Source organism: Triturus cristatus, chromosome 7 (assembly GCF_964204655.1).
Source record: "Triturus cristatus chromosome 7, aTriCri1.1, whole genome shotgun sequence".
NCBI lineage: Eukaryota > Metazoa > Chordata > Amphibia > Caudata > Salamandridae > Triturus > Triturus cristatus.
In genome coordinates, this window is record NC_140590.1 from 483199530 (window position 1) to 484344243 (window position 1144714).

The window sequence follows — 1144714 nt, forward strand, 5'->3', positions numbered from 1 at the left end:
TTATACCTCCGTTTGGTGCATATCACTATGTGAGGATGCCTTTTCACCTTGTTTCAGTGGCCGCTGGTTGTGTTTTTTTCTTTGAGTAGGATGTGTGATATGTTTGGGGAAATGGAAGGAATGCTGTTTTCCACTATAATATCCTGATTTATACATAAACTAATGAAGTTTATGATCTTAGATTGTGGCATATTCTGGAGAAGAGACTGACATTAAAGAAAGTGTAAATGTAGAAGGCAACAAATCAAATATCTGAGGCATTTTGAAACAAAATGGATTTAGTCCTAAAAATGAGTTTGTGGGTGCCATAGTCAATTTGAGACATTTTAGAAAAAAGTGACATCATTTTTAGACATTGTTGAGGTTCACTAAAAATCAATTTCAAATCTGGCTTCTAAATCTGTTGATACAGGGTCTTTACTAAACAAAAAAGGGAAACAATTGAAAGAGGGTGAAGGTGAATTTGAACATATCAAGGAAGAGCATAACAGATAATTTAACCTGGAGCTGAAAATGTCAGTATGACGGGTTTGGGTGTGATGTTTCTACAAAGAGGTGATGATGGACTTAGAATTGTTGCTTACATTTAAAGAGCTTTGCACTGTGCAGAAGATAATTATTCTGCCATTGAGAGAGGCGCACTGGGAGTGCTTGGGTAGTTAAGGAGTGTAGGAATTTCATTTGGGGAAGAAGTTCTGATTTTTATCTCTGAAACAAATCTTTTGGAAAAGGTGTTTGTTGCTGTGTCCAGGTACATCATCAATTGGATCACTGGACTGCAGGATATCTTATATGATAGTGAGTATATTCCCTGGGTCATCAATTGTATATACTGCAGATTATTTTTCAGCTTTGTGGTTTAAAGGTATTGTGGAAGATTTAGAAGAAAACGTTACTGCGTATAGTATTACTGATAATGAAACTTATCAACAAGAGTGGGTAGATTATCTTAGGAGTGACAAGTCAGCCCGGGCGGAGTTTCCACTTATGTTAAATTTGTAAATGACGCCACACAACATATTTGTGCCATGTTCGTGGCAAAACAGTAGCACAGGAAGAATTCAAACAACCAGAATAAGAGCAGCTGTTTTTCGAGGCACTTGTGTGTTTTGCACAATTGTTTTAGCGGGAAATGCTGTCTTGTACCCAAAATGGACATTCAAATGGAGAGATGAGTGAGAAAGTGCAGTGATTGTGTAAATAGTGACGAGATCTATAAAAGCAGAACACATCCAATAGTATGCAGGAGCCTACCCAGAAAGACATGGGAGATTTGTTTAGATATTGTGAGGTTAAAACTTCAAGTGTGCATTTGCTAGTGCTAGTGGATCAGTTCTCACATTGTCTCTAACACAATGGATGAATACATCAAGAGTAGATGTATTGTGCATAAAATGTGATCTTGTACTATCCAGCGGGTGACGGTATGGTGGAACAGTTTAACTAGTCGATAAAGGAGTTCAGTGAGTTGGAAAGGAGAACGGCAGGAAGCAAAGAGGGTTTGGAAAAATGTGCTGTTGCCTACAGATTTACTCTGCACTTGCGACTGGTAACGTTCACTGTGAATTGTTCAGGGTGAGAAATGGGACCACTAAAATTTCAACTTGTAAGATGTCATGGGGAAAAGAGAAGAGAGTGTAATGTAGAAGCTGAGGGTGGCAGGAGTAAGGGACATGAGCTGTAATCCAATCATATCTAATCTTATATTTATCCAGTTTCTATTGCCACTCTTTAACCAACTGCTTGAAGTATCCATCATCCTCACCATACACTTAGCTCATTTTAAACCACCAAGGACACAGGTTAGATCCTGGATCTCTACCATTCAGAAACCTAAATGGATTTACACCAGTAGTATGTTGGAGCTTCACTCCATTATAACCACAACTTTTCATGCAAATAATCTTTCAATTCTAAGCCACTGGATATAGCCCAGACAATATTTGCTTTGATGACTCTTAAAAAGTTCTACTTGTCCACTGGTTTGAGGGTCATAGCAAGCTGTACTGGCATGAGAAGTTCTCATGCATGTAAAAACAACATTCATCACAATAAAGGTTAGTTATCTGGGACCAATGTTTCAGGATCTCTCTATGGCACACATCGTTTTGAAAACTGCAGTTGCAAACTTTACTTTCGCACATTTAGAAACATAATCCACCATCACCAAAGCAAACCTTGAATCATCAGGGTGTTTGCCAAATGATCTAAAAATACATCAAATGCCACTTTTTGCATGTTTGGTATAGCCACACTATAGGACAGAGCTAAGCAGCCGCAGTTCAAAATACTTATCAGTAGAACAACACACAGGTTACTCCGGACTATCAATTATGGCATCTAGATCCGACTGCACCGAGCAATATCTAAAACATTTTTTGTACACAAATTCTGAAGGAACAAATTTTCCTGGCTTAAAAACAACTTTTCTTTGAACTTCTAGCTCATGAGCAACTTGATTAAATGCTCTTGTTACAGAGTCAATGCAACATTGGTTAGGCTATCCATGTCTCATACGCTCCTAACAGACCATATTAAATTTAAGTTTTTGGCAGGTTCTTCTCTCTCATTCTTGGTAACTCGAACACTTTTCTGCAACAATTTCTCGGACTGTACTCATAATATCTAGCTAATTACTTGCAAACCCTGGACAACCTTCAGCTACTTCTTTGGGGAGTAGGGAATAACAATCTGCCATAACATTTTCCTTCCAGTATACACCTGCAACATAGAACACAACCTAGAAAAGTGTCCTATGAAATTCCATCCACCCCAGGAGACAAGATTCCAACCATTGGTTTGTTTGTGCTCCGATCTCAGCTCAGACTGACTCGAACAAATATCATTCCTATAATGTTTGATTGCCCACTCGCATGCCAATAGCTCTTTTATGGATGATGGCATACATCCTTTACTTGGTATTTAAGATATGTGATGCAAAAGCCATATTCTATTAATCTTTACCAGACGTGTGTGCCAACACTGCCCCTAGATAATACATACTGCTATCCACATTTCTGTGCCCATTTTCCCTACACACAAATGTTTCACTGTTGGGATATCTGGCCTTATTCTTTCAAGTACTTCCTGATAATGTTTTATCCACTCCAAGTCTGTGTACTTTTTAACAAATTCCTCCATCTTCTCTGAACAATTACTCACAAACTAGCTATAATACTCAAATGATCCTTGCAAAGAAAAGGAACTTTTCTTTGGTGTCTGGGGAAGACGACATGCAATGGTGTCCATCAGTGAGTTCTTTGCGCCTACTGCCATCCCAGAAATGATGTACTCTAAATACTTAAATTACTCTTGAAATAATTAATAATTTTGCATCTTCAGGGTAAGCCAAATGTTGTGTATTCTTTCACACACTTCCTTGATGTGCTTCTTATGTTCACTTTCATCTCTCAAAAACACCAAAATATTCTGCTGCACACATTTCACAAAATTTCTACATCGTTAAAAATGTGATATATTGCAAATTAAAAGACTGGTGCTGCTGATGCCAGGTCAAACCACACCCTCCTGAACTGGAATAACACATGCAGAGGTAAAAAAATGCAGTAAGAGATCTGGAATCAGGGAACAAATATATCTGTTGGTAGCCAGACCTTAAGTCCAATTTGAAAATACAGCTGCACCCTCTAGTGTGCCTCTTACCCTGGCAATTTCACTTAGCTGGTGACTGTCTACTATGATAGTGCAGTTAAGCACCCTCAAATCTACACACAACCTCAAACTAGTGTCTGCATTTCTGAGCTACACAATATGGGACACATTCAGAAGACTCCACTTCTATGATGTCATCTTCCATCAACTTATCAAATATCTTTCACATTTCTTTCCTTACATTACTATGTACTCCATATAACTTTTGCTTCAGTGGGCTAGCTCCCTATTTCAATTGAATCCTATGTGAAAAGCTCTTTAATTGTTCCAACTCTTTAGCAAACACAGCAGAACAAAGTTTTATTACTGATTGTTCATTAATACTCGGTTTTTGACAACTGGATTCAAAATTATTTCTAAATCTCACTGGGCTCTTCATCCCAACACATTCACTCCTTTCATGGCAACATGATATTTAATACACAGTTTTGTATCCTTGAAAACACGTTAACTATGCAAATACATATTAGATCTATGGTGTGACTGTCCAGCACTTCTGTTTGTATGCCTATTCAAGGCTGGTAAATTAATCATGTACCCAAACTTCTGCATAAATCTTATCAAAAATAGTACAGGGTGATCCAGAATAAATCATCAATGAAAGTTCTCTACTTGACACATAGGTGGACCCTTCTTGTTACCACTACCACAACATTACAACTCTCCTCGTCAGTTTCACCAACGGAACCACCTTCACTTGTGTGACACTCCTCATTCTGTGATATACATGCAACCTTATTTTTGGGATTACTAGTGCTCTTCCTTAATTCCCTACAGACCCTGGCAAACTGTCCAATCTTCCCTACTCCGCAAACTCCAGACAATACAGCACACCGCCGCCATACTCGTCCTCGGCATCCCCCGGCATGAACACATCAGCCAACACCTATGAAGACCCCACAGGCTCCCCGTGGAGAAAAGAGTCACCTTCAAAATCCTCACTCACGCCTACAAATGCCTACACAACGGACCCAAATACCTCAACGACAGAATCAACTTCCACGTACCCAAAAGATACCTCCGATCTTCCAAACTCACACTGTCCGAAACCCCGCGCACCCACAGAGCAGGCGGAAGATCTTTCTCTCACATCACGGCAAAGACCTGGAACAAACTACTGGCGGACATCAGACACGTCCCCTTTCCTGAACACCTTCAGGAAGACCCTCAAGACCTGGCTTTTCGGCTAGACAGATCTGCATATCCCCCCCCCCCTCCCCCTCCAACGCCTTGAGACCCTCATGGGTGAGTAGCGCACTTACAATTCCCTGATTGATTTATTAACATGAATAACAATAATAAATTACTGTGACCACTGATGTCCAGGCATGATGTTTTTTTGAAAAGTTGTAACCCGCTGTATATGTCATACATACGGGCACAGTTGATCTATGTTGAACACCCAGGGCAGGTTCAAATCAACCAGCATTTGTGAGCTGCACACGTGAGGTGTTCTTCCACAGTAGTCATATTACTTACACACTACCAAATTTCGTTGTACACAATGCAAATGGTTGAAGAGCAGTATTCTTCCTCTGTGGCCATGTTCGTTCCATGCCACAAGGCTAAACATTAAGAAATACTGTCTTTGTTGCACTGGCACAGATGTTACCTACCAGCAAAGAAATCTTTGTTATATATATATATATATATATATATATATATATGAAAGAACACTTCCTCAGAGGTGGCCGGAACCTAGTCAGCGGTGCAATCCCAGGGTCCAAGGCTCCCTGTCAATTCAATAAAGTTTCACGAAGCACCGAAGTACTGATGCACTCCTTCCAAATAAGTCGCACAATCACGGGGCTTCAAACCAGTTTATTCCAAGTTTCAAAGCCGCAAATCACAGGGTCAAGGCGCTCGTCGCCGAAACGCGTTGGGTATTTGCGGCTAATTTTAACCCCCCCAAAGTCCATATATCTATATATCTATATATCTATATATCTATATATAGATATATGGACTTTGGAGGGGTTAGAATTACTATTCACACTCCAATACGAACAAAAGTAGGGAGAACGTTGGGAATTTAGAGGTGCTTGACTTACTATTGTCACTCCACTCTGACATAACTAGTAGCTGGGAAAGTGTTTGACTTTGGAGGGGTTAGATTTTCATCATTGGATTGTTCCTGTGACTCCATCGGCTTAATCTTAGATCGATTTCCATTGGTCTCATATAGATGGTCATACTTTTTACTGTATGTCAGGATCCTACCCGATTCATAGTCGCCACAGTCTCGATGTAATTTACGTTGTTTTCTTCTTTTTATATCTTCTTCCAATATTTTGAGGCGTTTTGGGATGTGTACAAAGTTCCCTAATGGGCATAATATTGACGAGGAAATGTCAATCCACTTACAGTCTGAATGATTTGGTACTAGTAGTTGTAGAAGTATCTGTGATAAGTGAACATTAACCTAATAACTTTGATTACTAGTATTGTACAGATGTTCTTCAAGTGTTTAAAAAACTGTTGCATAATGTTTAAAAATGTTTTTAAAATGTTTTAAAAGTGTAGAAAGTGAAAAAGAATTATTTTTATTTTTCTTCTTTCTTCTTATTCTTTTCCTTTTGTTCTTCTCTTTACAGAAGGAAAGGAAGGGACCATGTCTTACAAGGGACAACGAGATCCCTACCCTTTTCTTCATTAACCTTCCAGAAGATGGGGTACAGACTACTATCAAGTAATCTATTATTATATTAAACAAATGACCTCTTTATTGCTGCTTAAAATAGTCCTCTAAAACAATGTGATTTCGAATATTGCCTATGCTATTGGATAGGAAATGTGACTTCTCCCCTCTCTGTCTTCTAGATGAATTTTTTCTTTCTAACTAATCTGGCTATCACTTATGGGTGTTGTATAGTAAGAAGGATGGAATAGGGTAAGCACAACAGGCCACTTACTATCTTCCGACCAAGATATTGGACGATATCTGAATAGATGTAATCACTTTCAATACCAATATCTCATATAGGGTATTTGCGATTATGTTTGAGGCCACTATTTGTTTGTGATATTAGATTACCTTGCAGAAGGAATGTGTTTTTTTGCCACTATTGGGCGAGACTCTTCTACTAACGTAAACACTCGATTGAGTTAAGTTTTATGTCAAAGAGCACTTAGAATTGTTATTTACATCAGTATTTCGTTACACTGAATAACTGATAATATATCCGTGGCCATTATAAAATTGCGACATCATTTACATTATCGCATAGATAGAACATAAATTATCCAGTGCCACTATTGGGCGAGACACTCTTGTTCGTGTAAGCACGGGATTGTGTAAAGTTATATTCAAATATCGCCTACCAAATGAAATGAAGGACTAAACCTATAAGCCTTATGTATATCACCACGAGAGATTTTGTGTTCTGAACGCTTTGATGCTGAATTTAAAATCACACTGTTACGTAAGATATGTGCAGAACAAAATGTGCAATATGTGTAATAGTTTTCATTTTGTGCGAATTTTCGCAATCAGCTAGAAGAGAAACCATAATACAACTGAGTTGCTTTTAATCATTGTGGGAAAGAATATAAGTACCAACAGAGTGGTAGCCTTATAAATTAATGTTACCTGATCGCGTTTTGTTCGTACTGGGAACACATTACAAAATGGCGCCTAGTGTAACGTAACTCTGATGACACTATGCAGAATCCAAAGTCCTTTGTCGATAGCATTGTTTTTGAAACGGAGGAGTATGTATTGTGGCAAAGTTGTGTGACACGCTGTGTGAACAAGCCCGTTTTACGGGTGAAACGCGTCACGGCTGGTTAATGACTTGAATAAACCTACCTTTGTTGATTGGACCAATCGTTTCCTGGTGTGAATTTTTGCTCCACGAGCGCGTTTGGAACTCCGTTTTTGAATATATTAATTGCCGGTTGTATCCACCGGTCCGCGCCACCCCTCCTAAGGGGGTTTGAACTTTGGAAGGAGTAACGTTGTGGATGATATATATATATATATATAAATAAATGTAAATAAGAATAATATTTAACAAATACTATTCCCTTCCTACTGCCCAAATACAAAACTAACAATCAAAACTAATAAAACATTTTATGAATGAAAGATTAGTAATGTGACAGTAATTATTAAATAAAACAATCAAATGAAAACACAAAGTATGCAACTTTGTCAAACTTTTATAATAAAATAAAGTAATGAACTATTTAACATGTAATTAAAAAACAACTAAACTAACAATCAACTAAATAATTTACATAATAATAAAATAATAATAGTAATGACCATAAAAAATAATAAGAAATAGAAAACAATTTATTTTAAATACCTTCCTAACCTAATCCTCTACAAACCCAACAACGGACTACTAAACTTAAAATGACTAAATACATGAAAAACACTTTAAACATTTTAAACTATTCTAAAAAATAAATATGGTCATAATATAAATACTTAAGAATAATACAATAACCTATATATATTAACTTAATAAAAAAAAATATTTTATATAACTTTATTAATTAAAATGATACTAAGCACAACATTTTTTAAACGATATTATATACCTAAAATATTTTATGCTTGTCTTCTATATTCTATCTTGTGATATTTTTGAATTGACATTTTTGACATGATATTCTTGGATCAAATATTTTTTCCTTGATAATGTGGCAAAACATCCCCTCAACATAAAGAAACTGTTGAGGTAATGGCATGCTAAATACTGTAAAGTTAAAAGAGAGACAATGTGGACAATAACGTGAAAGAGAATAATAGGTTACCAAAAATGGCAACATAACGTCAGCTCCACTTTGGTTTATTTTTCTACCAGAAATGTACTACTCCTTCCTCAGTTGCCTGAGGACAGATTTCCAGTGTCTATATGTGATGGTAGTTCTACCAAACCACGTGGATTTGTTTGAAATGGTGTCGTTGAGTTCTTACACCAAGGTGACCAAGAAGAGCAAGCAACATAGTGGGGTGGTTTGTGATATTAAATGGGCACTCACTTGTGACATATATACCTTTTCTCATTCGGAATCCCAAACACCTGATGACTCCAAAGGGACATCAACCAGAGAAACTTGAGCTTTAACTATTCATCATTCTCTAACTTTGGATCAGCAGAGTCTCGTATATTTACCTACAAATGGACAATACCTACTGAAAATGCTAAATATATCTATCTACAGCTTCTGCTTATGTCTTTGTTCGGAAGTTTAAATTATTATTCAAACATCTACAGTAGTGTAGTGTGTCATGATGGATATTCAGTTCATCAGTGCTACATTATATTAGATGGTATTTGTTTCTCATCTCAGTTTGGAACTATAATACTGATATTGTTTATTATGAATGTACCTACAAACACTCTTGATAGAGACAGCAAAGATTGTCCAAACCAATTAATTCAAATCTGTTGCCATTCTTTTTTAAACAATACAGCTTGACACGTTTTTCAGTGATAATTGTTTCTTTAATAAAAAAAAAGATATGCAAAAGAGGACTGAGTAAAATAGCAAACAAAAGTACAAAAATCAGTAAAAATTCATTATTGCATAGACAAACATTTTTTTTTGTTTTTGTGTTTCTCGTACCAAAATAGCTGCTTTTAAAAACACTTCTTCACATACTCTATCATAAAGGTTTCTGATATCTCATATAATAAATACTCTTGACTTCATCCTTCAGTTAAATCCTTCCTTCATGTACATTTTTTAGGTAGACAGACATCCCTCCACCACCCTGTCTTATCCATACTTGTTCGCAGAGGGATTGAGGCCTCATTTCTTACTCCTACTATGGAGTTTTGTAATCCAAAGCATTCATTAAGGTCAAGGTTTAATAAAGAATCTTGGCATAAAATTTAGTAAAGCTGTATATATATATATATCCAAAATATATTCAGATATGTTTAACTCAAAGATTTCACCAAAACATTGTATGTATAAAAACCCTGTTTACTTTTATTGTAGAGCAGAATTTGGGATTTTAACTTAATAAAATATCTTTTACTTTAGCTCATTTCAAATTTATGGAACAGTTTTTCACGCAGGACAATTAAACCATTTCCTGTGGGTAAAGAAAATGTCATCATGCTGACGCGGCTTCGGATATCAGAATGAAGGATCGTTGGATGCTTAAAACAATCTCTCATACTTTTGTAATCCATTTCACCTATTTGGATAAAGTGCCAAAATATGCCCTTGTGATGTAGATAGGGTTTCAATAATGCTGTGCATCTCTGCCCCATGATGCTTGCTGCTAGTAACTTGAGTTACAGGTAAGTAACTTTAGCTCTCCTATATACTAGAATAGAGTAGCATGTTATGTCGTAGGAGGAGGCAGGCTATGATGCAAAAGACCACTATGCTTTCTGAAGGTGGACAGCTCATCTGGGAATTCAATTTTGAATCCGAGTCTATACAATTGTGTCCAGACAATGCAACACAGGGAGGCACATGCTTCTGTGCTCCTCTAAGCAAAGTGACCTTTTGTAGCCACCTCCTGCCCCTCTACATAGTTTACTTTTTAACCAAACTTGTAACCCCATTTGGTAGAGTAGAAGGGCTTGCTGGAACCAGCTCCAACACCAGGTGGTAGTCGCCCTTCCCTTCCCCCCCACCCCTCCACCCCCAAAAAGAGTGAGCTCTCGGCTAATCTGGTAAAGGCTAATGGACAATTTGCTAGAAAAATCTGGTGCACAACAGTTTAACTGGGGATGCCCTGCAGGGAGGCAGACTTCCTGTTTGACTAGCCACATCCAGGAGTAGCTCTTAAAAGTAATGAACATTTGATTTGTTTCTTTTTATTCAGAATTGAATTTGGCCAGTTCATTCAATGGGAAGAAAATTGGCACAAAAATAACTGATTCTTACAGAAGTCAGAATTTGTTTTAAGCTTAAAAGCTTGGTTAGAGTGAGGAATACCTATTGATACAGAAGAATGGTAAATGGCTTCTCAATTACTAGAGCATGCAGCTCACTGACGTGAAAGGCAGAAGTAAATGCTCAAATAAAAATAAACAGAGAAAAGAGCAGAAAGTCTTAGTGATGGTTTCTACTGGCTTAATAAAGAGCTAGTTGTAGCTTCCACATGAGTGAGTGAAGCAAAGGACTTTGTCATTTCTCTCGTTGCACAAGGGTTAATGACTGTGCCTTACTTACCGGGCTGTCTTAAGTTGTTTTGCTAGATGTATTTTGTTACAATCATGCCGCTTTGGTGTTGTGTTCTTTCGACTGGCAATGCAGGCTAGAGGGGATAAAATGAGGCCAAAAAGCAACAGCTTTAAATGTTTGGAGATTTGAGCCCCCAACTTAAATAACCCTCTACTGCGGCATTCAGTGGGAGACTGGATGTCCAAGAAAGCTCAGTGATTTAGAAGGGCTTGGTGGCAAGGCAATGACAAAGTGTTGGCACAGAGGGCATCGCCTTAAGGTCTCCTGTGCCCTCTTCCCCATCATTTACTTCGACGTCAAGATTTTGTGTGAAAAAGATCTAACAAATAAACTACCCTGTCTTGTCGTAAGTTGGTGGCCAGTGAATATAATCATCACACAAGCCACTTCCAGCTGTCTTCCTCCAGCAGAGCTTGTCAAACTTGAACAGAATCGCCTCCATTTAAAACCAAAAGTCTAGGGTGAAGAAAAAATGTATTTATGCGCTGGCACAAATAACAAAGCCCATAACTTTGGTCAAAAGCATTCCCAAAATGAAGGGTCTAACAATCTGTGAAAAGGACTACAAAGAATGTGTTGCAACTATCTCTTGTTTCTGTGTAGGCATGGAACCATCTGATATCCTAAGCAGTGTGGATTTAGGGAATTAGGATGTTGAGGTCAGTTGGAGAGGACCAGCCCAGCTGCCTGGTTCTTGGTGTCCTGTCTCTGTGTTCATTAAAGCCTGCTAAATACTAGAGTCGTCCTTCGTGTCAGGACTGGAGAGAGAGACTGAACAGAACGCCTGCAGGGGCTGGAGTAATGTAGAGCACACCTGAGCAGCACTGTCCACAGATGCTCCCATGACAACAGGGACAATGGGTCTGAGGGTGGCACCAGAGTAGATGGCTTTCTGGGTGTCTTCTCACCATCATTGCAGCTTGTTTAAAATAAAAATAAAAAAATCAGTTTGGTTATGCTTGATTAGCAGCATTGGGTGGGGGGGGGGGGGGTGGCAACCATATCCCCGTCTAATAAAGCCTATAAGATTTTTTTTTATTTTTTTTTAAAGCAAGAAAGATGTTATGAATCTTCTTCAATTCTCCACCATGATGTCTGGAGAGATGACAGAAGAAGAAATCTGATGCTAGAGAAAAATACCTCTATGGTGTTCTCACTGGTTCCAAGATGTCTCTATCTGACGTTTGTCGAGGCACCGTCTCAGTTTGGTGACCCTCCCCCCCCCTGGACAATGACACAGCAACACCAGACAACCAATCATATAGTGTCATTAAGAACAACATATGGGGGTGTGCTTTGTTAGGACAGTCGGAGCAGATGGAATGATTAGTGCACCCTATTTGTGTCCTGATACAACTATTCGGTTATTGCACACGCTTATCTTGTTAGTTGGTTTGCACACAGAAGTGGAGCCCCCAAACCTTGACTGTTAGCAATACAATAATAGCACCAACTCCTATTCACTGCAGGCACTTGACGCAGGGAAAAAATGATTGTCAATCTTATTAGCTGCCAATATTGAGTCCTGTGTTTTTCAATCAGATTCACTCACACGCCCCTTAGAGGGCGAGAAACACTAAGCACTGAAATTCTCTCCACCCCACACACATGGGGCAGTTCTTTGATATTCATTCAGACACAGGAGTAGCATTTTATTTTTAGTTAGAAGGGTATTTGCAGGAGGGTTCATGATACCAGGAGGTCTAACCTCCTAGAAGGCAGTCATTCTCATGTCAGGCATGTCTGGGGAGGTGACTGATTATGTTCCTCACCACTCAGCCTTTCTACGAAAGTCTCCTCCTTTTCACATAGGTCGGTTTTCTTCCCGCGCTGATCACCACTCTGAAGCAAAGGACATCTCTTATTGCTTTTGGTCATCAGAAATCTGAAAATGTCAGGGTCTTCAGTTTGTTTCTTCAGCCGTGGATCCCTGAGCTACCGCATCCATTCCAAAGACATTTTCCAAGGATGCTGTCACACATTAACAATACACACCACAGCTTCTTGATATAGAGCTCGCAGCCACAGTCTTCTCAGAGCTATAAGTAACATGGATTATCATTGTCCCACGTAACATAAAGAGTTACCTTCCTAGGATTCAAACCTGTGACTTGCATCTGTTGCACATGCATTTACTCACTGAGCTGTTGTGCAGGCTTCAAGCAAAAGCGCTTCTGGTCTTGCTGGTGACCCGGCCGTGGGGGTAACGTGCTGGGTATTGTCCTGCTTAGAACAATCGACATCGTCCTTTAAGAAAGCGTGACGTCTGTGCTAAGCACGAAACAACTTAGAATTTTGAAAAATTTTCTCAAAATGTATGGGACAAGCCATGGCTCAAAGGGACAGGTTTTGGGGCAAACCATGTGGAAGCATGCATATGTAAGGTAAAGTTTTGCACACGTCCAGAATGTCACGATGTGAACATATCGGGATAATTTTTTTGTTTTTGAATACAATCCTCAAATGTCAAGAGTGCTCTGTTTTTGGCGTGCCTCCCAGAGATACGCTGTGGGTTTAGATTAGAATGACTGACAGAGGCCAGTCGGAGGATAACATTCCCACATGCTACCAGGCTTCCGAAAACAAAACTGCATCTGCTACTGGGAACAGAGTAGGGAGTACCTTCTGTCTTAATCTTCAATAAAATCGGTCTCCACATTTTAAGAAAAGAAAAAAACATGCCTGTATCCTAGTGGACTAGGGAGGAAGCATATTGATTAGAAAGACAAATTAGCTGTGGGCGCTGGGTTATTGCAGTGAGAGCGGGTTGGGCTGATGTGAGTGCCCATCAGATCCTTGCAGTCACTCACTTAGATTTCCCACAGTCCAAAATGTTCATTTTATACATCAGAAGGATGAATAGCTGACTTTACCGAAATGGGTCAAAAATCTGTGGATAAAATTCGCTTTATTTCAGTCAGGTGAATGAGCTACAAAAATAAGCCCAAATTCTGCAGTTCTCTGGGAAATATCCCGCAGGCAATCTGTCAGCTGGGGTGGGTTCCATAGTTTAGTGTATTAAAACACCCCTTAGAATCTTCGGTAATTCACTTGGGAGGCCACAAGGGTGAATCACGATTTGTACTTAATGGCCAAAGATTTTATTACTTTCAATACTGTTTAATCCATCCCCCTAGTTCAGAAGTCTAGGGGGGATAAACTAGGATGAACTGGCAAACTCAGTGGGTTAACACCTCTGGGGAAGGTTTATGCCGGTCACAGTTTCGAAACCTGAGGAAGGCTAAAATATAAAATGCTATTTTATATTCGATCCTGTAATTCAAGGAGTGTTTGTCCCATAATGCACCTAGAAAAGGCTGTCCGTAAAGAATTGTTTAAGTGAATTTAGGCTTACCACCAGTACAGAATGAGCTTAAAATTGCTATTTTCCATCATTCTGCCCATAAATCTAACTACATGAGCTATCCGTCTAATCACATGAGCTATCTCACCCATTAACTGAGATATCCAGCCAACCAACTGAACTACCATGTCATGTTTTAGAAAGAAACACCCCAGCAGACGATGTGTGAGCTAAGACCAAGGTTATCGTACTGACCCCCACCACGATTCAAGACCTGTGCACGAGACAGAAGGCGGCCTAAAAGGAAACCGGTCTGATACAGTGACAATAAAATACATTGTGCTTCTTCCCTGTGTATTTGTGCTCTTCTTGGGTGGAATGGAAGTTGTCGTTCCACCACAATGGGTTTCCAAGAGTACACAGCAAAGAAGTCTGGTGGTCGCCATGATTCTTAAATACACCATCCGGACTGGAGAGCTCTAGAATGCAGGATGGCTATACGTCGTGCACCAATGCAGAAGAAGACTTTATTGCTATGACGTTTCCTCCTTACAATTTATGATCTTATCTAATTGTGCACAGCAGGAGATCAAGCACCAATTAGCTGGATATGAGGTCTAATTGCTTGATGTATGGTGTACTGGCCTTGTATGTAGCGACAGGGAGCTTGGTTTAATTGTAAAGACAGATCTGCTGAGATCTCATATGCAGACCACATACTTTGGGATTCAACACGCCTTTGCCCTTTCCTGGGGAGTTTGAGGGTGTTGCCCCTTACTAAGATACGGCACTGAAGATCAATAGAAGGTGCCTTTTGTAGTTGGTGGTGCCCAGTTCACAGCCAGAATTCACAGAAGCCAAGATGGTTCCATGATACACTCTCTGAAATGTTCCTGGCATCTAGCATTACAGTTACAAAAATAACTTTAAAGAGATATGCATGGTTACGAAAAGCTTCAGACCACTGCAATTAGGACTCAGATCAAATTTATGATAATGGGGCCTTCAGCTTATTATTTTGACAGCACAAACCGAAACAGTGTATGTTTGCCCTGTTCCATAACCTTATTTTGGTCATTGATGCAATGCACGATGTTGTAAATGTTTAAATTTGGACAAATTCCAACTTGATCCACGGTTGATCGAATCAACAGCCTGCAGCTATTCCCAACTGCTGCCCACTCTAAGAGGCAACGGCTCACATGGAACTTTGGAATTCATGCCTCAGGCTTTACTCCAGTTTCTTAATAATGCAATAAACCTTTCTGCATTTTGACTCAAGGGTCCTTGGCGCCTGTAAGGAAGATACCATCAAGACAAGACAGGCCATCTGGTCAAAATATGCTCCAGACCCAAGTGGCTCTGCTGCATATTTTGTCTAGCAGTGTTGCCACTCAGGGATGGCTTCATTCACAATGACTTCTGGTATTTTTTCATGCAAGTCTTTTTCTCCTGGCAATGGGGTCCCCAAGATTCTGAAGCGATAGCAGAACGTCAAAACCTATACGGTCAACATTTTGCAAAACGTTCTCATCATCAACCCCCCTAGAAATTCCCTTTCGACCCTTCTAGCATCAAGTGTGCACTTCTGCGCTCCATTTTGCCTTTCAGCTTGTGCTGAAAAGAAATTGGCCCAGGTACTTGCAGATGATTTGGCCACTCATCGTGCCCAACCTCACTCTTAAGGCTGAAAACACCGACTGTTTCTTTATCAGGCACCTCTCTTATCTTCACATAGTGCTTCAATGAGGTACCACCAACATTACCATATATAAAATTACAGTTCAATACTGGAGGCACAGGGAGATGTGATCTTCTCAATTACAACATAGCCTGCCAATTAGGAGCAGGAGGCTTTCCGATTACTACTGTAAATGTGAATGCCAACCAGTAGTCCGGCACCCACCTGCTTCCCTTTACATGACACATTTATATTCATCAGTCTTATCAATTTGTCCTAAAAGCTGGATTCTGGCACATTTTTCTTTCTTCCCAGGGATGACGTGTGGTATCTCATTCGCTGCAAAGTGCCGGAAGAGCTCTTCTCTGATGGTGTGCCCCTACTCTGCTGGTGGAATGTGCTTCCATTCTTATGGAGAGATGCTGACCTCTTGAGAGAGCCATCTGTCTTGCTCTGGACATTGGAGGCACTTTGGGATCGTTTGATCTCTATTTCCGACCTGCTCAGCCGGCCATTGGATTGGCTCTCCTTGAACCCACGTGGGAGTGTGCCAGTCGTCCTTCGATCACTTAGAAGAATCGGGGTGCCATTGGACAAGGAAACCCTTGATGATGTAGATACCTCCGATACGTTGGGTTTCTCAGTAACAGAGGGCTTCTTGGCATCCTTTCTTAAGAAGCTGTTCCTCAACAGTGAGAAGCGTCCTTCATGTTGCTTCTCTCCCTCAGGTGTTTTTGATCTCCCACTGGACCCTGCCTTGACAGATGTTCTTTGGTCGATATCTCGATTCTTGTCTGACAATACCCTTACTCTCAGAAAGCTGTTCGCGGGTGATAAGTTCAGACCCAAACAACTGCCTCCATTAGAGCTTGGTTTATTTACATTGCTTTTTGGCTGAACAGGTTCCTCCACTTTTGTCGATGGCACAATATTCGTTGGCAGAGTCTTGGAGTTCTTCTTTTGCAGAGTGGCATCTTCCTTTGGTTTGCTGTTTCGTTTTAGGGTATTTGACTTTTCAGGGACAGGAGTTCGACTGGCTCTGCTCTCAACAGGGTTTGTGCCATCAGCAGTCCTTGAGCTCCCGCAGGCCCTGCCTAAGCCATGGTCCTTCATGGAAGCTGCAGACTTTGGCTCGGAATCCATTGGTAGACGTCCATTTTCAGGGCTATTCGTTCCAGTCATCAAGGGGACAATCGATTCATTGGTATACCTGGGTCTGCGGCCTGACTCGAGATACTCAACCAGCTCCCCAGACACGCACTGTGGCCGCTCCTTGGATCCAAAGGACCAACGTAAGGGCATTGCCTTGGTGAGACTGGGCCTTCCTTTTGATCCGGATGGAGCCTTCATGCTGAGGCTTCGCCCTTGGATGCTTCGCACCAATGGTCTGGATTCAAATCCTCCTGAAAGAGAAAATAGACATTGCATTATCAGCATCAAAATAGCCCCTACTTTACATTTTATTTTTGAGGGTAATGCAGATAAAGTATAGCCCACAAGGTTTTTATCCAATTTAACGTATTGCTGCCTCCAACAAGCCATCTATTGGTAAAGCGGTCTGCCACAATAAACTGCAATGAAAGTCACATTGGTAAAAGGATTAGAATGATGCTTTGGACTGTTTAATACTCCCTGATTATCGTAATACAACCACCAGCCACACTTGTTTTCAAGGTACACTATTGCAGCCGCATAAAATTGTTGTTTCTTATGAACTTGAATTATAGAGTAATACCTCTGAGAAGCAAAACCAGAAGTGCTTTGCAAAATAGACAGCATAGGCAAGTATTACACAGAACAGGCTTTTTGGGTCTAACTTACACTGAAACCTATTGTGTGCAGAGTATGGCAAGGACAGAGAGAGAGAGAAGGGGAGCAAAGGCGCACAGCTTAGCTGCACAGGAATATGTCTAACCAAGGGGTCTACAACGAGTAGATCATGAGATACAAGTAGCTCTCCGGCTACCAGTCAGAAGCTCTCCTGTGTGCATCCCATTCTGCTAAATTGGAACTATTGCTTGGTTAAATTAACATATGTATGACAAAACTGTGTATTCCAACATGAAAATTTGTGTTTTTTCAGAACTCATAAGTAAATATTTGGAGAAGAATAGTTGAATTTTCAAAATATATCTAAAGGTGATTTTGAGTGATAAATCACGTGTGTAGACTTTTTACTAATATGATGACTTTTGTGCCATGGGCACTATGGCGGTCATGTATTACCTACATTTAGGCATTCCATTGACAAAGCCTTTTTGAAAATACTGCTGGCAACCCTCCTGATGCACTGAGGTGATCACTGCTGGTAAACTTGGACATGTTGGTCACTTTGGTAATCTTGTCTGGTGTGGTCACTGTTACAACACTAATAATATTAGTAGCTTGTGATGATTTTCGTATAACAAATAGCTCTTATTACACAAAAGGTTGGAGAACCCTGGTCTAACCTATTTGAATGGGACAGCTATGTTTCAACTTTTTCAACAACCAGGGAGGTTTCAATGGGAATATTGCGGCCAGTTCTTAAGGTCACACAGTCAGGTAGATATACAGAGTCCAACAAAAAGCTACCAAGATTAATCACTCACAGTTGCAGTAGCCTGTGACTTTTGATATAGAACAGTCTTTACCCAAGGAAATGAAAGTCTCAAGGCCTTAATAGACAGATTCAAAAACTTAATAGAACTTAAGAGAAGGAAAAATATATTAAATATCAAAACTGTACTTCAGCACCAGAGAATATGATACCCTTTATGAGCATATGCACATTACAAGCACCATGGCCAGTGTAATAAAGTTACATCATATCAACATTTTTCCCAACAAACACCGGATCGTCCTGTAGAATGAACTTGCCATGCTTGAAAGAGAAATGCAGTTAATGCATATTGGAAGCACCACATTACCCACTGAAAGGATAAGCACTAATGGAACTACCAAAACCTGAGGCGGTGTTATTTATACTGGTGCATAAATCTTTGTTGTATATGGGTTTCGCCCACTTAGTCCACCAGGATTTTTCGTTTTTGAGCACCTGTTTTGTTTTGACCTTTATTGTGGGTAAGTGTCACCACCTGATTATCACTCACAGTCACTTCATGGTAATTGAACCGAACGTGTTTACTGCCAGTATCGGCTTTTTAAGGGCCGTGTAGCTAGGGTAAAGGGCACTAGGTTGGTTATATGTGAACATGTGTGTACACACCTGTGCAGGCTGCAGGTTTGAGCTGCCGTCTTATGCAGCACAGTAGTTGCACACAGGTAGACTGGTGCAGAAGGTACTGTGCAACGATAGGTGCTATCCTGGGGTAGACCTTATATTATTAGTCAGCATTTATAGATGGTCAGTAGGGTTTACTGGAAAAGCTGCAGTGCTTTCACTGTATTATACATATTGGTGAAATCTGCCTTAAAGTTTACCTCCACGTAGGCCTACATAGTCTAGTGAGGTGTCACACTGGGGTAAAACATGCACACAGTTTGATTTTGCAGTCCAATAACATACATATACATCTTATGGGACGTCAAGAATTGTCCTATTGCTCTGGCTCAGCTCAATCAGATTCCAGGCTTTTGTTCTGTCTGCTGGGCCAAGTTGATTACTCTGCTCTCTAGCTGGGGGACCATAAGCCTCAGCACACAAAAGACGCAATTATCAGTGATAGGCCTGGTTCTTGAGAGATGAAATGGGCATGGGGAAATTTGCATCTGATAATTAGCTGCTTCACTGCACCTGTACTCTGTCAAGTCAAGGTCCACTGAACAAAGGAGGAAGCCCAGATATCTGGAGCCAACACAGGAGGGGCTGCCACTTGAAGTTTTGGTGGGAAGTCATTTGGCAGTGATGTCCGCTAGGGGTGGAGCTGAGCTAGTCAGAGAAGCTCTTCACAGAGAAAACATAACAGCACCATATTGGATTGTCCCAGAATGATGTGCAGGAGAGTTGGAGGGATGATGTGGTATCCCAGGATGGTTCAGGGTTGCATGACATTCAGAATTCTCCACTCCCACATACAGGGGAGAGAGAGAGAGAAGAGTGAGAAAAAAAGAGAGAGAGAGAGATAAGCAGAGGGACTGGTAGGGTTACAGCTTTTACCCATGTAACATGGCTTGAATGTATACCATAACAATTACCCTAACCAGAGACCCTGTTAGGCTGGATTAGTGGTGGAAACAGGATGATAATATCTTCATTTAAGGGCAGGTGATTCATTGCTAATCACTAGCTGACCGACACCTTTCTAATGTTTTTAAACATACCAGAGGTACTCACCAAATAAAGGAATCCCTCAAGTATACCTTAGGTATATTTTAAAATCCTTTTTCTTGTCCACAAAAAGCAGGACCAAGTGCTTTGTTCTGACCATAGATTTATAAGACCTTCCAGGGGGAGACTAGCTTCCTCTGGTCGAGTCCGTCGGGTGGCATTGTTCCTACCCCGGTGTGAGAGGTCATCAAATGATGAAGCATGCCTCGATAAGTTGAGGGTGAAACGACCTCTCAAAAATCTTTTGATGACCCACACTCCAAAGTAAGCTTCTAATAAACATTAGGTCTTTGATTACCTAAAAACCCTCAAGTGATCTTTTTTGTGTTGTACTGAGCAGTATGTGAACACTTTACACGGACCAGCAATGTTGTAACGGTCTTACCTGTGGCACAACTAGCAGATGAACCCCAAACCGAACACAAGCCAGATAACACAAGACTGGCAAGAGTTGGCCATTGAGAATGAACGAGTTAAAATCACATGAGGATATAACGATGATTTTTCAACAGACCTATTTGTCTGTGCTACATTTTACCACTGTCTGCACTAGAGTTTACACTACTCCTCTCAATGTGCTAGGAAAGGCCTCTCTGTAACAGACTATGCATTTACAAATATAGTTCCTGCATGATGATAAGTTTGAAAATCATTAACACCATCTGTAACAGAGATATCCTAAATCAGTACATGCAAAAGAACCCCAAAAAAATCTTGCTCTTTAGGTACAACACAGACACATGAAATAATGAACTTAGAGATAGTAGACAGTTACCACCACCTCCTTTGCTAAAGGATCCAAGAGTGAAGCAATATAACTGACAGTAACAAGATTCCGTAGTCCTCTTTTCTTCCGGCTCCCAGGGCGTTCTAGCATCCGCACAGGATCCTCTTTGCACAGTGAAGTTTAAAAGAGGAAAAGGCAGAGCCCCTGCCCTGCCCCTCTCCCACTTCTATGATCGCAGAAAAGGGGCTGGGAATGAACTCGAGAGCAGCTCAGCCAGAAAGAATCGAACAGGTCCTCAGGATCCCGTGGCCGTGAAAAACACAGTAACTTTGCAAGAGGAAAGAGCATGCACTTAACTATGCGTGGCAAGGAAACCCGTCCTCCAGGGCACCCCTTCCGGTGTCCTGCTTGTCATAGATGTAAATGGACCGAAACAGAAAGAAAAATGCGCACACCATAACACTGATGGGCCTCCCTGCCTGAAAGTGACAATTACAGGCAATATTTTGTAACTTTTACGAGCCTCAATGATGGTTAAATAAGATCTACAAGGAAAGAAAGGACAAACGCATCGCACGGTGACGATTTCAGGAGAATGCTCAAACCCCGAGCCACCTGTACTCATGTTCCGTCCACCTGGAGTGCTTACTAACAGCCTGAAGGGTGTCCCCACTGGCCATAAACTCGTTTCATTATCTGCCAGGCCTCCAAGTTAAGCGAATAAATGGCGAGGGGAAGAACTAGACATTGCTGTCGGGAAAAAAACATCTTCCTCTGCACCTCATCTTGAAGACAAAGAAGACAGATGGGAACCCCACCAGATCGAACATTTACGAAATAAATTAAATTCAATATATCCGTAAAGAGGACCCAGAATCCAACATGATTAACTCTACCTGGGGAGGAGAAGTAGCCTAACGGCTAGAGTGGCTGACCTTGGACCTGGGGAGCAAGGCTTCAGATAAAACCCGGCCTTGGCACCACAACCTGTGATGCTGGGCCAGAGCCGGCCTTTCCTAAGATAGCACCCTGGGCGTGGGCGGAGAGAAAATTGGCACCCTTGCTGTTGGCAGTGAAATAAATGAGGCAGCAGGGGGTCCCTTTTGAGTTCACTGGTCAGTACCTGGCAGGGACTGACCCCTGAACACAAACATCCCCTGACCTCCCCCAGCTCATCTAAATCGTCGATAGCTGAACTGACTCACCCTGATGATGGTTTTGTGGATGTGTGCCAGCGGGGGTCAGAGGGTGAAGGGACGACAAGGAAGGGGCTACATGGGTGTTAAAAATACCTCCCACCATATGATAATGAAGGACTAAAACCACTAAAACATCAGACAGAAACGAACAGGCAGGGACAAGGACCAGGCTGGAGCAAGATAAGGGCACTGCTGTTGGCATAACCTTAATGCAAACAGCTCTATGCACCCCTCAGAATATTGGCGCCCTGGGCCCAACTCGCCCATGATCTGGGCAATCACTTTAGCTCCTTGTGCCTTAAAAAAAGCAGCGTAATACAATCTGCCGCTCATATAAGGCACTCTAAAGACCCTGGCCCTTTCTGAACTTTGTAAAATAAAGCGGAAGAGCAGGGACGGCATAAGCAAAGTGCTCCCTCCATCCAGCACAAAGATGTCCTCATGCAATGAGGAAAACAAAAAGGCAATGTATGGAATGTATGTGTTTTTTGTAAATGTATGTGTTTTTTGTAAAGCGCACTGCTGCCGAGGTGTCATGGCGCTGTAGACCGCTGGGGAACCCGTCCTGGCTATCCCTGTGAGATGGTCCCTCATGGGTATCTCCAAGGTGAAACCAGGCATCCCCGATGAATGTGGGGGGCCATTGTGGAGATGAGGCAAGCTAATGCCCAGAGTTGCAGAGTGTGATCCCTGGTTAGAGTAGGCACCGAGGCGAGAATTATCGAGTCCGCTGGCCCTGCTTGAATGCTTGAATTAGCCTCTAATGCTTACAATTACTCTGGGCCACATTCCAGTCCATTGTTTTTTCTTGCTCTCTGTGCCACTCCAGACAAGAACCATGCGAATGCAGATCAAGCGTGGTCCCACTTCAATGCAACTGCCAGGCCACCCTACTCTGAGCGGGTGACAACTAAACCCAGATCACTTTCCGTGTTCAGCTTAACTCCCATGGAAGAGAGAGCGGAGATGCACGTCTGGCAATGCTGGTAGCACTTAAGAAACAACGAAGGAGGAATGAGGGTCAACGCCATCCAAGATGAAGACTGTTTGAACTTTACGGTACAAATGAATGCAAGCTGATCCATGGATGCCAACGCATTAACACGCTAGTGACTGCTAAAGAGGCATCGCATCCACTTGGACCTAAAATACATCACAGGGTTGACTGCTCCATGGCTGACTTCTCATTCTAGCCCTAACCCCTCAATGTTCTTCCATTTATTTCTGAGGATGTATGGGATGGTCACCCAGTGAAATCCATTAAAAGGATCTATGGTTCTTTGAGACAGCTTTACTTTTTATTCTCACCCCTGTTACTCTTGAGCAAGTCGGCACCAGCGATACCAAAGTGCAGGGTAGGCATCTGGTACCCCTGGCTGCTCTGCTCGGTCCATGAAACAACCCATTTCTGGAAGGTCCCACCTTCGGAAGATGAGGTAAATAGCCACGCTATCCCGGTAGTCCTTCTAAGAGTACTTAGAGATCGCCTTCGAGGCTGACAAGTGTGGGACACTATTATGTTGTACCTTCAGATGCATCTTCACTAGCTGTCTGCTGCACAAGTAAAATACAAATTCCTATAGTTACTACAAGGAGAAAAGAATTGAGGACTATTAAAAAAAAAACATTTATTAGGAGACTGAAAAAAACCCAATTCATAACAATTGCAGTCAGTTTACAACACGGACGACCCAAGTAATGAGGCAGGTGCAGCGACTTAGTTCATTCCACTGATTGGCATCGCATGAGACCAGTTATTTATGCCAATGGTGGAGTTTAGTGGCTGAGGCTGAAAGCCACCAGTCTGAAGCAGAGATGAGGGACCAAAGAAAATGAGAAAATTTAAACAATCATGAGCTTTGCAAGAGTCATGAAAAGTGGAAAATAGCAAAGAAGGAAATCAGAGGAGTAAAAGTAAAAATTGCTGGCTACGTATTTATATCTATAACTTTTTTTGTTCTCTTGCTGAACAGCGGGAAGAAAAGATGTATGTATTGGGAACAGGCAGGTGCAGCATGCAGCTGTGCATGTGGGTCAGACTCCCTTTGCAAACTCGTGCTTATCTGTACAAAGAATACTCCTGCATGCTGTACCCCAGCCAGATCAATCCATGACTCGAGCTAGAGGAGCAGATGTGCCCATACCTTACTTACGCCTTCATCTCTGCTTCCTACACTTAAGAAAAACTTCAGCTGAAACTGGCTATAGATATCGAGATAGCAAAAATGACCAATACACGAGTAAACATTACGCAGTCAAGTACATCTTCATATTTAAGTACCCGTTTCAGCTAATTAGACAGTACGCCATTTAGATATTTATTCATTAAAATCAGCCCACATGCAGCAAGCCAAGTGAAGGATTGAACTGTACAAAACAATTAAGAGAACTAAATCAGAGCAGAAGAAAACGTACCCTTTTCTGGCTTGGGAGGAACATCGAGGAAAACTGGAGAATCTGGGGCAGTCGGCAAAGGGGTGCAGATCGGTGAAGTTCCAGACACTAAGCTTCCCCTCTTGCTGCTCTCACTAAGTCTGACCAGCCAGTGGTCTGAAAAGGCCGTGCTGGTAGACCCTGAAACGAAAGCAAAGAGTCCGCCACTTAGATTTGTTGCACATGGAATAGGTCCCCCTAAGGCACGTCATGCAAGTCCCTACTTCTTGATTGGATGAAACTTGGGCAGCACTCAACAGTGACTTCACATGGTCTTGATGAGGTCTTCTGCAATTTTACTCTCAAATGTACTACACTTGTCAATGGTGGCAGAAAACGAATAAGTATGTTTATCTCATTAAGTCCAACTTAGCCCCCAGCCTAGTAAAATTCCATCATAAAAATCACAGCAAGAATGTTGGCTGTAAATACTCTTTCAGAGATTCCTCAACACAGTTTTCAGAGTGGCATTACATTACAAATGTTAAAAATACATTTTACAAAGCAACATTTATCCCTACCCAAAATTGTGAATGCTGAATTAATTTTGAGAGTTAAAACATTACATGTTCTAGCCAAAGCATATCCATAGCCCTCTTGATGAGATGCTTCTATTTTTTCACTTGTTATGGATCAAAACTTCATCAAGTCCATCAAATCATAAGAAACTGTTTAGCCTTTTCATATTGTTTATATAGGATTAATAGCCACCTGCCTTATTTCATGTAAAGGCTTCTTTAAAATAAAGTACTAGGAACTTAAAAATAAAAAAAGATGATTTCTTAGGCAATTTTCCAACCTTAAACCTTTTACCTCTACCAAGCTGTGGTGTTCTACCAATTCTTTAGCTTCTTGATGACCCAGAGATACTTACTGATATAGCGATGCCATGTTCTTGTCCAGCATAAGTAAGGGAGAATTAGGATAGGCTGGAGGTGGGATGAGAGGCAGGTGGAGGCAACTGTTTTGATAAGCAAGGATGAAGGTATGACGGCAAACAATAGATGGTGACCACTAACTGAGGCATTGTGGGCTATGATCGGTGACATCGGAATTCACCCCGACTGCAGTAAATTATATATTTTTTCTAAAAATATGTATGGATTCAACCGCTAGATGACAGAATAATGCACAAGGACTTGTTAACCGTTTCAGCAGAGAGATTAAAGCCCAGCTGTACGAAGCCATATAGCATTTCTTAACGGTCCGAATCGCTATTTCGCCCCATTAAGAAATGCATAATGGACTTTTCAGATGTACAAATGCCAAAAACCGGTCGCAACTTTCAATTTCATACTGTAGAAATTGCAAATTGCGACTGATTTAGGAATCGCAAATAAGGATTACCTATTTGGATTCCTAAAGCACATGTACAAAGCATGAATTGGGCATTTAGGAAATGCATTTACCATCAATTTCAAGTTGATGGTAACCATGGGCAAAATAAAAAATGCATTAAAAATGCTTATTTTTATTGTGACATGAAGTGTACATATGCCCTTAGGGAATTTTGGAAATGCAACCCGTTTCCTATTTCGCCCATAGGTGTAAATGCAATGGCATTTCCTATTTTCAATTCCCTAATAGCGATTCCTAATCTGTGGGAATCGCTATTAAGGAATCGCAAATTTGGTACATATCCTTTTGCATATCTTAAATAGCGATTCCTTCGGAGTCCCTATTTGAGAAACGCAAACGGGAACTTTAGTACATCTGGCCCTAAGAATGAAATCCTATTGTGTATGAACTATCCTCACTCTCCTGAGCAGGTGTGTTGTGACATGGCAGGAGTGTGAAAAACATGCTCAGCTGATGGAGACATCTTGCTCCAAAGTTCTCAAGACAGCACCCTTTGTGTTTCCTTTGGTTATAAGCTAGTCCTTGACCAGGCCGTTAGGGTTGGGGAAAGTTAGTCACATGTGTAGAATACCTTACGCAGGACTGGCACCAATCTGATGGAAGAGCTGTGTAGTCTGAGCGATCATGCACTACTAAGAGTTGTGCAAAAATGAGAAACAGCTCTGTTGCACAAGGCATCACTGAGAGTTGTGTAACACCAGGGCATTAACTGGGATGAATAAACTGGGGGGGGGGGGGTGTCTCTCAAAGGGGCGTGGCCAATGTAATGAAGGGCGTGGGTTAATACACAAGCTAAAAATCTGTGCTTAGCAAAGTGTGCCGCCAGACTTGTATTTTGCGGATTCTGTCATTGCATCCAGATATATAATACAACAGGTAACATCATACCTACAACGATTCAGAACTATTAGCTTTGTCAATGGTTGTCGGTTGCATACGATAAATAAGCAGCAACTATGGCTTGTATATAATATTGAAAAAGCTTCCACTTAAAGCCCTGGTGACACCACGAAAATGTTGCTGCTCCCGAGTTTCAAAAAGAGAAGGGAAATCCAGAGAGAAATTGACTCTCTTTAAAGGATTTCACTTCCCCCTACAACGCTCACCTGGCACGACGTCATGCCGTAACCTCCACTAGTGAGAAGTGAGCAGTGTGAGCAAGCGCACAGCAATGTGCCTGCTGACACTGCAGTCCGGAAAAAACGGAGCGCCTGTGCCAGGGCACAAAACACAGCCCGATAGAGACCCGTTTCGAGGTCCCCTCTAAAAAACTGCCGGTACTCAGCACCGGTGAGACCCGGCCCACTTAAAGCCCTGTGTGACACTGAAAGGGTGTACTGGTGTCTTCCTTCCATCTGTGTAACCTGAGAAATAGCTCACTAGTGTCCATCATTACAGCAAACTGTCGTTTTTTTATTAGATCTCAGTTTAAGAGCAATTTAATATTCCAACCCGAACAGTTGGAATGTTGGGTCAATCATGGTCGTAACTTAAAATCTTCCTTTCTGGCGCCATACAGCATCTGCATAAAGCATGATAAGGAAAAAAAGTGTGCTTATAATATTATGAAAATATTTTATATCATGCCGGCGTGGCTTCCTTTCATCGCAAAAATGTGGTTCCGCTGCTACAACACACAAGATACTCCCACCGACCACGGAAAGTGGAAAGACTCAATCCGTGGTTTCCTTCGGATTACAAACAGATCGGCCACTACCGATTTAATCTTGAAATCTGTTTTACAAACTCCATAGTCGTCATTGCCATGAAGCATTGAACCGTTTCCAAAATGTATTTTAGTTATCTAATACTCACAAATATCGATTTTGCTTTATGCGCTGTAATAAGGGTTTGAAACAAGCTATCCAAATATAAAAAGTGTCATTTTCCGCTTTTATAGGCAGTGTCTGATTTCTTGATCATTTCAGCCCATCAGCTGTTTTACCTCCTCCCCTGTAGGAACTGCAGGTCGCTGCCAGCTTGATTTGCATGCAGAGACTGCAGTGTCTGCGTGCATCGAGCGCCACTGAATGTCTGTGCATGGCGTGCATCGAGCGCCACTGAATGTCTGTGCATGGCGTGCATCGAGTAGCACTGAATGTCTGTGCATGGCGTGCATCGAGCGCCACTGAATGTCTGTGCATGGCGTGCATCGAGCGCCACTAAATGTTTGAGCATGGCGTGCATCGAGTGCCACTGAATGTCTGTGCATGGCGTGCATCGAGTACCACTGAATGTCTGTGCATGGCATGCATCGTTGTGGACAACTTCTCGCAAGCTAACTAATTTAGGGATGTACACAGCCAGGAATATACCCACATCACACGCCGTTTACATGGCTGTTGCGGCAGTCTTTGTCCAGGGCAACAGGCCTTGTCCGTTCAGGCACGCAAGGATATGGAACATCACCGCTCCCTGCTCCGTTCAAGAAAGGCGGGGCCGGTATCGGCCCTGCCGCAAATATGGCGGGCCACCGACCCCCTCCCCCCCTTCACCTGCTCTCCCGGCCCGGCGCGCTCCACCGCGGTGGACGCGTCGCGGCGGAGATTGGCTGGCGGGGTCGATCCCTCGGCCCGGAAGCGATTAAGGCGCTTCCGGGTCGAGAGGGGGGCAGGGGGCAGGCCGGTTAGAACCGGCCTGCCCCCAGTAATAGTAATAAAAGGCCGGGGAGCGCGGGACTCGGACTCTTTATCCCGCGCTCTCAGGCATACTGCACGCAGTCTCTAGGAGGCTGCTAATCTTTGTTTGTTTTTTATCTTACAGGTCTTCATGTTTTCGACGGCGGTTCCGGTTTCATAGACACAGCCGGACACCTGACGAGGATGAAGCAGGCGGCTCGGAGGCGTTTTCCCTACGGAGGATTCCAAACGTGGGCAGCGACTGCGTGCGGGAGAATCATCAGCGAGGGAGCGGCGCCGAGCGGCGCCGAGCGGCAATTTATCGGATCGACGGCCAGGGAGCCCCGGGGGTTTTGGTGTAAGGAACACGCACGCGCTGATAAGGTACTGAGCAGGAGCGGACCGACGCATGTATTGAGAGTCACTGTGGCCTAACGGTTAAGGTCTGAGACTCTTACTCTCAAGGTTACCGGTTCGATTCCCATTGATACTGTTCAGGAGATCGTTTTTTAAAAGGGTGCATGGTAAATGATCGTCGATTCCGTTCAGCTAGAGCGCTGGGGTTTAGAAATTGTGGTGCGGATTTGACTGAATAGAGAGTCACTGTGGCCTAATAGTTAAGTTCTGCAACTCTTATTCTCAAGGTTACAGGTTCAATTCCCATTGATTCTGTTCAGTTTGATCTCTTTTAAGGTGTGCAACTCGTCACTTGGGAATAATAGATAAGGTCTGGGGATTCAGGGTTCTTGTCCCTGTGTGGCCAGCCAGCACCTTAAGTCCCAGGGGGCAGTGTAAGTTATTCACAACGCCAGAAAAGAATAGAGGGCATTAAAGTTAAACTGTGGTTTAATACATATGCTAACTTGATTTTCACCGTAGGAATACTGAGGGGGTGCGCGCATCACGCCAGACAAGAAGGTGAGACTGACGGTGTCGCAGGGAGGGTGCACAGGCAGGCCTGCACTTCACTGCTTCTGTGGGCCGCGGGGCTAAGAGTTCGCTCGCCTACCGCCCAGCTTAGCTGGTGTGGTGCGGTCCCGGTTGCGTGGTGCTTACGGCCAGCTTGTGTACTCCCAACGTAAGGTAAGGGCCTGTTGGGTCCCGGTAAAGTGACGAATAGCATTGTACTCGCAGGGTATTTATCGATCAGTGTGTGGGTTATCTGACATTTTGTGGCTCAGGAAAAACATGTCTGGTAAACGGGGGGCCAAGCGTTCCCGCATGGAGCACATGCTGGAAGCTATGATGCGCAGGATGGCAACAATGGATAGGAGATGGGGAAAGGTAGAGCAAATGGGGCACAGCTTAGCGGAGCTCAGACAGAAAGTGGAGGATCAGGGTGGGCCATCAGGCAGGCCCAAGCGGACAATAGTGCCCCCAAAGCCCAGGGGGGGAACTAGAAGCACTCCCCAAGCGGCTTAGAAGCAAGAAGGGGAAGAATCAGGACCCAAAAACAGGGCAACCTTTAGAGACACCGGATGGGGGTGGTCCCTCTGGTCTTCCGGTTACACCTGAGAGCCCTATAGTAATTCCTGATGTAGCGCCAAATGTCCCGGTGACCCCTGTGCCAGTACCTGCACCAATTCCGGTGCCTCCAGCAGCTGACCCGGTGGTACCAACTGTGATACCAGATTTGCCCACATCATGCCCAAGTGTTCCGGTCCTGAACCCTGGTGCCCCGGTCCCGGTTTTAGCGCCAGCAGGGGGTGGGTAAGTCCCGCCGGAATTAGCTTCACAGATAGCGGCAGTCCTTCCTGGGTTAGGAAAGGGGGGATGTTACACATTCCGTGGGCGCCAAAGAAGTAGGGGAGGACCCACTGGCAGAGGCAAAAAGAATGGTGACGAGGATTATGGATGCCCCGAGCGGGGAGCCGAGCCCAGGCGCGAATAAGGCCAGTCAACCCCAACCAGCGCTGTAGGAGAGCGACAGTGGAAAAGACAAGACGGCGGAGCCAGCGGGAGTTGGGGCAATAGGTAAGGAGCTGGCATTGCCATTGTTGGGCGCGGGGGTGCTACCCTCCAGGAGGGAAAATTTAGCACGGCATGTAACACGCGAAGTGAGTGAATTGATTTGGTCTGGTGCGTATGTCAATATGTATTCTTTACTTGTTGACAACAGGGAAATGGAGTATGCTAAGAGGCAAAAAGATTGGATGCTTCCCAGTGAGTGGCGGGTAGAAATGTCAAGATTCAGGGTGGAGGTGACATTGACCAATTGGATAAGGGCTTTTTCAGTGTTTATGGCCATAATAGCTGAACGTTCACCTAATCTGCAAGCAGAAATGGCGTGTTACCAGAGCAGGGTAACGATGACCCATGATAAATATGGTGGCGTAGGTTGGAAAGAATACGACATGAATTTCAGGAAGGCAAAATAATTTGACCCTTCACTCACATGGGACTGGGTGGACTCTATCTCATGGTTTGACCAGTTTGGCCCAGGGCAGCCGGGCAATGCAGGTCATAATTGGGGCAAGGGTCATACTTCTCAGCCACCTCAGTCCTTTCGGCCAACACAAACCGGGGGCAAGGCCCCGGGTACAGGGAATGGGGGAGGGCGAAAAGGAGTATGCTGGGATTTCAATAGAAAGTCATGCACCAGAGCCCAAGGCACTTGTAAATTCAGGCACGCATGCTCCATATGTAACCACCACTCTCACCCAGAGTCAAAATGCCTTAAAAAAGGGAATGCCTCTTCAGGAAATAGAGGGAGGAAGAAACAAGAATAAGGAAAAAGGAAAAAAGGTAACGCATTCACCCATTGACGTTTTTGCTATGACTCCCTGGTTAAATAGGTACCCAGATCATGCCACAGCTAGGATGTTACAGGAGGGGTTTTTGTATGGTTTCAGGATCCCAGTTGGGAATTACACAGGGACACCAGAGTGCAAGAATCAGCTGTCGGTAAGATCAAACCCAGTGGTGGCAGCACAAAAAATTAATAAGGAATTGCGCCTGGGTAGAATAGCGGGTCCATTTGACTTCGTCCCTGTGCCAATCTTTGTCTGCTCCCCCCTGTGGGTGGTCCCAAAGAAGGAAGAGGGGGAGTTCAGGTTGATTCATAATCTATCAGCCCTAGAGGCAATTCATTGAATGACGCCATCAATGAGGAACTCTGCAGTATGAAATATGCTTCCTTTGACCAGGCGGTCGAGATGTTAAGGGTTTTGGGACCAGGGGCCTTGCTAGCCAAATCGGATGTTGAATCTGCATTCCGGCTGCTGCCGGTTCATCCTTTAGATCATCACCTGTTAGGTTTTTCATTTCAAGGCAAATTCTACATGGATAGGTGCATGCCCATGGGTTGTTCTGTTTCCTCTGCTTACTTTGAGAAATTTAGTTCATTTTTGGAATGGGTTTTCAGGCAGGCGACTGGACACCAATTTGTCATGCATTATCTTGATGACTTTCTCTTTCTGGGGTCGGCGGGCTCCCGGGAATGCGCAGGGGCATTGGAGGAATTTTGTGTGCTCATGCGTACATTTGGGGTCCCTCTGGCACCAGGGAAGACAGTGGGGCCAGCAACCACAATTGAATTTTTAGGCATTGAATTGGACTCAGTACAAGGGTGTTTTAGGTTACCTGAACAAAAAATAATGACATTTCGTGTAGCATTGCAAAAGTGTCTGTCAAAAGATAAAGTAACCTTACACCAGCTGCAACAGGCAGTGGGACAGTTGAACTTTGCGCTTCGGGTAATACCTATGGCACGAAAATTCTCCCGTTCCATATCACAGGCCATGACAGGCCTGCACGAAAAATATCATCACACAAGACTGTTGTTTGAGGTTCGCCAGGACATGCAGATTTGGATCGCATTTCTGGAGGGTTTCAATGGCAGGGTAGTGTGGCCCGGTCCCCCCACTACTTCTGCTGAGTTAGGTTTATGGACTGACGCGGCGGGCAGTGTGGGATTTGGTGCCATACTCTGGAATCAGTGGGTGGCCCAACAGTGGCCGGCTAGGTGGGTCGAGAGTGGTTTAACAGCCAACATAGGTTTCTTGGAACTGTTTCCCATTTGGGTGGCATTGACGGTTTGGCCCCATCATCTGCAAAATCAATCGGTGATTTTTTGGTCGGATAACATGACAGTAGTCGAATGCATCAATCAACAGGCGGCAAGGTGCAAAATGATTCTCCGCCTGTTGAAAGAGATAGTGCTGTTATGTATGAACCTGAACATACAGTTTAAGGCTAAACATGTCCCGGGGGTGCTGAATAATGCTGCTGATGCACTCTCTCGCTTCAAGATGCAGGTTTTCAGGGAACATCTACCATCTGCAGTGACAGCACCAGCACACTTCCCGGAAGTACTTTGGCAGATTGGTGCCCCCAACTACAGAACCTCGTGGCTGCAAGCCTAGCACCCAGGACCAGGAAAGCTTACGAAGGGGCATTTTGGTCTTACTGCACTTTTTTGGGGCAGGACTGGGCAGATAGCTGGCATACATCGAGGGCATTCCTCTTGTTTTTAGACAACTGGAATAGGGAGGGGTCCTCCGCGGCGGCAGCCAGGCGAAATGTAGCAGCGGTTTCTTTGTTTGCACAGATCAGGGACACAAAGGACCCTACGAACAGTTTCATTGTAAGGAAGGCATTGAAGGGGTGGCGACGCATCCAGGCGGCTGCTCCTGACTAAGCCTGGGCAAAGCACTACGCTATGCTCGCGTAGTTTGCGAAGTTCGCGCTACTTCGCGAATTGCACGTAGCACAGTGCGAACACGCGTAGCGTAGTGTTGCGTAGTGCTGCGGTAATTTTTTGCTTGCTCGCGGTTCTCAACGTCAAGTTGGCAACCGCGAGCAAGCAAAATGACATCCCGGCGAGACTTTTTCCTTGTTCGCGATCAGCAACATCAAGTTGGCGATCGCGAGCATGGAAAATAAACCTCCCGGCGAGATTCCCAACGCGAGGAGGTCAGGTTTCTCATTGCGAGTGGTCGCGTATGCTCGCAACCGCTCGCGATGAGAATCTACCAGTTTGCGTTGAGAAAGCTGCTGCTCGAGTAAAAATCTACTCGAGCAGCAGAAAACTACAGCTCGCACTGTGCAAGATGCCATTTTCAATGATTGCACAGTGCCGGTGCTTGTCCGCACTGTGCAATCATTGAAAACGACATCTGGCACAGTGCGAACAAGGTACTACGCAGTTCGCGAAATGCTACGCGTAGAGTGAAGTGCACTTTGCGTAGCTTCGCGAAGTGCTACTTCGCGAACTACGCCCAGGGTTACTCCTGACACCAGGCAGCCGATTAGTTTGGAGCGGCTGAATGCTTTGCTAACGGCATTGGGCGCCATCTGCAGTTCAATAGGGGAGACATTACTATTCAGAGCTGCCTTTGCATTAGCTTTCTATGGGGCATTCAGAGTAGGGGAATTGGTGGCACGCAACAAGTTGGATGTACAGGGTGGGCTCCTACTGGAGCACGTGAAGATACAGGGTGACGCTTTGCTACTAACCATTAAAAAAATCAAAAAACGATCAGGAAGCTCGGGGTGAGGGGGTGGTACTTCACAGGGCACAAAACAATCCATGTTGCCCAGTGATGCACCTAGAAGCTTACCTCAGACAGAGGAGCAGTGCGGTAGGTGGGATATTGTTACTACACACGGACGGTACCCCACTTACCATGTTCCAGTTTAAAAGGGTATTGGCAATGGCGATCAGCAAGGCAGGTCTGAATCCAAAGGATTTTGGGATGCATTCATTCAGGATAGGGGCTGCCACAGGGGCAACGGCTAGGGGATTGCATAGCAGTAGTGTAAAGAAGATTGGACGATGGGCTTCCAATAGTTATAAGCGTTATGTGCGGCTGCACATGTTGTGAAGACACAATACAATTGTGGACTGATGCCTGCCTTGTTTTGTTTGTTTGCTTTCAGTTCCTCGAACCTGTCACGCAGGGGGGAAACTGCCGTCACCACAACAGCAAGATTCTTCTCAACGGCGGTCAAAACTGCAGGTCAAAGGAACACAGAGTGTGTGGGTCGTTGGTCATTCTTATATACGGTGTATGAAATCTGTTTTCCTTTCAGGTAATTACAGACAAAGAGCTGAGCAGGATGGTTTCAAAGTATCTTTTCATGGAAAAGGGGGCCTTTGCCTCAGTCAGTTTAGGAGTTTTACGACGGGTCTTTTGAATAGACACAGTCCTCCGCCCACAATAGTTATTTTGCATTTGGGTGGGAATGACTTGGTAACATTAGGCAGAAGGATCTTGATGGAGGACATAATCTCCGAAGTTGGCTGGTTAGCTAGGGCGTGCCAGGGCTGCACCATAGTGTGGTCGCAGATGATACCCAGATTTAAATGGAGGGGGGGAATTCTGCGAAAGCGTTGAATCACTCGGTAAGGAGGGTCAACAATAAAATAGGGAAACTGTTCAGATCCCCTCAACTACACAATATTGCACACGGGTGTGTCAGGGGGGAACCGTGCTTCTTAAAAGACGGGGTCCACTTGACTAGGTTAGGTAATGAAATAATGTTAGAAAATTTCATAGCTTGGCTAAGGAGTGTAAGGGCAGGGCATGACCTTTCAGGACAACATGAGGGTGGGGCCAGATAGTCGGGCAACTATGCTGGCCTGTGGCGGTAAGGTCATGACTGGTGAGCAGTAAATTTAAGGTCCTCAGGGGCGGCGCCATTCTCGGATGGGGTTGCCCAGGGGGAGAGACAAGGGGTCTCTCCTATAACTCCAGGGGCGGTACATCCGGTTGGCTGGATGGGTGCGGGGAAAGGGGGGAGTTACGCTTTCTTTAGGCTGGTTGGCCACCCCGCACTGGCATGGACGTCACTAAATGGCGCAGAGTGCAAGAGCCCCCAATTTTAATGGAGTTCAGGGAACGTATGGGGGTAACTGGGGGGTGGTGGGGGGGGGAAGTACCGTCTCGGTAAATGGGCCCTCTGCGCATGCGCACTCCTACGGGACGGCGTGGCTAATTGATAAGGATCTGACACCAGTTAGCGACCTTGCCGTAGGCCCAAATAGGATACGCAGAAAGTAATTAATGTATGATTATGATCCAGATGTTAGATTCGGATAGGAAAACTATGCATTAGAAATATGTTAAGGTTAGCCATCTGATATCTGTGCATATGAATTGTAATCAAATGTCGTGTTATGTTTCTGCGTAAATTGTGTAAATATTGTTTAATTCAATTTTAATTTTGTTTTCATATTTTAATAAATACGGCCGGGGGTTGTACGACCTCCGCCTCCAAAGAAACTCACTTCTCATGTCCATCATTAGTAAATGTGGTTTATCCGCAGGGCGGGGGAGGGGGAAGTTCGGTAGTCCCAGACCTTAGAGAAAGGCGGGCCTGTATCGGCCCTGCCGCAAGTATGGTGGGGCGCCGACCCCCTCCCCCCTCGCCTGCTCTCCCGGCGCGCTCCACCGCTTCAGTATGACACGGTGGACGCGCCGCGGCGGGGATTGGCTGGCGGGGGCGATCCCTCGGCCCGGAAGCGAGTAAGGCGCTTCTGGGTCGAGGGGAGGGGGCAGGGGGCGGGCCGATTAGAACCGGCCCGCCCCCAGTAATAGTAATAAAAGGCCGGAGAGCGCGGGACTCTGACTCTTTGTCCCGTGCTCTCAGGCATACTGCACGCAGCCTCTTGGAGGCTGCTAATCTTTGTTTGCCCACCCACCATCCCCTGTAGCAATATGGTCATTGTGCTATGAAGTTGACGGTATGGTTTTGTTCCTTAGGCGTTTTCCCCGTTTACAGGTCATCAATCGTCATATTTATTGCTATTCCTTGATCAGGCGGTAAGGTCATGACTGGTGAGCAGTAAATTTAAGGTCCTTAGGGGCCGGCGCCATTCTCGGATGGGGTCGCCCAGGGGGAGGGACAAGGGGTCTCTCCTATAACTCCAGGGGCGGTACATCCAGTTGACTGGATAGGTGCGGGGAAAGGGGGGAGTCACGCTTTCTTTAGGCTGGTTGACCACCCCGCACTGGCATGGACGTAACTAAATGGCGCAGAGTGCAAGAGCCCCCAATTTTAATGGAGTTCAGGGAACGTTTGGGGGTAACCGGGGGAGAAGTACCCTCTCGGTAAGCGGGCCCTCTGCGCATGCGCACTCCTATGGGAGGGCGTGGCTAATCGATATGGATCGGACACCGGTTAGCGACCTTGCCGTAGGCTGAATAGGATACGCAGAAAATAATTAATGTATGATTATGATCCAGATGTTAAATTCGGATAGGAAAACTGTGTATTAGAAATATGTTAAGGTGAGCCATCTGATATCTGTGCATATGAATTGTATTCAAATGTTGTGTTATGTTTCTGCGTAAATAGTGTAAATATTGTTTAATTCAATTTTAATTTTGTTTTCATATTTTAATAAATACGGCCGGGGGTTTTACGACCCCCGCCTCCAAAGAAACTCCCTTCTCATGTCCATCATTAGTAAATGTGGTTTATGCGCAGGGCGGCGGAGGGGGAAGTTCGGTAGTCCCAGGCCATATAGGAAAGAGTTTATGATGCAACTTTTTAAAGAACACTACATCACGATGCAGTATCAGTCCACTACTGTCCCCGAAACCAGCAGCCTCTCCAATCACTTATTGACTCTATACACTGCTCAGGTGCCGTTTGTTTAGGTTTGGAAATTACAAATTTTACACACACACACACACACACACACACACACACACGCACACCTTCTCTTGTCTGTTACATCACTAATTCCTCAGAAGTTTTGCTCAGCCAGATTTAAAAGATGAATTCTTATAATAAATAATTATAACAATTCCTATTTGTAAAGCGCAAACATGTCACCCTAAAGGGTTTCAAGGTGCTGGAGCCGTCAGGGAGATTAAGTGAGCTACTGCCCGGAGTCAAATGATGCGGAGCTGCAGCCGGGCATCAAACCAGGAGCCCAGCGCTCCAGAGTCAGCCACTCTGGTTGCTGGGCCACTGCTCTCCCTCTCACTATTTTTCACCCCTGCTTCTGCTTCATCCATCCTCCCCATGGCCTTCATCTCACCTCTCACAGAGCTGCTTGCTGACCAGTCTGGGATGCTGTTCCTCTTCTGGTAGAAGAGAATGTAAGCCCCGCGGGTGCACACCTCATCCTCCGGCACTGGCTCCACATTGCTGTCGTCATAGCTGTACCATCGCGAGTCCAGAGAGTTCCTGCAGTAAGCTGGGAAGAAGGAAACAGGGTGGTGGATTAAAGAGACTCTCGCATGGTGTGTGGAAGGGTGGAGAGAAATGTCAGGGGAGATCATATAGTATTTAGACATGGTAGTTGGGTCTTTAAATCACTGTCTGACCTGGGAACTCTCTGCCAGGGGGCAAAATATGCTTGTTTATATTTTTTAAAGACCAAAAATCCTTATTGCCAGGGAAAAAGACAGAACTGATCATTTGCAACAACTCGTAGAGCTCCCCTACTTCACCAGTGTGATATCTGACAACCCAGGCGCTGCTTCAGGGAAAGGAAGCAGGCCTTTCTAGAGCTCTAGGCAAAAGCAGTATTTTGTCATTGGAGCGCTCCCCAAGGCAGCTTTTCTGCCCACAGGGTGTTGTGCAAAACCTCCTGGTGGTGGAGTCCTTTAGGCTGCATCACATCTTTACTTGAACTCTAATGAAGAATGCAATATGGGAATTTATTTATGCAATGCTATAATCTTCAACTCCATGGAATCAGAGGCTAAGGGCCTGAGTTTAAGCTGGGTGGTAATAGAAATTCCATTAGAGATGGAGAGAGTGCTGTATCTGAAGAGGAATGCACTGGTGGAATCACCTCCAACAAACAGCGTGGGAGGCACGATTCTACAGGTGGGATGTAGCACTTTTTCAATAAAGAGGAGGATTATATATTATCATACAGCTCTAAACCAGGGTGTAAGTAGTTATGTACCACTTTTTCTGAAGTGACTTATAGGAAACATTTAAGTACAAAATGTTTAGGTTATGTTAGGATCAGCCACAGTCGTGTTTTCTCCAACCTGAGCCAGCATCTCATATGCTACTCTCTCCTTTCTCAATGTGTGCATCTTCCTGCAGATTTACCTCATCTCTTTTGCTTTGCAAGTTAAGGTTGCGTAAGCCTCTGCGGCTTTATTTCCTCACTATTGTCACCCCTACCTACTGACTGCTAAGGTTGTGTTGATGCCATTTTCTAAACGCGGATTTTGCTGGCAGTTTTATTCCACCTCTACTGTATCATGCGCAGTTTTCTTACCTTTTTGCTTTATGTGGCAGACTTTATTAATTTCTTCTGCTTTGCAAACACCCTGCTTATCGCTATTAGCTGCTCCACCTGAAATTGCTTGTAAGAGAATCCAGTGATACTAAGATGAAACTACTTCGACTATCTTTACCTTTCAATTATTCCCATTGTCTACTGTTTTTTAGGTTTGAATTGACAGCGTAGCTGTGTCAGGAACTCATATGAGCAACATAAAAAATTGCTTTGGAAAGCACTACTTAAAGATAGGCTTTGGCCCCGCCCCTAAATAAACATTGTCTTAACTAAAGCTATTTAAATGAGCGAAAGTTGTGTGCTTCCACTGTAAAAGAGAGCTTGCATTGCACATTATGCCTGGTTGGAAAGATTATGCTCAATAACTGTAGTGATAGTGACAAGCCCATTGTGCCACTGGTCAGATGCCATGGGTATGATCTGTTATAAAAAAGTTACGAAAAAGGATGTAGGTCTGAATTATTTATTGTTACAACACATGTTGAAGTGAATAGGTCTCTAACCGTGAATTGTTATTACACAGTTGACGCCTAAATGTAGATATTTTGTGACATGGAATCTCACAGACAATTGTGGTAGACAATCTTTGGTTTCCCTCCCTGCAAAGCTGTCAAGGTTTCAGATTGCTTATGTGCGACATTTGGCGATGCAGCATGCGCAACTAAATTCGTTTTATTTATTTATATGTTTACTTACCTCTAATCGGCTGTAATCTGTAGTTTACTACCCCCCAACCCTGCCCCTGCCCCTCTCCCGCCCCACGTCTACGCCCGGCAGCACTCCCGCCACCGGCAGCTACTGGCCTATTGGCATGTATGTGAAGGTCTCACCACCTGGCGTGGCTGAGGTAGGCGCCCAGATGCATTTTAACACTTTTACTTTTTAGTTGCGAGGGCTCACATCTCTGACGTGCAACAGAAACTGTCTATACACTGACTGGCTTCTTTTCAAGGCAGGGGAGAAGCTTTTCGAATAGCACTTCCAGCCCAACAGCGAGCAGCTCAGGGTAGTAGAGATCCCAGGTCAAGTTAACCATGGGGTGACCGGATTGACATAAATATACACATAAAGACTTATTCGCCAGTCACCGTATTCGGCAGTCACCGCCCAACCCTCACCACAACTGATAAATACATGTGTCCCTTGTAGCTGGCACCGGCGCTATTCAGCTGATTAAGTAGAGAGAGTTACCTCACAGGCACTCACTTACTTTGAGAGGAAAACGGCCATTTGCAACGTCTGCCTAGTGGCCGCAATGACTACCGCAGCAAACACCGGCCCAGGCATCATGAGAGTCAGCAGCAGCAGGTGCACAGGAACTATGACTGGTGTGCCCTGGGCTGCTAAAACTCTCCAGCGGCCGCCACAGTCTGTATTTCAGCCGCCGGTAGGGTCAGGTGACGGGTCCCGTCACTGGATCCACTAAGTAAATTAAAAACGCCCGCAAGCCGGTACAACAACGGGGTGCGAGTAGCGCTGCCTATGCCATTGCAAACTGCCAAAACTTTAATCATGAACTGCAGCCGCGCTAGCACTATCGCGGGCTGCAGCCGGTCATCCGGTCCCGCCTACTAATTGCTGCAGTGTCTCATGAATCGGCCTGTTACATTGTAGCGGTTTAGAGCTGTTGCATTCTGAGCCAGCCGGGAGCCCTAAGCCTGCTAAGAGAGCGCACATGGCGCTCTGCCACTCCAGTTTTACTTTCACTATGATGCAGGATTAACTACTGCCTCCTCTGCTTGACAGCTGAAGAGGCGCTATTATGCGTGACTTTCCATTTCAGTGCGGTGATGCGGACCACCACACTGAAATGCATTAGTCTAACTCCTGAATCCTGATGCGTGGTACTTGGCAAGGCTGTCTGACAAACCCTGCTAAGTTAGTGGAGTTGCCCTGTGATCATCCTTGTTGGGTGATTTTAGGAGGGGTTGTATATTGATTGCTTTGGCAACTGTAATTTTGAACATAATTTTAATTTTACCACTGTATGCCTGGTGGTTGCTTTGGGGGACAGATTAGATTAAAAACAATAGGTATGGTTTAATTATGGAGAAAAGACAATGAAACAGGTTGTTGGCTTGAAAAGTTCATTGGGGATAACATTGTCAAAACCACAGTCGCTTGTGAGTTTAGGCATTCAGTACCTCATTTTAGATGCACTCTTGCACTCATCCTTGCACTAATGTATCCATTATTTCACTGCTGTGTCAGAAGCCGAGTTTGACCTTTTTATTATGAAAAGTTACAAAAAATCTTAGGCATGAGTAAAATACAAAAACTAATGCATGAAACACCTGAAATAATATCACTGGCAATTACTTGGACAGCATGCCAGTTTATAGTTCTTTTTGGCCCACTATGCCACTTCAGACAGGGACCAGCCATATGTAAATCAGCATTGATCCTGCTCCAATACGAATAGTCCAGCCTGAAGTGCCAGGCCAGGCCCCTTCTTAACAGGAACACAAGCAACCCCAGACTGGTTTCAGCCTTGTTAGGCCTCATCAGTGAGTTATAATTTGGTTCTTGTGGCACAATAGGCCTAACTTGTTTATTGTGAAAACCTTATGTTAAAGCCAATAGGTGCTTGAGGGAGGATTTTTATTACACTGGTAGAGTACACAAATAGGTGATAAGTCACATGAAATCTAACATATTATCATAGGATTCGGTGTTTGTTACCTTCTCAGACAAAACCTTGGGTGTAGCTGATTTGAACTGTATGAATTTTGCTCAACCCTCTTTAGAGCGGGTGTATATTGTTTGGCAAACTATAATTATTTAACAAATGGTAATTATCTTCCTAGTACTTAGCTGTGTGTGTTTGTTAAAAGTACTTTTTAGATCTGACCTGATAACATTAGTTATCTGCCGGGACCTTGTAACAATGTAATTCCTAAAAACACATTCATATACATAAAAAGAAGGGCTTTGGATCAGCCCTCTTCAGCCACTGGTCTGTTCAGGTATCATTCACATTATGTTCCACCCATGAATGCATATATCATGCGTCACTGGGTCAGCCATTGACTCTACTGCCATGTGAGTGATGAAATTTTTCCCGATCATATGTGTCCATCCGCTTCAGTGCCAGGGCTTGTGCGTCAGTCGGTTTGTTCCCACCTTATAAAGGTCTCCTTTTTTTCTTCCCATCTTTGTTTATTTATATTGTTTTTGGGGACATCCAGAAGCTTCCCAGGCAGTACTACGAGGCCACTCACTTTCTGCTTATTTAATCTGCAGTGCATTGCTTCCCTTCAGTCAATGATTCAACAATGGTCGGCCATCTTGAAATGGTATTGTCCATGGTATACAATTCCTTTACTTTTTTAAGGTGGCCAACATGCTTAAAAGCCACAGGTTGGCCATCTTGCATCGATACAGAAATGATAAATTAGGCACAATACCTTTCTGAGATGGCTGCCCATTGCGGTTACATTTTAAACTTACTTTTATTAGCAGGACATTCTCACCCTATTTATGAAGCAGAAGGTTTTCTTTTTTGATACGTATAATTTTTTATGTATCTTTTGTGCATGTGCTTGTTCAGTTTGTGAGTGTGACTTACTTTAAGTGGGTGAACCCAGTAGTGGAAGAATGGATGCAGGTGTGCAAGGATGAGTGCAAGAGAGTATTTATGAGGAGTTACTGAATGCCTAAACTCACCATGAACTGTAGTTTTCACAGTTATCTTTCGTCATGCCTTGAGATGGCACAGCTGTGCCTGTCACATACAACAGCTATCATTTTGGCATTTGTTATTACCAACCTGTCTAATACAGTTGCACATCAGTTTTTGGGTCTCGCCTGAGCCAGCGCACACGCGCTGCCCTGCGAGACATTTAGTAAGGGCTTTAAACTTTGGACCACACGCTCGTGCGTGTGCTTTTGTTTTCTTCACCCGCTATTGGACTTTGCATGCGTCTTTCTAAGAAAGATAGAACGCAATTTGCCAAAGGCAGGTGAATGTCCCGCCCTTCTGCCTGCCCTGGCCTAGGGTCCACAGGAGCGTGCGCGACTTTCCTCCCTCGTCATGGCTCATTAAGCACAGTGTGCACTTTCAGCTCCAAACGTGGTCGCTTTCACTTTCGCGTACCGAGCTTGTTTTATTTATTTATTTACTAGAGCGCTGTAATGCCTTTCTGCACAGAACACCCCTCCCACCTCCCAAACATCAACCAGAGCGATGCTGTGGCTTGTTTCTTTTCTTTGTGAGTCACTTTCAACTGCAGGCACGACGGTACATTGCGCTTAAATGCGCTTTAAATTTTTAATTCAGTACTGGTCTGTACAGAGCCCTCATTGCTGTGCATGCGCTACATGAACGGATATTTGTTTGTTGTGTAGTGTGCAGTACTGGGCTGTACAGAGCCCTCATTGCTGTGCGTGCGCTACATGAACGGATATAATAGGCTCTTGCTCTACAAGGTCCGCTGGCTGTTTGTTTTGCAACTTCATACAGCGTAAACTGAACTCAAGAGTAGTAGAGACCTTTACAAGACATTTAGTCATATTACACAAGAGCACATTCACACAGGAACACATTGCCTTTTAGAAGGCACAGGAGATTAACTAATTTGCCCAGAATAACACATTGGTAAGCCAACGCCGTGACTCAAACACCACCATCTTCTACATGCGATCATCATGCATGATTAATCAATTAATATCCCCATGGTCCCCCTGTTTACTAAAAACGGGGTGCTAAGGAACATTCACATGCGCTATCAGAAGGGACCACCCCGTTAAATCTGTTTCGTGTTCTATCTACTTGCCATTTTTTAAATCTAATATTCGGCCTCTTTCTGCTCTCCCATGTGCCCCCTTCGAGATCCTCCTCTCCATCCGCATTCTGCCAGCACCCTCCTACCCAATAGTCGTCCACCACCACGTCTACTATAACCACCACCACATCCACCACGTCCACAACCACATCGTCCACCACCACAACCACCACGTCGTCCACCACCACGTCCACCACCACCACGTCCACCACCACCACCCGTGACAAGTAAAGTGTCACTGGAGGGCAAGGGTAATAGGAGTGTCAACCCCGTCTGTACATGGGACATTTAAGGATGCATTGGGTACGAGAAGATGGGGAAGAGGGGCTAGAAGTATTACTATAACAACCAGTTAAACAAGGGGGTCCGAGGGAAACACACAACCAGCCTGGATGAGTCCCCCTACTTGTAATGTATAAACACAGAAGTCCAGGGGTAAGAAAAAAACAAAGAAAAAACAAAGACCATATAATGGAGAATATAGAACCTGGATGACTACTACCTGGCCAAAAGAGTCCTCAAAAAGAGGACGTAATCCCATCACCCACCGTGGTGGCATGCTTCATCATGTGGGATCTCCTCTTAACCAAACCTAGTGTGGTTAAGGAGCTACTACTCCCAAGCTGAATCTACGGGAGGAGCTTGCGGAAGTTTTTAATCTACGCTAATGGAAATGGATCTCCTAAAGATCGATGAAGATAGCCTATGTTAGGTGAGACCATGTTGTGCAGTGTAAACCGAAGTGATGTAAAATGGACTACTGGAAAAGAAAACTATTTAATGGAAATTTCCCAGTGACAATATTAAAAGCCGAATAATAGCGCGATCTGAGCAAATTTACCAACGCGCTAACAAATAAACCAGAAAAAGGTCTACATGTTTCAGCCAATGAGGATCAGGAAATTGTGATCATGGCTTTCTTCAGGACCAAACAGAAAACTACTGCAACTATGAACTAGTGCTTAAAACACTAACGTGAAAAAAGTGTAAAAATAAGTCAAGTGGAACGATACGACCAACCTTGTGCCTCAGAGTTGATTCTAAAATTTAGAATCCTACCGGTCAAGAGGGTAAGTACCCGTATTGAATCGGGACTGCGCCTGCCGCTCCTGGTAACAACTCAGGGCGTGAGGCAACGCTCTCTCCGTCGTTGCCCCGAGCTTTATTCCTGGTTGCTCACAGAGGCAGGAGAAAGCGTTGCCTCACGCCCAGGAGATCGACTATCTCAATATTTTAAGTGGGATGTAAAAGGTAGGAGAGGCACCTCTAAAAGGGGCGTGGCCAAAAACCCATAACTAGAAATCATTTATAAGAAGTGTGGCATATGTAATTAAGCGAAAGACACACAATTGATGGCCGAAATGCATAACAAATCAAAAAATTCAACCCCAGTCAAGAGATCAACATGCCCCCCCCGGTTTAGACCTGGCCATATGCAAATCAGTCTTGACCATGTGCCTCATGGGAACAGTCCAGCCCGAACTGCCAAACTAGGTCCTCCCTGGACCAGAAATAAGCATCCTAGGACCAGTTTCTGAGTTTCATCCATCATCAGCCAGGATAGCTTGAATCCACTGGCACAGTGAGACCGAGACCAACGTCTGGGCATATCACGCGCACTTAGGGCGAGAAAGCAAAAGACACACATTTGATGGACGGAATGCATCAAACATTCACCCCCAGTCAAGAGATCTGGGTTAAATTCATCATTCTTTTGCTCACGATACCTGTAAATCAGTCTTGACCCTGTGCCTTATGAGAACAGTCCAGCCCGAACTGCCAAGCCAGGTCCTCCCTGGACCGGAAACAAGCATCCTGGGACCGGTTCCGGGATTTCACCCCTCATCAGTCGGTATAGCTTGAATCCAGTGGCAGAGTGAGTGCGAGGATGAGTGCAATAGAGTATTTATGATGAGTTACTGAATGCCAAACTCACCAGGGGCTGTAGTTTTCACACAGTTATCTTTCGTCATGCCTTGAGATGGCACAGCTGTGTCTGTCACATACAACAGCTATCATTTTGCCATTTGTTATTGCCAACCTGTCTAATACAGTTGCACATCAGTTTTTTAGTCAGGTACTTGCTTGAACACAATCGAAATAGTGTCCTTTACTCTCAAACCACTATGTTTGAAATACAAGATCGCCTTTCTCAGTATTTTAAGTAAGATGTAAAAGGTAGGAGAAGCGCCTCTAAAAGGGGCGAGGCCAAAGAACCATAACTATAAATCATTTACAAGAAGTGTGGCATATGTAATTAAGGGCATGGCCTAAAACTTGATAATTCAAATGCTGTGTTTGACACAGCGTGTCACCTGACCCGCACTAAGGTGTGTCTATGCGTGTTTACTGCTGCTTCATCAGCACTCATCACACAACAACAAATACAACTCAAACAAGCCACACTTAGTGACTTTGCAAAGTTTGTTAATAGTGTTTTTGTGCACTGTCAGCTAGCATGGTAATTACAGTTGGCCAACATTCTGTGCACTCTGAAGAGAGGCCAAGGATTGGATGTGCACATTGTTTGAACACCTCTATGACCAAATACAGGCGCTGTGGACAACTTGCACTGCTGTCACACTGAACTGTTGAGCTCTCACTTGTGCAAGGCCATGAACATCCATGCAGAATCGGAACTAATCCAGACACCCAGAGAGGACTCCGTTTTCACAATGTGTCATAAAAGATGCATGAAAAAAAAGTACAGAATGACATTTGTTAAAAGAAATACTCTTAGGTAGTATGAACACATATACCATGCAGAATGAGGTAAAAATATGTGAAATGTAAACAGGGACTTAATCACTGGGTTGGATTACTGTAAGGGGTCTTACACTCATTATCGAGAACAAGATCAGTGTTTTTACTTTAAAGGACAAGAATAGGTGGTTCGTTAAGGACCGGTGTCAGTGCCAGTGTTTTGTTTCTACGTGTGCTGAGCACTGGTAGGAGGCACCACAATGAAAGCCCCTGTTTAGCCCATTCTTGGTGGGAGGGCATCTGTTGTCGAAACCTTACTAAATAAGTTTCCTCTTCTACTGAGTGACATAGTTATTGCTTAAACTAACCTGGGATTGCTCCATCCCTCATTCTGATTGTTGTCATGGTGACCACTACTGTCTCTTGCTGATAAAGGCCTCTAAGCCCCCTCGGGACTAAAACCATGAATAGGTGGTAGAGTCCATATGCTAATCTTTCTTTCCACAGTATGAGACAGCATGGACAGGACACCCCTATTGGTATTGAAAACTGTGCTCACCTGTGTAGTGACCTCCTTGCATGCTTCCATGGTGGTTACACACTGCATATAAATCATACAGGACATCTGGCTGGCTGCTCTCACTGCGATGTGGTGGCTGTTTCCATGTGGCCCACTGACCCAACATGCTCTTGTTGCCTTGGCTCCTCTTGACCACATGAGGCGCCATGTCCAGCCCAGTTAGAGGAAACTTCACCAGAGTGGACAGCTTGGTCCTCCGCTCTCCAGACTGCCGGAATCTCTTCAGATGAATGATGAGGATGTCGGGGAGGGTCCAGAGGCTGAGCTTCACCATCCCCTGCTGCAGCACCTTGCAGTGAGGGCATTTCCAAGCGTCATCTGGGGCAAGCTGTAGAGATAGGTGAATCAGTATTACCTCAACACCTCACATTTTTACTTCCCGATGTATTACTTTTAACGTTTTATTTCGCAAAAGAGTTTAATGTGTTAATGGACCTACTGCCGAGATCTGCCTAGAACTGCAATTCTCAGCCACTGTCCAGAGACTCAAGGGTGAACATTGTACATTAAATAAGGACAGGCGCAAATATCATCTCGGTGAATGATAAAACATAATTGGTTTATTGCCCAGGGGGCTTGACAAAGCCTATGGTTTAATTGGAGCCCGGCTCACTGCTTAGCCTTTTGTTATGCTCCTAAAATGAAGTGGTAATGGTATGATTTTGACTGGGTCATTTCGTCAGCAGCATAATTCTAAGCTTTCTTTAAAAATGTTTTTATTGTTTTCAATTAAAAAAAAGAAAAACAGCAGAAGTAATGTTTTATCATGGGATTAAAAAGTTTAAAGGAGCAAACATTTGGATTAAGTGTACAGAACACACATCAGAATTGCAGTCGAGTCATATGACGTTTGCTTTATTCCATTTTAAATTCAGTTTAGACATCTCCTTGAAGAATTTCATCTAAAGTTAACTATTTTGTACTATGCCAAAAGATGCAGCTACAGATGCAGCCTCAAGTCAAGCTCTCAATGTAATAAGGAGGTGTATGCTTAAAAGAGTTTATCACAAAATAGGCAGTCACTGAATAGACAGAGTACCCAAAACAGGTACTCCTTAAAGAAGCTTAGAAAGAACAGTGTTTGTGATTCTGAATAAAGGAGGACACTTACGAACTACCCTCTTTTGCCTTCCATAACCTTTCCTTTATTTTGTGCATTAGCTAATTTCTGAATAATCTTTCAGGGGTGGCTATTACTCTGTTAAACTACATTGTTATAATGTTAGCTAAAGCAGAGATGTGAGTGGTGAGAAAGTAAGAGTCAGCATAGCCTACAGTGGATCTGTGGGATTTGCTGGTAGATGTACTTGGCATGTGATTAACTTTGTCCCACCTCCCCCAATTCATAGGCTCTGGCCTAATAGGTTGCATCTAATGACTCAGTATCTTGTAAGTGTCTTGATCCTCCACTCACAGGCACAAAAGCACCAGCTTCATCCCTATACTTGGCCCAAATGTTGCCTCTGTCACCAAATAGTATGTGCCTCCCAGGATGCCTCTGTTTGTTGTTATTTGCAGAGTTTTCCAATTGGGCATGTAATTGCACCTATGTAGGGTCTTCATAACATGAAGGAATGCCAACTCTCTATAGTGGTATAACAAATCCAGCAGGAGTCTAGTGTATCCAAGAAAAGCAAGTTTAGTATAACTAAAGAACCTTATCCACCATCTAGCAGCACATCAGCTCAGATTCCTACAGGAAATCAACATTCATTATAATACATTGTACATGAGATCATCATAAGACGTTCTAAGGGAAAGAGAAGAAAGCTAACTCTTATACACATATCCAATCACCCACACTACCTCCTTTTCACGGAGAACAACTGAAACAAAGTGGAAGAAATAAGGGAAGGTAGTGATGTGCTATCAGACAACATAACAGAATAAAGACTAAAAAGGGGAAAAGAGGCAAGATATAACTGAGAATAAAGCAAGAACATATCATTATTTCTTAACAGAAATACAATAAGGACTCCAAATACACCCTTCTTCCAGTTTCACAGTTACTCTAAAAAGCTTCACACCTGAAGATGGGAGCTAAACTTTGATATCACTTACCTGTAAATCAATATTGGTAGCAGCATTACATTTGTCAAAAAAACGTTCCCATTTTACTGGGTTGTCAAATCTTTTTCCAGACTTCTTGTGACTACCTCTTCATTGAGATTCTCTGTAGTGATCTTCCTTACTCATGGCGGTGGCAACATGGTCCAAGCTTTTCTTTTCCTAAATAATTCAGGAGTTACTCCTATAGTTGTGTGCAGAGTAAATCTGTGTTCTTCTACCCTTCTGTGCAACTCATTTCTTCAATCTCTCCTCAACGTCTTGACAACTAAATGCTCTCTTTTAAAGTCCTGTTGAAATGTTCCACCGTCCTGCTGTTCTTGGGATGATATAAAGCACACCTTTTGTGAAGAACTCATGTCACTCCCAAACGACTCTCCATCTCAACAATCCACCTTGCAATCCTTTTCATAACCTGTTCAATGTATCTGACCTTTTTTCAATTTTCCAGTCCCTTCGATCTTGTTTACCTAGCTGCAGCGATGTGCACACAGAACCTATTGTGTTGTCCATAGCCACCTTTTACAACCATTCTTTCTCAGTAACACATCTTTTTGTAACTCCACAGAACTTGACTCTGTCATCTGGCCACCATTCAGCTCTCTTTACTTTTTTGGCTCTCAATCCCAACCATTCTAGAAAGACCATCTGCTGATACTACAAAATACCTAACGGAAGAATGACAATTCAGCAATTCCACAATCCACAATTTGCAAAATCTGGCAGAAACTGCATCTTATTTTTTCTAGTTAACGTTTTCTTGCAACAGATTGTGATCCGAGTACACTTTGAACCAAGTTGTTGACAGGAACTGCTTAAACTTCCTAAAAGCCCCAAAAAACAGAAAATTCTTCCTTTTCAGTGGCCGAAAACTACAATCTGCACCTTGCAAAGCCCTGAAGGCAAGCACAATGGTGACCAACTTTTCGCCCTGAATCTGATTTAGAACAGTGCCTAATCCTCCATTACTGGTGTCAGTGATCATGTGCTTCACTCAACCTAATGTGATGGTAAGCTGAAGTCAGGTTGAGGGTGGTTAAGAACCTGGATCCAGCTGTCAGCCCCGCTCTCTCATTGTTATTTGCCAAAGGGTACCACTCCTCCACTACTCTCATGTTGCGCTCTTACAATCCAAAGCCCAATCTCACTGTTGGCTTTGTGCATTACAGCCACAGGTGCCAATCACTCTGTGGCTCCCACTGGCTCAATATTGTTTAAGCTCACAAATGATAAACTTCTTTCTTGCCAAGATCCTGGAACTGAGTGGCTTCCTCTGGCTATACATGTTAAAGTTGTATCTTCTTTTTGTAAATGACTGTTGTGAACTTACTTCTGAACACTCTCAAACCGATCTATAAACACTTCATTAAATTCTACTACCAATTTCTCTTTCAAATTGAGAAGTTGAGTGCTAGTCTCTTACTTTATTTACCTGTTCTTGGGGGAAAGCATTTGGATCCAAAGATGCGCCTCATTGCAATTAAATGCAATGTTCATACTACAATTAACTTGCATGCCTACTTCTCCTATTTCAGGAGAGATTCTGGTAATCTTGATCATTCACCTTCATACTTCTGCAACATTTAGCACAAGGATCACTTTTTCCACAAATGTTACATACAGTCCTGATAGCAGGATAATCTTTGCGCTGGGCAAAATGTCCTGCATTGCTACAACAATAACATGTTCTTTTAAGACTTTGAAGTTCTTAGATCTGACGAATAATTAAAATGTTGTGTCAATAGCTTTAATTAAGAGAACAACACACTTGTCTCAGTATAATTCTTCAAAACAAAAAATATGATCAACATATTTGGCTATATCAATGGCTTCACTCAATTTGGGATCACCTTTTAACAATAGTTCTTCCCTTATTTTATCATATTTGCACCTAAGCATGAATTGGTCATTATTTCGTTCATCAGACGTTTCCCTAAAATTGCAAGAGGATGCTAATTTGCATATAGCAGTAAAATCCTCCATCTTTTTCATGCTGTTTTTGTGTCCTCACTGAAATTTTTTCAAGGACTTTAGAAGCTTTGAGAAGGTAATGATTATCAAGTTTTTGAAAGCAATTTCATATTCTTTTAGGCTGGCAGTGACCCCATTCATCATCATCAGATAAATCAGGCAAATACTCAAAAACGTCTTGATTTTCAGGACCTAAACAATGAAGTAATAATGAAACCTTTGTATCTGCTGTTAAGCTTGAGCCACAAACTTTCAAGTTGTTTGCAAAAACATTTCTCTATTTGGGCCATTTGATTGTACATGATTGCATGTTCATCAGGAGATAGTAGGAAAAATGTTGGAGGAGTAATATTCTGCCTTTTGAAAATAAAGAAACAGAAGTTGAATAGGGAAAGGCAAAAAAAAAGAGAAGAAAGGCTTGCCTTGCACACAGTATTAAAGGATTAGTAATTGAAAACTATGTAAAAAATAAATACATCATACTTATATTCATACACATATATAAACACACACACACACATATATATACACACACACATATATATACACATATATATCCATATATCCTACTGGTGGTTGCCGGTAGCTAGTCACAGTTAGGACCAAGTTTCTATAGGAAAAGCATTTTTTGGTTTGCTTATAACTTCAACTTATAACCCAAAAATAACCATAACATGTGCCCCATTGGTCTAGTTGTGCATGGAAAGTTCCAGGATGATCCGTCAAGCAGGGGTTGAGAAAAAACGGTAGTCAAAAAATTTGTTTTTCCCATGTTATTTCCCATAGAGATTTCAGACACTGCTACAGTCTGAACCGTTGAACGGAATGACACCAAATTTCGCAGAAAACTAGATCTTGGTCCAGAAAGATTTTTTTTGTGTGATTTGGTGCAAATACGTTCAGTAGTTTTGGAAATATTGAAGAAAAATAAATATGTATATCTAGAGACACAAATCTACTCACAGAGGATCTGTGGCTCGGGGGGGATGGGGGGAGGCCCCGATTGGCTGACTGCAACCTGAGAGAAGAGATGCAGACACCATTTTATTCTTGCATCAGGCTGGAGGGGGGGAATAATGAAAAAATGACATAAGGGATCATGATACTGGTATTTAAACCCCATAGGAGTGATGGAGGGGTAGGGCAAAAATTGCCCCATTTTCTTTTTTTGGACGATCCATGATGGCATTCAGCGTGGCCCCCTATCTAAACTCGCAAAAGAACCGCAGATTTAAATAAATGCTGTCGCACACCAAAAGACACTGCACACAGCCTAAGGCCATGCGCGGTGTGTGGTTGGGTGCATGCAGGAATTGTATTAACGTGCAGTAATTTGATATTTATGGCCACATTGTATGTATATTTATGTACATGTTATGTGTTTGTTGCTTTTAAGTGTGAGCAATAAAATAATGTTGATAATTATTTTATACTTATGTGTGGAGCTCTGTTCATTATGGAATAATGTTTTAGCTAGTATATAGAATGGATGCTCGAGGGTTTACATTATAGTTGTTCTTTTCCCTGCCTCAGGATCTCTTCTCCTTTGCAGGGGGTCCCGTTTTACATGCATTTGTATATCTATTAACATAATTTCTCCGTCTATAGTTCCGAATTTCAATAAAGGCTTGGATTCTTCTGTATGTATGCTTCCTTTACTCTGGGGAATGTCTTTTGCATGGTGGCACTCAAGCTTCAAGGCCCTCAAAATGACAGAATGATAACTAGCCAGAAAACAGTTGTAAAGGCTGCATATGGTTCCATCGTGGTATTTTGGGTTATTGTGACTGATCCTCCATGTTGCCTAAAATGGGTGCAGGTTTTTATTTCAATCATTCTGATTTGCCTCCCTCGATGATGTCCCAAAGGGGCAGAATTACATACACAGAAGGCGTTATTCACTTTGTCAGTGGGTCGAATGAGGCAGCGTCTTCTTTATTTACAACTTGTCCTGTCACGCAAACTAAGGTGGCTACATTTAGAGTCTCTCTTTCTACCCCTATCAACTATTTGGTCCTCATTCTGCTACAAAGCCTCATTCTGAGTTGTCATAGCAGTATTTTAGTGCTTCTACTAATGCGCAACACTCGCATCGCACACTATTCCCTATGGCTGCAATGCCGCTGCACCAGGCGCAGGGGAGTGAAAGTGGGCTCTGCTATGAGCTTTGACCTTGGCTGCTAGGTCAGCTTTGGCAATGGCCACTGCCCCAACCTTTAGTATATGGTGTTGCATTGAGCTTTGTATATCGAACCGTCTTGTGCTGCTGAACTCAGTGTTACTCCCTACCTGCTCCTCCTTGGTGTAGAGCTGGAAGCACTCGTCCAGGGTGCAGCTGTGCTGCTGCTGCTGATGCACTTGCTGCTGGCCCCGGACGCTGTCAGCATCCTGAACCACCTCTTCCTGGATATTTCCAAACAACCTGTGCAAGGAAAGGGGAACAGAAAGTGTCACCGATTGTCAAAGAACCTCCATGTTCAGCAAGTCTTTTCTTTCTCACTAGACCACAACTATGCCATGAGTCAACACATCGACATTAGACCTTTGTTTCTCCCTTCCACTAGGTCTCTACTCTCAGACCACTCTCGCTTTTTTGGGGCACACCTCTCTCCCTAGACAAATCCCTTTACTCCCACTCCACAACTTCTCCCCAGACCATGTCTACTCCATTAGAACACACCGCCTTCTCAGCTCATGCCTCCTCATCTAAAAAAAAGTCCTACTCTGCAGGGGCGGCTCCTCCGCTAAGGCGAAGGAGCATTGCCCCAGTGGGAAGGTCAAAAAGGAAAACATTAAATGAAACTGACTCATTATTATCATTTTATTTTTCTGATTTTGCTCTGCTGAGTAGTGGTGGGGCTAGGCTCTCACAGAGGACCTGGAGGAGGAGTGGTTCCCACTCTCTTTAGTGCGCATGATGGTTTAGCCGGCCATCTCGGGTCAGCCAAACTGTCATGCATTTTCTCCACCCAGGCTGCCTTACAGCCCAGTTAGAGAACATGCCCAGGCTCCCTGTCCCCATTTGAGCTCCGAACCACAGCGCTTAGACCAATCACAATGCCACATTGCACTGTTGTGATTGGCCTAGGGGTGCCTGGAAACCGGAGTGCTTCCAGTTCCTGCCCTGGAGTCCTAGAAGCGGGCTGCTGGCGAAGAGGGCAGAGAGGCAGCGGCACACGTAGGTAAGTAATTTAAAAAATAAAAAAAAATCCATTCCTCCCCCCTCCCTCCTTCGACCTGCCCCCACCGCCTTTAATTAGCAGCCACCACTGCTACTCTGCAACATTGCATCTTTTTTTTTTAAAAAACATGCACCTCCAGTAATTAATTTCCTCTTCTGGGCTGTTGCTTCAAACGCTTGCAGACCTCTTCTGGTTTTGTGTGAACTCCACACAACCTGTTAAGTGTTTGGAAAGGAGACTTAACAATTGTTCTCGAGGGCATGTTTGGTGCATGGGCCGGGCCCGTGACACAGCGTGTTTACGATGTGTGTCCGACCCAGGTACCCTTCATCACACTAAATAGACTTGTCCCAGGGCTCAGGTGTCCTGGTTGGCGATCAACAGACACATGGGGCGGATGGTGGGCTTCTCTTTGCCTTTTGACCCCAAAATTGACCAGCTGGGGGTCAGACTGAGTGACTCTGGAACAATCCGCATCTTGCTCGCGATGGTATATATGGTGGGCAAAAGGGATCTTGCTAGACACTGGAGGGGTGTGCAAGCTCCGTCCATACACGAGTGGGTTTGAGGAATGTACTCTTGCGTAGTGCTTAAAAAACTGGTCTGAAAGGTGCGGGGAATCTCCCAGAAATTCAACTGCTTATGTGGGGTGTGGACCAAGAACTTGATGCAAACTCCCAGAGACTCTTGTTATCTCTACCATACTACGTGCTCATGATATGTTGGCAGTGATGGCTGTCACCTTTGCTGTTGTGTATGACTGTGGGCCCTATTTCTGAAGGCCTGCGTCACATTTGCGCTGCTGTTACATCACTTTTAGTGACGCAGTGGCAGCGTAAATAATGCACCATATTTATGAAGTGACGCATCTAGGCAGATGCGTCACTTCGTAAACCCTGCGCTACATTTTACCTGCGCCTGGTATAATGTATGGAGGATGGGCATTCTCCCACAAGAAAGGGTCGTAGGAGTGGCGCAGTGAAATCTATGAGATTTTGCTGCGCCCCTTCTAGGACGCCAATGTGTCAAAACCTTACGTCTGCCTTATGGCAGGTGAAAGAGTGACGCAGGCCCTTCCACATGGGATTGCCCCATGTGAAAGGAATATTGCTGGAGTTGCGTCGCGCTTCCGACACTTTTGCGCCGACAGATACTTCAGTAATACTGATGTATCTGTCATTCCTTGCGACATGATGCGTCTTACTGTAAATATGATGCATCATTGGTGTTGCAAGGAGGGCGCACTGAGAAGTGTTGCATCGCTGCTTTCGCGCAGTGATGCGCCACTTCTCATAAATGAGGCCCTTTATATTTTCTCTGCATTGTTCAATACATACACTGAGGCCCTCATGGCTCAGGATTCATGTGTTTATTGTTTGTGTTGGCATTTCATAAACTCAATAAAAAGACTTCCCTAATGGGACTGGAGCATGAACAGCACAGGCACTTGAGGTACCCAAAGGTTGTGCACTGTTCCAAGCTAGAGGGGCAGTAAAACTGCCTCAGCCTTCATCTGCACCCTTACCTTTCTTTGGTCTTCGGTTCCCACTCCACCAGCAGCTTCACGTGGGGAGGGCCCCCGGCTCCGCAGAACTGCAAGGCCCTGAAAGAGCAGAGAGAAGCGTCTTCAGGAGTCTAATGCTACAGAGGTCACCATGTGCAATGGTGGTCTACAGCTTGCTGGGTGAAAACATTATCCAACTGGATGATGTTGCACAGAACGATGCACAGGGCACAAACTATTTACAATGCACAGTGTACTGGAGGCACCAACTCTCAAACGAACCATGTGACAGGGCAAACAACATGAGGGCAGAAACATATGGAGGTACAATAATGTAAAGAACAGAACATCTGGCAGTAAGGCATCTGGGTACAACTCAAGAAAGGGGCAAATTATACGGGAAGCAATCAGGTAAGTGGCACTTGATCTGTGGGCACAACATGTAACAGGTAAGGGGCATACCATCACAGGTGTAGGTAACTGGAGGGCACACCCCTGAAAGAACAAACCGGATGTGAGCCCGTTGTAAGTGTTGTTCCACATGGCACAAACTATAGATCTGGTTCACAAGGTTGTACCGCCTTTGATTGTATCTTCACTGAGCGGGTTTCCAGAGCTGTACATTCAATTAGTCTGAAAAGTCTACCCGGAAAAATCACAGAGCACAGCTGTCAAAAAAGGTTATGTGCCCCTGGGTACAACCATAAATTGTGAACAGAGAGCAGTGATTTGCAGTGTTTAATTCGATAGGGTGCTTGCAGGTGGGGTCACTGTCATTCATTTTTGGGGACCGGCGCATCTTTTTTGCTCATTTAACTTTGATCGAGACAAAAGAGAAAGGCAGAAGGGGAGAAAGAAGGAGAAAGAGCGTTGGAACAGTGAGATAGAGAGAAAGCAGGGATGAAAAAGAACCTGCATAAGTGAGCTAAAGATGCAGGAAGTGTAGGGCGCTGGATGAAAGAGGCATGAGGTGGAACCCAGACTCGACATCCTTTGAATTCAGCAACCCTGACATTCAGTTACCCCCGCCGAAGGGCTTCAAGGAAAACTTTGGGCACCGGCACTTATTTTTAGGGTGACCAACAGTCCGTAAATTTCACAGACTGTCCGTCGTTTTGGTGTGATGTGCGTTGTCCGTTGTCCGTAATTATTCCTTTTACGGATGCGTTTTGTCCGTAATTTTGGACATTACAGCGTTCTCTGCGAGAAGCCCCAAGAGATTTAAAGTTCTCAGGGGCCAGCTCGCACTTCTCTGTTGAACTCCAGAGGCTGCAGCAGCCCCTCCCTGAGCTCTCACAGACTGTGGGCAGCCCATTGTAATCCCGACTGAGGCCGATTATCCCCTTTCCACTGACAATGCGCCCGCCGTCTGCCTTTAGCATATCATGTGCCAGTGAGATCGTAGTAGCTTTCCCCAAACAGAGTGCTGTGGGGAACTGGCCCCCTTGTGTAATTTGTCAATGTTGTACAAAGAGTGAACAGGGCAGGAGCAGTGACAGGACAGAAGAGGCGACAGGAAAGGAGAGGTGACGGGGCAGGAGAAGTGACCGGGCAGAAGAAGTGAATAGGCATGAGCAGGAGCAGTGAATGGATAGGAGCAGTGAACGGGGCAGGAGAAGTAATCGGGCATGAGCAGGAGCACTGACCGGACACGAGCGGTGAACGGGCAGGCACAGTGACGGGGCAGGCGCAGTGACGGGGCAGGCGCAGTGACGGGGCAGGCGCAGTGACGGGGCAGGAGAAGAGACGGGGCAGGAGAAGAGACGGGGCAGGAGAAGAGACGGGGCAGGAGAAGAGACGGGGCAGGAGAAGAGACGGGGCAGGAGAAGAGACGGGGCAGGAGAAGTGACGGGGCGAGAAGTGACGGGGCAGGAGAAGTGACGGGGCAGGAGAAGTGACGGGGCAGGAGAAGTGACGGGGCAGGAGAAGTGACGGGGCAGGAGAAGTGACGGGGCAGGAGAAGTGACGGGGCAGGAGCGGTGATTAGGCATGAGCAGGAGCGGTAACTGGGCGGGAGTGGTGAAAGGACAGGAGAAGTGACGGGGCAGGAGATGTGACGGCGTGACGGGGCAGGAGACGTGACGGGGCAGGGGACGTGACGGGGCAGGGGACGTGACGGGGCAGGGGACGTGACGGGGCAGGGGAAGTGACGGGGCAGGGGAAGTGACGGGGCAGGGGAAGTGACGGGGCAGGGGAGGTGACGGGGCAGGGGAGGTGACGTCGCAGGGGAGGTGACGTCGCAGGGGAGGTGACGGGGCAGGGGAGGTGACCGGGCAGGAGAGGTGACCGGGCAGGAGAGGTGATTACGCATGAGCAGGATCAGTGACGGGCAGGAGTGGTGATGGGGTAGGAGAGGTGACGGGGAAAGAGCGGTGATTAGGCATGAGCAGGAGCAGTGACGGGCCAGGAGCGGTGACGGGCCAGGAGTGGTGACGGGCCAGGAGCGGTGAACGGACAGGAGAAGTGACGGGGCAACAGAAGTGACGGGGCAACAGAAGTGACGGGGCAACAGAAGTGACGGGGCAACAGAAGTGACGGGGCAACAGAAGTGACGGGGCAACAGAAGTGATAGGGCAGGGCAACAGAAGTGACAGGGCAGGGCAACAGAAGTGACAGGGCAACAGAAGTGACAGGGCAGGGCAACAGAAGTTGAGGGGCAGGGGAAGTGAGGAGCAGGGGAAGTGACAAGGCAGGAGCGGTGATCGAGCATGAGCAGGAGTACTGACTGGACAGGAGAAGTGAAATTGCAGGAGCAGTGAACGGGCAGGAGGGGTGATGGGGCAGGAGAAGTGATGGGGCAGGAGAAGTGATGGGGCAGGAGAAGAGACGGGGCAGGAGAAGTGACCGGGCAGAAGAAGTGAATAGGCATGAGCAGGAGCAGTGAATGGATAGGAGCAGTGAACGGGGCAGGAGAAGTAATCGGGCATGAGCAGGAGCACTGACCGGACACGAGCGGTGAACGGGCAGGCACAGTGACGGGGCAGGCGCAGTGACGGGGCAGGCGCAGTGACGGGGCAGGAGAAGTGACGGGGCAGGAGAAGTGACGGGGCAGGAGAAGTGACGGGGCAGGAGAAGTGACGGGGCAGGAGAAGTGACGGGGCAGGAGCGGTGATTAGGCATGAGCAGGAGCGGTAACTGGGCGGGAGTGGTGAAAGGACAGGAGAAGTGACGGGGCAGGAGATGTGACGGCGTGACGGGGCAGGAGACGTGACGGGGCAGGGGACGTGACGGGGCAGGGGACGTGACGGGGCAGGGGACGTGACGGGGCAGGGGAGGTGACGGGGCAGGGGAGGTGACGGGGCAGGGGAGGTGACGGGGCAGGGGAGGTGACGGGGCAGGGGAGGTGACGGGGCAGGGGAGGTGACCGGGCAGGAGAGGTGACGGGGCAGGGGAGGTGATTACGCATGAGCAGGATCAGTGACGGGCAGGAGTGGTGATGGGGTAGGAGAGGTGACGGGGAAGGAGCGGTGATTAGGCATGAGCAGGAGCAGTGACGGGCCAGGAGCGGTGACGGGCCAGGAGCGGTGACGGGCCAGGAGCGGTGAACGGACAGGAGAAGTGACGGGGCAACAGAAGTGACGGGGCAACAGAAGTGACGGGGCAACAGAAGTGACGGGGCAACAGAAGTGACGGGGCAACAGAAGTGATAGGGCAGGGCAACAGAAGTGACAGGGCAGGGCAACAGAAGTGACAGGGCAACAGAAGTGACAGGGCAGGGCAACAGAAGTTGAGGGGCAGGGGAAGTGAGGAGCAGGGGAAGTGACAAGGCAGGAGCGGTGATCGAGCATGAGCAGGAGTACTGACTGGACAGGAGAAGTGAAAGGGCAGGAGCAGTGAACGGGCAGGAGGGGTGATGGGGCAGGAGAAGTGATGGGGCAGGAGAAGAGACGGGGCAGGAGAAGAGACGGGGCAGGAGAAGAGACGGGGCAGGAGAAGAGACGGGGCAGGAGAAGAGACGGGGCAGGAGAAGTGATTAGGCATGAGCAGGAGCAGTGACGGGGCAGGGGAAATGACAAAGGAGCGGTGAAGTGGTAGGAGAAGTGACCGGGCAGGAGAAAGTGACAGGGCAGGAGAAGTGACTTGTACTTATGTTCATTGTCTATTTATTTATATACTAGTGCATGACATCCACTGATGTATCTGTGAAGCATACCTTTTTTCATGAATTTTTGTCCTGAATTTTGACCTTGTCCTGAATTTTTACACTCACCATCCTGAATTTCCACCCATGCCAGTAGTCCACCCTAAGCATTTTATGAATTAGGCACTGGGTATTCGTGTTTCAAAATGAACTCCCTATAGAAGTGAATTGAGGATGAATTCCATTATACAACTTTTTAAGCCTCAAAGTAATTTTCATGCTATACAGGGGCAGATGAGAAGGGTGCGGCTCAAGGCGATTTCAGAGATCCCAAAGAATACACATGTGCAATTGCCAGCTGCAGTACTGCCTGTCTGTTCTTTAATCCGCCACTTAGACAAAACCTACCAAGAGCAAGAGGCAAGAGCGAGCTTAGAGGAAGCACAGGAGCTACAATGATGGGAGGAGCTGCAGAGAGTACTCAGCCCATGATCTGCAGGGAGATTTGGAGGTCCAAGCTGCAAAAAGATCTAGGAGATACAGAAGAACTAGGAGTTGCCAAGAGAACAAGGCGCTGAAAGGAGAGCCAGGACTCTGAGGGTGACTTGGAGCTGTAATGAAGCCATAACCTGCAGTGGCAGTATAAGAATGCACAGGGCCCAGAATCTGCAGGGCAACAAGGCCTGAAGGGATATCAGGAGCAGCACAAGTAACAGGAGAAAGGAAGCCCAGGAGCTGCAAGGACACAATATGAAAAAAGGAGCCACCGGCATCATTGAAATGATAGTTGAAACACACCTAGGAGCTAGGACGACTGGCGTGGCAGCCAGCCCCTAACCAGGAGCTCGAGAAGGATTTGGGGCGCATGAGGTTTAGAGCAGGAGTGAGTGCCAGAGGTATCAGGGGAGAAAGGAGCTACTGATATAGACAAGAAATGCAAGGCGGCCAGATGCTGCAAGGAGTAGAGAAACTGAAAAGATGCCACAAGCTGCATTAGCATATAGGGGGAGATGGATATGGAAACTCCTGATAGGACAAGTGGTGCATAAGAGCCAGGAGCTGAATGAGTCTAAAGCTGCAGGAGCTGAGGGGAAATCAGGAATGGTAGGGTTACAGATGATGATCTGGGGGAAGAGGTGTGTTCAGGGACATCATGTCCAAAAAGGGTGTTCTCATCTCAAGGGCTTCAGGGCACCAGGAGCTAAAGATAGTCTTCAGCCTGAGAGCTGTAAATGTGCTAGGAACTGAAGGGAACTATCAGCCTAAAAGGATCTTAGGAACGAAGGGCTAGATGTTGGAAAGAAAATGGCATTTCTTAACAGACTGAATCGCAATTTCGGTTGGTTAAGAAACGCAATACTGCCTTCCAATGTGTACAAAGACCTAAATGCGGTTGCTAAAAGCCATTTCTACCCAGTAGAAATCGCATTTTGTGATTCTATAAATAGGAAATCACAAACGGGGATATGCTACCTGCAATTTCCTAAGCACATGTACAAAGCATTTTCTAAATGTAAAATGGGCATTCAGGAAATGCTATCACCATCGACTCCAATTGGATGATAACCATATACACACAAAATGCATTTTTTATAGTGCCATGTAGCGTGTGCATGCCCACAGGGCATTTGTGCACTTTACATAGGCACCACGTTTTTTGGGGGTGCATCAAGGAGGGGCCTTAGGGCCATAGGCAGCCTTGGTTTTGCATTTCCTAATATGCAATTTCCTGTTAGGAAATTGCAAATTTGTAAATGCAAAACCATTCGTACCCATGGGCCTTGAGGCCCACAGGAATGAATGGTTTAGCATTTCGTAAATAGCGATTTTCTAATAGTGATTCCCATTCTGCATTTCCTAAATAGCTATTTCTTAGGATTCACTATTTAGGAAATGCAAACTGGAAGTTTCGTACATCTGGCCCTAAGGGAGCATTGACCTCAGGAACTGCATACATGCCTACAGCTAAAAGAGCCAATTGTCCCAGACCTCAAGGGAAGTGGCAGATAAAGAAAGCCCTCGTCCCACAAACTGCAGATTCACAAGGACCTAAAGGAAACATTCAGCACCGGAGCTACAGGGACAAGAGTATTTAAAGTGAGCTCTCAGCCCAGAGTGGCATGGATGATATGAACTAAAGGCAGTCTAAACACAAGAGATGCAGGGATGATAGGAACTAAAGGCAGAGATGCAGGGATGCCCGGGCCAAAATGCAACCCTCATTCCAGAATCTTCAGGCACAACAGGACCTAATGGGAGCAGAGCCCAGGAGCTAGAGACACACTAGGATTTAGGAAGGAAGCTCTCACCCCAGGAGTCGCAGGGATGACACAAACAAAAGGCACTGTCAACCCAGGAGGTGCATGGATGCCAGGATATAAAGGAGTGCTCAGCCCAGAAGCAGAAGTATGAGACTGCAGCTCCAGTTATAGACCAAGAGCTGTGGAGAGGCCAGGAGTAGGAAGAAGGCCATGAGCAGCAGGGACAGAAGAGGTAATCATAGGCACTAGGAGCTACAGGTAGGCTAGGGGCTGCAGCTGGCAACACAAGAGGGCAGGAACTTAAACACTGCAGAGGGATCTGGTCACTGGAATGTAAATTGTTGCAAATTCAGTCCGATGCCTCAATGGACTAATGCATCCACTGCAAGGATGCGTTTCATCACATGGTCACAGGTTCATATCCCAATTGGTTTACTAGGCCTTTTATTCTCCCAAGTACCATTGTGTTTGGAGACAACAACAGTAAACATCTGTTCTTCAGTGCCAATGTACTTCTCGGGTGAATATGTACTTTACAGATGCACCAGTTATTTTATCCTTGGCTTCCTAGGCCCTGCCCTCTTATTTCTCATACATTTGGCAATCTAGTTTGTTGAGTGTTTATTAATGTCTATATCATTTTCAGTGATATGTAGGTTTTCCTTTCTAAACACAATTTGGGACTCTCATTGGTATGATGTTGAGAATCTACCAGTAGGGTCTGGTTTACCCGATTAGCGCTTTAATGCCTTATGTAAGTATACATGGATCATTTGGAGGCTTTTTCACAGTCCTGACCAATTGATCCTTCTTTATAACATTATTGGCCTCTCCAGATACAAAACACCAGAGACAATTTACATTTTTTTTAAAGCACAGAGTGCAGACAACACAACCTCTCCAAGAAGCGGAGACTGTAATATTTTATATTTAATATATAAAAGTCCATCTCTAATTTCCTTATTTCAAATGACTTGTGACACATCTAGTCACCTGTAATAAAGAAATTACATGGCCGCTCAACTGTAATGTTGGAGATTCTCCCCTTGCCTCTTTTTGGATCCTTCATTTTCTTTGTGAGGATATGGGAATCAAGCGCCGCCTCCTTGAATGCATAGTTTTCAACATTTGAAGAAAAAAAAATCCCAGGACCCTTTGCAGCAGCCCAGATAGAAAGTTCTTGTTTGCGTAAATGTGTGTAATAAAGAGGAAGTTTCTGCAGCAATTTACTCAGGACAGTCTCCAACTTGCCGGGACGGTCCCTGCAAAAACGGTACAGTTGGCAACTATGGTAATGACAGCTGCAACGTATTCTTCAGAGGCGAAGCCAGACAATCAAACTTTGTGGGTCTGCGTGCACCCAGATTTGGAACGTGTTATGGTTACATATTGCCATTGGCCTCGTGGTTTATTATGTCATCCTAACGCTTTGATGCAACATAGAATCATACTACCCGGTTACCCACTCTGTATCCTCTACATATGAAATCATCATCGAAGATCACAGCTACCCAAAATGAACTAAAGTGTTTTTAAAACTCCATACCAAAACCTGTGTTTTCGTAATGAAAAAAATAAATAATGAGCATAAGGATACATTTTAGTTTGAAGAAATTACCCGAATTACATAATAAGGGCGGCTGCTTGGCATGTTGACAATATTTTTCCAAACGGATGCTACCCTTTAGTGGTACATTCGTTCAGCTCAATTGCAGCGCTCCCAAAAATTAGCGGGGAAGGGAGTGGTGCCGTAAAGGGTTATTTTATATTTTACTACTGTAGAAAATGCACAAGGAATAAAGTATTGCGGTTTCTTATTACACACGAGTGCAATATCACAATGAGCCAGAAGGTGGCAGCCGTTCCTAGGAGAAGCAGAAACCTTTCGCAGACTGCATTAACTGTGCTGATGAAGTGAATGCGAACATTAGTTTAACATTATTGTTGCGTATTCTCCCTATGTCGGTGGTCTTCAAACTGTGAAGATCGACCCTCTGGTGGATCGTGGTTCTATAAGAAGGGTGGTGGTCCCACAACAAAGAAACACAAATCTTCGAGGGTGTTTCTTTTTTTACTTAACACGGTGGATTGGGATTGCATACCTGTCTGCCTAAAAAGACCCAATATAGGGTGACGTCAAACAATGACCGCGATAAGAGTTTCGCCCTCATTGTGTGGGTAACCTTCTTTCAGGGCTCTTTTTATGGCTCTTGTGCTTGTTCTGTGGATACTTTTCTTCCTGCTGTCTGGCAGCTGCTCTCAAGAGCTGGGTCCAGATGCTGGGCTGAGGAGAGGTTGGACACAGAGGAGTTGTAGGAAAGCTGTCCACAATCACAATCTGCGGAATTTATTAAGTAAAGGCTGATAGTGCTAGGAACAGTTAGTTACTTACTAAGCCACTTCTGCACTAGCAACCTTCCATAGGCTCTAGTCATAGCTGCCAAGGTTTCAGATTGCCATGTGTGACATTTTCTTAATTGTAGTGTAATTATGAGAGACATTTCAACAAATATGAGTGACACTTATTTGCGAGCAAAATCAAGCAATGAAGATGAGGGAAACCTAAATATAAAAAATTATACTAAAATTATGAAAATGTCACACACAGCAATCTGAAACCTTGGCAGCTATCTAATAAAACTTCAACTCCAACCTTAGCATGAACATTTAAAACGTCAGCAGCTTTCATTGTTTACTCTTACCAAGTTCAATGAGTCGCAGTGCTGCAGCTGGAGCTATAAAGGCTGCTGGCCATGGGTTCCCGTGGTCTCTTGGAGTCCGTCACACTCCTTGGCTCCAGGCAGCTGCTGGCAATCGGGATACATTTCAGGTAGTAATGACGGTGAGATAATCTGCTAAGTGGCAAAAAATGCTGTCTCGAGAGCCGTGCTTGTTGTGCCTTTTAAAGACGCAGCACCTGCTCTCAGACTCCCGCTGTGTGGGACACAACCTTCAGGGGCTAAAATGTCAGGAAGTGTCGAGGTCAGGAGGTGACAGGTCAAACACCCGCCTCCACCTGTAATTATCAAACTCGGCACAGGGGCGGCAATGACCTCTTGGAGGCCGAGCGAGCAGGAAATTCTGATTTAAAAAGTGAGTGTGTCAAAGGAGGTAAATACATTGGCTCTGCCTTAAATCCCAGAGCGAGCGCAATCATCACAGTAGGTTCCGGTAAGGTCGGATTCGCGCTGCCCGCATTCTCAAGAGGTATAGTTGCAGGCACTAAATTGCAAGGGAGGCGGCACGATCAAAGAAGTTACGTATTTTACTGACCACACAGCGCACAACGCAAGCGGTGCAAGCACTACAGCGGCAGGACTTACTTGCTGCTACCAAACTGCACATAACTAGCGCTAACCCGGCCCACCTTTAAGTGCCCTGTCTCGACTGCGCAGCCATTGGGCAGATCATTGCAGCCATCACGCATTAACTACACTCCACGCTATTACTTGAAGAGTAAAAGTCCATTTCATTAGGACAAGGTTGCAACCATTTAGACTTTATTAAACAGTACATAAATGCAATAAAGATACTTTTCCCATCCCATACCGACTCATTCTCCATTCATCCTTCTCAAAACCATCTCACCTGTTTGACTCTTCCCCATTCACTCGGTGACCTCCTTCCTCTCCCCATTCTCACCTTCACTTGCTCTCCAAGCCTCCTCTGTTGAATTTCCTTCATTGCCTGCCGCGCCCTGCTATCAGTCACCAGTGTACCGTTCTCCCTCCCTCCCCCCCTCCCCTCTAGGGGTGGATCCACCCGTATGTGACTCACCACCCCTCCAAAGTACCGTAACGTCGCTACTCTGCAACCTGCCCTAAACTGGCACGCTAAGACCGATCCTAGTGCCATGCCCTCCACCTAAAACCTGTAGGGTGGGTGGGTGGACAAACTTTTAGCTCTAAACCCCCCGGTGGTTCTAAGTTGTCAGGAAGAGGCTGGAGCCTCCTCTCCTGACACCTTATATACATTTTTAAACTCCCGCCCCTTCCCCAGTCCTCTAAATCCCTCCCCCACCTTGTCCTTCCGGCCTTGGGCGAATAGCCCCGGGGGAAGACTGGTCTGCGACCTTCGCTTCCCCCGGGGGCCATCACTCTCCTGACGTGCGCACGTGATCCAAAATGCTGAGGGTGAATGTATCTCTGCAGCTGAGCCAGCACCCAGCCGCAAGCAGTGCGGACTGGCGTTGACCGCGGCTTTGCTCCGAGTGCTAATTATAATACTGCCGTCCTCAAGCTTTGACAGCTAAGTACGAAAGGTGCTATATGCGTGATAATTATTTTTAATGTGGCAATGCGGGGACTTGCCTTCAAATGGGTTAGGCTAACGCATGATGTGTGACACTTGGCAGGACTGTCTAGTTGGTGGTTAGTGATTGGAGACAGGGTTATAAAAGGAAGCGGGAGTGAGGCAGCGGTGTTGGAACAATCTTCAGAGTGGGGGTGCTGCCATTAATACTATTTCACTGAAGTCAAAATAATTGTGAAAAATCCTAGTCACACAAAAAACAAGTGTAGCAAATGTGCGATTGCCAGCCAGTGGGTGAGTGGTATGGGTAGTGTATGCAGCCGGTGGTGCATTTTGGAGCACTGGTGTGGTACGGTAGGTACTGTCTTTTTCAGACAGCCCAATTTCTGAGGATATGGCCACTAAAATTGAATTGACATGCCATTTTACAGGTAAAACTGTGCAGCGCACAAACGATAATGTGTGAAAATCGTAGTTCAGTGAATATTTATCTCTTGCGCATCACCAAGTAAATGGTCTCGACTTGTTTTAATCCTATTAAAATCTCAAACCTCAGAATTACCCAAAAATGTGATTCATTTGTTCGTTCCTAATTGCCAATATATTTTGAAATATGTGCAGAGTTCATTTACAGGTATTTAAATGTTGTATATTAGAAAAAAACTGACATCCTACTGCTTCTTTCAGTTTCTGTGCCTCAGCAAGATTATCACCCAGGTCACGTTGTCAAAATCCTCTCACTTTGCAGCCAGAGAAGTAAAAGTAAACACCAGTTTACCAATACGTAGAAGTTTGTCTGAAGACATACCCTGACATTTGACCTTTGTCTCTGAATGCACAGCAAAAGTGACGAGATAAACACAAAATGTAAAGGCATCAAAATTGTTCATTCCCCTTCTGAACTCTGTGATGGCTTTTTATGTGGGTGCTGCAGCAGCCCCCTATACCCTACTTCCAGCGCCTATGGTGACAGGAGTGGTTGACAGCACTAAGAGTGGGACAGTGGTAGGTGAGAGGGCAGTGATGGAGAGGTGGGCAATGGAAGGGGACAGGAAAGAGGAAGGATTGACATACAATGATTGACAGGAGAGAGGAAGGGCACTAGAGGGGGCACGAGAGAAGAAGTAAACTTTTACAGAAGCCACCGTGACAGGAGGATATTGGCAAAAAAGAAGGGCATTGACAAGAGATGTGGGCAGTTTGGAAGAGCTGGGTGGTGGTGGAGAGGTGGGCACTGAGAGGGCATGGGCATTGACAAAGGAGGTAGGCAGTCATGTAGGGGCTGTGGAAGTGACACGAACGGTGGACACCTAGTGGAGAAGTGGACACCTTTGGGGGAAGTGGACATTGTCTGGAAAGGGGCCAGTGACAGCAGAGAGGGACACTGACGGGAGAGGTGTTTAGTGATAGAGGTTCCTACTGATGAACAGTGGCCACTGGTGGATTTTAAAAGTGGTATTGCGGAAAAGTTATACCCAAGATTCACGAGCAAATGAGCCCAAACTTAAAAAGGTGTGGGGTGGGTACGTGATGGGGGCATGGAACCCCAAATAAGGATCACATGAGAGCAGGTGAGGCAGAGGCACCCACCCAGTATTAGGTGTACATCTGTCCTGGTGTACATTGAATACAGTGTCGTCGAGAAGCTTCAGCGATGTCATATAGACAATAAGACAACACAGTAGTTAAGCACATACCTACCACAGTTCTAATTGTTAAATGTTGCAATCTCATATATTGCAATTTGCCAACCATGCACAGCCTACGGAAGTTCATCGACATCAACACAATAACACAGTGAAGTTAATGTACCATAACAGTGGCTACAGCCACAACATACTATAATTAAAGTCACCCGACAGGCCAAAACAATAGTTGAACACTATTCCATGACCGCAATCACCCTTAAATTCATTATTTTTAGCTATGATTCTTTTTATTTATTATTCAGCGTCCCTGGCTGCTGCCTTTCAGCCGGGATATGTGAGACAGTCAGAAAGACCACTTGGCAGTGGCTATGCAAAGAAGGTGACTATTTTTTTTTGATGAAGACGAGTCTCTGAACTGAAACTTAAACATGAATCTCTTCATGAGATGGCAGTGAGTGTGCTGGCCCGGCTGTACCGCCATTTTGTAACTCATGTGACTACTGATGACGCAGAAAGTAATATGTGTATTTGATTTTCAAACAAGGGCATCGGAAAAGCTTCTTGTATGTCACGCAAACCACCATAGATTCAGGTAAGCGCGTGAGGGAGACGGAGATCAGATCTGCAGCAGGAATGAGCATAAGAGTGTCCAGTCTTATTGGAGCATCCATGCACAACCGAGCCAGATCCCAACTGGTAAAGAATCTTTTCCAGGGACCTTGGAATGCCATACACCACTCGCAATGCTGGGCCAATGAGGACACTGGTCAAACACCATTCATGTAGGAGAATACATGCAGTACAGAAACTTGTTTATAGAACATAAAATGTACAGAATAAGGAATACTTGCTAGAATACTAAGCACACAACCTGCCACAGCACATTATCACAATTAACATTCCACAAACTACAATAGTTATTAATTATATGGTTTCACTTGCCAGTGCCACAACGAAGCCAGTATGCCACTCAGTTTGTCTGAGCACTACTGTTGTGAGTCGCTCAGTCGCAGAGCCTTGCAATCCGCGATATTTATTTTATTGATGCGCATTGGCTTCAAGGCGCACAGAATGGCAGACTCCTTCCTTGAGTGATTTTTGAACAGGAGCGCAGCACCGCTCACTTGTGGTTCTTTCGTTGCCTCGTCTGTAATGAATTCGCTTTGCAATCCGGGCCTGAGCTGATCCCTGGGTCATGTCCGACATCGACAGAAACAAACCTAATATGCATCCATCGATTATCGGAAGTCACGCTTTTCAGGACAGAAAGGCTCCACAATTCGCAGGTTATGACTTATCATGTTTCACGGGTCAGAGTCCAAACGTACACCTTGCTTTCCGACTGGCTGCAGATTCCAAAAATTGCAACATGGAAAAACATGTTCTTTGATTTGCAAACACAGCCAGGATGCTTTAAATCCAGTCCCCTCTACCTTCATCTTCGGACTGATGGGGATTTCCTTTTGCAGTGGATGAACAAGCGCCGCACTGCACCCTGCTTAATTTGTGTCATCATTTCATTTAGGATTTTAATAAGTGGTCACTTCAATAGGTATATAATATATGCCTAATCATGCCTCATATTTCATCTCTGGCCACAGCATACCCTAGCAATTGATTCTACTCCATAGACACCACGCAGTCATTTCACCTCGCTGGTTAGATTGTTTTACTCCGTAAGCTTCCGACTCAGAGCGCCACTGCCGCCTTTTGGCCTGCGAGGTCAGGTCATCCCCACCTCTCCCTCATGCACGAGCCATTACTGCACAAAGAGAAAGGAAGAGAGCAAAGAACAGAAGCGGCCGTCACTGCATGGCTTCATTATAAAGCCATGCAGTGATTGGTCATTGTCCTCTGGACCTGAACCGCCCACTCATGCGCTGCCTCATGTGCAGAACTACTGAGCCAGAGGCCTAACCATGTGTCAGCCAATCCAGACACTGCTCCCATGCTGGTATCTTATCAAAACAGCATGAGAGCGGTGCCAGGATTGGCTCGGACAGGCGACCCCAGTGTTCATTAGGAGTTCAGGGGGGCTGAGGATGTGAACACCAGGCTCATTAACCGCGCCTGTGGTGAGAGGCCTCCAGTGCACATGTCAGGCTGGTGACAGAAAGGCAGTCGCCCAACCCGATATGCGCACCTCAAAGTGTGAATGTGTAAATGACCCAGGTGAGCCTGAATAGTAATCACGTCTGCGAGTGCCTGCTGTCAATTATTTTTAAGACCCACCCCTGCACCTCACTCTAAGAATTCCAACTCATGGCTGAAAAAAAAGCAATGCCGCACCTGCGGCTCAAGAAAAAGACTACTTAAATGTATTTATTTAATACGGGGGCCAAGGAGGGTAACGACGGGGGTAAGATGGGGGCGTAACACCCCAACTGAGGAATAACCTTGTGGATTAAATGTTGGTTCAACGGCAGGAAAGAGGGGCCAGTGCTGGAAGAGTTAACCAGTGACAGGAGATCTGGGCAGCGCATAATGACGGCAGAAGTAGACACTTCCATGCAAGGTGGATACTAATGGAAGACGTTACCAGTGACGATAGAGAGGGGCACTCTGGAGTATGACGGTGGTGATGCAGGCAGTAGCTGCAAAGGCGTGCTCTGGCTCATGATGGGATTGGGGTGGGGGCCATGAGTGTTGTGAAGAAGAGAGCAGGAGGGAATAACAAACAGAAGAGACAAGGCAAAGGCCCCAGTCCTGTCTCCACAAAGCCCATGTGCGATCTTCATTGTCCATGTCCGGCATTCACTTTCGTCACTGCATCACCATCCGCCCTCCCCATTCACCAAAGTTTGGAAGTGGGGCAGACATAACAAGTTTTTGTGCACGGGGCTCAGCCGTACATAGCTTGAACCCACTCTCCTAGACGTACATGGTGTGATTTGGAATTCTCACATGAAGTTTCTTGAGTGATGTTGCAGTCTAGTGTCACATTCCTATAAACTTATAATGTATTCCCTTATTAAAGTAATTTTGGAGTGCACGCCCAACCATACAGTAGCAGAACGCTGGACAAACACCAACAAAAGCATGCAATTATAAAGGCAAAGAATAATGGAGCTGTCATTTCATTCGTTAAGAATAGCTCTTTGAAGAGGGGTTTCAGACCTTGCAGAACATTAGGAGTGGTGCACTGCAGCCTACCTTAGACTTTCCTCTACACATATCCTGACAGACATGCAAGATTGATTGGCACTTCTTTCTTGAAGGATTTTGCTTCTTGTGGTTCAAAGTTTTCCACAGTGGTTTCCTTACGTATTTAGAAAGGAAGGTACAGACATACTGTGGTGTAAGTAAGGCGGAGGACCGTTCATTATTCAGACTTCCAGGATGATTTTCTTTCTTCCTGATCTCATCCTTGCAGATGCATGGAGGATTCCTGTGGTTGGAGTCGGGGTCTCTTTTGGGAGGGTTTTGACTGTCTGTGGGAGCTAGGACCAGAGATCGGTTGACCTAGGCCACTAGTACAAGTAGGGCACACTGATCTTCTCTGCAGCGCACCTTTAACGGGATGTGCTGGAGGCAGGGCAGGCCAGTGCACTCTATTAGTGAAAGAATGGCAGTTGTATGATGCCTTCAGTCTGACTACTACCGTGCAGCTAGCAGCCTGCCCTGGAAATCTAAGGGGATAGAGACCTCCCTGCAGCTGGGTGCAGTGACTAACTGCACCCACCTGCAGGGGGGTGCCTGGTTGGATCCCTGAGCACTTTCCCCCCTTCCAAGGGTGTCTTTGACTGAATGTGCCCCACCTCTATGTGACAAACTGTCCGTGCACCTCCTAATAGTCTTCTTGTCCGCACCTATAAAAAGGGTAAGCCACAAAGTCTTTTCTCATTTGCATGGTGTCACAACACTGCGAAAATGTAGGAGCGCCCTCTGGTGATTGCACAGTGCATAATCTCTGCATGCACCATCCGTATTATAGAAAGGACCAATAAGCATATGCAGCCCCTTCTTTAAGACTAGAGCTCACTGGGGGTCCAACAAACTGGTACATAGGCCTGTTGCGCCCCCCTGACCACTTACTGGATGGGGGCGGTGAGGGGCTCTACAAAAAGCAATGTATAAGGAATAAAGTGATGTTGTTTCTTCTTGCATAGGAGTATAATATAATAATCCAGAAGGCGTCAGCACTTACCAGGAGAAGCATAAACCTTTTGAGGAAGGTATAACTGTGCAGATGTATAGAGTTAATGCTAACATTACAGTTTAACATTAATGGAATTCTGCTCCCTGGAACACGCCACCTAGTGGGCACCTGACTCAGGTATGATCAGCTTGATTCTCTTGAGCATATGAGGTTACTAGGAAAAAATAACTGATCTGAAGTTCTTACATGCAGAAACTGTCATTTATGGAGAACTCTAATGATTTAGCCACAGTCCTTATTGAGAGAGTTGAGCCTCGTGGTTTGCATTGGTCCACGGTCACGGATGGACCTTGGTATCGTCATTTTACTGTTAGCCGGTTATGTTCTCATACGTTCTCAACTAAGTGTGGGGCTAGATTGGGACTCGGGCAAATAAGCGCTTCCAAGGAACAGCCCTGCAGCCATCTACTGGCCCTTCATTCATATCGGCGGCCAGTGTGAAGCCTTTCGCCATTTTCAAGTTCTCTTGGCTAGGTACTCTCTCCCAGTCTTTCTCGTGGAACGCCACTCATCCAGTGCCTGTAGCCCTTCTGGAGTCATGGCGCTCCACTCAACCAGTGCCTGCTGCCTTCTCCAGCTTGAGACATCTTTGCTCCACAAAACAGACCGGGGTTAAAGTTCCTTCCTAACAGGTTCAGCCTCTTATGTGCGACCAATCACATTCATTTGTGATCTGGCATTCCCCGTAACCCCACTGAGCATTGCAGGAATTTTAAAATGTTGTTCAGGTCAATGTCATGCCTTTCCCATACATACATGAACTTTAATGTTGTTCAGGTCAACCCTTCCAATACACACACATGATCTTTTATGTTGTTCAAGGTCACTCTTGTCCCACACACTCGACCTTTTATGTTGTTCAAGGTCACTCCTGTTCCATACACACGCGATCTTTTATGTTGTTCAAGGTCACTCCTGTCCCACACGCACGATCTTTTATGTTGTTCAAGGTCACACCTTCCTGATAGGCTCTAACAACCTCGGCTGTACTTCTGTGGTATGGGAAAGCTTCCATAAGGTTTATGGTAAAATAGCTCAAAGCTTTGATGTTTTAGTTCATTTTACGTTTAGAACCTATTGTGTATTTTAGTAATAAAAGTGTATTGATAATTATCCTTTTCTCGAGACCTTAAACACTTTAAATGAATTTCCATTTAGCTTGTTGATCTCTGTACTCTCAAAACAGCTCTAGCGCTGTAAAGTTTGGCTGTTCAGGGACGACTTCTATGAGTGAGTCACAGCGCACTTGAGGGGAGCCCTCTGACGTGCTTCGTTTGTGAAGCTAGGAGTAATGCATTGTGGGATATCAGCCAAAGACTTGGACATCTAGTCCCTCTCCCGCTCCTCACAGTCATTATCTTGAGGGTCAGCCCATGCCCCGGCACACCGCTCAGCAGACGCCCTCGAGACTCCCAGTGTAAATGACATTTGAGAGTTTAGAACTGAGACGGCAGAATAGACATTCGTGTTGGTTCCCGCCATCTCCTTACTCACGCCGCCTCTGCACTGGACTTTGTATGCGGGGCTGACACAGATCCAGTTTTTCTACAGTAAAAGAGTCCCCGAGGCATGTGGCAGTGTCTCAGATGGCAATACTGCGAGACGATGAGTAGAAGTAGTTGTGAAAAAAAATCTTTAAGTGCTTGTACTCCTCAGGGTTTGGTGAAGCAGTGCAGCCATGTTGATGCTATCATTGGCTCTCGCTCAAAGCAATGTCATTAAAACATGAATTTACTTTGGTTATCCGGTGCCTTTAAAATGTGATTGTAATCACACAAAAATTCAATAACGAAAGTGCACAGTGTTCTGCAGTTTTGGACACACTGATCTGTGGCATTGTGCCACGCAGTGGAAACACTACTATGGTTGTAGTGCAGGGATTAATGGACATGATTTCCCCCTCATAGCAGGAAAAATAACCTCACTTATTTTGAGCCGGTGTTTGAAGGCCATGAGCTCAAGGACTTACTTTTCAACATGAGACTTTAACCTTGAAAAAGGAGAGAAAAAAGCAGGAAAGAAAGAACACAGGAGGAAGAGAGATAGGAAAACATGAAATACAGGGTGGGAACGGAGGCGACACCAGCTGCAATCAAGACTAGAACAGCTTTGGTATTTGCAACCCTGGCATTCAGCATGGTGGGCTATAAGAAAAATGTTGAGCCCTGCACTTTTTTTCAAACAAATTAAGCACTGAACTAAATGAATTCACAAATTATTGTGAAATCAAGAGCAGGGTGGCTCCCGATAAGTTTGATGGCATGGCGAAGTTCCGGACTACTTCATGGCAGTCCACACTGAGTGGCGGTAATATCCTTCCCCTGTGCCTCTGTCCATCCAAGCTGGTACACTGAGAATACCATGTTTAAGCAACTGATCTCTCAGGCTACCAGGTGAAGACCATTATCTGACAAAAGACTGATCTGGCAGAAAACTTGCTCTTGCTCAATAAAGTTGCTTTAGAACAGGGGTATTTCAAACTGTGGGGGGGGGGCGCCCCCCAGGAGGGCCTCAAGTGATCCCAGGGGGGATGCAAGGCTCTGCCCAAAAGATGCATTATGTTGATAATAGTGCTTTGTTTTCAACTAACAAAAATAAACAGCGGTTGGGAGAATGTGTCAAAAGGGAAGGGACTCTAAATACTCTTCAAGACCCCCATTTCTAACAATCACACTGTGGATACGTTTACACTTAGTAAGACCTTCCTGACAAGAATAGTATGTTTGGTCATCATGTATTTGATTGCATTTTGGTAACAGAACTTAACTGCAATGTTTAAATAAGTCTAGACATATTTGGAAACTGCCAGTTGAATAGAATAATTGTGAAAACTTTTGAGGGGGGGGCGATGTTTTGTACCTCATTGGGAGGGCATGGAATAAAAAAAGTTTGAAGACCACTGCTCTAGAACGCCACTTCACTAAGCGGCCACTTTGCTTCAATTACTTAACAGGCTGCTCCCATGCTTCCTGAGCCGATGATGTAGGGCTGTCTCAGATGACCATCTGTATCCCGTACTGATATCTCCAAGCACCCTCTCCCACTCCCCAACAGACTCCTCAGTGCACTGAGAAGACACTTGAGTGGGGTAAGAAGGGCAGAGGGGGCTGTTGGAGAGGTGAAACAGACGCCTCCTTAGCTTACCCTTTCCACCGCAGCGGCAGCTTCCATTACAAAGCTTTTTTTAAGCTGAAACACTTTTACGAAACCTCTCTACAGGCTTAAGACAACCACAGGACCTATTTTATCAAGCCACAGGCAAGTTGTGCAGTAAAACTATGGCCACTGATTCACAACACACCACTGTTTTATGCGACGGCCTATAGCAAATCCCCTACATGTACAGCATCTGGGTAAATTACTAGGAAGCGGTGCACCATAGCAGGTCGTTGATACATGCTGCAGGGAAGCCAAACTTCAAGCATGGTGGATCACAACTGGGGAGGTTACACGTGTCAGCAATTTAGCAATCCAGCTGCAGTGTTTCATTAACAATTTGGCCTCTTAGTTACCAATTCACTTACTTCAAGTGAAGTCGTATCTGCTAATGAGAGCAAGGCCAGTTAGACCACTAAACTTACACCAGGCTTAAGACACCTAATCTTATTAAAACAAAACTGGAAAATAATTAATTGCAAAACGTTTCATATTGGCATATAAAAGAACTAGATCCAGCCCAAATAAAGGACTCTAAAGCAACCAGTCAAATAACAAACTTGTTAGATATCATGACTAGGCTTAAAGTAAAAGCTTTTACTTCAGTGGGCTGAGATTTGAATCTGGAAGTGAAGATACTGTCGATGAAAGCAGCTCGAAACCCACCAAAGTAGAATTCAGCAAGACAACTAGCTTGTAATGTAAGAAAAGAAGCGAGCCTTGTAAAGCTGATGAATGCGTTTATGAAGCTCTCAAGCGAGTGCCGATCTAGTGAAACTGCCCTAATGAAACTCTAGTGAAATGAGTTGTAGTTTATTTCGGGTGCGAGTTAAAGTTACTTGAGAGCTATATCTGGTGAATTTCAGTGGGTTTGTTTGTTTAAAATGTATGTTTTGAAGGTTTTTTTTAAATACCTAACTAGAATGGTCACTTTAATTTTTTTTTTTTTTAGTGAATGTCTATTTTTCTAAACTGAAATTACAAAGTTGATTGCCAGGAGTGATGTCGGGTTAGGTGGCCAATCCCCCGCAGGTGGCTACCGCAGGCCTCGGTTGGAATTGAATTGTCCACCTCTCCTTTTTGTTTTTGATGCTTCGAAAGATCCACAGATCCACAGCCAGTCTCCAGTGGGCTGCGCTGGGCACTACAGGGGATCCACAGAGCCACAAAACAGCAGAAAAAAACTATTTGGAACCCACAGTCTGGTCCTCCTGGACCCTCTGCATATGACCTATGGGTTAATTGCTCCCTTACTCTGCCCCTTCAGCCCTATTAAATAAATTCTAGGACTCCGGGACCACGTCCCCCAAGTCCTAAGATGATGGCTGCAACATTTATCTCAGGATTCGGGCAACTATGGGATCACACGCTTGTGAATCGAATTGTCGGATACATTGTAAATAGTCTCAATCAACCAATCAAAGCACAGCTGGACCCGCAGATCCTCCTCAAAGGATAAGCAAATACCCAAAACTTTTGAACCTTAATTTCTCAACAACTACTGAACAGATTTATCCCAAATTACAAGTAGCACACTTTCGGTACCAAGTTCTAACTCTCTGAAAAATTTGGTGTAATTTCATTCAGCCATTTTTACGGCATCGCTGTTCAATTTTGCTATGGAAAATTGCTTGGGGAAGACGTGTTTTGGATCCCCCCCCATTTCTTGGCACCCGCTTGACGGATCACCCCAAAGTGTTCTAGGAAGGAACGGAGGTGGATGAGACTTTATTTGGAAAGTTTTGTGAAGATTCGTAAAATGGTGCCAAAGTTATTACAATAACACAGATGCTTTTTCTATGGAAACGTGGCCCTAAATATTTATTTAGGCCTAAAACAATAAACATGTCATAGGAATTTAAATTAAATAAATGTAATTATTTTGTGTGTATGCCTCCATTATTGCCCATGGCCATATGCTTGCTTGACTTATTCCAGTGCTGGGATGGAGTACATTTATGACTGTTTGTAGCAAAAATCTTATTCCTTTGTGGGTGGATGTTTTTATTAGCATGCCCTTCCCAAAACTCCTTATTTTCCCCCTCTATAACCCTCCTAATATTTTGCAGTAAATATTACCCTTTTTCCAGCCGCTCCTCTGTACACTCCCATGTTTACTGCTCAGTACTAAACTTACATGTGTGGAGATCTCCCCAGAAAAAGATAAAGGGGACTTAGACTTCCAGCTGTAGGTTTGTGAATGGCATTTTGCTGAAAGTATGTAACACTACTGTAATAGCACAGAATCCAGTCTGTGAATAGGGCCCTATCTAATCTCTACACACATCTTCAACAAAACCCTTAAAGAACTTTCCATTGTCAGAGCTCTCAGCGTTCTTTTTTTATCTCCAAAATAAGGGGCTAGATCTCGAACCTATTGGTGTATGTTTAAGATTTCAGGGTGAAAGAAAAGGTCCTCACCAAAGCATTCCAACTAAAGACAATTAGGGTAACAATTTCAGCTTTAAGGTTTTTTCCCCCCATAAGACACTCCTACAGTGGTGGAACCTTCAATCAGGGGCTTATCAATCAGGGTCTTATGAAGCTGAGCTACTCACCCGTGAGGGTCCCAAGGCGGTGGTGGTGGGGTTCTGCAGGTCCCCCAGGGTGGAGGATCATTCGAAGAGCCAGGTCTTGAGGTCCTTCTTGAATTGGTTGAGCGACGCTAAGTTAGGCAAGTTTTGCATTTTTGAAGGTCAGACTCAGATTATTCAACCACGCAAGCTTAAGATCATTTGGTTGGGTAAAAGAAAGCTAAGCACTGTAATCACTTCTATGTGAGGATATGACTTTTTTATTGTACTTTTGTTACCAGTGTCTTTTCTTCCTCTTGTAACTTAGCCTGGATAAAACATCTGATGCAAAGCAAACACACTAAGTAGTAGGCCTGGGCGGTAAATTCCGTTCCACTTGCGGAATTTGCGGATTGGCCAAAAATTCCATGATCCGCGGCTTTGCAGAATTTTTTGCTTGTTTGCGCTTTCAAAATGCATGTTCACGAGATATTTTCCCCAGAGCACGCAAACAGCATTCGCGAACAGAAAAAAAGCATCGCGAACGGGTGGAACAAGCAATTCCACGTTTTCGGGGAACTCTGCGTGTTTGCGGAGATTTTTTATCGTTTCGCGGAGCTTTGCGTAGCGCGATTACGCAAATTCTGCCCAACCCTACTAAGTAGTTATATGACTCACCTAGGTGAATACTTGGCAACTGAGGTAGATGGGAGGGGCCAAAGGAGTGACAGTGGTTGGCATGGGTGATGGCACACACAGAGGGATGGTGAGGGGTGATAGCAGTGCAGAAAATGTTGGTTCAACCTCAGTAAGGTCGGATGGAAATAGAGATTGATGGTTTATACTATTAACACTAGCAATGCTATCTTTCATTTGTTTTTTGTTTACTCAGTGGCGTGGTTATTACGCTATTTATAGGCCATTCAATTGGTTTGGGATAACATACTTTAATTACTAAAATGTAATTTTTTTTAACTTTTAGAATGGACGAAATATTGATAACGTGTTTAAAAGCTAAAGGCTTGAATAATAAGTGGAAAAAGATGCTATGTTTGCTTGATTAATGACAGCAGTTTCGCCCTATTATAATTCAACTACAAGAGACACCTTAATAAAGGGCAAGAAGATACTAAAATAAAGTATACATGGATTGCACATAGCTGTGGTTCATTGGCTTCTATTGCACACAGAGGAACAGCTGTTACAATTAATAACAATGCTAACACAAGGAGATGATGGACGGAGCGCTGAAACTTTTCGGACACTCACCACCAGTCATAGATTGGGTTGAATCCATCATCATACTTTAGCTCACTTCACCATCCCAGTTTAGACCTCGCTATATGCAAATCAGTCTTGACCCTCTGCCTTATGGGAACAGTCCAGCCCAAACTGCCAAGCCAGGATTTCCCTGGACCGCACGCAAGCATCCTGGGACCGGTTTCTGGGTAACACCCCTCATCAGCCAGGTTAGCTTGCATTCAGTGGCAAAGTGAGCAAGGGACCCACGTCTGGGCATACTTTGCCAACTTAGGGCAAACAAAGCAATCACAAGGAGATAATGGTCCGAGAGCTGAAACTTTTCAGACACTCACCCCCAGTCATCTGTGGGAGTGAGTGTCTGTAAAATGCTAGTGCTCCGTCCATCATCTCCTTGTGTTTGCACAATTAATAACTAAACCACCATTCAACGTGAAACCCCTCCTTTGGACAAAGAAGGCTTTTGAACAATTCTCCTGATTAGCATTGTCCAACTAATTTTGTTTGGTACTATGGTCCCATACATGACACCTAAGTAAGATAGAAGGTGCTGCTGTGATTGTGGATAATTTTTATTATCTGCTCAACATGCATTTAGATCCCTCAAACCCCAACTGGATTCAATATAAGAAAAAAGCCACAAATCTTTAATGACATTAGTAGTCAACTTGGCCTACTTGATGTACAGCGACATAATAATCCAAACATTAAATGCTATTCTTATTTTTTCGATATGATTTGATCGGTATCTAGGATTGAAGTTTACATATTTTTTACATGCCCTGTTTTATTGATTAAATACCACGCTGGGTTTTCTTCTGATCATTCTGAAGTTATTTTACAATTTTCCGCTATGATAAATAAACTCCCCATTCCATTCCAAGCAACTATAAAAAAACAAGTACAGAAATTAAGTTCTACATTTTACTTGACTATATATCAGTTTATTCAACAGATTGATTTACCTGTGCTCATTCTAGAAGCTGACCGGCAAAGCCTGCTTTGGCGCAGAGCTTTAAATGACTTTTGTTAGTGACTTGGATATACCTTTAGTAGTCCTATTTAAATAATTTAATAGAAGGCAGACCTACTCTTCCTTTTGGTAGAGGTGCACTGATAAACTTTTAAAAACCAAATATAATGGCAACTGATACAACTTATTATAGGCCCATAACGTTACATAGTACTCATTTTAAGTAAGATTATAGTCAATCGTCTTAATACTGTACTTTCATAGCTCATACATTTAGATCAAAATAATTTTATACCAGATCTGAACTTTGTGTTAACACATACTACATGTCAGAATTCATTGACTTTGTGAACTTGGATAACATTTCAGCTGCCATAATATTGGAATCTGAAAAATAACATTCAACCTCATGAGCGGGAGTTTTCTACTTAATATTCTGGAAAAACTCAATTATCCATTGTGTCTCACAATGTCAATTTGTGCACTTTATCAAGACATATCAGCTCAGGTAATTATAAACAGTCCAAGCTGCTGGTCAAATCTTTTCCAATAGATGTACATGTAAGGGTTGTCCTCTTTCCCAAATTCCTTTTTTTTCTCTCTATCAAACAACAACAACTACTTATTTGAGCAAATAATTCAATCTCCACACTATTCCCTGACATTTTTAACCTTAAACTTTAAGCAGATGATGTTGCCTTATTCTTGGCACCTATACATAATATAAAATCTGTTCTGGAGGCAATCAAAATTGCACTACTCTGGATGGGTACAAAACTAATGAACCCAAAAGAGAATTCTTACTATTTAACAACACTCCTGAAATCCTTACACAGAGTTTAAGATTCAAGAACACTTTCCGCAGAGTTTAAGATTTAAGTACACTAACAACCCTAAGATATATTTGGTTTTTTTCTCAGAGCAATGCAATGATTTGCTTTTAAACAAATATGTTCCATCATTAAATACAGTTGAAAGACGTCTGTCAGTTTTTGAGTGTCTTTTGTGTCAGTGGTTGGGAAAATCACTTTAATTCTCTTATTTTTGTTTTACTTTTTGACCATCCTAAGTAATTTAGATACAAGTATTTCTCGATAAATTAAAAGGTTTATGTTCTAGTTTTATATGGAACAAAAAAACATCACAGAGTTAAAATGAGGTTTTTACACCTACCTAGGGAAGAAGGGAGGACTCAGATTTTCGCTTGTATTACACTGCTGCTTCTGTTTTACAAAGTCAGCGTTCCTCTATTACATTTTTCTATTTCGATAAAACCAAAATTACAAATCTTCTAAGAAATATGGTTATATCCAGTCTGCCTTGTTGTATAAAAGACCCAAAGTTCCAAAAAAACGTGAGATACAAGACTTTACACTATATATGGAAATAAAAAATACAATTATTCACCAGTATGGGATTCCATTTTATCATGCTGAAATCCCTTTTTAATGATGTACACATTTAACCCTGAGCATTACAAAAGGGCTGATCAAAACAGATTCAATTGGGCACAGTTAAAATAGCCATATATATATATATATATATATATATATATTTATTTAAAAGAAGCCGTTTTTAAAGACTTCAAAATGCTCTCCCACAAGATAGCCCAATAGACACAGCTAATATATATAGTTTTTTGCAGATAAAATCTGCTTTTAATGACTTTCCTAAAGATGAAATAAGGTAATCAGTTGGTTTAGTTACTAAGCTTGTTTTGCGATAAAAGACATGGGGACTGATTTAAAGTTTGGTGATAGGTTACTCTCACGTGAAAGATATCCTGTCTAGCTTATTAGATGTGCATTATATTATATGGCACTTGTAATAAAGTGGATGGGATATCCCATCTTGTTGTGATGGAGTAACCTGTTCACCAAACTTTAAATCCGTCCAAGGATATTTCAAATAGTTGCTGGTACAGGGAGCTATGTTCGGACTCCACTCCGCTACATACTGAGATGAGAATTAAGTGAGAAATTGAAACTGAAATTTAAACAGATATCAACTCTTGGAAAAGCCATTGCAACTTAGGCTACACATCTTTGAGGCAGGCTAACTTTCACTGTATAGAATACTATAATGGTTGGATGCTTTATTATACATCTCTCATAATAAGCTAAATGTTTCCAACTGCCACCAATAAATGCCCCAAGTGTAATAACATGAATGATTGACTGATGGTTATGTGGTTGGGTGGTCAAATTTGTTTGAGAATGTTAGTAAACGTGTCTGGGTGTCTATTCAGCCAAATCCCAAGACAGCCAACCTTGATTTAATAGATCCCTCTTTTCCAATTGATAAGAAAAACAAAAAATCTTTCTCATCTGTTGTGATTGCCTGCTGTTGAGTCACCACCTATTGGAAGTCATACATTAGATTTCAGAATGGCAGGCCAAAATGATCAAACTAGTGAGTGGGAATTTAGGTACTATGTTCAAATGAATTGTTTGATAATGTATTTTAAAAAAATGGGGTGGGGGTTTCCTTCAATTGAAATGGTATCGCAGTCTACATACGGGTAAATGAAATATCATTTTCAGGCTAACTTACTGATAAAGTGATGAAGGTTCAAAGATGGATTTGCACAAACGCTAACAAGTTTTGTGGTAAGCTTCTGCTGGAGGATGTTGTACAATGGGAAATATTTACTAGCACCATCACTTTAAAGAAATAGTGCTTACTTGTATTTGTTATTTTCCTTTTACAATAAATTGTATTACATAAAATGTGACTAAGGTTCTACTATGTAATGAGATTTAATAGGAAACAAAAAAGCATTGACTTTTTACTGCAAGGACTTGTGGAAATGGCACAGATGCTCAGTTGAAAAACACTTGAAATTCTGCCGCCGAACGCAGGTGTAAAAGCGCAAACATAATCATATTGACAGCCAAGCAGGGCAAATTTACACCCCAACAAATCAATGCCAGGTTCGAAGTAAAGAGACAGATGAGACATGTGTATAGAAAATACCACCTGGCAGACATGCTATGCTGCACGGCGGAAGGCAGCCTGCCTGTACATGCACACTTCAGGGGGTGGGAGTAATGCAGCCTGAAGGTTCTCAACCAACCTTCTGTTCAGCCCCCTTGCCCCTCCAACCCCCCAACATATTGTGGTGCACAGCTCCAGGCATTTCAGTGTCACCCATAGGTTATTGTCAGATGTAACATATTATATGTGAGCGGTTCTTGCTCCCTCCTCCACTACAACGCCCTCTGTAAACATTAACACCCAGATACACCTAATCCCAAGGGTCTGTCTTTACCAGGGTGCAGCAGTGCGCAGTGCTGGTCACACACAATCGTTACAGCCCACCCCTAAGAGATGTTGAGAGAGAATTAATGACGTTGAACAGGCGATCTACACAGATCTATTACACATTCAAGAGGGTTTAACAGATTGGAAAACAGATTAGGTTCTTGTTTGTCTTTTGTCGGTTTCACTTATCCTGCTGTCATGTTGTGTAAGTCTCTTACACTTTCTCCAGGAAAGTATTTGTTGGAGGAGCGGGAGGAGTTGCAGGGGTGGAGCGCATTGGAAACGAAAAAACAAGCATAGGCAATGTCAATAGGTCTGGCTTGAAAAGGAGTGTTGTATGGTATTGTAAAGCATTACAGGCAAATAGCATGGGAATGAAAATGTATTTGTGTGGAAGCAAAGAACTGTAAAATAATATTGGTGTAGGTTATGAGGTCAGGTGACTTCAGAGCTGGACACAAGGTGAGTCATCTGGACTGAATGGTACAAGGACTGAAGCTTGGACGATCGCCTCTGGAAGCCACCTTGCCAGCCAGTGAAGGGAACACAAAGCTGGCATTTACCTTCTAATGAAACCGCTAGGAGAAAAAAACAACATGGCAGGAAAAAAACCTCCTGAATTAACCAATACAACAAGAGCAGGCTGGGAACGCAGAAGGAAACCAGATCCAAAACCAGGAATCTAGGAGCTTTGTGACGCACTGGACAATCCTTCGCAAGGCCTTCCTATAGGAAGAAAAGATCTGGAAGTAATCGAATATCAGGAGGAAGTCAAACCCCACCATTGGAAATTGGCATGCTTCCACAGGGAAACATAAGACGGTGGCCATGATGGGTTGGGAAAGGCATAAGGAAGCCCAGCTACATCTCGGCAATGCCAATGCATGCTTGATCGAGAGCATAGCATGCCGACACCTAGAATGCCATGCCCAGGACACTTCCTAACCCAGACAGCACTACAGCAGACCCCACCCCTCCTCCCCTCCTCCCCCCCTTCCCCGCCCGACGTGCTCAGATCCATCCACGGGATGCATTCACCGTGCGCATCCTACTGCAAAATAACAGCATGGCCCATGGCCACGCGTGACAGTGACAGTTGCACTGCCACACCATACATAGGTTAATGACTGCCCTTCTCCCATCAATGCTGCTGCCAGACAAACACCATAAATGATGTAGTTATCTAAGACACTTTTATAGCATTACAGTGTCATATGTGTGCCCCTGAAAGGCCAAGCGCCGCCAGTTGAATAATTAAACAAAATGATCACAGCTATGTGGAGGGCAAGGCCTGTTTTTTGTGGAAGCACACAACTTCTGCCCAATCAAAACATGTACTCATTGTTCTCAGCATGTGGGCGGAGCCAAAGCCCTTCCCTAACGAAGCTCAGATAGTTGTCTGGCGACAGCTGCGCGGTCGAGCTAGACCATAAAAAGAGCAGAGAGCATCCGAAACAGACTGAAGGAGGCATACCATGTTAACTTCTTCTGGGATGAAATAGATCATTTCAGATTTCAAGCTGATTTTCCTTATAAAAATGTGTATGTCCCCTTAGAACCACACATGCCGTCACACAGTTACTATCTTGTACTTTGCATTTCTGGGCTATGCCGAGAGCCTCTGTCACAAATGATAGCAACGATCTGAAGTATAGCAAAAGATCTATCAGGTTTTTCTACACTAATGCTGGATTGTGTATGGTGCCAGCCAAATCCCATATATTTCATAGACATACAAAAATGACGCTCAGCCAAACACATGCTTGCTGCCATTGAATGAATGTGCCAACATCCTACGAAACTTTCAGAAACCTCGAAGTGTTGTTAATTTTTTATCACCAAAAAGGCTTTTAAATCTTTATTGGGTTACATTGATAACAGAGCTTACAACAGTGGCGTAGCTAGAGCTTTTGACGCCGGAGGAGCACCCTCAGTTTACCGCCCAGTAGTGGTAAGAAGGGGTGGTGCTGGCGAAAGACGGCGACAAGCAGGGGGTTGCAGGTGTCTGACAGACGACGACGAGCGGGCCGACGATTGAGAATAAAGAAGAATCAAAACATACCTAGCACTCGTGGCTCACCGCCATCCCCCAAAAAGTGTCTCTCAAGGCGGATCACCCCCTGCACCCTTTAACTACGCCACTGACTCACAAGCCTATTGAGGCTGAAGTATAATGGTGAATGGTTAAGGGTCAGAAAAGGATACAGTGCCTCAGAAGTTTAAACTTACTTTAAACCACATGTGAATCACATTTATTTTTGTTTGTTCATGGGGAATGATTAGCCCTTCAAAAAGTAGCACAGTATGCACCCTCAAGCAGTACATAAGAACTTTAGCAGCAGGGTAGACACACAGAAGAAGATTATGGCACATGGCATTTTTAGTTATACAACCAGGGGCGTTGCTTCGGGGGGGGGGGGTGGTTCTTTGGGGTGTTACACCCACCTAAAAAATGTATATTATGGTAAGTAGTTGGGTTCAAGTGCTTCCCGTCGGGTATAGTGATGTGTCTGTTGGATTTCACCAGGAACTTTGACATACGCACGCAAAACACACATGCACACTGCTTTACTCGGTTTTGGAAGTCTTAAAAATAGTTTGTTAGTTTGCAAAATGTCATTTTCCTCACACTTCGTACCCCTACCAATCTGCATTTCTTTCCCCTGCCCCTTAAGCCCCCTCATATTCCCTGCTTGTCATATAATGTATTTTAACATTATATGTCTGCATGATTGTTGGAAAATCTGAAGTTCACACCCCCTTAATCTTACTGACCAAGCTACGCCCCAGAAAGCAACTTGGCCAGAAGATGACATTTTAAAATAATAGTTAGTATAAGGGTATTCTAAGTTTTTGTTGTGCGGTGTGGTCTCACAGAATTTGGATTAATGGTATAATTGCAGAGTTTTTCACTTTTCCTACGCCTAAGACATCTTTGCCTACCACTGGCATGTCAGTACTCATTTTAACACTCAAGATTCAGCTAGACTTCCATCTGCTATGCTGATCCCTGCATGTACCTCTGTTCCCTTGTTTTAGCTGAATAGTGAACAACAGCACCTAGAGTCAATGTGGTTTAAAACTGAGCATCTGAAGACCAAGCCACCTTATAAATTCATCCATCGAAAGAGGTGTGAAAAGAATATGGAACTATATAGACAGTCCTTGAGTAATTTCCATGTGAAGGTGCTTTAGCCATCCCATGTGGGGGCTTTGCGGCACTACCAAATATTCACTGATGCACGCAGAGTTGTGTTCTGATGCTCTTTTGGTTTATTTTAGGTTTTGTTATAGATGAGCCTTGCCTCAAAGGTGCAGTTGAAATACTGTAGAGCACAGAGTCAGTCGCAGCAGAGGTACCTTCAATAAAAGGTGTCGTTCACAGAAGAGTATAGTTTGCAGTGACACAATTGATGTTACCAGGATGTGCTGGTGAGGGATGGAATAATGCAAATGGGAAGGCACTAAACACCTCATTGTAATGCTTTTCTCTGACATATTAACAGACCGAGGCACAGGGAGATACCTGGATCTAGTCCTTCTCCCCAATCCTCGCCTTTTCCATCATCTTTGCACACCACTCGATTGCTTTGCGGTTAGTTGTGCCCCATCTATACATAGATATAAGTACTGAAGCTAGGATTAGAATCAAGGTGTTCATCTTTTATGATCAAATGTCTAGCCACAATGCCACATATCTACCCTATGTGTTCACTTTGACACAGTTCGGTAGCTTCACACACATTTATACACAATTCGAAAAACGAATTTTCCACTTCACCCTGTTCATGATGGAAAACCAAGAGCATGAGGAGTGAAGGTCCACAAAATCCTAGCCTAAGTTGATGTAAACTGAGTACAGGACATCCATGGCCCATGATGTACAAGCCATCATAGGTGATGACGGAGTATGGAAAGAGAGGCAGACCAAAAGAAGTATATAGGCAATTGCAAAATATATAGGAATGCACAATAGAAAGATATTGAGGCAACTTGAAAGCGCCATACTAATTCTGCCATAAAAAGTCTTAAATTTCCTATTAGTTCAAGGGTTGCCATCAATATGTTTACCGGCACAAAGCAATGGACAGTGAGAACACAGACAAGCAAGCATCGGCAAACCAGATAGGGCTCCTTTATGTGAGAGCTATTGGGTTTGCCAGTGACTTTTAGCCAAATGGTGGGAGGGTAGAGGCATCTTGGCTGCTCAAAGACTTGTGGCTTCTAATGGCATAATATATACAATATTTCTTTAGAGAAAAACACACTTTATTAGGGAAAAGTATATAGAATATTCCACGTAACAGAACGTCATCCAACTCTTCGTAGGGAGCAGGTAATACAAACATCCAAGGGACATCTGACTCTCGATTAGCCCATTGGAATATAATATAATACTTTTTGCAACAATGAAAATAATGACACAATTTCTTTCTAATGCAGTGGTTTCCACCTCATTTTCAGCATACCTGTTTTTAGATCGAGCATTCAAGACCTCTTGTATACACACATATATATATATATATATTCACACAATAAATCCGCCAAGATTGTCTGGTTGCTCAGGAGTCCGAAGACTCAGAAAAGGAAGTGTTTCCTATATATACAACAATTCACGTAAATTAATACATAAGAAAATAAACAAAAAAAACGAATAATATATATAAAAATAAATTTAAAAAACAGATTGAATGAAGAAACCAACAGACATACATAAAAAAAATTAATAAATCAAAATTCAGCACTAAAAAATAAGAATGGAAATGTAAAATGGCGCCTAATGTATGTCAATGTTGAGTGTGGGTTAACATTCTAGTTCACAGATGAACACTAGATCAATTACTTGTTTTTTGCACTTTGTCACTTTAAAAAGACTGTCTAGATGTTGGGACTCTATGGTCCAGTTGAAGGCATTCGCCGAAACGCGTCGACCGTCCCTGTTGGTGGGCACCTGGTAAAGATGGAATAAAACGTTACTGACTGACCTTGCAATTGTATTGGACTTCCTTGTTGCTGTGGATTTCTTGGTGGTGGACGCTACTGAGTTCTTTTTTAAATATATAAATAAATATATATATATATATATATATATATATATATATATATATATATATATATATATATATATATATATATATATATATACACACACACATACATACACACATATATATAAATAAATAATCGCTCCATGGTTTGCCCGTAGCAAAGAGATGCACTCTGACACCAGCTTGAGGCTTCAAGCCTTTATTGGTATGGATAGCGCCACATCCACAGATTGCAATAAGCAGTTCTTCCGTCAGAATCCGCCTGACACGTTTCAAAGACCAATCCTTCTTTCTCAAAGGCTTCTGACAGGAAAGGTTACGTACACACCGGTCCGTGTTCCACTTAAATGCTACTTTACCACGCCCCCAAATGGGCGGCTCAAATGAGTCTGTGGGGTATTATGTGAACTGTAGTTCCCGGTGCTATATATATATATATATATATATATATATATATATATATTACCTACTGGCGGTCGCCAGTAGGTAGTTATAGTTAGGACCACGTTTCCATAGGAAAACCTCAACATTCTATTTTGAATAACTTTGGCGCCGGTCGACGAATCCTCGCGAATTTCTCAAAATAGGTGGGGCGCTACGCTCCGCTCCTACCCTGAAAGTCTCGGGGGGATCCGTCAAGCGGGGGCTGAGATAAAAGGGGGGTCCCAAAACGCGTTTTTCCCATGCATTTTTCCATAGGACCTTTAGAACGAGCTACAGCCCGAACGGCTGAACAGAATTACTCAAAATTTGGCAGAGAGGTAGTCCCTAGGTCAAGGAAGTGCCTTTTGTAGGTTTGGTGTAAATCTGTTCAGTAGATTCTGAGAAAATAGCCTTTAAATCAATATATATATCTGAGCCCGCTTACGGTACGCTTACCGTACGCTTACGGTAAGCGTACGGTGGCGTGCGCGAGCGCGATTCTGATTGGCTCTTAGATCTTAGTAAACATTCGAATCGGCCGAAACCAGGAAGCGGCGGCCGCCATTTTGTGTATTTCACTCTGAAAAAAAAGAGTGAAAACAAGGAAAGGGGGCAATGAGGAGAGTTACAGACCCCCTAACATTTGTAAGGGGGTCAAAGAAGGACAGAAAAGTACAAAGAAAACATTTATTGATTTTAAAAAAAATCACGGGGTACGCGTACGGTAAGCTTACGGTAAGCGTACGGTAGGAAAAAAAAAAAAAAAAAAAATGAAAATCAGATTTAAGTGTTTAGATATTAGGGGGCTCTAAAAAGAGCCGTTGTGTTTATGAAATGATTTTTTAGTGGTACCTACAAGTAAGTACCGATGCAGAGTCTAAGGTTCAAGAGGAAGACTCTGTTCCCTTCATCATTGAAGTGCACACCATCTCCTCTATAAATGTCTTGCATGTCATAACGCAAGTTGTCGTGGTAAATGGCACCCATACCATAGTCACGGAGGAAAGCAGAAACAGATTTGTTGACGTGCTTTCTTGCTTTGTCATCGCACCGCGTGCCCACCGTGCGTGCACGGCACTAACTGCGTAAAGTGGGCACGCGGTGCGCGAAGCGCACCGCGTGCTCACTGTGCGCGCACGGTGCGCGAAGCGCACCGTGCGCGCACGGAACGAACTGCGTTAAGTGGGCGCGCACGCCACGAATGGCGTAAAGTAACTTAGCATTTAAAAAACCGTACAAATTCACTGAAAAAACCATAGGTTTCACACACGTTATAGTTAGGAATTAGCATTTAAAAAACCTTGCAAATTCACTGAAAAAACCATAGGTTTCACACATGTTATAGTTAGCGGAAATTTTACTGATAAAAAACCAATGAAATTCCCCCGTTATAGTTAGTGCAGGCAACTATAACTCACGCGACCGCAATCTTCTGCTGATGACATATGTGTCTTTATGAAAAAAAAATATTTGTAATATATGTATAGCTAAAAATGTATGGAAGAAGACATGGGCAAATAAGTGTCTAAATACAGTATTAGCATCAGCAGAGGATTGCGGTCGCGTGAGTTATAGTTGCCTGCACTAACTATAACGGGGGAATTTCATTGGTTTTTTATCAGTAAAATTTCCGCTAACTATAACATGTGTGAAACCTATGGTTTTTTCAGTGAATATATATATATATATATATATATATATATATATATATATATATATATATATATATATATATATATATATATGAGAGATTATTCCTCACTCAATTCTGAAAAGATTTGTGAGCACTGTCCCGATGGTGGCAGTCACCCAGATCCACCCTCTACTCCGCCAATGATGCTTTGAAGAACACAGTCCGGGCAGAATACTTCAGGTTTAGGTCATCCAAGAGATTTGAAATTAATATTTCATTTTTAAAACTAGATGTAATTTTTATTTTACACCTGGGACATACCAAGTTCTTATTAAAGGTATCATTGTGCAGAAATAGTGTTAACAGAAAAGTCTGGTGTTGCATTAAGCGATTCAGTTTGCTCTTCCTAATCCTAGCCAGAAGTTCTTTTCATGCTTTAAAGTTTTTAAGCTTATTTCTGCATAATTTAACTTTGATATGCATTGTATGCATGCCTTTTACTCTGGAACGACAATTAAGGAGTGTTCATTTCTTTTAGCTATCGCTAACTGCAAAGTGATCTGTTATAATCCTTATGTTATGGTACCCAGTACTTTTGGCCTCCCAAGAGGGTGACTTCTTGCCATGCCTGCATGATTTAATATCCATATTTTTTTATTAATAAAAGCGCTGCTGTTCATTTTAGATATTTAATCAGTGGTTAGCTAAATGACAATTAGATTGCATGAGCAGAAAACCTGTCAAATTGAGTACAATTTGCAAAACTATCTTGGCCGAGCATTGACAATGAATTTTGACTCCCCGGACCTGATATTAGACTCCTTAAAAAACTACGTGCATCTGCTTTTAATTAACTAAAAATAATTGGCATATCACCGCTAAAAATCACTTGATGTGTTTTGATTGATGCTCTGTAAATCCAACATAATCGAAAAGTCTCCGTATCAGAACTATGATCACTCCTCGGTCCGTCTATGGAGATGATCAATGTTCATATAAATCGCCGATGTCCTCTCAGTCTTATCAGGAATAGCAGGATGGGTTGACGTTCCATGCCGAGTTATGTTCCTCCATGCCCTCTGATGGTTTGCCAAGGACCGCTCTGATATTTCACTTTAAGCTTGAACTAAACAAAAAAAAAGTAAAGGAACTACCTGATAAAATAAGACATTCCGTTGCCCAAAAGATAAACATTGAGCCTGTGTGTTCTTGAGGTTTCGGCTATCCAGGATTACGTTTGGTTGCTGAGTTGTGGTTCGAACTCTGAGTTCACGTAATGAGGAATCTGCCCTGTGTGCCTGTCCCCCCTGATTTTACAGTGTGTCTGACCTTTCTGTGCTATTAATTCTGAGGACCTTGGAAAAGGGCAGTCTTTCCCTCTCTATTCACATCTGGGGTGTGTCTATCTACAAAGTGGTTTAGAACAGTATCGTTTCTTCTACACCCCTAAACTTGGACTTGCTATGCTTTCTCAAGGTTGGTAAACAAACAAAAATGGGAAGGTATTCTGATTTCTTTTTTATCTTGTGGGAAGGACAGGATCAGAACTCTCCTCGTTCCAGAGGTTCTTAATGATGAGGATAAAGCGGGGACAGATGGGAGCGTGTGAAGTGAGGTTTCAGCAGCAAATGCTATGGACGTCTCTGCCAAGGGAAAATACTTCACTGCTTTTTTTCATAGGCAGTTCAATACTCTACTGATGCAGTCACACATAGAATGTAATAATGTTGTTGGTGTGCATTGAGGCACTTGTCTTTCTATGTGTTAAAAAGCCATGGAATGTGTCCACAAATGTTTCCTGAGGCAAGCATGATTTCCTGTATCACACTGCATGACCCAGTGTGTAGTCATTATTTAGCTCTTCAAACCCTGGTGGCACAGCACCCAGGATAATCTGCTGCATGGCTAAACACCTCTAAGGTCCCAAAGGCAAGACCTATTGGCTATGCCAATGCTTGTATTCTGTTTTCCCTTGTCTCCCAATGACCTTGTTTCTCTGTGTATGCACACGCCTGTACTGGCCCAAACTTCTCTCCATGTTCACTTTCAATTCCTGTAACTTTGTACCTCTCTTTCCTCGTGTGTACATTAATCTCTGCCGCTGGCACTTTCGAGGGGCCACATTCCAGTCCATTATGTTTTTGTCCCACTATTTCACTCTAGGCAGAGATCACCCATATGCAAACCAGATAAGTTCATTCTCCAATGGGAAACGTCCAGCGGAAACTGTCAAGGTACGTCCCTTCTGCAAATTGGAACACAAACTTTATTCTGGTGGTGGCCTATTTTTGGTGTCCTCAGTGAGATTCACCTTGAGTCCAAGGCTCTTTGCCGGTGATAGTCGCCATAATGACAGCAGGGCAACGTCCTCTGCATGTAATGGCCCTCATTATGACAGAGATGACCCCTAAAGTGACAAGGATGCGTACAGTAAGTGAAGAATGGCTGCAATGTACAGGACCACCATTATGCAAGAGATGAAAAGAAACTATTATGCCAGGTCTAGCCACCATTATGCCAAGAATGTGTCCACAAATGTTTCCTGAGGCAAGCATGATTTCCTGTATCACACTGCATGACCCAGTGTGTAGTAATTATTTAGCTTGTCAAACCCAGGTGGCACAGCACCCAGGATGATCTACTGCATGGCTAAACACTTATAAGGTCCCAAAGGCGAGACCTATTGGCTATGCCAATGCTTGTTTTTGGTGCAAGTGAGTTCACTTAGATGGTCATGCTTGAAACCGGGGGGCACTCCAGCAATTTCTGTTCTCCATTAAACTCCAAAGCTGGCAGCTATATGCCCCTGCACTCAACTACTTATCACTACATCATGCTGAGACTATAAATGGAGAAGTTTTTCACCAAGCTTCGCATCACTGACTTAGGCTATCAATGTTGAATGTATGACCAAGTAAGTCCCCGTTAGACTCACAGACGATACTATCACCCTGGTAAAGGACCCAACTGAGGGTTACCTTTCAAACTGCACATTTCGGGCATGAATATTTCTCCCAAACGCTCTAGGTGAGCCAGATTAATTTGTTATTAAACAATGCAGCAAACAACAAATGCATCACACACATAGCTACAATAATCAGAAATACAAAAACACACATTGTTCAACCCATCAGAACACCCTCCAACTCAAAAAAATTTAACGGGGATGTGTTATCACAAAGTCACACAGGACTCCACACAACCTCATTGGAAAGCAATCCCACAACTTGCACAAGCACGTGACTTATGCAGCATGGTTGAAAAGTAAGCAGTCTAAAATGAAAGCGGAGGAGTACGCTTCGAAATTGACAAAAATGAACGCTTTGGCCTGGGAAGGAGTGTGACTTCTATGGTAGATCAAGAAGATATTTGCTGACACTATCAAATCTCAGGAAGGAAAACTTCTTGCAGAGGCCAGAGCCAACAGGCACCAATGTATAGCGCTTTTATCAAAAAGATTAAAGGGGAGGGCAACAAGTGTCTCTTTTCTGCCAGGCAGTAAATGAAGCGAAGCAGCACTTCATTGCGCTGTGCCCAGCATATAACACATACCCTTCAAGGGTGGAAGATATGTTTCCATCTGAAGGTGGGAGGTATAAGACACTCGCAACAGAACCTTTTAGTTCTGGCTTGATATTGCAGCTGTTGCCAGATATTATGTGATCAACAGAAAAAAGGCTTTCAGAAGTAATACTGGGAGAGACTTAGGCCCCACCCACGTTTGTTGGCTTGAGTATTGCATTTGTTCGGGCAGACGGTCTGTGATTCTACTGGAAACGAGTGCTGGTATTGCCCTTTTTGCCTTGAGGGGAGGATTTTCTCGGTACATCAGGACACATTTGTATGCATAATGCTTGCAAGCTTATGCACAATTTGGTAGGCGTTTGTTGGTTTTTCGCTAATGAGGATGCCCAAACTGCAAACAATTTCAATTTATTAGTAAGTGATTTGATATAGGTCACAGGGGCGTGCCGATAACATAGACTTTATAAGTAGGTTGCCATTATTAAAATCACAGGGCTGTTTTCCGCCGAGGGTTTCTGAGTGGCCAATTATACAACTAGTGCGATGCTAGAGGTGTCTCGGTCCCTCAGAACCCCGAGGATAGAAACATCCCTGTAACTGGTGCGGATCCATCTATAATGTTACATTATACACACTTCTAATGTGCGCTCACAATTGTGAACAGGGTTTTCTAAACGGGATAACTCAGTACAAGTATAAATATTGTTTGAAAATGATATTTTATTTTTAACATTAAGAATGCATTCCTGTAATAACATGCTGCAGATTTCTAAAGTCCAAGGTTTATGCCCTTTTGATGTGTTTCTTTTCAGACTGAAATGTACTTTGCGCTGTAATGGGTTTCCTCTTGTTTACAATCTTGCCTGAGGCTACGCTGGGTACTGTGAGACCTCGTCTCCTACTTTCAATGCTTGTAGGCTTTCTTCTTTGAATAGTCCTTGTAGAGGCAGACAGGGACAAGCTCTGTCACGTCTTTGGCAGTGTTTCTCTTACTGCAGCGCGAGGAAGGAGGCAACGCGACGGTGGTTTATGCCTTGGTGGCTTCCATCTTAGAAACGGCCGCGCGGAGTGAGGCTCCGTGACGCGCTTTGAAGTGCATGTTGAATTTCTCTTAAAGGAATACTGCTTTACACTACTTTCTTTTTAGGCGGTGGATCTTTTTTCGTATTTGCAAATTGAAGACGGTTAGCATTATAAACCACCACTGTGACGTACTACAGTTCTAGTGAGCCTCTCACTGGACTGTTGGCCGCCATTATAAGATTTGTTAACCACCATTGTGACAGAGTGGGTGATCACCTTCAGAAAACCATGTTCACGATGGTGAAGGGGTAATTGAAGTGTGTAGAACATTCATGAGACAACTTTGAGTAGGCTGCATGGTGGAATGGACACTGATGAAGAGCAGCACATTGGGAGGGATGCAGGGAGAGTACGGTCGTGTGGCAAGGATGGTACGTGTAGCAAGCTCCTTGTTACACAGATTCCAATCAAGCGTCGGGATAAATCCAAAGTAGATTTATTGTAATACATCCAGTATATCAGCAATACAGAGAAACAGATGACAGAGAAACGTCCTGTCCAAATCCTCGTCAAACGATAACTGCCTTCCCAGAACCCCACCAACCATGACCTAGACATGGTTCTAACATAGAATCATACAATTAAAGAGACAACACATAATACCATGTAATACAGGATGCTACAGCACGGAACATTGGCGGTGAGAATAAAGCTGTAACGATGCTTTGAACAATAAATAGAAGTTCAAGTATTCTATTTGCATAAATACCCCGACACAGCTGTCCGCCCGTCTACACAGCTTCAATCAACAGCCACCGTTCCTCACCCACAAGGTTCTATTATAGAACCTACTACATCACAAAGATAGTGACATGGCAGTACAGTACCACAGAGGTAATTTACCTCATACCCTCGAACATACTATATGCATTTCAACAGAAGCAGTTTGGGAATGGCGACAGGGAGAGGAATCCGGGCAGTCTGCAACAGCCTGGTAGCAGGAGGTTTGATGCAGGCCGGTGTCTCTGGGTAGGGCTGTGTCAGAGGAGCATTTGGGAAAGGTGAGGTGTACATTCTGTAGTCAGAAGGAGAAGTTTATAGGAGGTCCAATAATGGGCCTGCCAGTGCTCAATTTGTTAAAAAAATAAATTTAAAAAGTGGCTGAAGCTGCTGATAGCTGCCAGCCCATTGGCTCAGCATGAACACAATATGGGAGTGCAAAAAACGGTTATGCCCACTCTGCCTTGTAGAAATAAAATAATGGCTTGAATACACTGAATGGTGAATGATAACTGTACTGACAGTCCTCCTTTTGTTTCCATGATGTTAATGGACATAAACGATGGACTGGTGATCTGTGGTCGTTTGATGCTCTACAGACAAGAACTGAACAGTGCAGACGCGGGACTCCTGAAATAAATGATTGTGGTGCCAACCATCAACCACTCACATTTCTAAAGAAACCATCGGCTGATAAAGCCAATCTGGCTAACTATCACCCCATGTCTCTGTTCCCAGCCTTCGCCAAGATATTGGAGAAACTCCTTGATAAACAGCTTTCTGCCTTTATAAAGCACGCTACGTTACTCCACCCATCCCAGTAGGGCTTAGCCCTAGCTTCAGCACCAAGACCACTCTGGTGGAGGTAGCAGACATGATCTGGCTGGAAGTGGATCGGGGGAAGCAGGTTGCTCTGGGTCTTCTATATCTATCTGCAGATTTTGATATGGTCTTGCACTCTATTATTTTGCAGCATCTCGGTGCTGTATGTGTGTGTGGTTCAGCCTTGGCACTGCGGAGTTCCTTTCTGGCAGAGAGGTCGGATTCAGTGTAGATGGCCCCTTTTGCCTCAGAACCTAAGGTGTTGGGTTTTGGTTCCCCAGGGTTCGCCATTGAGTCCTACACTGTTTAATGTGTATATGACTCCCCTGGCTATGCTGATTGAATCATTTTGCGTACATATTGTCTCGTACGCTGACGATACGCAACTTCTTATTACACTACATCACAAATCTCCCAATGCTATTAGCAATTTTAAGGCGTGACCGACTGTATTATTTCTGTGGATGTGTGATTGCAGTCTCCAATATAATTGCAAGACTGAAAATTTTCTTTTCACCCCCCCCAACCACTCCCCGAGATCTGGAACAATAGCCTTTGACCAAAGAATGTTCCCCCTCCACCTCCTCTGGCAGTGGTAGCATGCAATCTGGGAGTGAAGTTTGATAATTCGGTGTCTTTTGCGTCTCCGGTGGCTGGGGTAGTAGGTACCTTCTTTGGCCTGTTAAAAATGTTAAAATAATTCCTGTACTTGTTCCCTCTTATGCAGTAAAAAATTTTGATTCAGGCTCTGATCACTTCTAGGTTGGACTACGCCAATCAGGGCCGGACTGGCTACCGGGCGTTTTGGTATGCTGCCGAGCTGGGGGCTGATTTCACTGCGGTGGGGGCTGATTTCGTTGATGGGGACCTGCGTGTGCTTTTAAATAAACAAAGCAAAACGAATGGTTTCAAGAACCCGCAGGTCCCAATCAATGAAATCAGCCCCCAGCTTGGCAGCACACCAAAACGCCCGATAGCCAGTCCGGCCCTGACGCCAACTCACTCTACTGAGGGTTGCCTTCCTATCTCATGAGGCGACTACAATTAGTGCAGAATTATGCCATCTGACTTTTGATGTGTCTCCCCAGGGGAGCTTATATTCAGCCAGCCCTACAACATATACATTGGTTACCTGTAAAAGATTGCGTCAGGTTCAAAGGCTTAGTCTTCACTCAGAGACCTTTCCATTGTAAGTGCCCTCAGTATCTGTCAAACAGATTTATTCCATATCAACCGAGTAGCTCTCTTTGGCCCTCCAATTCTCTGTTGTAGGCATCTTTCGGCTTAGAAAGAAAAAATGGGGCGGCAGCTCGTATTCCCACTTGCCTGCCAAGGAGAGGATGCTCTTCCACTACAACTACAGGCCACTGAGGACATTTTGCTTTTTATAAAACTTCTTAAAACTTGTCTCTTTGGGTCTGCTTTTTAATGCTTCCTTCAATGGATCTAGACTTCACTATTCGCACCGGGACACTCTCTGGAGTAGCTGTTGCGCTTTATAAATGCCTTCTTAATCATAATAATAACTGCCACACATGAATTACAGCAGCTGGGGTTTTTGCAGAGAAAAACGGCGTAATTACAATGTTTATGGCTTGTCTATGGGGGCAAGTGTTGACCCCCCCAACCTGCTCATAAGTAGGGTGTTAATGAGTGACTTGGCAGTGGGAAGGAGGGGTCTAATTTTGTCGATGCATACGAGTTGAAGTCTGGCTGCACCGGTGGTACTGGAGACGATGGATTCGAGTCACATATTCTGACAAACTACACCCAAGTTTCTTTCAGTTTGGGAAGGAGAAATCGAGAATGGAGGACAAAAGATGATGGGAAATAGAAGGCACACAGTTTGCCCCCTGCGACTATCTGAAGTGGCCGCAAGCCAACATTTTTTTTTTACAACAAATTGTATTTGGTCATTTTGCAGTATATCGGGCGAAAGCCCCACAGTGGCATGAAGCCAACATCTTGCTGCTATTTAATGCATCTAAACAAACTAATGAAAACAAATTGTACATATTGACAAAAACCATGGAGCTTACCGGTCTACAGCTGGGTGGTGTAGAGGCTTCCCATCCTGAGGCGAGAGGTAGCTGCCAGTCACCGGGCCCCCGGCCACCCGAATTCGGAATAAAACACTGCCATTCTGCAAGAAGAAAAGACAGAGGATCTCAGTCACAGGGGAGTACATATCCTTTCGAAACCAGCGTTGTATAGCATGTACATTAGCACGTGGTTAGTGTATTTGAACATCCACTAACACAACGTCACAGTGGGATGTTCTAGAAACCCAAAATGCCTCAAGTCTTAAGATTCCAGAACAATTTTTATTTTTCTGTTTTTTGACCAGATTAAATTGTCTCACGGAGCTTCCCGTTTTCTGAAATTCCTGTCAGTTTGAATTTTTACAAGACTTTAAAATGTCTGCATTGCTCGGTTGTTTTGTCTGCGTCATGCTGTGACCCTTAATGTGTTAATCAGTAAACTGTTCCACAGATAGGATTTTACTCAGTCAGCCTTTATCTGGCTAAAACATCATACATTTTGGCTGGCTTGTATTAATTGATATGCCTTTATTGGAGCATAACTCACAGACCTTATTTAGAAGGGTAAGTAGACTTCTAGGAGCTTTAGAGACCAAATGGATGCGTCAGAAAACAAGAGTGTCACAGTTTGTGTTTGCCACCAATACTGGGGCCGACCACCTTGTTCATGTATAAAGAGAATACCAAGGGTGCTAGCGTACAACCCTGTGATCGGCTTTGTTAACTTTAAAGGGTCTTCTGGATTTTCCGGCGGGGCCCCAAAGAACCCTGGCAAAACTTCCCTCATGGGGTCTGATTCAAATGCCGGGAGGAATTACCTGCTCAGAAAGAGAATAACAGAGTATCCCTGGGGACATTGTCAAAGGCACGAATACCGCATAAAAGGACAGTTTCCTGAACACTACCGGGCTTATTTACAAGCCTCTTGCGCCACCGGTGCGTCACTTTTTGTGACGCACTGCTGGCGCTTCCTCCTGCCCCATATTTACAAGGACATGTAAAGCCACCCTGCATGGCTTTTCCTGTCCTTGTAAATATGGCCCTCTCATGCAACACTTTGCATGAAAGGGGTGTGACATTGGTGTTGATGTGGGTGTTCCCACACAACACCTATGTATTTTGCCACATTTCAAAATTTTAGGAGGATTCGTAAATCTGGAAATGAGTGTTAATGCTACTCCACCCCAGGGGTGGCATAGCGAGGTGCAACAAGGAGAAATATTTACATTTCTCCTCATTTTTCCTCTTTCTAGGGGTGCTGCATTATGCGGCACACATAGAAAGAGGAAAACACCTCTTAATTTTGTTGTTGTTTTTGAGCAGGAAGATATCCCTTCCTGCACAGAAACAATCTTCTCTCAACGCAGGTACCCTGCACCGCAAGAGTGCCTGGGTGGCCCATAGCAGCCGATTGTGCACCAGCGCAGGTGAATGCGCAAGGATCAGTCATATTGTTTTAAATAGGAGTCATCCCTGTGCTTTGAAAGTGCAGCAGCGTGGTGGAGTCAAAGTGCTTGCGGTGCCACGCTGCGGCACTTTCTTGTAAATAAGGCCCTACATATTTGGTTTATAAAAAAAAAAAAATCTAAAATGCCGATCTACAGTGCTAATTTTTGTTTGGAAGTCTGCTTGGCAGTGGGGCAGGATCTCTTATCCTTCACCCAATTCTCAAGTCTGGACAGTAATGCACAAGCAAACTTTTTGAACGCTATCAAGTAGAATAATAGGTCGGTAATTTGCCAGGTTGTTTCTAATACCCTTCTTAAGAGAGGAACAATTTAAGCTCCTGGAAAAACATGCAGGGACCGGTGCACCATTCAAGACTGCATTACTCAGAGATGTGGTGGAATTTTCCAATAGAATAGGATAATTTTTTTTTTATATGATACCTTGGACCTTGAGCATTTTTTGTACATCTATGGCAGACATGTTCTCCTACAGTGTAAAGTGCTCAAGTCACTTGGTCTTGACCGTGCATATCAAAGGAATAAGAGCTGCCTCTGGTTCTAAACACAATAGTGAAACGCCAGAGTACCACACTGTCACAGTAATATGAGGTTCAGTTATAGGGCTGCGTATCTTACCAAAGGCAGTTATGCACCAAAAGGACCACGAGTCCCTTGATCTTCATGAAACAAGTAGTTCCTGCCATTAGATATATTCCCAGCTCCCGTTGCATTCGCTATACTTTGATACAGGGGCGGCTCCTCCACTAAGGTGGAGGAGCATCGCCCCACTGCCGAAAGGCAGCAGATTAAAAATAAATGTATAATAAAATTACTTTATTATCATTTTATTTTTAACTTTCTCCCTAAGCCGCCGAGATGGATGCGGGCCATCCTCTCTATTCCAGCATCATTAGCTAGGGAAGAGGAGCGATAGGTGCACTTTAAGTGTGCAAGTCTGTTTGGCCGGCTGTCTTAGGCCAGCCAAACAGACATGCGCACTTAGCATTTTTCCACCTGGCTGTATGTGTTGCACAGCCAGGTGGAGAACCAGCACAGGCTTTCAGGCCTTAACTGAGCGGCATTTCAGCCCACTTAGGTCACTCATGAGACCAGCATCATGATTGGATATGGATGGGAGCAGAGAAGCATTGAGCCGCCGGGAGCAGAGGAGCACTGAGGTGGCGTCCGGCAGCAGGAGCGGCAGGTAAGTTCTTTTATGCTTTTTTTTAATTACTACCCCCCTGCCTCACCAAGTGTTATTGGCAGTGGCTGCTACTGCTTTGATATCGGTGGCTTGCAGCCTTACTTTCTTCCGGGGTAGCACAATTAACTGCTGCAATTAGAGCAGACCTAGCTCCCCGGCAGTTTTTTCCACCTAATGATCTCTTACATGGTGATGCAGTCTCTTGACCGGAACTGGCGTGGACAAGAGTGGGGCTATATGCAGGGGCGTAAACCATCGGGGCTCTAAACTACTGAGTTACGCTGAGGATTACAATATATTCAACCAATTTTTAACCAAATTAAAAAGATTTTAGAGAGTTTTGATATTTGATTCATAATGCTTTGAAAGTTCTGTTTAGGTCTAGCTACAGCTTTAGATGTCTCACCATAGTACACAAAAAAGTGATGGATGGAATGCTTGAATTAATCTCAGCCACTGGCAATCAATAAAGGCCACATCCCAGGTTGTCGATATTTTGCATACCTTGCCGCCTGCTCCAATGTGGACAGTCCAGCCCCAAATGCCTGGCAGTTTCTCTTGGAGCAAGGTGAAGACTGATTTGCATATGGCTGGGTCCAAACTGAGGTGCAATGATGGTCAAAATAACGATGGACTTGGATGCGACCTTGAGTAATTACCAGTGTCTGAGATTAATTCTAGCATTCCATCCATCACCTTTTGTATACTTGAGTGTGAAGCCCTAAGTGGGACAGACGGGTATGCCTAGACATGGGTCCCGTGCACACTGTGCCACTGGAGCTAAGATGTACCCGATTGATGTGCCTTAAAGAGTACGAAACCGGCCCTGTGTTGCTTGTGTTCCAGTTCAGGGAGGACCTGCCCTTGCAGGTCGGGATGGACTATTCCCTTTGGAGCAGAGTCAATACTGATTATCAGTGGCTGAGATTAATTCAAGTAATCACAATAGGGCAACCCACTATTCCCCAAGGAATTGGGTGTATTAGTTCAATAACAATAGATCCCTTGAGGATTTATTCAGTAGAAATTAATTAGTTAATTAGGTAGTCACAATAGTGATCTTAATTTCCTTGAACTCAAAACAGCAAAAGAGAAAATCACAATGTGCAATAATCGAAAAAATGACCCAAGTTCATTTTTAGTTGTTTAACAAAAATAAATTTGTATTTTCAATTTTTGAAGTAGTGAAACAATACACTTTACATTTCAGTCTGACGCTGCGACATTTTCTTACACAACTAAAAAGCATTGGTGGCTTTAAAAAATCCTTTCAGTTTATATGGATTAAGTTCAATATATAGCCAAACATGTGGTTGGCTCTGTTTTGTTTGTAAGAAATGTCATTGACTACTGCTAATGAGATTCCAAAGAAGACAGTAGTTTTATGTTGCCGTACATGAGATTAATTCAAGCATTCCATCCAGCACTTTTTTATGCTTTAGATGTCTGGCATGATCCATTGCAGTCATAAATCATACAAGCAAACACAGCAGACAATACAAAATATAAAATACCCATTGTCATTCTCAAACCCTGTCTGGGAACCCTGCATAGCTGTCCTGTCTGCATAGAACACAAGTGAACCTATACTGCTGGCGTATAATGGAAGACAGGAAGAGGCTGCAGGCCTTCAGTGGGCCAAGACCTATCCGTAGGGTCACAGCGCCTACAGCACCCATCTAAGTGACTACAGGTGTCCCCAGGAAAAAAACGGCTATCTACAAAATAGTATTATAAATACTGTTTGACTATAATTATGTTTCTTTAATCTCGACATTGCAGCTGGACGTTTGTGCTGTCACTTCATCTGCCGATTTGGCTAACCTGCCTCCGGTCAGCCTCATAATTCACCTGCCCATGTGACATCGAGCATAAAAAAACAGCCACATCGGCTCACCTGGGAAACTATTGTCCTGGCTCCCTGCTGGAACAAGACAGAATTGTTGCTGCATGAGCCCCTTAACAAGCAATAGAACCTAATTAAGCAGACAGCTCTGCTCATTAGATAAAATAGTCAATTCCGACCATCAGGCTCGAGTGGCACGTCAAGCTTTGGACATTAGTATGCTGTGACGCGGCTTATAGACGTCTGCACCTAGGGTGACCAGATTCCCCAAAACAAAATACCGGGACAGGCCATAGAAAGACATAGAAGAACTACATTTTGCAGCAACCATCGACATAAAAGTCAGACTATTTGACAGCTGTCAGACATAGAAAAAAAAGGACTACTATGACAGCCCCCTCCAGAAACACATATGGAGCATTACAGATGACAAATCAGAGGTCTTTTATTGGCTGTAAACTTAGCTCCATTTTAACAGACTTTCCCTCAACATTTGCTATAGTTGGTGACCACCAGTTGGTGACCACCCTTGCCTTGAAACTCCAGATACGTATGCGTATTAGATAAAGGAACATACATATTCAGTAGTCAACAAAAGCAGGTGCTGTTGTTTGTAGAATACTCCTCCCCATAAAGCCCCCCCCCTAAATTTAGCACAGTTGACTGAAATAAAAATAATTTTTGCTTCAATAAAACAAGTTCACATTTCCAAGATCTTATTGGTTGAAGCTATATATACATACATATACACTGGGTAAACAATCCATAAAGTAGCAACAAACTGATAGACAGCTAAAAACTTGAAAAAAGTGATAGCTGAAATGTTTGAATTAATCTCATTCAATGGCAATTACTCGAGAGTCAAATTTCAGTCCATCAGTATTTTCCACACCATGCCTCTTCAGTTTGGACCTAACCATATGCAAATCTGTGTGTCACTAGAACCAAGCTATACCTGCTTTTGAGCCCCAACTATGGCAAACACCAATCCTGGGTTGCTTGTGTTCTGGTTCAGGGAGAACATAGCAAACACAAGGAGATGATGGACGCAGTGCTGACACTTCTCAGACACTCACCCCCAGTCACGGATCTGGGTTGAATCCATCATCGTTCTTTAGCTCACTTAGCCACCTCAGTTCAGACCCAGCTATATGCAAATCTGTCTTTACCCTGTGCCTCATGGAAAAAGTCCAGCCTGAACTGCCAAGCCAGGTCTTCCCTGAACCGGAAACAAGCATCCTGGGACCGGTTTCTGGGTAACACCCTTCATCAGTCAGGCTAGCTTGAATCCAGTGGCAAAGTGAGCAAGGGACCCACGTCTGGTCATACCCTGCCAACTTATGGTGAACAAAGCAAACACAAGGAGATGATGGAAGAAGTGCTGAAACTTTTCAGACACTCACCCCCAGTCACAGATATGGGTTGAATCCATCATCGTTCTTTAGCTCACTTTGCCACCTCAGTTCAGACCCAGCTATATGCAAATCAGTCTTGACCCTGCGCCTCATGGGAACAATCCAGCCCGAACTGCCAAGCCAGGTCTTCCAGACGTGGGTGCCTTGCTCTTTTTGCCACTGGATTCAAGCTAGCCTGGCTGATGAGGGCTGTTAGCCCGAAACCGATCCCAGGATGCTTGATTCCGGTCCAGGGAAGACATGGCTTGGCAGTTCGGTCTGGACTGTTCCCATGAGGCACAGGGTCAAGACGGATTTGCACATAGCTATGTCTGAAATGGGGTGGCAAAGTGAGCTAAAGAATGATGATGGATTCCACGCAGATCTGTGACTGGGGGTGAGTGTTTGAAAAGTTTCAGCACTCCCTCCATTATCCCCTTGTGTTTGCTCAGGGAGAACATAGCCAGGCAGGCCGACTGGACTGATCCCATTGGAGCAGGGTCAAGACTCCCATCTATCACTTTTTATTTAGTTTAAGAAAACAAATTGACCAAAATATCCCTTTTCATATTAAAGAGAGATTCTTGCATATGAAGGAAGGCTGGAGGAGGTGCGGTTCTCACAAATGCAAATAGACATCCCAAGCTTGAAGGCGACTGCCTAATCTTTATATAGGCACCAGAACCCTTTTGAAATGGGTCAGGTTTCCCTACGTATCGGTGGAATTAACATAGTTTTCTGTTGGGCTTCTACCTTGTAGTGATGTACACGTGTGCTAAAGTGTAATGATATTTCTTTAATGTACTGAACAGCCAACTCAGTGCCTGGCATATAAACAACTACCAGTAGACTGATAATGTAAAAATAATATACTGATGTAGAAACCTTGAGTGATGGAACTTACACAGGATAAAAACATTTAGAGTACATTTACATGTTGTGCATATTTAAACTTGTGAGGCAGTGGGAGAGGTGGCATCTGAGGGTAAAGAGATTGGGCTTTGGGTTAAGCATTTTCAAGACTTACAAGGCAAGTTTGTAAAGAATGCTTGAAAACCAGATGGGAAAAACTGACTCAGAGCTGCATGGTATATTTTCGGTTTTCTGTGTCCAAGCACGATGAAGGTGCAAAACCTTCAGGACATAAGTTCCTTAAGAACCTTTTGGATGAGGTACCAACCCCCCACTACCAAGCAAGCAAGCCCCATAACACCTCAAGAGTACATCTTCGAATCTTCTAAGTTTATTTTTAGCTCCAGTGGACCTTTCATAAATTCATCCTCTGTCTCCTCTACAACAGTAACATTTACCTCTTTTCCTCATTCACTCACAAACGCAGGCCCTTTGTCACACTTATCTCCTGGTTATCAGTTACTTGCACGCACTTTTGCCTTGTATCCATGAAATTTTAAACAGATGGCTGGTATGTTTTTGGGACGGTGGAAATAAAAAGAAAATGGCCCATAGGCATTTGAATACTCAAGTTGGAGACTCGTGCTGGCTTGCTGCTTGGAGGGCAAGTCTGGTGTGGCTGCTGAAGGATCAGCTTTCTGTCTGGGGCTGTTCGGGCTGTGGAAGAGTCATGCCGAATAGTTACACTCCAGGCCCCTTTCACTGTTGGCAGCTGCTTGGTTATGATGTATTGTTTACATGTTCCATAAAAGGGCAGAGCAGGGTTACACAGGTGGCTGGCTGGATCTTGCTGCAGGTGGTGACCTCTGACTCCTGTAGCAGGGTAGTGCTGGTCACTGGTGGTTTAAAGGCACTGGTGTCTCGATGGTTGGTGCAAGGATGTTGTTGCAGCGTCATAGAAATAACGGGAAATCCAGAGAGAAAATGTCTCTCTTTGAAGGATTTCCCTTCCTTCTACATAGATCACCTATGAGACCTCAGGCTGTAACTTTTCCAGCAGTGAAAAGAGAGTGAATATTTATATCAGTTTATATCAGTGCGTGTACTGAACTGACACTACTAAAAAACCGGGACATTTCTGTAAATAACCTGGGCACTACCCAAAAACCGGGAGGACATTTCTTCAATTTGGAGGAAAGTGTCGGGACACTTTTCCATAAACTGGGACCGTCCGGGGAAATCCGGGAAGTCTGGTCACCCATCCTCACCACCACTAAGGAAAAATATTACGTGCCTCATCACAAAGCAGGGCTTTTAAAGTAGGAAATAGATTCCTATTGCTTTAGTCCTATATCTAGATTAGATTTCTGACGTTTTAAAGAATACAGAAAGAGTCGGAGGCGGTTGCTCGACCTACGCAAATGGAATGACGTCACAGGGGAAGAGGAGGAGACTAACAGACTCCCCTGCCGCACGCCCACCATCGAGGATGGCAGTAAAAATGTAGCAAAGCAGCAAACACTCAAACACACTCTGCATTTCAGAATGGGTTATATCCAGGGCCAATGGAATTATGCTTTCCACGGTGACGCCTTTTTCCCGCACAATTATGGATTTCCGCATTTACCAGATATTACATCATCTACTGCATAATCTGCAGATTTTAACAAAAGAAAATAGTTTTTAGCTCAAACGGTTCAAAAGTTTACTAAAAACGCAGCGATGTGGTTTGGTGCACAGTGGAAAAGCCCTTTGCAAAGGTTAACCAGTCATTGTTCTTTTCCTTTTTCCATTATTTGGTTGTTAAATTTGTACCAATGAGAGGAAATCATTGCCCAGACAGTATTTCCAGGTGTAAAAACTACAAAGAATTGAAGTACTAGTCTCAAAAAGTGTGCCCCATTATGCTGCATAATTTGCATTTTCTTGCTGCAAAATTTAGTAAACACTCCCGCATAATTTGGTGCTTCCCTGCCACATAATTCCAGGGGCCCTGGATATATTTAATAGCGATCTAGACTGGCATTCATCAAGTGTATGTCTGTCTTTCACTGGATCCCATACCCAGTCTGGAGCAGGCGACATGGCAGTTCTATGTCTAGGAATAGCAAAGCGCATCCACATTTAGCGGCCATATTTGGTGTGAGTCTAGGTGAGTGTAAGTCTGTGGAGGCGTGCATGTCTGACTAGGTCTGCGGGTGGACATCTGTCTACTGGTGACCCTGGTATTTTCTGACCTATTTTGCCAGCATGGTGGCCACACCTGAAATAATAACACTGAGGCGTATTGTGATCATCCATGTCCGTTGTGTGTCAGAACACCAATAACAAAATAATTGTCTGGCTTCAACATTTTGGCCTAAATATAATTTATAAAACATATTACTTTCCTGAGTGTAGATTTTATATTACTAACTTCAAAGGAGTGATGCTTTTTTAAACAATACTTTGTCGGATGATATTGTGATACCATACCTCCATGGCATAGTGATGGCCATTTTACGAATTATGGTGCGCGTCTCTAAAATGCTAATGATCGTTCTTGGCATAATGGTGGCTAGACCTGGCATAATAGTTTATTTCCATCTCTGGAATAATGGTTGTCCTGTACATTGCAGCCATTCTTCACTTACTGTACGCATCCTTGTCACTTTAGGGGTCATCTCGGTCATAATGATGGCCATTACATGCATAGGATGTTGCCCTGTCATTATGGCGACTACCACTGGCAAAGAGCCTTGGACTGAAGGTGAACCTCATTGAGGACACCAGAAATAGGCCAGCACTAGAATGAAGTTTATTGTGTTCCAATTTAAAGAAGGGACCGGGCTTGACAGTTTCCGCTGGACGTTTCCTATTGGAGGAGGAACTTATCTGATTTGCATATGGGTGATCTCTGCCTAGAGTGAAATAGTGGGACAAAAACATAATGGACTGGAATGTGGCCCCTCGAAAGTGCCAGCGGCAGAGATTAATGTACACACGAGGAAAGAGAGGTACAAAGTTACAGGAATTGAAAGTGGACATGGAGAGAAGTTTGGGCCAGTACAGGCGTGTGCATACACCGAGAAACAAGGAAACTGGGAGACCAGGAAAACAGAAACAAGCATTTACAATGCAACGGTCTCGGCATTGTTAAAGTTAGAGCTATTGGCATTGCTCATGACAATGTCGTTTCATTAAATGTTTTAAAAACAAAACCAAACAAAAATAATGTCATGAGCAATGCCAATAGCTCTAACTTTAACAAAGCATGCAATGTGCTGCAAAGCAAAAATGTGTTTAAAATCCACTGAACGCACTTGTGGGTACAGTTATTAGAACTGATTGCTAAACTTACCGCTTATGTGCAATTTAGTAATATTTTTGGTATATATTTAGAGCTACACACCTTCGAACCGAACCTATGCCATCACCTCATCTATACGCAGTTGCTAATTTTTATAAAACAATTCCTTCCTTCGAATATTCAGTCCCACAGAGATTCGCTCATTTATTTATGTAAAAGTGTATTATAGCGCACCGCTATTAAAAAGCACATAAGCGCTATAGAAGAAACTAACAGTTACGCGCAACATCAGTACGCCAAGAACATGTGTCTGGACTTCAGGCACTTCATCCGACACAGGTCCTACCACTACAACACAGGTTGAGAAGTGATGACGGTGAAGCGGGCAGCCAATGTAAGAAATATGGGCTAAAAGCAACCGGTCCCAGGGGATGATGGGGAGAGAGGCTCCGCGCACTCAATGCATTTAAGAGATTTGGGGAGGGTAAGAAAGGTGCAGACCACCCGCGGTCAGGTGGTGACTGAGATGAACAGGCCACAGTACCATGGGTGGGTCTGAGCCCTAGGGCTATCTCCGTTGGCAAAGCGCCAATAAAGATGGTGAGTGGCATTAACTAAACTCCAGTTGACAAAATAAGGTCAGCGGGGGCTTTCTTTTTGTCGGGGGGGGGGGAGGTGGGGGCGATTTAAGCCGATTTACTTTGTTTATGCGGTGTTTTGCTGTGCTTTGCGATGCCCCATGCGTGCATAGATTATGATCTAGAACCCTGCCTTGCCTGTTGCAGCGTGAGTCCCAGGGGATGACGGGGAGAGAGGCTCCGCTCACCCAATGCATTTAAGAGATTTGGGGAGGGTAAGAAAGGTGCAGACCACCCGCGGTCAGGTGGTGACTGAGATGAACAGGCCACAGTACCATGGGTGGGTCTGAGCCCTAGGGCTATCTCCGTTGGCAAAGCGCCAATAAAGATGGTGAGTGGCATTAACTAAACTCCAGTTGACAAAATAAGGTCAGCGGGGGCTTTCTTTTTGTCGGGGGGGGGGAGGTGGGGGCGATTTAAGCCGATGTACTTTGTTTATGCGGTGTTTTGCTGTGCTTTGCGATGCCCCATGCGTGCATAGATTATGATCTAGAACCCTGCCTTGCCTGTTGCCGCGTGAGCGCCTCACCATGCGCCGAACGAGTTCAAGGAGCTTCCATTCTGGGCTTGTCAGGCACGCCACAGGCACGTATCTTAAAAGCATGCCGGGCGCTTCTGGCAGCTTGGAGCAGACAGGAATGTACGACCTGTTAGATTCTGTTTAGGCAGTGTTTACTTTAATAGTGCGCCACTGGAATGTACTTTATGTAGCGCGGGAAACAGCAGTCGCCGAAGTGTTCACCTACAAAGTTGTTAAACAAAGCCATTAAAAATCACAAACCAAACTATTGCTGCCGAGGGCACCGGAAGACACCACCGCCTTTCTCCGAGGCAGAGTAGAAATGCCTCGGAGAAAGGCAGCGGCATTTTCGGATTCGGGGGCGTGTTTGTCTTTTCTCTCCTCCAGCCATTGGCTGGAGGAGAGAATGAGACTTCTTGCAAAAAACACGCCCCCCGATCCGAAAAGGACGGGGCCTGATCGGAGTGACGGGACCTCTTCTCCAATGGCTGGCCAGCATTGAAGAGGCCAGCCAATGGAGAACAGGGGAGAAGAGGGGTGGGTTCAAGCCCCTCTTCTCCAAAACATTAAATCTCTCGACTTCCGGTTCTGCCTTCGGCAGACCGGATGGTCCCGAGACCTAAAAAACGAAGGGAAACAGACGCCCTAGAAGAAAAGGGCACGTCTAAGCGAAAACGTACAATCCGGCAATCCCACAGAGACACACAGCCATAGCAAGGGCAGACATGCGCTTTAAAAATACAAACTACGGTTACATAACAAAAAGCAGCCATCACTTAACTTGTCAGATTGCTATGGTAAGAACGACAGAGACACGCGAAAAAAGAGGACATTCCACTAGATGGCAGCAAAGGATAACGGATTGTGATTTTAGCGACTGGTATAATTTGTACTTGGATGTCTGGGTGCACTCAGAATTGAGTAGGATGCAAGTGTTAACACCCCAGGCCATGACCCACGTGACAAGCTACTAACTTAGACTTAGCTTTTCAGATGTCCATGCCTGGAACAAAACTTCTTAACGGCCAATTTTTCAATGTCCATACGCACATATGTGATGCGCTCCTCCATTCTTTCTGTTATGGGATAGTACGAGGGGTGCGCAAGCCACTGAAAGCTCGAGCCAGGCGGCTCTGGTTCAGCTCGAGGTCCTCTTGGACTCTCTAGCCCAAAACGAGCCGAGCTTCCATGTGGCTTTTTCCTCCCGTCTAATCTCATGCACAAAGAACTAAACAAAACAGTGACCTTTGATATACAACAAGAAGCATCGTCCCAATGAACACTATTTAACAGACTGTTCACAAAGTAAGCACTGTTCCTAAAAAGTAAGTGTCAAGGCTCTCGCCAGGAGGCCACTGCAGCTTGCACCACACATTGCCCCTCACATGCTGCCAATGATAGCAACAACAACTACTAACCATCACACGCCTACAAGTTTGATAATTTGGACTATTTCAGGTCCCCAAAGCTATTGAGAATGGCTTGGACGGTAGGTAATAGTCACTTCTTTAATGTATATTGAATTATTCATTGACTGTTCTAGTGGTCATCTCAAAATTAGGCAGACAGCACCACCTTGTGGCAGACTGTCACAAGTACAGGTGTTGACAATTAAGTGCTGGTACCAAGCACCGGATACCACCGGCTCAAATTAAGCACCGTTTAGGAGCCCATGTGCTCTTTATTTAATAACTCTGGACGTTTTAAAGATTGCTGCACAGTGGCTCTTGTGGCCTCTTCAAAGTGCAAGACTGCTATGTGGACAATGAATAGGGATGCAATTCTCAACAGGAGGTCAGGTCATTTAAGCTTTTATGGGGGTGACTGGATAGGGGCATTTAGCTAGAAGGCTCACACTGCGTCTAACATACTCTTTATTCATAAATCGGGACCGCACAGGTGAAAGCTTGGCAGCGAGTATGAAGCACTATACAGTTTTAGGTCTGGCTGGACAACGCAGCTGTCTCCAATGTCTATTGCTACCAGTGATTTGAGTACATACAGAGCAGGCTCCGACTGCACCCAGTGGAGTATTTCGCTATCTTCTCATTATGTTGGCAGCTTGGTATTTCATTCCGCCTCCAATGGAGTGTTTACATTGCAATTCACTAGGCATTGTACTACACCTCAAAAGTACAAAGAATCAGGATACAATCAATTATTCTCATAAATGCACAGAATACAGAAGGCAAACTTTTTTCACTTCAGCAGGTGTTTTTTCCCATATTTTAGTCAGTACTTAAACTGCATGCAAGAACATGGGGCCCATGTGTGTCCGAGCTCTTTGAGACAAATCCTCTTTTCTTTAAGGAAAATGGGCTACATTGGGGAAAAAAAAAGATTGCTTTATTGAAAAGCAATCACAGAGATGATAGTCTGGTGACCCCAGCACACCACCATCCCTGTGATAGCCATCGTTCCTACTGGGGTGCAAACTGCAACCCACCTCATTAATATTCATGCGGTAGGTCGATTTGCAACACACTAGGAATCACTATTCAATTCAATGTTATCTTACATCAGGAATTATGATTTCCTAATTACGGTTCAGTAAGAATCAAAATTCGGAAATCACAATTTCTATTTTTTGCTCATCCTGCTCCAAAAGAGGGGCGGCTGATAATGAATAGTAATGGGGGGGGAGAGAAGGGGGCCGTGGCAGAGGGGGAAGTAGAAAAAGAAAAAAAAATTGTCTTCCCTGCCGCCGCCTCTCCTCCGTCTTTCTTCTGTTGACAAAGCAGAAAGCACACAGGCTCCCAGACTCCCCTAACCAATCACGCCGCTGCTGTCACCAGCATGACAGAACCGCTGTGAATGGTCTGAGCACCCTGGTTTGGCACTCAGACAGGGAGTGGGAGCCTGCCCATGTTCTTTATCCAAGCTGTGCCATACAGCCAGGTGGAGAAATGCTAAATGCACATGACTGTTTGGCCGTCCCAAGACAGTCGGCCAAGCCATCATGCGCACTTAGAAATTGTCCACCACTCCTCCTCTTGCTGGCTGGGACGACAGCCCAGCCCCACTCCACACTGCACCTAAAATGCATCAGAACTGAGCCAGTGCGGAAAAATAAAATGATAACATTATGTTAACATTTTATTTTTCATTTTTGCACTGCTCAGAGAGCAGAGGGGCGACGCTCCACCGCCTTAGCAGAAGAGCCGCCGCTGTCACGAAATCGTTCATATTTCATAAAGAACAGCTGACAGTGAGAGGACGTGCTCAGTGAAATCTCATCTCTTTTGAAGAAATCCAGCTACGGTGTCATCACACACCAGTTGTCTATGCAGTGTGTTCGGGTAGCCCCTCCATGCTGCTCTGAGGCTTGTGTAGCTCTTTACCAAATGTACAAAGAGCATTGAATAACTGCAGGAGAGAGGCTCAGGTGAAAAAGAGGCCGCGGGGAGCATGGCTGCCGCTTTGAAAGGTACAACAGGATTCTGGGGAAGCCTGAGTGAATATTTATAAGACTGGAGCATACAATGATACCCCAAGGAGTCTGGCTTAGAGTACATTTAAATATTTAAGAAACATGTCTCTCTGCAATTGCTAACTACTGGTTTGCTATACATAATTAATACAGATGTCAGCCCGCATAAGCACAGATCAAGCATGCTTGGAAGCGCCGGCCCTTACAGGGTGGGACCGCGAAGCGCAGTACTGTGCTCGCAATCTGATCAGAAGGGTCAGGCCTATAGGAAGCAGAGAGACTTCATGACCGGTGGCGGCATCGAGAACAGTGTTTCCCAAACTGTGGGTGGTCGCGAGCCGATTTTGGTGGGTCACACAAGTCAAAGCAGGAAATAAAGATGCCTTTAAATTATCTATCTACCCTGGTGACATTTGCTGTGTGGCAAAGAGAGGTCAAATGTCCGGCTGTGTCTTACATCTTCTACCGCATAATTGTCGAACACTGGGACTGGTGTTTACAAATGATCCTCACTTTGCAGTCAGACAAAGAAATGTAAGGTGACTCATATGACAGTCTTGCTGGGGTACAGGAAGGGTTAAAGGAAAGGATACAGGATGTCATTTGTCTTGTCACACAACAAAATGTAAAAACCTGTTAGTGAACTGCACACATTCAGCAGTTAGGAAAGCAACAATGAAGCACTTTCTGGTAATTCAGAAGTGTGATGCAGCGGCGTCACTAGGGGGGTGCGGGGGGTGCGGACCGCACCGGGTGACACCATCCCATGGGGGTGACACCAATCTCAGATCTGGTTAGAAAAATGTTTACAACATGGCGCAGGCGTTGCACGCCACGCACGCACGAAGCACCTACTAGCATAGTGGTGATGGTGCGATGCGCGGCGTGCCCAGTTTATGGGTCCCAGGGCCGTCAATCTTATAGCGCTACCAATGACGGCCCTGGGACCGCCCCCACGTTGTGCTCCTCTGATGCGCGCCACCACCACGCGCTTAGACTGAGAGGAGACAGACAGTCTCGGCGTTGGAGTGCTGCTGGGCGATATACAGAACGAACCCTTACGGTAGGGGCCCAGCCCAGCCACCACCACAGTGGAGTCAGAGTCGAAATAAAAGGTAAGATCAAGATATCATGTCACTGTTACTGTGACTGTGATCTGAGTCAGGAGCTTGCCTCTCAGGCCAGGGGCCCCCAGGCCTCAACCCAGCATCGCGGGTGCTAGGGCTGCCCCGGGCCCGGCCATTGCCACTTGTAGTTCCAGGTGGCAAAGATGTATTCCTCGTGAGAGGGGAGCAGGCTTATCGGATCGGGTTGTGACAGAGTTTGTAAGGAGCAGATAAGAGAATTGTGGCTATTGTTGCGGTTTTTTTTCCAATCTGTGAGCAAGACACATACTTTGTGTGCTGTGTATATTTTATTTAAATCGTTTGTTTAAATCTTTTGTATCATTATCATGACAACTATTAAAATGTCCAGATAACTCTGGGGATTAATGACTCCGCTGCAGAGCAATCCTTTGTCTGTTTTTAGTTTTTAAATGCAGATAAACTGTGGTTAACGTGGATAGCTCCGTGGGTTACTGCCTTTGTCACAGAGATACTTTGATTACTTGCAGTTCAGACGTTACAATCCTAACATAGGACACTGACTGACCTATGGACTGTCATCAAAGACATGCATTCAAACCAGAATGGTATAATCAGATTATTTTTTTTGTAATGCTAGTTAGTTCGAATTTTCCCAGTCTTTCATAATTCTAATGTTGCAATAAAGAGTTTGTTTGGGCAGATATAAATTCTAACCAGTAAAGCCAACCCACAACCACTGGGGTATGCTTTAAATCCTATGTTTGTGCTTCTCCAGACCTAACCCTCTAAACATATTGCCCAGCAGTATGGATGACATGTGATTCCTACACCTGGTAATCATCATTAGCTTATGTGACATTCCCTATAGGCTGATTTACATACTTGTATGACTCATTGTATCTGCATAATGTGTGCGTGATGTAAAGTACTGTGACAATCTAAACTACGAATAGCGCTATACAACAAATAAAATGCATACGAGAGAGGGGCTATGGAGAGATGATGGGCACTGTTGGAAGGTGGCAATGAGGGGAACATCGAGGGGGGGAAAGGCTATGGAGCGCTGAGAGTCACTGGTGGAGGGTGGCAATGAGGGAATCCGAGGAGGAGGTAATGGGGGGTGGAGCAACGGAGAGATGAGGGGCACTGGTGGAGGTTGTTTGTGAGGGAGTCTGAGGAGGTGGTCATGGGGGAGGGGTCTTGGAGTGATGAGGGGCACTGGTGGAGGGTGGTAGGGAGGGAGTCTGTCAGTTGTCGAAAGTGTGCCTTCTCTGTTGGTCTGTGGATGTCAAGAGGGTGGGGGGGTCTGTGGTACAGGCCAGGCGGACTGGAAGCTGAACATGGAGGTCGGAGGATGTTTGGCAGACAGGGGCAAAGGGAGAGAGAGAGACAGAGAGGAGAGAGAGAGTGAGGAGAGAGAGAGGGGGGCGAGAGAGAGAGGGGGGAAGAGGGAGACAGACAGACAGAGAAGGAGAGAGAGGAGTGAGAGAGAGAGACCAAGAGGAGAGAGAGACAGAGAAAGAGAAAGAGACAGGAAAGAAGCAAGACACGTGAAAAACCTGGGGGCATATTATCAAGAAATATGCCCTTGAGAATTCCCATAGAAGCCCATGTTAACACCAGAACCTGGGCTTCTATGGGAATTCTCAAATGCATATTATCAAGCCCATTATCGCCGCTTCAGCGGCAGTTTCCTGCCGCTAGAGCTGAAATAATGTTATTGCCTTTCTTGATAATATGCCCCCATATTGATGGCAGTACGGGATATCCTGGTGTAGGGTATGGGGTCTTCTGAGTAAGGGATGTCCTGGTTTAGGGTATGGGGCCTTCAGATTAGGAAATGTCCTGGTATGGGGTCTTCTGGTAGGTCCCTGAAGGATGCTTGAAGCCGTTTTATTTATTTATTTATTTATTTATTATATTTAGTGCATTTTTATAAAGCGCGGACATTACCCGAAGGTGTCAGAGCACTGTACAATAGAGCTAGTTACGTTACAAGAGAAAAGTAGAACAAAATAGAACATTACAAAGAGAAACAGGAGACTAAAAATGAAGGGCACACAAACACAAATTCCAACACAGCGCGCAGGGGTGAGGAATGTACAGAAAAAATAAAAATTTACAATGAAGAGCGAACTTCCAAGAGGGGCCTGAGAATGAAAGCTGCACCAGTCCAAAACCCCTGCTCGCATGGGCAGTAACGTCACGGTGGTCCCCTGGCCGGAGGACAAGACCCTGACTGTGAACCTTACCTCACGCTGATGGGACGCCATTTGCAGCGTCATTTGAACATTTTTTTTTTGGTCTGTGAGATAGGGCGCCAACTGTGTCCATTGGCGGACTCGGAGCAGGAGGAGGTCTATGCGGTAAGTAGTGAGGGGGTGAGATCATGAGTTACCCGTACCTGGTGACACCAACCCTAGTGACGCCACTGGTGTGATGGCGACAAAGATTTTAATAGAATCAGAACAAATCGAGAAACATTACTTGGTGATGCACAATTAATACATTTTCCCTGGAACCCAATTTCTCACCATTATCATTTGTGTACATTATGCTTTGATCAGTAAAACTGTATGTCTGTGCAAATTTAGTGACCATTCCATGGAAAATGGGCTGTAAATGACAACACGCTACCACACAATGCTTTAGTTACATTAATAAAGTCTAACGCCTCATGTCCATTAAGGCTGAGTTGCAAACGTTTGTCATAAAAAAAGTGAACTGTGGTGCTAAAAAGTTTGGGAACCACTGATCTAGAAGGAGACTAGGGCAGGGCACATTCTGTGACATGTTATGTTATGTTAAAAAGACTTTTAGAGCGCACGTTCACCAACGGTTTCTTGGCGCTTGAGCAGAGACTAGTTAGAACAATCACAGTGAAGGACAGACAATTAATTGTAGGCCAAGGTAAAGAGCCATGTTTTGAGGGATTTCCTAAATTTAGAGTAAGAGGAGGTAAGGCACAGTTCGGGAGGGAGGGAATTCCAGAACTGTGGAGCTAAGGTAGAAAATCGTAGACCGCCATGTTTTTTCCTTCTGAAAGGGCAGGGGGTCAAGAGGTTCATATTAGAGGAGCAAAGCTCTCGAGAGGGGACATATTGCTGGAGTTTGGTGGCGATAAAGACTGGTCCATGAGATGAAAGGGCTTGATGGATCATACAGCCAAGTTTGAAGAGACAGCGTTGCGAGACGGGGAGCCAGTGGAGGCTTTTAAGTAGCGGTTTGACGTGGTGGGATTTAGGCTGGCCATAGACAAGCCTAGCTGCATGGTTCTGTACTAATTGTAGGCGGTGGGGTTGGTAGGCCGGAATGCCGGAGTACAAGGAGTTAGCGTAATCGATGCGAGATATGACAAGGACAGGGATCACTTGGCTGAGCGCCTCCGTAGAGAGAAATCTGCTAATTTTACAAATTCTTCTTAGATGGTAGAAACGGGCGGAAACCACAGAATTGATTTGAGCCTTCATGGTAAGATCACTGCTAATAATGATCCCAAGACTCTTGACGGAGCTAACTGGAGAGGGGGGACAACCTAATGGTTTGGGCCAGAAGTTGGAGATCCTAGGATTGGCAGAAGCCCCGGTGAGAACTAGCTCAGTTTTATCAGGATTGAGCTTGAGCTGATTTAAGTTCATCCAGTTACTGATTAAAATTCATAGTGGATTGAAAGTTTTCCATTGAGGAGGGAGAAGAGTCAATGGTGAAGACTAGCTGGAGGTCATGGCATAGTTAAAAGTGACTACTTCTCTCTTGCGGAGGGCAAAGATCAGAGGAAAGATGTACAGGTTGAAGAGGAGAGGGGAGAGGGAGGAGCCCTACTGGACTCCACAGGACAATCTTCTCTTCTCCGAGGTGAAGTTAGCAAGGCGAACTGCTTGATAGCGGTCGCTAAGGAAAGAGGAGATCCACTTCAAAGGGAGCCCCCGGCACTATCAACCCGATCGACCAGTAAATCGTGGTCAACGGTGTCGAAAGCCACTGACAAATCCAGGAGCACAAGGGCCTGCGAGATGTTGTGGTCTGCCCCCTTCCTAAGTTCGTCGAGGATTGCCAGGACAATAGACTCGGTTGAATGTTTGGGTCTGAAGCCAGCTTGATGTAAGCCAAGGTAATGGGTGTGCTCGACAAAAGTGCTCAAGCACTTGGTGACATGGACCTCCAGGATTTTACCAAGGAAAGGTAGGAGCGATATAGGACGGAAGTTGCTGAGTGTTAGGGGGTCAGAGCCGGGTTTTTTTTTAGGATAGGCACAACTTCTGCGCTCTTGAAGAGGTTGGAGACAATACCCTCCTTGAGGGATCTGTTGAGAAGCAATATGGGGGGTTCGGGGAAGTGAAGGAAGGCTTCCCGAGTGATGTGAGGGGGACAGCTGTCCGTAGGGGAGCCGGAGCGCACCTGAGTGAGAAGGGAGAAAAAGATCTCCTGAGTGATAGGTGATATTAGGTCTAGGCAATGGGGATTCTGATAGAGGCAGTCAGAATCTGGGGGTAGGCTAACCTTGGGAATGCTGGCTTTGATGATATTGATTTTATCAGTAAAATAAGAGTTAAGAGAATCGCATAAGAGCTGAGAGGGGATGGGCTTAGCGGTGACGCGGTCAGGTTTAACAAGTTCATCCACGATGGAGAAAATGTCTTTAGCTTTGTTCGTGGACACGAGGATTTTTGACAAGAAATATTCAGATTTGGCTAGGAGGATGGCGTTTTTATAGTCTTTCAGAGCCATAGTGAAGGTTGCCTTTTTCAAAGGGCAGTAATCTAGTCTCCACTTCCGTTCAAGTTGGCGTAGGGCTAATTTTTTTCCCTTTAGGTCAATAGTAAACCAACATTGAGCGTCGTGGGACCTCATGTTTCTGATCTTCAGTGGGGCTAGTTTGTCCCTATCCGAGGCTAGCCAGGCATTGATGTTTTCCGCTTGAGTGTGCGGGGAAACAATGCGGTCATTAAGCATGAGTTTATGGAGCATAGGGGAGGCTAGAGTGGTACAGAGTGCTGAGGGGTCGATCCGGCTCCAGTTTCTGACCTTGGCGGTGTCAGAGGGAGGGACTGTGGCAGGGGGGTAAAAGGAATAGAAAAGGAAATAGAGTGGTGGTCGGACCAAGTGCAGGGGAGAATTTGGAGGTCGACTACCCCAAGATTGGATGTCCAAACCTGATCAAGGGTGTGTCCTTTTATATGTGTAGCCACCTTGATGTGCTGGGAGTAGTTCATACCAGTTAATAGTTCAGTGAATTCAGCCAAGCATGGACTTTCCCGCACATCGTGGGGCTAATAGTTAAAGTCGCCGATGATCAACACTCTGGCGTGATTTATGACCAATTCCGCTATCAAGTTACCAAATGACTGCGAGAAAGTGGGCATATAGAGAGGGGGCCTATAGAAAAGCGCACAGATAAAAGAGTAGAAGTTGGAATCGAACTTAAGAAGAAGACTATCAACGAAGGGTATGGTCGATGCAGTCAAGGAGGTAAATTTGTGTGACTGAGATATTATAGCTGCAACTCCACCCCCTGCTTTTTTCCCCAGCCTGTTGGACTGGAGAATGTAGTAGTTATCAGGGATAGCTGCCAAGATGTCAGGGCTGGAGTCGTCTGTGAGCCAGGTTTCTGACAGGAGAAGCATGTCAGGTTTGATGGTATCTAAGAGATAGAAGATCTCTAATTGATGTTTGACCATCGAACGTGTGTTATGGTAGTAGATGGACAATTTGTGCAGTCCTGAGCAAATAGGGGGTGTCGAGATTTTAGAATTAATGTTGGAGCCAAGAGGGGGAGTTGTAGGCTTTTGTGCAAGAGGGTTAGTGGGTAATTTAGTGACAGGGTCCTTAAATGCGAGAATCCCCAGTTTGTCTCATGTGTTAGTGGTGCCAGGGTCAATGGCCCAAGAACCCTGGAGGGAATATAACTCTGAAGCAGGGTAACAGATGGTGCGGGTCATTCAAACACATTTACAAATTGATCTAATTTATTTAGTGCTTTTCAAAGTTCCTTTGAGAGAGTAGGTGCAGGTGCAAGATAAGAATTTTTAAGGATTAAATAAAAATGCAGTGTTTACAAGTCTATAGCTCCAACTGGGGCTATCTGGTCACGCTTGACCTGCAAAATCCAAAAGTTCAGTCTCACTGTGGTGGAGAGCGAGCCAGAAACACTAATCATGCAGACCCCCTTACACTACCTTGGATGCGTTGGAAATCAAAGATGATGCATGGGGTAGAGGAGGTGAGGCGTTGTGGATGCAGGTGAGGCATCTGTTCCTTAAGGCGGTGCAGGGTCATTGAAGCATAGCCATTCCAGAACATTGCGTGGCACAGACGAGGTGATGTGTTGGTTGCTTGTGCGAGACCTTGGTTCCTGAAGGTGATGTGGTGTCAATGAGGCGTCGATGTCGAGAGCATGCTGTGTCGATGTTCAACCGCTGGGCTTTAGGCAATGTGTTGTTTGAAGGCCACGCATGGCTGGGGCTGCTTTGGAGTCAGAGTGGGGTGTCACAGACTTTGGTGAGGTGGTGCTTGAGACTCCTGCAGCGGCGGTTCTTCAGAACCACTACGTCAAAGTCTGGACTACATTGAAAGTCAAGGCTGTTGCATCAAGCACTCGGCAAGCGGTGTCCATTGTGTCAGTGTTGGCAGCAGCCATGCTTCACTTTTGCAGAAATGTGGTGGTTCCAAACTGACCCTTGGAAACAATTAGTCGGTTTCTTGGTTGCAGTGCCAAATTCACCTCCAGAGGCCGAGGACTGGATTTGACACCACTTGACAGGACTCAGAGCAGAGGAGCCGAGGTGCTGGTAGCATGATGCAGGTGAAGTGTTTGATGTCCCTGAGACTTCAGAAGAATGAGACTAGCTCAGTCAAGCTCTTGGAGATCCTTAGAAAGCAGGATGCAGACAGTAAAGTCTAGCCCTCCCACTACTAGCAAGAAGCAGCAGGCCAACACAGCAAAACAAGCAGTAAAGTAGCAGTGCCTCCTGCCAGGACCACAGCTCTTCTTCTTGGCAGAATGTCCTCAGTCCAGAAGCGGTCCAAGTATATGGTCTCAGAAGTCCAGTACTTATACCTATTTTAGCCTTCGAAGTAGGGAGATGTCAAAGAAAGGTCTTTGTAGTGCACAAGACCCTGCCCTTTCTGGCCCTTGCTCTAGATACACTGCAGGGGGGTATGCAGTTCTTTATGTGGGGACAGGCACAGCCCTATTCAGTAGTAAGTGTCAGCTCCTTCCACAGCTCGAGTTCAGAAAGCCTGGTGATGGGCCATCAGGATATGCAGGGCACACCTCAGCTCCCTTTGTGTGTGACTGTCTGGAGTGAATTCACTAAGATCAACTGTATCCAGCCCATACGTGTATTTTAGGGACAGTTAGAGGCACAGAATGGTTAAAGTAAGAAAATGCCAACTTTCTAAAAGTTCATCAAAAGAATGTTCTAGCTGTCTATTTAAACTATCATGTGCTTATACAAAACAGGACCATTCCATCAATTTCCTTGGCCCTTGTATTTATTAATTACGATTCTTTCATCGATTTTCTTGAAATCATAATACAATTTTTAGTCAAAAAAGGGACCTCAATCGATTGGAAGTGCGCCTATGGTTAGCCATTACATAGAACAGAATTATACTGAAAAGGGTCTAAAATGGACTGTACTGAGCGTTATCAAATCTAACCTAAGAGGGGGAGACCAGGAGGCTGCCCTAACAAAGAGAGAAGCTTACTTAATTCTCAAATTCAACAGTACTATAAGCGGATTGAACAAAATGTCGGAGATAGGCAGATTTAAAGAAAACAAGGAGTTAAGTTAGTAATTCAAATTGCTCAATTTGGGGCTGATTCAATGAGATGGAACTGTGTTGATGCTTGAAACTACACTTCCCAACATGCACTAGATGATAACGCTTGACCTGTTCAAATTAGATTGAAACCGGAAGACGCCTGCAAGACATTTCATGCTCGAGTCGAGAACAGATGAGCGCAGTAACGGTTCGAACAACATCACAGGAGTGAATTAAGTGATACAAACCTTTGAGATGTTCCCAAACTACGGCCTTTGTCACCCTTACTGAACTACTAAACGCTGCCAGGTCAGAATTGGCACTCAATACATTGTTAAACATTAAAATGCCGCTCATCCGCGCTACGTCACTCACAGGTTAAAATTAATGAGACGTATTGCCAAAGTGGATTAGTTTGAAACACTGCAACCAGGAGCCTACAAACATGTTTCACAGTGGAAGGATTCCAAGACTAATATATCTCAATGTACTTGCCCCTACAGATGATCTAAAAGACAGAAATTCATGGTGTCTTAACCGTGGCTAAAGTAGAAGTTTTCTTGATCGGACCTTTGACAAATATAAAACTTCTAGGAAACCGTTTGATAAGGACGAGCAGAAGATTACCACTATTTGCAAGGTACTGTTGATTATTAATTATAACTAATCAAAATAAGTGGAGATAAAGGGTGAGTGAGAACAGAAACTAATCGAAATTCCTATAATATTATCCACAGAGCATACCCAGTCGTTGTCCTGAGGAGAACCCTAAAACGATAATGGGGTACGAAACACGTCAGCACGGCACAATACCTTGAGAAAAGCAACTGTAAAAATAGCACTACTTAGGGAAAGTTACAAATTATCAACCATAGAAAATGAGTCAACAGTTCCCTAGAGCTATCAACATTAGTATAGAACCATGTTTTACTAAGGGAATTATGTCTACTACTGTTTGATCATATAAATATATGACTGGAAGAAGTATTTGTGAAATTGCATTTATATGCACTGCTTTTAACTTGTTTAAATTTGTTTATTCCTTGATTTCTGTTTTGCTTTTTTTTTTTTAAGTTGGTCATAATTCTTGTCAATTTGACATACAGAATAATGTTTATATATATTGAAAAAAATCGATTGTGGTCCCTTTTCAGACTAAAAAAGTATTAGGATTTCAAAAATATTGATGTAAGAATCAGAATTAATAAATACAAGGGTCAAGGAAATTGAGTGATTTGTCCTGCTCTGTATATATTCACCAAAAGAATGTTCTAGCTGTCTGTTTAAACTACCATGTGGTAGTTTAAACAGACAGCTAGAACATTCTTTTGGTGAATATATAGAATATCCTATTTTAGCTGAAAATAAAAGTCCAACCCCTTAAAATACGTTATAACTTTCTAAAAGGGGCATTTTCAGACCTGCAATTTAACAACTGTTTTTAAATTGTGAGTCCAGAGACACCAAACTCCAATTACACTTGTAAGATGTTACAAGGCACCTCCAAAGCTAACTTATGAGAGAGACAGGCCTTGCTGTAATGAAAAATGAATTTAGCAGTTTTTAACTTCGACGATATGTAAAACTTACAAGTACATGTCCTACCTTTTACATTGCACTCTGCCCATGGGGCTAACTAGAGCCTACCTTTGGGGTGCCTTACATGTAATAAAAGGGAAGGTTTAGGCCTGGTAAGTAGGTAGGTGAACTTGTCAGGTCAAAATGCCAGTTTAAAACTGCGCACACTGGCTCTGCAGTGGCAGGCTTGAGACAGGTTTGCAGAGCTACTTATGTTGGTGGCACAATCAGGCCCACTACTAGCATTTGATTTACAAAATCTGGGCACACACAGTGCACTGTATTGGGGACTTCCTAGCAAATCAAATATGCCAATCATGGAGAAACCAGATACCACTACAATTTAGACACAGAACACATGCACTTCAACACTGGTCAGCCGTGGTGAAATGCCCAGGGTCCTAAAACCAGCAAAAACAAAGTTCAGGACACAGTCATAAACAGGTCAGAAGCAAAAAGACAGGGGAAACCATGCCAAAAGATGCCAGGTCTGATAACAATGATTTCATTGGGCATATTGTGAGTGACGTATTATGTAAAGTAATTAGCAGTGCATGGCGAGTGAGCAAGTTATAGTTACTTTAGGGCATGATTATAGTCAGTTGAGACAACTAAGACTGGTGGATTTCGGTGGTTTTGTTTGTTTAAAATGGTATGTTTTGACTGACATTTTCACCTAACTACAATGTTACTCTAACCTTTTTTCAGTGAATTTCGAAGTTTTTTTGTCTTAATGTAAAGTAAGATGTCCATTGCCATGCATTGTGTGCGTTTTGGTGCAGAGGCTTGGCATGAAGCCAGGCCCTGTACTCAATGTCCCATAGGCTCCAATCCACAACCGCTCATGGCCTTCAGCCATACACAGTATAGAGTTGGGGCGTAGCACCTGGCCTACAGCTAGGCTCTGTATCCAACCTGCCAGGGGGGCCCACACCTCTGCCACTTATAGCGGAAGGCCGTGCACAGTGGGTCAACGTGGCCCGCCCACTCAATAGAACTCCCGCACCACGGCGGAATTTGCGCCGTGGTTAAGGAGTTAAATAAAAAATATGGTAAGCTCTCATGGAGTTATGGATTCAATGACCCAGGAGATTTACGGAGATTTTCTTTTAATGTTGCTAGGGGTTGACGCACTCCCTGGAGCCCGCCACAACTTAAAAAAATGGTTGGTGGAACAAAAAACATTTGAAAGCCCTCACTGGGCATTATGAGACGCTCTTTCCTGAAAATCAGAGAATAATAAATGAGTGATCCTGCTACTCACCAATAAATCTTTATGTACATTTTTTATGGGTGCCCCTGCCCACTCAGAGCACTCACAATGTAGCCAATATTGGTGTTCAGAGAGCCCAAGACCCCCACGACCCTGCCAGCTCCCTAATCTGCACCCTTTACGAGTGCCAGCGGGAGACAGCTATTTTCTTACAGAGGATGTCTTAGTGACCAAAGCTAAACCAAAGGGAATGATGGACGGAGTGTTGAACATTGCAAGCACTCACCTCCAGTCAACTGATCTGGGTTTAATCCACCGTTCTTTAGCCCACTCTGCCACCCCAGTTCAGACATGTCCATATGCAAATCAGTCTGACCCTGTGCCTCATGGGAACAGCCCAGCCCGAACTGCCAAGCCATGTCTTCCCTGGACCGGAAACAAGCTTCCTAGGACCGTTTTCTGGCATTTCAGCCGTCTTCAGCCAGGCTTGCTTGAATCCAGTGGCAAAGTGAGCAAGGGACTCACGTCTGAGCATACCCTGCCAACTTATGGCGAACAAAGCAAAACCAAAGGGAATGATGGACGGAGTGTTGAACATTGCAAGCACTCACCCCCAGTCAACTGATCTGGGTTTAATCCATCACCGTTCTTTAGCCCACTCTGCCACCCCAGTTCAGACATGGCCATATGCAAATCAGTCTGACCCTGTGCCTCATGGGAACAGTCCAGCCCGAACTGTCAAGCCATGTCTTCCCTGGACCGGAACGGTGATGGATTAAACCCAGATCAGTTGACTGGGGGTGAGTGCTTGCAATGTTCAACACTCCGTCCATCATTTCCTTTGGTTTTTCTTTGTTCGCCATAAGTTGGCAGGGTATGCTCAGACGTAAGTCCCTTGCTCATTTTGCCACTGGATTCAAGAAAGCCTGGCTGAAGATGGCTGAAATGCCAGAAACCGGTCCTAGGAAGCTTGTTTCCGGTCCAGGGAAGGCATGGCTTGTCAGCTCGGGCTGGACTGTTCCCATGAGGCACAGGGTCAGACGGATTTGCATATGGCCATGTCTGAACTGGGATGGCAGAGTGGGCTAAAGAACGGTGATGGATTAAACCCAGATCAGTTGACTGGGGGTAAGTGCTTGCAATGTTCAACACTCCGTCCATCATTTCCTTTGGTTTTGCTTTGTCTTAGTGACCAGCCAGGGCACCCACAATGTAGCTAACACTAGGTGGCTACTGGGGGACTCTCCCGTCACTCTTGACCACAGTTGGCACTCCAGCAAGCACCAAACTGGGTGCTGGCAGAAGCTGGCTCCATTACTTTGCTCTAGTCCAGGCAGGAAAGGCTTCTTTCTCTGCTCGCACCCAGGCAGGAGTAAAGTTGTGTTCCCTGCCCAGGACAGTGTGGGTAGAGAATGCCTGTACTCTCCTGGGCAGGAAACAGCAGTGTCCCCGGGATGAGATCCCCGGAACAGTGTTCGTATCAGGACTGGTGGTCCCCGGGGCCAGTGAACAACACAGGAAGGTGGCTGCGTGCCCCCTCCCCTAAATTATAAGGTAAGCCTCAATGAATGGGGCAGGGCTTAATTTGTGCCGGTGCTTTCCGGTGCTTAGCACCAGCACTTACTTAGCAGGGCCGGGTCTACGCATCTGCTGCTTGCACGTCACATTTGCATGATATTGTTGACTTGGTTGACAAATACCTCTCCTCCTCACTGACTCGGTGCGCAGTGCTCTTCTCGATGTCTCCCGTGACCGCCTGAGCCATTCAGATGGCATTGGCGCCACGGCCCTTAGCCCGTGGGCGGGAGACCGAGTGGGACACTAATTGGGCTGGATTTGGTTCTTCCGGGGTAGGGGCTGAGCGGCAGCGTGAGCAGATTGTATTTAGATCATCGCCACGCACTGGCACACACGCGCACCTCACGAGTCCTCATCAGCATGCAATAAGGCAGGCAGCCCGACGACGTTGTGAGCAGGCAGCACCAGGCCCAGTTTATACTAGAGATAAGGAAAGGTGTGCCCCGGCCCAGCCCACCACGTAACCGCCGATCCATAAGTACTAACAACTTACTAGCAGACAGGCGTTACCAGGATCTAGCTAAAAGGGCGGGGGGGGGGTCAGTGAGGGAGGCCTGCGTGGGAGCACGAAACCGCAGGCAAGATGGTTGACCCCCTCCAGGGGTTGCAAAGCAGGCTAGTGCTGCCGGGTGCCACGGAACACGACAGAGGCGCACCTAGATCCAAATGTCGGGGTGGGGCTAAGAAAAATTTCGGGGGGGGGCTGAATCTTTAAGCAATAGGCAGAGTGGAGCTGCAGGGACTCTTAGAAGGGGCGAAACAACAGCGAGGCCTCATTAACATGCAAATGGTCTTTTAAAGACCTGTGAAGTGCTCGGGCGCGGCTGTGTGTGTGCAGGGAAGCTGTCTCATGCCACACACGACGGGGGGGGGGGGGGAGCTGAAGCCCTTTGAGTCCAATGGGTGTTGCGCGCCTGGAACACGACTGCCTCAGAAGCCCTCAGCAGTGGTGGAAGGTGAGTCCACACTCACTATCTTCTGTTTGTGCCGTCATCTACATTGCCTCTTCACCGGGATACACCGCTCCGCTCATCCAGGTCTCTCTCAAGTGGTGTCACAATGCTGGTATAAAATGTCACCCTAGCCCCGGCCCAAGGCTGAGAGATTCAGCGCCTCCCCCAGTCGAGGAGATCTGGGAGGCAGACGTCGCTAATCAGCAAGGCTGGCCAGGGGCATCAGCATGGCACGGCTGGACATCAGGAGAGCCGTGAAAATTGTCACAAAAGGAGCTATGTGGCCCACGGGAGCCCGGAGCTCAGATGAGCGGTTTCCTACTCCATTCCCGTTCAAGCCACGTCCCCTTCTCGCTCACTTTAATGATAGAATGGGGCTCTGCCCCCACTGTTTACCCCAGTAGCTCCTAGTATAATATTACTGAGACACTTCCATCCTCAGTCAGAGAAAACTCAATTCATAACAATTGTCACCAGTTGTTACAAATACAGACACTTCGGGAATTATTATTTACAGGAACTGTTTTTCAGTCTCCACTACTGTTAATAAAATGATATATTTTACCCATTAAGTTAGGACAACTACTAATATAATCCTCAAAAACTCAGGTGCGTCACTCATTTCGTTGGTTTCACCTAAGTTGCCAAAGTTACCTTGTTAAAGCTGAAATTAGTTTTTTTCACAGCGCGATATAATCTCAGGGCTTTATCATTGATCATCCAACATAGGTTCATAAATGATAAGAGTTTTGGAATCATTCAGCACTCCTTAGTAATAGTAACCATGGATGTAGTCACCGGCTGGTCACTATTCTAGTGTTTGTTGTACGTCGTTGGCAAAAAATAAAAAATAAAATATAAACTGGTTTCAATAATACCTGTATTTACGGTAAAACTATGGCCGATATTACAATAACTTACCTCCACTAGCAGTATGTATATTAGAAAATTATAGCAGTAACAAACGCGGACTCGTCACTGTCCACGCACAGCCTGTGGCATAGCTTGGGCCATGGCCGCCAATGAGCCTCTTGGTGTGGCACTGCACGCACCAGCGTCCGTCTGTGTTTAACTTTAAATTAGGATTTTCCTGCGCTGGCCCGGCCGGTGCACAAACATTATATGCTGGCACTAAACGAGTGTTGTAAGTTATTGTCTCGTGCAGAAGAAGTTGCACGTAGAAGTTCACACCTGAGTGCCCCGGCCATAGCACCAAATTGTTGCATGTTTTTCGGGTCATTACTACTGCCTATAGACTTCGGAATATTGGCACCAGCCAGCTTTAATGACGTCTTGTCAAAGGCGCTGAGGGACATCCCTTTGATGTATTTACAGATGTGTTTAAGAATCCTCTTAGCCCGTTGAGCAATTTTAGATTTAAACCCTTCTTTTAGAGCCTTGGATGTCTGTCAGTGTTTTTTCGCCTAACAAGTGCCACATCTAAACGTGTGTGCATGAGGGAGCATGTGCCAGAGAAGGAAAACAAAAGTGAGGTGCGAAAGAAATGACATTTCTAGAGCGGGACATGTCATAACTAAACCAAAGCAAAACCAAAAGTGTCAGTTCAGAACAAAAATGTGGTTAGAACGAGAAAACGAATGTTAAAAGCACAGAAAAAATTAATTTCACTATATTTTTTCACACATTTGCTGAATTCAGGTCCTGTATTGTTTTTGCGAAGTGCAGTCTACCCTTGACCCCCCAAAAGGATCACAAAATAACAATTTCAACAAAGCACTTAGAACTAATGTGCTTCTTTCCAAGAACTCCAAAGGGCAAGATTTGCGGCAGCTTTGCGTTTTTGCTGAACTGTGTAGCGCCAAGTAACTGTTTGTACGTCGAGTAAAGCTTATTTTCCTTTGTACCAATAACATTTTGTGATTCACAAAGCCTGCTTAGAAACGGAGAGGCAGAGTGTGCTCTGTACACCACAGTATCCCAACGTTAATGATTCCAGCAGGTACCTCCACTCCAGTATTCACAAGTTATTGTGCCCGGGATCAGGGTAAAAATGTTGGCCTCAGGCTTACTAGGCCCATTCATGCATGATGTTCCCTGATTCCAGGCCCTAGTGTAGACATTTTCCATCTGCTTCCGGCTGGTGGAAAGTGTGCCCAGTAAAGCATTGCGGATTCTTGTTTGGAGTTTTATATAGTCCGAGCTTGACCCGAAGGTATCAGAGCGCCTTACATGAGCACCAGTTGCATTACATACGGACGCATTCTTTTTTTTTTTGTTTGGCCCGGGGAGATTAAGTGATCTGCACAGGTCGACCGGTCTAGCTCTTAGACCACATCTTTTCTGTGCTCCTGTACCCAGAGTTCGACTGGAGCACAAAATACACAATTAGGGGTGTGGCCTAAATCATGCAAACTAGAATCATGTGTTTAAGAAATTCATAAAGTTGTATTTAATAAAGGATAATAAAATAGCAAAATGTTACATGAGACCTGTGCACAGCGTAGCCAGGCAACACACACAAACTAGCATGCTTACACAATAGTGATGTAGGGAGTGTGTCATGGGCCCTAGTGTAAGAAAGGAAATGGGTCAGCACTGAGAGTGACCTGTAAGGGAAATACTTTTTTGTTTCCGCAAACTGAAGCAGCAACTAAGTACTTATAGACAGTGGCAGCTCGCAGTGGAAGTACTGCGGGGAGTGGGAGGGGCAGGGTGGGGGGTTGTGAAGTCAGACAAACGACGGCCAGGAGTAAAGTAAAATACTTACTTTACTCCTGGCAGTCGTATGTCCGAGTTCACTGCCCCTCACCCTGCCCCTCCCCCGCCCCGCCCGCAGCACTCCCACTGTGAGCCACCACTGCTTATACAGTATGAAAGCTTGCAAGAGAAGCAATGGTGGTGAAAAGACTTAGGTGCCCGGGGTGTGTTGGTGACTGTACGTATGAAAAATAATGTGCTTACAAGTACAGCTTTTTGGTGTTCTAAACCCAGTCTGGTAATTGGCAAGCTATCCGTTTTGGGCACCATCCCATGTTAAAGGTGCTCTCTCAGGTGTAAATAAAAGCAAAGATTACAAAATACTTATTAAAATCTTTAAATTTCATTAAACTTAAATTGAGTTGTTATTTTGGTAACAGTTGTTTTCTTAAATTCTGTTGTGGAAAGAAGACAGCTTATTCTCTTTGCATCGGTTATATAACACACTTGCAATTAAACCTTATTCTAAGCTATTGTGTAATATCAAACACCTAGAAACAGTTTGTATAATTGGAAGACCTCATTTATGAGAGTTATTAACTGCCTTAACTGTTGCACAGGAGTCTATAGTGGTACTGCCTAAAGAGAGTAGAGTTTAGACTGATGAGTGAAAAGAGCACCATTTGAAGTATGATCGTAACAAAATGATTTATAGAAACAATTTTCAACTAGAGGACAAAAAGTCACAAGTGGAAGTGACAAAGAGACTCATTCAAGTGTATTACATGATTTTATTCAGTTTATTTGTTTAGAGTGTTCTAAGAACATTTTGGTTTATTTTGTCACATGGGCTATGTACATGTTGTATCTTTGAACTCATAGACTCTGTTAAAAATGGCATCCCCAAGTGTTGTCCTCTCCCTAAATCGGCACAGAGCACTGGAATTGTCCCTTTTCAATGCATTAGTGATTTTAGCTAATTTATTCCAAAATTGTCCTTTAAATGCACTTTTGATTTAATCTTTTTCAAACATTTCACAGGACAGGAGAACCTCCTATCAAATCCTTACTATGAGGAAGGCTCCCTTGCTGAAATTCAGATCGGGTATTACATCTGACTTTTAGCAGTGACTAGTTGAGGGTGTGGGTGGAGTTAGTAGAGTACGTGGGTGGAGCCAGTGGAGGAAGTGGGTGGAGCCGGAGAAAAGTAGGTGTGGCCTCCTACAAACATTTGAGCACCTGCACTTCATATTTTACAAATTAAGCACTGGAATGGGGTCCCCTGCACCTTCACTGCTCTTCAGCATCCCTCTCTCAACCCGCTCTGACTTCCCTGCACTAACTCATTCACATCACTCCATAGTCATCACATGGCTAAATAGCATGTCTAGCTCTATATAAACAATATAAAAACCGGTAGCACTCCTTCTGCTATAAACAGATGTAAGTCCAAGGCACTTACTTATGCAGATATGTTCTCATTGTCAGTCTCTTTTCCTTTGGTGCGCAACTGCCGGCGTTACTCACAGATTTCTAAGTAACATGTAAAGTGAATGGGAAATGTGTAATTGCAGGAAAGCCAGAGAGGGTTGAGAGAGGGGTGCAGTGAAGCAGTGAAGGTGCAGTGAAAGAGAACTGATGCATAGGAGAGGAACAAGGCGGGGAGGAGGGGCAGGTAAAAGATGGAAGATGAAATAATTTCATACAATTAAGATTCTCTATCAAGTCCGATAGGTGAAACGGTAGAGGTGTGTGTGTGTGTGGGGGGGGGGGGGGGGTCACCATTATTTTTAATCAGCCCCACAAAGCCTTGAGACAGCACTGAATCGATCATACGTTCTGCCACTCCAAGCCACACAAACTATCCATCAAGCAAGCACTGATCTTATATTCTGATGTCTGGTACCCAGGAGAGTTGGGAGTAATTAATTTATAGGGTCGAACCCAAAGGGTTAATGAGTTTCTGGAGCTCCCGGTGCACAGTTGTGCTGTTGCTAGGGACCGTCAAGCATCTCGCCCAGAGCATCATGCACCCAAGGCTCACCTGTGTTAATCTGAGTGACACCGGCAGCAGCATCCGAGGGGCTAAAACCATCTAAGCATCTTCGCAAGACAGACTGGTCTGAATGGAAAAGAAGAGATGCCTCAAAAAGGCTGGAGCCCGAGCAAGGCCAATAGGCTTTTGAAATTAATTCATATGTCAGGCACTGGGTCACATCATAACTTATGCCGATATTGCAGGGACATCCAATATCTAAAAGGCCCTAAGGGCTAGGGCAAAGTCAGTCAATTATCAGGCAAAGCAGCTTAGAAAGGCCAGTAGAGATGGAGCGGCGCCAGCCACAGTCCAGGCAGCCAGGGGTCATCACAATCTCAGAGGCTTTGAAAGGCAGCTATGGCTAAAACTAAGCCAATCACATTTATGGCTCAGATACGTTAAAAGCCTAAGCCAGAGACGTTGAAAGGGAAACTTTTCTTTTTATGAATTCTTAGCTCGCAAAAAATTACTTTTGTGTCACTTGAAATGTTATTCGAAACCCCTCAAAGTGAAGGAAATTAAAAGTGAGCATCTTTGCACCCTTCTATTTTGGAATGGAGGCCCATCTGCTCTTCGGATTATCCGCAATGGTTGTCGGTTTCTGTATATAATGGCTCACTAGAAGGAAAAAACACTTTAAAGGCTTGTTTTCCACTCTCCGTGGGGACTTTGTTATCCTGAATTTCCATGGGAGGGGCCCACTAGCAGAGACATAGCAAACGATAAACATTAATAATAATCTGTCATTACTTCTCTTTATACTGGTGAAAATTCGGAAAGAGCTCCCTCCCTATAGACGCAAATATCCAGATAGAGAGTCACAAAATACCCCCTGAGAAGTAAAGACGAGGATCATTTAAGTTTGGCTGAGTTTTTTTCGGACTTTAATTTCCTAGTTCCTCCGCCTGCTCTTTGCTGATGGTGGATGGACTTTTTTGGAGGGATATGTGTCTCATTTCTGTTGTCTACAGATTACCGGCGGCAGTGAAGTGCCTCCTTGCTAATGGCGCTGACGTGGTCGCGATGCCACTGCGTCACAATACGCCAACATAAGCATGAGCTTCAAATTATTAGACCAATGCAGACTAGAAATATTATAAGTCACACTGGAAAAGAAGTGAGCTGCGTAGGCCCTTAAGAACTTTACAAATCCCAGTAGTAGCTCAGCCTAAAAGTTTGGTGTTCTATGTTTTGCCAGTGCAAAGACGACGCCAGGGAAGGATAGATAAATATAGTTTTCATTGTACGATCAAGTAAAATAATTACAACTTACATAAAAATATCAGAATGCTCTTGATGACATTAAATTACAAAATGAACATTAATACAATCAAGAGAACTGAACCATAGCAAATTCGTAACATTTTCAGTTGGACTGAAAAGACCTTAATAGCGTGCAAGGAGATTATGCTCCAAAAGGTAAGAAAAACAAGGTGGCAAGATTTCAAAAACGGTATATCAATAAGGTGCCTTAGCAAAAGCGGCAAGTAATCCTAAAATGTCTTTAATTAGATGCATCCTAGTCATTAAAACATTCAGAAAAGACAGAGCTTAGCAAATTCATGGAGACAATGAATAGGGCTTCTGGTGCTTACAAATTGGCAATAGGGCTAAGCACTAAACAATTTGAGGAGCGCAGGTAAGGTGTGTTAAAATCGACATGGCTAGATCGTGCACTCAGATGTCCCAGGAACCACCAGCCAAACAGAAGTCCAATAATGCATTCTTAGTATGTTTTGTGTTTGGGGGTGGTGGGTTCTGGGAGGGATATGGTCATGCCCTATGCTATCAGCGCTTCGCCTCTGGAGCCACAGGAATCAGTTAGTTCAATGGCGCACAGGTGTTGATGGTCTTCAGTTGTCAGAAGTCTCCCTTCAAGCAGGTTCCAATTGCCTTACAGCAGCTCCATGTACCTTGCTGATGGAACATTGGGAGGAGACAGTAAACCATTTGGACACGCACGTTCCTGCAAATACAACAGCGTGGACTAAGGAATCCTCGGCCAAACCACAAAGGCAGCTGTAATGAAATGCCTTCAGTGGGATACAGCCAAACTTGAGATGAACCAGTTGTCTTTTTACGGTCAAATGAAATGGCCAGGTCGAAAAATCGTATACATTTGCTACTAATTTTGCCTACAGTGGAAACTCCACACCACATACTCAAGGCTTGCACCTGGAAAGAGGGGCTCGAGATAAAATGCTCGTGGGAACCCTGGGTATGGACCCTTAGAAAGACCAAGATGTTTCTAGTCAGACAAAGACTCAAAAACGTTTCTAGTTAGACCACAACAAAATAAAGGGGCAACATTACTGGATGCAGAAAAACAAAAACCTTCACAAATCACCCATATGGAAGAAGAGGAAATCTATGACAAGGAGCACTTACAAGGAAAAACAGAAAAGCGAAGGTTCTCAGTAAAATGGGGCCAAGCAAATGAACTTCCAAAAAGAATGTTACGGGCCACCTGAGGAAGGATTCATTGCATGTTCTATTTGGTTTGTTCATCAAAGGTGATTTATCGATAGGTTGGCCTTAACCATGCACGGTAGCTTAATAAAACAACCCTACACTACATTAACTAGCCACAATTAAGAGGTGCAGTCACTTGTTTATAATGAGGCACTTTAAGTAGAACCAGGAATCAAACCACGTTGAGAGTACATTGAGCGTCTGCTCGCATCGTTATAAAACCGCACCCACTTCGCTCCATCTCCCACCTCAGTAGCAGTGTTCTCTCTGCATTCCCTTTACCACTCATGCTTCTTTTTTAGGTCTCGGCTAGCGAAGGCTGCGCTTGCGCAGTCTCACTCGCGAGAGATAATGACTTGGAGAAGAGGGGCTTGAACCCGCCCCTCTTCTCCCCTCTTCTCCATTGGCTGGCCTCTTGAATGCTGGCCAGCCATTGGAGAAGAGGTCCGTCACTCCGAACAGGCCCCGTCCTTTTCGGATTCGGGGGCGTGTTTTTTGCAACTTTTCTAATTAACTCCTCCAGCCAATGGCAAGAGGAGAGAAAAGCAAAACACGCCCCCGAATCCGGAAACGCCGCTGCCTTTCTCCGAGGCATTTCTGCTTCGCCTCGGAGAAAGGCGGTGGTGGCCTCACTAAAAGCGCGCTCTTCCAGAGTTATTTTCCACAGTTGTGTGCCTGAGTGGGGTGGGACGGTGGCTTGTGGTGTTCACCATCGCCGTGAGCACAGTTCTCGTCCCCCACTTACTTCCCCAACCACCCCCCAGAGCCGCCAGGAGCCATGGCCGGCGTCTTCGACCACCCCAGATGGATTCACCCTTGGGAAAGACGACGAAGGTCTTGGAAGAACTTTCCAGACGCATTTAGAAGCGGCCTTCTAGGACGTGGAACCGGTGCAGTCCTGGAGCGGGCTTGAAGACGCCATTCAGGTGCAGTTTTTGCTTCGTCAGTGCACGTTTATTACTGAGCACGTGACACCATTGTGGCTCTTTTTTAATGTATTTGTCTTTCTTTGGGTTTTAAAGTGACCCTCGAGGGCTCCTCTCTTCAGAGGTTGGTGGAGAGAGGGGATGTGGTACAAATTGCCCACTTAGTGGAAAGTGACGCAGAGTTAAATGCTTCGGGGCAGATTTACAAACCCCTTGCGTCACTTTAATGGAAAATTGGCGCAAGGAGTTTGTTAATCTGCCCCTTCCTTTGGTGGAAACGCCGGAAAATTGGTGTTTTGTGTGTGAAAATGAGCCTGGAGTGGGTGTGTGGTGTGTAGAAGGGGGGGAGCTTGGGCCTCACACAGCCGAAGGCAGTCAGCTGGTACCACGAGTGAGGCCTGACTGAGGATGACGCATCTGGAGGCCCTGTTGGTGGCCCCTTGGCTTCTCTGGTCCAGGGTTCAGGCTCATCTTTGGGGGAAGATAGAGCCAATGAGATAGAAGTTTAACGCCTCTGCCAATCGGGGCGCATCGAAGGTGGCGCGAGAAGTGCATTCTCATGTTGGACGCTCGAGGCCTACCACCCTAACCTTTAGCCAGGCCCACAGTATAAATCCATCAAAGCGCCTACACGCAACTCAAATTTCTAGTATGCGCTATAAAAAACTTGTTTCACTTAGCAGCCGTTGGCTCGGGGTTACAGATTCGAGCCTTCTGCCAGGCATCATCTCGTTGATAGCAGACCGTAAGGTGGAGGCAGGGGAAGGTTCACCCCCTCGCCGCGGAGATCTGTGTGTCACGTGTCTGAGGCCTGGCGAGGCCAACTCCGCCTTTCATCCGTGCGGCGGCCACATGAGGAACCTTGCCTTGGGTGATAAACTCCGATGTTTAAAATTAAATATAGTGTTAATAATATTAACTGATTAAAAATTGCTCCAGTGGATAAAAGAGATGTAAGTGCAACTTGGACGTGGAGTAAGTAGTCAGTGATGTAAGCCTCAGGTGAGCCCGCACCACCCACAGGTCTTTATCCGGTCCGGGTTTGTAGTGATCAGTCATAAGCGCACAGACCGTTGAGTAAAATACTTTACGTTTGTTATGTTGTAGTGATTTATAAAGCGCTTATTCTGCCACCGCGGTGCTTCAATTATAAACAGTTCTTATCAAACACGTCTCCTTGGAAGGATGAAAGGCTTGCCAGCCCGGCAGACTTTGCACCTCCGTCCTTAAGACTGTTTTTAACCCACTGAGTTCGTCTTGCCGCCTAACACACTATGGTCCGACCGGCTGCATGCAGACTGGTCGCTTTATCCTCGTTAAAAATAATGAGGTGGGCTGTAGGGTTATGCGCGCACATGTGGGATTTATGGGCCGGGCCTGCACGGTATCAACCAGGGAGGCAGGCTGGGCCCAAAAACCAAGACAGGAAATGATTGTAGCTTTCCAGCCTGTGGCGACACGTGTGAATCGGGGCCCCCATAAAAACTGGGTAACAGGGCTCTTAAGACGAGGCGGGGCTAGCGTAGCCTGAGAGCGGCAGTTTGCAGTGAAGGGAGAGGGGATGTAGTGTGCCTCTCTGGGGATGGGAAAACAAAAACATTTTGTTGTAGTCCATGTGACATGAAACAATTTGAATTTGAACCAGAGAATAGAGGAAACCAATTGTGACACTTGCACACATTTTTTTTAAAAATGAGGATGTAACTCTTGCTTAGAAATTGTGGTTTTGTTATAGATTTAATTAAAGCTTGTTCTGTAACTATACCCTTTCCACACAAAAAAACCAACGCTGTTTTCTCTTCTTACATTTTCAGTCCGAGAGAGCGCAAAGCGATGAATTATGCCCCAAACTCGGCCGCATGTTCCCCGGTCATTCACCTCAGAAATGTGGCAAATGCCCTTTCTGAAGCAGAAATAGTGCCCCCGGGGTGGCTACATTAAGTGGGTTTGCCCACTTCCTGCATGGTTCAAACTCTTATGGAACGTCACGTTTACCTACTGACAGTGCCACTGGAATTATGCGGCACAGGAGGAACATATACAGCAGTTGGCTAAACTATTCGGGCAACAGGCGGATTACGATGCTTAATGCGGCGCGTTTTGTGGTAGAATCGCTTCATTGTGTAGCTGTTTCCTTGCATGTTAACCCTGCTTGAGCTCGTTCCGCGTCTTTAGTATCAGTATAACACCCAAATGCAGCAATAAGCAAAGCAAAGCAAAGGTTTCTCGTCAACTTTTCGTAAGAGCGTTCCTTGTGCGGCAACAACCGTTGTCACATTTTTAGTAATTGTTGGCTGTTTTGAGCGTTTTCGTTAAAATCTATGCAGCGGGTGATGTATTATTTGGTAAACTCCGCAAATCCAGAATTATGCGGAAAATACCGAGGCCCAAAGTGATTGCCGCCGTGTAATCTTTAGTTCTCCGAGCCCAGGTCTCCCTCCTCACAGCTCTTGCTCCACAGCCTTCACTGGAGCTGGAGTGCAGTGCAGCAGCCGGCACGACCTGCAGTGTGATGCGGCAGCCGGCACAGACCTGAGGGTCTGCAGTATAATGCGGCAGCCGGCACAGACCTGAGGGTCTGCAGTGTGAGGCGGCCGCTGGCACACACGGGTACGCGCAGAGGGAAGCCTGTGGGTCTGTAGTACGATGCAGTAGCAGGCACATACTGGTAGGCGCAGAGGGCGTGCCTGTGTGTGAGTAGTGTGGCGCGGCAGCAGGCGCAGACTGTAGGCCCGAGGGTCTGGTGGTGTACACTAGCAGGCCCACACGGGTAGGCACAGAGGGCAGGCAGCCATGCCCGGTGGTCTTCATGTGGCGCGGCAGCAGGCACACACGAGGCCCGTGGCCTCCTCGGAAATGTTTTAAAAACAAAAACTTAAACAAAAATAATGTCATGAGCAATGCCAATAGCTCTAACTTTAACAATGCCGAGACCATTGCATTGTAAATGCTTGTTATATGTATATAATGCTTTTATTACATTATTTTGCAATTGCGACTAATTACAACCAACTGACAAAATAAAAACTTAAAATTCTAAAGATACCTACTAAATGTTTAGCACCTTTCTTCTGAACGAAATGCACAAAGGTAACTAAATTAGAAAATCTGACCCACTGTTTAAATACTTCGGTTACATAAGCAGCAGTTTCCTTAAAAAACACAAAATCACCAAAAAAGGCCATGAAGGATGCTTTCTCATCTGCACTGCCATGATGAAGCTCACATAAGATCACCTTCGACCCGACTCAAACATATCCACCCACAGAGGACAACCAAAGCTAGGAAAGATGATCAATCGGTTCCCAAAGAACTTACGAACAGATCCTCTCCACAAATAATTGACGTCCCATACAACCCTATCTAACCCCCGCACAATCTCTGCTCAAACAATTAGGCGAACCCTTTAGACAACAGTTGGTGCTCATGTCCCAATCAAGTCATGCTCTATGGAGGCCAGATCTTCTGCACCCTGGTCTACCAGAGTATAGCTAGGATCTTGTTGAGGGCATTCACACCATCAGATTTTAAGGAGAGCCTCAAAGGCACACACATAGGCATGATGGCCTGTGAAACCCTGTAACATGATGTTACAGTATTTGGTTTTATGTAGCATACACTCACTGCTGTTCCACCTTCTTGGTACTGAAAAATCTCTGCACCATCAGCAGTTAATCACCACAGAGGTCAGGGCCGGATACTACAATATCATTACAACAAATCACTTTTCAAGATGATCAAACACTATGTGCACTTCACACCACACCCTCCACTCACCCACTGTACAGTAAACTGCACAGGTATCAATTACGCCTTCAAAAGAATGACAAGTTCTGGCATCACATCAGCACACCTTACTTCTGAAATCTCCACAACAGTCCTATATTGCGAAATAACATCACACATTCAACAACCCCATCTATGATGACCTGGAACACTTACTCCAATCACTAAAGTCAACATGGTATAAAAATGCTGCCATCCCAGCAAACATGAGCATCTGATGAAGCCTTGAATCCTCAACTCAACATCGTTATCACATTCATCACATAAGACCTCATTCCTTTAGAACAGACTGATCCTGCCCTGCTGCTCTGGACTCAGCAGCCAGGCAAAATTCAGCTCAGGTAGACATCTGCCATTCTTGCGAAGTCATTAAGAAGGTGGTCAACAACAAACACAGGTTGAGAGCGCAACGCAGTACAGAAACGCCTATGATACATGTGGCAATGAATTTCTTCTGAGCCCTAACAACAGTGTCCTGTCTCCTGTTATTGCCTGACTTACGTGCAGCCTTCAACTCTGTTACCCGCCAAGCTTTGCTAGACATGCATGCGCTCCACATCACTTTCTTTGACACATACCCGATGAACAGATCCCAGATGGTCAACTGATTTCTTTCTGATCTAAGCCCCTCCCCATAACTGCCCCAAGGTTCCATGCACTCACTTGTCATTGTCAACCTGTACATGGAGTCTTTGGAAATTCAAGAAGTCAACATGAGAATCAGCATTTACCAGAAAAGGTGAGACATCCGGCTCTTCCTGAAGGTTCACAAATCCACTGAAAAACTGCCTGGCCAGTCTCAGGGTGAACAGGGAAAAAAAGACCTATTTGAAGTTGAACCCTGCCAAAATGGAATTTATACTCGTTGCACACTGCACGCCCATGAATAGCTCACAAACATTTGTACAGCTTCACACCACTTGCCTACAACGCCAAGTCCATCAGCTTCCCCTTTGAGACCAATCTTACCTTCATTACTCATGTGGTGTACAAAACAAATATCACATCTGGCATGAGGCCTTTCATTCCAGATGCAGGCTTTTGAATTTCCATCCAAGCACCCACTAGATGCATGTGACTCTCCCAAAGAGCATTCTTCACGCAGCACCCCATACCAATATAAAAGGATACTACTGGCCCTCAAAAAGCTCCACTCATGCCTTCTGCATGCCTGCATCATCTTCGTAATTTGTTGCAACGCTTAATAGGCAGTCTACTCTGAACCCACTATGACCAAGATCAAGAGGTCATGCAACACATGCAGCAGTTTCAACACCTGGCTGGTAGCCAAGTTTTGCAAGAATTAACGAATCTGATGCCAGGCCTTCTCCTACAAACAGGGAGGATATGGAACTCCATCCCAGTCCAGTTCCATCAGGCTCCATCTCTCCCCCACTTAAGGAAAAGAGCTAAAGACCCTCCTCTTCAAGAACATCTCATCACATCACAGGGTAGCCTCCTGATTATTGAATATGATATCCTTCCACCACTGATGGGATCCTAACTCTTTGAGTAAGCCTTGTCCAGAGTAACCATCCACCTACTAGATCTCTCCAAAACAAAGTCCACTCTTTAAAGCATAAGTGTGTGAGTTATAAGTCCCGGTAAGAACGTTTTGCTTTATAATTTGAATCTTCCTTAACCTGTTTTACTTTTTCCTGTATGGCTCCTAAAAGTTTACTATTTCAATCCAATGTTTTCATGTTTTTGGGGGTATTTTACCTAGTGTGCAATTGATGATTTATAATCTTCTATGTATGTAGATATTTTGCAGATTCATTTTTGTTGTGAATGTCACAAGTAATTAAAATCCATGAAATTCTATTCATTGAGAGAAGAAACTAATAGAAAACTGTCAGAAGGCAAGCTCAAGACACTGTCAACCTACTCCCAACCTTGGCTCAATTTACTAATCAACATACGCAAATTGGTATTACTATGGAGGATTTTGTAGATAGTAGGCTTAAACTTAAATTACCTTTTTTCCCCTCAGTTACCCAATAAAGACAATATAGATTCCATCAAAGCTGTGTAACGTGGGATTCAGATGATGTATCAACTCCTCCTTCTCTAACCTCTCGAAAGCAAAGAATGAAGCTATAAAATCTTTACAGAATTATACTAACATATCATTAGACTTGCAGATAAGGTGGATTGCATTGTGATTTTGAAATAGGTTGGTTGCAATAATGAAGCAACACAGTAATTAAATGGCAAGCCCTATTATAACAAAGCCATAATAAAAGATGTCAAGCTATGTGAAACTAAATTAACTTCTATACTGACAAAATGCCATAACGTGGGAATTTTGAATGATGATGAATCTATACCTTCTTGTAACCTTTGTCAAAATTCCTGTCATTTATGACCTGCAAAAGATTCATAACAGTCTTCAGGGAGGCCCACCATCCCAGTTAATGATTCACTGAGAGAATTTAGGAGTATATACTTATATTCATTGCTCTACTCATCTAAAGGATTCCTTCGTATCTTAAGGATACAACAGATTTTTGAAAGTACATTTACAATATTCCCTTCTGACTAAGACATGCTATTGCAAAAATGGATGCTAAATCCTTATATACTTTCATTTCACATAAAGATGGTCTACATAGCGTAAGACCATTTTTAAATACTAGACCTGTTAATCTGTTATTACACCCAGAAATGTTAATAGAACTGGCTGAGGTTTCCCTAATGAACATTTTTTTTCTATGAGAATGTACTTTTCCAACAAATTTGAGGAGTAGCAATGGTCTCGAATTCAGTCTCTTCTTATTTATGGGCCAGACTAGCAAAGATTTGATCGCAATTTATTGTTGACGTATTTTTAAAATGAAAAGGTGACGAAGAAAGTCTGAAGGAATTCCATATAGGACTGAAGAAACAATTTGTGAATATAGAATTATCACTAGAGATAATTAAATCTAGCATCCAGTTTGAGTGTGAGATTTTGGTTTTGGATAATACACTACACAGAAAGGAAACAGACATCAGTCAATAGTGAGTTACATGTTTCCCTTACCTATCCACAACATCAGATTAATTATGTTACATTTGGTGAGTTTTTGAGGGCCAGGCAATTATGCACACTACCCACCAATTTCAATGAAGCAGCAACAAAAATATAAGATCGCTTTCTAGACAGAGGATACGAGAGAAATGTAATATCTAAAGCATCTACAAAAAGTGTTCTCTATTTCTAGACGTGATAAAAAAAGTGAAACCCATAACACCAGAGAATCAGAAATTCAGGTTTGTCACTAATTCTAGGCAAGAGAACTCCCAGACATGACAAATATTAAATAAACATTGGTATTTTCCAATGTTAGACCCAGAAGTAGCAAAATATATCACTTCAATGACCTTTGAGAGTGCGAACACCTTAAAAACATTCTATGCCCTAGTGACGATATTAATACACACAAACGTCAACTAGAAAGATAACTTTAATAGACATACATGGATTTTACTCATACAGTAATCGTATACGTTGTCCCTTTGTCAAAGACAAGCAATGCTCAAAAATCTATTTGTAATAAGACTAAGGAATTTTTTTTATTACAAGTCAAGATAGTGTGTCCATTTGACCACTTCTGCTAGCAAATAATGCATATTGTTTCCACCATCAGACCAGTGAAAGAAAGATGTAAGAAACATTTAAGGGCTTTAGGAAAATGGATGTCAAAAACACTCTTTGTTTATAAACATATAAAAAATGGGGTCTATAATTAGTAGGCGGTTTGCACCCTGTCCAAGTAAATACCCTCACTTTAGTCAGGGTAAGGGGATTACACACCTAAAATAACCCCTGCCCAACCCCTAGGTAGCTTGGCAGAAGCAGCCAGGCTTACCTCAGAAGCAATGTGTAAATTATTTGTACACACCCACACTGTAACACAGTGAAAATACGCCAAAAGTATTCCACACCAGTTGAGAAGAATTGATCAAAACAACAAAAATCCAGGTAACAAATCAAGATATCACTTGTGGTAAGATCACTTAAAAGTATAGCTCTTACAAATCAATAGCTCTAGTTGGGACAATGTTGTGGCAGGTACTAATCCAACCATTCGGCACTGACCACGAGGAAGCGTGGGCTGACTGCGGAGTCACACAGACCCCGGGTACGGTACCTTGGAAGAGGATGAAAAACAAAAATGTTGCACGGCGTCGGGGAGGTGAGGCATCACTGCTGCCGGTGCGGCGTCTGTTCATTAGAGCAACAGGGGAGGTGAGGCATCAGTTCCTTACTGCTCGGCAGGGGAGGTGATACCTCAGTTCCTTAGTGTTGCAGGGAAGGTGATGCGGCATTGGCGGATATACGTCAGTTCCTTACGACAGTGTCTGAGTTGGGGAGGTCACATGCGTCTGCTATCAACTCCATAGTGTTGCAGGTGAAGCACTGGATCGGCCCAGCCGGGTTACGTATCATGCTCTTTATGAGCGGTGCCCTCGGCTCCGATGCAGGCAGCGGAGAGGCATCTTTGTAGAGCGCTGTTGTCAGGGAATTCGGTGCTGTGGTGCAAGTCAGGGTGGTGCGTTGTGCTCGTCACGAGCGGTGCCCTTCGCTCTGGTGTAAGTAGCAGTGTCGCTGACTGAGTCAGGGTTGCTTTCCTAGGGTTGCAGCAGTAACCACACAGGTCCAAGGGCTCAGGGACTGTATTTGGCACCACTTCGAAAATCAGGACTCGTAAGCAGTGAAGTCCAGGTGCTGTTAGCAAGAGGCAGGTGAAGCCTTTTATGGCCCAAAGACTTAGCAGGGGGTAAGCACACTCAAGCCTTTGGAGAACCTTTGGAAGCAGGATGTAGAATGTAAAGTCCACTCCTCTCACTCCCAAGACAGAGGCAGCAAAGCAGCAGGCCAACACAGTAGAGCAAACAACAAAGTGGCAGTCCCTTCTGACAGCTATCCAGCTCCTCTTCATGGCAGAATGTCCTCACCCCGGAAGTGTTCTGAGTAAATGGTGTCAGAGGTCCAGTACTTATATAAATATCAGCCTTTGAAGTGGAACAGTGAGCCCGGGACCCATGTGTGGACATAACAGGCGCACTTAGGGCGAGAACGCAGAAGAGACAATTGATTGTCGGAATGCAGAACAAATCACAACATTCACCCCCAGTCAGGAGATCTGGGTTAAATACATAATTTTTTTGTTCACCATGCCACACCAGTTTAGACCTGGCCATATGCAAATCAGTCTTGACCCTGCGCCTCATGGGAACAGTCCAGCACGAACTGCCAAGCCAGGTCCTACCTGGACCAGAAACATGCATCCTAGGACCGGTTTCGGGGTTTGACTCCTCAGCCAGGATAGCTTGAATCCAGTGGCACAGTGAACCCAGAATATGCAGGGCACACCACAGCTGCCTTTGTGAGACTGTCTAGAGGGAATGCACAAACAGCCAGACTGTCATCCTAACCCAGATGTTTACTCTGAGACAGGCAGAGGCGCATAATGGTTAAAGTAAGAAAATGGCAACTTTTTAAAAGTGACATATTTAAACCTGCAGTTTAAAAATCAACTTTACTAAAAGGAGTGGTTTAAAATTATGAGTCCAGAGACCCCAAACTCCAATTTTCTATCCGTTTCCACTTGTAAGATACACTTGTAAGATGTTACAAGGCAGCTCCAATGCCAACATATGGGAGAGCTAGGCCTTGCTGTAGTGAAAAACTAAATTAGCAATATTTCACTACCAGGACATGAAAAACACAACAGTATATGTCCTAACTTTTAAATACATTGCACTCTGCCCATTGGGCTACCTAGGGCCTAACTTAGGGGTGCCTTACATGTAGTAAATGGGGAGGTTTGGGCCTTACAAGTGGGCGCAACTATCAGGTCGAAATGGCAGTTTAAAACTGCACACACAGATACTGCAGTGGCAGGTCTGAGACATGTTTGCAAGGCTACTCTTGTGGGTGGCACAATCAGTGCTGCAGGCCCACTAGTATTTTATAACAACAACGGTCCCATACAAGAGAAATAGATATGGTATCGCAATTTTTACAGTCAAAAACTGGAATTATCTAGAAATTAAGGTAAATGGATAAACACAATTTTAATAATAATGAGAAAAGGCAAAAAAGTAATATACACGAAGGTAAGTGAGCAAACCGTGAGTAGGTAAAAAGGGAATCACAGAAGATTACAAGTCTCATACTCAATTTACAGGATACAGAGTATAAATATTAGAGTTTAGAGACGTAGGTCGACGATGTTTCGATCCCCATGGGAATAGTGGGATCTCTTCAGGACAAGACGATGAAGCAAATGCCTGGGAGGGTTGCTGGGAGCCGAGCCGGGGGAGTGGCGCCAGCAGCCAAGGCAGCGAAGTAGTAAGCCCAGCCAAGGAGTACAGGGCGAGTCGTGGGGGCACGTTCAATGCGCAGATAGGTCACCGGTGGGCCATAGCCATGGAGCTGGTGGCGAGCACTGCTGAAAGGGTGCACGGTAGCGTAGGGCGGTCCACGGGAAGAACGAGGTGAAGGGTCCCGGCCGGGATCAAGGGAAGGTTTGCGTCCTCGGGATGTCACGTTCTTAATTGAAGGAGGCAACGGTACGACTGGAGATGCTGGATCGCGGTACAGAATTGCAGCCGTCCGTCCAAGCGCCAACTAGTGGCATTTTATTTACCGGCCCTGGGCGCCCACGGTGCATTGTACTGGGGACTTACTGGTAAATCAAATATGCCAATCATGGAGAAACCAATTACCGTTACATTTTCGACAGGAAGCACATGCACTTTAGCACTAGTAAGCAGTAGTAAAGTGTCCAGACTCCTAAAGCCAGAAACAAAAGCAGCACACAGTCAAAAACAGTAGGTCAAAGACAAAAAGACAAGAGAAAACACACCAAAAAATGCCAGGTCTAATAATACATAAAAGTGAAGGTAACAACAAGATACATGAAATTTGATCCCTGGCATTAATAAAGAACAGAAGAGGAGGTAATAGAGAACAACTGTTAAGAGGAAATGAAAGCTTTTGGATTTACAAATTGGGGACAGCAATCATTGGTTTCAACTTTGACAAAGAAATGGTTCCTTTTTAAAAATCGCATAGCAATAGGTTTTAGTTAGTTCACCATATGATTTTGTTCAGATCCACATCAATGTTCAATGAAAGAAATATAATTCTCTTTAGGCCGCATCTATTATACAAGTAAGAGAATGTAAATTGTGTGATGACCCTGGAGTCAACTAAATATTGCGGACCTCGAACCTTCTCGTTCCACATATTAACCGATCAGGGCACAACATGGCACTTGTGACCATATAGATTTATATTATTTTAATATCACAATATATTTTCTATCCTGTTTTTCCAATAACCAATTATTAAAATTATAGAATTTCTAAAGATCAAAGATATACCAAACTGTTGTTACCAAAGTTGATATAAACTCATTTATCAATGTCCTTCTCCCAGGCGATCGGTCTTCACTGTGCCATTCCAAAATGGCTTCCCACTTTCCCAGTTTCTATCATAGAGACGGGGGCTTGCTTGCCATACAGTCACATGTGCACCTTGTGTCTACACATTTTTTCATAATGACATTCACGGTGAATGGAAAAATCATGTCTGCAGCAAAACTTTCTTATACCCTATTTGAGCTTGATACTTCAGGGGCGTATCATGCCTTTTTTGGTAAATAAGACACCATTCTCTTGAGAATTTTATGTTTATGTTCAACCCTCTCAGCTTGATTGGGATATTCTTATTTAAATGAATTTTTGACATGAAGAAGCCAGAAGACTCATGATTTACATGTCCAGGGGATGAGCTGCAATCTAAAAACATTTGTGTTTTTTTTAATACATTGAAGACTTGTTGTACACAGACATATCTCCATTTTTATATATCCAAATATAGATACGATCCAAAATGGGAAAGCCTTGACCCTTGCTATTGATCTCAAACGTAAAGAGAAAAAGGTATTATATTCATTATTTTATTTACCTGATGTTTTATATTGAATAGAGGTTTGCTTACTTGCACATAACTACATGTCAATTCATTGCTGGTCAATATCTTTATCGAACAAACGTATTCAACACACTATATCCTTATTAGAAAATAAAAAAGCCTTTTAGAATGTTATACTAATAATGCATATGCCTTTGTTCTAGTTCAGTTTTGTCTTGTCTCTGGTGTTCTACTCACCCTTAATAAGTAGCTACTGACAACATATTATGAAATATTTTGATTGAAAGATGTTCTCATGAAAAGACACGTGCTTTGCTTGAAATGAGAAATTAAGACACTTTTGTTGTCTCTAATATGAGAATGGAATCTGCCGATTAATTGAGAAAAATATTGGGTTTTCAGAAACAGGAATTTAGATTCCTTTTATAAACAAGATTTTCACTCTTGGATTAATGATAATTGTTCTAAAATAATTTTACCAATATGCTCTTGTCAGGAATGAAACATGCATAAATGTAGTTTTTTATAGTAATATTATTCACTTAATGTTGATATTGTCTTTTTATCGTTCTCTTTCTCACCTTTTAAGTTCTCTTTTTATTTTCATTTTTTTTTAATTATTTCTATTTCTCCCTTTGGATTAATGGTGTTTGTTAGACCTGGCACCATTGGCGTGGGTCTCCCTTCCATTATTTGCTGTTGCCTCCTATGTTTTTGCTATGTTTTTGCTGGTCTAGGTGCTTTGGGCACTTTGCCACTGCTATTCAGTGCCAAAGTGCAAGTGCTCCCGATTGTAAATTGCTGTAATGGATTAGTGACTCCATGATTGGCTTATTTGATTTACTTGTCAGACCCTTGTACCGTGCACCATGTGTGCCCAGGGCCTGTATATCAAATGCTGCTGGTGGATTTGCATCACTGGTTGTGCCACTCACAGAAGGAGCTTGTAAAGTTTGACTCAGGCCTGCCATTGCAGAGCCTGTGTGCAGTCTGGGGCTGCCATGTCGACTTGGCAAGTGCACACACTTGCCAGTCCCTAAACCTTCCCTTTTCTACATATTAGTCGCCCCTAAGGTAAGCCCAAGGGCAGGGTGCATTGTATGTAAAAAGTAGGACATGCCCTGATGTGTGTGGCATGTCCTGATCGTGAATTACAGCCAATTAGCAAGGCTATCTGTTCCCATAGGCCGGAATAGGCAGTTTGAATATGACATCTTATAATCATTGCTGACCCCAGGAGCAAGATAGGAAAATAAAGTTAATATGTCTGAATTCAGAATGTTAAAATAAATCTTTTAGTGGGGGTGATTTTTACATTCTGTGTTTGAAAATACCACTTTTAGAAAGTAGGTATTTTCTTGCCTAACCATCCAGCATGCCTCTGCTGGGTTTGTGTATTCCAGGTCTGGTTTGTGAGTGACAGGGGGCTGCAGAGGGCCTGGGCTCCAGCAGTCTGATGGGTCAGGGCTGGGCTGAATAGGGCCTGCATTGCATAGAGAGTAGTCGGAGGAGATTTCCTTTCATACGTTGAGCCTTTATAGAATAGAGAGTAGGGGGAGGAGTTTTCCTTTCAGCTACCTGGGCCAGGTCTGCTTTCTACAATGCTGTCTCCACCTCCTGCCAGGAAGCTGCACCAGGTAGGACAGAACTGGTTTTGGCTGGGCACAGACACCCTCTGCCTTCAGAGGACAAAGGATTTTGCAGTACAAATATTGGGTCCCAGAACCGAGAACTTTAGATCACTTCTGGGAATCAAGACGGACCTTTGTCAAGGAGAGAAACCAAGGAAGCTGAAGGAGTGGACTGCCCCAATACTGGTTGCAGTCTGGGGTTGGCCTGCAGTGGTTACTCATTTCCAAGAAAAGGGAAAAAGGAACTTTGTGTACTTTATCATCTTGAGGAAGATCTCCAAGGGCTTGAAGCTGAGCTTACCCCCTTTCTGAAGTCACAGGGACACCATGACTTCACCACCAGCTCACCCTAAATTTACTTGCTGGGAATTCTACCTGCAGAGAGGTGCCTGCTGTCGTTCTGGGTACCTCTAGTGTCACTGGGAGCTGGAAGCACGACGCAACGAAGAAGAAGCGTGTTGCCGACGCAGCTGTCGCTGTCGCATCACCGACGAAGAGCGTCGCACCACCGGCGAAGCGTGCCGCCGCCACAGAGGTTGCTGTTGCATCACCGGAGAGGCGTGTCGCAGGGCCTGTCGCGGCTCCAAAGTACATCAATTTCGCCGCACTGCCATCGGGTGTGCACGCTTCGCATCTATGTTGTCGCATCACATCAAAGACGCCATCTTGCCGCATCGCACCGGTTCGTCACATCGCATCGAGGCGCCATCTTGTCACATCGTCACCAGGCCGCAGTAAGAAACGACGCATCAACTCCCCACATGGTAAGGAAGTGACGCATCACCTCCCCTGCACTGCAGTAAGGTACCGACGCATCCACTCCCCTGATTATAAGGAACGGCGCATCAACTTCCCTGCAACCCTTTTATTTGCATTGTGTGACGCATCCCAGGTACTTTGAGAGTAAAGTGTTGCATTTCCCATCTACATTGAACTAAGCTATTTTCTGCCGTTTTAAAGCCTTGTTTTTGATAACAGTATGGTAGATTTTCGTCGTTTGGTCTTGTGTTAAGTCTAGTAAAGATTACTTATTTTTCTAAACAGATGTGGTGTCAATTTGTAGCGTTTACACTGTATTACTGTATGTGTTCACAAATGCTTTACACACTGCCACTGAGATAAGCCTGTCTGCTCATGCCAAGCTGCCAAGGGGGTGAGCAGGGGTTATCCAGGAGTGTACCCCCTTTCCCTGACTAGAAGCAAGGGCCCCTACTTGGTCAAAGGTACCTACCTCTGCCAACTAGAGACCCCCCATCTCTAACAGTGTTTTTATTGTACGGTTTTGCCAATTTTATTATTACATAAGCCATGAAGAAGTGATAACTCATTTCCCTCTAAAAAAGATTTTAAAGATCTATACTGGTCAATAGTGCTGCAAAAACAATTAACTTCCGTTTCAACCGACTCTTTGACTGGTAGGTTTCTTGAACAAAAGAATACCCCATTCCTTGAAGCCTACTGGGATACCATCACTAGGCCGAGAGATAGAAAACTTTACCACCAGTTTAGAGTCGGTACATTACCAACAAACTTATTTACTAAAAAATGGAAGGGTGTATCGTCTGATTCTTGTAACTGGTGTTCTGGATGTGTTGACTCCGTGGGTCATATCTTTTTTGTCTGCCCTGTTTACGCAGCCCCTCGGGCTATATGGCTAAAACCCCTTTGTCGTACTCTGGGAACAAGGCAAGGGTCAGTAGCACTTGATTTCCTGCGCTTCGACACTAGCGAATATGTTGTAGTTGCAGTTGCCAAGTTTTTAGCTTGGGTGTGGCTTATTAGATTGAGGAGGCAATAAAATTATTGTACCCTGGATTTTTGAGATTTTAACATTTTGTATTATGTCGTAATAATTTTTTTTTAAAAAGACAAACTATCCTGTTTATATTCTTTTATACTCTGTAAACTGTTTTTTTATGATGAATTATCGATAAATAAAGACTTTTTGAATTGAATTGATAAACTTATTTTTTTCACAAAACATGTGCTGGCTTCTTTGTTCTTGTTCATCATCATTCAGCATATTGATAATTTGACTGTTCATAACTACTGATACATTGGTAAATACAAGAAATGCAATAAGAAGAATTCAATAATAAAAAAGAAGAAATTAAATGTGTCTATTAATAGGTACATGGCAAGCCCTGTTTTATGTACCCATTGGGCTAAAACGTGTTTCATCAGGCTCAATGGACAGTAAGGAATAACGTAACATCCCTTAGAATTGGAAGGGTGAATTATGGACTGGGGAGGAACCATTCAAGGTGTTATATATTGCAGATTATGGGTATATTCAATGACCACTAACTATACGTTTTTAATCAGGGCAAGCAACTTTTGGCTATATTGTATTAAGAATGTAAATTTGTTGAAAATATCCAAAAATCATGACATAATAAAACTTCTGAAGACATGTTTAACACTGATTGGGTATTTATTTTGGAATCCTGTTTATATTTTGTTACTAGCAAAGAGGAGATAAACAAGGTAAAGAGCACACCAGGTGGGAAATGTGTACGTTCAACTCCATGGAATTAGGATTATTGTGCAGAAATCCATCCAGCAAATCTGAACTCACAGATATTCCCCATTCTGAGAGGTTGCCACTGAGTAGTTGTTTGCTATTTAATATTATGCTATGCTTTCATTGTATGTATGTATAAATGTCTATGATATTTCCATAGGGTAAACCTAGCAAAAATGCAGCAGAGCACTGTACATGGTCACATTTATTATTTGGTGTATAAGGTGCAAATCTCTTCCATACATGTTGGTGGGCATACAGGTGGTTACGTAGTCTTATCTGTATTCCCTAGAATGGCCTTGGGGAGAGAAACTGCAAACAAAATAAAATGGCAGGAGAGACCTTTCACTAAGGCGTTTCAGGGCGGTTGCAGAAGTGTGCATCAATTCTGGAAAACACAACAGGAGTATATTGTACAGTAAATATCCCTGTAGTGTGCACATGAAGAGGAGCAAACCCATGTGGTTGGGAATGAAAGAGATTAGTCAAAGGACAGTTTGTTTTTGAATTAATGAAACAATGGTAGGGTTGATAGCTGAGGATTAAATTCTGTGTATGTACAAGAGTAAGTGGATTAATATGCTAGGCCATCAGTGGGTATAAATTTAATAAAAATGACATAATATGAAAGGGACATTCATATTTCGAAATGGGAACTCCCATTTTAGGAACCGCACGCCAGAATATTTTGAGTCCGACAAGTGAATAGGTGCTGCTTGTGGATGAATGTACTTAAAATTTAGTTAAGTGAGGGGCAATTAAAGAAGTGAATGAGATGTTGTATGAGATGGTAAAAGATGGAGGAAGCAAGTTGGTGGCATCTTAAGAATGGCTATCAACAAACATGATCACACAAAGGAAACAATTAAGACAGATGCTGTGAGGACAGCAGCAACTTTTAAAAAGTATAGTCTTCCCTCTTCCCTGTACATTCTTAGATGATCTATAGATGATATAACAAACTCAGGACCATCGCACAGCATCCACAGCTGTTCAGCAGCAAACCATTCCATTGAAACTGACAGAAAGTCAATTAATCTTCAAATAAATACTTACAAATAGCCACTGAATACTATTTCATAATAATCCCTTGTTCTAGGTGAATCCAACAAATCTGTGACCAACTTTGACAATATAAATGAACAACATGCTGATTCAACAGTTATCCAATTCTTTCCCAATTCCACACCACACCAGCACACCTACAACATCCCACCATAAAACCCGTACTATTCCCAGAGAACACTGGCATGTTGTACACAGTGCACACACTATTCCCACATCATGAAGGCATGTTTCCTACATCGAAAAAACGACTCCTATAAAATCGCCCCATTACCATGCTGATTATCCCCAATACGCCTATGTTCACAAGGTTAGCGCACTCAAATTTCTAACAATATTCTAATGCCATACCTGCACCATTGTAACATGTCCAACAATGTCCACACCGTGCTCACATTATAATCATGTACAAACCAAACCCACATTTATACCTTTGCTATGACCACACCACCCCGGATCCTGTTCCTCCCATGTCCACATTGTGTTTACAGCACAACACTGCACTCTGAAGTCAGGCCACCACTTGCACAAACCACAGCATTGGATCAATCTGTATTTATAACTTTAAGCTTCAGAGCATCTCCCCCCACCCCCAAGTTCTTCAGGTTGAAATAGGCTGATTTGCCACAGTCGATCTTCAATTTCCGCCATGAATTTCATCATGGGCTGCTCATGCGTCTTGATTATTTTTTAATGGTCTATAATTTAATTAAATTGCCATTCACTTGGAAGGCATGTTCAAGGAGATGAAAAGGCGCAAAAATGCAATGTAACATTATCATATTCATCTTTCATTCCTGTGGGTGTTCTTAATGTTTAAATAAGAGGATCAAAAGTTGATAATCCACCTGCCTCGGAGACTCGCCTGCGCCACTGCAAACTGAAATGCGATTTTCTGCCTGGAGCTACCTAAATGCAGGTTAAACCGCCCGCGATGTTCCTACACGTAGAGGCGCATCTGTTCTCTTCATACATCAATGACTCAATTGCTGTGCTTCTCCTCAACCTCTCCAACTTCTTGGCTTATCAAACATTTTGATTTCAGAAAACTCGATGGCGTAGAGTACGTGAGCGACAGAGGCAGTCGGTGCCAGCTGCAGTGCTAGGTGGCGTCTCATCGGGGAGAGTTGGCCGGCGAGTGTGGATGGTGATGGCTTCCAGTGTCCCTCTGGACAATTACCATTGTTGGGCTAGCAGCCTGATGGCTCAATCCCCATTGCAACCTTAGGCACGTACAAGAATACCCAATGTTCACATACTTCCTGCACCGTCTCAATCTCTCCCAACAAGGGTTGGGAGGTGAGCTAAACGCGCATTAAGTTACATATTTCATGTAGAGTGCACGGTTATACTCTAAAGGGGGATATGCCATAGGCACACCCAGCTATATTCAATGTTTTCGTTAACAAAGTTAAAATCCAAGGATCACAGGAGTTACCCAAAAGGGAAATGTCACTCTATGTAGCCTCTGTAAGTGCTAGCACTATGACACTGTAAAGGTGGCTGCAGAGCTGCAAGAGGCCATTTTATTTAAAATGGCACAGCAGTGGGTCAACCTTCCTACATGCAAAGTATACTGCAACACAGACATGTGTAAACTTAAAACAGGTCAACAGTGGCATAACAAAACTTGAGGTGGCCCCCCTGCAAAATACATGGAGCCCCCGCCTCTGGACTCAATCTGGAGCTCTCAGGCCAGTTACTGTGCTGAGGGGGGCCCCTGCAGCACCCCCACCACCCGCACCACAGGGCTTTGGGGGCCTATGTTACGCAACTACAAGTCAACTGATAGTGTCTCAGGAAAAACAGAGGGAGGCCTTGGATTTTTATCTAGATCCTGCTATGGATTGCACTGAATAGAAGTCTGGAAACCTGAAATAAGTCAGGATGCTGGAAGTGTGGCACTGCACCTAAAACATAGGTTTATTATTAACCGAGACAACATCTATGTTTCAACCACTCTTGCTTGATAATCAGTAGGCACTTGCTCAGGTCCGGCCATGGGTGTTACAAAGGTGAAAAACGTGCTGGGAGTCTGCTACAATTTGGTTGATTTAATTTGTAAACAGAAATACTGATCCCGAATACCACAGCAGTCTTTGAAGGTAAAATGCAGCATTGTGCCCCGTTTCCGGGTGTCTCCAAGATCTATTGTTCCCAGCTGTTAGTAAGACCATTACCAAGTCTTCAGATATATATAGATATATATATATCTATATATTTAAGTTCCACAGGGTGCCCAAAGCTTCAGGACGCACTCTACATCAGTATTTCCATATAAAGGCTGCAGCGCATTCAGCAGCTTCACGGGTACAATTTCAACAGCCTTACGCGTTTCAGACGGTCATACGTCCTTGTTCACAGGCAAAAGCGCCAGCAGATTCAAAGGCTAAGGACTACTGTTTGCGTCACCAACATCTCTTTATTGCCAACAGGTGAGGCAACACGTGATGGTACAATAGCATTCTGGGAACAGTAGTCCAATATAAACACCAACAGTTCGTAATAAAACCTTTTCTGCCACTTCCAAATAAAGTTCCAAATAAAGTTCCAAATAAAGTTCAATTCAGCCATCCAGGTGACTATTTCTCTCTCACCTCATGCTATTCAGTGCCTCATTCCCCCTTGGAAGTGCTTCCAGTGGTATGAATGAGGGACTATTTTGCAACAGAAGAGTACACTCAATCATCACATAGTTTGTCCTGTCCTTTATCTCTATATGCATTCTCTACAGCACATCGTCCTTTTTGTCTACATTTTCCCATAGCAAAGCCAACAGGACAGCCTTTAATGTGCCCAACTGAATTGTGCCTGCCTTTCTTTATAACCAATGGGTAAAGACAGACCTATTGTCTACTTCAGTGCTTGTTTTGTCATTTGCTTGGGGTATTTGCACCACTCCTTATTACCGAACACCTCGACATAGGATCACATTCATCAATTGACGCTAGATTATGAATCACTCATCCAATCAGCTCTAGTTTTTCAGACTACAGCACAAACTGAATGTGAAGTTTATAAGTTTGGGCTTACAAATCCCATCATGGTTAGTGCTGCTGACTGAAACCAGAAGTGACTGAAAGGCTCTCTCAAGAAATGTTGCTTGATTACAGTCATGTGCTATATTTGGCGGTATGCTAAATTATTTCTCCGCCTCTTTTGTTTCATATTATAAATAAGGGCCTTATTTAGAGTTTGGTAGACATATACTCTGTCACAATATTCCGTAGACAGCATCTCATCTACCTTATTATATATGGGGTAAAATACTCCCTTCTGTACCTTATAAGGATATTGTAAGTTACTGAGGAGACGCTTCGCAGCACCTGTGAGGACCAAGGATTGCAGAGGCAGAGAACCACACGCCCCAGGAGCCCTCAGGGCAGCGCAACGAGCAGAGGTCCCGCCCCCCTGACGCCGGGACTGCTTTAAAGGACCTCGCGCCTCCCGCATCGCGGGACGCGCGCGGCAGTGCGCCGGGCTAAGCCCGGGCAAAGGGCGGGCCGTCTGTGGCCGTCCGGGGCAGGAGGAGGCAGGGCTGGGCCACGTCTCTGAGGCTAACATCTCCTTGGTAAGATCTCTTTGTCTGTTGTAATTCCGCTATCGTATACAACCATGTCATGTGTCACGGATAAAGAGGGGCAACGCTGCCTAACACCAGCCACAGTAGGCGGAAGAACTACAGGTACACTTGATGACTTCTTTTTGAGAGCAGCTGACGTTGTAAGTAGGGAGATCGCCCGGACTGAAAAACGTTTGTCCCTGGAACTTTTGAGTAATAGACGCTCCTCCCTAGGAGATTTAAATTGCGTGGTGTCACCAGTAAGGACAGATCTGACTTCCGCATGCCCACGTTTGTCAACGTACTCTGTCCACGCTGTTGTTGAGGATTCCGTGTTCCAGAGCAATAATTCCTTCAGCAGCCTTGATTCATCCGAGACTTTTTATCCAATCGAGCCTAGAAAAAGTTTACAGCCAGATGATCATGTAGCCCCCGATGCAAAAGCAGTAGCACCTCTCTCTAGTGTGGATAAGGAAGGGAAAAAGAAAAGGAAAAGGGGTGGTAACAGCCAAACAGGCAGGAAATCCAAAATTATAAAACTGACTGGTACACATAGTGTTACTTGCCCTAAGAATGCTACTAAAAAATCCAAGAAGAACACACAAATTTTGACAGATTCTCTCTTATTGTCCCCTGTCTTACAAAATAGAGATTCTTCTGATGGAAGGGTCGAGGACACAACTGTATCTCTTCCTAACATAATTCACCTTTTACGTTCCTTTACCCTTCCATTAATTGAGAGATTGAAAGAGATTAACAATAAGTTAGACGCTTTGGGGGAGCTTGTCAACACCAACACGAGTAGACTTGTGACCTTAACTCCGCCCAAGCCGTGCACCTGCACTGGAATAATACCCAGTAACAACCCTGCCCCTCTAGGTCTAAACACCCAGAAAGATACAATAATTCCTGGCGATAATCGCGTCACTATTTTACCCGTGTTGCCCCCGATATCTACTAGTGTTAATGCTGTTGAACCCACCCCACCTACTAACACCTACTCACAAACTAGTGATAAATGTGTGAGGGAGAAAGAGCGGGATGATCAGGATGAACGGGCTCCATTACCGGTTATTAACCTCCCACCAGCGTGCTCACCTCTAGTAGTAGTGCTCGCTAATATCCCTACTTTGAATAAAGGCGCTAGCGAGGACTTTGGCCAATTAAAAAACAAGGTGCTCCACTGGTTGACAAAGAATACCATGGCGGGTCAGAACACTTGGAACGAGCTAATAATGGTACGCAGAGTGGCCTGGATTGGTAGATCTAAGAAAACTATTGATGGAGATTGCATCATACTTAATTTTAATAATCCTTTTTTGGTTGGACGAATTATCTATGAATCGTTCTACAATGTGAAACCACATTCGAGGGGCATCCAGATCCTACCACTCGATTTTTTCTACAGAGAGCTGAATAGACCAAACTCCATTATGATCTCTGAGCTTGGGGGGAGGAAGAGTTATCGCACCCCACTCAATTTAGGTTGGGAATACCCCAGGAAAACGTTCCCTATTAGGACTTGGTGTGGGAGGGACGACGGTCACCGTAGTTTTTCTGGGGTCAACCGCTTCTCAGTTTTGAGCGGACTCGAAGGAGTGGATTGACGCCCATCTGCGGAGGCCGCTGTTACTCCCGCCACGACTGAATTGTGTGTACCTACTGCGATCCCTTGTTTTAACGACGTGCAGTCGGTAACCCCATTATTGCACCTACCTGAGCCAGTAAAAGACAAAGGAACCAGGATTGTTTTCTGGAACGTATCTGGTCTTCGTTCCAAGATTGATAATCCCATATGGATCGACTATATTAAGGATATAGATATTTTATGTTTGCAAGAGACCTGGTCCTTGGAAGCCATCCATATTACTGGTTACATAACCTTTCACCAACCTGCTAGTCCGTCTACCTCTGGGAGAAATAAAGGGGGTCTGACTATTTATCTAACCTGATGGAGACCCTGTCTGTAAAAATGGTGGGCCAATGCGATCATTATCAGATTGTTTCAATCCGGGTGTCCCCAAACGTGGAAATGCTTATTGTTAATCTGTACAATAGCATTGAGAAAGGTCTAGTAAATGGTATGATAAATATTCTCACTAAGGACTTGGGAGCTCTGCTAGCCTTATCTCATCGGGATTCAATCATTATTTGGGGAGGTGACTTTAATCACCACCTCTGTAAACATTTTCTGAGCGGTTGTGGTGATCAGGAAAAATATAAATCTGAATATCAACCACATTTCGATCACAACAGCGGGGGTGACTCATTTAATGAAATGATGGCAACCTTTGATCTTGGTTTTATTAACTTGCTTTGCAGACCTCCGGTGGAGTTTAGCCCGACGTATGTGGGGAGAGGGTATAGCACGTTGATTGACTTTGCCACAATTACCAACTCCCACTCCAGCTGGCTAACTGATTTTGCAACACATATTATTGGGGTGAGTGATCATCTTCCCTTGAGCTTTAGCATTCAGCTCCCTTGCAAAACAGTTCGTCCTCTGGTGGAGAAACTGGCCTGGACTATCGACAGCACCTTAAATAGAACAAACGGGTTTGCCCTTAAATGGTCACAGTGCAATCAAGTGGAGACGTATAGGAATATTATTAAACAAGCTTTAATTTCCATTAACGTGTGCCTTCAGGATGAAGTATCCCATACAGATATCCTGGAATCTTTTGCTTCCATCACAAAGATTATTAAAGATGTTCTACACCGCCCCCCAAAAACGGGGAAAGTAGCTAGAAAAGGGTGGTTTGATTCGGCGTGTACCAAGGCCCACACTGCCTTAAAGATAGCCTTGGGGAAAAATCCTAGGAATCAAACTGAAATTACTCATTCTAGACGCGTGTACAACCAGGTTAGGAAGGTGCGGAAACGCGCGCTTAAGAACGAAGCGTGGGAATGCCTATATAACGCTTCCCTGGAAAAGGACTGCTCTGCCTTCTGGCTGGCGGTCAGGGCTCCTTTCCTTATTACAGGGGAAACGGATAGAATGGATGTGGCCATTACTGAAGATTCTTGGGTCGACTTCTTCGCTGAGGTTTATAATCCGGGAGGGAAAGACAAACTGGTAGCTAAGAAGCCAATTACTCAGGGCCAACTGGCGGACGATTTCGTCCCGTTTAATTTAGATGCTACTGTTGACGAATTGTCCGCCGCAATCACCCAGAGCAAAGGCAATAAAGCGCCAGGCGCTGATGGCGCCCCAATTGATTTATTCAAACTTCAGCCGGGACTCTGGTCGCCTCTACTTACGCGTGCTTTAGAGGCCAGTTGCGCGCGGGGTTTCATCGATACTTGGGCAGACTCGATAATTATACCTATATTCAAAAAAGGGGACCGGGACAAACCTTCTTGTTACCGTCCCATATCCCTTCTGGACTCTTTTTTGAAAGTTACTGGGCGAGTTATCCTGAACCGTTTGCAACTTTGGGCCGACGAGTTTAACATCTTATCGCCGGTTCAATACGGCTTTCGCAAGGGCTGCGGTACTGTAGAACAGGTTCTCAACTTCACGTCACTAGTTGGCAAATATACTCAGGCCAAAGAGGGCAAACTTTTTGTTGTGTTCGTCGACCTAAGTGCGGCTTTCGATTGTGTCATTCATAATCGATTATGGCAGATCTTGAGCGACATGAAGGTTGATGAAGTACTTATCTCCTTTCTAAGGCAGTTGTATGCTGGCGCTAGGGCAAAGGTCAGATATGGTTTAAATGGTGAATGCACTAAGCCCTTCCATGTAAAGAGGGGCGTGAGGCAAGGGTGCGTACTCGCCCCACTGCTGTTTAACTTGTATACCAACGACCTAGAAAAAGTTTTGATTGCTGCAGTACGCGATTCCCCCCAGGCCAATCAGCATCAAATTGCGTCCCTTTTATATGCTGACGATGCAGTGATCATGTCCCGGACGCAAAGAGGTCTCCAAACTGCTCTGGACACTTACATAAAGTTTATGGATAACAGGGGGTTAAAATTGAATGTTTCCAAATCGTTTGTAATGTCCTGTGGCAGTGGCAAAAAAAGAGCATGCCGCTTGTTTGTGGGGAAAGAGGAACTTGCCCCAGCTAAAATATTTTCGTACTTGGGAATAGTCCTCGAGGAAAAGGGGTCCTGGGGGTCAGCTATTAGAAATAGGACATTGTCATTTAAGAAAGCGACCGCTGCACTTATGATCTTCTCGAAAAAGCTGGGGAGGAGACCACCGGCAATACTGTTAAAAATCTACCAAGCCAAGTGCATCAGTATAGCCATTTATGGGGCAGGTATTTGGGGGATCAATAATAATTTCTCCTCAATACAAAGGGTAGAGAACGCTTTCTTAAGATTTATCTTGGCAACCCCTGCTAGTTCCCCTGTTTTCAACTGTCACGCAGAGCTAGGTATGCGCTATGTGAGTGATCTGATTAGTATACAACCAGTTCTGCTTTGGTACAGGGTATGGACCTCTCCAGCATTAACGTTAAATAGAGATATCCTTAAAGATTGTATGGGATTGGATAAGGCACTTAGGATACCCTGGTTGAAGTATATTTGTCATTTTACAAGGGACCTTGGCAGACCCGAGTTTTACTTTCAACCAGAGACCATGTGCAGTCTATCAAGAAAGGATCTGAAGGAGCTATGTTGGTCCCACGTTGAATCACTTAGATTAGGAGTTGAACTCAATAAGAACCTTGTATTTCAACATCAATTTACATTGGTTTCTAGTGATATTCAGCCTTATTTAACATGGTGTCAGGTGGGCTTTGACCGTTTTTTGCTCACCAGACTAAGGTTCGATGTCTTTTTCCGCTTAGTTTCCTTCCCCGTAGTTAATGACTGGGCAAGAAAATTATGTAATTGCCCTTGTAATAATTTGTCTACCCAGTCAACCCTACATGTAATTTGTTTTTGTAAATTTTATTCGATGGAAAGATCTAGATGGATTAAGCCATTTTAAAAAAAACATGGTTCTTGGAGACACTGTCGGCCCGCCTTATTGTTTTTAGTATCTTTACAAAACGAATACTGTGTGTCAATAATGCTGGGCTTTTTAAAAAGTATTTTAAGGAAAAGGAAACGTTTAATGAGTTTTTAAAGTAACTTATTTATGCTCTGTGTAACGATATTTTATTGTGGATTACTTTTGTCTATATGAACATGTTACTTTTATGAATTCATGTATCTTGAACTCGAATAAAGTATTATTATTATTATTACTGAGGAGTTCCGTGACGATATAGAAGCACGAGGCGGTAGGCGGAGTGCTTTTATTAACCATGGAACTCCAAAGTGAAATGCAATATCCTCATAATGTAACGGGGGTAGTTTATCCCATATAACATCTGGGTTTTGTCCCTCCTTCTAAAACACATTAAATGACCAACAGGTGGCCAGGAGTTGTGTGTGAAATCAACTTCTGGTCCTGCCTTTTTAGCCCACAGCACTTAGAATGATGGTATTTTCAATTCTGAAAGAAAACGACATGTCCCAGAATGCAATGTACTACAGGGTATAAAGGCAAGAATTGTGATGGTGTGGCACATGACATGGGATCCCTTTGCTGCTGTGCTTAGACTGGCTCCCAAAATTAGCAGATGAGGCCCATCCTAAAAACAAAACCCATTACTCTAACAGGTGAAATTTTGAGGACCAAAAAACATGAATTCCTTTACCCTTCACCCATGAAAGAAATGTTTTTGTTTCTTAGATAGGCCATCTCCACGCATTCCTGCAGGTTGGTTTAGACAGCCTGCATTGCTTCCCACAACCAATGAGGGAAATTGAAAGGCGGCTCCAAGCACTGTCTGAAGTGACAGTTTATTTTTAAAACTTCTGTTGCACGTGCAAATGCTTGGGCTCCCTCGTCACCTTCTTTCAAACGGAAGTGACGATCGCTGTACCTCGAGCATTGTGACTTTAGCAGGTGCTTGTAATAGGTTATTACAAGCGACTTGTGTTATTAAAAGGCGCGTCCTGTTTTCGGAATGCGCAGATTATAGGAAAATAAACTTCAATACATTATAGGGAGATTTCAAACTCCCAAATATTATAATCACATTATTTCCTAGAGCACTTGTAATAACGTGCATGTGATATCCATCTCGTTTGTGACGGAAAAATCCGTCCCCCAAAGTCTACATAAGGCCATAAATAATAATATGCCTTCATGCTGCACTTCGTTGGCGAATCCCCTGGACAGCAGACACAGGGTCCATCCAGTTCAACACTATTTGTTCAGACACTAACCCGGACCCTCAGTCTTTCTTATTTGCTGTCCTGTTAAACAGATTTTTTTCCGTCATGCACTGCCATCTTTCATAGGTATTCAACTATCACAGACCCTCTTTGTCCTGGTCGAGGCTAAATAGTGGTAGTTCGGATTTTCAAAGTAATGAAGCTCGAGACATATATCCAATACCAAAATATGTAAATTAGCAGGGTGAAATGCGTCGGTGATTACTGGACATATTTGATAGATACCCGACTATAGACAGCAAGGTAATCTTTAAAGTGAGCCCTTCTTTGGATTATGACACCATTTTGAGCCCTTGTGTGACGTCAGGGAACCTAAAGCGAGGCTGCTGCCGTGGTAAAGCGAGTAAAGGTGCACCTGCTTCTTGCAGGGCCTTATGCAGGAGCGAGCCCTCCCACAGCAGAGTGCAAGATGCCGCTTGTAATGGGCAGGGACAGTTGTGACTTCATGAAAATAAATGCAGGCAGTCCCACTGCTTCAAACGGCCCATAAATGTGCATTAGACGACAGGAATGTCTTCTAGTTCACCTTAAATGACGCTAAACGTGATTCAGCGCTCTCCTATACCCACGTGCACCCCTCGGATATGCCGTGAATCGCGGGTTTATCTTAATTTATCTGACGCGCAGTACCTCTGCTGTGAAGGCTCGGCGACCAGTGGCAGCGGGGTGATAAAAGACCAAGCCAGCCATGGATTTTGCCATTTGTATGAGTTAAATTGGCACTTTTATTACCCAGCCATGTTAAACAAGGAAAGGAGACGGATGTTTTTTTCGGCTGCGGCTAATCTTTAAATAACTCCATCGATGAATTCCCCGCTCAGTCCTGGTCCTGTGACTGCCGCTCCCTGAGCGGTGGCGGACGCAAGCCCGCGATGGCGCCGCGAGGCGATCTAACTGCATGGGTAATGGGGCAAGAAGGGGCAATTATGGGATCCCTCTTCCATCAGCACGGGGGCGTTGACGCGAGACGAGAGGTTGGACCGGGGGCGTTGACGCGAGAGGTTGGACTCGGTACCTGGCAGAAGAACAGAGACAGGCTTTGGACTTCTATAGCGGCTTCGACAGCACCGGTGACCCAAAGAGGTATGGACGTAGCTATCATTAGAGCGGCAGGTGCAGTGACACCGGGCAACATCAGGGGACTACTGCAAACTGACCATGGCTGTAGTTTACGACTAGATCTGGGGATGTGCGGGCCATTTTCCTTCCTTGCATTACAGCTTGTGGTACCGTTTCTGCCAACATGGAGATTTTTACTAAATTGGTGGATTTGCAGTTGGAAAAGGTAAGCCAAAGGAATGTCTGATGGAATTCCAAATTCGTTTTTCACATATGTCTTCGGAACTCCGTCATTTGAACGAATGCGTCTTTAGCACCATTTGTTCTTCATGCAAGTTTTTTTAATGACTTGCTTTAGGAGGGCACTGGATATTGGAATAGTTTAATTTACAATTTCAACTCCAGTCTGCGCAACAGTAGGGAAGGGTTAGACTTGAATTCCAACACCACTCCACCATTGCGCCCCCCATCCCCTAAAGCAAGTAGTTGTAACGACTTATGTGCAGAACTAATACGTGCTAAAGACGCATTTGTTCTGTTGCCGGTACTGTGAGGCACAGTGTGATTCCTGCTTTGTCCTAAAGGACGTTTCACAGGCCAAAGATGACCCGTGCAAATAGCACTTTGTGTCAGGGTTGCGGGTGGTGAGCACCAGCGGCAGCTGGCACTGGTACACGTGGTGGGCTGATGGGGCAGGGCGGGGCGATAGGGGGGAAAGTCGACAGATGATGGAATAGGTATGATAAAATGAATAAATAAATACCCATTCAGTCGTCTGTTGGCTCCCCCCAGCCGCGCCCTGACCCCCCACCTCACTGTGCTGACCTGAGCCAGCCGCTGCTGTTGAGCACCTGAACTCAAGTTTTGGCGACCAGGACTTAGTTTTTATAATCTGACTTTAATCCAAAGAAAAAGAGAAATAAACAGAAAAAAGATGAATGAGAAGTATGGGAGCAATAGAAAAAAATCTGAGAAAGCTAAAAACAGTAATCACACTAGGGGGCTCGAGGAGATTTAAGGACCTGCGTGGACCAACTCCCCACTAATTTACTCATGTCACAAACAAGGCCACGGGTCTGCAATAAAGAGGAGGTCATACACTTGACTGGGTGTACTCAGCTAGGAAAAGAGGGGCGGTTTCCCTTTTCAGGACGGTTCCCCTCACACACCAGAGGTGTCATCATAGGGGTGCCTCTTCGCGTGAGAGAGCTAGTCTCCATACGGGCAGTGCTATAATGTGAATGGTTAAAACTGGCTACGGGGTTAGCTATGCTGCAACTTTATTCGGCTACCCGGTGTCAGGATTAAAAACAGTGAATAGCTGGTAACTCAGGTGCCGTCATTAGAGGCATCTGTGTAAATACTAGACCAACATGTTTATGCCAAGGGACCTAGAGTAGTGTAACAGCCTTCCTTCAGGGTCAATAGTTCAGCTACTGCAATAAATAAGTGCAATGAACGTGAAAATTCATGAAAAAACACGTGCGTAAAATAATGGTATAGTACAGAACCAGTAGACTGGCTGTTCAGTATGTTCAACACACAACCTATGGTGGACACAAAAAGCAGTTCGTCAAAATACCATACAAATGTGTTAGATACATGTAGCATGAGCACAACATACAATTAATCCTCCTATTTAGTAGTACACTGAGACATATTTGCATTTTAAACCAATGTGTAATAGACTGTGAAGCGTGACTCACCACTGTTGGTTGTAGAGTTCACTGCATCTATCCCGGCATATTAGCCATATGGTACGTGCGCCCAAACCTAGCAAAGAAGGTTTGTTTCATTAAAAACAAGAAGTTCCCAAGAGAAGACCAGAACCCAATGCATGAATGGGAGAGTGAGATCTCTATCCACTGCTGGCAGAAACCGACTATTCCGTGTGATTCTCCCGGCTCGGGGGACCGTTAACAGATGCGCAGTAAGTACCCGAACGGGACCTGTGGCAACCGCGCGTGTATTACTGGCGGCAAGGCGTAGTTTACCGTGAAAACTCAGGCCATCTGAGCTGATGGGGTGCAGAGCGCGAGGAGAAGGAGAAAGGAAGAGGGAACGGGTGTCTCCCTTGGAAGCCGGCAGAGAGGGGCTTAACGCTGCCAGCAAAGCATGCTGAATCGAGCAGCAAGAGTCAAGAAATCAATATTACACAATTGGGACATTCTCAATAAGGGACAGCTGACCCTAGAAAAACCACTATTCGCGTTCTAAAGAGGCCGCAATTTGAAAGATACCCTGATTCCCACTAGACCTCCACTAACATATACCCCAAAACCCAATACACTTTGAAGTCTACCAAACGGTCAGGGCCACTATCCATGTGGCACCTGCACCCAAACAAGAGTGACAAAGACTATAGATATAGGAACTTCTAGACCCTGGGTCCGGGAACAACACACAAACTGTAACAGTGAGCAGGTGGTCTACCTTATTACCTGCCCTTGCGATTTGAGGTACGTGGGGATGACCACCCGGAAAGTACGCACCAGAATCCTGGAACACAAAAGCACGATCAGGTGTGCTAAACAGATGACGAGACTCACTACACACTTTTTTGATATGAAGCATAGAGCAGACTCACTGAGTTGGACAATACTTGACAAACCCAATTTCAACGCAACCATTCCTGGTCTGGCAATCAAGCTTCTCAGACTGGAGCAGAGACGGGTGTATAGGTTGGGCACCCCGGATGTGGGGCTCAATGATGAGATGCCATGGTTTGCGCTCTCCTGAGAACCAACCCTTCTATGGTAGTCTGCTTTGGAGACATCTTTTGCCCATTGTTATGCTCTCAGGCTCCTTTCTGGGCCCCTGTGCTCAGGCGCACCTTCCACATTGTGTTTTTAAACCACACTAGGTTTAACGTTGGGGCCTCGCTTCTGCTCATCCAGCACCTATATTCTTATCCCTGCTGTGCGTACACCAGTCGCACACATACAAGGTTCCATCATCCTGCAACCCCATGTTCTATCCATGGCGATCTCATAGCCTCCCAGCCGTCCCTCGAACCTACAGCAGGTTTGTAGAGCCAATTGCTCTCGAGACACATGCGTACCTACTGTTTAGTACCCCGCTCTATCTCTGGCACTGGCGTGCTCGTACTCTTGCGTCCCTCCCACTCCCTGCATTCTATACCCAGCCAGGGTTATTGTTGGGGCTTAGTCCGCTTCCTCGACACTTGCCTTTTGTATCTTATATGCTGCTGTGCTTACACGTATTTCACACTTGGTCCTTCTGGCAACATGTATACAAGCGGACCCCGCTGAAACTACAGTTCCCATCATACTCCTGCTTCTGGCGGATATCCAGCCGCCAGGCAATCGCCTTAGCTGCTCTGCATTTCCCTCAGCGGGAATTACGGAGCCTCACTATTTAACGGCAGCAGTGCTGGGGCTTGGTCTTCTGGCCCCCGGACGTGCGCTGCTTGTCCTCTGTACTCCACACCTGTGGTAAGTGTTTGCCGTGCCGCTCGATTCAGCACGCTTTGCTGGCAGCATTGAGCCCCCCTCTGCCGGCTTCCAAGGGAGACGTCCATTCCCGCTTCCTTTTTCCTTCTCCGAAAGCGACCAAGATTGCTGCTAGTGTCAAGATGTATTAACTCTCCCCTCAGCAGCCTCATATCCTTCCCTCATGACCGGAAGGTTTTGTTGTTTAGAGGGGACCAGAAGTGCCTCCCATTCTAAGCTGTGGAGGGATTTATCCACGCTGAGCAGTTCTCTTGTAATTCTCTGTCTCTCGTCAATTTTTACAGCAATACAGTAGCCTCTCACAACAATTTTAAATGTCTCCCACTCGATCATGGTGTTAGTGGCAGTGCTCTGATTCAGTTCAAAGTAAGTCCAAGCCACCTCATTTAAGGAATCTTTAAATGCACCCAGTGGCGGCCGCTCTTAACGGGAGTGGCGAGGTGAGGTGGAGGGGTAAATGAAAAAAGAAAAAAAACACTTTCCTACAGGTTGGTCGCCACCTCTCGGTCCTCTTCGGCTCTTCAGTGGACTCCAGGAGCAGGAACCAGGAAGCACACAGGCTCCCCAAGCGAATCATGATGCTGAGATACAGCAGTGCTGTGATTGGTCTGAGCATCGTGGTTCAGCGCCCAAAAAGGGACTGGGAGGCTGTGCATCTTCTCCACCCAGGCTGTGCAGTACAGCCGGTAGAGAACAGGCAAAGTGCGCATGACTGTTTGGCCGGCACAAGACGGCCGGCCAGCCAAATCGTCATGCGCAATGAGAGTGTGCCCAACACTCCTCCCCCTGAAGAACCGGGCTCATAAAGCCTGGCAGCGCAGGGTACGCCTGAAATCTTCTGAGTTTGCCTTCCAAATTACAGAGACACGGAACACTCTGTTTGGCATAGGAACTTCAATTTATTAGCTGCAGCTAGGTACGGTTGTCATAGAAGTACATCAGTGGTAGGTTCTCAGGAGACTGCCACTTCAATCCGTGGCTCACAGTCTTTTGCAGCGCTTGAATCCCCTAAAGCAACAACCCCCTCAATGTGCAATAAAAATACAAATCATCCACAAGAAAACATTCTTTGTACAAGATACAGGATAATGGGTAATAGAAATTCCTTCCCTAAGGTCGTGTTCTCTACCCGACCCTATAGGTCAGGTGGCATAGCCATTCCTTGGTTAAATTAATTTACGACAGGACGTGTTTGTGTGTTGAAGATGGTGATTCGTAAAACAACTGGAGAGGCCGAGAACGGTCACCAAGGGTCAATCGATGGTTATCTCGGGGATTAGTTGCTTCGAGCCGGGTCTCAGAATGGACTTAGCTCAGGGAAACAGGAAAGGTCGTGTAATATGTGCAACAGTATAGAATGTGAAAGAAAAGCTACGAAGGTTGAAGGTGCCTGAGTGAGGGCAACAGCGTAATGGTGTTACTAGGAAAGATGGGGCCGTATTTGAATTTCCTCAGACCCTCCTTTTGCCATTACTCGGGCAAAGAAACCAGAGGCTGTTGTTAATCTGAATCGACTTCAATAGCCATGAAATCTACAAGCTGTTGTTGCAGCATTATCTTTGTGTTCGCTGCTTTCTGTGATACTGGATTTGGAACACACAGGGTGGCGCAGAGCCCGCATATAGCTGGACCACATTGTAGGCAAAGGCAACACGAGAAGAGAATAGCCAAAGTCGCTCCGACAAAGGTAAGAATCTTTCATCCCCATGTAGACAGTAGTCCCCCAAACCATCCCATCAGAGACCAATTCCCTTCATCCTGGTGAACGGACTCAGTGATCTTATGTATCTTAGAGATGGCTTGGTATACTGTAGGGGCGTTGTCTGGAATAAAAATGCAACAGCTAGATCCGATCAATCTGCATACGCCCCCACGGTCAGCAAGGATGATATCGAATACCATCCTGTTCTGAAGCGTGACAAGGCGGTCAGCAGCGAGTTCTGCAGTGATGTTACTCAAAGCTCCAGCTGTTTCATTGACAGTGGCTTCTACAACTCAAATTAGTTGTCTTATGTCTCTACTGTTGGCTATTGGGCCCCAGAATGGAAGGAGTCCTTTCAAGACATCCCCGACTCCTTGTCCTGACGTATCCTTGTCAGACATCACCCCTCTTTTCTTTAAGAGTGAGTGCCAACAAGGGTTTTGCCAGAAGGGGAAAATTGGGGATCCATTGTCTACAATAAGAGGTAATACCTAAAAAGGCACGCACCTCTTTTTGCGTACATGGAATAGGCATTTGGGCAATTGCTTGGATACGTTCTGGGGTCAATCACCGTCCCTCCTTTGACAAGAGATGACCTAGGTAGGTAACCTCTTGGCAGCAATATTGCAATTTTGATGGTGAAACCTTGTGGTTGTGGTCAGATAAGTGGCGTAGCAGTGACATGGTAGCCTTTTTACAAGTGTCTTCAGAATCTGCTGCAACCAACAGGTCATCCACATATTGAATGAGAGTGGCTCCTGGTGGTAAACACAAAGTATCGAGCTGTGATTTCAATGCTTGACTATAAATGGAGGGGCTCTCGCAATAGCCTTGAGGAGCTCACTTGAACCGGAAGCTTCGGCCTGCTAAGGAGAAGCCAAAAATATCCCTACTTTCCTCAGCAATGGGAATGCTGAAGAAAGCATTTTTGAGGTCAATAACGGAAAACCAGGAAGCTGAGGCTGGTATCATTGTCAGCAGGGCATTAATATCCGGGACAACAGGGAATTGAGGTACCACAATCTTGTTGACCTCTCTGAGATCAATCACAAAACGATAGACAGGTGGCTGAGAAGGGTTGGTTCATTAAAAAACAGGCAGAACAGGGCTATTGCATACATTTCCCCTAGTCTCTTCGACCACATCGTTTTGTACCAAATCATGAACTATAGTCAAAAGAGCTTTTTCGCCGTCACTGGAAATGTTATATTGTGTAATGCGAGGAAATTTAGTATTAGGCTTGAGTGTTACAATGTAGGGAGGAATCCGCAGGAGGCCCACATCATTGGGGCCGGTGGCCCAGAGGGTGGCTGGAAGAGATTGTAATTCAGGGGGAAGCTGATCTTTAGACAAGTACATCGGTGAGGTCAATTTCTTACCCAAGGTAAGACGTACACCAGAAGGGGTACAGTGTAATGTTGCATACAATCTCTTCAATAAATCCAAGCCCAACAAATTTTCACCACAACCGGTTGTTAAAAGGAGCGGGGCCTCCAATTTGTAAGGACCTATTGAAATGGGCAAAGGGCATGAAACTGGGTTTTGAACTGGGGCACCAGAAAAACCTACAGAAACATTTGTACAGCCAGACAAAGGTGCCCCAGGGAGTTTAGAGTGAATCATAGAGCTCTTTGTTGCACAGGTGTCTAATAGGAATGGCTCTGTAACACCTAGTGCTTCCACATCAACATAAGGCCCGCTTTGGTCCACTGGAACTGATACTACTCCCTTACTTTGTCCATGGCTGTCCTAGCTAGGTTGGGAATTCTGACTCTCATCCTCAGTATAGTAATCACTGTTGTAATAGTTGGTAGACTGAACATTTTGCTGATCAAAATAATTCGTGGAGTTTCCAGGGTGCATGGAACGTTGGTTATTAGGTGGCGTACCTCGTCCTCTACCTCTTGGTGCTGACTGATAACCACCCTGGCCTCGTGACGCAGGAATACCGCTCGTGCGCTGTAACAAAACCGGGCAATTATACTTTAAATGGCCTTCTTCTTTACAGTAAGCGCATTGATTTTGGCCCAGTGGGGGTCGGGGAGCGAAAGGCCCAGACCTCTGCAACTGTCTCTGGAATTGTGGAGACGGCTGATATTCACGTTGGGCTGGCCGAGGAGGATAAGCTTGTTGCAAAAGAACTTTTGTTTTCAACTCTTTGGTCTTTTTATCAAGTTTCTCCCTTTCCTCTTTATCCCTATTTTCATAGTACTGGGCAGTAGCCAATATCTGGGCCGAAGGAGACCACCCACGCACTTTCGGAATTCTTCAATTTATTAGATATATTTACATATCCTGACCACTATGATAGATGAACGTCTCCTCGAAACGAGTGAAGAAATCAGAGACGTTTTCATCCGCTTTCTGCTTACAAGCTGCTAACTAATCCCAATTAACTCGCAGAGGGGGCATCATAGTTTTCAGTAAGGCAATGATCCTAGCTGGGAGTTCTGTAATTAGAGCCTCAGGTTTGGCACCACCCACTTGGAGTCTGTCCGCGGCGAGTATGGCAGCCCAATCACCCCCAGTTCCCCACATGGTCCTCCTTCCGAATCCTAGCCCATAACGGTTGTGGGACCACATTACCCATTAGCATGTCTATATCGGCCAAATTCATAATACATGCAGACAGTTTGGGACAACTCTTTGTAGTACCCAGCAGGATTTTTACGGGGGTCCGGTAACGACTGCTTAAGGGCCAATACCTCAGATCGTTTCCAAGGAACGTGTACCCACACACGTTGAAAGTGAGCAGGTATAAGAGGATTAGCACCCTGAGCTGCAACCTCCTCTCTCCACACTGGGGGAACCTCTCTCATGGGATAGTGTTTTAATTTTCTCCTGACGGAGGAATCGCGTTTTGGCAAGGACCGGCAGGCAAGCATCATTCTAAAAGTTACAAGCGTTCCTACCGCGTCCTCAACCTCTGTGCCCACAATCAGCCCTTTATCATACTCGGCCTGTACATCGAGCAGGCCCTGAGGGGTTCGTCCCAATCCCATATCCTCCCACTCTTGACTTAAAATGTTACACATAGTATCAAAAACATATCTCTGCGTTGGTGCCTCCCACTGCTGAAAGGTGACCATAATATCATACACACTATACTGGGGGCCATTCGTGATCCACCTTCGGGCTTGAAGATCTAGCACTTCCCGTTCCTCCGGACCTGGGAGCTGACTACGAGTTTGTCTACGAGAATGGAACAGGGGTCATTTGAAATGTCCCAAAGAGAGGGGACAAAAGGCCAGAAACGGTATCGATCATTCGCCTCCGAGCAGAGGGAGAATTCGTCATTAGGACAGGAGACAGAATGTTAGGCGGAGCAGAAGAGGGAGTAACATTTACGAAGGGAGCCGAAGGTAAGGGAGAGCTCGGTAATACCGGAGAAAGCTGTGGTGGGGGTGCAGGAACCGATTGAGGAGCGAAAGGTGGGACAACAGGCGGAACAGGCGTGGCAGGTGCTGATAATAAAGGTGCATTCGCTCCGGCGGCAGGCAGTAATCCAAAAGGTACATTAGCTCCCTGCGCATAGGGCGGGGGTAATCTCAACAGATGGGACATTAAAGAATCCTTCTCAGGGTCCACATTTTTCTCCGTAGGGAAGTTGGCAACACTGGATAACATTTATCTACCGCCATACGATGTTGCCTATATGAGACCTCAATCGCATGATCGGTTTCATTATTTTTAAACTGTTGCGCAGCTTGTAAAATAGACATATCCCTCCTATCTCTTTTAGCTTGTTTTATTTCTTTCTGTTTGGCCTCCTTACGCCATAAGCGAAAAGAGTCAAATATAGCCGGCTGGGCTTTTCGCTTAAACAAAGTGTTCTCCAAATTATCTAAAATATTGAGCTCAAAACTGCCGTTCTGTGGCCATCGTAAAACACCATCTTTCCTAGTATAGCGAACCCATGCCTCATTAAATGCTATGGGGCCAATACCATGTTTAGAATATACTTCATAAGTGGGAGTTCCGGCCGGAGGAATTGGACAAGAGTCCTCCAGTCGGGAAGCCCTATCGCGATTACAACAAAACCATCTTCCAAACTTACTGAAACCAGGCATCGCTACTACAATAGTTTCTTTACAAACTTCAAGGGGTTAATTAGTCACTTTAAAGTACAAAAACTGCACTCACCCCTCGGTTTCGGCTTTTTCAAAAGTCGAACAAAGACAAAACAAAGACAAAGGAGTGGCCACTATACTTAACTTAACCAGATGTTTTCGTACGCCAACAGAGGTCCGTCTGATGTCTCACGATACCAATTACCAAGGGAGCGAAAGCGTGGCCGCAGTCAGGGAAGCAGGTCTTTGCAGCCGTTGGAAGGGAGAAGCCACACGGTAAAAAACCTTCGGTCCACTTACGACATGCAGGGGTCGATCACGTGGTGTGCGTCCTCCGGAATTTCCTTGCGGGGCTCCTCACGATCCTCGGGCTGGACCCACGACCTCTGAAGCGGCCTCACAGAGGGCACCAATTGAAGAACCGGGCTCATTAAGCCTGGCGGCGCAGGGTACGCCTGAAATCTTCTGAGTTCGCCTTCCAAATTACAGAGACACGGAACACTCTGTTTGGCATAGGAACTTCAATTTATTAGCTGCAGCTAGGTACAGTTGTCCTAGAAGTACATCAGTGGTAGGTTCTCAGGAGACTGCCACTTCAATCCGTGGCTCACAGTCTTTTGTAGCGCTTGAATCCCCTAAAGCAACAACCCTCTCAATGTGCAATAAAAATACAAATCATCCACAAGAAAACATTCTTTGTACAAGATGCAGGATAATGGGTAATAGAAATTCCTTCCCTAAGGTCGTGTTCTCTACCCGACCCTATAGGTCAGGTGGCATAGCCATTCCTTAGTTAAATTAATTTACGACAGGACGTGTTTGTGTGTTGAAGATGGTGATTCGTAAAACAACTGGAGAGGCCGAGAACGGTCACCAAGGGTCAATAGATGGTTATCTCGGGGATTAGTTGCTTCGAGCAGGGTCTCAGAATGGACTTAGCTCAGGGAAACAGGAAAGGTCGTGTAATATGTGCAACAGTATAGAATGTGAAAGAAACGCTACGAAGGTTGAAGGTGCCTGAGTGAGGGCAACAGCGTAATGGTGTTACAAGGAAAGATGGGGCCGTATTTGAATTTCCTCACCCCTTGCTCCTGCTCTGGCCAGCCCAGCCCCACCCTGCCCGCACCTAAGCAGAATCTGAAAAATAAAATGATAACATTGCATTATTATCATTTTAGGGCTATGCTCCTCCGCCTTAGAAGAGGAGCCACCGCTGACAGCACCTTCGATTATCTACGTCGATGTTGGCATGGACATCCTACTCCATTTCATGTTCACCAGTAGGGAGCTGTGATCCAATAAGGTTCCCTCCAGATATTCCATATGTGATACTGAGAGCAACAAGTCAGTGGAGCTCATGAACCTATCAAGGCGAACATGGAGATCGTGAACTGGGGTGTAAAATATGTATTCACTGTGCATGACATGCATCTGCCTCTACACATTTGTCAGCCCCAAATTTGTAACCAAATTCACCCTCACTGGTGGAGTGTTGGTCAGTGGGGGGCACAGACCTATCTAAAACGACATTCAGCAAAGAATTAGTGCCCCCCCCCTCCAGAACAATGGGAACCTGCGGCCACTGCATTAGCCAGATGGAGATGGTGGCAAATTATGAAGCTGTTCAACATTTGGGGCATATAAACTTCCAAACACCACTTCCAGATCATCCATTCTTCCACAGATTAACATGTAATCCCCTATTCATCAACATCCACCTGTATGGGTGCAATGGGGCCTTCCACATCTGAGCCAGGTTAAAATCCCCCTGGCAAAGCCTGAGAAACCCATTGCAAACAATTGTCCCCTCTACCGGCACTGCAAGACCTTTTCTTCTGGGGTGGCCAGGTGAGTTTATTGAAGGAAAATCACATCTGCTCCCCTCCGTTTTAGTTAACTATGTATTTTGAACCTTTTGAAGACAGACCCTAAGCCCCTAACATTCCATGTGAGGAAAGTATCACTAATTGATGCAATCATCACTTAACCACAGGAGCAATAGGTGTGCCCCAAAGCGGTAGTTCAAATACCATGCTCTCTCAAGCTGAATTCCCAGATGTCAGAATCACACACAATGAAAACATTTTTATCCCCAACTCCCTCTGCCCAGGACTGAGACACAACAGTGTTCTAACCAAACCACTGAAGCAACTAAGGTAAGATACCAAAATAAAAAAATCTGCAGACATGCCGCAAAGGAAGAAAGATTCCTTCCCCCCCACTACTCTGTAGTCAAATGGTTAAAAAGAAAAAAATACTAAATTGAGTCCATATTCCCTAAGGCACCATTGTAGTACTAAAGCCACTCCCATCTCAGACCACACTAAGCACCACCTTAGCCCAGCTGTGGTTCCTCCCCTGGGGCGAATGAGCGTCACCTCACTTAACCCCTAAACCCTCTCCCCACCAGCAGTGAGGCACCAGTGAATAATAAAAAAACACAGAGCCGCTGGTGTTCAGATGCTGTGTCCTTACTCAGTTTGGCCTGCAGGGGCAGTGTTAACATTACGGCAGGGCATTGCGAATCCTAGTGACTGGCAATGCAGCCTCGACTAAATCTATTACGCATGTCCGGTTGGGCAGGTCACGGACTACGGCCAACCCGACATGCACACTTTAGACCTCAAACATGTGCTCTGTTAAGGAGCCAGGAGGGGAATACAGCCCGGCCTCCCTTGTCTCCTATGGAGTGCTGGTTTTACATGACCCAACCAATCTTTGCTTTGATCTCATGCAGTTTTTAATATAAAACGCATGAAAACAAAGCCTGGATTGGTGCAGGGCAGGGGTTGGTTGGGACAATTAAAGGGCATTACCAATCACTGTACTTTTTAAACTTTAGATTCAGAGAGATTGGTCATGCTTCCAGCATGTTGATGCAATGGCGATGCTTTTCCCACTAAGCACAGTGCCAGTTACAGCATTGTGCATGAAGGGAGAGGAAATCGCCTCTTGTGATATGCATCCTGCAGGCCCATTACTCCACATACGTCGTAAGTACACCTCTTAATCTGAATTCCGGTTTCCGTTATGTGCACCTTGCCTTCTTTGAAGCCATGCATGTACAAAGCTATAAATGTCTTACAAAAGGAGTGGGTCAGCATGAGATGCTCCCTGCTCTTGGGAGGGGAGCATGCTGCCGCTGTGCATAGCCGTCTTGAACTTTGTTTGATACGCTCAATAAAAGCATGCAGACTTCTGCGTGTTTCCTAGAATCTCTCCAGCAAAAGGTAACAGTAAAAGAGAGCGCTATGCAGCATGGACCCCAGAGTGCTCCGGACTCCTAGCAGGCCTGCTGCCGTTTGTGGCCATCCAGGCCTGGGCTGGAGGACTCGGCGCCGCACCATGAGTGAGGATTCCCGGGGCAAAGAAGGGGAGCTGGTTTGGAATTATTCCCACCAGAGCATTCTGTGTTCGTTACTATCTGGGCTTCAGCTATAGGCAGCCGCAAGTTCTAGGGCCCAATCCACACCACCGGCCCTTTACTAGCCATCAGTATGTGGCGACGCATTCACCGTATTGGCTACACTAGAAATAAGACCACGGTTTGTGTAGTGGGCTTGGTTTACTGGTCCATTTCTTGGTGGCTATGGTTGGTCATTTGCTGGCATTAGAGTCCCGCGTGTGCTAATGTAAACTGCAATTGTTGCCTGGGTAAGGCGATACGCTTCTAAGTTGTAATGAATTTTACTTTACATGCCAAATATGCTGAAGGTTCGGCTAGCGCACGGGCAGAGACTGGCAGCTGTACATCACCACCATTTCCCATTGCACAAATAGATGGTACCCCAGCAAAAGGCAAATGCGATCTGTTCAGCGGACACCTCTCCTCTCCAAATATAGATAAGTATCAGTGATGCCATTGTCGCACACTTATAAACGCGAGCTGTTCTATTGAGGTAGAGTTCTAGCGGTTCACAAGGTGGTGAAGCAGCAGCTAGTTTGTGGTGGATGCATGTAAAAGAGGCTAAAAGACCAACATATTTTTTTTCTGGTTTGGTTCATAAGAGCAACAGAACATGGCACCCCATTGGAACAGCTGTTGTGGAAGGTTACAGTGTGATGGTATCCGTGTCCATGCAGCTCTTGCCTGGGCACTTACAGCGTCAGGTACCACAGGTCCCTAATGGTGCTAGAGCCCTGTTGCCTTGGTAATGCACAGAACCTTAGCAGTGTCTCAGTAGTTACAAGCAGCCCCCACAGAGATGCCCAAAGCATTCTGCATTTTTTTGAACCACCCCATCTCCTGCACCCCCTGTTGCTGTCTCGGGCCTAGGACCGCCCCCGTTTGCGCTCTCTTCGGATGCTGCTACCCAGCTCCCTTCACTACTTCTGACTCTGTGGAGAGCGCCGCCCCCAGCCTTCCACCTCCTGGGCAGTACGTCACCAACGAGATGCAGTGCAGAGATAGCAGCGTGTGCAGGTAGGATAATTACAAAATCTAACTTGTTGCACTGTTGCAATTTGCACACGTAAATAACTATTGAATATATTTAATGCACTAAGATATGGGGTGATCTTTAATGTTTCTAAATATTTCAAGACTTCATGTTCAGAATTGCCCCGGTTACTTACCGGTAATCTTCATTACTCCGAGTCATAGTCTTCCTCGCCACAGTAATACATATGAGCCTCCGGCTCCACACAGAACTCCAAGTAAAATAAAAGAGCAGCGCTCTAGTCTCCCCTCCCTCCTCCAATATGGCCCCCAGTGGCTTCAGCCAATCCCATAAAAGGATACAAACCACCCAGGCCGATCTGATAATCAAAGCCGCAGACATGAAGCCACCACCAGGGCCGGGAGGGATGGGAAACTATACTGTGGCGAGGAAGACTAGGACTCGGAGTAATGAAGATTACCGGTAAGTAACCGGGGCATTACCTCCTCGTCCAGTCTTCCTCGCCACAGTAATACATATGAGCCGATACCAAAGCAATCAGCTTCATGTAAGGAAATAGACCACACCAATAGTGCAGTGAAAACAAAATTTAATACACAGAGGTACAGCAATCAAAAGAGAACCTCTCAAGTCACCCCTGCAGTTAGAACAGAAGATGCAAATGAAACCGAACCCCCACCCCCAACCTGGAGGCGGTAATGGGACATGAATGTATGAGGGGAAGACCAAGTAGCAGCCCTGCAAACATCCTCCATGGACACCCCTTTGAAGGAGGCCCAAGACACAGCAACAGAACGGGTGGAACGCCCCTGAACAGGAAGGGAGGGAACCTCAGAAACAGAACCATACGCCAACAAAATGGCCTCCTTAATCCAGCGACTGATCGTCGAGAGGGATGGTTTCAGGCCCTGACGTGATAAACCATAATTGACAAATAAGTTGTCCACTTTGCAAAAGGAAGACGTGCGTGATAAATAGATCAATAAGGCACGACGAACATCCAAGAGGTGCAACAGGGATTCCTCATCCGAGGAAGGATCAGGACAAAGACTCGGAAGGACCACTTCAGTAGATCTGTGAAAATAAGAATCCACCTTTGGAATGAACGTAGGATGAGGGCGTAACACCACACGGTCCGACAAAACCAACAAAAATGGGGCAGAACGAAGGAAGGCACCCAACTCACCCATACGTCTGGCAGAAGCAATCGCCACAAGAAACACCACCTTGAGTGTTAAAAACTTCAACTCCACCAACTCCAAAGGCTCGAAGGGAGCCAACTGCAAGGAGCGCAAAACCAAAGGCAGGTCCCAAGGTGGAGGACACATGATAGGACGGGGGCGTTGGAAAGAGAGAGACCTAAAAAGTCTAGCAACCAATGGTGAAACAGAAACCAAAGGGAGGACATGGAATGCCCGAATCGCAGCCCACTGAGCCCGAAGAGTCGAAATGGCCAAGCCCAACACAAATCCATCATTCAAAAAATCCAAAATGCGAAGAAGTCCAAAGAAGCCACCGACAGATCGTGACACAGACACCAAGAAACAAAATTATCCCAGTGCTTCGCATAGGATTTAAGAGTAGAAGGTCTCCTGGATTGCTGAATGACTCCAGCCACAGCCAACGAACATCCATTTCGCATCAACGAATCCCTTTCAAGAGCCAGGCCCGCAGACCCAAGGAATGGAACACAGGCAGAGGAAGAAGAGGACCCATCAGAGGATAAGGAACGAATGGCAAGGCCCACCCCGGAGACACAGCCAATTCCAACAGCAGGGGATACCAAGGGCGACGCATCCAACCCGGAGCAATGAGAAGCACAAAGGATCCCTCCCTCTTGATCTTCTGCAAGACCGCCGGAATCAGGGGAACAGGGGGAAAGGCATACAACAGACCCGTCGGCCAAGGGAACGACAGGGCATCCACCCTCCAGGCATCCCGGCAAGGCATAATCGTGCAAAAGCAACGGCTCTTGTAATTGTCCTGGGAAGCAAATAGGTCGACAATCGGATATCCAAACATCCTCCGCAACCTCCTGAACATCACATGCGTCAGGGACAAAGACCCCATGGAAGGAAACACCCGGCTCAGACAATCCGCCACAGTGTTCTCCGTGCCAGGTAGGTAAATGGCAGATAGGGACTCCAGATGTACCTCTGCCTAACAACATATCCGACGGCTGAGGCAACTGAGGGATCGAACCTTGCACCCCCCTTGATGGTTCACATAAGACATCACAACCTGATTGTCTGTTCGGATCTGTACATGGTGATCCCGAACAAGATCCGAGAAATCCAACAGACCCAAAAGGACGGCCTTCAGCTCCTTGTAGTTGGAGGAACATGACAACACCGACTGAGGCCAAACCCCCTGAGTTGTCGAATCCCCCAGAGTAGCACCCCACCCCAGGAGGCTGGCATCGGTAGTGACCACGCAGGTGGGAACAATCAGAAAGGGGCGGCCCCTGGACAGATGACCCTCGTCCAACCACCAACTCAGGACCACCCGAACATCTTCCGACATAGGAATCAAAACACTCATATCTAGGGAACAGGGGTCCCAATGCGACAAAACGTGGGACACCACCGGGTACATGTGGAGGCGAGCCCACGGCACCGTCAATAATGACGCTGACATTAGACCCTGAACCCTCAACCAGAGGCTCACAGGATGAGAATGCCCCAACAACAGGGCACGAACTGCAGACACCAGGGACAGAATCCTGGGAGGGGGCAGGAACACCATCCCCAACTGAGTCCTGAACAGAGCCCCAATGAAAGTCAATTCCTGTGCAGGAACCAGGTAGGACTTCGGTACATTCACTAGGAACCCATGATGTTCCAGGACATGGCACACCCTCTGGACATGCAACTCCGCCTTAGGAAGAGAAGAAGCAGAAATTAAAATGTCGTCCAGATAAGGAAAAACATTAATGCCCTCCCCATGCAATTGTCCAATAAGAGGAGCCAGAACCTTAGTAAAGACCCTGGGAGCAGAGCAGAGTCCAAAGGGCAGTACCTGGAATTGGTAATGACGACCCAGCACGCAAAACCGGAGAAACTTCTGAGAGTCTGGATGAACAGGGATATGCAGATAAGCATCTCTTAAGTCTATTGATGCAAGGAAGTCGCCCTGATATATCAGAGGAAGGATCAACTGAAGGGAAACCATCTTGAACTTCTGGTGAGGGATGTAAGCACTCAACCACTTTAGGTCCATCACTGGCCGAAGATCCCCAGTGCGCTTTGACACCAGGAATAGGATGAAATACACACCCAACCCCAATTGATCGACGGGAACAGGAATCACCGCACCTTTGACCACCAGGGATGCGATGCCTTCCAAAAGCGCCAATCTCCTTACAGGGTCTCTGGAACAAGGAGTGGCCCTGAAACAGTCTGGGGGAGTCTGGATAAATCCAATACGCAAGCCCTCTGAAACCACCTGCAGCACCCATTTGTCCGATACAGTCATTCTCCAAGACTCCAGGAAGAAACTGAGGCGACCCCCAACCGGACCCAAACCAGGAGCGATCCAGTCATGACTTTGGTGCAGGAGTGGAGGAGGAAGAAGAACCGGAGAACCGGGTTTTTCCAAAGGAAGGAGCACCCCGGCCACGCCCCCTCCCACGAAAGGGCTGACCAGCCCGACCCCTCCGAGAAGGGCCAAAAGCCCGCTGAGAACCAAAGGAACGGAAGTGACTCGCCCTCTTAGGAGCCAGGAGTTTACGGTCCTCCGCCGTTTTCTTTACCATGTCATCCAGAGGTGACCCAAAAAGTTTAACCCCAGAAAATGGAATCTTCATCAGGAGAGTTTTCTGCGCAGCATCAGCCTTCCATGAACGAAGCCACAACTGGCGCCTTGCAGCCACCGAAGACCCAGCCGCAGAAGCCGCCGCTCCCAAAGAGTCAAAGGAGACATCTGAAAGCAACCGGACCTGTTGCTCCATCATAGCCAGGGTAGAAGAAACATCCTCCCCCTGGTCCAACAATTCTGACAGAGACTGAAAATCCTTAAGCAAGGATTGTATAGTGTAAGAAGCATAGGCAGCCGCCCTGATAGAAAAATTTGCAGCCGCAAAAGTGCGCTTCACCCCACCATCCACTTTATGGTCAACCGGGTCAGCAGGAGAAGAATCTTCTGAAACCACAGTCCCATGAGACGCCATGCTGGCCAACAAGGAATCAACCTTTACCGAGGAAGGGAATTTCACATCAAAATCCTGTAGCGGGTACCTCTTATTCAAAAATCGTGGAAAGGAACCCTTGTCCACATCCTTCCATTCATTCTCCAAGACCCTCAAGACTGAAGAGTGTAGAGGCAAAGAATCAGGTTCAGGACGTTGATATTGCGCAAATAGATCGTTGTCCAGAGGAACAACAGAAGCAGGAAAAACAAAGTTCTCTCGAATGTGACCCAGCACCTCCTTCAGGTCGGCACCCTGCACAAAACAACCCCTGACATCAACCTCCTCCTCATTCCCAGAATCAGCAGCCGCAGCGCCATCAACCTTAGTCAGCTTCGCAGGAGAACAGGCACCTGACCCTGCATAGCAGCAGCCACAGCAGAATTGATCATCTGCTGCAATACGTCCATAGAGGGGATCTGTATACCAGAACCAGAAGCCACCACCAAGGGATCAGGAGCATCAACATCCTTAGAACCACACTCCATCATAGTGAAACACAAGTGGACGAGTGAATTAAACACAGGCAACCAGGACAACACTCCCGTTATAAAAAGGCCCCGTGGTTGCTATGCAACCGAACAAGCCAGCCCCTGCCTGTCATCAAACATAAATGCCGGAAGAGACATCGAGCGCATGCGTATAGACCTGCAATAGATCTACGCGTGATGTTCCAGTCAGCCGCATATTACAGAACTGAACGCGACCGGGAGCCTCCGGCCCCCACAGTAGGCAACTCTGCATATATTAGCAGGTACGAATGCGAACGTGAGCCTCCGGCCCCCAGAGCAAACGCACCCGGCCGCGCTACGTCCGCTCAGCAGGACACGCGGTCGGGAATGAAATAAACACCCGCAAACAGGCAGTAAGCCCCAACATAGCAGGACTCCAAGAACGAGTCCCGATCGGAAACAAACGCCACGAAAGTCCGCTCAAGCAGGACCAGAGGCGTGAAGGCAGAAGAAGGGGGAAAAACATAAGCAATATTGTAAGAATCACAGAATAACACAAATTAATACAACTACTTCCCCCAAACTTGATACCTCAGGGCAAAACGGGGCTGCTCAAGCAGGACCCCCGCCCCACTCACCTGACCATCAGGCAACACAGCACTCGGAGAAGTGCAGAAAAAAAGAACAGATCGGGCTGGCTGGTTTGTATCCTTTTATGGGATTGGCTGAAGCCACTGGGGGCCATATTGGAGGAGGGAGGGGAGACTAGAGCGCTGCTCTTTTATTTTACTTGGAGTTCTGTGTGGAGCCGGAGGCTCATATGTATTACTGTGGCGAGGAAGACTGGACGAGGAGGTAATGCTTTCTATATCTTCTTCCTTTCTCTCAAATTCTTTATTAAAATTAGTTTTAAAATACCCCACTTGCCGCTATTTTTCTCAAAAATTTCGCAAGGGTAAGAAGACCACTTCGAACTGCTCTTATGTTAGTCGGGCTCACGCGCTTGCTACGTAAAAGTAATCTCCAACTTTTACGCCCCACTACTTTGAAATGTCACCAGCCTCCACGTCTTCCCCAAAACCCCACCCAAAACATAGTGACCTTTTTCTCCTAAAGGACCTTTTTCTGAACTCCGCCACCAGCTCTCAAAAAGCGAAGGTATTTGAAAGGGCGGAAGAGTATGAGAGTTCTTCACAATCAAAATGTTTCCAACCTCACACTCTTGCACACTTGCTCTCTACTGATCATAACAGTTCACCAATCTATTTTTGCAAACTACACTGCTTGTGAGGAGAATAGAGAACTGCGGAGACAGAACTGCATGTTGACCTAGCGACACCAGTAAGGTCCTGAAAAGAAATATTTAACTTGGATCAAGTCTGCACTGCACCTAGAACTTGCACTCTCCACCCCTAGTGCTTAGTTTAGGTGGTGATTGCAGTTGGTAGGCACGGTCAGGCTTTTTTGGGGCGTTCCAGACTTTTTCCCATCACTATCGTTTGGCTCGGGCGGGAGAACGAAGGAACAGGAAGGTTGTGTCAACGAAGAGACCGCACGGATTGAAGCTTGGTCACCACCCTTCATGAACCACGACCAATGGTGTGCATGTCTCACCTCCACAGTGACGCTTGTTTTTGGTGTACACGAAGAGGGACGTTCTGCACTAGTAGTGTTGTTCGCAAAATTCCGCAAAGGAGACACTTTCTAACTCTATAGAGTTGCAGGGTTTGTCTCTTCCACAAAAAGCTTGAAGAAAACCTTTCTTAAAAACAAGTCTGCAACAGAATCCTCCCAGAATAAAGTAGACGTTGCAGATGTTTTTCCTGTGAAAGCTGGTTCTCACGCTGTTGCTATACAACTTTATCAAGTAGGTAAAACTGGTGACGTTTTCAATATAAATTGGTAAAGTTATCAAGGTTCTGCCAGTTTCATATGCCCCTAATCTTTATATTAAGGTCTAGGAAATGTAAATGGACACAGTTCTATAAAGCTATGACTGCTGGGAGTGAGACGACCAATGAGCATTCTCCGTTTCTGCAGTTACGGAAACGGAGGCGCACAGACATGACGTGATCTGCCAAGGATTACACAATTGGTACACGGTGGTTAGGTTAGGTCTTAGGTTTTCAACTTCTGCAGGCGGCTTCAATGTAGCTACGAGACCACGCTTTCTCACAGTCAGTCTCTCTCATTTTCAATTTAGCCACAGAAATGTCCTTCAAGTAAACAAGTTACCAGTATCAGCGACATTATTTTTACATAGAATTACTGAACGGTTTAAAGTGTTCGGAGTACAGACCATTAATTTACATAATGGCACATTTTAAATAACTTCAGTCAGGCTTTCAATGTAAATGTTTAGGATATACATGTTCCCTGAGTATGAGGTAGTGCTGTATTGCATTGTATGTGTAATGTTGCATGACTGTACACACACACACACACACAGATATACAAACTATCTCCATCTCTCTCTCTTTAAGCTTGTATATAGACTGTAATCTGCTATTTATTACCATTATTGTGTATGGGAAGGGTCCCTGACTCATGAGATGCAAAGAATCCAGTGGGTTAGGATGCCCCTCCCCACCTGCAACAATGGTAGCACATAGCATATTATATTCTGCAGATCAGTATATATGATTACGCTCTGGCATCTTTTCATGTGTATTTGTTTTATAACATGGCATTTAATCAAACCCAGGATACAAGAAGTTAAATTTGAGCCAGAAGGTAAAATCAGATAGGGCTTCCTAAATGTTAGGGAAATTATATTCCTGTGTAAATTCATTATAAAATGTAATGTATGAGCCAGTGGAAAGGTATTTTTCGTATGTTAATTTTTTCTGCAGTGAACAAATGTATGACTATGCATATATTACTACAGCTACTCTAAATAACATTATTGGCCCACATTTCTTTTCACTGCCGTAGCCTAACTATGCATAAATAGTGTATACGCAGATGTGCTGAGTGTAATATGCTATTTATTCCCATTGTTGAATGTGTCACGCGACACATTGTTATAAAAGGCAAAGTCGTGAGTGGGCCATGATACCCCAATCCCTCCCTTAACAAATTAGATTCTCAGCACCTTCATATTTGGTTTATGCCATGACATTTTTTCATGTGTATTTGTTTGAAAAAAGATATTCCCAGGATGAAAAAGTTTCAAAATATGCATTAAAGTAAGATCAAACTGATGTGCCCAGCAACCATCAGGAGAATTGTTTTGATCAATTAAGTAATTATAATATACAATCTGTGGGGCAGTAAACAGTTTAAAAATTGTTTTAAGGTTGCTCAACTCTAGTAATTAACTGCAAATTTTACTTTAAACTGCGGTTATAAATGTGTGAATTTGGGTTTTTAGTACAGTTGCACTTAATGTAAAATTGTGTGTATTAGCATATATATACCTACAAATGCGTATATATTATCTACTGGTGGTCGCCAGTAGATAGTTATAGTTAGGACCGTGTTTCCATAGGAAATCTCAAAATTCTATTTTGAATAACTTTGGCGCCGGTTGACGAATCTTCGCGAAATTTTGAAAACTAATGGGGTGCTCTGCTCAGCTCCTACCCTGAAAGTCTCGGGGCGATTCGTCAAGCGGGGGCCGAGAAAAAAGGGGGGTCCCAAAACGCGTTTTCCCCATGCATTTTCCCATAGGACCTTTAGTCGAAGGTACAGCCCGAACGGCTGAACAGAATTACTTGAAATTTGGCAGAGAGGTAGTCCTCAGGTCAGGGATGTGCCTTTTGCATATATGGAGTCAATCTGTTCAGTAGAAAATTGCAGTAAAAAGCACATGCATATCTATAGCCGCGCACCGTGCGCGCGCACCCTAACGTGCGCGAGCGTAATTCTGATTGGTTGTTACATGTCAGTCAACGTTCGAATCGGTCAATCAGGAAGTGTCGGCCTGCCATTTTGTTTGTTTTCAGTGCGAGAGTGGAAAAGGAAGGTGGCGAACGTGAAAAGGGGGCAGGGTAGAGAGTTCCTGACCCCCTAGCCTTTGTCAGGGTGCGCGCACCGTGCGCGCACGGTAAAAACCATTTAAAAAAAAAAAAAACATTTTAATACGTCGTTTTTTGAAAAATAAATATATTACAAAAAAATACATACATAACTTAGCATTTTAAAAACCATACAAATTCACTGAAAAAACCATAGGTTTCACACACGTTATAGTTAGGAATTAGCATTTAAAAAACCTTGCAAATTCACTTAAAAAACCATAGGTTTCACACATGTTATAGTTAGGTGGATATTTCACTCGTAAAAACCAATGAAATTCCCCCGTTATAGTAGTTACTTCAGATAACTATAACTCGCGCGACCGCCACTCTATCACAAGATGATGTCATCAGTGAGGTCAAGAGTGATGCCACTGACCATGTCATGAGTGATGTAATATGTGACGTCATGAGCAGAGGATTGCGGGCACGCGAGTTATAGTTATCTGAAGTAACTATAACGGGGGAATTTCATTGTTTTTTTACGAGTGAAATATCCACCTAACTATAACATGTGTGAAACCTATGGTTTTTTAAGTGAATTTGCAAGGTTTTTTAAATGCTAATTCCTAACTATAACGTGTGTGAAACCTATGGTTTTTTCAGTGAATATTTATATATATATATATATATATATATATATATATATATATATATACATATATCACCAAAAATCCTCTGAGTACAGGAGCCCCAACCCTTCAGGGCGGCCTCTTAAACAGTGGGCACGGAGCAGCCCGCCAATTTCATCAACATGAAGCAGCAAACCGAGGCCCAATACTGGAGAAATTGCGTTTATTCATGGCACAGCAGCACGTAAAGGCTTCCTTCTCCTTGCGCGTTTCGGCGATCAATGCCGCCTTGCTCACAGGTGAAAGCAATGTACAAAACAAAGTGCATGCGTGCAAGCTTTAAATATCTTTGAGTCACATGACCAGTTAGTTCGAAATACATGTCCCATAATGCAGGTTAAAATCAGTTATGAATACAGGCTGGAAAATACATTTCACGTTTTACCTGCACGATGTAAGTATGGAAATAAAGATGCAACTGGTTGTGTATGTCCATAGTTCCTGTACTCGGAGGATTTTTGGTGATGTTTAAACTGGGAGCATGACCCACTTGCCCTCTCACGACCTAACTAAGGAAATGCTAACGAAGCGAACTGTGAGAATGCTTAGAAGGGATTCTGGAAGGAGGATATCCTTTCAGATCGTGCTGGAGACGGGCGCTTTACATGGTACTTGTAAATAATTGAGCACTTTGCGAGAACTATGGGCATACACAACCAGTTGCATCTTTATTTCCATACTTACATCGTGCATGTAAAAAGTGAAATGGGTTTTCCAGCCTGTATTCATAACCGATTTTAACCTGCATTATGGGACATGTATTTCGAACTAACTAGTCATGTGACTCAAAGATATTTAAAGCTTGCACGCATGCACTTTGTTTTGTACATTGCTTTCACCTGTGAGCAAGGCGGCATTGATCGCCGAAACACGTAAGGAGAAGGAAGCCTTTACGTGCTGCTGTGCTATGAATAAACGCAATTTCTCCAGTATTGGGCCTCGGTTTGCTGTATATATATATATATATATATATATATATATATATATATATATATTGGATTCAAGTATGTTGCTCTCCCCACTTCCCGGTCGGCGAAGAGAGAGTCACGGACCCCTGCAGTTTTGTGGCAAATCAGGTCTTTATTTTGCACAGCTCAATGACGCATTTCGGGCATCCAAGTGCTCTTGTTCACATATAGATATATATATACATATCGCCAGTAAGTAGCTATAGGTAGGACTTAGTTGAAATGGGAATTTTTGTGTGTGTTTTGCCAATAACTTTGGAGCCGCTCGACGAATCTTCATGAAAGTTTGAAGACTAATACGATGCTCACTTCAGCTGCTATCTTAAAAAGTTGGGGGTGATCCTTCAAGCGGGAGCCGAGAGCCAGAGGGTACTTAAACGCGCGTTTTCCCCATGTTAATTCCACTAGGACCTTTAGACACGGCTACAGCCCGAACTGCTGAACGGAATTACACCAAATTTGTCAGGAAGGTAGATGTTGGTTCAAGGAAGTACTTTTTCGAGACTTGGTGTAAATCTGATCAGTAGTTTTGGAGAAATGTAAAGAAATCTACAGTTGTAAATATAGGGAGTCTGTGGATTTGCGGCCTCTCCCGTCTTGTGCTGAGATCGGATTGGCTGTCAACACTTCAAACCAGGAAGTGTTGGCAGCCATCTTGTGAACCGAGCCACAAGAAAAAACATACAAAAAGGAAATGGGACTGGGGAGAAACACCCTTAACCCCTAGGCTTCTTTTGGGGGTCCCACAGGGACCCCACCGGGCCAAAAAAGGATTGGATCAGTTACTCCTGTCGATAAATAAAAAGTAAAATGAAGCGTGGGTTCCCGTGCTTTGTTTAATATAGGCCCAGCACCCCCCTCACGCAGCCCCAGGGACTTGCACCTCCCCAGGCCACACTGTTTATTATTAAGGGTGGGTGGAATTTGCCAAATTGCCTTTTGCAAAATATTGCGAAACGGCAAAAAATCTCCGCGAACACGCGAAATTTCGCGTGCTCGCGGAGATTTTGCTGTGCCCATTGTAATCTATGTAATCCTGTTGATTGAATTTTTGTGACAGGAGCATCGTGCCAGAATGAATCCTGCCTGCATATTTATCCAGGAAGATGACACCGTTTTGTGCAATACCTCTACTCAACTGGAGTACTTTCTACTGGCTAATCAGTAAGTGCTACCTCAGTGGGTAAATGTATAGTGCTTTCCCTACACTACAGCTGCGTAAAGGGCCAGAAGAGTTGTCTCCAGCGACCATGTGTGTCTGTAACTTTTGCCACCGCGCCGATGGGTGCCGGGGTGCCTCGAGTGAGCTGTCCATCATAGTGGGGAAAGGGCGGGAAGACGTTGCACACCGCTGGTGTGTGGGATGTGGTCAAATGGCGGGGCTTCTATGCAGTTCACATGCATCCTGTTTATAAAGGGTCAGAGACCGACCAGAGCAGCAGATGAGGAGACAGAACCTCCTGGTGTCAGGAACTACACAGGGATTGCGCTCGAGAAACTCATGGATGCACAGACCTCCATCAAGGATTACAGCAAATTGTTGACTGTAGATATGGGGAGAAAGCACACCTGCCTAGCCTCCACCATGCTCACAAATCTTTTGTGCTGATTAATGCGTTACTGAATTTGACCTTCAACTCGGGCACCTGCTTTATTTATATCTGTAAGTGCTTCCTGTTGAGGTTTAATGACAGGAGCATCGTGCCAGAATGAATCCTGCCCTGCATATTTCCGTTCCGCCGTGGATCACGAAAGTTGACATTGTCGCGTTCTGTGCGGAACGTGAAAATTTCGCAATTTCAGCGAGCGGAACGGAAATTGTCAACCACCCTTATTTATTATTATAATAAAATGAAGGGGAGGCCCTAAAGCCTTACATGCTGCCTCGGGGACCACCACCTCCCCAGGGCACAAAAACAATAATTAAGGGGGGTCTGTGACTTAATTCACAAAGGAGCCCTGCATGGCCCTGGGGACAACCACCCCCCAGGACCAGATCCAGCAATTTCCCGGGGTGCCCACCCCCGGGACATTGCAGTTTGCTATGGCTTGGAGGGTCCACTGCTCTTGGCGAGAGCAAACTCTCTGCTTTCAGCAAGAGAGAGCAAAAATGCTCTTGCTTGCTGAAAGCAGAGCAAGTTTCTATTTCCCTGCTCACTGTGAAAAATGAAAGGCCGGGCTATGGGGATGGGGTCCCTGAGAACAAAGGCCCCCCCTCCCTTGAATATAAAAAAAGAATTTAAAAAAGGGACAGGCCCCGGGGGATGAGGTGCCAGGGCCCAAAACAGCCAAGGGAAGGGGGCCATGAGGCACTCCCTTCCTAAAAAAAGAAAAAGCCGGCAATTTGCTGGCGGCCCACCCCCTTTCTTCACCACTCTGCAAATGCGCCTTCTGGCACACTGCTGGTTGGGGGATGAAGTCCCATTCGCTGCTGAGAGCCCTTAGGGGCCAACAAGGCATACTGTTACCTCCAGTAAGCCTCACATAGTGGGATTGCTGAGAGGTGGTCGGAGGCCACGGCCCCTTACTCCACCACTCTGCAAACATGCTTCGACGCACTGCTGGTAGAGGGATGAGGTCCCCTTGCCTCCTGAGGGTCTGAGGACTAAAGTGGATTTCTTATTTTCTTCCCCTAACCAGGAGTGCGCCAGGAGTCGCATTGCAGAGTGGTGGAGAAAGGGGTTGTGGCCACTAAAAACCTCTCAGCAAACCCACTGTGAGAGATTTGGTGGAGGTAACAGGAGGGGTAGTTGGCCCCCCAAGAACCCACAAGAGCCAAGGAGATTTCAACCCCCTACTAGTAGTGCACCAGGAGGTGCGTTTGCAGAGTGTTGGAGAAAGGAGGCGTGGCCTCCGGCCAGGTCTCAGCAATCCCGCTCTGTGGGACTTGCTGGAGGTAACAGGAAAGTTAGTTGGCCCCCCAAGGACATACTTGGGGCCAATTACCTCTCCTGTTATCTCCAGTAAGTCCCACACAGTGGGATTTCAAAGAGGTCTTCGAATATCATGCCCCCTTTCTCCACCACTCTGCAAACTTGGCTTGTGGTGCACTACTGGTTGGGGTATAAAGTCCACTTTATTCCTGAGGGACCTTCGGTGCCAAGAAGCCCTCCTGGTACCTACTGTAAGTCTGACACAGCGGAATTCCTGATAGCTGGTCGGAGGCCCTGTGAGAAGTTAGCCTGGTATATGCTGTCAACTAGTTATAGTGGGCACCTTGCACCAGTCCAAACAACCCTTATCGATGATTAGGTTTAAAGACCACCTTTATTGAAAGCTATCCTTGTTGTAGCTATGGAGAGCAGCCTTCAGGCTAAGTCTCGAAGGAATGTAAAGCAGCTTGGTTTACCAGATTATGACCTCTTGAATGACCAAATGAAAGGAGAACCACACAAGGTATATAAATAAAATATATGTATTTATTAGTAAACATTCTACTAACCTCTTTATGAGATTAGAGAGCAAGGCACACAATATTACAATTCTAAAACAACAGTAAATAGCACAATATACAATGGGCCTGGGGGAGACCAAACCATATATTAAGAAAGTGGTATAAGAACCCCGACTTGACTAGACACAGTGCCTAGAGCACGTAAAATCGCTGGGACCCCAAGGAACCACCCAAGGTTGTGACACAGGGGACCCACGGGGGGCGCGTGCAGTGTGAGAACACAGCCGCGAGCTCCGTACAATCCTATGGGAAAGTCGTGGTTGGAATTTTAAAGATGAAGGACACTTAGGAGAGGACTTGGAGCAAAGCCTTTTAGACTAGCTCTAAGGCCAGCACCCACGTGAGCACCGGAGTACTCGTGTTACCTAACCCAGGGAAGCCGGGTGCATGGGTGTCAAATGGTGCCGGGAATCTTCGCTGTTTTCAATGGCGAGTTGCTGCAAAGTGCTGCTGCAGTGGAAAGGAAAAGTGTCCGGTGTGATCCAAGCCTGGATCGAAGACGAACCTGAAAGCAGAGGGGACAGAGTCTGGATCACTTGCCAGTGACCAAGGGCACGATAGATGAATGCCCACCGATGTCGGGTGTTTCAGGTGCGATGAGGTGAAGCTTGACTCCACTGCCACGGGGACCAGGAGGCGTCGACGACAACCACAGTCTGCAGGCGAGCTGTCCCACGAAGGATGTCGAGTGCTAGGGGGTGTGTGTCCGGATTGGAGACCAACAAGCCTTGGAAACGGCAACCCACGCGGTGAGAGTAAAACGGCTTCGTGTGGACCAGCAAGGTCCTGTGGACACCCCAAGCAATTGAGAGTCAGGGCCAATCATCCACTACTTACGAGGCACGTTGGTTCTTTATGCTGTTCCTGATCGGCGGACTCCCCTGCCTGTCCCTGTTGCCCTGCTTCCCGCAGCCGTCCCGTTCTCCCGCCGCTGCGTGACAACCATCGCAGCCGCAGTGGGGAGACGGGACCACACGCCCCAGCAGCCCTAGCGGACACAATCACCTGGCCAATAGGAGCGCGCCAGGAGGCGTTTAAATCTTCGGCGCTGCACCGGCAGAGCGGGTCAATCATCCACTATTTACGTGGCACGTTGGTTCTTTATGCTGTTCCTGATCGGCGGACTCCCCTGCCTGTCCCTGTTGCCCTGCTTCCCGCAGCCGTCCCGTTCTCCCGCCGCTGCGTGACAACCATCGCAGCCGCAGTGGGGAGACGGGACCACACGCCCCAGCAGCCCTAGCGGACACAATCACCTGGCCAATAGGAGCGCGCCAGGAGGCGTTTAAATCTTCGGCGCTGCTCCCGCGTCGCGGGACCGCGCGCGGGTAGCGCCGGGAGAAGCCCGGGACAAGGGCGGGACCGTCTGTGGCCGTCCGGGGCCGACGGAGGCCGGGCTGGGCCACCCCCTACGGTCTTCCGATTACATGGACTTGCTGTTTGGGTAAGATTGGGTGGAAAAAAATCTATTCGCGTTTGCGCTTGAGAGCTCTGGTTTGCTTATGAGGATGGGGAAAACGGTGCCCACTAGTGGACCCATCCGGCCTAATACCAGACAGAATACATCTATTAATACCCCTCTCCCAAGTCTAACAGCCATAGACCGCATGTTACAGAAAACCATCGGGGTTGTTGTATCAGCAATAGAGAATACTGAAAGACGCCTCTCACTCCCTATTGGATGTGCCCCTCCTGTATTGCCGGCTGATTCATCTACTACTATGGCTAATTCTTGCGATTCCATGTTGTTGACCTCCTATATTGGATTACCAGGCCCTCATAAAATTACTGAATCTTCAACAGTGACTCATATTGTACAGTCTGATTTGTCACCCAGGGTAAGCAGACTTTCGACCACCCCGGATCTTCAGGGACAGGACTTAAGTACTGATTTTCAACCACCTATTGACATTATTGATCTAGATGGTAGTATTACTCATTTGTCACCTAATGTTTCACAGTCAGCTACGACCCATGTTGCTACTTCACCGGTTAGAACTAGAGGGCAAAAGGCCAAAAGCAAGTTAAAGCACATTGAGAAAGTTCAGCCCGCATATAAACAAAGGGGTAAAACCTGCAGGAATTATTCCAAAAAGGCAGGTAACCTATTTGGCCGTAAGGGGGCATTACCTGTAACTCAGTCAAATGCTCCTGATGTCCAGCGCGATGATATTGTACATATGGTTGGCAAGGATGGTTTTTGGGAAAAGATGGAAACTTTCTTTTCGACACGCATAGGGCCCATTTTAGAGAAAATATGTGATTTAGAAGTACGGATGGATTCCATTGAACAACACTTAACACAAATCCCCCACTTATTTAAGACTACCCAATCATTACTGGTTACCCCGCAAATGGAACCCACTATAAATAAACCTGCATCTGGAGCTGATTCACACATGACTGTGGGTGTTAAGGACAAACCAAGAGGCCCAGTCATCCATCATTCAGCCCCTAGTACTTTACCCCATAGCACCAACAATAATAGTTGTAATTTAACTGCTCAGGGGAATCACGAAGAGAATGGTATAGCTCCGCTGGAAAAAGCTGCCACCTCTATGGAAGGCACCGAGAAGCTTGGAGGCTTAGCAACAGATCAGTTAAGGGGCACACGTCAATCTGAAGATTTTAAAAGTAATAATGTCCCTTCTGTCATGAACTTGCCACCCGAGTGCGGAGCATATGTCGCAGTTTTGTGTAATATCCCCAGATTACGGAAAGGGCAACTGGAAACGAATGCTTCTCTTAAAAACAAAACCCTTTATTGGTTAAGCAAAAATTGTGGGTTCTCAATCCTAGATGCAGATCAGATCTTGCTTACTCAAAGAGTGGGTTGGATAGGCCCTACATCTAAAGGTTTTGAAGGGGACTGTGTTATTATCAATTTTGGATCACCTTTTTGGGTTCATAAAGTTTTATCTAGAGCCCCCCCGCCTTCTAGTTGGGAATATAATACTACCCTCTTGCCACTCGCCTATTTTTATAAATTCCCTGTCTTTAACAATTCAGTTTTTGGTCATAGTGTACCTCGCGTTAGGAACAAGTGGCTGCCTATGGAACCTGTGGTTAGTTCTGTGTTTCCCCCTTTACCACTCTATAATAGGTTTCAATGTCTGTCACAATTGGAGGATAATGATTGACATGGAACTTCACTAGATAATATAGTGGGAAATTCAGATAAGGGGATTACGGCGAACCCTAACATATTTACGAGGCAAAGTGAAGTCATTATTAATCGTCACGAACCTATCATGACGAATGGGTCACTGGTTATAAATGACTCTAGTGTGCCTGATATCTTAGCAGCTAGCATACTTAGTGAGCCTATCGTGAATATAGAAGTACCAACAAACAGGCATAATGACAAGATCGCCAAGATTCCAGAAGGGTATTCATTAACAACCTGGAACATCGCAGGTCTTGGAAGCAAATTAGGTACTCCCTTCTGGCTGGATTTTATTAACCATGGAAGTGACATAATTTGTTTCCAACAAACATGGTGTACAGATTGCGTCACTGTGGAAGGTTATACCTCATATTGTGTTAATGCGACACCCTCTCCAATGGGAAGAGCTAAGGGAGGACTATTGTTGCTTATTTCAACTAAATTGATAGGATGTAAAATTATCTCTCACTCTAAAATTGACAGTTATAGTCAAGTTTTGCGCCTAACATTCCCTGTTGGAAAGGATTTGGTTCTAATTAATTTTTATAATAATAATTTTCGCAGGGATAGGGGAGCTTGCCTAGCTTCATTGGAAAAAGAATTGGATAATGTATTAAATATCTCACCTAAGCTGACTGTTGTTGTGTGGGTAGGTGATTTTAATATCCAAGCTTGTCCCACCACATTTATTAACTCATGTGGTTATATGAATTCTTACTCAACCACTGTAGGGACTAAGGATGATATGATACATTTCCCACATTGTGATTATGGCATGACCCTTAATGCTCTAATGGCCAAACTTGACCTTGAGCTACTGGATTGCACCGAGAGAAAGGGCCATATTAAATGTCCATCATTTACTGGCCGAGATGCAAACAGTAATATTGATCACATCTTATTAACTAGGAATAGTCCCTATGTGGACCTTTGGATAACTGAACAGGTGGTTAGTGACCACAATAGTATTTCCATAGTCCTGTTGGCATGGGGTAACAAATTGACTAATACTGATTATACAATTACTGATATTTTACCCATCAGGCCGAACGGAATGAGAATCAAATGGGATGGTGTAGACCCACATAAGATCCAATCGGTTGTGGTAAATAACTGTAGGGACAGTATTAATTACTGTCTAAGGGATGAGGTTACCTGTGGCAAACTTTGTATGGAATTCTCTAATATTAATAGGGTGGTAAGCGATGTTTTAACCCGGAAATCCAAAGGCCCAAAACATGTTGGTAAGAAGTGGTTCAATTCTGAATGTAAGGAGATATTAACTAACTTAAAGTTAGCCTTAAAGTCCAAACCCCGTGACAAAATTTTAGTCCGTAAATTACGATATGCTTACAAACAAGCTGTCCTTGCCCACAAAAAGGCGATGAGAACAGATGCCTGGGATAAGCTAGGCTTTGCAAGTGAAACCGGAAATATAAAATTATTTTGGGAAATTATAAATAGTCCCTTTTTAAAGGATGATCATATCCCTGAGCTGACGTCCCATGTTAATTGCACAGAGTGGATAGAACATTTTTCTAATATTTTTAATCCAGATAAGGTTTTTTTAGATCAGTTCTTATTAAATGATTCTATTTGGCCATTTGTGCCACTGATGATTGGCGTCGATGAGGTGCGTGAAGGGATGGCAAATAGTAAAGGGGGCAAGGCACCAGGTCCGGATGGTGTCCCGATCGACTTATATAAAGCCGAAATAGATCTCTGGGCACCAATCCTGACAAGAATTTTTAATGCTGCATCCGAGGGGGATTTTCCAAAATCATGGGCTGAATCATTGATTGTCCCTCTATACAAGAAGGGTTCTCGATCCGAAGCATGTAACTACCGCCCTATTTCATTGTTAGATTCTTCAATTAAAGTACTAAGTAGGGTACTATTAAAAAGATTGGAAGACTGGGCTGCAGATTCAGACATACTGACCCCAGTTCAATATGGGTTCAGGAAAGGCATTGGGACTATCGAGCAATGCCTTAATCTGGATTTGCTTATCAACAAATATACCACAGTGAAAGGAGGTAACTTGTTTTTATGTTTCGCTGACTTGAGTAGCGCATTTGATTTGGTGGACCACTCGCTCCTTTGGCCAGTATTGCTTGACCTTGGTGCACCGGAGGAGATAGTATTCTTTCTAGCAAGACTATATGAAAAACTCTTGCAGTGTACGCTACGGGCCCACTGGCGAGCGAACTCCCTTCTTTACCGTGCGTAGAGGCATAAGGCAAGGATGTGTTATGGCACCCTTTTTATTCTCTCTCTTTATTAATCAAATTGCATCAATTTTAAACAATATTTCAGCTGATGCTCCCAAAATCGACAATATGGTCGTCTCAGTATTGTTATACTCGGACGACGCTGTCCTAATTTCCCGCACCCCTTTGGGCTTACAACGTCTCATTGACGCTTTTACTCATTTTATAAATGGCAGGAAATTGTTGATTAATAAATCTAAGACTTTCACAATGACTTGTGGTAAAAAATTAAAGTCACCATGCTCCTTTTTCCTAGAAGGCTCAAAGATCCAAGCTGTTAAAACATTCTGTTATTTAGGTATTAATTTTGATGGCAACGGCAAATGGACTAATGAGCAAGTAAATATTGGACATAAAGTAAATAGGAATTCTAATGGTATTTTTCGTTTTGCAACGAAAATAGGGGACTATAGAATAAAGGACATGGTCACCATATATAATGCGAGATGCGTTTCCTCAGCTCTATACGGAGCTGGATTATGGGGTTACTCCTCCACTGCCCAACTCCAGATAAATGAAAACAGCTTCCTCAAACGTCTGTTATGTGTCCCGGCTGCAGCTTCCACAGACTTAATTCATCAGGAAACTGGCCTCAATTATATTTCTGACCTGGCTGCAGTACGGCCCTTATTATTATGGCGTGCAATATGGCACAAGAAGGAAACTGCGTTCACACAGTCTGTAATTAAAGACTGCCTTAAGTTAGATCTATGTCATCGTATTCCGTGGTTAAACTACATTACTTCTTGGTTTAATACTCTGTTTGGAATTAACATTCATTCAGAGTATATAATACCCCTTTCAAGGAAGGAAATTAAAGACACCTTTATACTGTATAAGATGGAAGAAAGAAGTCAGCTATTTCGGTCTCAAAAAACTTCTGTCTTTTATAGGCAGCTTAGCCTTAAGAGTGGGCTACAGTCGAACTTGGTGGATGTGACTATTAAATCTCACCGTTTTGTTTTAGTACGTTTAAGACTAGGCATTGTACACCATCTTGTATCCTTCCCTGTTATAGGGGCAGGTTCTAATTCAAATTGCCCATGTGATAACGTTTCTAAACAAAGTTGCTGCCATTTCCTGCTATTTTGTAAATTTGATGTCTTTTTAAGGAAGTTTTATTTGAAACCTATCCTTTTAAAATATAATATTCGTTCAATAGCTGACGCTATGAACTTATTATGTTCCCTCCAAAGCCCTGACGTCTGCTTCTATGTTGCATCTTTTATTTTGAAGTGTAGAGCTGCCAGGAAATCCATAATTTTTTGATTTGAGAAACATGTTCTATAATGGCTATTATGTATACGTGTATAAGCTACTATGATTATATGGTGGTGTTATAGATAGCCTCATATTCCCCCATATTTGTAATAAACTAGTGCAAGGTTATTCTGATACGCTTGAACTGGTGCATTAGTTTTACTATGGCATGGGGGTGTCTTTTACTATGTCATGGATTTCACATCTAGGCACATGTCACTTTATTCTTGGTATGGAATGTTTCTTAGATTAGTGAACTTTTGTTCCTTGAATAACAACATACTAACGTAAATTTCTATACCTAAAATTTGTATTATGCACATATCACTTTATTTGTAAGTGGAGTTTATAATTCGTTCGATTCTTAGTCTACTGTGCAACATGTAATTTTTAAATGACATTTGTCGGTTTTTTTTATTAATGTGTATTTATGTATGGTTCTCTTTCAGTCCATGCAAGATACTGGTCCCGGCTCAGTGATCTATCATTAGTTGTAATTAAGTCAAATATATGTCACAAAATTTTTAATATGTATTATTGTGTGTGTTCAGCTTATGTGGTTGTATTTATACTAACCGAATAAAAGCTTTTTTGACTTGACTTGAGAGTCAGGGCATGTCTGGAGCAACCAGGTAAGCCTGTTGAAAGTCAAAGTACCCTTCTCAGGGACCCACAAGTCGACAGGCAAGGGATCTCGAAGGGACCTCGAGAGGAATCACTAAATACATGCCCACGGGACACTCTAGGAATGTAGACCAGTAATCTTCGGTGGAATCACTGCTATTATGCAATCCCAGGGGTGGCATAATACATGCTGCAGCCCCTGAGAGGACTCTTGGGTACCTATGCCCTAGGTACATAGTATACCATATACTAGGGAATTATAAGGGTACCCCAGAATCCAATCTGTGGTATACCTAAAGTACATGCAATCAATTTATAGAGGAAGCAGCTAGGCTGGGGCCCTGGATAGCAGGGTCCCAGCCAGACTAAAGTCGAAAAACAGTGAAACATCAGCCAAAAGTAGGGGTAACTATGAGAAGCAGATCCTACTCTCCTACAGGCCCAGCCCCCTTTCTCCACCATTAGTCAAATGCAACTACTAGTTAAAAAAAACAGAAATTCACTGAAAAAAAAACAAAGGTTACAGGGACAATCTAGTTGGCGAATAGAATTTAAAATAACCTCCGAAATTCAATTAAAAAAAACAAAGGTTACAGGGACGATATAGTTGGGTCATATTTCACTTGCACACAACCAGAGAAATTCAGCAGTTATAGTTACCTGGGCTAACTACAACTTACGCCCCCGCAATGCACTGCTAATGACCTCACATATCACATTACTCATGACATGGTCAGTGGCATTACTCATGACATAAAATGACATCACTGATGACACCATCCAGTGAGTATTTTGTAAAACAGCAGCGTGAGAGGCAGTGTCTCTGCAGAGAGGAGGTCACTGGGCATTCAGCGCAGGGCTCAGTCCTCTCCCAGTCTTGATATGCCCTACTCAGAATACCGACGTGGCTCATGGTGACTGGGCACCATGTTATGCGGTGAGGACTATGGGGCTTAATAGTTTTTTGCATATTGGTCTCCCCCGACCCCGCTTTGTGTTTGGTTGCATGTCAATAGGCGGCTGGGTCAGTGGAGACTTTCCGTTATCATGCTCATTACGGTTGGCCTCGGATGCAGGTGACTAAAGCTATTCTGAGCCCGTGGGGAGTCCGGGCATGAAATCGCTGTGTTAGTCTAAAGGCAATGAACGAGTAAAATGGATGAAGCAACGGATATTATCCTCCCGAAAGATGCCGCAGCAACGAGCTCGCGCTTATATGCCCGTGTTTATCAGGACAAATACACGATCTTCAATGTCGACACAGGCGGCGCCTCCAAAAAATTAGAGTGACATTCCTAAGGCATTATGGGAGGAGTAGTCCCGGCCTATGTATTATAAGACTAATAACATTGAGGCTCGACTTGTGCATTTGGGGTGTGGCAACTATTTTTTTTTTTTTTGCAGTTTTATATAGCGCGAACTTGACCCGAATCCAATCAGGTATCAGAGCGCTTTACATAGCACCAGTTACGTTACATGAGGACACACATTCATTTTTTTTTTTTTGTTACGCACGGGGAGATTAAGTGATTTGCCCAGAATCACAGGATGTTCAGCGTCATTGCCGAGACTCGAACCCAGGTCTCCCCTATTTGTGCACGCCAGCGCCTATATGTTTGAGTTAATATACGGCATGTTTCTAGTTAATATTACCATGTAAAAATGTTTCCAACATGGACATTGCACACTAGCACAGCTGTTAAGCGTTTTTAGGTCTCGGCTGCGAAGGCTGCGCTTGCGCAGTCTCGCTCCGAGATTTAATGACTGAGTGACTTTGAGAAGAGGGGCTTGCACCCGCCCCTCTTCTCTCCTGTTCTCCATTGGCTGGCCTCTTAAATGCTGGCCAGCCACTGGAGAAGAGGTCCAGTCACTCCGTTGAAGCCCCGTCCTTTTCGGATCGGGGGGCGTGTTTTTTCGTTGCTTTTCGCAGGGCGTGTTTTTCTCTCCTCCAGCCAATGGCAAGAGGAGAGAAAAAGAAACACGCCCCCGAATCCGAAACCGAGGCTGCGTTTCTCCGAGGCAGTTCTTCTCTGCCTCGGAGAAAGGCGGTGGTGTCACGGCGTTGCTCCCTCACCTGATCTCCTTGTTTTGCTATCGGGATCCGCACCGTGCTTTGGACGCCTTTCCCCCTTGTGCCTTCAGAGCTGGCATTTCCCCGGACTCGCAGTGATCCCGCCGGAGATGGTGTTGGTTACAGACTCCCACGCTGGCTCCTGCGTGGTGTCTCCGGTCTTGCTGTTTAGGCCCAGCTCGCCCGGCAGCCTATTGCCTTCCTCCGCCATCCTTACCGGAAGTAGATCTCGCCCGCCACCGGCTCCTAAGGCACCGGAAAACAGACAGCACAGACTGAAAATGAAACTTAGTCTGCGATTGGGTGACCAATACATGTCATTGGCTGTGGAGCCTTGTGATTGGAGGTAGGTCCTCGCCATAGTAGTTTCTGATTGGTTGGTGGAGCTTCTGTTCATTGGCTTGGGCTGTTTTACGGAGGGCGCACGTGCGGTCATTGCGTTTACACGGTGCGTGTCCCGCCCACGCAGTGAGCGACCCTCAGGCTCTCCCCGGGACTCTCAGTGACCTAGGGTGACCGCGAGACATGGGTGACACCTTGAGCAGGTCCGCCGCCGGGGTTTAAACTCTGTTCTCAGGTGTCATCGGTCTGGCAGAAATCCTTCCTGCAGCATCCATAACCGGCAGCCACCCGGGCTGTACATATCCTCTAACGTCACTTCCTGATCTTTCTTTCCCATCACCACAGCGCCTCTGCACTGGTGTCTAGGAGGTATAGCGCCCCCAGTGTGAGGGGCTGAACGTGCGCCCCGGGCCCTGCAGGATCTCCTGGGGCCCGGTTAACCGCCGAGCGGGGTCCCCGGGAGTCGGTGAGTGGGACGTGCGGGGCTGCTAGGCCCCCCAGGGCCCTCCTCTCTACAGAGACTGGGTCGGGTGACCCTCCATACCCACCAGATTTATAACGCCGTTAGTGATAGTCCAAGAGTATTAGGAGCAGCACAATGTCATTGTGGCCTTTTACTTACTTAAGCCTTAAATTGACAGGCCAGCGCATTGTGGGAGTTGTAGTTCCGGTTCATTTCAGTTGGATTCAATTTCTGTATTCCAATGGTTTGTGGACGAAGAGACTACACACCACTGAAATGCACTGCAACTAACTGTTACTGTAGTGCTGCTGATTCTTCTCACTGTATGTAATAGGCGTTGCTCTTTTCCAGTGTAATGGTACTTGATTTAATATACCTCAGAAAGATGGAAGGTTGAATTGGCCTTGCCAGGCTCCGTACTTTTAATGCTGTGTGTCACATTCAAGCTGTTGGCATTAGCGTATCAATAATGCAATGGGCCCTAGCCCAAGCAAGGAAAATGGCCACTATGACTGCTATTGGGGTAGTAAAATGCAGCCGTTATCAGGGTTCCGTGGGCCCAGGTGCCTGTGCACCTGCAGCACCAGTGGTAGCTATACCCCTGGCTCTTGGGGCGGGTGTGGTGTCTCTGGGGTGAATGCTGCCTCCCCTGCATCTGGAGAGTGGTTCTGTGAGTAGTGACAATACTGAACACAGTCTCACTCTTTGCCAGCGGATGCTATCCGTTTTTAGTGGGGACACCAAGTTCTTATCGTACATTATCTTAGTACGATGAGCATGTGCCCCAAAGATCTGTGAATCCTTACAGCTTGGCTCACTCACTCCATCTCTCTAGGACGCATCATCTGCTGTCCTGGGCTTCTTGTACCCAATGACAGTATTTTGCAATTGGTAATATTGGAGCCGTTCAGTTTAGCCAGATCAACCATTGTACCTAAAATGGTTGAGTAGCAAAGGTTAAGCCATTGTGATGGTTGCACTACACACAGAGAGTAAAGACTGCTCGGGCACCTCATTCTTTCCCTCTTGAGGTGTAAACATGAGTGCTGTTGGTAGTGATAGTCAAGCCCGTTGTTTAACAATCAAGATCCTTCTGTGTTTTTTGAATGCAGGACATAAAACCACATAGGCTTCCTTTCAATTTTGTTCATGCCATTGTCCAAGTTAGATGTTGTTTTATTCTGGTCCCTTGCTATGATCACTAGAGGATTTGAAAGTCCCAGAAAAGGGACAAGTTGTATCATGTGCCAATGTTCTAAAGGGACCCATGTCTAATTTTGTTGTGCTTGCTTTTGTAAATACGTGTCCTCGCTCCAAATTCATTTAGGGGACCTATGCTTTTTCAAGACAAAAATGATGTTCAGGCAGGAAACTCACGATTTGTGTTGAAAAATCAGATGTTATCTTAGTTTTTGTCTCAAGATTGCTTCTACTCTAATGCAAGCAAGCACCCTGCAATTTAAATCTCTCTCTTTTAGATGTTACCAACTCTTGGCACGTATGTTTATATTTCCAGTTTTCCTAACCGCATTCTGAACAGCAAAGCGTGAATGGAATGATCGTATTTAAATATGTGTATATTTATGGTATTTCTATAGCGTGGACCTACTCAAAATGCAGCGTGTGATTGTAATTTCGTCTTTCCAGATGGGTAGCAGTGACCCATAGCATCCTTGAAGGTGCCTGATGATAATTTAAGAGGTGTGCATTTATAATCCTAGGTAGGATATGTTCTGTGCAGGCTACCACAGAAGAAGCCATATTCAAACCCATCTTGCAGATTACAGAACCGTACACAAAGGGATCCAAATTTCGTCTTAAGGTAAGACTCCTTGCACATTCCTGTCTGTCACAAGTTCATCAACTTTCAGGTATATATCTTTAATTCCTCAGGAAGCTGAAGACTTGGCAATTCGATTAATCTTCTTGTAGGACCATCTAGATTGCCTGCATTCAGGCCCAGCCTGACCACAGGCCTAACCTCACCTACTCAGCACCTGGATACCCTCATGTGGGACAAGCAGTGCTGTACAAATCCACCTTACATTTCATTAAAATGTGCTTTGCCTTGTTGTGGAAACTCCACTGTAGTGGTATCTAAGATAAGTGTATGAAGATGATACCCAAGCCAGATTTTCAAAATGTCTGCATTACATTGTTTGTTGTTGCTGGGAATCTAATTGGAATCCTTCTACGTAGTGGTAATCCTGAGCATCTGAAATGTTGTTTACCGGAGTCTCAAGGAGCTGCCCTGTGCTTTCAGTTTTTTCCTTTTAAAAGAAGGTTATCTTTTCAACCTTATCTCCTTAAGCTACATGACTCAGGCCTTCGCTTTTCTCATCACAATGAAAGGAGAATGCTTGGCCATTTTTAGGTCTCGGCTGCGAAGGCTGCGCTTGCGCAGTCTCGCTCCGAGATTTAATGACTTTGAGTGACTTTGAGAAGAGGGGCTTGCACCCGCCCCTCTTCTCTCCTGTTCTCCATTGGCTGGCCTCTTAAATGCTGGCCAGCCACTGGAGAAGAGGTCCAGTCACTCCGTTGAAGCCCCGTCCTTTTCGGATCGGGGGGCGTGTTTTTTCGTTGCTTTTCGCAGGGCGTGTTTTTCTCTCCTCCAGCCAATGGCAAGAGGAGAGAAAAAGAAACACGCCCCCGAATACGAAACCGAGGCTGCGTTTCTCCGAGGCAGTTCTTCTCTGCCTCGGAGAAAGGCGGTGGTGTCCCGGCGTTGCTCCCTCACCTGATCTCCTTGTTTTGCTATCGGGATCCGCACCGTGCTTTGGACGCCTTTCCCCCTTGTGCCTTCGGAGCTGGCATTTCCCCGGACTCGCAGTGATCCCGCCGGAGATGGTGTTGGTTACAGACTCCCACGCTGGCTCCTGCGTGGTGTCTCCGGTTCAGGTAGTGCTCCAACTGTCTATGTTAAGCTTCGGGGCTTTACCACGGCATGCTCGTCATTCTTTCTTCATTAGACTCATCAAAATACACAATTCCCTTTGAAAGCAATCAACACTTCTCTCAAATACAGCCAGGTGCGTTTTTTTCCACCTGCATAGCGGAAAGCTTCTCTGCGCGCGCTTTATTTTACATAATATATCTGTTTTTCACGAGAAGTAGATTTAACAGTACACGTTAAACATGGCATAAAATCCCTGGATAGATTGTAGTAACATACGTAGTTTATAGGTTGCCGGTCATGAAGGAACACGAGTTTATATAATGCGGCATTGCACAGTCTATTATTGCACAAAGAGCACCCCCGAACTGCCGCTGGACATTTGACAAACTGTTAATATGCACAAATGCGCTATAGACATAATGACACTCACCAGTTGGTGCAAGGCGGGCTGGAGTTATCCATTGTTTTAGTCCATGGCTTAAACCAAGTGATATTACCAGCTGCCTCGCTCCATAGGTTTTCGGGTTCCTGCACGGAAGCCCGGAACACCTGGTCATAGATGGCCTGCAGGCAGTGACGGCTCAAGAGAGAAAAGTTCCGAAAGCAGGGACCAGGTGGAGCAGAACACAGCGGTCCGCGTGAAAAACAACACTGGAAACCCCAAGGATCTTGGCGGCTGGGTCCGAGGAACACAACCCGGCTGCTGTGTTGCACTCGTAAAAGTCAAACATTCAGGCTCCTGCGCATATGATTCTGTGTACAGTTTCAACTTAGTGCGTGCTACAGACGTGGTACTTTTTTCTGCATATCTGTGCGAGAAGAGACGTTTTAGAAAAGTTCACGCGGGTGAAGTATGTTTTCATTTTCGATTGGACCTCTTGCTGCACACTCCTGTGCTCCCGCACTCGAAGTGGTGTCGGTTACTATGAAGTATGGTGCTGGCAGAAAACCCCGGCCTGGAGTACAGAATGTTTGCAGTTCCTGGACTCCAGCTGTAACTGATAAACTAAAGTCACATTTTCTCTGACGTAGAGAAACATCAGCGCTTCTAACCCGAGTACTCGGAGTGTAGCAGAAAACTGGGAGAGAAAATGGTGGACATCTTGAAAAGAAGCGTAGCACGATATTTACACTGAATCTAAAACAGACATTGGCAAAGCCTGTAGGTCTGGTCTTCACTAGCTGGTGCAATAGTTATTTAAAAAAAAAATAATTGTTGCAAGACATTCACATAAAAATAAAAGAAATTATGCTGTCACTACCTCACAACTTCTCTCTCTCAAAACATCACTACCTCACTCTCTAGCTCACAACTTCACTTTCTCTCACTCACTACCTCAATCACTCTCTATCTCACTACCTCACTCTTTCTATCTCACTAACTCACTTTCACTCTTTCACTACCTCTCTCTCTCTATCTCACTACATCACAACATCACTATGCTTATATATCACTACCTCACAACATCCCTCTCCACCTCACTCTTTCACTACCTCACTCTTTCACTACCTCACTCTTTCACTACCTCACTCTTTCACTACCTCACTCTTTCACTACCTCACTCTTTCACTACCTCACTCTCTCTCACTACCTCACTCTCTCTCACTACCTCACTCTCTCTCACTACCTCACTCTCTCTCACTACCTCACTCTCTCTCACTACCTCACTCTCTATTTCAATACCTCACTCTCTCTCTCTCTCTCTCTCTCTCTCTATCTAACTACCTCACTCTCTCTCTGCTAATGCAATAGGTTTCACATATGCAAAAAAAAAAGCTAATGCCAATAGAAATGACAATGCCATTTATTTAGGGATACAAAAATAATAAAAAAATAATGGGCAATACCAATAGCTCTACCTATAATATTGCCGAGACCATTGCATTTACAATGCAACGGTCTCGGCATTGTTAAAGTTAGAGCTATTGGCATTGCTCATGACAATGCCGTTTCTTTAAATGTTGTAAAAACAAAAACATAAACAAAAATAATGTCAAGAGCAATGCCAATAGCTCTAACTTTCACAATGCCGAGACCGTTGCATTGTAAATGCTTGTTCATATTGAGCCTGACACGATTTTACGAGCACTCCCCGAAGGTGCTTTTAAGTGCAGTGCAATTTCAACGTAATGTAGCGCGTCTCCCTCCAATTGTAGTTTTGAGCAGCGTGATTGCTGTACATCTTTTAACCATGTGACCAGCACGCGATGGTTACTTATACAATGGCCTACGGTGAATATTGGGGAATACTAGGTTCAAAATAACATGAAGGCATTTATTTTTTAGTGTAAGTGTTGAAGAATAAATTATTGTATGTACTCCAATGGTTCGGTTCTTGCACTACGTACTTTATTTTCAAATATTATTTGATGGACTAGGTATCATACAGTTGACGATGTTAACAGCCATTATGTACATATTATTAATGTAATTCAGTATTCATTCACTGTTTTTTAAATAATTCAAATGTAATATTTAAATTTCCGATGCCATGAACTTTGTCTATGATTTTAAAATGTATAAAGGCTGTTACTAAAATGGCGCACACTAGACTGAGGAAGGCTGCTCCGTCAGCTGAAACGCGTCTCTCTATGTTGGGTCAGAGGAGGCTCATTTAATAAAAAGGCCTCAACCCAAATAGCCATCGTGTGCGTGCACTTTTACAGAAGTGGAGTAGAGGTTTTTCTTGTTTGATAGATATATATATAGATATCCCTACCTTCCTCCCGACTCCCTTACAGAGAGAGCATGCACTTGGAGACTGAAGGAATTATAAACTTGTTTTAATGACTCAGGCCCCTATGACCCGGTAAAGAAGAGAGACATGTTTTGGCTGCACAACAGCCTTTTACAATCTAAAAGCGTTATTTTGTTAACATTCTTTATACTTTCACAATCGTAGATCTAGAAAACATACTTAAACATTCTTATTGGCAGTACCTATACCTCGTGCAGATCAATTAGTCATTTCAAACTGTTATCATGTAAATGCAATAGATACATATGCGGTAAGTTCATTATTTTGGGCATTAAGTTGAACATTTTGTCAAATTAAACATCACAGGTCTCATAAATCCACATAAAGCAATAGTTCATAGATGTTATTAAGCACAGTTACTGCACTAATCAGGTTATTAAATCAATAGCAGTTTGAAAATTTACCTTTTGTACTTTCACACTGCAAGTAAGGGCATTTCTTGATGCATCAATCGAACAGCATTTGTATAGCTCAGCACTGTCACCCTCTAAGGGTCTCTGTGCACTGAGAATGCCGTGTCTCAGTTGAAAAGCTAGGTCTTGAATTTCTTTCTGAAGTCCGCCAGGGAGGGTGCTGTTCAGAGGTGGAGAGGCAGGGGCTGGCGGCAATGAACGAGCAGGAATAGCAATCGCTGAGGATGTGACGAATGTGGGGGGTGAGAGGGACGAGGAGTGCAGGTGTCTTGCGGGCAGGTGGAAGTTCAGACAATGGGTAATATACAAGGGTTCTTGATCGTGGAGAACTCTGTATGCATGTGTGAGGATCTTGAACTGGCATCTCTTCTGGATAGGCAGCCAGTGAAGGTTTCGGAGGTGAGGTGTGGCGGTCCAAGATGAGTTGGGCTGCGGTTTTCTGTATGGTCTGAAGTCTTTTGAGTATGTGGATGGAGATTCCGGCATAGTCGAGGCAGCTGGTAATGAGGGCTTTCCTGATGGTCTTTCTGGTGTCGATGGGGATCCATCTAAGGAGGCTGCAGAGCATTTGGAGGGTGTGGAAGCAGGAGGAGGCAACTGCGTTTCATGGTAAGTTGGTTGTCTAGGATGCTGCTGAGATTATGTGCATGGTCTGTTGGTGTAGGTGTTGATCCGAGTTCTGCCGGCCACCAGCTGTAGTCCCATATGGAGGGGTTTCTTCCGAAGATCAGTACCTCCGTTTTGTCAGAGTTGAGTTAGAGGCAGCTGTCTCTCATCCATTTTGCCACGTTGGTTACGAAGTTGGTTTTGGTGTTGCAAGGGTCCTCTGAGAGTGAGAAGATAAGTTGAGTGACGTCAGCATAGGAGATTCTGTTGAGTCTGTGGGATCGGCAATGTCTGTGAGGGGGTCATGTAGATGTTGAACAGTGTGGGGCTGAGGGATGAACCTTGGGGTATGCTGCAAATGATGCTCTTGGGTGCGAAGATGAAGGGGTCTGTTGAATGCTCTGGGTGCGTCCTGAAAGGAAGGAAGTGATCCACTTGAGCGGGTTCTGTTGTATGCCGATGTTGTGGTGTCTGTTGATGAGGGTGCGGTGGGAGACTGTCAAACACGGTGGAGAGGTCGAAAAGGATCAGGGGCACCATTTTTCCACGATCGAGGAGAGTTCTGATTTTGTCTGTGGCAGCGATCAGTGCGGTTTCAGTGCTGTGGTTGGCACAGAATTCTAATTGAGAGGCATCGAGTAGGTTGTTTTGATCCAGGTATTCAGTGAGCTGCTGGTTGATGTCTTTCTCAAGAGCTTTGGCTGGGTATGGAAGCAAGGAGATTGGTCTGTAATGTTTAGGGTCAGCAGAGGGATTCTTTGGGAGGGGTCTGACTGCTGTGTGTTTCCATAGGTCAGGGAAGGTTGCTGTGGGGATGGAGGTGTTGATGTTGGCTACGAGGTTGAAGAGATGGTGGGGCATGGGTCGTTGGACACCCTGGAATGGATGGACGGCATGGTGGTTGTGGTGGTCTGGGGAGTGAGAGGATGCAAGGTGGTTATCGTTTGGATGGTGTTTGCTAGTTGGCCAAGGTTGTCAAGGCTGAGAGTGAGGGGTTCGGTGTCGAAGTTGTTGTAAATGGTGGCAATCTTGCTATGTAAGTAATTTAAGGAAGAGTCACAGTTCTTGGGAGAGGTGGATGGTGTTCTCTGTGGCTGTCAGATTGAAGTATTCTTTGATGATTTTCAAGAGTTCCTTCGTGTGTTTGGCTGTGGTGTCGATGCGGGCAATGACGGCTGATCTCTAGGCTTCCTTTATGCTCAGGGGGTAGTTGCTAAGGGCTGCTTTGTAGGAGGCTCTGACCGAGGGTGTTTGGTGATTTACCAGTGCTTCTCAGTTGCACTTGGTGGTTCTGAGTTCGGGGGTAGTCAAGCTGGTAAGTTTTGAGGTTTTGTTGGTTTTTGCTGGTTTGAGTGGGGCGACCCTGTTGACGCATCTGTTGATGCAGTTTGAGAAGTTCTGGACAGCCTGGTCAAGGTCTGCTGAATTTTCGGGTTGTGTGGCATGGAGGGCTTGTGTCAATAGGGTCTTGGATACCTTGCCCCAGCAGCGGTAGGGGGTGCTGTGGTGCTTGGTGGTGGGGGCTCGGCATCGGAGATGGTGAAGTGAATGATGGCGTGGTTGGTCCAGGTGAGGTCTTTGATGTGGGTGAATTCGATTCTGTTGCTGGAGGGGAAGATGGCACTGCGTGTGTGTTTGGCTTTGTGCGTGGGTTCGGTGACCATTTGTGTGAGGCCGATGTTGTATATATAGATAGGACACAGACTAAAGGAGGCAGCTTGGTAATAGCCACTACTAATGATCTTGATATCACCCTTTTAGAAACCCATGTTCAAAGCCACCAAGAAATCTGCTTTTTTAAGATAAATAGCTGCCAAATTTGTTCCTGGAGGGGGGCTTTAATTTACCGCCCCTCTGGACTCAAAGGCGACTTTTCAGACAAATTATTGGAGCTTTTAGCTCCCCATGTACTGGCATCTGACAACTTTCTCCTAATCGGAGATTTTAACTATCACATAGATGTATTATCTGACTCCGACACAGAGAAGTTGATCTCCAATATGAATATTTTAGGCCTTGCCCAACTGGTACATGAACCTACACACATTGCTGGCCACACCCTTGACCTTCTTTTTACCAACCAGCCCGAGATTACTGTAACATCCCCAGTTCCACTATTGTGGACCGATCACGATCTTTTACAATTCTCGATTCCAATCACGGTAAAAAAAAAAAAAACTGAAAACGGACTCTTCTTTACGCAGACCGTGACGGAAAGTCACCCTGCCTCTTTTCTTAGAGCACTTCTCCCTTGATCCAATTAGTCCTGACACAGGTGTAAGCCAAACACTACATATCCTAGCGGAGGCAATTCTAACCACGCTGGATGGAATTGCCCCATCGGCTCAGGTAAAGACTAAGGTTAGAACCGCCCCATGGTTCACGGACCAACTAAGCACCATAAAATCTACATGTCGCATAGCAGAACACAAATGGCGCAAGAGTAAAAACTCGGTTGACCGCGCAAGCTATAAAAATGTACACCATAGCTATATGACTGAAATTAAGGTGGCAAATAAAAAATTTTTAACGGACAGGATAAATAAAGCTGAAAATTCCACTAAGGAACTAAACCAAATTTTGAAGGAATTTACAACCCCAAGAAATCAGTTGTCAACACCCGACTCTCAACACTGAGCAGACTCTCTTTCTAATTGTTTTGACGAAAAGATTTGAGCTATTCACCTATCTTTGTCTCTTCATAATAATAGTTTCCATCTAGCTGACGAGCCTGGTGCTCTCACTGCTCCTCTCCACCTTCTAGACGAATTTACCAAATGCGACACTAAACAAGTTTCTAGTGCCATGCAAAGGATAAAGTCCGGCTCTCCTATTGACCTGATTTCTCCTAAGTTATTTTTAATTATTGCTCCTGCGTTGGTGGATAATATTACGGACCTATTTAATAAATCACTTTCGGAGCCAGTCTTTCCCGCGAGCTGGAAGATTGCCCGTGTGAAACCAATTTTGAAAAAGCCCACGGCCGACCCTAAACTCCTTTCAAATTACCATCCGAATTCACTACTTCCCTATCTAGGGAAAATACTGGAATCCCTTATCAATCAACAGCTTTTTGCCCATCTGGAGAGTCACAATCTTCTAGGCCCCTCACAGTCTGGTTTCAGGGCTGCGCATAGTACTGAGACAGCACTGGTCGAGGTTACAGACATCAGACGGGCTCTGGACAAACATCAATCAGTCATTCTCGTCCTCCTCGACCTGTCGGCTGAATTTGACACCATCTCCCATAGTATTTTAGAACGACGACTCTGGGAGATTGGTGTCAGAGGCAATGTCCTGAAATGGTTCAAAAGTTATCTATCGGACCGCAAAACTATTGTTCAGACGGGAGTCAGCATTTCCTCCACAAGACCTGTTATGATGGGATTGCCACAAGGTTCCATCCTGAGTCCTACACTCTTTAACCTGTATATGATTCCACTGGCCCCAGAGATCAGAAATTGTGGATCTGATGTCATATCATATGCTGACGACACTCAAATCCTAATTACACTGGGTCCTGATCCTATCAAAACCAAGGCACGCTTTAAAAACTGCATGTCCCACATTGAAAGGTGGATGAAAAGTAACCATCTTCCGTTGAACGGTACTAAATCAGAAATCATGCTCTTTGGGAAAGCGTCTGAACACTGGTCGCCCGATTGGTGGCCATCCGATCTTGGTACCCAAAGAGGTGGTCCGCAATCTGGGATTTTACATGGACAATCAACTATCCATGAGAGCCCAAATAAACCATATTGTCAGTACATGCTTCGGAATAATGCGTACTATGCAGAAGGTTTTCAAATGGATTGCCATGGAGGCTAGAAAACCATTGATTCAGAGACTCATTACAAATTGAATGGACTATGGCAACGCGCTTTTGCTGTCCATTAATGAAAACTTATTAAATAAGCTACTGATTCTACAGAACACTGCGGCCAGAATGATCTCGAACCTTCCGCATAGAACATCTTCCGCTCCATGTCTGAAAACGTTACACTGGCTGCCGGTGAGAAAGCAAATTCTCTTCAAAGTCCTCTGCCTCACGCATAAACATATGTATGGGAAAGGCCCGCAATATTGGTCTAAAAACCTTTACCGGTATAAGCCTCAGAGGACACTTCGGTCTAGCACTGTGTCACTGCTCACCCATTTTAGAGTATACACAACGAGACAAGGTGGCAGATCCTTCTCGTATCTTGCGCCGTCCTCCTGGAATAAAATGCCCTTATACCTGCGCTCCATCCCTGTTCACAGTTGTTTTCGGAAGAACTCGAAGTCGTGGTTGTTTGACCAGTAACTCCTCTTCCGTCTGTCCAGAGCCGCTGCAAGCGCCATCAGACTCTTCGGAGTGATATGTTTTGCGCTATATACGTGCCTCTGACTTGACTTGTGGAGGTTGTCCAGGAGGGTGGGAGAGTTGGCGACATTGAGATCATCGATGTGGAAATTGATTTAGATTTTTTTAAAAATTTGATTTATAAAGCGCCCAAATCACTCCAACCGGGGTATCTCCACACTAAGACTGCTATAGCCAACCAGGGAGTGATACCTCAGAACAGTAGGGTTTTCAGCAATTTTCTGAATACCAGGAAATCAGTGCATTGGCGTAGTTGGATAGGGTGTTGATTCCAGTATAGGGGAGCTACATGGGAAAAGGCTTTGCCTCCCATACAAGCTTTTTTTGAAGCGTGGGATGTGCAGCAATGCTTTGGTCCCTGACCGGAGTGACCTGGATGGCTGGTATCTGACAAATGTGTCAGCTAGATAGCTGGGACCTAGGTCATGTAAGGATTTGTAGGCCATGCAGCAGATCTTAAATGTTATCCTTTTTCGAATTGGGAGCCAATGTAGCTTTTGAAGTAAGGGAAGAGAAGCTGTTCTGGGCGGGGCATTGGCAACCAGGCGGGCTGCAGTGTTCTGGTCCACCTGCAATTTGTTCACAGAACTCTCCTTAGCTGAAATAAGCAAAGCGTTGCAATAGTCCAGGCGGCTAAGCACCAACGCCTGGATTAAAGTCTTCCACGTGTGAGATGGCAAAAAGGGAAACACACTTCGTAGAAGGCTCAGTGTGTGGAAGCAAGCCCCGGCCGTAGAAGTAGCGTGCTCCTCTAGGGTTAATGTTTGATCTATCCGAACTCCCAGATTTCTTACCACTAGTTTAAGGGTTGGGGCAGAGCCAAGATCCTCAGGCCACCATTCAGGGGACTATCTTGTTGCCGCGTCTCCGAACAACATGATCTCAGATTTTTCAGCGTTAAGCTGCAGATAGTTGTCTCTCATCCAGTCAGTGATGACCTTCATACACTCTGTGAAGGTGGTCTGAGTGTTAGGGTTGGTTTTGTCGAAGGAGAGTAGAAGCTGGGTGTCAACGGCATAGGAGATAGGACAGAATCCTAGTTTCCTCAGTAAGCTTGCCAAGGGAGCCACATATATGTTAAATAAAGTGGGGCTCAAACATGAGCCCTTGGTACTCCCTTGGTCACTTTAGTGGTCTGGGAGTGAAAAGAGCCCAAATTGATGGTCTGGGTTCTGTCTGGTTGGAAACTGGACAGCCATTTTAGGGCATTCCCTTGGATACCACTGTCCCTCAGTCTCTTGAGAAGGATCTGGTGAGGATGGTATTGAAGGCAGCGGATAGGTCAAGCAGCACCACGAGCGCTGCTTGACCATTATCCAGGGACATTCTGATGTTGTTGGTGACCGCCACAAGTGCAGACTGTACTATGGCTAGGTCGGAACCCTGACTGAGAGGGATCTAGGCAGTTTGAAGATTCTGCAAATTCCGATAGGTGCTTATTGATATGTTTTTCTAGAAGTTTGCTCTGCAAAGGGAGGAGAGAGATGGGACGATAGTTGACTACATCGTCCAAGGGGGCTTTAGGATTTTGTCTGATGTGGATAATCTGTGCCGCTTTCCACTCATAGGGGGAGACTGCCATCCTTCATGGATCTGTTCATAATTGAGCAGATGGGGACCGCTAGCTGCTTAGATAGCAGGGAGGTGATTTTGGCAGGGAGGTTGCTGACCAGGACGTAGTGGAGGAAATCGATGGTAAGGGAGACAATGAGGTTGGAGATGGCATGACAGAAAGGTGGTCGGGTCCCTGGGATCTACAGGCAAGGTGCCTCTCACCGTGACCTTGGTATCGGTTTGTAGTCAGAAGTTGAGGTGTTACAGAAGAGGCACTGGGTCGTCGCTGGTGACTGAGCATTGGATGGTTTCCTTGAAGATGATGGCAATGCCCCCGCAGTGTTAGTCTGTGCGATCTCGGTGTATCATCTTGTAGCCATAGGGAGTGTCAGTGGTGATGGTCGATGTTTGAGGAGGGGTTGAGCCAAGTTTTGGTGATTAAGGCAATGTCTAGGGAGAGGGTGATGATGGTGTCCCAGATGTCCATGGCATGTTTGCGGATTGAGTGGGCATTGATCAGGATGCACTGGAGCGGTCCCGGTCTGTTCATGGTCTTCTGAGTGGAAGTAGCGCTGGAATCATCGGAGGCTGTGTTACAAGAGAGGCGGCAGTGGAGGCAGGTGAAGGGACCTTTGGTAGATCCTGATGAGGATGTGAGGCAGTTGGTGTTTCGGTGTCCGGGGTTCAGGTGCAGGAGCCCCTTGGCCATCTACTAGCGGGTGGTGGCTGAGGCCAGGAGTCCTGGCGCTGGGGGTGGTCCATGCACGGAAGGGTGCAGAAGGGCTTGCCTTTGGCAAGCGTTCGGCACTCCAGAAGCATGGCCGCACAGTGGCCTCCACAAGTAGTCCTGGGGAAGTGGGGGGAGCAGTGCAGAAGGCAGGGGTTCGGGCAAAAAACAGCAGGAGCAGGGAGAGCTGGAACGGCAGTGAAACAACGCAACAGGATTAGAGGAAACCAAAAAACAAACCAAATACACACACGATGCAGGTAAACATATGAAAGTAAACGGGGAAAAATAACCCAAAATTATCACACAGATAATTAGTGAGAGGCTGTAGGCAGACTGCAGGCTTGAACGGGAGGCTATGGGACTGGGAGCCTAGCCCTTGTCTGGAAAAGTCAGACAGGGGGAGTGGAGCAGAGACCGGAGGTCAATAGGCTAATACTGGAGCCACTCAGCAGCCTCCATAAATAGTCCTGGGGTGGGAGGGGCTGTGAATTGGGTGAAAAATGGTTGGTAGAGCAGAAACAGCAGAGAAACAACAATGCAACAGGACGAGAGGAAACCAGAAAACAAACCAAAATACAAATGTAAATAGGAAAAGTTAACCCAATATCACCACACAACTAATTAGGGAGGCTGTGGGCAGACTGCAGGCTTGAACGGGAGGCTGTGGGACTGGGAGCTGAGTCCCGGTCTCGAGGAGCCAGACAGGGGTAGCGGTGCAGAGACCAGAGGTACATAAACTAATGTTAAAAAACATGACATATACAAATAGAATTCTGAATGGTTTTCATTTAAAAACTCAAGTATTTGTATGCACGGTGTAATTCAATGTATAGTGCAGCTTAGGTTGAATGAAAGGGTCAGAGAAGACCCTTCTCACAATGAAAGGTTTGGAGAAGGCATCCAGCACCCATGCCAGGGACCTCATCTGAGGGCCTAATTTCCGCTTCTATATCTGAAGCATTCTCCCTTGTGTCACTAAGGAGTCCAGGGCTACACCAGGAACAAATATCAGTATTAGTTTATTGCAGAAAGAAAGACAGGTCATATATAGTGGTCTCCACTGGGTAGTTGTAGTTAGATTTGCGTTTCCATAAGAAAAGCATTTTAGGTTGTCCTAATAACTTTGGCTCTATTAGACGAATCTTCACCACACTTCCAAGAAAAAAAGTCTCATCCACCTCAACTCCTTGAAAATTTCGGGGTGATCCGTCAAGCGGGGACTGAGAAAAGAGCATCCCAAAACACACTTTTCAGATTCATTTTTCCATACGAAAATTGAAGAGTGTTACTGCAAGAACCACTAATCGAATTTACACCAAATTTGGCAGAAAGCTAGGTCTTGGTCCAGAACGTGTGTTGCAAATCTGTTCAATAGTTTCTAAGCAATTAATGCTCAAAATCTTTGTATATATCATGCTGTGGAGGATCCGCTGACCCCACAGATCTCAAGCTGCCATCTGATTGGCTGCTACCACCACATCAACAACAATGTAGCAACAGCCATCTTAGGACTTGTGTCTCAGTCCTGAGTCCTAGATAAAAAGGTTAAACAAAAAAAAGTATAATTGGGCATGAAAAATATGTAATTTCACAATAATTACACTCACTAAGCATAGGAACATCACACAATATTCCACTTGCCCATTGTTTGCACCTGGTTTCATTTGATGCCAGGATTTAATGCAAAGATCCTGCTTTGCCTGAAAACCTATGTGTATTTGTGCTGTTCTTGCTGTAAAACATCCAGTTTGTAAAGATTGTGGGGATGGCTTCTCGGAACACAAAGCAATTTTGGCACAGGGCTCACATTCACAGTTGCATAGATTATAGGTGGATGGCTCCTCGCAGTGCAAAGCGATTTTGACACTTAACTCGTGGCCACGTTTGACGTAAAAATAGTTTTGATGTGTTAAAGTTGATTGGCACTGCCACCATAAATCAGGCAAGCAATCACACAAACGCAGCAAATCTGTGCCTCTGTGTCTTTGTTTCATTCCATATGCGACCTAATCCTACTGATGCATGCCAAGGGAAATTGTCTCTCCTTGAAAAAGGAGCAATCACTTTACCTTTAAAAGTGAGTTGCTTCATACTGTGTTTTGCTTAAACTGGCGCACGGAGAATATTGTCATAGAAACAATGGTAAACAATGCAATTATAAAAATGATTCAATCAATATAAAAACCTGACAGATTTGGTTCAGAAGTTTGTAGGATCCAATCAGCTGTTACTACTGGTGAACTATATCTAGGATAGGTCGATTTGCAAGGTTGCCCCACTCAACTCCTGAATAAGGTGTTCTCCTAAGAATTAAAGGAGTGCATTTAACAAAGTGATCATCAAAACTGTGATCCATTTCCGCTTACATATTTCTTGGTCAAAGTTTCTTCATTCTCAGCGTGTATTCGTAGTAATTGGGCCAGAATATTGTGTACAATATGTCCCTTCATAGCGCTTAAAAAAATGATCAGCAATTGGAGTTAATAACAAAATCTACACTCAAGGGGGCGATATTTTTGCAAACAAAATTTAGGACACTATATTTATGTCAGACGATATCTCGGTCAATGATATTTTGCCAAACAGCCACACTAATCAGCATTTTATATTTCTTATGAAAGAGTCATTGCACTTACTCTTGTGGTAACGTTGTTTGTTTGAACTTTTTTATTTAATGAAACACACCCTTCAGTCAGTTATACCTATTCATTGTATTGATTAGCTTAATGAAGACATTTATTAAATTGGTTTGTTTGTTATTTAAATAGAAAGGGGTTTGGAAGTCAGAAGCATTCCAATTGAGCCCACGTGTTTGCACTCATTAGGCCTAAGAATTCACAAATTCTATTTTCACTGTAGGTAAACTATTGTTCCAAGATTGTGAAATTGATTGTCATCAGGTTTCAGCTGTCAAAGATGAAGGTTCTGAATAATGTTCATGAAATTAAGTGGAAGCTGGCTGCATTCATACAGATTAATGAAAAGGGGCAAATCTTCTATACAATTAAAGCTAGAGCCAGTAGATGATTATATATCTGAAGCACTATCAAAACAGCCATTGTTTCTTTGGATGTATTACTGTTGGATAAACCGGTTACCAAGGCGACATGAATGAGACCCTCTGTTACTTTTAATTATCTTTATTTTACACACATGTGCAGCATGTTGAATATAACATCGAGGCATGTTCCCTAGAAAGAAGATCTCGAACAGGATGAAAAAGTAATTTATAGGGCATCAATTTATGTGCTACACTTCATTATTCGGCTCCATTATAAACGTAAAATCCACTACATGTGAAAGCCTTCGCCTCTCTCCTCGAGTGAGCCAAATAGGTAATCAAAATTCATGCAGAATAACAAGGGATTAGCCAGAAAATTAAAATACCCCCTACTTCGAGCCAAAGCTCGTATGCACCAAGCAGGCGAAGCAAGTTATCACACCCCTCCCCAGAAGAGCAGTCTTATCTCTTCCATCCAAACATGTATTTATTTAATCCTTTCAATCTTTCCCTCCAACCACTAAAATCCACCATTTCGCCTTTGCAGTCTGTCACCCATTCATTCTTTCTATCATTGAGTCTTTCACCATTCCGTCTGTCCACCCATCCACATCCCAACCTATCCTTCCATCTCCAACCCCATCCATCCATCCAGTCATCAATCTATCCATCCTTTCGCCCATCCATCCACTTTTTCATTCTGTCCATCCATCCACCAACTCTATTCATCCATCCAGCCTTTCACTCATCCATCCTTTCACTCATCATCCATCTATCCATTTACCATGGGCAGCTCCTCCGTTGAAGCGGAGAAGCGTTGCCTCACTTAAATGCCCCCAAGATGAAAAATAAAATGGCAACACATTACCATTTTATTTTTTTTCATCCCCTGTCCCGAATAGAGCGTCAGGACGGGGCGCGGTTGCTGCTAAGTGATAGCAGCAGGGAGAAGGGTGAGCTGTGTATGCAATGTTTAAAGGGCGCATGTCTTTGCCTAACCGTCTTGCAATGGCCAGCCACACATGCGCACTTTAAACATCTCTAACCCAGTTGTTTTGAGACAGCTGGGCTAGAGCAAGTACATGCCTCCAAAGCGCTTTGGAGCGCCTAGTGAGGCTGCTCCCTCAAATCAGGGTGCTGCTCTCATGCTGATAAGAGCAGCACCCTAAATGGTCAAGGGAATTTCCTGGTGGCCGGGCTGCAGTAGCAAAGAGGGCATCTGGAGCAAGGAGGTCCTATCGAGTAAGGTGTCCTTTTTAATTTTACTTTATATGTACATGCGCCCGCCCCCCGTAGATGCCAGCCACCACTGCCATTTAACCTTTCACCCATCCATCATTTCATGCACTCATCCATACACACTTTCACTTATCTGTCCATCCATTCACCCTCCCTTTCACCCATCCATCCATTCTTTCAGTAATCCATGGAACCTTTCATCCATCCACCCACCTTCCCTTTCACTCATCCATCCACTTATCTATCCATCTATCATACATCAAGCTGCTCTCCCTTTCACTCACCCATCCATTTTCCACTCATCCATCCTTACATTCAATCCTTTTACTCATCCATCCTTTAATTCGTCCAACCATCTTTCACTCATCCATCCACCCCTTTACTCTGTCCATTCATCCACCCTTTCACTCCATTCATCTATCCATCCTCCCTTTAACTTACCAATCCATGTTTTCACTCATCCATTCATTCTTCCACCCATCCATCCACCCATACTTTCACCCATCCATGCTTACATCCAATCCTCTCTCTCATCCATCCATCTACCCTCAATCATCTGCCTGTTTTTTTCACTCATCCATCCTTTCATCCATCCACCCTCCATTTCACTCATCCATCCATCCTTTCACTGATTCGTCCATCGATCTACCCATCCACCTTTTCACTCACCCATCCATCCACCCTTTCACTCATCAAGCCCTCTATTCATTTCACTCACTCACCCACCCACTGACCCTTTCACGTTAATTATGTCAGCTGCAGAAGAGGCCCATGAAGAACTCGCTGTAGCTGCTAAAGCAGGGGGTTCATGACGCCCCTGCAGAATATTAATAACAACCTAATGCAGAGAAATAGATTTGTAGCTATGATGGTTCACTATTGTTTTAAGTAAGTTAGGCTTAGATACGTTGTTTTAAGTAAGTTAGGTCTGATTGTATTACACCACCTTCAGTGTGGACCCTACCTATTACGACTAGGACTTTAGGCTGTAATGGTCTTTTATTAACATAAGTATTGGCAAAGACAATAGGTCTCGCCCCTAAAGGGCCAAGCCTTAAGCCAATAGCACACATACATGCATAGCTGGTAAGTTTGGAATGAATTTTCTATTAAATAAAAATAATTCCAATATGTCCACCAAAGTGGAGACATGCGTCATATTGTACGGTGGCCGTTTTTTATTTGCCTTTGTAACATAGGTGTTCATGATAGAATGGTAAATTAATATGTAAAAAAAACTTGAACAAGTGTGTATGACGTACAAAAAAAGGGAGCGAATAGCTTGGAAGACTATGCTAATGCCAGATCCTTGTACAAAATAACAAGAAAATTAAATAAATTGAGTGAGATGGAGTGCAAAGGAGAGCGTGGAGGGGCAGAAAAAAGGAGAGAAAAGAAACACATGCACTCTCATGGAGTGCTTAAAATAAAAATAAACAGCCCTCTCAAATATGCCATTGTAGAAGACAGTTCATCCAGTCAGAACTCAGACTGAGATGCTCTTGAGCGAGGCAAACACTAGAATATGAGGAAAGCCATTAAATCAAGAGCAGACAACTGAGATAGACAACAAAGTCATCCAATCATAATCAAGGAGCTAACCCAAAACTAATTCTGTTATATACTGGAAACAACAGGACCTCCTGCAGACCGCTAAAGTGGTCTATAGCCAAAATCTTAAAAAGAATGCCAGTGTCTACCATCTACAACAACCGGCACAAAGTAGGCGCTCCTCTTACCAAATTGCAGCCCTTACTGTGGGCCTCATTTGACTTGCTTTGTCTGAAATTTAGCCCGATTCCGAATTATTGGCCTTGTAAATGAGATGCAACAGGGATTCCTGTTCCACACTAACTGCACCATTAAATCTGTCAGAACCTTAACTAGAGCCCACATCTCATTTGCTCAGCTAGGTTGGAGGCCTGTGCATTGCTTGGCAACTGCAAGCACTGGGAGGAGGGCAACACGTTCAGCCATGGCAGGTGCAGGTAAGAGCAGGGGGGTGTGGCGAGGGGGAATGGTTGGGGGGGGGGGGGGGAGGGAGTCAACATACAACGGCAATATAGAATAAAAAAAAAAGAAAAAAGAAAAACACATACTTGCGCTCGCCACATCGCTGAGTCAGTGATGCAGCGAGTGCAAGGTAAGTGGGTTTTTTTCCCTCCCCCTCCCCCCCCAACCTGCCCTCACCGCCGCTCTTACCTGCACCGGACGCAGCTTAACATGTTGCTAGACCTGTAGGAAACAATTAGTAATCATCAATTGTACCTAGAATACCAAGAACCAAGGAGCATCACTGGAAGACACACCCAGGGGAGACTTGTCATCTGGGGGTTAGGTTCACAAAAATTGCTCAGCTGGCACATATGGTGAACAGGTGTCAAACCCAAGCAGATATCATCAAACAAAGGAATATTCTAGGATACTTATTATTGGTAATTGTTGAAGATGCGGAATAGGGTAAAGAGAACTGTTATTTTGATCTCTACTATGGATGGTACCTGCATTGGTTCCTGTTTCTTACTACACGATTAAAAAGCACAGACGGCATTGCAGATTCCAGCGTTATGTTTGCAAAACCTTTGCACGGCTCTCGAGGTCAGGGTGGGGGATAAAGTGAATCTGAACACAGAGAAAACACGAGGCAAATGCCAGGACATAGGGAAGTGTCGTAATCCCATCATAAGGGCTTCCACTTATGCATTTCCAGGGCTAGCAATTGGCAGAATGCATAGGTGACAGCATACAGGATGCCATCAAGTGATTATGTCAATGGTGCTGTTTGTCATGCCATTATAAACTATATGCAAATTAATATCACTCATACATTGAAAGAGCTCTGCCAACGTGTTATGGTGCTCAGCTCCTGCTTTGCCATAAACATGTGGAATGTTCCTTTGCAGAAGCATACAGAAGCTATGGAAACTAGTGCTGCAACCCTCTCCTTGCTCTCAGGGATGAGCTTCACAATGTACACTCCCTTGCAACCACAGTTATATGTGTGCACCAGAGAGTTAGAAAGCTCCTTTGTTGTCCTGCTAGTATGAACTGTGACAAATAAATCTGGAGTTTCTAGACAAAAACATGGCTATCAAGCACACACTGTTAGCATTACCATTCCAATGATTCGTTCACTCTTAGGCTCCATGCCCGTTACATTCAGTCCTTGGTATTAAATGCAGTCATGTTAACATGCAGTCAGGACTGTCTTGCATGCAACATGCATTATTATCATACAAAGGCCCTGCCACACACTGTAGGAGGTAGTCACATTAAATGAAAGATAGTCAGATCATAAGGACAGAAACAACTTTCAGTGGAATATAATCACTTTCTATTGAAGAAAGTCATCAACAGAGAAGACAGACACTCACTCACTGGATCACAGCATCACTCAATGAAAGGTGGTCACATTCCATGTTATACTGTCCACTTAGTGGAAAGCTATCCTTTCTAATGCGGTACAGTCCCACTCACACTCAGTCTACGAATAGGCACTACTTTGGAAACAGTGACACGCAATGAAATATAGTCTTGCTCAAAGGAAGGGATTGTCTCTAACAGGATTCAAAGGTAATCTAAAATAAAACAATGTCTTACACTCTGAAAGGTAAAGTTGAACGCCACTCACTATGGGCATACTTTAAGCACACACTGACAGCTTTGCATTCGTATAACAAATCTGGCATTTTCTGGATTGCAATGACAAACAGCAGATTGCTCACCAGCCTGCCAAAAATGTCATATGATCAGGAATTTTTGGAAGTATTCTTATTGCCTTACAGATATGTTTGCCCCTATATGGAGGGCCCAAATCCATCTGTGAAGAATCGCAAAGCAGAAAAGCAAGCATCCTTTGTGTGGGATTGCCACTTCTGTTCTTCTTGCACCATAAACGACCAATCAGCAATGCTGATGTTTCTACTGTGGGGCACAGTGAAGTGCACAACACTGCAGAGCACAACCCTGACCCATGGTCAACTCTCTTCACCTGCAATCACACTGACCTGCACTTGAGCCTCACTCCTCATCAGGTACCGCATTTTGTTCAGGATGCACTGCTGCAGCTGATCCCAGGACATCGCCCGGTCTTCTCTCGTGAGCAAAGGTGGCCCAAACCTGCACATCCCAAAGATTGAATGCATTAAAATACATGATCACATCAGCATAATGCGAAAGAACATTGGACAGGAACGCCTCACGCATTTTCAGTTGCCTCATCAAGATAAGCATGTTGCAGGCAAATTACAATTGAAATACACATTTTCACATCAAACCACCCTGATAGGATTGTGACTCAATTAAATTCTAGACAGCGAACAGTACAGTAGGTAATCAGTATAAGACATTGTGAGTGAGGTACCATTCACTGATAGGAGTGATAAAAAACAATTCTAGGCTTATGGTCAGTATTAAATTCCTCCCTCCTCCCCCTCTCAAAATCCATGCTGAGACGGGAAGAGTAAAGAGTCATATATAAAATGCATTCATTTCTGTAAAAACATAGAATTATGTCCCGAAGGCCCACAGATAACATGGGATTAAAGTGTAAGCCAGCCTGCCAGCCCTTCAGAAGAGGAGGGAAAAGCAGCAGAGGAAAGCAGAGATACCTTCAAACTAATGAGAAGAGCCCACCACAGGGGAAGAGGCACAGGCGAGACCAATCGTGTCCTCGAGGGCAATGTATCCATCAACACCGCTCTTGAGAGCTACCAGTGATGAGCACGGCTCTACCAGACACCTCTCTCAGCTCTCTGCAAGGCCTGCACGCGTCCCTCTTGGATTATCACACCAGTGGACCACAATTTGTGTTAACCATTTCAGCCCAGACTGTCTTGTGTGAAGAGAAGTAGGAGGACGCCGCAGTGTGTGCAGGTAGTCCTAGAACCAATCACTCTGTCAGTAATGGCCTAGTAACTGCTATCTTGTTATACCCTCCTGTTGGAACTGGGGGTCTCTAGTTGGCAGAGGTAGGTACCTTTGTCCAAGTAGGGATACTTAATTCTAGCCAGGGTAAGGGGGATACACACTCTAGATAACCCCTGCTCACCCCCTTGGTAGCTTGGCACGAGCATACAGGCTTATCCCAAAGGCAATGTGTAAAGTGTTTGTACTAAAAACATAGTAATACAGTGATAACACCACAAATGGACACCACACCAGTTTAGAAAAATAAAGTATCTTTATCTAAACTCCACAAGACCAAAATGACAAAAATCCAACATACAGATAGTAAAATAGTACTTAAAAACCGTTCTTTCCACAATAAAACTTGTATAAAACAAATAGCTCCATCTGGGGCTATTACGACGTCCTGACAGCAATAAATCCAAAGTACAGCATCAACCATGAGGTGTGTGGCGTAGGGCATGGAGTCACACGGACCCCCAAACAAACAGTACCTTTAGATAACCAAGTCTATGACGATGCACGGCGTCGTGGATGTGATGCTTCGGTGCTGAGGTCGACTTCCTAGCTGCCATGGGGGGGCGAGGCGTCGTGTTCACTAGGAGGTGACGTGTCGAATCCAGGACTGGGAAAGTCGGTTGCGCTGGCAGTGGGGCGCCGTTTCCGGTAATGATGCTAAGTCGGAGAGTTCATGGAGTCACCCATGGCAGTTATCGGCACCACGATAACTTGATGCAGGCATTGGCGGTGACGAAGTCGGTGCATGCGCTGGCGTTGGGCACAGCCGATAGCTGCAGGCATCGGCAGGCATCGATGGCCGTCGGAGCTCTGGTGCATCGTGCACTTCACAAGTGGTGCCCCTGGCCTCGGAGCAGGTCACGGCATTGCAGCGGCATCGCTGACGGCGTCGGAGACAGGTTTTCTTGCTTCTTTCAAGTTGCTTCCAGCTTCCAACAGCAGGAACAACCTCCAGATGCCCAAAACTGGAATAGGCACCTCCTGGCAGGTCAGAACTCTCAGCAATAGAGTCTTTGTGTCCCTGAGACTTCAGAACAGGAGGCCAGCACACACAAGCCCTTGGAGATTTTTATTCAAGCAGGTTTCTTTAGCAAACTTCCCATCTTTGTCTTGTCCGTGGCAGAAGCAGCAACTGCAAGCCAACCCTACACAGCACACAGCAAAGGGGCAGTACTCCTCCTCACAGCTCTCCAGCTTTCTCATTGGCAAAGGTTCCTCTTGAGTCCAGAAGTGATATAAAGTTCTGGGGTTCAAGGTCCACTACTTATACCCCATGTTGTCTTTGTTCTTCTTTGTGAAAGGGTCTCTGAGCCCAGTCTACCCCAGTTCTGTCCTCACTGGTGCAGTATGACCACAGGGGGTGGAGACAGCATTCTGCAAGGGAAACAGGCCCTATTCAGGTGCAAAGTAAACTCCTCCCACTACTCTAGATGTAGTCCAGGTCTTTTCAGCTCAGCTCTGAGTCATCCAGGAAGGACCAGGCACATCTTAACCCCCTTAACTCCAGTGGATGTCAACAGTGAATGCACATCCGCAGTCCCAGTCATTCCAAAACCAGACCGTCAATCCACTAACAGGCAAAGGCACACAATGTTTAAACCAGAAAATGCCCACTTTCTAAAAGGGGCATTTTTAAGCACACAATTTGAAATCTATCTTTACTAAAATATGTGGGTTCAGAGAGCCTAAACTTTATTCCTCTATCTTGTTCCAATGGTACTTGTAACATGTTCTAAAGTATTCTGTAGGATAGATTTTAATAGTGAAAAAGAAATTGGCAGTATTTCACTATCAGGACACGTCACACACACACCAGTACACGTCCTACCTTTCACATACACTGCACCCTGCCCATGGGTGTACCTTGTGCCTACCTGATGGGTGTCTTACAAGTAAGAAAAGGGAAGGTTAAGGCCTGGTAAGTGGGTGCAATTGCCAGGTCATCATGGCAGTTCAGAACTGCGCACAGACACTGCAGTGGCAGGTCCGAGCTACATTTGCAGGGCTACTTAGGTGGGTGGCACAATCAGTGCTGCAGGCCCACTACTAGCATTTGATTCACAGGTCCTGGCACACACAGCGAGCTTTACTAGGGACTTACTAGTAAATCAAATATGCCAATCGGGGATAACCAATTGTAACAGTAATTTAGACAGGCGGCACTTGCACTTTGATGCTGATCAGCAGTGGCAAAGTGCCCAAAGAATGTAAGCCCTCAAAAACGAAATCCAGCACAGCATCAAAAAAACGGGAGGTAGAGGCATAAAGTCAGGGGAAACCATGCCACAGATGCCATGTCTAACAACTGCCCATTAAGGCCCTGCTTATGACTGGTTCAGAGTTGTCCTACCCCTGCACAAACCCCTGTTTGCACAAGGATTGGAATTGTGAGTTGAGTGGTATTTACTTCGCCTGGTAACTACTAAGTGCAATCAAGATCTCACTCTTTGTTAAATTATGGCAGGTTGGGGGAAAGGTGTATGGTATTTACTTTACCATGCAGAATTTGGTGCAGTAAAATCAAATTCGGCATATTATTCCCCAAAAACTCAGTATCCGATGATGTTTGCATCTGATCAATTTTTAATATCTGTGACAAACTTTTATTGGATGAGACACTCCTAGTCAGACCCTATGTAATCACAGGTTGCTGCATTTCTATTGGTGCACCCTTCTGCAGATTCCTATGCAGTGTACAGCCCTGACGTTGGCAGTTCCTTTCCAAAGCAGTACTGCCTTTACCACTTCACAAAATAATCAGAATAAACATATATGTACAGATAGACAGAGAGCTAGCTCTCTCTATCTATAGATGGAGAGCTAGATCTCTCTAAATATCTATCTATAGCTAGATAAGATAGTGTTAGTATAGTGTTATTATGCAAATAGTCCCAAACAAATGATAAGCCATAAAATGTAAGTGGCTAAACAAACTATCGAATTCACCACTACAGTAATTTGCAAACCAAAGACGTAAGTCACGGGTTGTAACAGGATGAACATTACAGGACCCACCATCATGAATGCTTTTGAATGATTGCTCCTTGCAGGAATTACTACTTTTACAACATAAAAATAACAAAAGTACGTGATGCAAAAGACTTACAGACCTAGCAGTGAGTATGTGGAGTTTAGGAAATGTGTACACAATAACTGAAGTTAACCTAAAAAAAAATTGACGCAAGTGGCAACAAATATGGATCATCTAGTGTCGGTAGTGTAAATAAAGAGCAGCAAACCCAAGGAAGAGCAACCCAGACAAACGTTATACGTGAGGGTGGACGAATAAGGAATATTCTCACCTACCCAGGAATTCTCAAGTCCAAAAACAGCCGCTACGCCTCCCACTACATACAGCGAGCATCCCTTCACCCCCCTGGTTATACCCTGGATCCTTGACTTCAGAAAGGAGCATCAAGTGCCATCGATAATGAGACGCTTTATGGTCCAATAGCGAGAGGATATATGAGAAGATACATAATTTTAGCCTAGTGTCTCTTCATACTGCAGTAGTCCTTAGGTTCAAGTAATTGGAGAGTATATCCTACTAGCTTCTGTATGCTGGTCTGAGAGTGGTTGTAATACATATGTGGGGTTTGGTGTTTCCCAAGGGGAGATTTGACTTTTACTTCTTTATTACTTACCAATAGCAGAGGAGCCATGCGCCCAGCACCTTTGGCTATGGGGCGCGATTAGGAACCTTCCCTCATTCCCATACTATCGGGCACCATCCCTCCCCTACTGTTCTACATGATCCCAAATGATGCTCTTGCCCTTCTCAGTCCCTGGCATCTCCAGCAATTCATGCTGCTGCTACATCCTCAGTGTTCACAAGCTACCACCTACAGCTCCGTATAGATATGTACGGTACTCCAAAATGGTGGGTTAGGTTTTGGTGCTGCATGGGGAAAATACTCCTCGAGGAGTGCCATGGTTAGTCAATGCTTTTGACGTTTGAGAAGTGGAGTGATGTAAAGGGTATTGGTTAACAAAGGTGGCTGTAAAAATGTTCTTCCCTTCAATAAATGAGCACAAACAGTGCATTAGATGCCAATGTGTACCTAACTTGCTAAAGGCAAGCTCTGATGGGGCACTTATGATACAGTCCAATACCTTCGTTGTGTGCCAAGGAAGCCTGACCCCAAGAGTGTTTGTGTTTTAACATCCCCAATAAAAATTGTGAAAAAAACCCTGGCACAGCAATGCATTTTAAGAAGCCGTTTCACTAAACCCCCCCACAATATGCCAAGAATTGCCACCAATAGGAAAGGGGCTCAACTCGTGAAGTCAGAAATGGTCCAAGATTAGTTTTGCACCTGCCTCGAGATGCTATGGAACAGGTCACCGATAGGTGATTCTACCAGAAAAATTGGGACAGGCCTTCACTCTCCCTTGCACAAAAACACAAACAAGCCCATATGGAGACACCGGCGAGGCCACTTCCACCACTGATGCAGTCCACCTACCCCTTTGCTCCTTGGGCATTGCCCATTTTCTTCAGTGCTACCACCCGACCCAGGTGTGATAACAGCTGGTGAACCTTCAAAGTGGTGGAGTCATAAATATCGGTCTTGAATGGGCAAATGCGAGTAAACGCCAATTTTTTATAAGAAGTTTAGGGGGTTTGAAGAGGTATATCTGTATTTAGCCAATGCGAAACATGGATTCTATGTTCATATGCCAATTTTAGGGCTTGAGAGCAGTATGTAACTTAACTCGGTATGGCGTGCAACACATGTTCAAATTGCAGACTGGTTAACTAATCCTTTCAACCCTCTAAGGTCTATAACATAAACAAGCAGCTAATTGTGGCAAAAGACAATTTACTTTGTGACATGCAGAATGTAAATGACAGCATAACAGACAACAGAACGGATGAACTCATGGGCATGTTACAAATAGAGACTTTACCCATGAGGTCTTGTGGTTTATTCTGGCTCAAGATTACCAATTGTGACTGAAGATCATGTTTCTCACTTGAACACGCACACATCTTGCTTCTCCTTTCCCATCTCTCCTGTTCTTTCCCTGGCTGTCTTGCTTTTCCCCTTTGTATTTTTCTGGTATTTTTTGTTCTGTTCCTTATAATTCTACCCCTTTTACCACTATTAAATTCTACAAGAATATTCGATCTGCCCAGTGTTCGGGCCCTTCCTTCTTATTATACAAATCTTCTAATATAACTAAGAATCCTTCATCAATCATTCCACGCACCCAACAGACCCCTCTGCTCCACAAAACTGTCACTGGCCACTGTCCACAGATCCACAAGACCAGAACCAGAGGATGATCCTTCTCCTACCTCGCCACCAAGACCTGGAACACCATGCCCCACCTCAAACAATCCCCATTGCTGCCCCAATCAGGAAGGACCTCAAGACCTGGCTCTTCGAATGAACCCAGTGCTTAGACGGATCTGCAGCGCTCACCCCCATCCCCAACTCTTGAGACCCCCACGGGTGAGTAGCCGTGCTTTATAAACCCCTGATTGATTGAATCTGAATAAAAATAAAGGCTCTTCTCCTCTGTCCAGGCCATCAGAAGCAAAGTTGAATGAAAAAACAGGGACATTAAATAGAGGCACTCATACTTCCAAATGTTTTTTCAAGAAAAATCTTGGGTGCAATGGGAACAAAATGACCAATTTATAATACAGACTCCCTGCTGCAATTTACCTGGTTCATGGGTGGACGGGTGACTAAAGGGAATTAATCGGGATTCATACTGGACCTGGCAAATAGAACTCCCATTTTAGTTTCTTTAAAAGATACAGGAAGTGGCTCGGCAGCGGCAGGTACATGTTTGGGACAGGGCAGGTACAGGTTTGGGCAGTCCACTCCAGTTCTGTTTGGTAGCGCCAGTGATCTTTCCTGCTGATTGCTGTTGGGTCCACTGCTACCCACAGTAGCCTGTCTTATAAAGTCACAGAGTGATGCTGTGAAAGCCAGGCTATGTGCAGACCTACCAACTTCTATGCATTTTTCACCATGTGAGAGGACGCAGAGAGCCTTGGAGGGACACACGTTTGTGCCAAGTACAACTTATGAGACACTTTCACACCCCCCTCAAAAAAAGAAAGTTTCTGAAGCTATGTCCTGGGATATTTTCACACCCTGTAATGGACATCGGCTGTGCATAGGCTGCAAATACAAGCTGAACCCCCATTCTATGCAGTTGTTTCCAGCTCACCTTTTGATCCATTATGTGATATGGGCTTCAATTGGCCATGTGAAGGGAGCCATAAAGTATATCGTTTTGGTAGTAATGTATGCGATGTGACAGCAGGGAAGGGTCCTGCAACCTTCTAGATGCTGGATGATGAACAAATCTGCTGTCTGTAGTACAGGGTTTTACTCCACGTTCACTCAGCTCTAAGTGTGGTCAGCGTGGCGGGCCCAGGGCCCACCGTGCCAGCAAACAGGCTGGTAACGCTAACAGACAGGCAGAGCTGGCCTATGCTCAGAGAGTGCTCAGGGTGACACCAAATTTGACACCCTCTACCATTTAGTCTCTTTAATTGTCTGTATGTTGAACATTTGGGAGGACTGAGGGAAGGTGAGGTGGGCAAGATTAAGGAGTGCAATGGCAAGAAAACCAAACAAAAAGCAGACAAGGGCTCTTTCAGCCTTCAGAAAAAAGGTGTTTATAGATACTTTTCTTTAAACTGAAGTCAAAGGCAGACTGCTGCAGGGAGCTCCAGTGCCGCTCTGGAGGTCAGCACCCTGGGCGCAGGCCCAACTTGCACATGGTAAAGGCCAGCCCCACTGACAGGTGAAGGTGCATGCTGCAGACTGTGGTGGCCTAGATCTGGGCACAGCTGCACCTGCACACAGTGGCGGCCGCTAGAAGGGAATAGTGATGAGGCAGCGTGGGGGCAACAAAAAAAAATACAACTTATCTGTGCCTTGCCGCGCTCTTCAGCTCCTGGATCCTGATGCACACAGGCTCAGAGAGTGCCCTGAGCCGATCCAGATGCCGTTCTCCTGCTAATATTGCCCAGCATGAGAGAAGTGCCGGGATTGGGCAGAGTGGGCTGGTTTCAAGCTCCAGCAGGAACTGGAAGCCTGTGTTCCTGAGCCCTGCAGATATCGCCAAGAAACTGCCTGGAGATATCCAAGTGCGCATGTTGGTATGGCCGTCCTAGGACAAGAAAGAACACAATGTTTGCTCAACCTCAGCAGGATCCTATCAAGGTCTCTGCCTGATCGGTTTGACTGATACTCAATGTTCGATGTATATATTGGGTTATATAAACTGTGGGCCATCAATAGATATTTATTATGGTCCATAGTCAAATGGTTGTACTGCACTCAATCGCTAAAGAGGGCGTTACATTTCTGCATTTCTAGACCACAGAATATCTGTGGCCTTCTATTAACTTTAAACTACGCTCACGGCAGACACTTTGTCTTGAGCAATTATTAACCTTTGGAGGCAAGAAACCATCCACTGATTTTTAACGGCCGGGGGACATTTTCTTGTGTCACTTCTGTTCTGGCTAACAACCAGATTTTGACTCTCGACACTTTTCCACTTACTTCTAACAAGGATATTATTACTTATCTAGCCTTGAAGAAATCACTTTGCAATAAAATATCCATCTGCTGTTTTCTGCTGTTCACAACAAGCATGTTCGAATTACAGTTACCTGACTTTTGTCTTCAATAAATCAAAGGCTTACTGTATCTAGAAGAACCATTATTTAATGAACTGACTCTGTTTGGACTTCCATTGCTGTGGTGTCTGTCTTCATTGTTTACCCAGAGGAACTTTTGGACCATTGTGTGCTGGCATCCCAGGTAGTAGGGTCCTGGGTACCATATCAGCCCGAACATTATTGAACTCGTCATTGTGGAATTGATATATACTTCCACTTATATTTGTTGCAAGAGGTGCGGTCAAAGACAACTACTACAAACCAAACTGCAAGGGTAAGGGTATCGTTGAGATACCTTTGCCCACACCTCACTCATTAATCACCTGCCTCCTACACTACTCCCCACCTCCTTAATCACTAGTCGTCTGCCCCATTTTTCTCTACCCATCTACTCGCACTCCTTCCTCTGCCTCAGTCACAACCCACCTGCTACCACCTACTTACCCCAATGCCCTTACATCAAGCTTGTGAAACATAAAAAAATTACAAAAAAAGCAGCAGATATAATTACAAAAATGTCGCTGCAATTCAAAATATGTTGCTTCCTATTTTTGCTCAAAACTGTCATTTGCACTCTAGAAGCAGCTCTCATTAACGGATCCCACTTTATTAATGGGAACCACCAGCTTTTGCGCCTACAGACAGGGTCAGACTGGCCCATAGGTCAATCAGACAGCATTTGATGGGCTGGTCTCACAGGTCAGTGTGTGGGCCGGTTTTTAGCAGTTTCTGGATCTGTTTTAGGGCCAGGTAGGCCGTTTTTTATTGGTGATTTCCCAATTGTTACCAAAAATATTGCCTGCAGAAAACATAAATGAATGCAGCCTTCCATACCTTGCAAAATACTCATACAGTGGGTCTTTACAAGTTCAAAGCTGGCTTGATTTGCAAATGTAGGCCACTTTTTTAGCTACCTGGTTCGCTAATGGGGGCAACTTTCATTTTGGTGCTTGGGTCTACTTTTTGTCTCAGTCCGACACGGAGCTACAGAAGCAGCCACAAACCATCGACAAACTTCCATCCGAGTTACAAGGAGGAAGCAGGTGGTCTCCGACTGCCCCTTTTTCTTGAGTCACCAGGAATCGTAATGGTGGCACTATGAGTGACAAATCAATTTCAGACATGCAATGTCACTTCAGTAGAGTGAAGTTGGAATCACCAATCCTGCTGATTTGGACACACCAGGCTTTATGATCACAAAAACCCTCATACACCTGGTCCTGAATGTTTAGAGTTACAACAAACAAATGATGGACGGAATGCTGACAATGCAGACATTCTCCCCCAGTCAAGAGATCTGTGTTAAATCCATCGTTCTTTTGCCCACTACACCACCCCAGTTTAGACATGGCCATATGCAAATCAGTCTTGACCCTGTGCCTCATGGGAACAGTCCAGCCCAAACTGCCAAGCCATGTCTTCCCTGGACCGAAATCAAGCATCCTAGGACCGGTTTCTGGCTATCAGCCGTCATCAGCCAGGATAGCTTGACTCCAGTGGCGTAGTTAGCACGGGTCCCACGTCTGGGAATACCCATCCCACTTAGGGCGAAAAGCGTTACAACAAACAAATGATGGACGGAATGCTGACAATGCAGACATTCTCCCCCAGTCAAGAGATCTGGGTTAAATCCATCGTTCTTTTGCCCACTACACCACCCCAGTTTAGACATGGCCATATGCAAATCAGTCTTGACCCTGTGCCTCATGGGAACAGTCCAGCCCGAACTGCCAAGCCATGTCTTCCCTGTACCGAAATCAAGCATCCTAGGACCGGTTTCTGGCTATCAGCCAGGATAGCTTGACTCCAGTGGCGTAGTGAGCACGGGTCCCACGTCTGGGAATACCCTTCCCAAGTGGGAAGGGTATACTCAGACGTGAGTCCCTTGCTCTCCATGCCACTGGAATCAAGCTATCCTGGCTGACGAGGGCTGAAAGCCCGAAACCGGTCCTAGGATGCTTGTTTCCAGTCCAGGGAGGACCTGGCTTGGCAGTTCGGGCTGGACTGTTCCCATGGGGCACAGGGTCAAGACTGATTTGCATATGGCTGGGTTCAAACTGGAATGGCGAGCAAAAAAACGATGGATTTAGGCCCAGATCTCTGTACTGGGGTGAATGTATGACATTGTTCTGCATTCTGTCCATCAATTGTTATTTTTGCATTTGTCACCCCAAGTGGGAAGGGTATGCTCAGACGTGAGTCCCTTGCTCTCCATGCCACTGGAATCAAGCTATCCTGGCTGACGAGGGCTGAAAGCCCGAAACCGGTCCTAGGATGCTTATTTCCAGTCCAGGGAGGACCTGGCTTGGCAGTTCGGGCTGGACTGTTCCCATGGGGCACAGGGTCAAGACTGATTTGCATATGGCTGGGTTCAAACTGGAATGGCATGGTGAGCAAAAAAACGATGGATTTAGGCCCAGATCTCTGTACTGGGGTGAATGTATGACATTGTTCTGCATTCTGTCCATCAATTGTTATTTTTGCATTTGTCACCCCAAGTGGGAAGGGTATGCTCAGACGTGAGTCCCTTGCTCTCCATGCCACTGGAATCAAGCTATCCTGGCTGACGAGGGCTGAAAGCCCGAAACCGGTCCTAGGATGCTTGTTTCCAGTCCAGGGAGGACCTGGCTTGGCAGTTCGGGCTGGACTGTTCCCATGGGGCACAGGGTCAAGACTGATTTGCATATGGCTGGGTTCAAACTGGAATGGCATGGTGAGCAAAAAAACGATGGATTTAGGCCCAGATCTCTGTACTGGGGTGAATGTATGACATTGTTCTGCATTCTGTCCATCAATTGTTATTTTTGCATTTGTCACCCCAAGTGGGAAGGGTATGCTCAGACGTGAGTCCCTTGCTCTCCATGCCACTGGAATCAAGCTATCCTGGCTGACGAGGGCTGAAAGCCCGAAACCGGTCCTAGGATGCTTGTTTCCAGTCCAGGGAGGACCTGGCTTGGCAGTTCGGGCTGGACTGTTCCCATGGGGCACAGGGTCAAGACTGATTTGCATATGGCTGGGTTCAAACTGGAATGGCATGGTGAGCAAAAAAACGATGGATTTAGGCCCAGATCTCTGTACTGGGGTGAATGTATGACATTGTTCTGCATTCTGTCCATCAATTGTTATTTTTGCATTTGTCACCCCAAGTGGGAAGGGTATGCTCAGACGTGAGTCCCTTGCTCTCCATGCCACTGGAATCAAGCTATCCTGGCTGACGAGGGCTGAAAGCCCGAAACCGGTCCTAGGATGCTTGTTTCCAGTCCAGGGAGGACCTGGCTTGGCAGTTCGGGCTGGACTGTTCCCATGGGGCACAGGGTCAAGACTGATTTGCATATGGCTGGGTTCAAACTGGAATGGCATGGTGAGCAAAAAAACGATGGATTTAGGCCCAGATCTCTGTACTGGGGTGAATGTATGACATTGTTCTGCATTCTGTCCATCAATTGTTATTTTTGCATTTGTCACCCCAAGTGGGAAGGGTATGCTCAGACGTGAGTCCCTTGCTCTCCATGCCACTGGAATCAAGCTATCCTGGCTGACGAGGGCTGAAAGCCCGAAACCGGTCCTAGGATGCTTGTTTCCAGTCCAGGGAGGACCTGGCTTGGCAGTTCGGGCTGGACTGTTCCCATGGGGCACAGGGTCAAGACTGATTTGCATATGGCTGGGTTCAAACTGGAATGGCATGGTGAGCAAAAAAACGATGGATTTAGGCCCAGATCTCTGTACTGGGGTGAATGTATGACATTGTTCTGCATTCTGTCCATCAATTGTTATTTTTGCACCTGAATGTTTAGAGGCATGACTGTGGAAAGATCTCAGCTACCCAAGCCCAGGATTCAGTAGGTAATGTACTATCCCACTGATTTCAGCCCAGCGCAGTCTACCGTCGAATGGACAAATATTCACTTCCAAGTCAAGCAGAAATGTTTTAGGTTTAAGGTACATTCATAGATTTATGACAGGCCAGTGGCTGTGCAAACAGTTTTTACGGCAGTTCTATATGAATAAAGAAATGTACAATAAGCATTTGCATGCAATTTAACATGTAAAAAAAAAAAAAATCATAAAAGATCACACAGGTATAAGGAGCACTAGTTATGAACTTATCAAAAAAGTCCCAACCCCACCCTCATCCCACATTATGGCAAGTAATTAATATAAGCAGAAGAGCGGGTGTGACGAGGGAGATACAAGAAGGGATCGTTTACTCAATCAACGTGTAGTCTCATTATGCGTTTTTTGTTTACGTCTCTATGCATTTGAACAACTATTCTGGATAATAATGGGGATCATGAATTTAGGTTATGTATAAAAGGGCTTGCCAGTTGCAGTGTTATGATCTGTTTTGTAGTAGGCACCACCTTTCATGACATACCCATATATGACATATATGATAAATTTAAATATCAGCCTGCAACACTATAGCCTTCATTACGAATGACTTGATGATGCGCGATGCGTGTTAGCTACTGTTACGCAAAGCAATTCAGAAAAATGACGTTTCTGTTTTTATCACACCTTTTATATACTGAGTGCAATAAAAAATGCATTCCACATTAAATAGGAGAAAAAGGCACAGATAATACTTGGACGTGCCAATTTTAGTGCAATAAGCATCAAAATCTACATGCTACGCCCCAATTTAGGGGACACTCATAATGGGTGCTATTTACTACACTCAATACCATACCCCACCTTATTGTCATTTCTTAGGTGCGATAAGCAATGCATCTAACACTGGAGCACTCGAAACTAGGGCCAGAATGGACAGAGATTCCTCACTGCGCTTCTACCTCCACAGTGTGCAGCATACAAAAAGGTTTGCTCACTCAACCTTCCTGAAGTCGAACTACTTGCTATGCAACTATTGATTTTATTTGTTTAGCTTCTTTTGTTTTTATGTGGTTTGTTTATGGCTCCAATTAAAGTCTTTAATACATTCCTAATGCTAGAACTCCAAAAATCGATGCAGGATATGCTTAGCATTCTTTCATTTATGTACTTGGTATTTTCGACTATGGTGCAATGCAGCTTTTGTATCCATCATAAAATTGAGTTTTTCAATGGTATAAAACTGTCACCACCACCAATCTCCCTATCTGATAGCTGGAGAGACCAAAAAGACATACTGTGCTTCCACAAGCTCTATTTGCTAGGTCAACAAGTGGCAAACCTTTGCACTGGCCTTTACAAGGCCAGAATAGTGAAAAAGAGGGGAACTCAGGAAATGGAGAGGTAGCCTGTATAGTAGACAGACACAGAGGCATAGATTTAATAAAACTTTGTGGCAATTCTAGCTTGAGGCAAGGTGGAAGATTCAATTTCCTATCCAGCGCATAAGCTGTGTTCCTCGAAAGGTGCACATTTCACTTTGCATCAAGGGGGCACATAAGCACAAACACCCTTAGGTTTTGATACAAAGACTAATCTACTACGACAGACCAGGTTTTGCTCTAAAAATTACTATTTGAAGCAGATGCAAACAAGGAGAAATGTGTTCACTTATCAGAAGCGATTCATTGCATGTGTGCAGCAGTGCACAGCACAAGTGTGGAGCATTGAGACCCACATTCGAGTGTGCATGTAATTTGTAGTAGAAGAGTAAACCTCCAGTACAAATCGGATGCTCAGCAGCACCCACTCACCTCTGCACCATAGAGCAAACTATGAATCACGCAAGGCAACTTGCTCGAGTGCCAGCGCAGCGGATAATAGAAGCATGCTTAGTTGATGTGGCTCTCCGCTACGTGGTTCCCCTTGCAAAATACAGCACAACACATTTGGATGCTGTGCAAAAAATTGTACAGAGTGCTAGACTCATGGTGAATAAGTACAGTACAGTGGCACAGCTGCAGCCCATCCATTGCGACTGAGGGGGCACATGCCCTCGCCTTTAGCCCATCAAGCAGAGTGTCTGTCAGGCTGAGCTAAGGTCAGTCTGACAGACAGTCTTTATTTTTAGGTCAGGCAGCCAGGATCTAAAGAGTCGCTAAGTGTGCATGCTCTTGGCTGCGTGGGATGAACTTTGCTGGGCTGGGGATGTCACAGTTAGAGTGGGCGTGAGCTCCTCAGCTCAGCAAAGGTCCTTAATGTCTTACTCCTCAGGATGAGGGGGGATTGTCGCTGATTGCCTGGGACCTGGGTGCCTCAGATTTAAGCCATGAAGTGCCCAGGGCACAGTGTCAAACAGTGACACCTTGTCACAGTGTGGGGTATGGTTGGCAACTCTCACCGACTCCATCACACTGTGACGAGTACGGACTGCTGTATCCCCTCACTGGCTGACCTAAGGTCAGGCAATGACAGAAGGCAGCAGTCCCATCCCTTCTGGGACCTCCAAGGCAGAGCTGCAGGTAAGTGTGATTTTGTTAATGTTTGATGTGTGTGTATGTATGATTACTTGGTAGTGAGCGTTGTGAATGAATGTGTGTGCACGTGTGTGAATGCATGGGTGTGCTTTAGTGTGTATGTGTCCGATCTGCCCCCTCCCTACTAAAATTACTTGTCTCCTCTGCAGTGACCATTCAGGTGCTAAACATATTCTGACTAGACACACCTGCTGTACAGTCTAAGCTTGGATCACCTGCTGGCTTTGCGAGAGCCATGAAGGTGAAAGAGCGATCATACCAATATACAGTTCAAGTTCTTCAGGCAAGTGATTGTAGCAGAACTAAGACTTCATTGAAGTTTCTGAGGCCAATGAGGACAGAAGAAATAGCACTCCATTAAGTGTATGGGACCATTGATGGTGGTAATAATGAGTCCATCAAAGAGCATTAGGCCAGTCGTTTCTACAAAAGGGAACCTCTACTGAGACTCCTTGATGGTTAAAGAAGTGGAAGTGTATGTAGCCATTGCTGTTGGAAATAATGAGATTCTGTTGACAGGTACATGGCTTTTAACTGGGAAGTTAAGTGTACTTATATTGAATGTTACTAGTCCAATGATGGGTGAGTAAGTGAGACTTATTTTAGCTTTATCACATCAGTGACATGAGAGTCAGCTTAAATGAAGGGTATGCTAAGTTACTTTATATATTGCATTATGTTGACATATGCTGTTTTATGCCACTCAAATTCATCTAAAAGTGTTAAGGTGTAGCACGAGAGAGGGCACAAAAAATCTAGGATTAACGAAATTAGGTAAACACGTGATAGAATGAGAAAGGCCCCTGGGGACGCATGATGGTGGAATGAGTGTAACGTCATCATAGTGTTTGACTAGTGTTCATAGTACAACGTGTGGCTGCGGCAGACTGGTTAGGCTTAAGCTGAGCAGATATGCAAGACTCTATGAGGCCAATCATGCAACAGTGAGTGAGACTCTATTGAAGGCTTTGATGAAATAATGGAAATCAATGAGGGAAGAATGAGTCGCACGCTATTGAAGTTTACGAGCAAGGTCTCTTTGAACCAGATGACAATGAGGAATGAATGCATGGAACTCCACTGGACTGTTTGAGGAAGGCTTGTTTGAACTAAATGAGGTCAGTGAGGAAGAATGCATGGGACCCCACTGAACTGTATGAAAGACTTCATTGGTCCAATTGACATAAATGATGAAAGAATGAGTGGCACTCCACTGAAGTGTATGAGGAAAACTTAATTGAACTGTATGCAATCAATGAACAATGCATGGAACTTGCATGGTGCACTGTGGGCCCGGTAGTCCGATTTGTTAATCTAAGGCATCCAGATAGGCCATTCTCACATCGTCCATGCTTCAATTTCACATAAACAACACAGGCAATCCCATCAACAGCCCTACTTTTCAAGGCTGGGCAGGCCCTCTGCAATAGTGAGCAGCACCCGAATGTGATCCTCACTGTAGACAGTGTTTGGGCAATGCAGCACTATGATTAAAGAGGTGGTGCAGTCTCCCAACCGGCGCTGCACTACGTCGTAAATGTTCAAAAGTCTCCTCACAACACCCCAAGAGGAACGAGAGTCACTCAAAGCCAGTTACAAAGATTGTAACTGGCTATCGCAGAGGGCCTGTCCAGCCTTGAAAAGTAGGGAGGGTGATGGGATTGCCAGTGTTTATGTGAAATTGAAACATGTGACAATGGCCTATCGGAGGGCCTCATGATTAACAAATGGATTGGACTACCAGTCCCACAATTCACCATCGCTCTTATCATGGAGGCTCTTGGGAGTGCCATTAATTAACACATTTCTGGTGTGTATGTCATGGCAGCCCATTAATTGGATGATTTGCCATTTATCCCCGTGACCTAGGTGGAATCGCCGAAACGTTGGAGAGGCACACATCCCCCAGCACTTTTTGAAGATTAATAAAGAAGATTGTAAGTGGCTTGGAGTGCACCTCGTTCCTCTTAGGGTGTTGTGGGGAGACTTTTGAAGAAAAGAAAAATATATATATATACACACACATACACACACACATACACCTAAACACACAAATACACACATATATATATATACATATCATGTGATCAAGGCCCGTGACAGGTTGAAACGCGTCATGGCTGTAGAGGTCTACGAGCAATAAAATATTGATTTGCTGCACAACGTTGTGGTCTGTGCTCCGTTCGTTCGTATGGAAGGCATTTGAAATGGAGACGAAGTAAAAGGAGAAGAGAGAGAGAGAGAGAGAGAGAGAGAGAGAGAGAGAGAGAGAGAGAGAGAGAGAGAGAGAGAGAGAGAGAGAGAGAGAGAGAGAGAGAGAGAGAGATTAAATAATACAGAAAGCACGAGGTTCCTTAAATTACTCGAGGCCAATGATTCTGAAATGGCCGTGTCTATGAGGTGATTGTTTTGGAAGTGAGTGATACTGCAGTGATTTGTTTACGGATCGCGATGTAAGGGTAACAGCAGACTAAGTGACACTTTACTGAAGTGCAACTGTGCGAATGATACAGGAATGAGTGAGATTCCGCTAGGGTGCCCACCAATGTTGTGGTAGTGATTGACACTCATTTAAAGCGTTCGAGGACACTGAAGGGTAAATGAGTCAAATCCACTGAAGTACATGAAACAATTTCTGTTGGGAAGAGATATAACCCCATTCAAGGGGTAGACGCTAGAAATCATTAGTATAATTGAGGCTGAATTGAAGAGGATGTGAGCAGGAAGCGAAAGAGCAGCAGCAAGAATTAATCCCTAAACTGGGAGAAGAGGACATTGTGTTCAGCGATAACAGCGGTACCTTATGAGAGCCCGCCTGTGCACAGCGCGCCCCTCTGCAAGAGGCAGGCCTGTGCCATCCATGGTAAATACAGAGCATCGATAGCAAATCACTCTCGTAAAGAGCAGGCTATTAACAGACATTTCTCACCTTATAAAGTTTTATGAGGTGCTTCAACACAAAACTCTGCAGTATTTAACAACAGTTTCTTGCGCAGTGAGCACTGTAAGGGCCTGATAGCCAATCACAGGTGAGAAGTGAACACTGCATTTTAAGCAGCAATGCAGACCGTTTGGGTGATGAATTGGAGCTGGCAGATGGGGGATCATCAATGCCTTGGAATCACTAAATGGCTCTTAACAATAGAAACCTCTGAAGAAGGAGGACCTGGTTGTTGTCTCATGCTGTTGGGATGGAGATGCGCCATTGATAAGAGAGACATAGCACGCGGCAGCTATCACGGGAGGCTCCTACCCTAGGAGAGTGGCAGACAGGCATGGACCACTGCGCAGTCATGAACAGGGAACTGTAACAAGCAGAGGAGGGTCCTCACAAGCATAGAACAACCTGGGGACCGAGACAAGCACATTCACAGGAGGGGCTCGATTGAGTGCACGTGGTGGCTGTTGGTAGGTGAGGACTGTGGGCTGGACAACATTACTCCAGGGATCAGATTTCTACTAGAAGACTTCATGTTGACAGTAAAAGATGACCATAGAGATTTGTATCTAGAGAGATCCCAGACAGAGTGGATCTACTTTCTATATGTTTTGGGATTGGTTCATCTGGCTTTACCACACTGCCTGAACATTGGATATCTACCAATGGTGATGTGGAATAATTTATTACATAAACTAATAAAAATATATTTTTTTAAACTGTAGAACTTTTCAAAAATGGAAATCTTTATGGAACTATTCAATTACTTAATTACTGGATATACAGAATTTCTTCATGTCAGGTGCCAGCTTTAGCTGAAATGGAAATGTTATACTTGCAACCAAACTTTCACCCAAACAATTCTGTACCAATATATTTTATGGTGATCTATTTCTTCTAGGTATCGAAAATAAGTCATTGTGCGTAGAGTTCGATAGTTACTAATACTGATGACATTGCTGTCTGTCTGTCTTCGGACATATGACTTTGAATCTAAAGAAATACTCCACTAATGTGAGAGTGGATGACTGGTTGCATGCCATGATGCATATTTTAAACTCTCCATTACCTTCCACCACACTGCCCTGTCCATCTAGTCTGGTTTCGTTTCATTGTCAATTCATATTATTTCTACAGTACTTGTACGAGCGCAAAGGCGATACACAGTTAGTCGAAAGACGAGAACTCAGAAGATTAAAATTAGGAGACAAGGAAAGATTTCAATAATTTCCTAAATAATAGACGACCCCTAATACTGCATTGATGGTGAGGTAAATTCTTTCAGAGTTTGGGATCGAGGTGTCTGATGGTGCGACCTCCAGCACACATTAGTTTGCTCCAAGGAACCTCAAGAAAAAGCACAGAATCCGAGCATAACGCCCTAATCGTTAAATCCTTCAGATGTGGAACTTATCTTAGTTATCGAAAAACCTTAAGTATAAGACAAGCATTCCTCAGAATCACCTGTTCCAAATGGAGCCATTGGAGGCTCCATAATTGTCACCTAACAAAGTCTACCTGGTGCTATAGCAGATAATCTATATCAAATAAGAACATAGATTCGCTCCATGTCATTACAAAGAAAACCTTTACCGAGAAAGCACAACAAAGAACAGTTCTTGCAGAAATCTCAATATTTTTTAATTAAGATTACAAAGGCTTTCAAAGCAATGCTTCTTTGACAAGGTAGGCCTAGGTCATCCACCTACTTCTAAAATAACCATAACCAAATTTAAACCATGGCACTAAGAATGCCTTTAAACCTAGCTTAAAGGTTAACCGTACGCTAACCAGTATCCTTAATATGCGCTTGATATAACAAGAACCTAAACCAAACCATGACTTCAATCCGAATCTTTATCCTAAAATCCAAACGTATCCTTCATACTAACCTGATCTCTCTTTTTTTTTTGCATATTTATATAGCGCAAACTCGACCCGAAGGTATTGGAGCGCTTCACATAGCACCGTATTTACATTACACATTCAGGCACGGGGAGATTAAGTGATTTGCCCAGAATCACAGGATGTGAACGCGACCTCGATGCTCGAACCCTGGTTTCCAGCACCAAAGTCGGCAGCGTAGCCGACGGACCACATCCTCTCTCTTAAGACTTTACTTAAATATCTTTTTAACTAATCAGTAGTAGCTACCGGTTAAACTATATTATGGGGCGCGGTGGCACCAAAGTCACCTTAAATGCTGCTCTTCTCTTCTCCCCAGCATGGCACTTCTCTCTCCAGCATCCATGAGCAGTAATGGAAGGGCTTCCTTCCTGTTCAGTGGAACGTGAATCCAGCCAATCCTGGAGTTGCTCTCATTAAAGTGAGAGCAGCACCAGGATTGGTGGGAGCAGGCAAACCCAGTGCTCATTTTGAGGCTGTAGACCTGTGCCAGCAAACCTCCGACTGTTTCACAGCCCGGGGATTGCTGGGTCCACAATGCACGTCGGGCTGGCCGTAGGTAGGCAGCCGACCAACCAGACATGTGCACTGAAAGGGGCAGCAGTAATCCTGCAGTAGCAGGATTCAGCCCCGCACTCTGCCTCACGCTTGCGCTGTATGCAGTGCGAGCTGGTGGCACAATAAATGGCATTACTATACCATTTTGTTTATGGGTCTTTGCCTGCTGCACTCAGCACTCGTGTGGAGGAGATGCCGCTTTAACTAATACAATCAAAAATATAACCCATTAAAAGGTATTTTTTTTCTGGGTTATATTTTTGATTGTAACAACCTTTCTCAGAAGTAGTTTCTTTGTAGGGGCATGGCTTTTTTCATATTTTTGAGGATGAAATATTCCTGCTGTGTACTCCGATAGACATCAAAATAAGATTGCTTGTATACTCAACTTGGGTGATTAGCAATGTGAAGTTCCCTCTCTTGCCTACTCATCAAACGCAACCGTACCTAGGGTTAGACACATCACGCTCTAATGGCGAATGCCTCTAGTTTTTCCTTACTTTGCTCGTTAAACTGTAGGGATCTTTGTGCTATCTTGTGATTGGCAATTTAGCAACAAAGATTAAGACCCGCCTGCAGGGAATGTATAGCGCCCATCATTGAAACCCACGTCACCAGTTATGAAAAGGAGAAATCAATATAGAGGCTTCAGTTTAAAAGTCAAGTTTGTACTCAAGGACCGCACAATCAGAACGTTTCTTAATGGAGGTAAACAGAGAAGGGCCCAACTTCAGAAACAAGCCTAATAAAACAACCCCATTAACCCCTTCAGTGCCCGCCCCTTTCCCCACCCTGTGCCGGCCGTTGCATTAGCGGGCGGGGTTTATGACGAGCTGGTCTCGTCATGGGCACAGCGCAACCGCGGCCCATGACGAGACCAGCTCGTCACGGGCATTGAAGAGGTTAAGGTGTTATGACCAACCAGGCCAGTCTGATCAACCACTTGTAAACTTCCATTTACATGAGCCAAACCCTTCGTGCTGAGTGTTTACTTATATTTGGCATAGAATCTGGTTAGCCCTGGCCAGCCGCGGCCCGTGCAGGTAAGAGCGGTGGGGGGTGGGACCGGGAGGGGTGATTTCAATGGACGTTGACGATGGAAAATGTATTATTTCATTTTCCCTCGTCATCGTCCATCTAAATGATCTCCCCACCCCCCAGCCGGCGCCACCACTCTTACCTGCACAGGGTGCGCTGGCCCTGACCAGAAGATATCCCTGACATTCCTGCATCGACAAAGACAAGGACAAGAAGAATGTGAGGACGGCTGAGTTTGAAAGATGGCCGACAGCGCTGGACATGTTAGAGTGCCTACACCTACAGGAAGTCCACTGTTTGTCTTCCATCAACATAGAAAGTTGTCTGGCCGGTCGTAATGGAACCTTTCAGTCTTTAATATTTTTTTCCCCATGCCGGGCTTGCCTAGCTCCTTTTATAGCGAAACTGGTAAGATTCATACGTTAACCCTATCCACTAGACTGATTCCTGGGCAAGGACTAACAGGAGAAAGTAACAGGCTACCTTCCTGCGGAATATCTCTGCTTCCAGTCCAACTGTGCAAGTAAACACTCTCAGAATAAATGCTGCTAGCATGGCAAGGATCAGGCCCAGGAGCAAACTTCATCTGTCCGAGTGAAGATGTTTTTTTGACCCTGGCATCGTATCAGGGCTCCGTCATAGGCATGGATGCCGCTTCTGTCCTTACCACACCGTCCATGGTCACAAGAACTTACCTTAGGCAGGGTTTGGTCCTGTGGGTGCGGAGAACTCCAAAAATATAATACCCGAAAATATTAGGTCAACAGAACGCCCACGTATTGATAAATTGAGAGTGTTAAACCTCACTTTTATGAGGCAATGTGTCCCGAGGTAAGGCACCTCCCAACACATCAAAAATACAGAAAGTACTGTAAGTGCCCACTCAATAATGGAATTCTGGATCAGTGAAGTAAATTTAAAGCTTCTGTTACAAAAATCCAAAAGAAACAGTACAGAGTTATCATAAATTATCGTCATGAAGCCTTTCAGCAAACTGATCATAACCTAGGAGTGCAAAAGCAGCAATATTCCAAGTACCATGTGAGCAGCAGAATCATTCGAGAGATGGACAGCATCTTCAGCAGCACAGGTCAAGAACCGGCTCACCCCAGAATCAAGGGTCTATGTGGTGCTATCTTTGCATATGAAATCACTAAAACGGCAAAATAATTGTGGTGTGATCAAAGGTGTTACATGCTCAGAAAATCAGAGCGCAGTTTAATTACCATCGTACTGCCTTAGCACCTAAGCCCTATCCCACTGCATGAATATTCATGTAGTAAAACATGTGTAATCAAGAGTAAATGCACATTCTGCATGTGGCTAATGATGCACCAAAATATAAATGCACAAAAATCTCAAACAGTCCTCAGAATCTGGCATTGGGGTGGTGCAAATGAAATGATTGTCGTGCGCCGGGACTCCCATGTTACATAAATGGGATTCCAATTGGGGAAGCACAAATAGATGAACATTAAGAACATGCCCTTCCATACCCCAACACAAAGTGGCTTTTGCTCGCAGTTGTTTTGATTGTCCGGTCTATTCCCTTGTACATTTTGTTGCTCTTCCGTTAGGTGTGTCTTTTTTAGTCTTTCCTCCCTTGACCTTTCCTATTTGCAGAGACTGGCCTCCCTACCGGATTCCTCCTTGACGTAGTTTTTGAGTGAGGTGCCTTGTAAGAGGAATCAAGAGGTCCCACATTTGAAAGCTCTTTTGACATTTAGAAACAATCATATACTCTGTGTTTTCTCCATTTATCGAGTCTAGGACACCATCTGCTGCGTTTCCGACATTTCCACTTCCCTTGTTGACCATACGGGCATTAGGAGGCCTGAATCAAGTGTTTGACTTGGTGTGTAAACATTCAGTCTTCATTCCTGACACACTGCCACATTTCCTTGCCCTCAGCTGCCAAGTGGCTTACAAAATCAGACAGTGACTGATCACCTGAACTGTATAGCATGCCAGTGTGCACAGTGAGGATCAAAACCACTGGTTCTACAATGTCAGCACACTCCTTTCCAAATGTCCTTTGTCACTCATAAGAAACTTTCCAAGATTCCCACAGCCATTCTATCGGGAGCTAAGCATCCTTCCAAAACACTTCCCAGCATTCCCACTGGTGTGATGCTGGGAGCAATGCCGCCAGAAACTAAATTACCAAGGTTACTATTGGTGTGATGCTGGAAGCAATACAGCCAGAAACTAAACATCCCAAGGTTACTAATGGTGTGATGCTGGAAGCAATACAGCCAGAAACTAAACATCCCAAGGTTACTAATGGTGTGATGCTGGAAGCAATACAGCCAGAAACTAAACATCCCAAGGTTACTAATGGTGTGATGCTGGAAGCAATACAGCCAGAAACTAAACATCCCAAGGTTACTAATGGTGTGATGCTGGAAGCAATACAGCCAGAAACTAAACATCCCAAGGTTACTAATGGTGTGATGCTGGAAGCAATACAGCCAGAAACTAAACATCCCAAGGTTACTAATGGTGTGATGCTGGAAGCAATACAGCCAGAAACTAAAAATCCAAGGTTACTATTGGTGTGATGCTGGAAGCAATACAGCCAGAAACTAAACATCCCAAGGTTACTATTGGTGTGATGCTGGAAGCAATGCAGCCAGAACTACATTACCAAGATTGCCCCTGGTGTGATGCTGAAAGCTGTATAGTCGGAGAAACTACAATTCCAAGCATCCAGACACCCACTGTCAATATGGTGTGAGTGATCATTTACGTAAGCATGGTTCCCCTGGGGTAGTCAGCCTATGACTGGCACCTGAGTTCAGAAGCAGGCCTGTCCTGACATAACCCTTCATAACAAAATGATTGAGGTATTTCAATTTGAGTAGTTATAACAATTATTTTGGTATATTCAGTAAAATGGGATTGGCTTCTTTATCATCCAGCACAATGCCTTAACAGTAACGCATGTTCACTGTATGTACTTTCTTCCCAAACATTTTTATTTAGAAAAATTCAAATCATAATTGGCAATAGCTATACCGATGTCCAAAGAGTTTTAAATGTATTGTGATTGGGATTCCCTGTTTTCCGTTTTTACTGATTTTTACTGATTAATACAGACAGAAAACCATTTATTTTCCGGTCTGTGTTTTTAAATGCAGATAACCATGGAAATTAGGTTATTTCTGAGTGGTTCTAAATGCTGTCAGTCATGACTGCCAGGCCAATAGCTGCCCCGATTGACAAAGGCGTTAAAACAATAAAGGCATTTTTAGTATTGATGCTTTAAAAGCAGTAGATAGGCTCAAGGTTGATGCCATAAGTTGCATATTTTCATTTTTTTTTTTTTTTTTTAATTATTTTTATTGCAGGAATTAGTAAATCTTTACATAATCGGCCAGCATTACATCTCAAGCCGGAGCGTTGAAACCCAACTCTCCGATCCCCTCCGGAAGTTGCTTACACAGCCGTTCAGCCCACAACCCTGGGGTCGGGCGGCGAAAGTCCGTGGGGGCTCAGGAGGTTGTCGAGGTCGGCCCGGAGGATTCGTTGTCCTTCATCTGCTTTTCTAAACAACCCTATAACTCCAAAAACACCCCCCCACCCTTAAAACCCCCCAATCCTAGAAAAACCCTCCCCCCCACCGCCATCAGCGCGCGGCATCATCCGCAACCAGATCTTCTTGGGGACCCATGGGGAAAACAATAAAGCTGAGAAGTGCAACCGCCTACCGGGACTCAGGGCGCGCCGCTACCTCATGTTCGGCATCGCCGGGGGCGCAGTACTCCCTAAGGGCCTGCACAAGCATCTCCCACTCCAGCGCTGTCTCCTCGGCCTTCTCGTTACGCTGCCTCCAAGCTAGCTGGTATCTAAGCGTACTCTCCCCCGCCGCCCACTTCAAAAATTCGCTGTGCCATCGGCTCCCCGTCGGGCCGGTCCGTGCCTTCCAATTCCTGGTCACCTCTCGTTTAGCAAGGAGCAGCCCCAAATCTATGAATTTACTAGATATTTTATTCTTGGGGGTATGAGGGAACCAATGCAGGAGACCCACCGCCGCATCCAACGAAAGAGATCTCCCCGTCGTTTCCTCCAGGGTCTTCCCCACTTCCTCCCAATAGACCGACAATCCCGGGCAGGCCCACAGCATGTGGAGAAGGTCCGCCTCCTGGGCCGGGCACCTGGGGCACTCCGCTGAGGCCGCCGCAAAATATCGCCTGATTTTCACCGGGGTCAAATATGCTCTATGGAGCACATAATAGTGGACTAATTGAAAGCGGGCGTGGCGTGTGCCCTTCCAGGCACGCCGCACCAGCTGAGCCCAGGTCGTCTCTGGGATCTCCTTGCCAATGTCCTCCTCCCATCGGTTTCTCAGGGTGGTGAGGGGAGCCAGCCCCTCTTTGAGCAGTCTACCGTAAAGGCATGTGACCGCCCTTACCGTGCCCGCGGACATCATCACGTATTGGCACACTGGGGATAAAAGGGGTTCTGCCTGCCCGGACCTCCAGTGCGCCTGGATCGCTCGAACAAGGGCCGAGTGCAACAAAAAGTCGCCGCGGGGAATCCTGAAGCGATCAATGAGCTCCTGGAATGGCAAGAGCGTCCCGTCCTCGTAGAGATCACCGATGAGCTGCAGGCCGGCGTCCTCCCAGGTCGCCAGCCGCGACCAATCAGTAAGTTGCATATTTTCATATATGTGTATTGATTTATCGTCTGTAGGTGTTCATATCCTTGAAACCTGTCAGAAATTCAAGAGGTCAGTTAAATAAATGTGGAAATATACTAATTTGAGCTTTATTTTTTTACGAAACCTAAAATAAGTATAGAAAAAAGATAACATTAGCAGAATAGAAACATGCAGTGCTTAATTTGTGCGGGGCTTGGCACCGGCACTTATTCGTCAGGGCCGGGTCTACACAATGCGTCTGCCCGTCATATGGCATTGTAGTAAAGTAAATATAATTACGTCACTGACTCACAGCAGACACTGTTGTTCCTTCCAGAGTCTCCGGTGAAGAGTTTTAAGGCTGTGAGAGCTAATATTAGAAATATTCCAGCAATATCCATGATGCGAATATTAGGCCCTTGAGTTCAGTGTTGCCGGTGGGCGGGGCTGCGGGACACAGATTGGGCTGGATTTGGTTCGGCGGGGTAAGAGCTGTGCGGCAGCGTGCGTAGATTATTTTCAAATTGCCAAGCTCTGTCACACACGCACCCGACAGTCACCATAAATTCAGCACGACGTCGATGGCTGGAAGCAGCAGCAGGCCCACCAGTAACCGCAAGTAGCCAAACCAATGCTGCTTGCTTGCTAATAAACACTTACACACACAGCTGACAGGCAGCCGACAGTATATTTTCACATGCAGCGCCGTGGCACCGCCGGACACGTTCGCAATAACCGCCATTTCAAGCTTGGTACTGGTAACTAAATGAATGCCTCTGCTTTGTTCTTTGAAGCACTTTCAGTGAAAAAACGTTTACCAATTAAGAGTTAAGTAGCCGCTGCTGAAAGTGCCCATAACTGACAAAAGGTACATACTCTAATGTAAACACCAGCGGAGTAAGGTTTTCACGGCCAAACCCACCCCCACCCCACCCCCACCCCCACCCCACCTCGTGTTGGCAACGCAGAAGTTGTTAGGAAACAACTGGTGGGTTGGCCTGAAAACATGTGTGCCACATCCTCACCTCCTTGTCCCAGACCAGCCTGCAATACTCAGTGCACCAAACCCCACAGTGCAGAGGCGGTGCCCCGGCTCTCCTTCGCCCTCCACTCACCCTCCCCTCATAGCAGGAGCTGTGCTCAAATATCGGCCTCGGCCTCAGAATGCGGAGTAGTAATGAGTCACCCACTTGTTCCACTTGCAACCTAGCAGGCAGGTAATCACTGAAGGTAGGAAATGATCGAGGGTTACCCTGGGCCTGCTTCTTTCTGACTGCCCCTGTGCTTGCTTCTAAGAGTCGGTGTAAAGCATGGTAAACCTGTGAACACTTCAACACTGGCGATTCCGGCACCTGATTTCTGGCCAATGCTGACTTGTCAGGCTAACCTACATTGATCTTTTTGTTCAGGTGCTCCTATATCGCAGCTGTAAAACTAACACATATCTATAGAATGGGCTTCAACCACTGGTTCAACCACTGGCTTTCTATGACTAGCCTCTTTGAGCCATGGGCTTGAGACTTTGTAAACCACATCTTGCCTCAATCCTGCTGAGTCAACATCTCTCACCTAATGTTATTGGCTACCTCAGTGTATCCTCACCCCCCCCCCTCTGCTCCAGTTCTTCCATTGAGTTGCATTAAAGGACTACATTACAACTGTTACCCTCTCTGCCTGCTCCCACTAGAATCTTCCCAAGTAGCTCTTTAATGTGGTAATGCCCCTTGTGTAAGCAAATTGAACCCAGATCTAATGCTTTTGCTAATGTTTGTGCTACTTACCCCTTACTGCTCACCTTCCCATCATTGCATTACCTTTGGATATGTAAATAATTTTAACTTTTGTATGCCAAGGAAGAGTAGATGTAACTTAATCTAGAGGAAAGTGAGCATAGACTGACAGGGGAGAAAGTCGCATGGACCGAGTGTGACCCCTGATCTTAGGAAGAGTTCCAGCACATCAGTCAAAGTGCCTGCCATAGGGCATCAAAACCCTCAGGAACTTCCATAGAGTGCACCTGGAGCGGGGTGTATCATAGGTGTTGCCAACGTTCCTTTGACATGACCTCTGATGCCCATCACAGTAGCCTCCCAGGGCACCACTGTGGCCTTCTTAGCAGAAAGCAAAGCTACCATCTTGCCATACATGGAAAGGAGCATATCTCTCTAGCAAGACAGTGATGGGAACAGGCGTCGCCACATGCAGGGTAATCTTACCACCGTGATGTTCTCAATGTGATGTGGGGTAGCATGTAGGCATGGCTTATCAGATCAAGGAGGAGACGAGTGTCTTTAGTAATAGGAAACTATAGGGCTGGGGAAAGGCACCATTGTAATGTGGAGAGGAGTCAGTAGGTGATGGAGGGTAGTCACTTACTTGGTATGAAGTGTGAAGTGAACCGAGTCAGAGGCCTGGCCTCTCAGTGGAGAGTTTTGTCAAGTAGTGAAGTCCTTCTGCCCTCATCGCAGTGCACCATTTGCCCAGTGACAATCACACTCGCCGCACAGCTGCCAAGGTTTCAGATTCCTATGAGTGCCATTTTCATAATTTCAGTCATTTCAGTGTAATTATGAGTGACATTCCGACTATGAATGACACTTTCTGGAGAGCAGAATCAAGCAATAAAGATGAGAGAAACATGTAAATATCAGACATTGCACCCATTTGTGCATTTAGATTGTCTGACTCTTACGTTTTGAGCTGAATCATCACCCTTTATTAAAGCATCCGCTACTTTATGCTCCCAAACAGGGCATTGCACGTCCATGATTGTTCAACACCTTTGAGCGATGTTTGTTATTTTTAGGACAAGGTTATGCTGAAATCGTACTCTATTTTGCTCCAGAGCTAAAATATTTTTCTAGTGTGGCCTGGAAAAAAACATGAGTCCAAAATATCTATATTACTTTAGGCCTCCTATTCTTAATCCATAAATTCATTACATTTAAGTTTCTTTTTCAAATGTGAAAGTCTGGCACCGCCTATCAAAACCTTACAATGAGGAAGGCTGCCTTGCTGAAATTCAGATCTGGGATTACATCTGACTTTTAGCAGTTCCAGTTGAGGATGTGGGTGGAGTCAATATAGTAAGTGGGTGGAGCCAGTGGAGGAAGTGGGTAGAGCCAGGAAAAGTAGGTGTGGCTTCCGAAAAACATTTGAGCACCTGCCCTTCATATTTTACAAATTGAGCACTGTAAATATGTCTAAATACAGACAGAAAAGTCAAAAAATAAATACCATAAACCGCTAGCCATAACATAATTATTGCTGTTTTTGTATTTTTTGCAAGTCATCGGATTCACTGCCTCTCCCAGAATATCTTAAAGTCTCTAACAAATTCTCTGTGGAATACGGGCAAGTGAAATTAAATGTGTTGCATTAAGGGGGGGGGAGGTCGCCCCCTATTTATCAATGTCTGCATGTTGAATTTTTTCTGCCCACATGCCTGCAAAGGCTTGTCTCAGGCTGTGTTAGATATTGCTCTGCCTTACAACTGTCTCAGTTAAACAGCAGGCGCGTGCACCATGCCAAATACAATTCAGATGGGCCCACGTGCACAGGCAGGAGTGATATTTGACATTCTGTTTTATATATTCTGCACATCCCAAGTCGAGGGGGTTAATGTCCTTTCAGTGCGTTTTATTTCACGGTTTAAACCTCTTTAATGGCATTCATGTACTTCCATACCCACCATGCCGGACCCCAAATCACAAAGAACCGAGGCACCCCCTTAACTGCTACGGAATGATGCAAGCATTTTCAGGGCTCCCAGCAAAACAACATTTTGCGTATTGCAGCATTCAAAATATACTCTTAAAAAGGCAATTTTTTTGCCTTTTATTGTAATTTGATGCCACAACTGGGGGCGTCCTAATAATGCTGCCGCTGAAAAGCACCAGCCTTAAAGCCAGAGGCGTCAGAAACGATATTTTAAGGCTTTTATAACTCAAATCAACTCATTCCATCGTTCTTTAATTCCTTTCCTTTATAAGTGTACTTTGATATTCCCCAGAGATTTCACTGGAGAAACACAACCTGAGCATCTTTTATAATGCAGGCAAGTATCGCGTTATTAGTAATTCTTAAGTCTTTGTGATGCAAATTACTGATGCTGTGGATGATTCAAAGCTTATATAAAGATTTGGTTTTAATGAAATGGTGTCTTAATATGTAACTGTAAGGAGGGATCAGTGTAAGGGAGCTTTCATATGCTTCAAATACAACTTTCTGCTCAGAAATGTTCACTAATCCTAAAAGTTACAAGGGCGTTGTGCTTTCAAAAAGTTTTCCTTTTTTGATTCTTATTGTTGTAAAAAAAAAAAAAAATACCACCTCAGTGTAAAAGGTCATTGGGAAAGAAGAAAGCCGCTTCTCATCGTGCATTTGAATGTATTTATCAAGGTTGCTGAACCCACAGACACAAGTGCAGTTAGCAGTGCCTGTTTCTACACTGCCTCGTGCCCAATATATGTCACCAACCAGCGCAATCCACCCGCAAGAACACAACCAAACCGACGACCCTGCAATGCATCCTCCTCAACGTCCGATCCCTCCACAAACATGCCACTGAAATCAGGGACCTCCTCGACAGCACTACCCCGGACGTAGCATTCTTTACCGAAACCTGGACCAACACCACCGCGGGACCGGACATCGCTATTGCCATTCCCCAAGGATACAAGATCTCCAGGAACGACCTCCCCACACGCCCGGGAGGAGGAATCGCCATCGTCAACAAATCCACCTTCTGCCTGAGCACACTCCCCGACGAGCCCACAGACCTGATGGAACACTTTCACTTCAAGATACTGGCCAGCCCTACCTCCACCCTCATCTACCGACCCCCTGGACCCCACCGACTTTGCCAACTTCATCACGGACATCATCTCCCCGCATGCCATCGCGTCCACCAACTACACCCTACTGGGAGACCTCAACTTCCACCTTGACAACCAACTGGACCCCAGCACGACATCCCTCCAGGACAACCTCCACAACATTGGACTCCGCCAGATCATGACTGAACCCACGCACTCAACAGGACACACCCTCGACCCCCTCTTCACAACAGGAAACTCCATCACCTTCAGCCACACCACCGAACTCCCATGGACTGACCATCGATGCATCTACTTCACCTTCAGAACACCCATCATCCACAGACACCAGCACCTACTCCCACGAAGAAACTGGAGTAGAATCACAGACGACCAGCTAACCTCATCTCTCAGCAACTCCACCCCAACCATCGCGGAAAACGACGCCAACACTGCAGCCCGAATCATGCACAGATGGATCTCCGACAGCGCCAACACCATAGTCTCCTCAAGAAAACCAACAACACCCAGGCCAAGAAAGCTAGATGGTTCTCCACCAAACTTTGAGAGTCCAGACGCTCTTGCCGCTGCCTCGAAAAGGCCTGGAGGAACACCAAATCCACAGAAGCCCACAACAACTGCAGACCCGCCACCAACGCCCACCACCAACTCATCAGAAAAACAAAGAAAAAAGCGATTGAAGACAGAATCTCCACTCATGCACACAACAGCAAAGAACTCTTCAACATCATCAAGGAGTTTTCCCAACCCACCAGCGAGTCCACCGACATCCCTCGCTCACAAGACCTCTGCGATAAACTCAGCACCTTTTTCCACCACAAAATCAAGAGCATCTACGACAACTTCGACGAAGACAACCAACACACTGAACCCTCACCAACCACCACCGACACCCTGAAGCCAGCGATCGACAACTGGACAGCCCTCACTACCGAAGACACACTGAAGAAGATGAAGTCAATCCACTCCGGGGCCCCCACGGACCCCTGCCCCACCACATTTTCAACAGAGGCGCCGACACCATCGCACCCATGCTCTGACACACTATCAACCGCTCCGTGGCAACCGCCTCGTTCCCTGACGACTGGAAACACGCTGAGATCAACCCCCTCCTGAAGAAACCCTTGGCGGACCCCACCGACCTCAAAAACTATAGACCCATCTCCCTGCTCCCGTTCACAGCGAAAGTCATCGAGAAAGCCATCAACAACCAACTCGCCACATTCATCAAAGAGCACAACATCCTCGACTCCTCCCAATCCGGCTTCAGAAAAAACCACAGTACGGAAACCGCCCTCCTCGCCGAAACAGACGATATCCGTACCTTACTGGACAAAGGAGAAACAGCAGCCCTCATCCTCCTCGACCTCTCAGCGGCGTTCGACACAGTCTATCACTACACCCTAATACGCAGACTCCATGACGCAGGGATCCAAGACAAGGTCCTCGACTGGATCCGCTCCTTCCTTTCTGGCAGAACGGAGCGGGTCTGACTCCCCCCTTTCCTCTCGGACCCTACACCTACCGAGTCCCCCAGGGGTCCTCCCTCAGCCCTACGCTCTTCAACGTCTACATGGCTCCGCTCACCCCCATCGTCAGAGCCTATAGACTCAACATTGTGTCATATGCAGACGACACCCAACTCATCCTCTCCCTATCCAATGAACCCAACACCGCCAGACACAACTTTCGAGAAGGCATGGAAGCCGTCTCCAAATGGATGAAAAACAGCTGCCTACAACTAAACACCAACAAAACGGAAGTACTCATCATGGGCCCAAACCCAGATGCCTGGAACAACACCTGGTGGCCCCCCGCCCTCGGAAGTCCACCCACCCCAACGGACCACACACGCAACCTGGGAATCATCCTGGACTCAGAGCTCAAAATTGACTGCCAGATCAACTCCGTCTCGTCCTCCTGCTTCCACACCCTCTGCCTCCTACGTAAGACCTTCAAATGGATCCCCCTCGAACACAGAAAGACCGTCACTCATACTCTGGTCACCAGCAGGCTCGACTACGGCAACGCACTCTATGCCGGAATAAACAAAAACCTCACCCGCAAGCTGCAGAACATCCAAAACGACGTGGCAAGATTGGTCCTCAACCTGCCAAGACACTGCCACATCTCCCAGCACCTACGCACACTCCACTGGCTCCCCATCGAAGCTAGAGTCACCTTCAAGATGCTAACCCGCGCTCACAAGGCCCTGCACGACACTGGACCAGCATACCTGAATAGCCGACTCAAATTCCACGCACCCCAAAGGACCCTATGATCAGCCCAGCTCTCCTACGTCGTGGTCCCCCGTACCAGAAAGACCAGATCAGGAGGCCGCTCCTTCTCCTTCTGCGCGGCCAGAGCCTAGAACGACCTTCCGCTCCACCTCAGACAGATAACGTCGCTCCCCATCTTAGCAAGTAACCTCAAAACCGGGCTCTTCGACAGACCTTCTCCTTGACGGACTGGAATCCCCCGCTACACCCCGCAGCGCCTTGAGACCCTTACGGGTGAGTAGTCGCGCTTAACAAACACCTGATTTGATTTGATACCTGCAGAGCTTTAAATCACAATTGCTTGTCCTTTAGACCATGCCCTGGGTCCTACCTACGCTCAATAATATTATTGCTGCTGCTCTGCTTTTATGTACTCTCAATGTCTATTGTGGCACGTGCACACTGTGTGTGTGTGTGTGTTTGTGTATGTGCATTAGAGACTGTGTGTCTGTGAGTGTGTTGGACAGCAGGAGTGGGACGGGCAGACACACGTACACACTCTTTCGCACACACACCAATTCAAAGCATGCACATACAAACATACATGCAAACACACAGGCACCCAACATTACACACACACAAAATTACTGTGATGCATCTGATGGCGGGAGGGAAACATTGGTTGTTCTTGAAGAATTGTGACTGCAGCCTCTTTTCATTGGCCGAGGAGCCGGAAGTCCCTTACTCATTACAAAGTGGGATGGAGTCATTGAGAGCTGCTGACCCCAACCCACACTGTGATGAGCATCAATGATGGACACTCTGCCCTGGGCACCTCAGGGTTTAAAACTGAAGAACCCAGGTCGAATCTATCAGTGGTGCTTTCCCTCGCCATCAGGTGGAGGCTCCAAGAAGGATTTGCTGGGCTGAGGACATCACGCCCACCAGCCTGTGAAATCTTAATCCCACCAAATTTCATCTCAGACACGGCACTTGTGCATTGTTCGCATGTACTGGGCCTGGATGCCTAACTTGAACATAAAGAGTGTGTCAGGCTGTCCTTTGCTCTGCCTGACAGACAGTCTTAATGCCTCCGAAAAAGGTGGAAGGGCGGGGCCCCTGTGCCGCTGGTGATTGATCACATCTCTGTGCATCATGGAACTGTGTAGGTGTCAAACTGTCTTGACATTGTTTATGTGTTAGTCAGGAGAGTCAGCGGTTGCAACTGATTTTATCATTTACTGTATTTTTTAAACCAAACCTCAACCTTTGATACTGTAAGGAAATGCCTCTTTTATCATGATGATACCCAAAGTTTGGACTGATGCTGCTTGTTTTTCGACTCAAAGTGCAATGAGGCCTGTTAACCAGACCTCCGTGCCAGTGTTCTAACCCATGACAAAGTGCATGTTGAATTGGCTACACCCAATTGGCATACGCTGACTTACTTATAAGTCTCTAGTATATGGATATGGTATGATGGAAACCAAGGGCGCGTCAGTTGGAGTGTCCACCCAGGGTTGCAGCACTGGTTGTGGCACCCTGCGTCAGTCGCGACTGGCAGCACTAGAGTGGTGGGGTGGGCAAATAGGTGGGTGACTGGCCAAGTCTAATTTAATGTCACTTTTAAGGAAAGGCAACTTTTAGAAGGTTGGCCCTCAGCTGTCCAGTTTGTCCAGTGGCCAAGCACAGTTGCTGGACACCAGACAGACTTCTGTTCTGCTGCTGAGTTGTGTGAACGTCTCCCAGGCTCAGGAACAGTAGAAGCCTGCTACAGAGGGAGGTGTTTCCTCCCCATTGTAGGAAACCACTCAGGGTGTTGGCCCGAGGTGAGCTCCAAAGGCGAAGCTGACTTTGGTGGGCAATTGGCGATCACACTGCTGTAGGGCTGCACCTTTGTTCAGGTAGACAGGCTGGCGGCAGGGACAGAGAAGGCAAACCATTGGCTAAACTAGTTTTCCAGTGGGCTTGTAGTCCACAGTTAGCCACACCTTTAGGGTGGGCTATCAAGCTCCTAACACCCAAGGAAGGTTTGGGACATCTTGAGAGTGGTCTCTCTGGGATTGCAAGATGCCAAACATAGTCAGATGTCATAACAAGGTGAGAGGGATCCTGGCAGGCCATTGGCTAGTGTCCGCCCAGGGTTCTTGGCACAATTATGGCACCCATGGCACCCTGATTCTCAGACCACGATGGAACTGGAGAAAGCACTGCCCTGCTGACCGCTGGACCTGGCAAAGAGAGGCTGCACCAATGACTGGACCACACCTGCCACACCTTGGGCTTGCAAAGAGGTGACTGTGCCTGTGGCTCCTGGCACACGGAAAAGATGCTCCTGAGCCCCAAATCAAAAAAGCGACTTCAAGGGTCAGCACTAGGGTCATCAAAGCTGAAGTAGCCCACTCTGGGAAGTCAGTAACCACATTCTTCGAATGACCACCGACAGGTAACACAAGAGACTGATCCTAGACGGCCAAAAGCTGCACCTGAGTCTGCTGGACCCAGGAGTGTCATCTAAGTCTAGATTGGTTACCAAAGACGGACCCCAGCCTTTACCAAAGGATACCGCAGGATCCACTGTGTACGAAGACTAGTTGCCCAGCCGCAGATGGCCTTCTACGGTCTCTAGGAGGACTTTGAGGGACACCAAACCAAAGTTGTCCCGCCTCAGCTGTGGACCGCGGAATAGTCACAAGGACACCCCTGTTGACCGCACAGCACCCAGAGACTTTTTCAGCATCCTGCATCCCCAGCATCAGGACCACTCCATTTAAGTCTATGGTGGTCTTCATGTAAAGTGTGGAACTGGAATTGAGACTGCTTTGGTGACCAGGTAACTGTCCAGCTACTCCTTCTTGGCCCCCCTGACCATCTCCCGTCTGAACTGGTCTGGAATAGCCAAACAAAATCTTTCAAACTTTTCAAAAGTTTCTAAACTTTACGGTTACTAGCGCTTGTTTGCGCTTTGGACTAAAAAGTTGAGATTCACATTTTACTTAAAATCTACATCTCCGGAACCCTCTGGCAGATTTTGCTCATCTTGATGTCTAAAAATGTATAAAAAATATAATCTATTTTTATAAACTGGAGTTGGATTTCTTTTGTGTTGCATAGCTTTATTTCGTTGTTTGGTGCTTCTAAATGCTATACACTAGTTTCTTTGTTTAAGCCTTGCTCCTCAAAGCCAGAGCTGCCCAGGGTTGAGCTAAATGTTTTACAAATAAGCCTGACTGGACACAAGATGGTTTTGTGAGTGTATTACACGGTGAGGTCACACATCAATAATACACCACAATCCTCACAGGTTCCATCTCCGACCCCATCCTCATTCAAAGCCTACACAATGCCAGCATTCTTGGACCAATGCTCTGTTGAATCTGCTTTCCTGACAGGCTGCACCCAGTCGGTCAGCCAGACTCCTTTCCCCTCTTTTGCCGCCAAACTCATCGGCAGAGTTCAACAAGGGTCGTCGCTCAATGCCACGCTCTTCAATGCCTACATCGGCTCAGTCACCACCTTCATCATTATATCCTACACAGACGACACCCAGCTCACAGTCTCTCTATCTGACAAAACATCAGACACCCAGACCAACTTCTCTGCCTGCATAACCGAAGTCGCCAAATGGATGAAAACTAACCAGTGGCAGCTCGCAGCAGTAACACTGTGGGGCGGGGGGCGGGGCTGGGTGGGGGGTAGTGGAGTCCGACATACGACGCCCCGCACCCCCACCCCACAGTGTTACCGCTGCGAGCCACCACTGAAACTAACTGCCTCAAGCTCAACACAGAAGTAGTCTTCTTCGGCAAAGGCACCTCACTATTGTACTCCATCTGGTGGCCTACTGATCACAGACCCACACCAAACCCAACCACCCAGGCGAAGAACCTCAGAATAGTAGCTGACAACCAGCTCGCTAAGACAGGCAAAGGGACTGCAGACTCCGCACACTCAAGATGCTCAAGCCAATTTTCAAGTGGCTTCCCTTCAACACCTGCAGAACCATCACTCAAGCCTTCATCACCAGCAATTTAGATGACAAACATAGCACTCTATGTAGGAATCAATACACAACTGACCAGAAGGCTGCAGACCATACAGCTGCACTGGAGCTGTGGGTCAGCAGATGGGTCATTCAGAGAAAAGGATCTGAAGTATGTAACAATGCTTGGCCAGCCCAAATGCAACTTAGGGTGTCATATGGAGAGAGCAGACAGGGAGCTGCATAAATTACATTATGGTAACTACGTAAACAAGGCTAACATTTGGAAAAAGAAAGCTATCTGATTACATTTCTTGGATCAAAGCGTCAAATGAGTTATAGGTAAGAATTAAAGAAAATAAGTTCTACTAGGCTATATTATCTTCAGATGCCACAAATGCCTTTAGTATGTGTACTGACTGAGGTAAAAGTCTTATTTTATTAATCTATGCAAAAAGAATGAACATTTTGCACCTATTAATCTAAAGGTAATGACGAATATTTAGCAAAACGTATTCAAAAAGTGAGCAAAGCAAGTGTGTTGGACAGAAAAACAGTATAGGCATGTGAGAGTGAGCAGGCATGCGAGAGTGAGCAGGCATGTGAGAGTGAGCGTGTGAGTGTAAGTGTGTGTGTGTGTATGTATGTAACTTAGTAATGTGGAAAATATTTTAGTTTTATGTGATAGTAACTATAGAGGTCCTCTTGTTTTTGGACACAACTCTTATTCTTTGATATGTGGAGTGTGAACTGTAGACACGCTAATTATGGTTGGTTATAACTAGTAGGTACGGTGAGCTCCGCAGGTTTTTGCTGCAGAAGATAGGAATGCAAAGGAATAGTAGGCAAATGCATTAGTAAAAGCTATTAGGGAACTTTCTGCTGATGCTGGGGAAAAGGGTGACAAAAGGAGATAAGAGCAGGTACCGAAAGCTTCGGGGAATTTAGAGAGTAGAATAATGTTAAGGTAGTTATTCAACAGACATTACATGTTTCTTCTGTAAATAATTAGATGTTGCCTAGGTGTCTATATATTGTGTGCTTGAGGTGCATGGTGCACAGGGGAGAAAAGTAATCTTGTCAGCAGAAAATAAAAGTAGAACACTGACAAATGGAGTGTGGACAGAAAGTATAGAAAAATGAAGACATTACAAGGAATCAGAAAAAGTATAATACAGGGAAGGTAAAGACAAAAAGAGTAAGCAAAAAAGAAAATCCATTGAGAAAATAAAGAAAAAGAGAATGCACATAAGGGTTCTCTTTGATGTACTTTACAATTAATGACATGTGGAAAATGGCGGAAGCAAAACGCCATTGTAGTACTAATTGGGTTAACAGTCTAGCATTTGCACTAATGGTAAAAATGAATGAGGGACTAGAATGGGCACCAGTCACTTGAAAATGGCAATCTAGACAACCAGACTCTATGGTCCAGTTGAAGGAATAGCACCGAAACACGCAGACCGTCCATGTTTACTGCACAAAATGGTGGTTAAATATATATATATATTTTTTTTTTAAAAGGATGAAAATACCTGTCTAGGTTCTTCTTCGTGGTGCCGTGAAGTCCTTGCTGATACGGAGACTTGGAGATCGTGGAAATATATATATATTATATATATATATCATCTACTGGCGGTCGCCAGTAGATAGTTATAGTTAGGACCGTGTTTCCATAGGAAATCTGAAAATTCTATTTTGAATAACTTTGGCGCCGGTTGACGAATCCTCGCGAAATTTTCAAAACTAATGGGGCGCTCCGCTCAGCTCCTACCCTGAAAGTCTCGGGGGGATTTGTCAAGCGGGAGCCGAGAAAAAAGGGGGTCCCAAAACGCGTTTTCCCCATGCATTTTCCCATAGGACCTTTAGTCGAAGGTACAGCCCGAACGGCTGAACAGAATTACTTGAAATTTGGCACAGAGGTAGTCCTCAGGTCAGGCATGTGCCTTTTGCATATATGGTGTCAATCTGTTCAGTAGTTCCTGAGAAAATTGCATTTAAAAGTACATAAATATCTATAAGCGCGCACGGTGCGCGCACGGTGCGTGCACCCTAACGTGCGCAATTCTGATTGGTGGTTACTTGTCAGTTAACATTCGAATCGGTCGAAATCAGGAAGTGTCGGCCGCCATTTTGTGTGTTTGGTGTGTGACAGTGAAAAAGAAAGGTGGAGAACGTGAAAAGGGGGCAGGGTAGAGAGTTACTGACCCCCCTAGCCTTTGTCAGGGGGTCCCTGAAGGACCCCGAAGGGTGAAAAAAAAAAATTTTTTATTTAAATTCGCGGGGTGCGCGCACGGTGTAAAACCTTAAAAAAAAAAAACAGATTTTAAACGAGCCATTCCATATTACAGGATACAGTCAATCTATAACTATATACATAGGTAGTTTATTGTAAAATAAATATATAAAAAATATAATAATACATACATAACTTAGCATTTAAAAAACCTTACAAATTCACTTAAAAAAACATAGGTTTTACACACGTTATAGTTCGGAATTAGCATTTAAAAAACCTTGCAAATTCACTTAAAAAACCATAGGATGATGTCATGAGGGATGCCACTGACCATGTCATGAGTGATGTAATATGTGACGTCATGAGCAGTGGATTGCGGGGTCGCGTGTTATAGTTATCTGCACTAACTATAACGGGGGAATTTCATTGTTTTTTTACGAGTGAAATGTCCAGCTAACTATAACATGTGTGAAACCTATGGTTTTTTAAGTGAATTTGCAAGGTTTTTTAAATGCTAATTCCTAACTATAACGTGTGTGAAACCTATGGTTTTTTAAGTGAATATATATATATATATATATATATATATATATATATATATATATATATATATATATATATACTTAAGTAAATATACTTCCAGCCAGCTGTCTTAATCCTTTGTTCTGTTTTTGTCATTCACATTTTTCTCCACCCACTAAAGCATACAGCATAGGGCAGGGTGTCTGCCCACTTCAATCACTGGATAACTTCACACTGAGTGACTACATTTTGCTCTTTCAAAATGCGCACTTCCACGAATGATGTAGATCTCTTCATTGCCAGTTTACCTTATTACTTGGGTATTGCCTTTTCATTTACAGTCAGATGTGATAGCAGGAACCTTTCTATCAGCTCTTCCATGTTGACCACAAGGCGTTTCTAGCTTTATCAGTTCCCGTCGCCTGCTAATGGTACTGTAAATTCTTTATTGAGAGCCTTTATCTGACTGCTGCTATTTCACAACATACCAAATTGTGTCCATTTGAAACTGTTCTTCACAAAGTTGTAATTTTTAGTTCGTGCCTAGCGGCTACGCACATGCAATGCTCGCTCTGCAAGGCATGCTGTATTACGGTATGCACTAGCAGCCCCACCCACTCTCTGCCCATATTTGTCATTGGCTTTGTGTCAATTTCTTTCGTAAATGCAGGCTTCAACTGATTATGAGGCTTGATAGTCCCTCCTTAGTACCACCTTGTCTCCATTTGTTACCGCCCATAATGACTGGACCTTTTACTTGGCTTGTTACACAGTCCGCTTTATCTAGTGGGTGAGCACTATTTTGTTTATGGACTCTTATGGGGACAATGCGGCTGCGTTTTGTTGTATCTGCATGATGAGCGCGGCGCCCACTTTAGGAACACCGCGCTCAGTTTAAATGTTTTCTTTTTAAACTTTGATGTTGAGCTCGGCGCCTGCTTCAGGGTCACCGCACTGAACCAGGAGTCTCTTCGGCTTCTTCGCTGCCTGCTCCCTCCCCTCAGCAAGTACGCGCTCGCCTCCTCTATTGGCACCCTCCCTCCTTCGCATGAGGGGGCGGGGCTTAAGGGCAATCTTAGCGAGTGAAAACAAGCTTTGCAATGCAAAAGGTCTCGCATTTACGCAAGTTTGAGCTATTGGCATTTGAAATGGCAATGCCCTTTATTTATGTTTTTAAAGCATAAATAAAAGTAATTGTCGTTTACAATGCCAATAGCTTAAACTCACATAAATGCGAGACCTATTGCATTGCAAATGCTTGCTTTAATATGCGCCCAATGAAGTGTATTTAAACTGTACTCCTGTACTTCATTTTGCTAAAGTATTTTAATTGAGGACTTCACATGTATTTGTAAATCAATATAGTTTGTTTGCCCTGCTTTATTGGCTTTATTGCGTGCTTTCAGTGCTCTTGTATGTCCTGTTTATATTGACATTTAGCTATTATATTACTAATTTTAGCTCTGCCATTTATTTCCAATTTCCTGTCCTACCTATCTTACTTTACAACTGTCTACATTTGTAAGCCAATCTGTCTACTCTATCTTTGAAAATCTATCTATATCTATGCAACCCTATCTATCAAGCCCTCTCCATCTATGCAACTCTCTCTGCCTATGCTAGCCTAAGCAACCCTTTCCGCCTAGCTGTCTATGCTGGCTTTTCCATGTAGCTGTCTATGCAAGCCTCTCTTTTCAGCCAGACACCACCCATTAGTCTGTTGTTGTGTCTTTGACATTTTACTACCAGCCACTGCAGCATGCATCATGAGGCATTGAGTTAGCACACTTCAGCCATTGACTGACTTCACTTTGAGGTGCAACATGCTGCCCTTTCACAAGGACCATATCCACACAAATAGTAGTCCCCTTCAGTGTCAGAGACTACTATGATAAAGTGTTTTTTTGTTTTTTTAAAAACAACATTGTGTCAAGTTGCACACAAATTGCAGATCTCTGCATCCCAGAGAAGACTGCATAATCAAACCATACAGATGTGATGACCCTGACTTTTTCAAATAACATCCAAACGTATAAAAGCAACACTTGGAAAGGATACCCCAACTCCCACCCACCCTCACCCACCCCCCTGATCGCACACAATCCACATAATCATTTCCACAGCCTGTAATATAGATAAAAGGTTAACCCCGTCGGGTCCCCTCCCTCAATGCACCCCCACAGTCCGAAAACAAACATATAAATTATCCCAATGGATGAGCTTCTACTTCTGATGGAGGATCCAACAACAGTCCCCGGTAGTCCGCGTACCGTTTCCAGATCTTATAATGTTTGCGCGGACACCCCCTAGTGACAAAGATAGGTTGCTCCAACCCCATACAGAAATCTAGCCCAGTCTTCCATGTGGCCACTGATGGAGCCCGCGGCGCCTTCCATGCCTTGGCAATGTCTCGTTTCGCCAGAGTAAAACCCAGTTGCATGAGGTGTCGCTTATAGATATTGCCTCCTATTCCCTCCATGACGTGTAGGAAGGCCAGCTGTGGCGTGCGGGTAAGCTCCCACCCCAGAACCTCGGAGAGGCATGTAAACACCCCCTCCAAAAGCGGTCCAAGGAAATACAGCGCCAAACTGTGTGGATGAATGTACCTTCCTCACAATTGCAGCGGAGACACACGGGAGAGGTGATCAGCCCTGCCATCCACAGTCGCACCCGGGTAAAATAGACCCTGTGAAGGTATTTAAACTGGAAAAGGCGGAGTCTCATTGCTATGGCCGCCCCACGCGGAGCTGCCAGGGCCTCAGTCCAGTCCTACTCTTCCAGTGTGCCCACATCCTCTTCCCAGTCCCCTCGAAGCTTCTGCAATGTGGGGGAGCAGTGAGTAACTAGGGACTGATAAATCTGTGAAATTTTCCGATCATTTAAATTTCCCATAACAACCTTTGCCTCCAGAGGGCTAAATTCCGGAAGCGACTCCAGGCCCTCTAAGCTAGGGGACATGGCATGTTGAAACTGGAGGTAACGATAAAACTGGGACAGTGGTTTATAAAATTCTTTCTGAAGGTCTTTGAAGGATTTGAGCGTCCGACCTCTCATAACATCGCCCAGGACAGAGATGCCTATGTTGTCCCACCCTCGGAACCCCTGTCGAGCCGCCAACTGGGGTAGGAACCAGTTATCCCAAAGGGGGGTCTCCAGAGTCCGAGTGTTCCACCATCCCATTAGCCACAACGCCTGTCTCCAAATTAGGAACACCACCCGTGTAACCGGTGGCAGTGAACTCCGCAGAGGCGCTGAATATAGGATTCTATGTAGTGAATGGTGCCCCATGAGCAGCCGTTCGACTGCATATGCCGGGTCTCCCCTATCCCCACACCACAACTCGTTAAGAATCAGCAAATGCGAGGCTTGGTAGTACGAGAGAACATCTGAGGAAGCTAGCCCCCCGCAATAGGTGGACAAGAAGCATGTGCGCAGAGCTACGCGCACCTTTCCTCCCTCTCACAGAAACTGCCCAAGCGCTGTATTCACCTGTCGGAACCATCAAGGCGGGATCTGATATGGATGATTTTGCAACTGATAGAGGAGCCGGGGAAGCATCACCATCTTAAAGATCACTGATCTGCCATAGAGTGAGAGGGGCATACAGGACCAGGTTTTAAGATCTTCCCGGGATAAAGTGTTTGGTTTTTTTTAAACCCACAAATATTTTTGCCTTTACCAATGATTTTTTTTGATTGATGGTATGGCGGCTTCCCCGACAATAAGGTTTTGCATAAACCATGACAAAACAAAACAAGAATTGACAAAGCCAAAAGTTGGAAGCCAATGCTTGTTAATATTTGTTAGTCCCCCCCTAAGGCAGGCCTTAGTAGCCCGTAAGGCAGGGTGTCCGATACAAAAAAAAGGCATATTGAATTTAAACTTTACATGTCCTGACAGTAAAAACTCAAAATTGTTGTTTTTGCTGTAGTAAGGCCTGCAGTCACAATGGCTAACACAGGGTTTCACTAAACCACTTGCTAAGTACTAACTTCTATTTGGCATTTGGGACCACTGAATAAATTACTTCAAGGTATCAAATGAATTGTTACATTAAACCCGACTTATTGCAGAAGTCAGTTGTAAAGTAACTTTTAAATCAAAGGTGACTTCAAATAGTCCCCACTTTCTTGTCCCAAAGTTCTAGTAGTCAATTCTCATTAACTACAGCAGCTGTCATTCAAGACAGCCTGCAGCCCGTCAGCCAAGAGGTGTGAAGTGCTCTCAGGAACAGGGAACAAAAAGATTATTGTGGGAGAAGGTGTGCCCTCTTGACGCCTCTTATCGTCAAATGTGATTCACAGTGTAGCCTGCTCTTCCTTTTGTACAGGCAGACAGGCTGGAATCTCTTCCCGGGTGAAAACCCCATTGCAGAACCATTTTTCCAGGAGGGGTAGCTAATTATACTGGACACATCTCAGTGGGTTTGTTCATGATTCTGTCCAAGGTAAGAAGGGTCCCAACATCTTTGATTTGGGCAGAGAGATGCATGATGGGATTGTTTTGTGTCACCCCCACAGGAAATTATGTAAAAGTGGGTAGGGTTGGCCTGTGGGAATAGAGCACCATTGGCTAGTGAGTCCTCCCCACCCAAACTTGATATTGCCATACTAGTGGCACCTGTAGCTTCTAGCCTCAGAACACCGCTGAACTCAGAAAGAAAAGAAGTACTGCACCTGCTGATTCTGTTGACCTCAGAGAGACTGACTGCACCAAGGAAGACTGCACCTGCTGCACCTGCTGAGCCAAGACAGGACTTCAGAAAGAAAAGGGCTGCACCTGCTGTTGAACCTATTGAGAGAGACCCCCAAGGGGTGGACCTGCTACCACTCATGCCAAGGACCTTTTTGGACTCCAAGGGGTATCTGGCTAGCCTCCTGTCAGACTTGAGACACAGAAACTAAGACGGCCTGTACCTGCACAGTGCTGAGCTGACCAGTTCACACTGAACTTGCCCTGGATGCAGCTGGTGTAGCCAAAAGATCGAGTTCTAGGCCCCGTGAGTTCCCTCTCAGGTCCTGGTCCCTTGGCAAGTGCTGCAATATACTCTCTAGCCACAGAACTGCAACTTCCTCACTTAGAGCCAAAACCATTCCTGAGCCCAGAGTCTGAGGCTCATAGACTACCGCTACCTGCCAGTTTGTAGGCAGCCTTGAACATGGCTGAGAACGGAGGCATTCATCAACTCCTGGACTTCGCCCATCCATCAACGTCAAACCCAAGGCTGGACTCAAGCAAAGGCCTTCACAGTCTATAAGAAAAAGAACCAGAAACCTTTCTAAGTGAGAAGGTAAAATCTTGACTGGGATCAACTCGGCACCCACATCCGACCCAGACTTCCATTGCGGTAGGCCTGAAAGTTTGACTTCGTCCTGGACCCCTACGTTTGAGGCTCATAGACTACCGCTAAGAGTGGAAAGCAGTGATTTACAAACTTTTAAAAACTTTTTCAAACTTTTTTTGAGTGGAAAAAAGTGATTTATGAAAATCTTGCAAAAGTGTTTTAACTCCAGGCCCCTCATCTGAGATTTTCCTTTTGATTTCTAATTAAAGATAAAAATTAATTCTACTTTTATACGTTTGAGCGAGATTTTTATTTCGTGGTCTTTTTTACTTAGTTACAGTTTTGATACTGATAGATGCATTACACTTGTTGGTGTTTAAGTTAAGCCTGAGGTACCCAGGACTGAGATAATGTTTGATTTAAAGACAACTAACTGTTCCTGATACGGAATAGTGACATTAATACTTGGTTGGGTCTCAACCACTCCAACGAATCCTCTTTTCAGAAATAAAGAAGCAAACAGAGGAAGGAAGGCAGAGAGGTGGTGGTTTGCTTGTGTTTAGGGTCAGATAGGCCTATAGGTGAGGCCACTGGAATTATGCAGCAGGAGAGGGACAAATTATGTGGCAGAGTTGTGTAAATTATGCAGCAAGAAAGGCAGATTATGTGGCATAATGCAGGTCATTTTTTAAATAGTTGTACTTCATTATTTTGTACTTTTTAGACTTCTTAACATTGTCTGGGCCTTGGATGCACCTCATTAGTACCAGTTTAATACCCGAATATAGAAATAAGCAACAGAAAGGTGACCAGGCAAAAGGTCTTCCACTGCACAGCAACACATGCCACAGCGCTTTTGGTAACCTTTGAACATTTTGAGCTAGAAGCAACTTTTTGGGTGTTAAAATCTACAGATTATGCATCAGATGATCGATTATGTGGCAAATGTATAATTATGCGAAAATCGCCGCACAATCACATATTTCCAGAGGCCCTGCCTATCAGGCAATCAGGCAGTGCCCGATGGTGTCTCGGACCAGTGTGTGGGCCAGTCTATTCACACTTCCTGTGCCTTTTTACAGCCAAGTGGACCGGATATTACTGTTGATTTCTCCCGTATCAAAATAAACATTGCCTGCAGCAAACACAAACGCATGCAATCTCCAATACCTTACAAACAACTCAAACAGCGTGTCTTAAGTTCAACACTGGCTTGATTTGCAAATGTAGGACAGTTTCTTAGCTATCTAGTCCGCTCGCATGCGTCACTTATCTCGGTGTCCTGTCAGTTTTTTCCGAGTTTGACCCCCGCTTGTGGGGGCTGTAAAATATTCCGCGTGCGAATAACAGCCTAGTCGTGTCTTCAAGTGGCTCTGCCCGTGACAGGGGCACTTGTCGCTCCCATCACTACAATAGCCAAATGTCAATGTCAGACGCATCTGACTCTGAAGAGAATGAAGTCTGCACAACGAACACTAAGTACCGGCCTAAAATAGACGCTTGTGACAGAGCGCACGGGAGCACGGCGGAGCATCTCCGCGCAGGGGCCCACGGCCCGTGACCGAGCGAGGACCCGATGCTGGCGCCGGACTGATAACGAAACATGTGCCGCTGACAGGCGCCTGCTTTGTATTCTGCGCGGGGCTCCGGCTGGCAGTGAGTGGGCTGATAGCAGAGTGTTTGTGACAGGCTGTCAGCCTCCTCTGGCGACATGGACATTTTCATCGCCACAGTGAGTTGCGCGCCTTCCTTCCTGGCCCCCCTGACTATAGCCTTCACCTAAAAGGGTGCCCTCCCTGCGCCCTTGCCAGGGATGCGTAGGGGTAAGTGTTCCTGTTAGCCCGCAGGGCAGGTCTGCAGCTCTCCAGTTAGTCTGCTTTCAGGCTCGGAGGCTCGCGCCCACTGTGGCTGCTTCCTGCGTGTGACACCAAGTGGCCACTCCAGTTTTGGAAGTGGTGCCAAGGGAAGAATGGCTGCCTGCACGCCACGGAACCCACTTCCGACTGTTTTCCTCTCTCTACTATATTTTTCTTTTGTGAAAGACACGGCGACTGCAAAGCGCATTCATGTAGAAATCAGGGTAAAATATAGCCTTAAAGCGCACCTTTGTTGGGCACCTACCAGTGTAGTGTTTTTGCTGATGATGTCACAAGCGTCCACTTTGCCCACTTCCGGGTTGGTCATTTGACCTACTCACTGCCGGAGGAGGTAACTTCTAGATCTGCCGAAGGGAGCTGGGCTTCTAATGACAAATGTAACCTATGTGATGTCACCGGAAGTGACATCACTGGAAGTGGCACCCCTTGACGTGGCCCTGACGAAAGAGGGAAGATATATTAGTTATGTGGAACTGAGGCAGCCCTAGTGACTCTAGTTTTCTTAAAGGGTTTAGGCTTTACAACAAATATTTTAATACACCAGCTGGCTCAGGCTTTCAAAGTCATTGTGATATGGTCTGTGGTACTTTCTCCATCACTCTCGCTCTGTCAGGCCCAATAAGAGGTCAGACCTATAATACTGGCACTGTAATGGAAGGTGTGATCTGAAGCATGCCTGCAGTAGGCACTTAACCAACTGAGCTACCACATTGGGTCTGAAGCCTCTAATGTGCAGGTGTCAGTTTGCGACATGCCCTTAACTCATCCCTGGTTACTGCCAGTGACCCCATAACTGTGTCATACAAACTGCAGAGACCACAGTACTCGGTTGTGTAAACCGCACAATGTGCGGTTAACACCTAAATATGGACATTGGGGACTATTATTGCCCACCAGGGCTTTACATTCATAAAATGATATTTTGCCCTAGGTTCCACGAATATTCTCTAGAGAACAGCACCATTCATCACATCCTCAATAAAGAGATCTTAACATGGCAAACAACCTTGGCTAAACGTTTGCCATAATGTGCTATAGAATGGAGTTTTTCTCAGATCCCCGAGGAATAAGACGAAACCTCCCTGTAAGAGGCTGTTCGTGTTCCTGAATCCGTGGATTTAAAAAACACTATTTTGCTTTCTTTTTCTGGAAAGATAATCGAAGGAGCATGCCCAGACTCTAGCTCGGTTTTAACATCCTCTCAAGCTTGCAACCATGGAAGTGTCCAAGAGTGCTTTCGAGATGCACACTAACATGCAAGAATAAGACCCCTGATTCGGGGCATGATTCAGGCACACGAGACCCATCTGGGTATTGGACTTGGAAAATGCCAGGGTTGTGTTGTCCTGATTATGACCTGTCACATTTTAGCCAAAATTATTGGCCATTTTCCTATCTATCTCACCCAGTCGAGGGGATCCATTTCTCATCCCTCCCAAAACACTCCGGCAGAAACACCCGGCATGTGGAGAAGATGACAAGGAGGCTGCAAATCTGTGAAGGCAGGCCAGAGGCCTAGAGAGGACGAGATGAAAGTATTTATAGTGCACCGCGTGCTCGTCTCCCTGTTTCTCTCTCCCTTCATCTTTCTGCTCTCCTCTTGGTCTTTGGCTCTCTGCTTCTTTCATATGTCTCGTTCATCCCTCTTTTCTCAACCTGCAATCCATTATCTTGCACTTTCTGTACACTCTTCATTCCATTACTGTTTACATCAATGTTCATCTCTCTGCTTTACCTTTATAAACATATCTCTCACAAAATCTGTCATCTCTTGGTTTTGTTTCTGAAAATTCCACCCACCTTCACTCTTATTGCCACTGCATATCACTTTTCTATTGCTCTCATTTTTCTGTATTTCTGAATTACCTTATTTTATGTTTTTATGCTTGCCTATCTTTCAACCTCTCTTTTCTCATCTATCTTACTTTTTCATTCTGGTTTATTTTACTCTCTAGCCGCAATTCATTTCCCCAGCTCCTCTACTCTAATTTCCATCTCCATCGGTTCTCTTTCCTGTGCCTTCCCTACTTCCTCTGTCAGATTCTGCTTCCCTTTTCCTGCCGCCTCTTTCCCCATTTTTATGCAAAGTCTACTTCACCCACGAACGACCCTTCCCTTAGTTTCTGCCACCTCTTTCAGTCCAACTCTACTCCTCTTTCCACCCACTCTTTCTACCCTTTGCTCTTGCTGTGCCTCCCCCCAGCAACTACTTGCTTCTTCCACAATCCCTCACACCCTCATGAAAATGTCAGCCTAATTTCTGTGTATTTGTATTATATTTATACACTTCACACAAATAGACCGCAATCCATTATTCATTAAGAGAGAAGGCAAAGGCAGCATCCGTAGCTCAGGGACTGCAGGCCACAAATTCAATTTCCGCTCCGTTCACAGAGCTGGGGAGACAATGTCCATCCTCAGGGCTGTGGCACATTTCTACCACCCCCTGGGCCCACGTGTGCGGCGTCAGGAGCAGGACTACTCGGCGAAGTCTTACACGGCACAAAATCATGTTGTGTAGTAAATAAACAGGCCGACTGGAATTATGCAATTTTGCTACTGCAACATTTTATTCTCATAATTTTATATCTCATTATTATTCATCTGCCCCATTTACCACATAATCCATCCTCTACTGCATAATCAACACATTTAAACAAAAAAAATCTATTCGATTGTGGCTGGAACAGATCAAAAGTTGGTTAAAACTCAGTGATGCTTGTTGCCGTGCAGTGGAAGGCCCTGCTCTAAGTTCACAGGTCACCTTTCTGTTGCTTATTGCTGTATTTGGGTGTTAAACTGGTACTATTAGGATGAAACCTTTGCTCGGTGTTGATGGGTAAAATGAGAAAATAATCAGTGTACACTACCATCAGATTTAACGCATTATGCTGCATAATCGGGGACCACTTCTTCGTTATGGTGGAGGAGCGTCACACCACTGCTGGAACCAGCAGACGCATGTAAAATAAAACGAGAATAAAGCAGTTAATAAAACTGCTCTATTATCATTTTATTTTACTCTGGAGCTGCAGCCGAGTCTTGAGGGCGGGACCATCAGCAGCAGGAGGATTGGTGGTCACATGGCATTATAAGTGCGCATGTCGGTTTGGCCGGCTGTCTAAGGACAGTTAAACCGACATGTGCACTTGGATATCTCCAGGCTGTTGCTTGGAGATATCAGCAGAGCTCAGGAGCACAGGCTCTCAGTCCCGGCTGGAGTGTGGAACCAGCCCGCTCCACCCAATCCCTACCCTTCTCTCGCGCATCAGTTTGAGAGTAGTGTCTGGATTGGCACAGGGGAGTATGGGAGCCTGTGTGAACACAGTCATAGCTGAAGAGGCGTCGGACGGCAGGCTGCAGGCAAGTTTTGTTTGCATTCCCCTACTCCCCCGCTCTGCACTACCCATTTCCCCTGCTAGCGGCCACCACTGCGCATAATTTGGCTTTTTTACAGCTTAATCTAATCAGCTGTGCCACATAATTTGGTCCATCCCTGCCACATTAAACCAGTGGCCCTGGTTATAAACAAGGTTTACTAACAGCACATGCATACCATGCACAGCAGCAGAGCAATCTTGTCTCACACACAGAGGTCACAAACACACATGGATGCGCACACACCTTGTGCAAAAGGGGCAGAAACAGCCACCCCTACCGCTAGGGACTATGCTGGGCCTCCTCACTTCCCCCTTCAATTTCAGACTCATGGAAACAGTTCCAAGCTGTGCACCGGTACCATGCCACGCACATTTTGTACACCATGATACAGAGTGTGCCTCGCCAACAACCTCAACCACGGGCTTCTCACGTACATGCAGGAGCCCAACTATGCTGGCACTACTGTCTAGTTACTTGCCTCGACGAAGGCCAGTAGTCACCATTGAACTCTTTAAGCACATCACACCCTTCAAGCTGGTAAGTCTCACTATGGGCACGAGGGTTGGGGTGCCCATTTTACTCCAGAGGTGTTAAGGGTGATGTCCGAATAGAATGTATGATTCCTAACCATCACGCATGACTGGGAGTTGCCAGGCTCACCGGGTTTCAAGGGAGTACTCAGTTGGTCATGGCTATGTTCCAGGCACAGAACCCAGGAAGCTGCTGCAGTAGGAAACCAAGTCCCGACAGAAGGGGGGGGATGAGGAGGATGGGTAAGGAGATACCCGCTCAAGAGCAAGGGGTGGGAGATTTTTGAAAAAGCCTTTGTCTCTGGAGAGTTACAAGTGATGATGTACTATAGGAAGTGGTTGGTGCTTGGGTGATGTAGTTATCACACATGAAAAGCTGAATGTCCAACCAAAGGGACTACATGGTAAGGAATGTGTCTTTAATATATTAGTAGAAAAATACAACCATAAAACCTGTAACACAGGGGTAAAATTGAGGCACCTATGGGTTGCTGAGATTTAACAAAAAAAGACAATAAAAGTTTGTCCTTTGGAGCAAACATACACTGAAGTGTAAGTCTTCTGGGGTTGGTTATTCTTTTAAACACAAAGAACCAGAGTGTTCAGTGCTACCACTGTGTTCACAATTATGGTGCATAGTCAACTGAGGTACGGCCACTAGCGGGGATAGCTAGCTTATTGCGCACAGTCAGTTTACTTTAAGATAGGGTAGCACAGGAAGTTAGGGTTCTAATGCCGATTCTTTCTATATGGAGGGGTTAGGAGTCCAGATATTAGTAAAGTGAATGCAGGTTCCTTTGCTGATGAAAGGGAGTAAGGCTGAAAGTAAGGGCCAATGCGCCGAGCCTGCTCACCTACACCTTGTACATTGTTGTCAATCTGTGTAGACCACTGTTATTTTACCCCCAGTCAGGCATCACCAACCATCTCTGGGAGACAGGCAGGAGGTCCTGGACTTTCAATGTCTCCTAGGTGCGTCTGTTATTCCAGGGAGCTCGTCAGCTAGCAGGTAGACCGTCCTATCAGGAAGATCTTTCTCCAAGATTGTTCTCATTTGGGAGGAGAGATCGGCAGCTCTAATCCTGGGGAGCATGAACATAAACCCGAGGCAAAGTTCGAAGTCAAATGCTTTACGTAAAAGGGAAAGGCTGGACTAGAATGCTCCCTGAGGCTCTCAGTAGACTTTACCTCTTGGAACACAGAAAAATGTGGTGTCCCCAGTCTGTCTCTGGGAGTCAACAAATCATAATGGACACCGTGGTTTTCTCTACATGAGGCCCCAAGAGATATGACACACCTCAACAGGGCATATTCAGGTGGGCGAAGTAAAACTCGCAGGATGGTGCAGCTGTGCCAGGAGCATGAGACATTAGCCCATACGCTGATCAATATCTGCTAGCATAACACATCATATGGCATTTCATGAAACACCAGCCTCAGATTCCAGACCATCTATTTAATTTTCCTTACGCAAATAGGGTCTGGAGTCCAAAGTCTTTTAAATGCAGGGCACGTTCTACTTGACTGCCGCCTGCAGTCGTTCACTTCTTTGCCTATGTGGTCAGGCAAGATACATAGGTGAAGACTATGTCCAACCATTTTGTTGGGGGCAGAAGATTTTTTTAAATTATTTCTGTCGCTTTTAGATCCATTGGTGGGGCACAGGAGGCTGTTTTTTTGGCTGTTTGTGGGATGGTCGTGTGGTTTCTGGGTCGGTGTTCAGTGTTGATTTCCCAGATATTAAAACAAACATTGCCTGCAGCAAGCTCAAATCCATGCAGTCTACCATACATTTTAAAATACTTACAAAGCGTCTCTTTACGAACTCAAAACTGCCCCAAATTGGAAACGTGCTACTTTTAGCTTTCTAATTCACTAATGTGGCCACTTTTATTTTGGTTCCCAGGCCTATTTTCTGTCCCAGTCTGACCCTGTACATCACAGTACTCTAGGAGAGAGCTTGAATGTCGAGATCCTTGAAATGGAGGAAGCACTTTCTGAAAGACAGGGGGATATGTTCAGTGTGAATGAGAGTGGGGGAGCCGGTCTTTTGTTGCTTAACTCTAATGCAAACAAAAAAGCCCAACATTGTTGGTTATTTGAATCTGAAGAAGAATAAATATATGAAAAAAATCATAAGGCAATCTCAGTGGACTCTTGAGTGGTCGGGTTTATTGTTGCATTGTATTTGTAGTTGCCCTGGTTGTTCTTAACCATAATTTATTTACATTGGGCTACCAAATCTAGTGGTAAGGATAGCCATCAGAAAAAAACAGATGACACCCATCCACTTTTTAGGTCGAGCCTAGCGCAGCACGCATGCGCTGCGCTAGGAGAGGACCTTTAGAAATCTGTCAGCTCTTTTCAAGCACTCGTGCTTGTGCTGGCATCCACCTTGCGGGAGCGAGCAGCGGCACGCAGGGGCCATCTGTTTGCAATTAGCATGGCCGCGCGCATGCCTGCACTTTCAAGCACTCGTGCTTTCTCAATTGCGCTCTTTGGCTGAATCAATGGGACACGCAGCGGGGAGCCCTCTTGACAACAAGCAAGAGATGTGCTGCACTCCTTTCTAGTCACGACGAGCATCGTGGCATTCGTTCTGCAATGTGCTCACACAAACAAATGCTCTCCGCCGCATATGGGCATGTTGAGTATACTTCGCGCCTTCTACTTTCGTGCCACCTGTTTGCAATTAGCGTGGCAGCGTGCATCTGCACTTTCAAGCACTTGTGCTTTCTCAATTGCGCTCTTTGTTTGGCTGAATCAATGGGACACGCAGCAGGGAGCCCTTTTGACATCCGGCAAGAGATGTGCTGCACTCCTCTCTAGGCACGGCGAACATCGTGGCATTCGTTCTGCAATCTGCTCACACGAACATGCGCTCTCTGCCGCATATGGGCATGTTGAGTATACTTTGTGCCTTCTGCTTTGTGGCCAGTGTGCAGTCAAATGGGGGAGGGACATCTCTACAAAGCTGGTGCAACCTTCTATCCAGGTAGGCGTCGATCGTGTAGTGAAGGTGCAACATCTTTATACTGTATGCCGTTGGCCGACTGTAGTGCTGGGGCGTAATGCAGGGCCATTTGCCCAGTGTGACGTCGGAAACTCGATGGCCTCTGATCACACTCTGCGGTAGGGGGAGGGGAGGGCGAAATTTTACACATCCCCTCTGCCACAGTTAAACCTATCAATAAAACACAAGACATAAAAACGAGACGATACTTTTATGGACGGAGGAGGAGTTGTAATATACGAGCAAAAAGTCATACCTTTCTTTTCATTGGTATTGACAGATGTTATTTATTATGTAAGACACATATCCATGTCCAAGCATTCATGTCATGAATGAATAAAGCCTTCATTTCAAAACCTGTGAAGGAGCTGTCACTGCTGTTTCAGTAGAAGGTTCACCCAAAGCGTTAAGATGCCATACTAATGGCTGAGCATGTGGATTTAGAATTCCCAATGATACAACATAGAACATTTACAACAGGCGTATTGGACTTGTGTCAATGATATTTCCCTTACTTGGGACAAAGTCACCCTTCTATGGGTGCATTCTTTCTGGCTGACCGCACTACAACTGTCGACCTGGGATCTTTTTATTCACCCCTACTAAGCAGAACTGTGGGTTCCCGCGGAGATGTACTCACCTCTCTGCTTTTGTATCTCATTCAAATCTGGTGCCTCGGTTTTCAGTCTTAATCCGATGACTCGATGCGGTCCTTTGGTTCAGTATAATTATTTGCGTTTATGTGTCACCGATAAAGAATCTTAGATGCACAATAGTGGACTTTGGGTGAGTGGCACAAAGACTGACATCATCTGGCTCAAGAGTAGAAGTTACACAATAGAAACATTTGCAGAATGTAATTCGAGAATTCTTCTGGCAAATACTTATAATGCATCCATAAGTTACACATCTTTTTAGATGAACAACTGTGCATGAGAGCAGATTTCATGTCACAAAAATATCCACTTTGACATTCTTCACTTGAACACCATTTTGAGATGGATATTCAATGGACATTCAAGACCGGAGAGACCGGGTGAAAGAGGACGCGCCGCTTTAAAAGAAGGCTGCAACCTCGTCCCCACCGGAACCTATTGGGCCCTAAACCATTCTATAAAGCAGAGAAAAGTGTTCGCACCCAATCCGAAAAGAGCCAAACCGGAACATATAGAACAAGCATTGGCATAGCCAATAGGTCTCGCCTTTGGGACCTTATAAGTATTTAATTATGCAGCACAATATCCTTGGTGCAACAACATCAGCTGTTGCATGGCTAAACACTTATAAGGTCCCAAAGGCGAGACCTATTGGCTATGCCAATGCTTGCTCTGTCCAGGAGGGGACAGTCAACTGCAGTCTCTTCACAGGTGCTGCGTCTCGCAAGAATGCATTACCCAAACAGGGCCAGAGATGCAATTGTGACGTCGTAGACCATACCATCAGTTAATGTAAGAATCTATAGATGATGCAGCAAAATTTGGTGGTGCGGAAGGAAACCTTCTTGGCCCAGTTCATCCAGAACTACATTCGTTTCAGAAAAGGCAAAAAATTGAACAGTCCTGGCTCATTTAAAATCAAATTCAGCATCCATGGGGGTACAGACTGAAGGATTGGGAATACTGTCTCGCTGACTGGAATTTAACTCCCCATTTTGTCTCCTTGCACAGATCCCAGCCACAAAATGCCTCTATTAAAATTCCTTTGTTATTCATGTGAAAAATTCTGATAACCAACTTATAATTCTAACAGATATACACGTTTCAGAATTTTACTTGACACTCATAATGGAGGCCAAAGTGCTCGAAGACGAACCAAGGAAATCCGCTAGTGCTCTGTAAATCCTCCAAATAAATAAATGCTGGCTTGGTCTTGCACTCATGTTGACACACCTCAGTCTGATACCCACACCTATTTAAACTACCAGAGCTTTGCTGTACTTGGGCAGAAATATTTAAGTGGTTCCTGAAGTACTTGCTCACCCAGAAGTTGGTGTGATTGTTCAACAAGACAGTGCAAAGGTGACTGTGAGGATTTTAGGCATATGCAGAGAATTTGGAGCTTCACCCATATACTGTTAAACATTCAATAAATATATTCTTTAAGTGATCCTTGAAAAAACACACACCCTACCACGTTTCCTGTGATTATATACCAGGAATTTACTTGATTTGAATAAAACGAATACTGGATTGCTCATAACTGTACTACGATTGATATATATATATTGGCCTTCTAGGCCGTGCTGTACTACCAATAAAATCAATAAAATTTGTTTAAAAAAAAGCTGAAGATTAAGTTGTAGGCACTAAACAAAATTCTGCAGTGTGGAATTTCAGACAGTTTCTTTTCACATACTGTGCCAAGTGTGTACATATTAACATGACCGGTTTTAAACATCTTTCCCAACTGAGCGCTCCCCTTTCCTCAATGGGTTGTTAAACATGAATAGCCTTTAGAAACTTCAGACAGTAGTAGATGGGTGTAAAAAATTGGGTTACTGGTTTAGGGGGGTGAAACCCTACTAATCCAGCAACCACAACCATTGTTCCCCACATTAACCTGTGCTCGACCCTCTGGTAGCTTGGCACAGAGCAGTCAGGTTTAGAGGCAATGTGTAAAGTATTTATGCAGCACTTCAAACTGTAATAAAGTGTAACAGCACAAGAAAAATTCCACAACAATTTAGAAAAATAGAGTAGAGTTTAATAAATTATTTAAGACCAAAACAACAAAAATCTGGTCTGCTGAGCATAGTATCTTAATACTGGTTGTGAATAGACGAGGAGTCCTGCATCAAGGATGCGTCATGCAGCAGAGGCGATGTAAGGTCCGGTAAGGAGATGCATCGTGGTGGTTCGAGAAAGCTGCAAAGTGTGATGCAATTTCCTTGTGTGAAGATGTGTTTTACAGCAGCAGTTATGATGGGCTGCTTTGGGCAAGGAGATGTCCTTGCCTGGAGATATGTCGCGCACCAGCAGTTCCCATGGGCTGCTGAAGATGATTCAGAATCCTTGCACTGGGGAGGTGATGTGTCGGTTCTGAAGGTGGTGCGTCGAGCAGCAGAGGTGATGTGCCGGTTCTGCTGGATATGCACTGCGCCACAAAGGAGATGCGTTAGTTCTGCTGAATCCATAGATGGGCTGGCAGAGCACCTTCCAGCACACTTCCAAGGGTCCAGTACTGGGGTGGTACCACTTGGGAGGGCATGAATAACAAATGGCAAAGTCCAGGTGCTGGGTTCAAGGTTGGTGTAAGCTTGTACTGTTCATGTGGTTTCTAATCAGGAGGCCATCCAACTAGCCCTTGTAGTCGTTCTGGCGTCCTGGGTTTGGAGATGCAGGTTCAGTCCTTCTCACCCAGGCAAAAGAGAAGCACAGCAGGGTAGCAGTTCAGCAGAGTGACAGTCCTTTCAGCGTTACAACAAACAAATGATGGACGGAATGCTGACAATGCAGACATTCTCCCCCAGTCAAGAGATCTGGGTTAAATCCATCTTTATTTTGCCCACTACACCACCCCAGTTTAGACATGGCCATATGCAATTCAGTCTTGCCCCTGTGCCTCATGGGAACAGTCCAGCCCGAACTGCCAAGCCATGTCTTCCCTGGACCGGAATCAAGCATCCTAGGACCGGTTACTGGCTATCAGCCGTCATCAGCCAGGATAGCTTGACTCCAGTGGCGTAGTGAGCACGGGTCCCACGTCTGGGAGGTCCAATATGTATACCTGGTGCCTACTTTGAAGTAGGAGAAGCTTCTAGGTTTCCACCCCCCTGAGGTGTCAGGCATTCCCTTCCTCCCTGTCCTTTCCCCAACTTGCCTGGGGTCACAAAAGAGTTGTAACAAATCCTTTGTGAAAGTGCTCAGGCAGAACCTTTGTGATGTACAATGATAGTAAGTGGCAGCTCCTTCCCTTAAAGAGGGTTTTTAATTCCAATTACACCAAACTCGACCTGTCCATCTGCTCCCAAATGAAATTTATTACATATTAAATGTAATAAAGTTACTCCAATGTAATAATATGGGGGAGGTAGGCCTTGCAGTAGTGAAAAATGAATTTAGTAGTTTTTCACTACCAGGTCACTTAAACTCAAAAGTACATGCCCAACTTTTGAAATACACTGCACGCTGCCCTCTGAGCTGTTCAGGACCTACCCTAGGGGTGAATTCTATGTGTTAAAAGGGAAGCTCTGGGCCTGGCAAAGGGTTTATTTTTCCAGGTCAAAAGGGCAGTTTAAAATGACACACTTAGGCTGCAATGGCAGACCTGAGTCAGGTTTAAAGGCTACTTAAGTGGGTGGCACAAGGATTACTGAAGGCCCACTAGTAGCATTTAGTTTGCATGCCCTGTGTATATATAGTACCACTTTACTAGGGACTAACATGTAAATTATATTTGCCAGTTGGGTATAAGACCATTTCACCATGTTTTAAGGAGACGGCCAGAAATTTTAGCCAGTGGTGTCCAGTGTTCAGCACCAGCACTTAATCGTCAACACAGCACTTATGACAGTCTGCCACATGGTGGCGCTGTTTATCTCATATAGAAACAAGCTAAACATCTTGTTTATTAACTTCAATGTACATTAGAAATGGCTAATACCTACCTTCCAAGCCACTCTTGTAGCTTTAGGGGCCTTGAATAGGCTGAATTGTCAAACTTGGAGGAGTGTGATGCTTAGTAGTTGTGTTGGTACTGGCAATGGCAATGTTGGAAGGAGCAATGGGCTGGTGCAAGCAAGCTGCAGTGGCATCCTGTGAGGGACCCTGCACTTATTTTTCACAAATTAAGCCCTGGAGAAAGCACAAGCACTTTAGCACCGGTTAGCAACGTTAAAATGTGCAGAGTCCTAATGCCAGCAAATATTAAGTCAGCAAAACACGACAGATGAAGGCAAAAAAATAGGAGAGAACCACTCCGAGGATGGCAGGTCTAACAATGTGGATAAAAATAAATATTGCCGTTTTAAGGATGCCAGTCCTTAATTTGTGGCAGTGGTTCGAAGTTAATGGCCAGGGACTTATTTTTGGTGACTAAATTATTTTTCATCATCATACTTTCATGAAAAGATAGAAAGATAAACATCAGCAAAGGGTAACAAGCATTGGCATAGCCAATAGGTCTCGCCTTTGGGACCTTATAAGTGTTTACCCATGCAACAGTAGATGTTGTTGCACCACATATATTGTGCTGGATAACTAAACACTTAAGGTCCCAAAGGCGAGCCCTATTGGCTATGCCGAAACTCTCTACTATAGCAGCTAGAGGTGTGGTGGGTGTTGACATGAGCCACTTGGCTGATAAGGCACTAAAATGTTGACTCTTTTGAGGGCCTCGTCCGTCTTCAGGTTAGCAGAACAGAAAGAGCTGAGGCGTGTAGGCCTACGGCTGACAACTTAGCCAAGTGCGTGAAGGAGACAGAGGATTGAATGAATGAAATGTGGAAAACCAGAAAAGTAGAGGCATCAAACAGCTAGAGGTACATAGAAAGATAATAAAGTAAAAAATCAAAGAGGGAAGAAAAATAGATTGCTAAATATAAATGGTGAAATGAGGAAGGGAAGGAACGAGGAAGGATACAAGTATGAATGGAAGGATAAAGAAATGTGAAGGGAAGAGTGGAATGAAGTGTGAAACAAAAGAAGGGTGCAAAGAAGGAAGTGTGGAAGGAAGAATTAAAATAGGGACAGAAGGAATGGGGGTTGGAGGAAAAGAGGAAAACAAAGAAGGGTGAAAGAAGGTTTGGAAAGATGAAAGGACGAGTGAAAGGATGGATGAATGAAAAGAGGACTGGAAGACTGCTGGCACAAAAGGATGAATGGAAGGGTGGAAAGATGGAAGAGTGCATAGAAGGGAGTTGGGTGGCTGGATGAGTTGAGAATGGAAGAAAGAAAGGATTGGTGAATGGATGAACAGTGAAAGGATGACTGGGAGGTTCGATAGAGGACAGGAAGGACGGAAGGGTGTAAGGATGAATGAGTGAATAGATGGATATTAGGTGAAAGGATAATAGAAGAGAAAGTGATTGATAGAAAAATGTGTGGGTGGGTGGAAAGGTGAAATAGTGGATAGATGGGTCGTGGATTTATGAAAAGCTATTGTCATGGTCTTTTACCCATGTTGTACAGCAGCACGGCTGCCGTGTAGCATGACTGAAAGAAAAAACAAAAGTGGTATAATGCGGGCAGTGCAATAACTTTTGTCAAATCACTACAAAGCAGCACTGAGCTATTTCTTAAATAATTTTCAGCCATGCAACATGGCTAATAGTTATAGGAAAAGTGCTAGGACAGTGGGCACGGTGTATTATGTTATTAGAGCAAAGGTTTGAAACATGTATATTGGTTTTCCATATCGTGACAGTGAAATGTGCCTGCATTGCTTTGCCTGCTGGTGCACACGATCTCTACACATGCACTCAGTGGACAGAAGAGAATGTGTATATATATATATATTCACTGAAAAAAACATAGGTTTCACACATGTTATAGTTAGCTGGACATTTCACTCGTAAAAAACCAATGAAATTCCCCCGTTAAAGTTAGTGCAGGCAACTATAACTCACGCGACCGCAATCCTCTGCTGATGATGTCAGATATTACATCACTGATGACATATGTGTCTTTATGAAAAATAAATATTTGTAATATATGTATAGCTAAAGATACAGTATTAGCATCAACAGAGGATTGCGGTCGCGTGAGTTATAGTTGCCTGCACTAACTATAACGGGGGAATTTCATTGGTTTTTTACGAGTGAAATGTCCAGCTAACTATAACATGTGTGAAACCTATGGTTTTTTCAGTGAATTTGCAAGGTTTTTTAAATGCTAATTCCTAACGATAACGTGTGTGAAACCTATGGTTTTTTCAGTGAATTTGTACGGTTTTTTAAACGCAAATTTTTTTTTGAGATTTTTGGTAAACCTATGTATAAAATAATATATGTACTATATCCTGCATTATGGTATGGTTAATTTTTTTTTTATGCATTTTTTTCCGTGCGCGTACGGCAAGCTGACGCTACGCGCTCCGTACGTCATAAGTACGGTGCGCTTACGTGATACGATGCGCGTACGGTAAGCTGACGCTACGCGCTCCGTACGTCATAAGTACAGTGCGCTTATGTGATACGTACGTGACGTACGCGTACACGCATGCGCGTTGCGCGGAAGCAACGTCGCGGTTACGCAGGGGCATGTAACGCGCATGCGCGAGTGCGTCTTACGTACGCGCTCCGTAAGCGTCACGTTTGCGCATGCGTACTTGTTTACGAGCACGTACCGTAAGCTTACGGAGCGCGCACGGTAGGTCATGTGATCCACAAAGAACACTTTATTGGTTGAAACTACTTTCAGTTCCAGAAACTTCCCACACCACACCCATTTCCCTCATTACTGCTTGAGATCCCCTAGGAGAAGGAGCTGAATTGACATTGAGATACAATGGCAGAGCAGCAGACCTCTTCTGAGAGTGAGCCTAGCAGCACCATCATCAGACAGAGAAGGAGGAAACAAAAGGATTCTTTTGTGTGGGAGTATTTTACTTTTCCAGAGGGGCAGAAAAAGGTCAATGCTCCATTGGTCACTTGCACACTTTGTCACCGTGTTTTATCTAGAGGAGATCCAAGGAAGAAGTATTCCTTTGGAAATCACTCTATGAAGAGACACCTTAGGGATAGACATCCCAGGACCTTTGCTCGACATACTGGAGAAAACTCTTCAGTAAGTCACCTGAGCCCAACCTCAGAAGCTCAGCCGAGTACATCATCGGCAGCTCAGCTGAGCCCTTCCTCTGAGGTGGGAGCATCACCTTCTTCTGCTCCTCTGGACATTAACCCTCGATTTGGGAGGGTTGCAATGAGGTGTACAACGTGTTGTGGTCTTATTGTTTTTGGGGAGACCAGTGTTTCCCTTATTAACAATAAGATAGACCATCACGTTTGTAGACGCTCATAATATTCCCATTCTTTCTTTCCTCCATCCCTGTATTAACCCAACGGCTCTTTTAAGAGCCAACCTTACCTCACAATTTTTTTTATTTTTTTTTAAGCTTTCTTTTTTGAAATTTTTTTTTTGCCGTGCGCGCACGGTACGCGTAATAGTTACGCGAAGTTCGCGGAATTTCTCCTCGCGGAATTTCTCCGTTTACGCCGTGCGCGTACGCTACGCGCATTCGGCGATTTTTTGAAAAAAAATTAAAATTAATTTTTGCCCTTGGGGGTCCTTCTGGGACCCCCTGACAAAGGCTAGGGGGTCAGGAACTGTCCAGCCTGCCCCCTTTTCACGTTATCCACCTTTGTTTTTCACCCCCTCAGACTGCGAAAGACAAAATGGCGGCCGACACTTCCTGGTTTCGACCGATTCGAATGTTTACTGAGATCTAACAACCAATCAGAATCGCGCTCGTGCACGGCGGCGTGCGCGTACGGTAAGCTTACGGTACGCGCTCGGAGAGCGCCCATAGATATATATATTGATTTAAATGCTAATTTCTCAGGAAATACTGAACAGATTTACACGAGACCTTCAAAAGGCAGATCCCTGACCTGAGGGCTACCTCTCTGCCAAATTTCAAGTAATTCTGTTCAGCCGTTCGGGCTGTAGCTCGGACTAAAGGTCCTATGGAAAAATGCATGGGGAAAACGCGTTTTGGGACCCCCCCTTTTTCTCAGCCCCCGCTTGACGAATCCCCCCGAGACTTTCAGGGTAGGAGCGGAGCGCCCCACCTATTTTGAGAATTTCGCGAGGATTCGTCAATCGGCGCCAAAGTTATTCCAAATAGAATGTTGCGGATTTCCTATGGAAACACGGTCCTAACTATAACTATCTACTGGCGACCGCCAGTAGATAATATATATATATATATATATATATATATATATATATATATATGAGCACTTGCCATGCTTTGCAATATGAGCTACTCATAGAACCCGGGGGTCAGCTGATGAGTGGTAAAGTCCCTGCGCTGGCCTCTGCTTTCTGTTTGGAATTATTAGCACGGTCCTCATTTAATGGACGTCTGGGCTCTGCTTTTCTAAGCTCCATCCATAAATCATCATCTATTCCCTTTCAGACCAACCCCCTCCACAAACAGTCACCCATGAATGCGGATCATTTCACCTAGCAGTACAGTGTACTACTATTGATACGTTAAATACAAGCCATGTTTTCTAAGGCTCCTCAAATGGGCTAAAATCTGGAGTATCTAGTGCTTGACTTACTGCAAACATACCTTATAGAAATAATGAGCTCTGTGCTCTGGCCCAGCCTGGTGCAGCCAAAGATGTGTTTGTTGTGGCTCCATTCATTCCATTTAACACGTTATAGCGCTTTTTTCATAGCGCTCAAATGCACCTCAGCGCTATTTCATCATAACTTTCAGCCATGCAACACAGCTGAAAGTTATGGGAAAAGCGCTAGGACAACAGGGTTGCGAAGTTAAGAATAACAAGCTAATGAGGAGGGAGGGGCAGAAGGGAGGGGGGAGAAGAGCGGGGGGTAGTGAGAGCAGACAGCAAGGGGGTGGAGGAGGCTTAATGAGCCATGACAGAAAGGCAGATGGCGGCTGCGGTCGTGCATGCTCACGTGCACTTAAGCTTTAGGCCACCAAAAGCCTCTGGTGGCACTTTTAAAAGCCACTTACTAAATGTCTCGAAGAGACAGCATGCGCTGTCTCAGGCGAGACCTAAAAAGCAAGGATGAAAAGAACACGCAAGAGCGTGGTAAAGAGACAGAATTGTTAGGTGGTGGAAGACAAGGTATTCAGCAACTGGTGGTGGGCTTCTAAGCGAAAATTTAGGATACTGCACTTATTTTGTTTGGATTTTTTTTTTTTTAACAAATGTAGCATTTTATTAGGTGTCATTACTTGGATCTTGCCACTCCGCTAGGCTACATCAAATGTCTGTACCCAAATAGGGGGTGGGATGCTGTCGCTTTATCCAGCGGAATTAAGGTGCAATCTTTCACTGAATATGTGGCTACAGCCCAAACCATTAAAAGCTGAAACCTCTTGCTTTGTAATATCTTCCACAATATGATCACCCTAGCTCCAAAAGTGTGACTAGATTGCCTATCTCCATTCATTATCTAGAATTGTGTAATAGGTATATGCATGTTATGTGCAACAAAGTGCTTAGAGACAGCAGCTAGGCCCAGAGGTTATTCAGGCAATAAATACCCGAAAACAAGTTGAATTGCATAGTCCAATAGTTGTACTCTCTTGATAATTTCGATATGATCCACAAATCCCATCCTGATCACTGGTTTTGTCTTCTCATTACCCATCTCGGCAGCAAAGAGTCCCTCTTGGGAAACCGGTCTCTTGGGGCAGCACACCCATTACCCATCTTCTTCCCATGAGGTTACTGCCACAGGCTCAAGTCGTGAAAACATCCCAAAAGTGAACTAACAATTCAGTGTTACTTCATACAGGAGCCTGGCCTGTGTCCCTCCTCCCACTCCACACTGCTAAAGCACAAAGCTGAACTTGTCTACCTGGTCGCCTGTTTCCCAGCCCCGTCCATGTTGCAGATCAGGAGAAGAACTCTACCACTGCTGCTGTGGTGCAGGTACTCCGATAATGACATGCCATGAGCAGGTAACCTTTGACCTTCGACATCCGGAGGGACAGGCGATGATGGCAGACTCTGGGGGATTCCTATAATGGAGCAGAGCACAATAGAAAGAGTAGAAAAGGTCAATCCCCAATATCATTTTTGGCTGGTATGTAGTAATGGCTGCATAGTTTTCAAACAAGTGATATGTGAACACATTTGTCATACTTTACAGAAGCAGTGAAGCGGGCCAAGTCGACAGCTCAAGTTTGAGGGATGGAAAATGCACTTCACCTGCCCTCACAAAGAAAATCAAGCACTTCTAAAGCCAGTAGGTCTGGCGTTGGTAGCCAGCCCTTTGGCTTTGTCAATATGTGTTTTGTCATGCTTTTTTGTAAAACTTTATTGTTGGTGGACCTGGCAGACCCTCGACAATATAGTTTAAAAAATTGGTTAAAAGCAAAACAAATATTTGACCTCACAAACCACACGTTTCCAAGAAGTCCCTAGTAATGAATGAAGGGAGCAACTCTGAGTGGATGTGCTTTTTGTGAAAGAGCAGAAGGCCATCTCTCACAGTAAAGTTAATAAATGGCTGAAATGGACTGACCCACTGCTACATGCTGTACGCTGTAGTGGGCAGAATTGAAATGTGATTGTCATAACAATAGACCAAAGGAAGAAGAGGGCTGCCTGAAACCCCATTTAAGTTCATTAAATACATAATTTTAATAAAAATCAAAAAGATCTTGGCTAACGCAGGAGCTAAACATTTCTATGAAAAATTAGACATTCTCCTGCATTTTACTGTACAATTTCCAAAAAACTTGCCAGAAGAGCCCATATATTTGTCAGAAAGTGCAAATAAGCAATAATACACAGCCCCCATCAAATAGACCACTTTCTTCCAGTTTTACTTTTCACATTTCATCCTCCTTTCCTTTACCAGTATAGTATGTCATATACTGCCGGGAATATATTTGGTAGAGGAAGTGTGGAAACTAAAAAGCTACACAGATAATTTCAGACCTTAGCATAGTTTTTTTTTACGGAAGACACAGATTTTACAAGTTTAATAGCAGAGCTAAGTTACACTAAGCGGAGAGGATTAGACCCCAGGGAGCTAGTATATGTAGAATTAATAAAGTGGTAAAAGGGTATCTGTACAGTTAATAAAATGAATTCACCTGAGTCATGAAAACCATCACCGTTGCCGGTCAGAAGCTTCTTTGATCAAATAATGATACCATATTCTCAGTAATATGAGTTCTGAAAGCACCGAGAATTATTACTCGAATATCATTTTGAAATGATTAGTAAATTTGGCGCATATTATCAGTCTGTTACGTTTAGTAAGTAAAATCATTTTGTGTTCAAACCTCTATATGTTGTTTTCGAAAAATAGACTCATTTTGCCCCAAACACTTTATTAGTAAATGAACTAATTTCATCCCTTTATTTCAGCTGGTCATTCTCTGAAAAAACATAAATTTGTCTCACACATATCACATTGATATTTAATATAAGTGTTCTCATTTTGCCCATAAATAGCATTCATTTATGTTGGTCAATCGGCCAGTCACTGTTGCAATGTCCCCAATCATATGCCATCGTGCCTTCAGTTAACCAACTGATACCAGTCATTCCTCGCTTGTGCCCTGGTTGTCCCCCGTTGTATCTCAGTCGATGCCACTCTGTAGACTTGTATTTTCTGTCATACACCAGCGAATGCACCCATGTATCCAGGTTCCCACTCGTATGCCAGTGAATTCTAAAATGACCGCTGGTGCTCTCCATACCAGCCTATTGTATAATGTGCACTATGCTATGCTGGCCTGTCAGACGAGCATAAACGAGTAAATGTCCTGCTGGTGTACACACTACATGGACCGGGAAAACAGGCTTCCAATGGGCAGAACTACAATGTTTAACATGTTGATTCAACTAAGTGGCGATGTCTAGTTTAAGGTGGGTGGGTACGGGATTACACGTGCAATACCGAGTTAGTAATTGCATTGCAAAACTTATCTATACATTTCACCTCTGTAAAGACTATTGCTTGGACTAAGCTCAGATTTGTAACGAAGTGAACCTATTGTTGAAAACAATCTGTACCTCTCCTGGAAAATGCAATAAAGTGTTTAAAAACGAACAAAAAAGTAAATGTCATCCGGTGCCCAGAATATCCCACATTTGACAGGCAATGCCATGATGTGCTTCCATTTGTCCACACGTCAATCAATGTCAATGTGTTCCTTTTTTGACATTTACTGCAGCTAATACCGACTTTTCTAACATGCCAGCTAATGTGCCAGATGTACCTCTGTTTCATCACATATGCCAGTTGGTGTCCATGCCCTCCGCCCTCCTCTGTAGTTAATCCTCAAGATGTGCCTCCAAATACCCCCAGAGTTTGGCCAATGGCATTATGGGAAAGGCAATCCACATTGCCTTCACCTAGATAGTTACTCATGCATGTACACACAAACATGCACACACACTGCTGCCTCTACATACAAACATACTTATAAAGACACCCAGAATTACTCACGCCCGTACCCAGAGTCGCTCATGCTCCTCTCACTCAAGTGAAGGGCCAGACCTTAGCAAAGGCTGTTGTTGATGCCACAGAGAAGATTACTTTCTGTTTAACAGGTTCAGTCTTCAAGGAGTCACCTCTCAGACTGTAGTCCACAGCACTCAAGAGCTTAGAGCCCTGGACACCCTATGACCTGACTGACCTGCGTCCACGCTTTTACGGATCGAAGGTGTAGATTTGCCAATCATGGTTTCGTAGCTGACCCACATGGGTACAGGCTTTAAACGTAACCAGGTCCTTTGATTGAGTAGTCCTTGAGGGTGGTGCAAATGATTTCCAATTGAATTCTGGATTTCACTAGGAGCCAGTGGGGGCACTCAAGGACGGATTTCAATAGACATGTTTTCGAAGGTTGAAGCATCATTCCACTGCAAGATTTCGCAGTCTTTACAACCTGTCAATTAGCTTTTTGGTAGCCCATTACAGACTACAGGATACTAGTAGACCCGCCTTTACTAGGGATCTTGTCATCAGTGCCACGTGATGAATGGTCAGCAGTAGTGGCAGGAGTTTGCTCTGCACGGACCATTCAAAGGCAATGCCACTAACTACAGATTTAGCTTGTGAGGCGCTGGAAGATCTGAATTATAAATTGTCCCTAATATTTTATTGTCTATGGTGAGGAAGATAGGGAGCCCAGGCTCTTGGGTCACTCATAAGGAAACTTATTGTTGAGAACACCTATTAACAGGAACTCTGTCTTAAATGCATAAAGGTAAAAAGAAAAATAATTTCATCCAACAGAAATTGTAATCTAGACATCTTGTGACGTCTGGTTGACTTTCTTATTTATTGTTCAGTTGGCAAAGGATTTGGATTTCATCAACATATATTTGGAAATGAATCTGCTGATGCTCTAGCATGGGGGCAACAGAAGCATTTAAATATTGAAAAGTAACAGTGAGAGGGATGATCATTTTGGGACTTCGCGGGTCACTCTTTCCAGTGAGTATTCCTATGTCGTGGTGAGAGTTTGTATCCTCCTGTTTTGGAGAAATAACCAACTCTATTGTAAGGCTATGCCAAATAATTTGTCCCATTCATAAAGACTCTTTTAGAAGGAACTCATGGCTTAAATGGACTCACCAACTTTTTCAAGATGGATTTTCTATTCCCTTTTCTGTTCTTCAAGCTCGTTTCTCTCTCCCCCTATCTTTTTATTCCAAATATACCTTATTGAAAGCGGCGGCTCAAACTGCTTATGATACTCTTACTTTTGCCTCCATACAATATACTTCTTCTCATATTCCCTTATCGTTTTTACACTCTTCCCCCTCCGCCTCTCAGATTTACAAAAAATTGCAAGATGCGTCTGCTCATCGAGAGAAGTCTGCTGTGGAGTGCGCCTGGAAGTCAGATTTAGATGATTCTTTTTCTACTTCTACATGGGATAACATCTGGATCAAAATAAGGAAATCTTCTAGGGCAGCAAATACAACTCAAACTTTATTTTTCATATATAATAGACTTTTAATCACCCCATCCAAACTACACAAAATTGACTCTTCTATCCCGTCTCGCTGTTGGTCTTGTTCGGCCTTGGTAGCCGATCTTAAACATATGTTGTTTACCTGTCCTGCTGTTCAGCTTTTCTGGGGTAAAGTATGGCACCAAATTAATACAATTTTCTCTTCCAATTTCCCCTTTTCTTTTTCTCATATTTTTCTGGGTAGTATTTCACAAGTATGGTCCTCCTCCAATATCAACACTTCCATTGTTGACCTCCTTATAGCTGTGGCATTTCAACAGATCACGAAAGCGTGGAAGGATACCTCTCTTATTTCTTATCAAGCCTGGTGGTATGGGGTTTGCTATAATCATAGACTAGACAGGGCTTATGTCCATCCCATTACACTTGCTATTAAACGAGATTTATTATGGTTACCCATTAATACTTTTCTAGATTTGTCTGCCCAACCTACTCCATTACATAATCCTCGCAATGAGGAAGTTTCTAAGGCTCCTTGACCTTGTTATTATTACTGAATGTTGATTATCATTTCTGTTCTGCCTCATGTTGAATTGTTAATTTCTTAATAGTGAAATTATTTTTGTTCACACTGCTAGTTTTTAAGATATACTGCTGCAATATGTTTCTGATGACATCCCTCTCTCTCTCTCCCCCCTTTTCTTCTTTTTCTTTCCTTTTCTTTTTATTTTTATGAAGTTTTTCGCAATTTATTCTTTTTACAAAATGTATGCTATTATTGCTCTGGACTTTTTTGTTCTTCGATAAAATCCTCTTTAAACTTAAGAAGGAACTCAAGGTCCAAGTTAACATAAGCTGCTAGCAAACCACAGAGAATTTGAATCATTTGTTTACTTTCATCGAGGGTGGTGTGGCAAGCTTTACTAATGCTAGCAAAGGTGGTCTCTTCCTGATTGAAGGTTATGGAGGGTGTGGTTGGATTTTATGTATTCTTGCAGTTGGTTACTTTTCTCTTTGTTCAGGATTTTGCTAAATTACTTTTCTGTTGTCTCATTTAGTTCGGTCAGCACTCTACAATAGGTTGTTTTTCTGGTCCTTGTGGCAGGTTCACACTCTCTCAATAGCGGGTGGACTGGCCTTGGGTTGAGCTTAATGTCTTTCTTGTGTGACGACACTTACGATTCACAGACAAGCACCTCAGACAAACCCGCACTGCAAACCCTTCATACTAGCAATCTCCCCAGAACTATGAGAGGGAGATAACTCTGGGTGCCCCCTATTCCAGCTAGTAGTGGCCTTTGGATCCACTGGCAAGTACTCACATGAGTTGGTCTCTTGATGGTCTTTGGAGTTCTAAGACCACCTGGTAAGAAGTCAAACTGGGAAATATTCAATGGAAAAGCAAACAGCAAGGTAGGGAAGATGTGACCCCAGACACTGGTCATTCATCCTTACAGGTACTGTCATGGCTGTGGGATCAGAAAAGCCTGTATTGGTTCAAAGGTTGTACATGTTCATGCCAGTTGTTACCTGTATATTCACCTGGTATATTGAGAGTTCTAAGACGCTCCTGTAAACATAGGTGCCAGGTTATAGGAGACTGCGGTGATTGGGTCTCACAAATAATTTCTGTTGAGAGCCCAATTGCTAGGCCAGGTTTTTCAGACTGCATGTTCGCAGGACCCGCCCAAGTCCAATGTACTGCCCGCAGGGCACTTTAAGAAAGGCAGCGTGCGACAGCGAGGGATTGGTATATCTCAAGGGGACCAGCAGAGCTCAAGCACCCCGAAGGCAGCATGCGACCAGTCACTTTATAGACCCTAGCATCTAAGCATTACAAAAATCAACACAGAAAACCTGTTTTAATTGAAGAAAAACATGTCCTTTGCTATAAAATGTTATGCGGAGTCATTTATAAGGTCAATTACAGCCTAATATGGGGAAAATGTGGATGTGATGTGCAATAGGTAAGATAACTTTGTTATTTTCAAATTTCCATTTGGGTAAATATCTTGTTTGTTGGGATCCATTTGTGTGATTTATATTATATACACTTCAAATCATACATTTAGATGCATACAGAATTTGTGTTGTCAAGTTTTTACCTCGAAATGACTGTGATAAGGTTGTAACAGACCCTCCTACGATGAGGTGACATCGTTGCACATTGTTCAAACTAACCACTCTCCCCGTTTCCCAGGACTCTTAATGCTTTCAAAGGCAGTTTGGGTGATCCGCCGGTTGGTTGCCTCTATCGAAAATAAATGCCTGCGCTGTACAGACTCTGGAGGTCAGTGGCCGTTCATTCCCAGGTATGACCTGCATGGGCCACGGGACCCGGAGGCCAGGCCTCCCTCCCGCGCAGCATCAATGGAGCTGTGCACATGACCAGGGTCCCTGCTGAACCGGTTTCCACTGCCGTAAAACGTGCCTCAGTATCAGGTGAAGGGCTTTTATAGGACCAGCGGATCCCAAAGAGAAACTCCGCTGGTCGCAGCAGGAAAGGACAGCCGCGGTCGGTAGTAGGAGTAACTGCAGGGCGGTGACGTGGGGAGGGGCAGGGTGGGGGGGTACTAAACTATGGATTACGGAGGTTTACAGGTAAGTTAACATATAAATTAATAAAACGAATTTCGTTGCGTGCACTGCATACCCAAATGTGATGCAGTGCACGCAACGAAATTCGTTTTATTAATTTATATGTTAATTTACCTGTAAACCTCCGTAATCCATAGTTTACTACCCCCCACCCCACGCCACCGCCCTGAAGTTACTCCTACTACCGACCGCGGCTGGGAAAGGATCTTTACAAACCAAAAGAAGCGTAACCCTCGCCTTAGTAATTGTGGTAACGGAGCCACCCGGCCCGTTCCATCACGCCGTTCACGCATCCACGCACCCGGAGGGCGGGCACGCCCGACGGTATAAATAAAGGGGCGTGAGACCGCTCGAGGTCTTCGGCCCACACAGTAACCCCATGCTGTCGTGTCCTTATTTATCCCATGCCCCTAGGCCTCCCCTTTGGCTCCACATTGGCGACGAGGGCGGAGCCTACCCGCGCCTCGCCTCTCCGGCACCAACAACTTGCCTGGGGGGGTGCCCGGCGCTCTCCGCAGAGGCGGAACGAGGAGGACCTCGCCGCGCGCGTCCTCGCGCTGGAGGGCAGCTGGCGCTCTGCAGGTGAGCTCGTGGCTGGCTCTAGCTCTGCCGGGGAAGGCCCCGAAGGCAGTGTGCAGCAGAGGCGTCCTCAGCGGTGCCTGAGGGGGAGTGATACGACTGAAGCCAGTCTAAGAGGAAAAAAAAAAAAAGGAAGGAAACCGGCAGGTCTCGCCTACGCGCAGCATCCAAGGGGGAGAGAGACCAATAAAGCACATTCCAAGAAAAAATACCCGGCAGGTCTCGCCTCCGCGCAGCATCCAAGCGGCGCAGGTCTCGCCCACGCGCAGCTGCAGCAGCAGCAGAGGTCTCGCCTGGACGCCTGCCACGCAGCGACGGTCTGGGGGCGCGAGCAGTGAAGGGTGACGAACATGACGACCCCGGCCCCCAGCGGAAGTGGCACGGCGCGGCAGCCTCCGCCGGCAGCCGCCGCGCAGCCCGCGGCCGCCGCGCCTGGACACAGCGCGGTGGCCCCGCTGCCGCCATTCAGCGGATTGTCGGACCCCTCCACGGCGGCAGTGCGGTGGCGGTCATGGATCGGACGGCTGGAGCACTATTTTGTCGGAGTGCGGGAGATGGACAACACGGTCAAACGATCTCTCCTCATGTGCTACGGGGGTGAAGAGCTGTACGACCTCTTCGAAACTCTGCCGGACCGGGGGAACGACGACGACTATGCGGGCGCCATAAGGGCCCTGAACCGCCATTTTGATCCCCAAACGAACCCTGATTTCGAGTGGTTTAAGCTTCGCCAGGCGCGACAGGAAGAAAACGAAAGCATTGACGTCTTCTATGCACGCCTGCGGAAACTCTCGCTGTCCTGTGTGCTGCCAGACCAGAGGGCAGAGATTCGGGCTCAACTCATACAAGGGTGCAGGTCGGTCCCGTTGCGACGTCTCATCCTGCGGGAGCCAGGCATCACCCTTGAGAACATCCTGGTCCTAGGCCGGTCTCACGAGCTGTCCAATGCTCGGGCGGATGCGATGGAGGCGGCCCTCAATCGGCCGGCGACTGCCCCGAAACCGCCAGTGGTCAAGGAAGAGAGAGTGGACGCGCTGCAGAAGCGACCGAGTCAACAGCGAGGAGCCGCGAGAGCTCCACAGGGCAGCACGTGCGGCAACTGCGGCCTGGGTCACCCACCTGGCGGCCGGTGCGTCGCGATGGGGCAGACATGCCTGAAGTGTGGCCGAGCGAACCACTTTGCGAAGGTCTGCAGAGGTGGCCGAAGGGGGCGCGGTGGTGCTTCCGGCCCACGGGGGGCAACGGCGCGTGTACACCAACTGACCGCGGAGGAATCCGCCGCCCTGCGTGAAAACTCCAAGCCAGAGTTCGATGAAGAGGGAGAAGAAGAGGAAGTCTTCTTCGTGTCGTTCGTAGGCCGGGAAGGCACGAGGAGAAGACCGCCGCCCATGTGTGACATCATGGTGGCCGGGTCCCCGGTGAGTGCTCTCATTGACACGGGGGCGTCGGTGAACGTCATGGACAGTTGCCAGTATGAGAGGTTGTCGCCACGCCCACCCCTGAGACCCTCCAAAGCCCAAATTTTCACATACGACAGTGACCGGCCACTGTCTCTGCGAGGGGTGATCGACGTTGAAGTCGTCAGCGAAGGCCGGAAGTTGGCCACGACATTCCACGTGGCGGAAGGCAAGAGGGGCACCCTGCTGAGCTGCCACACCGCCGAAGATCTGGCGCTGGTATTCTTCGCAAATCAGGTGCACGATCTGCATGCAAGGGAGATACTGAAGGACTTTCCGATGCTGTTTCAAGGTCTAGGATGCCTACGCGGAAAGCAGTTCAGACTACACGTGGACCCGACGGTCCGGCCCATGGCGCTGCGTCACCGGAGAATACCATTCCTCCTGCGACCACAGGTAGAAGAGGAGTTGCAAAAATTGGAAGACTTGGGGGTGATTGAGAAAGTATCGGGTCCGACCCCGTGGGTGTCCCCCCTGGTCGTGGCGCCCAAACCCAAGCAACCCGGCGCCATCCGACTGTGTGTAGACATGCGCCTCCCAAACAAGGCAGTCAAGCGCGAAAGACACCTCACGCCCACCATGGACGATATTGTGGCCGACCTCAACGGCGCACAGTGGTTCACGAAATTGGACCTCAACGCGGGGTACCACCAGCTTGAGCTCCACCCCGACAGCCGCAACATTACCACCTTCTCCACCCACGTTGGCCTGCGGAGGTATAAGCGGTTGAGCTTCGGAATCTCGTCAGCGGCCGAAGTTTTCCAAAACGCCATACGGGAGACTCTCTCAGGTCTCCAGGGAGTCATCAACCTGAGTGACGACATTCTAGTGTTCTCACGAACTCTGGAAGAACACCATCGACATCTGCGTGACACGCTGCAGCGGCTGGCGGATAGTGGACTCACCCTTCACGAGGCCAAGTGCTCCTTCTACCAGGAGTCGGTCGAATTCTTCGGCTACATCTTCTCGAGGGAAGGCCTGAGAGTGGATCCGAAGAAAGCGGCAGCGATCCGCGCTGCCCCGAGGCCCACATCTGCCACCGAGGTCAGGAGCTTCCTGGGGATGGCAACCTACTGCGGGCGGTTCATTCCCAATCTGGCGTCCCTGTCGGAGCCGCTCCGGCTTCTCACGAAGAGTGGTCATCCGTGGACCTGGACGGCCAAGGAAGATATGGCGTTCCAAGCGGTCAAGGACGCGCTGATCGATGACAAGGTGATGGCGTACTTCAGGCCCCACCGGCGGACAGAGGTGGTGGTGGACGCGAGCCCCGTGGGGCTGGGCGCAGTCCTGATGCAGGAGACGGAGGCGAAGGAATGGGTCCCGACCGCGTATGCCAGCAGGGCTCTGACGGCGACGGAGATGAGGTACGCGCAGATCGAGCGGGAGGCGCTGGCCATCAAGTGGGCCTGCCAACACTTCCATCTCTACCTGTACGGGCACGACTTTCGGGTGGTCACCGACCACAAGCCCCTGGTTCCGCTCTTCGCTGGCACGGCGAGGCTAGGGCCCCCGAGGATCGAGAGATGGGCGGTCCAGTTACAAGCGTACCGATTTGAGGTCGTGTTCCGACCAGGGGCCAGCAACCCAGCGGACTTCCTGTCCCGCCACCCGGAGCCGGCGCGCCCTGATCAGGCGGAGGAGGCGGAGACGGAGGAGTTCGTCCGCCTAGTGTCGCAAGCTGCATGCCCGGTGGCCCTTACGTTGGAAGACATCGGCAAAGCCACGGAACTGGACGACTGCCTCGTGAAGGTGAAGCACACGCTGGCGACCCACCACTGGCGGAACTTCCTAGATGGAGTGCAGGCCCTCACCGAAGAGGAGAAAGTGTATCGACAGCAGGTGTGGAACGCGCGGAGTGAACTCAGCGAGGGGCCGCACGGGGTGGTCCTGCGAGGAGCAACCCTCGTCATTCCGATGAGTCTCCAAGGAGAGGTGGTCAGGTTGGCACATCAAGGGCATCAAGGCATCTCCAAGACCAAGGCAAGGCTGCGGAGCAAGGTGTGGTTCCCGCGGATGGACGCGCTGGTGGAGGAAGCCATCCGCAGCTGTCACTCGTGCAACATCACGGGGGGGGAACCGACGCCTCACCCAGTGATCACGGAGGAACCCTGTCTGGAACCCTGGTCCAAGCTGAGTATAGACTTTGGTTCGTTCCCGGATGGGCGACACACCTTAGTGGTGGTGGACTCACACTCCAAGTTCCCGGTGGTGGAAGTAGTGTCATCGACGGCGTTCAGCCAGGTGCGAGCGGCGCTAGATCGCATATTTGCCATGATGGGCCTGCCAGAGGAAGTCCGATCGGACAACGGGCCCCCGTTCCAAGGGCGAGAGTTCCAGGAATACCTTGCGGCTCGAGGGGTCAGACACAGGAAAATTACCCCGCAGTGGCCCCAGGCGAATGGGGAAGTGGAGCGTTTCATGCGCACGATGAACCGGGCGCTGAGAATTGGAGTCGAGCAAGGAGAAGATGCGGATCAGTGCCTCTCGCAGTTCCTAAGTGCCTACCGGCGGACCCCCCACTGTACAACCAGGTGTGCGCCAGCGCACCTTCTGTTCAAGAAGGCCCCCAGGGACAATATCCCGGCGAGTCATGTGTGGCTGCCCACGCCGCTAGACCAAGAGGCGGCGCAAGGAAGACGGCGGACCTCCAACGAGAAAGCCAGTCTGAAGAGGAGAGCCCGGGGGAGGAGTCTCCAGGTGGGAGACAGGGTCATCCTGAAGGACCGGTACCCGAATTGGAAGTATCGCACCCCATTCGAACCGGAGGTGTGGGAAGTGACCGGGGTGCGCGGCACCATGGTGGCCGCCAGGAGAGGGACGCGGACGGTAACGCGAAATGTGTCTTGGTTCAAACGAATAACATCTGGCGTCCCCGAGACCGACCAGGAGGAGGAAGAGCTTGAGGCCCCGGAGGGGGGCGGCTCACCAGGATTGCCGGCAAGCCCGTCACAGAACGCACCCCCACTGCCCGGGGCGAACGAGAGAGAAGGCGGGGCCCCCGCCGAGGCTGAGGCGCCCAATGGCCGAGGAGATGTTCCACGGAGTCGGCCGTATGGACTTCGGCCAAACCCGGCCCCTAGTAAGAGACTGAGAGACTTTGCGTGGCGTGCGCAAGAACTGAACTGTCCAGCGAGAAATGATCTCTGTATCTGAAAGATTGGAGGGATGTGGTAACGGAGCCACCCGGCCCGTTCCATCACGCCGTTCACGCATCCACGCACCCGGAGGGCGGGCACGCCCGACGGTATAAATAAAGGGGCGCGAGACCGCTCGAGGTCTTCGGCCCACACAGTAACCCCATGCTGTCGTGTCCTTATTTATCCCATGCCCCTAGGCCTCCCCTACCCCCACGTGCCACCAAAGAACTCCACAGTAATGAGGCACGTCACAGCTGTTCTCTTCAAGGCCCTCCGCAGGCGCCGCTAGATCGCTAAACAGAGGGGATTTCTGAAGCAATCAAGTGAACCTGCCTCTGACATTTAATGAAGAATTAAGGCCCGGGAAAGTCAATATTCTTCTGTTGGAAAAAAACACAGACTTTAGCACAAAAATCGCTCACAATGCACTGCGGCCATTTATCTCAATTAAGAGCACTTGTCCTGGCGCTCAGGGCTGCACGCGGTACCGCCTCGGACAAGCCCAGAGGATGCCGGTACCAGAGACCTCACCGCAGCTGGCAGCAGGGGTGAGACCCGGGGCTCCGAGGCTGCAAGTTAGGCTTAAAGCAGAAAATGTTTGTTCTTAGGGGCAATCTGCACTAAAGTCAATGTTCAAGAGCGAGACAGTTCTAAAGTGCATGGCACACCCGATGAGCGAGTCACTGCTCCACAGTGCATGAAATGAGTGACTCTGCTTTAGAGTGTGGGGATCACACTGTGAGAAGGAGCTATATGGGGGTGATACTTACACGAAATCAGTGCGGTGGTTTCCAAGGGTTTAATCATAAATAATGCTGAGTGAATGAGACTGTGCTCCAGTGGCTGACAGGTATAACAGAACGAGTGAGACTGCACTCCAGGATGTGATACTAAGTAAACGCGACTGTGCTCCAGGGTGTAATACCTCTATCAAAAAGAATGAGACCCCTCTCCAGGACTCATACGCAGAAAACAAGACTGCGCTAAAGACAAACCAAAGTGGGTGAGACTATTCTCCTGCATGGAACACTCATACCCAAGGACTATGACTGCGTACCTGGGTGTGATACCCAAACTGAAACGAGTGTTCCAGAGAGTGATTCTCATATTCAATAAAGGTGACGGAACTTCAGGGGAGGAGGGATCAATGGTTAGTGGCTGTGGCTTGTCCCGATCGCATGCCTCCCTCCGTTCAATTCACCCACATCAGGAGAGGTGCGCCGGACAGATATTGGGGGCCGTGAGGGCCTGTCGCGGCCAGGGGAACTGTGAAGTGGTCCGACTCTCTGGCTGGAGTGGGCAAAAGCCCCTTTCTGCCTCATGTTCGGGGGCCTTCCCTAGAAACAGGAGGCCCTTGTCCCCCGCTATCGAGCGGGCTTGGCTCGGCTCCTACTGCCTCTCATTACCTGGATTGCCCCAGACATAGGAAAAGGACGGACCTTCAGAACACAGACTTGCATGGACCTAACACAGACCGAGGGATTTGTAATCGAGCGGTGCCACATCCCCGCCGCAACTGAACTGAGCCATCTTATAGGGGCCCCCCTCCTGCATGCGGACGCCTCCCTCTGGGCCTAGTAGATCAGGGAGGCCCCTAGCTAATGCCACAAATACACCAGCACACCGGTTCGTAATGCTGCAAAGTTTGGTAGGTTGATAGAGTGATCTGACTTGTTGCTTTTCATGTGTAGGGCAATCTTATAATAACATGTAGACCTGCTGTATGGATTAGCTCCAGACCCCACTGACACATGGCACTCCGTCCCCTACTATCTCCTTTGATGCAAAGGTACACTTTTTAGTTCTGCATATATATCACCTCATGACTGCAGGGTCAATACACCTATATCACATGGAACATTAAGGGCATGGGATCAATGAGTAAATGGCAGTAAACACACAGTTGAAGAGATGATTGTCACATAATGTTAATCTCCAAGAGACACATTTGGACCATAAAAAGGAGACTGCCTCCATCGTTGATGGAGGGGTCAGTTATTTCATACCACATTTTCCTCTTTAGCCGGAGGCTCAGCCATCTAGGTGTGTCCGGGTGCTCCGTTCATTATTGAGGAAGAGCGCCTTCACGCCGAGGGACGATCCCTCCTTGTGCAAGGCTGCATGGACGGCACTGGCGTAACAAAACTTGAGGGGGCCCCCCTGCTAAGTACATGGAGGGCCCCCTCGGGAATCAATCAGGAGCTCTCTGCCAGAGTACTGTGCTGAATGGGACCCTGGATCTTGGGGGCCCACCACACCGCGGGGGCTGCAAGGGCCTGTGTTACGCCACTGATGGACGGGCGTCTACTGGGTCTGGGTAGCAGACATGTGCCTAATACCGAACAACTCCTCTTTCTCAAAGTGTTAACATTGACATTAGCTGACTGGATGGCCATCCTGTGGCTCGTGCGGGGGGTGGGGGGTGGCTAGATTTCTAGAGGGCTTGCAAAGAAGTCATTGTGAAAGATGCATGTAGTAATTTCTGTATTACTCTATCGCTCGTAGCTTCATACACACACTGGCTAACATTCAGCTCTCCAAGGCATGTAAAAATACTACTGCCCACATTGTGAGACAGGGGAGTTCAGGGACCCTTTATAAAGGGGCAATAACACTGCTGTTTTTCTGTTTAGGGACAACGGTTGCAAAACTAGAGAAAGTATGAAGACTGACACTCTTCAGAAAGATATTTGTTGCTTTGTGGTCTATGTGCAGACGATCTGCATGGTCCTGCGAGCCACCTTTCAATGTCTTGTACATACATTGTTTTTCACTAGACAAAGCTTACGCCTTATCAATAGTTATATTCGTTGGAGACACAAGTTGTTCTCATATTGATCTATGCTTGCGACTTAACCTATTGATCAGAAATTATGGGAGTTCCACGTCATATCTAGTGATAGGAACATTTTTTTTATATATATTATGACGACAGACTGGCCTTCTTTTGGTATACCCCCTTTATTCACCTTGTTTCAAAAATCCTTCTTTTAATTGTAAATATGTCATCAAACATATCTATATAGCATGAATAATACTAATTACTCAAGAAACCCAAAGCTGACCTCAAGAACTTCCGGCCCATCTCCCTCCTCCCGTTCCCGGCGAAAGTCATCGAGAAGATAGTCAACAGGCAACTGACCTCCTTCCTCTAAAAGAACATCCTGGACTCGTCCCAATTCGGATTCTGCAGCAAACAGCACAGAAACAGCCCTCATCGCCGCAACCGACAACATCAGGGCCATGATGGACAACAGAGAAACCGCGGCCCTCATCCTCCTGGACATCTCGGCCGCCTTCGACACTGTTTGCCACCACACCCTCCGCACACGCCTCCATAATGCAGGGATCCGCGACAAAGCACTGGACTGGACCCCCTCCCTACTCCCCGGCAGAACCCAGAGTGTCCGCCTCCCCCCATTCCGCTCTAAAGACACCAAGATCATCTGCGGCGTACCCCAAGGATCGTCCCTCAGCCAGACACTCTTCAACATCTACATGGCACCACTCGCCAACATCGCCAAATCGCACGACCTCAACATCGTCTCATATGCCAACAACACCCAGCTGATCCTCTCCCTCACCAAGGCCCCCACCACCGCCAAATCCAACCTCCACGAAGAAATGAAGGCCATCGCCGAATGGATGATGATCAGCCGCCTGAAACTGAACTCGGACAAGACGGAGGTCCTCATCATCAGATCCAGCCCCTCCGCCTGGGACGACTCATGGTGGCCGGCCGCACTGGGAGCTGCACCAACGCCCACTAACCACGCACGCAACCTGGGAGTCATCCTTGACTTCGCATTGTCAATGGCCCAGCAAGTGAACGCCGTCTCCTCCTGCTTCAACACCCTCCGCATGTTCTGCAAGATCTACAGATGGATCCCCACCAGTACCAGAAGAACAGTCACCCAGGCCCTCGTCAGCAGCAGACTGGACTACGGCAATGCTCTCTACGCAGGAACATCAGCCAAACTCCAGAAACTACTACAACGCATACAGAACGCCTCTGCATTACTCATCCTCGACATCCCCCGCCACAGCCACATCACAGCCTACCTGAAAGACCTACACTGGCTCTCTGTCAACAAGAGGATCACCTTCAAGCTCCTCACCCAAGCTCACAAAGCTCTCCACAACACTGGACCAGCGTACCTCAACGAACGACTCACCTTCTACACCTCGAACCGCCAGCTTCGCTCCGCTGACCTCGCCCTCGCCACCGTCCCCTGCATCCGTCGAGCGACCGCTGGCGGCAGATCTTTCTCCCACCTCGCCGCAAAAACCTTGAACACCCTACCCATCCGCCTACAACAGACCCAGGACCTGCTGGCCTTCAAGAGACTCCTCAAGACCTGGCTGTTCGAGCAGTAGCAGCACCCCCGCCACCCCTCCCCCCCCCCCCAGCGCCTTGAGACTTGAATAATACCCATAAAACTCTAGAAATTAGCACACATGGTCCTCGTATTGTCTTAATAGAGCCTCCTCAATTACTTTTACCAAACTCAGTTTCGGCAAAATCCCATTCTTATATCATCGGGTTTCCAAAATAACCTACCTCCTCCACACCTGTTCAATTATTTTCTCTTTTAATTGTTAAACCATTTTATTCAGGATCTCTTATACCCCACTCACTGTTTTGTTATGTCCTTCTTTCTTAGAGCCAAAAACGTATCTTGAAAATAGGTCACATGTGCAAGACCCTTGGATAAATGATGCCTCCCCTTTGGAATATGACCCATTGGAGCAAGTCTAATGGACGTGCACTTGTACCCATGCACGCCTCCGAGTTTTACAAATAGGGTGCGAGGTACTGATAACAAATGTAAAACAAATTGATGATACTCTGACAACAAATCAACAGTGAGAAAAATAACTGTGCCCTTGACAGTTGGTAAGATATCACCAATGTCTATTAATTGGTATCTATCTAAATGTTTAAATCATGTAAGGGTATACAAAGCCTTACACCTTATTGGGTATCTTGGCCACAGCACTGGTAGGAGAGACCACTCAGGAAACATGTAGGAGAGACCACTCAGGGTATTGTTATTTTGCCTAATGTGCTACAAATGAAGACCAATAATATGCAAATCAGCCATGGACCAACTCCTGCAGAAAATTGAGAAAAATACCAGCTTGTGTTCCTTTATCCAAATGTATTCTGGTTTACACATGAAAATACGGTTATGCCGGTAAAATAGTGGTTAGGTGGCAACTCCCAGAGGACTGGTCTCCTCCCTGTGTCTTGCTGTCAAAATCTAGCACTGTGAAGCCCATATATATGTTCTGGTTAGTGAGCAAGACTTGCAGTGCCTTTTAATTGTATTTAGATATGTGCTTTCCAGTGTGCCGAACAACTGGGAAAAAAACATCGTATTTAGGTGAAAGGAGATAGATACCTTAACACTGTTAACAAATCTGCATCATGCTAATTTACAACAGGAAACACAGTCTGGAACTGCCTAACTATATATTAATAAATAGCATCAGAATTTTTAAAGGCTACAGAGGGCATTAATAGGGGTCTTGTAGCCATGCCTCAGGCAGTAGCGGCCGCTACCGGACCCGGGTGGTGGGGCAGGGGTAGGGATGAGAAGAGAAAAAAAAAAACACGTACCCGAAAGGGCCGCCGCCTCTCCTTAGTCCTCCGTCCCTCCAACATCTTCCTCCACTCCCGGCCAGCATCAGGAAGCACCAGCGTTGTGATTGGTCTGAACGCTGTGGATCGGTGCTCAGACGGGGACTGGGAGGGTTTACATGTTCCTCACCAGGTTGTTTAATGCCGCCTGGTGGGGGGCATGCAAAGTGCGCAGGACTGCTTGGGGTGGGCCGAGAGGGACGGCCAAGCAGTCCTGCGCACTTCAGGAGTGGAAACCACTCCTCTCCCTACTCCGCCAGCCCCACCCGCGAGCCACTGAAGTATGTAGGAAAAATAAAATGATAATAACAATTATTTTATTTTTCCTTTTGTTCAGTTGGGCGACGCTCCTCCGCCTTAGCAGAGGAGCCGCCACTAGCCTCAGCGCACATTCTATTTTCGTGTTTTAGAGAGACTTGGTTGATGCCTTTCGTAAAAATCAAGCTATTTTTAATTGTTTTGCTTGCTTTCAAATCCTTCCTGCTTACAAATCTTCTTTGCCACATACATACCTTATCTTGCACAGGGTATCTGGAAAACAGTCTTGAAATTTTAATCCACACTGAAAGTATAAACGTCCAAATATACAAGTATTTAGTTGCTAAGCATGTGAAGCGCAGCTGTGCCTCGGTGCTGCACCTGGTGCAGCCTTCATGGCAAAGCCCTCCACCGGCGCTCACACTATAGGAATCCGCGGTGACGGCGATGGTCGTTGCTCTATTATGCTCATTAAAGCTCCGGGGTTGCTGTTTCTAGGGATTTGCACTGCTAACGTTGCTCATTTTCTCATCTCCGCGGATTAGCGCTGTGACGCCAGCTTCATTTATAAAGCACGTCCCCGCTTGCCCAAGCCCCTGCTGCTAATTTGCATGAAGAGCGGGAAAGAGCTGTCGGCAGATCAAATGCAAAAAAACCACTTTACGGTATAATAACCTAAGCCACTGTGTCAGAAAATTGACAAAATTCGTTTCTGTTGCGGTGAAGCCAGAGATTTCTGAGGATTTAATGCGGCAGAGTAGCCGATTCATATACCAACGCTAGGCCAGTCCGGTTACCTATTTCCGGCAGCTAGGGCCCATCTGGTGTGCTCATTTCCTGCAGCTATGTACCCCAAGTCCAATCTAGTCAGCTCATTTCCTGTGGATAAAGACGCCCCAGGCCCTTGCATTCTAATTTTCCTGCAGATAAGGACCCCATGCAGTCTTCCAATTTCAGCAGCAGCTGTAAACCCCGCTCGTTTGCAGGATTGCAGCCCCAGGTGTTTACAGCCCACCAGTGAATACATTCCTTTTGATGGTTCTGCCCCCCTCCCGCCCCCCAAGAGCTTAATCCTTACAGTTTAAGTGAGGTGGGGCATGGAAGTACATAGGACCAAAATGTCAAACAAGGATTGGCAAAACCAATAGTTTTCACCTTTGGGCCTTGCCAATGGTTTCTAGCAATGCTGTACAGCATCACCAATACTGCACAGTAATGCTCAGCAGGAGAAAAAAAGCTACCGTGCATGCACACACCTACAAAATGACGCTGGCTGGCACTTTTATTTTTATTTACTGTCCATTTTGGGATGGAAGGGGTTACAGTTGGAGGAAAGCAAAATGGAGTGCGAGTGCAGGGGACAGAAGCAACATAAAGGGTGGCTACCGTGGAAGCAACATGGAGGTAACGGGGTGGAAGCAACACGGAGGACAAGAGAGAGGGCGTGCTTGGGGGGAAAGCAAACACAATGGGCCAGGAGTGGGGGAAGAGCAACATGGAGGGCCAGGGGTGGAAGCAACAGGGAGAGCTCGGATGGGGCGGAAGCAACACTGAGGGTGGGGGAGAAGTATCTGCCACTGAGTGCAAAGTGAAGCATGGGGAAAAGAAAAGTAGATGGGTGAGGGAGAAGTGTGGAGCAAGGGGGAGAGAAGTAGACGGGTGAGAAAGCAACAGGGGGAGAAATACACAAAAGCAAGTACAACAAAGAGGAGAATCTGGGAGAAGCACACATGCAAGACGGAGCATGGATGGTGAAGAGAAGTACATGAGGGAGACAGCTGGAAAACACATGCCCTCTTAACCAAAAAGAAGACAAGACCTAGAAATGGACTGAGACAAGTCCTCCGAATGGGATCTTTATTTCTGCTCTGAATTCAAAAAAACCATAACAGTGTACAAATCTGAGTGTAGGATAAAGGAGCTACCAGGCTGATTTCAGCACTGGCTGCTCTAGAACTTCTAGAATACTGGGGCAAGATTGGGTGGGACCAGAACATTGTTTAGATATATCCACCAATCCCAGGGGCTTAACACAGGCACCTACATCCCCTGTGGTGCAGTGGTGTCTCCAACCCTTCAGGAGGCCCCCATTTACCTAAGCCAATGAGTATCTGTGAAATATGGGATACTCCAGTACCCCTCATCACGAGGCCCTATCATTTTCCATCCGACCCCTTACCAAGCCATCTTTCCTCTCTGACTAGGACCAATGTAAATATCCATGGTAATGCCAAGATTGTGCACACTGTCCCCCAAACCCAGAGCTGGCACAAAGTCCGACATTCCTGGGCTGGTGTGGACCCGGGTACAGTTCTTCGGCTGCTGCCCTGGGTCTGGCGAGTATGCCAGGCTGACCAGGATAACTTGGCTTGCGCACTCCTGCACGAGTCCTAAGACTCTCTCCCCTGTCAACAATTAGACTGTAAAAATGCACCCTCACTGGCAGTAAGCCAAGTGCTTAATTTGGTCTGGTGATTGCCGCTGCTCGGCACCGGCACTTAATTGTCAACACCAGAGCTTGTGACAGTCTGCCACAAGGTGGCGATATCTGGCTAATTTAGTGATCACCACAACAGCAATTAATCATAAATTCAATATACATTAAAATTACTATTACCTGGAGCCCAAGTCATTCTTATGGATTTGGGGAGCTGGAATAGTCTGAATTGTCACGCTTATAGGAGTGTGATGGTTAGTAGCGGTGTGGTTACTATCAATCGGCAGCCCTGGCAGGGGCAATCTGTGGTGAAAGCTGCAATGGGTCTCTTGAGGAGAGCCCTGGCAGCTATTTTATTTTTTTTACAAATTAAGCACCGAGTTAGCCGCATCCTGGACCATGATAATACAATTAAGTTTGTATCTCGATGTGCAATCGTACTTACACTAACTCAAAAAATCTACAGAGGAAAACAATTGCTTATCCTGCTGTGTACGTGGAGTGGAAACCATAAACTGCTGCTCGCAAGATTTAGGTTTTGACCCATGGCACCTGCAGCGAGGTGCAGGATCCTACAGTTGAGAGTTGTACAAAATGGTGCCCGATAGAACTGGAGCCTGGGACTGTGCAGTCCCCTACACTAGAGCTACCACTGCTTGTACAGATATACATATTGCTTAACCGTGTTTCTCATTGGGAGTGCATAATGTTAATCAAGCGGGTGAGTGCATATCTTTAAAGTCCCTTTCATCATATTGGTTCCTTTATGTTAGGTAGAGGCCTGGAAAGTAAGCAGACATTTTATGCCTATGCGTAAAGTGAGACCAACAAACTAAACATTAAAACACTTGCATTACACACTGCTTGGATTGTACACATATCTGATCCATTTTATTATAGTGTAGTATGGTCAATCGAAGGGTACTTGCTTGTTTTAGATGTTCTCTCTTTCAATCAAGGTTGTAATTCATTCATTCATATCTTTATTTCGGAAAAGTGCCATAAAACAGCAAATACATATACATTTAAAATATTAATTTAAAAAACATTAGATTTAGAAACAATTAGGAATTAAAAGCAAGTATTTGACCTCTAGCAGCTTAATTTATAATGTGCAATTACAATCAGCAGCAAAGCCACCGGCCTTCTCTCATTATAGCGCAGATAAGTACAGCCCAAACACAGCAATTTCTCATAGGCCAAGACCGTTGATGACAACTTAGCAAAAGTATGTTCTGGCAAGCAGTCTTATGTGTGCAGCACATTGTAAACACATCTTGGAAAATCAAAAGCAATGGGTTGATGGGTATCATATTTCAGGGTCCTTAATGCCTCTTGGAAACGTGGAGTTCCCAAATTCCTACACAATTGGATCAGCCACTTAGATCTAATTTTTTTTTATATGATGGGCAGAAAAAAACATGCAATTCTGATTCCTCTGCTGCTCCTCGAGCTGGGCAGTTGGGTGACGAGTCACCACCCCAATTATTGGTAAATGAGCGCAGAGGAAGTGACCCATGTCTAAACTGTGTATACAGTTTCCTGGCTAGCACGGGCTGTACTTCATCTAGACGACAAGTGTCTTTTACCCCAGTGAAAATCGCTGTCAGAGTGTCTAATGACCAGCACCTTGAAGACTATTTTGTTAAAGTGTATGGTCATTCGAAGGGTACTTGCTTGTTTTAGCTGTTCTCTTTCAATCAAGGTTGTATTTCAGAATTTGTCTTGCATATAATCATAGCCCACCTGCATTAGGCTCCTCTTCTCAGACTAACTCAGTCACTGAAAGCCCTCAGTGTCCGTCCGCCACCCTCAGGCCTCTGGTTCATGAGGTGATACGCTTTGGCGGATACTCCGGCATCCAGGTGAACTGGAACAAGTCTGTGCTATTTCCTCTTACCGACGCCACAATGCCCTTTGATCCAGATTATCCCTTCGTGTGGGCAACTGAGGCCACTAGGTATCTTGGGATCTGGTTGAGTAGGGACGTCGACGAACTCTGGAGAGACAACTTCGGCCGTGCAGTGGACTGGTTGGAGTCCAAGATTCCCCTCTGGAGTCGTTTGCCACTCTTTAGCCGGTCGCATAGCCATTGCCAAAATGGTGGTGCTCCCGAAGTTTTTATATTTATTTGTCAATATCCCTATCCCCCTCACTGCTCACTTTTTCCGTAAACTCCGCTCTTTGGTGATCACTCTGATTTGGGTTGGCCGTCAACCCAGGATTGCATACAATATTTTAACCCTTCCTATGTCGCGCGGTGATCTTGGTGACCCCGATTTTAAACTCTATGCCCTCAGCGCCCAGGCCAGCTTTCTCCATTTCTGGCTTCACACCACTCCGTTTCAGCCCCATGTCGCGGTTGAGACTGACTTGGCCGCCTGTGGCTGCTCACTACCGCTTTGTTTGCTCCAGCGAGGCTTCCACGCGCTGAGGTCGATACGGTCGAGATCTTGCGCTGGGCTTGGGAGGGGCTTCGGAAATATTCAGGTTCGGACATGCTCTCTGCAGCTGCGATGCCCATTGCTCAACACCCGGCCTTTCCTCCTCTTCAATCTTCGGGGATGGCGAAACACGCCACTCGTCTTGGGCTCTCCACCGTGTCTGATCTCTACCCTGAGAACACGTTCTACACTCTTGATGCTGACTCTGGCCCAGTGAACACTTTGCTTTATTATCAGCTCCGGGCGGTCTGTAAGAAGCTCCACCCTTTTTTTCTCCAGCCTCCCCCCTCGATGGCCACTCTCCATTTCCTCTACACGTTTTCCTCCCCAAAGAAATTGGTCACCAAAATCTACGCTTCCACACTGGCGGCTTCTTCCATCTCTACTGACAGGGCGCGCGTGGCATGGGAGGAGGAACTAGGCATCGAAATTTCCCAGGCCGACTGGCCCTATTGCTGCAAACGCCTCTTCCCTAACTATCATCTGCGCCTTATCCACTTTAAGTATCTACACAGGCTCTACCGGACCCCTTCATAATTGCACAAGAATGGACTCATTGCCAGTGACAGATGCCTGTGGTGCTCAGCGCCTGCGGCCGACTTCTCCCACCTCGCCTGGCTATGCCCCAAGGTCTCCAATTACTGGCGTGAGGTATGCGCTGTCATTTCCGAGATCAACTCCTCTCCGTTCCAGCCTGATCCTCTGCCTTGCTTTTTAGGCTTCGACAATTTCTGTCCAGATGACTCCCGCAAACTGACTGCTATGCTACTAGTCCTTGCGCGGCGCAGGGTTTCCATGTGCTGGGGTCGCCGGCCCGCACAAGGGTGTCCCTTTGGCTGGAGGATGCTTCCCGTTGTCAGAATCTCCTGTCCGAATTCTGGGACCTAATGCCTGCCAGATCCCGCCCACTGGATATTTGGGTACCGCTTATCTCCTACCTCCTGAGTCACACTTCCCAGCACCTGACGACCTCTCCCGCGCTCCCCTGGAGTGCTCCGCCCGCGGCCGCCGCCGGTTTAGGTCAATGAGTCTCCTCCCCCCCGATTCTCAGTGTTCCCCCCCCCCCCCTCATACATGGTGCTGTTTAAGACAATCTCACCTCATTGGTTTTGGTGTTTCCTTGACTTATTTCATTGATATTGTTTTTTGTTGTATATGTTTGTGGTAGCCTTTTATATTGTATCGCAGTGCATATTATTTTGTCATGGTGCAACTCTGCAATTTTGTTGTGTCTAATCCTTAATAAAGGTTTTCGACAATCAAAAGAAAAGAAAAAATAAAAGGTCCTCAGTGTACTTGCCAACCCTACTGATTTAGGCACTAGGCTACCGCTTTTCGAGCAGTCCTGCCGCCTACGGCTCTCACAATGCTGGTCTGCAGATATTGGCCACATTGCGTTGACAATTTCCTGCCAATGTGTGCTCTAGTAAATAAACCTATTCTTTCTGGCCTGTCCCTGCCTAAGATTGGAAGCACGCACATGCGCAAATCAGGAGTCTTGCATAAATGTGCAGCCAATGGGACATTTAGGGCCCTGGGCCAACCCAGATGGTCTTCGCTGCCAATTGATGACAGTCTCCAAGCATGTAAGAGCAGAGACTCTCTGGTGAAGAGGGCATCTGCCAGGAACACCTAAAGGTTTTGATTTTAAATATATATACTGCTAACCCTTGAACTAGATACTGCGTGGACTTTCTGATTGTTTAGTGACTGTGCCTGGGGTTGGTTTATCAGATTCTTTGATTTCCATCAACACGGAGGTGGGAGAGAGGACAACCCCTGCTTTTCTGGAAATATAGATTTCTATGACTAGTTAACCCTTTGTTTGCACTAGAGGTGGGCTAGCCACTGAAATGTTGAGCCAAGTTCTAGGCTGAAGCCTGGCTGTTCCTGTTGGAACCTCGAGCCCTTAACTAGCCAAGCTTTCATGTGGCTTCCCTCCCTCCCTGTTAGTGCCAGAACTGCCGACTTCGAAACAGGCCAACTAGGTTTGAGTCTCAGCATCGGCTCAACATCCTGTGACTCAGGGCAAATCACTTAATGTCCCCATGGCTAAAAACAATAGATGTGATCTTGTGTAACTGATGCTCATGTAAAATGCTACATGTTCACATTAAATAACAAGCATTTGCAATGCAATAGGTCTCGCATTTACGAGAGTTTGAGCTATTGGCATTGTAAATGACAATGCCTTTTATTTATGTGTTGATTTTGAAAACATAAATAAAAGGCATTGCCATTTACAATGCCAATAGATTAAACTCTCGCAAACACGAGACCTATTGCATTGCTGGCTGGCACACCAGGGCAGAAGCGTTCCAAGACCACAGCTTTCTATATTTGGGGGCAAAGTATACCACCAGCGGCTCTGCTCGCTTTAGAGCAGCCAAAAGAGGGAAGGCACAAATAAAACCACTATAACTGTCAAATAACAACATTAAAGTACAGGTTGTGCAGTCAAACACCAAAAGGAGGACAAGACTGAAGAACGGAAGCCGTGGGGTGGGAGTGCGTGGTACTGATAAGGATTAGAATGAGACAACCTGTTCGCATCAGCCCGGCAACACCACAAGGTTACAAAACAATGACAGCACAAGCGTTAAAAGGATGACTGACAGTAGCATGATGGAGTGACTGAGAAGGCAACTTGTCGGCTCTTCCAACTGTGGGCTCACAAGGCCCCAGGGTCTGCTGTGCACCAACGAGGGAGGGGGCGGTTAGTGTGTCTGGAATTACTAATAGGGGAAGAGCAAATTACGTAGCAGAGATGACAAAATTGTGAGGCAAAAATAAGGCAAATTACGCCGTGTAAAGCCCTACATTTCGTGACAGTATAATTTCCTTACTTTGTCATTTTTACACTGATTAACACGGTCTAAGCAAAACATTTTACCTTATTAGTGCAAGTTTATTACCTAAAAACAGCAATAAGCAAAGGAAAGGGATCAACCACATTTTACAAAAAGCCTTCCGCTGCACCGCAGGACGTGTTGCAGCGTTTGAGTTAGAAACAATTTTCGTTGTTAAAATCTGCAGATTACACACCAAATTATTATTTTTCTTTGCAGTAACATATGACAGGAGCCAGATTAATTTATTGCGATCACAGCACTGCAATATCCCAAACACTGCACAACAGGTCCATAGCTTCACCCTGCTGCCCAGAATGACCCACCCAAGGCCTCTGTCACCCACATCGCTCTCCGGGGTACTCACCGAGGCATACCAGATGCCCTGCCGCTCCAAAGGATGGTCGGTGAACACTGACACAGCAATGCAGTGCGGGTTGCATGGAGCCGCTCACTCAGTCAGGGTTTCTCGGTCCGCTCGAGCACTCCAGCTGCCTCGGTGACCTCCGCAGACGCAATACTGAAGCCCCAGGAACGTGACCGGGACTCAGTGGATATGGGTTTTGACAGCCGTGAAAATAAAATGGATAGCAGCCGAGGAGCCGGGAGCAGGACAGCAAAAAAAACTCCACAAATTAGCGTACGCGTCCTTTGATCACGTGACAATGTTTCTCTTCCCGCCCAGTCAATACCAAAACCAGGTGTGAAGGCAGCGTGGTTGCAGGAAGCCCGGAGCATCTGATAAGAATGGCAACGAGGAGCAAGCTGCAACACTGGCTTGACAGTCGCCAACCAATCAGAGCCGACTGGCGCATGCTCCAAGCGTGAAGGCAGCGTGGTTGCAGGAAGCCCAGAGCACTGGCTCATGTGCTTCACAGCCGTCGTGAAGACTTTTCTTATCTGCTTGTTAAATAAACAAGCAGATAAGAAAAGTCTTCACGACATCCGTGAAGCAGGTGATCCAGTCCGGATGGGCCGGACTAAAAAGCAAAAAGGAGGCACCACAGAAAGCTTATTTCCAATGGCAGGCCACGGTTTAGCATAAACGGTGACGCCAGCCAATGGAAATAAGGAGCGGGGCTTCAAGCCCTTTTCTAAAACTCCTCATTAGCAATAAATCTCGCAGAGCGAGCTGTGCATGTGCGCAGCAACGCTAAGCGAGACCTAACAACTGCAGAAAAATGTAGAGGTAAAAAAACAAAGCATTAACATAAGGAAAGACACATAGATCCATTTCCTTGCTGATTTGTACAAAGTGAAACAAGAAAACCAGGATAAATTGCAGCTACTTCACTTAAATTGTGTGATCTTAGGCAAATATTTTATTTCACTATTGTTTTTTTCATTTTTGTGTATGAAAGCACTTTCAAATGTGAGTTCGGAATACCAGTTGTTCAATAAAATATTGTGCTTGATTTAATATAACTGCAATGTTGCTTTATAATAACGGGTTTCATGACAATTGTAAAGACAAGACAATTAATGGTTCATGCTTAAAAACTATCACTTTTAATAAGAACTTCTCACTACAGTGCTATAATATGACACACTAATATTGAAGATTCCTTATGTTAAAGGAATACATTTTGGAATTTGTGGACATCCTGGGGTCCCTTGACCACAGGTTAAGAACCACTGACTTAGAGTGTTCCAAGTGTCAATGTGCTTGTAAAGCGGAACTTTTCTACCAAAGGTATACCAGTCAAAAGTCAGACTAAGACTAACATCATAAGGACTGTACCCAAGCCCTACAGAATGTTTGGAGGCATGCTTTAAATACTTCCTTTTTTTTTTTAAACACACCTTACTGCTTTTGTACACTCAATAACATTAAATGTCAATAATTAGAATAACAATGTTACTAAATAAATATGCAAAACATATTAATATTAAGTATGAATTGTTTGCAAATATATAGAGAACATCAAATGATCAATAATATTGAGCAATAATATTAAATTAAATAATCAATTATATTATATATTAAATAGAACCAATATTTGCACCAGGTGTTTCATCCTCAGTTTCTACAGTGATCTTACTGCGTTATTCAACACTTTGCACGTTGTTATTGATGGATCCATCATATTCTGCTTCCCTTTTCACTGCAGAACTTTGGATTTTGAAATGTGTGCTATCGATTGGCACCGAGGAGGGACAGGTTGATATCTAGCAGATTTTGGGACAGATTTTTGGACAAACTAACCAAGGGCCCTAACCACCTTAGAAATGCTATTTTCACCTTTAGAGAATTTGAATGCTAGGCTTTGTTGGAAGCAGATAAGATTCTTGCTATGAGCTGGAACAGGGTAAAGATGGTTTCAATAAGTATTCCTTGGCTACAACAGCAATATATCTAATATATAAATATCTTAATATAATAAAGTTACTTTAAAATTTAACTTTGCGTTTGACAGTATAAAGGGATGCTTGAAACGAGAACGACAATTGAACAACCTGAAAGTCCGCTGGGCAGGAAATATTGGTCAAATTTAGTCTACGGTTGCTTAGTCTCGATCTTAGCATGGCTTAAAAAGCAATGAAGTTTAAAGGTGGCATCAAGAGCAAATTAAGTGATGAAACGTGTGTCACATAGCAGCATGAAGCAGAGGGTCTCCATCACTTGTAGGTTCAAATTGCATAGGTGGAATAAAAACTATCCTGTACTATTGCAGACTTTTTGGGGTTAGTTACAGTGGACAAGGGTTCCTAAGTCTGTCTCTCAGATCTGCTCCATCTTAGCACAGGGCTTAGGCTCCTCGAGGAATGTTCCTTACCAGACGGAATCACCTTCCAACAGGCAGTCTCAGCTCTATAGCACCCGGTCTTCTTGGATCAAGTTCCTCCTGTACTATGGCACTTCTGAGGGGATGGGTGCAAATTTCCTAGTGGAGATGGAGCCAAGAACCTCATGATAATTCAATTGTGGCAGAAATGTAAAACTGAGTTTTAGATATCTCCTTCAGGTACTCCAACAAGAAGACCGCAATTCCTCTGCTCTCTTTCAGCTCCAAGAACGTTTTTTGGGAGATTTTTAGAGTGCATCATGCACAGCTTTTTAAAGGGCATACTAGTTTATTATTGGTGGGGTTTCCCAAACCAATCCTAAAAAAATATTTACGCTTCCCACACTGACATTTGTTATACTGTAATGCTCTTTCAGTTCTGGGAATCCGTTTTGTGGTACTAAAATGATCCTACATCTTAATGCACCTAAAAACAAGACAGCAGGACCTTGACTCAACTGCGTAGAGCTCCCTTCTGCCTTTAAGTCCACCAACACCACTTCCACATTTTAGCTCTCTAAAATGCAAAGGAAACCCACTACCTTGTGGTAAATATTTAAATTACCTGTACTATTTTTTATGCGGTAAAGTCTAGTAAGAATAACTCAGTCAAAATAAGAGGCAGAATCCGTGGTATTAGAGGTTCTGAAAAGGACTTTATTCCTTACAAAGGAATTATGGTTCGAACCAGGCAATCATATTCCATCACCACGAAGGTTCAGGAAGGGATAGGCAATGCATTATTGACAAGTAATCATATATATATGAAAAGCATTACATTAAGACAGATGCAGGAGGCGTAACAGCTGATAATACAGATAAGAATACACATACGTAATGAAAATAGGCGTAAATACAGGCGTATACTAGAAACGTCATTTAAAATGATGTCACAAGTGGGTGGATCCATAAGAGAATCCTGCAGAGTCAGCAGAAATATCTGGCAGAGATGCGCGCGCAGCCGCATGACGTGTGATTGACGTGCAACTAGAGGGTGAAGGGAACTTGACATTTAGCCCTACATGTGGAGACAGAAGTCTGGGGTGTCAGGACAACCTAGTCCTAAATCATATCTAATATCTTGTGTTTAAAGAACTATATTATCTAGAAGGAAAGGTCTTCTCGTACAGATCCTATTCTATACTGACTGCTAGTGCGTGTACAAGCGTCTACATGAGATGCGAGGGGGGCATGGGCCTACCATGGTAACGAGAGTCATGAATTACTTGTACGGAGACAGTAAGGCCGGGCCCTTAGCTCTGCAGCTAGAGGGATGTTTACCTAAGCTATTTAGACAGGAATGCATTTCTTGAGGAGCGGAACAGATAACTTGAAGGCTGAATACAGTTTTTGGCAGGCAACAGGCCGTGCTTAGGCACCGTTAGCCGCGCAGGAAGTAAGACAAAGTTCATGGATACAGATGCAGGTCCAGGCTGGAGCATTCAGAGGCAGAAGCAGGAAAAGGCTTGATGGCAGAATTCAGGGCCTACTCGTCTGAACTGTAAAACTAGAAAAGTGAACCATATAAAGTCGGTGGCCAATCATACTTAGGAATGGAATATTCGACCCATTCATGGCGGATCTGAAAGAGTACATATTAACGTTGGACACAATTGTATTTGCGTCTTCATAGCTTGAAGTGGAGGGAACATACATGTACTTGTAGCATGTACATGGAGCCGTTGGGGTCTAGATAGGGGACACAATTGACCATAAAAATTCATATTTCCACATTCCCTCCTTGTCCCCTACGGACCCTCATGAAATATCGATCTTCAGGAATCCATCAATCTGTTCATGTAACATCATTTGCTCTTCTTTCTTCTTCCGGGATCTTGACTGAAAACTTGAACGTGGAATACACGATGTGGCACACAGGCCACAAATCGCTGGCCCACATTGTAGACACAAGCAGCAACTGAATAGTATGAGGAAGCCAATACCTAGGAAGGATAGGATCCTCCATCCCCAGGCTGACAACACGCTCCAGAACCAACCGGACCAAGTCCAGGTGCCTGGATTCTGGTGTATCTGGCTTACGATCTTATGAAGTCGAGTTATGGCTTTATATACTGACGGCGCGTTTTCTGGTATGAAAACACAGCAACTTGATCCGATGACCCTACAAGCTCCGCCCCTATCTGCTAGGATGACGTCAAGGACAAGACGATTTTGAAGAACAACAATCCGCATCGCAGACTGCTCCTCTGTTAAGTTGCCTAAGGCGGAAGTAGTTTCATTCACTACTGCTTCAAGGGTTCTAGTTAATCTACGTATCAGCTTACTATTAGCGACTGTACCTATGTAGGGAAAGAAACCTTTATTGAAATCTGTGTATTTCTCCCATGCTGTTTCAGTGTAGTCGACAATCGGGAGATCTCTCTGCTGTCTATTGTGTACTAAATGGGTGTTCCTATGATAATCAGGCGGGGCTAGGAAAACAGGTGGCAGAAGGAATGCAATGTAACAGGTACCATCCCAATCTAGGGGTAGGCGTATGTATGCGGTGTGACCACATATGAAGTAGGAGTGACGGGAAGCTCTAAATGTAGACTTGCCTTTATCACTGAATTCGATCACAGTGGTACATTTACTATGACCCAGGTGTACTGAACCATTCTTTCTTACACAGAATTCACCTTTGACTGGAAATACTGACATAGTGGGCAAGATTAGTGTAGCGTCAGATTCAACATTCAGGATCATGAGGTTAAGTGTAAAGTTACCTAATCCATATACTTCATTTTCTAGATCAGTTCCTGTTCTTTTGGGAAGTCCCTCCTTGTTAGGGTAGCAGACTTTAAGTAAAACTAGGTTCAGGTTTCCCCATACCCAGTTGTCTTGATAAACTACTGTATTTGAATCTAGGGAATTAATCAAACTAAACCATGCTCCACAGGAGCCATTGTGTGTGAATGGATACGGAAAGAGGGGTAGAACTCCCTTGTATTTCTGATAGGGAGGGAGTCGGCCACATATCCAACAATTTGTAGCATTGCTGGTCTGATGAGAATGATGTAACATACTAATGAATGTGTTGTTGCGCAGCGCAAATCTATAGGACAACTCATGCGGGGGTAATTCGCTAAAAGAATGTTCGGCAGTAGCATGGAAAGCACGCTTGGAGATAGGGTAATACATGTGTAATAATATACTGGAAATAATAATCAGAAGACTTAGAAAAAACATAATTAACAATGTCACTATGCAGTGACTACGAAGTGATTTACAGTACGCATGTTTCTGTCTATTTCTCTCTCTATTTCGGTCTAGAGGATACATGTCAGAGACAAATTCAACCGATTCACCTTGGAGAGGACTTAAACAATCGAATTGTCTGACTTGCTAGACCTTAGTTTCAGTTTATAGTTCTCTTTTTCAGTCCTTTCAACCAGGGGGAGTTTTGAATCAGTCTCTGGAAGGGGGCAGGGCTGAGAGTTCAGTTCGGATGGTAGTCCATGAAATTTTTTGATATGGCTCGAGTGCAACCACCCTTTACGTCCCTCAATCTTCACAGCTGTCCTTGTGGTCAATAAGACGAGTTTCGGTTGTTGCCAGCGAGGCTCCAATGGACTCCTCCTGTCGAAATTTCTTACAAGTACCAGGTCACCTGGACCCACTTCATGAGGCTTCACCTCAGTGTTATCGGGAAAATCTGCAGCTACCTGTGAACGACAAGATTGTAGTGCAGACATCAAGGAAGCCAGGTAATCTGTCAGCATATTACAATCAACATCAGTTATTTTACGAGGTATAGGCGTCCCCCACATATTTGGTGGTCTACCGAAGACCACCTCATACGGGGATAGCCCTGTTCGAGAGTGTGCTACCATTCTCATGTAAAAGAGCGCAACCGGTAAAGCTACTATCCAGTCGACACCTTTTTCTCTACATACTTTGGACAGTCTAATTTTCAGAGTTTGATTATGTCGCTCCACGAGACCTGCTGGCTCGGGATGTCGGACACAGTGGAATTTCCATTGGTAGCCTAACAGAAGTGAAACATGTTTCATTAGCTCGGATGAGAACGGCTGGCCATTATCTGAGTACACGATACGGGGCAAACCATACCGTGGGAAGAATTCACGAACTAATTGTTTGGCAGTAGTCGGGGCAGTGTAATCTGAGACGGGATACGCCTCTGTCCACCGGGAAAGAGCGCATACAACTACGAGGACATATTTGAATCCTCGACAACGTTCCATCTGGATATAATCCATCTGGAGGACTTCAAAAGGGTGATCGGGGGGTTGAAATCCACCCTGGTCTACAGGTACGCCTTTTCCTGGATTGAACTGACAACAAATCATACAGGTACGTACTTTCTGTTTAGCTGCTGCTCGCAAGTGTTTATTGAACCAAATGTGTTGAATACTGTCTAGCATAGCTTTCTCTCCTAGGTGCGCTGGACTATGTATTGTATTAATGATGACCTGAACCATTGAGTCGGGGAGAAACCATATAGATTTTCCCTTCGTCATCCATCCTTGATCCGTTTGGATCCCTCCTAATTCAGTCCATCTCTTTATTTCTTCTGGTGTAGCATGTGTCTGTATGTCAATTACATCAAGGGCGGGATCCTTAACTGTCATGCAGTGTGTTGGTGTCGGAACTATTGTCTTTGTCGTGTCAGTTGGATGAGTCTGATTCTGAGCAGTCTGTTTAGCTGTTCTGTCAGCTAGGTCGTTACCCTGAGAAATAATGTCAGTCACTTTTGTATGGGCTTTACACTTCATAATCGATATTGCAGTCGGCAGATGTATTGCATCTAACAGAGCTTGAATAAGGGGACCGTGCTGGATGTGGGCACCGTGAGAAGTTAAATAACCTCTCTCTCGCCAAAGTACGCCGAAGTCATTGACGACTCCGAATGCATAACGTGAATCTGTGTATATGTTGACTTTCTTATTTTTGGCTTGAATACAGGCTTGTGTCAGAGCGATGAGCTCTGCTGCTTGAGCTGACAAGGTATCGATACAATTCGTTTCAATAATTTCAGTATCTGTTGTGACTGCATAAGCGGCCACTAACTCTCCTGTATTTGTTCTCATGCATGAACCATCTACATATAATGTCAGGTCTGGATCTGATAATGGAATATCTGTCAAGTCTTGTCTGGGTTTCGTCGTAATAGTAATAACTTCAATACAATCATGTGCCAATGGGTCTGTTCCACTTAATGGCAAAAGTGTGGCAGGATTTAATGTACTACAACGTCTGATTTCTATGTGGGGCTGAAACAATGTCAATTCATAACCCGTCAGTCTTGCTATAGTCAAGTGTTGTGTTTGGGTCCGGTTCAAGAGAACCTCTACTGCGTGTGGTACTTGTACTGTCAATTGATGTCCTAACACTATGGCATCGCTTTGTCTGATTGCTAAAGCTGTCGCTGCAACTGATTTCAGACACGCAGGAAGAGCCTGAGCTACGGGATCTAATGTGCTAGAAAAGTAAGCGCATGGCTTGTGTGATCCTGCTTGTTCCTGCGTGAGTACTGACAAAGCAGTACCTTCACGTTCTGTAACAAAGAGTGTAAAACGTTTGCTGTAACATGGCGTTGCTAAAACAGGTGCTTGGCATAAAGCTTTCTTTAAGCTTTCAAAAGCTTGTGTATGTTCCTGAGTCCAAGGGAGGACAGTCGATGTCGCTGCCTCCTGTGTTGTCAACTGAATGAGTGGTTTCGCTAAAAATGCATATTGAGGGATCCACTGCCTACAGTACGAAGTGAGGCCTATGAATGCCCGTACCTCCTTTTGTGTCTTGGGTGGCGGCATGTTGACAATTAACTGGATACGGTCGGGTGTAAGCTGTCTTCCCCCCTTGGACAGCAAGTGCCCAAGGTACACAACTTGCTGGACACAGAATTGCAGTTTCGAAGGGGACACTTTGTGCCCCTTGTCGGCTAAGAAATGTAAAACCGTCAGTGATGCTTTTTCACATTCAGGTTCGCTTCGTGCGGTGATCAGCAGATCATCGACGTATTGAAGCAGGGCAGTGTTAGCTGGCATGTGAATACTGTCAAGTTCTCTTTTCAGTGCTTGGCTATAGATGCTGGGGATTTCTGTGAATCCTTGAGGTGCGCGTGTGAATTTAAAACTTCGTCCATTTAAACTGAATCCGAACAAATATTGGCTTTCCGGATCGATTGGGACGCTAAAGAAGGCGTTCTTGAGGTCAATTACAGTAAAGAACGTTGCTTCTGAATCTATGGCTGTTAGCAATGAAGAGATATCTGGGACCACGGGGTATTGTGGTACAATACATTTATTTAATTCTCGCAGATCAATAACTAATCGATATACGGGTGGTGCTTTTGGATCAGTTCGTTTAAGAATCGGAATTATCGGGGAATTACATACATTGGAGTCCGTTTCTACAACCACTCCTTGTGCAATGAGCTCGTCAATGATTTGCAGTAAAGCCACAACAGCATCTGGGGGTAACTTGTATTGTCGTATTCGTGGTAGTACCACTCCTGTTTTGAGTGTGACTCGATATGGTGTAATGTGCATACAACCTACATCAGTGGCGCCTTGTGCCCATAAATGTGCAGGTAGATTCTGTAACCGGTGATCCATGTCTCTAGACACGTAGTGACCTTTAAAGTCACGCAAAAAGAGTCGCACTCCTTCCGGAGAACAACATATTACAGCTCCTAGAGCCTTCAATGTTTTTATACCTAACAAGTTTTCTGGACATGATTTCGTAAGCAATAGATCTGTAGTCCGTATTAATGGACCGACTGTAAATGCAAGTGGTTGCGATACTTCGTTAATAGTAGGCTTTCCTGAAAAACCAAGGGAAATATGTTGTGAGCCTGAGAGGGGTGCCCCTGGGACTTCGCTGTGACTGATAGTGGTTCTGCTTGCCCCTGTATCGAGTAGAAACTTTGTCTTTCCCTAATACTTGACTCTGTACGTAAGGACCCTCTTGATCTACGGGAACCTCGATAAGGGGTAGGCCAACTTCCCTCTCTAGGCTATTTCATGTGTAGCGTTGATACTCTGGATAGTCATTTTGTGCATACTGGTACATTTGTTGTGTCGTGTTTTGTATTGCAGCAATAGGCTGTGGCTGTTGTTGTGGTTGTTGTTGTTGTTGTGGTGCGGTCTGTTGTACAGCTGGCATAGGCTGTATATTCTGAGGTACTTGTTGTTGGATCTGATCCTGTCTAGGCGGACGTGGTCTCTCTTTCGTTATACCCGTAGAGATATTATGTTTCAGAACTGCGCAATCGTGTATATAATGACCTGGCTGTTTACAATAGTTGCATGTCCCTCTAACAGGACCTACTGAATCATTTGACTGTGTCGTACCCTTTTTATGACCGTCAGCTGGAACTGACTGAGCAACAAGCATTTTCATTTTCGTGTCTTTCATACGTCTTTGTTCGTGTTCTTGTTCTTCTCTAATTCTATTGTGATGATATTGTAACATTTGTAACATCTGTGACGGTGTGTTACCTTGCCAAGTACTCTCGAATTTTAATACTCTACTCTTAACTTGGGGCAGGGAATTTTCAACTAATTTTGTCACAAACAGATGTGGATACGACTCACTACTTGCTTTTATGCCACTATTAATACCAAAACATTTTTCAAATCGGGAATAGAAATCACTAGTGTCTTCATCTTGTTTTTGTTTACAGGCTGAGATTGCACCCCAGTCTTCTTTTTTCGTAGTTAATAAACGTGGTAGTACCTGCACTAATAATCCTGGTAATGCTGTAGTCCTTTCCCCAAGCCCTGAACCTGCAGCTCGGGCCTTTTCTTCGTTTTCTAATGCTGTCCAATCTATCTTTTGGTCTCCCACCTCCCATTCCTTTTCTTTGAGTTTCTCGTAAATACCGGCGGGTAATAGGACTTTTAATATTTTCATAAGGTCCGGGTAAGTATACTCTCCCATGAGTAACATGTCTTTTATCTCACGGTGGAAACCCGCTGGGTCTTTGTCATGGCTAGGTACTACTTTCTTCATTTCTAATAATTCAATTTTAGTTATGGGCGCGTACACAAACACGCGTTTAAAAATATTGTCCTCACCTCTGATTGGGTGTACTTCGCGTAAGGGATTCTGTCTGTCTATGTGATACGTTTTTCTTTCCAACTTGGGGGGAACTGAAACATGTTCTGGGCATACGAAGACAATGTACTGGTGTCGATATTCTAGAATTTCTTTAATTAAATCAGTACCTGAACCTCTCCATTTATTCGTGAGTAATTCTATCAGTATATCAGGTAGGGGACCAGGATCGGAGTGTTGGCTTCTATGTAATATAAGGAGGTGTTGTATCATGTATATACCAGCTAAACGCTGTTCGTCTGGGGTAAGATTCAGAAACGTGTGTGCTAGCGCATCATCACTGTATTTTTCAGAACTGTCAGCCCATTGTACTGCTGACCTGGCTAATTCTTGTTCATCCATAGAATCGAGCATGTGATACCCCTTTCGGTCTCGGAGTAATTTATCAGCAACCTGGAATAAGTGTTCAGGGGACTTCGTATTTAGCATAGGGGCTTGAAAATGTCTATTACATTCTGGACGTATCGGACGTATCGGATCAGTAAAGTATCTGGTATTGTTACAAGGTCTTCCCCTACCTACATAAGCTATCGTTTCTAATTGTCCTGTGGGCATTTCTGATTCTTCCTCCTCCTCTCCCTCTGATTCAGTTTTGTCTGCCTCCATTCTGGCTTTATGTATTTGTTCTATTTCTTTGCGGATCTTTCGGCACATAGCTACTATACATGTCTGTTTATCATGTTTTCCCTCTGATATATTCTGACCCCATCGGGTAAGTACTTGTATTTCATCCTGGTCTACCTCGGACCTATCTCTGTCTCTGATCAAGCAGTTTATGAAGAAGCGTAACAGTAATCTCTGTATATCCACTTTCTGATAATCCATGGCTTCGTCAATACTTTCAGGGCCTTGCCCTGTTTGGACAAAACGATATATATTGTCTAAATGTTTAATCATTCCTGGAAGTGTCGTTAAATATATTGAAGCTCGTCGTATACGTAGTGATGATAGCAGCATTCTGTCATTTTTACCGGGGACTGGATCATATCTACAATCTACAAGATGTTCTTTAAACATGTCGGACGTTGCTATTTGGGGTGTACGTTGGTTTGCTAAATCTCTAAGAGACGATTTACTTTGTGATGGTGGCGTGGCAAAAATTGCTGTCGCACCTTCTGAGGTGCTAGGCACGAAAGGATTCGTGGGATGTAAGGTAGAGACTGTGGATGCAGGAAAAGCGGTGGAAACAGATGGACCTGTGGGATTGCGCGGAGGAGTTTGTTGTTGCGGAGGTGGGGGCGGATGATCTCGGGGTTGAGCACCATCGCCAGGTGGCGCGTGTGGTGGGTCATTAACATATTCGGGAGCTACATCGTCTAAATAGGAGGAAAGGAAAATATCTTTTGCGGTCTTGGGATGTGCTTTAATCGGAAGTAATGGGGGTGTCAAATCTTTCGGTATTTCCGGGGTGGCCTTAGGTAAACCTTCGGCCAAAAGAGGATACATACCATTCATAAAAGTGTTCCGTTGTCTGTCTACTTGTTCTGTTTTTACTCGGGTACCTTCCTCAATTAATATATTTTCTCGGGCTTTATTTGAGTTCTCCCTACTTTTCTCTTCCTGTCTGAACGCTTTCTCTGTGCGCCTATGCGATTCTTTACGCCATAGTTCAATGGCATCTTTCTGTGACTGTCTGGCTTTCTTTTTCCATAATTCTTCTTCTACTCTCATGATGCAATCTGCATCCCATGTCCCAGCTGCGGGCCACCTCTGACTTTCTGCTAGATCCTTGGTGTAGTCCACCCATAAGTCAAGATATAATACGGCATCTAGGCCATGTTTATGATACATAAAATACCCTGGAGTGTCCCTAGGTGGAATGGGAACAGCTTCTTCGAGTACTCCTTTTCTAGTTTTGATCTGTCTTAATTTTGAAAAGAACGGCATCTTTAAACCTTGCTACTTGATTTTTACTTGAACTGGACTTGAACACAATTAATACAATGAACACAGTAATGAACACTCATTCATACCACAATTTTTGAACACAGTAAAACATTTAACATTTAACATTTAACTTTTAACGAACAATGATAATTAGAAGAAAACTAGTTACTGACATAATACTAATACTAGATAATATTGAATAATGTACATGAACATACTGGATATACTGCTAAACAGTACAGATACACTGCTAAAACAGTGCAGACCGGATCTGTGTACCCAAACCCGTCAGGACCGGCACAAATTAATGTGCACGTCTAACTGCCTCCCCAGCAACGGTACTCACCGGGTAGCACGGAACGGAAGGCCTCGGAACTGAACTGAACTGGACCGGACTGGACTGGACTCGACTCGGAACTTCGGAACCTGGTGGGCCTCTGTATACCTCGGATCTTGCTCTCTCAGCTAGGCTCTGGTCGGGATACTTCGCACTTCTCACCGCCTCGTCTGGGTGTTGATCGCAGCCTCAGTCACCCCCGCTTGGCCGGAGGGAGATACAGGAAATCCTGCGGGTACGCGTTTTTGTCCGTCTAGCTGTGGCTGGAGACCGGGCCTGCAACGCACCTCCGGCGCGTGAGATGAGAAAGTGTCCCTGTTCGGGCGCCAATTATGTGGTAAATATTTAAATTACCTGTACTATTTTTTATGCGGTAAAGTCTAGTAAGAATAACTCAGTCAAAATAAGAGGCAGAATCCGTGGTATTAGAGGTTCTGAAAAGGACTTTATTCCTTACAAAGGCATTATGGTTCGAACCAGGCAATCATATTCCATCACCACGAAGGTTCAGGAAGGGATAGGCAATGCATTATTGACAAGTAATCATATATATATGAAAAGCATTACATTAAGACAGATGCAGGAGGCGTAACAGCTGATAATACAGATAAGAATACACATACGTAATGAAAATGGGCGTAAATACAGGCGTATACTAGAAACGTCATTTAAAATGATGTCACAAGTGGGTGGATCCATAAGAGAATCCTGCAGAGTCAGCAGAAATATCTGGCAGAGATGCGCGCGCAGCCGCATGACGTGTGATTGACGTGCAACTAGAGGGTGAAGGGAACTTGACATTTAGCCCTACATGTGGAGACAGAAGTCTGGGGTGTCAGGACAACCTAGTCCTAAATCATATCTAATATCTTGTGTTTAAAGAACTATATTATCTAGAAGGAAAGGTCTTCTCGTACAGATCCTATTCTATACTGACTGCTAGTGCGTGTACAAGCGTCTAAGCGTCTACATGAGATGCGAGGGGGGCATGGGTCTACCATGGTAACGAGAGTCATGAATTACTTGTACGGAGACAGTAGCCCTTAGCTCTGCAGCTAGAGGGATGTTTACCTAAGCTATTTAGACAGGAATGCATTTCTTGAGGAGCGGAACAGATAACTTGAAGGCTGAATACAGTTTTTGGCAGGCAACAGGCCGTGCTTAGGCACCGTTAGCCGCGCAGGAAGTAAGACAAAGTTCATGGATACAGATGCAGGTCCAGGCTGGAGCATTCAGAGGCAGAAGCAGGAAAAGGCTTGATGGCAGAATTCAGGGCCTACTCGTCTGAACTGTAAAACTAGAAAAGTGAACCATATAAAGTCGGTGGCCAATCATACTTAGGAATGGAATATTCGACCCATTCATGGCGGATCTGAAAGAGTACATATTAACGTTGGACACAATTGTATTTGCGTCTTCATAGCTTGAAGTGGAGGGAACATACATGTACTTGTAGCATGTACATGGAGCCGTTGGGGTCTAGATAGGGGACACAATTGACCATAAAAATTCATATTTCCACAACCTCCGCCAACACTTGCCCAAAGCCTCCCATCCATTGCAACACAACTCTTCGCTCTGCCAACCAGTTCATTCTGAATACTCCCTGTGTTGCAACATCAATCTACAGCAATAGATTTGTTTTTGTTTGGTTGCAGCAAACCTCTGGCACTCTCTCCTGACTGCCGTACATTGCAACAAACTCCAATCAAACTAAGGAAAGTGATTAAAACAGTCATGTCTCGCCTGCGTTAGCACATGCTCTCTCGCTTGAGAGATTTTGTTTTCTACAGGGGGCATGCATCCTGCCCCTTGCTTACCATTTGTGGACTCCTTTGATACTCTCGTTTACTACCTCCTAACTGGGCAGCGCATGCCGGCTTCACTAACTCTTCTTTCGTCTGAAGCACGGACCAAATACTGAATGAGTCATGTTAATTAGGATCCTTCCACTGCTGGTGCTATGAATGAGGTACAGTTTTTCATTCTAGCTATCGCAGTCAAACGTTATGCTTCTTTCCTCCCATTCTCCCATCTCCCTCTTGTCTGTGTTGCTTCTTTACATCCCGTTCCCTCCTCCCTCCAGTTGTCTGTGTTGTTCCTTCCCTTCGACTCCCCTCCTTCCCGTTATCCATGTTGCTACTTGCCTCCCAAACTCAACCCTCTTGTTACCACGTTGCTTCTTCCTTCCTACCCCCATCCTCCTGTTACCTGTGTTTCCTCTCCCTCCACCACTCAACCTCCCATTGACCATAGGTCTTCTTCCCTCTCACCTCAGACCTCCCATTGTCTGTTGCCCCCCCACCCGCCATAAGAAAACAAGCATTTGCAATACAATAGGTCTAGCATTTGTGAGAGTTAGAGCTATTGGTGTTGTAAATAACAAGGTTTTTATTCATGTGTTTTGGTTTGGAGTGGATGTGTTTGGAGTGGATGTATGTGATGTGGAGTGGAATTTTGTGGGTTGGACTGGAATTGTTAGTTGTGTAATTGTGCGTGGTGGAATTGTGTTGGGTGGAGTAGATTTGTGCAGTGGAATTAAGTGGCATGGTGTGCAGTGAAATTATGTGGCTAGTAATTATGTAGTATTGAGTGTAATGGAATTATGTGGAGTAGGACTGTCATGTAGTGTAATTATGTGGAATGGTATTTTGTGTTGTGTAGTGGTATGTAGTGAAGCTTAATTATGTGATGTGCGGTTGAATTTTGGGGCATGATGTGGAATTCTGTATTGTGGATTGGACGAATGTGGTGTGTTGTGCAATTGTGTTGTTGAGTTGAATTATTTTATTTATTTATAAAGTTTTATATAGTGCGAACATGATCCCGAGGGATATCAGAGCGCTTCACAATTACGGGAGGAAGGATGTTCAGGGATGTACAATTATGTGGTTTGTTGTCGGATCAGGTGGTGTGGAATGGAAATATGTAGAGTTTAATTGGTGTGGAAGTGTGTGCAGGCAGACACAATATGACCTTAAATACACTCCTCTGCCTGGACACCTTGCTCATGGGTATGCCCAATGGAGGGCTTTCAGCTTCCCAACTTTTGACGCCTACCACAGACCTGCCCTCAAGCCAAAACTGCATGCAAGTGGTACTCTCATAAAGCATTAGGGATAGATTGGCTATTCTGAATATGTTTTTCGGCACATGCATGCATAAAGTCAATTTTGTTCATTTTATTGAGACTTGTTGTAGTTTCACAGGAAGGTTTTGTTTTTTAGAAATATCCTCTTACTTTAGAGGGAACATATTTGACAATACAGCATTTCTTATATCTAAAAAATCATCACAACAGATAAGAAACACTGATCATGACACAGTGCTCTCTTCTTTTCAAGTAACACCCACAATTCTAAGATTTTTGTATAATTTAAGTCTTTCATAAAAACAAATTCCCTTTTGCTTTGTCATCTCTGGCATGATAAGCATCCTTCTAAGAGAAAGAGGTCATTGATATATACCATTAGGCGCTCAATCCTTTGTTATAAGGCACAAATTGAACATTATGTTTGGAATTTGCATTTGCGGTTGTGTACAAACACACTTGAAAACGACTCTGAAACTTACAAGGTGAAATGAAGACTTCAGCCGGGGAGAGATGCAGCAAGTTCTCAGGGAGCTGCTGGAAGAGACAGACATGACTTGTTCACACTGCAGTATAGGGGCAGGGAGAGCGTGGGCGGGAGGGCCGGGATAGAAGGGTGACTCGACTGGCGTGGGCACAGTGTGCCAGCCAGAATACGAGTGGATTGCTTCAGGGACACCCATGGAAGCTCAGCACCCAAGAGCCTGTCAACAGCCCGGTGTCCGAGTCACTGTGGTGCATTTCCAGGATAGGCAGCAGGTGAGATAGTGGAACACACTGACCTCAATGACACCTCCACCCTGGCAGCTCTGGATATGCTATCACACCTCAGCCCCAGCAGGTGTAAGGCATGCGAGGTGGGCCTGGCATTAATTTGCCTGAACCTGTGTTGGTGCTGCACGTGTGTATGCATAAGCACACGGTATATGCATTAGTTGGTAAACCTCATCCCCTGGCCGCAATACGTTTAAGGTATACGAGATGCACAAGGACATTGTCTGCACATCTGAATCAGCGGCCACCACCAGTGTTGCACTTACACATGTGGGAAACAGCGTTTACAACGCTGTCGGTACAATGACTGCGTTGTGTCCACACATACCATTACAACGCAAGTCATTACAACAACTTGCTGTAGGGGGCTTTAGGTGTTGGACTTTAAATCCAACACCTTCCCTACTGTTGCACAGACTGGAGTTGGAATAGTAAATTATACTATTCCAATCTCCAGCACCCCCTGACAGCGAGTCGTTGCAATGACTTGCGTTGTAATGGTACATGTGGTAACAATGCGGACGTTGTACTGACCGCGTTGTAAAGGCATGTGTTGTAAACACATGCGTTGTAATGTCATATATTCGCACCTGCAGCCATCCATAGGCACATTTTACATGCTGTAAGGGAGCACACCTGAGCCACAGGTTAAAGGTGTAGGACATGCGTGTGGGTATTATCATGCAAACCGTACCCGTAAACCATGCCATGTTGCATGTGTGCAGGCATAGTCCCATTGTACAAAGCCACTAGATGGCTCACCTAAGCCTCCGACTGCCACAGGTTTAGGGTATATGAGGTGGACAAGGGCATTAGCTGTACACCCAATTCCTCAGCCATTGCTGCGCAAGTGCATCTACACACAATATGTCCAGCTAGGTGGAACACCTGAGTCCATGACTGTCCGTGACTGTCACAGATTTAGATATGGCACATGGTATATCTAAACCTGTGACAGTCGCAACCAGCACTAACACAACTGTGGTATTAAGAGGCAGTGGAAGGGAGGAATGCTATATTAAAATGTAAGCAGCTATGGTGCCAAAGCTGAACACAGGCAAACAGTAAAAGAGCAGGACACAAAGAAAAAAAATGTTCCCCAAAGAAACAGATAAACAACTATAGCGTAATGATACAGTACTTAGTCCCCACTCCATGGGAGGAATGGAAGACAAAAAGGAGAGACAAAGAGGCAGGACTGACCACTAGCAAGCAAGGATTTTTAAATGACACTAACAAATAAATGAAAAGCAGTGGGAGGAGTTTAAACCCACATATACGTATATACAAGAGGTTGAAAGCTCAACCTAAAAAGCGCTATGACGCATCCAGCATTGGATGCATCATAGCACTGTTTTTAAAAAAAATATATATAACAATTTTATTAAAGAAAAGCACGGAGTCATCATTGCAATATCATAGTACATGTCAAACAATTAGTTACAATGCATTAATAGTCACATGCTACATAGCCTAGGCAACCAGGAGTTTACTGTGTTGTTCTTCTGTGCATTGCCATATCTTCTGTTGGTGAAGTAAAAATCTCTCCCCTAAATGCATTCCATCCTCCCCATTTTCTATCCCATTTCTTAGGGCAGCCTTGCATTTTATAGACCTCCTTCTCGGCTATCATGCACCGGTCCATTTCTGCCACCCATCCAATCGTTAAAGGCTGCATAGCGGAACCCCAAAGCATTGCAATAGGTCTTTTCACTAATAGGTACCCCAAAACCACCCATTGTTCTATTTCCGTCAGGTCGGTGGCTTCCCATATATTCAGGATCCCCAATTGTGGTGTCAAATGGAGTTGCTTGCCCAGTGTGTCCCTCATTTTGTTGGTTGCATTGGTCCATAGAGGGCGCACGTTTGGACATTCCCATAGGATATGATAAAAGGTGCTTTCCTGACTACAGCTTCTAAGGCAGAGTGCATCCGCCCTACTGCCTATCTTAGCCAGGAGTACCCCAGAGAGGTTGGATCTATGCAGGATTTTTAGTTGGATGAGGCAAAAGCGATGATATATCGCCGTTTCTCTAGGGGACATTAGCGCCGTCTGCCACTCCTCATCTTCTATTGGTCCTACGTTCACCTGCCATTGGTTCTGGAGGGTCTGAAAGGAATCAGGTAAGTTATTACAGAGCTTGCGGTATGTGCAGGAGACAGCCTTTGTTAAAAGCGGTTTAGAGAGCAGCCGGTCTTCCAGAGGTGAAGAATCCGATATGGAGGATATGTCAGGGATATTAGTGAGAAGTGCGCGTCTAATCTGCAAATATCGAAAGACTTCACCTGACGCAAGGTCGTGTTTGAGTTGAAGCTCTTTAAAGGTGAGGTGTTTGCCCCTGTGTATCAGGTCTCCAATGTTTGTTATACCGATAGTGTCCCATTTATCGAAGCCCGTGTGGTGGCAGAGTAGTCCTAGCTTCTGAGTGGACCAAAGTGGTGTGGATTTCGTGAGTTTATCAGCCCATCCTAGACGTTTGGTGGCTTGGTGCCAAATAGCCACCGTTTGCGACATAGGTCCAAGATAGCGGCCCTTTCGGACCGTGCTATAGAGGGCGCCTAAGTAACCCTCCCGCCCAGTTTGGTAGCTCTCTAGGTGAAAGGCCGGATTCGACAGGGAACCATGAATCCAGTGGTTTGTTGCCACCAATTGTGTGGCCCAATAATATAGGCGTAGGAGCACTGTTCTTTAAGCTTCCTGTTCCCTCACCATAGCGTTTTATATTTTTTAGCCATGCTGCACAGAAGTCACGCTTGTCTACAACCTAGCTAAAAGACATAAGCAAAGCCAAAGATTGTTTTTTTGTTTTCCAAGTGTCCCATTTTTTAAGTTTCGTTGTTGCCTTCATTCAGTGTCACGAAGACTTGCATAAGTATGCTTTACAAATAAAATTAATTTAACAAAGCATGGGAAAAAAGACATCAGTAAGTGCCCCTTGCCAGGACCTAGAAGGGTTTTACTGATTCTGTTCAGAAGCAAATGTTCAATTGATACAGGAAACTCTTTACTCCCATCCTATGCATTATAAGTCCCCTGGCTGTAGCTGCTGAAGAAGAGATGAATTATGGGGTGTGACAGAATTCTTAATGCCAATGGAATTTACTATAGCTGACCATAGTCAGCATATTTCTAAGCTCTAATAACTGCAACATGCTTCAGCAGGGATAAGAGGAATTTAACTTCACTGCTAGTCTTTTCAGCCCTGGTTACTTAACCATACGGCCTTAGCGTGTTTTTATTGCAATTTCCAAATGTTGCAAATTAAGTGTTAAAATAAGTTTTATATATCAGTGGATAAGTTCCTGACGGAGTAGCCAGATGTCCAATGAAAAACGTGATTAAGCAAAAAATTGCCCAACCTACCTACAGTGCCCTGCATAGCAAAGAGCTTATGTGGCCTTACTGAGAACTAGGTGCCTGCATGTCAGGAATCGCTGCGGATCACTGCAAGAATACTCTCTACTCTTCTAAACAAGAAAGAAACCAGGCCTGTGCTTGTACACCTTGGGGAATATTATCCCCGAGACCCCAAATTCGCATGCCTCTCAGAATGACTATGTAAGTGCCTTTCAGGAGATGTCCCGTGCATGGTCCACAACTCTTGTACTCTGCACTGGGTGGCAAGAGCAAAAGGTCACTGGGTCAGCCACCTTGAGTATGTCAAGTGTGAAATGAGCATCAGAAGAGGAAGATGTACCAAATCGGAAGCATGATCAGAAACCAGGTGTAGGGCGCTCTCATAGTCCACTAGAATAAATGTACCTTCAGGGGCACCCAACAACAATGTGTCTTCAGGGAGAAAGAGAGAGAGCAGGAGCTCTGTCTTCAGGGACATGGGAAGACAGAGATAGAAGAGGTTGTAGAGTAAGAGGGAAGCACTATAAGTGAAAAGAACAGGAAGACCTGCAAAGGGAAGCAGAACTGATCTGCGCCGCGAGCTATACTTGAAATGGTGTTCTACAACAAAATGGATTATTTTCCTTTCGACCTACAAAAATATTGAATGCAGAATATCTATTACAACCCCAGTGTCAAGGTAAGTGTACATAGGTAAGTATAATTTGTATGACTACCTGTATGTATACTGACCTGTATATACTTATCTTGATCTCTATACTTAACCCTGATCTGATACAGTGGTCGCCAGTATTTTGTATTTGATAGTTTTAAAAAATACTTATTTTGTCATGCAACTCTTAAGAACTTTTCATTTTTAAGCCTATGCGCGAGGGGTGTTAGTGTGGGTCCAGGCGATCCGGAGGGCCGTTATGTGGCAATCAAGGGAAGGCTGGAGGGCCGAGACATAACCATGATTAGTATATACGCCCCTAGTGTAGATCAGCCTGCATTCTTTGCGACGCCAAGCCATGAATTAGCACAATATCTTGCAGGTACTGTGATAGTGGGGGGCGACTAACAGTGTAGATGACCTACTTCTGGACTGATCCCACCCCCGTTGCCAACCTCCCAGGCGGCGCATGCTTCCCACGCATTCAACACTTGGAGACAGAGCTGGGGGGATATAAGACTACACTTTATGGCTCACGTTTCTCTATTGCTGTCCCAGCACGTATTTATTCTTTGCTTATTTAGAGAGCAATTCTTTATCTGTTCTCATATTCACTGTATGTTGAGTTATACGTACTAGATGTCTAATAATTTTTTCTTTCAAACCTATATTACTGGATAGAGGTCGGATCTCCCTGACTGCACTTTATTCCAATTCTTTGACACCTATATATTGCTCAAATGTATATATTATCGCTTCAACCTTTTTGGCAAACCTGTTTATGACTTATGATTCATTCTACTCAGACAGGATTTATCATGTTAGGTTTAATTCCTAATAGACCCCTAATTAGAGTCTAAGATTGTATTATGTATTTATTGTTGTAGTTTCGATTATATTTGTATCTTGAGCCTTATATGTATGTATTTATATATTGTTTATCTTTACTGCATCTTTTTTATTATTGTTTAACATTTTGTTTGTTCACAGGTGCGTTTGTCCCACCACCTCTGCCCTCCTTTGCCCTGATGAAGGTGCAGCCCCTGTTGGGGCCTGTTAACCGAAACGCGCGTCGGCACTCTGTTACCGCATTTCTGGCTACTGTAAACGTGCCTATTGGTGCTTTTTAGCCGTATGGGCTGTTCTAAGTCCAGTTCTTCTAATTTGATTTGTTAAATGATCATTTCAACTTGTACATGTTTTTATTAGCAATTATTTATGTCATATGTTGTTTGATGCTGCTGTCGGATGTGAGAGAGTATGAGTGTATGGTTGTCTGAAGGAGCGGTTGTGGGACTGTTAGCAATTTGTTATTTAGAAATTGTATTATCTTGATAACCTTCTTTAACACTTTCTTTAATCTACCTTGTTAAACCTCCCAAAAAAAAAATGACTTTCACATCTATATAAAGAATAATGATGAAATAAAAAGACTCTTTTCAAAAAATATTCAAATTCCTTTAGACTTTGTCTTGTTGTTCCTCTCGTGTCTTGGTTTTGCCTATTGGTTGTGGTTCTTAACTATCTGGACCCTGTTTAGGGCCGTATTTATTATCAATCCGTGGCAGGTATTCTGTTTCTTTTGGTACAACAGCATCCCTAACCACAGAATGGGACGCTTTCAAGGTGGTCTTGCGGGGCCAGTGTATTACGCGTGCCACAGGAGTCAGGAAGATCATTATGAGGGAAGTAGAGGGGGCAGAGTCGGCTCTCCGGGAAGTGGAACGCAGGATACCGGGACATCCGGAGCTCCAAAGAGGGCTCCTGGATGCTAAAGAGGAGGCAGCGAGGCTCAGGAGCTTTGACTATAAAAAATAACTGGAGATCACCCATGCTGAAAGGGACAAGTCTGGATCGCTCCTGGCGTGGCTGATGAATCCGGTGAGCCAGGGCTCCCCCCTAGTAGAATTAGAGGATGAATGGGGGATCAGACACTTCGCTCAGCATAAGATTAACAAGGTTTTTGCACGCTACTACACCTCACTTTATACCAAAACGTATACATGTGAGCTGGCGGACATGGGGGACTACCTAGCTGATCTACCACTGACACGCCTGACCCCTGAAATTGCAGAGCTACTAGGAGCGGATATCACACAGCGGGACATTCGGTGGCCATCAAGGGAATGGCACGTAATAAAACGCTGGGTACTGATGGCCTGCCCGCCGAATTTTTCGCAAAGTACGTAGAAGAGGTCACCCCTCACCTGGCCGCAATGTACTAGAGGACTCGAGAACTGGGGCAGCTACCTGACAGCACCAGGGTGGCCATTATTATCCCCATATCTAAACCAGGGAAGGAACCCCATGACTACACGGCCTACAGACCGTTGTCCATGTTGAATATGGACTATAAAATCTTGAGTAAGATATCTGCTACCCGATTACTGCCACATATGCCTCATCTTGTTCACCCTGACCAGGCGGGATTTATCCCAGGGCATCACACTGCTACGAACATCAGACGCCTTCTAGCGGTCATGGACTCTGACGGGTACAATAAACAGGAGGCAGCAGTGCTCGCAGTGGACATAGAGAAGGCATTTGACAGCCTGGAGTGGCAATATCTGTATGTAGTCCTGGCCCGGATTGGCCTGGGGGAGGGATTCCTGAAATGGGTGAAGCTCCTGTACACAGCCCCTTCAGCCCGGGTGCGCACTGGAAGAGTCATCTCACCTAAGCTGGGGGTGGAGAGAGGAACAAGGCAGGGTTGCCCCCTTTTCCCCCCTCTTGTTTGCTCTGGCCATGGAGCTGCTGGCGTGTAGAGCCAGAAGCGGCCAGGACTATAGAGGTCTAGAGACATCAGCGGGCCAACATCTGATAGCATTATATGCAGACCATCTTCTGATCTTCTTGTGTGATACTGCGGGCGAACTCCACGGGGCACGCAGTATGCTGGCCTGATTTGGCACTGTATCTGGACTCCAGGTTAACTGGCAAAAATACAGTTTGTTTCCGCTAACCTCGGACACTCCTCCACCGCTTACTTTGGAGCACCTGAACCTAGACGCCTACAATACCTGGGTGTACAAATTTATCATGACGCAGCAGACCTCTTGGAGGGTAATTTAGACAAAGCAGTGAAGGCGGCGAAAGCGGCAATGGATTTCTGGAGCACACTCCCGCTTTCTGTTGCTGGAAGGATGGCAGTCCTAAAGAGGATAACGTTGCCGCGCCTCCTCTACTATTTCGGGACACTGCCAGTGTGGATCCCACGGGCGATGTTTAAGGACCTGGACTCCATGGTTATTTCCTTTCTTTGGGGCACAGGTAGACAGAGTTGCACTGTCATCACTGCGTCGCGCTAAGGCAGAGGGTGGACTAGCGGTGCCTGACCTTGAGAGCTATTACCTAGCTGCACAGCTATACTGGCTGATCCAATGGCTAGCGGCAGACCGCAATCCTGACAGGGAGTGCTGCCCGGACGCACCTGATACTGCCAACTTAGCAAAACTCAATTTACGAGTCCGCCGTACCGCGCCATCGGACACTAATGCTGTCAAGGTGATAACGCGCTGTTGGTCCAGATACCCGAGGAAGGTGGGCGCTGTGGCTCCCTATTCTCCTGACATACCGCTGACAATGTTGCGGTATCTCCCCCAGGGAGAGCACTGGGCAGGGCTAGAGGACTGGGTAGAAGCGGGACTGAGACATGGGTGACCTGTACAGAGACTCCACTCTCTTACCCTTCGAGGACCTGCAGGTCACATTTGACCTCCCTGGGGGTCACTTCCTGAAGCACAGGGCCTTGACTCGCAAGATTAGGGAACATTGGAGAGGCGGGGGCACGGAGCCGCGAGCATTGGCGGGGTGCAGATATGTGGCGCTCTCAGCGGGTAGAATTAAAACGGTGTCCTGCCTATACAAGGCCATACAGACAGATCCGTGGAGGCCTTTGGACCACCTAAAGCTCCAATGGGAAGAGGACCTCGGTAAGCAAATACCAGAGAAAGACTGGGAAAAAATTCTAGAGCGCGTACCAAAAGCGTCTAGGAACGCACGTTTTAAATTGATTAACTATTATGTATTGCATAGAGCCTATTTAACGCCGGCCCGCATTAGGAGGTACTTTGGTGCGGAAGCAGCAGCCTGCCCGAGATGCGGGGAGAGGGAGACACATATACTCCACATGTTTTTGGACTGCCACCTACTGCAGACTTTCTGCGGAGACACATGACAGGTCATAGGCGACTTGATTGATAAGGAGCTACCAAAATCACCAGAGCACTTCCTCTTGGGATGGTTCCCACATACGGCCAAGAATAAGGTGACGGGGAAGTTTCAGGACCTTGCTTATGTCCTGGCCAAGAGAGAGATAGCTAGGAACTGGAAGGCCCCAAGAGGCCCACTAACCACCACCTGGAGAAGAGAATTAGAAAAGTGGGCGGGTGCAGAAAGCAGGCTACTGTTTAGGGAAGCCAGTCAGGGAATTGGCAAGATGGACAGGGCAAAAGCCTGGGAAACCCTAGTGGATGAACTGATAGCCTCTAGACAGGATGACACGGAAGAGGGAGGCTCCCCTAGAGCAGCTGACGCGGCCCAAGGCAATGGCTTAGGAGAACACCACATTTAACACACAATCCCGGCTACCACTCTGCATGGCCGCTGAGCCCCACATCTTTATGCAGCCACTAACAGGCTGCCACAATATATTACGTGTTCCAATGCAACCCAGTGGGGAAGGGGGAGGCGGGAACTGTTCTATTCTTTCTTGAGTTCAAGGATTTGCGATTGTTCACAGGCCAATTATCCTATAAGGCAAGACCTAATTTGTCATAAAGTACTGCTTGTGATAATGAGAATTAAATGCCAATAAAATATAGTTAAAAAAAAAAAACTTCATTTTTAAAGCGAATCCCTCTCTTTTTTAGCCAAAGATATTGCTATTTCAAACGGTGTTCTCTTAAACCCTTCCAAGGTATCCTTCACTCCTGGGTCTTTGTTCATCCTCTCCATCTTCTTCCTCTCGGTGTGCCTAGAGAAGATTCTCTTTATAGCGCTGGGACAACAAGCATCCAGGAATAAATGTGAGGAATGGAAGCATTTCATAAAATAACCTGAATTGTCTTGTATTGCTTGAAAGGTGTTACTTTCAGTAAAGTTGAAAGGATGAGTAAACTCTGCTGCCATTTGAACCAGTGGCTTGCAGATAACGCATTTCAGCAGGAGGTAGTCAACAAACCATCATCTAATGCCTTTTGGAAGCTAAACCATGGCACGACGTGAACAGAGGAGCCACTGAGGAAGAGCGAATGTTAAATTAAAAATGTACAAAAATATATAAAATTTAGCAGCGCATGTTATTTTTTAGCTCTTGAAAACATAATCCGGAGGATTAAAGGATTATCGCCAGTCGCCTCCTGAAATGTCTCGTTGTTGAAAAAAAACTCGTCTTGCAGTCACAGTACCCGAAGGCGACCGAGGAAGCGCCTGGAATCATTAAGGCTCTCATCCTTTTTTTTCGTTTCTCCTTGTTATTTCAAAATAGTTTATGTTTTTTTACGTTTCAAGTTACAGCTTTGGTCTAAACCAGCACTAAAGACTGGGGAGGTCTTGGAATATCAGGATTATATTTAACGAATATATGTCGTTACTACGCATTGCGTTGCAACGCATGCCTTAACCACGCATGCGTTACAACGGAATGTGTTTTCCACGCTTTCCCCTTACCCCGATTTTACCTTTACTCCGCTTTTTCTTTTTTGGGGGGGAGACCCCCCCAAGTCCCCTTTCTTCTTTTTTTTTTCTTTTTCCGCAGGTCTCCGCCGACACTGAAAACGGACTGATGCTTTTTTTCGGATTAGGATGACGTTGTTCCGTGATGACGTTGCTTGCGTGGTGAAGATGATCGTTGAAGCTTTACGCGTTGTGAAGACGTTTACGAGGTAAGTATCGTTGTAAACGTATTGCGTAGAAAATGCTTCGTGGTAAAGGCTGTTTCCCATATTGAACATCCGAATTACCCTGATTATCATTTTGTAGGCCCGCCTATATGCAGTCTCTGATCCTTTGGAAGGTATATTAATAACATTCTGTTCATTGTACAATGGTAGCACATCTATCGGTGCCAATTGGCTAGTAATGGTGATCAGGAATAGTGAAAGGATTTTTAGGTGCAGAAAACAAATTTGCCTTTCACCAGCAGTATAGCTTTGCGTACACTAATAACTGCCATAACCAGCACTGCAATCGGAACTTTACACTATCTAATTTCTTGGTTCTTGGTTTGTTTTTTAAAGGTCTTTATTCAAGTATTTTTTTTACGTATATTCCACATAAGTAAATACAGCAATAAGCTTCACACCCTACCAGTAGGAGCCCTCCTGCCCCCTCTCCACTCTGATCTAAAACCAATTGAAGTTGAAATCAGATTATGAAACATTTAGATTTAGGCAAAAGAACTGAAAAAACAGAAGCACAATGCAAAAAAGACTAGAAAAAGCAAAGAGAAGAAAAAACAAGAAAACAGGGTCAAATGCCTGTATACATTGAGTGAGGGCCTGCCCTACGCTCCCAGGCTGTGTTCTGTGACTCCTTCAACCCCATTAATCCACAGCCTTACAGGAGCCCAGATTTCAAAACCTATTTTTCGGGCTTTATGTCCCCTTCGTACATACAACGCCATCTCCCACCAGTATACTGCGAAAAGTCTCTCCAGCCAGTGGTGTACAGGAGGTTCAAGGTCTAACCAGACAGTGGCCAGACAGTCTTAGTATTGTCATAACTGTGAACACAAAAATCTGGGTCGACCTGGGCATATCCGGATTACTCACACCTAGGACTATCACCGGGGGGGTCAGATCAATCACAAATCCCAGCATTTCTCCCAGCCGCTTAGCAATCTCCGTTGTGAAGAAATCAAGTTTGCGGCAGGTTGCGAACATATGGACACTGTCAGCAGCAAAACACCCACATCATGGGCAATGGAGGCCTGAGGACCTCCACCCCACACTTGGATATTCGCGCTGGTGTGATATATGAGTTCAGTCAGGTTTTAAAGCATTGGACCTGAAGGTTAGCTGAGATAAATGCTGTCTGACCCAGGAGGAGTGAGTACTCTCATTCCCAAGTCCCAGCTTGTAGGAGGTCCTGCTAGCGGTTCACATGTTTTGCCAAATCATCTCCCATTTCTATTTAACAACTTATATATTGTAGCCAATGTAGGTGGGGATCTAAGCAATATATCCAACAGAGTGACCCTAGAGAAGCCGACTATTCCTCCCAATTTTTTAGCCAAGTAGTCCCTTACTTGTAAATACGTTTTTTTTTTTTTAAATGGCCGTTCCCCAGCCCGTATTTCTCTTTGATTGTATCAAAAGGATTTATCTCCCTCTCTTCAACTAAGTCCCCGATTCTCGTCGCTCCCCTCTCATCCCAATACTTCATATATCCGTCATGAAAGATAGCTGGGAGTAAGTTATTATGAAGCATAGGTGTGTATCTATGAACTCTACTAAGACCAAGTTTCTTCAACAATGCTGTCCAGACCTTGAAAGCACGAATCAAGATGTTGAATCTGACCCTCTTGAAGTAGGCAAAATCAATATGGCGCCTGAGACAGCCTTTAGCCTCAGTTTCAAATATTAATTCATATTTGGAGACAGTAGTTTCTGATCTTTTTATATTCAGATGTGCTTGATATGCGATTGATAGAGCCAGCCAACGCGTTTCGCCCAAACATGGACTTCTTCGGGGCAATAGGCTATGGTTTGAACTAGATCCTCAGTAGCTGGATCAAGAGTGGAGTTTAAAAAGAGTTCTAAGACGTGGTGTTGAGATCTCGTGGTGGAAAGATGTCCCACGTGTTTAGGCAGTGCGGTGTACTTATTTCGGTATTCGCCCTGCTGATTACAGGACGCGTCCTGGACACGGCTCCATTCTATGAGACGGCGAATACCGAAATTACACTCTGCTGACGTTTTTATTCATGTACTTTTCTGTACCAATTGTTTGCATTTTCTATATTGCCTCTCATCCAACCAGTCCATATATTCATATCTATGATCAAGAGGCAGCTGATCATTTGAGGTGGCAATATCATCTTTACTTTGTGACTAGTCCAGGTGGTGCAGTCATTTATGACCCAGCTGCTTTTCTTCTCTTCTTTCCATATATGGCGACAGTCCGCTCCTCATCTGGTTCTGCCTTGTCCCTTTCCAAAAGTCCTGTCATCTGTTGAATCATTGCTGCGCAGTTATACGGTTGAAAGTTTGGAACCCCCCCAACCTCCCCGGTCTCTTGGAAGAGTCATGAATTTGAGAGCTCTACGGGGGCGTTGGCCATCCCATAAACCTCTAGAAATCAGCTGATTTAGAGCTTGGAACCAAGACTTATCAATCTTCATGGGGAAGGCTCTAAAAAGGTATATTTTTTGGGGGTAGAAACACCATTTTGATAACATTGCTCCTACCCATCAGTGTGAATTTCAGATTATTCATTCTGGCAAAATCTGTTTTAAATTTCCGGAGTAGTGGTCCTAAATTTAATTCAACGATTTGATCTACATTTGCCGTGACCTCCCCACCCAAGTATCTAGCATTTGGGATTACTCGATCATCATCTAATTGTACCTTGTTATTCGTCATGATTTGCGTTTTGCTATGATTGACCTGGTACCCCGAGATACCGCCAATGTAGCTTGCCTCCCTTTCAATATCTATGAGGGCATCCCCCGGGCTAAGAGAAGTTATGGCGAGGTCATCTGCATAAGCTAAAATCTTGGTATTCCCTCCCTTATTATGCATAGCACAAATACCCTCATTTCCCTCTGTCTTCCAAATGAATGGCTCGATATAAAAGGCAAACAACAAGGGGGAGCAGGGACACCCTTGTCGTGTGCCACACAAAATCTTAATTATATCAGACATGCTACCCATCACAGCAACTCTGGCAGTGGGCTCCCGGTACATGTTGTGTATAGCACTGGTATACCCCTTGCCCAGACCTTTCCACTCCATAACTGCCCACAGAAAAGACCAGGAGACCCTATTGAAGGCTTTTTCTGCATCTAACAAGATTAAAGCCATAGGGTCTCCGGTAACCTTGGAGGAATCAAATATGGAGATAGTCCTCAGTATATGGTCAATCATGCCACGCCAAGGGACAAATCCATGTTGGACAGGAGAGACCAATTTCTTGATAACTGTGGCCAGTTTACTAGCTAGGATTTTAGCGTATATTTTAATGTCACTGTTAATCAGCGTGATCGGCCGATATGATCCCAGCTCATTATTGGGTTTCCCTTTTTTCGGAAACACAACTATGTTAGCCGACTTCCAAGATTCAGGAGCCACCCCCCCTCTCCCCCCACCCGACTGTAGCCTTAGACGCATCTCCCACATAAATTTAAGTAGACATGGTGTACATGTTTTGTAAAATTTGCCTGGGATTGAGTCTGTGCCAACCGCTTTCCCTGCTTGTATTGAGTCAATAGCCCTTCTTACCTCCTCCTCCTTTATAGGTGCCGCTAAGCTATTTTCTCCTCGGGAGAAAGACGATCCCCAGACAAGCCCGTTATGTATTCTTCTATTGCTGTATCCTCAGCATGAATATCCTCTGTATTTAGCCTCTGATAAAACCTCTAAAACGCAGAGCGAACTGCTGCCGGTTCAGAGACCAGGCCGCGAATCGGGTCCCTACTTCCTGTAATGCCCCCCTGCACTGTCTTTTCCCTGGTGCGCACTGCCAATACATAACCCACCCTTTCGTTGCTCTCATATACTTTGCTACGCCAAGCAATATATATCCCTGGAGATTTTTTTCCTGAAATTTTTATGATTGCTGATTTCCCGACCAATACTCTAGATTGTGCGGTTTCTGTATCTCCCCCTTCAACTATTGTTTCTATCAGGTGTGTTTCAGTGACTTCCAATTCCGCATATAGCTCTTGCAGAAGTTTCTTCTCCTTCCTCTGGATCCCCAAGCCATACTCAGATGTCTCCACCCTTATTCCACCCTTGAGGGCATCCCAAACTATGTCAATATTGGCACTCCCTAAGATCTCTTCAATGAACCTGGGGATCCAAACCTTCATATGTTGAACAAACCCCTCATTGCTAAGCATAGCTCTATTGAACGTCCATTGTGCCACTGAGGAAAGCTTAGTTTGGATATTAACCTCTAATACCAGAGGGTTATGGTCGGATATGACCCCTGGGGAATTTGTATATTTTGCAAGAGTGCACTAGCTCCTGCGACACAAAAAAATTATCCAGCCTAGCGTGTACTTGATGTGGCACAGACAAATACGTATAGCAAGGGTCGTTGGGTTCTTGCATTGCCCAAACGTCTGACAACCCGTGTAGTGCACATACCCGTTTATAAAGAGCTAAAAACCTTAGGTTTACTGCCTTGGTACCCCTGTCCCCCACATTTATCTTTTTGACAAATAATATTAATGTTGAAGTCTCCACATATTATTAAAGGAAGCGGCCAACTCACTGATTCGACATTCAGCCAGTCGAACAGCGCTGGGTCGTCAAGAACAGAGTCATACACCCAGCACAAGGTAAACATGCTATTTTCCAAGCAACACTGGGTGATCACCGATCTTCCCAATTTGCCGAGCTAGCCCGTGGAAATCTAGCTATCCCTTTCCGAGCCATGACTGCCACCCCTCTTGTCCGTGTCCCTTGTGAAGTGCTGGAGATCAATTGATACCCAGCCAAGTCTGAAACCTCCCGTCTGAATGCTTCAATATGTGTCTCCTGAAGGCACACGATATTGGCCTTCAGAAATTGAACATCCACACTAACCCTGCGTTTTTTCCGGGGATTATTTAAGCCACAGATGTTAATAGATGCTATTCAGAGATTACCCATTCATCCAAAAGTGTGGTTTCCGAAATGCCCAAATCACTCTACTCATTGCCAAATTCGCCCATAAATACTCCTTTGGATCATCCCACCCCACCGCCCCAACCCCTCAATTTGGCAAAAAAGGTCCATAGACCCTTGTGATGCCTCCTGTATCCTGCTGTGTCCCTAGCCGCTCTCCCACTAAATTTAAAAAAAGAAGGAACCCAAAAACACAGAACCCCCGCCCCCCCCCAAAAAAAACAATAACGGGAGAAACCCAAAGGTAGAAAGAGGATCCTTGCTAGTCTGGAACCAGAGGAGCCGTCTTTATACCACCACCAAAAACCCTGCCAAAGTGAAACCTAAGTGCTACCAATGTGTTATTACGCTATTTTCGCGAGTTTTCCTGCAGATACTTTTGGGCTTGTATCTCTGACGTAAACACCCGTGAGGTTCCCTTAAAATTGACCTTGAGCATGCGGGGCTCAAACACCTCGTAGCCCAGTTTCTGGAAGGGGGTGATTAACTGACGAGCCTTCATCTCCTCTCCACCGTAGTGTGACAAATGTACGGCCTAACAAAGAAGGAGTGCCCCTCTGCTGACCGCCTGGCATCGGGACTAGCTTTCTCAAAGACTGCCTGACGTAAAAGGAGGTTGCCAAAGAAAATAAGAATAGCCCTAGGTTTTTCACTTTTCTCCCCCTCTCTTTTTCAGCATCAGAGAAAATTGGTGTACCCTCTGCACCTCCGCCTCCCAGTCCACCAATTCTGGGAATGCCCCCTTGAATAGCCGCAAGACAAATCCACAAATTATCATCGCCCTCTGCTTTCTCTTCAATGCCTAGGAGTCTCAAATTGTTCCGTCACTGACGATTTTCAAAATCATCCAGCATCCACAGCACGTCCGTCATTCTGGCTTCAATTGAAATAGCTTGCTCTCCCGTATCCTCGGCCCCTGGCTCAAGGGCCACAATTTGTTCCTCTAGTGCTGTTGTACATTTGGCAATTCCAGAACAAGCTTTATTTACTTGTCGAATGGCCCCTTGAAGTTTCTTTGTCGCCATGTGAGCCCTCTTATGTTCTAGGCGAGGTTCTGTTTGCATCTGCTTAAGCATCGAGTAAATTAGACCCATAGATGGAAGGGTTTCTGTGTTAGTTTTCAATTCTGAAAACAACTTAGCAGCTTCGAGCTGTGCTCCAGTCTCCTCTGTCTCATCCGCCTATATCCCAAATGGAGTGGTGGAGTAATCCCATTTCAGCTGGCTCAATTGGCTGTGATCGGAATCTGAGCCCCTGCCTTTCCCCCTGGTGCTTTTCCTCTTCTTCCGGGTGGATGCCCGCCTGTGTGTGTCAGGTCTTGAAGGAGGACTTTGCGTCCTCTTCCGTGATTTCCACATCCGTCCCTTCATTTTCACTGGTATTAGAGATCTTCGACTCGTCTGTTGGAATATAAAACGTATCCCCCTCCGGGGTCCCAGCTACCTTACCAAGTGCGTGGAAATTATCACATATTTAAATCTCTGGAGCTCTTAGCATCTAGCTCTCCCTGTAATGCGGGGTTTACTCGCTCCAGCCGGCTTGCTTCATTCCCTCTTACATCCCGCTGCCTGGCCCAAGGGTCATGCTATCCATATTAATGTTAATGCTTTCCCCCTTTAAAGTTTCAGAGGGCAGCGTATCTTTGGTAGCAGCGCTTCGCAAGACTTGCACCCAACACTCACCGGATCCTTTATAGTTTGAGGCCTTAACGCTGCCTCCGTCCTTCCTCACCGATTTCTTGCTACTTCCTAGTCCTCGGCCAGAGAACATCCCTGGGTTGTTTGGGTCTGGTTGCCACATCGACGGGACGCTGCTCACCAACGTGCATCCTGCTGCTGATCTCCTCCTCCTCGTGCCGGCAGAGTGAGTAGCGTCAGCGCTCTTCCCTTCTGTAAGCGTCTTCCGGGCAGGTCATTCCAGTCATTCCGCCATGAGAGCCAGCAGTGCTCCGATCCCCTTATCCAGCTTCATCCAAGAACTTTATCTCCCTTCAGTACTGCTTATGGGTCCATAACCAGTTTTCAGTGCCGAGGTGAGCGGCTCAAGCAGCAGTCACACAGCCGCCATCTTGCCTCCCGCCTGGCTTAGCCCACCCATCTAATTTCTTATTTAAAAATCTGACACTATAGAAAGCAATGTAGGCCCTTGAATCCCCCACACTGATGAGAAACATACCCCACTAAGGTGAATTAATCAAAATGTAGGGACTCCGTCAAATTTTGCACGGATGACCCCTGATTCTGCAGATATGCAACTTTACTGGGTCTGATGCGCCACTGAATTCAAATCATATGATTGAATTTTCCTCAAGAAGGGGATCTCTGCCTGGTGTTTACAGTGTCCAGAGCAGTGCCAACGCAAATGGGTGCCTTACTCACTGTCCGGCCACGGCTCACTACTAGGAGACCTAATAAAGAAGCGCCATCTACCTGTCCATTTTCAACTACAGACCCTCCGATCTACCGGCCAACTCACTCACTCATCCAGCTAGTCAACCCACCCATACATCAACCTTGCCATCCCTGCCACATCTTTTCACTCCATGCAGCTACATAAAGTGAAAAGAAGTACGCTGAAAAATCCCGGACTGGAAATCACTGGCTGCAGAAATCTTTAGCATACAAATATATTTCCCTACAAAAATGTCGACCTGATTGAATGTCCTAAATGCAGTTAACTTCACTTCTTGACTATTGCATGACTGGGTTAACTCACGATTCTACTTTCATGCCTAGAATACTTTGGGGTAAATGCTGGTAGAGGGTTTAGGTGCAAGTCAGCGCTTTTGTATGCAGATGTGTATGTGTGGTAGGTGTTTTGCCTGTGAATTGTTTTAGCCTAAGGTTACAGTCTATGGCTGGGATGTGTCATTCTTAAGACTCAAAGCAGTCGCTTACAAAAATAACAGCTGTGTGTGATCTGCTGCGATGCACCATAGGCATAAATCGGTCATATCGTAAAATGACCATTCAGTAGGGTTCACAAAATCCTGACCATCAATATTAATGAGACGATATTCTATTTAGGATTCCTATCAAAGGGTCTAGGAACACAGGGATGAAGGCCTGGGAGGGACAGCAGACCGCCAAAACACATTATGAAATGCCCTTTTCTTTTCGATTGAAAGGGCCTGAATAAAAAAAATGATTAACGCAGATGACATTATGGGGAGTAGACAACGGTCCCCTGGACTGCAGTGTGCTAACCCCAATGTAAAGAGCCCCCATTCACCAAGTGGCAGCTGTCCCTCATAGACAGGTTACATTTTGCAAATCAATACTATCTCCTTTTGGGTTTTGCTACCCAGTCAATGGTTTGCAACAGTAAATGCAGTTGCAAATCAAGGATACATTCAATTGCGAATCACTGGCTGGGGGCTGCAACCTTTCCCTAGCAAGTCCTAATGGGTGTGAAGTGTACATAGTGACGTGCAAAGGAATTTGCGTGTTACAATGCATATTTGGTATTTTTTCGAATCCCAGGATTTGTTACGGCAAAATCCATTAGAGCATCAGGCTCTAAATTGTTTTAGTATATGTCCCCACGTGCAGCGATCCATCCATTCATTATTTGGTTAAGTTATTCATCCATCCATTAGTAATAAATCCTGATTTAGTTACAGGCTTCATTCTTAGATCCCGCACTCTCGCGTTGTTCCATCTGACTGAGATAAAATAGGAAGTTGTAAGTAGCTAATTATTTTTTTCTCTACAAAGAACTCTCATTCCGTAAAAGAAATCGAATACAAGTGCTGGATAAGTGCTGTAAAAAATAATAATGCCCGGGAAAGCTGTGGGAGCGCGCTATTACTCAAGGAACAAATCCATCCCGGGAGAGCTGCCAACATGGCGCATTTCAGCTAAACCCGTTTTAATCAGCTAACATATGTCGGATTAAAGAGAATGTATTCTGCAGCAGAAAGCAAAATGGAAATCAGAATTAAACTCATCGCTTACAGTGAATCGGTTATCAGTGGCGACGTGTCCGCTTCTCGCGGAAGGCGGGAATTGCTGCCGTGGGAGATAGCGCCTGGGCTGCAGGGTGTGGCCTCTCTAGTTTTGGGGGAGGGGAGGGGGGTGTGGGGGGGGAGGGAGCCTCTTATAATGGGATACTGGATTGCTTTGCAGAGTTAGATGCCTGTCTATGTTAAAATTGTCCTCTATTAAATTGAACAGCCATGTTTACGTTTTTAAGGTCGACCCCTATCGGTTATGCTGCGTGCATTTGTATAGCGCTTACTACTGTTTTTACGGTCACTTGGCGCTTCTATTAATGTGGGCGCTCATTACGGTCCATCGACTGACGTTATAGTGGTCTGTAGGATTCTGTAGATTCCATTTCATATGGTTTAGAAAGAAGTGAGTCATACTAGGCAGAGCTAGCGCGCTGGAAACGGGGCGGTGTATTGTTTAGTGATGGGTTAATTAGTGCTTAGAAGCCGGCTAGACTCTCATTGATCTGTGAGGAGCCCTATGTGCATGGATGCGTGTGCCAAATGACCTTGTTTTAGTTCTGTTGTGATGTGCACTTGTCCATTGATCAGCTACAGGTCGTTCTTTTTTGTATTTTTGCCCATTCTGTAACTTTGATGCACGTCCTGCCACCTAGACATCACTTTCCAGGGGCGAAGGACCAGGGAGCACAGATGAAGCGGTCTCCATTGATGTAGCAATGGCCCTTGATGGATCAGACGTCTCTAGGGCCTGGTCTGGATCAGGGTGCTGAGAAGTTCCTGACAGCAGCTAAGGAGGCCTAGCCCTAAAGGAGTGAGGTAGAGAGTGACAGAGGCGCAGTGAGAATCACATGCCTCCTTCAGCCCTCGAGGATTTTATGAAGGTTGTGGGGCTGGATAAGACTGCCAGAGGTAGGATGAGCTCATTATAACTAAGCCTGGGGTCAAGAAATGTGATCGTTTAGCATCTCGTTACATAAGGTTTAAGTTTCTGTGGATGGTAGACTTGGAGCTGCTGGATCCGAGTGGCCAGAGTGAGGCTAAAGGACAAGCTTCGGCAGAACCTCATCCCTTGTTCATCGTAGAATCTGTAGAGGGTGCGCAGGAACATGGATGGAATCCTTTGCTCCACCCGAGAGAGCCAATCGATTTCTTTCAGGGCTGGGCCGGTGGGGTTTTGGCCTGGCTACAAATCATTGTCCAAAATAGGGCGGGTGACTTACAAGATAGGGTCTTAACAGGAAAGATCCCGAGTACATTGGAGCAGTGAATTCTAGGAGATTTAGGAGGTTGGTAGGGCCCAACCAGGTGGAATAAGAGCTCTGAGTTGACTCCTTTCAAAAACAGAGTGGGAGAACTTTTCTAAACATAATCAACTGGAAGCACTTTTTATATGACAGCTGAGATCTGTTGTGAGAAGGAGAGATCCTGGTTGAATAAGAGAAGGTGTTCACACTAGATGGTGCTGAGTTTGATCTCAGTTCCTGAGGCCACTGGAAGAGGATGGTTACGTCTGCAGTGCACAGAACAGTTGAGCTCTCGTATTAGCATAATTGGCGGCCTGTTCCAGGCTGGCACCCTTACGAGCTTCCCAGAACTCCAGAGACACTATGGGTTACATCGCAGGGCCTTCATACTCTGTCGTTGTTTGTGCTCTGGGACATCACAGGCCTGGAACCCACTACTAACCAGCTGTTGCATGCACCCCACTCCATGAAACATGGCACACACCTACTTATACCTGGTGTTTGCGCAAAATCCCTTAGTTGCCTTGGGGCACCTGCGAACAAAAATGAAAGATTCCCTGGAGCAAGTGTTTCTTCATTCAGATGAGATTATAGCCTTCGAGAATACCCTTGTAGGGTTCCCAGAAACACCCACTTCAAATGTATACAATCTCATAGCCTACACAGGGCATATTTAACTCCTCAACGCCTAGACCTCATTTATCTGACAATGGCAGACACATGTCGACTGTCTCGGTCAGCTGATTTGCTCCACATCTTTTGCACCTGTGAAGCACTGCAGGCTCGCTGGGACGCAGTGCTCTTGGATATCGCACATGTCCAGGGCCGCACAAAGGTCTCCAGGGCTCAGCTCTTAATGTTCGGCTAATCCCCCACCCAAAAGAGAAAAAATTGAAGACAAGATTTATTGATCATGCTTTACTGTTGGCCAAACGAGCAGTAGCGATGAAGTTAGTCACATGCACCTCCCTCAGTAGAGGGCAGCAGTGACTAGGTGGACACAGGCAGAAAGTACTGCCCTCCGCAAGGAAGATCAGCGCGGTCTACGGAAAAGCCCTTTGGGTGCTATATTGGGATATGATCCTTCAGGACTTCACAGTACAGCTCAAGATGATGCCCGCCCACCCTAAACATTTGGCTCGCATGGCGGCCTCGCAGACCCCTGGGAAGGATTGTTGCCAGCCTCCACTGCAGGGCTTTAAGCAGGCCGGGTCTCCACGGTACTGAGAACCGGCAGTTTTTTTAAAAGGAGGCCACGAAACGGGTTTCTATCGGGCTCTGTTTTGTGCCCTGGCACAGGCGGTCCGCCAGTGTTTTAAAGGAGGCCTCGAAACAGGTCTCTACGGGCTCTGTTTTGCGCCCTGGCACAGGCGGTCCGTTTTTTTCCAGACAGCAGTGACAGCAGGCACATCAATGTGCGCATCCTCACACTGCTCACTTCCCACTGGTGGAGAAGTTACAGCATGACGTCATGCCAGGTGAGCGTTGTAGGGGAAGGGAAATCCTAAAAACAGAGTCCTTTTCTCTCTGAATTTCCCTTCTCTTTTTGAAACGCAGGAGCAGCAACATCGTCATGGTGTCACCAGGCCTTTAAGTGGAAGCGTTTTCAATATTATATACAAGCCACAGTTGCTGCTTATTTATATTATGCAACTAACAACCATTGACAAAGCCAATAGTCCTAACTTGTTGTAGGTATGAGGTCACTTTTTGCTTCCTATATCTGAATGCAATGACAGAAACTGCAAAATACAAGTCGGGCAGCACACTATGTTAAGCCCAGATTTTTAGTTTACATGTTTTAAGCCACGCCCTTAATTACATTGGCCACGCCCCTTTGAGACACCCCCCAGTTTTTCCATCCCACTTAAAGCCCTGCTTCACTGACCCTTCAGGTCACAACTTATACTGGCATATCCCACCAAGGCACGGGACATTCTACTTGATGGCAACACCATACATCTTGTGGTCAAACTGTTCAGCGCCTTTACTACTAGGTCCTACAATTATGCACAACTGTGGTGAGATTCGAGGGTAGGGTCGCAAGAGGGGTATCCTTATTGTTTAATGTTTCGCTGTTCAAATTGACTTCAATGAGAACTAATGGAACCAAAAGTGTTCTCCTTTCTCTGTTTTTATCTTATCGACTATGGTGTCAAAAGTTTGCATACTGTTAATTGTAGTCACAAGAGTCACCGGTTAATCCCGGGATCATTCACTTGTCGCCTTGCCACTCTGAAGGCGTAGTCCTAATATCCTACATATTGCCTCCTTTTTCTGATTGTACTTAACGCTGATAGAATTATACTGCTGTTAACCTTGAAAAAATTAAATGTATTAACAAAAAAGGGGAAAGAACCTGGAACACTCGAGCAAAATTCAATTCGACTAGTAAAAGCTAGCCAGGAACTTACACCCTACCCTCCTTGTGGCTAGGACACTCCACTACCACGTCCTAGTTAAAGTTTTGTGAGTCCAGTCAGTATTCTTGTGCAGTTCTGAGAGGAAGACAAAAAGGACGGGCTGCCTGGAAATTTTCTGGGATATTTCTCATATGGTAAATTTTTAACGTATGCGATGACAATTAAATATCTCAGACTCAGGGCATGCTGGCACAGGACTATGCACTGTAAGTTAAAAAACAATTTCCTTTAATTTTCCTCTGTCTGTTGCAGTTTGTAGCTGTGAAATGAAATGAAAAAAATATTTAATTAAGCGCACTGCGGCCAAGCGGCTTCCTGGCGCTGGTAGCAAGAGCAACCGTCACAAAAAACAGCCCGAAGGAGTTAGCCGGGGTACGCCTGAGAGAACAGAAAAGTTTTCAAAGATTTACGAAAATGGGAATAGATGGGGATGGATCGCATGGAGAGGGGAAGGCTATTCCAGAAACGAGGGGCCAAAACAGAAAAGCGTGTGCCTCCAGTTCTGGTTTTGCGAAAACGGGGGACATTGAGAAGGGCCAACGATGAAGAGCGAAGAGTGCGAACCGGGGTGTGAGAGGAAATAAGGGAACATATGAATGCAGGAGCAGAGCGGGCAAGAGCCAAGAAGACCAGACAACCCATTTTGAAAAGAGAACGCTGGAGAACAGGGAGCCAGTGAAGAGACCTGAGGACAGGAGTGATATGATGGGTTTTGGGAAGGTGAAGAATGAGACGGGCGGCCTGGTTCTGAATAGCTTGCAAGCGGCGTAATTCGTAGGCCGGGATGCCCACGTACAAGCTGTTCCCGTAATCAAGACGGGAGGTAATCAGGGCCGTGATGATGATTTTAAGTGCCTCTGAGGAAAAGAAGCGTGAAATCTTTCGAATAAGGCGAAGGGATAGAAAGCATGAGGAAACAACGGAACTGATTTGTGCATGCATGGAGAGATCATGACTGACCTGGATACCCAAAGTTCTGACAGAGGAGACAGGAATAGGAAGAGGGCCAAAGGAGGAGGGCCAAAAAGCAGAAGACCTGGGACTGGAAGAGCCGCCCGTCAAGACCAGCTCGGTCTTGTCCGGGTTAAGTTTGAGATGGTTAGAGCTCATCCAATCCGAGATAAAGACCAAAGTAGAGCGAAATGTAGAAGAAGACAGAGGTGAGGAGGAAAGATCAAAGACAAGCTGGAGGTCGTCGGCATAGTTGTACACGGAGACCCCCTGAGCAAGAAGAGCGGAGATAAGAGGGTGAATGTATAGATTAAATAGCAGAGGAGAAAGAGAAGATCCTTGGGGAACACCACAGGAGACCAAGCGGGGGGGAGCAGAGAAGCCAGACAAGTGAACAGCCTGAGAGCGGCCAGAGAGAAAGGAGGCAAGCCAAGAAAAGGCAAGGCCCCGAATGCCCGCTGCGCTGACACGGTCCAGAAGGATGGAATGGTCGACCGTGTCAAACGCAGCGGATAGATCAAGGAGAACCAGGGCTTGAGGAAGAGAGGAGTCAGCCTTAAGTTTCAGCTCATCGAGGACGGCCAAAACCACTGACTCCGTGGAGTGGCCTCGACGAAAGCCTGCCTGATGAGAGGCCAGAACATGGTTCTCCTCGATGTAAGCAGTGAGGCAAGAGGTGACATAGCTCTCTAAGACCTTGCCAAGATAGGGAAGAAGGGATATAGGCCTGAAATTAGAAGGAAGTGAGGGGTCAAGGCCGGGTTTTTTTAGAATAGGCAGGACAATAGCGGTTTTGAAGAGAGAAGGGACTAGGCCCAAGGCAAGAGAAGCATTGAGGAAAGAAAAAGGGGGAGAGGGACAGCTAGTGAATAAAGCTCTTAAAATCCGGGCCGGAGCGCAGTCGGCTGGAGAGCCTGACTTGATTTTAGCGAGCAGGGTAAGAAATGTATCCGAAGAAATAGGGGGGAAAGAATCAAAAGTAGAAGAAAGAACCGAAAAAGAAGAAGTAGGGGTAGGGGGAGGGAGCAAGGGGATGTTGGCTTTAATCTTAATGATCTTCTCAATGAAGAATTCATTAAGCGAAGAGCAAAGGTCTTGAGAAGGGGAAGGGATAGAGTTGGTACGATTCGAGAAAGCCAGATCTTTGACCAAGGAGAAAATCTCCTTGGATTTGTTGGCAGAAAGAGCCACTTTCTCAGAAAAGTAGTTGGTTTTGGCTGAGAGGACGGCCCGCTTGTAATCCAGGAGGAGATGTTTATATTGGGCCCGAAGAACGGGGCAATAATTTCGTCTCCAGTGACGCTCAGAGCGTCTCAGATCTAACTTCAACGCTTTAAGCTCGGTATTAAACCACTTATGAGCGTCATAGGGACGAACGGCCTTAGTCTTCCTAAGCGGGGCGACCAGGTCGCAAGAGGAGGACAGCCAGGTGTTGAGCGCTTCAGCTTGGGAGTCCAAGGAAAGTTCGGAAAGATCAGGAGTAGAAGAAGCAAGAGAAAGGGAGAGAGAGTTGAGGTCAACCCGATTCCAGTTTCGAGCAACAAGGTTTTTGGGTAAGGAGGGCCTGTCGGGAGCACCAAGAGTGATGGAAAAGGAAATAAGAGAGTGGTCAGACCAGGTGCAGGGTGAAATGCTGGGGGGAGAGAGCGTGCAACTTGAAGACCAAATCTGGTCAAGTGTATGACCCTGGATATGGGTGGGGCCAACAACATGGGGATGAAAATTAAGGCACTGAAGAGTAGCCGAGAAATCCTTGGAGGACAAGTCCTCCTTAGCGTCGCCCGGCCAAAAATTAAAATCCCCCAACAGGAGGACTGAAGAGTTGTTGACCACAAGTGTTCCAAGAAGTTCCTGAAGGGTAGCAACGAACAGGGGCATGTGCTGGGGAGGGCGGTACAGAAGGACAACCGTGAGAGGGGCAGGGAGGTTAAGTGAGCGGGCAACCAGAAAATCCACATTGGGTATAGGAGAGTGAGGGAGAAGCTGAAACTGTAGACTGGAGCGAACTATCATGGCCACACCGCCACCCATCTTGCCGTCAGGGCGATCCGACCGGAGGGCGTAATAGGAGGAGGGGAGAATGGCCAGGACGTCAGGAAGAGAGTCGGAGGAGAACCACGTTTCAGTAAGAAAAAGAAAGTCAGGAGACTCAGTGTGCAACAGATTGAAGAGTTCCAATTGATGTTTCACAGCTGACCGAGTGTTAATTAAGAAAGCAGAGGCAAAGTTGGGTGAAATAGAAACAGGCGGTACAGAGGGATCTAGCAAAGGGAGGGGGTCTGAGACTAGGATACCGAGCGAGTCCAAGTGTAGCAGCAGTGAGGGTGCAAGAGACTGAGCAGGTTTACAAGAGTGCAGTTGAGCGGAGGTGTATACCTGGAGAGAGGCGGAGTCCATGGCCCCCGGTCCCGGCCCGTCGCGGACGGGCGCAGACGGGCTTAACTTAGGCGCAACTTCGGCGCGCCTTCGTCGCGCCCGCTGCGCACGTCCGCTGCGCTGCCGAGGACCGGCGGCCATGTTATAGGGGCACATGAATGAAAAGGTCAGTGGGCGTGGCAGGAAGGGAGGAGCCAAACAGCAGCGACGCGGCGCCCGGACCCGGCCAAGATGGAGGACCAGCCCGTCCCGCACCGAGAAGCAGGTGAGGAGGGGGCGGTCAGCAGCGGCGGTCTGGGGCGCGTGCGGGGGCAGGGCTGCAGGGAAGATCCAGGAGCGCTGGGCGCTGGAGCGAGAGTTCGGGAGAGTGCAAGTGCGGCACGAAGAATTAAAATCAGCAAAGTCTCGTCAGGCGGTGTTGCTCCCGGAGACGCTTCGGGAGATTAGTGGCAGGAAGCAGGAGTGATTGCACTCTCAGGCGTCCGCCAGAAGTACTTGCCAGGAAGGGAGGAGCCAAACAGCAGCGACGCGGCGCCCGGACCCGGCCAAGATGGAGGACCAGCCCGTCCCGCACCGAGAAGCAGGTGAGGAGGGGGCGGTCAGCAGCGGCGGTCTGGGGCGCGTGCGGGGGCAGGGCTGCAGGGAAGATCCAGGAGCGCTGGGCGCTGGAGCGAGAGTTCGGGAGAGTGCAAGTGCGGCACGAAGAATTAAAATCAGCAAAGTCTCGTCAGGCGGTGTTGCTCCCGGAGACGCTTCGGGAGATTAGTGGCAGGAAGCAGGAGTGATTGCACTCTCAGGCGTCCGCCAGAAGTACTTGCCAGGAAGGGAGGAGCCAAACAGCAGCGACGCGGCGCCCGGACCCGGCCAAGATGGAGGACCAGCCCGTCCCGCACCGAGAAGCAGGTGAGGAGGGGGCGGTCAGCAGCGGCGGTCTGGGGCGCGTGCGGGGGCAGGGCTGCAGGGAAGATCCAGGAGCGCTGGGCGCTGGAGCGAGAGTTCGGGAGAGTGCAAGTGCGGCACGAAGAATTAAAATCAGCAAAGTCTCGTCAGGCGGTGTTGCTCCCGGAGACGCTTCGGGAGATTAGTGGCAGGAAGCAGGAGTGATTGCACTCTCAGGCGTCCGCCAGAAGTACTTGCCAGGAAGGGAGGAGCCAAACAGCAGCGACGCGGCGCCCGGACCCTGCCAAGATGGAGGACCAGCCCGTCCCGCACCGAGAAGCAGGTGAGGAGGGGGCGGTCAGCAGCGGCGGTCTGGGGCGCGTGCGGGGGCAGGGCTGCAGGGAAGATCCAGGAGCGCTGGGCGCTGGAGCGAGAGTTCGGGAGAGTGCAAGTGCGGCACGAAGAATTAAAATCAGCAAAGTCTCGTCAGGCGGTGTTGCTCCCGGAGACGCTTCGGGAGATTAGTGGCAGGAAGCAGGAGTGATTGCACTCTCAGGCGTCCGCCAGAAGTACTTGCCAGGAAGGGAGGAGCCAAACAGCAGCGACGCGGCGCCCGGACCCGGCCAAGATGGAGGACCAGCCCGTCCCGCACCGAGAAGCAGGTGAGGAGGGGGCGGTCAGCAGCGGCGGTCTGGGGCGCGTGCGGGGGCAGGGCTGCAGGGAAGATCCAGGAGCGCTGGGCGCTGGAGCGAGAGTTCGGGAGAGTGCAAGTGCGGCACGAAGAATTAAAATCAGCAAAGTCTCGTCAGGCGGTGTTGCTCCCGGAGACGCTTCGGGAGATTAGTGGCAGGAAGCAGGAGTGATTGCACTCTCAGGCGTCCGCCAGAAGTACTTGCCAGGAAGGGAGGAGCCAAACAGCAGCGACGCGGCGCCCGGACCCGGCCAAGATGGAGGACCAGCCCGTCCCGCACCGAGAAGCAGGTGAGGAGGGGGCGGTCAGCAGCGGCGGTCTGGGGCGCGTGCGGGGGCAGGGCTGCAGGGAAGATCCAGGAGCGCTGGGCGCTGGAGCGAGAGTTCGGGAGAGTGCAAGTGCGGCACGAAGAATTAAAATCAGCAAAGTCTCGTCAGGCGGTGTTGCTCCCGGAGACGCTTCGGGAGATTAGTGGCAGGAAGCAGGAGTGACTATGACTTTGCACTGTCTTTCTCTAGCTGCTGGCTTGGGACAAGCAATAGGGTTTAAAAGGAACTTACATCATGGATGATATGTGTTAGAAGGTGGGTCTGACACTATGGGCCGCCCGGATTTTTTGATTTTTGAGCACCCAATTGTTGAGCTTTTACTGTGGGGGAGCCTCATCAGTTGGGACTCACCCACAGTAAACTCAAGATGTAAGAGACTGCATGGGGATTTTACTGGTGTTCCCCTGGCTTGACCAGGCCACTGCACAGCAGCTGGAGTAAGGGACACCGGGCTGGTTACATGCAGACACGTGTACATGCGTGTGCACACGTGTACGGGCTGCGCAGAGGAGATTCCCAGCGTGCGCAGTCCAGGAGCAGCTACAAAGTGAATGGTGTGGCAGGACTTATGCAGTATTGGATGGTGATATGGAATAGGCTTTATACGCTGGAAAGAAACATGCCAGGGAAAGTCAGTGTGTTTTACTGTGTTTTCACTTCATTATTTCCCTAAGGGAATGTGGGGCCCATGGCTAAATTAACTTCCACAAGGCCTACAGTTTCCAGACATGCACTAACGTCCATTGTATTGGAGGTGAAAAGAAGTATTCTGCAGAGTCCAAAGTCATATTTGTACTGCTTTTGGGTCATCCAGAACTGTCATATTTCTGTGAGCCAGCCAGGACCAGACCCAGGCTGAGGGCTGACCTCAGCTGGATGGATTGATAACCTTTCTTCCACAAGCGAGGGCCTCCTCTCCACGAAGAGAAGATGGGAGGGGCTACAGGCTCATCCATCAGCAGCTGTCACTGGGTGCCAGGCACCAGGCTGCACCAAGGAGGGAAGGCAGTGTGGGTGAAAGGGGCTTCAGAGACACTGGATGACACCATTTTTAACAAACCCAGAGGCTGGACAAGAAGGAGGGAGCAGGGTGCAGGGACGTGATGTGTCGCTGTTTGATAGGACCAACAGAGACTTCCTGCCAGCCCCCTACTCAACTTTTAAAAAGTGCCTGCACAGGAAGAGAAGCTCTCTGGGGTGTGTGCTCGGCAGAGGCTGAAGGTGCTGGAGCCTGGCGCAATGGGCAGTTGGAAGGAGAGACCCCCTGACTGCCCCCAGAACCCTATCAGCACCAGAAGAAGAGCCCAGGACTGGTGCACAGAAACAGGGGCCTCTGCGCAGGGAGAAAAGGGGGGGCCAGAAAGAGAGCCTGGCGAAAGGCTGGCGCAGGGAGCCAGTGAAGACAGCACACTGCTGAATCTATGCTCTCAGAGTCCCAGAGGGCAGAGGAGAGTGTTCCCAGTGGCGGGGGCTGGTAAAGAGGAGCATGAAGCGCCCCATAATGCGGCGCCAGGCATTTGGAAATCTGCCGTTTTGGTGCCTGGTGGCCCCCAGAGGAAGGGGTCACTCTCACGTGTGAAAAGGGGTGCAGGGGGGCTGCAGGAGCACCGCGGTCTCCCCCAGCATAAAGAAGAACAGTCCACACCTAAGTTTCACGTGGCATCCGAAAGAATAACCTCTCAAGGGCTCAGTCAGCCTTTAACACCTTCTAGGCTGGAACTTATGTTCTACAGCTGAGGGTGTACTATGAAGTGCATCACGGAGTGAAGGGCTGAGTTGGGGGGATGTCTGTAGAAGGGCATCCCCTGGAGGTGAAGTGGTGTAATTGCACCGAAATGCATTTACTATTGGTTATTTCTTTTTAGGTGGACTGAAACTCACATGTGTAAAGTGAAGTACCTGTGTAAGGTGATGTTAAGCTAAATGGATTTATGTTGCTGGACCTTCCTGCTAGGGGGTCTGGCTGTATTTATGTAATCCCATGCTTTTACCTGTGATTCCTTTTAAAGTGAAGAGGCACACTGCAGGAGAAGTGTAGTTGCCAGGAGTACTTCTTATGAAGGGACTGTAAGTCACATGTGTAAGGAGATGTCATAAGCCAAGTGGGGCTATGTTGCCAGAGAGTCCTGCTAGGGTGTCTGGCTGTATATGCGCAATCCTGTGATTACATCTGTGATGCCTTTAGGGGCTGTAATTGCAATGCATTCAAATGATCAACCAAGGTGATGAGTACTGTCATTCTAAAGTGTGCGTAAACATGGATTCTTGCTGCTGCGCTTAGGTGAAGACCCCAGACTGCTAGCCCTTAAGATATAGAGGTGCATACTTTATGGTCAGTAGGAGATGCTCAGTCAGGGTCATGTGTCACCAAGGCAGGTTTATCCCTTTTTAATGCTTGTTGAGGTAATGGGGTGGGTCGCCACTGGGATGGTGCCAGTGCACAGGGCCCTCGCTCCAGTTTATGTTTAACTAACTGCATTGGGGGCAAGTTGATGTGCATACATGGGAGTGGTGGTACTAGACCCCACACCCCCCCTGCGGGAGGGGTGGAGATGTTATGCAATGTCACAAAGTAATTCCAACAGCTTATGTATATTTGTAAATTGGTGCATAGTATTAAGTGGTGTGTGTGTTTAATAAATGTACTCTTACTTTTATAAAGCAAAGTACAGACTGGACAATCAATTATTGAGTGTTATTTTTGTGCACCTGCAAATGGCGATTACTAGCCCACACCACCTCCCTTAGTAAGCCTGAGACTGCTCTGCAACGCTACCCTCTGAGAGTCAGGCGCTACAATTGGGTGTTTGGTTCCCAGTGAAGGACAAATGTAGTCATGTTATTTGTGCAGGCCTCACAGATGCTGCCCCGCTTTCCAACAATGTAGATATACCTTACAACTCACCCACCATTAGCGGGTGAAACATGCCATAGGAGGGCGAAGAAGGAATTTTGCGTCTGCTCACCCGCCAGCCCCTTGTCTTCATCCGCCTTACAAGAGAAAGACTGAATCACCTTGCAGAGACTCCAACGCGTGACCTGTGGTTCATCACTTTGTGAACAAGAGGTAGGTTTACAGCATTGAGCCATCATTCAGGCATGCTAACAGATAGTGTCACACCTAGCAAAGGAGTATAGGAAGAGACAGCCCATTTATCACAAAACAAATTTTGTGAAATATGCTGTCGCACCCGAATCTATGTTTAACCAGTGCTTGCAATACGGGGATCTAAGCACACGGCTCAAAGGCAAAAAAATGACATATCTGGGCAGAAAAAAAGGAAATCTCCCACAGTAATTGTCAGGCTCACCTGCCAAGCTACTGTAAAAGGTTGACAGGTATGTGTAGATGTCAGAAGTTTAATTCCTGTTGTAATCAATTTACATCAACCTCTGGGCACATTTTATACTGGATGCAGTGAGTGAACTTCTACAACTGCATCTGCCATCTCCTGAAAATAACTGTTCCATATTCCCACAGTGTGGGTGTTACTCCCTGGGGATCAGGCTTTATCACAATAGTTTCACATTACATGAGCTCTTCAATGCTCTTCACAAAGGTAAATGAGGTTGTATACATCCATATAAAAAAAAAAAACCTAGATTTTTTTTAGAGCGTGAACTAGACCCGAATCGGGTATCAGAGCGCTTTACATGAGCACCAGTTCCGTTACAGAAGGACACATTCATTTTTGTTAGGCACGGGGAGATTGTGATTTGCCCAGAATCACAGGATGTTGAGCATCGTTGCAGAGACTCGAACCTGGTTCCCCAGCTTCGAGGTTGACTGCTCTAGCCGTAAGGCTACATCCTCTCACCATTTATTACTCAATTTAATTTTTTTACTACTGCCAGGAATTCACAAAGTGATTTCTGGCAGGCGGGGTGATTATTTGAGTGGGAAAGCACCACATGAAGCAAACAGCAAAAAACACATGCACTCTCATGGATCGATGCAATAAAAAGACAAAGTAGTTCCACTCTCTGAATTCAAGCAGTGGAAGGATACAAGTAATGTAATCAAAAGCATGGTAAAGATCTTAGGATCCGAGGAAAGAAAAAACACAAAAAGGAAAACCAATGAAAAAGAAGCAAATGAGAATGATCAGAAATCCATACAGTGCTAATAAGTGGGCATATGCAAAACCGACTGTTGGGATGTGTATTGTCTACAAAAGGTCTTCAATAACAAACAACTAAAAGCTGTCTTTAGTGAGACCCAAAATGACCTAGAGAGGAGCACAGAACACTATTTCTGCATCTCCATTTACAGGGAAAGCTAGTCTTAAAACGTTAACTGATCCTGAATCTTAGCTTTGCTCCGACGCAGTCATTCTGCTACGCGGAAAGCCTTCAATGGGTTGTCTCGCACACTCCCAACTGTATTTCTGTGTATTTCATACCTTGTAAAAATCAGGACTGAGACATATTCTCCTAGTTAATTATTAATTTTAATTTGTATGTATTGATGTAAAGAGAGTAGGAGTTGTTGGGTAATTCTTTGCAAGCTTATGCTACAGGTACTGGAAGGGAGTTTCTGGCACAAACTGATGCTCCTAAGTCCCATCAATTACATCATGCATCCAGTGCCCTATCTAGACCTTTTGTCCCCCATTGCGGAGAGGGCGTTTGCCGCCCCGTGATGGCCATAAGTGAGAGCGGGGGGGTTACAGTCTCTGCATTTGCCACCCACGACAGCCACATGAGTGGGGGGTGCACTGCCACTCCCAACGTAAACTCGTACCACCCCCTCTTGCTATGCCACTGCCTGTATCTTCTAACTGCTTCAGCTGCACATGGCAGAGGCAGAATCACATACTGTACCTTACACATTAGAATTATTTTGTACTCTAAGCAGCTGACACCGCAGAAACGCTGCAAAGTCAGGATGCCCCACCACAGGCTTTCGAGAAGCGCATCAACACAGGTGAGACATATCATCCCAGATTCCACAATATCCAAAAGCCTCTGCTCAGCGCCTCTGTGGAATGATTTCACCCTGTAATTACAGGCTCACCGACCCGCTTAGATTTTGTCGCTGTCTATATTTTTTAATCTTCATGTTTTACTCATCTGTTTCCTTCTGCCATCTCAGCTGACCAGCCAGGTCCAGCAACTGTTGTAGCGCTCACTTACGTAACTGATAATTGTACTCAAGGATCACCAGGAGGCATCTGAAAGTCTTGCATTGGCCAGGTCAGCACTTATGGGCTTTTGCAGAGTTTTACTTCTTTCTTCTCTATGCCAGGGAGAATATAATGACCTCCAGTATAGTTGCATGTGTTACTTATCGCAATAAGTACGGCATTTGTATCCCATATAATGTTGACTTTTCTACCCTTCATTTGTTCTTAAACACGTAATGGGGATTTACAGTATGGTTTCACTGCAGTTCTTTTTAGGTTTCACCTGCACAGCACTTGCAAAATCTCTTGTAAAGAAAAATAAATCTTAAAAGGGGCTTACAGCTTGCCTATTACTTACCTTTACTTGCCATTGGCTGGCTCCCACGTCACTCATTTCCTTGCTTCCTATTGGTCAGCGCTTTCTTCTTGCCTCGGAGTCTTCACCCTGCCATGGAGCCTGCAACATGTACGGCTTCCGGTGCCAGTTTTCTTCCACTGCAGGCTGATGCAGCAACTCTTTTTTCCACTTTTTAGCATGCACTCCTACAGACTGCATGCCTCAGCAGTCCCTCTCCTTCACCCCGCCCTCCTCCTGCACTGCGTGCTGATAACCTCCCCTAACTTTGCCCCGATCAGTATCCTCTCCCACCGTCCAAACACCCCGCCATCGTTCTCTTAAACCCACCGTGCCATCTCCCGCTGCACATTCTTTGTTTACCACCCTCCTCCCTCTTGTTGTTGCTACTACCAACCCCCTCACGTTGTTTTAAGTCATACCGCATAGCTGCACATGCTGCTATGCAACAAGGATTAAAGTAAACCAAAACAAAGCTCTATGGCGCGGTCAATGCTATCTGTGCCATAGCGTTTTGTTTTGATTTACTTCGAGTTGGCTTTGCCAATGCTTGTTTCCTTAATATAGTAATTCGGCATCCCTCTAGTGCCTTGTTTTGAAGTGGGGTGCTATCTATCCACCCCTAATTTCTCTGTTCGGGGTACAAAAATTTTCTAAGTTCTGTATTTCAAATAAGTCTGAGCGGTGAACTTTACTTCGCTCGCGGACTTTACGGAGCTTTCTGCACCCTGCCTTACGTGGAGCTCTCGGAATTCCCAAAAACTCCACTTCACATAGCAGAGCAGAGTTTTTTTTGGTCGCTCAGGTTTATCAACATCAAGTTGTGAGAGCGAGCGAGGAAAATCCACCTCCTGGCGAGATTAGTCCCTGTTTGCGGTCGCCAACATCAAGTTGGCGATCGCGAGTGTGTAAAATCTACTTCCTGGCGAGATTTCTCAATGCGGGCAGTCCGATTTCTAATTGCGCGTGGCCGCATACGCTCGCACCACTTGCGTTGAGAAACTGTCCGTTCACGTTCAGAAAATCTGTTCGAGCGGCAGAAAGGAAGCAGCGCTCGCTTGCGCTGTGCATGGTACCGTTCGTGATGATTGCACAGTGCGGACAAGCATCTGGCACTGAAAATCATCACGAACAGCATTTATCTAATGCCCTCAGCCGCTTGCGGACCTTCGCGTAGCACGGCGGAGTTTTTTTGCACTTGCTTAGTTTCCAACCAGACCGGATATTCACAACTCCACGCCAGAGTCTCACCAGCGCTTCACATGTGGGTTTCAGTTTCTGAAGGATAATAGTGCAGCTGAACGAAAATGCTCCTTAGAGCTGCTTAGAGAGCCTTAAGGTAGCCAAAGACCTAAACGTGATACCTTTGATCTATTTCATGTTTACACTGCCGTCCATCAGTGCTAGTTAGGAGTCCGAGAACAGCACAATCAAGCACCAAAAACAAGGAGACACTTAATCCAGCGTTTTGTACTCTTTGCATGTTTGACTGTAATATCAGATATACTTGCAAAACAGGGTTTACTTCAAGGATTAGGTGACAGGTAGATGCTGTACCACGACATAAGGGTACTGAATTCGGTTAAATCTCCTAAGATTACCTTGAACTGGAAAACACACTAAGGCCCAGATTACACCAAGCCGGGAGAAGGCTGTGATAGTTCTCGAGTGCTATAAATAACCCTTTGCGAGTGACTGTCTCCAATGCACATATAGTTGCAATACATGTGAAGCAGCAAATATTTCATCCTCGCAGGCTAGTTGTGGAAGTAACCAGCTTTACTCTTCGTCAATGATTTGATACTGTTAATGTCTTTAAAAGCCCCCACTCGTGTTGAATCCTTTCCAGTTTGTGAGTATTCTCTGTCCCTCTTCCAGCTCCCCAATGTTTCACCCAGCTCATCCCCACCCTGCTCCCTCCCACTCTACGATGCATTTCCCACCTTTCTCCCTCGTGTTACTTGACCCGCCACGCTGGTTTTTTTTTTACACGTTGCACAGAAACACGGACTGCTGTGCAACATGCCTTAAAGTAAAAGAAACATGCATTTGCAATGCAATAGGTCTCGTATTTGAGAATTTAACCTATTGGCATTGTAAATAACAATGCCTTTTATTTATCTGTTTTTCCAAATAACACATAAATAAAAGGCATTGTCATTTACAATACCAATAGCTCAAACTCTTGTAAATGCGAGATCTATTTAATTTCAAAGAAGCGGCTGCCATCATCTCTGGCTGCTCGGAAAGTGAAAGTGTGGAAGGTACTCAATGTTGCAGGAAAGAATGTCGTGTGTGCAGGAGGAGAAACTCATTAAAGAAAATAGTGCTTACAGACTAAAAAAAGACGTATGGTGTAACAACTGAAGTAAAAGGGCCAGTCCTCATGGGTGGTTACAAATGAAGACAAGGCGGTACTAAGGCGGGACTAACGAGCCATAAAGGAATCAGAAGCCAGCATTTGTGAAGGACAATGACGCAAGCAAATGGCAAATATTGGCAGAGAGTCAGTTGGGCTTCTATTCCATTCTCCATTACAGCATGCCACAGGCTCGACCTAAAAAGCACTATATGGTCAATGCTGGCCATGTCATAGTGCCCTGTGCTGTGCAACATGTAAAAAACACTGACAAAGCCAATAAATTTTGCATAAGCAAAACCTATTGGCTTTGCAAATGCTTGTTTCCTTATGATAACTCTTCTCTTTGTTGTAATGACATTGGAGACCAAGTAAAGCTGTACCACCTCCTTCCCCTTACTGGTACTTTTGATGGTAACTGTTACATTTTTACTTCACTTTTCTCAAGATCATATCAGCTTTGGTTGTCTCCAATTCAAGAGCATGATGTAGTTGTTTCCATGATGAAGAATGTGCTAAAATCACCCCTCAATATTCATCATTCCAACAAATCTGTACCGCATTCTCATCTTGACTATGAAGTCTTTGGTGTTCTCCATTACAAGCGGCATCTCTGAGACAGCTGTGGCACCATCTGGTCCTGGTTGGTGTGCTTGGCTTCATGCTACCTCACCATATTCTCCACTTGGCAATTACATCTATGATGAACTCCTTTATTGATTTACCACCCTGCTATCAACATATTCCAGTGGCAGTGTCCAGTCCATATCACCTATATGAAGCAGCAACATTATTCTTCTGTCGGACTCCCTCTGAGGAAGATCAACAATCCTAGAGTTCTCTGGCGCTCTCTCCAAACTTCTGCAGTACAGGGTTCATTTTCCCCATTAGTTCCAATGAAGATGTTAAAAGGCCTTCCCACCCACAAGGAAACCGACACACAGGTACATGTAGCTTCTCTCTGTGACCAGCAGGCAATAGCCATCACAGGGCAAAATGAAATACCCGAGACGCTCACTCTTTAAAGGCAGACATAGGCTCAACTTAATCGTACTAAGGACACAGGCTTTATTAGGCCCGTCATTGACTATGTGTGCGCCGGGGCAGACAGATATAAAAACAAACACCACTCACCATCCAAGGGCATCTCAAAGGCCGCCAAGCCTGTGCTGAAGACACGTCAATTGAAAAGAGCTTCTACAAACTCTGATCCACAGTTGGGGGTTCGAAAATATGCTTCAGATAGACGGATCTAGCCACCTCTATCTGTGCATATACAGTGCATTATGTAGCTGACTAAAAGTATATGCTAGCTGTCAAACAGCAATATGCATGCAAAATATCTGAACCTTCTAGCCTCACCATTTCCTGTTTCTAAATTACATCCAGCCATTTGACTTAATGATTGCTTAAATATTTTTTAGATGCCATCCATCACCTCGTTTTGTGATTTATCAGTTCATTTAGTAGGCCAGTCACACATGCCCCGCCATCCATTACTGTATTATTAGCAACTGATCAAGATTGGTGTGCCGTCAAAAAATATTTTCTCCACGACTTGATGGCGAATGCTCTAGAGATGTGTGTCTGAGAAAAATGCACCCTCATAGGATGTCTCTTACATAATGTGTTAATATATACCCACAATGCTCCTACCGTGTTCATATAGTACTCAGTGGTGAACATGCATATTGAGATGGCCCTTGTTTTATTTTTAAGTCAAATGTAATTATGTTAAAATCCTTCTTTTAGTCTAAAAACATAATGTCTTTTTATAATAAAAGTCCTTACTTTATTTCGATTGGCAATTTATTTATGCAATATCTTTATTGCAGATTGTGTACATATGGGATAAGCCTATTTGTTTCGACAAAGTGAATTCTGCCAGTGCTGTCTGTATTTGAAAACGTGCATGATTAACTGTAGTCAAAATTAATTTTGTGAAAATATTTTATCTGTGCTGAAATTATTTTTGCAAAATTCCTTTTTTCCTGCGAGCAAAACTGATTTTGTGGTTGTGCCTATTGTATTCATTCTATAAAACATGTCTATAACGGACTTTTTAAACTGTGTCAATAACTTCTACTGTAAAACCCTTTTCTCCTTAACCCATAAATAGTCTTTTTTTATGAACCGTGCGAATTTAATGAAAACTGATGTATTCTTTAATGGACAAAACAATTGTTTGTAAAGGCTTATTACATTTTATGGACAAAATGCATTTTTAGAAACGTGATATTTTATTTAGAGGATAAATATGTTTATGGTAAATGTTCAAAATTAATTTTGTGTAACCTTTATTGAATTTAACAAAATATATTTCGTGTAAGGCTCCATTATTTTTGTACAGACAAATGGACATTTGTGAACCAAGCCAATTTATTTTAAGGAAACCGTTTTTTGAAAGCTCTTACTATATGTATGCAAGAAAAACCTGTTATCGAAATCATTAATCTGTTCTAAAGGCAAACCATATTTTCAGAAAGCTTGGTTCTACATTTCCGAAAAAACACATGTATCATGGCGACACTATTTGTTTGCAGATAAAATTAACAAGTTCCATCTACTCTACCCACTATACGCTACCTATGCCAAAGGCTTAAATTCAATTCTTTCGACACCTTACCACAGTTTCGAAAAGCCTCCCTGACCTCTTTTGAAGCAAAGGTAGGTCTTTGCTGTACATGTTGCTTAACTCTAACTAAAGCTCGTCCAACACTTATTCATACCAACTACAATGCCATTTCTCCATAGGAGTTAACGTATGAAATAAATTGCCATGTGCTCAAATCCTTGCTGTTCCTTGCCATTCCCAAATTATCAATGTAACTAGAGATGGGTGAAACCCTAAATGACTTTCAACGTGTTTATTTTTATACAATATTGGATTTCTGAAAAAAATTAGTATATGCATTTTTTATTTGAATATCCCTTTCTCTCTCTTGTCCCTAATTACATTTTAGAAAGCTTGACCTGGTCAGTGGGAGACCTGTGGTTCTGCAAACGTATCAACTGTAGATGCAGGTTAGGCTTCTATGTTGTTATTCGAAATATATTTGGACAGACAGAGTAAGGGTATGTGTTTGAAAATGGAGAAACAAAGAACAGTGGGTGATGTTAGTATGTAGAGGAGTGTACAATTCTGCAATGGCAGTGGGGTTCTACTCTGCTAAGTGCCAATGGTTCGCTATTTTGTTTTGTTTTCTTTTTGTTTTATTTTGGATTGTCTAAATAAATAATTATATCTTTAATGGTCGCTTCTTTATGTGTTTTAAAACACATGGAGGAACCAGGTATAAGGCATTTATGGGAGCCTTGTCATTGTAAAAGGTATGCAGACACACCGTGTGCACATCTAAGTATTATTCTTGTAACACAGCAAATCACCTATGTGCAGAGATATAGACAGAGGTAAGTATTTGTATTACGATGCTCTCTCAATGCTTCAGTTCCTACTTTTTCTGCACTTAGCTTTTGTTAGAGACAAAGTTATTGATATATTTTTAAACAATCCTGTTTGCGGAGAGATGCATATGTACCTCAGTTATTTTGAATCTGTGTGGTTCTTAGTGATAAGGTCAAATTCATTATATCCGATTGTATATCTTAGCTATTTAAATCTTGGGGAAGGGGTTGTGTGCGTGTGTGTGTAAATATGAGGGTATTCATACATCAGTAGTTTTTGTCCCTGTGTGTTTTCTATCTATGAAAATGATAACGTTTGTTTCATTTGTTGTATATCCCAGTTTTTCTTTGTGACTGTTTCTGATTAAGTGCTTGTCTTTAGGTTTTAATGTGTCTCTTACAGTGTGTTTGGGTAGACATTAATTTGTGTTCTTTTTCCTTTTTTATTTCTGTTTGTTTACAAGTGAGTATTGGTGTGCAAATGTGTGTCGCTGAGTGTGCCACACACTGTCTCCATGTATATGTTAATCTCTGAGTTGCTGGCATTATGCGAATACTGTACCTGAGTGCACATTTGGCTATGAATAAGTGTGTTTCAGTGCTTATGTGATTCTAAGGCTGCGGTACAGGTGCTCTGTAAAATGTGTGGCTTCGAATTTAACACTGAACTTCTGTTTTTGAAAATGTGTGTCTGAGAGACTGGTGTGCTATGCACGTATGTCCCTGCATGTGTTTATGCTTATATAAGTCCGTGTCTGAGACAATGGTGTAATGTAAATGCTATTTTGGTTTTCTGGAGAGCTTATTTTTGATTTTTCTGGGTGTATATGTTGATATGCTTTTATTGTTATAGATGCAGTGATGTCATCCGTGAGGTCGCTTATGCTGTCATTAATGTCACGTGTGATGCTATACGCAGCACAAGGGGTTGGCCTGATTTATGGTCTGCGCAAGAACCATAACTGGCGAATTTCAGTGGTTTTACCTGCTTGAGCCTAAACCATAACTTTCTACCTGTATTTTGTCCGTGAATTTCGTAGATTTTTTTAAAATTTGGAAGTTTAAATAAAAATGTTAAATAAAGTAGGGCTCTGCATTTCATCCATTAAACAAATTATCACTTTTTACCACTTTGTCATTCCTTTTACCATAAATGTTTGAGAATGCGTATTCCATTATTCTTTGACATCTGTTATTTTGAAATATAAAAAACATGTTTAGTAACTATGATCTTGAATACCTTGTTGTGTCATTGAGTCAATGGTGGTGAGAATGTTCAGGTGCCTGAGTGAGCCCTCATCTTGTGTCTGAAAGAAAAGTGGTAAGCAAATAAATCTCCGTCTGTGATTGACTACATCACTGCGCTTTTCGGTTCATCGGTATGTTACTGTTTCAGTGACGGTGAGCATGCTCGTGTCCCTCAGTGTGCCCTCCCTGAGTGTATCTGAGCAGTGGAATGCACTCATGGGCCCTTGTGAGATTCACAATACATGACTGTGTCTTTGCATCAACGTTTCTCACAGTATGTGACAGATGAACATGTTTGAGTCAATGATGGCAGGGGATGCAGCCTAACAGCTAGAGCAGTCGACCTTGAAACTGAGGAACTGGGTTCGGGTCTCGGCAAGGGACGCTCAACATCCTGTGATTCTGGGCAAATCACTTAAATGTCATCTTCCTAACAAAATGAATGTGTCCATCTGTAATGCAACTGGTGCTCATGTAAAGAGCTCTGATACTTTCGGGTCAAGTTCGCACTATATAAAACTCCCCCACAAAAGTGTGAGTGTTCCTCTGTGTGCCACAGTTAGTGGTGGGGTGCGAACTAGGACTAGGTAAAATGTAAATTGCGCCAGAATAAATTCAGTAAATTTGCATTATTCTTCTGCTACAAAATTACCCAAAAAAATCTCGATTACTGCTCTTTATGTAATTAGGAGTAGCTTGGCACAAAATTCCTTCTACAGGATCAACAAACAGTGAGCACAAGCAGCTGCTGATGTTCACGTTGTGTTGAATTTATCGCTATTTTCTTACAGCAAAATGTATCTTTCAGTTTATTTTGGAAGCAAGGACCCAGGGCCGAACAAAGCAGTCATGCGCACTCCATTTTCTCTATGTAGGCTGCTGCATGCAGCCTACATCGAGAAAATGGCCCGGCTGGGGCGCTCTCCGCTGCGCCTTACCAATCACAACGCTGCCATTGCAGTGTTGTGATTGGCTTAGGGTAGGGGAGGGAGGCTGAGGACCTGTGCATTACATGCCAAATTCTAAATTGCCTCTCGAGTCTGTCATGGCAACACTGTGCGTATTCTTATATCTTTCTAAGTTTACGCGCACAACCCAAATTGCATTAAAAGTCTCTCAATCCAGTCGTGTAATGTAATGCATAAATGAAAACACGCTTGTACAAAATAATGACGTATTTTTGAATAGTAAAGTGTTTCTCAATATTGGTGCATGACGTCTGTTGCTTGGGGTTTATCCTAGCCATGCTGGCAGGCGGTGGCGCGCGCTCCATGTGAAGTTCGTATCTTGTCCAACGGTAGTGCACAAAACACGCTGGCATCTTCCTGCCACAGCCCAAGAGTGGCCTCTCCTGCAGGGCCCAGCTTCCCTCGGCCCCTCCTCCGCACCAATATCCAGCCAGGCACACGCTTCATTTTTAGATCTCGTCTGACCCAGCGCTTGCACTGGTCTGACGAGACTAAGTAAGGGCTTCAAAAAATGCTACCGCCGGCCACAGCTTGCTGTGCATGTGCGCGGGCGCGTGCTTGAGCAGAGGCGCCATATGGCGTTATTACTGCTGCGCGCGCACCACTCGCGCACACCACTTGCGCACATGCACTGTAAGCTGTGGCCGACGGTAACATTTTTCCCCCATAATCACTTTCACTTTGGCCCCGTGGTTAACTTCCTTGTTGTTTTCTCTGTTGGTGCTCAAGTGCGAAGGTAAAGTGTGTTGGCTTTGGCAGCACATGTTCTTCCAAACCCCAGTGTGCAGTGGGGTTTTTCCAGTTGGCTGTCCAGTCACAGCTTCACAGTTCAGTAAATTTTACTGAATGCGCAGCGGAAACATATTCACTCCTCAGACACGGAGGCCTTACTACGAACGTCTTATCTCTTCAGAAAGAGGGGTTGGCGCCAGGAGGTGCGATACACCAGAGTAAGCCTTCTATCACCGCTGTCGTCTCACAGCTAGATACCCCGTTTATGAATTTGGTGGCAGGCCGGAGGTTTTACTTTTCTCTGGTTTTCTATATTCAGCTTATTATACTTGTATTTCTTTTCCACCTCCGTCGCGGAGTTTAAAGGAAGACGCTTCATGGCAAAGTAAACCGATTCAGTACTGTTGCGGCTTATTATGCACGTGGGTAACAGAGTTGAGTCTTGTAGGCTTAAGTGCTTGTTTCACACAACTTGACAAGTAAGGTGTGGCAACTCCCCAATCCCAAAGCACATGAACACTTGAATGATAGTGCACAGGCCATTATGGGATCCCCTGTTGTTCCAGTTCTGCCTCTCTCTGTACAGACATCTTTTCAATGTTGCCTTGTAGGCTGCCACTGCCATTCAGGTGGCTTCAAAGCGCCCTACATCATATCTCCCAGTAATTGCAAGTCCAGCTGCCCTGTTCGGTTTCCCTAGTTCTGGCCCTTGTGTGCCAGCATTCCATATTCTTTCCAAACTTTCTGCCGCTCCAGCTCCTGTGGGAAGTTTTCTCCCAAAAATCTTTTATGCCACCTTGTCAGCCCTGGAGTGGTGCGACGGATTGTATCACACCCTTGGTGTCAGCGCCTCTGTCACCTAGTTGTGCATCACAACTCGGGAGTTTGTGAGGCTTTCTTCAGGTCTGTGGGGGTACAGTGAGCTGGCATTACATGTGTTTTTGCTGAAGCTGCTAAGAAACAGCTTCCTATACACTAGAGTGCAACCAGGAGAAATGATTTATAGTCATGGCTAGTGCAATTATGTGGTTTTGCTGCTCCAGCGTTTTCCGCATTAAAAGTGGATTTGCTGCATTTGCCACATAATCCATCATCTGCATATGCAGATTTTTACCCAAAATATGTTCTAGCTCAGACAGATATAAAGTTACTAACAAGCATTTGCAATGCAATAGGTCTCGCATTTACACGAGTTTAAGCTACTGATATTGCAAATGACAAAGCCTTTTATTTTTGTTTTCCTTTTTAAAACATAACTAAAAGGCATTGTCATTTACAATGCCAATAACTTAAACTTGCGTAAATGCGAGACCTATTGCATTGCAAGTGCTTGGTGCTTTCCTTTCTCTGTCACGACCCTGTAGCTCTCCCTGTTGACTTCAGACCCCCAATAGTAATCTGTGTCAACACACAGACCCTTATTGTTACGAAAACACAGACGGCTGTTCTGCAGGTGGCTGGTGCTTGTGCTGGGGAATCCTGCGCCCGCTTCCCTCTGTCCCGTGTCCACTTCCAAGCGTGCCAAGCGGTGGGACCCCTCCCCTAACTAGGTTCTAAGAGATGCGTTGGTTTTTTTCAAGTTATGCACATCATATGAAATGTTCCCTACGAGATCAAACTGTTCTGGGGTACAACCTGCTGGACGTTGTCTGTCGCAGGCTGTTGTTTCCATTCTGGTTAGCATGGCACAGCTGGTTAATGTTCCTGCAGAGATCTGCGCGTAACATGCATGGTTAACACGACACAATTAATATTGCTGCTGCTGTAGATTGCAAAGCAGCCTGCTGGAGGGTTTTCATCCAGTTATCACAGTTGAGCTGTGTCTGTAATCTGCAGGTTTCTGGTTTCAATCTGGTTAACACGTTGCTTCATATGGTTAAAGTTGTTGCCGTAGAGATCTGTCTGTAATCTGCAGGTTGCCGGTTGTATTTACATTCTACAGAGTAAAGGGCCTTGCAGTCCCCACGGTCGATCGGTCTCAGTAAAGAAGAGGACACAAAAAACAACAAGCATTGGCATAGCCAATAGGTCTCGCCTTTGGGACCTTATAAGTGTTTAGCCATGCAACAGTTGCATAACTAAATACTTATAAGGTCCCAAAAGCGAGACCTATTGGCTATGCAAAGCAGCCGTGCGGCCGCGAAAGTGGAAGTAATCGCGGTAAAGCGCAACGCGCGCGCCCATGCACTGTAGCTCTAGGCTGGCCTTGTAGCACTTTTTGGAGCCCTCTCAATAAGTCTCGCCAGACCAGCGCATGCGCTGGGTCAGGCGAGACCTAAAAATGGCATCACACAGAAATCGGAGTTAAACCGCCATGCCAATTCAGAAGCAACTTTGGGCATATACACGAGCAGCTAAAGTGCAAATTCGAACATGGAATAAAGAAAAAATTAAGCGATAGCGAAAAAATACTTCAATCGCAGATTTTTTTGCTGAAAGTTGAAAATGTAACTTTGCGCTTGAGCATTCATTTATCAGTGTATGATGTAACTTGGCGATTGGAGTCACTCTGACTTCAAGAAATTGTGAAACTGGTGGTGTGCACTTTGGACTCTTCATCCCCACGTTCTCACGTCCACCTAATAGGCCTGCTCTCCATGCAGATCGCCGTCGCTATGGAATAGTTTCACTCTGAAATGGCGCTCGTTGTCAGACTTGATCACACGGGCCGAGCCGTACATTTTTCCTCCAGTTCTTTTGACATGCATTTATACTGGTCTTGGGTGTGAGCATTTAAGCAGTAAATAGAGAGCAATTAGCATTCCAATTACTGCTGCAGGTGGACAACAAAAAGCCCAAGCAATAATTTAAAAGCTGCTAAGTGTTATTAACTGGCTTCTGGGAACTGAGAGTTAGAAAATTTGAGCATCACTTTACCTCAAATATTCTATTAGGGCGGACAATAACCTTAAATTGGGCTAGCTTTAATGGAGGGAAATATTAAAAGCTACTTGTGAAAATAAAAGTATACGTGCGGATATTTCCACAACATACTATGTTTAAACTGTCCAATCAAAAACTCTGCTCATGTGAGGTGTGACGCCGCCTTGAAGTGTTTAGTGTATATCGCGAAGATTAGTTTACATCTAATACCTCAAATTATTTAGCAAGTAATTCTGTAAAGGTTTTGCTGGTTGGAGGGAGTGGGTTGGTTCTGTGAAAATAAAATTGTGATCACTAACACTTCACTTCAACTCCTGTATTCTCTTGAAAATTGGCAGTAATGACAGAAAGTGCTTCTGTGGATTACGTGGCAGCATACCAAAGAGTGCCATTAGTGAGGGAGTGTTTTTTGGCATCCATGAAGTGTGGAGGCGAATTTTGCAGCATTGTCTGGCTACTCCCAGAGATGTGTTCGCCAAGCCACCTCTTTCTCAAATTTGCTTGAAAATGCACCATTTGCCCACTCTTTTTTCAAAATGTTCTCGGGGGAGTACCCCCCATAGGTGGTTTGAGCGCGCTCGCTATGCTTGCGTGCCGCAGTGCAGTATTTACGCCTCACCACTTTCAGATGTCACCAGCCGCCACTGATTATGCTACAGCATACTACGCAAGTTACATCCACCCTAGTGTGAACATGTATCCCTGTGCGTCAATGTGTCTCATTCACAGTGCCTTTGACTCCAACAGTGTGCCATCGAGTCAGTGACGGTGAGAAAGTACATTTTTCTCAGTGTGTATCTGGAAGAGGTTGGTGTGAGAACCTGTGTCCTTTTGTGTGACGCTGACTACATCACTGTGCCTATAACTCTATTAGTGTTCCACTGAGACAATGACTGTGTGCGTATTAAGGTACCTCTGTGTGCCCTCAATGAGCATCTAAACGAGTGGCACTGTGCGATCACAAGCAACCGTGTGTGGCTATTTCACTTTGCCTTTGACACCATTAGGGAGTAAATATTAGTGAGCATGCTCAAGTCCCTTAATGAACCTGATTGTGTGTAAAATCAGCAGTTATGTCTGAATAGAAACTTAACAAAAGAGAGGAGGATTCTGTAATAGCTTGCACTTCTGCAAGCCCTGGAGAGGTTCTGCGTCTGGGAAGCTTGAACCTTTCCAGGTGCAGGACCTATTCTGAATGAGGGAAGCACCCACATCTGCAGGTATTGGACAAGTTTTGAGTAAGCAAAGCTTGCAATTCTGCATGTGTGACCTATTCTGTGAGAAGCTTGCACTTCTGCACCTCATTGACATGAATACGTAAGAGAAGGTTGTACTTTTCCGAGTGCACAACCTGTTCTGAGTGAAGAAAGCTTGCATTATTGTATGTGCTAGACAAGTTCTTAGTGAGTGACGTTTGGACTTCTACATGTGAAAAACTGGTCTACGGGCAGAACCTTTGCACTTCTGCATGCTTTGGACCGGCTATGAATGATGAAAGCTTGTGCTTCCACATGTTCTGAGTGGCACTACAGAACTGTGCCTTTCATGTCATTGTGTGTCACCAAGTCAATGACAGTGAGCATGTTAAGGTCCTTCAGTGTGCCCCTTAGTATGTGACTGACTTAGTGGTGGGGGGCAAACAGACGAACCTCTGTGTGATTATGTCAGTGATGGTGAGCCTGTTCATGTCACTTAGTGCGCCCTTTACAGTGCGTCTTAGTGAGTGGTGATGTGTGAATACATGTCCCTGTGTGTGACTCTGAGCGTGTCACTCTGCTTTTCACTCGATTGGTGTGCCACTGAGTCAATGATGGTAAGCATGTTTTAGTCACTCAGTGTGTGCTCCTTAGTGTGCATTTGAGTGAGCGGTAGTGGGCAAACACATGACCCTGTATGTGACTGACTGTATGAATGTGCGTATGACTCCTTTGGTGAGTCACTGGGTCAATGACAGTAAGTATATTTAGCTCTCTCTGTGAAACCCCGAGTGTGAATTTGGGTATACTATTGTCAGTCAGGGCTGAACCAAGCCCCTTCACAAAATGGTAGGGGTTCTGCTACTTAAAATGGTGGATCTTAAAGGTAACCACAACTGACCAAAACTCAAATGTGATTAACATACATCTAAACAGCAATATATGAAAACGTGAACTTTCTCTAGCCTCCTGGCACACTTTTAAAAATGAATATCTCTTAAACTATTGAACAGATTATAAACAAGCATTGGCATAGCCAATAGGTCTCGCCTTTGGGACCTTATAAGTGTTTAGTCATGCAACAGTTGATGCTGTTGCACGAAGGATATTGTGCTGCATAACTAAATACTTATAAGGTCTCTAAAGCAAGACCTATTGGCTATGCCAATGCTTGTATTGTTAGGCCACCTTCCCAGCCTGTCCTTGGTCTACAAGAATGCTCTGCCTATTAGACTAGTCTCTAGATGAGGTGCCCACCGTAGAAGTACAAAGAGGTGTGAGCAGGCTGTGGCAGTGCTTTGCCCTTCTGCCATGCATTGCCTTTAGCCAGTTAGGTACATGTTTTGCAGGTCACCACGCCCCAGTGGCATAAAGTTAACAGAGCTCTGGAAATATTGGAGTCCCATTGGAGACAATGGAGTGGCAGCGGGCCAATAGGTACTGGTATTGTGTAAGTGGTGCTCATGCAAAGCACTTCAGTCCTTTCCTTCCGAGTTGGCGCTATGTTAAAGCGCGATAAAAGGAAATAACAGAAGTTGCAAAACTCTTGTATCGGCTGAATATGCCTTTATGAATACATACTGTATTCAATTAAATATTAAATCAGTGAAGCATTTTTTCAACTGAGAACATGTTTGCAACAGTTAAAGCCCAAACATCTGCAGTCCTTATGATAAAATGCAAACCATGCGACTGCAAGTGTAATACAAAAACATTATCTCCTTCACATTTCAACAGATGCTGTCTAGAAATGTAATCAATGGCTAGCTGCATAATACTGCACCACTCACTCTTGCCCCGCCCCCTCCCCGCATAAACCAACATTGAGTAATCTTATGTCAGAGGAGTGCACGAACTCCAAGACGGCCTCAATCACCCGTGGTGCAACTCAGAAAGCAACAGTGTGATCCTGGGCAAAGATATCTCGATGTGCCTCAGTTCCCTTTCTGCCAAATGGACTTATTTTAAGTTTTGGATTTGCTTTCTAAAAATGTCACCTCGTTCAATGTGTACAAGGTATTTCGCGACCACACCCTTCGACCCAGACATGAAACAGCAATTAATGAGCCAAGAAAGGGATGCTCTCGCTTCAGTGGTTGGTGTGCAGGCGGCGTAATCATGACCAGGATTCTCAGCTACTTGACAATAAAACGAGTGGTCCTGGGCACAAAAAGTTTAGGTTTTATTCATTAATAAAATACAAAAACAATGCTACAGTTTTCACGATGAAAGTATGCTGCAGGGGGAAGCTGGGAGATAAACTCAGGCAGTGCAGAGGAAGAGGGTAGATTAATGGAAGCTTCTTACAGTGTGTCTGTCTGTTGATTCTGGAAACAGCCAAGAAACTGGCATCATTCAGAGATCTGTACTACCCAGGACCCCGTGATGAATTAACTTTGTTTTCAATTCTATTTTAAAAAACATTTTGAGACCGGTTTTCTCGTGAAACAGGGACATGGGTGCAAAAGCACAACCTGCGCAATAGCGGTATAACGGAGCGAGCCGTTAAATAAAACTTACGGCATGGCTAACTTTGCCCTCCGCCTCAGGAAGCCTATAACAAGCCCAGTTAAGCACTCGTGCTTGTGCTGGCATCCACAAGAGCAAGCAGCAGCGCGAGAGCCAAATGTTTTCAATCACCATGCGCGCCGCTGCTTGCTCCCGCAAGGTGGATGCCAGCACAAGCATGAGTGTGCTTGAAAAGGGGCAGACTGATGGCTAAAGGCCCTCCTAAAGCAGCGCATGTGCGCTGCCTAGGCAAGACCTAAAAACCAACAGAAGCACGATTTCTGAGTAAAATTCTACTCAGAAGACAAGTTTGGGGCAAATCCTTTCAGTGGGTTGGGCTACAGGTATGAGCAAAATCTCCTACGGCAGCTACAATGGAAAATCACTTCTTTCTGATCCTCGCCTTAACTCATTCCCCCACCCCCGCCCAGATCTGCATGAGAATGAGCAGGCTGGACGTTAGCTGATTGAGCTACTGATTTGCAAAATGTCATGCAAATCCATCAATGGGGTCAAACAATATAATCGAAAAATACCTTTTTAGGGTGCGTGCGGGCCTTGCTCCTAAATGGTATAGTTAACAAAAAGAGTGGACTGGGTGAGGTCTACAAGATCCTCCGGTAACAAGGCTACAAGCTATTTAGTAAAGGTTAAATCAATTGGAGTCACTGAGATACTGAAGCCAGGTGGGTTCAGTCAGAAATATATGTATGGACACAGAATACTTTTTTTGGAAGGTATCACATTTTATTAAACATCATAAAATGAAGTATCTTCAGTTTCTTTCATTTTGCAGAGAGACAAACATGGAGAATACAGTGCTCACACACAAATAAGTGACAGTGCGTGAAGTGAGGTGTTTAGTGACAGTAAAAACATTACATCGCATTGAGAAACAGATCAAAGGAACCCCAAGTAATTTTTACAGTTTTAGGGAACTTTTTTATATTGTGGTCGACGGCGTTTTGATCTTAGATAATCAAGATCATCATCAGGACATTATAAAGTGAGAGCACGTAGAATGGCATGTGTGCTGATTTAATCGGAAAGCAGGGTCCAGAGGACAAGGCTTGCGTAGGCCGGGAGGTGGTTTGCCGGAACCGTGGTCGGGTATCGATTGCCCGAGCGGAGTGTTCAGCAAGGGTGGGGACTCGTGTTAGTTAGTCGAGTATCCCGGTTAGTTTTAGAGTGAGTTGCTTCTTGGGAGAGTAAATCCCGGTGTGAACGCGCTGGCAGGAGTCCGGAGCGTCTCCCCTCTGTTGACCACTCTCCAAACTAGATACCCACACCTTGTTCTCATAGCTGTAGGGGCCCGTGTGCTGGGCCTTCACAAAGCCCCAGTCCCACCACCCTTGTTTTGATTGTTATTACCTAAGCCACTGTCACGCTTAGAAACTTGTACGGCGGAAAAGAAATCAGATGGAGACAACAACCTTTCATTCAAGGATACCCCTACTTCAAAAGCACAATGCCATCTATTTAAAAATAACATAAAATGTCTGCAAAATACAGGATTTGAAGCCCCCACTTTTTGTGGAATAAAATCAGCCAATTGCCAAATATGTTTATTTATTCATGTATTTTTAATTGTTAATTTCAATCAACAATTGAACTTGTTTAATTCTGTAAATACAGCAACAAAAAAAAAAGGCTTGTTCATTAAGATCTACTCCATTAATTATGCTTGAAATGCTAGCTCTTGTTTCTAAGCATCCCAAAATATGTTCCTTCTGCAGAAAAGAGTTATATCAACACACACATAATTACAGAATTCACAGAGATTTACAAACCACCTGTTTGCACTATTTTTTGGCATCATTTGCACATTGCATATTTGCACAGTGGTTGTTCCTTTGCACATGTCATAGTTAACAATGCCTGTTTTTATTGTTTTATCAGGATGAGTGTTGTGATTTATACGTATTTTTATGGATGCAACTTTTAGAGCCAGTCGTTTCTTTTAATTTGTTGTTTGATCTCGAGCAACAATGAACACGGTCTGATAAGTCTGTACTACCTCTGTATTATTTGCACATTGCATATTTGCACCAACGGTTGCCTCGTTGCATATGTTATAGCTAACAAATGCTGTTTTTATTGCTTATAGGGATGATTGTTGTGATTTACATGTACTTTTATGGATGTCTTTTAATATATCCGAATAAAGATCATTTGACTTGACTTGACAAACCACCTGTGGCCAGCAGTCACCCTGTCATTCGAGAATGATTAAAAACTATTGGCCGTTGTTCTCCTTTCAATGCTGTTGGAGCTTCTCACGGGGCCCGGGTGACATGTGGGCACAGGTTGGCAGACTGTAAGGATGCCATCAACAAGATGGGCCTTAATTGCCACCAGGGCAATAAATATGTCCCCTGCTGTGGCAGATCATCAAAATGTCGCGTCCACCCCTGCGGCAAGCCTCGTTGCAGGACGTTGCTTTTATTAAAGGGAATCGTCAATGCGCTTGCCTTTTGAGTCACAAATCCTGGCCTCAGCCCGCCCTGCCCTTCAGGAGGCTTCTTTTCCTCTCCTCCACCCAGGCCCACAAAACATAGCCCGGTTTATGAGTTTTGTGTTCAAAGAGAAATGCACTTCCGTATGGAATAAACAGCCTGAAGCGCCGCCCTGGCCATGCGCGCTCTTTACCCTTTTAAGACGTCAGTGCCGTTCTGCCGCTGCTTAAAAATGTACGAGGCGGCCGCGGGTGCAGGAGATCCATGTGCTGGCTAAAAGGCTCATGTTTACAAACTGCATGAAAACTGCACAGGGCATTCCAGCCCAATTAGCAGCCTCCTACACTTATACAAGCGCAGCACACATTTAATAGAGTCTGGCACTCCCCCTCCCCGCACATGGAGAGCGAGACGGGGAGCGCGTGGCCCGAAGAAGGCTCCAGGCGGTGACGTCAACCTGGAAGTGTGTTTCTCCCTGCAAACTACGGCCATAAACTGGCTAGAAGGGCAGCCTGAGTACCCCAGGCACTACACTCTAAACTGGCGAGGCACTTAGCTAGAGAATAGCTTGTAACATCCCCTCGAACACAACACGACTTGTTACAGCTGCTTATTACAGAGTCCACTGATACGCTGGTTTTCATATTTCAGCAAACCAAACCGTCAGCACAACAAGGGCGTCCAAAAACGTGTCTGACTGCCCACCCTAGTGACTAAAATAGACTAATACGTGCTAAGTCTCCAAGAAGGTTCTTCAAAGATGAATGCAGCGGAGTGTATCTTCTTTTTTACACGTCAGGCCTTTAAGTACAGTGCCGGGTACCTAGGGCGAGTCAAGCCTTCATCCTCTCACCCACTGTAATTAAGTACAGGCTTTCGCTCCAGACACACCAGTTTTGCTACATCCTTCACTCAGCACTCCAGACACCAGCTCAGACATACAGGGAATGGGGACACACGGGACGCTACACACTTCCCTTTTAAAAATACATCACAACCAGGGCACAAGTCCTCTAAAAAGAAGATGGGGGGCGCTGACATCACGACAGGAAGTGATGTCACAAAAGGTGGCTTGCACCATCAGACTCATTGCCTCCCCTCGGCTCACCCCTTAGATGCGATTGCATCAGAGAAGCCAGCGCGTGAGCAGCGTTCTGAATGAGCTCCAATCTCACCCCAGAGAGGCCAAAGAGTGAATGTGCGGCTCCATTTGCTCCAGTTATCGAGCTCCCGGTAAAATAAGTGGGGGGATGCCGTCCACCCGCGTGGTACCCCGAATCGAGCCCTGATCACAACAAAGAACACATGTACATATAGTGCAGACACAATCCTTCACCATCACTCATACTCCAACAGTCTAGTTTACAGATTCATCGAACAACATTATTTCACACTCGCAAACACCCACACAGGCACACAAAGAAAACTAACAGCCACAGTTACTCCGTGCTGGGTCGTGGAAAATATAAACCCTAAAAGTCACAAGGCTCCCCACACCTCATGTCACACACAAAAATCAAGACAACTAGAGGTGTGGTGCGGCGGCCAGGGCAGCTGACTTCGGAGCACAGGGTTCACGGTTTGATCCCCGGCTCTGGGGGCAGCTCAGCTCAGCACCATGTGACTCTGGGCAATAGCTCACTTAAATTCCACTACGGCCCCAAGCGCTTTGAGACCCATAAGGGTGAGTAGTTTGCGCTTTACAAATACGGATTTATTTATTTGTGTAACAATGGTTCAAGACCTGCAAGTCCTGTGACCTCATCGGTTATGAGGCCCTATCAGCACATGTCTGCACACTCAGCACTATCACAATTACAACATACATTTATACACGCAGGATGTATACTCACAAACGCCCAGTTACACTACAGTCAGTGTAAAGGACCTTTAGACCTCCCTCGACAAAGGGTTTCCTGTACATCCCCAAATATACACTTTTAATGGGAGAAGGAACATGGAAACTGAATGTTTAACCATACATTACCTCAACGCAAAGCAACCCTCACCAGACAACAACACAAAACCGGTCAGCACAGCAGCATTCGCACACAATGTCCTGACATCCAAATCACATTATTAAATTGCCCAGGTAACACAGACATAACAAACACTAATATGTAATCTCCATACAGACATAAGACAACTCTGCACCTGTACACAGTCTCCATACACAAGATAACTCTGCACCTGTACACAGTCTCCATACACAAGACAACTCTGCACCCGTACACAGTCTCCATACACAAGACAACTCTGCACCTGTACACAGTCTCCACACACAAGACAACTCTGCACCTGTACACAGTCTCCATACACAAGACAACTCTGCACCTGTACACAGTCTCCATACACAAGGCAACTCTGCACCTGTACACAGTCTCCATACACAAGACAACTCTGCACCCGTACACAGTCTCCATACACAAGACAACTCTGCACCTGTACACAGTCTCCATACACAAGGCAACTCTGCACCTGTACACAGTCTCCATACACAAGGCAACTCTGCACCTGTACACAGTCTCCATACACAAGACAACTCTGCACCCGTACACAGTCTCCATACACAAGACAACTCTGCACCCGTACACAGTCTCCACACACAAGACAACTCTGCACCTGTACACAGTCTCCATACACAAGACAACTCTGCACCTGTACACAGTCTCCATACACAAGGCAACTCTGCACCTGTACACAGTCTCCATACACAAGACAACTCTGCACCTGTACACAGTCTCCACACACAAGACAACTCTGCACCTGTACACAGTCTCCACACACAAGACAACTCTGCACCTGTACACAGTCTCCATACACAAGACAACTCTGCACCTGTACACAGTCTCCATACACAAGACAACTCTGCACCTGTACACAGTCTCCACACACAAGACAATTCTGCTCCTGCTCGCACTCTCCATAGTGCAGCACACAAACCTGAACATGTAAGCAATCCCCATACGTACATAATATGCAAGCCAAATAGTATGCATTTTCCATAAAATTATGAAATCGCAGCCAGTCATAGTCATACACCATCTCCCTACGTATATCACATTACAAATTTGAATCTGTATGCAATTTCCAAATGTGCACATAAAAGCGAAGCAAGCTCCATAGGACGACACAAAAACCTGCAGATCCCAACACCAATGAAATACTGTACTGTATTCCTGATAATTCTCAAAATCCTCACAGAAATCTCTCACGTGAACTAATCCCACCGTGATGTACCTAAACTTCAAATAAAAATGCACAAACTTTACTCATCAGAACACAAGCTCATTCACTATAAATTCTCTGCAGTGCGCATGATGACACAAAAACGTACCCATCCTACATTGTACATCAAATGAATGCAAAACCTGTGCTCAGATATGCATTACAGCCCATGTAAATCCCAAATTGCAGGAATCAGACTGTCCTAAAACATTCTAACTGCTGCTAAATATGCATTTATGTTATAACAATAAAAATGTATTCCCAAGGAGAAACCTTTATGCGTATGCATTATCACAGCATGCTCTGAAATAACCTAGTTTCTCTCGCACTGCAATTTATGCATATCCCCCAAAGCACTAAAACAATATTTTCAGAATACAACATGAGATCTGCCATCCTTCCCTATGCTACAAATTCCTCTCTTTTCTTTAAACAACACGAGTGTGTCTGGGACTGGACCTCTGGAATGGTTCTAGACTTCCTATATTGTGTAAGCAGCCAGTGGCCTGTCTCAGGTCTACACACAGTCAGTCTTCATTCTTGAAGGCCAGAACTTCCAGCAGCAGCGAGTTTGAGCTCCTCATACCACGCTTACTGCTCGAGATGATCAGCTTTTGGTTCAGGTACTCAGGTGAGTCTGTGTGAATCGCTTTGCATGTCACATAGGCAGGCTTGAAGGGATTTCTAGCTCTGGCAGGTAGCCACCTGAGAGAGCAATAGTGGGGTGGGGTGATGTGGTCTTGTTAGAGGCCCAGTGACAAGCCTGTCCACTAAATGCAAAGTTGCTTCCAGAGGCACTACATGGATTTTAAGAATACCAATTAACATGGAATGGCCGTAGTCAAGTCTAGTAAGCACTAATCCCCGAGTTACAATTTTGAGATCTGCTTCAGGGACACCGTGTTTATTTCCTCCTAGTTGTTACCATTGGTTTGTGCTCAGTAGCACGGTCCAGATTGTTGAGATACTTTTGTATATTTGTGGAACAATTTGGGGGCACTATGAGCAAGAATTTTTGTTTTGAGAAGGTTAAATTTGAGGTGGTGGCATGTCATCCAGATTTTAATTTCTGATAGATTATAGGCTACAGTAGCGATATCATTCAGAGAGGACATTCTCAGGTGGATCAGAGTATGATGAGCATAAATGTGAAACAAAATAGTGTTTTTCAGGAGACTGGGCTGTGGTTCTATTTACAGATTGAGCAGTGTAGGGGCTCCTAGGTCTGCTCTAAAGGTACTGGAATGAATGTTTGAAATTCTTGTTTTTGGTCTTTCTTATCCAGGTAGGAGGTGAACCTGGTGAGAACTGTGTCTTCCAAGCCCTTTCTGTCTCTTAGTTTCTTTAATAGGGTGTGATGGTTTACTGTGTTTAGTGCTGTGGAGAGCTCTAGGGGGGCAAATGGGACAGGAGTTGGTCTACTCTAGAATTCTCAAGGTGTCTCAGTTGTATTTAAAATGGCAGATTCTGTGCTGCTCATCTCATGGAGCCTGATTGATAGGCCCACAAAACATTACTGTCGTTCAGATATTGATTGAGATTCATCACCACACCGATTTCCAAAACTTGAATGACAGACAGTAGACTTGAAATAGGATGGAAATCATTTAGATCCTCGGCAGTGATTCTGCTGTCTTGGGTAACAGTTGTGTTGTACGAGTTTGAGGCATCGGGGACTTTTCCACAAGAAACCGACATATAGACCCAGCGTGTCCAAAGAGTGCCACAGAGTGGCTGATTTCCTAGAAGGTTGATGTTTACATGGGTTTAAAAAAGTGGGAGGAAGGTCTAGCTTTCAAGAGGGTCTGCATGGAACAGGTCTGTGAGACTTCTCTGAAATTTGCCCAAGAGCCATTTATTTTTTAGGCACTGTGTACCTCACCTCCTTTTCTAGGATGGAGGAGAAGGAGAGCTCGATCTAAATGGTTTTTTGAAGAAGCTTGTGAATTCTTTACATCTCAGTTAGGGTGCTTGAACTGAGAGCTCATTGGTGTCATCTGCAGTGAGTTTTTTACTCTTCAGAAAAGCTTCCTAAGGGGGATTTTGGCTTTGCTCAATCAATTTCTGACAGCAGTTGATTTAGCTTCAGAGATGAGGGCTATGCATTGTTTTTTTTCAATCAAAAATTTACAAGATTGTTCTACTTTGGTTTTGCCCCCCTGCACCAAACTCTCTTAAGGTCTGATGGCTGAAGCATTCTGGGGCATTTGGAATAGCACGATTTTGGGAGCAAATATGGGCACATGTATTGAAGAGTTCCGCGCTGTGTCTGTATTGCTCTTCCACATTAGATAACGCATTAATCTGTGTTGCAGAAGTGAGGAAGAAAAGTCTTTAAGATAATACTGATCACTACTGGGAATTAGGCCATTACTTCGTCCAGGACCTCTCCTTCAGACTGCCCTTATCCCTTCCCTCCTTCCTCATTAGCCTTCCGCTCTGATCTTCTGGCTGGACACATGTAAACTCAATCACTATGAATGTCATTTTTACTACTCTTTAGTGTGTGTCATCATTTATTGTACACATTAAAGATCTCATTGCACGTTTTGAGATAAATTGGCCAAAAAAACCAAAGGGAGAAGTACTCCTTGCACACAGCAGTGGTTGGGTTTTGAGCCTCATTATTGTATTTATGGCACTGCATCAGTGTTACCATGCAGAAACTGTTGTTGGAAATGTGTTCATGGGGTTACTCCCACTGCATTGATTAGCCAATTTGAGTCCTCCAGGTGGAAAAGGAAAAATTGACCCATTAGTTGCACTGATCCTACATGCATGTAAAGTACTAAAAAAGGCATAAAAAAGTTTGTGCATGCTTCTCAACTTTGAGAACTACACAAAAGGGGACAGAACAGGAGTACAAATAAAATAGCACATGTGTTTTCAGCACCGCCAGGGCCCTATCTTATAAGGTCTCAGCTGCTGCTGTGGACAGTGCCTCGGTATTCAGAAAGCTCACACAAGATCATTCTCAAGTATCGTACAGCACAGCTGGCAAGAAGTGTGGAAATTAAAATCAGTCTCTCAATAATTAAATACCACATAGGTTAAAAAAAAGAAAAGTCTAAGCAAATGTAAATTTCGAATCCTGTATTATATTTCAGAGTCTCACTTAGAGCAGCGGTCAAGAAGTGCCTATCTCTGTATCCCCTCGCCTCATTTAAGTACGGGGAAGTTTTGGGAGTACGGGGAGGGAGGAGAGAAAAACACACACACACACACACACACACACACACACACCCTTAACCCCTCCCCCCCCGCCCCCATACCCAGCAAGGCAGTGTTGTATGTCAAGATATTTCAAACTTTTCAGTACCTTACCCATTAAGGAGTGAGGGTTGTTTTGATAGGGTGGGGAGAGGTACAGGATGAAGAAAAACAGGTCACATAAAAAGACAATCACATATAGCAAAGCTTAGTCACAAAATGACAACAATATCTTGCCAATGTGTTTAGATTATCACCCAGTTTAATACGGTGAGGGGGTGTAGGGGTGGGGGTTGGAAGTGTCCTTATAAAAGCGAATGGAAATTTCTCAGCCGCGCCACAGGGAGGTGCCACTGATCACACAATGTATTCAGGTGGAAAAGTCAGGGTTAAAACCTGTGCCCTACTTCTGTGGTTTGAGAATGTATCTACTGAATAACACTTCTCACCAGGCGATCACTCAGAAATATGCCCTTTAGAATGTTACAATATAACCGTAAATCTAATCAACTCGTGCAAGCTTTTTATGGAGAGTGTATGCGCTAATATAAAGCTGTAGTGATCCAAGGGAAAATGGGGCATTCCCAAGAAAGGTCTAGGCAGTGCTTGATTTGTAAAATAGTAAGTGCCTGGACCCTGACTAGGAGGCCAATGCAACCCTGCACCACCCATCGCCCCTGTCATCGCTGCTTAAAGAACTACTAACCATCTCTCTCACCTGCAAGTGCGACCATTAAGATTACGCCATGTCCTCAAAGCTAAAGGAATGGTTGAGGAAGCAGGTATTAACAATTTTTTATGTACATTGTATTCCTAAACATTCGTTGTTCTGTTCATCTTTAAATTACAAGAGCAGCGCCACCATGTGACAGATTGTCCTAAGAGTGGTGATAACAATTAAGTGCTGGTGCTGAGCACCGGAAACCAGTGGCTCAAATTAAGCACTGGGTGCAGATCTCTGAAAGAGCAGTAATGCTAAAACACAGGTAGTCCCTTACTCTTCTTCCAGCCCCACCATCCAGTCAGTGAGACAGAACTGTTGGCAGACTTTCTGAAGTCTCGAAAGGTTTTGCTATCCTAGAGGGTTCACTGCATCTTTGTGCTTAACGAAAAAGGAACAGATGTTCTCGTACTACTATGGTCTGCTTCCTTGTTATCATTGGGGAAGCAAAGGATGTTAAACTGTGAAAGGCTGAAACAAGGGGTAGTTACCTGAGAGTTGGGAGGAACATCCACCTTTTGAGGGAGGGGACAGAGCTTGAAAGGCATACACACTGTCACCCTCAGCAATAGCGTTCAGGTCGTCATCATCAAAGAAGGAACGCTGGAATCCGTTGGGATACACCTCTGCAAGAATTACCTGCAAGAAAGGATGGGGAAAATGTAGCAGTCAATTCTCACAAATATCAATAATTCAAATGACTGTACCCAAACATCTGGTTGACCTTTTCTAAGGATTGTTTCAACCATTTAGTTAATGGTTGGTTAAGTCACACACAGCCTGCCATCACATTTTTTTATTTTTTTATTTAAGAAGTTTTATATAGCGCTGGCCTAACCCGAGGGTATCAGAGCACTTTACAACAGTCGGGTTGCAGAGAATCACAATAATACATTAATAGTATAGATCATGAACGGAGAGTTCAAATTCGTAGCATAACCATGAGGCGCTGAGGTCTTGGAAAGTCTTCGAGGAAAGTTGATGTCATGAGCAGTGCTCCACTTTCGGGGAGGAGTGACGAGAACAGGGTCAGGGACGAGGTGGAGGTAGAAGTCTTGGGGACACAGAGTCGAAGCGGTGCGAGGTGCCTGCTTCAGCGCTCCGGCGGCTCCTATCGGTTCACTAGGGAACGGTCGAGGAACAGGACTTTAAGCTGTCTTTTGAATTTTGCAAAAGAGGGGATAGTTCTGATGTGAGGGGGAATAGAGTTCCAGATTTTGGGCGCGTTCCCAGCGAAGCACCGTGCCGCGTTTTTTTGTTTGCGTTTTCAGCGGGATGAGTAGAAGAGTGTTCGAACTCCTGAGGTTCCTGTTCTGACCGGCTGTTTTGAGTTTGGAAGCCAGATATTCCAGTTTGCCGGTGTGCAAGGCTTTGTGCGCGAGGCAGGCTGTTCTGAAGCTCGCCCGCATTTCAACTGGGAGCCAATTAAGTTCTCTGAGTGTGGGTGAAATGTGATCAAATGTCTTGATTCCGGTGACCATTCTGGCTGCCGCATTGAGAGTTGTTTTGAGGGGAGCAAGATGTAATTTAGCTATTCCTGAGAGGACTGCATTCCCATAGTCTAGTCTTGACAACACCAATGCTTGGGTGGCTTGTTTGAGGTCCTTGGGCAGGATTTAAGTTTTTATTTTGTTCAGTAGGTTAAGGAAGGCGCTCTTAGCTGAGTTCTTAATGTGTTTGGTCCTGTCCTGTGAGTTGGCCAGGGTGAGGTTCCCATTGAGCGCATCAATAGCTTTCAACCATTCCGCAATTTGAAGGTTATCTTTGTTTGAGATGAGGAGTATTTCCGTTTTGTCTTGATTAAGTTTTAGGTGGTTACTTGACAGCCAGTGTTGGACTTCTCTTAGTGTGTCGTTGAGTCTTCGAATGTCCTCGATGGAGGTTTCCAAGTAGATCTGTGTATCGTCTGCATACAGATGGAAGGGACTCTTGGCTTTTTTTGAGTAGGGTGGTGAGGGGTTCCATGTAAATGTTGAAAGGTTGCGGGGAGAGCAATGAACCTTGGGGTACTCCTCTGCTGACTGGGTGTAGGTCGGACGCAAAGTTTTTGATTTTAATTCTTTGGGTGCAGTTGTGTAGGAAGGAGGCGAACCAGTGTAGGACCACCTCATCGAGTCCTGCCCTTTCTTGAAGAACCTTAATGAGAAGATTATGATTGACCGTGTCGAAGGCTGCCGATAAGTCTAGGAGAACGAGGAGGCAGCATTGGTCCGAATCAAGTGCTTTGTGGATATCATCAAGGACTTTGAGGATCGCGGTTTCAGTGCTGCAGCCTTTTCTGGAGCCTGACTGGGGGGAATCAAGGAGGTTGATGCTATCCATGTGTTGGGTTGGTTGTAGGAGCACGCATCTTTGCAGGATTTTGGATAGAAGAGGTAGGTTAGAGACAGGTCTGAAGTTATTCAGGTCCTTTATGTCAAGGCCAGGTTTTTTCAGCAGTGGCGTGACTTGTCCAACTTTGAGGCAGTCTGGAATGACTCCGCTTCCCTGGGAGCTGTTTATGATCTTGCACCAGAGCAGGGCTAGGGAGAGTTTCAGCTTTTTGGTCAGTTGTGGGGGTAAAGGATCGAGGACGTGAGAAGAGGGATTGGAGGTGGAGATCAGTTTGACTATCTTTGCTTCCTGAATGGGGTGGAAGAATAACCAGGGTTTGGTAGGGGGTTTGGATGCGTTATCATTCACCCAAGGCGTGATGATCTTGATAGGGGGGAGGGGTGCTGTTGGTGTCCAGTGAGAGCTCGATCTTGGTGGTCTTGTCATTAAAGAAGTTAGCGAAGTTGTCGCACAGCTCTTTGGAAGTCAGCACTGAGGACGTAGCGGGCATGGAGGGTTGTTGCCTGATGATGTTAAAGAGCTCCTTGGGTCTGTTTTTTGCGCTGTCTAGCGCTGTGCAGAAAAACATGTTTTATTGTTCTTGATGTATTTGCTGTACTTCCTGCGAACTGCTCTTAGTTGCTCGCGGAGGATAACGGTAGGATTGTTCCTCCAGCATCTTTCTGTGGCTCTTAGTTGTCTCCTTTCGGAGTTGATGTCAGTGTTAAACCATGATCTGGAAGGAGTGTTCCTGCTTTTTTTTTTAAATTTCAGGGGGGCTAGTTGATCCAGAATGGCCAACATATTTGAGTTGTAGAGCGAGGTGAGTTCAGTAGTGGTGAGGTGATCATTGGCGCTGGGGAGGAGCAAGCTTATCCTTTCTTCTAGGACGGCAAGGCGAATCTGGGTTAGATTTCTAGACCATTTAGGGGGGGGGGTCTTGCAATGGTGGCTGGGATAGCACTTTTTGGTTGATGTGGAATAAGATGATGTGGTGGTCTGACCAGTCCACGGGGAGGATGTGGTTGATCATAACTGTGTCTCGTGGAGCGATAATGGCATCCAAGGTTGCTCCTTTATTGCGCGTTTCCTCTGAGCAGTGTTGGGATAGAATGTGGTCACGAAGAAGATTGTTTAGTGTTTGAATTAGCGAGTTGTTCACTTCATTCCAACGCAGACTGAGGTCACCAAGAATTAAGTTGTTAGAGTCACCGAGTGAGCAATCAAGTCGGAAAAGTGTTCCCCGAATGCGGAGGTGTTGCCTGGGGGATGATAAAGAAGATAGCAGAGTATTGCTCTATTATCTTTTGTCTTGATGTTGGCGGTAAGCCATTCAATGGTGCTGTACTTGAAGGTGTCCATTTCCATAATGGCGATGTTGTTCTTGTGTATGATAGCTACACCCCAACCTCGTTGATCTTTTCTGTCTTTGTTGATAATAGTAAAGCCTGGAGGAACAAGCATTTCCAAGCTTGGTGAGGAGAACTCATTTAGCCAAGTCTCAGTGATGAACGCGATGTCTATGTCATTTGATAGGATGGCTTCTGCTAGTTCTGTTGCATGCTTGGAGGCTGATCTGCAGTTTATGAGCATGCAGTTGGTGGAAGACCCATCTTTGCTGTGGTTCTTTCCAGGGGGGCCTAGGTATGGTGGTGAGGAAGGTCGGGGGTCTTGGGGGTTTAAGGAGGGGGTAATCTCTTCCGATTTCCATGATCACTTGGATCTTGGATTTTGGGGAGGCTGTGGGGGGAGAGTCATACGTTGAAGCTTGATCAGCCGCCTCTTCTGAGGACATTGCGGCTTTGGTTCTTATGGGTCTCTGTGTCGGGATCTCTGTATCGGATCTTATGGGTCTCTGTATCAGGGTCGCAAGGGTGGCTGAGGTCCCTGTAGGGTGCGTTAGTTGGGTGGAGTTGGTCGGAGTGGGAGTCCTGGGAGGGGATTGCCTGGGCTTTCGGGCCCTCTCGAGATTAGTTAAGATTTCGCTTAGGCCCAGGAATATCGTTTCTAGCTGGCTTTCTAGTAGGGCGAGACGCTGCGCCGTGTTTTCCAGGGCGGGTGAGATGGAGTGTTGGGCAGGGTCGTCCTGTGAGGTGGTGGGCGTGTCAGTGTTATGATGTCTATTACTGCTTGTGTTGGCCGTGATGCCACTGTTTGGGACCCCATGGCAAGGGGTGCAGTGGGTCGTGTCGTGGTTTCATCCTCTTGTTGCCTACGGGTGGAGTAATGTTGTAAGTGGTCTGTGCTAGCAGGGCAGGGTCATTCCTGGCTTGATGGTGGAGGTGATTTGGGAGGGGGAGGCTGAGGTTGACGTTCGTCGGGGATTTGGAGATTGTGATTCTTGGGGGCGGAGGTGTGGGTGGTGACTCGAGAAGGGAGGATGGTGGTTCTGGCAAAGGGCGTGGGAATGGTTATTTGACTCTCCTGGTGAGACAGGTTGACCGGGGGTAAGTAATGGCTCAGGGAAGGTCGGAGCGTGTGCAAGTAGGCGTTTGAGTGAGGGGAAGAGGGAGTCGAAGGCCTCTAGGTTCTCATTGTTTGCTTGTATCAGGACTGTGCCGTTCGAGTAGATAGTCAGACTTGTTCCCGCTCCGTGTTGAGGGGGTAGTGGTTAAGGTCGTAAGTTTGCAGCTGTGCGGAATAATCGTAGTTTTGGAGATGTGAAGTTGCATTCTGAACGTGGCGTTCCAGTTATCGGGTCTTTCTGTGTGGAAGATGAGATCCATCTTTATCTACCCTTTCGAGGAGCAGTGATATGTCTGCAAATAGCGTTTCTGGATGCTGTCTAATCAATCTATGTTTGAAGTTTCTTTTCGCTTTAAGTGAGAGGTTGGGAGGGAAACTAATCACGAAGGAGTTCGCGACGTGAGGTTTCAAGTAGGTCGGTACTGGGGGGGCTAGTGAAAATTGGTGTGTCCGGTGACATTGTTGCGTGTCCTTGAAGGGGGGACCGTGATTCTGATAGGCTGAGGGATTCACACTGATCAGGGGCTGTCATCTAGGGGATACGGGTCTCGAAGTGAGACTGGAAGGCAAGGGTGGGCCCTCTCTAGTTAAGGGTCCATGGGTCTGTGCTCAGAAGTTACCCTCGGTGTAGGGACGGTGGTATCAGGTATCTATGATTAACTGTTGCCCAGGTCTGAGGAGGTCAGTGTGGTACTGTGTGGTGTGGAGGACACTAATCCGCTACAGAATAATTGTATTGTGAAGGGGACCCTTCTTTTGAGGTCTGGTCAGGATAGAGAGCACGCTTGATAGATTACAATCAGTGCTCTGGGAGAAGTTGTGGTGCTGGGCGCTTCGGCAGGGGGTGGCTGTGGTTTGCCGCCTTAAGTTGGGTCAGGGAGGTAGGGCTTAACTGACCTGCTGTGCAGGCCCTTAGCTTCCATTCACTCCAAAGGCTTCTGGCTTCAGGTGATGCTCGGGCAATTGTTCCCCAGATTGGGTTGTTTCATTGCCAAATTGTACGGTCCAGATGCGGGATGGCGTGGAACAGCGTCGCTCCTCACGCTGTCTGAAATTGCTGATCAGGGTGACTGCACTCATGGAGCCGCCATTTTGGGGTCAGGCATCAGTCAGTTATCAGCTGGCCTGTAACTCCTTACTGCCAAGGACCGCTTATCGGGGGCGCGTTGCTGCCTGGGACTCTTGATGTGTACCTTTATTTCAGTTGTAAGGGGCACATCGGCGGGGTTACGCTGGCTGTGGGAGGTCCAGGACTGGGCCATGTGCGGCCATTATTGAGACTTATTCTCAGGCCTGTGGTTTTCTTTATTGCCGTGACAGCCATGGCAATCCGGGGCGAGTTGTCAGATTCACTTGTGAAGCTCACTATCATCGGTTCTCAAGGTCTCAGCTGCGCAGTTTCGGAACCCGGGTGAGTTCCTTGGATAGCCGTGGGCCATCTTGTAGTCAGGCATAAACGCTGGAGGCATTGGTTTTACTGTCGGGTCTGCGTTCCTTTGATGGGTATTGCCCAGCAGATCCGGGGCACGGGGCTGTGAGTGGACTGAGAAGAGGCCCGCTTCTTTTGGGCAGACCGGGGATCACCAGCGCAGCTTAAATTGACCGGGAGTTACCCTTTGACGACCGTCACAAGGTCAGGCAAGTCCGGCAGTTGAGTGGAGGTAGGACTTTTCTTCGCTGCGTTTCAATGGCCATAGGATTAACGGTGAATTGTTAGCATTATTCCCTTTGGCTGAATTGGTTTTGTAGGTTTGTTCCGGTCTTTAGCGGCACATATTTCCCCATGGTACCATGGGTATGCCAGTGTTGGTCATCACATGTTAAGGCATTCTCGTCGTGCGGAGCGGAACTTAGCAATGGATCAGTGATTGGCTCAGTCTCCGTTCCCAGTCGTGGAGGGTGGCTGGAGGAAGCTGTACCTCGCTGTGATGGGTATTCCGATGTTCAACGGGACCTGGTCCTTCTTATGGTGAGGGCCAAGGGTGGGCCATGGGTGGCCATCGTGAGGTCAGGCAGTCTCATGTTGAACTGTGCTCAGTGCAGGTCTGGTGACGGTTTTGTCTCCGTCCAGGGCCACCTCAGGCCTGGTTGTGGAAGGTGGAAGCAGAGATTTGCTACGATGAATGCTCCGATGCTCAGCGGGACATAGTAATCGTTGGGTGAGAACCATGAGTGGACCATGAGCAGCCATATTGGGGTCAGTCAGTCGCACTTGAGGGACAGTGTTCCATGCAGATCCGGAGAGGAGTTCATTACGTTCCAGGGTCCTGGTAACCGTGCCTAGGTGTGGTCAACCCTCAGATTCTGGACTCTTGCGGGTCCAAAGCGTTGAGAGGGGCATTCATATACGCAATGGAATCAAATTGTGGCTTGGTGGGATCACAAATACCATAATGTCTGGCTATGGGTTGGCAAGGTCCTGGGCAGACTGACATCAGTCACGCACACAGTTGCATGTGTGGTTGTGCAACCTTATATCAGCTTAAGTCTTTGCTTGGGTATCAAGTCTGACATCCCCCAAATATTTTTTCTGGGTAATACACGGACATGACATCCAACTAAGGTTAGCCATCACCCAGTGCAACCTGACAGGTGGCTAAACATTTGCCTTTGCATATCCTGAAATCTGTCAAACTTGTACCTTGATAGAGCATGGTGGCATACACTCATGCAAATAAAAGTGAAGCACACCTGGCACAGCTCCTGGTTTCTAATCCAACCTGCCACACACCGGTGTTCAAATACGTTTTGACTCAATCAGATGTATCATGAAGCCCAATAAGATGTTAGGTTCATTTGCTGGTACCCTTCTATCCAGCTAGGAGTCTGCTCTGTCACATGCCCCCAGATGTCAAGATAAGGTTGCTTAGGTCATAAGCACCAATGTGTGACTTCAAGGTGCCCCCCTGAGATCTGATACGGACTACCATGGTTGGCAAAGGTTTGGCTACATTAGGAGAACTTTGATTTCGATCTAAGACTCGGTACACTCATATGCAGCTTGAATTACAACTAGATTTCAGCTCCATTGTGTTCATACCAGTTAGAAATGGGAGTCTCTAGTTGGCAGATGTTGGTACCTTTGCCCAAGTAGGGACCCTTCTTCCTAGTCAGGTAAGGGGTATACACTTCTAAAATAACCCCTGCTCACCCTGTTGGTAGCTTGGCATGAGCAGATAGGCTTGTCTCAGAGGCAGTGTGTAAAGCATTTGTGAACACATACAGTAAGATAGTGAAAACACTACAAATGGACACCACACCAGTGTAGAAAAATAAGTAATCTTTATCTAAGCTAAACACGACCAAAACGACAAAAATCCACAATACAGTAATGAAAATATGACTTTCAAAAGGTAGAAATAGTTCATTTCAAAGCAAATTGCAGATGCAACATTTTTCACACAAAGTACCTTGGATGTGTCGCACACACAAAGAAAAAGGATCTCAGGGAAGGTGATGAGTCAGTTCCTTACACTCAGGGAAGGTGATGCGTCAGTTCCTTGCTCCGGGGGAGGTGATGCGCCAGTTCCTTACTGCTGCACGGGGGAGGTGATGCATCGGTTCCTTACTGGAGAGGAGGTGATGCGTCAGTTTCTTACTGCGTGGGGAGGTGATGCATCAGTTTCTTTACTGTGACCCCCAAGGATGCGACAGACCTGGCACCTCACTCTGACAATCCGGGAGGATGCGTGGGTTCTTGCAGCCACATATCAGGGCTTGCATCAGAATCGGTGAAGTGATATCGGACTTTGGTGCCCGTTGCACTTGATGCGGCGTCCAGCGATTTCTCGTCGGTTTCTTCGGCAATGCGTCGGAAACAAGTACGGATGTGTCACGCTTCTCGTCGATACGTTGCTTTTCCAGCTCCCAACAGCCAGAACAACCTCCAGAGGCCCAGAACCTCTTGGCAAGTCAGGACTCCCAGCAAGGAAGGTCAGGGGAGCTGGTGGTGAAGCCTTTGTGTCCCTGAGACTTCAGAACAGGAGGCAAGCTCTTCTTCAAGCCCTTGGAGATCTTCCTCAAGCAGGGGAAACAACAAAGTCCTTTTCCCTTTCCTTGGCAGAAAGTAGCCACTGCAGGCCAACCCCAAGACCGCAACCAGCACAGAGGCCGTATTCCTCCTCAGTTTCTCTAGCTCTTCTCCTTGGCAAAGGTTCCTCTTGATTCCCAGAGGTGATCTAAAAGTCCGGACCCCTCTTTTTATAATATAAAATACTTTGTTCTCTGGAGGCAGAGTGTGTCTTTGCCCAGCCAGAACTAGTTCTGTCCTCTCTGGTACAGCTTCCTGGCAGGAGGTGGAGACATCATTGTCTTTTGCAGACCAGGCCCATTTAAGTGTGAAATCAATCTCCTCCCCTACTCTGAATGAAACCCATGTCTATTCAGCTCAGCCCTGACTCACCCAGAAAGGCAGGACACACCTCAGTCCCCAAGTGGCTGTCTGAAGGGAATGCACATCCCCAGCCCCTGTCACTCCAAAGCCAAACAGCCAATGCACAGCCTAGCAGAGGCACACTGGATGGTTAGGCAAGAAAATACACATTTTCTAAAAGTGGTATTTTCAAACCCAGAATGTAAAAATCACCATCACTAAAAGATGCATCTTAACATTTTGAGTTCAGGCATAACACACTTCATTTTCCCATCTTGTTCCCCTGAGCAGTTATGCTTATAAGATGTTATAAGCAAACTCCTCATTCTATCCTATGAGGACAGATAGCTTTACAATAGTCAAAAACGAAATTGGCAGGATTTCACTATCAGGACATGCCACGCACATCAGGTCATGTCCTACCTTTCACATACACTGCTCCCTGCCCACAGGGGTACCCTGGGCCTACATTAGGAGTGACTCACATGTAAGAAAAGGGAAGGTTAGGAGGTCGACTTGGCAGTGTCAGACTGCACACAGGCACCACAATGGCAGGCCTGACACCTTGTTGCAAGGCTGCTTGTGTATGTGGCACAAACAGTGCTGCAAGCCTACTAGCAGCATTTGGTTTACAGAACCTGGGTACACAGTGCACTGTACTAGGGCCTTAACAGTAAACCAAATAGATCAATTGTGGAAAAACCAATCCATAACAACAATTGACAAAGGGAGCACTTGCACTTTGGCACTTAACAGCAATGGCAAAGTGCCCAAAGCATGTAGGCCAGCAAAACGAAGTCCAACACACAGCAGAAACACAGGAGGCAAAGGCATAAATACAGGGGAAACCCACCCCAATGATGACAGGTCTAACAATACCTCTATTCAGACATGGCTCAGCTTAGTCAATGTACCATAACCTGCATCATCACATTCCCATGCACTCAGTGTCTGGATGAGGTATGGCTCTGTCATATGCACCATGATGTCCAGCTAATGCTCAGTCAGGTCATGCTCACTCTGACACCTGGCTAAAATTAGGCTTTGCCAGATGCATCCTAAATAGTTGCCAACATTTTGAAAAAAGTTCCAGGGACATTTTGCAGCACAGCTATCAATTACTTACTTGAACATTTATCACACCCACTGCCCCAAAGCTCCGCCCAACCAACATAATTAGCATAACTTAACTCCACCTACTAATCATAGTGCAGATTATAGGGTCTACTCAATAAAGAGAGAACTGCAGGGAAATTAAATGGGAATTTTAAACTTACGACCAAAGTAGCTGTGTTGGAAAAATTCTCCCATTCAGCTGCATTGGAGAATTTTTCCAACTCGGCTACTTTGGCCTAAAGTTTGAAATTCACATTGCAATTCTCTGCAATTCTCTTTGTTACACTTGGCAGTTGAATTGCTAGGATTGTTACGGAATAGTGAATTACCCAGGACAGTCTCCAACTTGCAGGGTCTGTCCCGGCGAAAACGGACAGTTGGCAGCTATGCATCCTGGTGCCTGGCTGAGATTTGACACTGCTGTGCCGGCCATACTGAGACACTTATTCCTCAATGCTGATTCTGAATTGAAGAAGCTACCCTCCTTGTCCTGTTACTAGGATCTGTTCCAATAACGTTTCTGATTAGGTAAACATATCAGATACTTAAACTTTCATGCACTTCAACAACAACAAACCATTGATGTACAAGTGCAGCTACTCTAAGTGGCCCCAGTATGTATGAAATCTTACACACTTATGGGTAGCCTACCAAATGATTCCTCGGACCCCTCACCAAGGACTTCTGCCAGCTAATTAATGAAGTTCTGTTTAATTAAACGGCTCCAGAAGAAAACCTTACACATGAGCTTCTTGCATTGCTCCACCTTTTTAACCCACAAAGGTTTACCTCTTAAAACACCTCTGCATCCACAACTCCCTAAAATCTTATTTATCGGTCACCTCTTTGCAGGCCACTCTGCAACAGCACATCACAACTACCACCTCCCCATATTCACGTCTTCTCCAGGACCCTCATCCCCAATTCATGTAGTCCCTCTTGAAGGCAATAACGGGACCTTGTGCTTCAGAGGTCACGGTCTCCTTGGTGGAATAGACAGTAGAAGAACTGGTCCATGATCTCAGCCTATTGTCAAATTGTCACCTATGGGTCGCACCCCATTTTCATCAGGCCAACATTCACGACTCGTAAATACAGAGTTCCAGCATACCTGATCCGGTGAAATCTTCCCTTCTTCGGCCACCATCTCTCGCAGGGATGTCACAGTGCCAAGGAGCGGGACTGCCAGCCCTATGCGCAAGAAGCGCTGCTGCTTGGACTGGAAGACTAAAGTGACATTCAGCGACCTGGGAGGTAGAAAGATGAAACTTTTCTAGAGGGTGCAGATAAACCAAACGTCATTGTTACCAACAAATGTAGCACATTCCTTTATTCTGAGGTTGGCACAAACAATGTTAATTCCATCATTGTTGGGTTCGCTCATACAACGTCCCTCAACCAATGATGGCACCATTACCATATCCATAGGCAATCCTACAGTCAACCTTTCTGAACCACCTCTGATTATAAGAGGGAAGGGGAGAAGAGGAGAGAAGAGAGAGAGAGAGAGAGAAGAGAGAGAGAGAAGAGAGAAGAGAGAAGAGAGAGAAGAGAGAGAGAGAGAAGAGAGAGACAGAAGAGAGAGAGAAAAGAGAGAGAGAGAGAAAAGAGAGAGAGAGAGAGAGAGAGAGAGAGAGAGAGAGAGAGAGAGAGAGAGAGAGAGAGAGAGAGAGAGAGAGAGAGAGAGAGAGAGAGAGAGAGAGAGAGAGAGAGAGAGAGATTATATTTACCAAAGTCAATAAAATGAGTATGTTCAGCATATCCCTTACTTCCGGCAATATAAAGCTGCAAAGACGTAAGATCTGTAGATTAAAATAAGCTACTACTATTATTACCTGCAGTTTGCTGGTGTACATTGATCAGCCATCCAAACTCTAACCTTTAGTCACACACTGGCGTTCTCACACAATTATTCATTTGACTTTGCGGGATTGTCCTCAAAGTCTATAGAAGGTTTTTGCATGTGTAGTCCTATGGCATTAATTTACTCTTATGATGCTTCACACTAAGAATTACTGGTGTTACACGAATGTAACACCGCAGGGCATATTAGGCCATATAGTCAGGTGGCCTATTGCAGTGTATACCATCTTATAAAACACTTCTAGATCTCTATGGTTTTCAAATCATGTTTGGGCACAAAGTTGTGGTAAAACCCCAGCATTCTGTGTGTGTCCACCTTGGAATGGGAGGTCATACCAAATCCAGAAAATACCACACCCGGTCTATATTCCTATTTATAGAGTGCCGTATTATCTTATAAACCAACAGGCAGCTTGGAAAGTGGCCCAAAGCACTTTAACAATTACATAAAAAAAATCTCTATAGCCTTCAATCTCTATGTAGGTTTCATTATGCAGAAATGTAACACTTGTCAACATATATTTAAATTACAGAGTCCTGTGGGAAACATGAGATGGCATTGCTAAGGTCTCAACACCTGAATCTAGCTGCTTGAGAGAGTTCGAAATGTGGAAAATCGGACCATACACTGAGCTTAGATCTTTGCAGTTTTTTTAGGTTTCGCCTAGCAGACAGTGGAAGCTGTTTGTTGACAAAAAGTCTTATTGTCGGCTTACAGTGAGCATGGAGGCCGTCCAGAGCTTATGGTTGGGCAGCATTGCTGTCACATTCCTTTGCTTACTTTTCATTTGTTAGCTTGTGTGGGCTTTCCTTACTCTACTTATATTTGTCCCTCCTATGCAGGCGCAAAGTCTGAACTCATGCAAAATACTCCAGACAATACAGAACACAAAAGCCAGGCTGATTCTCAACCTACCCAAGAGAGCACACATCACCCATAACTCAGAGATCTCCACTGGCTCCCCCATCCACAAGAGATGCCAATTCAAGCTCCTCACCCACGCATTGAAGGCCCTCCACAACATCGGACTACTACATGAATCACCGCCTGACCTTCCACCAACCCACCAGGAACCTGCGCTCACCACACACCTCCCCCAGACTACACGCATCTGCACCGGAGGACGCTTGTTCTCTCACCTTGCTGCCAAAACATGGAACTCCCTCCCTCTCTGTTGGAAAACGAGGCAGCATCTGTGAGGCCTGCACAAATAGCATGACCACATTTGTCCTTCACTGGGAACCAAACACCCAATAGTAGCGCCTGACTCTGAGGGTAGCGTTGCAGAGCAGTCTGAGGCTTACTCAAGGGAGGTGGTGTGGGCTAGTAATCGCCATTTGCAGGTGCGCAGAAATAACACTCAATTGGTTGTCCAGTCTGTACTTTGCTTTATAAAAGTAAGAGTACATTTATTAAACACACACACTACTCAATACTATGCACCAATTTACAAATATACATAAGCTGTTGGAATTACTTTGTGACATTGCATAACATCTCCACCCCTCCTGCAAGGGGGGTGGGGTCTAGTACCACCACTCCCATGTATGCACATCAACTTGCCCCCAGTGCAGTTAGTTGAACATAGCCTGGAGCGAGGGCCCTGCGCACTGGCACCATCCCAGTGGCGACCCACCCCATCACCTCAACAAGCATTAAAAAGGGGTAAACCTGCCTTGGTGACACATGACCCTGACTGAGCATCTCCTACTGACCATAAAGTATGCACCTCTATATCTTAAGGGCTAGCAGTCTGGGGTCTTCACCTAAGCGCAGCAGCAAGAATCCATGTTTACGCACACTTTAGAAGGACAGTACTCATCACCTTGGTTGATCATTTAAATGCATTGCAATTACAGCCCCTAAAGGCATCACAGATGAAATCACAGGATTGCACATATACAGCCAGACAACCTAGCAGGACTGTCTGGCAACATAACCCCACTTGGCTTATGACATCTCCTTACACATGTGACTTCCAGTCCCTTCAAAAGAAATACTCCTGGTAACTACACTTCTCCTGCAGTGCGCCTCTTCACTTTAAAAGGAATCACAGGTAAAAGCATGGGATTACGTAAATATAGCCAGACCCCCTAGCAGAAAGGTCCAGCAACATAACTCCATTTAGCTTAACATCACCTTACACAGGTACTTCACTTTACACATGTGATTTTCAGTCCACCTAAAAAGAAATAACCACTAGTAAATGCATTTCGGTGCAATTACACCACTTCACCTCCAGGGGATGCACTTCTCCACACATCCCCAACTCAGCCCTTAACTTCATGATGCACTTCTCCACACACCCTCAGCTGTAGAACAAAAGTTCCAGCCTGGAAGGTGTTTAAATGCTAGCTGAGCCCTTAAGGGGTAGTTTCCTTTAGGTCCCCATGACACTGAGGGTGGGACTTTTCTTCGTGGGGGGGAGGGGGGGGGGGAGACTGCGCTTCTCCAGCAGCTCACCCAGCACCTTTTCACAAGTGGGGGTGACCCCCTCCTCTGGGGGCCACAAAGCACCAAAACGGAAGATTTCCAAATGCGGGCACTTCATGCTCCTCTTTACCAGCCCCAGCCACTGGGAACACTCTCCTCCTCCCTCAGGGTCTCTGAGAGGGTGGATTCAGCAGGGAGCTGTCTTCACTGGGTCCCTGCACCAGCCTTTCACCTGGCTCTCCTCCTTGGCCTCTCTTCTCCCTGCGCAGAGGCCACTGCTCCTGCACACCGGTCCTGGGCTCTTCTTCTGGTGCTGTTAGGGTCCTGGGGGCAGTCAAGGGGTCTCTCCTTCCAACTGCCCATTGCGCCAGGCTCCAGTACCTTCAGCCTCAGCAGAGCTCACCCCAGAGAGAGCTTCTCTTCCTGTGCAAGCACTTTTTAAAAGTTGAGTAGGGGGCTGGCAGGAAGTCCCTGTTCGTCCTATCAAACAGCAACACATCACTTTCCTGCCCCTGCTCCCTCCTTGTCCAGCCTCTGGGTTTGTTCAAAATGGCGTCGTCCAGTGTCTCAGGCCACATGGCCTCTGAAACCCAACTCCTTCCCTCCTTGGTGCAGCCTGGTGCCTGGCACCTAGTGATGGATGAGCCTGTAGCCCCACTCATAATCTCTTCATGGAGAGGAGGCCCTCTCTTGTGGAAGAAAGGTTATCACTCCATCCAGCTGAGGTCAGCCCTCAGCCTGGGTCTGGTCATGGCTGACTCAGAGAAATATGACAGTTCTGGATGACCCAAAAGCAGTACAAATATGACTTTGGACTCTGCAGAATACTTATTTTCACATTCGCTACATTGGACTTAAGTGCGTGTCTGGAATCTGTAGGCCTAATGGAAGTTAATCTAGCCATGGGCCCCCACATCCCCATAGGGGAATAATGAAGTGAAGACACAGTAAAACACACTGACTTTCCCTGGCATGTTTCTTTCCAGTGTATAAAGCCTATTCCATGTCACCACCCAATACTGCATAAGTCCTGCCACACCATTCACTTTGTAGCTGCTCCTGGACTACGCACACTAGGAATCACCCCTGCGCAGCCCGTACACATGTGCACACGCATGTACACATGTGTCTGAATGTAACCAGCCCGGTGTCCCTTACTCCAGCTACTGCGCAGTGGCCTGGTCAAGCCAGGGGAACACCAGTAAAATCCCCATGCAGTCTTACAGCCTGAGTTCACTGTGGGTGAGTCCCAACTTATGAGGCTCCCCCACAGTAAAAGTTCAACAATTAGGTGCTCAAAAAGCGAAAAATCCAGGCGGCCCATAGTGTCAGAACCACCTTCTATCACTCTCAATCTACGCACCTTCGCTCAGCCACTTCAGGAGAGAACTCAAGACCCGGTTCTTCGACTGAAACCTGCAGCTTAGTACCTGGATACCCCCCTGGGGTGATAAGCAGCGCTTTACAATACTACTTGATTTATTGATTGAATCAGTATCCTTCCCCTGCTTGTTTTTCAAGCACTACTTTTTTCTTTTGAGTCAAGCACTTCATGAGAGTACGTGTTTTACAGCGGTTTCCTTCATGTACTTTCCATTGTCTCACTCCTGCCTGCCTCACCTGCCACCAGTGTGGTTCTCGCTTCCAACTTCATGCTGCGCTCACTCATGTACTTCTCCCACTGTCTCGCTTTCTTGACTGCGCGCTTCTCCCTAACCTGCTTCACATTGCTCTCTTGCCTGTTGCTTCTTTTTCCTGCCCATCATCCATGTTGATTTCGTCCCCTCCACACTCTGTGTTACTTCCTGCCACCTGCTCCCTCTGTTTCCTCCCAGCTGTGCTCTCCTTGTTGTTTCCTCCACCTGCATCCTTTGTGATGTTTCTTCATCCATTTCCTCTCTGATGCTTCCTCACCCAACTGCACCCTAAAAATTGCTCCCCCACCCATGCCTTATTAAAAAAATGCTTTTGCATTATATTTTTTTAGTCATTGATCCAACTGAGTAAATATAAAAGCACTTGCATCATAGCACCTTTTTCTTGTTTGTTTACTTTAACCATGCTGGACAGCATTAGGGGATGCTGTACAACCATACTAAAAACCATTGGCAAAACCAATAGATCCCAAAGGTGAGACCTATTTTCCTTGCCAATGCTAGTTCGGTCTGGGTGGGACTGCACAATCTAAACAAACCTGTTATTTACAATATCAGTACAGAGGACTCTAGGACCACACCCTGTAACAACTGCATTGGTTTTTTTTTTTAAGTTTAAAAAAATGTAAGTTTATTAAAGTGAGTAATAGAACATAATGCCATACAACGAACTGTGGTTATACTATAAAGAAAACAGAAGACACAAAGAATAACAAAGTCTGGTTGCATGTATAAACTTATAACCGTATGAATTTGTTAGACAATTCGGAATGTCAAGGAGGCTTTAAAACATCTTGTTCCATGGGAGAACGCATAGAAGAACGTTTTGCGTTAATATCAAGGAATTTTGTGACAGGGGACCATAGCAATAAGCGTTTCATAACAAGAGAAGCAGGATGTACACAAGCTGTGTCTAATCTATGATTATGACAGACTGTGTACCACCAGGCTTGAAAAGACAATTTAGAGATATTTTTCCAACGCTTAGTGATTTGTTGAAATGGTACTGCTATAAGTAAGTCCAAAATTCGTATATTTGAGGTACAATTGTCCCAATCATCCGATAAACTGCCTAGACAAATATTAGTCAAGGAAAAGTTGCTATAAAATCAAATATTAAAGTAATCTGACTCCAAACACCCTTTCAAAAATCATAAACAAAAGGACATGTAAAAAGTAAATGTTTTAGGTCAGCATGTGTGGAGGAACAGAACCAACAAGCAACTGTTCATCCAATGTAATGTCATGTGAGAGAAGAAGTCATATATAAAAAATTTTTTTTAAAAACAAAGAGTGTCTGAGTTGTATTAGCTGCTCTGGAAGTTGTCCTGATTTGAATTGAGATTATATTCCAGGTGAGAATGGGCCATTCCCAACCAAAATCCTGTTCCCAGGTCAATTCTACATTAGGTTTGTCTCTTGTAATACTAGACATGCTAGATAAAAATATATAGTTGAGGCCTTAGGGTTTGTGTTCAGGAGATTGTGGAATTGATTGATTGCTTTGTGTGTAGGAGGAGGAGATGAATTGAATTGGGCACAAGCGAGACAGAAAACACTTTGCAATAGTTGATATTTGTTCCGAAAAGAGGAAGGGAGGTCAAATAAAAGGAAAGCACGAGAAAAAGATATCAGGGTATTATTTTCAATTAATTGACTCAACCAAATTAGGCCTTTTTGTCTCCGGGTTTTCTATAGGCAGATACGGTAAAACCGATTCTAATAGTTTGCTCGAGTGTTTAAAAATGGGAGCGGATAAATGTTGAGGTTTATGGGTGAAAGACGAGTACTGTTGGAAAGAGAAAGGAAGTAGGTGAGATTGTTCAAGTGATACCCATAGAGGGGGAGCCAATCAAGAATCTGAGATCCATTTGGAGGATTGACGTTGTAGGAATGCTATTTAGAAAAATCAGGGAAATGTACTCCCCCTTCTAGTTTCAGGTAATGTAAATGTATAGGTATTTATATAGCGCCGATCACCTCTACGGGTATCTCAGCACTGTACTCATACCGCTGAAGGAACCCTTCCTGGCTTTCCATGTGAAGTGTCCACTTCTGGGCACCCCCATGGTGAAGCCAGGCATCCCAGCGCTGTTGGGGCCGTTGTGGAGATTAAGCAAGCTATTGCCCAGAGTTGCAGCGTGGGACCCATGATTAGAATAGGCACTGAGGCGAGAATATCCAGTCCGAGGAATTTATAGCCCGAGACCCTGCCGCGGCGGGAATCGAACCCTGGTCCCGGACCAGTGCTCTGCATCGAGGTCTGCCGCTCTAACCATTGAGCCACACTTCTCCACAGATGCATAAGCTTTAATAAAGACATGCAAGCTCTTTTATTGCCCCAAAGAAAAGAAGAAAGTATGGAATTGATTTTCTTAAAGGATTTAGAAGGTATAGCAATTGGTATATTAGCGATAATATAAAGTATGATAGGGGATAACATCATCTTGATAGTTTCTAAGAGACCCTACCAGGAAAGATAAAGAGGATGCCATTTGTAAGTAAAAGCGGATAACTTTAGTAAACATTTTCACATATTCATGGAAATGGATGTTTTAGTTGATGGGGTAAAATATAATCCCAAATATTTTATATGCTGAGAGTTCCAAGCAAAATTGGAAATAGTGAGATTATCTTTGAACGTAAATTTGGTTAAGGGTAATATCTCACATTTATCATTGTTTAATTTATATCCAGAAACAAAAGAATAAGAAGTTACTGCTTTAGGAGAGCAGGAAGGGAGGATTGGGGTGTTGAAATAAATAACAGAATATCCTCAGCATAAACTGCTAATTTAACTTGTAACTTATTAGAACTAAAACAGTGTATTTCCTTATTTTGACGTGTTTTAGACAAAAAAAGGTTCCAGAGCTAGATTAAAAATAAAAGGAGCATCCTTGTCTAACACCTCTGCCTAAAGTAAAATAGGAGGCTGTTCGGTCAATGACAAAAATTGCTGCTTTTGGGTTCAAATAGAGAAGAGAAATCAAAGATGTTGTTTTTGGACCAAATCCAAACCAGTTAAGTGACTGAAAAAGAAAAGGCCAATGGACCCTGTCAAATGCTTTTTCCGCGTCTAGTGCAATTGCGGCTACGGAATTCGATATGTGGGAGGTTTTGGATAGTATGCTAAAAAATAAATGGGTATTATCTGTGATAAAACGTCCCTTAACAAAACCAGATTGTTCCCTACCAAGAAGATCAGGTAGGAAAGATTCTATCCTCAAGGCTAAAGCTTTGGAAACAAAATTATAATTGATGTTTAATAAATAAATTGGTCTATAATTTCTACAATAATGCAGGTCTTTACCTTCTTTGGTAATGAGCCAGATCAAAGCTTCCAAAAAGGTTCCGGAAGATTCGTCAGTATGTAAAAAGGAAGATATAAGCTGTCAATTTTGGGAGGAGCAATTGGGAAAAGTGTATGAAAAGTTCTACAGTGAACCCATCTGGTCCTGGAGCTTTGTCTTTTTTGAGTGTATGTAATGCTGTGTGCAATTCATAATGTGAAACATCGAGGTCCAACAGGTCAAGGTTTAGCTGAGTGTCAAAGGATGCCTTTACAGTGGAAAAATAATCTATAATTTCAGTATCTGAAGGTGAGGTATCTGGTGCATATAAAAATGTGTAGAAATGATGAAACTCCTCTAAGATCTCCAAATCCGTATACTTGAGAATTTGTTGAGTACCTATAATTGATTAAATATTGAGTCTCTTGTGTTTGACCATGAGATAATTTTCTAGTAGCTTGCCTAATTCATTCTGACATCCATAACATTTTGCACTGGATTTTAATAAATATAATGAAGTGTTGTCCGTAGATTCTTTATTAAATTTGAATTTAGTAGCTATGAGTTCAGACAAGCATTCTTTTGACCTGGACGTGTAATAAAAGTGCTCCAATCGCTTTATTTTTGCAAAAAATTCAGTGGGCAGTTTGCGGGCACTGTGTCTTTTCTTAAGACGTAGCTGACGAAGTCCCGAGCAGCCGTCTTAAAAGTGTCCCAAATAGTAAAAACAGGTAAATCATCCGATTAATTAAAATGAAAATATTCCTAAAAAAAAAATGAGGAGGTAAATGTATGGTCCAGGAGTAGAGAGTTGTTAAAATGCCAACGCTTAGGTAAATTAGGTTTGTTAAGCACATCTAGCAGGATTGAGACTGGGGCATGGTCAGAGATTAATATAGAACCAATGTCAGCAGATTGTAAGGACTGTGAAACGTTATGGGATACAAAAACATAATCAATGCGTGACTGGGTATGATATACCAGGGAGAAATAAGTAAATTCTCTTAGGGTAGGGTTACAGAGTCTCCAATCATCCAATAGTTTTTGCTGCTTGATGGTTTGTACAAAAACGTATGGGCTTTATTCGGTAAGAAGAAGGCTAAGGAGTTACGATCAATAAAGGGATCTATAATCTGATTGCAATCTCCCGCTAAAATAAGGTTATCACGAAACCATTGTAGAAGACTTTTGGTAAGATTGGACCAAAACAAAGAATCCCCAGTAGTTGGGCATAAATGTGAAATAGGGAAAGTTGAACCTTTCCAATCAACAATTCAGTAAACAGCAAGCGTCCCACATCATCAAATTCCTGGGAGATTAGCTTAACACAAAGAGATTTATGACAAAGAGTAGCGACTCAATTTCTTTTACCGTCTTCTGGAGAAACTGCATATTTTTTAATCAGCTTCTTTCCCCAATTGGCTTTAGATATTGCAAATCACATATTGGCACAGTCCAGAGGAGCTTTTCTCGCTCACCTAAGCCTATTGACTGTTTGGGTGTATCCTTGCACTTCCAAGGAGATGCATGCTTTGCAATGCATGAGAAACTGTACATCCCTCTGCCTCTCCATCAATGGCTCCTCACTGGGATCACATGCGCAGTTGTGCAAACTTGTAGTGACATGCACCATAAAGCCACATTGATTGGCATTACCCTTGCTTGTTGAGAAGTAATATACCTTGCTGTTGAAGTGTGTTTGAGAAAGAGACACCGTGAAATCATAAGTATATGGATGTACAAAGTAGCTAGCTGAGCAATGAGGTTATTGTCCCAAAGAAGTCAGTATCATGGGGTTACTAATGTAAAGTAGAGATGGAACTAAAGTGGCATGTAAAAGAAGACCCTTATCCCAAGGGAAGGGAAAAACATTCATAAAGAAAAGGATTTACTCAGACATGGACCAGTAGCAAGCTTTAGAAACCAAGCTATCAAAAAGCAACTTTTTTCCCAATCGCTTATTTTAGGGGATAAGATACGAATTCATCAAAAACTGGCCACCCACTTGAAATAGCAATTTTTCACCCTTTTGAGACCCACATTTCAAAAGTAAGTAAAAAAAACTCTTTGGAACTAAAACATTTTAGGTATGTACTGCTATTCATATTGCTCAATCCTTACTGGGGTGCAATGGAATACTACATCTTTCGGGTGTTGTGGGACAATTCAAGATAGTGTATTTAAATATTTTGCATTTTAGCATAATACATTTTGTACTTTGCATGTATTTACAATTTGAAGCACAACAAGATTAATTGATTTGTCCGGAATGAAGTTGCTTGGCAAATAGAAGCTAGAATTAGAATCCCAATCTTCAGGTTCTATAGTCTGCATTTTAGCAGAAAGACCACGTCATCAACTAATACGATTTTTTGACAATGTTTCATATTTTTTATTTATTGAAATTGTGAGACCATAACATTAGCAAAATACCCCAAAAATGTAAAAGAAAATAAAAAACACAAAAATTGCTAACTTTTATTATCCCTATAGAGCTCCAAGTTATAACCCTATCTCCAAATGTTTTCACTTAAGAACAGGTCATTCAATTTGTAACTTTTAACTCCACTTCCAAAAACTTTCATTTAAACTTTTCAACGTTGATTATACCAAGCACAGGCAAAGCCTTATTTGAAGTAATATAGATGTAAACACCTCTCAAATGTCCCTTTTCCTTTGGATGAGAACATTCTCAATTGTTAGATCCAGTCTTCACAAGCCAATTTATTTTTGGACCTAACTGTTAAAATGAATGTCTGCTGTCACTGCTTGAGCACCATCTTGTCACTTCCATTGAAGTTGGAAATTCTCAAACATAGCAAAAGCTAACCAAGAATTGCCATCAAAAGTGAACTGCACAAGAGTTTATCATTGTTAAAAAAATATATCCGAAATCCAAATCTGAAACGCACTTAATTTATTTCATAATACCTAAGATAACTCTTCAGACAGGCTTTAGAGCGGCATTCCTGCTAAGAATCAAGCCCAGAGTCGCTTAGACATTACTGTAAACACTATGGCCCAGTAACCCCCATCCCTTGTAAAAGCTTAGACATGTCTGACTGGCTGCAACAGCGATATACGAAAATAATCAAATACTAACAATAAATACTACATAAAGCATACAAAAGAAAATATAAGACGAGCCTGGGTCCTTCAATCGTCATTAGGCATTCAGCATGAAACTGCAGGCAACACACACTGTACAATTCAATTGGTGTCCAGTAAACTGTAAAAAATGTTTTTTTCTTAAGAAAACTTCAAACTCAAGTCTGCATTACAGTTGTAAATACACTTCCGGATCTTAAACTATTGTACATCTGTGGCTGTATTATACAAGTGCCCCAGGGGCACAGCGGGTGTTTGTGCTCACTTTGAGCGCCCCCAGGGCACTTTGGTATTACAGAAGGGGCCCCTGACTCTTGTGCAGCCCCTTCTGTAATACCAATAGCACTGGTGTGCCCCATGCAAATGAGGGAATCCCTTTGCCTCTGTGCCCGTGCCGTACTACAGGCGCGGGCGCAGAGACAAAGAAGCTCTCAGGAGGCCCACTGTCCGTGTGCCCCGATTGCAGTCCTCTGGCGGGGGAAGGAGGGTCCCATGGGGCCCCCAGACATCCCTTGAAGGCGGGTGCAGTCACTGACTAGGGGGTCTCCACTCCCCTAAAAGTGCAGGCGGGTTACCGACAACACTTTGAAACACGGAGCGGCTTCAAAGCAGCCTCTCTGTTTTTCACATGAATGTGCTGCTCCCAGGGCAGCACGAGTTCCCAGCCGTCCTGGGGGCAGTGCACTCACCATAATGCGAAAAGTGCACCTAGTGCAGTCCAGGAAAATGTGCCACATCCAGAATATGGCCCCTGGTATTGCCAGCGTCCTCGCCCTCATCCATACTCACATATTTAGCTTGCATCCCGCGAGTGGAAATTAGACTAACGCATCTCTGCACTTCCATTATCACCTCTGAAATGACTGAATAATTGAGGAGCTTTGGAAATATCTTTATTCATAGTTATTGTAATAATGCTAAGCAGCCTATTGAAATACCAGTGCTTTGGTCTTTCATAATCAGGCTCTGGTTTTTCTTAATCATATATTTAAACAAATTATCCAAATGTCCTGCTAAATAAGATGTTAATAGTTTGGAAAAGTAGAATATTAGAGAGACTATATATCCCAATGCGTCGAGAAGCATCGGTGAGTGTGAAAAGGGGTCTATCTGTGTAGGATTACATACAGTTGTAAAAGTATAATGAAGTTTGGATTTTGAAGATTTCATGGCGAATATAATGCATTTCTGCCCTCATAAATTGCAATGTAAAACAGCCACAACTAATGCTTTGTCATACAGGTGCTTATTCCGAATCAATGGGGCAGGTAGGAGAACCCGTAGATAGTCTGTAGTCCCCCAACTTTCCAAATCACGGAATTGAGTAAGCTTCGACAAGATGCCGTGTACAAAACTACCACATTTCATTTACAACATGTATGATAGCCTAGATGCCTCTGTACAAAATGGATAGCATTGGTTTTATCAGATAGGAGCTACAGTCATATACCAATGATTTCACTTTACAGTTAATTCTCAGAACCAATTCTCTGTAGTGTAATTAAAACTGGCATCCATCAGGCAGTGGCACAATGTGTGCCCTGCAGCTCCAGCTGTGCCGCTAATGGGGCGCCCCCTGTTTTGCTCAAATTATATGCAAATCTATGAGGTCATCGAGTTTAAGTGACACTTAAAGGCTCCTTCATCACATTTGCAGAGGGCAGCCATGTCTGAAGTATAAACTGGGGTGGCATGGTGAACATCCAGGGAGGACCTGGCTTGGCAGTTCGGGCTGGACTGTTCCCATGAGGCACAGAGTCAAGACTGATTTCCATATGGCCGGGTCTAAACTGGGGTGGCATGGTGAGCAAAAGAATGATGGATTTAACCCAGATCTCTTGACTGGGGGTGAATGTTTTGATTTGTTCTGCATTCCGTCCATCAATTGTGTGTCTTTTGCTTTCTCGCCCTAAGTGCGCCAGGTATGCCCAAACGTGGGTCCTGGGCTCACTGTGCCACTAGAATCAAGCTATCCTGGCTGAAGAGGGGTGAAACCCCGAAACCAGTCCTAGGATGCTTGTTTCCGGTCCAGGGAGAACCTGACTTGGCAGTTCAGGCTGGTCTGTTCCCATGAGGCACAGGGTCAAGACTGATTTGCATATGGCCAGGTCTAAACTGGGGTGGCATGGTGAGCAAAAGAATGATGAATTTAACTCAGATCTCTTGACTGGGGGTTGATTTGTTCTGCATTTCGTCCATCAATTGTGTGTCTTTTGAAGTTTTTGCAGGATCAGGGTCGAGCCCACTAATCCTGGCCCCATAGGAGGAGGATCTATTTCAACACTTACAACAATGTTGTACGCAGAAAGAGATGACATGGCAGATCCAACATCTGCCACCATCCAGTGGTACTAACCATGTTAGCTGCCTCGTCATTAATTAATCCATAACTTAATCCATAAAGAAATGTTGCAGTATAAGTGGTGGGGTCCATAAAAAACGTGTGGTGCCTGGGGTCTAATGACCTTTTTGCACACACCTTCTGACAGGTCCAGCAGATGGTCCGCCATTTTGACAAAACCGTGCATATGGTGGCTTCTTCCTGTCTAATGGGACTAATGCCTCTTCTGAATAACTGGTACTGCTACAATCCCACTCGAATACACAAAACGCCGTCACAACTGTGCATTAAAAGAGGCACTAATACAAGTACCACTTGTCTTATGGATAAACACTTTGATCTTTGACAGACCAGGCCACAGTACTTCCACTGAGCCACCTCGCACACCTTTGCATCTCATATATCCATGAAGGCAAATATCACCACCCCCGCCAGAGCCAACTTCTTCATTGTGTGGATTCAACAAAACTCAGATACAAACTTAGGTTACTCCTCAAAATCTGATGCTGCTATCATGCACTGCATTCTAGTTCCTTTTGAAAACCAATTAACACAATTAGAACTCTAACTTTAGAGAAACCTTACAAATGCTTTTTGGATTCAAAGCATGGACCATTGGCAGAGTAAGGGTGAAAGAGTAACCCTGGGCGAAGTTTGCATACACGTAACTAGTAGCTATTGGCACTGTGTGCTTGTCTGCTCTGCAATTATTGCAAACAGCATCTTGCACAATGCAAGTTATGATGAAATAAATATCGGTCTTTGTATGCTATAAAGCATATTGTCATTTCACAAAAGTGAAAATGATAAAATAGCAAGCAGTGAGAGAGGTGATGATTTTGGGATCCTCCCTAACCTAGGGAGAGAACCAAGCAGATGCCTTGAAAACAAAAAGCACATCTTGTTGAATGATTCGGTGGTGGTCCCATCCTCTTAGGACCACCCCAAGCACAGTTATTGGCAAAAATACAATCCCAATCAAAGGCCCTGCAAAGCATTATGGGACGAGATTAGCAGTGAATATTATAGTATCCAATATCAAAATAATTCTACAAAGAGCTGCAGTTCAACTTGTCGTTACTAGATGTCCCTCACGAGTCAAATGCAAAAGCTTCATGAAAGGGTTTCAATGCTCTTGCATTTGACTTGTGAGGGACATCTAGTAAGGACTAGTTGAACTGCAGCTCTTTGTAGAATTATTTTGATATTGGACACTATAATATTCACTGCTCACTGCTAATCTCGTCCCATAATGCTTTGCAGGGCCTTTGGTTGGGATTGTATTTTTGCCCATAACTGTGCTTCGGGTGGTCCTAGGAGGAAGGGACCACCACTGAATCGTTCACCAGCATGGTATGCTCTTTGTGCTCAAGGCATCTGCTTGGTCCTCCCCCTAGGTTAGGGGGAACCCCAAAATCATCACCTCTCTCATTGCCTAATATTTTCATTCTCAAAGTTCACTTTTGTGAATTGGTTATATGCTTTTTAGCATGTAAATGGTCCATTTCCAGCCTCTGAAAACAGAGTCAAAATTGCATGATGAAAGAGACTTGCATCAGGGATCATTTATGACAAAGGAATTCTCATATTTTCACCAGGCCTAAAATGGCCAATCTTGTTTATTGTTTATGAACTTGAAAGTTCCCGCTTGTTCACTAATATATGGCAAGCCTAACTCAGGTTCAACCGCCAATGCCAATAAGGGGAGTTTGTGGGACTTTGCAGGAAAGTGCCCTTTGGATCACCCCAAACCCCACATTTTGCTCCAAAATCTGATGCTTATGGCTCTGTTAGTGCACTGGAGACTGCTGCCAAAACCCCAGTGCCAGTGCTCTCTTCCAAAACAGTTATGGTCGAATTGGTAACCCCAAATTTGCAAAGTCTTTACCCCCTTATAAGTCCTTAGTATATATGGTACCAGGAGTACCCAAGACAAGGGGTCCCAAGGACTGCAGCATGGTTCTGTGCCACCCTGAGTAACTCAAGTAGACTACTGACAGTATAAACTGCTCAAAACGACTTGACTGTCCTCACCACATTTGGCACGGTCAATACACTATTTTTAATACATGTCAGGCACCCCTAAGGAAGGCCTCCTGAGCCCAGGAAGCAGGGTGATTTATATAATAGGTGAGGACATATAAATGCAAGCCTATATGTCCCTATAGTGGCGCTCCCCAATGGAATCTACTATAAGTGTTAGCGGTCAATAGGATAACATGGGCTGCCACCCGGGCATTCTCGAGGTTGGCAGCTCCATTGTGATACAGCTGAAATATGTAATGTTTGGTAGCAAACAACGTGCCTTCTCCCCCCCCACCCCTCCGACATAAATCTCGTTTCCTGGGTGGTGTGGCATGCACCCAGATGGCTACCTTAACGGTTGCCCAACTGGTTGCCCCAGCTTCTCTGTACTCTGGCCGGAGAGCCAGCGCTTCCTGCATTTGCTGCTGCCAAGACAAGATTCTGACCTCTTGCCAGGCAGTGTGATCACTCCCAGGAGTCATGAACAGCTTGGGCAGGAAGGAGGTCACACCTCCCTGCTTCCAAGCAGCCTAGTGAAGTGTCACATCAAGCTGATGACCTTCAAAGGCTACACTGTCTCCGATATGCCTTAAAGCTGAATCACAGTGGAAGAAACAGCACTCCCCTTCCCCATGCACATTTGCACCGGAGCGGGTGGAAAGTTAGTTCTTCATGGAGGTGTACAACCCCAGAAGGCTAGCCACACCTCAAGGGTGAGCAGCCTGGACAGTACACGAACATTAGATTCCTGCCATCTTTAGGAGTGGCAGAATAGAGGATTTGGAGTAGAAAAGGTGACCCACACCTCCAGATGGGGTCACCTCAGGCAGACTAGCTGCAGGTGCTAGATGCTCATTGGCTACTATCTCCAACACCTGAAGCACCCACAGACTCCCCTGGACTAGTGACACTAGTCCACTGCAAACTGCAGGTAAAACAGCACTCTAGATCTGAAGAATCACTGACCATCGAGCCCTCCAAGGGATCGCCCAAATCCAGATTGTTTAGCTCATTGTGGGAACTGTAGTACTGCCTTCCATAAAGTTAAAGGCAGCTTCTGTGTTCTCCTGGGCCACCAAAGTTACTTTCTGCTCTGCATTCCGCTGCCAAAGCTTGTTGGTGACCAGTCTGGCAACCGGCTTTTACTCGATGCTGCATTAGGAGGGAATTCCCTCCGACCATCGTCAGCAGGCACACCATTGTTGTCTTTTTGCAGCTTTTTCGTCCGCAGCACTGTTTCAGTGGTAAAAGCAGCTCTACTGCGGCTCCCATTCAGCATCAAGAACAGCCAGGACACACTGCACTTGTGGTCAATGGGCCAGGTAAAGTTGAACTGACTGTAGTGGCTTGGTCCTGGGACCCTAATTACCTTTACCCTGCAAGGGTACAACACAACTCGACCTGCAAGTGAACGACTGTCACCAGTTCTTTTTCCTATTGACCGCAATTATTACCTTTTTCTGTATTACTTTGCACTGATTATCTATAACTTTTAAAATCAATAACTCTAGTACTATCTATGCTATTCCATTCATTTTGGTGTCTAAATTAAGATAAAAATACACTTTTTATAAACTGATTTTGGATTTCTCTTGGGTCATGTGAATTACTTATCATCCCTGTTGGTACTCTGAAATGCTTAACACATGTTCCTCTAGTAAAGCCGGACTGCTCTTTGCCACATTGCCAGAACAGAGCGAAGTATTTATTAGTGCAAATCCAAGGACCATCTTTGGGGTATCGTGATAGTATTACATGGTGAGGACTAACCCCCGCACCACATAATACTTCACTTTCCTACACGTCTAGCCACAGTGCTAAGGATTTCATACAGAAACACTGTACAAAAGAACAATTTCAGTACATAGCAAATTGTTCAGTTTAAGAGTTAACATCAGTGCTTAATTTGTGATAGTCATTGCAAGCGAAGTTCAGTGGAATTCATTTTTAAGGACCAGTACTTGAGTTTCATCATCAGACTTTGATCCAGAGCAAGAGAAAGAAACTTAGAAAATGGACCCAGAAGAAGGAAAAGATAGATACAGTGACTAAGGGAGATAAGTCCACAGCAGAACAAGCAACGCCAGTTTAGCTGCAACGCCGTTGGGGCAGTGTGTACTGCAGCAGGCCAGTGGCCCACTTGGTCTGGGAGCTCCCAGCTACATTGTAGAGGAGGCCCTGAGGAGGGAGGTGAGTCGCAATAATGGCATCAGCACTAGGCTATGGGGCCACACGTTGCACGGAAGAGGCCAGCATTAGATCGGTGCGGCTTGTGCTTGTTGCGGTGGTCACGCTTTCTGCCATTGCCTCACTCATCATTTGCACTGTGCTTTCTGGATTATCACGCTGCTCTATGCTATTCCTATTGTACTGTTATTGACTATTAACTCTACCACTCCTGCTACCACCACTGCTGCAGGACTGCTGATATTCGCTGTTGGCGTTTTTTTGGGGGTGTTGCCTGGGTCGGGCTCTCACCTCTGTTATTATTTATTTATTGTTCCTGTTTTTTGCATCTGGATGTACCATTGAGGTACTACCAGGCTCTGCATAGGATTACGAGACATTCTGGGCTCTGGTGATCTCTTGAGCTGTGTTTGAAGTTGGAGTTCAGAGTAGTGGTGCCCTATTGCTCCTATTGTTGTCACCTGAAATAAGAAGTCAGTTTCAGGGCCAACTGTGCATGGTGGGCTCTAGTATCTGCGTTTGTGCTTTACATTTGACAATGTGGTGGTATCCTGTGGCGATGACAAAAAAGTAAAAATTACGCTCTAGGCATGTAATTTCTTCCAACTCGAAAATCGAAACAGAGGTTCCCAGCAGCAGCTATCTTACAAGCCTCTTGTCTATTCCAGTTTAAAAAAAAAAAAAGTTACGTAAAAAGAGGCAGAGGAAGCTCTAGGTACCTCATATCCGGCAGCTTCAGCTCTGACAGTGTCTTCTACACCTCGGACCCAATCAAGCGATTGTACGTTTTTTGTTCCTGTTCAGTGGTAAATGAGTCCCCTCATCTGACCAAAATGGAGAAAAGAAAGATGGAAGGGAGCAAATCTCTTGGGATGACGATGGACTCAGGTGAAATGGTGGGACTGATCAACAAGTCGTTGGAGGAGATGTAAGCGCCTGTATCTCCAATTCAAAAGTCTGGGAGTCAAAGACTTAATCAGGGCAAAGGAGAGTGTTCTCTTATGTTTCCCTGACTAGGTCAGAAGGGAGGTCTACCTCTAGATCTGGAAGCACCAATAAGAGTCAACAGTGTCATTGATGATGAGGAGGTTGTACGGTTGGAGGGCTTTACTCAGACTGACGCTGATCTTGACATTTGACCGGGAGCAGGGGTAGTGCCTTCTGCAGGTTTTATTTTTTTTTATTTTGAAGGTTTTGTATAGCGCGAACAAGACCCTTATGGGTATCAGAGGCCTTTACAGGGCAGATATAGGTAACATACAGTGCGCTTTACAGGTCCTATATAGGTAGAATATACATGCATAGAAATAAAAATACTATAGGTCAAGTAAATAGATTAGTGGTAGCTATTACATAATGGCAGGTTTCTAAAGGAATGTATGAAACAGTTCAAGTAAATTTAGCCAAGAGAATCGATTTCACTTCTTTTTTGAGCGATGCCGTGGATGGGTTCAGTCTGGTTTCTGGTGTCAGGGCATTCCAGATCTTGGGAGCCATTCTTGAAAAGGTACGGTTATATGTTTTCTTCTTGGTAAAACGTGGAGGTTTCAGTAAAAGATTGTGGGAGCTTCTAGTGGTTCTGTTCCCACCCGATAGGATCAATTTCTCTGCTAAGTATCTTGGGGTTTTGTGATGTAATGCCTTGTGTGTCATACAGGCAATTTCCAGATGAATTCTGGCCTCAAAAGGAAGTCAGTTGAGTGCACAAAGGTCAGGGGAGATATTACTTTTTTTTGGAGCCTGTAATGAATCTCGCTGCTGCATTAATTGATGCTCTAAGAGGAGCTATCGATGCTCTCGGCAGGCCACAGAGAGCGACACTCCCGTATTCGACTTTGGGGGTTATAAGAGTCTGAACTGCCTGTTTAAATTCATTTGTGGGTATGAAGGGTTTCAGGCTTCTTAAGGTGTTCATGTAAAAATCTGCTCCTTTAGTTGCAGCGCTGATGTGCTTCTTCATATTTAGCTTGTAGTCAAGAGTAATTCCTAGTGATTTAGCAGAATCAATCATGAGGGGTTGACCATCGAGCGCTGTTAGATGCTTCATCCATTCTCGGATGATGGTTGATTGGTTGGAGGAATTCTGTTTTGAGTGTGTTCAGTTTTAAGTGGTTATTGGCCAGCCAGGTCTGCGTTTCTTGTAGCGTTGAGTTGAGGGACTTGATATCTTCAAGAGAGTGGACCTTGATGTAGAGTTGCGTGTCGTCTGCGTACATGTGGTAGTGGACATTTGCGGTGTTGAGAAGATTGGAGAGTGGTTCCATAAACAGTTTGAAGAGTGTTGGGGAGAGGGAGGAACCCTGGGGCACTTCTAAGATGACTGGCCTGGGATTGGATAAGGATTGATTTATCTTGAGTCTTCGTGTTCTGTTTTGGAGGAAAGAAGTAAACCAGTTTAAAACCGTTCCAGATAGACCCATTCTATGTTGCAGGAGGTCTAGAAGATTGTTATGTTTGACGGCGTCGAAAGGTGTGGATAGGTCAAGCAAGATGAGTAGGCAGGCTTTGTTTCAATCCAATATTTTTAGTGCATCATCAATTGTGTGTCATGGCTGATTCGGTACTGTGTCCTATACGAAAACCTGATTGCAATTGATCGAGCAGGTTGAAGTGGTCTATGTGGTTGCTGAGCTGCATGTGCACACATTTTTTGAGTAGTCTGGCCAGGGTGGGGATGTTGGATATTGGGCAATAGTTGTTCAAGTCTAATGGGTCCGCTGAAGGTATCTTTAAGATGGGGGAAACCTGACCAGCTTTGAGGATGTCTGGGATCATTCCTTGCATCAGGGAGGCGTTTATGATCCTGGTCCATAGGGGAACTAGCATTGGAATGAAGTCTTTTAAGTAGCTTGCTGGGAGTGGGTCTGTGAAGTGGTTGGAGGGGTTCAAAGCCGTGAGTGTCTTTAGGATATTTTCTTCGCTGTAGAAGTTGAAGTTGGTCCAGGAGGCATTGTTTTTTAGGTCTAGCTTAGCGGTACCACTGAGCTGAGTCCCAAACGGGGTCAGTGAGGAGATTATGGGTGAGTCGGAATGAGATAGTGGCACATTAAGTAGGTCTCTCTTTATATTTTCTGTTTTGGTTGTGAAAAAGGAACCAAATTCCTTGCAATTGGGGAGTGTTTCTGAATTGGTGTGGGGGGAGTGGGAGACACCATTCGATTACGATTTAATTATTTCGAATAGTCTTTTGGGACGATTTTTGGCTTGATCTAATTGTTTACTGATGAAGTCCGATTTTGATCGTCTAATTTTTCTGAAATAGGCGTTTCTTGTGCTTCTCAGTAATTTGAGGTGGTAAGGGGATGGTGAGGCTCCATTGTCGTTCGATTGCTCTTAGTGATCTTCTATCTTCATTTAGCCTGCCATCATAACAGGGTTATGTGTCTTTTTCTATGGTGACTCTTTTCAGTTGTAGGGAAGCTAGTTTGTCTAATAACATGTTCATGGAGTCGAAGTAGTCTTTAGGCAGATCATGTACATCATTTAATCCATCTGGTACTGGCATGAGGATAGGTCTAGATGTTGCGAGCGAGACAGGATTGACTTTTTTTAGGTTTCTCTTCCAGATTTACCTTCTCGTGGGTTGAACAGAGAGTGGTTTAACTTCTACCTTGATATGGAAAGTGATGATGTGGTGGTCAGACCAGTCACAGGGGAGAATCGATTCCAGCTGGATGTAGTCTGCTTTGGAGATTACAAGATCGAGGGTTGAACCTTTTACATGAGTGGGGCTGTCACACATTTGGGACATGTTCAGGTCGGATAGGAATGTTTTTAAGCTGTTGACCTCTGGGTCGTCTGGGTCATCCCAGTGGAGGTTGAAATCCCCCAAGAATATCTGAATTATCTGTTGCCCAGCATTTGTGGCTTGGATATCCATTACGTGTTCAATGAAGGTAGAGTTATTTCCAGGAGGATGGTAGAACGAGTGTAATGAGCAAATTGGTTTGTTATTCTTAGTGACATCTAGACATAAGTATTCACAAGAAGCAAGAGCCGAGGCGTTTGCGCGTTTCACAGAGAGGTTACTCTGATGTATGCAGGCAATACCCCTGCCTGCCCTATCAAGTCTATCAAATCTTGTGATGTGATAGTCTGGGGAAACTAGTATGTCTAGGTTGGGCGTGGATGATTCATTTAGCCAAGTTTCCGTTAAAATTAAAAGGTTAGGTTCGTTGGCTAGTATGAGGTCAGCTATATCAGTGGCATGTCATACTGCCGACCTACAGTTAAGTAGGATACATTTTAGCCGGACCTTGGTAGGAGAAGATTTAGTTTCAAGTAATGTGGGTACTCTCTTGAGGTTGTTTTCAACAAAGCCTCTGGGTATGAGTCTTGAAACTCTAGATGCATTGGGAGGGATGGATTGGATTAAGGGCAATTTCTGTGTGTTGTCCGTTTGTGCACCATTAGGTGGTGGGGTCTGGAGCTCGTAAGATTGGAGTAGGGAAGTTAGATCTTTACAAGATAGGGTATTTTTTCTCCTGATTGGACGGGATGAAGCATTGGGTTAAGGAACTGTTTTCCATCTAGGGTGCTTCTGTATCAAGGAGCCTTTGAGTTGCTGATGAGATGGTTTCGCGTGTGACTTGGGGTGTTGCAGGATCATGTCATGAAGGGATTGGATGTCTGCTTTGATTTGTTGTAGAGATGGTAATATCTCATCTAGTCTGGGGTCAGGTGTGGGGGTTATCACGTTGGTAGCCAGGGCTGTATTAAGATGAGGACGAGTTGATAATTGTGTGGTGTCCAAGGGCGAGAGGAGATCTGGACCGTTGAATGGCAGATTATCGGTGTGGTCGCCGGTGGAGAGTTGTGCAGGGGCGCGAGAGGGCAGTGGTGTGTGTTATACGAGGGTCGGTGCGAATCTTAGCGAGGGTGGAGGGAGCGGCTAGGAACGTGTGTTGAACGGGTGTGAGGGTGTAGGGGGCGACTGGAGCTGAGCTAGTAAAGGAGTTTGAGGGGATGGGGAGGGAAGTGGGTATGGTGAGATTCGTAGCGAGGGTAGAGGGAGTGGGTGGGGGTGCGGGCTGATCCGATGTAGGGATGCAAGGTGCAAATGGCTCAAAGTTTATAATGGAATTGCTGGGGGTGGAAAGGGTGGTGGGGATGATATTGTTTACCTGTAAATACCTACGGTGACAAGGGGCAATCAAATACAAATCCATCTATTCGTCCCTTTCGTCTATTTCTGCCGACATTATATAATAGCAATTCTTTCCCAGGGGTTTCCTCCGATCATGATCAAAATGCAAGTGCACAGTGGAATATGAGCCAGTCCATCAATGGAGGAGGAGAAGGATGCTTTTTAGTAGGCACACTATCAGATACTTTGTTTTGTATTGAAAAAGATTTCTCTTCTATTTTGTGTTTATTAGATAAATGTAGGTTTAGTTCCATTCATGTATTAGATATGTTATCATTGATTTTATTGGAGGAGCAGAATGTTAATAAGTGATTCACAAATAAACCCAACACAAATGTTGATAATGTAAGTGGAAAGTTTAAGAGGAAATCAGCAAAAGTCGACCAGGAGGGGTCGGGGCGCTTTTGCACATGTTGGTAAAGCATTGCAGAATGAGGTTTCTCTGAAAAACTGTAGTACACATGTTAATGAGGACCCCTGTCGATGTTTAATGTTTGCGGAACATAGGAAATTCCCTCAGACTCCGGTATGGTGGTGATTTTCCCCTTGCTTCAAAAAGGCTTCAAAAAAGGGAGCAAGAAAGTTGATAAAGAGAATGTGTTGGCATGAGAATTAGAAACTGGGGGTCGATGGTGGTTCCAATTTCATTACCAATCTGGTTGATATGCAAAGATCAGTCCCTGTTCTATCAGTTCAAAGAAGGAGCTTAAAGTAAAACCTACGTCGACAGTTCAGCCGGGTGCTATAAAGAAGCACAAAACCATCAGAAGAATCTTTGAAAGTAAACAGAAAACACTGACATTCCCTAGCTGTTCTCATATGAAGCCTTCTAATGAGGAGGTACGAATGCGACTTGGGGGCAATGCCTTGATCCCCCGCCTACGAATTTGCATTTTGACCTCAGAAATCTCAAACTGTAAGAGAGAGTTGGGGCAAATTTAGTCAAAGCTCTTCTTCCTCTTGTTGTGTCTCCATGACCCCAATGTTTCCCAAATATTGTACTGAGTTCTCTATTTGCTCACACAGGGACAGTGGGGTCAACTGAAAGTATGGTTCCATCATGTGCTCCTGAGGTCGAGGGGTCGAAGAACATTACTGCCCAAGTAGATTTAGCTGGGCTGTCTGACAGGGAAAATCTTCAACCAGTTAAGGACAATCTGGGTAACCTGGTTCATCACCCCTGTGTATTCATAATGAGTATGAACAAGGTACTGTAGCAGTTTTTGATAGTAAACCCCGGTCCTCGCTCAACCCAGAAGTAAGGGTTTTTGTTCAGAGGACTATTGAACCATTATGGGAGAGTGCACATTGTAGCCCTTAGCAGAGCTTAGAGTCTACTACTTTAGATTTTATTTTATCATTTGACAATGAGTCACTTCTGGTGAATAGAAGCTATATCCTAAATTCTTGATAGAAGCATTAAGGTTAGTAAAAAGTAGTGACATCAAAAATGTGTTTATTCACTCAACTGCATTAATGTCATACTAAATAATCACCTTTGGCTCAATGGTTATTTCAAACTTGGTTCTGCAAAATTGTGGGTTTTTTTCTTAAAAAGGGGGAATTTATGTTGTGCCACTTGTGGAGCGTTTAAATACCCTGGCGCAACAAATGAATACACCAAAAATAAATAAGTCATGGTGGTTGCTGCGATGGGATCATGAGGGAAAGCCCAATGATATAGTTGTCTCTTTAGGGAAGGGAGGGCAATAAAAATTTTGGAGGGTCTGGCTCTTAACCCACAAGTTGTTGATTTGAAGAATGATTTATATAGGTGGAGTTGGGTGGTGGGAGGTAGCTCTTGTGGGTTTATTCTGTCCTGGAACATGGCTTGGCTGGGACATGATGTGAAACTGAATTTTTGAGGTTTTTCAATTTATTAATTTTATGTTAACAAGAAACTTGGTCATCTACTGATTTTATATGTGTGGATTGCTTTGTAAATTCTTGCAACACAAGGCATTCTGAAAGGGGGCATTATGGAAAGGGGTGGCAATTCTATAATACTGTGAATTGGAATCAGTAAGTTTTTATTCAGTCTTCAATTTTATGTCTTTGCCTGAAATTGGCCTGTCAAGATGAAAGAGGAGATTGATTATTCTTTTTGTTAGTAAATATGCACATTCCTCTGGGTAAATCTTATGACCATTTGATGAATCAATTGTTTACTTTTGTTTGTAATAGGAGTGTGGCTGAAGAGTGTCCCCTGGTAATTATCATGGGTGACTCAAACTCAAAAGGTCCACAATTCTGCTTCCTCAATTTTTGCTAATGCAGATAAAGAGGAAGTGTGGCCTATTTCAGGGATATCTTTTCCGGAAAAATTCGAATCGACAAATGTGGTTTTCTTTTATTGTAAATTGAGAAAATATAAATTGGTCATTCTGAATGGTCGGTCTCCCTTTGGTGAGCCTGCCCCTTATACTTTCCATTCTACTTTTAAGCAGAGATTACTAGATTATGTAATTGTTTCTTATGAGATGTTTGGGGCTTGTTTGTAATTTACTGTGTTTCTTACTGATATGAGTGATCATAGTACAGGTATGGCAGTTGTTTCCAAACCTTCAATATTTAATACCTAGTAATCTCTCAAACTGTGAGGTTAGCTTTCATAGGTCAAATGGATGCATCTTTGGGGCAGCCAAGAATATGGAGTTCTTAAGCTCTAAAATTCAAAATATATGTGTTAAATCCAATGAACCCTTTTGGGGCGAACCTATATCTTTCTTTGAAACTCATAGATCCTCTTCATAAATTAGGTTAAGTGTAATCCGAAAATGAAGATGTTAAACTGGGAAATACATTTCCTGATTAGGTGTCAGTACCTGCAATTGTCTTCTCTAAGAGAGCATGAAATCTATTACTTTACACATACTAGAGCAAAAAATAAGGTGCAAGAATGTAGGAGTGAATGGAATGCCAAGTGGATTAATTTAAGGGAGGCCATGTATTCTGGTGATTCAAGGAAGAATTGGCATTTGGTGGCAGAATATTGTGACTCTAGGGTGGCACTGCAAGCTACTTCCATCCCTCAAAATGTTTGGATGGGGTACATTCTAACTTGTACTCCAGCAATTTTGGGAAAGTTGATCCTGTAGTGTTTCGCATGGATGGGGGGGGGGGGGGGGGGGGAGGATGAAGGGTATGAAGATCATTCTCAAGCAGAGATTATTAGTTTTATTTATTTTTTTAAAATGCAAGAACTTCTGGAGGGATTGGGCCTGATGAGATCTCTATTGCAGTTATTAAATAGGAGGCTGTAGCATCAGGATTGTTTCTTAGCCCACTTTTTTGAATGTTGTTATCGAACTAGACTTATCCCTTCCTCTTGGAGGGATAGCATAATTATTCTTCTTAATAAAAAGGGTCCCAAATCTTCTCCAGCAAGTTTCAGACATATTGCATTATTGGAATCTTTGCTTGGAGTTTACTTTCCCATTTTCCAACAATGAATGTGGTTGCCACTTGGTGGTTATAGGTAGGTATGCTTTTCATAGAAAGACCGTTTTTCTGGTATGTTAACTTTGGCCCCGTTTGACATAGCTTCACAAAACGTTCCCAAAAAATTTAATCCAGCTCAGCCACTTACTGAAAAGTTTTGTGGTGAGCCATCAATTGGGGGTGAAAAAGGAAAAAGGGGGGTCCCAAAACACAAACTCACCAAGCATTTTCCATAGACTCCTTTCGACAAAGTTACAGCAAAAACTGCTGAACGGAATTACACCATATTTGGCAGGAAGCTAGATCTTGGTCCGCAGATTGTGCTTTATGCGATCTGGTGTAAATTCGTACCATCGTTTTTGAGAAATTAAGGTTGAAAAATAATTCTATGGCCAGACCAGAGGCTTTGGATTATGCTTCTCTTTCTTTACTGTGAAACATACAACAACCAACTAAAACAGTTAAAGCTTTAAACTACATGTCCCATGAGTCCATGTCTCTACCAATCAGAGGGCATCACTCGACCTATATAAACCCCTAAACACATTATCTGTCCTTTTTCTTTGCTGCTGCAGCGGCGACTGATAAGTCAATTTTTCCACTGACATTACTGCATTGTTTATATTGGATTTGTGCCCGATTTACAACACTGGATGTAACCTTGTCCATTGCAGCATTCATGCTTTTTTGTGGGGGACTCTATCCCTTTTGCAAGGTTTTGCTGTCAGCAGGTAAGGGGGCTGGTCAAGGCATGAGCGGGCTCCACGAGGAGGATGTAGTCCTCTTTCTATCGCTAGCCTGCGCATGTGCATTGTGATGCGCCAGTTAAAAACTCACTCAGGTGGCTCGGAAAGACAACAAGTACCACAGAGTGTAATCAAGTGTACGCACTGGCACCCAGAACGTGCAACGGGGAGAAAAATCGAGAGGAGGCACTGCTCTGTCCATTTCGATTTTTTGCTGGCTGACACGGGCAGTAAGCTTATCCTCTCTAAATACACCTGTAGGGCACTGTGGGCCCTTCCCCCCCATTAACATCCTCCTGCTCATTAGTGCCTTGTCTTTCAGATTTGCTACTGTTGTAAACCATTATGGTCCATTACTACAATGAGGATGAGTCCTTTGAGGCCTACACTGATGTCCCTTATGAACATCAGATGGAGGAAAGGTTGGTGGAGGCATTGGATAACCATGTGAAAGACTGTGAATAGAGCCTTGGTGTGGGCACTGTGCCCATTTATGCAGCATCTCTAACTATGGCATAAGAGAGTTCAACCAGGCTCACTGGGGGAGACCTCTCCTCTTTTGGAAATAAATACCACTAGCACTTCGAAGAAGTGTAGGACGCATAAGACTTAATCCATTTTTTGGGGACCAAGAGTATTTGGCCTCTTCAAAACTGGGTCATCCGGGACCCCTGACTAACAGGTCGACAGCCAAGACGAAGACTCCTCCAGGTCCTCTCATCAAAGTCAGAGCACTCACAGGGAGTGTCTCAGGAGGCCGTAAACCACAACCACAAAGTCGATCATACAGATTATGAAACCTCTGACGACCGCCCTCGTAATCTCTTTGTGAACCCTGATGACTTAATTCGTCACCGCTCTACCGACTGGATGCCCTGCCCGAAGGTGGCAAACTATGTCCAGGCCCATTTATGTAAGGGATTTGAAAAGAAGATGCGCAATACCTTGCGTTTTGAGTGTCCCCATCCATTGCTTATGGGGATAGCTGACAATATCCCCTGAGTTTGGTACCAACTAGGCGAGTTTTTTCAAGAAATTTGCTAAAATCCCCAAAAAGTGATTGATCATGCATGGAGCAGCTTCCAGGACAAAATGTTACATTTGGCCGGCTGACTCACGAAGACTCTTGAACTGGCTGTGCAAGCCAAGGACTCTAATTCCACGGTGGATGCAGATGAGTTGTAGATAGCACCAACGAGCCCTCTGTCTGTTAGTCGAAGCTAATTGTGTCATGTCGGTGGAACGTTGAAAGCCTCCTTTGATGAGGATCGACCCCAAGTTAGCTGAGCTGGCTTCAACAGAGGCAGGCCCTTCAGCAAACAGCCTTTTATTTGGGGACAGTTTCTTGAAAGACCTGGGCAAGTGTGTTGCTACCTTCTCCGCACGGGACAAAGCTCAGTCCTCTTTAAAAAAAAAAAGTTTTTTCATACTGCCCTTTTTGCTAGGGTTTGGCATTTCAGGGGTTGAAACCCGGGCCACGGTTACCCACAGGCCTCATTCAGAGGTTACGCTCCACGAGGCAGCGGTGTCATGTCCTGTGCAGGATCATTAAACTTTTATCCAACAAGACCTAAAGCAGGTCGAGAATGCACCAACAGAGGTGGTTATCATGGTGGAAACAAGTCAGGAGATGTCACCTATACAGGTAACTCTCATTCCTTGTTCGGAGGTGGTTCTAGGGGGCAGAGTACAATACTTCTTGCACACTTGGCGGACAATCACTCAGCACTCCTGGGTTCTGGAGAATGTGCAGGGTTTCAAGATAGATTTTTATGCGACTCTCTCTCAGGAGTCCATTCTCGCTCCCAAAATCCAGGCTGTGCTTACCAAAAATGCAATAGTTCCCTCTATTCTGCACTGCTAGGGCTTTGTAAGCATGATTTCTCTGGTGTAGAAAAGGGGCAAAGGCCGCCTGCTTCTCAATCTCAAACAATTCAATTCTTGGGTGGTGTATCAACATTTCAAAATGGAGGGCATACACCTTCTGTGAGATCTTCAGCAGGAAGGCGACTGGATAGTGAGGATCGATCTAAAAGATGTGAATCTATTGATTCCTATATTTCCCCCGCACCGTTGGTTCCTTCAGTTCCGTTGTTGTCAGCAGTAGTACGAGTTTACCGCTGTGCCCTTCTGCTTGTCCTCCTTCGTGTTTCATCAAGATTCTTCGTCCAGTGGTGGAGTTCCTCAAAGAGCGGGGGTGCACCCAATTATATATCTGGACGATATTCTTATCATGGCACAAACCGGGAGATGGTCTTGCTCCATCTTTCGTGAATGGTGCAACTCCTCCAAGATCTGCGTTTCATAACAAATGGGGAGAAGTCTCTCCTAGTTCCAGCTCAGAGTCTAGAGTTCGTAGGGTTTCAAGCAGGGTCGGTTTTGGCTCAGCTCAACCTGCCCCTTGGGAAGATTTAATCCATCAAGAAGGAGCTGAGGAAAGCTCTTGTCTTGCAGACAGTATCATTAAGCATTTTGGGTAGGTCGGCATGCCTTCTGGCATCATCTATTCAAGCCATATTTCCCGGCCCCCTTCATTATTGGGCGTCACAACACCTCAAGATCCTGCACCTCTAGACAGGTTTAGTGCACTCGGAACACATAGTATTATCAGAGGAGGCCAGGACAGAGATCTCCTGGTAGTTGGATCATATGGACACCTGGAACTGCAAGGCAATTTTTGCCTCTGTTCTGGAAAGAGTTGGATGCCAGCAGATGGGACGGCGGGGGTGAGATGCGACCCACTAGAGACAGGAGGCAGGTGGTCCCCGGAGGAGCTGAAACTTCACACCAATCGCCTCGAGCTCTTGGCCGGGTCTTTTGCAGTGAAGACTAACTCCACAAGCATCCTGCTTCGGATGGACAATGTGTCAGCGGTCCGCTATATAAAAAGGCTAGGGGTTACGAGGCCAAGTGGAGATTGCCAAGGATTTCTGGCATTATTGCCTACGCCATCAGAAATGGGTGACAGCAGACTGCAATTCAGGTCTGGCGAATATGGTGGAGGACTGGAACTCTTGTTGACTCCAGCCCTTGGAGACTCCATCCCTGCATTTTCAGGGCCCTTAACTAATGGGGCCCATTTGAGGTGGACCTGTTCGCCTCTCACTTGAATGCTCAGCTTCTGATATTTTATAGTTGGAGACTGGACCAGTGAGCTCTGAGGTCAGATGCCTTTCTCCAAACTTGGACGGGGAAGTTGCTTTATGCATTTCCCCCTTTCTGCATGATCCAGAGGGTCTTGGGCCAGACGCGTCGGTAGATGGCAGAATTGATCTTGGTGACCACCCATTTCGAATGCTTAGTCATGGTTCTCAATGGCTTTAGCAAAGTCTTGAACTCTGCCAGTCCATATCCTACTATTCCAGGACCTTCTGATGGATCTGGTGGGCTGGGCTCACCCATTGAGTCAAGATCACTTGTCCCTTATGGCATGGAGGATTTTCAGAGACAAGGGCAAGTGCCAGGAGTTTTGCAGGACACTCTGTTCATTTTATCCCAGTCCTGGGCCCCCAGTACTCATGAGCGATATGCTGCCTCTTGGCGCATTTGGGTTCATTAGTATAGTGAACGACAGATTGAGCCCTTGGGGTCAACTGTAGCAGTGATTGCTAATTTTCTCTCTGAATTAGCTTCTCAGGGTTTGGCCCATAGAACGGTTAATCATTTTCAGTCTACGATTTCCACTGATTAATGGTAGGCCTGTAGGGGAACATCCTTTAATCTGTAAACTCCTTAGAGGAGTCAGGCTGGTTTGCCCACCCCAATCGAAATATTAGGTGTTGTGGGATTTGAATGTGGTCCTTTGATTTTTAAGGGCATGGCCAGCGAACGAGGACCTTACAAGGTAACAACGGCAGCAAAGTTTACTTTGCTTTTGTGTCTCATTTCTTGTAGACATGTGTCTGATGTGAGAGCACAGGACATAACAGGTAGAGTATTTACTCCTACTGCGGTGTCTTAAGATAACTAAAAGTACTAAAACAGATTCACGTGGTGCGTCTTATCCAGCTTTTCAAGACAATCAGAAATATTGTGCGGTACGATGCCTTCTGGCACATGAAAAATGGACCCGCAAATTTAGCAGAGATTTTTCTTCCTTGCAGAAACCTTTTAATCCAGTAACTTCAGTGACGTTGGATCACTCGGTTACATGGCTTTTGTCTGAGGTAAGTATTGATTTGACTACTTTTGGGGCATATTCGGTCCGAGGTGCTAGGACATTTAATGCTTTTTTCAATGGATCATATTTAGAGGACATAGTGTAGTGATCGTCAGATTCGGCATTTAAGATTTTTTATCACAACCAATTGTAGCTGGTGCGTCATTGGTGGTGGCAGAGCTTTAAACTAGCATAATCTGAAGCCTCCAGTCCTGCCATAGAATAAAAAAAATTCTAGCAAGCGCGTAAAGAATTTTCAATTCTATTAAGGACATGGAGGCAAGGATTTTCTCACCCGATGTTATGTTTGATACTGTGTATGATAACCCATTTTATTGATATCATAATGGTTTTCCCTTGGATATTATGTTGTCTATCCTACCCTTTGGTTTCAGCTTTTTCTGTGGAGAGGCAGGAGGTTACAATTCTTTTTCTTCCCAGCAGGGACAGAAACCAAATCAGCGTGGGCACCGTTGGCAGATGTCTGACTGGAGATCCATCTGATTTGGTCATGTTCAGAGAAGCACCTCGGAGGTGTAGTGTTTGGATATGGCCATTGGTGTTAAGTTGCAGTTCCTTCCTTACATCTCCATTGGAGACAGGTTGTTTCAGCACGGTTGGAGTTGGCCAACTGTTCGCATAGAAAGAGGACGTGGCTTGGACGGCAAGGAGGATGCTTGCCTGAGTCTGCTGCTCCGTCGGAACGGGGAGAAAATCGATGCTCCCAAGAGTCCCGTCGACCAGACATAGGACCCAAAAACACTAATGTGTGGCGGAATGGGGACTGCAACCGAAGACACCGGAGCCGAGGCGTCGGCAACTAGATAAGAGCGGATAGTTGCAAAGACATGAGACGGGCTTCAAGTGAGAGGAAGGAGGTAATGGCAGCCAAAACAAAACCGAAACCCATAAGGCTCTGTACCCGTGTCGCAGCTCCATTGTTTTCTACCACCACCCCTACCCTGCTCGTTCAACTTGCCTAATCTAACTGCTGTCGGCTGCTGCTGCCTGACGATTCCGGCCGTGGTCTGCGGCTGTGGTCGGCAGTGGGTTAGCACCGAGGAGTGGCTAAAAGTGGAAGGTACGGCGATAGAGTCTCGCTAGAGAACGAAGAGCAGTATGCAGAGCGGAGGGCTGGAAGGATCAGGCACCGGAGGTTTGCGCTGCAGACATACATGAGGGGCTTTGACGCGGATTGTGGTGAGAACGAGGATAGGGAAAATCCCCCCACCAACAACATAGAGCTCGGAGAAGACAAAGGGGTAATGGCGGACTGCAGACATGAATGAAACTGAAACCACCACCACAGCAAAAGCACCCCTGCCGCCATTTTAACCGGAGAGTGGAGAGCTGGGGAGGGGAGCTCAGCGGTCTAGGTAGCGTGAGGAAAACAGCAACTCAAGGGGGGAGTAAGAGCTGATTTTCACCCAACAGCAGCCCGCAATCCATCACCAAGGCATTCACCCGCAAAGCAAGTCCAAGACAGGGGCCAAGGCGATACGGTGACGACAGTGCGAGTGGTGGAAAAAAACATTGAGTCTGCCCAGCAGCAGCCCTGCATTCACTCTCCAAGGAATTCATCCGCAAGCACAAGGCGGGGGTGAAGGCTGGGACGGATACAGCAGCACGACGGTTTATCTCACAACGAGATATGTAAGAGCCGCACCAGACCAAAACAACAAAGGGGAAGAGCGGCGTCACTCAGTATAGCTATAAGAGCCCTGGAAACACCATTTGCAGGATTTACAAGCTGATATGATCCGAAGAACTTTCTCTCGTGGGCATATGCATTGAGGTGTATGGACTTGCCCCCACAACAACGACCTGAGCCAGGAGCAAATCTGAAAGTCAAGTGCCCCGCTGCCATTGTCACCAGGTGTGGAGATCAGCGGTCAGGGAGGAAAGAGGGGGCAGCAGCCCAAGTGGGGTAAGAACCGCCATTTAAGCCAGAGAGGCCGGATCTGACCATGCCCTATGAGAAGCTGTGGGAGGAATAAGTCACCCATCAAGATGTTCACCTGCAAACAGGTACACAAAGCGGGATTAAGGCGGGTCTGCCGGAGGGGGTGCTGAAAAGTGATAGGTGAGGGGGACACAGACCCACTGAGAGACAGGGGGAAGAGGAGTGGTCCTGGCAGCTGGCATATGAGAGAGGAGCACATGGGGCTGCTAAGAAGAAGCGCGAGTGGTGCAGAGTAAAGTGCCCGAAGTGTAAACCGGTCAGAAGTCTGACACCATCCAGGACAGCCGCCAAGCAACACATCAGCAGCTGCACAATCGCTCCCAGGGAAGGTCTGACCAGAGAGGGAGCCGAGGGCTAGATCAAGAAAGGGCGAAAAGTGGGCAACCAAGCAGCGAACTCCCGAAGGTGGAACTGTCGCAAGTGCTACACAGGGGGGTTGCCTACATACGTCATACGTCACAGCCGAGGAAGACAAGAAACCGTGCTGGGAAGACAAACAGGCACAGAGCAAGCTCCCGGTACAACCAGGCAAGTGGGAGAGACCCAGTAGGCCCAAGAGAACGAGGCCAGACCCTCTAGCACAGCAAGAGTAACAGTCAACAAGCAAACGGTGGAGCCTAACCAGCCCCAACAAACACAAGGGAAGGCAGCTCGAGATCACAGAGCCCTGAATGTAGTGTCAAGGAGAAAAGGGAGATTTGTACTACACCAGGAGAATAGAGGTCTAGCAAATAAGGTGGGGAGCGAGGCAAGACTTCAGCAACAGCTAAAAAAAAAAAAAAAAAAAAGGGGCGAACCTGCAACAACCGACTCACCGATCAAGCAGAAACCAGACATCAGCAGCACACTAGAGATGATCCTAAAAAAGCTGGCGGAGGTTCATGATCTGGCCAAGACCACAAAACAGACCACAGATGCAATACAGCTGGAGTTAACAGCAGTCAGGGCAGACATGCACACTGCTAACAACAGACTAACAGCAGCGGAATAAGCGATATCGAAGATGCGGACCTGCAAGTAAACAAAGAGCTAAAGATCCTAACAACAGTTACGGCAACACTCCAGAAACAAACTGCAGAGTTGGAAGATTGAAACAGGCGGGAGAACATAAGAATCCTAGGAGTCCCGTAGGGGCAGAAGATAAAGCGGGCTCATGCTTGGCTTCCTCAAAGAAATGATCCCCAAAACTACAAACCTAAAATTCGACCATCCTTTTGAGCTGGATAGAGCTTATAGAGTCCCCACCTTCAGATCCACAACAAGGAGCGCGGCTCGGCCAATAATCTGCAAACCTCTGAGAACACAACACAGAAGCCATTTCAGCTTCGCGTGGAAACACCACCAGATCACATGGAATGGGCAGAAGATCATCCTCACGCAGGACTACTCCAAGCCCACGGTGGACACTAGAAAAGGCTTCCAGTCCCTACGAGATAAAATGAGGAAGAAAAACATACAGTTCTCATTTATCGGTCCTGCAAAATTCAATGACCCGAGAGAGCTAGGCAGATACCTGGAGGGCCCAACAGCCCAAGAAATGGAGATCTCCCAGGCAAGTACCAGTAAGAGAAGAGCTGGAGGGGTGGGTGAAATGAAAGCAGTACAAAGGCTTGTAACGAACTACTAAAGCAACTCTACTTACCTCATTAGCTACCTCAACTTCAACTAACACTTCCTAGCTACCTCAAAGATGCCGCAAGCGTCACAAACTACACAAGGCACATAGTCTCACCCGTAGCCCATGCAAAACCGGGGACATCCTTTCCACGGGGGGCAACCGAACACTCACGTCAAGCCCGTCAATCAACACATTTTTCTAATTGTATCTGTCAATCAACAACCGACAGCTGTTGGAGACTCCTAACTCCCGACCTGTGCAATGTGTGGGGGAACAATGACTCAACCCTGCGTAAGTGCCCACATCCACAGATCATGGCGTCAATATCATCTACCAAGTCAGAGACCTCTGCAAGCTACCTCGACGTGACCGTGACAACAGACACTCGAAGATGTAAAGAACAAACAGCACAACCGACGCAACTTGTTTCTTCACACGAAAGCAAAGACAATTATCATATCCTTTTTCCCTATGTTGGGACAAGGGCAACGTAGGAGGGCGGGGGAGGAGACACAGACACTAACACAGACTTTACACAGCAAAGAGACGGTAAGGATGCCCTCTTGGAATAAGAGAAACACAGAACTAATAACCACCAACTCCCAGTGAGACAGGACGGCAACCCTGCCATCGTACGTTCAGCATACGATGTTTCTATGTAGGGGGGAGGGGAGGACGGAGAACTATACTCCTTGTTTTCTTTTGTCGCTGTCTTTTCTATTTTCACTTCTTCACTCTCACATCTCTTGACAAGAAGGTTCAATTTGACCCGCGTAACTGTAAGAATAGAGAGACCTAACACTGGGACTTGCACAAGGCAGACACCCGACCTTCATCATGTGGCTGGACATATGGGGAGGGAGGGACTACAACAAATGAGAGCTGGGGACGCGGATTGGGTTTACCAGACATGACTCACCCAAGATAATGGCCCCCACCAACAATCTCAACCTGACTTCTGATTTAAAGATAGTATCTCTCAATGTCAAGGGTCTCAACCAACCCATTAAACGGAAGAAGATACAGACTACCTTGCTAAAACTAAGGGAGATGTGGTCCTGCTACAAGAAACCAAACTGTCCCTGGACGATATCAGACTAGTGAAAGGTAACTGGTTTTCACAGGTGACGTACTCACCGGCAGAAGGGAAGAAGCGTGGGGTAATTACACAGATATCTAAAAACTCCAACCTAACCATAGAATAACAATGCCACGACGAAGTAGGAAGACTCTTGATAACACACCTAAGAAGGGGGGGAGGAGCTCAACCACGTAGCTAACATATATGGCCCAAACATACACGACGACGCCTTTTGCAAAGGGGTATCCCACAAGCTCGATAGCCTCCCACAGGACGACCTTACGGTGGTGGCGGGGGACTCTAACATGCCTCTGGACCACATATTGGATAGACAATCACCCTGCCAATACCAACCCACAAGCGCACACACTACACTAAAGAACATCTGCTCCAAATTCACCCTCAAGGAATCATGGCGGCTCCAGCACCCGAACACTAGGGATTACTCTTTCTACTCTAACCCGCACAATTTGTACAGCAGGATAGACTACATATTAATCACAGGCCCACACACACCCTATAGAACACTCTGATATAGCGCCTAGGCTATGAGCAGACCATTTATGCATCAGCCTAAAGCTGAGCGGATCCCACAACGAAGACATCCCCCGGATATAGCGTTTTAACAGAGACGTCTTAGCTATCCCCGAAAACTAAAACAAAAACAAGATTGAAGAGGCTATAAGAGAATACCTTAGACACAATTAACCAGTGTAGAAGCACAGAGATTAGGACAAGCAATTAGTATTGCCGAGATCGAAATAGCGGTCAAGACTATTAAGGATAACAAAGCCCCAGGCCCGGACGGGTACACAGCCACATTTTACAAGTCCTTTCTTGAGCACCTGAAACATACCATGAAGAGGGTGTTCAATCACTGTCCGGAGAATGGGTTGGTATCACACTCCATGTGCGAGGCCAACATAATTGTCATCCCAAAGGATGGTAAGGATCAATTGCTACCCAAGAACTACAGGCTCATATCCCTAATTAATGTGGACTGCAAAATATACGCAAAAATCCTAGCAACAAGACTAAATCCCATCCTACTCAATTTAATAAGCAACTCTCAAGTAGGTTTCCTAAAGACCCGAATGTCTAACAACAATACCAGACTCCTACTAGAACATACAGCAAAAATAGCAGAGCCAGCTGTGGCTATCACCCTTGATGCCGAGATGGCCTTAGAAAGAGTTTCATGGACCTTCCTGGAACAGTGCATGCAATCCTTCAACTTAGGTGAAGGTTACATACGGAAGGTGATGGCACTGTATGGGGACCCAAGAGCACGTATTGTCATTAACAGGTCCCTCTACGAACCACTTACACTACAGCGCGGCACTAGACAGGGCTGCCCACTGTCCCCCTCACTCTTTCTGCTAGCACTGGAACCCCTAATCACAGACATCAAGGCAAACACGAAAATAAAGGGGGTCAATATTAACGGCGTGGAAATAAAACTGGCCACTTACGCGGATGACATTCTTATTGTAACGGAGCAACCAAAGACCTCAATTGAGGCCCTGATAGACACCATAGAGATATACTCAGGACACTCAGGATATAAGCTCAACAGGGACAAATCAGAATGCAAACTCCTCAACATTCACTGCACTAGGGACACCCTGGGGGTTCAGGTCTGGCCTAGCAAACAGGGTTCATCAAATATCTAGGGATTCACTTTGGTAACGACCTCATGAGCACACTAGACCACAATGAGAATCTATTGCTGGAAAAAATTAATAAACTCTTAACTCTTGGAGGCTTGGTCTCCCAAATGTATAACCTGGTGGGGTAGAATTGAAACGATCAAGATGATGATCACCCCAATGATCAACTACCTGATGAGCATGCTCCCACTAATACTTATTGATGACTTCCACCGTAGAGTAGATAACCTGATTACTAAATTCCTATGGCGTGGAAAGAAAGCATGGATAAGTATAAAAAAACTAAGGCTGGATAAAAAACTGGGAGGGTTAAATCTAGCAGACTTTAGAACCTTCCAAACCGCATTCCTAGCAAAACAAGGGGCCTGCTGGATGTCACCCCCTCACGGATACACACCGGTATGGCTATTGGTTAAGAAAGCCATACTAAACAATCTAAACCCAATGGTGCTGTTAACAGCTAACAAACACACTCATGCCTCCAGGTCCATTTTCAAAAACACAAAAATTGCCCTACTAAGAATAGATAAGAAAATGGAGAACAGCGTAAGGGACTCAAAGCTGGAGTCTCTCTGGGCCAATAGCAAGATCAGATACAAGGGAAAATGCCTAGCCCTTGACACATGGATAGAGAAAGGCATCTCCTATGCAGCCCAACCAGAGGAAGGGGGCAACCCCATCACGTTTGCCATACTGAAAGTTAAACATAACCTACCTGACATGGAGTTCTACAACTTCCTGAAAATCAAAATGGCCCTAACCAAAGCCAAACTATCGCCTGCCAAGCCGTCAATCATACAGTATATGGTGAATACCAACAAACTAGGACATCAAGTATCACAGCTCTACAAACTTTTACGCCCAAACGCCACCAAACCTAATGATAAATCAACTAACTACTGGGCAAAACAAGGTAACATCTCACTTAATGAGCAAGAGCTGACTATGCTCTGGACCTCTTCCACACGTAATAAAATCTCCCCTGTACTATCACAAACAAAATTCTGGCTACTCTACAAAGCTTTCTGGACCCCTGCTCGATTATTCGCACTAGCCTTCAGGGAAGACGATCTATGCTGGAACTGTGGCAAGGAGAAAGGGGATCTAGCACGTCTCATCTATCACTGCCCAGTACTCAAAACGTGCTGGGAGAAAATCTTTGATTTTATAAACAAAGCACTGGGGTGCACACTTACACCTGAATTTTCCTCCCTCACCACCGCATTCATGACTACAGGACTGAGTTCATTGCATGACAGAGACCTACTAGACCTCTTACTGACAACGGCAGTGAAATTGCTCCTGTCCAACTGGAAGGACACAACTAAGACATCATACAAAGGCTGGGTGACGTACCTCAGAGGCGCGATATCATGGCCCTACAAAACTCACCCTGGAGACCAGCAACCAGGGGAATGTGGAAGTCACTAGACACGTTTCTGGATTCCTATGAACCCCCATGAGGCCACTCCGATTTCCTCGCCCCCTCCGCCCCCAGTCACTTTGACACAGGGCTATAAGCTCAAATTAGGCTCACCACTATAGAACCTTTCTTGTATCCTCTCTTCATTCTTCCTTTCTGATCTTCTCTCTTTCTATCATCCTCTGCCTAATTTTCCCAGCAAGTCAATGTAGAGGGGTTTTGCTAAACATGTATACCAAAGTACCTGTACTTACTACAACACTAGCTAAGTATGGCTAAACCTCATAACAGAAATGCCCATGTACTTGTTTATAAAATTAATAAAATACTTTGAAATAAAAAAAAGAAAGGAGGAAATGTGCTCAGGTGTATATATGTATATATATATATATATATATATATATATATATATATATATATATATATATATATATAGGGCCATTTATACCCTCGGATTGTTAGAGACATGGACTCATCGAACATGTAGTTTAAAGCTTTGACTGTTTTAACTGGCTGCTGTATGCTTCACAGTAAAGAAAGATAAGCACAATCCTCACCTCCGTGCCCTTGATAGAATTGAAAATTCTTGACACTCTAGCTAGAATTTTTTTTTATTGTATATTTGGATGGTTGGGTCCGCGGGAACAAGCGCTTTAATCGGCTGCCAGCAACATGAGAAAAACATTGCTAGCAGCAATTACAGGACTAGGGGACTTGGTTCACTGTCCTGAAGTTAAAAAAATTAATAATATACGGGGCAGGGTTAGGATACCCTGACCCTCAAGGCCACATGGGTGGGGACCCAGAGGGACTCCCCCTGGGGACAAAAAGAAAGAGAAAGAAAAAAAAGGCAAAAAATGCTGTGATCCTGCAAGACTCTCGCAAGATTATTATTGTTAATTTTATTTCATAGCGGACAGGCCACGGGGAGCCCACGCATGGGGCAGTGTTCATAAAGGGGAGGGGATGTGTGGTCCCCCTTTTTGAGCCTGTAGAGGCCCCGAGGAGTCCACCCCCGGGGCTGAAATACATTAACATAGGGAGAGGGCCACACAGCCCCTCTCCCTGAGTCACCAGATGCCCTGGGAAGCCCACCCCAGGACCAAAATGTATTCATATGGCTAGGGGGGCACCGCATACCCCACCCCCTAGGGCCAGCTCAGATGCTATGTCCCAGGGACCCTGCCCCTCATACATAGGTGCTTCCTTGCCTGCATCGGCGCGGACAGGTACAGCTGTTTTTGCTCTCTTGGCGGAACATTTGTAAATCTCCTGCAAGCAGGAGCAAACACCAAGTCCGCTGCCAGCAGGCAGCAGCTTCAAAAATGCTCCTGCCCAATGGCAGTAGACTTTTGATCTGTTTCCCTGCCTTTAATGAAACGAGCAGGGAAAAAGATCAAAAGATTGGTCCCATCTGAAGGGAGCAGCATCAGGAGATTCTCAATGCTGGCTCCTATGAAGGCAGGGATGGCATCGGACATGCCGGATCTATGGTGGCCGTGCAGGTCCCCCGTGAAGGCAGCAGGAAGGCGGGGGGGTGCGCCACGCACAAGAGTGACGGGGCACCTCGCCTCCCCATCTAATTGGCTGTCTGGCGCGCGACACGTAAGCGGTTGGTATCGCTTCCGGTTCGCGCGTCGGATCCGCATTGGGAAAGCCTGTTAGAACCAGCTCCCGACACAAAAGTAAATAAAAGGCTCGGGAGTGGCAGGGACATCCTCTTTCTTCGCTGCGCCCCCCCACACAGCTGCGCACACGGAGAGACGGGCCTCGCACAGAGGTCACACCGGCTTCTTTTGTTTCCTTTTGTTTCCTCTGCAGGAGCAGCACTGGCAGCGTTTGGGGACATTTCAAGGACGTGGACCTCGCGAGGAGGTCCCAACAATTCTCCTCTTCTATGTCCATTACAGGTGCAGCTCCGGCAGAGTCGAGGACATTTGGAGGCAGCAACTGGGGGCTTCTTTTTACTCGAACAGTGCCTCGTGGGTTTTAAGTCAGTTTTCTCTGCAGGGCAGCCATCAGTCTACAACAGGCAGCTGGTTCTGGCAGGGACGCTCCGGTCCCCAACGTGTTTTTTCTGTGTTTTTACTGCAGGGTCAAAGCACCTTCAGGGAGCAGCAACTAGGGTGTTGGCGGCAGGCTCTTCTTGGGTGCAACATTGGTATTGCTCGTTTGTTGGGGGGCACGGACGGGCCTGCATTCCAGCGCTTCCGGGCGGCACGCAGGTTAGAGATTACTCACCCGTCGCACTGGATTAGCTGGTGGGCATGGCTCTGGTTGCGTGGGTGCTTGTGGCCGGTCTGGAGCTCCCTACAACTGTAAGGTAAGGGGCTGGGGCAGTGTCCCAGACCGAGCAGCACTGTGAGCTTGTAATTGGTGACTAAGCACCTGGGCTGGTACAGTTTGAGTGGGCTGTGTCAGAGGGTATTTGCAAATCCTTGCCTTACCATTGTGGGGTTGTGCTACCAGCTTGGGTAGTGTTTGGAGTATCTGCGCACGTGTTTTAGCAAGTGGATTGCTGTTTATATTACTATGGCCCCTAAGGCAAAGCGGAGCGACCAGTGCTCACGCATGGATAATTTCAAGGAGGCAATGATGCGTAAGATGGGGGGATATGGAGGACAGGATGAAGAAAATTGACGAAATGGGCCAGGCTATTGCGTACTTAAGGGATAAGGTTGATGGACAGGGGGGGACGGAAGACAGGCCCAGGAGAACCGGGGTGGCATCTAAGGCAGCATTACCACCCGTGCACAAGAAGAGTAGACCAAAGAAAGTTGGGACACCATGGGTGGAGGAGGGAACGAACAGGACCACTGAGCCAGTGGTCTCCATACCGGTCCTGCGGGCAGGGGGTGGAGATGGGCAGCCAGGGCCAGCTGGGGAGGGTACTTAGCCAGGTGGTACTTGGGGAAACAATCAGCCAGGCACAGGAGGGCAGCCAGAACAGTCAGGAGTCACCCCACAGGCCCCGCACATCCCTCTGATGGATGTCCCATCGGGAGTTACACCTGTGCAGCCGGATTTGGTAGCTAGTTTGGCGTCGGTCCTTCCATGGTTAGAGACAGTGGGTAAATGGTCCCCAGCAACAGGGATGGCGGGCAGCGGGGAGAACACGCTGGATAAGGCCAGGAAGCTAGTGGCACAGTGAGATGAGGCTTTGGGTGGCAAGCCAAGGGAAGGACAGGGAGCTACGCCAGGTAGTGCAGCAATGGGTGGGGCAGCTCCCGCAGGGGTCAGTAAGGAATTGCTGGCAGTAAACACACCTATGGACTCACCAACAGAGAAGCCCGCAGAGCCGGCAGCTGCAACAGATAAGCAGCAGACATTGCCAGTGTTGGGCTTAGGTGAATTGCGCTCCGCCAGGGAAAAACTGGCAAGGCATGTGACACAGGAGGTGAAAGAAAAAATTACGAAAGGTAGTTATGTGAATAGGTTTTCCTTACTGCTGAATGAAACTGAAAGGGAGGAGGCCAAAAAGAACAAGGATTGGATGCACCCGAGAGAATGGGCAAGCCAGTTGCAAAAGTATAGTGTTGAAGAGTCTTTGATTAATTAGGTCAGGGGTTTCTCAATCTATATGGCAGTCATGGCCAAACGCTTTTTAGGCTTAGCTGCAGAAATGGCATGCTATCAGAGTAGGATCACTGGCACACATGATAAATATGGGGGGATTGGGTGGAAGGAATACGATAAGGACTTTAGGAGAGCAAAGGCTACTGACCCTGCCATCACATGGGACCAAATTGATATGATTTTGTGGTTAGATCACTTGGGACACGGATCGCAAGACAGCTCTAGGGGACAGTCCTTTCGGCCAGGCCCCCTTCCGGTTAGCTCGGGGGGCAGGGAGTGCCAAGAAAGGAGCATATTGGGATTTTAACAAACACACGTGCACCAGGGCAGCAGGCACGTGTAAGTTTAAGCACTTATGTTTTTTCTGTGGCAATACCTCCCACCCAGAGTCCAAGTGCTTTAAAAAAATCAAAGGATAGAGAGGTGTGAAACAGGAGTGATTGTCTGTTACTCACGAAAGCCCGTTCCCCATACTAACCAGTGCTTTGATCCCGTGGTTGAACAAATATAATTGCCCTGCGTCTGTCAGAATGTTGTTAAAAGGTTTCAGAGCTGGCTTCAGAATTCTCGCGCCTGACTATGTAGGGGTATCACACTGCCAGAATCAGCTATCGGTGAAGGCTAATCGTGGGGTGGCGGCAGCAAAAATTGAGAAAGAATTGCACGTGGGCAGGGTAGCAGGTCCATTTGATTGCGTTCCAGTGGAGGGTTTTGTTTGTTCGCCACTAGGGGTGGTGCTAAAAAAAGGGCCAGGGGAGTTCAGGTTGATTCACAATCTTTCAGCTCCCAAGGGTCAGTCTTTCAATGACGCCATTGATGAAGGACTGTGCACGGTCAGGTATTCATCATTTGATCAGGCTGTTGAGATGCTCAGAAGTCTGGGCCCTGGCGCACTACTGGCAAAGTCAGACATCGAGTCAGCGTTCCGCTTGTTGCCAGTACACCCTTTAAATTTACATCTTCTGGGTTTCCAATTCCAAGGGAAGTTTTACATGGATAAATGCATGCCTAATGGGTGCTCTGTTTCCTGTGCTTACTTTGAGAACTTCAGTTCCTTCTTGGAGTGGGCTTTCAGGCAGGTAACGGGGCACCGGTATGTTTTGCATTACCGAGAGGATTTCCTCTTCCTGGGAGCGCCAGGCTCTCAAGATTGTGGCTGGGCACTGCAAGAATTCTGTGGGCTCATGCAGGAGTTTGGGGTACCCTTGGAGCAAGGTAAGACTGTTGGGTTCGTCTACAGTGATAGAATTTTTGGGAATTGAGTTGGACTCCAGTCAAGGTTGCTCATGTCTGCCCAAAGAAAAGATCACGAGTTTCAGGTCAGCCTTACGACAATGCTTGGCGAAAGAGAAGGTTACACTGCATCATCTACAGCAGACAGTGGAACAGTTAAACTTTGCATTGAGAGTCATGCCAATGGCATGACCGTTCTCACGCTCACCGAATGGGTAGCACAATGCTGGCCGGCATAGTGGGTCGAAACTGGTTTAACAGGTAACATTGGTTTCTTGGAGCTGTTTCCCATCCTGGTGGCATTGACTGTGTGGCCAAAGCAACTCAGCAATCAATCGGTTGTTTTCTGGTCAGACAACATGTCTGTGTTGGAATGCATCAATGATCAATCAGCAAAGTGTGAAATGATCCTGCGTTTGTTGAAAGAAATAATACTGCTGTGCGTGAAATTGAATATGCAGTTCAGGGCCAAACATGTCCCAGGGGTCTTAAATCATGCTCCTGATGCACTCTCTCGCTTTAAGATGCAGGTATCCAGGTCCCATCACCCTGAAGCAGCAGAGCAACCAACACCTTTCCCAGGACAGCTTTGGCAGCTTGGTGGCCCCAATTACCAGACCTCGTGGCAGCTAGCCTAGCGCCCTGGATCAGGAGGGCATACGAAGGGGCGTTTTGTGATTACTGTACTTTTTTGGGGGACGAATGGGAAAGGAGTTGGCACGACACAGAGGCGGTGTTCTCTTACTGGAGGTGCTTAGTCAGATTTGCAACACGGAGGCCGAACCTTTACTGTTTAGGAACGGTTTTTCACTGGCGTTTTCAGCGCTTTCAGGATTGGGGAACTGGTGGCAAAGAATAAGCAGGACTGGCAGGGAGGGCTCCAGTTTAACCATGTGAAAGTTCAAAAAGACTCATTATTCATATCAATCCGCAGGTCTAAGACTGACCAGGAAGCCAGAGGGGAGAGGGTGGTGCTGCTACGGGCACAGGGGAGCACTTGCTGCTTCATCACCAGGTTAGAAGCATTTCTGGAACACAGGCCTAAAGACGTAGGGGGGCCATTGTTGATTCACACCAATTGAACCCCACTCACAAGATTTCAGTTTCAAAGGGTCATGGGCTTGGCTATGCAAAAAGCGGGTTTAGACCCCAGCAGTTTTGGAACCCATTCGTTCAGGATAGGGGCCACCACTGAAGCGATAGCAAGGCGTTTTCCTGGGAGCGAGGTGCAGAAGATTGGCAGGTGGTCTTCCAATTGTTACAAGTGCTATGTGCGGCTGCATATTCTCTAGAATTCGAAAGGCGGCTTCACTGACAGTATTTTCTCTCTGTTTCAATTGCAGTTTCTTCATCCTGTGACGCAGGGGGGAAACTCATATCGGCTCATCATCGCTTACGATCTACGCTGGACCAGGTGCATGTCTGGGAACATGGCATAAACAACGTATGGGTCATAGAACATTCCTATGTGACAAGATTACATCAATGTTTTCTTTCAGGCAATTACCAGTTGAGAGCAAGGCAGGCTGATTTTAGGGTCTCTTTTCATGGGCGGGGGGGCCTTCGTTTCGATCAATTCAGGAAGTTTGTGGTAGACCTGCTGGACCAAGAAGGGACTCCCCCTAGAGTCTTTACTCTGTACTTGGCAGGGAATGACCTGGTACACTTGGGTAGAAGAGTTGTGGTGGAAACCTTGATCACAGAGGTTGGTTGGTTGCCCTGGGTCTACCCTGGTGTGCTCACATATGATCCCTAAATTTCAGTGGAGGGGGGGTGAGTCTGCGCGGGCTTTGAACAATTCGGTTAAGAGAATCAATAACAAGATGGATAGACTGTTCAGATCTCCACAATTACAAACTATAGCACATGGGGGGGGAGCCGTTCTTCTTACAAGACGGCGTTTACCTGTCCAGGTTGGGTAATCAGCTTTTCATGGAGAACCTTCTTGCCTGGTTAGTTGGATCACAGAATAGGGCATGACCTTTGGTGGGCAGAGGGGGTAGGCCAGATAGTCCGGTAACTATGCAGGCCTGTGGTGGAAAGGTCATGATTGGTGAGCTTAAATTTAAGGTCCTTAGTGGGAGGCGCCATTGTAAAATGGGGATGCCCGAGGAGGAGGGACAGATGGTCTCTCATAGAACTCCAGCAGCAGTTACAGCCGGTTGGCTGGAAACGGTGCGGGGGGGGTTACACTTTCCGGTAGGCCGGTTGTCCACCCTGCATGCACGTAGGGGGTGCTCGCGTGGGGGAGGTGTCCTCCCGGTAAACGGAGCCCACTGCTCAAAGACACTCTGGTAGCAGTTTGGCATAGCTTGATCAGGATCGGGGGCCAGTCGTTGACTTTGCCGTAGGCTCAAACAGGGATACACAGAAAGTTAATCTTATTATTGTTAAATGTTTAGTCTAGGATAGGAATGTCTATGTATTAGAAAACATGTTAAGGTTAGCCAATAAGACATTCTGTGCCTATCAATGTAACGGACTGGACTTTCTGCGTATTGTGTATATAATGTAAATATAGTAATGTTTTGAATATTGTTTTTAATAAATACGGCCGGGGTTTAACGGCTCTTAATCCAAACTTTGGTGTTAATAAAGTTGATTGCCTTAGGGGAAGAAGGGCGGTGAACAAACTTTGGCACCGGTAAAATGGGATCACCCAAGGGCAAGAGTTAAGGGAGGAGGGGGACTCGGCCGTACCTGGCCATATATCGTTTGTGGGGAGCTGGTTTCGGCCAGGGGGGTCTTGGGGCTCCTCCCTCAGCCCCCAACAAGAGTATGGTGGGTGCCCTGGATAGGCACTAGGACACCTGGGCATCCACCTTTAATTTTGCAGGACTGGGAGATTGGGGCTCAGGTGCCAAAATCAGCCCAGGGAGAGGGGCAATGTGCCCCCCTCTCTCTGAACATGTCACTGGGACCGGGGGGGATAGGGTTCCCGGGGCCAAAATCAGGCCAGGGAGGGGAGGCACTTACACTCTCCCCCTGAAAATGTCACTGGTCCCTGGGAGATGGGATCCCTGTGGCTGAAATTGGGCTGGGGAGGGAAGCCATGTGCCCCCATCCCTGTGAAAAAGTCACCGTGGCCCCAGGGGATGCGGTTCTCGGGCCAAAATCAGCCCGGGGAATGATGCTGCATGTGCCTCTCCCTGAAAAAGTCACTAATCCCCGGGGATGGGGTCTCCGGGGATGAAATTGGTCCGAGGAGGGGGAACGAGTGCTCCCTTCCTCCTGAAAATGTCACCAGACCCCTAAGGGCATGGTCCCCAAGCTGAAATCAGCCCAGGGAAGGGTGACGTGTGTCCTCCTGCTCCTGAAAATCTTGCCCGGCTCCGGGGATGGGGTCTCCGGGGCTAAAACCAGCCCGGGGAGGGGGGCCACATGCTCCCTCCCCTATATTTAAAAGACTGGCCCTAGGGAATGGCGTCCCATAGCCTAACTCGGGAGAGGGGGTTGTGTACCTCCTCCCCCTAAAAATTACACTGAGCCCCAGGGGATGAGGTCCCCAAGGCTGAAATCAGCCCTGGAAGGGGGGCCACAATGCGGGCAGGGAAGCATGTGTTTGCTCCTATCTGCTTTCCTCCCCAGCTAAGGCACAACGAGGAGAAATATTTGTATTTCTCCTCATTTTTTCCTCTGTGTGCTGCATTCTGCAGCACACATAGAAAATTAAAAATCCCTCAGATTATTGTTTTTGTGCAGGAACGTGTCTCCAAGTACACAAGAACAACCCTGCTTACAGCGCAGGCACCCTTGCCTCATGGTGCAAGGGTCCCTGCATTGGTGCTAGGCAACCAAGATAGCACCAGCACAAGGATAGGAGAGGAATGCACTGTATCATGTTAAATACAGCATACATACTCCTGCCATTTTCCTTCACACAGCGCAGCAAGGTGGCTTTCTGTGCTGAGCGAAATCATGGTAAATATGACCCGTAGTGTGTAGAATCTTTTCCCTGTTGGAAACAATTTCCGTAGTACCAAAAAACTTGTGTGGAACATGCTGTCACCTGCACCCAGAGTTACCCTTTAATACAAAGATGTATAACCTGTTCAAAACCTCTACACACCTATAATGCATTAGGAGCACATGTGTTTTGTAAACACAATCATTAGCCGGACGAAGGCTGTACAAAATTAGATAAAAAAGAAATATGGTAGTTACCCGCCACTATGCAAACTATTAAAAAAAAAAGCCCACTCATTGGATGAAGTCATCAGTAATGTCAATGGAGCAGCATAATTTTTGCTCCACTCTTAAACGTCACAGAAGTGTAATATTTACGTGCACTTAGCATCATATTTTGTTGTGCCTTAATCCTATTAATGCAGACTGTAGCATTAAAACATACTGTTGGAGTGTATTCACTGTAGAAAGTAGTCATTCATACAAGTGTGTGTTCTAATTCCTTCATTATAATGTTACAATTAGTTGTTCTCGTTCACATTTACACTTGTGCATTTGGAATTCTATTGCTTTTACTGAAATTTCATTTTATATATTGATTTATTAATGTTTGCATTTATTCTATAATTGTAGGTGCATATATAATCATGTATTTACCGTGTATACTGAGTGTTCAACTAAGTAAGCTTAACCAAAGGCCTTATGCATTTGGTCCACAAGGTTTAACCTTAAACGTGAATGTTTTTGCTTGAGCTGTAATGTTCCTTCTTTTGCAGGTGTGTTCACATGATCTCAGTCAGTGAAAGGCATAGTGTGTTCTAGAGATAGTGAGGTCCAGGAGCAGAATTCTTGGCGAGAATGAGAGCCATTAATGAACTAAGAAGAAGACTCCTATTCACATGATATCGGGAGCAGGGAGACATCCAAGGTCGTCCTGATTTTCAAACCGCAGGATGAGCAAACCGAGTGAAGTTGCCAATTTCTACTGTGAGAAGGTGGAAATCTACTTGAGTTGAGGACGTGGAATTCTCAAATGTCCTGTGGGTTTAATTGATGTTCACACTTTGTCTAGAAAGCAGATACTCCTTGGACTCCGAGGTTTGACCCCTCTGCTCATAGTTCCAGAGTGTGGCTTTAAGCTATACTTTGCCTCATTTTGGAGAACTTTTACTGAAGTCTCCACTATGCTGACACCTTCCTGCTTACCCTGATTAGACTGGGTTATCCTAGTTTTCAACTTTAGATGACTTTAGATTTATTCATGCCTAGACGGCAGGATCTAAAACTGTACACTGACCATCAAATTCTACTTATCTTCTGTATTACCGCAACTGAATTTCTTGTATGCTTTATGCTACTAAGACATAATTTTGGCATACCAGTGGTGATTTTGCATCTTTACAACATGTTTTTAATGTTTATATATGTTGCAAGCACTCACCCCCAGTCAACTGATCTGGGTTTAATCCATCATCATTCTTTACCTCCCTCCGCCACCCCAGTTCAGACATGGCCATATGCAAATCAGTCTGACCCTGTGCCTCATGGGAACAGTCCAACCCAAACTGCCAAGCCATGTCTTCCCTGGACCGGAAACAAGCATCCTGGGACTGGTTTCTGGCTAATCAGCCGTCAGTATATAGCACAGCACAACGGGTCAGTCCACTTTATCCATAGGTAAAGGCTATTTTTATCACCCAGTGATTGCACGATTCCATTGGTCTTAGGTAGTTAGACGGTCTAGTTTACTTTATGGAAACAACTCACTCCCCGAGGAGCATCTCGGCGCTAGGCACTGCAGGTTGGCATTAACAATCAGCAGAGATTTAAAGAGAGGCATTAAACTGCAATGTTTTTAATAGCCTTTTAAATTTCACATGATCTTCACATAGCTGAATAGACTGGGGAAGTTTATTCCAATAAGATGGCACCAAATAGGAAAATAATTGAATGTGATATCTCCTCCACACAGAGCTTCCAAGGGTCAACGCCCTCCTAACCCCACGGACTTCTTTCCAGAACAGCATACAAGCCAACCCCATGTTACTCCGTGATTCTTGTTAAGACGCCAAAGTTTAGACGTCGTGGGGTCAAATGAAGAAAATTGGATGAAATAATGAAGGAAAGCTAAAAGGGGTGTTTAGAGGCAAAGGGAAAAACAAATGAGCAACTGTAAAGGCAGCTGCTGTCCATACACAGAGACAAGTGTTAATGAGCACAGAGGGTAGCAAAGAAAAGGAAGCAGATGGAAAGAACTGAAGATCAAGGTGATAGAAAAGAAAGAAACATGAAAGTAAGGAAATATAACAGTGTGACAGAAGACATGACAAATTCAAAGACGAGACCAAGAGAAGCAAAGACATTCGGTATGCACACACCAGAAGTCAACATTGTAAAAGGGGAAATTTATTTACGCAGATTTCTATAGCAGAGAATATGTATATTGGGTGTCAGAGCACTGTACAATACGCTGCATATGGTTAACGTTTGGGAAGAAAGGAATTAATTCGAAAAAATGTTTTAAGGAAGGAATTCAATTAACTTCCAAACAGAGAACATTCAACCAGGCCATCGCGAAAGATGGAAGGTTTGTCAGCATCAGGACACTGGACTGCTTTCCCATGAAAGATCCATTCACAAAACAATTGCAGAAACTTCCAAAGAAGACAGAAAAAACAGAGAAAGGGAACATATGCCCAGGAAGGGACAGAGTCGTAGGAGGGAGCGAGGGGTCGACGAAGCACTGTCCGGGGAGGAAGGGAGCCAGCCAGCCTGGGAGACAGTTTAAGTGAGCGCCGGTGAACCCTGTGATTATTTCAACGACATTTTCATTAACCGTGTGTGATTTCATTACACGAGTCATTATGTGGTTGATCGTACGTGGAGTTGTATCATGTTCCTCTCTGTGTGTGCCTGCAGCCGGGAGTGCTTCCACCGGAGGCGCGGGGTGGGCGTGGCTGTTTCCCGCCGGCTCACCGCGCGCTGCCGCTGCTGATTACAGTAATTAGAACGCGGCTGTCGCAGCGCCAGGATACGGTGAAGGGGCTGATGAGTTAGAGGCGCGCGCGCCCTCGCACTCGGGCGCCACCAGGAGATGCAGTTCCCTCCCCTCCCACCCCCCCCCCACCCCACCCCCACACACACACACTCCAATCGCATTTGGATTACGAATAAGATACCCTTGAAGGAAGGTTTTATTTATTTGAATTATATTGGTTTTAATAAAGTCATTGCCCAATGGTGTCAAAACGGTTTAATAGAAGAAAACAAGCATTTACAATGCAATGGTCTCGGCATTGGTAAAGTTAGAGCTATTGGCATTGCTCATGACATTATTTTTGTTTATGTTTTTGTTTTTAAAACATTTAAAGAAACGGCATTGTCATGAGCAATGCCAATAGCTCTAACTTTAACAATGCCGAGACCGTTTGCATTCTGCACTAGCTTGAATCACACAATTCTAACATTTCCTACACACAGATTTCAAAACAATCCAGTCAAAATAGAATAAAAGGGATCCACCACAATATAGCTTCTCTAAACATCCTTCAAACTTCTGATTTTCTGCAACAAAATTAGATACATTGGACCAACTATGGATAGCCCCATTGATGGCAAAAAAATAACTGACGGAGCCAAACCTCTGCAATCCCCACTACAGGGACGAGTCAAACATGCTGCAAGGGACCAGAAGTTGAAGTGACAACATGCCTTCATGCCATTGAGCCGACATGCTTCAGAAAAAAAAAGTGCGCGCAACTGGTCAATCTCGAAAAGGGTGCTTGGAAGCAGGTATTAGAATTAGTTGAGGGAATCGCTTGAAGCTTCCTAATCTGTTTAAAAATAATGGCACTCCTTACAGAATGAGTATCACTAAAATCTACATTTTGTAAGCACGTGTTATCTAAAATTTTCCGCATTTTGTACCAGCCTAATATACTGTATGCAATGCAAGTTTCAAATACCTTAGTCACAGTACTTTCTGTTAAAGACTGAGACCCGTAGCACTAAACATACGCAAATCACTAATCTCCCCGCAACAACCTTTTTTCCCCCCACTGCAATTTCTGTGTTGGCTAAGCACCAGATCAAACTATACAGGGATCATGAAAGTACTGTGAAAAAAAAAAACCCGCACTTACACAAGTGCCCACTATTGTGTTTTACACAGGGAGCCTCAATCAAGGGACATCAAACAAGCATCTACTACACTTATCGGAATAGAAGTGATTTTCCATTTTTAACGTTCGGAAAGAACCGGTAGAAGACAGGAAGCGTTTAAAACGTGCATAGGTAACTTACAATGGCCTTCAGACGGACTCTTTGGAGGCCCCTATAAATGCGTTTCTTCTCAGCTACTTTAGGCTCCAGGCAAGTTACTTTGCAGTGGAGTGAGCTCATCACAAGATTCATACACCTACAGCATAACAGTGAACATATTGGCCTACTGAAAAGATGTTGCTTGTGGTTAAGGAACAGTTACTACATATGGCAACTCATACCTGTGCAACTGCCCGAAATCTGTAGCTGAAAGGAAATCGGGGAGTTTGCTATTTCAAAATTAGCACAGCATTTTTGATCTCCTGTTCTTGCACGTAATAGCAAGTGAGTTGGGGGTAGTTATGATTGTACTATACAATAAGGCTGCTTTGCGAGAACAAAGTTATTTTACGAAACCGCGCTTAATACGGCAACTTTACCTGAATATAGTAATAACAGGCAACCAACTCTGAAAGGGTGTAGTTTATAGTGAAAACGGTAATCAGAAAAAACATAAAATGACGGTCTAATACGCTATTAGTACAAACTTTCCAACTTAAGACACCATTGCACTTTCCACGAAAAAAGGAATACGTTGTAGGGCAGCGTCTAGTCAACGCCATGTGGTTACCGTGAATTATAGTAGCGAGGCATCCACACCCTCCCGCAGACAGTCATGCAAACCACGCTCAGCAGGTTGTACTGACACAGGCGATGTCTAAGGCGGGGAGCAAAACACCGCCACCAGCCGCAATCCGACGCCATCCTTAGCTATCAAAACATGATAAAAGAACAACTGCAGGGCCACAGCGATCTGCCAAATCAGGGGAACACTGTCCCAGTGTTATTAGAGGGCATTCTTCAACCAGAAGTTACCGTTTCAACATTAAACACGGCTCACCTTCCTCTTCTTGGAAATTTGGACCGCCATCTTGCACAGCGCCGCTGAAGGAAAGGAAGGGCTCTTCCGGGAGAGAGGCTGCAGAGTGAACCCGAGTGGAGAGGCACCCGGAGGTGGTGGGAGGGTGAGAAGATGCAGACATGGAAGGCAAGGCGAGAAAGACGGAAGGTGGGGGCCGAGGGAGGGTTCTAGACGGACGCCGGGACACCACCGCCTGTCTCCGAGGCCAAGCAGAAATGCCTCGGAGAAACGCAGCCTCGGTTTCGGATTCGGGGGCGTGTTTCTTTTTCTCTCCTCTTGCCATTGGCTGGAGGAGAGAAAAACACGCCCTGCGAAAAGCAACGAAAAAACACGCCCCCCGATCCGAAAAAGACGGGGCTTCAACGGAGTGACTGGACCTCTTCTCCAGTGGCTGGCCAGCATTTAAGAGGCCAGCCAATGGAGAACAGGATAGAAGAGGGGCGGGTGCAAGCCCCTCTTCTCAAAGTCACTCCAACTCATTAAATCTCGGAGCGAGACTGCGCAAGCGCAGCCTTTCGCAGCCGAGACCTAAAAACCCGCAATTCTTGGTAGGGGTGGGTGAAACATTACCCCAGAAAGCAAAGCGTGTGATATTCGCCCTTAGAGAATCTTTTTCAGATTCCATCAGCCTGGTGGTTCTGGCAGCTTTTAGAGACTTTTTGACAGGGTGAGATAGCGGAACTGACGCATAACTCGCTTTCTTATTACAGATACAAACACCCAGGTCTAGAGCGTCTGTACGAGGTGAAAAGAGATTTAATCCAAGCGCGGGATTATAGGTGCTCCAAGCATGGATAGAGTATAACAGAGGGTCGTATCATTGGTGTGGAAATCAGACACTGATGGAAGGGCGAAAAGAAACGGAGGGCCACAGAGCAGGGTACAGCAGCACAAAGAGTAGCCTTGCTCAGTAAGAGGCAGTGTGGATGGAACAGGAGTTGTTTATCTCTTTTGAAGAAGAAGAAAAAGGAAGGAATTGGGTGCCTCGAGGGAGGGACCCGAAGGACTCATTCAAATGTCAATGTTTGGTGAAGATAAGGCTCTCCAGAAACAAGGCTCACAGTGGACAGGCGCTAACAAGGTAATGAGAATAAAGAGAGTACAGGTGTTAGTAACTATAAAGGCCATCTCAAGAAATAACCCACCAGCTCCAGCAAAAGAGCACTGGGGTGATCTAGTTGAAACGCTTCCTACACAAACTGGGCTTTAGAGTTGAAACAAGCAATAATTGTTGGCCTGCAGAGGCATAGCCCCCTCTGATTTCAACACTTACCTTAATATAGTTCTTTGATCGTTCATATTTGCTTCGCATATGCAGACTTGCTGGAACATGGTTTGCGGGGATTTTCCGCAAAGTCGGCATGCTTCCGTACTGGTGGTTCGTTTCCAGGGTGATAGGTATAAGAGTGATGGCTATATTTCTGAAATTATGTTTTGGTCTGGGCTTTGAGGACTGCGCCCAGATATGGTTAAGGAGTTAACTTGTCGTCAGACGATATCGCAAGTCAAGCATGCCGTCTCAGCATAAATACATCCTTATCTGCCAGCAGCGACTGTCTCCTGATTCTCTTGTTTACAAGGGCCTTGACTAGGGAGTAGCTGGAAATTGACTCCCTTTCGTCAATTGGGCCAAGGGTAGTTAGAAAGCAAGAAAGATAATCTCCAGCCAGAGACTGATTTCTGCTGCAAATTTCTTCCCAAAGGTGGCAGTTCAGGGTCCCATTGCTGGCGTTCTTTAATTTGTAGCAGAGTTTGATAAAAGCTCCTCGTCTCACTATGGATTGCTTGACTAAGCCAAATTTCAGGCGCAGCTGGGCTTGGGATGAATAGCGTGGCAGGGAAAAACAGACTTAAAGAGTTTGATGATAACTTTTGTTCGGGTAGGTGGCGTTTCTGCACCTTAATGCTTCACTGCCATAAGCGATGGTTGGAACTAGTTTGGTTTAAATTATTTACAAAAGAGGGGTAAACGTTGATGATACTGACTTTAGGCATTTGAAGGATGCAGGAGAGCGTTAGCTTTTAGACGCATGAGCTCCAGAAGTTGTTTGAAGGAGCCTTGCTTATCACATAGCATACCCAGATATTTGTATACAGATACCACCTCTACTTTGTTCTTTTTCAAATACCACTGATGGAGGCTTAGTGATGGTTTTCCCTTGCTCATAATTTTAGACTTCAAGTTGATTTCCAGGGCATTTGTGTTCAAGCATGAGACTGTGCCATTCAAAAGCCTCTGAAGGATTTATCTCAGCTAGACTGATGGGGAGAGCTGCTAAGAACAGGTTAGAGAGTGTGGGCGCTAGTACCCACTCTTTCCTTAGCCCTTAGTGGGACTGGATATTTCTAGAAAGATGAGTGCCATCTCCTAGCTTGATTCTGACCCAGGTGTCAGTGTGGAGAAGGATCAGGGCTTGCAGCAGTGGTTCAGTATGTTCCACTTGGCAAGTTGTCGCCACAGCTTGCCTCTATTCACTCAATCGAAAGCTGCCTTATAATTTCTAAAGCAGAGATAGAGGGGCAGCTTAGTTATCCTGTGTTGATCAAACAGCAAATATAGGGTCAGCAGATTAGTTGTTGTTCCCACTCCTTTAGAGAACCCCGTTTGGTTGAATGGAATTAGACTCCTTTCTATTATCCATGATGACAGCTCCACAAGGAGACAGCAAGAAAAATATTTAGATTCCGCGTCCAGAAGCGCAAGGAGTCAATAGTTTGCGGGGTAGGAGGCGTTGCCGCCTCGGTGAGATGGCAGAACCTTTCCATGAGGAGGGGACGGTTTTTGAAGTGCCTATGTTATCGTACACTGGCTCCAGATGTCTTGCCCCAAACAATTTGTCGGCCTTAAAGATGGCGGTTGGAATACCGTTTGGGCCTGGTGCTCTGACTCAGTGGCTACTCGAGATTTGATACTTGATTGCTACTGCCCAGATGTTCAGAGTGCTTGAAGCCTGAATTTCACTCGTGGTGCTTTTAGATTTTTATAGAGCCATTGCTTGATGTTTTACAATCTTTTCCAAAAGCGGCTTGCTTCCTGGCTGGCTTAAGCATTTAGAAAGGTATTCGTACTCCTCTCCTCTTGGATGGTAACTGTTATTTTTGTTTTGGACATATCATTTAGGTTTTTCACAGTCTTCCAGAATTTCTCGTGCTTGTAGGTGTTGAGGTCGTGCAAAAGTTTGGCACTTAGGTTATTGTCGGCCTCTCTTTCTTGGTCCCGCAGATGTTTTCTGTAGGCGGACTTTGCGTTTGTCAGTTTGACTTCCAGGGAGTCGTCCTTTGGAGCTTTTTGGTAAGCACCAATGGCTTGGGTTACACTACATTTTTTATGTTAGCTATCAACCAAGCAACCTTATGTGGTTTGTTGAGGCTTCTTCCGTGAGCCATTCTGTTAGCTACAAAGTGTGTTGTAAATTGCTCCCAGGAACTGTAGTGAACACTTGTCTCCTCCAAAAGGGTTTATGAGTGACCCTTTAGCTATTTCAAACAGGTCATGGATTGTTCTGGATAACCATTTCAGTCTTTTTGATACCATGTGGATGCTGCCTTATGCTGCTCCTTCTGATGTATGGTTGTCGGGGGAGAGAGCAAGGCATAGTTCTCGAAGCAAATGATTGCTTTCATCCATTGGGGTTATAGAAAAACTGGACACAAGATGAATAAATGGAACAGAAAACACTGTCAAATCTATTAAGGAGTGAGTCTTCTGGTATGTGAATGACTGGATTGTCACTTTGGAAACGTCCATTGGTTGCTCGTAAGTTGAGGTACTCTAGATAGGTTATGAGCTCTCTGCCCTTTGTGTCGCACTTGAAGGTGAGGTTTCTTGCCTTCTTGGAGGTCAGAAATTTCCTTTTCAGATGTTCATAGGCTGAATGGTTTAGTACAAATTTTGTGGATATGTATATATTCATAAGCACCAGTTTGAGCCTCCGTGAACCTTGTTTTAAAGTAATTTGAACAAGTGGCCGCGCCATTCTGTCAGTTTCATAGCGTAGTTGCCTTTCAGCGTGGCCTGGATGTAGCTAGCTAGCCCCCCGCAATAACAGCCGTAAGGCGCTTGTTATGAGGCAGGAACTGGGTAACTGACGTAAACTAGAATCGGGGGCACCTTTTCTACACATGTTTCTTGAAGCAGAATGATCTGAAAAAAGAGCAATAAACTTAAATTCTCAGTAGCTGCTCCTTTGTCAGACAGACCTTTGATATTCCATGAGCAACTTTCGATCTTGTCTGCCAACCAGTCTACTGCTGCTGTGGAGCCTATTCATGCTTGCCTTTTAGATGGATTTAGGGCTCCTGGAATCAAGCTCCAGTCCTAGTTTTGTGTTGGCCCTCTGTTGGTAATCTGATTGAGTGGGAAGTCGTGAGAACTAGAGGGTGCAGGCAATTTGCTCAGCGCACTCATTAGATCCAAGCTTTAGTGTTTATGGGGGCTGATGAAAGATCGGTTCTTCGTGTGCATTGATAAAAAGTGGGAATATGCTGGTTCTCTGTTTGGTGACACCAGTATTGCCCAATTTTAAAAGGGTTCTGCAGCCCATTAGTACCTTATGGGCAGCTGCAAAAAATATCCAAGTTACCTTCATGGGCTAATTGGTTTGTCCTGTGGTAGGGGCCATGAACTTGATAGAAGCGATATCGATTTAACTTAAGTTCCTGGTGTCTGGAATTTCTCAGTAGATGGATATAATGCTGTGGTTGAGTAAGTCGAAGTGGCCTTTCGACTGGTATTCTGGGTATATTAGAATTACTTGGCTGTCTGTTGGGCCATGGAGTGAGGCCCAGGAGTTGGGGTTGTTGATCTGGATGACTTGGATCTGCTGAGGCTCTGTTCCAGGAGGTAATAGTTTAGTATCCTATTGCCCATTGGGCCATGATACGATGGTTATTGGTTTTGGCTTGGTGCTATCTTGGAACCCTTTTGTTTCCTGGCTAGGGCTTTAAGTGCCCCTATTAGGCTTGGTGATTTGTGCTAGCTTCTCCTTTTCTGTTTCCAAGCTTGACTTTACATTTCTTGCCTCTAGTGAATTAATATTAGTTGCGGGGCAGGCACTTCCTTTTTTTATTGCCAGGCCATCTGGGAGGGCGGTCTTCCCCTTGTGGTACCTCTCGGTTACCGGTCCTAAGGATTCCATTGTCATCTTCTGCAATGCAGTCCATTGGGGGCTTAGCGGTACCCAGATTACCGGATAGAGTTGGCATTTTGCTACTTAATCTGTGAGCTCCTTTTTCCACTTCTTCTGCAACAACTCCCCCTTGTGGCTTTGCGGTGCCAGGATTACCTGCTTGAGTTGCCCTATGGTCTACCGGGGCAGGGTTAGAGTTTTTTCTTTTTTCTCGGCAGTGTTTTTACTGTTTAGGATTGGATTGCAATGTGGGTTGTTAAAACAGGAGAAGATGTTTTTCTGCACAGCAATGTTACCCTTCTGCTTTCGTGCCTTGCACCAATTCTTCCTCTTTGGACCTTCTGGTATCTGGTTATGGGCAATTTGTGTATCCTAATTCACATCAGAGAACTTAATACCGATGCCTGAGGTAGGGCCATCTATGAGGAAATGACGTGCTTCAGCTCCCTGGGTGCACTGGGCTGCAGTGTTTGTGGGAGCTGGCTGTGCCAGTTATGTTTCGTTTTTACAGTCTCAAGGCATGCTCTCTTTGGCCTTGCGTGCTGATTGGAGAGCATACGTTAAGAAAAAAATATAGCACGGTGATTTTCTTGATATTTTCTCTCGTTAGACAAAAAGGAGGGATTGCGAGTCAAAAGAAAGGGATGGGAAGAATACCTCTTCGAAGTAGAAGAAACCCAAGGTTGAGGAGTCCATTACTAACTAGTTATTCGGTTTTAACATTTATAGGTCTGTCATGTTGGAAAATAAATCTGAGATAGGTAATGCCATGATATTGTCTGCAAACAAGATACTGAAAGTTTACCGTGTGTATGGGGCTACAGCCTGACTAGATTATGATCAGGATCTTAGGTGAACAAGGGTCAAGGATCCTGACATTGGCTGGGATCAGACAGAAGTCAATGTGTGGCTGGAGAATGCGAACAACAAAACCCCCATTAAGCAGCCTTTTGGTCACCAACAGCCTTCGGGCAACAAGAAGGGGCCTTGTTGGGCATGCAACAGAAAATTGTGCATCCGCCCTGCTGGTTCTTGTAAATTCAAACGTGTGTTCCTTCTGAGGTCACCCCTCACACCCCGACTTCAAGTGCTTTGAGAAATCCAAAGAAAAAGGGAAAGATAATCCTAAACCATCAAGGCAGTAACCTTTTACCTACACTGGTTCAGATTAGTAAATTGCTCCCTTTGCTCAATTTATACCCCAATAAGACAGCAGCTTAGTTATTGTTTGATAACTTTTCCATTGGTTTCTGAATTCCTGCTCACGGAGTCCTCCCCATTCCACAGTCTAACAATTTACTGTCAGCTCACACTCATCAAGCGGTGGTTTCAAGGAAGCTAGATATGGAGGGCTCATTGGGCAGGATCACAAAACCTTTTGTTGAGCCCCCTTTGTAGGGTTTTGTTTGCTTCCCACTCGGTGCAGTCCCTAAGAAAGAGCCTGGCAGTTTAGGTCGATCCAAAAGGCTCTTCGGTCCACAATGATATCTATCCTGATGCCTGCTCGGTGAAATATTCCTCTGTTGACCTGGTGCTTTCCAAGCTGTGGAAGCTGGGTCCTGGGGCACTCTTGGCCAAAACTGATATTGAGTCTGCATTTAGGCCTCTCCCGGTGAACTCTGATGATTATCACCAGTTGGGTTTCCAAATTGGGGTTAGTTACTATTATGACAAATACATGCCTATGTGCTGTGCAGTCTCATGAACATATTTTTAGCATTTTAGCTCCATTTTACAAGGGTTATTGAGTTACAAGACTGGTCACCACGATATCATCCGCTACTTGGATGACTTCCTGATCATGGGCCCAACCGGTTCAGCGGCTTGCCATTGGGTTTGGGAGCACTGATGTGCTGATGTGTTCCAAGACTTAGGGGTCCCCTTAGCCGCGAAAAAAATATGGACCCATCCACCTATATCACCATTTTAGGGAATGAGATTGACACAGTTGAAGGCGAGTGGCGACTCCCTCCTGATGAAGTACTTGCCTTTTGTCAGTCTATTAACTCAATGCTCACTCTCTAGAAGGTCACTTTGCATCAGCTCCAAGTCTTAGTGGGCCAGCTCAATTGTGCATGGAGAACTATCCCTATAGATCGCCCCATTTCCAGGTCAATAGCCAGAGCAATGACAGGCCTTAATCAGAAACACCACCGTACCAGACTTCAGGCCGAAGAGAAGGACTTGCAGATATAGCGGGGCTGCCTGCACAAATTCAATGGCTCAGATGTTTGGCCCATTTCTCCTGTCTTCAACCAAACTCTGGGTTTCTTAACTGATTCAGCAGGCAGTGTTGGCTTTGGGGTCGTATTGAGTGCAGAATGGTGCAGGGGAAACTGGCATGCTTCCTGGAATGACAGTGGGGTTGCAAGGAACATCACCTTTCTGGAACTATTCCCCATTGTTGTAGCAGTAACCATCTGGTCGTAACAAGAACATAAGTGTTATCTTCTGGTCTGACAACATGTCCATAGTTGAAGCCATTAATAGACAAGAGGGCTCCTGCATGCAGGTTCTGAGGTTGTTGAAGCACCTGGTATTGCTCTGTTTGAAGCTGAATGTCGTGTTTAAGGCTGAACATATACCAGGAGCTCACAATAATGTGGCTGACACTTTGACTTCCTCCAAGTTGCAGGATTTTCAAGCCTTTCACCCACAGGCAGTGCAGCAGATGACAAAGTTCCCACAATATATGTGAAAGACTGGAGCCCCGCCATACTGGACTTAGTAACAGCCTCCCTGCAGAGAGCACTTTGGGGGGGGGGGGGGGGGGGGGGTCTATGAGAAATGTTTCAGGAGCAGAACGCCTTGGCTTATTTTCTGCTAGCGCCATTTGTCTCTACCTAAAGGCTTTGAGGGATCAGGACTGGCCGGTTTGTTATGCTAGGGCTCATTTGGCAGCCATTAGATTTTTTGCCAAACAGAGAGATAAGGGATGTGGGCAGCAGTTTCTTAGTGAGGAAGGTATAAGCTGGTTAGGAGGCACCATCAAGGATGGTAATGTTACCACTTTCCCTTCTCACGTCCGATTCCTGCTACCACTTTCTGTCTTTTATCCATTTTTATTCCTTGTCCACCGGTATTGGTTACAGCACGTTGGGTGGTGAGGGGAGGTGGCTATTAAAGTGCCTCCCCTACCTGACACGGGTGCTTGGCTTTACTGTTTCAGGATTCCAGCCCTGAGAGGACGCAAGAGCGTGTCTCTCCTTTTCTAACTCCCAGACTCCTATCCTGAGAGGGCGCAGGAGCGTGCCTCTCTTCCTCTTTATCGCATCACTTGTGTGCGGCAGGAGCCGTGAGTGTTTAACCTTTATCGTGGCAGGAGCTGCAAGAACCTCTCGTAAGCGGCAGGAGATCAAAACATTCCCCCACTGCGGCAGAAGCCGCAACTTAATTTCTGCAGCAGCAGGAGCCGCCAAAACATTTCCCTAATGCGGCAGAAGCCACGACTCAATTTCTGTTACCAGTCACATGATCCCGATCACATGACCTTCCGCCTCGATTTACACCCATCTTCCCAGTACCTTCCCATCAGACCACGAGCATTGACTCAGGCTGTTTGGCGCCAGGAATTCAACTATTGGATTGGAAACCGAAACTTTTCGGTAAGTTTTCCTGTACTTGCGGAAATTTACGTACTCCCCCCCCCCCCCCCCCCCCCACCCCCGGAAGAGCGCTTACTCTGGTTCTCACTTTGCAGATATCTATCGTTGATACTTACATCTACCGTCCCAAGTTATTACTGCGCCTCGACTGACTGGATTCCCATCAAGGAACCCTTGATTCTAAACCATCCCGGTGCCCTCCATCGTCTCCCATTGACCCTCTCGGTAAGCTGGACCTCCCGTTCCTCTGATCTACCCACCACATGTCTCATAGCGGCACTCTTACCTAGTTACTTTCAATTTTAGGCATATTCAAACTCGAGGCACAAGCACCTAATTGTTTCCCCCATGACAACAACGGATCGTTGTTTGTTGCCCCTCCACCGGTCCTCAAGCAGTAAGCATTTATGCCCTCTCGCTACATAATAGTTACCAGCACCTATTCCCCCGTGAGCACAGTCGCCACCTTGTCTATTCTTGCCATTTCTTGCGACGTGGCCCGCCATCATTCTCTTGTAAATTCTTATTTTCTTATTTCCGTTTCTCTTTTTTCAAACAATTACTCGCAACACTATCTCTTGTGTCTTTCTTGTTTTACTTTTAATCTTAACACGACTCGGTTTTTTAACTCGTTCGTCCTCACTCATTGCTCTGTAAATTTTGATTACTAATGTTCACTACACAGTCGATATTGTAATGTGTGTGGTTTACCCAATGCCTGTTGTAAACGTATGTTTTTTCTTTTCTCTCCCTCTAACCCCCCCTGATCTCCATGGTTTACGCAATTTAGCATTTTTTCACTGTATGTGCACTGGCGATATTATCTAATCTTAAGTCAAATGTAAGCAGGCATGTATAAATATAATGTCCTGAAGATGGTCCCAATAATGTTTGCAAGGGATTGAAATGCCGTAGACAGTCTTTACATCATATGCAATTAATATATTGTAAAGCTTAATGTGCAATGGTGTTTTCACGTTACATGAGTCTGCTATAATTTATACTACGCAGACACGTTCTGTTTTGCCTGAACCTTTCCTTTATTTGTTTTTTTTGGTGTCTTTGTTTCCTTGTATTAGTAGGACGTTGGATATGTCCCACTTGAACCTTTTGTATATGTCTTTTGTCATGTATTTATCTTGAGATTAAAACCTTGTCCGGCTGGACAGAGAATATAGCTTCTATTTAGACTATATTTATTCTTCATATAATCCTAAATTGTCTAGGGACCCCTATTCTCAAAAATATACTTACCCAAGGTCTTGGACCTATTGTTAATTGGGTTCCCTTGTCCTTTAAAACTCAATTTCTGTAGCGGGAGAAGCCGCAAGTCAATTTCTGCAGTGGCAAGAGCCGCAAGACTTTTCCCTACGGCGGCAGGAGCCGCAAGTCAATTTCTGCAGCGGCAGAAGTCGCAAGTTCTTTAATGCAGCAGCAGGAGACACAAAACTTTTCCCTACTGCGGCAGGTACCGCAAGTGTTCTCCCTGACATCGACCGCGAGCGCAGTCTCCGACCTCTCCCCTTTCTTTGAGGCACATGGCAGGAGCCGGCAGCACCGCCTCCAACGCGACCACGATTTTGCTTTTTCCATTGTTTATGTTCTCTCATTCCGTAACAAGCGCCATCAGGAGTTGCTAGCACTTTGTTCCGTACTTTATGAAACAAATCCCCTGAGGTGGAGTGTTTGCTTTTTAATTGGAACCAGTGCAGAGTGTGAACAGTGCGCTTTCTTTCGTATTGTTTTTACCACTGTGCAAGAGTCAATTGCACTACCTGGTATGGAGTTCTTTTTCCTTTCCCAAACCCAGCCATCCCTTCTGTGCAGAGTCCATAAAGAATAACAAGGCTCTCTGAACCTGTTCCTCTATTTTCAACTGGATTGTGCTATACGCTACCATGCTGTGTCAACCATGGTGAGTGTGTGTTCCTTTTCTTTTTTGTTTTTAGGACAACGACTTTGACTAGAGTGTATTTCCCGCACCTTTTGTTCTCACCTTTAAAGTCGTTCTATCACTTCTATCTTGCAGACCTAAAGTTGTTCTCACCTTCTCTGAGGCTACCCTGCAAACGCTGTCTGTATCCCTTCCGCCTGATCACGCCCCAATCTGACATCACGCCTAGTACCTTTCCTTCATTTCCCAGCACACCAGGGGTGGTGTATTTCTCTTCCTTTTCCCCTTGGGTCCAATCGCCCATACTGTAGTAGCCTGTGTGGAGGATTGGTCCAGAGGTGAGAGGGGGGGGCTCTCTTCATTCCTGCGGTACCTGGTGTTCAGGTGAGTGGGGGTTGTGACAGGTAGTAGACCACTCAATGCGCAGGTAGTGGGTGGCATATTGGAGAACCTCCTCAGGGTTTGCAGCTGCCAGTATGAAATAGCATTTGCTGCTGCATTTTCAGACACCTTCTATGGGGCCTTCTGGGTAAGCGAGTTAGTTGACTGATCCAGAGGGGAATGGGACTATAATGAAACTCTGGGTGGCCCACGGTTCTCTCATCAGCCTGATTGCGTTATGAGAGCATACATCTATGTGGCCCACACTCCTCATTTGTGCGAATGGGGATTGCCTTTCACACTATCAGTTTTCAGCAGTATTGTGCAACACTCTCAAGGTCATGTGGGTCGACTCTACAGGTTACTTTTGCGGCAGATGCAGGCCTTTTACATCAGGATGTCAAGCGGCTAGGCACGTGGTCATCATTTTGTTTTAAGCGTTATCTATGTCTGAATTTGCTGTAGGTGTTGCCATTATTCCCTGGAACAATTGCCTCTCCTTTTCTCCATCTCATGCTGTTTCTCTGCTTTTTTTAGTAGTATGCCTTCCAAAGTGGTGTGGGTGATAGGCCACTCCTTTGTACATCAGGCAGCCTATTGGGTGCAACAGCACAGTAAGCCAAAGCCTGGAGCGCTGAAGAGTATCCTTCAGGTGGTGTGGAGTTAGGGGTCTCCAGATTGCCCAGTTCTGCAGGTTGGTGGAGGAGATGATGGGTTACAAGGTACTTCAGTTCCCGGACCTAGTCAGTGTTCACATCGGCATTAACGACTTGGTAAAACTGGGGCAAAAACACTAATTGAAGCTCTTTTGTGCATATTCACTTGGCTAGGTAGGGTCTTTTCCGAGGTTCTCATCACATGGTCGCACATACTACCGCACTGCAGTTGGGGCAAGGATGTTACCCCTAGGGCCCTTAACGTGTGTCAGGCGCCTCAATTCCAAAATGGCAAAGATGTGCCCTGGGCCAGGGCGTTTATGGAACGTTCCCCACAAATTGATCAGAGGTAGCATCCTGTTTCACAGGTTGAGGTGCATTTATTTGAAGTATGAACTGACCTATTTGTTGACAACATTTTGGCTTTTACCCAGAACTAGTTTTTTGGTGGGGAGGGTGAAGGACTTGGTGCAGCTGGTCGCCCTTGTGCGAGAAAGGCCAACCCCAAGATTGCTTTTCAACAACAGGGGGATCCCCCATCTCATTCTTGGTAGAGGAGCACTGAGGGTGAAGGCAGCAATTCGGAGTCGAAGAAAGGATGTTCACATCGGCTTGAGGCGCGGTTACATGGTTCATCAGTGTAGGGCATGGGGCTGTAGCCCCTGGTCACACTTATTGTAGCTCCTGAGACCTGGTTTTGGAGGGGAGGGAACAGGGACGTGGAGAAGGTTACAGTGAGTGGGGACTGCCACTCAGAGATGCAATTGATCGCACTTGTGTATTGCTTCTGGGATGAAGGGTTGTCTGAACCTACATGTTGGTGTGTTGTACTTGGAGGCCCCAATTCTAAATAACTGTGTATATCATGCTGCTGGGTTATGTACTTCTTTGCTTGATTTATATTTAATCGTACAGTTTTGACCTGTGGTTATCTACGCTTGCTGTGTGTTATGATATCTGACTTACAAAAATGTAGGATTTTGAATGTTTCTTGCCATGTTTTGATAGTACTCTAACAAACTGGACCCGTCTTCCAAATAATTAATTGACATGTGAATGACTCCTTTGTGTTTGAGGGTGTGTGGTCCGGACTGATTTGGGAGCAGATCAGGCATGACTCACCCACCCACTATCCCTCTTATTAGGTGAGAGGTGGAAAGGTTAATCCCGAGATTGCTTTTAAACAACAAGGGATCCTCTATTTCATTCCTCTTAGAGCAGCACTGAGGGTGAAGACAGCTATTCGGATTCTGAGAAATGATGTTCACACCGGCTTGGGGCGTAGGTGCACGGTTCAACAGTGTAGGGCATGGGGCTGTAGCCCCTGGTTACACTTACTGTAGCTCCTGAGACAGCCTGGTGTTGGAGGGGCGGGACAGTGAGTGGGGACAGTGAGTGGGGGCCGCCCCTGAGAGATGCAGGTGGTTGCATCTGTGTGTCCTTCAGGGATGAAGGGTTGTCTGTGCCTTGGTGCTTGAGTGTTGCGTATGGAGGCCCCAACTTTCCTGTATAGATCATGCTGCTGGATTATGTACTCCTTTGCTTGACTTTCACTTATCCTACAATTTTGACCATTGGTTATCTACGCTTGCTGTGTGTTCTAATATATAACTTACAAAAATATATGAGTATTTCGTTGGATGTTTAGGATGAGTATGGCAGCGGTGTTCTAGAGTGGAGGTAGAACATGGGCTGGAATTCCAATGTAGAGAGCGTTTCTGTAACCAAGTCTACTTATGATGATAGCCTGTGTGACCGTTTGTCTGGTGTTCAGTGGGATTCACTTGAAAATCTTCCGTAGTATTCCCCAGACGTGGAAGCATGATGAGGAGATAGCATTGATCTGTCTGCTCATGGAGAGGAGGGTGTCCAGGATGATCCTGAGGTTCTTGGTATTGTCCGCAGAGGAGAGTGGGGGGCCAAGTTTGGAGGGCCACCAAGAGGCGGCCCAGGGAGAATGGTTGTTGCCTAAGATTAGGACTTTAGTTTGGTCTGTATTGAGCTGGAGGCAGTTGTCTTTCATCCAAGCAGCGAAGTGTATGAGGGAGTGCTGAGTGATGGTGTCGAAGGCAGCTGAGAAGTCCAGCAATAGCAGGATGCAAGGGTCATCCTTGTGAGAAGTTGGCCTGGCATATGCTGGTCATTAGTTATAGTGGCCACCTTGCACCAGTCCAATTCGACTCTTATGGTAGATAGGTTTAAGACAACCTTTTAAAGAAAGCTATCCTAGTGGTAGCTGTGGAGAGCAGCCTTCAGGCCAAGTCTCAGAGGAATGTAAAGCAGCTTGTTTTACCTTATAGTCTCTTGAATTACCAAATGAAAGAACACCACACAGGTATATATATCAAATATATATGTATTTATTTCTAGACACACTCTACTAATCTATTTATGAGATTAGAAGTCAGGAACATATGCACAAATCAACGATTCACAATAAGTTCAGCACAAATATGGCTGGGGTCCTAGGGGCGTACCAGACCATATACTAAAAAAGAGGTTTAGGAAAGTCGACTTGCAAAGAGACAAGGTCTAGGGCCTGTGGAATCGCTGGGGTTTCACTAATCCACCCAAGGCAGGTAAGTAAAGGACCCACGGAAGACGCGTGCAGTGTGAGAACACAGCCGCGGGTTCCCTATTGATTTCAATGGAGCAAGTCGCGGTTAGATTTTTAAAGTTTAAGGGTACTTCTAGGAAGTCTACAAGCAAGTCACTTACAAGGTAAGTAGTTTGAGGGCCAACACCCACTGGAGCACCGGAGTGCACGAGTTACCTCACCCAGGAAGCCGGGTGCATAGGTGTCTTTTGGTGTCGTGTCGCATTGTCGATTTCTGTGGAAGCCGAAGAAGTTTTGCTGCTTGCGAAGACTCAAGAAGTGTCCGGTGGAATCCAAGGCTGGATTCAAGATGAACATGACCTGAAAGCAGAAGGGACAGTGTTCTCAGTCACTTGCCAGTGACCCTGGGCCAGGAAGATGGATGCCCACGGAAGTCAGGTGATTTCAGGTGATCAGGGGTATTTTGACTCCTCACCCACGAGGTCCAGGAGGCGTTGACAACAACCAGGAGCTGGATTCGGAGTGTCCCACGAAGTCTGCAGCTTACGGAAGTGTCGGCAACTGGATTGGAGCCAACAAGCCTTGGCAACAGCAAGTCTCATGGAAATCGAAGAAAGTCAGCGGTGCAGACCAGCAAGGTTTGAGGGACTCACCCAGCAAGGGTAAGTCAGGGCAGGCCTGGAGCAACCAGGGGAGCTCTTTGGTTTGATGAAGAAGTCTTCAGGGGACCCACAAGCCAGCCGGCAAGGGATCGCGAAGACGCCTTGTGAGGATTCGCTTCACAGGAGCTCGGGACAAAGTAGGCCTCTGATTTTCGAGGGAAATCCAGCTGGAGGCTTGGGCCACACGTGGTCCAAAGCACAAGTTTGTAGAACGTCGTGAAGGGGTTGCACTTGACAATAGTGCACGGTTCCCAGGTATTGCAGTTCCTCGTCACTCGTGGGGTCCACTTGCCTCAGCTTCGCTGGGGTCTCACAATGGCCATCGAGAAGTCGGGAAATCCACTTCTGGGGCTGCAGGGACTTCGGACTCCGATGGGAGCAGGAAAGTTTGCGACCGTTGATTCAAGTTTTTGGTGCCTGCCAAGCAGGGGAGTCACTCCTTGACTCCAAGGGAGATTCTTCCGTCTTCCAAAGGTAGTGGAACGTCGAAGGGCCAGGATTCTTCTTATAAAGTGTCGTCCAGGGATATCTAACTTGCAATGGCAAGGGTTCCCTAACTTATACCAAAAGGAAGGGAGGGACTAGCTCTATGATCACTCCTCTGGGAGGGTCAGGGGAGTGGGTGGTTACACCCACTTCCGTTTGTCCAGTTTCACGCCAGAGCAGGGGCAGGTAGCCCCTGAACCGGTTTGAGCTGGCATATGCACAGAGGAGTCTACTGCTCCCCCAGTGCAGGACTTCAAAGCACTCTAAGAGTGCACCCACCCAGCCCCAATACACTAAATCCTGTCTGGAAGGTGGTTACACCTCCCTGTGACAGGATGCCTATTGTTGGGCCTCCTCCACTGCGAGTTTCAGTCAGCAGCAGCAGGAGGGCAGCCCAGTGTCTGTGCTGGTGGCATCCATTTTGTGATGCCAGGGCTCTTTCAGATTTCTACAGTGTTTCCACAGTAGGTACCTGTCGTCCCCTCTAGAAGGGTGGGATCATACTCCCACACCAGTTACTGGTGTGGGGGTATGATTCCAAGTTGTTTGACACCAAACAAGACATGTTTTGATGCGGTCATTCCAAAGTTATCATTTACCGGGAGGTTATAATGCACTTAAGAGTATATGGTTTAACCGCATCCACAAACAGCCACAGAGAATAGACTCTGCCAGCTGCAGAGGGGCCCTGCTAAGGCAGAGGCACCCCCTCACATTGTAAACCAAGCACCCTGCCCTCAGGATTGATAGGGCTTGCCTTAGGGGTGACTGATAGGTTTATATGTGTGTGTAAGGTGAGATATAGGAACCTATACCTCAGTGAAGAGTGCTAACACTACCTCACCCAGGCTGCAGTAGCAGCCCTGTGGTGTCAGATTTAGTCTGCTTCCCAGGGGTGGCATAATACATGCTTCAGCCCCTGGTAGGCCTGTGAAGTACCTATGCCCTTGGTACCCAAGGTACCATATACTAGGGGCTCATTAGGTACCACAGTATCCAATCACTAGTGCATCTAATATGCACTCCAAGTCGTTTAGAGAGAACAGAGAGACTAGGGCCCTGATTAGCAGTGACCCAGCCAGACTATAGCCAGAAACTAGTGTTATCAGAAAAAAGTGGGGGCAACATAAGTGCAGATCCTACTCTCCTACAATCCTCATCGGTGGTCAGGAGGGCAACAAATTCATACTTCACATACTCATTAGGGAAAGATAGCCCTACACTTTATAAACAAGTGTAATAAATTAATACATGATTAAATATATACGGAATGACAAGAGGAGAGAGATAAAACAAGTGAAAACTGTATTGTAAAGTTTTCAGATTTTCCTCAGGCGAAACTGGGGTCAGGCAAAAGGGCAATCCTACACTAGGCAGTAGCATGTAAAAATGCTTTAACTGTCCATTGGTTCATATCTCAGTAAAACTCGATTACAGGGTTTTTTCAATCCAAAATCAAATTTAATTTAAAAAATAATTTGTCCTTGCAGTAACAGAGCTAATTTGAAATCGATGTGTTGCTACTGGTTGGTGGACTGTAGAGTTCAACCATTCTCATGATTTGTCCTGAGAAGTCAAGCTTTCAGGTAAAGATGCCATCTTCTGGAGCCCATAGATGGTATGAGCAATGCTGGCTACTTCACTGCCTGCTTGCTGACCATCCCATGAAGATTTCTGAACATGCAGTGAATGTTATAACAATTGTCCATGCTGCTGCCTTTATCAGTGGTCAACTGGCGCCCTAGGACTTCTATCAAGTTATACCAACATATGGAAACACTCGCCAGATGCTCAAACAAATAACCCACTATGATTCAGCAGTGATCCAGCACCATTTGTCTTGGGAGAGGTAACCTGACATCTGCCGGACTGTAGCACTCCTCTTGATATACTGCCTTGCAGGAAGATGTCCCACTCAGCCCACATCTGCAAACCTTATAGGGCCTAATTACAAGCAGAGCAATAATTATTCCAATTGATTGGATGTAGTTATTATTGTCTATTACGACTTTTGGGACATGCGTATTTCACAAATCCGCATTTCCTGGTAAATACCGGGCCTTATCCCATTCTTAAATTCCAGCAGCTTTGACCTGCCGAAATGTAAGGAAGGGTCTAATCTTTATCGCACCTGGTAATTACCGGGGAAAATAAATATTAGGGGAGAGGATGTAGCCTAACGGTTTGAGAGGTCGATCTCAAATCTGGGGAACTGGGTTCGAGTCTCATCAAAGACGCTCAATATCCTGTGATTCTGGGCAAAATTACGTAATCTCCCCGTGCCTAACAAAAATGAATGTGTCCTTATGTAACACAACTGGTTCTCATGTAAAGCGCTCTGATACCCGATACCTTTGGGTCGAGTTCGAGCTAAATAAAACGCTGAAAAGAAAGAAAAAACCTGTACCACTTGCAATCTCGATCCGTGCACAAACGGATCGTAATTTAACAGCCCACTTATAATGAGACCCAAAAAGTTCAAAATGACAACCAAAAAGTAGCCTATACTGGCTCAGGTCAGCTCAGAATACATAATCTGTTAACACACTTTCTAACCTGTAATAAGAGAGGAATTAAGGGTGATATAAACACTGCAATCAGCATTGGAAAAACAGGGTCCATCCCATAGATAATTGTCTAGCACTGAAGTAAAAATACAGCAGCTAATTTTCTATGTTGGACCAGAGTGTGGCAGATCAAAGGAGAGCTGTCTCTGTACACAACTAAGAACTAGCAGGAAGACGGAGCTCATCAGAGCACCGCGCTTACTTAACCTTATGTGCCTGTCAGCAGCACTTTTTTTTATTGGGACGTAGGGGCATCGCCCCCCTGGTTGTCAAATTAAATGTGTGACCGGACATCTGTGCACCCCCTCAACACACGTGGATGGGAGGTAATTGCAAGTAGCGCTCTTTGTTGTCAGCTGCTTTACTCTACTTTGGCCTTCCAGCCACTGAATATATTTTTGCCTTTGATTCCTTGTTCTCCTAAAAAATATAACTGTCATTAAGAGAACAGGGTGGGGTTAGGAAGAAGAGAAATCGTGGAACTTGTGATGAAAGTACAGTTGCTTAGTTTAACCCATTTACTTTTCTGAGATTGTGTTTTCAGGGATTCAATTGAGAAGTCGAACTAAGAGAGTGCTTGCAGTGTTAATAATAAAGAAACCAGATGCGATTCATGCAGCGGGGCTCTGAGCAGCACACAGGCAATATCTTTGGAGGGCTGTAATCTTTCTGGTGTCATTTTAGTTTAATTGGATGCGGAAGCAAATCACTCTTATCTGGGCCCCATGCTGACTATGGTGCCACTGAAAGCCCAAAGAGGTAGTCAGCGTGAAACCATAAACAATTTAATAAAAAAAAAAATGGTTGCACAGTTAAAATTGCAATTAATGAATGTGTTCGAACCTTCGTCGCGTGATATTAAAACACATAAGCACAGCCAGGAAGGTGTTTTACTGTTGTGCTTTGGGTGTTTTTTTCCTCATTGAAGCAAACAATGTTGTTTACAGGTTGACACTTCTAGGCGTCATCTACCTCTTTAGAGATGGCTAGTGGGGCATTTATTCACATTTCTCTTTTATTAATGCATATAGCATACTATATAGTGATGGCATTTGCCACGGGGGCATTATTGATAAATAAGGAAATCTGTGAGGTACTCAGCATTGTTATCTCAAAGTCTGTTATGAAGTTCTGTGGTTATACTGAATAAACAGCTACCTACATCATTACCAAATGAAATCTCTTTATTGATGTCAGAACTACACTTTCACAATTGCATTGTAAACCTTCTTGCTTCTCCAAAAATTGAAAATGCACCATTTGCCCACTCTTTAGGTCTCGCCTGCCGTAAGACTGCGCAGACATGCGCAGTCTCGCTGGCGAGATTTAATGATTTGAAGAGATTTCTCAAGTGGGCTTTAAGCCCCGCCCCTCTTTTCCATTGACTGGCGTCACCATTTATGCTAAACGGTGGCCAGCCATTGGAAAAGAGCGTCTAGTAACGTACACTTCTCTTTTAGAGCCGTCCCAGTTGGACTGGCTCGGTTGCTTTACATTTGTAGTAAAGCCTTTTCTTATCTTTATGGGGCCATATGTTTGAAACACATGGCCCCATAAAGACAAGAGATCGGCCCGCGCTTGCCTTTTGCCTCCCTCCAGTGCTGCAGCTTGGCAGCTGGTTGCTAGGATGCCATAATCGCTTCCGCCCCACTTCCTCTCCTCGGCGGTGAGAATCCAACATGGACTGAGGCTGCAACCATGGGGCTCGGACGGTACCACCGCCAGCCTCCCTCCCAGCTCCCCACTCGGCACCTGTAAGCGGAAGCTCGCTGCAGAGGCGCTCTTACACGGCCGTGCTGCGTGGCGCTCTTTGGGACGGCAGTTCTTTTGCAGTTACACCTTGGTTTTCTTTTACTTTTGGGACAATCTCCCCGGAAAACTATTGAAACAATAAAAAGTTGAGGACGGTCCGAGAAGGTGACCAAGAAGATGTGGAGCGCGGAGCTGCAGGGCGCTGCTGCGGGCCGCCGCTGAGGAGGAAAATGAATAAGGAAGAGCAGCCGGATGAGTGATTTGGATACTCGGGCAGGAATGGGTTGTGTGTTATGGGTGAGGCTAGGTGGTTGGTGCATGAGATTTAAGCCCTAGTGGCTCACAAAAGCTGCTGCACGCCCCCCTTCCACCGTGTTTACTTCTGCAGGGCTCGCGCTGGTGCCTACACGTCAGTTGCTACCCAGGACTTAACGGGGTTGCCCCGGTTTCGGCAGGGACACCCCCCTCTGCTGCACCCTCCCCTAGCACGGAGCATTTTTAACAGGGGGTCCTAAAGATTTTAGGTGTCAACAGTGTTCCCTTACACTTTGGAGTTTCTGACCCTTCCCCGCCCCCCTGCATTGTCGAGCGTGCGGCGGCCGAGGCTCGGGACATCCCTCCCTACCCCCACGTCAAATGGAAGAGCAAGCGTCGGCCATTTTTTTCCTACAGTCGACTTCATTTGCATACAGCATTTTCCATTCATAACAAGCATTGAAAATGCATTAGGCCTCGCCTTTTATTAAGTTAAAGCCATTTGCTTTGCTAATGGTATTATATAGCAAAGCAAATGGCTTTAACTTAATAAAAGGCGAGGCCTATTACATTTTCAATGCTGGTTTCAAAATTTTCTTGGGGGAGAAGCCCCCATCCACCCCCCTGGCTCATCCCCCCCCCCCAAACCCACTTTATGACCGTCGGGATCACTCGCTACGCTTCCTTGCCAAAGGTCACTCATCATCCCCAACTTTTACCCTCCACCACTTTGAAATGTCAGCAGCCGTCACTGGTGCCTGTCATTCACAGACACACTCTCACAGGGAAGAAACGTGTCAAGATTGGCACAATAATAACCTGCTTCCGATATAGCCAGTCACACAGTGCTTCCATTTTAAAGTTCTATAAAAACATGTATTATTATTATCCAATGCAATGATACTCAATGTATCATACTCATATAGATGGAAGGATGGGCTAGTATTTCTGGGATTCCAACTTGTGGTCCGCAGATCACTACAGATGTTGTCGGAGAACTTTTAACTCACTGAGCTTTTCTTGTGGATGAACACACGACCCAGAGTGACGATACTGTGAAAGGAAAGCAGGGCGTGGGGCCTGTACCCTACCTCCAAGCAGCTCTCACTGACATGCTCTGGTGTCTTTCGAAACGGGCACCATGATTCCAAACTCTCTGGCTAATCTTTTCCCTCCGAGAGTCACCTCTGATCAGGGCACAAGTTGGGTACATGCGGTTACAAGGCGTCCACCCACACTTTTCACAGGGTGGACGCCTTCCCCCCCCCTGCTAATAAGTTGGGCCCCACAGAAATACCAGCAGCAACGTGCATGCAGCGAGGGGGCTTTTTTCCCACCTCCAGCTGGACAACGATAAAGACAGAAGTTAAGGGGACATCGGGCCTCCTTTTGATCGAGTGTGGGACTGGAGGAGTCCTGGAACCTCACAAACGAAGATACACCAGGGAGAGAACAAAAGCACACAGCTTGTAATCTCTTCACAGGCACTTAAGAGATGCATGCTTTATACTTTGTTGTATAAGTGCATGCACTGTGAGAATGTCAGATGGGTTGGTCTGCCTCAGTATTTACACAAATTAACATTTTAATAGCACTATATTTCTTTTATAGCACTACTCATCCCAATGCAGAGTGTTAGAGCACTTTACATGACTTACACATTATCAGGAGCAGAAATCATTCCCATTTATAATAAAGGCTCCCCGCTCAACCCAGCAAATTACCGCCCAATAAGTCTTATTGATGTTACTCAAAAGATATTTGCCCGTGTTCTACTGGGCCGATTGTAATCATGGATGGATGAAAAGAAAGTTTTAACACCTTTACAAGCTGGTTTTAGGGCTAAAATTTCACCTATTGACCAGATTTTCAGATTGCAATTGATCTATTGGAAAACAGTAATTTTGGAGGGTGGTAGCCTATAACTAACCTTCGTGGACCTTAATTCCGCATTCGATATGGTGCAGAGCCACCGGCTATGGGGCCTACTCCATGACATGGGAGTACCAACTTATTCATGCCACCAGCTGAAGGACTTACACCAGGATACGTACACAAGAGTAAGATATGGCAAGAAAGGGAAATTGACAGCTCCTTTCCCTGTAGAGAAAGGGGTGAGACAGGGATGTGTCCTAGCCCCGACCCTGTTCTCCCTCTTTTTAAATGGTCTAATTGAAACTTTATTGGCAATGAAAGATATAGACTCACCGAGGTTAGCGAACCGCAAAATACCAGCTTTAATGTTAGCGGACGATACGCTGCTACTGTCTAAGACTCCTATGGGTATGCAGCGGGTACTGGAGGAGTTCTGCAAATTTTGCAGGAAGAGGAAACTGGAGATAAACCTCCAGAAAACAAAGTACATGGTTTTCCACGCTAACACTAGCAATTGCCCACACCCTCAAATGGATGGCAGGCCCCTAGAAAGGGTGTTGATTTTCGACTACTTGGGCCTCACTCTTAATGATAAGATGGATTGGGGAACCGAAGTAAAAAAAGCTAATCTAAAACTGACAGTCTATAGGGGGCAATCTAAAAGTATTCAAAAATAGCACTCAAAAAGTGGTAGGCCCACCCGTAGAAATATATAAAATTCAGGAAAGGGGAGCGTCATTATATGGAGCAGAGCTTTGGGGCCACTGCCCATCTAATACCTTATCCATTATAGAGAATCAATCATCAATCAATCAGTGACACTTGTAAAGCGCGCTACATACCCATAGGGTCTCAAGGCGCTTGGGGGGGGGGGGTGCCGCTACTGCTCGAACAGCCAGGTCTTCAGCTTCTTCCTGAAGGAGAGGTGGTCTTGGGTCAGGCGCAGGACGGACGGGAGGGAGTTCCAGGTCTTGGCGGCCAGGTAGGAGAAGGACCTTCCTCCTGTAGTCGCTCTTCGGATGCGGGGGACGGCGGCGAGGGCGTGGTTGGCTGATCGGAGGTGGCGTTTGGGAGCGTAGAAGTTGACTCGGCTGTTGAGGTAGCTCGGGCCTTGGTCGTGTAGGGCTTTGTGTGCGTGGGTGAGGAGGCGGAAGGTGATTCTCTTGTTGATGGGGAGCCAGTGAAGGTCTCTCAGATGTCCGGAGATGTGGCTGGATCGTGGGATGTCGAGGATGAGTCTGGCTGAGGTGTTTTGGATCCGCTGGAGTCTCTTCTGGAGCTTGGCGGTGGTCCCGGCGTAGAGGGCGTTGCCGTAGTCCAGTCGGCTGGTGACGAGGGCCTGGGTGACGGTCTTCCTGGTCTCTGTGGGGATCCACCAGAAGATCTTTCGTAGCATGCGTAGGATGTTGAACACCTTCCTTAGGCAGCTTTTGGGTCTTCCCAAAAGCACACCTCTAACACCACTAAGGATGGACCTTGGCGTTGGCCCAATTGCTGATATAATTGCCTCCCGACCACTTTTGTTCTGGCGCAGTCTATGGAGCACGCCTGAGTTAGAAAATTATAGGGACGAACTGAAGGTTATGACCATTTTGGGAGCAGGGGATTTACCATGGCTGTCCCATATTAGGAATACTTGTCAAGCATTGGGGAGGGCAAACATATGGTTAACACCTGAAGAGACTTGCCCCTCCATTCCTAAAAAGTCCCTGTTCCTCGCCTATAAAGAACACAAATTTGCCCAATTATCGCAGAGCATCAACTCATCAAGTCTGACTTCCAGGTTTCTGGAAGTCAAACAGCAATACAAGTTAGAGTTGTTCTCTGGATAATATTCAACCCTTTCTCGCAAAGAAATGTTTTCTACAATTTAGACACGGGGTGCACTTACTAACAAATGGAAAGGAGCTACAAAATTAGACTGTCCTGGGTAGACCGAAGAAACCAAACTCCATGTTCTTCTCTTCTGTCCTGCCTACAGAAGGTCAAGGTCTAAGTGGGTGCTCCAGCTCTGCAGAAATGTGGGGATCAGAGACCACACTGAGGCCTTTAGGTTACTAAAATACGAGACACACCCTCTATTTGTCTTTGCTACCTCCAGATTTTTATTTGCGATGTGGAGTATACATAGAGGCATTATAAAGAAAAAAAGAGCTCGGAAATGACCCAATTGTGCCCATTTGTTAATTATCCTGCTAATTTAAATTTGCACATCTCCCTCCCATCAAAATTGTTTTGAAATCTCCCCTCTTCAGCTATTTTACTATTTTTATCTCCATTTTAATCCTATTTATAGTAGCTGTTTTTAAATGTTTTAAATTATGTTAATAGAGCTTCTGATCACGATTGATACCCAAGGTTGTAAACTATAGGGTGACGAGTAGTAGTGGTGCCGGTAAACACTTAATGAAATTGTAGTATATCATTTCTTGCCGGTTGTGAATGATATTCTGTATTACTATTAATTCCATAAATTGCGTATTTTTCTAATTTATGAATGAATGTTATATATAAATGTGCTTTTATGGCTGTATAGCCAAAATAACTTTGGTTTTACTTGATTATCCATTCCAAATAAATCATGTAATTATGTAAATTAATGTACAAGATGTGTTTACATGAGAGTCAGGGTTACTAGGTGTAGGAGTCAAATACACTTCATAGCTCACTGTGGTCTACTAGAAGGATTACTGTTTAAATTCAAGTAACAAAAGGATCTCCGTGTTCAAAGCAGTAATCCACTTACCTATCTACATAAAATAAAAATCTGTGATCTGCATGTTACACGATATGCTTTGCAGGAGACAACTAATTTAAAAAAAATATTTTATTGCAGTCTCAGTTGGCATATGTTATAACATACACATATCAGAGCATCACTTCCAGTGATGCCACGTGGAATGTAACGCGTTGTGACGTGATGTGCTTTGATAGCACGCGTCATGATGTCACTTGCATACTGCCTGACTTGGTCAGTCCCCCCACTTCTTTTTTTAGGGCCCCGACCCCTACTTCTTCCGCACTTTATTGTCTCGTGTCCTTTTCTTCTCCCTCTCTGCCTTGCTTGTTCCCTTCCTCTCTCTCCCTTACCAGCTTGACACCTCAGGCTGGCAGCTCACGTTGCTCTGACACTTAGAGATTCCAGAATTCTGTGGACGGCCTCTCCATCCACAAGACTCCTTCCCCGTTCCCTTCATCTTGCCCCTTTCTTACCCTCTCTCGTGGTCTCTTTTCGGTCTCTCCTATCTGCTCAGGGCTCTGAAGCCATCTTGGGGGCCTAAAGTGCTATGTGGATAACATATTATAAATCAACATGACAGAACATAGCAGAGGAGCTGCACTTCTAAAGAACAAAATAAAAACAATGGTGCAGCACAGAAGAAAAACATTCCTTTTTCATAACCATTCTTTCCACTCTGGCTGTTTTTTATTAAACCTTCTGAGAAGCACTCGGTTTAACAGAGGGGCCGGAGGAGGGGGCTCCAGTTGGTAATGCCACAGGATTATGGCTGTAAGTCCATAATTATCCCAGGCTTCCATCCCTCAGCCAGCCCTCCTCCCCTGCACGTCGCCCACCACTTTGACCAGCACGTATGTTAATTGCGCACTTATCAGCCACTTCACCGAGGCACAGAGCTGCCGCAACAATGGAGCCGCTGTTCCCTGGACCCTGGCATAAACACACTTCTCACAGCCAGTTATGTGGCCTCCTCACCCCACCCTCGCGCAAATGTCAGGCAACTGCAATGTGCCCCATTTGTCCCCGCCCGCCATTTCAATATTTGAGAGGGCTATTGTAGGCGAACGTTTAACCTCTTCAGTGCCCATGACGAGATAGTCTCGTCATGGAGCACGGTTGCGCTGTGCCCATGACGAGACTATCTCGTCATGAACCCCACCCACTAGTACAACGCCCGGCACATGAGGGGGAAAGGGCGTGGCACTGAAGGGGTTAAGCCACATTATCTGCTTTTGGGGGGGGGAGGGGGGGGGGGGGTGGGGTGGGGGGGGCTTCTATAGTGCAAACTCGCCCACAAGGTATCCCCATGAGCAGAGCCGCAGTTGCACCACGTTACAGACGGACACATTAATTTTGTTAAGCAAAGGGAGATTAAGTGATTTGCCAAAAATCACATGATGTTGACCGTCCCTGCCGAGATTCGGACTTGGTTGCCCAACTTTGAGGCCGATAGCTCTAGCCCTTGCCTGGGGGGAGGGGGGAACTGATGTCAACCTAGTGAAGACTAAAGAGGTGTCCCTGCAATCCCCGCCACCTTTGGAGCAATGTCCCCTTCCATTCGGCATCTCTGTCGGCAATAGCGGCCATCCTGTGGGTGGGACGAGAAATCCACTGATGCTCCAGAAAGCAAGGCTTGAGAAGACAACGATTAGTACCAGACCCCGTGAGTTTATAGTTTGAGTCAGGCTTGTACAGCACCTAAAAGGGCTTCCAAGCACTAAGAGGCAGAGGTAGTTGGCAGTATATTATTGCTATACTACCCTCAGGTAAGTTATTTATACTAGTGAGCTATATCAGTATGCATTGCTTGGCCTGCACATGGGCGTCTCTGGGATCGCTTCAGGATTCACGGTCTACAACACAGGTCAATGCAAGTAAGAGACAAGAAGATATAGGAGTAGGTCTAGCAAGTGCAGCCAGACGCCTTCTTAAACATTTGAGTTTTGACTTATTGCTCAAATTAAAATGGTCTTTAACAGCTTGGGTTATTTTCCCATCGGTGATTCCAGAGCTTGATAACCTGGTAGGCTAGAGTCCAGCTATCATGGCCATCTTGGTTAAACCATGCAGAGACAATCACTGGGCCTATGAGGTCTGTCTGACGACTTTAGTATTTAGTGAGTAAGTTAATTTGTGCACCCGTAGGATGCGATTGGAAGGCCTGGGAGAGTGAAGTATCAATGTGAGCTACCAAACCTTGGCAGTACGCATCCAAAAGTGTAGGTGCGAAAGTGATGCGACTGAACTCTGCCAAAAATGACTACCGACTTCCAAGTCCCTAAATGGCCCAAAATAATTGGGCAATAGTGCCAAGAGAAGGAAGGCCAATATAGCTGGAAGCTAAGCATCATTTTTTTTCTATAGGGACCTGAGCTAGAACTTAGAAACAAATCTGGTATGTGGTCTCAGACCCGGACCACAACTTCTCCGATGCCCATCTCCATATCGGAGACGTGCAAGGTTTTAAAAGTGCCAATGGACGTTTAAACACACAGCAATGTACAACAGTGCTTTTCTTGTCCTGCGTTGCTCCTGGTGGCTTAGGGATCTGATGTGTTCTCCTCAACTTCCAGCTTCCGGTAGAGGAGGGTTGCAGGTTCCAGCTTCTTCATGCTTCCAGACAATAGCTATGGCCTCAATTTGCCAGACTGACTGTGATGGATGGAGGCATGTCTGCACAGAAATTGGGCAGTGCCAACTGTGCTGATCAGTGTTGGTAGGGTTGGCCCAGTCAAGCAGGGTAACACAGTGTACCTACCCTGATGATCTCTCTAGAGTGTTTATTCAGCTCTCGATAGGTTTCCTACCTGGGAAAGGGCAGGCACAGCAGCCTTCCTCCCTTACAGGACCAGCTTTGCCACAGTGACGGGGAGAGATGCACTCTATAGATGCAGGTGGGGTCACCCTTATGGGCCAGTAAGGACCCCTCATATTACCCATCCTTATACAAGTAGTCAGAAAATGGGTGGACTGGAGGGATCTGTTTATCCTAAGCACAGTGTCAGCAGCGTATCCAGGAAGTAGCACTAGGTGGGAGGCATAACATCCGTCGCTGCACAGGCTGTACATCCTGAGCTGGAATAACACAGCCATTTGCTTCAATAGGGCACAGTGACCCAGTAAATTAGCAATCTCTGGCGACAACAACTCCTGCCAAGGAACCAACTAGGCATAGCCTCTCTGCAAGCTGCCCAGAAAAGGCCACTCAAGCTCCAGCGCTTGGCAAGAGAGCATTTGATAAGAGCCATTACAGGAGCCAGGTCTTAAGCCTTTGATGGTCTCCGACTGACGTAGACTCTTACAATGATGCTCACGGGGCTCAAGCATTTTCAGCCATGAAGGGGGTTTGTGGCACATGTTTTTAGTTTCCTGGAGGGGAGCAGCAGACACACATTTGAGCTTTAACTTTAAGCTCCAAAAGGCTGCTCAGGTATAAACAGGTATGCTTTGAAAACAAATCGGAACCCTTTGCTGCTGTAAAGGTAGCCCCCGATGAAAAGACCAAGGGGGCCCATAGGAAACAGACTTACCTATAGTTTGCAAGCTTTATGTCTCCCAGAGGTCGGACTGTCATCATGACACTATCTTCAGACAGGCTGCAGAGTCTGGGCCTGCTGCCCCCACCATGTCTCTCGATTCCTCACAGAGCCAAGGCAGGGATATGAGGGGCTCAGGAGTCTGCCCACTGCACTAGAGAAGGACCCTTGCAGTCCAGACTGCTTCAGTATCGACCCATGCTGGCCGGGGCGCACCAGGACGCTTCGACCCGCAGCTCTGGGTAAGACCCAGACTTCAGGGAGACCCCGTGCCTCCCCTGAAGCCCTGCCTGGAGAGAGAACTGGCTGCTTTCCCTGCATTGGCCTCTAATGACCAGGCGGTCTAGTGACCTCACGAAAAACATCTCAGATCAGAGGAGGATCACCATAAGCTGAAGCGAGGCAGGTGGTCTGGGGACTTCACTATGGACCCTATTCGACTGCACAGGCTGCCTTTTTCCCTGCTCCTGATAACAGTCCTCATTGGGGAAAGAAGGGCAGGAAAAGTTTCCCTCACCGATCGTGCCCACTGATTCACTCAAGCGAGGACCAGCAGAGAGTTGCTGCTGCTATGTCTGCAAGTCCTGGCTTGGTCTCACCAAAAACAATAGACATCCCACGAGGGCAGTTCTTTCCAGACAGTGTGTTTCTACACACACCCTCATTGACGACCAGCAGACCACCGACTACATCATGTGTTATCCTTACAAACACTCTCTGAACCCACAGCATATCTTCTGAGGCCACGTTCTGCAGGTGAGACAGCGCCCCCCATGCCACCCTGAGCCCACAGGGACAGGCAAGGCATCCAAAGTTTGCAAGATGATAATCTTTCCAAGAGACTGACTGCGGCACCAGGTAGCTCTCCCTGGAGGTTCTTGGCTGCAGCACATGGTTTGCTCTCACTCCCAGACTGTTGGGGTCCACCATGCTTGGACATCAGCTGCCAGGGCCTGCACCTAGAGCCATTCCTCGCTGCCCCATTCTTACTTGCAATCCGAACATGCCGGTCTCACTAGGCCCTGCTTGTACAGGTTCCAAAAACCCATAAAGCCGCACCGGAGGAAAGTATTTTTAGAGTCACAACATCAATACTTTGGAATGCACTTGCAGTCTGCTTGAGACCAACCCAATCTCTCCTAGCTTTCAGGATACTTTTAAAAGTATGTTTTTTTTTCTGTTGGCGATTCCGGATATTCTGCTCCAATGTGCTTCTTCCTCCTCGCTTTTTTTTTTTTTTTTACAGCAACAAGAAACGTGTATGTGCACTTTATAAATATTATTTTAAATTGTAATGTATTGTACTGTATTGCCCTTCTGTTCGCTGTGCAAATGTCTACCTTGGGAGGGAGTCATAGGATGGTGGGTGGAACTGGTGTCAATGTAAGCTATATGCATTTTATCACCCCATGTGCTGCACAATGCCTCACTGTGAAAGATGCCCTGGACATCGAGACCCAAAGCACGAGACCCCCAGAGCTGGAATCCATTGGCTTCCTGGTACTATCAGAAAGGTATGTCTGTGTTCTTCATCGTGTGCAAGACTTAAAAATATTTCAAATCTGACAACCTTGAGTTACTCATATATTGTGCTAGATTTTGTAACCATTCCCTCTGCAAGACCTTGTTACCCATTGCCCCTGCTAGGCTTATTCCTTCCTGTGTCACACCTGTTCTGCATTTGTTTCTATTAGAGCGACAATGCGTGGACCTTATTCCTGAAATTCCTGCTGAGTTGTTTACTACTTACGCCATCAATAGATCCGGTAGGCATCAGCCCTAGGAGGGGTTAGGGGACATCTAGATGTACATCACCTGGTAGTAGCAGGCACCTCTTCATATGTTCTGTCACACTGCAAAGCACTCGAGTGCCTGTGTCCACTACCCAACAGCAGTGGCGTAACAAAAGTGTAAGGGCCCCCCCTGCAAGGTACAAGGAGGGACAATGGAGCGCTCAGGCTGAGGGGGCCCCCTGCAGCTCGGGGGCTCCCGCACCACGGGGGCCTGTGTTATCCATACAAGGAATAAATAATGCAAACCAATCACAATATACAGAACATGGAAGACAGACTATGTGGTTACATAAAACCAAACAATGACATTGATAGCTCCTCGTCAAGGAACAGAATTATATATTTACAAACTATATTAAAGTTCTTAAATTTTCTATAATTTCAATTCCATAGTTTCTGGAGTAGGACTAAAGCTCACAGAATTCATTGGTATGAAACAAATCTTCTTGAAATTCTTGTGCATTTATTGTAGTCCGTGCATATTAACCCAGAGACACAGTCCTTGGTGATGTAAATTTGCATAACCATCCCACCCAGGTATGTTAATCCACAGGGGGTCTGAAATAGTTATTTGTTAGAACTTGTAACTATTTTGAATAGTTCCCTGTTTACATTGGTTATGCAAATGTTATTTATGCAAATATTGAGGTTTGGTATTGTGGCAATTATGTGAAATTTACATCACCAAGGACTGAGTCTCACCAAAAACAAGAGATAGGCATAAAGTTAAGAGAGAACTACCCAATTTCCTGGGAGTTCTCGTTATTAAGGTGGAAGAACCTAGAGAGACCATCATCATTGGTGTGGTTTGACATAGGGTTGTGTTCGACTGTAAAGTCCATTACCTGTAGAGCGATGGACAACCTCACCAGCTTGGGATTTTACCCCTCATTTGCATGAGCCATCTGAGGGGCCTGTGGTATGTCTTAACCCGAAAGTGAGTCACAAACAGGTATGGTTCCAGCTTCTTTGGTGCCCTGACCACAGCAAAGGCCTCCCTGTCAATAGAACGCCACCTCTGTTCCTGGGAAGTAACCTCCCTCCTACATATGAAGGCTACAGGCTGGTCTAGCCCCTCTTCATTTACCTGTTCCAGGACAGCCCCTATGCCATGCTCTGAAGCATCTGCCTGCACAATAAATTTCTTGGAGAAGTCAGGAGCCTTGAGTACAGGTGCTGTACTCATGGCCTACTACCGGGTGTCTTAGGCTTTCTGACAGACATCTGTCCAGATCGCCTTTTTGGGTTGCTGCTTGGAAATCTGCTCAGTTAAGGTGACAATGGTGACATATCCTTTAAAAAAACTGTAATATCAGGTGATACCCAGGTATGCTCTTGTAGGAAATGGCCCTTTATGCAGGGTTTATGCATGGCCCTTAATGCAAGCATTTTGTCTTTCTCCTCCTACCACTGCTAATCAGTGCTAAAGTGTATTTACCCTGGTATGATTGGCTTACACCCGTTTGGCATATTTAATGTACATGCAGGTCCCTTGTAAAGTGGCATCCCATATAACCAGGGCCTGTAAATTAAATGCTATTAGTGATAGTGCAGCGCTGCTTGCACCACCAACAGAAGTAGCCTTTCAAACCTGTCTGAGGCCTGACCCTGCAGGGCCTGCAAGCTCAGTTTACTGCCACATTGACTTGGCATTTAAAACTACTTACCTAGCCTTAAACTCCCCTTTTACTACATATAGGTCACCCTTGAGAAAGGCCCTAGGTAACCCTATATGCAGGGTGCTGCATACATAAAGAGTAGGATATCTGCCTTTATTGTGTGGCATGTCCTGGTAGTGACAAACAGCCTATTTTCTTCGTAAGGGGAGGGTAGCGTTGCCCCTGCAGTGGCGCTAAACGTGAAAAAATAAAATGGCAATGAAATGATTAAATTGCCATTTTATTTTTCACTTTTAGCGTGGAGCAGCTGCCAGCCTGCCTTCAGCTTGGAGAAATTGGGACATGTCCTTCTCTGCTGCTGATTGGCAGCTGAGGAGGACTGAAACAGGGCTGACTTGACACTCCAAAGTGTGCATGTCGCTTTGGCCGGCTGTCTTGTGTCGTCCAAAGTGACATGCGCTGTTTGAAGCTCTCCACCCAGCTGTCTTGGAGAGCTGGTTGGAGTGCAAGCACAAGCCAAAGGAGCATTCTGCAGGATGCTACATCCAATCCTGGTGCTGCTCTCATGTTGGTGAGAGTAGCGCTAGGATTGGTTAGTGGAATCTCCTGGAGGATGGAGCACATGGAGCCAACAGAAGAGGGACAGAGTAGGACATTGGACGTGCAGCAGACAAGGGAAGTGACTTTTTTTTTATTATTTGCCACTCGCCTTGATTGAATGCATGCACCCATCCACCACTTAGTTGCCCACACCACCGATGCATAAACTTGCCAGCCACCCAGCCTATTTTTTTTCTCGCTACTGTGACGCCTACTCCTCTCGTAGGCCAGCGTTGAGAATTTCCTTATATATGTTTAAGTGGTAATTCCTGATCTGAAAGGAGTAGCACTGCCATGTTTATTATGTTTAGAATGGTAGTGATGATTCATGCTTACTAGAGTAGGTGTATTTTTTACTACTATTTTAGAAATGCAACTTTCAGAGAGTGGGCGTTTCTCTGTGCTTATAACTATGTGCTTTGGAGTCTCACTCAAATCCATGTCTGTGCCTGATTGACAGCTACACTTTGTGCATACTTTCCAGACAGCCACAACACAGGAAGGGCTGGGTGTTTCAAGAGAAGCATCTGCATACTGATCGTCTTCCTGGGCTGGGAGAAAGAGACAGTGAACTTACATTTGTATAGGCTATGTCCTGCCCTCGTACAAAGGGCTGACTGACTCCCTACTGCATGTCAGGGGTCAGGGCTGGGATTGAAAGGGAGTGTTGTGCACTTGTAAGTTTTCCTTTAATGTTGCCCCCAGATCAAAGGCATTTTGAATATAAGTACTGGTGCTTTGACCCCATTTTGTTTAGTTCACTTAGGGGTCCTGAGGAGAGACTGCATCTACGAGGAGCTACGCAGCCAGGAGGAACTGCCACTTTGTACTGTGCTCTGCTGCCTTGGCCGACTGACTGCAGTGAGGGGTAAGGATCCTGCCTTTTTCAACCTACATATTCCCAAGAAACTCCAAGGGCTTGGTAAGCTTGCCTCCTGTTGTGGAAGATTGAGGGTCATCAAGGTCTTCCGTGTGCCCTGATCAAGCCCTGCCTACTGATCCACGTCTGCTGCAGGCCCGTAGCAAATGCCTTACGGGACCGCCAGATGTGCTTCTACTACCAGCACCTGCTGCTTTGGCCAGATTGGCTTTCCGGCCTCTACAAGCCACACAGCCAAAGATCTACCGCTTATTTGCCTTGAGGCGCCACTGTGCAGAAGTGAAGTTGGAGGGTCGGATTACCACAGCAGGAGAGACCACAATACTCAGGGCTCACGAGGTGCAGCTGAAGCGGTCCAAAAGGGAGAAGACCTCGCCAGCCCGGCTCCCCCAGCACGGAAGGCTGCCATAGTGGGAGCCTCGCCGTTACAGCACAGCTCAAGGAACGAGGTACGGGGGCTACCTGGAACACAAGTACCGCCTGGGGCATTCCCGAGTGTCCCATGATTGCACCATAATGCGCTCCCGCACCGGGGCGCCTGGGTGAACCTTGGTCACTTGTGACAATCCTGCAGGTGGGCATTGCATAAATTCGGCACTCCAGTCGCTTGTTCTGAAGGACACATTGTGCCTTGCTGGTCGTTGAGGGCACGCTACTCTACTGCTGGGGACTACAGCTACTGAATGACAACATGTTCAGGGGCAACACGCGTCGCCCCACTATACTTTTTGCTTAATCCAAATCACATCCATCAAAGCGCCATTGATGCTAGAACTCCTATAAACTCCCATAAAGGGAGCGCCCACAATTTTTATGATTCAGGTTTAACTGGGCAGGGGGCCATACCAGCTGGTCTTTGCCATCTTGCATCTGGGCCCACGCTATGCCCTATCTTACCCATGGCAATCGGACCCGAGGAGTCCCTATATTGTCAGACTATGCTCCTCGCAGTCAGGGTAATTCACAGACTACATTTGGCCGCTTCAAATGCAAGGGAGACCCAGCGAGGCCTCTGCTAATGCCCGCAGTTTGTGCCTCCCTCCACCCCTGTTACGGAATAAACTGTACCTGGGAGCACTTGAGTTGTGGGGCACTGCTCAGCACTACAGGACGAATCCTCAACAGAGGCCTTGGTCACCCCTTTTGAGTACCGTATTACGTGGATTAGGCACGCAGGTGCCTCAACCCTTCTCGCTTGTTGCCTAGTCCCCCTAAAACCACTAATAGGCGCACATAAGTTCTTGTTGCCAATTGTTTAGGGACGCATGGTTACTGATGCGTTTCTGGTGGTATTTCATGATTCTTATATTGCTGATGATATTGTGTGATTAAAGATTTTACCCACAACATTTGTCAAATAATGACTAATGTGTTTTTTAGTGCCAAGTGCTTGATGATGTATGTCATTTTGGCTTTACCCGTATAACAAGTACCATCTGAGTATTTGCATAATATGCCCAGCATTTTATGCTGGGCACTTACTGGCCTTGATAGTCAGGTCTGCCTCTAAGGCCCTGAAGCACCTCCTGGAGGTGGTACAGTTATTCCTCCCAACTGGAACTGAAGACAGCAATGTTATCTAGATAGGCAGTATAGAATTCCTCCTTAGCCAGGACCCTGCTCACCTACCTCTCGAAGGTGACAGGGGCATTCTTTAAAACAAAAGACCTGACCTGAAACTGGAAGTGGCCCTCTGAGATCAAGAAGCCCGACCTCTCATTTCCCCCTCAGTCAGCGCAATCTGCCAGTACCCTGATGTAAGATGAAAAGTACTGAGGAATTTGGCATCACCCAGACTGTTTAATGAACTCATTAGCTCGGGGATGGGGTGAGCATCAGTTTTGGTGTCTGAAATGAGTCCCCTGTAGCCCACAAAGAACCTGAGTTCTGGGGTGATGCCCAGTGAGGTGGCCTTGGGTACCAGCACTACTGGGCTGGACATGGGACTGCGGGAGGGCTGAATTACTCCTATTGCCAACATCTTAAAGACCACCTCCTCGACACTAGCTCTCACTTTGTCTGACAACCTGCAAATTGTTTTTAACATGCATACTGTCTCCAGTATCTATGTCTTGAGTACACAAATGTGTGAGCCCTGGGGTGAGGGAGAAGAGTGAGACAAACTCACCCAATAACTGGTGACAGGCCACCTGATGTTCTGGAGTAAGGGTAGGGGAGAGGTTGATGCCCTCCACCGATCAACCGTGCTCCTCAGAAGATTGGAGGCCAGGGAGGGGAGAGGCTCACTCTCCTCTTCCACCCAATCATGTTACCAGAAGCATGGTGACCCCAGAGCTCTCGAAGTGTGGTTTATGTGGAGCACCCTCCCGATCTTGCAGAGCTCTGGTATCTCCCGGCTCCATGAGCCACACCTTCTGGCCAAGTTGAAACTCTACCAGTATGGCCTTGTGGTCATATCTGAGTTTCATTACTTCTTGGCTGGGTTCACGATTCTCTTTAGCTTTCTTCCAGAAGTGCTTCACCTCTTTGCAGAGAGCCAGCTTGTAGTTGACTACATCCTGACAGGGTTTCCTGGAAGTTTACTCCCACCCCTCTCTGACGAGGCTGAGAGATCCACTAACATGGTGTCCATAGAGGAACTCAAATGGGATAAACCCTTCTGTGGTTCCTCCCTGTAGCGAAATAGCATGCATGGACATACCACTTCGGCCTCATGGGCCTAGGTACGCCCATAATCATGTATTTCGGGGTCTTGTTGAATCTCTCAAAAAGACTGATTGTTTAGAAGGGGTGATAGGGTGTGGAGAACTTTTAGGTTAATCCACACTCATCCCACATGGACTTTATGTACACAGACATGAAGTTGGTTTCTCTGTCAGACACCACCTCTTTTGGTAAACTCGCTTGAGGAAAAATCCCTATCAGGGCCCTGGTCCCTACAGGTGCAGTCACCAACCACAGAGAGGTGGTCTCTGGGTACCTAGTGGGGTCCAAGGATCCAACAATGTCAATGCCTACCCTCTCAAAGAGAGTGCTAGCGACAGGCAAGGAGGCCAGAGGAGATTTCAGCTTTCTCCATGCTTTCAAGCAGGCCTGGCAGGTGGGACAAGACCTGCAGAAGGTATCTGTAGGATCTCTTTATCTGAGATCAATAGAATAGAGTGTATATGCCTGGCAAAGGTCTTGTACTGCCCAAGATTTCCTGCTAGGGGTATGTCATGAGCCAGCCCCAGTAGGAAGACCCGGTAACACTGAGGGACCACCAACACACTGGCTGCCCCAGGTCCAGGAAGCTTAGGCTCACTATAAAAGAGGTCATTCTTCCTATATATAATGTGATTTCTACATGTACCAGCATCTGCCTGTGCCTCAAGCCTCCTAGCCAGGGGCATTCTTTCTGCATTCTTCAGAATTCTTCCCTGGTTGCCCACCCTTACCTTGCCATACAGAAAGCTCAGGCAGCAATTTCCTCCCAAGTAGGGTCCACAGTGGTCTCCTCAGGCCCCTTCATCCAACTGTACAGTGGGAGTTTCAGGGGATGGTTTCTCACGCCTGCTGCCCTTCCCCTTCTTGCCAGCTGCCCAGGCCATTCCTCCAGGCTTCCTTGACTGCCTTCTTGGGAAGACATGGACTGTGTGGCCATACCGATTCACTTAGGCAATCCAAATATCTTTAGGTGTGGGCTGAGCTCCTCTTCCTTCCAGATAGTGTGTTCTAGGTCATTGCCCAACAGACAATCTAGAGGCATGCATGGCTTACAGCTACTTTCAGAGAGTCTGACACCCTCCCCCCCCCAACTCAAAGGGAGCATGAGTGTGGTAGGTGACAGTTCCACCCCCAGTCCCCATCAAGTCAGAGATGGCCCATCGTCTCAACGGCTATTCCACCTTTGTCCCACTCTGTCTTGAAGTAATACACAAATATCAACTGTCAGCTACACCTAGTCATGATAAAGGCTGCAGGTACCCAATGGTTGGGAAAAAGTAGCATTTGCAGAATTTTGACTTATAATGTGACTATACCACTAAAGAGGATTTTAAGTTAAAATTCTTTAGACACCAAACTCAACTTTTCTACATGTTCCCAATTGTAAGTTATTACTTATTAAATGTAAGAAGGTGGCCCAATGTTAGGTAGGCCCTGCAGTAGAGAAAAAGAAATGTAAACGTTTTTCACTACCAGGACGTGTAAAAGTTAAAAGTACATGTCTAACATTTTTAATACACTGCAACCTGCCCTATGGGCTGTTTAGGGCCTACCCTAGAAGTGACATAGGTATTAAAAAGGAAGGTCTTGGCCTGGCAAAAGATAAATTTTGATAGGTCAAAATGGCAGCTTAAAGTGCACAGACATGCTGCAATAGCAGGCCTGAGATATGTTTAAAAGACTTCTCAAGTGGGTGCCACAATCAGTGCTGCAGGCCCCCAATAGCATTTAATTTAGAGGCACTGGGTACCTATAATACCACCTTACTAGGAACTTACAGGTAAATTATATTTGCCAGTTGGGTTCAAGCCAATTTCACCATGTTTAAAGGCGAGAGCACAAGCACATTAGCCCTGATTAGCAATACGAATTCAGCAAAAACAGGAGGAGTAACACAACGTTTTGAGGGGGAGACTACCCGAAGGCTAACAGACCAAACATTATAGTATATATCTAACTCTTGTTTGTCAAAAGGAACTCCTTTGATAATATTTTGACACTACCCCTGCAACCCATGTTTTCCTTATGTAAAATGCATATCCCTCCCATCAAGTCACCAGTAAAGCACACTAGCATTCCTTAGAATAATGTCTGCATTATCCCCCCAAAAAAACTAAATAAAACATTGAAAATCAAACTTGGAAAGAGTGGCGGAAGCACCCATTACGGCATCCTTCACCTGCAACGTCACGGAGGTCTGAGGAGGGATGAGCTCACAGAAGACCTGCTTTAAGCACTTCCATCCCGCCTCCAATCTCTGCATACAGTCCGACATGGAACACAGTAATACAACTAAACAAGAGACATACGGTGGAAGAGCCTAACGAGACTCCAGAGGCGGTGGCATTTATCATTAGCTGCACAGCGCCCATCTCTTGTGTCTATTATTCAAGAAGTGACATACTTAATTACTGTAATCACCGTAGCTCAGTTGGCTGGCTGCATCTTGTTTACTAAAGCCTAAGAACTATCATTAGTTTTGTAGCTCATATATACATATTTTATTGGCAATGCTCTATGCTTACCTTCATATAATGAACATATAATTATCCTGGGAAAACGTCTGAGCCTTGAAGTAGGGGGAAGGAATATATGTGCAAAGAATTTTCTGTGCTTAGCGCAGGTTTATGTGCAGTGTTTGTAATTTGATTTTTACGAAGTGGTATTTTTTAATTGTTGAACACATTTCTGGGAGGTGCAAGAATAGGATGGCTGATCGAGAATCGAATAGAGTACCATTCTGATCAGAAAGGTGCCTTTTATTGACTGTAGAAGCGAAAACGTGCTGAGAAGTCAAAAAGAGGTGCCTCTTACTGACCATAGAGACACACATCTAACCTGAAAAAAGGTGCCTTTCACTGACCATAGAGACACGCATACTAACCTGAGTACAGAGGTGCCTCTCACTGACCATAGAGAGACACATTCTAACTTGAAGAGAGGTGCCTCTCACTGACCATAGAGACACACATACTAACCAGAGTAAAGAGGTGACTCTCACTGACCATAGAGACACATTCTAACCTGAATAAAGAGGTGCCTCTCACTGACCATAGAGACACACATTCTAACCTGAGTAAAGAGGTGCCTCTCACTGACCATAGACACACATTCTAACCTGAAAAAAGAGGTGCCTCGTGGTATTTCACAACAAAAGTGCCTTCCACGGACCACAGAGGCACAGATTGGCTTGACAATAGTATTATCAAGGCACAACTAGTAATCCACAGATTTCAATGAAAAACGACCTTTCTATAGTGATGCCAGAAGTAAGTCATACAAGTAGAAGATCCAGACTCCCTGTTAGAAAAATCCTAGCTCAAAGCTCCCTTTGAAATGTCTTATATTCCTTATGCAGCAGCTGCTGCAAAAACTAAATAAAATATGGGTCCTATACGTACTGGATTTCTTAATGCACATGTGAAAATTGCTGGCTCAAAATTACAAGGGAATGTGTATTTGAGAACCTCACTACATTTTAAAAATAATTTCAAGAGTGAGACTTTAGCTCCAGCCATGATTTAGAACGATGAAAAGCGCATGCTGAACACAAGCTGAAGCACAAAGATCTAACAATCAAATCCTTTTCAAATCTGAATCAGACATCAGAAGACACGAAGGATGGCTTCTCTGCAAGAAGCTGCCAGTTAATGTATGCCACTGGAAGCAGGGTTGGACAGGCCTTTTATCTCATCAGGCATTTCCCTGGTGGGCTGGAGCCCTTGGAGGCCTGTTTTTAACTCTCATGGCAGCTGCTGGGGCCTCTGTCACTTTATTTGCAGCAGACACAGTGGTAGAGAGAGGAGGGCAAAAGAGGATGGTGAGTGATCAAAGGGAGAGGGATAGGAGATAAAGAGACAGAAATGGGATGGATGGAAAGTGCGGAGCAGAAGGGGGGGACTGAGTGGTGAAAAGGGGGGCTGGTTTTGAATGTTTTTTCCATGGGTGTTTTTGCATCACAGTGTGGCCCTGCCTGGAAGCTAGTTCTCCTCTGAACGGGCACACTTGCAAGTAGTCAACAAATAGATAATGGGGCATTATAGCGGCGCTCGGCTTGACAGCAGAGGGGGCACTATAATGCGTGACTTCGCATTTCAGTGCGTGATGCGGAACACCACACTAAAATGTGTTAGTCTAATGCCTGATGCGTGGTACTTGGCAGGACTGGACAAAACGTGCCCAGAAACCCACAAAGCGGCACAACAGCTACGACCTTTCCTGCAGCATCTAATCTGTGGTACAGGAAGCACTGACCTGGCCAGGTTGCTCACCCAGCCCCCCCCCCCCCCCCAACTGTGCCAACTATACACTAGAAAATTACAGAACAAATGTAAACAGTAAAAAGAGAACCGTAATATATGTGTTATGGGGTGCAGCCTACCTTGTCTGCCGCAGTGGGATCGGTAAGGTGACGCACAGGAAGGGGTCGAACGTGTTGCTCTGTTTATGGCAGTGAGGACAGGTGAGCGAGGACCTACAGCAGAACAACAAAACTCCAGCTCAGTCATGAAAGCAACAGCAGAAATGTTGTTTTTTTAATAAAAGACAGTTCAAGTTTACCCAACCGAGATCTGCATTTTGGGTCTTCAGCATAAACGTTCGATTAATGGGATACAAACACTTCAAACTAACTTTGTTCTTTCCTATATGACACCTCATTCACATAACCGCATCGAAATGCCGAGTTAAAGCCCACTGATATCTGCATGAGACCCAGTCTCCTCCATATGAGATCTGCAGGATTCATTTTATAGCTTCAAACAAACGTTTTAGAAAGAGACAAAAGAAGCAATGTCTATTGTGTGGCCTATACCCAGCTCAAAGTTACAGTTTTTGAACACGTGTACTATCATCTCCACACACATGTACATTCCCACCACCAATAACACAAACAACCCGGAGTTCTCACGGTAAAATGTGATCGATTGAAAATAAAGATACTTTGAAGAATAACCGGCATCTATCAGTTCATGTCACTGAAAGACAGTGAATGTGTTGACTTGGTACAACGATTTCATACAGCCTTCTTCTGGACGTAATGCATGCACTAGACATGATCCAACTGGGGATTGTACTAGATAAAATGAGTAATGTAAATAAATTACCATGCTGTTTCTAGGTTAGATATTAAAGGTACATTTAAATCTAATGTTTCCAGTGTGTAGCAGAAGCATATATTCAAACACGTTAATACCAAAAAATACTGTAGCATGCAACTATGATGTCTAATTATTCAAAGAAAATGGTTATTTGAAATAATTACATTTTATGAAATTACTTTGCTTTAACAATTTTGCTAAGCAGCAACCATTTATTTAGAGAAATATAGAAACCGAATATGCAAGAGATCAACAGAAGTTATGTAAGAAATGCCTAAACACGGAGCAGCATTACAAATATATTCAGAGAATTTCAAATTGTAGTGACATCCCTATAATTCACTTTCAGTTCTGATATCTATATTAATTTGTGCTCATATAAAAATTACTCTTCGATTACCAGCACAACACCAGCGTTCTGGCGCATAGGAAAGCAGTTTTTGATGCACGCCACGAGAGAACATTGCAGTAGTCAATCCGAGAAGTGAACATGGCTGCTAAAACCGTTCATGCTGCTGTGCTCGTCTGCCAGAGAAGGTATGATATTTCCAAGAAGAAGTCACACAAAAGTTAGGTCTTGAATTTTGGTTACATCCAGGGGAGTAGCCAGAAAATTATAATACCCCCCACTTGAACAAAAGCTCTTATGGGACTATGCAAGTGAAGCAAGTCATTGAGACCCTTTCCAGAAGAGGTTGCTTGTCTCTTCTATCAGAGTGCTCCGGCCCATTTTAGTATCTCGCAGTTATCTACTAGAACCCACTCTGGTCGGATGGAACTTTTTACTTGCCCAATAGCGTGGAGGGAATAAACACAATTATCACAATTACTGTCCACAAATTGTCATAATCAAGGACGCGAGACTTAATCTCTTGGCTCTCTGGCTTTTATTATCAACATAAAGATTTGAAGATACAAAGTCCTCAATACGAGGCACAACAAGTACATAGGCACTAACACAAATGCTACTCTACGAAGAATCCGCATACGGCTAAAAATAACTAAAAGCACAATCTCTAAAAGCATGAGGTAGAAAACTACCAAGCCAATGTCGATATTAGGGACACTGGACCACACCATCTCTGTCCCTACTCTGTACTAGATGACATCCCTACTTAGCAATTCCTTGAGACCCTCAGTCGAAAGGTGTCGGAGTGAAACTTCCTAAGAAGTCTTCCCTTAAAGAGCTTGGTCTAAGTTGCCCCCTCTATCTCTTCGCCTAGCCTTTCTCTGCTCTGGGCTGCTCTGATCTGCCTCCACCCTCGGGGCGCTTTCCCTAATACAGAACCCCAAATCTCAGAACACGCCCTTTGCACCTCCTCTTCTGCGGAGTCGTCTTTAAGTAATTTTCCACAGAGCGCTGTCCAGTTCCATCGTCCATCGCTTGGCCTTGAGTCCCAGACACCATCCGCACTAGGAGTTACGATTGGCACATTCCAATGCACTCCCATGTCTGGCTTTTACTACATAAGTCAATTCATGAACAAAGAGCTTCTCTATTAACGAGCAACTGTCCTTGCACCTGGGGTGAGATCATGCAAGACAGACATACTTCACATCTTTTAACTTGCAATTTACTACAGCCTAAAACCTCTACTGGAATAAATCCTTTTTGGCCTATTGCCCTTGGCTAACATAAGAAAATACCAGGCCTTTCGCCTCAACGATATATGCGAATTCTGGCCACTACTACGGTTACACAAGCTTGTCTAAATCACAGTATTGACATTTACGTCTTTCTTTCATGTGTGGTCAAACTAAACAGTCTACAGACACGAATTCTAATCTACACGTTTTAACATCACATTGTTCAAATGACTGAACTCTATGCATTTTTTTAATACATTCACAATATGCTTGTACATAGCTAACACTTCTATTGAAATCGATATAGATTATACAATTCTTAATACATTGCACACAAAATACCTGAGTACACATTTGATTATATGCGGGTGCCGACTAACAGTGAATATAACGCACCCCTACAATTTTCAACCTTTTAAGCGCTACATCAAGAGCATCTATCCATGTATCCTTTCATCCTTCAATCCCCCTGCTGATATCCCCCATTTCGCCTGTACATTATGTCATCTATTCAGTCTCTCTCTCAACATTCAGTCTGCCACTGTTCCATCCATCCTCCTGCCCATCCATATCCAAACCTATCCATCTATCTTCAAATCTATCAAACAAATTCATCCATCCACCCTTTCACTCAGTTATCCATCCTTTCACTTATCCATTCCCTTTCATCCATCCATCCATCCTTTCAATCATGCATTCTTTCACTCATCCATCCTCCCTTTCACTCAGCCATCAATTTCACTCACCAATTCACCCTTCGCCCTATCCATCCAACCACCCATCCATCCATTTACCCTTTCACTCAACCATCCTTTCATTCACTCATGCATCCACCCTTTCACTCATGCATCCACCCTTTCACTCATCCATCCGTGAACACTTTCATCCAACCATCCATCTACCCTCCCATTCATTTATTCATCCATCCTTTCACCCATCCCTCAATCCACACTTTCAACCTGTCCATCCACCCAGCCTTCCACTCCATACATCCACTCATCCATCCATTTACCCTTTCCTCATCATCCATTCTGCCTCTCACTCACCCACCCATCCTTTCATCATCCATCCACCTTTTACTCATCCATCCTTTCTCCCTTTTACTCCCTTTCATTCATCCATCCTTACATCAATCCTTTCACTCACTCATCCAACCATCCCTCCACCCACCCTTCCACACTTTAACTTTAAGTGTGAGTCTTTTTCTGCTGAGTTGCAGTCAGAAGAGGCGCATCAAGAGCCCCACCCTTGCTGTAGCTGCTGAAGCGTGAGGTTGGGGGGAGGGGTTGACGACACCCCTGGTCACGTCCATAAGAACCCCTAGATACATCACTTTACTAGGAAGTGGAATTGAGTGTTCTTGGAAGACTTCTCTACATTTAAAATTGAAAAGGCAACTTTGGTTTTTGCAGCCTTCAATTTATGTGATTGCCATTCAGCCAATGTGTCATCCCAGCCATGATCCTTTCCTGACAAGGGTTCAAAGAAACTGCAGCCATGGACACCTAGATATTTTGTGTCTTTTCCTGGAGTGAATTTCCAACTTGTATATATGCAACTTCAAACACTAGTATCCGCAGTCGACTTCTTATGCGAGTTTAGAGTTTTTCTGTTTGAATCTTTTATGTAACAAATGTACTCTGAAGTCCTTATGTAATGTAACTGGTCCTTTTGTAAAGCACTCTGACACCTTTGGGTAAAGATTGCGCTTTATAAAATCACATTAAATAAATAAATACAGATGCTTCTAGTTAACATACACTTGTCATTTGAAAGGAAAATACTTAACAGATAAGAGGCCAGCAGGAGAAGCTGAAAATAACCAGCGAGTGTGAAACTCTATGGATTGGAAGTGTCAGTGCAACAGGTTAAGCGGCAAATTGATCCCTTTAAAATGTTTATTATTTGCTCAAGAGGAAATCGTGGAACCCTTTTAGTCTGAGTTAATTACATTTTCCAGAAGGTCAGGATTGCAGACCATATCAAAGTCAGCAAGCCGGTCCTTGAGGACGGGAATGCCACCAGGTTGTGCATCACAGCCCTAAGAAGAGTATGTATGTAGCGGAGTATCAACAGAGAACTATATGCAGCCTAGCTACTAGACCACATACAAAACATGAAGGAAGGGTGTCTCAGCTTCTTGGCCCAGACTGATCCCTGAATGAACAGGTACCAAGTAGACTCAAGGTTCCAAACAGACTGACATTGGTAATGGTTACATACTTCAATAACTATAGAAGTGACATTCAAGTTGTACATTGCACTAAAGTAGACCGCGAGGGCGGCAACAGTTTCTTCGGTATGGCACACCTCCTTCTGCAAACGCGCTATTGATTCGAGTTTGAGCAATCTGCGCAAAGGTGGTTCAGAGACCATTTAAAATGCTAAAGCAGGTTGCAGCGGATGTCGATGGGCTTATGAGTGACCAGAGTCACCCTAGTTCTGTCACCAGGCATGGGATGAGGAGCAAACCAGATAGTGGAACAATTACACAGTAGTGCATCTGCCAAGGGCCCCTCACGTATGAGAAATGTAAGACTTCATGACTAATACATCTTAATCTCAATTATTGTAATATACAAACCTGTCTAAGAAAAGAACATAGTCACTCTGAAAAAGAGAACGCAGTTTTATGGCTAGAGGTTTGACAGAATCTGCATAATCTAGAATCACTTGACTGAGCTCTTATCACAGCCTATTGGCTTTGGTAATTTGGTTTTTGGGGTTTCTAAGTTATGTCCTCAAAGTCAACAAAGTTATGAAAATTAATATAGGTGTTTTGTTTTTATTTTCAGTATCAACATTCTCTTTGGGAAGGGAAAGCGGTCTTCCCTCTTATTATTACTGTTGTAAATAAAGAGACACTATCATTTTCCTCTTCCTTCGTCTCCTGCTTTTTCCTTCTCAGAAGTTGAGTATTTATATTGGGGTTTTCTCACCCCCTCCCTGTATTTTCTTTAGTGCTGTTGTGTTTCTTCTAGTCCCCTTTTCCCCCGACTGTGCACTTCAGCCACAAAAATGTCTTTTTAGCGTTTTTTACTGCTAAAAGGAAAAATGCAAAGTTTTTCGTACTTACTCTACTGTGTCTAAAACACCCAAACTTGACGTCTTTTCTACAAACGTATCGTTTACTTTACCGAGAACTAAGTAATCTATATCGGCCTCAATGCTAAAACGCTTCTGTTTGAAAGGCTCTCCCTTCCCTCAAGTGCGCATCACACCAGTAGCAGAAGGGAGGTGTAACACCGTTCTAGTGGTGAGTGGATATGGCCTTTCTTTTCACTAAAGGTACATATTCAGTATATTGGTGCTTTGGGGATGACAGCTCTTGGACATACAGGTCAGCGTACCCAATAACCTTTGTCATGATGTTCTCCCAGTAGGGAATACATGGATAAAACTTCAAGGTCATAATTAACGGGTGGTAAATCCGAGGAATGCACAGTTTATTTAGGATTCTCTAGAAAAGAGGATTGCCTCGTGAATATACACACAGCGGTCTCTGGCTTCTTTCTCCATCTTGAATAGCATGCATGAAGACCCCTACAGACCGGCAAGACTTCTTGGGAAAGGCACAGTGCACGTCATACCTTTGGCTGCATTCACCCAGAAGAGTTACTTCCCATTGGTTCGGCCGGTGAGAAGCCTTTATCATGAGTTAGGTGAGCCCTGTTGGCTCTTACTCCAACACGTAAGCCTTGCCTGCACCGCATCATGAAACTATAATTTTACCCAGAAAATATTGCAAAGGGGAAAAACTTCACATCTGGTTTTAATTCTCCTGTTTTTCCGTTCAATGGATTTAAGTTTCATGGCGAAGCAGTGACCGAAAGCACCAGAAGCCTCCTCCCGCTCGGAGACGAGTGACAGGAACGAGGACCCCGGTGTCCAGCTTGAGCAGAGGACGGCAACGACATGAGGATCTCACTCCCTCTCGGCAGGATACAGGCACACCAATAAGAAAGAATGGGGGGGGGAAAGCGGGAAGATGGAGACACGGGGCCACTCTGCTTCTTCTGATTGGCCGGATGAACAGACATATGGATGTTAGTAACAGAACAATGTAGGATTATCAGAAGAGTAAATACAGAGAAGTACCCAAACCAACAATTTAGCACCGAACATTTATTACCACATCAAACAGGATACAAGCAGGGGACTATGGGATGGCACGAAATCCACTATATCCAGATGATGAAGGACTAAATAAAGTACTAAACAAACAAGATCCATGTCTACATCCGGCTATCGTGAGGGAACCGGAAAAGTTAGAAAACTAGAATGGTAGAGGATTACAATAAAGTGTTGTGCTAGCTTAGTCAACAAGCCTTGCAACACAATAGAAATTTGCCAGGCAATTTCTGCATATTTTATCAGGTATAAATACTGTAATTTGTTAGATGACCCCGGAAATGGTTGGCCTAACCCAGAAGCAAGTACACAAAGGGTTAGCAATCTAGTTCTCGGGTTTACCTTACATTGTCCAGTCTTCCTCCACCAAAGCCCAAGAGAACCCACTACATGTCAGCCAGACGCTTTTGCAAATTCCTAATACTCTATTGATGGGCAATTGAAGGATTTTGAGAAGGTTTCATTGCAGGTGGAAGCACGGGCGCTTGGTAATGTAACATTTTTTCGTTTCCTTAATTTGTGAACTCTCAAATGGGGAGTTTTGATCCCCACCTTCTTATTGCTGAAACCACTAAACCTTGCATTAAGCACAATCCTGGCAGACCCGTCACCATGGCAGCCAGTCGCAGTTGAGGTGCAGCATGCATCTATGTCCTGACGAATGATCACAGCATAACAAACCAAGGCACCTTTGTACTTATCAAATCTATTTTCGATTTTTTGCGTTTTTTTACTATGTTGCTGAATGTGACACATATGGCTTTCAAGATTTATATGTGAGAGTCCTTTACGCCCTTCTTTAGAAAACTCTTACTAAAAATGCGTCAGAGAGTGAGTAAGTATGGAGAGGATTAAAAAAAAATTCTACTTGGATTAAAAAGCACTCACTTAACCAATGAAGGTCTCAGAGCACTGCGGAGCAGAAAAATAAAAATGAAGCATTTCAATTGAGTTTAACTGCAGAATAAAAAAACAATGTGAAGCAAAAATAAACATACATAGACGTTTTGGTAACATCACTACAGAAAGTGTGGATAAACGTCTAAACATCTATTCTTTTTTGCTGTCTGCAGTTCAGGTGAATTAAAATACGCATGTTCACTTTACTTAACCTCTTTAGAGCATAGATGAGCGGCAGGTGGCTGGGTCTGTTCTTTGGCAAGGAGACCACTTAGCTGCTACTAGCATGGGGCGGCAGACTAGTACTAGAAGCAGCATTGGTGGCCCAATTGTCGGTGGTTATTAGGGATGAGAAGCATAATATGCCACTTCACAGAGGGTGTCTGAGGTCCTGGCACCAGTGACCCTAGAGGTCACTAATAATTCGGTCCTACACATTTGTTTTGCTGCGAACATTGTAACTCACTGTTTCTATTGTAAGAGCTAGTTCGATTCTAGGGAGTATAAAACACGGGTCTTTCCTTGTTTCAAGGTAGTTCCTTAAAATACGCGATATCAGATGTGCATAGTTTAAATAATCTCGTGTAGCACTCCTTGCAGGGTGTACCTGTAGTTCGCTGAGATATTCCATTAACTGCACCTACGCAGATCATACGACAACGCTACCCCTGGATTAGAAGTGTACAGACAAGATGGCGGACTCGGGTGTCTGAAGCATCTAGCCCGTCCTGTGGAGAGGTGACTGGAGGCGCTGTGAGTCCGAGTGGTGTGGATGCCGGGGACGGCCCAGCGCAGTAGCAAGAAGCGAGAGTGAAGTGAACCACCTCTGAGACGGAGATGCTGCAGGTGACACCACTCCCAGGGGCACAGGCCGGAGAGCAGGACCGGAGGGGCGCAGGACCGGAGGGGCACAGGCCGGAGGGGCACAGGCCGGAGGGGCGCCAGGAGAACTCCAGTGCCAGAATGGAGAGCCATCTGCGGCATGAAAGTGAGGCACGGTGCGTATGCCGGAAGGACACACGCCTGGCTGTAATATATGTTGTAGCCTCCCAGCATTACACGAAACAGGAGTATAAAACATTGGTGCACAAGGGCCAGAAGCATGCCAATCTTTTAAATGAGCCACCATAAATGTAAATGATTCTCATTTAAATTAATTGGATGTAGGTCTGAAATTCTGGCACGACTCCCGCCTCCGGGGATACGCATCACTGACACAAAGGAATCAAGATGGAGTGGACACTTTCCTATTTATAATCAGTGTCTGTGCCAAAGATTCTGAAGACTTCTTGTTAGAGCAAGGCGTAATATTGTTACTCCTTCTATAATCTTAAATCAGGCCCACTTTGTTAGTGGTTATGTCAGAGGTCTCTCATGGATGTTGAGAAATAACTGACACACTGTGCCCCTATTGGGACTTGTCAAGCAGATTGCAATAATAGGGCGTTGACGAAGCTCAAAGCCGGACTCATTCCACACAATTTAAGTGCAGCAACAATGCCATTATTCCCTTCATGCCACAGAGCCTGCCTGATAACTAAGGCAACACATGTCATGTTTGTGTCCAAAAAATCCGTCACAAGGGCTGACTCAACGTTGGAATGACAATGTGCTTAATTGGTAATTATGTTAATTGAATAGAATGTATTTTTCATCTACAGCCAGCACTTTAGTGCTGGAAAATTATAGATCTATTTCGGATCTCCCTTTCACATGCAACATCTTTGAGAGGGAGATCACACACCAGCTCCAAGAATTTGTTCAGCTAAATAACATCTCTCATGACAGAATCTGGTCCAGACGAGGAAGGGAAGCAACCTCTGCAATTAATAGTATCAGAGGAGATCTGATTTCCTCTCTTGACCAGGACATGCTGTAAAACGTATTTTATTCAAAGTATCTGCTGCTTGTGACACAGTGGGCTACAAAATACTCTTGCAACGCTTGGTAAATTAGGCAGGAGTCATTGGAATAGCCCTTCTATAGTGTCAATCCTAATCTACCAGAGTGAACGGATTAGGGAGAACTCCATCTCACAAACATCTCCTATTGTGATCCACAGAGTTGGTCTTTATCCAGATTATCCAGGTTACGTATTCATGAGATCTCAGGCTCAATTTATCTCCAGCTCCCAAAGATCTTTCCAGCTGTGGGCAGGTGATGGTCAATTCTGGGTACGCAAAGTTACTTTTAACTCAGTGCTGTCAACTGAAATCCTCATAACTGAAGAACCACCAAATAGGCTCAAATGACCTGAAGATCCAGACACTGCTCCCGTTCCAATCGCAGCCAAGAAATGCTTGGAGTGCGGTACAAAAGTAACCTTTGGTTTGCTCACCAGATCTCAGCAATCGTGAAGAATACCAGTCCTTATGTCAAGCAGGATCCTACCTCTCCTTCATTTCAATCACAAAGTTCAACCTGCCAGTGTTCTGATGTGGTCGACATTAGACCATTGTAAATCTATCGGTCCTAGACGAGCCAAAAAAACACATAAAAAGCTTGTGCATTTGCAAAACCATAATGCAGACTATATCAGAAATAAAACATTCGACATCGCCCCAGATCTCAAAGAGCTTCACTGGTTACCAATAGAAAAAATAAAGTTCAGTATACAGTATTCAGTCCTCAATACAGGCAAGGGCTTCACTCAGTCTACCTTCAGAAGTTGACGCCACGTTACATACCTAATCAAATCATGGAAACAAGCAATGCAATCTTGATCACACAAAAAAGATTCAACCAGAAACTTCAAGCACATTAAGAAATTCAGTCTTTGGAGCTCAATTCAGGAATTCTGTAGGCTCAGACGTGAGGAACCAGTCAAACATGCGAGCCTTCAAATGAAGATCCAAGATGAGCCCCTACATGAAGGACTTCCGCCGGCAGACGTCACTCAGATCACTCCCTCGCTAGAGAGGCGGGCCCCACCCAAATATAGTCACAGAGGCACAGATACTTTCTCCCAAGTCTGACACAGCAGCACACTGTTACCATAGGCACATGCATGTTTGATGCTATTGTGAAATAATGGTCCTATTACACAGCCTGGAGAATTGGAACATGTCATGAGTTTCTCTTCTTGTCTGCCTATAAACAATGGCTTAGTAACCACAGACGTGGGAGAAATGTGGCGCAGCGGCCAGGGCGGCTGGACCCGGAGCATGGGGCTCACGGTTCGATCCCCGGCAGCAGCACAGCCCAGCACCATCTGACTCTGGGCAATAGCTCATTTAATCCCCCTGGCTGCCACCAGTGCCTTGATGCCTTGAAACCCTTAGGGGTGATTAGTCCGCGTTTTACAAATACTGGGTTATTATTATTTATTATTATTATTATTATTATTACAGAAAGCCCTTGTGAACTGCAATCTCGAAGGGCCATGAAAGAGGCATCTGTTCCTAACTACAAATTGCAATGCAAATTATCAATGGTTTATGACGGCAATTGCAGGAACAAACCGTGGAAAAGGTACTGACTCCTCAAAGGAGGTGGTAACACATTCACTGAGGGGCAGCTGGTGATCTGATGTTCCTTGCAGGTCACCAGGACTGTGTTTGTATCTAATCACAAGGGGTTGCAAATAAATAGTGACCCGCCTAATTAATGTTCGTTAGGCAATCATTCTGCAAACCCCTGCGACAGCAGATTTTGCCACACAACCTGTTAGTCCAGAGGCCGCATGGCAAAAATACAAGCGGGTAGTAAATAATCTGTGCACAATTTGAATCCATTATATGCAAACTGTCTGTAAGAGTCTTTCGAAGAAATTTGTCTGAGCTAACTTGATACTATTTAGGACTAATACTAAAAACATTTTCAAACCTGCTTACATCAAGTAATCCAGCACCGCTGCTGCAATCACCCAAAGTCATGAAATCCCTAGTTATCCTTCACCTGGTACAAATCATTGCAAACTGAAGAACCGGACCCAGAATACCAGAGAAAGCTTTCTAGCCTCACACAGGACTGTCAGCCAGAAGACACAGAGACAAAAGGAAGAACCTCGGAGTGTTGGTGAAGGACCTGCTGCACTCCAAAGAAGACCATGCAAACAAGAGCATGCCATTCTCTCTTACACTCAAAACCATCTTAAGTGCTCAGACTGAAGTCTTTGTGTCAACCAGTAAGAGGACACAATGATTAAACTCTGTAGCAGGGGAACTGATACTGACAAGCAAACTACAACTACTCCAAACTGAAATATAAAACATACCTCAACCAGCACAGCATTATTATTTTTTTTTGTAGGAGAAAGCGATAATGCTTGATACAGGGTTGACATAAAATGGAAGCATTTCCTGATGCTTTAGACAACATATCTATTCCCCAGGTCTAGTAAGGTGTAGTATTATGTGGTGATGCTGGTTAGACTCCACCATGCAATACTATCACAAAGCCCAAAGATGGTCCTTGGATTCACTATAATAAATCCTTACCTCAGTCCTGGTAGAGTGGCGAAGAGCAGTCAGGATTTACTAGAGGAATATATGTTAAGCTTTTTAGAGTACCAACATGGACGATAAGTAATTGACAACTCAAAAGAAATCTGACACAATTTATAAAAATAATGTAGGTTTTTAGATTAATTTAGACACCAAAACAAACATAAGATATATATAACCGGAGTTATGGATTTTAGAAGAAAACTTAAATTACAGCAATTCAATACAGCAGAACTTTTGCATTGCGGTAAATAGAAAAAGGTGGTAGGAAAATTGGACACTTGCAGGTTGTGTTGCATGAAACCCAAGAAGGGTAAAGGTGATGCAGCTCCCAGGACCAAGTCATGACAGTCAGTTCAATTTTACCTGACCCGTAGAGCCCAGGTGCAGAGTTGTCCTGGCTGTCCCTGGTGTTGAATGGGTGCCGCTGGAGAGCTGCTTTTACCGGTGCTGCATGGAAACAGGGTGCAAAATATCAACGAGACCTCTCCAGATGTTGGCCAAAAATTGGATGGAGTTGCCTCTAGATGCAGTGTTGAGCGAAGAGGCCAGTTGCCAGACTGGCAACCAACAAGCCTTGGCAGCATGAAGCACAGCAGATGGTTACTTCAACATCCGGAGATCCTGGGGAACGAGGTAGCTGCCTAAAACTTTGTGGAGGGCAGGATTAGAGTTCCACAATGCACTAGACCATCTGGATTTGGGTGATCCCTCAGAGGGCCCGATGGCCAGTGAGTCTTCAGATCCAGAGCGTTGTTTCAATTGCAGTTTACATTGGATTAGTGTCACTGGTACAAAGGAGTCTGGTGATGCCTTTGGCTCTCAAAGGGGTCCCTCTTTCTGAGGGAACTGAACTTGGTTACAGAATGAGTCATGCAGTTCCAGGAAGGTTGCCACAGGTGCAGAGTATCACACCTATGCTTTGTGCAGATCCTGTTGTCGCAGACACGGGTCTCTCCTTTGTCCTCTTGCAAGTTAGATCAGAACTGAGGTTCTGAGGTCAGGGATGGCCCCCTAATCCTAAATTTAGGAGAGTTAGGATTGTGGGAGGAAGTGCCAATGGGCCACTAGCCCCAGCAGCTAATCCACCCCTGAAGTGACCACCATCTGGCTCCAGTGCACTTCCTGAGCACAGCAGGCTCCAGTGCACTTGCAGAGTCATAACCATCAGCATTGGAGCAAAAAGTGGGGGGGAGGTGACGATACCAAAAAGGCACTTTCCTACACCAGGTGACACAGTTGTTTCAAGCTTTGATAGTGGATCACACAGCTACCTTACAGGGCACACAGAATTTACATTTTGGGACCCCAGATCCTCATCATCTCTCTAATCTCACTTGCTGCAAAAAGAATTACCTTTAACAGCCGATGCATTTGTCAGCGTGCTACCCACCATCACTACCGTTACTGTGCGCTCACTATTCTGGCAACTGGTCACTTTCTATTCCCCCAGTAGCAGGATACCTTTCAAAGTCACTGCAGCACCCTAAGACTTCTTTCATTCAGACATTAGATAGTGCAAACCCTCAGGTGAATCCAAGCTTAAACACTCAGGCTCAACACAAATAGATATCCTACAGGCTCAGCCTATGGGCAGTAGGGCTAATTTTCAAGCTATGCCAGGCCGAAAATCCAAGGGCTTATATATCAGAGAACACACGTGAACTTTCAAACATCGAGGGCATTAATACCACAGGAAAGTTGTAAAGAGCAAAGAAGCACAACAAACAAAGTGAGTGAAAGGAGTTCTCCCCAGAGAACATTTAAATGGCGGCAATTAGAACATTATATTGCACTATATTCCAATGGTGACAAAAAGTACAAGATTGTATAGGTAGTACAAAAGAGGTACTTGTGAAATTTCCAATACTCCATGGTCTTCATAACAAGCTGCTGATCATAATCACCCCTGTGCATACAAAAAATTCATAACAATTAATTGAACAGTACACTTTCACAAAACGTGTCCAAAAATACATGGGCTTTATAGGCAGTTAAAATAATCTGGATGTGCTGTTTAACAGGTACCCACTTCTATGCTGTCTCTACCATCATATGCCCAGGAATCCACCAGCGTATGGTAGTCCATGACAATTTGATTTAATGCCCTAAGAGATGGGATTCATTCAGAAGTTTCCCCTGTGATGAAGGCCTCTCATGAGCAGTATCTCTTGGTCCTTCATGCCTGGTTCCTAGCCCTTACCTGTTGCTCACTCTGTCATTTTTCCACTGGTGCCTCCTCTCTGTCCTTCAGTTGTTGTTCACAGTTAGACTCCAGAATAAATGACTGAGGATTATATACTAAGGTTGCTCAGTAGACTGGCAGTTTATGAGGAAATGGATCTATGGGAGGCAAATCTATGCTCCCTCCAGCCCCCCCTCCCCCCCCCCCCCAACTCTGCAGAGTCTGAGTACACTCTTCGGAACATACATGAAGCATTCAACATTTTGCTTTAAGCCACCGAGGTGTAATCAAGCAATTACATACGACCACAGCTTCTAGGCATAAGCGCTGCTCTCACACTTTAAACGAGGGAGCATATTCCCTCTTTAACTCTGGAGGTGTCCCTCGAGAGGGATAGATTTTTTTCTAGTTTTGAAATTATTGCTTTAGTGGTGGTGACAATCTTAGTTCTGGAAATCTGTTGAACAACCACCAAAAGCTGCCATCTGAAATGGTTCAAAGGTTTGCACTTGCATTCTGTAAAGGTGTTTCGGTGAGCTCCTCATATATTATTAATGAAGGGTGCTTGCCTGTCTTGAGTGCTTGATGCGCGCATCATTCTATTCAGATTCCTAGAGCTCATGTCTCCCCCATCATGGTTTCCCAGTGCCATTATAGGCAGAAGGAGCAGCAGAGTAGAAAGAGTAGAAAAGCCATGTCTTCAACAGCTTTCTAAACTTGGCATGTGAGTTGCATAGGCAAAGTTTGGAATTTTTCCATACTTTAATTCCAAGATTGACAAAAGAGCACCCTTCCTGCCTTGCCAGTCGGACTTCAGCAATAACTACAAGATTGTGCTCGGTGGAGTGGAGCTCTCGCCTAGGAGAGATGGGGTGGACCCGCAAACATAAATATAGTGGACCAGTGTGATACATATATTTGTGCATATAGCATAACACCTTGAAATGAATATGTTTGGCTATTGGAAGCCAGTGCAGTTGTCTGAGATGAAGAGAAACTGAAGCAGATTTGGGCATAAGAGGGGAGCCACAGTATTCTGAACAATCTGGAGCCGCTTTATGTGAGAATTCATAGTGCCCAGATACAGAAAATTAACATAGTACAACCTGGATGCGACCAAAGCCTGCACAATCGTTCTTTGGGTAGATAAAGGTAGAAGCCAGAATTTTTTTCTCAGACATCCGAGAAGGCTGAAACAGCAGACTGCCACCTTAATCATTTGCTGGTCCATAGTCAGTCTATCGTCCAACCAGAAGTCCAGATCTTTGATCACGTGATTGGGAGTTTGACACAGACCTAGTTCCTCCGGCCACCAGTGGAAGTCCCAGAAATGGGAATGATTGCTCACCAATGGGTCTTGCCTCCATTTAATTTCACGCAGCTATTCCTCATCCAGCTCTCAACCTCCGGTAAGCAATGAGCGAGATTAGACGAGGTGAGCTCATCCTTGGCAGAGAATGATACCACAATTTGCGTATCATCCGCATAAGAAAAAAATAAGTAATGCGCCACCACTTTGTCTGCTAATGGACGTACACATATTAAACAGCGTTGGGCTCAAATGAGGTGCCACGAGGAACTCCCTGAAGTAGCATGTGAATCGGGGATTCGTAAGGTTTCATGATCACTTGAAAGGAGCGATCTTCCAGTTAATATTGGAATCACGAGAGGGTAAGTCTCAAATACCATAGTTGGATAGCCTCTGGAGGAGCACCTGACGAGACACCATATCATATGTGATGCTCAGGTCCAGAAGGATGACAGCAGCGGGTCCCACTCGTTCCAGATCCAGCCTGGGGTGCTCAGTAGCACCTAAGAGCACAGTTTCTGTGTTTTGTGTTCCAGCCGGAATCCAGTTTGTGAGGAGTGAAGCGAGCTGTTAATCTGGAGAAACGTAGGGAGTTGGTGATTGATGTGCTTTTCAATGATCTCTGCACAGAGAGGAAGCAGTGAGATTGGACGATAAATAGTCCAGTCAGAAACCTCCAGATTTGCTTTTTATTTACGTAAGGGTAGTACCATCGCATAATTCCAAGCCCTTGGAACCAGGCCATGAGACAAGGAAGTATTGAGCAGCTCAACCAAGACCGGGGAGGATGCAGCCCTCACCAATCTCAGAATTACCTTCAGGTAGCAGGTCTAATGAAGAGCCTGACTTACTGGTGTCTGAAAGAGCAAGAACATTGGTGTTATCCAAGGGCTAAAAGGATGCCACACTAGAGTCTGAAAAAATGGTAGCTATTGTGGAATCTGACATCGAGATGGTATTAAAAAACACATGAATATTAGACACCTTTTTGCAAAAGAAGTCTGACAGTTCATTGCAGTCAATCTGTGAGGAAGAAAATACTGTGCCTGGATCCAGCACAGATTTAATAATCTGCAAAAATTCTTTTGGCGATTTTGAGAGGAGTCAATTTTATCAGAATAATAAGGAGCACTTGGGGCAAGACGGGTCTTGCCCCAAGTGCTCCTAGAGTCTGATTTCAGTTTTCCTTTGTCTTCTTTAGAGCAGTGCTTGCGCCAAAAGCATTCTACATATTTGCAGTTTTCCATTATGGCCAAAACAGAATCATTAAACCAGGGGCCAGTGGGCGTGAGTTAAATCAATCATTCCACTTCCACTGCATCATCTGTATCGGGAAATAAGGAAAATCAGAGTAAAGGGAAGGGACCAACGGCGGACTCCAATAGCCGCACCTCTTAGCTGTGTTCCCTTATTAGTTGTAGATGGTATGGTGAAAGATGGTGTGCACGATCAGCTCCAGCACCTGCCATTGAGAGATGCAAACTGCCGAGCAGATATACAAAAGTTTTAAAAGAGTGGAGCGGTGCACTACCCGAGTTGTCTGTTTCAGTAAAAGTTTGGTCAGTTTCTTATTTTGAAAAGTGAATCTTTATTTTATAGTCCACAAAATGTGCAGCAAGCCTCAGCCAACGCGTTTGTCAGGGCAATAGTGAAGCTGGACGAATAATATACTGGTTCCGGAGTCCACAGTCATGTACGGCTCAATCGCATAGGTGGATGGTGAAGTCACGTGTAAATAAGTGATTTCATGGACAGCATAGGCCACCTTGATAAGGACCCGGATGGTGGATCTGGAGCAGTGATGATCCGGTGCTCCTTCCTCGTATCGTATCATAGTGCACCGATCGCCTCTGGATAATGTGTATTCCACATTATCCAGAGGTGATACGAGGAAGGAGCACCGGATCACCACTGCTCCAGATCCACCATCCGGGCCCTTATCAAGGTGGCCTATGCTGTCCATGAAATCCCTGATTTACACGTGACTTCACCATCCACCTACGCGATTGAGCCGTATGTGACGACTGGGGACTCCGGAACCAGTATATTATTCGTCCAGCTTCAATATTGCCCTGATGAAGTTCAATCTCTTGAACAAAACGCGTTAGCTGAGGCTTGTTGCACAGTTTGTTAGACTATAAAACAAAGATTCACCTTTCAAAATAAGAAACTGACCAAACTTTATTACTAAAACAGACAACTCGGGTAGTGCACCGCTCCACTCTTTAAAAAAAAAAATAAGGAAGATCAGATCTTCACACATCTGAACCTTAATCTTCACCAGTGCTTGAGACTTCACATGAGCAGTGTAGCTGTACAGAGAGTCAGTGATTTGGGACATCACTATGCAGGATCCTTTCAAAACGAGTCATTCTTCTGAATGGGCCATTTTCTTTAGAATGACCATGGTGGTTACAGGTTCTGAAGTCACATGATTGTACAATCAGTCACACCTTCAGAATGATCCTTTATGTCTTGTTCATCACATGTGGGGGCACTGGGTTTTGTCCAGAGGTAGTCAGGACTGCTTCCAAATCAGTATTCAACTGTGAATTGCTATTTTGATAACTGCAGAATCTATTTTTATTCATCGTGGCGAGTGCAAAAGTGATCTGTGGAGCAAACCTATTGAGTTACTAGAGGCTTGTAATTAATTTCTACACGGAAGGCTTATGTGTGTGAGTAGACATAAAAATGAGAGCATCCCCAAAGAAATGTTTCCCAATTGATCTGGAAGCACAGTGAGATCTGTGGGTATGTATGAGCTCTGCTGACCTATGCTATGGGTGATAGTCAACCCTGTTAGGCCATTTGGAATAGTATCAGTCTCAGCCCACAGGAACTGGCATCCAAAACCAAATCTTTTGGTGGTTGGGAGTTAAGGTAAGCTAAAAAGTATGCTAACTCAGAGCTATATCGGTGACCTGGGAGGAGTCCTGAGGTGGCAACTCCATTTCCACTAACGTTGATCATTTGGGAGATTTCACAGGGATTCTGGGATGATGGCTGGGCTTGAAATGAGGTACCATAAAATATCACCATGCCCTAGAAACGACTTACATCTGATATGTTTTGAGGGCGCTATTGTTCTTATATCCTCCATCTTCTTGGGATTATCCATGATACCCGCTACAGATAAGGCATAATGAAAGAGCGCTGTCTGAAGCTTCAAAAACTCACATCGCTGGTCAGCGACGACCACTTGTCAGAGAGTACCTGCTGAACTGCATACTGAAAAACCTGAAAATGAGATTCTGTAGCTCAGCTGCTTACACTTTGTAGTCCAATATGGACTGATAATGTTGTGATGTAGTGAAGTCATCGAACATCATCAGTTGATTGTAGAATCCGTGTTGAGGTCTTGCTTCGAAACCACAAGGCCACACTTTATGGAGGGGGTGAAGTGTAAATTTTAAGCTGCATCACCCCTACCAGCAATGTGTCAAAGACGGCATTTCTCATGTCCAGACGTATTCTTCCATGTCTCGCCAGCGTTGTAGTGTTATGAATGGGAGAAACACAGCTTTTTTCAATCTCATCAATTCTTTCTGCACTGGTTTGTGGCCAGGGATGCACCAGGTCACAGCGCCACTGGCTGCACAGATTGGTCAATATGAGGTATCAAGTTTTTTGTGTTGTAATTTTGTATTGGGTATTAAAAAGAAACACGCTATGCGACAAGCGCACAACATGATACAAGATGAAGGTTAGAACATGATGGATACAGCCATACATCAATGGGGATGGGGGTGAAAGGATCAGGGGAAAGTGAAGGGGTAGGAGAGTGAGGGGAGAGGGTGTGGGAACAGAATAATGTAGAGGGGTACATCAACATGAAGAGTGCAACAACTCAAACTACTTAATATGTGGTAGTACTTGGCTTGTTGCAGTGGGCATCATAAATGGTGCTCGGGCATTCCCCCTGATGGCAGCTATGCGATGGCCACATTCATGGGAGCTCTGGGAGGGAGAAGGGAGGAGATCACGAGTAAGCGAGGATCTCTGAGCAGAGGTGGATGTGAGAGAGGTAGGGGGTATCAACTTATTTTTCCTCCAACACTCCATGACTAACAAGCATTTGCAAAACAGGTCTCGCAATTGCAAGATTTTAAGCTATTGGCATTGTAAATGACAATGCCTTTTATTTATGTGTTTAAAAAACCTGCAATAATAAAAAGGTCAAAGTTTCTAAAATGGGAGACCTATTGCATTGCAAATGCTTGTTGTTCACAAGCGCCCCATGCTGCGCTTGCACGTTAATACAGGCCATGCCCCTTTCTTTAGACGAGCTGTGCCTAAAGAAAGGTCCGCGGCCGCTGTGAGAGTGTGGTATGTGGTGCTTTTTTTTGTAAAAGCATCCAATGACGTACCGTGTAACAACCGAAGTAAAAGGGCCAGTCCTCATGGGAGGTTACAAATGAAGACAAGGCGGTACAAAGAAGGGACTAACAAGCCTATTTACAAATCAGAAGCCAGCATTTACGAAGGACAATGACACGCCAATGACAAATAAGGGCGGAGAGTGGGCGGGGCTTCAAGTCTATACTCCAATACAGCATGGTTTGCGGAGCAGAGAATGCGCTGCCCATGCTCGACCTAAAAATGGAGACTCAAACCCTTATAACATGCCCACACTGACAGCTGTGTTTATGCTCATGGTTAAGTGTACGAGAAGTTTTTCCTCGGTTCTGTAGCTTAGAAGTTGGCCCCAGAATCAGGTAGACTTGTACTTAGTTGCATGTAATTTGCTGCACGTTTCCCTGGGTAGTACTTTTTGATGGGAAGGATGCCAGGCCTCCATACGCAAGGATTTTGGTCCATTACTGCATTACACAGGTCAGGAACATACAAAGGCTCCCCGTTCCGGTCTGAGTGCAGATCCACGGCACTCAGACCAATCACAAAGCTGCATTGGAGCATTGTGATTGGCTCAAGAGAGGCTGTGTGCCGGGTGTTTCCTGCTGCCGGTCGAATTGGAGAAAGGGAGAGGACGCAGGGGAGGCGGCGGCTGTCTGTTCTGAGGAAAGTTTTTTTTTTCTTAATTAACCGCCTCACCACCGCTGTCCGGTAGCAGCCGCTACTGCACGGGATGCCGCCAGTAAGAGACAACAAGGGCGTGGAATTGGTGACAACCTGAAAGGGGCTCTCAGTGTTGAGGCGGTCGCCACCAGAAAGGTTTGTCTGGGGGCGGAAGGTAGTCAGTGTGTGGGCTAGGACTAGCCGAAAGTCCTCCAATGGTCTGGGATGGATCCTTTTTGGAGGGTGGTCAGATAAGTGCAGGTGGCTAGGGGCTGACCGAATGGGACAGAGTGGATGACAGCTCAGTGGTGAAGCACCCCGCTGCCCAGCATTTTTCTATTAATGGGTAGGTACGCTCTCTTGCTTACCTTCGCTACTTTGCACATGCCTATGTTGTTCTTTCATTCGTGGTCAGGTTTTATGGAAACCTCAGAAAATCATAAAATGTGAACTTTCATACATTTCCTGCCCTTGTGTGAAAACGTATGTTGTTTCATTAGAGTGAAAATGATCTTTCAATGTAACATTCAAGAAACCGGTCCACAGCTATAGGCAATCAAACTGGGAAACGTTTCTCAGTTTTGAAATGGAGAAAATTGGGAACTTTGCAAAATTTGGCAGGCATAAAACTTCACACACTCCTAAAGAATAGCTTTCATGGTAGTTGTAAAGACTTCAATTATGCAAAATTCCACTGACGATATTTTTTGTTTTTCGCACTTTTCAGATAGATGCCAGTCTACCGGTCTTGACCAGATATCAGCATGTGCCTGCTCCTTCAACTCAAATCACACATATGATGAAAAATGAGGGTCCCAGCTAGCAGTTGTGGCTTCACCAACCATGAGCAAAGGCAACTGGGAGAGCGATAGAGGAGGTTTCTAGTAGGACAGGGTGAAAGGGGATGCCCTCCATACTCGATAATCTGCCAGATCCTCAGAAGGACCAGCCCTGATAGCAGCTCTGATGGAGAGACAAGTCATTACTCACGATTTGCTAGTGTAGAGAAATGATGACCCTGCACACTGTGCTAGACCCGGAGGTATCGTGGTACTTCGTAGTTTCATATGATTTGATGGAAAGCATTTTACTCAGCTTAGTGTATTTCTTTGTAGCTCATCCAAACTATCCTGAAAACAGTCAAACTCGCTTGCTGCCCTCGCCCTTTAAGTGCATTATGACGAGGCTGGCTTTACATCGTTTTCCACATCCGCTTTAAGCTCCCGTGTCCAAAATGGTCTCAAATTTGGAGGCAATTGTTGGATCAAAGACAATACGCTCTCCACATCCCTGATCATGGACGGTAAAAAGAGGAGCATGCAACTCCGACCCCTCACCCACAACAGAGGTAAACAGGCCAACACAGTCAGGCCACTCCCACCCGATCCTAAACAAATGTTCTGCTTGGGTCTTCGGATCAGATAGAACCCGCTCAGCAGAGCCTCTCTAACCCAAACCAGAACGTTACCCCCTCCCTAGGGCCTATTTACACCTAAATAACCACATATATGTACCATCTAAGGACAGGGAATTCCTACTATATATATATCAAGACCTACAAGTCACAGCCTCGCGGTCCCAAACGGACCCAGGACTTCCTGCCCAGACGGCAGCCACAGACTTCCTGCCCAGACGGCAGTCACAGCCTCGCGGTCCCAAATGGACCCAGGACTTCCTGCCCAGACGGCAGCCACAGCCTCGCGGCCCCAAACAGACCCAGGACTTCCTGCCCAGACGGCAGCCACAGCCTCGTGGTCCCAAACGGACCCAGGACTTCCTGCCCAGACGGCAGCCACAGCCTCGCGGCCCCAAACGGACCCAGGACTTCCTGCCCAGACGGCAGCCACAGCCTCGCGGTCCCAAACGGACCCAGGACTTCCTGCCCAGACGGCAGCCTTAGCACAGCCTCGCGGTCCCAAACGGACCCAGGACTTCCTGCCCAGACGGCAGCCACAGACTCCCTGCCCAGACGGCAGTCACAGCCTCGCGGTCCCAAACGGACCCAGGACTTCCTGCCCAGACGGCAGCCTTAGCACAAGTTCATCCTATAATTACCACGACATCAGTGTTACTATATATCAGATCACACAAAGACAGCTAGTTGAGCACAACTTGTTCCCTAGTTCGAAGGGCTCCTTTCTCCCTTACTCAGTTACCACCTACCTGATCAGGATTAACATCTGTTCATGTCAAGTCACAGCTGACTAGAAGAATAGGTTACCCTCTTACACAAGAACACGTAGCACATATTGCTTTAATACTTTATTTAGTTATTACATGCACACTCACGGAACATAATACATATCACATAACCTGCAAAGAAAAGTGAAAGATTAAGTTGTACACTCTAATAGTAAGGGGTTGACATCACCTTGGTCGTATGTAGCCTGCACTCAATGGTCATCTAGGTTCCCTTCTCGTCTGCGCCTCGGCTTCGCCTGGAAGTCACACCTCCGCAATCACGGGTTTACTCCCGTCTCCCTCTCCGAGTCACTGGGACCTCTTCCTCATCGGCTACTCTCTTCTCTTTGGAATATCTATTTCTCGGTTTTTCTCCACCTCCAAGTTTGTCATCTGTCTTCCCTGGAATAAGTAGCAGCTTTACTACTAACGGCCAGGTGCCGCCTATGGACTAGAAGCAAGTGCCAGTATCTGCCTCAAACTTTTACTAATATAGACGTGCATTTCCTCATGGAAAATTCCAGCCCGTAACCTGCCGCCCACCAAATTCTTGTACCTCCCCGTGCCAAGGACACGTTCCCAGCCGGCCGGACTGATGTAGTGTCTTCGGCATGAAGAAAAATACAATCCTTCGATAAGGGCCGGCCTGAACCGGTTCTCTCCAAGCGAATAACACCTCCTAACTAAAACACTGCCTATGACCTAGAAACATCCAAGCTGCCAGAGCAGGAGGAAAGATGGAGTCTCTCCCGTTTAAGGCCTACCAGGCCTGCATTCAGCACGGCTCCATGAAATACCCTCACTACAGGACAGGTTATCCCTAATACTAACGAATCTATCCCCTAGGCTATATGTGCAAGCCCTGATCTATGGGGAAGAGCACAGAATCATGTCGAAGTGCCTAGTAAATAGGCTCCATTCACTACCCTAACCCTTAGACTTGAATGGAAAGGGACTGAAGTCACCTAAATCACCCTTCAACACAATAAGACCGGAAAAATCGAGCAATACAACAATCCAGTCCCTTAGCTTGTATCCGTTTGTTAAATACTTCCCTAGCCTGAGGTAGTCTAGGCAGAGCCCTGGCCTGTGCCTGCCCGCTCTTCCATGGTCTGAATCTGCATGTGTCCTAAGCACTGCCCTAGCCTACACCTTTCCTAGACAGTCCTAGCCTACACCCGTCTGCATTCTAACTACTGTTCTGTTCCACATATATCTGATTTCTAAGAACTGCTGTTTTTAAACACTGTCCTATCAAGTATCTACCTTGCTTCAAAAACACTGGCTTAACTCGCACCGGTCTGTTCCCTAAATTAGCCAGTAGTCTGAATCTACTTTTAAACATTGTGCTAGCCTCCGGCTGTCTGTTTCCTAAACATTGACTTGCCTGCAAATGTTTCATAAAATATTTCAGGCGTCTAAATCTACTTCTAGGCACTGTCCTATCCAGCATCTGCCTGTTTCTTAACAATCATCCTAGTTTGCAGCTGTCTGTTTTGCAGAAATGTCCAGGGGCCATGCATGTAACACTACTGCAGGCGCAGTACCACCAGGGACCACCACAGTGAGAGGCCACCTCACTAAGTAATGGCCGTTTGTTTGGGGTGCTTTTTTAGTACAAAAAGAAAGGAGCCATTTCCTTCCTGGTATGTAGGCCCATGGCTCCTTTACTAAGCCCTGGCCATGTCTGCAACCACAGACTGTTGCTAAATTAGGGTGGCCACCTCACTCCATCTCATCATAGATTCGGTTTCCAATCCCTGTTTTTTAACCTACAAATCATGGTAATCAGGCTAGTTAGTCTAATTAGTACACCACAAACAAAGCAAGACTACTGCCCCCATAATGCATTAGGCTCTCACTTAGCTGCCCAGCACTGGAAACAGTGTGCGTTGTGACATGAAGGCCGGGCTATTCAACAGTGCCTTAAGCTGCCCTCTCGGTTTCCCAAACACTGCTTCAGTCCCTCACTTCCTTCTGTACAGGCACTGCTGTCACGGGAATTATGCGATTCTGCGGCTGCTGCTTTTTATCACATCATTATGGATGTGCCACATTTGCCACATAGTCCATCATTTGCTGCTTAATCTGCAGATTTTTGCAACAAAATAAATGTTTCTAGCTCAAACGTATCAAAAGGTACAAAAAGCATAATGCAGCACGTTTGCACCCAGTGACAGGCCACTCACAAGGGGTTAACTAGTTATCTTTCAGTTGCTTATTTCTATCTTTGAGTGTTGAAATAGTACTAATGACGAGAAATCTTTGCCCGGACAGTATCACCATGTGTAAAACTGACAAAATTATGAAGTAATGCTGTCAAAAAATGTGCTGCATTAATTTAGCCAATCCTACCACATAATGTGTTTCTCTCCAGCCGCATAATTCCAGGGGCCCTGGTTATTTCCCTCCCCAGTCCCTCATATCGAACGGTAAATCCGTGTCTGTGCCACCCCAGCAGCCCTGCGAAAGGCCCAGAGGTTTCCCAGGATGTCCTCTTACGGCTTCATCGGGCCCGCGGTTAATAAACCCCCTCCGAGTCCCTCAAGGCGGGGGCCTGTGCTCGCAGCCTGACGGTGACAGATCGCACCCGGGCCCGGTGGTGCTTAAACACCATTTGTTCAGCGATAGAATCGGGTTACGGAACTAAAGAAACCGCCGCTTAGGAAAACCGCTACAGGAGGATTTCGGAGACGTCGAAACTAAAGCAGAAGAGAAAAAATAGAAAAGAGAAAAAGAAAGCTCTGGGGATGTGGGATAAAAAACAGGGCGCAGGCGAGGCGAGGCTGGCTTCCTTCTCTTTCGCCCCCTCTGGACGGATCTGACGGACTAATCAGGGACGCTGACGCTGCCCCTCGGAGGACAGGGATCTGTACTCACCCTGAATGATTAATGCCTGTCTACAGAGCGTTCCTTGTCCAGACAACTCCCAGAGCGACGCTATATATCACAGTGAAGCAGCGTCCGAGCTTCTCCGTGCAGCCGCGGAGTTCAGGTAACTGGCTGCGTTCCTGTCACTCGTGCGGCCTTGCAGCGCTCAATCTCGCCTTCACAGCTGCAGACCAGAGGGTACACGTTTTGTATTATGTCACAGGCTATAATACTGTGTTGCATTACTCGTGAAATACATTGTTTCATTATTAAATGATTTGAGCAGATATTAACAGTAACATGCCACATGCAAGTGTAGTTTCTGCTCGCCTTCCTCGTTTAAATGGATTCTAGGTAATTTTGGCCTGAGCAAAACTTTGCGCCCTGTCACTTAATCTTTTACATATTATGCACGGTCACTGGTAGCCTGTGTGGAGGAATGTAATGTAATAGAAGTAGGCGTGTGGATCCATGCCCCACTTGTGCACCCTGACGCTGCAGTAAAACCGGCATATCTTTGGGACTGTGTGAGGGAATTGAAATAATCCACCTTAAATCTGTTGTAAAGTAATTTATCAGTGGATAAAACAACTGACATCCATTACCACAGCGGTAGCGGATCAAACTGCCGTTGGCAGGGAGTGCAGGTTAGAACGCTCATAACATTCTAAGAGAGTTCCAATCGTGGGGGTGGCGGGAGGAACCAATAGATAAAAGTTAAGTTATAACACATCTTCCTTCCAATACAAATTGGGAACACAAAAAATGAATACATGAAATAGTCTCTTTGCCAATTGGGTTTGGAATGCACATTCCTCAGATGCACCTTCACATCGGGAATGGTACTCTTGTTGTCATTGCCCTGACTAACATTACAATCATTGTGAAAGGAACCATCACTTTTGTCATGTACAATTCTATCCACACTCCAGTATTGCCCATCATTCAACTGTACAACATTCTTAAATACTTTGCTCACAACCTTCTTGTCAGAGAATTTTGAACAACCTGAAGTTACCGTATTAGGTAATTTCACTTTCACAGCGTCACCTACATCCAAGGTTCTAGGAGACCTCTGTATTCTGCAATTATACCTTTCCACATATTTCTTTTGATTTAGATGTATTTTATCCATGATCATATCTCGGTTCACTTCCTCTCTCCTTCCACCAACGAGCCACAGGGGACTTAGCTTGGTACCAGGATCTCTCCCTTTAAGGGACTTAAATGGTGACACGCCGGTGACTGAGTGAGGAGTGATAAGATAAGACCAAACCATATCATCCAGTGCTTTCACCACATTGCAGCCATTTTGTACATTAAGTTGAATACAGTCCTTAATCATGCGATTTATGCGCTCTACCAGACCATTTGCCCTAGGGCAGTACAAAGCTGTAGGTTGATGTTCAACAGAAAACTTGCGCAGGAACTCTTTCATAAGTGCTTTGGTGAATTGAACCCCATTATCTGTGATCAAAATCTGTGGTACGCCTTCAGTACGGAAGACACCTTGAAGGAAACAAATCACGCTGTCAGTAGTGATATTTTCCACTACCTTGATGATAATCCATTTTGAATGATAGTCTACTAACGTGAGTATGAACCTTCCACCCAGACCTTTTACATTTAGGGGACCAATGATATCCATGGCCACTTTGACCCAAGGAGCAGGTGGAACTTCCACAGGAGATATTTTCCCTTTACTCACCACTTTGCTCTTGTCCCTCATGGCACAAGGTACACATTCTCTTACTTTTCTCTCCACCATGGTGTCCATGTTTGGCCACCAATAGTGTAAACAAATCTTACTTTTGGTTTTACTGCAACCTAGATGTCCTTCGTGTGCTAAATTTAAGATCTTTTCTCTTATACCCTCAGGTGGGACTAACTTGTTTCCTCAATATAGATTTTGTCCTTGAACATGTAACTCATTTCTCACTTCCCAAAATACATCTTCCCCATTTTTTAGAATCTTGGAACTACACGGCCAACCCTAAAAAATGAGCTGTTTCACTCTTGGAAATAACATATCATTAGATAATGCTTCTTCCCATTCAGGTTTATCCAAACCATCAAAAACTGTAGATACTACTATTTCGTCATTATGATCTTCCTCTGATTGCTTATTCTTTAGGGGTAACCTAGACAAGCAATAAGCTGCCTGATTATTCTGTCCTGGTATGTATACTACTTCAAAGTTGTATCCCTGAAGACCAAGGAACCATCTAGATATCCTGGGTGTGGACCCCCCCTAGGTTCTTTGTTGAAAACATTCTTACTAAGGGCTTATGATCTGTCCTTACAGTAAAAGGTATGCCCCAAACAAATGTCCTGAAATGTAATATAGCCCAATAGCATGCTAATGCCTCTCTTTCAATGACCGAATAGTGGGATTCTGCTACTGTTAGAGCTCTAGATGCAAATGCCACTATCCTTTCTCCATTTTCTGTCACTTGACTGAGAGTGGCTCCAATCCCTTTCAAACTTGCATCCGTAGTAATAATGGTGCATTTACTAGTATCAAAACAACCTAAAAATGGTGCAATTGATATACTGTCCTTGATCTTCTTAAAAGCTTCATTACCCTGTTCATCCCATTCAAATTTTGTACCTTTTTTCAATACACACCTCAATGGATAAGTAGTGTCAGCAAAGTTCCCGATACATTTTGAATAATACTCTGATAATCCCAGGAATGATTTGACCTCTTCCTTGTTGGTGGGACTTGGTGCTAATTTTATTGCATCTACAAGATTAGCTTTAGGCTTGATTCCTTCTTTAGAAATGACATGTCCTAAATAAGTAACAGAGCATTTTTCCTTTTTCAATGCAAGTCCAGCCTCCTTCAAACTACCCAGAACTAAGCGTAGCTTTTCATTATGATCATTTTCATCTTTACCATACACTAGCAAGTCATCCTGGAAACATAAATCTTGTTCCTTCCCCTCTAGAATATTTTGCATAGCCCTTTGGAAAACTGCCGTAGCAGAGGCTAACCCAAAAGGCATCCTACAAAATCTGAGCGCACCAAACGGCGTTATAAAAGTGGTCAAAGCCTTACTTTCAGGATGAAGTCTTCTTTGGTGATAGGCTGATGATAAATCAATTACTGAAAAGAATTCAGCCCCACAAATCTGATTAAGCATGTCATTAATATTTGGCAAAGGGTGCCTATCAATCCATATGTTTCTGTTTAACTCTCTCAGATCAATGCACAACCTGATGCTATTAGTATTGCCTTTCGATGCAATAACAATGGGTGCAACCCACTCAGCACACTCCACAGATTCTATGACACCTTGACTCAGAAGTTTGTCAAGTTCCTTCTTCAGAGGTTCTTTCATCATAATGGGAATATTTCTGCATTTTTGAGCTACAGGTTTAGCCCCATCCTTCAATTTTATTTTATGTCGATACTCTTTTAGGCACCCCAGTTTGTCTGTAAAAATTCCTGGGAACTCATCAAAAATCTCTGCCCCACAAGCCTCTCTTTCCACCAACATAACATCTGCGCTTGGGTCAAGCTTCATTCCTAGGTCCCTTTGGTGCGCCCATCCTAACAGGTTTGCCCCTTTATTTGCAATATAAACTTTACCAACTGTACTCCTATCCTTGAATGATATCCTCATAATGGCGACCCCATCTAAAGAATTCGGGTCCTTGTTATACCCAACTGGTACCACATCTGGAGTATGTAGTACCACCTCTCCTTCTTTGAATTTGTTAGAAAAAGTCTCGCTATTCATGAAGGTAAATGGTGAACAAGAATCAGCATACATTTCCAGTTTTTCTCCATCTAATCCTATTTCACATTTAGGTAAATCAATTTGATTTACATTACATTCCTCTAAAACCTTAACTTGTAAAACATAATTCCTTTTGTACCCTTCACTGTTCTCTATGCTATTTACTGTTCTACAAGACATGTCCTTGCACGCTCGTGCAAAATGTCCCTTCTGATTACAATTCCTACACGTGGCCGTTCTCGCTAAGCAATTAATACTATTTGCCAAATGCCCACTGCTACCACATCTAAAACATTTTAATCTGTTTTCATTGAGCATCCTCTCCTTGTTAACTACATCCTTTCCATCTTTTTTTTTTAAAGTTCTTAATTGCACAAACTTCCTTTAACTCTTCACTTATTTCATTTACACTGGTATCACCCGTCGTGTTCATTTCCTTCATGCATTCAACAGTGTGCTCAACACTCTTTGCAATGTCTATTGCAGTTTTTAGATCAGGATTGCCAACTAATAATTTTCCTTGAATTTTCTTATTGTTAGTACAGCGTACTAGTTGGTCACGTATCAAGGATTCCGTAAACTCATCGAACTCACAAGTGTTTGCAAGACCTCTTAAACTAGCAATATAATTTCCTACCTTCTCATTTTTCCCTTGGACCCTTCCAAAAAATGTATGTCTTTCAAGTACCACATTAATTTTGTCCGCGAATTGAAGTTCTAGTTTCTTTATACTACAATCTTACACATCTCTACCTTCATCAACTTCTTCTTCTTCTAAATCTGGTAAACTGTCAAAAATCTTCCTTCCCTCCGCTCCTAAATTATGAAGCAAAATATGTTGTCTTCTGATCGCAGAAAACCCACTTGCTCCAATAGCAATGAGATAGGATTCAAAACTTTTTTTCCAATCCTTCCATGTAACTAAAGGTTCCCCTGCCTCAGATAGAAATGGTGTAGGCTGGAGCATACTGGCCGCTGCCATACTTAAATAATTCCTCACACTATAAATTTATCAAGGCTCCAGGTAACTTTAACTCAACCCTTAACCTAAGAATATACTCTACTACACTTATCTAACCTTATGTGATGTGGGAATTCAAATCTTTCCAACCCACAACTTATTCCGCCACACTACAAGGAATACCACCTTTGAATATTAATTTCCTTCACACAGTTCCTTAATTTCGCTATGTTAGTAAAGTCACGAAATATAAATGCGTGCAGAATTCAGTTGATCCACATATTCTCCATTGTCTCGGATACAGATGAACAGATGCCTTGTCTCACCGTAGTAATTCTTTCAGATTCCCAAATCTTCACCTGTAACTTGTGAACTTCCTCACTCAAGTGTTCCACGATGACCCCAGATTCTTCTCACTTTCTCCGCCACATTTCAATATTTTTTTTTTAATCCTTCCGTTCAACACTCGCTTTACTCGCCTCACAAATGTAATTTTCTGTCCTTCCGTCAGCACTCGGACTCCTCAGTTCCCCACTGCGCATGTGTTAAAGACAGACAGCAAACCTCTTCAACACGTATGCGCATGGGCTTACTCCTCACACTATTTTCTTCCGCAATATCCCTCGACGGCTTCCTCACATGCGCACCTCTCGCCGGAATAACCTCCAAACAGACAGGAACCACACTACGCAACGTCACCCAGTACCTCCGAGAACAGTCTCTTTACTCCTGCGTCTCAAGGCACCTGCAACATTACAGTGAGATTTCTTCAAGCTTTTCGCCAATGTTCACTTCAGGATTCCGCTCACAATATTTCTTTTATGCTTCCCTTCATCCCAACTGCGGCCACACACGGAGGGAATGTCAGTTCGTCGTCCTCCACACGATTAAACTCGTCGCCAGTGAAATAATCCACCTTAAATCCATTGTAAAGTAATTTATTAGTGGATAAAACAACTGACATCCATTACCACAGCCGTTGGCAGGGAGTGCAGGTTAGAATGCTCATAACATTCTAAGAGCGTTCCAATCGTGGGGGTGGCGGGAGGAACCAATAGATAAAAGATAAGTTACAACAGGAATATTGGTGTCCTCATACAGTGCATTATCACAAACTCCACATGGTCCTAAAACAACATTCTTTGTTCAAGCTACCCTGAAAATCGTGGCGTGTAGTGGTCAGTGGGTTTGGTTTCCAAGATGTGTACACTCCGGCACTGGTAATAAAAGTTTGTGGTAGACCACACAGCCCAGCTGCAGAGAACCGAGTTAAAGATGGCGGCCATTGGGGTAATAGACAGAAAAGAACTAAAAAAGTGACTATATGCAAAGGTAACATTTTGACCGGCACCAGGGGCGGCTCCTCTGCTATGGCGGAGGAGCGTCGCTCCACTGCTTTTAAGCAGTGTAAAGAAGGGAAGCATAAAATGATAACTTTAAGTTATTATCATTTTATGCTTCCCGACATGTGCTGCTACTTTACAGCGGGTGGGTGGGCGGGGCTGCTCTGCTCTCCAAACAGGGCAGGGGAGGAATGGCTTGCCCACTCCAAAAGTGTGCAGTGACTATTTGGTCGGCCGTCTTGGGCCGCCCAAACCAGTCATGCACACTTCCCTGGTCTCCATGCAGGCTGCACAGCCTGCATGGAGAACATGCCCACACCTCCAGCCCCAGGCTGAGCGCTGTGTCACGGCGCTCAGACCAATCACAACTCTGACATTGCAGCATTGTGATTGGCTGAGGGGAGGGAGACTGGCTGACTGCTTCCTGTTCCCCGACGGAGCCAGAAGAGCAGGAAAGACGCAGGACCCGTCGAGGTAAGTTTAGCTTTCTTTTGTTTATTATTTTGCCCGCCCCCCCCCCCCCCCCCGCGTGACACCACTCCTCGGGAACCCCGCGCCCGCCTCCCCTTCCCATGAGCTACGACAGCCACTGCTGACAACCACCCCATCGTATCCTACCCGCGCACCATCAGGTTCGGCCTGAAACTTTGACTTAGTCCCGGTCAAGCGCAGCCAGACGTCCCCAGTTGGTGCTTTATGCTTTTTGACACTAAAAAGCAAATGTTTTACTTAATGCATAAAAAATCATATCCCCAATTCCCTACATTGGATTTTTGTCATGTTGGTGTCATTTTAAAGATAAAAATATTTCCTATTTTATAAATTGGTAATGTATTTTTATTGTGTGTTGCATCTTACTTATTTACTGTTTTGGTGGTATTAAATGATTTACACACCTGTGTCCTCAGTTAAGCCTGACTTCTCATGAGCCAAACTACCAAGGGTTGAGCAAGGATTAATTTATTGAGACTTGAGTGGACCTTATTTGTGATTGTGGTATTTTAAATAGCTGTAGGTACCTACCTATGCTTACTAATATACCACTTTCCAGCAGCTTGTGCCAAGCTTATACTCAATACAGAAGACTGAGTTAGTTGTCGTGGCAAGCCAATGGTTAGGACTATAGGAGTGATTTGTTGAGTATCAAATAAGAAGAGCAGTACTCCTGACATATTTATTGTGAAAAGCATATGGTAACATACGTCCATTTAGGGATTGATTGTTATTACTCTGTAGGAAAGTCTATATAGAGAAGCATTTATATACCTTTGTTAATTTATTACGCCCGTGTGAAATTTCAATTACGCCAGTGTAATTCACGTTATTTCAAGAATTTCGCATTTCGCTTGTTATGTGAAATTCCAGAAATTACGCAATGTCTGATAATTACATGACATTCGCAGTTAAAGTTAACTGCGAACACATGGTTATAACATGAATGGCCAGAATGCGAGCAATTGTTGCTCAACTCAAAGGTGGTTTTTGCACTATTTGTTGTGCCATGACATACGTCCTTGCATCAAAAATTGACACAAGCACTCTTACACTAAAATATAGCACTAAATAACAGATTTTGATTTAGCGTTATAATACATAATTTTGCATAATTTTCTGGAAATTATGCAAAATTGTGCGAAAGCAAATTACACAAATTTGGCACACCCCTAAATGTTATGATCGTGTGTCTGGTGGTTACCTTGTTTGAAAGTGAATGCTGAAAACAATAGGCCTGATTTGGCCATGATGATAATGTATAGGCCTGCTGGTGCAACAGGCGAAGTTATGTCCGATGTTGTAAATTTGATTAATTACAACAAAGACAGCAGACCTAGCTTATTTTTGAGAAAATCATTTGTTAAAGCCAGTAGGCCTTTAACAGTGGGTTGATATTCCATTTTGTTACAGGCAATAGACAGGCATTTGGTCATATGCAATCTGGCAGATTACCATAATAGGCAGTGGTTTTGGTGTTGGCGTTCCAATCTCAGACAAACTCTGGTCGTTTTGCCAGCGCTGATTCTTGTTAGGCCATATTTAGATGGGTTTCATATTGTTTTCAAACTGTATTTTTCTCGATATTAGCAATTTAATAACTGTATGCATGATGGTTTCTAATTTATGTGCACTTGAGTAGGCGTGCGTCTTTATGGCATCAAGTCGCTGTAGGCCTTATCGGTTTATTGGGAGAGGTTATAAAAGATTCCATCGTGTTTATCATGAAACGTTATGACAAATCTAATCGGCCAGATTTACTTATTATGAAAAGCATGGGTTAAAGGCAAAATAGCGTTATGGGTGGATTGTTATTACACTGTGCTATAGCCTGTAGGCAGATATTATGTTACAGGGAATCCCAAAGATTACCATGGGTATCAATGGTTTTGTTGTTGGAGACTGTTAGAAGGTGGTTCTGACACTATGGGCCGGCCGGATTTTTCGCTTTTTGAGCACCTCATTGTTGAGCTTTTACGGTGGGAGAGCCTCATAAGTTGGGACTCACCCACAGTGAACTCAGGATGGAAGAGACATGCCAGGGAAAGTCAGTGTGTATTACTGTGTTTTCACTTCCTTATTCCCCTATGGGAATGTGGAGCCAGGGGCTAGATTAACTTCAATTAGGCCTACAGATTCCAGACACGCACTTAAGTCCACTGTAGCAAATGTGAAAAGAAGTATTCTGCAGAGTCCAAAGTCGTATTTGTACTGCTTTTGGGTCATCCAGAACTGTCATATTTCTCTGAGCCAGCCATGACCAGACCCAGGCTGAGAGCTGACCTCAGCTGGATGGATTGATAACCTTTCTTCCACAAGCGAGGGCCTCCTCTCCACGGAGAGAAGATGAGTGGGGCTACAGGCCAATCCATCAACTGCTGTCGCTGGGTGCCAGGCACCAGGCTGCACCAAGGAGGGAAGGCAGCTTGGGGGGGGAAGGTGCTTCCGAGACATGTGACAGAAACCCTGGACGCCGCCATTTTGAACAAGCTCAGGGGCTGGACAAGGAGGGAACAGGGGCAGGGACGTGATGTGTAGCTGTTTGATAGGACCAACAGAGACTTCCTGCCAGCCCCCTACTCAACTTTTAAAAAGTGCTTGCACAGGAAGAGAAGGTCTCTCTGGGGTGTGGTCTGCTGAGGGTGAAGGTGCTGGAGCCTAGCGCAATGGGCAGTTGGAAGGAGAGACCCCCTGACTGCCCCCAGGACCCTATCAGCACCAGAAGAAAAGCCCAGGACTGGTGCACAGAAGCAGGGGCCTCTGCGCAGGGAGAGAGGCCCAGAAGGCGAGCCTGGCGAAAGGCTGGCGCAGGGAGCCAGTGAAGACAGCACACTGCTGAATCTACCCTCTCAGAGACCCAGAGGGCAGAGGAGACTGTTCCCAGTGGCGGGGGCTGGTAAAGAGGAGCATGAAGCGCCCCATAATGCCTCACCAGGCACTTGGAAATCTGCCGTTTTGGTGCTTTGTGGCCCCCAGAGGAGGGGGGTCACCCTCACATGTGAAAAAGGGTGCAGGGGAGCTGCAGGAGCACCTCAGTCTCCCCAGCATAAAGAAGAACAGTCCACTGCTAAGTTTCACGGGGCATCTGAAAGAATAACCCCTCAAGGGCTCAGCCAGCCTTTAACACCTTCTAGGCTGGAACTTATGTTCTACAGCTGAGGGTGTACAATGAAGTGCATCATGGAGTGAAGGGCTGAGTTGGGGATGTCTGGAGAAGGGCATCCCCTGGAGGTGAAGTGGTGTCATTGCACCGAAATGCATTTACTATTGGTTATTTCTTTTTAGGTGGACTGAAAGTGACATGTGTAAAGTGAAGTACCTGTGTAAGGTGATGTTAAGCTAAATGGAGTTATGTTGCTGGACCCTCCTGCTGGGGGGTCTGGCTGTATTTACGTAATCCCATGCTTTTACCGGTGATTCCTTTTAAAGTGAAGAGGCGCACTGCAGGAGAAGTGTAGTTGCCAGGAGTACTTCTTTTGAAGGGACTGTAAGTCACATGTGTAAGGAGATGTCATAAGCCAAGTGGGGCTACGTTGCCAGACAGTCCTGCTAGGGTGTCTGGCTATATATGCGCAATCCTGTGATTTCATCTGTGATGCCCTTAGGGGCTGTAATTGCCATGCATTCAAATGATCAACCAAGGTGATGAGTACTGTCATTCTAAAGTGTGCGTAAACATGGATTCTTGCTGCTGCGCTTAGGTGAAGACCCCAGACTGCTAGCCCTTAAGATATAGAGGTGCATACTTTATGGTCAGTAGGAGATGCTCAGTCAGGGTCATTTGTCACCAAGGCAGGTTTACCCCTTTTTAATGCTTGTTGAGGTAATGGGGTGGGTCGCCACTGGGATGGTGCCAGTGCGCAGGGCCCTCGCTCCAGGTTATGTTCAACTAACTGCATTGGGGGCAAGTTGATGTGCATACATGGGAGTGGTGGTACTAGACCCCACCCCCCCTGCGGGAGGGGTGGAGATGTTATGCAATGTCACAAAGTAATTCCAACAGCTTATGTATATTTGTAAATTGGTGCATAGTATTGAGTGGTGTGTGTGTTTAATAAATGTACTCTTACTTTTATAAAGCAAAGTGCAGACTGGACAATCAATTATTGAGTGTTATTTTTGTGCACCTGCAAATGGCGATTACTAGCCCACACCACCTCCCTTGAGTAAGACTCAGACTGCTCTGCAACGCTACCCTCTGAGAGTCATGCGCTACAATTGGGTGTTTGGTACCCAGTGAAGGACAAATTTAGTCATGTTATTTGTGCAGGCCTCACAGATGCGGTCTCGTTTTTCAACAGATACCCACCGAAATAAACCATGCAGACAGAAGATGTGAACCACGATAATCCTTATTAGAAGGGATCTTGTATCGTATTGACGACCGTAATTTTGTACACATCTGTTTTATTGCAGTATACCTGACAGTTGCCTTGTGGGAAAGATTATGCCCAATACAGTAGGCCTGAGTTGGTTATGGGGACAAGCCAACAATAACAATCCAGTTGGTGGGCTTGGGAAATGTTGTGCCAGATGCCATAGATATAGCCTGTTTATTATGCAAAGTTACAACGCCGGCAATAGGCCTGGCTTAATTATTGTGAAAAGCACTTGTTAAGCCAAAAGGCCTCCAACATTGGATTGTTACTATACTTAGTTACACGCTTTAAGCATGGTATTTCGTTATGTGTAAATGCACAGATTCCCATAGAAGGCAAGGGTTTTGACATTGGTCACCCTCTCTGACATACCCTTGGAGCAGATTTTCGCTGTGATTTATCTATTTAGCTCCTTTTGAGAGAGGTTGTATGTTATTTTGCAAACTGTAGTTTTGTAAATATTTGTAAGTTTATAACTGTATGCCTGATAGCTGCTAGCTCATGCGCACTTCAGTAGGCCTATATTGGTTATAGTGTCAGACCAATGGTAAAGGCAATGGGCCTCATCTGTTTTCTAGGGAGAAGGTATGTTGTATTTCTTTGATGTCATCTGTTTATAATGAAAAGTTATGACAAAGCAAGCAGGCCTGCCTTACTTATTCTGAAAACCATGTGTTAAAGGTAATATTTTAAAGTTGGATTATTATTACACTGTGCAGGTATTTTGATACGTCGAATCTCGCAGATTTCTATAATATGGAAGAGTTTAGGCCTTGCTGCCCAAACCAACCAACCATGGGATAGGAGATTTGGATTATGGTAATCCTGAAACGTTTTGGTTTCATACTTGCAATTCCCAATGGGTGGCAAATCGACCTACGTCGTGAATATTAGAGAGGTAGGTCGCAGTTTGTGACCCATTAGGAATCACAGCCATTACAGGGATGGTGGGCTGCGGAGGTCAGCAGACCACCATGTCTTGGACTCCATTTTAATAAAGTTTTTATTTTTTTGGTTGAAATGCAACCCGTTTTCATTAATGGAAAACAAGATGCGTTTCACCACTGACAAATGAAACGTTTTGTTTAATTTTTTTAAGAGTAGGCAATGGTCCGTGGTGTCTGCTCCTAAAAAATGTTTTCCAACATTAACAAAGGGAAAGTGGTCCACATAGGGACCACATCTAATTTGACGAATGCATTATCACCCACTTTGAGTTGGTGATAAAGTGCAAATGTTTTGCGCCCGCATTTCAGTCACAAAACATTCGTACATGCTAATGCGAGTCGGTATTTGGAAAGGACACCCTAAGCACGCCACTTCTCAAAACTCAAAGTGCCATTCGGTAACAACTTAATGAATCGCACTGTGGGCTTTTTACATTCCCAAAAGCATTTTTCCAGTCGCGTTTCCGACCTGAAAATTGCTTTGTACATATGGCCCAAGGACCCTAAATGGTGTCCAGAGTCTGAAAATCCTTTGGGACCAAAATACAAATAATCTAGAGTGACCAGGCATCCTGGAAGTGCCGGGACAGTCCTGGGTTTTCATCATTATCCCGCAGATTTCACAAAATTCATTGCATGTCCCGGCTTTTAGGGAAGGTCAATTGATCATACAGGGAGGTAAGCTTTTATGTGATCCAGTGCAGGATTAGTTACTAGGCTTTCCAGATATCAATCAATTTAATAAACGCAAATAATTTTCTGTGTAAAAGCTACCGTTCATTTATTTCTTCAGCGTCTGCATGTTGGGGTGTTCTTTTCTGTGTTGGTAGGGGGCAGTGGTTTGTGAGATTCTGTGCCCCTTGGTTAATGGGAAGGATATTGTAGTCCTTCTTCTATGTTTGTAAAATGTCACTGTTTTTGTTTTTCGAAATCGGGTCACACTAAAATAGTCGGAATGTGCTACACAAATGCATTCAGCATAACACAGTTAGTCAGAATTACCTCACACAAACAGGCCCAGTATCTGAGATGTGGTTTTGTTTTCTATTAAACAGTGAACAAAAAGCAAGCATTAAAAAAAAACAAATCCGGTCTCAGAAACAGGCCCTCGCTGTCAGCTTGCTCCCAAGGGACAAGTGGGAACAAGAAGACTGAGATGCGTACCCCTCCCAAAGGCCCCCCTCAGACTGTTCTGGAGCCCAGCCAGCTTCTAGTGAGAGCAGATGCGCTCTGCTGTCCCACGAGACCTGAAATGATGGCTGTTCATGGGCAACGCGGGCCCTGCTAGGCTTGAGTGAGTCTAGATTGATTATTAATTTATAATCACACGAACAGAGGCAGCAGAAATCTTGAAGTCTTGTCAGCAATTCACTTAGGACGCAACCCAACCAAAGGAGTGAATTAACTGAGCTACCCCTGAGGAATCTCCCCACCACTCACACCGTTCGTGTCCTGTCAATCACCACAACCCCTTCCCACCCACTGCCAGGAAGAAGACATCTTAAACAACAAATTGTAATTGCATTTATATAGCGCTTACTACCCCCGACGAGGCGTCGAAGGGCTTCTTCGGGGAGTAGCACGCTGCTCCGGAACCCAAAGAGGATTAGTGGTGAATTAGTGTAGGGAAATACAAAATTAATTTGAGCGCTGAGGATGTGAGTTTGTTATTTAGATTGAAAAAGGAAACTGGAAGGATAGAAGAGGGAAGGGTTTGCATTTATATAGTGCTTGCTAACCCTGATGAGGTGTTCAAGCGCTTTACGGAGGGTAGCACACTAATCCAGAACCCAAACAGAATTAGTGGGAAATTAGTATAGGGCAATATGAAGTTAATATGAGCTGTGAGCATGTATGAGAAAGCCACCCTCCCAGCGAGTTCCGATTACTTTTGGCTAGTGATATGGGCTCTCCTAATGCAGCTTTATGTTAATTATTACTGCTCACAGCCCCAGTTTATGAGCCCGGGTCCTAGGTGAGGGGCACACAAGGTACAGTAGCTCGAGTGGATGCAAGGCAATGAAAGTACCACTGCCTCTCTTGGTCTGCTGTGAAAAGTGATGCAGTGAGATCAGGGCTACTGGCAAAGTAATATCACTGCATCATTCTGTGGTAGAGAAGTGTGAAACCTTTCAAGAGATGTCCTTGTCACACTGCACAATCACACTTCAATGGTACACTGTAGGTGGGATAGAAGATGAGGTCCACGCAAGATGTCTACCGTAGCAGTTCAGCATTCTTCAGTAAGTCTCTGCATTATAGGGGAGGATGCCCTTGGCCACTTCTTTCAACCCGCATTCTCTCCTTCCTTTGTGCACTCCCTTAAGTGGAATGAAGGAGACAGAGGGGGCCTGCAGAAGGGGTGTGGCCGAAGAAGCAGAACTAAGAATCTTTTCCAGTCGGCATGGCCTATGTAACGAAGGGTGAGGCTTAAAACATGTAAACTAAAGTCCTGTGCTGCACAGTGCATGCCACCTGACCAGTGTGCGGGTGCATCACTATGCGTTTCTGTTATTGCACCCAGCCATATCACACAGTTTATCTAAAGCAAGCCAGATCTATTGGCTTTCCCAGTGCTTGTTGGCAGTATCAAATAACAATGACTGATGTAAATAATTAGATTTAAAAATATTTCAATTTCGAAAAAATTAGACTGAATTAAACATTACTAAGGACAGTGAACGAGATAGTGACCTTCGGAGTTTCTCAGACTTCCCATTCTCCCAGTCACACCACTTTCCTCTGCAATCTCTCACTCCATTGGAGGCTCATGCCCTTGCTCTCCTCATATCTTTCTAAAAAAAAAACATCTGCATATCTCACAAGTCCTCTCTCTCTTTTGACTCTACTGCACATTCCTCCTTTCACCTCCTCCGCTTCACCATTCCCCACACACAAACACTGCCTTTCCTTATCCATTGTCTCTCTTTCTCTCCATTTCAACAGCTGTGGATCTCCTTAACACACTTTCGCTAAGTATCAAAATTACAATTGGCAAAACTGTGACCATTGCACTGACCCCCCCTGCTGAGAAGCCAAGGATTGGATGAGCATGTAGTCTGAATACCTTCATGGCTCACTGATAGGCGCTGTGAGGTACTCGCACTGAATTTAGACTGATCCACAGCTCACAATTGTGTCCCATCAGAATCACCCACAGACAACATGAACTCCCCCAAACATCTGAAGCCAACACTGTTTACAGTATGCATTACACAGTCATAGGATGCATGAAAAAAACTAAGGACACAAATCCGGAAAAAAAAAACCAAATACTCTTACGGATTAGAAGATTAAGTAAAACCGGTGAAACGTAAACCAGAACTTCCCTTAACGGTTTTTAATGTCATTATTGAGAAATCGACCACTGCTTTTGCCTGGAAAGTTAAGGATGTGAATAGAGGTCTGATGGAGACCCATTTCAAAGTCAGTCTGAGAGCAGGCCCATGTAAAGCCCTGCCTTTGTGGCTATTTATAGCTGATGGATAGCTGGTGGCAGCATCCTATATTTAGCATCAAGCATGCTTGCAGCTAAGGGCCTGTTCCAATACTCTCAAGCTGCATCTCTACCAAGCCATTCCAATGTGTGTGTTGGTGAAGTGAGCAACCAACATGCTTTCTCAATGAGGTCTTTCTGGTTGGTGGAAATGGTGGGGGATCCTCACCAATGGCAGCCGATATTAAATGAGAAATGGCGGGCAGGTAGTTGCATAACCTGTAGCCCGACTCACCGTTTAAAAGTCCCAAGGTTACCTGTTGCCCTGGTTGGGGGGGGGGGGTTGGGGGTGATGTAGCGCTTAAAGGTTTGAAAATTGTAGGGGTGCATCATATTCAGTGTTAGTTGGCACCCGCATATAATGAATGTATCCTTAGTTATTCTGTGTGAAACGTACTAAGAAATGTGGTAGCTATGTTATCATGTAAAAGCGTTACGAGACGCGAAAATGTATAATGGATGTATTTAGAAAATGTATAACGATAAGTTTCTGTTTAATACAGTGTATCAGACTAAATATGTAACTCGATCGAATTAATTCATGTATGTCGTTTATTCACGTATGTGAAAGTAAAAGCACTAATGTTAGAATGTTATTTAATAGTGTGTTTAACCTAGTAGAGGCCCGAAGTCACATATATCGTTGAGGAGAAAGGCCTGGTATTTCTTATGTTAGCTGAATGCGGTAGGCCGCAAGTGATTTATTCTAGTAGAGGTTTTGGGCTGCAGTAAATTGGAGAGTTAAAAGATGCGAAGTATTTCTTCACTCTGTGATCTCACCGCAGGTGCAAGGACAGTTGGTTCGTTAGTAAAAAGGTCTTTGTCTAACAGTTGAATTATGGAGGAAGCCAGACATGGGAGTGCATTGGAATGTGCCAATCGTAACTCCGAGTGCCGACGGTGTCTGGGACTCAAGGCCAAGCTGATGGACGATGGAAGATGGACGGAGCAGGATGGAAAATTACCGAAAGAAGACCTGGTTGAGGAGGTGTGTCGGAGGGCGTGTTCTGTGTTTTGGGGTTTCGTATTAGGGACAGCGCCCCGAGGGTTGAGCAGAGAAGAGATAGGCAAGGAGCTAGAAGGAGCGTTTAGATCAAGCTCTCCAAGTGAAGACTTCTTAGGAAGTTCACTTCTGACACCTTTTTTCGAGTTCTTGGGTACTAAGGGAATGGTAAGCAGGGATGTCATTTAGCATAGAGTAGGGACAGAAATGCTTCGGTTTAATGATTCCCAATATCGACATTAGCTTGGTAGTTATCTACCTCATGCTTCTAGAAGCTGTACTTTTGGTTATATTTAGTCGCATGCGGATTCTTCGTAGAGTGGCATTTGTATTAGTACCCATTTACCTGTTGAGCCTTGTGCTAAGGTGCTTGTATCTGCAGATGTTTTTCTTGATAATAAAATCTCGAGAGAAATAGAGATTGACCTCCGAGTCTTCAATTATGCCAAATTGCGGAAGGTATTCTTTGATAATTGTGTTTGCTCCCTCCACGCTATTAGGCAAGTAAAAAGGTTCATTCGACCAGAGTGGGTTCTTGAGATAAATGGATTCAAGAAAATTGGGCCCCAGCAGGGGAGAGAGAGAGGGAGAGGGAGATATTTTCCATTTACTTCGGAGTTATAGATTATCTTGTAGCCCTCATACCAATGCTGTGGAGAGATCAAAAGTGTGAGTTTTCACCGGGGAAGAATCCACAGTGTGGCAGTACATTGGACCAAGCCCGTTAAGCACATCAGAGTGCCTGGACTTCCAAACCCTCCTTAAAATCAGTGATCGGACTGCATGAAGAAAAATATGGGATCTATGATGTGGAGTACATGTTAAATGTGAAATGTTACGTTTACTTATAAAGCGCACTATCACCCCACGGGCATCCTGGCGCTACCCACGGGCATCCTGGAGTACAATGGGGGCGGGGTCAGTGGCAGGGGTCCAGGATCAGATACATAAATAAAAAGAACAAAATATTTTGTAACTATTATGTTGGTCTTTCATCTATAGTTAACTGCAAATAAAATATTACACGCCTTAAAAGAAAAAAGAAACAACCTAATCTGTGCAGAATGCACTGTTCTGGTAGGAAGCCCAGGGCTTTGAGTGGGCCGGGTCTCACCGGTGCGGAGCATCGGCAGTGGTTTTAAGGGGGCCTCAGAACGGCTCTCTATCTGGCTGTGTCTTGTGCCCTGGCACAGGCGGTCCATTTTTTTTCCGGACTGCAGTGACAGCAGGCACTTCGATGTGCGCGTGCTCACACTGCTCACTTCTCACTAGTGGAGAAGTTACGACATGAGGTCGTGCCAGGTGAGCGTTGTAGGGGGGAGGGAAATCCTTTAAGGAGTCATTTTCGCTCAGGATTTCCCTTTTCTTTTTGAAACTCAGGAGCAGCAACATTGTCGTGGTGTCACCCGGGCTGTAAGTGGAAGCTTTTTCAATATCATATACAAGCCATAGTTGCTGCTTATTTATCTTATGCAACTAACCATTGACAAAGCCAACAGTCCTGACTTGTTGTAGGTATGATGTTACTTGTATCATATCTGGGTGCAATGACAGAAAGAGAAAAATACAAGTTGGGCGGCACACTATGCTAAACACAGATTTGTATCGTACGTGTTTTAAGCCATGCCCTTAATTACATTCACCACGCCCCTTTAAGACCCCCTAGTTTTTTCATCCCACTTAAAGCCCCGAGGAAGGCTAACATGGTTAACACTTCAGATGCCATGTTTGCAACATGAAAGTCACTGATTTGAATCCTGGGTGGTACACTGAGGTATAGTGACAATATTTATAGTACAATGAGTTTGCAACCTGTGACAGAAAGTACTGTGCAAGTAAGTCAATGGTTTAAAAATTATATTACACACAGTATATATAATGTAGGCAGCACACACTACATGACAGGCTACTGAAAAATATGCAAAAAATGTGTTTAAGTGCTTACGGTGCTTTCAAAAGTAATATTTTTAGTAATACCCAATAAAACGGCGCCTATTGCAAACTTTTTTTTAATAGTTCTCCATTCCACCACTGGTAACACCTCTTAAAAAGAATAACAGCCACCAAGAGGCTTCAAATAGCTCCATTACTACTCACCGAAAAAACGCTACAATGCCTCGTCAGGGGTAGTAAGCGCTATATAAATGCGTTTACAATACAATACAATGCAATTAACCCCTTCGCTGCGGCGGGAATTCCGCCGCAGCACTGGGGGGTGTGGGGGGGCAGCGCGGTGGCGCTGTGCTCATGACGGAGCCACTCCGTCATGAGCCACGGTTGAGCTGTGCTCATGACGGAGTGGTTCCGTCATGACTCCGCCCAGTTGCATTGTCCCCCCGCACAGGCGGGGAAACAGCGCCGCGTGGGCGGAGCGGCCGCCAACGGTCGCGGCATGACGGAACTGCTCCGTCATGAGCACACGGCAACCGTGGCTCATGACGGAGTGGTTCCGTCATGAGCGGGGAAGGGGTTAATGAAATCCATCTACTGGCTCAGGAGAAGCTTTTAGCTTTGCTGATGAACTATATGCAAATATTTCCATTCCTTTCAGGTTGAAGGCACCCCGGCGAGAAGGCTGGTTTCTTCTTTAGATGTGTGTCCCTTCTCTACCCTCAGCCCCCTTCTTTCTCTTTCAGCCTTAGGCAACTCAAGGCCGGCATTGCATTAACCATGGAAGAACGGGTTTTATTCACATGAAAACGTACGGGAACTGTTTTGTGGAAATAAGAAAAGCTGGAGAATGTTGTTCCCTTGGCTATTTAGCCAGAGCTAGACCCCTGGCAACCCCTCTTCTGCTCCCCTGCTATAGCGCTGGGACACCTCTGTTTGAGGTAGCTGTCGAGCTTTATAAACTGAATAAATTAAAATTAAACTATAGATGGCGTCCGCTTCCACCTCTGCTTAAAACGAGAAAACACAATCCTAAATATCTGGAGTGTCCCAAACGTCGCCCCCTCCCCCATTGGTTTATCTAGGGACCATGAACCTGAAGGGCCCTCCACAGGCTCTGCCACTGTTTAAATCTCACATTCTGATTGGATTTCCTCATTAGTAAACCAGTTAATTGACTTTGGTATGACTTTTTTGATGTTTGTCCATGCTTGAATAACAGTTGAATAAATGTTTATCTTGATAGCTGCTGATTTCACCCTCGACCTTTTAGCACCAGATAGTCAGTCAATATTTACTAGTCTAACAACTACCTTTGCTTGGAGTTTAAGTTCTTTATCTGTCCTGTGTTTTCTCATTCCTGCATCCCCCAGCACCCTCCCAGTGTTAAGGAGCTCGACCAAAGTAAAGAAAGGAGTCTCCTGGGGGAGGGGGATGGAGGGGGGAGGAGGGGGGAGAGGGCCTTTGGCCACCTCCATGTCAGGTAGGTAGAGCTGGGCTGTGTACGCTTTGCAAGAGCTCTTTGGCCCCAGGCTTCCTTCCTGACATGGAGGTGGCCAAAGGCCCTCTCCCCCCTCCTCCCCCCTCCTCACTGTGGAAATACAAACATGCTATCTGATTAATGACTGCATGGATTCCTGGCCATCATTACACAAGTCTAATCATCTCCAATCACCATCAGTGGCAGGCCAGGATGGATGCACCCTCAGCCATGTCCACGGCTCTTATTCCCTCACTTGCTCAGCTCCCTCCTTCCAACGCATCCATTCCTCCTTCCGCCTCTGCTGGGAGCTGGAACCAGCCATGATCATTAGCTTTATTGTTTTAGCTTTAAAAAGCCATAAACATACATCCGAACCATTATAAAAGCATCAAGTAAAATGCATCAGAATGCAATTAGTCAGACAAAATTGGTTGCATCATATTATCAAAAGAAAAGTATAAGTCCCTGAGGTCCAGAGCTGGATTGCTGCACAAAACATATTTTGGCAAAGGCGGCACAGGATATCGCAAAACAAAAGATCACTTCAGCACCCATCGGGCGGGTACAAGTATTTGCTTCTGTTCTACATCGAATTTGCTGGTTATTTAGAGCATAGAATTTAAGTTGCGTCATTTAAAATTGTGTATTTAAAAACGTCTGTCAGTCACAGATCCAGATTATTCCATTGCAGTCTCTGTGGCACGGGTATCCTTGCATGGATTGGAGGCCAATGGGGGGGCGGATCTGGTGGCCCTCCAGGCTGCAAAATGTACAAATGCAACCAGTGTGAAAAAGGTTTCAGAGTCAGTCCCGGTGCATGAGGACACTGCCGCCGTGCAATGTCGGACCTTATGTTCTAATAAAAGAGGGCAAAGGTGACCCAGCCCTGCCAAGCATTATGCATCAGGCGTTAGTCTAACGCTTTTCAGTGTGGTGGTCCGCAGCACCGCACTGAAATGGAAAGTCACGCATAATAGCGCCTACTGAGCTGTCAAGCAGGAGCGCTAGTGTGCCATACTCACTGAAAAGAAAGTGGCAGCACGCCGTGCGCACTGCTCCCCGCAGGCTTGGGAACTGGCCCAGAGTCGCAGCTCTTCTAGCTGCTACTCTGATACAATGGACCAGCATAGCTGCCAAGGCTTCAGATTGCCATGTGTGACATTTTCATAATTTCAGAATAATTATGAGTGACATTTCAATAACTATAAGTGGCATTTTCTTGTGAACAAAATCAAGCAATGAAGAAGAGGGTAACCTAATATCAGAAATGACACTCATTTGAGCAGCAAGAAACCATATCTCACTTTAGCTAAGCTTCTTCGATGGAGCGGTTTCACGGTGCTGAGAAGTTTCTCCAGGAGACTTTGCTTTTTCAGCTTATGCCATAGCAGTGTTCTATTGACTGAGTCAAAGGCTGTCTTTATGTCTATGAAGGCAATGTATAGGGGTGAATTTTTTATGAATACATATTTGGATCATATCAAATATAGTGTCATTGCTTGGTCGGTAGTGGTCTGGCCTTTCCTGAATCCTGCTTGGAGATGCAAGAGGATCTCTTTGTCTTCGGCGCAGTCCTCTAAGTGAGTGAACAGCAGTTTGCCATAAATGTTCCCAGCTTCCCACAACAGCGAAATTTGGCGGTAATTTGCAATGTCGTTGCAAGGTCCTTTCTTACAAAGTGGAACAGTGATGGTTGTTATCCAAGAGGCAGAAACTTCCTAGGATTCCTAGATTGCATCGCATGCTTTTTTCCGGACAGAAAGTTCAAAGTGATATTTTGTTGCGATACATGTGTAAAGGAATTCTGTCCGACCTGGTGCTTTTAGGGGTTTTGGCTGATTATGGCCATGTGGATGACTTCTGTGGACTCTGGATTAAGCTCGGGATGTCATGTAGGGCTTGAGTCTTGGCCTGGTCCTGATCAGAGTCTCACCTCTGCAACGGGTTGTATTGGCCTTGGCCTCCTCTATAGTAGAACCCCACCTGATATCAGAGAAATGATTTGTCTATGCAGTTTAGTTGGGGGATCCTCTCAGCCTGATCTGATCAATTCTCAGACATTTCATGGGTTTTTATCCGTGAGTGAGATTTGTAGAGCCTCCCAGCTCAGAAAGTGCTAACGGTCCACGGGTTAGGGGGCGCAATACTTTCTTATAAAATTTTCTGCCCACAAAGAATTTTGCACCCAGGGCAACCACCCCTGTGGACCCCCCCCCCCCCCCACCCACCCAACACCACAGGGATAGGGTACAGCTTATAAGGACTCTTCATTATATAGATACAGAGGTAACAAGTAAGGCAACATGCACATTGATGCAAACATGACCACATTGGCTTTCGTTCTGAAGGGTTATGTCTAAGGTAATGTATAAATATATACTTTAATGGACTTTGGTTCAGCCTACTTTAGGCATCTGCTTCTTTGTCCCAGGAATCTTCAGCCATTGGCGTGAGACATTTTCAAACACACCTTGGATTAACCCACAGGACTATTTTAGTCTCACCTTCTTTCTATTGGTTGTTTCGGTATATCCCTCAGCTTCCATTTGGATTACAGGGGACTAGTTTACATCTAAACAGTACACTAAATCGTCAGATGTAACTCTTTATCTCATTCATGCCTAGTATACACAAAGCAATCCTTTTTTAAAAGTCGGTCTCAGATAATCAAATGAAATCATAGATAAAAATATATACATATGTACATACATAATGGGGCTTTCAGCCATATAACTTTTAATCCATTATTCTATTCAGCTATAATTACCTTTTGATTTCACCCAATACAATATACAGTATGTGGCAATGGTTCAGCCACTGGATCTGTAACACTGAGTGACAGTATTTTTCCAAACATATGTCTTTAAAAAAATGTTTTTACTAATGTTTATGTATTTAAACTATGTCTTCAGGTTAAAGCAACTCACAGCCAATGGTACTGTTTATTTGTGCCAATAAGAATCATATCTTCTTATGATGTGAATTAAAACTAAAAAGGGCATGTTATATTTTCTAAGGGCATCTGTGTAGTAGGATGGACCTTTTATTTAAATATTCTAATACAAGTGTATGGCCACCAGACAGGTTGGTTTGCTGCGTTTTTCTCCTTTTTAATTTTGTGGCATGTGCTTGCAGTAAAATATAAAATTAATCATTGAACAGGGTTGAAAAGGCCAGACAATGTCTTTGCCAATACTTGCTTTTAATTGTTTCACACTGCAGAAGACATTTTTGTTGCTTTTGTCCTCTCTTAAGCCATAAACCAATTGGCTTTGTCAATGCTTGTGTACATATATATTGCTGGTATAGGCTTGCTACTTCATAATGTTGCACATAAGACCTGTTACTATTATTCATAACATGGTTTTGTTTTACAACTTCTGAGGGCTAAAAGGCTGTATTAGCTCCAACAGGATTTACACTTGTAACTTTCAGGTTCAGTAGCGGCTGCTACCGGATGGGGTGGTGAGGTGGAGGGGTTAATTAACAAAAACAATAAACTAACCTTGGAAAAGCCGGACGGCCGCTGACTCCCCTGCATCCTCTTCTTTCTTCCTTTCTGCAGTCCGGCAGGAAGCACCCAGCACACAGGCTCCCTTGAGTCAATCACAATGCTGCAATGCAGCATTGTGATTGGTCTGAGCGCCATGGATCGGCACTCAGACTGGAACAGGGAGCCTGTGCATGTTCCTCACCAGGCTGTTTAATGCAGCCGGTTGGGGAACATGCAATGTGCGCATGCTCTGTTTGGTCGGCCCAAGAGGGCCGGCCAAACAGTTCATGCGCACTTTGGGAGTGCAAACCACTCCTCCCTGCTCTGGCCAGCCCCGCCTTGCCCCAAACTGCACACAGGCCGCTGACTGCAAACAATTGGAAAAATAAAAAGATAACGATACGTTATTTTCACTTTATTTTTCCTTTTTTGCGCAGTGGGGCAATGCTCCTCCGCCCTAGCGGAGAAGCCGCCACTGTTCAGGTTACTCACAGATTTTTGAGCAGGCACATTACTCCACCAATGTATCGTCCTAACTTGCTATTTTGCCATTGTCAAAATAGGAGGCAGAACAGACAGCTGCTAGCTTCAAAGACAGAACTATAGCAGCCCACAATGACACTTGCAGTGACTTTGAAGGAAGAATACACTGGTGAACAGTTTGCCAAGAGAAAGGTTTAATTATTCAAAATCAAGACATAATTCTACCCTGCTGAAACAACCTATTACTTTGACTATTGATGCTTTAACAGTGATCAATTACACTCGCCATTAGATGGGCCAGCGCTCGAGCCTAAATTGATTTTTAACTGGAGTTATAATAGTAAATTAGCCAGGCTTGAGCAACAGCGATTCTGGTGATGGCCAAGTTACAAAGCTGAAGTAAGCGCAGACGAAATACAAAGAAAAGCTGTAGTTTCCATGGCAATAAAGAGCATTCTGCTAGATAAAAACAGTCCTCAAAAATTGTTGAATTTAGGACCACATTTCTAGGACGACATAACCTAGATGAACTCTTTGACCATCTTTTCTACTCTGTATTGTACTACAGAGGCAGCACGAGTCTGGCCTTGCAGACAGAGGACTTTGCTGCTAGCATACAAGGGAAACCATGTGGGTAAAGTCCATAGAGAGATGGGATAGGAGCAAACAACACTGGTAAATTAACAGAGTGAAACTAAGCAGCTATGGTTCCAAAGAGAAAGAAGAACAGTGAAAACGTGCTGGTTTAGAGTCAGGGAGAGGGGAGAGGAATGAACCATAATAGAATGCTCCCAGAGAGATCAGGGTAAAAGCACATGAGTGAAACCGTGCTTGTATAGTAGCAGAGAAACAGGACTGAAACCATGCAGGCATACTGCTACATGTATAAAAAAAAAAAAATCAATGCAGGTATAATGCCAGGGAATTAGAAGTGAAACCATACAAGTATACTACCACATAAATAGGAGTGAAACCATGCAGACATATTACTTGGGAAATAGGAGTGAAACCATGCGGGCATATTGAGAAATAGCAGTATTAACATGCAGGTATTCTACCAGATCAATAAGAGTGAAACCATGCAATTATACTACCAGATAAATAGGAGTTAAACCATGCAGGCATATTGAGAGATAGGAGTGAAACTATGCAGGTATACTACCAGATATAAGAGTGAAAACATGCATGATACTAACAGAAAACATATAAGAGAAACAATGCAGGCATATTCACAGATAAATAGGAGTGATACCAAGCAGGTATACTACTTGAGAAATTGGGAGTGAAACCATGCAGATAATCTACCACAGAAACATGAGTGAAACCATGCAGGTATACTAGATGAGAAGCATGAGTGAAACCATGATGGTATACTGCCACAGAAACATGAGTGAAATCTGCAGGTATACTAGATGAGAAACAGGAGTGAAGCCATGAGGGTATACAAGATGAGAAGCAGAGGTGAAACCATGCAGAGATACTGCCACGGAAACACGAGCGAAACCATGCAGGTATACTAGGTAAGAAGAAGCAGGAGTGAAACCATGTAGATATACTAGATGAGAAGCAGGAGTGAAACCATGCAGGTATGCTAGATAGGAAGCAAGGGTGAAACCATGCAGGTATACTAGACGAGAAGCAGGAGTGAAACCGTGCAGGCATGCTTGATGAGAAGCAGGAGTGAAACCATGCAGGTATGCTAGATGAGAAGCAGGAGTGAAACCATGCAGGTATGCTAAATGAAAAGCAGAAGTGAAACCATGCAGGCATGCTAGATGAGAAGCAGGAGTGAAACCATGCAGGTATGCTAGATGAGAAGCAGGAGTGAAACCATGCAGGTATGCTAAATGAAAAGCAGGAGTGAAACCATGCAGGCATGCTAGATGAGAAGCAGGCGTGAAACAACACAGGCATGCTTGATGAGAAGCAGGAGTGAAACCATGCAAGTATACTAGATGAGAGGCAGGAGTGAAACCATGCAGGTATACTAGACAAGAAGCAAGAGTGAAACCATGCAGGTATGCTTCATGAGAAGCAGGAGTGAAACCATGCAGGTATGGTAGATGAGAAGCGGGAGTGAAACCATGCAAGTATACTAGATGAGAGTCAGGAGTGAAACCATGCAAGTATACTAGACAAGAAGCAAGAGTGAAACCATGCAGGCATGCTTGATGAGAAGCAGGAGTGAAACCATGCAGGCATGCTAGATGAGAAGCAAGAGTGAAACCATGAAAGTATACTAGATGCAGGAGTGAAACCATGCAGGTATACTAGACAAGAAGCAAGTGTGAAATCATGCAGGTATGCTAGATGAGAAGCGGGAGTGAAACCATGCAGGCATGCTAGATGAGAAGCAGGAGTGAAACCATGCAGGTATGCTTGATGAGAAGCAGGAGTGAAACCATGCAGGTATGCTAAATGAAAAGCAGGAGTGAAACCATGCAGGCATGCTAGATGAGAAGCAGGCGTGAAACCATGCAAGTATACTAGATGAGAAGCAGGAGTGAAACCATGCAGGTATACTAGACGTGAAGCAGGAGTGAAACCATGCAGGCATTCTTGATGAGAAGCAGGAGTGAAACCATGCAGTTATGCTAAATGAGAAGCAGGAGTGAAACCATGCAAGTATACTAGATGAGAAGCAGGAGTGAAACCATGCAGGCATGCTTGATGAGAAGCAGGAGTGAAACCATGCAGGCATGCTAGATGAGAAGCAAGAGTGAAACCATGCAAGTATACTAGATGAGAGGCAGGAGTGAAACCATGCAGGTATACTAGACAAGAAGCAAGAGTGAAACCATGCAGGTATGCTTGATGAGAAGCAGGAGTGAAACCATGCAGGTATGGTAGATGAGAAGCGGGAGTGAAACCATGCAAGTATACTAGATGAGAGTCAGGAGTGAAACCATGCAAGTATACTAGACAAGAAGCAAGAGTGAAACCATGCAGGCATGCTTGATGAGAAGCAGGAGTGAAACCATGCAGGCATGCTAGATGAGAAGCAAGAGTGAAACCATGAAAGTATACTAGATGCAGGAGTGAAACCATGCAGGTATACTAGACAAGAAGCAAGTGTGAAATCATGCAGGCATGCTTGATGAGAAGCAGGAGTGAAACCATGCAGGTATGCTAGATGAGAAGCAAGAGTGAAACCATGCAAGTATACTAGATGAGAGGCAGGAGTGAAACCATGCAGGTATACTAGACGAGAAGCAAGAGTGAAACCATGCAGGCATGCTAGATGAGAAGCGGGAGTGAAACCATGCTGAGATGCTATCAGAGATCCTCTGAGGAGGGGGAGGCATATGCTGGTGCCCGGTGTCCAGACGGGAGGGGTGATATCTGTATGATAAGTGGTGGGAGGCTGTGATGGAAGAGGCAGAACTGGGGCAGTCCGGGGGAGTGTTTGAAAACCATAAAACATTTGTTTGGAACAAGAGACGTGGAAGGCCCTCTGGCGGCGGTGGTATTGGTAGGTTTACCAGCACCGGGGATGCGAGCAGCATAAAAGGGACACACCTTTCATTCCTCCTCCTGCGCTCACTACACAGAGGCAATGGAAAAACCTTGGTGTGTCGTGCAGGTAGAGAAGAGACGTCAACAGAAGCAAGAAAGAAGCAAGCCAGGTAGAGAGTTCCTTTCAGTGGGCCCCTCCCAGGGCATGCTGCAGGTGTACCTGACACAACTATTTCCACCTCATTAATGAGGCTTAAACCTCTCAGAACTTGAGACGGGAGAGGTGATAAACCTGACCTCGATAGACAAACACTGGTGGGAGCAGCCGAGGCCCTCCCTCCCCCAATACCTCACTCCTCTGAAATGTTCAACTCTGTGTAACCCGCACCAGGGAGTAGATAGGAGGTACCAGCCAGCGCCAGGCTTCGGGGGGGCCAGTGAATGTGGGCCCATGGGCTGCGGGCTGCTGAAGCAGGGGCACACGGGCTATCACCGGAGGGACTCCATCCCAGCCAGTGTTTAACTTCAGCCGGTGTGGACCACCAGCACTCATTTTTAGGGACCAGCGCTCATTTTTCCTAATCAGATATCGAACGCGAGCAAGCGAGAGAAAAGAGGAGGAAGAGAAAAGCTACAGAGTGAAAAAGCATGGACCGGCAAGGGTGAGATAAGGGGGTAGCAGTGACTGCTAGTGGACTACAGAAGCCTGAGGGAGGCTTTAAATGGAAATATTGAAGTGCAGCTATTCAATATTTAGAGTGCCTATGTGCTGCTCCTGAGAAGTGCTGGTACTCTCCCATTAAATGTACTTCAGAAGTGCTGAAAAGTGCAGGTACTCTCCTTTTCAAATGAAAGAAGTGCAGGGTCTCAGTACCAGGCAGTACCAGCCCATTTAAAGTCCTGGCCTGAAGTGAATTCAATACTACTCAGCCTTGGTATTCGGCGCGCGGATCTTTAATAGCACTGCTGGAGCGAAGCTCAGGGCACCGCCACTCAGTCTTTTACAAATTAAGCACTAGCCTCCAGCCCTTCATATCTAAGGAGGTACCAACTCACAGAGATCTCCTCCTGACACCAATGAACCACTGGTGCACAAGACCTCTCCATAACACTCAGAATCTGCACAACAGATAAGCCTGCTCTCTCTGGCTCCATTTGCATTACAGAGTTGGGCCTGCTTAACATGCTTGATACCCCTTTTATGCATCCAAGCTGGGTGAAAGGCTGCGCCAGCCTCATAATGATATGGACGACAAGTGCAGAATGTGCACTACTTTCTAGAGCAATTAAATAAAACAGCTGCAGTATCGTGGTGCACGTGCATTAGTGCACTACTTCGAAGACAGAGAATTTCCCATCAGGGCCATGAATGTTGAGGACATATGTAATGACCTGACAGACTAGTTACAGTACAGACCCCCCCACCCCCCAAGAGAGCTGTGTTCACACTCATCCCGCACCCATCCAAAACAGGTGTTACCGGATAGGTGACACTGCTAATAAAAAGTGCTGCGTGCACAAGCCGTGACTATTGCTGCAGTGTCCATCCTGTGTTTGTGCCATCAGTAGGGCCAAGGACCCCAACATAACAGACCTAGACAATCGAGAACCGGGTCGCCAACTGATTTTTACAGGCTGCATAAACTTCTAGGGTTGTAATTGCTGGTGAGCTCAAGGCGCCCACCCTGCGCCGCTTGAGCCAGCCAGGGCTCTACTTTGACACAAGCAAAACCGCGTGCAGCGAGGGCTTGATACAAACAACTACGTATAAATCACCGGAACTTGGCCCAGGATGGTGAGTCATCTACAGTCCTTGCGCAGTCGAAAGAAGGAAAGGTTAGCCGAAGGCGGGCTAAAGGCAAGCCCGTCTGCGCCCATCCGCGCTCGTATCGCGCTTAGCGCTAGCCACGCTGCCCAAAGGAATTCTTCCGCTGGAATGGTCTGGTCGAGAGAGGAACTACTCAGTTTTGCCCGAGTAGGCTGTACGAATCCCGCTTGCATAGATGTCTCCATGTGGGGTGGGAGGAAGGACCGATTGACAGCACGATGTGACGCCTGTCCCTTCCGCATGGAGAAGCAACGAGGAAAAGGGGACAAGAGTTTGAGTGGTGCGGGGGCACTATCATTAACAGCATACTCACGACCATCAGTGGTATTGCAGGCATGCATGATTAACTTCAGATCTCTACCAAAACATACAGATGAAGTATGGCTCAACTTAGAAGTTAACTCCTGGGATATTATGTTTCTAACCGAAACGTGGCTAAAAGATAGCTCTAATCCTGACCTAGGCTTGGCTATCCCCGAGGGCTATAGGATGGCCATAGCGAATCGGCCAAATAATAGACGTGGGGGTGGATTGGCAGTAATCCTAAGGAAGGAATGGGAAATTTCGTCAAGGAAAATCAAGTTGGTAGGGTCCATAGAGGCAATGTCTTTCTGTATCAGAGTGTCCCCTGTTGGAAGGTGGGTTATTGGTAGGGGCAAATGTCGGTCTGCCACTAGCAATAAGGCCACCAACACATAATAGGACCCAGCATAGGTCTTAGAAAATTATTCCTATGCTCAACCCTTGGTAACGTGGCTGCGAGCAGACAGGCTTAACTTCAAAGACAGGTATGTAAAGCATTCAAAAACACAATTTCAGTAAATAATTAAGACACAACACAAAATAAAAATCCAACACCAATTTATAAAAATATGTAATATTTTTATCTTTTAAATGACACCAAAACGAAAAAAATCCACTGTAGGGAACCAGAGTTATGAATTTTTAAAGATTAGTCACTTTCTAGTGCTTAGAAACCAACAGTGCCCCTTTTAGTCATTTTGTTTTCTCTGACAGGGACACACCTTTAGAAACGGTTCTGAAGAATATCTCACCACTGTGTAGCCTTCTTCAGCAGGCTAGGTCCAGTTAGAACTCCTTCCTGAAGTTCTGCTTGCGGGTTCCAAAGTATCCAACACACAGTCCAAGGTTCTGGAATCTCCAAGAGGGTCCTTGAAAGTGTGAAACTTCAATCCCGCAATCCACTTGAACAAAACCCTTTCAAATCCACTGGCACTCCAGGCTGGGGATTCTTTGTGGGGATGTCCAGGTGAGCTCTGTTAACCTGTAGCTTGCAGGGAGTCTACTTCTTAGTCCTTTTGTAGCAAGGTAATCCACAGGGCTGCAGTTTTCAGATGGCGCAGTTTTCAGAGGTTAGGCCTTAGAAGTCTTTGCACAGCAGCACTTCGCAGCAGGGCACGTCTTGCTTCAAGTAAGTTTCAAGCAGCAGATCTGGAGGGCTCTGCCCCTCTCAGATACTTATTCAAAATTCTCTGGGTCAAGCCACAGGTCACTTCTGACCAATGAAAGCAGGGTAACTCCTCATAGTTATGACCACATCCGGCAGAGTGTGGCATTATGTTGTCCCAGAGTGCATCTTTCTTCCAAATCCATAATGGCTGATTTTCCAGCAAGGAGGTAAGAGCTGGCTAAACACACCCCCTGGGATGGCTTATTTCCATGGACTCTCCCCCTACCATCTGCACATACCTTCCTTAAGCCTAGCCCTGACTCTGGGTCAAGAGTGTCAAAGTGAAACTGAAACCCAGGCCTCCCCTCTGCCTTTGAAGAGCATAGTTTACGACTCCACCTCCTGGCCTGGCATACATTATAGACCAGCACACTGCCCTCCCAGCAGAGTGGTTCTTTATCACCTCTTCAAAGCAGCCTGGCTAATCCACTTATCTCTGACCAATCGGGGCAGACCACTGGAAGGCTGAATTGGGACTCCAAACAAGAAAGTCTTATAACTTCTTGTATGTACACGTTAGCAGAAATTCAACAATATAATATTGTTGGATTTACTACTACCATTCTGGGAAGTCTTTGAATGGTCCGGCTAGTCCTCTCCTATCAATATTTATTAATCTTTACCTTCCTACCATGTTAACCTATGGGCCATGGGGTTTGCAATGGGGAAAATGACTTGGGTCAGTTTTCTAGCACCAGGGCTTATAAAAACATTTTATAAGTATTTCCCTAATCTCTACAGGACCCCCACCCCCTGTGCAACTAAGGGAGACTTTAGGGGTTCTGAATCTGCAGAAATATTGCAGATCTTTCTTAACCAGGTTTTCTAGCATCAAAGTCGAATTTGAGCAGCTCTTTACTTTTTAAAAGCAGTCCTGGCAACCAGGGCTGGTTTTAAACTGACCCCAGGCTTCAGCAGAGCACACATGCAAGTGCAGAAAAGCTGCTGGCCTCTAAACTGCCATGCCCCAGGATACTGGGGACCACTAGGTAGTTTCAATCCCCTGCCATATTATAAAACTCTAATGTGTTCCTTTCAGCTTGGCAGTGGCCCTGGGCCTGGTTAGGCAGAGCCCAGGGTCAGTCAGAGTCAGTTACCACCAGTTCCAGTCAGCAAAAAGTTGGGGGGTGCCCAGGGCACAGGATGACTTTGCAACATAGCCCCCCCCCCCAAACAAAAGGTGATGGGTTACTAACCTACACCCTGGTAGTCCTCATCAGCTAAGTGGAAAAACCTGGAAAGTCCATCTGCATTGGCATGGGCAACCCCAGGTCTGTGTTCCACTGTAAAGTCCATTCCCTGTAGGGAAATGGACCACCTTGACAGCTTGGGATTCTCCCCTCTCATCTGCATGAGCCACCTGAGAGGTCTGTGGTCAGTTTGAACACGAAAGTGAGTCCCAAACAAATAGGGTCTGAACTTTTTCAGTGACCAAACCACAGCAAAAGCCTCTCTCTCAATGGCACTCCACCTCTGCTCTCTGGGAAGAAGCCTCCTACTAATAAAGGCAACTGGCTGATCAAGGCCCCCTTCATTTAGCTGTGACAACACTGCCCCAATCCCTTGCTCTGAAGCATCTGTCTGAACTACAAACTCTTTTGTATAGTTAGGGGCCAGTAACACTGGTGCTGAACACATAGCAGCTTTCAGAGTGTCTAAAGCCTTCTGACACTCTGGGGTCCAAATCACCTTTTTGGGCCTCTTTTTAGAAGTCAGTTCTGTTAGGGGCCCCACAATGGTCCCGTAATTTTTAACAAACCTTCTATAGTACCCTGTCAGTCCAAGGAATGCCCTGACCTGAGTCTGGGTAACAGGAGCTGTCCAATCCAAAATAGTTTGGATTTTAGCTTGGAGAGGCTGTACATGGCCCCCACCTACCAGGTGGCCCAGGTACACCACAGAACTCTGCCCTATTTGGCACTTGCTTGCCTTAATAGTCAGGCCTGCTTGCTGCATGGCCTGAAGCACTTCCCTTAGGTGGTTTAAGTGATCCCCCCAAGTAGAACTGTATACAGCTATATCATCCAGGTAAGCTGCACTGAACTGTTCCAACCCAGACAAGACCCTGTTCACCAACCTTTGGAAGGTGGCAGGTGCATTCTTTAATCCAAAGGGCATTACCTTGAACTGATAATGTCCCTCTGGGGTGGAGAATGCTGACCTCTCCTTTGCTCCATCAGTGAGGGCAATCTGCCAGTAACCTGAAGTCAAATCAAACGTACTCAGGTACTTAGCAGCCCCTAACCTATCAATGAGCTCATCAGCTCTAGGTATAGGGTGAGCGTCAGTCTTTGTGACTGCATTCAAACCTCTGTAGTCCACACAGAACCTTAACTCCTTGGGTCCCCCGTTGCACCTCCCACCTTAAAGAAATGGAAGGAAGATATGGACTGGTGCATGGTCCGTGAGAAAACTGTATATGTTGCACGGGGGTGCCCCAAAAAATGGTTATCGATTTGGACAAAGTGGAATGCATACCGGGGGGGGGATATGTGAACCACCAGTTGTTTCTTCCCCAGAAGACCACTGTACAGTGTGACCTACAATGTATGTAATGTAACTCTGCCTTACACTTTGAAGAGTACGTACTGACGCTTGTGTAAACTGATGCACGTATACCTTGTGAAATAACTGAACGAGATTGTGTAACATGACCAAAGTTCTTTATGTTAAATAAACAGATTTAAAAAAAAAAAAAAAAAAAAAACTCCTTGGGTCCCCCCTGAGGATTAGGTTTAGGTACCAGCACCACTGGACTGGCCCATGGACTCTCAGACGGTTCAATTACCCCCAGTTCCAGCATCTTAGCAACCTCAGCTTTAATGCTGGCTCTGACATGATCAGACAACCTGTACAGTTTATTTTTGACAGGTAGGCTGTCACCAGAGTCAATGTGGTGCACACACCACTCAGTGATGCCTGGGGTCAAAGAGAACAGGCCTGCAAACTGCTCCAGCACCTGCTTACAGTCTCTGTGCTGCCGGTCTGTCAATTTGGGAGAGAGTACAACTCCCTCTACTGACCCATCTTGCACATTAGTGGATGGAGGTCGGGCACAGGCTCAGTTTCCTCCTCCACACCCTCATCAGTGACCAGTAACATGGTCATGTCTGCCATGTCATGGTGGGGTTTCAATCTATTCACATGCAGTACCCTGTGAGGGTTCCTGGGGGTGCCAAGGTCAACCAAATAAGTAACCTCACCCTTCTTTTCTAAGATTGGATAGGGCCCACTCCACTTGTCATGGAGGGCCCTGGGAGCCACAGGCTCCAACACCCACACCAATTGTCCTGGACTATACTCAGGCATAGTAGCCTTTTGATCATACCAGTGCTTCATGAGCTCCTGGCTGGCCTCCAGTTACCTGTTTGCCTTGTACATGTACTCTGCCATTCTAGATCTCAGGCCTAGCACATAATCAAGCACATTGTCCTTTGCTTCCTTAAGAGGCTTCTCTAAAGACTCTTAGCAGGCTCAATGGTCCCCTCACAGGGTGTCCAAACACCAACTCAAAGGGACTGAAACCAACCCCTTTCTGTGGCACCTCCCTGTAGGCAAACAGTAAGCATGGGAGGAGAACATCCCATCTCCTCCTGAGTTTCTCTGACAACCCATTTATCATGCCCTTCAGGGTTTTTGTTGAATCTCTCAACAAGACCATTTCCTTGTGGGTGATAGGGGGTGGTGAACTTGTAGTTGACACCACACTCATCCCACATAGCAGTCAGATAGCTGGACAGGAAGTTCGTGCCCCTATCTGACACCACCTCTTTTGGAAAACCCACTCTGGTGAACACACCAATCAGTGCTCTAGCCACAGCAGGAGCATCAATGGTTCTAAGAGGTATGGCTTCAGGGTATCTAGTGGTGTGGTCAACTACCACTAAGATATACCTATTCCCTGATGCAGTAGGTGGGTCCAGGGGACCAACAATGTCCATCCCCACCCTTTCAAAAGGAACCCCAACCACTGGCAGTGGTATTAGGGGAGCCTTTGTCTCGCCCTCTGCCTTGCCACTGGCCTGACAGGTGACACAGGAGCTGCAAAACTCCTTTACCTTTTCAGACATATGGGGCCAGTAGAAATGGTTCACCAAACGGTTCCATGTCTTTGTCTGTCCCAAATGTCCTGCCAAGGGGATATCGTGACTCAAAGTCAGGATGAACTCTCTGTACTTCTGCTGCGGCACCACCAACCTCCTGATGGCCCCCTCCTTGAGGTTTCTGGCCTCAGTATAAAGCAGTCCATCTTCCCAGTAGAGTTTGTGAAACCCACTGTCATCCCCCTCCTCTTGCTTAGAAGCAATCCGCCTCAAGCTCTCAAGGGTGGGACAGTCACGCTGTCCCTGACTGAACTCTTCTCTGGAGGGTCCACCTGCTCCTGTCAGTTCTGCCAAATCTGACAGCTCTAGCAGGGATGGAGTCCCTCCCTCAGAGGCCAGATCCTCCCCATCAGGGTTAGATTCTTCCTGCACCTCTGGAGTTCCCTGGGCTGGCTCACCAGGCCCAGTGCCCTTGTCATTGGATGCTTGGCCCTTTGTTCTAGGGTCCAAGTGTCCAGCCCCTCCCTTCTGGCTAGTCTGACTTAGTCACAGCACATACCCACTCAGGGAGCTCCAATATTTTCATATGGAGTCCTCTCTCCACCTCTGACCACACAGAGGCTTCAAGATCATTGCCCAGTAAACACTGGACTGGGTGCACCCTTGACACAGCTACCTTCATAGGGCCTGTCACACCTCCCCATTCCAAATCCACCACAGCCATAGGATGGAGTTTGGTAGTGCTGTCTGCATAAGTCACCTGGTGAAACTCACCAGGTCGTAACCTCTCTGGAGGCACCAGTTCATCCAGGACCATAGTTACACTAGCCCCAGTGTCTCTGATAGCCTCAACCTCAGCCCCATTCACTTTAGGCCTCTGCCTGTACTTGTCCATGTTTGGAGGTAAGGCAGCAAGGGTTGCAATATTCACCCCACCCAGGGACACTAAGGTTGCTTCCACCACCTGACTACCCCTCTCTGGAGCACCACTCTCCACCCCTACACTGACACTGGCAATCCCTGTGGATGGCCCCTTGGGGGGGAGCTTCTTGGCGCAGACAGCATCTCCCTGTTTGTGCCCTGGCTGGTTACAGTCAAAGCACTTACCCACCTTTGAGGGATCAAAGAACCTACCATTCTTTCCCTGATACCCCCTCCCTTTGAATTTGGGTTGGCTCGGGGCCCCCCTCCTTGTGCAGGTTTTTGTGGGTCTTTGGAGGACTCTTGGTTTTGACCTTCCTTTCCCTGGGCTTTCCCCTGGGGAGGGCCCTGTCCTCCTTTCTTCTGGTCACCCCCCTGGTGCTGAATGGAAACCCGGGTTCTCACCCACTCATCAGCTGCTTCTCCCAGCTCTCTGGGGTCTGTCAGCTTAGAGTCCACTAGATACTGGCGTAACTTCTCTTCTGCGCAATGAGTCAAAATATGTTCTTTCAAAAACAAATTATACAATCCCTCATATGAGCCAACTGTGTTACCAACAACCCAGCCTTCCAGTGCCTTCACTGAAATGTCCACAAAGTCTACCCAAGACTTTGAACTCAATTTCTGGGTGCCTCTAAACTTCACCCTGTACTGCTCTGGAGTCAGACCAAATCTCTTGACTAAGCATGCCTTCATCTGCTGGTATGATTCTGCATCCTCTCCCTTCAGGGTCAGGAGCCTATCCCTCCCAGCTACTGGAATCAACTCCCACAGGAGTGCACCCCAATACCTGGAGTGGACCCTACTCATTTTAAGGGCCATCTCAAAAGCTGCTAGCCACTTGTCAATGTCATCCCCCTCAGTGTACTTAGGTACTATGCCCTTGGGAAGTTTAGGTTCAAATCTACCACCCCAGGACATCTCAATATCCTCTTCACTTTCGCTGCCACCATTCCTCTTCTCCTCCTCCCTCTCCCATCTTCTCTTAGCCAGTTCGAATTTCTCCTTCTCCAAGGCAATCAGCTCTAATTGAGCCTGAAGCTGTCTCTCTGCAAGGGACAGTAGTGGTACCTGAGTAAGGGACCCTTCCCCACTCCGACCACCACCTTCATTCACCTGGCTAACACTAGTCACAATGGGAGAGGTCTAATCCTCACCCCTCTCTCGGGTGAGGTTGGGGGGGGAACATCCTCCCACCCCCCTTGCGTCTCCTCAGCTACCCCAGCCCAGGCCATTAGGGACTTAAGCAACGCTGTCTTCTTAATCTTGTTGGAAGCAGGCAGTCCCCTAAGCCTACACTGTACCCTAAGATCACCCACTGCGAACTGGGACAGTTTAGCCAGGTCCAGCTCCATGGTTCCCTAGTTTTGGGTCACAAAAAACTAGGCACAACAGACTTAAAACAATTTGGAAAAATCAAAACAATGGATTAAAAACAGTTTAGTCCAAATTCCAAAAATCAAACTCAAAAGTTTTGTTCTAAGGCAATTTAGAGGATTTTTATAATCTTAAATAATTCACTGAAAGGTGTACTTTTTAAATGCAAGTCCACATCCCACCGCTGCCACCAAATGTTGGAAGGTGGGTTATTGGTAGGGGCAAATGTCGGTCTGCCACTAGCAATAAGGCCACCAACACATAATAGGACCCAGCATAGGTCTTAGAAAATTATTCCTATGATCAACCCTTGGTAACGTGGCTGCGAGCAGACAGGCTTAACTTCAAAGACCGGTATGTAAAGCATTCAAAAACACCATTTCAGTAAATAATTAAGACACAACACAAAATAAAAATCCAACACCAATTTATAAAAATATGTAATATTTTTATCTTTTAAATGACACCAAAACGAAAAAAATCCACTGTAGGGAACCAGAGTTATGAATTTTTAAAGATTAGTCACTTTCTAGTGCTTAGAAACCAACAGTGCCCCTTTTAGTCATTTTGTTTTCTCTGACAGGGACACACCTTTAGAAACGGTTCTGAAGAATATCTCACCACTGTGTAGCCTTCTTCAGCAGGCTAGGTCCAGTTAGAACTCCTTCCTGAAGTTCTGCTTGCGGGTTCCAAAGTATCCAACACACAGTCCAAGGTTCTGGAATCTCCAAGAGGGTCCTTGAAAGTGTGAAACTTCAATCCCGCAATCCACTTGAACAAAACCCTTTCAAATCCACTGGCACTCCAGGCTGGGCATTCTTTGTGGGGATGTCCAGGTGAGCTCTGTTAACCTGTAGCTTGCAGGGAGTCTACTTCTTAGTCCTTTTGTAGCAAGGTAATCCACAGGGCTGCAGTTTTCAGATGGCGCTGTTTTCAGAGGTCAGGCCTTAGAAGTCTTTGCACAGCAGCACTTCGCAGCAGGGCACGTCTTGCTTCAAGTAAGTTTCAAGCAGCAGATCTGGAGGGCTCTGCCCCTCTCAGATACTTATTCAAAATTCTCTGGGTCAAGCCACAGGTCACTTCTGACCAATGAAAGCAGGGTAACTCCTCATAGTTATGACCACATCCGGCAGAGTTTGGCATTATGTTATCCCAGAGTGCATCTTTCTTCCAAATCCATAATGGCTGATTTTCCAGCAAGGAGGTAAGAGCTGGCTAAACACACCCCCTGGGATGGCTTATTTCCATGGACTCTCCCCCTACCATCTGCACATACCTTCCTTAAGCCTAGCCCTGACTCTGGGTCAAGAGTGTCAAAGTGAAACTGAAACCCAGGCCTCCCCTCTGCCTTTGAAGAGCATAGTTTACGACTCCACCTCCTGGCCTGGCATACATTATAGACCAGCACACTGCCCTCCCAGCAGAGTGGTTCTTTATCACCTCTTCAAAGCAGCCTGGCTAATCCACTTATCTCTGACCAATCGGGGCAGACCACTGGAAGGCTGAATTGGGACTCCAAACAAGAAAGTCTTATAACTTCTTGTATGTACACGTTAGCAGAAATTCAACAATATAATATTGTTGGATTTACTACTACCATTCTGGGAAGTCTTTGAATGGTCCGGCTAGTCCTCTCCTATCAATATTTATTAATCTTTACCTTCCTACCATGTTAACCTATGGGCCATGGGGTTTGCAATGGGGAAAATGACTTGGGTCAGTTTTCTAGCACCAGGGCTTATAAAAACATATTTTATAAGTATTTCCCTAATCTCTACAGGACCCCCACCCCCTGTGCAACTAAGGGAGACTTTAGGGGTTCTGAATCTGCAGAAATATTGCAGATCTTTCTTAACCAGGTTTTCTAGCATCAAAGTCGAATTTGAGCAGCTCTTTACTTTTTAAAAGCAGTCCTGGCAACCAGGGCTGGTTTTAAACTGACCCCAGGCTTCAGCAGAGCACACATGCAAGTGCAGAAAAGCTGCTGGCCTCTAAACTGCCATGCCCCAGGATACTGGGGACCTCTAGGTAGTTTCAATCCCCTGCCATATTATAAAAATCTAATGTGTTCCTTTCAGCTTGGCACTGGCCCTGGGCCTGGTTAGGCAGAGCCCAGGGTCAGTCAGAGTCAGTTACCACCAGTTCCAGTCAGCAAAAAGTTGGGGGGTGCCCAGGGCACAGGATGACTTTGAAACAGTCCCCTACTTGTTCGTATGCAGGGCTACTGGTCTATCAACCTCCTGACTCCCTGCCCTCGCATTGGCAGGAGCTGTTTGACACTATTGCAGACCTATCCTTAAAATATTCTAACTTTTTAGTTCTTGGGGACTTTAACGTCCATATGGACAAAGTGAACTGCCCTTCGGCCTTACAACTGGCTGATACTCTTTTAGGATTAAACTTGACTCAGAGGGTGTCTGCCCCTACGCATGTAGCAGGTCACATACTTGATTTGATCTTTTCGAATGATCTCACCCTTAAGGTAATGGACCCTTTACCATTGACCTGGACGGACCACTTATTGGTCCCCTTTACCCTAACAGGTCTGATGAAGCCCAGTCAGTCTAGTTTGGAGTCTGAGGCAAGAAGAAATTGGAGGAAGGTTCTACCCGAGTTCATGGGGCTAGAACTACAGAACACGCTCCCTCTACTTACAGGAGACCTCGATCAAGATGTATCTGCCTTTGACAATTGGAATACCACAGCTCTAGATAAAGTAGCCCCCTTGAACATTGTGAAATCGGCTAGAAAAAATCCTACAGCCCCCTGGTTTTCGTTAGAACTCCGGCAGGAGAAAAGTCTCTGCAAACGTCTAGAGCGGTTATGGCGGAAAAAGTATGACGCCGAGGGTAAAGGCATATACAGAGCGGCACTAAAAAGGTTCCATAAATTAAAACGTAATGCCCTGAAGGAATACTTCGCATGTCAAATAAAGGCTTCTGACAATTCGTCTAGAGAAGTTTTTAAGATTGTGAAGGGCTTTTTAAAACCACAAGTCTTGAAAAGCTCGACTGCTCCTTCAGTGAACTTATGTGAAGATCTTGCTACTTATTTTCAGACAAAAATCCAAACCATTTATGCCACTTTCTCTAAAACAACTACTCCGCGGCCATCGGTTGAGCCTTATCCGACAATTCAACATGTGGAGTGCTGGTCAGAATTCCGTCCGTTAAGCCCAGGTATTTCTCTGTTAGAACTTTGCAAAGTTAAGTCGGGTTCTCCAGCCGACCCCTGTCCTAAGTTTTTTAAAATCCTGGCCCCTTGGATGAACCCCTTACTTAACTCCATTTGGAAAAGTAGGCACTTATCCTACTAAATGGAAAACTGTTTGTCCAGCCAATCCTGAAGAAAGAAGACGCAGACCCAGCAGATTAAAAGAACTTCAGGCCGATCTCACTTCTTCCAGTGCCAGCTAAAGTACTGGAGAAGGAAGTTCAAATACAGCTGGCTGAATTCTTGGAGTCCCGTAAACTTCTTCATGACTCACAGTCAGGCTTCAGATCAGGCTATAGTACTGAGACGGCCTTGCTTGAAGTGGCAGAAACAGTAAGGGAGACAGTGGACCAAGGCAACTGTGCGATGCTAGTGCTGCTGGATTTATCCGCAGCATTTGATACGGTGTCGCACCAGGTCCTTCTAGAAAGACTTGCCTCACTGGGAGTGATGGGAAACACCTTGAAATGGTTCCGCTCATTTTTGGAGGGACGATCTCAGAAAGTGCTCCTCCGCCCGTTTGTGTCCTCTTCTAGCCCTTTGATATCTGGAGTTCCGCAAGGCTCTGCCCTGAGTCCCTCCCTTTTTAATGTCTATTTGGCCCCTCTGGCCCCTATAATTGAACAACTAGGGGTAAAGGTCATCTCCTATGCTGATGACACTCAGCTTGTGTTTTCCTCTAGGGAACACTCTGAGGAGGCATTTATTAACTTCAAGAGATGTCTACTGAAAGTGGCCTCTTGGATGACTGATAACTGTATGAAGTTAAATGCAGATAAAACGGAGATACTTTTTTTTAACCAACCTTCTCCCCCCAGGTCAGAACTCTGGTGGTCTTCGGAACTGAATCCTCCCCCCGTGCCGGCAACTTCAGCCAGAAACCTGGGATTTAAATTCGATGCCAATTTGTCAGGCAAATCCCAGATAGGCCAGGTCTCTGCCACATGTTTTTGGAAGCTAAAAGCCCTGAGAAGATCTTGAAGCTAATGCCGATTAGCTGTAGAAAGTCAGTAGTCCATGCATTGGTTATTTCCCAGCTGGACTATGCGAACAGTTTGTATCTTGGTCTGCCAGAGTATCTCATCAGAAAGCTGCAGGTCATACAAAATGCGGCAGCAAGACTTATTATGAATGTCCCTTTTCACCATCACATATCTCCACATCTCCGGAGCCTATACTGGCTACCTGTAAAAAGGCGGATAGAGTTTAAGGCATTAACCCTGGCCTACAGAGCATCTCGAGGCTCGGGTCCAATATACCTTAAGAAAAGACTCCAGAAATGTCACCAAACTAGGGAACTTCGTTCAAATCATCAGGAGCTACTGGTAATTCCACATTTTAAGAAATCCAGGATTGGTGGCAGGGCTTTCTCGGTAAGAACAACCATGTTATGGAACTCTGTACCTGAACATCTGCGGAAGTCCTCATCAGAACGGGTCTTCAGGAAAACCCTGAAAACATGGCTGTTCGATCGGACTTAGCACTTTTCAGCGCCCTAATTACACCTCTGCTCTTACTGCTAGCGCCGGGACACCTCCGTTGGAGGTAGGTGCGCGCTCTATAAATGGCGGAGAACAGGAGGGGCTGTTGAGTGGCGGAGAACAGGAGGGGCTGTTGAGTGGCGGAGAACAGGAGGGGCTGTTGAGTGGCGGAGAACAGGAGGGGCTGTTGAGTGGCGGAGAACAGGAGGGGCTGTTGAGTGGCGGAGAACAGGAGGGGCTGTTAGGTGATGACGCGAGGGGAAGCAGAGTGATAGAAATGCTTAACAAGGTCGGTAGAGACACAGTGGACAAAGAGTCTTATGGGTAAGACCAGTTTGTCGAGATGGCAAGGAGGGCCAGGGGCAGAAATGGTTGATGAAATTAGCTGGATGGTAGGGAAGGTTGATCTAGGGGTCGAGAGGCTGAGCGTCTCAACAAGGTGAGTTGGGGATATGAGCAGAGTGTGGACGAGGCGAGTGACACAGGTAGAGAGGTTGGACAGGATGACTAGGGGAGGCGGGAGGACGGAGGATCTGTGGGGCGCAGAGCTAGAGTGGCTTGACCCGGAGACTAAGGTGACAAAGATGGATAAGTCTAACAAGGAGAGTAGACGGTGTCAAATACTAGATGCGTGTAATATTAGCAGAAGTATACAAAAGGGTGATTTGATTGGTATTTGGAGCTACGAGACTTATTCCACTGCTATATGTTAGGAAACTTGATATGATCTATATGTGTGGCGCTAAAGAGGAGGAAGTGAATCACCCTACATCCTCTAACCCGATTCAGAAAATCAGTCAATGAACATACATGGCTCCAGCACACGCGGTCTCGGTTCAATGATGTAAATTGCAGTCCAGGCATACAAAAAACAGAATAGTTATGTTCTTTTTGTTCTTTTTCTTTTATTGTTTTCGGCAATTCGCCTCTTCCTCTGTTTCTATAGCCAGCCAACATGTGTTTCGTCATTGAGGGAAATACGAGGCGATGGCTGGGCCGACCTTTTCACCCAGCTTTGCACTGTCCAAGGACAAACAGTGCAAACAGATGTGTCTGCAGTGCTAGAACGGGCCTGTCTGGAGCCACGGACAGTGCAAGGCTGCCCGGGGGGGTTGCGCAGCAACCCCCCTAAAAGGGCAGCCGCCTTAATGCCTCATGAAGGCACTGTGGGCAGCCGGTCTAGTTTCTGGCTTAGGCCAGGGAAGACGTCCGGCAAGGGATCTTCAGGCGGAAGGGGGAGGGGGCAGGGGTATATAGGCTGTCCCCGCCCCCTCCTCGCCCTCTTGTCCCTCTCGTCTCGCCTTGCTTGCCCCTCCGCTTACCCAGCAGACGGAGGTACAAAAGAGGGCGGGGGTTACGCTTCTAACATGTTACTTTGTGTTGCAGGAGGAGTTACAGGGCGATCCAGAGTCTGCAGATACCAAGGGGTACTTTATGCAGCAGCCGAGCTTGGTGCTAAGCCAGGATACCCAGGGATGTCTAGCGTTGTCCCCTGGAAGAACTACGGCGCCCCGTTAGTCCTACGGGCGGTTGTGGGTCTGAGCAACCGGGGGCTGCCATAATACGCTCCGCCCACCTCTTACGGGGGGGGCGTGAGTAAACAAGTGGACTGGTGGTCCACTGATGGGAGGGGGTGGCCCCTCCCAAGGTTTGGTATGCACCAATTGGCGACTGCCACGGTGTGATTCAGGCTTAGACGGGCAGGCGGCATAGGGGCTTGCCTGCCCTGGGATCGGATCGCCCGTAAGATAACCCACCATGTTTGCATAATTGGTTATGCTAATAAACCTGCAGCAATATTTCTCCACCTACATATGTGTCGTGTGGTTTATTTATGTACCTATGTGTGTTGTGACAACAGTTGCCGATATTGGCACTATGAATGAAGGGACGGGCCTTCTTAGGAGAAGGTGAGATCATATGAAACACCTGTCAATGAGCTCACAAGAGAAATCCCTTGTCGTAGGTAGTGGCACTCTTCGAAAGGCCCTGCTCTTCACCTTTTAGGTAAAATAAAGTTTGAAGCAGTATTTAGGAGCGGTGACAATGTTATTCTCAGGCGATCTATCTCAACGTTCACGCCAAGCTGAGCTCCGAAGCGCTGCGGATTGAAAGTGAGGGCGCAGCTTTTTTGCATATAGATAGCACCGACTCGAGGATGTCAGTCGATAACCTAATGAAAACCAAAGTGGCTTTCTTAATACTGGGAGGAAATTAATTGGAGGCAGCTTGAGGGAGATTTCTCACGCAGGTCACGTCGATCGGGGACCGGAGGCTCCGGCGATCCAAACTCACGTCAAAGGACAGATGGACAGCAGAGAGTCGGTGACATTGATTATCCTTGCCATAGACATGATAGGTGATGTCATTTAGGCGTCGCAGCTGCGATCCCTAGAGTGCAGCTTGCGACCTCTGGCAGGTTCTTTGCAACCTCTCTCTTCAGGACAAAACTAGATGTATTCGTTTTCTGCTCTGCACCTCGGATTCCACTTCGGTTTTATTTATTTTTTTACAGTCAGCCAGTGGCGTCACTAGGGGGGTGCGGACTGCACCGGGTGACACCCTCACGGGGGGTGACACCAAAGGGCTGGTCCGGTCGGTGCATGTGTCACTGTCTGTGGTGCACTGCAACCGTCCGTGCACAAAGTTATTGAAATCAGCAGTCCAGATTAGAAACTGAAACGCAACGACGACGCGTGCAACCTAACCTTGTTCTATTCACAGGAGGAGCCTGTGCGCAGCGCGCACTGTCCCCTCCTCCGCCGCATCTGCGCGCCTCGGCAGTGACGTCACGTCGTCACTAGAGGGGTGCAGTCGGCGATGTTGTTACGGGTGGAATCCGAATTCAGTGCAGGGCGGTGGGCGATTCCATTATCATCGGTAAGGTTTCAGCTGACAGTGAACTGAGAGTCGTTCTATGGCGTCACAACCCCTGCACGCATCATTCAACCACGCGCTGTACATATGAAAGGTGTGTGAGCGAGAGGTTTCCATGGCATTATTTATCTTTAATGAACATTCTGTGACCCGTCTTCAGGAATCTTCGCTCTCCACAGCACTGGAGCTGTTGCTTATAGCACCTGATTCTTTGCCGTTTTACATATCAATTTCAAACATGCACCTCAGCAGCGCCTAGAAGCTTCTCATGGAATCCATACACCCAAACTTAATAAAGTATATGCAAAAAAAAGATCGGAGGTTAGAACAATTCGAAAGATGAAGGCACTTGGCCTTGGAAATAAAGGATAAAATGTCCGCAGTAGCACCACCTAGGATAAATGCACTCGGCTGCTGCCTTGGACAGGAGGACACCACCCTCTGGTCGGAGCATGGCATATGACTTGTGTGACACTTCCAACACAACCTCTGCCCCAAAGCGGTGCTGCATCTAAACACGACCCTTTCTCGTCCCACCTAGACTGACGGCAGAGCTGCTGGCAGACCAGACAGGAAGAGCAAGGATGGAAAGCCCCAGAGGGAAGGCGACTTCCAGGTCAGGAAAGGCCATCACGTGTGAGATTTTAAGGGTTCTCCCAATTACATTTCAGACTGAGCCCCAACCATTAGACCATTCTAAGCAAAGCCATGACAGAGGAGACGGAAGGAAAACAACCCATATTTTAAAACGAACAAAAGCATTCTTACTCAAGCTCACAACGTTCTTCCATACCTTGGCAGCTATTGCTTTCATATAGCTTTATATAGCATAGGTATGGAGCGCTTTTTAGCACCAGTTACATTATACAAGGACACATTCATTTTTTGTTTTTTAGGCACAGAGATATTAAGGGATTTCCCTAGAATCACAGGATGGCGAGTAGAGGTGGGGAGCCAAAAAATGAACAAGAGCCGAGCCAAGTGTCTGGCTCGGCTCTTAGAGCCCGTGTACGAGCCGAGCTCTGGAAATGTCGGCTGTACAAATCATACGACAAACATCACCTAAAATAAGATAAAGTCTCTTCAAAGTTCAAAAAAGTGTATTTCTTTAACATGTGGAAGCTTTGACATAAGTACCTCACATTATAGCACTGCGCTGAGAATTACTTATTAAAAGTAAGAGTTTTTATAAATGAACAATTAGTGAACGAAGAGGCAAAGCCTCTGTCATGTAAACTCTGTAGGTGGCCCAGATTTTAGAGCAGCCTTATAGTCCTTAAAATTTTTCATTTGCTCCCCTGTGAAATGGATCCAAAAAAGAAAATCACTTTTGCTGGAAAATCACTGTCGTATTTTTCTGACATTTAATTCCAAAGTGCAGCATCGAGGAATAAAAGTTTACAAATATGCAAAATAAATAACTAAATAAAGTAAGACAGAGTGGTAGCAAACTGGCCAGATTGATTTTATTCACACCCAAACACATTAGCGCCACTTTTACAGAGTTTGCCAGTGAAGCGCTATTTTTGTTGTCTTGGCCTTGTTTTCCCAGGGCTTGGAACTAGTGCACCAATCCTGGAGGTACTGCAATGTGAGGATTGAAAAACAAAATTTGTACTGCTGCTCTGCATCTAGGGATGTTGTCCTTTTTTATCATACTGCTTACGTTTTGTAAGGATATAAGCAATGGCCATTGAAATGGGTCCATTCAGGGCCCTGTTGTCATGTACTTAACTTTTCAGGCAAAAGCACTCACTGATTTCTGAACAGTGAGTGCAAAAGCGTTAAGGTAAGCATGTTGTTCCTGCTTAAATTTCACATGGTTTGCAAAATTTTGCATTCCCTATGATGGTTTGCTTTTTCCAGGATGCTGTCACTTTTTACTTGTAGTCCACATATTGCTCTTGCCCAGTGCGTAATTTAAATTGAGGCGCATCCAGGTGCTTATAGCTGGCAACTATTGGGTTGTAGTTGAAGGCAGTCTGAGATTTTCTCAGTGGGGCAGTATGGTGTTCAGTGGGGTAGCGGATGTGGCACTATGGCCAGAGCTGCTGAATTTGGAACTGGGGAACCAGGTTCAGCCTTAATAACCAGTCCACCAGACCACTCTCCTGAGAGAGCACTATCTCATGCTAGACTTTAGAAGGCTTCGCAAGACATTAGAATCCCTGGTGTCTTAGCACCAGCAGGTGCACCCTAGCATGACAAGTGTAGGTTAACCTTCAAGTCTTGTCCACCACTATTCATACTGAAGTTCACCTGCAGTCGTGCGGGCAGGCCTATGAAGCAGCAAACCCTAGAACAACAGTGACCTTGTCACTGAGATCACAGGACCCTTGAGAAGGGCCAGCTCTAGGGTGGTGCAACCGGTGTGACCACACCAGTTGCTGACTTTAGGTGGAGGCATCATTTTTGCAAGTCTATTATGGTTTTAAAAGTGCTTGCTGCCTCCTTCCTGGTCTCCAGCAATTTTCGGTAACAATAAAAATGTCATGATGACTCTGGTGATTAATGTTCTTCCTAGAGAGAGATCGGAATTTTGTCTAATGGAAGATTTGACTCATGGAAAGGTAGCTCAGAGGGTTAATGTACCTGCTGCATAGAACATGTACCATGCAGATCACAAAGTGCACATAATGTAAATAGGCCAGTGGGCTACTGCTTTTGTCAGAGAGATCCTTTTGTTACTTGCAGTTTATAAGTTAAAATCCTAACATAGAACAGTGAGCTATTAACTGTCATCTACTCCGCAGCAACACAAGTCACATTTTTTATTAACTTTTAATACGTTTGAGCTACAAACAATTTATTAGTTGAAATGGTCAGATCATGCTACAGATCTTGCATTATGAGGCACATATGGCAGAGCCATTATTTAGAAAACATTTGCAAACTAGGATTTTTAGCCATTCATGTTTGAACTGCTGTTGTGGAAAAGGGAGAACTGCTGATGACAAACTCCATGGCTCGGAGACAAATGGCTTGTGCTTTTTATCGTATTTGGGGACATTCTGTGATTAGAAGTATATCCCACTTTGTGAATACATTTTACTGTCAATAACTCATTATAACCTTAAATAATCATGAGTATCCATTGGATGATAAAACTGGGCAGTGAAACCAAACAAATACAAAAAATTGGGATGTTTGCGCATTCTGGCCACACCTCTGGCTCCGCCCACTGATCCAATCCTTGGGTTAATACCCGCCCTCTGATTCTCCGCCCACAGTTCCCCAACTTTTTTCCCCCCACTTCGACCACTGATATATCGTGTTGCTGGATAGTGGGAACACCACACCAGTACAAAGTACCATACCTATGATATTATAAATTCCAATAAACTGTTGACTAGCAGGTAGCCCACTGTACAACCTGATTAATGAGTCATTATCACACGGTTGTTAACAGGCACCTTTTATAAATATAGGACCTACATTTACAAACGTTACTAAGGATTCTGTATGGTCCCGTTATTTGCCAACTGTGTCCACTGGTGGACTCGGGGCGGAGGAGGTCTATGCGGTAAGTCGTGAGGGGGTGACACCATGAGTTACCCACCCGCACCGGGTGACACCAACCCTAGTGACGCCACTGCAGTCAGCTCGGTTTTTCCTGGAAAGCGATACTATAAACCGAACTGTCCTGGCATTTTCTAACAGAGTTATGGAAAGTTATTGGGAACAACTTCTACTGTTCACTTCACCTAGCTTGCATTAAAACACCACTATTTGGGGTAAAGGGGAGCTAGTTAACCCTTTCATGCTGTAATTACTATTTTTTTTGCAGTTTTATAAATCTCAAAATCTACCCAAGGGTATTGGAGGGGTTTTCCATGTGCAACGGTTACATTACACACAGTCAGACTCTTAAGGCACGGGGAGATTACATGATTTGCCCAGAATCAGAAGATGTTGAACCAACGCCAAGACTCAAATCTGCTTCCCCTGTTCCAAAGCCGGCAGCTCTGACGTAACGCCATATCCATAACTGAGGTTATGTCACAATCCACTATTCGTGGGCAACTGTGTATGTAGCAGGGACATGCATGGAAGACGTGAGCATGAACATGCAACTATAATGATTACAAATGCTTCATTTTTCATCTGTTAACGTCTGGCCCTAGGACTTTATCAAGAAAAAATAAGGACATTGATTGTGCATTTTCCTATCCATTAAAAATTGTAACATTAACACCCTAGACGCTTTGAAATGTTGGGCAAACATGAAATTTCAATTGGAATGAAGGACTGGATTGTTTTGCAGCTAAATAAAGATAATGAAATGGGTGCATATGCGTAACAAAGCCTTGAGTATTGCAGCCGCTGTGGTGCCGTCATGCCCATCTAGAAATTACAAGAAGGCCCTTACTAACACTTACAATTTAATTCCAAAGAGGCCGAAAATGGCACCACTGAAATTATAGCATGTGCTGGGGGCATCTTCATTTCAATTTAACTTGGGCCCAGATTTACGAACACTTTGCGCTGGTTTTGTGTTACTTTTGTACAACTGACCTAGCCTTTTGGTGAGATTTACTTTCCAAAGCAAACCATGGTTTGCATTTGAAAGTTGCTCAAAGTGAGGCAAACTAGCTCTATATCCTCCTTTGTGCTACTTTGCGTTAAGGGGGTGTACAATTGGTGGTACATTTTATTATCTTTAAATGTTTACATCAGTACAGCACACATACAAAGTGGGGAAAGTATTAAAGCATAGTTTTTATACCAGAAGGCTCCCTTCCCGGTACAAAACCTATGCTTGATAGAACACACACCCCCAGCCCTATGGTGTAAGGGTGTATGCGTTGGAGCATGGCAGCCTAAAGTGCGGCAGCACAGGGGGAGAGGAAAACAGCACCATAACTTAGTAGATATGATAGGTCAATAAGATGGGTGGAGATATCTGGGCTTTTATGCTACAGTTGTCAGGGCCCAATCTTGGTGGTGGCACGTGCCTCACAGATGACTACACCCAAGAGCCATTACAGGGTAAAAGTCTGGGTAGGGGGCGGAGGGTTGTGCCTTCTTAGTTTGTGTTTAGTAGGCGGAATAATTTCTAATAATTCATTGGTAGGTTTCAAATGCATTGTGTTTATTCATATTCTCATGCATAGAACAAAACCAGCCGACACGCGTTTCACCCGTGTGGCCCATCGGGGGAAGGGCTTTTTCAAGGCTGAGTGGGTATAGAGATATCAGATGTCAGTTTCAGGTCTTTAACTCACTGATTCATCTCTCCTGGTATGCATCACTCCAGCTAACACTACAGCATCCTCTCTCCCCTTCCTATGGAGGATAAACCTCCTCTTTCCCCTTCTCTATGGAGGTATACACCTCGCCCCCTTGTCTATAGGTCTCACTGCTGCATACAGTAATATGTCCTCGCCACGGCTGTACATCCCTGCCGGTCTTACTAATTGTCTAGTGCTTGTCTTGTTCAAGGATATCTAGCAGAGGCCCAGGGTGCCCATCCCTCCAAGATTTTCAGCATAATCGGACCATGTAAATGAGTTTAATACATGGATGCCTGCAACTTGTGATGTCTCGAGTCACCTGTAATAAGAACATAATTGGCAGCTCAAATGTAATAACTTACTACAGTTGAGTTGTGACTTCGTAATCTCTTCTGCCAGAGACAACAGCCAAGGTGAAAGGCAGGTTGTGGAGAATAATTACAGCTGCAGTTTAAACAACAAAGCTGGTGTTTTGTCCTTGATCAGAATAAAGGAGAGATTAAGAGCAACATGCTTTTTCTCCTACATAGTTCATTACAGAAAGAAAGCATCTCTGATTGTTACTACCCATTTTGAAATTGTATAATCTGATTTACATTAAACCAATGCTATTGCAAGAAACTGGTGTGTTTGATTTCGCAATACTGATTCCACTTTTATTCTTCGTGGCTGCAACCATACTATCTCGTTCATATGAAAGAACAAGACACCAAAGATTTAAGTGGCAACGTGGCTTGTGGGAAGGGAGATGGTGAGACCATCCATTGCAAGGAATAAAATACGGTCTCTATTGCAGGTCATGACGTTGATACAGAACCTTACAAAGGAACGTGGCCTTGGGTGTAATTCTTCTATATGGTCACAGAACTCCTCGCTGATTTGCAAGGCAGCTGGTACTTTATTACATAAATCATTTCACTTAATTGCATGTAATTGCACCTTACCTGTATAGGCTTAAAGTTTGCCATTGGCTCCTGCCCTCCCATTGGATTCCCCTTATCTAGTCATTTAGTTCGCATAGTTGAAAGAAAGCAGGCAATTTAAAAAACAATCAATGCGCTTCCGACTGCCAAAAATGTGTGCAATTTCTGAGTGACATCGATGAAGAGGAAATAGTTAGTGCACTCTCAGTCAAATGTATTCCAAAGAATTGAAAATAACATTCACAACAGGTGACATCCATGTACCAGCCAAAAGGCTGGTTCTACCTAAAGCTTTTACACAGTGATGCCATTGCTCTAAGAAATCATGCAACCTGACCTTAAACACTATAGAGGAATCAATTAGATTGCATACTTATCGTTGGAACAGCACTGCAATGTGTTTTGTTCACACAGAGTATTGGCTGGCATGCCCTTCTTATGAGGAACTAATGCGTGAATCAATACATAAGTAGCATCTGCACATGCGCAGCCTGGCACAAACATATCTTGTGAAATGAGGAAGTGTCACTTCATGTTACTTCCTTAGTAAATGTCAGGCACATACACACCAGAGCAGACACCCACGCCCACACATCTAGAGAGTGAGACCGAGAAAACCTTCTCGCAATACAAAACACAAAAGTATTGGTTTTATCAATTTTCTTTTGGTAGCCCTTTTACTTCTCACTTTTACTACCTTCATTTCTTGAAAGTTGAGCAAGACTTTTTCAAGCGCCAGTTTGTTCTTGATTCCCAGAATTTTGTGGACTCTGCATTCTTGTAATTAGTACTCTGTACTATGTGCCAAAACTAGATCTAAAGAATTATGTAAGATTCATTTTAAATTGTGACATTCTGTCTTCAAAAATGCACCACTTTTGAATTCAACTTCACACTAAAAGGAATTGTTTCAATAGAAAATGTAAGTTGTTCATACACAGACAACTTGAAGAATTAATATTCCACTGCTCACAACGGAGAAACACGGGTAACTCTGACAAAGAGGCTGGCTGTACACCAGTAGAATACTAAACACACACAATGAATCTGAAAACCTTGCTCAACTACCACTTTTAGGCCCTGATTATACATTGACCAAAGTGGAAATCCCAGGTGTAGGACCAACTGACCCACTTTTTCTGTCTGGAAAATCGTCTGGAAAATCCGCTTCAGAAAGACTGAACTGCAGCCAGGACCTGTCCCTGGACCCCACCAGAACTTCAGAGAACATGGGGGTCATGTTATGGTCTGTACTCAGTCTTCTCTTTGGAGTATTATGAACTTCTGCGGAACATCAGAACAAGACCAATCTCATGGGGATTATTTTGACTCTAGCAAGATATAGGGTATGCCATTGATATGTTGAATATTTACCATAGTACATCAATTACTAGAGTAAATCTTGTGCACATCTCATTTCTTGTAGAATGTTTTCATTCATGAAAAATCCATGTAAATGAAAAAACTGTATTTTAAGTTAAGGGAGGAGCAAATAGTAACAGTAGTCTTGTGTTCTGTTTAGTATAGAAAAGTTGCCACCAGTAAGAGACTGCAGAAAATCAGCGAGAACCACAATCGGACAATACAAGCTTTAGGACTACAAACCGATGACATCCCTTGTGCGACTCCTTTCATACACCTATTGCCATTATCACATCTCCACCATTACGGCAGAGTGCAGTCTTGGATGGGTTCAGCTCGGTTGCTCCTGCATCAACATTCGGATCTATAGGTCGGTGGCGACTTGAGCTTGGCATAGTAAGGCAGCAAATTGTGCTTTAAAACCCTCCTCCAACTTTTGATAGGTGTCTTCTTGTCCAAGTAAAATGCGCAAGGTGATTAAAGGATATTACCCGCATCGGGGTTACCAAATTATTGGTTTGTAAAAATGGCTGAAGTACAGGAAGCGAAAATATGCCCCACCATTACTGCACATATAACTGAAAGGCAACTCCCCCAATTAAGAGGTGTTCGAAATGGGATTTCTGGTTGGCTAGGGCTTGCGCCTAAGCCAGGCAGAAACCACCACTCTAGTCAGGGCAAGGGAGTTACACGCTGAAGATAACCCCTGCTCACCCCCTTAGTAGCTTGGCACGAGCAGTCAGGCTTATCCCAGAGGCAATGTGTAAAGCGTTTGCTCAGCACACACACAGCAGCAACACACTAGGTACACCACAAAGAACCTCCACACAAGGTTATATCAAAAATAGCCTTTGTATTGTCAAACACATTAGAAGCATAATCACACAATATACACTGTGCCAACTGGCACTGGCAATATTCACAGGGGACTATGTACAGGGCAGCGCCAATCAGGTCGCTGCCAGAACCATCACAAGCATAACTAGTAAATGCAAAACTACCAGCAACACATGTGTAACAGCCAGTAATAAAAGTAGAACGGCCAGTAGCTACTGGTGAAATAGTGAACCCAGCATTATACCACATTAGACATAAATCTCATTAGCATGAGCACATTAGGCATAAACACATTAGATCAGGCATGGAATGCAAGCATCATAGTATGACATTAGGAAACATAAGCATAAATGCAACATCATTAGGCATAGAAATACATTAGGCATGACCATCAGCAAAGTAGTGCACACATAATAGTCACATCACTGGAAATGAGAGTAACCATCACTTTAGGGCCTTGCGCCCTCAGAGCACCCCAAAGAAAGGGCCCCACGTTGCAGAATAGCTTTTGGCGCCACTGAGCCTGGGGAGCCCCCTACTCTGGGACTCTAAAAGAAAGGTTCGCCCAAACGTTGCAGCTGCCCGCTTCGGCGATGCAGTTGTGAAATGTTTTAGCATGTTTGAATCCCCCTCCGGGACTCTAAAGGAAAACTTGCCCCACTGTGTAAGTTGGAGCCCCACTCTGGGGCTCTTAATCACTCAAAATGGCCCAACGTTGCAGCGGCCCGCATCTGCGTCGCCGCTGAGCAAAGAGACCAACACCAACTTCTGGTGCCACTTCCGGCACCCGTGACCCTTCCCAGAGCCCCCACTCACCGGGACTCCTCTCGTGGCCTCCGCTTCTTGGGCCGCAGTCAGGTCCTGCTCACGAGACCTCTTAGCTTCACCCGCTCTCCGTCTGCAGGACTCCGCTCTTCTTCCTGGGCAAAACGTGGGGGGCTTTGCTCCAGCCCCGATCAGGCCGCAATCGCCGGGACCAGAACTTTGTCGTGGAGCCCATGAGGCTCTGGCTGGTATCTGGGCCCCGCCTTAGATCAGGTAAGACGCCTGCCTGGCTTCCGGTTTTCAGGCGTTCTCCTCGGTGGCTTGGGCCGCAGCAGTGATTTGTCCGACAGCGATGCGGGGTGGGCACCCGTCACGCACCATACAAACGCGGGGTGGGCTCCCGCTCTCTTTCAGCAGCGGCAGTGCGAATTGGGCTCCCGCTCTGCTGCAGAAGCGCTCAAAATGCTGGGGAATCCCACGTCGCAGCCCAGTGCTGCAGATCTTGGGAAATGAAAATACAGTGCTCACGAGGTGCTAAAGGTCCCACAGGTGAAGTGGAAAAGGCTAGGCAGGGATTCCAGCAGGCAGGAAAAAGTCCTTGGGGCTGGGGACACCCCAGCAGGGCGCAGCCAGGCAGGCCAGCACGCAGGGACCCCCAAGAAGCTGCAGCTGGGTCCCACGGCGGTTCCTCCTGGCAGAGTGTCCCCCCCACCCAGCCCAGGTAAGCACAAGAACAACTTTCATGGGGTCACAGCCCCCATCTTTGTACTACTTTTCCCCTTTGTCTACAGAGCACAGGGCTTGGGGAAACCAGTCCCAGCTGGTTCTGGAGCACTCTGTTTACCAGGCTCCTCTTCCCTATTGTTAGGTGGGGGCTCGCCATCAGACACCACACGGGGGCGGAGCCAGAATTCACTAGGGCAGTCACAATCTTATTCAGGGACCAGGGACTTCCCCTTCCACTACTCAAAATGTAGATGTTCCATTCAGCCTCGCGCTGACTCACCCTGCCCCTTCTGGAGCCACACACACCTCACCAGCCCCTGTCACTCAAAAGCCAGACATGCAAATCACATCAGACAGGCAGACACATAGCACACAGAAATGCCAACTTCTAAAAGTGGCATTTCTAAAATAGTTATAATAAATCTGCACACACCATTGCGTAGCATTTATTATTACTATTTCAAACATACCAAACTTGACTACGCTGCGCCTCTCATATCAGGAATTACCACTGAAACACTTATCAGGGAATCCTCAATGCATTCCTATGGGAGGGCAGCCCCACAGTAGTGAGAAACCAAAAATGGCTGTATGTCACTACCAGGACATGTCACACACTTAAGGTACATGTCCTATCTTTTAACTACAATGTACCCTGCCCATAGGGCTAGCTAGGGCCTACCTTAGGGGTGATTGACAGGTAGTACAAGGGGGGGGGTCACAGACATGGCACACACTTTGGGTGCCACGTCACAGCGGCAGTAACACTGCGTGCACAGGCCCTGCAATGGCAGAGGCCTGGGATAGGTTTGAAAGGCTACTTTGGTGGGTGGCGCAATCAGCGTTGCAAGCCCGCCAGTAGCATTTAATTTACCAGCCCTGGGTATATGAGATATCACTTTACAAGGGACTGACAGGTAAATTAAATAGGCCAAACAGGTGTAGACCAACCTTACCATTTTTAACACAGAGAGCACATGCACTTTAGCACTGATCAGCAGAGATAAAGTGCCCACAGTCATAAAACCACCAACAGGTCAGAAAAAAAATACAGGAGGAAGGCAAAAAGTTCTGGGATAACCCTGCAAAAAGGGCCAAGTCCAACAGCAACATGTACACCACACTCAGCAATGGGTCAATTAGGCTAGACCCAAAAATGCTGAAGGAAGTAATAGGGATTTACTGGCAGTTTATGTAATAAGTGTGGTACCAGTGAGACCTACGTTTATCAGCACAGCTCAGATACCCACATATTCCTAAGAACCAGCCACTAAAGGATAAACTATTAATGCAACGATGGAGTATTGTGCCATTAAGTAGAACGAGATTCCACTGTGGCTCGCTAAAAACCACCCACCTTGAAGCAATGAACCCATGGTATACACATAAGCACACCCAAGTCAAATATGTACCATTCAATAGGATGTTGCTTAATCCCTGGCAAGGTCAGTCATTAGGAAGTATATGTGCAACCATACCTATGGCTGTGCAAGACAATTCATCAATTGCAGTATTATTTGAGGTTCTTAGACAGATTCAAGAAGAGGGCAAATCCTCACAGGCAGGTGATCTAGAGATAAAACGGGTAGGTAATATTAATACAGGAATATAATTATTACTAGAAAGAAGTGATGGAGTGCCTTGTTTGTATGCTAGACATCTGTGGCTACTCTGAAAGAGTTGAAAGAAGAAGCAGAGTTACCAAAGATTACCTCTGAGGTTTTTGTTTCTATGAAAAGGGACACTATGGATACTAACCTTCCATAGCCCTAAAACCAAAATATGAAAATGAAGGGAATGCTAAGGAAAAGAAATAGGATACACTGATAGATGTCAAGAGGGAAGCTCAAGGTGGCTTTGCAAAAAGAGGTTTCACTATTACCGTAGAGATAAAGACCAAGGATATATGTTAAGGGATAACAAGGACCATGGAGCTCCCTCCATAGAGATGCAAATCCACTGACAAACATTACTCTCACTAGCTGTAAGATCCAGTTAAAAGTGGTTTTAGATAAGAGATAGCTATTATCAAGTGACTGAGACAATCAAGACAATTTACTACAAAGTGTAGTTACATAGCGTCCGGTTGTGCAGGACCTTGACATCCCCATAATTCAGCAAATCACAAACAGTTTTAGGCATCATTATAATCATGTGAAAAGATAAGTGTTAGCTTGGCATTTTATCTGCAACATGTCAGATGTTTACTCTTCAATTACGTATTTTCTTAAATTGCTGATGCCGCACTGGTGGTATCCGGTGGACTATGGAGGGTGGGGGGGGAATACGTTTCTGTGTTCAATCTGTACTGGTCAGAAATATATGTAACAAACTCCATATATCCTTGGGGTTAGAGGTAGGGGGTTTGAGATTAGCATAGAGTTTGCCATTTTAATCCTAGGATTTAGGGTCTCCAAGGAAGCATAGGATAGCTGGGGTGGGGGAGCTCTGCTCAAGCTGATGGCGGCTCATTGTTTTTCGAGGAGCAGTGCTATGGCTATAACTGTGGGTTCTACCACCAGTTCTGTCATCTCTACAAGGCATTTAACCACCTGGCACTCAGTATGACACTCTAGGAGAGCAAGTCCATGTGCTGGAAGTTAGCATTTGCATAGTTGCATCACAAGCACTGGGCTTCAGGCTGCAGGCCCAGGAGCGTTGAGCTCGTCAGTGTATCATATCATCAGTATATCCTATGGAGAAAGTTGTAGTGATCACTTTGTGTCCCCCATTCATGGACATTTCTTTAGTTTGCATACAGCATTGTTCCCACTGCTGGTCAGTGATATGTATGTCCAGATCCCTTTCTCACTCATCTCCTACACTGAGATGTATCCCGGCAGCAGAGTTCATCACTGTGACGTATAGTTTAAAGGCAATTTATTTTGGACTAGGAGCTGTTATAAGCATGAAAGTAGTCTACGTTCTGTAGGTTCGGGGGGGGGGTGTGCAACCTTTTGCTTTGAGTATTGTTCTGTCTCTATAATACAGAAAAGTATCAATCCATGTTCTGCAAGATACAAAAAACAAATCTTCAAGTGTTAGGGATGCATTCTCTCACAATTTAATAATGGCATTTTATTCTCTACGTTCTTAAAGGTGGAGAACTGCCTTGGGCTCAGTTGTTAAAGGTATTGCAGGGTTATTAATAAGCGGTAAGCGAGGAGAATATATCAAGGTACACCTGCATAGCTTGTCAATTTAAGCCAGGCATTGACAGTGCTTGCAACTGGGTTGATGGTCTTAGGTTATCTGAGCATTACTTGATTCAGGGACGTGTTAAGAGTTGTTGGCTATAACTGTTCCATCAGTTTGTGTGGTAGTGCCATAGTAAAATGATGCCCGTAGTACCGGCAAGCATATGTCTCAGTACAGCTTTATCAAGATGGTCTGTGTGCCGGTCTAGATCTGCCTAATCAAGTGAAGACAAAACGTTTTATGGGGGTATATATTTACAACATGGTAAAGGAACTTAGGAAACACAACCATTTTTAGGTCTCGCCTGACCCAGCGCATGCGCTGGTCTGGCGAGACTTCTTGAGAGGGCTCCAAAAAGTGCTACCAGGCCAGCCTAGAGCTACAGTGCATGTGCGCGGGCGCGCGCGCCGCGCTTGATCGCAATTACTTTCACTTTCGCGGCCGCTTGTTTAGCAATCTCCTCGAAAGTCTGGCTCGCTGTTTATGCAGATCCCGCAATGGTTTCGCAAGCTATTCTGCTAATTGTCATGCTGCCTTTTGGCGAGGTTCGCGGTATGCAAATACCATGAACACACATGCATATAAACATTTGTTTTTACTGAATAACTGCTGGCATATTCATAGCGAGTAATTCCATGAGAATACTTCGCTCACACAGTGGTAGGCTGCGAGGTACTTCTTTGCGCGCGTGCGTGACGACGACTATCCCATCACCAGTAGTCTCGCTCAAGGAAATGTTAGAGCAGGTTCTGACTGCGTCTTGTGCCCTGCGGTAGCCAAGCTCTTGATATTTTTGGGTCTTTTTTTTAGCACCGATGTGGAGTCCAACCCTAATCACATCACTACCCTTGTCAGAAATTCTGAGAGGTAGACTATGTCATCGGTTATGGTATATCCACATTAGTGAGCCGATTCAGCCTAACCCCATGGCCCCACCATAATGGATTGGCCAACATTTTATAACCAGAGACATAGCAAAGTGATTTGGAAGTGGTCCCTCAGTCGGAAGGGGAGTGATGTATGACAGGCTCTGCCGAATTTATAACGACTTGGCTACTTCCCTATTGCTTCTCCCCCACAGTCTGGAGACAAAGTTGGCATCAGGAGTTTTAGCACAGAGGAGGCTTCTGTGAGGAAGGTAGCGCACTGCACAACTGCTTGGCCAGAACACAACATTCACCCAAATATGATGCCTCCCTGGGTTCATGGTGTGAGCTGAAATGCAGACAGGCAGCAGCAGACTGCAGGGCCCTCATTCCTTCTCAATGAACGCATGGATGCATCCCTTGATTTCATCTCTGCAGCTCAATGAATGCACTCACCCCTAAAGGTATCTCACGCTTCACTGGTAGCTGCTCGTCAAAGGTGCCTGGTGACTTTGGTGTAGGATGTAGAGCACATTTAATGAAAGCATTGATCCCACTTTTTACATTTTCTTCCCAGAGATGCGCTTGTCAGCTAGCAAGTTAAGCATAGTAATAGAGGCAACTGTCCTGTTTAGAGGTATTCAAAAGGCATGCTTAAGTCCTGCAGCAACACTGAGCATGACTAGTGCTGTGATTGCTCGTGCTGTCCCCTGGAGTAAATCTGAGGTCCAATGAGCTGCATCCAAGTGGTTCTTGCATGGCCAGGAGATCTTCTTTCCCTACATAGGGCCTCATTGTGGGGACCATGGGTGCATGGGGTGCATGGGATGCTTATCGTAGCTGATAAATTCTAACTTACAGTTGTTCGAAATTTATTGGATGGGCTAGTTATTGTCCATGTTTAGTTTTGCTTGAAAATTGGAGACAACCCATTCTGTCACTCTTTAGATTCTGGTAGGTTTGACATGCTGAAATGTAATAAAGGGCGCACTCCATTGCAGTAAACTTTTGCACATATTTCACTTGCAACCCCTGCACAAATCGGCGTTTGATTGGGCATCACAGTTTTCTTGGGCATCGTAATCAGGCCCTTTGATGGCTAGGTGTTCTGACGGCACAGACCCGCATTTTGATGGTTTCATCATTCGGATGCAAGACACCCCTTTTTTTTAATACTTCCTTTGACAGCACACATTGGTGGACCTAGTTATTTTCTGACAAAATCCATTTTCTTTTTGACTTCCATGACTTTCATTTTGTTTTCATTGTTTTTTGCCAATATCTTGTCTGGTGTATATTCTGCGCAGTGCTGCAGAAGGGTGAGGGCGAAAAAAAGTTTTGTGGAACACATTTGAGTTTTGACATTACTCATTTGGTTGGCTTTTTGTTTCATATGTAGCATGTGAAGAAGTGAGCCATGCACGTTTGACTGCTGAAGAGCAGCAGGCTTTGTCTTTTCCCAGTTCCACACTGGGCAAAAGTTTTGTTCTACTGCCTTTTCGGGAAGAAAAAGACTCCTTCACTGACTTGTCCTAGTTTTTATTTTTTGCTTGTGTGGGTAGCAACTTTTCTCTTATTTCAATATGTTCCCCAACATATAGCTGAAATATTTGAGCACTGACTGTTAATCCTGTTGAGAAGGACTACTGTCTGAACTGTGAGATTATTTAGTATTGGTGGCCCTGCCTTTTTCCCAAGAAAGAGCCACAAATTGGATGTGCACATACTCTCTCTCCGTCTGCTGGACATTCTTAAGGAAGCGTGCTATTGGCTTCTCAAATCTCACATTGGATCACTAAGAGAAATTATAGCAAGCATTGGCATAGCCAATAGGTCTCGCCTTTTGGAGCTTATAAGTGTTTGCCAGGGCCGGACTGGCTACCGGGGGTTTTGGCATGCTGCCGAGCTGGGGGCTGATTTCGTTGATGGGGACCTGCGTGTGCTGAACAAAATTCGTTTTGCTTTGTTTATTTCGAAGCACACTCAGGTCTCCATCAACAAAATTAGCCCCCATCTCAGTGACATCAGCCACCAGCTCGGCACCATGCCAAAACGCCCAGTAGCCAGTCTGGCCCTGGTGTTTACCCATTCAACAGTTAATGTTGTTGCACCAAGGATATTGTGCTGCATAACTAAATACTTATAAGGTCCTAAAAGCGAGACCTATTGGCTATGCCAATGCTTGTTATTATTGCAATTCTGGCAGTGATTGACAATGGTAGTTTCATCCAGGACTCCGTTTTGTTGGCACTTTTTTTTAATGGCACTGTCATAGTTTTCCTTTCAGGCTGCATCAATGTCTCGCAGTATCTGAATAACCAGATATTTCCCGGAGGTTGTGAACCATGGTAGTGGGTAATGCAAGTCACACTGGTGTTCGGTGGGGATTAGGGGGAAGACAGTGGATTTTCCCAGTTTATGAGTCCAGATACAGCACTGAATTCCAAGAGGGCTTGACAATAGTGGGTAGGTTATTAGCCGTACAAGATTATCAGCTTATTGTGCTACAAGGATGCATCTCGTAGTGAAGCTTAGTCCCCTCTGTGACAGCCAATATCAGTAGCGAAGGACCGTGACAGACTATTATAATTACTGTACAACCAGGATAAGGCCTATTGCAAAAGTAAACATGGAATATCAATTGAGCGATGGGTTGAAAGATAGTTATATTCATTCAGTGAATTATTGATAATGCTGAAGATGACTGATGTGAGCTCTCTAGTATAATGTGAAATAACCCGGGGTACCTCTTTCATATTTAGAAAGTTAACATTACGGATTGGAATTGTATAAATATTTAATTCATTTTTTCCCCTTTATTTTAAAGGAGAATACGATTTGAGAAGTGTTACTCAATACATAGGAATATAGTGGCTAATTTCATACATGTTACTAAAGTACTGTGGATGACAGTAAGATACATTGATTTTTTGACGCCTGTATTGTAATCTTTTACAACCTTCAAAAAGCAGCGTTTTGCAATTCAAAACACTGTCCTTCGAAACATGCTAAATGTATTGTGTATATGGAAGAGTAGATTGAAGAGTATGAATGAATTTTACATGCTGGAGTAAATAACTAGATCTTGCTTGGTTTTTCACATCTGTGACGAATGAAAAAATAAAAAGGAGTTTTTATGTAAAAATATTGATTGTTTTTCAATTTAATGGACATTGTTTCCTACAATGATATATCACTTTGTATAATTACTGTTAGCGGGTGCTCACGATGAACTTATTTTATTATATGTTTAAATAGTCACAGAAGTGGGCTGCTGATATCTCATTGGTGTACCGGACACTCCGGGCCAGTACCCGACCTACCCCATATATTAATAAAAATGTATTGGGTTGATACAAAAAAGCATCCCATATGTAATATCTTTGCAAGAAGAAACATGGCTCAAGAGCACTACTTTGTGAAGCCAGTTGGAAAAGGGGACTGAAAAAGATTTCTAGAGCAGTCGCATGTGGGTACACTTTACTTATATGTTTGACAATGTTACATATGGCACAAGCCTTGATGCACTTTAGCATGGTTGTTTCACTATTTGATTTGAAGGTGTGATTCAGTAAACATGGAACTGCTGGGCTACTAAAGTAAGTTACTTTTATTCCCAGTGCTTAATTTGTAAAATATTAAGTGCAGGTGCTCACATTTTTGGGGGGAGGCCACACCCACTTTCTCGGGTACGCCCACTTCTCCAAGAGGCGGCACCCACTTCCTTTTTTGGTTCCACCCACATCCACAAGCCTCAACACATCATACCCACCTCCTCACATCTTGAGTTCCGCAAGAAGCTGAAGACCTGGCTCTTCACATAAGCACCTCTGGGACCTCACACCTGCCCAAGTGCCTGGATACCCTCTCGGGTGATTAGTGTGATGTACAAATCAATATATCATAACATAATATAACACATGGGAAGCCTATGAGAACAACTTAAAATTGAGCTCAAATTAGAGAACGTGTGTAATTCTCAAAATGCAGCTTTAGGAAAGGTCATTGGAGTACTTGAGGCAGCTTTGCAAACTAAAGAGAATGTGCTTGTACTGTGATGTTTAAAAGATAGGAAAGGGTGAAGGAAGGAATACATTAAAGAAGGCAGCAACAAATGCTGGTAGGAAGGGGAGTACTGGAGTGAGGACATATATAAGTAACGGATGAAAGGAGAAGGAAATAAGAAAAGAATGTGAAAGGAAGAAATGAAGGAATAGAGGGAGAAAGGAAGTAAATGATGTGTGATGGATGAATAGAAAGAAGAAATGAAAGGAGCAAGAGCAGCATAAGGAAGGGTTGATGATAAGAAAGGAGGACATTAAAGAAGAGGTGAAGGAAGGAGCAGGAAAAAAGAAAGTAAGGAAAGAATGTAGGAAGAGGAATAAATGCACCAGGGGAGGAAGGATGGGGAATGAATGAGGGTGTAAGGAAGAAAGCAAGAATGGAATGAGGGTGTAAGGAAGCAACAGGGGAAAGGAGGCATGGCTGGAAGTGCTGAGGAAGAGAAAAAGGGAAAAGAAAAAGATGTGACGAAGAAAAAAAAGGAGGTCAGGGGAAAGGATACAAGTATGAAAGGTACTGGGTCAAGTAGGGACAGAGAGAATAATGACAGTGTAATATTGCAAAGAAATTGAAAAACAAAAGATTAAAATACATTTGTGTGCTTACCATACCATGTATGTTTGTAAAGCACATATTCACCAAAGGGGGCCTTGACACAGAATTTAAAATGTTATCCAGCTTATAGGCACAAATTCTATCGACCTCAGAAAGATGAAAGGCTGAGTTGCATACCAAGATTAAAATTTTTGATCCTGAGAACAAAAACTGATTCCTGGAGTGGATATAAAGAAATGTGCAAGAAGGAAAAATACAAAAGGGAGAGTGAGGAAGGAGAGGTCTGAAGGCAAAGATAGATACGGTAGACAAAGAATGTGAAGAGAAGTGAGGAAAGCAAAGATAGGGAGTGGAAGACTGGATTGGACCATGATGAGAAAGAAAAAAGGAAAGAGGAGAAAGGGAAGAAGAGCAGACAGAAGTGAGGTGCATGAAAAGAGAGTGCAAGGGAAAGATGAGAAGGTGCAAACTGATAAGCAGTTAATGAGGGGAGGTGGTGATTAAGAGGAAACTGGACGTATGGCAGACAGTGAAAGAAGAATGGAAAGAAGGGAAGCAGTAAGGTGTGAAGGGTAGGAAGAAAAGCAGATGGCGAGGAACAGCAAGAAAATAGTACACCTCTGCTTTATTAAAAATAGAGTAATTAATTATGTAAAGTTGTGAGGTGACAGGGCTGCATCGTTCCTGGCCAGCCTCATGAATGCATAGCTGTGCTGTCCAAAACACACAATAGCGATTTGGACACCCTATCACTGAGTGGCTAGCTTAGGGGCGTGCCATTTGCGCATGCACTGTGAGAGCACAAGCCATTGTTAGTTCTAAGGCCTAGTTCTTTCAGAGTGAACACAGTGTTCCCCCATTCTGGCAGACCAGACCCTGCCACCGATTTAAGGCATAATCTGTCTATTGCTTCTTGGCCAGAGCAACCAGTCCCTGGAAGGACGACTCTAGGAGAGCCAACATCGAGGCCAAGCTCACAAAGGCTTCAGATTCGGGGTCTCAAACCCCATGTGCGAAACACTATCGACTTCTGCCAACCAGGGGCTGGTAAAGTTAACAGGCTTGTGATCTTGACTGTGCAGCTGCAGAAAATGCAGGGCAAGCAAGGGCGGTAGGCGAAGCACCCGATTAACAGTAAGTGATGAGCCAAACCAAACTTTGCGCATTGAGGCACTAAAGCCAAGCTTGTCCAAACAACGAGAAAAAGCGAGCCCGCAAGTGATGTGCAGACGCAAACTTTGAGCAAATGATGGGCTGAGGCATGCACTGCCTAAAGAGCTGAAACAAACTTTAAGCACATGACTGGGAACTTCAAGAGAACTTTGAAAGATTATGAGTCAAAGTGAACTTTGTGCATGCAATAAATGTGCTAACGTCAACAACTTTGAACTTGAATGAATTTGTCTTGACCTAGGAGCGCAGAGCGGTTCTCGGGAGCACAAAGGATGCTTTATTTCACAATTTACATAAGTTAAATGTCAACAGTGTCAGTGCGCCTCTGGAGAGTGTTAATAATAAAATGTGTCTTATGTTTTAGCGCTTGCTGCTAAGTACTTGAAATATCACAGCTTTTTGGCTCACTGATCTGCTGCACTATGTGTGTGCGTGTCTCTCAACCTCTTGCCCCCCAATAAATGCCTGGTGCTCTCTGCCGCCCTGGATGTTAGTCTGTGTTTTTAGAGTGTGTGGCCTCATTAACGCAACTCAGCTGTCCTGCTGGTTGCGCCGGGGCTGGGCATGTAGCGGTACGCCGAACGGGCCGGAAATCACTTACTCCGGGGTAACTCTTTTAGGGATAACTACCTGCTTTTTAAATAATATTGCAAAAGCAGGGGTTGCAAAGAGCCAGGCTACCCTACCAACTTTCCCCCCACACCCTAGGCAATCACCAACGTCTCCTGAACCACAAAATCATAGGGTTCTCTGTGAAACGTCTCCCAAGATCGTTTCTCCATCCTCTACTGCAGGAACGCATCTGGTGAGTCTGGGTGCAGAGTGATTCTCGGGAGCATAAAGGATGCTTTATTTCGAATTGTCCTTTCTTTTCATGTCTTCGTGGCGCTCCCCGCCTGCCAGCGCGTACATAAAATAATGGAATGCCGTTTCGGGCTCTTGTTCCTTTTATGAAGCAAGTAAATCAAATGTATACAAATTATACTTGATTGCCGGCGCTCGTATATATTCACTTCTGCTGGACATTGTACAATGTTTATTGGCAGTCCTGCATACTTCCAGCCTGCCACGCCCCAGCTCAGACGAAAGCCCGCCTTCAGCCATTCCTCAATGGAAATGAAACAATGTTCCGTGAAAGGCAGGCACGATCTGCTGCAAGTGTCATCACTAACGTGATGACGCCACGCATTTTCAGTATGCCTGGGCCAGGGTGTACTTCCTATGAGGACATACCAGGCAGCAGCCACAGAAGGAGAGCAGGCATTTATTTAAATAATTACCGTCCATCGATCTGCCGGAGGAGAACAATTGTATAGACCCGGCCCGGTGAAATAAGTGCCGGTGCTGAGCACCGGAAAGCACCGGCACAAATTAAGCCCTGTTTATTCCTGCCACAGGCTAACAGAATTTTTATGCTCTAAATTGTCACATATATTTTGCATATTTTCTGTGCATTATGACAGTTAGAGAAATATGTTTCCATTCTTTGCCACATTAGCCAGAAATGTACTTGCCAACTGCCCTTGTATGAGTTCTGTGCTGGTGGAATTAAAAGGACACAGAACAGCAGCTTCCATGTGCTTCCTAATAGAAGCATTGTCATTCGTGTAATGTAACAAATGTAGAAACCTTGTTCAATAGACCTTAATACACTGCAGAGGAATAAAAGGCTCTAGTAACTGGAGGGGGCAAGGAGGCTGACCAGGAGCTGGGGAGAAAAGCTGACAACTGAGGCTCCCATTTGAGGTTTACGAGCAATTCAGGTGAGCAGGGGGCATTCATGACTAGGTAAATATTATGATCAACTATTACATAAAGCTGGGAGTCATCGAAATGTAATACAGACAGGTAGAATCTAATAGGTTAGGCGTGCGTGATGAACAATTTGTGGGGTATATCTAGCTTTCACTCAACTTTTAATTGATGAGATGTTTCTAATTATGTTAATAATTCTTGTTCGTGTGAGTTATACAAGAATGCCATATATTAAATTCTAATACATCACCACTATTTTGTGTGTACTAATTTAAGGGATTCGAGTGGAGCTCTACTATATCACCTACAGATGTACAAGATTCTCTGATGGGTTTTCTTTTGATTCATCACACACTTTTACTCCATATGTGCAGAATGCAATTGGAGCGGCAAGAGTCACCTGCCAGCTTTCTTCTTTGAAAAACTTTTAGGGGTTCAGGAAATCTATCAGAGTGGCCCCCAAAATCTTAGGATACACTACAGGGGGTAACCAATACCATAAGCTTTGCATACTATGATAAGCTACGAGTTTTCACATAATGCAGTGACAGGCTACAGTTTTCCCACAGTGTAATCACAACCTTGATTTGAAATAATGTTGATATATTTTTTGCACAATAAATAAGTCAAAACCACTAGCTTTGCTGTAACTTTTGTGCACAAATAAGTCAAATATATGGCATTTGACATAATAGTTCCCAATGAAACAATTAGTCCAATTGCCCTTAGGATTGGCTTGTCACCAAACTAACTAAAGCAAACTGCATTTAGAGTGAGCTTAACCTAAAGGCAACCATCAGCCATCTAGTCATAAAATTGTAAAATTATAAATGTACAAATGTGTGAAAAAAATTGCAGTTGGCTAAACAAAGGGGTAACCAGCACAAAAACCCTTGCCTACTATACTCGTCTGTGAGATTCATATAACATGTCTACCAGTGTTAATATAGAATAGTAGCATTACAAGTTCTATTGATTAAGCAGGTTTTAAACAACAAAACAAGAAATAAGGCAAGCCTACTGCCTTTGTTGTACATTTTACCAAACAAGCATTGGCATAGCCATTAGGTCCCGCTTTTGGGACCTTATAAGTATGTTTACTTTCGCTATAATCACGGCATGTAAAGCGCGGGTGCTGCGATAATAGCAAAAGCATTGGCCGCGCGGAAGCATAGATGGGAGCAGCAGCGGGAGAGAGGCGGAGGGAGTTGGGTGCGCGCGCGCTGCGCGCGAAAGCACTTAATGAGCCATGACGGTTTGAAGGCTTAATGAGATAAGAAAGGCAGATGGCGGCTGCGCGCGTTCACGCGCACATGCACGCAACCTTTAGGCCACGAAAAGCTTGTGGTTAGCACTTTTTTTACCCCCTACTAAAAGTCGAGCAGCGCTGCTCTAGGCTCGACCTAAAAAAGCAGATCAGACCTCTAGCACGTGCCATGACTTTGTTTGTGGATATATCCGTGATTGATGTAGCGCCCCACCCAGTCTTTCTACAAGGAGTGCTCTACAAGCGGAGTGGCTCACATAGATTTTGAGCACAACAAGGGGGGACTAAAATGACCATTGGTCCAGCACTCTAAAGAATGGACCCCTAGAACAAGGGGCAAAAATCACAAACTGAAAGCGGATTTTTAAAACTATTTTCTTGCCAAAGGGCAAATTGTCAAGAGTCACCCTCAGGCAATCGAGGACTTTCAGGCAGGCTTGTGCTGCATTCTTTTTGTTTTTAGCATTGATAGTGGGGGCTGAAAATCCCAAGATTTCAAGGATTACCAGCATGTGCGTCATTTACGGATCGCAAGGGCTCACAGCTGTGACCCCTGGCTTGCCCCTTGCAACCCCTATCACTGCCTATGCAAACCCTGGCTTCAGAGGGGGCAAATTCAGTGCCGGGAACACAGGGGGCAACTCATCCTTCTGGACGATGGTTGGCGCTCCGCTTTTTGTTTTCTTTTTTTATTACCGTAATAGTGATTAATACTACAGTACATTATTCACTAATAGTGTGATAAAAAACGGAGTACAATTAACTGGAATATGGCTCTCCCTGGAAGCTGAGGTGAATTAAAAATGCCTTCAAAATGTATGTTGTGTGCGTGCTTGCGGGTGTGAGTGTGTTTATACGAGAGACACTGTATGTGTGACTGAAAGTGAAGGTCAATCGGAGTAGGATGCCTCGCCCGTCCCCCCCGGGCACTTGGTGAATTGACATCCATGATCACCATTCACCACTGGTGCGTTGAAGAGGGCTGTGTGCGCAGGTACAGACGCTGAGATTTGGCAATAAAATGAGTAGCGTTGTCCAAATTGGACAATTGATTGAATTGGTCACATTTCTCAAGAGGATAAACCAATTGTACCCCGTCCTACCAGCAGTTTTTGTCCTAATTTATACTCAAATTTGTGTCATGTGACCCGGGCTCCACCAATCATTTTGTGAACTTGTCTCCCATGCTGCCTACGATAGCTGTACTAGAACCGTAGGATTCAGAAAGCAAGGAAGAAAGGAAGCGCGGGAGTCAAAGACAGCAAGTAAGGAAGCGCGGGAGGCAAGGATAGAAAGGAAGGAAGCGCGGGAGGCAAGGATAGAAAGGAAGGAAGCGCGGGAGGCAAGGATAGAAAGGAAGGAAGCGCGGGAGTCGAGGGAGGATAGCAAGGAAGGAAACAAGAAGAGAGCGCGAGCGTAGATAGATAGAGTACAAGTAGAGATGGGTCAGGTGTTACTTGGAGCATTTACTCTGTAGTCTTACACAGGCATTGCGTGCACTACCTGCATGTGACTGCGTGGGTGTTTGGAAGCTGTACCATCTGTTATTTACGGCACTTAGAGACCTCGGCGATACTGCCTTAGATAAACAGGCAGTTAATGTGCTAACATTATTAACGGCAGCGCCAACTCTGGGAGCCGACGGTGCCCATATTAATTAAAATGCTGTTTACCAGCAGCTATTTCTTCCAGCCTCCTGGCGAGGTTTGCAGCGCGTGACAGTGGGGTAAGGCCGGGGATGCGGTCACCTGAGTTTCACCTGCATGTGCGTACATATTACAGAGGTCACAGGGCCTCCACGGGTTTCGCCCAACGCCACTTACCTGTACTGTGCCTGAAAGTGCTCCTCCACAAAACTGTGTCCCCCCGGCGGCTGGCTGGCTGCCTGCTGGCCCCCGGCGCCTCCTTCCGGGCTGATGGGTTCACCCTACAGAGGAGACGAGAGAACAGAGGCGTGAGTGTGTCTGCGTCACACCAGTCACAGTGTGCACCTAATGTCAAATGGTACATTCTGGTATCACGCGGTGAACGTCATAATATTGCGAACCAAAATATCCTCTGACGGAAATACCGTGCCCTAAAGATCATTGACAAAACCTCCCCGTGGCTGTAATTTTTCAATTATTATTTCAATGACGCAATCTTTGTCAGAAGATGGTTTGGTCAAAATCATACTGAACGTACAGGTCAACGGTGACCTTATGAGCCCTACAAAAACAAATCAACACATTCATGGTAATTCTGGTTCCTTGGGGACTTCAGTCTCTCACCATCTGATCAGCAATGTCTGCTGCTAGGGGCAGGCTGAGTCAGTGCTCCAAAAGACGCAGTCACTTTAAAATTCACAAGTGTGCCTATCTCCACTACTGGTGCATCACCAGCTGGTTGAACTTTGTGCAGCTCTTAAAGGGGATGTTCGATGGGTGCAGTGAAGGAGAGCCCTTCCTCTCGGCAAGCAGGCCAGGAGGATGAACCCCTGTCTCATTTAAGGACTGGGCCACCGAATGATCCCAGAGATGACGATCAGTCTGGATGAAGTTCTTCTGGCAGGCACAGCTGTGACACCACAAAGCAGATGAGCAAGATGGGGGAGGCCAACATCTCCGTGCTAGCTTAAGAAGCCCTGAAGCCTGCCTGGGGGAACTTTTGGGATCCCCTTCTGAAGCCGGACTGTATATATGGCGGAGCTATAATCCAGCACTTTAAGAATCTGCCATATTGGCCTCTAAAGACCTATGATGCGCCCTGGCCTCTGAGTGGAGGGCTGCAGACAGCCCCGCTGCTTAACTATCCACCTGTGTGGAATCTCCCCCGTCAACCTTCAGAGACCAGACGAAGACTGGCCACATCACCCTCAAACCCTTTAGGGAGCCCCATCAAAGAAAATGGAGGCACTGACCACACATATAATGCAGATTATTGCTCTATCCCTGTACTATACCCTTCCTAGGCACACAAAGATCCAGTGCAGTCACTACTCTTACACTGTGCAGCACGCTACATCCCCCTGACGTACCCCAAGGGTGAGTTAAGCACACAGCAGTGGAACTTTTAAAAAGGTGAGTGAGAATGTAGGCCTCACTCGAGTGACACAGGGTAAAAAAGGACCTGTTCACTCCTGCTGATCTCTACAATATATGCTTCCATCACCAGGCTTGTTCTGCTTAACTCTTGGTGAAAGCAAAGCCTTCCACCACTATGAGGGTAGTGCTTTGGGCGCCCCACTAAGTCCAACAAGACTACAATCCGTGAGACAGGCCTATTTCATGGCGCACACACATTATCAGTGTTTATCTATAACAACAAAATCAGCAATAGGGATCCATACATTAGTAGAGTTGGACACGAAGGGCAGGGGTACATGTCTATCCATGCACAAGACTTTCTCGCCCCAGCATTGTCATTTCAATTATTTCCACTCGCCCCAACACATTGTAACCATCATTTTTTTTAAGTCATAGATGTGAGGTACTGAGTAATGCACCATGAGAAGAATTTTACATTTTAGGCAATATAATCTGAAAACTGGGGCAGCGAGTCAAATTAAAAAATAAAATTACATTATTATGGCAAAGCTTTGAAACAAGTAATCTCAATATATGAACATTAGCAGGCATGAAGCAAAGGTGAGAAAGAGGTGAGGATGTGAGAATGGATGAAATTAAGGTTCAAATATCTTGAGGTGTGGTTGAGCAGATGGTACAATTCAAGTGAGTTTTAATTGAGGGCAAGTTAAGAGGAAGGTTGCAGAGTGAGCGGGCATTAGTTTGAGGCTGAGCTATTGTTTAGGTGAGGTTGTGGGTATGGGGATCTGTAAGAGGCAAAGGTTGATGTGAGCTTGAGCTTGAGCTTGATGCAAGGCAAGCTTGAGGCTGAGATGACACTGAGGTAATATTAACTTGGTGTCAAAGAAGACAAGTTTAGGTTAAGGTGAATTTGAGCCAAATTTGAGGTAAAGATGGATTGTGTAAGATTATCCTGAGGTGAGGATGAGTTGAGAATGTGAGATTTTACTGGAGTTGATGTAAAGTTGAGGTTTATGCGAAGATTAGATGAAGAGGGTCAACCATGAGGCAGAGACAAGCTTGATACGAAGGCAGATTGAACTAGATTTAAAGGAAGGAGTAAAATAGCTAGCACCATTGGTGATCACAGGTCAGAAACGGACACTCATCTTCTAAAAGATCACCTTCAGATTCTGGTGCATTTACATTGCAAGAAGATGAATCAGATTTACCATCAATTGTCTTAGACTTGAAGGAAAGTGTAGACCATGTTGGCTCATAATTTACCTAATAATAAATTACTGACTCTCCTCTTTCAACTGCATGGCTTGTTCATTTCAATCTGCAAAACTCTGACATGGTTTCTGCTTTCTGATCTCCATTATCCACCTTCAGAATAATAAGGGAAAGTAAACCTCAAAAGGAGCAGTAGTTTTTTTAAACTCAGAAAGCAGTTTAAGGTTTGCACGGACATTACAAGACGAGCTAAGAAGCTCGCGTTAGTGTGGCATGCAGTGACCATCTTGTATGGCAACTGGTTGGATCACTGATTCTGCCAACACCGATGCTGTTAAATTCTTTCTCAAAAACTACAACAGTAAGAGTGCGCAATTGAAAAATATGAAGGCCGATCATTAACCAGAGCACCTTTATCATTCCTTTTCCCAAAGACTTGATTTGAAAATTTGGAATCAATAGAGAATCTTTACTGTATCCTCTCCCTTAACAATAAAGGCTATATTATTTGAAAGTGATAGTCTATAAGTCAACTTGCTTCCTTTATATCAACTTTAAAGAAGCAGAGGCTGCATGCATAAGATTATCAAAGATAATTGATCATGTCATTTCTTGTACAGAAGACAGTATCAGTAGGTATTCACAGAGAATAACTTTAAGATTGAAATGGTTCTTGGTGCTGAAAAGAAGTATGTTCCTGGTTAACTACGAGTTAAAAAGAAAGGTGTTCAAGGCCTTTCTAAATTGAGGGACAGACTGATACATTCAAATCAGATTAGGTTGTGTTCTCTTGAACATGTAAAAGGGTCAAGCAGTTTATTCGCCACTCTTGTGGATTTTGGTGCAATGATTCACAGCTTCCAGTGAGCACACTATGCTGCATAGTGGTGCTCATTGCTTGAGCACGGAAGATGTCAATAAATGATTCCTTCGGTGCCTGTGTAAACCATCCCTGCAGTGCCTGTGTAAACAATCCTGCAATACTCCTGAAAACGAGTCCTGCAATGCATGACGGAGGCCTGCAGCGAACAATTCCAACAACGGGCAAGTAAAGAAGCGCTCAAAGCACGCGCTGAGGAGCCCGTCTGCAGCGCTCAAAGCACGCGCTGAGGAGCCCGTCTGCAGAGCACGAGCTCTCAGCCAGCGGAGCGCGAGCTCTCTGCCGGCGGGTCAGCCAGGAGGCGCCCCTCCTGCAGTCTCTTTCCTAGATTTATCACGCTTCGCTAACGACAGCCTTTATTCATAAAACTGCCAAAGGATTCTTTACGAGCCATCCGGGCAACCAACGCGCCGCTCTATTCATTTGTGGAGCTGACAAATATGGCCATACGCTTCAGAGGCTACCAAGCCACCATTGGCACCTGTTGATGCTCAACTCTCACTTAAGGCCTGCGCGTTACCTCCCAGCCGGTCCCCTCCGTGTCCTGCCTAGAAATGCACTTTATCAGGAAAACAAATCGCGTCACTGCCTGTGAAGCATAGATGCCAGGTGTACTGAAGCCAGTAACTGCGTGAATTCATCCTCTGGTAGAGAAATCGGTGACAGCGACTCAAAATCCCAGAGGGGCCAATTGACCGTGACATTATTCCAAGGTCGAGCAAATAAGAACCAGAAAGTGATAGCAACGCCAGTAATCTGGGAGACTGGCCGGGCAGCTATGAAGCCTAAAGACGGCCACAGCGGTGCTGCAATACATGTCAGGCCTCAGATCTACACAGAGCTGTAAGTTAAGAACAACACGTAAAAAGATCTATTTGCACACCTTTTTATTGTAAATTGTCCGTTTTATTGAACGTATATGACAGTAAATATTATACCGTTAATTGGTGATTTTTAATAGTTTTCTCCCTTCTTTTGTTCTGCCCCAATACTTCTCTGGACAGTTTAACTCCCACACAGATGCAATAACTAATAAAGAAATCTGAATTGGTGGCATGGCGTTGCCCCCTTACTCAGACCCACAAGCCCTCAGTGTTGGTTCTCATCGGCCAGTATGATGAACGTTTAGTTCTCATGCTGTGAAACACTGAAATGTTTTGGGTAACTGCTGAATGACTTCAATATAAGCCCCTTCCTAATTACCACAAGTGTACAGCTACTTAGACGGCCTCAATGTGGGGGCTTGTGGTAAAGGTACTCTAAGAAACCTCGAATGTTAAGATGCCATGATTGGCCGGCGAATACATCACTACCTTCCCACTCTGAATTTCCATTGGTGTTGTAGGAGGAAGTAGGTCTTACGTATTTTGGGCCTCCGTGCAGCCTGTCCATGCCAATGCACAGATGTGCCATAGTTTCTTAATTCGTAAATGTGCCAGATAAGTGTTGCTAATAGGCCAATGACTGGAGAGGAGGAGTGATGTGGCCAATGTGGCGTCCTCGCACTAGACTTACACCAACAGAACTCAGGCTCACCAGGAAACTTGGAGAATCGAAGTAATCTGGTCAGAGATAGAGTATACTTGCACATCGGTTTAAAATAAGTTGTAAATGACTTATTTCGCAAGAAAAAGACAAATTTTAACAAGGAAAAACCTTGAAATGTGTTTCAATCGATTCTGGTCACTGCCAGGAACAGGGAAATCGGGCTAATCCCAGGAGGATTATCTTTGTCAACCCCGTGGGTACACCGCTAAAATCCCACCCTCCCCAGCGGATTACCCCCCACTGATGGTCAGCCTGGTCATGGCCTCCATTCATAACCAAATGCATCCTTCATCACAGGCGTTTGCCTGGGAAGAGACTACATACAGCGCTAGCATGCAAATGCCAGATGCTTTGGTGTAACCAGATGACTTCCAACAGGGTCCACCCACACCTCATCACCTGGTTGCAGCAAAGCGTCAGATACTGTTGAGCCTTCTGTGACTGGGTGGAAAAATCGAGGGAGGACAATTGCAAATATGAAGAAATACGTTCATGAAGACAGGATTGTGAAGAATATTCCATTAGGAAGAAACATGCCTTTTAAAAGAAATTGACAAAAGTGAAGAGACCACGGTGAAGTACAAGATGTCCAACATCCGCTTTAACCATAATCTTAAAACTTGCCCTTTCGCTATCACAAATCCTAACCATAAACAAAATATTTAACCTCACACAAACATTAACTAACTATAGGCCTAAACTTAAACCTCAGCACAGCAAACCTTAATCCTAGCTATAAATCAAACCCTATTACTCTAAACTAAAACCCTAAGCACTGCACTAACCGAAAGCCTATCAGTGACCTCAACCATAACCTACACTGAACTTCACCAAAAACTAACAGTAAATAATCTATCCAAAATATGTATCCAGCCTTTATTGGATTTTGCATATTATACCTTAACCCCTTCGACGCGCATGACGGAATGGTTCCGTCACGCACGTCGGTTGCGCTGTGCGCATGACGGAACCGTTCCGTCATGGCCCCGCCCGCGCACGGAACCTTCAGCGTGGCGCGGAAATCCGCGCCGCGCTGAAGGGGTTAAAATACATATCATTGTCACTTCATTATTTGTTTTGTCATATTTTGTTTCTTCATTTTCTGCTATTGCTTGCACAACTTTGTCCTTCCTGGTGCCCACCACGCGCTGTAGAGAGGCTAGGGAACGTGTGAGGGGCTTATCAACACAGAAGTGTAGTGTCTCTACATGATGTGAGCAGGTCAGCCCGTGAAGCATCCCTATTTTCAGCATTCTAGCTTCGCTGCTGCTGGCTGCATCCAGCTTGTCCCCTCCCCCTTCAGCCACCTCCTGGGTGCCTGCAACACGGGTAAAGTCCTTGCTTCTCCAGGAATCCTAGAGCATGAAATCCAACTTATCCACTTCTTCTGTATGCATCGTACATCTATCTAACATGTTGAAAGGGAGGCTTTTGGCCGGGTTCGATATGGGTATTGTCTTCAACTAAGTGTCAAACTTAAGAGCGATCAATGTTAACGCACACCCTTACTCTATGCCCGTGGTTGCTTGAAACTTGAGCTTTTTGTCTCAGAGCCCTCCGCTCAGCCCAACCGGCCCTGACCACCGTCCCACGTATCTGCAAGACCATGGCTGGAGAAAGATCCTTCTCCTGCCTCACAGCAGAGACCTGGAACACCCTGCCTCTTCACCTCAGGCAATCACCGTCACTGCCCCAATTCAGGAAGGACCTCAAGACCTGGCTCTTCGACTGAACCACAGTGCCTTCGACGGATCAGTAATTGGCCCCCCCCACACCCGCACCTTGAGACCCTTACGGGTGAGTAGTCGTGCTTTACAAGTCACTTGATTGATTGAAGCTGCTAAAGTCAAGCAAACCACATCTGGACATCTCTTCGTGGGAGTAAAAGCTCCTCTTAGTGGCCATTTGGCGGCACTTGGCAATTTTTGCTTGGAGGCCGAATTCCCTGTTATGTGGCATCAGTGCAAGTTTAACGTGAATCATACTGCCTGGCACTCATATTGTACCCATATGGCCTCCACAGGTCGAGACAGAAAGTTCACCCGTCGACATTGAAATAAAGATCTTATGACTCTGAAAGTAACCTGTGTTTTTTTTAGGTTTTGCCTGCACAACTTTGCTTCTGAAATCTATTGTTTTTAATACAAATCTTAAATGGGGCTTACATCCCGCCCACTCGCTTTCCTGGCTTTTCATTGGTTCCTGCGCTTGGTACTTTTTTACTCCATTTCTATTGGCTGGCGCATATTTTCCTGCATTTACCAATGCTTGTTCCTCTCTACTTCTCATCAGTTTCCCATAGCCGAAATACTGTTACCATCCGCTTTGGTGGAACTATTTTTTCAGTGTTTTGCTTCTTTCTGATTTTTCGTCTTGCGTGATACTTTAAATTAAATAATCAGATTTATATATACCACTTTATCACCCGGAGAGATTTGCCCAGAATCACACAGGATGTTGCACCATGGAGACTCAAACCCGGATCCCCAGCCCTCGAGTTAGCAGCTCTGGCCGCTGTGCCACATCCACTCCACTCCAATGTATTTCATTTAAACTTTTTTAGCTGGCATTTCAAAGGGCAATTAAAGTGCTTGTTATTTAACTTTCATTTCTCTTCCACAAGGCTTGGAACGCTTGGTTCCCAAGCCTTGCTTTCAGCCCTGAGCCCCGCCTCCATGTTTTGCATGCAGCAGCCAGAGAGACTTGAGGTAGGAATGCAGATCGGGCCTTGGTACTCACTGAGACTGCCCCACCCCAAGATTTTGCATGCACAGTGCTTATTTCTCGCTGCCCCACATCGACATAACCCACGCTGCTCTGATGTGACACAGTTCCTGGCGTGGCTGCACAGTGTCCAGAATGCACGTGCCGTGCATGCGGTAACAGATTTTATATATTAACGTACCTCAGGCTGTCTATGTTGTCCGCGTTGGCACCTAACTACACCCACCTGCCTCCCATATTTGAGCCGGTCTCTGCTTATCGGTTTATGAGTTTAGGGGCTGCCCTCATGTCTATGGTAAACGTGTTGAATTTCGATCCGAATCACATAGGCGGAACCTATTGCATTTACCAATACTTGTTTTGATGTACCTTCAACATACTGTTCACAAACAAGCATCTCTTAGGCTTCCCAGTCTACTGGAGGAGTGATGGGAAAAGAAACTACGTCCAATACTGTGCCGGGAGGTCCCGGACTTGGAACGGAGGCGTGCGCTAGGGAGTGATGTGTACTGCAATCTAAGCAGCTCCAGATTAACTGCAATGACCGCGTCTCATGAAAACCGAAGCTTATTTTTGAAAATGTGTTCGACTCCCAGCGCCATGGAATCATAAGGTGTGATATTGAGCAAATGCCTTTAGTCCAATGCCTCTGATTAAAATGAATGGTGATTGGATGCAGCTCTTCCTAAAGGGTGAAAAGGAAATGCGATTGGGGAAAGGCAGTGACGGGCAATTCCAAATAAGAGAATAGTTTAAACAAACAATTTATCACAGGTTTATGCGAAGCGAGGGGGGCGTGCATGGCAGATCACGACGAAAACCCCGAGGGCCCAAAAGAGTGAATCACCGCCTAATTAATAGCCAAGATGGAAGGACAGGACCTTTTCAATGGCAATCATACAAAGCCACTTACCAGAGAGAACGGAGGGAGCGCCGGCGAGCACATTAATTGCAGAATAATATGGCTGTATAATGAGGCGCGTGCAGTAGATACTGATAGGCGGACTCCCAGGATCAGGCAGAGCGGACACAGGAGGGTACAAGGGGCCGGTGGGGACATCCTGCATTAGTGCAGGAGTCTCGTTATTTCACGCTGCACTAGCATAGCGCCAAGTGGCGACTTTTTCAACACTGCGCCGGTGCGCTCTAAAATTCTTCATACTTCCTCAAACAAGCGGGATGCAAAAAAAAATGCGTTTGTATTTTTAAAACATCAACTGAAATAAAAGTACATTACTCACAGTTAGTCAATATTGTAATTCTTCTTTTGGGACTCTTGTCATTTTTAACCTTTCATTGATGAAACCGCTTCATTTTGTTCTCGAGAGATATTTAGGGATAGAAAGGAGGTCACGTGCCGGCTGCCTGCGGTTGGTGTCTCGGCCCACACATGTACACCTTTTAAAAGAGTGCGTCCGAGCGAGCTTATGACTTCAGAAGACTTAACCCCTAATGAATATAGAATGGTCTGCAATTTTACGATATTTTAATGTGCAGTGCAGAGGCACACGCATGGCTTTAAGGGGGATGAAAAAACTGGGGGGTGTAGTGATTGAGTCAGATACAAGTGATGAGTTTCAGGTAGCTTTATTCAAGATGGTAAAAAGAGACCCCACCAGGAGCAGCCATCATGCTGCTCAGCCCAGTCAACTGTGAACAATTGACTCGTGACATTCAACGACATGTCATCACAGTAAGATTCTACAGGCAGGGCATGAATAGCATTGAACTCAGGATATAACAGGGGGTCTCTCAAATGGGCGTGGTCAATGTAATTAAGGGCGTGGCTTAAAACATGTAAGCTAAAAACCTGTGCTTAGCATAGTGTGCCGCCCAACTTGGATTTTGCTGTTTGTTATTGCATCCAAATATATGGAACTACAAGTGACATCATACCTACAAGTCAGGACGATTGGCTTTGTCAATGGTTCTTAGTTGCATAAGATAAATAAGCAGCAACTATGGCTTGTATAGAATATTGAAAAAGCTTTCACTTAAAACCCTGGTGACACCACGACAATGTTGCTGCTCCGGAGTTTAAAAAAGGGAATGGAAATCCGGAGAGAAAGTGACTCTTTAAAGGATTTCCCTTCCCCTACAAGGCTCACTTGGCATGACGTCATGCCGTAACTTCTCCACTAGTGAGAAGTGAGCAGCGTGAGCAGCGCACATCGATGTGCTTGCTGTCACTGCAGTTCGGAAAAAACAGACCCCCTGTGCCAGGGCACAAAACAGAGCCCAACAGAGACCCATTTCGAGGCCCCCTTTAAATACCTCTCGGTGCTTGGCACCGGTGAGACCCGGCCCACTTAAAGCCCTGGGCACACGTGACCCTACGTGCATTTTATATTACTAAAGGTGGGCGAGCCAACGAATGGACAGGGAGAGCCCATGTACGAGCTGACCCCTAAACTAGTTTGTCGTGTAAATCATACAAACACGTAAAATATGATAGTCTATTCAAAACTCAAAAAGTGTAATTTCTTTAACTTCTGGATACTTTGATATTAGTACGTCACATTATTAGAAGTGATAGTTTTTAAACATGAACCATTAGTGAATTAAGAGGCAAGACAGCCGCCCTTCAAACCCTATACGTGGCCCTAGAGCAACATAATAGGCTATTAAATTTAAAACAATAGGTTTTTGGACAACTGGTATTCCGAACTCTCATATTATAAAGAGCTCTTATACTTGATAATGAAGAAAAAGAAGCTTGATGAAATAAAATATATGCCTAAGCTCACAATATTTGAGTTGGTTTCACTTTGTACAAATCAGCCAGTAAATAAGTCTCTTTATCTTTCCCCATGTTGAAATCTTAACCTCTTAGTGCATTTTTCTGCATTTTCTTTTATATAGCGTTAAATTAACCCAAAGGTATTTGACTGCTTTACATGACCACCAGTTACATTACACAAGATTGCATCCATTTTGTATAGGTGGGGAGACTAAGTTATTTACCCAGAATCACAAGATGTTGAGCCATTGCCCGAATTCAAACCTGGGTCCCTAGTTCCAAAGTTGGCAACTCTAGCCGAAACACCACATCCTGTGTAGAGGGAGTAAGGCAGGCAGAAGCCACATGAAAGCTTCGCTCGTTATGAGCTTGAGGGTGCAATAGGACCTCGAGCCGAGGCAGGCTTCAGTCTGGTTTGAGCTTACAGTGGCTCGCCCACCGCTAAATATTATTGCCACTGCCGTATCCCCCCTGCGTTTCAGAGGCGCCAGTGTATCAAAGAAAGCCCTCCCTCTTTATGTATGCTCTGGTTATTATCTCTATGATGTGGTAGAAATAGCAGGCCTACACACTTGCTGAAAGGGTATTCTATCGTATACGTAGGCTTCCAAATAGCTCCTATGGATGAGGCAATGATCACTGTATATCATGCACAATACAAACACGTACGCAGGGCTGGCTTAAGCACTGGTGATGCCCGGAGCGATAATCTTTGTTGGCGCCCGAAATGACCTCCTTCTCCACAAATTCCCTCACTACCACTCTTCAAGGGTGCCCCCTATCTCTCCAAGGCTCGCAATATTACATTTCTTTCTTAGCTCTACTCATACAAATGTGGGGTGTCAGAACGCTTTATGTCACACCCACATTACACAGAAATAATGAACCATACAACCGTGTAAATCAATTTATAGGAAATGTTAAATAAGATTTTGAGGGCAGGTACAGGAATCAAGTGTCATCCATATTGGTAGGTAGTAAATGATTGTTCTGGAGAAGCACTAACTCACGATTTTAAACATAACAGTAGTTGGGGTTGGAGTTAGTAATAAGATTTTGTTTCTACCCAAACAACTCTTTTAGCAAGAAAAGACTGGGGTAAAAATATAAGGTTGTAAACGTATGTCTTGCAGGTTGCATGCAGTTCTTTAATGCCAGTTCATAGCTCAATGTGCTACATTAGCAGAATTGTAACTTACAAACTGCAAGTAACCAAATGATCCTGTGATAAAACAGTAAATCACTGAGCAACCTACATAAAATGCAATGTGATATTCAAGTTACATATGCTCAGCAGCAAGCACAGTAACCACCCCCTGCACTAATGAATGAGGAGTTAAAACTTCTAGACAAAACCCCTAACTTTCCAGCAGGTACATTAATCACCAGAGTTATCTTGACATTTTTATTACTGCCTTAAGATTGATGTGCACTCAAAGAAGTCTACAGCAAGTCTGTTAATCCCATAAAATAATTCAAAATGCTGCACCTCTTCAACTCTGTTCCAGTAAAATGGTACAGGCTGCATCTTCTTAAAGCCTTAAAACCGGCTCTGAATGTCCAAACAAAAGGGTAATGAGAAAGTATATCGAGGTTAAAATATTCTAACTACATTAATATCGAGTTGGAAATATCGTGGAGTGGAAACAGAGTGCAAGAATATCGTTGTCTATATCGATTTAAAGGGAAGTAATATCAAATTAAAAAAACATAGAAGTCAAATCAATCAAATCAAATCAATGAAAACTTTATTCGGATCATTGACAATCCATAAAAGTGCAAGAGAAAAACAAAACAATTGTGAAATCATACAATTAAATAATAAAATGCTGTTTACACATGGGGAATAGTCCATATAAACTTTAAGACATTGTTAACCGGGCACGAACCACGGTTTTTAAGAAAGAGCACACACGAAAGACAAGTTCATCGTCATCCGGGGACAAAATCATTGAAAATGCGAGTTCCAGGCTAATTGGTTTTAATTTTTTAAAATACGGAGTTAAAAACCATTTGATGTACTTCATATAAAATTTACAAAAGAATAAAAAATGTAAAATTGTTTGCCTGCTCTGAGAGTCACAAGGGCATGGCTCAACACATTGGTCATTAAAATTCCATAAAGGGAAACTAAGTGCATGTTTAATACTGCCTGCCCTAAGGCGAAATATAAGGCCACGCTCCCAATGGCTCAACGGAAGAGTTAAATAACTGGGTGTGGGGTGAGTTATGAAATTGCGGGCTAAATAACCACAAACACTAGATTTCGAAGACTCCCTTGCTACCCTTTCGGCCTTAAAACCGGCTCTGAATGTCCAAACAAAAGGGTAATGAGAAAGAATATCGAGGTTAAAATATTCTAACTACATTAATATCGAGTTGGAAATATCGTGGAGTGGAAACAGAGTGCAAGAATATCGTTGTCTATATCGATTTAAAGGGAAGTAATATCAAATTAAAAAAACATAGAAGTCATTCATATCGTTTGCAAAAATATAGTTGTTTAAAATATCGATTTTTTAATTAGTGTTATGTATTTTTGTATATATTTTAAATGTATGATGTATTTTTTGTATATGAATTGTTTATGTTTAATATGTGTTAAATGTTTTGTAATTATCAATTTATTTTAATTACATTTTTACGTTTTTTAGTTCCGCAGAGGGTTGTGGGTTTATAGGGGAATATGGTGGAAAGTAATTAAATTAATGATAATTTTTTATTCATTAATATTTATTTAATTGAGATTTTAGTGTTAATTGTGGGTAAAAATTTATTATTAATTGATTGGTGGTTTATATTAATTTATTGGTAATTAATCATGGTAATTGTGTAATTAGTTTTAGGTGCGGGTTGTGGGGTTTATAGGGGTAAAGGGTGGGAATTAATTTATTTTTAAATAACTAAGTTAATTAAAAAGCATCGCTGGCACGCCGAAGGCGCACCAAAGGGAAGCCCGTCTGCGCCCGTCCGCGACCAGCGCCAGGAACCCTGGACCTTCGCACCGCGAATGCTACAACCCAGCGGCACTCCACACACTCAACCCAGGCCGCAACAACAACTGCAAGCTAGCATCACCAGCCGACACCCACGGACCCTTCAGCTGTCACCGCTGCCAGCACACCTGCAGCACCATCATGAACACGGACCCAGCACAACCTGCCCACAAGAACACAACCAAACCGAAGACCCTACAATGCATCCTCCTTAACGTTCGATCACTCCACAAACACACCACCGAAATCTAGGACTCCTCGACAGCACCACCTTAGAAGTCGCATTCTTCACCGAACCCTGGACCAACACCACCTCGGGACCGGTCATCGCCATTGCCATCCCCCAAGGATACAAGATCTCCCGGAAGGACCGCCACACCCACCCGGGAGGAGGAATCTCCATCGTCCACAAATCCACCCTCCGCCTGAGCACACTCCCCGACGAACCCACAGACCTGATGGAACACTTACACTTCAAAATATAGGCCAGCTCTGTCACCACCCTCCGAGGAACTCTCATCTACCGACACCCGGACCTCGCGGACCTTTCACCAACTCCATCACGGACATCATCTCCCCGCAAGCCATTGCATCCACCAACTACACCCTACTGGGAGACAACCAACTAGACCCCATCACCACATCCCTTCTGGACAACCTCCACAACATTGGACTCCGCCATATCATGACTACCCACGCACTCAGCAGGACACACCCTTGACCCCCTCTTCACAACAGGAAACTCCATCACTTTTAGCCACACCACCGACTCCGGTGGACAGACCATTGATGCATCCACTTCACCTTCAGAACACCCACCATCCACAGACACCAGCACCTGCTCCCACGAAGAAACTGGACCAAAATCACCAACGACCAGCTCACCTCCTCACTTGGCAACTCCACCCCAACCACAGCGGAAGACGACGACCCCAACACCGCAGCCCAAACTCTGCACAGATGGATCCTCGACAGCGCCAACACCATAGCCCCCCTCAAGAACAACACACCCGCCAAAAAAGCCAGATGGTTTACCACCGAACTTGGAGAGTCCAGATACACATGCCGCCACCTCAAAAAGGCATGGAGGTACTCAAAATCCACAGAAGCCCACAACGACTTAAGCAGCCACCAACGCCCACCACCAACTCATCAGAAATACGAGAAAAACAGCGATCTTAAACAGAATCTCCACACACGCGCAGAACAGCAAAGAACATCATCAAGGAGTTCGCCCAACCCACCAGCGAGGCTACTGACATTCCTCCCACACAAGACCTCTGCAATAAACTCAGCACCTTCTTCCACCACAAAATCAAGAACATTTACGACAACTTCGACAAAGACAACCAACACACTGAACCCTCACCAGCCACCCCGACACCTTAAAGCCAACGATTGACAGCTGGACAGCCCTCACCACCGAAGACACACTGAAGACTATGAAGACAATCCACTCCAGGGCCCCCATGGACTCCTGCCCCCACCACATCTTCAACATAGCCGCCGACACCATCGCACCCATACTTCGCCACACCATCAACCTCTCCCTGGCGAACGCCTCTTTCCCCGACGAATGCAAACACGCAGAGATCAACCCCCTCATGAAGAAGCCCTCAGCGGACCCCACCGACCTCAAAAACTACAGACCCATCTCCCTGCTCCCGTTCCCAGCGAAAGTCGTCAAGAAAGCCATCAACAGCCAACTCACCACCTTCATCAAAGAGCACAACATCCTCAACTCTTCCCAATCCGGCTTCAGAAAAAACCACAGCACAGAAACAGCCCTCCTCGCCGCAACAGACAACATCCGCTCCCTCCTGCACAGCGGCCTTCGACACAGTCTTCCACTGCACCCTAACACGCAGACTCCACGAAGCAGGGATCCTGGGCAAGGCCCTCGACTGGATCCACTCTTAACTCTCCGGCAGAACGCAGCGGGTCAGACTCCCTCCTTTCCTCTCGGACCCTACACCAACCAACTGCGGAGTCCCCAGGGATCCTCCTTCAGGCCCTACGCTCTTCAACGTCTACATAGCTCCGCTCTCCGCCATCGTCAGAACCCACAGACTCAACATTGTGTCATACGCAGACGACACCCAACTCCCTATCCAACGAACTCAAAACCGCCAGAAACAATTTGAGAAGGCATGGAAGCCGTCGCAAAATGGATGAAAAACAGCTGCCTACAACTCAAAACTGACAAAACCGAAGTACTCATCATGAGCCCACACCCCGACGCCTGGAATAACACCTGATGGCCCCCCGCCCTCAGAAGCCCACCCACCCCCACGGACCACGCAGCCAACCTTGGAATCATCCTGGACTCCGAGCTCAAAATGGACCGCCAGATCAACTCCGTCGCATCCTCTGCTTTCACACCCTCTGCCTCCTACGTAAGACCTTCAAATGGATCCTCCTCTAGCACAGAAAGATCATCATTCACGCCCTCGTCACCAGCAGACTCTACTACGGTAACGCACTCTACGCCGTGTGGAAATGTGGATTTTCCTGATCAGTTATGTCCCCTATCTTGGACCCCAACGGTTCTATGTGCATGTCACAAGTACATGTATGTTCCCTCCAGTTCCAGTTTCCAAAACGCAAACATATGTGCGTCCACCGTCAACATGTTCTCTGTCAGATCCGCCATCAATGGGCTGGATATTCGATTCCTAAGTATGAAAGGCCACCGACTTTATATGGCTAAGTTACTCCATTTTTACAGTCCAGGCAAGTAGGCCCGATTCTGTCCTCAAAGCCTTCCCTGCTCTCTGTCTCTGACAGCTTCAGTTTGAGCTCGCATCTGTATCCATGAACTTTGTCCTACTCCCTGTGCAGCTAACGGTGCCTGCCTCGGCCAGTTTTGCCTGCCTGCCAAGAAGCTGTATTTCACCTTCGAATTATCTACTTTGCTCTTCGGCCGATGCATTCCTGTCCAGTGATTTAGGTAAACATTTCCTTTAGCTCACAAGCAAAGGACTCGGCTTTTCCGTCCTCCTGCAAGTAATTCATAGCCCTGTTGCCATGGAAAGTTTTCTGCCCCTCGCATCTCATATAGACACTTAGACGCTTGTACACGCACACACAGTCAGTATAGAATAGATTCTGTCCGAGAGTCTTTTCTTGTGGATAACATAGTTCTCTAAACATAGGATGTTAGATATGATTTGGGATTAGGTTGACTTGACCCCCCAGACTTCTCGTCTCCACATGTAGAGCTAAATGTCAAGTCCCCTTCACCCCCTAGTTGCACGTCAATCACACGTCATGCTGCTGCGCGCGCATCTATGTTAAGTATTATCTTATAGATCCACCTATGCATGATAATCAGAGCCAATCATGTTTCTTTCTGCTCCTTATTACGCCTAGTTTCGATTACGTACCACTCTGTCATTTCTCTTATCAATTGTTACGCCTTTTGCATTCATTTCATTGTAATGTATGACCTATAAAAGTTACTTCTTGTCAATAAAGTATTGTACTTCACTTCCTGAACCCTCGTGGTGACGGAACCTGAAGGCCGCCACTCGAGTCGGCCATTTTGGAATAAAGCCCATTCAGAAAATCTCTTATACCACGGATTCTGCCTCTTGTTATTTTGAGCTATTCTACTTTATTTCAGATTCAGTATGAAATTCAGTCAAGGTAAAAAGAATATTTACCACATAATGGCGCCCGAACAGGGACACTTTCTCATCTCACGCGCCGGCGGTGCGTTGCAGGCCCGGTCTCCTGCCACAGCTGGACGGACCATAAACGCGTACCAGCAGGATTTCCTGTAAGCTCCCTCCGGTCAAGCGGGGGCGACTGAGGCTGCGATCAACCCAGACGAGGCGGTGAGAAGTGCGAAGTATCCCGACCAGAGCCTAGCTGAGAGAGCAAGATCCGAGGTATACAGAGGCCCACCAGGTTTTCGAAATCCCGACGTCCAGAGGGTCCGCTGTCCGCAGTCATCGAGTCCCGTTCATTCTCTGAGGCCTTCCGTTTCAAGGAGCTACTCGGTGAGTACCATCGCCGGGGAGGCGTGTTGACGCGCACATAGGTTGTGCCGGTCAAGACGGATTTGGGTACACAAATCCGGTCTGCACTGTTTAGCAGTGTATATGTACTGTTTAGCAGTATATCAAGTATTCCGAAGTATTCAGTTATTGTCAAGAATTCAGCTTGGTGATTAGTTATGCAGACTGTCATCATCGTCGGTCATTTTTAAAATGTTTAATGTTTAAATGTTTAAAGTGTTCAAATGTCTTGCATATTGTGGTATGAATGATTGTTCATTGTTCACCGTTCATTATTGTGTTTTTCGTATTAAGTGAATTCAAGAGTAAATATCAGATCAGTTGTCAAGATGCCGCTCTTCTCGAAGTTAAGACAGATTACTACCAGAAAAGGGGTGCTCGAAGAAGCAGTTCCTATTCCTCCTAGGGACACCCCAGGGCATTTTATGTATCACAAGCATGGCTTAGATGCCATATTGTTTCTTGATCTATGGGTAGATTATACCAAGGGATTGCCGGAAAGTCAAAGGTGGCCCGCAGCGGGAACCTGGGATGCAGAGTGCATCATGAAAGTGGAAGAAGAGTTATGGAAAAGAAAAGTCAGACAGTCACAGAAAGACGCTGTTGAGTTATGGCGTAAAGAATCTCATAGACGTACAGAAAAAGCACGTAGACAAGAAGAGAGGAGTAAAGAGAGTTCAAAGGAAGTTCAAGAAAATATATTAATTGAGGAAGGTATCCGAGTGAAATCAGAACAAGTAGATAGACAAAGAAACGCTCTTATGAGTGGTATGTATCCCCTCCTAGCCGAAGGACTACCTAAGGCTGTTCCAGAGATGCCAAAAGACTTGCCACCCCCATTATTTCCAATTAAGGTACATCCAAAAGGGCATCCCAGAACCGCAGAAGATGTTTTTCTCTCCTCATATCTAGATGACGCAGCTCCCGAGTATGCTAACCCCACACCACATAGACCGTCTGGCGGAGGGGTTCAACGTCAGGATCAGGTATCTGTCCCCGTGCAACAGCAAGTCCCGACACGAGCTCCGGCAAGCACATCTGTTTCCGCATCTGTCCCCGCAATCGATTCTACAGTGGTATCGACACCTATAGTTGCTGTGTCACGTTCGACGAATCCATTCACACCCGACGCCCCTGAAGGGGCCACGGGAGGTGCAAGCAATACTTTTACGCCACCTAGAATAAATAAACTTGTTTTTCAAGAATCAGCGCATTCACGTACACCCAAATTCGTAAGTGAACGTACGCTTAAGGAACTCCTTATAGATTGTAGATATGACCCAGTGGTCGGTAAAGAGGACGAAATGGTCCTGGCATCATTACGTATCAGACGAGCCGCAGAGTATTTAGCGAGGTTACCAGGAATGACTACGCATCTAGATAACATATATCATTTTGTCCAAACAGGGCGAGACCCAGAATGTATTAACAGAGCTATGGAATTCCAGAAAGTAGAGATACAGGGGGAACTGTTACGTTTCCTCATAAACTGCGTGATCAGAAATCAAGACCGTCCGGGGGTAGACCCGAATACAATGCTTATTTTTACAAGATGGAGCCAGAATATATCAGAAGGGAGACACGATAAGAAAAACTGTATAATAGCCATGTGCCGAAAAATCCGTAGAGAAATAGAACGTATTCACGAAGAAAGATTGGAAACAGACGAGTTCGAGCAAGATGAAGTCTCCGAATCAGGGAATTCCGCAAGACAGTCAGAAACCATAGCATACGTAGGCAGAGGAAGATCCTGTGATAATACTAGATGCTTTTCTGATCCCATACACTCTGTATGTCCAAATAATAGCAGAACGTATCCGACGCCTGTAATAAATTTAAAGTCTCCTGAACATCTGTTCCAAGCCGCAGATAAACTACTACGAGAACGAAGGGGTTACCACCTCCTCGATTCCATGGATGAGCAAGAATTGGCCAGATCAGCCGTTCACTGGATTGACAGTCCTGAAAAATACGGTGATGAGACCGTAGCACACACGTTTTTTAACCTTAGTACAGATGAACAACGTTTAGCTGGAATCTATATGATTCAGCAACTCCTTATACTATATAAGAGCCAACATGCTGACCCTGGTCCTTTACCTGATATATTAACGGAACTACTCACGAACAGATGGAGAGGTTCTAGTAACAAGTTAATTAAAGAAATATTAGTGTCACGTAAACAGTATGTCCTTTTTGTAAATCCGGATTCTTTCCCGCTGCCCCGCAGAGAAAGAACGCCGTATTATATGGATAGACAAAATCCCTTACGAGAAGTGCACCCAATAAAAGGCGAAGACAATGAGTTTCACCGTGTATTTGTATACACACCCATATCAAAAATTGAATTGTTAGAAATGAAGAAAGTAGTACCAAGTCATGACAAAGACCCAGCGGGTTTCCACCGAGAAATTAAGGACATGTTGCTGATGGGAGAGTATACCTATCCTGATATTATGACGATATTAAAGGTGCTCTTACCTGCTGGTATTTATGAAAAACTGAAAGAAAAAGAGTGGGAAGTGGGAGACCAAAAGATAGATTGGACAGCATTAGAAACGGAAGAAAAGGCCCGAGCTGCAGGTTCAGGGCTCGGGGATAAAGTCAAAGCATTACCAGGTTTACTAGTACAAGTACTGCCACGTTTGTTAACTACGAAAAAGGAAGATTGGGGTGCAATCACGGCCTGTAAACAAAAGCATGATGAAGACACAAGTGACTATTATGCCCGATTTGAAAAATGTTTTGGAATAAATAGTGGTATAAAAACAAGTAGTGAGTCGTATCCACATTTATTTGTGACAAAATTAGTAGAAAATGCATTACCTCCAGTAAAGAATAGAATATTGAAATTCGAGAGTACCTGGCAAAGTAACACTCCGTCACAAATGCTACAAATGTTACAGTATCATCACAATAGAATTAGAGATGAACAAGAACACGAACAAAGACGTATGAAAGATACAAAAATGAAAATGCTAGTGTCTCAGACAGTACCGGCTGAAGGACATAAAAAGGGTATGACACATTCCGATTCAGCAGGACTGGTAAAAGGGACATGCAATTATTGCAAAAAGCCAGGTCATTACGTACACGATTGTCCAGTTTTAAAACACAATATCGCCATAGGTAAAACACAAGAAAGATCACGGCCACTCAGACAAGATCAGAATGAACAAGGAGCTATGCCACATTCCCAGGCCATGCCAGCCGCACAACAGCCAATACAGTTTGTGCCAGCTGCACCACCGTTGCCTGTTACTGCCACACAAACCACCACACGACAAATGTATCAGACTGCACAGTATGAATATCCTGAGTATCAGCGTTACGCATGAACCAGCCTAGAGAGGGAAGTTGACTTACCGCTTATCGAGATTCCTGTAGATCAAGAAGGACCTTATGTACATAGTGAATTATTAGGTCAAGATAGAAAATTCTTACTCGATACAGGGGCAAGTCGAACAACTATAAAACGTAGTGAAGTTCCAGGGGCACCCCTCTCAGGCTCTCAAAATGTTTCCCTTGGTTTTTCAGGAAAACCTATTGTTAATGAAGTATCACAGCCTCTTCCACTTACGATAGGACCTTTGACACGAACTACAGATTTATTGCTTACTAAATCATGCCCAGAAAATCTGTTAGGAATTAAAACTCTGAAAGCCCTAGGAGCCATAATATGTTGTTCTCCGGGAGGAATAAGGTTGTTTTTACGTGATTTTAAAGGTCACTATGTGTCTAGAGACATGGATCCCCGACTACAGACTTTACCAGCACATCTATGGGCACAAGGCCCTACTGATGTTGGTTGCATGAACATTACACCATACCGAGTTACACTCAAGGCAGGAGTGGTATTACCACGAATGCGACAATACAAGTTACCGCAAGATGCTGTAGTGGCTTTGCTGAAAATCATTGATGAGTTAATTGCCCAAGGAGTAGTTGTAGAAACAGACTCCAATGTATGTAATTCGCCGATAATTCCGATTCTTAAACGAACTGACCCTACTGCTCCGCCAGTATACCGATTGGTTATTGATTTGCGTGAACTAAACAAGTGCATTGTGCCACAATTTCCTGTGGTCCCCGATATATCATCATTATTGACAGCAATTGATTCCGAAGCAACATTCTTTACTGTAATTGATCTCAAGAATGCCTTTTTTAGCGTCCCAATAGATCCGGAAAGCCAATATTTGTTCGGATTCAGTTTAAATGGGCGCAGCTTTAAATTCTCACGCGCTCCCCAAGGATTCACAGAAAGCCCCAGCATCTACAGCCAAGCACTGAAACGAGAACTTGACAGTATCCACATGCCAGTCAATACTGCACTGCTTCAATATGTCGATGATCTGCTGATCACCGCGAGAAGCGAACCTGAATGTGAAAAGGCTTCTCTGACAGTTTTACATTTTCTAGCCGACAAGGGGCACAAGGTGTCTCCTTCTAAGCTGCAATTCTGTGTTCAGCGAGTTATTTATCTTGGTCACTCGCTGTCCAAGGAGGGAAGGCAGCTTACACCAGATCGCATCCAGTTAATTGCTAACATGTCAATACCCCAGACACAAAAGGAGGTGCGGGCTTTCATAGGCCTCACTTCATATTGTAGGCAGTGGATCCCTCAGTACGCATTTCTAGCAAAACCACTCATTCAGTTAACCACACAGGAGGCAGCCACATCGACTGTTCTCCCTTGGACTCAGGAACATACACAAGCTTTTGAAAGCTTAAAGGAAGCTTTATGTCAAGCACCTGTTTTAGCAACACCATGTTATAGCAAACATTTTACACTTTTTGTCACAGAACGCGAAGGTACTGCTTTGTCAGTACTCACTCAGGATCAAGCAGGATCACGCAAGCCATGTGCTTATTTTTCCAGTACATTAGATCCCGTAGCTCAGGCTTTGCCCGCGTGCCTGAAATCAGTGGCAGCAACAGCTTTAGCAATCAGACAAAGCGATGCCATAGTGTTAGGACATCCATTGACAGTACAAGTACCACATGCAGTAGAAGTTCTTGTGAACCGAACACAAACACAACACTTGACCATAGCAAGACTTACCGGTTATGAACTGACATTGTTTCAGCCACACATAGAGATCCGACGGTGTAATACATTGAATCCTGCTACACTATTACCTGTAATTGGAACAGACCCACTAGCTCATGATTGTGTTGAAATTATTGAAATAAAGACGAAACCTAGACAAGACTTGACAGACGTTCCATTGTTAGATCCAGACCTGACGTTGTATGTAGATGGATCGTGCATGAGAGCAAGTACAGGAGACTTAGTGGCCGCGTATGCAGTCACAACAGACACTGAAGTTATTGAGACAAATTGTATAGATACTTTGTCAGCCCAAGCAGCAGAACTTATTGCTCTAACACAAGCCTGTATTCAAGCCACAAATAAGAAAGTTAATGTATACACTGACTCACGTTATGCATTCTGAGTTGTACACGACTTCGGCGTGCTGTGGCGAGAGAGAGGTTATTTAACCTCCCATGGTGCCCACATTCAGCACGGAACCCTCATTCATGCCTTGTTAGACGCAATACATCTACCAACTGCCATATCGATTATGAAATGTAAAGCACACACGAAGGTTACTGATATCATTTCTCAAGGCAATGATTTAGCTGACAGAACAGCTAAACAGACTGCTCAGAATCGCACATTAGACATGACAAAGCCAATAGTTCAGACACCAACACAGTGTATGACAATTAAGGATCCCGCACTTGACGTAATTGACATACAGACACATGCTACTGCAGAAGAATTAAAGAAATGGACTGAACTAGGAGGGATCCAGACAGATCAGGGATGGATGACAAAGGAGAAATCTGTATGGTTTCTTCCTGACTCTATGGTCCAAGCCATTATAGCTACAATTCACAGCCCAGCGCATTTAGGAGAGAAAGCTATGCTAGATAGCATTCAACACATTTGGTTCAACAAACATTTACGAGCAGCAGCTAAACAAAAAGTCCGTACCTGTATGATATGTTGTCAGTTCAACCCAGGAAAAAGTGTTCCCGTAGAACAGGGTGGATTCCAGACTCCTGACCATCCTTTTGAAGTGCTCCAAATGGATTATATCCAGATGGAACGATGTCGAGGATTCAAATATGTTCTGGTAGTTGTCTGCGCTCTGTCCCGTTGGACAGAGGCGTACCCGGTTTCAGATTACACGGCCCCGACTACTGCCAAACAGTTAGTTCGAGAATTCTTCCCGCGGTACGGTTTACCACGTGTTGTATATTCAGATAACGGCCAGCCTTTCTCATCCGAATTAATGAAACATGTCTCACTTTTGTTGGGATATCAGTGGAAATTCCACTGTGTCCGACACCCCGAGGCAGCAGGTCTCGTGGAACGACATAATCAAATTTTGAAAATCAGATTGTCTAAAATATGTAAGGAGAAAGGTGTTGACTGGATAGTAGCATTACCAGTTGCACTATTTTACATAAGAATGGTAGCACACTCTCGAACAGGGCTATCCCCGTATGAGGTGATCTTCGGAAGACCACCAAATATGTGGGGGACGCCTATACCACGTAAAATAACTGATGTTAATTGTAATATGCTGACAGATTACTTGGCTTCCTTGATGTCTGCACTACAATCTTGTCGTTCACAGGTAGCTGCAGCTTTTCCTGACAACACTGAGGTGAAACCCCATGACGTTGCTCCGGGGGATCTGGTGTTTGTGAGAAATTTTGATCGGAAGACCCAGTTGGAGCCCAGGTGGAAAGCACCGAAGCTAGTCCTGCTGACAACAAGAACAGCCGTGAAAGTTGAGGGCCGCAAGGGCTGGATACATTCCAGCCATATTAAGAAATTTCATGGACTATCCTCGGATATAGACACTGTGCCCTGCACTCCCTCACAGACTGATTCAAAACTTCCTTTTGTTGAACAGAATGACTCTCAGTGCTATAAATTAAAGCTTAGGCCCAAACAGTCGAGCAATTTGATTGTTTAAGTCCTCTCCAAGGTGAAGCGGTTGAATTGTCTCCGACATGTATCCCTTGGACCTGAGTAGAGAAAATACCCGAGAAATGTTGAAACGACAGGCGTATTGTAAATCACTGCGTAGCTACTGTATGAGGACATTATTAATTTTGTTTTTATTGAGTGTTTTAATAATTATTACGAGTGTGATTTTGCACATATATCATCCTATTTCTAGACATGTTTATAATGTTGCTACTGAACATTCTTTTAGTGACCTACCGCCACATGAATTATCTTATAGACTTGCGCTGCGCAATAACACTTTCATTAGTATGTTACATCATTCCCATCAGACTAGTAATGCCACCAATTGTTGGGTGTGTGGCCGACTCCCTCCCTATCAGAATAACAAAGGAGTTCTGCCTTTCTTTCCACATCCGTTCACACACAATGGCTCCTGTGGAGCATGGTTTAGTTTACTAAATTCCATAGACCCAGACACAGCAGTTTATCAACAACATTGGATATGGGGAAATCTGAATCTAGTTTTATTCAAAGTCTGTCATCCTAATAAGGAGGGTCACCCCAGTAGAACAGGAACTGATCTAGAAAATGAAGTGTATAAATTAGGTAATTTTACACCTAATCTTATGATTCTGAATGTCAAATCCGAAGTTGAACTAATTCTGCCCACTATGTCAGTATTTCCAGTTAAGGGTGAATTATGTGTAAGAAAAGTTGGTTCCATACATATGGGCCATAGCCAATGCGTTACTACAGTAGAATATAGTGATCAAGGTAAATCTTCATTTAGAGCTTCTCGCCATTCTTACTTTATATGTGGTCAGACGGCATATATGCGTCTGCCTCTGGATTGGGATGGTACCTGTTACATAGCATTCCTTCTGCCACCTGTTTTCCTAGCTCCCCCTGATTATTATCGGAATGTTCATTTAGTACACAATAGAGAGCGAAGAGATCTCCCAGTTGTCGATTATACTGAGACGGCATGGGACAAGTATGTAGATTTCAATAAAGGCATCTTTCCCTATATAGGTACAATATCAAATAGTAAGCTGATACGTAGACTAACCAAGACTCTCGAAGCTGTAGTAAACGAGACTATAGCCGCCCTAGGCAATCTGACAGAGGAACAATCAGTGATGAGAATTGTTGTTCTCCAGAATCGTCTTGTCCTTGACGTCATCCTGGCCGATAGGGGCGGAGCTTGCAGGGTCATCGGATCCAGCTGCTGCATATTCATACCAGAAAATTCGCCATCTGTATATAAAGCTATAACACGCCTTCATAAGATTGTGAGCCAGATACACGAGAATCCAGGCACTTGGACGTGGTCCGGGTGGTTTTGGAGTGTGATATCAGCCTGGGGATGGAAAGTTCTATCCTTCCTAGGTATTGGCCTTCTTATGCTCTTCAGTTGTTGTTTATGCCTGCAATGTGGACCAGCGATTTGTGGTCTGTGTGCCACATCATGCATTCCATATCAAGGTTCTCGTTCAAAATGCCGGAAGAAGAAGGAAGAAGAAATGATGCTCCATGAGCAAATCGATGGAATGATGAAGATTGATATCTCTTGAAGGGCAAGTAGGGGACAAGGAGGGAATGTGGAAATGTGGATTTTCCTGATCAGTTATGTCCCCTATCTTGGACCCCAACGGTTCTATGTGCATGTCACAAGTACATGTATGTTCCCTCCAGTTCCAGTTTCCAAAACGCAAACATATGTGCGTCCACCGTCAACATGTTCTCTGTCAGATCCGCCATCAATGGGCTGGATATTCGATTCCTAAGTATGAAAGGCCACCGACTTTATATGGCTAAGTTACTCCATTTTTACAGTCCAGGCAAGTAGGCCCGATTCTGTCCTCAAAGCCTTCCCTGCTCTCTGTCTCTGACAGCTTCAGTTTGAGCTCGCATCTGTATCCATGAACTTTGTCCTACTCCCTGTGCAGCTAACGGTGCCTGCCTCGGCCAGTTTTGCCTGCCTGCCAAGAAGCTGTATTTCACCTTCGAATTATCTACTTTGCTCTTCGGCCGATGCATTCCTGTCCAGTGATTTAGGTAAACATTTCCTTTAACTCACAAGCAAAGGACTCGGCTTTTCCGTCCTCCTGCAAGTAATTCATAGCCCTGTTGCCATGGAAAGTTTTCTGCCCCTCGCATCTCATATAGACACTTAGACGCTTGTACACGCACACACAGTCAGTATAGAATAGATTCTGTCCGAGAGTCTTTTCTTGTGGATAACATAGTTCTCTAAACATAGGATGTTAGATATGATTTGGGATTAGGTTGACTTGACCCCCCAGACTTCTCGTCTCCACATGTAGAGCTAAATGTCAAGTCCCCTTCACCCCCTAGTTGCACGTCAATCACACGTCATGCTGCTGCGCGCGCATCTATGTTAAGTATTATCTTATAGATCCACCTATGCATGATAATCAGAGCCAATCATGTTTCTTTCTGCTCCTTATTACGCCTAGTTTCGATTACGTACCACTCTGTCATTTCTCTTATCAATTGTTACGCCTTTTGCATTCATTTCATTGTAATGTATGACCTATAAAAGTTACTTCTTGTCAATAAAGTATTGTACTTCACTTCCTGAACCCTCGTGGTGACGGAACCTGAAGGCCGCCACTCGAGTCGGCCATTTTTGAATAAAGCCCATTCAGAAAATCTCTTATACCACGGATTCTGCCTCTTGTTATTTTGAGCTATTCTACTTTATTTCAGATTCAGTATGAAATTCAGTCAAGGTAAAAAGAATATTTACCACAGCCGGAATAAACGAAAACCTCACCCGCAAGCTACAAAACAACCAGAACGCCGCCGCAAGATTGGTCCTCAACCTGCCAAGACTCTGCCACATCTCCCAGCACCTGCGAAACACCCCACTAGCTCACCATCGAGGCTAGATTCACCTTCAAGGTTCTCACCCACGAACACAAAGCCCTCCATAACACCGGACCAGCATACCTGAACAGCAAACTCAAATTCCACACACCCCAAAGGAGCCTATAATCAGCCCAGCTCTCCTACGCCATGGTCCCCGCACCAGAAAGACCAGATCAGGCGGCCGCTCCTTCTCCTTCCATGCGGCCAGAGCCTGGAACGCCATACCGCTCCACCTCAGATAGACAACATCACTCCCCATCTTCACGAAAAACCTCACAATCTGGCTCTTCGACAGACCACCTCCTTGATGGACTGGAACCTGCATCTCCCCTCCTCCCCAGTGCCTTGAGTCCCTTACGGGTGAGTAGTCACACTTAAACACGTGATTGATTGAGTGATTGATAAGTTGTTCTTAATATTAATTAATTGAAAATTAAATATGGAAATTGTGGGATTCATTTATGTGCGGGTTGTGGGGTTTATAGGGGTAAATGGTGGAAAGTAGTTTTTTAAATTAATAATTATTTGTTAATTTATATTAATTTATTGAAAATTAATGATGGTAATTGTGTAATTAATTTTAGGTGCAGGTTGTGGGGTTTATAGGGGTAAAGTGTGGGAAGTAATTTATGTTTAATTCAGTAATAATTAGTTGATCATTAATCTCAATTAATTGATATTTAATTAGGGTAATTGTTTATTTTTTGTGTGGGTTTTACTTTTATGGGGTAAAGAAGGGGAGTAAATACATTTTACTTACTTTATAATTAGTAGTTAAATACTTTTAGTTTAATTGAAATTATGTTTTAATTCTGTAATTAATTTTTTTACTCTTACATTTTAGCTGTGGGTTGTGGGGATTATAGGGGTAAAGTGTGGGAAGTTAATTAATTTTTCTGAATTTTACTTTGTTTTTTAATTTATAATATTTCTTTAATTGGTAATTAATTCTGTTAATGGAAGTACATTTATTTTTAATTTGATGTGGTTTGTGAATTCTGTGGTGTTATAGGTTAGGAAATAAAAACTAAATGAATGTAATAATTAATGTTTTTAATTCTAAATATTTTCTAATAACATTTTCTGTTTGAATTTTATTATTTAGTTCATTTAATATAATATTTGTAGGTATTTTTCATATGTATTTAACATTATAATATATATATATATATATATATATATATATATATATATATATATATATATATATATATATATATATATATATATATATATATATATATATATATATATATATATACCTACTGGCGGTCGCCAGTAGGTAGTTATAGTTAGGACCACGTTTCCATAGGAAAACCTCAACATTCTATTTTGAATAACTTTGGCGCCGGTCGACGAATCCTCGCGAATTTCTCAAAATAGGTGGGGCGCTACGCTCCGCTCCTACCCTGAAAGTCTCGGGGGGATCCGTCAAGCGGGGGCTGAGATAAAAGGGGGGTCCCAAAACGCGTTTTTCCCATGCATTTTTCCATAGGACCTTTAGAACGAGCTACAGCCCGAACGGCTGAACAGAATTACTCAAAATTTGGCAGAGAGGTAGTCCCTAGGTCAAGGAAGTGCCTTTTGTAGGTTTGGTGTAAATCTGTTCAGTAGATTCTGAGAAAATAGCCTTTAAATCAATATATATATCTGAGCCCGCTTACGGTACGCTTACCGTACGCTTACGGTAAGCGTACGGTGGCGTGCGCGAGCGCGATTCTGATTGGCTCTTAGATCTTAGTAAACATTCGAATCGGCCGAAACCAGGAAGCGGCGGCCGCCATTTTGTGTATTTCACTCTGAAAAAAAAGAGTGAAAACAAGGAAAGGGGGCAATGAGGAGAGTTACAGACCCCCTTACATTTGTGAGGGGGTCAAAGAAGGACTGTAAAGTACAAAGAAAACATTTATTGATTTTTAAAAAAATCACGGGGTACGCGTACGGTAAGCGTACGGTAGAAAAAAAAAAAAAAAATGAAAATCAGATTTAAGTGTTTAGATATTAGGGGGCTCTAAAAAGAGCCGTTGTGTTTATGAAATGATTTTTTAGTGGTACCTACAAGTAAGTACCGATGCAGAGTCTAAGGTTCAAGAGGAAGACTCTGTTCCCTTCATCATTGAAGTGCACACCATCTCCTCTATAAATGTCTTGCATGTCATAACGCAAGTTGTTGTGGTAAATGGCACACATACCATAGTCACGGAGGAAAGCAGAAACAGATTTGTTGACGTGCTTTCTTGCTTTGTCATCGCACCGCGTGCCCACCGTGCGTGCACGGCACTAACTGCGTAAAGTGGGCGCGCGGTGCGCGAAGCGCACCGCGTGCTCACTGTGCGCGCACGGTGCGCTTAGCGCACCGTGCGCGCACGGAACGAACTGCGTTAAGTGGGTGCGCACGCCACGAATGGCGTAAAGTAACTTAGTATTTAAAAAAACGTACAAATTCACTGAAAAAACCATAGGTTTCACACACGTTATAGTTAGGAATTAGCATTTAAAAAACCTTGCAAATTCACTGAAAAAACCATAGGTTTCACACATGTTATAGTTAGCGGAAATTTTACTGATAAAAAACCAATGAAATTCCCCCGTTATAGTTAGTGCAGGCAACTATAACTCACGCGACCGCAATCTTCTGCTGATGACATATGTGTCTTTATGAAAAAAAAATATTTGTAATATATGTATAGCTAAAAATGTATGGAAGAAGACATGGGCAAATAAGTGTCTAAATACAGTATTAGCATCAGCAGAGGATTGCGGTCGCGTGAGTTATAGTTGCCTGCACTAACTATAACGGGGGAATTTCATTGGTTTTTTATCAGTAAAATTTCCGCTAACTATAACATGTGTGAAACCTATGGTTCTTTCAGTGAATTTGCAAGGTTTTTTAAATGCTAATTCCTAACTATAACGTGTGTGAAACCTATGGTTTTTTCAGTGAATATATATATATATATATATATATATACATATATATATATATATATATATATATATATATATATATATATATATATATATATATATTTAGTTTTTCAATATTTGTTAATATTTTGTTTGTTTTTAATTTTGAACTAACTGGAGTGGGAATATACATTTTTACCCCTCCGCTATCCAACACTTTCCCTACTGTTGCACTGACTGTAGTGAGAAATTTAAGTTCAATGATTTTTTAATAGTTTAATGTTTTAATTTATTATAGAATGTTTTATTAGATTTTATGTTATTGGTATATATATATATATATATATATACATATATATATATATCTATCACTACCACACTCCCTTGTCTCCTAAGGAAGCAGAGCACACACAGGATTGCAGGTAAGCTGTTCTTTAATTAACCCATCGGCATGACGCGTTTCGTTTTTCAACTTCCTCAGATGCCGCCAAAATTTTTTCAAATGGTTCTCCAGCCCACCTTTTCAAGAAGCATGCCCGCTGCGATTGGCTGAGGCATTACTGGCAGAATAGCACAGGGAAAACCCGACCCAGATGTCTGAGTCCGTATGGAGCAGACACCGAAACGTGAGTACTGGCCCCAGTGGGCGGTGACTGCTCCCTTCTCCCCATGCGTTGCCTGGATCTTTTAGTGTGGACGGCGTAACAGCTCCCCTGGTCCCTCACCCCGCCGCTGAAGTCCCGACTCATATTTATATTATCTACTGGCGGTCGCCAGTAGATAGTTATAGTTAGGACCTATTTTCCATAGGAAATCCGCAACATTCTATTGGGAATATCTTTGGCACCGGTTGACGAATCCTCGCGAAATTCTCCAAACTTTTGGCCAGCTCCGCTCCGCTCCTACCCTGAAAGTTTTGCGGTGATCCGTCAAGCAGGGGCCGAGAAAAAAGGGGGGTCCCAAAACGCGTTTTCCCCATGCAATTTCCCATAGGATCTGTTGTCGCAGCTACAGCCTGAACCGCTGAACGGAATGACACCAAATTTGGCAAAGAGGTAGTCCTCAGTTCGGACTCGTGCCTTTTGCATATTTGGTGTGAATCTGTTCAGTAGTTCCTGAGAAAATTAGGGTAAAAAAGTTAGTGATATCTATGGCCGCGGAGGATCCGCGGACCGTACCCGCACCGTAAGCGAACCCTCCCCGAACCGAGCGCGCACCCTCCCGATCGCGTGCTGAATGCTAATTGGCTGTCGAGCGTCTCTCTACATTCGAAACCAGGAACTGTTGGCGGCCATTTTCTGCCCCGGTAGAAGCGAGGCTGAAGAAGCAAGGGGAATAAGTGCGTAAAACATATAAAGGGGGCAGAGTGGAAATACTCTGACCCTCTAGAGGTGCTTAGGGGGTCCCAGAAGGACCCCCTGGGGCCCCGTTTAAAAAAAAAAAAACGGAGAAATGCGCGCATGGTGCGCGCATCCTAACGCGTTGGATGCACGGATCCTCTAGCAGTGGGTTCGCGGATCCAAAAACATTGAAAAAAATATATAAAATAAAGTTACAAAAATATTTTAAAAATTAAAAAATATTTGAACTTAATGGGTTTTCAAACATATTTTTTTATATTTTTCAAAAGAATTAATTGAAAAAATACATTTAAAAATGGTGATAAAAAAGTATTTTAACAAAAATGTAATTAATGAAATGACACACTGAATTTGAAAAATATAGAAATCCAATCAAAATCATTAAACATAATATCTTCAGAGATAAGTTATAGATAGGAATTAGCATTTAAAAAACCTTTGAAATTCACTGAAAAAAACATAGGTTTCAGGCCTGATATAGCTAGGAATTAGCATTTAAAAAAACCTTTGAAATTCACTGAAAAAACCATAGGTTTCATGCACGTTATAGTTAGGAATTGGCATTTAAAAAACCTTTGAAATTCACTGAAAAAACCATAGGTTTCATGCACGTTATAGTTAGGAATTGGCATTTAAAAAACCTTAGAAATTCACTGAAAAAAAACCATGGGTTTCAGGGGCGTTATAGTTAGCTGGACATTTCCCTCGTACAAAACCCTAGAAATTCCCCTGTTATAGTTAGTTCAGCTAACTATAACTCGCGCCCCCGCAATGCACTGCTGATGACGTCACATATGACATCACTCATGACATGGTCAGTAACATCACTGATGACATCACTGATGACATCTCAAATGACATCACTGATGACATCATCCATGTGATAAAATAGTGCATCTTCTCACACCCCAATATAACCTTTGATACACCGGCTCAAAATTTCAGACTTCCATTCTCAAAACCATAGATACTCCAATATCAATACCTACATACACACTCATTGACTCTTAGGTCTACATACACCTCTACTCACTCACCTGTAGAGTCACTCATACTTACAGTCAGTCAGTACAGGACTATCATATGCATTTATATACCTATATAGACACTCAGACACCACCAATCATCCATAGACATACTCACACACCTAGTCAGTCATAGAAATAATTAATCACACTCCCATTTACTCACCTATGCAGTTATACACACACAAGTTCACTTACTCATAAAAATAGTACCACATTCTTACGCTCTTATACAATCACTGATACAAGCACACACTCATCCATACAGCCACTCTCACAATCACACACTCTCACATATACCCACTTATATACTCTTACACACATATATACTGCCTTTCATATATGTAGTTACTCACACATGTACCACTGAGATATACATTCAATCACTAACACACCTATACATACACTCACCCAACCATACAGTCCATCACAGATACACTCTTAAAAACAATCCCCCCTGAATCACCCACTCACACATCTAGTCAGAGTCACACACACCCTACCCACACAAACACTCAGGCACCCATACAGATACTCAGACAACCAATCAATAACCCATATAGACACTCATATAGCTATTCAAAAAACAATGCAGCCACTTATACACCAACACACAGACACATACAGACATTCACACAGTTTAGTCACTAGTCTGCAGTAAGATACATTTAATGACTAACAGAGTCAGTTACGCACCTAGAAAATCATCCATTCACACACTTGTACACCCACTTATTTTTCAACAGGCCTTTCCCTATATATATTAAACATAATAAAACTGTTCAGAAACACATACTCAATGGATGATTCCATCAGTGATGTCATTTGAGATGTCATGAGTGATGTCATCAGTGATGTCACTAACCATGTCATGAGTGATGTAATATGTGACGTCATCAGCAGTGCATTGCGGGTTATAGTTGGCTGAACTAACTATAACAGGGGAATTTCTAGGGTTTTGTACGAGGGAAATGTCCAGCTAACTATAACGCCCCTGAAACCTATGGTTTTTTCAGGTGTGTATATATATATATATATATATATATATATATATACACACACACACACACACACACATGCATACAAGGCAGGGGATCCTGCCGAAACGCGTAGCAGCCTTTCTGAAATAAAAAGCGTGGAACCCTACCTTCGGTTTGCAGTGTCATTTTTCGGATTTGGAGAGAGAACCGGAAGTGGTAAAGGATATATATATCTATATATATATTTGTACATTTCATATCATTTTAATCAAGTCCACGACTGGGAAGGGGACTTTTTATTAACTCACCTAAGCTCAGAGGAGCTCCGGTGCACAGCTCGGTGCCGGACCGCCCTGGGGTCATTCTTTGTAGGTGTTGCCCGCACCAGGGCTTTGTGAGGGAGTAGAGCCGCCATTTTGGGAGGACAGGTTAACGAGCTAGTTATTTGCCCGGGATACCTTTAAATGTGCTTGCAGAGGCGGCCGCGCAGATCCATCATCTCCTGAGGCTTGAGCCGGGAGACGGTATTTTGCACTGCGCTCTTGCACACATCGTTGTTTCTATGAAGGACTGCTAGGAAGGTCCGTTTTAAGCTTTGATGTCATTATTGCTGCAGCTAACAGTTATTATTGTTGCTGCTACCTGTTTTTAGTTTGTACATGCTCTGCTGTTTTTAATCAAGTCCACGACTGGGGGGGGGGCTTTTTATTAACTTACCTAAGCTCAGAGGAGCTCCGGTGCACAGCTCGGTGCCAGACCGCCCTGGGGTAATTTGTTGTAGGTGTTGCCCGCACCAGGGCTGTGTGAGGGAGTAGAGCCTCCATTTTGGGAGGACAGGTTAGCGGGCTAGTTATTTTCCCGGTATACCTTTTAATGTGCTTGCAGAGGCGGCCGCGCAGTGGACGCGCGCAGCGGGCGCGCTGCTGGCACGCCGAAGGCAAGCCCGTCTGCGCCCGTCCGCGCTCGGACCGTGCTCAGAGTCAGCCCCCCTGCTCCTCTCAAACCAAGATCGTATCTTGCTCAAAGTTATACCAAAGAACGGTTACTTAAGGTGAGATCTACTCTGATATCTCCTGCCTGTCTGTGCCTTAGGTGTGATTCATGTCCTTCCACACCAGAGATTATTTGCACAAATTGTAACTGTACCCTACCCAAAATCCTCAACCAAAGTATTAGCCCCACTACTTCTAAGAGGGTGATCAACACAGCACCAGAGAATATAGTTGTTAAATGTATCTTATTGAACGCTAGATCCTTAGTTAAACACAGTCTAGAATGTGCTGACCTAATTGTGGAAAAAGGTATCAAAATTGCGTTCATTACTGAAACCTGGATGGATGAAGCATCTGGGCCTGATATTGTTAAAGCAACCCCTCCGGGGTTTCTCTGTCATACTAGGAGTAGACCAGTCAGGAAAGGTGGAGGTTTAGCAATAATCTTTCACAACTCTTTGAAGACAGGTTTTTGTGTGGTGGTGAATTCTTCTTGTGAGGCGCTCTTTTAGCCTCTCCCTGTCGGATCACTACACTTTTAAGGGTATTTTACTTTACAGACCCCCTGGGCCCAGAAATATCTTTCTTGGGTCCATTGGAAATCTACTTGAAGCGGGCCTATGCCTCAATTCCTTCACGATCTTGGGTGATTATAATTTCCATCTAGAAGCCTTTGAGGATTCCGATACTAGGACTCTCATGGAAACAATGAAGAGCGGGGATCTGACCCAAAGAGTGATTGAGCCTACTCATTCAGCAGGCCATACATTGGATGGTATTTTCTCTAATGATCCTCAGTTGATATGTACAGGCGTGCTTCCTCTTACATGGACTGATCACTGTGCTGTGTTTTTTTAACTCACCTGTCCAAATTACAGGTTCAAAAAGGGGGACTCCAAGAGACAATATGAGAGTAGATCTTGGAATAAAATGGAGGGTAAAGATCTAGAGGAAGAACTGGTAACAACGTTGCGTCCGCTTCCCACGGGAATAGAGGAGGCAACAACCTTTTATACGAACCGGCTGGTAGCAGCCTGTGAGAAACTAGCCCCAAAAAACGTTGTACTCCTAAAAGACTGCATCCAACAGCCCCAGGTACACAGAGGAGCTGAAAACCCAGACACGTATATGTAAATTGTTAGATCGTAGCTGGAGAACAAAATATGAGGAGTCAGACAGAAGGAGATATAAACAGAGTTTGCCATTATAGAAGGGTTTAATTTTTAATGCTAAGAAATGTTTCTTCACAAATAGAATTATCCAGGCAAAAAACTCGTCGAAAGAAATTTTTCAAACAGTATCTGAGCTGATCTCCCCTCGTTCAGGAAAAATTGAATCAAGTCAGGAATTCAGCGAGGATATTGCGAGCTTCTTTCTGAACAAGGTGGAGATTATTTTTTCCGCGTTCACGCATTGTACTAGTACAGACCAGATACCCCGTCAGGAGGGAGTAGAACTTTTAAAAGGATTCCCCCCAGGTTAATACATTTACCGATATATCCCCAACTGACACTATTAAACTCCTCATGGCAGTAATATCAGGCTCGCCTTTTGATCCTTGCCTGGTCGCAGTAGTTAAATCCGCCCCAAACCCGGTAGCTCAAGTCCTCACCTCCCTTTTTAACGGTATTTTTGACATAGGACACTTCCCAAAAATGTGGAAAATCGTTTCAGTTTTACCCTTGCTAAAAAAGGCAAATCTTGATTGCAAAGACCCAAATAATTTTCGCCCGATCTCTCGCCTTCCTTTCCCAGCCAAAATCTTGGAGAAGGAAATGAATAGGCAACTAAGTGTTTTCCTACGGTATAAAGTGCTGGACCCCACGCAATATGGTTTTAGAGAGGGTCACAGCACAGAGTCAGCACTTACAAAATCAACAGAAGAGATCAGGGAGGCCTTAGATGGTGGAGGGAAGGCTGCGCTGGCATTGCTTGGCCTATCGGCAGCTTTTGATACGGTCCACCATGGCCTATTGATGGACCATTTGCTAGATTGTGGTGTTCAAGGTAATGCCTGGGTGCTTTTAAAGTCCTTTTTATCAGAGCGCTCACAGACAGTAGCACTGGATAATTTTCATTCTAAGCCTTTCTCCCTGCCATGTGGAGTGCCTCAAGGGTCGTCTTAGTCCCCTACTTTTTAATGTTTATGTTTCCTCACTTGGTTCACTGATTAGTTCTTTTGGTTTTAAATTGACCTCCTATGCCGATGATACACAGATTGTTGTGTCACTGCAGCCAGGTCAGGATATGGAAGTTGGAAATCAGTTCCATGATTGCATGGAAGCGGTGGGAATGTGGATGTCACAAAATTGCCTTAAGTTGAATTCAGGCAAAACAGAGGTCATCCTGTTTGGGAATGATGTAAACTTCTGGACCCCAAATTTGTGGCCTACCACCCTTGGTACTCTTCCCACACCGTCAAAAAAAAATATTTTAAAAAAACTTAGGAATCCTGATAGATGCCAAGCTTAATTTTGGTGACCAGATAAACTCTATCTCATCGGCCACCTTTTTCGTCCTTAGGATGATTAAAAAGATCCTCCCTTTTTAACCGCCTGATAGTCAACGTACAGTGGTTACTTCACTTTTGATGGCTAAGATTGACTACTGTAATGGTCTCTATTTGAGCCTACAGGAATGCTATATGAATAGATTGCAAATGCTTCAAAATGCAGCAGCTAGGCTACTGTCAGGCACAGCTAAATTTGCGTCCATTTCCAAAGAAATTAGTAAACTGCATTGGCTTCCCGTTAGGAAGCGGGTTTGTTTTAAAGCCCTTTGTATTGTGTTTAAGGCCCATCAGGACATTGGCCCGGAGTTCCTGAAACAAAACATGCAATGGTATCGGCCTAAAAGGACGCTACGTTCGATGGAAGCCAAGTTGGTTATAGTACCACGGATAAGGAAGGCTTCCTGGGGCGGAAGAAGTTTCATTTTGCAAGCCACAAAGGCATGGAACACCCTTTCGCCCCATCTAAGAATGCGTCCTGATCTTCTGGCCTTCAGGAAGAGCCTGAAGACCTGGCTGTTCAATGTGTAATGGCAAAACTTCTGTCCCCCCGCTCAGGAATAATGGGTAGCGCCAGGACACCCTTGGGTAATCGCGCGCTATATAAATCCCCTTAACATAACATAAAATAAATTAAAATAGTTTGTTTTAAAGTATATATATATAAATATATAGATATAAATTATGATGAATGTTTAACTTTAATGACTTTTTTTGTGGTCTTTGTTAAAGTGTATATTAAATCTAATTTATATTTTTAAAATTGACGCGTCGGGGGGGGGTGGGGGTTGGGTTCACTGGTGTAAATCTAATAAATCACACACTGAAAGGAATTGGGCCCCGGCTTTGTTTTTCTAGAAGAAAACGGAAGGACAGATTTACAAGGTGCGCGACCTCGCCGGGAGCCCGCCGCATCCAGCGGCAGGGGATTACGCGAAATAATTTGGTTTTAGGATTAGAAAAGTGCCCTGCCCGCTGCTTTGAATTGTTTATATATCGGACTCAAGAAGGAACCCGTGAGTGCAAGCGGGAAGACAGCGACAGGCAGAGTCAGAGGACGTCCGCCGTGTGGCAAGGTTACCGCAAACATTACGAGGAATCCCAAAAATCTGTATACCATTAAAGGAGCAGCTAACGGAACTGGCATGGCTGAACAAGTTCTGCTACAGCCATGTACAGCATGTAGAGCTCGTGGCTACGAACAAGAGGTGTAGTAACAATATCCTCGAAGGACATTACAACGATGTCAGCGAATAGAGAGGCGAAGAGACGCCAGGCAGCAGAATTGCTGTTCATACCCATGGATAAAGATAAGCTTGAAGGAGAAAGGCCAAGCAGTAATGTGACAAGTGAGTTTCAATTAAAAAAAAAAACTCCTCTTGGACAAACTCTGGGAAGTGTCAAGATCTGAACAAGCGAAGGGGTAGGAAGCAACAGCACTGCAAAAGTATATGGACTGTGAAAGAGTCCCAAGGGGTCTGATGATTTTTACTACCGCGACCTTCAATGATCCTGACCCGCAGCTAATTGACGAATGGGCAACAAATAATCATAATTGCTCGACTGTTTTGCTGAAGCTATTTAAAAGACACGGAGAGGCTGTCTTTAGAAATAGAAAAAATAACTGCCTTATTGAAAGATAATTGCACTGAAAGAGAATTTAATTCGGACATGAACAAACTAAATCTAAGACTTGAAAAAGCTGAAGAAGAAATCAAATTGAGAAAATGGCAAAAGTTTCATAGGGACCAAATGGACTATGAAATGGGGTAGATATTTACATTCGGAAGGAGGTTTAATTATTTAAGAGAAACGAGTCAAGATAAATCCATGACTATTCAACCGACGGATGAAAGTAAAGAACCAGTCAATGGATCAGAGGTGGAACTGGTGGATGACAATGACCAAGGAGAACAGACAATGAGTGGAGCAAGCTGAAGCGATGTATCCATGCAGATGGGTGATCCAGGGGTAAAATCCAGAATTTAAAAAGAATTCAACCTTATGGCAAAGGGGAGACAAGGCCTTGGAAATCTGGGACCCCGAGAAAACAAAGGTCGTGGGCGAGGCGCCAGAGGAGGAAGCAAGCAAGGCGCAAAAAAGCAGGGGAACCTAGACGGCTTCATGGAAATGACTGCAAGAGGCAAATCGGCAACAAAATGAAGGACACATTTACATTGGTAAACTTATCTAACATAATACTTTCAGACAATCAGATTGATGTGTTATCTTTAGGTTTAACGTTTTATTCTTCCAATAGATTTAATTATACCGACAGTAGGATTGATCTGTTTCACTTCACTAGAAAGCTGAAGTTAAGGAAGTGGTATGGAAATAGAAAAGGAGGGTTATTACCAATTCAATCTGATTCAAATCTCACAATAGGAGATATAGATATTCTACAAACTATGAGGGAGTTAGAGGGAGTTGCAGGACAGAACAATGATCCTTTGTTAAATCTTGCAGATGAGAATCTTACATTTGACCAAGCCAGTATCAGTTGTTTTAGACCTACGTCCAAATTCCTTCCCCAAATACATACTGACGCGATAGAAGTCTTTGAAAAAGGTGTAAAAAATGAAATTCAAAAACTTGCGAAGTAAGAATTTCAGATGTGGTAATCTAACTTTTAATCAACAAAATGCAATCAGAGAACTACAGGATAATAACAAGCAATGTATATGTTGGCAAAAATACACAAGGATAAGATTAATCCACCAGGGAGGCTGATCGTTTAATCTATGGGGAGCCTGTATGAAAATACTTCTAAGTATATTGATTACTTTTTAAGACCACTGGTGCAAACGTTACCCTCATATGTGAAGGATACAGGCGATTTTTTACATCTCATAAATAACAATGTCTGGGAAGAAGATTTACTGCGAATGACATTAGATGTAAATAGCTTGTACAAGTGTATACCACACGACTTGGGTATGAAAGCAAGTCAATATTTCCTAAGAACCTGATCTGTGTCATACCTAATGCACACGGAGATGTTACAGGATATGATGTTTTCATGTTTGACTAACAATTTTTTCATCTTTTAACATGTGATAAATCCAGGGGCCGGCAATGGGTACCCGCTTCGCCCCCAGTTATGCAGGACTGTACCTGGGCTGGTGGGAGGAGCAGGTGGTAACTAACATCAAGGCCTTTACCCAACATGTCGTCCTCTGGGCGAGATATATAGATGATATATTTTGCATCTAGGGAGGAACTGAAAAAGAAGCCATTGAATTTGAGGAGATCTTAAATTGTAATGAGTTTAATCTAAAATTCTCTAGCAATATACAGGCTAAAGAAATTGAATTTCTGGATGTAAAGTATTAGCAGCTGAAAAAAATTGGAGAGCATGTTATTCAGCAAAACGACGGGAAACAGCTTATACTAGCGTGCTAGTAGTTGTCACCCATTGAATTTGATCAATAGTATACCTTATGGGGAACTCCTCAGAGCTAGGAGAAATTGTAGCTCTGAGACAACATTCAATGAAGAAACGGAGGTGATTAAATGAAGATTTCGAGAAAGAGGCTACTCTGAAAAAGTAATAGAACAAGCAAGCAGAAAAATAAGAACAGTGAAAAGAGATGAATTGCTAAAAATAAATCAGTGATGACAATGAGGTTCAACCTATTAGATTTGTGACATCTTTCAGTAACCTAGCTTGGCAGGTGAAAAGATAATTTAAAAAGTTTTGGCACGTTCTAAATACAAACGCCACATTGAGGAAAGTGGTAGGAGAGAATCCCAAGATTACTTTTAGAAAATGTACCTCCTTCAAAGACATGTTGTGCACAAGTACTGTACAATCCCCAACAGATTTAAATCAGATTGAGGGACTCTATACCTGTGGGGAGTGGAAAGCATGTAAAAACAGCACTAACTGTAAACAACTAGAACGATCAAAAAGTCTCAAGCTATTTGTTATCAAAAAACATTTAAAATGCAATTCAGATTTTTGTGTTTATGCTTTAATATGTCCATGTTCATTAATTTACATTGGAAGAACAATTCATGAAGTTAAAAAACGCATTTTAGAACATATGCGAACAATCACTAAAGACGACAAGTAGTATCCTATAGCGAGGCATTTTAAAGAAAATCATAAAGAGGCAAAGTTGTTGAAATTCTGCGCTCTGGATAAAATTACGATCTCAGAAAGAGGGGGGAACAGATTGTGAGAACTGCGTGGATTGGAATCTAAGATGATCATAAACTATGAAACTGTGCATCCAGAGAGCCTTAATAAAGATGAGGAACTGTCAGTTCACTTAGGTTGAAATGTTTACTGAATCATAAGCGTTTCTTCAATCTTAATGTATCTGTAATAATGTGGCAATCTCTTCATCTCTTTTGTACAAGTTTGTTGACTTTAATAGTAATTGTGCACTTTACTTTAATTTTATTTTTATAGGAGACAGAGTCGTCATCATATAGGAAAGACGAAGGCAAAAGAGTTCAAATATCATGGTCATCGATTATAGTTGAAGGAATGTCATTGTTTGATATATTTTTCACATGAGTTAATGCCCCCTGGGGTAGTTATGATTTTAGGCATATAAATTGGTTGAAAGCAGTTTCAGCCCACTTGGGCAGAATTGATAATGTGGTAACAATGTTGTCTAAAATGAATAAGTTGTTAATGCCCACTGGTGCAGCAATGATCTTAGACATGCACACTGGTTTAAAGAATCGTTAGCCCACTTAGGCAGTACCAATAATGTGGCAAGAATGTTGTCTAAATTGAATAATAATCTGTAACTGAGAAGTATTGAAATAACTATCAATTTAATGACATGTATAACGAAATATATTGGGAGAAATGACCTGTTCAAAAAGGATGCCAGTTTTCAAAGCAATAAAATGGACTTGGTAGTCCTATTTTTATGTTTAAAATCACTATATGGTGATGGTAGAAAAACGCTGTTAACCGGTAGACAAGGAGCGGCCGCTCCGAAACGAGTATGTATATATGTATGTATTTGTACATTTTATATAATTTTAAAATGATAAAAAATTAAAATAGTTTGTTTTTAAGTAAATAAATATATAAATAAATTGATGTGTTTAATTCATTTTAATTACTGTTTTTGTTGTATTTGTTAAAATGTATATTACATCTAATTGATTTTTTTAATTCATTTTATTATTTAATATATTGAATATGTATTATTTATATATAAAAATTGATCTTTTGTACAACTATATTTTTGCATTCTATATTTTCATCTTGATATTTTTTTCAATCTCGTTTTTGTAGTCGATATTCTGTCAGGGAACCAGCAAAAGATGATGTATGGAATACGGAACAAATCAAACATTCACCCCGTCAAAGATCTGGGTTAAATCCATTGTTTTTTTGCTCACAACACCATTCCAGTTTGGACCCAGCCTTATGCAAATCAGTCTTGACACTGCTCCCCATGAGCACTGCCAGGCCACATCCTACCTGGACCAGAAACAAGCATACTGGGACCAGTTTCAGTGCATCACCATTCATCAGCCAGGCTAGTTTGAATACGGTGGCATAGCAAACACAGGACCCACGTCTGGGCATACAGTTCCCACTTAGGGCGATAACTGCAAAAAGAACAGATGATGGACGGAATGCTGAACAAATCAAACATTCACCCCCCAGTCACAGATCTAGGTTAAATCCATCTTTCTTTGCTCACCACACCATTCCAGTTTGGACCCAGCCATAAGCAAATCAGTCTTGACCTTGCTCCCCATGGGAACAGTCCAGCCCGAACTGCATGCAAGACATACATCTGTAACATCAGAGGCTGAAGTGCAGAAAAGAAGTATGGACACTGTGATCCTGAGTGTAATGGGGTGCATTCACCAGGTGGGAGGCAGAGGCAAAGGCGAGCTAAAAACAACAAACTATTTTGTACCTATTTTGCTGGTCTTTCACGTTCAGGTAAGTGCACACAAACTAACGCGCTGAAAAATGAAACCGCAATTGGTTAATGTGATCACTGCACATCACAGAGTCACAGAAGTGAATCCTGGATGGCACAGTGGGAATAGTGGCTTGTGTATTTACCTAGGAACTGAAGCAAGGGAGTGTGCATTTCATATTTTAGAAGACGTAGCCTGGATCCAAAAAGAAGCATTTGGAAAAGTAGTGTTTACTTGCGTGTCAGCTGCTTGATCTCGTTGTAGCTGCTGGAGCAAGAGTGCTACTCCCCAAGTGTTTAGTGAATTGCAGCTTGATAAAAAGGGATTAAAAACATATTTTTTTTTAAAGTTCATTTTGTTTTGCGTATAAAAGTGACATTATATACAACAGGGTGACTGCGTGTTTCAATCAGGGTTGACTAATTAAATGTATAGAAACAGAAGCCATCTCCGAAAACCTATCTAGGCAGTAACTAATGCACCGAAGCCACGTAATAAAGTAAAGGATTATGCATACACCTACAAAGAAGGATTTATTCACAAAATATACAAAGCTTAAAGTAATGTAAGTAATGTATGCTCTTCAGTATAGTAATACAGCTCTTATCTTACAAGTTAAAAACCCCAGAAATTCACTGAAAAAAACAAAGGTTATAGTGACATTATAGGTAGGCGTTGAATAGAAATAAAAACTAATGCTTATAACCAAAAAAAGGTGAAATTCACCTGTTGTAGTTCAATGAGCTAACTACAATTCTTTCGCCCGCCATGAACTGCTTATGACCTTACATAACGTCACCTCGCCAGTGCAGAGGAGCTGTATGCAGAGGGAGCCTGCAAATAGTCTCTGTGTAAGCCCCAATTCCCCCCCAAAAAGGTAGAGTACAGGGGCAGCGTAGCACGGTCAGCTTTCTGCTGACCCATTCTCCCCAAATGCTCCTGAGAGATGACTAATGCATTGATTGGGGGGATAATACGAGGAGGAGGGCTTTGGCACCTCATCTAGAAATACAAGGGGCCATTTTCGCCTCTACCGTACATACCCTGCAGAGATAGGCAATTACTTTCCTGGCCTTCAGACTGGTGGTGTTGCCCTTCTCACCATCTGAATTGGCCAAGGCACAGAAATATAAATCCATCAGCACTGCTGAGGGAGAGGTGTGGCGCAGCAGCCAGAGCAGCTGACTCCAGAATGGGGGCTCCCGGTTCGATCCCCGGCGGCAGCTCAGCATCATGTGACTCTGGGCAATAGCTCACTTAATCTCCCTGACAGCCACCTGCGCCTTGAAAGCCCTTAAGGGGGTGATATGCGCTTTACAAATAGGAATTCTAGGTATTGCAAAACGACCCAGTTGGAAACTGTAAAATTTCTACGAGCCCAACATTTTTTAACACTGGACTTTATCTTTCATCCACATTTACTAAGACTCTAGTATCTCTCTCACACATGTAGGCTGTGTTAAGAGCAGAGAAACAGCTGGTTCGGCAGTGTTACAAACAATAAATGTCTGTTACCAGCTGGTAAATTGTCTTAGTCAAGTGAACTGTCTGAAGCTGAAATGGCAATACCTCATCTGTTGTGGGCGAGACAGCGAGCAGTGGTGGCGGCTGGTAATTTTACCAGGGGGGTGCAGTCCCCCCACATACACACACCCATGCATTCACACGTGCGCACAAACATCCATTCACAACACTCATTCACAAATAAACATACATTCATACATACACATATGCTCATACCAAACATAAAAATACATAAAACTTACCTTCACTGTAAATAGGGTCGCCTCAGAGATCCCAGGAAGGCAGCAGTCCCCTCACTCGTCACAGAGTGGGATCGGATCAGGGGAGACTGCTGATCCCACACCACTCTGTAACAAGGAATTATTGATTGAATCTCGGCCCTGGGCACTTCAAGGCTTAAAACTGAAGCGTTCAGGTCTGAGACCATCATTGACGCTCCCCCACGTCATGAGAGGGAGGGCCTCAAGGGCACTTTTGTACAGCTGAGGAGTTCACGCCCACAGGGCTGTGAAATCCTCAGCTTGGCAAAGTTCTGCTTCGGCAGCCAGGAGTCTGCGCATTTAGCGCCTGTCTACTTCCTGGTTGCCTGACCCTGAACAATAAGTTTGTCAAGCCCCCCTTTGTTTAGCCTGACAGACATTCTTCTGGCCGGGGAAAAGGTGGGGGTGATGACCCCATAGTCGGTATGGATGACTGGCAGCAAGCATAAGTACAATATATCTAAGAAATGCAAGGTCACAGCCTTTTATCCTTTCAATCGACCCAGCCCTTACCTGGTTCAGAGTTAATAAAATATGAATCGTGTTGAGTTGTGTGCCAGTAATGCGAGATGTTTGCATGACCATGAAGTCACTTCCCCACACCAGCATGCTGAAGTCATCTGAATAACCTTTAGGTGCTGTATGGGTCTTGTGATACCCTTGTGATACTACTTTACTTAATCAAATGAAAATGTGTAAATATGCATATTTGTAAAAATAAAGTTTAATTTTGATAGTGTCTGCTAGAAATTTTTATTTCAAACCAAATAAAATGTTTGCACTGTTCCAGCCAGTGTATTAAATACTACCCATGTGCGACGTGAGGCCAAATTAACTACATGCTTGAACACTAAGGGCCCCATTAGGATTTCGGGCGGACGAAAGCGGTGCTGGGACCGACCGCCAGCGGTGCAGTGGTCCCGCACCACTGATTAGTATGTGACCGCCACGATGGCGGTCGCATACTGTATATTTAACATTGCGGAGGGTGCTCGCAACGCCAAAATGGCATACTTGGCCATGCACAACGTGGCAGGCACTGCGTGGTGCCTGCCACCTTGTTCATGGCAATGTAGGGGGGTGGTACCCCCAAAGTGCAGCCCCCACCTCCCTACCCCCCCTGGGGCCCGCAACGAGCCACCAAAGCAATTCCCGCTGGCCTTTCCATGGCGGCCTCGCCGCGATGGAAAGGCCTTCAAAATCAGACATCATAATATGGATGGCGGTGCCTGCTAGGCACCGCCACCATATTGTTGCCCGATTGCCAACCGGCGGAAAAGGGGCGGGCAGCCTTTCCGTCTGCCGCGGTACCCCCTGTCATGGTAATATGGCGGGGGTAAATGTAGTTGGGATGGCATGCGGATCGACAACGCCATGCCGGCGGTGGCAATCCGCCCGCCCTCCTAATGACCCCCTTAGTACCTCATCAAAAATAACCGGTGCAGGGATGTTAATTCTGCACCTCAAAGCTAACAATGCCAAATCTGCTAACTCTGAAGGTGCAGAATTATTAGCAATTCCATGTTGTAGCTTGAGAAATGAGGAATTACTGTGGAAACGGGCATTTCTGAGTTTGAATCCCACAGTTATTAATAATTCTCCCTCTCAGTATACCCCACCATTTTGGCAGCTTGAAGCCGCCAAAATCTCCAGGGGACACATGACAAAGTCTCCAGGAACTTTGTAATTCCCAATGGGAATTCCAAATGTGTTCAGTAACTAGTGCAGCCCTATCAGGAATTCCATGACAGTTAGTGCGTCAGTTGGAAATTTGAAAGTGTGGGTGCTAAGCCCCCCAAAGTACCCGTTTGCTACTAAGATGTGGCATTGCTCACCCACTGAAGGCATTGGTCTTCTACTGGGAAGTGCAGGTAATTAGCAGATACTTTGAAGTACTGAGGAGTGGACCTGTAATCTAAACCTGTACAGAACTAGCACACCTGTGTCACAACAAGCCCATTCCCGAGCGTTTCTATTCAATAAATCACTATAAAGTGAACAGAAAGGTCTACACTTTTTGGTGTGTGTACACATGTTAGGGAAGGTAATCAGATCGAACTTTGCATTAAAAAAACAAAACTAAAAATTAATTGAAAACCAAACCAGGTTAAAGCGACATTATAATTAGGTAAAAATGTCACTCATAAGGTCATGTTTAATCACACAAAAAATAAATTTACCAGTTATACTTTACTGAGCTAACTACAGTTTATGTCTCGCCATGTAATGTTTATAGCCACACATCTCACATCACCTTCGTCCATGCACAGTCTGGCAATGGCTGCAGTGCCTGACCTGCGACCAGGCCCTACACCGAACCCCCAACTGGTGGCCCACCCCACACAGACCCCTACTGCAAGTTAGTTAAAAAAAAAAAAAATCAAGATGTTTCCCCCGCTGGAGTGCATGAGGGCTGTGCTGGCTCTTGTGAGAGTCTTGTGGGACAGTGACAATATTTTTTTTTTTTTTAGGAAAAATAATCAACCCATGGGTGGTGGTTCCTACTGGGACTCTTTCACAATGGGTGAGGGGTCAGGGTATCCCAACCCTGTCCCCTTAATTACATTTTTTACTTTTTGTCAGGGCTCTTGGACAAGTCCCGGGGTCCTAGAACGTTGGTCGCCACATTTCTCTTCGAATTTCCAGCCAATCAGCTCCTTCATTCCTGTGGGACCAGCCCAAAATGCATTTTTAAAAATCTTAAACACTCTAGCCCACTTTGATATCATCATAAGTGATATTTTGAGTAACTGAGATACCCAACTGGCTCATGGCCTAGCACAACTAGGGGACTCAATCTTTGTTATCCACAGGCTATAGATTTAAAAAGCATAAGCACTGAAGAATTTCATGTGTCTTCTTTCTTTCATTATTTCAGACACGTTTAATGTATAATTCAATATCACCTGGTATCACTCAGGTTTGAATTCGCTGAACATTGATAATGAATTCAAAGTTATTGTGAAAAAAGGCCAACAAAATATGCATAAGATGTCTCGAATGGGCTAGTTCCAGATGTGGTGGTGGAGGATTGAGAAGGTGGCATGCGAGAAGGTGGCATGCGACAAGCTACGCTCTTGCAGGCCAATCCTCATGAGATTTTACCAGCCAGATTTTCCAGCCAGTAAAACCGGGCACAGTGTTCCCATACCTGGGAAATCTTCTCCACCAAACTTGTAATCAGGCCCAAAGATGGCAAACTGTGCTAATTACCTTTCATATTCGTAAAAGAAGATCAAATGTTTACATAAGAAAAGGCCCCTAGTAGCTGCTAATGCTGTTACTGAGAAATGTATAGAAACACATAGTATAGGTGCTAGAGGTCCTTCACTTTTGTGTTTACTTTGTATTAACTGAGGTTGACAGTGAAAACCTCTAGCAATGGTCCACTAAATAGAGAATTGGGGACAGTATTGCCACACCCACCCGAGCCCCTGTGTTGTATAATAGTCTGCTTTCTTTAAGTGGTCCAGGAAAACTACGGAGGAGATGCTCCATTTAGACACAGTTAAACAGGAAGCTAAAGCAAGTAACACAAACCCCATGAATAAACATTGTAATCGTAATGTTGTATTGCCCTTTTAAAGAGATAATATTGCACATTAAGCAGGCTGGGGGTCATTGATGATAATGTGGGCAGGAAGGTAACAAAGGTAACCTTTTATTCCCAACTAGTGACATCAAGGGACCTGGAGGCATAGAGAGGGTTGAGGAGCGAAGGAATCCGATTAGTTGATGATGTGGAGATTTCATCGTCAGCAAAAAAGGATGACCATGAACAAGCATGACGTTACCTCAGCTAAACCTCTTACTGGAGGAAAGGCCGGTCCACTTCAACTAGTCCCAAGAAGGGAGCGAAATCTAGATAATGGTACATCCAAAAAGTCTTAGTGGGACGAAAGTGGTGGTCTACAACCAAGCATTTAGAAGAAGATAAAAACTTTCCTTAGTGACATCGCTGAATATGTCTTACATGTGCCCCAGACCCCAATAGTAAATGGGGAATTCTCATCTTCGTAGGGTGATAGTGACTTTTCAAAGAACGAATAGGCTAATGGACAATGAGTCTTTATAGAATGTCCAAAATTAATGAAATAATGCGGACACTAGAGAGATGTGGCTGATAAAACGTTCTCATTTTCAGAGTTGATACACAAGAATGATGGGTTGAGACCTTCTCTTCTGTGGAGATTGACAATGTTGTTACATCTGCAAGAAGTAAGAGCTATGTGTAGGATGATATTTCATTAGCATGTGAACTTAACTATGCATTGCAGGGTGAAATAAGTCACACATTAATAGCTTCACTTGGCTGAGCTTAGAGGTTTATGCCCTTCAGATTCAATGATATTTAGTGGGAGTTTTGACTTGATATAGGATGTGGTGTTCATAATATTAAGTCTGAACCGTTTTTTCAAGTCTTTCCATTCCAATGTAACTGCAAAACATTTCTTTGCAACAGTAATCTGTTATTGACAACATGCCACACTGTTTCAACATCGCATCATACTGATATTGAGCCAGTTCAGATATCACAACTTTAATGAATGTATCACCACCTGCTCCGACACCCTAGCCCACTGCAAGCAACATCAAACCACAAGAACACAAACTCAGACCTGTTGGTATCTGGAAGAACTTCGAATGACCAAGCAGCCTTGCAAGCAACTGGAATGTAGGTAGAGAACAAGCCAGGAAAACACAGCAAAGATGTATTCTAAACCACCCTGGGGCACGACCACCAGCAAATCCAGGAAACCAAATGGAAAGCCCTAGGAGATCACATTGGTGGCAGCTCCAACAGCAGCAAAAAAAATATTTTCAATTATGAAGGACCACACCAGCAACCAATGCTAGCAACATCACCAAATTTCAAGAACTGAGCAAGGACCCTTACGACTTTATTCAGCAGCAAAAATCACAGACATATAGACAAGTTCATCTCTCAACCGGACGCCAGCAACCTGAAGTAAAATGCGGTATTTGTAAAGTGTGAGCTACTTCCCCCTAAGGGTCTCAAGGCACAAGAGGCCTCCGGGGAGATTAAGTGAGCTACTGCCCAGAGTCACATGGTGCTGAGCTGCTGCCGGTGATTGAACCATGAGCCCTGCGCTCTGGAGTCAACAGCCCTGGCCGCTGTGCCACACCTCTCTCAGCAAGTCTTGTATCCAGCCTGCTGACCTTGGAAGAAGAACACACCCTAAACATGGACCGCCATTACCATAAAAAAAAACTGCCACAATCATTTAAACAATCCATTCCGGCGCCATTAGACCCTTTCACTCACCATGACTTCAACAAAGGACTCCTCCGTATCAGAAAAGCCCTCACTTTCATCCTTAACAACTCCAACAACTCAGCCACATTCCAGGAAACCTGGAAGAACGCATTGACCAACGCTCTCCTAAACACACCCCTCTGCAGACTGGGCCAAGCTTGTGAACTACTGTCCGATCTTCCTTTACCATACCCAGACAAGGTCCAGGAAAAAGCACATGCTTTGCCAACAACCTCGCCAACCACCAACTTCTCCACCCCATACAATCATGATTCAGACCCAACCACAGCATAGAGACAGCTCTCATTGCAGCAACAGATGACATTCGGATGATCCTAGACAGAGGAGACACCATGGCCCTCTTCCTACTGAACATCTGAGGGGCCTATGACACAGTCTTCCACCACTTCCTGACCAAATGACTATACAAGATTGGTATTCAAGGACCAGCCTTCCAATTGATATGCACATTCTTAACCAGACAAAACCAAACAGTTAACATATTGCCTTACTCCTCAAATTCAGGAACTCCTCTGTGGAGTTCCTCAAGGATCATCTCTTAGCGCCACCCTCTTCCACATCTACATGACACCCCCTGGCTGACGTCATCCGCTCACACAACATCAACATCCTATTCTATGCCACGCAACTGACACCGCCCCTACCGAACAAATTACCCAGCACAAGGAACAACTTCATCACCTGCATGACAGAAGCAGTCACCTGGATGAAGTCCAAGTATCTTAAACTGAACACCAACAAGACAGAAGTGGTGATCGTCGGCAAGGATCAAGCAGTGGGACTCCACATGGTGACTGATAGATCTCAGACCCACCCCACAAGCAAGGAACGTTTCGGTCATCATCAACAACAAACTGGACATGGCCACCCAGGTCAAAGCTGTAACTGCGTTCTGTTTCTACACTCTTAGGATGCTGAGAAAGATCTGCAAGTGGCTACCTGACAACACCAGAAAGACTGTAACCTAAGCCCTCATCACTAGCACACTGAACTATGGGAACTCACTCTATGCAGGATTTACCAAGAAAATCAAGGAGAAACTGCAGACAGTCCAGAACGCAGCTGCAAGACTCATCCTCAGCCTCCCACACTGGTCACATTACACCACTCCTGAGGCAGCTCCACTGGTTTCAGATTCGTAAGCGAGCCATTCAAACTCCTCACTCATACATACAAAGCACTACACAACACAGGCCCAGCCTACCTGAACAGTCGCCTACCTTTCCACCAGCCACGTTTGATCTGACGGACTCTTACTAGCACATGTCCCACAGAATCACAAAAGCAAGTCCGGAGTGTGATCGTACTCCTAATCATTCAGACAGCCCTAATCATTGACTGGTCTGTTCAAGTGTCATTCACACCCATTCACCATTGCACCAAACAGCATGGGGTCAGCCCACTGTTGTAAATTAAGGCAGAATATGATTAAGCATTTACTGAAAACATTAGTGTTTCCCTTTTATCGTGTTTTCCCCATTATGTTGGCCGAAGTCCGGACTCCATTTTGTATTGACATGCTGCCACGTGTTCACCACGAGGAGAGTCCGACCTCTGTGTTAGTTGCTCTTGTAATCTGCCTAGCAACAGTTATAAATAGCTCTCTCTTGTCCATCTGGCGCATGCCCAGACTTGACCGCATCTGTTATAATTAGCTTTGCTTGACCATGTGTTTCCGCGGGCTCAAGGAGTGTGTTAGCTCCGCCCATGTATTGATTTAGAATCGAGAATGACCCTAAATGGTAATGTTCTCCGACTTCATGTACTATCCACCCACTCATGAGCCCCTCTGTTGTGTATAAAAGGGGACTGTGTACGAATGTTCTTTGTGCTACTCCTCGCAATACTGAAGAGTGTTGTGTGGATTGTAGGACCACCCTTAAGGGTTAATAAACGTTGTTTTTGTACTTTGCAGTTTCCGTGCCAACTTCCTTATAGATCTCGTTACAGAAGAGCGAACCCTTGTCTCTTGCGGGCCTAGCTGGGGCTTGTATTCATCAATTGGCGCCCGGCACGTGGGGCTCATCGGCGACTCGGATGCTCGAAGGACTGGTCGCGACGAAGGTGAGGAGTTTGGCCAGGGACGTGATCACTGCCAGCGGCGTCTTAGCCTTGGCATCCCGAGGTTTTTCTTCCTTCCCTTCCGAGCTGACCATCTGGGTGGCGCCGGTCATCGACTGAGACCTCTTCTGTCGGTCCTGCCGTGAGAGCCGTTTGGGCGATTGTGGAGCTTGGCAGTTGGAACCTGGACTCTTGATTGGTAAGAACCGTTGTACGGTACTTGCTCCGAGTTTTGAAGCCTGGTCTGGCTATTTGAGTTTGATTGATGGTGACTAGTCATATTTTGAATTTGTCTTTGTGAACATATATGCGTTGCAACACATATAGGCAGGTAATGTGGAGAAATTTCTCCGGAGCTGTGTAAACTTGGAACGGCGCAACGATTAAGTGCCATTTTTCTTGATAATACTGCATATTTTGCATTATTCCTAACATGCCTGCTTTTAGCGCACTCCGTAAGTGGTGCTGCTGTTTGGGTAACCGGTTGAACCTCGAGGAATCTGCTCCAGCTCCCCCAGAGGGGACTCCTAATAGGGATATGTACGTGAAGCATGGTCTTTCTTCCATAATGTACAGCACATTGTGGAGGAAATATACCAAGAAGGATCCTGAGTTGCGATGGCCTTTGTATGGATCGTTTGATATGCGTAAGATTGAGTATGTGGAACAGTGTATGTGTAAGCGACGTGCTCGTCAGGATATGTTTGAGTGTGTGCGGTTATGGGTGAAGGAAGTGCGTGAGCGAGAGAAACGTGAGAAAGCATTGTTTGATAAAGAGCAACGAAAGAATGATCATGTGCGAGCACAGGAAGCAAAGCGTCGGGAGGACAAAGAACAGACGGATAGACAAGAGAAAGAGCGTAGGCTACAAGTTTCGGGTCAATATGTTGTTCGCCAGCCGCTTTATCCTGTCCTTAATAATCCTGATGATGATTTTTATTTGCTAGATCGCTCTCCGCCCCCTTATGTTGGCGCATCCGCTCCGCGGCCGCAAGATTCTGACCCGGCTTTGGGTAAGGTAGACACACGGTCCATGCTGCCGGCCGAGCAGATGGCTGAGCTTCGGCAAATTTCCTTCCGTGCGCTTAAAGGCAAGGTATCCATGGAGGACTTATTTCAAATTTGGGGGCCATGGCAGGAGAGAGATAAAGTGTATTTTTTGGGTCATTTCGCGGATGAAGTGATTAATGCTTTCCGAAAATATTCTCATGTTTTTGAGCCTGACGAAGTGTCTTCGGATGCCAGAGCAATACGTAACGGTGCTTTTTCTCCCTCTAAGGCTCCTGAGGCGGCTCGGCGGCTGTTCGCCTTGCGGGACGAGGTACTGGCCCTTCGAGAGAAAGCACGCCAACGAGCGGAAACGGAGAAGCAGTCGGATTCGGTTGCAGCAGAGGGCCACCCATCCGCCTCCCAGTCAGATAAGGATGACATAGTGCATGCTAAACCAATGCGAGAGGCGGCGCCTTTGTATGTTCCTCCTAAGGGAGCGGGGACTAGCTCCGATATTAACTCCGTCGATGCTAAGGGATATTTCGTGTATAATTGGGTTTATACTCCATGGCATAGAGCCGATGTTATGGCGTTAAAGAATGCATTGCCTGACCCCCGCAAGAATCCAGCGGCCTTCTATGAAGAAGTCGAGGGGGCCTTGAATTCTTGCATTATGACCTTAGCGGATATAGATCTGTTCTTTGGCCTTATTCTACCACCGGACACGTGGCGCTCTGTCCGAAAGGTGGATGATATAGTTGCTTTTAAGGCCCGGTGGTCTGACCTTGAGGATGAGGATAGGGAGCGGAAGCCCGCACAGAAACCTCCCCGGAATATTCTAGATCTCCCTGCTGCTATTGTGGCTAAATTAAAAACAATAATCCCTCCCAAAAAGATTGACTGGAATATGTTAGCGGCATGTAAGCAGAAAGTTGATGAGTCAGTTGCAGATTTCTTCACGCGCTTCGAAGAAACGTTCCATGACTTTAGTGGCCAGTCGCTTACCGACGACACAGGCCGCCACCTTTTTGCGGACAAATATGTGGCTAATCTACTGCCGGCAGTTGCGGCCCGGTTAAAAGCAAGTGAGAGTTCTTGGTCCTCCGCGACACCGACGGCCCTTCTGACCATCGCTCAGTATTATGAGCGTCAGGAGCACGAGGCGAAGGGCCAGGAGGAGAAGAAATCGAAAGATCTCAAAACCAAAGTGATGTTAGCACAAGTATATGGCCCGCCCCGCCGGGGTAATAATAATAGGGGAAGGGGCGGATCTTATGGTCCCCCTTCGGGCCGATCTGATTTGAATAAGAACCAATGTGCGTACTGTAAGCAGTTGGGCCATTGGGCTAGGGAGTGCCCAGCATTGCGTGCTTCGCGGCAGGGGCACACTCTGGGTGGCCAGAGGGGGAGAGGGGGCTTCTCGAACTTTAGAGGGACCTCTACTGACAATGTCCGTTTTGATACGGCCGGACAGCACCGAGATAGCTCGAATATTTTTGATCGCCAGCATCAGTACCATGTATCGGATATTGATCACTCGGGATATCACGATTCTCAGCATGCATAGGAATGCGTAGGATGGGGGTCCGAATCAGTTGAGGTGCCGGTCGATCAGTCGGGTCCTTATGTATCGGCTGAGGTTTTAGGTTCTACTGATCAGTTCCTAGTGGATACAGGAGCGACACGTAGTGCATTGTCTAGGTACTTGGTTCCGGGGGCTCCCCCATCCGGCTCAATAGTTACATCGGTAGGGTTTGACGGTACACTCTCCCGAAGCCCTCTTTCACAGCCCCTTGCGTTTAAAGTTGATTGTTTTTCTGCGCCTTGTCCGTTTCTGCTTGCTCCGTACACACCGGATAACATTATGGGCCTTGATATGTTAAAGCACTTTAGGGCTACAATTCGCTGTTCCCCCGAGGGTGTGAGGGTGATTTTAAATGACAACTACCCCCGGTCTGGGCGGATGTGTACGATCTCAGAGGATGCGTTGTTGGCTACCCTCCCCCGAGCTTTATGGGCCACGTCGGACACGGATGTGGGACAAATGGTGATTCCTCCGGTCCACATTAGTGTCCAGGAGGGGGCGGTGCTACCACGCCTCCCCCAGTATCGTATTTCCCAGGAGGGCGAGGAAGCTCTCATACAGATTGTGCAAGATTTGATCGCGGTAGGAGTAGTGGAAGAAGTTCCCTATAATATCTGTAACAGTCCGATTCTCCCTATTCTGAAAAAGGACACGGATGCAAAGGTTTATCGGTTCATAATTGATTTGAGGGAGGTGAACAAGATCGTGATACCTCAGTACCCGGTGGTTTCCGATATCACGACGTTGCTCACCCTGGTCCCGCCTACGGCGACCGTGTTCTCAGTGATTGATTTGAAAAATGCCTTCTTTTCTATTCCCATTCACCCTGATAGCCGATTCCTTTTTGGGTTCACACTAAACAATAGATCTTATCGCTTTTGTAGAATTCCCCAGGGCTACACAGAAAGCCCTAGTATTTACAGTCAGGCCTTGAAACGACAGTTGGATTCCTTTGCTTTACTCGAGGGGGTCGCCCTCATTCAATATGTCGATGACATCCTGTTGGCGGCTGACACCCTGGAGTTGTGCGAGGAAAGTACGATAGCCTTACTTTCCTTTTTAGCATCCCACAATCACAAGGTCTCTAGGAAGAAATTGCAATTCTGTAGACCAAAGGTGACTTATTTGGGTCACCTTTTGTCTAAGGAGGGGCGTGCACTCACACCAGATCGTATCCAAGTAATTTTGGACACACCAAGGCCATCCACGCAGAAGGATGTGCGTGCATTTTTGGGTCTTGTTTCTTTTTGTAGACAGTGGATACTGGGGTTTTCACACATAGCTAAGCCATTACTAGCGCTCTTGACAAAAGACACGCCCATCCCGATCCCCTGGTCAGATGAGTGTGACGCTGCTTTTCAGCAATTAAGACAGGCCCTTTGTTCAGCACCGGTGTTAGGGACCCCTGATTATGCAAAACCCTTTTCGTTGTATGTGCATGAGAAAGATGGATGTGCATTATCAGTCTTAGTGCAGATGCACGGCGATAAGCAGCGCCCTTGTGCATACTTTTCGGCTGTGCTTGATCCTGTCGCCCGAGCGTTACCAGGGTGTTTTCGCTCGGTTGCGGCGACAGCTGTGTCAATACGGCAGAGTGAAGGAATTGTATTGTCCCATAAACTGTTGGTGTTAGTTCCCCACGCTGTTGATGCTCTGCTTAATCAAACAAAGACGCAGCATTTGACCAGTGCCCGTTTAACGGGATATAAGTTGACGCTTTTGGCTCCTCATATTACGTTAAAAAGGTGCGTGACATTAAACCCGGCCACATTGTTGCCATACCCCGAGACCCAGCCTGAGGCGCAGAAAGCGCATGATTGTATTCTTGTGACTGAGGAACAAACAAAGGGTCGTATTGATCTCCAGGATACGCCCTTTTTAGATGTAGATGGAGAGTTGTGGGTAGACGGATCATGCCTGAAGCTACCAGATGGTACGACTTCAGCAGCGTATGCAATTACCACGTTACAGACGATAGTGGAAACAGCACGCATACCACAGAAATCAGCTCAAGCAGCGGAACTGATAGCGTTAACACGAGCGTGTGAGCTCAGTACAGGATTGTGCGTGAATGTTTACACAGATAGCCGCTATGCCTTCGGAGTAGCGCACGATTTCGGCCTACTCTGGAAGGAGAGAGGGTTTCTAACGTCACATGGGGTACAGATAATGCATGGGGAGTTAGTTCATAACCTTTTAACTGCATTGACATACCCAAAGAAAATCGCCATTGTTAAGTGTAACGCCCATAGGAAAGTGGTTGATAAGGTTGGAGAAGGGAATGCGTTAGCAGATCGAGTAGCACGGGAGACTGCGATGCAGCCCGGTACTACTGCCATGTATGTAGTGAAGTCACAGGTGGAGAGATGGCATGATGCGAAGGAGCAAGTGCGAGAAATACAAAAGACCGCTTCTGACAAAGAGCGGGAACAATGGGTTAGCGAAGGAGAGCTGGATGACGAGGGTTGCTGGAGAAATAAGCAGATGGATAGATGGAAATTACCCACGGCTTTTGTACAACCTATGGTCCAGATGGCACATGGGCTAGCACATGTTGGAGCTTCCGCAATTGTGAAATTGCTTACTCAAGTCTGGGAGCATCCAGAGATTGCTAGCACAGCAAAGAGGGTGGTGCAGACCTGTATGATCTGTCTGAAGTATAACCCAGGGAAAGGCACGCGAACTCCAGCAGGAGGATTTGCGACACCCACTGCACCCTTTGAGGTTCTGCAGATGGATTACATCCAGCTTGAGCGCTGTAACAATTTGAAGTATGTTCTAGTAGTGGTTTGCGCCTTCAGTAAGTGGGTTGAGGCGTACCCTGCGAAAGACAATACTGCAATGACTACAGCGAAGCTATTGCTGAAAGAGTTTTTCCCCCGATACGGCGTCTGTAGACTTCTGTGGAGTGATAATGGCCCTCACTTTGTAGCGGATGTTATAAAGTATGTCTTGAAGGGCCTAGGCATCACTCAGAAGTTCCATGCCGTGTTCCACCCCCAGTCTGCAGGACTAGTCGAGAAGTATAATGGTACACTGAAGCTTAAGGTCGCCAAAATTCAAGCTTCAACATCTTTGACTTGGCCAGACGCCTTGCCACTGGCGTTATTGTCAATTAGGTCGGTGCCACACTCTCGAACCGGCCTTACACCCTATGAGATTGTATTTGGACGCCCAATGAATATCTGGGGTCCACCAAGGCCTAAGGCTGTGTATGATGTACCTTGTGTAATGATGAGCGATTATCTGGCACAGTTAACGGATAACTTGGTTTCTATTCATCAACAGGTCCGAGAGGCGCTCCCTGATCGGTCTACCGGTGAAGGACATGGTCTCCGGCCTGGGGATCATGTCATGCTGAAGGTTTTCGACAGAACGAACAGTTTGGAGCCGAGATGGGTCGGACCTGAGCAAGTTCTTCTTGCAACGAGGACGGCAGTGCGAGTCTCGAACAGGAAGAATTGGATCCATTCCTTGCACTGTCGAAAGGTACCGCCCGGATTGGTGGAATCTGCCGTGCTGACCGATCAACGAGACATCTTAGCAGCGGAGACAGGCCGTGCTGCAGAGCCAAGCGACACTGAGGAGCTCTTTTCGGACCACACGACTTCTGGAGGAAGGCGATATCATCTGCGACCAAGGAAGTGAGATCTTCAGTACTGGGACATACTGTCAGAACGGCCCTTGGGTTAGTGAAACGGAGAGCCGCTGAGGCAAGGGGGGGGGATCAGCCCTGCATTAGTGTAGCGACACCCGTCTTGGCCCGTTGGTGAAGAAATCAACCGCTGCCCAAGGGGAAGAGTTCTGACAGACTTTTAGTTTCAGGAAGATATTAGGGTATTGTTTCCTTTGACATGGAGAAAAAGAAGATTTTTTGTGCGTTGGGGTTCATGCTAACAGTAGCTATCGTTGGTATAACCACATGGTTTGTGGAGGAGGCAACTCCAGCTCGAGAGACACTTGTGTTGACGACTCCAGTGCCTGCGGAGCACTACTTTTACACATTGCCATATCAAGAGTTGAAGCATCGACAATCCTATTTGAATAACACTTTCATTCAGATGCTGCATCACACCCACGTTGCTACGAACGCTACGAACTGTTGGATATGTGGGATGATGCCAGCCCATCAGAAGAAAGGAGGTACGCCATTCATACCCCTTCCTTTCTCTCACAATGGCTCTTGTAGAGCATGGTACACTCTGTTGTTTGCCACTCGAAAACCGACAGTGGGACGATTGCTTTTTAGACTTAATAAAGAATGTCATCAGGACAGAAATGGATATCCACAAGCAAATGGAACAATTTGGGAATGGGAAGAGTACCGACCAGACAATGAATCCATTCCCTATATCTTTACGAACACTAGAGACACTATGGGGAAGGACAAGTTTGTGATCCAAGTGGCACAAGCCCAAGCGGACCTGTGTGTCCAGAGTGTGGGTTTTATCCCTGTTGGTGTCAGTGATTGTTTAACTGTTCTGAATATCGACGGACTGAATAACAGCACCTTCCTAGCATCCCATAATACCTATTTTGTATGTGGAAATAAAGGTTATTACCGTTTGCCGGCTGGGTGGTCTGGGGTATGCTATGTATCATTCCTACTACCCCCTGTATTCCTAGCACCTGCATCGTATCATAAAGACCTGAAATTGTTGAATAATGTGACTGTAAATAGGTATAAACGTACTTTATCGACGGATGATGTGGATCAGACTGATACCAGTCTGCAACAGTATATTGATTTTAACTTAGGATTGTTCTTCTTTGTTGGTGCCGCCTTGAATAGTAGGAAGATCCGAAGATTAACAAGAGTGGTAGAAGCTGTGACAAATCAGACTGCTGCTGCTCTTGGGAATCTTACGGAAGAATTACAGATTACCAGAATTGTTGCATTGCAGAACCGTATGGTATTGGATGTAATGCTAGCTGATCGAGGAGGAGCCTGTAAAATTATTGGAAGTAGCTGCTGTGTGTTCATTCCTGATCATACACCATCCGTTTACAACGCCATTAATAAGCTGCATAAAATAGCAGCTGAAATCCACACGGAAAACGGCACTTGGTCCTTTTCTGGATGGTTTTGGGCATTGGTTACTGCCTGGGGATGGAAGGTCTTAACTGGTCTTTGTATTATCATAGCAATTCTATTCTTTCTCTGTATGTGTATTCAATGTGGACCATTATGTTGTTCTGTATGCATTTCATTCTGCATTCCAGATAAGAAAGCTATTGCCGAAGTTGCCCGTCAGAAGGGTCTAGCTAAAGAGGTTAAAGGAATGATGATAATTGACGTATACGATGATTATTCTTGGAAGCCAGATGTCTTCAGTAAATGCTGAAAGGGTCGTCTGTTGTAAATTAAGGCAGAATATGATTAAGCATTTACTGAAAACATTAGTGTTTCCCTTTTATCGTGTTTTCCCCATTATGTTGGCCGAAGTCCGGACTCCATTTTGTATTGACATGCTGCCACGTGTTCACCACGAGGAGAGTCCGACCTCTGTGTTAGTTGCTCTTGTAATCTGCCTAGCAACAGTTATAAATAGCTCTCTCTTGTCCATCTGGCGCATGCCCAGACTTGACCGCATCTGTTATAATTAGCTTTGCTTGACCATGTGTTTCCGCGGGCTCAAGGAGTGTGTTAGCTCCGCCCATGTATTGATTTAGAATCGAGAATGACCCTAAATGGTAATGTTCTCCGACTTCATGTACTATCCACCCACTCATGAGCCCCTCTGTTGTGTATAAAAGGGGACTGTGTACGAATGTTCTTTGTGCTACTCCTCGCAATACTGAAGAGTGTTGTGTGGATTGTAGGACCACCCTTAAGGGTTAATAAACGTTGTTTTTGTACTTTGCAGTTTCCGTGCCAACTTCCTTATAGATCTCGTTACAGAAGAGCGAACCCTTGTCTCTTGCGGGCCTAGCTGGGGCTTGTATTCATCACCACGTCAGACATTTGTTCTCTTTGCTGTATGAAAAGATTTATTTTTGGGAGTGGTAATTTTGTAACTTTTTTTTTTTTTTTTACAAACATTAACCCCGGAGCGGAGACCTCCGCTCCGCCTGCGAAGTGTGCGGAGATTTGCCTCCTCCGCGTTCCGTGGAGAAGGCCAATCTCCGCACACTCCCCAGCATTACGGAGTTGGCCAGCCCCCACCTCCACCTCCCCTATATTATCAAGTAAATCTACATTACGTACTAGTAAATTCAAACCACTTACCTGGCATCCCCGGGCTGCCCTCCTCCTCTTCCTCGCTGTGAGACCGGCGTCGTGGCGTGGGCCCTCCCGACCAGCAAGTCACACTACAAACACGCCGAACCTCGTGGGCACGGCCTTTCGGCTTCCGTGGACCAACATCCCGAGGGCCGAACAGATCCCCAACACGCATGCCCGGCCGAGGGATAACGACACCCCCCCCAAACCAGACCGAGAGGCGCCGACTCTGTCACACCTCTGGTCTCTTCCCCGAGGGAGGTTTCGATCGGCCACCAGGCCCCCGGTGAGCGGGCGCCTCTCCTGCTGGGCGTCTGGAGTCCCTCCCGGACACATCTGAACAGATCAAGGGGCTGAGCGACAGGAAACCCCGACACACCGCCCCCAGGCACCAGACCCCTCTCCGCGAGGACCCCGGACTTCAAAGAGGAAGGGGAGTATAACAAGGGGTGCTGAAGGGACGAGAGGCAGAGAAGACCTGGACTGACGAGAGCCTGCTGACCTGGCCGCGGCTCGATCGCTCACCGAACAGAAGATCGCTATCCGAACTCTGGACCCACCTGAGCCCTGCGGATGCTGTCGCGGCTCCCCGAACTCTGAAACCGTCTGAGCCCTGCTGACGCCGTCGCGGCTCCCCGAACCCTGAGACCATCTGAGCCCTGCTGACGCCGTCGCGGCTCCCCGAACTCTGATCCATCTGAGCCCTGCTGACGCCGTCGCGGCTCCCCGAACTCTGATCCATCTGAGCCCTGCTGACGCCGTCGCGGCTCCCTGAACTAAGACCCTCCGGTGCCTGCTGAGTGACTCGCGGCTCGTTCCTCCAAGAAGATCGGTAGAGATCACCGAGAGAAGCAACATCCCCTCAGCTCGAGGATTGAGAGCAGGGCGCCGGATAACTCGCAGAGACACTGATTCAAAGACTGTCCCGCTACCCCCTTTTTCCCTCATCACAAGATCGCTGCCGCTTGTGGCATTTACTTTGGCACCTGCTTACCGGATCATAAAGATCCCTGACAACTACCGATAAAGACTTATTGCCTTATAAACGACCTACTGTGTGGTGTCCCTCTATCCGAAGAGAGAGTAAGCGCAGCGCGTGCGATCCTAGGTGCGAGACCCTGCCAGGCAGGGCCTCTCTGCTCTTGCTCGGCCTAATTCTGGGAAAGGTGGGCCCCAGGGTGGACGGGAGCACACTCCGCAGCCTCCCCGGGGAACGCTTTCTAACACTCGCAGTATCGGTAATCCTTAAGAAATCTGCACATGCAGATTTCTCGCAAGAAAGGAGCATGCACGGGTGCCCGCGCATGCGCAGATTGCTCAAGGTTTACCGATACTGTGAGGAAGAGGAGGAGGGCAGCCCGGGGACGCCGCATGCCAGGTAAGTCGTTTTAATTTACTAGTACGTAATGTAGATTTACTTGAAAATATAGGGGGGGTGGAGGCGGGTGGCCTAGCGGAGCGGAGTTCCACGGAGTTTGTTTGCAACTCCGCGGACCTCCGCGTAGCCCCGCTACACCCACTATGCCCAGGGTTAACAAATATATGCACGCAACCTTTAGATGTTTGTACTTTACTGTTTATTACTTTGAATGCCTCATCTTAAAAAAAAGAATTTAAAAAACATAATATATATATTTTTTTATATTTTATCTTTGTTATTGTTTTTTTTCTTCTCTTGTGGCCAGAGAGCTAAAATATGATTTGGCGGTGATATTTAATTTTTTACTCTTTTAGGTACGGCCCAGACACATTTCAGCAGCCTTGTCTTAAAAAAATACATATATATGTATATATATATATATTTATTTATAACGAGGCTGCTAAAATGTCTCTAGACCGTACCTAAAAGATTGGAAAATGAAATATCACCGCCAAATCATATTTGATCTCCCTGGCCACAAGAGAAGGTCACTCACCACAAAGCAGATTCGCTCAACACTAGTTCCTGTCCTTGAGAAAGGACGGGGCAAGGGTTGGACCAGGATAGCGTGGAGCTATAAAAAGCTGCATAAACTGCGGCCTGCTGTCAGTGTAATGGCGGGTCTGGTGATATCAGACATTGTCTCTAATTGCACACGACAGTGTGTGCAAACCCTGAATTTAAACAAACAATAACCGCACATCAGCAGGCGCGGAAGTGGGCGTGGCGGTCACCGCATGAATCACAGGCAGGATTGTGTAAAACTCTTCTTCGCCATCTGTTCTGGCTTTATTTATTCATATATGTTTCTAGGATCTATTGATATTGGGCAGGCCAACAAGTCTGTTCAGTATAGGGGAATATTTATGAGTATCAATAAAGCATAATCAATATCATGGTAGCAATACATGCAAGAAACGTCGCCCCTTAGGGCATGAGATCGGATTCATCAGTTGAGGATCCGCTGTCAGTGTGTGAGCCGGGAGCGGGAGACAAGAAACCTGACATGGAAGAGAGGACGTTAAGGGAGGGCCAGTCTCATATGCAAGCTTCTGAACCTAAGAGCTGGGAGCAGTTGGACCAAGTCTGGTGTAGAGTCCTTAGAATGTTCTCCTGTCGCAGCATCATGGGGTCCACAGATCTAGAGCCGGTGTCAGGGGGCTCACTCACTGTATAGAATTTCCCTGGTGAGCAGAGGTTAGACAGCCTTGCTGGCAGAAGAGTAGAAGCAAATATCTAGCAGCAGAAAGTGATGAGGTGAGGATGGGGATGACGGCTCTGCTGCTCTCCTTTTGTTCAGAGCAAAAAAAGTCAGAGTTGAAAATAGACTTCAGGAGATGGTAGTAAAAGTAAAACATTGTGTAGAATGCCATTTAGCCCCTCAGTGTGTGGGGTGTTGAGAAATGGGCCTGTCAGTAAGAAATATACAAGGGAGGGAAGAGGGATGAACGGTTCGATGTTGTGGAGCATCGGCGGTTGGTGGAGTAAGTTAATTTGGTCCACTTTTTACGTAGTGACGGGAGGACCCAGGCTGACACCTCGTGCTTTACTAAGCCACCATGCTTGCCTGAGATCCTTGAGACAGCCCATCTTGAACTGAGATGAGAACTTCTATGAGGGCAGTCACTTTCCCCTGTGATATCCCTTAAGTGTCTCCTAATAGCCTTTGATCACAGACACCACTGTGCGCTCCAGACCACTATGTGACACCCATGGGAAATATTAAAGGTGCAGGAATTTATAGATATTCTCTAGGCCTTTCCCAGATCCAAGCAAGGTGATTTGTCTACTTGCCCCCTTTCCCTTGGTTCTAAGCAGGGCTTTAAGTGGGATGAAACAACTGGGGGGTGGGGTCTCTCAAAGGGGCGTGGTCGCTGTAATTGAGGGTGTGGCTTCATAAGCTAAACATCTGTGTTTACCATAGTGTGCCGGCCGACTGGTACTTTTCTGCTTCTGTCATTGCATCCTTTATAAATTATAAGTAATATTATACCTACAACAAGCTAGGACTATTGACTTTGTCAATGGTTGTTGGTTGCATAAGATAAATAAGCAACAACTAAGGCGTCATTATATAGAACATTGAAAATGCTTCAGTTCTGTCATGATGATAATGAAATAACTATAACGAGTCCCTTTGAAGTTACATCAAAGGCAGCGGAGGGTGGAGCAGACTTAAGAGTTTTTCTTCCCCAGAGGGTGAGGGCAAAAATGGAGAGCCAGATAGAGACCCGTCTCAGCACCTGCTTTTTAGAACTGACGGTGCTGAGCACCGCCAGGACCCGGCCGACAAAGCCTTGGTCCTAAGGAGTTAAGAAGTTCAACAATGTTATAGGTGCAATGTTGTAATAACACATTTTTATTCGACACTAACTGAGAGTATACAAGGTGAAAACCAAATATAGTGATAATAATTAGGGCATTAGCACAAGTAAAGATTAGAAAAGTTAATGTAAAAATATACCTAACATTTTGGAGTGCAGCTAACAGGATTTTGGCATGTATTTGCTGCTGAATTGTTGTAGTGTACTCAAAAACAAACACACCGTGCCTCCAGCGTCTTAGCATCTAGCACACTTCCTAGTGATACCAGGCATCCAGGACCAAGTCACCAGACTTTATTTTAAGACTATGAACTCACACAAAATGGCATCCTTTGTCTGGGGTGTTGGTATCGAGACCACAGACTATCAAGGTGACCCAGGAATGGTCCACGTGTTTTATAGTCCGTGGCCTCAGTAATGAAACTGGACTACTGATCATGAACACAAGGGTTTTGGGATTACTGGGATACACAAACCCAGTGGCGTCACTAGGGTTGGTGTCACCCGGTGCGGGTAACTCATGGTGTCACCCCCTCACGACTTACCGCATGGACCTCCTCCGCTCTGAGTCCGCTAGCTTACAAGCCCTAGATTAGATTTATCTACTTGCAAACAGTCACCAGTATACAACGGATCAATTCTGTGTGTATACAGAGCATGTGGAGAGTTATTTGAAAGTAAGAGCGATGTCTGGATGTAAGTGCAAACCCTCAAATTCCAACAGGCCAGATTTTAACACAAGTACTTACTTCCAGGCCCGATTATCCACTTTGACCATCCCGCTCCTGTGTACCTTATCTCACAGCTGACCTTCGGGCCCCAGCCCCATATCAGCCCCATCCAGCTCTACTTTCATTATTCCCGTAAAAAACATTAGCAAAATCACCTTCAAACTTAAAACATTAAATATAGCAGTAAATATAATTAGCACGCACTTTAAAATATGTTCCACAGTTGCCCTAATGACCTGATTGCTAATTAAATAAAAACAGAAAGGCGATGACAGGGCCGGTTTTTATCGCTAGTATGTAATTCCGTCTACAGGGAATGTCACATAAGCCAATGAGGATTACAAGATGTAGGAATCACATGGCATCCATACTGGTGGGCAGTAAATCTAAAGAGGGTTTGGGCTGGGGAAGCACAAATTCAGGATTTAAAGCATACCGTAGTGGTTGGGGCTTGGCTTTACTAATAAAAATGTATATCGGCCCAAACTCTTTTTAGCAACATTAAAATAATGAAAGACTGGGGAATTTCTAACTTTGTAGTAACACAAAAAAAGTGAAGTTCTAACTATACAATTCATGTTTGTCTGCAGGTCTTTGATGACAGTTCATAGCCACTGTCCTATGTTAGGATTATAACTTTTGAACTGCAAGTAACACAAGAATCTCTGTGACAAAGGCAGTAACCCCACTGAGCTATCCAAATAAAATACAGTTTATCTGCATTTCAAAACTACCAACAGGCAAAGGACTGCTCTCCAGCAGGATCATTAATCACCAGTTCTCTGGACATGTTTTATTGTTGCCTTGCATCCATGGCCATGATAATGATGTGCCTTGCTGGGCCTGTGCAGATTTTTAAAATAAAAACAAACTAACACATTCTCTGACCTACTCCTTGTGTCACAGCCTGATCTGATAAGCAGCTGCAGGAGTCAGGAAAGGTGAATCAGAATAAACAAACTTATTTTCTCAAATGCTGAACAAAAATGGAAATATCCAGCAGCAGCACAGGACGGTAGGCAAAAGTTACTCGGTGTCAATTTCAAATAAAGCATTTGTTCCCTTCTTTCCCATGCCCCTATTGTACTTGCACACAAAGCCAGCCCACCTGAGCCCAGGCCCAATAACGCATACGCATCTCCCAGAATATGAAGAAAAACAACGCCGGCACTGAATAGGCAATGAATACGCAATACTTTGGGGGGTGCAGGATGTTGGAATAGTATAATCTACTATTCCAACTCCAGTCTATGCAACAGTAGGGAAGGTGTTGGATTTTAAATCCAACGCCTTCTGATCACTAGAGCAAGTCGTTGTTCCGACTTGCGGAGTAATGGCATGTGTTGTAACAAAGCGGTCATTGTAACGACCACGTTGTAATGGCGTGCGGTGTCCTGGTTACATGTTAAACGATGTTTAACGCATGCTGCAGCTACATCAACTAGGAGGCAAGCAACTTACATAGTTATCGCCAGGAATGATACATACTCCCAGATCATGCAAAGTAAGTAAGGAAATTCTCACTTTCAAACAGGCACACTGCACCAGAAAAGGGACTTAAAGGTCTGGCACGACACATTTAGCCCCCAACAAAAGTTTTGAGTAGTCTCTGTTGATTACAGTAGCTCCCTTAACACCACTCTTTGTTTTCCTAAATGGAATGAGGTTTTCTTTCAAAGCCAGACGGAACAATGATATACTGAATCCAGCCCAAGCATTGTTGCTAATAAAATATGTAATTTCCAGACTACATTAAAATGAAAGTGGTCTGTTATTCAATTAAATACATATACGAAAGGGGGGAACCTGGCAAGAAAGTGTTGAGGAGAAGAAAAGAAAACTTAAACAAATTGCAATCCAAGAATCAGATTTTCAAGCACTTTCTGAACATTCCATTCCTACTCAAGTTCTAGATGTGTTAGGAAGAAGTTCCTGAGTACTGAACACATTGCTGTTAGAAGACAAATAAGAAACAAGCAAGAGGAAGCCAAGCTCAGAAATCAGAATCGATCCTTGTTGGATCATGGCAGCAAAAATATTGAGCTATCCATCACGAGAAGAATGGAAAGGTTGCTGATTGCTGGTACTCCTGCTACAGAAACCATACTGTCAATGTAACACCAGAAGGTGATCTTCTTACCAGCAACCATCTTGATATTAGTGAGTGAATAAATCCTGCGGACCGGTAGCTGGTTAGCTGGATCTCTAGGAAGAAGCCTATTGCGTGTTCCTTGTTGCGCTGATGAATTTGTAGCACTCCACTTAGAAACCATATATTCCTGGAAGATTTATATCTCTGAAGAGATTGTCGTTCTTGTGATGAAAAGTGATTTTCCTGTGCAGGAAGAAGCAATGTTTGAGGATATGATTTCTGTCTGTAGAGATAACTGGATATTTGCTGTGATTTAGCTGCACAAGAACGAGAAGGGACTAGTTTTGGAACCATCAACAGTAGACTGAGATGGCTAACATGTGGTCTACTCCTGCGTCAATCTAAATCAATCAAAAGAATCATAGCCTAAGCTCACTCCACTCTGGCCTCTCGCCCATTACATCAGGCCTGTTTAGAATGTGGCTGATGAGCCCTAAATTGGGCGAGACCATCTCAGGGTTGCTTGTGTTCCGGTTCAGGGAGGACCTTGCTTGGCAGTTCAGACTTGACTGTTCCAATTGTAGCAGGGTCAAGACTGATTTGCATATGGCTGTTGCCAAACTGAGGTGGCATGGTGTGCAAAATGGCAATGGATTGGGATGGGGCCGGAGTAATTACCGGTGGCTGAGATTAATTCAAGCATTCCATCCATCACTTTTTTGTATACTTTGAACCATAAAAGAAAAGGTATTAGTTTTAGCTGGCCTAGGAAATATTAATGGGGTCTCGAAATAGCTTATCCCAGTCATTTGTACAAACAAATTGATGAAAGGCAAACCGGATTTATTCATGGCTGTACTAACAATAAACTGTCTATTTTACAATTTGCAAAACAGAATCTGAAAATACAACTCTCCTCTGGTCAAAGTTTAGCCAAATTCGATGAAAAATCTAAAGTTACGGTTCGCTTGTGAGTCTTAAAAAGACTATGACTTCATCTACTTTATTTATTTATTGAAAATTGTTATAACGTGTTGATAGGAACAAAGGACAGAAAAGAGTAATGGGTACCTCCAGAAACGGGGGGGAATGACAGGTGGGGTGACAGAGTCATTCAGGATTAAATGCTTGGAGCAGGAGGTGTCTGTTCAGATACTTTTAAAATGAGCTGCTATTAAGATCATTCCAATGTCATCTAGGAAGGGCGCTCCATAGGGAGTAATCTTGACGCTGCAGAGATGTTCCTACAAACCATTTTAATGTACATGGGTGTAAAATGAGATGGTTGGGGGAGGCCAAGATTAGGCAATATGTGGTGAATCATTTTGAAAGGTAGAGCACCATTCAGAATTGTAAATACTGCACGGTCCCTTAACAAATGGAATGTATCAACCTTTATATGCACATATTGTCACCTCCAACCATTGCTCCCAGCATCATCAGAACCTTCGCCCTGCACTATTGTTGTTTCTTGCCACCACTTAAACTGATGTTTTCTTGTAAATGAGTGATTGCAGATGAACTTGCAAAATGTATCAGTCATACGAGAGTGGGACTTCATCATTACTATTACACACAGGCTCCCTCAGCATTCATTGCATAGATCACTCTTGTTCCCCAACACTGCCCTCAAATGGTTTCTCAAAGAAGTTGGTGAATGCTTTCCATGCGGAACACGGTCTCGCTCGTCATGTATGCCCAGGTTCCATGTGAAACATTGGGTTGCCAATCCATGTCCTTTTAATGGAAGGTAATGGAGGGATCTTTTGAGTGAGTGCTGGATGGAGGCAGGAGAGAACAGCTGAGAGGGTGCTGGAAGAGTCTAGGAGGGGATCATCTGAGTGACTTTTTCTAGGAGGCATGTGAGAGATTCTGAGTGAGTGCGGATTGTGTATGGGGTTCGTTAGAGTGAGGGTGGCGGACAATGCAGCCTGGTGTTATGGGAGAGGCTGGAGGTAGGTGAGCACTGGAAGGGACCGTGGGTAGCTGCTCCCAAGTCAGAGCTGGAAAGAGACTGCAGGATAGATAATAGGTGAGTTCTTAAGGTACCAGTCGAGTAACTGCCAAGTAATTCTGGGAGACCCTTGCGGTCGAGATGCTGCAGAGTCGAAGATGGAAGGATGCTGCAGGGTCGGTGCTGAGTAAGTATTGGAAGGAGGCTGGAGTGGGCACTCGGATTCGGTCTGTGAGGGGGTCGGGGAGCTGCAGAGTTAGTTGCTTGAAGGAGCGTGAAATTGAGCTATTGAATGTACTGGAAGGAGACTTGCAGAGGGTGCTGAGTGACTGCTGGAAAGAGGCAAGAGGGGTATTGCTGAGTCAATGTTGGGATGTGACTAGGTTTCAGGGACGTAAAGCAAGCCCCTGCACTGCAGCCTCAGTGGAGCAAGGGGGAAACCCTTTATCCGTCCCCCACAACCCTTTAGGGGCCCGCAAACAGAGGAAGGCCAGTGAATAAGACAGATTAAACCTCCGCCACCGTTTTCACCATTTCGGATAACTCCGTCCCGAACACCTGTAAGTAAGTGTCTGGGTGCCTGAGTGCGCGCTATCTGCATACTTCGCAATATAAACCTGGATTAGGAAAATAAGGGCACTTTTTACATAATAATATTTGAAAAACTCAGAAACGACAGGAACGCTGTAGGCCACGGACTCACCTGCTGAGTTGGTGGCAGACGGGGGGGTGACTCAGACTACCTTGGTCGGCCTTAAACCAGACTCCACTCCTTGCTGGAATAAAATTTAATTATAGTGGCGACCTGAGACGAGACCTCCAGTCCTCACCTCCTCATCCCTCATCGTGAAGTGAACTCGTGATGCCAAGTTATGTTATGTTAATGTTATGTTAATAGTATTTATAAGGCGCACAGCTGCCCCAGCCAAGGGGCTTCCCGGCGCCTGATCAGGTACCACAACACAACAAATCAATACTAGTAAGGGAAAAGGAGGGAATCAGTCAGCGATTGGAAACAGAAAAGTTTTTATGGCGCGCCTAAAGGAAGTAAGACTGTTCAGGGCTCGTATATGGACAGGAAGAGAATTCCATAATCCTGCTGCTAATACTCGAAAGGAGCGCCCTCCCATCCTACTCAGTCTAAACCGTGTATTGACCACCAGATGGAGAGATTCCGATCTAAGAGACCGCGTAGGAACATAGGAGGAAACAATCTTAGCGAGGGCTGGAGGAGAGGAAAGCTTCAAGATTTTAAATGTCAGGCAGAGAGCCTTAAATTTAATTCTCTGTCTGACCGGCAGCCAGTGAAGGGAGGTCAAAACTGCAGAGACAGAACACTGTCTAGGGAGGCCAACAATGGCACGCGCCGCGGCATTCTGCACCCTTTGCAATCTAGTAGCCTCCGCCTGATTCACTCCGAGCAGCAGCGCACTCCCATAGTCCAACCGAGAAAGAATGGAGGCTTGGACCACCAGTTGCCGAGTAGGGGGGTCGAAGAATTTGAGGACCGGTCTCAGTCCTCGCAGAATACCATAACAGGTAGCTGCAACCTTCTTCGTGTGGCTGGTAAAAGAGAGTGTAGGATCCAGCCAAACCCCCAAGTTCTTAACTTCGGCAGCTGGGATGGGAGTCACCCCCAATTCTGGAGGCCACCACTGGTCTCCCCAAAGCTCCGCCTGCTTACCTAAGATCAGGACCTCGGTTTTTTGGGCATTTAACTGCAAACAGTTGGTTCGCATCCAATTTGCCACGGCTATGAGTCCTGCACGAAATCTGGGAGCGTTCACCTCGGGGGCACCGCTGAGTGTCACCGCCAGCTGCGTGTCGTCAGCATACGATGTCATGGTTAGGCCACATTGTCTGACGACAGCAGCCAGCGGCATCACATATAGGTTGAATAAAGTGGGGCTCAACGCAGAGCCCTGCGGAACCCCCAGCCCCAGTGGATGGAAAGAGGACTGACAAGGTGGAATAGCCACTTTAAAAAACCGGTCCGAAAGGAAAGAGCGAAACCATTGGAGAGCAGTCCCCTCAATTCCCACTCCCTCCAAACGCCGGATCAGAAGGTCGTGAGACACCGTGTCAAACGCGGCGCTCAGATCTAACAGGAGGAGCGCCGCTGTCTGCCCAGCATCCAGCACCATTCGCAAGTGCTCGGTCATGAAGAGCAGTGCAGTTTCGGTGCTGTGTTGTGCACGAAAACCATTCTGGCTCTGGTCAAGAATGTTATTTCGAGAAAGGTGGGCAGACAAGATGGAGTTCACGTGTGCCTCAGTAACCTTGGCGGTCCAGGGCAGGAGGGAGATGGGACGGTAGTTTTCTGGCAATAGGGGGTCAAGGTTAGGCTTCTTTAAAATAGGGCTGACCACTGCCTGCTTCCAGTGAGAAGGGACCATGCCCGATGTGAGTGATAGATTGATCAAATCCAGTAAAGGCTCACGACATAGGGGAGGAAGAAGTCTGAATAGCTCTGGCTTCAGCGGATCTAATGGAGAACCGGATTTAATTTTGAGGCTCAGAGTGTCGAAAACCTCGTCAGACATTACTGGCAGGAAGGACAAGGTTTCGTGAACCGTAGCCATCACACCAGTTTGCTCAGCTCCGGGCACAGATGACGTAAATCCTCGGTAGATCGCCTGCACTTTCTCCACGAAAAAGGATGCCAAACTTTCACAGTGAGAGTCCGTGCAGATTTCCACCGAGGTGGCCCGTTTCCCCATAAGGTCTTTAAGAACCTTAAAAATTAATCGACGGGTTGGGGCTATTCTGAAACTCAACGGCCCGGGTTTGACAGATTGCCCTATGATAAATCTTAAGCTGGGCAAAATACGAAGATTTCAGGGTGGGATCAAAGGATTTCCGCCACGCCCTCTCAGCTTGCCGGCACGCGCGCACTTGGGGCCCAATGCGCATGCGAGATTCGGATTCCGGACCGGGACCCGTATTAAACAACATCGCCGACTGGCCCGACTGCACCCCTCTAGTGACGACGTCACTGCTGAGGCCGGCGCGCAGACGCGGCGGAGGAGGAGACAGTGCGCGCTGCGCACAGGCACCTCCTGCTAATGAATAGTAAGGTTAGGTTGCGACGCGTCGTCGTTGCATTTCTTCTGGATTTAATTGTGCACGGTTTGCTTGCACCACACCACACACCACACCGACCGGACCGGCCCTTTGGTGTCACCCCCCGTGAGGGTGTCACCCGGTGCGGTCCGCACCCCCCTAGTGACGCCACTGCACAAACCCCAAGAGAAGTATGCAGATTGCAGGATAAAATGGCATGTTTTCATTTTCAAAATGTGGGAGTCCCTTTTGTAGTCCCCCTACCCCTGTAAGAAGGTCTGGGTGTGCACACCCTGCTCCCTTATGTGGCTCATCATTTTTTTATGTTTTTATGAAACAGTGGCCAATCCCCGCATCCGGCAATGGGTACCGCAGAGAAAGTGTTCTCCTGCGGTCAGCCAATCAGTTCATTCAGAAATGAAAACGGACTTTAAATGTGTGGACCCAAAATGGGAAAATTTTATGTTTAAAGTTTGGGTGCTACGAATGTCCTTGAAACCAAGTTCATGGGTAGTACGCAGAATAACAGTCCAACTATCTATAACCTTTGAACAATTTTTAACCCACTTGAAACATTTCCAGAATCCTAATTTCCCCAAAACTATTAAACTGATTTACTAAAGTCAAGAAAAGGCACTTCCTTAAGTAAAGTTCTAGTATCATGCCAAGTGTGCTGCATATCCAATCAGTCTTTTTTTCTAAACCTTTCCGTGGAAAGTAAACTGAGTTCTCACTTTCTTGAAATACCTCCACCGCCCCAAGACAGGCCTATACCAAACTTGCTAAGTGTAACCAAAGTCAGTTTACCTCTTTTTTGGCTAAGTGACTCCTTGAACAGCGCCAAAGTTATTAAGAAAACCCAGATCAGATTTCAATGGAAACTCCGGCCTAATAATAACTACATAGTGGATACTGCAGACTTTGTCTAATTATCGATTGATTTGCCTATAAGATGGTCCACATGATTGGATCTGCAACACATTTGGCACTCTTAGGTTATGCAGCTCAAGTATGGCATGCCTAATTCTGTGCAGTTGTGTCCAGGGGAAACAAGTTAAGGGAGGGTCAAAAAGATGTGTTTTCACATTTTATCTCCCATAGGAACTTTGCTCACCACTACAGCGAAAAACGCTTAATGGCTTTACACCAAACTTGGTAGAATTGTATAATTGCACTGAGCAAGTGTGCCCGTTTTGGTTTGGTTCATCTACGATCAGTACTTTTTGAAATATCAGCGTTTAATAAAGATGCCAGGTGAGCATGAATAGAATAACACTTTTGTATATATTGGTCGTTTAAACTCATGATTCCCAAAACGGTGATTTCGCTCAATCACATTTGAATTGGAGTATTACTGGCTAATGAAGGGGATCAAAAAAATGATTCCCCAACATCTTGTAAACTGCAATTGTGTCACTATTTTAGTTTCAGGTAAAAAAAAAAAAAAATACACAGCTAAAGCAAGGAACATCAGAGTTTCTGGACCACAGGGGGTGAAAGGGGTCACACAGATGAATGGAAAATGGGAGTACAAATGGGAAAATAATGTATTTGTGATATTTGCATTGTCAAGGAAGCTGCCAGGAGGCTCACGGATTGTGTACTGTGGCGTTGGCAGAGGGGCACCACCTCTCTACTTGAAAGTGGAGATGTGAAGATCTGGGGACAACCGGGGCATTCCCCTGCAGGCAGGTGCAGTCACTCCCTGCCCCCATTTCGCCCTTTAAACTAAGGGGTATTCCTGCGCTCCTTTAAATGTAGGCTGGACATCTGACTGCAAACCAGCCTGGAGACTCCAAATAGCCTTTCACTGATGCACGGTTCACTGTGCAGGTGTGAGTTTGAGGGCTCACCTGTGATAGGGCGCCCAGCCTCGGTCTGTGCCTGGTAAACAGACTCAACGGTGCATGCGGTGCAGTGTGTGACCAGGGCCCTATTTCTAATGCAGACTTTGGTTGTGGTGGAAGGTGGCAAATTGTCTTCCAAAAATCTGTAAAAATTAGCATAATTAATTGTTAACCAATCGGGAGTAAAAAAAAAATAACTAGTGCAAATCAACATGTGGCGGAGCGGGTATAAGTGGTGGAAGAAGCTTTATGGTGATGCGGTCAAGTACTCCTGGTGGAACTAAGAGACCGAGGTTCTAATCCCGGCTGGTTCATATGGCAAACTGTATGCTGTTGGGCAGGTTACTTAATCTCTCTGTGGCTCTGTGACCAAAGTTACCAAATTAGGAGTCTTGATGCTGTATTTAAGGACTGTAGAAAAGGGGGATTTGTACAAACGGGACAGCGCAAGTGAGATGAGTAAAGTGGACATGCAAGGAGGCATTTCATCTCCTGCTGCAGGAAGCAGGCAGACTAAAGAGGTGCAGTAGAGATCTTTTCCTTTCCTACAAATAAATTTTAAAAAAAGAATACTTTCTGTAGCCTTGAAGTGATAATCAGCTCCTTCTAGGGCTCAGGCAATCAATCTGTTCTTTACTGCACGGCTGTCGCATAGCAAATTAAAAATTGCAGGAGAAAAACACTGATTAAATCGCAAATCAATTACACACCCCCTGGCCGTGAGCAGCGAGATGAACAACCGCCATCCTCTTAAGCAAAAACTCAGAATGTGCCATCACTTTTCCCTTTTCTTGCTCTATAAGTATAGATTATCGGTCTACATTCATTGAAAATGGGAACTTCTCTTGCAAATGATTAACTTATTAACTTATAAAACTTCAGAAAACAGACTGCGCTATTGTGGTGAGCACGCAAATGAATATTTTATTACTCAACTGGATGATTTTTCATTTATTGCCCTCAAGCGGATGGATGGAGCCATACGCGTGCCCTGTAGGGTTCCTAACAGGGAACCTTTTCTGTCTATGTGGAAACCCCTAGTTTGGGGATTTGAGAAGAAGAAGTTGACATTGGCCCCAATGCACAGGAATAAACTCCCTATGTGTCAGTGCCATTGAATGTTTCTTTGGGGGGATTGTTTTTGAAAAATAAATACTGAGGGAGGTCAAAAAACATGCAGCCTGCTCAGCAATAGTAGTGACAAAAGTGTATTGGTCTCATTGGATGATGCCAGCCAGGCAGACAGGAATTTCTTAATATGGCAGGGTGTCAGCTGTGATGGGAGTGGAGGCTGAGCATGTGGGCTGGAGGGCTGCTAGAAAGGCTCTAATGGCATGGTCTGGCTGGCCATTTCCCAATAGGCTAAAGGCTAGAGAGCTGCTTTCAAAGCAGGGTGGACTGCCAGGGCCCAACCATGACCTGGTGGGCCCATTCTAGTCATGGCCTTCTGTAGTGTGGTACTGGTGCCAACATTTTACCAGGCTTCTAGTCTGGCCCAAGTATATAACCCTATTGGCACTGCTCTTCCCTCACAAGAGATGGGAAGTGGGTGTTTGAAGGTGTGAATTGCCTTGGTGGTTTAGGAATTCCCACAAACATGTACATCCTTGGGCACCCCCAAACTCCAATCTGAATGCTTCCCCCCAGGACATCGTCAGAGATTTACTCCAGTTCAGAACTGGAGTATTTTCCCTCCTATGATGGGAAGGCAAACGGATCAACGAACCACACTCCCAGACTTGCTGGAAGTGTAGTGAAAGCTTTAGACACAGATAAATGTTTTTTTCCTGGTAGAGACAGTGGACTCCTTTTTCCTGTGCAGAATTCTGTTATGTACAGCAGGAATAGGAGCCAACAGGAATTGCCATAAGACGTTTCTAGTACAACACCTGGAAACGTGCACTGGGCACACCTTTCTAGCCCTATTACTAGGAACTTTGGTGAGTTCCACAAAAAAGAAAAGTTCTATGAGACAGATCTAAAGCTCCACCTACACCTTTAAGGTTTTATTGAGGAATGGCATCCTTTGAGTTCCAGAGTTTCTCAAAACTTACAAAACAGTTAAATTGTCATTTCGCTGGTCTGGATGCAAAGTAGTGGGTGTTCAAAATTACAATGGCAGAATTGATGTGAATTGATTTTTGTAATTCAAGATCAATAGTCATTTGGTATTCCAATTTAAAAACAAGCTATGGTGGCCAGGTGGCTGAGACTTATACACAGCCAGTATGCTCTCTTCCATGCTCTACCTGCCGTCGCACTGGTAACCATTGTCTTGCATCCCATCGAGTGACTGGTGTCCCCATAGGACCTGCTACTCGCCTCAACTGCTAGTAAGTGGCCAGGCCACCAAAAGGGCCCAGTACTACCAGTGATGGCGTGGGCTACTACTCCTCCGAGTCCACTGCTTTATTTTAGCGCCACAGCCTCACCTGACCACCATCATAGGGTTTGCCGCTCGACTTCCCTGCTGGAGCAGCAGTCTGGCTTTTCACCTGCAGCCTGCGATTCCCACATAGCCGGCTGCTTGCCTTCATTGTAAAAGGAATGGGATGGTAGCCTCTCAACAGAGCCCGCTAATCAACTTCATTGCCTTTGGACTGCCTGACCTAGGGCAGACAGGCCCCATTTCTTCCCAAAGTTTCCAAGACGGTTGTGTTGCCTCCAACGCCTAAACTCCGTGGGGCCCACTGCTTGCCTCGCTACAGGAACAGTGGCATGGCCGCCTCAATAGAACTGGCCACCTGCCTCTGCTGCCAAAGTAGCTGCCCTACCACCTGCTTAGCTCCAATTCAGGAGTGGTAATCAGGCCTCAACACAGCCCACAACTCAACTCCATGACGGCCCCAGGGGACTGGCTTCCTTAATGAGGCCTGCTGCTCTCCACCATCACCCGAGCACTGGTATTTTTGCTCTTCCCTCACACATCCAGGCTGCTGCCATACAAGAGAGGCGAATGTGTGTGTATGAAGTCCAGCTCCCGTGGCACGTGCCTACGGTGGCCATGCTTGGGCACGTCAAGCAAAGGAGGGCGGGGGCGTTCAGATCTCTGGTCCACAGTGCACAGCGGCAGCTTGTTCTTGCTCAGACCTGCCTCCTGCTGCAAAGCACATTACACACCCTGTCACCACCTCTCCAACTGTGTCATCATTACCACACTGGCAAGGAGTTCCCCCCTGTAACTCACATATATGCTCTGACTTAGTCACATTTTTCTGTTTCCTTCTGAATGCTTACTTTCTGCTCGCGTTATTTGTATGAAGCTTCATTCAGCACTAGAATGATATTGTTTCCTTGTTCTTTCTCACACTCTCTCTAGTGCAGCATGTACAAGCCATTACTATAATTGTCTATTAAGAGGGCACACTGTAGAACTCATCTGGTAACAGTCACATTACCTCTCAAGAAGAATAAATATATATTTCACCGTGGAGCTCCAAGTGGCTCCACCAGTTAAAGCCTATACCGGCTCCGAAGCACTCTTTATATTTGGTAATTAACTAGTTGCACACACTTACCTTTCAGGTAGCAGAGATGAGGTTTTTTGTTTTACACAAAGGGGCAGAAGGTCTGCCTTGTGTCTCAGGCCTAGGAGCGATGGCCCAGTGGAGTGGGCAGAGCAGACAGCCTGCCTCACAGAGCTCCAAGTATGATTGGAGCGGCTGGTTCTGTGGCACGAGGTCCCAGTGGTATGAGGAACCAACTAAACGCCATGTCTGTTTTACTATTCTTCCTAATTGGCACTAGGGCCCAGTGGCCACTTGCTCTGGCAGCGTTACTTTGGGCCTCTGAGTAATGGTCCAGAGGTGGAGAAAATTGCAGCAGATGACACACCTTACTTTGGGCATCAGAGAGATGACCGTGTCAAGAATGGGACAAAAAAGTGAGCTCTTGTTTTTAACAAAGGGCAGAGAACTGGGGTTCAGGGGTTTGAGGGGCCCACTGTATTAAAACTAGGTCTTTCTTTACAATAAGGCTATGGGGGCTCATTTTCCTTGCTAGCATTGGGCTGAGATCACCTTTGCTGCAAAAATGAGGACAACACATGGGAGCTCATTTTGTTCTGAAAGGGAGGAAATGTGGCCTAATGGTGAGAGCTGCTGACTTTGGAGCTGGGGAACCCTTTTCAAGTCCCAGTGTTCGCTCAACATCCTGTGATTCTTGACAAATCGCTTAATTTTCCTGAGCTTAAAAAAAAATCTCACCTTGTGTAATGTGGAGGATATTTCTTGCTACTCACAGACCAGTTATCATATTGGCTACAGGTGGAATTGAAGTGTGACAGGCTCACAACACCTCAGTTATGGGCAGCAGAGGTTTTGTGTTGTTAACTTAGGTTTTTGTTTGATGAATTTGCTCTTCTATAAGTCTTGTATATACTGTGGATTATGAAGCATAGAAAAAATCTCCCTGAAATGATCTTATAAGCCCGACCCCCTGTGCCCAGCCCTGCCCTTCCCCCAATCCCAGTCAAAGGTTTGGTGGGGGACCCCGACCCCAAAACGTTTTACTTGGGAGGGCTTAGAACATAAATGTTTGAAGACCCCTGGTATAAGGAGTGAAGAGTGTCTTTCCAGAGAGGATGGTCTTTACACTCAAGGCAGCTGGTCGCAAACCATGAACAATATTGAAAGTTAAGCTCTTGTGTATAGAAAACTGCACAAAAAAGAAGAACAAACAGTGTCAAGGTACAAGTAGAAAAAACTCAGCTGGGCAAGGTACTTAAAAGCATGATATTTACGAGGGTTTAGGTTTCAGACAAGTTTCTGGTTAACTCAAACACCATCTGACTAGAAGGGATCAAATAATTAAATAATCATTAATTGCAATAGTAAATGTTCTAAGCATGATAAAACAAATTATCATCATTACCCAAGTTAACAAGTGAAGGGTAAAAAAAGGACATCAAGGTTTTGTTTACCTGTTGAGAGATCCACCAGCCACTGTTAGAAACAGTGGAAGAAAGACGAGGAGAGTTCATCTTCCTCTAGAATCTTTATCCCTTCAAAAAGATCCCTACATGGTCTTAACAATTCTTATCAGTGCATTCAGTTTATAAATCAGTCTCCCATGGAAGCCATCACAGTATTGTCATCTGTTCCCGATAAGGGGACTTCCACTTTCTTAAGCCTACACATTACCCAGCCACCTCTTTGGTTGTTGATTCATGCCTGGGACTGGTGACATATCAGAGCCATGCTAGAGAAGAAGCGGATACAATGCGTAGCTCACTAGCAACACTCGCGGTCTCCCAGATTGTATCCAAATATGAGCCTATGGCACTAAAACAACTGTAAAATGTGCATATCGCAGTAGGATAGTGCAGCTACAGACCTGCCTTAAATAATTATGAGGGAGGCCAGTACCAACCATGCAGCATCTTGAAGTTGTTCAGTTTCATGCAGGCTTCTATCAGGGTAAACAGCCTTTAGTGCGCGGCCGCTACTGCGCATACCATTACTTCGCAAGCGTTACTACGCTTGCGATGTTACAACACGTACCATTAGTACGCAAGTTGTTACATCGCAAGCGTTGTTACTACGCATGCGTTGTAATGGTATGCTTGAAAAGAAATCGATCCATGTCGTTGTAAGGAAACTGAGGCTGTTTCCTCACAACGACGTGCACCGCCCATCGGAGACGACATGAGGAAGGTGCCAGGAGGAGAGAGGAACAACGAAGAGAGTGAGGTAAGGGGGATGTAGTGTGTTTTTGGAGAGTAGGGGGTCGTGCTGGGGGTACAGTTTAAGGGTTGAGGGTAGTGTTAAGGGGTATGTGTAGTGTTTAAGATTTGAGTGTAGGGTTTAGGGTAGAGTTGTGGTGTATGTGAAGAGTAGGGGGTCGTGCGGAGGTAGTGTTTTAGGGTTTAGGGTAGTGTTGTGGTGTATGTGTAGTTTAGGTTAGTGTTTTAGGGTTAAGGGTAGTGTAGGTGGGTCGTATGGTATGGTTTAGGGTAGTGTTTTGGTGTATATGTAGTGTAGGGGGTCGTGCTGGGAATGGCGTATTAGGGTTCAGGGTAGTGTTGTGTTTTTGTAGTGTAGGAAGTTGTGCAGGGGGCCACTATATGGTCCCGTATGAGGAGGTTGAATATTAAGATGCAAGAAAACATTGACTCTGTGGATAAAAAGCCACATAAGAAAAATGGAATGGAATACTGGGTTATCAGATTTAGTTGGAGGTTAATCCTACTGTACAGAATCCCAGGATTAGGGAGTTGAATACAAACCAGTTTGCCTCCAGAGGACATGTTGGAGAGCTCGTTGTCTGATCTCTTGTGTAGGACTGCCAACCCTCCCGCAGTCATGCTCAAACATAATTCAGTTTTAAGACTGTTTATTGATATCATTTCAGAAATCAAGGTTCATTGATAGTTACCCAGCAAACCAATGAACATCGCAATCTCACCACCCCATTTCAATACCAGTCGTTTTGACTAAGTGATTGCTTCAATTTCACATCATTAACTAGCTGAGGGTCCAAGTGGGCCCAAAAGTGAGAAAAGAGGGGAGCAGAGAGACAAAATGTATCAACAAAAACTATTATTAAAGCTGGCCATAGTATTCCTATCTCATCTCACTATGGGAAGCCCCACTTTTGTTCCCTTCAGAGACCTCCAGAAGCAGAGAGGTTCTCCGGCTCCACCACTCTAGTGTTAGTGTTGTATCCATCACTCCCATGTAAACCTCTCAGGAAAGTCTCAGTAGAGAACACTTCAGAGTCCACGTTCCTCTCTTGAACTTGCCGGATAAAGAACTAAACTAGCCGACCCCAGCAAACTCATGCTTTCCTTAATATCCACCAGTGCTCTCTTCCTCCTCAATGTGTAAGGTCAGATGTCAGTGAAATGCAAGGGACAACTTTTCCTCATCTGCACTGCCTTCTTTTTGACCATAGTCCTCAGAACCTGATCTCTCCGGTCTGCGGTCCGTAGTGACATCAGAAAGAGTAAGAGGGGCACCGCTGTTTTATCCACCGAAGCATCCCCTGCAAAGTGGCCTTGCCCACATCTGCTTTACTTTCTCCGCACTGGCCAGTTAGGCCTCCACAGCAAGGAGAGTGGAGCTAACATTGGTAGAACCAAGCAGACACTAGTTTGTTCCCTGAGTGGCCCACACCGCAGCGTAATATTTATATATGCGTGCTATTCGCTCCCATGCATGTTTTTTTCAAAACCTGCCAATTTGCCACAGCAAGATGAAAGGGAAGGAGCAATATTCAAAGTATCTATTTGAATAGGGAGGGGCACAACAATATAGACAGTGTATTCTCTTCCGTATGGACAGGTAGTTCCCTATGGACAGAGATTCAATGTCTACCAGAGTGCAAAGGCAGCAGTTTTTAGTTTTTTAAAATAATGGAGTCAGGTTACCTGGAGCATGTGGGACAGACTAGTATTTATCTGTAACCTCAGACACTTCAATGTTTCAGCCGGCAAGGTTCATGGGTAGTCCACAGTTAAAACCCTGGTGGTATGACATCATTCATATAGAATAACTTTTTGACCACGATCTTCTAGACAAGAAGGAGAACAAACAGCCTTCCAAGTTTTTCTCGGAGGGCATAGTGGACTGAGGCTTCAAGTCTGCCAGCAGTATCAGCTCTGTATAGCAACTTTACTTCAACCACTTGAGTTTGTATACCCGGATAAGGTATGATTGTTTTATGGTCACAGTATGAGCTTCTACAGGCAAAACACACAAGAGGTCAGAAAGGAAACGGTGACAGTTTATTCTGATTGATGGTTCTTTGTACGGCCAGCCGGCTTTGTCAGCCATGTCAAATGGTTTCCCAGAATCTATAGAAAGCACAAATTGGTCATAGTAATCATTGTGGGCTGGCTTCAATATAAAGAGGAGCATGTATAGGCGATTCCTGTATGATCTGTCAGGGACAAAGCAGACCTGTTAGTTATGTATAAACCGGAATCTACTCTCTTTAATCTACTTACTAACACTTTGGGCAGGATACTAAGATTACAATAACTTGGTGTAATAGATCCCTAGCTGAAAAATAGTATTGGTCAAGAGAGGGATGACAGGCTTGTGGAACTCTGGGCGCAGTGTCCATCACTACTTAACTTCAATGAAGAATTTGCGTAACATGGCAGCAAGTTTTTCCGCATTGATTTTATAAAGTTCAAGTAGGAAGCCATCTTCTCTCAAACTTTTCCAGTGGACATGGACTGGATTGCCTCTTTAATCTTCCATTCAAGATGGCACACAATTCAGGAATGAGGAATTGCTAGTTCATCGATGTGTCACCAGCTTTTGACCCATAGAGGCCTGCAAGGATGGAGACAAATTGTCAAGAAATGTAGAGTGAGTAACCACATGACCTTGGTCCCCTCTAATCATAGACCTCATGCATATAGACTAGCATTGTTTTAAATGTATCACTAACAACCGTTCTACCTTTCCCCCCATATGTCAATCAATCAATCAATCAATGATTTAAAATGCACAGCAAATCACCTTGGTGGGTCTCGAGACACTAATTCTTCTACCTGAGTCTATACAGACCATCTCCACCTTTAAATAAAGTGCTGTGCAGAGTCCTCATCACGCGCCTTCAAGAGGACCTGAACAGAGAGATGGAAGCTTCACTGGAGCATAAAAAGTAATTTCGGTGAATTTGCAGCACTTTCATTTTCTTGGTCAGAAAAGTATAATCCCTCTCCATAGGATCGGACAGTCTCTAGGGGTCGCCCAGAGGGTGGGGCATCACCAAGCCCGCAGTGCTCCGTTATCTTTTAGAAAACGAGCTATAAGGTTTCCTAGTTGTATCTGGGAGCCGGTCAATCTGATAATTCCTGTTACCACATAAAACTAAAAACCAAAGGAAATGATGGACGGAATGTTGAACATTGCAAGCACTCACCCCCAGTCAACTGATCTGGGTTTGATCCATCACCATTCTTTAGCCCACTCTGCCACCCCAGTTCTGACATGGCCATATGCAAATCAGTCTGACCCTGTGCCTCATGGGAACAGTCCAGCCCGAACTGCCAAGCCATGTCTTCCCTGGACCGGAAACAAGCTTCCTAGGACCGGTTTCTGGCATTTCAGCCGTCTTCAGCCAGGCTTGCTTGAATCCAGTGGCAAAGTGAGCAAGGGACTCACGTCTGAGCATACCCTGCCAACTTATGGCGAACAAAGCAAAAACCAAAGGAAATGATGGACGGAATGTTGAACATTGCAAGCACTCACCCCCAGTCAACTGATCTGGGTTTAATCCATCACCGTTCTTTAGCCCACTCTGCCACCCCAGTTCTGACATGGCCATATGCAAATCAGTCTGACCCTGTGCCTCATGGGAACAGTCCAGCCCGAACTGCCAAGCCATGTCTTCCCTGGACCGGAAACAAGCTTCCTAGGACCGGTTTCTGGCATTTCAGCCGTCGTCAGCCAGGCTTGCTTGAATCCAGTGGCAAAGTGAGCAAGGGACTCACGTCTGAGCATACCCTGCCAACTTATGGCGAACAAAGCAAAAACCAAAGGAAATGATGGACGGAATGTTGAACATTGCAAGCACTCACCCCCAGTCAACTGATCTGGGTTTAATCCATCACCGTTCTTTAGCCCACTCTGCCACCCCAGTTCTGACATGGCCATATGCAAATCAGTCTGACCCTGTGCCTCAAGGGAACAGTCCAGCCCGAACTGCCAAGCCATGTCTTCCCTGGACCGGAAACAAGCTTCCTAGGACCGGTTTCTGGCATTTCAGCCGTCTTCAGCCAGGCTTGCTTGAATCCAGTGGCAAAGTGAGCAAGGGACTCACGTCTGAGCATACCCTGCCAACTTATGGCGAACAAAGCAAAAACCAAAGGAAATGATGGACGGAATGTTGAACATTGCAAGCACTCACCCCCAGTCAACTGATCTGGGTTTAATCCATCACCGTTCTTTAGCCCACTCTGCCACCCCAGTTCTGACATGGCCATATGCAAATCAGTCTGACCCTGTGCCTCAAGGGAACAGTCCAGCCCGAACTGCCAAGCCATGTCTTCCCTGGACCGGAAACAAGCTTCCTAGGACCGGTTTCTGGCATTTCAGCCGTCTTCAGCCAGGCTTGCTTGAATCCAGTGGCAAAGTGAGCAAGGGACTCACGTCTGAGCATACCCTGCCAACTTATGGCGAACAAAGCAAAAACCAAAGGAAATGATGGACGGAATGTTGAACATTGCAAGCACTCACCCCCAGTCAACTGATCTGGGTTTAATCCATCACCGTTCTTTAGCCCACTCTGCCACCCCAGTTCTGACATGGCCATATGCAAATCAGTCTAACCCTGTGCCTCATGGGAACAGTCCAGCCCGAACTGCCAAGCCATGTCTTCCCTGGACCGGAAACAAGCTTCCTAGGACCGGTTTCTGGCATTAACATTTTTGCTTTGTTCACCACATAAAACTCCCTTCATCTCACCAGTGCTCCCCAGAAAGCAGCGTTTATCGTGATGAAAAAATGCAGGTTTGTATCCATTGATGACGCGGACTGACACCACTAGAATAAAATCCTGTGACCTGGTCTTGGCAAAGACATACTTTCCTGGATGATATGCACATGTTTGCATGGTCAATGTCAGAACATTGCACAGAAGATAATTGCCACCCCCTTCTTATAGACAGAGCCTATGTATGAACGGATATGTCTTTCCATATATTTCAGCTCCCCGCACCACTAGAGTGCGGAATACACCAAAAGAGACCTGGGTAGAGCCAGTGCTCACAGGACTGCGACAACCTTTGATGCTGCCCAAGCACGCCGCCTTTACATGATTATTTATGCCCAATTTCTAGGAACCAAAAGGTCTGCAAAAGGGGGGCAGGTAGTCGGGAATTATCCACTACCATAGAGAACTACACCCCCGTCCTTTACTGGTATTTCATGTAGATCTATGGTAAAATACTGTTATAAAATAGCGATTTATTGTCAGACCGTCCACGCTTCAGTAGAACAAGCCTCCAGAAATGCTACCTTAAAGTGCAGCGCCCTCGAACACACTGACAAAAGCACACGTTAAATTCCCAAAAAACTGCAGCAGATTTGAAGCTGAACAAACAGGTGACATAAATGACAGAACCACCTCCCAGCCATCCAAGGCCATTTATTTTAAATGTCACGGTTTAAAAATAGTCTTTGAAAATCTTCACTGCACCGGTCAGCTTGTAAATGCAGGGTAGAAAAGCAGGGAAGAAATTGAGGTGGTTGGGGTGGGTGGGTTATTTGACAGAAAGAAATTGAAAATGGCTACGCTGTGAAAGGACGAGGGCATAGGCAACAGGCCAGTTCATTACAATTGAGCTGGACAGACTAGTACCACACAGATCGCCCTATACACGTGGCACATTCTTCCTGAGGACCACGGGCCTCCTGTGGCACTGGCCTTTCAAGCATTCTAAATATCACATTTTATCCATGTCCATCCATGCCCAGACCCTACTGGACTTTCAAAGTTACTGGCCTATTCATTGGGAACAAGACTTCCACATACATGTGAGTGAATGGTAAGCGTTTACTGGTCCAGGAGAGGCAGGTCTGTGACATCAGGCCACCGTCTTATCTGACCGGGACCCTTAAAAGTAGTTCGACCCTCTCAGCAGGAAAACGTAATCGGCTAACCGTTTAAGATAAAAAATTAAATGCCCTGGCGATAGGTCTTGTGCTTGGAGTCTCTCTCTCGTTTTACAGCTATGTAGCAGTAGTCAGTGTTTAATATGTGTAAAAAAAAGAAGAAAAAAAAAAAAGAAAAACTTAAGTATTGAGGCCAAAGTTGTTTTAACGAGCCTGACAATACCAGGGTTGGCAATTGGAAAGTCGGTCTTGATTGCACCTCATGCCTCTTTCTTCCACCGCTGCACACTGCAGCTTCTGCCTCAAGACCATTCCCTTTTCATCCCTGCTTTCTCCCTTTCGCCCGCTTTCCCATTCTTTCGCTTCCTTCCTTTTCTGTTTTTCTCTGTTCCTCCAGGTCTAGATCTGACAATGAAAAATAAGTTCTATTTCCCCATAAAGAGTGCTGGTGCCCAACACGTGCTACCACCAACACAAATTTAGCACAAGTGTGCAAGTGTGTGTGTCTGCCACACCCCCTTTCTCCACCAGTCTGCAAATGTGCCTCCTGGTCCTTTGCTGGTTGGGGGTGAATTCCCCTTGGCTGCTGAGAGTTCTTAGGGTCCGAGAACACCTCCTGTTACCTCCAGCAAACCCACACAGTGGGATTGCTGAGAGGTCATCAGAGGCCATGTCCTCTTAATCCACCACTCTGCAAACGACATCTCAGCACACTGCTGGTGGAGGGATGGGGATCCTGTTGCCGCCTGAGGGCCTAAAGACTAAAGTGGACTTCATCCCGCAAGTTGCAGTGCGCCAGGAGGCACATTTGCAGAGTGGTGGAGAAAGGTGGCATGGCCATCAAAAACCTTCCAGCAAAACCACTGTGTGGGGCTTGCTGGAGGTAACAGGAGGGGTAGTTGGCCCCCAAGGACCCTCAATAGCCAAGGGACTTCATTCCCCTACTAGTAGTGCGCCAGGAGGCGCATTTGCAGAGTGGTGGACAAAGGGTGGGTGGCCTCCTACCAAGTTTTAGCAATCCTGCTGTGAGAGACTTACTGGAGGTAACATGAGGATTAGCTGGTCTCCCAAGGACATCCTTGGAGGCCAACTACTCCTCCCGTTACCTTCAGTAAGTCCCACACAGCGGGAGTGCTAAGAGGTCTTCAGAGGCCACGCCCTTTCTCTTCTACAGTCTGCAAACGCGGCTCCTGGCAGAGGCGCAACTAGAGCCAAATTTCGAAGGGTGCTAAGAAATAATTTTTGGGGAGGGGCTAATTCTCCCAGCAATAGGCAGGGTGGAGATGTAGGGGCTCTAAGAAGTGGTGAAAAAACAACAAAGCCTCATTAACAAGCAAATGGTCTTTTAAAGACCTGTGAAGTACTCGGGTGCGGCTGCGTGTGTGCCCGGGAAGCTGTCTTGGCCCGGGCTGCCCCACACGACGGGGTGGAGCGGGAGGCTGAAGCCCTTTGAGCCCAATGGACGTTGCGCACCTGGCTCCTGGTGCACTACTGGTTGGGGGATATAGTCCACTTTACTCCAGAGGGACTTGGGGGCCAAGAAGCCTCCTGTAACTCCTACATAGCGGAATTCCTGAGAGCTAGTCGGAGGCCCTCCCCCCTTTTTCCACCACTCCCTTAACACAACTACTCGTAAAAAAACAGACATTTACAGAAAAAAAACAAAGGTTACAGGGACGTTATAGTTAGGCTGACCGTGAAATTCAGCAGTTATACTTAGCTGAGCTATCTATAACTTGTGCCCCCGCAATGCACTGCTTATGACTTCACATATTACCTCACTCATGACAATCAGTAACATTACTGATATCTCAAATGACATCACTGTTGACATCACCCACAAAATCTGACACACCCACTTGCACCCCTAGATAACCTTTTATACACCCACTCCAACTTCAACACTACCATTCTGACAACCATTGACACGCCCATACCAGTACTTACACACCCACTCACTGATTCATAGGTCTACACACACATCAACTCAGTCAACCATACAGCCACTCACACACCAAATCACTCACTAATACAGCCACTGATATACCCATGAATACACCCATAAAGCCAATCACGCAGCCAGTCACTTATAAAGTCAATCACACAGCCATTTTCTCACCTACACAGTTATACACACACCCACTCACTTATTCTTATAGACAACCAATCACCCATACAGCCACTCATGTACCCACTCACCAACCCTTACAGCCACAGACACCATCTGACAGACTGATACTGACATTCTCAAAACCTAGTCCATCACTCACATTTACTGACATACCTAATCACTCACTTATACAGTCAGTCACAAACCCACTGATTCATCCATACAGGCACTCATATACCCACTGATTCATCAATACACCTTGGTGTGTGTGTGTGTGTGTATATATATATATATATATCACTTTTGGATATCTTTATGTTGGAATAAAGACACTTGATTCATCATCGCTTGTGGAGTCTGTGCCTTGGTGTTGTGCCGGTGTTACTGGACCAGCCCTAGGATATATATATATCTATATATCTATATAGATATATATATATCCTAGGGCTGGTCCAGTAACACCGGCGCAACACCAAGGCACAGACTCCACAAGCGATGCTGAACCAATTGTCTTTATTCCAACATAAAGACATCCAAAAGTGACGCGTTTCAGCCGCCAGACATGCAGCCTTGTTCACACATGTATATATTATAACACTCAGACACTTAAAAACACCCACAGTCACTGGATGATGTCATCACTGATGCCACTAACCATGTCATGAGTGATGTAATATGTAAGGTTATACGCAGTGTATTTGGGGGTACGCATTATAGTTAGCTCAGCTAACTAGAACTGCTGATTTTCACTGGTTTTGTACGAGTAAAACGTCAGCCTAACTATCCCTGTAACCTTTGGTTTTTTTCAGTGAATTTCTAAGGTTTTTTTAAAATTCTTTTTCCTAACAAGAACGTCCCTGTAACCTTTCTTTTTTTCAGTGAATATCTATATCTATATATATTTAGAGAGAGATACGGTGAGAGACAAACAATAGAAGTTCATGCCACATTCCCCTGCTTTAAGTTTAGCTTTAAGATGCAGTTTATTATGTGGGCTAAGCAACAGAGTGCAGTAGATTAAGTTGATTACTTTTTGAAATTTCAAATTCTTAAGCTCTCTAAAGCGTTGACGAGTCCTGAGAGTTCAACACTATGCCACAGACAGCAGACCTTTTCAGATTCTCCTCCTGCAGGATTGGGATTTGCTTCAAAGCCTCACGCTCTATAATTGAATTGCCTGACTTACCGAGAACGTGTAAAAATGCGAGCGCGAAAACTGAAGCTTAGCCATGGGGATGATTTATTTTTAATTCCCTCTGGTCCGTGAATCTACTTTACAGCAAGCACACTGTTCACAACTTGTTCTCTTTTGCTAAGCTTCACCAGCAGTCTTCCTCTGTCTCATCCTCACAATCGGTCCCCCTATCTCTCATTATGACTCTTGGTATCACTCCTGCATGGTCTATATTTCTTTATTTATTTCACACCACTTACTCAATTCCTCTTTCTCCTGTCATTGTTAACTCACTCTGCCATGCTCTCTCTATTTTCACTTAATCTGTCTCAGTCCTGTTCCATCTCTCCATGTCTTTGCTTTCTGTACCCTTCTTTCTGCTCCTCTCTTAATTTTATGTCTTTATTTTAATCCTGGGCGTAGTTTGCGTTGTAGCACTATGAGTAGCTACGCGAAGTGCACTTCGCAAGCTACGCGTAACTACGCGAGCTGCGTAGTGCGGTAGGGAAAATGTTGTTTGCACTGTTTGCACAGTGCCAGATGCTTGTCCGCACTGTGCAACCATTGCAAATGGCATCTTGCACAGTGCAAGCGGTCGTTTTCTGCCGCTCAAGTAGATTTGTACTTGAGCTGCAGTTCTCAACGCGGACTGGTAGTTTCTCATCGTGAGCGGTCGCGAGCATACGCGATCACTCGCAATGAGAAACCTGACCTTCCCGCGTTGAGAATCTCGCCGGGAGGATTATTTTCCACGCTCGCGATCGGCAACTTGATGTTGCTGATCGCAAACGTGGAAAATGTATCGCCGGGATGTCATTTTGCTCGCTCGCGATCGCCAACTTGACGTTGAGGACCGTTAGCAAGCAAAAAATGCCCGCTACGCATTTTTGCACTGTGCTACGTGCAATTTGCGTAGTGCGTAGTTGCCCAAACTACGCGAGCGTAGCGTAGAGTAGTACTACGCCCAGGGGTACTTTATTTCCTATTGCCTCCAATCTTTTTCTTCGATTCCCAAATACTCTGTTTACTCTTTATCACGCTGTTTTGCAAGATCCTCTTTTACTTCCCCTTCATCTCAGTGTATCTCCCTTATCCATTCTTTAACCTGCTCTGTTAAACTAACTCTTTCGGCATTTCACTCCCCCCTTTACCCTTTCACTCTCCCTTTGACACTCCCACTCATTAACTCTTCCTCCTTTCCCTAAGTTCTCCTCTGTTTCTAACCACTTGTCCGAGAAAATGCCATCCATTTTCCACTTTCTCTCACATTCTGCCCGGCAGAGGTTGTAAAGCTGAATTTTTACTGTGAAAATCATATGTTTAAGCTGATAGGCCTATAAGAGTGGATTGTTATTACACTGTGATTAAAGCCTACAGACAGATTGTGTTTCTTGGAATCTCACAGATTGCTGTAGTAGGCAATGCTTCTGTGTTGGTGAACCATCTGATGAACTTTGGGAATAGAATATTTCCACTGCGGTAATCTTTGTTAGGCCCTCATAGGGAATGTTGTGTATTGTTTTGCCACCTGTAAGTTTGTACATATGTGTAATTTTATAAATGTGTGCCTGCCTTGTGGGAAGGCTTATGCTCAATATGATAGACCTAATTTTCGTATGTGTTATGTTCAATGCCATAGTTCTAATTACTTTATTTTGAAACGTTATGACTAAAAAAGTAGGCCTTGTGATAATCGTTGGTTAAGAACACTAGGCCTTTAAGGGTGGATTGTTATCACGCTCTACTAAAGCCTGTAATTAGGTATTTTGTTACATGGAATCTCTCAAAGATGTTCGCAGTGGGTAAGTGTTTCGGTGTTGGTTGCTTACTCTGACAATACCAGCAGATCTGCACAGTGGTAATCCTTGCTAGACCTTCTTAGAATTATTTGCAATTATCATGGATAGAATTAAAGCTGTGTGTACTTTGTAGATCTGTCCAGACAGTTTTGGCTGTCAAACAGGGTCTTGTAATCAACAAATTGATTAAAAGAAATACATATACATATATCCATACAGGTAAGCTTTGGGTCAGTCATCTCCAGCCATTGGTGTGAATGGTTGTTATTCACTGTATGAATCTGCCCAAGACAGTATGTAGCATGGGGAAATTAGTCAGCCCACTTCAGCCATTATTTCAATCGCTCTGTGAATGATGGCATTATGTTTAATCATATGTGCATCTACTTGAAATGAGTGTGATTCAGTGCCAGGTATGGTGAGACAGTCTTTCAGTTTCCATTTTCTCATTTTGGAAGTCCAGTTTTAGAAAAGAATATGTACCCTTGTTTTACTATTCTAAAATGGCTGACACACTGTTTTTAAATGTGACGGGCATGTTGCAACTTTAACCCACAATGAAACAATAACTTCCTAGGCAATAATTAGATCTAGAACATTTCTGTGTTGTGTGTCAAATAAGTGTAACCAAGAATGAATTAAAAAATTACAAAATAATATTTATTTTTGATATCATCAGATATCACAAGATAAAACTTCACATTTGTGAAATACAAACACACAATATATAATCACTTGTTGCATTGATTTCATAAAATAGCAATTTTTATAAAAAAGACAATCATGTGGCCATATCTTAGTCTTCGACGCGTGTTTCGGCGAAAAATATGCCTTCGTCAGGAAAAGCCACAAATCTGTGTAATCTGTCGCCAAAACTGGAGAATCAAAGATCTACGATTTAGGGTGATTCATGAGACCTTTTATAATAATTTTTTAATTCATTCTTGGTTAGACTTATTTGACACACATAACACAGAAATGTTCTAGATCTAATTATTGCCTAGGAAGTTATTGTTTCATTGTGTATTACCCTGTCCTAGGAATTTCATTTTCACAAATTCAGGGGGTCCTAGTTATTTACGTATTAATGTTGCAACTTTAAAACAATGATATGCTATCCATAGTACCATTTCAAGAAGGCTATCCTCTGCCATGTTTAAATATTTACATATTAATTCAGTGCAAACATATACCCGCCAGCTTTGGTGGGAGATTTATTTTTTTCTTAATTTTATTCTTTGAATCTATCCTTTATATGCTTTTTGAATTTGCATGTGAGGGTAGCAGAATGTATGCCTTAGTGACAGAAGCATGTACGATGTGATAATGTGTCTAAACTCACCAATCATTGAAAAAGTACTTTAATTTATAAGCCAGACCTATTGACATGTCCTTGTTTATAGAGGAAAATTATATGTCTTCAGTAGATGAAGATTGGCAGGCTGTAAAGTGCCTTTGCTCCAACTCTCCATCTCCTCTTTGATGGCATTTGCTAGATCATTCTCATGAATTCAATACAGTGGCAAGTACTGACAGGGACATTAATAGGTTTAAGAAGTGTTGGAATGACCTGCAGAAGAGTTTGTACAGTCCAAAGCCAGGAAGGGGCCTATGGCAGCCCTGCTTCTATGAGGAGGACTCAGTTGAGATGAAAGTGGTGCTATCATCATTCTTCAGCACTCAGTGAGTGCTAAATATAGGTGTGAATTAGGCATAATTGAAACTCGCACTATTTAGCGAACAACAGAGAGTGAGCGGCTGTTCATAGTGCTTTTGAATTTTGGCACAATTTCTTTTAGTGTGAAATGCATCCTCATGTACCAAGTGAACATATTTGTGCTAAAATGCAGTACAAAATGCCAGCTTTGCTTTTCGCGTAATTATACAGAATTTTGTATAGTTCTAGAGACTATGTCCTATGGCCAAAGCCCCCGCTCGGACTCTGCAAGGTAGTCATCTGAATATGATAATACAAAATGTACAGGTATAGTTATAAAGCTTTCCCTTGCATAAAAAAAATAGAAATTCACTAAAAGAGCAAAGGTAAAGTGACTTTATAGTTTGTTATGGTTGATGTTGAAATGAGTTTCAGCTGGAGATGGGTAGTATATATGAGAACAATCTCTCATTTAGTAATAGGTTTGTTGCAAGTGTTACAATCTTTTTTATATACATTTCCAGCATTTAGTACTAGAGGACAATTCCAAAGTAGTACAAAAAAACATTTCCCCAGGTTCAATCATTAAACAGCCTTTTATTTGTGGAGTCTCCTTATGGTAAAGTTTGGGGGAAAAGTAAAAAACGTAATGTTATTAATATACAAAAAACAATATTTTCTTGTTAAATATTTTGCAATTTAAACATATATTTATTTTAAATGTAGGTCAAAAGAAAACAAATGCTACAGCACAGTTAACTTATGCTTAAATATTTAATTTATATACATCGTAAATGATATTTTAATACTTTTTCATAAGTTGCATTTAAAAATAAAATTACCAAATAAAGTAAAAGAATATTTATGTTACTATTCGTTTATAGTTATTGAATGTGAAGTATAGAGTTAATTACATTTACATTTTATTCAAATTGTCATGTACATTTTTTTAAATTAGGAAATGGGTTTGCATTTTATTTTTAAAAAATCATGTATAATTTTAATTTATTTGCTAACATTAAGTTATATTTCCTTACATTTTTATTTAATTAAAATTTAATTTCATTTAACATTATTTCCTATGAGGTTCTAATTTAAGTCCCTTTCGCTATTATTTTCTATGAGACAGTGTTGCAGTACCAGTAGTTGACAATAAAGTTGTGCAGGGTTTACTTTAGCTCTGAGCTGGAGTAATTTAGTACAGTTTGGGGTCCCTTTATGACTGCAGTAGCTTTAGAAGTACAGTTTGTGAATAGCAATGAGCTTATTCTTTAGAGGGTGGCTTACACATCCCTCCCTAAAACTCGCCATAACCCACCTTTATTCCTGAATTAACCCCTGCCTTTATTAGTAATTAATCCTGATTTTCTAGCACCTCCCGCATTACTCCTACATTTACTACTAAAATGTATGAATGCATGTGCGAGATTCCGCACTCGGGCGTAGATCACCACACATAAAAAGATAGGGTAGGTGGAAACTCCATACATATGTTAGCAAATATTTTATACTATGTATGTACTGCTATTTTGAACAGGCCCCTTTGATGTCTTATTGTCTAAATACAGGCTGCAGTAAGCCACAATTGCGACAGTAAGAATTAACTGGGAAATTGTGAGAACTATATGTGCTGCAGTGATGCACGACAAGTTCAGAGGTAGAGGGAAATCAATGCTTACTTGTACTGCCAGCATAATGCCCTCTACCAGGGGGGGTACAAAATGAAACAAATACCTCACTTTTGAGGGGTACAAGCTTCAAAAGGTTTACTCTTGGGCAATACAGCATGCTTGTCCCTTCCTTCAAATTTCACTTAGCATGTGTTGTTCCTCACCATCTTCTTATGTGTACGAGCATCAAGGTCGGGTATTTGGGTGCAAGTGTGCTGTAGACTCTTCTGTTTTCTGTGATTTTTGTGGGCTATTTCACAATGTTATATGGCTTTTGGAATGATGTTGATCAAACTTGTGTTTTATGTACTTCCCCCATGCTCATCACTAATAGTTATTACTTGTGGATATATCTGGTGCATGAAGCAGGTGAATTTTCAAAGGATTGGTGGTCAAAATAAGGTTTTATGCCTGTTCTTATCAAATATGTCATAGTTCACATCAGTAATACTACTGAGAATTAGTCAACATTTTTCATGCTGTGCTTTTCGCATCTGAAAGTTGATATTTCAATATTTTACTAGCGGTGATTTAACTATGAACTGCTATGAGTCTAGGTTGACTGTGAAAGAAGTGGGCGGACGCTGTCCAGCCGTGTGTACCCCCGACTCGTGTCCTGCTTGTCCAAATGCCTATTTTTCTAGAAGTATTTGGCTTCAGGGGCGGAGGCAACTCCTTGAGAAAATGTTTAAACAATTGAGTCAAAGAGTGCATTTTAAATAGCCTCGGGCACTATAGGGTTGGCACCTTAAAGTGCAAAGGGCAATCTTTACAGGTACAGCTGCAGCCATCACAAATGGGTATACCCGAAAGCAGTTGCGCTTCCTAGGACAGGGCCTTGGGAAGGATCTCCGATGGTTGGCGCCGGCACTTCCATGGTCCTACAGCAGCTTTCATGCACACCCACAGCCTCAGGATGCTGCTTAACCCTTGCTCACAGTGAGGCTCAGCATTTCTTACGCCAATAGCAAATAAAAGTTAATTGGTCACCATTGATAAAAAAAGGAGGCAGAAAATGAGGTGAGAGCCCATAAGAGGGTGCTACCACTGGTATGCTCATTCACACTCACCCATCCAGTCACTCGTGAATCCATTAACTCACTCATTGGTCCACTCACCTATCCACCTATTCATTCAGTCTTCCATGTAGTCAATCACTTACCTAGCCATCTGCCCACTCACTGACTAACTCGCCAATTGATCCATTCCCCTCTACTCATCCATTCATATTCTTGCCATTCTATTCATCAAGTTGTCCATCCACACTATCTCTCACACAAAGTCATCCTTCATTAAAAACTCAATCTACCTAGAACCATAGGAAATGGGCAAGTTTTGACGTTTAGAGGCTAGACAACAAATGGCCTCCTAAACTGGCTAAAATATCTGAGAAGACCCTAGAGCCGGCTTATGACAAATGTGCCACTCAGAACTGTCTACAGCAGAAGCCTTCATACCTGGATAAATGTGTGTGGCTGCCAGGTTTTAACACAATACTCTAGAACTAGGCACAACATCCCATTTATGGTCTTCATAAACAGACATAACGCTCTGAATGCGGCCTCCAGAACTGAACACATCCTGCCACATGTTTCCTCTAAAATGGTTTGACCTGCCAACTTGAAATGTTTACTTTAGAAAAAGCATCAGTTCATTTTTAGCGCATAACCCTATACCCAAACCTTTACATACAGATTGGGATAGGGTATAAGGTTAGACTAAACTCTTAACTATTTAATCTTAATCCCGATATTCTTGAACTCCTACCACTCAACCCATACATCCATAACGCATGTAAACCTTAATCATGCCCCTCAGACCCTTAATACTGTATCCAAAGCATTTACCACAAGCCTTTAATATACCCCACCTCATACCGTACCTCTGACTACTAACAGCTTAAGCACTATATACTAAGCCCTTAAACCGTAGCCCTATGCCCAAACCCTTAATGTTTATCCCCATACCCCTGACCCCTAAACCCTCTACCTATGCCCAAACCCCTTAGATCCCTAATCCATGTACCCCCAAAACGTTATGCCTTGACCATATACCATTGTAACCTTATACCACAAACGCTAAACATTATACCATTGATCTTATACCCTTTACTTGAATCTCCAGAACCTTAACTCATCTTGCCTTAATCCTATACCCTTAAACGTAATTCCTACCTCCTAACTCTAATTATACAGTCACTAACCATATCCTTCAACACCCTAACCCTTAAAACTATGCCACCAAAATTTTGCCCTACACCCACACCCTCAATGAATACTTTTAACCTCTAATCTTTGACCCTTTACGCATTTCAAAATGCCATTTCTTCAAAATAGCTTAGCTTTAGAAGCCATCATTGAGAAGTGTTATTTTTACAAATACTGCTATTGAGGTTTGAGGAAAAACTGCTTAAAAGTTGTACCAAACCCCAAGTGCCACACTAAGCACTTTAATCCAGATGAGGGTTCAAGCACTTGATACAATACTCCAAATGAGGTCTCCAAAAATGGACAATCCTCTTGCGCAACCTCACACAATATGGCAGTTGACCTGAACGGAAAGCATACACAGGTGAATCCTCCAGAACAATGCACATGTCATGACACACAATGCTCCAGGTAAGACTCAGCCTCAGAGCTGGACCTAACACTCCAGACATGGCGTACATATCATGAGACAACGAGAAAGAGAAGGTCAGTGTGTGCTTAATTTGAGCTGATGGTTGCGGGATTAAGGGCCCATGGCACTCTTTTTTAGGGACCGGCACTTATTTTTATGCATCAGACATTTACTGAGAGCAAGACAAGAAAAACAAACAAAGAGGAAAGACCGAGAAAGGCAGAAAAAAAGCATTATAAAGGGAGGAAGCCAGAATCTGCAAGAGTGAGATAAAATGGCCAGAGAGTGCCTTGTAGTGGATTAAAAAAGGATGAGGTGGATCCAAGATTACGCGGCCTTTGAATTGGACATGTGACATTTAAATGCACTGCCCTTGGCTTCTGAGCAGAGCTTTGGGCACCGTCACTCATTCTTTTACAAATTAAGCACTGGAGAAGGTGTTCGGCCTGTACACAATATTGTAGATGAGACCTCAGGAACCAGACAAAGTCAAAATGAGGAGCCGCGGACAGCAAACAGTACTTCAAAGTCTTTTCATTTTACACAATCGTACACAATGGCTTCATTGAAACATGTTATATAGCACTTGCTGGGATATCCTGCAATAGTTATTAGTCATATCAACTGATAACAATTTTAGCGGCATCCAAAGGTGATGGGCCGAGCCACGTTTTCCGGGACATAGACCTCCCTAGGGTATAAAGTGATTGTTTCCATCAGCTGCATTCATCCATAGAGCTATTACAAAGGCTTTTCAAGGTACATGCATGCAGCACACAGCACTGCTCTCATCCCAGGGCACCACACATCCTCTGTTTGCAACCGAGCACCTTTACCGGAAGGCCATTCACTTAAAAGCCAGTTTATTTTTGGCCCATTTCCAGCCTTTCTATTTTTAGGCATGCAACAGCCATAGATGACGAAGAAGGTCCTCAGGGGCTCAGTGGCTTTGGTATGACCACGGGGGGCAGTGATGGAAGGACAGCAGCTGACCTGTGAAGTCATTTCTGTGCACGCTCTGCTTCAGCCGAATCCTCTGTGTGGGTCAGACTGCATTCCTGATGGGTGGAGAAGCATTTTATAGACCTGCCTATCTATTTTACGCAAAAATGGTCCCCCAAAGGCTGTACCACGGGCTGCACCATGTAAGGGTTTCAGTATATGAAAATGACCTTTCACACCCATTATATGTACATAGATCTCATGAATATTCATTATAAAAATTCTTAACATTGGACTAGATTGAGCCCTCGAGAACGGCCCTTTGTCTCATTCACACATTGAGTGCGTTCTTCGTAGGCACCGAGCGGGTGGTGCTTGTAGGAGGTGGGCAGCAATTTTTTTTTTTTTTATCATTGGAGTTTGACCAAAAGCAAAGAGAAAGACCGCAAAAAAAGAAATAAGCATTTACACAATGCAATGGTCTCGGCATTGTTAAAGTTAGAGCTATTGGCATTGCTCATGACATTATTTTTGTTTATGTTTTTCAAACATTTAACCCTTTCCGTGGTCATGACGGAACCACTCCGTCATGAGCCACGGGTGCCGTGTGCTCATGACGGAGTGGTTCCGTCATGCTGCGGCCGTTGGCGGCCGCTCCGCCCACGCGGCGCTAATTCCCCGCCTGTGCGGGCGATTAGCGCAGTGGGCGGAGACGTGACGGAACCACTCCGTCATGAGCACAGCTCACCCGTGGCTCGTGACGGAGTGGTTCCGTCACGAGCACAGCGCCACCGCACCTGCCCCCAAACCCCCCCAGCGCCGCGGCGGCATTCCTGCGGCGGCGAAGGGGTTAAAGAAACTACATTGTTATTTACAATGTCAATAGCTTAATCTCTCTCAAATGCGAGACCTATTGCATTTCCACCCACAAACAGAGCCACACACACAAAGCCACCCACACACACAGCCACCCACACTGGAGCGGGAGACTTCCGATTTCGGGGTTCCAGCAGCCAGGGCTTGGTATTGTGTAATGTGCTAATTCTTCCAGCAATAGCCAGTGGCAATGCAGGGGCGGGGTGAAAAACCAACAAAGCCCCATTAACAAGCAAATGGTCTTTTAAAGACCTGTGAAGTACTCGGGGGTGGCTCTGTGTGTGCTCGGGGTGCCACACACAGTGGGGGTGGGGGGGGGGGGTTGGTGTATGCACTGCCAGCAACCTTCCAGGCCAGTGCACAACACTTGCATCACCCTCTCTCTGCCTGCCATTGCGCTCCATGCTTCTGAAAGGTAAGAAAATAATGTGCATTTGCGTTTCAAATGTCCAGTCCTGCAGCAGCACACTTCCAAAGCCCATACATGACAGTAACCCGATTCAAGGCCCCATTCTCCCGATTTTTTTTTTTAAATCTCCCACTTTGCTCTTCTGAAATGTTGGCATGTATGCTGTATGTAGGGACAAATGCCATTTACACTGTGTAGTTCTACTCCCAAGAACGTTCTTAGAAGCAGATTAATTGTCCCGTGTTCGGGGGTTAGCGGCCAGGATGTGAGGACCTCTCGTGAGTAGTGCGGACACAGCACAGGTTCAAAAGGGCTCGGAGTCGCCGCGCTCCCCATGCCGGGTGGCGCTGAGCTGTTGCCCCTACTAAGGGGTGGCCGGCGGCATCGGGGCGGTGTGGAGCAGAGGAAAAAGCTTAAGCTTAAAAAAAAGTGGGGAGGAGGGGGGTCGCCGGTGGCAGTCGGATCGGAACCTGTCACTGCTGCCGCCGTTACCGCCGCTGCTGCCCCCGCAGGCCTACGTGCACCCGAGGGAAGTCCCTCTCTCCTTCAGCCTGACTGCAGCACACTTCTAAAGCCGAGACCTAAAAAGGGCACTGTGGCCCCTTCTTTGCAGGCACGGTCCAGCCCTCCCCTCTCCCCCCTAGTTTGTTTTTCACCCCTCCGTGGGAGTCCAGGGAGGGGGTCGGTTTGTTGGTTTCGGTTTGCTATAAAAGAAACGTTTCGGTTCTTGTCCTTGCTGTCCCTCGGACAATATGTTATCACTTAACAGACAAAACGAAACTTTGACAGATCGCTCAAAAACATGATGATTCGCAGAATGCTCTAAAAAAACACTGAAGCGTGAAGGAGGAAGGACGGAAGTCCTGCCGGGGGTTTTCCGTTAACCGAGAGTTTCACAGCATGAAAAACACAGCATGGAAACTGGCAGTCACTGCAAATGCGCTGCGTGGACACTGCGCGGGCACTGTGTGCGTACTGCACAGACGCTTCACATACTCTGGACAGACAGACATTGCATGACCCTGTACAGGCATTACTTTTTAAAGACACTGCCCAGAGACTGCACAAAGGAAACACTGAACCCATGCTGCCCTCGCACTGCCAAACGCTACACTGCTGAGCCACGCGCTATCATAAAACACTTCGCAGGCACTGCACGACCACACACAACGGGCACTGTACAGCGGAGCCACCGCAAAACAATGTTACTGACTCTGATGACAAAAAAACGTCATACCGAAGACCACAAAACAATATATTGTTCAATGCCTTTCTCATTTATTGAGTGGCAGTCCTTCCTCTCTTGTGTATTAGAGACACCGTGTATTCTCCTGTACATTCCTGTGCATTCCCTACGTCATCATCCTCATCAAGCTCATCCTCGGGAGGCAGCGCTGCCAGTGGGCTTGGAGTCTCCATTTTAGCGACGGCTGGTGGAAAGGCAGCTTCCATTCAAGATCCTCGGGTTGCGTGCAGCTCAGGGTCAAGGGAAGTACGTCAGTCGTTGAGGGAATCGCCATGAACACCACCGCCTTTCTCCGAGGTCAAGTAGAAATGCCTCGGAGAAACGCAGCGGCATTTTCGGATTCGGGGGCGTGTTTTTCTTTCTCTCCTCTTGCCATTGGCTGGAATGTTTACATTCCAGATGAGAGAAAGAAAGTAAAAAACACCCCCCACGAATCTGAAAGAGACAGGGCTTAAATGGACAGACGCCCCTCTCCTCCAATGGCTGGCCTCCGTGTAGGAAGCCAGCCAATGGAGAAAAGGGGCGGGTTCAAGCACCATACCTAAAAACGTTAAATCTCGCGAGCGAGACTGCGCAAGCGCAGCCTTCGCTAGCCGAGACCTAAAAAGGGGGAAGACAAAAAAAGGAAAACCGTGACAGAGGAAACGGTTTAAAAAACGCAAATGTGAACTAAAGAGACAGGACGTATAGAGGGTAGAAACAATGGTAAGCATTCTTGATAATCGACAACCCCAGCATTTGACAGCACGAGCAGCACACTGCCAAGAATCTCCTTGGGCCCCTGCACTTACATGCTATGGCTTAAACCAGATTCCTTATAGGCACCGTGTACTTGGACATGCTCTTATGCACACACTCCATTTAACACAATGCTTCTCAGCTCTACCTCTAGGTGATCCGTTTTCTAAAATGTGTTTATGCAAAAGATAGTCCTAGAGAGGGCTTACAATCAGTAGCGGTCCGTTCGGGTAAGTGTGGTGTGGGGGATGCCGGACAGACAACGGAATAGGAATTATTTATTCATTTAATTTTCCCTATTTCGTCGTCTGTCTACTCCCATCACCCCCTCCCCCCCTCCCCCCCACCCAGCCCCCGCCGCCAAACCTCACTTATTTGCACGGACAGCCACTGCTTTCAATGTGTGTGTGCACTGTTCCAGCTAAAACGGAGTTGTCCCTGAGAAGGGTACTTGCAAGCATCACAAGTGTCTTTCTAAAAATCCTTCAGTGTAACAAGGGCAGAAGGAAACAAGATCTTTGTGCCAGTTCAAGGGCCACTGGACTGATTGGACACAGCGACCAAAGTCATGCAGTTCTTAAGGCAGGTGAAGGCCCACAGGAGGCTTTGGCAGCACAAAGCTCGCGGGAAGGAGTCCATGAGAAGAAAAAGTACAGGAAAAATGAATAAGACCTTTTAAAGACATTTTGGTGTTTGGTGCACCAAACCTCTGCATGTTGTGGTAAATTCTGGACATTTTTCCCCTTATAAATATCGTCAGGTTTGACCTGCTGATATTGATCACAAAACTCAAATGCTGTATGTGCATTAACAGCAATTACCACACTACTTGCTGAGCATATGTCCTAGGGCAAGGCAGGGACAGTTTCTAGAGAAGAGATCAGGCTCGGTTCTAGAGGGCAGGCCAGGTGGGCCAGGCCCACCCAAGAGAGCCACAAGGCCCACCCAATGCCCATTTACAAGCAGAAAACCATCCTCTGTTCTTTTTCTAAATGAAAAGACTCACATTTGCATACAGACTTGCAATCAAAGTGTAATTGTGCAACTTGCATCTATAACGTCAACGTCTTGGGCTACGTTAAGTGCCCGGGTACAAGTGAGGTCACAGGGGATAGCTGCTATTGGTGTGCCTGTATAAACAGAAGGGGGACCCGAGACAAACCCCAATATCGAGACTGCAGGCTACAGTCACACAGATTAACAGTTTTATGACCCACTGTGAAGGATTTTGCCATTACAAGGGAAATAAGAGAAAACTAGCACACAATAAGGATATATATCTTCGTAGTGGTTTGTTTCTTTCTGCTGTGACGTTATTCCCAACTTATGGTCAGAGCCTCTGGTAATATGGGAATGTAAGGCTATGTTGCATTTGCCACATGTTCCAACATCAGCTGCATAATCTTCAGATTTTAACTAGAAAAATGTTGTTTTGCATTGCTGGGCAGTCAAAGGCACTTTGAAAAGGTTGACTGGTCACCTTTCTGTTGCTTAGTACTATAGTTGGGTACTATATTCATACTAATGAGGTGCAACCTATATCCAGACAGTTTTAACATACTATCACAAAATGTGCTACATTAAGCCACATAATTTGCCTCTCATTTCTGCATAATTTAGTCAACCCTGCCTCATACTTTGACCCTCCCCTGCTGCATAATTACAGTGGCCCTGTTTATGACCACAGCACTGGAATTATGCGACTAGGGGAAACCAATAATGTGGCAGGGTTGACTAAATTATGGGGCAAAGAAAGGCAAATTACAATTTATAATGTCGCACATTTTGTGATAGTATTACTTAATTTATTTTTACGTTAACGCTGTCTTGGAAAATTTTACATCTTGTTATTACCACTTTTACACCAAAATACAGCAATAGGCAACTGAAAGGTGACCAGCCAACTTTTGGGAAGGCCCTTCCATAATGCAGCATCATTTGTTGCTGCGTTTTTAGCGACTTATGATTTGCTTGAGCTAGAAAGCAACATTTTGTTTTGTTCAAATCTGAAAATTTTACTGCAGCTGATGCATTCAGTGACAAATGTGGCAAATCTATAATTATGCGTAATACGAGGCAGCCACAGAATCGCATCATTTTAGTGTCCCTGCATATGGCACTACGTTAAGAACAAAACACTGACAATGGCAAAGTTTTGACTATTCTTGGGTGAAAAGACTTGACAACTTTCACTAATACTAACAAGGCAAATAGATTCTCCCTTTGGAATTCAGTCAAAACTATATAGTCATTCAAGCACTCACATAGGTCAACTTCATTCAACCCTCAATTTCACCCCAATTTAACAAAAGTTGAGCACCACAATAATATCGAATTGGTAAGATCTTTAATACCACATCTTACAAAATCACACCCGATGTAAATAATTCCTATATCAGACTTTGTCTAAACATTACAAGGTGAATCCATCAGTCTTTTTATACTGAAGCAAAACAATACAAAATATGTTTAAAAGCAAACAATATTTAAAAACAAAAGTCAAACAATGGATCACAAAAAGAGAAAACACATGTGACAACCACTTATGTATTTAGAACTACGAATCTGTTTCGATCATTGTTATGGACACATGATTTTCCTAAATAATCATCAGCTATTGCAGGCAGAGGTTCAGCAGATTTAGCTTGAATTGCGCATCGATGCATTTCAGTGGATAATAAAAAATTTGACCACCTTCTTCAGGGCAAATTGATATCTCCCTCAGACATGTACATAAAAGCAGGTTATACCAATATAAAATAAACCCCAAATTACTACAAAAGTTTTTTTGTGTATATATTATTATACATATACATAGAAACACACACAAACACATTAGTCAATAGTTTCCTATCCCATTAAAGATCTCCTCTACCACATAAAGAGGTGATACCAGAAGTTGTGAATTGGGGTCAACAACCGTATCTATTGTAATAACTTTCATACTTACATCTTTGATCCCTAATCCCATGTATTTCATCCATCCTTAAGGCATAATTACTAGACAAACCAATCGCCCTCACTCATTTGTCGCATTTCAAATTACAAAAATGGCCTCATGTGAATCAATTAGACTCACCAATTTCAAATTTTGGGTTCATGTCACGATTATGTTTTGGCCGAAACCCGCCAAAACCAAACAATTACAAGTCTCATGTAGTATCGGAATCACAACAAAATAGGAGGGAAGGGACTACTACAAAGAAAATATAAAGAGATTTTTGAACTAACCTCTTATACTTTCTCTTTTTATATTCCTAGGAAACATTTAAAATTGGGGAGTCTGGGGGGAGGAGCCAAGATGGCGACCGTGACGGCAGCGTAGACTCCCGGCTCCGTGAACCTCCGCACCCCGCACGGATATCCTGCCTGAGATCCTCAACTTGTGCTACGTGGTCGTGTTTCTGAAGGAGAGGGGCTCCCGACTGTGTGACTCCGAGGTTTCTAGCCGTGCTATCGCCGGAGAAAACTGCATCTGAACTTTGCGGCCTGTGCGGCCCTGGAGCCGGGACATCGAGTGGGCACCGTGGCCGGGTGGCAGTGCGACAACAGCGGCCGGTGGTGACTGGGTGGAGTCGGCCCACCGAAGCGGTGTTAAACTCGGCCTACATTTCGGCCTGGTCACTTCTACTGCCCAGTGTAGCTGACCGAGTGCATGACCGGGGGTGCAAATCTTAGATCCTCCGGTGACTGCCCCTGCCTTGCTGGTGAGCTGCCCGGCCGCCGTCCGTATCCTGCCCCGATCATTGCGGGCCGCCCCCGGATTTCTACGGGAGCTGGTCCGTGGTGGGGACGACTGTTGCCCGTGACCACGGATAGTTTTTTGCCTGCCCCCGGAACCCGGTCACCCGCGACGTGGACATCGCGACGCTTGTCCCGGGGTCCCGGCCCCGGTGAGGGTCGGGCATACTTGGCGGCCATCTTGGGTCGATGAAGCCTACCATCCTGTCCGCTGGGCCGCAGCGGGCCTGTGAGCGTACGATTCTTGGGAGTGTGGCGGCGAGATCACAGAGAGCTGAGCTGGGGTACGGCGACCTCCTCGAGGCTCTTGGTACTCTTCACTCCTCCTTGGTTCATGGTTTCGTGATCTTGGGGAGTAAGCTCGATGGTGTTGCGTCGGAGTTGGGGCAGTGGCGGCCCGCCTGTCCGCACGAACACAGAGTCTACCCACACTGCGCGCAGGAGGACGCTGTGGCGGCCCCCCCTGAGGTTAGTACACGACTGGACGCCCCGGCCAGTATGCTACAGTGTGTTCGACCTTCTGAGGGCCTGATCTGTCCCGGAGGCGTTGGACCTGAGTGGGATGTGGTGGCCTCATCCCGTGCATGCCCTCCTGCGACCCAGAGACAACTCCAGCAACTAATGTCTGTTTTGGCTGCTTCTGCCTTCCTGAGCCTTGCGTGCAGTGCGGACCCTAGGGCAGCACTGGGAAGCCTGTTTCCTCACGCGGCGGACTGTGTTGATGCTCAGAGACTTCCACCCCACCTGTGTGCGTCGCTTCTCTGTCATTGTTGGACATTCCTCTGCCTAGGAACATTGGGTATGGTGCTGGGTCGAGGGGTTGGCATGGGCAGAATTCCACAGAGTGGTCAGGGATGAGGCTGGCCCCTCGGGGGTGGTCGCCTAGTGGACGGGCGGGCTTGGGGTGGTGTGCTCTCCTGACATGGCTACTGGCACAATAGGTGCATAATGCTCCCCATTGTGGTTTGAGAAGATTGTTTTTGTGCTGTTCCTTGTTCACTTTAGGGGAACCTTACCGTGCGGGAGGGAGAAGCCGGGGGTCTGTGATGAAGGCCCTCCTCCAGTTTATAAATGCTTTCTCAACCCCCCCGTCTGGTGGGGGTCCTTTCCTACTTCTTTTTCCCTATTCTTCTACATTTCGGGTCTGGTTCCAGGGCGACAGGCACACTGCTGGGGGGGGGGGGGCGTACTCATCTGCAGAGGTGCAGGGTGGGGGGTTGGGGGAGGGGACTCTGTATTCCTTCATCTTTTTCCATGGCCTCCTTTTTCTTCTCTGATTCTTTTTGTCTTTCTTTTTCTGGGATCAGCGTGATAATGCCTTGTTGCCGTTCCATGTGTTCACAACTTCCGGGGTGTTCTTGGGGAGTTCTGGCGGGGGACTGCGGGCGCAGCTGTAGACTATGTTTTTCTCCATCCTGATGTTCTTGTATTTGCGCCATTGACCGAATAGATTGCTGTAAATCGCTAACGTTCATTACTCTGCATATCCGTGATCGTTGTTTTAAAATTGCTTGTCACCTGATCCTTCTGCCTTGTTTCATCATAAAATGAAAACCTCTTTCTCCTGGTGCCCTACTTACGCTGTCCACAGTATAAGCAGTACGATTTGCTCCCCGAAGTGCTGCCTGTGTTTATACTTGTCGTTCTTGCTCTGATTGCTTAGCGGCCGGCCCTGGGGGGTTGTAGGCCCATACTTGTTCTTCTTGAACTGTCAATAAAGGTTTTAAAAAAAAAAAAAAAAAAAAAAATTGGGGAGTCTGATTGAAAAGAGGTCTTTTTTGTAATTTGAGATGCGACAAACGAGTGAAGACGATTGGTATGTCTAGTAATTATGCCTTAAAAATGGCTGACATACATAGGATTAGGGATCAGAGATGGAAGTATGAATGTTATTTCAATAGATATGATTGGTGGCCACAATTCATAACTTTTGGTATCACCTATTTTATGTGGTAGTGGAGATCTTTCCAAAACAGTGTGGGAAATCTGCATTTTCTGCATTGCCATCCCAGATTTTGTTGCAATTTTCTGGAAATTATTTTGCTGTTTTATCTCTGTACATTTTACTCCTACTAAGCAAGTGTGAAGTGCCTTTGCTCCCCTTTTCAACATGGCTAAATTAGCTTATTCCTAATTGACACATTAACTTGCCTGTAAGTCCTTACTATATGATCTAGAAAATGCACCTAGAGCCTGGAAGTTAAATGTCACTTGTGGATTGCAGCACCTATCATGTGATCCACAGAATGGACTTGCAAAACCTGGATTGATGCCTACCATTGCACCCTGAATGATGCAGTGTAAAATCTGCAATGCAACCTGTTAAAATAACCCTTTTGTGACTGGCAAAGGCCTCCCTTTTTAAGTATGAAAAGGTCACCCCTTTGAGGCCTTGTAGCCCACAAGAGAGGGTGCATGGTATTTTGAAAGCAGGAAAATAGAAAACTGATGGCACTAGGTCCCTAGAGTGACAAGACCCTAAAAGCTACTTTCACTGTGGCTGGCTGGCCTAGCATAGAAACTAGAGTACAGATTAAAATATTAAATACTGCTATCTTGGGTGCTGGGACAGTTATTTAAAAGCCAATTTAACTGGAAGTTCGAATTTTAAAAAGTCAAAAACTACATTTACCCTGTCTGAAGCTCCTGTAGGCTAATTTGCATCAGCCCTCCAGCAGCTGCCAGCCTGTACTCAGCCATTAATGAGGTGTGAAATTCCCTACAGAAGTCACACCATAGACCACTTTGATAGACAGGTCGACTTGAATGGGCAATAATGACTCCTGAGCTCAGCGGGACATTCAGGCTGAAGGCTACTGCTCCTTCTATTTGCACACAGTGTCAAATCCTGCCTGAAAGGCCTGTCTGAGGCAAGTGTAAACATGATGCACCCTTGAAAGGGATGAAGCAGGATCAAAACATAATGCTCGTGTGTGCTCTGTCCAGTCACTGAAGGACCACTCTGTCATTTTTTGATGTGGGCCCAGGGCCTGCTTCAAACTGGAATTTAGTGTTCGATGTGGAAGGACACTAGACATTTCCATAGCACACTCCTCTACTCACTCATCTTGCTGAAGGCTTTGACCATTTTGGAATTTCCCCGACATCATTTTTGGCGTGTTTGAGGTAAGGCAAATAGGAACTACTGAAAAAAAAAAGATAGGCCATAACATGGACATTTTTACTTCATCCACGAGTCACCCCCACCCACTAGCTAATGTCAATTATAAATTTGGTACCCCAAGGCACCCTCCTCAGAACACTGTTTGGACCTGTGGATGATCAGAAGAGGACTGGACCTGCCGTCTGTGACTTCAGAGGAGCCTAGAAGTAGTAGAACTGCTCCCTCTTTTACCCTGGACATAGAAGTGAACTCCATGGGTCAGTTGGCTGACCTTGTGTGGCGACTGGCACATGACAAGCTGCACGAGGTCTTTTTAACAAAATGCCCAGCTGACCAGTGGCGAATGGACCTGGACTGAACTTGGCTGTTTGCCTGTGCCAGACACATTAAAAGTCTCTAGGGGCCCTTCCTTAGAGTCCATGCAACCATATACATTTACTCCTGTGGTTATTTGGGCACCAGAACAGTCTGGAAGCTTTTGGAACCTTTTCCTACAGCGCACCAGAACTTTAGCTGGACTTCCCAAGGTAAGTATCTGACTGGCACTTACACAGCTACGGACTGCATAGTTTCATCCCACGCAGAGATATACGCACCTCTGAAGAAAAAAAAAAAACTCCCATTCTGAGTTGGGACTTTTTAAATATCAGCAAGGAATCTCAAAAGCTTTAGAGCATCAATAGGGTGAACCAGCTTCAGGTATCAAGAGTTCAGTTCCATAGAAGCAGCTACACTTTTAGCAACACCTGCAAATATAAGATTTTTCTTCCAAAAAAGTGACAAAGTCCCTTTGTGAAGTGGGACTTAAAAACTTTTTTGAACTTTTTGACTTCCAAACTTTCAACACTACCAATCCACTAATTGGATCCGACCCGAGCTCCACCACAGATTGCCTCAGATCGTGCCTAGGTCCCAGTCTACCGGGACCATTTACTGCAACTGGTGCTTGGGGCATTTTGGTACTATTTTGTCCTAACTTCACATATCCGGTTCTCCTATTTTGATTTTTCTCATTTTGGTGTCATGTTGCTTATTACGTTTTACGTTTTTCTAATTCGACTTGAGATTTTTATTCAACAAAAAAGGGTAATAGTGGAGAGAAAAGTCGCACCTCGTAAGACCTACAATTTAGTGGGCGTATAGTACATATAAACGGAGTATAAAGCATCAGTGATGGTGCCACAAAAGGTAATACCACACCCCAGTACCTTAGGTAGATGTGAGTACACATCGGACTAAAGCCAAGTATGCAATAGTTCCAAACAGTATACCCCGGCACTCCACATTCAAATGTAATATAATTGGAATATACATCTGTCACTAAGAGTGTCGTGAAACAACTTGGTTTATTCCTAATAAAATATAATTTGATATTTACTTAAAGACCCATTTCCTTTTCACAGGTTAAGCTATACAAAGTCTTTTCTTAACAGGTTAACAGTCCAACAATATACATATTCTGTTCATTCCAATTTTTGCAGAAAAAAGAGTAAATACTGCACAAAGTATTGATGAAAGTTCACAGTCCAATTTTCAATGTTCAATGACAGCCCCAATTATCAATGCTCGATGACAGCCCACAAGTGTTTCGTCACTAAAGTGACTTTTTCAAGGCTTAACAGTACAATTTCAAGGTTGTACTGGGCAGAAAACGGCGAGTATGAAGTGGGAGAGAGAGAAAGTTTGTCCAAAAGCCTCTAGATAACAGCCTTGGCTGATAATGAGATAAACACTCATCTCGAGAGTGCGAAGCATGAAAGTATCAATTTCGTATGGTGGAGCTACCAGTCAACAGAGCAAGGGGCTCTAGAAATACACTCATTTGTTTTAGAGCTATATGAAGTAACATTCTATGTTTTTCTCGCTTTTTTGGACCATGATCAGTCCTAAATAGAGATTTGTATTACTTGGAGTTTTGATTTTATTACTGTTTTGGCATTGCATAAATGCTTTACACCTTTTCCTAAGTTAAGCCTGTGTGCTCTGTGCCATCACTACAAGTAGTTTGAAATCAGGTTAATTTAGGGACTTTAAATGCTCACCTTGAAAAAAAAAGTCTTATTCTTTGAAGTGGGCAGTCACCATCCCAAAATATAATCAACTGTCTTACAGACAGCATACACTTTAAGAAAAAATACGTTGATGTCCTACCATCAATATAAAAGTTCTGAATTGATAGATGTTCTGATCTGGATAAACATACTTATTTAAGCTTTCAAAAAAATGTGACATTTTGGAACATTTCGAAAGTTAGAGTGCAAATTTATTTAGAACACTAATGATATGAGCTAAAGTTTAACTCCTAGCTCTGGAAGTGGTGGTGTCATTTCTTTGGAGGAAGTCCAGAAAAACCCACAGCCACCTTCAGAACTGTGGCTGTAATTGGTAACAAATGTGATTAAAAAAAATCCAGAATTTGACACAAGGTAACGGTGATGGGGTACAGAGAGATGGTGCTTGATTAGGGAGAGTGTGAGGATAGAAAAGAGGAGTAAGAACAAAGAAAATTAAAGATAAGAAAAGAATGGTAAGGAAACAGGCTAGATGAAAAATAGTAAGGTTGTGATTGAAAGAGAAGGGAAGATATAGAACGAGAGGGTTGATTAGTGAGGAGTAGTGTGTGAGGAGTGTCAAAGTAGAGAAGGTGAAGATGATAGGAGAGGTGGATGAAGGAGGATGAAAAAAGCATCTGAGGAAGTTGGATGGATCGAGCAGGATATTGAGCAAAATGAGTGATGCAAGTGGGGGATGGGTAAGCATGTACGGAGTCGTGATTTGAGGGTAATAAGAGGTGAGCAGATGGAGAGAAATACATTAGGGCGAAGGCGGAGAATGGCGCTTGTGAAGGATAGGGATTATGATAAAAGAAGGAGGGTCATGAGCAAATGAGAAGTGGTGGGGGAGGGTCTGGAGAAGGAGTGTAAAGAGACTGGAGGATAGTGGGTGAACAAGGAAGAGGAGAGTGATGGACAGGGAGGGTGACGGGTAAAGAGAGGATGATGGGAATGGGAGAAACTAGTGGAGGACAGGAGAATGGGAAAGAAGAGGAAGCATGCTGGTCAATATTTAGAAGAGACTATTCCATTTTGAGGCATTCACATGAGCAGTACGTTTCCACTTTATTACTTAAGAGACAATCTGTTCAAAATACAAACAACAAAATGGTGGTTGAGAAAGTAGCCATCAAATTACAACTCCAGTCATCAACCTCGGGGATGTACTCTCGGCACAGTGGGCAGATAGTGGCAGATAGAAGCTCACTTTTGAGGTCTGGTCTTCCAATTGGTATCTTGCTTATTTCCATAAAATATGCAGAATCCCAGGTTTTTGCAGCTCTCAGTTGTGCTCATGGGTATGCTCTATATATTCCAGGCTTTAGTGCTGCCACTGTTCAGCACTGGAGAGCTATCAGTGAAGAACAGATCCAAAGACAGAAGTGCCAGGCCTGATTACGTACACTCATGCACAGTGACGGCCCGTGTAGGGAGTTTTACCGGGGCGGTTACGTGGCGCATAGGAGGGGCAGGGTGGGGGGTTGCAAAATGCGGCAAACGGACGATTTCAGGTAAGTTAGGAAAAAAATTCATAAAACGAACTTCGTTGCGCGCGCTGCATCGCATTTGGCGATGCAGCGCGCGCAACAAAATTAGTTTTATTAATTTTTTTCGTAACTTACCTGTACTCGGCCGTATGCCGCATTTTGCCACCCCCCACCCTGCTCCTCCTCTGCGCCACGTCACCGCCCCGGTAAAACGCCCTACACGGGCCGTCACTGCTCATGCACCCTCACATACACACCCATCATTCCTTTACAAACATACACAAGCTAATTACATCATTGGCAGCAGCAGTGACGGTGAGGCTGATAGAAGAGGGGGAGGTGGCAAAAGAGAAGGGGGAGGTGAAAAGGGAAGGGTAATAGGGAGGCGGCGGAGGCAAGAGGGAGGGATAGTGAGAAAAAAAGGAGGCTGGCGAGGGGGAGAGATGGAGAGTCCGAAAGAGAGGAGGATAAGCAAGAGTGAGAGGAGAACAAAGAAGAGAGAAGGGCAAAACAGAGAGAAGGGAGAGGAAACACAAGAGAAGGGTGAGGTGGAAACAGAAGGGTGAAGTGGAGTGAGAGTAAGTTGACGCACAGTGGGAGGATGGCATGGTCACGAGAGGCTGAAACTGGATAAGGCATAGAGCGAGGAAGGCGAGGTGAGAGAAATATATGGTGAAGTGGAGGAAAAGAAGGACACACCAGGGGATAAGGTGGAGCGAGTCTAGCATGAGGTGCAGACAGAAAGAGCGAGGTGGTAGAAAGTAGAGGGTGAGAGGAGTAGGACAGCAGAGTAAAGTGTAGCGAAAGGAGGGTGAAGTCAGGAGAGAGGAGGGTGAGACTGAAAGAAAAGTGCAGAGGACAGAAGGGATCAAGCCCATAGGTTTAAACTTCTAGAAAGCCACAGTTAAAACTAGTAGAAAGATCCCAGCAGTGGGTATGGTATGCAGCACACATCTGTACAAGAGCATCCAGCATGCCCAGACCCAGTGCTCAGACACCTGTGAGACTCTGGACAACCCCACTCATCTTTATTGCAGTCCCAGATCCCACATCCTGGAGCCAGGCCTGGAACAGACATGGATACTGCTTTCCTTTTTAGGTTTCGCCTGCACAGCGCTTGTGCTGTGCTTGTGAAATCTCTTGTATTTAATATAGCCTTATAGCCCACCATAGCGGGCTATAACGGCTATTAAAGGCCCGCTGCAGCGTTAAAGGCCCGAGCCGAAGGCGAGGGACATTAACAAAGCACAGGGACTTTAAAAGCCGGTATAGCCCTGCTACGAAGGGCTATAAGGCTATTAAAACATTCTGCTACTAGAGGGCAGAATGTTCTAACAAATAAAACAAAGCCTTCAGGGAGCGCGAGGGGATTGAAATCCCCTCAGGCTCCCTGAAGCCTTTGTTCACAGCCAGAGCTGTGAACAAAGAAACATTGGAATGTTGGAGCTCCGGGCTTATACCAGCCATTATAAGCCCGGAGCACTCCATTGTTTTCAATGGAGCTACCAACATTCCAATGTTCTAATATATCTTATAAGGGTACAGTTCCCAATGCCCAATTAAGGTGTTCAATCGCTTTTGTTTGGGACATTTTTTTAAATTTTGTTACCTTCCCCAGGCTGCACTCATTTATGATACTTCTATTAATGAAGTTTACATGGTTTAAGCCGCATTCACTGTCAAGATAAGATCTCTTCCCACTGAAAAGGCAGACATCTTCTAACAGTATGCTGGAATGCTTGCTTTTTATTACTTAATTGTGTAAAGCAGATGCTTTAGCCTTAGAACATTTGTGGCTTTTTTCTATTCATGCCTCTGTACCTCTTTGAACTTTGTAGGCATTATTGGATTGATTTTTTCAACTTAATCTATTTGATTACAATGATCAAATTTTAAATGTTGTCATAAACATTGCACATTAAAAATAAAGTTCATATACAAGAGCTATGCTATATTTTACTACTAAACAGGCAGTCACCATTGCAGTTAGCTTGCAGTTAAAAGGAACTTGATTTGAATGGTGCAGCAGGTACAGTAGCACGGGGGCCAAAAGCTCCAGGGACCACACTAAACGTAGAATATTGCTACATTTTTACTACTAAACAGGCAGTCACATGCAGAGTTATCTAGCAGGCATCAGGGTCATGATTTCAATGGTGCCGCAGGTTTAGTGGCACTGGGGCCAAAAGTTGTAGGAACTCCTCTAAATACCAAATGTTGCAATATTGTTTTTACTTAATAGGTAGTCACAAGTGCAGTTACCTTTCAGGCAATAGTGTCATGATTTGAGTGGTGCAGCAGGTGCAGTGGCACCGGGGCCAAAAGTTGTCACACAATATTGCTATTACATCAATTCATTCTATTATTTCCCTCTTTCATTTTGCTATTACTTACACGCACTATACCACTAGTAACAGTTCAATATATTGCCTTTTTGTACATAAACAAGTCATAACACTTTACCAGGCTTTCTGTAACTTATATTGTACAACTACTCAGAAATCTACAACTTACAACAAAAAAACTGCTTGTTATTAATCATAGGAAGGCCTCTTGACACAGCCACTTGGTTCTGGATTTCTCTACACTACATCTTGTCTCACTGCATGAAGTAATTTTGAATTCGGCACTTGCCCATTAGATATGAAGAATCTTCATCTAGGCACTAGTTTGCATTAAATTTAGTTTTTTACAATTGTTTCTTTATATAAAGTTCTTTTGATTTGGACGATTTACAGCCAGATTACAACATCGCATTCAGTACGCATACTGTGTTTTATTGTCATTTGCGATGTACTTTATTGAATACGGTCATGATAGACATATTAGCATGCAATTATTAGGATGGAATTTTCCTTCGAATCATTTTGGTATATCCTAATATGACACACTGAATGCATTTACTATTTTTGTGCAGTTTGGATTTCATTATTATTTCGTAATTACGTAATATTGAATGTAGTCATGCCTATGTATGCGCGATAAAGCATTAGATGACCGTTCTAAGATGGCTGCCATTGGTGATGTCAGAAGTAGGGTGCCGAATTGAGTGCCTTTTCTATGTCTATTGTTTATTTATGCACGTCATGTATTATTGTGAAAATTCGTGTGATCAAGATACTTGTGTCGAAACGCGTAGCGGTTTACAGGATTAAACCTGGTGATTAACTATGGACGTCTGAGCGTGCATTCTTACTCTGTAAATTTTTGGAATTATTATTAATCACGTAGGCAAAACCTAATGCATTTAACAATGCTTGTTAATGCTAGAGACTCTACTTTCAAACACTTTAATTCCATTACATTTTCCTTGTCTGAATCTGTGGGTTGTTCCTCATGTTCCCACTCTCAATACATTGAATAGACCCCAACTAAGCAAAAATGTTGAGAGATTGCAGGGGTTTGCCCCAAAGGTTCTTTGCCCACTTTTGTGCTTTCCGGAGAGATTACGTCCTGGTGGCGGGGGTTCTTGTTGCGCCTCACCCCTTTACTATAGTACTTTTGGATGGATACTGCAGCTTAAGATTAAGACCGGCATGTTGTACTCATACAACACTTTTTTGATTTTGCCAGATTTTTCACAGATTTTATTGTTTTTACACTTACATGTGCACCAAAGGTACAACTGAACCAAAAGTGTTAAACTGCACACTTAAGAATGAAGAAAGGCAAAAACAGAGGATAAAAGTGTTTTAAGACACATTCTGTTGCAAGGAGCGAATTTGTCCTGATATATATAGTGTAGTTTAGATTGGTTTAGCTTAGTTTCATTTGGTATATTGGTGACTCGTGTCATGCTTTACTACACTCTTAGATTGCCTCAAAGTGCGGAGATGGAGACAGGAAATATGGAAAAAGTTATAAAGGTAACAAGATCAAGGAAATGAGGGAGTTGCTACCTGGTACTGTATCTCATGCGGTATAAGTATTATATTATGGCTGCCAGTGTTGGGCATCTTATTGGCAGGTGAGAGTGAGAAGTCGGAGAAGGGACCAGGATAGCTAAAAGAGAGGAGCAGAAAGAAATATATATATGAGGAGTGGAAAGAAAAACAAACAGTTAAAATAAAGTATCAGCCAGTCAGCCCTGGAACTTTAGTGTACTTATTGTTAGGCACATGAACACTGACGATTTAGAAAAATGCTGTCATCATTCACAATGCAAGAGGTGGCTCTAAACAAATTCTGAATGACAGGTGAACAGACCAATGGACGAAGAGGACTGACTCAACACTATCTATGTGTGTATATATATATATATATATATATATGTATATATATATATATATATATATATAGTCACTTAAAAAACCATAGGTTTCACACAGGTTATAGTTAGGTGGACATTTCACTCGTAAAAAAACCAATGAAATTCCCCCGTTATAGTTAGTTCAGATAACTATAACTCGCACGCCCGCAATCCACTGCTCATGACGTCACATATTACATCACTCATGACATGGTCAGTGGCATCACTCATGACATCACTGATGACATCATCCTTGTGATAGAGTGGCGGTCGCGCGAGTTATAGTTATCTGAACTAACTATAACGGGGGAATTTCATTGGTTTTTTACGAGTGAAATGTCCACCTAACTAGAACCTGTGTGAAACCTATGGTTTTTTAAGTGAATTTGTACGGTTTTTTAAATGCTAAGTTATGTATTTATTAATATATATATATATATTTTTAAGGTTTTTCACCGTGCACGCACCGTGTGCGCGGGTTAGGCGCACGGTGGGCTGCGCGCACCGTGCGCGCACCCCGCGATTTTTATAAAAAAAATAAAATGTTTATTTCACCCATGGGGGTCCTTCTGTGACCCCCTGACAAAGGCTAGGGGGTCAGGAACTCTTCCCTGCCCCCTTTTCACGTTTTCCACCTTTTTTCCCTTTTTCCTTTTCAGTGCGAGAGACAGAATTGCGGCCGACACTTCCTGATTTCGACCGATTCGAATGTTGACTGACATCTAACAACCAATCAGAATTTCGCTCGCGCACGGTGCGCGCGTATAGATATTTATATGCTTTTAAATGCTATTTTCTCAGGAAATACTGAACAGATTTACACCAGACCAGCAAAAGGCACTTCCCTGACCTGAGGACTACCTCTCTGCCAAATTTCAAGTAATTCTGTTCAGCCGTTCGGGCTGTACCTTCGACTAAAGGTCCTATGGAAAAATGCATGGGGAAAACGCGTTTTGGGACTCCCCTTTTTTCTCGGCCCCCGCTTGACGAATCACCCAGAGACTTTCAGGGTAGGAGCTGAGCGGAGCGCCCCATTAGTTTTGAAAATTTCGCGAAGATTCGTCAACCGGCGCCAAAGTTATTCAAAATAGAATTTTCAGATTTCCTATGGAAACTAGGTTGTAACTATAACTATCTACTGGTGACCGCCAGTAGATTATATATATATATACACACACACATATATATATATACACACACACATATACATATACACACACACATTTTTTATTTACGATTTGTTCTGATTAAAGGAGTCTGGCGAGACTGGGACAAACTTGTAAATGATCAAAGCAAAAGATGAAAAATAGACCTTCATTAAATTATGTGCTTCAAATTATCGATAGCTTGACAAAATCTATAAACTTTTATACTAGGATCAGTTTACTTTTTCCCATATGGTTTTGCTATAATAGTCCCACGTGTTAATGATATTCCATGACGGATTCTGATGGAGTGCCTGTGCCACCTTTATAATATGTACCACTCTGCACTTCTTGACCCCCCTCCTCCCCAACCCCACGCTTTGTACTCCATGCAGCGCCCGCTAGTGGTGGTCCATGGAGCAGAGGTACTCTCGGTCTCCATCAAATACACTGCCACTATGTCTCAGACCCCAAGGACGTGCTTTCACAAAGCCATCTTGCTGCTTGGGAAATAGGACCGAGTGGTAATGACTTCTACTTTACATTCCTGTGGTTCAAATGTTCTCACACAGCCTCCCCACCGGCGGTAATAACATCCTTCTGCCTTTTGTCCATTCGCCTCACTGCGTCACTGGCGCCTCACTTGACCAAGTCATCTCTCTGAAAAGTCAGTCACTTAACCCATTGAGTCCCAAAGAGAAAGGTTGATGGAGGAGAGGACAGCAAGGAAACCCTGACACGGATGCGCTGCTGGTCATTTACAAAGACTTCATATTCTACAGTTCCAGGTTCTCCGAGGGTACCTACTGTCACAGAAACCTGGAAGCTTACAGACCCCACTGATTGTGCCTGCTGTCCACACCCGCAGGCAGCAGCAGAGTGCAAATCCTAGCAGGGTCAATTCAGCTTTTAATTCCGAGGTCGATACTTTGAAATAAATTGGTTTATAGATATATGTTATATGCAGTGCTTAGAAACAGCAAATGATATGGTTTAAACGCCATTTAAATATAAAGACTATATTATTATGGCTCCCTTTTTTCAGTTTTTTACGGATTTTTACAGCTTAATACAGACGGAAAACAATGTGTTTTCTGTCTGCATTTATTTTTAAAAGTGGATAAATACAAACAATGGTGCTTCTTTTAAGTGACTCTCCGTGCTGTCTTTCATGAATTATAGGCCAGCAGCTGAGCAGATGGACAGCATGGGAAATTAAAAAACAGGATGAAATTTCTTTAAATAACGGCATATGTCAACATACATTAATGGTATAATGCTAGTTTTTACCAGTGAATGTATTGTTATGCAATATTTGGCAGCTGAAATAGCTAAAAACACGACAGACATCAAAATATGAGTGTGCCTCTATCAGTTAAATAGATATGGAAATGCACAGTTTTACAACTTCATTTATATGCAAAACACAAAATAAATATGGATAAATACAGATAAAATGGCCAAAAACATAAATACAGATAAATACAGATGGAAATGGCCAAAAAATAAATACCATGAAACCGGGAGCCCTAATTATTATCATTTATTAAATGGACATCACCCCAAATGGCCGAGTATAGGAATTATATGCCCATGTACATTTAAATCATGCAGAATTACAACCTCCTTAATCTCAGGTTTAATATCAAATACCAGACGCAGTCCCAAAATATGCAGGTTTACCATGAAACACAAAATACTACCTCCCTGTTCACACCTTTAGCCTCAAATGTTTTGTACATTCCTCCATGGGCAGGTCTAGCCTCAAAAGCCTAGCACAGCCCTCCAATCACAGGTATTTCTGTTCTAAATTTAATGTATCTGCCCCTGAAGCAATCATACCTACTAAGAGCTATAGTTTCTCAGTGGAGCCTTCACTTGCTCAGACCAGACTTCACATATGTATACATGACCTTAAATGCCCAGTAGAATTTCCCAATTGCAAGTGCACTCTGAAATACCTAGCACAACATCCCTTGCGCTCAAACACAAAGTGTAGCCTTCCCTTGCATAGGTATAATCTTACCAGCCTAGTAAGCCCCCCTCCCCCAAATGAGCCCACACTGGGCTCAATTCTGAGTTTGTCGGATAGAGTGTTGTCCAGGGGGATGGCAGAGGGCACTACCTCCGCCATCCCGAGGTTACTCTACCCATCACATTTAGAGATGACCGCCGACCCTGTGGTCATCTCTGTGCATTGAAAGGAACTGCCATCAGAGCGCATGTTTTCAATTTATTAAAGGTTTGGTGAATGGCCACTGTCGGTTCGACAAAGGAAGTAACTAGGGTGTCCTGCTGCCCTTTACCTTTAGGATCCCCTTTATTTTTAAAGAAATCTTGTAGCAAAAATATAAAAATATGATAAAAGCTCTTCACAATTCAAAAAGTGTATTTCATTAACATGCAGAACCATTTCACCTTAGTACAACAGATAATCAGTGCATTGAGAAGTATTTTTAAAAGTGATAGTTTTCAAACATGAATTGAGAAACATTCATTTTCCCTGCATCCCAGGGCACAAGTCCTAAAAAAGGAAGTGGGGTGACTAAACCGGTTAGGCAGTATGCAAGCAAAATCATGATGCTTGCAATTGCAACGCATGATGTCACGAAACGCGACACTGCCTGTGACATCACAGGAAGTGACCTCACTGGAAATGGCATTACAAGAAGTGACATCAGATATTAAGACATCAATCTCGCCAACCTCGGACTGAAACAGCTTGTCACGATGCCGACCCACATCGCCGGCCACACGCTAGATGCCATCTTCTCCTCAAGTCCCCACGTCACCTTCAGCCACGCCTCCGAACTCACCTGGACAGACCACCACTTTATCCACTTCTCCTTCCAGAAACCCCTCACACACCACCGCTCCCTACAGACCCCCCGCCGCTGCTGGTGCAAAGTCTCCCAAGAACAACTACAGACAAACCTCGCGCTCAACCCTCCGACAAACCCCAACAGCCCCGATGAGGGTGCACTCACCCTCGAACGCTGGATGAACGACTGCGCCAACACAGTCGCCCCGCTGAAAAACCCCACCAGCAGAGACACAAGCAGAAGAGTCAGCTGGTTCACCCCGGAACTCCTCGACTCAAAACGCACCTGCCGGACACTGGAAAACATATGGCACAGCGACAAGACGCCAGACAGCCGCGCCGCCCACAAAGACGCCATCCTCAACCACCACCACCTCATCAGGACCGCCAAAAGGACATCCTACTCAGACCGCCTTGACAACAATGCATACAACAGCAAGGAGCTCTTCACCATCATGAAGGAACTCTCCAACCCCAGCTCCAATGCCAACGACATCCCACCCTCGCAACCCCTGTGCGACTCCCTCGCCGCCTTCTTCCACCGGAAAATCACCGACATCCATGACAGCTTCAGACCCCGGATGGCCCCTGCCGACCACACCGCACCGAACCCACCGCACCCCACCGAACCCACCGCCCACGACACCCTGACAACCTGGGCTAACACGAACATCGAGGACACAATCAAGACCATGGGAACAATCCACTCCGGATCCCCGTCCGGCCCTCTCCCGCACCACATCTTCAACAAAGCCAGCAATTCAATCGCACCCCATCTGCACAAAATCATCAACCTCTGCTTCGAGACCGCCACCTTCCCTGAGAACTGGAAGCACGCAGAGATAAACGCCCTACTGAAGAAACCCAAGGCGGATCCGAGCGACCTCAAGAACTTCCGGCCCATCTCCCTGCTACCGTTCCCAGCAAAGGTCATCGAGAAGATCGTAAACACCCAGCTCACCCATCACCTCGAAGACAACATCCTGGACCCGTCCCAATCAGGATTCCGCAGCAACCACAGCACCGAGACCGCCCTCATCGCCACCACAGACGACATCAGGATCCTGCTAGACAACGGCGAGACGGTGGCCCTCATCCTCCTGGACCTCTCCGCCGCCTTCGACACCGTTTGCCACCGCACACTACGCTCGCGCCTCCACGACGCAGGGATCCGAGACAAGGCCCTGGACTGGACCACCTCCTTCCTCTCCGGCAGAACTCAGAGAGTCCGCCTCCCCCCATACCGATCAGATGCCTCCAAGATCATCTGCGGCGTCCCTCAGGGATCTTCCCTCAGCCCGACGCTCTTCAACGTCTACATGGCTCCACTGGCACACATCGCCCAACAACACGACCTCAACATAATCTCCTACGCCGACGACACTCAGCTGATCCTCTCCCTCACCAAGGACCCCCTCACCGCCACATCCAACCTCCACCTGGGAATGAAGGCCGCCGCAGACTGGATGGAGGACAGCTGCCTCAAACTGAACACAGACAAGACGGAAATCCTCATCCTCGGGTCCAACCCCTCCGCCTGGGACGACTCCTGGTGGCCCACGTCACTGGGGTCCCCCCCGGCACCCACCGACTACGCATGCAACCTGGGAGTCATCCTCGACTCGAAACTCTCCATGGCCAAACAAGTCAACGCAGTCTCATCCACCTGCTTCAACACCCTCCGCATGCTTCGCAAGATTTACAGATGGATCCCGACAAACACGAGGAAGACTGTCACCCAGGCCCTAGTCAGCAGCAGACTTGACTACGGAAACGCCCTCTATGCCGGAGCCACAGCCAAGCTCATCAACAGACTACAGAGAATCCAGAACGCCTCTGCACGCCTGATCCTCGACGTCCCGCGCCGCGACCACATCACCCCCCACCTGAGGAACCTGCACTGGCTCCCAGTCGACAAAAGAATCTCCTTCAAGCTCCTGATCCACGCACACAAAGCTCTCCACAAAACCAGCCCAGCCTATCTCAACAGTCGGCTCTCCTTCTACGTACCCAACAGGAAACTCCGCTCCGCTGACCACGGTACCACGCATCCGGAGAGCCACTTCCGGAGGCAGATCCTTCTCCCATCGAGCAGCTAGAACCTAGAACACCCTCCCCCTCTACCTGCGACAAACCGAAGACTTGCTGACCTTCAGGAGACAACTCAAGACCTGGCTCTTCAACCAATAACAGCAGCATCCCCCCCCAGCGCCTTGAAACCCTCACGGGTATGTAGTGCGCTTTACAAATTGATTGATTGAATATTTCACACATATGTTTATCAGGTATATCATGAGTACATTTAAGCACATTATTAGATTTAACAAATTAGATTTGGCGTTGGGTTGTGCCAATAAGTGGTGCAATCCTGATGCAAAATCTGGGCCGCAACTAATACATTAATTTTTTTAAACTCCGCCACAAAGTAATTGGCAACAAGGAGAAGCATGGCAGTAGATCCGTTATGCTTAATTGGTTGAAAAGTCTACATTTAAAATATTTGATTGGGTGAAGGCATCTGCTGTAAAGTTGCCCAGTAAATCCCAGGGAATGTTAATAATGGTGAGCTAACACTGGAGTTTAACGCATTTGTTGGAGAGGTCTGTGTTTTGTGAAGTTCCAGATTTGAATCAAAGTAGTATAAGGTTAATGTGTCTCCTGCAAAGCACATCAAGTAACATGCAAATGACAGATTTTTATTTTATGTAGATAGTGAAGTGGGTTTCTGCTTTTAAAACAGGAACCCTTTTGTCACCTGCAGTTCATAAAATGGAATCCTGTTAATATAGCACAGTGAGCTATGATGGACATGTGACTCCTACACCTTATAACCCTGACTCGTCACTCATCTTGTACATTGATTTACACATGTACAAGATTTATTGTCAATGTATAATGTGTATGTTACGTAAAGAGCGGACACCCTGCATTGTGTTGCTTAGCCCTATAAAAGAAATAAAATAGTGCTATTTAAATAGTTTTTTGTGTGAATACTGGGACAGACCAACACATCTGATATTCTTACAGTGCATGCATCTCTTATATACAGGGACTGAACAAAGACAAAATCATGCCTCTCTTAAGTACCTGTGAAGGGATAACAAGCAGAGTGCCTTTGTTTACCCTTCCTGGCATTTACATTTAAGTGTGAGGTTCCAGGCCGCCTACAGTCAGGATATTCAAACAAAAGGAGGCCTGATGGCCCCTTAACTTTGGCCCAGCTGGAGGTGAAAAAAAGGGTCTCTTGCTGTCTGCAGGTTGCTTCTGGGAATGTCCCAGTGTCTGACAATTACACCAGGACAAGTTCAGCATTTTCCTGTGGGGCCCAACTTCCAGTGGCGTACTGAAAGTTTAAGGGGCCCCCTTGCAATGTAAACAGAGGGGCCCCACTCTGCATTTCATCCGGAGACCTCAGACCGTAGTTCTGTTCTGAGGGGGCCCCCCTGCAGCTGGTGTTACGCCCCTGCCAACTTATTTGCAGGGGGGGGGGGGGCGGCGTCCACCCTATGAAAATAGTGGGTGGACACCTTGTATCTGTGTGTACTCCAGACTTGTGCCCAGACCTACCCTGACAACAATGCCAATAGTGAACTAAGACACAAGTCGGTGTTATGTGCACTCCTTTGGTGGCCTGGATTCCTATTTTACATGAACAGCATTATAGTTTATCAAATCAAACACAGGAGAAGGTTTTGTACAGCGCACATCCCAAATTCATGCTTCTTATATGTGACAATGAAAAAACATGAGGAAAAGTGACATTAAAAAAATTTGCCTGAGATCACACAAATTGGTTAAGTGGGGAAGTCAGGATTAATTGCTGGTTTTCTGGTTTCACATCGTGATATTCAGCCTCTAGATGCATACGCTTCACTTCCCTACACCGACCTTACCATCAACTCTCTTGCCCCCCATGCCCCTAGGCTCCCACCGCCACACTGCTGGCATTAGATCTGCTCTCGGTCACATCTCAGTCCAAACTTTTTGGCCTCTGGGAAAATATTTGCGAGTACCCATGTATAAAAGTGTTACCAAGTCAACATCACTCTTCACTAATATAGACAGACCTACACATGTTGCAGCAACAGCACTGATTCTCCCATAGATTACATACATACAGTTCTCGCTACCAACCTTTCATGCTTGCTCTGTATTGCTATAAACAGAAAATGCCTGTACAGAGTTCTGAGGCCACCCTAGTGGTACCTCGTTCTATACCACATTAAGTGCAATGAATATTCACAGAAATAATTTTGCCCCATTGCAAAGTTCAACAGCGCTCACAATCAAGAGGTGCTCCGTGCAGGAGAACCCGAGCATTTTCAGCAAATAGAAATAAGTACTGGTAAAGCCAAAGGGTCACGCCTAGTGACCTATGGGCTTTGGCTGATGGTGAGCAGCAGCGTTGAAAAATAAATAAATAAGCTGCGCCAGCAGCCATGTCATGACGCTGGTACATGCATGCGCGACTACATCACCATGCATATGTACATCAGTGACAAGAAGGTGGGCACTATTTTCTTTGATTTTTTTATTTAGCTATCAAAGATGGTGGGTACCACATGAATCAGTACATAAAAAAATCTTTTTTTTGTGCGAAAGAGATCTGGTTGCAAATAGCAGCAGCCGGTCCTTCCAAAAATTGAGGGAAAAATAAGGTTATAGATCCGCAGTGGATTCAGAGAGCAATGAAGCAGCAGTCAAGGAGAAGCAACCAGGATTTGCCAGGAGGGGTGAAATTAAATAAAACTAAAGGCTTGTAGCAGCGAGGAACAAAAAAAACAAAAAAGGAAGAAAGCAACACCGAAGGTAAGGCCTGAAGCACACGAAGGAGAGAAACACAGAGGAGAGGGAGAAGCAACCGAGGGAGAGCACAACATGGAGGATATGGTGGACAGGGAGAAGCGTCCTCGCAAAACAGAACAACCCAGAGTGCTAGGAGTGGGTGAGAAGCAAACGAGGGAGACCGCGCAGAGAGCTTAAGCAAAAAGAAAATAGTAGTTCCATTAAAGTGAGCAGTGGAAGGATGGAAGCCAGCAAGTTATAGAGACTGATCTAGGGCAGAGACAAATACAAGATGGGCAAGCAAGGACAAGAAATTGCTTCCAATAAGAAGGAAGCAAATGAGTGACAATAAAGCCAGCCAATGGTAAGCAATGGGCGGGTTGTCAGCCCCTGCAAATTCTTGGTAGGCCCATAAAAGGTCCTTCATAACCTGAAAGCTTGAACTTTCTGGTATAATAAACCTAAAATGGAATTTCCTCTGCAAATTGAAGCATAGTCTACAGTGCATGTTCAGTTATCATGGACTCCCAATGGAGAGCGCATTCTCACCACTTCTTATACTTGCATGAGGCCAGGCATACTTTAAAAACCTTGGTCAAGGTTTACTATAGTTTTTGTATGGATGCTTGTGTGCCAGAAATGGACTTAAAAAGACAAATGACAGCAGTAATCAATTTTTGCATACATTTTTTTTTCTGCCAAAAGTCTCAGTGGTAAAAAGCTTTGAGTGACATAGCGCAGAACCCTGGTAATGCCTATAAAGTGGGCGGCACAAGGCAGACCTTCCCAGACTCCCATGGGAGTCCATGGAAACCCATAACTACTTACGTCTCACAAAGTAGCGCGACGTAGCATTGCATGGAATACTAACATCAAGTGGAAACAAGGTCAAACAATGAGCGAAAAGTTGAGGGGTGACATCATATGATTGTACAACAATTTGTCGAACAATTCTAAAAATGCATACATTGCTTGATGTATGTATCCTTTACAGCCATCTACGTGAAGACAATCATACTCAAGATTATGACTCGAGTGCAAAAGTCATGCATGATACTGCTCAATAGCCTTTGTGCAGTGGCGCTACTCTACACTGCCTTTTGTATCACACAAGTGTGGTATTTTTGTTTGAATATGCCATGTCCTCATCGCACGTGACGCATGGTCAATACCAAGCCGCCTTAATGTGTTAGGTTGTGCAACGCAACAGTGGTTTTCACACAGCATTACTTGGCTCAAGTTTGAATCAAACACCCCGGAGTGTGTCTTGGCAGAGGATTCAGTCCTTTGAGCAAATTGGTTGGCGCCCCTACTTTTGTGGGGAAGGGTTCAACCACTTCTGTGGGACGTTCTGCAGTGAAGATCCATTCCCCTTCAATACTGAGGGGGCTTACAATAATTTAGGATACATATCGCGCCATTCGATTCACAGGTTTGTACGCAGTGTCTGTTGCATGAGCAAATTTACTAAGTGTTCTACTAGCGCATGCTCAGCGAAACCCACTAACTAATTTCCAGCCACAACCATGACTAAGAACAAGGTCTTCCATTTTAAAAGAGTGCAGCACAATCACATCTTTGTTGGTCGCGTCTCCGAGAGGAATGCGCTGAAGGTTACTCAGTACTGAGTAAAGTGTGCAGACCACTGAAATTTATCAATGGTAAATCTATTTGCAAGGTCAGAGAGTAAAACGGATCCAAAGACAAACAAGATACTACTATCTTGAGTCAACACGGAAGGATACCTCGCTCCTGGTCACAGAGGGTGTGACTGGCCTTTGATCCTAAGTGGGAAAGGCCTGATAGCTTGGGAAACAAAGTATCAGGAAAAGCTTAGCACAGTTTTTCGACTTTGGGTGGCTTCATAAAATGAGCCCCATAACCCATAGCGTGAAGGATGTATCTTAAAACTACCCTTTCGTGTGAGCCAGTGTAGCCCCATATGTCGCTCGTTGTTCCACTTATGACGTGCTCCACGCTGTCACCAGTGTATAATTCCTTCATATGCCATGCTTGTCACTCGCGCAGTGGTTGGCTGAGGAAGGTGGACTGTGCAAATATTGAGAACAAGCCTTGAAGAAAGGGGGGACTAGAGATAAAGATAGAGGGGGTAGCCTAAGGGCTAGAGCCGCCGACTTTGAAGCTGGGGCACCAGGTTCTAGTCTGGCGGAGCCAAAAGCATCCTGCAAATCACTCAATCTCCCCTTGCCTAAAAGGAATGTGTCCGTCTGTAATACAAGTGCTCGTGTAAAGCGCTCTGACGGTTTTGGGTCGAGCTTGCGCTACATAAAACTACAAAAAAAGGTGCAAGCAGGGCTTTAAGTGAGCCGGATCTCACCGGGTCTGAGGCTGAGCACCGGCAGTTTTTTTAAGGGGGCCTCGAAACAGGTCTCTATTGGCAGTGGTGGCTGGTGACATTTGAAAGTGGTGAGGCGTAAACGTTCTGTCTGAGTACACAGCGGCAAGCGAGCGCAGCAAGTGAGCCCAAACAACTTAAGAAGGGTTCGGGGGTTTTTCCCCGCAAAAATTTATAAAAACGAGTGGGTAAATGGTGCATTTTTAAGCAAATTTGAGAAGCAAGAAGGTTAATAAAGCAATTGTTAAAGTGTAGCTATTACATTAATAAAGGGATGTCATATAACATGTAGATAGAAATGTTTCTGAAGCTAGGCCCAGTGCTGGCACTCAGTGAACGTGTAAATGAAATACATGAGTCCAAAATACTGCCAGATTTCAGTTGCCAGGGGAGCACGGAGACACATCAACCAACAGTTTAAGGGGAAACGCTCAGCAGGGTGCCGGCAAACCCCATGAGTGCTGACGGCTTCTATTTTTATATCTGACAAACTCACATGACTGTACTTCAATTTCTTTAGCAAGGTGGTTTTACAGTATGTTTAGGTCGCAGGTGTCTGACTTTAGTCATGTGGCAACGAGCATCGCACTTGATTAACCTCCTGAGGCTCCAAAGGGAATTACTGAGTGCGGAAGGCGAATTAGAGGACTACCACACCATTAAGACACACATAGGACATTCAACTCAGCAGGCATTCCCCCACACATGTATGCACTTCTGCTGTGACGCATTTCAACTTTGACCTCCTACCACGAATTCCTCAGGAAGGAGAAACATTCCTTCCCAAATCACTTTCTTTTTCGCTTTGTTGCGAGAGAGAGGATGGGGCGGACCTGCCGACTTTTGAGCTATGGAACCAAGTCTCGGTTTCGGTTCAACATCCTGTGATTATGAGGAAAATCACTTAATCTCCCCGTGCCGTAGAAAAATGAATGCGCTGTTATGTATTGTAACCGGCGCTCATGTAAAGTGCGCCAATACCGTCCCGCAATGTCAAACTGCAAAAATTAAATAAGTGCAGCAATGATATGCTTTGTTGCACCAGAAAGGGGCGGTTAAGTTTGTAGAAAGCACATGCCCTGAGTGCTAAACTATGAAACTCTTCCAGCGACAGAAGAAGGCCATTCGTCTGCCTACACATGGGAGCAGCACAGGATAACGTCTTGCCCACAGTCCTCGATATGAGGAAATGCGGCATAACTAGATTTACAGTCTACGGTTCAAAGAAGCAGTCGCGACTCGCGGTTCTTAATATTCGGGGGGGGTCGCACGGGTGTTGGTTTGGGGGTTGCACGGGTGTTGGGGTGGGGGTCGCACGGGTGTTGGGGTGGGGGAGGGAGATGTGAAAAGTAACTTACCTGACCGGGTCTGCCTCTGCTGCTCGGCCGGGTCCGGGTCTGCCTCTGCTGCTCGGCCGGGTCCCGCGCCGCCTCTGCTGCTTTCAAACACAGGAACAGGCATGCTGCTCCCTCCCCTCCTGTGAAGGCAGCGTTGTGATTGGTGCTGAGCCCCGGGCGGCGCCCAGCCGGGCACCAGTAGGGACGCCATTTTCTCTATGTAGTCTGCATGCAGCCTACATAGAGAAAACGCACATGACGCATGACTGCTTTGGTCGGCCCCCAGGGCCGACCAAGCAGTCTGGGCACTTAGAGTGGTGCAAGCCACTCCTCTCTGACCCGCCCACACTCCCGCCCCAACCAGGCAATCCCTCCCACCCACCCCCTACCAGGCATACCCCTGACATCTGCTTTCTCGCAGCGCGAGAAGCAGGAAATAAAATGGTATTTTAAATACCGTTTTATTTTCTGTTTCTGGCGCAGCGAAAAAGCAGTAGGGCGGCACCCCAATGCCCTAATGTAGCGGCCGCCACTGTTATTGGGCTCTGTTTTGTGCACTGGCACAGACAGTCCGTTTTTTTCCGGACTTCAGTCTGCTGTCACTGCAGTCCAGAAAAGAGTGCCAGGGCACAAAACAGAGCACGATAGAGACCCGTTTCTCTTTGGATTTCCCTTCTCTTTTTGAAATGCAAGAGCAGCAACATTGTCGTGTTGTCACCAGGGCTTTAAGTGTAAGCTTTTTCGATATTCTATACAAGCCATAGTTGCTGCTTATTTATCTTTGCAACTAACAACCATTGACACAGCCAATAGTCCTGACTTGTAGGCATGATGTTACTTGTTGTATCATATCTGGATGCAATGACAGAAACAGCAAAATACAAATCGGGGGGGGGGGAGGGGGGGTTACTATGCTAAACACAGATTTTTAACGTACTGTTTTTAAGCCACGCCCCCAATTACATTGGCCACGCCCTTTTGAGAGACCCTCCACCCCCCCAGTTTTTTCACCCCACTTAAAGCCCTGGGTGCAAGTCTCTACAGAATGTATTCACAAATACAAGGCTGCATGACGAATCTGGTTTTTAAAAACTACAAACGAGGATGTCCACCCAGATTAAGCCAAAGTGCACACCAAAGGCTCCTTCTTAGTATTACTGCAGTAAAAGCACCGTTGATGGATCTACGCAGCTCCTTTATTAGCGACCAAAAAACAATAACAAATAGATTTTACCACTTGGTGTAAGGCAAGATCTTTCTTCATCGGAGAGCAATGTGCAGATATCAAGGGCTTATGACTTAAGAACCACGCCCAAAAGTGTCTTTGAAGCCCAATCAAAACTGGACCGCCCATGCCCGCGCCGGACAAGCCCCTCCTTCTCCTGGAAGGGGGCAAGTTGCTTCATGAATATTCATGCACTGGGGATTCCCTTCCAAAGGTGGCCACCTGCCCACTGGTAGGGCTTAGCCAGCATTCCACTTTCCAGACCTGGCAACTCACACACACTGCCATTGTGTGTCACCCGATGTGGGCTCCCTTCACACAATCACCCGGTGAAAAGCACTTCTCACACGCTGGCGGGAAAGCGATCTGGACACCCTGCACTGAGTGAGTTTTCAGCTCGTGTTAAAGGCTCTAGGTTAGGTAGCTATGTCCATTATCAGTGCTTTAAATGGAAAAATATAAGTGCTGTACCCGAGTACCTGCTTGTTTCTGAGAAGTGCCTGTACTCTTTAATTAAAAGTATTACGTCTCTCTGGGGAAGTGCAGGTACTCTCCCTCTCAAAATAAAAAGGTGCCCGTACACAGTACCGGCCTATTTAAGGCACTGTTGAAAACACACTAGGACATCGGCGTCAACCTCAGCAAGCCTTTGGGTGGGTCAAGAGGGAATTGGTGAGGCAAAAGCGTCTCTCAGACAGCTCTCGGTGTGGAGCTCAGCCCCCTCCGCACACATTGATTCTTTGTTTTAGCTTCCTGTGACGCTCGTCCCTACCTTGTAACCTCTGAACTGTGACGTCTGCAAGTTCCTTCTAAGTGGGAAGGGAACCATTGTTATCTTTAGAGCAACGCTTCAGTGGCATTTCTGTGCGAGGCACGTTGTCTAGGGGCTGTAAGAGTCACCTACTTCACCTGGGATGCGAAGGAAATATCCTGCTCCCTCACCACAGCGCCTGGCACGGGGAGGGTGCCCACAGGAGTCGATGGCACTTACCAGCGATTCGTTACAAGTAAAGGCAAATTCGACTTCAAGAGACAATTCACCTTTTTGGCACACGCCCTATAAATTATTATCACTATTTATTAGCAGAGGTAGTTGTATTACTAACAGCAGTAGTAGTATCACTACAAGCTGTAATAGTGGTAGTGATACGAGAATAATCATACGATAATTGGAGTAAGTAGTAGTGCCAGCTAGAGCAGTAGTGCTAGCAGAGAAGCATAAATTGTAGTGGTAATGGTAGTAGTAATAAGTACTGGTATAAGTATTATCGGCAGTAGTGCTAGTAGTAGTACTGGTAGTTGTGTTGCACCAATGGCAGTAATAGTAACAGTAGTATAAATTGTGGTGGCAGTTGCAGTAGTATTATCGATTTATTTGAGTTTTATAGAGCGCGAACAAGACCCGGTAGGGTATCAGAGCGCTTTACAGGATTGATAAGTGGAATACAAAAGACTTGGGAGGGGGCGATACATTTGGAATGAGAAAAAAAATAACAAAAAACAGGTAGATACATTATATAAGAAACAAGCGGTCTCAAGAACCAGGTGGTATGACCAGAGGTGCCGGGTAAATATCATCTGGAGTAACCATGGAGAGGCCGTAATAGGAGGTAGAACAAAGTCGCTGAGGAGATTGTAGTGCAAGTGTTAGGAGAGGAATTTGCCCATTAGTAAGGTTTTGGCCTACTTTTTAAAGAGTGCCAGAGACGGAAGTCTTCAAATGGCGGGGGGGAGTGAGTTCCATATTCTTGGAGCTGCCCCAGAGAAGGCCTGATTGTACGTTTTTTTTCTGCAAGCGTGCTGGTTGGAGCAAGAGGTCTCTGGAGGACCAGGATTTTCTGGCTCCTCCGGATACCATGAGTTTCTGGGCAAGAAATGCAGGGGAGTTAGAGTATAGAGCTTTGTGAGTGATGCAGGCTAACTTAAGTTGGATTCTGGCCTCGAGGGGAAGCCAGTTCAGAGCTTTGAGGTGTGGAGAGATGTGGTTGAACTTCTTAGAACCTGTTAGGAGTCTGGCGGCAGCGTTGAGGCAGGCTTTCAATGGGGCCAAAGAGATCATGGGTAGACCATCCATATTCTAGTCTGGAGATGACCAGTGCCTGGATTGACATTTTCAGGTCGGGAGTATCGATGAAAGGTTTCAGGTTTCTTAGGTAGCTCAGGTGAAATTTTGCTATTTTGGCCATCGAGTTGATATGCCACATATTCAGGCTGCAGTCTAGGGTTATTCCAAGAGATTTAGCAGAGTCCACTATGGTTGAAGGGCAGTTTAACGCTGTGATTGCCTTAATCCATTCCTGAATGTCCAGGTTGGTTTTGGGTGGGGAGATTTGAAAAAATTCCGTCTTTTTTGCGTTGAGTAATTAATAGTACAGTGTGGTCGCTTGACTCGCTGTTTCTCACCGTATATTTTGCTCATGTACAAATCTTTTAGATACCACAGTGTACAACACGTTTTCACATGCAGGAAAAGTTCGCACAAAATACCTCAATAAAAACAGATTTGCGCAATTTTCAGTGCCCTTTTTCTCTCAAAATATAATTTCCCATGACTCCTTAAAGCCCCACTTTAGCCATTATCGGGAGAGTTCTCCTTAGACGAGATGAGCACACAGTAGCGGGGATTATGGGGCCATTTGCAGAGAAATCCACGTTTTAGCTCAGTTGATTTCAAGCAAAAGCCCAGAGTGAACTTTATATTCTATAGGACGGCACTTTCAATGTACGGAATTAAGCCAAGACGGAAATCCTTCAAAGAACTTCATCAAACAGACGCAGACTAGCGGTTCTCTATGTATGGCTCGTCTGTGTTAGGACATTAAAAGTGGATTATATGGGAACAGCTACAATCTGGAGGGGGGGGTAGTGTACTCTGCATTCGTACCTCCACAGACACAGGATACACTCCAGGATCAAGGCTCAGCAATGGGCATCTGCGATCTGATCCATCTAATGCGTGAAGGCGAGAGACGAGGTCAGAACGGCCAAGTCACACTGGACAACAGGACACTCCTTCCATCCAGTACACCACGGCGCAGGACCAACTCATAACATGCTCCTTGAAGAATAATGTATGCCCATGAAAATGAGAGCAAATATGCTGCGCGTAGACAGCACAAGATTCACCTTGACGAGGTGTGCACGAAGGTTCCTACTGTGACAGCAAGTCCACAGGCAGCTCACATGTTCCCTTGCATGGTTTAAAACAGATAGAAGCGAGGGACCGTGCACACAAAAAAAGCACTGAGGACAGAAGAACTGAAGGAATCGGAGGACATCTTCTTGGTCCAAAGTAACTTGAATCAAGAGTTTCCAGACCAATGGGCCAATTCATTATGGAGGTAAGGAAAAGGAGGGTGCAGAAAGCCAAAAGTTATTAAAGGCTACCAATGAATGTGCGATCTACACACAGAAGGCTAATGACAACAGAAACATTTTGGCCCAACCACAAGCCTAGTTCACATCAGTCACATGACAATTTGCTTCGCACATAAGAAAGGACAACTCTCATGCATATAGAATGCTTTAATTTAAATGTAGTCTTCCCTTCGCCCCCCACCCAGTCTTCTCTTCCCTCAGTGACTATCTCAGAGCACTTGTTTTGATGTGCTAAAGTTTTCTCGCTTGAAAGGCAACCCTGCCAAATCGGTCTACAATAAAATCATATCTGAGTGGAGCGTGCACTTATTTGTTAAGTGCATATATTACACCTTCAGATATAGACTTTTCAACCAACAGCACTTTGCATGCTGGAGTGTTTGAACTTCCTTTGGAGTTTAAAATCGGAACCACCAGTGCTAGAATATATCTTACAGGTGGCCAAAGTGCCAGAGCTGAAGGGGTCATGCACAAAATGGACCACTAAGCAGATATGCATCATGCATAGGGCAGACTCAGGTGGAAGCAGGTAATTCCTCATTTCTGGTCTACAAAGACAAGGGAAGATGAGACCTCTTGGTGTAATGACAAGAGACCCTTTGAGGAGATGTCTGTAGAGGTCAAGGAATACACAGGCAGGCGGAAAAACGTATTGGTGCTCTGGGCAGGAGTTTCTTAGTACAGAGAGGTCCAATGAGGTATGGACAAGAGAATTTCTTTAATGCTCATATGAAGGTGTTCCTGGTCCAAAGTGTATGGGGTAAAGGGCACCTGCGTGCCCTGCCAGTGGGGGCTTTTTTAGGTCTTGTCTAGCGTTGCAGTGCATGCGCTGCTCGCTCTGCGAGGTATATTATACTTGGGACAGATGTGGAAGTGCCTTGGAAGCTCCGCCCATAGTTTGCAATGGCTGGCGTCATTGTCCATGGCGTGCACTGCTGCCAGTGCGTCCTTTGTCTTTTCTTTGGTTGAGGCGTCTCCTAGAGCAGGAGGACCCACCCACTCAGGACTCTTTAGTGGTGCTCTGGTGCAGGTGCTCCCTGCTTTTCTATATGACATTCACTAGAGACTTTTTTCAACAATTTTACCCATCAATGGATTATTGAAAATAAAGCAATAAATCAGCAAAGTTTGTGTCATCAGCAAAGAGGTAGAATATTTAGTTTGGTAGAAATTCATAGTGCTCGTAATACCTGGGGAGAGGGTAATCTTGGTTTTCTGAAATTGGTCCATCATGGGTTAAATGGACAGGACAGATCTTTTCGGATTTTGACTGATTTCATATGGTTCTTAGTAGCTCATCCTCTGACACTGATGACCTTTGAAAAGATGCTGGTTGATGTGCAAGGGTCACGGATGGAAGAGAGCAAATCTATTAGTTTGCAGCCTGTCCTGTTTTTATTGGATTCTTCATTGATCTGAATGTAGTTAAAACATGCTTCTTCACTGGGATCTGCCTTAGTGTGACTAGGGGATTCAGAAGTGAAGGTGTAGAAGTAAACCGTGGGGAGGCAGTAGACAATGTGTGGTGATCAGGGGGTTGTGTTACCCCAAGCAGCCCAAGTGGTTATGATGTAAAATCTTTGGCAAGGTCCAAAGCAAGAAGGCTGATTGGTGAGATCAATCCTAGGCATCTGACTGGTCTGAAGTGAATAAAAGTAAGGCAAAACCTGCAGGACCGTCGGATAGGAAGACGTAGGAGTACCGGTCTTCCCAGAAATTTAGGAGGAACTTTTCCAGTGTTAAATGTTTTGGGAGTTTGCTTGATAGCAAAGGCCGGTGTGTGTGGAGAAACCTGTCCTCAGATTAAGTGTATGGATTGGTGTAATGGAAAGAAGGTCCTGGGATGTTGATCTGGCTTCTACTAGTTAAGGCAGAAAGACTTCGGAGAGATACTGCCGGATTAGACCATGCAGCACTTAGTGTACCAAGCAATGGGTATGTGATTGGTGTGTGTTTATTTTATGGCTATAATCGCAGTTTAGAAACCCATGAAATAAAGTCGGAATCCTGGATTACGTGCCTCTAGTAGGGATTGTCATCGTCTCCGACAGTCAATCCTATCCTTTTCTAAAAGCTTCAAGTAGTGAAGACACTTTTGTTGCCTTTTTGAAGGTGGATTTATTTTGTGTCCTCTTTCTAGGTGCAGATGAGGGCTCAACCAATTTTAAAAAAAAATGTTTTATAGAGTTTTATATAGCGCGAACTAGACCCGAAGATATCGGGTATCAGAGCACTTTACATAGCACCAGTTTCGTTACTTGAAGACACAACCAATATAACTGTGCATTGATTGGAGAGATGAATCAAGAACAGGTTTCCAGTGGAGAGGTGTTTTTGGGTTGCTCCAGGTTGTGTCTACATTGAAGAAAGCTTAACTGAGGATTTATTGGGGAGGAGGCTCCCATATAGATGTGTGGGATATCGCTTTGGAAATGGAGATGGGTGAAGGATGCTACTGGCGTGGCGGACAATGTCTGCAACCTGCTCTTTAGATAGTAACCCAACCAGCCATCAAGGTGAAAAAAGCACAAGCTCCCAATAACCTTATACATAAAAGACATGGATAGCACAGGAGGTTAGTTCTGTGGGGAGGGGTGGAGTATTAGAGAATAATGTGCGTTTATGAATTAGATATATTTTTTTCTCTCTGAACCATCAGAGCCAAGGATCCCAACCTTGTGTAAACTTCAGTGGCTATGCGCCAGCATCATCCTACATAATTAAACACTAACACGACCCACCCCAAACAAGCCTCCACCTCGAATTCGCATTAGCAGATAAAACAAACACAAACTCAGTAATCTGAGATTGCTTGGAGAACCACGTCGTTTTCTGTCACTGTATAGCATACCGCACCTCAAACAATTACTGTCAAATGCATGAATACTGACAGCTCAGAGGTTTGTTGAAACAGTGACGTATTTAAATGAACTTTAAACTGGAAAGAAAAAATGGAACCGAGCCAGAAAGAGACAGACTATCCTCAAACCACAAGAAAGACCTGGCAGACAGGTGAGGTTAGCGTCTATGTACATATGACGTGGGAGGAGTGATCTAATGTCACTGGGCAAGTGAGTGGGAGTGAGAGTGTTGCACCCGGACCCAGGAGGGCTCCTGCAAGCCTCACTAGATGCTGCGATCTCAGAGCTCAGCAACATGATTGATTGGTGCTCTGATGCGCTACTCTGCGCATTGTTGGCTATAAACATCATAACAGTAATACCATGTTCACATAACGGAGTGCTGCGATGGCTTAGTTTGAATGATTTATTCATGTCACAATCCAGCCCAGGACAGTTCAGCCAGATTTGGGGTGCAATCCTTTATTCAGGGCGCCTCCGCATCTGGCTCACTTTTGTCTTTGAATAACACGTTGTGAATTTGAGGTCACTGTGATTTGAGGCCAAGGGAAAAGTCACCGCAGGGTGAAAGGCAGTCTTCGGTCTGGACTGATCGTATGGACCAAGGATTCTAGGTGTCCACAGGTCTTTACATCAGCCAACAAAGGTGACCTTTTAACACGATTAGCCATAGATGCTCCTCAAAGAAGCACCCTCTAGTCTAGAAGGACATCATGGAAAAGAATATTTCCCTTGTAAGCTCGCCACCAGCCAAGGACCACGTCCCGAGTAGCCAAGGGTGAAGGCGCCGCTGCTGGCTGGCGATCCCGGCGCCGGTCCATCAAGGCCAAGAGGAGGGGCCTGGATTGTCCTCCACATACCGACCTGAAGTGATGTGAAGAAAAATGAACAGATGGAAGGTTCTGGGAAAGATCAGGAGGGCTGGGATGGGCAACAGTCAGTCTCATTCCCCAGCTCTCGTGCCTTCTGAAGACATTAACTGGGCAAATGATCTCCACGCTTTAAGTTAAAATTCAAAGGGGCGTCCATATCAAGTCATGAATGTTGACCGTGAGTAACTTTGCAAACATAGCACAAAACAGGTTTATTGCTTTAAATTGTACTTCGTCATTGCAGGCATTGTGCATAAAGAAAGGTATGTGAACATTTTAGGAAACTACAACGTTTCAAAACGGGCCTGGCACCGCACAGGCAGCAGAACTGGATATTTTCTCACACACAAGAGCCACAGCACTGCCAGTAGCAACAGAAGCTTCCCTCACACATCTGCAAATCGGATAGCCTTCGTAGCCAAAGTAGGATTCCATCTCATCCACAGAAGTGCAGCATGTGTAGAACGAGTGCAAGCTTCCCTCACACATCTGCAAATCGGATAGACTGGGCAACCAAAGTTGGATTCCATCTCACCCACACAAGTGCAGCATGTGTAAAACTACTGCAAGCTTCCCTCACACATCTGAAATCGGATAGACTGGGCAGCCAAAGTTGGATTCCATCTCACCAACACAAGTGCAGCATGTGTAAAACTACTGCAAGCTTCCCTCACACATCTGAAATCGGATAGCCTGGGCAGCCAAAGTTGGATTCCATCTCACCAACACAAGTGCAGCATGTGTAGAACGAATGCAACTTTCCCTCACACATCTGAAATCAGATAGCCAGGGCAGCCAAAGTAGGATTCCATCTCACCCACACAACTGCAGGATGTGTAGGGACCCAACAGCAGTTACACATTCGCAGTAGCACTGGACGCTAACTTCACCCAAAGAGCACACATGGCACTCGCCGCACCGGCCTGTTTTTAAAGCTAAAGGTGCATTTACAACACAGGAAACGGAGATATGTGCACAGTGGAATGAACACAAAAACTGGTACACAGGGCTACATACAGCCATAGGGCAAGGGTTGGGATTAAGGTAAAGGTGTGAAGATGGGTGGCTCGTGCCCGAAATCGCACTGTAAGAACTAGAGTAAGCACCAGAGTCCAGGGATTAATACTACAGGTCTGCTCTCAGCTCGCCGGACTTACGGGGCTTTACCACTTCACCCAGGACTCGGGGTCTCCACAGGGGTTTCAAAGCACTTTGAAACACCTACACACCAAGACAAGGAGGGGTATGAAATCGACCCACTGTGCTCGGCGTATTGTCAAATAATGTTTACAGGGTCAAACGCTACGGAGATGGTGAATTCATCCTCTCCAGCGTGTTGTTTCTCCGGGTTTACCATGGTGTTCAATGCAGACCAATATTATTTACAACGTGTAAATAATTGTGGTCTGTTGCATTAGACACCATAGGAAACCTGGAGAAACAACACGCTGGAGGGGATGAATTCCCCATCTCTCTAGTTCTTTTAACAAAGCTCTCTGGTCCACAGTGCAAACCTCCCGGTGTACCCGGGGGGAGTTAGTTAACACTATCTTGTGCCACACTCTTCTCTCCCTTTAGGAGAGGGATGGTGGGCTCAATGCCCCCTAAACGCCTGCACTTTGAGCAAACAAGAGGAACGGGGACCTTACCCCACAGGCAATGGGGGCTGGGACCATCATGCAGACAGTAGCATCACATTATCAGGGCTTGTACACACATCCTAGCACAATCTTGTGCCATCACTGGAAGCCAAGGCTGGCGGGGAGCCTGCAGCATCCTGCTTGTGCCTGTTTCACCTTCAAGGAAGGACACCGGTGTGGAGGTAGAAGTTTAGCCCACAAAACAAGGCAGCAGCAGGGAACACCTCTGTTAGAAATGGGATTTCTGGTTGGCTACGGCATGCGCCTAAGCAAGGCAGAAACCACCACTCTAGTCAGCGCAAGGGAGTTACACGCTGAAGATAACCTCTGCTCACCCCCTTGGTAGCTTGGCAGAGCAGTCAGGTTTATCCCAGAGACAATGTGTAAAGCGTTTGCAAAACACTCATACAGAAACAACACACTAGGCACACCACAAAAGACACCACACAAGGTTATATAAAAATAGCATTTGTATTATCCATAAAAACACATTAGAACACAATCACATATATACCACTCGGCAGGGATTACATAAATCACTTAGGCCAATCGGGACACTGTCATAAACCTCACATAAATCCCAGTTAGTTAGGACAACCATTAACTACTGGTAAGAGTGCACTTAGCACACCACATTAGGCATAAGCATCAGAACGGTACTCAGCATAGCACATTATGTAAATATCATAATCACATCATTAATGTGCACATATTAGAACCCTCAGGCCAACAGTAGGCATATCACCATCATTACTGCACTGACCACTGTCCTTCCCTGCTAGGTTTTTGGGCCACCTGCCTGCCTACCACAGGTATTGCGGTAATGTTGAACTCGGGGGCCCGTCTTGGGCGTGTCCGGGTTGGAAACAGGAGCAAGAAAAATCCCCCCTCAATAGTGTGCACAATCAGCAGCTGCCGTGATTTGTGCGGTGCAGCTGCTGGTAAGCCAGATACGTAGGAGACCTCTTCCGGTCTCGTGCGCCCAATGGCAGCAAGTGCACCACGAGGTGCGATCCTGCCTAGCAGCCGCGATCATGCGGAGCAGCTGCCAAAGCCAATATCGCAGGTGAGCTGGTGTGGTCTTGGCTGGAACTAATGGACTTCGGGAGTCTGGTGCCCCTTCAACTCAGAGTGCAAGGCACGAGGGATTCCCTTCCCCCATCTGATGCAGCTCCGAGTTACTGGAGCGCGCCCTCGAGCTTGCGGGCCGTCGTCCCACTGGGCAGGGACGTTTTCGTAATGGCCACTCCTCTTGGCGTCTCGAGGTTGCTAGGCAGTGCCTAGCGTCCTGCGTAGGTGGAGCGGCTGTCTGGCGGTCTCGAAGGTCTCCCGGCAACTAGGTTATCCTGAACGCTGGCCTAAGGTGGGAGGCGGGGCAGCGCTCCGGCAGGCAGCTCTCCCTACAGTGCACCCTACAGGAAGTCCCAACAATGTGGCAAGGTGAAGGGAAGACACGCACCATCTCCTCAGACCATAAGATCTCCACCAACTTCAGAACATGCCACGAAGCACGAAAAATAGGGCAGCATATTCAGAGCCCACATATATGCCCCACAGGAAGTGTTACACATGCAATATTGTGCCAATTACTCAGGGCCAGCGGTAATATGAAGCGCTCAGTCTGTCTCCCACCTGGCTACACCAACAGGGAGCAGGCAGCTCTCTTCTTCCAGGAATCCACAAGGGCAGAGGTGGGCACAGGCAGGCCAGCATGCAGGGCTTTCCAGCAGAGGGCAGCCCCTCCAACCACCTAGTAGGCAGCAGCTGAGTCCCACGGGGGTTCCTCCTGGCAGAGTGCCCAGACACACCACAGGGGGCCGGAGCCATCAATGTGGAAGGCAGGTACAGCCTATTCAGGTGCAGGTGCTACTCCTCCCACCACTCCAAATGCAGGCCAGACCTATTCAGCCTAGTGTTGACTCACCCAGACTCTCTGGAGCAACTGGACATCCCCAGCCCCTGTCACTCCAAAGCCAGGCAGTCAATACACATCCTAGCAGAGGATCAAAGACACATAGCACACAGAAATGCCTACTTCTAAAAGTGGCATTTCTAAAATAGTAATAATAAATCTGCGAACACCAATTTGCAACATTTATCACCACAATTCCAAACATACCAAACTTGACCGCGCTACCCCTTTCATGTCAGGAATAACCACTGAAGCACATATCAGGGAATCCCCAATGCATTCCTATGAGAGGGCAGCCTCACAGCAGTGAGAAACCAAATAGGTTGTTTGTCACCTCCAGGACATGCCACACAGTTAAGGCACATGTCCTACCTTTTACCTACACCGCACCCTGCCCATAGGGCTAGCTAGGGCCTACTTTGGGGGTTACTGATATGTAGTAAAAGGGGAGTCACAGACGTGACAACCAATTTATGTGCCACGTCACAGCAGTAAACTGCGCGTACAGGCCCTGCAGTGGCAGAGGCCTGAGACACGTTTAAAGGCTACTTTGGTGTGTGGCGCAAGCAGTGCTGCAAGCCCACCAGTAGCATTTAATTTACTGGCCCTGGGTATGTGAGATACCAGTGTACAAGGGACTGACCGGTAATTTAAATATGCCAAACAGGTGTAGAGAGTCATAAAACCACCAACAACAGGTCAGAACAAATACAGACGGAAGGCAAAAAGTTCTGGGATGACCCTGCAAATAAGGCCAAGTCTAACAGCCTCTCTCACACTCACAGCATCGTACAGTACAGGAGGGAGTGGTACAACATTTCTACACATCCAAATGGTCCTGCATGGACACCAGATGCGCACACTTTCCTCACACACTGCACAGACACAGCACATGCAACAGCAGCGCATGAATTTCACACAAAGTACAAACACGCACTGCTCTGTGGTTTTTACTCTTCCATTTGAAGTACTGGGACAGCGTTGTCCTTGGTTCACTTCCAGTGCCCGCTGACCTCAATGAAGAGTTTCCTCTGGTTTTCCTGACTAGGTAGGGAAGGTGTGGTCCAAAGAGAAAAGGAGGCAGAGAGAGAGGGGGATGAGGAGAGAGAGAGATAATGTGAAGGTGGACAAGTTGAGGTTCAGAAGTGGAAGGACAGACAGAGGTAATGATGTGAAAGTTTTGAGTTAGATTGGCAGATGTCGAGTGGTAGAGGAAAGAGGGGTTGAGTAGCGGAAGTAGAAGTTGAGTAGTGGATGTAGACTAGAGAGGACTAGAGGTAGAAGAAGAGAGTATGAAGCAGAGATAGAGGAAGACGTAGAGGAACAGAGGTGGAGGAGTAGCGGTCCGGGAAGAGCATGAGTGGAAGCATGTTGTCTTGATACTCCTTAATATCTCTACCACCTCTGATACCCATTAGCGACAGGCAAGTTGACAGAGTGGTGGGGTGTTGGGGATGGGGAGAGGCAAATAACATTTTTTTAAAAAGCACTTACCTCCTCACCACATCACCCTCCATGCTTCTTTAGGCACAGGCTCCTAGAGTGCACTGCAGCCAATACTAACGCTGCTTTCATACTGCTGAAAGTAGCATTAGGATTGGCCTGACCACCAATTATTTTCTCTCCCACGCAGACTGGGAGCATGTGCCTGCTCGCTCTCCAACCCAGCAATGCAGCTGGGGCTGGAGAGAGCTTCACTGTGTATGTGGGTTTTGCCGGCCTCAGACGGCCGGCCAAACCCACATGGACAGGGAAGGCAGTGCTCACCACTCCCCCTCCAGCCTGTCACCACCCTAGCCCCACTCCCAAGCCTCTGCTCTGAGAGAAAAATAAAATGATAATAAACAAGAGTTTATCATCATTTTATTTTTCATTTTTTCAGTAGCTGGCAGGTGGGGCGAGGCTCCTCCACCAAAGCGGAGGAGCCCTTGCTGCTGATACCATGGACCATGGGGTCTCTTTGTAAAGAGTCAACAAGTGTACAGCAGTGTCTGAAATAGCTACACTGGACCTGCACATCCCTTCAGAACCAAAGCCAATGGGATCAATACCACTTATATTTTTGTTTCTGTCTCTTCAGTTCTTTATCTCTTGCTTACCAATAAAAATATGCTACAAACATATCACATGCAGAATACAAACTACCACAACACCATAAAGGTAAGTATATATAGCGAAGTTTAGATTTACTACTGTTAACACCACATTCCTGTGCTGTATAGAAAATGTAAAAGTATTTTTCAGTAATAAAACCAGTATATAGCTCGATTTTAACAAGCTTATAAAATGTAAATAAACAGTCCTGACTGAGTAGAGACATTTAAAAAAATGTTTTCTAGCTTTCTGTTACCTCTGGTGGCAGGTTGTAGGATAATTAAAGGCATCTTCATTACTCATTAACCTTCTAAATTACAGCATGATTATTTCTGGGAGTGCTGCAACATCCTCAGCACCTCTATTTACAGCGCATAAGCTAACACGGTGCAAGGGAGCAGGCAGTCTCACAACCGGCTCAAATGGCACGCTGATGGCATGACAAGGAAGCACCTGCTGAGCTTGTTCTCCAGCAAACATGAGCAGATTTCACGAGCTTGTTTGTGTTATTGTGGCCCATTTCCGACAAGCATTGTGAATTTATTTTTAACAGGGAGAGGCCATCATTAACTACTTCTACACAGTTGCATCATGTTTTACACATCTGGTGTTTTTCTAGCCGATGCTTGTGTTAGATCTGGCATCTTTTTTGCATGGTTTCCTCTGTCTTTTTGCTTCTTGCCTCCTGCTTTTGACGGTGTTCTGAACTTCATTTATGCTGATTTTAGGACTCTGGGCACTTTACCACTACTGACCAGTGCTAAAGTGCATGTGCCTTGTCATATTTGATTTACTAATAGGTCCCTGGTACAGTGCACTACATGTGCCCAGGGCCTGCAAATCAAATGCTACTAGTGGGCCTGCAGCACTGATTGTGCCACGCACATGAGTAGCCCTTCAAACCTGTCTCTGGCCTGCCACTACAGGGCCTGTGGGTGCAAGTTCACCTACTTGCCAGGCCCAAAGCTTCCCTATTAATGGACCTTCCCTGTTATGGCCCACCTTAGGGGTGCCCATGTAAAGCACCCCTAAGGTAGGCCATAGGTAGCCCCATGGGGACACCACCATGACCATGAAGAACACACACTCGGGAGTCCCCACGGACCCCTGCCCACCACACATCTACCACAGAGGCGCCGCCGCCATAGCACCCGAACTAGGCCGGACCATCAATGCCTCCCTCGACTCCGGCATCTTCCCTGATGACTGGAAGCAGGCAAAGGTCAAGCCCCTCCTCAAGAAATCCTCAGCCGACCCGACGGACCTGAAAAACTACCGGCCCCTCTCTCTCTCCTTCCCTTAGCAGCCAAAGTCACTGAGAGATTCATCAACACCCAACTGACCACCTTCATCGAAGAGAACGCCATCCTCGACCCCTTCCAGTCCGGATTTCGCAGCAACCACAGCACCGAGACCGCCCTCCTTGCCGCCACTGATGACATTCGGATGCTACTCGACCAGGGCCGCACTGAGGCCCTCATCCTACTAGACCTCTCCGCAGCCTTCAACACCGTCTCCCACCGGAATTTGCAGCCAGACTCCACGACTCACGGATACAGGGAAACGCTCTCGTCTGGATCTGCTCATTTCTCTCCGGCAGAACCCAAAGGATCAGACTCCCTCCCTTCTTTTCCAAACCTACAGAGAACAACTGCGGAGTACCCCAAGGATCCTCGCTCAGCCCCACGCTCTTCAACATCTACATGGCCCCCCTCGCCATCATCAGACAGCATGAGCTTAGCATAGTATCCTATGCCGACGACACCCAGCTCATCCGCTCTCTCACGAAAAACCCCGAAGACAACAGACTCCGCTTCCAAGAACGAATGAAAGATGTTGCAGCCTGGATGAGCTACAGCTGACTAAAACTGAACTCTGAGAAGACAGAGGTCCTCGTCCTCAGACCCTCCTGCACCGCGTGGGACAGCTCCTGGTGGCACCCTGCCCTCGGACACCCACCCACCCCAATGGACCACGCTCGGAACCTCGGCATTATCCTAGACTCCTCCCTCACCTTGACCCGCCAGATCAACGCCATCGCCTCCACCTGTTTCAACTCCCTCTGCATCCTCCGGAAGACTTTCAAATGGATCCCCCTGAAATGCAAAACAAATTTCACCCACGCACTCATAACCAGCAGACTGGACTACGGCACCTCCTCTACGCCGGAATCAACAAAACCCTGCTACACAAGCTCCAGAACACCGCAGCCAGACTCATCCTCGGACCCCACAACACAAGCACATGACCCAGCACCTACAAGACCTCCATTGGCTCCCCATCGAGAAGAGTGACCTTCAAGCTACTCACCCATACCTACAAGTCCCTCCACAACATCGGACCCAAATACCTTAAGAAAAGAGTCTCCTTCCACATACCCAAAAGGAACCTCTGCTCCGCCGACCTCGCCCTGGCAGAGAGCCTTCGCATCCGCAGAACCAGAGCAGGCGGAAGAGCCTTCTCCTACGTCTCAGCAAAGACCTGGAACGAGCTCCCCGTGAACAGCAGACGCTCCCCCACTCTGCACACCTTCAGGAAGTGTCTCAAAACCTGGCTAATTGACTGATCCGGAGGCGCACCCCTACCTCCCCCCCACCCCCAGCGCCTTGAGAGCCTCACGGGTGAGTAGCGCGTTTACAAGCCCCTGATTGATTGAAGGGCAGGGTGCAATGTGCTTAAAGGGTGGGACATGCACTTTTGAGTTTTACATGCCCTGGTAGTGAAAAACTGCTAAATTAACTAATTCAGCAAGGCCTATCCCTCCCATAGGTTAGCATTGGAGCTACCTCGTAACCCTTTCCAAGTTTATCTTCCAATTGGGAGCAGATGGAAGACTGGAGTTTGACGTCTCATGACTCACAATTTTAAAACACCTTTTAGTTAAGTTGGTTTTTAATTGCAGGTCTGAAAATGCCACTTTTAGAAAGTTGGTCTTTTCTTACTTTAACTATTCTGTGCCCTTGCCTGTCCCTAGAATACACATCTGGGTTGGATGGCAGTTGGGCTTTGTGAATTCACTCTAGATAGTCACACACAAATGGAACAGAGGTGTGCCCTGCAGATCCCGATGGCCCATCAGCAGGCTGATGGGTCTTCCTGAGCTAAATTGGTGGGAGGAGTTGATACTAACATCTGAATAGGGCTGTGCCTGTCCCCTCACTTTGTAGTGTGTCTGGAGCCAGGGCCAGGAAGGGCAAGGTCTTGTACACAACAAATACCTTTCTTTGAAGTCTTCCTACTTCAAAGGCTAAAATGTGTATACGTACTAGGATCTTGGCCACTATATACTCAGAAAACTTCTGTACTGAGGACATTCTACGAGGAAGAGCTGCTGTGCTTTCCCGGGCAGACTGCCACTTTGCTGCTTGCTTTGCTGTGTTGGTCTGCTGTTTGTCCTGGGAGCATGAGGACTGGAATTTGCTCTCTGCATCCTGCTTTCTAAAGTTTCTCCAAGGGCTTGAGTCGAGCTTGTCTCCTGTTGGAAGTTTCAGGGGTCATCAAAGACTTTACTTGCAGCACCAGGGCTCCTCTGCTGAGAGCCCTACTCTGTCAAGTGGTGCCAAATCCAGTTCCTGGGCCCTTGGAAGTGAGTTTCTGTGCTAAAAATAAATTTAAAAAAACAATAATAATAATAATTAGCAGATCGACTTTGAGTGTCACTTCGGAACCGGCGCCGCTGCCGGCACCGAAGCTGTGGCCCCCGCTCAATACAACAAACTTGACTTACAATACAAGCTCTTACGCCGCCACAGCACTTCCAAAGAACCTCCACCATGCGAGTCTCGAGTACTGCATCACCAAAGTCTGATGCCCAACTCTGCCACAGCACCTGTGGCCCCGTGCTGTGACATCCACGCTGCAACATCAACACCTCGCAGCTTGACCCTCAACACTTCATCAACACAGCACTGCCATCAGAACTGCCGCCTCACCGCAACATCACCTCCACTCCACCTCCCATCATCTCAGGCATCAGCAGCGCACCGCCTCAGGAACCGCCGCTTCACTTGCTTCAGTGACGCCTTACCTCTATTGTGAAATGCACCGTCCTCAAGCGCCAACGCATCAATGACCTGCATAGCAGTAAGGAACCAATGCTGCAACTGCGTGACTCATCACCTCTCCGGTGCCTTGCATCATATTTGATTCTAAAAATCTCCAAGGTTCTGTACCATGGTCTGCATGACTCTTTAGCCGGCCCACGCTCCATCGCCTTAAGCCTGAACTTGTGGATTTGTCCCTGTCAAGCATGTCGAGATAACCCGACGGGGGCTATTGTGCTTTTAGGCGCTATAACTGTATTTAATCCTGAAAAATTCATATCTTGAATTGTGTATGTTGGATTTTTGCCGTTTTGGTCTTGTTTTACCAAGATAAATATTGGCTATTTTTCTAAAGTGAGTGAGAGTGTGTGTGTGTGCTTGTTTTTCAAATTGCCTCTATAGTTTAGCCTGACTGCTCTGAGCCAAGCTACCAGAGGGTGAGCACAGGTAAACCAAGCGTGTACTGCACTTACCCTGACTAGAGTGTGGGTTCCTATTTGGACAGTGTGGAATTTATACTATTCTGTCAAGATTTTACTATTCAAGTACAATTCAGCAGAAATGTACGGCGCATGATTGTTGTGGTGGTATGTTTATTTTCTCTATGCTAACAAATTCGGGATGAAGCAGTTTCAAGGTAACTGCAACCAGGCACACCACTTGTAAATTACCATCAATAATTACAGAAAATGTTAAACAAGCAATGACAATGCCAATAGGTCCAACTTTAAAGGAATGTTGCATGGTAATGTGAAGCATTGCAAGAAAATAGCGTGGGAATACCTATGTATTTGTGTGGAAGCAAAGAACTGTAGAATAATATTGGTGTAGGTTAAAAGGTCAAATGATAGTTGCAACTTCAAGTACGACCTCAACATCCATGCAGATTAATGATTGCCCTCTTATCTGTTCTGCTGCCAGAAAACAAAACATACATTATCTAGTTATCTAAGACACCTCAATATCATTACAATGTCATGTGTGCACCTGAAGGCTCAAGCTCAGGCAGCTGGATAAATAAACAAAATGATCACAGCTGTGTGCAGGGATAGCACTTTTTTGTGGAAGTACACGTTTTCTGCCCAATAAAAACATGTATTCCAGGTTCCCGACAGGTGGGCAAAGGCAAAGTCACTCTCTAGTGATGGTAAGTGATTGGCGACATGCAGCTATACCATAAAAAGGACAACTACATGACAAATAACCATGATCTAGGTTAATCAGAATTAGGTAAATCCACACCTGTGCTGAAACCTACCTTGCTACAGATTTGTCACATGTAGAGGTATTTAGTGTTAGTGGTACAAATCGACACCCCAAGCGAGGCAAGATGGCGGCTGCGTGAACGCTGTGAGAGTCGCTCCCTTGCCATGATCTAAACCAACTGCAGAAAAACCTCATTTTACAGAGCTTAAGCGTATTAAGTCGATGTACTGGTCGGGTACATCATAAAGACTCTGGAAAGCCACCTGAAATCACGTATGAGCACACGGAGTATTGAAGCTTTACTCCTATGCACACAGAAAGTGCTCTGCATCGGCGTGCAGACACTGAAAAACAAAACGTACTTCTGGCCTGAGAAGGCTCTGCGGATTTTCTTCGAGGCACAGAGGAGTTCGGGTGGACCGGACGGACCAGGTCGGCGTGCGATGCCCCCCAAAGCAAAACTGCCAGGAAAGGACGGCACCGTGACCGGAGCAAAATCCATTCCAGCAGCTCAGAAGATGGCTGCTCTGAGAGGCTGAGACGCTGCTCACACGGCCAGCGAGGAGGGAGCAGAGATCGATGGCAAGACGCCCAGTGGTGAGCAGCGTCCTGTCGACCGGGCAACCAGGCCCAAACAACTGACGGTGCCTGGGATGTTCTCCAGACGGGGAACAGGCAGAATACAGGGAAAGCCCCCACCAAGGGGTAAGTCCGCTAGCAAGACTGCGGATAGTGGTACAGGTTTAGAGACATCATTAAATATGGTATCTAAAGCACCTCATGGGTTAACTGTGTTCGAGCTCCTGCCACAGTTTCAACTAATATAAACACCTCTAACCTAGAACCAAATGTGGAGAGGCGAAAGGAAGGAATGGAGGAGGGGATGGAGGGAATGGAGCACACAGATAGCATGCAAGTTAATATCTTAGGCGCAGAAGAAGGGCTTGTCTTTAGTGAATATAGCACTATCCCCGCAAAACTTGTCAGCAAAAATACAGGAATGCCAGATGGAGATACATTTTTCTCTTGAACGGATGAGTCGGAGCACACCAATGCCAGTGATCTCGAGGACACGGAAACTGATGCTACAGGGGAGGACAGTGGCAGTCCCCCTATAAAACTGGATACCCAGAGGAGGGAACCAAACCGGATTAAGAGAAGGAGCACCAAGGGATCAGGGAAAAACAGAGGCTCAAACTCAGATAACAGTCAAGCTGGCCAACTACAATGGGATTACTCTACCATCCAATTTGGGATAGAAACTGAAGAAGAAAGTATAAATGAATCCCCGCTCAAGGACTCCAACGCAATTAAGACAGATTCTCCCCCCTCTATGGATTGAATACACTCTACGTTATAACAGATGCAGGGAGAAGCCCGTCAAGAGCATAAGAGGCCTAAGCTGGCAAATAAAAAACTTCAGGGGGTGATCCGTAAAGTGACAAAAGTGTGTTCTGAAATTGCGGAGCGTACTACTGCCCTAGAAGAACGCGTGGTAGGGCTGTAAGCTGGGGTGGAGAGCACTGATCAAAAATTGTAGCAAATGAAGCCAGAATGAGAGCTGTACTCTGGAAACTGGAAGATTTTGAAAATAGGCAGCGGAGAAAGACTGCTAGCCATAGAGGAAAATGCGGAAGGTAATGACATACGTGGGTTTGTGCTAAAACTTTTCAAAGGGGCTTTATCTGAGTTGGCACATTGGAATTGGGAAGCTAAGGTGCAGCGGTTGCATAGATTCCCATTGAGGATGAAAAAGAACAGAACAGGCCAAAATGTGAACCCGGGAGCTATACTCATTTTCTTTGGGAACTTCCTTCTACGGCAGGCAATTTTTTGAGAAAGCGAGACCTGATGCGAAGATAGTAGCTGAGGGATATTCATTCTTTGTCCGCCCGGAATTTTGTCACTCAACGGTGGAAAGAAGATGGAGGCTACGGCAACTGATCAATCCTTTCCAAAAAATAGGTTGCGAGGTGTTCTTAATGAATCCGGCATGACTGAAGAATACTTTCAAAGGAAATACCAGAGTACTCACCTCAGAGATTTAGGCCCAGGAACACTTGCAGGAACTTACAAGCGGATAAGAGAACAATCTAACAATGCTTACCTTATTCTGTCTTTTATATAGTATGATGGGTCAAATTTAGCTTGAACAATACTGGTCTTTTCTGTTTCACTGTTTGGGGTTCTTTTGTATATTTTCACTTCTCTGTTATTATTTGTATTCAGGCAGGGGAGTGACTAAGGGAACACAGTGGAACGCAGGAGGCATTGCAAGGGTCCTCTGGGCCTTTTTTGCCTTATTGAGTGGGTGGGGGCAGGGGTGAGGGGGGATCCAAAAGAAATCAAGGGGAAGGGTGCATGTATTTGTGTTGTGGTCTTTTAGACTTGTTTTGGTTAAGCCATTGGGGAATTCGAACTTTAATTAGTAATGGGGAAGCTTAGAATTGCCTCAATAAATATATGTGGTCTAAACAATCCTGCAAAGAGACGTAGAATCAGCTTGGACACCCAATTCCTGAAGGAAGACATACTCTGCCTTCAGGAAACACATATTGAAGCTTGTAGATGGAAGGTAATAGAACTTGCAGGACGTAAGGACAAAAGGGGTGGCAATATTAGCTCGGAGGGGCCTCACTACCTGATAAAATGGGAAGATGGGTAATTACGCAGTGCTGCGTAGGCAACAGCATGTTTACACTGTGCTCGGTCTATGGTTCAGCGCTTGATGACCCAGCACTGTTCGACTGGCTAAACGTAGAGTTAGTCAGGTGGCCCCTCCCGCTTATTGTCTGTGGGGATTTTAACATAAATATGAGCTGTTCGACCTCTAGTTATTTGAAGACAACGTATCAAGGGTGAAAACCTAAAGTGTATAAATCCCTGCTACAACTGAGATCACTGCATGGGCTCACGGATGTGTGGGCTAAACAAGAAATGAATGATCCTGGTTTTACGTATTTTTCTGCCCCTCATCAATCACGTCAGATTGGATTATTTTTTTGTGTTGAAGGAGTTGGTACTGGGTAGCAAAATCATGAAATACTCCAGAGTCATGTCAGATCATAACCCTTTGGTCCTTGAAATTATTATTGAGAAGAAATCACGACTAGCCTGCTGGACATTCAATAGGGCTCTGCTTAGCGATGAAGGATATATTCAACATATGGAGGGGTGGATTCCCAGATTTTTCTACAAGAATATCGGTAGCACTAGTATACAGATAGTCTGGGACACGATGAAGGCTATTAGGAGGGAAACATCTAAGTATGGTTGGGAGACACAAAAGAAAGAAAGGAACCTGTTGCATATACTGTATGAGGAACTTCGTAAAGCCGAAGCCCACTTGATAGAGGTTCTCTAAGAGGGAGGTGACTCAGAGGGAGGTGACTCAGAGACAGCTCAATCAAGGATTATAATTGCCCGATCAGCGATTACAGAAATTTCTATAAAAAAAAAAAATCGTCAGGCAGATATATGGCTTGGCAGAGCAGGGTTTATGAGAGTAATGAAAGGGTTGGTCACATGCTCGCAGTGCGTACCAGAGAAAAAAATTGTGCAAACCCGAATCAAAGAAATTATTAATCCTAATGCGGGCCTAGTTAATGACCCAGATGCTATCCTATCTGCATTCCAAATTGTCTATCAAAAACTATGTACAGAGGACAGTCGGATAGAAAATTCTGAGCTTGAGGAATTTTTTAATGAAATAATTCTCGAACAGCTTTCCCCTGAAGAGAAAGAAATGCTAGTTTTACCAATTCAAACTGAGGAAGTGGGCGCGGCTACCGACTCTTTGCCATTAGGTTAAGCTGTCGGCACGGACTTAATACCAGGGGGATTTTATAAAAAATTCAAGGTACAGCTAATAGGTACAATGCTAGAGATTTTTCGTAAAACTCAATCCGGCGAGGTCCCACCTGAAACTTGGAAATCAGCCAATATTGTTGTATTCCTGAAAAAAGGTAAACCTATAAACGAACTGGGGTCATACGTACCTATTACATTGATCAACAGTGACACAAAAATCTATGCTAAAATCCTGGCAAATAGGCTGGCCTCGGTGATCAACAAATTAATCTCTCCCTATCAACACGGATTTGTTCCTGGCCGCGGAACAACTGAGCATATCCGTCCAACTATTGCCCTATTTGACTACACTAAGATTACAGGAGACCCTATGGCTCTAATACTGTTAGATTCAGATAAAGCATTTGATATGGTCTCCTGGCCCTTCCTAAGAGCAACTATGGAAAGAACAGGCTTGGGCAAGGGCATTATACGGGCCATAAAAAGCATGTACCGGGAACCTATTGCTAGAATAGCCTTGATGGGCTCGACATCAGATATAATTAAGATCACAAGAGGTACGAGGCAAGGGCGCCCCTGCTCTCCTTTATTGTATGCGATTTACATTGATCCCTTAATCAGGAAAATAGAAGCAAACCAAAAGAGTCAAGAGATTAATATCAAAGGAGGAAATACCAAGATTTTAGCTTATGCTGATGATCTGACAATTGTTACGCCTAACCCTTGTGATGCCCTCACAGAGATAGAGAAAGAAGCTAGCCATTTTGGCAAGTTTTCAGGCTATCACCTCAATGAAAGCAAAACGCTAATTGTTTAGAATGAGGAGATAAACCTAGAAGATCCTCGAGTAGTTCGGAATGCCAGATATCTAGGGATTGAGATCAGTGCTAATGTGGATGAAATTGTTGATATTAACTTGGAGCCATTGATGCAGAAATCTAAGACAGATTTTAACAGGATGAATCATTTGCACCTTACATTGGTTGGTAGGTGTAACTTAATTAAAATGTTATTTCTCCCCAAAGTTTTATATTTTTAAAGAGCTATTCCGCTGGAAATAAGTAAATCTTGGTTTCTGGCGATGAATCAATTAATCTCTAGGCTTCTGAGGGCTGGACAGTGTCCCCATAGAGTGTTAAAGTATATGACCTTACCCAGAGATCGCGGGGGCTAGTCAGTCCCAAATCTTGAAGTATATTACTGGCCAGCAGTTATGAAACAGATGCCTGGTTTGTTGAAATGTGATTGGGGTGATTTAAGAGATGCATCTAATGTCTCCATTTACGAGCTAATATATGGGCTGAGGTTAAAGGTTGTCTCATGAGACATATTCATTTTGCTTATTTTAAAAGGGTTAGATTGAATGCGCCCAGTAAAACCTTAAAAGTCTGGACGGCAGTTCAGAAAAATTGAATATTGGTAGAATCCACAGATATTCTCCTCTAGCTAATATTGATTTACTCCCAGCCATATTTCATGGTGGATATATGAAAACTTGGACTGAAAAGGATGTACGGCATTTGGGTGATTTAATGGAAGAGAAGGAAATAGTTTTGTTTGACAAGATTAGGCAGAAATATGGAATAGAGAATAATCACTTTTTAAAATATTTACAGCTAAGGGACTTCTTGATTAAAAAGACAGTTTGCTGTAGTAAAATCCCTTTATTAGACGTGGTGTTTGGAGCTCGCCCAACATTATCCCCAATATATAAATTAATCAACAAGGAAATGGGGGATGATCTAGCTAAACATATAAACCGGTGACAGGAGCTTTTACAAGCTGGGGTAGGAGAATGTGAAGATTATCTTCTGTTAAGCCAGACTACATTTATATCGGCAAGTCTTCAAGTACAGTGTTTTAAAATGTGGCTTAACCTTTATATTACACCTGCACGGATTTCTAGATGGGGTGGGACTTCAGGTATACACTGCTCTCGATGCGGAGCACAAACTGTTTATAGTGTACACATGTTTGCCACATGCCCGAAGCTTTCCTCTTTGTTAATCGAGATTGGTCAATGCATTAGCATGATACTGGGATATATGGTGGAGCTCACTGCTCAGGTTATAATTCTGGGGATAAGTATTCGGGAAATGGGTGAATTAAACTGGATTTTTCTTTTCATAGCTATGACGGAGTTTAGGCTATGTTTGGCCAGTGTGTGGTTCGACTGTGAGCCTCCCTCAATACACTGTTGCTTAGGAAAATTGTTAGCCACATATAGGTGGGAGACTGCGATATATAGAAGGGGATACAGGGCAAAAAAAAAAAAAGAGGTCTTGAAATCTGGGAGCCTGTAACTAGATGGATTAATGACTATGTTGATTCAGTGATTTATGAGCAGACATGCTAGATAGATTGCCCGGTGGCTGTGTGTAAATATATATATATATATATATATATATATATTTCTGTTAAAGGTTGCTGCTGTAAAGCAATGTATAATTTAATGTATTTGTATCAGGAAGGAGGGGGGTGGGGAGTCAGGGAGGGGGGAGAGTGGGAATGGAATTCTAAAAGTAAGAAAAAACTTTTAGACATCAAATATATAAGATACATGTACAGCAGGATATGCTTTGTTTGCTTGTATGATGTCTTAAATGAAGATATTTTTTTTTTTTAAAGGAAAAGGTATTTAGTGTGCTGGGTGGGGAAGGCACAGCTAGCCATTTGAGAAAAACTATAAAACATTCTCAGAAGCCCCCCAGACAAAATAAACCAACCACTGAGCTCAAGGAGACAGATGTAATAAATTGATTACTAGCCAAAAACAAACAGGATTAGGGTGCCTTCACCTCCAAGACCAGTCCCCACTGCTTTTATCCATCTGAAAATCCAACCTAAGGAGGTATATAATAACCTCCAATTTTCAATTACTGTAATTCCATTCAGCATTACCCATTTTGAAATTAATCCTTATCACCACTTGTGTATTTTCGAACGAATTAATCTTTCTTTGAAACTAATACACACCCAACTAACAAGTGGTTCTAGGGTTAAAGGCCCTCTTCTTCGGGGCTTGAAAAATCATCAAACATAACTAGATCAAAATCAAATAGGAAATAGGAAAAACTTATTTATACAGAAAAATCAAAATACATTTAAAAATACCAATTTTGTACATCAAAATTCACTAACGTCCTACACCGAAATCCTTCATATATTCGGAGTTCAAATGATAACACATAAAACATAATTTTTCAAATTGAAGGCGCTATTTGGTTGTCAAATCATGCCCAAGATTATAAAGAAATCTTATCACAATGCAGACTGCAAGGTAAACCTGGAGACAAGCTATATATTAATTTTCACAATAATAAAGTCTTGTTAGTGTGCCTTCAATATAGTATATGTTAATCACTGATGGTTAATAATAAAACAATATTTTTTAAAATACCTCACATAACAAAATAATTAAAATCACATTTATTACCAGTATTTCTAAATGCATTTAGAAATACTGGTACTAAATGTCATTATAATTATTTTATGCCATGTGAGGTATTTTAATTACACTATATGAAAAATGTAGATTATTATATACCTCTTTAGGCTGGATTTTTACACATTGATTAATTGTGCAGAATGAAAGACAAACTTATTACAAGCAGTGTACACATGTACGTTTTTTCTCTAGCGAGAGGAGTACGTTACTAAAATATAGTTACTGAGCAAAGTAAGTATCTGTTGCATATTAATGAAAAAATATTAGAAAACTTATTAAATGTAATACTATTTTTGGTTAAAATAAAATCAAATCATTGCAATCTATTTTCTGTCAGTGCCACTGTGTGTTAAATTGTCATAGCTAGACACTAATGTATTAATATACTTAACTACCACACATTTTTCTAGACTTGTGCCACATGGTTGCATGTTGTATGTGTTAGGCTCATTTGTGAATATGGCATGTGCAGCGCCTACCGTTAGTGTGGTCGTTGGTTTGTTTACATTGCTTGGGCATTTGTAATATAGAAAGGGGGCCAAGCCAATGAAAGGCCACACCAGGCTCAAGTCTGATGCCTGGCTTGGGCTCATCTTGAGATCCTTTTGAGCTGCCCCAAACAAGCAGAGCTTTCCTGTGGCTTCTGACATCCCTTCTCTAATATATATCACACTAAGGGGTACGAATAATGGAGAAAAATCAACCACCAATTACTAGGATATTTTGTTAATCCTAGATCACCTCATTTTAATCCTAGCTGATGGGAACTACTATTAAAATTGATTTTGTTACCCTGTAGCTAGTTTTACTTACCTACACACTGTTTCTTTTCACACTCTGCCCCTCACTCCCCCTGTCACTTTGGATATCCCCATTAAAACACCTCACGCTCCTCTCTTGTCCCTTTTTTGAGAGTTGTAGCTCACACTGTATACCTTGCGGTTACAGTGTGCAAGAGGGGACCCAATGATGAAGCATGTCACCCTCGGGTGAGTGAGGGTTCTCGTCTTTAAAAGAATTATTTTCTTGGCCTCCCTTCCTCATACACACATGTCTCCCTCTTAGGACATAAGCATTTCATCACTTTTTGTGAGATACATCCCTTCTCTAATCTCATGCTCCAAGAATTAAAGCTAAAGCATGAAAATTTGATGTAAAACAGGAGAGAAAAAGAGATCCCCATCAAGTGGTTTTTAACTTCACAAAGGAAACTAGAAAAACTGGACTCAATCCCCACTTTCCTCGCTTGAACCCATTTCCTTGTTCTTCATTATTGCATTTGAGAGCACCTGGAAATATGGAGTTCAGGAGGTGCGCTGTACAAAAGCCTCTTGTGTTTGATTTAATCCACTATAATTTTGCACCATGTAAAATTAGAATCTATCACACCGACAAGATGCACCAGACAAGTGAATTGCCGCTCATTTCACTACAGGCATCATTGCCAGGGCGTCGAGGGGGGTGTGAATGTTTCTAGGTTTTTGTTTAAAAACTATCACTTAATAAATGCCTTTCCATGCAGTGATATAATCTGATATACTAAGGTGAAATGCTTCGGCATGTGAAAGTACACTTTTTTGAATTCTAACGTAACTTTACTTTTACGTTTGTTGCACGATTGACCTACCATATATTTGTCTGGCTCGGCTCCTGCAACGGCTCTAAGAGCGCAGCCAGATCCCCGAGTCTGCTCGCTCTGTTAGTTTATTGATATAAGCACAGTGAGTGTGTGAACCAAGTCACAGCTCAGTGTCGATTTTGCCTACATTAGGATGTGTCAAGTTACTCCATCTTTTTTCTCAGATTTGATTCCAGGACACTTAAGCTGATGGTTGGGCTATCTGCAAATATCTTGAATCCACATCCTTTCTGCATCTGTTTAACAAGGCCAAAAACAAAACCCTATTGCTTTGAGTGAGGTCACATATACGGATCTTTCCCAGCCATCTTGCTAGTCAGGTCATGACCTGGCAGCACAACAGCCACATCCGCCACTCTCGGCAATAGATAGGCCCGCCAATCCGAGCGAAGGAGTATTTTGTGTCACGTGGGAGCTGCCAGCGCGCCTTCCACTCTTAGAATAGGTGTATTCCTGTTCACCCGGTTACTCTGCATTTCGGACGTGCTTGGCTGCCGGCCAACTTGCCACTGGAGGCACAATGAGAACAAATGGAAGTCTTTGTGAAACTCTCCTGCTCTCTATTCACAATCCTGAAAACACTCAGGGTCATTTGTGAATTAAAGCACCTGGTTTCACTGAAAACCCTTTACACAATTTGAGTAATGGACCACATTCTGCAAGGAAGTAAACAGGGGGGTAGCTTAGTCAATGAGATTTTTTGGATGGGGGGGTGGGGGTTGAGGGGTTTTTGAGCTTCAGTCACACTGGGAGAAGCAGGACATGAGAGGGGTTTAAGGGGCAGTGGAAAGAGGAGGGCAGATGGCTGGGGCACTAAAAACACAACATTTATTAAATTAATCAACATTTTTTAAGGCCTTGAAAACAGATACGTGTGTGGGGGTGGGGGGGTGGGTGTATGTATGTGTTTTTTTGTCAGTATGGACATGTACAAATCGCAGGAGAAATCAGACACACACTTCATCATACCTGACTAAAAGCCCTTGCACCCAACTATTTACTTGAGAATACATTTTTTAAGGGTGTGTAACACCTTAAACACCCCCCCAAAGCTATGCCCCTGGAAGTAACCTTATTTGGTGTGTGAAAGGAAGTGAAATTAAATGCTATAGTCTGTCGTAAGTCACCCTTTCAAATAGATTTCATCCCCAGCCCGCTCTAAAACGACATCGCTCTTCAACCCCTGCAGATTCTTAATGGTCAGTGCCTTCTACGACAGGCGGACTACTCATCCTAGAAGCCAAGGATAATCCCTTCTGGTCACTACAGGCTACTCATTTTTAGGTCTTACCTACGCAGCGCGCATGCGTTGCTTAGGAGAAGACCTCTTGAAATAGATTCGCTTTTTGGCAAAAAACGTGCACGATTTGCATTGCTTTCAATGGTAACGTGTGCATGTTTGGCGATTCCATTGTGGGAGCGAGCTTTGGCGACATCTGTTTGTAATTAGCTTTCAAACAGATGGCGCCCATGCTCGCTCCCGCAAGGGAAACGCAGTGTGTGCTCTCGGCGGCACTCCCTCTACCCCTCCCACTTGTTTACCGAGCGTCACAAGCACGCAGGGGCCATCTGGTCTTTCGCGGCCGCGGCGCTTGTGTTTCAGAGCTTGTTTAATTCTGCAATGTTATTTTAGTGACAATGCAGGACTGGCTACTTAGATATTGAGTTGTTATGCTTTTCACCGGCTGCCTGCCTCCTTTAAAAAGTTGTGCTTTCATAGACAAGCTCCAACTTTTTGCTACACTTTTGTCTCCTGTGCTCCCTGAGTGCTTACTGTGTCTGCTTACCTTCAAACTTTACTCTTTCTGCCCATTGAGGTGTTTGGCTGTTCTCCTCGGGGGCAATCCGATTGAAAGCGATCAATATTTACTCAGTCTGAAAGGGCTGTTGAAAAGGCAGCTAACAACAAACTGCTAGTCAGCGAAGCCCCCCGTCTAATCTCGGGTTCACGCAGAGTTCACGTCGAATGACACTGGTGACCCCCGCGTCTCACGCCCAGTCCCGGGCTGAGAGCTGCTGTCCCAGGGCCGAGGCGCGCGCGTTGTCTCACACTCTGCAGCATGCTTCTGTAAACACGCGGCCCGGGGATTTCTGCAGCAAGGGAAAATATTATTATTATTATTAAATTTATAAGGCGCACAGCTACCTGGAGGTTTCCCGGCTCACAGAACAGATTGCAGAAAAATTGGACAAGCTTTTTACTGGTTGAAAAGCCAGGTCTTCAGGCCTTTGCGGAAGCTTTTATGGCTAATTTCGTGGTGAAGTAGGGAAGGTAGTGAGTGCCACAACATTGGGGCCAGGTACGAGAAAGTGTCAATCTAGGAACTATGAAGTTAGCTTGGGATGCGGAGCGAAGTAGACGGGGCAGAAGATATGTCTGGGCTAGGGAGCATAGGTAATGGGGTGCTGTACCTAGCTTAATCTTATGCATATAGCATAAGTCCTCAAATTTTGTCCGTTGCTCAATCCTGAGCCAATGGAGATCACGCTAAGTGCCTGGGATGGATGTTATCGGTACCTGACGAAGTTGCCTGGCCGCAGAATTCTGCACCACCTGCAGCTTGCATATTAAGTCCCTATTTGCTCCTAGATAAAGGACGTTGCCATAGTCAATCCTCGACATGATTAGGGCCTGGATGACTGTTCTTGGAGTAGATTCAGGCATCATCCAGAATATTTTACGGAGCCATTTGATAATAGTGAAGCAAATATAAGTGGTCTTTGCTACTTGCAGTTTCATAGTTAGTTGATCGTCAATCACTATGCCCAAATTACGTACAGTTTGAACCGGTTTAGGAAGTTGACCCATTTCAGGGGGCCAGTGATGCGGGCCCCAAAGATCTTTATCCTTCCCCATGATCAAAACCTCAGTCTTTCCTCCATTTAGCTTTAACCAGGTAGTGTGCATCCAGTTGGCAATTTTATACAGCCCTAGCTGTAGGGATGAAACACTGGATTTGTCATTGGCGGATAGTGAAAAGAGAAGCTGGGTGTCATCCGCATAAGAGAAGATTGACAACCCAGCCTCTTCTGCGATGGTAGCTAAAGGGCTGACGTAAAGATTGAATAGCATAGGACTAAGTATCGATCCCTGGGGCACTCCATGAGGAGATGCACAAGTCTTGGAGCAATCCTATGGGGAGAAGACCTGAAAAGTCCTGTGTGTGAGGAAAATTTGAATCCACTCTAAAGCTGATCCAACAATTCGCAGGGACTGGAGTGCTTTTAAAAGGGTAGGATGAGATACCGTGTCAAAGGTGGCACTCAGATCTAATAGAATGAGTGTCACCATTTCCCCTTTATCCAGAAGCAGGCGTATTGTTTCGGTAACTCCTAAGAGAGTAGACTCTGTGGAGTAACCGGCTCTATAGCCTGATTGGGACCCGTGTAAGATGTTAGTGGATTCCACAAACCGTGTAAGCTGTTGATTCACAGGGAGTAGGGAAATTGGGCGGAAGTTGTAAGGCTCAGCTGGATCCGCATTTGGTTTCCTCAAAAGAGGAAGAACCATTGCGTGTTTCCATTCTACAGGTAAAGTGGCTTCCCTCTGTGAGGCATTAAGTAGATCCATGATGATCCTTAATGAATGAGGAGAAATTAAGTTTTTGAAGAATATTGACTCGAAGTGGGTCATTAGGGGAGCCTGATTTCAGACTATTTAAATAGGCACTGAAAGATAAAGGGTCTAAGGGTTGCCAGTTTGTTATTTTCATGGTAGACGCTGAGTCAGAGAGCCCGACTGGGCTGTTACAGTCAGAAATGTAGAATGGATTCATTAAAAGCTGTTCCTTTTTAGTAGTTGCCGACTCAAGTTCTGCATAGATCTTTCTACTTTTTCGATGAAGAACTTCGCCACAGTTTCACAGTGTGCTTCATCAAGTGTCAGGGGTACCGGTTGACAGGTGCTCACTGTTCTGTTGTGTGACCTCTCCTCTGCCTTTCACTTTTAGTGGAATTCGCAAAACATATGTTTTTTTCGTTCTAATAAATATGCGTCCTTTGCGGTCGATGAAAATAAATTAGGGGTGGCACTATAGAAGCAGAAGGTAACTGACTTTGATAAAAGATTTACAACTTTCCTGTTCGGGTGATCCGTCTATCTGCTTTTGCACTATGCAAGTTGTTCTCTAGTAGCGCCAAGAAGCTTCAAATGGTGGTAAAGAGCTCTAAAACACTCGCTAACACAAACAAATTAACAAGGTGCTGGAAGTCTGCTTTGGCTGCAAATAGTACATGTAATTCAAGGTTTGCTTCAGTTTTTTGTTGTTTTTCTTGCACACATATATAGCGCGAACTCGACCCGAAGGTATCTGTTCCCTGCATTGTCTTCATTTACTCACGATTCCTACATAATGGAAAGATAAGAGGTGGGGTGCCTTGTGCGTGTTGAGCACTTCGACTAGATCTTGCCAGCCCAACCCTCGGTATAAAGCAGAGCTGAATTTGTCTAGCGCTTAGAGGCTTCTTGCTGACCCGCTTGTAGGTCTGGTATGCTTTGTGGTTATAGGTCTGTCTGTCCTGGCTTTCCATGTAACCAAGTGATCAGGTTTCCCCATGTGCATAGGTGTGTGTGGAAAAAAACTCATTTCGAGACCAACTTGCCCCCGACCAGCTAAAAGAGCGATAACTCAGTGGGTTAATGCGCTGCCACATTAAACCGTATGGCCATAGAATTATTTGATTCATAAACCGCTAGCTTGCTGGCCGACTCGAGGCGCTTTCGGCAGACGAGGGGGCAGTCACAGGTTGCGAAAAAGTCACGTCTTAGGCACGGTTTGCTGTTGGAAATGAGAGGATGTGGCATAAGGGTCAGAGCTAGTACTTTGGACCTGGGGAACGAGGTTCCAGTCTCGGCGTCGGCTCAACATCCTGTGATCCTGGGCAAATCACATACTTGCCCCATTCCTGTATATATGTGACTTTGTGTAATGTAACTGGTGCTCATGTAAAGCACTGCAATACCTTCGGGTAAAGTTTGCGCTACATGGAAAATGCAAAAATACATTCTAGTCGAAACTAAACTGGCTAAACACTTATAAGGTCCTAAAAGCGAGACCTATTGGCTATGCCAATGATTGTTACCCTTTTTTACTACACGCCTTCTACTACAGGCTTCTAATATTAATGCCTCATGCTAAATACAGAGCATTGTCAACTCTGGGTCTTACACCCCATTCTTCATCCACCTTTTCTACTACAGACAGCTGTTCTCAACACCTCATACAGAATGATCATTATCACCCATAACCTTAGAAGACCACTCTTCATCTGCCTCTTCTACTACCAATTGCTATTACCAACTGCTTATACTACAGGTGGAGCAATATAAACTCAGGCCTCTAGAGGCAGCTGACCACTAGCCCTTCTTCTAGTGACTGCTAGTAGCAACTTCTTAAACTATAGGCAGACAACGTTGTCGCTCCTGGCCTCTCGAGGCAGCGGACCACCGTCCCAGACTGTTAACTCCTCATATCACACGATGAGCATCATCAACTCAGGCCAATAGAGGCTTGTTTTCATCAACCCTTTTTACTGCAGGCTGGGACTTTCAACACTTCACACTAAAGACTGAGAGTTGTAACTGCTGCTAGTTGTCAGTCGCTTCTACTATAGACAACTATTCGCCATTACTCATGATTATAGGCTGAGCATTGTCACCTCTGTCCTCTACAAATTTATAATTATCCCTCCATGTCCTCCAAAAACGTCTACTACAGATGCTGCTGTCCCCTCCATATACTACAGCTGAGCATGGTCACTGCTGACCTCCACATACCGCTCACCCTCCATCCCTTCTACTTCAAGCTGCTATTGTGAACACGAACAGACTGAGCATTGTCACTGCTAACATCCGATACCTGCTCAACCTCAACCCCTTCTACTACAGTTCACAGCTCCCATCCATCCACAAGTACACTAGCACCAAACTCTCATCCCTCAACCCTGGACAACACAACAACTGCAACCGCGCCTCTCCATGATCAACAGCAGGACCATATTCCTGCCGTCACTGCCCCTTCCAATGCAACACAGAGCCCTTTGCTCCGGACCCCCGCCCACCGCCACCGCAAAAGGTCAACTCCAATTCCTGCTGATCAACACCTGATCACTCCACAAGCACGCGAGCAAGATCTGGGACACCATCACCTCCCTCACGCTGGACATCGTCTTCTTCACAGAAACATGACTGAGCCCAGCATCCGCCCCCGACATTGCCACCACTACACCTAACGGATATAAAATAATTCACCAGGACGGCACCATCAAGCCTAGCAGTGCAATAGCCATCCTCCACAAAGAGTCCCCTCAACTACACAGCCACCACCGACACCCCTACCTCATCATGGGACACCTCAACTTTCAGATCAACAGCTAAACGGTCAGAGGTACCCTCGCGTACAGACCTCCCGGACCACACCACACCTTCTGCGAGGCCATCTCCGACTTCATCTTCCACTGGCCATCAACTCAAAAGACTTCCTCTTCCTCAGTGACCTCATCTTTCACCTGGAAGACCTCCACGACACCAACACAACAAATTTACTTAAGAGCATAGAAATACTCAGGCTCTCCCAACTGGTTCACCGAACCCACGCACCTCACAACCCCATATTCTCAGCCAGCAACATGCGGCCCCTCTCCCTGAACTGATTTCGGCCTTGGAGACCCTATCCCCAGGGTCCGGCACTTTTTGAGGCAGAAAAGGCACACAGCGCTTCTCCCCAGGCTGATTTTAGCCTAAGAGGCCCCGTCCCCTGGGGCCCTCCCTACCCCACACTCTAATGGCCGTGGGTACCCCATACTCATGCCATAAAATTAAGAAAAAGGGAGGGGGGCGTACAGCCTCCATTCATGAACTATCATGGCCCTGGGTCCCCTATCCCCCAGGGACAGCTCAGTAGCTATATGCTGGGGAGTCCACCCCCAGGACATAGCAGTTTCCCTACCTGCACTGGCATAGGCAGGGAAGCCTATATTTGTTCTCAGTTGGCGAGACAATTTTTGAATCTCCTGCCAAACTGTAGCAAGCAGCAATTAAGCTCCCAGCAATGGGGTTCTTTAAAAATCCTCCCACCCGCTGGGAGCTGACTTTCGATCTATTTCCCTGCCTGCACTGATGGGGGCAGGGAAACAGATCTAAATTGTCTCCTGCCCTGCGGGAGCAGCATAAATAGGTGGAAGAAATGCTTGCTCAAGCTGCATGCGAGGAGCCAGCTAGGGCTGTGGGGGCCTTGAGGCGCACCACGTACCCAAACTAGAATATGGTGGTTGCCCTAGGTGGGCACCAGGGCACCCATCTATAAAAGTGAGGAAAGCCCTGGTGATGGGGTACCCAGGGCTGGTAATGGCTCAGGGAGGGGTGCAGCATGGCCCCCATCCCTTTTATTTAAAGGAGTGGCCTAAGAAGACCTGGGGAGGGGTGCCATGCAGCACCCTCTCCCCTTTAATTTTAGTAAGGGCTCTGGGGGATGGGGACCCCAGGACCTAACCATGCTTGGGAAGGGGGACAGTGTGGCTCCCCTCCCCTTTAATTTTAATAGCGGTAACAGGGGATGGGGTCCCTAGGGCCTAACAAGGCACGGGGGCATACATTTTTTTTTAAAAACGACCCTGAGGGATGGGTGCCCAGGGCCTAATAAGGCTCGAGCAGGAGGGTCACTAGCCACCCTCTCCTTTAGAATAAACAAGTCCCTAAGGGTTGGGGTCCACCAAGCCTAATGGGGTTTGGGGAGGCGGGCCACGCAGCCCCCTTTTCCCTTTAAAATATATATGGCCCTGAGAGATAGGCCTGCTGCCAACCCCCTGCATGCAGCCAACCCCACGCTGCATACAGGTGGAGGATTTATGTAGGATAATAAAATATTACATTATGTTTAAAAAAAAAAAAAAAAACCTAGAAATTCACTGAAAAAAAACAAATGTTAAAGTAGCATTATAGTTAGATGGAATGTTCAGTAAAAACGTAACGTTTTAAACTCTAAAGAAACAGTGAAAGTTATGGTTATAATTATCTCAAGTAACAATAGCTTGTGCCCTATGGTAATAATAACTCTCTCCCTCCCCATGCACTGCTAATTAACCCACATATTACACCACTGATGACATCTTCTATGACTTCATTGATAACAACAATGAAGTCATGAAATTATTGATGAGAAAACTGGTTGGTGGAGGCGCGAGTTATAGTTACCTTAGGGCACAAGTTATAGTTACTTGAGACAACTATAAATGATTAATATCGGTATTTTTTGCAGTTTAAAATATTACGTTGTTACTGAAAATTTCACTTAATTGTAACGTTAATTTAACCTTTGTTTTTCAGTGAATATATATTTAATTAGGTCTGCGTTTCCATAGGAAGAGCATTTATTGGTTTGCTTATAGCTTTGGCGATGTTTGCTAAATCTACACAAACTTTTTTCAAAAAAATTATCCACCTAAACTCCTTCCTGGAAAGTGTTGGGATGATCAGTCAAGCAGAGGCCGATAAAAAACACAAAATACCAATGCATTTTCTATAGACTTTTTAAAATGCACTACTGCAAAAACTGCTGAACGGAATTACACCAAATTTGGGAGGTAGCTAGATGTGGATCCAGAAAGCATGCTTTTGGTGATATGCTGTAAATCCACTCAGTAGTTTTTTAGAAGTTAAGAATCAATAATATTTGTATACCTGGAAAGTTGGATACGAGGGACCGAATTTTAAAAAAACAGAGCATTCAGATTGGCCCAAGGGACCTTTTTCCCTTGGGCCAATTTGTTTCCATAGGAGAGACGCTCCAGCGGCAGCGAGAACTCGAATTGGCTGCCTGCAGCATTAAGAAAAATGTTGCAGGCAACCATTACCGGACTCGAGGACTTAGTCCCCTGTCCACAGTTGAAATGTAAACAAATAATACAAGGGCCTTGGTAGGTATACCATGCCCCCCAGGCCATGTAGGGATGGGATGGGCACCAAAGTGTCCTCCCTGTGGCCCAAAAAAAAATATATATATTTATATATATTTTTGTCTTTTAAAAGCCACGAAAATCCAATCCAAGCCAATGCCGGCCGGGGGTTGTGGTGAAAAAGAAATAGCAGGGGAGCATGCAACCCCCATCAATGAGCCATGTCGAGGTCGCAGTGACTCCAACCCTTTGGGCCAAATAAAAAAAAAATAAGGGAGGTGGGGCACACAGACTCCCTCCCTTGACCGATTAAGGCCCAAGGCAGCCCATCCCCTGGGACCAATTCTTTATATAAAGGGGAGAGGGGGGGGGGGGGTGAGCAACTCCCTCCCTGAGCTTATCTACTACTTTTTAGGAGAGGAGTGGCATGCAGCACCCACTCTGAGCCAACAATGGACCCCAGGGTTCCCATCCCCCGCAGCCATCACTTAAATATGGGGGAGAAGGCTGCGTTGTCCCCCTCCTAGAGTCTTAAAAGGTCTTGCACCGGCTCATATACTGTGTCCTCAGTAGCCCACCCCCTGGACACAGTAGTTTTTCTGCCCGCAAGTACACAGGCAGGAAAAGCATGTCTGCTCCCATCCAGCAGGAGATTGAAAGTGCTCCCATCGGGTGGGAGCAGACTTTTGTTTTCCTGCCCAGGCTCTTGCTGGCAGGGAAACTCAGAATGCTCCCGCCCTACGAGAGCAAGCAAAAACAGCTTTTCCTGCCAGATGGTAGCAATGCTGGCTCCTGCAGCACCCAGGATGCTCCTCCACTGCCCCCCAACGCAGTGTTTGATGGGTACCCCGGGTGGGCACTAGGGCATAAGGCTCCGGGGGTTGGGGTTCCCAGGGCCACTATACACTTGGGAGGAGGACCTCGCACCCCTCGCCTTTACAAGGAAAGAAGGCTCCTTCTTTCATAGTCCTTGTAGGCTGCCTGCGGGGTTGGACACAGGGCCGGGCCATAGTCCTGCCTCTGCGACAAATCATACAGCATAGGGGTTGGATACTTGTGGGGGGTTTTCTTTATTTATGGTAATAAAATATTACTATATATTAAAAAAACGAGAAATTCACAGAAAGAAAACCAAAAGGTTAAAATGGCGTGATAGTAAGGTGAAAAGTTCAGTGACAATGTAATGTTTTCAACTAATAAAAACACTGAAATTCCCTAGTTATTGTTACCTCAAGTAACTGTAACTCGTGGCCCTGAGATAACTAACTCATAGCATCTCCATGCACTGCTAATTACCCCACTTAATACATCACTCATGGCTGGTTCTAAAACAACAAAAATAACATAACTGCAACATTTGAAATTACATAATTGGTGGCAAAGCTGTGCATGGTGGAGGCACAAGTTTCGCTTTTACTTTATCAGGATAGATTACTAAAAGGACCTAGTCCGGAGACGTTTTTGGCAAAATTTTGCAGACATGAAGAATGTAAAATGGGTTTCCACAGGAAATATCTGCATGGCCAAAAACCAAATCTCAATGTGATCGATTAAAAAGGTCTCAACCCCATAGCACCGACTCTATGCTTTATAATTCTGCTGCACTGTTTGGTCTGGGTTATAGCACAGAAAGTTCAGTGAACTGAAGGGTCAGCCTGAAACTAACTGGTAAGTTTATTAAATCAGGCAGGGTGGTGTCTGGTATCAGGCTGATGGTGCTGACAATCTTATCAGATAACCAAGATAAAGACCCCACACTGGATCAGGACGGTGTTTTGCTTCAAGCATGTATGATGCAATGTGGCCCCAAATGTCACCAAAACACAAATCAAATAATTAGCATTACAAGGAAATAAATCTGGTGTCAGAACTAAAATGTAAACCAAGAAGGTATATTAAAATAATTCAAGGTGCTATACAGAAGGCATAAAGAACTGTCCGAATGCATAGTATATCAATATACGGTAGTAGCATATGGCTCAATTAAATACAGCAAGAGAATGACGAATTCAAGATAAAATGTTTTAATTCCAAAGTAAGTGACAAACAGCCTCAGTCTCTGGACTCTGGGTGTGACTACTGGCTCACCTCTAAAATGCACCATCCTTTATAGAAAAATCCACAGTACAGTTCAGTGGCACTTGCAGTGTCAGCATAAGGTGAGCAAAAGCAAAGGAATCACAACACAGAATTTAGACATCACGACCCATTGCCACCATTCCGGCACTATCCGCTGATTGAATAATGTGTCCTAGCCTGACCTAATGTCATCGGATGAGGCAGCACAAATCTAGTCACAGAAACAATGGAAGCCTCTGAAATTGAAGGATTCACAGTATTACTGGCAGGAAGATCCTTACGGGTTGTGAAAGGCTTCCCTCGGAGTTCATCGGGAACCGCATGTCAATACGGAGCATTACATAATCCACATTATAGGTGTGTGTGTGTGTTGAAAAGTGAAATGGAAACACATCATCGGTGCCTTAAAATCCAACGTGGCAGTATGGCCTAATTTGGGCCAGGTTTAGCCAGGTACAAGAAAATATAGTTCTGTCAAAAGAAATGTTTTTGTTTTAGTGCAGAAATGTCTTTAAGCACACATTTTCATTAAATCAAAATCAACTCCTACTTTGGCCAGTTTTTAGGTCTTGCCTAGAGACAACTCTAGTTGACTCACCAACCTTATGTTTTGAAAACAAATCATAATAAATATACATTAATATATACACATACGGAGGAGTTTTCAGTCAATCCTCTTCATCCGTCTTATCAAGCGTCGTCACTCGATAATTTGTATTCTCTCTGGTCAAGGAATTCATCAGTAATTGATGGGCACTGAAGGAATGTCTGTCTCAGCACCAAAGGGGCCATGGAATCCTCTCTGGTTGAGGATTCCATCAGGACTTGGAATGCACCGAATGTGTCTTTGAACACCAAATGGGAAGTTGAAGCCTCTCTGGCCAAAGATTCCATCTTCCCTCCTCCAACTTGGAAGGTACTGAATGTTTGAGACTCGAAACATTCAAGCACATTTATTGATTTATTAGCCCTTCTCTTTGTGGCCATCCTGTTACATCATGGACCTCTTGGTTCCATATTTTGCATTTCAATCGCAACCTTTAGCTTGCGTCCAGCCTTGGGTTTAAAAATGTCATATACTCATGTATACTTATTTGCAGGGGAACATCTGTCTTCACACTTCTGCACATCATTTACCTTTACAGACCCCAACGGATTTCGAAAAGTGAAATACATGTCAGAAGTGGCAATAACAGGAGTTGGCAGCATTGAAGCAAAGTGTGAGGATATCCACTAAAAGAAAAACGACAGTCACCACAACGGGGTAGGCCTTGACCGCTCAAAAATTCATGATCACTTTTTCTTTACTACTCTTGTTTTCATCACGGAAAGCATATTTTGACACTGCCTCTTTAAGCTTTCTATCCAAAAATATCATACAGAAATAAACAAGTGAAAACATATGTTGCAAAGCCAGTAAGCTTGTTGTTTATAAGTTGTGCGGATCGGGCATGCACACATTGTACAAATGTCAAACCTATTAAACTAAAGCACAGGTGCGGTGTAAGTCAGGGGTGTTGGCCACATGGGGTAGCTTCCGGCCAGGCTCTGTGCCCACCCCGCCACAGGAGTGCCGTGCTGGGCACAGCCTCAGCGGCGGCTCATTCATTATGCAGGAGGAGCGCCGCCCCACTGCTAAGTATTTAGTTATGCAGCACAATATCCTTGGTGCAACAACATCAACTGTTGCATGGCTAAACACTTATAAGGTCCCAAAGGCGAGACCTATTGACTATGCCAATGCTTGTTTGTTGACTGCCATCTTTAAGTACTAAAAACGATAGATAGATAGATAGTTACTACTAACACAGGCACAAACAGAGACGTACGCCGAAATAGAGAGGAATACGGGACAACATTGATATAATGCATACTATTACCATACACGCACACACAGCACCCATCTATAGAGATGTAGAGAAGACTGAAATATTCACAGTCCAGCTAGAGGAAAGGAGAAGAAGACTGAGCAAAGCAGGATGTTAAAGAGGAAGAGAGGTAGAGGAACAAAAGAGAGAAAAATAACAGAGTGCAGTAGAGAAAAGGAAAGACAAATAAAGAGGGAGTAGAGAGGAGGAGGAACTAGAGAAAGAAAATTGGAGATAAAAAGAAGAGAAAGATGGAGAAAAAGAACAAGGGGAAATTAAATAGAAGGGTGCAAGAGATAGAAAGATAAAAAGAGGAGAGAGCAGAACAAGGAGAAAAAAAAAAGGACAGCGAAAGGTTAAAGAGGAAGATAAATTGAAAGGATGGAAAAGAAGAACGAGAGAGATAGAGAGAGAATGAAAGAAGAAAAAAGTGAAGTAGTGACAATTATGCAGAGAGGAAGTTGAGGGAAGGGAGAAGAAATAGAGAGAATATGTACAGATTGCGGGAGGAAAAATGAGAAGGGGAGGAAAGAGAGGGAAAGAAAGGAAGAATAAATCAGAGAAAGAAACAGAGATAACATGATTGAGAGAAAGATAAAAAGAACGTGGGATTCCAGGTATTCCAAAGAGTGAGTACCCGCACTTCTAGGTTTGTTTAAAGCACTGACTGGGGGTCACCGCATGTTCTCGTTATTTTTTTTCTTAACTGGGATCCAATCGACATGATTATGATTGCTGGCTTCCATGTCCTTATTTATTTCAGTTAATTAAATCATCATATTGTATGTAAACTGTATAATGCAAAGAAGTCATATATGCATGTGGGATATACAACCACACAATATACACACTTCTTCATATGTGTGTGAATTGTACAATGCCACCATAGTGCAAACATACCCTTCAGACAGATTGATCGAAATCTAACTTTTTAGCGCACCACTAACATACATATAAGGATATACTGAGAATACAGAAAGAGTAATATAGCACCATGAGGCCATGAATGCTGCTGAATGGGCGCTACACAAGTGCTATATCATTTCTCTTGCTGCTGTAGTGCATGAATCTTCCCTAACGGCAATCAGCTGATCTTATGGAAGTGTCTGCCTCGAGGAGCGACAGTCAGTAACAACCCTGGGGTTTCCGGTGACATGCCACCCTAAAGTAAGAAACTTCACAAGTGAGGCGCTCTGTGTGTGTCACGGGACCCGGCACTAGGATCCGTGCCCCGTTAAGCGAGGACAGCCATGCAGAGATGACAGGCCAGGGTCAGGTGTCCCTGCTTGGGGTGCAAGGACACACAGCCCACGTGCGCAAGGGGCGCTCAGGTCCAAACCAAGCATGTAACTGTTCACTATCATCCGATCTGTAAATAGTGAACGCGATCAGCGACAGCTCTTCCGTTTGCGAAGATTTTAATGCAAATATAATCACAAGTCCTGTCTGCAGAACACGAAAGCGACTGAGGCGCTTGTGTGTCATTTGTTTATTTCCGAGAATTTTCAAGTATGCATTCATTCATTCATAAATTTGTCTGCCTATAGGTTTACAGTTACTCCTCAAGCGGTTTCGTTCAAAGTTGAAAAACACGTTTTTTTTAACAGATTATAAAACTATGTGTATTATTTAGAATGTGTCGACTTTTCAATCGATTAAATACATTTACTATCTATAAAAAAAATATATAAGCATTATCTAAGCGGCCGGTGGACTGGATCAAAGTTTTCCACAGAGCTGTCCGTTTGTCGGAGCGTTTTACAAACTTGACATAAGATTTAAAAATAAGCCCCACAGCGCGATCCTTAAAATGTTCCGATCATTCGTATTTAATATTATTCTATTTAAATATAGGGTGGCTTGCTCAAATCAGTGTTGAGGTGTTATTTTTCAATCTAGTGCCTTGCAGACGCCACAGTATTTCCGAGCGCACAGATAGGGTGCACAGATGCAGCGCTTCAAGTCAAGTTCCTCTTAACCGAAGTGACAGTAAATTACTCCGAGGCAGGCTGTGGCTGTTAATGCCCTTCTCTCTGATGGTTTAATTGATAGAAAAATGATACCGCCTATGGCCCGGGCGTCCTAATGTTCAAAAGCTTTCTTAGCAAAATGAAACCAAATTTTAAAAAACGCGAGTAGTGCGCGCATGCGGCCCATGTGCGTGCGCTGTAAGGGTGCCCGCGAGCGATTCGCTTAATGAGGCATGATGCCAGAGAATCCTGCGAGTGGCTCGTGCACAAGAGCGAGCACCAGGCCATATGTTTTGAATTATCACGCCCGTGTCTGGGCACGATAATTCAAAACATATGGCGCCCATGCGGGTAACCGCAAGCAATAGGCCACACATGCACGAGCTTGTGCTGAGCTTTTGAAAGCCCCTTACTAAAAGTCTCGCCAGAGCAGCGCATGCGCACTACTACAGGCTCGATCGAAGAATGCTTTCATTTTATTATCATTTTATTTTTCACTTGCTCAGACTAGGCTAAGTCTTCCGAGTCTAGGAAGGGGCAAGGTCATGCTCTACGTCAGCAGCAGCCAGGCCCACGTAGGAGCAGTGGTAAGTGTGTTTACATTTCTCGAACCCAGCTGACTTGCACAGCAGGGTGGGAGAGAAGGCACAGGCTTCCTGTCCCCTAACTGAGCAGTATTTCAGCCCGCTCAGACCAATCTCACCACTTCTCTTATTAGAGCAGCATCTGGATTGGGTGTGGAGGGAAACAGAGGAGCACTGAGGCTGTTTGAGCAGAGAAGCATCAAGGAGACCTCCCGGAACAGTAGGTAAATTAATCTTTTTAAATTATTATTCCCCCCCACCCTCCTGCTCCACCAAGGCTTAGTAGCAGAAGTCGCCACTGCACAGTCTTTGGATGTATGTAGTAGGGGACTGGCGGCAGGGGTCACTGCCTCTAGCGACGACCTGCATCCGACCCCTTGCAGGCAGCCAACTCCCTACTGCCCAAAGACAAAAGGGGATGACTGTAAACTCCCCATAGGCTGCTAACTGCCCCCAGTTATCAGCTTGCTCTCCTAGCCTCTCCTGCACGTGTATTCCAGATCCCCTCCCACTCACCCTCTATTTTCAACTTGCTGCCTTACCCCTTCTTGCCCACCCTTTGTTGTCAGTGTCTATTGTCATCGTGTCTCCCCAGCCCCTCCAGCCAGCCTTCTGTTGTGAGCTTGCTTCCCCAGTCTGCCCACTCTCCATCGTCAGCTTGCACTCCCAACCACTCCTGCCCTTCCTCTAGTCAGATAGCTCCCCAGCCCCTTCTCTGTTGTCAACTTGCTGCCTCAAACCCTCTCACCACCCCTTCATTGTCAGCTTGCTGCCTCAGCCCCTCCCGCCCTCCTCTGTCCATGTGCTAACCAGTCCGCTCTCCAGTGTCAGCCTGCTGCCCTCTGTTGTATGATTGCTGCCCCAAGCCCCTCCTTCCCCTACTCCCTTGTCTGTCAGCTCTCTCTGCCCCTCCCAACCACCCTCCACTGTCAGCCTGCTACTCCGATTCAGCCACCGCCCTCAATTGTCTGTGTGCTCTCCCAGCCCCTCATGCATGCAATCTGTTGTCCGTGTGCTGCCTCAACCCCTCCCCAATCACCCTCTATTATCAATTGGTCACCCCAGCCGCTCCTGCCCACACTCTGTTGTCAGCTTATTGCCCTAGCTCCTCCTGCCTGGCCACTGTTGTCAACCCCTACAATGGTACCTCGCCAGGACGAGTTTTTTTGTTTATGCATTTCTTTTGCACTGTGATACCAATATTGACATGACAGTACCACAGGGGGCACATCACAGGGTACCACCGGAGCTGGTACCCCAGTACCCATGCTCCAAATTAATTAAAAAAGAGTTTTTAACTAAAGGAGTGGTCCCTTCGGTATCCCTTCCCAACATGGCACTGGGGGTCACAGCATTCCCACCCTGCCCCTTGTGGGCTGCCGACAATATTTTTAAGGACTCAGGGACCGAACTCCTGAATGCTGCAATGGCAGCTCCAACATTTTGTTTTATGTTGTGGCCAGCCAATCACATCACTCGGTTCCTCAAAGAAAAAACAGGGCCCTAAGGTCAAGTAGAAGGCCTGATTTAAAAAAAATGCTTGTACTGTGGAACTCTGCAGGACCAGCCATCCAGATATACCTAACTTTTTAACCCCTTCAAACCTACACTTAGCTCCTCTTTAAATGCAAATTACAGCTGATCAAATGTAAACTATATCACAAAAGCATGTTTTTGGGGTAAAGTTCTGAATTTTGCCAAATGTTGGTGCAATTCAGTTCAACCATTTCTTCTGTATCAGAGTGTAAAGTTTCCTATGGAAACAACATGTGAAAACAATGTTTTGGGTCTCCCCCCTGCCTTTTCTTAGCTCTCGCTTGATGGATTGGTGCGAAACTTTCCAGGAAGGAGCGGAGGTAGATGCACTTTTTGTTTGGTAAGTTTCGTGAAGATTCGCTGAACATCATCAAAGTTATTAGGGAAACAACAAACGCACTCCCCATGGAAACTCTAACCTAACTAACTACACTGTAGCGCCGGCTACCATACAAGTGTGTGTATACATATAATTAAATAAGCATATATATGTATAATTACCTACTGACAATCGCTACTAGGTAGTTATAGTGAGGTCAGCAGTTCCATAGGAGAAGTGTTTTGTGTGTAGCTTATAACTTTGGCACCGTTTGTAAAATCAACACAAACCTTTCCAAAAAGATGCTTCTGTTGAACTTGTTTGCCCATGGAACGTTTCAGGGTGATATGTAAACCAGGGGCCGAGAAGAAAGGGGAGGGGTCTTAAAATACAAAATACCCATGCATTTTCCATAGACTTCTTCAAAGCAGGCTACCGCAAAACTGCTGTACAGAATTACACCCAATTTATCAGGAAGCTAGATCTTGGGCCACAGATTGTGCTTTCTGTGATTTGGTGTAATCCGTTCAGTAGTTTGAGAAATTAAAGTTAAAAAATAATTGCATATTTGGACAGTTGGGTCTGAGAGAGGCTCGAGAGACTTGTGGGAGGGCCAACTTAAAAATTAAGCTTCCTAGGACAGTCAGAATGTCCTATTTCTCTTGGGCTAATTTGTTACCAAAAGAGTCAGACTCATGCTGGAGCGAGCTCTCTGATTGGCTGTCAGCAACATCAGAAAAATGTTGCTGGCAGGCATTTTAGGACTCAGAGACTTAGTCCCCTGTACTGAAGTAAAAAATAAAAAAAGGTACTATAGGGGGCAGGGTAGGGATACCTTAAGCCCCATTGGGGGACCCACCCAATGGGGATGCCCTCCATCCCCAGACAAAAATATGAAGAAAAGAAAAATCGGCAATTTTGCTGCCACCCTGCGGACTCCCACAGAATTGTGAGAAAAAAATTGAATCAAGGGCCACATTCTCCAAATATAAGTCCCTGGGAGCCCACCCCCCCCAAGTCGCATTGTTTATTTGATGGGAGGGGACACACAGGTCCTGTCCCTGAGCTATTATAGGACCCGGGGAGCACACCCCTGGGATCCAAAGTATTTTTTTGGGAGAGGGAGCACACCCTTTTAAAAAAAAAAAAAAAAAAAAAAAAACAGCCCTGGGAGCTGGAGTTCTGACACAGGTAGGGGACACGCCGCCGCCCTCTGCCCCCCCCCTCCCCCAACCACCAGTTTAAAAAAAAAAAAAAGGGGTCAGCAGGGCCTAATGAGGCACAGGGAGGAAAGTCATGTGTCCCCCAACCCTTTAAAGTAGTTAAGGCCCTGAGGGATGGGGTCCCCTGGTCCTAAGGAGGTTCAGAGAGGGGGGGGCTACGTCCCACCCTTCCCTCTATAATTTTTTATTTTTTTATTTATAAAGGCCCTGAGGAATGGGGCGCCCAGGGCCTACTGAGACTCTAGGAAGAGGGTGCAGGTGGCCCTTCTCCCCTTTAAAAAACTTAAGACCCTGGGGATGCGGTCCAACGGGGCCTATTGAAGATCGGGTAAGGGGGTAATGGCACACCCCTTAAAAAAAATGTGGCCCAGGGGGTTTGGGTCCCCAGAGCCTAATGAAGCTCAGGGGACCCATGTGGCCCTCCTCCCCTTTAAATTACTTAAGGCCCCGGGGGGAGATGAGGGCCACGAGCCCCCCTCTCCTTTAAAAAAAAAAAAAAAAGGACCTCGGGCTGGGATCCCCAGGGTCTAATGTGGTTCGGGGAGAGACAACACGGCCCTTTTCCCATTTTTTATTAGTATGGTCCCTAGGGATGAAATACCTGGGACCAAATAAGGCTCAGGAGGAATGCTGCACGCCCCCCTCTTTAGATTTTGGCTCTAGGGTATGGGGTCCTCAGAGCTAATTAGGGGTCAGTGAGGGGGCTGCAGGCACCACTCCTCTTAATATAAATGTTTTGCCCCAGGAAATGAGGTCCCTGGGGCCTGAAGGCCAACCCTACACAGCACAGGCCAAATGCCGTGCACGGTTTAGGGTCAGTAGCCTGCTGGGGTTGTGGCCACAGGATCTGAAGGCAGGCCAAGCTCTGTGGCCAACACGCTCATTCATACAGCCAAAGGCTTGGTGCAGCATGGGGTTGGCTGCCTAAGGGGAGTTGGAAACAGGGCCTGTCTGCAACACAGGCCCTGTGGCTACCCCCATGCCTCCGGGTGACTTCCTGTGGTGATTTGAATTCAGGGCTTGGCCTTACGGCTAACCTCACGCTGCGAATGACGAAAAGCTGGGCGCAGCGTTGGGTTGGATGCCTGTGGGGGGAGGGGGAGTTGCCTCAGGGCCAGGATGCAGATCAGGCCTTGTGGCAAATCCTCCGCTGTGCACAAATGAATGCCATGGCATTGTGGGTTTGGCTTTACGTATGCTAATAAAATATTACTTAATGTTAAGAAAAACTTTGAAATTCTAAATCATCCAATCTTCTTTTGTTCACATTACTCTATAAACTATTATGGCATTCGATGCCTGAAACCAGGTACAAAATAACTCTGAATAATATGTAGCATCATATAACAGCTATTTACCTACTTAGCAATGCTGTTTTGAAAGCAATGTACTTATTCGGACCTGTGATCAAAGAAACCCCTCAACAACAAACAGGAAAGTTTTTAGGCACACTCATCTACACACAACACCCAACAAGGATTTTAGCAGAATCAAGCTTATTTACTTCCACCATAACCAGCACGAATCTCTGTGCGTCCTCGATCGGGAATCTTCTCAACTGGCCAACCAAATGTTTATAATAGGTCTCCACTATAAACTATGCTTTCACCTTGCACAGTTGAAATTTTTGGGGAAAGAAGAAGCCTCCACACACAAGGCTCTGAAACTCGCTCATGGATGTAAATGTCGCAAATACTCACACGCCATCTACCCCCCTCATGGCAAAGGTTAGCGTGGTGGTCAGGCTGGAATCTTTACCAGGACAGGAGAGGTTTTTTTTCACCATCCTCGGAGAGAAGAGGCAGCAGACTATTTTGACATTAAACATGGCAGACAGCAGATAATTGAACTATGGTGGTATGCGCCATTTTACATTACCATTGCAAGCAAAAAATGTTGTTGTGAGCAGCAGACCAAGTGTGAAATGATAAAAAAAAAAGAGGAGTATAGACTTACCAGTTCAGGACAGGTGTGATCCCCAGCTCAGCAGCCTCATGACAAGGTTTAAAATCCTAAACCTTTCTTGACTCAGACTGCCATTGCCAGATGACTGCAACAACAGAATGTATCCTGCCAGCTCCATGTTATTAAAGTCCTGTCTGGGAGTGCGGTCATTGCATTGCTGTCACCGCCTATTGTCATGGACATATTGACATCTTGTCTACATCTCAGACTATGCCAGTTTTTAGGTCTTTCGAACAAACAGATGTAGTGGTCTATTGGCAAACAGACCTATTGTATCCAGTACAGATCCCCAGTATAGGGACTTTGGGTGTACCCCTCGCTCAAGGCCCTCTTGGTTACCGGATTCAGTGGGTTTCTCAGGATTTTTCCATTTGTCATACCCAAGGAACATTTCAGTCTCAGTGCATTTTTATCACGTGACTTGCATTCTTTCATTAATGACATCAGTGCTTACATTGCATCGCATGGGGGACTATTTTAGTTCCCTCCTTTTTTCCCCCCCTTTGAACACTTTATTTTAAAAATGTAGCTGCCCCAGATTACTCGCGCTGCAAGCACTGCCTGCTGCTGCATCAGCAAACGTGTACCCCACATCAGGTGTCCTCAACTCTGCTTTCTGGTGGGGAGGGCATGATGGAATATGGACCACGGGAAAGGGTTTGAACACGCAGTCAGTGGTGAGGCGACCTGTTGCGGTGCAGTCCTTTTCCATGTACTCCCTAAATTTGTTCAGATTGTCGATTAATTATTTTTCTAATGATTCAAGAAAATCAATTAGACGTTGGCTGCTGCGAGTGCACAGACAAGCACAGTGGATAACTTGGACTGATTTATTTTATTGTGCTTTAAGAAAATTCATTCAAAGATGACCGCCACGTGTGCGCCTACATGTGTGTCAGCCATCTTTAAACAAAATTCAGCAAACCATGATAAAAACCATTCAAAGACACAGGCAAGATAATTTTTATTTTGCCTGAAGAAGAAAAAAAAATTCAAAGATACACATTGCAACTGCTTGCACCTGCAAAGCGACCATCTAGAGAAAAGACAAACGTGCATTTGCAAAGCCAATCAGTTTCAAACAATCTACTGGCTCTGACGGAGCCTACTGGATTTTGAGCCCATTGACACCTGTACCATACTGATCTATTCCTTCCATAAATCAGCAGCGTGGCAGTGCGGCTCGATAAAAATACAAACGAAATAAATAATAAATGGCTGCAGGGCGCATACCTTCAACTCAGCATTTGACGCGCCATTTACACATGTTTACATTTTTGTTCAAATTTGGCACTGCGCCCCATGACATCTTGTTCCCTTTGAGAAATCCTCGTCTCCCACGTGAGCTACTGATAGAAAACCATTGTTAGCTGAGAACAGAGAGACTGGAGTGTGGGGTCTCGCTGGGTGACCCTGCTGGCTGCAGGCTCAGACATGAAGAACTCACTTCGTTTGCGGGAGAGGGGGTGGGTGTAATTGCTCGTACCAATCCAGACTTTGAAAAGCAGGGCACGGGGCAGCCCTGGCCAGGCGGCCTCCATGGGAACCATGTGTGGCGAGCCGGGAGCATGCTGTAATTGATTTCAGACAGACAGCCTATCAGAGCAATATTAACAATGTCAGATTTTGCAATCCCGGACTCCTCCCCCACGGCGGTTGGATTATCCATCTGCCTACCCTCACGAGGAAACGCACATTTTAGAGCCTTTGGTCTGACAGGAAAGGGGCCTTGGCTCGTGGGCATTCACTTGTACCCGGGGCTGGCTGAGAGGAGTTGTTGAAGGGGGAAATTCAGATATAAAGAGGAAGGGGCATGGGAAGGGAAAACCGGTGACTGGGGAGGGAGAGGCAAAAGGAAGGTAAATAGGAACTAAGGCAAGAAAGGGGTTAAAATCAGGGCACGAGTCAGGGTACTACAAGGGTGGACGGTGTCCCCCCACTTATTTTATCAGGTGGACGCCGTCCCCCTGCTCAAAAGCTGGACGTTCAATAACAACGTTACTTGCCCGCACGGCCGCCCCGTCGATCTCCCAAGGGGGGCAGCCGACCGCAGGGAGGTCCCCCCCCCCTCCCCCCCGGGCAGTTTGGGAGGGGCGGGGGGAAGGCAGGCTGCAAGATAGCCATTTTGATTTGGGCTATATATTTTTGTAGCCCACTTATAAATAAGTTGGACTCCTGCTCCCAGCCACCATTTTAGGTTTGGTGACCTGGTGGCTGGGAACTTAGGCGGAGTGGTCCACCCCGCCCCCCCCCACCCCCGTTTAACACTTTTCAGGTTTAACCTCTCACTTATTAGTTTTGCTTACAGGTGGCTTTGGTTGGGACAGGTGAGCAAGGGACTGGCTATGTACTGTCGCTTGGAACAGGTACCGTGCGGTGGTTATTGGAAGTTTGGCCTGGGTTGACCAAGGTTTTTGGTTATGGTTGGTTTTGGTTTAGGGACAGGAAAAGGGTAGGCAGGTTAATTCCTAGTTTGGTTACACATGTTCGGTGATTTACAGTTGTAAGGAGCAGGCAGGGGAGATTGTTTAACGGAGGGGTTGAATTTATGGGGGGGGAAGTTTGATGCATTGTATTGTATTCAGGGGCATAACACAGGCCCCTGCGGTGCGGGGGGCCCCCACACTCCAGGGGCCCCCTCACTCTCAGCGAGGGAGACGGCTGCGCCTGCAAGCAAGCCTCTTCAGTCTTCGCAAATAAAATGGTGCTTCTGCGCGCACGACCTTCCCAAGACCCCATAAATTAAACTATGCGCGCACGCCACGGTGACAGCCTCCAAGTCTTCCCTCTCTTTCTGTCTCGCTCCTCAGTTAGTGAAAACTGAGACTTCAAGAAACAGGTATTACCCTCTCTTTCCTCCTTTCGTTTATTTGCTCCCCTGTGAAAAGGATCCAAAAAAGAAAAACATTTTTGCTGGAAACGTTATCTTTTTCTGACACAAGTGCAGCCTCAGGGTGGAGAGAAATAAAACATTCCAAATGTGAAAAATAAATAACTAATTAAAGCAAGACAGAGTGGTTGCAAGGTGGCCCGATTGATTTATTTACACCTAAACACATTAGCGCCACTTTACAGTGTTTGCCAGTGAAGTGATACTTTTGTTTTCTCCTCTTTGAACAACATTGTTTTCCCTGTGTGGGAAAGTGCACCTTGCCTGGAGGTACTGAAATACCTGCTTGATGGGATTATTGGAAAACAAAGGGGCATATTAGCAACGCTTTGCGATAAATTTTGCAAAGCATGCTTAGCGTCAATTTGTTTACCGCCGGTTATCGCAAGTTTTTATCGCAGATATAGCACGTTATTAGCAACGCGCATCTCCAAGGCAATAAAAAACCCAGCAATAGCGGCGAAATGACTGATCATCGCTGGAAATCCAGTGAACGAAATTCCTGCGATTGTGAAATCCTTGTAAAAAGCTAAGGTGGTCTCAGCCTGACAATCCACCTCCCATTGAAAAGATGTCTAAGTCAGGTTTCAATCAGGCATTCGGAACCACCGATAATCGCGGTTAGCCCGAATTTTTTTTATCGCAACACGGGCATTGATAATAGGGGAAAGTTGTGTCTACGACTGTTTCCATTTAATTTTAGTGAGGAATGCCTACTTGGCATGTCATTAGCGATAAATATCGCGGACATGCAAAGTGGCAAAAAAACGGACGCTATTGCTAGTAAACTGTCGCTAACAGCTGTTAGCGACAGCTTGCTAATAGGGCGATAAAAATATCACCGCTTTAGCGGCAAAAAGTGCCGCTAAAGCGGCGATAATTGCCCTTGATAATATGCCCAAAAATGTGTACAGCGACAGTGTGTTTACGAATGTGCTCTTTTTAAACCATACTGCCTATGTATTGAAAGGATATAAGCAACGGGCCCTGTAGTCAGGGCCTTACCTTTTCATGCAAAAGCACTTACTAATTTCAGAATAATGAGTGTAAAAGGAAAAAGGTAACCATGTTGTCCCTGCTTACATTTCACATGTTTTATTTAATCTTGCATTCCCTATGAGTGTTTGATTTTTCTAGGATGTTGTTAATTTTTTGTAGGAAGCATATTGCTCTTGTCTAGTGCGTAATTAGAATTGAGTCATATCCAGGTGTTTATAGCGGCTCAGTGCAGTGCACGTTTCTCTAAGTGGGGCAGTATGGTATTCAGTGGGGGAGAGGATGTGGCGCTGTGGTCAGAACTGCTGAAGTGGAACTGGTGAACCAGGTTCAGCCTTAATGACCAGGCTCCCAGACCACTCTCCTGAGGGAGCACATTCCTGTGCTACACCTTGGAAGGCGCCGCAAGATCTTAAAAGCCCTGGTGTCTTAGCACCAGCAGGTGGACCCTAGCGGTGCCAAGTGTGGATTAACCTTGAAGGCCTGTCCACCACTATCCAGGAAGTTCACCTCCAGTCTTGGGGACAGACCTGTGAAGCAGCACACCAAAGAGTGGCAGTGACTGTCACTGAGGTCACAGAACCCTGGAGCAGGGTGGCTCCAGGGCTTTGAGACCACACCGGGCGCTAACTTCAGGTGGGGGCGTCGTGTTTGTAAGTAGAATATGGTTTTAAAAGCACTTGCTGCCTCCTTCCTGGCCTCCAACATTTTTGTACAACAATAAAAATGTCTTGATAATTCCAGTGATTAATGTTCTTAGTAGAGAGAGATGGTGTTTTGTCTAGTGGAAGGTTTGACTCATGAAATGGAATGGCAGAGGTGTAATGTGCATGCTGTTAAGAACATGAGCCATGCAGATCACAAAGTGCACATAATGTGAATAGGTCAGTGGGTCACTGCTTTTTTCAGAGAGACCCTATTGTTACTTGCAGTTAGGAAGTTAAAATCCTAACATAACAGTGAGCTATTAACTGTCATCTAAGAGCTGCATGCAAACTCCAAGGTATAAATTAGAGCGTTATGTTTTTTCCCCAGTCGTCTATTATCCTAATGTTGCAAAAAAGGGTTCATTTGGGTAGAAATCAATTCTGATTATTAAAGAGAACCCCCAACCATGGTATTATGTTTTTGATTCTGAGTTTGTGTTTCTGCCGACCAATCACTATTAAACTAAGCTGCCTACTAGTATGGTTGTCATGTGACTCCTACACCTTGTAGTCCTTTGTCTTATGTAACATTTCCTAAACAGTGATTTACACACATATAAACGATTGTCTCTGTGTAATATGTGTGATGTAAAGTGCTCTGACGCCCTACACTGGTATTAATGTTGCTGTAAATTTTCTGATACTTTATTATTTTGACATTTTTACACATGCTAACAGTCTCTGCAAAGATTTTTCCTTATTAGTACTAGTGGAACATACAACTGCAGCAATGAGAAAGGTGACCAGTCAACCTTTGCAAAGGGCCCTCCACTTCACAGCATCACAAGTCACATTTTTTAGTAACATTTGATGTGTTTGAGCTATAAACAATTTATTAGTTAAAATCGTCAGATTATGCAGCAGATTATGTATTATGTGGCAAATATGGCAAAGCCATAGCTATGTGGAAAACATTTGCAAACTAGGATATTTTGCCATTCATGTTTGAACTGCCCTTGTGGAAAGAGGGAGGAGAAGTGCTGATGACAGAAACTCCATGGCAGAGAGACAAATGGCTTTCAATTCCATTTTTAAAGATATTTGGGACATTCTGTGATTGGAAACGTATCCCACTTTGTGAATGTACTTGAATGTCAATAGCACATATTTAACCTTAAATAAACATGTGTATCTATTGGTTAAATTAAATAATGTAATAAGCTGTAACCGGTTAGTGAAATGGGAAACGAATACTAAATATTGGGATTTTTTGCTCTGCCACACCCCTCACTCCGCCCACTGACCCAATCCATTGGTTATTCCCGCCCTCTGATTCTCCTCACACAGTTTCCCTACTTTTTCCCCCCCACTTCGACCACTGCCTGGCACTAACATGCATTAGAGACAACTGTGGGCTTTTACCACTGGGTCTCTTAGAGAATGACACCTCAGGTCCATACACGGGGGCTACACACAGCACGTTTCTGGGTTCTCCGCACAACGTGTTGGCTATTTGCTGCGAACTGCTACTTTGCAATTAGTATAGGCAGCGTCTCGTCCCTACTGCTTAATTTACAGATGTTCCTTCAGAAGTTTCCTTTCTCTTTCCTTGACCGCAATCCATATTTGCCTGGTCAGCGCCTAGTTTTCGTAGCATTCATCATGATACGTAAATCTGGCTGGCATTTCCTGCACACGCAGAGTGCGCCTCACGTGATGATCACGTGCAGTACAAACTGTCACGCCATTGGTCGTCTCTCCCTTCATAAACATTCAGTCTCTACCCGTCATTTCCGTGTCGGGTCCTGATTACAGAGAGGCGAATGTCCACACACATCGAAGTAAGTACAACCCTGTAATGCAGTTCTATTGTTGGGCTAGCGATTCTTTGACCCTCCCGTTGATGCATTTATCGATATCTGGGAACTCTATATTCTGTCCCATCCACGTTCGGCAACTTATGGGGACATTCTCTAGTCATGGTTATTATCCTTTGTTATCTTTTACACACTTTACAGTTATTCTTTACAAGTATCGAGTAGTGCAGTGACGACTTTATCCTTTTATCCCCCACATCTCTACATAAAGATTTATGTTGCTATTTACACAGGTAATACTCAGAATTTCCCTTCTGATTATACCATTGTAGCTGTACATATCATGATTGTAAGCTTACCTGCTGCTCTTTAAGCCATGCCCCTCCACCATGTATATGTTACTTTTCAACCCCTGAGTTTCGTTCCACCAGCTCCATCCTCATTCTAGGTGATTTTTTGACATTCTTTAATCTATCTCCTTTAGCCTCAAGCAAGATTTTACTGCTCATGCCCCTTGATGTAAACTATGGCTACTCTGGCGACTTAGGACTAAGCGCCATCTATGATTGATTTATTCACTACCATGGAACTAGAGTTTGCCTAGGTAATTGCATCCTTTTTGATCATTACTTCTTTAGCCACTCCACCAATACAAGACCAATGCCCGATCATTTTCATATTATTCTCCTTAGAAATCCTGAGTTTGGCTGCCCAAGACTTCATATAGCTCCAACACTAGGCCCCTTCTGTCGCAGGTTGTACCGTGTATCTCAAGAGCCTGGATATTCGGCATCTTTTCTCCACATTTGTAGATTGCTCTCTGTATCCTGAGGAAACTTCCTTCTTTACATGTCCATCTAGGACACAGTAAGTGATAGACACTTACACTTTTTTTACGCCATATTAGTTTTTCTTGGTGATTGGCACTTTTTGGACGTCTATTTAGTAGCACTTACACTGTTTTCGTTTTATCCTTTTCACGCTGTAGCACGGTGCTCTGCTATCTTGAGACAGTCTTTTGTCTCTTAACTATATCTTTATATCTTCTACTCCATCTCTAATGTATTACACTAGTTTCCCTTTACAAGTATTGGGGTTCTTTTTCCTTTTCTTTGTGCGAGCCTGCCTCTTACTTGTGAATAAATTGTATATAGATACAGTGTACTCCACTATGGTATATATAGATGACCTCAAATATTCTCTATATAGGTCTCTTAACATCTTTTTAAGAAACAAAGTTCTTATCCACTGATGAAACTGTATGTATGCTTATATGTTTATATTTGTCTATACACTTCCATTTTTTGTCTTTTTATTTAGGAATTATCTTGGCTTTTTTCCTGAAGAAGGCATCTCAATGCCGAAACGCGCGTAGAAAATTACATCTCTCTACCGAAACTACCACCTTTCCCTCCCTTTTTCTTTCTGTTTTATAACCCATTATATGTAGTATCCTGTTCTTGTCACCATGTATTTTGTTGGAAACTCTGTTTTGTGCCAGTAATGTCTATCTTGTGTTGTTGCTAGTCTTATTGCTTTTTTGTACATATTGTCGGATGTTTTACTGAATATAAATAAAATGATTTAAACTAATTTTTCTTCTTAGTGAGAGTACACTGTTTTAACTAATTTGAATTTTGACATTGATTCATAATTCTATTACTCATGTTTACTGCCTAGAAATGTTATTTTGTTCTTGGGCTATTTGACGCTAGACTTCTGCAGCTTGTGTTGAAATTAAATATGCCCTTGTGCTTGTATAAAATATAGCTGCCAAGTGGCATTGGCACCATGTTGTGACCATTCGTAGTTTTTATCCAACAACACTTTGCATGCTGGAATGTTTAACCCTTTACTTAGATGGTCACAGCACAACTCCCAGAATGCAAGGCACTGTTGGCTTAAAATCCAGGCCTGGCTGGCGGGGTCACACGTGACGATAGAGCCATTTGGAGGCAATGGTGAATCTGTAATTTAGCAGGCGTGTCTATACTCTTAGTAAATTGTAAATACCGCCAGTGTTGACACACTGAGGTCTGAGGCCTCTGTTATGAAGTAAGACCCAGTCTGGTGGTTCAGGTCAGTCCTTGTGAGGGAAGCTGCTGGACTTGTTTTTTACCATGCACTTTGAAAGTATTTTCACCTTGATACAAGAAGAAAGTTGGATTGTTTTACAAAACATGCTTGCTTTTGTATATTGCTGGACTGGTGATTGCTTTATTTTGCACTTTGAAAGTATTTGCACTTTTTCTTTTGCTTTACCAACTACAGTTTGAATAGATTGTCATTAGGTACTTGCTGATATGGTTTGTTTTTATTCTACATGCAGTGTTATTTATAGTGTTGCTTGCTCTGGTCTGTAATACATGTACCTTAAATCTTGTATTTAGCATTGTTTACACTACAGAAATGATAAATTAAAACAGACAAACATCTGCATCAGTGTTCTGAAGCATCCAAACAGTTTTCTTCCTCAGCCAGGTTTGCCTGCCTGTTTTGCAGTGCTTACTAATAAAGACATTATGATTGAAATTGCTTCCTCAGTTCACGTTATCATGCACAACTCTTGACAGTCGCTAGTGTGTGGCATGCAGATAATTCATCAATCTATTTCTCTTGACTTTCACAGGATACTGAGTTATAGCTTGTGTACTTCTCATGTATATTTTCAGTCAAGTTTTTATGGAATTGCAGGTTTGGGTTGGTCTTTCAAAGTTTCCAGGTATTGGCAATTCTATTTCAGACCCTTCATAGTTGTTCTTTGTTCTTCAGCCAGAGGCAGTTCCTGAGACAATAGGATCACTCCTTGGCATTGTTCTGATTGCTGCCTCAGTTAAATAATCTGCTTTTGACAGTATTGTTACAAATGGCATAGCTTTGTATGTTAAAAGTGTTTCCCACTTTCTCATTGGAACTTAGAGAAATACAATATAGAGGCATTTCATTTAAATGTTGGAGGTTTCAAATCAAAATATGCTAGATTTCTGGGTGGTAGGGCAAAGTGGTAGATGGTGGGCTGCGCCGTGGGGGAAGGGGGGCCCCCTCCATGTGCTTTTCAGGGGGGCCTCCTCAAGTTTCGTTACGCCACTGATTGTATTGTTGTAATGTTGGAATGTACGGGTGGGGTGGGTTCAGGGAAATTTAGGGGCGGGGCGGGGTTATGGGTCAAGTACTCAGTTATTTAGTGAGGTTTAGTTTTGTAAGGCGTTGGCCGAGGATTTATAATGTGATTGTGCACCTGTTTCAATAAAGCGGCCTTTTACACACAGTCACTGGTTTGTGGTCTGCTCCCCCCCACACCCCTCCCTCCCAAGTACAGGGCTGGCTGTCAATCTTGTGTAGGGAGCGAATGCGCTACCGTTCAAAATTCTGCTTTGCCGTTTGAACCTTCCCCCATCGCCTTGTAACCTTGCCGGGCACCTACCTGGTTAAGTGCCAGAAACCACCTACTGTACGAGTAAAGGAGCCACGGGGGGGAATCTAGCGCTGCGCCCAGAGTGGGTCGATTCACAGAGCTTTTTACAGAAGTGCCACTGACTGCTGGAAATTCAGGTTTAAGTTACACCCAAGTTGTAATTAACAAACACCTACTCAAAGAGAAAAGCAGTGTGAACTGGGCCGAGGCAGGTCCTATCTATCAGCAAAGAGCGCTGTCACTTCTTTTCTAAACTGAGTAAACCTTCCCAATACGAAAACCTGCTCCAGGTGAAAAATTTTTGTTCCAATTATTGACTTGTAAAAATACAGTCTGGGACTGGCGTCTGTTTGCGTGTTAGCATCACATTCATCAAGGGTGTCCTATAATGTCCTACAGGACACGTTTCATTACCCAGCTCAGTGAGCTGAACGTTCACTGTTGATAAATGCCTAGTTTAAGTCCAAAGGTGGAAGGTGCACTCATTAAATTTGAACACATTAAATCAAATAGTCCAAATAATGTAATATTACTTTTTTATTCTTGTTATTCTTTTTATTCTTTTTGTTCTGATGATTTTAACACGAACAATGCACAGCCAACGCGTTTCGTTCCGTACAGGAACTTCGTCAGGGCTCTTTGAGGGGAAAGGATAATACTCCAAAAACAGTATATGTAATACTTTATGACTCGTTATGTCTCAAATAAAATGAGGGGACCATAGGAAAGATATTGCATTCCTTGCGTGTTATAATTTGCATATAGATGTATACACAAAATGGACCCTCATATAGTCCTAATGGTGATATGTATTAAAGTTGGAGATATTTATAAAGGATATTCGGTATAATCCTTCATAGGTGGCGTCCAGTATGAGCATGGAGGTCGGTAAATGGAGGAACATAAAATAGGCGGCAATGCTTAGAAACGGGGTTTAATGCCCACTATTGTAAGTGGTGTGACTGTTGGTCCTTAAGAAGTGCAGTACAGCGCCAACCTCAGTAGGGGATAAACAAACAGAATCGCTCCCAAAAACACACAAGAATGACGCTACATTCCACAGGGGGTTAACATGCCCCCCCCCAAGTGAAGCGGGACTCCCTGTAATAAGAGGGGACTACCTTTCGAGATGTCACTTCCTGTAGTCACATCACCTAACTTAGAGGGTCCCCCCATTTCTGTTTTTTTAGGACTTGTGCCCTGGTTAAAATGAAGAAAGAACAATCAACGAAGAGGCAGGTGAGAGAGCTCGAAGGAAGAAGAGAGATCATAGGCAGTAAAGAGTGTAGGAGGGGGGCAGGCGTGTATGTGGGCGAGCAGGGTACCAGGCAGAGAGCAGCGCTCAGAGCTGCAGACACGAGAGCCTTCTCAGACACCAGCTGGCAGGCAGACAGAACTGCTTTTGTTTCCCTGTGACTTGACTGTGGCCAGCGAGGATTGCCCTTAATCGCCTTCTCATGCCCTTTATCTCCGTGCCGCCCCCCCCCCCCATGTATTATTCTCCGATATTCACAAGAAAATGGCCGGTGAATCACATTTGTAGGACTTACATTAGTAATCGGTCACCTGTACTGTATCTCTTCTGTACCCGTTTGTGAAAGAAAAGCTTGCTCTGATGCTGCCAGATGTACATAGATTTTTTTTTCTATATACCACTTCTTACCAAAGTTCTGCTGTTTCTAAGCGCTGTATATAACAAAATAGTACTATTGGCCAGTTTATGATACTCAATATATAGACTTTCTGGAGGATGGAACACTGAATCAGTATTGTCAATATCCAAACGTGTGGCCTATCAATCACCAGAGGAGAACATTTAACTCACTGAGTTATCCACTGCACCATTAGCCTTCCGACCTGCTCTGGAGTGTGCAAGCGGCATCCACGCTCCATTCAAATATGGATCTGTTTGTTTTTGAGACAGCAAACATCTCCTAGTACTGCATTAATGGAAACATACATTCAGACGTTTTGATGCCAACTTTTTTTTTTTTTTTAAGAAGCAGTGAAGCTGAGAAAATCTGGATAGCTTCCAGGATAGCTTCTCTGCTGAGAAGCACTCACACTCAGTTTAAACACATTGCCTCCATGCTGAGAAGTCCTGAAGCTGTCCCATTACAAGTGTAGCACCCCTTATGACCATGGTCAACGCTGCCACATTCATGTTATTGCAGCACAGCCAAGAAGTGCTGGTAATGCCTCACTAAAGGTACGTCAGCGCTGCATTCACAGACAAAAACTATCCCATTAACACATGGGATTCTGCTGGGAAGAGATGAAACTGTCCCAATGAAGGTACAGCAGCATTGCTTTGCAGTGCAGGTAATGCCAATGCGAGGGCTTTAAGTGGGATGAGAAAACTGGTGGGGGGGGGACGTCTCTCAAAGGGGCGTGGCCAATGCCATTGAGGGCGTGGCTTAAAACACGTAAGCTAAAAAGGCGTGCTTAGCATGGTGTGCCGCCCGAATTGTATTTTGCTGCTTCTGTCATTGCATTCAGATATAGGATACAAGAAGAAACATCATAGCTACAACCAGGGCCGGCTTTAGTGCTGGTGGCGCCCTGTGCGACAGTGTTTGTTGGCGCCCCCCCAATGACCACCTCCACCACGGATTCTCACTAGCACCCTTTAACCATGACCAAGTCTCCATAATCACACTCTCTCAGATGCATTGAATTAGTTATATAGCGCCACTCATACCGGTGTAGGGTGTCCAAGCAGTTTGCATCACACACACATTACACAGAGACAATCAATCATACGTGTATAAATCAGTGTATAGGAAATGTTACATGCGCCAAAGGACTAAAAGTGTAGGAGTCACATGTCATCCATACTGGTAGGCAGTATAGTTTAAGAGTGCTTGGTGTGGAGAAGCACAAACTCGGAGTCCAAAAAGAAACAGCATAGTTGGGAGTTTTCTTTAATAATAAGAATCGATTTCTAGCCAAAGTAACCCTTTTTGCACCATTAATCAATGTTCTAATATTGTATACTTTGCAGTGTGTATGCAGTTCTAGGATGAAAGTGAATAGCTCACTATTCTATATTAGGAATTTTAAGTTATAAATTGCAAGTAACAAAAACGAGGTCTCTTTTGAAAGCAGTAATCTGCTGATCTGTTCACATCATACGCACTCTGTAATCTACTTCCTACACGTTCTTTGCAGCTGGCATATTAACCCTCTGCACTAACTTCACCCAAGTCAAAATCTCATCTATAAAAAATGCTCATCTCTCTCCAGGAAGATAATTAATCAGACGAGTTATCTTGACATTTATGTGAGGCCTGGTTATTGCCTGGGGAAAGAAAGGCTGCAGCAGGTGCTTCAAAAGCATAACAAACTTTCAAACACAGCGCCGCCAGGAAGCCAGCACCCGGTGCAGTGGCACCGGTCGCACCACCCTAAAGCCGGCCCTGGCTACAACAAATCAGGACTATTGGCTTTGTCAATGGTTGTTAGTTGCATGTGATAAATAATCAGCAAGTGTGGATTGTATATCATATTGAGAAAGCATCCACTTAAAGCCCTGGTGACACAATGACCACGTTGCTGCTCCTGAGTTTCAAAAAGAGAAGGGAAATCCAGATAGAAAATGACTCTTTAAAGGATTTCCCTTGCCCTACAAGGATCACCTGGCATGACGTCATGCCGTAACTTATCTACGACTGACTAGTGAGAAGTGAGCAGTGTGAGCAGCGCACATCGATGTGCCTGGCCTGCAGTCTACAAAAAAACGGAGCGCCCGTGCCAGGGCACAAAACAGAGCCCGATAGAGCCCCGTTTGGAGGCCTCCTTAAAAAACTGCCGGTGCTCAGACCGGGTGAGACCCGGCCCACTTAAAGCCCTGGCTAATGCCCCCTTTAATGCGGAGCGGGACCGATAATCAATTAGCAATATTGTCCAAAGTAAACTACAAAAGCCTTGCTAGGAAGTGCAACGGGTGCTCCATTCAACCTTCTTGCTCGAATGAAAACTAATCTGTCCCATTGGTGTGAAGAGAGTGTTCTGTGTCTGCACGGTTTTGTTGCATGCGAGCCCTAATACGGCATGTTCCTACTGCCTGAGCTCAGATGCAGCATCAAAGCTGAGATGTATTGCTGCTATCCTATTCAAAGTATGGTAGCCTTGTTGAGCAGTGCTAGATTCCAGCCATTTTAAGGGGGAAAAAAAGAGTAACTTCTTGCACATCCTGTACACATACCTGCTCAGGGAGGTGCAATGGAATCCAGATCCACTTCAGTTTTTCCCAGGAGTTTCCAACGGGTAGGTCAGTAGCTACTGGCAACTCAACACTATCCTGGCAGTACCGCCCTGAAATACAGCACAGCGTGTCATTCAGAGGGCCTAGCCATTATGAATATGGCAGAGCTACACATCATATCCTTGAAGCAACCACCAGCCAAATCAGTGGCAGGGCCAAACTCTTACACACAGACACACAAGGTGACAGCCTATGGTACCTGAAACAGGACTACTAGTCTGCACTTTCAATGTAGCAAAGTCACATGGAGATTGGTCACTTTGCTAGTCCCACTGAATGGATCATGCACTACCTGTGAAAACTAGGCCTGAAAAGAAGTGCCAGCAATAGTCAGGGTGGAGACTATGATTAGTGGGATTTCCAGAGACAGTGAGGAGTGAGTGATAACCATGCATTAGCATCCCTGTAGCCATGGACAGCAGAGGCTGGATTGAGAGCGTGGACAGGTAATGGTCTGGTTTCTTTCGGAGAGCAGAAGTGGTGTGTGGAAATATGTATCTGTATTTGTTTAAATGTTCCTCTGTAAGCATATGTGTACTAATATGTATGTGTTATGTATGTGGCTAGTGTTGTGTTCCTCCTTGAAAAGGGAAGCCAAGCCTGGTTTCACCCTGGAAGCAGGCCAATCCTGGTTTCAGGGAACATCAAATATATATGCTGCCCCCAATACAAGGGCTTAATCTCTGGCACAATTATGACTATTTCGGATGGTTGTATAATAGAGGCATGCATGGCTCGACCACGCAGCCCGAACCAGGCATGCGTCTTAACCACGCATTCCTTTAACACACAATTTCATGGTAAAGGCATGAATGGTAAGGGGGTATGCATGGCTAAGGTTGCCACTACTTCGACCCCCATTATAAGCCCTAAATTACAAACACCTTATCTGCCCCTCCAAGCCTTGAGGTCCAAAATCTTCCCTGAAAACTACCGATTCTACTCCCCTTGAGGCCTAAATCCCTGCCCCTTAACATACACTACACCGACCCCACCTACCCTTACAAACTACCCCAGCACCACTTACCTCACATATGCATGGTTAACGCAAATGCATGGTTAAGGCAGGCGTGGTAGCGCTTGCGTTGTCGGAATATGCGTGGCTCAGCCAGGGTTGTTCCAACTATTTCCCATTCCTGACATAATGTTGGCACTGGCATAATAATGGCAAATCTTAACATATGTTGGAGTTGGACTAATCACAGCATAACAGCTATCCTTGACATACTGTGATTATACTTGGCCCAATCATGGCCATCTAGCACATAATCGTTTGTCATGCTTCAAATAATGACTGACACGACAAATATGATGTAGGGGTCCTTAGCACTTTAGTGAGCAGCCATGCACAATTGTGGCCCTGGCAGAATGATGGGTATCCTTGACATAATGTAGGCATCTTTGGCATTAGGGAAGGCATCCCTGGCATGTGATGGTGATACCTGGTTAGATGTAGATGAATATTACATTGGGATCCACTTGTGCTAGGGGGGATGTGTTATAACCTGCAATGGTTAGAATGCATTCTATACACAGCTTCTCGGTTTCTCTACCCTGCTCAGCCAGTGTTTGATGTCACAGAATGTTGTGGAGAGACTGAAGGAGTGGACAGTATGGGCTGAGCAGAGAGGATGCTGCTCCTGGTGGGGTTTTCCATTAAGTAATATGTAACCTATCCTGCAACCTCTTCAATAAACCTACAACCTATTGTTCTACATGAACTGGCTGCCTGGCATCTACATAGCAAGAGGTAATCTTTTTAATTAGAACACTGGTGATGACCTGAAAGTGAACCTACGCATGAAGGGAACTTATGGAACCAAAGAAGCGAAGGTACATCGAAGATGCAAGAAGAGAAACAAGCATTGGCATAGCCAATACGTCTCGTCTTCGGGACCTTATAAGTGTTTAGCCATGCAACAGTTGCATAACTAAATACTTATAAGGTCCCAAAAGCGAGACCTATTGGATATGCAAAGCGACCGTGGGGCCGCGAAAGTGAAAGTAATCGCGGTAAAGCGCGGCGCACGCGCACATACACTGTAGCTCTAGGCTGGCCTGGTAGCACTTTTTGGAGCCCTCTCAATAAGTCTCGCCAGACCAGCGCATGCGCTAGGTCAGGCGAGACCTAAAAAGAGACAGCCTGAACCCCACCAGTGTCTTTTCCACCAGACAGCCTGGCAGCAGTGTTGGAGAAATTAGCAATTCTCAATGACTCAAAACTGAATAGAGACCACATTCCACGAACGAACATTAAGCCACATAACGTTATCCACACAAGATTGCATTCTTGGTGTCTGGTGTAGTGTAATTAGTGGCTTTTCTTCGTGCAGAGATAATTCTTTATTAAAGAAGATTGGGCCTTGGCAGAGCCAGTGACCAGTTAAGCAAACATTGAGAATGACTACCACATGAGTTTCGTGCCGGTACTGTGTGGTTTTGTATCTACAGTCGATATACTATGTGAACATTCGGGTGAGATGTCGCTCACCAGAAAGGAGAACTTTTGGTTTGCTGCCAGATAATATTTTTCCTATCTTGAGTGGAGTGATCAGGGAAAATGTTTTTATATTAGTTGCATGCAAGAGTCTTGCGAGGAATTAGTGGTTATGGCTAAGTCCGTGTTTTGCATGCATACGATAGAAGTATTAGACCATTTGAGTCACTGGCAGTGCGAAAGTGCACTGAAGTGGGCGTGTGCCACAGATGTTCTTGGTCCAGCAAGACGGCACAGTAGAGGATATGTTGACTTTATGTCCCTGGTCCTGTAAGAGTATGCAGGAGAGGGTGAACATGTCGTATTTATCCCTGGTCCTGTAAGAGTATGCAGGAGAGGGTGAACATGTCGTATTTATTCCTGGTCCTGTAAGAGTATGCAGTAGAGGGCGAACGTGTAGTATTCGCCCCTGGTCCCACAAGAGTATGCAGTAGAGAGTGAATGTGTAGTGTTTGTCCCTGGTCCTGCAAGAGTACGCAGTAGAGGATGAGTGTAGTGCTTGTTCCTTCTCTGGCAGGAGAGGGCCGTAGAGGGGGGTGTATGGGATATATAGGTGTACTGTATGTTCCTGGTCCTGTGTGAGTGCTCAGTAGAGTGCACTGTTACATATGTGTTCAATGCAGGCTTCTCTGTCTTCCTGCTCTGCTCAGCCGGTGTATGGTGTCATAGAATGATGGTGAGTGATTGAAGGAGTGGACAGTTAGAGAGAGTGAGCTGAGAGGATGCTGCTCCTGGCGGGGTTTTCCATTAAGTAACATGTTCCATATCCTGTAACTTCTTCAATAAACCTACAACCTGTTATTCTACATAAACTAGCTGGCTGACTTCTACACCCAAGAAGGAATCTTTTTAATCAGAACACTGTGCCCCCTGAATATTGAAACCTCAATATCTATGTGACACAATATTGAGGACCGAGTATCCTAAATAAAATATCAACAGATAAGTAAGGCTAGTTTTTCTACACCCAACTCCACCTATATGTACCTATGTGGTACATATATCTTCAAGGGATGTAGATGTCGAGTTGGAAACAGCAAATCTATACTTCCCTTTATGCACCTACCCTTCAATCTTTTGTCTCCTGATAGTCTGTTGTGGATATTCCTGTACCACAATATTGTTAGTGTTAATATTCAGTAGGACAAGTGTGCGAGGGAAGCCATAAGCTGACATTTGAGGAACATACAAGAAAACTGAGATTTGACGCAAAAAAGTCTATTCTTTTCCGAAAAAGCAAGATTTTCTTTGACTGTGTTAACCCAATATGAAAAGTGAATATTTGATAGGAGAACATGTATGTTGAGAAACTGATATTCTGACGTTTGGAAACAAAATGAAGAAAAATCCAAAACATTGAAAGCAGACATTTGAATAATAGTTTTAAAACAAATTGAAGAGATGTATAACTGTTGGTATACCCTTTGCGCAAGTAGCCACTCTTTGCTGTGGCTGTTATTTTAGTAGTTATGTGGAGGTGTTTTATGTAGATAAAGCTTTTTCTGACATTGCTGTTATTAACCCAGTCTAATGTGTTGTGGTAGTTGGTGTCCTTCTACAATACCAAGTTTTAAATATCGTCCAGCCACACTATTGCATCCGGAAGATCAACTATCAAAATATCATGAAGGTAAGTATATATAGGTGAGAGTAGTTTTATTTACATTCTTAACTCCACATCTATTTATCATGAAGCTGTATGTAACTTTGGGTTCATAGATGTGGAGTTAATAATAATAAATCAATACTAAGCAATATATACATACTTACACTATATAGTATTAGTCTGTTTTATGGACAGTGGGGGCCGGCGCATATAAACAATGGTGGGGGGAGGTAACTCTGGGGGAATTGGGGGAGCTGGAATAATCACTTTTTTTTTTTTATTATTTTTTTTTTTTTAAACGTGCCTGATGCTGCTTCTGCCGCCTCGGAGCTCATCTGCTTCCTGGTCCCAGCAGCCCCTTGGGCAGCATCAGAGACTCCCTGTGCAATCCCTGCGCTGTCCTCATGCTGCATGAGAGCAGCGCAGGGATTGGTCTGAGCGGGATTGTTAAACGCTCGCTCATGCACAGGTAGTCTGTGCTGTTTCTGTGCAATACAGCTGGGTTGGAGAAACCAAACTGCGCACTCTGTCTGGCCGGCCTAAGACAGACAGCCAAATAGACATGCACAGTTAGCAGTGCACATCACACCGCCCCCCTCCCAAGGCCCAGCCTCACCCATCCCCACACATGCTCGCCCAACCAGCAGCTGAAAAAGAAAACAAAATTGTTTTTATTTTTCAGCTGCTGCTGGCTGAGCCAGTGGGGCGACGCTCCGCCATTGCGGAGGAGCCGTCGCTGATTAAGGATATGATATTTTGGCATGATGTTATTTTATCACTCAATACTGTGACCGACATCTGGGTGGTCACTACTAATAATCCTGCAAGGTGTTTGTCACTATTGTGATTATATTTTAGGTGGTCACTTCTAGAACAATGCTCAAAGCCATAAATAGCTCTGGACTATTTTCACTGATCAAAAGTAACTCACATTTTAGGAAAGGTGGGGGCCCAGACTTAGAAATTTTAGAACGCATTTTAATTTGCAAATGTAGCAGAACAGGCTGTGATAGAAATGTACAGCACATTCAACAAGAACAAGCTGCACATTGGCTTGTTTACTTATACAGGACAAATTTCACATTTATTCTGCAAATCTGCAATTAGATTAACTCATTCAACGGGAAATTCAAATCATGGATTTAATGAGAGCATGAGAGTGAAGGCTCAAAAATATTAAATGGACTAAAGACTGAATACCATATACTTTTTTTTAAAAAATGCCTTGGTAACCTTAGAGTTCCATCGCCTTATGAAGGAAGTCCTTTGCAATTTCGTTTTAATGTACACTCGTGGTATTTTATCCCATCTTTATCAGAAAATACCTTTCTCGTATGTGCTATTTTCTACCACAATGACCTCGCGGCGCTATCCACGTTCCCTGGATTGTAATTAGAGTGTGTGAAGCCGCTAGGAGTGCAGCCCTTCCTGGACATGGGCCTGCTCGGGAAATCCTAATTACTGGAGGATTAGAGGCTTGAGCGCTAAAAGCACCAAAGCCTGTACAACCAGCCTATAACTGCAGCAGCCTGGGCCCGATCATTACAGAGATCGAAGGGATCCCCCGAGCAAAATCTGGCGATCGATAAACTCCAGCACCCGAGAACTCTAATAACTTGAGATGATATTGATTCGGGCATCTTTAGTATGCTATAACCAACATGTCGGGCCGCATGCTGTACTGCACGTGGGTGTGCAATGCAAACCTAAGAGTACACGTGTTGTGCACCACGCGCTGCACGGAGCAATCCTCGCTGCTCATGTGCCACAAGCTCCTAACAGTTTGCACAGGTACTCTGAACTTCTCTCCCGTGTTTGGACAGGTACCCAAACTCGTCCAACTGTTAATGTACCGAAACTACTCACACAGTAAGCACGTGCTCCCATTCGCTCCCTGTCTGCACACCAGGATGTGGTGTTACGGCCAGAGCAGCCGATTTTGAGGTTTGAGTCTCGGCATCGGCTCAACATCCTGTGATTCTGGGCAAATCACTTAATCTTCCAGTGTCTACCAGAAATTAATGTGTGTCCTTGTGTAATGTAACTGGGGCTCATGTAAAGCGTTCCAACACCCCGCCATATAAAATGGCAAAAAAAATGTAAACACTCTCCTAACAGACTGTGTGTAGTGTCAAAGATCCTCAGTTGCCCTGTAGCTCAAGTCCCCCAGATAGGAAGAAAAATATCTCCAAGCCCCCACACTGCCTGCCGGTGCACCCCAAACTCCTTGGGCACTATATCCTGTGCTCCTTCCTACCCAATATGGACATGACCCCCAAACGCCTCACACCATCTGTCCCTGTATTCTAATATAACAATGCATGCCCATGCACCCCAATCTCCTTGCACCCCTCGTTCCTAACATAATATGGATATGTACGTGTACCTGATCCCTTCGCACTGTGTACCCCAAGCTTCTCATTCTGTATGCTCATACGCTCTTAGCTTCTCTGTCTGCCCTTGTGCACTGAGTTGCTTACAGTTCATCAGGATCCTTACACTGTTCCTCTCATGCCCAAAGCTTCTCACGCCTCACGTCCAAGTTCCTAACAATATTCAAGTGGTCCCTGGTATTGATGGATGCAAGCCATCACCATGGAATCAGACTCTGAGGCCAATAGGGATTTGCTACCGTGGCACTGAACAGTACCTGAAGGAACTTGCCTTGTCTGGATCCCTCCTAAGTTTCGGGCGCTGCTGATTCGGAGTGGAAGGTAAGTCTCATACGAACTCCCGGTGTTTGGTAATATTAACTGGCCCTGTGAAGAAGGAAGACCTTTACCTTGTGACTTCAGAGGAGCTCTCTGCACCATCCCAAAGAGCGACTCGGGGACCAAGGCATGCTGTTGCTTGAAGGGTCAGGGTTAGATTGACCTGTATGCCGGGAACCTGGCTGTTCGGCTCAAGTTTTAAAGACCAACCTGCTTCAGATACTGCTGTGGGGTACGTTTTTAAAAGACTGCAGCATGACGTGTTGCTGCCGCTGCCCAGCCCAATGCAAGGACCATCACTGATAAGAGGTGGGGCTCCCAAACTTCTCTCAATGTCTACCTGTGAGTGGCAAGCAACGGGAAAGCTCCAGAAGCCTAAAGGGACTAATGCTTTGGAAGCGGGGGTCCCCAAAGGCGCATTTCCTACTTTGGCCTACTAGCATTCTGGTGGTGTGCAGTGATGCTACTTCGACTTGACTACATGTGTGCTCTTGTACTCAAGGTCTCCAAAGTCAAAGACATTTGTGCAAGTGCATTCGCATCTCATGCCTCACAGCACGGACCAACCTCCTGGAGCGGTCTCCAACTGTGGGTGACGGGACAGTAACGCTGCGGTACAAAAGGGGGTGGTGATGGACCGAGCATCAGAACCAATCAAACACTCACACCCAGTCAACAGATCTGGGTTTGATCCATCACCGTTCTTTAGCACACTCTGCCACCCCAGTTCAGACATGGCCATATGCAAATCAGTCTGACCCTGTGCCTCATGGGAACAGTCCAGCCGAACGCTGCGGCACCTCCTACGCCCATCACAACTGCAAGGCTAAGACAGATGAATGCTTCATTTCAATGATAATGTTACCTACTTCCTTGCAAACACCAGACACCACTCCTAGGTCACATGCGGTCTCTAGGGATCACCATGTTGTTCTTTCTGCCATTAATCAGCCATCTTGAGATTCTGTATACATAAGAGTCAGAATGATTGTCTGTCCCTGTATTGTATTTAAGTACATGCATAGGATTGATGTTTGATTCCACCTTGTTTTTCATTCCACATGTAAGCACGTTAGCAGCCACTTATATGAGACTACTGTGAATCGCATAGAAAACTCTCCCCTTGCTTCCGTCCTCTTCAAAGGTAACCGTCATTAGGGCACTGATTTTGTCACGATTAGACCACAACAGCCCCTTAACCTTGGGTCTACCAAAACAGACTGCTTGAAAGCTGCAGGCACTCCAGAACGTAGCAGCAACATCAGTGCTGGGCCCGAGCAGGAGAATATCAGTCTAAGATCATTTATGTAAACTCCAGTGACTTCCAATTCACAATAGATGCCTCTCTGTTTATGCCATAATGTAATGTATAGTATGAGAAAGGACAACTGTATGACCCCTCTACTTACTAGTTACACACAACTAAGGACACTAGGATCGGCGTCAGTGTCAGCTGGTCATTCTCAGGTTTAAAACTTTGAAACGTGCGGGAGTAGGAGGGTAGAGGCTTTCTGTAGTCACCCTGAAGGCGTGAAATAGGAGGTCATTAGAGCCCAGAGCTCAAGCAAGTCTCCCTAGTTTAAAAACCAGATTAAGACTAATCTATTTAATTTCCAGATCTAAGCATAAACTCTAATTTTTCTTTCCTTTGTCAGTACTCTGGCTTTTATTTTTTAACATAGCACAGTCATAAGCCTCGGGATACCTTTTCTTGAGGTTAATTTGAGCGCTCAATAAGAAATAAACATAAGTTGGAAAGTAACTTATTGCAAGGCTATATTCAATTTTACTACACTATTGATCCTTAGAGTGAATAAAAGCATTGGTGCTTCTTAATGTCTTAGCATTGACTGGATATTTCATTTCAGTGCCATGAATAGGTTATTTGCATCAGAGTCTCCAGACCTACATCCCCCTCCTGGAGTGAAAAAAGCCTTAACTACTTTAATTGGCGATCCCCCGAGATTCAAAGCCCAAAGATCATGCTTTACTTATTTGCTTCTGTAGTTCCAGGGGCAACTTGCAACACGTTTTACAAGGCTTTCTGAGTTGCCCCCAGGGTTGCACAGATCTTGCAGAACTGTCCCCACAGAGGATAATTGCTGAAAGAGAGACTCCAAGCTATTAATCACCCCGTCTGGTATACCCCCTCCATCCACCAGAGGGTGTCACGCTGTCAGCGCAGCAAGATATGGCAAAGACATGTTCAGGTGAGACCTGTGGTATAGTGCATTTTTAGGTGTGTCACAGATCACAAGACCTCCTTCTATCCCCACTTTTGCACCATGCCAAATGTCCTCATTGTAATGCTTCGGCTGAGCCCCTTGAGGGCAATCTTTAGGTGTGGGCTGTGACAGAGCAGCTGCTTAACAGACATATTGCTAACCATACAGAGTAGACCGTGGATTCTCCCCTTTGAATCATAACATTTCTTCAGCCAGTCTTGTTAGCCATTTGCTTGAGACTGTCATGTGTTGGCCCAGCCCAGCGGAGTATTCATCTGCTACGTAAAGCTAAACTAAGCGATTTGGGAGTTACCTTCTGCCTCCACTCCAGTGCTCTCATTAAATTGCATGAGGGATTACTTCGCTATAATACTTTTTATAGAGTTAAATAGATTTACTGCATTAAAATGAACGAATCAACAGGTACGGAATGTGAAACACAAACCTTTTCAAGCGTGTGCTCACCAGCCATGCATCAGAATTCAAGGTACATTCCAAAAATTTGAGTTTGTATTCGGCTCCCAGGTCTGCATTATACTTCAACCATAAAAGCAGTAAATCATGTATGCTCTATTTAGTAACCTTCTTATAAGAGGTCTATTCTTTCCCCCTTGTGATGCCTCCACGTAGTACATGGTTTCTTTTGTACCGCTCCAAGTGCTGTTTTTGCACCTCTATCCATCATGAGGGACTACTTTACGACTGCAGCACTCCGTCCTCTCTGTTGCTCCCTCCCATCTGTGTCACGCTAACGTCTCATGCATTAGCACGTTAAACATAGACCAATTGGATTTGGCAATGCTTGTTTCAAATGTGATAGCTTGTAGACAAACAACTGCTCTCTAATCAATCTCAACTGTAGTAAATTGTAAGGGGTTTGCTAAATGAATTGCATATCATTCATTGGACGGTATTCATTGAAAGCCACTCTTCTTTCAGACTAAGTCCAGCCTTCGATAGTCCTCCTCACTTTCCCCTTTAGTCTGAAAATACAATCGCAATCTCGGTTTTAATACGGGAATTTCTGAACACAAGGGCTGATCGAAAATTAAAATGTCCCTTTCCGCAATAAACATGGACCCGATAAGAAAGCTCATTGCCACATGCAATCAGAAACTGCATCTGTCCGAGTCAGGCATGCGACTGACTGACCTATCTCAACCCCGCTGGACTTACTGAGACTCACGTCAGACATGTACAAGTCATACCCACGCAGAAATGTAATTTGATGATAAAAAAAGCACCGCCAGGCCCATTTCAGCCGGCTGCTCATGCCCTCCCGGACATTTGCTCGCGCGCCCTACGTCGTCTCCTGCTCTATCTCCGCCCCCGGAGTTCAACCGCGATTGGCACGTGATGCAGCTCAATGGAAAGCAGCCAGAGTCCTGACTTCTTGCCGCTGGGACATGTGCTTTTCTGTAACAATGCCTCCTGCTGTTTTGGACGAAATGTAGAGCTCTGAAACCAGCGAGGCGCTGGGAAAGAAGGCGAGGACTGTTCTTCGCCCTGTTATTAGTGGCAAGTGAGAGCAGTTCACTGCCAGAGCCTAGTTTCAAAACAATCACGAAAAGGTCTGTTGAGGGGAGTGGCCTGGGAACAAGAAAAGCACTCGGTATTGTTTGGGTTTCATTGTTTGTAGAAGGTGGAATGGCCTGAGTGGGAGATGCCATGGTGAGCCATCGTCTGCAAAGGGAAGCTAGGGATGGGACAGTCAGTCTCATCTGGCACCCACCAGCCTTTCAGAGGCTCCAGCTTGCCAGGCAGTTTGTCAGTTTCCCAAGAGGGTCATTGACCCCTGCCACAGTCATGCAAGCCCCATGTTTAGTTGTTATTCATCTTTGCTTTAAAGAATAATTTATCTAAAGAATTTGCAACAAGTACTAAATAATCATAGTATACATCTTAAACATAAGGATAATAAAAAGAACAATGCATAACATCAAATAAGAAACATAAGTTCAATATAGAGAACAATGAAATAAGGTAACAATAGAAGAGAAAGAGAAATAAAACTAAGAAGGAATGTGATGCGAGTGGTCAGTGAAGGAGAGATTATGAGAGCGAGAAACTGGTGGAGGAATATATAGTCAATTTACACATATCATGGAATATTACAAACATACAATAAATAAGTGAATAACAAATTCATTAGTGATTCAGAACTTCTTTCATTATAGGATGTTGAGAAGTAGAGTTCCGTGCAGAGGTATCTAAAAAGATGGTAACCGGTGACCAAATAATGTCTGTTTGAACAACAAGTGAAATGGGACTGGCATGTGGTCTATCGAGTTTATGATTATAGCAGACACTATACCACCAGGCTTGATAGGAGAGGTTTGCAGAGTTTCCAATGTTTAGTGATTTTCTGAAAAGCACCCCCAATTAATAAGTCAATTAGAACAACTTTATATGTACAACTGTGCCAGTCATCTGAACGACTTACTAGAAAAATATTTGAAAATGAAAGGGGGACATAGGTGTGAAAAGTAGAATTAATTTGGGCCCAAACTTTCAGCCAAAATTGGTGTGTAGATGGACAAGGAAAATATGGTATAAATCTGCAGGGGTGGAATTACATGTCCGACAGGTTCATGAAGTCTTAGAATTCCTCTTCCTTAAGGTGACAGGGTTAATCATAAGCTTATTATTGACACAGAATAGAGTTTGAGTTGTGTTTGCAGCTTGTGAAGTTTTACACAGTTTCAGACAGATTTTATCCCAAAGAATAGTAGGCCAGGTAGTTTGGAGATCTTTGTTCCATTGTAATTCAACTTCCAATTTATTTCTGTCAACTGGGAGCTTAGTAAAATGTTTATAGATAGAAGTGGTGGGAGATGTGGAAAGTAGGGAAGTGATCTGGGTGTTATAAACTTGAGTAGGAGTATGTGATGATAATGTAGTTAAAGTGTTGGTAATAACATGTATTAAGAAATTAAATTTACTATTATATGATTTCAGCAAATTGAAGAGTAGTTGTGCTTGATGAAATTTAATAAAGGAGTTATTTGAGATAAGTTCAAGTACACAAATCAGATCAACATTTTTATTTGATTCAGACCTCGACTGAGGTCAACAAATACATAATATAAGATATTAGATTTAAACTTTTAAGATTGCTTTAAAACTCAATATACACATAGTAGATTAAAATTGTCGAGTAGAAGTACACAAGTTTATAATTAATCAGGATAGCACTTTAAAAATAATTCCTAGAAACTCTTTAAAAACTTAAATAAGTTGTGGCAAACAAATTCATTAGGAGGAGACTTGCATAGCGTTATTAAGTATTGAGTTAACGTCACATTGTATTTTAAACATATAGGGTTTATGAGACGTTGTCGTGCCTCTACCAAAGTCTGATTTGGACAAACAAAGAGTAAGTGGAAAAGATCACAAATCAAACCGTTTTCGCTGCAAGTATCCAAAATAGGTTTGTTGTATTTTTAGGAGCTTGTTGTACCAAACAAATGAATGAAGGAATTGTTCTCTGAGAAGTGGATTGCCCTAAGTAGTTTGTATGTAGTCTTATGAATAGTAAAGGACATGAAAAAAAGGTTTCTGGGTAAATGATAGGAATTCCTTAAAAGAAAAAGGTGATAGAAAGGATAATTCAATATCGTTATGTATTATTTAACTAGGGGCATTGGCGTATATTCCACAGCCCTCTCTGTCTTACTGCTGGTCTACATGAAGCTTGTACCTGCCAACTACAATTCTAATGCTCCCTTTCGACCTCTACACACTACACCCAATGCTTTCCATATATACCACACAATCAACCAATCAATCGGGATTTAAAAATCACCGGTGAGGCTCTCAAGGGCCTGGAACATTCAGGCTTCCAACCATACCACTCAGAACAGTCCTTCCGGTCATGCTTCACGTAGGAAGCACTTTAACAAATGCTACGATGCATTAAAATACAATTGCTCTAAGCAATAACGGAGACTCCCATTTTGTGCCAAGAGAAATATGAAATCAGGTACAAATCTTAACAAAATCAAAGGCATGCCCGATGTGTAGGCATTTCCTTTTCAACCCTAACTTCTTTGTGGTTTCCTACCCAGGTGCCCAGCGCCCTTTCGTATTTATGGAGGTTAACGTTTCCTGTGAAGCAGTGTAAACCACATCTATTTGACTGGTAGACCCTGTGGCGGGATTGCAGTTGATTTACATAAGGTGCCCAGTCAGTCCCCTGATGAAGCCTCCGGCCCAGTGAGTTGTGTTCTGCATAGCACAGACAAGCGGTAGGGTATCTCCGTTGAGAGAGATGAGGAAAACACTGGTTGTTGAAAACTACTGATGCCGGGCTTTTCCTGTAACTGGGCCTGTCACAACGTTCTAATCCTAAAGTGAGGCACGCAAGTGCAACCACCAGGGCCGGACTGGCCGTAGCAGGCATCGGGCGTTTGCCCGGGAGGCCGAAAGGGTGGAGCTAGTATTGTTACTGGGTTGCCGGTTTTGCAGCAATGCTGCAATATCGGCCCCCTGTAAGAAAAGCAGCTGTGTGGGGGTGGTTATGTAAACCAGCAGTGCTTCACGCATGTACCCACCCAGGGCCGGGGTTGGAACCGAGACCAGCCCTGGCAAACTGATCGGCCGGCCCCTCATGGGTGGGGGGAGGGAGGGAGGGGGGGGGGGGGGAGGTGCGGCGGAGCAGTTTGATAGGGCCGATTTCGTCCGATTAGGTTACAGGCGGCCGATATGGTTAGCCCCCGGTAACAAAAATGCCTCCCCGGGGACCCAAAATGGCCCCCACCCTGGTGGCCCACCAGGGAAATGCCCGGTGCCTGCTAAGACCAGTCCGGCCCTACACCCCCCCCCCCCCACCCCAGGGGGTGGGAACCAGTCTGACAAAATTGCCAGGGCTGCCTTGGGTTCCCAGTCTGGCCCAGACAACCACTTTCTACTGTACATGATTGAGCCTTCCTAGAGGGAACTACTGTCCCCTGAAGAGAGATCACGTGAACTGACTGGCCACACAGCAATATATTAGTTATCATGTTAACTGGCCTACATACATGGCCTACTGTGCTCTGAGATATCATGGGAACTGGCCTAATGTACTGCTTGAAATAGCAGGGTAACAGGGCTAATGGAGCTGCTGCACTATAAGGAATATCACATGTACTGGCATACAGGAGCTACTGTAGTCTGTGAGACATTACATCAACTTGCCTACTCGAGCTGCTGCACTCATTTTGTGAACTGGTCTAATGAAACTAGAGTACTGAAAGTGATATCTTGCAGACAACCCTACTAGCATTAAAGCACAATGTGGCGATATCCCGCCAATGATAAATAAAGCTAAAGAGATAAAGAGAAGCACTTGACGAAAATTACAGTGAAAATAAATGGAAAAGTACAAGATGGGAAGAATGGAAGAAGCAGCATTGGCAAAACTAATAGGTCTTGCCTTGGCAAACAGGTGATATAGTTTCTTTTTTTATTGCAAGCTTTCCACAAAAATAAAAAAATACATGGTGCTATCAATACAGGCTATGTGCTTGCAATTAAAAAAAATTATAAACACGTTTACCCATTGCAAATACTCTCAAGAGAACAGTACGGGTGCTTCCTACTGAGCAGGTTTTAGTTGTACTGCATTTCACAGGAAAAATGATTCTCAATGGCACAAAGAAAAAGTAATATTGGCTTTGAAAGTGTAACTAAAAAACACAGACTACGCACACAAAGATGACTAATAAAAGCATAAAAATAAAGCATAAAGAAAAGCCTTTTACACCTACGCACCCAGAAACTGTAATAGCACCCCGTATCCATCAGTACTGCTCCAAAGCTGCTCAAACTAAGGAAAGAGTTGAATGCACGCCTCTTTAAAGAGCAGCACATAGCAATGCATCTCCTATCATTTCTCCATTTGTCTTTGACACTATACAGTGCTCTGCTGCTTTTTGGCTAGGTTCAAGCAACAGAAACACCACATACATATATAGACACAAAAGAGCACTGGCAAGGTAAAAACGTATCCCCAAAGTCTTGGTACTGAAATGCACGTCTTTTTAATTGGATGTACACAGGGAAAATGCCATTACTCAGAGTGCAGTGGCAATGGCTGAAGTGAACTGACCCATTGTCTCATGCTGTAGGCTGTGGAAGGTGGAAGCAAAATGCAAAAGACAGCTTAACAGACCAAAGGACGAAGAAGGCTCAAGACAAGCACATGTATGTATGGATTTATAGATATTTATTTACTGCACAAGGTTGGCAAGACAGCTAACTTTGTCTATAGGCAAGACCTAAAACAAAAAAAACTAGAAAAAGCAGAATTGTAAAGAAAGTAGTTATAGAAGAAAGGCACATCCCATAAGGGATAGTGTGGCTTCAATGAATCCCTTACATATGAAGGACCAGATCGAAAAAGATATATTTTTAAGGTCCAAAGGCATTGCTCCAAATCTGAATTCCAAAGACCAGCCCCAATGCATGGATATAAAAGCTTAAATGTTATGAGAAAAAAGAAAAGCATAAATGCACACATGGCAGAATGTACTCTGCCGATTAGACCACTTGATCGCATCTTAAAACTCTGTCAGGTATTTCTGCTGCAACATCTCATAGGCTAGACCTTGGAGCCGAACGTTCTTGCTGGACCACAGTTTTGCGGGAGCAGAAGTAATAGTGCAGGGGCTTTCATTTTGTGCATATAAGCTTGGCCTCCAGAGAATATCTCTCGCATTTCAACAGACAGGTTTCCACCTAAAGGCTGGTTGGACATGGGAATTGTCAGTCAGACATCAAGCTTTCCCATTGGACTCTCAAGGGACTTCAATTTGTCAAAGTAAAATCTCTCAATTTACCCCTCAGCCAACAACTGTCGCCTAATCTAGTTTCTTGAACAGTGGAGGGGGTGCTTACCTTTGCAGAGGCTCTTGTCTTCTTACTAGCAGAAGAGTGGAGGTCTTCATGTACTCGATCCAGCAGCCATAGCAGGAACTCCAGGGCATCGTGCTGGGAATTTCCACGGAACTGTGGCCCAAATTTGGATACCGTGCTCTGTAAGGACAAGAAGACAAAAACAGCCATTCTTTCAGTATTTGCAAATCAACTTCATGGGGAAAGTGACAGATCCGACAAGCATAGGTGACCATCCTACTGTGAAATATTCTACCTTGCCATAGTGAGAGTTTATCAATCCTTGGCATCTGCCACATTTTTGTGACCAGTGCATATTCAGACATCAATAGGACCCAAGATCAGCTGCACAACGCAGCAGAAAGCATTTGATCAGAGAGACTCCTGGAAAAACTCAAGCGGTGAGAATGCACATTTCATCAAAAAACAACCACCATTTTGCTTTTGTAATTCACAGCAGGAAAAAATAATGCTGCTCTAATTTAAGGGCAGTGTCACGAGAGAGATAGTTCTCAAAGATGCACACCAATAACCATGTATTCCAGCCTGTGCAGAAGTAATCAGTGTAATGTACATGCAGACAAATCTGCAGGACTAATAAACGTAAGGGGGATTTATTAAACTTTGCAATGGGTTTCCAATGCAAAAGTGATGCAAACCCAGCACAAAGTGTTGAATTGGGATTTGCCCTTCAATGCAAATTCTGTTTTGTGTTGGAAGGTTTCCCCATAGCAAAGTATTTTGTGCTACTTTTCATCAAGGTGGTACAAAAGTGGGTGGTGATGGACAGAGCATCAGAACCAATCAAACACTCACACCCAGTCAACAGATCCGGGTTTGATCTATCACCATTCTTTAGCCCACTCTGCCACCCCAGTTCAGACATGGCCATATGCAAATCAGTCTGACCCTGTGCCTCATGGGAACAGCCCAGCCCAAACTGCCAAGCCATGCCTTCCCTGGACCGGAAACAAGCTTCGTAGGACCGGTTTCTGGCATTTCAGCCGTCTTCAGCCAGGCTTGCTTGAATCCAGTGGCAAAGTGAGCAAGGGACTCACGTCTGAGCATACCCTGCCAACTTATGGCAAACAAAGCGGTACAAAAGGGGGTGGTGATGGACGGACGGAGCATCAGAACCAATCAAACACTCACACCCAGTCAACAGATCCGGGTTTGATCTATCACCATTCTTTAGCCCACTCTGCCACCCCAGTTTAGACATGGCCATATGCAAATCAGTCTGACCCTGTGCCTCATGGGAACAGTCCAGCCCGAACTGCCAAGCCATCCCTTCACTGAGTGATTGTGCTGCATTAAAGTACTGCTCCATGTCTGGGACCGTGACGCCACCCTGACCAAAAGGCAATGTGAGTGTCTCCCATGTCAGACTTGGATTACGCCCTGCCTAGACTAGTCTGGTCAGTGTGGTTTTAAATTGGAGACAAAGAGTCTGGTTCAATGGGGCTGGGATATTATGGACAGATATTAAGATGCTCGTCCTCCTCAGATTAATATAAGGGGAATGCTGCTTTCCATAGACCGTGGCAATGTTATCCACCTCTTCACCTAGTCACACAATTTGGTAAGTACCGGGTCATAGTGGTCTAATATTATTTGGAATTTTTCTCCATTAAGCATGATCCTCAAGTTTGGATAGAACTGTCACACCCGTGCAATGGAAGCTCCATCGTGCTTACAGGCTGCATCCGTTATGGGAACATTTCTGACTTGGTCTAGTTAATACGTACACCTATCCCATGCCTTTTTATTTCAGCCAGGAGTGGCGCAAGATTTTGTACCTGGGTCGTTTACAAATATCACAATGTCATCAGCATATAGTAACACCAATACATGCTTATTTGGTAAAGTTAGCCCCCTGCAGGAATATTTAGTGAATAGCAAGATCCCTAATGGTTTCATGGCCAGGGCAAACAAAAGGGGAGAGGAGGGGCATCGCTGTTGCGTACCTCTAATTGGAAATGGATCCAAAATACAGGGGCTAATGCGCACTCTAGCCAGGGGGGTGGTATACAGGGATTTACTGAGGTTTCTTATATTAAATAGGATGCCGATTTTATGTCGCACTTCATTTGAGGGAATCAAATGCCTTTTCGGCATCTAGAGAACGGATATGGCATTTTTCTCCAGTCTGACTTGTAGAATAACAGTGAAAAAAGTCTGCAAGTTATTATACTTCGCTGTGCCCAGGGTAAAGCCCAACTACTCTAGTAATATCAGGCCGGGCACCAATGCTGTCACCCTATTTGCTACAACTCTTGCTAGGATCTTATTGTGCAAGCTTAGTAAGGACAACGGTCTGTAGTGACATCCTTGTCCGTCAATACCTGGCTTCAGCGGTGCTGTATTGAGACTGCCTCTCGTGGTTGGGGGAGCTCTCCAGTCTCTACAGCCTCCTGATTGAGGACGGTCAGTCATGGCACATAAGAGTTTGAACGCCTTTTAAAATTTGGCGGTGAGGCGATCAAAGCCCGGAGGCTTCCCACTTGCCAAACCATCAATGGCAACAGTGGTCTCCAGTGCATGATCGGCCCAAGCAACAACTGCAGGCGTGCACCAGTGTTTGTACTACAATGCTCACATGTTCATAGGAGTGTGCTAATAAGTCATGTATTAGGACATATAGCATTAAATCCTATGAGGAATTTAGGTACAAAATTAGATGCATCTGTTAGAAAAACGCCAAAATATATCAGCTGCTGCTTCTTTTTCTTATAAACCCCCCCAAAAAATGGATAAAAGGTAGCTAAGAGGAACACAAAATAAACCTCTTTAAATAGAGATGAAACATCACAAAATAAATGCAATAGAAGTGGGTGTCCTAAATGTAAGTAAGGCACAGTGTGTGAGTACCACCGGCATGTATAAGTATCTGGTTAATAGTGGTGACAAGGCGCTGTTGTCCGATTCGAATTATGGGATTGATTTTGAAAGGCGCTCACAACACTTATGGTGTAAAAGAAAAGAAAATTATGATGAGCAGAGCAGATAATTGGGTAGAGTAAACGTGCCTGGTGGACCTGAAGTGAAATCAATATCTATTTAGCTAGGCATCCAAAACACATAACCTCTGTTTTTATAAACTTTCCAGAAAATACACTTTTGGTTCCTTATTCCTCAAGCATCCAGAATTGAATTATTCTAGGCAATTACTCTTTCAAAGGCAGCTGTTATCTATTCAAGCGTCAGATCTTTAATACTAAACAAAACACTGACCACAAACCAAAGCTGGTGACACAATCAGCTCCACACTCAACCCTATGTTCTAACGCTATCCTTTTAGGATTCATAACAGGTCAGAAGCATCAGAGATAGGACTCCCCTGTCAAAAAGCAGCCAGGGTGCACTGCACTATGAGCAGAGGATACACACCCGCAGGTTCGGCTGCACAGCTCAGAGCCACGGCAGCTCTGGGGCGCGGCTTCACCAAATAATAAAGGTACAGGAGAAATTGAGAGTGTGTAGATATAAGAACGGTGAGTTTTGGGGTTTGGTGACTGCAACTGAGGCTCAGCGCACAAAGGATACGAATAATAATAATAACTATCTGTACACAACAAATGGAATTGTTTGTAGGCACTTAAGTCATAATGAAAGGAGTCAAGAGCAGAAAGAAAGTAGAGAAAGTGGAAAGAAGAGTATTAAAATACTAACTTCTGACTGATTTTACTTCACAGACTCTTTTCATCTAACTGTTTTTAGTTTTTGTATAAGACATTTTCTCACACAGGCTGTGTTCTATTGTGTGCACACTCGCAACACTGGACAGGAAGGGGCTTCAGAGACATTACAGAAGCAAATATTTGGAAAATGATAAAAAACGGTCACTAAGTGTCAAGTCCAATTTAAGGCACAGCCGATGCACATTTTTCAAGCCACACTCCCTTTACCCTCAGATTGCTCGTTGAATCGTGTATTCACACCTGGAACACTGCTTAACTGCAGTCTAGGCGATCAGCTGCCGACTAGAACTCCTTCCACCGTGCATTCCTATCTGGAGGAAGCAGATTCCAAAACTTCACCTTCGCACCTTTGACACACATGGCAGCCACACCTTCAGGAGGCGATTCTGAAGCTGGATAGTGTCTGCTCCTGGCTTTTCATGAGAAAAGTCTCAAAACACCACCTTTGAAGTTTACTTGTTTTATAGTTATTCATGCTTGCCACTGCTCGTTATCCAAGCTACACAGGCCGAAACTGCTACTGAACGTCAACTGTTGGAGTTGCAATAATATGGCGGAGACACAGTGGCGGTTCCTCCGCGAAGGCGGAGGATCGTCCCCCAATGCTTTCAGCAGTGCAAATAAAGGAAAAATATAGAGATAACTCGTTGTTATTATCATTTTATTTTTTCCTGCTGCTGCAGCTTAGCAGGTCTGCTCTGCTCTCAGGGCGGGGGGGGGGAGGGAAGGAGTGGTAGGAACTCTAAGTGCGCATGAATGTTTGGCCGGTCTTCTCGGGCAGACCAAACAGTCATGTGCACTAAGCATATTCGAGGCAGCCTGGGTGGAGAACATGCCCAGGCTCCCAGTCCCTGGCTGAGTGCCGAACCACAGCACTCAGACCAATCACAACGCAGCATTGTGATTGGCTTAGGGGAGCCTGGGTGCTTCCTGTTCCAGCCAGGAGAGACGCAGTGGGACAACAGAGGAGAGACGTGGCGAGGGGGTACGTTTACTTTTTTTCCTTTAACCCCATCCCCCACATCCTCCCCACCACCCACCACCCCCGATCCGTGACAGCCACCACTGCGAAGACGGGCTGCATATTTTTGTGTCCTATCTGACCCTACTGGCCTATTGGAACTCTATCTGGCACCATCTGACATAGTCAAGTGGGCTACTTATAGCTCCGTGATTTGAACTAGTACTACTTCATGACACGTGAGATATTGATGGACTGCACAATAATACGAAATGTTGGTTGGTCTCCGCCCTATGAGTAGCATGGATCTGCCTTTTGAGTCACTAATATTATCCGATGACTGACAAATGGAGAGAGAGAGGCTATGATAATAGCAATGGCATCACATGAGCGTGTAATTTATAAAAATGAATGAGCTATTACAAGTATTTGAAGAGATACGGAGCTTCTGCATTCATGGGCTTTGGACCAGTCTCTTGGAGGGAACTGTGGCTTAACGTTAAAGTGACTTTACGGTTCACATTTATGGGTCACGTTCTTTCTGAAAGTATTTGATATAGCAAAAGTTTGAGAGGGGGTCTTAGCTTGAGACCCTAGTTACATTTAATATTTCTACGGGGAGATCATAGGTGCTTATCTGGAGCCAGTGGGTTGCAGGTGGGGACTCATGTTTGGGGACTGGCACTTATTTCTACACCTCAGGATGTCCAGAACAGCAGTGTGAAAAATACAGAAGGGGGGGAAAAGTATGGGAGAAAGAGAAAGGCTGAAAAAACGTGCCAAAAAGAGAAAGTAGGAATCTGCATTCACAAGCTATAGCGACAGGGAGCTTATGGTGGTAGATTAATGAGGCAGGAGGTGGAATCATGACTACCATGTTTACTATTGGGCATGCCAACATTCAATAGTGCCAGATGCGGGCTTCTGAGCAAAACTTTGAACCCAGCACTTATTGTTTTACAAATTGAGCACAAGAGAGATGACAGATTTGCAATACAGTACATGATGCAATCTGTATATCAGTGGTCTTCATTATTTAGGTGTTATAGACAAAGCAATGTCAACCACTGTCTTCTTTTATATGTGATAATCCATTAAAAGATGTAAACGCACAGATTGCTTATGGAGAAATTCTACACAACATACATCTCCTCCAAGATTTTACTAAAGGGTACAGTTTAAGTAGTGTTGCAGATTGTGCCAATTATCAATAACAATAGCGCCCGACCCACAAATGCACTAAGGTTAGCCTATAATTTATTAGATGAAAAATAGTCAAGTGTTTTGCAAAGTTCACTGCCTGGTAAGACAAGATGAACAAAGTTTTAAACAGTTTTTGAGATGACAATAATATCATGACATGTTCACATATGGATTAGATATCCATTAGATACAAAGCCTTCCACGACGCAGGTCCAGCGTATCTGAACCATCACCTCTCATTCCACGTACACACCAGACACCTCCGCTCTGCCCATCTGGCCCTGGCCACCGTCCCACAGATTCACAAGACCAGAACCGGAGGAAGATTCTTCTCCTACCCTGCCGCCAAGACCTGGAACACTCTGCCCCTCCACCGCAGGCAAGCCCTGTCACTGACCCCAGTTCCCCTTTCCCCAGTTCCCCTTCAGTGCCTTGAAACCCTCACGGGTGAGTAGTCTCACTCTATAAACCTTGATTGATTGAGATAGGACAGATTTCTGTACTTTAGATGCAATCTGCTCTTAACAATTAATCACTTTCCCGTAAATTTGCAAGAGGATAGAATTTTGGGTATCAGTTTTTGGATGAAACTACTGTGCAAAACATGATGGCGTATGATATGAATGATCGTGGTCTCCATTCAACTCCAGTTCTAGCTGCAGCACTTTAACAGAGCTTGTTGCTCTTCCAATGTTTGTGCCATCATTTACATTTTCTAGTTTGTACATCCTTCTGCTCTTTCCAGGCCCAGATCGGACTAACAAATACATAAGGAAATTATTTTTGCTTTATATGATATAACCACCAGCAGCAGGACTACTCCTCTTTATGTAAGATTGACTCAATGTATCTTTCCATGACTGCATTTCTCTTTTACCTAAAGATGATATGTGGGGCTTCAGCATTTTAGAAACAACGATCTCCCGAAAGCAGACTGCTTCCTGTCTTACGCCATCCCTCGTCTTTGACAACTCTGCATTGGTATTTATCAAATCGAAGATTTTAGTTTTTACCTAGTTTATCTAGAACAGTGTACATGGAAAGAGCAGTATTGGCAACTGAGGTTTGACTTAAAAACAGAGTAACAAGAACTGTGTAGGATTTTTTTTTTTTTGCAGTTTTGGGTGGGACGGTTCTCAATGGCGTTAGAAGGTCAGAAATATCCCAAATATATGGTGTGCCCCCGGAGAATCCAGGCAGGAATATCAATGACACCAAATATCATGGACACAATATCCAAGGACAGAATATGGAATGGTAAGTATAGATTTTCTATATATTACTGCACATATATGTACCTTGGCAACAAGTATAACTTCACCAAACTGTATGAGCGATCCTGTAAAGAGACCTAGTTCGAACTACTTTACGACAATAAAATATCTTGCGATTGTTCAATTATCAGATAAAAGGCTGTGCCAGAAGGATTCCAACACAAAGTCTGAGCTGTGTAGCTCAAGTTAATAGGATAAACCGGATTAGCAATCTTACTGGCATTAATATCCAAGTGCCCATTCGGTCCACTTGGGTTTCAGCTTTCTTACTTTGCACGCCTCTGAGCAAGAGCCTAGAAACTTTTGCAACAAATAATGAAAGAGCAGGCAATGAGGGATACACAGCGGACCTACACAGAGCAAGCCTCAGAGATAGAAGGAACCCCTTACATATTGATTTATTGGCTTTTGTATATAAAGTCATCAGAACATCTGTTGGTGGCACATATACCTACCACTATCAAATAAACTGAAATTAATGCACACTGAGATGTTAGAATATCCCTGTGGTGCGGGATCAGAGCCGGGGTATTTAGCTTTCATTTGCCAAAGAGAGGGGTGATTGCTTCTTCCCCCATGATAGCGTCCCCGGACGTGACTCCAAAAAAAAAAAAAAAATCAAAGTAGGAAAGCAAGTAGCAACAATATGAATTGTGGGCAATTTTTACATTAAAAAACTGGCTCAATAATCCAGGAAACATCTCTGAGTGTTCAGTGATGGAGCTTAAAGGAAATAGTCTTCAATAAAACTCAAAGACTGTAATATGCGACTGTCCTGTAACAGATTAAATTAAAGACTATGCAACGAAATGGTCCAGAAGCCAAGCAAAATAGCCAGGAACATTTTTCAAGTGTGGTTGCACAACAATGAAACCTAAAACAAGAGTTGCTTTATAGCTGCCTTTCTTACGCCTCAAATACTAACTTACTGCATATTGGATTAGGAACAATGCAATATAATAGACAGAGTTGCCTCCATCTTGGAAAGGAATTCGGGGCTAATCTTATTCTGTGATGTGAAACATCAAAAATGCTGAAATGCGAAAATGCAAGCTCCACCCACCCTACTCTGGGTGCCATAAATGAGCTGGTATTCCCAGCATTCTCCTGTGATTTCGAACCCAGTCAAAGCCCTGGAAGTGAGGGAGGATGAACAAGTTGTAATGAACGTTACAAGGAAGAGTAGGTCTAAGACTAATGAATATTGCATCAGAGCAGAGAGTGTAGGCATTGAAGGTTGGCGGCTAAAAATGACTTGGGGGCCGATTCAGAGTTAGGCGGGGACCGCCGCACCACCATTCCGACTGCCGTATTAGGAGTACGGCAGTCGAACAATTTTGGGACTGCCGTAAACCACCAGGGATCCGCAATTCCAAGCGGTTTTGCGGCAGTCTAGGGAAGCAATATGCTTGCACCGCCAAGCATATTACTAGTTTTCCCACCCGGAGACTGGAGGTGAGCCTACAGGGCCCCTTGTTGCCCCTGAACACGGGAATGCATGCAGGGGGCACATGTTTTGCCCCTCTGTCTGCATGCACCCCCTTTCCTGCATGGGATGGACTGCACAGTCCATGCCGTGCAGGAAAGTCCTTAGGCCTTTCCATTGAGGTGCCTTTTCAATAGGTACCGCAATGGGACCGCTGCGCCGCCCACTCGCAGGACAACGAGGAAACTCATAAGCTGGCGGGCGACCACCAAAGACATAATCAGGTCCATAGATGAGAAGGAGCAAGACTAAGTGTACTGAAGACTTATCAGGGAAATTAAGTGGGAACTAGGGAGCAGTGGGTAGTAGGGCCGTTACAGGGGAGACAACTGACACAAAGCAGGAGCAAGAGAACCATGTTCAAAGTGGGTGCGGCAGGAACAGGAAACCAAACAGAACTTGTGCATGTATGAAGAATGCCAAGAGGAACAGTTGAGAGAAACCTGTGAGAAGCAGCGCTGCAGAGAAAGGTAAGCCATTAGACCTTGCTGAACATTCACGTAAAATTACAAAAACAGAGACCGAGGTAACGGTTACCTGATGACGCCAGGCCACCAAGAACACAATGCTCCAGTGCTGGGCTTCTATTTTACAGTGGCATTTCAGTTATTTCTGTGGTTCAACCGAAGTGAACCAGAACTACAACTCCCAGAATGCCTTTGGTTGTTAAATAAAAATCCAGAACTTGCTTCATTGGCGAAATAGATAAATGCTTCTTTGCATTAGCTTGATGCTTTCTTTTGTAATAGGGAGGAAACAGATTGCACTTGAGCAACCAAGGAGGAAAAGGAGTTTGAAGCCTTTGCAAACAAATGTGAAAAGGATTTGTCTACACAGCCTTATTCTGGTCAATGTGTTTTAACAAAGAAAAAAATATCCATGAATGCATTTATTTTTTAAGAGCAAACTGATTTTGCTTTATTGAGGTTTCTTTTGCAAAAAGAAAAATAACAGACTAATTGCTGATTCCATTTCATTACATCTTCCACGTTTTAAAAGCCAATAAAAGTATTGGCTGCATACTTTCTAATGTAAACACGGTCATTCAGGCTGCTCATTTATTTGCCTTGTTAGAGAAATCTTTCCCTAAGTACTATTTAATGGAGCACATCCCTTTTCTTCCATTCCCTACTAGGTAAGCAAGAAAAGATCTAAAAAGAAAATTAAAAAAAATTCTCTTTGCTTTGCACCAGTGCACATTTCAATTATCTGGCCCAGTGTGTTCCATGCGATTACATAATGATAGCACAGCGAGGGCACATGTGTGCAGAAAGCTGGTGGGGCAGCTCAGTGGGTTGATTCAGTAAAGAGTTATGTACCCTCTGATAAAGTTCATTGATTCGCATAGAGAGTGACGCAACTCAGCCTTTCATCATTCAAAGGGGGGGGGGGGGGGGGAACACAGTGTGAACCACTTGACTGGTTGATAGAGTCTTTGATTTACAGTGCTATGATGCTGCAAATCTATAGAAAAGCAGTTCAGAAATTATAGAATTAATAAAGACCATTATACGACGGCATACTGCATGCGATGGCCCCGATTGGCGCTCTAATGTGGCGTGATCTAAACGCACAAGGTCTCAATTGTGAGCAAATCTTTATGCACCGCGTGCCGTGACAACAAAGGATGTCTGCCCAAAGCTAAGTGTCCGCCATCACAAGCGAGCTCTCTTTATAGATATACCTGCAGAGGCGCAATAATGGAGCCTTCATCCCTGGTCGCACAATGCGATGCAGGGAAGTCATGCAATGAATTGACAAGGGAGATGGGGAGCCATGCCAGCGGACGTGTTGGCAACTTGCAGCAACTGCACCCGACATGTGCTAAAGTAAATAAAAGAACCAAGAATAGAGGGTAGGAGAGGGGGAGCTGGGGGAGTCGAAAAGAGGATGGACAAAGAAAGCGCAGACCCATCATGGTAGGGGGTTCGTTTTATACATTGAATTAATCAGTTCCAGTCACATCATTCAGAGGAAAGCTAAGGGCCAAGTAAGAAGGAAAAAAGTAGAGGAAAGACATGAAGGAGGAAAAGAGAAAGAAATTAAGAAAGGAAAAGAGGAAGAGGAGAAATAATGAAGATTAGAGTATAATAAAAGGAGGAGACCAGAAGTATTTGGAGGAAAACAATAAACGGAGAAGAGAGAGCAGGGTTTGTTATTATCGGTCCACCCAGCCTATAGTTCTGCCTATCAGCAATATTTCCTTGTGAGTGCCTACGTGGCACTACAAATGGATATGCTCTGCCTCAAAAGTTAACTTTAAACTTGGGGTGTGCGAAATTTACGTAATTTGCTTGTGTGTAATAAATCCTTAATTCTGACAAAATTAAGAGAAATTTTACAACGAAATGAACCCCCTTGTCAGTTTTTTTACCCGAAGGCACTTTTCGTGCTAAAACCATGGTGCAAAAAACGAAGACACACTAAACAAAAGCCATTCACATTCTGTTGTGCATGTGCGCTTGCAGTATATCATTGCGGAATCTAGTGCATCTCCCATAAATTTTCATTGTGATTGGTACTTTATTTCATAAAGTGTAATGGCGTAATTTCACAATTTTCATGTAACAAGCGTAACGTGAAATTTCTGAAATAACATGAATTATAGCAATTTAAATTTTACCTGGTCCTACTTTAAAGATGTTTTTTTCTCGTGCTTTTGAACCTGGTTTCGTGTTGGTGGGCCTTTTTCTCTAAACAATTTAAAAGTAGTACAAAAATACAGATTATAATTTGAAAATCCACCGGGGGGGTGGTCTCGAGCCAGACCAAGATGGCGGCTTCGAGCTGAGCTCCACTGGATTACGGAGCTGATGGTCTGCAGCCGCAAGTTCCGACGCCCGAGTGAAGCTGAGGCTCTCCCGATGTCTCGGAGCTACGGGTGCAACGTTTGGAGCCGTTTTACGCTTTCGTCCGCTCCTGCCCGAGCACATGACGGCGACGGTGATTCTCGTACTTCACACATGAGCAGCCGCCATTTTGTGCCTGCCACTCGTCTCCTCAGACCTCCTATTGAGGTAAAACCGGCGGTTTAGTATGTAGCGCTCGACAACATGTTCTCCTATAATTTTTGTCTCTTTTTTCACTGGCAAACTCTAATCCTGCAATACTATGCGCTATTGCGGATAGATTTGACTATTTTTCCTTGCTGTTTTGGAACTGTTCATTTCTTGCGGTTTCCCTCATGAGTGCATTTAAATGACTTTTGCTCAGACTGTGTCCATTTTTAAATTTTACTAATGTCTGGTCATATTGAGAGCTTTTACTGAGGAGTCAGAAGTTCCTTTTTATGAGCGCGCACTTATTTTAAAAACAACTGCTGTCCTCTTCAAATCTCCAACGGAGAAGGTAAATTCATTCTTTTTCTGCATATGGGCAGATTGAGGTCTCCATTGAAAGTGATTTTTCGTCCCTCGACATGCTACGATGGCCAGTGATAATTCTTCTCATGTCAAAGCCTCTTCATCTGGTACAAAAGCTAAGAGGGCTAAGAATGATTTCCCCCTCGCCCAGTCTGTCTTTGCAGAACCCGGTCCTGGATTCTATTCTTGAGGTGAGGGGGGCTAATTCTTTTATGTCCAATACCAAAGATAAACTCCAAAATTGAAGATCGGTCGAATACAATGGAAGTGAAGGTATTTGACATAGAACAACGTATTAGTGACCTACATGATGTCTCTACCAAAATTCCTATTCAGGAGCAGGAGATTCAGCGTCTTAAACTTCACACTGAGGACCTTGAAAACCGCAATAGACATAATAATCATCGTCTTTATAGCTTACCAGAAAATTTGGAGGATCCTGACATTCTCCCTTTTCTTACAATTTTTTTGTCAGAGCTACTTGATCTTACTCTAGAGCCTTCACTGAATATCCAGCGTGCCCATCGCCTGGGTCGTCTTCAACCAAACTCTGTTCAACCTAGAGGAATTATAATGCTATTTTTGGAATTTGCAGACCTTATGCTCGTCTTACAGGCAGCAAAGGTGAAACAGTGACTTTTTTGGGCTGGTCACACACACCATTTTTCCTCTCTCAGGATATCTCCAACGCTACTTATGCCAGAAGGAAGGAATTTCTTGCACTTCGTCCTCAGATGAGACAGTTAAATATTCGATATGGCATTTTGCATCCCTGCTTGTGTAAAATTACCCATAATGGCTCCTCTCGCTCGTTTGAGGTCTTTCTTGCTCAGTCTCACACCAAATTCTATGGATAGTTCTACTCAGCGTCTTTAGCATCTCTCCCTTATCTCTCGCTAATCGATTTCTTCTAGCTGTTCCTTCTTCTATCTCTTAATTTTTGCTCCTCTGCTGTTCCATCTGTTCTCGGTGCAGTTACGTTCCATGCTCATTTTGTTTCATCATTTTCTTAGATCTGGATATATCTTTCCTTGATCTATCTTTTTTTCTTCGTATCCTCTTGTCTTTATCTATTCTTTTCTGTTTGTTCTTTCTTTTTGACAATATGTTGCTCAATGCGCATGCCTACTGTTATTTGTCATATATTTACTTTTTTGTATTTATCTAATAAGTGGTGTTTACCTGCTTCCAGCTGTTCTCCTGAAGTGTATCATCTTCCTTCATGTGTTACCCTCCCCTCCCCTCCCTCCATTATGTGTAATGTTGTCACGTGGAATGTTCGTGGTCTTGGACACCCCGTCAAAAGACGAAAAGTACTTTCTCATTTGTCTAAACTGAATTCACATGTTTCGTTTATTCAAGAAACACATTGTAATGATATTGAATCGCTTAAATTGAAGAGACAATGGGTGGGTCAAGTTGTTTATTCTCCAGCCTCTAATCGGAAAGGTGATGTTGCTATACTATTTCATAAATCGATACATGTACAAATTTTATCTACGCAATGTGATAGTGATGGACGCTGGGTAATGGCTAAGGTTGTTCTAGAAAATAAAGAACTGGTCTTATTGAATATTTACGGTCCTGTTAAACCTGACCCTGACTTTTGGAATAGTATTAAGATTTTACTTTCCTCTATTGATGGCCCAAATATTATTGTTGCAGGGGAATTTAACCAATGGTTGGGCCCATTCTCGGATAGACAATCCAAGTGTAAATTTAATCCTGATAAAACCCATAAATCAGTTCAATCTGCCATGACCTCTCGTTCACTATATGATGTTTGGAAGACCTGTAACCCTGATACCCTTGAGTTTACTTTTTTTTTCACCATACTCGCTCTAGAATGGATTATATTTTGGTTAGTAAACCCGTACTCCCATCTATTCAATCCTCTGAGATTGGATCTATTTTTATTTCTGATCATGCCCCCGTCATTTCTGTTCTTAATCTTTCCCTGAGTTCTCCAAAACTTGGTAGTTGGAAACGTAATCATTTTTTGTTATCAGACACTGCTTTTGTAACTGAAGCTACTACTTTTATTAATGAGTTTATTATTAACAATCCTTTGGATACCTCTATTCCTACTAACTGGGATGCCTTTAAGGCCTTCTTCCGTGCCTTTACTATTGCATACTCAGCAAAAAAGAAGAAAATCGCTAAGGCCAAGTATACAACTTTACTACAACTCAAACTGTTGGAACATAATTACTTTACTTCTAGATATCCCTCGGTTCTCCATGACTTAGTTAAGGCCAAATCTGCTCTTAACAAACTTGCCACAATTGATGCATGTAATATCCTTCTTAAAAGTATGTCCAAGTATCACGGGGGTAAAAATATAGCTGGCAAGATGCTGGCCAACTACTTAAAAATTAAATCTGAACGTAAAAATATTGGTCCTATTCTAAATGAATCTACTAATTACTGAGCATACTCTGATGAGGATATTGCTAATGTATTCCATGATTATCAATTACTATATTCTGACAATACCAATCCCTCTCATCAAAATTTACATACCTTTTTTTCCAGGCCTCCCTAAACCGCCTCTGCTTCATGATAAATTTGAATCACTAGAAAGAGAGGTTACTCTTCAAGAGATAATGGATGTCATTAAATCCTCAAAAAATAATAAAATATATATATATATATATATTTTTTTTTTAAATAAAAAAAAAAAAGAATTGAAAGCACAAGGTTCTGATGGTCTTTCTGCTGAATTTGTTTCTACTTTCCCCCCTATTTTTACTCCCATACTTCTGGCCCTTTTTAACTCATTTATTGCAGATTCCAAAGCTTCTGGTTCCTTTATGCAAGGAGGCCTTGATTGTCCTTATTCCCAAACCTGATAAAGATCACTCCCTTTGTAAAAACTATCGCCCGATTTCATTAACCAATTATGATTGTGAGATATTTGCTAAAATCCTTGCCTCTCAACTTGAGACTATTATTCCATTATTGGTTAAGACCGATCAAGCTGGTTTTGTTAAGGGTTGATTAGCTGCAGACAATGCTCACATGTTTGCTAATGTTATCTCCTTCGGTAGGAAGTACAAATCTCCACTTGCAGCATTGTCATTAGATGCCGAAAAGGCTTTTGATCACAAACTGGCATTTCATGTTCAATACACTCCAATGGTTTGGTTTTGGTCTAAATTTTATTTCTTATGTTAAACTGTTCTATTCTTTTCCTCGTGCTAGTATTTTTGTGAATAACCATTTCTCTAAAATGTTTCCGTTATATAGAGGTACACGCCAAGGTTGTCCCCTTTCACCCTTATTTGTTTTAGGTCTTGAACCTTTCCTTGAACGTATTAGAGTTAATTCGCGTATTTCTGGCTTTACACAATTCTATAGAAATTAAATTGTTAGCATACACGGATGATATTCTGGTATATATATCTAATCCCAATGTCTCCCTCCCTCCCTTTTTGGATGAGGTTCAGTTGTATTCCAGTATCTCTGTACCTTGGTATTTCGTTTTCCTCTACCATATCTACCACCATTAGTTATACGTTTAATGCACTAATTACCAAAATACAGTCACTCCTTCTTTCTTGGTCCCCTCTTCATTTGTCATGGTGAGGTAGATTAGATACTATTAAAATGATGATTGTGCCCCTTGTCCTTTATATATTATCCACGTTACTGTTTCGGATCCCGGTTTCATATTTTTCACAAATCAATTCTATTTGTACAAAGTGTTTATGGAATAACAAACTCCCCCCCCCCCCCCCCCCCGCATTGCTCTTACAAACCTTAGACATCCCAAAACAGATGGTGGTGTGTGTTTTCCTGATTTTAAATCTTATCATTCTGCATTTTTAATTCGTAAATTTTTGGCCTTAACTTATGATTTTGCTGATTTCCCCATCCCTCGTTGGATTGTTTGAGCGTTCCTTATTAAAAGATTTTTCTTTTCGAAATATAATATATATGTCTAATTGCACTTTCATATCAGATAAATCCTATTTTAAAATATTCCCAACAATTATTATATAATATCTTGTCCGATGGTCTAGATTCGCATCAATATTTTTTGTCCTCCACTATCTGGTATAATACATTTGTCAAATATAAACGTAAATCATTTTATTACAAACATTGGAAGGAGAAGGGAATTATTTGTATTCAATTAATTCAGCATAATTCTGTTACTCCCTTCCATGAGTTACAATTACAATATGATTTACCTGATTCATTTCTTAATGAGTACTTTTTAATATCAACAACTTTACATTCTTATTTATCTTCTAACAATTTCCCTTCAACTTTTCCCTCACTCACTTCACCTTCACCGTTACATAGTGTTTCTCAGGAACATCGGCCAAAGGCTGCTTCTATTTATAAGATGTTGTGATCACCTGTTACTGAACGACCTAAATCCTATGGAGAATTACTCTGGGAAGCAGACTTATCTTTATCGCTTTCTAGCTCTTTTTGGGATAAACTATGGCTCAAGTTATTTAAAACTTCTATTGCCGCACGTTATACTCAATCCCTATACTTTAATTATAATAGAGCTTTTATTACCCCTGTTTGTATATCCAAGTTTTCCCCTACTTCCTCGTCCCTAGGTTGGTCTTGTTCTGAGTCCACTGGGACTTTAATTCATCAACTCTTTGATTGTTCTAATGTATTGAAGTTCTGGCAATCTGTTTAGTCTAAATGGATGAAAATATTTCAATGTAATATTCCATTATCAATGCAAAATGTTTTTCTAGGTTCCTCCTCACCTGCTTTGGATGCTTCTACTCCTATATCGCATTCAAAGTGATTCTGTCCTGCTGGAAAGATAACTCAAAATTATCATTATTAACTTGGTGGAACTATATTTGCAACAAACACAGAATTGAAATTGCTTCTGCTCTTACTCTCTCAGAAAATATTTGGCTACCCTTTACTTTTTATCTCTCTACATGTGCACCTGCATCTTAACTTCTAACTTTCTCTTAATTTCCTTTTTCTCTCTTTCTTTCCTTCCTCTCCTCTTTCATTCCTCTTATTTTCTTCGTCAGGACACTGGACTCAGGCCACCCTCTAGATTCACCCCATCAGCTGGTATGGTCCCCAGCGAGGTGTTGACCTTTGAAAAAGCAGTTCTCAAGGAGGCCAATAACCTCACAAGAAACCCCGTCTATGATAACTTGCCCAAAAGACTACGCCATGCAGTGCTCTCACTCACCAGTGATGAAACTATCATTATAAAACCGGCAGACAAGGGCAGTACCACCGTCATCCTATCGGTCGAGGATTATGACAGGGAATGCTCCAAACAACTAGGTAATACTGAATACTACAAAAAACTGTAGACAGATCCTACTGATAGTCTACTTCCACGTATACGGATCTTGGTCAACGAAGCAACAAATGAAGGCTGGATCACACCTCATGAAGCGGCATTCTTGATTAATAAGGACCCCAGGATACCGTATTTCTACCTCTTACCCAAAATTCACAAGGGCATCATCCCACCTCCCGGACGTTCTATTGTCTCTGGCATAGGCTCCCTACTGGAACCGCTTAGCAAGTTTAGCGATTTTTTCCTACGCCCTTTGGTTCAAGCCAGTCCAGCTTACCTGAAAGACACCAGAGATGTCCTCAATCTCATACAGGAGATCAACGACAACAACACAGAGACCATCAATCTCCTCCTGACCTTGGATGTGGAGGCATTATACACAACCATCCCCCAGGACGCAACTATTGAAGTGGTAGAGCAACTACTCCACGAGACTGACCTTCCTACCAACACTCCAGCGGCATTCATCACGGAACTCATCACGATAGCCCTTAAGAATAATTTCTTCATGTACAAAACTACCATCTACCATCAGATACAAGGGACCAGCATGGGGAGTACCTCCGCGCCGAGCCTGGCGGGACTGTACATGGCACACTTTGAGGCCAGTAACATCTTCACGGACAACAATCCCTACAAAGAAGAAATGGTTACCTGGAAACGGTACATCGATGATGTGCTCATCCTGTGGAAAGGGGATGTTGACACCTGCCAAGAATTTTACGAGTGGATAAACCACCTGAACCCCCACTTACGCTTCAGTAAAACAGAGAGTGAGAAGGAAATCCCCTTCCTGGATCTCCTCATCTCCTTGGAGGAAGGAAAGCTCCATACCACCATCTACAGAAAGGCCACTGACCGTAATAGCCTTTTGAGTTTCCATAGCCACCATCCCAAAGCACTGAGGGAAAACTTACCCTATGGACAATTTCTCAGAATCCGCCGTAATTGTAGCAACATCCGTGAATATGACACCCAGGCCAACACTTTGATGAAGAACCTCAAGCAGAGGAACTACCCGAAAACTATTGTGAAGCAAGCACGGAAACGAGCTAGGAACAATAATCGCAAAGCACTGTTGGAGGATAGGGTCGAAGAACCCGACAACATCATCACATGCGTGACAACTTTCACACCATGATCTAATAAAATCAAGAACATTGTGAATCGCAATTGGAAGATTCTTAACACGGGTGATCGGACGATGGAACGCCCCAGATTGGCTTTCAAAAGAACCACAAACTTACGTGACCAATTGATCAATACCAGGCCACGATCCAAGACTAACCGCCAGGAACCTACTTTGTGGGATCTCCCTGCTGTGAAGGGTCACTACCCCTGTGGGATGTGTAGCGTGTGCCCTTTCACAAAGCACACTACAACCCTCAATCTTGACGAATTTACATGGGATCAACGTAAACACACGAACTGTAACACCAAGAATTGTGTTTACCTTATTACCTGTCCATGCTCACTCCGCTATGTTGGGATGACTACACGACAGGTCAAAATGAGGATCAGTGAACACAGAAGTACGATCAGGAGGGGCAGAACGGACACGAGACTAACCAATCATTACATCAAGAAGGGACATTCATGGGACATCAGATGGACAATACTGGAAAGTAACCAGCTGTGGAGTAGTACTTCTTTACTACGCCGAGAACAACGATAGGTACACCGCTTACGAACAAATGAACGAGGTCTCAATGAGATACCATGGACTGAACTATAAATCAATCACACACTTAAGACATCATTCAGCTGATATGCCATCTATATACATCTCTGGCCACAAACATCACATAAGAGCCATATTCCCCACTCCTGAGTAACACATAAGACCTCCATTTACTCCTCTCTGAACATACCCCTGGATGCTAGTCTCCAGAATTGCATACTCAACATGAGGACATTACCTCGCCCCGCGCCTGGACCCAGGTCATTTACATCTATCAGCATCATATGACCGGGAGCATTGTACACGCATAGACATTGTGTCTCGAACAAGACCAGACATTTGCCCCACACTCATACCTTCCTTTCTCCCTACACCTGCCCTCCTCCACATACCCCATTCCTCCGTGGTATTTTGATTGAAACATCCAACTTTATTTCAAGCAAAGGAGGGCACATACACGCGTGAGCTTACAGCGCATGCGCTAATACCCGAAGGCCTGAGCATCACACATGCGCATAATTGGGAGCATTCTATACGATCAGACAATCCGTTCCAAACAAGATTGATATGACACCGTACATCTGCTGGAGTTCAACTTCTTGGTTTTCTTCCCCCCCTCCTTGTATTTTCACATTTTGAATTGACTGTATAACTATACTTTATTAAGGAGGTAGACCCGAGAACACGCATACACATGCTTGCCACGCATGCGCGAAGACCGTTTGTCTGCGCATCGCCTTCGTCCTTTTGTCTTTTCCTTCTGTTTTTATGTTTACCTAGGCATATATCCAGGAGCGACCTTAAATCTGACAGAACAGAGAGCAGGGCCATTTTGACCTTGCACACCCGGATATACACTGAGTATTACTCCCCAGATGTCATTCATGCACACTTCACTTAGTAGTTGGTCCTGAGGAAGCGCCACGGATCCGGTTGGACCGCAGGGGCGCGTAACATGTCGACCACATTGACCAGACTGTAGTTACCTATTGGAACATTAAGCCCACTAAGTTACCCAGTAACCCAACCTACGGGTTTTTTAGCCTGTCCAGGGTGCCATTCCCTCTTTTCTATTAAATAATACCCTTTGAGCAACCCTTAGACAATTTTAATATATCTCGTTACACACACTCCTGCACCACTATTAGTTTTAGCACCCAAATCACACACCCGCATGCACCAGACGGCGTTTTCTCTAAAAAGATCTCCGCTACAGTGACCCTTCGGGGGACCCGTAGGGCATTGCAGCACCGGCCCGACGAGGAGCAAAACGCCCGATGATGAAGCATGACACCTCCCGGGGTGTGTGAGGGCAACAAGAGAAAAGCTCTGCTTCCCCTCCCAACCCTTGGGTCTCATATAGCCTAGGACCTTCTTTTCTCGGTTTCCTTTCCTCTACTTCTTTGGAACAGTGTCTCCTTTCTTGATTGACATAGACGATACACGGAGCACAGACACTGGACCATAACAAGCTCCTGGTCCCCCCTCTTTTTTCATATAGATAGGATGCCATTAGGACAGACTCAGCCATTCCTCCTTTCAATGTTGATAAAATGAGTACTAGTGAGTAGGATAATAGGAACACCTTTTATTTACAAAGCCACTAAATTGTGTGATGGTGACAGCAAGCGACATACAAAACAGATTATTATGACACTTTCAATGAAAATGTAAACTGGTTTCTTTTCTCCCCTCTCAAACTTTTACCTGCTTAGGAAAACCGTATATAATTTTTTATTTTTTTTTTACAGGGTTTTTTATATCGCAAACTTTACCCGGAAGGTATTGGGTATCAAAGCGCTTTACAAGAGCACACTATTGTGAACAAGCAGTAGCACGCAACGCTACAAAACATTGCTCATCTAGAGGAAAAAAACAGAAAGGGCCCTCATTGATTAGGGACTTCCTCATTCCATACACTCCTTCAAGGACCTTAAGATCCTCTAATGCACAACTGCTAAAGGCCCCACGAATCCACTGGACCAGATGGCCTGGCAGAAAATCAAGCTTTGCAACTCAATGCCGGCTGACTTGAGAAACTAAACGAATGAGGCCAGTTTTAGGAAAATGCTTAAAACTTGGCTATATCTACTCTAGTCCTTAGTCCAAGTTAAGTCTGCTAGTGCATCTGTGTCTCAAGCAGTGCTGGGAAGCCTTCGGGTAGCTATGCGCTTTAAAAATCAGCATAGCATCTAAACACTCAGAACAAGTATAAATCTGTAGACCAATGACGAGTGCGGTCTCCTCAGTTAACACACGCAAAATTTGGCGCAACCCTCTATTCCTTGGAACTTGGGCCGATCAATGACACAAAGGACTATGGTTTCTTCGCAGGAAGTTATAAGCTTAAAATTCCTTGGCTAATCAGATAGTAAAATCAATTGTATTGCAGATATACAGTTACATTTATTCACTCCATAGTTATTACTTCAGTATGAAAAAGACATATTGCATCATAATAGGTGCTCCAAGAAGATGACGCAGTGAAAGTGAATAGTGGCATACGTGAAAGGATGTGCGCTGGTGCTATATACAAATCATATATACAATACTCAGGGGCTGATAAAAATGAATATTTTCAAGAACACGACTCAGGCTAACAGTACATTATGTGCAGTATCATAATTCATATCAGTACTCTAGGGCAGTTGCCGATTTTTCAACCCTACAAAAAACTGTTTTAAAAAGGGTCTCCATCAGGACCAAAATGGAGACCCAACCTACAAGAGAAAATGAGCCAAGCCAATTAATATTTGCCCTAGTGCGATGTGTTACAATGTTGGTAATGAGCGATGAACCAATATAGAATATAGCTGTAATGCAGGTCCCCCAACAAATTCTCAGTTTCTGCAGACCTACCAACACACATGGTACCACCATGTGACCTACGACATCGTATCTCTTCACAGTCTCCTGGTGAAGACCAAATAGCACACGGTGGGAGAAAAGATGAGCCGGAAACCCTTTTACAGAGTAGGTTTTCAAATCATGTTTGGAGGTCCTGCACAGCCGATGCCCATTAGTGGGTGAGAAACCTCCCCTCGACACTGGGGGCATGCTTGGAAGCTTTTGTATTATTTATTTATTTAGTCGGGAGGCTATTGATGGGCATAAGTGCCTTGGGTTGTTCTTGACATGACGCGCTGCCGCTCCCCCCCCCCCCTCGCACACTGACTTTTTTAAAGACGTTGGCAGGTCTGGTCTAGATCTTCAAACAGGAGCCCTACTGAGATTTCCAACCAGAGCGTTGGTCATGGCATCAAGTGTCATCCAGCCCATGACAGTTAAATGAGAGTGTCTGGTATCAGCACCAACCGACCGGGCAGTAGGATGGATCCTGCCAGTAAGGCCACCTCTGACAGCGGCTAAGGTTTCTGAGAGTAAAAAATAAGAGCTCTCAGGTGTCCCCGGTCCATGTGTGAGCAGCTCATCCTGTCCAAGATTTATTTTGCATTCTGGGACTAGTGGCCCTGCTTCTCCCACTGTAAAATAATGACTATGGATCCAAGAATGCAAAGCGAAAATCTGGGCCCGATAAGCTGCTCATGAACAGGACTTGGTAAGGTGGGAGCTATGATAAACAATTTTGAGGAAATAGGGATTGATGAGTGGGAGAGGAAATGGTCATTGAGGAGTGGGGAGATGAAACACTAGTGTGGAAGGGTGAGCTAATCCAGGACAGGTCTAAATAGTACCAGAGGCCAATTAGTTAAAAAAAAAAAAAAAAGTATGCACCAGGGCCCTTTTCAGGAGGTCACTGTAGCTTGCACCACTCATTGTCCCGGTCAGCATTGCCAATGACAGTACCTACAAAAGGTACTAACCAAGACATGACTACAAGTATGACAATTCAGACTATTCCAGGTCACCCAAAACTGTAAGAATGGCCTGAGCTACAGGTATTATTCATTTTTAATTTATCTTGAATTATTAAACACTTTTATTGGGCTCTCCTCAAAATTAGACAGACAGTGCCACCATGGGATGGACTGTCATTAGGTCCGGTGTTGGGAATTAAGTGCTGGAGCCGAGGACTGGAAACCACTGGCTCAAATTAAGCATGAATAGTCCTGCTCCTAAGGTAGAGGGTGCCTACCTTACAACCTTAGACGGGCAGGATTCGGCCGCAGCTAGGAAGTGAGCAAAGCTTTACCATGAAAGTGTGGGCAGCACCTGGATTAAACCACCACCTGAGAGAAATGCATAGTTAGGAGAAAGCCAAGTAAAGTTGGCGACTACACGATTTACTACAAGTGCTTCAATGCCATTATCTCAGTATATTAAGAATAATAATAATAATAATGTCTTGTGACATAACCCTAACTATCACACTTCTGCCATTTGCAAGCAACAGGCTACCCAATTTATGGTACTTAAAGTACCCTCCTCCAAAGACGGTTACCTTGCTCGGGTGCAAACTCATGTCTCCCAGAAAACCTAATTCGTCGGCAGGATGCGTTCTGGTCATTAAGCCATACTCTTACCAATATATCTCTTAACCCATTACTAGGGGTCACTGAGTCCTGTGATTTCAGTGAAACAGTGTTGAATGTGTCTGCCTGTTCCACAGGGCAGGTCACATTAATATTAAAGATTGTACAGCTTTGGTCACTATGCCAAGCCAGGGACGTTTTAACTGGCTACTAACAGTGGTCTCAACGTCACAAACCACTGTGGTTCCAATCCTAAGCTATTTAAAAAGAGACCTGTGTTATTGTTCCATTTGACTTGAACAAATGTAATAAAGAAACAAGTTGCATTAGTTTACAGAAGGAAAAACCAACACTCAAAGCAATTGGGATCCAAAAACAATGACATGGAGTCAGTGCTCAATTTGAGCCACTGTTTGCCGGTGGGAGCCACTGGCACTTATATTTGGGAACCATCACTTATTTTTCACAACAGATATTTTACGAGCCCAAGAAAGGAAAAAACATACTGATCGGAAAGATACAGGAAGAGAAAGAAGGCAAAAATGTCACAAACTGAGAAAGCAGGAACGAACAAGAGTGTGATAAAGGGACAGGGATTGTCCGGTAATGGATTAAATAGCCATGAGCTGGATTTAAGACTACCAGCCTTGATATTCAATGCATTGATGTTTAATTGAACCAGCGGGCTTCTGAGCACAGCTTCAGGCACCGGCACTCTTTCCTTTACAAATTAAGCACTGCATGGAGTCGTCTATGCAGCTGGTCTCTAAAAGAAGGGTTATGGGTATGCACCGACAGGAGGAAGGAAGGTATTGATCAACCTATAAGAACACGCCGGCCTTCATTCCAAATTGGCCATAATTTCTGACATGTGCACTATTTCCTGTTACAGCACACATCAGAATTATGAGTTATGCAATAAAAATTGCATTCCTGATATATTTCAGCAGGTCTAACCTGCCGATATTTATATGGGAAACAATGCCTGATAAATACTGGAACATATCACTATATCACTTTTGATGAAGTAGTAAGCGCCAAAATCTGCATGCTGTGCTACATTTTAGGGGATGACCTCATAAATGGTGATATTTATTGCACCCAAAAAATAACTCCTCCCCAGGCATTGTTATCAGATGATTTAAATAAATATCAGCCCTAAGCCAATTATAATGAGAGCAGTCTGTTTTCCCGAAGTAGGAGGCCAGAACAGGGGAGGCAGGACTGCACTTCTTGCCAAAACACTCATGTGCCCTCTGTAAACTCAGGCACTATGAGATTAGAAGGATTAAGCTCACAAGCGGAAGCTGGGTATCTGTTCTGGGCACAGTGACTTAAAATAAAAACATATACCCTCTCCATACAGAAAGTGATGAGGTGTCCTTGGAGGTCCTATATCTCACACTCAGCCTTGGGCTCACTGTGGCGCCTTAAGAGTTTCCCCACTCATGCCACACAGTGCCAGCTTTAGGGTGGCGCGCCCAGTGCCATCACACCGGCCCCAAGCTTGAGTGGATGCCCTTTTCAGGACAGCCTGGCTTACATAAGAGCAGCCTGCAGAGATCATTGTGTGCCTTGCATTTTTCAGGGGATAATAATAACAGCACAATAGCTCTGGTGGTTAATGCACTTGATGGAGAGATCTGTGATTTGTCTATTCACAGTTTTGACTCAAAAAGCACAGAGGGTTAATGTTCCAGCTGCAAAGTACAAAGTGTAACATGAAAATCACAGATTTGTATTTTATGTAGAAAGCTCAGTGGGCTACTGCTTTTGACACAGAGATCCTTTTGTTACTTGGAGTTCATAAGTTACACACTCAATATAGCACATTCAACTATGAAATGGCATGAAAGGGCTACATGAAATTGCAAGCATAAGTTTAGAACCTTATTGTTTTTTACCTCAATCGTTAGTATGGCAACCTCAATCACTGCTACGTTTCAAATTCTCAGTTTAAGAGCCGCTTTACTAAACATTAGGCCTGGTTTGCATCACAAAGTGATGCAAACTTTGTGTAAAGTGTTGTTTTGGGGTTTACTTTCCTGTTAAATCCAATTTGAAAGTAGCCCCAAAGTAACACAATGTAGTACTATGGACTTTCTTGCATCAAGAAGGCATACGATGGGTGTCACATGGACGTTCCCACGCACCCACCCACCCAGGGATTTTCACACTAATCACCAACTACTAACTTTGGTAGCAAGAGATTTACATCAAACAATTACACCTCCTTGAGGCAGGTGTAAAGTTGGAGAAAAGATTTATTTTCTCCAAACCTTTCCAAGTTTGCATGTGTGCTGCACTATATAGCACACAACAAGGGGGTAAAGCGGTACATTTTGCCAAAGCCCAGAATTGTGCGCAGGAAGGGCACCCTTCCAGTAAAAACCTATGCTTGCCATCATGCAGGCCCCCCTTCACTATGGTGCCTAAGGTACGCCCGCACTAGAGGAGAGCGCAACAGCACCATGCCTTAGTAGGTATGGTGCGGTTGCTGTCCTTTTTTATGCAACTCAGCATAGAAACTTTAGCTACTACACTGTGTGAAAACGTAGGAAATCTGTCCATTCGATTCTCCAGCCTAAGTACTCCCAACATATAATGCTTACTAATATGGATGACACGTGACGCCTACACCTTGTAGCGTCCATTGTCTTAAGTAACATTTCCTGTTCATGGATCAACACATTTGTATGACTCATTGTCTCTGTACAATATGTTTGCAATGTAAAGTACTCTGACACTGTACATTGGGATGAGTAGCGATAGAACGTAAATAGGTGTGAGAGAGGGGAGAAGGAGAGAGGCGGGGCACCACTGGAGGGTGGTAGTGGGGGAATCCATGGAAGAGGAGGTCACTGCAGAGGGCGTGCATCAAAGGTTGCGGCACTGGGCGTCAATGCAAAAACCATCCCTGATGCCGTATGCCCTGCAGAGGTCTGTTATGCTCCTACCTTGCCATTCTACTGCCTGCCGCTGAGGTAAGCGCAGACCCTGCAGAGCACTGCCTACCACAGCACCACGAACAGGCACAAAACACAACAGCCCTCAAGCGGGGACAGGCTTGGTACCCTGGGAGGTGGGGATAATAAAATCAAGTCAATGGAGTTTGTTTTGTTTGAGGTCTTCAGTTCCATTGTCTTGAATGCTGAAGACCTTGAATCACCGGATGTGTGAAATAAAAACACGTACGTAAAGCAGAGGCAGTAAATATAAAGCAAGTAGGCCATACATGCAAGCAACCCACCCGAGAGCTTCGACCCTTGGGCTCCAGTCTCCGTGCGGGGCACGGTGGATCGCAGGCTTCACACCAGGAGCAGGGGCATGCATTGCACTTCGGAAAATAAGACTATTTTACACGTTATTTTTGCAAAAAAATGAAACACTGCTGTTTAAGGACTTAAAAAGATTGTTTACATCAAGCAAAAAGAAGTAGTGTTTTATGTCTGACCAGTGACTCCTTAAGCTGTTTGCTAAAGCTCTTACCATCACTACACAGAGCGGGGCCGTAGGTCAGCCACTACATGCTACAAGTGTCATTCAATCGGTCCACGTTACAATCATTGGCTGTTGTAATTCTCAGTCATGACAAATGGAGTTTTTGTCCTCTTCAAAGGCCATCCCAGAGAAACGGCAGTTAGTTGCACAAGTCAGCAGAGGAAGGCGGGGTCATATTTCTTCTTTGTATTGTGCAGCTAAGGCGACCTGTCCAGCCGGTAATGTGGGGCTTGTTACTCTATTAGCCCCCACCAGGGGATGGCATGGACAGACACATAGGCAGATCAGTTTTGCAGTAAAACTGTTGTCCATGTTTTTACTTTTTAATCTTCTAATGTCTAAACCGGAAGTTCAACTTTGCATGGAAAATAGTTATTATACTTTTCAGAACAGGAACAGTGAACATTGAATGTTAAATAATATTAAACTGTTAAAAAAATAAGTCTTAGTGATGTGTTTATTTTGCGATGCACAATAATAAGTTACTCTAAAAGAGAAGTGATAAGCTACGTAGCTGTCAATAGTTCAACATGGCTGCTGCAGAGGCATTCAGAAGGCTGGTCTAGCCTTCTATTGTCAGAGCGTTACTCAAAATTGGAGTCTCCACCGCCCCACTACATCTTCATATACCAAAGCCTGACCACCCCACCTCTTATAAAAACGTATTTTGAACTGGTGTGTGTGAGTCCACGGTGGGCTTGAGTGACACACTCACTAGTGCGGCTGTTTCCCATTCTGGTACAAGACCTGGCAGCATAATGACAGCAGCACTGTAAGACGTGTTCATCCCACTTGGTCTGCAGAGGGGCTGGCTTCCAGCACCTGCTATTCCTAGAGGTGTGCGTTCACTTTAATGGGGTCCCTCCTGCGCCGGTGGACAAGACTAACAAACCTTTTATAGTTCCTGCATTACTGCCTCAAGCCATTGATAATCACTGCTGCATGCGGCAATGCTATTTACTTCCTGAGGACATGATGTATACTAGGGGCCATTGATGTTAATTACTCCCCAGGGCTAATGATGCTCTTGGAGTCCCGAAAGTAGGTGAAATGTTCAAATATCATTATAGCCCTGCTGCCTCAGCTCAAGCCAAGAACTTGGGTTTGGGGCCTTTATCAATCGTTATAGCCCTTGGCAGTTGGCTGTCAAGCTTACTTGCTGCATCGGGCTGCATTGCTACCTGAAAATATTGCTGTTTTATGCTGCCTGGGGCCATTGATCTTCAGTAATGCCTGGGTTTATTAACAATCTTTACTGCTTGGGACTATTAATGTTCATCACTGCCTGGGGGCAGCATTTAGGTTTATTGGTGCCTGGTGAGATGATTACTGTCCATTACTGTTTGGTTCCTTCATGACTACAGGATGTGTGTGAGAGATTGGAGGGATGTTGTACGCCGTCCTAAATCAACATCCTTATATAAAAAGGTACAACAACCCTAAGGAGAGAAATTGTCAGAGCTCATTTATACTTGTTCACATACATATACACATTAAGAATCCTCTCGAATATGGTACACTTTTTGCTATTTCGCCTCCTCATCAGCCTCTTCTGGTCCTCCACCCTCCGGTCCCTCCCAGTCTTACATCCTTGTGCTGTTTCTCATCGATTATTGCCTCTCTCCTCCCCTACCTACTCACTTCGCCAGTTTGCATACTTTACTCTAAGATTCCTTGGTTACCAATTTCCATCTCCAGGAGCACTACCTTCCTCCCACTCTGTTCCATCGCCTGTCACGTATCTATCCCTTCCCACAACACCTGGTCTCCCTCGGGTCTACCCCTCCCCACCTGGGGCATAAAATGGGTGATTCTTTCATAGTGCTCCAAACCTACGCCTTTCCCCATGTCTTCATTACACCTTGTGGGTCGGCACCATCCCTTACCATATTAATCCGCGATTGCTTTCACTCCGTACTTCTGGCAGGGGCGGTCTTTAAACTGTTACACATTGTTATTTGTCAGTGTAAAGTGCATGCTTATTCTTTATAACGGGATCTTCTCAGTGCTTAAATTGTTCCGTGCCTAACAGTGCTCAGCACCTTTTTCTAAACGGCGGCACATATTTATCCACCACATGGTGGCGCTGTGTGCATTTTTTGGAGGGCAGTATTCCGCAGTGGGATAGATATCTATATAGACATATATACACACACATACATACATACATACATACACACAGAAAAAAAAACATAGGTTTCAGGGGTGTTACAGTTAGCTGGACATTTCACTCATACAAAACCATTGAAATTTCCCCGTTATAGTTAGTTGAGCTAACTATAACTCGCGCGCCCGCAATGCACTGCTGATGACGTCACATATTACATCACTCATGACATGGTCAGTGACATCACTCATGACCTCACTGATGACATCATCCAGTGAATGCGTCTTTCTGAAAATTAAATATTTTTTATATGTATATCTCAAGGTCGATGGAAGAATAAATGGGTAAATAAGTGTCTAAATGGATGTTTTTTTGTTGTAAAATTGTTTGTATAACTGACTGATTAAGTGTATCTTAGTGAATAATTGGGTTAGTGAGTAATGTTTAAATATGTAAATATCTGTACCAGGCTCTCACTTTGTGTAGAAGTGGCTGCATGGGTTGGTGAATAGCTACATGAGTGCCTATATGGGTTATTAGTTGTTTTTTTGAGTATCAGTATGAGTGTCTGAGTGTCTGTATGGTTCGGTGGGGGGTATTACTTAGCGCATAGATGCATGAATGAGTGACTCACTGTTTGTATGTGTTGAAGACAGCATGTGTGCAGGAATGTATGGGTGGATGAGTGTGTGTATGGGTGTGTTAGTGAGTGAATGACTGTCTCAATAGTGTCTTTATGAGTAACTACATATGTTTTAAACTAGTATATGTGAGTATGGGTGTATATAAGTGAGTATATGTGAGAGTGAGAGATTGGAAGAGTTCCTGTATAAATAATTATGCGTTTCTATAAGTGATTGTTAAAGAGAGTAAGTATGTGTACGTTTCTGTAGAAGTAAGTGTGGTGGTGTGTGTATAACTGTATATGCAATTAAATGGATGTTTGATTCTTTATTAGCATGAGTGACTATGTGTGTGAGTAACTATGGATGAATGGCAGTGTGTAACAGGATGTATAGGTGTATGAGTACATATGAAGAGTGAGTACATGTATGAGTGACTATATAGGACTGTTGGTGAATGAGTGGATATGTATGTAGATCTTGGAATTACTGAATAGGTTGTTGTAACTGGTATTGGTATATCCATTTTTTTGAAAATTTTAGTTTCTATTTTTGAATGTCTGTATCAAAGGTTATATTAGTGTGAGAGGAGGTCTGCCCCTCTATAACACGGATGAGGTCATCAGTGATGTCATTTGAGATGTCATCAGTGATGTCATGAGTGATGTCACTGACCATGTCATGAGTGATGTAATATGTGACGTCATCAGCAGGGCATTGCGGGCGCGCGAGTTATAGTTAGCTGAACTAACTAACGGTGGAATTTCAATGGTTTTGTACGAGTGAAATGTCCAGCTAACTAACACAACTGAAACCTATAGTTTTTTCTGTGAATTTCTAAGGTTATTTAAATGCTAATTCTTAACTATAACGTGCCTGAAACTTATGGTTTAAGTGAATTTCAAAGGTTTTTTTTAAATGCTAGTTTCTAACTATGCCTACAGAAGTAGGACATGTGAAGAAAGAAGAAAAAACACAGAAAGAAGAAAAAGAAATGCAGAAAGAAGCAACAGAAGTTCTCAAAGACGAAGAAAAGTGCAGGAAGAAGGAAGACGTGGAGAAAGAACAAACAGAGGAGCAGAAAGAGTCTTTGTTGCAAAATCATCCTGTACACTCAACTTTATCAGGTGGGTACTGGTGGTAACTGACTGACTAACCAGTCCTAGAGCCAGTACTATGCTAAAAGACACTTGGAAGACAGTTAAAACACCTACATACACTAGGGAAAATGATGCGTTGGGGTACCCCCGTTATTAGCATGACCTCCTCTGTAAGCCCCTAGTATATAATAGAGCAGGGGATTAAAACTACCTCTTAAAACGCACCACAGGGCGCATTTGCACACTGGTGAAGGGAGGGGGGGGGCTGAGCTGACGTGTGCAAACACGCCCTGTGGCCATTTTAATTTGCGGGATAAAGTCCTGAGAGTCTCTTGGGTACAACTAGCCCATCAGGTATCTCTAGTTAGCACCACAGAGCTGCGTTGCAGAGAAAATGGGCACGGCCTGGACCACCTCTCTTCAACGCAGCACAGTGGCGCTTACTGGAAGCACCTGGTGGACTAGTTGGCCCCCATGGGCCCTCAGGATGGAAGGGGAATTATTTCCCCAACTTAAAAAAACGCGCCATAGGGCGTGTTTGCACACATCACCTCAGGCCCCGTCCCCTCCCTTCACCACTGTGTAAACGCACCCTGTGGCCGTTCTAAGTTGGGAGATTAACTCCCCTTGAATCCTGAGGATCCCTAGGGGCAAATTAGCCCACTAGGTAAATCCAGTAAGCACCATTGCATAGAGGTGTAAAAAAGGGGCACAGCCTGCACCACCTCTCTGCAACGCAGCGGTGCTTACTGGAAGCACCTGGTGGGCTAGTTGGCCCCCAGGGTCCCTTAGGATTGAAAGGGAATTATTTCCCCAACTTAAAACGCGCCACAGGGCGTGCTTGCACACGTCACCTCAGGCCCCATCCCCTCCCTTCACCACTGTGTAAACGCGCCCTGTGGCCGTTCTAAGTTGAGAGATTAAGTCCCCTTGAATCCTAAGGGTCCCTAAGGTCAAACTAGCCCACTAGTAAGCGCCACAGAGATGCATTCCAGAGAGGTGTAAAAAGGGGCGTGGCCTCTGAACACCTGTCTGCAACGCAGCTCCCTGGCGCATACTGGAGATACCTGTTGGGCTAGTTGGCCCTCAGGGACCCTCAGTATTCAAAGAGAGTTAATCCCCCAACCTAAAACGCACCACGGGGCGCGTTTGCACTGTGGTGAAGGAAGGGGGCGTGGCCTGAAGTGACATGTCTGCAAACACACCCTGTGGCACGGTTTAAGTTGGGGAATTAATTTCTCCTCAATCCTGAGGGTCCCTGGGGGCCAATTAGCCCACCAGGTACCTCCAGTATGCGCCAGAGAGCAGCGTTGCAGAGAGGTGATCAGAGGCCATGCCCCTTTTTACAACACTCTGCAACGCAGCTCCGTGGCGCTTACTGGAGGTACCTGGTGGGCTAGTTGGCCCCCAGGGACCCTCGGGATGGAAGAGGAATTAATTCCCCAACTTAAACCGCGCCACAGGGTGTGTTTGCACACAGGTCAACGCAGGCCCCGCCCCCTCCCTTCACCACTGTGAAAACGCGCCCCGTGGCGCGTTTTAAGTTGGGGGATTAAGTCACCTTGAATCCTGAGGGTCCCTGGGGTGCAATTAGCCCACCAGCTAGCTCCATTAAGTGCCACAGAGCTGCATTGCAGAGAGGTGTAAAAAGGGCCGTGGCCTCAGAACACCTCTCTGCAACGCAGGCCCCTGGCACATACTGGAGGTTCCTGGCGGGCTAGTTGGCCCCCAGGGACCCCCAGTATTCAAAGGGAATTCGCTCCCCATCTGCAAACGCGCCAGGAGGAGCGTTTGCAAAGTGCTCAAAGGAGGGGGCGTGGCCTCTGGCGCAATGCCGGCGTTTTTTTTTTTTTTTTAGAAGGGGGGCTGTGTGGCCTCCCTTCTTTTCCAAATATTCTTGGCCCTGGGGACCCCGTCCCCCAGGGCCTGCCACCCAATTTATTCATTTTTAAATTTTGGGAAGTGGGCTGTGTGGCCCCCCTCCCGAGGCCAAAATCAGCCCCAGGGACCCCATCCCCAAGGGCATGGCCATATTAGGGTTTTTTTTTTTGTTTGGAGGGGGGCTGCCTTGGCCCCCTCCTTAGGCGATTAATGGCCCCGGGGAACCCTTCCCGGGCCACTTGACCCTCTCCTTTGGGGACCGTGGGGGGGTCCCCAATCTACCCACGGTCCCGCCGGCTCCCTGGGTTCTTCGGGAGCCGGCATTGCTTTTCCACATGGGGAGCTGCTAAGATGCAGCTCCCCGTGTGGAAAAGTAATTTGGTTTGAATTTTGAAAGAGATCAGGTTTTCCTGCTCTCTCTTTCAAAATTCAAACCAAGTTTGCTATGGCAGGGCGGGAGCCATGAGGCTCCCGCACTGCCATAGCAAACTCCAGTGTCCCGGGGTGGGCATCCCGGGGACACTGCAGGAGCCGGCCCTGGGGGGTGGCGGTCCCCAAGGTCATGACAAGGCTCCAGGAGGGGAGCCGCGTGGCCCCCCTCCCACAATCTACAAAGCCTCGGGGTGGTGGTCCCCGGGGTTGGGGGTCTCTCACGGACCCCCCAATTTAAATATTTAGAGCCCCGGGGGGAGGTGGCGGTCCCTGGGGCTGCGGGGTGGCATTGTGCCCCCCCGCAATCAAAATTAAGTAGAGCCCCGGGGGTGGCTTAGAGGCCCCCCCACATTAAAGTACGAAGCCTCGGGGGGTTGCGGTCCCCGGGGCTGCAGGGGGGCAGTGTGCCCCCCTGCAATCGAAATGAAGTAGAGCCCCGGGGGTGGCTTAGAGGCCCCCCCCCATTAAAGTAAGAAGCCCCGGGGGTGGCGGTCCCCGGGGCTGTGGGGGGGGGCAGTGTGCCCCCCGCAATCAAAATTAAGTAGAGCCCCGGGGGTGGCTTAGAGGCCCCCCACATTAAAGTAAGAAGGGGTGGTGGTTTAAATTAAGTAGAGCCCAATAAAACATATTGCCCCCAGGGCTCAGCCCCCGGGGGCTAATTAGCAACGAAGTGCGGGAGACCACGCTTTTTTTTTTTTTTTTTTTTTTTTTTTTTTTTTTAATCGGCACGATCCGCGCACCCAGGGTGGATTTTGCGGATTTAAAAAAAAAAAAAAAAGAAAAACGTTTTTTGGGCCCTGGGGGTCCTTGTGGGATCCTCTAAGCAGGCCTAGGGGGTCAGGGTGTTTCTAACCTGCCCCCTTTTTGCGTGTTTTTTTCTGTGCTTTCTTGTGCCTCGGTTCTACCGAGGCACAAGATGACTGCCAACACTTCCTGGTTTGGAGTGTTGACAGCCAATTACCATACAGCTTGTGATCGGGAAGGTTCGTGGACCCTGCGTGCCCATAGATATATGATTTTACTTTTGATTTTCTCAGGAACTACTGAACGGATTTACACCATTTAACCAAAAGGCATGACTCTGAACCAAGGGCTACCTTTTTGCCAAATTTGGTGTAATTCCGTTCAGCAGTTCGGGCTGTAGCTGCGACTAAAGGTTCCTATGGAAAATTGCATGGGGAAAACACGTTTTGGGACCCCCCCCCCCTTTTTTCTCGGCCCCCACTTTATCAATCACCCCGAGACTTTCAGGAGAGGAGCGGATAGGAGCTGGCCAAAATTGACAATTTCGCAAAGATTCGTCAACCAGCGCCAAAGTTATTGGGAATAGAATGTTGCGGATTTCCTATGGAAAATAGGTCCTAACTATAACTACCTACTGGCAACCGCCAGTAGGTAATTGATCAATCAAACACCACACTCCCTTGCTTTTTCGCAGAAAGTCGAGCACACACGGATTATTAGGCAAGAGCTGCTCTTTAGTCAGACCTTCGGCATGACGCGTTTCGTTAATACAAACTTCCTCAGATGCCGATAATCACAGCTGATTCTCCCGCCCACCTTTCATAACAATGATGCCCTTCTGCGATTGGCCAAGGCATCGCGGTCATAGTAAAACATGGAATGACTCGAACTTAACCATGTAAGTCCGTGTGGAGCAGACACCAATCGTAAGTACTGGCCCCAGTGGGCGGTGAATGCTCCTTCCCCATGCTCGCCCTTTGATGTTATGGTGGGTGGTGCGCAGCTCCCCTGATCCATCACCTCGCCGCTACAATCCTGAGATGAAGCCTATTGGCACCGCCTAAGTAAGCGGCAGTCTCCCACAAAGTCACAGTCCATCACTGATGGTTTAGGCACAGATTACAGGTAAGCGGGGTTACAGCGTTACCAAAAAGTCTTTAGTACACCAAGGATTGCCACCAAAACCGCCGGACCTCTTTAAAGGTGGGTACTCCTAAAAGTGCTGATGGCCGCACCCAAATATCAAGCACCACACTCCCTTGCTTTTTCGGCAGAAAGTCGAGCACACACAGGTTATCAGGCAAGAGCTGCTCTTTATTCAGACCTTCGGCATGACGCGTTTCGTTAATACAAACTTCCTCAGATGCTGTTGTCACTGGCACTTTGCAGCAGTGGCAGGACCTGTGCCGGCGTCAGCTGCAGTGGATTCCAGAGAAATAAATACTTTAGTCCACTCCCAGGCACATATTTGTTTACTAATTAAGCAACTGGAAGTTCTGGATATACAACCATTCCTGTTGAGTTGCAATTTATAAGAATGTGAAATACTGAAACAAAGGGCTTCATACTACCGTCTCTAAGAGCGTTAATTAGCCGATGTGATATTAGGTATTTTAAGTGTATGCAATTTACTGGCATCGTACGGTTGAGGTGGCCTTTTCGGGATTAAAACGTGTGACCTGTAAATCACAACAGATATCAGGGTCGAGCTTTTAAATCAGTCACCTTGCCGGCTTTGTGAAATAAACTCCACTTTCACAAGCAATTCTGGCAGAAGGATCGGAGTGGATCTAGCAACTAAACCAACTGCACCATTTTCCTCATCTCCCCACTCATTCCAAAGGTGACCGGGTCCATGACATGCAGTTGACTTAAGGTAGAAAGGATAAAAGGTAGTGCAGTGGCGTATCGAAAGTTGAAGAGGCCCCCCTGCAAGGTGCGCAGAGGGGCCCCTGCGACGGATTTTATCTGGAGCTATCAGTCTCGAGAACGGTGCTGAGGGGGCCTCCCTGCAGCTCGAGGGCCCCCCCGCACCACGGGGGCTGCGGGGACCTGTATTACGCCCCTGAGGTGGTGAGGGCAGGCAAGCGCTACCTCTGCTGGGTGGCAAGGAATTAAACACACACACAAGATTACACCAGACATGCTATATAGATACCATTCATCACATATGACTCATTGAAACAAAAGTTACATTCTCACATTATAGGAGGTACCACATGCTCACGTCACACACATAACCCAAACACCAGATCTCACGCTCATCAGAAACAATCAAACAATTAGAGTTTGTAAAGTGCGACTACTCACCTGTGAGGGTCTCAAGGAGTTGTGGGGGTTGGGGGTTTGCAGCGGAATAGACTAAGTGCTGAGTTCATCCGAAGAGCCAGGTCTTGAGGTATTTCCTGAATTGTGCAGCAAGGGTGATTTCCTGAGTTGGATGGGCAGAGTGTTCCATGTCTTAGAGGCGAGGTAGGAGAACGCCATTCCTCGGGTTCTGGTCTTGTGGATTTGTGGGACGGTAGCCAGGGAAAGCTTGGCAGAGCGGAGGTGTCTGTTGGGTACGTGGAATGTGAGTAGGTGATTCAGGTATGCGGGTCCGGCATTGTGAAGGAACTTGCATGTGTGGGCGAGGAGTTTGAAGGTTATTCTTCTGCCAACTGGGAGCCAGTGGAGGTCGCGGAGTTGTTGTGTGATGTGGCTGTGACGGGGTATGTTGAAGATTAGTTCATGTTCACACATCATTCTATCTATGTTCCCCTGCTTCTTTCAGCATCTACGCATTGTCTTCACATACCATCTATTGCCAGGTGTGAACTGGTATAGGGAGTGAGGTGAGATTTACAAAAGCACCTCCTCTCTCTTGTGCTCACTCTATTTCCCACTTTCACACACACCACAGTAGGAAAGAATTGTAGATGGAAGAATTCCACGGCCCAGAGCAGAGGACTGGTCATCCAAGCGAAAGAGAAGCCATTTTTAAGAGAAATTATATATTTTGTGCTCCCAAGGGAGAACCAATCGGCAAAATTATGGGGCCTCCAGGAAAATAAAATAAGGGGGCCCCTCAATTGCTGTCGTCTGAAGGCAGCATCAGTTCCCCAGTCTCCTTCAGAAATAGACGTCGGTCTTTGGGGTTGGTGAACCCCAGAGCCGTTTTAAGACATGGGTGAAGTGGTCAACTGCAACGGGCCCTCCCATCCAAGAGGGCCCCCATGGAAGGTGAGCTTTTATTTCTCTCTCCTTATCTCAACTCTGACTATTTATTTATCCCAACCACTTGTAATGTTTGTAATAGGTGCTGGGCGCTAGGACCGGCACATGATGCTAAGAGGTGGGGAGGAGGCGGAAGAGGAGGAGCGAGTAGGCAGAGAAGTGTAGGGGCAAGAGAAGTTAAGCACGAGAATAAAGCTCCTTATAATAATAATAACAGTGTCTGCGCCATTTGTGCTGGCACAGCGACACTACAACTGGCGACGACGGTGGTTGTTGATTGTGTCTGCTGCCTTCCTGTATCCTGGCGTGTGTGCGCTCCGCTGCCTCGGAGCTGTGCAGAGTCGCGGACTGGGTGCCCACCCCGGTAGCGTTGTGCCCGCCATATTACCGTTCGCTAGGCTGTCTCGGAGCTGAGATCCGCCGCGCCCTGGGAGCCCCCCCCCCCCAGTCGCGTGTTTTGAGGAGGCGGCGTTATATGCAGATCGCGATCCGGGAGCCCACCCCGGTCGCGTGCTCAGAGGCTGCAAGTGTTCGTGCTGCCTACGGAGGAGTGCGGAGTCCAGCGCTGTGACAGATTTCTGGGATCGGCCCTTCCCAGGTACAGAACTCCGTCTGTTCCCTGCAGCTGCCCTCACTGAATGATTCAAGCTGGAAATCTCGCGAGTAGCGAGATTTCACAGGCGGCCATCTTGGAGTCAGGCGCCTCACCCAAGCCCCTGAGAGGAGTGCCCGGCGGCCATTTTGAGGTCAGGCGTCTGCTCAAAATTTCAACAAGCACTGGCAAAAGACTGTCTAAGGAGTTTCAGGTGTTTTACATGGTGTTCTAAAGAAATATTAATGGCCTTATGGGATTGCCAGCTCATCTGATTGCCTGATTTTGATGCAAGAGGCCATATATGCATTTCCAGTAGCTGGCGGAATGCCCGTATTCATAGGTATCCTGCTCGTGACCCTACATTAAAACGCGATTAAAGAGTGGTGCGGACGTGTCAAACCGCGTGGCAGGCGCTGGGAGGGCCCTGTGGTTCGACCATCCATCAAACGCATTTATTTCACTACATTCATTCGCGATGTCTGGATCGCCAACATCCCGACAGAAGCATGCCTCTGCCAGCACCAGCAACAGGCCGGAGTCACCTACGTCCACAGCGCACATGGGTGGACACAGACTTGGCTTGATTGGAGTCCCTTTTCTCCGCCCGCCGGAACCCTTGGTCCTCATATCAGTGGTGGGGGGGTATGGGCCTTCGCTGGCAGGAGTGGCTAGAAGACTTTGAAGACTTCATGAAAGGGTCTCATGTGACCGAGGAGGAACAGCAACTGATTGCGCTACGCAATCTAATCGGGAAAGATGTGGGTCAAATTATAAAGGAACTTCCAGCAGACGCTGCTTCGTCTTATGCCAGTGTGCGTGATGCACTAAACAGAAAATTTCTTCACAAACGGAACATTGACTATAAAAGATATACGTTCAATCTGGCTTCTCAAGAAAAAGACGAGCCGATGAGTACCTTCATCACGCGACTTGGACGCCTGGCCTGCTATTGTGAATTTGATTCTCGACGGAAGACGCCCTTCGCCTGCGAATCATAGAAGGATGCCAGTCTGAGTCGTTACGCAGACGTCTGCTGAAGAAAAGCTATACTCTGGATAAGATCGAAGAAATGACACGAGTACATGATCAGGCAGAAGAACATGCCAAGAAAATGGAAGCTGGAAGAGGCGAAAAACGGGAACAAGCATTTCAGCTCCAATACAGTAACATCAACAAGTCCGCCTCGGCCAAACAAAGATCATCTAGACCCAAAGTTCAGTCTCACTATACAAGTCGACGGCGTCGCAGTTCTAGCCGGACTGATAAACGACAGGAGCGTCAACTTAAATGCCATCGCTGTGGGTATGATTTCCCTCACACGGAGACGTGCCCTGCGTTAGGCCACAAATGCAGGAAGTGTGGCCGGGACAACCACTTTGAGAACGTCTGCGGAGCCCATCGCAAAGATACTTGCAGAGACTATTACAGACAATCCAACACTCGACATCATGCCAAAGCAGTGTGGGATTACAGAGATTCTTCTACTGGTTCTTCACAATCCAGTCATCAGTCTCATGGGACATATCGATCCCGGTGATCACAATCTCGTGAGTCAAGGTCGCTGTCACCATATCGCAAGACAGTGATGAATAAGTCTGTATGGTTGCGGATCCAGACCGGCTGAAGAAATACCCGCGACTAGATATTAAGATGCACACAGTGGGCCAAATTTGTTCTGGACAGTGGAGCATCTCTCAACTACATTTCAGTTGCAGAATACAAGAAAATGAGTCCACCACCACACTTGCATAAAGCCAATGTATGGGTGTACACTTGGATGTCCAAGAAACCTCTTTCGTGTTTAGGATAATTCCCGACCAATCTCACATACAAGGACAGAACCATTCCAGCCCGAGTTCACGTCATTGATGGTCCTGATGCGGACTGTCTTCTTAGCTTGCCCACGGCAGAACGACTTAGACTAGTGGACATTTTGTATAAAGTCGATGATGAACCTAACAAACCTCACAAATTTCTGAAGTTATTCACGGGACTTGGAAAGATGGCTCACTGCCAAGTTCGACTGCACGAGTGACTCCTATAGCACAACATCACAGGAAAATCCCATTTCACCTTCAACAGTCTGTAGAGGAGGAACTGCAAGATCTTCTCCAGGCTGACATCATCGAGAGAACGTCAGGACCCACTCCCTGGGTCTCTCCAGTGGTCGTTGTGCCTAAGAAGGGCTCACCTGGCAAAGTGCGCCTCTGTGTAGATATGAGGGCACCCAACACCGCCATTGAGAGAGAAAGACACCCGGGGCCTCATATTAGCGACATGATTGCATCACTCAATGGTGCATAAATATTTTCCAAATTAGACCTTAACAAGGGCTATCACCAATTGGAACTTTAAGAAAAATCGAGATATATCACCACATTCTAGACTCATCAAGGCCTGTTCCGATACAAAAGACTTAGCTTTGGGGTCACTTCAGCTGCTCAGATTTTTGAGGAGGCCATTAGAAAGGTAATCCATCACATTCCCAACATTCTAAATTACAGTGACGACATATTGGTCTATGGAGCAACAATGCAAGAGCACGACACATCGCTGGACCGAGTCTGTCATGCTTTACTTGAGGCCAATCTCACGTTAAATAAAGATAATGCGAATTCCACAAATCCACATTAAAATTCTTCGGACGCATCTTCTCAGGCGCCGGAATGAAACCAGATCTAGAAACGATTGCCGCTCTGAATGACACCCCCAAGCCGCGAGATGCGGGGGATGTACGTTCCTTCCTAGGCATGGCAAGCTACTGTGCACGCTATATCAGGTACCATGCCACAATCAGCTACCCCCTGAGAAAGCTGACCAAACAAGGACACCCATTTCAATGGACAACGAGATGTGATCAAGCGTTTCATGAAATCAAAACTGCGGTTGAATCTGCCAACAATCTTGCATATTTCAATCCGAGAAGGAAAACTGAAATAACTGTGGATGCGAGTCCTGTAGGACTGGGAGCAATATTAGCCCAATATGACAAAGAGTGATCAACGGTATATTGTAGCATATGCCAGTCGGAGCCTCACGGACATGGAGAAAGCTTACTCCCAAGCCTGAAAAGGAAAGTCTGGTGGTGGTCTGGGCCTGCAAACATTTTCACATCTTCGTTTACAGGAAACATTTCACACTTATCACGGATCACCAGGCCCTGATAACCATCTTTGGAAATCCCAGAGCCAAAATGCCACCCAGAATAGAGCGCTGGGGTATCCGCCTCCAAGTATATACCTATACTATCGTCCACAAGCCGGGAACAGCAGCAAATCCAGCTGATTATAAGTCCCGGCATCCCAAGGCAACACACAGATCCAATCCATCATTAGCCGAGGAATACATCCATTTTGTAGTGGCACAAGCCAAACCACCCGCAGTTCCGTTGGAGGCCATCCTTGATGCTACCAATGACAATGACACTCCAAAATGTAAAACATGGCATTCGGACAAACAGCTGGAGGCACTTGGAAGATTCCGGACAGAGGGAACAGATTGATAATCAGGAACTGTCCTCTTTCCGTCATGTGAAGGAGGAACTGTCCATCACCTCAGATGGTCTGATACGAAGGGACAAGTGGATTATCATCCCGAAACAGTTGCGCCAAGGAGTCATCAACCTAACACATGAAGGGCACAGAGGGATTGTAGCCACGAAGAGCGCTGCGAGAATGGGTCTGGTTCCTATGCTGGATCAGATGGTGGAACTTACACTGAAAGTTTGCCCACAGTGTCAGTTAGTAAGTCGAGATGATCCCCCTGCGCCGCTTCAAATATCTGAACTGCCGGATGGCGTCTGGCATCATGTCGCAGTGGACTTCTTTGGACCGCTACAATCTGGCAAATATGTCCTAGTCATAATGGACGAGTACTCACGATTCCCAATTGCACACCTCGTCACGTCAACCAAAGCCACCACCACTATACCGGTACTGGACGAGGATTTCGCAGCATGGGGCATACCAAAAGGTAGTGAAAACAGATAATGGCCCCCCATTCAATGGACAGGACTTCGCTGAGTTTGCCAAGCACCTCAATTTCAGACACCGGAAGATCACTCCGCTGTGGCCCCAGGCCAATGGAATGGTGGAAAGATTCATGGCCACCCTAAAGAAGACCATTCAGCAGGCAGAATTTTCGAAGTGTGATGTGCAAGTGGCTCTAAATGAAGTATTACACGCTTATCGAACCACACTGCATACTACCACAGGCAAATGTCTGGCAACCTTAATGTTGGGTCGCACTGTGCGCACCAGAATACCAACCTGGGAAGATGCAGCTAGTGGGTTGTCTCAAGACTCTGAGCACGAAGAGTTAGCAGCTACAGACAAACTGAAAAAGGAGAAAATGAAGGAATATGCAGACCAACGGAGGAAAGCTACACAGCCTACACAGCCATCCATACAGGAAGGGGACTGGGTATTGGTGCGACAAGAACAGAGAAAAGCAGATTGCCGATATCATGCATGCCCTCTGCTGGTGACAAAACAAAAAGGGACCATGATTACAGCCGAATCAGAGAATAAGAGGATCACAAGGAATGGGACGCATTTTCAGAAATGCACGCCCAATGTCCGAGAAGCGCTGACTGCACCCCACAGCATGGTAACAGGAGATGCACCCGAGTCATTAAGTGATCATCGACCTTCCAGGTCTACGGACGAAAGGGAACAGGCAGCTCCAGAGGCCCATCTCCGGCCACAACGAATTAATCGAAGACCAGTTCGCCTGATTGAAGAACTGTAACTATGTGGTTTATATTATCACGGAACGTAGTATACATGGACACATCTAAATTAATCAAAATTGTTTAAGAAGGGGGAAGATGTAATGTTTGTAATAGGTGCTGGGCGCTAGGACTGGCACATGATGCTAAGAGGTGAGGAGGAGAGTCGGGAGGCGGAAGAGGAGGAGCGAGAGTGGGCAGAGTAGAGTAGGGGCAAGAGGAGTTAAGAGTGACGAGAATAAAGCTCCTTATAATAATAATAACAGTGTCTGTGTCATTTGTGCTGGCGCAGCGACACTACACCACTCTCCTTCTCTGCCTCTCTCTCTCTCTCTCCAGGCAGCGTCATTCTAAGGATTATTTAGACGTTCAGCTGTTTTGGAAGGCCCCATTTCTGAACGTTTACGTATAATTTAGTGTTTGCAAGTATGTCATGATAAATTATATAATGTGGAACAAAATTCAAAGTAGTTCCGAACAGGGGGGCCCAAAATAGATCTTCCCTCATGCCCCAAAAATCCTCAAAAGGGCGTTGGTGGACCCCCTGTCAAGGCGCCTTTTTGACACCCTTGTGCATGTGTAGGTGAGGTGCACAACGGGGCCCATTCCTGGGCTGCTCCATGTGTCTGACGCATGCTTCCTGGTCCGGGCCTGTCCCGTGTGAGTGAAGCTTGAACTGCTGCGGGGAGCGTCCCGTTATCAAGCTGGTTTCATTCCCCAGCGCGCGGCTCTCAAGAGCGCTTCGTCCTAATTGGCATTTCAAAATAACCTCGTGTTCTCCTACGGTGAAGCCGCCTTATCACCCGATGCGGAGAGTTACAGAAGTCATTCTGCTGAAAAATGGTGACAATCAATAGAGCTAATGTCCCCTTTCATGTCAGCATATTTCAAACTGAAGAAAAATCTGCCTTTGAGCCAGACATCCAGTAAGTATTATTACTCCAGAAACAAAGAGAAGAAATTGACAAAAATGCACTGAATGGCCTCGCGAGGCCCTTGGCACGTGACTACAGCATGGAACGGCGGGTGAGGGCGGGGGGGGGGGGGAGGAATGGTTATAGATCTGCGCCTACTCCGGTGAGCCAGCGGAGATGCTGATGACATTCAGGCGATGTTGCCCATGCACATGCAATAGCCATGGAATCTGTACTGTATTGCAACATTTATATAGCGCTTACTAGCCCTATGTGGGGTGCTTGAAACACTTTCCCTACATGGGTAGCGCACAGCACCACGTAGGATGTGTGGTTGGATGTTTTGTCTTTGCTTTGATAGTATGTGGGAAGTATTTCCATATCGTGGGTGATGACCACCGAGGTGCGGGTATCGTGTTATGGGACGCAACACTTGGCAGTGTGGTGCATGAAATACTATGAGAGTCTCGCAGGTTATTATCTTCCGTAAGCTGGTTACGCTGGCAGATTTTAGCAGCTCTGCAGGTCTACTTATGGCATATCTTATGATCATAGTTCTTAGCTGGCTACTTCACTGGGTTGTCAGTTTTGTTGTTTATGGTCCAGACTCCAGAGAAGGCATAGGTTTGATGGAGAATGAGTGAGAGATCTGCTGGGATAGACTTAGCATCATCTCTTATCTGTTTGTAATTGTGAAGCGTCAAGAAGCAGTTGTAGTGTGTAGCCTGTCGGGACCCGAGGTAGTGTACTACATTACAGTCCTTCATTGGCCAGCGACATGTGGCAGATCTCTTCAGTTATTCCATGCCTGTTCAATTGGTGATGGGTGGTTTAATACTGGTGACTGCTACACTACTGGCTGATGGACATGACCCATGGCAAATTTTTCTTATGTGACTGTAAGAAGGTCAAGAGCTATAATGTAATTACTATGTAGCCTGCATGTACTACAATTGACTGCAGACTACGGAGCGTTATGGTATCAATATTGGTGTGGGCCAAGAGGGTTACATATTGTATTGTGATTGCATTTATATAGCGTTTACTACCCTTGATGAGGCAAAGCACTATGTCCGGCAGCATGTTGCTCTGAAACCCAAAATTAGTTTAATTCTTCCAGTGGTTATTGTTGGTTATTTGAATTAGTCTTGGGGGTTTTGTGGCAGATTAAATTAATAGGAGCTAGTTGTGGTCTTTAGTGGGAGGGGGAGGCGTGTCAAATCATGCACATGGTTGGCGGTATGAATAGATGAGCTACAATAGATGACTTACTGTTAGCTTGCAGGGTTACGACTCTTTAAATGGTAGGTTGTGAGCTTTGAAATAAATGAGGTGTAGGCACGAGCTTACCTTTCAACTGTTTGAGCTAAAACAGAACTCCTAGAGAAGTAGGTTAGGATATAGGGGTTTGGCGAGTAAGGGGCACACATATGCCTATAATAAATTAGATTCACACACATTTGCAGGTGGCAAGTTCCCTTATGAGACAATGGAAGAAAGGGAAGAGCGATACAGTAGTGGGACGGGTGTTCACCCACTGTTAAGGCATCTGGCATTTTAGTAGTTGGGAACATGGGGGAAGCCCACCACTTAGCAGGAAGAGGATTCCTACTAAAATATCCAGACAGGATCAAGGACAGAAACATGGATGGGACACTGGGAGTTTGTCTGGCATATCTCATACTGGAGGTGAAGTGTGCAAGATTTGAGATTGTGAGAAATATTAAGCCCATTCCAGCTTAATGTTGGTGTATAGTGATGGAAATATGTATGGGGAGGCAGAAATGGATTCATGTAGAAAAGTTGATAACCTATGGGTTTGTGAGAGAAGTAAATCTTTATTCGGTTATAAAAGCAATAATAACCATTAAAGTACATAAAAACATATCACACACAAAGATCAGATTATATAAAAAAAAAAATACTTAAGTTTTTTTTAAAAAGATGTTAATTCAGTCAAGATTTACTCTATGTTTAAAAATGCACTTTAAAAAAGTACTAACACTTTTCGTAATCAGTGTATTGTTCAAAGATTGCAAAAGCAACATAGCTGGGCGGCACCTTCTAAGACCAAGGGTTCTCAACAATGGGATTAACCATAATTTGCGGTGTGTGGAATAGAATTTACAGAACAATACCGTATGCATTGTTGATTGTTCCGACAGCTCGTCACAAGGACACACCATTAGACCCTCTTTCCAATTGTGATTTTTGGGGAAGGCTACAAGTCTATGGAAAACATCAATCTAAATCGGGTCAACAAAAAGCGCTCAAATTGTGACTCGACGTAGGTCAAATAGGGTTCCATTTCCAGTGTGGTCATAACTATCAGGGAGTGTTAGACAGATTTTTTATTTATCCCCTTGCTCGACCGCAGTTCTTCCATATGGCTGAGAGCCCTTATTTTTAGATCTTTCTTTGAAATTTCAGCAATATGTTCGGGGTTAACATAATATTTATTAAGCCCCAAATCTATAAGGAAGTTTTTTACGTAGAGCAGCCACTCGATTTTTCCCGCATATTCCAAAGACATGCAATCCGCCACTATCTCTTTTGTAAATAAGTTTTCTTTTGACGTCCAAATACGGCGCCATAACAAAAGAGGTTGGATTTTAGCCAAATCTTCAATATGGGGAAGACCAAGTTCTGCATGACAGGCAAAGGTAGATGCTCGCTTAGGGGCCATCAGGAGGAATCTCATAAATGCATTCTCTGCTACCTGCAGGGCACTGATATTTTTATGTCCCCACAGGCCCGCCCCGTAGAGTGCGATAGAGTGGCACTTTGCTTTGTAAATGCGGAGAAGCTCAACTGGTGGTCTTTTTCCGAGCTTCTGGGAGAATTTTATGAGAGCAATAATTGCTCTCAGAAGTTGGTGTTTGCGGGCTCCAATGGCCGCTTTCCAATTGAGTTTGTCATCTATCATGACCCCTAAATATGAGTATTGAGAGGTCGAATCCACTTTCTCTTTATCAAGGTGGATAGACCACCCCTTTTTCTTTCCCTTTCCTGCCACCATCACATATGTCTTTTTAACGTTGATTTTTAGGTCTAAGGTGCCCATAAATTTTGAGTATCTATCTAGGGCTTTCTGCAGCTCTCGCGGGGTACGTGCCAATATTACCGCGTCGTCCGCAAAGAGGAGGGCGGGGACAGGGCGAATTTTTGCTCGTGGAAGGTCCTGGGCCCCTCTCAACATCTCCACTACAAGACCGTTAGTGTAGAGGGAGAAAAGAAAGGGGGCCAGGACACAGCCCTGCCTCACGCCCCTCTCCACTTTAAAGGAGTCCGATAATTCCCCCTGTGTTCCAAAGCGAACCCTAGATGAGGCGTTGGAATATAGTGCCCGAAGAAGATGTACAAGGGGTATATCTATACCCATATGAATGAGCACTGACCACAACTTCGAGTGAGAAACACAGTCAAAGGCCGCGGAAAGATCAACGTAAACCATGTACAAACTTCCTTGCTTTGCTGAAACATATTTACCCATCAATAGGGCTAAATTCAAGGCTTGTTCGGTTGTTCCAAAGCCCTCTCGAAAGCCAAACTGAATATCTGATAATATGTTGCGATCATCTACCCACACTTGTAATCGCTGGAGAACCACTCTCCCCAGGGTTTTACCAAGCGAGTCCAATAATGAGATTGGCCTATAGCAGGTCACATCTTCCCTGTTTCCCTTTTTAAAAATGGGAACCATAATCGATTGGGTCGAGGTTTTAATTAAACCGCGCTTCATTGTTGCGAACACTTTTTTTTTTTTAAATTGGGGCCCACAAATCTAATTTGGACTTAAAAAAGTCAACAGGTACGCCGCCTGGGCCCGGCGCTTTTCCACTTTTGCTCTTTTTGACCGCATTTATAACTTTGTTTAATTCAAAATTTAATGGAATCGGGAATGAACTATCTTGTAAGCTCTGTTTACTCTCCTCTGGTAGATCTATTCCTGTTACTTTGCCAAAAACTTTAGAAAAATGATTTGTCCATATTGGGCCCTCAATCGCTACTTCAATTTTCGGGCAGTTATTGGTATCTGTCAGGAAGGGGATCTTCACTGCCTTCCAGAACTGCTCGCTATTCCGGTTCCGGGAGCTCTCGTATAATTGGTCCCAGAGCGCTTTTTTCAAATCTTGTTTTCTATTTTTACAGGCTAAACGATAAGACCTCCTTAATCTGCGCATTTCCTCTTGGTCTCTTGTAGATTTCATCAGCGCTTTTTTTAGGGATTTATGGGCCAGGGTACATTTATGGTCAAACCACCTTTTTTTCCTGCCCTTATTCCCATTCATATTACGAGTTAAAAAATCCTTTGCTGTCTCCATGATTAAGTTAAAATTATAAAGAAGTTCTTCTTCGCTGGTGTCATTATCAAGGCACTTGACAATTGCTGGATATGCCGCATGGACCACTTTGTTAGTCATAGCCACTGGGTCTATCGTTCCCCATCCTATGGCAAAGCCATTTGTTTTTTTAAGATAAATATTATTCTGAGCAAGTGTAGTCATCATCGGAGACGAGGTATATTGCCCTTGGTCAATGGCGAGATCAAAAGCCAATGCGGCGTAATCGCTTAGGGTGTTAGCTATTAGCCTGAAGCTCTGAGCCTTGGTTTCGAGTATTGTTGAGACCAGTATATAATCTATCGTAGATTCCCACCCCCTACCCAAATAAGTTGGTTGTAGATGACCAGATACGATGTCGTTTTCATTCAAAATTACTAAACCTAACTCGGATAGCGTTTCGTTTAGGAAATCGCCCACTTTAGTGTGGCAAAAGTGAGTCATACATTTGTCGGTCTCTTCCGCCAAACCACAGATGTTACTGTTTTTTGCTTCACAGGGGTGGTGATTAAAATCACCACCCCAGACGATAGAAGGTACATCTGATCCTTGCATTTTTTTTATCAGGATAGAGAGTTTATTGCGGAGAGGCCCGAGTAAATTTACACTCTCATTTTCCGGCAAATTGTCATAAGTATTTAGTAAGATTATTGTCCCATTCTTCGGAAAAGAGAGTTTCAATATCTGGTAGTTAGGATGTAGGCTGAGTGATGTCACTTTTAGCCCAGATATAGTGTTTTTTATAAATACCGTTAAACCTCCCTTTGCCCTGCCATGTATGCCTGCCACTGCCGCTGTAAAATAAGTTTTATATCCCACTAGATGCTGTTCGCTAATAGACCATGTCTCCTGCAGAGAAATTACGTGGTACTCTTGGATAAAATCCAACAGACTCCCATTACTTATTTTGGATCGTAATCCTGCAATATTCCAAGACATAATTTGTATTAAAGTGTCTGAGCATTTACTTGTGCAGGGTGCCTCTACCACTGGTACATACTCTGAGGGTTTTTGCAGTTCATCAGCCATCTGTATAGATTGATTACTACAAATACTTTGAGGGGTAATAGTATCAACTCCTCTAGATACTGATAGAATGGATACTAGGGAGGGATTACTATTTTCGATTACTTGTATTTCTACATTTTCGCCTGCGAGAGTGATGTCATTGGAGGTGGTTTGAATTGCCGTAGCAAATTTTTGTTCTCGGGCCTGTTCTATATTAAGTCAATCTACGTTTTCCAAGCCGCCGAGAGCTAAAAAAAGATTATAGGTAGGTATGTCAAACCTCTGGTGTTGCTGGGCATAATTATTCTGGTATATTGGTTTTATGTTCCAGAATGGGTGTTGGTTATTGGTCGAACACCTCCAGGACCTGGGGTTGGACAAATAATTATCAGCGTTTTGATAAGAAGAATGATGGTCTTCTTCCCTCCAGTCTTGGAAAAGATTTTTTGCGGAGTGGGGTTTAGCATGGGAGATCAGTTCTCGTGGATAAAAATAATTTAGAAAATGTGTGGAAATAGTGTCTCCTCCCGTAGCTTCGTACCAGTCGCCAATGCACCTGACGGCTCTATGGTCCCTAAAGTTTATAATTATCACATCCCCCTTCCTTTCTTTTGGTCTTGTGCCCACCCAGCTCGTTCTTCTCACCATTAAAATTTCCCCATTTATGTGTGGAGGGAGCGGTCGATTTTGGTTCAGCCAATAAATAGTCTTATTTTTTAGGGCATAATAATCCTCCCTCGAGCCCTCCGGGAGTTCCAGAACCCCTGTCATAATGATGGTATATGGGGCTGAATCTGGGGGTAGGTCCACTATTCTAACTGGTGGAGTGTACTGGCGATGAAATGGGTGTTCGTCACTTCCTTTATCCATTGTGGATTTAGTTGAAATCCTACTTTTTCCCCATAGAGTTATTATTTTAATTTTTTGAGTCTTCAACATTTCCTAGCGTTTCTGGTATGGAACTATTACCCGCCCTTATCTCCCTATTCATTCCTTTGTCGTTTAGTGGGGAATTAATTTTACTTTTGTCCACAAATCTTTTTGTTGGTGACTTTCCCACAGATTTTTTACCCAAAAGGGCATGCATTTTCCTTGAAATGCCGCTAGTTGATGGCTGTTCTGGTAAAGTAGGGGGAAGGTGGCTGAGTTGACGGTGACACTTCTAGTCTGAATTTTTAAAATTTCAGTTAGGGTCAAATTGTTCCCCTGCACTTGTTTGCCCAAGTCATCCAAGTGTAGGGTTATTAGTCTGGTCCTCTCAAGGAGGGGGGAGTAAAAGGGACTTAACCATAGTCAAAGTAGTTCACCCAAAGGGTCCTGATCGGTAGATGGCCCCATTGTATTAGTGCTTAAAAGCGGGTTATTTGTTATTAAGGGGCCAGCGGAGATCGAGGTTTGTAGTGTGGGTTTGAGCTTCTTCCTCTTAGCCAAAGGTGGTAACACAGGGGAGCCTTGTTTCTTTCTCAAAGTATGTTTAATCTCAGGAGACCCTATTTTCGATGGCGAAGATATTACCAGATTCGGTGAATCTGATAGCCCTGATATAGATGAGCTAATTGTATGATCAGCAAGGTGAACCATGCCTGGGGTATTTGGCTGTGGGACTACATCATTTTCAGGGATAGTACCTACTCCCTCAATCGTTACCCCCGGGGAGAGTGCTTTTCCAATTAGGCCTAATGAGGAGCGTTTGCCAGTTAGCAGATCAAGGGATAAGCGTTTCTCCGTGTCTGCAATTTCCTTCTCCAGGACAGTGGTGACACGTTTAAAAAAACTGGTCTATAGTGCCAGAAACAGGGCCATTTGATGTTTTAACAGTTACAGTGCGTGGTTTTCCCATATCCAATGGCATATTTATAGACTGCAGAGACAACAATATAAAAAGTTAAGGCGGGTCAGCGCGTGCGTAAGTCCAGATTGACAGGCGTTCAGAGTCCGCTGATTCCAAAAAAAAAAAAATTTGTGACAGTATGGTGTGGCAACTCTTACCGCGTGATAGGAGTTAGGGAGATAGCCCGTCCCGGCCTCAAACGGCCCGCTCTTTGCCCGGTCTTAGCCCCGCGCTGGGACCCGCGCGCGTCCCGCTAGCGCGTATAGGCGGAGGAATGTTAATAAGGCGAAGGGAAGCGGTGTTGGGGGAGGAGTCGGGAAGAGGACCAGGTGCAGCTGGTCAGCGTCACGCGCAGCACCCTGGTCCACGCAGTCCCGAGCGCGCCGGGCGCTCACAGCAATCCAAACGTCCAGCGACGCCCCCCTCGCCAATCAGAGGCACAGCGTGGCAATCCGGGCAGCGTGGAGTCAGGTCGCTAACGACAATCCAGGCAGCAGGCAGCAGAGTCCAAGTCCCTCGAGCGGCTCCCGCGAAGCGGGGGCCGCGAGGCGCAGTGTAGGTGTTAGGATCAGAGGTAGGGATCCAGGCAGCAGCAAACAGCGGAGACCAAACCCTCGAGCGGTGCCCGTGGAGCAGGGGCCGCAATGCGAGATGAAGGTGTTGGGGGAGGTGTTGGGGGAGGAGTCGGGAAGAGGACCAGCTGGTCAGCGTCACGCGCAGCACCCTGGTCCTCGCAGTCCCGAGCGCGCCGGGCGCTCACAGCAATCCAAACGTCCAGCGACGCCCCCCTCGCCAATCAGAGGCACAGCGTGGCAATCCGGGCAGCGTGGAGTCAGGTCGCTAACGACAATCCAGGCAGCAGAGTCCAAGTCCCTCGAGCGGCTCCCGCGAAGCGGGGGCCGCGAGGCGCAGTGTAGGTGTTAGGATCAGAGGTAGGTATCCAGGCAGGAATCCAGGCAGGTATCCAGGCAGCAGCAAACAGCGAAGACCAAACCTTCGAGCGGTACATTCGGAGGTGACCCTGACAAGCAAGCAAGTGAGAGAAGCTCATTCCAACAATCATTATAAAAAACCTTCCAAAATCTCGTGTCATTTAATCAACTCCTGCCTACAAAAGGCATTTTCTCAGACTCACTGAAAAATGGATAATTTCTCCTGCTTTAAGAGGGCTTCAGGCTCGTCCCTTACACTTGCTCAACGAAAAACTATTAATCTACCTCCGTGGCTTGGTAAAGTAATCAAGAAATGTGTATCAGATCTACTTAATGTCAAAGAATAAGGAAACAAATGAAAATCGTGTAATCTGTGATCCACAAGGACTGAAGCACCAATACAGTCATGTTAAAAATTCTGGATGACGTTCTTTCTATTCTTGACTATGGTAAAGCTTTTCTTTTGGTCTTGCTCGATCTCTCGGCAGCCACCAAAAGCTTATTCAGATCTTGGAGAATTGTAGGTGCTTGAAAGAAAGGTTCTTAGCTGGTTCAAATCATTCTTAGGTCAGCACAAACAGCTAGTGTGGCATAAAAACTCTTCTTAAAACCCCAACTCAGTCTCCTTACCTCAACTCTCTCTAATTTCTAGAAGGAATCACTAAGAGGCATAATGGAGAATTCTGGTGTCTCAATCTATCAATATGCTGATGGCACCCAAGTCTGCATAAACATTCTCACTCACTGCCATCTACATCTTGAAAAACTGTCTAATATTTACCAGTGGATACCACTCTAAATCTCGTTATCTGTTTACGCTTAAGACTTGCTTTCTTTACTTGCCCCTTAGGCTTCCCCCAGACCAGTCTCCAATGCATGTTCATCCTTTCTACACCTCACTGTTTTCCCGCCTGCTCTTTTCCCTCTCTCTGTGTTGCCATTTTAGACCATCTCCTATCTAGCTTACTATGGACCTTAATTCACAGCATTTCCCGGTTCTCTGTAAAGAGATTTCTTGCTCTCCATTGTATTTTTTTTTTTTATTGCAAAGCACACATCCCCAGCTGGTATCTATATAAAATAAAGTGAAATAAATAAATAAATAAACCTTGCTTAATGAGAAGAGTGAATACTGGGCGTGCCAGCCAGAACGCTATGGCATTATCGATTTGTTGTCATAGGCTTATGTAAATTGATACTTGTATAGCGCACTACTCACCCGCAAGGGTCTCAAGGCGCTTGTACGAATACCGCTGTGGAACCCATCCTGGCTTTCCCTGTGAGGCGTCCACTCCTGGGCACCCCCAAGGTGGAAGCCAGGCATCTTTAGCGTTGTGGGGGCTTATGATCAGGGCTTTAACAGTGCGGTAAGGTGAGGGAGGATTTTGAAAATATTCAGTACTTGAAAACTCACTGCAATGATGGTGGCTGATAGGAACGATTCACGACGCATATTGGACTTTTATAGCTCTTAGAGGTACCTGGTGCTTAGAAATATGGCCAGGCTGTCAATATAACTTGGATTGCTACAGATAGACAGATCAGAGCCGCAGATGCAGGGAAAACAAAGAATATCTGTTTTTGCCAAGTTCAAAATATGTGAGGGTCCCACCATCCAATATAGAGCGGAGGTTAGAGCCAGAGATGTAATATGTAAGGCACAGGGTGAACGAGGGGAAAGACTGACTTTTGTTTTGCTGTAAAAAAAAAAAAAGCTGAACAATTACAAAATGTCACCAAGTGATGGGGCGTAGGAGGAAAAGAGGGCAGGTGGGGAGAACGATCAGCACCACTGCTGTAAGATGCAAAGGTTTTTATTGGACCGGATGGTCACATGAAACCGAAGGCTGTGTCAGATGTGTCTCACCTGCCTAGGACGAGTACAATTATTTTGAGACCAGCTGCTTGTGTTTAATAAAAGTTAATTCGTGGGACAAGCATTGTTAGCTTGTAAAATAGGTGTCATTTGCCTTTCTCCATCGCGAAGCTTTATACATATCAATTCTGTTGGTTGGGCTCATTGCAGACAATTATGCTAATGCAACTAACAATCATAATGCAAACCAATACAAATAACACTAACAAAGACTATGATAATGATGATGAAAAAATAATACAGTTAATGACAATATCATTTACAATACGTTTAAGGAATTGTCTCAAGGAAACGGTGTGTCCTGTCTGAACAGCCTGTTACCCATAGGCCGCAGTGTAGTCTACTAAATGCTAACAAAGCTGTGTTGCTATGGCAGCTTAGCGGAGAATTGCTCATGCGTTGATAAAGGGAATGAAAATGCATATTTTATGGATTTCATATTACGTGGTAGGAATATATATATATATATATATATTCACTGAAAAAACCATAGGTTTCACACATGTTATAGTTAGCGGAAATTTTACTGATAAAAAACCAATGAAATTGCCCCGTTATAGTTAGTGCTGGCAACTATAACTCACGCGACCGCAATCCTCTGCTGATGCTAATACTGTATTTAGACACTTATTTGCCCATGTCTTCTTCCATACATTTTTAGCTATACATATATTACAAATATTTTTTTTTATAAAGACACATATGTCATCAGCAGAAGATTGTGGTCGCGTGAGTTATAGTTGCCAGCACTAACTATAACGGGGCAATTTCATTGGTTTTTTATCAGTAAAATTTCCGCTAACTATAACATGTGTGAAACCTATGGTTTTTGCAGTGAATTTGCAAGGTTTTTTTAATGCTAATTCCTAACTATAACGTGTGTGAAACAATACAAAACATGCTTCTATTAATTTACACATACAGCCTAGTTTTTATTCTAGAATGGTATGAAACAGCCAATCAGTTCTTTTTGTTTTGAAAAAAATATGTATGCCTCCATTTCCAAACTGTCTTTCTTTTCATATTGCCATTCTACTGAAAGACACCTCCTGAGTGCATCCAGATCTCCTTTGAAGATGTTCACAGTGTGGATTGTAGGGCACAGCTATGTCTTCTGGAGTGAAAAGTTTGCAGAGAAAACAGATATGGTGAGAGACCTTGCTTTGCCAAATGTAGACATTAAATGGATTGGTCAGAGAGGGTTAAAGTGGCACCAATTGATGCCATTGGTGAAATCCTTCATGCAAATCCAACACCCTGACCTCATAATAGTGCACTGTGGTGGCAATGACCTAGGCACTTTGACTGGGGTAGGTCTGGAAATGCTTATGAAGGACACCTTTGCACAACTGTTTTCACTTTTCCCTAAAACTGCCTTTGTGTTTTCCAACATATGCCAAAGGCAAAAATGGAACTGGTCCAATCATTTCTGTCCACAGATTGACAAAGCAAGAAAGCACGTCAACAAATCTGTTTCTGCTTTCCTCCGTGACTATGGTATGGGTGCCATTTACCACAACAACTTGCGTTATGACATGCAAGACATTTATAGAGGAGATGGTGTGCACTTCAATGATGAAGGGAACAGAGTCTTCCTTTTGAACCTTAGACTCTGCATCGGTACTTACTTGTAGGTACCACTAAAAAAATGACTTCATAAACACAACAGCTCTTTTTAGAGCTCCCTAATATCTAAACTCTTAAATCTGCTTTTCATTTATTTATTTTTATTTTTACCGTACGCTTACCGTAAGCTTACCGTACGCGTACCCCGTGATTTTTTTAAAAATCAATAAATGTTTTTTTTGTACTTTTCTGTCCTTCTTTGACCCCCTTACAAATGTTAGGGGGTCTGTAACTCTCCTCATTGCCCCCTTTTCTTGTTTTCACTCTTTTTTTTCAGAGTGAAATACACAAAATGGCGGCCGCCGCTTCCTGGTTTCGGCCGATTCGAATGTTTACTAAGATCTAAGAGCCAATCAGAATCGCGCTCGCGCACGCCACCGTACGCTTACGGTAAGCGTACGGTAAGCGTACCGTAAGCGGGCTCAGATATATATATTGATTTAAAGGCTATTTTCTCAGAATCTACTGAACAGATTTACACCAAACCTACAAAAGGCACTTCCTTGACCTAGGGACTACCTCTCTGCCAAATTTCGAGTAATTCTGTTCAGCCGTTCGGGCTGTAGCTCGTTCTAAAGGTCCTATGGAAAAATGCATGGGAAAAACGCGTTTTGGGACCCCCCTTTTATCTCAGCCCCCGCTTGACGGATCCCCCCCGAGACTTTCAGGGTAGGAGCGGAGCGTAGCGCCCCACCTATTTTGAGAAATTCGCGAGGATTCATCGACCGGCGCCAAAGTTATTCAAAATAGAATGTTGCGGATTTCCTATGGAAAAGGGGTCCTAACTATAACTACCTACTGGCGACCGCCAGTAGGTAATATATATATAAACATATCTAGATATAAATAGCTAGATAAAGATCTCTATATATCTCTATATAACCTACTGCCAATCACCAGTGGGTAGTTATAGTTAGGATGTAGCTTCCACTTTGGCATCGTTTGACGAATCTGCGCAAACTTTTCAAAACTAATTTGCCAGTCACTTCAGCTGCTCTCTTGAAAATTTCGTGGTGACCCATCAAGCAGGGGCCAAGAAAAAAAGGGGGGATCCCAAAACGTTTTTCTCCATGTCACTTTCCATAGGAAATTTTAGACGGGCTATAGCCCGGACTGTTGAACGGAATTACACAAAATTTGGCAGAAAGGTAGTCTGTTGGTGTACAGAAAGAGCCCTTTTTTAGGTCTCGCCTGACCCAGCGCATGCGCTGGTCTGGCGAGACTTATTGAGAGGGCTCCAAAAAGTGCTACCAGGCCAGCCTAGAGCTACAGTGCATGTGCACGGGCGCGCACACCGCGCTTTACCACATTACTTTCACTTTCGTGGCCGCACGGCCACTTTGATATTTGATCGTGATCACTTTCACTTTCGCGGCTTTGCATAGCCAATAGGTCTCGCTTTTGGGACCTTATAAGTATTTAGTTATGCAACTGTTGCATGGCTAAACACTTATAAGGTCCCAAAGGTGAGACCTATTGGCTATGCCAATGCTTGTTGTTAAATGTTGTTAATCCATTCAGTAGTTGCTTAGAAATTGAAAGATTTTTAAGATGTACAACTGAGGCTGCGGATGATCTGAGACCCCTCCCGATATTGTGCCTGTGATCTGATTGGCTGCCAACACTTCAAACCAGGAAGTGTTGGCAGCCATCTTATGACCCTGTTGAACCGAGTTACAAGAAAATACGTAAAAAAGTAAGGGGGCAGGGTTGAAACACCCCGACCCCATGGCCTCTGGCCCCAAAAACATTTTTTTGTTTAAATTTCAGCGGGAGTCGCACTAGATAGGTGACTCCTGCCGAATAAAAAACAAACAAAAAAAAAAAACACGAAGCGCGGTCTCCTGCTCCTTGTATAATATAGGACCCCGGGTGGGCCAGGTCCTGGGGCAAGTTCTTATAGTAATGCAGGGGACCACCACCTCCCCGGGGCAAATATATTCCAACTGATACAAGGGGCCTGCATGGCCCCCCGCAGCCCCAGGGACCCCAAACTCCCCAGGGCTAGTTAATTAAATGAATGCGGGGGAGGCCCTTATGGTCTCCTCCGCAGCCTCTCGGACGCCACCTACCCGGTGCTAAATTACACAAATATGGAGGGCCCACACAGCACCCCATGCAGCCCCAGGGACCGCCACCTCCCTGGGGCATGTTTTTTTAATTAAATATAGGGGCCGCGTGGCGCCCGCAGCCCTGGGGATCACCTCCTCCCCGGGGTTTAATTTAAAGAGGAGGGGAGCAGCACTGGGCCCCCTCATGGAGCGCTACATGGCCCAAAGGTGCCCACCCCCGGGACACTGCAGTTTGCTATCGCTTGGCGGGAGTACCAAAGCCACTAAGCCATAGCAAACACTCTGCTTTCAGCAAGCGAGAGCAGAAAATGCTCTTGCTTTCTGAATCTCATACCAATGTGTTTCCCTGCTCGCTTGACAGCGGGCTGGGAATCAGACATTGGTTTGAGATCCAGGGAGCTGCATGTTGGCATCTCCTTGGGTTTCAATGCAATACCAGCTCCCGCAGGAAGCGGGGAGTTGGCAGGGACCACGGGGGCCTTCAGGCTCCCCCAGCGTTCCCCAATGAAGTGGCCAGGTCCTGGGGTATGGTGTCCTCAGGGTCGATATCAGCCTGGGGAGGAAGGCAGCCCGGACCCCCTCCCCTTTTTAAATTTTTTTAAATAAAATCCTGGGAGATGGGGGTCACCGGGGGTCAAAAATAGGCGCGCAGAGGGGCCACACAAATTTTAAAAAGGGGAAGGTCCCCAGGGCCAAAAGAGTCCAGGGAAGGGGGGGCACAAGGCTCTGCATCCTAATAAATAGAAATAAAAATAAAAAAAAGAAGCAGGCAACTTACTGGAGGCCACGCGTCCTTTCTCCACCACTCTGCAAACGTGCCTCTCGGCACACTGCTGGTAGGGGGGATGAGGTCCACTTGCCTCCTGAGGGCCTTAGGACAAAAGTGGACTTCATCCCACAAGGAGCAGTGCTCCAGGAGGCCCGTTTGCAGAGTGGTGGAGAAAGGAGGTGTGGCCTCTGAAGACCTCTCACCTCCAGTAACACCCACACAGCTGGATTGCTAACAGGAGAGCTAGTTAGCCCCAAAGAACCATCGAGAGGGAAGAGAAATTTATCCCCCAAGTAGTAGTGCGCCAGGAGGCGCGGTTGCAGAGTGGTGGATAAAGGGGGTGTCGACAACAAAAACCTCTCAGCAATCCTGCTGTGTGGGGCTTACTGGAGGTAACAGGAGGAGTAGATGGCCCCCCAAGAATGACCAACTACCCCTCCTGTTATATCCAATAAGTCCCACACATTGGGATTACATAGGTCTTCAGAGGCCACACCCCCTTTCTCCACCCCTCTGCAAACGCAGCTCAAGGTGCACTACTGGTTGGGAGATGAAGTCCACTTTAGTCCTGTGGGACCTTGGGTGCCAAGATGCCCTCATGGTACCTCCTGTAAGTCCTACACATCAGGATTCCTGAGAGTTGGTCGAGGGCCAGTAGGTAGCGATAGTTAGAACCTTGTTTCCATATGAAAAGTGTTTTTTTTTTTGCCAATAACTTGGATGCCGTTTGAAGAGTCTTCATGTAATTAAAAAAAAACTAGTATAACAGTCAGTTCAGCTCGTAGTTTGAAAGTTTCAGGGTGATTTGTCAAGTAGGGGCCGAGAAAAAGGGGGTCCCAAAACAAGTTTTCCCCATGCAATTTTTTATAGGGATTTTAGACACGACTACAGCCCAAACTGCTTGACAGAATTACACCAAATTTGCCAGAAAGGTAGCTTTTGGTGCAGAAAGCGATCTTTTTGTGAACTGTTGTAAATCTGTTCAGTAATTTGAGATATTAATGACAATCCAAATTTGTATATATAGGAATGATTAGCCTTTGCAAACCCTCCCGATCTAGCGCTGAGATTAGATTGGCTACCAACACTTCAACCAGGAAGTGTTAGCAACAATCTTGGGACTCAATCTCACAAAAATAAAATATAAATAAATAAATACAAGGGGGCTGGGTAGGAATACCCTGACCCCTTAGCAATGGTCATGGGGTCCCAGAGGGGCCGTGACAGCAGCCAACAAGCACTTTAAAATCTGCAGCAGAAATAAAATAAAACACAAGTGTGGGCCTCCAGTGCTCATTTTAAATACAGCTCCTGGGTGGGCCAGGTCCCAGAGGCATTTAAAAAAAAAAAAATGAGAGGCACACAGGGTCCCCTCCTAAGGCTCATTGAGCGCCAGGGTCCATCACCTCCACAGGACTAAATAGCACCCACATGTAAGTCCCCCACAGCGATATTGCTCGTACTTTGTCGGAGGCCTGCCCACTTTCTCAACCACTCCACAAAGGGGCCTCCTGGTGCACTACTGGTTGGGGGATGAAGTCCCCTTGACTGGTGAGGGTCGTGGGGAGCCAAGAAACCCTATTGTTGCTACAAGTAAGTCCCACACAGTGGGATTGCTGAAACCTGGTCAGAAGCCCCAGCCCCTTCCTCAACCAATCTTGAAAGGGGCCTCCTGGCGCACTACTGGATGGGGGATGAAGTCTAGGGGTAAGCGTGCCAGTAAAATCTACTCTCCTGGTAGTGTTTTTGCCAAATTCTGCATTCCAAACAGAGTGCGGAGTGGCAAACGTCTTCCGGCAGAGCAGAGTTTATCACAAACCCAATCACAGACCCACTCAAACACTTGTATACCCCCTTACAGCCTCACTCATACTCTCTCACACCCACTTACAAACCTACTCAGACACTCATACACCCACTGAGACACTCACTCACACACTTAGTGTCAAAGGTTAATAGTTACAATTAGGAAATAAAATGTAAAAACCTTACAAATTTCACTGAAAAAAAAAGAAAGGTTATAGGGATGCTATACTTCGGAAATAGAATTTAATAAAACTTAAAAATTCACTCACAAAAAAAAAAGGTTAGAGGGACTTTATAGTTAGGTGCACATTTCACTTGTACAAAACCAATGAAATTCAGCAGTTATAGTTACCTGAGCTAACTATAACATACACCCCCGCAATGCACTGCTAATGACCTCACATATTACATAACTCATGACATGGTCAGTGGCATCACCGATACATCTCAAATGACATCACTGATAGCATCATGCAGTGATTGTGAGAGTTTTCTAAAGGTGTTTGTGTTATACATCTGTACTAAGGTACCACACAGTTAATTATACTTTTTATACTAATGAGTAATTCCTTTTTTTAACAAAGTGTGAGTCGCTCGGTTTAAAAAAAAAACAAAAAAGTGAAAATCTTTAATTGAATTGGTACAATTAATTAATTAATTAATTAGTTATTGGGTGGATCAATGGACCACCACTTTCTCCACATCTAAGCATTTTCTGTTTGAGTATTGATTGTATCCATAATGATAACGATTTTCAGTTTTAAAAAGTTTTTAATTTACAGTAATCATCAATCCTTAAACAAGGGTGTTTTAATTGAATATTTGGGGTTTTGTTATAGAGTTTTCCAACTGCCTGACTTTGCCTTTCCACCCTGTTTTTTTCAATCTGTTATAGTATCATTTTTAACAATATTTTGGCCATTTCTAAACTGGATTTACTATGCAGAAATGATGGACAACAACTTATTGACTAAATTAACGTCCTAGGATTTGGTTCTTGAATTGTGCCTCAAATGTTCTAAAACCCAGGCAATGTTTCCAAGAAATAAAGCCATTTTCAGCATCCTTTGGACTATGCCTTAATCCCTTCTGCTGTTGAAGTCTGCTCCCATTACCCACAAATTTCTTCATCACCAATTCAAAAACCAAACAGCGGTTGCCACAATTAAAAATCTTTTTCCTAAAGGTATTGAGGTGCTTTACATTTCTCGAACCACCAGTGCTATTTCATAAAAAAGTCCTTGGCCAATCAGTTTTGACTTCATGTTTGACAATGCTGTTCTCGAAGTGGTTTGTGAACCTAATCATGCCTTCAGATTTACACCAGTCTACAACAGGATTTAGAGTTGACCGAGCACTTCCTACTTCCACGTATGGTGTAATTCTGTGCAACAGTTATGTGCACTTAAGCAAACATTTCTCCTATGATTATAATGGTGAAGGTCAGCTTTTGGGACATCAGCCCTATAACGTTATCCTCCCTTGACCAATCTGCCTGAAATTAGGCAAACAAAATCTAAGCTGGAAAAATATTTTTGAAAAAGATTCAGACTGGTCAACTGGTGCCAAAGTAGATATCATAAAAATAACTTTAATATGGGCTAAGCAACATATCTATAACTACAGAACCACTATCACTAACTCTGTTAGATATTTGTATTTAGACCCACGCATATGCATACATAAATATATGCATTTTTTATACAGTACACTATTAGCATCTTAGGACGTCTACGAGTGTAATATTGTGATTTTTCGTGTGAAATTTCACACAAACCACATGAAATTATGCAAAGGGCATGAAAGGTAGTTTGTTGGTACCTTGCATTAAATTTACATGCATAGGCATACCTTCTGTACACATCCTATGCAAGATATAGGCAGTAGACCGATTCAAGCAGAAAGTGTCTCTTGGGGAGACGCTTTCTCCTTAGCCCAGGTTCCCACAAGGCAAAAATAATGAAAAATTGTGTAACACAAAAGCTTGTCGTGAATTTCAGATAATGCAAAATTCACAATTTTCACAAATATATCCCAGTATGTAACTCTGCTGCCCACAACAATCAGGTACAAATCCAAAATCAGAACAACATGCACACAAATTGTGAATAGAATCACCTGCTTTTGCTTAGATCTTAGTTTCTGCGTTGACATCATAAGACGTTTTAGGGCCCTTGAGCAAGAACTGTTTTGAGGCCCCATGTCTGGAACAAATTTGAATTCATTACGCATTTTAGCTAATTCAAGGCCTCATAATGCCACAGAAAATGTAATTATGTATTAAAATATTCAGAAATGGGGAAACGGTTGAAAATTCACGCTGCCTGGTTTCCACCTGCCACATAATACCAAAAGAAAACTTGAACAAAAATTGGTAAAGCCATTTCTTTTTGCCCTTCGAGCTAGATGTGTTTTTAACTTGCAACATTTTAACACAAATTATTTGTCAAGAATCTACTCTGTGTACCAGTCACCAAGCCTAAAAATGAAACTGAGGCAATTCTCACGCTTATAACTAAACATAAAATTACTTTCCTAAAAATAAGTTATACAAGTTACTGGTTTCAAGTACGCATCTACAGGATACTTTAGCTGGCACACGTGACTTCCCTGCTTAGCCTCTGGCATCAGACCAACTCTCCAGGTGACATAATGGCATCCTCTTACTCCTAGTGGAGCTAGGACACACAACTCAAGGAAAGCAAGACTCAAAGGAGTATTATTGGAATCTTGTATATTGTCGAACTACACAAGCAACAGCGGCAAATCTTTTTCAGCCCCGCTCCCGGAGCCAATGGAAAAAACTCTCTCTCAACCCTGGTATCTCGACCTTAACTATAACAAGGAAGGTATCTAGATCCCCTGCAGTTTTGGGTAGGCTTGCACTATAGACATTAAACAAACCCAACAAACCAAACCCAACAAACCAAACCCAACAAACACAACAAAACAAACAAACACACACATTGATATTTTAAATAAGACATCAACAGAATGGGCTTTGGCCCTCTTACCACGAGACAACATCTACATAAGTGATAGGCTTCAACTATCTTGGAGGAGTTCAAGTCTCAGTCAATTTACAAACCGTGTAGGAAATCGGACCAGATCACAATCAGATTTATAGCATTGCTGGATTTGTGGGGGAACATTTTCACCAGACTGTTTCTAACTAGAAACCTGGTTCAAAGTAACCAACATTTTTTCCAACAGTCGACAACATGTTCACCTTTGGATCACTAGCAACCAAAGGAATTTCTAGTGCCAATTTTTACTTTTTTTGCATGTTTTATGGACACTATTGCCATATTCAACTGGGTAAATTATATTTGGCTCTGGACCCAACACAGTTCCAGTGAGGCTAGAATATTACAGTAGAATGACATCTAAGATCTCAGAGTCCAACAGAGATAAACAGGAGTGCCTTCTGGCACTTAAGTCGTTGTGTCTCAATATCTAAGACTTACCAAAATTCCAGCAAAAAGTTATACTTTCCCACCAAAATTGGGCCCACAACATCTTTAATCTAACTGACTTAGATGACTTAACTCCTGTATTACCTGCACTTCACTGGTAAACATAGATTTTTTTATTAACCTATCTGACTACAATAACTCCAACTATCTTCCAATAAATCTCTCAAAGATAAAAACAACGGTGTTCTCAAATACAAAAGTCAACTTTATATGGAAAATAAATGGAGCTAAAAAAAATCAACCAGGACGATCTGTAAAACTACCTACAAATGGCAGTCAACAACCTAAAGTGCAAAGTACGTTTTTAAATCATTAAGATGTCAAATGGAATTGGAGAGTTGAAAAGTTTGTTTTCGTCACCACAAAGTATTCACTAGTTGACACATCATCACAGGATACACTTAGAACTAAACCTTATGGCAATTTCTGCAACCACTCAGAAAAGCTACTTGACCCATTATGGGGCATATGCCAGGTCTGCTTTAGAAACCCTAAAAAAGCCTAACCAAGGAACACTTCTCTTTTTCTCTCTCATCACACTACTTACTAATTTTTGGAAGAAATATAAATTAGGTAGCTGTGCTATACTGGCAAGTTTATCAAAAGCCGAAGAGAAGTCTTGCTTAGGAAACCTAAGAGACAGTGGTCCTTGGAGTCTAACTCGTTGAAATCATTGTTGCACCACAGATCCATGTATTTAACACAAACATACACGCCGAACAAACCACATTACCTAAAATCATTTTTGGACCGCATGGAAAAAAAAAATGACTTCACCTACAATTTCTATCCATTCCGAACCTTCAAATTGAGGGCTCCCATAGGGAAATGGAGAAAAATAGTTGGTGCCTCTACTGTGCTTGAGCTTGTAGACTATCCACCATTGAACCCGTCTTTGACCGGCTTTGCTAGACCAGCACAAAATTAGGATTCATTTTCAAGGAAGAGTCCTTTTGGTCCATAAAATCAGCATTAGTACTTAACTTCTCCAGAAAACAGAATCTAATGATCAGCCGAGTGGTGATATTTTGGCGGATCTTCATGCAGACATTTGGCAACGTGAGACAACTGGAGACAAACTCTTGGTAGAATGAGAATCTAGCGATGTGATTCAGAAAAATGGCAACTCAAGATATAAAGTAGGAGAACAATAACTTTGTTACTCCTTCTGTACTAGCGTTCTTGCTGCAACTGTGAAAACGCATTTGACTGGTCCGAGAATTTTCACCATTCCATTATTAGATCATTTTGTCTCCATTTCTTTTTCCCTGTTACTCTTCTCTTTATAAGTGCGCACATCTCTGGCTAAACTGTTAATTTTGAGTCTGGTGAGTGACAGAAATTGGAGGGGTCAGGAGAAGGACAAAGAGGTAAAGAGAACAGTATGGCGTGAGAAATAGTGAGAGAAGGTAGGCAGAGATAAGGTGGCGAGATAGATGAGGCGGGGGGAGAAGTAAGTGAAAAGGGAAAAAGGTGGAGTACCCAGAAGTAGAGAAAAGGAGAATTAGAAAGAGGAAAAAGTAGGTATAAAAATAGAGAGAGAGGGTGAGATAATGTTTTTGGGAGAGTTATACAGGTTGCCATGGCTAAAGATAGGAATTAAGAATTCCGAAGAGAGAAACTAATGGGATGCACTGGGGAGTGAGATAGGAAGAGAGGTGAGTTAAATACAAATAAAGGCAGAGAGAAATAAAGGAAGAAAGGTATTATGATTTGTGGTAACGAGATAAAGTTGCAACGAAGAGAGAGAGAGAGAGAGATGTGTGGTGGGGGTTAGGAAAAGGTAAAGAAAGACCGATCAGTTAAAGATAACTGAGGCAGAGAGAAAGGTAGAGAGAAAGTAGCCAAATGAAGAAAGAGAAATAAAGTGCAAAGCAAAAAGAGGTAAAGCAGAAAGACATAGCTGAATTTGAGATAGCAGTGAGATTGTTGTAGAAGCAGGGCACAAAAAAAGGGTGAGGCAGAGCGGTATAAGGTGATGATAACGGTATAATCTGAGAGGTGAGGAAGAGATGTGTAAAGAGAGGTAGAGAGAGAGAGGTGAGATAGAGGGCTGAGATGAAATGGAGAAAGAGGAGCCGAGAAACATAAAAGAGGTTAATATAAAGTGCTATAGGAGTAATTGAGGCAGAAAGAAAAGGAAAACGTATTGAGAGGTGAGTTAGAGGTAGCACAGGTAAAAAGAAAGAAGCGAGGAAGAGAAAAAGTTAGCAAATGAATGGTGATGTAAATTGTGAGGGTAAATAGCAGGTAAAGAGCAGGATATAAAGAGACAAGAGATACAAGGAGATAAGGGACAGTGGTGAGGTAGAGATGAGGAAAAGGTAGAGAGAGGTAAGACAGAGGGATGAGTGAGAGCTATAGAGAGATGAGGTAGGGAGAGAGTTGCACTTTCAAGAGAGGGAAAATTGATTGTGTATGCGAGATAGAAACAACTGTGAGGGATAAGCTCGGAGAAGGTTAGAAAAGAAGAGATGTAGCAATGGGCAGAGTGTGGTAGAAAGATGTAAGGTCAAGAGAGACAGGTGGTGTGGAGAGAGGTATATTGAGAGAAAGGAGGAATAGGCAAGGTAGAGAGAGCTGACATAGCGAGAGAGGGTGTTGGTACATAGAGATGTACATGTAGGTAGGGAGAGAGGCAAATACAGAAAGGTAAGATGTAGTGTGACCCAACTGTGTTTTCTAATTGTCCGAGTATAAAGTACTGGATCGGGCTGGCCACACTACATTTATGTTAAGCACGGCCACAAACTGAAAAGAGGAGTGCAGTATTTCTGCACACTATTTGTATGCAAATTATTTTCATGGTGGAAATTTGACTGTCAACCACGTTGTCAGGAGACTCCCTGCAAGGTGGGACCCAGGAGAACTGCGGACTTTGCCCATGCCTTAAAATGTCTCAGGGCGTCTATGAATGGTGATGGATGGTGGGAGCGTAAGTCCTCAATGGCAATTTGAGCTCCTAATGCGGTCTCTCCCAGTCCAACCAACACCTTTGATTGTGTATGAGTCTAGGATACATGAACAGACAATCTGTCTGTTGCTCAAACTCTTTACACCTGCCTTTTCTTATGTCACAAACTTGCTCATTGAAGAGCCTGACTCTACAGTTGTTGTTTCAAGATCCTCACACTGCAATTGTAAAGCTACCTTACACCACACCACCCTGAAGAAAATAGTTGAAGCCACCCTACCCTCCCCATCTGGTGACGAGCTGTAGAAGATATGTTATTCTTTACCATTGAGGAGAGTGGGTCCTAGAGACTGGCCTCCCCTCTCCTTCCTAGAAGAGAGCCCTGGACGTCATGTTGTTCTCCCCACTTATCAATTTTGAGGAAATGCTGCAGCTGATCTGTCCTCATTGAGGTGTTGTTCTCCCCACTTATCAATTTTGAGGAAATGCTGCAGCTGATCTGTCCTCATTGAGGACTGCGTAGTGGAAGCCAATCACCCCCTCTTTCCACCTCAAAGATATGGTACTCTTCAGAAGAGGGCAGTGGAAGCCAATTACCCCCTTCCACCAAGGAGAGAGTGAAGGAAGCTACTTAATATTCTCCACTGAGAGATTAGCAGAAGCAAATCTTCCCTTTTCCACCTGGGAAGAGAGTTATCCTCCCCCCTGGATGAGAGACTAATGAAAGCTACCCCGTGAACTCTGCCAAGGGCAGCAGTGAAGCCGCCCTACTCTCCCACACAACTCTCCGCAGGCATCTAAGCGGAGTCCGATGCGGGAATGAAATGAAATGAGCATTGCTCCACTGTCTGAGACATGCGGATCCTGACTGCCACTGACAGTTCTGAAGGCTTGCTTTGAGTCCAGCAGTGATAAATCCTTATCAGTAAAATATCGTCTCTCTGGAACAGCCTGTTGTGACTGTCAGAAACAAGTGCCACTGGGCCATTGCTACTGGCAGGCCACCTCCCTCAACACTCGCATTAATTCAATTTAAATGGATACAGCAATAGATTTAACTTACTGAAGAAGAGAGGCACAAGTGAATTAAATGTGATAAGACTGAATCTGATAGCCAGTCTCCCCCTCCGCACACAGCAGGCTCTAATCATTTCTGGGCAGCTAGAACAGACACTTTTGGGACCAGGCCACAGAATGAAGGCTGCTTTTCTGCCCAAGTGGTGCAACCAGGAGCTGAACTGCCATGCTCTACTGACACATGGCTCCAGTTGCTAGATTGAGGAGTGACCACAGTAGCAAATTCTGCAGCAGGACGCAGTGAGAGCAGAGGAACAATGCTACCGACTAAAACTAGTGACCATCAAATCACAGCAAACTTCAGAGGAAAGTCACGCTGTGGAATAGCAGTAATGGTAGCCATGTTATCCTTCCCCATCAAGGGCAACACTGGGGAGCAGCCGATCAGAGTTAGTGTCCAGGCACATTCAGCAGGATACGACAAATGAAACACTAAGCGCTTACTGGCAACGTCTTCGTGGTTCTAGTAGCTGTCCTGCCTTTTGACTAATGCTTCCCTGCTACTGGTATCATGCTAATTAAAATAGCAGCAAACTGGAATCTTGTACCATAATCAGATTGAGCAGCACTTATAGTGTATTACTCTAATCATATTGAGCAGCACTTATAGTTATTACTCTTTCTACGAGTTCACCAAAGTCAGTCCTGAAGGGCCGATCCATGCCAGATTTTTAGCATATCCCCATTCAGATAGATGTAGTTACCTTAAAATCTGGCATGGATCCGGCCCGTCAGAGCAGACTTGGAGAAACCTGTTCCATCTTATTGCACTACTAGCAGCACTTTTAAGCACAGCCATGGCATATCTGAGCATCCCAGTGGCATATCTGGCATGTTTGAGCAGCACCGCAGCACAGTGAGCAGCATCCTGGCGTTACTGGCATCACCCTGGCACACTGAGCGATGTCCTGGTATTGTCAGTGGGTTCCTGGTGAATTAAAAAACATTATTTTCACAGTAAGAAGCACTTCCTGGTCTTTTCAGCACAATACTAATTTTACTGCCAACATCCCAGCTTATCAAGCAGGGCCTTAATTTGTGAGCACTGTGGCATATTCAAGCAGCATGCGGATGTCCTGGCAGCGCCCTAGTATACTGATCAGCATCTTGCTATTGCCAGAAGCTCACTGGAATATTTGAGCAGCAACTGATCGCTAATTAACAGCGCGTCAATATCAAATGGGACCGCCTCGGTAAATAAAGGCATTAATTCTGATGTCGCTTTAGTTTCTGGAAGTGGTATGAGGTTTCCTGACAATTTGTAAGTGATGCTCTTTTGTAATGGCACGGGATTTACTTTGGATACTGTGGTACGCATTCTCCGATGGTACAAGTTTTTTTCTTAAGTTTATTTTGAAGACTGACGCTAGGACCTTCTGTTCAGTCACTTTCTAGACTGCCAGAACAGAGGACAGCTCCTCTCCTTACTCCGGGTGCAAGCCAGCACCGAGCAGAATACATGACAGAATACATGAAACGTGTCAAGTGTCTCCTTAAGAGATTCCAAAATAAGAGGGAACCCTCCTAACCACTTCCTTGGCAATTTTATGAATCATTATTGAAGATGAAAATTAGCAATAAGGAGTTTACCAAAGCACCAAAACATCTCCTGAGAAGCATTAAGGAGAAGGGCCTGGACAAAAATGAAAGAAATGGGATGAAGAATGTGCCAAACAAAAAGGGAACGTTTATATAGTGGCAAATACTTTACCCAGAATTCCCTTCTTTTATGTGGTTCTAACAGGAACTGACATCATATGAAAAAGACTTGGATTGGGATGCTCAGATAATGAGCAGTCCTACTGGGTACTCAATTTTCTGATGGGCACAAAAGCATGTTTGCTGTCACAGAATTCTGACAGTGTGTCAAGTTGTGGATTCTTTTGATAACTCTTATACTTCAATCCCTAACCCACTCCCTCTCAGTGCCAATAATCAGTCAACCATTTATAAAGTGCTGCATATCACCCATGAGGGTCTCAAGGCGCTGGAGTTGCTAACTGCTTCGAGGTGATTTGTTCATTCGAACAGCCAGGTCTTGAGTCATTTCCTGAATTGCCAGAGCAATGGGGTGATCCTGAGGTCCAGGGGATGGTTGTTCCAAGCTTCGGTCGCCAGGTATGAGAAGGAGCGTCCTCCACTGTTGCCTTGGTAGATCTTCGAGTTGACTGCGAGCAAAAGGGAGGTGGATTGTAGGCGTCTTGTTAGTTGATGGAAGATCATGCGCTTGTTGATGTATGCTGGTCCTTCATTGTGCAGGGCTTGAATGCGTGGGTCAAGATTCTGAAATGCCATCTTTTCTGCATCGGAGCCGGTGTAGGTTCTTGAGGCGAGGTGCGACGTGTCCATCTGGGAAGGTCAAGGAGAAGTCTTGAGTTTGCACAGTCTGAAGTCTCTTCAGGAGGTGTGCATGGACTCCTACATAAAGTGTGTTCCCGTAGTCCAACCTGCTGGTGACGAGGACCTGCGTGACGGTCCTTTTCAGGTGTTCATCAATGTAATGAAAGCATTGGCCTGGATATTGTCCTGGTTTGTCCACCCGCGCACCTTTAACTGGGTGCACCAAAATCAAACCGGGTCACAATCAATGTTCTACTGGTAACACAGCCACAAATTGGCATGGGTCATGTTTCTATACAAGTGAGGTAACGACTGCTTGAAATCTTGCCAGAGCACATGTAACGCCGAAGCTATCCATTTTAAGGGACGGGCCGTACAAGTATCTGCAGCCACTTCTGAAACGCCGAAGTGTACCAGGGGTGCAAGAAAGCAGGCACACATGCCCACTGCTCCCCTGGGGGCACTTACTGTAATATGACCCCTGGTCTTACAAATAGGTCTGGGGTTCTCACTCCAAGAACATGAACCCTCGAAAACAAAAAAGCTTTACTAGATCATAATGTAGCCATATCCTTCAGAACATTCAACAACCTTTATTCCAATGGGAGGGCATAGGGGTTCCAGCCTTTAGTACATTTTATTGGGCCCTGGAGGCTTTGCACGCCAGAGGCTCACCCTTTGCCCTAAGCTCGTAAAACAAAAATCTAGGATTAAAATGTTGATATGCACAAAAGCTCAGAATTTTATGTTCTCTAACTTCCCCATACTAGCATGACAAGTGAGCCGGAGACACTTTGGGGCATTTGGCAACCATGTTCATACCCAGTGCAACTGCCGAGCTATTAAGTCATGTATGACTGCTTGTGTGGCACAGGCACCACCAGTAATTTATGTTAGGAGCCTGAAGGTCAGGCACAGGAACTTTCACACTCTTTACTCATTGGCCCTGCCCTAGGCTGATGTATCGCTTGGCGCCTGCTGGTTACAGAAGGGCTGTTCCTAATTTGACCCGCTGGTTTCCAATGCTCGGCATTGGCACTTAATTGTCAGCACTGGTACTTATGACAGTCTGCCACATGTTGTCACGGTTTGTCAAATTTAGAGATCAGCACAAAACAGTAGTTTATTAATTCAATATACATGAAAAATTACCAATACCTGTTGCCCAAGCCATGCTTATAGCTTTGGGTGCCTGGAAAACTCTAAAATTACACACTTTTAGGTGTAAGATGTTTAGTAGCAGGGGTAATGGGTGGTGCAAGCTGCAGTGGCCTCCTTAAGAGGGACCCGGCGCTTATATATTTACAAGTTAGGCACTGCAGAAGGGCAACGTGCTAGAGCGGTCGATGTATCTAAAGTGGCGTGGAGGTGTCAGACTCACATGTGGCTACAGCTGCATGCCACCTCTCGCTCACCAGACAGCACCCAAGCAAGAGGACACTAGATGCTAAAGATGTTTTACTTGATGAAACTGACTTCTCTAAATGCACCAACCAAAAGCATCTCCTCTTTGTTTTAAGACGTTGTCATTTTTGTCATGTATATGATCAACTACTTTTAAATATGTGATTTACAATAGTTATAATATATTTATACTTACTTTTCACATTTACATTTGATGGTAAGAGCTCGTTACAGTTGCTTTGCATAGTGATCAAGTAGCCAAGCCACTAACAGGTCACTAACAAACATTCACAAACCTCTGGCCTCCCTGCATTGAACCTTGCACTCGCGCCTCATTGCACGATCAATATAATATATCAGAAATAAGTGAATTCATCACAAGTCACCGCAGATATTAACTGGAGTTCCAAATGGAACGCGCACACAGCTTGTTAATGTAATATGCGCTCTGCTCAGTTTGTGGTTTTATTGCATGGCGGGTATGAATGAATGTGTATAGATGTATGCATCTGTTTTTATTGAAGACTTGTGTATTACACCCTTCACTGCTCTGCAGTGAGGGGAAGGTAGACATACATGTGTTACGATACTGTAGCATGTTATCCGGGCACCCTTTCATGCCAGTCAGGTGGATTTTATATGAAAACATATTGTAAATCACACATTTACATGCATATGTAACACACATTGCAGAGTTTGTACCTTCACTGTGATTGATAACGGCAAGCTGCGACAGCTCTTTGTTACTTAGAGACTTCATTTGGCTTTTATAATTAGTCGCCACCTACTTGTTTCAGGATTTGTGCTCTCCTTTTCGTGTCATGGGGGCCACCAGGGTGTCCAGTGCTGGTTGATCGATAAAGGAGTGGCTTGGCCACGGTTCTGTAGTCTGGGGCATGGGCTCAGTGCTGGGTCTTTCCTTCTGGCCATCCGGCTCAAACGTCAGGTCACGCCGCATCTGGCCGGGTCGGACCTGCTCACAGAACCTTGGGCTTAACTCCGCCAAGTATTCGGCTGCTATACTCCCCCACAGGCACCTGCTGTCACTCAATCTACCCCCCCCCTCCCTCCCCCGCAAGTCCACGCTACCAACAAGAGTAAACGACACAGTTTTAAATGCCAGGAATAAGTAATTTCATCAACAAAATGTCTTCCTCACTGGTCAGGTATTACAGACTGTGTGGGCACTGCCCTACCTTGCATGCAGTTTTCTGTAAACCGCTGGACAAGGGCACACAAGAGCGTGCATTGTTGTCTTCCAGCAGTGGGTCTCGGCGGGAGCACCAATGCCTGGCAGAGCTGGCGAAGTTGTGAAACATCAGATTCCCACCTAAAAGCCTGGAACATGGCCAGTAGAAACAGGGCAGCCTGAGAGCGAACCCAAGCTGTGTGTGAGTGAAGGTGCTCTGATGCTGCGTGAGCTGTTCAACACAACTGGAGCTACAGGGGGAGAAAAAGCCAGGCTGCAGCCTATACATTACCCGCTCTGTTTGTGCACCGCTGACTTAACTGCACCTGTGTTTCTGTGAAGGAAGCCTTCCACCACTGATGCCTGTATCCTCTGATCGCTGCAAAGAACTTGCGGAATACTTCCATGGAAACATTCAAGATATATACAACGCGTTTCCTGGTTCTCCATGTCCCAGCAACCTTACAGTCATGAATAGGCCCCCAGACCACATTAAGCACTGGAGGAATTTCCAATCTTGGACCTGGATACTTTATCAGGAATTTGTATTCAAATAAAGTCGGGTTCCCCCTTCGACACGGTTCCTCCTCACTTCTTGCACAAAATTAAAGATGTTGTGCTTCCTGTTATACTGGACGTGATAAATCTCTATCACCACTGGCCAAGTTCCATCTCCTTGGAAACATGCCATGGTGAAAGCTTTATTGAAAAAGCCAAGCTTAAACCCCGAGGTCTTGATGACTATCATCCTATTTCCCTGCTGCCAGTCTATATAGTCTTGGAAAAGTATATCAATTCGATTCTTTCTAACTTCTTAGAAAACCATAGTCTCCTGCATTACTCTCAGACCGGTTTTTGTCCTCAACATGGAACAGATACCGCACTCCTTTCCGTAGTCGAAGAATCGAAAAAAATAATTTGCCAAGGAGGAGCAGTAGCCATCATCCTCCTTGACCTTAGCTCCACATTTGATATGGATAACTTTGACATTCTCCTTAATAGACTTAGGACTGCCGGTGTGTCATGTGGAGCCAAACCTGGCTTCGATCCTACCTAAATGGTAGAACATTCCAGGTCTTTGCGGGAGAAACAACTTCAAGTTGTGGGGTACCTCAAGGCTCGTCTCTAAGCCCTACTCTATTTAACGTGTACATGAGACCGCCTGCTGATATTATCTTGCCATATGGGATTAAAATTGTCACATTTGCGGATGATACTCAGTTGGTAGTATCCCTTAACCATCCTCAGAATTCTCCCTCGGATCTGGAATCTTGTCTAGAGAAGGTAGCAACATGGATGCAACACTCATGTCTCGGGCTCAATTGAGACAAAAAACGAAACAATGCTCCTGGGGATCTCGCCTTACATTGACCTCAAACAGGCATGGCCAACCGGTCTTGGACCTACACCGACCCCCAAGTCCAAGTTTAAATTAAAAGCCTAGGCGTTTGGCACGACAAATCCCTCAAATTTGACCAATAAGCAGTGGAAGTGACAGGAGCCTGCTATGGGATTCTTAAATTGCTGCAGAAAGTTCTACCCCTCCTTCCTGTGGGGGCCAGGAGAATTATGGTCCAGGCCCTGGTTCTCTCCCGCCTGGACTGGGGTAACTCCATGTATCTGGGAGCACCTAAATCCACAACAAAGAAACTTCAAGTTGTTCAGAACTGTGCCGCTCGGCTGCTGCTTGGCATTCCTAAAACTCACTTGGCTAAGCCAGGTCTGACGACCTTACACTGGCTGCCCATCCTGGAAAGAATGAAATTTAAATCCCTCTGGGGGAAAAGGCCCTTCTATTAATGGCGCCCTTATCACTTTTTACCGTCCCAGGAAACTCCTCTGCTCTGCTAATCTGAGTTTAGCCGCCATCCCTAAAATCCGAAGGATGAGGAGTGTGGCAGTTCCTTTTCCTACAATATAGCCAGACTTTGGAATACCCTTCCCCTGCACTTACGCTCAGAAACTCACCAGCTCCCGTTCCGAAAGCACCTCAAAACCTGACTGCTCCAGAATACCATTTTGTGAGCCATCAAACCTCCCCCCCCACCCCTGTTCTGCTGCTAGCGCTGGGATGCCTAAGGGTTACTATGCGCTTGATGATGGTTATAAATATTAATAATACCTGCACTTCAGCCACCTGTGATGCCCCTGTCCTGTGTATGAGGTTCCTTCTGGTGCTGCCTCGGCTCTATGTGTAAGGGAAGCTTCCACTACTGTGACGTCTGCTGTGCCTGTTATGTGTGAGAATGAGTGTAATGTTTGCTCCTTAGATGGCGGATTGTGCGCTGCGGCTGCCGTGCTCTCCCTTATGGAGTGAAACTTGCACTTACGATGTACTGTCTGTGTGCATGTGTCTGGGGGATTAATTTACGTGGCTGTGGCATGTGTGCTTACCTTTTCTGTGTGAGGGAAGGTGGCACTGCTGGCTGCCGTACTGTATTTGCAGTGAAGAAAGGTAGATGCTTGTGCACGGTCCTCGAGTGAGGACATCCTGAAATTCGGTTTCTGGCCATGCTACCATCTGTGTGCATTTTAAGCTTGCACTGCCGCCCTGAGTCCGCTGTCGGTTAATTACGTATGTGGCTGAATGTCGCACCACTGTTGCTCTCTCGGTTCTAAGTGGGCGTGGGGCCTGTTCCCTGTGTGTGGAGGAAGCGTGCACTGGTGTGTGGAAGGGAACACATAAATGTAAATCCGTATTTGCAAAGCGCGAACTACTCACCCTTACGGGTCTCAAGGCGAGCATAAAACAGGGACGTGTCGGCAAAGCACTACTGCACAAGCATCATAAGGCATGTATTACACAGAGTCTACGCTGCGAGCGTGCGTCACTGAAGCTCATAACAGCGCGAGCTAGTGCCTACAAACACGGCCGAAAATAGAACACACATTGACAAAGCCTGTCTTTGCCACTGTTTTTTTAGTCATGTTTTACAGCAGACCAGCTGCAAGTAAAAAAAAAAACACAAGTGCTATGATCTTTTTATTAGTATTTTATTTACTTTCAGCGTGCTGCTGCACAATGTGAGTCAAAAAAACATCAAGAAAGCCAATAGCTCACGCATAGGCTAGGGCCAGGCCCCATCTAGGAAACCGCTACTTCACCCTAGGGCAGGACAGGCAGAATCCCTTTAGCAATCTGATGAAAGTTCTAAAAGATTTAAAGCCTGGTTTACAGTTTTGCATTCAGCAGGCCCGCAACGCCCATTGGGCTTAAAGGGCTTCAGCCCTCTCCTCCCATCCCCCCACCACACCCCGCCACCGTGGTGTGTGTCAGCCCGGGCTGAGACAGCTTCCTGGGCACAAACACAGCCACACCCGAGTACTTCACAGGTCTTTATAAAGACCATTTGCTTGTTAATGAAGCATGGTTGTTTTCACCCCTTCTAAGAGCCCCTGCATCTCCAAACTGCCAATTGGTGGAAGAATTAGCCCCCCCCCCCCAGACATTTTTTTAACCCCTCCCGTCCCACCCCCCAACCCCAATGAAATTTGGCTCTGGTTGCACCTCTGGCATTCAGGGTGAAGCACCCTGCCCACCAAAACCCTCAGCCCGCCTACCTCGTCTGCAGATGTGCGGACCTGAAGTATTCGGTCGACAGAACCCAATTGGCTCCGTCAACTGAATTCTCCTGCCAGAGGGCCAACAGAGTAGAGGCGGTAAGAGGAAGGACATTACACCATTCACCCTAATTACTGCCATGACAGCAGTTCCTTTCTACGTACAGAGATGACCGCTAGGTCACCAGTCATCTCTAAATTTGGCAGGTGAAGTACCCTCGGGATGGCACAGGTAATGTCCTCCGCCATTCCAACAGGCACTACTCTGTTCCCTTTCAGGACTCAATTCCCTTTCAGGATTCAATAATAGTTTTAATGGCAGCGCACTGGACACCCAAAGTATCCCCAGTCAACGCCAAAGCAGCTCATCCTACACTTCTTCGCATGTAGCCGGCTCCACCTCCTTATTGAAATACCGTTCTAGAAAGTTGATCAATGATGAGCCCAACGTAGAAGGCCTCCTTGAAACCTGAACACAAGTAGGAATGCTCCTACACAAATGTTTCTTGTGCATTCCTACCCTCTCAATTTCCAAGCCACCACGTGTAGATGTGACAGCACTAACTGGCTGAGTCAGCCATGGATGAATTGTAAATCTTCATATTAGGCCCAGGCATAATTTCCATTATACTGGCTTAATCTCATGTAATTTCGGAAATTTTTCTTTACTCTTATTACAGGAATTTCCCAAAATGACACTATTAAAACACGTCACGTAATTACACCCCGTTCACAGCAACAATTTTGCATGAGTGTAAACATTATCCATCACCGTTCTTTAGCCCACTCTGCCACCCCAGTTCAGACATGGCTATATGCAAATCAGTCTGACCCTGGGCCTCATGGGAACAGCCCAGCCCGAACTGCCTAGCCATGCCTTCCCTGGACCGGAAACAAGCTTCCTAGGACCGGTTTCTGGCATTTCAGCCGTCTTCAGCCAGGCTTGCTTGAATCCAGTGGCAAAGTGAGCAAGGGACTCACGTCTGAGCATACCCTGCCAACTTATGGCGAACTGATGGTGGCATGGTACCCACAGATGAAGCAGTCACGGTAGAAAAGCACAGACGAATTGTTATCATGTTGCAAGGTTGCATTTGTGTTGCATTTGTTCTGGGGTGACCAGGTGTCCCGGATTTGCCAGGCCCATCCAGTTTTTAACCATCTGTCCCAGCAAATTTAGGAAATTGAACACACATTCTGGTCTCAACGGTGGTCGACTCAACACAGATGGAGGCAAGCTTCTTGTGATCCCGTGCTGGACTAATTAGCCGTCCTCGTCCAAAAATAATTTAATTACCACTGATAATACAACGTGGGAAAGTTTCATTCCGTTACCTTTAGTGCATTGTCGTATGAGTTTTATACGAAGGAGAGCACCGTCAGTTAAGACCATCTTTACTCCTCGGCCAATGCAAAATTGTATCCTAATTCGAGGTGTGTGGAATCTGCTGGCTTCTGGTTTTCAGAATCTGGTCACCTTAATTTGATTCCATGCTCATGACCCGGAAAGTCTGTTCCAGATGCAGGTTGCCAGTACTGAAAAGGTCTGACCGCTAGACGATTCTTTCCTTAACACCAGAGTCATTAATATTTACCTACAAATCTTAGACCTGCTGAAGTTACATCTAACCAGACACACTTACATTCAAACGAGGCACAGAGTGCTTGCCTGAAAGTATGCATTTGCCCCCCCCCCCCCCCCATGTTCCTTTGTCACCACATGTAAGGTATACTTTAGGCTGCTGCATGCTTTCGATGTTTCAAAGCGCTCTGAAGCGGCCAAAAGCCGAGGTGTTGGAACAAAATATAGAAACAGGCTGAGATCATCAGCCCGGGGGCGGGGCCCGTGCTCAGGCTGACATTTCGCCCCGCGGTTTGCACGCAGGTATTGTACTCGCTCGGTAAACACGGCGCCTCGGAGCAGGAAAGTCCGGCGTGTCGAGATTTCCTGCCTGCCATTGTGCCCGCGCGCCCACAGAGGACGCCTTGTTGGTACTCACAGGCCTCGTCACTCGCGGCCACAATGGAACCAGGGAAAACAGGGGCTGCGCCAGGCCTGATGGAAAACTGACTGCGCTTTGTTTACAAGTGAAAAGCCTTCTTTGTCCCACACAATAACATGGACTGGCACCATGACAAAGGTAACTGCTTTGGATGGAGACGCTCTACCTTCTCATGCAAGTTGGCCACGCCCTGAACGGTTCTAGAGTCTTCCTACAGGGCCTGGGCGGCCACATATGATGCTTCTTGGAAAACATCTTTTCAAGCATGTGACTGGGCCATGATGGAGGCAACCGGTGCAACGTGTCCAGAAACGTCAATTATTGGTAGCCAGAGGGTAGGACTAGCGCTACCCTTGCTATCCCTGGGGAGAAGGGGTCATGACGGCTTGGAAAGCCAGGTTTTCTGTAGCATCCACATTTTGCCCTTCCTCTAGCCCCTTTGCGGCAAATATGAGAATTTTCAGAGGCTAAGGGTGGGTTAACAGGCCAATCTTGTGATGTCAATAGGGCTGTAGGGTCAGTAATGCTAGTTTCACCACCCCAAGCATTTTGGTAAATCAACACCATGAACAAATCGAGAACATTTATAATTTTGTGGTGATCAGGTGCCTTTGAGAGGACGGCTGGGCAGGAAAGTAATGAGATATTTCAATCGGTTGAGCACTTCCGTAGAGATTTATGTATTTAATTATTTAGGAGTTTCTGAAAGTGGCACACTCTTTTGGTGATTACAATCCAACAAGATACAGGACGTCAATCCAGATCTGATATTCCATCGTGTCTTGCCACAGAGTAGTAGCTTTTCAGCCTTTTCAGGGGTCTCCAAAAGCCCAGGTAGTTTGGTTCATCTCTCAGTGCCTTCCTTCCGGAGTCTGGAAGTCTAAATTCCCAGCAACTCACCCGCATGTTTTTTTTGCTTGAAGGCAGTTTGATAGATCAGGTGAGAGGTACCCAAGAAGGGCTTCAAGGGTGGCATTTTCTTCGTTGCCAGTTTTAGCAGGTAACAAGGGTCCTTGCTGCAGCAGGCATTTGTGCATGATGCAGTGATGCCCAACTCCACTGGGAGCTGCATGCCAGCGTTCACGATTTGCTTGAAGGGGGCATTTTCCTGTAGTATTAGGCACATTCTGGCAACACAATTCCAATAATTTGACGAGCACCAACTGTGTGCCAATAGTCCAAGTTGACCATCACATGTAGCTCATTACGTCGACCGGATGGTCAGTTTGCGGAGGGGGGGCCTCTTCCAAGGATAATCTTCTGTAGGTTGAGGCTCACAATGACGACATTGGTTTGGGGTTCAAAGATGATCTTCCACATTTATGCTTTTTGGAAGGTGGCTGAAGGTGTCCCTATGCGCATGTCCCACCACCATCCTGTGTATGGGTCTCATTTTTTATTAACTTTATTCAGGCAAAAGAAGCTTTCTTTAATTCAATTAAATGTGTTCTAAATACTTGCGGATGCTTGCCCGGCTCTACATGTCATTCCAGAGTCCGCCTGAATGAGGATGTTGTCAGCATACATTTGCATGTTCACCTGACGCCAATTTAAAATCTATGACAGACCCCTGGGTAGAAAGATTGCCACCATTATCCACCTCTTGGTCAGTGTCAGTCAGTGATGATGGAACAATTTTCAGGGTGGCGTGCTGCCGTCAATGGTACATCACTGAAATCACAGGGATTGTGAAAAATCCAGGAATCACGCAAAAAACACAAGTGTAGCAAACGAGCCATGTCCATTCAGCAGGATAGTCGTAAGTGCGTGGTAAGTAGCCCATGGTGCATTTTACAACACCCCCTTCACAAAAATGTTACTAAACAGGGTGTAGTAGCGCACTGTCATTTACAGACGGCACAGTTTACATTGAAATGACCACAAATTTTGTACAAGCATGCAGTTTTACTGATTAGACTATATAGCGCACACACACACGATAATGTGTGGAAATCAGGTTTTCAGCAAGTATTTGTCATTTGCTCATCACAGATCTAAAGTATATTTCTTTGTTTTGATCCGATTAAAATCTTTGTTGCTGTCACCATTCAGAATTGCATACGAAAGTACTTCATTTGAGCTTTCAGAACTGTGGCTATATTTTTAAATATTAGAAAAGTAAAGTTTATATGCATTTATGTTTTGCTAAGTGTTAGGAAAAAAAATAACACCCTACTGCCTTTTCTTTCACACTTCCAGTGTCCCAGTAAGACTGTCACATAGTTCACATTAAAAATCTTCTGACTGCAAGCAGAGAAGTGCAAATAAACTTCAATCTCCATGTTAAAAGAATAAGCATCGATTTGACATAAGATGTAGGCTGACATTTGACTTTGTGACAAGATAGAACAAGCATTGAAAATGCAATAGGTCTCGCCTTTGATTAAGTTAAAGCCATTTGCTTTGCTAATGGTATTGTATAGCAAAGCAAATGGCTTTAACTTATTGAAAGGCGAGACCTATTGCATTTTTAATGCTTGTTATTCAATGTATTAATTTTAATCACAGTTGCACTACACTGTTCTCGCGTTGATGAACTGGATTGTTTAAATAAAGTAGGATTAAACGTGAAGCCTAATTCAATACATTAATGTGCTGTGGGAAACAGGCAAAACATAAGTACACCAAAATGTGTAAAAAAATAGGTAAACGGGAAACCGGGTACCCAGTTGACAGACACAATGCCACTGCTCTTCGGTGATATCAGTCTTCACTTACGAAACAACAATTGTGAGCAAAGAGGTGACCCCAGTGCTCTCATCAATGGCTACGCCATCCCCTGCACTTAGAAAGTTTCTATTATCCTCCGAGGATTGGTGATGGCAAGAAGGTTGGAATGGGTCGTGACTCTGCAGTATCCCAGATGAGGCCATAAACTGTTTGTACATGTCTCAGCGCAGCAGTGTTAGCTGTATAGTTCAGGCGCAGGTAAGCTGCCCACTTACTCTCCCCATGCCCATGACACTGGCTACAGCATCACTGTGCTTACCTGAAAGTGGTCAGAGAGAAGCTGTAACCGTGCTCCGCCGTCATCTTCTCACCAGTAGTGAATGTGAAATACCAGAGAACCAGGCTGCTACCGTGTGGAAATAGATAGAGGACAACAAGCAAGTATCAACTTACGAAGAAGCAGCCTCCATATTGGAATAGCATTTACTTTCTTGCCTATTACTAAATCCTCGGCATATCCGCTTATATAATTTTTCAATAAGATTTATAAGAATCTTAGAATTACTATATTATACTACTTCAGTTCATTAAAAAAAAATAACAAATTTGCGTTATAGTTTAACCCCACTACACGTATATATTCCCTCGAAGACAAATACATCAATCATATCCAAAAACATAAAGTGTATTTCAATTAGAATATCACTAGTCTCATTGTTTAACCACTTAAGTTTACTATTCAAAATGGCCACTTATTTTCCATCTATAAAGGAGGATGTTGTGCTCCTGCTGATCTACTTTGTGGCTGAACTGAGCTCGCAGTCTATTAGTACTGCGCACGCGTCAACACCAATCAGTGTTGCAGAGCCTGACTCATATGACTCGATTTTCAACAAATGCTGGTGTTCAAATTAAAGCCAGCCCTTTCTCATACAACGCACGTACAACCTGCTGACAATTCACTCACCTACAAGCGGCCGTGAAAGTGACTGCCACCTTTTATTTTACTTTCTCAACTATCCCGATTGTATTTTGTAACGTGCAAGTATGTAAACCTCCTTATGCATCATACTTTGTAATACTGGAAAGCGCTCTGACACCTTTGGGTAAAGTCTGCACTATATAAAAATGCCTTAAATAAATCAAAATAAAAAGATGAATCGCCAAGAACCTGCGGCAGCCCCCCTCTCCACCCCTCCTCCCCCGCCACCCACTCCTTCTCCGTCCCCGGGACCTCTGAGAAGCACTTTGGCGCCATCCGGCCTGTCCGTCAGGAGCCGCATCCGAGTACAGGTGGCTGACAGGGTGTTTGACAGCAGCGAAGGAAACCTAACGCACACGCCTAAATCTGGATCACTGTTTGACAAAATACCTGACATGGAAAAAAACATATTGATAGGACTTCGTGCTCGCCTATTGTTAACGAGATGGGGTCAGTGTTCTTGAACGTCACAAGACATCCCATTTAATCCCCAGCAGATCAGCAGCCCACCCGGGCTATAAGTGGGTGTGAAGTGCCTCTTGCTTGAAGGGAATTTATCTTGCCGCAAAGTGCTTTTTAACAGACCTGAAAAAGTTGACTTTGTTTCCATGGCAGTGGAACGCAGAACGTTGCGAGTTTCCTGCCTTCCTTCCTGTGTTGAAAATCAGTAACGTCTGTTTTTTAATGCTGCTTTTTCAGAGACTGAGAAACCGCGCCCATTGACAGCTAGCAAACCATCCCGCTCTTCTTTGTCCTGTGGGGAGACATTGTTTATAGCAACCGGAAAGTGAAGCAATCGTGCAAAGGCCAACCTAATTAAGAGCACACGCAAAGCGGCATTTTCGTTGCTATGACAACGAAAGTTTTGCAAGTTGGCGTCGGACTGTCCACAGTCCGACGGACACGCGCATGCGGTCTGCTATGGACAAATGGCAACAGCAGCCATGTTTGTCCATGCAGACGCGTGCACGAAAGCCCTCGGCAGAATCGATTCCAAAAAGGTACTCGCAATAGCGAGGGCAGCGCATGCGCTGCTTTCGCCAGGCAAGACCTAATAAACTTTAAAGGCATCCTTTTAGCACATTGAGCTTCTGAACTCCAGATAGTTATCTTAGGGGCACTGCAGCACCCCCTGTTCTCCAGCTCCTCTTACAAGGCCTATGGTACGAGTGATCCACAGTTAATCCAAGCTGCTAAAAAAGAACTTCAACTGTAAATCATGCACATGCATTTTGGTGATTAAAGAGGATTGTGGGAGTCAAGACAACATTATTTCCAAGATGCCTCAGTGATACAAGAGGGGGTGCTCAGGAAGCTGATGCAGAAGGTGATCAAGATCTACATATGAGAAAGGAAAATACCAAGAGTAGCTAGAAGTCAAATATTATAGCCAAAACAAGGTGGTCAAGAAGCATCGAACAGGACTAGAGACTTAAGATGTACAACTTCATTTTTTAGTCGAATGGTGACCAAAAGAAACAGAAATGAGATAGATAGTGCTTTATTGACCATACAATATATAGTAGTCCTAAAACTAATGAATAGCAACGGATAGCAACATTAGGGTATCGGTATCTAAAGAGTGTATAATATTAAGATATGACATGTACAGAAATGGGAAAACCAAATCCTTGGATAAAATTAATATAGAACATGGACCACAGAATTATGAAAGTTATAAAGTACCCTCTGCCATGCATTGTAAAAGATATTGTCAGTCACTGAGGAGTTCCTTGATGATATAGACGAACAAAGGCAAATGCAGAGTTTCTGCATAAAAAAGTCACGAAACTCCAAAGTAACTTGCAATATGTTTTGATGGTACATGCTGAAGTGGAACCTTTCAAGAGACTAACCCTAAAAGAGTTGAAAAATCATAACCCATGCAGGTCAACTTTGATACCCCAAATCACAGCAAGAGAGACGAAAACAGACAATATGGATCAATAGAGGCATGACAGTGAAGGAAATAGAGACACTTGTAAAAACGGATCTAATAATATGTCGTATCATAACAGCATTTCAGAATGTGCTGGTCAGGGCTGAAATAGCACAGACAGGTATAGAGTAAGCTTTATGCAGGCAGACCGGCAGGATCCCCTGGGGGCTCTCTGTTCAGTTAACAGAACAGATAGCATGGATTGTAAATTCAGGCTTGCCTTCTGTAACAAGGAGAACGGGGAGGATTGTCGGCACGGGACTGAGTGGTGGGAGGCTCGGGATTTCACGGGCCCTCTGCTTTATAATCCACAGGAAAACGCATGGACAGCTGCGGGAGCCGGGGCTCCGACCACAGCAGATGCCTTCCCCTTTAACTGGGACGAACTCTCGGACTACCCCGCCCACTGTGATGACACCCTGGGCCCACAACCAATAAAATACGGCCAAGAACAGTTGGGGGTGTGTACGAACACCGGAGCGGGATACCTGGAGAAGGAAAGACGTGAGAAGGAGTTGGGAGACGGAGATAGAGATAGCGGAGAACGAGGTCGCCTTGAGGACCGAGGACGGAGGTCAAGAGGAGAGAAGTCGGAGACAGGAGGACTCCGCAACCACGTATCGCCGAGCCGCGCCCACGGAGGAGCGTGGCTATCCCAGGTGCGTGACCGTTTCACGGGCTGGGTCGGGAGGCGGGAGAGGGCGGAAAGTTAAGCTAACGCCACTCGCCGACTCGTGTGTCTCTGTGCTATTCCCTTCCTCACTTGCACTGGTCCCATTGCACTGCGGCCGTAGCCTAAAAGCGCACCTGAGCACCAGAGTGTTGTCCTCACTTCCCCGTCCCCATGGGAGAATCATTAGAACTTGTTTTCTGACCGCCACCTTTGCTTCTGTTTTCTTTTGGGTCGCTGGCGCATCGGAGTCCACTACAGCGTCACCCCTGCCCGAAGGACGAAACATCACAAGGGACAGACCCCGGCGCCACGCTCCCTCGACGGAGAGCAGAGACTCGTTCACCCATAGACTAAATTCCCCATATCCGTTGGAACAATCTGGCTGCGCCCACTAAACGAGACTTTACCAAAATAAAACCTTCTCTGACTAGACGTAGAGTCTTGAGTCATTCCTCACACCCGCTCACACCTTCTTAGCGGACCACATTACTAGATATGCTGGGAAAGGGTACAGACACATTCAACTGGGACAACTTGAGCAGCAAGGGCTCCAGGTCACGTTGAGATGTCAGGATCGTTTCTCCACTCAACTCAGCACTCCAGACTTGGTGGGTCATCGAATGCGCCTGTATCGACATGTTCATTTGTCAAAGAAGCTGTTATGAACACCCATGGTTAGAATGAAGGCCGGATTATAAATATATGTCAAAACCGTACTCTCTGTGAGTCTCAAAATTAATCCACAGCACTCGATGCTCCCCAATAGTTATTCTGCCATAGCCTGGTGGAAACATTTAGCTTTGAACAGGCTTTAAACTGCTCAGCTAGTTATAACAACGTAATGTGTCCCCAATGCCTAGGGAAGGTGAACTGGCTGAAAGCTTGGGGCAAGCAGAGTTAGTTCTATTTCTTTTACATGGCAGATGACTTCTTTCAATTTTCTTTCCACTTACTTGGGGCACCTGGCACCATCCAGGGGTTTAAAAGGATTGCCCGTAGATTATTTCCAGAAAATGATGGAAATGTGGTTTCTGCTTGGTTTGCTTGCTTAGGACACATCAGACATTCCCTGAAGTCAGATTAGATTCTAGTTCAACCGGGGTCTACAGTCAACACTTTACCCAAAGTAGTACCTAAAAAAAGATTGCTTGGAATGGGGAGGTGTAAAGGCCTTCCAAGATCTATGGTCCCGGATTTATTTTTCCCACTCCTCCTGCAAATCAAAGTTTCCACTGCTGCGCTCCAGCACTTTCCAGGTTAGAAACGTCGGACGGCATAAAGATCACTGTCCCACTGTAAGTTAGTAAACATGCAGACTAACACGAGGAAACACTGATTTTCCTGCGGACTAACGTGTAATGTGACTTTATGAAACATCAATTTGGTAAACCCGTTTTTTAACTGCAAAAATTTCCGTGGATTATCTTAAACGCTCGTAGGCAATAGGATTCCCTTGAGAGGTTTGCAGGGTCTAATGACTACAGAGAAACACGTCACCTGACCTTATATGCATGTGAATTTTTGGGGGGAGCTTATCCCTCGCATTATAATCACACTGTATTATTCAAATAAAAGGTTCCTCTGCAATGATTATGTACAAGAGCCACAACAAACCCTTTTTAGGTCTCGCCTATGCAGCTCGCATGCGCTGCATAGGAGGACCTTTAGCCGTCGTTCAGCTTTTTTTCGAAGCACATACTCGTGCTTGTGGCAGCATACACCTTTCGGGAGTGCGCAGCGGCGCACCACAAGCACAAGTATGTGCTTTGAAAAAGAGCAGGCTGCGCGCGCACGCATTCACGCATGCACCACTCCCGGGCCAGCAAACACACTATTGCGGCCGCGCTTGTGTAAATTGCATGCTTCATGCTAGTGTCAGTTCTCGATGGACATCTGGGTCGGCCCTCTCCCCACCCCCACCCGCTCTCTGTGTTGTACCCCACCGCCACCCACCTGTCGCTCTTGGTTTTCTAACATACCACTTGCGGGCTCCATTTCCATTAACGCGCGCGCACCACCCTGCATTCTTTATTGCTTAGTCTTTTATCGCCATCTCTTTCCCTCCGGCCCCCCTCTCATCTGTCGGTCCCTTCTCCCTCTCACTTCTCCTGTCTCCATCTTTCTCCTGTCTCTCGCTCTCTCTGGGTCTCGTGGTCTCTCTCGTTCACTTGCTCTCTTTCACCCTGTGCTCTTCTTTCACCTGTCTCCCTTGTTTTCTCTCTTGTGGACAGAGTAAAAGCAGACATGAACCGAAAGCCAGACCGGTTGGCTCTCCGAATGCTTGGTTTTCTAACATCTGTTCAATTAAATCTTGAAACGTTTTGGTTGAGCTCTATTCATTATGCCGCATATGGTTAAATGTGCAGCAAGCGAACGCAATAGTAATTATGCAGGAAATGTACCAGATTCACAATGACATCACTGCAGTGGTCCAGAGGGTAAGGTCCCTCAAAGGATGTAGTAGCCAGGAGTGGTGCACACGAGAGCCACCCATAACATGCACATGTGAAATTCGGTTTGGGCGTGGGACTGGATACGTCGAATGTGCCCTTTGACACCATGTGCAAAGGTCATGATGTGTCGATCCTTTTCAGGTCAGGTGACCCACTCCTAGGAGCCTCTGCCGAGGTCAGAGTTGCGGAAATAAAATGGTATCTTCTATACCATACCCCCCACACCCCCATGCACTACCTATTGGTTTCATCCAGAACATACCACAGAGTCGACAGTTTGCATACGGAATGTACCGGCCCCGGAAGTGAGCCATGCCAAAGTTCGAACTGAGCTAGTGCACCGCACCACCTGTCCCCCGGAGAGCTCTGCGGTAGACTTTAGTGTCTGAGAGACATTGCATTGTAAACAAAACTCAGTGGGCAAGATACAAATTAGCAGGAAATCAATAAATGAAAGCAAACGACAATTTATCAAATTGGAAAACAAAACTACAAGTCCCAGCATGCCTATGCCCAGAAAGCCTTTACAATGCATCCGCCTTGCAACTCCACCTCCAGAAGTGACAGCGCTACTGCAAATTAAGCTGCCAAAGCCCCCTCATGCCTGATTTGACTCTTTCATGCAGTCCAGACCCAGTGCTTTATGTGGGATGAAAAAACTGGGGGGGGAATCTCTCAAAGGGGCGTGGCCCATGTAATTAACACCGCTGTAATGCCACGGTTCAGCAGCTATACCTCATGCATACTACTGGTAAGGCACCCTGAAGCACACGTCTCCTTCCAAGTACAGTGGGGCTTAGGGGGACATGGATACAGCAGCTGTTACAGACAAATGTGTTTCACGGGATGTTGCAATCGCCAAATGGAGCACGTGACCTTTTAGTGTTTTTTGTTGTGCACATTGGGCTCTGTCAATTCCCCCACATGCGAATTTACGCGATTCAGTGACAGGACACTTTTCTCTTTCTTTTTGCACTTCAGTTTCTCTTCTTTCTCCGCATTTCCATTTTTTCTCTGCATGGAAGTTTTTTTCATTTTATCTACATACCATTTACTCTTTTCTCTCTGTTGTTCACCTGCCTGTCAGTTTTGCGCTGGTTGCTTGTCCCTTTTAACTCTGCATCTCATCTCTTTATTTCAAAGATTTATTTGGCACCACAAGTAATCTTTTGGTCACGGTTTGTCTACATAATGTATTCTCTTTAAGCAAAAACATTTGCAAAGCCAATAGCTCTGACTAAACACTTATAAGGTCCCAAAAGGTGAGACCTATTAGTATGCCAATGCTTGTAAAATGATGCTTCTACCAGTAAAAGGTCTGTCTTTTTAGTCCATAAATTGCACTCTAAGTGCACTGTTTATCCACATTTTTACAAACTTTTCCTGCTGGTCCACTCGTCTAACAAAACCCTCCTGAAGTGTGTCATCCTCACTGACTCACTACATTGACTCACACTGTGCATAAATGACTCACTGGCTGAGGACTTGGGTGAAAAAAAATGTCACTTTGCCTAAAATACCCAAAATGCTGCTATCTATCCTGACAACGTATACTAGACTTCTGATCGAACAAGAACCGCGTGGTCAGAAAAATAATTACATTGAAACTACTGTCTAGAAATACTAACCTACTTTACGTAACAATTTCACTTGTGGACAGCAACATAGAACATAAAATGGAACAGGACACAATACAACCTGAATAAGTAGAAACCTCTGGTTCATGGTTGTGATTTTGCTCCAATGTTTGTATTATATACAATTAAAATGCCGATTTTTTTCCCCAGCGATACTTCAGTCGGTACTCTGCATATTTTTTTATTTTTTTAGCTTCCCAGGTTAGTTTCCCTTTTCATTGGTGATAAAATATGTGTCGAAATTTTAAACGGTAAGGTCGCCTGCATCAAAATGGAAATTTCCTACTACAGGTTGACTGAGGCGTGAAAGCTCTGGATAAATAAAGATGAGAGAGGCGTCCAGGGCGCGATTGGACAGACGAGTGCACCGGGCGACCGCACGCGTCATTCTTTTTGTAGAGAACATAATGCGCGTTTAATTGCCTCTAGGCGCTTGGGAGAATATAGGGTGTGAACCTCGAGCTCGTGACAGGGGCTGGATAGAAAACCTCGGGCTGAAGTATCCAAAACAGTGAAAACTGCTCACTGCCCATCAGTACAAGGCGCTGCAGTGTCAACCAGTGCAAGGGGCCCACAGTACTAGCCCCTCACACTTAGTACATGTGCCTGCTTCCAGGGCTTCCTTCCGCATATAGCGCCTTACATTACTCATCAGTGTCAGCTTCTAGCACAAGAGGGGCAGCTCCAGTGCACTCAGTACACACTGCACGATGTAGAGATGAGGGGTCTAGTGGTTGCGTGGGCGGAGCGGTATGGGTGGAGAAAGGGGAGGACTGGGGAGACAGGAAGAGGCGGGGTACGAGGACAGGTCGGCAGTTGAGGGAGAGTCATGCTGGTGTAAGGAGTGCTAATAAAGTATCCTAATGAGAACCCTCCGTGTCTGTCGTCATTGCGACTGAGTGGACACGACAGCTGGCGACGAGGGTGGGATAGAGCTGGATGCTCTCCCGGGACACCAGCACGCTGAGGAAGCTGGCGAGGGACTGGCAGCAAAGGAACCAGTGAAAGCGCCGCCACCCGCGACACCCCGGAGCGTGTGAGAGCTCCGCGGCTGATGAAGAAAGCGCCGCCACCCGCGACACACCCCCGGAGCGTGTGGGAGCCCCGCGGCTGAAAGAGTGAGCGCCCTGCGGTGAAAAGGACTGCCACCGTGACAAGCGGGAGAAGAAGTGAAAGCGCTGACACGCGCGTCTCCCAGGCCGGACTGGAGCAGAGAGGTCAAGGACTCCACCCGCCCGCCTACCTGCCGTGAGTAAAAGCGGACGATGAGAGGGGCCGTCCAAGCAGCGCGCTGTCCCCATAATGAATAAATAGAGAGCCCGGCACCACGTGGGAGGTCTACACACGTTCCCCAGCCGGCGGCCATCTTGAAGTCAGGCGGACTCTCAGACGCCCCATGCGAATAGGCCCGGGCGGCCATTTTGAAGTCAGGCAACACTGAAAACTTCAACAAGCACAGGCAAATACAAAAAAAAAAAAAAAAAAAACGAGGGAAACTACTTGAATAAAGCGCAAGATTCCACGAAGAATTCCCTGGGCCTGCACTGCGCTGACGCTGCGCGCATCACACGTGCACCACGATGTCGAACCATGGGTCCCCAGCTCACTCACCAGCGCGCCAGGATGCGAAGCCGATCATCATGGGGCTGTCGCACCTGCGCCCCCCAGAACCCTTAGCGCTCGTGGTTGGGAGCAGCATGGGCCCTCGCTGGGAAGAGTGGATTGAAGACTTTGAGGACTACATTAAGGGCTCGAAGGTGATAGGGGATGAGGATCAACTGATCGCACTTCGAAACCTCGTGGGCAAGGACGTCAGCAAGATGATAAAGGAACTTCCTGCCGCGGACGCGGGAACGTATGCGAGTGTGCGTGCAGCCCTGGATCGAAAGTTCGTGCACAAGAAGAACGTGGATTACGAACGCTACGTGTTCCAAAGAGCGCGACAAGAAAAGGATGAGGTCATGGGCTCATACATCACGAGGCTGCGGCGACTGGCGCGCCACTGTGAGTTCGACAAGTTCTCGACAGACGATGCCATACGTCTGCGGGTGATCGACGGCTGCCAGTCAGAGACGCTACGCAGAAAACTACTAAAAAAAAGTCACACGTTGGATGAAATAGAAGAAATTACAAGGCTCCATGATCAGACTGAAGAGCAAGCCAAGACCATGGAGGCAGGACGCGTGGATCGCAAGGAGGTAGTCTGTCAAGTGCGCACCGACCGCCCTCGCCGGGGGTCGAGAGAACAGGAACGACAAGCTCGGCCGCCGTCGAGACATCACCGCCACCCTGGCCATCGGCGGCCCGACTCGGGGAAGAAAAGCAGGCGTCAGGATTATGGGAAGAAGGCGCCATTGAGAAGATGTTACCGGTGCGGGTACGACTTCCCACACATCGGGGCGTGCCCGGCCCTGGGACAGAAATGCCACAAGTGTGGTCGCAACAATCACTTTGAGACCATGTGCGGGGACTACCGCCGGGAGAAAGAAAAAGCTTCCACGCGGTCACCAAGAGGTGAGACGCGCCGCCATCACGCGCGAGCGGTACGAGACCGCCGGAAGTCTTCCTCCAGGTCCTCCCAGTCCAGCAGGGAGTCGCGGTCCTCAAGGTGGTCTAGAAGATCACCATCCAGAGACTCCGATTCACCTTCAAGTGAACATGAGTATTCCGTTGAATATGCCAACATGATCGCCGATCCAGACCAGCTTAAAAAATACCCTCGGCTGGACATCAGCGTTGGCACGCATCCCACAAAATTCGTGATGGACAGTGGGGCATCCCTCAACTACATCCCAGTGACAGAATATAAGAAGATGAACCCTCGGCCTCGGCTCACTCCCGCACACGTGCGTGTCTACACCTGGATGTCCAGGAAGCCGCTCCCTTGCCTTGGGAAGTTTTCAACGACACTGAGTCATCAAACAACATCTATTCCGGCCGTGATTCACGTCATCGAGGGACCGGAAGCAGACTGTCTCCTCAGCCTGCCAACTGCTGAACGGTTGAAGCTGGTGGAGATCCTGTACCGCGTCAACAGTGACAATGACACCATCCACAAGTTCCCAAGGCTGTTCTCCGGACTTGGCAAAATGAACAGAGGCCAGATCCGCCTCCACATAAATGACCAGGTCCGCCCGGTTGCCCAACACCCGCGGAAGGTACCGTTCCACCTCCAGCAAGCGGTGGAGGATGAGCTGCAGGACCTGCTGGACGCCGACATCATCGAACGAACAGAGGGCGCCACACCGTGGGTTTCTCCAGTCGTGATAGTACCGAAGAAAGGAACACCAGGGAAAGTACGACTTTGTGTGGACATGAGAATGCCCAACACCGCCATTGAGAGAGAGCGTCATCCAGGACCTCACTTAAGTGACATGATCGCCGCCCTCAATGGGGCGAGGGTGTTTTCTAAATTGGACCTAAACAAAGGCTACCATCAGCTGGAACTACACGAGAGCTCCCGCTACATCACGACATTTGCAACACACCTAGGGTTGTTCAGATACAAGAGACTAAACTTTGGCATTTCATCAGCCGCGGAAATATTCCAAGAAGCCATCCGGCAAACAATACATCACATCCCAAATACGCTGAACTACAGCGATGACATTCTAGTCTACGGGGCAACACTCCAAGTCCACGACACGGCCCTAGACAGGGTTTGCCATGCTCTCCTGGAAGCTAACCTCACGCTCAACAGGGAGAAATGCGAGTTTCATCAGTCGCAACTGAAATTCTTCGGCCACATCTTTTCAGGAACCGGAATGCAACCAGACCCTGCCAAAGTGAGTACTCTGAACAGCACCAAGAGTCCACTTGACGTCAGTGATGTGCGGTCTTTCCTCGGCATGGCGAGCTACTGTTCAAGATATATTAAGGACTATGCCACAATCAGTCACCCACTTCGCACGCTCACCAAGCAAGGACAGGCATTTGAGTGGACTCCCGAATGCGAGCAAGCATTCCAGGACATAAAGAGAGCTGTGGGCACGGTGGAAAGCCTGGCCTATTTCAGCCCGGATCGCAAGACAGAAATAACAGTGGACGCAAGCCCCGTTGGGCTGGGAGCCATCCTGGCTCAATACGACAAGGACACGGACCACCGCCACATTGTGGCGCACGCCAGCCGGAGCCTCTCCGACACGCAGAAGGCCTACTCCCAACCGGAAAAGGAGAGCCTTGCGGTGGTGTGGGCGTGTGAGCACTTCCACGTGTTCATCTACGGGAAGCATTTCACCATGGTAACAGACCACCAGGCGCTCGTCACCATCTATGGCAACCCCCGGTCCAAAATGCCACCCCGCATCGAGAGGTGGGGACTCAGTCTGCAGGAATACACGTTCACAATCGTGCACAAGCCAGGGAAGGCTGCCAACCCGGCCGACTATATGTCGCGCCACCCGGAAGACTCGCAGCGTCACACACCGTCCATGGCAGACGAGTATATCCATTTTGTGGTGGACCAAGCGCGGCCACCGGCGGTCCCCCTAGAGGCCATCCTGGATGCCACCCAGCAAGACACCATGCTGCAACAGGTGATCCGAAGGGTCCGAACGAACAGGTGGCGGCACGAAGAGTCGGAGGACGGGAGGGGTGATACCACAAAGCGTCAGGAGTGGCAAGCGTTCCGGAATGTGTGCGAAGAACTATCTGTTACACCCGATGGCCTACTGTTGCGAGACAACCGAATTGTAATACCCCAGCAACTGAGACAGGGAGTCGTCAACCTGGCACACGAAAGCCATCGAGGAGTAGTCACAACGAAAAGAGCACTTCGGGAACGTGTCTGGTTCCCCTTCCTAGACAAAATGGTAGAGCACACTCTAAAAGACTGTCTGCAGTGCCAGGTGGTAAGGCACGGAGACCCGCCCGCTCCACTTCAGATGACGCCCCTGCCACCAGGAGTATGGCAAGAACTGGCCATGGATTTCTACGGCCCCATGCCGTCGGGCAAGTACGTGTTAGTTATAATAGATGAATACTCAAGGTTCCCCATCGCCCGGTTCGTCCCATCCACCAACGCAGCTGCCACGCTCACCATCCTAGATGAAGTCTTTGCAGCTTGGGGCATACCCACGGAGGTGAAAACAGACAACGGGCCTCCCTTCAATGGCCGGGAATTCAGTGACTTTGACGCTCATGAATGTGCGACATCGACGGATAACACCACTATGGCCGCAGGCCAACGGCACAGCGGAAAGATTCATGGCCACTCTCAAAAAGACATTCCAACAGGCTGCTCTGGACAAGAGAGACCCGCAGGCAGCCCTCAATGACGTACTTCGAGCATATCGGACGACACCGCATGCCACCACAGGCAAATGTCCGGCTACACTCATGTTGGGACGTCCGGTCAGGACCCGGATACCCACCTGGGAGGGAGCGCTGCGACCCATCTCTCCCAACCGTGTTCATCGGGAAGTGGAAGCCACCGATAAAGCTCGCAAAGAAAGCATGAAGGCGTACGCAGATGGCAGGAGACGGGCTCGTTCTCTCTCGTTCCACGAAGGAGACTGCGTGGTCGTTAAGCAGGAGCAATCCAAGAAGACAGACAGCAGGTTCAGAGCGGAACCTCTGACGGTCACTCGTCAGAAAGGCACCATGCTGACAGCGGAGTCAGACAACAGGCGCGTGACCCGAAATGTGTCTCACTTTCAGAAGTGCAGCCCAGCTCTACAAGAGGCACTCGAGTCGCGAACCACACCTTCAAAAACTCAGCAACCTGAAGCACAGAGCAATGGTGACAGCCTCCCGGGACAGATACCCGGAACCGAAACAACTACAGTGCCTGAAGCCCGCACACTCCGACCACGACAAACGATCCGTCAGCCCAAGCGGCTGATTGAGGAGATGTAACTCTTGGTGACTCTTTTCTTTGCTAACAAAGGGGGAGATGTAGAGATGAGGGGTCTAGTGGTTGCGTGGGCGGAGCGGTATGGGTGGAGAAAGGGGAGGACTGGGGAGACAGGAAGAGGCGGGGTACGAGGACAGGTCGGCAGTTGAGGGAGAGTCATGCTGGTGTAAGGAGTGCTAATAAAGTATCCTAATGAGAACCCTCCGTGTCTGTCGTCATTGCGACTGAGTGGACACGACACACACCATCACGAGCAACTCCAACTGCCCACACATGCAAACGTCTCACACTGAACACAAGAGTGAACTCCTCACCATGTCCTCAGCTGCCCATTTATACCCAACTGCTCACATCCGTGGAAGACCCTCACAACTCAAACTAGAGCCGACACCTGCCGGTCACACTGCGCACAATGAAGCATTTAATCTTTCTACCCAGAAGTGAGGGATTCATGTCACATACTGCCCTGTTGGAACTGAAAATGCTAAATAATTTCCAGATAGTCAAGCCTGCACTGGCACTGCCCAGGTAATCCCTTCAGGTTCTTACTTGTCTTGTTTCCTAGGAGCAGGGTCCAAAGGTGCGTTGCTGGTGCACATCACCGTGCTCGCCCCTGATAAACAAATGACGGGCACACTCAAGCACGCGACATAATTTCCCAGGATAACGGCAGGGGGAGGCTCGTTGGCTGCACGCGCTCCCATGTCATTCCTTCCCGCCTCTCCAAGCCTTGGAGTTTTGGACACGACTCCGCGGCGACGCAATTATTGAGGGTAATTATGTATGATCTGGGGAGCCGTGGTGGAGCCGAGCACCACAATACTGCGGTATTTTAAAAATTAAGATAGCAGCGAAAAGATCGGATTCGATGTGGAGTCTCGTGGCCCACCCGCACATCACGTCACGGATTCCAACGAGTGACATCCTCTGAAACGAAGCAATCGTGGGACATGCTAATCACCAGAAACTGAGGGTAAATTCACAAAACAATTCGTAAAACTACATCTGAAGGTTTACGAGTTCTCGTGGGTACAGTTTTAACAAATCTGCATACATTTACACGAAAACCTATGACTGCCGCCTTTTCCTGTAGTGCCCCCCATATACATTTGTGTATAATGATCGAAGGAACGTTTTTACTAATTAAAAACATACTGCCTAATTTAGACATGGTAGTCAGCATGACTAGCCTCAAAAGCTTTTATTGACAGATAGTCACATTATCAGAATACTTGTGCCCATTTATTTTTTGTGAGCAAGCCGCCTCTCTGTTCTGTGCGTTTTTCCATTTCAGCAGTCATTGAAAATAGCTTGTATCCCGCTGTCTGTAGTATAATATGTATGCTCTGTTGACGACACCATGTGCAGGATGTTCCTCTATTCAGTAGCTTTTCAAGGTTTCTTGCAGACGTGGTGTGTGTGTCATTCATTAGCGGAACACCTATTGTATTTTTGTATTCAATAAAATGCTAATTAATTTCCTTAATGAGCTACGCATGGCCTGCTCAATAGAATGCATTTTGAGGTATGTCTCTCTGGAAGCATCGTATTTACCATAAAAATAATGGTCTATGAATTGATAGATTGCTAGCTCAACCTTGTTATGATATTATAAATCATGAAGTAAGTGTGGCTTTTGTACTCTGAAACCTTACACAAACTGCTGTATTTTGGAACACAGCCAGATCTTTCTGGACTTGCTCTGGACACAGACTCTGTGGTAGTCAGTTTGTTTATGTTATCCTATGTTCTTTATGGGGGTTCTAGCTGAGCAGATTCTGCATGAATCTATTTGATTTAAATTTAATTCTTTCCTTGGGTTTTCTTCAGAGGCTGACCTCTTGCAGAATTGTACTTTGACTACTTTTAAAGATGATGACGATTGCTAATTGACTAAATTACTTTTTGCTTTCTGTATTGATTATATTTTAGAATAAACCCATGAAGTTTTAACCTGGTATCCTTGTCCCATGCAGGCCTCTACATCAACATTGGACTTCAATTACGAACACTCACAAGGGTCTGATGAAGTCCCCATCTTGTCAACGTGCACATGTGAAAAGCCCTTTACTTATGTGCAGTCGCCCTTTTTAGTTGCTATTTTTAGGTCTCGCCTGACCCAGCGCATGCGCTGGGCTGGCAAGACATTTTGTGAGGGCTCCAAAAAGTGCTACCAGGCCAGCCTAGAGCTACAGTGCATGTGCGCGGGCGCGCGCGTCACACTTTACCGCGATTACTTTCACTTTCACGGCCGCTTTGATGTCTGCTTGCGATCACTTTTGCGGCCGCACGGCCACTTTGATGTTCTCCGTGAGGCTTCAATAGATTGCAGCAGTTAAAACAAGCATTGGCATAGCCAATAGGTCTCGCTTTTGGGACCTTATAAGTGTTTAGTTATGCAACTGTTGCATGGCTAAACACTTATAAGGTCCCAAAGGCGAGACCTATTGGCTATGCCAATGCTTGTTTTTCTTTTAATGGGGAAAATATTTTTCCTGTCAAAAAATTAATTCTACACACCGCAAATGTTTGGATGTACTGAGCCGACTGCCATGGAAATGGCTCTGGAACAAGTTCAAGACATTGTAGTGTTTCCTACCTTCTGGGAACCCCTGCCCAAAAAAAGGCTACTGCCTGCCTGTGGATTGAGAGGCAATCAAGGGTTACTCTGCTCCTGCTGTAACAATCTGGGTTTGTGGTGTTCTTGGGCTTTACTATACTTTTGAATCCAACCTCAATGCCTAGGACACTCCTTTAGCACAGGACACTCCGGTTAGGGAGACGGAGCAGTCCAAGCCATGCTCTGGGAGATTATGTTAAAGTTTTTTGTAAGGTACAACTTTACCGTCAACATGGTCACTTGGGGATGAGAAGAATTTGTCCAGCAACAGATCAACAAGAGGTTAGGAAAGCAACAGAGTAAGCCTGACGAAACAAGTGTGTTTTCAGAGCAAATATGATAATGGCTGTGTCCTCAAATACCTTTAGGTCTGGGGATTGTACATCTCAGAGTTTAGCAGCACAAGTCGAAAAGGTTGGACTATAGCATCTCGATTTACTGGCCCTTAGTACTTAGAGATGACCTCGATTAACAGAGCACAATTTTTAGGAGAGTATCTTTTGAATAGGTGGTGCAGGAGGAAGACAGTGCCTTTTTCAACTAATGATCCATGAACTAGGTAGAAGGATTACATTGAATTCATTCCTTGATTAGAAGCCGGTGTGGACTTATCATGGCTGCTGACACATGGCACTGTATACAAAGGCCACAGATTACATCGGCTGCTGCCTTTTGTAGTGTTTGCAGTATACCAGTTGATTTCTAGATTAAGCTCTGCCCAAAAAATAAAGTCTGGGGATTACTGTACAATAACAAGTTGAAACTTTTATGGAAAAAGTAAGTAATTTGAGGATTTTTTTAAAGATGGTACAAATGAGGTCGAGATGTGGAAGAGTGGCTAGAGCTACTCGCTTAGGAACTGTGAAACCAGTTTCGAATCCTGGCCTTGGCTGAAATAAATCTTGTTTTTCTGGCCAAATTACTAAGCTTGCGGTGTCTAAGAAAATACAAAAACATGCAGTGTAGGCTGGTCCCCTTGTAAAATGCTCTATTCTCTCAGGCCAAGTTTGCGCTATATAACTGAAAAAGAAAATTAAAAACCAATGCTTAAAAACTGTAAACAATTGATCTTTCATAGAAAGTGGAATATCCAAAATTAGACTCATCATGGACTTGTGCCACTGTAAAGAAAGGTAGATACTCAGAACTCAATAAAAGAGAATATTGACACTTAGTGAATTATGTCCAGCCATTGCTTTTACTTTGAACAGAGACACCTAAATACTATACATGGAAAACCGATGAGAACAGTGAGAACCAAAGTTCCCTACATTCTTCTGGCAAGTGAGCTGTGTCACAATGTCTCTAAAACTGAAATACAACGTTCAATCAATCACTTCTAGGCTTTCATATAATATGGATACAATGTCCTGCTGTTGGTTTATGCGTGACTAGCATCACTGGGGCCGCAGTCCTGTTCTCAGCCCAAAGAATCCCAATGGTGACATCTGCAGGCTGGTCCAGTTTTTTCCTCAGATGCGCCTCAGCAGTTGCAGTCGCCACCAGAGGAACTGCCTCGCTGCGTCATGCTTTTCTGACAGGTTGGTGAGCACCATGCCAAAGTTTTGGGAGTGATGTTCAGGTTCTTGTATGACCTGTCATCAATGTCACTGGCTCCCAGACATGTCTGCCTCCCAAATCAGGCCCCAAGATCCCACCCACTGTGAACATCTGATTTTGCCACACAAAGCAGCGGTTAAGGAAGTAAAGGAGGCACAGTCATGGGAGTCTGCACATGTACGTCAACTGAAGGTCCTGGCCTGGCCAGTGGGATCCCCATTATTGGAGGATGAGTGAACTTAAAAGTGGGATTACTTCACAACCACCAATCACAGTTAAGTTTTTCATCACAACCCAGGAGTAATAACGTAAAAGGTACACATCTTGCAAACCTCTGATAACACCCAACTTTTTCCTCACGCCAGTGGCTGCCTATAATTCTGGAACAAAGGCGAGCAAAACAGGGAGCCACAGACCTGAATTTCAAGCCCTGAAAAAATCTGCAACGGCTCTACAGTGATCCTCTCCGAAACAGGAGACAGGACCAAGGTACTCATGGAGGCCCTGAGGAGGCCACTTGGAGATGACTGGAAGGCTCTGGGATGAAGGTTCTCACCACAGTCTCTACAGGTATCAATTCTTCTCCTGGGTCCTAGTGTAGGATTAGGCTGGTAAATCCAGTCCCAGTTGACCTCTTGATCTGGGACAACAGACCTCATGCAGCTCTCAAAAGGTCCTCAAGCATTTACCGATATATGCTATTGCAAAATGAGTCCTCACTTCCATTTTGGATATAAAGATGCATTTCACTCTAACCAAAATAGCACAAACCATAAAAGCGCCACAAACAACATTCACTCACGTTTTGGCTGTTCACATTATTCCTGGGGTAACATTGTGCTGCAAAGTAGTATAATTATACCACGTGGCTTAATTTGTGGAAATTTCATAACCAGTGTAATGGGATATTTGGGAAGTTACACAAGATTATGATTTAGCATAACAGAAATGTCACCTGGGTCTTGTATTTATACTCCAGCAGGCCCATCTGCTCTGCTGCCACCTTTGAATTTAGTGAGTTACGCCAATCGGACAATGCCTGGCCACTTCATGAGCACAAGAGTTGTACACTTGGAGGTTCCAACAGGGCTGATTGTAACCATTCTGAGAACCTTTGTATGTTGGGCCGAGAGAGCGCATGGCACATTTTTTTGTGTCACAGACTGAGGCAAGGACAGAGATGGAGCTGAGTGTGCTGAAATAGGGGAACAGGAGGCAAATCACAAAGTATAAATTTGACACCCGTTCCCAAAGACTACTGCTACTATGTACAGCGAAGCTCTTGGGAAAAGGAGGAGTGTTACTGCGAAGGTCTCGAAGCTAACAACTCCTGGTTAGCTCCAGCTACTCCACCATCTTGTACTGCTATACACACAAAGGGAAGGCAAAACAGACTCCCTGCTGTTCCCTGCCAAATACATCCTGGCATACACAGGGTGCACCCACCATTCACTTAGATGGAATTGAAAGACCCTGTCATAAGAGGCTGGTAGAACCTTTTACACAGGGGAGGCAGGTAGGTATCTTTCCTGAAGGAAACATGCCAATGTGGCGTCCCCCTTCCTTCGAAAATCATATTGTCACCACAAGCCGTCTCAAAAAGCCTGGGTCGAAAGGGTAGGAGCATCTCTCCAAGGAGGGTGCTCTTTGGGTGTCCTCTCGCCCCCCGAGCTTCACGATGGGGACCCAGTCCACGTAAACAAGGAATGCCTCATGGAGCATGCATGATTGTCATGTTGAGTAATGTCAAACCAAAGCCCCACCAAATCCACAGCGGGAAATAACATAGGGCAGGGAAGAATGCTCTCCACAGTCACGAAGGGGACATTTCTGTCCCAAAACCGCTTCGGGACAAGATTCTCATGTGCAAAAATGCACCATTTGTAGTACAATACTACACGGTTAAACCCATTACCAGTGCACGTTAACCTTTTTGGAACTCTGAAATCAAGCCATTCAAGCATGTAAGATAAAGTTATGCACATATATTGCATAATGCCTTTGTGAATCGAGCTCTGGGTCTTGGGCATACATATTTGAAGACCAAATGCAATTATATTGCAAAGATGGCAGAGCACTATGCATCCTAGTCTCCGGCTTGACCAATCAGCTCTTCTTTGGGTGAAGGGCAAATAAATAAGAGATCACAACTAATCAGCTGCTGGCATCCTACAGGCATGGGATGATATGCTACGACATACAGAGGATAGGCCATAGCACCTACTTGGTACATTTAGACCTCTCAGAAACCTTTGACATAGTGACCCATGTTATCATGGTTGAACATCTTGCCAAGGTGCTACCATTATCAGAACTCAGACAAGGCTTCAGAAGGAGGTTTTTTACTAGCCAAGCTGCAGCAAAATTTTGCTCGAGTTTCATTCCCACCCGCCATTGCCTTCACGTGTACATTAGGGATTTCTTTGATCAAACCAATAAGTGTGAGCAAATAGGCCTGGTTGATATGCACTTATCTGCAGGAGAAATGTAACCTTAGATATTCCAACTCGGAACATGCTTATGAAAGTGTTGACAAATTCAATAGGCGACTGCATAGATAGTTAAGTGAAGATGTATAGTACTTTCAATACTTACCTAGATATACTTACCTTCACAATATTTTAATTCTTGATATTTAGGCCTGGATATTTTTTACCTTGACATTTTGGCATACAGGAGGTGGGGCTTGACAGGCCAAGATGGCGGACATAAGGCTCTGGAGCTTTGAGCTGCGTTCTGCATCCAGTCCTGTAAAATCTTTTGCAGGTCATTTTTTGACGGGCTCCCACTTTCCCCTGCTCTACTATGGGACAGAGTGGAGGCATCTGGAGCCGGCACCACTGACTGTCGCTCCATTGGGTGGCCGCGATTGGCAGGGTCCCTCTGAGCCATGTGTGACGTGGCCTGTGCGGCGATTGCCAGGGTCCCTCTGAGCCATGTGTGACGTGGCCTGTGCGGTGATCTGTGCTTTTTCACTGGCACTAGAGATTCAGATTGGCAGAGCCAGGTTCACGGTATCACTATTACACCAGGATCTATAATCACTGGCCGACTGCACCAAGGAGGTCAAAACCATGGTTTCTACAGTGGAGTGCAGCACCAGCCCAATCTGCACTCGATGTGGTGGTGGGGGGTGGTACTTCCCTTCATATGGTCTGGATGTTTCTGGCTGGCCCCAGATACTAGTCAAAAATGTATTTCACTACCTTGGTTTGGTGACTGGTGTGGGCCTAGAAATGGACCCAAAGCTGGCATTATTGGGGATTATGACGGGCTGGAATGGCAACTGGCTGAGGAAAAATCTAGTGTCCTTGGTCTGGTTGATCACTAAACATGGACTCACTCGCACATAGAGGGATCCGGTAGGTCCCAGTATGACTGAATGGACCAGATCCATGGACCTCTGTGATGCACAGAAGAGAGATTCTACTCGGCGAGGGGGTGCCCTCAGAAATGTTCTAAAATAAGGGACCCATGGTGGATGCTGTCCTAGCTCACCGCCATTCTTTATGTTCCCAGATACCGCACGATATGATTGGGCGTCCCTGGATGTAGGGAGCAATATATGCATTGTAAGATGTTGTGCTTTACATTTATTCTGTGTAATGTGGGGGTACGAGACACATTATCTCATGTTTTGCACTGTTTCCTTGCAGTTTAATGTAAAAGTTAACTCTAATAAAAACATTTGTAAAAAAAGCCACACAAAAAAATCAACAAAAAATAAAATCAAGGATGCCATGCGTACCTCTTCCATGGCGGCCTTTAAGGAGTTAACTTCGGCACTCATGGATGCAGACTGGCTTCCCTAGACTGGACGGCTGTTCTGCGTTTCCACCATTTTTAATAGTCTAATTGAGGCTTCGTTATAGCCAATGGAGGAGGGGCAGGTGCCGCATCGGATTGCACTATTGAATACCCTAAGCAACAAAAGTGCAATTACACAGCGAAAGAGGTGAGCAAAAGATCTGGTCATTTTAGGCGGATCCACCATTACCCCCCTCCCCCCCCCCCCTCGTAAATCAGGCTACAATTCTTTTTGCACAAAATACAACTGGTGGAAGCAGCTACCTTGAGCTGTCCATGGTATGTTCTGAGCGGATTATAGCCTTTTAGATCTGTTCTGGTCAATTCCCGCAGCTCTACCTTAACCATTGCCCTTAACTTACATTTTGAAGCCTTTCCTTGCGCCTCAGTGATAACTAAGGGTTTGGGAGGTTACCTAATATGGCTGCTTGGGCTTTAAAGTTCTTCCGGGTGACATTTTTAAATTAATTATCTTTAGCTCAACCTTTAATTTAAGTCTTTAAATTGTACACTTATGCACTTGCTTAGTGTTCTTGTGATATGTTGAACAAAGGGTTATTTATACTCGCCTGCTAATAAAAGGCAATTGAAGGTAACTTTGGAGCCCTGTGGAAATGTGGATTTTCCTGATCAGTTATGTCCCCTATCTTGGACCCCAACGGTTCTATGTGCATGTCACAAGTACATGTATGTTCCCTCCAGTTCCAGTTTCCAAGACGCAAACATATGTGCGTCCACCGTCAATATGTTCTCTGTCAGATCCGCCATCAATGGGCTGGATATTCGATTCCTAAGTATGAAAGGCCACCGACTTTATGTGGCTAAGTTACTCCATTTTTACAGTTCAGGCAAGTAGGCCCGATCCTGTCCTCAAAGCCTCTCCCTGCTCTCTGTCTCTGACAGCTTCAGCTTGAGCTCGCATCTGTATCCATGAACTTTGTCCTACTCCCTGTGCAGCTAACAGTGCCTGCCTCGGCCAGTTTCGCCTGCCTGCCAAGAAGCTGTATTTCACCTTCAGATTATCTACTTTGCTCTTCAGCCGATGCATTCCTGTCTAGTGATTTAGGTAAACATCTCCTTTAGCTCACAAGCAAAGGACTCGGCCTTTCCGTCCTCCTGCACGTAATTCATAGCCCTGTTGCCATGGAAAGTTTTCTGCCCCTCGCATCTCATATAGACACTTAGACGCTTGTACACGCACACACAGTCAGTATAGAATAGATTCTGTCCGAGAGTCCTTCCTTGCGGATAACATAGTTCTCTAAACATAGGATGTTAGATATGATTTGGGATTAGGTTGACTTGACCCCCCAGACTTCTTGTCTCCACATGTAGAGCTAAATGTCAAGTCCCCTTCACCCCCTAGTTGCACGTCAATCACACGTCATGCTGCTGCGCGCGCATCTATGTTAAGTATTATCTTATAGATCCACCTATGTATGATAATCAGAGCCAATCATGTTTCTTTTTGCTCCTTATTACGCCTAGTTTCAATTACGTATTACTATGTCATTTTCCTTATCAATTGTTACGCCTTTTGCATTCGTTTCATTGTAATGTATGACCTATAAAAGTTACTTCTTGTCAATAAAGTATTGTACTTCACTTCCTGAACCCTCGTGGTGACGGAACCTGAAGGCCGCCACTCGAGTCGGCCATTTTGGAATAAAGCCCATTCAGAAAATCTCTTATACCACGGATTCTGCCTCTTGTTATTCTGAGCTATTTTACTTTATTTTAGATTCCGTATGAAATTCAGTCAAGGTAAAAAGAATATTTACCACATAATGGCGCCCGAATAGGGACACTTTCTCATCTCACGCGCCGGCGGTGCGTTGCAGGCCCGGTCTCCTGCCACAGCTGGACGGACCATAAACGCGTACCAGCAGGATTTCCTGTAGCTCCCTCCGGTCAAGCGGGGGCGACTGAGGCTGCGATCAACCCAGACGAGGCGGTGAGAAGTGCGAAGTATCCCGACCAGAGCCTAGCTGAGAGAGCAAGATCCGAGGTATACAGAGGCCCACCAGGTTTTCGAAATCCCGATGTCCAGAGGGTCCGCTGTCCGCAGTCATCGAGTCCCGTCCATTCTCTGAGGCCTTCCGTTTCAAGGAGCTACTCGGTGAGTACCATCGCCGGGGAGGCGTGTTGACGCGCACATAGGTTGTGCCGGTCAAGACGGATTTGGGTACACAAATCCGGTCTGCACTGTTTAGCAGTGTATATGTACTGTTTAGCAGTATATCAAGTATTCCGAAGTATTCAGTTATTGTCAAGAATTCAGCTTGGTGATTAGTTATGCAGACTGTCATCATTGTCGGTCATTTTTTTTAAAATGTTTAATGTTTAATGTTTAAATTGTTCAAATGTCTTGCATATTGTGGTATGAATGATTGTTCACTGTTCACTGTTCATTATTGTGTTTTTTCGTATTAAGTGAGTTCAAGAGTAAGTATCAGATCAGTTGTCAATATGCCGCTCTTCTCGGAGTTAAGACAGATTACTACTAGAAAAGGGGTGCTTGAAGAAGCAGTTCCTATTCCTCCTAGGGACACTCCAGGGCATTTTATGTATCACAAGCATGGCTTAGATGCCATATTATTTCTTGATTTATGGGTAGATTATACCAAGGGATTGCCGGAAAGTCAAAGGTGGCCCGCAGCGGGAACCTGGGATGCAGAGTGCATCATGAAAGTGGAGGAAGAGTTATGGAAAAGAAAAGTCAGACAGTCACAGAAAGACGCTGTTGAGTTATGGCGTAAAGAATCTCATAGACGTACAGAAAAAGCACGTAGACAAGAAGAGAGGAGTAAAGAAAGTTCAAAGGAAGTTCAAGAAAATCTATTAATTGAGGAAGGTATCCGAGTGAAATCAGAACAAATAGATAGACAAAGAAATGCTCTTATGAAAGGTATGTATCCCCTCCTAGCCGAAGGACTACCTAAGGCTGTTCCGGAGATGCCAAAAGACTTGCCACCCCCATTATTTCCAATTAAGGTACATCCAAAAGGGCATCCCAGAACCGCAGAAGATGTTTTTCTTTCCTCATATCTAGATGACGCAGCTCCCGAGTATGCTAACCCCGCACCACATGGATCGTCTGGCGGAGGGGTTCAACGTCAGGATCAGGTATCTGTCCCCGTGCAACAGCAAATTCCGACACAAGCTCCGGCAAGCACATCTGTTTCATCTGTCCCCGCAATCGATCCGACAGTGGTATCGACACCTATAGTTGCTGTGTCACGTTCGACGAATCCATTCACACCCGACACCCCAGATGGGGCCACGGGAGGTGCTAGCAATACCTTTACACCACCTAGAATAAATAAACTTGTTTTCCAAGAGTCAGCGCATTCACGTACACCCAAATTCGTAAGTGAACGTACGCTTAAGGAACTCCTTATAGATTGTAGATATGACCCGGTGGCCGGTAAAGAGGATGAAATGGTCCTGGCATCATTACGTATCAGACGAGCCGCAGAGTATTTAGCGAGGTTACCAGGAATGATTACGCATCTAGATAAAATATATCATTTTGTCCAAACAGGGCGAGACCCAGAATGTATTAACAGAGCTATGGAATTCCAGAAAGTAGAGATACAGGGGGAACTGTTACGTTTCCTCATAAACTGTGTGATCAGAAATCAAGACCGACCGGGGGTAGACCCGAATGCAATGCTTATGCTTACAAGATGGAGCCAGAATATATCAGAAGGGAGACACGATAAGAAAAACTGTATAATAGCCATGTGCCGAAAAATCCGTAGAGAAATAGAACGTATTCATGAAGAAAGATTGGAAACAGACGAGTTCGAGCAAGATGAAGTGTCCGAATCAGGGAATTCCGCAAGACAGTCAGAGACCATAGCCTACGTAGGCAGAGGAAGATCCTGTGATAATACTAGATGCTTTTCTGATCCCATACACTCTGTATGTCCAAATAATAGCAGAACGTATCCGACGCCTGTAATAAATCTGAAGTCTCCTGAACATTTGTTTCAAGCCGCAGATAAAATACTACGAGAACGAAGGGGTTACCACCTCCTCGATTCCATGGATGAGCAAGAATTAGCTAGATCAGCCGTTCACTGGATTGACAGTCCTGAAAAATACGGTGATGAGACCGTAGCACACACGTTTTTTAACCTCAGTGCAGATGAACAACGTTTAGCTGGAATCTATATGATTCAGCAACTCCTTATATTATATAAGAGCCAACATGCTGACCCTGGTCCTTTACCTGATATATTAACGGAACTACTCACGAACAGATGGAGAGGTTCTAGTAATAAGTTAATTAAAGAAATATTAGTGTCACGTAAACAGTATGTCCTTTTTGTAAGTCCGGATTCTTTCCCGCTGCCCCGCAGAGAAAGAACGCCGTATTGTATGGATAGACAAAATCCCTTACGAGAAGTGCACCCAATAAAAGGCGAAGACAATCAGTTTCACCGTGTATTTGTATACACACCCATATCAAAAATTGAATTGTTAGAAATGAAGAAAGTAGTACCCAGTCATGACAAAGACCCAGCGGGTTTCCACCGAGAAATTAAGGACATGTTACTGATGGGAGAGTATACCTATCCTGATATTATGACGATATTAAAGGTGCTCTTACCTGCTGGCATTTATGAAAAACTGAAAGAGAAAGAGTGGGAAGTGGGAGACCAAAAGATAGATTGGACAGCATTAGAAACGGAAGAAAAGGCCCGAACTGCAGGTTCGGGGCTCGGGGATAAAGTCAAAGCATTACCAGGTTTACTAGTACAAGTACTGCCACGTTTATTAACTACGAAAAAGGAAGATTGGGGTGCAATCACGGCCTGTAAACAAAAGCATGATGAAGACACAAGTGATTATTATGCCCGATTTGAAAAATGTTTTGGAATAAATAGTGGTATAAAAACAAGTAGTGAGTCGTATCCACATTTATTTGTGACAAAATTAGTAGAAAATGCATTACCTCCAGTAAAGAATAGAATATTGAAATTCGAGAGTACCTGGCAAAGTAACACTCCGTCACAAATGCTACAAATGTTACAGTATCATCACAATAGAATTAGAGATGAACAAGAGCACGAACAAAGACGCATGAAAGATACAAAAATGAAAATGCTAGTGTCTCAGACAGTACCAGCTGAAGGACATAAAAAGGGTATGACACATTCCGATTCAGCAGGACAGGTAAAAGGGACCTGCAATTATTGCAAAAAGCCAGGTCATTACGTACACGATTGTCCAGTTTTAAAGCATAATATCGCCATAGGTAAAACACAAGAAAGATCACGGCCACTCAGACAAGATCAGAATGAACAAGGAGCTATGCCGCATTCCCAGGCCATGCCAGCCGCACAACAGCCAATACAGTTTGTGCCAGCTGCACCACCGTTGCCTGCTACTGCCACACAAACCACAACACGACAAATGTATCAGACTGCACAGTATGAATATCCTGAGTATCAGCGTTACGCATGAACCAGCCTAGAGAGGGAAGTTGACTTACCCCTTATCGAGATTCCTGTAGATCAAGAAGGACCTTATGTACATAGTGAATTATTAGGTCAAGATAGAAAATTCTTACTCGATACAGGGGCAAGTCGAACAACTATAAAACGTAGTGAAGTTCCAGGGGCACCCCTCTCAGGCTCTCAAAATGTTTCCCTTGGTTTTTCAGGAAAACCTATTGTTAATGAAGTATCACAGCCTCTTCCACTTACGATAGGACCTTTGACACGAACTACAGATTTATTGCTTACTAAATCATGCCCAGAAAATCTGTTAGGAATTAAAACTCTGAAAGCCCTAGGAGCCATAATATGTTGTTCTCCGGAAGGAGTAAGGTTGTTTTTACGTGATTTTAAAGGTCACTATGTGTCTAGAGACATGGATCCCCGACTACAGACTTTACCAGCGCATCTATGGGCACAAGGCCCTACTGATGTAGGTTACATGAACATTACACCATACCGAGTTACACTCAAGGCAGGAGTGGTATTACCACGAATGCGACAATACAAGTTACCGCAAGATGCTGTAGTGGCTTTGTTGAAAATCATTGATGAGCTAATTGCCCAAGGAGTAGTTGTAGAAACAGACTCCAATGTATGTAATTCACCGATAATTCCGATTCTTAAACGAACTGATCCTACTGCTCCGCCAGTATACCGATTGGTTATTGATTTGCGTGAACTAAACAAGTGCATTGTGCCACAATTTCCTGTGGTCCCCGATATATCATCATTATTGACAGCAATTGATTCCGAAGCAACATTCTTTACTGTAATTGATCTCAAGAATGCCTTTTTCAGCGTCCCAATAGATCCGGAAAGCCAATATTTGTTCGGATTCAGTTTAAATGGGCGCAGCTTTAAATTCTCACGCGCTCCCCAAGGATTCACAGAAAGCCCCAGCATCTACAGCCAAGCACTGAAACGAGAACTTGACAGTATCCACATGCCAGTCAATACTGCACTGCTTCAATATGTCGATGATCTGCTGATCACCGCGAGAAGTGAACCCGAATGTGAAAAGGCTTCTCTGACAGTTTTACATTTTCTAGCCGACAAGGGGCACAAGGTGTCCCCTTCTAAGCTGCAATTCTGTGTCCAGCGAGTTATTTATCTTGGTCACTCGCTGTCCAAGGAGGGAAGGCAGCTTACACCAGATCGCATCCAGTTAATTGCTAACATGTCAATACCCCAGACACAAAAGGAGGTGCGGGCTTTCATAGGCCTCACTTCATATTGTAGGCAGTGGATCCCTCAGTACGCATTTCTAGCAAAACCACTCATTCAGTTAACCACACAGGAGGCAGCCACATCGACTATTCTCCCTTGGACTCAGGAACATACACAAGCTTTTGAAAGCTTAAAGAAAGCTTTATGTCAAGCACCTGTTTTAGCAACACCATGTTATAGCAAACATTTTACACTCTTTGTTACAGAACGCGAAGGTACTGCCTTGTCAGTACTCACTCAGGAACAAGCAGGATCGCGCAAGCCATGTGCTTATTTTTCCAGTACATTAGATCCCGTAGCTCAGGCTTTGCCCGCGTGCCTGAAATCAGTGGCAGCAACAGCTTTAGCAATCAGACAAAGCGATGCCATAGTGTTAGGACATCCATTGACAGTACAAGTACCACATGCAGTAGAAGTTCTTGTGAACCGAACACAAACACAACACTTGACCATAGCAAGACTTACCGGTTATGAACTGACATTGTTTCAGCCACACAGAGATCCGACGTTGTAATGCATTAAATCCTGCTACATTGTTACCTGTAATTGGAACAGACCCACTAGCTCATGATTGTGTTGAAATTATTGAAATAAAGACGAAACCTAGACAAGACTTGACAGACGTTCCATTGTTAGATCCAGACCTGACGTTGTATGTAGACGGATCGTGCATGAGAACAAGTACAGGAGATTTAGTGGCCGCGTATGCAGTCACAACAGACACTGAAGTTATTGAGACAAACTGTATAGATACTTTGTCAGCCCAAGCAGCAGAACTTATTGCTCTAACACAAGCCTGTATTCAAGCCACAAATAAGAAAGTTAATGTATACACTGACTCACGTTATGCATTCGGAGTTGTACACGACTTCGGCGTGCTGTGGCGAGAGAGAGGTTATTTAACTTCCCATGGTGCCCACATTCAGCACGGATCCCTCATTCATGCCTTATTAGACGCAATACATCTACCCACTGCTATATCGATTATGAAATGTAAAGCACACACGAAGGTTACTGATATCATTTCTCAAGGCAATGATTTAGCTGACAGAACAGCTAAACAGACTGCTCAGAATCGCACATTAGACATGACAAAGCCAATAGTTCAGACACCAACACAGTGTATGACAATTAAGGATCCCGCACTCGACGTAATTGACATACAGACACATGCTACTGCAGAAGAATTAAAGAAATGGACTGAACTAGGAGGGATCCAGACAGATCAGGGATGGATGACGAAAGAGAAATCTGTATGGTTTCTTCCTGACTCTATGGTCCAAGCCATTATAGCTACAATTCACAGCCCGGCACATTTAGGAGAGAAAGCTATGCTAGATAGCATTCAACACATTTGGTTCAATAAACATTTACGAGCAGCAGCTAAACAAAAGGTCCGTACCTGTATGATATGTTGTCAGTTCAACCCAGGAAAAAGTGTTCCCGTAGAACAGGGTGGATTCCAGACTCCTGATCATCCTTTTGAAGTGCTCCAAATGGATTATATCCAGATGGAACGATGTCGAGGATTCAAATATGTTCTTGTAGTTGTCTGCGCTCTCTCCCGATGGACTGAGGCGTACCCAGTATCAGATTACACGGCCCCGACTACTGCCAAACAGTTAGTCCGAGAATTCTTCCCACGGTACGGTTTACCACGTGTTGTATATTCAGATAACGGCCAGCCTTTCTCATCCGAATTAATGAAACATGTCTCACTTTTGTTGGGATATCAGTGGAAATTCCACTGTGTCCGACACCCCGAGGCAGCAGGTCTCGTGGAACGACATAATCAAATTTTGAAAATCAGATTGTCTAAAATATGTAAGGAGAAAGGTGTTGACTGGATAGTAGCCTTACCAGTTGCACTATTTTACATAAGAATGGTAGCACACTCTCGAACAGGGCTATCCCCGTATGAGGTGATCTTCGGAAGACCACCAAATATGTGGGGGACGCCAATACCACGTAAAATAACTGATGTTAATTGTGATATGCTAACAGATTACTTGGCTTCCTTGATGTCTGCACTACAATCTTGTCGTTCACAGGTAGCTGCAGCCTTTCCTGACAACACTGAGGTGAAACCCCATGACGTTGTTCCGGGTGATCTGGTGTTTGTGAGGAATTTCGATCGCAAGACCCAGTTGGAGCCCAGGTGGAAAGCACCGAAGCTAGTCCTGCTGACCACAAGAACAGCCGTGAAAGTTGAGGGCCGCAAGGGCTGGATACATTCCAGCCACATCAAGAAATTTCATGGACTACCTTCGGATATAGACACTGTGCCCTGCACTACCTCACAGACTGATTCAAAACTTCCCTTTGTTGAGCAGAACGACTCTCAGAACTATAAATTAAAGCTTAGGCCCAAACAGTCGAGCAATTTGATTGTTTAAGTCCTCTCCAAGGTGAAGCGGTTGAATTGTCTCTGACATGTATCCCTTGGACCTGAGTAGAGAAAAAACCCGAGAAATGTTGAAACGACAGGCGTATTGTAAATCACTGCGTAGCTACTGTATGAGGACATTATTAATTCTGTTTTTATTGAGTCTTTTAATAATTATTACGAGTGTGATTTTGCACATATATCATCCTATTTCTAGACCTGTTTATAATGTTGCTGCTGAACATTCTTTTAGTGAACTACCGCCACATGAATTATCTTATAGACTTGCGCTGCGCAATAACACTTTCATTAGTATGTTACATCATTCCCATCAGACTAGTAATGCCACCAATTGTTGGGTGTGTGGCCGACTCCCTCCCTATCAGAATAACAAAGGAGTTCTGCCTTTCTTTCCACATCCGTTCACACATAATGGCTCCTGTGGAGCATGGTTTAGTTTACTAAATTCCATAGACCCAGACACAGCAGTTTATCAACAACATTGGATATGGGGAAATCTGAATCTAGTTTTATTCAAAGTCTGTCACCCTAATAAGGAGGGTCACCCCAGTAGAACAGGAACTGATCTAGAAAATGAAGTGTATAAATTAGGTAATTTTACACCTAATCTTATGATTCTGAATGTCAAATCCGAAGTTGAACTAATTCTGCCCACTATGTCAGTATTTCCAGTCAAGGGTGAATTATGTGTAAGAAAAGTTGGTTCCATACATATGGGCCATAGCCAATGCGTTACTACAGTAGAATATAGTGATCAAGGTAAATCGTCATTTAGAGTTTCCCGCCATTCTTACTTTATATGTGGTCAGACGGCATATATGCGTCTGCCTCTAGATTGGGATGGTACCTGTTACATAGCATTCCTTTTGCCACCTGTTTTCCTAGCTCCTCCTGATTATTATCGAAATGTTCATTTAGTACACAATAGAGAGCGAAGAGATCTCCCAGTTGTCGATTATACTGAGACGGCATGGGATAAGTATGTAGATTTCAATAAAGGTATCTTTCCCTATATAGGTACAATATCAAATAGTAAGCTGATACGTAGACTAACCAAGACTCTTGAAGCTGTAGTAAACGAGACTATAGCCGCCCTAGGCAATCTGACAGAGGAACAATCAGTGATGAGAATTGTTGTTCTCCAGAATCGTCTTGTCCTTGACGTCATCCTGGCCGATAGGGGCGGAGCTTGCAGGGTCATCGGATCCAGCTGCTGCATATTCATACCAGAAAATTCGCCATCTGTATATAAAGCTATAACACGCCTTCATAAGATTGTGAGCCAGATACACGAGAATCCAGGCACCTGGACGTGGTCCGGGTGGTTTTGGAGTGTGATATCAGCCTGGGGATGGAGAGTTCTATCCTTCCTAGGTATTGGCCTTCTTATGCTCTTCAGTTGTTGTTTATGCCTGCAATGTGGACCAGCGATTTGTGGTCTGTGTGCCACATCATGCATTCCATATCAAGGTTCTCGTTCAAAATGCCGGAAGAAGAAGGAAGAAGAAATGATGCTCCATGAGCAAATCAATGGAATGATGAAGATTGATATCTCTTGAAGGGCAAGTAGGGGACAAGGAGGGAATGTGGAAATGTGGATTTTCCTGATCAGTTATGTCCCCTATCTTGGACCCCAACGGTTCTATGTGCATGTCACAAGTACATGTATGTTCCCTCCAGTTCCAGTTTCCAAGACGCAAACATATGTGCGTCCACCGTCAATATGTTCTCTGTCAGATCCGCCATCGATGGGCTGGATATTCGATTCCTAAGTATGAAAGGCCACCGACTTTATGTGGCTAAGTTACTCCATTTTTACAGTTCAGGCAAGTAGGCCCGATCCTGTCCTCAAAGCCTCTCCCTGCTCTCTGTCTCTGACAGCTTCAGCTTGAGCTCGCATCTGTATCCATGAACTTTGTCCTACTCCCTGTGCAGCTAACAGTGCCTGCCTCGGCCAGTTTCGCCTGCCTGCCAAGAAGCTGTATTTCACCTTCAGATTATCTACTTTGCTCTTCAGCCGATGCATTCCTGTCTAGTGATTTAGGTAAACATCTCCTTTAGCTCACAAGCAAAGGACTCGGCCTTTCCGTCCTCCTGCACGTAATTCATAGCCCTGTTGCCATGGAAAGTTTTCTGCCCCTCGCATCTCATATAGACACTTAGACGCTTGTACACGCACACACAGTCAGTATAGAATAGATTCTGTCCGAGAGTCCTTCCTTGCGGATAACATAGTTCTCTAAACATAGGATGTTAGATATGATTTGGGATTAGGTTGACTTGACCCCCCAGACTTCTTGTCTCCACATGTAGAGCTAAATGTCAAGTCCCCTTCACCCCCTAGTTGCACGTCAATCACACGTCATGCTGCTGCGCGCGCATCTATGTTAAGTATTATCTTATAGATCCACCTATGTATGATAATCAGAGCCAATCATGTTTCTTTTTGCTCCTTATTACGCCTAGTTTCAATTACGTATTACTATGTCATTTTCCTTATCAATTGTTACGCCTTTTGCATTCGTTTCATTGTAATGTATGACCTATAAAAGTTACTTCTTGTCAATAAAGTATTGTACTTCACTTCCTGAACCCTCGTGGTGACGGAACCTGAAGGCCGCCACTCGAGTCGGCCATTTTGGAATAAAGCCCATTCAGAAAATCTCTTATACCACGGATTCTGCCTCTTGTTATTCTGAGCTATTTTACTTTATTTTAGATTCCGTATGAAATTCAGTCAAGGTAAAAAGAATATTTACCACAGCCCCACCACCCATCTTGTGCACTCCATCAGTAGCATTTCACAGAAGGCCTGCCCTGGTGCTGGCTAAGCCCCAATCTACCCTCTCACTAACTAAAAGAGGCCGAAAGGGCATGATGTCACATTAGGCCTCCTCACCCAACCTGACATCTTTAAAATGGGGAACATTGCAGAAACCTCATTGTTGTCCATTTCTCGATGATGCAGACTTGGGTGAATACACCCAGCAGAGTGAAACAAACGGCAATGACCTTTGCAACACACGCCCATGCACACACAGATCCATGAAAGAAGCTTGCTGGTCACTTCCGGTATAGTCCATCCATCCATATCCAGTACACTTGCCCGTCCTAACCTCGCCGGCTGTTAGCCAAGGAGAGTCACTAGTGCACAATGCAAACCGAAATACAAAATCCCAACTGCAGACTATATAAAGAGAGCTGGATGTTTGTCTCTTCACTGGGTGGACCCCTGAAGGCTAACACAGACCCTCGCATCGGCGGGGGGTTGAGGGGGAGGGGGAAGCAGTGTCACTATAAGGAGGACCTATCTTTAAGAAGATTCGGTGTTTCCTATAAACAAAGAGCCCAGACCCGGTGCCCCTCCCTCACTAATCCCCCCGATTCTCTCAAGACTGCGCTGATCCTCTTAAGCGGAAGACCAGACAGCTTTTAAAGGCTCAGGGCGCCCTTACAGTCGAGTGACCGAGATAACCGCTATATCCCTGTTTAACTCAAAGCAAGATGGCAGGCTATAGAAAATTGGTTTAGTTGTGCGTAAGGGGCAGAAATGGGCAAGGGAGACAGGGTTTGGGGAAATTCCACTGCTCGTGTAGATTGATCACAACACTGTATGACTAATGCATATTATCAATCCATTGCTTTATCAATGTTTATTGCGGTTCTTCATTTGTATTGTTAAGTATTATTTTGTCGCAGATGCGACGAGTACTGCATATAAATGCCAATATTTACTATTTATGTGTATTATAGGTATCAAATTGTTTTGGTAATAATCATCATTTGATATCCTTTCATTTGTAATATTTTACTTGATGACTCATCTAAAACAGACATACTTTTCGAGTGTGATTCTTTTTAATACGATGATTAATTATTACAAACGTGTTACTTGCGTATGTAGCAGTATTTTCACTGATTGGTATTAATACTTTTAGCTTCAATTGATTTCATTTTTATTGCAAGTGTGCTGCCACACGTTTTAAGATGCCAGTTAGGTATCCTGATGCTTCAGACATCTCTTGCATGGTGGAGCCACGGCAGAGGGGCCAGCTGAAGGACTGGGGCACAGTAGGAACAGCTACAAGCCCGCCAGTAGAGATCTGAAAAAGAAAAGCTACAGCCGCCTTCCAAGAGTTATTCCGATTGGAAAAAGGTGGGCTTACAGTAAAGGCCACTGGAGTTATGTGGCAATAAGGACCAACTTATGCGGCATGGTTGACAAAATCAAGCAGCAAGAAGAGACCAATTGTGAGGCTTCCTTCGGCACATTCTGTGGTAGTCTCAGTTCCCCATGTTGCGATTCAAACACACGTTAATACCGTGTGAGCAAACACGTGAATATATCCATCAGCAACTGAAAAGTGACCAGTTAAACTTTGGAAAGGATCAGCTACTGCGGTTACACCAGCTGCAGCAATTATTTATTTAGCAAATTTTGATTCTTTTTGCACAAGAAATTAAATGATTTTGTTTATGTCGCAGACTGTGGATAATGTGCCAAGTGTGGTTCATTCACTATTATGTGGACACGTAATTACACAATTCCAGTGACCTAGCTTATAGTGTTGTACTTTTCTGCGGCCAGCGATCTCACTCCCTGCAGCAGAGCGTGGCCCTTTAGTACTTGACCAATGCTGTTGGGTGGGTAGGGCACTCGAAGGGACCTTGCATAGCCTCTGCAATGGTCATGCTCAACATTCTAGCTCATACAGAACCGCGCACAGGACTACCGATGGGAATACAGGCTCCTTCCAACTTGCTGTCAGGATTCAAGGAAAGGTCTCTAGATTACCAAATCTCAACAATGCACCTCTCTCACCTCCGAATTACATCAGTGCTCTCTTCCTCGGCAGACCTGAATTTCCCTTCAGAGACTCCAGCAGAACCAAAACTTGCTGCAAAATTACTTCTCTCTCTCCACCCATGCAACCCTAATACACAAGCACTCTATGCTACATAATGAACGTTCTGGTGCCAGAAGGGTTTCCTTCTTGGTCCTCACCCGTACATCCTTCATGAAATAAGGCCAACCAGAACCTCCCTCCAAGGTTAGTCTGGATTTACTAGATCAGAGGGGGCCTTCGCTCAAAGGTTCAACTCAGGGCAAAAATCCCAACCTTCAGCAATCTCGACTCGGAGGCATAACTTTCTTAGACCAAACAGCGAAAGTATCAAACTCCCTCCCAGCTCGTACAAGGAATATTCCTGAGGGCCAAGAAAAGGTTGTTGCCATACACTTGAGTATCAAAAATACTGCAAGTCACCCACATCATACAAGACAACCTACTGTACCCTATTATGGTTCAAATCATGACTGGACCCTTCCTGCTATATTATAAGCCAGGTATATATCTGCAGAATGATGGGAACTAATCTTTGGTGCTCAGGCATAGCGCCTACACATACACACAGCTCCCTCTTCCACAAACAGCTCCTACTGTGCCTTCCTGCCTATGCCCTTCATGATCACTGTTCTTAACCCTACTTGCAACCATATTGCACATGCGCCGCTACCTCAAGCTCTATGCAAAGTATACCACCACCCTTCACCACCATCATAAAACTGTCTATGCATGGGATCCACACGTCTACATCTACTTGTTCCCACAATCAAGATAAAAGTGCTTTGAGGGCACGCACTCGTTCTTATATGAGTGGCATCAGGTAGAACACAAAGGAACAAGCGCTTTCTGAGAACCAGGCTACGGAGAACCCCACACCTCAGTTGGGTTACACAGAGCCATTACTTGGCTCACCCGTTGCAGGCCAACCTCCCCCCAGAAGCAATGTGGAGTACCTGGCACAGGGCTAAAACAGCCACCCCCAGACATCTGGTATAAAGACTCTAGTTAAGCAGACATGAGGGGTAAAGGAAATCATTTGATGAAATCTGATGAAGGATGCAGAAGGTGTCTACCTGTATTCATGCCAATCAAGGAGAGTTTTAAACGATTAAGGACTCCACTAGTAACCCTGCTCAAACAATGCACACCATACTTTCAAAAAATAATTCTCCTTATGTGCACCCAAGGGGGGTGGACCAAGGATGCTTTGGGCAGGGAAGTCCCCCCATATAACTATTCAGTCGTTTTACTGAATGATAGAGGGCCCTCATAGAAGACACCATCCTCCAAGCCATTCTAGGAATGATATCAGACTAGACAATAAATGTATCTGGGGCCTTGAGAGATAACCACAAAATGCCCACTATCAGCAGTTCCATAACATCCCTCCTGTCATGCAGAGGCAAGTCATTTCCTCCAACGTTCAGGATTAGCAACATAAGCTCCCTGTCCAGTGTTCGCTTAAACACATGCCTCATACGACCCACTGATACACCAAACCCCAGCAATTTGAATCCACTTCCAGTGTTCATCACTGAAATTGCTAACACAGCATGTACTAGACAAAGGAATGACTAAAAATCCAAACGAGCGCAAGGGCCAAAGCACGTAATGCAAAAACAATAGGAGGGAAAACAAAATGATCTCAGCAAATGTATACACCACCAAGGAACAGTTTAGATTACGTTTGGGTGTAGCAAACAGACTTCAATTTACCGATTCTCTGGAGTTGCCCAATCTCAAACCCCCAACCCACATCCAAAGTTTCCACACCAATTTTGAATGAATAGTGTTAGAGAGCTGATTGGAGAGCCAGGGACAATAGCATATTAAACTGGAAGTTTGGGAGAGGGGCCCAGGTTGTAGTGTACAAGCAGTGGTGTGGCCTGTAAAAGAAAAGGCCAAAGCTCGGACCCTGCTGCTTTTCCTCAGGGCTATATTGTCTTCCATCCCAAGTTGAACTCTCTTGGAAAATGAGAGGAAAAGCGATACAATTCTCCAAGCAAGAGTGTACTGGCAAGCTGCAACTCCAACCCCCATGCAAGTGAGAGTTAGTACTGGCCACCAAATTCCAGATAGTAAATGCTCCATAAAATGCCACAAAAAAAGGCAGCTTTAAATAGCATAGCTTCATACAGATGGGAGACAATTTACCAACTTCCTTATACATCACTGCCTTCTGTAATGGTATGCCTCCTAAATATTGACTCAAAAATATATTCCGGCCATAATATGGTGATCTAAATATTGACGCTACAAACATAGAGGTAAGTATATCATTATTTTAAAATAATATCAAAATGTAAAATAGTTTACCATGACAGTTTTTTTATTATGCTGTTATATTGTATTGTATCATGCTTTTATTTAATTATTTATGCTAGTAAATGTACTTTGAATTTATTCTTCAATACTATTATAGCAATGAATACTTGTTTCTAGTTGTTTGGTTTACAAGGCATAGGGTGGGTAGTGGTCGTTTATTACATGTCATTTTTGTATTGTTATTTGTGTACATGTTTAATAAAGATTTAAATTATTTAGTACATTTACATTTTTGGGGTCTGTTCTATATTTATTACTAATGTTATTCATTGTGCATATTTTTTATTTAAAATGTTTTGATCTATAGGTTTAAATGTTTCAATTTATAAATATGTTTTTAGATATGTTATTTCATTTATTTTTATTGTTATAATTTTGCGCAGTTCTGATACATTTGAAAATGCATTTTATGGTTTTCATTTTTAATAATTAGGAATAATTTTAAACAATTGTTTATATTTATGAAATAATTTATAATGTTTATTTTATGTGTGTTTTTATTTGAACCCACCAGTGTATGCGCTTTCCCAATATTTGTTAGGATTAAGTTCGAATAGTAGATTAGATCCCCTCAATATATGACCTCTCTCTAATTCTTGTTAGACTGCAGTTGGAGTATTTAATGTGATTCTTTCCGCCCTCCCCCAATGTATGCACATTCTTTAATATTTATTAGATTGTAGTTAGAATAGTAAATGACACTCCCAATACATGCACTTTTCACAGTGTTCATTAGACTGGAGTTTGAATAGTAAATAGGATTCTCCCAATGTATGTACTTTCACCAATGTTTGTTAGACTGGCATTAGAATATAGGATAAAATACAGAGGTAAACCACTATCTATGGACTCATGGAAAAAAAAAAAATAGGTATCTCCCTTTGGATATTACACAAAATCTACTGGACCCCGGCTCGCCTGGCGATCCTGGGCCTGAAGGCCAATGATCAGTGCTGGAATTGTAATAACGGAAAAGGGGACCTGGCACACCTTATCTATCACTGTCCCAAAGTCCAAAAATTCAGGGAGAAGATCTTCACTTTCTTAAACAAAATATTAGGTTGCACTCTAAAAACGGAATTTGCCACTCTGGTAACTGCTTTTATTATGACAGAGGTAGACTCACAACAGGAGAGGGACCTACTGAATCTCCTTCTAACAGCGGGAATAAAAATGATACTCACTAAATGGAAAGACATCTCCAAGGCAACGTTCAAGGGATGGCTCAATTGGGTGACGTATCTCAGAGGCGCTGACACAGCTGCCCTACGTGACTCACCATGGAGACAGCCCTGCAGGCGGATGTGGGAATCCCTGGACAAGTACCTAGACCCATATGAGCCGCCCTGAGCAGGACTAGAAGACCGACCCGGAATGCAAACCCTCACGAGACACTAGAGAGGAAAATAATACTTCTGGCATGCTATATCTCTCTCTCTCTACCCTAATTCCTATCCTTGCCCCTTCCATTCTTTCTCTTTCCCATACGAGGACAGTGGATGGGGGGCAGTCAAGCTACCGAAAATGTACTACAGCTAACCCAGCCAGTCTGGGCTGCCCTGTAACAACAAAGCGTTTGATGAGTACATATGTTAAATGTCATATGTTGTAAAAAAACAATCAAAAGTATATTGAAATTAAAAAAAAAGAATAGTAAATCTGACCCTTTTAATGTAGAAATTTCCCAAATGTTTGTTAAAGTGGAGCTAGAATGGTATATTTTAACCCTTTCCCCCAGTGTATGCATTTTCCCCCTTTTTGTAGTATTTCAATAGTGTGTTTAGTAAAAAACAAAATCAGTTTAGTGTTAGGTCACTGCATTTTCCTTCATTCAGGAGTTTTTAGGAACATTTGAGAATATTTTATTAAAAATTATATTTCATTTTTTTTAAATCATTTTGAGTAAAAAAAAAAAAAGTTCTTTAGAAGGAAAAAAAAACATTCATTTTTGGTGAGGATTTTTAAATATTGTATCTTTCCAAACAACTTTAATCATAACAGCCTTCACAAGACAATAATTTAAAAGTCAAAAATAAAAATACAAATAAATAAATTGCATATTCTATAAAAAAATAAAATACGTAAACCGTTCAAGTAACTTTGGCCATAATGATTTTAAGTCTCTTTTAAAGGTTTTAATATCTACTAGATTTTCAAAGAAAGAACAGCCCAGTAGAATGCTTTGTAACCTCCGTTATAATGCTCTTTGCCTAGTCCTCTGCACAGCCATCAGAAACCGCAAGACTGCAAGGACCACATATTGCCTGGTATCAGTCCTTATAATTCTCAGGGCTTCTCTAAATCCTTTGACCCCAAGGTCTTGACAAAGCAGAGCAACCCATTTAGTTCGAGCTTTTATAGGCAGCGCAAAAAATAAAACATGTTCAATAGTTTCCAATAGTGAAATGCAAAATGAGCACTCCACATATCTTGGGTTAATTACCCGCCCCCAACTGGCTGTAAACGAGGAGAGAGACAGGGTTCCCATATCTGAATTGCATATAGAACAGTCCTTTGATGAAACAGTTCCCACTATTTTCAGGAAACTATCTAAAAAAAAAATCTTTAGCGTGCGAAAGGTCGGCGTCAATGGACCCATATTAGACTGGCGCGGCAATAAACCTATTTGGTATTGCCAATAGGCCCTTTTTACCTGGTCTTTAGAAAATCACTCTGGCCTCTTCTGGGTCGCCCAACTGACACTCGATTCCAATGTTTATGAGAGTTAACCTTACATTCCTCAGCATATATAATAGTTGAATAAATGTAAAATATTTATTTTAATTAATTATAAATGTTTTATAAAGTCTTGAAAGGTACACATTTGTAAAATTGATAAATCAATGTTTATATGCTCTTACATTATGTATATTTTTAAGTATATTAACTATCTAAAAATAATGTAACTAATAATAATAATAATGTTATTTACAATTCAATATAAATACTTAGGATTGTAGTTTCAATGTTTTGGGACACAACATCTTTGTCCATGTTATTTTTGTACTTTACATTGAAAGTAGATATTTTTATGGTCCATGTTTTTACCACAATATTTTATACCGCAATATTTTTGTACCACAATGTTTCTAGGGTTTCATCATACAACTTCCTGTGACCCTGTATCCCGTCCTCATATCTCTTCCAACCCCTTAGCACTTTGAGGCTATGGAATGAGTTGCTATAATCCTATGCCTCAGTTACTTTGGCAAAGAAAGCCGCAAAGAGGCCCATAAGCCGTAATGTGTTTGATAAATAATACACTCCTGGTGAAGCAGCTCTGGGCAGTACACAGCAGTTGGGATGCACAGCACCTAAAATTAGTGCCCAGCAAGAAGAACACCTGTAAGTCTCCTAGTTGCAGGATGATCTGTCAGGAGCAGGTCTCTTCTGGGGATAGCCCTGAGAACCAAAGGCATGCCCTTAGGAGTAGTGCCAGCATCTATTATTATTATTATTAGCATCTAGTAATATTCAAAGTTCAGGGAATCCAGCCTGCCCCGTTTGACCTGGCAATGCAGTTCATCAAGTGCAACCCGGAATCAGCAATTGTGCCATTTGAGTTCATCCAGTAGCTTATCAGGGACAAAAATTCTTTTCACTGGTGGTATGGTGGGAGGTTGGCAAAAATAGAAGGCAGGGCGGTATGACCACCTTGGACAGTGATACAACCCATAACAGAGAGCAGGAGGGCCTTCCAAAATGTCATTTGTGCCCTGAAGGCAGACATCACTTTTGTAAGTTTCCCATGTTCAGCGGGAAAGATTCTGACCCCTGGAAAGCAGAAAGACACTCCTTCCCGTTTAATTATGCCCTTTCCCGGGTCTAGCTGCATAGTTGTTGCAGCAGTATGAAGGAATTTGATCAGATGGCATGCAGCTCAGACAATGTACTAAATTGTATGAGCAATTTTTGAATGGTTAGCTCGGATATATTGAATGTATGCCAACATATTCTCTGAGTACAAGGATATTGCATGTGCTCTGTCTGCTAATGGGCTGGCTCGCCTCTGTCCCTAAGCCCCCCTTCCACTCCATAGCAGCTTAAGGGCCATAGGCTCCGTGGCCAGTGCAGGTTGTGAGGGGATGAAATTTACATCTGTCGAGTCCCCTTGTAAACCTGAAAAGGAGCAGCAATGAGTTTGCCAACTCTAACTCCAGAGGTAGGGTCTGCATATAGTAATTTAATCAACCATATAATAGGCTTGTCGAAGCCAGATTTCATCAGTATGTTTAATCGGTATTCCCAGCACAAGATATCAAAAGTCATGTGCATATCAAGGACATGGCAGGCTGAGGGAGGCCAACCATCAGATGCCACCTCTTATTCTGTAGAAAGTCCTAATGTTCATGGAGGTACATCTCAATATGACAAAACCACGCTGATCCGAGTGGACAAGGTCAGCGAGAGTTTGCAGGAAACTCCCGGCTATAATTTTGCTCAGAATTTTTTTTACTGGGATTAAGAATCGCTAATTGTGTGTATGAGGAGGGATAATTAGGGTTGTATCCAAGTTAAGGTATCAATACTATCAACGCCTCACTAAGAGACAGGTAGCCTACCCATATCAGCCGCAGTCTCATACAGAAGAGCCAACTTAGGAGCTAACACCTCTGTATGGCTTTGGTAAAATTCCAACAGGAAGCTGGCAGAGCCAGGCATTTTAAAATGGAGCCAAATTGTAAATGACCCCTTTGAATTCCTGGACGGTTAATGGGGCATTTAGCCCTCCTGATAGGTCTTTGATAGGAACTTGCGGTAGCTAGGAGTTAATCTTTTTACGTATTCGTACTACTTCCTGTTCTATTGTAAAGTCCACAGTGGGGTTTGTAAAACGCGAATTGATTTCCCATTGGGTGTGCATGACAGTGTAAAGTGATCTGAACGAATCCTGCCTGCTAATCCTCATAGACTTATCCGCCTTCAATACTGTTAAACATGACAGTCTCCTAGACTGACTTGAACAGAAGATGGGGCTCTCAGGGCCTGTCCTAAACCGGTTCACCTCATTTCTCCATAATAGAACTCAAAGAATAATGGTTAACCTGTCTTTGTCCAATGTCACACCAGTCACGTTATGGGTCCCACAAGGGTCCTCTCTCGCACCTACCTGCTTTAACCTTTTCATGGAGCCCCTAGTTGAAATCTTTCACTCCTCTAACATACTTTACCACATCTATGCTGATGACACCCAATTGAACTTGAAAAACTCTTCCCCAGAAGATATTAGGAACCTCAATACAACTCTATGAGACATCAAATATTGGTTAAACCACAACCACCTCAAATTTAATGCCATCAAAACGGAATTCCTCCTATTCATCCCACCCTATCACTCGCCCGATATCGCTTTATGGATGAATCATCTACCTGCTCTTAACTGTTCACCATGCATTATTGACGCCACAAGATCTCTGGGAAGAACACTTAACAAGAACCTGAACATTCATTACCACATCAGTACCACCACCAAACTAGTGAACTACCAAATGGACATTTTAAGGAAATTAAAACCCTTACTCCCTCAGGAGAACTTCAAATCAACGGCCCAAGCTCTAGTCATCCCCAGATTGGACAATGGAAGTACAACCCTCTGTGGCTTTCCAAGATCCATGTTGGCACCTCTAAGAGCATCTTGCAATGTGTCTGCCAGACTCACAGGAACAAAAAGAAACAATCACACCACTCGGATCTAAAAACCCTAAAATGGCTCCCTTACGAAGCAAGGATTCAGTTACTTGCATGATCCATAACGCACTCATTACTACACTCCTAGGTATTTGACAAAAAAACTAGAATTATCTTGTGGATGCAGATCTTCTAGGAGCACCAACACTTTGGCACTGAAACCACAGAAATTCCTTAAAAAGAAAAACTTACCACCTAGCCTTCTCGGGTATTGCTCTAAGAATCTGGAACTCACTACCACCCAAAATTAGACTGATTCCCTCAACATCTTTCAAAAAAAGAAGTTAAATTACTACTTTTATGAACAAATTTCTGGCCTGGGTCATACAAATTCACTCATAATCTACACCTGTGATTATTACTAGACTTTCGGATCTTGCCCATTATCTAAATCGACTTGTCCTAGTGATATTACCGGTCTCGATTTGTGAATTTACACAGATTTGTACCACTCATGATTATGTTGTTTGCTTTCTTGTTCTCTTTTCTTTTGTCCTGATCTTCTGTAAAGCTCTCTAATATGCTAACAGGTGATGTTTGCACCATATAAAAACTTTATAAATACTTGAGGTTTGGTGATGGGGGCATGTGAGCATTCTTCTTTCATGAGCCATTATAATAATGTGCCCAATTTGTCAATGCAAGCTTTGGCTGTGCAAGCTGAGTAATATACACAGTGCAATTGTTCTGATAAGAAGTATGTGTTTACATATGGTCTTAAGGGCTTCCCTAAGAGTGTGCACACCAAATGCTTGCCTTTTGGTTTGAAACCAGGATGCTTTCACCGCTTAAGGCTCTATTTAAAGGGCTCCGCAGACTCTTGCTGTTGCATGTATGTAATGACTCCTCTGGACTACCTGAAACTTTATCTCCAACTAAGTAGTAGCACATTCTGCCAGCTAGAGTGCTGAAAATGCAGGGTCCTCAAGCATAAATCTCTGAAGGTGCCATGTTGAGATCACAGGCTCATTTTTACTCTAACATCAGCCTGAAAAGAAAGGGATTATGATCTCAGATGGTTCTACCAAGATAGCTAAAGAAACAAGACAACAAATCAACTCCCAGCAGTCTATTCTGTCTAGCAGAACAGAGGCGTCATGTGGCAATGAATAGAAGAAGTAAACCAACTGATGAATTTCCCAGCCTCCATACATCCATCAGAAGCCAGTGTTTGAGCCAGTGGGATAGTGCCTTAGTGTTATGGGCTGTCAGGGCTAAGGTAAGGGAGGGTGCAATCTTTCCAACACACTGCCGACTCTTCAACGTGATGAACAAGAACTGTCACAACATAAAGGACCTACTAGCAGAATCAGCACCAGACTTAATTTTCATCATAAAAACATGGCTCAGTGAGAATTCTGCACCATCTGAACAAGAAGTCATAACATCTAAATACAGCACCTCCAACAAAAATCTTATTGGAAAGATAGAAGTTAGCCTAGCAGCCATCCACATTTGATCTTTACATGTATCTCACATTGAAGCCTTCGCCATGACTGTTAATTGGTGTTGGTAAAATGTCACCGCACTGCAAGTTTTGCTTGTTCCTTTAGTTTGATCTATAGACCACCTCCCAGGAACACTAAGTTTAAGGAAGCCTTACTAGATGCAGCAATCAATAGTCTACTGTACCACCTCAACCTATACATCCAAGGAGACTTCAACACTTAGTTTAACAGAAAGCATTTAACAACAACTGTTTCCATCATGTCCAATCATGAACCCTTCAACCTGCAATAAACCGTATTGGGCCCAACCAACTGACAGTCACACAGTGGACGGACATCATACTCACCCCATTGGACTTGCATCAGGGATTGACAACTCCCCAGTCATCTGGAGAGACTACTACATCAACTAAGATCAACATACCAATCTACAAAACCTGAAAGATAGCAACCTACCCTCATTCAGACACTTAAAAAAACTGAACACTTAACTTCCACCTCTAAAAAACACCAATCAACATGTGACCTCAAGGCATAACTAAATTCTACAAATGGATCTCGACTGCACTGGACAACCAAATACCTCTAAAGACCACTACCAGCTTCAGCCCCAGTAAGACATCGCTTACTAAATAGATCAGAAAAATGAAAAAGCAAATCAACATCTTACAATGTAAGCAGAGGAAAACAAGAGATGAAAATACCAGACTTCAACGGTAGAACAAAGCATCCATCAGAACCAGAAAAAGACAACACTACTCCACATGCACAAATATAGCTAACTGTCCATCACAGGAACTTCACAACATTTTAGCTGAATTCCACAATCCAGAGTGGAAAAATGCAGAGACCTCATGATCGCAAGTCTTCTGGGATAAAATCTCCACAGAACTCACCTCAAAATCTGGAAACATGGAACACACCCTTAGGGACAGAACAGCCAACACTCCTCCTACAAATGACAGCAACACTTATGATGGACAACACCAGCCTCCAATCTATCACCACTTTCAACATCTGAAAAACAATTTTAGGATATCATCAACACAAACCGGTCATCAGGATCACCTTCGGACCCAAACGTGTAAAATCCTTCAAATATATTCTTCATGCAACCTGTGCTTTGAAGCTTAAAAGTTCTTAGAAATAGGATTTTTACCACCAAGCTAAAAACCTCTTACTTTAGAGCACTACTCAAGAATAATCTAGACCCATCCGATCCTTGCAAAATCTCCAACGGCCCTGTGAAGTAGACAAAGACATGGAGATGGATAGAGAGAAGAAACTTACAAGTGTGAGGTCTAAGGCTGAAGGCAGATTATGAGGTGGAAGAAAATGAGAAACTTCAGTGCATCATGGTGCGTAACTAAGACCCTGGATGAGGTGGATCTGCTACTTCTGGAGTAAAGACTAAAAAGGAGGAAAGTGCAAGGAAGAAAAAAGAAAAACCACCAAAGAGGAGAGCTCTGCATTGACAGAGGAGACCGAGAACATCAACGTCATTAGGGAGGAGATGGAAGGAGCCACATCAATGTATGCGTGTGGCACCAGCCAGCATATACTACAAGGATCTGGGGAGGAGTGTTCCTCCCGACTAGCGCAGAGCAGGACAACAGCAAGTATGTCAAAGGGAAAAGGCAGGACTGACATCCATTGCAGTCAGGAAAGAGGAAACACACAACATGGAGGTTTCTCTGTCCCATTCGGCCACTTGCTTCATCCAAGTTAATGAGCTATAGCGAACCAACCTAAGCGGGCCTATACAGTGATAACTTGCATGCCAATTAAGAAAAGGGGTGTATGGGCACTACAGTTTACAACAGGTGATAGTCTGTGGAACAGTGTGAGCACACAGAGATTATCACTCAAAGAGAATGCAGCTAGCAGGGAAAAGGGCACAGTGTTAACGCAGCTCTATGGGTTTTGTGTTAGTGGCATAAGACCTCCTGGAACTCCTACAGAGAACAGAATAGTTACCTTTGCCCGTGTTTGTTTTATTCGGAGGGAGCATGAGTTGAATTGGCCTGGAGGTAGTGGGTCTCCATGAAGACAGGAAGAAGCCTGAATAAGACCAGGAATACCTAGAAAAACACCTTGCTTGTGATTATACCCTTCTGTAAAAATAAATGATGATTTCCTTATCTTAGCCCTATCCGAGTCTACCTGTGATCTGACTGGGAATGCCCATTCCTAGATAAACTATTAGAACGTTGTTTTTTTTCCTTTCACTCAACTCTCTAATTTTACTGAGAAAAGTAGTTTGATGATGATTGTCAAGCTGGAATCGGACAAGAGTGAGGTAGAGTCAGTCCTCCTATCCACATGGGAAGACAAAAATTCACAGTGGACAAGAAAGGAGCGGCTGCCTTACTGCTTCTGGACTTAGCAGCAGCATCTGACACTATTTACCACCAGACACTACTGTACAGACTGTCATCTCAGAATACGTGAAAAGGCCCTAAAATGGATCGCCTCATATCTCAAAGACTAAGTATGATTCTCACATCATCTTTCGTATCTGTCCCTCACAGCCAACATTGTGGTGAACCTCAGGAGTCAATTCTCTCCCCTCTCCTACTGAACATCTATCTATCTAACCCTTTTACCACACCTGATCAGCTCATTCATTCTTACATTTTCCTTCTATGCAGACAATATGCAAATCATTCTAAAAATCAATAGCCTAGCAGACATCTACCAGTCATGTGTTAGCAATTGTCTTAGATTCATTGATGATGAATACTTTCCATCTTCCAAGGTTGGCATCTCCAGCACAGGTTCAAATAGAGTTTGGCCTTTTATGGCAGTCCACAGCTACCCAAAGCTCATTCGTTAAGCTATGTCACAGGCTTAGATCAGCAGTTCTGGACACAACTAGTTAAATATGGAGCATATTAAGATCTGCCAGCCGCAAAGCTGCTCATGCTCACAATATGGACTCATATATAACTGACTTACATGCACGGGAGATGTGGACGATAGATGTAGGCCAAGCTGAGTTTTATAAAAAATGGTGAATGCAAGTGCCAGGGTTCTGAGTAGCCAAGCTGACCGAGAAGTTCTATCACACAGATCCCATGCTTGGATGGTATTACAAAACAGAACAATGTGGGGAAACAAGCTCACCTATCATCCCTAATTGCCATAGGTGTATAAAAAATAGATACCTGGCATTCTGTTTTGGTGTTTTGCCAACACTGGACCACCTATCAAAGTGGCAACCCCGACCACCCGAGGAGAAACAGACTCTGTAGTGAAACAAGAAACTTTTTACATGTTTTATGTACGTGTCCTGCATTGTTAAAACCTTGCAGACATTTGTTGGGCCAACAATTTAACCTCCCGAATGTAGTCTTGCAGGCAAGCCATTGTAGCAGCCCTAAACCCATTCAACGCAGTTTTGAATGTCAGGCTGGTCACATTTATGTCAGCATTTTCTTACATGTTGAAAGAACAAGAAAATGGCGAATGAGGCAAATGGAACATATAACTACGATCTTGTTAATAAGAAAGTTTTTAATCATTGCAAATCATTATGTATTTGAAATTAAATCTACCTAGCTTTTTGAATACTAGGTCATGCTTGCTCCCAAACCCTAACTATTGAGGCACACCAGCACTTAATGGACTATATTGCACCTTTATTGTGTTTTTACAAGGAGATGAGAATGATACTTTTATCGGAATATGTATTCCTCGTGTTGATTTATAAATTGGCATAGATCTTTTACAGGATTTTATTATGAGTCGGTTTTTATTTAAGCTGGGCATTAAGTGGTTTGTTTTATATGAATCTGACTGATTGCAAAGGTTTTTATTTATCATGCAATAGAGTTATTCTTCATTGATGAGGATTAACCACCTATATCTCAAAGCTACAAGGACCTGTTTACAATGGCACAAACACCAGCCTTCGTACATATGGCCCAAGGACCTCTATGCCCCACTAGCTACATTTGTTTCCCCAAACTGGGGAACCCCACCAAACAAATTTACAAAATTGAATAGAGTAACTACACCTCTTCACTCAACACTAGAAGTTCCCACTTCCATTCTCTACCTGAAGACCCGTAAACTGCCTAATGACATACGGGACTCAAACTATTGCCCCCACGCCAACTTTCTAGACAGAGTTAACTGCCTATCCAATCTTCTATCTCTAACCACAAGATGGAGGGCAGGTAACCCAGTCTTTATGATGGTCCTCCCAGTATCAATTTGATATAATCCACCTCACAGTATCATAGCAATTCATTACCTGATCCCTCATCATCAAGACAGTATAATGTGTGAAAGGACCTGTGAAACCTTTATAACAACTGGATGGAATGGATACAGGCTATACCAGCATAAACGCTATCCAGACAGGCCTGCTGAGGCCAGAGACATATGCCACATAAAGCTGGTCATGGCAGGCTCTTATCAGTCTTCCCTGTAGGTCACAAATTGCTGGTCAATGGAAGCCTTTAGCCTGGTCTACTTTGCAAGTCCTAAATCACATACTCTCAGTATGGACATCCTATAATGACGAAAAAGGATGACGATAACAGCCAATCTTGGCGAAGTCTTCAAATGACATCTAATGACCATCATATAAAGGAGGACTGTAATGCAGGCTATCCGTGCACATCTCTGATCCCCCTTGCTCTGTGTCGATGCCCGTTAACTCTTATTGATCCGTAAGATCATAGAATGGATGTCGTCCTGCCACAGCCAGCGCAGGAAATCAGATCGAGAACACACAAGGTAAACTACCAACAAAATGGAGGAACCTGCAGATCTAATCGGAGTTGCCAGCATAACACGCATTATACCAAGCATTGTCAAAGCCTTCAGGTCGCACCTTTTTGGAACGATTGGCTTTGCTTATGCGGTTTGCCATTCCAAAATGATGCAGGGCAGAGAGGCACATGAAAGAGAGAGTAATACAGAGTACAGGGGTAGTAGACCAGGAGGCTTGCACCGGGTTAAAGACGATAATGGAGAGAGCAATCCAGTGCGCCGGGTGGGTTTCCTGGGGTGAAAGCACATGAGGGGGAGAGCAACATGGAGAGTGGAGGGGCAGAGAGTCTTGTGGTACAGGACAAACGAGGGGCAGATCAACACAGAGGGTGAAGAGGGCTGGGGGAATTCAAGAGGGCAAATACACCAGGGCAAGAGCAAAATGTAACCAGGGGGTGTTGGACAAGGGTGAGAAGCACCCAAGAGAGACAGCAAGATGGAACATGGGGATGAAGGGGTGAGAAGCAAATGAGGGAGAAAGCAACATGGCGTGCGGGGCTAGGGGAAGCCCATGAGGGAGAGAGCAGAGTAACACAGAGCATGGGGTGTTCTGCAGGTGGAAGCATGCAAGGGAGAAAGCAACACAGATATGTGCATGGGAAGAAATGCACACGAGAGGGACAGCAACATGGAGCGGAGGCTGGGTGTTTTGCAGGGGGAGAAGCACACAAGGAAGAGAGCTTGAAACCCATGCGCTGTCATGGAGTGCTTAACCAAAAAGAAAAGAGGGGTTCCCTAAAGGTAAGCAGTGGAATAATAAAAGTCAGATAATCAAAAGACTGTAGAGAGCTATGCTCTAAGATAAGAACACCCCAAGCTGGACAAGATGAGAAAGGAAAGCCATCGAATAAGTAACAAGCAAATAAAAGTGAGAATAAAGACAACCAAGGGTAAACAATCGGTAGGCTGAAGCCCACAAAAGGTCTTTTACAACCTGGCCTAGCAGGCGAGAATGAAAAATGTGTATTTCCCTCACATTTCTCATCCATCACACCGCTAGGTTCTCTGTATCATAACACGACACCGCACCTCCTGGCCTCCACGTATGATAGAGAAAAATTTCACGCAAAGGCAACACTTGCAAACACACCCACACTGTGTCGAGCTAACCACGTGGACAAGCTACTCGGTGCCCTACATGGGGTTAGTAAGCACTATATAACAAATACTTAAGGTACCTTTGCCCATAGGAGTTAGGAGTCCTTTTACCAGCATTGGAAGGATGAAAGGTTGGTCCTGCCCATTAGTAGCTAGTGGCACAGTATGGAAAAATAAGTCCTACGACTGTATAGAGTAGTATGTACATAAGTTCATGTAATGGATGGACGAAATTGAAACAAGTTTTCAGGACGTATGAACAGCCCGGAGAAATGCCACAAGGGAAGGGGGGGGGGGTGCTTGGGGAGAGAACATGACAACACATGCTAAAGCGGTTGTGGGCTTGAAGAGACGTGAAGATCACGAGGACTGACTGTGTTAAAGATAGGGAAGGTGAGCGAACAGAGTAGGAGAGGAAACGGACAGAGAGATGGAGAGAGGAAATGTGGAGGGAGAGAAGGAGAGAACAGAGAAAAGTACAGAGAAGGGAGGCAGAGATGCGAGGAAAGAGACAAAAGATAGAATAGAGAGGTGAATAGAAATAACGGATTGAGAGAAAAATAGAGAGAGGAAAAAAGAAGATGGAGCGAGAGAAGCTCGATGGGAGCGAGAAACAGAAAGTGAGAACACGGAAAAAATCTCAGACAGACAGTGCAGGTACAGAGATAAAAGGGAGAAAGCACAACGAAAAAGAATGCAAAAGGGAAGCGACCATACACCAGAGGTCCAAACAGAGCGAGATGGATATAGAAAAACAGAAAATGCAGAGTCGGAGAAATAGAGATTAAATAGTCGTAAAAAGAAACAAAGTGAGGAAAGAGAGCGAGACAGGAAGAGAGAGATAAGAGATCAAACGCAAAAAACGAAAAACAGGGAAAACCAAGAGTGGACCGATAAGGAACAGAAGAGAAAATGAGGGATAGAGAGAAGATTAAGAGAAAGAGAGAGAATGTATGTATAAAAAAAAAAAAAGAAGGAGTACGCAAGGTAGAGAGCGGTCAAGCAGGTCAGTTCCGGAAAAAATAGAGAGAGTCAATGCACAGTGCAAGGCACCACGCACATAAAGAATCAATGCACGTGTTGTAGATGAACTACTGTACGATACAAAGTGAAGAAAACAGTGACGTGCTCAGAGGAGAGAGAAACAGGCGACAAGTACACGGAGAGAAATAGAAACGAGAGAGAGACGCAGGTGTCTACAGAGGATGGTGTGCTCCGAGGGATAAGAGGTCTTAGAGTCCTGGAGACACCTGAGGTGATGTTTACACAATCCGTACTAATTACGCCAAAAACCGGAAGAGGTTCCTTCATGCAGCCGGAGGCACTCTCACCTCTCCGTGAGAAAACTCCCTCTGGCTGACATCCGAGGAAATAATTAATCCTCCCCGGCCTTGGGAGATACGGGTCCGAACCTTGGAAAGTATATGTATTTACGGACCCCTCCACCCGCTCTGTCCTTCCGGACTGCAGCAGCCTCACCCCTGCGACCTGAGTCCTGGATGTCCGCTCTGGACGTCCAGAGCACACGCCTGACCTCTACAACCAGCGTCCCGCTTCCTCTCGGCAAATCCGGTGCTCTCAGAGTGACCCCTGCACCCACCATCAAGGTTCAGAGCATCCATCCTACGCCCCTCTCCACTCTCTGATCCTCGGAAACGCTCTGCCTGACCCTTGGGCAATGTGTGTCTTTCTGGACCAGTCAGGTTGGAATGGATCCCGCTGCCTTCCTAAGCACTCCATGACACCTGGACCCTCTGTCGCCCATCCTGATGCCCTGTCTGTCTGTGCTTCTGGAGCACTTAGTAGTTCGAAGCACTCGGGCTGCCCCCTGCCTGCATCTCTGGTTCACCAAGCCTGGCTCCTATACCCTGACCTCCGCGTCAGTCTCTTCCCAGCAGTCAGAATCGAATGGTTCGACCCCTGGGACCGTAGCCGTGTGTCTGATGCTCCTCGCGGAGACACCCGAACCCTCCAAAAAATGTACGCTCCCAGCCCTGTCCGCTGTCCCCACCTGGACTCTTGCTCTATCTCTGCCGCTGACCGCGGCCCCCGCAGGGGGCCACTCGGCGGTCGGCGCCTTAGTGGCCCCGGGGCCCCGGTCACCCCTCCCCACTCCCTCCTTCGGGGGGGGGCGGGGGCAGGGATCCTGACTGTTGCCCCCCTCCGTGTCAGGGGCCGGAAGTGACGCGCAATGCGCATCACTTCCGGGCTCAGGTGTGAGGGGGAGGCTATTTAGCCTTCCCCCACCCTCACTAGCGACCTCTTTGTCGCCCACCTCGCCTTTTTTACCCTCCCTACCGCTTACCCGGCGTAGGTGTGGTGGGGTGGGGTTTTTTGCTGAACGTTTTAATGTTTTCCTTTTCGTTGCAGGCGGAGTTACAGGGCGATCTGGAAGCAGGCCGGTACAAAGGGTACCTCTGCGCGGCACCACGTGGTGCCTGAGCCAAAACGAGGAGCCTCCAGAGAGGTCCCGGAAGCCGGTCGGCGCCCCGCTAGGCCTGCGGGCGGTTGTGGGCCTGAACAACCGGGGGCTTGCTATGCGACGCTCCGCCCCGAGAGGGGGGGTGTGAGTAGAATCTCAACGGCACGTGATCGAAAAAAGAATCACTTGGGGGGCAGCACTTGCGGGTCTTTCCCGTGCTGCCCGGCTCATCAGGCGGGGCAGGTGAAGTAGATGGCCGCCTGCCCTTGGATCGCCCGTAAAATAACCCACCTATTACATATCCTGGAATTATGTAATAAAACCTGCAGCATTTGTTACCCACTTACAACTGTTTCTTGTGTCTTCTTTGGGTAACCTAATTTGGGGGAGGGGGGAAAGCGGGGTGCCCCTGGGGGTACTAAGCCTGTTGCAGTCTGAAGAGCCCAGCCTGAGACCACGAACTTCCTTGACAATTTTTTCTGAGGCACTTCCGCCTGACCCATGTAATCTACTAACTCCTGCAGCTTGGATCGCCTGGCTTGACCCCTGCGCCATCAAATTCCTGCAGGTTGTGGTAGCACTTCAGCATGACACCTGCAGGCTTTTAACTCCTGCAGGTCGGCGCGCCCAGCCTAGCCCCGGCACTCGAGCCCGCAGCCCCCTCCTGCACTCTGGGGCCTGGAGCTGATCCCCCTGCACTCTGGGGCCTGGAGCTGACCCCCCCTGCACTCTAGGGCCTGGAGCTGACCCCCCCCCCTGCACTCTGGGGCCTGGAGCTGACCCCGCCCCCCTGCACTCTGGGGCCTGGAGCTGACCCCCCCCTGCACTCTGGGGCCTGGAGCTGACCCCCCCCTGCACTCGGGGGCCCGCAGCCGGGCTCCCCTGCACTCAGGGGCCCGCAGCCGGGCTCCCCTGCATCCTGGGGCCCGCAGCCGGTCTCCCCTGCACCCTGGGGCCCGCAGCCGGGCTCACCTACACCTATCTAACTCCAGCTGTCTAGCAACCACCCTGACCCCTGCGGCATAAAGTAGTGAGCCTTCTGCCTCTAAACCTTGCAATGTGCACCTCAGCTTGACCCCAACCTCGCAATCCCGCCATTCGCTTACATTTGTGCTTTTGAAATTCATGAGGACGACGGCGACCTTTATCAGCCAAGTTAATATCAACGCGCTTTATCATAAGGCACTTTCTGCCTCACAGTCACACTTGCAGCTTTTTACAGCTATAAATCACACAAGTGCCGCCATTACCCACTGATACTGTCGCCCAGTCTTCTGTCTCCGAAATGAGAACCTTTCACTCTGCACGCAGATTTTAGCAGCAGTTGCCTTATCCCACTTAGTTATCTTGTTCCCAATGGATCCACCACTGAGACCAGGGGGTGGAACACATGTCTCTGCAGCAGGTGTATTAACCCACTGTCCTGTGCACTGGGATTCGAACTTGCCACCTGCAGGCTGCACTCAGATCTCTGCAGCCGTCGCTTTACCGCAGCCACGTCACTTGGAAGATATCCGCGACCAGCTAGTTGTACACAAACCCAGTGCTTTCTCAACACCGCTGTCCCACCCGGGCCAGCGCTGCGAGAGGGGTTCATCCGGGTCCCGGATCCGGCAGCCGTTACTGGGCTGTATCTGGGAGCCGGGTCTGGAGTCGAGTCTGGATGAAAGGTTCTCTGTATTCCGTGGAATTGGCGGACACCTGAACTCTGAGCGTTTGCTGCATTGTGTTCAGAGCAGCAAGCTGCAGCAGCCGAGAGGAGAGGGGCATCTCAACTTTCAGTTTCAGGTGGGCCCAACACAAATGCCCCACTTAAAGAGCCATCAGCAACCCTCTTGTTCTAGTCTCACTGGCTGGGAGCAGGCTGGAACCTAACACCGTAATGCCAATGGCATCCAGGAAACACAGACACTGAGCGTGTCACTTTGCAAGTATGTCAGCTGAACTATGCTTCAGAGTCAGGAGTTTTTGTAACACCGTATTCAAGAGAGATGCAGAACAGTCACAATGCCACCTATATTTCTCTACACGAGTAATACCCTTTAACCTGTCGTAACACAAGGATATCTGCAGCATTAGTGGTAACCGACGGAGCGGTTTACATAAGATACACACCCGTGACCTGAATGTTAAAAGGTGTGCTGTGCAGCATTCACATTAACCAGTTATAACATTTTATGATGAATCAAACCAGTGACGACGCTGCTCATAGATTTGGCCATAAAGTGAATTAACCCTCAGTCGTGGTATTATACACGGGGAATTGCTGGGCACACGAAGATATGTGCAGCGGGTGCCTCGGCCCTTAAGATATCTGAACGTGCAGTCTGTCTGTGATCAATAGAGTAATCCAGCGCAGACTGGATTCACATCTCCTGCCAGTTCATTTTAGGAAGAGCTTTTGAAGAAACACAAATGCATGAATTGACTGTCTGGATTCTTAAACGCCTCCAGGGCTGCCACCCTTGACCTCCAGTTTATGGAATCCCAGTGCATTCCATTTCCGGCTCTGACGTGGTTCACTGAGCGCTTCGCCCGAATCTCTGCCCAGAAACGGGCGAGAGCACACGTGAACCCCGGAGTAATAGTGCAGTAAAAACACAAGTGCCACTAACAACCAACGCACCACATGCTCTTACCTTGAACTCCACTGAAAGTTGCGGGGTGTAGTCCAGAGTCCACAGGGCCCTGACCAGAGAGGCCAGCTGCTGGGTCACCTCGCCCTTTCCTGGAGGGGCTGGTCCCTGCTCGTCCCCGCCGCGGTCCAGCTGGGACTGGTACTCCCCCAGCCCCAGGTACTCGGCCAGCAGGTCGGTGTTGCTCAGACACTGGACCACCGCGTTCATGAAGCAGGTGTTCCCGTGGTTCTTCAGCCCCAGGACGCCGGGGGTCTTCTCGGGGCCTCCTGCCCCAAGCGAGAGCCTCTCGCTGGACACCCGAGGCCTCCCCAGGTGGTTGTTGTTGTCGTCCCCGCCATGGATAGTTCCACGTGGGTGCGGATCGTGGCTGGCCCCTCGCGGGTGGGCATCTGCGGGACTGGGGGCAGAGGCGGGCATGTGTTTTCTCTTGAAACCACCGTCGTCGTCCTCCGCTTCTCCGCACCTGTCGGGCTCGCCCCCCAGGTGAGACAAGGTGCCCAGCGCCTTCAGTACCCTGCTCATAAACTCCCCCATAGAGCGCAGGGACTTCCTCCGGAACAAGCCGCGCGGCTTCTTGTTGCCTCGCTCCTTGGCTGCCTTCTCCTTCGGCAGGGGGCACGCCGCTGCGCTGCCCTGGTCACCCATGGTGCCCAATGGGACCTACAGCACCCTAAACTGGCCCACCGACTTCCCAACAGCGGCTGGTGGCGAATAGGACAGGCAGAACCCCAAATAGCGTTCTTCTGTTACAACAGGGGCTGGTGACAGATAGGGCCAGCGGCACCCCGAGCTGGCTCCTAGTTTCCAACAACAACTACAGACAGACCCGTCTTCCAGCAAGCATCCGAAAGAAAACCCCCTTTCAGGACCGCAGCCCCTCAGATAGTCCACTCCTGTTCCAGTATGGTGGTGAACAGGACCGCAACACCCCAAAGAGGCTCCTTCTTTCCCAGTAGCGCCTTGTGAACAGTGATGGACAGGACCGCAGCACCTCTAGCAGGCTTCTATTCTTCCAACAGTGGACGCACACCACCACAATCGGGTCCTCTCTCTTCCAACGGCGCCTGGCGACAGACGGCACCCACAGCTCCTAGAAGACAATCGCCACCAGCAGCGGCGGGTGATAGAGCGGACCTGCCGCAGAGCAGGCGGATTCCTTCGGCCCCGTCAGTCACTTAGCAGATAAAGTCCGAGGGCTCGGCACTGCCAAGCAGGCAGACCACGAGGACAGGAGACAACGGGTGCCCACCCGGGACCCCCTCACGAGGCAGGGTCCCGAAGGGATCGGGGCTCTAGCCCCCAGGCTCGGGCAGCGCCCGCTCTACCTGGGCAGGTGCACCGCTCCCCGCCTCCATGCTGCCCGCAACCAGCATACAACGCTTGGCCGCTGCTGCCTTCTGTCTTCCTATTTAGTGTGTTTTTTTTCTCTCTCCTGGCTCCACCTCTCCCCCTCCTTCCCCGTCTCGAATCTGATTAGCCTGGTTTCCTTTTGAAAAGGAGCCAGGGCGCGCGGGCCCTCCTCGCTGCTTGAGCCACGGCTCTGCTGCAGCCTCTGGACACAGCCGGTATCGGCACCTCGGACAGGTTGCCCCAGTTCACCTCTTTATTTATTAATTCTGAAAACCTCATCTAATGATAGCCAAACACCTGCAGCCGGCTGTGCACGGCGCCAATAGCTCGCCTGCCCCGGCTCGCTATCTTTTTTTATTTAGATTATTGTCTTCTGTGGTGCATTGAGTAGCTGGTTTGTTCGCACTTGACAGGAGTCAATCAGAACTATCTGAAATATTTATTTAATGCTTTTTCACTTCCACCAAACACTTAGCCCCTTTGTATACCCAACGTTTAGTGTAAATACTGGTTTCGGTAACCACGGGGGAAGGCTAGTTTGAGCAAACATTCAAAGCTGGAGTCTACATGTTTCATGAAAACGGGTATCTGCAAGAGGCGCATTAACCCACTAAGATATGTCATCGAAATGATCTTATGTTATTTATAATGCGGATGTTGGAACCTTCTCGCAGTTTCTTAACGCAATGTGCAACAGCAGATGTTAATCGTACAAAACTCAGTGAAATTAATTGCATCGGCTTCTGAAGGATGAATGGCAAAAGTCTCCCTCTTACTCCCTCACACACGCTGTCTCTCTCTAAAGGTATGAACATTCATATATTAATACATATATACACAAATATATTACATGGTTAAGCCTTTTTAACTGAACTGTATGGGTAAGCCTTTCTTAATGAATTATTGCAAGTGGTTTCAAAGCTTGTATTTCACAAAAAAGAGGCCTTAAGTGTGCACTATTTTTCATAATTCAGTGATTAAGCCATTTGCAGGATATTTAGCTCCCCTGAACAAATAAAGGGTGATTACAGGCTTTAGTTACATTAGAATTCATTTGTTGATTGTACCATACTAATTTTAGGAATTGTGGTGTGTTCTAAGGTGATTTTACCCTGTGAAAAACCTTCTGCTGGGATAAAATGAATCATGTTTGAGAGAAAACTATTTTCTCATGCTTGTCCCATAGAGGTTTGGACGGTGCTCCAGAAGCTAAAATGAGAGCATCATTTCTGTAAATTCACATTATCTTTCTCAGTGATGTGAGAATGAAGTCTGACATTCTCAGTAAAACATGTACATCCAACAAGGGCAGAGACTGTCAGTTGATTCCTTTGTGTTCTACTGAAGCTTCCCAGAGTGTTCTAAAGAACACCAACAAAACGGAAGTACTCATCATGGGCCCAAACCCCAACGCCTGGTACGACACCTGGTGGCCTCCCGCCCCTCGGAAGCCCGCCCACCCCCACGGACCACGCACGCAACCTGGGAATCATCCTAAACTCAGAGCTCAAAATGGACCTCCAGATCAACTCCGTCCCGTCCTCCTGCTTCCACACCCTCCGCCTCCGACGTAAGACCTTCAAATGGATTCCCCTCGAACACAGAAAGACCATCACTCACGCCCTGGTCACCAGCAGACTCGACTACGGCAACGCACTCTATGCCGGAATAAACAAAAACCTCACCCACAAGCTACAGAACATCCAAAACGCCGCCGCAAGACTGATCCTCAATCTGCCAAGACACTGCCACATCTCCCAGCACCTGCGCACACTCCACTGGCTCCCCATCGAAGCTAGAGTCACCTTAAAGATGCTAAACCACGCTCACAAGGCCCTCCACGACACCGGACCAGCATACCTGAACAGCCGACTCAAATTCCACGCACCCCAAAGGACCCTAAAATCAGCCCAGCTTTCCTACGCCGTGGTCCCCTGCACCAGAAAGACCAGATCGGGAGGCCGCCCCTTCTCCTTAAGCGCGGCCAGAGCCTGGAACAACCTTCCGCTCCACCTCAGACAGGTAACATCGCTCCCCATCTTCGCAAGAAACCTCAAAACCTGGCTCTTCGACAGACTCCCTCCTTGATGGACTGGAACCTGCGACCCCACCCCACCCCCAGCGCCTTGAGACCCTTACGGGTGAATAGTCTAGCTTAACAAACACCTGAGTGATTGATAGATTCCTTTGTGTTCTACTGCAACTTCCCAGCGTGTTCTAAAGAACAACTAGAGCGCTAACAGTCTTACTTATGACAAAATTATGGCACACCGGAAGCCATCTTGATTGGAATAAACTGGCAACACTTAAAACATTTAATTTAAAAATGAACAATTACTAAACAATTTTGAGGGGATTCATTTTGCCATAGAAATTATGGTTAGTGCTGCAGAATAGGGCTTTGGGGGGGGGGGGCCGACCATCGGGAGGCCTGCCCCTCCCGGGGGATTTTGGGCCGGGGGTGTAGCCAGAGCCCAGTTGGGCTTGTTGGGCTTCACTTGGGCTAGGTTTGGGCTGGGGGCTATTTAGCCAGCCATTTTGAGTCACTGGCCACCATTTTGGTGGTAGTGACACGACAGCCGGCTGGGTAGGGCAGAGGAGTGTTTTTTGTGGTGGGCTTCTGTGAATTGTTGGTTTTTGAGGCGCTCGTACCTGGTTTTGCGGCGGTTGTGGTGCGGACACTGAGCGGCCACGCCTTCACAAGAGACAGGGGGGCGCAGCTGCACTGCGAAGGCAGCCGCCCAGTCACGTGGGGCAAGGGGGCGCGCTCTCAGAGGCGTCGTGTGGCGGTAGGCGGGCTGGGAAGGCACGGCCCGCGTTGCTTTTCAAGGCGGGGGCTGTGTGGGCCCCACTCACGTGGCGCACGTCGGGGAATGCACAGGGCGGCGAGGGGGCCGCCCCCACTGAGGTGGGTGGCAGCTGGGCCTCCCCCATTTTAATTGATATCAGCGGGGAGGAGGACCCCACAGGGGGGGAAGGGAGTAGGTGCTCAGGGGAACCGGGAGGGGCAGGGCAGGGTGACATGAGGACCGTGAGGGTGTGGGGGGGAGGGGACCCGGATGGGTGGTGGGCGGAGCCACGGCCGGAGGACAACACACGGGGCTCGTCAGAGGGGCGGGGGGGTGACCCTCGAGTGTGAGATGCGGCGGTGAAAGGGGGTCCGCGTTGGGGACCTATGCCGTCTCTGGAGATAGGGGAATGGTTGGAGAGGGCACTGGAGGGGCTCAGGCATAGGTGGACGGAGCAGGATGGGTGGGGGACCCTCGGGGTGGGGAGGGGTGCAGAGAGCGTTGGGGATCACAGAGGTGTGGCACAGGCTGGCTGGGCGTGGGGCGGCGGCGCGGGCAGGAGGGCGGTGGACACTTTGGAGTAGAGCGATGGGGAGGGAAAGGACGTGGGTTTCCCGGGGGTGAGGACATGGGGTGCACCAGTGGGGGTGGGTGGGCCATGGTCCCGGAGGCGCGCTGGCTCGGTGGGGGGGGTCTCACTTCAGGCACATCGGGCGCGGGATGGGTGGCGGATGGCCGGTGAGTCGGGGACTCTGGGTTTGGGGGATCGGTGGACAGGACTAAACCCCCCCGGCATGTCGGACTCCACTTCTTTTTCGCAGGGGCAGCAGGCAGGTGCTCAGGAGAGTTGCATGTGTTTCCACTCCACCGAGAGGATGGGCCGGCTCTGCCTCATGCAGGTGGCCACGCTACCACGAAGGACGTGCAGGAGGTTTCGTGCTGGAGGAGGGGCGCCCGGTCACCGGTCCCCCAACCCCGATGGGTCGATGCAGCCCCAAGGGGTCAAGTACAGGTTGCCGCTGGTACATCAAAGGACACAGGCAATAAGCGTGCAGGGCAGCGAAAAGGGAGCATTGATTTAGGGGAGCTAATTCGCACTTGCAGGGAGCGGGCAGGCTTGAGCAGGCTGGAGTCCACGGAGGGCGACCCATTCCCAAGCCAAGCGGATAGGGAATGTTAATGGGTGTCCGGGCTGGAGTCCGAGGTGGACGGCCCCTTGCTGCTAGACTATGACAAGGAGAGCGTGGAGGAAGGAGAGATTGTAGGGGAGGAGGAGGATGGGAGGGGGGAGGCGAGTAATGTTGTTGCTAGTCTCTTACAGAGCGGTCCGGCAGGGTGGAACAAGGTGGACAGCATGGCAGCTCCGTCTTCACGACTGGTTAGGCGGCGGGATCCGGTCAGGACGCCGACCTTGACACCAGGTAAGGCACAGGAGTACATGCGAGGGGTGGGTGCACATGAAAGATAGGGCACTGTTCGGTGCAGGCCTGCAGGCCATGGTGTCGGTGGATAGAGATACACGTGCAAGGGGGGAGGAGGGGGAGGTGCGCTTACGGAAGGGTGCATATGTTAAGGATGCGGGCGTGGGGACAGACTCGCCGTGACAGGTGGGTGAGGCCGGAGGGGCGACAGCTATTGGTGCCTCGGATGGGCAGCCGTCGGGGTCGTCGGGGTGACCTCTGGGGGGAAAGGACGACGGAGGGGTGGCCCAGAAGGAGGGAAAGGAGAGCCACGACGTGCCAGTTAAAAAACAGCCGTAGATGGGAATCACAAAACCACTGGGGGCCCATCTTACTTTGGCCACCGAAGAAAAAATTTGGAAGGGCAAATACGTCGACATGCTGAGGCTATTACATAGAGAACTTACAGCAAAGGAGGGGTCTAAAGAGGAGGAGATAGAGCTGCCTAAGAGGCCGAGGGTCCCCATGACCATTGAGAATTGGTCGTCGGCTTTTCTGATTTTTGCCATTGTGTACTGCGAGAAGTACCCCGAGAGGTCCGTGGCATTGTTCAAGTACATGGACGTGGTCCGGCGAGCGCAGGTCACATACGGAGGGTGCGCGTGGTCGCATTACGATGAGGAGTTTCGGGCACGGTTGGGATCCGGAGGTAAAATGGGGGGAGATCGACTCAGACTTTTGCCAGCAGACCATGGGGGGGGCCAAGTTCTGAAAAACAATATACACGGCGAGCGGTCTTCTACTCGCTTCTCGCCCCTTTCTGACCCGCCCCACCCGTGGGGGGGGGGGTGTCTACGGGGAACAGTACCAGCGGCACAGTGGGAGCATGCTGGGATTTTAACAAGGGCACATGCGCCAGGCAATACTGCAAGTTCGGCACGAATGTTCCAAGTGTGCAGAGAAGCATCCAGTGGTGCAATGCTGGGGGACGGGAGGACCAAGCTGGGCAACAGCCGACAGGGGGACAGGGAGGACAGGGGGCTTTGGGCAAATGCTCATACTCCCATTTAACAGGACTGTCTAGAGGAATTTTTGGCATCCTAACCACGGACTGAGAACGCAGAGCTATTGCAACGGGGTTTTCAGGAAGGGTTTCGACTGGGCAACGAGGGTCCGAGGACAGCCAGGTGGGCGGAGAATCTGAAGTCCGCGAAGTCGCACGGTCCGGTGGTGCGGGACAAACTGTTAAAAGAGGTCCGGGAAGGGCACATGGCGGGTCCTTTCAGGAGTAGCCCCATTCGGGACCTGATAATCTCCCCAATTGGAGTGGTGCCGAAGAAGGAACCGGGACAATACAGGTTGATTCAACACCTGTCATGGCCGGAGGGGGCGTCGGTTAATGATTTCATAGCGACCGAGCTGTCATCCGTATCCTACTCCTCCGTGGACGTGGCAAGGCAATTGGTCACGGCGGTAGGGACGGGCGCCCTCATGGCCAAATGCGACATAAAGTCGGCATTTCGGCTGCTCCCAGTGCATCCTGAGGATTACCAGTTGCTGGAGATTCAGTTCGACGGGTCTATCTTCATAGACAAAGCACTGCCAATGGGCTGTTCCATATTGTGTGCCTTGTTTGGGCGCTTCGGTACGTTCTTGCAGTGGGCGTTCTCATGGCGCACCGGCAAAGAGACGGTGACACACTACCTGGATAACTTCTTTCTGGTGGGCTTGCCCGGCTCTGCGGACTGTCCGCAGCAGCTGGCTAGTTTTAAAGAGCTCATAGGCTACCTGGGGGTGCCCCTGGCCCAGAGAAGACACAGGGTCCCAGTACGGTGTTGTCATTTCTTGGCATTGAACTAGATTCACGGGCAATGTAAGCCCGTTTGCCGGGGGACACAAAAGTGCACATGTTGTTGCTGATCGACAGCCTGCTGGCCAAAAAGAAGGTGACAGTCAGGGAGGTACAAGTCCTGCTGGGACACCTGAAGTTCGCGTGCAGGGTAGCACGAGCGGGGCGCACGTTTTGCAGACGGTTGGGTTTCTCTTTGGCTGGTTTAACCCTTCCGGACCATCATATGCGCCTCTAGGCAGGCACTAAGGAGGACCTGCGCATGTGGTGGACCTTTTTGGAACAATTTAACGGCATTCCCATGACACCTTCTGTAGACTGGGAATGGGATGTTACCATCTCCTCAAATGCGACGGGGGCGGGAGATTTTGGCCTCTACTGGCAGGGGCGGTGGTGCGCGGAAGAATGGCCATCACATTGGAAAAACAAGGGGAAGAGCATTGCGTTTCTAGAACTTTCCGCTGGTGGTGGCTGTGACAGTGTGGGCACGGGATTTGGTGTACAAGAAGGTGATTTTTTAACGTGGACAATATGTCGGTCATGCAGGTTGTGAACAGGCAATCAGCTAGAGACTCTCAAGTTCTGGCCGGCTTGATTCGGCTTCTGCCTCTGGTATGCCGCAATACGGAAGAGGTGGTTTTGTTTTCCACGTTAATGTCGTGGATGTACTTCGGGGCCTTTCGGGTTTCAGAATTGTTGGGTGTGAGGGGAACGAGAGGAGTGCGGTGGGCCGAAGTTGAATTGCAGGGAAATGAGGTGGCAGTACAGCTCAAGCGTTCTAAGACAGACCAGCAGGGTTTGGGGACATGGGTGGTCATGGGACCAGTGGTGGACAAGGCAGTGTGCCCTGGGGCCTGGGGGGGAGGTTGGCCGGGGGGTTGAAGCGGGACGACAGGGAGGTCTTTCAGCGCATGGGGGGGCAGCAGGGTATCAGCGTCTCAGCTGCTGTGAGTTTTGAGGCGAGTCCTCCAGGGATTGGAGGAGGATCCTGGGCAATATGGGACTCATTCCTTTCCGCATCGGTGTGGCCACGGATGCAGCCAAGAAGGGATGGGGGAGGGAAGACCTTATGCGATTGGGGAGGTGGAAATCGGACTGCTATAAAACGTACATCTGAGTTCGGGGCTCTGGGGTGAGGGATGCATGATGTTCATTTCCTTCCTCATATCTGTGTCTTTGCAGGTGCGGTGGCGGGGCCTGCTGCGGCGGAATTGTCCATATTCATCATAGGACACTAGTTTGTGAAAAGGGCTGAACGTTATGAGTATGGGAAAGGAAATGGTTTGAATTTGGGTTTGGACTCGCAGTTGTTTCGGTGTCATTGGCGGGGAAAAGGGGGTATGAGATGGCATGAGTTGTTCCCAGTTTTGAATGGGGTGGTCAGAGGCGGGATTTGCCTGGATGTTTTGCTTATCCACTTGAGGGAGAACGACCTGGTGCAGTGTAAAGGTCTGGCCCTGTTAAAAAAACAGATGAAAAGGGACCTATTAGAGAGCAAACAGCAGTGGTCAGGTTGTTACATGGTTTGGTCGGAATTTATTCCTAGGAGACAGTGGAGGGGAGCGGCGCGGCCAGCCGCGATAGATAAGGCAAGGAGGAAGATCAACCGGGACATGCGTTTGTTTTGTTACAGGGAAGGTATTGGGAGAATGAAGCATCCGGAGCTGCAATATGCGCCAGTCTATTGTTTTTAGAGAGGATTGGGTGCACTTGTCCCGGTGCGGAATGGAGTTGTACATTATTCAGATCAAGGAGGTTTTGGACAGGCCATTGGACCTCCATAGATATCCGCGGCGTCAGGGTCCCAAGTTGGGGGGGGTCAGAAAAGTCTGGGGGCCAGAATTTTCTGAGTGGCGTTTTTTCCTGGGTAATAGTGGGTAGGTCTGTTTACAGTTACAGTTTATAGGTTGGGAAACGTCACTCTGGGAGCACGTAGGAAGGGGAAGTAGCATAGGCAGGTTACATAGATAACTAGGTTACGAAAGGTTTAGAAGTTGCAAAGTTTTTTTTTTTTTAATGGTTGCAAAGGGGAAACTTTAGGGGAGGGGATGGGGGTAAGGAAGGCGGAAAATATTTAGTGAGGTTTAGTTTTGTACAGCACAGGCCAAGGAATGGGTTTGGTAAGGTGCACCTGTCTTCAATAAAGCAGCCTTTTTCACACTGACAAGCTGGTCTGTGGTCTGTGCTGCACCCCCCCTGTGGGCCCAAAGAAAAATTAGGGCATGTTTTAAGTGAGATCTCAAATCCTCTTCTATTTCATTAGAAAATTCTGACATGCAGACTGAAACAATCACTTTCAATACCAGCAGTAGCCTTCCAGTTAACTCCCTGGTGAGCAGTAGTTTTACTACAGTGATCTAATGAACAACTAGAGTGAAATCAGTCTGAATTTATGGCAAATATGTGACCCATCTGAATGCCTTCTTGATGGAATGAAAGTAAAAAACTGAAAGCATTTCCTACTGAGGAGGCTGCAGTAAATGAGGAAATTAGGAAACTTCATAACAAAAAAGTCTCCCAAGATGGCCACCAGAGAAAAAAGAGCCCAAATGTAGCACAAATATCACCCAGATGTAGCCCACATATAGCCCAATGACAGAAGTGGTTTTTTTGTTGTTGCAGTTTTATATAGTTCAGACTGGTCAGTTATTGGAGCGCTGCATCTTACTTGGACCCCTTATTGCGTATTTTGCACTAAGTACATGAAATTGATCTTGCGAAACATTGAACTTTACTATTCTGATAACCTGAAGTTGCTCTGAACCGGGGTTTGTAACACCCATTTTTACCTACTGGTTTTAATTAATTCTCACTGTATTGTATTAAGAAAGAGAATTTACTGTTTTTATGTACACTTTTATGATCTATGTTTCTAAATCAGATCGAATACATTTTTAATGAATTTAATTGAAGTCTCCCAAGATGGCCACCAGAGAAAAAGGAGCCCAAATGTAGCACAAATATCACCCATATGTTGCCCATGTATAGCCCAATGACAGAAGTGTGGAAAACACTTTTTATCCTTTGTTTTTTTGCAGTTTTATACAGTGCAGGCTGGTCAGATATTGGAGTGCTTTACATGAGCATTGGTTACATGGTACAAGGACAAACTCATTTTGGTTGTAGGCATGGACAGATTAAGTGATTTGACCAGATTCGCAGAATCTCGTGCTGAAGCAGAAACTCCAACTTGGTTCCCCAGTTGCAAAGTCTGAAGCTCTGGAAGTAACACCACATTCTCTCCCCTAAGCGTAACATATAATCAAGTGGTCAACTGGATAAAAAACATAAAGATAACAAATAATTTAAAAGTGCTTTGTCGCTGTTTGATAACTCATAAAATATGTCCTCATTTTAGTTTTTAGAGCACTAACCATAATTTCTATGCAAATAAGACCCTCTCATTTCTATAATTTCTAAAGGAAATGCTTTAGGTATTAGTTTTGATTACATCAAGATGACGTCAGGTGTGCCACACTTTTGTAATAAATATAGAATGTCAGCAATCTAGTTGTTCATTAGGATACTGATGGGAGGTAGAGGTCAGGGGCAGGTAGGTGGGTGCAGAGGCAACAATTTGACCACACTGGGCAGCCAGGAAGGGCAGTGGCAGCACAACATGGAGAACAGTGGAAAGGGGGGCATGGGAAACAAACCAACAATGCAGGACAGGCAAGAGAGGCTGTGGCAATATAATAGACCACTGAGAGCAGAAGGAAGAAGTAGTGATAGTACAACCATACATGCCAACAAAGATGATTCAGGCAGGAAACGCCCAATGTTTTTAAGCCCAAAAGGGCTTTATTTTATCTGTTTCTTGTCTATAATCTCCTATTTTTCTATGCAAGTCAATGGGAAAAATCAATTCCCCAGGTTTTTTTTTCAAAATCTCCCTCTTACCAAGTTTAAAATGTTAGCAAGTATGGTACATTGGATCACGGAAGGCAGGAGGAATTGGGGTAGGGACATGGACTCGGATAACAGAGGACAGGAGGGACATGGACAGGTGCACCTAACTGACCTTACAGGGCAGGCATCAGGGTTTGCAGCAGCACAATACACCTCACAGGGCATGCGGGACGGCAGTGCAGCACAACAAACCATGGAAAGCAATAGGGAGGGGACAGGACCATGCACATGGACAACAGAGAACAGAGGGGAAGAGGTAATGGCAACAAGCTGACCATACCGGACAGACAGGAGAGAAACCTGCATGATAACGGACCATAAAGGGCAGGAGGGAGGGATCAGGGGCATGACAATGGAACAGACAAGCCAGGAGGGAGGGAATAGGGGTCTGCACATGAAAAGGGAGGGCAGGGGAGAAGGGGGCAGGGCAGGAGCAGCAAGCTGACCATGGAGGTCAGACAAGATGGGCACTAGAAACAAGACACACCATGGAGGGTAACAGTGAGACTACAATGACATACACACAGACCATGGAGGAAGGTGGGAGGGGGTCAGGGGCAGCTAGCTGACCACAATGGAAGGTGGAGGGGCCGTGGCAGCACAGAAGACCATGCATGGCAAGCAAGAGGGTTAGTGGCAGCACAATTTGTCTATGATGGGCAAGAAGGATGGTGCTGGGGCGTGCATAAAGGATCATGGAGGTTAGAAGGGAGGGGTAGGAGTTGGGCACAGACAAGAGAGTTCAGGGGAAGGAGCCTCACAACAGACCACGCGGGGTAGGCAGGAGGAGCAGTTGCAGCACAACAGACCAGGGAGGGCAGAAGGATGTGGCAGTAAAATGGACCATGGAGGACAAGAGGAAAGGGATAGGGGCATGGAACATGGACAGGCATGGTGGAGGTGGCAGGGAGAGGTTACAGTCATCTGACAATGCTAGGCAGGTGGGGGAGTGGCAGCTCAACAGAAAACTCAGAGTAGATAGGAGGGGCAGGTCCATGAAACATGGTGGGCAAAAACAATGGATCAGGGGCATGCACACAGACATCGGAGGGCAGGGGGAAGGAGAGTAGGGGCAGCAAGCTAAGCACAGAGACTAAGCAGGAGAGCAATGATGGGCAGGAGGAGTGGACGGGGACATCATGCTACATGGATGGCAGTGGCAGCACATCAGACCAGGCATGACAGGAGGGAGGAGGCTAGTGCATGGATTCAGACAACAGAGGATGGTAGAAAGCGGATGGGGCAGCAAGCTACCTGTTCAGAGAAGGCGGGAAGGCCAGTGGCAGAACAACGGCCACACAGGGCTGTAATGAGGGAGCAGGGGCATGGACTTGGACAATGGATAGCAAGGAAGAGGGGAGGCAGGAGCAGCAAGATTGGGTGGGGGCAACACAATGCCAAGTCCTGCTTCCAACCCCCCACCATCCATTGTGATAGGCATCTTACTTAACATAAAAAAAACTATAAATTCCCTGAAAAAAAAAAGATTACAGGGACGTTATAGTTAAACTCAGATTTCACTTATACAAAACCACTGAAATTCAGCAGTTATAGTTACCTGAGCTAACTATACCTTACGCCCCCGCAATGCACTGCTTATGACCTCAGACATTACATCCTTCATGACATGGTCAGTAACATCACTTAAGACATCACTCATGACATCCCAAATGAGCTGTGAATAAAATGGAACTATAATCACCAGAACTTTATTTAGGGTAGTGTGTCTATATTAACACCCCTATTTATTTCTTTTCTTTCGTGTAAGAAACTCTATAATATGCAACGTGCCCAGATCAATGCGGCCGATAGCCTTTCACTTTAAAATAATGTGTAGTCCATTGTTTATGTTGATTGTGTCAATCATAAGTATGTTTATTATGCACAAGTCACATTGACGAACATAGAGGTACAGTGGTCACGGGGCAAGATAAGCTGAAATTACTTTGTGTGCATATTAACACTTGTTTTCTTTTCTTATTGCATGAGTTCCTGAATTTTTGCATCATGACCAGGCCAATATGGCTGACAGCTTTTTGGTTTAATGTAATATGCAGTCCTTTGTTAATGTTGGCAACTGGAGCCATTTCTACATTTAAATAAGGAAGCTACAATGACGTCTTGTATCGTGATCAAGGTTCGGACTAACGGGAACATGTGGATCGCATCCTTTGTAGATTAAATACTTCCAAACTACAACCCGAGTGCTGATTCCTTCCTTGTAAGAGTGAAAGGAGATTGAATATACCTCTCTTGCTTCTTTCTGTACCTCTCTTGCCTCTTTCTGCACTTCTCTTGCCTCTTTCTGCACCTATCTTGCCTCTTTCTGCACCTATCTTGCCTCTTTCTGCACCTATCTTGCCTCTTTCTGCACTTCTCTTGCCTCTTTCTGCACCTCTCTTCCCTGTTTCTGCAGCTCACTCTCATCTTTCTGTACCTCTCTTGCCTCTTTCTGCACTTCTCTTGCCAATTTCTGCACCTCTCTTGCCTCTTTCTGCACTTCTCATGCGTCTTTCTGCAGCTCACGCTCTTCTTTCTGCACCTATCTTGCCTCTTTCTGCACCTCGCTTGCCTCTTTCTGCACCTCTCTTCCCTCTTTCTGCAGCTCACTCTCATCTTTCTGCACTTCTCTTGCCTCTTTCTGCACCTCTATTGCCTCTTTCTGCACTTCTCCTGCTTCTTCCTGTGCCTTCTTCCTGTTTCTGCACCTCTCTTGCCTCTTTCTGTAACTTTCTTTCTCTTTCTGCACCTCACTTGCCTCTTTCTGCGCCTTTCTTCCTCTTTCTGCTCCTCTCTTGCCTCTTTCTACACGCTTACATCTTTCTGCACCTCTCTTGCCTCTTTCTGCACCTCTTGCCTCTTTCTGAACATCTTGCCTCTTTCTGCAACTCACTCTCTCTTTCTGCACCTCTTGCCTCTTTCTGCACCTCTCCTCCCTCTTTCTGCTGCTCACTCCCTTCTATCAGCACCTCTCTTGCATCTTTATGCATCTCTCTTGCCTCTTTCTGCACATCTCTTGCTTCTTTCTGCACATCTCTTGCCTTTTTTCTGTACCTCTCTTGCCTCTTTCTGCATCTCCTGCCTCTTTCTGCAGCTCACTCTCTTTTCTGCACCTTTCTTGCCTCTTTCAACACCTCTATTCCCTCTTTCTGCAGCTCCCTCTCTTCTTTCTGCACCTCTCTTGCTTCTCTCTGCACTTCTCTCGCTTCTTTCTGCAGCACCCTCTCTTCTTTCTGCACCTCTTGCCTCTTTCTGTACTTCTCTTGCATCTTTCTGCACCTCTCTTGCCTTTTTCTGCAGCTCACTCTCTCCTTTCTGCACCTCTCTTGCCTCTTTCTGCACCTCTCCTGTCTCTTTCTGTAGCTCACTCTCTTCTTTCTGCAGCTCTCTAATGCCGCTTTCTGCTCCTCTCTTCCCTATTTCTGCAGCTCACTATCTTCTTTCTGCACCTCACTTGCCTCTTTCTGAACATTTATTCCTTGCTATGTACCTCTCTTGCCTCTTGATGCCTCTCTTGACTCTTGTTGCTCTTCTCTTGCCTCTTTCTTCAGCTCACTTGCCTCTTTCTGCACCCTTCATCCTCTTTCTGTACCTCTCTTGACTCTTTCTATACCTCTTACCTCTTTCTGCACCTCTCTTGCCTCTTTCTGCACCTCTCTTATCTCTTTCTCCAGCTCACTCTCTTCTTTATGCACCTCTTTTGCCTCTTTCTACACCTCTTGTCCCTCTTTCTGCAGCTCACTCTTTTTTGCTGCACCTCTCTTGCCTCTTTTTGCACCTCTTTTTCCTCTTTCTGCACATCTCTTGCCTCTTTCTACACCAGTCTTCTCTATTTGTACATCTCTCTTGCCTCTTTCTGTACCTCTCTTGCCTCTTCCCGTACCTCTCTTGCCTCTTTCTTCACTTCTCTTGCCTCTATCTGCACCTCTCTTGGCTTTCTACTCCACTCTTGCCTCTTTCTACACCTCTCGGCTTTTTCTGAGCTTCTCTTGCATTTTTCTACACTTCTCTTGCCTCTTGTTGTACCTCTCTTGCCTCTTTCTGCACCTCACTCTCTTCTTTCTGCACCTCTCTTGCTTCTTTCTGCACCTCTCTTGCTTCTTTCTGCATTTGTCTTGCCTCTTTCTGCACCTTTCTTCCTCTTTCTGGACCTCTCTTACCTCTTTCTACACCTCTCTTGTCTCTATCTGTACCTCTCTTGCCTTTTTCTGCACCTCACTCACCTCTTCCTGCCCCTTTCTTCATCTTTCTGCACCTCACTCTCTTCTTTTTGCAACTCTCTTGCTTCTTTCTGTTGCCTCTCTTGCTTCTTTCTGCACTTCTCTTGCTTATTTCTGCACCTTTCTTCCTCTTTGTGCACCTCTCTTACTTTTTACTGCACTATTCTTGCCTTTTTCTGCACTTCTCTTCTTTCTGCACCCTTTTTTCTCTTTCTGCACATGTCTTATCTATCTAGGTGTAGTTAGAAATTAGCATTTAAAAAACATTACAAATTCCATGAAAAAAACACAGGTTTCCAGGACGTTATACTTAGAAATTAGCATTGGGAAAAACCTTTGAAATTCACTGAAAAAACCATAGGTTTCAGGGACGTTATAGTTAGAAATTGGGGAAAACGCGTTTGGGAGCCTCCCTTTTTCTCTGATCTCCCTTAATGAATCACCCCAAAACTTTTAAGACAGCAGCTGAAGTGAGTGGCAAACTAGTTTTGAAAATTTCATGAACATTTATCAAACGGTGTCAAAGTTATTAGCAAAACAAAAACCACTTCTCCTATGGAAACCAGGTCTAAACTATAACTACCTACTGGCAATAGCCAGTAGGTAAAAATAAAGAATATATATATATATATTCACTGAAAAAAACAGGTTTCAGGGACGTTATAGTTAGAAATCAGCCATTAAAAAAACATAGTGCCGCACAGACCCCCCTCCAGAGCCATTCACTGCCCCGAGGACCACAACCTGCACGGGGCCAGTTAAACGGTAAAAAATGTATTCTGTTAGCTTAGCCTCCGCTTTCAGCCATTTTGTCTACCAGCCCCCATTTTGTGTTTCTGTGGGGACTTTTTGCAAAGTCAGAAGTTACATGTTCACTGAAAGCTGGTTGTACTAATAATACTTACGTGCCAGAGTAGAGGCCCTGCCCTGCCGAAAGGTCCCGAGCACGCATATGTTCCTATCTACAAGCCCACCAATGCCTGTACCCACCCCTGCCTATCTATGAAAGTGACGTGGGAGGGGCTTTATCAGGATTCAACAGTTCAGCATGTAAGCATTATGTAACAATGTAAGGGGTTGTATAAGCATTATGTAACAATGACAAAGGGGTTTTAGTGCTTGTCTTACTGTACCAAATTCGTATAAATACCAGGTTTGAAACCATGCTAGTTAGTTCCCTCTCAGACACTTGCAGTGTCTATATGATGGAGCCCGCTCATGAGATGTAAAAAACTTGTGTTAAGTCCCTCTGCAGAGTCGATCCTCATTTTGTGAACCCGTAGACTAAGGGTGTCCGTGCACCAGTGAGATAGACAAAAATCTCACTTCTACAATTGGCGCCCAACGTGGAACTCCATTGATGACCGCGGTTGGACCACAAGGAGGTCGTTTCGACAGGACAGAAACACTGAGGGGGCCCCCACAAACGGAGACTTGTTCTCGCGGGCAAGGTGATTTTCAGCTTTCCGACCTGACCTTCGTGGCGGCTGTGTGTCTCAACTGGGGCTCTTAGGTTGGCATTTTGGAGGTGATCTATTGATCAGAGGATCGGCAGGTGGGAGTTGGACAATTATGATCAGGTAGGATCGAAATGGATGTCTTTTTGGTTTTGGTTTAATGAAGCGTTTGCAAATGTTTTAGACAGGTAATGTGAGAAATTTTTCTCATTTCTTGGTATAAGAGTCTCTTAACGATACTGTTAAGAAGAAATTGGTAAACATGCCTGTTTTTAGTAAACTTCGTACATTGTGTTGTTGTTGCAACAAGAATAGAATATTGGAAGAAAGACAGCCTGCACCTATAGAAGGAACTCTTAATTATGAAATGTATATTAAATACGGTATTTCTTCCATACTGTTTAGCGCATTATGGAACAAATATACGAAGTCAGATAGTAATTTACAGTGGCCACTTAATGGTACCTTTGATTTGAATAAATTGCAATAAGTAGAAGAACAGCTTTTCAAAAGAAAGAGTAGACAGACTATGTTTGATGCTTTAGGATTAAGGAAAAAAAAAATTAAACGAAGGCAAATTAAAGAAGAGAAGGTGAGGAAGAAAATTGAAGAACAGGCAATTTTTACAGAAAATAAAAGAGATAAGATCAAAAGAACTAGAGGAAAATGTAGAAAGTGAAGATAGACAAGTTAAACTTCAAATGCAAAAGACATATGTGGCTAAAGATGGGAATGTTAATCAGGGTTTCGATGATGACGATTCGGAACTTGAAGACTTACTCTGTTGACCATCTCCGCCTCCTTATGCCCTGAATCCTAATGGGAATAATGTGGCTCTGACAGCACCTCCTATGCCACTCCAGGTACCACAACTGTATCCCTTATTACCTACTGCTTCTGCCGCCACTCCTGTACTAGACAGTAAGGTTACTACCCCTGTACTTACACCTAAAACTAAAACAAGGCGTCATAGATCTGCCCGTACAGAAAATGATAAAGCAATATTAATGACTCGGGCACATGATTGGGTTCAGGATAATGAGACACGTGAGGATGAGGTCGTCACGTCTCTGTCTCAATACTCACAACTGATTCAGCAATATATTGTAGGGGAAATGGCCAATGTGATGATAGAGGACTGGAGATCTCTTGTTAATGAGGCGGCCCATAGAGTTTTAAGTAGAATATGGAAAAGGTCGAACGAACGTACATTGACTGCCTTTCCCTTACAACCAGCGGTAACGGATATTTTTTCTCATAAACGTGAGCTCAAGAGGCTTATGTTAGCTTCAACGAAAATCCTTCCCATGCGAGAAGCGGCCCCAGTGTTTCAGCCGGCTAAAGGAGATGGTCAGGGTGCTAATGCGGTCCGGTTTCAGTTACATTGGATCTACTCCCCTTGGAAAGGATTGGACGCGTTGACCCTTAAAGCTTCTTTACCTGATCCCAGAAAGAATCCTAGTGCATTTTATGAAGCACTGGATGCTGCATTGACTTCTTGTGTGATGACTTTGGCAGAAACTGACATGTTTTTTGGACTTATATTGCCGCCCGACCTTTGGCGTATGGTCCGTAAGCAGGGCCATGCGACCTTTGAAGGCACTTGGGTACAGCTGGAAGCAGCTGATGTTGATAGGAAACCAGGGGAGAAACCACCACAGGTTATATTAGATCTACCAAATCATATAGTTACTTATATGAAGGAAGTTGTGCCCCCAAAGAAAATATCTTGGCAAAATTGGCGGCTTGTAAACAGACGAAAAATGAGTCAGTTTCCGATTTTCTCACCAGTTTTGAGAAGATTTTTCATGATTATAGTGGGCAAGATACAGCTTCGGACACAGGTAAACATTTATTCATTGATAAATTGGTAGCAAACTTGTTACCAGATATCTCGCAGAAGTCACGAGTGGCTGAGAGTACATGGGCTACTTCCACTCCGCCTAAAATGTTGGACATGGCCCAGTATTATGAAGGCCAAATTAATGATGACCAAGATAAGAAAGAAAGTAAAAATAAGGAATTGAAAACTAAAATATTGTTTCAGCAGGTCTATGGATCACGGAGAGGTAGGGGTCGAGGGGTTTTCCAGACTGACCCCCCGAGGAGGTTTAGGCAAGATCCCCCGACGTCTGAACCATTAGGGCAAAACCAATGTGCATATTGTAAACAAGAAGGACATTGGCGATCTGACTGTCTAGTACGTCTCAGACAGGTAGAGGAATGGGGGGGAGAATGACAAGGGGTCTATTGCAACGGCCCTCTGTTAGTGATAGACGGAATTACTTTGATAATACTGCCCTGACAAAAAATTATTATGCAGACGATTTTAGTACCTCAGACGCCACAGGCATGTCATTTAACTAGGACAGCGTAGGACGAGGAGAGGGATCAGTTTGTATACCGGTAAATCAGACAGGCCCATATGTTGCTGCTGAAATATTGGGGACCTGCAGCAATTCCTAGTAGATACTGGGGCTACATGGAGTGCACTTTCCCAACAACGGATCCCTGGGACTCCCTCGTCTGGGTATAATAATGTATCTGTAGGCTTTGCTGGTAAGCCGATTCTTAGTCCCGTGTCTAAACCCCTAGATCTTACTATTCAGCCATTTACTGCCAACATGCCATTTTCTGCTTGCGCAAAATTGTTCTGATAATCTACTGGGACAAGACTTACTCAAACATTTCCATGCGCGTATTTATTGTTCACCGGATGGTGTATACATTACGTTTGGTAAGCCTAGTCGTGATAATCAGTATGTTCTTAAAGAATTGCCACATGAATTATCCACTGTACCGCCTTCTGTGTGGGCAGAGGGTGATACTGATGTGGGTTTACTATCTATTGAACCAGTACACCTAAAGTTTAAACAGAATGCTATTTTGCCTCAAATACCACAGTATAAGATATCGCAGGAAGGCAAAAGTGCATTAGTTCAAATCATAGAAGAACTCATTCAAAAAGGGGTAGTGGAAGAAACAAATAGCAATATTTGTAATAACCCTATTCTACCAGTTTTGAAATGTTCCACCTCTGATAATATGAAAGACAAGGTTTATAGGTTCGTTATTGACCTACGAGAAATAAATAAAATAGTAATACCTCAGTTTCCTGTAGTTCCAGACATTACTACATTGTTAACAATGATCATGCAAACAGCATGTGTTTTTTCCGTCATCGACCTTAAAAACGCTTTCTTTTCTATTCCCATTGCACCCTCCAGTAGATATTTGTTCGGGTTCTCTATTAAGGGCCGGTCCTTTCAGTTCTGTGGTGCCCCTCAAGGCTATACAGAAAGCCCGAGCATTTATATTCAAGCCCTTAAACAACAACTCGATATCTTACAGTTACCTTCAGGTACTTCTTTGTTGCAGTATGTGGACGATTTGCTAATTGCAGCCGATAACACAGAACTTTGTATTACGGTCACATTGATGTTATTGAATCACCTTGCTAAATTGGCCCACAAAGTATCTAAGAATAAGTTACAGTTTTGTCGACCAGAGGCTACCTATTTAGGTCACCTCTTGTCGAAGTAGGGAAGGACATTGACTAAAGACAGAATCAAAGCCATCATACACACACCTATTCAACAAACACCAAAGGACGTTAGGGCATTGATTGGTATAACATCCTATTGTTGTCATTGGATCCCCAATTTTTCCCTCATTATCAAACCTCTCCTTGCCCTTACGACTAAGAATACCCCATCGCCTTTGCCTTGGTCTTTTCCTTTGCCTTGGTCTTTTAGGTGTCAGACTGCATACCAACAGCTCCGAGTAGCACTATGCTCCGTCCCTGTGCTGGGAACACCTGATTACACAAAACCATTTTTTTTTTATGTACACAAACTAAAAGGTTGTGCGTTATCTGTCCTGACACAGCCACATGGGGACAAACAACGCCCATGGGCGTACTGTTCTGCAGTTCTGGACCCTGTGGCCAGGGCACTCCCTGGTTGTCTGAAGGCTGTGGCAGCAACTGACATTTCAATCAGATAATCCGCAGGACTTGTACTGGACCATAAATTGACGGTTTTTGTCCCCCACTCAGTTGATGTATTGTTGAATCAACCTAAGACTCAACATTTGACGAGTGCTCGTCTTACCGGGTACAAACTCACTTTATCAGCACCACATATTACACTCAAACGATGTCTGACTTTGAATCCAGCTACTCTGTTGCCATTGCCATCTGAGCAACCTAGCGACATACACGACTGTATTTTTACCACAGAAGAACAAACCAAGGGCTGAGTGGACCTTACTGATATTCCTCTGTCTGATGCCCAGGGCGACTTGTATGTATATGGGTCTTGTTTTAAGTTAACTGATGGCACTACTAATGCAGCTTATGCTATCACTATGCTGCAAACAATTGTGGAGACAGCTCGAATCCCTTACAAGTCCGCACAAGCTGCTGAACTTATTGCACTCCTGACAGCTTGTGAGCTTAGTCAAGGGCTGTCTGTGAATATCTATACAGACAGTCAGTATGCCTGTCACGGTCCCTCGGAGGCCTCTCAGGATCGGTTCGTTGCTTAATTGGGGTCCACCTATTGACAACCTCAATTTCCGAGTTGCTATAAAAGCACGGACATTAGAGGGGGTCAATCGGGGGAAGGAAAGGAAGGGAACAGCGGGGAGGGAGATCTGTGGAGAAAAAGTATGATTAACACACCATAAGAGCAGCACCTCAACAGTTTATCTCACGCGGTTCTTGCGGCAACCCAGCTGTATCTACCTGTCAAGGAAAAGAACTCTGTGGTGGCAGCTACAACTAGAAGGACGATTGTATCATCTTCAGACCCTCTAAGGCTACCTGGTCTCTTGTCTGTTTGTTCGTACCACATGTAAGTAATACTCAGTCGAGAACTGTGAACAAATAAACATTTACATAGGAACACCATTCACCGTGTCGTTGTTACCCAACGCCGTACAAGTTATATCTTACCCACCATGAAATGTGTGACTGTGGGCCTCACAAGGGAAGAAGGGATTACGATTTATTCTCAGCACCTATCATAGCTCCCCTGCTAAGATGAAACAATACACACATAAAACACTTATGGTTGGATGACTGAAGTCATTTGGTCATGCATCATGATAACGTGGAATAGAGATACACCAGCTAATATGGATATACCACGTTCACTGTCCCACAACAAGAAGGCACTTATTTTTTGTAGCCCAAGATGTGCCGTGGATGCTATGGCCACATTGGTTTTGAAAGTGCAGCTCTCGATAGCTTCTTAGTAGATTATGACTCTAGGCGGTGTCACCGACATTCGTATTCAACATATATATCGTTGCGGTGCAGCGTGGATTTCTAAAGAGCACTGTACGTAAGGTTACCAAGAAATGACTCTAGGCGGTGTCACCGACACCCGAATGCAAAGTAACATAGGAATCAACACAGCGATGTGAGTCAACAACGCAGCGTTTCAAGATAGCCCAAAATGACTCTAGGCGGTGTCACCGACACCCGAATGCAAAGTATCTGAGGAATCAACACAGCAATGTGAGCCAACAATGCCGTGTTGCAAGATTGCGCGAAAGGACTCTAGGCGGTGTCACCGACACCCTTACCCCACCAGGGCTGTCTGCTGCAGAGTTGCGGGATTGAAGTTTCCTTGGCGTTTCCCCAGTGAGTCTCGAATATTCTGCCCTGTTCATTCGGCGTCTCCGGCTTACGTAGCCGGCCGAACCCTCTCTTCGTCACTTCCTGTGCCTTCGCGTTGCAAGGGAGGCCGGGAAGGGTAGTGCGGGGTGGAAGTCTTCCAAATCTCACGCATCTCGCGGAGATTGCGCACGGTCTGCATCCAAAATGCTCGGTGGTTTGCGCGTTTCATGGGATGTGCAGCGGGCGAGACTGGGCACATGACAATGCCTTTGGAGTTGCACATAACTTCGTACGCTTATGGCAGGAAAGAGGGTTCTTGACATCCCATAGTTCGAAAATACAACAGGGGGAATTTACAAGTCTGGCCTCACACCATATGAGCTGGTTTTTGGAAGCCCAATGAATGTATGGGGTCCCCCACATCCTAAGAAAATGAGAGAACTTGAGTAACCTATTTTGCTGGATTACATGAAGAAACTTACAGACAATCTTTCTTTGATTCACCAACAGGTGCATGACTCACTTCCTGACAATTCTGAAGGTCCTGGTAATTTGTTACAACCTGGTGACTGGGTCGTGACTAAGAACTTCCAGCGTTCAAAGAACTCGGAACCTCGCTGGAAGGGGCCTAAACATGTCCTATTGGCCACGCGGACGGCAGTCCAGGTTACAAAAAGAAGGAATTGGATCCACGGCTCGCACTGCAAAAAAGTGCCAGCAGATCTGATTCAAATTACAAAAACTAAGAATGCAGGCATTGCACACAACATACTCAGGAACGAAGAAAAGACGGACCACTATTTTGCCACACCTGAAGAATTACTTTTTACGGATCCAACAGTAGCTGGAAGAGAAAGGTACAATCTGAGACCTCGTGCTACCAACTGAACAAAGACTTTGAGAAAAGGGGTGCGACGAGTCTGGTCCGGTTAGAGGGCCTACTTGGCAGAAGACTCTGTGTTACAGAAGCGGCCGAACTAGGTTTGGTGCGGTTTGTGGCTTGGATATCCTGAATCCATGGAAGAACCCTGATTTCCAAACTACGATCAGATTTTATGGCAAAATCTGTCATGCAGTATCTGAATGGAGAGAATTAAAGGATTCACAGTGCAGGAAAACCACTGACACTAGTCGTGTTTTTTATGACATTACTTTGCCCAGGACTGGAAGTAGAGTCAGAACTTTCCACTTCTTGGCCAAGGAATCCAGTTAGACGCAAGATAGCCGTTGTTTGCCTTGGCCCACTGCTTCAGTTCCCTGATTTTTCCCCGACTGGTTTTTATAGTGGACCCGAGTTGCATCCGGTGAAAATGGCAATATATCTAACAATTCTTCAGGATGTTGCAGATGAACTTGTGGATGATCTTTCTTGAGTACTTCCTATATTGACCTTTTTTTTTCATTGCTATAGTTATCTTCGAACTGCAAGTTCCAACAATTTTATTTGACTTTTGGCTTGGAGTCTGTTGAGGTGAAAATGTTGTTCGATTGTCCTAAATCCTGTAAGAGACAATACAGTTAAAGACATTGTTGATTTTTGTGGATGCCAAATATGGAGGAAGAACGCCTGGATATTCAACATCCTACGTCAAGAGAGACCAAGCATAAATGGACATTAATTTGTTTGACAGCAAGTCTATTTAGTGTCATAAGTATTTGTGCAATAGCCTGGTTTTTACATGTGAAATGTCCTGTGCATATGCTTGTACGCCCAACACACACACCGCCTGAACACTATTATTTTACCCTTTCACCGCTAGATGAAAAACATAGATTCTCCTATAAGAATAATTACTTCATTCGAATGTTGTATTTTACTCATGATATTACTAATATTTCCAATTGTTGGGTCTGTGGATTGTTACCTGTACATTAGGGTGCAGGGGGAACCCCTCTCATACCACTCCCATTCTCCCATAATGGCTCATGTACAGCTTGGTTTGGAGTCTTATGGGCAGCACATGTTAGTAAGATTTTTACCTTCGATGTAGGAGGTCTTAATAAGGAGCTAAAAATGGCATGCTATCCAGATGAGGATGGTAACCCGCGGGCAAAAGGATCAGATCTAGAAGTAGAAGAATATGGTGGTCAAAATGAACCTCGCACTAAGTATGTTTTTACTCCACGGAAAATAAGAACAAAATCGGAGCTAGGGTTGCCAGTTATAACAGTAACAGAAGTATGAGCCCCTCTCTGTGTAAAGAGTATAGGTCCTATTCCTGTAGGGAAAAGCAATTGCAGTACTGTTTTGAAGCTGACAAATCCCAATCACTGTAGTTTATTAGCATCTCACAATACATATTTTATTTGTGGAAATCAGGGTTATTTCTACCTACCACAAGGGTGGTCAGGAATATGTTATGTATCTTTCCTCCTCCCTCCTGTTTATTTTACCCCGGCTTCTTATCACAAAACTTGATTATTGCCTCGTAATCCTTTTCTAGCTAGGACTAGGAAAATGATAGATGTTAAGGCGATAGATCAGACTGACACCTCATTGCAAGAATATGTTGACATGAACTTAGGTATCTTTTTCGTTGTTGGTCCACCTCTCAATAGTAGGAACATACGAAGACTCACTAGGGTAGTTGAGGCAGTAGTTAATCAGACTACGACAGCGCTTGGTAATATTACCGAGGAACGCCAGGCGACGAGGCTCGTAGCTTTACAGAACCGTATGGTTCTAGATGTTATCCTTGCGGATCGTGGAGGTGCATGCCGAATTATAGGTGCCAATTGTTGTGTTTATATACCCAACAACGCACCTTCTGTTTATCAGGCCATCTCCAAGATACATAAGATAATGACTGAAATACACCAAGACACTGGAAAATGGACCTAGTCTAGTTGGTTCTGGGGCATTGTTATGTCATGGGGATGGAAATTGCTTATTATAGCGAACTGTATAGTAGGCACTATTCTAGGTTGCTGCCTTTGCATTCAATGTATGCCTATTATATGCCCCCTCTGTACTTCTATATGCATGTCCTGTATCCATAACAAGTGAAAATTCATGGTGTTTGTTAGACCTGGCACAATTGGCGTGGATCTCCCTTCCATGTTTTGCTGTTGCCTCTGATGTTTTTGCTGGTTTTAGATGCTTTGGGCACTGTTCCACTGCTATTCAGTGCCACAGTCAGTGCAAGTTCTCCCTATGTTAAATTGATGTATGGATTAGCTTGTTTGGTTTACTTGTCAGGCCCTAGTACAGTGCACTGCATGTGCCCAGGGCTTGTAAATCAAATGCTGCTGGTGGGCTTGCAGCACTGATTGTGCCACCCACCGGAGCAGCTTGTAAAGTGTGTCTCAGGCCTGCCATTGAGGAGCCTGTGTGCACTCTGGTACTGCCATGTTGACGTGGCAAGTACACCCACTTGCCAGTCCCCAAAACCTTCCCTTTTCCACATATTAGACACCCCTAAGGTAGGTCCAAGGGCAGGGTGCATTGTAGGTAAAAGGTAGGACATGCCCTGATGTGTGTGGCATGTCCTAATAGTGAATTACAGCCATTTACGCTTTTCACTATTGCAAGGCTACTTGCTCCCATAGGCCAGAATGGGCAGTTTGATTATAACACCTTATAATCATAACTGACCCAGGGAACATGGTAGAAAAACGAATTTAGTATGCCTGAACTCAGGATGATAAAATACATCTTTTAGTGAAGTTGGTTTTAACATTCTGTGTTTGAAAATACAATTTTTAGAAAGTAGCCATTTTCTTGCCTAACTGTCCAAGCCTGCCTCTACTAGGTTGTGTATTCCATGTCTGGTTTCTGAGTAACAGGGGCTGGGGGGCTCCAGGAGACAGGGTGAGTCAGCACAAGGCTGAATAGACCTATCTGCATGAGAAGTGGTGGGAGGAGTAGCACCTGTGCCTGAATAGGGCTGTGCCTGCTTTCCAGAAAGCTGACTCCACCTCCTGTGGTATGTCTGAAGACCCTGGCCCACACTGACAAAGGAAGAAGGTGTACACTGGCAGGATGCACCCAGAACTGGTTTGGACTAGGTACATACACTCTCTGCCTTCAGAGACAAAGGATTTTGGTGTATAAAAATGGGAACCCAGACCCCAGAACTTTCTATCACTTCTGGGAATCAAGACAAACCTTTGCTGAGGAGAAGAACCAGGAAGCTGAAGGAGGAGACTAACCCTGTGTTGTGGGTTTGGGGTTTGGCCTGCAGTGGTAGCTTCATTGCCAAAGAAAAGAGAAGAGGACTGAGTGTGCTTTTCATCAACTTGAAGAAGAATCTCCAAGGGCTTAAACTTTGAGCTTGCATCCTGCCTGAAGTCTCAGGGATACAAGACTTCACCAACCAGCTCCCTCCTAAATTCCCTTGCTGGGAATTGAAGTGCCTGCTGTGGTGCTGGGCATTCTGAGAGACTGCCTGTCGCTGGGAGCTGGAAGCGCGACGCCGCAGCAGTTGCCGTCGCATCGCCAAGGAAGCGTGCCGCCGCCACTGTCGCCATCGCATCGCAGAAGCGCATCGCATCACCGGAGAAGCATGCCGCCACCGCAGAGGTCGCCGTCGAATCGCCAGAGAAGCGTGTCGCAGGGCCTGTCGCGGCTCAGAAGATCATCGAGTTGCCGCACGGCCATCGGGCGTGCACGCATCGCATCAACGTTGTCACATCGTAACCAAGACGCCATTTTGTCGCATCGCACCGGAGAGAAGTATCGCATCGAGGCGCCATCTTGTCGCATCGTATCGGAGAGCAGTAAGAAACCCATGCATCATCTCCCCACACAGTAAGGAAGCGAGCATCATCTCCCCTGCGCAGCAGTAAGGAACTGACGCATCCACTCCCCTGAGTGTACGGAACTGACGCATCACCTTCCCTGCGACCCTTTTGTTTGTTTTGTGTTACGCATCCAAGGTACTTTGAGAGTAAAGTGTCGCATTTACAATCTTAAGAGAACTGAGCTATTTCCTACCCTTTTAAAGTCTATCTTTGAGTACAGCATTGTGGATTTTTGTCGTTGGTCTTGCGTTAAATCTATATAAAAATATTTCTTTTTATAATACAACCTGTGTGGTGTCCATCTGTAGTGTTGTCACTGTATTATTGTATGTGTTCACAAATGCTTTACACACTGCCTCTGAGATAAGTCTGCCTGCTCGTGCCAAGCTACCAAGGGGGTGAGCAGGGGTTATTGTAGGAGTGTAGCCCCTTACCCTGACTAGATGCAAGTGTCCCTATTTGGTCAAAGGTACCTACCTCTGCCAACTAGAGACCTCCAAATCTAGCATTGGTGGTCAGCAGTGAGGATTCTGGACTTGCTTTTGTGACTCATACACAGTGATTGGTGTACACTACTAGTGGGTGCAGACCAAACGCAACCACATACATTTTGGTAGAGTTTTTGTTCCTTGGAACTTCTTTTCTATTTTTGATTCTTGAGAACTGCCAGTCTTTTCTATCATGAGTAAGCCAGCATCCATTGGATCTGTAGACATTGAATTGGAAGAATAGAGAATTGATGCTTACACTGTGCCTAACCTCAAAGCTCTGTGCAAGAAATTTTAAATCTCTGTGAAAGGCCTCACCAGGAAAGGGGAATATCATATGGCGCTGAGGGCCTGGTTGGAATCTCGGAATGCCAGTGAGCATCCCGAGGAGCCGGTGGTGGAGTCAGAGAATTTAGATGGGCAGCTTGAGGGGCCAGTGGACCCAACCGGGGGGAGAGTACCTTCCAGGGCGGGCAGCAGTGTTTCTTCCAAGGGCCTGTCCCCTGGAGGACAGAGAGAGGGAGAGAGTGCATAAGTTGGAGCTAGCCAGGCTCAAAATAGATGGTCAGAAGCAGTGGCGTCACTAGGGTTGGTGTCACCCGGTGCGGGTAACTCATGGTGTCACCCCCTCACGACTTACCGCATGGACCTCCTCCGCTCTGAGTCCGCCAGTGGACACAGTTGGCAAATAACGGGACCATACAAAATCCTTAGTAACGTTTGTAAATGTAGGCAAACTTTGTCAATCATTGCGTCACACTGCTCTTTCGATCTTCACAATACTTGATTTTGCCAATGATTTGGAAGAGAAGTGGAAAAATCTTTGCAATGTCCATGTCTTTTTCCTCAACAGTTCTAGCAAAATATTAGCAAAGAGCTTAAAGGAGGCTCATCTTGATAGCCAACGTAAAGTTTAAGAGCACCCCATGCCAATTTCCACAACATAGACATCACAGTCAATAGAAAGAGGCTGATCAGTGAGTCGCGATTAAAATATTCCGAGCCATTTCAGAAGTCTTTTTGCGTCATAGGCACATATCAGCAGGCATCTGCAACAGCTTTTCAAGCAATGTTGCAAAATCTGTGATTTTCATGACATTTGGCGTCCCTGCAGTGCCCACTTGCAGCATTGTGGGTTGTTGGCATCCCTGCACTGCCTGCATGCAGCATTGTGGGTCGTTGGCGTCCCTGCTGTGCCTGCATGCAGCATTGTGGGTCGTTGGCATCCCTGCGGTGCCTGCTTGCAGCATTGTCAGTCGTTGGCGTTCCTGCAGTGCCGTTTCTTGGGAGCAGTGTGGTGCACTGTATGCTAGGTGAGAGACTAGTTCACGTGGGTTTGTCGGGATGCTGTGGTTCCCTCGACTGTGTTGCACAGGCCCCTTGGTAGGAGGGTGGTCTGCATTTGTCGGGTGTCATACGTTGGGCTGTTTGTGCCTGGAATCTCCTCCGGTTCACTGTGAGTGCTCCTCATCACATGGAGGCCTGTCCTATTGGCTTTGCCAATGCTGTGGGGATTGGGGGCAATGCGCTTGGGGATTGGATCCGACTGGTGACTCTGTGGCCAAGTGTACTTTCACATGTAGAGAAGTGCCTTGTCGTGCATTCCGAATCCGATAAAGGCCTTTTATTTTTTTTGCAGTTTTATATAGCGCGAACTCGGCCCTAAGGCGTCAGGTGGTACCCCACCCTCATGTGAAATGTAAGCAGTAAGAACATGGTTTAGAGTTACCAATCCACCGATCAATCACTCATCACAGTACCCCACGATTGGTGCACTTCCCCACCATGGACAACAATGTTGTTGAAAAAAAGACAAGAAAAGAAAAGTACCGCTTCACTGGCAAACTCTGTAAAGTAGCGCTAATATGTTTGGGTGTGATTAAAATCAATGTATTTTTCATAGTTAAAACATTGCATCAGACAATCCATGAGTATATGAAAGAATGTGTATTTGGAATTAAAAATACATGTGCATTTCACTTAATTTGCTGTAATCCGTGCCAAAACACCAGAGATAGGTCCGTCCTGCTCCATATTCGGTACCTTTGTCCCCAGTAAATGTGATGCATTGTCAACAGGCATGGCATGTCCCTACAGTTATGGTAGGAGATATAGCACGACAAAGCTTCCTACAATTTTATACAGAGTAGTCAAGGCATCACGTTCTGACTTAGGTTTTGGCATTCTCACTTCTCAAAAATTCCATGCGGCAATACAAAAGGGCATTACAACTTCTGAGACTGGCCCTATCAGGGCCGGCTTTAGCGCTGGTGGCGCCCAGTGCGACAATGGTTGTTGGCGCCCCCCCAGTGATCACCTCAGCCATGCATTCCCTCACTATCACCCTTTAACAGTGCCCCTCAAGTCTCCATAATCACTCCATCGCTCAGACAATTAGCTGTATAGCGCCACTTATACCAGTGTAGGGTGTCAGATCACTTTACATAACACGCACAAAACACAGAGACAATCAATCATAGGTGTGCAAATCAGTGTATAGGAAATGTTACGTAAGACAGAGGACTATAAGGTATAGTTTAATAGCGCTTGGTCTGGAGAACTTGAAGCACACACTTTGTGATCTGCTGGTACAGGTTCTTTTGTGATCTGCAGTTACAGGTTCTTTGCAGTAGGCATATTAACCATCTGCGCTACCCTCAAAGCCTCCACTAGACAAACCTCTGATCTTTCTGTAGGAAGAAAATGAATCACGGAGTTCTCTTGACATTTTTATTGACGGCTGAAAACTGCTGGAGGCCAGAATGCTGGCAGAAGGTGCTTTTAAAACTATTATTAACTTGCAAACACACGCCACCACCTAAAGTCAGCGCCTGGTGCGGTCGCACCGGTTGCACCGCCCTAAAGCCGGCTCTGGGCCCTATGACATCGCACCTGATCTGTAACCAGTCTCTTTTGGTATTACTCGCAGGGCCTAGTCTTTGACCATGTCCTTTACAGAGTGCCCTTGCTTGCATTACTTTTAGGACACGGCCTGCCAACATGTTCTACAGACTTACGGTTGCACTGGCCCAAGAATGAATTGTTAAATAAACAAGCACATGGAGCAGTGCACACGCCGGGAACTCAGAAGTACCTTTCACACGGAGCGAGGGAGAGGGGGAGCTCTTACCTGCAGGCTCGGGACAGGCACCTCACTCCCTCCCCCGCTCTTCAGTTGGCCACCGTGGCAAACAAACAACCCGGATATCTCACCAGCACCCACCTCCCCCCATGCTCTTCACTCCGTACGCGCACGCATGGTGGCAAAATAAGGGACTGCCATGGGCGGCCAAAGAAGGCCAGGGCTAGCTAGCTACAGCAGGCCTGCAGCCTGGCTCTAGGATTCATGCGCTACCAATGCCATCACCCAAATACTCAGCAGTTTTTTTCCTGCAACTAGCATGATCCAGTTAGGAAGTCTAGTCTAAGGCATATCGTGCAGTCCTATGTATAAATATGCACTATTATTTTACACAACAACAAGTATGTCTGCGGTTGGCGGAATTAACAAGAGAAGGGTGCACGAGCTAAGATAATAAAATGCCGTGATATTTTACACTGGCATTGCTGAGAAGATGACGGAGCCTCCCTCCTTTGACTTCTATTCCAGGACCTGTGAAAATGAAAATTAGTAACGGGCCGGGCCCGGCACTCGTTGGTTATAAATGGCGCCCTAACTTGGCATCCGGTGCGGCGGCACCGGTCGCACCATTCAGTTGCTTGCGTCGTTACGTTCTATGCACATATTGAGTGCTGTGTGACTACATGTCGATGTGACTTGCTTTTTTTCTTTGATAAAAAAAAATATTTTTGCATGCTATCCAGATGTGGTATTTTGATGGACTTCGATCAATACAGTTGACCTTCCATTTGTCTCTCAAGCCCCCCACCCGGTGAACTGACCTTCCGTTTGTCTCTCCCGTCCCCCCCCCCCCCCCAGTGAACCATTTATTTGTTCCGTAAGTCATTACACAGCAGCTCTAGAATCAGAAGTCTGTGAAAGGAACCTTGGTATTGGTAACGAATGTCATTAGGCGCTTCAGTTTGATGTCACTGAGACCCAGGGTTTATGATACGGGAGCCTGCATAGGGGAGGCCGCCACCGCATCAGCGAGAAACAGAACATTTGATTTTTGATGTAGAATGTTATGTGAGGTAGAAACGGGTCTTTTTTATAGGTTCATGGCTGGATCCGAGTTAGTAACGTACTGGCAATGCCAATGCATATCCCACCAAGAGACCGGTTCTATTTACCCATGCCATGCCTTACAGTGCTTGAACCTACAGCGCAGAAACACATGGAATCGCCCACCGCCCTGCACTGAATAGGCAATAGGCAACTCACATGCTGAGTTGGTGGCACTGCAGACAGGGGGGGGGGACTACCTCGGTCGGCGGCCCGCGGCGCGGCCGTTAGCCTTGCTTGGAATAAAATTAAATCATAGTGGCGCTGTGACAGTGTGGCGGCCGACCTGAGACCTCCTCACCTCCTCGTCCCTCGTGATGCCAAGTCACGCGCACTTGGGGCCCAATGCGCATGCGGGATTCGGATTCCTCCCGTAACAACATCGCCGACTGCACCCCTCCAGTGACGACGTGATGTCACTGCTGAGGCGCGCAGACGCGGCGGAGGAGGAGACAGTGCGTGCTGCGCACAGGCACCTCCTGTGAATAGAAGGTTAGGCTGCGCGCGTCGTTGCGTTTCGGTTTCTGGACTGCTGGTGCTGGTTTCAATAAAATTTTGCACGGACGGTTGCAGTGCACCACAGACACACCAACCGGACCGGCCCTTTGGTGTTACCCCCGTGAGGGTGTCACCCGGTGCGGTCCGCACCCCCCTAGTGACGCCACTGGTCAGAAGGACATATTGAGCAAGAAGATAGAGCTTGGGATGGAATTAGAAATGAAGAAGTTAGCCTTAGAGGAAAAGAAAATGCATTTTGAACATGAGAGAGTATTGAGGGAATTGGAACTCAAAGCCAAAAGTTTAGAAGTTCCTCCGTCTGGTGGCAGCATACTGCCAGTGCCTGTAGAAGCAAGGGCCTACATCCCCAAAGTAGTAGTTAAGGATTTCCACAAAAATGAGGATATTGGTCAATGGTTTAGGGCTTATGAAGCTGCAATGTTGGCCCACCGGGTCCCTGAGAAGAATTGGGGAGCGGGGTTGTGGGGTCACCTTGTTAGTGATGGGCTGGACACCTTGTTGGATTTACCTACGGAGGAGCAGGTTTCCTATGCCCACATGAAGGGAGCCCTAATGTCCAGATATGGTTTGACCCCAATGTTATACAGACAAAGGTTTAGGAATTGCAGAAAACTGGAGTCTACCACTTGGGTGGAATGTGTGTCTTACTTTTGCAGAGCATTGGATGGTTGGGTGAAGGGTAGGAAAGTGGATAATTTTGAGGCGCTCTATGATTTGTTTGCATGGGAGCACTTGTCCAATGACTGTTTTCCAGAGCTACACCAGCACCTGATTGATAGTAAGCTGACTAACCCTAGGAAGCTTGCTGAGGAGGCGAACCGCTGGGTGAGCACCCGGGTCCAAAAGGGTAATGTGGGAGACTTTGCCAAAGGTGGGCGGGATCCCCAGCAGAAGACTGGTGGGGACAAGGGTAAACAGAGTAATCCCCAAGGGAAGGATTCCCAGCCTCCCCCTGAGAAGAAGGCAGGGGCCCGACAGATAAGCCTGTTCACAGGGTGCCCAAGACCTGTTTTTAGTGTGGTCTAGTGGGCCACTGTTCTTATGATGCTAGATGTGCCTTGTATGGGAAGACAGCACCCCCTGGTGCAGCACCCCGACAGATGGCTAGTGTAGCCCTGGGGGAGGAGATGGGTGCCCAAGGTGGGTGGGGTCCCACAGAGATTTCCCTAGTCTCTAGGAGACTGTGAGGGGGTCCCCAGGACCCAGCTGCCTGATAACACTAAAAAGTACAGGCAGTGGGTGACCATCAATGGCCATACGGTGGAAGCTCTTAGAGACACAGGAGTCAGTTTGACAGCTGTCAGCTGTCGGCTAGTGTCTGAAGAGCAGGTAATCCCCAATTTATTTTACCCAGTTGTTGCCGCTGACAACACAGAGTGCCACTGCAAGGTGGCTCAGGTTCCCTTTGAGTGGGGGGGGGACTCAGGGACTCTTCAAGTAGCTGTGAGGCCAGCCATGCCTTTTGATTGTCTGCTGGGTAACGATTTGGAGAGCTCCCCTTGGGCTAAGGTGGAGCAAAGTGCTCATCTAGAGATATTGGGTTTGCCTGAGTAGGCAGGCATGACCACTCGGTCCATGACAGCCAGTAAGGGTGTTCAAGAGGACCTGGAGCCTGAAGGAGTGGCCCAGGTGCCTGTCTTAAAGAGAAGAGGCCGGGGGCGTGGGAAATCCGCCCCCACAGTTCCCACGGTCCAGGAGGAGGCAGACCTTGAGGGGGATGCCCTGGAACCTACAGGGGAACAGGTAGCTGAACTGGGGTACCTGCCTGAGCTGACCCATTGGCAGCAGGAAGGAAGACCCTCCAGGGAAGAGTTCTGCGAGGAGCAGAAGTGCCCTTCTCTTGTGAGTTTATTGCCAAAATATATTACCTCTGACACCATAGATACACTCTTCAGATTTTTTAAGTGGATTTTTATTTTCCACTAAGTTGCATTTAATGTACAACTACTGCGTTTTATATTTTTTTCATCAAGACCTGTTGATTCTGTGCAGCTGTTACTAAAACACAAACAAAAATGCTTGAGAAAGCTTTACAATACTTAAATAAAGGGCAAATACAATATCATATACTTTTACAATACTGACATAAAAGACAAAAACAAATCCATGTAGTGGATACAAAAAATCTTCTTATACTTTTTATAAACAGCAATATGTGAAATATTATACACATGAAGAAAGTCCTATGTTGTTCACAAGAAGCTATAGGGACTCCTGTTCGTATAGTCCTCACAGAGTGTTAGTCTATTTAAAAGCCAGAGAGAGGTAGCCTACAGGCTTTAGGAAACCAGGTTTACGCCGCTATTTTAAATACTTTGAGCGTAGAACCGGAGACTTGACGTCGTTTTGTTTCCTTGATTCTTTAAGGCTTGCCTCATCAAGGAACCAACGCGTTTCGACCTTCTACGTGGCACTTGTTAACGAAGGTCTTCATCAGGGTGGGCGAATTTTATACGGAGGACTGGAGGTATCTAATCGTATAAAGAAGACCATTTTACTATTCAGGACTCAAAGGAAATTACAAAATATTTACAAGTAGAGTGATTTATTAAGATAAAAGGATGTTCCTACGTACCACAGCGACATTTGAAGACATAAAATCCTTGGTTCTCGTGTCCCCGAGCAAAATTCTTTAAACTAAGGCAAAAGAGGACATATGGTCAATGATATGTAACCTGTCCAGCAATCTGCATGCTCTGTTTTTTAGAACTAATGTTCTCAAAGGTGTGATTAACGAAAAAAAAAAATTGTGAATGGAACTGTGTTTCTATGGGGCTAAATGTGCGCCGACCGATCCTCTCCACACAAGTGCTTAAAATGGCAGTCGTAGCATTAGGGGAGTGACAGTATGCATTATACCGTATATCGACAACGTGGTGGAGGTGGAAGTGCAAAATCATTATATGGGCTTGACCCCGGCTCTGTGTATTCTTTTTTTGTTTCCTTCCGTACGTTGCCCAATATTGTACGGGAAACATCCATCACGATAGGGTGTAAAATCAAGGGTGACCGAGTGGTCCGTGTGTACCCAGTGCGCGAAACTTAGTCTAAATATTATGGGATCTTACCTAGCATGCCCGGAAAGCGTTCGATCTTAAACTGCATCAGCTCAGCTGCATAGAGACTGTCCTGTTTGCAAATAAATTGCGTGTCGGGTTGAGGTCTTACACCAAGGCGCTTAGTGGTGTGGTGTCTTTCAATAATTCATTCCAAGCTGAATTCATCGCACAACGCGAGATCGCGTTCACACCGAAAGTAATATAGATCTTTCCGGGTACTGCATCTAATGACGTGACAGGGGGCGTGTCTCATCGGACGTGAGACGCTCACGTTACCATACTAACTCAGCCGTGATGCGCAAAGCTTTATTTAAACAAATTGTGTGGGTAATATTAACACGCAAGCTCAAGTTTACGCGGACCTCTTGATATATTGTTGCAGAGGTGCATTTAACATTGCTGTTTCACGGCACAATTTGAACCCGTGTGCAAGTTTTGAATTTAATAACATGTCAGAGAGCGTATCATCATCTGACATGAAATTCTGACTTAGCCACAGGACCTTAAGCCTTTTTATTGTAAAACTTTATAAGGACTACTAGTCCCGGTAGTGTTCGAACTGCATTCTACTTAAGTCTTCTGCGCTCGTACAAAAAAGAGAATGCATGCGTTTTTTTAATCAATAAGGTTCAAATGGCTGGATTTGGGATCTTTACTAAAATGTTACAGTTTTATCTTTCTTAATAAACCAGAAAAAATCAAATAAACAGTTTCTAACGATAATGCTTACGGGGTAAGTTCCACATACAGATGGACGATAATGACATATTTCCACATTGCCATCTAACGATAATGCTTACGGAGTAATTCCACATACAAATGGGCGTTAATAACATAATTCCACATTGCCATTTTCTAATTTACAAAGATTTTGTTTCAACAATTTTGCGTTTACGATATACATTATTACAAAGAGGAATTCACATTGCCTGTTGTGAGGATAGGTCTATGGTCAACCCTTGAAATAGTTACTCTAATTGTCAAGGCTGCCAGAGTTATAGCCACATGTATTAAAACACTGGTGATGTTCTATTAGCGTTTTCACCTTTCATTGTAGACTACTGAAATCTACAAAGAAATGTACAAATTTGCATGGGAGAGGAAAGAAAGAAGAACAAGAGCGAGACTGGCTCAAGCGCAGTGGTTGAGTTCACTGAGTTCATTCAATCCGTTATCGATTGTATTCAGGTACATAATGGTTTTTGCCTCAAACTTGGAGAGGAGGCTATCAACGTTTGCTCCCTGCACCTTTTTCAGTACAGTCCATTTTATCTCTTTAGGGCTGTGTTGATATTCAAGGCAGTGTGTTACCATCGGTGCATTTATGATCCTACATTTAATTCTGGAACGATGTTGAGTCATTCTTGTCTTGATCGCTTGAGTTGTCTTTCCGACATATGCCAAAGAGCATGGACAAAGAGCGCAGTAAATTACATTATGCATGTTGCAGTTCGTGAAGGTTTCATGTTTTACAAATTTATTTCCATATATGAAGATGTTGCCCTCTATGGTACTCTGACAGGATGAGCAGTTACCACACCTCCGATGGCCCTTGATTGGTGGCAAGGACAACATAGTTTGAATTGATTGGGTAGTACTTTTCTTAGCTGTGTTTGCATGTACTAATTTGTCCTTTAAACTTCGGTTTTTCTTAAGTGCGAAGATTGGAGGATTTTGTAATGGTTCTAAAGATTTTACAGTAGACCGATTTTTTCGAACTATTTTCTTCATATCGCTGGTGCGTCCTGAAAAAGTAGTGACACAAAGGGTAAGTCCTCTCCTCGTTCTTTGGGTACCAGTAGGGTACCAGTAGGGATTCTCTGGGGATATACCATGCTCTTTTCATAGCTCTCTTCAATAGTTTTTTCGGATACTGTCTCTCGACCAATTTCGTGACAAAAGTGAGATGAACTTCCTGGACCTATTGATAAGACATGAAGCCGGGTGTCTATACACGACTCTATACAAGAAAAAAACATATAAAAACACTACACTTCACTTCTCGAGTTTTCATCAGAGAAACTTACGGGAGTATTTGCCCTTCAGTCAGTTTTTGCGTATAAAACGCAATTGTATGAAGAAGGAGGACTATTTTGATAACGCCAATGCTCTGATGGCGAAATTGGTCAAGAGACAGTATCCAAAAAAACTATTGAAGAGAGCTATGAAAAGAGCGTGGTATATCTCCAGAGAATCCCTACTGGTACCCAAAGAACGAGGAGAGGACTTACCCTTGGTTTGTGTCACTACTTTTTCAGGACGCACCAGCGATATCAAGAAAATAGTTCGAAAAAATTGGTATGCTGTAAAATCTTTAGAACCATTACAAAATCCTCCAATCTTCGCACTTAAGAAAAACCGAAGTTTAAAGGACAAATTAGTACATGCAAACACAGCTAAGAAAAGTACTACCCAATCAATTCAAACTATGCTGTCCTTGCCACCAATCAAGGGCCATCGGAGGTGTGGTAACTGCTCATCCTGTCAGAGTACCATAGAGGGCGACATCTTCATATATGGAAATAAATTTGTAAAACATGAAACCTTCATGAACTGCAACACGCATAATGTAATTTACTGCGCTCTTTGTCCATGCTCTTTGGCATATGTCGGAAAGACAACTCAAGCCATCAAGACAAGAATGACTCAACATCGTTCCAGAATTAAATGTAAGATCATAAATGCACCGATGGTAACACACTGCCTTGAATATCAACACAGCCCTAAAGAGATAAAATGGACTGTACTGAAAAAGGTGCAGGGAGCAAACGTTGATAGCCTCCTCTCCAAGTTTGAGGCAAAAACCATTATGTACCTGAATACAATCGATAACGGATTGAATGAACTCAACCACTGGGCTTGAGCCAGTCTCGCTCTTGTTCTTCTTTCTTTCCTCTCCCATGCAAATTTGTACATTTCTTTGTAGATTTCAGTAGTCTACAATGAAAGGTGAAAACGCTAATAGAACATCACCAGTGTTTTAATACATGTGGCTATAACTCTGGCAGCCTTGACAATTAGAGTAACTATTTCAAGGGTTGACCATAGACCTATCCTCACAACAGGCAATGTGAATTCCTCTTTGTAATAATGTATATCGTAAACGCAAAATTGTTGAAACAAAATCTTTGTAAATAAGAAAATGGCAATGTGGAATTATGTTATTAACGCCCATTTGTATGTGGAACTTACTCCGTAAGCATTATCGTTAGATGGCAATGTGGAAATATGTCATTATCGTCCCTCTGTATGTGGAACTTACCCCGTAAGCATTATCGTTAGAAACTGTTTATTTGATTTTTTTCTGGTTTATTAGGAAAGATAAAACTGTAACATTTTAGTAAAGATCCCAAATCCAGCCATGTGAACCTTATTGATTAAAAAAACGCATGCATTCTCTTTTTTGTACGAGCGCAGAAGACTTAAGTAGAATGCAGTACGAACACTACCGGGACTAGTAGTCCATATAAAGTTTTACAATAAAAAGGCTTAAGGTCCTGTGGCTAAGTCAGAATTTCATGTCAGATGATGATACGCTCTCTGACATGTTATTAAATTCAAAACTTGCACACGGGTTCAAATTGTGCCGTGAAACAGCAATGTTAAATGCACCTCTGCAACAATATATCAAGAGGTCCGCGTAAACTTGAGCTTGCGTGTTAATATTACCCACACAATTTGTTTAAATAAAGCTTTGCGCATCACGGTTGAGTTAGTATGGTAACGTGAGCGTCTCACGTCCGATGAGACACGCCCCCTGTCACGTCATCAGATGCAGTACCCGGAAAGATCTATATTACTTCCGGTGTGAATGCGATCTCGCGTTGTGCGATGAATTCAGCTTGGAATGAATTATTGAAGGACACCACACCACTAAGCGCCTTGGTGTAAGACCTCAACCCGACACGCAATTTATATGCAAACAGGACAGTCTCTACGCAGCTGAGCTGATGCAGTTTAAGATCGATCGCTTCCCGGGCATGCTAGGTAAGATCCCATAATATTCAGACTAAGTTTCGCGCACTGGGTGTACACGGACCACTCGGTCACCCATGATTTTACACCCTATCGTGATGGATGTTTCCCGTACAATATTGGGCAACGTAAGGAAGGAAACAAAAAGAGAATACACAGCGCCGGGGTCAAGCCCGTATAATGATTTTGCACTTCCACCCCCACCACGTTGTCGATATACGGTATAATGCATACTGTCACTCCCCTAATGCTACGATTGCCATTTTAAGCACTTGTGTGGAGAGGATCGGTCGGCGCACATTTAGCCACATAGAAACACAGTTCCGTTCGCAATTTTTTTTTTTCATTAATCACACCTTTGAGAACATTAGTTCTAAAAAACAGAGCATGCAGATTGCTGGACAGGTTACATATCATTGACCATATATCCTCTTTTGCCTTAGTTTAAAGAATTTTGCTCGGGGACGCGAGAACCAAGGATTATATGTCTTCAAATTTCGCTGTGGTACGTAGGAACATCCTTTTATCTTAATAAATCACTCTACTTGTAAATATTTTGTAATTTCCTTTGAGTCCTGAATAGTAAAATGGTCTTCTTTATATGATTAGATACCTCCAGTCCTCCGTATAAAATTCGCCCACCCTGATGAAGACCTTCGTTAACAAGTGCCACGTAGAAGGTCGAAACACGTTGGTTCCTTGATGAGGCAAGCCTTAAAGAATCAAGGAAACAAAACGACGTCAAGTCTCCGGTTCTACGCTCAAAGGATTTAAAATAGCGGCGTAAACCTGGTTTCCTAAAGCCTGTAGGCTACCTCTCTCTGGCTTTTAAAAAGACTAACACTCTGTGAGGACTATACGAACAGGAGTCCCTGTAGCTTCTTGTGAACAACATAGGACTTTCTTCATGTGTATAATATTTCACATATTGCTGTTTATAAAAAGTATAAGGAGATTTTTTGTATCCACTACATGGATTTGTTTTTGTCTTTTATGTCAGTATTGTAAAAGTATATGATATTGTATTTGCCCTTTATTTGAGTATTGTAAAGCTTTCTCAAGCATTTTTGTTTGTGTTTTAGTAACAGCTGCACAGAATCAACAGGTCTTGATGAAAAAAATATAAAACGCAGTATATCTATATTAAATGCAACTTAGTGGAAAATAGAAATCCACTTAAAAAATCTGAAGAGTGTATCTATGGTGTCAGAGGTAATATATTTTGGCAATAGTATTTTGATTCCAACCTCTGTATTCCTTAACAGAATCAATCCCCTGTTGTTTATAAAACTTCTCTTGTGAGTTTGCAGCAACAGGCTGCAAACCAGGCAGCAGGTAATCAGTCTGGATTACATTGGATCTACTGGGAGAATGGTCTCCTGTATAGTGAGCCTAAGGTTGCTGAGCCTGGGTCTGCCCGTATGCTGGTGGTACCCCAGCGCTTCAGAGCCTTCCTACTGGGGCTGGCTCATGATGTGCCTTTAGCAGGACATTTGGGGCAGGACAAGACCTTTGAAAGGCTTGTCACCCACTTTTATTGGCCCCAAATGTGCAAGAGTTCAGACACTCATTGCAGGACCTGTCAAGACTTGCCAGGCAAGTGGAAAGAGTGGGAGGAAGCACAAGTCTCTTCTCTAGCCATTCCCTGTGGTCAGCACCCCCTTTGAAAGGGTGGGCATTGACATTGTGGGGCCTCTGGATCCCAAGACAGCCATGGGCAACAGGTTCATCCTGGTCTTGGTGGATCATGCCACCCGGTACCCGGAAGCCATCCCTCTCCCGACTGTGACGGCCCCGTGGTGGGACGTGCACTAATGGGGATTTTCTCCTGCGTGGGGTTCCCCAGAGAGGTGGTTTCAGACCGAGGTAATAACTTCATTTCGAAGTATATGAAGTCCCTGTGGCAGGAGTGTGGCCTAACTTATAAGTTCACCACTCCTTACCACCCCCAAGGTAATAGGCTGGTTGAGAGTTTCAACCCGACCCTCAAAGGCATGATGATGGGTCTTGAGGAACCTATGAGGCATAAGTGGGACGTCCTCTTACCATGCCTTCTCTTTGCTTACTGTGAGGTGCCACAGAAGTCCCTAGGGTTCAGCCCCTTTGAGCTTCTCTGCGGTCACCCAGTGAGAGGACCTCTGAGTTTGGTCAAGGAAGGCTGGGAGCAAGCTCCCAGGAAACCTCCCCAGGATGTACATAGCTACATGCTGGCCTTCAGGAACCAGACTAGGCGATTCAGGCAACTCGCTCAGGCGAATCTGGAAGCCAGCCAGGAAGAGATGAAGAAGTGGTATGACCAGAATGCCACTCTGGTTGAGCTTCAGCCTGGTCAGAAAGTGTGGGTCTTGGCCTCAGTGGAGCCCTGTGCGCTCCAGGCTAAGTGGACCGGACCATTTGAGGTGGTGGAGTGCAAGAGTGATGTCACCTACTTGGTGGACTTGCGGGCTCCAAGGAACCCTTTGTGGGTCCTACATTTCAACCGCCTGAAGCCCCACTTAGAGAGGTCCGAAGTGGGCATGCTCCTAGCAACAGATTCTGGAATGGAGGAGGAGACTGAGCCTCTTCCTGACCTCCTGTCTGCAACAGAGCAAGATGGGCCAGTGGATGGTGTGAACCTCTCTTCCACCCTGACCCCTGAGCAACAGAATGACTGTCACCAGTTACTGGGACAGTTTTCTGATCTGTTCTCCCTGATTTCCAGTGTCACTGATTGTTTTGTCCATGATGTAGACACTGGAGACAGTCCTCCTGTTAAGCATAAAACTTACAGAGTGACTGACAGGGTGAGGGCTTGCATCAAGGAGGAGGTCTATAAGATGCTTGCGTTGGGGGTAATTGAGTCCTCTAACAGTCCTTGGGCCAGCCCAGTGGTCTTGGTCCCAAAGGCTGCTGCACCGGGTGTCACGCCAGAACTTCGGTTCTGTGTGGACTACCGAGGGCTCAATTCAGTCACCAGGACTGACGCGCACCCCATTCCCAGAGCTGATGAGCTCATTGATCGGTTACGGGCTGCCCGGTACCTCAGCACATTTGACTTAACGTCTGGGTAGTGGCAGATCGCCTTGACTGATGGGGCAAGAGAGAGGTCAGCATTCTCCACACCAGATGGGCATTACCAGTTCCGGGTTATGCCCTTGATGAAGAATGCCCCTGCCACCTTTCAGAGGTTGGTCAACCAGGTATTGGCTTGACTGGAAGAGTTCAGTGCCGCCTACCTGGATGGCATTGCAGTGTTCAGCGCCAGTTGGGAATAACATCTGCGCCACCTTTGGGAAGTGTTGATGGTGCTGCGGAGAGCAGGCCTTACGATCAAGGCAAGTAAGTGCCAGATCAAGCAGGGTTCTGTGGTGTACTTGGGACTCCAGGTGGGGAGCGGCCAGGTGGCGCCCCTACAGCCCAAGATTGAGACCATCCTGGCTTGGGAACCCCCCAAGACCCAGACAGAAGTAAGAGCCTTTTTAGGACTCGCTGGGTATTACAGGAGGTTTGTCAAGGGGTATGGCAGCATCGTTGCACCCTTGACAGAGCTGACTTTCAGGAAGCTGACCAAGAAAGTGAACTGGACTGACACCTGTCAGAAAACTTTTGATGCCCTGAAGACTGCCATGTGCACGGCACCCGTGCTCCTGGCACCCAACTTCTCAAAAGAGTTTATTGTCCAAACAGACGTTTCAGGCATGGTGTGAGGGCTGTTTTGTCACAGATGAATGAGGAGGGTCTAGACCAACCTGTAGCCATCATCAGTAGGAGGTTACGTCCACGGGAACAGAGGTGGAGTGCAATTGAGCGTGAGGCATTTGCTGTGGTCTGGGCACTGAAGAGGTTGAGACCATACTTGTTTGGGACTCACTTCCGGGTTCAGACAGACCACAGGCCCCTCAGATGGTTGATGCAGATGAGGGGTGAGAATCCAAAGCTATTGAGGTGGCCCATTTCCCTACAGGGGAAGGACTTCACGGTGGAACACCGCCCTGGCACAGAACACGCCAATGCTGATAGTCTGTCCAGATTTTTCTGCCTTAGTGATGGGAACTCTCAAGAGGTAGGATAGTTCTCCCCACATTTCAGCTGGAGGGGACACGTGTTAGACCTGGCACCATTGGCGTGGGTTTCCCTTCCATTTTTTGCTGTTGCCTCTGATGTATTCTCTGGTTTTAGATGCTTTGGGCACTGTGCCACTGCTATTCAGTGCCACAGTGCAAGTGCTCCCTATGTTAAATAGATGTATGGATTAGCGATTGGCTATGTATGATTGGCTTATTTGGTTTACTTGTCAGACACTAGTACAGTGCACTGCGTGTGCCCCGGGATTGTAAATCAAATGCTGCTGGTGGGCTTGCAGCACTGATTGTGCCACCCACCGGAGCAGCTTGTAAAGTGTGTCTCAGGCCTGCCATTGCGGAGCCTGTGTACAGTCTGGTACTGCCATGTTGACTTGGCAAGTGCACCCACTTGACAGTCCCCCAAACCTTCCCTTTTCCACATATCAGACACCCCCAATGTAGGCCCAAGGGCAAGGTGCATTGTAGGTAAAAGGTAGGACATGCCCTGATGTGTGTGGCATGTCCTAATAGGGAATTACAACCATTTTCGTGTTTCACTATTGCCAGGCTACCTGCTCCCATAAGCCAGAATGGGCAGTGTGATTATAACACCTTATAATCATAACTGACCCAAAGACCATGGTAGAAAAAACAAATTTAGTATGCCTGAACTCAGGATGATAAAATACATCTTTTAGTGAAGTTGGTTTTAACATTCTGTGTTTGAAAATACCACTTTTAGAAAGTAGGTATTTTCTTGCCTAACTATGCAAGCCTGCCTCTGCTAGGTTGCGTATTCCATGTCTGGTTTCTGAGTGACAGGGGCTGGGGGGCTCCAGGAGATAGGATGAGTCAGCACATGGCTGAACAGACCTATCTGCATGAGGAGTGGTGGGAGGAGTAGCACCTGGGCCTAAATAGGGCTGTGCCTGCCTTCCACAATGCTGGCTCCACCTTCTGTGGTGTGTCTGAAGACCCTGGCCCACACTGACAAAGGAAGAAGGTGTGCACTGGCAGGATGCACCCAGAACTGGTTTGGACTAGGTACAGACACTCCCTACCTTCAGAGACAAAGGAGTTTGGTGTATAAACAGGGGACCCAGACCCTAGAACTTTAGATCACTTCTGGGAATCAAGACAAACCTTTGCTGAGGAGAAGAACCATGAAGCTGAAGGAGGAGACTACCCCTGTGCTGTGTGTTTGGTGGTTGGCCTGCAGTGGTTGCTTCATTGCCAAAGAAAGGAGAAAAGGACTGAGTGTGCTTTTCAGCAACTTGAAGAAGAATCTCCAAGGGCTTGAACTTTGAGCTTGACTCCTGCCTGAAGTCTCAGGATACAAGACTTCACCAACCAGCTCCCTCCTGAATTCCCTTGCTGTGAATTGAAGTGCCTGCTGTGGTGCTGGGCCTTCTGTGAGACTGCGTGTCGCTGGGAGCTAGAAGCGCGACTCAACGACGAGAAGCGTGTCGCCGCCGCAGCAGTTGCTGTCGCATCACCAATGAAGCGTGCCACCGCTGCCGCTGTCGCCATCGCATCACCGAAGCCCGTCGCATCACCGGAGAAGCGTGCCACCGCAGCAGAGGTCGCCATTGCATCACCGGAGAAGCGTGACGCAGGGCCTGACGCGGCTCAGAAGATCATCAAGTCACCACACGGCCGTCGGGCGTGCACTCATCGCATCAACGTTGTCGCATTGTAACCAAGACACCATTTTATCGCATCGCACCGGAGAGAAGTTTTGCATCAAGGCGCCATTTTGTCGCATCGTATTGGAGAGCAGTAAGAAACCGACGCATCACCTCCCCACACAGTAAGGAAGCGAGCATCAACTCCCATGCGCAGTAGTAAGGAACCGACACATCCACTCCCCTGAGTGTAAGGAACCGACGCATCACCTTCCCTGCGACCCTTTTGTTTGCTCTGCGTTAGGTATCCAAGGTACTTTGAGAGTAAAGTGCCGCATTTACAATCTTAAGAGAACTGAGCTATTTCCTACCTTTTAAAGTCTATTTTTGAGTACAGCATTGTGGATTTTTGTCGTTGGTCTTGTGTTAAGTCTATATAAAAATACTTATTTTTATAATACAACCTGTGTGGTGTCCATTTATAGTGTTGTCACTGTATTACTGTATGTGTTCACAAATGCTTTACACATTGCCTCTGAGATAAGCCTGCCTACTCGTGCTAAGCTACCAAGGGGGTGAGCAGGGTTTATTTTAGGAGTGCAGCCCCTTACCCTGACTAGACGCAAGGGTCCCTATTTGGTCAAAGGTACCTACCTCTGCCAACTAGAGACCCCCAAAACTAACAGTGTTAATAAACAGCTTATGCTTCAGCAACAAATAGATGATTTTATCAAAATAGATGCGCGAAGCTTGAATGATGAAGATAAAGCACCCTCAGCTGTTACAGTATAACACTGACTCGGTTTATTATTCTTTGACGTTTTCTTTATTTGGAAAGTTTTATGTGCCTGGAATGTATTTTTAATTAGACAAAATGTATTTAGCAGAGGCTAAAAGGAGGGGCTGTTATACTGTAAAAAATGTATTCTGTTAACTTAGCCTCCACTTTCAGCCATTTTGTCTACCAACCCCCATTTTGTGTTTCCGTGGTGACTTTTTGCAAAGACAGAAGTTTCATGTTCACTGAAAGCTGGTTGTGCTGATAATACTTACGTGCCAGAGTAGAGGCCCTGCCCTGTCCTGCCAAAAGGTCCCGAGCACACAGATGTTCCTATCTACAAGCCCACCAATGCCTGTACCCACCCCTGCCTATCTATGAAAGTGACATGGGAGGGGGTTTATCAGAATTCAACAGTTCAGCATGTAAGCATTATGTAACAATGACAAAGTGGTTGTGTAAGCATTATGTAACAATGACAAAGGGGTTTTGGTGCTTGTATTACTATACCAAATTTGTATAAATACCAGGTTTGAAACCATGCTAGTCAGTTCCCTCTCGGGCACTTGCAGTGTCTGTATGATGGAGCCCACTCATGAGATGTAATAAACGTGTGTTTTGTTCCACTCCAGTGTCGATCCTCATTTTGTGAACCCGTAGACTAAGGGTGTCCCTGCACCAGTGAGACAGACAAAAATCTCACTTCTACACTGGGGACCACCACCACCTCCAAGGGGCATGGCCAACTGTTTCCTGAGGTGCCCACTCTCTGGACATAGTAGATTGCTGTTACTTGGTGAGAGCTTTGACAGCTCCCGCCAAGTGGGAACAGGAAAACTGATCCCGATAGCTGGAAGAGAACTTTTCATCAAGCTGTTAAGTGGGCAGGAAAACAGATGAAAACATCGCTCCCACACACAGGAAGGAGCATTATTTGCTGCTCACTGCATGCAGGAGCAATGCCTGCTCCTGCTGGAGGCGGGGAGCTGACAAGGACCACGGGGGCAATAATGCTTCACTGCGTTCCCCAACACTGCACAATGGGTAAGCTCTAGGGCACCCAGCATCAAGTGTCCAGGTCCTGGGGGATGGAGTCCCCAGGTCCAGAATCAGTCCAGAGAGGGGGGTTGCCCGGCTCCCTCCCCTTCCTTAATTGACCTCCTTGGTGGAGGTTAATGCATAGTTGATCTATCTGAGCTCAATCTGTAGTGAGTGTGACAAGTGGGTTCTTTCTTGTCATCTGCCGATGAGAGCAGAGTCCACGGTTCTCCCTTTAAATTACTACCAGTATGCAAATGTGTGAAAACACCTGGAAGCCTTGCCCATTTGGCCCCACCCCATCCAACGTAGTAGTATGCAAATGTCTTTCCAGCTTTTTCCAGGATGATGAACAGCTTGCCAAAGCGCACCCCATCGCAATTCCTACAGATTTTAGTGATGCATTCTTGATGCCAAAGAATATGACAAGATCTCCACCAAGCAAAGAAGCACTTGCTTTATATATTTAATAGGAAGTACCCTTGTTTGGTGGAGATGTACCTCTTTGGAGTCTCATCGTCTTCCCTATACGAGGATTCATGTTATAACAGATTTTTGGATAAAGATGTACGAGGAACATCCACATTGCCGAAATGCAAACAAAGTCACTAGCAACATTTCCTCATGGTCTGTTACTCAACTGTAATGTAGAATATGCACCGGACATTTACCAAACAATGTCGCGCTTCCTAATTCATCACTAGAAAGTATTCTAGTTGGGCAGACATCTTGTGCAAAACTGTGGAATCTTGTTGCATAAAGGGTCAGGAGAGGTTCTGTTCTGGCCCAGTCACTCACACAGACACTCAGACACCCATTCTGCCACTCTCACATCTACTCACAGACCCACACAACCACTCACAGACACACTCGCCCATCCATACAATCACTCACTCCTTCACACACCCACAAAACCACTCACACACCTACTCACAGACCCATGCAGCCACTCATGCACCCACTTACCGACTCACAAAACCACTCACACACCCACTCACAGACCAATTCAGCCACTTACACACCCATTCACAGAGCCATACAGCCACTCACACACCCACTGACCAACCTATACAGCCACTCACACACCCACTCTCAAAGGTTAGAGGTAAGAGTTAGAAAATACAATTAAAAAATACCTTACAAATTCACTAAAAAAAGCAAAGGTTACAGGGATGTTATAGTTAGGAAAAAACAGTAAACAAATGTGGAAATTCTCTAAAAAAGCCAACGGTTACAGGGACGTTATAGTTAGGCTTATATTTCACACGCACAAAACCACACAAATACAGTAGTTATAGTTACCTGAGCTAACTATAACATACGCCCCTGCAATGCATTGCTTATAACCTCACATGTTGCATCACTCTTGACCACATTGAAGGAGGTGCACAGCAGCTATAAAGCCACGTGGCACACAGCAGGAAGTTGCTTGCTGTTCCAGCTTTCGTGTACAGGCTGCGACTTCCTGTTGTTGGTACCAAAACATTGTGTTCTTCCGCACTCCCTTAGCGTTCTCGGCTGTTTTGGTTCGACGTCCTCGTCGGCCCCTTCTTCTTTGACTGAAACCTGCAATTGATAAAAAACAAGAAAACGGGCAGTAAGATCACCTGTCGGGTACTGCACTGAGCGCACAATATATATATACACAATACTTATCTGTTTTTGGATACTCCTTGAACTCTGCTGGGCACTTGAACCCCACCATTTTCTGGGATCACATGTTATAATTAAACACAGGACATTGCTTGTGAACTTTCTAAAGGATCTAATAAATCCCAAATGGGGCTATGAGATTATTTTTGCAAGTATTATTCAAGAATGATGTAATGCTTTGCTGATTATGTACGTAACTCCTTGCTTACATTTCCCGCTGAGGTTTTAGAGTTCTCTGTCTGTGCATTATATGTTGTGGCCTGTCAAAGGTAGGAGGTAGGTCGGTGTAGTACATGTATATGTATATGGTGAGAACAAAGCTGGGGAACCTTCTAATTTATGTCTTTTGTGCTTTTTGCAAGTGTACACGATCAATTCCAGAAGTCTCCACTCCTGCTCTCACTGAGTTTCCATATTTCTCAATTTCCTACAATTCTCCATAGGCGAGAGGACATCTGGAAGATATGTCTTATAATTAGGATTCACCTAGTGTGACTGGGACATCTAATAGAATCCTTGGTAATCTCTTTGTACTTATGTTCTAGGTGTAGAATCAGGAGACAATTCACGAGTGACAGAAGTCCCTTCAAGAAATTGCAGTTGTTTCTCTTCCCATTCCCCTCTCACCCATGGGACATAAGTAGCTTTGACTATTTGTTGGGGTCCTATGTCTTTTGAGGAAGTTGGGACATAACTTCGCTTTGTCCACTCACTCCTTCAGAAAATCAGGTGAGATTCTTGGCAATTGACATTGAGGGGTTGTGGTGACACTTGTAAACCACAAGCTGGAGGCCGTAGTCTATAATGCCACCTGAACCCAAGATGGCAATATAAGACCATATTACACATGTTACACATTGTGTATTTTTTGTATCACATAAGTTATTTTAATTGACCATTTTCTGGATACTCTATTTTGTTTATATTGTGTGCCTGGAACTGCACATATGTCTGTCAATGTTCTAATGAATGAGTGTTTTTGTTGGGGATAATGTGCATATATTTAAAATGTATTTTATGAAACAATAGGGCATATGTAAAAGAAAATGCCGGAGCACTGTGTTACACCAAATGTGGCTATGCCGCGCTCCGACATTTTCAAAATGCAGGGATACTCCATATTTACCAAAATACCCCTGTGTTTCCGCTAGTGCAAAAAAAGCTACATTGCACCAGTGCAAGCACCCTGCCGCCATGCTGCAAGGGTGCCTGCGCTGCAGGGGTGAGTGTTTATGTGCAGAAAGGGATACCTCCCTGTACATAAACAATCAATAATAGTGATTTGCTCTTTCTATGTGTGCTTCAGAATGCAGCACACATAGAGCAAAAAACGAGGACAAATTTATAATTTCTCCTTATGTCGCCATTCCATGAACAGTTATTCCCTGACCTTAGTTTTCGGCGCTGCCCCAGCCTTGTAAATCTGGGGCAGCTTCAAAAAGCAAAGGGTGTTGTAGTGGAACACCCACTGCAACACCCATTGCATGTCCCTTTGCTGCAGAGGTCTGCGGCAGAAAGGTGAATCTGACGTTAAGCCATGTTAAGTGACTTAGCGCCACCTTGTAAATATGGGGAATGCCGCTATGCCACTGGAGTGTCAGAAAAACTGACGCTCCGGTGGGGATAGCAGCCTATAAATATGCCCCAATGTGTATTATTAGATGCCAAATTTTAAACACAAGGCACATTGTAAGGAAATTAAGCATAGTTCAAAATGTACTTTTTGTTTGTAGTTAGATAATGAAAGGAAATAATGTGCAATATGGAACATTGTAAATTTCTGCTGTCAGAGTTCTGCACTTTCAATGTTTATTTTCTCACACTGGGGAGGATTCACTGGTTGCAACAAGAATGCTCTTGCAAGGGTGTGCTTGTCAGATGTGCTGATTAATGCTCTGAGAGCAGCACTGTCACTGTGAAAGCTTTTTTTTTTTAATCAGGACTGAAAGAAGAGGAAATGCTGTGGTAACCATCCATTTAACTTATTTGTTTAGGGAAGTTAAAAACCCTGCAAATAAATTCAGCACTATGAATTACAGGAAATAATTTACAGTTAATACATCTTTTCTGCTAATGCAGCAAGCATGCAGTATGAAGGCTAACTCATGCAATATAATAGTTAGGTCAGAGTTTCCATAGGAAGATAATGCTTTGCTTTGCTAATAAATTTGGCAGAAATTGACGAATCTGCACACATTGTTTCCCCCTCAAAAGAGTTCATCCACCATGGCTCCTTCCTGGAAAGTTTTTGACCAACCCATCAAGCAGGGGCCCAGAAAAGGGGAGGGGGAGGGTCCCAAAACGTTGAATTCCCAATCCCGATCTCAGTTCCACAATACCAAACAATCTGATTGGCTGACCGCTTCTCCGAAGAAAATGTTGCGTGCACCTTTATAGGACTCGGGGGCTTAGTCACCGTGTCTTGAAAAAGTTTGTAAAATAGAGTTTAAGGGTGCAGGGTAGGGAAACTCACCCCGGGCACTTGTGAGGGGGGCCCAGAGGGAGCCCCCCACCTCTGGGGCAAAAAATGAAAATTTAATTTGCTGGCGGACTCCCACAGCACATAGCACAGCTCTCTTATATGTACCACAGTACTCCTGAGGGAGCTGATGCTTAAGCTTCAGCCCAAGGATACTGTGGTGTAGTGCACACTTCCTTGGGAAAAGTTGCACAGTACCCCAGTACTGTCACGATTATCTCCCTGCACTCCCGGGCCCACCAACAGAGGGGTGCATAGTGTGACTTTCCTTTTTTCTAATAAGCTTCCAGATACTCCCCTGCATGCATACCCTGATTTCCATCCATTTGGTCACTATTTGGGAATGGGTATCCATTCCCAAACCATGCCGGGTTTTGTGAAAGCCAGTCTGCTCATGCTTGAAGCCAGCCTGCCAATGTTTGACACTGTTACCTAGAATTCCCTGCTCACTGCTTCATCTCCACCCCTGCAGGCCAAGGATGGTGGAGGAATTCAGCTCACCTGTGGCTGGCTGCTGCTAGCCTGCTCACACTTGATGCATATGATTACTATGAGCTCTTTTAAGCCCCAGCTCCCTTCAGTCCAGGGTTGGTCATTGTAGCTGTGTTCTGGTGAGACCGATCTTTGTTTCCTGAGCTTTTGATATTCCTTGATTCCTGAGCTATAGTTAATCCTTGTTCCTTGATTCCTGACCTATAGATATTCCTTGTGCCTGAATTAGCACTGCCTACAGTGCTACCTTGTTTCCTGAGTTCTTGAGCTATAGTTATTCTTTGTTCCTGTTCCTGGGCTTCAGCTATTTCTTGTTCCTGATTTTCAGTGCTCTCTTGACTCCTTTTTTCCTGAGCTGTAGTTATTTCCTGTTTCCTCGAACTAGCACTGCCTGCAGTGCTACTTTGACTCCTGAGCTATAGTAATTTCATGTTCCTGAACTAGCACTGCCTGCAGTGTTACCTTGGTTCTTGAGCTGTTGCTCAATTCTTGTTTCTGCTCCAGTACAACCTCCAGTGCTACTGTGTTTTCTTGTCTTCTGATTCAGCACTATTCTAGTATACCCTTGTAGCCTTCCCTTCTGTTTATCCTTTTCCAGTCCCTGCCTTTCTTCCCAATACCTTGGTTCCAGTTCCTAGTTTGCAGCCGTTCTATTCCTGCTGTCTTGCTTCTATTATCTCATATGTTTGTTACTTGCTTTCTGCCAAGTGTGCCCTGTGATTTCCTTCATTTCCTGTAAAGCACTGCTCCTTGCTAGCTCCTTGTCTATTGTGCTTGTGTTTAGTTCTATACCCTTGCTGTTACTGCCTTGCGTGTTCCTGTTTGATCGCCAGGATCCGTGGGCACAGCTGACAACCTAGGTGGTGTTTCTTGTTCACTGTGAGTATTGTCTTTGAGTTACATTTATAACATCACCATAGGTATCAGCTCCCCAGACCCTACCTTTGCATGCATATCCTATTTGTTGGTATTTGCAGTCAATATCTGTAACAGCAATTGTGGGTCAGGAACTTATTGAGCTTCAGTCTTACCGTATGGAGCTCCCAAGTGCTTTTTCCCACATTCCCTTTATTGTTAATGTTGATGTGTGTGTGTGTGTGTGTGTGTGTGTGTGTGTGTGTGTGTATATATATATATATATATATATATATATGTATTCCTTGATGTATGTGTCAGAATTGAGGAGGGGGTCATTACTACCAGCCTATATAGGAAGTCCACAGCTGGGAACAGTATCCTTCATGCTAGGAGCCACCATCCTCCGAAACTCAAATGGAGTATTCCGTATGGGGAACTCCTACGGGCCAGGCGCAATTGTAGCTCAGTGAGTAGCTTCGAGAGGGAACAGGAGGTTATGCTACAAAGGTTCCGAGAGAGGGGTTACCCAGAAAATGTCCTCCTGAGTGCTAAGGATAAAATATCCAAACAGAAGAGAGCCACATTGTTGATGAAAAGACCTGTTTCTGATAAGGGTGTCAACAATATCAGAATGATTACCACATTCAGTGTGGCAGCAAAAGCTGTCAGTGATACGCTGAATAAACACTGGCACCTGGTCAGGAATGACCCAGTTGTTGGGGGAAATGTGAATGCGCATCCTCAGGTAACTTACCGCAAAGCTCGTTCCTTGAAGGACATGCTTGTGAGAAGTTATATGGGAGTAACCAAAAAGCTGACATGGATACAACAGAAGAAAGGCTTTTTTAAGTGTGGTAAATGTAAGGCCTGTGCTACCAGCAAAAATGTTAAGACTTTTCCCCTACCTACGGGGAGGACTGGCACTATCAAGAAATTTATAAATTGTAACACAGATTTTTGTGTGTATGTCATCAGGTGCCCATGTGCCAAAATGTATGTTGGTAGCACAATTTTTCCTGTTAAGAAGCGGATTCTTGAACATCAAAGAGCGATCAGGAATGTGGATTTGAATTATTCTACTGCGAGGCGCTGGTTAAAATATCACAACAAAGATGTTAATTGTTTTTCATTTTTTGGAATTGACAGGGTGCCGGCAAACCCCAGAGGGGGAAATCGTGAGAAACAACTGAGAGTTCTGGAGTCGCAGTATATTATCCTTCTTGAGTCTAAGAATCCTTTTGGCTTGAATGAAGATGAGGAACTTTTTGTCCATCTGGGATGAGTAACTATTGGGGGTGGTGTCTGCTCTGTATCCATCTGTATCTAGAAAGTATCAAAAATAGTTAAGATCTTAAAAACAAAGAATGAATATCAATTTTGTTTGACAAATAGGGAATAATTTGCAGTATAGATGTGTGTTTCCACGTTGATGTCGGCCCATGGGGCGCCCCCTGTCTTCTCATGCTGTGCTCAAAAACTTTGTGTAAATATATTTCTTTGATTTTGTCATCTCACTCGGATGTTTTATCTGTTTGAGGACCATAATTATCAGGTCACTTGACCTGTATGTCGAGAGTGTACATGTGACAATAATCACGTAGTTTGATATATGGAGTTACTATTCAAAGTAATTTTGTATGATGTTTTGCATAAGCCACTTGGCTAATTATGTTTTCACATATACTTATGTTACAAAAGGATTTGTTGAATTATACACACGTTTGTACACTCTCTAATATTGTTTTTGTTAAACTTGCACTGGCAAATTTGTAGTTAGAGGAGAGTATTTCCTTTTCTCTTATTTGAACTACGAGAAAGTCTTTTGTTTATTTTGTGCTCGGGTCACGAGCAATTGTTGGTCCGTTTTTTATGTTTATGCAACACTTGAAATGGTGGACGAGTGATTTGTAACTTGTGGCCAGTGAAGAAGAGCGTCTGCTCGAAACGCGTTGCCATTAAACGTATTTTCATAAACGAGCCTTGGAGTGCGAGTTATTCCTTTACGGAACGAGTACTGTGGAATTTTCTGCAATATATATATATATATATATATATATGTCTGCACGTCCATCCTGGGTGTAGTTATTCTGAATGCTAATTTGCCTCTTGAGTGCCCATCCTTTGAGTCTTAGCCATTTTGTTCACTTGTACAGTATTCCCCTTTGGATCCCTTTTCTCCTCTGACTTCCTTTGTGATCCTGGGCAGCGCTGTACTCCTCTTTCTGTGTACGTTTTCTACCCAGTTCCCAGTCCTTGCCCAAGTCCCTGACTGTGTTCCCGTCATAGTCCCAGACAGTCCCTGACAAGTACTATGGGCATGAATCTTAAGCAGCGGGTAGCACAGTACCAGCAAAAAATAAAAATAAAGATTCAAAATAATGTGGGTTAGGCATCGGCAAGGACATGGTTGTCTGCTGGGGGTTGCGTACAGGACTTGCAGCCAACCACTACTGAGCACTACCAAAGATTGGGTTGGTCTTCTGCAAGGGGTTGGATTTATCACTTGAACGGGGCCAGGCCCTGCGGCCAACCACCAGCTCCATATGGTGAAAGACTATGCACAGTGGGGGGATTAGCTTTCCATGGCGGGGTTGGGCGCAGGGTCTGCAACCTACCTTGTGCTCTGCACAGCCAAAGGCATGCGCTTCAGTGGGTTGGCTGGGTCTTCTGCCAGGCCCTATGGCCAACCCCTGGTGCGTTCATCAAATGTATTATGCAGCGTGCTGTTGGGGGCTGTCGGGGAAGGGGGTGGGCACAGAGCTAGGCCTGACGCTATGCCTTATGGCAAACTCTCCACTGCATGCAGCCAAAGGGCGTGCACATCGGGGGATTGGTCGGCGGCAACAGGGATGGTCGCAAGGCCTGGCTGGAGGCCAGGCCCTTTGGGCAATCATCTGCTGTACACAGCAAAATAAAATGCTGGTTACAGAGGAGAAGTTGGCTGAATATGATTTAAAAAAAACTGAAATACACTCAAGTGACATTGTAGTTAGGTATGGTAATAAGATCTTAGCTTAAGATAAAAAAAAATCCTAGAAATTCACTGAGAAGACAAAGGTTAAAGTGACGTTATACTTGGGTATTGTAATAAGAAATAGACTAGTATTTTTTTTTCAAAAAGGAGATTTACCAGTTAAAATTTACAGAGCTAACTATAACTTGTGCCCCACTAATCATTGCTCATGACGTCACATATTAAATCAGCCATGACATGTTAAATGCCATTAGTGATGAATCTGAAATTACATAATTGACGCCATAATGCAATCAATGTGACACTGTCCTACAGAGTTTGGACTTGGTGTATCGACAACCCTCTGTAGTTTAGTCAATTGCACTACAAATATTCCTGAGATTGGCACAATGGCATTCAACCTTAGAGCCTTGCTTAGAACACCAGTGTGAGGTAAATCACCTTTAAGTGGGATGCTCCTACATTATTTAACAATCTGCACTGCCTCAAAATATTCAGCTTAGTTCTGTGAATAAACATCCATACCTTATAAACGTCCTTTGATACGTGGAATTCAGGGCCGGACTGGCCATAGCGGGCACCGGGCAATCCCCCGGTGCGCCGCACGGGTGGGGGCCGGTTTTGGGTCTGTAGCACTATATTATCACTATTTAACACGGACACTGCCTAGATGTCTACAAGTGGATAATGTATTGTCAACAGAAGCTTTGGTTTTTCCCACAGAATGTGCCACTTTTTTTTAGAGGTTACAGTTGTGACCCTCAAAACTCCAGATTCTAATGTTAAAAGCTGACAATCTACACGGTGAATGCATTTATATAAGAAACATTGCTCGTACACCGCCGAGGTGAACTAATTTACTGACTTCAAAAAGAGGAGCAGCTGTGGCTACACGTGCCAATACCCAAACCTCCATCCTCTCCCTCACTACACCAGGGATGTCCAACGTAGGATCAAGGAGGACCAGATCAATGACAGGTGGTCAGTATCTAGAAGTAAGCTACATTTACATCTAATTAATAAGAACAAAGCTACATTTACATAGTTTGGGGGAGGCAGGATAGAAAGTGAGTGCATGATAACAAGATGAAGAAAGATCCTGTGCACATTTTCAAAAATGGCAGGAGGAAATGCCCTGTTGCCTACCCAGATTATATTTGAGATGCATGTGAATTCTTTTACTTTTATATCAAATTTAAAACTGTGCTACAAAATACATAACTTCTCTCCTTATCATTGAATTACACCCATCATGCCCACTCTTGCTTCAGAGATGTTTCCACAATGCACAATTCTCACAATGACATCAGCATAACTTGTCATGTAAGTACAAACAGATCTTCAACAAACCATACGAACGAAAGATCGATTACCAGGTACAGGGTAGGCCCTCAAAGGGAGTGAAAAGCAGATGTGACAGAAGTTGCATTTTGATTTCTGGAAGATTATAGAACAATAGCATGTCAAATTACATACTTAGGGCCTGATTACGCCTTTGGCAGTCTGGGAGCGGGTGGTCACACCAGCGCCCCACTCTCAGACCACCAGCCACCCACCAGATTCTGAGTTGTTTAGCAGTCTGGCGGGCGGCGGCGCGGCGGTACCACGGTGGTGCCTTTCAAAAGGCACTGTAATGGGAACACCACAACGACTGCACGGCATGGACTGTGCAGTCCATCCCTATTCAGGTACTGGGGGGTGCATGCATACGGGGGGCACACATGTGCGCCCCCTGCACTGAGGCAACAGGGGGCCCTGTAGGGCCCACTCTCTTTGCCCACCAGCACACTTTTCATGGCAGCCTCACCTCCATGAAAGGCTGGCGGTGGGGAAACTCATATTTTACTTGGCGGTGCTGCAGAGTCACTGCCAATCTTATTGCTTCCTCTGACCTCAACGCGAGATTGTAATTCGGCGGCCGGACCACAGGTGCAGCAGTCCCAGACGAACACCGCACCTCCACCGCGAGTACGGCGGCCCATAATCAGGCCCTAAAACATTTCATTGGGGAGATTGTGCAGTAAAATGATTCTTTGGTTCAATTTTTTCAAACTGTTTTGGATGCCACCATTCAAATTTCATTGGTTCATTGCCGGGTCTGATGGCTCAGTGGACTAATGCATCCACTGCAGAGGACTGTCTTCGACTTCATGGTCACAAGTTCAAATCCCAGTGGGTCCACTCAGCCTTTCATCCATCTGATGTCGATAAAATGAGGACCATTGAGTTGGGTAACAATAAACATCTGTTATTCAGCGCCAAGATACCCAGGGGTGAACCTGCGCTTTACAAATACAAATGTTATGTTAACAGACCAAGAAGTATTGGAATATTTCATGCCTGCTCCTTCAGAACTGACAGTAATGCACTGACCTTTTAGTTTATTTGGAAAATGCACTGTGAAATGCACCTCATAGCCCTATTTTCTTCAAGATAATTCCTTAAATATTTCTCTGGGGTTACAGCCCACTCAGATTGCGACGATGAAATCAAACTTGGCAACCACTCCCTCTGCACGCTTTGTTCAATGTATATATATATGCCCGGTCCATGGGCGTGGAAACCATGGGACTTGAGAGAAATTGTACGCTCAGATATTTGCGTGGGAAAATGTGAGGAACAGTGAACTGAGAATGAAGTCAAGTATTACTGATTTTTTTGGAGGAGCACTGAAAAACAAATTCTGTTGATGGGGTCTTTGAAATAGGGACACCGTGTGTTTGCGTGTGCACTTGTGTGCGCTCATGCCACATGACATCGCGTGAGTGTGTGCACTTAGGGGTGGGTGTAATTATTACATCCTAATAGAGAAGCAGTGAGGTGGATCACATGGTTAACATTACAGTACAAGTAGATCCGTGTACTCACATCTAGTCCTAAAACTTACCATTTAGTGGATTACTATTGTGCTATAATGCCATTCTCTTTCTCCACAACAGAACACTTAACATTCTGTTTGAACAAATTGAACAATTACATTAAGTTGTTTTCCTACCTTTCCATTCACCTAATGTGAATAAAGGCATTTACTTAGATTTTAAAGACATGTCTTTTAAGCTGCTATGTGCAAAATACACAAAAGGAGTGTAATGTCATCTAAACAAAGAAACACGTTCATTAGTCATTAGTTGGCATACAAACTTCAGTCACTCTCAAAAAGGACTGATTTTTAGCATTCCTTTTTAGGTCTAAATCGTTATTTTCATATGCAAAGAAGACTTTAGCAATCAACTAAAAATATATAGAGAAAGGGGGAAAATTAACCTTTTCTGCATAAATATGGACATTACTTTGACAAACTGACATACAGTTGCCATTTTGGAATCGGCATTTATTTTACAGAGCTTGAAAATAAACAAGTAAGCACTTATACAACAAGCACTGGCAATACCTGTAGGTCTCAAAGTGCCTCTTCAATGATGCACTAAGTTCTCATACAAGTACTCTATCACTCATCTTTGCAGTCATGCCTCCATTCATGCGCGCAATCTTTTATTCACCCACTTGCCCAGTAACAATTAACCACAAACAAACTCAAGAACCATATGAAAGATACATTAAAATACCAAAAGTAGAAGATTAAGCCTGCAAAGCATATGCCCACATTAAGAAATAAGATTAAACGTATAAGCAGGAGACCTTCTTGCAATGATGTTGCATAGTGCATCATTATTTTAAAGTTCCAACGTGACTGCTGTGTTTAGAAGCAAGGTGTCGGCCATCATAGAGCAGTAAAACAATGGTGCACTATGCACAATACCATTCCAATGTGCCATATGAACCAATATATTGAGCCTTCCCACAAGGCATCCATCAGATTGTGTTAATATCGACTTCATGAATATTGTGGTACAATAATATCGTGGACAAAAAATTGAGGACCAAAATATGAAAAGATAAGTGCACATAGAGAAAGTATAGATTTACTATTCCTAACTCTCATCTACATATCTCCAACATATATAGGTCGTCAAGGTACATATACCTGGAGTTAGGTAGGGAAAATCTATACTTAAATACATTTCAATAGTTTTGATTTGATATTTTGGCCTCAATAGTTGCGTCATATTTGGCTTCAATATTCAGGGTGCACACTCATACGTATTTACAACACTGAAGTAGGCAAAACAATATACACTCTCTACTAAAAGTGGCTAACGGAATTCCAACTAGCCTGGCTGATGAGGGGTGATGCCCAGAAACCGGTCCCAGCATGCTTGATTCCGGTCCAGGGAGTACCTGGCCTGGCAGTTCGGGCTGCACTGTTCCCATGAGGCACAGGGTCAAGACTGATTTACATATGGCTGGGTCTAAACTGGGGTGGCATAGTGAGCAATAGAACGATCGAATACACCCAGATCTTTGTGACTGGGGGTGAGTGGCTGGAGATAAATTCCTTCTCTGAGCAGTGCATCGTAAAATCTTTTTTTTCTTGACCACATATGGTCTGGAAACAGCAGCTGCGCCCTTCCCAGCCATCGTTTTGTGACTTTCCAAAAGCTCCCAAGTTGTGTATAAAATGTTGAAGTCTCTCTACTAGTATGAGTTAATCCTTGGCTGGGTCATCTCTGGGAAGTTAGAGTCTAGAGGATGTAAAGAACAGACCTAAGCTGAAATGCTGGCCACCCCTCTGATCAAAGCAAAGTGTGTATCCTTAAGTAACAGACTTCATCTCCGTGTTGCAGTTTTCTTAACCGCCAAGTGTTAAGGCGCGCCTGGAGGTGATTCTGTTTGCAGTGCGAGCTACAAAAAATAATGAATGTACTTCTTAATATTCAGAAAATGTAAAGCTTCCGACTCTCTGATTGCATGGGTGTCTCTCTTCTTCATAATTACCTCCATTAAGCTCACATTTTCAATTCCCTGAGCAAGGTCTGAATACATGAAAGGGCTGCTGCAGCCAGAGATTTTGTCAGCGGCGGTGGGAACTTTACTGGGGTATAATTACTTTTCCAAAGGTTTTCAGCGAATACTGAGGAACTCATCTGAGATGTGCACATCAGATCTAGTGTCTCAGCCACAAGCTGACTCAAGAGGGAGCAAGATTTGGCCTGCTGATGCACATGCAGTTTGCAGTTTGAGAGCTACATGTGTCGAAAGTCTGTGCTGCACCACTGTAGTCACACAGACTCAAAACAGCAACTAAAAGGCGAGACCCCAACCTAAACCCAACTCCAACTGGAGCAGCAGCATCCAGGCCAGCTTAAGATGAGCAGGGACGTAATGTGTTGTAAATCAGTTCTTCATGTAACATGGCTGACAGTGGTTGTTAGCCCTTCCTTTGTGTTCTTACCTCCTTAGCCGCACAAAATACCTATGTGTGTTCTAACTTGTACCGGAGTGTTCTACTCTTGTCAGTTGATGGTCTGGTCAGCTGGCGAGGTGTGCGCTCAGCTGTGTCCTACAATAAACCTACATGTAACCAACTAGAAGTGCCCTGAGATTCATCCACAACAATTTGGAGACCAGGATTAGCCCGCAACATAATGCTGATCTTATCCCACTGACTATCCCTCAAGTTGGGCTGTATGATGTAAACAGCGCCCACTCTACAGCGGAGTCTGCTGCATTAGTTTACAACCCCAATTCATAAAGCGGAGCGCTGCACGCCAGCAGAACAGCACCAGTGCAGTGGGTTCTAGCATGGTGATGGGAATAGGACAGCCATACAAGCCTTACATACCAGCACCCTGTCCAGAGCGAGAGGGTCCATAGCTGCTTTGTAGGCGGGGTCACTCCAGCACCTCATCATCCAGTCATTAATGGCAAAAAGAGGAGACACCCAGTCATACAGCTTAATACCAGCTAGCCCCAAAGACTGTCAAACGTTGAGTAATGTGCTAGTCCCCCTCATCAGATAAAGGAGCGGGTGAGAGCATTAAGCTGTGTGAACCAGGAGGTGGGGATGGGTAATGTGAATTTCTGTAGGGCGTAGAGTTAACTGGGGAGCAACAACATTTTGAATAGGGCAACCCAACACAGTGTGTTTAGTGGGAGACCGGACCAAGGCTGCAGCATCTGTCTGGTGTTAGTGAGCAGATGCACAAGATTGAGGGTCTGAGCCAACTCCAGGAGAAGCGATATGTAGACCCCTAGGGTCTTCAAACTCAAGCGTTGAATCGGTGTAGTGCTCCGCCAACTCACTATTGCTGTACTGCCTTCCAGCGGGTCCAGAAGAGACTTTTGCCATTTCACCCGGAGGCCATCTCAAACACGCCTAGGATGGGGAGGACTCGAGGACCCGACAGCTGCGATTGTGAAAGGAAGAGAAGCACATCGTCCGTGTATAAGGCTGTGTTACCTTTGCTCCGGCCCATTTTAGTATCCGTCAATTATCTACTAGAACCCACTCTGGTCGGATGGAACTTTTTACTTGCCCAATAGCGTAGAGGGAATAAACACAATTATCAAAAATGCTGTCCGCAATTTGTCATAATCAAGGACTCGAGACTTAATCTCTTGGCTCTCTGGCTTTTATTATCAGCATAAAAATTTGAAGATACAAGCTCCTCAATACGAGGCACAACAAGTACATAGGCACTAACACAAATGCTACTCTACGAAGAATCCGCATACGACTAAAAATAACTAAAAGCACAATTTCTAAAAGCATGAGGTAGAAAACTACCAAGCCAATGTCGATATTAGGGACACTGGACCATACCATCTCTGTCCCTACTCTGTACTAGATGACATCCCTACTTAGCAATCCCTTGAGACCCTCAATCGAGAAAAAGGTGTCAGAGTGAAACTTCCTAAGAAATCTTCACTTAGAGAGCTTGATCTACTAAAATGCCCCCTCTGGCTCTTCGCCTAACTCTTCTCTGCTCTGGGCTGCTCTGTTCTGCTCCCACCCTCGGGGCGCTTTCCCTAATACAGAACCCCAAATCCCAGAACACGCCCTTTGCACCTCCTCTTCAGCCGGGTCGTCTCTCAGTAATTTTCCATAGAGCACTGTCCAGTTCCATCGTCCATCAGCTTGGCCTTGAGTCCCAGACACCGTCCGCACTAGGAGTTACGATTGGCACATTCCAATGCACTCCCATGTCTGGCTTTAACTACATAAGTCAATTCGTGAACAAAGAACTTCTCTACTAACGAGCAACTGTCCTTGCACCTGGGGTGAGATCATGCAAGGCAGACATACTTCACATCTTTTAACTTTGCAATTTACTACAGCCTAAAACCTCTACTGGAATAAATCCTTTTTGGCCTATTGCCCTCAGCTAACATAAGAAAATAACAGGCCTTTCGCCTCAACAATATATGTGAATTCTGGCCACTACTTCGGTTACACAAGCATGTCTAAATCACACTATTGACATTTACGTCGTTCTTTCATGTATGTTTAAACTAAACAGTCTACAATCACGTATTCTAGGCTACACATTTAACATCGCCTGGAGTTTATCTATACCAAGCTTTTATACATTTTCTCTAATACATTCACGATATGCTTGTACATAGCTAACACTTCTATTTAAATCGATATAGGTTATACAATTCTTAATACATTGCACACAAAATACCTGAGTACACATTTGATTATATGCGGGTGCCGACTAACAGTGAATATAACGCACCCCTACAATTTTCAACCTTTTAAACGCTACATCAGTTCCCCCCTTTGATGACATCTGTCATCACACCATTACAATCTCCTTCTTTAGAACTGATTTAAACCGTACTGGTCATGACTCTGCCATGTCGAACTCCCTCCATTCTCTTAAGACTCTCATATTGCTGATCCTGAAACTTCGCCATCCTTTTCTCATTTGCTCTAAGAGCTCTTTCAACTTTGCCTCCTTGATACCACTTCCACACTTTCACGCATCCCCACAAACAAATCACACAAACTACAGCAATGATAATTGGCTTCAATACTGATCCAAGAAATCCTCTTCCCAAATTCGCAAACCACGTTCCCACTCTTCCAAATCCTTGTCCAATCTTTTCCCACACATTCTCCTCCGTCAAATCCATAATTTCCTTGTGAATGGTTGTGATGTTGTCTATGTACTTCCCCAACTCCTTCGTATTGTCTGGAATATATGTGCAGCATTCTTGAACCTTCAATAATTTACAGACCCCACCCTCCTTAGCTAATAACACGTCTAACGCAAGGCGATTCTGCATAACCATATTCCGTATCGACAACATCTCTCCAGTCACCAACAACAAAGACCTCGCCGTATTCATAGACAGCTCATCAACTACAGTCGCCAACCTTCTGATCTTTACATCATTCAACACCACTCCCATACTAGGTATCATTGCTCCATATAAATCACCAATCACTGCACCTGCCTTTACAGTCCTACGTCTCCTAGAATGTTGTCGCGTTTCTAACAACTCCAAGTCCTCTGTGTGATAAATCTTCGGGAATATGATAGCCAAATAACATATGCCATACCAATTTGCAGGCAATCTGACATAAGCATTCTTCCCACATACATAATACACTGTCGGAATCACTTGTACTGGACCTTGCATAAAGTCCTTAACAGAAGCCTCCATAGTGAAGGTCTGAGAGCAAGTGCTATGTCCTACTGCAACCTTCTCCGTAGCTGATTGAGGACGTCCAATACACAAATTCCCTTTCTGCACTTCATCTAATGCTATTGGTCCATAGCTTCCCTTGGACTTGTGAGATTTCTCCTCCTCAGTCCAATCCACTGGACTATCGCCGGTATCTCGTGTCTGGGTCAACTTTCTATATCTGTCCTCTACCTGATCAATGAATTTCTTCTCCGTCTCGGATAACGCACATGTCAGGTTATGCCTGTGAGCATGCGCAGTTTCCAACTTCACAGTAGGTCTAAAATACTTCAGGAGTTTGTCCTCTTTCTTATAGTAATCATACTTATTCAAATGCTTGATCGCTGGAACTTCAGGAAGTACCGTATCAAAATTTGAAAAGAAATACTCGAACTGCCTCCTGTCGTAAAATAAACTAAGCAATAAACTACAAGAAATCCCATATGTCAATGGGAGATGATGATACTTGATACCTTCATCTACTGAAGCAGGCAACTGCATACACACATAACAATCCTTCACATCCATTGCATCAACATATTCGTACAACAACTTCGCATAGGCATTAAGTTTAAAATCACCCTTCGACAAATCCATGTGGAGTCTGCGATCCTCCCTTAACTTTGATGTTCCCTGTTCTCTGATACTGACACCTCTCTGTCCTGGGGTAATAGGTGTAGGTGCTCCCTGAACCTCCCCCTCCTGCCTGTGAGCCACCATGTACGAACTTATCACTACTGCAAATATAGTGACTGTCACAACTCCTACCAATGTGCCTATTATCAGTCTAGCCCTACGATGTGTGTTTGCAGGATCTGCCATCTTCGGAATATACTCAATGTTCAATACAGTCTCTGGAATGGTAAGTCTCTTTCTCATTAATGTCTCTTTTGTGAACTTTGGCAAACCTCCCTAACTTTTCTTCGTTCTACAATGGAAAGTCCCTAATTTTATTCTTCTTCCACTCGGATCTAGGTGATCTTCTTCCCTGCTTTACAACACTCTTGAATCAGTCCAAAATAACTGCTGGTCCCAACAGTTCCAGGACCCCCTGCAATATTTCAAGCTTAAGAATGGTCAGTTCTTGTGGAGCTGGCACAACTGTGAACGTCGGGAAATCCAAAGTGTCCAAGATCATACCACGAATGAGGCTTAGAAATGGTGGATTCGGGATGTTGATGGTCAGGATTCCATCGATCTCCAATCCTGGAATTCTCAGCAATACTTCTACTCTCGGAAACGGAGCACTGCTGACCAATGTCATTGACCTCAATCTTCCCGTGCTCGGTAAACCTGGCATCAGTCACTAGATATGCCCACTCTGGTGAAGCGTACTTCCGACTCGGCACTCTAGTTCTCTTTGACCTTCTCAGAGTACCTTGAGGATGCTCCTCATCACTCGATTCTGCTTCTGGCTCTTCCGAAACTGGTGCAAGATCTGTGCCCGGTGCCAACCTCAGGTTTACCCGTTTCTGTCTTGCGGGCCAAACCCTTTCTGCTTCTGTGGCACCTCCGACCTTCCCCTCGATACCCTGTGCACTGGCCTCCTCCTCCTCGGCAGAACTCGATTCTGTACTGCCCACTGCACCTCTTAGTCCTTCCCCAGTTTCTGGGTCTGTGCTTCTCTCTCGTTCTTCTTCAGCTTGATTCAGTGCACCATCAGCTGCTTCAGCAACCCTTACAGCTTGACTGGCCCCCTCAGGTGGCTCTGTCGGCTCAGCTGGGTTTTCGTTCTCGAGAGGGGCTGTATCTTCTAAGGGTGTTGGAACTCTGCGGGTATGGGAAGCATGCACCCAGTTCGGTAAACCTCCACACTTAACTGCTGTGTTCGTGATGAGGATCACTTGAAACGGGCCTCGCCACCTAGCATCCAGGCAACTCTTCCTCACGTGTTTGCGGACTAGGACCCAATCTCCTGGGCATAAGTCGTGGCACAGGTCACTCGCAGCTGGAACCGTTGCTGTCTGCACCTGCTGAGACACAGAACGGACCACGTCAGCAAGGCCTTTACAATAGTACAGGATCATATCATCAGTGATATTTATCAGAGCAGTGGCAGGTATTGCAGGCAAACGCATCACTCTCCCCATGAGGATTTCATGGGGTGACAATCCAGTCCTTCTATCAGGCACACTTCGGAGGCTCATGAGGACCAAAGGTAATGCGTCAGGCCATTTCAGGGACGTTGACGAACACACTTTCGCCATCCGAGCCTTCAGAGTTCCATTCACCTGCTCCACTATCCCTGAAGCTTCTGGTCTATAGCTACAATGTAACCTCTGATCTATATTTAAGGCAGCACAAAGCAACTTCATGACTTCACTGTGGAAATGAGTTCCTCTGTCCGATTCAAAGGACGTCGGGAACCCGTACCTTGGAATGAGTTCTCTCAATAATAGTTTTGCTACCGTGAGGGTGTCACATCTGCGTGTAGGGTATGCCTCCACCCACCTGGAAAAGACACATACTATGACTAATATGTACCTCAACCCATTACACTTCGGCATTTCAACGAAATCCAGCTGCATCCTATTGAAAGGTCCACCTGACCTCCCTTTGTGACTCAACGTCACAGCTGTCCTCTTTCCTACATTCATCTGTTGACAAGTGACACACCTCTGGCACACGGTTTCAGCCACCGCCCGAAACTTCGGGTTGTACCAAGTCTGACGAAACACTCTCATCATTGCGTCTCTACCAAGATGTCCAGCACCATGTATCAACCTCGCCATGGGATTCAATAAACATTCCGGCAACACCGCTCGTCCATCATTCGAAACCCATATATCCACATCTCCTTTCTCACATCCAGCTCGTATCCAACTGTCTCGCTCCTGATCCGAAACCCCTTCCTGAAGCTGCTTCAGTTTCTCCCATGAGTCTGCCATTGCTAACATCTGGTCATACACTGTTTTCTCCTCAGTTTCCTCAATGTGATTCTCCGTGTAATTACATCCCTGCTCTGCACAAAACCGAGCTACTTCGTCGGCATAGTTGTCACCCAATGAAACAAAATCATTTCCCTTCGTGTGTGCAGCACATTTAACAACAGCAATTTCATGAGGACCTTGCAATGCTTCAAGCAATTTTCGCACATAGTCACCATTTCTTATGGGTGAACCTGAAGACGTCATAAACCCTCTCTGGGACCATAGTTGTCCGAAGTCATGCATCACACCAAACCCATATTGGCTGTCCGTGTAAATCGTTACACGGATTTTATCAGCTGCCACACAGGCACGAGTCAAAGCAATAAGCTCAGCCACCTGCGCGGAGTGTACTCCTTCTAAACAAGCGGCTCCAACCACCCCCACGATGGTGCATACAGCAAACGCTGCTCTCAATCGACCGACACTGTCTCTTAAGCATGAACCGTCCACAAAAAAGATCTCATCTGAAACTGGGAGCGGTTCATCGACAATGTCTGGTCTTGGTTTGGTGCATAGTTCAGTCACATCGAGACAATCATGGTCCTCACAATCTTCATCATCTACATTTGGAACAGGTAACAACGTAGCAGGATTTAAAACAGCACACCTCTTCAATATCACATTGTCGGCTGCAAGGATAACTTGCTCATAACGAGTCAGCCTATTATTCGTGAGGTGCTGTGTTTTAGTCCTAGTCATCAACAGTTCAACAGAATGTGGCACATGTACAGTAAGAGGATGACCCATCACAATGCTCTCACATCTTTCGATGCTGACACCTGTTGCCGCAACTGATCTGAGACATCCGGGCAACGCAGAAGCTACTGGATCTAAAGTAGCTGAAAAATAGGCAACTGGTCTACGGACACCTCCATGATTCTGAGTTAACACTGCTAATGCGCAACCTTCTCTTACGCAGCAGAATAATGCAAATGCCTTGTTGTAATCCGGCATTCCCAACGCAGGAGCGCTACATAAGGCTTCTCTCAGCCTCAGAAATGATTTCAAACAGTCGTCGTCCCATGGTACCGGATCACTTACGTCCTTTCGCGTCAGCCGCTGTAAAGGCTTCGCTTCAAAGGAAAAGTTTGGGATCCACTGGCGGCAATAACCCACCATTCCCAAAAACATTCTAACTTCCCTCTGCGTCGAGGGAACTGGCATTCTCAGAATCGCATCAATGCGATCTGGGGACACCTTCCTCTTACCCTTCTCAATTCTGTGCCCCAAATACTGTACCTCAGGTAAACAGTATTGCAGCTTGTTTGGGGACACCTTGTGACCATTTTCTCCCAAGAAATTCAACAACGCAATCGTATCCGTTCTGCAAGCGTCTTCTGTTTCCGACGCAACAAGCAGATCATCAATGTATTGCACTAAAACAGAGTTTTGTGGCAACACAAGACTTTCAAGGTTTTTCTTCAAAAGTTGATTGAAAATCGATGGGCTCTTCGTATACCCCTGTGGGATACGACACCACGTTAATACACGATTTTCTAGTCTAAATGCAAAAAGAAATCTGCTCTCTTCATGTAGGGGAATCGAAAAAAATGCTTGACACAAGTCAATCACTGTGAACCATTCAGCTTCACATGGGATCTGAAACAGTATCACAGATGGATTCGGTACCACTGGACAACATGGAACAACTATATCGTTTATCTTTCGCAAATCTTGTACGATCCTGAACTTCCCACTTGGTTTCTGCAGTCCCATAATGGGCGAATTGCATGGACTACCCATGATTTCCACCAGTATTCCCTGCTTAATCATGGACTCGATCACAGGTTTAATCCCTGCAATCGTCTCAGGGGATAATTTATACTGAGGGGTCCTCGGGAATTCCGCGTTTGGCTTAACCTGTATCTTCACTGGATCCAATCCCCTGACTAAACTAATCTCCTCTCCACTTAGGTCCCACACGTCAGTCGACACTGACTCCCTCAAATCAAGTGGAAGCTCCTCCACTGTCAAAGCTGGGTACATTTCCACACACACCCGCTGATTCGCAACCTTAAAGGTCGCATCATCATCCCTACTCCTTTCGGGGTACAGTAGATTGTGCAATTGAGCTTACACAGTAAGTCTCTCCCCAATAAACAAACAGGACTAGAATCGCACACCACGAACTGGTGTCCATCCCTAAAGTTTCCTATCCTGACCGGAATCGGTTCTGTCAAAGCTCTAACTAGCCGCTTATTCGCCACCCCAACAACCTGTATACTTTCCCCAGAAAGGGCTACCCCCGGAACTACTGCCAATCTTATAGTTGACCTAGTAGCCCCTGTATCAACCAAAAAGGTAGTAGGGTGTCCGTCAAGCTCTGCTTCCACAAAGGGTCCTCTCTGGTCTACTTCTAAGATGGCCCTAAGTATGCAGTCATCATCTTGGCTTAAACTCAACCGGGCCAGCAAATCTATATCCTTTTCCTCGCTTACTTCAAACATGGGCATCTGCAAATAAGTTTGAGCTCCCTGCTGTATGTTCTGTATCCTGGGTGTCTGGGGAACCTGCACTTGCGGGATGCCGATCCCCCCCTGCATCATTCTTGGTGTAGTCACCGTCTGTACCTGTTCCGCCCCAGGGACCTGAGCTATTCCTCCCTCCATCTGTTGCTGGTTGCAAGGGTTCAGGGGACACTCGCGTCTCCAGTGTCCCACCTGGTGACACTGGTGACAAGCAGTCGTCTTTTTCAGTATCGCTACATCTATGCCTGTCCTAGGGTCTATAGGCCTTGGCCTTCCCTGACCCTGAACATTCTGATTTCCTGCCTGATAATTTCCCTGTCTCCTTACCACTGGACCCCCATTCGGCGGTCCCTGAGCAGCTTGCATCTGTATAAGCAACAAATTATCTTTCATCTTCTTGTGCTTCGACTCAATCTCATCCGTGCAGTACCTGGCGTACCGCAAGATTTCATCCACGGGCTTATTCTGCCAACAGATCAAATGCTGCTGTATCATGAGACTAACCTCGGGCTTCAAACCCAGCACGAACTTAGAAACAAACAGTCCCATATCCTTTGTTTCTAACTCGCCTAGGCCACTGTACCGCTTGAAAGCCTTCAAGAGTCTCTCGTAAAACTCATGTACTGTCTCCTTTGGTTCCTGCACTGTCCTGTCTATTTTCACCCAATCAATGTCTTGGGGTGAAACCTTCGATTTCAACCAGGTAATTACTTTATCATACAGCGTCATCACCGCTGGCGACGGACCATTTGTAATCATGTTCCTATCAGGCTCATAGTCCGGCCAATCAACAGCAACCTTACATGCATTCCACAGATCTCCCGGAACCACAATATCGAATAAAGTATTCAGATCGATCCATAATACCTTCGAAATCTTAACAAAACGCTCAACTTGCTTGTACCATTCTGCAGGCTTCTCCCTGAGCCTGGGAAAATCATTCGTAAATGATGCCAAATCTCCCCTGCTCCATGGTACATGCACATATCCTCCGTTCGCCACTTCCCTCAAAGGGAAGGTCTTTGCTAGTAGCAACCCTTCACCCGGAGTCCCTCCTTCCGCTCCCTTAGAGATCTTTTTCTTAGACCATCTCTCTTCCCATTTATCAAGCATCAGCCATGGTCGCATGGCTAGAATCAGTTCTCTGGCATGTGATCTTAATCCAACAACCCTTTTCTCCTCCAGCTCCCGCTCAGTATAATGCATCCTATGACTTCCTTGCAACGCCCTAGTCTTGGATAAATCCACTTCATGTTCTTTCGCCAATCCCCTTAATTTCTCATGTGCAATTCGTGCTTTACGAGTCACATCTTTCGCTACAAAAAACAGCTCATCCGGATTGTAGGTTACTATTCTCTCAAGAGGTAGACTTCCATATATTATTTCATCTACCTCTGCCTTGAGCCTTACTATGTCTATCATCCCTGCTCTCAAGGCTCCTTTCAACACCTGACAACACGCTCCACGTCCCCCATCATATTCACATTCCGGTTCCTTCTCTCTCCTCTCTTCTGGTGCTTCTATAGGAGCAGAATAACTCCTAAAATTAGCCCGATCTCTCTCCAATTGGACCACATTCGGGTTCTGATGCCTTTCTGATGGTACCCATGACCTTAAATCTGATCTCGACTCCATCAGATTTTTCGACCTCACCGGTCTCTGTTCCTCTTCGCCCCTAGATGTATCTGACACCGCTACCAATGGTGTACTCCATTGTACAGGGCTTGGAGGTCGAGCCATTGTCCCTTCCAACCCACTTTCCTCGCTTTCCCTCCTCGTTCTTTCTGCTACCTGTTCGGACCTCTCCCTTTCCTCCGATTCCGGACTATAGATCGACACAATCGGTCCAATGGTGACCGGTACCCTCAATGCATCCGGTAACCTCATCTCTCTCTCAATCCTCCCACTAGCCTCAGACTGACTCCGTGGACTCTCTGTTCCAAACGAGACCAACCCTTCCACTCGAGTCTCGGGTTGAATTGTTACTCTTCTAGTTTCCCCTCTCTCACCCCACCTGTCGTCTGCTTCATCTGGATTGTAAGGAGGTGGTCTCTCCTCCAACAGTCTTTCCAATACTCCGTCATCGGAGTCACTCTCTTCATCCTGTGCCTTTACATGCCTTATCCCCGTCGAGTCTATTAATAAGGGATACAGTTTCTCTTCCTCAATCGCCTGCACCCTCCATCTTTTCTCCGCTGCATCCCACTTGGCATCCTGAAATGCCCTAATTGACTTTCTCATCCTTTCCTGACTCCTTCCCTTTTCCTTATCATACGCTGCTCTAATCCACGCATGTAGTGCTTTGAACTGCGTTGGTCTCGGCAAGGGTCTTAAGGACCCCATCACCGACTTCAGCTGGTACAGCACCGCTAGTCTAAATGAACCATACCTCGGGAAAGCTAGTTCACCTTCACCTTGTGTAATCTTGTGCCAATTCTCGATCCAAACTATGGTATGTAACCCCACATTCTTTGCCATGTAATGTGCTGGGGTATCCTCGGGAGGGGCTTCTTCACCCTTCTGAGTGACCACATGCTTGTCGCCTCTACACAATTCTCGTAAAACCTTAAGACACTTCATGACGAGTAAGTTCGATCTCGCGCTCTGTTTACTTCTTGCTCTTAAATCCTCCAATAACAGCGCGACTCACACTAACCGGCCTATCACAGCGCGACACTCTCTGACGTCACCTTCCTCCGTTCGCAGCAGTTCCCTTCTCCAGACACGTTTCACCTACTCTCGTCCCATTCATACACTGAAATAACCGATTAAGTTACTTCTTTGGCCCTCCGTCCACAGCCTCTGACTGTTCGTCCACAGTCTCTCGACCTTGTTGACCTCGATTGGCGACCGTCTGCCCCCGTCCGGCCAGACAGATCGCCACTGACAGGTTACTAACACTCTGATCCACACACAACAACCCACGACCAGCGTTAAGTTGCCATACACACACACATTCGCTCCCCCTATCTCAGTCCAGGTGATCGATGGTACCTCACGATCTCCTTTGGGTGGTCAACAAAATCTATCTCAGGTGTCTTCTAGACCACAACTCCCGGGCTGCGCGCGCTCACAGCCTGATCTCACAATCACACAACATACACATCAACTCCGCAAGACATCACACAACAAATCAACACCGCAATCTACAACATCTCATTTTGTTCATACTCACTCCTGGAACTGCTGCTTCCTGCCGCACTGCTACTCGTCGTCGATGCTCATCTGCCGCCGTCGTCTCCCGCTCACCATCTGATGATTCACCATCACTTATCGTCTATGGGCCTCAAGGATCACTTATCCTTATCTAATCTAATCGTCCCTCGCTATCGGAAGTAACCATCCGTCTCTGCTACCAACTGCTCCGGCCCATTTTAGTATCCGTCAATTATCTACTAGAACCCACTCTGGTCGGATGGAACTTTTTACTTGCCCAATAGCGTAGAGGGAATAAACACAATAATCAAAAATGCTTTCCGCAATTTGTCATAATCAAAGACTCGAGACTTAATCTCTTGGCTCTCTGGCTTTTATTATCAGCATAAAAATTTGAAGGTACAAGCTCCTCAATACGAGGCACAACAAGTACATAGGCACTAACACAAATGCTACTCTACGAAGAATCTGCATACGACTAAAAATAACTAAAAGCACAATTTCTAAAAGCATGAGGTAGAAAACTACCAAGCCAATGTCGATATTAGGGACACTGGACCATACCATCTCTGTCCCTACTCTGTACTAGATGACATCCCTACTTAGCAATCCCTTGAGACCCTCAATCGAGAAAAAGGTGTCAGAGTGAAACTTCCTAAGAAGTCTTCACTTAGAGAGCTTGATCTATAAAATGCCCCCTCTGGCTCTTCGCCTAACTCTTCTCTGCTCTGGGCTGCTCTGTTCTGCTCCCACCCTCGGGGCGCTTTCCCTAATACAGAACCCCAAATCCCAGAACACGCCCTTTGCACCTCCTCTTCAGCCGGGTCGTCTCTCAGTAATTTTCCATAGAGCGCTGTCCAGTTCCATCGTCCATCAGCTTGGCCTTGAGTCCCAGACACCGTCCGCACTAGGAGTTACGATTGGCACATTCCAATGCACTCCCATGTCTGGCTTTAACTACATAAGTCAATTCGTGAACAAAGAACTTCTCTACTAACGAGCAACTGTCCTTGCACCTGGGGTGAGATCATGCAAGGCAGACATACTTCACATCTTTTAACTTTGCAATTTACTACAGCCTAAAACCTCTACTGGAATAAATCCTTTTTGGCCTATTGCCCTCAGCTAACATAAGAAAATAACAGGCCTTTCGCCTCAACGATATATGTGAATTCTGGCCACTACTTCGGTTACACAAGCATGTCTAAATCACACTATTGACATTTACGTCTTTCTTTCATGTATGTTTAACCTAAACAGTCTACAATCACGTATTCTAGGCTACACATTTAACATCGCCTGGAGTTTATATATACCAAGCTCTTATCCATTTTCTCTAATACATTCACAATATGCTTGTACATAGCTAACACTTCTATTTAAATCGATATAGGTTATACAATTCTTAATACATTGCACACAAAATACCTGAGTACACATTTGATTATATGCGGGTGCCGACTAACAGTGAATATAACGCACCCCTACAATTTTCAACCTTTTAAACGCTACATCACGTTCCATGCCTTTCCCCATTGCCACCCTTGCACCTGAGCATCATGTTGAATAATTATAGCTAGGAGTTGTATGGCTGAGGTGAACAAAAGGGGGGATAAGGGGCAAACCTGTTGAGTGCCTCTGCGGACAGGAAAGGGTGCAGATAACACTCCATTACCGAGGTCCTTATAGAGGAGGCAGACAGTATTTTGGGACAATGCCCATGCGATGCAAAACCTGATCTAGGTAAGTCCAGTACAATGTGTCAAATAACTTCTCGAAGTCAACCATGAGCAGCGCTGTAGGGTCAGGGATCTCATGATGGCGAGTGAGCATGGCATTGACTCATCATATGCAATGGTGGGTACCTCGATGAAGTAAAGCCACGTTAGTCGGCATGGATAAGGTGATCCAGCACCTGCAGCAGTATATTAACCAAAACCTTGACGAAAATCTTAAGCTCTGCATTAATCAGCGAAATGGCCCAGTAAGAGGCACAAGTGTCAGCCGTGTGCCCCTTTTATTGGGAGTACTACTATGGTGGCCACATCCAATTTTGCAGGAAAAGAGCCTCGCCGCACCGGTTCAAAGTACAAATTTGTCAAATCAAGTGTGAGCACGGAACTGAAGCACTGATAATATTGCAGAGGGAACCCATCCATTTGTCCGGCAGTGTTCAGGTACCATATAGCCAGGGACGCTGGAATTATTTGACCGTGTGACAGCAGTGATTTTTGCATAGTTGTACATTTGCTGCATTTGCCACATAATCCATTATCTGCAGTATAATATGCATATTTTAACAAAAAAATATTTTGTTTCTAGCTGAAATGGTTCAAAAGTTAGTAAAACACAGCGACACGTGTTGCAGCGCACTGGAAGGCCATTTGCAAAGGTTGACTGGTCACCTCCCTGTAGCTTACTGCCATACTGGTACTAATGCGGTACAACTAATGCTCAGAGTGTTAACAGCTTTAAATTGACTAAATAATGAAGTAATACTATCACAAAGTGTGCTGCATGATGCTGCATAATTTGGCTTTTTTGCCACATAGTTTACTCAACCCTGCCGCATATTTTTTGCCCCTCCCCTGCCACATAATTCAACAGGCCCTGCGTAATTCATCTCACCCCTAGCAAGCCAGTAGAGAAGTTTCACATTCTTGTCACCATGCTCGTAGACCCTCTGAGTGTCCACAAGCACTGCCACACCTCGTCAAGGACCAATTGGCAGAGCGAAGCCTGATAGATCATGAGCTTCCTGTAAAGCTCCTCACGGGCCCCGGCGGCATAGTGCTTTTTAAAAGCGAGGATGCGGGATTCAAGGAGTGTGAGCTCCTCCCCCTTCATCTTTTACATCTTGCAGGGATAAGATTTAGCGATCCCCAATCATGGCCTTACCAGCCACCCATAGGGAGCCAACACAGGCAACCGAGCTCATGTTGTTCTCAAAGTAGAAGTTGAGTTCTGTCCGGAAGCACCAGGCATTAAGACTTCACACCAAATGTCTAGATCAGGCCAGAGCGCTAAAGCAGATGAGCACTGGAGAGTCGTTAGCTTAAAAGTGTATTAAGGAATTACCAATGCTAGCCTACGAGAGGACTAGCACTCACAGTAGTGAAATCCGAAATAGTCTGTTTGTCATTATTAGGACGACTAAAACATAAAGGTACATGTCTTACCTTTTCCGTACAAAGCACCCTATCCTTAGGGTTACTGAGGGCCCACCTATGGGGTGACTTATATGTAATAAAAGGGGAGTTTGATGCTTGGCAAGTAGTTTTAAATGCCAACTCAAAGTGGCAGTAAACTGCACACAGGTACTGCAGTGACAGGCCTGAGGCAGGTTTGAAAGGCTACTTATAGGGGTGGCACAATTAGTGCTGCAGGCCCACTAGTAGCATTTGAAGTACAGGCCCTGGGTATATGGTATACCACTTTACAAGGGACTTACCAGTACATCAAATGTGCTAATAAGGTACACACCAATGTCATAATGTTTAGTAGAGAAGTATCGGGCTTTCTCCACTCATAGCCACATCTACATCGGGGGCGGAGCATTGCCAGCATAAAGCCGGCATTCCCGGGCGGAACATCGCTTCGTGTTCTAGTAGACGTGCATGCGATCTTCAGCCCTCTCTTCACTTACCTTCCGCATGCATGGTGCGTCGCATTCATCAGCTCCCACATTCTGCAGTTCGGCAGCTCTTCTGTGATCCTGCTTGGCATTCTCTTCAGTTGCTACTCTGCTTTGGACCTTCTTCTTGGGATTACCTGCAAAAGAAATACAAAAATCATTTGAAGTATTAAGACTTCTACTACCATTGGCAGTAACACGCTTGGTGCACATGTACTGTATTCTCTAAGACTATACTTATCTGATGTGTGCTCTTGGCTATTGGTTGGAGATCCCATTCTTTGTCTAGTACCTGCCTTATTTGAATCTGTAAGAGAAAAACAGATAACATATCAGTTGTAGTTTCTGCATTTATAGAAACGTAGATTCTTGATGACAAAAAAGCCCTATACAATTTTTGTGTTTGTTTTTGTTTTTTCTGATTTTAGCGAGAGAATACAAAAAGTTATTGTATCCACTATTCCAGGAGTTGGAATTGCCAGATTTTTTGGGACTTTCATTAATGCATGTTACAGAATCCTTTTAGGTGTGTTTTTATATTCTCCATTCTTTTCATATACTACAATAGGTGTACTGTTGTGCTCTGTAAACCTATGCTCTTTTCTTTCTGTTTCCATAGATTGTTTACCACCCCTGTGTATGCAGTCATTTACTTAAGTTTCAGAAGAGGAGAATTATATAGGTAGTCTCTATGTGTGTGTGTATACATATATATAGTGATGTTAGCTTTGTTGTATAAACCATAAAAGCTCAACACATACACTGATGTCCCTATTCTTTTCCTTGTATGCGGGAGCGACACAGAGACTCTCTGGACACTACACACCTCCCTGCGCTGACTCCATGGGATATGTGTTTTTCCTCTTTCCCTTCTCCTCTTCCCCATCTCACCGTGACTAGATTTTACATTGTTGGGCAGTCTTGGTGGTAGGAAGAAAGTTGGGACTGTGCTTTACATTTTTCTATCGCTCCTGCAGAAACACAGGTGAGAGCTGACAAGAAACACATGCACTTTAGTTGTGGTAAAGTTCACAGAGTCCCAAGGCCAAAAAATAGAATCAGCGTCTAGAGGAAGACCACACTAAGGATGCCAGGTCTAACAGACTCCATCCAGGAGCTCAGCTGTTGCGCTCCCCGTTGTCGGTGACCTGTTGGAGTACCCGAGAATCCAGTTTGGGACTGGGCTTTGCATTCAAGTCCCCTCCTAGAATAGTAGTCCCCTGAGGAAACCCCAACACAATCCCAGTGAGTATCCCGGGGGTCTGTAGCAGTAGAGGAGGCGGGATATATATACAGAGGAGTTCGACAGGTTTCCCTTACAGCATGCAATTTACCACCACGTAGTGATCCTGCAGATCTGAGGCCTGTCCAAAATCCCTCCAAGGGGAATGATCCATGTAGAAGGATAGTTACACACCTAGAGCCCCTCATGTATCCCACATGACATGCTCTGCCATGACCGAACCTGCACAAGCAGGAACAGTTGGTGACCAGGAGATAAGTCTCCTGCAGCAGCAAGACCACCGGACAGGTTCTTTTAGTGTAGCGAAGGACAGCAGTGCACTTGATCCGATCTAGCAGACCATTGACGTTCCATGACATAACCTGAAAGCTAGCAATGGCAATAAAGGGAGTCTGAATATAGTGTCTCAGTGGGGGAGCCACCAGCAGCTCTCCATTTAAGCGCGTTGGGGGGAGGGCAGCGGCGAGCCTCCCTGCTGACAAAAATACACAAACAAAACTCTGAAAATTCCTATTTCCCCAACTTCCTCCTCCTCACACTTCCACTGAAGAAGCATCTGTCCATCCAACATAGCCCTAAATACATAACATACAGCACAGAAACAGACATTAGAGGTGCTCCTCCTCCTACAGAGAATCAATCAACATTAAGCCTGAAGGGAAGCCCCCGGGTAAATTTAACCCAACCACCCTTCAACGCCACACACAAACAAGGAAAAGACAGGGATAGAGAGACCACCCTTCAGTCCATAATGGGGGCATCCTCCTGTAGGTCAGCCATGGGGAGCCCTGCTCCAGAGTGTGGGGCCATCGGGCTCCAGGCTGAAACCTCCCCTTCAGTCCCAGAGGAGTCTGGAGTGACCCTGTGGCGTCTTCGACACCCTGGGACCTCAGGTAGTCCAGACTGCTGAGGCAGTGGAAGTTCCTGGTCCTCCTGACGAAGGAGTTGGCGGAGCTGGTGGTGCTTAGCACCCCACTCCCAGGCCTCCTCTGAGCTTGCAAAGAAGTGATTACGGGAGTTGCAAATCACTTTCTATTTGTCTGGGTAGGTCACCATATAGGGCAAGGCTAGTGCTTTCAGTTTGGACTTAACTGCATCAAAAGATTTGTGCTGAGCCTGAACCAGCTTAGTGTAGTCAGGAAAAATCATGATTCGACTCGAGTCAAAATGAAGAGCACATTTTTTGCAGGCCTCCCAGAGGATTACATCCCTATTGCAATGGTTAGGGATCCACACAATCATGGGTCTGGCGGGATGCCAGGAGGCAAGTGATGGGTTTGTCAGGGCCTTGTGCGCTCTCTGTACGGTGAACCATGGGGAGAGGGCACCCTCTGGAATCCAGGGTTTGAGCCAGGTGTCAGGAAAGTGCTCCGGGCCCAAGTATTCAGCCCCTTCAGGAAACCTCATGAAGCGGAGGTTATTGTGGCGGGACCAATTTTCATCATCTTTGGCTTTAAGGGTCCGGGATTGGAAGTCAGCCTAGCCACTGACTTCTTAAGATCAGCCACCTCGTCTTCCAGGTGGAAGATTCGTTCCTCAGCCTCAGACACCCTCCAGCAACATGCCAAAGGTCCTGGCGCAGGAGCACCACATACATCCCCATTTCTTCGACCTTCGCCTCCACAGCTTTCCATGAGGTCTGGATGGCATGAAGGATAATCAACACATCTGTGGTTTCAAGATGACGCTCACCCACAGAGTCCTGGGGTGATTTGGGATGGCAAGCCACTGGCACCGCAAATTTGTCAATATGCAACTGCAAATGCAGAGTCATACCTTGACTTTCACCATGGTGTCAGGAAGGCAGCCGGGCCCCACGTTGCTAGTGGCCCGACAGTTGCCCAATCCAGAATGAGGGGGCATGTAATAACCTACCCCCACATGCTCGGCTTCCCACTAGGAAAAGTCCCACTCTCCAAGAGGAGAAAGGTAGGCAGTGTCCCAATTCCAGGTGCAGGGAGGGCAAGGAGTAAGGACCAACTTCAGCCACCCCCAACTTCAGTGTACCACCCCGCAACATCAAAGCGTCAGTGAAGATTCGGGCAGTGTCAGCGAGGAGATGAACATCCATCAACACCGCCCGGACTGGAATTCCAGCAGTTAGTCAGAGGGCCACACAGCCTGCTTGCTCCCCGAATCGGGTGGGGCCACACAAGAAGCAGCTAGGGCCCCCGGGGCATCTCAGGATGTGACCCCTGGTAAGGAGGAGAGAAGGGACCCCTTTCCCTGCGGAGTTCTCTGGCAGACCGGTCCCTCAGGGTTCCAGAGGCAGCATCCGTGAGCCCACCACACTGGAGGGGGGACAATTAGGGCAGTCATCAGAATGGCAGGCCCCAAAGGGATCCGCTCAACAGTGAAGACGCCACCGCAGTTGTGGCTAATCTGGCAGAATACACCATACATACAGTCCAGCAAGGTCTTAGGTTACGGGTGACTGCTGCAAAAGGCTGCCTGATGGCTCCTAATCATCAAGGGGCCACAGCAGTCCAGGTCATGGCCCAATCAGCACCCCTAAGCCACACAGGCACCAGTCACTGTCAGCAAGTGGCCGCCATCTTGAGGCCGCTCCTCCTCCACGCCCCCAGCAAGGTCCAGCAATGCGGGCGACCCCTGCAGAGGTCCGCCCAATTCCTCCCAATCAGCAGGGAGACCGCAGTAGTCCGGGCCTTGGGCTGCAGTCCCCGTTGGCAGCACCAAGCCACACAGACACCAGCTGCGCCTCTGGACGTTGTCAGCGAATGGCTGCCAAATTGAGGCCACACCACACCTTTGTATCCACGGCTGTGCACAATGGGGAGGGTTCAACAGGAACAGGTCACCCACCTGGTAGGCACTTAAGGAGTCACAGGAGGCCAGACAGGTCACAGGATGTCTGCAGTGGACAGCTAGGTAGTCCAGATCGTGGAGGAGGTCTGGAGCGTTGTTAAAATGTGTCCGCCATCTTGTCCTCCTTAGCCACACCCCAATTAACAAGACCTTTTAAAGCATTGATGAGTTCAGTGGTGTGATCGTTCCATCCTCTAGCAGGTCTAACACAGCACTAAAGGACACTAGAAGTATTAGATTCTCCTAGAAGTGTCTTACTGGAGATGTGGGATTTTCATTATGCGGTAATTCACGACTTATGTCTACTGAGCGCCTTAGAATCTCTACCAGTTTCAGCTACCACTGGGTGCCTTGTCCGTGCTAGAGGCCACCAGAACTGTGGGTGTCTTGTATAAGCATCTTCTGAGTGATATAGGACCCTAGCAATGCGACTTTTTCCTGAGAATGCCTCCATCAGTTTCATTTAGGCTGATGTCAACATCCATCGAATTTCCCTGCTGTCCTTCACCTTCAAATTACAGTGCCTTCTAGGCCCCTGTGATCACCTGTTAGAAATGTGTGCAGTCCACATCTGGTCATCCAATCATTATCCGCAAGCCAAGCTCAAACCATATCTTTGAGAGATTATTTCTGGAATTGACTACTGAAACACGTCTGAGGACGAAGCACCATCTCTCCTTCCACAAAACGCAAAAGAACAATCCTCCTTTTGTAGTAACTGTCAAAGCAAGTTGCATGAGAATACCCGGTCGGGTGGCCTCCAGCTTCCTGACATGTGGCTTTACTATCTGGTTCAACATTTATCGCAACTGGCACATCTGTTGGTTCCTGTAGCTGATCAGCCTCATCGGGTATCATGGGAGTGGAGCATTGTACTTTAGGCATCTTATACAAAACTCACATTTTGACAGCTCCACTCTGTCCTCCCTCCTTAAGGGTTATGTGGGCCTCATGAAAGGATTCATTCTTGAGAGTTGATGGAACAGTTCATAAAGATGCACCACTTTGGCACAATGCGGGGTTCACTCTGGACCAACAGCAGATAAAATGGGCATTATGGGAAGAGCAGGGAAATAAAACAATTAAACATCTTCCAAATGGAGATTCATTTTGTTCCTTTGAGATGTTAAAATCAACATGTTCACTTCACCAGTCACAGTTCTGGAGGTATTGGCAACAGTGGTATTACTTAAAAGGTAAGCTGGGGCAGCATCCGAATAATTTCTCGGCTTCACTGATTCTAAAGTACCTCAAGTGGTAGGGGCTTTACAAAGGGAGGGATGTCAAATATGTAACAAATACTCATTGGCAATCTCTACTCAAATGATACTTGCTTTGCAGCTAAATTCGATTGGCAGGAGAGGCTGGGTATAGAGTACGCGGATGATGGCTGGAAAAAATCCTAGAGTATCATGATCACTTGCTCAGAGAAGCAAACTTAAAGTACGCCTATTTCAGAATCCTCCATTACTGGTATTGGTCTCCTTTCAAACTATATAAGGATCGCCTGGTGCCTAATGCGGTATGTTGGATGTGTCCAGACGTTGCATGTGATTTGTATCACATACTTTGGTCATGCCCAGGATTATGATCTTACTTCAAATGGCTTTACTGATGCTGTGAGTCCAGAGTCATTAAGTACTCTGTTATGCCCTGCATAGTTTACTTATATCTTGTAGTCAATCAATCTTCCTGCTGCTCAGCCACTGTGTATGTTTACTGTAGAATGTTGGGAATTCAGTGATGCACGGAATGTTGGGTGTCTGTGTGAGTGAGGAATGACAGTTAGAGATGGGCTAAGCAGCAGGCAGGCTGCTCCTGGTGGGGTTTGCTGTCACATGGAACTAAGGGTTGACTACTGGCTAACCTACATCTACTTCACCTGTTTACCTGGACTGCCTATCTGATTTACTTGTGTACCATCTTCATTTAAATGTACCAGCTACTGAATAAAGGTACACTTGAACTTTACTCGGCTACCAGCGTTTACTTGTGTCACAGGACACAACATATTTTGGCGACGAGTTGGAGACTTTCCCACTTGCCTACTTATCTCCACAATTGGTCAAGGAAGCAAAAGATGACATCTTTCACCAGTCCTGAGGGTGAGAAGGAGCCACAAGCCTTACTAGCGCAGACAACTAAGAAACGATGTTACTTCAAGCATACAAGTGGCAACACGACAAGCAACACAAGAGGAATCATCGCAACAAAAGAATCTGGTACAGCATACTCAGCAACCCCACCAGTGTCCTATACAACGGACAGCCCCAACGAAAGCATGCTGTACTGTGCGTTTGCCACAAGACCTGCAGAATCAAGGGAAGAGTGTTCCTTGGTAATTACTTTAAACATGTATAAACTGTGCTTGGATGCAGCACATGTCAAGATATGTCCTGCGCAAAGTCTGCCTGCTGCCTGATGTGGGCCCTACTTTGGAGGTGCCAGGAAATGGATTTTACGTGCTACATTGATCTACAATGTGTGCAGAAATCTCTGCAGTTGATCTCACATGAAGATTTGGGTTTGTGGGGGTGTACTGGCAGTTTTGGACATTCTCAGCGTTGGGACTTCACTCGACGGAGAGCTGTAGACTTAACATTGAGCCTCACTGACGAACATTAGGCAATTATGAGATTCTCCCCGGCAGTGGCTGGCAGCATGGTGCCACGTTGTGGTACATTTATGGCGCCTCACAGATGCGGTATTACAAGGGGTAGAGTCAGGTGAGACATGTCTTTTAACTTTGATTTTTGGTCTACGTTGAGACCTGATCTCTGCAACTGCCACTTTCAAGTTCAAATCACAGCGCGCACACCTTACCTGGTCCATGGTGTCACACGGAGCTGTGACGTCCTTCGGAGTCTTCACTGCCTTGCCAATGGATGCTTTGCACATTAAGCGTGCCGTAAGCCCCCCGTCACGGCGTGAGAAAGCGTGGCGCCATCTTGGGGTTGGCAGTCGCCCATGTGAATTGTTGGTTTTCTGAGAGTCAATATGCCAACCACGTAATTTGCCAACCACGTCTCAATTAATATTATGTCTTTTTCGGTGGTGCGGCATTGAGTCTTCACATCGTTGCTACGAGCGGTTTTCCTCTGTTTTCCTGCAGGGTCATCCCATGATCCCCGTGTTCAGGTTGATCATCTTACAGAGGACTGTGGATGCTGTTTTGTACACCGGTGGTGAGTGGAAGTTTGATTATTTTTCCTATTGACTACCATCCGGTGACAGGATCTATTTGCCTTGTTCCCGTTCCACGCCTGGACAGTAAGAAAGAGCAAAATGAAGAAATTACCATATTCTATTTTGGCAAATTGCAATTGTGAGGCTTATCGCGACAGCAGTGACCTTAAAACAAGAACAGTGACTCGTTTTTTTTTCTTGGAGTAGGCACTGCTAAAGTACGGCGTGAAAATGTTCAAAACTGTGGTGTTTGATTTTACTAGTATTCTCTGCCCAGTGTTATGCTGCCATCTAGGGCCAAGTTGAAATGTGACGTTTATGTAGTAGAAATGAATCATCAGTCCACGTCTGCTGCTTACACTTAACCAAAATCTAGCATGATCCGGGTGAGAGATCGCTCACCGGAGTAGTTTCTGGTTTTACTTTTTACCACAGCATTGGCTTTGCTTTGCTAGTACACTGTGTTTGTATTGTTTAGTATCCATGCTTGAGAGATTTAAGTCTACAGTTTGCATGTGCCAGCTTCCACAGTTTGGGTTTTCTTTCCCAAAGGATGTTCCTGTCTAGTTTTCGTTAGTGGGTAGCTGTATTACATTTTCCCTTACATGAGGGATGGGCATGGGTCATCAGTGATGTCATCAGTGATGTCACTGACCATGTCATGAGTGATGTAATATGTGAGGTCATAAGCCTTGCATTGCGGGGGTGTAAGTCATAGCTAGCCCAGCAAACTATAACTGCTGAATTTCTCTGGTTTTGAGTGAACTGTCAGTCTAACTATAACATCCCTGTATCCTTTGTTTTTTCAGTGAATTTCTAAGGTTTTTTTTATTGGATTTCCTCACTATAACTATGATGTTTGCAGAGTGGTGGAGCAAGGGGGGGTGGGCCTCTGATCAGCTCTCAGGAATCCCGCTGTGTGGGACTTACAGAAAGTACCAGGAGAGGTTCTAGGTCCCCAAGGTCAACAGAATCCAAGAGGACTTAATTCCCCAACCAGTAGTGCACCAGGAGACACGTTTGCAGAGCGGTGGAGAAAGGGGGCCTGGCCTCCGAAACCTTTTAGCAATCCAGCTGTGTGGGACTTACTGGGGTTGTTTGCCCCCAAGGACCCTCAGCCACCACGGGGAATTCATCCCCCAACTAGTAGTGTGCCAGGATGCGTGTTTGCTGTGTAATAGAGAAAGGGAGTGGGGCCACGAAGACCTCTCAGTAATCCCGCAGTGTGCAACTTACTGAAGGTAGCAGGAGGCATAGTTGACCCTCGATCTGGGACCGCTCTCTCTGCTGTGTGCTTTGTGCTCTTGTGCCCCTCGTTTGCCATATTTCTTTTTAATTGACCCCACTGTTGTTTTTCCCCAACTGACCCACTATCGCTGTATTTTTCTGCTTGCCCTGCGTTGTGCCCGTTACCACCACCACCACCACCGCCCCCTTGACTGCCCCTGTATCCCAGCTGCTCATCCCACCCCCCTCCCCTAATTAATGGCGGCCGCTGCAGGGGAGCGTGAGCAAGTCCTCTGACCCTCGTCCTGGGACCGCTCTCTCCCCAGCAGCTCCGCTCTGGTGTGCTCAGCTGCTGACCAACTCTACCTTCCCAGGCATGGTTTGAGACCGCCCTGACTGCGTCTGTCCCCTCTGTGGGTATTTCCTCATCAGCCTCTGCTCTCCTTAATACTCTGTGCCCGCTTAGTGCCCGTTGTTGCTTCGTGCTTGTGTTTTTTGTGCCCCCTGTTGCCTTAATACTCCGTTCTACCCGTTGTTGCTGTATGCTTTGTGTTTTTTGTGCCCCTCTGCTGCCTTAATACTCTGTGCTGCCCGTTGTTGCTGTGTGCTTTGTGCTCTTGTGGCCCTCTTTTACCATATTTCTTTTTAATTGACCCCATTGTCGTTTTTCCCCAACTGACCCACTGTCGCTGTATTTTTCTGCTTGACCTGTGTTGTGCTCGTTCCTGCCACCACCACCCCCTTGACTGCCCCCGCTCCCGGCTGCTCGTTCCTTCTTCCTCCCCTACTTAATGGCGGCTTCTGCGCAGTTGCGCAGCGGACGCGTGCAGCGGGCACGCCGCTGGCGCGTCATAGGCTCGCCTAAGGCAAGCCCGTCTGCACCCATCCGTGATCCGACTGCGACCAGCCCCAGGAACCCTGGATCCATCATCCTCCACTGCTACGACACCGCGGCCCTCCTCACATTCAACCCCGGAAAACTCAAGGACTGCCAACATGCCTCGCCGAACTCAACCCACGGTCAGTTTTCCTGCCTCCACTGCTGCCAGACTTTCACCACCAACCCGACCTTCGGCACCAACGACACCTGCACTGACGACACCCTAAGATGCATCCTACTCAATGTGCGCTCCATACACAATCACGCCATGGAAACCTGGAACCTACTCGAGTCTCTCTCCCCTGACATCGCCTTTTTCACGGAGACCTGGACCAATGCCACCTCCACCCCCAACATCCACACCGCCATCCCGGATGGATACAAGATCCAGAGGAAGGACCACCCCAACCAACCGGGATGAAGCCTCGCCATAGCCCACAAGAGCCCCCTCCGCCTCACCACCTCCAGCGAAACCTTCCCCTCCGCCGAACACCTGCATTTCCAGATCCAGACCACCCCCAACACCACACTCCGAGGAACCCTCGTCTACATACCCCCCGGCCCCGGACACCCTTCGCCACCACCATCACCGACTTCATTGCACCCCACGCCATTGCATCTACTAACTACATACTCATTGGAGACCTCAAATTCCATCTCGACAACACCAGCGACCCCAACTCCACCACCCTCCGAGACAACCTCTCCAACATCGGACTCAACCAACTCGTCACCACACCGACACACAGAGCAGGACACACCCTCGACCCCATCTTCGCTGCAGGCAACAGCGTACACTTCAGCCACACAACGCAACCGCCATGGATCAACCACACTGCGTTCACTTCACCGTCGACAAAACCAAGGCACCGAAACCAACCCCCACCCACCACAAAGGAACTGGAGTAAGGTTACAGATGAGCAACTATACTCCACCCTCGCCCGAGACAACCCCACCTGGACATCCGATGCAAACACCGCAGCAGGAGAATTCGAGACGACCTTGCCCTACTACGTAATCCTGGCAAACAGCGCCCCCGGAAAGCTGCCTGGTTCACCACTGATCTCTATGAAGCAAGACGCACCTGCAGATGCCTGGAGAAGAACTGGAGGAACACCAAGACAACCGATAACTATTCCACCTACAAAGACACCATGACGGACTACCACAACCAAATCAGAACAACAAAAAGGAACTTCATCCACAATAAAATGCTCACCAATTCCACCAACTCCAAGGAACTCTTCAGTGTCATTCAGGAATTCACCAACCCACGCAACAAAGCCACAGACATTACCCCATCCAAAGACATCTGCGACAAGCTTGGAACCTACTTCCACCACAAGATCAGAAAACTCCACAATAACTTTGTCGACCACCCACAAGAAGCCACAGCCGGACCCCCAGAGACTCCACTCAGCCCACCATGATCTGATCATTCCTTACCGGAAGAAGCCAAAGGATCAGACCGCCACCCTTCCTCTCTGCCCCCACGGAAATCACCCGGGGAGTCCCTCAGGGATCTTCACTGAGCCCGACCCTCTTCAACATCTACATGGCCCCCCTCACAGCCATCGTTCAACAACACAACCTCAACATCATATCCTACGCCGACAACACTCAGCTCATCCTCTCCCTCACCAGAGACTCCAACACTGCAAAACTCGACTTCCAGATGGGAATGCAGGACGTCGCAGTCTGGATGACCAACAGCTGCCTAAAACTCAACGCCAAGAAGACAGAAGTCCTTGTCCTTGGAACCCCCCCTTCAGCATGGGACAACACCTGGTGGCCCACCTATCCCCTCAGACCACGCCAAAAACCTTGGCATCGTACTTGACTCATCACTAACCATGAACCGACAGGTCAACGCCGTCACTTCCAGCTGCTTCAACACCCTCCGCATCCTCCAAAAGACCTTCAAATGGATCCCCCCGGAGTCAAGAAAGACAGTCACCCACTCACTCATCACCAGCAGACTGGACTACGGAAACGCTCTCTACGGCGGACTCAACATATCCCTACTCCGCAAACTCCAGACAATACAGAACATCGCGGCCAGACTCGTCCTCGGCATCCCCCGGCACGAACATATCAGCCAACACCTGCGGAGACTCCACTGGCTCCTCATGGAAAAAATCACCTTAAAAATCCTCACCTACGCCTACAAATGCCTACACAACATCAGACCCACATTCCTCAACAACAGAATAAACCTCCACGTACCCACAAGAAACCTCTGATCGGCCAACCTCGCACTGGCTGAAACCCCTCGCATCCACAGAGCCTGAGCAGGTGGAAGATCGCTCGCTCACATTGCAGCCAAGACCTGGAACAAGCTACCAGCAGACATCAGACGCGCCCCCTCCCTGATCACCTTCAGGACCTGGCTATTCGGCTGAACGGAGATGCGTACCCCCCTCCCCCCAGCACCTTGAGACCCTCATAGGTGTGTAGCATGCTTACAATTCCCTGATTGATTGATTGATTGATTGATTGATTGATTGATTGATTGATTGATTGATTGACAAGGACATCCTTGGAAGTCAACTACTCCTACTGTTAACTCCAGTATATCCCACACAACGCGATTGCTTAGAAGTCTTTGGAGGTCTCTTCCCCTTTCTCCACCAGTCTGCAAATGCGCCTCCTGGTGCACTGATGGTTGGGAGACTAAGTCCTCTTGGCTACAAAGGGTTCTTGGGGGACAACAAGCCCTCCTGTTACCTCCAGTAAGGCACATACAGTGGAATTTTTGTGAGGTCTTCGGAGGCCTGCCCTCTTTCTCCACCACTCTGTTATATTTTTTTCATTTTTGGGGGCTTTATGGAAATTATTGTTCCTTTTTTGGTGGATTATATTATTGACTACATGAATATGAAGGAAGTTCTGAATCTAAAGAAAAGTAAGTTATAGTCAAGTTACTTTTTGGGTAGGAAATTATATATTTTATTATGTATGTGTAATTTATGTGATTGGTACTTGTTATATTACATTTTATGTTTTGTAGTTAAATGTTTCTATTTGATTTTACTTGTAATTTTTAGTTTTATGGTTGGATTCTTTTTCATTTGTTAACTTATCACCATACATGTTAATTTTTCATCAGTCTTATTTGCAAATTTTGCTGTCTATTTTTTGACTGGTGTATAAAAATAATTTGTTTAATATTTAGTTTAAAATATGTTACTTATGCTGGTCAGGGTTGTTCTTTTTGTTTATTGGGTGCTGTGTAGCAAATGTGTTGTTTTATAATATGCTTTTGGCTATTGACTCTAAGTAGTATACTCCTTTGTTGTTAATAAAAGTTTTACTTTTGTAGCATATCATACATTCTAATGGTTTATTTGCTAAATGTAGGTTTAATTGTTCCATTTGTAGTTGTTGGTAGCGTTGTTCTTTTTGTAGGGATTCTATAAATGTACACAGTTTTAGTTGGGTTTTTCCTAGTGTAGATTGGAAGGCATTATGCCATTCTTTTACTGCATTGTTTGGTTTTGGCATCTTCAGCCATGGTGCTGTCATAGACATTCCATCATTGTATTTGGAATTTGGTTTGGTGTCTGTGTTCAGAGAGGTGCAAGTATGCCAACCGAGGTGTCTTCAAAACAATCCATTAGGGGACTTAGTTTTTGTTTGTTTTGTTGGTAGAAAGGACTTTCTACAAGAAAGTTGGAGTGTTTAGCTGCCCCTGTGACAGGGACATTGGTTTTTACAATATTTTTTAATTTCAAAGGCAAATTGGATGTTTGTTGAATATTCTTCACATAGGGTCTGATTATGAGCCAAACGGTCCACGGACCGCCAGACTCATGGTGGTGCAACAATGGTGGTCCAGCCACAGCCGCACCGGCGGTCTGCCCGCACCGCCACAACCGCAAGGCCCAGAGATCCCTGGCCGTGGTGTGGTGGTCTTGAGGCTGCAATATGCTTGGCAGGACCAATGCGGTCTCGCCAAGCATATTTTGAGTTTCCTCTCTGCCACGGTTTTAATGAAAGTTCCCCTTTCATGAAAACCATGGCAGAGAGTAAACAAAGGTGAAGGGCCCCATGTTGCCTCTGGGCCATGAGGTGCATGCAGGGGGGCACATGTTGTGCACCCTCTGTGTGCACAGTCGTGGCTGCTACCTCCCACCTGCTGTGGGGCAGGTGAGGGTGAAGGGGCGGGGGATCAGGTACAAAAACATTACTTACCTCCAAGCCAGCCAGCCGGCTGGCGGCCACCACCTCTCCTGCGTCCTGTAACATCTTGGGAGAAACAGGAAGCAGGAAGGCCAGGGCTCTCACCCTCCCCTTAGCCAATCAAAACACTGCAATGCATCATTGTGATTGGTCTGAGTGCCGTGACACGGCACTCAGCCAGGGGCTGGAGGGGTGGGCATGTTCACCATGCAGGCCGTAATGCAGCCTGCATGGACAACAGGGAAAGTGCACATGGCTGTTTTGGGCGGCCCAAGAGGGCCGACCAACAGTCATTGCCACCTAGAAACTAACGATCCCTCTCAGACTGGTTTCAGGGCTACCAACAGCACAGAGGCAACGCTACTGGCAGTACTGGATAACATCAGATTGTGTACTGACCAGGGAGGAGCCGTAGCTCTGATACTTTTAGACCTGTCGGCAGCATTCGACACCGTCTCACATAACAGAATGCTGGAAACCCTTCATGAAAAGGGAATCCACTCTAAAGCTCTGAAATGGCTCAGTTCGTTTTTTAGCAACCGAACACAAACGGTTCAACTAGGTCATTTCCAATCTAAATCTAGCGCCATCAGCTGTGGTGTCCCGCAGGGGGCATCGCTAAGCCCCACCTTATTCAACGCCTATGTTTCATTTCTGGCGAAAATCAGTAGAAAATGGGGAATTGGTGTTTGCTCCTACGCAGATGACACACAGCTGATGATGGCCCTTGAGGAAAGACCTAAAGCCACCAAAATAAAGTTACATAACTGCCTTTCAGAGATGGCACAATGGATGCAGGAGCATTGCTTGAAATTAAATGCAGTGAAATCAGAAATCCTGCTCTTTGGAGGGGCCAAGTTAATTTGGGATGCCACATGGTGGCCACAAACACTTGGTGTTGCTCCAATCCCTAAGCAATGCGCAAGAAACCTGGGCATCCTTATTGACGACACTCTATCCATGAAGGACCATGTGCGGGCCCTTTGTGGTAAGGGCTTTGCCACCCTGAAACTGTTCATTAGACTCTTCCCCTGGATCCGTTGGACTGCAGAAGAACAGTCACGCAAGCCCTGCTTATAAGTCAACTCAACTATGGAAACGCCTTTTTCGTGGGCATGACCGAGCTCCTCTTCACGCGGCTACAGGTGCTTCAAAACGCAGCAGCCAAACTAGTGTGCAATAAAAGCAGACTAAGTTCAGCATCGATGTGCATGGAAAACCTGCACTGGCTACCTATGCGTCAAAGAGCAGTATTTAAACAGCTCAGTCACGCACAAAAAGTACTGTATCAAAGCGGCCCCAAAATACTTCAGGGGAAAATTGAGTTCTATGTCCCCACAAGGAGCCTACGGTCACTACATTAAGCATTGGCCAGAACAAAGCGCATCAAGAAAGTGAGGACTGGAGGGCGCTCCTTCTCATATCTGGGAGCTAAGAAATGGAAGGAACTCCCCCTAGACTTACGGCTCACATCTAATTACCTGGTGTTCCGAAAAAAACTGAAAACCCATCTGTTCCCCAAAAATTAATATCCACTTGTTTTCCCCTCACTGGCAGCTTAGCCCTCTTTTTCGCTACTAGCGCCTTGATGTCCCTTGGGATGAATGCTGCGCTCTATAAATAAATAAATACATAAAATTGCACACTTAGGAGGGTTGTACCCTCCTCCCCTGCTCTTCAGCCCCACTCCGCCTCCTCACTCATGCTGCTGCAGCAGGAGGACAAAATAAAATAATAATATTATTTATTATCATTGTATTTTTTCCTTTCTTTTTCTGCATCAAGGCAGTTGGGCGACTCTCCTCCGCCGCCTTAGCGGAGGAGCCGCCACTGTGTGTGTATGCACCCCAGTACCTGCACGGCATTGACTGCACCAGTGCTGAGCAGGTACTACCTTTGATGTTCCCACTGCAGTGCCTATTTCATAGGCACCACTGTGGGAATGCCAAAGTACCGCCCACCAGTGACTAAAAAAAGTCATATTCTCACGTTGGTTTGGCGGAGCGGAAGCGGTGCGCGGAGTGGCAGTCGGCATCAGATCCTAAGTGCAGATTGAGTGTGTGCTGTGCACTTCAGCATATATGCAATGCATGTTTTATTTGTAGAAATGACATATTCCCTTGTTAATGGATTCTTCAAGGAGTTAGATTTTTGATGCATAGTCTGATCTGTCTATTTTAGTAGATCGAGCTCTACATCAAAACATATGATTTTTTGTACTGATTTGCCCAAATAGCGATCCACTAGTACCTACATGTCACTAAGCAACTCTAAGCATCGCAAAGTGCTTTTTCACAGGGAAAAAGGCACATTTCCAGCGCAAGATTCCTTTTTTTGCATTAGAAAGTAAATACCAATGTGTCTCTTTGCATCACTTTGCAATCGTGCAAAAATTTGTAAATCTGGGCTGGAGTCTCTGATAAGCTCTTGCTACTGCTCTCAGCGCTTCTCTCTGCACCAATCTCAGTCCAAAAGTAACATATAGACAAGAATCCAACAGCCCACAATGCCAAAAGTAATGCAAATGGCATATGTTGCACTTCACAAATCCCTAACATAAAAGTCATAAAAGGAGCGGCCCATCACTGGAAGCATATGCGCACTGAAGGGTAGAAGGCATTGATGATATGAGGGCGACATTAGAATTCGAACCCATTGTGCAAAGGTCTCAGTTTTGCTGAACATTATGCTAAATTTTCAAATGGAGGATTTACGTGTGATGAGTGAGTGCATTATTCTGCCACTCCTTTGTTCAGTATGGCTCAGTGCTTACTTTGAGCTGGTGGTTTCCAGTGCTCGGCACCGGCACTTAATTGTAAGCCTGGGCAAAGCACTACGCTACGCTCGCGTAGTTTGCGAAGTTCGCGCTACTTTGCGCTACGCGAATTGCACGTAGCACAGTGCAAACACGCGTAGCTTAGTGTTGCGTAGTGCTGCGGTCATTTTTTGCTTGCTCGCGTTCCTCAACGTCAAGTTGGCGACCGCGAGCAAGCAAAATGACATCCTGGCGAGACTTTTTCCTTGCTCGCGATCAGCAACATCAAGTTGGCGATCGCGAGCATGGAATATAAACCTCCCGGCGAGATATCCAACGCGAGGAGGTCAGGTTTCTCATTGCGAGTGGTCGTGTATGCTTGCGACCGCTCGCGATGAGAAACTACCAGTTCGCGTTGAGAAAGCTGCAGCTCGAGTAAAAATCTACTCGAGCAGCAGAAAACTACAGCTCGCACTGTGCAAGATGCCGTTTTCAATGATTGCACAGTGCCGGTTGCTTGTCCGCACTGTGCAATCATTGAAAACGACATCTTGCACAGTGCGAACAAGGTACTATGCAGTTCGCGAAGTGCTACGCGTAGCTTGCGTAGTGCACTTTGCGTAGCTACGCGAAGCGCTACTTCGCGAACTACGCCCAGGGTTACTTAATTGTCAACACTGGCGCTTGTGACAGTCTGCCACAAGTTGACTCTGCCTGGCTAATTCAGAGGTGTCAAAACAACAGTTAATTGGTTATTCAATATACATTAAAAATGACTATTACCTGCCACCCAAGCCATTCTTAAAGCTTGGGGGCCTGAAATAGTCTGAATCGCCACATTTGTAGCTGTGTCATGGTTAGCAGTTGAGGTGTTACTATCACTGGCAGCATGGCAGAGGCAATGTGTGGTGCTACAGTGACCTCCTGACGAGAGCCCTGGTAGTTATGTTTTTTAAACAAATTCAGCACTGATATGGCTGCATGCCATTTGGGGGGCTTAATTACAAGCCCCTTACACTGCCGGTGGGTTACTTTTAATATGGGAAAAAGTGACACACCGGCGGGGCAAGGGGCTTGTAAATAAGCCCCTGGATGTCTAAACATAGCCATTTGGACTGTTCAGGTTGTGTTTGAAGCCTGAGAGTGGCATGCCAGTTCAAAGAAAGCTGAGGCGCTTAAAAATTCAGATGCACTGAGCTCTGTCACAACACTTATGAAATCCTGAAGAGAATTCACCACCCTGTGTAGCCATAGAGGTGAGCTTTCAAGCCGACAATTTCCTCAATTCGCAAGGAAGGGACTTGAGGCTTTTTATTTACATGACATTCACTTCCATTGTAAGATTTGTAAGGCCCCCCCCTTCCTCAGATGGGAAGGGGTCCCTGGCTTTTTATTGCAATGTTCTTCTTTCCGCTTCTAAAATTTCATGTGGCCCCTGCTTCAAATCGCAAGGAAGGGTCCCAAGGCTTTCTATTGTATTGTAATTGCATGTGCATAGTGCTTACATCCCTAGACGAGGCGTCAAAGCGGTTTTTCGGCAAGTAACTACGGAAAAGTACAACGTGGGGACTAAAGAGAAGGCCTAGAAAACATAAAGACTTGCATGAGCATCTGTAGAGTCAAACACTGGACTTAGGGCCTAATTATGAGTTCTGCGGTCAACCTGCTGTATTACAACTATGGTGGTGGGACCGCCACAGGACTGCCGCAACTGCCGGGAATCGCTGATCCCAAGGCGGTGACACAGCGTTGTGAGGCTGTGATATGCTGGAGGTGCCACTGCAGCCCCACCAAGCATATTATGAGTTTCCTCAATTCGGCCCTTTACTATTTGCAGTGAACACGGCAAGAAAAGGGTGACGGTGAGGAAACTAATGGGGCCCTAAAGATCCCACTTTTGGCTCTGTGCACAAGGATGCATGCATGGGGGCACATGATGTGCACCTCTGTATTTTTGCACCCCCGTTCCTACGCAGACAGAAATACACAACATTGTGTATTTCTGCAGAAATATACAACATTGTGTATTTCTGTACATGCAGGAAAGGGCTGCAGTGCTCCTACAGTGATGCCTTTCTAAGGCTCTTCTATGAGCCTTAGAAAGGCACCGCCATGGGACTGCTGCTGAAGAAACCACCCACCAGGATTACAACTAGCAATCCAGCGTGCAGACTTGCTACAAGTTTGGCGGTCTTGGAGCAGGGCGCTGGTATGTCGTCCTGCTCCAAGACTGCCAAATGGGTAATCAGACCCTTATTCTTTTCCCTGTCCTCACCAATGCTCTACACTTGCTTCTCCTTTCAGCCCCCCGATGATGCTTGCTATTAGTGCATAGAGTGTAATAAATAACGCCGGTATGATGTTATTGATCCCTGCACTCCTATCCACCTTTCCAGTTGCTCTTTGGTGATGTAGAAGCTGCGGCAGTTGGTCTTACAGATTAAGGGGCTCATTTACAAGCCTCTTGCGCTGCCGGTTCGTCACTTTTTCCCATGTTAAAAGTGACGCACCAGCGGCGTAAGGGGCTTGTAAATAAGCCCGTCTGTATGCTTGCATCTGGCAGAAAGGCCTGCCTCTTCTTCGGGCCGAATAGAGCTCCAAAGAACTTCTGCTGAGTTGGAATGGATTGTGATTTCTCCCATTTCAGAAGGAATCCTGAAAACTCCTGACAGCTGCACACCAATATTGCACTAGTTTCAGCATTGAAAAGGAAGAGGACACAAGCCACTTGGCAGCCATTCACAGTCACTGTGAGCAGAGTGAGCATCATGCATCCAAGTGTCCTTGAGCAGTGCGCCTGCATCTTCAACTTCATGTGAGTGCACTCCTGATGTAATTTACCCAAATCCTATAAAGTCACGGAAGAAAAGTGCAGTAACACATCTGGTTTGGCCATATTCGTACCTACTGTAGGACTTACAAACCTACATAGTCTGCGCCATTAGTCCGGGTGGGGCTTCTGTAGGAGACACCTTAGGGAGCAACTTAGTGACAAGCAAAGCACTACCTAATCAATCAATCAATCAGGAGAATTGTAAGAGCACTACTCACCCGTGAGGGTCTCAAGGCGCTGGGGGGAGTAGCAATTCCGTTTAGTCGAAGAGCCAGGTCTTCAGGGTCTTCCTGAAGGTGTTCAGGGAGGGGGTGCGTCTGATGTCGATAGGGAGCTCGTTACAGGTCTTGGCCGCGATTTAGGAGAAGGCTCTCACCCTGCCTAAGAGCCTCGCCAAATACTTTTTTAATGTCAGAAGGTAATATTGTATTTTGTTTTGCGCAATCACAATCCTTTCACGGTCTCTGACTGGCCCACATCTCTCATTTAACTTTTATCCTACATATATTACTTTGCTGCTGACCACTTTTACGGCATCTTCACAGATCAAGAAGAAACCATTAGGGGGGGGTGGCTAACCGCCGATGGGAATGGCCGCTCGGTAACTTTGCTCAGGAGAGCCACTCCAAAACTATCCTGATCTCCTTGGCTCCTGCTGGCCCGATTTTCGCCCTCGTGCCCTCGGATGTTTCAAGTGGTGTCCAGTGACATTCTGGCAGAGTTTGGTGAGGATTGGCGGCACGGCCCTGCTGGAGCTCTGTGGGCCGGATCCTCACTGTGCGCTCCACCGTCGGGAGTGCGGCAGACACCCAGGCGCGCAACACGCAAGACCGCGGCTGCGGCCTGTCCCGGCGGGGCTCCGGAAGACTATCGGGTGAGGTCCAGCTGTGCACGAAATTTCACCCGGCGGCTGGCGGCAGTGGCGGAGACCCTCCCTGGGGCCTCGGGAGTGCCGGGGGCCGTGTGACTAGTGCGGCGGCCCCCGAGGTAAAAGTAAGTGTGGGCCAGAGGCGGCTGGCGGACGCGGGCCGAGAGCGGCCCTGAGGCCCGTGTGCAGTCTGCAGGAGACACGCTGCGAGCAGCCCACTGATCAGATGATGCGCTTTGGGGCCCCAGAACCAAACAGTGCCTCATGTGTGCACCGCACTTCCCAGGAGCGGACTGCTGACTCCCGGTGGTGGCATCATTTGACTGTTGATCATTGCTGGGGCAGTGTGGCCTAGAAAACAGCTGCTGGAGCTGCAGTGACCCCCGCGGCATGAAGCAGAGCGGGTTGGGGACGGCTCGTGGGCATGGACTGGGGGCTGCCCTAAGGCCAGTATACAGTCTCCGGGGGACATACTGCTGGTGGCCTGCAGCTCGGATGTATAATTTGGTGGCCTTCTGCAACGCTGCATGAGTGCAACGCCCGGCCCAAGTACGAACTGCTGAGATCCGTGGTAGGCACAAACAGATGACCAGCTATTGCTAGACATTGAGGCTGGGTGCGGGCTTCGGAGGGGCCCCTGGGTGGCCTGAAGTAGGAATGACCCCCGCGTGATGGGACGTTTTGCTGCCGGGGTGTGGCAGCGTTCATGGATGGGCTGAATCATCAGTGCGCCCAACGCACCTTGTGGAGGTACTGTTGCCCAGAGGGTTTATAAGACTCCCGTTTCCCTCCATGTTCGGCTTGATACACGGGAGGGGCGGGAAGAGGAGTGGCGGAAGACTAACCGGACGACGACCCAGACCAAACTTGAGAAATTTGCCTGGCAGAAGCAGCAGGCCGAAGACCGAACAGAGACAGTGACTCCAAGTGATGCGACGGAACCCTCGAATAAAGATCTCCTCGAGGCGATCATGGCGATAAGGACCTCCCTCGAGATGAGAATTGACACAGTGGCCACATATGTAGCACTGATCCGGGAAGACATGAAGAAAATAGCGGAGAGAGTGGGCACAGTAGAGAGCACCACAAAAGAACTGGTCACAGACACTGCCCTGCTCAAGAAACAAATTACCGAACTGCGCTCTTCCCACGAGGCGATGGCCCTACAGCTGGACGACTATGAAGGTAGAATGTGACGGAACAACATCCGCATTATTGGGGTTCCGGAGCGCGCAGAGGGGCAGGCGGCGGACCTTTTTGTTGAGGGACTGGTCCTTAAGCATCTACAAACCAGAGGACTCTCCAAATGTTTTACCATTGAAAGAGCTCACCGGGTGCCGGGGGGCCGCCCAAAGCCGGGAGCGCTCCCTCGACCGCTCCTTGCTCGGGTATTTAACTTCAGAGACCGTGATGTTATTCTTCAGACGGCGAGAGCGGCCCCGCCACTCACCCTAGAGAGCAGTAAAATCATGTTTTTCCAGGACTTCACTCTACGTGTTCAGAAACAGCGCCGTAGCTTCCTGATTTTTTACTTATTTGGAGGATGCCTGGGACTGGCTGGAAGACTGGCGCACAGTCGAGAAAAAGGGGAAGAAGGGATTCTCGGCAGCGTATAACAATACAGACTGGTGCCAGCAGAGGCGATCTCCTCCTCATTCTGACTCTGATTCCCAGGGACACACCGGCGGGCGCTGACATGGAGATTGGTAAGGCTAGATGGGGTCGATTCTGTCCCCTTGAGGCTCACTGGAACGCTCCTACTTGTGGACAAGGGGGCCCGGCCTCCGGAATATGTGCTCATTTATGTTTAGACTTGGGTGATGGATGGGGGGGGTGGAATCCTGGGATCTGTGTGATGTTATTGGCCCTTGTTCAGGACTTTGACCTAATGTTTAGATGGCCTACTAGTGATTCTGATGGGTATGATCGTTCAGCAGGTTTAGCGGTGGCATGGTTGTTCTTTTCCTCTAGGGGTTTGTTGCCGCATTGCTCCTGACACTAAGACACCGCAGGACGACTGATGGGGGCCGTATTGGGCCTCTGTACTTTATATTGTTTCGGGGGAGGGGATTGGGCTGGGGGGGCGGAGCAACTACTGATTTATTGTGAATAGGCGGGAGTGGGGTAGCTCACGTTCCCTGGAGTTGTTCATGGGTGGGCGACGGGCACTCTGCATGTTGGGAGTGGCGGGTGGTTCTAGTCCCGTAAAGCAGGGCAGCAGGGAGGGGGGTGAGTTCTCATGCCTGGGGGCAAGTTTGGGTTTAATTTGTTGGGGGGGATGCAGTGTTGGGTGTTTTGCAGCAGGACGAAGTGGCAGCTTTTATATGTTTATTATAGCTGGCATCTATATCCAGATCACGGAAGCGGAATTTGAATGCATTGTCTATAACGTTAAAGCCCTAGAGGCTGCCCAGACAGACGCTACAGAGGGTTTGCGGCGCTATATATCCTTCATGATTAACATTGTATTATCATCTGAGACTAATGGTGAAAGGTCGGGGACTTAAACGTATTACATGGAATGTCAACGGGTTGGGAGACAAAATTAAGAGAGGTATTGTGCTACAGTATGTCCACCGCCAGGGGTTTGACTTAGCGCTGTTACAGGAAACCCACTTGATTGGTAATTCTTGCATGGCCCTCAATAGGAAGGGGTATCGAATGGTGGCACATTCGGGTTTCACCACCGGGTCCAGGGTGGTGGGGGTCCTCCTTCGTAAAGGATGCCCCTATGTAATACAAAATACTTGGACAGACCCACAGGGTAGGTATGCAGCTTGCACAGGTATGTGGGAGGGAAGAGTTCTAAATGTTGTCTCAGTGTATGCCCACCGGGATTGCAACGTTTGACATTGACAGATGTGGGGGCGTTATTGTTGAATTTACCAGTGGGGACCTTGGTTGTGGGAGGCGACTTTAACCTGACGATGGACGGACTACTGGACCGGTCCCCACCCAGACGTGACTCGGTACACTGCTCACAGTTTCGGGATTTTATTAACGCCCTGGGAATGGTGGATATCTGGAGATGGTCGCACCCCCATAACACACACTTTACGTTTCAGTCTGGTGTACACGGCAGTCAATCACGGATCGACTACTTGCGCAACACATACATGATTTTTCTGATTCTGCGTGCTTGGCACGGGGGTTTCGGATCATTTCCCTGTTCTGGCAGTCCTCGGTACACAGCGCACTCCACAACCTGGTCCGATAATGATTCAGCCATAGGCACTAAAAATTCCACATATCAAGGAAACCTTGCGGAAGGTTCCTGAGTATTATTTTGAGGAGAATTTAGGTTCAGTTAAGTCGGCAATTACACTATGGGGAGCGTATGGTGCAGTGATCAAAGGGAGGGCACTGTCTGCTATGGTGGGGCACAGGGCTGAGCGCAATCGGAGGGTGTTAGAATTAGAAACTGAGATCTTACGTCTTGAAGATGCCATTTCCCAGGGCCCAGATCCTGATGCTCAACACCGGCTAAATATTACACGACAGGATTATAGACAGTTGCTCCTTGAGGATGCCAATAGACGTGCTTTGGCCACCCGGCATCGGGTATACTAACAAGGCGAACGAACCGGCAAATTATTGGCATGGTTGTAACGCAAAGAGAAGTCGGCGAGGTGGGTGCGTGCCGTTAGGGGGCCTGATAACGATCTGATTACAGACCCTCAGGGGATTGCTGAGACTTTTGCGAACCATTACAAAAATATATATGGTATTCCGCATAATTCACAAGCTTCGATGGCTGCGGAACTCCTTGCTACTAACAGGGCAAGGAGACGTTGGACTCTGGCATCTCGGTTGAGGAAATTCAGAAAGCAATTCAGGACATTCGCGCGGGTAAAGCGATGGGCCCTACTGGGCTCCCTATTGAGCTGCTCAAACCTATGGCTTTCAAGCTAGCACCGCATTTGCTCAATCTATATAATGAAAGTTATGAAAACACCCTCCTCCCGGCAGATATTCGAGCGGCCACCATCGTGGTTATCCACAAGCCTGGTAAACCCGTAGATGAGTGCGCCTCGTACAGACCATTATCTCTGATTACAGTGGAAGCCAAAAGTTTAGCCAAACTATTGGCTACTCGACTGCTCCCCTATCTCACTGACCTGGTTCACCCAGACCAGTCGGGAGTTATGCCAGGACGGAACACAGCGCGTAATCTGCGTCGAGTACATGGTGCACTGGGCTGTGTAGACACGCTGGAGGAAGAAGGGAAATTGCTTGCGCTTGACACAAAAATGGCATTTGACACCATAGCCTGGGAATATCTGTTTGCAGTTCTTGCCCGCATTGGGTTTGGACCCAAGTTCATTGGGTGGATCAGACTGCTGTACACAAAACCCATGGCACATGTTTCAGTAAAGCAAAGTGCCGCATGCGCAAAGTGAAAACACAACGGTGGGCCGCGTTTCACAGACCAAGCGGAGCGGAGCCAGAGCAGCCGCTGTAAGAAAGCTGCTGCTGCGAGACCGGACCGGAGCTGCGATCGGACCGCAACCGTGACCTGAGCCATGACCTGAGCCGTGCGGAGCCAGCGAGGTGAGTGGAGAGAGCAAGGCAAGGTGGAAGCGTACTGCTACTGCGGCGGTTCGCTCTCCTGCTACCCCGGCCCCCCTCCCCACGCCATAGCCAAGGCAGGCATCACCTGTGCTGGCTGAGGGAGTGGATTGGTGGCGTGAGAGGTACTGTGAGAGGAGCTGGAGTTGGTGCTGGGATGTCAGGCTGATCGGTACCAAATGACTGCTGAGCAGACGCTGATTACTCACTACCTGGATGTTTGTGTCAAATCATTAGTCACACAGAGCCTTATTGAACAAGGAATTTCAAGCCTTCATTGCAAGCCATAGGAATCGGACCCTGTTGGCCTGGATTTATCATTTGGTCTTCCTCTTCCGCTTCCCCTTGCCGTCACTCGGGCTGCTGCCGCTGTTGGACTTTTCCGAGCTCTCGAAGTCTTCAATGTCCGATGCGTAGCTGCTGCTCTCCCTGAACTGGCTGCTGGCTGTAGACTTCATCCCCCCGCGCAGACCGCCTGTCCCACCGCCGGCGGGAGTGCTGATTGCTGGTACGCGCGCTGCGCGATCGTTGACCGCGGCGGAGGAGGCGGGGAGCGGCTCCGGTCCGGGTGGGAGCGCTGTTGTGCATCGCCCTGATCGAGGGCAGCCGCGCTCTGGGCCTTGTGGCAGTTCGCTCTCCCGGGGCTTCTTGCACACAGAGAGAGTCACAGCACGCTCCTGAACTGGACCTCGGTGCCCTGGTGTGTGAGTTCCGTTGGCTGCACAGGGCCTACGCAAGTGCTTGGGGGCTGATAAGTGAGGCAGATATCGGTTGACTTTTGTTCAAAATCCCCACGGGCCTCTCTGCACCATCTGAGCATACAGCACATCGCCACACACTCTGATTCAGCTGAATTTGACCGTTTGGACTGTTTAGACGCCTTGCTTGGTTGGAATCCTGCACCACAGTTGCACTTTTGCTGGTAGAGCCTGCCGCGAGGAGAGCGGCGGCAGCCTCGGACACCAGCACTCAGGGGGCCACGGGGGTTGCGCTGACTGACGCGCAGCACGCGCCCTAAGGCCCCTACATCACAGACAGGCGCCCACACAACGTGGGACGCGCGCGGGCGGCGCCAGGGCGCAGCCTGGGCCAAGAGCGGGCCCGTCCCTGCCCGTCTGAGCCCGGAAGAGGCTGGGCTGGGCCTACGCTCCAACGTTTGGAGTAGGATAATGTATAGTGCACTTCTAATTTTATTCATTATTAACAATGGCTAAACGTCTGGGCTTAAGAGATAAGGTGAATGGAGGGGTGGGGGCCACCCTGGATTCATATTTGACTAGAGCTGTGAGCGTACTCTCGGATGAAATTGAGCGTACCGAAAGGCAATTATCCATGGATGTTGGGAGCATAACACCGGGAGTTGTACATGAAGTCTCTGAAGCCCCTCCTTCACCCTCTCACGAACTATCTCCAGGTATCCCAAGGGATCTTATCCAAGGAGAAGCAATCCCTCTTCCATCTGTTTCACGTATAGGCTCGCCTCATGACGATAGCTTGATAGTGCTTCCTTTGGATTCTTTTTCGGTTGATCCCATTTCCCTGTCAACAGCACAGGTCAATTGTACAAGAATAGGAGGTATGGTGGTTTCTAACAAACCAAAGCAGACAAGGCCTACTCGGGCTATCAAAACAAATGCGAAAAAACTACCTGCCTCCTCCAAAAAGCTGACGGGTTCCAAGATGTCCAATGACTCTTCTACCACCTTAATTCAGTCTAACAATCCTCTTTGGGAAACCATTGCTACAAAGATAGACAATCTAATGGCACCAGTTCTAACAAGGTTGTCGCTTATAGAAAATCGGATGACCGAACTGGAAACTCAGAATCGCCATAGGCCTATCATTGCTAATGCCCATAAAAAGGATGGTCAACGAGATGGAGAGCCCGAGTTCCAAAACTCGTCGGTGATGATAAATACATCCCCACCAATGCCTAGAAACGAGGGGGACATAGACAATCATTCGTCAGAGATCATTGTTCCATCTCTTCCTGATTTAGGTCTGAATAACCATGCATCTAATTTTGACTTGACAAACATCTGCTCCAGGAAAGTGTCGAAAGGGGACCCCCTATGTACCCCAAATTTGGCAGATAGAATTCAAATTATTAGAAGGAAGTCGGGGGAAACAAAATCAACCTCTACTAGACATAGGACACAGTTTCATCCGATGCCATTTCATCCTGTTCCTGCTGCTGCACCATTGGCTATAGTTCTAGCAAACATTCCCCAGTTAAGAGCCAAACAAACTGAACATGCAAGCGATTTGTTGGATACATGTTTACATTGGTTGACTAATAATATGAATATTACTAAAGAGGGGAGCTACCAGTTGGCTAATGAAATTATTATGGCTAGGAGGGTGGGATGGGTGGGAACGCAGAAGAAGTTGTTTGAAGGTGACTGTGTTATTATCAATTTTTCTAATTCAAGAGTTCTCCCAAAAATATTGATTAACCTTTTGCCTCCTCAAGTTAGGAGCTCCCTAAATAATTCCACTTACTTTAGAGTTTTTTTGTTGTAGACCTTCTCCATCAAAGTGTTCCCTACACGGATATAAGGTCCCTTCGTTTACATCTCTGGAGGGTAGAAGTGAAGCTGGGTGTAAAGGAGGGGAAATCAGATTGAATAATAGATTTAACGCCTTGTCAGGGTTGGAGGATTGCGATTGACGGCCAGGTACATATCGTAATTTTGAGCAAAAGGTAAAAACTGAGATACCAAACGATAGCAATCCACATTGGGGGAGAAATATAACTGCTGGCACAGTTAACATTCAGAGTGGGATAAATAATTCCTGTTTTCCCATAGAGCAAACTAGAATCCAGGAAGTAGTCCAGGATTTATCTAGCCCTGAGGTAATTCCAACCCATTTGGTAACTGTATCGAATACAAAGATAGCACCAGGGTCAATAACCGAATTAAGTCAGCAATGTCATCTCGGTAGGATTAATAGTCCTGATGATAAGATCTCCAACAATCGCAAAATATCAATGTTATCATGGAACATAGCGGGACTTCGGTCCAAATTATCATCGCCCGACTCGTCTAACTTCATTGACAATTATGATATTTGTATCTTTCAAGAGACATGGTCCGTGGACCTGGTTTTTCATATAGGCTATCTTAATTTTCAGGTTCCTGCGACAAAGAAAGATAAAGGTCGACCAATAGGGGGACTTGTTATCTGGATCCGGCAGGCTCTAAGTTACAAAGTTCATTTACTACCAGTCATAAACAATGATATTCTTGCAGTGAAAATAAGTTTATCCACAGGTTGTAGTATTGATGTCTATAACATTTATGCAAGAGGTCAAGTGGGGGGGCGTAGTTCAGAAGTAATTGCAATTCTAGATGATTTATTGGAAGCTCTTCCTTGTAACATATTGCCACTCATAGCAGGGGATTTTAAAACAACTTTTGAACCGTTAGGGCAAGAAGATCTGGACCTCACTGATGAGGAAGACATTAGATGGGGTATCTCCAAACTTGAGCTAACATCTATAAAAAAATGGACGGAGGCGGCCATACAAATGAAGGGGCTGTGCATGGGGAAAGGATTAAGGGCTGCCAATGGTCGTACACCTTCCGATAGGCAAGGTGCTAATACTTTTGACAATGGCTATAGGTCTAGCCGTATTGACTACTTGCTAATTAATCTAAAATGATGGCACTGTCTAAAGGATATGGTGATAGTGGGACGTCTAGAAAGCGATCATAATCCCCTCTGTTCAACATTTAATTTCCAGGTGGGGGCGAGGTAATTGCATATAAAGGCGTAAAAACATCTGATTTAATTCTGACCAACGATATGCGTCATCTTAAATGGAGTAAAATCATTAAACATCCCGATACCCTGGTTCCTATAAATAAGGAAGTCAATAATGTACTAGCAGATATGGGTGCTAGTATTAATCAACCGGATTTTCATTCGATTATGATAGAAGCCCATGTTAAGCTCTTCTCCAGGTTAAAAACTTATTTCCGCAAACCAAGATTAGGTAAGAGTCTAAAGAATAGGAAACTCTGTGGGTGGTACAATGGAGCCTGCCGAAAAGCCCGGGGTAAGTTGAGTGAAGCATTAAGTGTAAGTGACAATGACAAAGTAAGAGAGGCACGGGATTGTTATAGGAAAACACAGATTGAGGCCAAAAAGCAATGGGATCAATGTAGATGGCAGGAGCTGAGACAAGCGTGCGAGGCCAAAAATCTGAAATTGTTTTGATACATTTTTAAATGGGATAGGGGGGGTTGTCCAGATCCTCCACAGAATAACATAGCCCAGAACCAATGGGTTAATTATTTCAAACCACAGTACGCTAGCAGTTTTGACGAAATGTCAAACAGCATATTTTTTCACGTATTCTAGTCTGGTGTGGTTTTTACCGCAAAGGAAGTTGATATAGCATTGGATACTGTTACAGAGGGTAGAGCACCAGGAATGGATTGTATCCCAGCAGATGTTTTTTTGAAGGAAAAGAAAATTTGCCGCCAGTATATCGTTATCCTGTCTAATGCCATAGCACATGGAGCAGCGGTCCCTCCCTCGTGGAAAGTGGCTGAGATAATACCAGTGTACAAGAAAGGAGATACGGCTGTTGCAGGTAACTATAGGCCCATCAGCCTTATCGATTCAATGCAGAAGATTATGGGCCGATTAGTATTGAGTAAGTTGCAGGCTTGGCTGGAGGAGTATAACATTCTGTCTCCCTTGCAGGCAGGGTTTCGTCCCTCCACGAGTACGATAGACCAAATATTCTGTTTTATAACAATATACTGGCGAACCGTGGTCTTAGGTGAAGGGACATTATATGCTGTATTCGTTGATTTAAAGTCAGCTTTTGACTTAGTCCCGCATTGTAAGCTATGGCAAGTTCTCCAGGAGATGGGGATGGCCTCAGAGCTGTTGACATTGATTGTCCGCTTACATGAGGATAATTTTTCCCGGGTCCGGTGGGGGTCACAGGGTTTTCCCGTTGAAAGAGGAGTACGCCAGGGATGTGTTCTGGCCCCAACACTATTCACGCTCTTCATCAATGGAGTTGCAGACTATCTTTCTCAGACCCCCACTGATGCGCCGGTGCTGGCAGGTAATCGTATCCCTATCCTCATGTTTGCGGATGATACGTTAATCATCTCTAAAACACTGAGTGGTCTCCAGAAGGCCCTCCTGCGGTTTGAGGAATTTTGCCTCATCCGTGGATTGGAAATCAACGCTGCCAAGACTAAATTTATATCATTTAAAGAGCATAAATCTTTTAAAGGAAGAGTGTATATGAATGAACTTCCCTTAGAACAGGTTAATGCCTTTTCTTACCTAGGTATTACCCTTCAGAAGATCATGTGTTGGAAAAGGCACCTTGACCTGGCAGTCCTTAAGCATCATCAGCAAGCGGGGATTCTTTTAACTAAATTCAAATCCTCCTTTACCAAACCTATTAGCCCCGTATTAGAAATGTATGGCATGAAGGTATTGAGCTCGGCTCTGTATGGAGCTGAGTTATAGGGGTTTGAAAATCTAAAGCACTTAACAATCGCAGAGAATGCATTTCTACACAAAATAACTGGTGTCCCGCAAAGTACCCCCATGAGGCCCCTTTTCTTGGACTTGGGAAGGAAAACAGTAGCAGACATGGCCAAACTTCGTCCCCTATTATTTTGGCGTAGAATATGGTGCACTGTGGAATTCACACATTATGCTCAGGGCCTCACTGATGTTATCCAATCAGATCTTTACCATAAAATTAAGTGGCTTAAGGAGATCCGTTCTCTGTTAGTCAGATTGGATATGATCGCATTATGAGATGAACCTTCTACGATTGTTTTTCCTTCAAAGAAGATCCTGAAGGAAAGGTATTGGGAAATGGTTTTCACATCAGCTTGCTGCACAGGACTTTCTTCCCATCTCACTGGACGTTTTTTAGACTATAAGTCTTGGCCTGCACTAGAGAAGTATTGGGATCTTATTGAGAAACCGTATGATCGTAAACTCTATTTCCAATTTAGAGTAGGTACTTTGCCAACAAAGTTATTTACCGCTAAGTGGGTTGGATCAACCAATGATAAGTGCCCTATGTGTATGGACCCACAAGAATCTGTATCCCATCTACTGTTCTTTTGCCCGCTATATGTGGCCCCACGTTGCAAGTGGGTGAAGCCCATATGTAATGCTATGGGCTTAAGAAGACATGTAGAGGCTTTACGAATATTAGGTACCGATTCCTCTCCGCCCATAGCCATTGCGATGGCTAAATTTTTGAATTGGGCATGGTCCATCCGTTCACAGATTCTGCGTTTAGACAGATAGTGGCTAGTTTGGTAGATGTCATTGTAGTAATATATTGGCCCACATATGGTATTAGTCTTGTGTTTACAGAACTTAACTATGCTGCTAAGAAATGAATTTACTATTTTAATTTTTGTTATGGCAATGATAAACATCTGTATGGAAATCATTACTGTGCGTTAGTAATGAATTATTTTACTATTATAATATTAATTATATAACATGATAGTTGTCATGGGGATTTAATAACATTTTAATTATTTATACAAAAAGATTGAATATAGATGTTTTTAAAAATGAGTTGTATATGGAATTAGTGGTGATTCTTTTTAAATGTTTGTGCTTTTATGACTTAATTGTCGAATAAAGCTTTATGAATGAAAAAATGAATGAAATAACCATCGCTCCACTCCTTTCCCCCTGTGTCGAGGCACGAGACAAGGATGCCCGTTATCTCCGCTTCTTTTTGCCTTGATTCTTGAACCTCTGGCGGTTTGGATAAGGGGAGACCCAGGTATCAGAGGCCTCAAATGGACGAATGAACACGAAGACCGCATATCACTCTACGCGGATGATATTCTGCTTTATCTCGCCTCGCCGGCGCACTCCCTCCGCCGCGTACTGCATATTTTTCATATTTTCGGGGTGCACTCTCGGTACCAGATAAACTGGTCTAAATCCCAGATGTACCCCCTTTGGGGAGATCCCCCACAAAGTCCTCGAGGGTATGATATCCCGGTGGTATCCCAGGGCTTTCGCTATTTAGGGATTTTTATAACTACCAATGCCGCACTATTTTTTTAACAGAATCTGTTGGGGCCGCTACAGAGGTTTCGCTCGGATGTTACACATTGGAAGACGCTCCCCCTCACACTGTTGGGACAGGTGTCTTTATTCAAAATGCTCGCTCTGCCGCGCTTTCTTTACGCCTTGCAAAACACTCCTAACCCTGTTCCTAACACTTATTTTTTGCAGATCGAGGCGGCAGTGAGAGAGTTATTGTGGGACAATAAGCCACCTCCGATAGCCATAAACAAGCTCACTATGGGATGGTACGGTGGGGGTATTGGGCTGCCAGATATGCGCCTTTACTATCAGGCTTCACAACTCACGGCCATCAATCAATGGGTGTTCGGGCGACATGATGATCCCAGCTTTCGCATTGACCATTGGCTAATGGGGAAGGGAGGCTACAACAGGGCGTTATACACTAATCATAGGAAATATCGCCTGACCGACCCTACGGCGCGTATGGTGGAAGTGTGGCATGGGGTGCAGCGGTGGTTGGGTTGGCAGGGGCGCCTAACGAAGGCTACCCCTCTATGGGAACCAGACATTCTGGGACGACTCAGTACCTCTGCTGGGGTTGATAAATGGGACATGATCGGAATCTCCACTGTGGGTGATATGTGGGTAAAGGGCAGGAAGGCGTCATTTACAGATCTCCAAACTAAATATCAGCTAGCACCGTCTGAACATTTCCGGTATCTTCAGATCAGTCATGCCATAGACTCTGCACTCCATAAAGATACCCCCCTTCCAGACTCCTCTCCTCTTGAAGACGGGCTCTCACTGGATCCTATGGCTCGCAAGGCCATTTCCCTCACATACAAGAAACTGATCAATTATCGGACCGACCCGATGTTGAAGCTGCGGGCGAGTTGGAAGGTTGACCTGGAAGAAATGGCAGATGAGGACTGGTCGGAGGCAGTGGCCTCACCCCAAGAAGTGGCCATCCCGATGCGACTTCGGTTGGTCCAACTTAAAATTCTCCATAGAGTATATTTTGACGCCACACTGCTATGCCGATTGGGCAGGAGACCTGATGCACTCTGCCTCCGACACTGTAATCAGACCGGTACATTCATGCATATCCTGTGGGAGTGCCCCCACATACAACAGTATGTGGACAGACATCACCAGACAATTGACTAGGACTTGTGACAAACCTATACATCCATCTCCCACGCTATGTCTCCTCAACATCTGGGAAGCAACAGACCTCACACAAGCTGAACAATCATGGGCCACTATGGGGTGGAGTATAGCGAAGCGGAACATTGCTCAGAAGTGGGGCATAGATACCGTACCACAACTGAGAGACTGGGCGAAAGATATGGACCATGCCATGATTGCCGAAAAAACTGTATACAAAGGGAGAGGATGTCCACGGGAATGGGATCATAAATGGGGGCGATGGAATAAATATAGGGGAGAGATATGTGTATCGCCTAGGGTGGAACTGAGGAGGGAGAGACTGTTGGCGGTTGAGGGAGAGGATGAGGCTACTACGGTGAATAACGGGGATAGCTATGATTAGGGTGGACCGGTATTGTTTCCTGACCTGGGGATGCAGAAATAACCCTCACAATGAATATTTAGATGTTTCCAGAGTGTACTCCACTGGGCTCCTGCGGGGTTGATGGTTGGTAATGCAATGCTGTAATCTTATGTACATTTGCCAGAGATGTCAATGTAATGTCAATGTTGCTGTAGTTTGATTCTAATAAAAATAGTTTACAACAAAAAAAGAAGGAACCGTTACCAAGATTTAGGAGTAAGGAGAGACCAGCCTGAATTTTCCCCAAATTATCACTACAAGTTTCAGCTTGTTAGCCCAGCTGCTAGTTATTTAGTTTAAAAAACACACTAGCACGGTAGCCGGTGTGCTTTAAGATTACCCAAGTGAGACTTTTAAGTAAGCAAGAGGCTGCCATCTAGTGGACTTTTATATGTATTGCAAGAACACTAGCGCCTACAAGGCCTCCATTTATTGTGTAGTAAATAAATACAAACTATTTTCCATGATTTGAGGGTACGCTTCCAGTTATGTAGAGCAGAGAAAAATGTTGACATATCTTTGCTGTGTTCAATAGCGGCAGAAATTAAATTGGGAGGTCCAGTAGCGAAGCAGATCACGAAGAAGGAAGCGGAATGGTGGGTGAAGATGGGATAAGAGTAGGGTTAAGAGTAGGCCGTTGCTGCAAAGTATCGCTCAGCAAAGGAGACAATACAAATCCAGGTAGGTTTGTAAAACCTTTATTAAGATGGTGCAAGCTGAGCCTCGGTCAGCCAGAGAGGAACTGCTCAAAACCGATGCATGAGTTACACCAGGTAAAACTCACAACTTCAAAACATAACATACTAAAGATAGTTAAAAGCATGTGAATAACAACTACACTAGCATGTAATTAACAAATTTAAAACATTGCTGTTCTATAAAATAACACACAGTGCACTGAGCCGCTCTCGAGTGCAGCACATGGAGCCGCACGTGCACAGACTCAAGCGCGGCTCGAGAGCAGCTCGTAGCCCAGAAATAACACAAGCCAAAGGTACAACAACTTCCCGCTTTACTCAAAACAAAAATCCATGTGGTGCACCAACTTCAAGATACAAAATAATCCTTGAATTTATCAGGCATACGCACATTCCTAGTACTTCTTACATGCCGGTAAAAAGCCTGTCCCGAATGCATACATGCCAATAGACCCGATTCAGACGGGAGACTATCGATTTTTCAAGCCAAAAATGACTTTATTTTAGCTGTCTCCTGCCTGAAATTGCAATTTCTACAATGGAAGTCAATGGGGAATTTTCCTTCTCCCGATTTTTTTTTTTAATTTTAAATCTCCCACGTCCCTGTCCTAAAATGTTGGCATGTATGCGAATGCTGTAAGTGCTACGCAGGGCAGTCAGTATTTTCTGGTCACAAAACTTCAACAGTTAATGCCTCCCGTCAATAGAGCTGTAATTTGATTCAGCAGAGCTGAGTGAACATGAGGCAAAAGCAATGGTGTGTTCTTTGCCATGAGCGAACTGAGGCAGAATGGCCCCCAAGTCAATCTGACTGGCATCCACAGTAATTGTACACTTCCTGACAGCAAGGAATGGAGACAGAGCAGTGGCTGTAATTATAAGCTTCTTCAAAGTTTGACAAGCCTCATGAACCTCATCCCTCCAAATAAATTTGATAACCTTCCTTAACAGATTCCTTTATGGTTGCATCTCATATGCATAGCCTTTAACAAACCGTGAGTAGTACTCACTCACCCCAAGAAATGATCTAAGTGTGTCTTTGTCTCTACGAGGCTGTGTGTAGTATCCTGGCTTTAATGTCATTCATATCACCTCATGCTCTGCCAGTGGAATGTTCCAAGGATGATGTATTACAGAATGTTGTGGAGTCAGAAGACAGTTGAGTGGGCTGAGCAGCATGCTGGCTGCTCCTGGTGGGGCTAGATCTGCACTGATCCACAGATCCTGTAACTTACTACAAATAAACCTCTTCAACTACATCTACCTGCATGGATTCAGTTACTACTCTGTGCTTCCTGAATGGCCTTGATAAGGGAATACCTGGGTGAGAGACCTGTAGGACTAATGGTATGCCCTAAACAGTCACAATTCTGAGCATTCAATTTACATTTGTCACAATGCAGAGTAATGCCAAACTCTTTAAACCTTTCAAAAACATCAGATACGATCTTTTTGTGCTCAGCCAACATTCGTGCAAAGATGAAAAAAATCACCCTGGAAAGTCTGGAAACCTACAATGTCCTCTATAACGGTGTCCATCAATCTCTGAAAGACGCTGGCTGCAGCGGCCAAAGAAATGGTAGCCTGGCATACTTAAACACCCTAAACAGTGTCACAAAGGATGTAAGTTCCCAAGAAGCCTCATTCAAAGGGATGTGGTGATACGTGGACTTGAGGTCCAAAAGCAAAAATAATTTGTATCCCCAATGTTAGCTAATAGTTCTTGCACATTCGTTACAGGGTGAATCAATAATGTTCTTGTTAAGACTACGAAGGTCAGCACAGAGCCTAATATTGCCATCCTTTTTGCAAACAATAACAATGGGGCACACTCACTCTGATGACCTAGCATCTTTAATAATCCCATTCTTGACCATCTGGTCAGGTAATTTGTTCAATACTGCTCTTACACTCAATGGTACTGTTTAAACGTTATGAGTGACTGACACAGTGTTTTTGTTCAGTTTGATAGAATGAAAATAGTTTCTTATGAATCCAGTAGTATTGTTGAAAATCTCAGGACACACTTTGCACATGCTATCAACAGATAAATGATCCTGAATTTTTTCGTCTAGCTATCACAAACAAAATCTACATGCTCAGATGCAATCTTGAGCCATTGCCATTTTAAAACAACTGAGCATTCAATGCTGTTAGCTATGTCAAGTACTTCGCTCAACAAGGGATCACTGCAGCTCAACAAGTACTTCGCTCAACAAGGTATCACTGCAGCTCAACAGTTTTTCTTGTGTTTCCCAGAGAAACAATTGTTGACAAATTGGTCACGTAAGTAAGTATCTAAAAATGCACAAAAGTTGCAAATGGCTGCCAGTGACCTTAGTGCAAAAATAAACGCTTCCACACATTCATCAGCATATTGTTTTTTATTAAAGAAATTGAATGTTTCAAGTAGAATGCTTGGTTCCTCTGAAAATTTGCATTTAAGATGTGCTACAGCATCTGCAAGATCAACCCAATCACTTGCTCAACCTGTTGGTGGTACTGATTTGGGAAGGTTATCAAATACTTGTTGGCCATCCTGAGCGAGATGGCTGAATAGAATAGTTGCTTTGTGTTTGGGCTCAAACTGATTCGCAACAACAGCAACCAGGTAATTCTCAAATGATCATAACCATATGGTCCATTTGATTGGAAGTTTCCCTGGATGCTGCAAAAATGGGGTAATACAGGCCAAATTCATCGAAAATACTGATGCCATTATAGGAGCTGATAAGAAGTTGGATACTTCCCAAGATATGTAATGAACAACCACTGAACAAAGAAAAACGAAAACAACAAAGGAAAGTACTGCCAACACCAGGAAAACAAGAAAGGTATGCCTGTCACCAATGTGAAAGCAGCATATTAATTGCTAATTACTTTGTTAGAAACTGCCAAAGGTGTGCCTCTCACCATGGAGCAGGAAACATGATGAGTAGACTGATAAGCCAGCGGAGTACAATGAACGAAGGTCCACTGTGTCACAGCGTCCCACAAAGCTGTGCAACACACGCAGAGACGTGGGCAAATGCCCGCAACCAGGCAACAGGCTGAATCAATGCACACGAGGATGGGCGTACGCATGTGCATGTCAGAAGCAGCCCAAAAAGGCCAAAAATGTGCACAAATGCTTCATGTCACAGAATACGAAACAGCAGCAGCAGCAGCATGCAGTACAGAAAGTCCAGCAAATAGGCCGCCCTTGCACTCTGGAGAACTCTCCAGCGGCGCCGCAACAAGCAGACTTTTCGCAGCAGCTCCAGGTTGATCAGCCGTACACCCAAGACGGCACACTTGCAGTAATCTGATGGTGGGCCCCAAAATTGCCAAAAAGATCCCAAATCCCATAGCCAAATGTTGCAAGGTATCACTCGGCAACGGAGACAATACAAATCCAGCTAAGTTTGTAAAACCTTTATTAAGATCCAATGAAAAGAAGCCCACAGCTTGTGCAACCTGAGCCTCGGTCAGCCAGAGAGGAACTACCGGGCCCGGTTCCAGACATTTTCATCTGGGTGGGCCAAGGGTGCGTTTTGGTGGGCGAATGCGTGCCCTATTTATAACAATTCAGAAGGTAGACTACAAACCCTTGAGTTACCCATGGACATCGATTCACCGAAATGCCAGGGGTAGCGGAAATGACATCACACATCCTTGACCTTAATGACATCACAAGAAGTGACATCATATGACCTTTGACCCTCAATCTTCCTACGAAGTGATGTCACATGACCGTAACCCTTATAACATCACAATAATTGAAATTGCTTAAGTTATAATAAAAGCCATAATACAACATAATACAATAACAGAACGTTGAAAAATGTCTGTTTTAGGGTGCTGACGTCATATGAAAGGAGATCATTAATCGTGTTTCTTAGTTTTACATGAAAAAATATGTGTTCATCTGAAGAGGATAATCCATATTTATACTTAGATAATGGTCGGACATTTATGATTCCCTTGTGGCTGCTTATGCAATGAGGCATGCACTGTCACTATGGTAATATTATAATGTGTGCCACATCCTACAGTATATTACTGTGTGCATCATACACAGAATAAACACCTTCAGAACCCACACACTGAAACAGCCGGGTCTGGTAGACTAATGCGTCCACTGTAGGGGCCTGTGTTCAACCTCATGGTCACAGGTTCAAGACCTGGCGGCCCACTCATCATTCTGAAGTCAATAAAGTGAGTACCATTGAGTTGGGTAACAATAAACATCTGTTATTCAGTACCAAGATACACTTGGGTGAACGCGAATTTTACAAATACACATGTTATGTTAGATAATTGAGGTGCAAAAGGATGCTCACAGGTCTGGGCTCCAGTGCCTCTAACCTGCTGCATCATTGGAAGGTAACATCCTGTCCCCACTCCTCCATAAACACCACCTAACTGCAGCTTGTCTCTGACATGAGGTATGGTTGCCACATTGCCGTTCTCTTCTGACATGAATATTTTAATGTCTCAGCCAGTGTAAAAATAGAGAAAATCACCCAAAGTCAACATTTTCCCCTTTACAGTGCATACTTAGAACAGCATTTATAAAACCAATGCACTTTAAAATGTGTTCTAGGGGTTCCTTAATTACATCTCACTAGGGTTGCCACCTGGCTGAGGTTTTACTGGCACCACCGGTATTTTAATGTCCCAGCCGGTACGAAAATTAGCAAAACCACTTAATGCAAGAATTTTTAGCACTTATCAGTACCTAATTCAAACAGAAAATATAAATGGAAAACACTTTTAAATGGATTCTAGAGCTGCAAAGATTCCTGACTATTAAATATAGTAAAAACAGAAAAAAAAGCCGTGGTTCAAATGTATACATATAATTTTATTCATAGTTCTATTTAGCATCATGTCCATGCCTGTGCTTAAGATTATGAAGAACGGTGATGTGGCCAGGACTTCTTCTATTTCCTCTAATAGCCAATGTGATGCGCTGGCTAACTACTTTATTAATAAAGTGGAAAAAATATATCAAAATCTCCCTGAGGCGGCAAATCCCGATACGAAGATCTGGCCCACTGTCCCGGCCTCTCAAGGTCAAAATAGCTTGCTATCTTTTCCAGTGCTATCTTTAGCAAGTCTGGAGGTCTTGTCTAAAAAAATTAAATCTGGATCACCTACTGACCCACTAGCCCCAAAAAATTTCTGTCAAGTCATGCCATCTATTTTACTAGTATATCTGGAATTGATGAATCTCTCTCTAGAGTCAGCTATAGTACCAGCAACATGGAAACATGCAAAAGTTATCCCTCTGCTGAAAAAACCGTCTTTGGACACAGCCGAGCCGGGTAACTACCGCCCCATTTCGCAACTTCCTTTTCTAGCGAAAATTGTTGAACTACATGTACATACTATTCTGATGAGTTCATCGAACAGAACACAATCCTTGACCCGTCACAGAACGGTTTTAGAGCCCGACATGGCACAGAGTCTGCCTTGTTGGCAGTGACGGAGGAAATCCGAGGGATATTGGATGTTGGGGACTCGGCGGCCTTAGTTCTTCTCGATCTAAGTGCCGCCTTTGATACGGTCTCCCATGAATTTTTACTGAAGCGTCTATTTGACATTGGAGTGAGGGATCTGGCTCTCGACTGGTGCCGAGCCTTTCTGACGGGAAGATCTTTCCAGATCTGGACGCCACCATTTCAATCCTAGTGGTGTGCATTACAACGGGAGTGCCTCGAGGTTCTATCTTGAGCCCCCTCTTGTTTAATATCTATATGCAACCTCTGGCCCAGGTGGCTCGGAAGAGGGGTGTTATAATCTGTCCCGTTTTCCCTGTCCCTGTTCCCCCCTGCTCTACCTCTCCTAATGGGTTTGTCCACCGTTGGAATGTTGGTGGCTGAAGCTTGGGTTAGAACGTTGTAGTTACCTAAGCGAAGGCTGAAGGGTCCACATGCAATAAACTTGTTCTACTCTTCTATCCTGACTGGAGAGTATCATTACAACATCTTTTTGGCGACGATCTTACTCACTGTGCTGGGGACAGTCTGGACCCTTCCCCCAGTTCTGTTCTGCCTTCGAGGAGCCTCCCGGTCATCACGCTCATCCTCTGGAGTTCGTCATTCCACTTCTGGCCAGTTTGTGATGGGTCTTCAGTGTTACGGTCTCAGGCAGTGTTGCTGGTTCTTCGAGGCGGGTGCTTCATTGCTGCCTGTTTCCATTTCTCCACCGGGAGCTGGTGTCCGGAGTTCCAGCTGGTGTCCGGAGTTCCAGTCAGCTGGGGACGGGTCGCGCACTCCGTTGGCGACTCTGAACAACATTATCCTTAAGGTATTTACGGCGTTTTCCTGTCAGCGCTGGAGCGTTTGGGGTGAGCCTGTCAGCGGGGGAATCTCCACTCCATGAGGACCGTGTTGTCGAGTGTTCTGCCTGCTGCTGCGTTTGATTTCCTTGAGAGCGCTCCGTGTAGAGACACTGCCTGGGGTCCTGAGCGTCAGCTTGTCGATAACTTTTCCTCACGGAGGACGCTCTGTCACAAGACACTACTCTTCGTTTTTTCACCTCATCGGTTCCACCTGCTGGCCATATGCGGTTGTACGGTTATTGTACAAGAAAGAGCTTCTTAACTAAGTGTTCATATTTTGGACTACCTTGCCTTTCATCGCTTCTGGTTTTAGGGAGTTGAGGGGGCTTTTCAGTTTATTATATTTAATATTTCTAGAGTGTCTGCACCACCTCTCATATTCCTATTCATTTTTCCTGACTCATTTCTTTTGTCTTTTCTTTCACTTTTTGCTCAATACTTGCCTCCCTATTTCCCTTTGCCTTTCACTATGTCAGCATTCGCAATGTCACAACCTCCACCATTTCTTGAGGAAGGGGATGATCCACCAGTTCCATGGAAGAAATGGGTAAAATTATTTTAATCATACCTTATTGCCATTGGGGGGGACAGATTTTCCGCTGTGCGTAAACAGCATGTCTTGCTACATAATTTGGGCAAACAAGGGAGAGAAACTTTTGAGGACTTACCTGATGACATTGTTGACAATGTAAATGTAGAAGCAGGGGGTGAAGGTGATGTACAACATAATGTGTATCAGTTGACGTTGTTGAAATTGGAGGCACAATTTGGGGACAAAATCAATATTGTCTTAGAACGTCACAAGTTTTTCTTACGCATTCAAGGGAAAAGTGAGAAAGTGATAAATTACGTAGCTGCATTGAGAGGGTTAGCCTCTACATGTGATTTTGGTACGTTAACTGAGTCTTTAGTAAGAGATCAGTTAGTGAGATGTACTAGCAACAAGAAAATTCAAGAAAGACTTCTAGCAGAAGCCCCAGATTTGAAACGTGCGATTGATATCGCTAAAAGCATTGAACATACAGCGTATTGCATGAATGAAATGAAGGAAGCTGTTGAGGTAAAACAAGGTGCAGAGGGCAGTGTCCACAAAATAGTTAGCAAAGACATCAAGCATAAACTCCCACCGGTTGGTCCAGAAGTACACGCTGCAGCGAGTAATAAACCCAAATGTTACAGGTGTGGGAATCCCAACCATATGGCCAACAGCATGAATTGTCCTGCAAGGGGTGTCGTATGTAGCAAGTGTAAGAAGAGGGGTCATTTTTCCAAAGTGTGTCACAATGCTAAAACCAATGTCACCCATATGATAGGGAGTGATTTAGAGCCCGTAGAGCCACAACCTATTAGTGAAGATATAATTTTTCAAGTAGCCAACTTTTCAGAATGTAACAGCACTGAATACCCGAAATGTGAAATTTTGTTGGACAGTATTAAGTACGAAGTTTATGCTGATTCGTGTTCCCCGTACACTCTTGTAAATGAAGCAACCTTTCAAGCTAATTCAGGTACGCGGGTGTATAAACTCCTGCCGCCTGACATCAAACCTGGGGGGTACAATCAAGATCCTATACCACTGGTGGGGATGCTACTTATGAACATAGATTTCAAAGATAGATCCACTGTGGGGAAAGTCTACATCACGAAGAACGGATCAAACCTACTGGGATGGAAACACCAAAAGGATTTGGTGATCAAGTTAGATCCCAACGCACCTGAACCAGTGTACTTGATTGACAGATCCAATGTGGGGAAAGAAATATGCAACAAATTTCCTGAGGTGTTTACAGATGAAGTGGGACTCCTAAAGGTTTCCTTCACAAAATCAAACTAAAAACTAATGCTAAACCTGTAGTTCATAAACCTAGATCCATTCCACTTTTGACAAGAGAGCCACTAAAGAAGGAACTGGACAGATTGGAAAAGTGCAAGATCATAGAGAGAATTGAAAGTTCTGAATGGTTGGCGCCCATTGTAGTAGCAGCTAAAGGGGGAAACAAAGGGATTCGTCTATGTGTGGACCTCAGGGATTTAAACTCTAATATTTGGGTGGACAGACACCCTCTCCCCAACATAAATGAAATGCTATCTGCAATCCACGAAGCAAAAGTTTTTTCGGTGTTAGACCTGTCTTTAGCATACCACCAAGTGGCCCTCCATCCGGAGTCCAAACCTCTCACCTCGTTCATAACCCCACATGGAGCGTATCAATTCTCCAGGTTACCTTTTGGATTAGCGTCGGCGGCAGCAGTGTTCCAACGAATCATGCAACATATCCTGCAAGGCTTGGGAAAAGTTCTTTGCTTCCAAGATGATATCTTGATCCACGGTTCATCCGCTGAAGAGCATAATAAAAATTTAGAAGCGGTGTTGACCCGACTCAGTAAGGCAGGTTTTACCACTCAAAGGGACAAGTGCAAGATAGGAGTGGATTTGGTGGTCTATCTTGGTCACAACATATCAAGCGAAGGAATCAAACCCAACTCCAGTTTGGTAGATGCTGTCAAACAAGCCCCAGAGCCCACCAACAAAGAGGAGCTCAAATCATTCCTGGGTCTAGCAGAGTATATGGCTAAGTTCGTAAAAAACTTCGCAGACCAGGTGCAGCCCCTCAGAGAGTTGCTAAAGAAGTGTTCCAAGTTCGAGTGGAATCAACAGCATCAATCAGCTTTCACACTCATCAAGAAGGCAATCGCGGAGGCCCCTATTCTGGGGGCGTTTGACCCCAATGCCAAGACTACACTTACCACGGACGCTAGCACGAAGGGGTTAGGAGCAGCACTAACCCAGAGAAAAAACGGACAAGAGCTCGTGGTAGCGTTCGCATCCAGAACATTGAGAGACGCTGAATTAAACTACTCCACGGTGGAGAAAGAAGCTTTGGCCTGTTACTGGGCCATAAACCACTTTAAGTATTTCTTGTGGGGTATCCCATTTGTGTTGAGAACGGATCACAAACCGTTATTACCGTTATTCTCCACTAAACGGCTGGAAGGTACCACTCCAAGAATAGCGAAGTGGGTGTTGAGTCTTCAAGGGTTCAATTATTCCATGGTGTACGTCCCAGGAAGTGATAATAGGATAGCAGACTGTCTGTCAAGGCTACCAGTGAACGGGGGTGATCCTATGCAAAATCCACCGGAAGAGACGGTCTTATGGGTGGAGATTCCTGCAATCAACCGCAAGGAGTGGGAAGAATCCTTAAAGGAGGACAGCATCCTTATTGCATTGAAGAATATGATTCGCACAGGATGGCCGGATAACAAGTCTGAGGTGCCAGAACCTATTCATCAATTCTGGCCTGTGCGTGATGAACTATCCATCGTAGGTGAGCACATCTGCAGGGGAAGTAAAATCATTCCTCCTAAGGACATGTACGAAAGAATAATTCAGATTGCGCATGAGGGTCACCCAGGGAGAAGTATGACCAAAAGTAAAATCAGACAACACTACTGGTTCCCTGGGATGGATTCCAGAGTGGAGGAGCAAGTTAAGAACTGCACGGCGTGCGGTTCCAGCGACAAAACCAAAGTGATTTGCAAGTCCCCGCTTGTTCCTGTTGAAGTCCCTACTATACCATGGGCTAAATTGGGGTTGGATATAATCGGTCCTCTCAATCTACTGAACCAATCTCAGAGGTTTTTGTTCGTTTTGATTGACTATCACTCTCATTGGATTGAAACAAGACTGGTCCCCTCCATCACAACGGCGGTATTGTTAAGTTTCCTTAGAGACACCTTCGCCAAGGAGGGCATACCAGAGGTTTTAATAACGGACAACGGAATCCAATTCGTTTCTGAATAAATGAAGCTGTTTTTGACCACACTGGCTATCACTCACATCAAGGCACCACTCTACTGTCCCAAGGCCAACGGGCTAGTAGAAAGAGCGAACAGGATGATTGAAGACACCATTCAGCTTGCATTGAGCTCTCAGGTACCAGTGGAGGAGGCTATTAGGAAGATACTATGGTCATACCATACAACTCCTAATGCGGTCTCAGGAGTGTCACCGTTCGTTTCACTCAAAGGGAGGAACCCAGGCTCTAAACTTACGCCCAACTGGCTTAATGGAGGAACCCCCGTGTGGGTGGACAGAGACTATGTGGCTGAGAAGACACGGAAACATCAACAAGAGTACAAACTCAGGTACGACAGCCGATGGGGAGCGTCTACAAAAAATTGGATAGAAGGCCAATGGGTGGTGGTTAAGAGGCCCTCTCTATCTAAATCCAAGATTTCTTCATTTTCAAAACCGCTAAGGATAACAAAGGTCTACAACAACGCTGTAGTGCTAGAAGATGGGGGCACATGGAGCATGGATAACATAGCGGGGTGCCCAAGCACAGTCAGTACCAAACCTACATGTGAGAGTGACCAGAACACGGGTAGGCTGTGTAGAGAGGAACACAAAATTACCAGAATACGTAGACCCCCAAGTTGGCAAGCAGACTACAGAATGGGACCTTAACCCATCCTTGGGCCTTTGGTTCCCTTCCATGGCGGGTAGGGGGCTCTTTTATGGAAGAGTTATTGTTTTGTTTATGTTTTTACATACCGTGGTTGCTTTCTCGTTTTGGCTATGTTTCCCCCAAATGTACGAGGGAGTCAGCAATTTCCCTTTTCCACTGTATAGTTCTTGTGTATGAAATGTTTACAGTATATCTTAACTATTTATTGCTGTGTCCCGCAGGGAGATGTGTTATAATCTGTCCCGTTTTCGCTGTCCCTGTTCCCCCCTGCTCTACCTCTCCTAATGGGTTTGTCCACCGTTGGAATGTTGGTGGCTGAAGCTTGGGTTAGAACGTTGTAGTTACCTAAGCGAAGGCTGAAGGGTCCACATGCAATAAACTTGTTCTACTCTTCTATCCTGACTGGAGAGTATCATTACAACAAGGGGCTGTCAATGGTGTCATATGCTGACGACACCCAATTGGTGATTGCTTACTCTAAAAAGAACACTGCCAATTTAAATAGATTCAGGGAAGATCTGGTAGAGGTGGCAGACTGGATGGCTAGCAATTACCTGCAATTAAACGCCAGTAAATCTGAGGTGTTATTATTTGGAAAAGACCGGGACCTATGGTCTGATCATTGCTGGCCGGACAGCCTTAAGCCAGCCCCTGTGCCCAAAGAAGCTGTCAAAAATTTGGTTTCTGGATTGATAGCGGACTGACTTTTGATACGCAAGCCAAAGCTGTGGCTGGGTCTTGTTTTGGCCTACTGCGTGGCTTGAAGCCAATACTGGGCTTTTTTCCCCCTAGAGCTCGTCAGACCATCATCCAGGCGACTATACTATCTAGACTGGATTATGGAAATGTATTATATCTCGGGGCTAACAAATCCTGTATCATGCGTTTGCAGAGGACCCAGAATGCCGCAGCAAGTATGTTAGTGGCACTCCCGAGATCTGCGTCGGTTGCCCACATCTTACCCAAGTTACATTGGTTGCCTGTTGAGAAACAAATTCAATTTAAAACCTTACGTGTCGCACATAAAATTCTTACTCAACAGGCTCCATTGGGTTTGACTAAGCTACTTCAACCGTACACACCTCAGCGATCCCTCAGATCGTCCAATCAGCTGCTGGCTATTGTCCCCCGGGCTGTGAGAGCAAAAGCCGGGGGGCGCTCTTTTCGCTGTCTTACAGCGTTACTTTGGAACCGGCTCCCTCTCTCCATCAGAGAGATCCAGATTCATTTAACCTTTCGCAAGGCGATCAAGAAAAGGCTCTACCCTTCCGTTGTATAACGCCCTCCTGACTTACCACTCTCCCGTGTCTCTGATCGCGCTGGGACGCCCCATTGCCGGGTCAGCTATGCACGTTACAAATCTGTTAAATAAAAAAATAAATAAACTATGTCACACCCATAAAATATGATTGATGATGCAGTGAATGCAGAACTGACTGACTCCCTTCCTGAAAGGTAATAAAAACAACCTAAGATGATGATGATGAACAGGGGGTGAATGCCAGAGGCAAATGTGTGCAAGAGGCTCAGCTGCAGGAGTCACCAATGCATACAATAGAAATAAAAGCTGTGATTCTGGCTAAAGAACTTGTGCAAGATTATTTCTTTACCCATTATAGCCTGACCTGCCAACTCATCCCGTGTGTCACAAAGCTTCGGGCCTCTTGACACAGTTACCTGGTGAGGAGCCACAATCCCATGGTGACAGGCACGAGGAGCGGGAAACCACTGGAGGGTATGGACTTCCAGCTCTTCTTTGGAGGCCGTCAGGAGCGAAGTTCATTCAGAGGTGTGAACATACCCCAGGACATTGGCTGCAGCCCCAGCAGAATTAGCATTTTTTGTTTTATTCAAGAGGGAAGGAGGTCGGTGGGGCAGGACACCAGAGCAGACAGGCATCAAAGGTGGTTCGCAGCATACAGCCCCGCCCACTCCACGGCCACGCCCCCTTCTAACATGGTGAATTTTATAACCTTCACCCCCTAATCACCGTCCAATGCATGATGTGATTAAGAGTAGGATTCTGAAAGAGTGTAAGGAGTTAGATAAAGTGAGTTTTGTTTGAGGCATGCTGCCTATTCTATGCAAATGTTGTTAAAGGACTTTCAGCTGTTATGCAATTGCCTTGAGGAGAATAAGGACCCCACAGAGATTTTGAGGAAAATGGAGTTGTTATTGCAGTTCCTTTTTGATGTTTCTTTTGATTTTCTGTGGTCATCGGAACTTCAGAGGAAGCTTTGGTACCAGTAAGACGCCTTTTATGGTTAAAGCACTGGAAATGAGAGCAGACTCAGGGATCGTTGGTTCATCATCTTCCTTTTATGGGAGATAAGCTGTTTTCCCCCTAACTGGACGAATTTGTGAAAATGTTGGCAGAGGAGAAGAAAATGCTCCAGCCCTGTAAACCCTATTTTATAAATAACCAATTTGTTCAGAAAGTCTGTTTCAAGGGTTAGATGACAGCAAATGTCCCTTTTGCGACAGTTTGTATTTAGGATGGAAGTCTTATCCACAGTCATTACAAACTCAGCAGCAACCGCAAAAGCAATGACAATTGCCACAGTATGGGGGCGGTGGGGGTGGGAGGGAGAGAACAAGAGATGTTGTAGTGAAGATCGTTATATATATACGTACAATGCTAAGTTAGCACAACCGCGTTAGATGTTAGAAAGCCATCTTGCCGCTTTTGCTGCTTTTGCAGACGACACTGTAGTTACATGTTATTAATTGAGAAATGCTTGCTCGACTTTGCTTCACATGAGAACTGTCTGTTGTTCACATCCCAAACAGTGAGCAGCGACCTTGGTCTGCACATCGTGTAAAGAAACAGTCTGGGTCGCTAGACGGTGCATGTTGTTGGGTTCAGGTTGATCTGCCCACTATTTAGCCATAACACGCACGCAGCTGCAAATACCTGAAAGTCGGGTGCTTTTAATATTGCAGTGTTACATGTTTTTCATTACATTCGGAAGAAGAGCTTTCCCAGGAGCAGAGCCTAGCTGATCCTGTGATGTGATCTCACTGAGCTGATCTTTACGGTATGGGGTTCCCCATTTAAGCCTAGAGACCTTTTACTAGTCTAATAATAATATTAGTTTGCTAGCGAAAGAAAGGTGGCTGAGATCCACTGTCATTTTAGTATGATTACTCCTTTCATTTTCTATGGTATTGTAACTATGCTGATGGTTTTGATTTTAATCATTTGTCTGCTTATGTTAGCCAAAGTACTGCATCTTAGGACACGAGGTTTATAAAATAAACTCTTTAAACTTTACTGTGTCTCTGTTTATTCTGTTGTGGACTGATATGAGAATAATTACGAACAGGTTTTTCTGATTCCCACCATTCCTGAGAATACCCTAAGTCGCTTGTTCTGGGTTGTCTGCATTGTGACCGCCAAGATAAACCTCGGATAACGAATGGGACACTGATGCTGGTCGGATAAGGGGTTCTGGGTTCTGAGGTGAGTTTTTGGTACACCGCAATTCACTGAGGTCCTGGTCTCCTGTGCATAGTTCTGTGCATAAGCAGAATCCCTGCAACAATGTTTTTCAGTCAAATGCAAGTAATAGGCAGAAAAATGGGTCCTCTCAGTAGTAAACAATCGGTATGTTATAGATAGGGCTCCCGGTTTTATGGTATTTATTTTTTTGCCATTTCCGTCTGTATTTATCCATATTTATTTTTTGGGCATTTTTTCTGTATTCACATTTATTTTTGCCACAAGTAAAAGACGATGCTACAGCTAGTATTTTTCCACATTTATTTAAATTAACAATGCACACATGCGCTCACTTAAACTTGCGATTTGTTGTGGTTTTAGCAGTGCTTTAAATGGTCCGGTACTGAGTAATTTGAAAAGGAGAGTACATGTGCTTCTCAGTTCTGCTATAAAAACACTTTAAGATAGAGTACAAGCACTTATCAGGAGCAAACATGTGCCAGCACTTCTGTATTTCCATCTAAAGCCAGCTAGAAATCTGCCTTCAAATGTCTATGGTTTTCACACAGAAAGTACGTTAGGTTACCTATATTGGTGGTGGTGTGTTTATGTGTAGATAGACAGACAGATAGATAGATCCCAAGCTAAAAGCCACGTGCCCTGAAAGTTACTATCTCAGTCTAACGTTCACCGACTGAAAATAGATGCTAAACCACTCTAGGGTAATCCCAGCGAGCAGAATAAATTGTCCCTTATTCCACTCCATCCATGTTTTCTCACACCCACAGCAAAGTTCGAAGGGCATGAACATATGAAGCCGTGCCAACAAATTATCATTCTCAACCACAGACAGAATGCTGTGTGAAATTGGTATTCCACAGCACATGGCCATTTTTTGACAAATTGAACCAGTCATATTTTGTAGATGGCAGAAGAACTGCATTTGATTTGCCTCATGATCTGCTTCCTCACATCAAGCTTTCCTTTCACATTTAAAATATAAACAGAACTCCTGGGGTGAAAAATTACCTGATGCTGGTTGACAGAACAGATACTGTCATTAAATAAATGCAATATTTTTCTATTATTACATGCATTTCACATTTTACCTTTCCCTCTTCACCTCTGTCTTGGGCAGTCTGACATTCCTTCCACCTCCCCGCGTTCGCCTCCCTGCCACCAGCAATCTGCCCCTCATTCTCCCTACTTTCCCTAACAGGCACGTCCGTGTACCACAGACTAGTCATGATGTGTTCCATCATTAACTATGAATTAAACCACTGAGTGATTCTTATGGGGCTAGACCATTTACATTGCAAAGGGTGCTATGAGACTTTCATGCCATAGAAATGTAAAGTTAATATTTATATATGTACTGCAAACAAAGTTAAGAAAATCATGAGGGTGGTACAAAATATTAACCAGAGGAACAGCTATCGGTGGTTCAGCAGGTGCAGTGGCACCATAGCCTTAGGGCCCCACAGTACCCCACTATAGCTGTACTTCACCGCCCAAACTGTGGACCGAAAGGGTTCCAATTTCCTTCTTGCTAATGGTAAATTTGCTATGCCACTCACTGAATATTCCTGTGTGGGCTCCACACGCAGACATTCTAGTGGGGGGAGGTGTGGCGTAGGGTTGTTGATCGGATTCCTGACAGAGCTGTGTAGGAAATGTGCAGTGGTCGTAGAAAGCTCAGCAAGGGAAGAGACTCTCCTCTCCTCCCAGGAACCGGAGCCGGCTACATAGGATAGATCTGTCACAGTATTGTTTCTGTCAGCAAACCCTTCCCCACCCAGGGTTTTAATTACTGCATGTGTCATTGACATCTTGTTAGGCAATACCTCATTGTACTGAAATGTGCCAGCCAGACGCGGCTTGGAAGAGCTCGCCACCCCGCCTGTGCAACATTGCATAACTGTGGAGTAAAACGGAGAGACGCACTTCAAGAAGTGCAAAAATTCCCACCCGCCAGCACTTTTGTGCGTCGAAAATGATACAATACGAGGAAAAATCATCTTTGTTTAGGTTTAAAAAAGCAGAGAGCCAAGATGCGCTGCTGCAGCACTGTGAATTTAAGTGCTTAAAACGTGCACTGTATGGGGCCTGGGACAGGAGGAGTCAAGGTTGTTGGGAGAGGCTATGGCATGGGGTGAAAGAACAATAAAGCCTAGTTAACAAATAAATGGTCTTTCAAAAGACCTGTGAAGTACTCGGGTGCGGCTGTGTGTGTGCCCGGGAAGGAATTTCCAGCAGCAGGAAGGGGGCATGGCGAGATAACTCTGGATTCGAGCACGGCAGCGCGGCAACATTTTCTAGTATTTTGCCGTTTCTAAATATAAATTCAGACAAAGGAAATATAGATTTCTGTCTGTATTTATATGTAAAAATCCGTAAAAATCGAAAACCAGGAGCCCTAGTTACAGAGTACATTCATCCTCCACCAGAACCATATTTTGTCCAGACTTCTCTTTTAAAAACTTATACGAAAAGAGAGGTTATCAAATTTGGTGCTCGGACCCTATTGCAGAACTCTGGTGACCACACACTGCAATCACACGGCTCCAAATCGATCCTTTTTCCAAAGTCAAATGGCAAGTTTCAGCAGGTTCTGGACCTCAAGAATGTCAACATATGGCTCAAAAAGATACCGTTCAAAATGGTGACATTGCAGATGGTGAAACCTTTGGTGTTAAGAGGAGGCTTTTTACTAATCCTTGATCTACAAGACACACATTTTTATGCCCCAAAACATGTAGAATCCCAGAAGTACCTGCAGTTTCTGGTGGCAAACTCTCTCTACCGGCTGAAGGTTCTACCGTTCGGCATTTTGTCATCTCAAGGGAATTTATAAAGGTATCAGCACCAGTAGTTGTCTCACTACAAATGCGAGGTAACCAACTTGTGCCCTATTTGGATGACTGTCTAATTGTGCCGTCTTCTTTTTCTAAGGCTGAAACTAGTGCAACACTGGTGTGCAGTTATCTGGAGGTCTTGGGATTCCGTCTGCTGCAGCTTCTACATCGCCGAAGTGCAACTGCATAGATTGAAGGTGTCATACCAGTGTCTCAGGAAATTGTACAGGATTTCCAGTGGTGGTTGGTCCCAGAGAACCTACAGAAATAGGTTTCTATGCAAGAGCCTCTTCCTCTGGTCCTTAAAACAGATGCAACTCAGTGGGTGTGGGGTGCAACATTGGGCAACAAGGACATTGTCTTGAGTTGGCCCCATTCAAAAAAGCTGCCATCCTGCAATTGGAAGGAATTGTCAGCAATGTAGAATGATCTATAAGGTTTTTTGGGGGATCTAGCCAGCAACGTGGTTCTGCTAAGGACGCAACTAGATGGCAATATAAATAGGCAAGGGAGGACAAGAAGTCAATACTTAGCCAGAGTAGCCAGGAGGATCTTTGTCTTGTCAGAGTAAAATCTGCTACTGATAAAAGTGATGCATAATCAGGCAGAGACCATTAAGAAGCAGACAGTCACAGCAGAACTATATCATTGTCAGTGAATTTTCAACTCAGCCCACACGTTTTTCAGTTGGTAGTGACCTGTTTCAGCCTATAAAACATGGCTCTATTTGCGTTCTTATCAATCACTATTCGTCCTCATTTCGTTTGTATTCACCAAACTCACCTCGATACAAATTCCTTTCATTGATAACATCTTGATCGAATTGGAATCACCCATCTCCCTCTTGGTGTGCATTCTTTTGACCACCAGACCATATGCAGGAATTCCCTCAATGCCTGGCCAACATTATGTCCTCTCTGACTATTTACCATGCAAAAATCCTGCTACTTGGAGACCTGAACTGTTGGGCAAATGAGGAGATTGGGGGTCAAGACTTAAGGGACCTGACCGATATGCTGCATGGCCTTAACCTTGCCCAACATATATTTGTGCCAACACACATTAAGGGTCACACTCTGGACCAGGTTTGGTCCACAAACATTATCATATCCAAGCTTACCCTATCTCCATGCGATTGGTCAGACCACCACCTAATTAGCTTCACACTAGATGAGCTTGCTCTATCTAAACTTACTACTCGTCTGGGGACTAGCTCTAGAAATTGGAACTGTATAAATATTAAATCCTTCCATGACACCCTGGCATCTAATGTGCCCTTCTCTATTGGGAATCTGGATGAATTTGAGGAGGCAATATTAGGCTGGCAAAAGATGCCCAGCAATATACATACCCCAACTCAAAGAACAAGATCTATACGACGCTATGAGGTGACCAAATGGTTTTCAGAAGATTTAAAGACAGCCAAATTAAAACTGAGCCGGGTAGAATGGAAATGGTGGAATACCTATCTGCCTGAAAATAAGGACATTTTGTCCAAAGCATGAAAAATTATAAAAAATCTATTTTGCAAGCCAAAATAAAAAAAATTTCAAACAAAACCATAAACTCTGAAAATAACCCAAAATGTATCTTTGAAAATATCAGGACCTATCAAATCCGGATTGAGTAACATTACCAGTCATTACCACACAAAAATTATGCAGTGATTTAAACTCATTCTTTGTGGATAAAATAAAGGAGATAAAAGATACCATTCACACCAGAACGTTAGACATAAAGACTTCTCCTATAAATTGAAACTTCACTCATCTCTCAACTTTTCCTATCAGTAGCCAAGATCACCTCATGGAACTAATGACAAAAGTTAAATCGGAATCTCTGAAAGATGCGTGCCCTTCACAGATGCCAAAAACTATTTCATTTTATTTTTCAGAAATTGCTTAATCACTTTTGAATAAATCTTTAATCCGGGGCTGTGTCCCTCAGTCTTTTAAAGAGGCCGTGGTAATTTCAATCCAGAAAAAAACAGGGGAGGACCCTCTGTCGCTGAAAAACTACAGACCAATATCTCTTTTTCCCTACTTAGCAAAATTCCTAGAGGCTCATGCTACACAACACTTATTCTCATTTTTAGAGGACTCTAAATTTCTTGATCCCCACCAGGTAGGATTCCGTCCCACTCACTCAACAGAATCTGTTATTCTGTCGGTGGTTGATGACATGAGAGAAAAAGCAGATGGAGGCAGCACCCAGGCACTGGTCTACTAGAACTATCATACGCCTTTGACAATGTGGATCACGTGAATTTGATCGACCGAATCAAGGCCACGGGTCTACAAGGGGTTGCCCTAAATTGGATGAAATCCTTCCTCAAAGACTGCTCCCAAACGGTTCACCTCTCTCCTTACTGTTCAGCCAAGGTCCACTTGAATTGTGGAGTACCACAAGGATCTTCTTTATCCCCACACCTTTTTAACCTTTATATTCGCCCTCTGGTACACACCCATCAGCAGCAGAAAGCGAAAATGTATAACTACGCTGATGACATGCAGCTGATTTTTACCATTGATGACACATCAGAATCAATGGAGTTCTTCCAAAACACTATGTTATATATCAGAGATTAGATGAACAATAATCAATTGAAGCTCAGCTCTGAAAAGACAGAGATTGTCGTCACAAATAACAAGCTTAACCACTGGAACTTTTCTTATTGGTCGACGGAGATGGGATCTCCCTCTATACCCAAGAAAGCTGTAAAAAGCCTGGTTATTCAAATTGACGAGAATCTATCCATGAAATCACAGATAGGAGCTGTAACCTCCTCATGTTTCCTCCAACCAAGGAAAATTAGGAAATTCTTCTCAATGAAAGCGATCATTCAAATCATCATTGCATTAGACCTATCAAAATTCAACTATAGTAATGCCCTCTATCTGGGACTTTCAACGGTCCTCAACCAAAGAAATTAAACAGCACAAAATCAAGCAGCAAGACTGATCTATCAACAATTTAGGCACTGTCATATTAAACCATTGATGAAGTTACATTGGCTCCTGGTGTCTCAACGGTCCACCTTTATAATAGGCTGTGTTATTTTTAAATCACTTCATAATAAAAGCTCGCAGTTTATATCAAGAATCTGGAGCTATATCTTGAAGTGCAATCTCAGATCAGCTCAACTGAACCTCCTAATGGTGCCGAGATTCAAGCGAAAGAGGCCGGGAGAAGCAAGATTTTCCGTGATAGGTCCCCATATCTGGAACTCACTCCAGACTGAAATTAGATTAGCAGCAAACTATATGAGCTTCAGGAATCTGTTGAAAATGTGGCTATTCACACAAGCATTCTGCTACTAACCCGACCGGATGGTGCCTCCCTTTACCTCGGCACCCAAAAAACATTGATGAATATGCACTATATACGTTTGGTATAACAGAGACGTGGTACAAAGAAGCATGGGGGACAGGTTCTCTAGTGATTTCATGGACACTGGACATTCTGTACACTTATCCACCAATTCCTCTCCTTCCCAGGATGCTTCAGGGGATTCGGAGGATGGAGGCAGAGATGATTCTGACAGCCTCATTTTGAGCTAGGCGGCCATTGTTCTCAATATGGACCCAGTTAACAATAGTTCAACATCTCCAATTGCTTGTTCAACCAGCTCCTCTTTAATTCCTGATTTTGTCAATCTGGCAGTTGAAACTGGCAGCTTGAAAGTTGAGCGGGTGGGGATAGAACGCCTTGGGGCATATTTACAAGCCCCTATTGCTACTACAATGTCACTTTTCTCGACGTTGTGGTGGTGATAGGGGCTTCACCTTATTCACAAGGGTGCGTTAAGCCACCTAATGTGGCTTAGCCCCACCTTGTGAATAAGGCACCCTTTCACGCTATACTTAGTGTGAAAGGTGTGGGCAATGGTTGTTGTAGTGGGCGTTCCACCGCAACACCCATTAATTCTGACGCTGCCCCATATTTACAAGGGTGTCGTAAATATGAGGCAGCGCCAAAATAAAGACTAGGGTAAACCTGGTCTTACCCTGGCGCAACGAGGAGAAAAGTTTAATTTCTCCTTGTTTTTGCTGTTTCCATGTGTGCTGCGTTGTGCAGCGCACATAGAAACAGCAAAACACCATTGATTGTTTATGTGCAGAAAGGTTTCCCTTCCTGCACATAAACAATCATTTAACCAAATTTAACCAACTTCTATGTGTGCTGTATTAAGCAGCACACATAGAAGTTTCAAAACGCCCTTTCAGATTATTTATGTAAAGAAAGGGACACCTTTCTGAACATAAACGATCCTTCCCCTCAATGCAGACACCCTTGCACTTTGGTGCAAGGGTGCCTGCAGTGGCGCTAGGCAGCTAAATTAGTGCCAGCGCAGGGGGAAATGCAAGGATGCACAGTATCCTTGCAAATACGGTGGAGCCCTGCATTTCAGAAGTGGCAGAGCGCTGTGTTAAGCCAAAAAAGCTAATGCAACGCTCCGCCACGTCCTTGTTCATATGCCCCCTGGACTGATCTGGTGAGATCGCTTTTGACATACACAAGAAAAAGGAGGGCTGCATAACAACAATTCTTTCTCTGTATCACTCCCTGCCTCCCCACCTCCTCCCACCATCCCCAAAACCCACTGTCAATTCTACCCCGGTTTGCAAGTCTCGCGGGGCCTGCACATTCATTGTAACTGACTGCATTCTGATGTCCTCAGCTGAAGCCCATTCCAGCACATCTTTTTCCCACCGGGTCACCTCAGGAGGTCTGGCGTCTCGCCATTTGATCACCATGCGGCGCTTAGCCAACAGCGATGCCAAGAGCACACATTTCTGTTGTAGGTTTTTGTTCTTGGATTTCGGTATCCCTCCCCCAAAAGAAACTGTTTTGGGGAGTTCTCTAGCCGCAGTCCTGTCGCCTTCTGTGTCTTGAGGATAATCGCATCCCCATGGTACTGTCGCATATTACATGACCCTGTCACATGAAGAAAGGAGGCCTCCCCTGCCCCACACCTATTACAAACACTAGGCAGAAGCGGGTATGTTTTATGCAGTTTAGCTAGTGTGAGGTAGGTAGGTGTGGTGTAGGAAGTTGATTTGTGTTAGTTTAAACCGATCATTAAAAAAGAGCCCTCCCTTACCTGAGCACAGGCTATCTGCCGATTACCGTCCGTCAGTGGGTAACTAGGTCTAAATCCCAATGTCGTATAATAACTAAAGGCTTGTCCCATCTATCTTGTTTCAGAACCATGTGCAGCTGTGAGATCACTCATCTGTATTGACCCATCTCTAGTACCCTAGTCCCCTAGCAGTACTAGCTAGATTGGCATCTTGAAGGAACTGTCCTGTGCTATCTCAAACACCTCCCGGACTTCTTCAAAACTTACAAGTTCTTCTCCCAGACACAAATCTTCATGAGTGAGATAGCATCCCTCCCTCCATCAGGACACAGACATGCGCTGCGAAAAACCGAGAAACCATCGGAACCACCATATCTTGACCTAGAATTCTTTTCCCGTGTCTTCCCATACTGTAGCGGCGTGCCCTACCACAGGTGACATGCATCCCAATGCGCCGCTGCCTCTCATAAGGCGGGTCGGAGACGGCCTCCTGCGAGTGTGCCTCTTAATCATCCTTTCTCCCAGCTGTTAGCCCTCCCCTCGCACCGCTTGCCGGAATGCTGCAGCTGTGCTGCCGTCTAATATAATTCTAAATCAGGTCATTCCAGTCCTCCCTCAATCCTATTTCTTTTAAACACTTCTAATTTCACTCTGCTTTTCTTTCCTACGAGGTCAAAAGGGTATCTAATCCTTTGAAAGTGGATCACGGCAGGAATCAGAATGTATTTATAAGTGTAAGGGCACCTGGGGAGGATTGTCATCTCAGCATGTGCTATTCTGCCCATGATAGAGACTGGCAGGGTACTCCAGAACTGCACTGACTTTCTAACATCGCATAGCACTCTACCCATGTTATATTCATTTTGTGACATAGGTACAAAGCCTTTTTGAGGCTGAAAACGCCCAGATTCTTAGAATCAGGCTGTTTGCAACCGCAAACATGTTTTTAAAAATGTACAAACACCAAAGTGTGATTTGGTAACCTGTTACCGAGTCACAATTAGCGTTTGCGACCCAATTCCAATTCGGAATTTTGAAGGAGAGTGTTTAGGGTGGTAGATTTACAAGCTCCCTGCGCCACCAGTCTGTCACTTTTTGTGACGCGCCGGTGGCGCATTTTACTACTCCATATTTACAAGGACAGGAAAAGCCTGCGTGGCTTTTCCTGTCCTTGTAAATATGGCCCTTTTACATGCAGCATTTTGCGTGGAAGGGGTGTTCCATGGGTGTTGCTGTGGCTGTTCCCACGCAACACCCATGGAATCTGACACATTTCCAGATTTACAAGGAATCGTTAATCTGGAAATACGTCTGAATGCTACGCCACCATACGGGTGGCGTAGCGAGGTGCAACGTGGGGAAATGTTTTCATTTCTCCTCGTTTTTTCCTCTTTCAATGCATGCTGCATTCTACAGCACACATTGAAAGAGGAAAATGTCTGTAGTGATTATTTTTGTGCAGGAAGGTGCCCCTTTCTGCTCAAAAACAATCTCCCCACGACGCAGGCATCCTTGCACCATGGTGCAAGGGTGCCTGAGCCGGCGTATGGCTGCAGTTTGTGCTCCAGCGCAGGGGAAATTTACGCACAGAGATGCGACATATTGTTGTAAATATATCGCATCCCTGTGCTTTGAAAGTGACTCAGTGCGGTGCAGCCAAATGGCTTGCGGAGTGCACTGAGTCACTTTCATTGTAAATCTGACCCCCAGAGTGTAAGGCATCCCTTTCAAATACCGAATTGCAGTGGAATGTATTAATGTTTTGCAATCTAATTATTTTGAGAAACAGTAATACTTTACAACCGATTCTAAATTGGTGGTGACCCATTCTAAGGAATCCCTTTCCCTTTGAGAATGTTAAACAAACTAGTTTTTAAGGGTAGGCAGTGGTCCTACGGATAAGTAGAACTAAGAGTCAAACAACCCTCTCAGAACAACTCTCATCTGCAAGGTGAGTGCTGTATATAGATCCCCATCCTGGGCCCTAGAAACAATAGATATATACCTTTGCTGGCATGTTACAGCATGCAGTTATTTATTATAGCATAAATCTTGGGATTCAGAATTATGACAATAATCATGGTAATCTGAATTGTCATGATAGAAAACAAAATGAATATTTAAAAACCCCAACCATATTTTATCACATATCACAACATTACCTACTCAATTAGTCTAGTCTCAACTTAATTCCTGCATATGTATTCTCAGATGCTAGCTCACCAACATCATCTGATCAAAAGACATCACCGTCATCTCCTACGCTGATGACACTCAAATCAACCTCCCCCTTACAGACAAAACAACCACTGCCAGAAGCACTGGTCTTCAGCAACAAGACCTCCCTATGTGACTCCATCTGGTGGTCATCTAAGCTAGGACCAACATCCACCAACCACGCAAAAAATATAGGGATCATCCTAGATGACAATCTCAACATGACAGCTCAAGTCAATGAAGTGTGGACTCCCTGCTTCCACATCCTACACATTTTGCGAAAAATCTTCAAATGGTTGCCTCAAAACACCAGGCGGACCCTCACGCAAGCACTCATCAGCAGCAGGCTGGATTATGGCAACACTCTCTATGCCAGAATCTCCAAACAACTCCTACATAGACTCCAGACCATCCAGAACAGCACTGCAAGATTCATACTCGACCTCACATGCCACACCCACATCACACTGCACCTCAGGAAGCTTCACTGGCTCCCCATTCATAAGTGCAGCCAATTCAAACTTCTCACGCACACATTCAAAAGCCCTATACAAAACAGGGGCCGAATACCTGAACAGCTGTATACGTTTTCACCAACTCACCAGAAACCAATGCTTTATCTCACTCTCACTCGCACACATTCCTCTCATTTGCATAAGCAAAGCTGGAGGTCACTCATTCTAATACATTGCATCCAAGGCATGGAACGACCACCCTCAACACATCAGAGGCTCCTCCTCGCTTCTTGAATCCTGCAAGAAGCTGAAGACCTAGGGCCTCATTTACAACAAAATGATGCTGCTCCAAACTGCGTCACTTTAAAAGCACAGGAATGTGTCATATTTACAATACAACGCATCTCTGTGCTTTCCCCTCTGCTGGTGCACAATTGAGTACCATGCGCCATTTCAGGTACCATTGCACAATGTTGCAAGGGTGCCTGCGTAGTGGGATGATTGTTGTTGTGCAGAAAAGGACACCTTCCTGCCCAAAAATAATAATTAATGGTGATTTCCTCTTTCTATGCGTGCTACAGTATGCAAACAGTCATAGAAAGAGGAAAAACTGAGGAGAAATATAAGTAATTCTCCTCGTTGTGCCTCCTTACGCCTCCCATGGGTAGGCGCAGGATTCTGACGCATTCCCAGGTTTACGAAACGTTTTAAATCTGGGAATGCTGCAGAATCCATGGGTGTTGGGTGGGAACACCCCATCAACACCTATGGCTCGCCCCTTTCACGCAAAGTGATGCGTGAAAAGGGGCCATATCTACAGGGCCATGAAAAGCCACGAAGGGTGGCTTTGCATGGCCTTGTAAATATGGGCCAGCACACTGCCCGGCAGGTGCATCAAAAAAAGTGCTGCACAGGTGGTGCAGGGGCTCATAAATAAGACAAATGGTTCTTTGTATTAGCACATTGGGAACAGCAAACCTACACACCTGTCCAAGCGCCTGGATACCATCTCAGGTGATTAGTGCACTAGACAAATCAATATAATATAACAGACTCATGATTGCTATAATATAGCATAACAGACTCATGATTGTTTTATTGGCTGAATAATTATTAGAGCTCCCTAATTATTTTTATGTCAAAGAGTGTAATTATCCCAACATACTTTATAAAGCCATATGGTCTGCAGTCAGATATCAGCATTTTGGCATGCTCCTCTTAGCATTCAGTCCTCATAGCTTTGCAGCTTCAATTCTCTGCTTTGTTAGCACGGGTTAGACCTGGCACCTTGGCGTGAGTCCCCCTCCCACTTTTTTGCTGATGTGCCTCATGTGTTTTGTTGGTGTTAGCTGCTCAGGGCACTGTGCCACTGCCAATCAGTGCCACAGTGCAAGTGCTCCCTATGAAAAGTGTATACATTGATTGGTTTCCATGTTTGGCTTATTTGGTTTACTATCAGCCCCTAGTAAAGTGCACAAGGAGTGCCAGGGCTTGTAAATACAAATGCTGCTGGTGGGCTTGCAGCACTGGTTGTGCCACCCACAGAAGCAGCCAGTAAAATGTGTCTAAGGTCTGCCATTGCAGAACCTGCGTGCAGTTTGGTACTGTCATGCTGACTGCGCAAGTGCACCTACTTGCCAGTCCCTAAACCTTCCCTTAACTACATATTAGTCACCCCTATGGTAGGCCCAAGGGCAGGGTGCATTGCAAGCATAAGGTAGGACATGCCCTGATGTGTGTGGCATGTCCTAATAGTGAATTACAGCCATTTTCGTTTTTCGTTTTTTTCGTTTTTCACTATTGAAAGGCTACCTGCTCTCCATAGGCCAGAATGGGCTGCTGGAATTATTACACTCTATAATCCCAGCGGACTCAGAGAGCATGGTGGAAAGTCAAGTTTAGTATGCCTGAACTAATAAAATACTTATTTTAGTAAAGTTTATTTTAATATCCTGTGTTTGTAAATACTACTTTTAGAAAGTTAGTATTTACTTGCCTAACCATTTCAGTCCGCCTCTGCTGTGTGTGTGTGTGCTGCCTAGTTTCAGTGAGGAGCAGGGCTGGGGAATTCCAGGAGACAGGCTGGCTGCCAGGTGGTGGGTAGAGAGATTACACCAGGATGGGTGGGAGGAGTACACCTTGACTCTGAATAGGGCTGTGCTCTGCCACCACAATGCTGGCTCCGCCCCCTGTGGAGCGACTGATGTCTCTGCCCTGTGCACTGAAAGGAAAGAGCAGAGTCACCACAACAAAGTGCTCCAAAACCGGACTTAGCCAGGCACAGGCCCCCTGGCCACAAAGAACAAAAGAAACTGTTTATAAAAGAAGCAGCCCTGCTCCTAAGAAATCAGATCCTGTTTACGCCAAGAAGAAACTCTGCCTGAAGAGAAGGACCTGGGAAAGCTACAAGGAGGAGAACTGGCTCTAGCCTGAGAGACTGGCCTGTGGTTGGTGCCTTGCTGCAAGAAGGAGAGAAGAAGAAAAAGACTGAAAGACTTTTATTTCACGTGTGCCTCTAAACAATCTCCAAGGGCTTGCTTGTGAGCTTGCCTCCTGAACTGCGCCCCAGGAACAGTGGGCGCTACCCCTCCCTGGAAGAAGGGAACTGCTGCTGGTGAATGCCCCCTTCAGCGCTGACTCCAGAGACCTGAGTGCGATTGGGAACCTGTCCCGCACTCTGAGAACCTGTGCGCCCTCATCCCGCCGAGCAACGTGACCCCGGGACGACTGTGCCACAGCGAGCACCGTAACGGCCTGCCTCGCCTGGCCTGAGCATCACAAACTGCTGCTCCCCCGAGCCGGAGCTCGCAACTCAAGAAGGGACCGTCCGGTCCAAGCAACGAGTCTCTGTTGCCCCCGAGCCGTAGAGCCCACCGCAAAGATCGCCCGCACCTGAGTTCGCCCCTTCTGGACGATACCCTGTTGGCAGTGCCTCGCCGCTGAATTCACCCCAAGCCGCCACCACGCCTTCCTCAGCATCGCGACAGACACCGGAGTCAAGAGGCGCCCCACAACGCATCGCTGCCCACTACGAAGGCGGACCGCACCGCGACGTGGGACGCCCCCTCTACAACTACTGAAGTCGCCTCGAATCCCCAACAAGCAATAAGGTACTGTACGCTTCGAAAGCATCAGCGTACCTGCAGCGTACGGCTGCAGCGTAGAGACTTGGGCGCGCTCTGACCCCCAGCGTACAGGCAGCGCACTGCTGCATCGCAGAGAACTGTACGCGTGATCGCAGACCCACCGTACGGCCCGTACTGCCTGCAAGATCATCGTCCCCGTACGCTTGCTCACGCGGGAAGCGTGAGACGTAGTAGGGATCGTTCCGAAGAGCAGTATGACGCGTACCAAGAGCGGTATGACGCATACCAAGAGCGGTACGATGCGTACGAAGAGCGCTGTGACGCGCACAGACCCCAAAGAGGTGCAGACAGCACCCAACCTTGAACTAAGAAGAAATGTGGCATCTTAAATCCGAAAAAAGTAACTGGAACCGTGTTTAAAGTGCAAAGACTGTATTTAAAAGCCTGCTTGAGAAATTTATGTAAAGAGCTTTATTTTTACAACTACAGTCTGGTGCCTCTGTGTGGTGGGTTGGTGATTATTGTGGGACATTGCAAGTGCTTAACCATATGTGCTCTAGAGATTAGCCTGACTGCTCGCGCCACACTAACTAGAGGGTGAGCAGGGGTTGTCTGCTGAGAGCAATCCTTTGCCCTGACCTAGAGGAGAGGGTCCCTGCTTGTCGCAAGTACATACCTGCGCCAACCAGAGACCCCCGATTCTAACATTGGTGGCAGCGGTGAGGATTACGGATTTGCATTTGTAGTGTCTGCGCAGTGATTATTAACCATTGCACAGTGAGTACAGTCTAGTAGCTTGAGCCACAGACCTTTAATTTTTGCTTGTCAAGAAAGAAGATCCCTTGCGTTTGGAGTCATGCCTGGCCCAAACAGCATAGAGAAAACAACATCTGAAGCCTCTGAGATAGAAGAGGTAGAATGGGATGAGTCAAAACTGAACAGCTACAAGAAATCCGAACTCAAGTACTTCTGCAGGAAGTTCAAGGTTCCACATGTAGGATGCAGGATCAATCCAGATCTCTACAAGGCGCTGAAAGCCTGGATTGAATCAAGGAATGCACCTGAGGAGTTTGTACCAGTGGAACCAGCGGATAGCGTTCATAACTTTGGCAGAGGCCTGTTGCCAGAGGAGCTGGCAGACAGACAGGCCACCAGGGATCATGAAATTAAATTGGCAGAGCTGAAATTAAATGGCCAATTGGAGCTAGAAAGCAAGAAGATGGCTCTGGAAGAAAGGAAAATTCAGAGGGAGCATGAAATGAAAATGAGGGAGCTGGAAGCCAAAAGATTGGAAAACACTCCCTCTGGTGGCAGCGCAACGCCGGTGCAGGTAAGGGTGTACATGCCAAAAGATGTAGTAAAAGAGTATTTTAAGAATGATGACTTAGGCCAGTGGTTCAAGGCCTATGAGGTAGCCATGTCCTCCCACCGGGTCCCTGAGAGAGATTGGGGAGCGGGGTTGTGTGGGCGGTTCCTCAGTGAGGGGCGGGACACACTCTTAGATCTGCCCTTTGAAGTCTATAACTCTTACCCCCACATGAAGGAAGCTTTAATGACCAGGTATAGGCTAACTCCTGAATTATATTGACAAAGGTTCAGGGGTGTACCAAGATTGTTGGGAGTACCTATGTGGAGTATGTAACCTTTTTCTGCAGAGCACTGGATGGCTGGGTGAAGGGTAGCAAAGTGAATGATTTCCAAGGTCTCTTTGATTTAATTGCATGGGAGCACTTGTCCCTTAATTGTTTTTCTGAGCTACGCCAACACGTGATTAATAGCAAGCTGACTAACCCTAGGAAGCTTGCTGAAGAGGCGGACCGCTGGGTCAGCACCAGGGTCCACAAGGGTCACGTGGGAGACTCCGCCAAGGGTGGGCAGGGTCCCCAGCAGAAGAGTGGGGGGACAGGGGAAAACAGAAAGGGTTCCCAAAAGGCCCCCAAAGTAATACCCAAGGGAACCAGCAGACAGGTTCTCAGCCTCCCCCACCCCCGAAGCAGGCAGGGGCCCGACAGTTAAACCTGTTCCCAAGGGGCCCCCACAATGTTATAAATGTGGTGAGCTGGGTCACTTTGCCAGTGATCCCAAGTGTCGCCAGTATGTAAAACCAGCACCCACTGGTGCTTCACCCAGGCAGATGGCTACAGTAGCCTTTGGGGAGGAGGTAGAAGTCCAAGGTGGGTGGGACCCCGTCCAGATGACCCTAGTCTCACTAGGAGACAGTGAAATGGTCCCTGAAACCTACTTGCCCTCCACCACTAAGAAATATGGGCAAGTAGTGACCGTCAATGGGAGGAAGGTAGAGGCTCTTCGAGACACAGGCACCAGTGTGACTGCAGTCCGGCAGCACCTGGTATCTCAAGAGCAGTTGTACCCCATGCCTATTGTCGGGTTGTCAATGCTGACAACACAGAGAGTCGTTATCCAATGGTTCAAGTTCCCTTTGAGTGGGAGGGGGTCTCTGGTACTCTGCAAGTCGCTGTTAGAACTGCCATGCCTGTAGACTGTCTCCTAGGAAATGATTTGGAGAGCTCCCCTTGGGAAAAGGTGGAGAAGACAGCTCACCTGCGGATGGTGGGTTTACCCGACTGGACGTGCGTGACCACCCGGTCAATGGCAGCCAGTAGGGGTGTTCAAGAGATCCTGGAGCCTGAGGGAGAGGCCCTGGAACCGGCCTTAGGGAGAGGGCGCAGGAGGCGCGGGAAACCGGCCCCTAAAGTTCCCATGGCCCAGGAGGAAGCAGACCCTGGAGCCTACCGGGGAACAGATAGCCGAACTGGGGGACCTGCCGGAGCTGACCCATTGGCAGCAAGAAGGAGGCCCCTCCAGGGAGGAATTCTGCAGGGAGCAGAGAGAATGCCCCTCTCTCGTAGGTATGCGGCAGCAGGCTGCAGCCCAGGCCAATGGTGATCAGTCCGGTACACATTTCATTTACTGGGAGAATGACCTCCTGTATTCAGAGCCTAAGGTTGCTGAACCTGGGTCAGCCCGTGCGCTGGTGGTACCCCAGAAGTTCAGAGCCTCCCTACTGGGGCTGGCTCACGATGTGCCATTAGCAGGGCATTTGGGGCAGGACAAGACCTATGAGAGGCTTGTCACCCACTTTTATTGGCCTCAAATGCACAAGAGCTCAGATGCTCATTGTAGGACCTGCCAGACTTGCCAGGCAAGTGGTAAGAATGGAAGGAAGCAAAAGGCTCCACTCCAACCTTTCCCCGTGGTCAGTGCCCCATTCCAGCGAGTGGGGATTGACATTGTGGGGCCACTGGACCCCAAGACAGCCATGGGCAACAGGTTCATCCTGGTCTTGGTGGACCATGCCACCCGGTACCCTGAAGCCATCCCTCTGAGGACAGTGACGGCCCCCGTGGTGGGACGGGCACTGATGGGAATTTTCTCCCGAGTGCGATTCCCTCTAGAGGTGGTGTCTGACAGGGGCACCAATTTCATATCGAAATATATGAAATCCCTTTGGCAAGAGTGTGGTGTAACCTACAAGTTCACCACCCCTTACCACCCCCAAGGAAACGGGTTGGTTGAGAGATTCAACCGAACCCTAAAAGGCATGATTATGGTTCTTGAGGAACCCATGAGGCGTAAGTGGGACATCCTCTTACCATGCCTTCTCTTTGCGTACCGTGAGGTGCCACAGAAGTCTCTAGGGTTCAGTCCCTTTGAGCTTCTGTATGGCCACCCAGTACGAGGATTTCTCAGTCTGGTCAAGGAAGGCTGGGAGCAATCTCCCAGGAAACCTCCCCAGAATGTATACCGTTACATGCTGGCCTTCAGGAACCAGACTAGGCGTTTCAGGCAACATGCTGAGGCAAATCTGGAAGCCAGCCAGGAGGAAATGAAGCGGTGGTACGACCAGAATGCCACTCTGGTTGAGCTTCAACCTGGACAAAAGGTGTGGGTCCTGGCCCCTGTGGAGCATTGTGCACTCCAAGACAAGTGGACCGGACCCTTTGAGATTGTGGAGCGCAAGTGTCCTGTCACCTATTTGGTGGACCTGCAGTCTCCCAGGAACCCCTTGAGGGTCCTACATGTCAATCGACTGAAGCCCCACTTGGAGAGGTCCGAAGTGGGCATGCTCTTGGCCACAGATGATGGGGCGGAAGAGGAGTCCAAGCCTCTTCCTGACCTCCTGGTAGCCTCAGAGCGGGACGGGTCAGTGGATGGAGTTAACCTCTCATCCACCCTGACCCCTGAGCAACAGGATGACTGCCGCCAGCTGCTGGGGCAGTTTCCTGACCTGTTCTCCCAGGTTCCTGGTGTCACAGATTGGTGCGTCCATAATGTGGACACAGGAGACAGCTTGCCTGTGAAGCACAAGGCTTACAGAGTAACTGACAGGATCAGAGCCTGCATCAAAGAGGATGTCTCAAAGATGCTTGCTCTAGGGGTGATTGAGTCCTCCAACAGTCCTTGGGCCAGCCCAGTGGTCTTGGTCCCAAAGGCTGCAGCGCCGGGTGCCACACCCGAACTCCGGTTCTGTGTGGATTACAGAGGACTCAATTCAGTCACCAAGACTGACGCGCACCCCATCCCCAGAGCTGATGAGCTCATCGATCGGTTAGGGGCTGCACGGTACCTCAGCACGTTTGATTTGACGTCTGGGTACTGGCAGATCGTCTTGACTGATGGGGCCAAAGAGAGGTCCGCATTCTCCTCACCAGATGGGCATTTCCAGTTCCGGGTTATGCCATTTGGGATGAAGAATGCCCCTGCCACCTTCCAGAGGTTGGTCAACCAGGTGTTGGCTGGGCTGACCGAGTTCAGCGCCGCCTACCTGGATGACATCGCAGTGTTCAGTGGCACATGGAAAGAACACCTGCACCACCTCTGGGAAGTGTTGATGGCACTGCGCAAGGCAGGCCTCACGATCAAGGCAAGCAAGTGTCAGATCGGGCAGGGTTCCGTGGTGTACTTGGGACACCAAGTGGGGAGCGGCCAGGTGGCGCCCCTCCAACCCAAGATTGAAACCATCCTGGCTTGGGAGCCCTCAAAGACCCAGACAGAGGTGAGGGCCTTTTTAGGACTCACAGGGTACTACAGGAGGTTTGTCAAGGGGTATGGCAGCATTGTTGCTCCCTTGACAGAGCTGACTTCAAAGAAGCAGCCCAGGAAAGTGATCTGGACTGACACCTGTCAGAAAGCTTTTGACACCCTGAAGACTGCCATGTGCACAGCGCCCGTGCTCTTGGCTCCTGACTTCTCCAAAGAAATCTTAGTGCAGACAGACGCATCAGAGCATGGTGTAGGGGCTGTTCTCTCACAGATGACTGAGGAGGCCTGGGACCAACCTGTAGCCTTCATTAGTAGGAGGTTACTTCCACGGGAGCAAAGGTGGAGTGCAATCGAGCGAGAAGTATTTGCTGTGGTCTGAACGCTGAAGAAGCTAAGACCCTACTAGTTTGGGTCTCACTTCCGGGTTCAGACAGACCACAGGCCCCTCAGATGGTTGATGCAAATGAGGGATGAGAACCCAAAACTGTTGAGGTGGTCCATCTCCCTACAGGGTATGGACTTTATGGTGGAACATCGCCCTGGCACAGATCACGCCAATGCTGACGGTCTGTCCAGGTTTTTCCGCCTTAGTGAAGAGGAACTCCCTGGGGTAGGGTAGTTCCCCCCACATTTCAGCTGGAGGGAACACGTGTTAGACCTGGCACCTTGGCGTGAGTCCCCCTTCCACTTTTTTGCTGATGTGCCTCATGTGTTTTGTTGGTGTTAGCTGCTCAGGGCACTGTGCCACTGCCAATCAGTGCCACAGTGCAAGTGCTCCCTATGAAAAGTGTATACATCGATTGGTTTCCATGTTTGGCTTATTTGGTTTACTATCAGCCCCTAGTAAAGTGCACCAGGAGTGCCAGGGCTTGTAAATACAAATGCTGCTGGTGGGCTTGCAGCACTGGTTGTGCCACCCACAGAAGCAGCCTAGTAAAATGTGTCTAAGGTCTGCCATTGCAGAACCTGCGTGCAGTTTGGTACTGTCATGCTGACTGCGCAAGTGCACCTACTTGCCAGTCCCTAAACCTTCCCTTAACTACATATTAGTCACCCCTATGGTAGGCCCAAGGGCAGGGTGCATTGCAAGCATAAGGTAGGACGTGCCCTGATGTGTGCGGCATGTCCTAATAATGAATTACAGCCATTTTCGTTTTTAACTATTGAAAGGCTACCTGCTCTCCATAGGCCAGAATGGGCTGCTGGAATTATTACACTCTATAATCCCAGCGGACTCAGAGAGCATGGTAGAAAGTCAAGTTTAGTATGCCTGAACTCAGAATAATAAAATACTTCTTTTAGTAAAGTTTATTTTAATATCCTGTGTTTGTAAATACTACTTTTAGAAAGTTAGTATTTACTTGCCTAACCATTTCAGTCCGCCTCTGCTGTGTGTGTGTGTGCTGCCTAGTTTCAGTGAGGAGCAGGGCTGGGGAATTCCAGGAGACAGGCTGGCTGCCAGGTGGTGGGTAGAGAGATTACACCAGGATGGGTGGGAGGAGTACACCTTGACTCTGAATAGGGCTGTGCTCTGCCACCACAATGCTGGCTCCGCCCCCTGTGGAGCGGCTGATGTCTCTGCCCTGTGCACTGAAAGGAAAGAGCAGAGTCACCACAACAAAGTGCTCCAAAACCGGACTGAGCCAGGCACAGGCCCCCTGGTCACAAAGAACAAAAGAAACTGTGTATAAAAGAAGGAGCCCTGCTCCTTAGAAATCAGATCCTCTTTACACCAAGAAGAAACTCTGCCTGAAGAGAAGGACCTGGGAAAGCTACACGGAGGAGTACTGTCTCTAGCCTGAGAGACTGGCCTGTGGTGGGTGCCTTGCTGCAAGAAGGAGAGAAGAAGAAAAAGACTGAAAGACTTTTATTTCACTTGTGCCTCTAAACAATCTCCAAGGGCTTGCTTGTGAGCTTGCCTCCTGAACTGCGCCCCAGGAACAGTGGGCGCTAACCCTCCCTGGAAGAAGGGAACTGCTGCTGGTGAATGCCCCCTTCAGCGCTGACTCCAGAGACCTGAGTGCGATTGGGAACCTGTCCCGCACTCTGAGAACCTGTGCGCCCTCATCCCGCCGAGCAACGTGACCCTGGGACGACTGTGTCGCAGCGAGCACCGTAATGGCCTGCCCCGCCTGGCCTGAGCATCGCAAACTGCTGCCCCCTCGAGCCGGAGCTCGCAACACAAGAAGGGACCGTCCGGTCCAAGCAACCAGTCTCTGTGGCCCCCGAGCCGTAGAGCCCACCGCAAAGATCGCCCGCACCTGAGTTCGCCCCTTCTGGACGATACCCTGTTGGCAGCGCCTCGCCGCTGAATTCACCCCAAGCCGCCACCCCGCCTTCCTCAGCATCGCGACGGATGCCGGAGTCAAGAGGCGCCCCACAACGCATCGCTGCCCGCTACGAAGCCAGACCGCACCGCGACGTGGGACGCCCCCTCTACAACTACTGAAGTCGCCTCGAATCCCCAACAAGCAATAAGGTACTGTGCGCTTCGAAAGCATCAGCGTACCTGCAGCGTACGGCTGCAGCGTAGAGACTTGGGCGCGCTCTGACCCCCAGCGTACAGGCAGCGCATGGCTGCATCGCAGAGAACTGTACGCGTGATCGCAGGCCCACCGTTCGGCCCGTACTGCCTGCAAGATCATCGTCCCCGTACGCTTGCTCACGCGGGAAGCGTGAGATGTAGTAGGGATCGTTCCGAAGAGCGGTACGACGCGTACCAAGAGCAGTACGACACGTACCAAGAGCGGTACGATGCGTACGTAGAGCGCTGCGATGTGCACAGACCCCAAAGAGGTGCAGACAGCACCCAACATTAAACTAAGAAGAACTGTGGCATCTTAAATCCGAAACAAGTAACTGGAACCGTGTTTAAAGCCCAAAGACTGTATTTAAAAGCCTGCTTGAGAAATTTATATAAAGAGCTTTATTTTTACAACTACAGTCTGGTGCCTCTGTGTGGTGGGTTGGTGATTATTGTGGGACATTGCAAGTGCTTAATCATATGTGCTCTAGAGATTAGCCTGACTGCCCGCGCCACACTACCTAGAGGGTGAGCAGGGGTTGTCTGCTGAGAGCAATCCTTTGCCCTGACCTAGAGGAGAGGGTCCCTGCTTGTCGCAAGTACATACCTGCGCCAACCAGAGACCCCCGATTCTAACAGCACAATTATGTCAACTTGTAGTTCTGAAAATAAGATCTGAAAATTATACTGTTAGCACCATTCAGAATATTTGTCTGTCTCTTTCTCTCACACAGATGCACACATACACACTCTCTCTCTATCTCTCTCCCTCAAAAGTTAGTACTTTCATGTTTGCATACAAGCAGGAGTGGCTTGTATTTAACCTGTATATTGTATGGAAATAACTCCACCCCACATGAAAAACCCTGCCCTTATGTATTTCCTTTGTCCATATGTACAGCCACAAAGCATAGGCTTGAAGATGCTTTAGGCTGAAAGATTAACAGTATAAAGCCGTGAATAGTGCATATTACTGGGAACATGTGAGGTTTACCTTTAAGGTGTACAAGTGGTTGCACCTGCTTGGGGTTAGTGTTGTTTTAGGTTGGGAACATCACTTCCCAGGAAAAGCAGCCGAAACAAGTCACTCCAGTATTTATGCTTGATCTTGCTCATGAGCGACACAGTAAAAAGTTCACTGAATCATAAGTAATGTCTTATTTAGTACAGCCGTGGAGGAGGGATATAGTTTACAAATGTCTTGCCTTTATCTTGATCAGAATGGTGTGGAGTCAGGATGCCTGAGCTAGGTTTTGTTCAACAATCCAGGTGGAGGATTGTGATTGTATTTACTATAAAGGTGTGTTGTGTCGCAACTCAAGAGTAAACCTAGGAAATATGATTCTTTTTTTACTGAGTGTGGTTTGGTATTCTTCTTAATACAAAGGTTTAATGCATTGTGTTTCTAGTAGAAGGTATCTCAGCTCATGCACATATTTTTACGACGATTTTTTCCTAGGACCACAGAGGGCCTCATTTATGAGAAGTGACGCATCGCTGCATGAAAGCAACGATTCGTCACTTCTCAGTGCATCCTCCTTGCGACATGATGGATGCGTCATATTTACTGTATAACGCATCATGTCGCAAGGAGTTACAGATACGTTAGTATTTCTGACATATCTGTAAGCGCAAAAGTTACACATTACTGTAGTGTGTCACAAAAGTGATGTAACTCCAGCAATGTGCACTTCCACATCGGGTAAGCCCATTGTGAAAGGGCCTGGGTCAGTCTTACGCCTGCTGTGAGGCAGGTGTAAGATATTGATGCAATGGCTTCACAGAAGTGGTGCATTGATATCTCATAGATTTGAATGTGCCACTTCTACGAGGCTTAATGCGGGGGAATGCCCACCCTGCATACATTTTACCTGGCGCAGGTATAATGTGGTGCATGGGTTTACAAAGTAAAGCATCTGCCTAGATGCGTCACTTTGTAAACAGGGTGCAACATGGCACACTTTTTACGCTGCAGGTGCGTCACAAAAGTGAGGCACCGGTGGCATAAAAGTGATGCAAGGCCTCATAAATAAGGGCCAGAGTGCTCACAGATAGCTCCAACAAGTGCATTACCCATCATAGCAATCTTACAGTATGGTAGCCTGAAACTTGCTACATACGTTTAAACCCTTAAGGAAGTTAAGTGGCTATTACAAGAACATCTTTACTATCTTTATGAAAATATCTCTGTGGCAGAGTTTGTGAAATAAGGCATAGGTGTCCTGTCATTGGCTCCCTTCTCCATGGCCCTGCCTCTCATGATTCTGCCCCTCATGGCTCTACTGCAGTTATAGTCAGCCCCACTTTATTGCTTCCGGGGAAATTATTTTGACATTTCCAGCATTGCATAACCTTCTTGCGTTTGCTGTAACTTGTATGTGCCAGGGCCTTTTACTCATCTTAGAAGAAGGAAAAAAATCAAACACAATTTAAACATGACTGATCAACTGAACTAGTTTCCAGCAAATTTGAGTACTTCTGACACCTGACGTGTGAGGGATTGAGGCCTCTCGAGGCAGCCCCCTTACACGTATGAATGAATGTAATTTCCGGTCAGTATCATGTAATGCCATGAAGGCTCTTTGAGACATTAGTGGCATCCACAGTGCTTGTAGTATCGCCCCTTGTGATGGCATCACCCCCGCTATACTAATGAGCTGTCACAGCCGGGGGTGTTCCTAATTATATGTTTTGGGGCACTAGGCCCCCATGCATATAGAGTAATCACACAGACACTTAGGTGGTAGAACTGGCCCAGGGCACGTGCGCCCGGCCCCTTTTATTGCCAGGGTCACATGTCCTGTGACCTCTGTGCTGAATGGGTGTGGCGTGTAAGCCAGCCCTCAGGGAGTGGCTGGTGACAAAACAACTAGAACAGTGACCAGCAGGTCACTACATCCCTCCAAAATTTTATTCAAAAATGAAACAAACAAAGTCCAACCTGTTTGAGAGAATAAAACAATAAATAGGAACTTCCACTGAGTCTGTCCAGCTGCTTGCAGAAACAAGACGATGGTACAACTGCAGCTAGGATCACCAGTTCTGCTTGGCACAGTTCAGTGGTGCCTTACGAGTCTGGTCCTCTTTTGACTTCGGGCATGGAAGTTGACACCAATGTCTTTCTAGGGATAGCTCTCTTTGTGATGGAGCAGGTGGAGTGATGGTGGATCTGATAGATGTCACGTTTTCACCAATCAGTCCTGGTTGTTGTGGCATCTCCACACAGGCAGCATTGCTTCTCTCTCTGAATGGTGGAGTAGTTGCAAAACATCCCTCTCACCAGGATGCCCCTCTTGCAGGTGTTCCCCTCTCACAGGATGTCCCGGAGTCCCTCTTCACCAGGCTTCCACTGGACTGGGTGTACTTCGCCTTGTCGCTCCAACGCCACCCTCTAGGTGTGTGTGGAGGAAGCACTACAAGTCCCACCTTCAAGTTCTTAGCTCCACCTGTAGGGCAGTTGTTTACTCCTGCCACTTAGCACAAGATCTTCGTCTTCCTGGGACCTGCAGAAGGGCAGCTGTAGACTCATCTCTCCTGGTGGAACCCACTCTCACCGTCATCCCTGAGGCCTTTGCCCCTGGGTCGCCACGATCTGGTGTGGAGTAGTCGGATCCTCTTCTTCAGGACATCTGAGCAGTCTCACCGTCCAGTCTCCCATGCGACCCCAAGGTGGATGCCACGAATGGTCCAGCCTGCTCGCCTCTGCAATCACCAGGTGTTCCAAAGACTCATGGATAGCTAGTTTCTCCAAGTGCCACCGATGTTCTCCAGGTACTGTGCTCCATGCCCGATGTACTTGCACTCGGTCACCTTTGCCTACTGGTGTGCAAGTTGTCAGATCACACACTCCTCTCTTCTTCTCTCTTCTTCTTGCGGTTTCTTCGCTGTGGCGTCATGCCACACACTTTCCTCATTCTTGTTCTTTCACTTCGTGACGCGGTCTAGTCCCATCTTCTTGCTCGTCTTCACTGACTAGGCCTCTCCATGTGACGTGCACTTCACACGAGTCTCCCTGGTCCTGTCCTACCCCTAGGACAATGCATTCTCTTAATTCAGTGACCAGACCTGTCGTCGCGACCTTCTTCCTTTCATTACTTCTGACTTCAGTTCAATCTTGTCAGACCTCTCCTCGGTCCTCTTCACGGACCTCTCCTCGATCCTCTTTGTCAGACCTCTCCTCAGTCCTCTTAACAGACCTCTTCTCAGGTCGCCGCTTCTCCGACCTCTCCTCAGGTCGCCGCTTCTCCGACCTCTTCTGGAAGGTCATCTCCTTGGACTTCTGGCAGGTCATCTCTTCAGACCTCTTGCCAGTCATCCTCGCCAACCTCTTGCAGGTCATCCTTGCCGACCTCTTGCAGGTCTTCTCCGCTGACCTCTTGCAGGTCTTCTCCGCTGACCTCTGGCAGGTCCTCTTCACTGTCCTCTGGCAGGTCATCTCTCTTGATGGCGCGCTCCAGGCACCTCTATACCACACCGACGTGGGTCTCGCTTTGCAGCCTCCTCTCAGGCCGACTTCACAGGATGAGTCACGCTGTGTGACCACCTGGGCCCTCTTCCTTGCAGTGTGCTCTCGGGCTCCAGCCCGAATAATCATCCTCTCTGTGTCTGTCTTTGGCGCGCTTCCGACTGTGCGCCCTTCATTTTCTACTTGAGGGTATTCCTACTTCTGGTACCTTGCGCACCCTCCTGCAGTGCCATCCTTACTTCACTGGACGCACTTGCAGTGCATTCTCTCCAGTCTTCTACTGATGGGTGCTTGTTCTGCTGGTGAGTGTTCTTCATCCACTTCTTTCCCTTGCGGTGGCGGGCTTCTGCCACTGGGTGCGCATGCAGCGCATTTCCTCCGGTCCCTCGAAGACTTGCTGCTTTGGGGCTGCGGTCCTGTACTCCACCTGCTGTCCATGTGCAGTGCTTCACTGTTGTCCTTACTGCTGCAGTGACCACCTGTGGCCACAAGGCGTCACTGCATTCCTTCACCCAAGCCTCAACAGCCTTTACCTATAGGGTTCTTTGCTTGCCAGTGTCCTGCACAATATCGCTGGGGTAGACGCAGGAGCTTTTCTGTACTGCAGTCACCGTCTGTATGTTCTGTTTTCTCTTCCTTTGGCCCTCAACAGTCTTTCTCATTGTATCCACTTCAAGGTTCCCTTGCTGAATTGGGGGATACTTCTTTCTCTCCCTGTTTTTGTTTTCTTTGGAGCCACCCTGGTGTCATGCCCTCCATCACAGTCACTTCTTCTCTGCAGGTCGGGCAATCTTCCTCGTATCCACATACACTGTTGCCTATTAGTTTTTTTTTTTCCACAAAGGCACAGATTTAGCTTCCTTTCTCCTTGCGCTGATCGTAGGCCACAGCAGTCACTTATCCCTATACTGCAGGCCTGTTTATTGCCTGTATTCAATTCGCGGTACCACCAAATGTCCACTAGGGGGCGCTGCGGGCTTATTATTGCTTTCCGCGGCCGTTTTCTCTTTCCCTTAGACCTCGATGGGTTCCAAGGTGCTGCCCATCATTCTGCCCACGTGGGCGTCGCTGGGGTAGGGGAAGGGAATGCTCCATCGGTGGTTGCTGCACAGCCGTGTCGCCCTCTCACCTGCCATCACCGTCACTGATCGAGTGCCGGTTCACTCTGCCTGAGACCTCCCACAGGGCAGTGGCCATACCTCCTTTGCCCGGTAAGATTTCCTTTAAAGAAATATGTTTCCAGTCCATGTGCGACGGCACACGCATGGTCCCGAGAGAGGGGGACAGCTGCTCTGCATTCTTTTCCCAAGCTGCTGCAACTTTCCTGGCGCCGCAGCACTCTGCATGTGTGCGGTCTTGGGACATACAGGGCTGGTGCAGGCTGAGTCTCACTTACGGTGGCGTGCCATGCACCATGCTGCAGAGGCTGTCTCCTTTGATCACATGCATATAGAGTAACCACACAGACACTGTACTTAGGTGGTAGAACTGGGCCAGGGCACGTGAGCCCGGCCTCTTTATTGCCAGGGTCACACAACGCCTGTGCTGGATGGGTGTGGGGTGGGGTATAAGCCATCCCTCGTGGAGTGGCTGGTGACAAAACAACTAGAACAGTGACCAGCAGGTCACTACACTAATAACAACCCTGAATGTTAGCACTAATGGTTTGTCCCACACCACGTGGGAATAGTAAAAAAAATTGCCGCTGCTGCCAGTCGTGGCCTCAGTGAGGGACCCCCGCGCAGTATCGGGAAACTACAACTGCCTGTGTCCTGTAATTATTAATAGCTGTAGGCCCGATCTTCTCCGCCCTGGGTATCTGCTAGCAGCGCATCCGAGCGAGGGATCGCAAACCCCCAGTCAGCAGGGCCAGACTGGCCGTAGCGGGCACCGGGCAATCCCCCGGTGGACCGCACAGGTGGGGGGCCGGCTTTGGGCCCTTGGGGGCCGGTTTTGTTACAGGGCTGTTTTTTTGCAGCATAGCTGCAAAATCGGCCCTGTATCAAAATCGTCCGAAAACCGGCCATGTCAAAGAGCTCGGTGGCACCCCCAACCCACGGGGGGGGGGGGGGCAAAGAGGGGGGCGAGCACTTTGCCAGGGCCGGTTTTGGTTCCCAGTCCGGCCCTGCTGGTCAGGACATAACAGTCCTTTGACAGCATGTAAGGCCATCTTCACACCATTGAACCATTGCTTTACATCTAAATTATAACATATATTTTTTTTAATGCTTCATACCGGATGTTTACCATGTCTAAATTCTGCAAATAATAGACGTTGCCGACTTAAATGTCAGATGCAGTTTTACTTAAAAGTCACATCTGCGTTTCCATTGAAAATCCTATAGATGGCATCAGCGTTCCAAATATCCACCCTTAGCCCTCTCAAAATTTACTTGAGGGAACCACGCGTGGAGAACTTTTGAGACAGGTTGAAATTAAATATTATGGATAAATGGAGATCTACCCTAAAGCCCGACCATGAACTGGAAGGTCTTACAGTGCGTAGGGTAGTTCTGCCACATATATTTCCATGCAAAAAGACAACAAGCCATGTCTATCTCTTGCTCTGGTCCACTCATCCCTTTTACAATGACTTGTCAGAAGGTTTTCCGAGGCCTAGGACAATATCTAATTTAGAGAGCCCTTTGGGCACTGCCTCCATATTTTCCAGGTGCCATGCGCACCTGTTTCTAAGTATTAAAAACAAAAAACACTACAGTGAAAGAGAAAACATTGCATCTGGCGCTATCTAGTGGTAAACACTTGTAAGCTTCTTTTTTGTTAAATGATGACCTTGGGTTTATTTTCAATTCCTAATCTATAATAATAAATGCATTTAGCTGAAGGAGGCAGTGTCCTGGAAAGAGTGAGGTCTGGAACCTAGGCTCAGATGTACGACCTATTTGCGAGTCGCAAGTTGGTCACAAACGGATTAGCCATTGGAAAATGGGCTGTACGACTTGTACGAAACCCATTCACTAATTCCAAATAGAAATGCGACAAAATGGCGATTTGCACATTTTTGCTACCCCATTTAGCGAGTCGGTATTTGTGAATCATTAAAATCGACTTGCTAAATGCGAAATACGAATATTTGCAATTCCAGCTGTTTGCACATGCACTTTACCATCAATTCAAACCAGGTGGTAAATTGGTGCAAACTACAAAGACTGGGCCAGAATGCATCAGGCCTTTGCATAATGGCTGCCCTGTACCTGATAGCAAGGAGGAGGTGCATTCTGGCCATGCAGCAGAGAAGGAGGAGGAGACCGGAAAGGATTTTTCGCACCAGACTGACCCTGTTCAATAAGACAGAGGAAGAAATATACAACCAGTACAGTCTAAGGAGCTCAGTCCTCCTGGACATTATTGAGTTGTTAAGGCCACATTTAGAAAGCATTACGCAGCACAGCTATTCAATCTCCGCCCATGTGCAGGTGTTGTGCTCATTACACTTATTACCCAATGGATGTTACCAGGATGTGATAGGTCTTGCAGGAGGGGTGTCTCAAAGTTTGCTTTTGCATTTCTTTAGAAGATTCTTAGATGCCATGCTCATCTTCATCCACCGCTACATATATGTGCCCAGGAATGCGGAGGAAATACCAAGCACCAAAATGGACTTCAACAGGGTAGCCAATTTACTCCATGTCATAGGGTGTATAGATGGGACACGCAGCCATATGTACAGCATCCCATAATGAATATCTATTTAGATACTGTAAAATACACATTCCTTTAACATAGAGGTTGTGTGCAATGCCAAAACATAATCACAGATATTGTGCTAAAATTCCCTGGAAGCACCCATGATTCCTACATGTTTAGGCACAGCGGCATTTACAGACGACTTGAAACTGGGGAGTTTGCAGATGGATATATATTAGGTATTGAAAATACATGTACAAACATGAATGTAGTTGCCCAAGACATACAATAAGTTTGTTGGTTTACACAATTTTACATCTTTCAGGTGACAGTGTGTACTCCCTACGCCCATGGATCCTCACACCCTACCTCTCGGCATCCAACCGGAATGGGAGGAGGTACCAAAACAGAGACAGAGCACATATTTAGCCTGTTGAAATCCAAGTTTATCTGCGTCCACAAAAGTGGTGGTGCCCTGCAATATGCTCCAGAGATTGCATGTAAGATGGTAGTAACCTGTGCCATGCTATACAACATTGTCTGCTGCAGAGGCCTACAAATTGCTGTGTCTGTTTGCAAGTCAGAGTATGAACAACCTGTTCCACCAATGCAACTGCCACCAGAGGAGAATTGAGCAGCCGAGGGGAGGCAGCGCAGGGACCACATTGTGACACCATACTTTGCAAGTTCAGTCATTGGCATATCACCATGATGAATGAAATGCGTGCTCAATAGTTGGAATGATGCATGTGAACAAAACGGTATGGTAACGTGTCAGAAAATGTATGGAAATTAACAATTTAGCACATCAACGTATGCAATATCCCAAAACATGTTGGTTGGTTACATCACCAACCTGACATTAAACAAAAACATGACCCTCCAGGATCAATAATCCTCCATTTTTCTTCAGGTATATCCACTATGTGTAGCTACATCTTGTGGAGGTGCAGGAGTATTGGTAGAACTGCTTCGTGGCACTTGGACTTCAGTGGCAGAGAGGCTGCTGACACTTGGTTTCACCTCACTATCAGGCAGGCATTCAACACCCCCACCATCATGTTCAGCGGCGGCTCCTCCGCTATGGTGGAGGAATGCCACCCCCCCTGCTGAGTGCCAGGCAGCAGACAGAAACGAGGAAAATAAAATGATAATAAAACCATTTTATTATCATTTTCTTTTTCTTTCTGCTGCAGGCAGCCAATCCTGGGCGGTGCCAGAGGAGTGCAGGGGAGGAGTAGTTCATACTGTAAAGTACGCATGATGGTTTGCCAGCTGTCTAAGGCCGTCCAAGCCATCATGCACACTTTCATTTCTCTCCCCGTGAGCTGTGTTGGACAGCTGGGTGGAGTAGTGGCACAGGCTCCTAGGACATGAGCGAGCGTTAAACAAGCCCACTCAGGCCAATCACAGCTCTGTTCTCATGGGGTGTATGGCCTCCACTGCAGTGGTGATGTGCCATGGGCCCTTGCTACCCCCCACTGACCTGACCCTTTTTGCTTGTAGTCTCACAATGCATTTGGATAAGGCTGAGGTCACGTGCAAGAAATCCCATGGAGCTTGTTAAGGCAGAACATTGATTCCTGTCCTGCACTGGACTGGTAGCCAGATGGAGCATGCACATGAGGTCTGTTATGGCGCCTACGGGCATGGACTGCAGTATGATGGTGTTGGGGGCTGACAACTCGTGGCTGGATGGTGTTGGGCAGCTGGATGGGCTCCTCTTCATCACATGAAGGTGTCTGTGGTGAGAATGACACACCGCTGGAGTGCGCATGAGGTGTTGTGAGTACACTATCCCCAAATTCTGATCCTTCCTCATCTTTTGGGACCTGTTCCTCTACCTCACCAGTTGGAGAATTATATCTTCATCACGTACATCCATAAGAGGAAAGGACACACTATTACTTTTGTGGTTTGGGGATTCCATTTGAGTTGTACACACTATTTAAAATAAATGTCTGTCACTTTGTGTACCTTGGAATTTTTACACTGCAAGTCCTATGATGCACCATGAAGGCTACTGTTGCTGTGTAATGGCACCATTATGTTCTGTCTGCCTCAGTACTAGCTTTACAGGCATCTACCATACATTGACACAGGAGTACACTTAACTTGTGATGATGCAACTGCTGATGTGTCAAGACTGCCAAATCCCACAACAGCCTCTCACTCCAGGGTTGTCTCCATCATTGCCTCCAGTGTCGTGGAAGGGGGTATGGTTTATGGACCACTTTCTGTTTCCCGGTACTTACTCAGGCTGTAGCCACACGTTCTTTGGTACGAGACCGGAAGTTGTATCACCTCTATTTCTTCAACTGACCACTGGGCAGCACCAACAGCAATAATTTTCAGCTGCATTTCCTTCGAGGTCTTGCGTTTCTGGGTGTCAGTCACGGTCAAGGATGCACATCCAAACAGCTGCTCATGGTAGTAGCAGCACTTGTCTGTCCTTATTTCTAGTTTTTTCCTGAGAACTTTAGTTTGCCTTTCCTTGCGGGTTTCTCCTTCTGTGGCTGGTGGCTGGACATTCCTGTGCAATATTCAAACGCTACTAGCACTCCTCTGCTCACTGGTGTTGTGCAGCATTTATGTCCTGTACACTGTGGCTACTATCCAGGCTTCTTCTGGTCAGCACTTCCTGTGGTTAGGGTCCTTGCCAAGACCCAGGAAGCAGTATGTCATTTTATTTGCACTTCACAGTCACAATTTCTGACTGCTGTTGCTATTTGCGATCGCTATTTGCGAACCCCTATTCGCACTTTGTGACCAAATAGAGAATTGCAATTTGCGAGTGGGGGTGGCAAATAGCAATTCATTACGGAATCACTGTTTTTTTGCCATTATGCACTAGTACATCCCATTTAGCAACTCTCTAATTGTGAATCACATGTTTTCGCAATTAGAGAATCGCAAAATGGTTGTTTCATACATCTGGCCCCTAATGCCCCACTCTGAGCAACCCTTCAAGACAGCCCTTGTTTTACAAGTTATGTTAAATCCCTATGTCATTACCGAGCTCTCAAGCCTTCTATTAACCTCTTCAATTCTTCCATACTTTATGAACTGGGGAGATAGAGGAAGGTGAAGCATTGATCAAGAGGAAGGATACATTTGAAGTTAAAAAGCATTAAAAAGGTAATGTTTTTCATCTCTAATAGTTATTCTTCAGTTTAGGTATCCTCAGATTGCCAAATTTAGAACATCCATGGTGTTCCATACTAATCCTGGAAGTAAGAACAGTAAAAAAACATTTCAAGCTCATGAATCTGAAAAGGAGTTATTGTTGGAGAACTTTACTGATCTTGAATAATAGAATGCATTACAGGAATCAATATGTTTTATTCTATTCGATTTGTAGAGTGCATGGCTACTCAGTGGGCCTCCCAGACCTAAATGGCCAACTGGCACAAATCCAACAGTGAGCCTTATTGGGAGTATTTGTAAAGTACTGACCTAGCCCAGAAAATTACCGTTATATAGAACACGGAATTATGCTTTAACACATGCTGGTTACAGATACTTTGCACATATTTCCAAAGAAAAGCATGTAAAACAGTTTCATCATTAATAGAATAGTTATAAATTCATAGTAACAGTGAAGGACTGCTCTACGCAATCAGGTTGTGGGTGTTATGCCGTGTAATCAATGCGTATCTCAGTGAATCTATATTCTCCCTGTGGTCCATAGACTGCAGCAGTCTCCCAGCCTTTGACTTCTGTGTTTGTTTCAACATGCACATGCAACTCTATCTCTCTGTTTGGCAATGTTAGGGTAACTCCACAGTCCCTTACTTCTGAAACGTGGGGCTGCACCATATTTACAACAATATGGTGCAGCCCTGCATTTCCCCCTGTGCTGGCGCTAAATTTAGCTGCCTCCGGCCAATGCAGGCACCCTTGCACCATAGTGCAAGGGTGCCTGCATTGAGGAGGATGATTGTTTATGTTTAGGAAGGTGTCCCTTTCTGCACATAAATAATCTGAAAGGGCGTTTTGACACTTCTATGCATGCTGCTTAATACAGCACACATAGAAGTTGCAAAACAGCATTTGTTTTTGTTAATGATTGTTTATGTGCAGGAAGGGACACCTTCCTGAACATAAACAATCATTCCCCTCAATGCAGGCTCCCTTTTTAAAGATTTACAATTTAAAGATTGTTTATGTGCAGGAAGGGAGACCTTCCTGCACATAAACAATCAATGACGTTTTGCTATTTCCATGACAGCAAAAACGAGGAGAAATAAAACATTTAACCTTGTTGAGCCAGGGTAAGTCCTGGCTTCCCCTGGTCTTAATTTTGGCACTGCCCAATTATTTTTTAAGTGTTTATGAGCAGGAAAGGACACATTCCTGCATGTAAACAATCAATGGCGTTTTGCTGTTTCTATGTGTGCTTTACAATGCAGCACGCATGGAAACAGCAAAAACAAGGAGAAATTAAACTTTTCTCCTCGTTGTGCTAGGGTGAGAGCACTTCTGAAACGTTGGGCTGCACCTTATTTACAACAATATGGTGCAGCCCTGAGTTTCCCCCGGTGCTGGTACAAAACTTAGCTGCCTAGCACCAACACCGGCACCCTTGCACCATAGTTGCAGGGGAAGATAGTTTATGTCCCTTCCTGCACATAAACAATCTTTAAATGGTATTTTTGTAGCTTCTGTGGGACACCTTCGTGCACATAAACAATCAAAGAACAATCAATGGCGTTTTGCTATTTTCATGACAGCAAAAACGAGGAGAAATTAAACATTTCACCTTGTTGCGCCAGGGTAAGACCTGGTTTTCCCTGGTCTTAATTTTGGCACTGCCCAATTATTTATGCCACCCTTGTAAATACACGGCAGTGTCAAAATCAATAGGTGTTGTGGTGGAACGCCCACCGCACCACCCATTGCCCTCCCCTTTCACACTAAGTATAGTGTGTAAGGGTGCCTTATTTACAAGGCAGCGTTAAGCCACGTCAAGTGGCTCAACACTGCCTTGTTAAATGGCTTAACGCTGCTTTGTAAATAAGACGAAGCCCCTATCGCCACCACAATGGCGTGAAAAGTGACGTTGTGGTGGCGATAGGGGCTTGTAAATATGCCTCCAAGTGTTCCCCTGCCTCTCATCTAGTTTCCATCACTTTTTCTGTATTTCCTTCTCATTTTTGCCAAAGTCTGTACAATGTTTGCGTCAAAAGATTGCTCCAATTCAAACTTTCCAAGAAGAAGCAGAAAGTGAGACATCTGGGGCCCGAAATCATCATTGTGACCTTTGCAGTCCGTAATGTCTTAACATCCCAGCTAATCATGGCAGAATTCCTCCTGTACGTCACGTCCTGCTTCCTCTTCCAAATGCTTCCTGTTTCACTTTATTTCTGGATTTGAAGCTTTCTGGCAACATTAAACTTAAGAAATATGTTTTGGTCAGGCTCAAAACCACAGAAATTCTCTAGTTACGGTTCGCAATGGTCACAACACAACTATAACTCACAATCAAGGGAGTAGCCAAGAAAAAACAAATACCCCCCACTTTGACCCACATGTAGCATTAAATGAGCAAGTAAAGTGAGCAATGCCAACCCTTCCTATGAAGTGTCATGGGAACTGTACTAATGGGGAAAATTTGCAAAAAATGGTGTAAAATGCTTAATATTTTAGCTTGATTTTAAAGGAATTTGAACAAAAACAACACATTTACCAGGATTGGCCTATTCCTCTTCTTAGTCTTTTCCACTTTTCTTTCTTTTTTTCATGCTGCCTCTTTCCATAATCTTTCTTAGGTTTTTATGTGTATTTTATTCTTTCTTTTCATCTTTATTTCCTTCTATCTATTCTTCTCTCATTCCATCAGTCCTTTTTCTAGCTTTCTCTCCTTTTTTCTATCCATTTATTCCGATGTTGCTCCTAGCATTCTTTCACATCTTCTATGCATCTTTATTTCAATTCCTTGGATTCATGAATTCTTTCTCTTCTTTCCTTCAGTCACCCTTCCTTTTATCTCACATTTCTTCTTTGCTATTTATTTCTATTTTTCTGCTTTCCTTCATTTTCTCCTTTAATTTGTTTTATTTAGCCAATATTCCCTGTTGTTCTGTACACCCTTCATTCTTTAATTTCTTCCTTCCTTGTATTCTTTTACACCTTTTTTTCTCCTTATTTCTTGTGTTCATTTGCGACCTCTTTTCCGCATGCTTCCTTTTTCCTTCCTTCATTATTTGCGCTGTCTCACTCCATTGGCCTCTACCTTTATTTCTGTGTTATTTTAATAGTTTGTTGTTTCCAACGTTCTAGGCTGCTTTCATGTTTTGTTTTTGTTCCCCCCCACACATAGCTTTGTTATTATAGTTTCCTCTTGCGAAATTTATTAGTTTTAACATCTGATTTGCAATGACCTATGAGCCAAAGTTAAATATTATGAGGGGTTATAAAATAATGTAATCTGCCTCAGCAGCACCCTGCTTAAACTGGTGTAGCGGGTGGTTCACTACGTCTGTGCCCACAACACTCACATGAACTGCATATGACATCACACATGATATTGCTGATGACATCACATGACATCAGTGACATTGCTGATTACCTCGCTGTTGAGAATAAATCAATCAATCAAATATTCAAGAAAACAAGCAAAGAAAACAAAAACCTAATCAACAGTCAGGAGAAAGGAGAATGTGCAGCCCAGAGAGCATGAATTATAAGAAAGAGATTTCAACCAGCAAAAACACCTTGGATGGGGGGCGTGGTCTGGCGTCAAGGAAGATGGAGGGTGGTTGACGCCGCTCCGAACCCAGGACCTGAGTATTTTTGTAGTGATGGGCGGCGACAGCGCCCTGTCACCTTCAGGACCATAACGACGCAGGTGATGACCACCTCTGATCTCCAGTAGTGTCTCTTGCAGCCCGCAGTAAGCCCGATAATGCTTCTTTCGGCTGAAATGTGCGGCGCGTCTCCGTGACTGGATTTGCGGCCGCCATTTTGTATTATTGGCGCGCATCGGCACTGCTGCATTTTTCTAGTCAGACGCATGATGTGACACAATTCAACACCTTTGTAAACTCTGCTCTTCCTCCATTTTTGCTACTCTTGGCATACATTTCTTCTCTACAAATGCTATTGCTCATGGATTTACCAATGATGTAATTCAACGCCCCTCCTTAATGTTTTCCTTTTTCTGCACACAGCCAGGTCTCATTACTTTGTGGCAGCATTGCTAATTCTTTAATTATATAAGAGTTGGTGGACCCCCAGGAATGTGACAATATATTTTTTCTTCATTTCTACTATTTAAGCGATATCATTTTGTGTACCACTTGCTTATGAATTTATACAGCACCTGCTCTTCTATTGTTCTGATGCACATGTCTATGGGGAAGATTAAGTCTGGTAGAGGCGCTGCTTCAACGTCCATCCCATCTCCACGTGCTAAATCCACCGCAATTCATACCTCGAATACTTTCTCGGTATTGCAAGGTGACATGGAGGAATCAGACCAAGCTGCACCTCCCCACTTCATAGAAACAACGGCCGCTTCACTTGCGTTCACTACTCCTCTTCCACACGCCTCCATACCAAATGGGATTTTTTTTTTCTAAAGTTCATACTTCTTCGATGTTATCATCTACCAAGAGGATTAAAAAAGACCCTCCTTCACCGACTACATCTCCACCGCCAGCATCCTTAGATCTGCTTCTGGAGGAGATCTGAGCACTTATGGAGGAAATGAACACACGCTTATAAGGCCTAGAGAATTAATGGTCTGCCCTTGACAACAAAACTAACTCAATGGAGCGTCAAATGGACTCTTTACAAATCTCCTCTCAACAAATTCACCCCATGAAAGCAGAAATCTTACAGCTACGGAAGCAAGTGGAAAATCTCGAAAACCAAAGCAGGCACAACAACTTACGAGTTTATGGTCTGGCAGAAGGATTGGAAGGCTCAAATCCCATTTCATTTTTCCAATCTTTTTTGCCGCAGATTCTTGAGTTTCCTGAAAAGTCAACTTTAAACATACAACGAGCACATAGACTTGGTTGTTCTCCTAAGAACTCATCTATCCAACAGTGCGTCATACTCCACTTTTTGGAATACACAGATTTGTTAAAGGTCCTACAAGCAGCTAAAAGCAAACGTCGCATATCCTGGCAAGGATCTCAGTTATTCTTATCACAGGACTATGTGAAAATCACGGTAGACAAGCGGAAACGTTTCCCAGCCATGCGCCCTGCTCTACGTAACTTAAATGCCAGATTTGGTCTACTTCATCATTGCCTCTTTAAAGTGACTTATAAGAACAAAACAACCACCTACGAAGATCCAGCCTCACTTCAACAATCTCTTGACAGCTGTAGAAAAGATTCCATGGAGTTTGCAAGATCATCTGCTACTTGATTATTTTCTTCTCCCTTACTAATGTTGATTGTAGTTTTACAAATGTTCCTCTGATATATTTTGAATATTTAATCTTCCTTCCTTATGTTTCCCCCCACTAGGTGCGTTTCCCTGATCCATCCATTCTTGTGTAGTCCGTATGCACTGATGCCTCCTCGTGGTCTCTCCCGGAGTCTCGTGACTGATTGTTCGTCTTCTCTCTGTGGCCTCAACACTAGGGGTGGGCGGAATTTGCGAAATTAACTTTTGCAAATTATCGCGAAAATGCTGAAAATCTCCGCAAACACGCCGGAAATATCGTGAAGACACGGAAGTTTTTTTCCGGCTTGTTCGCGGTATTTTTTGCGTGATCGCGGGTCGCCAACTTACCCATGCGGTTGCTCACGGGCGCGGCCATCTTGTTTTCACTTGTCCCGCCCTCTCGCGATGCTTACTTCCTGTTCCGGGTCGCGCAATGCATGTTCGCGCCCGTTCGCGGTCGATATTTCCTGTTCGCGACCGCTTTTACTTGATCGCGTTGCTTTTTGCTTGCTCGGGAGAAAATATTGCGCGAACTTGTGCACGTGGTCGCAATGGGCACGGCCATCTTGTTTTTCACTCTATTGCATGGTTCTGGGGCCTGATTTTGAATCCTCCCAAAATCTTTTCAATCCTTTGTTTATAGCCACTTTTTTTGGATCTTTATTACTTATTATTTCTCTAACTATTTTCCTGCCTCTATATTTTTGGTTTTTGTCTACTTTTTTTTTGTTTTTTAGCTACTTTTTCTCTTTCTATTGCCTGCTATTTAATTCCTTTACTCCTTTATTTATTTTACCTTTTCCGTCCCGCCCCGTCCCCAGAACCATGTCCAAGGGTAGGGCTGTTCGCCGGCGCAGCCAGAGCCGTGACCGCCTTCCTTATGGAAGGCGGCGCCCACAAGGGGTGCAGGCACGGGCCTTATTTGGGGAGGTGGAGTTGGCTGCACTAATTTTCTTTGTGCAGCGCCACCTCCCCTCAACCCTGGCAGCAGGTGGCAGGCCTGGGTCCGGGTACGGCCTCCGGGAGCGTCGGCAGTGGTGGGGGAAGGTGCGCCGGGCAGTGTCACGCTTCTCTGGTGTTCGGCGCACCCAGGCGCCGCTGACGCACCGGTGGTCCAATATCTTGGACCGTGAGCAGGACCTGCTGGACCTGCTGGGAGTGGAGGTCCCGGGGCTTGGTGAGTACCTATTTAATTATTACTACTTTGTGTCTGTTCTTCTGCTCTGTGTTATATATTGCGAATATCTTTTTTTTCTTCCAACCAGCTAGAATGTTGCTGCTTACATTCCAGGTTAATTACGTTTAAAAGTCTGTGATTTTTTTGACACAGGTGCTCTTCTGCGCTACTACTAATCTTACTTGTTTGCAGCTTTGCGTTTGCACTTGCTTAGCGTGATTCTTTACGAGTTTATTTTAGAGAAATTAAGTTACGTAATGCTACAGTGACTCTAGTCCACTCCTTACTTTGTCCTGTCACTAATAGATAGGGGCGGATTGATACTTCGGTTTAGGTACTTTGTATGAGCTTCTAATTTGTTAGTGGTATGCGTGATGCCCCCTCACTCAGTTACATGACGTGCTGGTAGTACGGCTGTCTTTATTAGAACCTTTTCTAGTTTGTTCAATGAGTGGTGGTAGGCTTAGCAGTTACTTAGCACTAGCAGATCAGCATCAATCAATCAAACCCAAATTTGGTGTATACAAAACATGTAGTCCTGTTCATGTGTCCTCCATGGTTTGACCATATGCATTGTTGAGGAATACAGTGGAAATGCATACTTAATGTACAATTGGCATGCCTGGAATAGGTGGGCTAGGTTGGGTGGTACGTTGTACTTAGGCTTAGTTGTAACTTGGTATTCTGGAATCAGAATGGAAGACTGGATTACTGTTGATAAATAGTAACTTAAGTAGTCGAACTGCGAATCTCCTGATATTACTTGTTGACCAGATGAGATCGGTCAATTTAGTTATTGCAATTGTTGTTTACATAAGTGTTTTTTGACCGTTGTTGAAAAATATTGTATTTGTTTGACACCATCCATCAATGTTTGTCTCTTTCTTATATCTTTCCTGTTCATCAGCACCCAGGGGCAGACCGACAGGGACTGGGCAGTCGGCGGGACACACAGAACACCACCAGGAGGACACCGCTTAGGGCTCCTCTGCTGGCCCCAGTAAGTCTTCTTGTTTTTAATAATATTTCTTATTCCATAACTTGTACTGCCCCATATTTTTCCCGAACTATTGTTTGTTTCCAAATGCTATTTTTTTACCACCAATTATCCTTCGATCTGTACGGTTTCAAAAATCTTATCCCTGCCTCCGCTATGATGACTCTGAGTACTACTACTACATACTATCAGTCTGTCTGTACTGTAGTAGCTAGTCTTGCCCAGTTGGCCAGTGCCACTCTTTGTGAAAGGTTGTAATATAAAACTCATATTCACCAGTAGCTCGAGCCATTGAGTCCAATCCGTTGGGTCGTTGTCTTGTACTACTTTTACTCTTATAGATCTTGAGGCTTTGAACATTCACAGCAACAGCCCTACCAGATTTATTCCTATTTTGATATGATACCCTATAGGACATACTACTGTTGTAGGGATCTTGCACATATACAGACATTTGCACCAGAAAATAGGATGTTGGTGATGGTAGGTTGGACCTTCCTTGCACACCTCAATCAGAAATTCCGCACCCACCACAATTCCACTGCTTGACTATAGTACTGTCTTGTCATAACTATTAGGTCTCGGAACCCTCCCCCCAAGATACCCAACAAGTAGACAACCCAGAACATAACACACCCAACCTCTCAGTCGTGGAAGCAATTCACATGCACACCCTTACTTTAATTTGCTCACTCGTGTAAGTTAGTCCACACCAAATACCACCAAGTCTATGTAAGTTCAAAATGTTTATTTCAATTTGAGAAGGTCTGTACACTGTTTTCTTATAAATGCAGCACCAACCGGAAAATCAATAACATTAAAACAATATACATTGTTACACTTATACAGTTGGGAATTAAATCATGATAAGAGAACAGTGGTGGAAGGCAGCACCACCATCCCATAGCAATTTAGTTTATATAAATTTATAAATGAAGATGTGAGTGAAGGGACCCCTCACCTTAGAAGAACCTAGTACTGGTAGTTGTTGCATCATTCAGAAGCTCTGGTTCGTAGAAGGGAATCTCGCGTCTGTAATGCGAAAAATGAAATGGTGTGCGTTAGTATATTGCAACTTGCAAGCATTTCTCAGCCGTGCCAAAAAGTGTAGCATTTATGGATAAGCAATATGGACTAACAGCAACAGTAGTACACCAGTACTTTCTAAAAAAGTGGCATGTTAATGTTTGTTGACCGCTTGTACGCAGCGCGTAGACTAGACAGTAGCAGTGTGAGGCAGGTCATGTGGGCTCAAAGGTGTCTTATGCTGCAAGGTAAAGGTAACGTCACATGTGCAAAAATAAAAGACACAAAGGTAAAATGGTAGCATGGCTAGGGCTAATTAAGCAAAGGCTACAATGATCATATATAACTATTAGTGTCTACTCTACTACTACCTGATTTGTACTAGTGATGTATGTTAGTATTAACTCATTTTTCAACCTTGCTACTGATCAATAGGGGGGAGGTGTATATGACGCCTAATAAATGTGTAATGTTTTCTAGGCGCACTACCGACCACCATTGCCAGGGCCAGCGAACAAGGCGACGCGGAGGGCGAGGATGCGGCAGTTGCTGCCAATACCGACGATGGAGCGGTAGGGGGAGTGGCAGCACCAGTGGCAGGCGGTGGTAAGTTAGATTCATAATCCTTAACTATTGTTGAACTTGACAGTACACTCACTGCAATGGTGTACTGTATGTATATGTATACTGTACAGTTGTGACTTAGGGCCCCATTAGGATGGTGGGCGTATTGCCCCCGCCGGGCCGGCTGGAATTCACTGCCGACACCGCAGGGGCAAACCTCCCGCCATCCCTGTAGAAAATATTCAGACCCCCCACATGTCGACCAGGTGGAAAAGGGTTCAATATGCCGGTGGTGTCTCTCTGAACACACCGCCAGCCATATAATCTGCATTTTGGAATGCCTTTGCGTGGCGGCATTGCCGTCCGCCACGGAAAGGCATGCAGACATTGCAGAGTATGCTTGGGTGCCCCCATGGAGGGTACCTACCTATACTATGGTACCCCCCCCGCCTTTCAAAGCAAAACGTGACAGGCTCCGTGCGGGGCCCGTCGTGTTGTGCTTGGAAAAGCAGCACAACATTTTAGCATTGCTTTCAGCAAAGCCAACCAGAATGTAAAAAAAAACAGGATGCGCCCGCCACTGTGCCGGGCGCATCATCCTAATTAATTGTCCCCACGGGACCCCCACCCTTTTTAGCATGAGGATGGCGGGCGGACAAAGTCCGCCCGTTATCCGATGTCGTAAGTAAGTATGAGTTGTTGGGGACATTTGAAGAGTGAACTAGAAGACTAGAATTCCCTTTAATTGGCATAGGAGCCGGAGTATTGAGTAACCAATGGCCTCATCTATCTGATTTCAACTCAGCTTTGAAAGTTTTATGGAGAAGAGCACCTGGTGCACTGTTCAACTAAAAAGTGAAAGACGGGTGGAAGGAAGAAGGACGGGCGACATTTAAAATGTTATGTACTACTGTGCTTTATTGTGCTACTCTACCATGCCACTATGTGTATAAATAATTACCTTGTCCTACTGTTTTTCTAAGAGTATATTTTACAATTTTCTTGTTTTTTTCTTTTTGATACACAGCTACTCCGAAACAAAATTGGAAGGAGTTGGCCGTCAAGGCACGGCGCCGGAAGCTGGAGGCAATCCAGCGAGAATACCGGCGGCTGGTGGTCTTAGCCGAGGAGGAGGAGGAGGAGACTGCGGCTGCAATTGTTGAAGCCTCCTCCCATGGCCCGAGCCCCAGCCACCGCCCTCCAGCGGTACGGCGCCACCGTCTGGCGGCTGCCCACCGCCACCGTGCAGCTCCGGTGCCTCCCCCACTGTGGCTGCAACTGCCGCACCCTTAGACGCCGCGTCACCCGTTTAGAGGGCGAGATGCGCCAGATGCGTGCCCTCCTGGAGTCCCACCCCACCACTTAGTCCCTGTCATCCTGTTCTGCCCCTTTTTTAATTCTTGTTTGGGTGCGTGGGTGTGAACTTGTTTGGGCGTTACGGACTTCTATGGACATTGTTTGGGGTTAGGGAGGGGGGTGGGTCAGCTTTTGTGGGTTTAGTTTATTTGTTAGGGTAAATTAAATATATTTTTCTATGTTACATGCAATGTTGTTAATGTTTTGTAGGTGGGGTAACTGTTTTACATCACACTGTTTCCTTGCTGATGCATGGCCGCCCATAGCCTGTGTTTGATTTCAATAATTGGCTGACTGTATAAGACACAGATAGATGCGACACACCTCACTCATTGACTGGTCCTTCTAGTACTTTCAGTCTGTCCTCTAGTCTATGCATTCTTTGTACTGGTGTGTGAAAATGAAATCATTGACAACATGTCCATTATTAATTCTGCCTCCCCCAAACTTGTCTCTTACTGGTGCTTGATGTTTATGTCCAACTGTGGCACAGCACTGGCTGCATGGTGAAGATGGTTTCCTTTTTCATACATGCCATGATTGGGGTGGTGGTGGTGGTAGCAGCATAGTAGTAGTAGTAGACACTGGCAGGGCGGCAGCATTTGCAAAAAAAGAGAAGGAGACAGTCAATCGCCTTTGAGAGACTGTTAGGAGTAGTTGAATGAAGTACAGTACAGAACTTACCGAGCAACAATATGCTCAAATATTTGACAAAAAAACAGAATGGTGGTTAGGAGGATAGCCTACTAGACAGAGTTACAAACTATAGTTGTGTCGAGTCACTTGACTAGGCCTACAGCCTAACAGTTAGTGCTGTATATGAGGAATGACAAGAAACAAATCCAATCAATGCCGGCAATTCATGCTTAGGCATATGGTCCTTTGTTAAAAAAAATAACCTCTGAAATATCCTACTCATGGGTGGCCAAGCAGAAGAAGATCATCGCTCTGCCTTCGAATTGAAGTAGTGTTGCTTTCACCATATCCGCCCCAGCAAGTGTGTGATTAATTATTGGTGTACATTTAATTTAATTACAACTCGACAATAAGTCAAACAGCCCGGGGGAAGAGGGTTAGGGTTTGTTGAATGGATGGGAAGGGGGTTTTTGGGAAAGGTTTGACATAGAACAACAGTATGCATACATAGACAAACAAACGACAATCATTGAAGACTACCATATCCATATGTTAAGGGAGAAAAGGGCAATGCATGCATGATGATGAGAGACCCGTATTACATACACTTCTAGTTCTTGTTCTGTTGTTCCGGCCTTAATACTTTAACAGATAGCAAATAGAAATTTTAAATATTGGTAGGGAAGAATCGTAAACACAGAGCAAACCTAATGATGATAATAACAACTCCAAGAACACACTGTTGTAAAGATTGTATACAAGATATTAATCAAATTATTTAAAAGAAGATAAAAGTGGATACTGTTACTGTCTTATCCTGGTCAGAAATGTGGACTGGATTTTTACATCTCGGCATTCCTCTTGCTCCTCTCGTCCATCAATCTTGAGTGTGTCGCCTCGCCACTCGCCACTGCCCGGCTGGAAAAAAAAGGTGATTGATTGGTAAGGTAATTAATATGCATTGTAATGTTTTATAAAGTTTCGGGCAAGGCCCGGCCTGTAATTGTAGATTGAAAACCAAAGGGGATATTGAGAAAGAAATACCAGGAGCTGACAAAAGGCCTATAAAAGCCAGGTAAAGGATGCATGCTAAAGCACACTGCTCTGCCTTTTTAATGCAACAAAATGTAAATACGAACATTCACAGGCCCCAAAAAGCTCTGCAGGGTGCATGCATTGCACACCAACACACCAGTGACCAGAGACATACAAAAAAAAGCATGTCTTTAAGACAACCAACATCAGAAAGGCCACCCCCAAAAAGCACACTTCCCCAACTCAATCCAATGCCATCCATGCCCTAAACGATGTCTAAATTCAACAGATCACACAGAAAACACCTGATCAATAAAGCTGTGGCTACCTGCTCTGATCCTAGTGGATGGAAAAACAGGCATGTTGGCAGACAAGGCCAGGCAAGCTTGCAGACCTAGGCTTCAAAATGGCCACCAGCCACATGGCCAGGCCCAACAACATCACAAAGGCCACCCCCAAAAAACACACTTCCACAACTCAATCCAATGCTATCCATGCCCTAAATGATGTCTAAATTCAACAGATCACACAGAAAACACTTGATCAATAAAGCTGTGGCTACCTGCTCTGATCCTAGTGGATGAAAAAGCAGGCCTGTTGGCAGACAAGGCCAGGCAAGCTTGCAGGCCTAGGCTTCAAAATGGCCACCAGCCACATGACCAGGCCCAACAACATCACAAAGGCCACCCCCAAAAAACACACTTCCCCAACTCAATCCAATGCCATCCATGCCCTAAATGATGTCTAAATTCAACAGACCACACAGAAAACACAAGATTAATAAAGCTGTGGCTACCTGCTCTGATCCTAGTGGATGAAAAAGCAGGCCTGTTGGCAGACAAGGCCAGGCAAGCTTGCAGGCCTAGGCTTCAAAATGGCCACCAGCCACATGGCCAGGCCCAACAACATCACAAAGGCCACCCCCAAAAAGCACACTTCCCCCAACTCAATCCAATGCCATCCATGCCCTAAATGAAGTCTAAATTCAACAGACCACACAGAAAACACTAGATTAATAAAGCTGTGGCTACCTGCTCTGGTCCTAGTGGATGAAAGAAAGCAGGCCTGTTGGCAGACAAGGCCAGGCAAGCTTGCAGGCCTAGGCTTCAAAATGGCCACCAGCCACATGGCCAGGCACAACAACATCAGAAAGGCCACCCTCAAAAAGCACACTTCCCCAACTCAATCCAATGCCATCCATGCCCTAAATGTGCTTGAAAATTAAATACATTCAAAAAACAACAAAAGGAACAGTTGCTTCATCATGCACACACCCATGAGGCCATGCCCATGGCTAACTCGGGCCTACTACTACTACCCACAAAATTTAAAAAGAAAAAAAAGGAATGATGATAATTAATTATCAAAAATAAATTGTAGTTACAACAACTGCAATGCCCACAATCAAACAGACACAACAACCACTTACTTGTAAAATATCCTATTCCAAAAATCCTCAAATCCAATTGCAATGATGCAGCAGACAAAAAGAGTGATCTTTCCAGCTCCAAATCCAAAGGCAGAATGAGCAGGAGATGGACAAAGCACTGGGAGGAGCCTGCTGGACAGGAACAGGAAGTTGGAGATTCTGTGTCACTTCCTCCCTCTCTCCACCTTTTAAAACAAGCATTTGCAATGCAACAGGTCTCGCATCGGTTAGAGTTGGAGTTATTGGCATTGTAATCACAAAATTGCTTAATGTTTGTTCCAGGTTAACTCACTACACAACTAACACAATGGGCTAATGTAGTAACAGCAAAAGCCCCATGAAAATTTGGGAAGCTACACACTTAAAATAAAACGCAAGTAAAAGCGCCAAGAAGATCTGAAAAGGCACTTTGAAAAGAAAGAACCGCCGCGATGTGTTGAAAGAGAGCAAGATGAAAATGAAGCCAGCGAACTGAAAACAACCAAGAAATAACGGGCAGATGCAGCTAAGGCTCCTTCCAGTCTGCCCACTTCCTGTTCGCAATCTAAATAAAGGTTTTACGGACATGAAAGAGATGGCAGCATGGTCGTTACAAACCACAACGCTATGTTTTTAGAATAATTCAGGACGAACAGTAGATGGTGTCATAGATAGGATTTAGAAACTAACCTCTGAAACAGTAAAAACAAGAACAACAAGCAGGAAGTGGGATAAGGGAGGGGGTAGGGGAGAGAGGCAATGCAGGCTGGCAAATGGTGAGCACTTTTCGCGCGAAAGTGAAAGAAAACAAATGCTTTCAGGCTGCCAAATGGTGCGCGCGCCCGGAGCACATGCACTGTAGTTGGCGGCCTGAAATGCACTCGTTTCCACTTCCAAAAGTCGCTTACTATAAGTCTCGCCAGAGCAGCGCTAAAGCGCTGTCTCAGGCGAGACCTAAAAAGGACTCCTTGCACAAAAAAGGACAGCCAAATGTCAATGTAAGGAGTTGTTTTCATCCAAAATCAGCATTTGCAGAAGGTTTCTTGCTGCTAGAGCTGATATTCCTTTCCAAATTGAAAATTTTACATGTTCGAGTTCTCGAGCTTCACATTACTTCCGCCGGCGTGTCGAAAATGACATGATCGCGTTCTCTTTGTCCCTGTCGCGTTGGATATGACGTGTTCAGGGTCTCTTTCTCCTGTTCACGTCCTCACCCTCTCGCTCGCGATGTAGAATGACGTGTTTGAGATCTCAATCTTCTCATACTCGCGCGGTGCATGATCGCGAGAAGAAAGACGTGATCGCGCGACAAATGACGTGATCGCGCGACAAATGACGTTAATGCGGCCGCGAACTGTCGGGAGACAGCGCAAAATGGCTACCAACAATCCAACATCTCGTGGAGAACGCGACCGGGTCGGGAAAACTTGTCGGCGAACGCGGGGATTCGGGTAAGGTGATCGCGCGCACGCGAGAATGTATTTTTTTACAGCGCGAGCAAGAAACAAATTATCGCTAAGCTGCGGAATGCGGAAATTTTGACATTTTCGCGCTTTCCGCGGAACGCGAAAATGCCAAATTATCACAATTTCCGCAAACGGAACGGAATTTTGGCCCAGGCCTACTCAACACCCTCCACCCATATTTGAGTTTTCGGTATGTGTTATTGTCGTCTCTATCTATTCTTTCTATCTTTTTTCCTCCCTTTTCTTTTTTCTTTTCTCTATTTCAATATCTTTCACTTCATATCTTACTTCCTTTCTGTTGGAGAGCTTTTTTTTCACTTCTCTAGGTATTGCAAGTTTTTTATTACATCCTTATTTTGCTGTAATACTCTACAAGTTTTTACTCTATATAGTTGATTAATGACGTTACGTGTTATTTCCTGGAATGTTAAGGGTTTGGGTACGCCTATTAAAAGGCAAAGGGTACTTACCCATTTATCTAGTCTTAAATCAGATGTTGTGTGTTTTTACAAGAATCCCACTTAATTGCTTCAGAAGTTCTTAAACTCAAGCGACAATGGGTGGGAAATGTATTTTCCTCTCCAGGTACTAGCAAAAGTAATGGGACTGTGATTCTCTGTTACAAGAAACTTAATGTTTCCCTTCTTTCTCAGGACTCAGATGATGAAGGGCGATGGTTAATTGTTCACCTTAAAGTCAACGATATACCTATTACTTTGTTTAATGTATATGCTCCTACTAAAACTGATGGTAACTTTTCGCCACACATTTCTACTCTTTTGATGTCTATTTCTACACCATATGTTATTTTTGGTGGGGACTGTAACTTAATTGTCGATCCCTACATTGACCGTACATCTAAAACACCTTTTGTTTCTTCTCCAATGCATCAACACTTTACCACCCTCATTTCCCATAGATCTCTTGTTGACTCTTGGAGATTCTGTCACCCACAACTCAGTGAGTACACTTTTTTCTCCCCCACTCATTTCTCACAATCATGTATAGACTATTTATTTGTATCTAAAGCATTAACACAATCTATATTGGAAGCAGATATTGGTTCTATATTGATTTCTGACCATGCTCCTGTAATATTAGACTTAGAACTACTCCCGGTTAATTTTACAAGTAGAAGATGGCGTTTTAATACCTCTTTGTTAGCTGACCAAACTTTCACTTCCTCTTTTGAGGATTTCATAACTGATTTCTTTTAACAGAACATATCTTCTGTTTCATCCTTCTCTATTGTTTGGGATACTTTTAAAGCCTCAGCCTGAGACATTATTATTTCTTATGTTGCCAAAAAGAAACATCAAAATTCCAGAAAAGCGAATGAAATTCTTAAATCTATTAAAATGCTAGTCACTTTATACAGCAACTAATTCTAATGCCGATCTCAATAATCTAATTAAGGAAAAATTTAAATATAATACGTTCTCCAAGAAAAATGCTTACGCCTATCTCCTTCAAGGTAGTGCTAGTTTCTAAGGCGGCCAAAACAAGGCAGGCAGACTCCTTGCCTCATATCTCAAAATCAAGAAATATTGCACTAATATTGATTATGTATTAAATTCTGCCTCTTCTCCAGTAAATAAAAATGTGGAGATTTTGGAGGAATTCAAACAGTATTATACCTCTCTTTATACCCCAGAACTTATCCCGGACTCTATGGACATACAAAATTATCTTGACTCGGTACAAAAACAGTTTCCCACAGACATTGATTTTCAGGTCTCGCCTGGCGTTAGCAGCGCGCATGCGCTGCTCTCGCCATGACGAGGGCCTTTTGGAATCAATACGGATTCCAAGCGTGCACGCGGAGGGACAGAAGATGTGCACACGGGGACTGGATGCTTTACTGGCGGCGTGACACTCTGGGGACTTTTTTTGGGGGGGCATGCCGCCAGTGAAGCATCCAGTCCCGCGTACACATTAAGAGTCGGCAATTTTTGATTGTGGTCATTGGAGTGTTTGCATGCTTTTTTTTTAAGGTCTGTTGACACTGAGATCTATTTATGGCTACATGAAAGGGCTGTCACGTGCGTTAACCAAAATAATAGCCAAGCGTTCTTGTGTTTTTTGTTTCTAAAAGGTTCAATGTGTTGTCTCAGCGAGTGGCTACTTTCAGAAAAGCACTTGGCAAATATAATTGTGCTTGTCCTCATGTTAAATCAGTCCATGCAGCTTTCCCAGAAGGCCGGAGCCTAAGCGAACTAGAAACAGTCGCTGCGATGGGCTGTAAGAGCTTTGCACCCCTTGTTAGCTTAGAACCCTGCCACCTGATCCGAACCTTCTAGGTGTTTTTTCTACAGTTGCGGCTACAGCTGTAGTGAGACATCACTTCCTTGAAATGATTGCCACCAGTGGGAATGGACTGCAGGGGAATTGTCTCCTCCTTGCACCACCATGTCCACCACATCCACCATCACAACGTCCACCACCACCAAGTCCACCACCACCACCACGTCCTCCACCACCAAGTCCACCACCACATTCACCACCACCACGTCCACCATGTCCACCACCACCATGTTTACCACCACCATGTTCACCACCACCAGACCACCACCACATCCACCACCACCACATCCACCACCACCACATCCACCACCACCACATCCACCACCACCACCTCCACCACCACCACCTCCACCACCACCATGTCCACCATCACCACATCCACCACCACGTCCACCACCACCATGTCCACCACCACCACGCCCACCACCACCACCATGTCCACCACCACCATGTCCACCACCACCATGTCCATCACCATCACATCCACCACCACATCCACCACCACTATCACATCCACCACCACGTCCACCACCACCACCAACTTGTCCACCACCACCACATCCACCACCATGTCCACCACCACCAAGTCCACCACCACATTCACCACCACCACGTCCACCACGTCCACCACCACCATGTTCACCACCACCACACCACCACCATGTCCACCACCACCACGTCTGCCACCACCACCATGTCCACCACCACATCCACCACCACCACGTCCACCACCACCACGTCCTCCACCACCACCACCTCCACCATGTCCACCATCACCACGTCCACCACCACGTCCACCACCACCATGTCCACCACCACCACGCCCACCACCACATCCACCACCACCACATTCACCACCACCATGTCCACCACCACCACCATGTCCACCACCACCATGTCCACCACCACCATGTCCACCACCATCACATCCACCACCACATCCACCACCACTATCACATCCACCACCACGTCCACCACCACGTCCATCACCAACTTGTCCACCACCGCCACATCCACCACCATGTCCACCACCACCACCACATCCACCACCAACACGTCCACCACCACCATGTTCACCACCACCATGCCCATGTCCACCACCACCATGTCCACCACCACCATGTCCACCACCACCACCATGTCCACCACCACCACATCCACCACCACCACCATGTCCACCACCACCACCACCACGTCCACCACCACCACATCCACCACCACCATGTCTACCACCAACACCACGTCCACCACCACCACATCCACCTCCACCACATCCACTGCCACCACCACGTCCATCACCATTACGTCCACCAACACCACCACATCCACCACCACCATGTCCACCACCAAGTCCACCACCACCATGTCCACCACCACCACATCCACCACTACCACCATGTCCACAACCACCACCACATCCACCACTACGTCCACCACCACCACCATGTCCACCACCACGTCCACCACCACCACATCCACCACCACCACGTCCACCACCACGTCCTCCACCACCACCACCACCCGTGAGAGGTAAAGTGTCACTGGAGGGCAGGGGTAATAGAAGTGTCAACCCCGGCTGTACATGGGATATTTAAGGATGTATTGGGGGCGAGAAGACGGGAATAGGGGTAGAAGTATTACACCAGACCCAAGATACATTTTGAAGAGGAACAATGTCACAGGGGCTCCTGTAAAAGCACTCGCAGCATCTCTACCTCTCTGTGGCATACCTGCATGAGCCACTCACTCAAAACAAGCACTGGCATAGCCAATAGCTCTCGCCTTTGGGACCTTATAAGTGTTTAGCCATGCAACACTTGATGTTGTTGCACCAAGGATATTGTGCTGGATAACTAAACACTTATAAGGTCCCAAAGGCGAGACCTATTGGCTATGCCAATGCTTGTTCACCATTGGAACGGGATATTACTATAAAGGATATTTCCTATGCATTAAAACTTCTCAACACAGGGAAGGCACCTGGTCCAGATGGATTGCCTGTAGAATTTTACTCCCATTTCTCCAAACCCCTCCTTCCCAATCTTCTTTCTTCTCACATTTCATTTCCTCTAACGCCTCCAGCTGTACTTTTCAGGACACTCTTATCTGCCTAAATCCTAAAGGAGGGAGAGACCCCCATCTGTGTAAAAACTATAGACCAATATCACTAGTTAATTCTGCTGATAAATTATTTGCCAAAATTCTTGCTCTTCTCCTGGAGCCTCTTTTACAATCCATTATTTGTGAAGAACAATCTGGCTTCATTAAGGGACGAAATATCTTTTACAATACCAGTACTTTCTTTAATATGCTGCACAAATCTAATAAATACTCTCACTCACTTGCAGCCATCTCTCTAGATGAGGAAAAAACTTCTGACCGTATGGATTGGTCATTTATTTTCCACACAATATCCTGGTTTGGCTTCGGGCCCAAATTTATTTCTTATATTTCCTTATTATATACCTCACCCAAAGCTTCTATTTTTACCTATGGTTCCATTTCTAACTCCTTCACATTGCAGAAGAGGTGTCCATCAAGGATGTCCCCTTTCCCCACTTCTCTTTATTCTTGCGCTAGACAAAACCCAAACATATATGGCTTTCAACATGATAAACTTCATGTTAAAATGAGTGTCTATGCAGATGATATTCTGCTATATCTGTCTAAGCCAGAACACACTATCCCAGCTTTCACTGCAGAGGTCAATGCTTTCTCTTTAATTTGTGGTTATAAATTGAATCATGATAAATGTGAAGTTCTCCCTCTTAATATTTTATGTTTTAAACAAGACTTTGCCTCTACTAATTTCTCATAGAATTCCCAAAAGATTAAATATTTAGGTTTCTGGTTTGCTCCCTCTATCAGACAGACTCTATCCCTAAACATGACTCATGTCCTCTCTACATTATCTACATCCATTTCTAAATGGAATCCCCTATATCTATCTTGGTGGGCAGACTTGACACTATTAAAATGATGCTTGCTCCTGTCATTTTTTATATGATCTCGGCTATTCCTCTCAGCTTCCCCGCATTCTTTTGCCAAAAAATTAACTTTTATTTTATCAGTCTGTTTATGGAATAAAAAGAAGCCACGTATGTCCCTAGTCATGCTTAAACGTCCTAAATCGCAGGGTGGAGTCAACGTCCCTGATTTTCAACATTACCACAATGCTTTTCTTCTTAAACAGCTTTCTAAGTCCTCAAACCAATCCATCTCAAATCCCTCTCCACTGTGGAAAGATCTCGAGCACTCTTTCCTATCTCCCTTCTCTTTTAACGAATCTCTTACTTTCACTCAGAAGACACACTTTTTATCCTCACCAATGCATAACACTACCCATAAGTTATTTCATTCCTTTCTGATATCACACCTCTCAAGTAAAGATCAATTTCTTAACTCCTCCATTTGGCACAACCGCCTTCTTAAAATTAAAAACAAACCCATCTTTTGGAAGGCTTGGCGAGACAAAGGTCTGCTTTGGGTCCACCAGCTTTACTCAAATGATTCTTTTCTTACTTTTTCTGAAGCACAATCACTTTATAAATTGCCAAAATCATTTTCTGCCAAATTTAAGTTATTGATCCAAAATGTATCTTCTTCCTTATCTTTAATATCATCTTCGTCATCTCCCTTATTACCTCATCGTAATATTCTACCCATTTTAAGTGCCCAATCTAGTGCTTCATCTATTTACAAATTCCTCAACACACCCCCTGAACACAGAACTAAAACTACCATAGACCTTCATAGAACTTCAATGGGAACGTGAATTCCACACTCCATGGTCCACTGCTTTTTGAGATAAATTATGGCTAAAACTCCATGAGACTTCAAGATCAGCTAGTACGACACAAACACTTTTCTTTATATACAATCTACTTATGTTTACTCCAATGTCCCTAAACAAATTCAAATCCACACTTTCCTCAAATTGCTGGTCATGTAACACTCCTCATGCTGACTTATACCACATGCTTTTTTCTTGTCCCTCCACACATCAGTTCTGGTTGAAGGTATGGTCTCAAATCAATGTCATCTTTCACACTCATTTCTCCTTTTCTGGGTACATTATCTGATCATTGGCAAACCCTCTCTTATAATTCGGATGTTGTGGATTTATTAATTGCAATTCCTTTCCAACAAATAACAAAAAATTGGAAACAATTCATAAAACCTTCCTTTCAAGCTTGGTGATATAGTGTCTGCTACAACCATTGTCTAGATCGTGCATATGTCTCCCCTATGTCTTTACTCCTGAAAAGAGAACACATTTGATCCCCTGTGACTATTTTCTTGGATGTTTCTGCACAAAAATTTACCCAATATCACCCATCACTGGAAGAAGTCCCCAAACCACCATGAATAGTTTTTATTGGTATATTATTTATTTATTTACTTGTGTATTTAGTTATATAATTTCTTTCTTTTTTCTGTTGTAAGTACATTTCTTTTACAGCTATAATTCCTTAAAGTGATGATATCCTTTATAGTGTATTAAGCTCTCCTACTCCCATATTGTATATTTAGTCATATTATTATTACATCTTCTCCCCTTTTTCTTTTCCCTACCTTCCTTTCCACAGTTATTTTAAACCTTTTTTCTATATGCAACTATTTTGACTTTTCTTGCGTCTCTTTTTCTATAATACATTAGTTCACTTATTGTTAATCCACATTTTGATACTTTATTTGATTGTTTGTACTTGGTTGCATCTCTTCCAAAATAAAATTCGCTGTTTAAACTTAAAAACACCTTAGATGCCCAGCTGTCCACACATGTCTCCAAATGTTATAAGTAGAATTTAAACAGGGAGCAAAGGTGGCTGCCAAAATTGCAACAGACACTCCTGAAGGATGTTCGAAGCTCCAACTGAGAAATTGGTGATCCACTTGGAGACCCACCCATTCAGAACGAGACACAAATATCCATAAATCAGACGGAAACAGAAATGGAGCAAGCAATCATATAGGAAGTTGGCCTGGATGATATGCTGATGAAATTGAATGAGAAACAAAGTGCTGTTTACTTCAAAGTAGTTAATGCAGTTGGCTACGTCCTTTTACACAAGAGTGGAAAATGAAGTTGTTCAGAATAGACTCTACTGCTTCAGTGTGTCAGTGTAGAAGCTGTGCCAGGGAAATGTTTTGTCATACAAGCTATACCAGCATTTGTCCATCAGAAACCAGGTTGTACACTTTCAAGAATTGTTTTTGCACCAACAGGACTGGCTTCCTACAGTATCAAAGACGTAACAACTCACAGTTAATTTCTTAGGGCCTCATTACGATGGCCTGACATGTAGTCAGCGGCTTCACCCGCCTTATTATGATGCAACCGCCGTGAAGGTGGTTGTAAAAATGCCTTTTTTAATTGTGGCTTGTGCTGCGGCCTGGAAAAGGGCCGCAGCATAAGCCACAATTGAAATAGGCATCTTTTCAAACATCCATACACCGTGTGCCAGGCACCATGTGTTGCCTGGCACATGGTGCATGGATGTTTGGGGGGTCACCACATGTGCCCCCCTGACCCTATAGCGGTGGCCCACAGGGCACGGGCCGCCATGTACAGTCAGATGGAAAGGGTCATCATAATCCCTACAGCGGTGCCTCTGCAAGCACTGCCCCCATTGAAGGGATTAAGCTCCATCCGATGCATCAACGGGCATCAACGGGCTCCGGTCAGTCCCACTGCCCGTTACGCTCCGACCGACCGCATTTTTTTTCTTTCAAACCCAATTTTATTTAGTTTTTTTTACAAGTTTTACAGCATATGAAATTCACAGCTGTAACATAATAGGGTAACCAAGCTGTAAATGTATACATACATAATTATATATAATAATATTTTGCAATACAGCGGTATATCTGCTATAAGGAATAAGAATTACAACTGTAAATAATCTGTCATACTGTACATAGCTCATATCTTCTCAGTAAACTATAAACTACTACTCTTTAAACTAATAATACCCCCCTCGCCCAGATTCTCTGGCATCCTATATAAATGACTTTCATGGTAGATTGTGTTCTCTCATTTGAAACCATACCGTTTTCTGATTAATATACATGTATAAGCTCCAGTGTATTAAAACAGTTTAAAATATATGAATTAGATGGGTTCGGTCATGTTAGCTGATATGGACGTGGGGGATGTGGTAGCACTCTAGGATGTTGGAGCTGCTAGTGGGTCTATAGCTATTAACAATTCTAGCATCAGATCCCATTCCATAGAAATGGGCAATTTACATAGTCCATGAAATTCTTCTTGTCGAATAATCGCACTTTCTGCAGTGCCCCAGCGAATCATTTCTGCATGCCATGTAAGTGGTGTAGGTGGGGAGGCAGATTTCCATCTTATGGTGATGGCTCGCTTTACCGACCACATTATTATGCGGCAGTCTGACCACAGCCTCAGATGTCGGAAGGACCACCACCAACGGCCTGTCAGTGGCGATCTGCCCAGCATTATATTCAGGCCCTTAATGTCGCCTGCTGAACATGACAATAATTTTAAGTTAAAAAAATTATTTTTGCAGGGGTATAGCATGAAATGAATTGCGTGTTGTAAGAAGTGAAGATGTTGATTATTGATAAGGTGAGCTTAGTGCAGGTGCGTAATGACCACTGAGCTGAGTGGACTTTAGCCCCCTCCCCTGTCAACTGCCGTGGACAGGGCTAGTTGGGCTGGGGGCTTCAGATATGTTATGTTATATGTATTTTATATAGCGCAAAATCACCTTCAGGTCTCTAAGCGCTTATAGAGAAAGTGACCAAAGTCACTGACGGCAGCTGGAAACACAAGCAGCAAACCAGAAATTACACTGTGGCTAGCGCCTCTCTAAATATGAGCATTTTAAGTTGTTTCCTAAAAGTGAGGAGAACTGGTTCCCTGTGGAGGTACTCAGGTAGGTTATTCTAAATTTGTGGAAGCAGGACAGATAATGCTCCACCCCCTTTGGATTTAGAGATATATCGGGGGAGAGCTAAACGGCAGGCCTCAGATGATCGCAGTGTGCGGGCAGGAACATATTTCTTTAGACGTTCTTTTATTTTCTCCGGTACATTGCCATAAATTGCCTTGTGGGCAATGCATAAGCCTTTGAATTGAGCTCTCTGTTTAATGGGGAGCCAGTGCAATTTGTGTAGCAGGGGGGTAGCGCGGGTCTTTCTGGGAAGTCTGAGAATGAGCCTGGCCGCATCATTCTGCACCACCTGCAGTCTCTTGATAAGTTTCTGGGGGAGGCCAATGTAAACGGCATTCCCATAGTCTAACCTAGAGATAACAGTGGCAGAGACAATTGTCTGTAATGAGGACGTTGACAGAAGAGGGGCAAGTTTCCGTAGCTGCCTCAGCAGTCCTATACAGGTTCCTCCCACCGTGGTGACCTGGCTGGACATGGCAAGCTCGGAGTCGATTTTTATACCCAAGCTTTTTACAGCCAGGACTGGTACAGGGACAACACCCAGTTCCGGTGACCAAAAAAGGTCACACCAAGGGCTATTAATTGTTGGAATTACGAGCACTTCGGTCTTATCAGGGTTTATTTTCAGCGAATTGGCCGTCATCCAGTTCACTGTAAATCTGAGCAACTTTTTGGCCAACTCCTGGGCCTGACAGGAGTTGCTGATCCGGATGAGGAGTTGGGTATCATCAGCGTAATTGAAGACACAGCAATCCATGTGAGCCAGGGTCTCCACTAGGGGTTGCAAGTAAATATTAAAAAGGAGTGGGGATAGCGTGGAACCCTGGGGTACACCACAGGCAAGAGTGCCCTTATCCGATGTATGCTCACCCAGCTGAACCCTCTGAGTCCGGTCAGATAAAAATGATTTTAGTCATTGATGCGCTGCCCGCTGATGCCCAGGTCGGAGAGGCGAGTCAGCAACTTTTTATGGCTGACCGTATCGAATGCCGCTGATAGATCTAATAAAATCAGGGCACTCGGCTGTTTGTTGTCAGCCATAACTCTGATCTCGTCAAGAACAGACAGCATCACTAGCTCAGTACTATGGTGGGCTCTGAAGCTCGCCTGTCTAGCTTGGAGTAGCTGGTGGTCCTCCAAGTAGTTCGAGAGTGTCTTTAGTACATGTTGTTCTAACACTTTTGCCAGGAAGGGGAGCTGAGAGATGGGTCTACAATTCTTGAGAGTAGAGGCATTTGCACCAGGCTTCTTCAGCAGGGTGGTGACCATGGCTTCTTTTAGGTTGGTCAGTAGGTAGCCAGTTTCCAGGGAGTTGTTTAGTAACGCAAGAATCTGTTTTTCCAGCCCTGGAAGGGCCATTTGAAAAATCCTCGGAGGGCAGGGGTCTGCCCGGGAGCCTGATTTGGTGCGATTCAATTCAATTCAATAGTTCTTTATTCGATGGTTAAAAATCATCATAAAAGAGTACACATATATACAGTTAAGACAATATTAAATCAATATACAGAACATTGAATGATTCTATGTACATACAAATAATTCGTTGTTCCCATACAATCCTCGTGGGTTACTTCCTGGGTCTGACAATTTAACAAGTCTGCAGTCTACATAATTAATACCGGCCTCTAGAAACTCTGAGTCTAAGTGCAAATTTCAAGAAGCTAATCACCGCACATAATGTTAACGGGTCGCTAGCCCTTTGTGAAAAGGTCAATGCCTCCGTGGCTCGAGTAAATCTTGCCTTTTTCAAAATATCTTTTAAAAATCTGCGTCTAGGGATGGTATAAAAGGGACATAAGAGTACAAAATGAAGGGTGTCCTGCGGAGACTTATTGTCGCAGCCGCAGGCACCCTTCTGCTCAATTAATTTACTAAAACCTGCTGGTTCAGCTAATAAATATGGTAAATAATTGAGCCTAAAACGTGACATTAAAAACCTCTCTTGAGCATTAAAGAGAACACAAAGATACGGTTCCATCCCAACGGTGGTTTCAAGCCTACTATATATGGTCACAGTGGGTTTACTTCCTTCTAGAGTACTCCTGGCCAATGCTCTTGATTCCAAAAAGATTCTCTTTAATTTAGACTTATCCTGGGCATTGATCAGTAAGGGATTTAAATACAACTCTTGGAGACCCATACTTTCTAGAGTAGTCTTAACATAATGGATCCATGGAATTTTCAAATGTTTGTCTCTGCCCAAACAATCTTGTATGATCAACCTGCTCAATGCAGCATCAGGGTTCGACCAAATTCTGATCCAGGCTAGGATTGGTCTAAGATTGATCAAATCCTCTAGGTAAGGTCTTCCAAGTTCTTATGAACAATGAAGGCTGGTGTGCAGTTGGTGACTTTCAATATTGAACGAAATATTTTATTTTCTTCAATTTGCAAGCCGTCCAAATTTGTGAATCCCCATACTTCTGAGCCGTAAATAGTTTTTGGGCAACACATTGAGCCATACAAGTTCATTGTTTGTTCTGGGGCCCAACGGCCAACTTTTCTCCCATAACCAGAGATTGCACCAAAGGATGCCACCAATTTCCCAGATCTTTCTTGTACAAGGGGTGTAAATTTTAAAGACTCGTCGAAGAGCACCCCTAGATAAGAGAATGTTTGCACCCTTTCAAGAATATGGGAGCCAATTCTGTAGGTGAAACCAGTCCGTGGCTTGTTGCCTGCTGTCATTACATATGATTTTTTTAAAGTGGCAGACAAGTCTATTGCCTCCATAAATTTGACGAACCCATCAATGAGAATCTGCAAGCTTTTCTCGGTCCGTGCCAGGAGCACCGCATCATCTGCGTACAATAACACTGGGATATAGCGTGAGCCTACCCTTGGACAATCTGCATTTAAATTAATAAGTGATTGTTCCAAACTATTAATGTACAACGAGAACAAAAAAGGAGCTAAAATACATCCCTGCCTCACCCCACTTGTGCAGCTGAAAGATTCTGTCAGTCCCCCATCTTTGTTATAACGTACCCGTGCAGAGGTTTCTCTGTGCAGTTCCCTCAATATGTGGATTATCCCAGGGTCAATTCCGAGTTGGGTCATCATTACCCATAACTTATTCCTGTTAACGTGGTCAAACGCAGCGGCCAGGTCCATGAACCCCAAATACATAGTTTCATTGCTGGTTTTGGTGTATTTTGCTATCAGCATGTATAGGTTCAGGCATTGGTCGCTGGTAGACCTGCCGGTCCGAAAACCATACTGGGCATCTGAAATGATATTTTTGTCCTCAGCCCACTCGGACAATTGGTTCAGAATCACTCTTCCCAGGATTTTAGCAGTAACGTCTATCAAAGAGATGGGGCGGTAACATTGGGGGTCATCTTTATTGCCCTTTTTAAAAATGGGTACTATGATGGCCGTTGACCAAGACCGTGGTAAACCGACCATTATAGTTGCATTTAATACTCGAGTAATGATAGGCGCCCAAAGATCCACCTGACTCAGAAACAGATCTGGGGGGATCCCATCTGGGCCCGGAGCTTTATTTTTGGTGAGTCCCTCAATGCCCATTCTAATCTCTTGCAGGGAAAATACAACCTGATTGCACACTAGATGCATCTCCCTCTCTTTTGGTGAATCCACCTCCCCATGATTATACAAACCCTCAAAGTGAGCAATCCATTGTTCTGGGAGAATATTTGATGCGACCTCCGGGGCATTATTATCTTGAAAACAAGGGGAGTATATTAATCTCCAAAATTCTGTGATGTCCCTATTTTCAGAAGCCTCCCTCAGGGCCGCCCATGCTTCCCCCTGCAGGGTAACTTTCCGTCTTTTTAACTCCTTCCTGTATATGGACCTGCATGTTTTGACTTCTGCTTGATCCCTTGGTGTGCAACTAAGGGCCATTTTTAAGTTTTTTAATGCAAGTGTGCAACCCCTGTCAAACCATTTTGGTGCGTTAGAGTGAGTTTTCTTGGGGGCCTTGACCGACAATAGCTCATCGACCAGACTCGTTATTTGTCCAAACACTTTTATAAGGCGAGCCTCTGTCACCAAGGGGTCTAAGGACTCGTCAATGAGAGACTTGCCTCTATCCATCAGGGATTTGTAAAATCTAGCCCCGTCTATTTTTGCCCACTTAAGTCTTCTGCCCTGGGCCGTTACACGTTCAGTAATACCATCCACGGGCTTAATCTTTTGCTTACCCAGATGCAGGAGCTCCATAACCAAAGGGTTATGGTCGCTGAACGGGCACCACTCTATTTCTACTTTTATGATCTGATTTTTTAGGCCTCTTGAAACTAAGATGTAGTCTATGTAAGACGAGCACCCTCTCCCTTTTTAAAGTAGGGGGGAGTCTTCCATCCGGACCCAAGGGCATCATGTCCACTGTATGCTCGAGGTCGTAGGAGTGAATCAACTTACCCCATTCAATACCCCTTAAGGAGTGGCTGAGATGGGGACCTTTTTCTACGGGGCATTTTGACCAGTTGATACTGATCGGGAACAACCCTGGGCATAAATGACAGTTCAGGTCCCCCATAACTAGTATCCGGGGTGCCACAACCCCATGGATGGGAGCAAGTTCAAATTTCAGTCTAACATCCAGTTCCCTCATAGTGGTAAAATCGTTTTCCGAAAGGGTGGCATTATACACATTGAACAAAACAAGACCCAGCCTTTTATTACTAAATCTCAGGGCCTGAATGTTCCATGCAAACCAGTCCACCTTGGACCATTTGCCTTCTATATTTAAATCAATATATGTAATCAAACCACCCTTAGCCCTACCTGAGGGGGTATTTTGAGCCGGTGTAAAAAAACATTTGTAACCAGCCATATGAAGATGGGTGTTATCCAGAGCCCAGGTTTCTTGTAGGCAAATGATCTGGAAATGGGCCATATACTGTCGCCATTCCTTGTTATGAAATTTCCCTGCAATCCCTGCTATATTCCATGAAATAATTTTCAGGCCCTCTTTGTCCGCAGTAACGGGCCCTACCGCTACCATTTCTTGAGTGGAATTAACCCAACCCCCTTTCTTTCTATAGGGTGGTTTATGCGTATCACTATCCTGGTATCTTAGATCCCTGACTGTGGTACCTGTCCCTGAGGGTATATGTACACAACCCCCTACCAGAGGGTCTGGGGCTCCTACGGTGTTTGATAAAGTCCTACACCCACCTCCCCCTGGTAATGTCTGCCCAATTTGATTGATCAAACCGTGTCGGGGAGAAATTCCTTCTTTCGAGTGTGCCTGATCGGATATGTTCTGTTCTGTGTCAACCTGTTCTAGGCATGAATGGGAGTTGGATAGTCAGTCAATCTCCTCTAGTGACCTTAATGGGGCAAACCTATTTGCCCAGCGTGGGTGCCTTCCTTCCCAGGAGCCTGTCATTTGACGAGGAAAATTTAAACCTCCATTTACACCAAAATTCCATCCCGTCACACCTCTCCCTAAGTGCGATTCATTAGTAAAGATAAGGAGGCTGAATCAATTTTAGGGAAGTTTGTGAGTTGGCTACCAGAGTAGGGCGGGGGCTGGGTCTGGAAGGAGGAACCGAGGTTTGTCGGGATATTAGCAATTTCTGAAATTATATTTTTGTGTGGGCATCACTGTATTCACGGTATTTGCGTGTCTTCTAAGAGGCACTACAGGTTATAAGACTTCACTGTGATAGCGCCTCAGCGCTTCCCGCTTCTGCCGGTCCTGGTCTAACTCTCGCCCCACCCTCTGAACCAGCCCCACTCCAGCCTCCTCCTCTACTCCCGCCCCCCTCCCATACATAATAGCGACCACTGCGGGGAAGCGCGTGTAATGCCTTGACCTCCGGTCCAGGCAGCACTCTCCCTCGGCAGCTCTGCCAGCCGATTCTCGCCCGCAGTCCTTCTCAAGCAGGGTTCGAGCCTCGCACCCGACTCTGCCTCAGGTCTTCTGATTTTTTTGGCATAATTGTGTGTGTATTTTGACTGTTTTCTATTTCAGGGGCATCACTGTATTCACTGTATTTGTGTGTCTTCTAAGGGGCACTACAGATCATAAGACTTCACTGTGATAGCGCCTCAGCGCTTCCCGCTTCCGCCGGTCCTGTTCTAACTCTCGCCCCACCCCCTGACCCAGCCCCACTCCCGCCTCCTCCTCTACTCCCGCCCACCTCCCCTACATAATGGCGACCGCTGCGGGGAAGCGCGTGTAATGCCTTGACCTACGGTCCAGGCAGCACTATCCACGGCAGCTCCGCCAGCCGATTCTCGCCCGCAGTCCTTCTCAAGCAGGGTTCGTGCCTCGCGCCCGACTCTGCCTCAGGTCTTGTGATTCTTTTGCCATTATTGTGTGTGTATTTTGACTGTTTTCTATTTCAGGGGCATCACTGTATTCACGGTATTTGTGTGTCTTCTATGGGCCACTACAGGTTATAAGACTTCACTGTGATAGCGCCTCAGTGCTTCACGCTTCCGCCGGTACTGCTCTAACTCTCGCCCTGCCCCCTGACCCAGCCCCACTCCTGCCTCCTTCTCTACTCCCGCCCCCCTCCCCTACATAATGGCCACCGCTGTGGGGGAGCGCGTGTAATGCCTTGACCTCCGGTCCAGGCAGCACTCTCCCCGGCAGCTCCGCCAGCCGATACTCGCCCGCAGTCCTTCTCAAGCAGGGTTCGAGCCTCGCGCCCGTCTCTGCCTCAAGTCTTGTGATTCTTTTGGCATTATTGTGTGTGTATTTTGACTGTTTTCTATTTTAGGGGCATCACTGTATTCACGGTATTTGCGTGTCTTCTAAGGGGTACTACAGGTTATAAGACTTCACTGTGATAGCGCCTCAGCGCTTCTCGCTTCTGCTGGTCCTGCTCTAACTCTCGCCCCGCCCCCTGACCCAGCCCCAATCCCACCTCCTCCTCTACTCCTGCCCCCCTCCCCTACATAAAGGCGACTGCAGTTTGGTCGCGCCGCTGGCATGCCTAAGGCAAGCTCGTCTGCGCCCGTCCGTGACCCAACCGCGACCAGCGCCAGGAACCCTGGTTCTCCTGGCCCCCACCGCTACGACTCAACCAGCCTCATCGCCCTCAACCCCGGAGGCCACGCAGACTGTGTAAGATCCTCACCCAGCACGACCAACGGGCAGTTCTCGTGCGGACACTGCCACAGCTCTTTCACCGTTGACACGATGCCCACAGCCACCAAAGGACCACCTACTGGATGACCCACTGAAACCCTGAACTGCATCCTTCTCAACGTGCGCTCCCTACATCGACACACCGTAGAGATCAGGGACCTGATCGGCCCCCTCTCGCCCGACGTCGCCTTCTTCACGGAAACCTGGACCAACGCCACCTCTGGCCCCGAAATCGCCACAGCTATCCCCGGCGACTACAAGATCCAGAGAAAGGACCGCCCACACCGCCCGGGAGGAGGACTCGTCATCGCACACAAGACCCCCTCTGATTTTTCCACAACCAGCACGAGCGACCCGCACTTCAACGTGGAACACCTCCATTTCCAGATCCAGACCAGCCCCAGGACCACGCTACGCGGTACACTCATCTACAGACCGCCAGGACCCCGCACCCAACCGGCAACCACCATCGCTGAGCTCACCGCTCCCCACGCCATCACCTCCATTGACTACATCCTGCTCGAGGACTTGAGCTTCCACCTCGAGAACAGCCAGGATCCCGATTCCACCGCTCTCCTCGAACCTCGCCAACCTAGGACTGAAACAGCTCATCAGCACTCCCACCCACAGGGCAGGGCACACCCTCAACCCTATCTTCGCGGAAGGATCAAACATCCATTTCAGCCACACCACCCAGCCTATTTGGACAGACCACCACTGTGTCCATTTCACTTTCAACACCACCACCGCACCCTAACCCGCTCCACACCCGCCTCTTCTAAGAGGCACTACGGGTTATAAGACTTCACTGTGATAGTGCCTCAGCGCTTCCCGCTTCTGCCGGTCCTGCTCTAACTCTCGCCCCGCCCCCTGACCCAGCCCCAATCCCGCCTCCTCCTCTACTCCTGCCCCCCTCCCCTACATAAAGGCGACTGCTGTGCGGTCGCGCCGCTGGCGTGCCTAAGGCAAGCCCGTCTGCACCCGTCCGCGACCCGACCGCAACCAGTGCCAGGAACCCTGGTTCTCCTGGCCCCCACCGTACGACTCAACCAGCCTCATCGCCCTCAACCCCGGAGGCCACGCAGACTGCGTAAGATCCTCACCCAGCACAACCCACGGGCAGTTCTCGTGCGGACACTGCCACAGCTCTTTCACCGTTGACACGATGCCCACAGCCACCGAAGGACCACCTACTGGACGACCCACGGAAACCCTGAACTGCATCCTCCTCAACGTGCGCTCCCTACATCGACACACCGTAGAGATCAGGGACCTGATCGACCCCCTCTCGCCCGACGTCGCCTTCTTCACGGAAACCTGGACCAACGCCACCTCCGGCCCCAAAATCGCCACAGCTATCCCCGACGGCTACAAGATCCAGAGAAAGGACCGCCCTCACCACCCGGGAGGAGGACTCGTCATCGCACACAAGACCCCCTCTGATTTTTCCACATCCAGCACGAGCGACCCACACTTCAACGTGGAACACCTCCATTTCCAGATCCAGACCAGCCCCAGGACCACGCTACGCGGTACACTCCTCTACAGACCGCCAGGACCCCGCACCCAACCTGCAACCACCATCGCTGAGCTCGCCGCTCCGGACGCCATCACCTCCATTGACTACATCCTGCTCAGGGACCTGAGCTTCCACCTCGAGAACAGCCAGGATCCCGATTCCACCTCTCTCCTCAAGAACCTCGCCAACCTAGGACTGAAACAGCTCATCAGCACTCCCACCCACAGAGCAGGGCACACCCTCGACCCCATCTTCGCGGACGGATCAAACATCTGTTTCAGCCACACCACCCAGCCTATTTCGACAGACCACCACTGTGTCCATTTCACTTTCAACACCACCACCGCCCCGCACCCACCTCGACGGAACTGGAGTAAGGTCACCGAGGAACACCTGAACTCCACCCTCCTCCAAAACCCCCCCAAGGCCACCACCGACACCAACTCCGCGGCCAGGGAATTCCACCACTGGGTCTCCTGCTGCATCTCCGACACACCACCAAGCAATGCCCGCCAAAGGCCACCTGGTTCACCACCGAACTCCAAGAAGCCAGACGCACCTGCAGACGGCTGGAGAAAACCTGGCGGAACCAGAAGACCACGGAAGCACGAAACAACCACAGGATCGCCATGAAGGACTACCACCAGAGTATAAGGGACACCAAAAGAACCTTCATCAGTGACAAAGTCAAGACTAACGCATCCAACACGAAGGAGCTGTTCAAAGTAATTCAGCAGTTAGCAAAACCCTCCTGTGAACCCACTGACATCACACCCTCCCAGGAACTCTGCGACAAACTCAGCTCCTACTTCCACCTGAAGATCCAGGCCCTCTATGACAATTTAAGCGAGCCTGCAGAAGACAGCACCACACCACCCACCACCGCCAAGAAGCTGACCATCACCTCCTGGGCCACCGCGTCCGTCGAGCTCATCTCCTCAACCATGAAGAAGACACATTCAGGGGCCCCAACCGACCCCTGCCCCCCTCACATCTTCCACAGGGCCACCAATGCCATCGCTCCCGAACTAGGACTTACCATCAACTCCTCCCTCACATCAGGCACCTGACCTGACGACTGGAAACACGCAGAGGTGAAACCCCTCCTCAAGAAACAAACGGCCGACCCTACTGACCTGAAGAACTACCGGCCTATCTCTCTCCTCCCTTTCACAGACAAAGTCACCGAAAGACTCGTGAACGCCCAGCTGACCACCTTCATCGAAGAAAACTGAATCCTGGACAATTCCCAGTCCGGCTTCCGCAGCAACCACAGCACCGAGACCGCCCTCCTCGCTGCCACCGACGAAATCCGCATGCTGCTCGACCAGGGACACACCGCAGCCTTTATCCTCCTAGACCTCTCCGCAGCCTTCGACACCGTCTCACATCGCACACTAACCGCCAGACTCCATAACGCAGGGATACAGGGGTCCGCCCTCGACTGGATCCAATCCTTCCTCTCCGGCAGAACCCAGAGGGTAAGACTCCCCCCCCTCCTCTCCAACCCCACTGACATTGTCTGCGGAGTAGCCCAAGGATCTTCATTAAGCCCGACGCTCTTCAACATCTACATGGCCCCCATCGCCGCCATCGTCCGACAGCATGGGCTTAGCATCATATCCTACACTGACGACACCCAACTCATCCACTCCCTCACCAAGAACCCCGAAATCACCAGACTCAGCTTCCAGGAAGGAATGAGAAAAGTAGCAGCCTGGATGAAGGACAGCTGCCTAAAGCTCAACTCCGAGAAGATGGAGGTCCTCATCCTCGGACCCTGCACCTCCACCTGGGACAACACCTGGTGGTCCTCCGCCCTCGGGAGCCCACCCACCCGACAGACCACACTCGGAACATCGGCATAATCCTCGACTCCTCCCTCTCCATGAACCGCCAAATCAACGCCGTCTCCTCCTCCAGCTTCAACTGCCTCCGCATTCTCCGTAAGACTTTCAAATGGATCCCCCCCTGACTGCAGAAAGACCATCACCCACACACTCATCACTAGCAGACTTGACTACGGCAACGCCCTCTACGCCGGAATCAACAAAACTCTCCTACGCAAGCTCCAAACCATCCAAAACGCTGCCGCCAGGCTCATCCTAGGGACATCGCGCCACGAACATATGACCCAACACCTGCGAAACCTCCACTGGCTCCTCATAGAGAAGAGGGTCACTTACAAACTCCTCACCCACGCCTACAAATCCCTCAACAGCATCGGACCAAAATACCTCAACGACCGAGTATGTTACCAGGCACCCAAGAGGAACCTCCGCTCTGCCGACCTCGCCCTGGCAGAGGTCCCCCGCATTCACAGAAGCAGAACGGGCGGGAGAGCTTTCTCCTACATCACAGCCAAAACCTGGAACGAGCTCCCGGTTAACATTAGACGCTCCCCAACCCTCCACACATTCAGGAAGGACCTCAAGACCTGGCTCTTTGACTGACCCGGTGCTGCTTCCCCCCGCCCCCAGCGCCTTGAGACCCTCACAGGTGAGTAGAGTGCTCTACAAACCACTGATTGATTGATTGATTGATTGATATCTCTGACTTTCTGAAGAAAGAATGCCTGGAAGACATTACAGTCGAGGGATGCGACTGTGGATTTTTTCTCAGACTTTTGGCTTAGTTCTTTCAGAATTATGAAAGTCTCTTTCTGTATGTTAGCTGCCTCAGCAATCCTTCCCTCATAATACTCTGCTTTCCTAGTTATAATGGATAATGGCTAATTTATAGGAGGTGAGAAGGGCTTTGTAGGCATTCAATTCCGCTCAGTCATAGCTTTTGCGCCACTGCCTCTCAGCTTGGTGGAGGTTTTTTTTTTCCCCTCAGTGGTTCATTAAACCATGGGGCCCCCTTTCCTTTATCTATGACTTTCTCCTTCCGTTCTGGAGCTACTATGTCTATGACTTTGCATAAATTAGCCAACGAGGGTTCAATCTCCTGATCAATATTCACTATCTTAGTCCTTGGGGGGGGGGATGAGCGCAGGGTAGCTACTAGATGATCTGCCTCGATTTTTCTCCATTTTCTCACCTTTCTCCACACCAGTGGAGATTGCAGCAGCTGACTGTCACTAGGGACCCAACATCTAAGTAGCGAATGATCGGACCAAGCACACGGGCTAATATCTGTTATGGCCGCCCAAGGCTGTGATGTCCAAATGAGGTCAAAGGTATTGCCCTTTTCAAGGGTGGGGCTATTGACCAGTTGGTGGAGGTCCATTGAGAGCATAGCGGTCTCAAATTGGCAAGCCGATAGCTCTCTCTGTGCTTTATCCCAGTGATAGCTAAAGTGATAGTTAAAATCGCCGACTACTAGGAGACGTTTATATCTAGAGCATAGATCAGTAATAAGCTCCAGGAAGAGGTCATTAAAGCTGGGGGTGGTCCGCGGGGACCGATAAACTACCAAGAGTAAGATGCAGGATGATTTAAAGGAGATTTTAACCCCAAAAATGTCTGCATTATCACAATTTTCTGCTGTTATCTTAGTAACCATTAAGCTTTTTTTTTAAAGAAGGTGGCCACCTCCCCCTCTAGTGTCCCCAGGTCTATTTTGTCAGAGGGCATCAAAGTCCACTGGAAGGGCTGCAATGATGTCTGGGGCTGCCGAATCCCCAAACCAGGTTTCCGTGAGGGACAGAATATCTATATCACCATCTTGCAATAATGAGAAGACCTCAAGGTGGTGCTTCTGTAGGGAACGTGTGTTAAAAACCGCTACCTTCAGACCTGGTGCTACGGTAAAAGGAGTATTTTCATGGGCAAGTGTGCTTGGAGACCTAGGTATAACCTCAGCCCTATTTCTCCTCAATAGGTCTTCTGCCTGCAGCTTGGCTATAGAGTTGACATCTAGGACGTTGCCACTTGTATCAAGGGTCCACAAATTTGTTGCCGAGTAGATCAGCGGGGGCCAGGGGTTCTGGCCCCTGGTCCCGGCGCGGACGGGCGCGGACGGGCACGGCCGGGTTTGCCTTTGACGCGGCTTCGGCGCACCCGCTGCGTGTGTACACTGTGCGCTTGCTCCAGCATGGCAGATAATAGATCAGCTCCTCTCCCCACCAATCAGCCCTGCTGTGCAGCAGCTGAGTGTCCCGGAGCACTAGACCACTTAGCAGCAGCGAAAGTGCCATTAGGGTAAAAGGAAGTGAGGGTGTGTAGGTGCCGGTGAAGTTTGCAATTTTAAAAGGACAATTTTAAAAGAAAAGCGTTCCCCAAGAGCAGCGCGGCTGTCAGCACAAAGCGCTATCTGAGAGCAACACAGCAGGAGTTCACAATGCAAATAAGTATTTTTTTAAAGTGTTAATAGTCTAGAACAGCATAATTAGGTTACCGCGCCTCTGAAGATAGCCTTCACATCTGGTATGCAATTAGAGTGTCAAGGATGCACCAAGATGAGGCTAAGATTGTTCCAATCTCTGTTGAAGGTCTTGTTTCTCTTTTCTATTATAAGTGTGGAATTGCTGAGCAGGTTAATGCTGAAGGATATAAGGTATTGGGGGTCCCTTCATATGTCAAAGAAGGTGTCTCTGAATGCTGATTTGTTTGTTAGATACCTGTATATCAGTAGGAATGAGCAAGAGAAGGAGAGGGTATGTGGGGAGCATATGGGAAGAGGTTTACATTCAGTTGCAACCTCTTGGAAACTATACAGTAGAGCACCTATAATTTAAAGCACGTTGATGACAAAGTAATGGCAAAAGACACTAGACAAGTTCTGGTAAGATAGCATTTTAGGCTGACTATGAAGGAACCAATCTTACAGAGCTTTGGCTTGGTAATGGCTTTGGAATGCTATGCACATAATGTTTTTTCAGATACTCACTAAATGTGATTGTTCTTTCAGTGAACTAACAATACACAAGTCATGGATACATTTGAAATGCTTTTTCCCCAAATGATTGGGGCAATTTGTACCATTTGTATGTACAGGTGGGCTAAGAAGATCACATGTTTGTGTAAAATTTGGTGAAATTTGGTGACATTTAATGCAGTTTTCAGAAATGTCTGCTTCAAAAGTCAAAACCCCCAGTTGTATCAGTGCTCAAATGGAATGTATAACAAACATTTTAAGCTTTGAAAGTTTTAATATGTATGACAGAAGAGAAAGAGATTGGAAAGATTTTTTTAGCGAGGGGAAGGAGGGAATAGAATATATATTACATACTCCTGATCAGTTTCTCTTGTTAATGACTCCTTCCTTTTCCACTCTGCCACTGTGCACATGCCTATGTGGAAAATATGGAAGAGATCGACCTAGATAGATCAGCGAGAGACAGAGACAAGGAGAGAGATGAGCCAGAGACCCACAGAGAGAAAGAGAACAAATCCTTACTTCTTGAAGTGAGGACAATGTTAAAATGTTAGTTGTGGTTCAAAAGGACCATATTTGGTATATTGCAGATTTGTATCCCTCTTTGAACCACTAGAATGCCCACTCATTTATTTATTTATTTGTGTATTTTGTAGAGCGCTGCAGCTGCCCCAACGGGGCGTCCCGGCGCTGATAGATCATGGAACTAGAGGCTAGGCACTAAGGAGCATTATATGGGGAAAAGATGCGTTTTCAGGGATTTTCGGAATGCTAATTCGGTTTGGCAGGCTCGTAATGCAACCGGAAGGTTGTTCCAACACCGAGTGGCACAGACCTCGAATGTTTTCCCGCCTGCGCGAGTACGTTTAAATCTGGGGGTTTCCAGCAGAAGTTGGGAATTAGAGCGTAATGTCCTGGAGTTGACATACGGTTTCAGAGTGCTTCTTAGGTGGGCCGAGCCTTTGCCCTTGGAGGCCCGGAAAGCCAAGGTCATGGCCTTAAAAATACATCTCTTGGAAATGGGGAGCCAGTGGAGTTTACGGAGGTGTGGGGAGATGTGATGTCTGGCGGGAATTCTCTCCACCAGCCGAGCAGCAGCATTCTGGACAGTCTGAAGCTTGTGGCATAGGCCTGCTGTGATGCCAAGGTATAATGCGTTGGCATAGTCCAGGTGAGATATTATTAGGGCCTGTACCACAGTCTTACGGCAGTCCATCGGTAGGTAGTTGATGAGCCGTCTAATTGTCTTGATCTTAGCAAAGCAGGATGCTGCTACTGTTTGAACCTGGGCGTTAAAACTGAGATGATTATCCCAACGCACTCCCAGGTTTCTCACCGAGTCTTTAGGCGTGGGGGCATGGCTGAGATCATTCGGCCACCATAAATTAGAATCAAGAGGGGATGATGAATTAAAAAACAGAATCTCTGTCTTTCCGGCGTTAAGTCGGAGGGAATTGGAGTCCATCCAGCTAGAGATGTCTGCGTTGAAGGATGTAGACACTGAAAAGAGGGACAAGGATTGAGTAAGGAAGGGCAAAAGACTTAGAGCTACAGTACTTTACAAGCAGCTGTCCAGAGGCACATGGTCGAAAATGAGGGAGATAAATAACATTTGAATTAATGATAGTAAATGAGGAAAGAAGGTAGCTTTTGGGGTGAATGGCAGTTTTTGAGTGGGGGCTCAGAGTGAGAGGAATGGGTATGGCAGAGAATTAGAAAAAAGGGAACTATTCAAGCAACACTAGGGCAGGCTACAAAGCAGGCTCCTTTCTCCAGCTCCCTAGGACAAACAGTCGTTCACACCTCCCCGTCCTCCAGTGTTTTCCGCTTGCTTCTCTGAAAACTATTTATTGCTGTTTTGTAGTTTTGTAACTGTGTTCTGTATTGTGCCATTTTGTATTGCCTGACATTGTTGCATCGCTGCTCTCTCTCCATTTTTTCTCCCGCAGTTTCCTCCCACTGCCCCGCCCACTGCCTCTGAGCCCTTCCTCCTCCCAACCTACTTAATGGAGGACGCAGCGCCTGCCAGCACTGCTTCTTCTCCTGCAACACCGAAACACCCATTTTGTCCACCATCGCGCCTGTGCCGAATCTACTACACTTCCCACTGCTGAACACATGATTACTGTGCAAGCTCGCCACAGAGATCTGGGATACCATCACCTCCCTCACCCCCAAGGTCGTCTTCCTCAACAAGAATTGGCTTGACCCTGCCTCCGTGCCTGACATCACCTCAGCAGCACCGACGTCTACAAGATTGTACACCGAAACCGCATCAACAAACACGGAGGTGGCATCGCCGTCACCCACAAAGAAACCATCCTGTGCACTAACACCCTCGGAACACCTCAACTTCCAACTCCAAACCAACGACACAACCATCATCAAAGGCCCCTTCACCTACAGACCTTCAGGACCTCACCCCAGCTGCTGTGACGCCATCCCCGAATTCATCGCCCCACTCACCGTTGACTCCAAGCATTACATCCTCCTTTGAGACCACAACTTTCACCTCGATGGCCTCAACAACACCAACTCTACTAACCTCCAGGGAAGCATGGACAACATCATCCTCTCCTAGATCATCACCAACTATAGAAAGACACATGTAGCAGGACACACAAATTTCTTCCATCTTCACGGCCAGCGATAGAGTTAAGTACAGCCATGTCACTGAGCTCACCTGGACAGACCACACCATCGTCCACTTAAACATCACGGGATTCCCCTGGCTCGACCACCAAGCCGCTCAGCACATATCACCACAGCTGAAACAAAGTGTCAACGGCAAACTGACACCTCCACCAAGCTAGAACAAGCCATCAAGAACCTTCCACCTGGTTCACCAAAAGCGCAGACAGAGTCACCCTGTCAAGTCCACCAAACACAAGAAACCCTTCAAACAAGCTAGCTGGTTCGCTGCAGCACTGAGAACCACTAAACGCACATGCAAGCATCTTGAAAGGAGATGGCACAATCACAAGGAGCCCATGGTCCAAGCCACTTTCAAGTCATCCCTCAACCAATACCACCAACTCCTGAAGAGGAATGCCCTCACCAACTGAATCAAAGCCAGCTACAACCACAGCAAACAACTCTTCAACATCGTCAGAGAAATCTCCAAACCCTCAGCCAACAAGAAATCATCACCCCCTCCCAGTAACTCAGCGATATCCTGGCAAACGTCTTCCATGACAAGATTGCCACCAATTACAAAAACTTCAAACCCCAACCTACCACTGCCAACACCCTCAACTGCCTCATGACCACACGTTCTGATCCCACCCACCGGTTCACCACCTGGGACTAGCTCACCAGCCAATACACCACCACCATCATGAACTCCATCCACTCAGGAGCACCCTCTGATCCCTGTCCCCACCACACCTTTAATCAATCAATCAATCAATCAGTGACACTTATAAAGCGCGCTACATACCCGTAGGGTCTCAAGGCGCTGGGGGGGGGGGGGTGCAGCTACTGCTCGAACAGCCAGGTCTTCAGCTTCTTCCTGAAGGAGAGGTGGTCTTGGGTCAGGCGCAGGTCGGTCGGGAGGGAGTTCCAGGTCTTGGCGGCCAGGTAGGAGAAGGACCTTCCTCCTGTAGTCGCTCTTCGGATGCGGGGGACGGCGGCGAGGGCGTGGTTGGCTGATCGGAGGTGGCGTTTGGGAGCGTAGAAGTTGACTCGGCTGTTGAGGTAGCTCGGGCCTTGGTCGTGTAGGGCTTTGTGTGCGTGGGTGAGGAGGCGGAAGGTGATTCTTTTGTTGACGGGGAGCCAGTGAAGGTCTCTCAGATGTCCGGAGATGTGGCTGGTTCGTGGGATGTCGAGGATGAGTCTGGCTGAGGCGTTCTGGATCCGCTGGAGTCTCTTCTGGAGCTTGGCGGTGGTACCGGCGTAGAGGGCGTTGCCGTAGTCCAGTCGGCTGGTGACGAGGGCCTGGGTGACGGTCTTCCTGGTCTCGGTGGGGATCCACCAGAAGATCTTCCGTAGCATGCGTAGGATGTTGAAGCACGCCGAGGAGACGTTGTTGACTTGCCTGGTCATGGAGAGGGAGGGGTCCAGGATGAAGCCCAGGTTGCGTGCATGGTCTGTCGGTTTGGGTGCGGTGCCCAGGGCGGGAGGCCACCAGGAGTCGTCCCAGGCGGAGGGTGAGGAGCCCAGGATGAGGACCTCCGTCTTGTCCGAGTTCAGTTTCAGGCGGCTGGTCGTCATCCACTCGGCTACCTCTTTCATCCCTTCGTGCAGGTTGGCTCTGGCGGCGGCGGGGTCGTTGGTCAGGGAGAGGATCAGCTGGGTGTCGTCGGCGTAGGAGATTATGCTGAGGTTGTGTTTGCGTACGATGGCCGCGAGGGGGCTCATGTAGACGTTGAAGAGGGTGGGGCTCAGAGATGATCCTTGGGGGACGCCGCAGATGACTTCGGAGGCCTCTGACTTGTACGGTGGTAGGCGGACCCTCTGTGTTCTTCCGTCGAGGAAGGAGATGATCCATTCCAGCGCCTTGTCCTGGATTCCGATGTTGCTGAGGCGCCATACTAGGGTGCGGTGGCAGACCGTGTCGAATGCCGCGGAGAGGTCTAGGAGGATGAGGGCCGCTGTTTCTCCATTGTCCATCAGGGCTCGGATGTCATCGGTGGCGGCGATGAGGGCGGTCTCGGTGCTGTGGTTGGCTCGGAAGCCGGACTGTGAGGGGTCGAGGGATCCGTTCGTCTCGAGGAAGGCGGCCATCTGCTTGTTGACGGTCTTCTCGATGACTTTGGCTGGAAACGGGAGGAGCGAGATGGGGCGGTAATTCTTGAGGTCGGTGGGGTCCGCTGTTGGTTTCTTGAGTAGAGCGCTGAGTTCGGCGTGTTTCCAGCTCTCAGGGAAGATGGTGGTGTCGAAGGATGTGTTGATGATGTCTCGCAGGTGGGGTGCGATGACAGCGTCGGCCTTGTTGAAGACGTGGTGAGGGCAGGGGTCGGTCGGTGATCCGGAGTGGATGGAGTTCATCGTGCGGATGGTGTCTTCGGTGCTGATCGGGGTCCAGGCGTGGAGGGTGGTGGTGGGGGGTGGTTGCTCGGTCATGGTGTGCGTTGGTTGGTTGTTGAAGCTGTTGTGTATGTCCGCGATCTTGTTGTGGAAGTATGAAGCGAGGGAGTTGCAGAGGTCTTGCGATGGGGTGATGTCGTTGTTTCCTGCGCTGGGGTTGGAAAGCTCTTTCACGATGTTGAAGAGTTCCTTGCAGTTGTGTGCGTTGTTGTCCAACCGGTCCTTGAATGCTGTTTTCTTGGCGGCGCGGATCAGCTGGTGGTGTTTCCGGGTGGCAAGTTTGAAGGAGGTCCTGTTGTCCGGTGTCGGTTCCCTTCTCCAGACTTTCTCGAGGGCTCGGCAGTTCTTCTTGGAGCTCTTGAGTTCGTCGGTGAACCATGGGGCCTTCTTGCTGCCGGGTCTGCTAGGCGGGGTCCTCAGTGGGGCGAGTTCGTCCGCGCAGTTGCTGATCCACTTCGTGAGGTTGTCGGCGGCCTGGCTGGGGTTCGCTGAGCTGGCAGGTGGGTGCTGGCTCAGGGAGGTGGTGAGCTGGTCTGCTGTGATCTTGTTCCAGCTTCTGCGGGCGGCCTGTTGTTGGTGTTGGTGGGTCGTCGTTCTCTTGAAGGTGAAGTGGACGCAGCTGTGGTCCGTCCATTGAAGCTCTGTGGCGTGGCTGAAGTCGATGTCTGTGCTGGAAGAGAAGACTGCGTCGAGTGTGTGTCCGGCGAGGTGGGTGGGGGTGGACACCAGTTGCTTGAGTCCCAGGTTGGCGAGGTTGTCGAGCAGGGTGCTGGTGTTGCGGTCGTTGTTGTTCTCCAGATGGAAGTTGAGGTCTCCCAGGAGGATGTAGTCAGCGGAGGGGAGGGCATGCGGGCTGACGAAGTCGGCGATGTCCTCGCTGAATTGCGTGCGTGGTCCAGGGGGTCGGTAGATCAGGGTGCCTCTGAGGGTGGTGTTCGGGTTGGTGTGGATCTGGAAATGCAGGTGTTCGGCGCTGGTCAGGGTGTTGTCGGTGCTGGTCGTGAGACGGATGGTGCTCCTGTGGATGATGGCGATGCCTCCTCCCATCTGGTTGGCGTTTCGGTCCCTCCGGACGATCTTGTAGCCCTCTGGGATGGCGATGGCGATGTCGGGAGCTGAAGAGGCGTTCATCCAGGTCTCCGTGAGGAAGGCAACGTCAGGGGCTGTGGCGTCTAGGAGGTTCCAGAGTTCGATGGCGTGTCTGTGGACGGAGCGGGTGTTGAGCAGGATGCACTTGAGGTGGGTGCTGCTGGTGTTCGACTTGGCGGGTGCTGGTGCGAGGCTGGTCCGGATGCAGGTGAACTTGCAGGCGTGGCAGCTGAAAGGTCCGTGGGTACGTCGTGGAGTGGCTTGATGGCAATCTGGGAGTCGGCCGGTGTTGAGAGCGGTGAGGGTGGCGGCGGAGTACGTCAGGCGGGTCGGTCGGGGTCCTCGTGGGCCAGGGGTCCTGGCACTGGGCGCGGTCCAGGCGCGGACGGGCGCAGACGGGCTTGCCTTTGGCGCGCCTTCGGCGCACAATCGGCGCGCCCGCTGCGCGTGACCGCTGCGCGTGACCGCTGCGCGTTCGCACGGTCGCCATTTAAGGCGAAGTGCGCGGGTGGGCGGAGCAGCTGGGAGGCGGGAGCGGGGAGGGTACAGAATCGAAAAAGGGGCGGGGAAAAGCGGCGGTGGCGGGAAGGGAGGGCGGAGGGCGGCGAGGTAGGCGGACAACAAGGAAGGAAAACCAAAACACGGGGAAAATGAAATAAAACAAAACAGGCACAAATTATCGACAAAACAAGGGCAAAATGAAATTAAAACAAAACAGGCACAAATTATCGACAAAACAAGAGCAAAAACAACCGCAGCGGAGGCAGCCGGCAACCGGCAAACGAGGCAGCAGCGAGGCAAAGGGCAGGCAAGGGGCACACGCAGCAGCTGGTGGCCGTGTGGCGCGGGGGTGTCCCACAAGTGGGTCACACTCACCTGCGTCGCACGGTCGCCATTTAAGGCCAAGTGCGCGGGTGGGCGGAGCAGCTGGGAGGCGGGAGCGGGGAGGGTACAGAATCGAAAAAGGGGCGGGGAAAAGCGGCGGTGGCGGGAAGGGAGGGCGGAGGGCGGCGAGGTAGGCGGACAACAAGGAAGGAAAACCAAAACACGGGGAAAATGAAATAAAACAAAACAGGCACAAATTATCGACAAAACAAGGGCAAAATGAAATTAAAACAAAACAGGCACAAATTATCGACAAAACAAGAGCAAAAACAACCCCAGCGGAGGCAGCCGGCAACCGGCAAACGAGGCAGCAGCGAGGCAGAGGGCAGGCAAGGGGCACACGCAGCAGCTGGTGGCCGTGTGGCGCGGGGGTGTCCCACAAGTGGGTCACCTTTACCTCATAAGCAAGATAAAAAGCAATGTGTTCACCATCATCTTCAATGCATCCATCTCAACGGCCATCTTCTCTGAAAAATGGAAACACACAGAAGGCAAGCACCTTCTCAAGAAACCATCCACCGACCCCAGCAACCTCAAAAACTAGTGTCTCATCCCTCTGCTCGCCTTTTCAGCTAAGGCCTTCGAAAAGGTCATTAACCACTAACTCACTGAACACCTTGAGAACTTCGGTTTCCTGTACACCTCCCAGTCCGGATTCTGCACCAACCACAGCACCAAAACGGCATCAGAACGCTCCTGGACCAGGAAGAAACAGCGACCACTCCACCATGTTGTAATCCAAAGAAGTGCCCTCAAGAGGATTACCTCACGTTCCTTACCAGAAGAACTGAGAGAGTCTGCCTACCTCCGTTCACCTAAGAACCCAATGACATCAGCTGCAGCGTCCCTCAGCCCTACACTGTTCAACATCTACATGACCCCACTGGCCAACATCATCAAAACCCATGGACTAAACATCATATACTATGCCAACGGCACCCAGCTCATCCTCACGCTATCGGAAGAGCCCTCCACCGCCATGGACAATTCCTGCAGATGCATCACAAGCGTCACTGACTAGATGAAAGACATTTGCCGAAAACTCAACTCAAACAAAGGAGTGCTGATCTTTGGGAACAACACCTTGGTGTGGAACGACACCTAGCAGCCCTCCGAAATTAGACGCTCACCTACTCCAACAGAAAATGCTTGCTACTTAGGCATCATCCTGGACAGCAAGCTCACCATGAAAAACCAGATCAACGCAGCCTCGTCCATCTGCTTCATCACCCCTTGCATGCTCCATAAGATTTTCAAATTGCTCCACGTGAAAATGAGAAGAACAGTCATTCAAGCCCTAGTCACCAGCCTGCTGGACTACTGCAATTCACTCTACACAAGAATCACCGTACACCTCCTGAAAAGCCTACATACAATACAGAATTCAGCTGCCAGACTCTTCCTTGACCTCCCCTGACAAGCCCACATCACCCCCCTCCTCGGGAAGCTGCACTGACTCCCCATTCAGAAGAGATGTCAATTTAAGTTGGTGATACACTCACCAAGGACCAGTATACATCAACTACTGCCTGAACTTCCACCAAACCACCAGATACATGGTCTCTCCCCCTCCCTACCTCACTCACACCCCTGCATCTGCCGAAGCAATAGTGGAGGTTGCTCCTTCTCCTACCTTGCTGCCAAGTCCTGGAACAACCTCCCCCTTCACCTCTGAACCTCATCCTCACTGCTGGATTCAGGAAGGGACTCCAGACATGGCTGTTCAACTGAACCCCCCTCCCACAGTGTTCACAGCACCTAGAGACAGTCATGGGTGATTAGCCGCGCTTTACAAATCCTGCTTGATTGATTGATTGATTGATTGGCAGAGAGAGTCGGGGATGCAGCAGACTGCCCTCCCACCCCATTGTCTCAAGAAAGACCTCTCATGATCCCCCTCTATTAGATACAGTTATAAATGAAGTGAAATGCTTGTAGCCAGATAATCCAGGAGCCAGTAGAGTATGTTATAAGAAGAGGTTTATTAAAACTCAATTACAGTCAGTTTCAGGTAACTGATAGCATGGTATGTAAGCTGTTAAGTAAGCCCCACCAGGAGCAGCATCCCTGCTGCTTATCCCACTAACTCCAACTGTTCACTCATCCAAGCACAAACACTCTCAACATTCTAAATGACCTCACACTGGCTGAGCACCAGGGAGCAGAGCACTAGGGAAGAATGCACTGCAGAATACACAGGATACAACACATCTTCCCCCTTTAGAGAACAAAATAAATATCAATGGATGAAATATGGGCGTACCGCATAACGATAATACTTGAAAACCAATTGCAAGATGGAAACGATGCATACACCAATACTTAGAAAAATAGCAACATATGCTAGCTGTAAATACAGCATAAAGCGCATAAAGCTAAAACTTAACCCATAAAGAAAGGGTATTAGCATATAGGGGTGCAACCACATGACACCCTTCTACCTCTCTGCAGAAATACAATGTAGAACTAACAACAACATGAGATGCAACACACGTACTCCTGCAACTTCCCCGGGGAAAATCTTCACAAAATGTATCTCCCCTCATCCATACACTTCCCACATAAATGGGAATCTTCACAAAGGGTATATTCCAACCCTTACTCATTCTCGTACACAGGGAATCTTCGCACTGGGTGTCTCTCAACCCACATCACAACACTAACATGGCATCTTTGCACAGGTTATCTTTCAACCCTCATTCCCACACACAGGGAAGCTTCTGAGAACTAACAAAAACATAGTCACACGAAAGGGCAAACATGTCACTCAGAAAAACACGGTCACCCTTCAAAGCCAAGGATACCCTTCATTTAGGTCTCACATAAGGACCAACCTCACAACACGGTCTCATCATAGGACCAGAGATACTCAAACATGGTTTCACCTCTAGACCAATGGGTGAAGCTCACATGCTAAAACAATGTTTGGGTGCACCTCCCATGCAAAACAGATACATCTGACGCAACAATTTAAAAACTTGTCAGCATAAGCATAGCATCTTTTCAAATAAATACAGCGTTAAAAACTTAATCTCAGCAGCAGCAGGCATTGCCAACCTAGGCATAACATTCCTCAATCCAAATACAGTATTAAACATAAATCCCAGCAGCGGCAGGCATTGTCATAAAAGAAAATGGCTCTTAAAGTGTCTCAACACAACGCTGCTTGTAGGTACTCACTTCATAATGAGCACTGGTTTGTAGGGTTTAAACCTTTTATCCTCCTCAGGTTATCAGCCACACGTGTTCTGCCAGCCGCAGTGTCCTTTAAACTCTTTATTTCTCCCAGTGGCGTAGCTAGGGGTGGGGTGGTCGGCCCCAGGCGGCACTATTTTGGGGGCGGACAAAGGAATTCAGATAAGGCTCGGCTTGCTTTCAGGGACGGGCAGAGAAGGAATAGGGCTCGGGCAATGTCCTCTTCTTTTCTGTGCTGGCAGCTGTCCCCCCCCTCTTCCTATTATTCCCCATCATTCTGTCTTGCTCCTCACTAACTGAAAAACGTAACTTGAAGAAACGGTTCACAACCTCTCTTTCCTTCTTTCATTTAGTTGCTTCCCTGTGAAATGGATCCAAAAAAGAAAAACACTCTTGCGGGAAATGCCTCTTTTCTGACATTTTTCTATTCCAAAGTGCAGCGGGATGGAGAGAAATAGAAGGTTTTAAATATGAAAAATAAATACATAACTAAATAAAGCAAGACAGAGGGGTTGCAAAGTGGCCAGATTGGTTTTATTCACATCCAAACACATCAGCCTCACTTTACAGAGTTTGTAGTGAAGCGCTACTTTTGTTTTTTCGTCTTTATTTGAACAGCAGTGTTGTCCCCAGGTGGGGAAGTGCACCATTCCTGAAGGTACTGCAATACCTGGTTGATGGATGGATTGGAAAACAAAATGTGTACCATGGCTCGGTTTATGGATGTGGTCTTTTTAAACCATACTGCTTACGTTTATTAAGGATATAAGCAATGGACATTGAATCGGTTCCCTTCAGGGCCCTGTAGTCATGTCCTTAACTTTTCAGGTAAAACCACTCGCTGATTTCTGAATAGTGAGTGAGAGATCATTAAGGTAACCATGTTGTTTCTGCTTACATTTCACATGCTTTACTTAATCTTGCATTCCCTATGAGTGTTTGCTTTTACTTTTAGGCAGAATATTACTCTTATCAAGTGCATAATTTGAATTGAGCCACATCCAAGTGTTTATAGCGGGCACAATTAGGTTGTAGCTGAAGGCAGTGCGAGTTTCTCTCAGTAGGGCAGTATGGTGTTCAGTGGGGGAGAGGATGTGGCATTATGGCCAGAGCTGTCGAATTTGGAACTGGGGAACTGGGTTCAGCCTTCATGACCAGTCCACCAGACCACTCTACTGAGGGAGCATATTCCCATGCTAGACCTTACAAGGCCCCACTAGACCTTAGAAGGCTTGATGTCTAAGCACAAGCAGGTGTACCCTAGTGGTGTCAATTGTGAGTTAACCTTGAAGGCCTGTCCACCACAATCCATACTGAAGTTCATCTCCAGTCTTGCGGGCAGGCCTACGAAGCAGCACACCCTAGAGCAACAGTGATCCAGTCGCTGTGACTCTGTCACTGAGGTCACATGAACCTTGGGCAGGTTAGGGTGATGCGAACGGTGTGACCGCACTTGGTACCTATTTCGGGTGGGTGCGTAGTGTTTGCAAATATATTATGGCTTAAAAAAAACTTGCTGCCACCTTCCTGGCCTCCAGCAATTTTCAGAAACAATAAAAATGTCATGATAACTTCGGTGATTAATGTTCTTCCTAGAGAGAGATCTGAGTTTTGTCTAGTGGAAGGGTTGACTCCTGGAAAGGTAGCACAGAGGGTGAATATGCCTGCTGCAAAGAACATGTACCATGCAGATCACAAAGTGCACTGCTTTAATGGGGGGACCATTATGAATGGTCATTTAATGTCAGCTGTAGCTGATGGATCCCTGAACAGTGTCATGTATGTGCATGTTTGCATTGTGCTGAAGGTATTACCAGGTAATTGTTCACGCAGCTCTCTGATGGATGTCGCATGCGGTTTTTCTGAGTCCCCAGATAGATCATGCAGTCTGTGTGTTCTCTTTTGTACTGCCAGTCAGGTTGTCACCGTGAAATGATGTCCATACACATACACGTGAAAGTACCGGCATGCCCAGTGGATGGCGATGGCTTCTCGTTCAATTTGAGAGTACCGCTGCTCTGTTTCGGTCAGGGACCGGCTGGCGTAGGCGATGGGGGCCCACTCCTCATTGTCCTGGAGTTGTGTCAGGACTGCTCCCAGCCCAAACGGACTCGCGTCCACTGCCACGTTGGTGAGCTTTGCCGGGTCGAAGTATGAAAGGGTAGTGTCCGCTGACAGGTCCGCCTTCGTCGCTTGGAACGCCTGCTCTTGTTCCGGGCCCCACTGCCACGTGGTGGACGACTTGGTCAGCTCCCTGAGGGGTTTGGTGAGGTTGGAGAGGTCCGGAATGAAACGGCCGCAGAAATTGACCATGCCCAGGAAACTCCGGGCCTCCGAGATGTTCGTCGGAGCTGGGGCGTCTTGGACATCCTTCACCTTGTCCGGGTCTGGGGCCACCCCTTGGTCCGAGAAGGTATACCCGAAGAAGCTGATCTTATTCTGCAGGAACTGGCACTTCTCCCGGTGCAGGGTCAGGCCTGACTCCTGGATCCTCTTGAGGACCCCTCTCAACCGCTGATGGTGTTCCTCTATGGTTGACGCATATATGAGCAGATCGTCACTCACATTGAGCACGCCAGGGAGCCCACTGAGCACCTCTCTGATGCTATTTTGGAATACCTCGGCGGCACTTGAAATGCCGAAGTTCAGGCGCCGATACCGTCTGAGGCCCACGTGGGTGGAAAAAGTGGTGATGTACCTCGAGTCCGGATGGAGTGGTAGCTGGTGGTAGCCTGACCATAGGTCCATTTTCGAAAACCACCTGGCCCCGTTCAGCTCCCCCAGGATGTCATCAATGGTGGGCGTCAGGTGTCGCTCTCTTTTGACCGCGGCGTTGGGGAGGCGCATGTCTACACAGATGCGGACTTGTCCTGGCTGCTTCGGCTTCCTGGCGATGACGATCGGGGATACCCACGGGGTTGGCCCACTGACCTTTTCAATGATGCCTTGTCTCTCCAGGGCCTCTAGCTCCTCTTCGACCTTCTGCCGCAGGTGGAACGCAATTCGCCGGTGCCTCAGGGCCACTGGCTGGACCGACGGGTCGATGTGTAGGGATACTTCCTTCCCTTTCAGGCATCCAATGCCGTTGAAGACTTCTCCAAACTCTTCTAGGATGGTGTCCAGTTCCTCCTCCAGGACTGCCATGGCGAACGATATCAACCTCAATTCTTCGGCCGATTGCCCGCTCAGCAGCATCCCGCTGCCCTCTTCCGTGACATAGACGGTGGTGCTGATGCTCCTCTCGCCATGTTGTATCTCTGTTTGGAAGCACCCAATGAGGGGGATGGGCGTCTTCTGGCCATATGCGAACACTCTAATTTTCGCCCCTCTCAGCGGGGGTTTGGCCCGCAGTTGGTGGTAGACATTGGCGGCCATCAGCTCGATGGAGGCCCCAGTGTCAATCGTCGCCTTTACTTCCTGTTGTTGGACTAGTATGCGACATTTCGGAAGTCTGCGCTTCTTCTTCTGTGGTTGGTGGATTGCAAACACGTAGTGGACTGGGTATTCTTCGGTGTTGTCGTCTATGTCTTCGCTGTCTGCCTCTTCGCGTACCGCATGGGCCGCCTCCTTCTTGGCTTTGGTGGACCGGCATACCGCCGCAAAGTGGTTCATCCACCCGCAGGCGCCGCACCTTTTCCCTCTGGCCGGACAGTCTTGCATGCGGTGGGGTTGGCCGCCACAGTACCCACAGTCTTTCTTCTTGGCCTCCGGCTGCCGTTTCCCTCTGGTTTGCCTCCCTTTTGGCCGCACTACGTTCACCGCTTCCGCCACTTGCACTTGCTCCGTCTTTACAGGGCGATGTAGGGCTGCCTCCATGTGCGAGGCTCTCGCTTGCGACAGCTCCTTTGACCGTCCGAGGGTGAGGATGTCCGCCAGGGGCTTTCCTTCCTCCTGGAGGACCGTGACGCGAAGCTTAGACGAGTAGCACCCCTGTATGATCTGCCCTCGGATCTCTTCCTGTTCATCGCGGAACCCACACGTGCTGGCTAGCTCCTTCAGCCTGCCATGGAACGTATCCAGAGACTCGTCCGCCTCTTGCTTGGCCTGACGGAAGATGAACCTCTCATAGTCTCTGTTCGCCATGGGCTCAAAATGGGCGTTGAGCGCGTTCAGCAGTGTGTGGTACGTCTTCGGCGTGGCTTCCACAAGCGTTTTGTAGATGCGGTGGATGTCTTTACCTCCTAGGTGGAGTAGCAGTGCTCTGCGCCTTTCCCTCGCGATGCCAGCCCCTTCGAAGTAGAATTGCAGGCGGTCTGTCCAATCCTTCCAGCGCGGGGCGAGGGACGACGGGGCACCATCCACGACAAACGGCTCAATGGCGGGAATGGATGCCATCTTGGCACGTGCGCAGCACGCGGTGAACGCCGGCTTCCTCTCCTCTGCGTCGATGCCACCTGGCCTGCACTCCCTCCGGGCGTTGATCGGTGACCTCTTTCGCGCTGCTGCACCAACCGGGGGCGCGCCTACCTCCGGACGTCGTCCGCGGGACTCTCTGGCGCTTCTGGGTCGAGGCGATCACACCCGGCATGGGCCTGGATCGGAGGAGGGCACGGTGGTCTGCAGACACCTCGTGGGGGCGTGTGCGGCAGCACCCGGGCGAGACATACCCCTTCCAGGCCGTGGATTGGGGCCCCAGGGCACACCCAGCAGATGTTTGGAAGGGCCCTCCGGGCACCTGCAGTGGACTTCACCAGGCCTCCCAGCAGGTCCAGCCGAGTCACCATGAGGGAAGCAGCATGCACAATGGATTAGCAGCCTGAGAGGACACAGAAAGCATTGTGGGGCGCCAAAACAGCACAGCAGGGCTCACTTGACCCCTCGTCGCCAGTGTAATGCTTTTGAATGCCTACATAGCATGGCAGCGCGATCGCGCTAAATAAGCACACGGGAGCCGGTCTAATTAGAGTGCACACGCGGCTCCGACTAACTAGCCGAGGCCACGCCCCTTTATTATATCCCGCTAGCGTCTGACGTCACGCGTACCTCGGCAGCGCGGAAGGCTAGAACGCCTCGCGCGTGCCGAACATTACATAGCCTTGGACCATGTAATGTATGTGCATGTAACTTGCATGATCGAGGTAACTATTAGCGGCGATACTACGTGTCTCTCGTTCCTCTTTCAAGTGCTTGCCGTCCTTTTTCCCCAGCAACCCCCCCCCCCCAGGGGCGGCAATCTGAGGGATAGCCCCGGGCGCCACAAGCTCCAGCTACGCCTCTGATTTCTCCTCATGCTCACATGGGTTCCAATGCATGCAGAATCCCCGCTGTGTGCCCAGGATGACATGCGCTGCTTACTTTGAACACGCTGTGACTGGCACGCAGCTGCCTGTAAGCTGCACACGGCTACACTGGTCCCATTCTCGTCTTATCCTGTTCGTTGTATTGTCAGTTGACCTGTGACGCTGCAACAATGCCTGACACTGCTCGCACTCTGGTCTCTTTTCACCTTTCTATGACGTCGGATAGGGAGCACAGACGTCAACGTAGGCTGCCCTAGCTGACATCGCAGTGCTTGTCTCGCTCCTTTGCACACAGCCATGACCAATCCACTCAAGAGAAGCCTTCACCCTCCTCCGGTGAAACACAGCCGCTCGAACTGCGGCACGCACCTGCGAGATGTATAATTTCAGAACGTACAGTCTTTAGAATGCTCGTGGTTCAAACCACGAGCATCATTCAAAAGTAAATACTCAGCCAGACTTTGGGTGCATGGCCTAGGCAACAGTTTATTTAATGCATGTAAAATGCATGCCTCCCATGGCCTGCACGCACCTCCCACTGCTCATCGGAATGTGGAGGTTCCACACCGGAGATGTAGCACCCCCTCATAATCCTGCAAAGTTGCTTTAAATCTAAACACCAACTACCGTGACCACCACATGCTCAAATCCCGTTAGCCATGAGATGGGGGCAAATTTCAGTCATCGAAAGTCAATTATAGTGGCAGCGTTCAAACGGCAAAACTGGCCCAGGTGCACTCACCACCGGTACGAGGCAGCCAATTCCCTCCAATTAAATGCTGGTGTTAAAATGGTCCAAATATGCTGCCAGTTCACTTCAATTGAATGCTGCTGATCGGTTCACTTCAAATGTATGATAATGTAATGCTACCAGTTCATGACAGCTATACACTGTAAGTTTACTCCACTTGAAAGGTGTGCGTTGGTGATGTCATGTGGTTGATTATTAAGAGTACATAGCTCCTCTCAGTTTGCTGCACACTTTACGCTGGCCTGTTCAAAAGCCCTGGACTGCAGGCTGTCTGGCGTAATGGACACTGGTGGGTTTCCAGGCGCAATTCTTCCTTACAGGCTTAAAACTCTTTTTCTTTGTAATCCTCTAAGTTGCACATGCATCAAAAATCGCAAAAGCGAGTTCTTATTAGCAAAAAATAAGGAATCTCAATTACTAAATCGCAAAATGAGATGCATGTGCCCGATCGGTAAATATTAGTGATCCCTTAAAAATCGCTAAAATAATACCGAAAACATGATTGTGAGTCACCAACACACAAACTAGCAAATAGCGATTTCTGTATTTGCGAGTTTGCATTTTGCGATTTTGGTATTAGCGAATTCGCAAAATGCCGGTCGCGGAAGAAGCAGGCTGATGACATCACAACCAGGAAGTCATTCAGTCCATGCTTTATACAGGGCCCTGAGAAGCTCAGAGGAGGAGGAGGCAGAGCACTGAAGCTGAGCAGAGACACATCACCTTCAGAATCCTGCTACTGTAAACCTAGCCAGGATGGACAAAAATGCTGCTGGGACCAGTGCCACACAAAGGAAGAGGAAGACGAAGTTCTTGGACAAGGAACTTGAACACCTGATAGAGGGGGTGAGCAGCAGCCACGAAAAACTGTTTGGCAAGTTGTCCCTGAAGGTGCCAGAGGCTGAGAAGCGCAAAATATGGCTGCGCATCAAGGAGAGAGTGAATGCAGTTGGAATCACCCACCAGAGCATAGAAGACCTGAAGAAGAGGTGGTATGACCTCAGGAAGCGTGCCAAGGAGTGCATTGCCGAAAGCACAGGAGGGGGACCATCAACAGCACCAGCCAACACAGCGCTGTAGGACCTCGTTGAGGGGACCATAGAGTGCGAGGCAGTCGTGGGAGTCACCCAATTGGACACCTCCGGCGCAGCGAGTACACAACCAGGTAAGATGCATGCAAGCACTAATACTATGCGGACTGTACATCCATGCACATCCCCCCAGGCAATGTGCAGTGATAAGTCCATTCCACATATTCCCTCATACACAAGAAGCATCATGGGAGTTGTAGTCATGTGCGCCAAGTGGCCATGGATAGTCATCAATGCCCAATTAAACATAACAACACCTCACGTCAGACAGTTAGTTTAGATCAGTGATTTATTATATACGAAGTAGGCCATGTGAGAATCATATTTTGGAACAAACAATACTAACACTGCACTGTTTCACACACAGATGCTGCTCAGGTGGACTCCGAGGACAGTGACCGGCTCATCATCTCTGAGACCCCTGCAGAGACGGATGTAGAGACCCCTGTGGAGCCTGAATGTACACCACCCCCACCACCACAACGCAGGGCACATGTACCCGCACTGCCACAAATGGAACCAGAGCCAACTCGAGCACCCACAACAGTCGCAAGCCAGCCACGGGTCCCTTCACCAGCTCAAACACCAGCACAGCTCCGACTAGGACGCCCGCGCAGGCCCAGGACCCGCATTGCGGCCGATGAAGAACTGGCTCCAAATCTATATGGCGGCGTGGAGTCGCAGATGCTTCGTGTGCAGCGCCTGCAGGGGAGACACATGGGCGCCATCAACATGCAGATCTCAAAGCTGGCCAAAAACATTAGCACTATGTTGGACTGTGTGCGTGACCTCACTACAGTTGTTGCAGATGGAAACCTACAGACAAACCATAACCTACAGGAGCTCACCCGTGCAGTTCTTGCAGGACAACGCTCTTGGCATAGGTGGCATCGGCAGAGTTTGTACGTACCTCATCCAATACCAGGGCCATAACCAAGCTGAGCAACACCACTGCATTATTGGCACGGCGCTCTGTGTCTTTACAGATAGATCTGGGCCATTTCTGTGGGGACGTTGCAAAGGTCTTAGCTCAAGTGACCACTGCCGTGGAACACCTCCAGTCTGGGACTGTGATTGCCAGCAACTTGGAAGGGGAGGAGGGTAGTGAGGAGGCATCGAGCCTGAGTAGTGTGTCTGTGCTAGTGAGCACTAGCAGGAGGCGCAGTTTGCGCAGCTCCACATCCACGAGCACACATCAGGCTGATGATGCAGAGTCATGCGACAGGAGGCTGGGGGTACGTGGCAAGAGGCGCTACCCCTGTATATCCACCAATCAGGCCATGGTGGTGTAACCATTGGCCCTTTCAACATTGTGATTGCCCTCCAGTGCTGTTGGAAACCTTTATTTGGACTTAATCATCCTATGCAATCACCGTCACAATTTTCTCAACATTATTCTTTTGTTTTACATGTGCACATGTAAATAAAAAATTCTCAATCCGCAACTTTTTGTGAGGGCTCATTTTCACCTACCTCAGAAATGATGTTGTGTGATGTGTGCATGTCTCCTCTGACCTTCGGCTGTGTTTGCCACATGTGCCTGTCGGTGTTGTGCGTGTGGTTGGTCGTCACCATCATTGTCATTCTCGTCCATCTCGATTGGTATGCCTCTTCTTGTGACAATATTGTGCAGCATGGCACATACTGCCACAATCCTGCAGCAGGTTTCGTGGTCGTACTGTAGAGCACCACCGGTCTTGTGAAGGATCCTGAAGCGACTTTTTAGTATTCCAAATGTCCTTTCAACCACATTCCTTGTGCTAATGTGTGCCGTGTTGTAGCGCTGTTCCTGTGGTATGGCTGGGTTGAGGTAAGGGGTCAGGATGTATTCGCGCAAGGCGTATGCGCTGTCACCTACAGGGTGGGAGGCAAAGAGTTAGCCACAGTAATGCAATCACCTTTGGTACAATGATGTCACAAATAGGTATATGTATGTACCAAGTAGGTGTCCCTCTCCAAATTCACCGCCGAGCAGACGCCTGTGGATGCCACTGTGGCGGAATATATACGAATCATGTGTGCTTCTGGGAAATTGGACTACGATGTCCGTTATTATATGCTTAGCATTGCACACGACCTGGACATTGATGGAGTGGTAAGACTTCCTGTTTCGGAAGATGTACTCGTTGGCTGAGGGGGGACAGATGGGGACATGCGTGCAGTCAATGCATCCAATGACATGTGGGAATTGAGCCACCTGGTAGTGCACCAGTTTGGTCTGATTCAACTCCTGTGGGGTTGTGGGGAAGGTGATGTGGGCATGGATCATTGTCAGCATGGCCTCAAGGAATTTCCGGAAGAAGCGTGAGAGTGTGCTTTGGGATACACCTTCGGCTACCGCTACGACCCCCTGGAAACTGCCTGACGCCAGTAGGTGCAGGCTACAAAGGACCTGGACGTGTGCCGGAATGGCATTGGTCCTACGGGTCTGGTACTGCAGTAGGGGTTCCAAATCTGCTATGAGGCGCATTATCATTGCACGATTCAGACGATACTTATCATATATTTCTTCCTCATTTTGGCCCAGCAATGTAATGCGCACTCGGAATATCCTCTCCTGTATCCTCCTTGCCAGGGGTCTCCTGGTGCATTTTTAAAGGGTTTCAGATTGGTTTCACCTGTGATGCAATGTTTTTTTTTTGTATTCCTCAACTTTACCTCCTGGTTGAGATTCCCCTTATTCTGCTCTTGCTAAATTGCGATTTTGGGGAAAATCGCTATTAGCGAGTTTTGATGCATTGGTTTGCAATTCGTTATTAGCTCATCACTATTAGCAGGAGCAGTTTTGGTTTTCGCTAATATATAATCGCAATTTTGCTAATCGCTAATTTAGCGGGAGCAGTTTTTGCGATTCTCATGGATTTTCGCTATTGGGGTTGATGAATTGGAAAGTGTTGTTTTGCGGTTGGTTAGCAGCTATTTTAGCGAATCGCAATTTTTGCGTGGGGTATTTTGCTTGATGCATGTGCCAGTTAGTTTCTTTAGCAGTTCCTTTAGTCCCTTCTTAGTTTCTTGTTCTGCACACGTGGTGTCTCTCTTTGATCGTCGCCAATGTTGTAAATGAAGTGAAGTAGCCAGATAATCTAGTAGCCAGTATTGTAAGTTGTAAGAACTGACCATTCCCCCAAGAAGCCTTATTTCATACTCCCTATGGCTCGCCCAAGAACTAGTTGGAAATATACTCACCATGTTGTCTGTTTAACCATTCCACAAGCTTATAGCAAAGTTATTACTGTACTACTGCCAAATATTATTAAGCAAATTGTATTACTATTTAATAATTTGCTCCTACAAGTGTTAAGGGACATGGGTATCATTTCTGTGCATCTAATAATGTTAATTCACTAAAGTGTCATAAGTGTTAAAGTTATATCACATGCCTTTGACCTCCAATGGCATTATCAGGTGATCGCTTGATTCTTGTGTAGCTCAACTTCCTTTTCAATTAACTGCCCAACAAGTAGATGTGGGGAACGGAGTGTAAAATAAAGAAAATAAAGCTGATCTTTGAGAGTTGTATTTACTTTCTGATCCTGCCATTACTTTCCTGAACTCTGAGATGAGAGGTGGCAAGTTGGACCATGAGTTATCACGGAATAGAGATTCAACATCCTATGCTTTATAGAGCTGGGACATAAGGCATCCTCATGCTCCTGACAGCAAGAGTTGTCTCCCATGCCAAATAACAATAAAATGTACACATAACATGAAAGTGTTGAGTGCAGGTCAATGCAGTATGAACATTAGAAGGTAGTATCTGCCATAGATTTTTCCATAATCAATAGCATTCCACATTGTAACTGGTCTACTGACCCATGCTAATTAAAACATAAATAATGAGATTAAAGCTTATTATGGTGTGAACAATCTTATGCATTGCCCTAGAACAGTGTTGGGAGCACCTCGCTGAATTAATTTTCATTTGGCTGCTGTGGAGAGTCTGCTCCGACTATTCAGTGTTGGCCCCCCTTGATTTTTCTCTTTTCTCGTGTTGCTCTTCTCACTCTTCTGGGCCTTCAAGCCTTGGTTCGTAATTCCCAGTTGCTCTCCTGCATGTCCATGGATGGGAAACAAACCCTGAGTTGGCCACTGAGGGGGATATTGGATTTATATGTTAAGGGTTAATGCTGAGAACAATTAGATTGCCTCTTATTAGGGAGCGGGCTGGTGCTAATTGGAACAATACCTGCAGAGGTGTAAGAGGTATGAAGTGGTCTGTTGTTTTGGAAGATGTGCATGGCACCTCGAATGGTAACCATGGAAATGCTCTCCTCATTCATTGTGAAGGGAACAGATTGGATCTAGGTATTGGAATTGCAATACAAATTGATATGAATTTCATACTGAAAGAAAACCATTTCCAACATAAAACGAAGGCTAAAGAGATTATCGATTCCCAAGTTTACTCCTCAGTTTGAGAAAGCCCGCAAGAATATAGTTGTCTAAACATGCATGCGAGGCTATCAAATACTATTAAAGCTCCAAAATATATGGACTAAGTCTCCAGGAAAGATGATTTATACATTACTCATGTGGGAAATAATAAGGTTTTGTTAAATATTCTAAAATGCCTGCATCAC

General features: G+C 45.5%; 1 protein-coding gene across 1 annotated transcript; it reads right to left on the reverse strand.

The window, feature by feature from the left end:
• Nucleotides 1-9109: 9109 nt before the first annotated feature.
• Nucleotides 9110-929834, reverse strand: USP43 (ubiquitin specific peptidase 43). The gene is made up of 15 exons (XM_085616819.1): nt 928432-929834; nt 792372-792509; nt 585678-585781; nt 491403-491495; nt 398432-398567; nt 387545-387692; nt 286519-286681; nt 222107-222218; nt 98292-98395; nt 55453-55530; nt 53035-53167; nt 46687-47035; nt 37417-37575; nt 24430-24588; nt 9110-17221 (listed from the first exon to the last, which is right to left on the reverse strand). The coding sequence occupies exons 1-15, from the start codon at nt 929074-929076 to the stop codon at nt 16095-16097; spliced, it is 3648 nt and encodes a 1215-aa protein (XP_085472945.1). The 5' UTR covers nt 929077-929834; the 3' UTR covers nt 9110-16094.
• Nucleotides 929835-1144714: the final 214880 nt, after the last annotated feature.

Coding starts and splice junctions, on each gene's coding strand:
- USP43 (XM_085616819.1), bottom strand. CDS start 929,076: ATGGGTGACCAGGGCAGCGCAGCGGCGTGCCCCCTGCCGAAGGAGAAG. Junction 53,168..55,452: donor GAACCGAAGACCAAAGAAAG/GTAAGGGTGCAG, acceptor TTCCTTGCACAG/GTTGTTTGGAAATATCCAGG. Junction 24,589..37,416: donor AGCAAGCAGCTCTGTGAGAG/GTGAGATGAAGG, acceptor CTTTCGTTTCAG/GGTCTACCAGCACGGCCTTT.